Here is a 1113238-nt window from a genome sequence, read left to right as displayed (position 1 = left end):
CTGCATGGTGTCCCCATGGTGTCTGTGTCCAGGGGCCTTTGTGGATTTTTCCAGGCTGGAAACCTGATAGCCGATGTCTGCTCATTCCCATTTGAGAGCAGCTAAGTAAACATCGCTGGTCTGAATGTGCAGTGAGTCTTTTTTATATTGATCTGGAAGCTCCCTACATGAAGTAAGGTCACTACGATTAGCATTCAGCCAGACAGGTTTTGTTTTTTTAAATTATTATCACTATTACTTCTTTTTATCTTCCCTTTGGAGGAAAAGGCACTTATGAAATTTATGGAATGGAATTTATGGAGTTTATTTGGTACCATACTGAATCCATATGAATTTTTGGTTTGTTTTGCTTATGTTTTATAATATATGAAACCTGGAAGGGAAAGGCATTTTTTTAAGTATGTTAATAGGTTTTACATGCACAATGTAAAGATGTCTCAAATAATACAGAAGGGGAAAAGTTAGTCTCCTGACCACCTCTACCCTCAGCCCTGGCTATCAAGAAACTTGTGTTCTAGACTGGAGACCAAGGATAACATAGATAGTTCAGCTGGAGAACAACTCCCCACTGAACGGCATCGTAGGATCGCAGATGTGGGTGGTGTTTGGGGAAGGAAAGTTCAGGAAATGAGTTTGCTTGATGGGAAAGTACCCGAGGATTGGAGGACAGGGGTGGGGTTTCACTGAGTGCACTGAAAAGGGACACCAAGGAGGCAAAGGATTCTTAGGGGAAGAGCCAGGCAGATATGACAGCAGAGGAGGGAGATGCTCACCGAAAACGGCGTGATGACAATGGCAACCACGTGACAAAGACGAATTAAACACACAGAACCAGAAATTTACACATAAAACGATCCCTTTTCAAACAAGAAGCTCTCCTTCCAATCTTAAGTCATGAATTTTATGTCCAATGACTTGCCCTCTTCATTTACAGAGCTTCCTGCCACTCCTGGCAGCCCCGGGGAGCCCAGCCAATAAAGGCAGTCAGTAATTCCATGGAGGAGCCTGGGATATCAGTCATCCTTTCCCAGCTCAGATGCCAGAGCAGATAGATGGCAGAACCATGTGTGGCCATGGGGTCACGAGTAAAGGCACCGCACACACGACTCACGTGGCAGCCCCAGGAATGAAGGACCTGAGGCGGTTCTCACACCCTTTTCTCTCGCCCCAGTCAAAACTAAAACATGTTGCATAAGAGAGCTTTAAAAAAATAAATAGTTCATCTTTGGCACTAGTTTTAAAACCATCTGCATTTCTAGTAAGCTCTCCAGCGACTACATCCTAGAAAACTGGAGTGGGAAGGAGGAAAGAGGGAAGAGCACATAGACAGCTTCTGCTCCACAGACCCACAGAACCAAGGACACCTGTGAGTGTCTTCTTGGTTATTCAACACTAAAACTTTTAGGGTTGCCAGTTCCCTCTTACAGAAACTGCTTTCATCTCCCCTGCCAAGGGGTGTTTTGTGCTCTGCTAGCGTAATGCTGAGCCTACTAATTCCATCCTGAAGAGGGCTGCTTTCCATCTAACTGTCCTGCTGGACATTTACAGCCTGTCATTTGCCTATGATGCAGCAAGTGTGTCATTGTTTCAATACTGAAGGAGGGAGCGAAACAGCAGGGAAGGGCACGGCCAGGAGCAAAACGACCTCCCCAGCACCACTGAGCTTCCACCCAAGAGCAGGCAAGACACCCACAGCTATTTCTTTGAATTCAGGTTTAATGTCCAAAAACTCCAACTCATTTCCTTTGGTGGAAATTGACCTCTGTTATCAAGTTTTGACCACACGAAGCTCCAGAAATACCACTGGCCTCATTTTACGAGGTTGATGGCCCCAGTGGGCCTGCAGGAAGCTGTTCTAAAACAGACGCCTCATCCTGGAGCCCAGATACATGCACGGTGTTTTGCTCAGGAATCAATAACCATCTGCCTTCTCCAGTAAACTTCCCTAGATTCCGGACCTTGGAGCTTTCTTATCTTGGCCAGCATGCCAGGATATGCACATACAATGAGCTAAAGGGCTTCCAAGACTTCAGCCCTGCCGGGGTTGAATAGAAAAATGTCTTGCTTTTGAACTGAAAATATGGCAAATAAAGACTCCCTCTACAGATTTTAAGTGATAGCTTTATGTATCCTCCTTAAAATTTTTCCCTTCCAGATCTCCAGGGGCCTTTTAAAGTCCTGGCGCGGTATCAGTACTCACTCTTGTTGGAATAATTACTAGTAAATCATGTGACTGCAACACCGTCAGTTACTCTAGGCTGATCTTTGCTGCAAATCCTAATGAGAGGACATTCCAGACAGAGTAAGTCAAGGTAGATCCCACATTCAAGCGTGCTTGGTAAGTGCCTGAGACGTCATGGTACACGTTTGACGAGGATCTTACAGACACTTCAATAAAACTTACTGTTGACTGTAGTGGTTTGAGTGACGCTGAGAGGCAGGTGACAGGCAAAATATTGGAAGAACAGATGTTCTAATAGTTACATAAACACGATTTATTATGTATATTAGATACCATATTACTATATTTTAAATTATACAAGATTATATATTATACTATTTTAAGTAATATTCTTTCATAAAATATCTTTACAAATTAATAAATTTTCATGCAAGTCTTAATTTTTATATAAAAAAATTGAACCCAAAAAAAGTGTGGGTAAATTTGTATTTCAAAAGCTTAATCTTAAAATTATCAGTTCCTGGCACAACATCATATAGGATTTATGTACGAATGCAGGTATAGATGTTTGGAATTCATTACCAAAATTAGACTTTTGCTTCCTGGAAAAGAAGAGTTTGCATAAAAAGTTTCCTCCATGCTCCTTCTTCAAAACTACTTGCACCAATGTTTAAATTACCATCAAAAATTAAAATTTAATTTTGTATCAAGTTTCTAAGTAATAACTACAATGCTTATTTGAGACAAAATTTTAAATTAAGGTATAATTCTTGTAGGTAATGGCATTATTCCACACTGCGTATAAGCCACGAAGGCCATTTTAAAAGCAGACTTGAACTATTCAGAGAGGTTGGTCCATCCTCATGACCGCCTGAATTAACCATGTGTGTGTTCCTCACCCCGCCGGTGTCGGTTTAGCACAAGCATCAAGACATCCATTCTGACGGCTCAGCGTACGCTTTCCTTGTTGCTCTTTGTGAAAGTCCTGCTACAAGCAAAACATATAAAATAACTAATCAACTAAAATACCAGCACATTCTGGACTCAAAGGAGTTCCATTTTGATTTTGTAATGCTAGGGAGAAGCATCATACGCTACGCTCCATAAACTTCAAAACCATCCCTAGACCTAAACGGCAATTAAAAACGGCTCCTTGTACCTACGGAGGACGTAGTTCACGAATTCACCTAAGACCAAGGCAGAGCCTTTTAAGGCTGAGGTAAAATGCGCCTCTCTTCCACTCTGGAGACGTGGAGCTCTGAGAGCAGCAAACTCTCAAGATGCATCGACTTTGCGGCTCATAACTCTGAAGTGACACCCGTCAAGGCAACAAATGCAAGTAAGCCTGACAACCCTAACACCGGACGGCTGGGCGCTGACTGGGCGAGTACACCCTGATTAAAGCAACCTCGGAGAGTCCCCAGATGTGAGTCACGGCACATCCCTGACAGCAACACAAGCCGCTCACACTTCCACGTGAGCCCTCACGGCCAGAAAGCGCCCATCCAGCACCTGCTGAAGAGCGGACTCGCCCAGTGGCAGTGTTGGTACAATGGTTAACAGCTGGCTTTTCTTTTTTTTTTTTTTTTTTTTTTTTTTTTGGTAGGAAGAACGCTGATTTGCAGTTACTGCTGATTTCCATGGTGAAAATAATCCCATGTGGAGTTCGAGTTAGCAGCGTGGCCAACGCGAGCGCCAGCCTGCTGGCAAGAGCTCCTTCCAGCGTACCGGTCAGCACTCGGGAGCTGGCCCCGGCGCAGCCCTGCAAACAGCTGGGACGAGGCCTGGCGCCGCAGACGGCGTGAACCTTGGGTGTGTCTGGCAAGCATAGTTCTGAGATCTCAGAGTTTCAGGTGGTCTGAGATTATAGCCCCTGTCCCACGGGCCAAGCGAATGAAATAAAAAGGCACTCTCGCCACGAAGCATGCCGACTCAAACGTGTTTCTGACACGGGTTAGGAGCAGGTGCAACGCACCACCCTGCTCCTGTCCTGCATTTTGTTTCCCTCTTTCACCAAACTATCGAAATGATTAAGTGAATGAGATACAAGCCCACGTAGAGGTTCAGAGCGGTTACTGTCCATGTTCCGACACGCCTGTGTCACTCCAGGCCTATGTTCTTAAGCAGTAGGTACATGACGTCCTCAGTAAGTGCCGAGAAGTCGGTGTTGCCGTGTTGGATAACGTAACTGACGGAGTTCTCTGTGTGAAGACTATTCACACAGAGAGATTTAGCTTACTGTCATCTTCAACAAAGGACTCACTGAACTCTAGTTTCAGGCTTAAGATGAATCCTCACGAAGGTGGGGCGTTCATAAAGCCACGGGTGGCTGCTAGGTGAACTTTCAAGTGTGTCTACCCGGTTTCATTCCTGATTCGTGTCTGAACGAGCGTGGCGCGGAGCCCAGGCTGGAAACAACACTCCAGGGTGGGGTCGGATTTTCTTCCAGGCGTGTTCCCTAGATGTTTCTGCTTTTTTCGCCAGTGTTCCTGGTATTGTAGCAGCACTGCATTCTTTTCCCACTTTCAACAAAGATCTAGTCATGCTGTCCAAGACTGAGATTCTAAATAAATATCTCAAAAAAAAAAAAAAACCCAGCAAACTGCATTATTAAAAACAGGAAAAGTTAAACAACATGAGAGTCTGTGATTGAGAAAATTCACTCATTCATTCAGCGTTTACTGAGTACCTACTAAGTGCCAGGCGCTGGTGAGAAAGCTCGAGATTAGTCACCGTTCTTGAAGGTTAAAGATCGGAAAGCGGGCAATGCCCGTGTGGCCAGAACAGAAGGAAAAAGGGCAACAGGTGGTTGTGGGCCAAGGGGCGGAAGGGGGAGAGCGCCCCCTCCGTCCTGCCTGGGAGGGTACTGCCAGGGCTCGGCTCTCCTCTGAGGGACATGAGAAACCACGCCAGGCTTTGGCAGTGAAGCAGGTGAGAGGCGATGGTGAGCCGACCAGGGGAGAAGCAGCAAGAACTGATCAGAATCTGATACACCTTGCAGGTTGAGCCAATAAACACTTCTGATGAATTGATATGAAATGTGAGCGCCAATTAGGAATCGGAGCACCCAAAAGTTGTCGCCTCTGGGATGAGGAAGGCTGGGTGGGGCAGGTTGCGGGGAGGGCTGGGGAAGTCAGCACTGGACATATCTCATTAGAGATGTCTATCACATGTCCAGGTGGAGGTGACAAGTAGGAGGCTGGACATACCAATCTGGAGTCCAGGAGAGGGGTCTGGGATGGAGACAGAAACCAGGGGATCACCGGCCTACAGCCGGAGTGAGACTGTATGAGGTCACCAAAGGAGGAAATACTGGTAAAGGGAAGAGGACCAAGGACAGAGCTTGGGGCACTCCAGCACTAGCAGGTTGGGAGAAGACAAGGCACCTGCAAGGGAGGTGGAGAAGCGCCACCCAGGGAAAATCAGAAGTGCGGAGGCCTGGAAACCAAACGGAGGAAGTATTGAAGGAGGAGCAGGCGAAGCTGTCAGCACTGCTCATCACTCGTGCCCGTGAGGACCAGAAGTTACCACCGGATACAGCATCATGGAGGTCACTGGTGACCTGGACCACAGGCACCCGCTTGCCAGGGTAGTGGGCACAAAGCCCCGACTGCAGGGCTCCCAGAGGAAATGGGAGGAGAAGAACCGGAAAGCACCATCATAGGCCATTCCTCCGAGGAGTCGTGGTGCGAAGGGGAGTAGAAAATGGGGCCCCAGCTGGTAGAGAAAGTGAGAGCAAGAGAGGTTTTTCTAAGACGGGAGAGATTAACAGGGTGTGTCCAGATAAACGAGATACACACACACATGGCTGCTCGCACACACGCCGGTGTTAGCACTTAAACCGCTCGGTTTGCACGTCTGTCTCCCTCAGTATGCCGTGAGCTTTTTGAGAACAGGGACCTTGCTTTATTCAGCTTCACACGCCCGCAGGCTAACCGAGTGTGTCAGTTCTCGATTGCTGCTGTAACAAACGACCACATTTCAGTGGCTTAAAACAGCTTGGCTCTACAAGTCAGAAGTCTGACAGAGGTCTCACCAGGCTCAAATCAAGGTGTCAGCAGAGTGTTTGTTTCTCTGCTTTTTCCAGCTTCTAGGGGCTGCCTGCCTTCCTTGGCTCGTGGCCCCTTCCTCCGTCTTCAAGGCCAACACCACTGCATCTCTTTGATCTGATCCTTCTTCCTTAGTCACATCTCTCTCTGACCCTGAAATCAACTGGGGAAGGTCCTCCAACTTTAAGGAGGCCTGTGGTTAGGGTGAGCCCACCCAGAATGTCCAGGATAACGTCTCCACCTCAAGGTCCCCAATGTAAGCACGTCGACCTGTCGCTGCGTAAGGTAACACCTCCACAGGTTCTGGGACGAAGATGTGGACGCCTTTCATGGTCATTGTTCTGACACGCCCAGTGACTGACGTGTAGACAAACACTTGGAACATGAACTTTACGCATATTTCCTCTAGACGTTTATCCTGCTGCGCCGCACAGGCCTGGAACCTCTGTGAGAGCAGAGAGTGTCTCACCTGGTTCTTCACTGCGTTTCCAGCATGCGGCACAGGTCATGAGACAGGAGCCTAGGTAACAGCTGTTAGCGACCGAGTGAATCAGCAAATGAGCGAACCTGCTCTTCCACGTGAGCCGCTGCTTCAGGAAAAACCTCTCCTTCGGGCTCAGCAGACACCGCCCACACCCCGCCTCCTGAGCTCCCACGCGCCCGGGTTTCTGGGTCACCTGGCCCTCCCGGCACTCCTGCCACCTCTCTGAACGCTCTCCGACCATTCTCTGGGTCCTCCTCTGTCTTAGTCTCCTGCAGCTGCTGTAGTAAGTACCACAAGCTTCGTGGCCGAAAACCACAGAAATGTATCTATTGTCTCACAGTTCAGGAGCCCAGAAGTTCAAAATCAAGTGTTGGCAAAGGCCTGCTGCCTCTGAAGCCTGCAAGGGAGACTCCTCCCTTGCCTCTTCCGGCTTGTGCTGTTTGTCTCCCTCGCCTCACAGAGGCGCAACTGCAGTCCTTGCTTCCCGCATCACACGGCCATCTCCCTGTGTGTCTCGCCATCTTTACTCTGAGCATCTTATAAGGGCACTGGTCACGTTGGAGTAAGGACCCACCCGACACCAGTATGACCTCACCGTAGTGAATGACCTCCGCAATGACCTTGTTCCCTAACAAGCTTGCCTTGGCAGGCACCGGGAGTCAGGCCTGGGACCCACACTTTTTGGAGGACACAGCTCAACGCATAACACCTCCCTATAAAACAGTGGTCTACAAAGGGGGCTGAGACCCCTTCAGGCTGCGCAGGACAGTCCTTTGAGGAAAGGGAAGAAAATATTAAAAGTTCTACTTTGACTTAATTTTTTTCTTAAAAAAAAAAAAAAAAGAAACTAAGCTTTACCAATATTTAAAATGTGGACCGACCCAGGGGCCTTCCTCTGTGTTCTGTCTGTCGTGCCCAGTGAGTGCTGGGTCCTGGGGGACAGCGGACGAGGGCAGAGCGGTCGATGGCAGTGGCCCTGCCTCCCGTTTGATTGCAGCGTGTTTTCACATACTGCAACTTATGTGATTCAAGATATCATCGTCTGACTCCTTTTTATAAAAGCAAGACCTTTAAACAGTAGAACCTTTACAGTGCCGAGTACTGAGGCAAGGCGCGATGAGGAAGGAGTCCGAAATCCAACCACAACATGAGGCTGCACTTGATGTTACAAAATTACAGATGTTTCCAATTTTGTGAGCTTTGTCAATGATGACAAGTCACCATAAGCACTATGCTACCTAGCAAATATTTTTGGAAAAAAGCAAAAGGCTGGGAGCCAAAAAATCGTCCTAAAACTGGGTCAAGAAAGGGCACCCTGGAAAGCATCTGCCCACCAGCAAAGAGATGCTGGGGAGTGTGCCGGGCTCAGCCTGGTCCTGGGGGGGTGGGGGCGGGAGCCTCCACTCAGGATGTCTAGCCACATGGACCACATCACTGAGGGCCGTGGAGCTGTACCCACAGCCTGGACGAGGCTCCGTGAAGCCAGGAAACTGGCGCTAGAAGTTGTCCTTAAGCTACTGAACACCCCTGGCAGAAAGAAACCAAAGCCAACTGAGAAGGACGCCCCTCAACCGAGGATTCATTTCAGCACAGTTTTTCTTAATAAATAAAGCGTTTGCATGGTTAGAAACCAGAGGCTGCGGTGGGCCGGCCCCTGGAGGAAGCTGGGAGGCAGACCGAGGGGGCTTCGGGGAGAGAGCTGACAGGCGTGGACAGCCGACCCGCATCAGCGTGGGGAGCAGAGTGAGAACTGCAGGACGGCTTCCTGCCCTTTCTTGTGCACCCCTGGGTGAGAGGACACTGCCTCTTACGGGGGGGGGGGGCAAGAGCGGCAGCGAGCCTGCGGGGGAGACGGGCTGCGCGGCTCGGGCTGCGACGCGCTGGAGGTGCCCACGGTGCCCCCACAGCCAGCAGCGCGGCGCTCCCCCGGGGTGCGGAGCTGAAGACCAGCCTCAGCCGCCGTCAGCGTATGTGAATGGGAACTGGAGCCAGAGGAACAGATGAGACAGCCCAGGAAGTGTGTAGAGCGAGCCGAGCCTGGGACAGAGCCGAAGGAAGGGGACTTTCGAGGATGGGTGGAGAAACACGAGCCAGCGCTCCAGGGTCACAGAGGCCAAATGTCAGCAAACGCCAAGTGCAAGTGATGTAGACAGAAGTCAACAGCCACCTTCACCCTCACGCAGAGCTCGGCTGGTCAAACGCTCAGGACACGTCTGAGCCACGCCTCTGCCCAGCCTGCACTCAGCAGCGAGCAAAGAACCCTGAGTGCCCGCCGCAGCGGGGCTGTGTTTGCACGCCCCATCACAATTACTTGGGACATTTATTTGCTCTTCCTTCATGGTATCTCAATATTTCAGTTCAACCGTGCACAGAGCAGAAGCTGGTGGTCACGGCAGCAACCCCCTGCGCCAGCAAGGGCTCAGCCATCGGCACCAGCAGTGCGGGTTACCTGCAGGAAGGTCTGCGCGAAGGTGTTTCCTCAAAGAGGCCCTGTGGGATCCAGTGGCTCTCAGAGGTCCTGCACGCTGACCTCCCTGGCATCTGCCCGGTGTGCGTTACACATCTTTTGGCGACGGACTGGCTCAGGTCAAACCTGAGGGCTGCAAACCTGGGGTGAAGGGACAGTTAGTCTGTGTCTCGTCTGTGGCCACATCTTGGCCGGCTCCCTCTGCACTTCATGGACAACCTCCGCCCGTGGCTCGGCGTCCTGCTCAGGGCTGCCCGCCGTCCCAAATCTGCCCTTGACCGTTTCAGCCCATGGATCCTTCTCCTTCCCAGGAGCTCTCATCCCGGTTTCTGCTGTTCACCAGGTTCTCCATGATACCTGGTTTGAGATTAACTTCAGTCTTGATCTCATCTCTCCTCTGAGTTACCTGCTGTCATTAGGAAGGACGTTGAAAGCCTCGACAGTTGTGTCCACTCCCCGGAGCTCAGATCCACCTCTGTCCTGGGCGTAGGTGTTACAGTGACTACTTACCGATCATACACACAACACAGATACTTTCAAGCGTACATACACCCGACTGCCGCATGTTCATAGCGTCAAAGTCCAAGGTCACCCTACTCAGGACTGGTTTCAGTCTGAAGCTGTTCATTAATTATTGAGGAACAGAGGTAAGGAAGGCACAGAAAAATTAAGCTGAGCTCGTCTAGGCCAGGTGCAGCACAACCGACTCACTTGTCTCCTACGTTGTAATGGTAAAGTTGAACAGACCACAGACTCATATATTATATCGTGACGATGTGCCAGTTACTGATCTACTCCCGCTCATCTCTGGACCTGCCCCTCCCCGCCCAGCCAGCCGGCCCTGTAAACGTTCCCCTCCACCCGATGGCATGATGTCAGGCTCTGTCCGCAGAGGGTTCTGGACGGATCCCTGCAGGAGAGACGGGCTTCTCTTCCTGGTCCTGCTGTGCTTTCCTTTCTCCCTCCTCCTGTGGCAGCAGACAAGGCGTGGGGGGGGGGGTGGCGGGCAAGCTCACCTCAGGCAAGTTTCGGTGGCACCCCACAACCTTCACCCTCCTGTGCGGGTCCACCGGCGCCCTCGCCGGCCCTCCGGTGAGCCCCGCGACGCTCCCGGGGGCAGCTCCCCACCCGTGGCCCCCGCCTGCGGTCCCTCAGTGAGTGTCTGCGCCGTTCACCGGGTTACAGCTGCAAGGTCTTTATCTAGGCCTTGGGAGCGGGGGCTCGGCCTCAGCTGGGGGCAGGGGGAGGGCCTGGGCTGCTCCCTCCGTCTGCTCTTCCTGCATTCTTCAAAGTTTGCTTTACCTCTGAGGAGCTAGTTCTCTGTTATTAGTCAGTAATTCTTCGTATTAAACTTCCCCTGTTCCAAGCACCATGTGGTTTCTGTCTCCTAACCTAAATGACAAAGACAGAATCAGAGCAGGTCATTTCACGAGACTCCCTCACTCTATCGGTGAGGAGATTAACCCAGAGGGACCAGGAAAGTAAACGCTTTGCCCCAGTCACACAGCCAGGGAGTCGCGGGACCAGAGGTGGAAGTCACATCGCCCAACGGGCCTCTGAGCAGTGGCTGTCCTAACCCAGCACAACAGGGACACGCTGAGAGAATGGACTCATGAACTAAGGATCTGAGAGCGAGGCTTTGTTGGGGCAGATCAGGAGAGACAAAGTATGAAGGCCCAGAAGTCTTGGTAGTGATGAGGAAAGTTATCAGGGAAACACAGCAGGGAGAGGCCAAGAACTCTGAGCAAAGAATCTGCTAGTTACTGCACAATGGAACAGGCAAAACCAATAGCTTGACCTCAGGCCACAGATGGACAGAGGATTTGGAGATGATTTAAGAGCATTTGTCCTCCAGGTTCCTGGGCTTCCCAAAAGTCACGTCTGTGTGTCCCAGTGCCCACCCACTGTCTTTTCAGACCACCCAGGCTGCCTGAATATTTCTCAGATGGTGGCCACGTCCCTGGCAGGGGCCCAGCCTAACCGGTTTGTGGTACCCTAGAGGAGGCAGCTCTGTGTTGTGGGTGAAAAAGAAACGGCAGTGGGGAAGGGCCCCCGGAACTACCCCCGCTCCCGCCCACACTCACGAGATCCCCACGATCCACAAAGCAGTGGTCTGGGTTTTGTAATTAACAGTTTCTCTTTTACAAGATGGTTTTGGCAGTGTGGGCGCCAACACCCAGTCTCTTTGAAGCGCTGGCCGGGGCCCAGGAGATGCTTCTAATTTCTAATCAGGGCATGTTTGGATGCCTGCGAGAGAAGAAAGGCCAGTCTAGCACTGTGATTAGAATGAGAGGTGGTGGGAAGGGTTAGCCTCGGGCAAACTTATTTTAGACAAGTTGTTTTGACAAGTTCAGTAAAAGGGAGGGAATTCAGGAGCAGCAAGATAGAAGGGGAAGCACATGCACCTTGAAGTCCAGCTCCCAGACGTCAAGCCCCAGCTCCGCTGCTAACAGCCTGTGTGGTCCTGGGCGAGTCGCTCTGCCTCTGGGGCTCAGCGCTGTCACCCGTGAAAGGCTGACCAGGGGCCTCTGGGTCCCAGCGACAATATCGAGAGCGTGGGACTCCGAGGCTCCCGGACGGAGACAGGAGAGCAGCTTTCCTCTTCGTCCGCTGCTCCCTTCGAGAAGCTGACTACTGTGTGTTTCGGAGTGAATGGCATTCTTTAAGAGAATGACGGTTTCACTTTGCCTTTATCTAGAATCAAATGACCCAAAGTGCTTTTGTGTGCATTCATTCATTCATTCATTCACTCAGTTACTCTCTGAGCACCTTCCGGGGCTGAAGGAAGCAGCCACGTCCTAGTCATCTCTCAGGTTCACACTCAGACCTCCCCTCTGCGAGGCCCTCCTGCTCACTGGCTCCCTCTCCTCCTTTTCTGTACTCACAGCATTTAGTGCCGGTTCAACTCATTTCATAATTAACCCTGTAATCTGTAGAGTTACCAATTACTCCACTTCTCAAGCCTTACTCTCAGAGCCTTAATTCACCGACTCATTAATCCGTTTATGGGCACATCTGCCGTGTCTCTGCAACTAGACTGTGAGCCCTCAAGGGCAGGAAGTGGGTCTGACACTTTGTGTCTCCCACAGAGTCGAGTGCAGCGTCCTGCTCGCGATTACTGCTCAATTAACGATCCTTCACTGATTGGCCAGTGAGCATCGTGGGTGTTCAAAGGCTTGTAAGAGGGAGCTCTTGTTCCCAGGAAGGATTCAGTATAAACGAGGGATATAGTCCAACTGAAGAGCTAAGTGACAATACAAGCAAACCCCTTGGCCTGTGACTCGCTGTGCATACACGCGATAGCCAGTGGTTCCCAACTTGGGGCCTCGGATCTCCTGTAGTCTATGAATTGTCCCAAGCATCAGAAATCTTTCTATCAACAGCTAAGCTGACTCAGGTGTCTCAGAATGTGCATATCTGTACCTTCCAAGTGTGTGCTGTGATTGACAAAACGCATAGCCACTTAAGAGCCTAGGATTCCAAGCTATTCTTCAGTCATCATGAAATTTTGAAACAGGTGCTAAAAGAACAATTACTGTCACGTGGGTTATACAAGCATTTTTCTGAAGTTAAAAGAGAGAGATTATCACACCTAACCGGGGCTGTACAAAACGACCGGCACAGACAGCTAAAATCCAGGAAAGAACGTGTCAGCCTGGGCGGCCAAAGGATTTTTTTTTTTCCTGAAAAAGATGGGATTTGAATTCAGCCTTGAGTAGTGATTAAAGTTTTTGTTTGTTCCTTGGGGATTTTTGTATAGCACAAAGAACTATATTCAGTAATCTGCAACGGCTTACCATGAAAAAGAATATGAAAAGGCACACACACACACACACACACACACTCACACGAATCAGCGTGCTGCACACCAGAAATCAACACTGCAGACTGACGACACCTCGACCGAAACACAAAAAGAAGAGTATTGAGGGAAAGTGGGACGTAACTGAAAAAGTGCTGTGTAGATTTTTGTATAATGATGACGTTTCCAACGGCGAGGCCCTGTGTGAGGTTCAGCACGTCCCAGGTGCCCCAATGCACATGAAAGGAGAAAAGCCACAAGACTCACAGGAACAGGCTACCACTTCCTCCACGACAGTCACGATCCTTCAAGAGCAGAAGGTGCACGGACGAGCTGGAGCACAGGGGGATGCAGACCGCAGGTGAATAAACTTTCTTTAAGAGCATCCAGAAGGTTAGCAAAGACATGTGAATCCTTCACCCCACTAATACGTACCGGTCAGGAAACGCAAACTTTTTTTTCCAGATTTCTGTAAGTGTGCCTTGCGAGAACCGTAGACCACTATGCCACACCCTGGGAACGTAGTGAGGGCAACGTGTGCACGGAATCGTGCTTACAAGGACTGTGCTGGAGTGCAGCGGCTTCGACTTGTCATTGCAAGGGGATGGAGACATGGGGATTTGTCCAAGATTGGCCAGCAAGCCAGCTGTGAATCACTTCTTGGGCAAGTCATACCATTTTCCTAGAACTTGGTCTGTTCTACAAAGTGAGGGGTTGAGTGTTTAAAGTCTCTCTAAGAAGTCTCTTTAAAGAATCTTTAAAGTCCCTTCCTGTTGGCGCGCTCTGCCCTTTGGACGGTGGCTGCGGTGGGAAGGGCACCTGTCGCCAGGGGAGCTGGCTGGCGCCACTGCTCAGCCCCGTTTCAGGAGACGCGGGCGAGGGAGCTGCCCAGGAAAAGCGCGTGACTTCCCCAGCCGATCTGGAAACAGTCCTGATGGGCCCTCATTCCTGTAACCCTACCTTAAAAGTTGTTCTCTCTGCAAGAGGTGACACTTCGCTCTCTCACTTTCTGACCTTTGCCTTTAGGCTAAAATTTGTCAGTGAATTCACTTTCTTTCTTTCTTCGAATTTGGCTTCACTCACACCAAATTCTGCCTGTTCATTGCTGGGAGCAAATCTTGTAAGATGACCCAGGTCTTTTGGAAAACATTTTGGCACGAATGATGAGAGTGCTCGAAAAATACTCGTAGCCTTTTATTTTATAATCCTATCTGCGGATATCAATCTTAAGGAAGTAACTCTAACATCACTGAAGATCCAGGCATGAAGAAACATCATCAAGTTGTGTAATTTATCGTTGCAAAATGTCAGAGGCAACCTCAGAACAGGGGAATGGTTAAGTAAGTCGCAGCTTATGGAAACAATGAGATGCTGTGTTGGCAAATGGTCTTAGAGAGTTTGAAATAAAAACCTGGAGCCTGCTTATCTTGCAAAATGTTAAGTGGAGACAGCAAGAGACAAACCTGATTGTATGGTATGATTTCAATGCTGTAAACAAAAAAGGAATTTAAAAAGATAGAAAAGAAATATATCAAAACATTAGCAGTGGTACTTATGGAGGCTGGGATTCTTTCTTGCTCATATTCATCTATTTTTTTTATCAATAAGCTGTTACTATTATCAGAATAAAAATATGATTCAAATATAAAGAAGCAAATCTGGACAAAATATTAACAATGAAATCCCTTAATGAAGGGAATACAGCTGTTACTTTCTTCTTTATGCTTTTCTGCATTTTCCAAATTATGTTATCTATATAATCAAAGAAAAAACTAGAGAAGCCATGGTGAGGAGGCCCTGCCAGGATGACTATCACGGGGCTCCCGCCAACCTGCCAGCCCCGGTGGCCCTGATGAGATGGTCGTGACAGACTCAGCAGCTCAGTGGCCTGCCAGAGTGACCCCGTCCGGAAGGTGCTCTGCGGTGCTAGTGTCTAAATTTAGACTGCAGGTGGCCGGAAGGGCAGGCAGGAAGGATGAAGACCCAAGGGGGTGGCCACTTAGCGAGTCTGGGAAACCTAAGTCTGGGTGTGGCGCTGGATGGAGGCAACACTTGCAAACGTCGGGCCTGCCACTGCTGCCTGTGCATCCCAAGGACTGGAGGTGGGCTCCGGCCCCACGAGCGCCCGGCTGTGTGTCAGCCAGACTCGGTCGGGACCCGCTGCCAGCGGGACCGGCGGCCCCACAGGAGACACTGGAGTGTGCTCCGCCCCTCCCTCCGCGGCCTCGAAGACTGGCAGACACTGGCTGCCCGGAGATGGATTCCCGGCAGGTTCCGGCCGGACGAAACCCAGGAAACACCCAGGAGTTCTGCCCCTCCTCTGGCATCGAGGCCGAGAGTGAGGGCTCTGCGGTGGGAGTCCCGTTTGTCTTCCAGCTCTTCTACTAACTAGCCGGAGGACCTTGGGCCGGGAGCTGATTTGTGCCTCAGTTTCCCCATTCAGCCTTGAGATAGGACCTGGCATATGTCAGATGCTTGATAAATGGTGCTGAATGAATGGCAAGTGTGAGACGGGGTAGGTGTCATCAAGCAGCCCGGGAGACTCCCAGGGGCTCCCCCGTTTGAGCAGACGTACAGTGTCACCGGTGTCCCCTGCCCCACCACACCCAAAGCCCACTTACCCCAGACCAGTTCTCCTCTGCCGTGCTCTGGCTCTCCTCTTGGTGGGCAGGCACAGTGGGCAGTCCAGCCTGCAGTGAGGCATTACTCAGTCTGGCCTCCAGTGTCTGTTCAACGTCATTCAATGTCTGTTCAAATGCATGTTAGAGAAATAGGTAATAAGCAGAGCTGGACACATAGACAGAAAAGACCCAGCGCTCACACTCACCCGGCTCAGTGTTCAGACAGAGGAGGGAGACCTAGTTGTGACTCAAAGTGCTACCTGTAAAGAAGCAGCCTGTACCAAGTGCTCCCCGGGGGGGCTCGGACTTGGAGGGGGATGGGAAGGGTGACGCGAACCTTCACCTCTGAACTGATGCTGGGGGAGGAGCCGTCTGCTTGACAAATGGGGAGTGTTCACAGCTGAGCGAGAGCTAAAAGGGAGAGGACCGGGGTGCTGGCTGCGGAAGCAGCGGCAGGCCTGTGCTGGGAAGGGACAACCTGCCTGTCCAGGGATAGAGTGAAGAGACGTGGGGCCGGGGAGAGGAGGGCCCAGATGTCAGCAAGAGGGCGTGTGCCGCTGGCAGGGGGGCCGGGCTGGGAATGACCGCGCTCCGGGCAGAGATGCTGTTGGGAGTGAGGGGAGGAGGGCCGAGGTGAGCCTCTGCGCTGTCACGGGGTTAAGCAGAGACACCCTGCTGGAAAGACTGGAGGTGCCGAGTGGAGCCCTGGGACGCTTAAGAAATGCCAGGGAGCCCTTCGTCGTCACAGGCCGAGGGGTGGCCAAGAGCTAAGCGGGCCAGAGCCTGCCTCGTGGCGGGGCTGGGGACAGCGGTTCCCAGCGCGGGTGGGCAGGCCGGCGGGAGCTGCCCTTCTCCACGTGCCTCGCAGTCTGGCCTCCTCGGCACATTTCCACCCTGGTCTTACTTACACATGACGTCATCATATCGTCTTCACAGACGTGGAAAAGCCTCCACCCGCACTCCCCGCCAGCCCTGCCCTGCTGCACCATCCAGGCCTGAGCCGAGTGTAACTGGCCCACAGGGTCAAGCGGGCCTCACGGGACCTTAAGCATCAAAGGAAAAACAACAGCGCATCAGGGCATTCCCAGGGGCCTGCCGTGTGAACGCGGAAGCCCACGCGCATTTCTCGAAGGGCTGAGCGGGATGGGAGGGCTTCCCCTGGGTGGGCCTGAGGGGGACACAGGCAGGAACATCAGCATCCAGACGCGAGGAGGAGAGAGAGGAGGCCACCGCCAACGCAGTGGAAACGTCAGGGCGCCGGGTGAGATGGAGCAGGCACCCCCGCATCAGTCACACTGGGTCCAAGTCCGCACGTGTCCCCGGTGCTGCAGGGGCTTCCTTCCAGCCGCCAGAGCAGGGACGGGACACCCCGGGAGCCAGCCCCGGGAGTCCAAGCAGAGGAGGACACGTGTGGCCCACTGATGCTGGGGCTTGTGCATGCATGTGCGTGCGTGCGTGCGTGCGTGATGGAGTTTGCCTGCCTGCGCGTCAGGCCCACCAGTAACAACTGCTCCGGCAGCTGGGGATCTGGGGGCTTCCTCTGAGGCCCATGCAACTCATTTGAGTCACACCTCTGCGGGGACCTGGTCCAAAAGCAGTTTTAGTAGGATTCTGTATGTGGGCACTGTGGTTAAACAGAAATTCCTTTTAAATGAAGTCTGAAGAGGGAGTCAAAGTAAGGCCAGAGGGCAAGGGATGAGTAAGCCCAGGATGGAGCCCGAGCTGGGCGGCGAGGACGCTGATCTGGGGCGCACAGGCCACAGTCACGGAGGCGGCTGCCTCCCCAGCCCTCGCCCCAGGCGGGGCCTCCTGCCGTGTAGGGAGTGTGTCCTCCTTAAGGAATTCCCGAGTGGGACTGACCTTCAGTGATCTTCGTCAGCCACCCTTTTCATCAAAATTAAGTTCCTTTCATTGCTTTCTTTCAAAAAAGCACCAACTGCTCATTAGAGAAAAATTAAAAAACACAGACAAGTGAAAAGAAGAAATGGCAAAATGCCCACAATCTCACCTACCTGAAAAGTCAGCAGTAACACTGGGTTAGGTCATGAAAGTGCCCCCCTCGATAAATGCAGACATTTTTCTTTTACAATTTGTATCTCATTTTATATTCTTACCACCATGTTATGCAATCAGAATGCCCTCCTCAGTCAATACATGTGTATATAGGTTATTATATATAATATAATATACAATTATACATGATATACATATATATTATACACACACAAATGTACCTTTTTCAATCAAAAATGGGATTATCCTGTTTATACTGTTTTTGTGATTTTCCCCCTTTTACCTAACATTTTCTGTGGCTGTAGACACGTTTCTCAGCATCATTTAAATGCCTGCATCCTCTCCTATCACCTGAAGGACTAAGTTTATTTAACCAGTCCCCTGTCACCGAACACAGGTTATTCCAACTTTTTTCTCTATTAATAACAGTGTTGTAATGAACATTCGTGCAGCTAGATACTGGCATAAGTTCCTAATGCTTTTTTTTTTTGGATCCATTCCCAGAAGTCGAATTGCTTGCAGATTCTTGAATTCCATATGTTAGGAAAGTGAAGTCCAGAGATTGGCCGAAAGTACTAGAAAAAGATTAAAAGATGGGGGGTTGGGGGGTGCACAGCCCAGGACCGGAGCCCAGGGCCATCGGCTTCAGGAGCAGCGCTGTTGGCACTGCACAAGCTGAGGTGGCCAGTTTCCTCTGACAGCTGGTGTCCGAGGACGGGGCCAGCTGTGGGGATGGGGGACACAACTGCTCTAGGGCTTCTTGTAAACGCAAGGGCTGCTGATTCAGAGGCATCCATGGGAGCTACCCGCCCACTGAGCCTCAGGTCCGGCCGCTCCTTGGCCGTGCACCGCGTGCATCAGACCTGCCAGTGTTCCCTGCTTTACATGCCCCTCTGCACCTTCCTCCCCCCTGCTGGCCACCAGGTGAGTTGGGATGTAAATGCTTTTTGACATCCTATAGGAATTTCCTGGCCCACGATTACCTGGTGCCTACTTCTCACTTAACATCTCTGCCCAGAGGGTACTTGGAGAACAATCCAAAGGCCTCAGAATGGAAACACAAATTGTCATATTTATTAGAGAGAAGGGCGAGGGTCCTCCCAGCCACCATCGCCCACCCCGCCTTCCTAGTACAATTTAAATTTGGCTACCTAGTGGCTGAATCTGTCAGCTAACGAGCTCCCCTCCAAGGAGGGAGGCGGCTGGATTGGGAAGGGGTGCCGGGGCAGGCAGCAGGTGTACAGAGGAACACAGGCAGGGGTGCAGGAGAAAGGGGAGGGTGTGCAGTGGGTCGACAGCACGGTCGGGCTGGGAGGGAGAAGGCGGCGCTTCAGCTCCGCCAGCGTGCTGTGTGGCTTTCAAGAAGTGCTTTCCTACTCTGGTCCTGTTTCTTTATGTAACCAGGGGCCCCAGGCCCGGGGAGCGCTGCTGTCCCTCTCTGCTTTGGCCGCCCTGCTGGTCCCCTCCCTCATTTAGCACACTTGTTCAGTGCCATGGATTTGAGCTTTCCCTTTGTGACTTTTGACAAGCTCTCCAAAGTCAGCTGCAGGTTATTGTGTAATGAAGTTTAAGCTGTCAGGCCAAGGAAATAAAATAATCACATACCTTAAAAAAAGAGATTCAGAGGTTTTCTGAATCTTACAGACGAGCGGCTGATAACTGAGTCTACACTGACGCTGTGGGAAAGCTCTGCGGCAAACTTTGATGCCCTGACACCGGCGTCAGAGCCCTGCAGTCGCCCCTCCTTGGGCAGCAAGCACCTGTTCCTAGCTGCCTGTGGCCTCTGTGTTTAAAATCTAGGGCGCGTGGGCCTCCAGGAGCAAGGAATGTCCACCTCACGCATACCAGGATACTTCCCTGCTTCTTCATCCTTTCTGCAAGGCCCTTGGGTGGCAGAGACTACAGAGCTGGCAGAGAGGTTACGCCCAGCCTGGCAGCCAAATCAGGTGACCGTGGCTGCTGTCAAGAGTTACACAGAAAAGGCCTCTAGGCAGGAAGACCGCCAGGTCTGCCCCGAGGGAGGGTGCGGGAAGCAGCGGCACCTCCCTTCCTCGTCCTCCCTGACTTACTCTATGAGAATCAGCCTATTTGCTCCAGGCCCAGCCTTCCGATGGGTTCTCATGCTCCGGAACGTTCTAGCAGCGTGGAGGCAAGGTGTCTCAGAGGCACACCCATGCACTGGACTTCCTCAGACTGCATTCTCCTCTCGGTGGTGGCTCATCCCCTCCAAGCCTTCTCTTGGTGTTAATTTTAAGCCTTCTCCCGTTTCACATGTTGTTTTGAGGAGGTAGGGGTGGGACCTCACAGCGGGCTTGGCTCCGGGCCTCTGTTTTCCATCAGGAGGGTGCTGGCTGGATCACTGATGGCCTGGAAGCTGGAACTTCAAAGAGAATCCGCTATCTTCTGGCTACAAAAGATTTAGAAGCCAGCACCCAGGGAAATGTTTGATATTTTCCCCTCATTCTTTCCATGGGAATGAAAAGTAAAGGAAGTTTAAAATGATTATTAGTGGAACTGGAAGGTGTGGAGCAGAAAACCCCAGCAGGGTTTTAAAGCAGACCTCTCAGACTGGGAAGAGCACGCAGCTCAGTTCGTGGCTGTGTGACGTCCTGAACACCACAAGGTCTAGAGTCGGGGGGCTGGAGCGTGCTGTCCACCTTGACATTTGCCGAGAAAGTTGCTTCTCCTCCTCCGGACTCAGTTTCCCTGTCTGTTACCTGCCCTGCCCACCTCCAAGGGTTCAGGGATGATCTAATGAGAGAAAGGATGCGAACATGCTTTGGGAAGAAGGCTCAGGAGCTACATACATGGAAGGGATGACTGTTTGTGTTCCTAAGTGGACTTGTCCCTTTGCCATCACCGCTGGAGAGCTGTTTGGACCATAAATATTTGGCCTCTGAACTTTCACTCCGGACTGGAGCAGCTGTGGGTGGCAGGAATGCGGGGAGGGAGGAACATCAGAGTTAGCAAGCATGGGCCTCAGTCTAGGAGCTGGCCAGGTTTCTAGGGGAAAACATCTCAAGTAGCTCTTTGTGGTCATGAAGAATAAATACACTGATGGGATCGTTTTGAAAGTTTTTTGAGTCTGAAGGAAAGCTTTAAGGGACACATCACAACGGACAACAACAGAGTTACTCACTCAGCGAAGCTGCACAGGTCCACACGAAAGGGAGAAGAGAAGAAGTTATCTAAATAATTCAGCCCTCCTCTCTCTTCCAGCACGTACACACGTGCACACGTGCACAGATGATTTCATCCACGGTGACTCAGAGAGCGATGTTAAGACCTCCCTCTTTGCACCTAGTCAGAGCCTTCCTGGTCTTCAAAGTTCTTCCCAATTTCCTTGTCATCTTATAACCTGTGTCAAGCACAGTCTGGCTCATAGTAGGCACTCAGTAAATTTCTGATCACTGACATATCAACCAACCTGGACTATGCTGTTACAGAAATGGTCCCCAGTGAACCATGCGTCTCTGAATCCATGTCCCGCGTGACCTCTTCTACACGGACTCTGGGCTTGGCCACATGACTGGCTTTGGCCGATGGAATCTTAGCAAACGTGATACAAACAGGCTTGAAAAAGCACATCAGAATATGCACACCATGTGAAGGAACCTGGGCTGGGTGGCAGAGACACGTGGCCCGGTCACCAGCCTGCTCCAACCACCAGTCATGTGAGTGAGGCCATTGTAGACCCTCAGCCCCCGTTAAGCCACCAGATGACAGCAGCTAGACAGAGAAAGCAGAAGACTTGTCTCGCTGAGTTCAGCCCGAGTGCTGACCCACAGAATCATAAGAAAGTACGGTTGTAGTTTTAAGTCACTGAACATTGGGTTGGCATGCTATACAGTAATAGATAATCGAGATACTACTTTTTAAAAAATGCATGGACACGTGAAGACCAGGAATGGTAAGCAGGTTGCATCTCATCTGTCAGCTTTATCTGGGTGGCAGTGTTCTCCTGCAAGGCTGCGCTGAGAAGACTTTAAGGGCAACTTAACGGAAAAGAAAGCCAAGACCCTAGTACCGTGTGCAAAGAACACAGGTGGGAGTAGTGGCAACATGGCTGCCTTACATTTGCCGTCTCTGTCCCGGATTATCAGTCAGGGGTCAATGAGTAAGGAAAACAGAATCATCCACGCAAAAAGTTAAGTGGGCCAACTGGAAAAGGGGTTTCCCAATGAATTAGGTAACATTTCCTCGGAACAGTGATGGTGAAGGCAGAACTCCTTGGGTGAACTCAACCAGACATCATTTATGTCACTGGAAAACGCAGTTCTGTGACTGAGGAAACCCTCAATTTGGGACCCTAGCTGGCGACTCGGGCTTGCCTGGGGGCAGTGTACAAGTGGCTTTACGACGGCCCCAGATCTCACCACAGGTCCAGAGGCCAGGTCTTGTTGGCACATCCAGAGCCGACTGGGCTCTTGAGAACAGACCTGCAAGAACCACACTCAAGAGATACTGACAGCAAAACAAAATGTGAGGACTTCCTAGGGGAACAGCAGCTCTTATCTGCTCCCCAGACTGAACTAGTCATCAGAAAGGCTCGGTTCCACAAAGAGGATGGAATGTGAGGGAAGGAAGTGGGAAGGTTCAGAGGGGACGTTTCACACGAGTCAGGAATAGCAGATAAAGCATGTCTGTGTCTGACAGCAGTGCCCTCTCCCAGCAGCGGGAGGAGAGCTCAGGTCCAGTGCTTCTCTCCCTGGAGAATAACCAGAGGCACTCGGACCACTTGCAGACACCGATTCTTCTCCCAGCACCTCTGCAGATCCCGCTCCTTCTGGGAGACACGTGCCCTCAGACACGTTAATATAACTGATTAGGCCACTGGCACTTTTCTGTTCAGGAGCACTTTCTGGGGATCCCACCTTAGTTAGAGTTTGTTTTCCCAAGTTCCTAACTATCCATCACCACCTTGATTCAGAAGGCATCTTATCCCTTCAAAGATTTCTCTGTAATCCCATCCATCCATCCATCCATCCATTCTTTGTTTCACCTATTTATTCTGTAAATACTTAATATACACTCAGGTGCTGGGAGATACAAAGAGGAATAAGGCATGGACCCTTCAAGGAGCCTCAAGGATGAGAAAGGAGACAGGAGTCTCAGTGGGAGACCAAGACAAGTCCAGGGAAGAAAGACACGAGGATACTCTGACCAAGACTGAGCAGAGGTGATGGGGAAGATGGGGCAGATATCAGAGAAAGAAAGTGTTAAGCAGGGAAAATGGATGGTGACTGCCTCACGGGCAGGCGGGGGGAGGAGGAGGAGACCAGGATGGTAACGATGACTGTTAACTGCGGAGGACTGATTAGTGCCATCGTCATCACTGTTAATAGCTGGTGTTTACTGAGCACGTCTGCCATGCCAGGTACTATTCTAAACCCTTTATATGCACAGCTTCATGTAAGCCGCACAATCCAGCAAGACAAGGACTGTCCTGACGTTCATGGTGACAAGGTGGAGGCACAGAAAGATAAGCAACTTGCCCAAGGTGGCGCAGCGAGTGTGTGTCGGGGCAGGATGGCCCTCAGGCGTCCGGTTCGGTGTCTAGGTGTGTGCCTCCCACAAAGGTAGGGAATATAGGAGGAAGATACGTGGGAAAGTTCTAGAAACGTGCAGGCTGGGAGGCCTGGGACCATCCCAGTGGCGGCTCCAGTGGGGAGGTGTGTGTGGGATGGAGACAAGGAGGGCGTCTGTGCTGGAAACACCAGCCTAGGCGCGGTCAGTGTCCACACGTGGCGGTGGACGCCACGGGTCTGGCGGGGAGTGTCAAGGCCAGGGCTGAGGTCAGGACCTGGGACAGGACCCAGGAGTCAGGTGGCATTTGGAGGAAGAGGAACCTGGTGGGGAGGATGGAAATGAATGATTACAGAGTCTGGATCTCAGCCAGGAACAGGGGGCGTCATAAAGACGCGATGATCCAGTGAGTCACGAGCCACCAGGGAGCAAATGAGTGAGGCCTGAGAGCGGCCAGTAGACTGGACATGAGGAGGTGTGACAACCAGTGACCCTGACGAGCACAGCTTCAGTGGCATGAACTCCAGCTTTCAAAGCACCTGGGTCAGCGGTCCTCAGACTCCAGTGCAGAAGCCCCTCCCAGCCGTTCATTAAAACACAGATGCCCCAGGCCTCCACCAGAGACTTAGATCCAAAAGGCCTGCATGCAGGTCCCCGAATCTGAATTTTTACCAGGCCCCCCCTCTCCCTCCCTCTCTCCCAGCAGGTGATTCTTGACATGGTTGGTTCACAAACCATTTTTTGATAAGCACCGCCCTGAAGACACAAGCGTGTCCCTTCCCACCTGCCCCGGGTTCTGGCTTCCTGTTAAATGACCAGCACTGTGAGTGACCACCCTTTTCGGTCCAACCTACCCCCAGGGGCTTTGCCCCCCAGGCCCCCGGGATACAAATCCTATTTCAAAACTATCATTAGCAAAACATGAATGCATACTACAGACACACACACATTCATGTGCGGACCCAGAACAGGAGCGAGAGAAACATTTATCTCAGTGACAAACACTTACAAGCAAATAACTACAAACACACACGACTAATTCAATGAGAGAGAGGAGGAAACTAGAACAATAAAAAAGGCGAAGCTCAGCTGAGCCAAGTACGACCAAGGAGAGTCTGTAAACGAGGTCCTTGACGTTTATATTTACTCTTGGGGGAAAAGTGCCAAAGAAACACAGAGCAAGGGGTAACAAATGCGGCTTGGAGGATGCGGTTAAGGCATCCTTGAGACAGTGACACCTGAGTGAGGCCTTGAAGGGTGAAAAGGAGTTCACAGGCGGAGAAAGGGAACAGAATTCCAGGGGAGGAACAGCAAGCGCGACAGTAGGGAGGCAGGCAGAGGGAAGGGCTCGCAGGAAGGGTTAGATTAGTGCGGCTGGGATGGAGGAAACAGGCCGGAGGGAGGGAGAGCAGAGGGAGTAACGGTGAACTTGGGCGGAAAGCTGCACTGGGCCACCCTCTGGAGGGTCTCTGATGCTAAGGAATTTGCACTTGATCTTGGAAGAAACGGAGAGCCTGTGTGGTTTTTAAGTAGGGGCTCTGGTTTTTGTTTTCTGGAGCTGAGGATGTCACAGTGAGGAGGCTGGCCGGGGTCTTCCCTTCAGTCTACCTGGGCGTCCAGGAGAAGGAAGATCTCTGGTAGAGACGGTCCTGAACTCGCGTGGTACTTGCAGACCTGGCTTTAGAGTTTGCTTCCTCTAAGCTGTGGAACCTGCAGGCTATCATCTGAGAAATAAACCCTGGGGAATGGGGAGGGAGAGAAAGGAGTGGGGGAGAAATAACCCTTAACCCCAGTTCGCATCTCCTTGTCCAAACATGGGTTTAAAATCATCATGAAAAATCCAGTTTAGTTTTCAGGGTGGGCCAAGGGAGGAGAACCAAAAAAGACCAAAGAACAACAAAGTAGGAAAAACAAGCAGAGGAGGAAGGAATATAAAAACAGGAAATCAGCAGGCAGCCGTCCCCATGAGCTCACTGGCCAAGGCCCCAGGGGCTGACTTTCGGGAGGCACAGGGTAGGGAGGGGCGGCCGGGGTACAGCTCTTTGCTCGCAGCTGTGGGCACCAGAGCAGGCCAGCGCATGGGGCCAATGCCAGGCACACCTGGGAAATTTCAAAAATTATTTCTACGTGGGCTGGGGGAGGGGCAGTCTCAAAGCTGCGGGACTGGGCCTGGGGGACGAGTAGGAGGCAGCCGCTAATGCCAGGTGGGAAACTGAGCCCTTGGTCTGGGTCCCTGTGGCTCTGGGCAACGGCGTCTGCCTCTCGAGGCCTGTTTCCTTGCCTGGGACCTAGCGGGGTTGGCCAAGCCCCTGTGCACGCGGCCAACAGGCTTGTTACACGCAGCTGCACGCTGGCAGGAGCCCAGGAAGAAAGCGGGCTTTATTTTTCTAATCTACACCAAAACATTGTTCTGCCAGCCAAACCCAGGGCCCACGGAGCTGTGACCACTTAGGGAGGCGCTTGTCTCATTCATACACAGGCGTTTCACGGGCTGGTGCGGCCCTGAAACGGGGGGCAGGGTGGGGGCTGGAGGTGCAGTGGGCTAGGTTGGAAACATCGGCGGGGACTACCCCCTGGAGAGTCTCGGATCCGTGCCAGGGGGCTCGGCCTTGGTCCTGGAGGAAATGGGAGGTAAATTTGCTAGAGCCCGCTGGCCCTCCCCTCTTCCTGGCCTCACTCAGTGGAGGGGCTCTGCGGTGACGTCCCTCGCCTCCCAGCGAGGGCGGGGCCAGGGGGTGAGCACTGGGTTTCAGCACGACCTTGCTTATGTTCTTTGTGATGCGAGGAGCTGAAAGCTCCAGTACCCATGTGCGACCCCGCCTGGACCCACGTGCCTGGCCCCAAGCTGCCGGCAGGGCCCAGCCCCACGGCCCGGAACGCGAGGGAGTTAACGCCCATGGGGCGGTCTATGCCGGCGGGAGACCCGAGGCAGGGAGGAAGCAACGCGGGGGCTCCCACTCCTCTCCCGGCCTGGCCCCACGAGGGCGGCGCTCGCCGGGGACACGGTGCGCGTGAGGCTGCGCCGGCCTTTCCACTCGGCGGCCCCCGCCGCTCAGGGACGCACTGCTCTGCTCTTTCTCCGCTCGCGTCCTCTTTCTCTCAGTCTCGCCGTGGGACCAACACCCCTCCCCACGAAGCTCGAGCGCGTGAGCCCTGCCTCCTGTCTCCCAGGGAGAGCGCGGCGGCGAGGCCCGGCAGCAACCGGCGCCGCCGCCGCCGCCGCCGCCGCGCTGGCCCGGGCAGGTGGGGGTGCGCCGCCTCGTGCGCCGCCGGGACACACCGGCACCTGTCCCGGCCATCAGCGCGGCCGGGACGGCGCGGAGTCGGACGGGGACTCCGGCCCCAGCCCGTCCCGCAGCAGCGCCGGGCGCAGACTTGGGCGGTGACTTAGCTCTAAGTCCGCGTCCTCTCGTGCGAGGTGGAGGTGATAAGCTTACTCCGCGGGGTTGGCGGCGACAAGGCGAACCGCAACGAGGTGCGCGGGACACCCAGCACCCGGCCGGGCACGCAGGTCGAGCCCGGACAGCGCTGCTCGGCTGCAGTGATCAGGAGAACCGAGGACGACGCACCTCGGGGGCGCCGAGTCGGCGTCCGCGGACACGGGCCTGCCCGGGGCGCCGAGGTGGGGCTGGAAGACTCTCCAGCCCTGGCCCTGAGCTGCGGGCTCTCTGCTGCTTGAACGTGGGGAGTGACATGGGGGCTAACCCAGGCCCCCCGCGTTCACTTCTCCCACAGGCCGCCCACCCTGACCTCGGGCCGGACACGCTCCCCCTCACCCCTGAGCACTGCTTCCGCTGCGGCTCCTGCCCCTTGTCACCCTCAGAGAGGACAAGCCTCTGGCCTGGCCCGCTTCCACTCTGGCTTTGGTCTTGGAGACTGAAGGCGCGACCTGGTGGGGGGGGGGGGGGAGGTAAGGCCGAGCCCCAGCCTCTGGTGCCAGCTGAGAGGTCAGCAGCTCAGCCTCCAGGTCACTGTCACATTTGCTCGGCAGCGCTGCTGCTCCCCTGCCGAGTGGTGACAGCCCGCTGGCGGGGCGGGGCGGGGCTGGAGGGGGAGAGAAGCGGGCGGGGCTTCTGCACCCCCCCCCCCCCCCGCACCGTGTCTCCACACCTGCCCTACGTCTGAAGCTGAGCGCTCAGGTTTGAAGAAACTGAGGCAGGCTTGGCGATGCGCTGCCATAAATTCGGTTTTGTTCTGTCTCGTGTGCTGATGATGGGGCACATAGAAAGAGCCAGAAAGACACAGAAGAAACTTGGTGGAGCAAAGACCCAGAGGAACTCTGGGAGGGGCTGGAGGCTCTGGAACCCGGGACCAGGTGACTGTTCTCTGACCCCAGTGGGAGGAGAAGTGGGGAGCAGACATAACTGAGTTTGTGGGAGGGAACTTGGAAGGAATTCCACGCCGCCTGGTCTCAGCTTCCTCTGGGACCGAGGAGGCCAAGCTCTCTGCTGAGAGGGGAGTGCAAGGAAGGATGGAATTAGAGGGTGGTGGGGAAGACCCGGAGCAGGCGTTGTGGGGAAGGGACGGTATGCTATCCAGAGACACAGCAAAGATGGCTCAGAGGCACCAAAGACTGAAGTTACGCTTTCCTCCGCAGCCGCATCCAGCGGCAGAGGCCACCCAGCGGTCCCAGGCCCTCAGTCCCCGCGGGCCGACGGCCTCCTCGCCCCTCCAGGTCAGGTGACCGGCTTTGAGGGCAGCTCGGGTGCTCAGGAGCAGAGGGCCAGGTGGGCAGCCCTGCTTCTCTGACGGGGATGGATCTCCCGGTGCCCAGGGTCCCAGGGGCGGCACACAGGACGGAGTCAAGTCAGGGCGGCGCCACCCCTTGCCTGGAGCACACAGGCGCTCTAACACGAGGACCTGGGGGGGGAGGCAGAGCCCCGCGGTAGAGCACGTGCTCAGCATGCGTGAGGTCGTGGGCTCACGCCCCAGCGCCTCCCTTACACATAAGTAAATAAATACCTCACTTCCTCCCTCCAAAAATAAATTAAAAAAAATAAACCAAAAATTAAAAAAACCCCCGCTAGGCCCTAGACCCCAGCTTGTCAAACACTGCTCAGGGGACGTTGCCCACCTCCTCTCCTAGGACCAACGCCACACCACCTAGGCCAGCTGTCAGAGGTTCTACTGATTGATGTAGAACTGTTTCCGCAGATGAGTTGTTTCCTAAAACTCCCCATGGGGGTGGGTGGAGAGGGCCAGGGACCAGGGTGAATTGGGAATGTTTCCTGGCAGAGAATTTACTGGCTGAGCAACTGAACTGGGGCCACTTACTGTCCTTCTCTGTAAAGTGGCTCAGTGCTCGGCCCTGGCCACCTTCTCACAGACCACGAGCACACAGATGTCAACCAAGGGGTCAGCCTTCTCGGAGAGATGAGCCAGGTTAATTCACTGTGTTCTCACCTTTTTAAAACCAGTTTGAATTTTGTTGATCTACTTACCTAAAAGGCTAAGGAGCCAAAAACAAAAGCCACACTCACCCCTCTCCCAACCCAACACACACCCCCGACCTGAGCTCCGTCTTCTATCCCCAGACTCTGCCATTCGTCCCTTTTCATTTTGGAAGAGTTGAGACATTTTTCTAGCCTGATCCTTGGTATGTCGCCATCTCGTGGTGGAAGCGGGTAACTGCCATGTATGCTCTTGAAAGTATTCATTATTTCAACCAGCACCGTGTTTACTGCGAGTCCGTTCTCTCAGACGCCGTCATCTCTTGACACTAGAAACAACAGTCTGCCGATGTGGCAGGAACCTTCCCTGGGGAAGGATGATAACTGCCATTCCAGACCCTCCCTAGGAACCCGAGACCTCACTCCCCACTCTATTTGAAACTTCACCGAGAATCTTGGCTGCTGAAAGGAGCCTGCTGGGACAAGGCTGCCTGGGGCTGCAGAATTCACTTCAGGTGCAACAAAACGTGACCTCTTCCAGTGGAGGGGACTTCCCGCCCCTGCACAGCAGTGGTTCTCGGCTCTGCTGCAAACCAGAATCAGCCGGGGGCTTTTAAAGCAGCCATGCCCAGGTCTCACTCCCAGAGGTCCCGACCTAATAGTTCAGGGGTGAGGCACTGGCACTTTTTAAGCTCTCCAGGCGATTCCAATGTGCAGTCAGGACTGAAGGATGCTGTAAAACCTGGTAAGCAGGGCCAGACATCACCCTTTTACCGCTGCAACACCTGGGAGAATTTCTCCCCCACATACACACGCCTTCCTCACCGCCCCCCTCAGACGGAAACTGTGAGCTGCGTGGACCCACCGTCTAAGAGTTTCGGCCGTCTCTCACAGTACAAGGAACATTTCCCAAGTTTCCGGTGGGAGGTGTGGGGTCTGTGAGAAGCTCCGCAAGCTGCTATTAAAGGGTGTATGACCAACAGGCCCCTTTTCTTACTCTCGGCCAGACTAAGGAAGCAGATTTGAAAGTAGAATTTAGGAGGGGAGGAGTTGAGCATAGAAGCCTATTCTGGTCACCAAAAGAATGCAAAGTAAAATTTCAAGGGGCAGCCTTGCAAAGTGCAGGAGGTCAGGGGAAAAGGTTTTCCTTTCCCCTTAAGGGTCTAAAGCTGGTCTATGCTACCCTGGGAGCTGACGCTTGTCTTTGGGAGGGGGCTGTGTGCACCAACGGTTAGTCCAGGGATAGCTGAAGAACGAAGGGGTCCACTTTCAATTCACGTTGGTGGGAGCCCTTAAGGAGGACCAGGCATGGGGCCCCCCCCACCCCCCACAGCTTATCTGGTTCTGAAGGACCTGGAGACACCAAGTGCACCTTGGACCGTCCTGCTGAGCCACTCTGGACGGACTCAGTAAGACCTGGCTCTGCGCCCTCCCGGGAAGCTGGGTCGGGGTGGGATCCTGTGCGGCAGACCGGTCAGATGTAGAAGCCTTTAAACACAGGAGGGGATGCACACCCCAGAGTGGGGAGGTTTGAAAAGGGAGGCTGTCTCTCCAGAAGAGAAGGCAGATAAAAGGTCAAGGGACTAAGACTAGGTTCTGGAGAACCCCACCCAGAGTTTCCTCCTGTGAAGCCTTTAATCTCCTGGACGCTTTTCCAGGAGAAATGGCACTGACGGCTGTTTAAAATTCTTTCCCTTGTGTGTTGCAACTTTAATTCTTCCAACCTCTAGTAAAGTCTGATTTATTTCTTCACATGTGTGTGATAATACCGTGAAGGAGAGACGCGGCACCTACGCCCTCCCCTGCACGCAGGTCAGCATTCAGGAAGCACCGGGACGCCGCGGGCAGCTGCCCAGCGGTGACCTGAGTCGGGCACCACACAGAACCCAGAGCCACCAGGAAGAGAGTGGGACTCAGAGGGCGTGGGAGAAGGGAGACAGCCCCCACCTCTCCCCCACATACAGCGGGAGGCGACCTGCGAGAAGGAAGGGAACTATCGCTTAGTCATTACTGAGTTAAAGGGGCAGAGGAGGGCTGTCGGCTGAGAGGGCTGGCCCAGAGGTGGGGTTTTAATTTAATTGCTTTGGGGTAACAGCAGGGCATTCAAGGTGAGACCTCCCACAGACATGAGGACATGTATGGTAAAGAGTAGGCGAAACATTTAAGACCAAAAATAAAAACTGGAGTCGAAGCAGCACGGAGACGTCCCAGGCACAGGAGGATGCGGAGACACACACTAAGTCCTGGTCCTTTATTTCCCATGTGCGGAAACGGAGACCCCGGGAGGGACAAGGGTCACGGAGACCCCAAAGCTCCGGAGTTTCCTGACCTGAGACACATGGCTTGAACCCCCCTCTCCTGACTCTCAGTTCAGGTATTGTTCTTGTTTGCTGTTTTCCCAGGTGTCATCTTGGTCCTGGTCATCTGAACATCGACCCTGGGGAACCCAGCAACCCACACTCTTTCCTTGGGTTTTCCAGTGCTGATGAAAGGTAAGTTTAATTTTCAGGTTTTTAAAAATCAATTATTGTCTTGTTTTGCGTTTAGCAGAGTAACGACCAGTGTTTGTGCGGGCAGAGAAGTAAACCCCTGGGTGGGAGCCCCCCTTTGTTCTCCGCGCGCTCAGACCAGGGCCGCGTGCGCAGAGCGCGCCGAGGGGCCATCTACCAGGGAGCGCCGTGTTGGGCCTTGGAGCTCGGCCGCGGGCCTCCGGCGAAGGTAGTCAGAGAGGAGGCACTTGCCCCTGACCTAGGTGACCAGGCTCTGCAGAGGGGAAACAGACAGAGACCAGGAGCCAAATGAAATGCCCCCGTGAATGGAACTGGCTACGCTGGGACGGCAAAAGGCAGGAGTCAGTGACTCAGCTCTGGCTCAGACGTCTCCCTCTCCCTCTAAAAGGACTGATGTTTACAAAGCCATTTTATCAACCGGATTTTAGGGTCTGGTGGCATTTTTGCTGCCAGCCACAGGGCCTAGCAAACAGAGACCTCTGTCGGCGCTCAAGTATCATCTCTTCTGCATTAAATGAGAAGGCACTTCAAGTGGTGACTCGTGGCCTCCCAGCAGCCTTGGCCACACTCATTTCCCAGTGTGTCCTGAGGTCAGAGGGGCTGGCCCTCCCCGGATGCTCTGTTCCCCAGGGTTGAGCCTCACTTGTCCGTGAGGAGGTGGGACGGCACAGAAACGAGTTCCAGGCGGCGTTCAGACTTGCCCGGGCCCCCTGAGTGGTGTGTTCACAGCAATAGGACCCAAACTGGAAGCTGGCAAGAAAGCTTCTGTGGTCTGGATGGTCTGCACTGGGTCACCCTTGCGCTCGGGACCCTCTGAAAAGCTTGGAGACACGATGTTTATTTATCCTGAGACAGAAAGCCAAGAAAACACAGCGGAAGAAGGCCTGTCCCTTCGTCATCAGGGTGAGCCAGACAAGGAAATCTCTCCCACCACGAGACAAAACCGCACTTGAAGTGCACACTATCTTCTTGTCCCCCCCAGTCCTCAGTCCCAGGTCAGTGGTCCAATCATTGGCACCTCTCTTCTCAAGGGATGATTGCTTTTCTCTTTAATTAATCTTTATTTTTAATGAAAAAAAATCCCTTTTTATGTTCACTATTATGTATCTATAAATAATCATACTGGGATTTGTTTGGGATTTCCTTAAACCTATAGATCAGCTGGGTAAGTGTGACATTTGCACTATAATGCATATGAAGAGAACGTGCCTCCCCGTTCACAGGTGTTCTCCGCTTACTGCCTTCAGTGTCAGTCAGCAGCTTTACCACAGAGACCTGCACACACTCGTCGGTGTTACAGCCGAGCTCACCACGTTCTTTTTAGAGCTATTGTAGGGGTTCATGCTTTTGACTTCTTGAAGACATTTTGGATGTTCTGGATGTCAGTTTCTAATTGTTCATTTGTAGGTAGAGAGAAGTGGTTGATTTCTGTATGGTGACCTCTTCCACGACTTTACTAAACACACTTCGTTCTTGAAGTGTTTTCTACCGGATTCCTTGGGGTTTTCTGTGCAGACAACAGTGCCATCTGTGACGGGGCAGTCCTGTCTCCTCCTTCCCACCTGAACGCCTTTCGCACCTTGTCCTGTCACTTGCGGGGCTTCCCGGTAGAGTGCGAAGCAGCTGACAGGGCAGGACGTGAGGCCGGTCCGCCTGGGGTGGTGTGAGCCGGCTGCCTCCTGGGGCTCCTTAGGGTAAACACACCTCAAGAGAAGACGCTTTGTGTCCCGCAGGCATGCAGGCATGCGGAGGGCCCTGCGGGGTGGGGGTGGGGGGCGCGGGAGCCACCAGGCTCCAGGCGCGCAGAGCCGGCTAGCGCCCCCGGCTCCACACACAGTAGCATCCATCACACTCTGCTTCTGCATTTGCTTGAATTTTTTTCATTATAAAAATAATAAATAAAACAGCCTTCCACATGCCCCCCCCCCGCTGCCGTTTTCTACTCCATCACGTAGGTTTATTTTTTTCTAAACTATTATTTGAAGTTACCTTGTTGACTGGCGTATCTTCTGCCTCCTCCCAGAAGAACACAAGCGCCATGAGAACAGGACGGACCTGAGCCAGGCTCACCCCTTTACCCCTGTAGCTAAACCAGCTCACAGCAACGGGCTTCGTGGCATCTCACAGCCAACGCGGCTCATCCAGCAGCTGCTGTGCTGCGGTTGAGGGGCGCTTTATTTTTGATATTATTGAAAGAATAAGATCTCAGCCTTATTTTTCTGTCTCAAAGGGATCCCAGCTCTTCACATTCGTGTCCCAGCTCTTTTCTCCTGGGATGGACAGCAGGACACTGATGGGTGCAGAGACGACACCCCGTCCAGCAGTGCTTCACAGCCATCTCGTGGCCCACAGGCCTGGGTATCTGCCACGTCGAAAAGCCACAAAACCCAGCACTTTAGTTTGACCTACTGTTAGTTTCCCCTGTGAGGCTGTTCATTTCAAAACCTCTGGGCTTTTCTGGGCTCCATCTTCCTCACGCTGTTTCAAGGCTATAAACCAGGAACAGGTGGTGTGCACTATAAACCCGCATCACCAGCTTCCCGTGAGTCCTCAGCGTCAGTCGGCTTCCCCGTGCCGTGAAGGGGCTGCGCGATTCAGAACAAGGATGCCTCTCTTTCAAAGTTTAGGTCCTTAAAAGGGAAAACACAGTTGACATTTCTCACCTGTTTCTTGTGCTTAAAACTAATCTACTCGTCTGTCTCATTTATTTTATCTTTTTGGTTGTGGCTTTGAGGACTTGTGGTATTAGAAAAATCATTTGCAGATAAAGAAAGCGCTCGTGTTCACAACAGTTGCTGTCTGGTCTTTCTGAAGTCTGTCCCGTGGCCACTTGGAGGTGACACTTAGAGACAAGCACATTTGTATTCATCAGGGTTGGTCCTCAGAGTGCATTCCAGGTGCTTCAGGGTAGGGCCGTGCCCTCATCCTGCACAGGAGAGGGCAGCTGGGGTGGCCTCCGGGCCCTGGCTTCCAAAGATCTCGACTCCATCCCTAAGCTCCTCCCCATCTGTCCTAGGCACTCACGTTCCTTTTCAGATACTCAACGGTTCAGAGCTCAGGAGTCCCCATTCCAGACTTAATCATGCAAAACATGTCTTTTCATGCCTTACGACGGGGCATGCACGCGCTCCAGGATGGACTGCAGGGCCAGAGTGCTTCAGCACAAGGTGAGGCCGTCAAGCAGCGCTGAGTTCTGGAGCCGTGAGCGTCCACGTGGCCTGCTTGGAGGCTTGGAAACTAAATTTATACTGCAATGTGCAGTATTTTTAAGACAGAGGAAAATACGTTTTTATTCAGTATGCATTCAGCAAACACTCCCTGAGCGGCGGCCATGGGCCAGATGCCGTAAGAAGCGCTGAGATGCGCGGCTCTCGCCGCGTAGCTCCTGACCCAGCAGACCTGGTGCAGAAACCCCTACTCTGAGGCTAGTGCTTCGTGCTCAGGGCGAGTCTTGCACGTCCTTCTCAGGATGAGTTTATGGCCAAGACTTAAGACGGTGATGCACTCTCTGGAGCTATTTCTTTGTGCTGGGGGGGGGTGTGGGGCGTCTCCCATGTGTGACAGCATCCCCTTTAATCCTGACGAGAACTGAGGTGGGTGTTATCGTTCTAACAGAGGAGCAACTGAAGCTTGGAGGGCTGAGACAAGCGTTACCGTCTGGCAAGTGGCAAGGCTGGCGTTTAGCGTCTTCGATCACCGACCGCGGGCACGTACACTGGACTCTGCGTGTTATCTGCCCTTTAGACAGGGCTGCGTGCTGATTTGGACACTAGAGGGCGCTAAGAGAGTAAAGCAATGAGAAGACGGCCTCTGGGCCACCTCTCTGAACGGCCACAACTCACCAGTCTTCCCAGCTCACCTCTGAAGGCGGATTAGCAACAGGCACCGTGCTGAGAAGGCAGGTCGGGACCCACCACGCGTTCCGGCTGCAGGAACGGGCGAGGAGCACTTAGGATTCATCTTCCATGCAAAGCACTCAGCCCGCTGCTTTTCACCCAGAGAAGGGAAGGTATGTGGACTTTAATCGGGTGTCTGTGCTCAGTCACCTCACACGACTCGCTCGCTTCTGCTCATCCCAGAGCTGATTCCAAACCAGGGCTACTGTGCAAGCGGCTGCTGGAAACTGGTCCAAGTGAGCACAGCCCAGTCCACCGGGGGCTGCAGACACGCTCCCAGCACGTCCCCCCCAAGCCCATTTATTCCAGCTCCCAGAGCACTGGCAGCATCGCAAAGCGCTGCTCCACCGGCATGACGCCCTCCTGAGGGCGCTCCGGGAGGAGGAAGGGCTCCGGCCCCTGCAGGGCTCTCCCTCCACCAAGGGGAGGCGCACTCGCCAGGGTCGGCGCAGCTGGAAACAAGTGTAAGGCAGCGCTCCCTGTTGTTTCCGCCCTTCCCTCCTCCGAGCTTTGCCCTCGATGTCTAGGCAGCTTTCCCAGCACGCTGACAACTCAGAAGGAGCAGGACGTGTAGGTGAAGACTGCTGGAAGAAGCTAGGTCACGTCTTCAGGAAAGTATTTTAAAATAATCAGTGACCGGCTTGTCTCCAAAAAGTACTTCCTGTGTGGTTCAGCCCCATGTGGCAAAAACCAAGCAGAGCCTTTTTCAACCCGGTCCCACCCTGGGCTGATGCAGTAGTAAGCAAGACCCAGGCTCTGGACGTGGGGCTGGCCAGCAGCTCAGGTTCCCTCCAGTCTAACAGGCTGTGGACCAAGCGAGCTGACGTTCAGGGAGACTTCCCTCCCGGATGCACAGCACGTCAGGACTGGGAGGCAACGTGGCCCTCATTGCACATTTAGGGAGGGGCAGCCAGCAATTTTTTTTTTTTAAGTAGGGAAGTTACACGAACAGAACTCTGCTCTAGTAAGATGGGTTTGGTGGCACGCTGGGGAATGGACTCAAGGGGAGATTGGAGACAGGGTCCTGGGAGGAGGGGGTGCGCATGTACGTAGGCGTGTGGAGAGGGAAGGAGTGAGTAAAACGCATTCCAGGGCTGGAACGAACAGCCCTGAGTTACTGCCTGAATGTGGGGACGGGGAGAGGAAGCTATAAATGCGACCACCTCTTGGGCCCTGGGCATTCACCAAGTGCAAGTTAGTAAGCATTTCACAGGACTTAACTCACCCAATTCTGGCAAATTGTATGAGGCAGGAATTACCACCCCCCTTTCCTGGGACAGGAAACTGAGGCACAGAGAGGCTAAGTCATGTGTCAAATTCATGAGGATTTGAGCCCAGGTTGTCAAACCCCAGAGCCTCCACTCTCCACGCGCCACACAGTCTCCTGTCTAGTCTGGGGGACGTGGGACATGGTGGCGTCACTGGCTGGGACAGGAAGTCAGGAAGAGCAGTGTGCGTGTGTGTATCAGTGCAGAGGGAGGGGCAGACACGGTGGCGCTTGGGGTACGTGTGGAATTTGGAGGCTCTGCCAGCACCCCAAGTGGACATGTGTGGCAGGCCTCGGGCCCCAGTGTGGAGAGGGAGCTGGTTTCCATTAAAAATAATGAAGCATCTGTAAAAGTGCTGTTGGCTAGCTTCCCCAGTCAAGCTATTCCCGAAAGCCCTGCTGTGCTCACAAACAGGAAGCCCAGGTCCCTCCTGAAGGTCTGGCCAGAGGCTGAGGAAGATCAGGTTCATTGCAAGGTGCTCGGGGTCTCTGGGCCGCGTGGAGGAGACCCAGCCCCAGCCCTGAAGGCGACACCCTCAGTTTATTCCAGGTCCCTTCCTCATCCAATGGAGCCGTGCTTCTCAACACGGCCTGCTCTCTAGTCACCCAGGCCTCCTCCAGAACCAGTTACATCAGACTGTCTCGGGCTGGGCACAGCTCTCCAGGAGATTCCACGTGAGGCCCAGGCTAAGCACCAAGAGCACAGGAGGAGGGTTTATCTTTGGAGACGATCAGAGAGCAGGCAGGGTGCTCACTAACAGCTGCAAAGTACTTTTCAGCTCATAAAGCACATTCACTCATCATCATCCACCGGCTGGGGGGGAGGCCGTGACTCAAAAAGAGAAAACGACTTGCTCAAGGTCAAACAGTTACTTACCAGAAAAGCCATGACTAGAATCCAGGTCTGCTGACCTCAAACTCAGGGCTCTTTCATGAGGCCACACGGGGCAATGCCACGGACCGGAGGCCAAGCTCATCTGTATTCACATAGAAAGGCGAGAGCACAGGTACCTTTTAAAGTCACTGTGACCCATGGGAGCAAATCCTAAAACAGCTGCAGCTGTGAGCCAGGGCATGATGGGGCGGCGGTGGCGGCAGGCCGAGCCAGGCCAGGAGGAGCTGCTGAAGCCCAGGGGGCCCCGGGGGCTGCGCAGGATGGAGGGCCAGGGTGGGACCTGGAGTGGGCCGTGGCATTGCCCAGGTCAGGAGGCCTGGGGGCCAGACTCTAACTTTAGGTCGCCTATAGCTGTAGTGGTGGAAACAGCAAATCCAAGAAATTTCTGGAGGCATTAAGCAGTGAATAGGAATTCTTCTGGGCCTTTGGGGACACACCATCTTACTAACCAGAGAGTAATCACCTGCTAATGTGCATAGAGCTGTGTAGTAAAAAATACATTTACTTTTTCCACTTTCACAATGGCTTGAGGTATTATCCTCCCATGAGCAAACCCAGTATAATAATACTTCATGGAGACACTGAGAAGACAAATGAAAGGATGGCTAGCCGGGGAGGGTACAGCTCCACTGAAAAGCAGCCAGCACTGATGCAGAGCCAGCCGCATCTCGGACACTGGCGTGGAGACAGGGCTTCCCGGGGGCGCAGCAAGGCTGCGCGGGGCGCACAACTCTCCTGAGGACACGGCACCGGTAAGCGGGGGGCGTGGGAGTCCACCTGACCTCCGAGTCGCACGATCACTGTCCGTACCAGGGGCTCTCAAATTCCTGCATGCACCAGAGCCACCTGCAGGACTTGTTAAAATCCAGATTCCGGGCCGCTTTCCCAGAGTTTTTGATTCAGTCGGCCTGAGAATTTGCATTTCTAACAAGCTCCCAGGTGATGTCGAGGCTGCTGGCCTGGGGACCGTATCCAGAGGACTCGGTCTACACCAAGCTCGGGACGGCTCACCGCGCTGCCCTGGCGAGCGCACAGGCTCTGAGCCCTCAGGCGCCGGGGGCCCCCGGGCAGCGTCCCGGCGCGCATTCGGGAACCGTCTCTGTTAGACTCCTCAGAGCCGCGGGACACGTCCCACAGCCTCGTGGGATGCACACGGATTCTGTCAGGCGCAGTCCACGGGTTCAGAGCCAGCACTCCCGGTCGGGTGTTTTATTATTTATTCACTTGACAGGAAACGTACATTTGGTCCCATAAAACACCATGCTGCTGGCGTCACTAGTTGCTGGTGCGCAGCTGGGCCCCTCTGGGCTTTCAGCGAGCCCTCGCACGGCCAGCCGAGCGCAGCCCAGTCCCTGCAGAGACAAGCCCCGCCCCAAAGAAGAGACCCGCTGCCAGACCTTCCCGGGCCGCCCCCGTCCCACGGCCCTGCAGAGCCACGACCCTCGCACACGTCGGGCGCCAGCAAAATAATGGTCATGCTGGGAGGAACAGGGGTTCTGAACTAGACGATGGTCTTAAAACCAGAGCATACTGGGCAATTTATGTACATTACAAATATATAAATTAAGAGGTCTAAAGGTATACAAAATCTTTCAAAGGGGACTTAATTTCATTCTGTGTCATGCCAGGAACTTGTCAGAACCTTGAAAACAAAGGGGATTTTCAGTGGAGCTGGTATTAAAAATAGAAGGAATTTATACACAGGCCCGGCTCCTCTCGTGTCCGCCGTGGAACCCTCTGGTGTCGTCGGGGCCCCGGGGAAGCCGCAGCACCCCCACGGGGAGCCCGTCTGCAGTCTGCATCTTCCGGGAGAGCAGGGGACTCGCTCTGGGGCTCTTCTCCTGCGCCCCCATCTCGGCTTGGCGGCGCCTCCGAACCCAGGGGCTGCCTGAGGGCGTGACACTGCTGTCTGAGGAATAATCCGTGCCCTTGCGGAAGCTCTCGGGACTGGCGCTCGGGTTCAGCCTACCTTCCTCGGCCAGCGGGGACTTTCTGGAAACGCCTTTGCGTTGAGCCAAGGGGCTGCTCCAAGGGCTCGGGCACGGGGAGGCATTCGGGCTCAGGAAGAGACTCTGGTGGCCGGCAGGGCTGAGCCTGTGGGCGGCCCCGTGTCGCCGGCCAGCCGTGGGGGACGTGGGGTTGCTCTCGGGGTCGGAGGAGCCGCTGGCGGAGGCCTCATCCGCCGGGGACTGGAGCTCCCCCACTCTGCGGTTGGGGGACTTGCCCGGGTGGGCGCTCGCCACGGGCTCCTCCTCCTGGGCCTTCTCCCTAGACGGCTTCTTTCTGGGCGGCTTCATCCCAATCAGGACCGCCTTCATGCCCTCCCTGCCCCGAGACTCCGTGATCATGAACTCATGGGCCCTGACGGCGGCTTCCACCTCCTCGAACTCCACGATGGCGCACTCCTGGGTCCCCACCTGGCTGTAGCGGCTGCTGATCCTCCGGATGTCTGGGGGCAGCTCTCTCCCAGGCTTGAGGATTCGCACTGATGAGATGACCCCAAAAGTCCCAAACAGCTTGAGCAGGTGTTCCATCACCGTCTCCTGCACCCTTCCATTCTTCTGGGGGGTGGCCAGGGTCCACAGCTTGGGGGACAGGTAGAGGTCATAGATCAGGAGCATCTTGCTGGGGAGGTTCTCATTGGGGAAGAGTGGGACGGGGGTGGTCCTCCTCACCTTCCGGTGGTCCTCATTCAACTCGAGGGTCCCTGAGTACTTCAAGGCATGCGCTGTGGTTCTCCAGTCCCGTGTAAGGTGTTTCACCTGAAGAACACAGAGCAAAGAGGAGATGGCACCTACTGTCCTTGTCCTGCGGGTGTCCCCTCTCTACAGCCTCCCTCCCTCCTTGCCTCAGCCCTGTAACACTGCTGTCTAGAATCACAGCTGCTGTGTGCAGACACCTAGAAACCACGGGAATGAATGAACACACTTCCTACAATGACAGCACGGTTCAGAGCAGGACTGCTCAACAGAACTTTCCGTGGTGCTGGAAATATTCCATTCTGTGAGAGTTTATAGAGGTTAGACCTGCAGGCTCTGGAACAAGGCTGCTGGATACACAAATCTAAGGTCCACCTTTGAATGGCAGTGAGACCTGAAGAGTTATTTGACCTCTCAGTGCCTCAGTTTCCTCATCTGTAAGATGGAGACACTAACAGTGTCTACCTCACAGAGCTGTCATGAGGATTAAATGAGTAAGTAAATAAATGTATGCATATCTACATCCAGACACACAATTTACATACATAAAACTCAGAACGGTGTCTAGCTCACAGTGAGTACTCAATAAATACTATGTGCCATCCTAATTTCAAATATCGCATGCTACCATTTTGACAGGACTCAGATTTTAACTCTTGAATTGTTCTCTGAAGTTGTATTTCCGCATTTCTGCATTTGATACACAGAAGGTTCCTAAAGATCATTCCGTATCTCCTGAAAATGACATGGGTTGTTTTCAACTTGGAACTAAATCCAACTTGGGCGTCAAGGAGAATGACGAAACAGTCCCTCCCTCCTCCCCTCTTAGTGGAAACTGTGTGTAACACTGCTGCAGCCCATGGAGGCTCTGTTTATATCGTAAAGCAGTAATTTTCGAGAGGGCCGCTTCCGGTGCAGGGACACCAGGGAGAATGAGCCATCCCAGAAACGGGAGTGGAGGCGGGCAGGGTGTAACCTGAGCCAGGAGCGGTGAGATCACCCAAGTCCTCCGAGGCCAGGCCAGGGCAGTCCCTCTGCAGACCCACCCTGACCCGAACGGGAACTTCCCGGAACCCAGGAAGGGAAGCTCCCCAGCAGGGCAGGAGCGGGGGATCCCGGCAGGGCTCTCAGGAGTACCGGCAGGCTCCTGGAGAGAGGACACTGTCCACTGTAGCCTGTGGCCTCTGGATGAAATGGCCCAGACTGGGGCTTAGGGTGCAGGAACCATGAGTCACCTACACACAGAATCTTGATCTGATCACTGTGACACCGGCCACGAGAGAAGCAGGTCCAGGCAAAGGCCGGACTTTAGGTGGACAGAGTCATTGAGGGGTCCAGGAAAGGTGAAGAAGATGAGCACAGGACAATTCCAGGTCGTGGGGCACCCATGCAATGGCTCTGTCGGGGTGAGACATGGGGGTGGGGTTGCTTCTCCATCACCAGTCAGGGAGCGAGCACTCAGGAGAGGAGGGGGAACCTGAGCAAGGACTGCCTGGGGGAGGGCCAGGGCCATACTCAGAGGGCTAGAGAAGCTGCTGGAAGCCATGGCCGATCCAGAGAGAAGCAGGACCCAGCGCCCCTCCAGAGCAAGGAGCAAGGGCCACCGGGAACCCTCGGGTAGGTCTGAGCATCCCAGGCCTGGGTCTGTGAGCTGGGGAAGGAGGGCCTGGGTGTCACCTAGGACGAGGACCCAGGGAGCTGCAGTCTTTGTGCGGTTCCAAGAAGAACTTGGCAAGACTTTCTGAAACTTTACGGTCGCCCTGTTTGTTACCTTTGTCAAATACGTTTCCATTATGATTGGCAGGAAGCCTGTAGAATGAAAAGGGTCTTTGCTGTCATTTTGGAAGAGCTGTGTCTGCTCTGCAGCCAGTTTTCAACAGAGGAGAACCCTCCTAAATAGATCCAGTAAGTGGCAGCTTTAAAAGGAAAGAAATGCAGGCTTACTTTCAGGGAGGAGTAAGGGGAAAAACAGGATGCTCCCACTGGCTGCTTCATTTCGGGTCCCCCACAAGCACTGTCCACATGGGGGCTTCCTCGCTCTTCTCTGGACACGTGCAATGCTGTGATTTATGCTAAGAAATACGGATGTTTCTTCCAGGGATACTTCATCCCTGGTCCTGGCACGAGTTCCTAAGACCTTTATAAATCCCCGAGTGACAGCAGTACGCACAAGCAGCACCTTTAGTTCTAACGAGGCGACTCGGTGGGCTCCAGGATGGGGGCTGGTCACCAGAAAGACCAGCCATGACAGAAGCTTGGAGCCTCTCCATCCTCCAGAGGAGGGGAGGGGCAGGAAAAGGGGTTAATAATGGATCATGACGACACGACGGAGGCTCCATAAAAATCTCAAAAGTAAGGGTTCAGAGAGCTTCTGGGTTGGTGAACACACCCACCTATGGAGGGTGTCACAGCCCAGCTGCAGGCGGACAGAAGTTCCTGCACTCGGGACATCCCTGAGTCTGGCAGCCCACCTGTGTCCTTTATTGTGTCCTTTAATAAATGGGTAAATGTCATCAGGTTTGTCCCTGAGTGCTGTGAACTATTCTAGCAGATAGTCGAATCCAAAGGGGCGGGGGTCACAGGAACCGGCAGTTTGTAGCCAAGTCGGACGGAGCTGTGGATCCCCGGGGACGCGCTACCGTTCACTGGCATCCAAAGTGGGGACACCCTTGTGGGACGGAACCTTTAACCTGTGCTGACTCCACACAGATTGTGTCAGAATCAGGACCCCCAGCTGGTGTCGCAGAATTGCTTGGTGTGGGGAAAACCTCTCCCACATTTGGTGTCAGAAGTACCGCAAGGAGAAAGTCAGTTTTTCTTTTAAAATGCAAAATGCCCGTTCCCTTCTCCTGTACCTTGAAAACTCCTATTCACCCTCCAAGATCCCATTTCAAGGTCACCACTTCTGGGCAGACTCCTCAGTTCTCCAGACTTTGCCAGGGCGGGGGGAATACATTCATTTTGCATATCCTGTACCTAACACAGCACTCAGCATATAGAATAAATATGTTCGATGAATGAATAAAGGAGAGAGATCAAGAGGAGAGGGCAGAATGCACCAGCAGGTGAGGCAGAGAAGAGCTGGGGGGGGGGGGGCCTCTCCATGACTTGCTGACAAAGTGCACAAGCAACTTGGCTGGGACCCACTTGTTACACATCCCATTATGCAACAGGCCGCGTGGGCTTTTCCATTCTAGTAAACACACTTCCTCCACGGGAGACACACTGTTTCTACTCCAACTGGCCTGTCAGCTCCTCAAGAAGTAGGGAATTCACAGCCCAACTGCTAGATCTGTGTAGGAGAGGCACGCAGGCTGCTGCCTTGACAGCAGCGAGCAGGAGGTACCCACGTCTCCATCCTAGAGAGGAGGACGCGGGCATGACGCAGCAAGGGCGGCCACAGTCTTGGAGGAGGCACATCTCCCGAAGCTCCTTGCTCGTCTTATTTATTCAATTTGACAAGTGAAAGCTTGGATTTTGCCTCGTTCTAGGCCTGGCAGGCGTCTCCCAAGGCCCCGAGCCCCCGTCCTGGCGCGGCGTTCTCCTGGCCGCCCACCTGCCCGGCAAGAGTGCTTAAACTGTACTGAGAGCAAGTCATGTCATTTCATAGCTGCCACCAGCTGAGATCCATCCCAGCGCCCCGGACCCTTTACCAGTGTGGGAGGTGCTCTCAGTAACCACCCTAATCCCCCTCCCCGGATCATTTTCCTCTCTTTCAGGGCCCAGAGGAAATAAGCTGTTAGTCGTTAGGTCTCAAGGGGGTAAACGGCATTTAGAGCCACCACCCAAAGTGCCCCCCAAACCCTCAAAGCGGCCTCACCTTCTTGAAGGACGTGAGCAGCTTGACGCTCACGTAGCCCAGCTTGTTCCTCCTCACGTGCTTCAGCAGGAAGGCATCCTTCTCCAGGTTCTCATCAGAAAAGTAGAATTCGATCTGATCCACCAGCTTCCTGATGAGCTCCTCGTCCGGGGGCTGCCACTCCTGCTCCAGGTCCTCACGCTCGTTCTCGCCCCCACTCGTCGTGGCGCCACTGAGACCACGGAAAGGAGACGCGGGGCGTTATGGGTTGAATAGTATCCCGCCCCCCCCATTTCACATGTTGAAGTCCCAATCCCCATTTGTCAGAGTGCGACTGTATTTGGAAAAAAGGTCTTGTAAATGTATCTGGTTAAAGATGAGGTCACACCAGAGTAGAGCGGGCCCTCATCCACACGCTCACAGGCAGCACCCCACGTGGAGATGAAGGCAGAGATGGGGGGAGGCAGCAGAAGTCAAGAATGTCTAAGACTGACCACAAACCACCTGAGGGTAGGGGACAGGCCTGGAACAGACCCTTCCCTAACACCTTGAGAAGCAGCCAGCCCCTGCTGACACCTTGATTTTGGACTTCCAGCCTCCAGAATTGTGAAGCAATACATTTCTGTTGCTCCAAGCCACCCAGTTTATGGTGCTTTTCACAGCAGCCCTAGGAAACTGTTGTGGGTCACATCTGAACTGGACTCCTCAAAGGCAGTGATCATAGGGCCCCAAGGGGATAGATTTTGCCCCCAACTAGCTAAGAAATCAAGCTTTTGAAACCAAGATTATTTAAACAAACACAAAAACACATCTAGGGACATTTCCGTGCTGCTTTTTCTCCATCCTGGTCTCCTGCCCCGCGCGGGATGGGACACGGCTGGCCACCTCCCTGTGCCCTCCCCCGGCTTCTCTGACCTGTTCTTCCCTCGTCTTTCTCCCCATGTGACTGCCCGTTCAGACCCCCCCCCACGTCTAAATGTGGGTGCCCCCAACGGCCCTTCCTGGCTCTGTATCCCTGGCAACCTCTGCAGCTCATCCCATTCGAATCTGCTCTCCTGCAGCCTCCGTCCTGCCCCGCTCCTGAGCCCCGGTCCTCAGTTCTACCTGCTGCCTGACGTTTCCACGTCGGGGGGTGTTGCCTCAACATCGGCGTGTCCGGAGTCAAACCGCGGGCCTCCGGAAGGACTGACACCTGGGCCCGCGCACCAAGAGACACTCTGCCCAGGAAGCTCTCCTTCTTTGCACACAGACTCTCAGTAAACGACCCATAATGTGTTGGGGGTGCCTCACATCAGTTATTTGCACCTGGTAAGCACACAGGCAGTTAGCGAGGGATTCTGGAGCAGGTGGGCAGCCCTGGGGAGGTGACGGCAAACTCCAATGCGAGTGCAAAGGTGAGCTTCTGGCACCCAGAGGACCCCGCCCTCTGCCGCTCTGGGTGCTGCCAGCAGCTCCGGTATCTCTCACGGGGAATCTTGGAAGAGCAGGAAAGACTGTTTTATATCTGGAAGCCAGAGGCACCGTTCCTTGGTTCTTGCAACAGCCTCTGAACAGAAAAGACCCTACTTCCTTCACAGACTTAAAAGAAGTTTATATTCTTCCTATAAGAACACTGGCAACTTTTTGTCACAACCATCCTGTGCTGCGTCTTCCCTCCCGAACTGGCCCCGGTGACCGCCCGTTCTCTCCTCTGGGAGCTTCGGCTCCACACCTGATGCGCATCTCTCCGCTGTCTCTCCTGCCCCCGCGCTGAGTCAGTCACCAAGCGCTGGCTTTACTCTGCAGTGTCTCCCATCTGTTCTGCCTTTTCCATCCCAACTGTCCTCATCACTTCTCCCTTGGACACTATTAATAGCTCATCAAAAAATAATCCTTAAAAATTAAAGTAATACATACACACAGCAAAACCCAAAATAACGCAGTGGGGAGCTCACAAAGCAAGCAACGCTGCCCCACCCCGCCCCTCCGCCCCGGGCGCTGCCTCTGTCGGCCGTTTAGTCCCTGTGAGACTCGCCTTTCGGTTCTACAGAACAAGCCACTTCCCACCTGCCAGTTTCAGAAATTCTCTATTCCTGTCCTATTATGTAAGACAAGGATTTGGGGTCACTTGTCTCCCAAAGCCTCTTTTTCCAACTTTAAAATTTTTATGTTATTTTTGGGTTTTCTATTAGCCTTCTATTTATTTTTTAAATAATACACTGAAAATTCTATTTCTAATTTCTCAGTTCCTCACCCCATAAGATGTGCATATTATTATAATACCTTCTTTTCCTTCTGCTCTTCTTCCATTTCCAACTTCCCCAATTCTATCAGATGGACCTTTATTTCATTTTGTCGTGGTTCATAATATTCATAACATTTACAGGAACTACTCTTCAGGAACCCCTATTCCAAGCTTTGTCTACAGACAGGCACTGAATGCTGAAGCCAGTCAGTTACAGGTCATTGTCATGCCTGCGTCACCACAGGTCACCACAGGGAGAAGGTGTCAGCTAGATTACACTTCTTCTCGTAGGGACCTGAAAGTCCTGTTAGTTGACTGACCACTTGGATTGATTCTCCATGCCTCTTGTTTTCTCTCACATGGTCTGTCTTCGCCTTTGTCTTTAATTTACATGCTAAGAGATTTCCTTGACATTATCTTCTAACCTTTCTCAGTGAATTTTTAAAATTTCAGTAATTATTTAGTCTCTAAAAATTCTTTGATGTCTTCAGATTGTTCCTTTTCGAGAGCATTCTCTTCTTGTTTGGTGGATGCAGTGTCTTATATTCTCTCAGGGCACTAACTGGAGTCTATGTAACAATCTCTTTTGTTTCTAACAATGTTGCTTCTATATCCTCTGGGGTCATTCTTTCCATTTAACTTTCATGTCATTGATTTTCTTCATGTGACTGGTAAACCAAGTCGTCTTTTTCTTTATTAAAATTTAAAAAAAAATAAACTTTTTTAGACTATTTTTAGATTGACAGAAAAGTTGTGAAAATAGCATGGAGTTCCCATATGCCCCACACCAGAATTCTCCTATTATTACTACCTTGCATTACTATGGTACGTTTACTGAATTAATATTGATACACTGTTATGAGCTGCCATCCACATTTTATTCAGATTTCCTCCCTTACCTATCCTCCTTTTCTGTTTCAGGATCCCATCCCACATTACATTAGCCACCACGTCTCTCTAGGCAACTCTTTTCTCTTGGCTGTGCCAGCTTCCCAGACTCTCCCTGCTTTTGACAACCAAAAAGACAACCAAATTGATAATATGATATAAAAACATGGGGGCAGATTCAAAAGATACAGATTCATCAGAGGGACCAGATGAAAACACATACAGGTATGTGCCAGCTCTGGCAAAGGCATCGCGGGAACAAGGACATTTTGGACGCCACTAGCAGAGGCCACGTGCTACGTCTGGGTAGCCTGTGGGTCCCAGCATATTTATTACAGAGATCATGACCTTCCTCTCTAACCCTGTCCTCGGCTGTGGTTCAGGGCCTGGGAAACAGTGCAGCTGGTGGGTGTCTTGTCTCTGCAGGTCTGTGGTGTGGAGCAGAGATAATGCACACAAAGTGCTTAGTTCCACATCTGGCACATAATTAGCATTAATAAATGAAAGCTTTCATTTTCATCATCCAGAAAAGGGAAAAGATAGCCTTGTGCAATGACCCTGAAACATCACAGAAGAAAAGAAGCCTGGATAGTTTTGTTTGTCAAATGAAAAGCAAGTGTGTTCAGCGGTTTTATTATTCATACTAATATTTAGTACTGCAATTTTAAATCATTCTTATAAACTGTAACACAAACCAAATAAGTAAATATGTAAATGTTATTAGGAATCAAGATTTGCAGTGTGAAAAATAAAAGTAAAGCAAAAACCCTGTCATGTTAAATATGAATTGGAATTAGCAACATAAATTTATCTTTTACAAACATATTTCCTACCTCTGTCTATTGAAATGCTCCAGGAGAAACTGGCACTTTTAATTCCAGGTCTTGGTTTCTAAATACCTTCCTACTAGTATTTGAGAAAATGGGGATTCCTGTGGAAATGGACGGATTCCACAACTGGAGTAAGAAAAGTACGAGTTCAGCCTAGAATGTCTAGTATTAGAAGCGAGAAGACATGCAGACGGCCAACAGGCACATGGACAGATGCTCGACATCACTAACCACCAGGCAAACGCAAATCAGAACCACAGTGAGATGTCATCTTGCACCTGTCAGAAAGGCTATTCTCAAAAAGACAACAAATAACAAGTGTTGGTGAAGATGTGGATAAAAGGGAACCCTTGTGCCTGGTTGGTGGGAATGTAAATTGGTGCAGCCACTGGAAAAACAGTATGGAGATTCCTCAAAAAATTAAAAATAGATCTACCATGTGATCCAGCAATTCCACTCCTGGGTATTTATCCAAAGAAAATGAAAACACTAATTAGAAAAGATACATGCACCCCAATGTTCACAGCAGCATTATTTACAATAGCCAAGACGTGGGAGCAACCTAAATGCCCATCAATAAATGACTGGATAAAAAGATGTGGTGTGTATATATATACAATGGAATGTTATTCAGCCATAAAAAAGAATGCCATCTTGCCATTTGTGGCAACATGGTTGGACCTAAAGGGTATTATGCTAAGTGATGTAAGACAGGGACAGACAAATACGGTATGATTTCAATTATATGTGGAACCATCAAACAAAACAAATGAACAAACAAAACAAAACAGAGCCATAGGTCAGAAAACAAACAGGTGGTTGTCAGAGGGAAAGGGGGCGGGGGAGGAGAGACACGGGTGAGGGAGATTCAAAGGTACAAAGTTTTAGTTGCAAAACAAGTGAGTTACAGGTACGGACACATGTGGCCTGGGGAAGAGTCAGTAACTGTGAAACATCTCTGGTGACAGATGACAACTAGCCTTATTGTGGTGATCATTTTAAAATGTATAGAAATATCAAATCATTATGTTGTGTAATAGGAACTAAAATAGTGTTGTAGGTCAATCATACTTCAAAAACAAACTCAGAAGAAGAGATCAGACTTCTGGTTACCAGAGGAGAGGGCTCGGGGGAGAGGGAACTGGAAGAAGGCAGTCAAAGGTGTAAAAATTCCAGTTATAAGATAAATGAGTGCTAGGGATACACAGTACAACATGACACACATAATTCGCACAGCTGTATGTTATATACGGAAGTTGTCTAAGAGTGAAGCGTAGGAGTCTTCGTCACAATGAAAACAATTTTTAAGTTCTGTACCTATACGAGATGACAGATATTCACCAAACTCATCGCGATCATCATTTCACGATGTGTGTGAGTCGATCGTTACACCGTACACCTCACACTCATGCAGCGCCGTACGTCAATTTTACCTCAATACAACTGGACGAAAATAAAAATAAACTGAGGGAGAAAAAAGCAAGAAGGAAGTGCTCAGAGAAAAAGGAAATAATCAAGCATTTCTGCCTCCTTCTTTAGGAGGAAGTCTTGATCAATCCCAGAGGATCAGGCAAAAGCTCCCTTTTATAGCAGACTGCCCGCTAGTAAATGCATGAAGAATGACAGTGAGAGAATCATCAATTTGTAATCCCCAGTGAACTGACTCAAGCAAGGATCATCAACGGATGCTAAAACCATTAGGCGAAAGGTCGCTGGTGAAAGAATATTCACAAGCAGCCCACATGTTACTTGTTAAATGCAATGGAGGGAGCACCCTAACCGAGAGGTCAAATTTAGCAGCACTAATGGTGGATGCCGCCTGACTTGACATAACAAAAAATCCATGGCATTGCCCTGGAAGTGTTCTTGCCAAAATATTTAATTGAATCTAATCAAGCCTTTAGCCCTAACTTGCAGTTTACAGGAAACACATGGTACTAAGGAGCAAGGTAAACCAGGTGATGAGAACATAGCCAGACCAGCCCAAACTGTGACACATTCCACACGACATCTGGGCTCTTATTTCTAAAATAGCAAAGCATTAAAAAAAAAAGGTGGGGGAGATGCTCTAGGTCAAAAGATCCTGCAGAGATTGAACAGGCAAATGGCTCGAGAAACAGCTGTAAAACACAACGTGGGACAACTGGGGGAAACATGAATATGGAACTTGGCTATTGGCTTATCTCAGGAATTGTATTAGGGAATTACTGCTAATTTTCTTATTTGTAATAATAGTATCATGATTTTATAGGAGATTGCCATTATTAAGGGCTGCAAAATGAAGTACTTAGGGTGTAAGTTTTGTGTACAACATACTTTCAAACAGTTCAGGGAAAACTACGCACATCATGTATCCACCAAACCAATACTGCAAAATATTAACAACTGTTTAATCTAGATGGTAGGTATGTAAATGCTCACATAACTACTCTTTCTCATTTTATGTCTGAAAATTTGTATGTTTAAAAGGTGAGGATAAAAGAAAAGACATCTGTTTAGCGAGCACGATTGGGGGTGGGGTAAAGCTAGCAAACATTGGGAGGTTATAGAGATTCCTCCTTATTTCCATTCATCCCTTGTTCCCCAGGTACAAGCAGGTGTCGGGCTAGGTGCTGGAGACATGGGGAAGATTGCGACAAGGCGGTCGTCCTCGAGGAACTTGCTGTCTAGTAGGGGAGAAACACACGGATATTTCAACTTGGTAGAGAGCGTGCGATGACAGGGACAACTTACAGAGCGCCGGGCTGAGTGCTGTGCTGGGTGCCGAGGATACAGTGAAAGGAGGGAAGCAGGGTCCCTGCGTTCACGGAGCCCCTCCTCCAGGGAGGGAGACAGAACCACCGAACTGCAGCTGTGGTGTGCACCGAGGACTACAGCCACGCAAGGAAGAGGACACCAGCTCAGCTTTGGGGGAGGGATTGGGGATGAGGCAGCGAAGTTTTCAGGCGACCAGGAATCAGTCGGAGGACCCCGAGGCGGGAGCACAGAGACAAGCAGACATTAAACAGGACCCTGTGTTCAGGGACCCAGGGGGGAGGTGCTGGGGGAGCATTCAGACGGGCCAGGAAGGCAGCAGCAAGCTGAGGGGGCGACGTGGGTGGCTGCAGGTTTAGGCACTGGGGCTCTCTCCTGCGGGCCCTGGGAGCTGGCAGTGTTGGCACAGGGCGCTGGCCGCTGTGGAGCCAGACTGGCCCGCACGGGGCGCAGCAGGTTCCTGTTCCTGGCTACACTCTCCTTGTGCTCTGGATGTTTGCCGGGGGGTGGGGGGCCCTCTGTCAGCTCCACTACCCTGAAGAGCCCCAGAGATTTTCTGGGGTCAACTCTACGCCATTGGGCAGCAGGAAATGTTCTGTGAGAGTCCAGCCACTGGAGCTGGGAGAGGAGGGCAACTCTGCAGGGAGAGTGTTGGGGGTGAGGGCAAGAAGCCCACCTGAGATCTCCACAGGGCCCCCCCAGAAACAAGCAGGGCTTTAATCTCTGCTGACTGTACACTCTCAAAATTTCGTCCCCTGAATAGGGGGCAGCTTTTGCGATAGTCACAGGCAAATAAAGGCAGTGGAGTAAGTCACTCTGGGCTGTTTTACATGACCTCTGCAGCGGTCTGGCGAGGCAGCTGCCTCCCCTCAGGACTGTGGGATGCCAGTGACTCATTATTTTTATACTCTCAATACTCAGCACAGGGCTGAGTGAATGAATGAATCAGGCTTTACAGTAAGTGCTGATCTACCATGTCATCTGCTGTGGCCCGCTTTCCTCACAAAACCCCTGCGCTGGACGTTCCTCCTCAAATACCTCCATCTCCACTGAACGGCCCCGAACTCTGGGACCTTAAATCCAGACCTTGTCCACGAGGGAAGGGTCAGGCAGTGACGGGGAGAGGCTCTGGCCCCAGCACCTTCCTGCCCCTGAGCTGAATATTCTCCCAAAGAAGTAAACACGTGCCTGCCAGGGGACAGTCCTGCAGGCCCTGATGGCTGAAAGCACGCGCTGTGTCCCAGAAGAGGGCCTTTAACGGGTGCCCCTTGGCATTTCCCAGATTCTGCAAGTCCTGTCGCTGCCCAACCCTCATTTCTATGCATTTCCCTTCAGCAGCAGAAACAACATCACAGTCCTGAAAGGCCTGGCTGTTAGCGGACACAAGACCAAGGTCTCTGGCTGATAACAAGGCTCAGGGCCCAGAGGCAAGGTAAGACAGGTGGCTTCTTGTGCCACACCAACTCCAGACCTCCCATTACCCAGGACACACCGCCCCCCACCCCTGCCAAGGCTGCAAGGTGGTGATGCAAGCATGGAAGGCAGGAGGAGAAGGTGCAGGAAGATGGGGAATCCCCCAGCAGGGCAGGAGGAAGCAGCCAGCCCTGAAGTGATCCCAAATCAGGGCACATGGGCTCTCTACACCATGAAGTTACTCCTCCTCCGGTCCCCAGCAGCCAGCAGCAAGTGTCTGCCCCCCACCACTCCATCCCATTTGGACTGATAAGCAGACAAGGCACTAGTGGCAACGAAGGCTAGGTGGGGGCCACTCTCAGGGGGAGGTGGGCCAGCTTCAGAAGTGAGGGCTGGGCTGGGCTGGGCTGGGGGTTTTGAGGGTCTCTACGTGAGCTCCGGAAGCGGAGTCTCCTCCTGGGGAAGGGATGGCGGGGATGGCCCGGGAAGGACATCCCCCTGGGTCCCGGAGCATGCCCCGGTCCCGGCCCTGAGACGCCCGCCGCCTGCCCCGGGAGCCTCGGGGGAGTTACAAGGCTGCGGCCCGGGCGCCACCCGCCGCCAAAAGCCGGCTGTGACTGCGCCCGGCGGCGGGGTGGCTCCAGCCGCGGTGCCCGCGGGGTTGCGGTCTCCGAGCTCCGGTGCGGCGGCCACCCGCTACCCACCCCGGGCCCGGGCCGCGCCTACCTGTGTCCGCGGCTCGGCTCCTCCTCGCTGGCGCTGCCCCAGCCGGGGCTGAGGTAGCGGGCCGGGTCCCCCGCGCCCTGCGCCTCTGCGCCCCCCTCCTCGTCCTCCGGGCCCTCCACGTCCTCGGCCTCCTGGATGGCGACGCGGATCTGCACGGCGCTCTCGGGCCCGGGCAGCGGCTCCTCCCCGCGCTGGGCCATGGCGCTCCGGCCGGCGGGGACCGCGAGGCCAAGCCAGCCGGGCGGCGGCAACGGCGACGAGGGGGCGGGGGCGGCGCGAGCGGCGCGGCCCGGGGAGCACGGGGGTCGCAGCGCCCCGCCCCGCGCCGGCCGCCAGCCCAGCGCCGGCGCAGGCGGGGCCACCCTCCCCCGCCGCCGTCCCGCGGAGGCCCGCCCGGGACCGAGCGCGACGCCCCGACCCGCCCGGTGCGCGCCCGCTGCCCGCGCGGCCCGAGCCCCGGAGGACGCGCCAGCGCTCCCTCCTGCCGCCCGCTCCCTCCCAGGCGGCCCGGCGGAGGGGAGGGGCGCGGCGCGTCTGACTTGGCAGTTTGTGGGGGACTCCGGGGGTGGCCGGCACAGACAGCAGCCTCAGGGGCTCCGTGCCACCTGCGTGTCTACCAGCTGCCTTGCCCAGGCGACCGAAACCTCCACCGTAGGCCTCTCTGGCATAACCACCCAACACTGCGTCCTGTGAGTCAGGAACTTGGCTCCCGCCGTCCCCCGTACCAGCGGTCCCCAGAGTGAAGTCCTCAGACCAACAGCACCAGCTTGACCTGTGAACCTGTCAGAACTGCGCATTCTCAGGCCCACTCAGACCTCCTGGATCAGAAGCCATGATTCAGAACTCGTGTTTTACCAAGCCCTCCCAGAGAAGAGGTTCCCTAAAGTTTTAAACCCACCGCCCTGTATACCTCTTAGAATATGTCCTGAGTGTGGTAAACATCCAAGTATTTGTTGAATCAATAAAGGGATCTATTGAGATGCCCGTGTGTTAGAAACTCTGCCACCTTTTCACATTTAGCTTTAAATTGAGTTCTATCTCAACCCTTCAAATGTGACCCAGAAACTAGGCACAGGGGCATAGACAAGAAGGAAACCTCAACCTGCTCTCATGAGGCTCTTGATTGAGCACCCTACGCACTGTCTATCCTGTGAATTTGCTACACTAGGGCTTCAGAAGAATGGAACCCTGGATTGATACCTTTTGATACAGGGAAGCAAGTTAGGAGAGGCTCCAGAAAGGGGGTCTCTTGTGAAAGAACACCAGGCCCAGGGCTCTGGGCGTCTGGGCCAAGAGAGACCCAGGGGCACAGCAAGGACAGCCCCTCTTTCTAAGGTTTGACCGGAATCTGCGTCCCTTTCACTGTTAGCTCCCTCTTTTGACAGAAGAGGCCTGAGAATGAGTAAGTGAAGGAAGAGGGAGATCCCTGGTGTTCTGCCCCCGAGCAGCTCACAGCCCTGGGTCTGAGCTAGGGGGCGGAAGAGGCAAGAAGTCCAGAGGATCTTTTCCCAAGTCAGCTGTGCCTCCCTCCAGGGCTACCGTTGTTAGAGGACCCCCACGCACCTGGCCCACCACTGTGATGAGGATCAAGAGGAGTAAGATTTGCAAGCCCCCCCATGCTTCCTGATCTGAGCCTTCAGTTCCTAAGTTCACAGAACAATACGCTTCATCTCATTTAAACTGTTCTAGGTGGCAAAGGCTAGAGGGATTATTGTCCCTATCCACGACAATGACTCACACTCGTGCCAGGTTTGGATTCATGCAGAGTTCATGCATACCTTATCTCAGGGTTCCCAGCTACCTGATCATAAGAGTGCCCTGGGGACTCTTCTGCAAATACAGATTCCTGGTCCTCTACAGCTTGAGAACTGGCAGGTGGTTGGTGAGTCTGATCTGCAGAGGGGTTTTATTTGGTTGGATCGCTTTTTGAAAAGATCACTTGAATTTATATGCCCTTGGACCCAAATATATCTACCCATGCTGATTTGGGTATTATTTATTTCAGATTCTGCATAAAGGAATTTTGGATCTAGAAAGGATGACATACACCACCCAGCCCTGAGCTCCTCCTGTTCTGGATTGGGTACCCACAAGAGTACAAACTTTTCTGCCAGAGCCCCACTGAGAGAATCAAATGCAAAATTTGCATGAAATTTATAAGGCAACTTCACACTTGATTTGATTAGTCCTGCCCACACACCTCATCATTTGTGTCACCGATGAAGGAACCAGGCCTTTTAAAGGGCCCCTCTGGTTTCCAGCTCCTTCCTTCACAGAGCTGTGGCCAGGGATTGAGGCCAGTTCCTCCAGGGCCTGTGTTGAGCACCATTTCAGGGAGTTTGCATCAGTACTGAGATGATCAGCAAAGTCTCCTTCAACAAAATCATGACCTCAGCCTGCAGTTGGCACTGTTCCCTTTCCCTGGGATCTTAAGAGCTCATTTTTATAGTAAACTCAAACTGAGACATGGCTTTTTCCCATAGTTTCTGAGGATGAAACAAAAGGAAAGACATTGACAAGGCATCAGGGTGGCCTGAGGTTAAGTTAAAGCAAAAACTTAAAGCTGAAAGCCTGTTCCAATAACTGTAGGGGAAGGAGGCATTTTATTTTCTCATCTGATCGTTTGTTTAAGCACGTAACAAGTACCAGACCCTGTGCTGGCCTCAATTTTGTAAAGTGACTAAGACACAATCCATGACCACCAGGAGGTGGAGGGAGCCTGGAAAAGGGAGCCTTCAGTAATAAGAATGTGCCCAGTGCAATAAATACTGTAGCAGAAATCTGAACAAAGAGGCATGGCCTGTAAAAACACCGCCCAGGATGTCCTGATCCTCAGCAGAAAAGCCTCCATGGAAGCAGCAGGGGCGGGGGGGGGGGGCTCTTGCTCTAGTATCAGACCTGAAGTCAGACACCAGCCTCGCTCCACCTCAGCCACGTCACCTCTCTGCTGTTCAGCTTTCCTACCTGTAAAATGGTCTGAATGAGCCTTACATCATCAAGTTGGGGATGCAGATCAAATCAGATTGTGGAAAGTGTCTAGCACAGCACCTGACCCGGATTGGACTAGATGACATACGACACTCCGAGTACGCTGGCATACACTGCCATGCGGCCTTCTGAGCGTTTTCATACCAGGAAACACTTCGCCTGTGTGGGGAACACAAACACTCTGGCTGCTACAGGTGCATCTTCCTCCCCTGTAAGTCAAGGAACTGGTACTTGTTTTGTTTATACGCAAAAATCTTCATAAATTGAAGTAGCCTTTCAGAGCTAACTCAATTCTACACACACTGACAAAGCAAAACCTCTGTGGGCAGGAAATCTGCGTCTTTCATTTCTAGCTTCCATAAGAATTAAGATACCCATCCACAGGTATAAGGTGTGTTATGAGTCTTGTCCATCAATGTGCATTCTCCCTTGTTTAACAGTATTAATTCCCAATGGCCACCTAACTAGAACTTACATTTCCCAGAATGCTTTGCATATTGCTCTAACCATATGACTAAATTCTGGCCAGTAAGATGGGAGCAAAATGTTTTCTCCCACTTCTGGGTTGTGCTTCTAAAATGCAGGTGTGATTCTCTGGCCTTTTTTCTCTGCCCATTGGCTGCTGGAACAAGCATGCTGGCCCCAAGGATGGAAGCCACACGTTAAAGATGGTTGAGATAAGCCCTGGACTTAACCAGTGGGCCATAGTCTGGACTACCATTTGAGGAAAAAAGAAACGAACACCTTGTTTGACCTTTTATTTTGAGGTCTTTGTTACAGCAGCTTAGCCTGTACCCTAACCAACACCTGAGGTTTCACTGAGACTGAATGAGATAGCGCCATATGGAAGCACCTAATTTCAGGCACACGGCATACAGTTACTCAATAAACTGGTGCTCAATTCTAATTTTAAAAATTCGACAACTCAATAACATGTATTGCATGACAAAAGGATACCAATTATGTGGTAAGAAGGATGCAGGACTCAGAAAGGGATAGAATCTGCTCTCTTTCTGGGATCTCTCGTTCCGGAGGGGGAAGTGGATTCTCTATTCCTTCTTCTAAGCCTTTTGCAGGAATAGCATCACGAGACTCACCAGTGGAAGTCCACTCACTCCTGCAAGTGGCAAGAACGTTGGGGGCTTCCAGAACACTTTCAGCTACTGTTTCCTACTTCCCTAAGTTTGAGGTTTCCACCCCCCTAAAAAAGCAACATCCCAAGTTTGGGTCCCATCATTTAAAAATACCACCTTGCTGTTGTAACACTGATTTCTTTGTGACATACAACCAAATTGTTTTGGCACAAATTTCAAAGAGACAGTGTTTAACTTTTGCCTGCTATCTGTGCCTTATAGAAGACCAGTTATCATACTGAAGGGGGGTATGACACATTAAAAATAGATGGATTTTATTTGAGGGGAGGGAAGTGAGCACAGGGTGAGTTCTAGGATAGCGTTCAGAAATTTCAGGGGTAAAAGTGACTGACAGAAGTGCCAAGAAGCACGAGTGGAGGTGCTCATTCTCTCACCGAGGGAAAGCCTGAAGAACGTGCACAAAGCCGGATCGCACAGCGCAAGAGAGCCAGCTGCATCCTCTGGTCAGAAAGGGGAGCCCATCCCTGGTCCTCCAGTTCCTAGGAAGACACACATCAGCCAGTGCTTCCGCCTGAGCAAGGTGGGGGCTCTTAGGTCTGAGGTTCTGTACACCAGTACCACCCAGGGAGCTTTTAAAAAGTCTGATGCCCAGCTGCACCCCTCAATTATGTCCTGGGGATGAGACCCAGGCATCAAAATGCTCCAAAGCTCCCAATGAGATTCCCACGTATGGCAAAGGTTAAGAACCTCTGCTAGACCTTTCAGGCGCATGGTCCCCAGACTCCTCGTAACAGGTCTGGGGACTAGCTGCTGGCCACCTGACCTCCAGGTGCAAGTGAAGTGCCCAGTTCAACCCCAGCAACTTCCCAGAGTTTGCTGAGAGACTGGGTGACTCAAAGATGAATTTCTCAAGTGCATCATGTCTCAGCAGAAGCAGGCTTCTGACCAGGTTGCTGTGAACAGTTGTGCAGGTTGTACAGAGCACGAGGATGCTTGGTACTGGGGGGAGGGACTGAAACTACAGCCTAAATTCTGCTCACCGCGCCGTCACCTGACCTTGGACTTGATACGATGAGAAGGGGAAGAGGTACCTATTTCTAGCTCTTACAAAGCAGCTACAGGGCTAATTGTGTGCCTGGTTCGGACCTGCCTGAGGGAGGGGCAAAGGGAGATGCAAGAACCAACTGCACTGAAATTACCTGGGATCCTATTAAAACGCAGGTTCCTGGGCCCTCACCCCAGACTTAATGAATCAGATGTCTGGGGAAGGAGCTTAGAAATCCCTGTTTTTAACAATATCCTGAGTGGTTTCCATCAGGCTGACGTTGGTGACCACTGACCGAGTGTATGGGACGGTCTTTCGATAAAAATAAACTGAGCACCCCCTACGTGCCGGGCCCGTGCCACCTCGCCGCGACACGAGAACAAGCAAGACCCCGTCTCATCCCCGAGCACCCCGATCTGCTGGGCGGCACAGACGAAAAGGGTGCATCCCGGGGGAGCCCAGGCTGTGAGCGCTGCCGGGGCTCGGCTGGGGCTGGCACACCCAGAGAACCAGTGAGCAGACCCAGAAATCTCTACAGGAGGGGCTGCAGCTCCTCCCAGGAGAACAGTCATCCCAGAGAAGTAGGAGCCAGGCACCACAAGCCAGACCCACTAACAAAGCCTTCACTGTCAGAACGGAGGAGTGATTTGGGGAATGGCTTCGTGTCTGACGCGGGTTTGCTTACGGGCCGAGGCCCTGCTACCCAGCCCCTGATTCTGCTCTGTGGTTAAGTATCAGAGCTCTCTGGAAAGCTGGGGGCCTGTGCATTCAAACTGGAAGAGCTGTTTTCCTATAAACCAATCTGAACAACCTGGGCAGAAGGAACACGACGCTGGGACCCCGCCGACTGAACATACACATGAAGGGGGAGGCATACTTCGCCGCTGCACAGAGCAACAGCTCACAGCTCTGGCACCTCCTGTGCATCTCCTCAGCTGCAGGGCGGACCCTGTGGTGCCTGGTGGACACAGCTGTGCCCAGTGGGGAGGCCACTGCCTGGCTCAGAAGTGCTAGGGCAGCAGAGGAGGGACAGTGCACAGACGCCAGGTGGTGACTAGCTGGACTTGTACGTGAACACATGTGAGATGCCCCCACCACCCTGCCCTGGGAATTCCCCCAGATACTTGGCGGGTGTTTGTGGGGGGACAAGGAGCATGTATTAATGACATTAGTGCGCAAGAGGAGGCAGGTGGCAGGAGCCCAAAAGTATAGGTAACAGATTCAGAAGGTTGGGCTTTTCTCCATCATCATCCCTTTTGCAGAAGGAAGTTTGTGCCCAGCGCGAGTGACCTCTAATTGTAGCCCAGACCAAGCCCTCTGAGGGGCCCTGAGGGGTGGGCTCTGGCATGGGGCAGGGGTCGGGAGAGGACGACCCTGGGGACCCAGAGGGGTCATTGCCTTTGCCCAATTTGGAAGGTCTAGCACATCCAGGCCCCTGCCCACCTTCCCACACTTACCTCATGTCACCTTGGCCTTTGGTCTCCCTGCTCCAGCCACGGGGACCTTCTCTCAGTTTACTCCAAGGCACCACCACTCTCCATAAGCTCCTGTCCTTTAAACTTGCTGCTATGGGTGCTTAAAATGCTAATTCTCCTCTTTTCATGGGCCAACTCCTACTAATCTGTCAGCCAAAATGGCACTCACTCAGGTGGACCTCTCTGGAGTCACCAGTTTAGTGTCTAGGACACGAGATGCAGTCCATAAATGCGGATGTGGAGAAAATGTAACTCTTTGGGGTGATGGAAACTGAATCTCAGCTTTAGTTTGTGCTCTTCCCATAACTTGCACTTGGATCAAAATTTCAGGCAGTCATCTGGTCACCAGTCGTCTGTTTCCCCAGGAATCTATCCACTAAGATGTCTGCGTCATCAGTCAGGGGCTCTCTCGGCTGCCTCAGCGCCACGTTTGCTGCTTCAAGGCCAAGACTGGAACATGGGGGTCCTTGCTGAGTTTGCCATGATGCTGTGTGCCTCGAATCAACACCACCCACACACAGCCATTTCCCTCCTTTTCCCTCTTGTTTCCATCCCGGAGGAATCATTCTCTGGCTCCCAGAGAAGTTACTTTCACCTCAGACCTCGTTCTGCTCACCGGTTGCTGACTTCTTCCCCAAAACTTCCAATTATTTCCATAGACATTTCCATAGCGATTTTCATAGAAAGGTTGAAAGAATAATAAAATGATTGTCCTTACAAACTCTACTGGACTAAAAACGTGTTAGTATTTCGCCATCATTGCTTCCTCACCTCTAAATACTCCAGCCTATGTCTTCTAAAAACAAGGGCATTTACCTACATAACCACGACACCATGGCCACACCTGACAAAATTATCGGTCTTTCCGTAAAATCACCATGTATCTAGTTCATATCTGAATTCCCCCCAGGTGTTCCAACCCAAAACCGTTTACACTTAGCCACAAAGACCGGCGCCAGGCGGGCCACACTCTGCACCTCTACACTTCTAGCCTGCTCCGGTCTAGAGCAGTTCCTCTGCCTTCTTACGCTGTTGCTGTTCTTGCTTCACGAGAGGGACAGCTTTTGAAGGACTCACGCCAGTTAGCCTGAAAGACACAGGCTTTTGTAAACAAAATCAAAGAGCTCTGCTCCAAACGTTCCCTCGGGCAAGAAGTGTAACCCACATGTCCTGTTTGCTCAGGATGGAGGGTCTTCTCTGACCACGGGACTTACAGTGCCCAAACCATGAAAGTCCTGGGCAAACCAGGACTAGCTGGTCACCCGAGAGGCAAGGAGGCACAGGACGCTAAAGATAATAACCCAGCATTACGCAGCCTCACCGATCGACGCACGGTTTCACCGCATTGTGGTCACCCTTGTGTAACACTCACCATACTTTGGACTGTTTAATGTCTAATTTCTCAACTGGTAGTAAGCTCCACGAAATCGGCGACATGTCAGTCTTTCTCATTACTCCAGTCTCACTGCGTCCCCCTCGTCCTCGTCCGTAGCAAGTGTTTGCTAAATATTTACTGAGTGAAGGAATAGCTGAATGATGTCAAGGTATTTCAGAACTGAACGTATAAAGTGGAATTCATCATCTATTTTCAGCTAAGACGTTTTTAAACAGGAAGACGGTAGCCCTGGTTGGCAATCTCCACACCCCTGATCTCTGAGCACCGTCCGGCTATGTTGCCGGCAGGGAGATCTGAACAAGCACCCTGTACAATTAGCCCAGCCTTCCAGGTGTGACTCTGCAGGTTTAAATCGTCTCCCACATCGAATTCACTCAGCCCCTCGGTCCTCAGAGGCTTCATGCAGCGAGGGTATAGAGAAAAGCAGGGGGGATCCAGGACTCTGGGCCATTAACTCAGTGCTAAGCAGCACTGGCCCAGGTCCTAAGGTCCTGACGAAATCAGTAACACGCAAGAAGATGCAATTAAATCAAGTAGAAATTAAAATAATAATTCTACTCAGGCCTTTTCCTGTTCTCCAGAGTTGAACACCTCAGGGCCATGAAATGATTGGTCTCTGAGAGGCCAGGAAGGAGAGGTTAGGGGCGGGAGGGCAGTTGAAATATGGTATAGTTCTGGACTTGGTCTGAAGTTCAGGTGGACACTAGGTCATGTCTGACTTCTGGGAAGTCTTCCGGGCCGGAGACTTGGGGACAGACTAGCATAACACCAGGTACCTGATCACAGAGAATCCTGTCGGAGGCTGATGTGAACAAGAATCTTGAAGGCCCCGCATCTCGGATGGCAGGTCCAAGTGGAAGACACTGCATCTCAACGCATGCACCCTCACCCCTTCCTCCCTCCCCAGAGGACCCGGCTGGGACCCAGGCTCACTCATAATACTTATTGTCAGGAATCCTTTATACAGATGCTCATCAGAGAAAGACAAGTCAAGGGTGCTATGAAGTATCAACTAAAGACTGACAGACAGGAACATTAAGAAAAAAAAAACTTCCTGATTATGAAGGAATTTTGCAGTGCATGATGAGATTTGGCTTTTTAAGCATCAACAGAGTACTTTCTATGTGTCCCTCACACTGAAGTCGGGGGCGGAGGTACTGAGAAGACACCAAAGCACAGTGGAGAGAAAGGGAATGACCATTTAAGGAGCAGATACTGTGCACTGTGCACGTGACTTCGCTTAATCCTTGTAGCAGTCCCAAAGCGGTCTTTTTCAGGGAAACTGAGGTTTAGCAAAATTAAGTGACTTGCTAAAGGTTTTATCGCTGAGATGCAGGAGACGTGAAGATTTATGCCTGCACTGTCTGACCTCAAATCCACAGCTGTCTCACTCTACCACCCTGCATTCTTCTGGAGACACAGTGAGACTAGGGCCTAATCAGCCTTAGGAGTGGGGACTTTAATAAATCTCGGTGAAGAAAACCATCTTGGCTGCCACGCTGTTTCAAGGACATTGGGAAGACTTTTTTGTTCCTCAGTTTTCTCTACCACGCCTACCACGCTGCCTGAAATCTTGGCATGCGTTGCTTGAGACGAATGTCGGGGTCATGGTGCTCAGCCATTCTAAATGAGTTAGCGTGAGCCAGAGGTCTCAGGGCGCGGTGCTCTGTGCTCCTCCTCTCTGTCACCTCTGTTCTGACATGTTCCAGATGCCCCAGCAGCTCTGGGTCTCAATGTGAGCTGTGAACTTGGGAGCACTGTGTTTTCCCTTCTCTTTGGCTTGATTGTCCTTCGCCCCTGGGGGAGGAGGAGGGGTGCTAATAGCCTGGAAGGGGGCCAGATTATTCCATTCTGCAACCTCCAGTCACAGCCGCTAAAGAAAACTTATGCTGTGTTTTCATTCAGTGGGGAAAACATGTTTTGCTCTGCACTCTTGCGTAACCATGAAACATCTGGGGAAACTTAGCTTAAAGCCTCCCTCCAGTGTCACATGTGGGCTGAAGGATACAGAAGAATGTTCCCCTTGAAATGTACGCTCTGATTTACATTTAAGTAAGCCATTATCACACGTGTCTGGATGCATACCCAGCAGGGAGTCGTCCAGGACTGACAGCCCGGGGCCCTCTGAAATAAACCCTGCCTTTACCCTACATCACACTGTCCCCGTAAATAAACGGTCAGGGCCCAGAAAATGGCATGTGGGCACTCAGAAGGGAGAACATTCGAGAGGAAAAGGACTCTTCAGTGCTTTCAGCTGGCGGTTCTCAGGCCTGAGCCGGCACCAGGGTCGCCGGGAAAACCTGCTAAAGCCCAGGCTGGCGCCCGTCCCCAAGCTTCTGACTTAGCAGGTCGAGGGTGAAGCTCAAGCACGTGCATTTCTAACAAGCCGCTGGTCTAGGGACAGTATTTTGAGAAGTTCAGCTTCAAACCCTGGTCAACCCAAGGGAGGAGCTGAGTACAGTGCGTGGACTGCAAAAGCTGGGCACAGCAGCAGTGCCCAGGTTCACGCTCCGGTCTGGTTTCCTAAGTGGGGAAGAGCTGGTGCTGAGACGAGATGGCGGTGCTCAGTCGCTGATGGTGCGGGGGCCCGTTAACACAAACCTTCTAAAACACGAACTGGCAGTCAGTAAATAGTCACAGGCACTGAACGACTAACCCCGCCTCTAGGTTTCCCCGAGGAGACAAGCAGAAAAACGTGCAAAGATGACGGTACAGGGACATTTAATTGCAGCTTTATATAGAATAGTAGGAGCCTGGAAGTCACGTAAATATCCGACACCCACACAGCGGAGTGCTCCACCACCATCAAAGCGCTCAGGCAGTGTTTCTGACGAGAGAGAAAGCTGCAGCGTGCTCGTACGTGAAGGCCCACGGCCCAGAGCTACACAGACAGTAGCCCAGACACATGATACAGACACACTTCTACAAACACTGTGTCAACGAAGGGAACACGCTGAAATGCTCACAGTGGTGAATTCTGGATCACGTTACATTTGCACAACAGATATTAATCACCTCCTCCCTACTTGATCTGGTTCTAAAATGACATGTCCTACCCGTTCATGTGAAGTTGCATCAACCCCAAAGGGTAAACCCCTAGCTCCACCCTTCTGAATCCAAGCGGGGAATTTCAGGTGCCATGTTTATACCGAGGGACCCCACCCCTGCAGTGGTGAGTGCTTGGCTCTGGCTAGACCCCTGACCCAAGAAGAACCCATCAGAGATCCTGACACAGGACGGGACTATTAAGGCCAGAGACTGTAGGATACACATGCAGGCTTGGGGCTGGGGCCCAGCTCAGGGCGTGTGCAAGCGGAGGAGGCTGGAGCAGGTCTGGGTCTCTGCTGGCTGTTTCCGTCGCCAGGCTCGGCAGCTAAGGGCACACGCACGCATGCACAAATCCCCTTTAAAAAGCAAGGAGGGGAAAGGCTGCAAACATCCAACTTCAACACGCTTGTCCTTGTTCCGTTTCTAACCACCACCTCCCTTTTTGTGCCTGGAGCTGATTAGATAGGGTCCGAAATTAACAAGTAACTTTTGCTTGTTCGTGTGTATTTGTTTTTTCTTCATCTCCCACACAGTGTATTGTTGCTTCTTTTAACAGGAAAATATTATTAAAATTAAAACACTGAACTGCAACTGGAAAAATACTTACTGGAATGTTTCCTAGCTGAGTTCTTGCCCTCACCCCCAAACCTTCCTATTTTTGACACTCTGAGCTGCAGAAATTGAGAGGTTTTCTTTGTTGTCTTTCAGTTTGATTCAAAATCCAGTGGACAGTTTAAGTTTGGAATGTGTCCATGCAAAATTCTTGTTCTGTGCGGAGCTAAGCCCGTCATTTCCCCCAGCAACTCTCTGAGGATTCCAACAGCAGAGCCTGATGACTAATCAGAGACGCAGAGCGCGGTGGTCCCATTGGCTCGTAGACCTTGAAGACTGCAAGGGGCGAGCCATCAGCAAGCTGGATGGGGAGGGGTGGATGGAGAGCAGCCCCACTTTGTCAGAAATTCCTGCTGCAATGTCACACTAGCTCAACTGTGGTTTTCACTTCTAGAAATACGAGTGAATGCCATGTAGTTGGTTACTGCTCTTTCGTGACACGTCAGATTCACGTGCAGTTGCATCAACCCCAGAGGTAGATCAGCTCAGGACAGAACTCGGTGGCATAAGCCTCCTAGGTAACTCTTACCCCTCTCAAGGCTGCCACCTCATCTGCTTCCCCACTGGGACTCAAGTTCCAACACAACAAATGACTGGAGTTGGTTTTCAGAATTTCAGGTATGCTACAAAATCTTCACGGGAAGGGCTGCATCTGCCGTGTTTGCTTTTACCCTCAGCTTCTTGAGTGAGTGAACAAACATTCACATCGTGCTAAGAGATGAAACTAGGGTACGCGTACTTAGAAGTAACTTCCCGCGGGGTCCAGTTTGGGGATCCAGGATTGTGGTTTAAAAGCCTGGGAAGATGTTGGGGATAAAGCTGTGATACAATTTAGGGTTTCCAAAAGTGTGTGTGTGTTCTAAAAGGACGAGGAGATCAATTACTGTCAGGTTAATAAGAGGAAATTTAGACCGTTTAGAAAGAGAACTTCAATCAGCAGGAGCTAAGAAAGGTGCCATGCCCGTGAGGAGAGTGATCTGGATCTGAAACCAGGGACTGGATCTGTGCCTGGAAAGGAGGACCTTGTATCCCAAGAGAGTGCAAGGCCTGAGAGAGAGACGGCTCTTAATGATGCGCTGCCAAGCAGAGATAACTGAAGTCTACACCTGCAGTTGACCCAGTTTTAATAAAAATGACACTCCACTATTCCCTCACTGAGAGTAAACATCCCGTCAAAACAGCCCAGGAAGCCTCTGATGGCAGAAGAATAGGAGGGTGGGGGTCAAGACGATGAGGAAGGAGAAAATCCTGATGCCTCTTCCTCAGGGAGCCTTTGCCACGACCCATGCAGCAGGCAGTGCCTGCTGTGTAACAAGGCTTCGCCACAACGTACGACTTAAACACAGCCAGTAATTTAGCTCACAATCCCATAGGCTGGTTGGGAAGTTCTTCTGTGTGGACAGGATTGGCTGATGCTACTGGCCTTACTCCAGCTTCTCGAGTCGGCTGGCAAGTTGGCAGTGGCTGGATGACCCAGGACGGCCTCACTCAGATGTCTGGCATTCAGAGGGTTCTTAGGAAGGGCCTGGCTGCTTCTGCACGTGGCCTCTCACCCTCAAGCAGGCTGGCTCGGGCTCATTTCCATGGTGGTGTTAGGGCCCCAAGTGCAGCAAGAGGACAAGCCCAGTGCTCAAGCACTTTCAAAGCCTCAGCTTGCATCCCTTTTGCTAATGTCCCATTGGCCAAAGTGACTCATACGGCCAAGCCAGATTCAAGGAGTGGACAGACAGATTGTGCCTCTTGATGAGAATGGAAGAACTCATGGTCACTTAAACAATCTGCCAGTTAGTTAGTAGGGTTGGTAAAGAAATAAATCAATCAGTTCTTAAAACTTATAGAGAAAGTGTTGAGATATCAAGGAAACAGTCCTCGGATATAGAAATTCTTCATGTCCTGGGTGGTGTCATTTAGTCCAGCTAGGGAATGCTCTGTTTAGGAATCGCTCTGGGCCACGTTATCACAGAGCCTAACACAACTCTGGAGGCTCTGAAGAGGACTTCAGACGCCATCTCAGAACAACACGGGAGGTGTCCTGCGTGTCTGGGATCTGTCTCCTCTGAAGCTTGCGAGGCAGGGACAGCCTCCTTGGCATAGCTGAAGACCCGTCTCTGCGGGTTCAGGTGGGAAAGAGGACCTGCTGCTTCTCTTCAAGGGCAGGGGTTAAGATCCAGGAGCCGCAAAGGGTGGATGGGTACAAGCAGAAATGACAGGGCAGGTTAGTATTTGAACTGGAATCAGGAAAAGGAAGGCTATGAATGGTGGCCGGGCTCCCAGAGGAATACAATCCAAATTAATAGTAAACTGGCGTCTGTGACCTGGAGGAAAGGACAGGTGGAAGAAATCTAACAGTCTCTTGAAGCAGTTTGAACTTTTTTTAGGATGGTGAGTTAGGGAAGACTCTAACCTCAGCTCTGCCACTAACCAGTCAGTTGTACGACCGTGGACAAATCGCCTCATTTAGTTTTCTCATGGACAAAATGAAGGATTCTGACTCGACCATTTTCACAAAGTCCTTTCTGGCTCTAACCTCCTCATGGAAGCCAGACAAAGAAGAAAAGGACCGGCAGACACGTGAGGGAGTGAGGCTGCGTCAGGGGCACTCCGGTTCCGGGACAGGCACTGAGAAGGACCCGAAGTCTCCAGAGCACTAAAGACACGACAGACCCCTGTCAGCACTCATCCCACAAGTGGCGTTCCACAAAAATTAACTGCGGACCCGCCCTGTGCCAGGCAAAGCTGTCAGCGAGTGACAGCAGCGTGGCCCCAGCCCTGTGGAACGACAGACCCATTTGGGCTTGATCAAATTATTTTAGAGAAAAAGTAGGATTTCATCCAGTTTCGCTATTCAATCATTTCTGATAAAAGTGGGGTTGGGTTTGCCAGAAAAGGGGAGACTGGGTGCTGAGACAACTCCGGGCAGGAATTACGTCAGGTAACTTCTCTGAGCTTCAGTTTCTTCATCTAGGAAATAGAAAGGGCAGATCAGACCATCCCAGCTGGTGGCATTCAGCTCCGGGATTCTGGTCTGGCTGCCCGGCCGTTCTCAGGCGCTTACGCTCAGCAGCGCCATCTGGTGTCACGGTGTGAGCTGAGCAGAAAACCTCCAACATTCCCACTGACCAGAGAGGCCACTGAAGCGACTGCGCGGAACTGAAGACGGGCGGGACGGCGACACGCCAACGCCCACGTGTTTACGGTGTGTCGGGCACGGTCCTCAGCGAAGTTCCACAACAAGCCTATGATAAAGGCACTAAGAACAGCCCTGCGCTACAGACGAGGAAACGGCACAGGAAGGCAAGGGCACTCGCCCGGTCAGCGGCAAGCCCAGGTGGCCGCCACAACGCCCGCCCCCCGCTGAGCGTTACGGGACCCCTGCCACGCGCCAGGCTCCGCGCTACGAGTTCCGCGTGCTGTGACTCACTGCATCCTCTCAACAAGAGTAGACGTGGGTACTAGAGTCGCACCTCCTCAGACGAGAAGACTGAGGCCCAGCGGGATGAGGTGAGCTGCCGCGGCCCACACAGTTGCCAAGCGGCGCAGCCTGCGATCAAGCTTCCGCGCCCAGCCAGGATGAGGGAGCAGCCCAACGGGTGCACCTGGGCTGCTGCCTCCTCCCTAGAACTCTCTCCTTCCTTCTCAGTGTCCCTGCTTCCTCCTTCTCAGCACAGAGAGGGAAGAGGCCAGCATCAAAAGCCTCATGGAGTTGGGTTTTCTTGGTTTCTTTGTTTTGATTTTGTTTTGCCAGTTATCTGAAGAGCCCAAGTCCTGAATCCTCCTAAGTTGTTCATTCAATTGAATGGTAACGCAGGCTTGTGCAGGTTTCTCGGCCTCTCCCGCTTCTTGTTCTGGCGCAGTTTTGCCAGGGGAGTAATGAGGACATCAAGTGCCGCAGGAGGGCTGTAAGCTCTCCTCTAGGGAATCTACGGCACGGCTTCAACGACCACGTCCATGGAAACGCCTCCCCAGGCTACACCTCCGTGCCTCCCCACTCTGACTGCCCGAGAAAGGCATCTGCTCTCGGGTTCCACTGTCCCCTCAAATTCAACACGCAGGATTCATTTAGCAGAGACTCACAAGCATGCCAAGCACACATGCAAACCCCTCAGGCCTTTGGAACAGTGCTTGGCACGTGAGAATACTAATGAAAGACAGCCCTTATTTTCAAGCTCTACAGAATCCAGTGAAGGGAGGTTAGTAAACAGTCTTCACAACAAGGTGTAAGTGCTGCGATGGGCTAAGCAGGGCTTGCTTTGGCAGATGCAGTGACACTGCATCCAGCCTGAAGAGAGAGGCTAAGGGGAGGGTCCGGGTAGGTTTCTCAGACAACTGACTCCTAAAACAGAAATCAGCATCTTTCTCCCCACACTGGCTCCTCCTGATTTCTACTAGTCGCACTGCTGTTTTTAGGTACCCAGGCTTGAAAACTCGGTCGTTGTGTTCAAGTCTTTCCTGATTCACAAATCCAGTGTCTAAATTAGTCATTGTGTCTAGTCAATTCTTCTTTCTCAACATTGCCTCCCTTCTTTACCTTTCCCTACTCTAGTTCAATCTTTTATCTTCTCAAGCCGGGACCACTGCAAAAGCCTGTCATTTTAACCCTAGCAAATTCTCTTTGACAACACCTCCTGCACTGTACTCTGGATTCATTTGCCCAACATACTCTCCCACTCAGAAATCTCAAAAGGCCATTCAACGCCCCAAGGGTAAAGACCAATCTCCTTGTTCTGGGAACATTCTGCTTCTAGCCTTCTCCCCTTCCATCCTCAGACTCTCCTGCAAGAGCCTCTGCCTTCAGTCTCGTGACACCCCTCTGACCCACCCGCTCTCCGCCCGTTCTGCTGTCATGCCCTTGTCGACTTTTTCTTTGCCTTCAGTTCCTTGTTTTTAAAAAAAAAATAGCATATTTATATCTTATTTCTCCTCAAAAGGCCATTCCAATTCTACCTATTCCGTGAAGCCTATCTTAAAAATCTACAGAATTTATTGTTTGTGTTAGTCATTTGGCAATTAGTATGAGCTGCCTTTTGGCAATTAGTATGAGCTGCCTTTTTCTTCCATCAACTTTAAAAAGGTGTAAATTATACAACCACAACCGTATGTACCAATGGAACCAGCATCACATCAGGATATAAAACACTTGCGTCACCTCCAAACATTTCCTTCTTCCCCTTTGTGGGCAGTGTCCTTCCCGCCCCAGCCCTAGGCAACCACTGATTCTGTTTCTGTTACCACAGATTAGTTCCTTCTCTTTTCTAGAAATTCACACAAATGGAAATGCTGAGTATGTACTCCTTTTTGAGTCCGGGTTTCTTCACTCAGCTTGTGTTCAAAATTCATCCACGGTGTTGCATGTGTGTGTTCCATTTTATTGCGAGAGAATTTCTTTGTTTGGATATTCTACATTTGTTTACCCAGTTACCTGCTGATGAGCGTTTGGGTTGTTTTCAGGCTTTGACTCATGAACATGTGTGTAAAAGCCTTTGTGTGGACACAGGTTTTCATTTCTCTTGGGTAGACACTTAGGAATGGAGCTGCTTGGCTGGACGACTTGGGTGCATTACCTTTATGAAGCTCTGCTTCTTTATCAGTCCGTTCACTCCTGATGCCCCATCTTCCTCTGCTTCTGAGTCGCTGGAGAAACGTCAGGGGAGTAAAGAAGGCCTAGACCACACAGTCCGTCGACCTGTGAGCTGCACTGCATGGTCGTTTTCCAAATACTTTCACTTCGGCCTGAACACCTGGGAGAGGACAAACACGGTTACCTGTGATAGACTTCGCATTTCGTATGTCTTTCATATACAAAACATCAATTCAATTGATCCATCAGTTGATAAGTCAAAACATCCCCACACTCCGGCTGAGGGGGCCTGTGCGGAGAAATGCGTGTACTTTTATGCATGGGGCCTTCTTCACAGTGAGGAGGAACTGAAGTGACGTCACTGGCAGATTACAGCATGGACTGGGGTCTGCATACCTTGACTTTCATTTTCAGTCTAAAAATATACATCAGAGGAGAATTATATCACAGGTAAGGCCTACTTTATATGACTTTCTCTCTTAAAAGTCACAAGTAGTCAAAGAATATAGATAATACTTCTCAAGGTCACATATTAGGAAGGCTGGAATTTGAACCCAGGCAAGCTGGCTCCATAGTCCAAGCTCTTAATAACTCTGCCGTGCTGTTCTCTACCCTTTCTAAGTCATAAATTGTTAAGCGTTCTGGTCACGCAGAAATCTATAAGCTATTATGCTATTTGCTTACAGCCCATGGTATTTGTCCTAAATCAAGAGCTGGAAGAGATACTACTACTAGTATTAAATTATTATAATGGTATTAAATATGATATCATAGCAGAACAGCAGCATTATTCCACAGAACCGAAGCATCAGTCCTTTATAACTTACAGAGAAATGCTTTAATAAGATAATACAATTGGCTTGAATGTTTTCATGCTTTCCTGAGAAAAATTACCATGTGAACTGGAAATCTTGATTTGTGGGGGGAGAGATAGGAAGGAGGAGAATCTGCATATTTAGAAGGTAATGCAAGACTGAGTACCTAGAAGTTACGTGGAAGAGGCTAAGGAAAGACAACTGAAAAATGTAAGAGGTTCCTGTGGGAAGGAAAAATAAGTGATAGAGAAATGAAAAAAAGCGCTTTGCAATTGCACCCCTGGCCCTGGGAACAGCAGCTGCCTTCAGACCACTGAAAAACACTTCAGCGAGCATCTCTGGCTGTTGTAGCACATACTATTAATACTCAAGTTATTGAAACTTTGTGAAGAAACTTTTGTGAAGAGTTTCTCTGTAACATGAATAATCACATGGAACACTATTGAGGATTTAAATAAAAATTTAAGCCTTTATCTTTATTTGTGCTTATAAAATTATGACTAATTTTGACAGCTACATCTACTTCTAAGCCAAGCATTATGAAAGTATAGAATAAGTATTTATTTCTTTGCAAAACAGACATATGCCTGATAAAATGGAGTTTTAGGAATTTATTCAGGCCTTAAAAATAACTTTTGTTCCTTTTATAACAATAATACATTTTATAATTTATATAAATTTGCACCATACAGAGAACAAAAAGAAACAAAAAATTAGCTGTAATCTCATCATTCATAGCCAACAACTTCATATTTTGGTATATTTTTTATCTTTTTCTATGTATTTTTAAAAATGGGATCATATATTTTATAATCTTGTTTTCCTCTTTAATACATCATGTTTCTATGTTATTAAATATTCTACCTATAACTTTTATCGCTGCAATCTATTGTACAGATATACTATAATTTATTAAAATAATCCATTATTAGAAATATTTGAACATAAATCTTTTGTGTACATATATGATTACTTCTTCATATTAAAAGTTTAAGAAGCAGAATTTTCAGATATGTATTAATCAACTGGAACATGAATCAAAAGAAAATATTTATGGTTGCCATGGGGGCGGGGGGCGGGAGGCGGGAAGGGACAGACTGGGAGTTCAAAATTTGTAGATACTGACAGGCACATGTAGAACAGATAAACAAGATTATACGGTATAGCACAGGGAAATATATACAAGATCTTGTGGTAGCTCACAGCGAAAAAAAAATGTGACAATGGATATATGTATGTTCATGTATAACTGAAAAACTCCACACTGGAATTTGACACAACATTGTAAAATGACTATAACTCAATAAAAAAAGTTTAAAAAAAAAAGAAAGATATTTAGAATGAGGCAGAGAAAGACAAAAGGATGAAAAATATAGAAAAGACAATGAGAGATACAGTGGATAAGATGAAAAAGCATGTGATATTAACTGTATTCCCAAAGGAAAAGAGAGAGAAAATGGGACAGAAGCAATATTTGAACAAATGACTTTTCTATGGCCAGTTTTTGATAATTTAATGATTTAATACTTGTGCACTTCCCTGTATATTTGCTGTATTTGAATTGAAGCTTAAAAAAAAGTTGAATTAGAAAAGCAAGTATGCAAAATTCACAGTTAAGGAGTGACAATGATCGTAGTCATATGAAGCAGAATATCAGTGTATGGTGCCCCTGAGAACCCCCTTTCTTCCTTGGAGGTGGCCCCAAATCATTCTACAAGATCCCAAAGATATTATTTATCTACTTATAGCACCAAGCACTCAAACAGCGTCTACAACAGCTCCTCAATAAATGCTGTAGAACGACTGGGAACTTCCTGTTTAGTCAGTTGGTCCTGGAATTGGAAAGAAAAACAGCGAGCATGGGAAGGAGGGAGAGGTGGCACAAGGAAACTTTCCTAGTGATGCTGTTGGGGTTCTCAGTTCAGTTCTGGCTAAAAATTTATTGCTACACACTCTAAACTTTTTAAACTTTATATACTTTTAAAGTACTATTATTAAAACCTACAGTTTCCTAGTAACTCAGCATGTGTATTAATGTTATCTGGATTGTCAGAAATGTTGGCTGAAAATATTTGCTAATTGGAAAATGGAGCTGGGATCTGTTCTAGATTTCTCACTAGTTAACTTTGTTGCATTATAAAATCTTTGATTGTTTCATTATCCTGGCTTTTATTCTCCCAGTTCTTGATTAGATGGTAGAATTATGAGGGGAAAAAATGGTGTAAGGGTGTATGAGGCACATGTTTAATATTTAGATGGATATATATGGGCTTGGGTACAGGTTGGCTAGGTAATGATGCTGGATAAATGGTTGAAGGAAAGGGCGGATGTCTTGACGGGTGTATAGCCTGTTGAGAAGGGAAACTGGCAGAGCACTGAAAATTCTAAAACACTACAAAAATTTGTTCTCATAGTCACACAATCATTCCACAAACAATTATTAATTCCTTAAATTTGCAAAATATTGTTCTAGGTACTGGCAATACAAGAATGAACAAATCAGATAAGATCCCTGCTGTCATAGAGTGTATGTTCTAACGTGAGGACAAACATTAAGCTAACGACACAATTATTTCATGAAGACTGCGACCAGGGCAACTGAAGTATACGTGCTAGTGAAGTGTATGAAAAATGAGAGTATCTAATTAGTGGGCCAAAAGGGAAGGATGTTTGAGCTGATTTTTATAAAGTAAAAGGACTAACTTGATGGTGACGGGGAATGGGAGAGGTGTAAGTCCAGGGTACCCCATGAAACAACTGCAAAGAGGCTTGTTGGTGGCAAAGAACATAGTATGTTAAAAAAACTGAAAAGATCAGCATGACAGGTACCTGTGAGCAACCAGGGCTGTGGGCTTGGATAGGACTGGTGTGGTAGGCACGGCAAAAAAGCATTCAGGGACTTAGACACTGTGTTAATAATTTTGTTCTCCATCCTAATAATTGGAGGATGCTAGTAAAGGGTCTTAAGCACCCGCCCCAAAGGAAGGAGCGGGCTGGTACCGCACAGAATTTCTGTCTGGCAATCAGACCTAAAGCAAAGATTACAGGCTTGTGAAGAAATTAACCACCCAGATTGGCTTCCTTGTGCATAAACTGAGTTTGGACTAGATGAGAACTTAAGATTCCTTCAGCTCTAACTCTTAAATTCTATGAATACCTCTGTATATTCAAAGCCAAAATATCAGTAACAGATAACTTGACTTCTTGGTGAACTCTTCCTATCTCTGAAAATGAACACCTTTTGGATCCTATTAAGAGTCACAGTTTCATCTACGTCATGGTGTTAGGGCTGAAGTTTGACTCACAGAAGGCTAAGAAGTGTTTTTTAAGATGGGAAGTGGGGAAGAAGACCTTAGTGACCAGATGCCGAGACAGCGTAATCAGTGCTTCGGGGCACTAGGAAGGCAGGCAGAGCTGGGCCCGGGCAGCACTGGGATGATTTAGTTTAAAGGCAGCCAGTCCAGAAGAAGCGGAGGAGTGGGAAGGGGCTGTTCACCAGCAAGCTCCATCTTCACCATTGGCTCCGCATCCCAGTTCCCCCACCACTTTGACCGTATAATTGCTAATTCCTCAAGTTTATGTAATATGCTATGCAGAAACAGTTTCAAGCACTCGATTCCTTGAGACTTGCTCAAATTAAACCATTTCCATTTAAAAACTCAGGAGCGGAGAATGCAGGCGACTCCACAGTCTGAAGGACAAGAGTGTGTGTTTTGGGGAGAAGCAGGTAGAAGGAACTTAATTCCAAAGCACTAGGGCTAGACAGGCTCTCGGAGGTGACTGACTGAACAGAAACCTTGGAGGTGCGGGGCCTTTTCCAGGACGACACCAAGTGGAGGAGCCTAGCCACGGACCCGGGGTCCTCCCACGACCCTCGGTGGACTCCTGGGGGTCCCTCCGCCTGGCCGGGAGGAGGGTGCTGGAGGGTGGCCGGGCGGCCCGGGCTGTCTGACTCCTCTCCCCGCTTAGGCGCTGCGGGGACAGCCGGTGCAGGGGGGCACGGCCCCGCCACGCGCCTCAGGATCACCGAAGAGACGTCCGAACAGGCGGGAGCGGCGTGGTCGGAGCAGAGGAAGGAGCCGTCACTGCCCCCGGACCGGTCGGCGCGGCGGCCCCACTGCAGCCGCACGGCCCGGGCCGCGGCGAAGCGGGACGGCGACCTCGCGGGCGGACGCGGGGGCGGGCGGAGGAGCCGGGGCCGCGCCCCCCGCACACCTGCGCGCCCCCGTCCCGCACCTGCCGCCGCGCACCGCGTTCGCCCCGTCCCCGACCCCCCGGCCCCCACCCCGGGCCGCACCGCACCGAGGGCGCCCGGCCTTCGGAGGGCCCCCCCCGCCTCTCCCGCAGTCCTCCCGCGAGCAGGCGGCCCCGGCAGCGGGATACGAATTCCGCGCGGCGGCGCTGAGGCGGGCCGGAAGTGGCGGCGGTCGCGGCGCCGAGGCGGCGGCCTCCCCGCGTCCCACCCTCCTCCCCGCACCCCCGCTCCGCGCTCTCGGGGCCGGGAACACGGGCCGCGGAGGCGCTGACGTACCAGCCCTCCAGGCACAGCCGAGGCTCTAACGGGCGCGCCGGCCGGCGACTCAGCGGAGGACCGGGCCGGAAGTGGTCGTTTCCATGGTAACCCCGAGCGGTTGCTCGGGAGACGACCCCGTTCGGTCTCTGACCCTCCGCGGGAGCGGCGCTTCTGAGGCAGATGCAGCCGGTCTTCTCGGACGGTCTCCTGCCATGATTCCCGGGAAATACCGCTCCGTTTCTGGTCGGGCTGCGAGCAACGTAGGTTGGGTCCCCTGCTTCCCCCTCCTCCCCTGGTCGGCGTCCGTTCCGCCGCGGCCTCGCCCCAGGTGATGGGCCGTGCTCTCCGGCCCGGGGCGCCGGGCTCCGCGGCTATTGTCTGCCCGAGGCTGGAGGCGGGGGCTGGACCGGGCACTTGGAGGGTCCTCGCGCGTGTGCCGGGTCTTCGGAGCCCCGGTCAGCGTCCGGGCTTCCCAGAAGGTGGAGCTGCTCTGCTGTGAACGGCTGAGGTTCATTTAAATTCTTTTCATCAGCCAATTCCTCTTTTTTTTTTTTTAAATTAAGAAAATAATTTATTATTAACAGACACCCCTATCTCCTTCACCTGTCTCACTGACATGTTTATTCAGAACTGAAATGGCAGTTGTCAGAAGCCTGAAGTGCTAAGTTGAGGGTTAAATCGCTGCAGACATTTTGGAAAATAAATCACAGTGACACCTTTTAATTCATATTTGTGATTTTATTGTTTTCAGCAAATCCCCAGAGCATGATCATTTACCAAAAAATGAGCGTTCTGTTTTATTCTAATTTTTTGGTTGTATCCTTTTCTGTACTATTTTGAGGAGGAGAGCGTGAGAGTGTGTCTGTGTAAGTTAAGAGCATATTTTTATGGTTTAATTTTTACATTGTAGGTGAACTGTGGGCTTCATCTGGTTATTCAAACATCATCGCTTCCTGAAAAAAACAAAGTAAGATTTAAGCTGATTTGTATTTAAATTGAAGATAAATTGTTTTATATTCTGCACAAATAGCATGATTTAAAGGGTAGAGCCTATGCTGAAAGTTTTAAGTATATTTACTTTGGTCTCCAGTCTAAAGCTAATTTCTTATTGTCTGCCTCCATAAAGCCAACTACTCATCACCAAAGAAGAGAGGGCAGGGGATGGGGCCAGTGAGGGGTATAGAATTAAGCCGTACAAACTAGTATGTATAAAACCGGTAGCCGAGAAGGATGTATTGTACAACCATTACCTTATAATAACTTTTAATGGAGTATAATCTGTAAAAATACTGAATCACAATGTTGTACACCTGAAACTAACATAATATTGTAAATCAACTCTATATCAATTTAAAAAATCAAACAAAACAAAACCAAAAAACACCTCTTTTGAAAACTGAATCTTATTAATTATGAGAGGTAAGTTTTATTTGTTTGTTTTTTACATTTAAACATTTCTTAAATCAGGATCCTTCTTAAAACTTATGGCACATCATAGTTTAATTGGGAAAGCTTTTTCTTTCCTAGTAATGGACAAAATGATAGCATGTCTTACTACTGATGGAATCTTGTAATAGAAAAAATGTGGTAATTTGGGGGCACACATCTAACATTCCAGAAAAAATTGATTAGCAGTGGAAATATATTAGACTTACTGCCATTTAGAAGTTAAGTTATGAACATGAGATTCTTTTTCCCAAACAATTTGCTCATATTATCCTTGGCATTTCCCTGATTTTTGGCTTTTGATTTGATTTTTGAGACACGTTTTTCTTTCCCTCCCGTCTCACCTCCACACTCAGATATACTCATCCACTTCCCACACGACTGTGTCTCAAGACACAACACTATTTTTCCTTCTTTGATCGAATTGGAACCTCCGACCAGCACAATTCAGGTATTTCCTAAAATGTTGTTAAATAGGTGGCACTGGAGAAACTCTTAAAGTGAAGGTTAGTCTACAGATAACCACAGGAGGATAAAGAGGAGTGCCACAGGATGGATGGAAGGACACCATTAGTCATGGAGGGAGCGGTTGATTCTGTATCTGAAAATAAACACTTGAGAAATGGACCATTTGATCATTTTGAATACATAGTAGTTAGCTAGATTAATTGAAAATATTCTTTACTATAATTGGACATGATGGAGTCCCTCCAAAGCTTTGCTGATTGATTTCACTGGACAAATCCTGTTCTACTCTTATACATTATGTGCTTCTAGGAACTGTGTGCCTCATCCAGCTTCTTCCCAAACCATTCATTTCCTTATATGGGGACTTATATCCTGAGAATTTACCTTTAGTTCATATAATTCATAAGGATATAATACAAATGCTATTATAATTTTTAGTATGGGTGAATCAGAAGCATCAAAATTGTTTTAAGATACGTGTTTAGGGTTTTGTGGGGTTTTTTGTAGCTAATCATAAGAGGTCATTCGTTTTGTTTTTTCAGTCCTCCTATCAAATAATTTAAAATAAATTTAGAGAAAACCCATCTTCGAAGGTTTGAATCGAAGGTTTGAATACAATTTTATTATGTTATAACTGGACTCTTAAAGAAATTCTAGTGATAAAAGCGTTGTGATTTTTTTCAACAGAATTTAGTTTCTAATGTATTTTTTTGCCTTGGCTTTTGAAAAAATGACTTTTTAAAATCATTGAATTGTGGTGAGGGTATGGAGGAATTGGAAATGCCTCAGACTGGAGCATGGTTTCATCTGACCTCATGAATTTCACTCTGATTTGAGTGTGTGTGTGGTAAAATACACATAACATAAAATTTTTCATTTTAGTCATTTTAAATTGTACAGATCAGTGGTATTAAATATATCCATTCACAATGTTGTGGAACCATCACTACTGTCTAGTCCCAGAAGGGAGTCCCAGTACCCACTGAGCAGTAGCTCCTCGTTCCATCTTCCCCACCCTCCTGGAAGCCACAAATCTGCCTTCTGTCTCTGTAGATTTTCCTGTCCTCAGTATTTCATAAATGGAATCATACAATATGTGACATCTTGTGTCTGGCTTTTTTCACTTAGCACAATGTTTTTGAGGTTCATCTATGTTATATATCAATTATTGTATGTCATTTTATAGTTACATTCACTATTGTTAAATCTTCTCCAAATTTTTTTTCTTAAATAATTTTTTTTTAGGTTGAATTCAAGCTAAATAAAGAAACACCATCATTCCCTGGTCGACTCTTACAACATGACCTTGAAAGAAACTACTCAAGTAGGCAAGGTATTTTCAGAGAATAGAGATCAGATTTGCTTTATCTTCTCTAAGTAATATTGTTTAGTAATGTTGAATTTCTAGATCCAAATAGACTTGAATTAAAAAGGGTGTCATTCATTGGTTACCAAATTTGTTGGGCATTTGTTTAAATGAGAGTTGATTTTATATATACAACATAGTAGGTTAATTCTAATATAGAAAAAGCTGTTGTATTTTAGTTTGGGGTGGGCTGTGCACAGGAGAATGGGAAGGAATCTTCTAAATGATGTCTTAGAACTAGGAGAAATGGCTAATTGGTAAAAGTAAGCGCATAGGAACACAGATCTCTAGGAAATAAGGAAACAGTGGAAAGAATGGAAAGTCAGGAGTAGAAAAGAAGCAGGCTCTTTCCCTTCCTAGTGCGTCTAGTTATGGATATTTTATAGCAGAGGCCTTAAACTCCTGTGCATCTCCTGAGATCTCACTAGAAATGCAGATTCCTCGTGCTTCCTTCCTTTGTCCTCTTCCCCATTCTGACTTTGTAGGTCTGGGGTGGAATTTGGAAACATGCCTTTCAGCGTCTCAAGTGATTCTGATGGATGTCATTTGTGGACCATCCTTTGACAAACAGCCTCATCTGATCTGGTTATATTTTTGACATGTATTTTTTAATTCAAGGGGGAGTTGTCTTTAGCGCATTAGAGTTATTACTTGGTTGCTGATAAGCCTCAGCTGTCTGTAATGTGCCAGTGTTGAGCACTGCAGGACCCTCCCGTACAGCACTGTCCCCGTCTCCCAGGAGCCTGTGAGAGAGGGCCAGTCAGTACCGGCCTCTCCAGATTCTTCACCTTGTGACTGCGTGAACGGATACAGTTTTGAATATTGTACTTGTTTTCTTTTGTTTTGTTACTTCTGGACTTTCCTCTTGGGCCCATCTAATCTGACATGACTTCTCTCTTTCCTGTACCCTACACTGTGGTCTTGGTTAGTTGCTGGACATGATATCGGCCTAGTTGCTGTCCACGGTGCAGATACATTGGTCTTGCCTTCTTTCGTTCTCTTGATGGTGTACTGTGTTCCAGACACTGTGTTAGGCACCGAGTTATAGAAGTGAACCTGAAAATTCTCAAGTAGGATATTTTATGTTTGCATTGTGAATGTCCTTCACACTTTTGATAATAAACCTTAAATTGGTTTTCTAAATCATGAGTCAAATGTAAATACTTTTCCCAAGGTATTCTTGAGTTCGAGGAGGAAGTCATTAGATTTGTGGATGTCTAGTTAGGTAAATTTATTTAAGTTGTAAAATATTACTAGATACTTGCTAATGAGGAAACAGTATGGAGGCACTGAGTTTTGTGAACCTGAGAGATGAATAAAGTCATGTACATAAATAACAACCCATAAAATACGAATTAATTATTTAGGGAACAGTAAGCCTATTTTTTTTCATTAAAAGAGTTTGTTCAAAATCATTCTCTGACACTTGTCCCTGGTTCCCTTGTGTCTCCTCCACAGTTCCAGGCAGTTTCCGGCAGTGAGGGCCACACAGTGTGTAGCTGGCTTTGACTTTTGCCCTCACTGTTCTTCCTCCAAAGGCATAAAACTTTGGAAAAACAATAAGCAGCACTTTATCAGGAGAAGCTGGGAACCTCCATCTAATAAACTGCATCCTGATCCCCAATTACTGTAGCTAATTTCACCTCATTTCTCATTTTTTTCTATTTTTCAGAATTAATTGAGCATATAGAATAGCCTGTCACCATAAAACACCCAGTGGCGCTCTCAGTCCAAAGTAAAGAAACTGTGTTTTATGGTTAGGCTGCTTAGTGTGAAACTTGGCGTGTGATTTCTTTAGGTTTTTAAGATTCATGTTTAAAGTGAACCCCTGAATCTCTGAGATTTTGTAAGAGCCAGGGACTCCTATATAGTAAAATTTTAGTTAACCAGACATTAACTGATTAAATCTCTTAATTAAGAATTCAAAAATATGTGTATGGAAAAAAAAATGTGTATGGAGAGGAAGAGGCAGTGTTTGACTCTTAAGATCATAGTAAATGTTGGTAAACCCAGAATCAGGATTTTGTTTACCAAAACAATCCCTAGAAAGGTAAGGCTGAGTGAACACATATATGACCATGTTCTGTATCATCCAGCCAGCCAGCCACCCACCTGTCCATCCCCCTGCCCATCTGTTCATCCATCTTTCCATCCATCTACTCACCCATTTATCCATCCATCCATCCATGTACATAGGGTCCAGTGCAGTGAAGATTCTTACTAAATACAGACCGTTGTATTATGCCTCTAAACACTTTGAGATCCTAATTATGAAAGAATTAACTCTAGCATTTTTATACTAAAATGCAAGAATTTCTCACTTTCTTCTTTTTTTTGGCAGAAATAATATATACAAAATAGATTTCTGATTAACTGTTAATAAGTTGGAAAATCAGTTAATTTCCTGACTGCCTACTGAATTTAGGTTCTAATGTAGGAGGAGCTCCATTTCTCAAGGAGCTTTTGAATCTAACTGGGAAGACAAGGGCTACATAGCTGGTAAATTAAACAGTGACACAGGAAGTCGACAATCACAGGACATTTTCAGTTAAAACTTTGCCACGTAGCAGTGCAGTTTGTGTGTGGGGTGAAAATACGTGTATCTACGTGGGTGTTTATATATCTACAGAAACATACGGATGTTTCAGCTGCAGATCACTCTGCTCCCTAGCCATTTACAGGACCTTGTTTGTGCGTTTTAAGGCCTTTATATCTAATCATTCTCATCTCCTGCTAGTTATAGTAAGATGTGTGCCTTATTGAGCATGACAGTAAGCTCATCGTAAGAATGGTGATTATGACTTCAGTGTATAATCAGAGTTGAAAAGTGTGAGGATGAAATTCCTTTATTCACTGAGTGTAAGTGAAATTTACTCTTTGATTATTGCCTCTACATCCCAAGTCTTATGAAGTTTAAATCTGCCGCCTAAATTGCAGAATGCCTCAGTTTAGGAAGCTTTAATGAATAATTTTAAAAAACCTAACTCTGATGCTAACTAGAGAAATCTATACAGTTTGGGAGTTTTTCCTTTATCATCTTTAGCTGACTAGTTAATCCTTAATCAATGACCCCTTACACTAGTTTTTGTGTTTTAACCATCTAGTTTTTGATTTCTAAATCAGCCTACAGAATCATGGTTGCTTGGGTGTCTTGCCAGCAGCAACCGGTCATGTCACAAGATCAGTTCATTTATGAACACGATGTCACATCCTGAATGCTTGTACATGGAACATCATTATTGGTATTGTGATATTTCATGATTTTTGTAAAACTAGGTTGTGAGCATTGACTATGTTGTGCAAGAACCTAGATGTGTGATACTTTGGATTGTATTTTGCACCCCTGGAGAAGCTAGCAGGTGCCATGGCTTTACAGCTCTTTAATGTGACATGTATGGAACTTGACTTTCAGATGGCCTCCCAGAGAGTATGTTAACTTCCTAGGTTTGGGTTCATCTTTTTGCCTTATTGGTCAGTTTAAGCAGCAGAATTCTGTGGTACCTTACGTTCTGTGCTACTGTTCATCACTGCTCAACATCAGTTACTGCTTTCAGGAAAGTTTCTCTTTGTAGAAGGAAATAGAGTCTATTTCCTCTGGTGTTCAAACTGGCAGCTTTGACCCATTGCTCAAGTCTTACTTCATCTCTGGAACTTCCCAGCATGTCTTATTAACCATTCTGCATTATTCTAGATCTTTAGATGTATCTTAATATCCACCTCCCCTCAAACCCATTTGTAACCGTCTTCTTTAAGTGAAAAGTAACCAGACAAATTTATGTGTGAATATATAAGTAGCTCTTATTTTTAATTCTGCATTTTGTACATGTTGTTCTATACAGATTATTAATTTCATTTGTGTTGCCCACTAGATTGAAAGCTACTTAATGGCAGGGACCGTATGTAACCAACATCCTGTAAACCTCATAGAGGTGTCACATACCTCGTGGACTCTGACTGCAAGTGTGTAAGATTAATCGCCATCCACTTTGATCTCTGCAGATGTTCTCTACTAGCAGCAGCTGAACATACGAAAAGAAGGGATGGTGCTAGGCTTACATTTGCTGTCCCAAACGACTGTCGCTGTATTTCCTGTAGCAACACCGAGTATTGTGTAGCTTTGTGATACGTTTTTTGATATTTTGAAGGAGATGGAAGGGTAATAAGCCCTTCACCTCGTAATAAGTCGTCCTGCGTCTCGTCCACAACAAACGGGACAGAACCGTGTGGGCTGGAAATGAAAACTACCACGAGCTCCTCGCCAGCGTTTGGAGATTCTTCCATTCAGACACCTTCAAAGTCCAGAATCCGGCAGGGCTGTCATAGTGCTGGCCCCAGTGTATCTGGTAATGAGGGATGATCATCTCGACCACAAGAGAGTTAAAGTTTAGCGTTAGGAGCGTTGTAAAGGGCTAAAGATAGCACTGCAGTCGTTCTGCACTTTCAGCCCGTCTGTGAGGCAAGGGGACATTATGCGGTATCCACAGGGCACACAGCTTTGGTTTGAGGAGGAAAGAAACAAGCTCAAGTTTAGTAACATTTAGAATGCAGAGAGCTATGGAAGCTGTATTTTCTAGAAAGGATATTAGTAGGTGCCAGGGTTCTCCAAATATAAGGTGACTGTAGTTTCAAGATTTTAAAGGTCTTTCTTAATCAAATAATTTGTGTATCATTTCCAACAGGTGATCATATTAACTTGGTGAGCTCATCAATGCCATCCTTCCCCATTCTCCAGCGTTCTTCTGAGGAGAAAATTCTGTACTCAGACAGGCTGACCCTAGAAAGGTGAGGACAACTTACTGTATTTGCTGACTAGATAATGTACAGACATGGTACAGGACCTGAAAGCTACACAAATCTCTCCCTCGTCTTGTTTTCCAGCTGTCCGTTCTCCTTCCTTTTCAAATTTGCCCTCTCACGGTTACGTGGAGACATTTAAATCTATGTAGTAATGTAAGAGAGCCTGAGTGTGCTCTGAAAGAGCACTGCAGCGGTTCTAAAACACGACATCGATAGAAATGGGCTTAGAAACCAACTTCAAATTATGGCCCTCACACGGGCTTGTGGGTCCCATCCACTTGAGTTCCCGGTTAGCTTGTTGGCCTCACCGCCTCCTGACCTCTCCTTCACTCACCTGCTACGGCTGTACCTACCTCCCTGCGGCTCCTGGGAAACACCAAGCATGCTTAGACCGCAGGGCTTCTGCATTTGCTGTTCCCTCTGCCTGGAATGCTGTTCCTTCACCTACATGTAGGCTCACTATCTTGCCTCCTTCAGGTCTTTACTCACATGTCATCACCTCAGGGGTAGCCTTCCCTGGCTACCCTCCCCAAAGCTGTAGCTCCTCCAACCCTGACAGTCCCCAGCCCCCTTCTCTGCTTTCTTTTTCTTCTTAGCGCTTACCGCCCTCTAACATATGACATATTTCACTTATGAAGTTTGTGATTTGTCTCATACTGGAACATAAGCCCCACAGAACCAGGAGTTCTGTTCAGTTCTGTGTCCCCAGCAGCCAGAACAGAGCCTGGGACAGAATAACCTGGAACACTGTAGAATGGGTCAGCACACTGAGCGCCCGCTGCCCTCCTAGGTCTGGAAAAGACCCCACGCCGGAGCGGCGGGGAGGCTTGGGCCGTGGCCCCGTGGCCAGCACAGAAGCTGTTTGCCCCGTGCCCTGTCGCTCGGAGCCGTCCCTGACAGCAGGTGGTTAAGCAGGCTTCCCAGCAGCGCACCTGACGCAGCTCTCGGGGACGGGGACCGTGTGTGTCTGCAGGAGGGAGGGGCTCCGTGGGGGCGTGGCCTGCTGTCTGGCGGGCACGGTGACCCCCGAGGGCAGTCACTGTTGTGCCATCTTTGCAGTGCTGTTGGTTTTTGAGATTCTAATGCTGTCTAATTCAGCTTTCATCACATCATTTTAATGTTTTGAGGGATTTTGTGGTCATTTTTATCTCAGTCTTTAAAAGTCCAGCCAGGAGTACCTGAGCCCCTCAGTACGATGCTTCTGATGCTAACGGGAGCCGTCACATAACAACTCAGGCTCTTGTGTTGTTGCTTCGTGCGTCAGGCAGTTGTGAAGATGGTCCTTGGGCCTCGGGGTGAAGAAGCAAACTTTGATCCGGCGGAGACTTGCTTACCAAGAAAAGCCAGGGCTCAGGGAGCTGGCTCAGCTTCGCAGGCGGATTGTGCGCTGGCAGGATCACAGAAATGTCAGAAGCTTAGGTAGCATTTGATCTGTACCCGGATGCGCAGTCAGGGAAGCTGGGCCAGCAGCAAGGACTTGGGGATCGTTCGCTGAGAGCCAGTGGGTCACGGCAGTGATTTCCAAGGGCAGGTCTGCCGTGCCGAGCAGCTTCTTAGCCAGGAGGCTGAAGGGTCAAGCATAGAACCAGCCCTGAGGAGAAATGCTGGGAAGAGCTAAGCTCTGGCTGTTCTGGGAGTTAGGGTGGGCCTAGAGTCAGAAACAGGCCAACAGCACCGTCCGGCAGACACCTCAGTAACAGGGCAGGAGGTGTGGCGACTCAGGGATCTTGTAGGGCGACAGACTCCCCTGGAGAGCGCTGGGTTTGCTGCTTTCCTGGATGACAGGGACTTACGGGGCTAAGAGGTACATAAGTGAGCCTTGGAGGTGGGACTTGGTCACTCGATTCGGAATCTGAGAACGTGACTTTATTTCCGGCCTCAGGAGCTTGTGTACGAGGAGGGTCAGAGGTTATTCATCTTCCTAGCTCAGTGATGACTGACTCAAGAATTGGGTGAACTAGAAGCTGGGGTATCAGTCAGTATAACTGTGAGAAACAGAGCAAGACTGAAGCAGGAAAAATGAGACAGTATCAACTTTTTGCTAAGCTGATGCAGAAAGGTATACACTTTACAAAAATACTTATAGTTTATTAATTTATAATTTGTAAGACAGAAGTACCAAATATATATTTGAACACAAAAAATGAACTCTAAATACTAAAAGAAATTACCTAATATTTTCATTTCTATTTTAAACCAATTTCTTCAGAGTCTGTATTTTTAAGCAACATTAACATTCAGTTATTTCCTTGTGCTAATCATCCTTCTTCTTTTTATGAGGAGGATTCTGATAACTTCTGCAGTGTTGCTTATGCTTAGAGCACTCTGATTTATTTCCTTTAAAGGGTATATTAACTTGATTTTTACTGAAAGGAGATATTTCTAATAAACCTACCTGTGAGAGTTGTTCACTCTGATTCTTAGAGCCACATTTTCCTTGAAGACTGTTGAAAATCTCCGAGGAGAACCCCTGCTCTCTGGCCATTGTGTTACATCAGTAGAATTCTCCAAGAGCCCTGCACACATTCATTGCACATGTAACACATTCTAACTCTTGCATGATAGAGGCTTACTGTTCTAAATATACCTAAAGGCAAACATTACTCAGTTGGCATCATACCCTGTAGCATTCTAAGTACTCTGCAAAGTCAAAGTTAGTGTTGAACATGTAAACATATACTTAACATCTGAGCTTCTGAGGAAATGTTCGGTTAGGACCGCCTTACGAGTAATGAATCTCAGGATGAAACTGTCTCCATCAGAGTGAGCTGTGGATGGCTGAACTTCAGGCTCTTCCTAAGACACCGCCTGGCTTAAGAGTCTGTGATCCTGTGAGAGATCCTTCTGTGTGTTGCTTTTCCTGGTGGCTGAGTTGCCTGAGCAGCCTTTGTATCAGTGGACTGACGGCAAAGACATTTCTCTGCTGATGTTATATGGTTCTTTGGATCCTCTCAACCTCGGTCTCAGAAGGCAATTACATTGAGTGTTTTCTGATGTTAATTTTGTGTGAAATAATTAATATTGGAGATTTTTTTAAAAATACAGTGAGAGCTTAGACTTAATTTTAATAATTACTCTTGCCAAAGTTTGTTGGCTTTTATTTGAGCGATTTACAGTTAGATCTAGGATGCTTAGTTCATGGAGGCAAGACATGGTTCCGTTCATCTTTGTCTGCTCACAGCAGGGGGGCACAAAGATACTACTGTTAAGATTTGTAAGAGGAGGCCGGCTGCCATGTAAGAATCTTATTAACTTCTTCTATGTTTTCTAGGCAAAAGCTGACTGTATGTCCTGTCATCGACGGGGAGGAACACCTTCGCTTGTTGAACTTTCAACACAATTTTATAACTCGGATCCAAAATATTTCTAATCTGCAGAGGCTAATATTCTTGGATTTATACGATAACCAGATTGAAGAAATTAGTGGGCTTTCTACTCTGAGGTCCCTCCGTGTCCTCCTGCTGGGGAAGAACAGGTAATCTTCATAGATGGCTGTTGGCTTGTTGTGCTCAGGGCTGGTGTTGAGTCCTGTGGCTTTTAGATGGCAACTCACAACTGAGTAATACTTAAGAAACTGTTAGGCTAAAATTTTCGAAAGATTATTTGAACGGATTCAGATTCAGTCATAATTTGTTTTATGAGATTCAGCCTGATAATTAGTCAAACCAAATAACATTTATTGAGGGTACATTTTATTATTTCCATTGCTTTCCAGTGCCGTTATCTCACAGGGACAGAACATTGCTTCCCGGTGCCGTGTTGCGTAGGGGCGTGAATAGCGGACCTAATGGCCTCCTGTTTTCTTAGGCTGTGTTTGAAGCACGTGTATTCACCCCAGGCTCACGTGTGGCCTGGTGGGATGCTGTGAGAGGACACGTTGCAAATGGAGGTTCCTGTGATTAAAGTGCCGATTACATTGACCTCCAAATTAGAGAAATGGAGGCTGAGACAGTCTCCATCCATTGTGTGTAATTTTCAGAATGTTAGAAATAAAATTCTCAGGCCAACAGATAGTAATTACAGGCCAAGTCTTAATTAACTCAGTAGTGAGAGAACCAGTATGATGATGAAGCTGGTCAAAGGAGGATACGAGGAACTGAGGCTCAGTCAGTGAAAAATGAAGGTGAAGTTATAAAACAGGTCAGTATCCTACAAAGCGGCAGAATCATATCCTCTGGGTTGTCTTTTCTATTAGACAGAAATGAATTACATCCCTACGTGGCATAGATCATTCTGTCTCATCAGTTTTCTGCAGGTTGGCACACAGCTTCGCAGAGTCTGGCTCTCATCAGCTGTAACTGGTCAGATGACCCGAGGTGGGCTCCCTGTCGGTGCTCTGGTAAGACACCGAAAGGACACGCAGCTGTCCCTTTGCCGTGCTCCCGGGTTTTGGCCCTCAGCCCTGAGGGCACCCTTCATTCTGCTCTCACGCATCACAGTCTTGCAGGATTGGTTTTTATACCAGGTGGTTTTCACTTGAGTGTTTATATTTTTTAATTTACACCTTCTCAGGTCATTAAACATGCTTTGAGAGTGTCATTTTAAGAGCTACGTATATACATGGACGTATTTGTAACAGTTTACTAAGTATCTCCCTTTTGCGAGGCTTGCACTGTGTCCTTTCTGTGATGAGTACCCTCGTGCAAAAATCTTTGTCTGCATCTCGGACTGTTTCCTTAGAATAGGCTTTAGTAGTTGAGTTCACCGTCTTAAAGCCTGTATGAGAGGGGAACTGAAATTTGATGAGGAAGAAGGTCTGTATTTTAGGTACTTCTCAGAATGTGATTCCTGGACCAGTAACCACCCAAGGACTTGTTAGAAACACACATTTTTGGACCCTGTCCCAGAAACTCTGGGGGGGGGCTCAGCAGTCCGTGTTTTAGCGAGCCCTCTGGATGGTTCTGATACGCACAGAAGTTTGTGGACCCCTGTTTTAGGGAATGTGAGCTTGGGAGTATTAAAGAATTGAATGAAAGACGTCTCTAGTAGCCTGAGGCCAGTACTGTTAGCGAGCAGCGCTCTGCCCCGGGCCGGGTCGCCAGGGGGCCGGCGCTCTGTCTCGGGCCATGTTGTCAGGACGCTGTGATTTTCTGCAGCTGCTCTAGGTATTTCGCGAGCAGAGCAGGCAGAGGAACGATTTTGTTCAGAGTTTTGTCTGTTTTCCCTTCTGGTTTGGCTGCTGTTACTGTTATTGTTGTTGTTAACATTCACTGATTCGAGTGTAAGGTAAGGTACTAAATGCCTGACTCTGGACAAAGGGTAATAAAGGATTCCAGTGAGTCCAGAAGGGTGTTAACGGCTTAGATGAAGTGATTTAGGGGTGTTCGTGGGGCCTGGTGCTTTCCAGGGAGAGAGCAGCTCTGCTAGTGTGATGGTGTGAGAGCGGAGACCCATGAGGAGAGGAGGCTGTGGTCGTAAGGGGTGCGTGCGGGTGTATGTGCGTGAGCGTGTGAGCTAACGGAGAAGGAAGAACTGCAGCCACACACAAGGGAACGTAGCAGGTGTGTGGTGAATATTTTTGTAACCTAAATTGGGTTGGGTTGGCTGTGGCGATATAATTCTGGGCTTGGCTGTGACGGAAGATGGCTAAAGTCAAATAGGGATAGAAATTCATGAAGTTTCAGTTTGCGTTGTGTTTACTTGATGATCAGCATTTATGAAGTTTTAAGGGATGATCCAGGTTCTGGAAACATTTAGACTGGTGGAAATGGTTCGTTGAGGCGGGAAAGGGTGACGGCAGAAATGAACAGTGACAGACCAGTGACAATGAGGACGGGTGGGATGACCTTCATCCTAGCCCTCTGTGCCGCCGCTCCTGTCCCTCCGCTGCATCGCGGCAGCGGGAGGAAGCAGGGTGTTATAGGGAGGAGAACAACGAAAGGAAGTGGTTTTGCTCTTTTTGTCTGTTTGTCAGAGGAGAGTCCCGTCGGAGGCAGTTGGGCAGGTAAGGTAGCCATAGGAGTTAGAAATGGGGGAGGCAGGGGGGAGGCCCTCACCACTAGGGAATATAAGAGGGGACACTTTAGAGCTAAAATTCTGTGTTTTTAAATTTATGGGAACATTTTAGTTTTCACAAGATGGCAAATCAAAAATTCCAAACACATATCACCACCCGAGAAGGTTCAGTAGGAAGCATTACGCGGCATCCAGTCTGTCTCTGCGATGAACACTCCGGTTATGAAGACCTTGTACCTAAAACTCACCCGTTGTGTCCACATGTTCGCCCACTGATTAAACAGATATTTACTGGGTGCCTCCTTGGTGCCAGGCGGCGGCGTGAGCGCTGGGGGTAGAGCAGAGGGCCTGTCAAAGCTTCTGGCCTCTTGAAGCTCCCATTTTGGTTTGAGGAAGAACATCATAAAAAGTATACACATTCATGATACAAATTTAGGTCAGGATAAATGCAGTGAAGTCCATTAAAACAGGAAGGAGAGAGGGATGCGGACAGGGAGGGCGAGCTGGTTTTGAGAGGGTCATCTGGAAAGGCCGCTCGGAGGGGGTATTTGAGCCTAGACCTGAACCTCGTGAACGTCTAGGGAAGAGCATTAAGGAGGAAGGAACAGCAGGGAGAGACCCCCAGGCAGAAATGAAGCTGTAAGTTAGAGACGGCAAGAGCACTGTTGTGGCTGGAGCAGAGCGAGCGGGAGCCTGAGCCCTGCTGGGAGGAGAGCTGGGTGGATCAGCGGCCGGACCGTTCAGGGCCTCGAGGGCTGAGGCGTGGAGTTTAGACTGCAGTCCAGCGGGGAGGGGATTGCCTGAACACTGCCTTGTGCTGAAGTTCTTAGAAGCAGAACTGTTCTTCCCTCAGGACGGGACTTCTGAGCCGCCTTCGGTTCGTTCTCCCAGTGGGCCTGCGTCTTTAGCATTACGACCCAATCAAGGGGAACCGGGTTTAATATGGATAATTATAGACAGTCTCTCTGTTCATATATATGTATGTGTCTGTCTGTCTGTCTGTCTAAATTACAATGAGTTATGCCTTCGAGTGGTTTGGTCTGCAGTAGGCATGATACATACATGTTTCTACTCTACTTCTGATTTTCAGAATCAAGAAAATCTCAAACCTGGAGAATCTAAAAAACTTAGATGTCTTGGACCTTCATGGAAATCAGGTATTGTTAAAGCCCTTTCTTTTCTTTTTTTTTTTTTCTTTTTTGAAAAAAGTCTAGGAAATTTGGTATTATAAAAGTTTTAATAATTATACTTGTGTTGAATTTTTTAAGAGTTACTTTACTGATTTCACTGAAATTACCTACAGTATTAAGGTATTAAGCTCATTTATATGAGTTGATAATTCCTCAGCAGCAAATGACAGCCAAAACTGATCAAACATTTGGAATTCTTACAGTTAGGACAATTTTGTTTCTTACTTAGTCTTTTATTAACTTCTATCCAACCCCAACCCAAGAGCTAGAATATTGCCAATTATTTTCTTCTTCGTAAGTGTTCCTTCTTCATTCCAAGATAGCCACTGTTACAGATTTCACATTTATCATTCCTTTGCAGGCTTTTTAGTTGGTTTTACCACATGTGTGTGTCTAAATAATATATAATTTAGTCCTATTGTCTTAATGTTATAAGGTGTCATATGACACGTTGCCATCTAGGGTTTGCTTGTCAGATACAACATTGTGTTACTGAGATTCATCTGTTTTGACAAAGAAGCTGTAGTTTATTTTCACTGTTGTCTCTTCCATGGTTTGATTATGCAAAACCCTGTTTCTCCATTTTACCACCGAAAGACCCTTGGGTAGATTCTTTTTGCCTCTTTGCTTCTTGTTTTGTTTCCTGTTAGGATGGCACTTGTAAGTACATTCCTATCCGCGCATCCCCCGTGCATCATATGTGCTTTTAGGGTGTATATCGAGGAGTGAAACTGATGGATCACAGGCTATTTAAGTGTCTCGATTTAAAAGGTAATGCCAGGTGTTTTTCCAAGGTGATGGTACCAGTTTATACTCCCGCCAGTAACACGGAATAGCTCCTGCGGCATCACATCCTTTCCAACACTTGGAACTGCCAGACTTCTTAACTTTTGCTGAGCTGGTACAAAGTGGAGTCTCCTGATGGTTTTGATTTCTGTTTCCCTGACTACTCTGTAACCTGGGGTTATTATTCTGTTTGATCAGTTTTTCTATCCTTGCGCTTGTCTTAATTTCTGTGTCTGGTTTGTTATGTTCCCCCTCCTTATTCTTTTGTCTCAGAGCATCTTGGCTATTTTTTTTAACCCTTTGCTCTTACATTTGAATTTTAGTCTTTGGAATATGTAGTACTTATTTGTGAATAGCTGTGTGAGCTACATACTCACGCAGAGGATGACACCTCTCTGGGGTGGGAAGGGTCCATTCTCGGGCGATCCAGAGTCCCTGCCTGCTGCTGGACAAGATCTCCCCCCTGCGCTTGGTCAGGAGCAAACCTCAGTGCTTTCTCTCTAGGCCTTCTAATAGCCGTGAGTCCCAATCATTCTTTTGAAAGTGAATGTAATGAGTAAAAACCTTTATGGATCTAGATAGGCCGCATCTGCTGGGTTCTATTGCACCCCACCCCATCTGTCTGCCTGTCTGTGTGTGCACACAGAGGGCCGAGTGTTGGTGGCCTGGGAACAGGCCAGCTCTGCAGGCTGGTTAGCGTTACTCTAGTAAAGGGGAAGTTTGCCCAGTTAGTCAGATGGTAGTGGAAGGGGAAGGAGAATGAAAGAGTTTTGTCAGTATGAGAGTATCATATTCAAAAGCATGGAGACTGGAAACAACGTGGGAAGTGTTTTTACTGCTGGAGAATTTAGCACGTGCTGAGGGATGGTGAGAGATGAGGTGAGAGAGGCAGGTATGTGGCCAGCGTGCGGAGGGCTTTAGATGCCACACTGAGGAATTGCCATTTTATCTTTATGTAGCCCTCTGCTTTTAAAACTGTTCATAAGTATAATTGCAACATTTTATGGCAGCATTGTTTTTCTTAAGTTTTTTATAAAGTGTATGTATGAGACCTAAGCATTTATGTGGTTTTCATATTATAATATACTTTTAAGAATTCATAGGCGTTGCCCAAGATCTACGAGAGGAACTGGTAAATGAGTAACACGTTGCTTTGTCTGTATGTTACATGTAAGACTTGTTTACCAATGGTTGTGTTGATGAAAAACGCTCCATTCCTTCTTAGCTGACGTGTTATGTGTCTTATAATTTCAGCATGTTTGCGACAGTCTGTGTAGTAAGATTAAACATTTATACCACACAAATTATTTCTCAAGATTCTATAAGAAGGAAATTTTAAGTGAAAATCTGAGTCTTGTTTCAAAATATTTAAACCCAAAAGCAAAAGTCTGGAGTCTTTAAAGCAAAGACAGTCCTAGTGACCTTAGGTTTCTAAAAAGTCAAGAGATACTCTATTCAGGATGAAACAATGTCCAGTTCTAAAAACAGCACCAGATAGTTAAACTGAAAGAAAAGTGAGTGAGTGGGTTTTGTCTTCTGAGTATACTTCTTCGAGAAATAAAAATGATGCTTGATACACATGGTGAAATGAAATGTAATCGGTCTATGGATGTAAACGCACCCAGAGGAACAGTGGTAGGGCCCGAGAAACAGGTCGGGGGAGGGGTGGGAGGAGTTCGGGGAGGTGAAGCTGGAGACAGGGCAGTTGAGGGACTCGTCCAGTAACCCTGGTGAGAAGCGATGGTGACTTACAGCAGTAGCAATAGGGATACAGCAAGGGGGCAGGTTGGATAAATAGTTGAAAAGTAGGAACATTGAGTTAGCAATTGATTGTATGTGAGTAGTGAAAAACACAGAGCAATATGGGAGATTGACTCTCAATTTGTGACCTAGGTTATTTTTTGTCTACAAGAAAATTTTCTCTTGGTAAATGCTTGCTTTACCACGGACACAAATGGACTTGAAGAAGAAGCTGTTCTCCCAGTGACGTCTTTTCCTCCAGGGAGAGCTTGCCCTGGCTGTGACTGCTTGCCTGAACGCAGACATCTTCCCTTCCAGTGCTGCCGAGTAGGAATGTTGTCTCCACCCAGACGCAGCGGTCTGGGTTACCCTGTACACGTGCGGAAGGCTGGCGTGCCCAGCTCTCCTGGATACGTTAAGAAGCTCTGCTGTCTGTCTTGTGACCCTCTCTGATCCAGGGGGACTACGCCTGGGCTTTTGAACATTCCTGTAGTCTCTTATTCTGGCTGTGAAGTTTATTAACTAACCTAGAATTCTGCTCTCACCCTACTCCACCCTTTGCCTCAAGTTTCTGTTCTTTGCTCTGTGCCTGTGACTTTGCACACGGCCTCAATGAGTAACGGACTTCATTCCACTAGAGAGGCCGCTCACAGTTCTGGCCTGTCTGATTGCAAACCAAGAAGCTGAACAGTATCCCCAGTGATTTTTTAAAAAAAATTATAGGCTGACACCTATATGTAAGAGCTGGAACTCTAAAAAGTAGGCATTCTGATTGTTAGTCCTACTGGAACGAATGGAATTGGAGAAAGGAAATTTTCTAAAAGAAATGCCCCAGGATGTGAGCAGGAGGAGGAAGACACCATATACAGGCCGTGGGCCCCTTCATTCTGTATATTTGTATTTTTCTTGAACTCAGGAAAGTTTTATGTGTACACACACACACACACACACACGGGTACACACACACACACATACACACATACATTTACATACTGCTCTTCCATATGTCTGGTTTTTCATACTATTTTAGGAGAATTTCTCAAGCTTGTGCTGATATTACTGATTTTCTATAGTGTCTGTTTTGCTTTTTGCTGATTGTGTACATTCAAATTCTATCACCTATTCAGTTTTGAAATGTTTTTGTCTGTGTCTCACTGTGCAGTTCTGTCATCTGCAGATACTGATATCCTTGTTTCTTCATTTTACATTAGTTAGTCCAAAAGCCTTAGGACAGATTATAAAGCATGGTCGGGTGCTATCTTTATGTATCGTTAGCTCTGCCGTGAACATACTTAGGTTTCTCCTCTTACACCTAGATGGACTCCAGCTGGTATCTCTTGAATGTAAGAGAAGGTCCAAACATGACCAGAAACTGGATTAGAAATCTAAAAAATGGTTAAAGCCAACACCTGTTTGAAGTGTTAAATAGAGAATTTCAGTTAGTACTGTGATGGCAGTACAGGTGAGAAGATTAATCTCTAGTGATTGTGAAGTGCATTAGTCTCACTGCTCGGAAGCAAAGGGCTATGTAATGTGTGTAACTCGCTGCTCCTTAACAGTGCATTTAAGGGCCGAGGAAGTCCTGCGTCGGGTGGAAACTCATCCCGTTGTGCTCTGCTTGCTGCTTACGACAGTGGGGCTTAAATCATGTGTGTCTTACTGCTCCATGGGCTGTGCCCTCTGACTCACCCTGACCCGTGCCTCCTCCACCACAGTTCGTGGTTGTGTGCGTGTGGATACGCAGTGATTCAAGTCCTCTTGTTCTGAACGGCGCCCACCGTGCTGTGCCCTGACCAACCATTATCTGTCTCCTCTCTTAAGCGTGTCCACTAACAAAGATTATCCATCCTCACCCCCACTGGGAATCCTAGTTCCTTGAGTCTTTTCCATTCAGACTCCCAGCTGCTCTCAGTATCCTGCAGTGTACGTGGAAGTAACAAGGGGGGCTCAGTATCGTTCCCCCTCCTTGCCTTTTCTCTCAGGGTTAGTCCTGTTTGATGGAAGCATTGTGAGCTTGTGCCTTGGGCTCACAGCAGGTTTCTATTTGGCAGGTAGTGTGTCTATTTCTCTTCACCTTCAGGGGTCCTAGCAAAGTGCTGGGCAATTGGAGATGCCCAGTCAATGGACTTGTTGATTATCTGATAACACACTTCAAATAATTACTGTGGTCAAATCATATGTTCCTTTAGTTAAGTGACTTCATAATACCTACAACAGACGAAATTGGAAATAGATTTTTAAATGTCTTCGTATAAACCTGTCACTGAATCCGGTGACTGTATTTTATTTCAGGATTTTTGTAACGTGCGTATCTGAGATTTATGCCTGCTGATCATCCTTTCCTCATTTTTTAACAGATTACCAAAATTGAAAATGTCAGTCATTTGTGTGATTTGAGAGTTTTAAATCTTGCCAGGAACCTTTTAAGTCACGTCGATAATCTTAATGGGCTGGATTCACTGACTGAACTTAACCTGCGGCACAATCAGATCACTTTTGTGGTGAGTATTAAAATGCAAGCAGCATGTGATGTCTGGCCTTTCCTTTAAGGAGATGAAATACATGTATGGCGTCACTTTCTGCAGAGTGAGAATCTAAAGTAATTTAGTTTTTTTCTGCATTTAAATTGTGTATATAATTGTTAAGCTTTATCATATTTCGATTTGGGAAATGTTAGAGTATTTTCCATTCTAAAAGATAAATACAAAATTAGGAACAGAAGTGTTATCAGTAAATGAATCAGCTAGTGGTAAACAAATACTGAGTCCTTTCCTTTGTTATTATAGGAATAGAATTAATAAGAAGGAAGGTTACTGGTGATTGAAGGTTGATGAATTGTTGCAGCAGGAGGTGAAAGGCGCAGAGAAGAGGGGCTGAGGTGTGGAGACATGCATAAATATCATATTCTTTGTGGTTTTACAAAAGGCAGCTTGGTACAGTGGAAAAAGCATTGTTGCACAGGACATTAGAGGCCTAGTGCTGGCCTCAGCTTCATCCCTCTTTAGCTGTGTCACTTTGGATAAATTACTTTAAATCTGTAAGTCTCAGTTTACTTTTCTCTAAAATGAGAACATTGGGCTAGATTATCTCTGTAGAGTCCTTTCTGGCTTGCTGACAATGGAAAAAGCCATAAACATGCTAGAGTGCTAGCATGTGAGCAGGAGGAAGAGTTGGCACCGTGGGGACCAAACTACAAAAAGACTCCACTGGAGCTCTGAAGATGAACTTTGTTAGATTGAGAGTTTGACTCAAGATTACCAAGTAGGCGACCATTCGATGCTCAGGTGCTTTGCACGTGCGTGTGTGTGAAGAGCACCAGGGGCACGGTCTCTGGCTGTGCGATGTGGGCCACGAAGATGTTTGAGGGTTTATAAAAGCACTATTTGCTCTTTTGACAAGTTTCGTTTGCTTATGTGCAATAGAAAAACTACATTAGGTTTTCTCTGGATATCACTTAAGCACTTTGAAAGGCACGATCTGATTCATAGCTTTTTTCAAGACACTAAGTTCCTTAGTAAATAGTTAAATGTACTACAAGTGTGCACTTGAAAAAGTTGGGGTCAGATGATACCTTATCTCTAGGCCTCGGTGTGCAGATTGGTTTCATTTTGAAAATTTTCCAGAAAATCTGAGCCAACTAATGCTCATATCTTCTAGAAGCCTGGGATAATTTCAAAACCTTCTTCAAGACATGGATTTATTCTAGAACCTCTTAACTTCTGCCAGCCCTTCCCCACATTGGGCTTAAATACTGGAAATGACTAGTTTATTTGAAAAGACACCCAGATTGAGTTAATCTGTTGCTTTGCTGGGTCTCTAGGAACTGCTCAGGCTGGACTTAATCTGTCCCTGGGACACTGGGTATGGTAAGGATCCAAACAGCTCTGTTAGAGTGGGGGACGCACATCTGTTGGCTCTAGCATATTCCTGTCTGCATTGTCTTTCATTTGTAAAGTGTGTAATATATATCCAGGAAATTGCTTACTGAATTTCCTGTTGAGCATTCTGTCTAATCATTACTGCTGTACCTTATGGAAAAGGAAATTGTATTAATTTCTAAAAGTTAAGATTTATTATCCATATGGTATAATTATGATAATAAGTATCATGCATTTTAATTTATTGGAATTGTGGGTATATGTATAAGAATAAATAAGAAACTTTATCTGTTTCTTTTTTGAAGCATCCTTTTCCTAAAAGAGCCAAGAGACTTAAATCTGAGAATTCTTTTGTTGCTGTTGTTTTTAACTCTCCTTTGCTCAGGGTCAGTTGTCACACTCTTTTTGCTTTTCATTCTCTTACGGTGTCCTCGCTGGCTGGTAATCCCTAAATGAAGGACCGCGTTGAGCGGCTGGTTCTCCCATGCAGCTGAACAGGGCTTTTTAACCACGTTCTCTCCCTAGAACGGTCACTACACCTGTGTACGTGTTGAATCCCACGCGCTGGCGGACTTCCCGCGAGAGTAGGGGCGGGAACCGAAACTGCCGAAGTGAGAGCTGCTCGGCGGCGGCGGCGTGGGTGGCGGGTGCGGGAGGACTTGGTGTCCTCGGCGCCGGGTGAAATTGTGGTTCCCGCCCGCTCTGGTTCTGCGGTGGCCGTACCAGCCACCTCCACGGATAAATCTCCCGCGCCCTCCCCTGCAGAGCCCGAGGCTCCGGCTGAGGCTTTCTCCAGCCAGCCGCCCCGCGGCTGCACGTGTACTTGGCGGGGGGGGCGGGGGGGGGGCGGGTCTGCTGGTGTTGCAGGAACAGCATCTGCCTGGTTAGTGGCGGTCGCCCTGCGCAGGCCTGCTCTTCGCGGTGCCGACGCCCAGCGCCGGGGGAGAGGCTTCTGTCGGGAGGAGCTGCTGCCGCCTGCTCTGAGCTGCAGCTTCTGTTCAGGGGCGCCTCCTGTGAGATCCGAGCTGCTCTCCACCTGACTGAAATTCACCAGAAACGTTCATCAGTTAATAACTCTCTTGTTTTTATCATTTCCACGGACTGACTCACTGTGGCAGTGTTTTTGTTTGATTCACCCATTGAATATTGCGAAGATGAAACAAGTGTGTTTATCTACTTTACCATCTTATCAGAAACCTGTGATATTTTTGCTATGGAAAAGTCATTATTTATTGTATTAAATTCACTGACATTTTCTTGGAAATTTTATAAATTTCTACCAAATGTCTATTTAGTTTATATGGTATCTTTCCTTTTTAAAAAATAGGAAACATTTCAGACTCTCCCAAAATAATACAAAGTAATATTACCAATACTTGTATATACACCAATGAATTTAATACATAAAAGGCTTTTAAATACAGTTGATGCCTGCTATGTAACCCTGCCCCAACACATTCCCTCCCTCCTTTGCAGAGGTAACTGCAGGTACACATTTGGTACTTATTTCTGTGTATGCTTCCTTTTTGATATATCTCTAAACAATTCCATATATAGCCCGAAGCACTCTGAAGTAATTATTTTGCGTGCTTTTAAGTGTTCTGTACATAGTATAGTCATACTGCACATGTCTTCTGTAAGGTGCTTTTATTCTTAGATTCATCTATGTTGATACTTGTGGCTCTGGTTCACTAATTTTCATTGTCTACAGTATGCCACTGCGTGATTATAATTTAATATTTATTCTTCTACTTATGGCCAATAATGTTATTTCTGATTTTTGTTAAGAAGACATAACATTTTTGTACATGTCTTATGCATATTTATAAGTTTCTTTAGGACAGTGACTTTCAAACATTTTTAGCCATAATTTATGGTAATAAATGAAATTTACCTTGAAACCCGGTTATTAAATCCATATTTATATGGGTACTTCATAAATAATGGAAACAAGCATTTCGTGACCATCGCCACCCTTTGTACAATCCAATCTGGTACATCCTATTCTATTCTATAATGGCTCATTAAAAATGTTGCTCTCAGAAAAAAAAAGCTTAGTCTCAATCTACTGAATTGATTTCTTGACTAATGAAAAGTTGGCTGCAATCTGCATTTGAAAAATGATGCTTAGTGGTGGATTCTTGGGAGAACCAAGGTGCAGGGTCGTGCCCGTCATTTCACTTGACTAGATACGCCCGCTTCTCCCAAGGTGGCTGTACCGAGTATCATCTCCATCAGCTCTACCTGAGCATTCCTTTAACTTCACAGCTTTGTTGACACTTGCTGTTGTCGGACCTTTTAATTTTTGCCAGTCTTTTAATTAGAAATTGTATTATACTGAGATTTTAATTTGAATTTCCATTGAAGTTGAATGCCTTTCATGTTTTCATTTTTGATGTTGAGATTGCCTCTTCTGTGAATAGCCTTTTCTTTGCCCATTGTAGTAACGTGCTTTTTTTCTTTTTCTCATTGAGCTGTGATATTTCTTTTGTTTCTCCGCCTTTTGAGGATCAGAAGTGAAAATCATCAGTAGTTTCCTTTATTGTTTCTTTTTGTTTGTTTGAAAAACCCTTTCTTACGGGCTGAGGACATAAAGGTATTTTTCTCTGCTGTCTAACAAAAGCTGTGAAGTTGTTCTTCATGGGGAGGTGTTTCATCTGTTTGGGATTGATTTTTACCTGTGGTGTGCAGTTGAATTTTTTTCTATTGGATTACCAGTTGTCCCAGGACCTTCTGTTGAAAAGTGCATTCTTTCTGTCTTTCCCTCTCCCCTTGGCAGTATCTTCCTCTAGCAAATCAAACATCCGCACGCGCGTGGATCTGCCCCTGGCTCTTCTGGCCTGTGTGATTGATTTCTGTGTGTGTCATAGTGTAACATTGTCTTAATAATGCTGACTTCCCATTATGTCCTAGGAGCTTGTGGAATAAGGTCCTCCATCTTCCTTTCTCTTCCCTTTCCTTTCTTTCCCAGCCTGCTTGCCTTTTTCAAAAAAAAAAAAAAAAACAAAACAAAAACAAAAATCGTCTTGGTTTTTTTTCTATATACATTCTAAAAATAGCATGTCAAGCCTCCTGAATAACCCTGCTCTCTGTTTGACTGGAATATCTTTGACTCTGAAGGGAGCTGACAGGCTCAGGATCATGATGTGAACATGAATGTTATTGTTGTGAGTGGCTCACATGCCTGTAGCACGTCCCCCATTCATGTCTCATTCAGTGATTTTTATACTTTTATCCATAGATTACTTATTTGTTTTTTGTTAGGTATCTTCTGACATATCTTACACTTTTTTGTTGTTGTTATAAATTTTTTGGTTAGAAATAGATTTTACTGCTACTAGTATACGAACCACAGTTGATTTTTGGTTCATTGATCTTAAATCTAGCAACCTTGCTCAGACACTTAATAATTCTTAATAGTGTACTTGTAGATTATGTTAGGTTTTCTAGTTAGGCAATTATAATTTTTGCAAACAATGGTAGTTTTTCCTTAATCATTGTGTTTTGTTTCTACTTATTTGACTGAGCCAGACTGAGCCTCCAGTTTAACTTAACCTCCAACACAAAGTTGAACAAAGAGGCAAACATAGTCATCCTTGTCCTATTCTGGATTTTCAAGGGAACACATCACGAGCTGTGTTTGCTGAATGCCATTTATTAGTCTGAAGAAATTATCCTCTGTTTTTTATTTGCTTAGAGTTTACATCATGAATCGTTGTTGAGTTTTGTTAAATGACATTTCTGAAACTCTTAGATCGATCATATGGATTCTTTAATTTATTAATTTTGAAAATTATAAGATTTTTATAATGATGACTCGTAGCATTTTGGGTCAGTGTATATATTATGTACTATATTTCATACACATTCCTTTTTTGTTTGCTAATATTTGATTCAAATATTTAAACATCTGTTATAATAAATGATATTGGCTTGTGACTTCTTATTGTTATTTCTGTTATTGAGGTCATATACTAGCCTCATGAAATAAATTGGAGAGTGCTTCCTATTTTAATATTCTGTGATTCCTTATTTTGGTTTTCTATCTAGTAAAAACCTCAACTTGTATGAGATAAAGATGACCTGTTCCTTGAATATTTTGATGGAATTTATCTTGTGACCCGCTGACTCAGTATAATAGTGGACATTGGTTTTGATATGTTGTAGTTTCCCTTCATCTGAATTCTTTTTTATTCTATTTCTGGCTGCTCTTCCTGTAGTCATTCCAACCCCTTGTCATGTCTGATAATACTTACCTACTTTGTTTTTTCCTGATCAGTGCTGCCTGAGGCTTGTTTGTTTTGCCGGTGGTTTCAAAGAAGCAGCTTTTGGCTTTGTTAAACCTCTCTGACAGCTTTTAAAAATGTTATTTTATTGATTATTGTTCGTATCTTTCTTGTTTCCTCTATTTTAAAATTTTTCTCTCTAAAGTTTTGTGTTCGATATTTGGTATATTAGCTTTCAGTTTTTTATTGTCTGATGTAATCACACAAGGCTGTACATTCCCCTCTAACAACCACTTCAGCTTCCTCACACAAGTTTTGAAATTTAGTATTTTTATTATAATTTAGTTCTAAATATATTCTAAGTTGTATTATGATTTCTTCTTTGATCCAAATGCATATTTAGACATATATTTAAACTTGTTGATATGAATGGATTTCTCACCCTTTTTTTCATCGTCTTTTCTAACTTAATTGCCATTTGGCCAGTGAGTGTGATTATATGTAATTGGTTCTCTGCAGTTTGCTGGGGTTTGCTTTATTGCACAGTGTGCTGTCAATATTTATAGTCAATACTGACTATCAGTATATTCGCCTAATATGTGGTCAGTATTTAAAGCTATGGTTCTAGGTGCTTACAGATTTTAAACTGATGTGTCTTCCTGGTGGATTGTTTCTTTCATCATGTTGTACTAACTGTCTTTATTTGTAGCTCCTTCCCCGAGTGAGCGCTGTATGGGCATGGGCTGTGTGCCAAGCACGGCTCCCAGTTTGCACTGGATATCAGGAAGCTGAAAAATAACACTTCTTGTCTTAACATTTGTTTAATCAAATGTTAATATCAGTTTTCTTTTGGTGATTTTTTTTCCTGGTATATCTTTTTGATCCCTTAACCTTTAAAAAATTTTTAATTTTGCCATCATTTCAGAAACCGTTGCAACAATAGTGTGAAGAATTCCCATCACCCTTCAGTCCGAGTCCTTAAATGATGACCTCTCAGTGCCTTGGCTTTCTCCTCTCTCGATCATTCTCTTTCTTCCTTCCCTTCTCTCTGTATCTACCAGTCTCTCTCTCTCAGTGTATATATATATATTTTTTTTTCTGAGCCATTTAAGAATAAGTTGGAGACATAATGCCTCTCTATCTTCATGTACTTTAGTATGTATTTCCTGAAAACAAGAAATTCTCTCACATAACCACATTACCGTTACTAAAGTCAGAATGTTAACAGTGATATGATGCTGATATCTAATCTGCAGATCCCATTCAGATTTTCCCAGTTATCTCCATAGTGTCCTTTATAGCACAAGAAAATCCAAGATCACGCATTGCATTCAGTTTCTACGTCTCCCTAGTTGTCTCTGATCTGGAAGCACCTGACTCTTTCTTTGCATTTCCTGGCATTGACATTTTCAAATATTGGTTTATTATTTTGTAGAATGTTACTCGATTTGTGCTTGTCTGTTTCCTCATGATTAGATTCAGTTTATGTAGTTTTGGCAGGAAGATTAGCAGTAGTGATGCTGGGTTCTTCTCAGTGAATCATGCTAAGTGTTGTTTAACTTTCAGCTTTTCTCTTGTAAAGAACACACAGCTCCTTTTTGCATTTACGGCCTGAGCTGTGTCTTCTGGCCGGAGGCTTCAGTCTGTCACACTCATTGTGATTGCTGACGTGTTTAGATGTGTCACTGACTTTACCCCGTGCCTTCTGTTTGTCCTGTTTCTCCTGTGCTGTTTTTCTCTTGTGTCTGATTTCGAGTTAGTGTTTTCTGTTTTCTCTGTTCTTCTCCTTCCCTTTAATGGTTACTCTTAACATTTTAAAACACACTTGACTTAAATTACAGTGTTAACACACGTCCCTACCCCGTCTTCTCCCCCTCCCATTTTGCGCGCTGTTGCTGCCTAGCTTTTCCTTTTCATCTCTTTACTCCCCAGGTTGGGTATTTTGAGTCGTTGCTTGTTTGGACTCACCCGCGTGCTTGTTTGGGTTCACCCCTCTTCCCAAAGTACATAGTTTGGATCAAGTTCCTTTAAGATGACTCTGCTGGTAGTAAGCTCTCTCAGTTTTTGTTTGTCCAGCGATGTGACTGTTTCGCTTTTACTTATGACTCATACCTGATTGATTGGGTTGCCAGCTGTCTTTCTCCAAGGTGTCTGACGCTCATGTTCCACTGTCTCTGGTTTCTCCTATTGTCATTAAACTGTCTGCTATCATTTTTGAAGGAAGTCGTTTTCTCTCTCTTTGCTTTTAAGCTTATAAGGTTTCTTTCTGAAGCCCTCAAACTCACTATGATGGGTGTAGATGTGGAAACATCAAATTTGACCAGTTTGGGACCTGCATTTTTCCATATTTCAATGAGTCTGAAATCTGGCTATGCCTCACGATCTATACATGGCGTCTTAAAACTACACAGGACAGCCTGCGGCGCCTGCACTGCTTGCGCACGAGGGAGCTTGGTTATGACTGTTTCTGTTACTGTCACTTCATTTGTTGGTGTTACATGTTTTGAGTTTAATCACTCTTCAAAATGTATTTTAAAAGATTACACCATGATTTGGCATTGAAATGAAACATTCAGAAAGGCATGGAAATAGAACAGCAAAGACTTAAATTTAATATTAGTGAAAATACTTTTCATTGAAGGAATGACTGTAATTTCACATTTTCTTGCTGATTAACAGTCAAATACTTTAACAGGAAAATAACCATGTTTGGCAAAGCTGTGTTATGTTTTGTTAATGAGATGGGTTCAGAGAGGTTGCTTATCACAGGCCGAGAAGTGCAGCTGAAGGCAGGAGAGATTGAGCAGACTTCTTGGAATAGGCAGAAGAAATTTCAAAGCAACAAGAAGCTGTGTGGACGATTAATGGTGTGTCTGGGTCCGTTTGTGCCACTGCCACAAAGCAGCGCAGACAGGGCAGCTAGCAAACAGCAGGGATCTGCTTCTCGCGGTCCCAGAGCCCAGGGAGCCCCGGAGCAGGGCGCCCGTGTGCTCGCCCTTGGTTGAGGGCCCTCCTCCCAGCCCAGAGTTGGTGCCTTCTCTCTGTGTCCTCACCTGGTGGACAATGCTAGAGAGCTTTGTAGGGTCTCTTTTAGATCCTGTTCGTGAGGGCTCCACCCTCGTGACTTAAGTGCCTCCCAAAGTCCCACCTGCTAATAGCCATCATCTTTGGTTAGGATTTCAGTGCATGAATTTGGAGGAGACACATTCAGACCATGGCACTAGTGTTTCTTTACCTTAACAATATCAGTATGTAAGAGTGGGTATTAGTAGCTTGGAAGAAAATCCTGTGATAGTAACAGAGCATACGTTATATGACATATGTTATATGATATATGTTATATATATATATGATATATGTTATATATGACATGTTATATGATATATGATATATGTTATATGACATATGTTATATGATATATGACATCATCAGTGTTCTTGATGGCACAGAAGACAATATTGTGTGAAAAACATGGGTGTTATTAGTTAAAAAGGCATTTAGAAGTTGGACTCTAAATGTGAAGACTTTTCCTCCATATTTTAATAAAGTATAATTTGATACAGTAAAATGCACAATCTTAAAAAATTTTCTTTTAATTAGAAGTATAGTTGATTTACAATATTGTGTTGGTTTCTGGTGTACAGCATAGTGATTCAGTTATGCATGTTTATGTTCTTTTTCATATTCTTTTTCATTATAGGTTATTACAAGCTATTGAGTATAGTTCCCTATGAAAATGCACCATCTTAACTGTATAGTTCAATGACTTTTTTATGCAAGTGTACTTTCTCTCTTTCTACTTCTTAAACACCTGCTAGACATGGCATGGACCTTCTTATTCTAGTCTTTGTTTCTTAGAATTCCATCATTCTTATTTTTCTCTGCTACATTTCTGCATTACTTTTACTTTTTTAATGCTGTCTTTCAGTTCACTGACTTCCTCTTCAGTTTTGTCTAATCTGATTTTCAGTCCACCCATTGAGTTTTTAATAACTACCACAATTTTTTGTTTCTAAAAGTTCTACATGGATTTAAAAAAAATACCTAAATCTCTATTTATAACACCTTATTTTTCTCATGTTTTGATTCATTTTATTTCTCTAATAATCTTAAACATAGATATTCCATAGTCTTTATCAAGTTATTCTGTTCTCTTAAAGTTTTGGCAGTTCTACATTTGCTGCCTGAAATTTCTGCCGACTCTTGCTCATGGTAGTTTTTTTCCATAGGTGAGTCATTTTGGGGTAGTCCAAATGCCATAAAGCCTGAGCTGTGTTTGTGTCTTTCCAGAGAGTTTCGCCAGGAGTGGTAGGGGCGTGAATGCCAAGGACCATTTTTAACAAGGAGTCTTGTTAGATCATGCATGTGATGTAAATTTAAATGAGGGAAAGCCTATGGGTATGAAATTGAGGCTTTTTCTATTTCCCTCATAGCTATTATATCTAGCTCTTCTAGATTATAGAGACTGTTAATCTCTGCAGTCAAAGCACCAGTGCCTACTTACTAGTCTGGTTTTTCATTCCTTTTTATTTTGGGGAGAATTACAACAGTATATAGAAGAAAATCAGACTGAGAGTAGCTTGCAATTCGATGGACTGATATCTGTTGCCATGTAGTGGGTAGTAAATAAATATCAAAAGCAGATACGCATATTACTGCCTTTGGGTGATAAGAGGCAGAAAGTGGACATTTCGTCATGGTGTGTACATGTGTGGTTAGAGCCGCTGATATGAGGGTTTACACACGTTATTCCTCATTGTGTTACAAGGTGATGGCTGTAGCAAGTAGTTATTTTGGAATTTAGTAAACCTTTTTATAAAAAAGAATACTTTTTTCTTTGTTTTTTTCCAAACTTATTTAATGTTTGTTAATAAATCTGTTTTTAGTTCTCAAAATTAAAGCGACTACCCCTATATATTTTTCCACTAACTTCCTTGTATAACAGAATAGGTCACACTGAGAGTGGCCGTGACTTTATCACGGTCATCTTTGTCCTCCTTGACGCATGCCAGCGCCTTCGCCCTGCTTCTTCCTTGTCCTCTGCAGGAGGCTGGTCCAAAAATAGCTCCAGGACTAGACATTCTGCGCATGGTCAGATTGCTGAATCATTTGGTTCTTTCGTGAAGTTTAGGAATATAGAAAACAGTGTCTGAGCTGAGTAGGACAAGCATGTTTCTCAAATGGCAAGTCATTATTCTTTTGAAAAATAAAGAATTATAATCCTCAGTAATCTTGTAGTAAGTAATTTTTAAGTCTATTTTTAAAGGATTATATTTTTAAATATATAAGTTGGTTCAGAGTCTTCAAAAAATATTTTGAATGTGATTCTCAGAATAGTGTTGTATTAAGTATAATAAAGTTGACACTGTGAGCAGGCTGACAGTTGAGATATGAGTATTTCCCTGTATGCAAGTATCGTACTTCCTCCTCTTTTCCTTCTCTTAAGCGTGTGCGCAGGACTGCCTCCCCGCGGCGGCCCCGCCCAGGAGCAGGCGCCTCCGGGAAAGGACTGCTGGGAAGGGTTAACATTTGCTAATGAAATAGATGTTCTGACTTTTTCTCAAAGTTATAAGGATTTAGCTTTCTTATATTATCTTTAACCCCTTATTTCCCCTTTCCCCATCATTCTAAAATAATTATACGTTTTGGATAAGCAGATTGTTGAGTGCTGGCTTCCCCAAAATAGCACCAGAATAAGCTGTTGATGAAGAAAAGCTGAGTTTATTACTGACAAGTGAGCGCACTGCCTGCACTTGGTCTTAGTCGTGTCTTCAAGGGCCAAAGCAAGATACTTATTTTTGAGATTTCTTGGGGGTCCAGTTTAAGGTGGGTCTTTCAGTACAGTGACTTCAGGTTGATGAATTTATGACACAGTAGATTAGGATTGTCTGGAACAGCAAGATGAGTTTTCCAAAGTACACACTGGACTGTCATATTCAACTCTTGTTTTCTCTGGCTTTAATAACTGTCTCACTTCTCCCATTAATTGAGGGTTCTATTTAAGTACCATTAATTAATGCCTAAACTCCCCAACCGAACTCTAAAATCCCTCGCTGTATGGGCAGATTCTCAGGTAATCTGTTTCATTGTCTCTCTTTGGAGATACCCCTTCTGGAGCCCTCTGTCCTCCGTCTCTAACGTATTGAGACTATAAATAGGATGTTTTCTTTTTGTCTATTGTAATGCTAGAAATTTATTACAAAGTGTACCTTGGAATTGCTAGAAAAATTAAAGAAATTTATAATTTTCCTATAGAAATGAAATTTGGAACAACAGAAATGATTATCAGTAATTATTTTGCTTTTTAAAGTTCTGGAAAGGCTGTCTACTAAAATGGGTTCGAGGTACATGTAGTTGATTTTGATTTTTAGTTTTTCAACTTGTGAATATTTTTTAAAGCTCTATCAGATATTGATAGTTAATAATTTTGAAAATTTGACAAAGACTTCTGGTAAAATGTTTTTAAAATGAAGATAAATACAAAACGCTATAGTCATATAAATAAAAAAACCCTTTTCTCATGAATTGTAGCCTGATGTAATTTGAGTTTATAGTTTAATAGCAACAAATTATGTCTTAAGAGGTATCTGTGGTCTAGTCTCTGAAGGTGATAGGCCGGGGCTCAAAGAGACAAGTGTGTTTTTTTTAAGGTGCCTCGATTCAAAGGAGATTCAGGCTGCTGCTCCTCAGTTTCTCCCAGTCAGATGTCAGCAAACTGTGCTTGTGCCCAGGAATATCTCAGGTAGAAAAAGAGCCCCCCCACTGGCCCATCACTCAGCCCCCCCCCCCCCACTTGTGGAAATATGGAGACGGAGCTGGCGGAGCTGATGCAAGGAGTCTGCCGCCATGCAGAGCCTGTTGCCCACGGAGGGGAATTGGGCAGCGTGCCTGCTTTCTGCAGACTGTGGTCACATCCATGGAGCAGGCTTTTCAGGGCTGGGCCTGCGAATGGTGATGCCAAGTGAATGGTCCCCCGAGGCGGGCCCTCATCCCTTGTAGCTGTGTTCATCTTGCACGGATGAGGCTCTGAGGGTTTGAGGGAAGTCTGGAGAATGGCGCAGAGGCAAGCCGCACGGGGCAATGTCTTAAGCCAGGTTCACTTCTCCTGTTCCTCTCAAAAACCAACGAGACGTGGCTCGGGCACAGCTCTGTCACTTATATTTTCTTTGTATAACAAGCTTTTGAAAATAGATAAATGAACTGTTTTTGGAAAGGCTGAGCTTGTCTGTAATTTCAGTACATTGCCTAAATTTTACTGGGGTCTTGGAAATGGTAGTTTTAAAAGGGCGGAAGAAAAGGAGGGAGGAAAGAAGATGTTGACTTATGGAAGCAGTAAAACAAGTTTTGGGTTGAAATATTGTTCACGATAATATGTGAAGTGTGTGTAGTTGTGTTAGCGTCATTCAATCCCATGTAATGAGGGATTATTGCAAATGATGCTGCCTTTAAAAATGAAGAAACACTTATACGAGAAGGGCCAGTGTGTGTGGTATTTTAAAGAGCAGAGTCTTAGGAGTCAGGGTGACAGGAGTCTGGTCGCGTCTCGGCCCCTGGGCCAGTGTGCATCCTGGGTCACCTGCCCAGCCCGCTCCCGCCCTGTCGCTGCAGCAGCTTCAGCTGTTTGCTTGTCCTCATGTGAATGATGGGCTTGCGGCCTAAGCAATTACTAAGCTTCCTCTTAAGATTCTGGTGCTCCAGATTGTGTCATGCCTCTCAGAAGGTTTGTGTCTTTTCATTTAATGAAATTAGGTAGCTTTGTGATTTAAAAAAAATCATTTGAGCCAAAGCATTTCAGTATTTGCTAGGGGTAACTATGATTCAGCAGCAGTGTTTGCCCTGGGGTGCTGCACCGAACGGAACAGTGTCGATTCCCAATTGTAAGGGCCTCTGATTCTTGCTGAGGTTGGGGACTGCCCTTACCGTGTCCTTCAGGGATGCTTATTATGATTGTTCAGTTTGACGGGGGAATTGTTGGTGTTTTGGTTCATCTGTAACTGGGTGGTGTATTTCGGAGGGTTTGGGATCAGTGAGGTTAATAGCTTTGAAATTCTCAGTACTGTTTGGAAAGCCAATTGCATAAATTTAAAACTTAAAGCGTTTGGAAGGCTTCCTTTCAGAAGTGACTTTTAACAAATGTTTGGTCATACTGTATTTGTGCCACAGTTGAAATGCTGAAGTAGCACTTTGGCTCCTTTCCCAAAAGCATGCTCGAAGAGGCCAGCAGCAGCGTCTCCTCTGTTCTCGGAGCTTTTACCTTGCAAGTGGTGCAGCTCGTTCTGCGGATGTACTGAACCCTCCCATTTAGTCTGCAGTGAAGGAGGATGGAGCTCAGTGTCCAGTAGAGATCAGTGGTCTAGCAAGGCTGCAGTAAACAGAAATGACTCTCTACTTCAGCAGCAGAGCAAGAAGACAATTATAATATTTTTTTTCCTTTCAGCTGATAAATTTTTACTTTCTGTTTCCTTCTAGAGAGATGTGGATAATTTGCCCTGCCTCCAGCGTCTGTTTCTCAGCTTCAACAATATATCAACGTAAGTGGAACCTCCCAGCTTGTCATGTATTAGTCACCTGATTGTGTGGGTTCTGGTGCTTTAAATTCAGACTGTAAATACCTTGGAGAATTTTATTAACATGGAAGATTTTGAATTGGAAAATGATGGAGCCGTCTGTGACAAAGTTCTTTGTGGAAAAACAAAGCTCCGGTGTGTATCAGTGCCTCTGAAGCTAAAATGATGGGATTAGTGCAGTGTGTCCTTTTTATAATTATACCTTTGGTCATGTTCTTTCGTAAAACATGGACGTGGGAATGTTGACACGTATCTGGCTGTCCTTTGTGTGACACTTACTGCACTAGGCAGCTGGATTAGAATTTCTTTGTAAATCATCACCTGTGATCTGCATGGCTCCTCAGCGGTTCTGATGTGGCAGGCTGTCTGGCTGCTAAGCCACTTGCTAATTCGGCCATAACTCCGAACTTGGCAGCCCTGCTCGGGACGAATGCAGCTGAGAGACTGTGTATTAGGATGTATACATGTATGCATTTTGTTTTCCAAGGATTTGTATTGTGATGAAGTCTCACTCAGCGTCAGGGTGGGAGATGGCAGAGCCGAGCTGAGACGTCCAGCCGGGCTTTTCAGAGCAGGCGGAGCAGCGGTCCTCTCCTGGTTCTCTCCCGCCTCACCCCCTAGAGCTGTAGTTTCACTTCAGGACTGTTCTTTGAACCTGCTTTTATAGGAGGGTTAGGAATTAAGTGTGAAAGAGTTTAGAGCACATGCCTTCCTGAGCGCTAGGTCTGTGCTTCTGATGATTCGAAACCGGTTGGGCTTTTGTGCGTTTTCTGTTTGCATCTTTTTCCTGTGTTACCCCATGTCCCTGTGCTGTGTCTCTACAAGGTAGAGGTTGAATCTGGATGGTGAGCTCTGCATATAGCGTTATTTCAAAGGAAATACCCTTCATCTTTTTCTGTTTTATCTTCTGTGGAAAGAAATGTTAACGTTTCTGAGAGACTTCTGAGATTCTTTTCAGCGTGTGTTGGACGCCGTTCCAGACGCCTTTCAGCTTTGTTGGGGGAGTAGGATTTATTTTCAATGGCAGTGGAAGGGACACTCAGTTTTCTTTAGGAAACTCCTACCTAACGACCATCAACAACTGTTTTGAGAGCATAGTTTCTCCTTCTCACAGTATGTTGTTTCTCACGTCTCACAATATCCACTGTTCGAGGTGCTGCAAAGCCCTAGGTTCCTCCGTGTATGGTGGCACCTACTGCTCTCACTCCTTGTCTTGCTTACGGGGGATAATTTAGAAAGAGATACAGATGTGGGTGTCCAGGGCTTCTGACGTTCCTGGGTCCCCAGGGTACCTGGACTTCTGGACTCCTGGCTCTGTAGGGAGTTGATCTTAATTGCCTGTATTTAGGGAATTTTCTTCCCAACCTGGAAAGGAGTTTCACCTCCCCCAGCAAAATAAAGATATGATTAATGGGATTAATATTTATGACTTTCTTTAAAAAGTGTAATTTCTCCAGAAATTGAGCTAGAAGGACGTCAGCAGTCTCTGGGCGTTCATGTAATTAGTTGCTCTGTGTTTCTGCTTAGGCGTAGCCCTTCCCCGCCTCTAGAGCTTCCGGAGGACCTCCTTTTGAGGTCAAGGGCGTTGTCTGCTGTTCCTGTAGCTGCAGGTGGTCCAGGAGATGGTATAGAGAATATGTTGGATCTAGGGGAAAAAATTGGAGAGTGCAAGCCTTGAAGACATTTCTGTGCGCTTTCCTCAAGACACACATATCCTAGGTAGCTGGGACCGCAGACGATCTGCGGTGTCCTTTCATGTCCCGGGCGGCCTGCCATGGTCCTGGTGTGACAGAGCTGCCTGATTTTACAGGTCAGTGGCCCAGGAGTAACACACAAGAAGAGGAGAAACCGCAGCGCAAAGGTGAACGTGCCTTTGGGGCTTTCTCTGGGTAACTCTCAGATAGCACCCAGCAAATGAACACAGGCAACAATACGTCCGTTCTGGGGAGACGGCACGGTGCTGACTGCTACGTGGCAGGGCTTCCTAGGTTTTTACCGAGGCGTTGAATTCTTAGCGGTCCATTTACGTGAACTATTAGGTATCTGGTGGAAATTTAGAAAGTTCCAAAATGTGATAGCACCCTACTGAATTCGGAGAGCGCCAACTGGGGATGAATAGGTGCCTGTACTCAATGTGGATAGACCCATTGCCGTGTGTTTTCCTGCAGATGTTAGAACGGTGCATTTAGTTCTACTAGCAGACGTGCAAGATGTATTTAGAGGACGTCTGTGTCTCTGAATAGAACCAGTGCCTCTGGTTAAAATATCCCTCAGAGCATGAGGAAGACAGAGGCACTAACAGGTAACTGTGGTGCAGCGCGGTCAGCTCAGTTGTGGTGCTGCGCAGGGGTCCCAGGAAGTGTCAGCCAGCCTGGGGAAGGGCAGTGAAGGAAGCCTTCCCGGAGGGAGCGGGCCCTGGGCTGGCTGGGCTCTGAGTGGGGCGGACCTTAGTGCAGTGAGGGGGACCTGGACGTCGCAGGTGAGGGGCACAGCCCGGGCAAGGCTGCTGCAGAAGGCTCGGAATGGGCTCACCAGGTCCACCCTCGGGGGGCCTGCAGTGAGACCCTAGCCCTCCCTCCCCGCTACCCCCGCACCAACCCCAGGCCCTCCTCCAGCCCACAGAGTGCCAGAGGCGCCTGCCAAGGGACATTTTGTAATGACCAGCCTGAGAGAAGTATTCTGTGGCTCATCGAGAGAATCGGTTATTCTGAATTCTCTTCAGACACGTTCACTCCATTATTCAGCTCTTCCGAGGTGCTGCTGTCTGCGTGGTTTGTTCTGTTTTTCCTGGTCTCGTGAGCTTAGCTTCTGAGTCGTCTGTAGTCTTTTCCAATGGCTTGTTCTTGTTTATGAATTAAAGAGCTTCCTTTGATTTCTAGAATTGACTTTCGCCCCTGAGTTAATGCCTGTATTTGGTCTTTAAACTAAACTAAACAAAAATTCTTTTCTTTCTTTCTTTCTTTCTTTCTTTCTTTCTTTCTTTCTTTCTTTCTTTCTTTCTTTCTTTCTTTTCTCTCTCTCTCTCTCTCTCTCTCTCTCTCTCTTCCTTCCTATGATTTTTGGATGGCAGTTTGTATTTATAAATGAGAATTTGTAAATGGATTTGCTTCCTCAACGTAGGTTAGAAATACCACTGTGAATGCAAATCATGAGTGTGGGATCTCTGCAGAGGTTGTGGGGAGGGAGGAGGAAGGATGTCCGCCCCGCTGGCTTTCCTTTGTGATGTGTGGAAGCAACTTGCCCTCTGGGAATGGGGTCCTTTTCCATCCTGGCTCAGATGCACCCCCTCCCCAAAGCGCTGCCCTTCCTCTCTCACCATTTCCAACCTGGGGGCAGTTCAAGGGTCAGCACTTTGAGAGTGAAATTGTGAGCAGACCCTCCAGTAATTCCCGGGCAACTGATGCACCTCTGTCTGCCTCTGACCCTGGGGAGTACTCGGAGGGTCTGCCGGCGACACTTATTTAACAGTGATCCTGTTCACTTCCAGCTCTTTAGCAGTTTGGGGTTTTACTGATTCCATCTGCTTTATATCTTCCAGAAATTCCTCAGTGCTCTGGCCTGCGGATGGAGCTCTTCCGGGTTTTCCAGAACTGCTGTGATGTTTTCACACTTCTATGTTCAGTCATTTCAAAGGGATTTTGAGAGGGTGGGGAGAGGTGAGAGCATGTGCCCAGGCAGCCGTTCCCAGCACCGCCCCCACTCGGAGTGATTTCCCCAGACGGGCTATACATAAAAATATCCTTGGAAGCTTTAAAAATACACAGTCCTCGCTTCACTGCGAGGTAATCCGCTCCAGTAGGTTTGGAGTGGGGCCAGGGATCTGTATTTTTTTAAGGCTTCTCAGAGAATTCTGATGTGCAACTCGACGCTAGATTTGGGAACCACTGAGTTACGGCACACCAGAGTGAGAGTATTTGTTAACTTGGAGATGACTGGTTTATGTAAAATTTCCCTTAGCATGGAAGAGCTTTTAGACAAAAATATTTGTCAGGGATAAATGTGCACTGCCCTCCGGAAGCGGTTTACGATCTGCAGCCAGAGCCCGGGTGTTTCATTTCTTTGCACTGAGGTGTCACAGAGCCCTGCTCCTCGTCACAGGGTCGAGTTGTGATTGTCTTCTTTCCAGGCTCCCTTTTCTTTCATTCTCCAACGGAGAAAGTTTTTACAAGCTTCTTTTTTTTTAAACAAAGAGGAGACGCATTTATAATTCTAATAACTTCATTACCTGAAAGGGAATGGCTGCTGTTGCCTCCAGAACTGAGGGGAATTCTGTATCACTGGGGAAGGAGTCAAATACGACTCAAGGGCAAGTGTTAGCCCAGGGCCCTTAGGCTCATGTGTCCTTTTTCCTTTTAGTTGTGGTAAAACACACATAGCAGCACCATCCTGACCGTTTTAAAGGGCGCCGTGCAGCGGCGTTAAACACGTTCGCATCCGTGTGCGGCCGGCCTTCTCTTGTGCTGAACTCCTCATCTTGTGAACCTGAGACTTGATACTATTACACAACAGCTCTCCATCCGCGTCTCCCCCCGACCCTGGCAACCCTCTTCTTTCTGCCTCTGAATTCGACTCTCCAGGCCCCTCACGTCCGGGCACTCACGCCGTGTTCTGTGTCTGGCTCGTTGCACTCAGCACAGTGTCCTCAGAGTTCATCCATGTTGTCGCCTGTGTAGGAATTTCCTTCCTTTTTAAGCTGAATGCTCACGTCCTTGTATTCTTGAAACAGCGTGAAGCTGACTGGAAGAGGGAGCCTGCGGTGTGCGGCACGCCCACCCTCCTCCTCGCCATCGCCCGTCGTGCCCCAGGGGCTCACCCTGCTCCCCTGAACTTCTCTGGACGTGCCACGCCCCTCCTTGCCCACGCAGGCTTTGTGCCTCCCGTGGTTTCTGGCTGTGACATTTCTCTATCCTCCCTCCATCCTTCAGACCTCAGGGTAAACGACATTGGGGTTCTCAGACTTGAATATGCTCAGGGCCATCGGAGGGCCCACTAGAACGCCACGCTCTGGGCCCCATCTCCCGTGCGTTCTGACCCAGTGGTTTCAGGTGGGGCTCAGGAGTTTGAATCTTTAGCCAGTTATGCAGCTGACTTGAAAATACCACTGGTCTGTGTTTCCTAGACTTCGGGTCAGAACCCATACAAGGATCCTAAAATCAGTTCAGGTGGTTCAAGACCAGAAAAATGAAAATAGAATAGAAAAAGTATCAGTTTGTCACACATTGTAAGGGCAACCACTGTCTCATGAAAATTGTCCGCTTTTAATTACGTATGGTGCGTTCCTGCGTGTGCGTGTGTGTCTGTGCATTATTTTACTGCAGGTATGTGAGAACTGGGTTGCAGTGTAAATATATTCCTCACTATGGATTGGCTTTTAAAAGTTTGAAAAACTCCCGTGGGGCCTTGCCACGTGCTTCCTAGCTTCCTGTGCTCTGCTGTTACCGCAATGTCCGTCGTTTATTGTACCTCCGTTCTGAACGACTCTCCCTGCTAGACTGTGAACTCGGTAGAGTCAGAGGAGGGCCTGCTTTTCTCACTTCCGTCTCTCTGGCATCTAGAAGGTATGTGCCCTTTGTTGAAAAATTTTGAGAATTTAATCCTTGAAATAGACTTCTCTGTGTGACCTAAGAACCTGTTGTGGAAGGTCCTCTTTCATGTCATTACTAAGTCACCTGGGCTTAAGTCACGGTGCCTGGGGTATGTGAGGTTTAAAGGCTTAAGCAATCAGAATTCTTTTGGTAGCTGTTTTCTGGCTTCCAGGTCAATATTTTAATTTGTCGATAAGGATGCTTGCTTCCTGTGGGTGGCGCATCAAGGGCAGGGTTTGGGCGTGGCCTGTCCCAGGGCACAGGCAACGCGAGCGGTAGTCCCTGCCGGGGCTGGGCATTGATATTTCCAAAATGAACCAGCAAGCAGATCCGTGGGAGAGAGACCAGGTTGTGCTGAGCAGAGTGGGGGGGGAGTGGGAATGGGGCAAAGATAATCAAAAGGCGCAGACTTCCAGTTGTGAGCTGAGTGAGCACCGGGGTGTAACGTACGACAGTGTGGGTAGCCCTGCTGCATGTTGTACGTGGAAGCTGCGAAGAGAGTACATCCTAAGAGTTCTCATCACAAGGAAAAATGTATGTATTTTTTTGTATTTCTTTAATTTTGTGCCTGTATGACATGGTGGGTGTTCACTAAACTCATGTCATCATTTCATGACGTGTGTCAGCCACCTCATTGTGCTGTACACCTTTCACTCGTGCAGTGTCAACTGTGTCTCAATAAAACTGGAAGAAAAAAGTACGTAGGATTTAGATACCCTTATCGATCTTACCAGAACCTTGAACATTTATCCACACTTTGATGCCACGAAATTATCAAAGTCTGAATTCTTAGAGCAACACCAATTACAGTACATTTTAAGCATTCACTCTCCTTAAACTGAATTCTACACCTCACTGTTTACCACCGAGAGCCTGTGGCTTCCACAACTCAGTTTATTCAGTAAGTACTAAAGAAATGCTAATAGTGCAGTCCTCATTTTGTTTTGAAAACAAGGCTCCAAATATTAAAATATTGTCAATGTAAAAAAATAAATAAAAATAAACACAGTAGGGCATTTAGACACAACCAAAACCTACGAAAAACAGCTTGCTGCTGCTTACCACTGGGCCCTGGAGTTCTAAGCAACGTCAGGGGTGAAATAGCCCGCCTTCCCCTCCCGGTGAGACGGGCTGCCTGGCTCTGCCCTCCCTCCACGGCGTCCCTGAGGGCTTTGAACTAGGTTTCCACTCTCTTTTCCGGGGAGGGAGTGCTGTTACACGCTCTGCAGTGCCTCTTGCGGTGATCCTGGTGTAACTCGAGGTCTTTGGGCTGCGGCCTTTCCTTCATTCCGGGCAGGGTTATCCTGCAGGCTGCTTTCAAAATTTTACTGAAAATGGGTCATAGTTTTACCTTATCAGGAAGTCATTCTCTTTGCCTTTTTCCCAAATGGTGCTTCAGCTCGGCAAGTGGCCCTGGATGAAGTGTGCATCCAGAGGAGACCCGCCTCCACTCCGACAAGGCGGAGAGGCTTGGGCTGCCTGGCGGCGCCCCTCTCGGCATCAGGCGGCGTTCTGAGGAGAGGCGACTCCGCTGCCCTTCAGAGTGCGCAGCTGTCTGTCATGGGCTCAGCTTGTTGCAGCAGGTGTTCCTGTAGTAGAGACACAGGGCTTTCTTCCTCTGCTTTCCAGGACTGGAAGTGTCGCTGTGTCATTTCGTCTGAAGGAAATTCCTTTTCCTTCGCTCTAGTGTCCCGCAGACTGCCAGGTTGCCTTTTTTCCCCTTTGTGGCTTCAGTTAACAGACAACCAGCAATGTCGGGGTCTTCTTACTGACGGAATAAAACAGAGGGAATCAGCTGTTGACAGATCTTTCCTGACCACCTGCTAAGAAGAGTTTTGTCTGAGGAATGGCCACGTACGTGTCAGGGAGGTTCCATATCATGTCCATCTGACTACTTAGTGCCTCTGGAGGTGTTTGCCTAGTGGCTGACATGGGTTCCCCTCCACACAAACATTTCATTGCATTTTTCTAGACATGATGGGTATCATCTAAAGAAAACCTACAAAAGCGACTCTAAAAACAGGGTTTTTAAAAATGCATCGCTGTTTTACTTGCCTGTGGCAAGCGGGGCTGCGCCTTTTGACTTCTTTCAGGAAGGAGTAGGGGCAAAGGTGTGACCCCACAGTTAGTGACACATTTTCCCGCCACTTCAGAAAAGTAGACTTTGAGGTAAAACAAATTTGTTTTTATCATTCTGATAGTTGACATAATTACTGGATCTAACTTTAATTTATTTAAAACATAGAAATTTTACTTAAATAATTTTTATGTAATCTTCCACTATACACCTGATCTCAATATTACTTTATTATGGGCCACTTTTCCTCTTCGATCAAAAGTAGGAATTATTCTAAAATAGAAAAGTGTTTAAAATGGCCTGGCTTCATTTTCTTCACTGATTGCAGGATATGCAGTCTGTTAGCTGACTGTGCCCTTTGTGATGCCTTGGGTTCTTAATACAAATGCTTGTTTGGATTTTTCTACAGTAATTTAAGGATTGCACAGTTTAGTTAACTTTTCTGGGCTATTTTATTTTTGTGTTATAATCTCAATGGCTTTTTATTTCTGTTAGTTTTAAGTGCTTGTTGCTCTCATGCTGGACGGACTGCTGACCCTGTAATGGGAATGTGTGCCTGTAACGCCGCAGCGCCACTCTCGCCGAGTCGGCGTCATGGAAGACGCTGCAGATTTTCTTCTGACTTAAGGGGACTAAGATCACTGCCGTTCACATAGCAGAACCTGGTGATCGTGAGGTTGTCCTGCTGTTCTGTAGATGAGCGAGCACTAGAAGGCAGCTGCTTTGTGTGCCTGTGCGTCTGTAGAGTGCTTTGTAGTTATAAAATCCGAAAATGTTTTACTTTAAGCTAGCATTTTAAAGTGCACAGAGTACATTTACATTATATCTTCTGATTTACTAAGTTGATAATAGAATATATTCTGCCAAGAGAAAATTATTGACGTGACATGAATAGAGGCCAAAGGCTTCATTCAGCGGTGCTGTCGGGGAGCCCCCCACAGCCAGGCGCCCACCGGCCGCAGCAGGGCTTCAGAAGGCGGCGCGCATGGCCTTGCGGTGTGACCGTGCGCTGCCGTCTTCGACGTGAGCCTCTGCCAGCAGGTGTTGCAGGTGGTCCTGGCCTTCGTGCCTCATGTTTAAGGGCTCAGTGATCATCGGCGTGATAGTTTGTGAGGACTGTTTTTGCAAGCCTTGTGGCTCATCGAGGAGTCAGACTTCATGCGGCGGGTGGTAGACAGAAAGAAAGGGCAGAGGTACAAGGCAGTGGGGAAGCGGGGGACCCTCTCTTGTGTTTGGTTCTTTTCGTGTTACTTGTGAAGGAGAGAAAGGCAGGAAAGGTCTGTTGGGTAGCAGTTACTTACTGTTCTCAGGGGCCTATTTTATTGTCTTCTTCCTTTCTGTCAGTATCTGCAGTCACGTGAAACGTTAACTCTGTAAGTACAGTAATTCATACAAGTGCTGCCATGGATTTTGTTTGTTTATAACATTATGGAGAAACTTCACAAGACGTTTTCCAGATACTTTTTTTGTCATCATAAAGTTTCATTTTCTTACGTGTAAGGGTAGTTTATCTGTGTGTGTATGTGTGTGAGTTTTTTAAAAGGAAAGAGTCTTGAACTAAAATTAAACAGAGACCCCGTGAGCAGGCTGTTTGCACACCTAGTCTCATCCTGCGTTCACACACACAGAGTTGAGGGGCTGCTGGCTATTCACGGCAGCAGATTAACGTTTTGAAAGGCATTGATGTATCAGAGGCCCTTTTGGGATTCGCTAATGTGAAGGTTCCAGATGTTGCAGACATTTTAGTTCATGTTACTAAGGGGGAATTTGGATCTTAAAATTACTCGTGATTAAACGTTATATTGAGTGTTTATTTCTAGGTTCAGAAACACAAGTATGATAAATTGAGACCAGTGTGTGTTCTATGATCTCCTTTAAGTTTGTTCTGCAAATTCAAGGTGTAAGTGGATTAAATCCAAAATGCATTTAGAAAGAAAGGTATGTAAGTAGCTTCCTCTAGTGCTGTTCCTTATGCTTGTAGAAAATAGTTCCCAAAGGGGCTTGAAGTACTTTGCAGTAAAAGTCTCAAATGCAGTGAACACAAGTATTTAAAACAAAGGTAAATGACAGACACTGAAAGGACTGAAAAAGCTGATCAGTTAATTTCAGGAAAAAAACAAGTTCAAAACCAATTATACCCAGACGCCAAGTGTCTGCTCTGACCTGCAGAACTTCCAAGTTCGAGCTGCTGAAGGAAGTTCTGTTCAGTCTTCATAATTCAGACCAAACCCCAAACAAGGAGAATTGTTTTCTTTTTCCACTGTCTCTGCCACACCTCTTAGAGTACTGCACTGTCTGTTTTTACGTAGCCCCTTATAGCTCAATCTTGGTGTCTGTCCCGTCTGGCACGTGGTTTAGTTTAGAGCTGATGTTTGTCAGTGTTCATAGGTAGTTCTTAAGGCCCCTTTTCAACATTTTATCTTGTTTAGTTGTCTGAGGATTCCATTTGTAGCTAATGCAGCATGGCTGTCCCCTGGGATACAAACTGCTAAAAAGTAAATAGAACAAGGAAGCAAATTAAGATTACTTTATGGTAGAGTTGGAGTGTTAGAAACACCTGTCACAAGATCGTCCCGCCCAAAGGCTCTCTTCAGCGATTTGAGATTTTTGTGGGGTACTTTTTGACCATTTGAGTAGATTCTGAGTTGTTCTCGGAGAAAAGCTGAGACTTGGCTTCAGATAGCTCCTCAATTACCTGATGCAAAGATAAGATAGCATATATATATGTGTGTGTGTGTGTATATGTGTGTGTATGTGTATGTGTGTGTGTGTGTATATATATATATATATACACACAGTTTTAAAGTTCCTGTCTACTAATTCCAACATTCCAACATCTGTGTCACCTCTAGGACTGTTTATGGTGACCTGTTTTTCCTCTTTGTTATTTATGTATATATTGCATTTTCTTGCTTTCTCACTTATCTGGCAGTTTTTATTGCGTTCTGGGCATTGTGGGTGTTACACTGTTGAAAATCTGGGTTTTGTTCTGTGAGGTAGTTTACCTGCTGGAGAATTGGGTCGACCTTGTCAAGGCTTACTTTTCAGTTCTGTGGGGCAGGTGTGTCTAACATAGTCTTATCCCACGACTAGAGGGGAAGCTTTGTGGCTGCATTCACCTTGCCCGACAGTGAGCACACGACCTCTGCGTCACAGGCAGACTGAGTGTTTACCTGTGACTGTCTTGGCACTGGTTTCTTGTGCTTCATTTTTCCCCACAGGGTTATGCGATGAGGGCAGATGTCACCCACGTGTGCAGAGTCAGGGGGTGGTCCTGGCACATGAGAGGAACGCAAAATTACTATTTTTGGAGCTTATATAGGAGCTGCTTGCATAGCTTCACCTCCTCCCGTCTGGAGGAGACAGATGGAGACAGAGAAACAGGGGGAAGGCCCCTTGGACAGATGCCCTTCGCAGTGTAAACACATGGTTTAGGGAGGCGACGTTCTGTGTCACCACAGAGGGCTCTACCTGTACAGTCACCTTTAACCCAGCTGCCAGTTCTCCTTGCTCAGAAAGCCCTGCCCACGCAGACACACGGCCGTCTTCGCGCCGTCTTCCAGCGTGGAGCAGCCTTGCACCAAGGGCGCAGGCGCTCGGGGGCCCCGGCTGTCACTGGTGCTGTGTGGCCCCTTCCCGGCGTCTGGCTGGACCCCCCCCCCCCCCGCGGCTGCAGGCACTCTTCTCACCTCATGCCCCCCTCCCCGCGCTGTGTTCACTAGGCTCCCCGGAGCCCCGCTGCGCTGGTGCATCTTAATATTCAGCCAAATACTTAAAAGACTCCTGTGCAGGTTCTGAAGTTTCTTCTCCACACACTCCCTCTTCCCCACCGCCCCTGCCCTGTCCCAGGTCCCAGCAGCCACGCAGACCAGACTCTGACCGCTATTTCCTCCACCCAGTGAGGCCTCTGCTCTCTTCTTGACTCCCCTTCCCCGTGCTGTGATCTGGAGAGTGCCTCTAGGCAGAAGGCAAGATGAGAGTGACTTCCATATGTTTTTCTTCTCCAAGGATCACAGCCCTGTCCTGTCTGTTGTTCAACACTTGCTTCAAACGTTTTGTCCGGTTTCAGAGTTGTTTACATTGGGAGATTGAGTCTGAAACCATCATAGCCAAAACTGCACGTTCTTTCTGCCATATTTTCAAATTATCATGCTGTGTATCATCTCTGCCACATGCCCATCTGGTGTTTAAAGGATATGAATTCCCTTTAAATTAACAGGACTGTATACCTATATCTAAGAACCAACGATTCAGTCTATTCCTGAACTGGTAGATATGCAGTTTCTGTTAAAAGCCTTTCTGAAATTTAAAATTAATAATTCAGAAATAAGCAAAAAATCTGCTCTAAAAGTCCAGTCCAATATCACGTTATTTGTCCAGAAAACTCCATGCTGTCTTTATAACTTTATCTCCCTATAGAAATGCCTTCAAAAGCTATGATTTAACATATGTCTAGTATTTATTTAAGAGACTGAGGAGGGTGGAGAGTACAGCTCAGTGGTAGAGCAGATGCTGAGCATGCACAAGGTCCTGGATTCAGTCCCCAGCACCTCCTCTAAAGATAAATAGACAAACCTAACCCCCTCTTCCCCCCACCAAAATAAAGATTGAGGAAAGAACTAATTAAACCAGAAACTTCTGGCCAGTGAAAGCTACTGCAGTTGAGCACAGATTGTATTGGGGATCAAGGTGAAAGGAAGGACTGTGACCTGTGAGTAAATTGCTGGGATACCTTGTTTCGTGTGCGCACACAGTGAACACGTCCGCATGCAGTCACTCCTGAGTCCACGTCTGACGCTGGGGGATCAGGCCATCCTCAAGAGAAAAACGCTTTTTCCTGTTTGTGATGGAAAAATACATATTAGTGAAAAGCTGTGTTAAATTATTTAGGACTACATTTACAAGGATTGTATATTTCTGAAGAAGCTGCTGACTTTCGATGTTTGAGGGGGTGGTTGATAATCATACCCTTTCTCTTCTGCTCTATGTTTTGAATCAATTGAAAGCTGTGGGAATCAGACGAATAGAGTACAAACAGCAGAATGCAGCTTAGATCTGTACCTGCAGTCAGGCTTCCTAATGGATGTCTCCTGGAGTGGATTTTCAACTTGCTGGCAGAGGAGCTGGAAAACTGAGAGCGCCCTCTCTGGGAGGAGTGGGGCTGCAGAGAACACTCCCGTCCTGGAGACGGGGCGGCTTGACAGGAGAACAGGAGGGCCTGGGATTGCTGTGTGGGCGCCTCTCCTTTTGGGAGCTCGCCTCTTAGGGGTGTGTGTGTGTGTGTGTCTCTGTGGTGTGGGCGGGCTTTCTTCCTGTCAGTTTCAGTATTGAAGATGGCTTGTGTGAAGGGCTGAGTCCGACGTGGCTGGGAGGGGAGTCACTGCCGGTCTTGATAGTGACTAAACTTCCAGTCAGGCCTTGCCTGAAGGAGTAGGGTGTTCTCCCCGTTAACAAATCTTGGGTACACCCATGTGAGGGAGTTGGAATTCTTCATAAATAAGGAGGATATTTCTGGATTCTTGCCTTGAAGGGAGGTGAATCAGCTGGTCTTGTTTGTCCAGACAAGTAGGAAGATGCCACAGTGACTTACGCACTGCAAGACATCTTAGCAGGTAGTTCAGAACCGTCAGATAGTCTCTGTGAACTGTTTTTTGATAAAACTGCCTTCTTATGGCTTAAAAAGAAGTTGACGATGTCGGTTGTAGGCCCCGTGTTAGAGACCATGGCTTTTAGTTGAGGAGTCTCCTGGGAGGCCCTGAACAGTCTAGCCAGATTAGTAGTATTTTCCTGCTGGTGCCTGTGATCTTGTCTTTGGGGTTTGCCTTTTCTGCACTTCAGGGGTATTGGCTTGTGATTCTCCAAAATAACCCACGAGAGGAATTCAGAGAGTGTTCTTTGTAGCTCCATGGGCTTCGGCTGCAGGGCTGGCTCAGGGGTGTCCAGAGGGCGCTGGCCAGTCCCGACCCTCCTCCTTCACACCCTTTATCACTGCATGAAAATATCTTCTCCTCTCTCTCATTTAAATAACTTAAAATTTCTTCCCAGTTGGTTGGTGAACAACATTGATTATGCATGGCTCCATGTAAAACACCAAATAAGGCATTGTAGGGAACGGCCGAGGATAAATACATGGCTTCTGTTTTCTAGAAGTATATAGTCTAGTGACAGACAACACCCACGGACATGAGTGACACAAGCGTGGGACAGCCCAGCCTCCTGCCTGTAGAAGAGCCAGCAGCCCCGGCATCACAGTTCATCGGCACAGCAGCTCTGGGGTGAAGCGCGCTTCTTCCCTGATGCCTCAGAGCCTCACTGTTCAGAGCTGTGGCCCTGGGCCAGCAGCAGCAGCATCCTGGGAGCTCACTAGACATCCAGGGCCAGGCGCGGCCCTAGACCTCCTAGAAGAGAATCATCTGAACGATCCCTGGCTGAGGCCGGTGTGCGTCGCAGCCTGGGAGGCGCGCCGCAGAGGATCCCAGTTGTGCTCATCTGCGCGCTGGGTCAGGTGCCCAGCTGGAGCTCGTCGCCCTGGCCGGGAGCCTGCAGGGCAGGTGCGCCAGATGTGCGGCCTCCCCAGCCGGGACGGCTGTTCTCCGTCCCCTGGCCAGTGGGGGTGGGGTCAGTCCGTGGGCTGAATTTGCTGCAGGAAGAAAGTGTCCTGCCCCAGGGGAAACAAGGAGGCAGCAGGAGATGAGATTCCCAGTCCTCACTTCCTCTTCCGTGTTGGGGCTCACATGGCCGTGAGGGCCAGCTGCTTACCAGCCCTTCACGCTGGGTCATTTCATCCCCTTTCCTGTGTGTGTGTGCGCGTGTGTGTGTGCGTGCATGTGCTCCCACGCTACTCCCAGTTCCCTTCGCGCTCAGCCTGTCTGTCGGCTTGACCTGGGTGTCAGAGATTCCCGCCGCCTCCACAGCATGGTTCTTCTGTCGCCTCTCAGACAGTCACAGTTCTCAAATACATGTGACCACTTCAGAGGAAGCACACACGCGCCTGTGTCCAGGTCTGAGTTCACAGCCGCGGGGTCTTGGGACTGCAAGCATCAAGTACTGCCTTTCATTCTGCCACTAGCACTTCGGGCCTTGGAGTCAGGCCCTTTCAAGCCGCCAGCTGGCTGTTAAGATGCATTTGTGTTTCCCAGGGGGCGTCATACCTCCAGCCCTCAGGAACCGAAACTCCTGGCGACTACCTTACTGGAAGTTCTATATACAGGGAAAGAGGAGGTTCTGCCCTTTTACTGTTATTACTTACAGTTGACCTTTGAACAATGCAGGTGTTTTGTGGGAGAAATAAAACTTCTAACCAGAGTTCATTTCTTTTACACTGTGTTTTGTTTCTAGTCTAAAAGAATATAATAAAAAAAAAAACTGTGTTTTTAAAAAAAAAGAAAACTGCATTCAAAGTTGCTTGGGTTAGTTCTCCTGTTACTTCAGTGCGATTATGTTATTCATTTAAATAGTAGATTTATTTGTTTGTATTCACTTTTTGTTTCCCCTCCAACCTTCTAATTTGATACACTAATTTTTCAGTCGATGTAACAATAACGTGGTTCTAAAACTTAGCTGTGCGAGAAGGTATCACTCGGAGGTCTCTCACTTTCCCCCTCTTTCTACCCACTTCCGGTGCCCCTCCTTTCCATCCTGTCTCTCCCACTCTTACAGGTAAATCTCATACATTGCTGGCTTATCCTTCTCATGTTTCTTTTCTGTACGTATCAGCGGATATGTTCGCACTATAGGGAAACTCCCACGTATTTTTCCCTAGTATTTGCATGGTATTTCTAGCATTTGCAGATTTTTTTTTTGGAGGGTATGATATTTGAAGCTAATTTTTTCAAATGTCTAGTTGTCTGAGAGACACTTGCTGAAAAGCTCGTCTTTTCCCTGGGGCTCTGCCTTTGGTAGCACCTTATCTACCTCCATGGAAGCTCAGTAATCATGATCTTGTTTCACTTTCCCCTTCCTCCTACCTTCCGTGTTCTCAGCTACATTATTTCTACCTTCCTGCACGTGAGACACACTGTATATAATACACAGCATGCTGTTCTCCCACAGGGTTTGTGCCTTTGTTCTAGTCCTGGGTCTACAGATGACACTGAATGCACACCATCCATGCCCTGAGCCCCGCACAGGTGTCCTCAGCCATCTGTCAGCGGATGAAGTTCACCCAGGACACTCCTCAAGAAGGGCTCGTGGGGGCAGGATAGTCTGGCATCTTACCAGTTTAAAAGTGTTTCTGTATTTTGACACTTAAAGGACAGCTTGTCTAAATATAAAATTCTCAGTTCATTCATTCTTTCCTTGGGTTTTTAAAAAAATGCTGCTCTGTTGTTATTCTGCACTGTAAGTTGTGTTTAGGGCATCTGGTGCCAGTCTGATTTCAGTTTTGATCTTTATGCTTAGAGATCTTGAGGTTAAAAAAAATTTAAGTCTAATAGTTTTATTAGGATATGTTTTCAAATCGATCATTCTGGTTCAGTTTTCTCTGGTACCTGTTGGGCCTTTTCAATATGTGCATTTTGGTCTTTTCTTGTTTCCAACGAGTCTTCCTGGGTTACAGTTTTAAGTATCAGGTCTGTTCAGTTGTTTTGCTTTTATCTTTAGGACCTCCTACTACACATCCTTTTCTTCTTTGGCTTTCTTCTCTTTCAACCACTTTACTTCTGATCCATTTTATTTCTTTGCCACTTTTTCATTTTCTTGGTTATTTTTTTCTGGCTTTCTTCGGTGACCCTTAGTAAAATTTTATTTGGATCTAGTCTCCCTTGGGGACTTTGTCATTTAATCTTTGATTCTGCAATGATTTTGTCTTTTCATTTCTTTCCCACATTCAGTCAAGTCTCATTTCATTTCTTCCTAATTATTGTCCATTTCTGCTTTTAATTTTTGAATTTCTTATCCAAGGTGGTTTCTCATTCCCCCAAACGCAATGACGGTTTGAAGACTGCCACCTGAACTCATGTGCACTCAAAGACCCCTTGCCCGTAGTGCGTGCTCTGACCCACTGGGGCTCTTCCGGGATTTTTACACTTAGTGTGGCCTTTCCCTTTCTGGTTGTGATTTTAGCTTAGTTTTAGTCCCACTGCTAGTGCCCCTTTTCTCTCTTGCACATAGTTTTTTCCAAAGTGCCCTTCCACATTACCTGCTTATAGGTAACCTGATACTTGGGCATTCCTCATCTTTTAGTTATGTTGTGGGCATAGGTTTTATATGATCTGTTTGTTGTTCTTATGGTCCTGTATTGTTTTTGGAAGATGGGCTGGGACACTCAGTTTATGCCCCTGCATTTGTTGCAGAAAAACGTGTTACAGCTCAGTTGTGACAGCAACCTGGATCCGGGCGAGAGACCAAGCAGCACTTGGAGAGTTGGAGAACACAGGTTTATTACGCCAGCGGGCCCAGAAGAGTCAACACTCCAAGCTCTGAGCCCCATCTGTAGGTTTACACAGGCCTTTTATAGGCTGCCTGTTTACACTTTGCAACGTCATATGCAAATAAGGTATAAGAAAAGTTGACTTATTAGGAACAAGCTTTGTAGAAATGGACCAATCAGGAGGGAGAGAAATAACCAATCAGGAATGAGCTCCATGCAAATAAAGTACTACAAATGGACCAATCAGAAGTTAGGGAAGTGGACCAGTCAGGAGTGAAGGAAATAACCAATCAGGCGTGAGCTCAGGGAACCAATAGAATTTTAGGGGTAAGTAAGCTGTTTCAGAGGCAAAAAGTGAGATAGAGCCTCTGGGCCGTGGAACCAGATGGTGCTGGCAGGAGAGTAGTGGCTCTGCCTGGGGGTCCTGCCAGTCTTTTTATGGGGCTTCCCGCCTCACATCTGCCTCACGTGTATGTGTAAACGTGCGTGTATGTGTGTAGATATTGTATGTGTGTACTTGTATCTGCTATCAGAATGTAATTCCTTAAGAGTAGCAATTCAGTTTTACTCATCTTTCTGTCTTTAGCAATAATCCCAGTACCTATCACATGCAATGCCCTTTAAACATTTCTTTTTCTTATTAACAATTAAAACAGAATTGCAGTAGAGCATGTTTCTCTGTTAAAAATCATCTATCTCTTTTCCAAAGGCTGCAGATAGCTAAAGGATTGTGACAGGAAGTGCAGACTCCTCTAACTATGCAGCTGGGCCTGCGGGCTGGACAGCGGCACGGGGAGTTATTTGAGAGCCTGAATGCACAGAAATTGCCATGTTGCTCATGACAGAAGGAATGTGATGTATGCATAGTGTTATAAGATGGTGCGTTCACTTCAGAGGAGAGCCCCATGGCTCCTGGGTGACACATGATTGTCCTTATTATTCTTGTGACTTGACTATGAAATGAGGTGAGAGAGTGCAGAAACCTTCTGCTTAGGGGAGCGGCAGATAGCGGTGCTGTGCGGTGCTCCTGTGCTCCGGATTGACTGGGAGGGTCCGAAGTGCCACAGTGAACGGTTAGTGTTCTGATGGAATCTGAGGGGAAGCGATGCCGTGCTCACCAGCACCGGTCTCACTCTGACTCTTCCTCACAGTCCTCCTGTCTGGGTCACGTACCAAATGAAACTTAATGTAATTTCTGCATGATAACTGCCATTTCTGTAAGAAATAGATACTTTTGTCAGTTTGTGATTCGGAAAGAGGGGAGAGTGGTGGATGTGGGGTAGGGATCAAACCTAGGAATGTGCTTGGGGACTTCTGTGCAAGTGTTACGGGCTGAATTGTGTCCCCCAGATTCGTGCGTTGAATCCTAACCCCCAGGACCTCAGAATGTGATCTGGTTTGGAGAAAAGGCATTTAAAGAAGTAATTAAGGTAAAGTGAGGTCATAGGGAAAGGTCCTTATCCTAGTAAGAAGAAATTAGGACACCTCCACACACAGAAGGAAATCTTGTGAACACAGGGAGAAGACAGCCACAGAGAGAGGCCTCGGAAGAAAAAAACCCCGCCATCACCCTGGTCTTGGGCTCCTGGCCTCCAGAACCACGAGAGAATACATCTCAGTTGTTTAAGTGACTGTTCGTGGTGCTTTGTCGACACCCCTACCAAACTAGTAGTGCAAAGGTACTCACCGCAGAATTTTTAAATAGCAGCTCCAGATGGAAACAAAAGAAGTGCCTGACAGTGGGCGTGGAGTTATGTTCGTGTCCCGCTCTGCCTGTCCTGCCCCCCTGGCCGTCCCCTGTGGGCGGCAAAGGACAGTGAGGGTAGTCAGGGCTGCGGGCTGCCGTCACCTGGGGTAACCTGATCCACCTCGCGAGAATCATCGGTCCTGAGCACCCCTGCTCTTGGGCCGCGGGCCCCTCTGTGCGGTGGATGGAGTTGATCGTGGACGTGCCAGGGAGAAACAGAAGACGGGTACTGTGCCTGGGGATTTTAAGGACTCAGGCTCAGTATATCCCTTTTCACCAAAACAATTTCATTTTGTTTTCTGCACAGATTTCCTCCAGAGCTCCCGCTGAATTCGGGTTTAAGCCGCTAGGTTCTCTTTACCGTCCGTACATGTCCAATTCCATGCCAACACCATATATACTTGTTATGTCTGATTAAATATTGTTTTTGCCAACAAAACCTTACAATATAATTCCCAAAATTCATTGCCACAAGCAAAAACCTTTCAAGATTTCCCCTAGCAGTTTCCTTATGAGCGCACTTGGTTTACTCTGGTCCATTTCACCTTGGCCCCCATGCTACACATGGTAGCGAGTAAGCGAGCTTTTCATTAGGGTGATTTCAGAGTGTGTGGTGCTTTGTGGGCATGAAAGCGTAAAACCCCTTTTACTGAAGCACCTAACTTACCTTTGGGGGAGAACTTTCCAGTTAGAGAAGTTTGACGTTTGGAAATTGTTAGTTTAATATGTGTGTGGTATATATGCATAGACAGGAATTTCATTTTTTCTCTGTATTTTGTTAAGTGGGCACAAAGTGGACGGAAGTCGTTTCTGTCCCTTGTGAGAGGGGAGCTTGGTTAGCAGGACGGTCTGCTCTCTGTGGGCTCTTCAGCACACAGGAAGCGGGTGTGGCGCTGGGGGGAGAAGAAGTGTGTGAGCAACCTGGAAAAAGATTAAAGTCAGACTACGAGGTTCGTGTCAGCCTCTGGACCAGGACTTTTCCATTCTTGGTACTTTAAAGAAATGAGCAACTTAGTGTTCTTAGAAAAGGAGAGACCATTCGTAAAAGCCGGCACCGCTCCCCTGTACTTAACTGCCGTGTTTCCAAGTGCTTTTGTTTTTTTAACAATCTGATTTTTTCTTTTGTTTGGGTGGGATGTGACCCTTCATTAGCCTGTATGTGTACTTAAGGAGTCTTGTTTTATTTGATTGGAGAATGTTTTTAAAATCATATGCACCTTAATAACTGTGTTTCTGGGAATGTCTGGCATGTTTATTGGTCAAATGCCTTGCAGATGAAAGTGAAACATTGTGAGGAATCTTCTGGATCAAACACGGATCTATTTTTACTTTAGTAAAACTATTCAAAGCATAAAGCCTTCAGTCTGGGTGTCGGTGCTGGCAGCTCACCTGGGAGGGCTGCTGGGAAAGTGCCTGCTATGGGCTGCAGTGATTTTCCCATCCCTGCTGCCTCTGGTTGTCGTGCTTGAACTACAGACATGGACCAGCTGAGCACCACCAGGTCTCCTGGGTTTCCAGAGCACTGCACGACAGCTGCGTTCACGGGCGTCCTGTTTTCTTCTGAGTTCACTAACATGCTTTCAAGTTTTCAAAGTCAGTGAAGATACCGTTGAGTTTTGTGTCTGACACCAGCCCTTAAGAGATTATTAGACGAATTCCGTTCTCCAGAGGAGCACTGGAGAGGTAGAGCTGGGGTCGGTGGCAGTCATTTTAGTTTAAAATTATACCTGCTCTTAAAACAAGCCGTAGACGCTCTGCAGTCCAGCTGGGAAATCGACAGTGACGAGCAGCAGGGCTGGAGCACGCCTGTGCTGAGTGCCGTCTCCCCGCTTCTCTGTGCTCTGGGCGTGCGTCCACTTTCTCCGTGCATCTGCTTGCCTGGCGACAGAGAGCAGGTGTCAGGGTCATAGCAGTTCACAGTTTACAGTTTAATTTTGTTCAGAGACGCTGGGCCGTTGAAGAAAAGCGCTCCTCACCATGGAAGGGTGCTGCTGCCTCTGCTCCTCCCCTTGGCTAGGGTCTCACGGCTGAAGGTAGTCGCCCCGTTCTGTGCGAGCCGGGGGAGGACTTAATGAAAGCCTTTTGGAAACATGTCCTAACAGCCCCTGGCCAACAGCATCGCGTCGTGTTCCTGTTCCTGGTAAAGGTGAGCTGGTAGGTGGAAAGGTGATCTGCAAATATGTATTTTTTTGTATTTCAAATTTCTTTGTAAACCGATTTCAGATATAACTTGCATGTAACACAAGGCACCCAATTTTAAGTGTAGAGCTCACCGAATCTTGACAACGTGTACGTTCTTTTTTTTTTTTTTAACATTTTTTATTGATTTATAATCATTTTACAATGTTGTGTCAAATTCCAGTGTTCAGCACAATTTTTCAGTCATTCATGGACATATACACACTCATTGTCGCATTTTTTTCTCTGTGAGTTATCATAACATTTTGTGTATATTTCCCTGTGATATACAGTGTAATCTTGTTTATCTATTCTACAATTTTGAAATCCCAGTCTATCCCTTCCCACCCTCCACCCGCCTGGTAACCACAAGTCTGTATTCTCTGTCTGTGAGTCTATTTCTGTTCTGTATTTACGCTTTGTTTTTGTTTGTTTGTTTTTGTTTTTGTTTTTGTTTTTTAGATTCCACATATGAGCGATCTCATATGGTATTTTTCTTTCTCTTTCTGGCTTGCTTCACTTAGAATGACATTCTCCAGGAGCATCCATGTTGCTGCAAATGGCATTATGTTGTCGGTTTTTATGGCTGAGTAGTATTCCATTGTATAAATATACCACATCTTCTTTATCCAGTCACCTGTTGATGGACATTTAGGCTGTTTCCATGTTTTGGCTATTGTAAACAGTGCTGCTATGAACATTGGGATGCAGGTGTCATCCTGAAGTAGATTTCCTTCTGGATACAAGCCCAGGAGTGGGATTCCTGGGTCATATGGTTAGTCTATTCCTAGTCTTTTGAGGAATCACCACACTGTTTTCCATAGTGGCTGCACCAAACTGCATTCCCACCAGCAGTGTAGGAGGGTTCCCCTTTCTCCACAGCCTCTCCAGCATTTGTCATTTGTGGATTTTTGAATGACGGCCATTCTGACTGGTGTGAGGTGATACCTCATTGTAGTTTTGATTTGCATTTCTCTGATAATTAGTGATATTGAGCATTTTTTCATGTGCTTTTTGATCATTTGTATGTCTTCCTTGGAGAATTGCTTGTTTAGGTCTTCTGCCCATTTTTGGATTGGGTTGTTTATTTTTTTCTTATTGAGTCGTATGAGCTGCTTATATATTCTGGAGATCAAGCCTTTGTCGGTTTCACTTGCAAAAATTTTCTCCCATTCCGTAGGTTTTCTTCTTGTTTTACTTCTGGTTTCCTTTGCTGTGCAGAAGCTTGTAAGTTTCATTAGGTCCCATTTGTTTATTCTTGCTTTTATTTCTTCTAGGAGAAAATTTTTGAAATGTATGTCAGATAATGTTTTGCCTATGTTTTCCTCTAGGAAGTTTATTGTATCTTGTCTTATGTTTAAGTCTTTGATCCATTTTGAGTTGATTTTTGTATATGGTGTAAGGGAGTGTTCTAGCTTCATTGTTTTACATGCTGCTGTCCAGGTTTCCCAACACCATTTGCTGAAGAGACTGTCTTTATTCCAATGTATATTCTTGCCTCCTTTGTTGAAGATGAGTTGACCAAAAGTTTGTGGGTTCATTTCTGGGCTCTCTATTCTGTTCCATTGGTCTATATGTTTTGGTACCAATACCATGCTGTCTTGATGACTGTAGCTCTACAGTATTGTCTGAAGTCTGGGAGAGTTATTCCTCCAGCCTCTTTCTTTCTCTTCAGTAATGCTTTGGCAATTCTAGGTCTTTTGTGGTTCCATATAAATTTTATTACGATTTGTTCTAGTTCTGTGAAATATGTCCTGGGTAATTTGATAGGGATTGCATTAAATCTGTAGATTGCCTTGGGCAGTGTGACCATTTTAACAATACTGATTCTTCCAATCCAAGAGCATAGAATATCTTTCCATTTTTTTAAGTCTTCTTTCATTTCCTTCATCAATGGTTTATAGTTTTCTGTGTATAATTCTTTCACCTCCTTGGTTAGATTTATTCCCAGATATTTTATTACTTTGGGTGCTATTTTAAAGGGGATTGTTTCTTTACTTTATTTTTCTGTTGATTTATCGTTAGTGTAAAGAAATGCAACTGATTTTTGAACGTTAATTTTGTAACCTGCTACCTTGCTGAATTCTTCACTCAGCTCTAGTAGTTTTTGTGTGGACCTTTTAGGGTTTTCTATATATAGTAACATGTCATCAGCATATAATGACACTTTTACCTCTTCTTTTCCAATTTGGATCCCTTTTATTTCTTTCTCTTGCCTGACTGCTGTGGCTAGGACTTCCAGGACTATGTTTAATAGGAGTGGTGATAGTGGGCAGACTTGTCTTGTCCCAGATCTTAGTGGGAAGCTTTTGAGTTTTTCACCGTTGAGTACTATGCTGGCTGTAGGTTTGTCATATACAGCTTTTATTATGTTGAGATATGTTCCCTCTATACCTACTTTGGCGAGAGTTTTTATCATAAATGGGTGTTGAATTTTATCAAATGCTTTTTCTGCATCGATTGAGATGATCATGTGGTTTTTGTCCTTTCTTTTGTTGATGTGATGTGTACGTTCTTGTAGCCGCCACCGCAGTCGCTAACAGGAGACAAGCCTGACTGCTGCTCTGGTTTCTGCAGAGCCCGCTCCCCGCTGCTCGCACTCACGGCCACCACCTTCCCTTTGATGTGCTCGGCCCTCACTCTGCACCACTGCTGCTTACTGCAGTCTGCTCTGGAACTGGCGTTTTGCTCTTAACTCCTTTTTCCCCCTTATACTTTCTATAATATCTCTAAGTTATGATTATTCTAATCACATTAGCCGCCCACCTTGCTTAAAATCCCTTGAGGACCCTTCGCAGTTCCCCTTCTCAGTCATCAGTTTCTAGGTAAGAGGTTGGTTCACGACGGCATTGAACAGTTGTGAAATATACACGGGGAACCGGACTCGTGAAGGGCAGGTGATGAGTTAGTTCACTTAACAGTGTGGAAGAAATAAAAGCTCACCTTGTATTTCAGGGTTTAAATTATCAGAAGCATTTTACTTGATTCTCACTTTATGCAAACAACTGTGAGGGAAGGAGAGAAGCATCTTTCAAATATTCATTTCAACGTTAGAAACTGGAGCCAGCCGAAGGAGCTTCCGATGACCAGAGCTGGAGCCACCTGAACAGGATAAGTAACGTGGTGCCGGATCATAACCCAAAGTACAAAGTAGAGTGTCCGTGAATCGACAAACAGGGAAAAGAGGCAAACTTCTTGGGAAGAGAATTCCAGATAATTGATATAGATCCTCTGCTCTCAACGAGCGGAAACTGAACTTCCCACTGACTGAGTGTGGGCTGCACGTGGTGACTTCCTTCCAGAGAACTCAGTGTGGAAAGGAGGGGAGGGGAGAGTAACTTTACATCAGAGAAACCTGAAGAACGGGTGACCAGTGTTGGCATGAAGAGTGACAGGCATGTTAGTAATAATAAGCACTGTGACCCCAGTCTAATCATGAAGAAGCATCAGGCAGATTCCAGCAGAGGAGCAGCCTGCAGAATAAGGGGTCAGGGCTCCTCAAAGCTGTCCAGGCTGTCACACACAGAGAAAGTCTAAGAAAACGCCACAGCCACAGGAGGAGCCTAAGGAGACACGACAGCTAAATGTGATCTGGTGTCCCGGATGGGATCCTGGAACAGAAAAGGACATTCGGTAAAAACTAAGGAAATCTGGGTGAAATATGGACTTGAGTTAACAAGGATGATCGATGCTATTTCATTAATTGTAAAACGTGTGCTGTGCTAACACAGGGTGTTAACACCAGGGAAACTGGGTGCGGAGTGTATGAGGACTCTGTACTGGTCTCAATTTTTCTGTAAATCTAAACCTGTTCTAAAAAATAACGTGTCTGAAACTAAGGAAAGCACTGTTGAGGGTCCCCGGTAACCCGCTGGTTTCTGTCTCCCCTGCAGTTTCGAGAGTGTTTGCTGCCTTGCTGACTCTACTTCCCTCTCTGACATCACCTTTGATGGCAACCCAATAGCTCAAGAGTCATGGTACAAACACACTGTCCTTCAGAATATGATGCAGCTGCGCCAGCTGGATATGAAGAGGGTCACGGTGGGTGAGGGTCCCCCAGAGTGCTCGCCACGGTGCTCCGCTGGGTGGGTGGGGAGCTGGGCTGCGCGCGCTTTGCTTGAAATGCTTCTCACCTTTGAAGCACTGTGGATCATCACGACTATGTACTTCTCAAGCATAACGGTGAGCCTTTTACCTCCTGTCCCCTATTCCCGCTTTCACTGAGTAGACCTAGCCTTCTGTTTAAACTAATCCTCATGCTTATTTTTCACTCTTGCTTAATATCCAACTATTTACTTTGGAGGAGATGAGTAAGAATTTCACCGGTGAGTTGCGCAGCGTGGCGGTTAAGGACGAGGGTGCTGGAGCTGGCCTGCAAGCCTGAGTGCTGGCCTGGCCGCTTTCCGGCTGCGTGCCCTTTGGCGGTTTACTTAATCTTTCTGTCCTCTTTTCCTCAGAGTAAAATGGGGATTGTGGTCGTGTCGTGTCACGGGGTTGCTGTCAAGGTAGAACGAAGTGCTAAGCCGCAGGACGGGCTGAGGCTCCCGGAAGCGGTGCGGCCTGTTGCGCTGGGCTTGACGCGCTCCCGCTCAGCGGGGCGTCTCGTCTCTGTTCATTGTGTCTCCATGGGAGACACTAGACGTTTCCATGTGGCTCCTGATCTAAGTGAAATGCTGCACACAGTACCCCTCCTCTTAACTGTACCATGTACGTAAGCATACTGCAGGCTCTAGAAAGTTCTGTGATAAAGACACTTGCCAAAATTTGTTTCATTGCACCCCAGATTTATTTGAATACTTACCATCAAAGAAAATATCTGTTAGTAATCAGTTTGATCATCTCTGACCTAGAAAAATGTCCTAAACTTCCATCTGTTTTCTCACTTCTAGACTCTGCTAATTTTGATGTGGATCCTGAGTGGTCAGCTAGGTTTGTTCAGCTGCCAGTCGGCTCACTGCCTGTACACTAATGTCACAGTGTGTGCCGCTCACAGTTCTTCCTCAGCAGTATTGTGGACATCTAAGGTGGCCAGCGGATGGGCAAGGTGTGGCGGGATCCGTAAGTCCCAGGAGGCCTCTCAGGTTCCGCCTGTCTCTGTTCATGGAGATGAGGTTCTCTGTCCTTCCAGTTTGCTCAGACCTGCACCGTCCACTGTGTCTCATACGTTTACCCTCATCTCCACAGCTGTCTCACTGAGGCATCTGTGGTTCTAACTGCTCTTCCGGATGGGGTTGTGACGAACAGGAACCCATTTATATAAAATAGTACTTAATTATGCTTCCCGTAGTGAATTTTATTTACTGAAGTACAGTCAGTCACAAAGCGCGCAGTTACCTTGTACGCCAGCCTTGTCTGCCACCTCAGGACGTCGTCTGTGAGGGCGGGAGCCGTTCTTCCTCCGGGCGGCAGGGGAGGACGCACCACACGGCTTCCTCCCTTCCTTTTCTGGCTCGCCCGAGGCTGGGCGCGCAGTCCGGTTCAGCCGAGGCTTGCTGGCTCAGTGCGCCCGGCCTGTGCGCGGGCCTCATGTAAGGAGGTGCGTGCCGCGTGCGGTGCCTGCCCTTGGGCGCCTGCCTGGCCAGGACGTGAGGAGATGGGCTGGGGTGGAGCAGGGCCTGCTGTTCTGACGTGTGTACAGCGGCCGACCTTGCGCGTCTGCTCCTCACTGTTTAATTTTAGAAATTAAATTTTTTTAAATGGAAATAATATCAAAATTAGAGGAAAGCTGTAAGTACAAAGAACTTGTTTTTCTTGAACCATTTGAGAGTAAGCTTCTGACTCAATTCCTCAGCCAGCCTGAACGCATCAGTGTGTATTTCCTGCAAGCAAAGACATTCTCCCATGTAAGCACAAGAGAGCCAACAAAATCAGGAAATAAATGCTGAGTAATTGCTAGTGTCTGATTCTCACACCACGGTCACGTTTTACTGGTCACATCAGCAGTATTCTGTGGAGCCACGTGGTCCAGTTTGGAATTAGATGTTGCAAAGAGGAGGTGCATTTTGTTGTCATGTCTCTGTCACCATTTTTCTGGAGCAGTTCCTCGGTCTTTCCTTGACTTTCATGACTTTGACATTTATGAAGATTACAAGTCAGTTATTTTGTAGAATGACCCTAAATTCAGGTTTTATTTGATGTTTCCTGACAATTTTTGGTTATAGATTTTTGGCGTAAACATCGCAGAAGTGATTTTGCGTACTCCCCCCTTGCCTGCTGGCAGGTGGTGTTTAATTTGTATTTGTCTCTTCACTGATGTTCTTCACTTTGGCTCGGTGTCCAAGACTTCAGTTCAGTTCTGGCCCTGTCTATCCAGACGTACCATCAGATGTCACAGGCTGAGGGCTCAGTCCCGTGGGACTGCATGCACGCTCCCTCCTCCGCCCAAGATGCTGGTGACAAGACTGTTACCTGTGCTTCTGACCCACTGGCTGTAAACCAGAGGGTCCCGTACCCCCGTCCTCAGGTCTGAGCTATTCGCTAGAGTGGCTCACAGAACTAAGAGAAACGTTCCACTTACTAGGCCACCAGCTCGCTGTGAAAAGACGGAAGTCAGAAACACCCAGGGGGAGGAGCCGCGTGGGGCGGGCGTGTGGGAAGGGACACGGAGCTTCCGCACCCTCAGAGCGTGTCCCTCTCCCCAGACCTCCAGGTCTCACCAGCCCCAAAGCTTCTGAACCCTGTCCTTCTGGGCTTTTATGGAGGCTTCATTAAATAGTCATGGCTGATTATGTATCATCAGCGACTTGGCAGTTGATTCAGCCTCCACCTTGTCTCCCCTTCCTGGAGGTCTGTGGGTGGGATGGAAAGTTCCAGCCCTCTAATTGCCTGGTTGGTTCTCCTGGCAACCTGCCTCCACTCTTAGGTGGGGTCCAAAAGTCATCTCATTAACAAAACAAAAGACACCTTTATCACTCCTCACATTTGGGAAATTCCTAGGGTTTTGGGAACTGTGAACCAGAAACTGGGATGAAGACCAAAGACGTATTTCTTATAATAAATCATAATATCACGCCTTTGTAATCCCATTCCTCATAAAAAATTCAATTTATTAACTTACTCATATCAGTATGGACTCATGGTATTTAGTCTCACCTTTTATTTATACCTTTTTACTGACTTTTTAAAAGATGTTTTATTAATTAACAGGTCTGGCAAACAATAGCCCATGAGTGGGCCACCTATTTTTGTAAATAAAGTTGCCCTGGAGCACAGTCACGTTCACTCATTGATGAATTACCTACATTTGCTTTGATGCTGCGATGGCACAGCTGAGTAGTTACTGAAGAAACGTGTGGCCTGCAGCCCTAGAAGATTTGCCGTCTGGCTGGAAGTTTGCTAATGCTGGGTCTGGAGCTATTTTTTCTCTTTAAGAATGACATCTTGATTAAATTTTTATATAATTTACCATAGGAACATTCTAGCTGGGGTGGATCACACAAATATTTAATGAACTTCCATGCCCTTGGGCTGTGGTTCCCAAACTGTGCCAAGGATGCTGAACTCACAGGGGCCCTGTAGAATGTTTATAATTTCCAAGCTAAACACAGTGATATTTGAGCTCTGTGAGACACAGAAAATTACCAGCTTAAGGTAATTTTCCATTTCAACATTAGGTCACAGTGCATTTCTCTCTATGGCATCATATTCTGGCAAAGCTGAGCTTTCAGTGGTGATTGTGATAAAAACAAACACCATGCCAAAATCAGGACAGAGCAAGCAGTGAGGGTGGACGGCCGGGTCCAGGCTAGTTCTAATGTGTGAGAAGTCGGGTGATGCTCTGCACGTGCACGCAGTTCATCGGTAATTGTGGTTATTTAAGGATGGGATTTTTTCTTTAATTTACACGTATTATTGCTTTTTCAGATGGCTGCTAAGTTGCTAAAACATGAATACTTACTAAATTGTTTACTAACTGCTTAGTAAACAGAGCTGTAACATATTTCTTTTGACCTAGAGACACCGTGAGAAGATTCCTGAGTGCAGGCATGCAGGTGGAGTACGATGCAAGGTGACCAGCTAGTTAGATACGATCCATCTCTAGATTAGTACATACACACCACACACACACACAAACACACACACACACACACACATACCCATGATGCCGTCAAGGAGCAGAGCACTCCTGTGTCTGCTGGAGAAGCAGGGAAAGCTCCCAAGGAGGAAAGACTTGAGCCTGCAGAGCAGCACAGGAGGAGGAGGATGTATGCGTGGACGATGCCCAGGGAGGTGCAGGCGCGAGGAACGCCGAGCGCCGTGGGAAGTGCGGCTGCGCACCGAGGGCGGGGGGAGGAGGGCACGAGCAGGAGGATGCTGCCTGGCGAGGGTGGGGTCGCGGAGGGCATTTATGCCATAAGAACAAGTTTAGAGTTTTGTCCTGAACGTGATAGGAAACCCTTGAAGGGTTTCCTGGTTAAGTGGGATCTGCCTGTTGGGAGGGTTGTCTGTGTGAGCAGTAGTGCAGAGGACGAGTGGGGAGGCCAGGCAGGGCGATTAGCCAGGGTAGGAGCTCTGGGGGTCTGGTCCAGAGGAGCGGCAGGAGGTAGCAGGATGTTGGGAGATAATGTGAGTTATTGGCCTCAGTTCCTGTTTTGCTTTTGTTATCTCTGTTAGGAGGAATGGCTTATAGTTAGTAAAGAGTGGAAATAAATATCAGTAAGATGAAAGTAAAGCCTAGGATAGGTGAATGAAAAGCTTGAATTAGACCCGTTTAGAGCAGGGGCTGACAGTAAGCACACCGGGCTTTGGGGCTTACGCAGGCTCTGGTGAAAACTGCTCACCTCTAATTGTAACCTGAAAGCGGTCGTGGACGGTACGTAAATGAATGAGCATAGCCCTGTTCCAGTAAAACCTTATCTACAAAAACAGGTGGCACGCTGGATTTGGCCTGTGGGCAGGAATGTGTCAGTCTTTGATCCAGAACAAGGAATAAATGGAGTGAATAAACTGCTAGGCACCTGCCAATTCTGTCTGAGAAGCAGTGTGGAATAGCAGAGTAGCTGAAAGGTAAGATGGACTAATCTGTCTTTTTATCCTGAAAGGAAAGAATCCAGAGTCCACAAGTGGTGACAGCAAACTTGCAGGAAAGAAAGCTAAACTGAGGTGTCAGAAGGCGGGTTGTGAGTCCTGGAGGAACCGACCCCTAGGAGGCGGCATGAGTTCACTACACACAGTTTGTGCCGGACAGAACTAGGTGACCGTCCTGGATACTATGAAGAGACCCCTCAGAGAAGTGCTGCGGGGGACAGTGTCTTGGTATTCAGGCAAAGCATTCCACAAAGTCTTTATGACAGCACTTTGAGTACGCTGTGACAGCATGGTTGAATGGCTTTGTGGTTCAGGTGTCCCTGCAGAACACGAGTGACGGGCTGACGCCAGCCTGGAGAGACAGCTGTCCTGGCGTGCCCTGAGGCTCTTCCTTAGGCTTGTTCTGTTCAACATTTTTGAATATCGACTAGTTGAGAACATTTATATTATTCTGATAAAATATGTAAATGACAAACTGGAGAAGTTAGAGACTCTGGTATGTTGGTTGATCAAATTAGGATCCAAAAATAGCTCAACAATCTAGAGCAAAGTTGGGCAAACTACAGCCCGTGGGCCAGAGCCAGCCCACGGCTGGGGGTTTTTTGTTTGTTTGTTTTTGTTTTTTTACAGCCCTTAAGCTAAGGATGGGTTTTAGATTTGCTGAAGCATTGTGAAAAAAGAAAAAGAAAAATGCTTGAGAGACATTTTATGTGGATCACAAAGCTTAAAATATTTACTATCTGGCCCTTTACAGAAAAAGTTTGCTAACTTCTAGTCTACAAAAATAAGCAGAATTTAGCAAGATAAAAAAAATTGATACATTGGAAATTCTAGACTTTACTTCATAAAAACAAACAATAATTCTCAGCCAAATGCAGGGTTTTGGGAAACGAGAATTAGCATATGTGAAAAAGACCTGCATTGGAATTGATAAGTTTAAACTGAGTTAATTATAAGATATGATTGTTAGAAGTTAATATGATTTTTAAACCAATATTCATTTATAGAAATAGAGAATTTAGAAAAATGGACAATAGCCCCCTTTTTTTCTTTAACTGTTGAATTACACCGGAACTGTTAGTTTTAGAGGGGTGATAGCAAACTGGAGAATTTCCAGAGAACCTGGCACGATGCGTTGACAGAGGAGAAGACATAAGGAAGATAATGTAGTAGTCTTCAGGTATGCTTACAGCTGTCCAGAAAAGGAGAGACTAGATGCATTTTGAGGGTCTAGAACGAGGACAGTTGCATAGAAAATCCTGCCTCCCAGAACTTTTTATTTCCAAGGCAGTATTTTGTGAAAGCAGGTGCTGTTCTCACAGTTCTGAAGTGACGTGGTGCCTAAAGTTTTCACCTCGAACGCACATTTAGTTGGCGTCACATGAACTTGTTTACAGTTCGCTCTCTGGAGGTGGGGAAGCCTGTCGGACGGAGGCACGTCTCCTGCCACGGGAGCCGTTGCCTGCTGGTTCTCCTCCTCCTCCTGACAGATGGAAAGCTGGTGCCTCCCCTCCTTGGAGTTGGGTGTGGCTGTGCAACTTGCTTTGGCCGATGAAACGTGAGCAAATGGAATGTATATAGTTTTCAGAGACAAGCATTTAAAAGCCAGTGCGCGCTCCTCCGTGCTCTCCTCCCACGTGGTGCTCACTGGAGAAGCCCGCGCTGAGCTGAAGGTGCCGTCAGGCCCCGGCACCAGGAGTGCGTCGCCACTGCGTGGGGACAGTTGTGGTGGTCTTACAGGATCAAGAAACAAACCTTTCGGGGGGAGGGTACAGCTCAAGTGGTGGAGTGCATGTCTAGCATGCATGAGGTTCTGGGTTCAATCCCCAGTATCTTCATTAAAAAAATAAATAAAACCTGATTACCTCCCCCTTCTAAAAAACAAAAACAAACAAACAAACAAAAGAAACTTTTCTTACCGTAAGCCAGTGTAAGCGTTGCAGGTGTCCTGGCAGTGTCCCCCGGCCTGGTCTGCAGTGCAGTACTGCTCCTGGGCCAGGCGGAGGCAGGGGGCGCGGCTGCTCTTCTTCACTCTGCCGGTAACTACAACCCTGGAAAAATCAGTTTTCTCTGTAAAAAAAAATTGTTTGAAAAATATGGGCCATCCTCTTCTAGACAAATCTCTGTGATTTTTAAGTAGTCAAGGAGGGCAGTGTCTTTGTAACTGTCTGTTCTGAAGTCTCTGGGTGAAAACCCACGTTGCCACTTGTTAAAATTCCACAGAGGAAGTTGCTGCCTGTATTAGGGCTGCTATTATTTACTTTGGAGCAAAACATCTTCTCATATAATATTTGCATCGTTTTAGAGCTTTAATAATCTGACAGAGTATAATGCCTATTAAATCACTGTGCTTCTTAATTAATATGAAATCGTTTCCATATTGGGTCTTCGTGACGAACTGAAATAAGGAAAAAAGTGCACGTGTATTTTTAGTCCCAGATAGATCCCTTTCTTTTGCTACATAAAGGATATGGCTTTTGTCCCAGAAATTGGACTATTATCATGAAGATGCCAGAATTTTACAGTATTTTTCCTTCTTACCCACAGGTTTATAGCTTATCTTTACAATTAGAGGTCTATTTTTGTTTCTAAGTTTAGATGCTCCGTAATTATTTGGGCTGAATAATTACCAGGTGTATAAATTTTTTAAAAACACTCAGTGTTTGAGTTGATTTGGCTTATACCCGGTTTTCCTAGGTTTAGCTTTCCTGTTAAAGTTCTACTGTTTTTAATAGAAGCTCAAGTTCTTTTTGAAAACTTGATGAAATCATCTCTTAAGTATGCACAGTGTGTGATCCATGCACTTTCCAGTACTGTGTGCAACTGGCTCTTTGAATAACTGATCTGTTTCTAGTTCACATTTCATAGATGAGTCAGTAATTGGACATCAGTATATTTTGCTCTTTTAAGAGGTTTGTTCTGAAACAGGTTATACTTAATAGGTGCTAAATCAGCATTTGCTGAATAGAAGACTTTAGTATGATTGTTAATCAAGCTATTTTATGAAGCTAGAAATCAGGGCTCTGAATTTGTTACTTAGTTTATTTCTGTTCATTAGTCAGCCTTTAAACATTAAGAATAACTGTTTTCTGTATTGTAAAAGACACCTTTAATTCACCAAAAATCACATGAAATTTCTATTCCCTTTAAAACAAGTAAATCATATGGCAGATTACTACTGAGTTTTGACCTCACCCTTTTCATCTCTCTAAAATCAGTAAAACACATTTAAATATATCCTTATTGTAAAAAATACAAACTCCGTTTCTTGTTCAGACATGGCTTCTGGTCCTGATTCTGAATTCTCAGAGCACCCATTTCCTCATTTCTAAGACTAGTCTCCCTGTGGATGCATTTCTGGTCTCCTTTTTAACTCTATGGTGGTTTATTTTTGTGCATGTTTTATTTACTTCTTTAGATCTTTGTTTTCAGAAGTATTTATAATGGCTCACCCCCTGGAATACACCTCCACGGCCTCTTCGACCTTCCTTAATCCTAATGTAACATGTACTGATCAGGATAGGCTAGACCATGTTACAGCAACAGCTCCTCTAACCTCAGTGCATTAAAGCAGCGCAGTTTATTTCATGCGCCCACGGTTGGTCTGCCCATTGTATGTGGTCTGGGAACTTTACTCATTCCGGGACCAAGGCCTTCAAAGTAGCCGCCATGTGGAGCTCTGCAGGTTCTGTAGCAGAGCTGAGAGAGAATAGCTGAATCATACACTGTCTTTGAATTCCTCCACCTAGGAGTAAACACACGTCATGTTCGTTCATACGACGTTGGCCAAAGCAAGTCATATGGCCACACCTAACTTCAGGGGGCGGGAAGAGCTCTCTCACAGTGTGGCCGGGTTGTGGGAAGACACAGGAGTATTTGGCAAACAGCTCTTGTGACCATCCATCATGTTTTAAATCAAATGTTAACTTCTGGTAGAAGTATAAATCAGCACTACATTTATGGAGGGCAATTTGCAAACATATCAAAAGCCCCAGAAATATGTTACCATTTGATTTAGTAGTTCAGTTTTAGGAAATTATCAAACAGATACACAAAGACGTACATTGAATAATTCATTCTTTGAATTGAATATCTACTGTGTGCTGGGGAGCTGACATGGTCTGTACCTTTGTGCAGCTGTTTGCAAGAGAGGGGAGACACGGTACCAGAGAGAATTTCAATGAAACAGGCTGAGTGCTGTGGTGGGCAAGTAGGGGGCGGGCTGAGTGCGCACAGGAAAATGTCTTGCGACCTCTTTTACAGCTGTGTAAAATCTGCTCTTCACCCCCACCTCCACTGAGTTTTTAATTTCAGTGTTTGTAGTTTTTTATTTCTTGAAAAGTTCTCCTTCAAATGTACTGAGTTGCTTTTCGTAGTTTTCTATCTCTGAAGTACTTTCAGGCTTATCTTTTATGAAGAAATTGTTTTCTCAAATTGTGACATCATTTTGAATGCCTACAAATCTTTTGATAATAAAAATTAAAAGTTACATGGTTATAATTTACAATATTAAATTTTACCAATCTTCACAGGGGGGAAAAACACGATCCAGATTGCAACATTAAAAAGTTTGCTCATAGTGGGTATCATAAGGTGATACATAAATGATAAGATTTGAGTGAGGGTGTTGGGATTATGGCATTTAAAAATTTTTTTTGAAACTGTCTGTAATGTTATTTCATGGTTTTTAGAGTGGAAGAGATTAGACTCACCAGATCAGCTTAAAAACTCAGTAAAAGTGATGATATTAATGAAGAAAAATTAATATCAATGGAGAGTTTTTGAGAACTTCCACAGTTGCTTTGTCTTTTAAAAAGCTCTGATTTGCAACCATCAATTAAATAAAAATGCTAGAAGCATAAGCTTTGCCCTTTTTAATCTTGGTGATAGAACGCTTGCTGCGTCTCTCCACGCGGAGGCCAGTATAAAGAGAAGGCGCCCCTGCTCCCCACCTTCCTTCTCCCCTCATCCTTTCTTCTTCCTCGTTTCAGTCAGGGCCACCTCACGCCAGGAGTGGGAGCAGAGTGAAGGAGGCACAAGTCTTTTAGAATTAGGAAGGAGGAAGAAGATAAAGAGGGACACACTGACTTTTATTTTGGCAGAGTATTTTTCGGTAGCAAGTAGCATGCTGACAGGCAAAGGAAATCAGGCTTGTTGAACCAAAGGTATTTAGCATAAAAAAGATTGTAATGCTTCTAAAATTTTTTCTTTTAGGAAGAAGAAAGGCGTATGGCATCTGTTGTGGCCAAAAAAGAGGAAGAGAAGAAGCGGGAAAGTCAGAAGCAGTCTTTGCTTAAGGTACTTTCTCTGACGCCCGCAGGTGTGTGTGCGCACGCGCTCCCCGCGCTGACGCGCCCCAGCTGGTCAGCTAGAAAAGCCGTTTTCAAACGTTGCCAATTTTTCCTTTCAGTGGAATGTTTTTTAAATAAACAAGCATCCTTAAAACTTTTATAAGTTACTACCTATAAATAAACCTGTACTTCTGAAATACGGTGTAATGTGCATTATAAAACACGTGCAAAAGCTAGACATTTTGAAAGGAGGAGATAAAAAATAAATGTAACAGAAGTTACCATTTTTCCCACCCCAGGACATCCCCTTTTGTGTCCTCACGGCATGTGCACTTCTTTCTGGAAACCCCTGGGATAGACTGCCATCTCTACTAATACTTTAATGAGCTCTGCTACGTGGGGTTTTTAAATGATGACTTTTTAAATTTAAAAACTTCCTCTATTAGCTTCTCTGATACAGAGGTGGTACAGATTTTGAGGATTTAGAAATTAATTTTTTAAACTGGTGTAAAATGATTTAGTATATCAGACGTTACTTGCCTTAAAATGTTCTCTTTAATTTTTTTTTAACATCACAGAGTGTAATAAATAAGACAGCTTAACGTTTACGGTTTGTGTTACGCTTCCCACTCTGTTCTGTACTGAGGAGATCACTGAAAAATGGGCGTTACTCATTCTTGTATCATGTAGGTGCTTTTCTTTTTAAAATTAACATGGCATTCAGTATTTTAAAAATGACCGGTAGGGATACAAAGTTGTGAACGCTGGAAACGAGGGCACTCGCTGGGGTGACAGAAGAGCCGTGCACCTCGCTAGGGGTGTGGGCTGACGGGTGCACGCACCTGTCAGAACTGATCAGAAAATACACTTGGATCTGTGTGTTTCGCTTGATGAAAACTTCTCCTAAATTAACAAAAACAAAGCAAAATAAAACAAACTTGACCTCAAGCCCCCTCAGCTCCAGACGGCTGCTCCGGGAGCCATCAGGACTGTTGGTCTGCTCTGACCTCCTCACTTGCCGTTTCTCTCTGGCCGCCTGACTCCTTCCCAACTTTTGCCTGGTTTCCCTCATCCCGTTAGTTAGCTGTGCCCCAGCCCCCTCTCGACAGCTCTACCTTTTTATTGATTGATTTAGCCAAAAGGATGTTGATCTTTTTCCTATACTGGAACATCCCTAAGGGTTGGCCCAAAACTCCTTGGTTTATAGGAAATAAGTATTTTTAAACGTGTAGGAACAAGAGTTACCATTGACAAGGCTGCTGCTGTCAGATGCCTGTGTGAGTGAGTGAATGAATGAGTTAATGAATGAATAGACCGAAGCCCTCAGACCTAAAGAGGCCTTCTGTGTGAGCCCTGGAGAACGGAAGGGAGAGTCAGCAAAGAAAGTCCGCTGGCGGTTTAGCTCTGAGGCTCCCAGTGTAAGCGGAGCCAACTGTAGGCAACAGATCACACTTGGCTCCACCTTTGAGCTGAAAAGCTTTTGTTCTGCACCCAATTCAGCTGCTCGTTACCATCAATATTTTTGGAAACATGCCATTAAATATTTAGTGAACATGTTTTTTAAGTGTTTGGAAAAGTTTTATGAAGACGTCATAAAGCAGCTAAAGCTTCTCTTGAGGTCACTAAATAGGACTCTAATTATGAGGGTTATTTAGCTTTTAAAATTTTTAGTAAGAGGGAAAGAGTGGGAAATGAGGACTCCTAGCCCTAGCTCGGATTTGGGGTCATGATGTCAACGACCCTCAGCATTTGCTGGGGACTGTTTCCTGTAACAGCGCGCACTGATCATTTATAAAGGCGGGCCGGGCGCTTGTGGAGGGGCAGGAAGAGGGCGTGGACGCGCACCGTCAGCCCGGACGCTCTCCTTCCATTTTCCTTCCAGCCTTGGAAGTGAATGGAAGCGGGAGCTGTGGGATGTGCTGGTGATACTGGCGTGGTGTTGTCTGGACAATAAAGAGTAGACCGAAGGGGGCGGAAGCTGAAAGTTGGCATCTTCTAAAATAATTGTCACTTGAACACAGACTTGGCAAATTGCCATCTGGCTATAGAAACATGATTGTAACTAATATGCCAAATACATTCGTGATCTTTGAGCGTGAAATGTTCTGCCTTACTGGGCCTCTAGCCTTCCTTTTTCCTCTTTTTCTTGCTCCACAGATACCTGGAGCCCTTGCTTGGCCCCTGGCCAGCCAGTGATCCTCCTTGACCCCAGGCTGCACTCTTGTTTTAAAATATGTCTTCCTTTTTCTTGGCCCTAGTGAAAATATTCATTTTCTTAGTCAACCTGGTCTTGATCTGATTTTAATAACCCAATTAAATTAAATTGGAGACTTCACTTTAGGATTGGTGTAGGAAAGTGTTTGCATTTTCAGAGTGTCTTGTTATAAATTTGTTAACATACTCAGCGGTGTGAAATTTTGTGCCTTTTGTCTAAACACTGCTGTATCTACCTCACTAAAAATATTTATTTTTGCCAAACCCAAGTCAGCCAGAAAACCGGGCGCATGGAGCCGGCGTGGTGGGCGTCCCCCATTAACTCACTGCCCCCGCCTCTGTCAGTGTAGCCTTGGTACTGAGTAAAAGTAATGGTGTAGCTTAGATTAAGAACTGGGCTGTCCCAGTCATCTACAAACAACTGACATAGAATTCTTTAAGGTAAGATGCCTTTTTATTATAGCTCTGGGGAAAAAATTACAGTAGAATAGCAGATTCCTACTTGCTTTAGATAAGAAAGACATACATAAAATGTCAAAAAGTCTCAGAAGCATATACATATTAAGTATAACCCATTTAACAAGTGGGTTAAACAAATGGGTTAGACTAATATGAAATACCAAGCAACAGCAAAAAGAACCCATGCTAAGAACATTTTTAAATGCAGAAATAGGACTTTTCAACAGTTTAGATTTGATTAAGCTTTGCCATCGCTTTCATTGCTATTTAGTGCCATTTCTGCGTGCTAAAATTTTATATACACAAAGAAGTGGAACTAAACGTAAGTCTCGTGCATGTGTAAATGCACGGAGGGAGGGGCAGAGGACCCTCCTGACGGCCTGCAGTGGCTCCAGGGGGAGCAGGTGACGAGGGTCAGTGTCACACCGCTGGGTTCTCACTGGATGATTGTGCTCCTAGTGAAGGCAAGGAAAGTGTCTGTGTTTAGCACTCTGATTTAATGGGCATCTCATTTTAAAATCCTAACTTTTGATAATGGGTAATCTAGAAATATTTCAGCCTAGTGTAAGTTCTCTTAGCAGTGTGTATGTAATTGTTAATTTTCAGACATCGTAATTTATGCTGTGAAGCTTGGAACATTGATCAGCACCTCTTCTGCCCCCTCCCCCTCGATTATTCCTCCATATTTGTCCTAATTATTGGGTAGGAAAATTAAAATGTTAGTTTTTTCTTGCTATGTTTAAACACAAAGGCATATAAATTTCTGTCAAATTATAACTTCAAATAATGCTTAAGTCTATCATTTCTGTCAAATTAATGTTTCAAATAGTGAATTTTTAAATCTCTAGTGGAAGTAATTATTGCTTAAATGTAATTTTTTGAGGATGATGGAGCATTATTGTGGTGTTTGGATGCACAGGGTAAATACAGGGCACTTACGCTGTGTTTTAGAACATGTATCTGGTAGCTACCTTTAAGTAATAGACTCCTTTTAAAGGTGTGAGAAGTAGTGCAAACAGTATGCTCCTTGGATACTCTCTGCTACAAGAATTGCATTCTGTAATTCTTGTCATGATGGACTTTTTCGCAGGAGAAGAAGAGGTTAACCATTAACAACGTTGCCCGAAGGTGGGACCTGCAGCAACATCGAATAAGCAATATTGCTGCGGATCAAGACGGAAGAGACTCGGACTCCCCTTCTCAGGACCCCTGCCAGAACGACGGGAGCACCGTCTCTGCATTTCAGGAGGAAACAGGGTATGCGGTAGTGATCTTTCCAGATACTAGTATCTTTGAAGAACTGACTTTGGAGCAAAATGGGGAAACGTTTTACATGTAATTATTTTAAGATTGTCTTCTTAAGAAAACCTACTGAAATTAGCAGTTTAAATTTAAAAGTGAAGATGGAGATATTGAAAATACAAGCTGACCCCTAATTTAAAAATCCTCCAGTAGTTCCCCATTTTTCATAGGCAGGAACTTGAGGTTGCTTAGTGTAGCCGGGGGGCCCTCACCCACCTCCCCTGTTCTATCCCATACTGTCGGCCGCTGGATTCTCTGAGCTCAGTGAGCTCTCTCCCGCCTCAGAGCCCTTCTCCCGGAAACAGGGAAACAGCCGTGTCCTCCCCGACACCACGTCCCTGCCCTGCTTCCCTCCCCTTCCCCGGCTAACTGCATCTCAGCCTGGAGCTCTCAAATTTAAGCCTCACGTCCCCTGAAAAGCCGTTCCTGATGACTTCCTGGTGACAAGACTACATCAGATGCCTTCTTTCTCTCTCAGGACCCTGCACTCCCCCTTCTTAGCGGTTACCAGGGCCATAATTAAACACCTAGCGGGTACAGCTGTTTGACATCTCTCTTGCCCATTAGAACGCAAGCTTCTCAAGGAAAAGGATCCTGCCTGTGTTGACCTCTGTTGTTTCCTCGGCAGCTAGCACAAATCCTTACTCCTTAACCGGCGGTGTTAAGCAATTTGGCATAAGAACTAAATGATGGCTCTATAACATCTGTCTATTCCAGTAGCTCACGTCCTCTTTCTTCTATGACACGTGTCACGTTAAACGCATCCCTTGGTTCATGAGCAGATCTGAGGACACTTCCTAGACGTCACGTGTATGTCTTCCTCTCCAGAAGGCGTGCTGGAGTCAGGCCAATGAGAGGAATAGAAAACAGATACAGCTTTATAGTTTGCTTATAATTATACACAGAATTTTAAAATAAAGCCTAACAATCCGGGACGGAATGCACTTCAGTTTTGTTTCATTTGGGGAAGCACAGTTATCCAATGACCTAATCAAATTCTGAAACACATTTCAAACTAAATATAATACAGCTTTTATTTCAAGTATTTAGCCAGTGTTCTTTAAGCTTTCCATATACAAAGAATGTAATAAAGAAAGTAATTTGAGTCATTAGAGTATTTTGGGAGTTTACTTGAGTTACAGAGTTTGACATATATTTTAAAGACAAATAAAAATTTTTAGTTGCAGGATTAATTTTTATCAATTAGTGTACCTCCGTCAGCTCACCTGGGTTTCCTCATGTAGAGTTTCTCGCCTCTTTCAGCGAGAAAAATAAGGCAACAAGAATAAGGATTCTAATTAAGTGATTATTTATATAACAAGTGTGTCATTTCTGTTGCCCTGGAGCTTTGTTTAATATTATTCAGATGTCAAAATGTGATTTTACTTGGGGAGAACTATAATACTTCATAGAATTAAAACTATACCATTGGGCTTTCGATTCATGAAATACTACACAAGTCCATTCTATTTCTGATTTCTCTCTTTTTAAAAAATACGTTTTCTATCATCCTTAAGGTTTCCTAGTTCCAGGTTTACCCAAATGATCTTATAAATTTTATTCTAAAATTTTACTAAGATTTTAAAAACTATTCGTACAATATGTCAAACTTAGTTTTGAATATGGTGTCGGTGAGAGTCTAACCTGCTTTTATTTCAGGTGACCGGTCAGGTTGCCAGTAGCGTTCCTCAGTTGCGTTGTCCTCTTTGTTACTGAGATTGCCGTTTTCACTTTATCCGTTCCCATAAGTATCTGGGTGTATTTCTGGATTTTCTATTCCATTTCACTAATCTGCTGATCTGTTTTCATGCCAATACCAGACTATTTTGATTATCATAGTTTTATAGTTAAGTTTTAATGTCTAGTAGGGAACTAGCTTTTACTATTCTTTTCAGAGTTTCAATTCTCACGTACTTGTTCCTCTGTATAAACTTTAAAATAATTTCATTCAAATGGAAATGTTCAGAGACTTATTTAAATGGCATTTAAGTTGTTTATTTCAGAGGGATTGACATTCTTAAGATAATAACTCATCATTTTAAAAATCATGGTACATCCATTTTTTCAGGTCTTGTTTGTATTGTAGAGGGCTAACTGGAGAAGTGTTGAAATACTGAAGGAAAATTCTGGGGAGCTAAAGGTGGTTACAGACCATGAAACTGTAGCAACTGTAGTCTGAGCTGTTGAGTGTGTATTCCAGGGGCACAGGGTGGCGAGGTTTATCAGTAGAGACACTAAATGCCTTATAAAGAAAAAAGAGATAAAGGATCAAAGATAAGAAATAAAAAATTCAAGTATAATGACAAAAGAAAGAGGTGATGGGTCATATGGTTTAGGCTAGGTTTTTAAAGAATTAAAAAACAGAAGGTTGCCAATGGATTGGGTGAAATTTTAGTATTTCTGGGACAGAAATCTAGATGAAATTAAAGATGAGAAGTATATAAAATAAGAGGGTTAATAGTGAGCTGGAATAATGGGAACTTGCGGCCAGATTAAGTTTTTGAAGTTGAAGATTTTAGAGGTGGGCCGAGTCTAAGTCGTGGCAGCGTAAGAGCGGTGCGGAGGCCACGCTGGCCCTGGGAGCGGGCTGTTGGAGACGGGACGTGAGGGTTGTCAGGGGAGAGGAGATCGGCTGAAACTAGCGCTGCAGACAGTGAAGTTCCTGACGGCTGAGCTGGGCGTGGAACCAGGGACAAGTTGTCCGGCCGTGACCAGCCCCGTCTCCTTCCAGTCTCAGCCACGCATCCCAAGCTCTTGTCACGGGGACGCTTGCTGCTTAAGTTGTGCTCGTGCTGGTAACAGCAGTCACTGCGGGGGCTTCTCCGAGTTCTTTTCCCCCAGTGTAGTCTCATTGTTTTCTCTCGGCCCAGTGTTTACAGTTCATCGTGTTACATCGTATTGCTAGTAGCCTTTGCTTTTCACTTGCGTTGTGCATCTCTCATACTCTCGAGTATTTCCATCTTCTCAACCTCTAGACGGTAGATTCCTCAGATTTGGGTCCTTTTCCCACTGAACTGCAGTGCCTCTCTGCCTGTTTTATTGGCAGGGGGAGAAGGAGGTGGTAGGGTCCTTTTGCAGATCTTCAGTTAATGCCCCACCCTGTGTTGGTCCCACTTCTCACTCCCGTCTTCCATCATGTCTCTGTTCTTTTCTTTCCCAACTTCTGCCGGGCAGCTTGGCTACCACCTTTGTTCTTGTCTCCAGTGTGTCTTCAGACCTACAGCCTCCTTTGTCCTTCTTCCTCACTCAAATATTTTCACTTTCTGCCTTCTAGAAATTTGCTGAAACTTCTCACTGAAGTTGTCCCCTTCCCTCTGTACTTGCTGCTGCCATGGGTTTGCACCACTTCAGTTACTTTGTTAGGGTCTTTCAGGGAGAAGTTTCACACACACGTGTGAAGCTCGGTCTGTCTGCTCTTTTATCTGAAAGCACAGAGTGAAACATTTTAAATATTAGAAGTTGTATTACTACATTCTCTGTAAGTCTTTAAAAATGTAATTTAATTTCATCCTTCAGGAATGATACAAGCCTGGCTCTTTCTGAAAGTTGAAAGCTAGTCAGAGGGCCACAAAGTCTCTTCCTTAGGGGTCCAATTTGTTTTTTAATGCTACATAAGATTTCCCATTTTTAACAATCCCATTTATGGTCTTTAGTGTTTTGTAATGCCAAAAAAGTGGCTAATTCTTGTGTTACAATGTCTAAGACCTTTGACTTATGAGTGTGTAACTGAATGCCTGGAAATAAGTATCCATGAAAAAATTACAGGCACATAAAGGGGAGAAATTCTGCAAAACTTGGGCATATCCTATTAATGACTTCACTGTTCACTGTACTTGGGGCAGCTCTGCAGTAAAATGACGTGTCGCAGGTTTCTGTCCCCTGCCAGAAACGGGAAGGTACTTGCCGTAGTGTTTTCTTTGCTTACATTGGATGCATGCAGTGAAGCTGGTTTATTTTTGGCCATTTCCTGTCTATGAACACTGGGGTATTTTAGCCAACACTACCATAATGAAATACAATGTATAAAATAAATTTCCACACCTGTGAGTGTCGTAATAGAAATTCATAAAGTACATCGCTGTACGAATCAGCACCACTTGCTCGTTGGGAAAAGAATCTTCCGAAATGTTCTCAGTCTTTCTGTTCTAGCCTGTAACGGACCCATGATCCTCGGAAATACTGTCCTTCTTCCATTTAGGCATCGAAGAGTGTATTTTCCATTTAACCTGGCGTTCAGGGACCGTTGCTTTATTGCATTAAGTTAATCGCCCTGTCTCTTCTTAGAGTCCTCTGCTAATCAAGAAGGCAGAGAACATTTTTCTGATTTATTCTTATGTAAAGATTGAGTTGGATAAATGAAATTTGGACTTGGAATTAACTACTAAAGATCTTGAAGAGAATTTCTATTTGATGGCAGGCTGCCTACAGTTATGTAAATAATATGAGTTGGGAAATATACGTGGGTGTGCACTGGGCTTCATGGGAAAACAGAGTTTAAAGCATTGATCCTCCATAGAGGAATACCACGTTCCTTAGAGCATACATTTACACGAGACAGGGGTAGGAGCTGGACCAGGAGACCCAGGCACCTCCTCTGAACCCCTGGCTCCTCCCTCTCCTTCATTCCCCACGGTCACTAAGTCCTACTTTTATGGTCAATTAAGTACCTGGTGTATTTGTGTTCTCCTCATTTGCTGGTACACATCCCTGAAGTGTACTGAACTGAGTGTGAGATCCGGTTTAGAGTATTATTTCTAGTCTTCATAACAGCTCTGAAAAAACAGGTGTTACAGTCACCATTTTACACACGAGGAAACTGAAACTACAAAGAAATTAAATCATTTGCCCCCAAAGTCCTCTGTTTATTAATGGCAGATGTGGGATTTGAACTAAGCTCTGTCTGATTTTCTTGCCATTTGTTCATTCATCTGCCGCCTTTTTTGTGACGGTCTTACACGGTCTAGGTGACGCTGCTGCCTGGTCTTCCTACTAATCTCCCCCAACCCAGCCTCTCCCTGCTCCACCCTCCACAAAGGTGACCAGCACACCTGTCTTTAGTGGGTCCTTGAGGGCAGAGAACACATCTTATTTATCAACGTGCATGACACATTGGACGTGCTTTCAAACTTGCATTGAATACGGTCCTAATTCTTTTTTATTTAAAAGTCTCCTTCTGCTTCTCAACCTTACAGGATAAAATCTGCCTTTTCAGCTTCATCTTCAGCTGCTACCCGCCATGTGTTTTAGTGCTGCAGTCCTGTTCCTCAGTGCTCCAGCCGTGTTGGAAGTGTCCTTAACTGAATATGTTATATATGATTAGGCTCCTGTGCCTTTCTTCATTATATTTTTTACCTTAAGTGTGCTTCCTTCTTCTCCTGCTTTTTTTAAATGGAAGTGTAGTCAGTTTACGATGTTGTGTTAATTTCTGGTGTACAGTCTAGTTATTCACATAAATGTATTCCTTGTCATACTCTTCTTCATTACAGGCCATTGCAAGGTATTGAGTACAGCTCCCTGTGCTCTGCCGTAGGGCTGCCTCCTACTTCTGATGACATTCTACTGTTCATCCTTCAGGGGCCAGTTCAGATACTACCTCCCTTTGAAACCTGACTTCTCCCCACCCCAAGAAGACTTGGTCATTCCTTCCTCTGCATTTCCATAGCATATTGTTTAAATATTCATTGTATGACAGTAAGCATCTTATATTAGAGTTAATGTATGTATTTATCTTGCTTTCCACTCTCCATCCAGGTTGGGAGCCCTTCAGGGACAAAGCAGTATGACTTTATCTTTCTATCCCCAATGCCTGCCCCAATGCCTGACACGTAACAAACTCCCCAGATTAATGTTTGTTTAATGAGGTTGAAATCATTTCAGTTTAGGAATTATATCCCATGCGTTTATTAATTTAACTTCAGAGTATGATTAGAGTAGTTATATTTCTGGGACCATAGCCCAGAATAAAAGTGAAGAAATTTTTGATACATCCAAGAACTTGCACCTGACGTCTGTGTCGATTGTCCTTATCGATACAGGCGCGCTGGTTACCTGCGGCGGAGTTCTTAGGACAGTGCCCTGTGTACAGTGGGCTTTCAGCAAGTGTTTGGTGCATAAATGAGTGAATGAACAAACGCAGTAATACGGTGCGTGTTTGACTAAAGAGCTGCGGACGCATCTCCCAGCCGCACGAGGAAAACGCGAAGGAGGAGCCCCAGCGTGTCAACGTAGCGAGGAGACCGCCGGGCGACTTCCTGTGGAAGTCAGAGCACACCTTCCCTGAGGGGCAGGCTCCTCTGCTCCAGACTGGCCCGAGCTTGAGGCTGCCCTCGGCCCTCAGTCAGAAAACACCTGAGATGGGTTTCGTCTTGTACGGCTGTTTGACGGGTGCTTTGTTTCCTCTTGAGGAGGGCGGACCTGTCCGCCGCCCGGCAGCTTGCCCTTTGTCTTTGCTGAGTGTCCATGCGGGGTCTGTGCGAGCTGGAAGCCACTTCCGCTTTGCGTTGTAACTGTGTTACTGTTGCTGAGGCTAGGTTCGCTTATTATTTCACTTACTTTCCTGACCATTTGCTTAACAAACCTTTAAACAAAATAAATAATCCTTTTGTATGATAAACATTTTATTTTGTAGTTTATAGTCTTAAACTTTTCATCATATGGAAAAGGTAAACAAGATGCTTCCAAAGGTAGGATTTAAAACAACACGACTTCCCGGAGGATTTATTCGTGTTTTTGGTACATCGCTCTGATTCCCCATCATTTTTATGTTAAAACAAACTTCTTTTGTTGGGAGCCATGACATCCGGCGTCACTGCATCACCTGGCTGACTGTTCTTGCCTTGACTTTACTTCTTTATTATTGTCTCTGCCTCACCTGCAAAACCTTCTTATTAACCTTTATTCTGTGTCTGTATCACTGATTCTGCCCCTTTGCTGAAACCAGAGTTTATGGTTGGAACACCTTTCTTAAGATTCCGTGGAGACTCATAAGAAACTTCATAACTGTCTCATTTCATTAATTCATTGAAGAGACGTTTACTGAGCACAGCCTGTGCCACCAGCTGTGCCAGACGAAGGCTGAGCCCTCAAGGAGCCAGTGTTTAGGGAGAGAGGCAGGTGACGAGGGCCTGCGGCGCAGCGTGGGGAGGGCTGTGCTAGTGGCGTGTATGCTTTTCATCAAGGCTTCTTTATTTCAGTGGCACTGGAATGCAACTCCCGTCCTTCACCCTAGCCTGCACAGCTCACAGCGTGCAATATAACGAACTCTTAATTCTCATCTCGATTCTCATCTCAGCTCTTACTTTTATAGGACTGTCATCTCCGATTACTCACACACCACTGCTCGCTGAATGTGTGGTGACTGTCGGTGATAATCATTGTCTTGGGCACTACTCTGGCAGGCACCAAGCCTGTCTGTATTTTTTCGGTTGCGTATTCACTTAAGAGTGGATTGATGTTATCACCCAGCTTCTTACTGTGTAGACAGATGTGTCACATGTTAACTGGTGCCATTGAAGTAAGTACGTGAAGTCTAGTAAAGCATGATAAACCCACAGGGTGGAGGATTGTCAGTCTTTCCTGCCACATCAGCATCATAAAACTTTTGAAGATCTGTCATAATGCAGTCAATTACATTGTGAAAAGCTCATTACTAGGTTCCAGAGCCTCCAAAGATGAAAAAATACAGGGATTAAGCCCGAGGGACTTAGTATCTGACAGAGGAGGCAAAACTGTAAACATGTCATTACGCCTGAGTACGAGGAGTGATGCATTTGAGGAGTTACAACATTCCATAGGAGCATGAAGGAGGGCAAAGCACTGACACAGCTGGGAGCAAATGCGTACTGTCTGAAAGCAAAATCCCAGAACAAGCAAAAACCGAGCGTTGTTTGAGTTTTGAGATTGGATAGAACAAATACTTATGTCTCTATCCTCCAAGCAGAAAATCTGAGTTGGATCGAGCTTGCTTTTCTTCAGAGAGCCATCTCTCAGGTGCCTTGTACGGAAAATGTGGCTCTGCTTTGAAAACAGCAACGTACTCGACAGTTTGTGAAGCGAGTTTGTGTATCTTTTGTATGGAGTAAATGCGGGTGGTTCTCATCGTTTCTTATTTCAGAACGGGGAGGAAATCTTCTAGATTTTACTGCCTGTAACTGTAGTGTTTATACACTTGTAAAATTTCAAACAACGCTGAGATACTGAAAAATAGAAAAGTCAAAGTTACCCCTTAATCCAGCTTCTGGGAGGGAAACTGTTGCTTCCAGTTACTATATGAATTCCCAAGTGTTTTACAAACGTAGTTTTACATTACATGGTTCTTGCTATAGAAATATTTTATTTTATAAAATCCAGGCTTTTTTTTTTCCAGCCAGACAGTGGAATATTCTATAGATTAAGAAAAACTGTTTGTTTTAACGTGAAAAGGTATCCATGATATACGAAATGGATTGTTTAAAAACTAAATAGAGTATCAGTTATTTTTCATTGCTGTGAATAATTTGGGTTTCATAGTGGTGTTTTTTTGTTCACATGCACTTCTTTTTGAATTAAAATTTGTGACTAGAAGACAAAACTTGCAGATGCTCTATGGAAAATGAATCTTTGGTGCTCTGGGTTTAGTTATTGAAATGAAAAACAAATGACTTAAATTTCAAATACCTTTTCAACAGGTCTTTATAATCTCTTCCTTACTTTGCATCATGAGACTTTCGTTTAAAAGTGTGTATTGGGTTTCCCAGGTCTCTGGACTCAGGGCTCACCAGTGCTTTGCAGGGCCTGTCGGTCACGGACACACACCTCGTGGAGGTGGACGGGGACACGCTGTCCCTGTACGGCTCAGGGGCGCTGGAGTGTCTGGATCGGAACTGGAGCGTGCAGACAGCGGGAATGGTGACAACGGTGTCCTTCACTTTCATAGAATTTGATGAAATCGTCCAAGTGCTCCCCAAATTAAAGCTGAAGTTTCCTAATTCCCTGGTAAACACTTCCTTTTAGTATGTATTTGAATTGCTCTCGGTCATGACTTGTGTGTTCAGGCCAAAGAACTGTTTTCAGCTTTATTTACATAGTTTCTGTCTGGCAGGGAGACTAACTTCTTGTGTTGGTTTTCTGAACCTGGGATTTAAACTAAGATTCGTACATAGCCTTATAGTCTTCTGCTAATGGAAATGATTTCTCTAGAAAATGCTTCTTTATGGAGTATAAAGGGCTAGTATAATTTTTCTCAAATTATATATTTCAACTTTGTAAAGCATTCAACAGGACCTCTCTTAACTCTATATTATATATTCATCTATTATACCTGGCATTAATGGGACATTCATATTTACTTATAATGTTACAGTAGTTCCCTAGTAACATTTAAAATAATTTTAATAGCTCATTAAAATTGCTTTGAGATACTGCTTTTTTCAATTATGGTATTATCATGTTATTTATTGGTATGCATTTGCAGAAGCTGTGATTTCCATAATGAGTTCTCTCTTGAGTTTTTAGTATCATTGTTTATCTCTGTTAGACAGTGATTTCCCTCACCTGCTCTTTTATAGTGTTTTTTTTTTCTTTTGTTATCCTTCCCAAAGAAGATAGAAGTAGAGACAGTATGTTTAGAAAAATTTATCCAGATTCACAGATGGAACACTTAGTATTTCAGTTTTAGCGATTTTATTTTCTGGTAGCCAGTTTACGTAGCCTCCATAGTAACTACCAAGGTAAAGGTAGTAATAGGTAACTAGTTCTCCTCAGAAGCACTCTGAGCCCTGTATTCATACAGTTCTGAAAATTTCATTTCTAATCTTTCCTTTGTAGGTTTAATCTCAGTGTAAAGCATGTGAAATGACTGTAATGCCTCAAAGAGTTTGAATTATTGTATATTTATATAATTTTTAAGAATCTTAGTTTGTTAATAATTAGAGGGATATCCTTTGCAGAAGGGAAGTCACTTTGAGTCCAACACGGGAGGGATTACTGCATTTCATCAATAATGATACGTTAGATGGATTAAAGTTGTGTGAGCTTAGCACATTCAGTGGGTTTAATTGTAATTAAAACCACATTAGCTAAGCCTGAAGTTTCAGATTTATTTGGGGAACGATCAGTGAAGCTCTAATGTTAATAGTTTAAGATGGTAAAACTCAGTGTTCAGCTCTGTTTTGTGTTCTATTATTACAGCACCTTAAGTTCAAGGAGACAAACCTTGTAATGCTGCAGCAGTTTAATGCCCTGGCGCAACTCCGTCGCGTCGACCAGTTGACAGTTGATCCTCAAGGAAATCCAGTTGTCAGTTTTATCCTCTGGAAATACTATGTCCTGTTCAGGCTGAGCCATTTTAGTATGCAGAAAATAAATGGAACAGAGGTAAGCTAACCACTAAGTCAACTCTAGAATTAAAATGTTCCGTTTTAGGGGAAATAGTCATAAAAGTGGTCAGGAATTTATGTAACCATGATAGAACTTTTGAGAAATAATTTAAAATGTCAAAAAGCTAAAAATCTATCCAAAAACTTTTTAGGCACCAGACAGATTTCGAAAATGAAATAGTCACCAGGTCGTGGTGAATAGTAAATTCTTTTTGTATTGTTTGTAACTATTCAGAGAAGCAAAGTGTTGGTAGGATGGTAGTTTAAAATAATAAAAAAAGAGAACACTTCTGTAAGTGATGGGATCTTTGTGCTTCTCAAAGTGCGGTGCAGACTGGCACGCGAGAGGCGCGGGGAAGGGACGCTGAGTGTCGGGTAATGAGGGTTGTGGTGGAGGAGGGAAGAATCACGTGGGGAAAGAGAACATCCACAGGAAAGGAGGGTGATTTTGTTTTAAAAAAGAAGAGATGAGAAGGAGAAATAAGCAAAGAGGAATGACAGAAGAAGAGGAAGTAAAGACACGTGGAAAAGAAATGACACAACTGTAAAGAAACATTTCGACTGCTTTGTTACTAGCTTGCAAAGCTGCTTGTGGCGTATCTGCACTGTGTAAGTCTGGCCTGGAGCCTGGAAACTGGAAAACTATTAGTGAAGAGTTATTTTTCAGATTGATTCTGCTGAGCGTGTCACAGGGGTAGTGCCCCAGCTAGCCAAAGATCATGTTCTCTCTAAACATCACTCTGAAAGAAGAGGCAAACTGTGCCTTTCCCTCTACTGTGGAATTCCCAAACTGAATTTAAACAATCCTCCAAAAAAATCTTTAATATACTAACGTATTATTGTGATGATCTCTTAAAATTCAAGCCTCCTTGTTGTAAGATGAACTGTAATCAACTTTGCTAGCATGGTGGTAATAGCAACTGTATTTCCCTGCAGCTGATACACTGCGAGTAACTCTGACCTGAAACTCCAAAAATCCAGCATACCGTTAGACTGGCGGTCTCTGGTCTCAGTGCACCAGAGCCTTGTGAAATTTACGTCAGCCGTTGGGGGCCTGTGACCACAGTGTCAGCCATCCGTTGACGATACAGGCAAACCTGGAATCTCCTGATGACTAATCTCTCAACTGGTTCTCAAGAGACTGGGTTCAGTTTTGTGTCCTCTTGTGTCCCCTCTTGGCACTTCCCCAGAGAGGCTGTGAGTCACTGGTCAGGTCTAACAGTTAGTTCCAAAGTTTGCAAAGCCAGCCTGGACTGAACGGAGAGTGGTGGTTTTGCCTACAGGTGGGTCATCCTCCCTCATTCATGGCCAACCGCTATCTCAGTTAACCCCAAATAGTGGATTTATCCGAAGGTCAGCCACTAGTAGAGGTGTACTAAGTATTACAGGACCTTGAAACAGGAAGGAGCAGAACAACGTAATTATGTGAAGTAGAGAAGGGCGGAAAAGAGCCAGTATGATTTATTCTGATTTAAAGTTCTGAAAATGTCAATGCCAGGGATACTTGACCCTTTACTAAAAGACCTAAAATAAAACTGCTTATCCCATCCTTCACGATATATAATAGTGTGACACTGTGCTTCTACTTCTCTTTGTGTGGGAGAGAATGGTATTGCTTGAGGTAGAATTAAGCTGAATTATGAGCACTAGGGAGAAAAGACGGAGCAGTGGCCTGCGCTGGCCACTAGGTGACTATCTTAGACCAAACAACCTAGTTGTCAGCTGAAGGAAGGACTCCAGGGAGCCGCAGCCTCGTTAACTATGAAGGTCTAGAGAAGGGGAGAGAGTGAGCCAGTCTGTCCGGCTCCATGTGTGCAAGGTGCTCCTGAGTTACAGGTTTGTCTTCCAGAAATGCTCATAAAGTGTGCTACAGCTAGCGTTAAGAATATTGTTTAGGGGGAGGGCACAGCTCAGTGGTGGAGCGCCTGCTTAGCATGCATGAGGTCCTGGGTTCAATCCCCAGCACCTCCATTCAAACAAATAAATAATTACCTCCCCCTAAAAAAATAATTTTTAAAAAAAGATGTATTTTTTTTTTAAAGACCTCAGATGTGACAATGCCAGGGTTTCTCAGCCTCAGCTCTGTTGACAGTTTGGGCCAGAGAATTCTTTGCTCTAGGACCCCTCCAGCAGTTGTGATAACCACAAATGTCTCCAGACATCGCCGAATGTTCCCCCGGTTGGGAACCAGTGAATTACACAGACAAACTAATAGTATTTAAAACGCAGGCAACCTTACTTTATATTAAAAATATGCCCAGATACTAGTACAAGCCCTGCTTTTAGCAGCTTTTGGTTAACAGAGGAATGAGCCCCCACAAGGACAGATTATTCCTCGTGGGGAGAAAGGTGGGCGTGACTTTAGAATGAATAGGAGTGTCCTTCCTGCTCCAGCGCTCATGCCCTCAGGCAGGGACAGAATTGTCCTTTTAGAGCAAGGTGTAAACACCTTGGCTTACCTTGGGCACATTATGAAAGTTAAGCAATTCCATTGATACTTGAGAACTTTTCCCCCTAAATCGTTCTACTCTAAGAAGCCATAGGATTTCTGGAAAAAAAAATTCATTAAGAATTTAAGGTATCTGAAGTAGAATTCTCACAAAACACGGCTTCTAAGTCAGAGTTAACTCGGCACCTCCCAGCCATCCTGTGTCACCTCAAGCCACATCTGTACGTCTTCGTTCTACTCAAGCTCGGGGAGAGAAAAACCCACAAGAATTCTCCTCTCACAGCCCAGGGAATGCACTTTCCTGGACTTAAAGACGATACTTAAAATGGACATTTCTTTGAAATTACGTTTGTTGTATCAAGCTAAAAGACAATGTCACTCTTGACCCCTCTCCATTGTATCTCTTCAGGTGACGCAAAACGATATGATCATGGCTGAAAGGCTCTTTGGAATCCTAGCACACGTAGCGTCTTCTGAGTTACCGCCGTACCGTCTGATTTCAGTTCTGGGTGATGCCAGGTAACCTTTAATTTCTGTGGTTTTTACAGAAGTGTTGTTGCACCAGAAAAAGGAATACATCCCACACACCTCTCATTTGTGCCATTTATGCCTCCCACAAGCACTTTTTCTAAATTTGTTTTCTGTCTGGCCCTCTCCAAAGTGTTGGAGATAAAACAATGAAAAAGGTGAAGATCTTGCTCTTGTGTGGCTTATAAGCTAATAAGTTAAAGATGTGTAGCGCTTTGGATGCTGTAAGAGAGGGCTGTAGGGGCACAGGAGAGACTTAACTGCATTTTGGAAGAACATCGGGGAAGGCTTCACAAGGGAGGTGACGTTTTTCCAGTTCGTCAGGAATGAACAGCTTTTCAGTTGGAGGGTGTAAGGGAAGGAGATCTGCAAAAGCACAAGGAATTGTAAATAATTTAGTATAACTGGAGCATAGGATGATTGCGAATTGTGATAGGAAATGAAACTAGAAAGATTGATTGTGATCTGATTTTGAAGAGCCTGGAAATCCATGAAAACCAAAAATGAATGCATTGTTTTGTAATTAAGCACAATCATCTGATTGGATTCATGTTTTAGAAAGGCTGCCATTTGGAAGACAGAGATGGAAGGAACGGAAACCAATCTAGAATCTAGTCTGTAGTCCAGGAGGGAGATTATGAGGGTCTGAACTAAGACAGTAAGAATCGAGAAGACGATGGCTTGAGAGATACGTAGAAGTGGATGGGGAGCAGTCTCTGGACTGGGCCTGGAGAGGGTCCCGGAATGATACCTCTGAACCGGTCCTCCAAGGGAACTGCTGCCTTTGCTTTAGTCTGGGCAGCTGGGTGATCCGGAGACAAGTCCCTAGAAGTCAAGTACAAGTGCCTTTAAACTTAAAAAGTTGTTTGATTTCAAAGTTATAGACATGAAAATTTTTAAAGAACAAGATAACTTTGGGAAAAGACAAAACGTCTGAAGCTGCGCAGCATCAGAAGCAGAGTTCTCATGGCCTGTTCCTGGCGGCGCTGGTGCAACTCAGCTTTTCTCACAACAGTCTAGTAATACCTAACATATGTTACATGTACGTGCCCTCTGACTTAGTAATTTCAATTTTGGGAATAGTCTACAGATAATGGTAGTTATAAATATATGAGCACAAATACATGTGTCCAAGGATTTTCATTGCAGACAGTGCTTGTGATAGCAAGAATATGAAAACTCTTTACATGTCCATTAATTAAGGACCAGTTACTTGCAGTTCTAAAAATGATTAGATATTAAAGTAGTCTTCAAGATGTCTTAGAACGTAAGACTACAAGGTACAGAATAATTGTGCAGCGTGCTGCAGTTTGTAAGAAAGAGGGCATATATTTCAGAGATTTCCTTGTGTAATTTAAAAATGTTTAATTTTTGAAAACTCATTGTCTCTAGAGCCGAGAGCACCAGGGTTCCAGAGCGTGTAGAAGTTTGCTTTTTACTGTATGTCTGTTTGCACTGTTTTAATCATCTTTTTGGTTTTTGTTCTGTTTGTGTGTGTGTGTGTGTGTGTGTGTGTGTTCTTTTTGTTACAGTTATTGTATTCCTTTTTTAAAAAAGGATTTTAAAAATACTGTTAACTTTTTAGGGTTGAAGAATAAAATAAAACCAAAGTCGTAAGTCACTGTCAATGAATTTGACAACAAGAACTCTGTCAGAACCTGTGGGATGTGGCTAAAACTAGACAGAGAGGAAATTATATCTTTACTATACTTAATAGAAAACAAGAAAGATTAGAAATTGATGAGTGAGGTTTTTAATTCAGGAAGCTAGAAAATCACCATAGTAAAATAAAGTGGAGGAAAGAAATTCATAAATGTAACAGCAACTTATAAAGAAATAAGAAATTGAAAAAAGAGTAGTTGACCAGAGAAAGCAAAACCTGACTCTTTATGAAGACCGTTTTCGAAGGGAGCCTACGAGCTCAGCTATTAAACTTCAAAAAAAATGAATTAGACTATACAGAAAGGCCAGATAGTACCTCAATATGCAAAAATAATTACAATTTATTCTTTACAATAATGAAACTATTGGATGTAGTACTGGAAAAAAGTATCCCATTTATAGGGGCAATAAAACTGTAAACCACCAGGAAATCCGCCTGACACAAAGTAACTGTGAAGTAATGAAATTAAGGGTGAAAAAGGAACCTAAAATGTGGAGAGATGCATATTCTTAATGAATTTCAAGACTTGCTATTGTAAAGATGCAAATTTATTCAAATTAAGTCGCAATTTTACTGAATTCCCAATCAAACATCCCAGTGTGATTTCTCAGTAAACTAAACAAGATGAATTTGTATTTTGTGAAGGTATTCATCATTCCAAGTTTTAAAAAATATTCTACTGTACTTTTTAATACTTCTGGAAGGTCTGACACATTTAGCTCACAAAAATTTAACAGTTTTATATGATAAAAGACATCATAAAATCAAGACATGAGCAGACAGAGAGAATACGTTTGCAACATATTTAACAATCCTACACATTTAGTAAGAAAAAGACAGTTGACATGATAGGAAGAAAAGGCAAAGCTTATAAACAGAGAATTCACTAGAAGAAATACAAATGGCCAAATAACGTAAGATCAAACTCACTTGTAATCAGAGAAATAAAGTTAAACTAAAATAATTAGATGTCACTTTTGCCAGTGAGATTGATTTAAAATTTTTAAACCAATAATGTCAAGGGTTTTATACTATTCAGGGAAATTCATTCTGCACTGTTGGTGGAGTATAGCTTGATGCAGACTTTTTGGACAAGGTGGTTTGGCAATATTCTGAGCACAGAAGGTCTAGTGGTAGGAATATATCCTACTGTAACGCACTCATATGGACACAAGAGACTTATGTACAAAGCTGCCATTGCTTTATTGTTTATAGTAGCCCAACTTTGGAAAGTAACTAAACGCACCTTCTCTCTGGAGGAAGTTACTCTCATCCTATCTCAGATAATCCCCCTGCATAATTTTTAAGGACAATGACCAGCGCACAATGAAAAAAAAAAATTAATAGCCAAGCACACAAAGAAATAAGGCACCATGTGTAAAAACTAGCAGAAAAAAGTAGGCCACAGAAACAGACCCACAGATACTTTAGATTTGGCATTTTAACTCATAGATTATAAACTGATTCTGCCTAGTATGTTACACAGTATAAAAGATAAGATCGAAAATATCTGGAGAAAATAGGAAAATTTTAAAAAGTGATCCAGCAGATTTGAAAGGAAACCAAAGGAGTTTCTATAAATGAAAAATACAATAAGCTAAATTAAAACTTAATTAATTAAGAGATTTAACAGCTAATTAGATACAGTTGAAGAGAGAATCAGTAAACTGGGAAATGGGCTAGAGGAGATTTCGTAGAATGCCGCACAAAGAGAAAAGAACAACATATAAAATGGTTAAGAAATTTGAAGGTGGAACGACTTTGAAGATTTAACCTATGTTTGGCATTTGAAAAAGACACCATAGAGAGCATGGAGCAGAGATAATGGCAAAGAACTTTTCAGAACTGATGAAATGCACTAATCTGCACATTAAATAAACTCAACCACGCCAAATTTGATAAATTAGAAGAAGCCTACACCTCGTCACAGCAGTGAAGCTGCAGAGCACCAGTTGTAAAGTGACACTGTTTCCAACAACCGGGAAACAAGAGGTCGTCTTCAAAGGCGCGCATGAACGCTGACTTCACAGCAGCAGCCGCAAAGCCCGAGGACAGGGCGAGGAGAGTGTTCCGGGTCCTGAAGGAAGTTACTTGCCACGTTGGAATTCTATACACAGCAAAAAGTATTTTAAGAATGAGGTGAAATAAAGACATTTTAAAACAAAATAATAAAAAAAAAACTAAGAAATTTCCTGTCAGTTTTTTTTCACTAAAAGAAACGATAAAGCCTGTAATTAAGGCAGAAACTGATGCCAGACCGACTTTCCGAGGTGCACGAGGAGCTGAAGAGCAGGAAGGTGCTGCATTTGTGGGTGAAGCAAAGTGAATACCGACTGTATACAACAACAGTAATGATGTGCTGTGGGGTTTGAAAATGCAGAACTAAAATATGCTACAACAGCAGTAGATATAGTTCTCCGTGTCCTTGTATTATCCAGGATGAAGATATAATCATTAAGTTTACATATTAGTAAATTAAAGCTACATATTGTGATTTCTTTGGTAACCAAAAAATAAAAAAGTATATAGCTTCTGAACTGGTAAGGGTAGGGCAGGGGTGAGGAATGGGGGGAAGGACAAAAAGGAAAAGAATCAGAACATTTGGGTCAGATAGAAAGAAAAGAAAATGTTAGATTTAACCTAATTACTAGCATATCAGCAGTTACACTCGCACCAAAACTCGGCGGCTTGAGCGCTTGGCCCGCTGAGTCTACAGGTCAGCTTGGCGGCTCTGCCCCCCGCAGCTGGGTCCTCGTGCGTCTGCAGTCACCGGGGAGCTGGGTAGGCGGCTCTGCAGCCCCCTCACTTTTAGGGGGGTTGAGAGGTTGGTTGTAAGCTGGGCTACGAAGACTTCAGTTAGGACCACTCATCTCTGCTCCACGTGGTCTCCTATACTAGATGTCTCCCTGGGCGTGTTGCCACGGCAGAGGCGGGGCTTGAAAAGAGAGCAGGAACATGCAGGTCCTCTTAAGACCCAGGCTAAGAGCCGGAACACCGCCATTTCCCACACTCCACTCGTCACAGCAAGTCACGAGGCAAGACCGCAGGGGCTCAGAGGCAGATGTACCTAGCTGTGAAATCACATGGTAAAGGGCGTGGGTTCAGGGGAGCCATTATGACCATCAATGTCATAAATTTGCCTCAGTGCTAAAATGCAAATGTACTAATTGTTCTGGTTGAAAGCCAAAGATTGTCAGACTAAATCTTTAAAAAAAAGAAGTTCAATTATATGTTGTCTAAAAGAGACACATCTGAAACATACGGTTACATAAAGTTTGAAAGTGAAAAAGTGGGAAAAGATAAACAATATCAATAACCAAGATAAAAACAGAGCAGCCATTGAGGGCTAACAGACCGCGGCTGAAAGCAGTGCGAGGAGCAGGAGGAGTATCGCAAAGTGAAACTAGGTCTGCTCGCCAGAAACAAAGCGTCAATTTGCGGATTTAATTTGTATGCACCTGTAAGCTTAGCCTTAAAACTTATAAACCAAAAAATGACACTGCTCCTATACCTCTGAGTAATTAATAGAAAAAGGATGTAAAATGCTTGAACAACATGATTAACAAATTTGACTTAGACATTTAGAGAACACTGCCTCCAACAACTGCACAACGTAAGGCTTTTCAGGAAGACAAGGGATATTTATAATAATTGGCCAGATACCATCGAGAAAGCAAATGTCAGCGGATGCCAGAGGATTTACATGAACCATGTTCTCTGTTCACAATGCAGTTAAGCTTTAACTCAATTACAAATGTTAACCAGGAAATCCCCATATATTTGGAAATTAAGAAACACGTTTCTAAATTACCCAGAGGTTAAAGACAGTTTTACAATGGAAATTTGAAACTACCTTGAACCGAAATATAATAAAAGTACCACATTTCAAAACTTGTAGGATCAAGTTACAATGGTGCAAAATGGAGATATTTTAACCTATCTCAGTGCGTACATTACTACAGATAAAGGCTGAAAGTGAGTGAGCTAAACGTTTATCTAAGGAAGTTGGAAAAACAACAGCAAAATAATCCCGAAGAAAGTTAAAGAAAAGAAATAATGACATTAAAAGCATAATTAATTGAAAAATTGATTATTTGAAAAGACAAGAGTGATGGAAAATATGTATATTGCTTTTGCAATTAAAAACCGGTAAAATAAGTGCAGATAAATATATTATGCATTTTTTTCTTAATGATAGTGAGGAAATTACGCTACCTAAATATCCAATAAACGGGCTAATGAGTTAAATTGATCTACATCACAATTGAATTGTATTTTATTTATTAAAATATTAATTTTCATGACATAAATGCTTATATAGCATTAAGTGAAAACAGCACACAAAATTGGATGTTTAATATGATCTTAACTTTTTACAGAAATTCATAGAAAAAGTCTGCAAAGAAATATGTCTAATGTGAACAATGTTACTGATTTCTGTAGATTTATAAGCTATAGATTTATAGGTGATTTTATTCTATTTCTTTATACTTTTCAAAATGTGTCCTGCTTATTATTTCTAAAATGGTTGTGTTAACACTCCTCACCTGGAGAAAGGAAGACATTTGGAAAAAGATACATTCCTTTTCTGCTCCCAGTCTTCAATTCCCAGATTCACAGTAAAGCAGTGGTGTCCCTTCCCCCAGAGACTCCTGGGTGGTGGGAACCAGAAAGCAGGCTGAGTCACAGTCCTCTGCAGTTCTGGGCCTGGGTCTGCAGGTGACCCTGGGAGCGCGGCTTGCGCTCTTCACAGTCAAACGAGGCTTCCTGTTCCATTATTTACCGCCCGCTAGGATCCTGCCCTCATGTGCTAACAGTTGTAGGTTTGGGGTTTTCTCCTGTTTTTACCTAAGCTTAAACCAGTGCTGCATTTCATTTTCTAGTTATTGGTAATACTGCTGAGCCACATAATGGAATTATGAACTACTTGTGTGATTTGTCAGATGTGTAACTAACATGTGATTTATGGGATATAAAGACTTTGAAAGTTTGGTCTGCTGCGTGTTTAACTGGGCCGTTTTGCACTCTGTGATTGTGTAAGTTTCGTCTTGGTTGGGATAGCTTTTCCACTTTTGAAATGCTTGAGCCATGTTTATGTTGATGATTGGTACTTAGGAAACAAAAAGAACTTGAGCTGTGTAGTTTGACCAGTGGAAAGGCTGGGGTGGTGAACTGATTTCAAACAAATAAGCTCATAAAACAGACATTCAGAAAAGCCTGCGCTGTCCTCTAAAGGCAACAAGCATGGGCACATTTTCATAAATTGGACAAGGAGCTCTGCATCCCTTTACTGTCTTTCTACAGAAAGAAGCAATTCCGGTGTCTTCTGGAAACCAAAGGAAGAAAACCTGGTATTGTCAGTGAAGAAAACGACGACAGCAAGAGACTCGCAGGAGAAAACACAAACCGGGCCGCGCTGCACTACACCACGCGGGACCTCTACCATGAAAAGCTGGAGGTGAGCGGCTGCTGTCCGGGAGCCTCGAACCTGGGTGTGTCCCAGAGGGCTTGGGCCCTGGCAGGTGTGCGTTTCTCCCTTAACCAGTTAAGATAACGTACTTTTTTGTTCTGGAATGTTCGCCAGCCTTATACATAAAGCTGGGGATGGCAGGCACCAAGGCATTAGAAGAAGCAGAGCCCATGGTTTCAACACATGTAGGCAGAAAAAAGACGTTCCGGAGAAAAGGGCACTGAAAGCCTAGAGCAAAGGAGGACCGAGGGCTCCAAGCTCTCCGAGCGCAGGGCCCCGGCGCAGGCTGGCTCGGAGCGCGCGTCTCGCCTCACCCAGCGGGCGGCGGACGCGGCGGGCCCTCCGTGCCCGTCCTCTTTGCCCAGGTCCTAGGGCTCCGCTCACCGTGTCCGTCTCCTCCACCGCTGACTTCTGTGTTCTTAGCACATCGTGTTCACCTGCTCCCACTGCAGCTATTTAGACAAAAAGGCTGGAACCAATGATTTCTTTCCCCACATGTGTAGAGGTTTCTTGAGGGAGTGCTAGGTCGGGGTGCCCAGGAGCCACGGAGGACGAAGCCAGGCAGTGCCTCCTCCACGGAAGTCAGGGAGAGCCGGAGACGCAAGTCGTCCAAACAGCAATAGAGTGTGAAGATTCTACAAGAGATTCTGAGAGACTGAAGGGGGTGTGTGTGTGTGTCGAAATGGCAAAACATTTTTCAGATGTTTTGTAACAGCTGTGAGATCCTCTGTTCACACCACACTGCAGCTGCAAGCTCAGCACATCAAAAGAAAGCAAACAGCAGAGCGGCTGCTGCTGGGGGAGAAGGGGATTCAGAACTTCCCTCTGCTGGACCTTCTGTCCTGTTGCTTTCCACCTACTTCACCCCCAATCCTGGTCATCTCTTTGGAACCCATAGGGCTCTTAAGGATTACAGCTCAAAAAGCACTTGAGAATTCAATGTGGCATTATTTTTATAGCATTCTGGAAGATGTTCAGATTCTGCTTTAAATTTGTCTAGTGTAAAAAAGGTTACTGCTTCATGAGGTAGCTGTGTATCTCTGAACAACTCCAGCAGTGAAGAGATTCTTGCCCATATTAAGCTGAAATCTGCCTCCTAATAACTTTCAATTAGCGAGCCTAGTGTTGCCTTATTTAGAAAAGAGAACAAGTGTCTTTTTTATGAAGACTCTTCAAATCCTTGAAGTCAATTCCTGGAAGTCCCCTCTACAGTCGTACTTGTGTTGAGCCCCTACCGCATAGTGCGTGGGCTGTGAGAAGGCGCTGTCCTGTCCCCGTGGAGCGCCTTCCGGCGGGGGGGAGACTGGCATATACAGGGACAGTTGTAAATCACAGTGTCAGCACAGCAGGGGAGCGGCAGCTCATCCAGGTCAGGTGAGGCTTTCTAGAGAAGAGCTTCCTGGAATCTTAAAGGATAAAATGTAGCCACGTGACAAAGGAAAGGGGGCAGATTCACCTCACAGAGGTTGGGGTAGATGGTGTTAAAAGGTGAGACTGGAAAGGTAGGAAGAGGGCTGTGAGAAAGGGACTGGACTCAGTCCTCTGGCTGGCCGGGCCTCCTGGTGCCGCCAGGAGAGGAACACGAAAGCCAGGCTGGCCAGGCGGCAAGTCCTTGTCTTCCTGACAGCGGTTGGCTCCAGGAGTCAGCAATTAATGCTGGTTTAATCAAAGACGTTTAGAAAAATACCAAAGAGCTGCTTGCAAAAACAGGACCCGTTTCATAGAGAAACCTACCAACTCTTTAAGGAACAGAAAATTACAGTGATTTTTTTCATTGTTCAAGAGTATTGGAAAAAAAGGAAAACGTTTTCATTTTTTTTAAGTCAGACAATGTAACATTGAATCCAGACCTTCCAGGATTGCACAGAAAAAGAAAAGCCAGATCAGATATCTAAGAATACTGATGATGTAAAAATCCTTCTGAAATGATACCAAGCAGAATGCAGCAGAACATTAAATGAGTAATGAAATGTTACAGCCCAGTGTGGTGTATTCTGGGAACGTGAGAAAGAGTCAATATTAGTAAATTAATAGCTCTAAGGTGAATATGTCTGATTATTTCTATAGACATTCAAAAGGCATCTCACGCAATTCAACACCCACCCCTAATTTTCTTTTAGCTCCATAGTAGAATCATAGAAATGAATAGTAAGCATCATGCTTAATGGGGAGATATTAGCATCAATAGCAGGCGGAATTCTGACTAAGATGGCTTTGATCCCACCCCCTGAGGTCCTCTGGCATAATCCTAGTGACACTTCTGTGTGATTCCTTCCCCTAAGTGCAGGTAAAACCTGTGACTTGCTTCTAACCGATGGAATATGGCAAGGGTAGGGGATGTTTGCAGATATAACTGAAGTCTCTAACCAGTTGTCTTTGAATTAATGGAAAGGGAGGTTATCTCAGGTGAGCCTGACCTAACAGGCAAGTCCTTTAAAAGAGGATTCAGGCTTTCTCTGAGATTCTCCTGCTGGTCTTGAAGAAGTAAGCCACTGTATTTTGACAGGGTCATATGGCAAGGGGCTTCCAGAAGCATCTGGGAGCTGAGAGCAGCCCCCTGCTGGCAGCCTGCAAGAAAATGGGGCTTCAGAACTGAATTGTGCCAGCAGCCACTTGAGTTCAGAAGAGGACCTCAAGTTTCAGGAAGGAACACACCCTGGCCAGCACCGTGACGGTAGCCTTGTGACTTCCTGAGCACAGCACTCAGCGAAGCCGTGTCTGGGACTCTTAGCGCGTGGAAGCCGTGACGCAGTAGAAAGTAGTGTAAGCCACTGAGTTAGAGGCAGTTCTTTTGCCCGGCAATCGAGCACTGATGCGTCACTGAAGCCAGCCTCAAGACAAGGGCATCCGGTGTCGCTGTTACGATTTATCAGCACGGACAGTGAGCTTGGGCAAGAGAAGGAAATCCGTGGTGACTGGAAAGAGAGGGAGTAAGCTTACTATTTGCAGACAGTGTTGCTGGGTACCAGGACATCCCAAGAGAATTAACTGAGAAACTGTCAAAGCTGTAAGAAAATTCAGTAATGGAATAGAAATCAGCAGTTTCCATTTGAGAAGAAAACATAATGGACAGAAGACCCAGCTCACAGCAGCAACACAGAAAGGTAAAATATCTAGCAGTGAGTTAATTAACAAGTGTACAAGATCTGTACGAAGTAAACTTTGAAACATTGGTGAATCACACGGAAGATTTATACAGATGGAAAAACCTACCATGTTTTGGATAAGAAGGACCTAATTCAAAATGTCAGTTTTCCTTAAATTAACTTAAAAATCTAATATGATCCCAATAAAAATATCAAAAACTTTTTTACTGAATTTGACCCTATAGAACATGTGGAAAAATAAACATAAATAGCCACGAGAGCTCTGAAACAGAAAAACAATGAGAAGACTGACACCACCGGTCTCACAGGACAGAATGGAAAACTCAAATACGCACCCAAATACAAAAGAGAGTTTGTTTTATGATAGAGAATAATCTCTCCCAAGTCAGGTGGACTACAGAAATAGTGGCTTGGGAATGTGAGGGAACTGAGAAAAAAAGCTGGGTTGAGACGTTTTACCTTACATCAGCATAAATTCCAAATGAGTCAGAGAGATTAAAATTTATAATGAAAGCATAAAAATTCTATAAGAACCCATTGATAATTGATGTGTGACACTGGGATGAGAAAGACCTTCAGGGGGAGAAAATAAGCCGTGACGAAAAACAAACTGAAAAAATAGCTTGCAATTAACTCCCTAAATTACCGAGAGATTTTAGAAATCAGTAAGAAAAGGGACCAACGACGCAATGTAAGTTGTGTTACCTGTTCAAAAATGAATTTAAAACAATTTGCCATTTACCATAATAAGAAACACTTTAGGAATGAATAATAAAATATGTATAAACCCTCTGCAGAGAAAATTGTTAAATTTGATTGAAAGACACTGAAGGAGAACTAAATAGATAGTTCATGGACGGAAACTTTCTACGTGGTAAAGATGTCAGTCCTTCCTAAATCCATCAGTGTAAGACAGTTGTAATCAAAATCTGGGCAAGGTTATTTGTGGAACTTCACCAGTCGATCCCAAACTTGTCTGATAGAGCAAAGAATCCAAAATAATACAAGAGTGAACGCGGGGAGAACCCGCCTCACGAGCCATGAAACTTCATTGCCGCTGTCGTGATTAGGGCAGCGCAGGAAAAGACACAGGGACTGTGGAAAAAGAGGCAGAACTTCCCCGTGTACGTGGGGAAGCCACACAGACAGCAAGCACTGCACGCTGCGCACACAGCCTCATAAACGCCGCTGAGGAAGCGGAGCGTCGCGTCAGACGCGCACACCGAGCCCCTGCCTCCCGTCATACAACAGAATTAACTCCAGGGCGAACACACCCCAGCACGAAGAGCAAAGCTTTGAAGCTCACATTTTAAAACAGATGAAAGTATGACCTTGATTGCACAGGCTCTGCTTTTCTAACACCCCAAGGGCACAAGCTACAGGGGGAAAATCTGATAAATTTGGCAATCAAGGTCTTTTTTTTTCCACAGGGATAGTTCAGTGGAGTCATATAAGCCGTCTCGATTTAAGTGGTTTGAGCAGTAGATGAGCCATCAGGAAGTAAAGACGGCGAATGGGGGCTCCTGTGTGGGGAAATACCTGAGGGCAAAGAAACAATCTGAAGCAGTAAAACAGTTTGGAAAGAATACGTGCCGTTCGGAGACGTGGATTTGAGCCCGGGATTCTCCACCTGCTTGCTCAGACCTTGCCCTGGCCCCTTCGTCACCTTCTCTGGATTCACAGTCCAGCATCCCCCACTTGAAAAACACTTAAATCACCGCAGCACAGAGTACTCGTTCTTCCTCCTCTGTGCATCTTGCGTCGTCGAGGGAATTGGTGGAAGCGAGTTGCTCACAAAGCAGAGTGAGCAGACCCTTTCGTTACACGTACGATGTGTGTAATTACGCCTGTGGCATGTGTAACTCTGATGCTTGGTAGCTGTCCATCCGTTTTCCTGACTCATTCTAAAAAAGATTTAAGAATCCAAGAGCTGAATGGGACTTTTTAAAGAATCTGATCCTGTTTTTAGGCAGGTGAGGAGAACTGGAACTCGGGGAGCTGCAGGGGGTCCCCTGGCGAGCTCCTGGCTGAGCTGCCTCCAGATCTCAGCCCACTGACCCCTGGCCTCGGACCCTTTCACGGTGCATCGAGCTGTTTCCTGCAGTCTTCTTGCCCACCCCAGCGCAAAGGGCTGTCCCTTCTTTGAACACTGATTGTATTTGCTGTCTGAACATCTTACCCGGCACTTGATTGCTGTGTCAGCTCTTTTGAGTTAGCTTTCACACGTGCAGGCCGTCTCTCCAGGTGACCGTGGGCTCTCGAGGACTGGGCTGGCGTTTTCTCTAGGTAAGATGGTGTCTGATCCTGAGCAGGCCTCTCAGCCTCTGTTGACCTTAGCTTCCCACGTATAAAACGGAGACACGGATTAAACCCCAGTACAAGTACCGTTACAGTGAGAATTGCTCTGTAACAAGTCCACCTTTGACATCCTTCTTTTCCCTTTTCATGACAATAAAATTTTAGTTCAATAAAATAATGTGAACAGTATTGTGTAGCATTTATCTCATCAGGATTGAACTTGTAAAATACTTGCTGTATGACCTTCCACAGGGGTATTGTGGGCTAGAAACAATCAGCACAGGAGAGCATTTGCGAATGGAAAAAGCATTATTCAGCCGGCAACAACCCCGTGACGGGTCAGGGCAAGAGAAGTCTCTCTCGTTTAACAGGATCATTCTGGACATGCAGAGTGAGCTGTCCTGGCAGACACTGCACAGAGATGCAGAGGAATTGGCTTAGAGGAGAGAAGAAATGATGAAGTAAAGGTGCTTTCAGACAGCTTTACTAAATGAACGGTTATTACAGCAGATACAATTCTGCATCAACATGTTTTAAAGAAGTCGTGGAACAAACCACAGCAGGAAACTCTGAAGCACCAGAAAGCATGCTATGCTGACGGTGGAACGTTTATTTTAATTTGTATTGTGTATAAGGTATTTAGCAACATATTTTAAAATTCTGTAAATTTGAATTACCCTTTATTACTGTAAATGTTTCCAGTCCTGTTGCTGGAACTTTTTTTTTTTAATTCAAAATCATGTTTTAAGAAACTTAAAAATCTGTAGGAGAGCCCTTCTGCTCGTGTCAATACGCTGCTCAGTGTAAAATGCTGCTGGTTCTCATCGCGGATCTCTGGCGCTTCGCCCTCGTCTCTCTTGCTGTCGTCCTCGTGTCGCCGGGACTCCCTGGGTGTTAACCCGGAGCAGCTCGGTGCCGTTCTCATTGGCAGGCTGACTTAGCGCAGGTGGCCGAGTCCCGGGCTGCTGCAGAGCTGGAGGAGTCAGGTTCAGCAGAGGAGCAGCCAGCTGGAACCGTGTGTGATTTATCGCCCATCAAAGTCTGTACATATTTTTATGATAGGTCAATTCATGACCTGTTATTTTTAGCACACGAACTAAATCAAATCAGCATGTTGACCCCAGAATGGCGAGTGATTATTTGGAGAAATCTTATATATCATTAGAAGACTTCCCAGATACACCTCTGTTGGACGCTAGTGACAGCTGGGACTCGTCATTCACTTATATTTAGTCAGGAATCTCAAACATTTATTTTGTTGTTTTACAAATTGTGAAAATTTGGAAAAGGAAGAGAAATAGAAAAAAGGAGCAGGAAACACTCATGGCCTCCGTCCTAAAGACAAGCTTAATGACACTTCAGTTTATTTTCTACCAATAATTTTCTGTATATTTTTGTAACTTTTCAATGAAAATGTCGAACATACAGCGAAGTTGAGAGAACTTTACAGTGAGCGGCGTGGCTCACACCAGAGCCTGCTGCGGTACCGCACCACGCGGCGCACCTGCCTCGCCACCCACCTGGGCAGTCACCCGCCCTCCAGCCCCCGGCAGTCCACCTGATTTTTTAAATTTACTTCAGAGTCATCGCAGACATTACCATGCTTCTCCCTAAATAATTCAGCAAGCAGATCATTAATTGCAGTTCAGTATTTCACGTAGTTTCTTATTTTGAGGTAAAATTTGTATACAATGAAATACAAGTCTCAGGGGTGCACTTGCTGAGTTTTGACGCTTACAGACACCGATTAGCGCAGCCTCTGTTGAAATTTCATTTTGTATTTTTCTTTTTCCACTTAACATTGCAATGCAAGCATTTCCTTGTTATTATAGATCTTCACAGTATGATTTTAACGGCTGTATCTGTTGATACATTAAATTTAACTCTTTATTTTTAAATTTGGTGTTTTGATTTGAGTTGGAGGTTTGAGTAGATCCTTTTCCAAGTAATTGATTAGTATTACTTCCGAGTGACATTTGTGATTTATTTCCTCCTTCACTGGTGTGAATTTGGTTGTCTGATCTAGTCCGTGGGTTTTTCCATGTGTATTACGGCACGTTCCATCGTCAGGCCTGGATACTCTCTGAAAGTACCAACAGCCAAAATGAATGTTGAATTCTTGAGTTAAATAAAATGGCTTTTTTCCAGCCTCTAGGATAAAATTGGGGCCCAGGGCCCCAGTAGCCTCAGGCCCAGAACTTCGTCTGCTGTGTTTTGAGCCCATGGTTTTCATCGCAGACTGCCAGACCCAGAAATGACTGCGAGCACTGTTTCTTTGGAGGGACAAGTTCTGGGTCCCAGGCTTGTATATGTTTCCTTTCCTCCTTGTATACTTTCCCCCAGCTTTCTCCAGATGGTCTCAGCCACAGACGTCAGTGGCATGTACCACTACGGGCTTTGCTGAAGTTCAGAGTGAACTCAGAGTATGGGTGTTTCAAGTAGGTACGTGGATGTGAACTGACCTCATACTAGCTAAGATTGTCGGTATCAGTGCCCTGACACACTTACCACCAGAAGTCATGAATCTGCGTTCAGCTGACTGTCTGAACTGAGACAGGAGAAAGTCTCTCGGTGGAGACAGTAGTTATGATCAGTGATTCCAGTAGGAAACACATCTGTAACAGAGCTGCCCCACGGAGCAGGGCGTGCGCTGGGACGAGAGAGCTCCCAGTTCCTGTCTTTCCTCAGGCAGCGCCCCAGAGGGTCCAGGGAAGTGTTCCTGCTCTGAGGGGTGGGGGTCAGAGTAGAGTGTTTCAGGTTTCTCTAGTTCAGCTAGTTGTTGCCTTGGTTTAGGGATTAATTATGATTCAGTGCAAAATTTTCTCTTTTTTTAACAGGAAATAAAGGAAAAAAAGAAATTCTGCAAGATGTATATCGAGGACCTTGTGAAGGAAGCCACAGAAATCAACATGAAAAATGAGGCTTTGCAGAAGCTTTGGCCACAGATGTTCATAGAGCTCGTCAGGGACGCGGTCATAGAAGTCCGCAACAAGAATTCCTACATGAAGCTTTGCCTGCAGCACATCACTGACCAGAAGTAGAAATGGCTTTTAGTTGCAGCTGATTTTAGCAGTTTTATGTTTTTGAACGTTGAAATTATGTAGGTTAAACATGTTAAAACAACCACACTGTTCAACAAAGACTAGCATCAGAGCGTCATTGCCTCCTGTCCTCGTAGTTAAGGGTCAGGAAGCAGAGGACAGAGACAGGGAGGGCTGCTGCCCCACGTGCGCTGAGCAGGCCGCCTGTGGGAACTAAGCAGCCTTTAGGGGCGGCCGGCCCTTGCTTGACTGGCGCCCTGCGATAGCCCGCGGCACGCGGTGTCTGCTCGTGGCTCAGCGCGAGTTGCTTCCACCTACTTTCAGCTGATAAGTTTTAGTTATTTGCCTTTTTATTTTGTGTCATGATCTCAAAGCCAAAAATGTTTTTTTTAATGAATGGAGAATAAACTTGCTAATAAATTAGCTTAAAAGAAAGTGTTGCCTCCTTGATCCAGGCAGAACTGTCGTTTTTATTGCACGCTCCTCTTTAGCTGAGAAGGAGCCCTTCCTTCGCTTACACAGGAAGAGGCCCTGTTCTAGGCCTGCATCCTCAGGGCGCCGCCGCGGGCCCTGGGGGTCACTGTGGACAGAAGATAGGAGAGTGAATCAAAACTGGGGCAGGAGGCAAACGCTTTGTCCTTGGAGACCCGGAGGGAGTGGGCACGCCAGTACTTCTGCTTCTCTGAACGGCGTCTCGTCCTGATGCCAGTGCCCGGGGCTCGCTCGTCAGGCAGGCGCGGGTGCCTGTGCCTCACAGTTACAGGGACTCGTGAGTGAAAGTTTCTCGTTCTTCTAACTGCATTTGAAGATCGAGCAGGTAAGTAAGCTGTAAGCAGGGGGCTCCTAGTTCATGCTGGGAAAGAGGGCGTTCGGAGCCCGTGACCATTGCTAGAGGTGACACAACTTCAGAAACCCCGCCTTACAGGTCAGCAGATCGGAACTCTCCGATCTGCTCAGACTTCGCCTGGCAGCTCTGGCAGCAGGACCAGCAGCGAAGACGAGAACGGAAGTTACAGGACCACGAAGTCCTGCAGAAACGCTGGAAGGAAGTGAGGTAAGCTGCTTTTGCAGTTCCAAGAAAGCCCTACATCCTTAGAGCTCCTGGCCCCCTCCCCCAGGAAGGACGTGCTCAAGTTTAGGAGATTAACGTAGTGTTTCAGGACGTGGCCTCTCAAGACACACTGTCCGGGTTTCCGTCTTGGCACTTTGGCTCCCAGTTTAGCTTGTGACCCACCCGCACCTCAGTTTCCCCCTAAGAGTACCTACCTCACAAGATTGTTGCGAGGGTCGAATGAGATCAGTGCATTTAAAGCACTCGGCATAGTGCCTGGAACGAAGCCACCACCAGCAAGTGAAGCTGTTCTTCATCTTCTCAAAACAGGTTGGACCGCAGAGTTGGTGCCCCAGGACAGGAGGAACTGTGTTTGGTGATGATCATCCATCTCTCCAAGTGGAAACATGCGGACATCTCTCATCTGTCTGGCAGAAGGTGATCTCTCCCGGGGTTTCTGTCTTGCTTCGGATAGAAATGGAATCCCACCCTGAGGGGGATGCCGAGAGGGGAACGTTGGTTCACCCCTAGTAAACGGGAGAGGCAAGAGCGTGTGCCTGCTCAGACCCGTGGAACGGTTGCTCCCACCAGGCCCCGCAGGTGAATGGCTGGCCATTTAACAAATGACCTGTCTCGCTTCCCGAACGCTGCCCCTCCCCCACGACCCTCCCACCCCGATGCTAAAGGACTTGACCTCACGTTCACACGCGCTCTCGGCCCTCCCCAGTTCTCCTGGGTATAACGCACCCAAGGGCAGCACTGCCCCCTGTCCCAAACTGATTGACTTCTATTTCTTGAATCCCTGTTTTGCATAGTTCCAAACTCCCACTGGCTGTGCTGTGCCCTCCCATCTAATTCTTGTCCCCAAGGGTATTTCGGCCAATAAATAGTAGATAGGACCTGCACTCACACCGCTGCTCATCTGAAGTCTGGCATCTGAATAAAATAATGAAAGAATGAAGAGAAAGGGAGGGAAGAAGGAAGGAAGGAAAGGACAAAAGAGCCAACGAAAGAAGAACCTGGCTAGTGAGCAAGGCGAAGCGCGAAGTAGAGCACAGAGACTCCGCTCAGGAGAATGTTAAGTTAGATCTCGAAGAGCAAAGGTTAGTTTTCCTAACCTGCTTTTGTGGGTCAGCTGGAGATGGAGTGGTTGCTGTTGCCAAGAGGTTCAGAGCCAGGCTTGAAAGTTGATCACAGCAACTGTGGTTAACCAGCGTTGATGGAGTATTTGTTGTCTTTGATCCTGATTTTCTACTGAAGTTTATGTTTTCCTGGCTCATTTATGCGACTTTTGTTGCAAGCTACCTCCAATCCTTTGTGGAAAGAGGATAAGGAAAAATAAATGAGCTAAAGCATACCCAGTGTTGCAGTTTATTCTAAACTCCTCCTCTGTTTTGGGGGCAATGGAACACTTTACAGTTTCTTTTCAGGAGACAGTGAAGCTATGAATTCCTTACCCCAGCCTCTAAGCTTTAGTTGTCAGAGAGTTGACGTCTTTCTTCTCTTTGTTTATCTTGAAATTTTTCAACGTTCAGAAATGCGTGTAGAGTAGTATCTCAAATAAATACCCTGCGTGCACCACCAAGCATAACAGATACCAATATTTTTCCACATTTGCTTCAGATTTTAAGAATAAAACATGGCAAGCAGAATGGAGCCTCGGCGGCCCTGCTTCCCTGGAGGTAACCCCTGTCCTGAATTTGACGCGTAGCCTTCGTTCATGTTTCAGAACGTTCCTATTTATGCGCACATGCAGAGGGAGTTCACTGAGTTAGGTTTTTGTATTTTCAAATTTTATATAAATATTGTCATGCAGGATGTATTTCTCTGCGTATTTTTTCCACTCAGTATTCTGTTTCTGAGTAGCCGTACCCAGAAGCATGACTGATGGGAATAACCACTTTCTTTGCACTGCTGCGTGACGTTTGGCTGCACGGCCAGTGCACGGTGTATACATCCCTCTTCCTGTTGGTGGGCACTGAGTGAATTCTAGTTTATAACTGTTACACACAATGCTACTTTGAATATACTTGTTCCTGTGTGAGTTTGGGGGTACACAGCTAGCAGAGTTTCTGGGTCATAGGCACACGTCCAGTCGTATCAAATATTGTCAAATTATTTTCTGAAGTCATTATATCGGTTGATACTCCCACAACCAGTTGTCCCACATACTCAATGACAATTAGATGTTCATTTTTGCAGTCTGATGTGCTCATGTGAAGTATGTGTTTTTGAGGGTAGGTCTTGTGCAGAGAAGAGACTGTTCAGGAGCTTGTTTTTAAAAAGATGAAATTTAAATGCAGTGAAATGCGCTTAAAAAAGGTGATTAATTTTAAAAATATCATCAACATCCTGATTAAGATACAAAATATTTTCAACACTTGAGAAGAGCTCTTCTAGTCAGCCCGTGCCCTCCCCTGTGAGCACCTGCTTTTCTAATGTCTTTCACCATTGATCACTCTTGTCTTCTCTGGAACTTCCTGCACGTCGAACAACACAGCGTGTGCCCTTGGGACAGGCTTCTTCTACCCAACGTATGTTTTTGGGAATCACTCGTACTGTTTCCTGTGTCAGTAACTAATCATTTTTCATGCCACAGTGTGAAGATACCACACTTTGTTTATCCATTCTGTTGGGTTGTTTCTAACTTCAGGGCTGTTCTGAATAAAGACATTTGATATAAGTTTTTTGTGCAGTAGAACTGATGGGTCATAAAGTAGTTTTAAGTTTGACTTTATAAGGAACTGCCATGCATTTTCTCAGAGCGTCTGTGTAATTTTACACTCCCTCCAGCCACGCACAGAGCGTCCGACTGCCCCACACGTTTGCCAGTATTTGTTGCTGTGAGCTTTATTATTTCTGACAATTCTGGTGTGGCTTTTTCAGCTATCTCGTTGTTGCTTTAATTTTATTTTGCCTGATGCCTAATGACGTTGATCATGTTTTTGTGTGCTTTTTAGTCATTTTATATCTCCTTTTGTGAAGTACATGTTCAGGTCTGTTGCCCATTTTTAAAATTTGAATTGTTCACCTTTTTTGATTGAAATGCCCTCGAAGGGGGTGCTGAGCTGTCCTGTGGTGCTCCTAAGCGCAGGAGGCCGTGGTGCGCCCGGCGGGGAGCCACGTGTGCTAGCCAAGCTTCCTCCAGGCCTGAGGGCTAGTGCTGTTGGCCGGGAGTTCAGTGTTATTGAATCAACAATATATGTAATTACTAGATGCCTTTAAACAAAAGCCCATATTAAAAAAGTTTACATATTGATTGATTGATTGATTGACACAAATGTGCTCAGAGGCTCACAGGAACCTAAGCCTGTATTTTTCTTAGAAGCAAATGCTTAGTGTTTGCTAATTCAGTGTTCACGACAACCTTATATAGAACATACCTTCAGTGAACAATGAGAATCTACTGTACTGACCTTGTATCCTGTCTTGCTGTAAATCCTCTCTTAAAATTAATCATGTTTCCATATCTGTCTTCACTCTATTTTTCTCCCTTTATTTTTTGTCCCAAGTGTTGCCGTCATCTTCTTGCTGCTTTCCTGCTCCCTTCTCGTCAGTGCCCTCTCTTTCCCACACTTCTCATCACAAAAACATATCTCCCTCCCTCTCATTCCGTTCATCTCTTCCTGTCCGTGTTTTTGTTTACGAGTGCCTCCAGCCACCGTCTTTGTATCTCAGTCTTCCAAGACCTCTGTGGCTGTTTTTCAAGATCTCTGTGTTGATCTCAATCTCTGTGAAGTTATTCTCAGGAGCATCATGTACCAGGCAGAGTGAGATACTCTGACAGGCCCAGTCTAAGGTCCTGTGGTGAGAAGGGCAGGAACGCATTACACCCAGCGTATCTCCTACTTGACTCGAATTCCTCAAAGCAGGTGTAATGTTGGGACTGTACTCGGAGCACACACATTTATAGAACTGTTTTTGCCGGGGAGAAAGCCTTGGTATCAGGTGATACCATTTACTCTAAGAAAAGTAAGATACAGCAATATGGCATCATTCCACGTGAAAATCACATTTTCTAATGCAGATGGCTCAGTAGCAGCGGTGGACCTTTTGCCTGTCTTTCATATGCATCCTTCCATCCCCCTATTCCAATACTGTTATCAAGTTAAAAAAGAGCAAACAAACCCGGGACTGACCTGGATAAATAGCTCCTTGTTCTGGGAAAGGGAACAGAAAGATCAGAATGAGCCTGGAATATCTTGTTGTCATCAGAAAGCAAGAATCTTATTTTTTTGATGTTAGGGGCCATATGAGAAGGTCAAAGGACCTAGGTTAAGGGTTTCCATTGACCAAGTTGTAACCATTTGAGCACAAAATATTATTGTTATTCTGGTTACTTGAAGTCTGTGGCCTTTCACAGACTCATATAATATTTCTCAAAAGAGAAAAGTTAACGTCATGAATACAGAAATGTAGTTGTAATACAGAAACTGGATAATCAGTCATGGATTTGCTGCTTGTAGATGAATTTTAACAAGTGGCCATTGTTTACATATGGATATTTTATTCCTCATGCTTAACTATTGTCCTGTATAAAAATACGTAAATAAATGCGCACGTATTTGCTTCTGAGGAAAGAATAAAGCTATGAAACTGAGTAAATCAGTAATCCAGAATGAAGCGGAAACTCTGTCAGGAAGAAGAAAGACTGGTTTGGCTGGCACTGAGACTGACGTGTGATTTAGGTGGAAGGAAAGTCCAACACTTAATCAGCACCGGCGGCCACACAAAGTTACCAAGTAGAAGAAAGGCTCAGCAGGGTCCTCCGGAAAGGTGACCGAGTCAGGTGTCCGAAGAGGAAGAACATGCAGCGCAGACCCAGCGCCTCGCCTCGCAGGGGATGAGGCCGCCGGCCGCCCTGCGCGTGTTACTAAAGCACCAGTAAGGGAACGGACCAAGTCGGTGTATCACGCCGACAGGACGCTGGGTTTTGTAGCCCTGGCGAGGTGAGGCTTTAAAAGTACATCGCTTCCTGAAAGACATCAGGTTGTAAAAAAGAAAACCCAAGTGAAGGTGTGACCTTGAAGCGCGTGTTGCAGCAAGGCCGGAAGCTAAGGCCGCCCGGGGTGAGTCCTGCCCCGGCCAAGACCGGCTCGGCTGGTGAGCCGGCCTCTGCGGCCGTGGCTGGGCCGCGCACGTGTGCTTTCCCTTTGGGTCTAGTAATGTTACTCCACCCCTGGGAAGAAATAAAAACCTATTACTGAAACCCTAGGAAGATATTAAAATAAGTATACCAAGATCCCTTAGGAAGGTATAAAACAAGCACATAAATTATCAAAGAAAGGAGGAAGCCCATTGTTCTACGCTTTAGAGGACGTTCAAGTGTAAGTGTGATGGCGAGCTGCGCAGTCACTGCGTCTGTGAAAGTTCTGTGATATTTGAGGCGTTCAGAACATCAGCCCTAAAAATTCACAATTGCATTTAAAATGATCAAGGAGAACTTAATCAAATGATAGCTTAAAATTTCAAGTAATTTTTAAAACATACTTGTTTATTAGGTATATGAGTTCAATAATTTGAGCATTAAACAAAATACAAGTTTCCAGCTCCTGACAAGAAAATTAAGAAACCTGGGCTGTGAGATGCCATCTCCCAGGTCATCCCAGAGGAAATTAGAGACGGTGACTGAAGACCGCCGTTGCACCTTAGGATTACCCAGGGAGCTTTCATGTCTGTTGATGATCAGGGGCGTGCACTCCTTGGGCCACTTGTAGCAGAATCTTCAGAAGCAGATTTTAGGCAGTAGAATTTTTTAAATACTCCTCAGTTCCAACTAATATGCAGTCAGGAATTGACAGAGGAGGGGAGAAGGCAGAGTCTGTGGAACTAACATCAACACTTTGAAAAGGCCGTGAGGAGCCCAGAGACAGCTGGGAGTGGGTATGGATGGAAGCGCACGGCAGCCTGGGGCGGGCACATCACGGGGCGGTGGGTGTAGCTACAGAGGGTGAACTTTGCTCTGACTTATCCCCTACGTTGCCTTGGCAGGAGCTCTTCTGGCCCCGTCACTTTCGTGGAATGGAAATTAGCGCGAGCAGCCTCGATGCCAGGTATGCATATGGGGGAAATGGAAGGACTGGGGAGGTGGGGAGAATTTCAGACCCTCCCAAGTTGGGAATCCAGTGAGAACACGGTATGATGACCAGCTGCCCTGAGGCATTTGCTTCTTCATTCCCTTCCTGCTCGTGTCCTCAACGACAGTGCATTTCAACCTAAGAAGTGTCTTTCCCCTTGGAGATAACCTGCTTCTCTCCAAGAACTTAAGGGAGATTGTCTGATGGAGGCGATGCCTGACGAAGGAACTGGGAATGGAGCTGGTCTGCAGGTTCTGGGCTGTGTGATGCTCTCATTCCTGGAGACCCTCCCCAGCCTCCATGAAGGTCAGTATCACACAGACCATATTCTCTAACCACGATGCAATCATGTTAGAAATAGTGACAAAAGAATTGTTCGAAGACAATTCTCCATGGGTCGCTTGTGTTTCTGTTTGTCTTCTGCACAGAGGCATTGTCAGCTTTTGACTACCTTTCCAAGGGTGTTTGTATAGCCCATAGCCTTGGAAAATAAAACTAGTATCTCCCTCCATGGCCGAGGGCAGGTCTGTTTGCTGTCTAGTAAGATGAAGATAGTGTCTCCCTGTGGGGCAAATGTTAGGTAGGTTGGCTTTTACGGAAGATTGGCATTTCCTAACCTGAGGGTCCCTCAACCGTGACTGAAACCCACTGCCTTTGCAGCGCCCTCCTGGACCCACACGTGCATCCCTCTTGTAGGATTTCGAAGGCAAAGAGATCCAGTAAGAAAATGAAGTCATTAAATTAAGTCCTTTGTCTTTGACCCAGGAGTCTCGTGTCTTCCACCAGTGTTTCTGATACGGTAACTGGCTCCCTTGTTAGCGTACAAGTAGGTAAAACCCAAGACTCTTTACAGTTCTTGATAATTTTTAAAATCCTTTAAGTCTGGGTATGAAATTGCATACCTCTAAATAATCTTTAGATTAAAAAGGAATTCAAGAAGATAATACAGAAAACAGAATAAACAAAGGATTTTAAGCCAAAATTTATGGACGTAGCTAAACGGTATTTGGAAGGAAATTTATCAATTTAAATAAATGTGTCAGGAATCAAGAAAGATTGAAAACTAATGAGCTAAGTGTTTAGTTCAAGAAGAAAGAAAAGGGAAATTAGAGCAAAACTAAAGAAATCAGAAAGAAAGAAATATTAAGGGCAGAAATCAAAGTAAAGAGTAAGGAAACAATAATAATACAAGATGTAATAACACTAAAAACTAACAGTAATGAAGGTCCGTAAAATTAAAAGCTGATCTTTAAATTTCTTGAAAAGATAAACAAGATGGTCTTCTGGGAAGACTGGTTAATCATATAAAACAACGTGCAGAGTGATGAAAAGGAAGTAGCTGCGGGTGTGTGAGGCATTTCAAAATAATAAGACTGCTGTGACGACTGCGGTCTAATATATTTGAAACTGTAGGTGAAACAGATTTTGCTCTACAAGGTGGTGCTTGGTGCTGGCCCATCAGGGAGGGCCCGTGCCGGTCAGAAGGGTGCTGCCTGGGTGCCAGGCGGGCGTGTCCTGCCCGAGTGACAGCTCTGCCTTTCTGAGTTGACACTTAAATTCCCAACTGGCTCAAGGATAAATATAAATATCAAACAGTCCAGTAAGCACTGAAGAAGCAAGATGGTGACCAAAGCTCTCCTTTCCCAGAAAGCCGCAGCCCAGGGAGTTTTTTAGGTGAAAGCTTTGCAGACTTTACGGATCTTTAAGGAACAGGTAACTCCTATCTTGTATCTTCTCAGTGGGATAGAAATGCACTGGTTTGGGGAAAGTGAGGGGGAGTCTTAGACACTAAAACAGTGTGTGATCCTCCAAAGGGTCACAGGACATAGACAGAGGTGCAGTGTCTCTGCGGTAGTAAATTTTCATGGCGGGGGACTAGGGGAGAACAGACCTAAAGCGGCTCCAGGGCGGGGGAGGCTCTAACGACAAACACAGAAGATTGACAGACGCTCCCTAATTCTAGTCCAGAAAATAGAAAAAGAGCAAAGCCTTCCCCGATCATTGTAGTGTTTTAAGAGTCTGGTGTAACTGAATCCAGAACTGGGCAAGAAACGCCCACACACAGACACAGGTTCATACACACGTGTGTTTGTGTTTATAATCGAGAGGGAATCATGGCCCTGTAGGCAGGCAGGCATGTTCAGCTATGAAAATGAGTGCAGAAATCCTCCATAAACACCTGTCAAGTGAATCCGACAGTGTTAAAAATGTATCTCGGAACCAGATTTACTCTCCTGCCTCAAACAGAGTAAAACTGGACAGAATGTGCGGAACAACTGTTTTAAGATGTGGGAGAATATGAAGATGAAGACTGTGATTCCAGAGGAGAGGGAAGCGAGTGAGACGGGCCTTCCGTCTCTGAAGCTCTCTGCCAGGAGCTGCGTTCCGAACAGCGGCGTGCAGGGAGTTCGCGAGCAGAACACGGTGTCCTGGGCCGAGCAGTCGAGCCTGGGGCTCTGGGGGCCTGAGGCAGCTGACAGTCGTGGAGGCAGAGTTCCAGGGAGGAGAGAGCTGTGGAAACCAGCTCCGTGTTTGCTTAGAGCTCAGATGTGTAGGCAGAGCGAAACTCTCTCACGTACGTGTGTACACATGCGCATGTATGTAACGAGACTGCCACTGTGTGAAGGCGGACTGTGACGGTGAGTGCTGTTGACTGTGCGCTCTGGAACAGCTGCCACATGCAGGGTCGTAACTAGTAAGTCCCCAAAGGAGAAGAACAATGGATTCAGAAAAATATGCAATTAATCCAAAAGAAGTCATTAAATAGGAAAAAATTCACAACTAACAGTTGGAACAAACAGAAATCCAACAGGAAGAAACACACGACTTACTGCACAAAGTGTGGATGACGCAAAGACCAGGTTAAAAGTCAAGTCGATGATAAAGCGACAGCGAACGTCTTTATAAAGACACAATAAATTAAAAGTAAAAGAGCGGAAGAGACACACCAAGCTAGCACTGATCAAAATAAAGCGGGAGTGCCTACACTAGTACCACACGAAGCAGACTTCACTGCAAATAATCTTAGCAGGATACGCAGGGTCACTTCGCCAGAGGAAACAGCCGTTCTCAGTGTTTTTGCACCAAATAACAAAGATCAAAATACATCAAGTAGAAAACTCACGGACCTGAAAGGAGAAATTGGCAAATTTACAAATAGAATTAGAGATTTCAGCATCCTCTTTAGGGTGGCCCGGTGCGTCAGCCAGCCCCCTCTCCCCCAGTCATGGGGACTGACACCCCCACCACCGCTGAGGTACTGCCCCCACCCCTTTCCCTTGATGATGGTTAAGTGGTCATTTTGGGGCTTCGCTCTGGCCTATGAACAGTGTTTACCTGCCCTACCCTGTTGTCATCCTGGATGGACGACAAACGTGGGTTTGTATTTCCTTTTTTTTTTGCAAAATTCTTTCTGTTTCTATTCTTGGAATATTAAGTTGAAATTTTAAAATGGTGTTTATTCATTCTTTCATTAAATATTTATTGAGTGACTGTGTGGGTAAGGGCTGCATGAATGTATGTAAACACAGCCTCAGGGGATATTTTTTGTTTGTTCTGGTTTGTTTTGTTGCCTTTGGACCTCCTTCACCCATTTTCTTCTAACCCCAACCCCTCGCCTCTGGCAACCATCAACCTGTTGTCTGTATCTATGAGCTGAGGTTTTTGTTTTTGTTTTCATTTCTGTTTAGGTTCCATATATAAGAAAGATCATATGGTATTTGTTTTTCTCTGTCTGACCTATTTCACTTAGCATAATACCCTCCACGTCCATCCATGTTGTCCCAAATGGGAAGATTTCATTGTTTTTTAAGGTTGAATAGTACTCCATTTTCTGTCTGCCTGCCTGCCTGCCTGCCTGTCTGTCTGTCTATCTATCTGTCACTTTCTAGATAAAGAAAATTATTGCTTCAGAGCTCTTCAGTCCTTTCTGCCAGTCTGAATCACCCTGGGTACAGGGAGTGACCCCTGACCTCCCAGTACCTTCTGTCCATCCATCAGTGGACACGTAGGTTGCTTCTGTGTCTTGGCCACTGTAAATACTGCTACATGCAGGCGCATATGTCTTTTCAAGTTAGTGTTTGCCTTTTCTTTGGATAAATATCCAAAAGTAGAACTGCAGGATCTTACAGCAGTTCTATTTTTAACTTTTTAAGGAACCTTCATACTTTTTTCCATAGTGGCTGCACCAATTTACATTCCCACCAACAGTGCACAAGGGTTCCCTTTTCTCCACACCCTCATCAGCTAGTTATTTCTTGTTTCTTACAGTAGTTCTTCTAACAAGCATGAGGTGATATCTCGTTGTGGTTCTAACTTGCATTTCCCTTTGAGTAGTGATGTTGAACGTTGTCTCAGGTACAGGTTGGCTTTGTCTTTGAAAAAATGTCTATTTAAGTCTTTTGCCTCTTTTTCAATCAGATTGGTGTTTTTTTTTTCACTACTGAGTTGTATGAATTCTTTATATACTTTGGATGTTGTCCTCTTACCAGATAGGTGAGTTGTAAATGTTTTTCCCATCATCATCGTGCTGATGGCTGGCTTTGCTGTGCAGAAGCTCTTTAGTTTACCACGGCTCCACTTGTTTATTTTTGCTTTTGTTTCTTCTACTTTTGATGTCAGATTCAAAAAAATCATTGCCAAGACCTGTGTCAAGGAGCTTACCATCTTGTATTTTATTTCCTGTGTGCTCTATTGAGGGCCAGTAGCTTCTTGCTTTTATTCTTGAATCGCCCATAATTTTTCTCATAATAATCTCCAAAGTTTAATGTTTCCAGAGCACCCTGTAACCCAGGTTTATTGTTGGCGCAGTTTCTTCAGTGAGGAGGGGGCCCTGCTGGCAAGCCTGGGGGAAGAGGACTGCTGTTTGACATTGTAGACCGTGGAAGCACAATTTGACTGAAAGCTGCATACATGTAATTCTCGTATAAAATAAAATTAAATCTGAAAAGAAAAAGAAAAGGTCTAGCATGCTTGCTGTTCCTCTCCACCCTGGCCTACTGCAGGCATCGCTAATCTGTAACAGCCCTGCTGTCCACTGACTCCCAGCCTCCCAGCCCTTCTCAGTGCAGGACTCCAGGCAGGCACTGCCGTCAGAGCTGACATGAACCCAGTCCTCCACTCCTGATCTTTTCCACTGACTCTGTGAACAGATTCTGCTTTTGCTTTTCTAGCTCTGAACTTGGTGCCTTTTGCAGAATGACTCCGAGCTTCAGCCCTCCGGCGTCACGCACCACAGCTTGTGGCGTACACTGCTCCTAAACCGAGCCGTGCCTCGTGGCCACGTTCTGTGGCTCCCTGCTCAGTGGAGGGGGGGGCTGTAGCAGCAGTAGTGTACAGAAGCTTATTTATTTATGTGTCCCCACGCCGGAACTCCTAAGAGAAACCCCCCTTGGGAGGAGTGGGTGCAGCCGACTGGACATCTCATTGCTTCAGGGCTCCTCAGTCCTTTCTCTCGGTCTGAGTCACCCTGCGGACAGGAAGTCACCTCTGACCTTCCGGTACTTTCCTCTCTAAGAAGAGCAGCGACATCCGACAGCCACTCCTGCTGTGGTTGGCTTACACCAGGGAGGGGTACACTGTGTCAGCAGGGGGCGGGGTGGCATGGGAACGGTGACAGCAGTGAGAGCTGCTACTCCATGCTCCCTCCCATCGGGAAGAGCACTGACCTTTTTTTATATTTCCCCTTACGAATCTTCAGTGTCAGAAGCAGAGCAGTCAATCACGTTGTTGACACAAATAGGCCTCGTAAAATCCAAAGCTAAAGCCGCCTCTGACAGCTTCCTTGCCCATAAAAACGAGGTGGGTGGACCAGATAGTCTCCCAAGGTCTTTCCAGCTCTCCTGTCTGGTGACTTTATGGCTTCAGTCAACAATGTAAAACAAGAGCAGAAAGCAAAAGACTTCCTTTAAACCTTAGCACAGGTTCTAGAGAAAAAGGACTGGCTTGAAAGCCGAGACGCCGGGATGAACTGTGAAGCGCAGCAGGGCGGTGAGAACGGGCTTGTAAAGCACATCGCCGCCGCGTGCCCCCAGCCGGCCCGGGTGGCGTCCAGACTGCGTGGTGACTGACAAGCACCTGTCTTCGTTAATGTGACCACACTCTGTTGTGTTTGCCAAAGGCTGGGAGAAAACTGAGCCGAGAGCTGGAGGCTGCGGGGGTCCGCTCCTGCCCTACACATCTGGACTTCGGGGTGTCACATATTCTACTACATTTCAAGGCAGGTAACTTTAATTTTCTTCTCTGTCCTCTCTCACTGTGAAATACCACGTCTCCATGGGAACGGAGGATGCCTTTACCTTCACCAAACCTGCGAAAATCCTTCTCGAACGTGATACTATAGGATTTGCCTTTCAGTCGGTGGAGTTTCAGAATGTAGCTTGTACAAGAAGGGTTGCCTGTGCCCCGAACACAGACACTCCCCGGATCCAGAGGTATAAGAGATCTCTTGTGGAGGGAGTGGTGGCTGCCAAAATCCAAATGGAAGAGCCGTGGGCAAGGAAAACTTAAGTTTGGCACAGAATCTGGGACTGTTGCTTGGGGAGTCAGACCCCAGATGGGAATGGAAGCCTCCGGGATGGCTGAGGCAGCCCAGAGGCAGCAGCTGTGTGAAGCGGGGCTTAGAGGTGACTCGGTGGGGGGAGGTGGTGGCGTGGGTGCCATCTTGGGTCTGTTCCTAATAGCATGCTCTCCAGTCTGGTCATGCCTTCCCGCACCTCCACGTGGGCTAGTGGAGTGTTGCATTTCTTCTTTCGCGTATTGAATCATCCATTCTTTCACTTACTCCCTTGTTCATTCATTCAAAAAACACGTATTCAGCACCGACGGGGTGCCAAATACTACCTTAGGTCCTGAGTTCAGGTGGAGGACACTCCCTGCCCAGCGGGGCTCACGGCCGTGCTGCTCGGCTCGGTCCACGCCGGGGCGGGGCCAGCGGATGAGGTGGTGGGAGCGCAGGAGGGGGCTCTGCGGGCTTTTCAAAGGATGGCCTGCCTTAAGGGTCCTGACGGGTGTGGGGTTGTTTGATGGGGGGAGGGGAAGAGGGGAAGGTGCGTTCTAGGCTCAAGGGGCAGCTTTCCCAACGGCCCCGAGACAAGGAGGAGCCCATGGGGCTCGGAGGTCTGCAGGTGGCCCGGAGAGCTCAGCCCAGGAACCGGCCACACGCTTCGCGGCGGGCGGGGCCCTCGCCTTCCCGAGTGTTTCCTGAGCGGCTCCTGCCAAGAAATCGGCTCGTTGGGCTGGTCTGTGAAGCGAGTTCGCGTGGTTTGGCTGTATTTGACTCTGCGGTTGGGCTGGATGAAAGGTTCCCTCTTGAGAAGGAAGGTGCAGAGTTTGGAACCACGCGGCGCGGCGGTGAGGAGGCGCGCGGGGAGGGGCGGGCCCCGGGGGCACGGCGGCCGCCGGGGCGCGGGAGGGGGTTAACTGAGCGCCTGCCTCGTGCCCGGCGCCAGGAGACGTGGCGCAGACGGCTTGCTTCTCACAGCACCTGCCGGGAGGGGGCGTTACTACCCTCGCTTTACAGCTGAGGACGTAGAGGCTGCAGTTTGTCGAAGCCGCTGGCCCTGCCTCACTCTGAGAGGTTTGCCATGGTTTCTGACTTCAGCACAGACTGGATTAAGTCATCGGAAGGAAGGCCCACGTCGGGAGAGGAAGCAGCCCCGCCGCATTTGGCTGGATGCGCGGCTCCGGGAGCTCCCGGGGCCGGGAGATGTGACCGGCGTGGTGTCCGCGTTTCGAGCGGGGAGCTCAGGAGAGGTGGTGGGGGTTTAGCACGTGGCGCCGTCCTTCTTCGTTCTGTGATTCAGTGAAGGGTTCTGTCAGAGGTGCGGCAGCGAAGGCCACCAGGAAGAGACGAGGTCTGCGCCGTCGAGGGGCTTGCCCGCTAGTGGGGCAGACAGGCAGGATGGGGGCGTTTACTCCAGGGCGGGGTAGGTGGTGACAGCAGCAAGGAGGGAAAGAAAGGAAGGAAGGAACAAAGTGCCAGGGTGGCCAAGGAGCGAGCAAGGAAGCGGCGTCTGCGTAAAGACCTGAAGACAGCGAAGGGGGAGCCATGCGGATATCGGGGGAAAGTGGTTGGCAGGGGGACTAGCAGCGCCGGGGCCCCGAGACGAGTGTGCCCGGCGAGCGTGAGACCCAGCGTGGAGCCCACGTGGCAGGAGCGGCATGACCGCCAGGCTAACGGGGAAGAGAAAAGGCAAGAGAGAAGGGGCTGGACCGCCTGGGGCCTTGAAGACCATGGTGAGGACTTTGGTTTCCCCTCTGTGCAGGGCTGGGAGTCTTTGAGCAGAGTGACATTACCTCACTGTCATCCTAACACTGTCCATCAGATTTTTGTGTTAAGCTCGTGGCCTAAGGGGGGCCCGATCAAGGCAGGAAGACACATCGGGAAGCCAGTGCCATCATCCGAGTGAGAGCTGATGGTTGCGTGGACCGGGGAGAGCGGTGAAGGTGGTGCAAGGTCTCAGTGCATCAGCAGAATTTGCCAACAGTTTGGATGCGGAGTGTGAGAGGGAGGAGTCAAGGGTGACCCCGGGGTTTTGGCCTGAGGGACTGGAAGTGACTTTAACTGAGGTGCGGGGGGCGGGGTGGTGAAGGAAGAGTAGGTTCCGGGGGGACCTGGGGCCTCGGGTAAGCTCGAGGCAAAGATGTGGAGGAGCCTGAAGACAGGACCGTCATGCAGAGGCCCGGGGCAGAGGGAATGTGTCGGACGCCACAGAGATGTCAGGGAAGGTGAGCACGGGGAGGGGTCGTTGGGTTTGGCAAACAAGCCTCCCTGACAGCAAGGAGAGGCGCCAGGGCGCTCTGTGGGCTCGCACACACTTGCACACTCCTCCTACCACGTCTGGGCTCCGCGGGCCACGTTCCGTCTCCTTCGCGGCTCTCGCAGACCGGTGTGGCCTGAGCCTGCCCACTTCGCCAGGACTGGCTTTGAAGCCTGTTTCATTTCATGGTCGACTCTAGGAATCTCTTAGAAACCGGTGGGAGGGTGCCCTGTCCCCTGTATGGTACTTTTATGTTCATTTTTGTGGGACATTCATTTGCCCTGCTAAAAATACCCTCTGCCTTTCTGGACGGAGGGGAGGGGAAAGTGGAATGGAAAAATTACTTCAGTGCCTCGTTCACAGGTCCGCCCAGTGGGCGAGAGGCTCTGCCTGCTGTGGGTCTGAGCGCTGGCCTTCCGTGCCCGTTGCTGGACATCCTCGTGGCATGTTCCAGCCCAGGCCCCTCCTGTTGTAGTGCACGGACAGCGCTTGGACACTCCCTCCGGGTGGCCTGGCTGGTCTCCATTCCAGTAGATGGCACGAAGCTGCGTTCGTGGAGCACAGAGAGTCTGGACATCTGTTTCTGTGGGTCTGCATGATGTCATTTGTCCTGAAACACCCCCGGCCCCACACACAGACAGCCCAGATTCTCAACTTGGCAGAAAAAAGAAGACAGAAGGGGAATTCCTACTGGGGTTAGTGTTCTGGATGTGGAGGGGCACCCAAATCTGGCTTTCATGGACATACTCATGGAGCTAGGAAGACTCAAGAGGGTTCATCTCCCCTCACGGCTTTCCTACACTCTGTCCTTTGGGAAAAAGAAAAGAAAAAGAAACTGGGCAAAGTCATTACTGTGTGGAAAGGGCTGGGGGTTAGGGTTTCCTCGGGTCTGAAAGGGCTGGGGCTAGGGTTTGCGCAGGTCTGAGAGCCACTGAGTCATTGTCATTGCATAGATTCAAGGCTAATTTCAGGGTGCCTGAGTTCATGTATCACAAGATATTTGAGAAACTGTCTAAAGAAAACTTCACGGTGACCCAGGCTGAGCCAGAGGAACAGCTTGCGTCAGAAAAGCAAAAATAAGTCAGTAACATCCCAGCTGTAGCAGGAGATGGGACAGATCTGGGACACGCAGGAAGGAGGAAGCCGTGTGAAGGGGCCTTCATGAGGCTCAGAGGGTCGGGCTCCCCTGAGCGTCACTGTGGCCGCCTCCAGGAAGGTCCCTGAAACAGTTCCTTAGGGTGAGGGGTGTGACCCCTCCAGGTCTGGGAACCAGGACTTGGGACCACCGTTCTGGTCGATTTAGGTTTGAGGAAGGATGAGAAAGGGACGGTGTGTGAACGCTGTTTAGCACTGCAGGTCGGGGGGCTGCTCCAAAGTCCAGTCCACTGGGGGTCACGGTGCACGGTGGAGGTGGGAGGCGGGAGGGGGCGGGGGTGGGCTGGGTTTTGTTTTGCCGGCTCGGAGCACTAGGCTCCTGACGGCGGCAGCCTGCCGGTCCTCCTGGTGGAGAGCTGCGTCCGCGGCGATGTCGGGAGAGGAAGGTGGCAGGGGTTGCTGATGGTGTTTGAACCTGTGCTTTTGAATAAGAACTTTGTATGTTTACTGTATAGAGGACATAAGTTTAATCATATACACCCGTGCAGGAGGGGTCCCACGACAGGCCTGAGCCTGCTGTCCTTAGAAAGGCCTGCCTGTCACGTTGGCCTTTGGCTGGCATGTGGGGACCTGGCCAGCAAGCAGTTCCCTGCGCTGATGTAAAACCCCCATGGCTGATAAAGGCCGCGCATCATGCCTGTCCTGTCTGCATGATCTGGTTTTTGCTGAACACCTGGCTTCCTTCTGGGAGTCTGGAATGTTGGTGCAATAGGGTGTCTGCGTGACCAGCCCCCAGTAAAAGCCTGAGACACTGAGTTTCTGATGGGCTTCCCTGGGTGGCATTTCATACATGTCGTTACAACTTGCTGCCGGCGGCAGGGAGCGCGTCCTGTGTGGCCCCACTGGGAGAGGACGCTTGGAAGCTTGCACCCGGTTTCCTCTGGGCTTCTCCCACCTGCCTTTTCCCTTTGCTGATTTGGCTTTGCGTCCTTTCCCTGCCATGAGTGCGGCCACACGCTGACTCCTGTGAGTCCTCGCAAATCACTGCCCCTGGAGGTGGTCTTGGGGACCCCGGCACAACACCAAGCCCCTTACTGTGGGGCGGGGCTCTAAAATAAATGACTGGCTTCCTCTGCCCTAAAGAGTCTGGAAAATTCTTTAATTAGGTGAGGTGAAAGGAAGGTGTTGATTGCAGTCTGGATAATTCTGTCGACCCATTCCTGGTGGCCCCTGCTGCCCCTGTCCCGAGCCCCGTCTCAGAGCAACTCTCCCCTGGAGCAGGACCCGGCCTGCCGTGTGCACGCTACTCCCAGCCTCTCCTCACCCTCCATGGGGAAGAGAAGAGTGAGTGCAAGTATCAGGGCTTGATGCTGGGAGCTCCGTCAGTGTTTGCAAATCATCTCCTGAGCCCGCAGGAGGGCGACGGTGAAGAGCGGCTGCAGGGACTGTCCAGGGCGGACCTTCGGCTCGGCGTGGATGGGCCCACCCCGAGTGTGCCTTCCTGACCAAGGCTCCGAGTGGCCGGCTCTCACCTGGGCTCCGCAGTCTTTATCTAGACGTGCTAATGCCGTCAGTCAGCTCAGAGTCACGCCCCAGCTTCTGCAGGGTGGCCGCCTCTGTCCGCGACCTGATGTGTGGATTGGGGTCTCAAAGAGCAAACCGATCCAAGTTTTGGGACACTCCTCACTCATGGTTCCTTCCCCCAGCTGCAGTCACCACCTTGCATGCAGAACTGCTTGGAAGCCTGGTGTCGTTTCTGGGCCATCCCACAGAGAAGCAGGTCTTCAGCCTCTGTGTGCCGTTCAGGGTCCTAGAAAGCAACGTGCTGTCTACCCAGGCGTGGCTCCCAGACAGCCACTCACATGTGGAGGCTTTCCCAGCAGGATGAGTCCGTTTCTCCGTCCTCATCCCTCCTGCAGACGAAGCGCACATCCTTGAGGGTACGAGAAGGGGACCTGGGAAGCACACGGGAGTCAGACGGGGCGGGGGGCGTTCTCGGGAATCTGGACGAGGTGTTTATCGTGCAGGCTTACAACTCCAAGGGCTGATATTTTAAATTTCCTAGTCCTAATTAGCTGTCTTGGGAAGAAAACAGTCCATGGGTCTGACAGACCCCATAAGAGGCCAGAGAAAAGTGGGCTCCTGGGTGTGGAGGCGAGGGGAAGGAGGGGACGGACGCGTCTAGGTGGCTGCAGGGCCCAAGGGAGAAGGAAAGGGAGTTTCTGTGGATGAGGGACCAAGACACCTCCAGGGCTTGTTTTCGGGTCCAGGTCTTCCCGCCCCACTGAGGAGTGGAGTAGGCTTGAGGGACCATTCCTGGTTGTTGACCCAGTGTGGACTTTCATGAGTTGCCGTAGGTGAGTTGTTACAAGTGGCTTCAGACCCAGAAAGAGAAACCACTCAACATGTTCTGCCTCGGCGTGATGGACGGCGGGCGGAGCGTTAGACGCGTGGGTACTGTGCACCCCATCCTTCCGGCATTACGATTTTAGTAGGAAGCCAGGAAGATCTCCCAGTCACCACCGTAGGAAGTGCTGGACGGTCAGAGGGGTACACTAGAGCGCCAGACCTTCCGACCGGGGAGCGTTTCCTCCTGGTTAACGTCAAAAGTCTCTTTGTCAGAGTTACGTGGGGTCAGGAGCCTTTAAGGGAACGTGATGTGAGAAGGGTCTCCTTTCATGTCTAGGGACCTGCTTTCCATCTCCAGTGCAGGTGAGCAGGGGCCACGTCATTTGCCCTGACACACAGCAGCCGAGCACCACGGCGGATGGCGGGAGCCACGGTGCACTAAGACACAGCCTCTCCCTTTAGAGAGGCTAACACGGTCAGCTCGGTGAGTGAGACGAGGAGGACGCCGTGTCACTGACCGGAGAGCAAGCCGGTGGACCAGGGCCAGCTCTCCCTGGCGGAGCGTCCATCCTTACCTGCTCCCCATCTGCAGGAGACTGTGGAGGCTACATTCGCTCCCCAGAATGATGGCTTTCTGCACCGTCTGTAAATGTCTTTTAAGGAGGTCTTCAACAAATGGACTTTACTTTCTCATAATTCAAGCCAATCCAGCATTTATTGAAGCCTACAAGAATGGAAAAGAATGTGGTCTGTAACCTCATGTCCTCTGTTTTCACTCTCTTGCGATTGCCTGTGAACCCCAAATCACGGCTTGGCAGGCAGCCCAAAACCTCCAGCCCCAGCTGAGCCATTTAATAGGTGCATAAGTTGAAATTTGGGAGATTTTCTAGAGAGAAAGAAGCCATTTCCCTCAGCATACAGAAATATTTCATGCAGCTGTATTTGCATCCTCTGCATTCTTCCCGTTGCAAGGCTGACCTGCCTCTGCCTCTGCCTCTGTCCAGGGCAACTCACCACCGGTTCTTGGGGTCCTGTCCCCCTTTCCTTTCATGGACTTTGCATCTTTCTCTTGTATCATCCCGTTTCTAATGGCTTATCCCATTGGCATATCACTATGTTGTAACATCCCTTAAGATAGTAAAAAAAAAATTTAATAAATCTCTTCTCAACCTCTAGTCCTTCAGCCATTGTTTATTTTGGCGTCTTTATAGCACAGCTCCTCGAAACAGCTGTCGCTCCTACCTCTACTTGCCCTCTTCCTGTTCTGCGTTTGAGCTGTGTCAGCCAGACCTTCGTCTTCCCAGTAATACTGAAGCCAGGATTCTCAAGGGCACCAACAACGTCATCTTGCTAACTCCACTGGTCAATTCTTGTCTTCATGTTGTTGACCTCCCATTGGCATTTAACACAGTGGTTCATTTCCTCCTTCTGGAAACCTTGCCTTCTGTTGAATTTGGGGTAGCCCACTCTCCTGGCTTTCCTGCTCACTGGTCACTCCTGCTTGCCCCTCCTGCCTTCTGCCCCTCTTCCTTCCCTCTCTAAGGGCCGGGGCGTCCTGGGGCTCAGCCATCAGACTTGCTCTCTATCTCCCCTTACTCCTTAGGTGATCTTACCCAGTCTCGTGATTTTAAATACTGTTCATACTCTAGTGGACCCTAAGCATATCTCTAGCCCAGACCTCTCCCCTAAGCCAAGTGCCTTCTTACCATGCTCCCTGGGACACCTGCTGGACAGTTCCTAGTTTGCACGTCCAAAATAGAACTCTAAATTTCCTGCCCGAGCCCCTCCTCACACGTGTGTCTTCTCCAGTTTGCCCTCTCTCAGACAAGGGCACCACCGTTTACCTAGACTCTCAGGCTCCACACCTCTAGAGTTAAGACTGAGTTTTCTCTCTACATTCCACATCCAAGCCATCAGGAAGTGGGGTTGGTTCCGTCTGCATAACATCCTAGATTTCAACCGCTTGTCAGCGTCTTTACTGATGTCACCCGTCTGAGCCACCTCCATCGCTCTGGACCCACTCAGTAGCCTGGTAACTCATCCCTCTGCTTCCTCTCCTGCTGTCCCTTCCCCAGTCTGTTCTCTCCATGGCCACCCAAGTCGGTGTTTTAAAATGCAAATCAAACCATGTCAACCCCTGCTCAAAACTCAGAGTGAAACCCAAACTGCTTACCATGGCTGCCTCTCACCCCATGTTCTCTCGTGCCCTCCAGTTCTCACTACACCAGCCTTCCTCCTTTTTCTCGACCCACCGACTTTGTTCTCGCCTCACGGCTTTTACACTCTGCCTGGAGCGCTGCCCAGGATCTGCTGCATTCTCACTTCTTCATATTGTTTAGCTGTCAAGCACTTACTGTTACCTGAAATTATAATGGTTGCTCATTTGTATACTTGTGTAGTGTCTGCCTCTAAGGCAACAGAATCTAAACTTCACGGCAGGAATTGAGTGTGTCTTGTTCGCTGGTGTGTCGCTGGTGTCTGAAATAGGAACGGGCACATGGAGGACTCCACAGATGTTTGCTAAGTGAGCGAGAAACAGTAACAGCTGGAACTTGCCGAGTGCTTGCTACGTGCCGATACTGTGATGGGGCTTTGCACGCGTTGTCTCGCTTAATCCTCACAGCAGCCCTTTGAGAAATTTACTAGTATTTTACCCTGTTTTACAGATGAGGAAACTTCAGCACAAAAAGGTAAAGGAACTCGCCTGGGGTTACGCAGCTAGCAAGGGATGGAGCTGGACCTTGAACCCAGAGAGGCCTCACTCCGAAGCTCCTGCTCCTGGACGCTAGCTTATGTACTGCCCCCCAGTTAAAGTCCCACTGGAATCATGTGAGGGTGCCCTGCTTTTGCTTTCTGCATGTGGGGACCATCAACCCTCCTTTCATTGCCTAATGGGGCTGAAGAGACACGTCATCGTCGCTCAGGAAGGAGTCGTGAGGACTCAGCCACAGGTTTTCCGGCCCCGCCCCTAGAAGTGGGTGCATATTCCAAATGCAAGGTTGGGGCGCAGGAGGGGAGGGGTCAGGTGGGATGGGGTGGGAGAGGCACTCTACTCCTGGACGCCCAGGTTTCCAGTCTTTCAAGTCTAGGCTTTGACGTGGGGCAGACTCCACGTGGGCTCCTCCCGCCTTACTCCTCCGGCTTCACTTCTCTCTGGCTGCTCTCCCTTCCTCCTTTTCTGGACGGGAGGTGGGGGCTCTGCTTAGGAGACGTTCGTGGTCCCCCGGGTCTGCCCCAGCGAGTTTGCAGACAGTCCCTCACAAGGAGTTTCCCTGGGTCTCTCTGCCTAAGGACAGTTTTAGGCCCAGGAATGTGCTTTGTTCCCAGCAGGGGATGGGCCAGAGGTGCCAGAGAATTACGTGCCACGGTTTCCCTGAGGGTCCCCAGTGGGACAGAGCCCAGGCTGCCCACGGTGGTAACCCACTCATTAACACACCCTTCATCAGCTTGCCCTTCTTCCCTTCCTCGCCTCCTCTCCCCACATGCTCCCTGAGGTCACCCCCGTGTGAGTTACGTGTGCTGGAATCCCCATCTTAGGGTCAGCCTTGGGGGACACCTGACTCAAGACAGACCGCCTGCCCCGTAGCTGCGGGACAGAAGAGCAGCCAGGAGTCGTCACCAGAGTCAGCCTGCCTCCCTTCCCACTGAAGGTCAAGTGCGTCTTGACGAGCTGTACGTTTCACAGCTTCTGCCAGGATTTCATTTCGTGCTCTCAGTCGTTCTGCGGTGGACACTGGCTGGGTAGAGTCAACCCATTCGCTCCACGCCTGTGAACACCGCGGCTCAGAGAGGCGAATGCAGTGCCTGATAGGAAGACGCCAGGCAGCCGCCGCGCACCCTTGCAGGTTTGCATGGCGCTGCACTCCGCAGAGAGCCCAGCCCTGAGTGGGTGCTCAACCCACACGAGTTCTCTTTTCTCTTCTGACTTTTTTTATTCCTATAAAAGGTCTTAAAATCATTTTGTCAATGGAGTTTGGCCATGTTTCATAATCAAAAAACGCAGACACACCTGAAGCATTTCCTTTTCCGAGGTGAATGTGTGCATTTGGTTCAGAAATTCCCCTCCAGGTTCGCCCCTGCTTTTCCCAGGCGAGGTCTCTGGATCAGCCCAAGCTCACTCTGGACACGCGCCGTCTCCTGGCTGCCGACTGCCCCCCGGCCTGACTCCAAGCTGCTCTCAGGCTCCCGAAGCAGGTGGGCACCCTGATTCTCTGAAGGACTTAGTCTGGAGCAAAGCAGCGTGGAGTGGGAGCTCGGGGGGCTCGCGGAGACGTGGGCTGGCTCCCTGACCCTGGAGTGGAGCACACATTCCCCTCCAGTGGGTCAAGGGCGTCTGGTGCCTGCGGAGCTGGGGTCTTCAGTGGGCGCGCTCTGCACACGTGTCAGCCCCTTGGTTGTGGCTTCCCCGGGTGGAGGGCGCGCCCTGCCCGGCCTCCTGCGCTTTCCCCGGGACCCCTCCTTCACTGTTCCCTGGGGCGCCTCGCAGGGGGTTCCTCCTCCTCTGCTGCACAGTGTTTCCTTAGAGAAACACACGCCTGGAAGTGGGGTCTCTGCCCTTACAATTTTATAAGTTCTCCTGTGAGTTCTCTTTTTTTTTTTACATGCTGGTATTTGCCGTCACTGCTGATGACCAGCTCTATTTTTTTTTTTTTTTTTTGGTGCACTGAGACCTAAAGCACCTGCCAGCTTCCCTTCCTTCCTCCCTTCATCTTCTCCTTTCCTTCCTTCCTTCCTTCTTTTCTTTCTCTTTCTTTCTCTCTCTGTTTCTTTCTTTTCTTTCTTTTTATTTTCTTTTAAAAAGAGAAGTCCCATTCCAGTGGAGTGGCCAAAGCAAGTCACAGGGCTACATTTAACTTCAAGGGGACGGGGAAGTTAAATCCTCTCTTGCCCTAAGAGGGAAACAGTGAGCGTCAGCAATGACTGCCCAAATCATGCCGTCAAGAGTTGTTATCTCCTCTTTAGAGCTGAAAAACTCAGACCGCATTAAGGCGCTTTCTGGAAGTCACGCAGTTAATGAGTCTGCAGAGCGAGGGTCCAGGGGCACACGTGTCCGGCGCACGTCTCCCCTTCAGGAAGCTGTTCTACGGAGACGGGTCTTACTAGCTTCCAGGGAACTTCAGATGCTGACGAGTGAAAAGCTTGACCCGCAATTTCACAAAGTTAATTTTGTGAGAAGATGTTTCTTTCTTCTCTCCTCACAACAGCCTGTTGGTTTTTCATAAGAGAAAGAACAGAAAAACCCCAAAAGAAAGAGAAAAGGAGAGAAATTAAAAAGAAAAGGGAAAATAAAACCCCACCGGGCCTTCCGCCCACCCAGCCTGTCCCACCGTTCGCCCGCGTGGCGGGGCTTTGCTTGCTTTCCCACCGGGTGGTGGTTTCCATTCACAGGACCAGGTCACCAGTGTGCGTTTTAAGCTGCGTGCTTGTTCTTGCTTATGTTTGCTCTCTGCTCGATCACATGCCTTGCCTTCATCCTTGGAATGTTCCCATGACAGTGGACGACCAGCGGTACAGGGAGCCCGACAAAGGGACGGACCACGGACGCAGCCGCCTCCTCCCAAAACCCTACCCAGGAAGGCAGAGGGATGAGAGTGTCTGTGTGTGTGTGCCGACTCTGCAGATGAGGAGACTGGGGCTCAGAGAGGTTAAGACATTTGTCAAGGTTACACGTCTCGAGCCAGATTAAAACAAGCTGCTGCTGTTTTCCAGAGTTGTAACTTCAGACCCCCTCGCCCCCCTCCCCAGCCTTCCCTCTGCCTCCTGCTCCTGGTCACCTGCCCTTAAGTGGATCGTGTCGGCAGACGCAGGGGTGGCTCACCCATGACCCCTTCGCACACCTGCCCTCTCACGGGCACAGAGCAGGTGCGGTCCTTTCCCACCGAGAGCACAGTTGAGGCAGCGACCCCGCCGCTCAGGCTGCTGGCCCTGGACATGGTCGTCCTCCCAACACCTTAGAAGAAAGAAATGCTTCTCGGGCCTCAGAACTCGTCCTGAACAAACCCGAGATCCATAATGAGCTCTGGGAAGAGGCATGAGTGTAGGAGAAATCTGTCCACACTGCTGGGCCAAGCCTCCGGACAAGCACGAGGAGACCCAGCAGTGTTTTTGTTTTAATCCCGAAGAAGAAAAAACCACCTTTGATTAGATTAAATATGCTTTGAGTAGGGCCCGAAGTCCTCAGCTTTAATGTGCATGAGATCTGAAACCCAAGATGTTTTCAGAGGCTTTGAGAGCGGCCCTGACAGCACGCGACACCTGCTCTCTCGGTCCGTGGGCTGTCGAGGGCCGGGCAGCGGAGAGGGGCTCCCTGACGTGGCTGCAGCCCGGCCCCAGGGGTAGCGGGAAGAGCACGGGCCGGCACCTGCCCGCGGCTCCGGTTCTCCCTCAAGCACGCACGCTCAGAGGGCACGTGTCTGCCACTCCCTCACCTGCGTGAGGGGAGATGTCATCTCCCACCCCTGGAACGAACGCCACGACTGAGACGGGCAGGTGACCTCGGGAAGAAGCTGGCGGTGGACGCTGACCCCACGGCCTTGAACCGACAGCCACTGAGAGGGGACACAGGCGCCACTCCAGGGCTCGCGCACGGGCAGGCGTCCTCCCCTCATCCCTCCCAAGTAAGTGAACGCAGCCCCTCCATCAGTGAGTTTTAGTGACTCAAGTCACGGGCTGGGGGGAGTTTTCGTCTGAAGCCATGATGTGGCCCCCGAGTCATGTGGTCAGTCTCCACATCACAGGAATGAAAGAAGCCATTTAAGATGCAGCTTGAAATTTTTAAAAAGTCACATACTTCTCTGTGTTTGTCATCTTTTCTCAGGTGGCTCCAGAACAAGCTGCAGAATTTCCCTGTTGCAGAATTTCTGAGAGAATTGTAGACCCGAGAGCTGGAAGGGGCCTCGTGAGCTGGCGCGAGCCCCTTTCCTTCCAGCAGGGGCAGATCTGTGCCTCCTGCTTTGTGAACGAGGTGACTGCGGTGCTGAGTCTGGTGGTTGCTGTGCTGACGTGACCAGCAGGCGACGCTGGTGTGGAGGCTGGGGGATCCTTGCCTTCTGTTACCCCAAACTGCTTCTCACATGTAGAAGATGCCACCATCATGCAGAGTATGAATCAGGAAACATGAAAGTCATGAAAAAAGGCACGCAGGACCCACAGGAGCCTTGGCAGCCAAGTCTGAAGGATGTCACCCCTGGCGCACAGTGGGTCCCCGCACACTGACAGTGGAGGCTGGGCAAAGGTGACCGGCGACAAAAGCAGTGAGCTTGAAGGCCGCGAGACTGGCCCGTTGGGCCTGGGTTTGCGCGCAGACCGTATGTGGCCGGTGGATGCGCGGTGCCTCTGAGATGTCACAAAAGTGAGTCCATTCAACAAGAAAGCTAGTTTGGTAAAAGAGGGAAGACCGCCAGCGAGGCGGAGGCGGCGGCAGTTGCAGGGCCCGGACAAGCCGATTAGCCGCCAGCAGCGCCGTGGCTCCCGTGCCGAGGCCCCTGCGGCCCGCAGCCCCAGAGACGTGCGGCGCCGGGCACAGGGCAGCACGGGCCGGCGGAGGCCGGGACCTTATCGGGACAGCCTCCCGGGAAGCAGGGAAGGCAGACCCGGCATTCCTCTAGAATGAAGGATTTGTTTTATTTTGCATTTATGTTTTTCATTACAAAAGAATTGTGGAGTGATGTTTTTGTATTACCTTTTTTTTTTTTAATTAACGAAAGGGACTTTTTTCCCCTCTCCCTTTGGATAAACAGAGATCTGGTCAGATCAGCCCCTTGGAGGCTTCCTCTTGCTCATTTGAAAATAACCCACTCACAAAAATCACCCTGAGCGTCGACCTTTAACAGGTCTGCACAGAGCCGTTTTCTCTGTCGACGACGGAAAGAGCTGCTTTTGCACTGGTTGATTAAAAGCCACTGCTTCAAGCTGCCCCCACCACCTCTTCCCCTCGGGGATCCCTGGACCCCCCCGAAAGCCAGCATCTAGGACAGCAGGGGCACAGGACCCGGCTCCAGCCTGTGGCTTGTGTCTGTTCTGATGGGACGTGCCTGAGCCTCGCTGCTTGTCAGAGGACCATCAGCCACGCCTGGAAGGCTCAACGCTGTCCAGCTGTCCCCCTCACCCCGCCTCCCTCCCTCCCGCGAGCCCTGGCCACACCGCCCTCCTTTGCCGTCCTCCAGTGTATCAGGCTTCCCTCTGGGCCTCTGCAAGTGTGTTTCCTTCTGTCTAGGATGGCCTCTCCCACCCTGTCCCCATTCGACTTTGGTTAACATTTCTCATCCTCTCTTTGATCACTCATAGTTGGCTTCATTATAGGTTGGATGGATGGATGAAAGAATGACCAGTCACACTGAGAGGAGCAAATGCCTGCAAATGGACTCTTTCCATCCATGTGCCTTGTCTTCGCCTAGTTAATCATCGCCAGACGAAGAACGGAGCCGGTGGGTCTGGGGGCCGTGACGTCCACCTTCCGTCTTGCTCAGCGTTGCTTCTCCTGGAGACGCGGCTTCACCCTGGGTGATGCCTCCTGGCTACAAGTATTACCACTTGCAAAGAGGGAAAAGAGAAATAACCTGAATATTTGGGATTCCAAAAGTTGTCTTGTACGAAGTAACTGGAAGTTTCCTATCTCCTCTTTCTGGCCATGGGGCAAGAAGGAGAGAGAGAAGTAAGGGAGGGAACGGGGCTGGATAACCTGAAAATGGCCGGAAGACTCCCTGACCGCTGGAAACCCGGCATTCCGTCGAGAAGTCATTTTGCTCTGTCCTCGGAGCTTGGGGCTGCGGGTTTCAGGGCAGGTGGGGGCCGGCCCCAAAGGGAACAAAGTGAGATGGGGACGGACGGCTTCTTCACTCTCACCCACAGAGCTCGGACACTGCTGAGAACAGCGTGTTTACCAGCTCGCGGGCGGCAGTGCCGCGTTGTGTTTTAATCACACTTCCCTTACTTCCTTATTGTTCATTGGGCACAAGCCTCCCTTGACTTTACAGTCTACAAAGTTCACAACCAAGAGAATGAAAAGAACAGGTTTGCAGGCCTTGCGACGGGGCCCGGGACCTCCCTGGAGCCTGAAATTAGGGGTTTGACGACACGTCTGCTTCCCTTCCACCTCCAAATGGTAACAAAGTAGGGATAATGGAGGGGTTCCATCTTCCCCGCTGGGCCCCAGCACCCTGAAATGCCGTTAGGATGAAAACACTGCTGTTTGTCAAGAGTAGAGAGCAGTATTTTTTCAACGCGTGATTTTTGGAACTCCAGCCCCAGTAAATACCCTGCGGGTACCAGTCAGCGGTCAGTCTTAGTGAGACACAGCGCCATGTTCCTCATCCCTCCCGCCGCCAGCATCCAGCTGTCCCACGCCGCCTTCCTGCAGCCGTTCACGTGGGGCTCTTGGTCCGGTCCCACATGCTCCAGGGTCAGGAAGCTGCCATTGGTCCCCCAGCGTTCGGGAGCCCTCACTAGTGCTGGCCCTGTGCTCCAGGCTGGGGACCCCCAGGAGGAGTGGCCCTAGGCAGGGGGCAGACTTACTGAGGGGGTGGCAGTCCTGTGCAGAAGGACCGGACCATGTGTGATGGCAGCGGGGACAACGCAGTGAAGAGGCCACTGATGGTTAATTCATGGTTACCCTGGGGCGCCAGGCAGAAACGTACTGAGCTGACAGAGGGCTTGCTTTTGTCTCTCATTCCAGGGGCCACGTCTAAGGCCGATGGGCAGTAGTAACAAGGAAGAGGGTTCAGTTAAAATTAAAGGGGGCTTTCTAACCAAGAGCCTCCAACAACAGTGTGGGCTGCTCTCCGAGGAGCGGGCACCTCGGCACTGCAGCGATGCAGGAGGGCAGCTGACAGCCCACCCTCCTAGATGTGTGCGGGAGACACTGACATGCCAGGGAGCTGCGGGGGCTGGGTGGCCCCGGGTGGCCTGTGACCTGAGGCACCCACTCTGCTTTGCCCTCTCTGGGGGTGAGGGTTAGTTGCTTATCTCAGATGTGAGGACCCAGTCCTGCCAATCTGGTCCACGCTTGCGCACACGGATAAAAGTAGAAATGCAACAGGACTGAGAGATTTAAAACTTGCCATTTTGTATAATTAATACTTTCTTGTGCCTATATATAATGTAAATATCTGTTTAAAATGAGGCTAGATTTCACTCTATAGTCTTGACTTTAAATAGTCTGTCATTCTGTGACACACTAGCAAAATACGGTCATGACAATTTGACCAGGTTTGAAGTGGATCAGAATTGGTTCTGAAAAGCCAGCCTAGATCACTTGGATCGAGTCTGGTCCAGAACAGTTGCTTTCTGGTTGTGTACAATGTTCACATCAAGGGAAGAAGGGCAGGAATAAAAGGAAATTCTTTGTACTATTTTTGCAACTTGTCTGTATGTCTAAAATTAGTTTTTTTTTAACCCCATATCCTTTGCTCCTAAACCCTGCTCATACCATGCCCTGCCTGGCGGACCTCCCTCATCCTTTAAGGCTCAGCTCTGGCAGAACACCGCAGATTTCCGCTCCCCTCCCACGAGTCCCCGATCCTTCTGCAGATGCTCCAGTTGCACCCGCCACCTGCTAGTATGCCGCTCTGATTCGCGCCTTTCTCACCTCGCTCTGAGCTGCCTTTGGACTGGGGCGTTGTCTTCATCCCGCCTTTGCCTCTGAGCCCTGAGGCCCGCACTTCACTCAGCACGTATTTCTTCAACAAGTTAATAAGTCAGTCCAATTTGAACGAGTGTCATTAGTTTTGTTTTCTTTTTTAAAACTGTAGCAAAATACACATTACATAAAATTTACCATTTTAGCCATTTTAAATGTCCAACTCATTGGCATTAAGTATATTCCGATGTTGTATAATTTTTCTATCACTTTAAATGGTTCAAACTGGTCAGAGCTGTTGGAGCCACTTAATCTGGACCCAAGGGACTCCTGACACTCAGAATTAATTTAATCCCACTCACACCAGTTGTCTCCAATCAAAATCTGTTTGAGCGTGGAATTGTTCATCCCACTTAAACCAGTGCGAGTCGGGGAGAACCGGCCCTGCCCAGGCTCCAGGCCAGCCGTCTGAGGTGGTCAGCACCGAGGTGGTGCTTTGTTTCTTTGGCCTAATCTCTTGGGTTGTCACTTTCTCTTTTGTTAACCCACCCCCACCCCCACCCGGGGCTCTCTGCCCTGTTGCTCTCCTTCCTGCTCCCACACCGCACACCCATCCCGGGCTTGGCCTGACTCCGGGGCAGGGAGCTTTCCTGTCCTGCCACCTTCACTGTCCCACCCCAGCACCTGCACCTTCAGAAAAGCCCCTGCAGGCCAGCTTGGGAGGCCGCCATAAACAGACAGGCTCACCTAGGGAGACTACCTGTGCTGGACAGCCTCTTTAAATACTTAAGGTCACCCTCACCCTCTCCTGGGAGAGGAGGGCCGTTTCCTCACCTGCACCCTATTCCCTGCCCCACTGGCTCTAAACCCTCCACGTGAATTCAAGGAACGTAGCGCGGCACCAGGCGCCAGTCATTCTCCGCCACTAGCTGGCTGGGTAACGGTCATGCCCTCTTCGGGGCCATATATGCCAATTAATAAAAAGAAGGGTTTGGAGCTACAGATTAAAGTTTGATTTTTTTTTATTACTGTTTTGCAGCAGGCTTTTTTCTTCCCACACAGAACGACCCTAAGACAAGAAAAATGCTGAATGCCGCTGTCAGAAGGCGTGTTTTCCCTCCCCCGTGCTGGCTAGCCCCAGGCAGAATTTGGAGGGCTCTTCTCCTTTCGCCCTGCTCCAGAAGGAGCCCGGTGAGTCTCATCTTGTGTGTGTGCGAGTGTGACTCGTGTGCCCTTTAGATGAGGACGCCTCCTTCGCTGCCCTTATAGTCACTGCGGCCTTCTCTGCTCTTGTTTGCAGCAAAAACGTTCTTGCTGGCTCCCTGCTTCAGCCTTGTCCTCACCCTGTTGCAGCCAGAGTGGTTGTTCCCCGTCCCTCCCGTGCCTCGGTCCTTCAGCGGCTCCCAATGACCTCAGGATAAGACTAGCGCGGAGTTCAAAGCCTTCCACCATCCGGCCTGAGCTGGTTCACCTCCTGGTCGCACTTTTTCCTCTTACTTGGCCAGTCCGGACCTCGGGCCGCCCTCCTGCCAGGCTCCAGGCTCCTGCCCTCGTTTCCGCGGTCTCCACTGCCCTCCCCTCTGCGAGACGATAGCTGTTCCCTGGGTACCATGGGCGCGGTGGCGCGCATCCTTGCAGGCACCCCTCTGGGGCTCGGGGCTGGGTCGGGGGCCGGTGCTTCCCGAGGCGACCGCCAGGGGGCGGTGCGAGCGGCTCCCGGTGACAGCGGGGGGCCGCGAGCGGGGGGAGGAGGAGGGACGCAGGCAGCGCGGAGCGCGGCTCTCCCGGCCTCACACTCCGAGCAGAGCTCTCCGCGCGCCCGAGCCGCTGGCCGCCCGCGCAGCCCGACGCGGAACCGGGCGCAGCGGAGCCGGTGCAGGACGGGCGCGGGGCGGCGGCGGCGGCGGCGGCCGTCCATGCGGCGGGCTCGGGGCTGCCCGGCGCCGGGAAGCACGCGGGGGCGAGGCGAGGGGGCCGCCGGCCGCTCCGGGACGCGGACCGCCAGGTGAGCAGCGCAGCCCGCACCCAGCGCCCCGCGTCCCCCCGCGTCCCCCGCGCTCGGGCCGCGTCGCTGCCCGGCTCTTGGGCCTGTCCCGACCCCGGGCATGCTGGGCGGGCGGCGGGCGCGGTAGGTGTGTCGGGGCGCCCGCCCCGGGCGAGGGGAGCCAGCGCGCGCCGGGTCTACGCCGACGGCTGCGCCGCCTCCTCCCGCCTGCCTTCCCGGGGGACCCGCTCTGTCTCAGCGCCAGCACTCACCCTCCGCCCTCCTCCAGCTCGGGGACTCCGGGGACGGCCAGCCTGGGCGTCCCGGGGCCGGTGGGGACGGGCGGGCACACACGCAGCGCGCGCGCGCCCCGCCGCAGCCTCGCCAGCCTCGGGCCCGGGCTGGGGAGCGGGCAGCCCCGCCCCGCGTGCGCCTCCGCGCGGCCGCTGCAGCCCGGCGCCTCGGGAGCCCGAGGGGACGGGCTGTTCCGCCGGCTCCGGACTCTTCCTCGAGTGCAGCCCGAGTACCTGCAGCCCCTCGGCGCGCCTGCAGGCTGGGCTCTTACAGAGCCAGCCCACGTTGGAGCTGCAGCGCCCTGGAAGTTAGTATTTTTTTCTTTGAAACATCAGCCCTAAACTGGGAAGAGGCTTTCAGGTTGTTCTCAGGCCCACTTAGCATCTGGAACTGGTGGGTCCGGGGACCCCCGAGCAGCCCGCCCCCGCCCCCGCCCGCTGACTGCGCGTGCTGGCGTCTTCCCTGCCCCCTCTGTGACCCCCGCCACGCAGCCCGCGTCCCTTGGCAGGCAGTAAGTGAATCTGAAGCCTTGGACCTGGGTAGCCCAAGCGGTCATGCGATGCCTGTTGGAATTTGGAGTAAGAGAAAAAGGGACCTGCGAGAGGGCTAAGGAATCATCTGGTCCAGCTGTCGTTCCCCAGCCGAAGGCGCCCAGGCACAGAAAAGTCTGAACATTTTTCCAGAGACCACACAGCTCTGAGAACCCGCGTCACCTCCATCGCGATGTCTTCTGCTGCATCGCTGAAGGTGATGAGGTGTTTGCTTAATAGGATGTTATTGGGTCTCAGAACACAAAGAAGCAAACATTTTAAAAAGGTGACTTAAATACAGCACTGCCCCATTCCTTTAGACTTTTGCTGGCACCATAGTTGAATTCCTTTAGAAAACAAAATCCCAGCCCTGGAATTAACGAGAGGAAGCAGATGGAAGTCCGGGGACTTTCCTACACACCTCTGCGGCGCCGGAGCAGGCATTCCCAGAGGTCCTGGAGATGGCTTTGGGTGATGAGAACAAGGAGGCCCTACGAGCAGCCACCCGGGTGGCCTCCGTGAGGAAGGCTGGTCGGTTAAGCTTGTAGAACTCCTTCCGGCGGGGCGCCGGGCTGGCCTTGTCTTCATTTCGGCCTCCCCTGCCATGAAGCAATGGTTCTGATTGGCTGTTAGGAAAAAGTAAATAAAGAACCGTCCAGAGTTGGGGAGTGAGATGGGCTTGGATATTTTGGACTCGGAGGATTGTTGCTGTTGTTTTTGGCTCAGAAATGTTTGTTGTGATTGCAATCGCTCACTGTAAAGAGAGGCTGGGAACTGCTTGCCCAGCCTACTGCACCCCCCCCCCATTTCTCTCCATGGCACCACCTTCCTCCCTTTGGCTGGGGTCTCAGTGTTTGAGGGCTCCCAGCTCCCCATCCCACCCCCTCATTTATAGCTAATTCGTTACCAAGTCCCTTCCACATTCTCTTGTGATAGCTCAGGAAATTGTTTTCCTGTCTCCGTTCCCTCTGCCCGCTCTGTAAGCCATGTCCACATTACAGTAATAGGCTCCCCTCTTGACTCCTGGCCACGAGCCCCTTTCTTCATTTTAATCCATCTTCTTTCATGCTGACAGATTAATATTCCTAAAATTCTGATTTGGCCACATCATTCCTTTCAAGGTATCACAGTGGCTCTCTGGTATTCACTTCTATTTAAATCTTCTCCAACCGGTATTTTTGGGCATCCGTTGTGTGCCAGGGACTGTTACTACGTGCTGGGGTTTAAACTGAGAACGAGACCATATTCTTGCCCTTGATTTGTTGACAGGCTAGCGGGTGACACATAGCCACCTGGGAGAGAAAGGGACGTAAAGAAACAACCACAAAACTTTGCAAAACATCGGGGAGACACAGATGAGGGAGAAACATTTTCCTGCATGGGAGGAGCTAGGGAAATTATAGCTGGGCTTTGAAGCAAGAGGAGGAGTTCAAGGAGCTGGGGAAAGCTGGCAGGAGGGAGGGCCTGCCAGGCAGGGGGAAGAGCTTGAGCAAAGACCCAGAGACGTGGAAGTGCTGGTGTGGACATGGCGGCGTCAAGGTCATTCTTCATCTGGGCATTTAAAACCTGCCTCAATTTCAGCCTACTTGATTGACCCAAGAGCAGCCCGACCCTCCCCTGCCTGAAACCCTTCATTCCGCGTACCTGGACGTTTTATCGTGGTCTTGTATGCCCCCCACCCCCAGCTTGGAAAGTCAGAGCTCCCCTCGCTGGTGTCAGGCTTGTCAGGACGTGTATCCCTGCCCTCTGGCACACGCCTCCCCCCTTCCCTGAACCCACCTTCTGTGCTCCCCCACATTCTCTGCACTGACTCTGTATTCAGCCTGGACATATCCTGGTGGGCAGGCCTCATCTCCCCAGCCACCCAGATGTGTCTCCAGAGCAGCCCCGGGGCTTCTGGTCCTCCGGCCTCTACCTGGCCCGGGGGCACAAAGCCAGCTCCCTGCCAGCACCGGTGAACCTCAAAACTTGACTGAGTTTAACCTTCCATCCTGCTTTCCCTCCTTTCTCTTCTACTGTCCTTTTCCCGCCTTTTGTCTGTCTTTCAGTTTGTGTGCAGAATGGTGACATTTATTTACATACGAGCAGATCTAAAGGCTTCATGTGTTTGTTGACTGGCTTCTCTTTGAAGGTCGTGGATTAGAAATGCTGCGCTGGCAGCTGAGGCAGGACGCTCTGCTGACTCTCCCCTCCTTTGGGGTCCCGCTGTCACCACCCCCGCCCCCCCGCAGGATCTGTGCTCTGAGGCTGGCCACCTCTCATCTTCTGGGCCGTATTTGCCTTCTTTCCTTTCCCCAACCCATCAAAACTGACTTCTCCGGTTTCTGGAGCCTCGTTGGCCCGATGAACTCCTTCAGGTCCTGTTTAACAAGCCCTGTGTGCTGGCGGATTAAAGGCTCCTCCCAGCCGTCTGTGCCGGGGACAAGGGAGGAAACGCGGCTTGTTTGCCCGAGGTCAACGACTCAGGTCTTGAACCCTAGTCTTACAGCCCAGCTCAGTTTGGTGCTCTTTCTAGTGTATCGTTATTTCCTGAGAGGGTTGTCTTTGGAACAGCTGAGTCAGAATTAGGATCTGGTGGGGGGAAAAACCCCAGATTCCGGGAATGGGCACTTTAAAGATGGCGTCAGGCAGCAGGCTCCGGTCTGAGGACCCCTGCCCTCGTGTTTTTACAGTGAGGTTCCAGTGACAGGGGGTGAGTTAAGCCACGTTATCCTTGACTGAGGCCTTGACCTTGACTCTAAGGAGTGAGCCACGGAGCAGGGCCCTCTTTTGGCCAAAGTGGTCTTCAGTTCAGTCCTGAAAGCATGCTCCCCTCCCCCTCCCCATGAAGGCAGGTAAGCCCAGCCCCCATGCAGGTCACTGTGAATTATTTCTGGGCCTGAGCCAGTGCTGAGGGAGAAGGCCCAGGGTGGGTTGGTCTGGAGCCCCAGGTTGCCTAGGGTCACAACGAGCTGAGACTCCCGGTGCCACGCACTGCTGCCCCGGGCGGGCTGAGCTGCACTCTCTTCCCCAGAGTGAGGTCTGCTCACGGACACATCTTCATTCTGCAGGCCTGTGCTTCACCCCCTCGCACCTCCACCCTCAGTCTCCCCGTCTGCAACAGAGGATGGGCACAGCCTGGAGGGCTGTGTGGGGGCCGGTGCCCGGGCACTCGGAGCGGAGCCAAGGCCCAGCACCTAGTGGGCGCCCGCCGTCGGTTCTCACCCCACTTAACTGCCTGGCACCCAGTCGGAGCTCGGCAGGCAGGCGGCGCTGGATGTGCTGGAGAAAAAGTGTGTAACCTCAGGCTCCCTGCGCCCTGGGGGCTTTGTGTCTGAAGGGCTGAGCATTGCAGCCTTATATTCAAACCAGCCAGTAAACCCTGCCAGCTGTGCAGTAGTAATAATAATGAATTATCCACTCAGCGTCTTCTCCCCTGTCCACTTTCCCCCTCCGGTTTCCCTTTAGCTTCCTCTGAGAAGAACCTAAGGAGCAGGCAGGCAGCAGTTCCCTTTACTGATGCTTACTTGTCCCGGGAGAGTGGTCTCTTTTTGCTTGCCTCTTTCTTTTTACCTAATCTTTCAACCGAACATACAGCACACACTGTCTTCTCCGATGAGCCTGCCTGGGTGGGTCATGAGTGGTACCCCGCCCGGCAGGGCAGCATTCTCCCTCATCCCCTCTCCTCTCGGGTGTGGTCCAGAGGACAGAGAGCCAGTTGACGACGCCACGGTTGTCCCAGAAGGGTGGCACCGGGCAGCCCATGACCTAGGCCGGGCAGAGGGCGGGCGGGGCAGGCGGGCCTGCCCCACCCTCCCCGCCCGCTGGCCGGCTGCCCGGGGGCTGGCCAGCAGTGAGGACCCGAGTAATGAGTGATTAATGGGCGCCCCCTCTAGTCTCCTGCCAGGGGAAATGAAGGGCCAGCCGTGGGCTGGGGCCCGTCGTGACCTGCTCCAGGTGGGCTTGGAATGCACCCAGCTCGGGATGGGGATTAAGGCTTGAAAGATGAGAGGAAATGAGATGTTAACCCTTTAGGCCGTGGCCCTCTGAGTCCCAGCAGGGAAATCGCAAGGCAATTATCTATAGGCCTCTGATGAAAGGGGAGCTTGGCCTTTGATTCACGGCAGAGACGCAGCCATGTGACCGCGGGGGAGGGGCAGGGTGTGTGACAAGCGACATCTTTGACTTAACCATTTTCTTGGAGGCTCAGATGAACACCTTATGAAAGTGGATACGCGGACTGCTGGGCGGCTGCTCTGCTCTCGGAAACCTTCCGATCACATCAGCAAGTTACAGATTTGTGGTTGCCAAGCAGATTTTTCCTTCTGTAAAGTCCTTTCCTGCAGTGACTCCGACCACTTGTCATTTCAAGAAAGATCGAGGAGGCGTCTGACACTGGCCGGACACCATCTCTGGCAGTGGGTCAGCCTGCTGCTCCGGGTCAGGCAGCAGCACCATGATGCCGAGTGGGAGGCCCTCCGGAGCCAACTCCCTGAGTCCAGGCCTTGGCTCCCCAACGCTGGGGGTCCCTGAACAGTTCCTCGCCCTCCTGGGCTGTAGTTTTCCCACCTGTGAACTGGGGATGATAGAGACATGCCATGGGTGAGATTCATGAGGATATAAAAAGCTGACCACGGTCTCAGGCACGTGGAAGTGCCAAGTGGATCGTAGCTGTCACTTTTTCTCACCTCTCTGGCTAAATCCAGACACTAGAACCTCTATGGGAAGGATGTAAGCGGCCTTGCTTAGGGCTGTTGATCTGGTTGGTTGACCTCTGTCCCTCACGTGCCTTGAATGCTGGTTCCCCTCGCCCCTCCCTTTGCTGCTGGCTCGCTGGCCTCCAGCTGCCCTTTGGGTTACACCGCTGTCCCCTGCCCCCACCTCCATGCTTGGTGGCCAGAGCTGGTGGACCGGGCAGTGATGCCACCAGGCCCCCTCGTGGCACAGCCCTTCCACAGCAGCTCTGCCCACGGCCAGCCTCACTGTGACCAGACAGCGCAGAGCAAAGTGGCTGTGCGTAGAGAGGGCGGCTGCCTTGAAAGCAAAAGTCAGAGCCGTGGAGATGGTCTGACCTGGGTGCAAATCCCAGCTCTGCCCCGTCCTCTGATTTCTCTGAGCTCCTGTCGCCTCAGCCTTGATTGATGCCAGGAGTAGGAACAGTTATGTAGTGGTTGAGAGGGTCAAGCCCGACAGTGACACCAGGCCCTTTGAGACTGTGGCGGGGAGTTTACTGCTGGTCATAAGGGGAGCCTTGGGAGTCGAGCCTCGTCTTCAAGTTTTGAAGCGCCATCACAGGGTGTGCCTGATGTCCTAGCCTCTATTTCCATTTAGTGTCATTTCCAGAACAGACGAGGACCCAGGTCCGGCTTGATTTTGGTGCTGTTTTAGCCAAGGCCCAGGGTTTCATTCTGCTTGAAGCTCAGAGGATCTGCGGGCCAGCTGAGGGTGAGGCACTGCTGTTCTCGAAGCTCCGTGTCAGGGACTGGGATTTCCCTGCATTAACTTGTTCAATCCTCTCAACAATCCACGTGAGCTAGACATTATTACTCCTGCTCCACAGGCTAGAAAACTGAGGCTCAGAGAGGCTGAGGAAATTACACAGGCTCACACAGCAAGTGGATGTCAGAATGATACCTGAGTCCCAAGTCATCTGGCTCCAGAATAAGTACTCTGGGGGCTCATGGGCCAGGTAGGGCCTCAGTGTAATTGTAACTCACGGAGAAGTCTCATTGTAACCACTTAAAATTCTAATTGTAATCCACTTGAAATTTGTAAAAATTCACATACCATAAAATTCACCATTTTGAAGTGCACACTTCAGTGGTTTTTAGTTTATTCACGAAGTTATGCAGCCATCACCATTATCTCCTTCCAGAATCTTTTCAGCACCTCTGAAAGGAACTCAGTGCCCATTAGAAGTCACTCCCCACTCCCCCCCCCCCCCCGGCAGCCCGTGGAAACCACAAACCTACTTTCTTGTCTCTCTGGATTCTGGACATTTTATATAAATGGAGTCACACGACACGTGGTCTTCAGTGACTGGCGTCTTTCACTAGGAACCGTGCTGCCGGGGTTCACCCACGTTGAGGCGGGTGTCAGTGCTTCAGTCCCGTTTCTGGCTGTGCAGCCCACTTTTAACCTAAAACGTAAGGCTGACCGTTTTGCTTAGAGAAGGGGTGAAGTAGCAGCCGCAGGACAGATGCAGCGCAACAGGGTGCTCGTGTTTTACCGTGGGCGGCTGTGGGAGACCTGAAGGGACGGGCGGGAGGGGTGGTGCTCCTGCCTGGCCAGGGGGGGGGGCGTGGTACTGGTGGGGGCGCGGTACTGGCGGGGTTCCTATTCTGGGGGGAGCAGGGGAGCCCAGCTCCTCTCCTCCAGGCACTTGTGCTGCCCTCGGCTTGTGCCATTGCCAAGCCTACTGAGACAGGTCCTGGAGAGGCCACGTGGGTGCAGTGGGCCCCTCCCTGCCTGGGAGAGGTGACCTCCAGGTGTCCTGAGCCGTCTCTGCCGCGTCTGCCAAGTTTCGGTGCCGCGGAGACAGTCCGGCCCCCGCGAGTCTGCGGCTCCTGACTCCAGGTGGCCCCTGGCAGCGCTGGTGACTTGCTCTTTATTTAGATGTAACACTTGATTTTTTTCTGATGACCACAGTAAGGTGTATTGTAGAAAACTTAGGAAATACAGAAAACTCAAAGAAGAAAAATAAAAGTCATCCACAATTCCCCAGCTAATGATGACCGTTATTTTTAATGTGTGTCTTTCAAGTCTTTCTCCACACTCACACTCACACTCACACTCACACTCACACACACACACACACGGTTCTATAAAACTGGTATTATGCTGAAGATATTGTTTTGTTCACTACTTTTTCGCTTAACAATACATAGTAAACATTTTCCTTATGTACTAAATATTCCACATTCTTCCAAAGCGTGATTTACTAAGTGGCTGCAGTGTATTTTTAGAAACATTAATATTTGCTTAAACAGACCCCTATTTTGGACATGTTGGATTGTTTTCCGTTTTTCAATATTGTTTATAAATAAAACTGCTTCTTTTGTGCATTTCTTGTACTGCTGTTAATGCACAGTTCTGTTCCTGGGATAAAAGATGTAAATACTCTTAAGGTATTTGATACATATGGTCAAACTGACCTTCTAGAAAGACTGTATAATTCCACAGCTGGGTTATTTTTTAACTTGAGTTTTACTCCCCTCCCTCCTCCCCTCCTTCTTCCCATCCCCTTCTCCCTCCTCTCCTCCTTCCCTCCCTCCTCCCCTCCACTCCCTCCCTTCCCTCTTCCCTCCTTTCCTCCCCCCTCCCTCCTCCCCCTCCTCCTTCCTCCTCTCCTCCCCCTCCTCCCCTCCCCCCAAATATCTGCATGGTCCACTAGCTGCTGGTAGTGTTTCCTCGTTGATACTTGCCTGTATTTTAGTTCACGCACGTCTTTTCCACACAGTATGAGATGATGTTAACATTTCTCTTGACCTAGTCGGGCTTCCCATTTTTAAGCACAATGACTGTTTCCATGCTTTGTTCCATCACGGTTTCCTTAGCCATTCTCCTTCCTCTGTTAGGGATCTAGGATTTTTTGAGTGTTTTACCCTAATCAGAAAATTAGTACTACCAACTTGAATGTCCCGTGTGCTGGGTTTTGTTTTTCTTTTTCTTTCGCTTCACATTCCATTTTGGACATTCAGTTCCTGGTCATGTAATTACCAGGTCCAAAGCAGGAGCTGTTCTAAGAGCGTTAAGCTGCTGAGGGGTCTGCAGAGAAAAGGCCCCTGGGAGGCCTCGGGGGAGAACCCAGAAGGAGAGTGGGTGCTGGTCTTGGTGAGCAGTATTAGGTGCCGTTCACTCCTCCCCGGAGCGTGAGAGGCGCCGGGAGCTGGGGCTTCCCCGCTCCACGCGGAGCTGTGTCGGAGTTCATACGGGCTCACGGATAGATGGCGTCGCACAGCACGCGGTCCTCTGTAAGTGGCTTCTTTCGCGAAGCGCCGTGAAGCGGATGGTCTTGGCGGCTTCTGACGCGGTGCCGACGCGCTTCAGCGGCTCCGTGCGGGCGTCCCCGTGCGCTCGCTGCCCCTGCTGCCCGAGCTCCCTGGGCCGCAGCGCGCACGTGGCGGCGCCCTGCACTGTCCCCGCGTGGGTTCCAGGCCGGCCTGCCGCTCACGGCCCGGGGACGGCTCAAGCTCTCCGCGCTCCCGACGCCTCGTCTGTGCAGCGGGCTGGGCTCACGGGGCGGGCTGCGGGGTCAGAGGCGGCGGCACGTGGGCGGCGTGTGTTCGGTCCGCTAGTGACGCGGAGGGCCTGCTGTGCGCCTTCGTGCGCACGGGCAGGTCTGTCCATCTTAAAGATGAAGAGGATGGCACTCCTGCCTTGGGGGCGCATACAGCCTTGGAGGGGCTGGCGGGGAGACGGTCCGTGTGATAAACACTAGGCAGTCGGAAGCCTGGGGCCCAGGAGAGGGACATCAGACTGAGGTTGGTGGGAATTCAGAGACTGAGGACGGCGCCCGAATGTGGGAAACCGTGTGGAGGGAGGGGGAGAGGCGGTGGGAGCCTGTTTTGTGGGAGGGCTGCATTCTGGAAGACCCCACGGAATGCAGGTCCCTCATACTTAAGATTGTGCTTTTCCTGGAGATAAGTGGCAGGGGCGTGCGTGTGTGCTTGGTGCATTCTCACGACGCATCATTTTGCTCAGATGTGGCTTTTCACGTTGTCACTGTTAATCTCCAGCACTGCACGGAGGGTCGCTCGTAAAAGGCCCGTTTGGTGTCTCCGGGCGGTTACTTGGCTTCCTCAAGGGCCAGGCGGCTGCTGCTGGTTCTTACTGCCATCATCTCAGTGTGATCTTGGTCCTGCACCGCCACTTCACAGCCTGTCTAGATCAGGGGTCAGCAAACTTTTTTTTTTTTCTGTAAAGGGCCACCAGTGAGTTAATATTTCAGCTTTGCACAGTATATGGTCCATGTTGCAATGAATCAACTCTGCCTTTTGAGCAGGAAAGCCACCATAAACGACACATAAATGAACGGGCAGTGAAACCTTATTTATGGGCGCTGTAACTTGAATTTCATATAATTTTCACGTCACAAAATAACTTTCTTCTTTCGCTGTTTGTTCAGCCACTTGGAAACGTGACAGAGAGGGCAGGGGGTCAGGTCTGGCCCACCAGCCACAGTGTGCTGACCCTGGGCTAGATGACGGTAATATTCGAAAATTGTTTTAAACTGAGAGACCGTTAAAAAAATAAGATAAAAAGAGTGCATGTTAAAATCTGCCTGTAGTCCACAGAATCTCTCACTGAAGTTCTGCTCATAAGAGTATGGCTCAGTTCACAAGTTCTGTCAAAAGACTGTGGGTATTTCCCAGCCTGGCTGATGCCAGTGCAGGCAGTTTCTTCAACACAACTTGCAATCCCTTAAGTAGTTATTCTAGTGAATTTTTAAATTGAGATCATCTTGTTTTGAGATGTAGGCATGCAGTGACTTTATGAATAGTTACACCATTCTGTTTCGTGATTCAGATTGAAAACTGTGAAGCTGTGGTTCCATCACCGTGCACCTTCCTGGAGTCTAGCAACTCGGCCCGACTCGCGACAGCCCGACGGCCCACCGTGAGGGGTCGGAGCTCGATTCCGGCTGGAATTTTTGTTGCAGAAGCCAGGGGAAGGCATGGGAAGGAGCTCAAGGCGCATGTCTGGCACGTGGTGAATGCGGGATAGACTGTGTTCCTTCTCTTCCGCTTCTCCCCACCACCCCCCACCCCCCCCCCGCCCAGCTGGTCTGTGTCTTTGGTCAGCTCCAAAACATGCGGAGCCTCTTTGAAATTACTTCGGTTCTTTCCACATGCAGTAAAGTCACTAACCTTTTTAAATGGAAACAAAAACAAAGGCTGTTAGAAAGCAGCCTCCCCTCCCGGGTCACCAGCTTTCCCTTGCCGGGGAGTAAGCAGGGCTGTGCTCAGACCGCTTGGCCCCGGGTCCAAGGCAGGCACCTCCCGCTGGGTGCAGACCCAGCTCTCCAGCCAGGAGGGGGCCGCCTGGCCTGCTGGCTGCTCGCAGTTCCACAGCTCCTGGGTGTATCTTGGTTTCAGACAGTCTAACAGTAGGAAAGCCAGGACCGCCTCCAGATGGAAGACCACCGGCCCCGAAGGCGACTGTGACGCCGTGGTTCTTGGCTCTCGTGGTGCTTTTGCTGTGTGTGTTGGATGGAAGGTCTGTCTTGAATCGACGTGTGTCTGTGTTGTTTGGGGGATGGCGGTGCACAACCACGTGTGCTTCCTGGCCTGGGTCTGGCAGGGTGTGAAGGGAGGCGGCTCCTCTCCTCTGGCCGGTGAGATCTGGCGTTACTATGTTGGGGGCGGGGCTGGTGTTCTTTCTGTGCGTTAGGAGCTCCTGGTCTTGGAGCCAAGGGCATGGGCGTTGAGTCCTGACTTTGCCACCATCTTGCCACTCGACCTCCTGTAAACCGTTCTCCTCTGTCTCTGGGGTCACTCGTTCTTCATGACTAAATGAAAGGTGATAGCCACTTCTGAGGGCCCATTGCTCAGTTTCAGAGACTTGTGGGGAGCCTGGACTTTCACTCCCACCCAGCAGCAATGAGACATCCTTGCCCTCCCCACTGGGTGGTCAGAGAAGACCTCGTGGAGAGGAAGGACTCTTAACTGCCACCCAGCAGTGATGAGGCCACGTGTCCCCTCCTGCTTCCCAGGCCCCCTCCCCACCGGCGGTGCCACAGGAGGCACAGTGATGAGGCCCTCTACCCCACCCCCCAGCCGGGGAGGTGTCAGGGGAGACCCGCAGGGCAGCTGGAGCTCCGTCCCCTGCTCAGCAGCAGTACCCCTCCCCCTTGGGGGTCAGTGGAGGCCAAGTGGGGAGCCTGGACTTCTGTCTCCACCTGGTGTAGTAGGGTAGGGTCCCCCTTCCTCTGCCGAGGCAGTATCCGAGGAACCAGCTAAAATGGAAGGTTTAAATAAGATCTAAAGCTTCCTAACATACCTAAAATGTCCAGGTTTCAACTGAAAATCACCCGTCTTACCAAGAAACATGGAGATCCCACACTTACTGAGAAAAGACAATCAGTTGATGCCGACTCTGAGGTGACAGGACGCCGGAAGGTTGTTGAAGCAGGCGCCAGCGAGCAGTTATGAACACACGTGCAACAAGCGAGGAAAAACACGAAGACTCAGCAAAGAAACAAAAGGCATCAGATGAAAAGTTTAGAACGAAAAGTACAGTAACTGAAATGAAATCTCACCGAGTGGATTAAACTGCAGAACAGGAGATGACAAAGGAAGGAATGGTGAACTTGAAGATACAGGAGTAAAAATCTCCCAATCTGGGCAACAGAGAGAAAAAAACACAGGGCCGGGTGGAGGAAGAAAGAACTGATGCTCGGGGACCCGCAGGACTAGAACAGAAGATCTAACGTTTGTGTCTTTGAAATTCTAGCAGAGAGGTAGAGGGAGACCCTGAATAATCGCTCAATGAACTAACTGCTGAAGACCCCGCGGTCGGGATGGGGCAGAAGCCTCCAGATTCAGGAAGCTTAGTGAATTCCAAACAAGATAAACCCAAAGAAATCCACACCGAGATATCGTTAAACTTCTGAAAGTAATCTTGAAAAAGAAGAAGAAAGTAGGAGGAATCAGCCTGCAGGTTTGAAGACGTAGAGCCGCTGTGCCCGAGTCCAGTGGTGCCGGCGAGGGACAGGCGCGTAGATCCGCGGAGCAGAACAGAGAACCCAGAAATCCGTCCGTGTGATTCGTGGCCAAGGTGCACGCGGGAACCAGAGAAACCCTCGCGGCGGAGATCCGGATGGGCTGGCAGGAGGCGGGGGGGGGGGGGGGGGTTGTCTAGGAGAGAGTACAGACGAAGGGCGGAGCGAAGGCAGGGGCCGCCCCGGGCTGGCGGGAGCGGGGAGCGCCGCGGCCCAGGTGCGCTTTGCGCTTCCGCGCTGGGAGGACGGTGACGCCGCCGCCGCCGCTCGGCAGGAGGAGGGCTCGGCGTGGAGCTGGTGACCAGCGCTCCCGCCCCTCGTCTCGGGTGGCCCAGCGGCCGGAGGACCCTGGCAGGGCAGGCCGGGGTGGGTGGTGAGGAGCGGGGCCCCGGAGGCCTCAGCACGGGGCGAGCATTGGAGGGTCCGAGCGCGGGCCCCCGCCCGGCGCGCGCGGCCCATGGGCGCGGTGGGTGAGGGCGCGCCTCCTCGGGCCTGGTCCGGTCACGGGGAGAGCCGGCGGGGCAGCCAGAGCGCGCGGGAGGCGGGCAGGCTCGGGCGCCGCTGGCCGCGGAGCTGCAGGGAAAGGCCGCGGTAACGTCTTACTCTTGCTAAACGCAGGTGCCTTTCATCGTCCCCCTTGGCCTCTGGGCAGCCTTTGGCGCCAGTGACTTGCGTCTCTCGGTCTCCTTGGAAGCACCCGCGGTCCACGAGGTGGCTGTCCGCCTCGCGCTGCCCAGGCTGCCAGCCGCGGCCCCGGCCCTCCCAGAGCCGTGCCGGGGACCCGGGCTCGGCGGCCGGGCTTTGGCCTCCCCGGGTGAGGGCGTGCGGGGCCTCCCGGCCTCCGCCGCACAGCGGTGACCGCTGCAAACCGTTGACTAGATTTCTATCGCTTAGAAAAATAACGACATAACTCAAATGTCAGTGCAGAAACCCCAGGAGCCGAGCCGGAAAAGGCAGATCCTTTCCTCCGAGGTTCAGAAGCACCGAGGGCAGAGCGCGAGGCCGGCTGATTTACGGCCGAGCCACACGGAGCCGGGCTGCATCCTGGAGGGGCAAGTGCGTGGGGGCACGGAGGTAGCACCCCGGGCTCAAGGCCAAGGCCGGTGTGGAGTGAATGGGGCAGAGCTCAAGCTCCCGCACAGCATCTCGCCGTCTGGGCCCGCCTGCAGCTTGCGTGCTGGGCGCCAGGTAAAGGTGAACTCAAGCATCTTACTTGGAAAGGTGTGTCTGATACAGCGTGTCAGGGCACCTGGGAGGCAGCTGAATGGAGCGCGGAGAGGAGCCACGGCCCCACAGCAGGTGGGCGAGGGCTCCACCGTGCCGCTGCCTCTTACGGGAGGCATGTTGCTTCTGGTGACCTCAGGCACAGTGCTGCACTGCTCGCAGCCTCAGTTTCCTTCTCTGTAAGATGGGCGTATCTGTCGCACCTACCTCGTAATGCTGGAATAGTGTCTGGCACGTCTTGTCATGTATCAGACACTTGATACAAATTTAAAACCTTTGGCCCTAGCTTTGCCTCTGATTGGCTGTGACACTTTGCGCCAGTCGTCTTATTTCACTGAGCATCAGCCTGTTCATCTGTGAATCACGGTTATAAAATCATGGAAGTGAAGAGTTGGGTTAGACTCTCCCAGTTTTCTCGTGCTGTGGGATTCTGTGACAAGATGTCAAGCAGGAAAGTTACAAAGGAAGTAATGTATAGATTTTAAAGACATAAAATAAAAACGTATTTGCATAAAAGTGATGAGCAGGATTAAAAGACAAAAATCAAACTGAAAGAACTTGACAAAATAAGGGTTACTGGCCTTAATATAGAAAGAGCTTCTCGAAAGTCAGCTGAAAACGTGGGCTCTGCAGAAGAATTGGCAAAAGAGGGAAGAATTCACGAAAGAGATGTTACACATGGCCAGTCAAACCGAAAATCTGTTCCAACTTTACTAATAATCAAAGGAATACATGTTAAAATGATTTGCCTCTTTGCCTGTTATGACTAACGCACTGAATGCCCACCCTGTACCAGGCAAAGTCGTCCACCCAAAGGCTTCCTCCTGGGCGTAGACAGACCACATTTTCCACACTCCCCTGCACTTGGGTGTGGCCGCGTGAGGATGCTAGGTAGTGCCGTATGAGTGGATGTGGTTTAAGTGACCTCTGTAGAGCTGCTAGCTCGGTCCCCCATGCTCTCTCATTTCCCCTGTTTGTTCACTGGGTGGAAAGTGGGAAAAAACAGACAAGGGTTCCAAGACTGTAGACACTGGAGGGGCCGCTAAATGCAAAGAGACTGGGCCCCCGGGTCCCCGCGTGGCTGTGTGGAGCCGAATGCCCCTTCCAACCCACGTCAGACGATGAAGTGAGCAGGAAGCAAGTTAAGCCGCTGAAATCCCGGGCTGGTGTGCTGCGGCGGCTGGCCCACCCTGACTAATTGTGTGTCAGATTTTAAAAGACTGTAATGCTAACACTGTTGGCAAGTGTGTGCACTTCGCCCCCTGCAGTGGGATTTTAAGTGGATATACTCTTGTTGAAAACAACCCATATGTAGGAAGGACCTTAAATAGCCATACTTTTCAGCTTAGTGATTGTGGTTTTAGGAACCTACCATGAGGAACTAAGCAGAGAAACAGATAAAGAAGTTTATACAAAGATACTCCTCACGATTCTGAACAAGGGAGTTCCTTAGGTGTGTTATCCAGCTTCCACAGGGTGAACGATTATGGAGCAATTAACATGTTTCCGAATATTACTGAGGTGCTTATGATTTAAAATGAAAAATAGAAAGCAAAACTGCACGTGACTTTGTGTGTGTGAAATATGCACATGACATCCGTGAGCGTTGAGCACAGAGAGAAGACTGGAAAGAAGAAACCAGAGCCTTTCACAGTGGCTCACCTGGACTGTGAGGCCACACCTCGCTGCAGTTTTCCTGTTAATGTTTTCCCATAGTTTTCAGTTTTTTCTCAGTAAACGTGTACGGTATGATAGCGACTTTCTCTAAAAGAATATCACAGTGAGCAGCTGTGTTCCACCCGCCCCTGGGATCTCACCCAGCCCTGTTTCGAGGATGAATGTATTTTCCGTCTATGGGTTTGTTCTCTTTGTGCATGTGGCGCCCCCTACCCCAGTGTGTGCGTGTGTACATGTGTGCGTGTGCGCACACAGATGGACACAGGTGCTGGCCAGAGTGCCAAGAGGTCATTTGTAGATGCCAGGACCTGAGCCTTGTGTCAAAAGGAAGGGAAGATGGGCCAGGAGGGCAGCTCAGCCTGAGCCAAAGCTGCCGTTAGTCCCACGGCCACCTGCCATCGACCGAAGGCGGCTGGGGAATACACTGGTTTTCGGAAAGAGAGGCACCATCGTCCTGGAGAAGACCTGGGTGGCACGTCAGAGAAGTCTGTGCTTCCCGTGCCGGGCTCGGGCTGTGGCATCTGGGGTTGTCTCCTTTGATGCGTGCAGCCCAGCGATCACAGACCACTCTTGGCAGAGGACGCTGGGGAGAGGTCGAGTCTGAGTGGGGACGAAGGCTGGAGGCTGTGTCTGGGTGTCTTTGATTCCTAGGTGGGGTGACCTGCATCCCATCACAGCTGTTCACGTGTGTGTCTGAGGCTTTAGGAGTAGGGTGAGGTGTGCCGTCGGTGGTGTCGACTCCAATTAGCAGTCACTGCAAAACGAGAAAGTCTCTTTTCAGATCCTGGACGGGGCATCAGCACATTGAAAAAGTAACATAACCATGCTCAAAGCAAAGGCTCTCCAGTGAGAGGAACATAAGTGCTTTCTGTCATCATGGAACATCTCCTGTGCCCCAGGCGCTGTTCTAGGCACCAGGAATACAAAAAATAAGTCCTTGAGAAACGGCTTTGCTCTTCTGTAGTGTCATGTTATGGGGAGAAAAGGCAGGCACAAGTCAGGATGATACACTGTGGCAATGACAAGGCTGGAGTTCGGTGTATGAGACTCACACGGAAGTAAAGAACTTCAACCAGCTTTATCAAATGCTGTAAATCAAGTGACTAAGTCAGTCACATTCGGAGACGAGAAAGTGCTCTTACTGCAAGGGCGTGCCCCGCTTTGATCTGGGGTGTCATGTCACCTGAAATTGGAGAAGCAGCTCTGCACAGAAGCAGGAGCAAGGGGCTCATTTATGTACAATATCTTGCCTGCCTGATATTTCTACCCTTGACTGTTTTCCTTAGTTACCTGGGAAACGTTTTTTAGGACCGAAAACAAATATACACATCAGTGTTGATGACCATGAAAATGATGTAGTTTGCATTGAAAACCCTTGACCAATATGTGCTGATTACCTAGTTTCTCCAGGGAAGTAAAGAGAAGTAAGCTGTTTTCTTTAATGAGTTAGCAAAACCTGCTGTAATGTGTTTGCTTTAAAGTATCCAGGGAGTTTTAAGATCTCAACATTTTTTCCGAATCCAGATGCTGTGGGTTTTCAGGGTGCTCTGGGCCAGCCAGCCGGATTGCAGAATGGAAGTTCAATGGGAAGAAATGAGCTCTGTGGCTCAGTCTGAATGTGACGGGGGGAAAAGGATGGCCTCGCAAGGGGTGGGAGGAAAGACCGAGAGCAGGAGGGAGTGTCAGGGGAACATCCCTCTGGCTGGCCTCGGCCCAGCAGGGAGAGGCTGGAAACGTGGCCGGCCCTGGGGCTGCAGGGTCAGCTTTCCTGAATACCCTGCTGCCTGGGGCAGGATTTCCTGAAAGGGCTGTGGTGAGTGATGCCAGCCAGCGGAGGGCTGGGGCGCGTCGGACCCTCCGCGGAGGCGGCGGCACACGCCCGCAGTGGGCTGGTGCCTTCCGATTGCCCTGGCCGTTCGCTGAGCCCCAGCAAGAATGCATAGAAATCGGACCTGGTCCTGCTTCCTAAGAAGCAGAAAAAGAGTAAAGTCCAAAGAAAAAACTCCGTTGGAGACTCGTGCCTCATTCATCCTTCCGCTCCTCCGTCAGACTTTTACCGCATGGCCGCTCTGTACCAGGCAAGGTGAGGAAAGATGTAAAGGCGAAGAGACACATCCCTGGCCTTGGCAAGCTCACCATCGGCGGGGACCCCTATAACAGAGCGTGCCTGGTGCCTGCTAAGAGAGATGATGATCCCTCTCTTTTAAGCTTTTGACGCCGTCCTGTCTCTCCCTTTGCTGGCGGGCAGATTTGCCCACTGGATGGTTAATGATGACCCTTCAAAGACTCTCTCTCAAGAGGATAATCAAGCGTGAACAAGAAAAGTGCGCTGTGCTGTTTACTTCTTGGAATGCTGGCATTCCTTTCGCCTGTGCCCGCCGTGGGGCGCCCAGCCTGAGGTAATGTCTCATCGTGAAAGAGATATCCATGTATGTATCTGTGTGTTCATTGGTCTGCCTCGGTGAGAGTGCGAGCTCCTTAAGGGACAGGACCCCCCCCCCCCCGCCTTGTCATATGTGTGCCTTGCATGAAGGCTAACCCACCAGGTATTGAAAGCTCATTAGCCGATAACCTGATTGCCCCACGTAAGCCTTACCCAAGGACCTCAGGGGGACCGGGCCCAGCTCTGCAGGGGCCGCGGGACCACGCTGCTGTCTGTGACTTGAGGAATCCTTTTAACATATCCATTGAGGCCTACAATGTTCCTTCATTTCCAAACTAGTACTCAAGATGGCAGCTGGGAAAAGACGGGACCCACAGCAGACGCAGCTTCTGTGTGACCCTTCGGGCCAGCCCTGTGTGTGGGTGGTGGAAGGCAGTGTCAGACGAAGGTCAAGGGCATAAGCTCTGCCTGGGCTTGAGTACTGACCCTCCCACCTGTACCAGCTAGGCGACGCTCCTCCATTTCTCAGTGGTACCTCCTTCACGGGCTGTTGTGAGGACAGAAGGAGTTAATACCAAGTACTGAGAACACTCTCCAACACATGAGGTAACCACTCAGTGCGTGTTTGCTGGCATCCTCAGCCCCATTGTTATTATCATCTGAAATAATAGGTTGTTAAATCACTCATCTTGGCTCACTTTGCCCCAGGTGATGTTCATGGTGCAGTCAAGTCAAGTCCTGAAATGTTTCATCTCCCAGCAAATATGTGAGATACACCCAGCCCCCTTGAGACAGCATCCCTCCACCCATCCACCCACCCATCACCTACCCATCATCCATCCATCCATCCATCTGTCCATCCATCCACCCATCATGCATCCATCCATCCATCCACCCACCCACCCATTCATTTATTGAGTGTCTAGCTATGCATGGCTCTCTAATAGGTGGGAGGTAACAAGTCTAATAAAGTGAAGAGGTGGTCTGTGTTCAAGTCCACACCTACCCTCTACCTGCCACGTGGCCTCAGTTTTGCTCTGAGAATGAACTAACAGGACTCGTGTCTCACATCAGGTGCATAGTACAAGTCGGTTCCTGACTGTCTTGACTTTTCTTCCACTTTCCCGATCATGGAAGACACAGGTGGGTTGAACACAATGATGTCAGGAGCCTACTTCCTGGTACTTTGGTCCACAAACAACTGGGATGTCAGGTAGGCAGTGCTGGAAACTGGGCCAGGGTTCTGTAAGAAGACGTGATGGGGTGTGGGGTGGTGGCGGCAGGACGGAGGCCCAGTGCAGAGGCTTCCGTCTGCCAGGACCCTCGGGGTGGCTTGCACAGGGGAACGTGCGGGTTCTGGGGCTTGCCCTCCCCACGTGCTACTGGGTGCTGGTTTGGGGTCTGAACTGCCTCTTTCTGAAATCCCTGCTCCTCATTCTGGGCTGGTGAGTCACTTCCTCTCCCCAGGGACTGGGGCTTTTGTTTGTCTGAGTGGTTGCTTTACATTGTGGGAGTTCTAGAGGAGAAGCCGGGGTGTGGGAGGGAGGGAGGGTGGGTGGGAGGTGGAGCTGGCGCCTGCGGTTAGGATGTGGCCGCGAGGTCGGGTTTCTGAGCCCAGACATGAGAGGCTGAGCAGATCCCTCTCTTTGGGTTGCACTGAAGTCAGGTGAGGGTCCTCTAGAAGTTCTGGTCAGGCCGTGAGGAGAAGGGGCAGGAGAGATGCTCAGAGGTGGGCATGTGGGCAAGGGGCAGGCAGCGCAGCAGCACGGTGGCACCTTCCGGGATTAGATCTGCTGTGGCTGCCTCCATCCCCGCCATCGCCATCGGAGCCTTAGAACCTCCTGCTGCGCCCCCTCCCCCTGGTGTGTGGGGACCGCGACTTTGGCCTGAACCAGAGCTGGCGATTTGTCCCACCTTCCTGCAGGGTCTTTGTGGAAAGGAGAGACGGTGGGGCCTCCATCTGCCAGGGAGCACGTGTTCTAACAGAAACTAGATTGTCCCATTTTTTTGTTCACTGTCAGGAAAGGTTATAAATCAACAGGCACAGACCCCAAAGGCGGCTGGCTCCACAGATGGCGTGTGTACTCAGCCGCAGGCACTGTTGCCGCACGGGTTTTCGGGAAACCTCACTTTCCTCAGGCCCCTCCTGCTCCAGAACCTACAAGGGCTCCTGCTTGCCCATCTCGTCAGCATTCCCCTGGCACTTCCTGGGCTTGGACAGCATGTCTTTGCCTCGTCCTCATGATTTCATCTCCCCGTCACAGTGAGACTCCCACAGTGCCTCTGGGCCTCCAGAGCCGGGGCCCTTAAGCTCTTCTGACTGCGAGCCACACTGGTATTTTCTCTTCTCTTTCATTCTCTTCTGTTTCATTTTTTAAAAGTGCAGGTCGTGACTCACAAAATTGATTTCATGACAGACGAACGGGTCATGACCCAGAGTTTGAAAAGCAGAGTTGATGTAACACAGTGCTAATGGTGTTACCGAGTCCAAGCTCGTACCGGCACGACAGACCAATACATCGAAAGATGAGTTGTTGGGGCAAGGAGTAGCGACTTTATTCAGAAAGCCAGCAGACCAAGGAGATGGTGGACTAGTGTCCCAAAGCACCATCCTGCCCGGGTTGGGATGCTAGCTTCTTTTATAGAACAAAGAGGGAAGATGAGGAGGGAAAGTGGAAAACGTGGCAAGTTGTTGCAGATATGCCAGGGTTGCGTCAGACTCAAGAAAGGATGTGTTCGTTTCTTCCCTGCAGTTATTTACAGGTGGGCCCGGTCAGGGCACAGCTCAGCTGAACGCTCAGGCATGGGAGGCAGGGATCCCAGAGATGGGCCACCATGTGTACCTTAAGCTGTAGGTGACATTCCTTTGGTGATTAACGTAGCAGAAGCAATAGAACACAAAGGTTAAAGTGAAAGAAACAGATCCGATGGGGAGTCAGATCTTCCCTTCCCTGTTACAACCACAGAAGCCCACGTGGACGTTAGGAAACGGCCGCGCTCTCCCCACTCTGCTGGAACAAGCTCGTAACCATCTCCTGAGGAAAAGTGACCAGTCCAATCTGACAAGAAGTTGTGCAAAAACACATTCAAGAGTAGTGGCTGCCACAATTTTTTTTTTTTTGCACTCTCCATGAGTTAAAAAAAATGTTTGAGCATACAACGCTAACCCATATTTGGTTATTTTTTTAACCTATCAATGTATTATGTGACCACATTAAACATACACTCAAGATACAGATTTTAAAAGGGCGTCATAAAGATGAAAGGAGCCATATTGTGAAATGCCATGTGAAATTGTGATGGCTTCATTCTGTCATCAGCAACTGTCTGAAGGCAAGGTTCATGGTTATCAGCCGTGGCTGTAAATCTATTTTCAAACGGTTTTGATAATTTAAGATGGTTTTCCTGGATGACTTCCTGTCGGATTTGGGAACCACGGCTTCACGTCCCGGCCTCTTCCCTCCACCTTGTCCTTCCTTTCCTTACCGAACCCAAAAACAGCCCCGCTAGCACCTCCTCTGGCCACCTCCGTTCACCAGAAGTCTGCTGGGAGTCACCTGTGGCGCCCTGTCGCTCGTGCCCTTAGCCATGCATGCATTTACCGGATTCTGGGGGATTTCTTCTCAGCCGGGGGTCAGCTCTTCCCTCGTCTCCTGCGACTCTGTGTCCCCGCCACGCTGCTTCCTCTTCCTCCCAGCACCTCACACGCTTTTGCCGCCGCGAGTCCCTCTCCCTGGGGTGCCCCTCCCCCTTCACCTAGCTGCCCCCTGCTCATCCCTCAGGGCCCGGCCCAGAGGGCTTCCTCAGAAGGGCCTTCTCTGACCATTGCCCTGTGTACTTCCCGAGGCACCTTGCACTTTCTGCCACGCCTCTTATTTCTATACTTACTTATGTTTCAGTTTCTTTAAAATGCGTAGCCCTCTTGCACCTGGATTGTGATGTCCTCGAGGGCAGGGACCATGCCTGGCGTGTGTGCGTGTGTGTAGCACCTAGGTCACAGAGTCTCAATAAATACTTAGTACTCACAACAAGTCTATGAAGTAGTTACAAACAGTGCACCCACTTCACAGATGAGGAAATTGAAAGCTGAAAGGGTTGGTTGCCGAAAGTCACCTGGTTAGTAAATGGGATGTTGGTCTCAGATGTAGGTGTTTCTGATTACAGCATGTACAGTCCTGCCAGCCACTCTGGATTGTTCTTTTGTGAGCCGCACAGGCTGAGGGCTGGTTTGAAGCCCCGTCTTCCTTGCTGATTCCTGACCAGCCCCCTCTAGTCATTCTCTTACCCCTGCAGCGGCCTGGTTTTCCCTTCGGGTCTCTGGATAACGCTGTTGACCCTATGTTGCCCTGGAAGACACCAGCGTTCCCCACATAATTCCATGTCCCTAATCCTCACCCGTGCAAGCTGGACTTTGCGAGACCTTGCACTGCCTCACCTCTGGAATCCCGCAGCACCTGGAAGAGGCTGGAGCCCCGCACGCGCTGAGGACGTAATTACTGATTAGCTGGTCTTTGTCGGGAGCTTGGCAAAGACTTCCTCTGACTCCCAAGTTCAGTCCCGTCTTTGTGCGTGTCTGCTCCTCAGCCAAGAGCAAGGCCGTGCCTCAGGTTCAGAGGGCGTTAACAGGTCCAGTTCGCTCTGGTTGGCCTTCTTCCTGGCAGATCTCAGTGCAAGTTTGGGCTGAGAGCCAAGAGTTTAAGGGTCTTCAATGCCATGAGTAATTCCATGAGTTGCTGATGGCTAATTAGGGGTGATTACAGTCAAGAGGCGTGGCTTTCTTAATAACCCCCAGAAAGAACTGTTGGTCGTTTTAAAAATCTTGATTATTTTCCCCCACAAAGGGAATTACCTGATTCTCCTGACTGTCTTTTCTTAAATCCGTGTAATTTATCCCCCCATCTCCCCTTTCTAGTGAGAAGGAAGTATGAAGTCCTGAGACAAATTCAGAAACCCGTGGTTTTGGAAACGCTGGCTTTATTAGAGAGGACCCCTGGGCACACGGTGAAGCCCTGCTTCGTGTCTTCGGCTTTCCCTGCAAGGAGGTGTGGGAGGAGAGGCGTCTGGCCCATGGTTTTCTTCCCAAGTTCCGTAACATTCCAGCCCAACCTCCCACCCCGGGCTTTCTGGGGCTATTTATAATTTACCTTCGAAATTGTTGGCCCATTTGACTGTTAGGAACTTGTGTTTAGGGAAGGTTTAAGTGAAGCGGTGTTTGTAGGTAAGGGGTTTTACCTTCCTGTTCTGGCCATGACGATGCATTCTAAGTACTGCCCAACCTCTTCTGGTATGTGTGTCATCAGAGCAACTTCTAAACTGAGTGTCCCCTACGCCAGGCCCTGCGCTAAGCACGTGACATGTGTCTGCTCAGTCTCCACAACCCGCCAGGTTCTTTGGGCCATACTGTTTGAATAGTTTTATTGAGATGTAATTCACATATCATATACTTCACCAACTGAACGTGTACATATTTTTCAGTATGTTCACAGGGTTGTGCAGCCATCATCACAATCTAATTTTAGAGCATTTTTGTCACCCAGGAAACGTCTTACTTGTGAGCCCCTCCTACCCTCCAGACCTTGATGCACTAATGTATTTTTTGGTCTCTATAGATTTGCTTATTCTGGGCATTTCCTATAAATGGAGTCATGCAGCATGTGGCCTTGTATCTGGCTCCTTTCACTTGTGTGATGTTTTCAAAGTTTGTCCATCTCCAGCATGCATTGGGACACCGTTTATTATTTTGTCAGGCAGTATTCTCACCCCTACCGCACAGCTAGAAGAAGCCAAGGCACAGAGGTGCAGTGACTTCCCTGTGGTCAGTAGCCTTCAGGGAATGGGGCTAGATTTCCCACACGGGTTTGCCTTACTGCCTGCTGCCTGCTGCCTGCTCAGCAGCTGAGGTGGCCGTGCTCATGGTGATGCATTGAGCACTGTGCTGAGTGTCCTGCAGATTTGTTGCCTCATGTTCAGACATAATCAGATTTCATTTGGGCAATCTGCTAACCGTCGCTGGGCGGGGCACTTCCGTCCTACTGTCTTCCACTTGCTCACTTCAGGTGTCATCGGCCAACTCAGGCTACGGAAGCTGGGGCTCTAGACTCTTCCCAAGCAGACGATACTAAACATAGTGTTGTTGTTCCTCCTGCAGGAGCTGAGCACCACTCCCGGCGCCACTCCCGGCTCCGGGAAACTGGCACCATCTCTGAGGAGCCCCTGCTTTTCCCGGGACCCCCAACATCATGGTTTCCTGTTTCATGGGGTCTCCCAGGTAAGTGGAGAACCTTTTAAAAATCAAACAGAAAGATAAGACATTTGATATTTGAGTTTTGCTATATAGTTTCATATAGTAGCTTGAGAGCCTGCATCTCACAGATATGTTTGATGTGCTGGGTACATACATGTCGTAAGTTTGTTACCCACAAAGGGAGCTGAGGCTGGCGCTGTGTGCGGTGGCAGGAGGTGCTTGCCCCGAGATCCAAGTGGCTTGGGTTCTAGGCTGCGCTCCGCTATTGGCTGGCAGACATCTAGGACTCAGATTTTTTTTTCAAATAAAGATGTTACTGGATTGATGAATATCCATCATAGTTGCACAATAGAATTGCCTGAAGAACTTTAAACATATTGTCCTCTGGCTGCATCTGCACAGACTGGGGTTTAATTCACCTGGCATATCTAAAAGGTGACCTCTCTGGTGCCTTCTGCTCGAAACATCTGTGACTGGCACCTGCATATTTTTTGGTTTGATACGGTATCAGTCATGCAGAGCAGGTGGAAAGAGTGGTGTTCTCTCCCTGTGCAGATCAGGAGCCCGGTGCTTAACCCGCTGCTCGTTCCTTCAGTGCAGTCAGGGGTTGGGGGAGGGCTCGGTGCTCCCGAACTGCAGTCTGTGTCACTGAGGCTGTTTTCAAACTTCCCTTAAGCCGATGGGCCCTGTGCAAACTCCTCAGTCAAAAGCCTCTGTAAAAAAATCTCAATGCATCAAATAGCCAACAGCAACATTTCATTAAGATAAATTTATTTTATAACTTTGAAGTTGTAATATTTACACATTATAAGATGAATGAGTCTGTTTGGATAAACATGAGAATCTGAAAGCAGGATTTATGGGTGACAGCTCGTGCCCCAGCCTCAGCGGCGAGTGTATTTTGCAGTTGGTTTTAGCTGCCTCGTGTTAGGAAAGTCTTGATCCTTGTAGGTAAGTGAGTGCAGTTGGTAACAGTTCCTCCGTGAAGCTCCTCGTGCAGTCCCAGGAGGCTCTTTAAAGAAACTGACTCAGAATCCAGAAAGGGGAAAGGGCTTTTTGTTTCAAAGTTGGATCACGAAGGATATCTTGTAGTTCTCCCCCCATAACTCTACATTAGCTCCAAATGCCCAGAACTTACAATAAAGAGCGAAACAGTCTATAATCTGTTATTATGGTGGTGCCACATGTGATTGCCCATCCAGGGCGAGAGCATTTGCCAGGCAGATGCTCTTAGGCTGATGCCTGGCATTTAATTGATTGTTGTGCGTGCGTGTGAGCTTAGTCTGTGATTGCTTGTGTAATTTTACTGAATTGAGCTTGTGTAATTGTAATGAACTGACATATGCAGGCCTGGAGTCCAAAGACCCATGCCGAGCTACAGGGTTCTTCATCAGTGACATAAGCGAATATATCAGAAGGAGTCAGAGAAGACAGGAAACGCTCTGCTCTGAGGCCCCTGCAAAATCCCGCCATGAACAGAGCAGCCCAAGCCTCTTCTGAGTTAATCTTTGGTATCTGATCTGAATTTGAATTAGCAAGTGTGCTTTTATAAACCGTAGTTTAGGAAATAATTTAAAAGCTATTTCAAGACATAAAATATGCACCCTGTGGGTGGAAGTATGCACCCAACACACCGCTGTAAAACCACAAGGGTGTGAGAAAGGCAGTTGGACCACTGGTCCCTTTAGGACCGCAGCGTATCTGAGCACCAGAACCCGATGGGAGACACTAAATGGAGGTCACAGTCACATATTCAGCTGCATTGAAAAGAGCAGCAGATAAAAGGTACGTTCCCCACATGGTCAGCAAGCGTCAGTCTGGCAGCCGTCAGGAAGGCTCCTACGAGTACTAGGACCCTCAGAAACGTGGCCACCCCGGCTGTACCAGAAGGCATCACTTGGGAGAAGTCCCTTTCGCAAAATTTTTTTTCTTAGTGCTTGGAATTTTAATTGATGCCCCTGCAATTAACCTCTGAAATGATCTGCGGAATGGAGGCCACCTCCCTTCAAGGGAGGCCCAGGGGTTACCTCCAAGCCATGTGTTATTTCAGAGAAGTTGCCCACAGGTTAGAAATTAGCAGGGTCGGAGTTGTCGAAAGCTGGATGTGGCCTCGCTACCCTCGGGGCAGAACTCTGGAAGTCTTGACAGGCCTCTGGGATTAGGGTCCTGCCAAATGGATGGTTTGAACAGAGCTGCTCAGAATGACATTTCTCCAGCAGTCCTGCTGTAAGGACTGGGGAAAGCAAACTTAAGTTATGAGGACAGGGGAGTCTTTGGGAGGGATCAGCTGAAGATTTCCATCAGGTCTCCTTCTTCATAAGCCAGGTACTCATAAACCACTTAGCATTCTGTTTCTCAGGCCACATAAATTTACTGATCCTGAAGAAAAAAGAAAGAAAGAAAGAAAAAAAAAAAACAGAAAGAAAAAAACCCCACTAAAGTGCCTTTTGTTTAAATGCTTTTCAAAATGTTCTAGGGGGAAAGGGCAATGGTTACTTATGAGTGAGAGGTCTTTGATACGATTGGTAGATGAGAAACACACAGACATACAACTATAAAGGCTTTTGAGTATTTATCAAGACAACCAAATACATCAAGATGGACTGGAAAAGCCAGAGGCTTGCTCTGCCCAGAGAGAAAACAGGTCAAATTAGGAGTTAGCTGCCAAGAAAATCCCTGAGAGGAAAAAACATTGAAGGGGATTCACAATTCTGATATACAGAGATTTCATTTAAAAATCCCTCCTCAGTTCTTGCCAAGCCACAGGGACACAGAAAGCCAGCTTCCTTCACATTGAAAGAGATAGAGGAGCCCTGAGTATTAACATAGCAGGAGTATCTCCACCCTGCTCAGAGTCTACAGTAATAAAAAGAATCACATTAAACCCCACAGCAGACAAGACACTAAGATTTTAACTCTGTGGAGCTGGTTAGCGAGTTGCCATTGAACCTTGGACAAGCCGTGGGCGCCATGCAAAGTTCCAGGCAAGTGAGATCTGTAGGACCAGAGGGTTGGTCAAGGCTGGATTAAGGAGCGTTTGTTATCTGTCACAAGTTAGAGAGGAGAAGGCACTACGTAACCCAGAAGTGTGTGTATTTCTGAAAGACGTGCTCCAAATTGTGCCCCCTTTTTTGGGTATGTCTTTATGTGTTTGCTCAGGACCTGAGTGGAAGGAGGCTCAGTTCTCCCCTAGAAGCAGGCACGTCTACCATGACCAGCCAGCAGTCTCCTTAGAGCCAGTCTGCCTGGTCAGGGGCTCTTTGTTTACCTCAGGGGTGTGCTTTCATATAGTTGACATAATTTATCCTTGAAATGAAAGCAGAGAGGACAACAAAAGTATCGAAAATTCCAAACAAGCGGTGAAAGTTGATTCGGGCATGCTATTTTGAAGAGTAGTTTTGGAAGCAATGCAGGTGTAATTAGGGGATTCCAGGGTTAGATGGTCATTTTTATGGCTGTTATGAAGGAGAATTCTGGATCATTTTCAGGGTTTTACAGCTGATGGCCCTAGGTCAAGTGTCTGGTTGTCGTCTTCTGAAACCTGAGGCTTTTCTCTTCCTTGACGCACACCTCTGTGGAGGAAGGGCGCTGTGATGCCTGGCAGCCGCTTCGCTGAGAAATCCAACTGAAGGGAAACGAGGAAGGGAAAGGTGGCTGTTCTTGGGGCAACTGAAAAAGATCCTGAATACAAGAAGGAAGAAAGAAGGGGGTTGAGGAAGTGTGTGTGTAAGTGTGAGGAAGACCCAAAGCAGTGATAGCTGAGGTGTGAGCGCTGAGACTCCCCTCGGGGGCAGAGAAACATGTGATCATTGGGAAGGGCCAAGGGGTCAATTGGTGTCCCTGTGCCAGTGATCAAGAAATCGGGAGAAGGAGGAGAAATACGGGAAAGAAGACGACAAGAAAGAGGAGGAGCAGAAGGAAGAAGGGAGGGAGGGGCGTGAGGGGAGGGGGAGGGGCGTGAGGGGAGGGGGAGGGGAGGGGCGTGAGGGGAAGGGGTGGGGCATGAGGGGAGGGGGAGGGGCGTGAGGGGGAGGGGGAGGGGCGTGAGGGGAAGGGGTGGGGCATGAGAGGGAAGGGGAGGGGCATGGGGGAAGGGGAGGGGCATGAAGGGGAAGAGGTGGGGCATGAGAGGGAAGGGGAGGGGCATGGGGGAAGGGGAGGGGCATGAGGGGGAAGAGGTGGGGCATGAGTAGAGGGGGAGGGGCATGAGGGGAAGGGGAGGGGCATGAGGGGAGGGGGAGGGGCGTGAGGGGAGGGGGAGGGGCGTGAGGGGAGGGGGAGGGGCGTGAGGGGAAGGGGTGGGGCATGAGGGGAAGGGGAGGGGCATGAGGGGAGAGGGAGGGACATGAGAAGGAAGGGGAGGGGCAGAGGCCAGGCTGGGTATCAGTAAGGCAGGACAGTGTTTATGTAGCCCGCATCTAAACCACCACCTAACTGATGCTTAATAAATATTCTTTGACTAGTGAATAAATAGCTTAATAATTATCCTTTGTGGAAGAGAAGTAAAGAGAAAAATTTTTCTTTCCTGATCCGGATCGTTAGTTAATTACAAAAGTAGGGTAAAGCAGAAGATCGTTCACATGATACACACGCACACCTTTAACAGTTTACTTTTAACTTAAAACACATGTACGCTCACTCACCAAGTTTTTGATGTGGGGCCAACGACTTTTCTTTGAGCGTGAATTCCTGATTGTCTTTCTTGCACAAACCGCACCCAAAAGCATTATCTAAGGTTTCCATTCGGGTTTCTTTAAAGTGGAGTAGGAATTTAAAGACATTTGCAAAGCAATCTGAGTATAGAATGATTCTAGAGTTTTATTATTTTTGCCCCTAATCATTTACAGTTGTCTCATCCACACCTAATTTGCCAGTAGTTTTTTTTTTTTTTTTTCTTGGCAACTTGCCTTTATTGAGTCTTTCCAAAGCATTCAGCTTCGTTTGTGTAGAAACAACTCACAGCTACTCTTTTCGCGTTCTCTTTGAGTATTTTGTGTGATCGCAAGCCCTGGCATCACCAGGCTGGGGAACATGGTTGACACCATATGAACGCACCTCAGGTGGTGGGCACAGAAGAGTTCAAGGGTACTAGGGAAGAAGCTGCCGGAATCTTTTGTGGGAAGCCCGGTAGGAGCCATCTGAATGGTAGGCTTAGAGGCTCGGAGGAAATAAGATAGTTTTTGGAGGCTTGCCCTGGCAAACCCATACCTATGAAATGATGGCAGGCGTTCAGACAGTATTGATTTTTCTCTATGCCTGGCACAGTCCGGCACCTGGCATGTAGCCTCATCACTCAGAACTTGACTGTGGGATTTGCTAGAACCTTCTGTACCAAAAAGGGTTCAACAGAGTCAAGGTGTGGTCACTGGGCTGCCAAGTACCTGTTCCCTGTGTACCCAAGTGAATGTCTATGCCTCAGGGTAACACTGACCCCCACCCCAGCCTTCAGCCAGGGATCAGGCTAATATCTCCAAGTTACAGGAATCCACCCCCGCCCCCAAGTTCTTCTGTTTTTCTGATGGAGAATTCTGGGAAGCACGGAGAAGACGCTTTACTGATGAGAGTGTGGGTGGGCCACAGCGGCCCCTCGTGTTTCCGGGGGGCTGCTGTTTCCGCCTTCTCCTGCTTTTCTCTCTCCCTTCGCTGCAGCCTCTCCTTCTCTCCTTTTGTTCACTTGCTGTTTATTAGCCCTGAGTTTGGGCCAAGACCATGCTGGTTGTTCCTGCTGCAAAGATGTATCAGAAGCCGTTTCCTCAACAAGCCTACCCTGGAGGAGGGGAGTTCACCAGGGGGCCTGTTGTGTCTTAAAAAGCTCTGCTGTGACGGAACACCTCGCTTTTCCAGAGGCCCTGGTCCAGGAAACACCAATGGCTGCAACAGCGGAGAACCTGGAAATTAGCAATAAAACCCAACATGCAGTTAGAAGAGAGGTCCTCAGGTCCACGCTCTCAGGTGGAAACTTCCCTCCACGACAGCCAGCCCGGCCTCCTCCCTGAGCCTGCTTGGGCTCGGCTTTGGCTGCAGCCTGGCTGTCTAAAGGTTTCCGCGGCCAAGGCCGACCTGAAGGAAGCCCAGAGCAGAGGCACAGGCTTACTTACCCGTAGTTCGGGAAGTGCTATCTGTCAGCAGGGAGGAGCCGGCAAAGGGCCGACGAGATTCAGAAAGCCCCAGGCCTTCAGCCTGCTCTGCTCCGGGACTGCCGCTTAATGCTGCAGAAAGCCGGTGACTCTGAGCCATCTAGACAAGGTTCCCTGAACCCAGCATACTCTGTGTGAGGAAGCAGGGCAAAGACATAGAATACAGTCTTTCTTAAGGTGGGGATTTCAATGGTTAGCTTCGATTATTTTTAAAACTTAGAATGTTCTCTAGTGAGGCTGGATACGTGAAGTTTTACTGTATCCACTTATTTTCTGATTATTTTTGCAAGCAGTGACAGAAAGTAAAACAGATGTGTGAAGCCACAGCCTCATGCAGTCCGGGAAGAAAACTGATGTAATAATATGGCAAACGCTTGGTGTGAAGGTACGTTGGGTCCTCGGAGGCCCCAGAGCGCCGTGGTTCAGAGTCCGGGCCAAGAGTCTGACTGCTGGCATGGAAGGCAGGCTCTGCCACTCATTAGGTGTGTGTGTGCCCTTCAGTCAATGACTCTGCCTCTCTGCGCCTCAGTTTCCTCACCTGCAAAATGGGTGTGATAAAAGCACTGGATAGGATGGTTGTGGAGATGAAATGAAGTAATACTAAGTAAGTGCTGAGATCAGTGGCAACCAGGTGGTTCCCTGGTGAAAGGTCACTTGTAACCCATCTCTCTCTCTCGCTGACTTGACTCTTAGTGCTGTCGGAGGAAGGCAGTGGGCCGAGCTGAAGGCAGCAGAATGCACGCCCAGCGAAACAGTCTGCTCTCCAGCGTGTAGTTGGTGGCGATTCCACTTCAAAGATGAGATGTTGGTTCTCTTTTGTGAAGGGTGCTATAATTTTGTCTGTGATCAAGTTGCTCCCAAAATGTCTCTTTGGTTGTTTTCACTGAAGAAGAAAAGAAGTATATAGTGGTTTTTTTCCTTTCTGCTCTTTTTTCTTGTTTTGTGACTTTTTACGCTCAAGGAGCATTGCGTCCCTGGAAGCAGCCCGAGGCGCACAGTGGCTGCGACATGGCCCTCCGACCATGAGTCGGGGACGGCGGGGGTGGGGCGGGAAGGGCGCCCAGGCCCGCGGTGTTGGCCTCGTACCCGATTTCAGTGAGCGGTACTTTCTGCGGGAGGAAATGAAATGATGGAGTGTTTAAAGTCTCGAACAGGCCCGGGTAAACGGCAGGACTTTCTTCCTGAGTGGTATGAGGCGCTGGGCTGTCCCTGCTGCAAGGTGAGTCGGAAAGTCTGCTAGGAATGTGGCTCCCCCCACCGCTTGGAGGGGAGTGTGGGATTTGTTTGCCAGAGGCCCTGGTAGCCTTCAATCTGTCAAAGCCGTTGCAAGCTGGGAGCAGTTTGCCAAAGCAAACTATCCAAGTGAAGTAACACATGAGCTGAAGTAACACCGACACACACAGGCCTCCCGCTCCCCAAACGCTCGCTTCGAACTGGGCCAGGAGGCGCAGGGCAGTGGCCTAGACTGTCAGTGTTTTGAAGAGGTGTGGGCACAGTTGCAGGCCACCAGTGAGACAGGTGTGTGTGCACAGGGTGGGTACCCCATACGGAGCCTGCAGGGCAGGGGCGGAAACCTTCAGCCCTTGGCCTGGCTTCGTCTGGGCCCTGGGGTTACATACTGCTCTGGCTTCTGTTAGTGCGGCCCAAAGAGTAACTTCCCCTCCGGGGGACCTCAGTCTATTCCATTCAGAGAAGAGCCCATTTAATAACTGATGTTTTATTCCAGCATGAATTTTATTGGATGCCCCTATGCATTTTAGCCCCACGAGGGCCCAGCTTGATGAAGAAAAGAAGCATTTGAACATCTCACTATAACTTGTGTTGCATTTTTGCACCAAGAAGCACCTGCAGACATTTTGCTGCCAGCCCTTGTGTAAATCCTACGGGCACAGATTTTTGGGGAAGTCACACAGAGACTCAAAAGCACTCTGATTTTTAGAAATACTTCGTAAAAGAGCTTTTAAAAGCTCCCAAAATTACTTTGGACTTTTTAAAATATGTTAATCACACTGTTTCCAAGGATCTTGAAATTTTGTAGGTCACAAGGTGACAAGGCACCATGTGTTAGTTCAGTGAGTTAAGCTCTTCCTGTGTCCTGTGTAGCAGACGCTGCTGGGAGCTGGGAGGTAAAGCAGTGACAGAAACTCCGGCCTCGTGGGGCTTCTGCTCTCGCGGGCAGAGGGAGAAATGGGAGTCAACAGTACACAGTATCTGAGGTGGTGAGTGCTCTAGAGAAAGGTGAGTGGGCTGGGCTGGGAGACGGAGCCCCATTTTATGGAGGGTCAGGGAGGCCTTAAGGAGAAGGGAAGGCGTTGGGCAGACACCTGAAGGAGGCGAGGGGACGAGCTGTAGACACATCTGGGAGTGGAGCTGACCAGACAGCCTGGCACGCGGTTCCTCCGAGGCAGCGGACGACCTAGAATGTCCCCTCCTCCCGTCTTTCACTCCGTCTCCCAGCCCAAGCCCCCGTCTGTCAGGGAAGTGCAGGCTGGGATGAGCGGCTGTGCAGAACTGCTCCTGACTGCACTGCAAACGTGTGGCTTAGGTGGGTGCCAAGAGCTCTGAGCGGCTGAGGTGTGACACGTTTCTGGAGCTGCTGTTTGTTTTCTTAACAAAACCGCACCGATCTGGTTTTCTTTTTAAATGAGTAAACAGTGCCAGAATGTGTTACAAATGATTGCAGTCTGCAGGCACGGTTTCATAATTTGCTTCTTTGCACATTAACTCATCTGAGGTAGGCAGGGTGGGTTCTCTTCTTCCCATTTCACAGATGAAGAAGCTGAGGAGCAGAGGTGATTTGCCCAAGAAGGTCGTGTAACCAGGGAGCATAAACCCCTGAACTGTGATGCACACGTTCCTTGGTTTGGAGGACAGACTGCACCCAGTAAGGACATAGCTAGAAAGGAACAGTTCTTTCCCGCCGCCGTGTCCACACCCCTCCTTCAGATGCCCCTGCCCCGGCCCTGGAAGACGTCTCAGGCAGTTTTCTGGTCCATTGCAGGTTTAATGGGCTGTCTCACGCACAAGTATCAGAAGGCCCCAGAAAGATGTGTGTGTGTGGGAGGGGATGGCTTTAACGGTTGAATGCCTGTGCTTCTAGAAGTTTTAGTTACAGTTTTCCTCCGGTGGTTTTTGGGTGAATCAAAGACATCAGTAACTTCACCATCCAGACCTCTCCCCTTAGCCCCCTGTGTGCTGAGCAGCGCCGATCCGCGCGTCTGTGCGTTGGACAGGACAGAATTTCCATCATCGTAGAAAATTCTCTCAGACGGAACTGGCCCAGAGCCTCAGCAAGTTATAAATCAACCCTTTGATTCTTTCACCACTAATTTCATGTGATATTTTTCTGAATCGGTTCCGTCCTTGGAAGGATTCTGTGTATAGGTACGCTGTATTAAGTCAGACAGAAAACCTTCAGTCTCTCATCCAGTTGCGAGCTTCTTTCCTCCCCGGTCCTGGGCCTGGTCTGGCCTCAGACGCCTGCGGTGGGGAAGAGAGGGCTCCGGGCCCCCTACCTGCCCAGCTCCCTCTGGCCCTCGTCGGTTCCTCCAGGACGGGCTGGTGGGGGAGAGAGGTGACTGGGTGAAGAGGGTCTCAGTAGGGCTGGTGCCCCCTGTGACCTGGTGTTGCTGTCCTGGGTCGGCAGGTGTCTGAGTTGTGGATTCTCCCATCAGGGCACTGTGGTTGGTCGTGTGGAGAACCTCCCCCGGCAGGGGTCTCCTGCTGTGCACCCCCCGGTGCAGGCTGTGTGGGAACTGGCTGCCTCCGACCACCTGCCCCCAGCTCCGGGTCCTCCGGGTACACACCACACATCACCTGTCTTTTTGGGATGACCTGACCCTGGTGAGCAATCTTCTCAGATGAGGGCCTTGCAAGACAACCAAAGCCCCTCTTTCCACGTGCCCACACACAGTCGTGGGAGAACCCAGCATCACCTGCCCCTGCAAGGTCCAGACGGGCAGCTGCGCCCACGCCAGCCCTCTCTCCTGCCACTCGGCCCTCCCAGATGCTCCAGCCAGGCTTTAGCCTTTAACTGCTTTTCAGGGGAGAATCAGGCACCAGTCTTCATGCCCCGAACACAGGGGCTCCAGACCAAGCTCTCAGATGTTTGCCCTCATCGTCTGGCTGGAAAGGAGCTCCAGCGTTTCCTCCCCTGTGGCCGGGGAGGGGCTGTGCTCAGCTCGCCAGCATCCCTCACACTCTTCTCCATCCCGCTGCCCCCACCCACTCCCTGTTCAGGCTGGAGGGGGGTGAGGGGCTGCAGCACAGGGGGGTGGGGGCAGAGGGGGGCACCTCCGGTTCTGATCCAAGTAGACGGTGCAGCCTTTCTCTTTGGAACGTGTGCATATGTAATCCCCTTGGTTCTTGGCTTTAGAGCGCAGTGCAGCTCTGAGACAGCAAAGACGCATGTCACGCCTGGCTCACACACACCCCTTCCCGTTGCGTTTTGTCCACCACAGGGTCTCGGACCAGCCCGTCCACACCCGTTCTGCAAGGTCTGCTGGGGCTGGGCTCACCTTCACGCAGTGGGGATTAGCGTGGAATTTAGGACTCTCAGAGATGGCCCCAGATGCAGGCAGGTTTTCCTCATGCCCTCCTCCACACGGTGAGCCTTCTCGGCAAGGGCAGCTTTCACGTCTCTCCGTGACGTTGGAGACCTCAGAAAGGTCGAGAGCCACTGGGTTGCTTAACTGCCCTCGGGGTGAAGCCCTGAAAAAGGACTCAAAAGACAAGCACATGGGACGAGCGGCCTTTGTGCAGGGACGCTGGGACAGTGCCACTGGCGGTGCGACGTCAGGGGGCTTTGGGCGCCTGATTCACTGGCAGTACCTGTCTCTCCGCTGACTGGCTGTGCCGGGGGTGCTCCCCTCTGCCGTCCTCAGTGGTCCTTCCAGGAGATGGGGACGTGGGGCTCAGAGGCGTTAGCTTACCTGGGATCGCCCCTGTGGGAACGGCGGAGCTGGGCCTCAGCCTACATGTGTTTGAGTCCAAAGCTTCAGGCCCTCCCAGCACACCCTGCTGTCTCGGGGCCAGCTGGCTCCTGTTTCTACACCTTCTCTTTATTTGATGACAAGCTCTAATCAGGGCTGGTGACAGTGGGGCTTAACACAGCTAATCCCACCCACGGAGAACGTAAGTGACACTAAAGGATGGCAGAAGAGTGGTTCCGAGGGAGCTCGGGGGTGTGGGAGGCCCTCCCCCGGCGGCTCGGAGCCCCGCTTCTGGCCTGGCCTTGCCACCTGCACGAGGACAGGCCGGCACTGCCCCTTACCTCTGTGCCCGGCGTGGCGTGTGAGCGCGTGCGGTCCTCCCAGACCGCAGCCAGCTTCTGTCGTCGTCCCCATCGTAGGAAAGTGAGGCTCGAAGAGGTTACGTGCCCTGACCTGGAAACCTCGCTGGTGAGCGGCTAAGCGGGGTCTGACCCAGGCCGTCCCCACGCTGCGGCCCCGCCCGCAGCACACAGCTGCCTCCGCTCCCGTGGGGCCGGCCCTCCGTGTCCCCTCTGGGTTGCGTCCCCTCTGGGTCGCATCCCCTCTGGGTCGCATCCCAGGGCCCGGGGTGGACGCTGCGCTCCCTTCCGCCGTGAGACGCAGAAGCACCTTCCGCCTGGAGCTTACTCACCGCCCCGCCTGTTGCTGTTTTTCCTTCCCAGTGTCCTGGCTTCCCTCCTGCTGCTTGGGTTCCAGCTCGTCTGCCCACAGCCCTCCACTGAACACAGAAAGGTAAGCCAAGGCCCGTCAGAGGCTCTCCGGCTCTGCTCAAGGGGCTGGGGCCCTCCAGTCACCACGCTGGGCTCTGTTCTGTTTGGAGGGGCATCACTGCTGATTCTCAGAGGAAGCCCCGTTTGTAGGATGGTCACCGTCCTATCCCTCCTAAGTCCTTGGAGCTTAAACACAAAGCTGGGGTGGGGTGGGTGTAGAGTGCACGCTTAGCGTGCACGAGGTCCTGAGTGCCTCCGTTAAAAAACAAACAAACAAACAAATCAGCCTAATCCCCCCACCAAAAAAAACAATGAAGCAGGTGCCCAGAGTCAGTCCCGGATCCCAAACAGCGCTGGCTTCCCTGCGGTGCCCACTGAAATGCGCAGGTGAGGGGAGGTCGGGGGTGGGCCCTCCCCGCCTGGAGTGGAGCGGCTCCAGCATGGAGCTTCCCACCCGGGGCACCGGCAGGGCGATGGGTGTGGGTGACCTGAGAGAGAGCTGCAGTGCCAGCTAACGCTGTCGCTGTGTCAGAGGGAAGCATGGAGGGACCATGGTCTTCGGGAGGATGCAGCCCCTGCAGCAGCGGCCAGGCGGGGAGGGGGCAGGGGACAGGGGCCCTCGCTGTCCTCTTCCCCTCCGTCCCTGCTGGTGACTTGCTTAGCAGAACCCAACCAAAGGCCAGAACACCAAACATCCCTTGATGGAGCCCTCAAAGGCCACCTCTTGGGTAGCAGGGCTGGGTGAGAAGGGTGGACAGGGCTTCTGGAAGGACAAACGGACAGTAGCAAGCATGCCGCCCATCAGGATCTACGTGTCTCATCATAAATGAACTATTCACTGACGCCCAGACAAGCCCAGTGCTGTCCCACCACAGACAGGCCCTCAGGTGCCTCTCTTCTCCCCAGGAGCACCCAGGTCTGCAGACAGTGACGTGCAGACACTTCTGAGAGGAGCAGCAGGTCAGCCATTTGTACGTGGGGGGGACTGACCTGGCGGGAGCCCCTCCCGGAGAGGGCTCCCCTCCCTGAGAGGGCGCTCGCAGGGGACGCCCAGGAGGGAAGGGAGCCGGGAGCAGAGGGCGTGTGCAGGCCACCTGGACAGGCCCCTTCTCGGGAGAACTTCTTGGTGTTTCTGTCTGATTAGTCTCATTCCCTTGAGGTCTGTGGGTTATGCTCTGCCTTTACTTTCTGGGCCAGAGATGAACCTGTATCGTGCCATTCCCCCTCCCCGCCAAGACCCTACTTCTGGAAAACCGACGTATTGGCAGGGCAGCCTGGAGCTTTGGGGCCCTGGCCCTACCCAGCAAGGCCGGAGGCAGGGCCGCAGCCCCGGTGGGCGGGGGGGGGGGGGGCACTGAGCCAAAGAGGGTTGCTCTTCAGCCTTAGAGCTCCTAGTGGGACTTCCCCAGTTGGGTTCTGGACTTGCTTGGGGCCTGCCGGGACTTCCCTCCTTGCTCTCCCTCCTGTCTGGGATGGGGAGTGTCTGTCCTGCACCTGTCCTTCTGCTGTACTCTGGGAGCACAGACACGCTTGACCTCGCAGATTCACGGTGGGAGAGCAGTTTGCTTCAGGGTGACTCTCACCTCGTGTCTTACCCGTGTCTGATTAGGTGATGTTTAGGTGAGACTTCGGACCTGGACTTCAGTACTGACGCTGGAACCGTCAGGGCGTTCAGAGCTGTTGGGGTGGGGTGAATGTACTTTGCACGCAAGAAGGCTGTGGATTTTGGGGACCAAGGGGTGAAATGCTGTGGACTGTGTCCCCCCAAATTCATATGCTGAAACATAAGCCCGAGCGTGGTGGGGGTGGGGCCTTTGGGCGGGTGTTTGGCCATGAGGGATTAGTGCCCTTATAAAGACGGCCCCGCAGGGATCTCTTGCCTCTTTTGCTATTTGAGGACACACGGAGAAGAAAGCTGTCGATGACCCAGGACACAGGTTCTCCCCAGACACCAAAATTCATGAGCCCCTTAATCGTAGACATCCCAGCCTCCAGAACTGTGAAAACTAAATTTTCTACAAACCACCCAGTCTATGGTATTTTTGTTACAGCAGCTAGATTGGACAAAGACAACTGTCTGTTTTCACTATGAAGTTGTATTATTTATTAGTGTTCAGAATTATCCCGGTGGTTTATCCTAAGAGTTGAATCAATCTACCAGGGCTGTTTTTGTGTTGTCATTGTTCACACAGACCATCAGACGTGAAATGTTTTATAAATGGTCAACTTGCTTTGCTGTTTCTCTTTTCAAGTTCACCTGAATGCTATATATGTCGCCTGAACAAAAGGTTCACACAAAAAAGTATTGCCTCCGTATTTCTTAAAGAAAGTACTTGTTCTGAGAAATTTTTAAAGATCGGTTTATGAATTACTTTAGGGTGTTGAATTTAAAAGTTGAGCAACAAGCTTCACATCTTGGAGTGTGGTACCTTCTTGTCAAGCTACTCAGAACTTTGCAGTAGAAAGATAGACTAAGAAAACTTTTCAAAATCGTTTACAGATCCCTTTACTTGGGAAACATTAATTTTAGGACAGTTCTCAAATATGGTTCTGTGCATCGTAGCTGCCAGGATCATTGTTATTGTCATTCATTCCAGAGAAGAAAGGATTCATTGCTTTCTTGGTGGTGAACTTTGTGATGTCTTATTGGAGCTCTGGGGAGAGCTGGCTGTCAGCCTGCCTGGCTGCATCCTCAAAACCCTGGAGCAGAAGCAGCGCTGGCAGTAGTAGCACCCATTTATTTCTGCAACGTAAGAAATAAGGAGATACTAATTAAAACAGAAGTAGGAAATTCTTTTCTAGAAATGGCCAGTTAGAATACTTCAGGATTTCTGGGCTACAAAGTTGCTGTCACAACTGGTCAACTCTGCTTTTGTAGCACGGAGCAGCCATAGACAACATGTAAATAAACGTTCATGGCCGTGTTCCAATAAAACTTTATTTACAAAAACAGTTGGTGAGCTGGGTTTGGCCTGTGGCCCACAGTTTGCCAGCCACTGCTCTGGAGTCAGGATGGAGAGGAGTTAACTGAAATTACTGCATATGTGTTTTGGAATTTGAAGTTGGAAACTGTTTCCTCCTGGGACCTTAAAGAACAGAAAGGATTTGAAAAAAAAAGTATTTTTTTTCATTAAAACATAAAAATTATGATTGCTATCAAATTGTTTTCATTGCTTAGATAAATCATAATTGAATTCCTGCTGACTGATGGTTTTGTGGCAAAATCCGCTCCCAGTCTATAGCAGAGAGCAGCGGAATTAGGGAACCAGTTGTGGTCAGTTCGGAAGGGACCGCACTGCTAACTTGTGCAGGCTGCAGTTTCGTATGCCTATGAAAGCTACCCTCTAAAAGACATCTCTTTTCCTTTCTCATTACTATAGTGTGTCCAACTTTAGCATATGGAAGCATTTCTACAGCATAAGTTATTCTGAGGAAAAGACATAATTTGTAAATGCTGTCAAGTAAACTATGCATTTCTAAATGCTGCTCAGGTGACTGGATTTACCTCCGTAAAAACTGTCCCGTAATAGCGCGGGAGAAGGGGACTCTGGTGCGGAGGGTGAGCTCACTTGGCATATTTCTACCCAGAAGCCTTCCTCTTGCTCCTGCAACCCGGATGGTATCACAAAGGCCTGATTGCTCAACCACTGTTCTTGGTAATTATTTAATGACACTTGGCAAATGATTACGTTTTAAACCTCTCCGTGGCTTCATTTGCAGATAAGGTAAGATCAAGAGAGGAAAAAAGCTTGACCAAGACTTTAAGAAAAACCGTACGTTGTTGGTGAGGGACAATGTGTAGACCGTAGAAAGCTTCGAGGTGAACGAAACTGCTCTGCTTGCCGGAGAAGTTCACCGTGCACGGTCAACATAATCTATTTAGGAAAGAATCGTCAAACATACTTCATTCCTACAAATGGAAAAACATACATTTTAATCACAACGACTTACCTTGGTTTTTTTTTTTTTAAGTTTACTTTTTAATTAAAAGTATGCACGTTTACTATAGTGAATTTAGAAAACAGTGAAAAAGTAGAAGAAGGAAATAAAAACTCACTCCTGGGAACACTGGTCAAAGAGGAATGCTCTTCAGTCTGTCGTTTATAGAAACTTCAGAACAGAAAGAGCAGAGGCACTACAGCATGGAGTGAGGGTGAAGCGAGATACTTGTTGTGGTGACTGATCAGCAAACCGCAGCGTGAGCAGCAGGGCACCGTGGCGTGGCTTCAGAGCCTCCTGTCCCCATGTGCCGCCGCTGACTTCCAGCTGCCCCTGGACAGCGTCCTACAGGTGGACACTGAACCGAAAGCCAGCCGATGGAAGGACAAAAAGAAGTTTTAGGTAACATAGAATGTCTCATATTGTTGCTGCCATATGCAAAAAGAAGGAGAAGAAAGCGTTTCTAGAAGAAACTATATGAAAATATCGTGACGATGTGAGGTTGGCAAGGATTGCTCTAACAGCACACCCAAAGACTAGCCAGAAAAGAATGGAGCTCATTGAAACGGAGGACTTTTGTTTATCAAAATACACCATAAAGAGTGAAAAGATGAGCCAAAGACAGGGTGAAGGTATTCACAATGATATATTTGACAGAAGATTTATACTCAGATTGTACACAGAGACTCTACTAATCATTAAGAAAGTTAAAAAATTCAGTTTTAAAATGGGCAAAAGACGTGAACAGACACTTCATGCAAGGGGAAATTCTAATAGCCAGTACGCATATGAAAAGATGCTCAGTTAAAATCATTAATTAAATAAATCATTAATCCCTAGAGAAATACAAGTTAAAATGAGACAGCACCGGGATGGCTTAAAATGAAGCCTCCTGACAGTACCAAGTGCTGCGGAGGATGTGGAGCAGCTGGGACCTGCATACATTGCTGCTGGGAGTTTAAAAGTAAACCCCTTTGGGAACCTGTCGGCAGCATGTGTTAAAGCCAAGCCGAGGCTTATGCAGCAGCCTGGCTACTCTGCTCCTGGGTGTTTACCCGAGAAAAGTGAGTGGATGTATCACCAAGACATACATGTAAAAAAGTTCTTAGAAGTTTATTTACAGTAACTAAAAATTGGAAATAATCCAAAGGTCTATCAGCAAAAGGATGGATAAATAATTTATAATATATCCATACAAGATAGCATTAAACAGCAAGTTAACAATAGACATCTGCTTCCAGCAAGATGGGAAAACAGGGCTTGGATTTGCTCTCCCATCTAGAATGAGAGCAAAATGACCGAGAGAGAGCAACAGAGACCACATTTCCCACAATCCTCTCACCTGAAACCATCAAAAGAAAATAAAACCAGACAACACATGTAAAAGTGTTTTTAAAAACACTGGACATCAGGCAACAAAAGACAGAAATGAGAAACAAATGAGCTGAATTCTAAAACTCCCCCAGCTAACTGCCCTGAGAAAGATTTCTGTCCTCGGAGTGGGAGAGGGAGATGAGAATCCAGGTAGAACCTTAGAATTCCCCGAGTTAAGGAGGTGGACTTGACGGTCCGGGAGCCCATGGTGGTGGGCGTCTGCAGGGCAGCGTGTGGAAGGAGGGAACTGCACAGAGGGAAGACGACAAGAGAGCTTCAGACTTTCTCCTCAAGGACGCAGCACAGCACTGGTCAGCACGTGTGTGAGGAAGCAGCCCAAGGCCAGGAAAGAATTGTCTGAAAGGATGAAAGGGAAGAGCATCCAGCACTCACACGGGAACAAGAACAGTGACTCCTCGTAGCAGCGACACTTCAGACTCCTAACCCAGGACGCACCGGAGAGGATGCTCAGGAAGCTCTCGCCTTGGTTCTGCGTCGCTCTGGACCTGACAGACGAACTACAAAAGCTCTACTGAAAGGATCAAACTGTTTCTAAATAACTTAGCTGTCCTGGTTCAAGTCTCCAGAACACAGGAGAATAAAAATATCCAGCACCCAACAAGGTAAAATGCAAGACACCTGGTGTTCAGTCAGAGACCCGCCAGGCACGCACAGAAGCAGAAGTAGATGAGCATGATTTTCTACAGTGAGGAGAGCAGTGAATCAACGGAAGCCAACTCAGGACTGACACGGATTTTAGAATCTGGAAACAAGGATATTAAAATTATTAGAACTGCATTCCATATATTCAAAAAGTTAAGTAGAGGATTGGAAGATATGAAAACACTCAATCAAACTTCTCAAGATGAAAATGAAAAGGACACCAGATGGGATGGACGGAAGACTAGACAGTGCAGAAGAAAAGGTAAGTGAACTTGAAGGTGTAACAATAGAAACTCTCCAAGATGAAATACAGGAAAACAGATTTTTAAAAGATGAACAGAGCAGCAGTGAGCTCAGGGACAGCTTCAGGCGAGCTTGTGTACGTGCAGTTGGAGGGTTGGCAGGAAAATGTTCTTAAAAATTAGCAAATGTCCCAAATTTGATTAAAACTATGAACCCAAGTATATCAACGAGCTCCAAGCACAGAAACATAAAGAAAGTGGCCGTGTGACACCAGAATCAGGTTGCTCAAAGCTAGTGAGAAAGAGAACAAATTCTAAAGCCCCTGGAGGGAGGGGAAGACACCCTCCATCCACAGAAACAAAGACGAGGATGGCAACAGATTCTTGTCTGTTCTCCTCGCTGTCATATCTCAAATGAGCCTCATCAGGAGACAGAGTGGCAACATCACCGCAGATTTTGTAGACGTTGACAGGATAATAAGGGACTGTTATGAATACTTTTTTCTTATAAATTCAACAACTTAGATGAAAAAGACAAATCCCTTGAAAGATACAGACTACCAAAGCTCACTCAGAAAGAAAGAGATAATCTTAATATTCTTATATTTATTAAAGAAACGGCATTTGTAGTTAAAGAAAGAAAACTCTAGGTCTTGATGGCTTTACTGACGAGTCCTTACAAACAGTTAAGGAAGAGATAATGCTAATTTTGCACAAGCTCTTCCAGAAAATTGAAGAGGATTAAAAACTTCCCAACTTACTCCATGAGACCAGCATTACATACCAAAGCCAAATAAAGATATTATAAGATAAGAAAACTTAGGTGATCGTTCATCGTGAACACAGATACAAAAGCATGAATAAATTTTAGCAAATTAAATCCAACATTATAGGAAATGGTGGCGCACCATGAATAAGTCGGCTTGATTCAAGGATACAAGTTTGGTTCAACATTTAAAAATGAATTGATACATTTCATCACATTAACAAACTAAAAAAGAAAAATCATATGGCTACCTGATTAAGTGCAGAGAAGTCTGACAAATTCTGACATCCATTCCTAATAATTAATTCTCAGCAAAGTAGGAATACAAATAAACTTGCTTTAACCTGATAAAGGACACCTGCTAAAACCCTGCAGCTCACCGTCTGTCATGGTGGAAGACTGAACGCTTGCTTTCTAAGACCAAGAAGAAGACAAGGATGTCTTCTCTTACCACTTCCCATCTACCTTGTACTGGAAGTTCTGCCTGATGCTGTCAGGCGATAAAAAGAAATAAAATGAACAATAGAAAAATTAAATTATAAAAGAATATCACATACCATAACATGAAAAACCTGAAATACTTAGGGATAAATCTGACAAAAGGTGTGAAAGAACTGTGCACTTACCACTGCAAAACATTGTGAGAGGAATTAAATAGGACTTAAATAAATGGAGAATTATACAATGTTTACGAGTCAAGAAACTCAATACCATTTTCTCTAACTTGATCTATAGATTTAACACAATTGCAATAAAATTATCAGCAGGCTTTTTGCAAAAATTAACAAACTAATTCAAAAACCTATGAAATGTGGAGGACCTAGAATAACCAAAACAAATTTCAAAAAAAGGAACAAAGTTGCAAGAGTTACACTACCTGATGTTTGCATTATTATAAAGCTGCAGTGCTAAATATATCATGTTCTTGGCATAAAGGTAGATAAACAGACAGTGGAACAGAACAGAGCACGAAAATAGAACCACAAATATACGGAAAATTTACTTTTGACAGACATACAAAGGTAACTCAGTGGAGAAAGGTTAATCTTTCTGGAACAGCTGGATATCCACATGCAAAAGAGTGAACTTCAATCCATACCTTGTACAATATGCAAAAATCAACTCAAAATTGATCATAAGTCTGAATGTGAAACTTAAATCTTTAAACCTTCTAGAAGGAAACAAAGGAGAAAATATTTGTGACTGAACCTGCCAAAGATTTTATTTTTTATACACGTCATTAAACTCATGACCCATAAAGAGTTGATTGAATTTTATCGAAACTGCTAACTTCTACCGTTTCAGGACACTCGTAAGAGAATGAAAAGACAAGCCACAGATTGAGGGAAGATATTTACAAAGCACAGATTGATAAAGGACTTGTGTTCAGAACACACGAGGACTCAAAACCCAGTCATAAAGAAAAACAACCTGATACAAGATTTGGCAAAAGATTTGAAATGATGCTTCACCAAAGAAGATATAAAGTTTGCAAATAAGCTCATGAAAAGACGCCCGAGGTCATTAGTCAGTAGGGAAGTGCAAATTAAACCACACTCACTAGAGGAGCGAAAATTTAAAAGACCGATTGTACCAGGTGCTGAGACCATAAAGCTATTAAAGATGAACTGCTCGCCTAAGCAACACTTCGCATGAATTCATTCACTGAATCCACTGAAGACATTCTTAGTGACTATGAGAAGCCACACACAGAAGTACCTGTGGTCTGATTCCATTTCTGTTTAGTTCGAGAACAAGCAAAGCTAATAGGTGGTAAAAAATAAAATCAGAATAGTGGGTCCCATGGGTGACAGGGGCAGGGTGGGGCTGACTCGTAGGGGCCATGCGAGGAACTTCCAGGAGGCTGGAAATAGGCCCCGTCAAGACCTAGGTGCTGGTTATTTAGGTCTTAAAGGTGCGCAACGAACGTACATCGTGCGCTTCGTGTACGTTACACCTCAATGAAGAAAGGGAAGAAGAAAGCGCAGAGCGTTAAAGGCCGGTACTGAAGTGGCCGGGGCGGGGAGGGACGGCGCTGGGACAGTTCCCAGGGAACAAAGGCGGGCCTCAAAGGGCAGTGTGAGACGTGCTTTCATCAGCCAGCGCCCGGCCGGGAAGCCCTGTGGACTCGGAGGCTGGCTCTAAAGCAGGCACTGTGTCTTCTGCAGCTGGTGTCTGTCAGGCCTTCTGTTTCTAATGGCGTAAATATAACTGGCTGCTTCTGAAACATTAGGAGTATTTCTACTTATGAGAAATGAAGAAATTAAAATGAAAAGACCTTATTAAGGACTGGGAAGAATGTCAATGCTCGTTAATTCATGCTGTGCCAGATCTCTCGGGTTCTAATCCAAGGGCCGAAAAGTCAAATTTGCTTCTGTTACAAGTGCAGCAGCAAGCTTGGGCTGGGTGTTGGGAAAGCCCTTCACGACGCAGCAGAAAGAGACCGTCTTGGCTCTCGCTTGGGCGCATGGCGCATTCCTGCTTTCTTAGCCTTTTTCTGGTTTGGGGCCAGGGCTCCCTACCAGATCTCTGCTCTTTTTCTGAGTGCGCTTTTTACCCGTGGGTGGATGGCACAGACTGGAACACAGCGTAAACCTCTCTGCCCGGAGCCAGTTCCCACGCTGGCCGCTGCTCGCCGACCTCCTCGGCCTCAGACAGGGGTCCGCCTGCCCAGCCCTTGGGGCCCGCTTTGCCTTCTCCAGCCCTGGCTGACTTAACTTGGATTGGGGTTTCATCCTCCCAGCCTCTTGGTATCTGCCAGATCTCTCCTGTGGACAAGGGGTCTTGGTCCCATCTGTCCTGTGTCAACTGCCCGCCTGGCGCCAGGGAGACAGGAAGGAAGTCATCCCCTCCCCATCATGGCAGCTCTGTCTCTGACCCATTTGTTAACCCCTGCTTGCTTCAGATCCCTCCTTCTCTAGATTGTGAAAGGAGCTCTTATCTCCAAATCAAGAAGTGAAACAACAGGGACCTTGGCTCACGTGCCCAATCCGTAGGCGTCCGCGGAGATGTTGAGGGACCGTCAGAGGAAGCGGTCACCAGGGATCAGAGGCAGTCATCCCACAGTTTTAATGGCAAAAATGATATCCATTGAGTTTTGAGTGTTCCTTTCCTATGACAGCCTGTGCCCTGAATTCTTTAAAAAACTATTTTTGATATCCAGTTGCTACTAGTTTCAGGCACAAAAAACTTTATTTTTCTATATTGTGAATATTTCTTTTGTTCTAAGTGTTTTTCCTGCTTTCCAGAAGTACACACAACCCAAGTTTATAAATTCCTTCCTTTGGAAGTTTGTAGTTCCGTTTGTAATAGTATTTAAAAATAAAAACATTGTAAATTTGTTATTATTGTCTGAACAAACTCAACTCGAACACCCATACCTCAAATGAGATCTTGCTACAGACAAGCCAAGTTACACAGAATAGATTTTGTGTGTTTTGACCCTAACAAAGTGACTCTGGGACTATAAATAGTTATAAGGAAAAAAAAGAGTATTTTATGTACTTTCATTTTTTCCTTGAAATTTCCATTCCCTCCCACACTTAGACACACAAAACCCAAACCATAAAAAGGTGTTTTTAAAATAACTTCTAAATTCCCCACTATGTTATGTTTCCAGGCCAGATTACAGTTAAAACAAAGTTTTAACAGACAGAGTAACTTATCACTTAGGCCGCAAATCTTGGTCCTTGGAAAAGAAAATGAGCGGAGCCATCTTACGGCCCCGGTGCTGTGTGTGTGTCAGCGGTCCCCCTTCTCTTCCAAATGATGGCGATGTTTTCTGTTCTTACCGATGGGGGGATTCGGCAGGTGGCATCGTCACGTGCCAGCCGGCTGCCCTCCCTCCACAGGACGCTCACTCCTTGGTTAGTCTGGAGAAATAGAGAAGTCAGTGTACTTGTGTTCCTAATTTTATTCCGTTTGTATTGCTTCTCTTGTATTTTTGATGCATGTGTTTACTTATGGCTAAGTTCTTTTTTATTTTTTCCATTAACTCATCAAACATCACCAAGTGCCTACCGTGTGAACTTGGACTCTGAAGCCAGACTGCCTAGTTGATATCCTGGCTCTGCTGCTTACCAGTTCTAGACCTTGGGCAAGGTCCTGTTGCCTCAGCTTTGTCGTCTGTAAAATGGGGCTGATAATAGTACCTACTGCGTAGGTTGTTTCGAGGATTACGTGAGTTGTATGTGAAGAGTTCAGGATGTTGTCTGACCCAGTAGGTACTAGGTGCGTGTGGCTGCCATTGTTTGCTGGTGCTGTTATGACAGATGCCAGCCTTGAACTACGGGCTGCTACCCAAACAGGCTGCTTCCCAAGGGGCTTCCCTTCTAATGGCAGGGATACGGTTTCTACCTACGCCCATTTTATCGAGACCAGAGTTTTTCTGCCTCGGCGCTGTTGGTATTTTGGGCCGGGTAATTCTTTGCTGTGGGACGGTCCTGTGCAGTTAGCAGTTCAGCAGCGTCTCTGGCCTCGACTCGCTAGGTGCCAGGAAGACGCTCCCCCAGCTATGACAACCAGAAATGTCTCCAAAATCGCCTGCGGTGGGCGACCGCCCGCGTGGCCAGATGAGGCTGCCTGCAGGGGCGGCGGGGAGGGCCCCTGCTCCCCAGGGAGCCCCTGTCACTGTGGCCACCTCCTCCCTGAGCCTGGTTGTGAAGATCCCTGTTACGCGTTGCAGGCGCCTCTGAGCCACACGCTCGGAACCACAGGGAGGTTTCTGCTGGAACCGCTGCGGCCCCCGCAGTGGGAGGTGCGCCTCTTTAAAACCTCCCCCCCCCCACCCCCGGGCTTCTTTGGGAAGAGGAAGGAGCTCTCTTCCGAGCATATAGGCTCAGGGCTGCCGTGAAGACAAGCCCCGGCCCTTTACGGTGTATCACCTGGGGAAGCACCGGGGGTGACGGACCGCACACGAGGAGGCCCCCGGGGCGTCTGTGAGGCCGTGGCCCCTGGTCCCCGCTGCGTCAGCACTGACGGTTAACATTGGCAGGACGCTCCCCGGGCGCCAGGCTCTGCGCTGAGCACGCGCCCAGGACTGTGCACGCTTGCCCTCGAAGGCAGGTGTTTCCATCCCCGTTTTACAGGCGGGGAAACCTCGGCTTAGAGACCCTGAGACCACAGCTACCAAGGGGCAGAACCAGGAATCGGACCCGGGCAGCTGGTTCCAGAGTTCTCGACCCCGGCGATGCCTGTCTTCATATCTGCCCAGGAAAGCCGCAGCTCACTCCTCGGAGTGCCCCTGTCTGTGCCCTAACTGGATCTGATCCTGTCACACACAGCTGTCCAGCAGTAACTTCAGGCTGACCGGAGATGCGACAGGAGTGACTTTATTTTGTTTTGTTTGCATGGTAATGATGTCACAACCGGGACCCACCCTGTGCCCCACCCCTATTTCTTGGCTTTCCCAGTGCTAAAGACCACACCTTTTTCTTGCCTGTCTTTAGGCTGACCGGGAGCTTCTGCTAACCAGCAAGGCGCGCTGCGGTGTAAACCAACCTTGTGGATTAGATTAGAACTTCTGAGCTAAGCCCTTGGCTCACAGAACGTACCTTGCTGGTCCCAGGTGTCCTAACACCTCAATTTCCCAAAGACTAACCACTTTAAAACTATTAACTCTGTAAGCAAAAAGCTATACCCCTCTAGTTCTGCCCCAGACACAGAACTCCACACAAGCCCAGACGAAAGAGTGTAGTGTGGAAAGAGAGTCACGCCCACGTTAAAGGCCTTTGCTAGAGTCTTACTGTGTTGAATGGTGTTCAAGCTGTGCTGGCCATTGGAGGGGTGGTGTCTCTTCCCCCGTTACTATGGCAGTTTGCGCGATACCTGATTTCTCTCTGGCCTGCCTTGGTTTCTTTTCGCAAGGCCGCCTGGATCTGCTGTAATTTTCCACTTTTATCAAAACCCTTGGCTTTCAGATCGTTGTCCTTACAGTTTTAGTAAAAGCATCAGCATTTGTAGAAAACACTCAGAGCAAACGGAAGTGAGTCACAAAATGCCAAAGCACAAGTGCACGAGGCAGAGCTGTGCCTCTGAGTATTCGGGGGAGCCCTGAGAACACCCTGTCCTCTTTCTTTACTCTCCTCTGCGCCTTTCACGGGAAGACACTCCACACAGGTGCACAGGCTGACGGGAGGCGGGGGTGGAGTCCAGTTTGGAATTCATCATCTATGCAGAAAAATGTGCCAGGGGGTTAGTTGAGCACTTGTGTGTGCCCGGCACGTACCAGGCACCGAGGATGTGGCAGTGACGTACCAGCCCCTCCCTGGAGGAGCTCAGAGCCTACTGGGGGTGATGAATAGTGATCGCTGGGCAACCTGGGAGTTGCTGTGACCAAGTCTGACCATTGAGTTTGGGATCTCAGAGGAGAAAGGTGATGCTCATGGTGACACCTAGCATTTATTGAGCACTTTCTACGTGCTCGGCACTGTACTTTCTGCACATTATCTATTTTGTAACCCTCATGCCTGTGTGAGGTGGAAGCTTGCTCTTATCCCCATTTTGCAGATGAGGAAATTGAGGCTTAAGAGAAATTCCTGAGGCTGAGTCTTAAAAGCCAAGGAGGAATTCTTCAGGGAGAAGAAGAGGGGAGGCAGGAATTCTGGGATGAGGGAAAAGCAAGTACAAAATGAGGCAAATGGGTGGGATGGACGACCTCTGTGTCGCCAGGGGACATTGGGAGCTGGGGTTTCGCCATCCGGTTCTGCCCATGGTTAAGTGATTTCAACCTCCTGCCCTGTTTCTTCACTGAAGAGCAGCCCGTGCTTCCCAGCAGCCCCGTGCAGCTCCCTTCCGCCCTCCAGCCATGGGCGCTCACCGCGTTGTGTAACTCAGCCCGTGACTGGGGTGAACTGCTCAACCTCCAAGTGGTTGTTTACAGGCCTCCGACCTCGAGCTTGGGGGAAACCACAGCTGGCCTCTCTGGGGACGGCGTCGCGGGGCTGGCAGGGTCCCCGGGTGCTGGGTTCTCGGCCTTCCAAAACGGTCTTCAGGTGTCCTTGGGAAATTCACTTAACCTCCGTGACGTTTGCTCTGTCCCTCGGAAGCTCGAGTCTGTGTCCCCGGAAGCCACCACAGGGTCTAGACCTTTACCCCCATCAAGTGGGGGTGCCAGTGAAGGCAGGGCGGTTCAGGTGACCAATTACAGTGCGAATGAAAGCCTTTAAGCAGCTCAGTGAAAGGTGAGGAGTAAGGTTCCTTCATTAGCCAGTCGTGAGCGGTCAGAGTCCTTATATGTGGGGCTGGCAGAGGCTGGAGGCGCCAGGGACACTGTCTTGGCCTCTGCTCTGTGCAATTTTAGTTCGCAGCGGGTGGGTACAGATGGAAGCAAACTAGAGGTGGAATTTTTTTCCATACATGGGGCATGCTGGTGGAAAAGCAGCCTTTTTGGCAGGGGAAGGCCAGTTGAGCAGGACAGAGAAGCCTGGAGCCGCAGGCTGTGCCTTCTGAGCACTTCTCCTCCGCAAGGGCCGATCCCCAACACCGGGGTTGGGGGGCGGGGATCACACTGAAATCTCTGCTAACAGGCAAGGCCCTGCCGGCCTCCACACCCTCTCGCCTCCTCTCAAGACTTTCTGGAAAACAGAGCAAAAACAATGAGGCAACCCCAAGGGTTGATGAGAATTGCATTCTCCGTGCAGCCCTGATTACCCTGCTGCGCCTTTGTCCTGGGAACCCCGTGAAGGGCCTGCCTGTCAGGTGTCTGCCTCCCTACCCGGCGTAATCTGCACTGATTGACTTGTCCATTGTCCCTCTCTGGAGCTAAAAACAAAACAGGAAAGGCGGCTTGGGGGGATGGAGGGGAGGTTTCCCGGCATTGGACACAGGCTCGTTCCCTCTGAGAAACTTCCATCCACCGGCGGTGACTCTGAGAGGGCCGTGGCTGTGGAATTAGAGACAGATGCTCAGCTGGCCATGAGCAGATATTAAACTGTGTTCAACTATGCAAGCCGCATTTCTCATGCGAGGCGCGCTTCAGCCTTACATCAGCCCTTCGGCTGCATTTGCATTTCTATACGAAGGAAATAAAAGCGGCATGTCACTTACTCATTCCTGTTCCTGACCGGTTGTTCTTCTAGCTCTTGTCTCCCTCGACCTCCGTCGGGAGCGGCCCCCAGCCTTCACTCTGCCAACCTTGCTCACAAGGCCCGGGGCTGGGGCGGGCGGAAGGATGCGTACGACGAGGCTGGCTTCAAGCTCGCCCGCCGTGCTGCGGCGTTGGCGGCCCTTGTTTGCGCCTCTTATCCTGATAACAATGGTCACTAACACCTTTCCACTCTCAGAAGTGATCCCGTTTTAACAGTGAATGACATGGTCACCCCACTCACACGCGTCCAAGTGCCTGTCAGCTAGAAGAGGCGGGAAGTATGAAGAGAGGTCATTTCAGAACGAGGTAGAGACGGGAGGCAGCGGAAGTCGGTGGTTGGAGGGGGCAGGGAGTCGCCGGCGAGGAGACTGACGGGGAGGCCTGGGCTTCAAAGGATGAGAACGGCCCAGACAAAGCGGGCAGGGGGCCTGGGTGAAGGTCGGCCAGCAGCACGAGGAGCGGGGCGTGTTCGGGGTTCTCACGGGGCCACACAGACGGAGGCTCATCTGAGGGGAGGCCAGAGTGGACCGCAGAGGTGGGGGGACGGATCTGGAGGGCTTGAAAGCTAGGAAGGAGCTTGTGCTCCACCCGGAGCCCAAGGGAGGCCTCAGGGACTGGCCTGGGAAGCTCCCAGGGAGCAGGAGGTGAAACTGCCCCGGTCTGGGCCTGGTCAGCCGAGTACCAGCTGCAGATTCAGGATCTGAAGCTGCCCCTGGCTTTTCCCGCCAGTCTCCCATGTCCCGCACCATTAACCAGGCAAATTAAAATTTTCCACACATGACAGGGGGAGGCAAATGGATGTTCTGGTGTCTTTGGTTTCCTCTAAGCAGAAGACTCCAGCCAAGAGTTGACATGAGCTTGCTGTTTTAACATCAGCTAAAATCATTATTTTAGCATGGTTTTTTGACAGGGAAAAACCAAAAGCATCCATTTACGGGAGCAGGCTGTGCAGGCAGGACGGGTAGGCCCCTCCGAGCCTGCCGAGCGTGGCCCGCCCTGGGTGCTTCTGTGTTCCGTGGGGCCATCATCTTCGGGGTAATTTTGCTCGACTGTAGTCAGAGCCAAGGCTCCACATGCACAGGGAAGCTGTTCGCTTGGTCTGGGTCCGCGTCTGTCTCTTTTCTTCATTCCTGTGTTCTTTCCTTCAACTAAAGCCATTTATCAGGTGCCCCGAATGTGGCCACACCCTAAGCTGGAGGCCCTCACTTCACCATCACAAGGACAGTCCAGGCCTCTGAGATCGGAGCACGCCCGCCCATTTTACAGGTGAGGAAAGTGAGGTTCCGGGGGTGAAGAGAGCTACTTGCGGAGGCCGGCAATGCGTGCTGTTGAACACATCCCCAGGGCGGTTGTCGCCCAGCAGGGTTCCAGGAGCAGTCTGATCGTTTCCAGGGATGCTGTTGAGGACGTTAAACGTCAGACAGAAAGCAGTGCCAGGTTAGCGGTACCCAAGCCAGAATGTGCCTCTAAACCAGCTAAGGAGCTTTAAAAATACAGGTTCCTGGGCTCTGCCCCGAGAGATCCTATTCTAGTGGGTCCTGGCAAGCTTAGGAATGTGTGTGTGTGTGTGTGTGTGTGTGTGTGTGTGTGTGTGTGTGTGTGATGTTCCCCGGGGTACTGGCTCTCAGACTACACCTGCAACAGCATCCCCGGACGGCTTGTTAACACACAGACGCTGGGCGACCCTCCCCAGAGTGCCTGGTCCAGGAGATCGTGGGTGGGCTTCCCGCCCCAGGTCCCGGGCACCAGCCTGACGTGCGCCGGGTCCCAGTCTCCCAACAGCCTCTGTTCAAGAACTTCCTCCTGTGCTCTCCGAGGTGGCCCTGTCTCCGGACCCTCTGGTTATTTCAGGCCCCACCATGTCTTCTGGCTTCCCAGCATGGGATCTGGGCTGCGTTCGGCTCCATTATCCAGCCAGGGCCCGTGTCTGGCCCTTGTTTCCTTCCTGACACCCTCACAATGGCCGTTCTTACCTGGGCCTCTGCTGCCTGGAGCTGGGTTACTGTGAGAACCCTCCAGCGAGGGAGCCACCCGCTTCCCAGTCTCACTCTGTCCCATCTACACATGGCTCTCAGAGTCCTCCTTCTGATGCGGCCTCCCCTGCTCCCTGCAGACACCTGTGGAGCGTGCGCCGTGCGTCTGTTATCAGCCCCACGACGCCCTCATGAGTCAGCGAACGCTATTATCGCCCCTCGTTTACCTGTGAGGGGGCAGAGCCGGGGATGGCTGGGAACCTGGCAAGGCTCTTACCCCAGGACAAGTGGTGGAACAGAAATCCAGACTTGCTCTGGGCTTGTGGACCAGGCTGCGCTGCCTGTCGCCCGCCGGCCCTCAGCGGCTGCTCAGCACACGTAAACGAACACGAAGCTCCCCGGATGGGCACGCAGGCTTTTCCAGATCCGCCCTCGCCCACCTTGCAATTTTATCTCCTTTCATCCCGCCGTGTAGGAGTTAGTTCCTTGTGAACCAGTGCACTCCTGGGTCCCCAGGCCACATCACTCTGTTCTCCCTCTTCAGAGTTTTTGCCCAAATGGGTGGTGGCATCCAGGATCCCCGGAGCAGGGCCACTCCTGGACCTGAGTCTTCTCGGCCTATGCAAACTTTCTGAACTTCAAAAGCCTTTTTCAGTGTGCTTGCTTGTGCTTTACATTCCTTTCGTTAATTTTAACGTGAAACTGTTGTGGGCTGTTTTCCGGGTATTTCAGAGCCGTCGTCCTGGCTGGGTTACAAGCCCTGGAGGGAGGAGCTGTGTCACAGGCTTGGTTCAGTGTCCTGCGCCGTTGGATGCAGCGGCCAGTCCAGCCGCGTTGACTGTCTTGCCCCCTGCTCCTGTGCGGCCCGGGGCCGGGGCCGCCCTCTGGGAGCGGGGCTGGGAGAGGCCGCCCGACCCCCCACCTCCTCCGCGCCACCGGGGTCGCCTGCTAGATTAGTTTTCCATCCTTCGTGGGAGTCATTTTTCTTCATACGTTTCTGTTTTTAAAGTTTGAATAAAATGGAGACTTGGCTGTACACCAGGGAGGTTTAGGAGAGAAATGAGCAGTGGGACCTCCCCAGCCAAACCTGGCTGCGAACCGCTGGCTGCGCAGGAATACATACGCACTCCAGCGGAATCGGGGGGCCGCCCGGGGGGCACTGCCGGTCCCGCGTTTGCTCAGGGCTGGGCCGGCTCAGGGAGTCTGAGCAGGGCCGTCCTTTGGCATCTGAAGTATCCAGTGTCCGCGGGGGACTGGTTCCGGGGTGCCCTCGGCTCCCAAAGCCTGTGGACGCTCAGGTCCCTCATAAAAAATGGCACAGCGTTTGCACACAACCCAAGCACATCCTCTTGTGCACTTTAAATCATCTCCAGATTATTTGTACCTAACCTAATGTAAAAGCCACAGGGATCATTGTAAATACGATGTAAACTATGTAAATAGTTGCTGGCAAATGGCAAAGTCAAAGTTTTGCCTTTTGTAAATTTCTGGAATTTTTTTCCAAGCATTTTTGATATGAGGTTGGTTAACCTGCAGGTGCAGATCTCATGGGTGCAGGGGGCCGACCACGAACACCGCTCTCCGGTGGGCTCCCTGCTCCATGTCTTCTGGGACAGACTGGGTGTCCATGGTCAGCAGGGCTGATTCTGCTTCTGGCCTGCCTCTGGCCGACTGGCGCCGGTGGCGTTTGGGTGGGCAGCTCATGACCAGCCGCATACGGAATTCTGTGAATGATTAATACTAACAAGCCAGGAACAGAATGACACCCGACACAGGGATATGACAAAAGTGCAGTAAAATCTGGGCACAAGTGATACCATTCTAATTCATAACTGCTAGGATTTCTAGATCTTTCTGCCGCCTGGATTGTGGTTCTAGGCCCCTGTCACAGAGTCGCAGTCACCTAGAGGAAGAGCCGCTGGGCTTGGCAAGAGCACTGGCGTGCCATGAAGGACATGTGAAGTCTGTGTCCCGGGTCTTTCTTCCCTTTAGTCCCATGATAAAACGTGGTCCCCACATCCCTTCCCCACAAGCTCAGGCCACGTTTCCTGCCACCGGGTAGGAGTTGCCACCTCTGGCTTCCAGCAGGAGCAGCAGCCTGCCTCTGAGAAGCCCGGCCCGCCCAGGGCCTCAGCACGGAGCTGCGCAGAAGGCTCTGGAAACCATCTATCACTTCCACATCCTGGGCCCAGGGGATGACTCAGGGAGCGTAAGGGGACCAGTTCCCCAGGACCCCGTCCCGTTGGCCTGCTTTCCTACTGGGCCCCATTCCTGTTTGTCACTCATTTTCTCACCAAAACTGAGGCTTGGCCCTGAAGGTGGGCCCTGTTTGGAGAGTCCTCCGCAAACCCATTTAGATCCTGCCAGTCTGAGGCCGCACCTGCTTTTCAGTCTCCGGTAAGTGCTTCGGAAAGTGCGCACACTCGAGCTCCCGGACACCAGCAGTTCCTGGCCTCCCGGGGCACCCACTTGGGACATCCCACGTGCACTGTGGGATCAGACGACCCGCAGCAGTGGCCTCACGGTAGAGGCCTGGACACTGTGGCCGGTGAGCACCCTGTGGGCTGTCACACCTGGAATCCCAGTCGGAGCCCCGGCTCTGGGGGGAGCTGGGGGCCGGGGGAGCAGGAGCAGGAAGGAAGCAGCCTGGCCTGCAGGAGCCCAGGGCAGGGCCGGGGCGTTCTGTCATTCTCCACGGTGTGGGCCCCGCCCTCCGTGCTCCCGGGGCCCGTCTTCATCAATCAGTGAGTATTTATTGACTGCTCTATGCGCAGGGTGTTGTGTTAATCCGTCACAGGAGGCGGAACAGCAGTAATGTTTGTGGATGTGCCTAGCAGGGCCCAGTCCAGGGGAGAGGCTAAAAAATGTTAAAAATCTTTAGGTCTGGACATGCAGATACGACTCTGCTCCAAAAGATTAAAGAACAACTGAGCATTATTGGGTTTGGTGAAGGACAACCTCTCTGCTGGGATCCAGGGGGTTGGGAAGGCAGAACTGGGAAGAGTTCGCTGGATGGAGGCAGGCAGGGAGGACAGTTCTCTCGTCAAGTGGAGTGTGTGAGACGGACGGGGGTGAGGAGACACTGGTGGCGGGGAAGCTAGCTGGTAATGGCAATGATAACAAGAGTAACCGACCACTGAGCGTCCCCCAGGGGCCAGAGGCTGCACACGTGATTTCCGTCTTACTCAGCCCCACAGAGTGCACGAGGAAACGCGGACTTGCCCACGTTGAGCAGCCCACCCAGAGCCTAGAGGCGGTAAACGGCAGAACCAGCACCTGAACTCCGGTCTGCCTTCTTTCACAGCCCTGGCTGGAATAAGTGGGGTTTTTTTAAATTATGAATTTGGGATTCAAATTAGGGGAGTTACAATCAAATTGAAAGGAAGGGTCTGATGAGAGACATGTTTGAAAGAATCAAGAAGACTTGATAACTGACCCGTCTGAAGGGCAAAGGAGACTTGGAGGGAAAGAATGGCTGCATTTTGTGGCCTCAGATACTGGAGACCGTATGGCCAGTGGACACCAGGTGCCAGGGGAAGAGGTGACCTCGAGGGGGTGAGGCAAGAAGGTGCTGTGATGAGTTTCAGAAATGTGGCAACCAGTGATATCACTTATATGTGGAATCTAAACAATAATACAAAAGAAGGTATATGCAAAACAAACGGACTCACACATACAGAAACAAACTATGATCCAGCAGTCCCACTTCTGGGCATATATCCAGAGGGAACTCTATGCGAAAGACACATGCACCCCAATGTCCACAGCAGCACTATTTCTAATAGCCAAGACATGGAAGCACCTAAATGTCCATCAACAGATGACTGGATAAAGAAGCTATGGTATGTGTATACAATGGAATACTACTCTGCCATAAAAAAGAATGAAATAATGCCATTTTCATTAACATGGATGGACCTAGGGATCATCATTCTAAGTGAAGTAAGCCAGAAAGAGAAAGAAAGATACCATATAATATCACTTATATGTGGAATCTAAAAAAAAAAGACACTATGAACTCATCTATGAAACAGAAACAGACTCACATACTTAGTAAACAATCTTATGGTTACTGGGGAAAGGGAATGGGAAGGGATAAATTTGGGAGTTAGAGATTTACAAATGTTAGCCACTATATAGAAAAATTGACTTTTAAATAAGTTTCTCTTGTACAGCACAGGGAACTATGTTCAATATCCTGTAATAACCTTTAGTGGAAAAAAATATGAAAACAAATATATGTCTGTATATGCATGACTGGGACACTGTGCTGTGCAACAAAGATTGACACATTGTAATTGACTGTACTTCAATTGAAAAATAAATAAATAAAATAAAAAAGGAAAAAAGAAAACAAACTAGCAGCTACCAAAGGGGAGGGGCAGGGAAAGGGGCAAATTAGGGGCATGGGATTAACAGATACAAACACTGTATACACAATAGATCAGCAACAAGGACATTCTGTGTAGCACAGGGAAATGTAGTCATTATCTTGTAATAACTTTTTTCCTGTGTTTTTTCTTTTCTTTTCATTTTCTTTAAATTGAAGTATAGTCAGTGTACAATGTGTCAGTTACCTCTGGTGTACAGCATAATGTTCATCACACATATACATACATATGTTCATTTTCATATTCTTTTTTATTATAGGTTACTACAAAATATTGGATATAGTTCCCTGTGCTGCACAGAAGAAACCATTTTATCTATTTTATCTATGCTAGTTAGTATCTGCAAGTCTTGAACTCCCAATTTATCCCTTCCCACCCCCTTTCCCCTGGCAACCATAAGAGTGTTTACTATGTCTGTGAGTCTGTTTCTGTTTTGTAGATGAGTTCATTAATATTCTCTTTTTTTCTTTTTTCAAGGTTCCACATGTAAGTGGTATCATAGGTATTTTTCTTTCTCTTTCTGGCTCACTCGGAGTGACGCTCTCCAGGTCCACCCATGCGGCTGCAGGTGGTGTACTTCATTCTTTTTTATGGCAGAATAGTATTCCATTGCATAAATATACCGCATCTTGTGATAACTTTTAAAGGTATAATCTGTAAAAATACTGAATCATAATGCTGCACACCTAAAACTAATGTCATATTGTAAATCAACCGTACTTCAATTAAAAAAAAAAGAAAGGTGACATGAAGGTAGCGGCGGACGTGCCAGGTGCCAGTCAGTTGTCTTCTCCGACTCAGGTTGTAGACAAGCTGTGAGATGGACGAGCAAACATGGGAGGAGAAAGTGGCTTGAGTCAGGGGTTGGTTCTGGAGGGAGCGGAAGGATGGTGGTGGCAGAAGTAGCCGTCAGGGATTGGGGAGAGGAGTAAGGATGGTGTGGTGGTGTGCGCGGCGGCAACTAGCCACGGAGCTGGTCCCCGTGAGCGGTCAGGGCGCCGCGCGTGTCAGGCAGGGCGCGGCAGCGCTCTCCCTCCCGCGTGCACTCGGGACAGCCCAGCCCACACACTCAGGAGGTGGCTTCCATGGACCTGGCCTTGTGTCAGGGGCAGGAGAGAGAGACAAGACCCTGCTCTTAAAGGCTTGGGAACCCTGAAGCAGACCTGAGTTGGAACGTGTCTCTTCCGCTTCACCCAAGCCCGTTACTCCCTGAGCTTCTGTCCCCTCCTCGGTCGGATGGGCGTCCTAAGACCTGCCCCCGAGCAGGCGCTGCTGCTGGGAGCTGTGCCGGGTCCCGCGCTGCCGCGTGCACGGTGCTCCCCAGGCACCTGGGGCTTCGTGGGGGCTGCTCGCTCATGCTCGGGACCCAGAATGACACGTCAGAGAAGGTAGGGTGGTTTCGGGGGGCTCTGCCCGCCCGACTCAGGGAGCCCACCTTCCTCAGGAGGGCATCCTTTCTTCAGTGGTTTGCGCTGTTCGCTCAGTCAGGCCTGGTTTCTGCTGCCTCCTGTGGCTTTTCAGTACTGGGGAGAGTCTCCTGTTTCTAGAACTTCCCGTCCTTTAATGTGTTTTTTGGCCCAGATGTTCCAGTGGAGCTCCCTTTCATTTCTCTTCCCCGAGTTCAGACAGAGGCAGAGCCCCACCCCCACCCCCACCGTGGGCTGGTGGCGCTGTCACTGGCCACGCTGCGGGAAAGCATGCGGTGCGCCCCATGGCAGACGAGCAGGTCCCCAGCGGCCCCGAAGGCTGGCCGCACAGAGGAGCCGGATGCACCGTGCGCTGCGTGGAAGGGTCCTTGTCCACTGGGGCCCGAGGGCTGCAGGGCTCTGTGTTCATCCGCCTGGGGGTCTTTCTGCCCCCTGCACAGCCTCCCGCAGACTAGGAGGGGCAGAGAGGGCTGAGGGCATGGCCCTGTGTGTTTGGCACTGTTGGGAGACTGGGGTATGGGGCGGGGGGCTGATGCCCACAGATGAGGGCTCTGGGAGGAATCCGTGTGTGACCCACAAGCTGGAGGTTGGGAGGCTGAGAGGGGGACGAGATCAAAGGAGGGACCGGAAAGGCCACCAAGGTGCCCCACGAGGCTGTGCTGCGCGAACCCTGCCTCCTCCCCGGCTCGCCCGGTGGGCAGCTCCGTCCCCCAGTTCTGTGCAGTCAGCCTCCCCTGGGCCTGTATCCAGGGCAGGGAGATTCCTGCACGTAAGGCTGGGAGGGCCTTTAGGGGTCAGCCGTCCCTTCCCCGCTTCCTTCCTCCCCCAGGTGGCAGTTGCCTCAGTCTCCCAGGTGGCTGGAGGAGTGTGAATCACAGGTGTCTCAGTGTCACAAGTGTAGCTCTGGGCCTAGAGGGCAGAGCAGGCCAGAAGGATGCTGGCCTCCAGGCTCAGGAGCTGGCTGACCTTGCATGGTCTACCCCTCTGCCTGGCCAGGAAGGCCTGGCCCACGAAGGCCAGCCGGAATGTGTGGGCTCTAGGTGCAGCTGACTCTCTCTGCAGTGCATCTGGGGACACACCGCCATCTCTGCTGATATGGACGGCCCAGGTACCTTTGAGTAAAAATTCACCTCCAGCCCGATCGTTCCAAGGGCCCTGCCTCAACCATTTAATGAGTCAGAGCAGCGTTCCTCTTCATTCCGACTGACCACTTCCAACCCGGGTACCTTCCTATTTAACCTCAGCAGTATCAAGTTTAATCAACTGGCATAAGAAGCTCCCTATTAATAGAGTCACTGGAAATCCCCTGATGTGTCATTCTATTTGCGACCTTGTTTAAAATTAGCCCATATCAACATCCACTAGCGGTGCACCGAGACCCAGATGGGAGAGCCTCCCGGCTCTCTGCTGGGTCCGGGGCTCGTTGGAGGCGGGGCCCGGCCCCGTCCCGAGGCCCCCCCACGTGCACGCCCACGGGTGCACTCCCCCCGCCGTGCACTCCTCCGCGAGCACGCCCACGGTGCACGCGTGTTCCCTCAGGACCTTTTCTTCTTCCAACTTTGTACCCCACCCCCTTCCTCCTCAGTCACGATGCTGATGCTCTGGGGACTGGATTCTTTGGCTCTACACAGGCCAGAAATGGAACTCTGCAGAGAGGAAGGCTGAGCGGTGCCAGGGTACCCCTGGCTCACTGCAGAGCAGGGCTGTCTCATCCTCAGCACCACTGACAGTTGCGGGTGGGGGTAGGGGTGACTGTCTCGTGGACGGCAGTGTGCCAGCAGCATCCCTGGTCTCTACCCTGTACATGCCAGTGGCGCCCCCCCATACCCTCAACTGTGAGACCGAAGATGTGTCCAGGCACTCTCTGATGTCCACTGGTGGGCAGAACTGCCCCTGATTGAGAACCATTGTTCTAGCAGCAGCAGCAGCAGCAGTATTTCCGAGGCCTCTGGGACTTGCCCCAGGCCTCTCCTTCAGTCAGGAGTTTCCAAGGCCACTCCAGCAGGGGTGACCGAGGGCCTGTGCCCCAGATTCCTGGGCCCAGCGTGCCAGGACCTCATCACTCCTCGCTTTGGCCTGTGGCTTGCTGAGTCCCCGTTGCCGCAGGCAGGCTGGCCTGCAGCTTCTCTGACCTTGCGTGTCCGGGCGACCGGGGGAAGGGGTGGTGGAGAGAGCTGAGAAATCCTGGGCTGGTGTCCCAGCCCGGCCTCTCGCTAGCCGTGTGACTTCAGTCACCTTGTGCATTATGCCAGCACTGTGTCCTGGTGAGCTGGCCACGTCACCCAGCAGTGTTACGGCCAGGGCCGCTGAAGTGCCTGAACCCTGCAGTGGGATGCCCAAGGGAGACGGGCCCCCAGGACCGTAGCCGCTGGGAGACGAGGGACCGCATGGCTGGTCAGAACGCGTTAGTTAAGATCCTGAGCGGGTTTGTGCTGAACATCAGCTCATCAAGGCCATTGTTTCGAAGGAAGAAAAGGGTTCAGTGTTTGAGCGTTTCCTATTTGCAATAATAATTTTTTTTCATTTTCTGTAAGAATTAATAAAGTGTTTTTCATGGCCACAAAGTATATTTTGATAAAGAGTGTACACCATTGTCATCATGAGCCACTGTTAAAATCAGTAAAGCACAAAACTGACATAAGACGTCGGGGGCAGGGAGCACTGGTCCCGGCGCCGCAGCCCCACTCACGAGGCCCCCTCGGGAGGACGACGCCATGTCGGTGGTGTGGGTGGCGGCTCGGGGAGCGGCGGCACCTCCCACGCCCCAGGCTGGCTTCCCCGGGACTCTCATCTGGCCGACATCCGTGTGATGCTGGTCGTGCTCATTTTTAATCACTCTCATTGCATCCAATTTACAGTAAGAGTTACGTCGGGAGTAAGATGCCAGAAAACGCTTCATCTGGGTCAGTGCCCAATGGCTCCCAGTGCAGCGTTCTGATGCAGCCCAAGTGGATTATATAGCTGGGATTTGAGGCCTAGATGGAACCTCCTGTCTTCTATGAGCCCGAAGCAGTGGCCAGCCCTCTCCAGAGCTTGTGAAGAAAGAGGTGGAGGGCCCCATGCCGTGAAGAAAGGGCCAGAGGATGGAGGCTTTCACAGTGGTACCTCTGCTCGCCAATAAACGTGGTCCAGGCCACGTCCGGGCTTCTAAGCAATTAGGTGAACGCGTCTCCTGTGGATAAAGCGAGGCTGATGCTGACCTCACAGGCCTGGGCTGTGCGTGAAATGAGCAGACCCTAATGCAATGCTCCTTACCACCCAGCACACTGAGGCTCAAGCCCCGAGCAGCTTGAAAATCTAAAGAGGCCTCTGGCTTCCCCAAACCGACCCTTCCCCGCGCGGGGCAGAATCCGCCTGCCCTCACAGCCCTTCCTACGGCGCCTTTGGTCTCCCACGTAAGTGACTGCGAGCATTGGAAACAGTTGTGGTTCTTAATGCAGTGATATTTCCTCTTCGGGGACTCTAGCCCCTGGTCTGGTTTCAGCAACTCCCAGCCCAGCCCCAGGCGAGGTTCTCGTTTCTTCCCTGTCTAACGGGGGGAGTGTTTGCGTTTGCATAGGGTTTCTAACAGGCTGTAAGCTGTTGGCTCTGAGCGGGATTCTTGGTTCAGAGCCAGGGAGAGTGGAAACGCTTGGGGAAGCCTGTGAGTGCCGCGGAGGGGCCCCCTGGGCTGAACCACGTGGCCGCGTCCGCACGGCAGGTGGACGTCCCTGTTCACCTGACAGGCAGGAGGCGGGCACTGCTGGCGTGATGTGTTCCTGAGCAAGGACGCTGGGCCGGGCAGCCTTTTCTGTGAATGTCTGGGGCAGAAGTTTCACATTAAGCCGGAGACTGTTAAGAAGGGCCTTTTTATTTTTATCATCCCAGAAACAGTGGTGGGAGCTTCCAGTGTGCTGCTGGAGGTCTAGACCATAGAGTTCTTGGCATGGAAATCATTTCCAGAGGTTTCCTCTTTCAGGCAAGACCACACCTACGCCACCCCGGAGAGACACGTCTGTTCTGCCTGGAACCGCTCTGGGAGGGAGACTTTGCAGCCGCCCTTGGCAGCGGCGTCTTTCCCCCGGTCCCTGTGCTCGGGTCTTCCCGCCTCCGCCCCTGTAGCTGAGGTCCGCTGACCTTTCTCTCTCAAGCACCAACCTTCATGACCTGGAGCATCGTTGTTCAGGGCGGTTGCCCTTTGGCTGCTTTTCTCTCTGCTAAGTCACTTCACGTCCGGAACTTCTGGGTGGTGGCCAGTACAGTTCGGGGCTTCTCAAATGCCCCCCCTCACAATGTCCCACCCGGAAGACTGTGAACATGCACACAGACACCCGTGCACACACACGTACACACCTGTGCACAGTTCAGCCTTCCGAGTAGCCCAGAGTGACCTACTGAAGGCTCAACATTTATTTGAAGTCTAACATTTTCTTTAAACATTCTTGGAAATGTAACATTCTGTCCCCAAGTACAACTGATTGTTTTCATTTTAAAACAATGCTTTATAAATGACTTAACAGCAGGAAAAAATTCACACATGCACACACCCTTTTTATTTTTTTAGCCCTGTGCAAACTGGTTGTTGGTGAAGATGCCACGACTTTTTTTTGTGGAATATCTGGTGCACTGCTAGCAACATCAGTTAGAGCGGCTTGGGGAGTGGGCGTCTTGGCTCCAGGAGCGGGTAGATCTGAGTTTGAATTCCGACTGTATCACCTTCGAGCAGCTGAATTTAAGCAGAATACACTCGCTTCTCGGTTATGAGAGGGGGATCATTTTTTCTACCTGGCAGGGTGTGTTCATTCAACAACCATCCAGCACATACTATGTGTCAGGCTCTGTTCTGTGGGCCGGGAACAGAGGTGAAAAAGAGACACAAGAGCTTCACATAGAATGAGGCGTTTCTAGTCCGGGTGAGGGTGATGGACAATGAACACGAGCAAGCAAATAAGAGCATTCCGGGTGGTGATGACTGTTACGAGGGAGATGAGAGAGGGCGATGTGATAGTGACTGTGTGTGCGTGCGTGTGTGCATGCGTGTGTGCGCGTGTGATGTGTGCAAGTTCGTGCATGTGTGTGTTTGTGCATGCGTGTGTACCTCTGCGTGTGCATGCGTGTGTGTACACCTGCACTCACTGCTTTAGAGGATGTGGCCAGCGAAGCCTCTTTGAGGAGATGACATTTGAAGTGAGGTCTGATTGGTAAGGGGAAAGGCAGCTTTGAGAATCCAGTGGAGTAATTTAGAAAAGTTCCTGGCAATAGTAGGGGCTTGGTACACATTAACTGCCTCTCTTTCTAGAAGAATCAAAGAAATGCTGTTTAAGCACAGGGAGGTCACGGGATGTCACGGGAAGGACCTCAACAGAGTAACCAAGGAATTCGGCTTGACTTTGGACATGACACAGGCAGGACTTTTGTCTGCGTCCCAGACTGCTGCCCCTCTCCCGGGGACGGCTGCCCCTGGGGGCTCCTGGTGCCCGGGAGCTTTCTAGTCGCATCTGTACCTGGGCCCCTGATAAGCAGTGTGTCTTCCTTTGCCGAGAGGCCTAGGTGTTCTGCTCACCTGTTGCCACAACCTGCTCCCATGGAGCATGTAAATAATATCATCACCCCCTTAATCAAATCACATCAGGTTTGAGTTGTAACCTGTTAATATTAGCTCCTTAAAGAGGCATTGCTTGTGCAGGCTGTGCAGGGACTCACTGCCTGCCGGCCCCTCCCCTTCGACCTATACAAACGCCAGTGACCTGCCCCTAAACTCACCATCATCTAGGACGTCAGTGTCTGTGAAGCCCAGTGTCTGGTGCCCAGTGTTTGGCCTCACAGCATCCTTGAGGACTGAGCACCAGGGGCAGGGTGAAGAGTCTGAGCTTTGGAGCCAGCCCAGCCGGGGGTCACATCCTGGCTCTGAGCCTTATCATTTTTCTTTAAAATTAAACAGTGTTTTATAAGCTGAGGGCCCATAGCTCCCTGGAGTCTTTGGTATGTTATGGGTGGTCTGCAACTTAAATTAAAACAATTTTTTTTTTTAGTTTAGAATTTTCATTTTGATGAGAACCTAAAAATATTCATGTAAACCTGTTCTGGATAATCCAAGTGACAGTTTATTAGCTAAATACCTCCATTATTGTAAGAAAAGATTTTTTAAATTTTGAATCCATAAGTGGGTGGGGATATAGAGATACCACGTGGGGTACCAATCTCCAAAGACCCTGTCCCAGGGAGGCCGGAACCGTGCCACCTTCCTGTGTAACACGGTTCTGCCTTTGGTGACCCAGCTTACACCAGCTCATTTGCAGTCAGTACAGTTGTAAGTAGAAGTGAATTCTTTTCCTTAAGCAGCATTTTCGGGTCTTTTCCAGCCTTATAGATCGGCTCTTCTCAATGAATGATTGGTGGTTTAAAGCAAGTTCATTTTTCAAAAGGAAAAAGTACCAACTCAAACAATGGTCCGTCCTGCTCAGATTCAAAAGAACTTGGTCAGCACGTGATCCGTCAGAGACTTCAGTGCTTCCTATCGTGAGACCCCACAAGGTCGGCTTCATCTCATCCACCGTCCGCCCCATTAAATTAATATTGTTCATTTGACGTTCCTGGTTTGTTTTTCAGTCTTGTACCTACTCCGTTTGTGAGTGTGCGTAAGAAACTTCTCCTTGATTTCATTGTACAGCTTGGGGTATGAAACATCAGGAAAGGAGCTGTGGCGGAATACAGTCGAGTGGACGCCCGAAGGGCGGAGCAGCTGTCCCTGCCTGGGGGGCTGGGGGGCCTGCGAAGGGGCGTAACATCCCACGGGTCTTTAAGAATGAGCAGCAGTTTGTCAGGTGAAGTAAGGATCGGGCTGAGGGAGGGCGGAGGACCCCAGGGACTCGGGTTATACGAGGCCCAGGGCCGGGTAAGGACCTGCTGTGGTTGAGTGAGAAGGTAAGAAAAGCGGAGAGCTGGCAGGGGGCCTGAAGGTCCAGGGAGGTCAAAGAGGGAAGGGCCTTGGGAACCAGGCTGAGGGGCTAGACTTGGTTCTGGGCGCAGAGCGGAGCTCCGGGCGGTCAACAAACATGGGTCTCGGATGATGTGATTTTTAAGAATGTAATTCTGGAAGTGGGGGGAAGGGAGGTTGGATGGATAGAGACCAAGTAAGAGCAAATGGCAGTGAGAGCTTGGGCCGTGGGGATGGAGGCCGTGGGACAGAGACCAGAGATATTTTTGAGGCCCAGCTGGCAGGGTTTTATGTCCAGTTGGTGGCAGGGAGCGGGGCTGGGACCACTTCTGGGTGAACCGGGAGATGGGGCAGGCATCAGGTCCTGGCTGGGCGACACTGAGCATGAGAAGCCCACGTGTCATCCTGGTGGGCGTGTCGAGTTGGTGGTCTGGAAGGGAATCGGGGCTACCCGTCAATAAGGGACACGAGAACACGCAGGCCGCCGCCGACGCAGTGGTGTTGCCCTTCAGAAGGTCTGAGTTAGATGGGAAAGCCGAGCGTGGAGCCCTAACATTCGAAGGGCAGATGGAAGGGGAGAAGCCAGCAGATGGAAGAACCAGGTGCTAGAAGAGGAGGAGAGAGCTCCAAGTTTAGGGGGAAATCCAGGGCGGTGTGGTGTGCTGGAGTCGAGGAGAGAGACCTTTCAGCAAGCAGGGGATCGTCAGGGGAGCTGACGCTGAGCACCTTCCTTCGAAGAGACAGGAGGCTGTCACCTAGGCATGCGGAGGAAGGGAGGGAAGCAGGGCGTCACGGGTCATCAGCCAAGTGGCTGGACAGCCTGGGCACGTGCTGCTCTGCAGAGAGGAGGTGCTGGACCTTCCACAGAGCAGGACACCAAGTGGCTGGTACACTTGTCATTCATCCATCCACCGCATATTTTCCGAGGGCCTTGCCAGGTGACAGACTCTGTAAGGTGCTGTTAGAGAGAGCAGACGGAGCACAAAGATAAATGGGGCTAATCCCTGCCTCGGGGAGCTCACGGGGTCGCTGGGGAGATGGCTGTGTGCGCGGATGGTCACAGTGCCAGGTGGTCAGTGCTGTGCAGAGGGATGTGGGTGGCGGCCCCGGAGCACGGGAGAGAGGCTGTTTGGCCTGGAGGGGAAAGGTCTCGGGAGCTGAGTGGGAGCTCCCAGGCAGAGCGGGAGGGGAGAAGGGCGAGAGCACGGGAGCCGAGGGGACAGCGGGGTGACGGCAGGGGCCGGGAGGGGGCTTCCTGCTCGCTGTGAGCACTGGTCGGGCAGCAGTGAAGGGCAGGCTGGAAAGGAAGGGTGAGGCTGGTTTATGAAAGGCTGGAGTGCCACAGTCGAGAGTGAGTTTAGATCTTGCCTTTCTGAGTGAGAACTCAAGAGACAAAGGTGAGCAAGGGAGTAACACAGCAGGGCTAGGTACAAGAGCTCTGGTGGCGTGGGGAGGCCGGCGTGGGCAAGGGAAAGACTGAGCAAGGGAGTCCAAGTGGGTCGCACCTCAGCCCGTGTGCGGTCCCCCTCACTCACGCAGCGGAGTGTCTACAGAACACCCACTGGGAGCTCTGCTCTGCGCTGCTTTCAAATTCCCTTCCTCACAGGAGCCTGCAGAGCCCAGCGGCTTGCTGGGCAGTGCTGGATGCTGACCCGCGGCAGACGGCGCAGGCACCAGGCAGAACCCCCCGGAAGGCTGCGGCTCCTCTGGTCAGCCTCCGGGTCCAGAAGCCGGCGCTCTGTATTGTGTGGCCTGCTCACTGTTTTGACTGCCCTGGTCGGCTTGGGTTTGCGGGTAGGCGACTGCTGTTGAGAGCATGAGGCCAAGTGGACGAGCCACCGAGCCGAAGAACACAGCAGGCGGCGGCTCCTGCCTCCCGAGGAACCGCGGAGCCCCGCGGGGCGCCGCTTTCTGGCTGTAACCGAGGGTGGTTCCCCTGCGGCTGGTGATGAGAGAACCCGCTCAGTTTCAGCAGGGAGAGTGTTTCCCATTATGCAGATCACATTCAAATATTTACCGCATTCTATCACCCTGGCCGGGCCCTGCCTCTGAGCAGCGTGGAAAGGCGTCGGGCCTCCCGGGCGACGCGCTTAGGGACGGTCTTCTGCGCTTAGAGCCCGTCTTTGCTGGCAGTGGGGGCCCCTGGGCACCACCTATGGGACTGCCTCTCTTTTGTGGTACTCGAAGCGAATCAGTGTGTGGCAAGGAATGTCAGTGCTCTTCCAGGAAAAATCAGAGCCTGTTAGCACTGGAAGGGACCCCAGCCCTCATCAAGCCCAGCCGGCTCAGGTTACTGATACGGAGACTGAGGTCCCGAGCCGCAGACTGACTTGCCCCAAGTCAGAAAGTGAGTGACAGCAGACTTGGGACCAGGGCACGGGCCCGGCCCTGCGTTCCCCGCGGGTCTCCCTTCCCTCTGCTTCCGTCTTTTCCACGGCTCCTGTTGATCCTCTGTCCTTCAAAGCACGTTTCAGACGCGGTCTGCTCAGCGTGGATTCCACGTTAGGCAGGGCCCGTCTCTGAGGGTCTTCCTGTGCCCTGTGACGGACTGCAGGTTGGCCTCTACTTGGACGGAGTATCTGGGGGCTCAGGAAGTGGCAGCCTGTGGGGGGGGCCCACAGCCCAGAGGGCATGCTTGGCTGAGTGTTTTCCTCCGAGTGTCTCACCTAGAGGCCTCCAGGGGCCAGTGGCTCTCAAACCAGAGGGCGCACTCAGACCGCTGGGGGAAGCTCGTGTGAAATGCATGTTCTGGTGTGGCAGCCAGGAATCTGCACGTCTCAAGGAGACGTGAGAGTGGTTCTGCTGTGGCTGCCACGTGGGTCACACGTGGAGAAACAGCACAAGACTGGGGGTGGGAGGACGCGGGCGTCTCCGTGCGGCTCTCCAGCGTCTGGGTCTCAGCATGTACTCAGTACCGTATTTGTGGATGCATGCGGTAGAGTTTGATGTACCTGAGATAACTTACTGTGAGGATTCGCCACCTGGGAGGACGCGGGCGTTGGGAGGGGGCCTGAGGGCCTGGCAGACAGGGCTGGAAGCCGCAGGCCCACCACACTCACAGCGGCTCAGCTGCTGGGTGACTGTGGATGGATTTCCCTCTGAACGGCTCCGGCTTTGGCTCAGGCCTGGCATTCCTCCCTCCACACATCTCTCCCTCTCCCTTGGCCTCCACTCACTCCTTCCTTGCTATGGTTCTGTACAAATGCATCCTTTTAACTGTCCCTGAAGTGCGTTTGTCGAAGTCACTTCTGTGTAAACCACGACGTGGAGGGTTCCGGCGCAGCGGTCAAGGCTGAGTGCGCTGCGGTCCAATCTCCTGGATTTGCCAGACTCCTACATTCATTTTGCAGCTGGCGGCGTTGACGTTATGCGGAGAGATACAATTCGGGGCTTTTACAGTGTGTTGTGTCAGAGTTGAGGTTGGCGGTTGAGGTGTGGGGCTGAAGTTGGGCCTCGGAGAAAACCCTCATGGAGGTCCTTCCCTGCGGCCTGCTTGGAGTCTGGAGCTTCCTTACCCAGACGCACCCGCCCAGGGAACGCATGTCCCGGCTCGGTGTCCCCGCGTTCACGTGCTCTCCAAGACTCTACTCTCTGGGCTCAGACCCCAAGGTGTGCTTTTGTCACGTTTGCTGTAGTGGGTTGACTTGGTTATGTGGCTGAAACCAAACCTCCGTTTTCCAGTCTCCTCCAGAAAGAGACCTCAGAACGTCCGACTCTGCATGTGACTTGTTTTCGATGAAGAACAGATGGCGGGTTTAATTTTGTAGAAAGAAAATTAGAAACCAGTGATATTTTACATGATTTCACATTAGTAGCGAAACCAAATACACTGAAAACATGCAGAGCTGTTCCCAGTTAGGGATCTACTGGTGGGAATGGGAAATTCCCAGAGCTCTCTGGACTGGAAGGAGGACCACCGCCAACTCTGTCTACCCTGTGCCTGAATTTTTCTCCATTTAATATATTTATTCTTTATTTATTGAGCGAGCAATAGTGTAACCATGACGGAACCTTCTTAAATCACAAGAAAACTGACCCTGGGTCCAGCTGCGGTAACAGATTGTGTGTTTCCGTTTTTCCACGTCCCCTTCCAGGCTGTGCCTGCGGACTCTTTACATGATTGTAGTCACGGTGCAGCCACAAGCTTGCGTTCAGCATTTCTCACCTGGTGTTAGGTTGCAGGGCTGTATCCACGTTGTGCTGTGTGGGTCCTGGCTGTGACGCTTCATTGTCATGAAGCCCTCGTTGACTTGACCGTCTTTCTGTTTTCGTCACGTATGTCCATCCTTTTGAAGACGACAGTGAAATAAAGCACAGCCACAACCCCTCAGGCCCTCCAGTCCTTCCCTAAGACCGCTCGCTGTCTGTCCCTGTGGCCCCCTCCTCGCTCGGCCCCTCTCATCTCATGGAGACCCTGGCTCTCTGGTTGCGCTGGCCTGTGGTCAGCTGTGGTCTCCACACCCCTCCAGCCCTGGACTCCCTCAGTCCCAAGGCTCCTACTGCATCAGGACCACCTTGGGTCACATCCCAATCATTGCTTCCTCTCCAAGTCCTGTGCCAACGGCAGACCCGGCTTATTTCACATTATCTCAGTTATAACACTTCATCTGTGTATTATAATATTTGCAACCACTTAGATTTCATTCAGAGTTCTTCACTGCCAGCCACAAGCCACAGAAACAAATATGAGTAACAGGGAATTTCCCAGAACCAACCTAGGAAGCAGGCAGGCGCCTGGCACTCCGGAGAGCGACAGGAAGGGGCCCAGAGTGCGGGCAGTGGGGTGGGACGAAGGGCCCAAGCCACTGGTGGGCTCTTAGCCACTTCCCTGGAGATTCAGAGTCCAGGCAGTGTTGGTTGGCACACCTTGCTTACCTTGGCTCCAGCCGGCAGCGTCCCTGAATGCGTCGCTGTCACACTGCATCCAGCGTGGAGGGGCGAATTCCTAAAGGACCCCGGGAAAGGGGAACGAGTGCCGGGCCGCCCTGCACGTGCATCGTGCCATCGGTGTGCATTCACACACGCATTCCTAACTTCCACACAGCCGGCCCCAGAGTGTTACGGCATCCAGCTCCGAACCCCAAGCCTTTGGGGGACGTCAGTTCCCCCTTTAGTTCCGCCTCCACCTCTTGACTTAAACAGGGCTGTGACCGCCTCGGTTCTTCTGCTTCTCCGAGTGCCTTCCCCGTTCTCTGCTCCCTGGCCCGTGCCCCACGGTGGCCTGCCACAGGCAGCAGGACGTCAAGCCGTCGTCTGTGCGAGAGGAAGGGGCTGTTAGAAGGCCCAGAGCATGCCTCCTCCTCGCCCCTAACCTCGCCCTGGACCTGGCCGAGCCTCATCTCCGGGGAAAGGGCGTGGCACGGTGTGCGGCCTGAGACAGGTCTTCTCTTCTAATCCTGTTAGTTTACTTTGACACCCCCACTGCCCCTGTTCTTGCAAACCTCCAGTGGAACCGAGAGAGCGCCCGTCTGACCTGAGGGCTGGGCCCGCAGCTTACGCGTTGCAGAGCTTGGTGACGGAGCTCTCCCAGCGCAGGGAGGAAACGGGGGTCCTCCGCGCTCGTGCGCGGGCGGGTGGTGTGTGTGATGCTTCACCGCGTTATTCACATCATCTACCCAGCAATGCTGCCAGACCTGCATCACAGTCCGTCCCTGGCTACGCAGGGATTGGTTCCAGGACCCCCAGGCTTCCAGAACCTGCAGCCGCGCAAGTCCTTTCTGTGAAGTGGCGAGGTGTGTGTAAGCTGTGCGTCCTCCCACGCACTTCACGTCGCCTCTAGGTCACTCCTCGTACCCAGCACGACGCAAAGGCTCTATAAATAGTTGTAAGTGCGACGCCAACGTCATGTAAAGAGTTGCCAGGTCAAGGCAAAGTCAAGTTTTGCTTTTGGGGACTCTCCGGCATTTGCTTCTCCGAATGCTTTCAGTCTGAGGTTGGCGGAACCCAAGGTGTGGAACCGGTGGATACAGAGGGCATTTTGTTTCTTACGTGTATTTTCAAAACCCATGCTTCCTCCACTCGGGCACCCTGCGTCCGTGACCACATCGGCAGGCTGGAAGCAGAACTGCTTGAAATGCGTCTTGCATCGGACGCAGAGCTTGTGTTGAAGCAGTTCAGGCAAAGAGCGGGTATGTCTTGCGTCTCCTGATTACATCTTCTTTCTGTCACCGTCCAGGCTGCCTCCTGCTTTCAGTGGCAGATCTCACCTCTTTCCTGGGAGGCTGAAGCCATCCAGTATGCACTTCACCACCCACGCCTCTCCTTACAGCAGGATATCACTTTTTCTTAACAGAAGATCAAAGAGCAATAATTATTTGTTTCCACCTAATGATCTGTAAGTGGGTCTATTCCCTAAATGCCGTCCTACCGCTTGGCTTTTTCTCACTGATTAATGCATTAGCTGTCAGCTTTAACAGACGCAAGTCCACCTCATCTGAGCAGCGAAGTGGTGTCCCAGCGTTTGGACGGACTGGGTTTGGGAGACTTAACCAAGCTCCTCCTCACGGACATTTAGGTTGTTTGCAGAGTTTGGGGATTTTGTTCTTACAAAAAATGAGGCAGTAAAAGTCCTTCTGTGTACACATTCATGCACTAGTTTTGAGCGCTTCTATAGGGTGGATGACTGAGAGCAGACCTATTAGCTAGAGGGTACGTGCACTGAAAGTTGGGTGGGGACTGCGGCGTCCCCTGCAAAGAAGTGCCCCAACTCAGACTCCCGCCAGTAGCGAGCGTTCCGGCCACGTCAGTGTCGTCCAACTTTATCATCTTTGCTGATCTGATGGGGGTAAAACGGGATTCCGCCGTGTTCGCTTGCGTTCATTTCTTTCCATGTGCTGTGCTGTGTGTGTACTGTGTTTGTTTTCCTCAGCTGCTCAGCCTGGGTGGCTATAACAGAACCCCGTTCACTGGGCGACTCAGACAACAGGAATTTATGTCTCGCAGTTCCAGAGGCTGGGAAAGTCCAAGGTCAAGGTGCTGGCAGGTCTGGTTCCCCAGTGGGGGCCCTGTCCCTGGCTTGCAGGTGGCTGGCTTCTCACTGTGTCCTCTGAGAGGGAGTTAGTTCTAGTCGCTCTTCCTCTTCTAAGGATGCTAGTCCCACACCGGTGCCATCTTCTAAGCCTGGTTAACCCCCAAAGGCCCCACCTCCATATGCCATCACAGTGGGGCAGGACTTCAGCACCGGAACTTCGAGGGGGACACACACACCGAGTCCAGACGCCTGTAAACCACTCACTCGTGCGTGGCCTTTGCCCCTCCTTCCATGGCTTGTTTGTCTTTTTCTTACGGATTTGCTAGCACTCTTTATAAACGAGGGAAATCAGCAGTTTGGGGTCATTTGAGAAGCGCCTCATGTTTTCTGCCTCAGTCTCTACACACTGCGTGTGTCTCGGGGAAGGGACAGAGTGCTGGCCGTTTACAAGGCTTCGTGTTTCTATTATTTGTTTGTTTTTGTCTTTCACCATGTCTTTGGTTTTGCTGTTTGTCGCTGACTAACTGAGGGCCTGTTAGTTAGTCCTAATTTTAGGAATATTACGTCTCAGAACACTTGGAAGGTTTCCCAGAAAACTCCCAGACCATCAGGAAAGGAGGAGGCAGGAGGGTCTTTAGGAGGGCTGAGAAGGAGCAGGGTGGGGAGAGAGAGTGGTGCAGCTGGGAAGCTGGCCTCCAAAGCTCTCCTCCCTTTATCTAAAAAAAGTTTTTCTTCCTTTCTTTCTCTTTCTCTGCATTTCCCCCCTTCCTTCCTTTCTGTTTCTCTGTCTTTTCCCCCGTTTCTGGCTGTGTACACTTCTGGAGCATGTGGCTGGATTCCCACCATGGGGACTGAGATGGAATTTCAAGTCACTCACCATAATTCAACTTTACAAATTAGAGAATTCTTATGAATAGAACCGGATGGAATGTGGTTTCATGGCTTCTCTCCCCGGGGACCCTGCCCAGTTTGGCAACAGGAAACTGAATTAAGGGTGGGATTACTTCTAGGAAGTGGCTTTTCAGTCTAGCTGTGCGGCTAATCCACGCGTTACAGCCCGAGTTATCTGTTAATGAGGGCAAAGGAAACGTCCAAATGTGCCAGGAGCATGCTTCTGCCTTTGTACGTTCCTCCCGATTATCCTTCTGCTGGAAGAACTATCGAAGTGGGTTTATTTCTCCTTATTTTACCCTTCTGTTTTCCACCAGCAACACAGGCAGGGAGGCACCAGGCTGCCTGGGGAAAAAAAAAAAAAAAAAACGCTAGACTAGGAATCCAGGGACCTCAGTTTCAGTCCTGCCTGCACCCCTCGTTGGCCTGAGGCTGTGGGCAAGTCACACATCTTCTCGGGGCCCCAGTTTCTTCCTGTAAAAGGGCCAAAATAACCAGCCTCCCAGGGTGGCTCGGGGCCCTGTAAAGTGGAACCTGGGGCTGGTGGCGCCCACACCGTGCAGGTGAGCCGTGTGCCCAGGGCCGGACCCGGACGAGGAGCCCAGCGAAGCCCACCGCCGTCCTTCCTGGTCCTGGGAGCACCGACACATGGTGTTAGTGTCTTAGGGCTGTTGTCACAAAGAACCACAAACTTGGTGGCTTACCACACCAGAAATGTATTCCCTCACAGTTCTGGAGGCCGGAAGTTCAAAATCAAGGTGTGACCTTCCAGTTACGAGGGGCAGTCCTGCCCTGAGTCTTGCAGCTTGTGGCGGCCCCCGGCCTGTGGCTGCGGGCCTCCCGTCTCTGCCCCCGTGGTCACGTGGCCTTCCCCTCTGTGTCTTCTCTTCTGCGCCTTCTAAGGACACTTGTCGTCAGATTTAGGGGCCACCCGGAAAAGCTAGGATGACCTCATTGCAAGATCCTTAACTTAATTACACCCACAAGGGCCCTCTTCCTCAAAAAGGTCACATTTACAGGTTCTGGGGGTGGGGCACGGGCACCTCTTCGGGAGCGGGGACCACTCAGCCCACCACACAGGCTCTAGGGGTTACTTCTGGATCAAGACTGTGGCCCGATTTGACACATTGTTTTACAACAATCTCAGCGAATCCACCATTGGTCTAATACCAGTCAATCAGGACACGTGAGGGAGGAGAGGAAAGAACAGAAGCTTGTCCTTTGTTTGATCTGTGTTGTGTCTGCAGCAGCACAGGCCTTCCCTCCTGGGTCCCCAGCTTCGTGGGGATGAGTTGAGTGTATTTGCTGTTCCTGTGCCCACCCCCCGCCTGCTGCTCACATCCTGGTGGGAAGAAAACTGCAGCCCTCCGACCACAGAGCCTTCGGTCCTGGCCCTGCCCTGGCCGTGTGTCCCGTGGGCTCCACTCCGCGTCACCCTGGACCTCTCGCTGTGGCTCTCGGAACATGGCTCCCACACTGGCTGTCTGACGTCCAGCCTGGGCTTAAACCTCTGATTAGATGCTTGTTTGCTCCCTGGGCCCCTCCGCCCTCTCACTCTTCCTGGTTCGGTTACTCACTGAACCTTCAGGAACCCAGCCTAAGCTGTCAGGGTCACCCAGAGACCCCTCTGTATCCGAGAGTGTAGTTGAAGGCAGGCGGCCCCAATTATACAAGCCCCATGGCTTCGGGGTAACTGAGCACCTGGGGGCAAGGACTCTGCCTCAGAGTGGAGCCCTGCAGGGCGTTAGGGACTCCAGTGCCAGCGGCAGCAGCGGCTCCCACTTCCTGAGCACTTACCTTGGGCACTTCGGTGGGGTTCTTCATCCTCTGAGTCCTAGGCCCGCTCTGGGGTAATCTTAGCTCCATGTCTCGTTCCCACGGGGTGTGAAGGGGTTCAGCCTATTCTGATTTGTTCCACACAAAGGAGAAAGTCCCTGTACCTTCCCACTGCTCAGGGGTATCGTGGGGACAGAGGGGTGTAACTGTGAAAGGTCTTCAGGCTCGGACCAAACAATGCTGCTGAAAACCAACATCTTAAAAAAAAAAAAAAAAAAGCCAAGGTAGTCTGGAGGCATTTATGCCCAAGGTTCACTGAAAACCCCACATTTTAAGCAAAGTCAGTGTTGCTCGGCATCCCAAGGGTAAGAAGGACATTCCAGGAGAAGGGCCCAGAAACGCAAGAGTGACTGTCTGCTGGGGAGAGAGCGTGGTGTGCCGGAGCTGCGGGCACTGGGGGCTGGGGAGACGCCAGTCCAAACCCAACGGCGGCCACTTGACCTGGGCAGGTCACACTCTCTGAACCTCAGGTGGGAAACCTCATCTCTGAAAGGGGAGAGTGGTAGGAGCCAGGGCTGCTGGAGGACTAGAAATTACAGGTGTATCTGGCACCAAGTGGGGTGCCTCCTCCAAGGCCTTCTCAGCCCCTCACCTCCGCACCAGGCACCCAGTGCCCGGAGCCTCCCCCAGTCTTGCACTCGCTGCGTGGAGCTCTTCTGCCACTGGGTCCTGGCCACTCGCGTGACCCGGGGTGCTTTTCTCCTTGTCCTCGGGGCCTAGCTCCACACTGGTGTGCAGCCGGCGCTCAGAGCGTGCCTGCATCACGACGGAACGCGGTGGGCCCAGGCTTAGCGCCTTGCTCGGCACGCTAGATCTCTGCAGAGTGACCAGCAAACGAACAGGAGTGTAGAGTCACCCTCTGCGAAGAACTTGAACGCTTTCTGACATCTTCACCTCTCCTGACTCACCGTGGAAGTAGGAGAGTTGATCATTATGGTCGCTGACACCTATGTGTTCACTGCCAGCTCCTGCTGTGCGAGTGGATGACCTGACAAATCTCCTACAGCCCTGAGAGGCAGCGAGGGACCATCCCTCTTTAGAACACACAGAGGTTCAGAAATTTCCCAGGCACACTGGTAGAGGTGGTGGCCGGGATGTGACTCTGGGCACCTGGTTCTGGAGCGGGGCCTCTCAGCCCCGGTATCCACTGCCTTTACCGCATGGAGACGCTGGTCGTGGCCACCTCTGCAGCTTCAGGGAAGCCCTGTCCCTCTAGCCTGGATCCCAAGGACCCATCGGAGGCCAAGGGGGACTCCTGAGGGTAAACCTGAGTAAGAGGTGAGGGCGCACAGTCTCCCAGGCATGCCCCAAGCCTGGACCACATGAGACTTCCAAGAGCCCCACGCATATATATACATATAAGTTCTATGTAATGGCCGTGTCTGTGTAAAGACGAATACAACCCAGGCTGGATTCATTTTGTCTCTCAGATCTTAACACAGACCCCGTGCCAACTCGTGCCCGAGGGCCAGGCCTCCCGGGTTATATCCAGAGCCTCAGCGGGTGCAGCGGGAGCGGTGTGCGGTCCCCTAACCGGCCTCTGTCTCCACAGGTGCCGCAGCGGATGGCGGCGGCCGAGGGCGCCCCCGAGGATGGCGGCGGCGGCGCCCCGGGCGTGTGGGGCGCCTGGGGCCCCTGGTCCGCCTGCTCGCGCAGCTGCAGCGGCGGCGTGATGGAGCAGACGCGGCCCTGCCTGCCCGGCGCGCACCACGCGCGCGCGGCTCCGCGGCCCCCGGCCGCCGCGCGCGCCTTCGCGGGCCACGTGGTGTCGGCCGTGCGCACGTCGGTGCCGCTGCACCGGAGCCGCGAGGAGCCCCGCGCCCCCGCCGGCCTCGACGCCGGCCGCCAGGGCCCGGCGCCGCGGGGCAGCCGGCACCCGCAGGCCCGGGCCCGCGAGCCCACCGCGGACAGAAGGTACTCGCCCGCCCGCCACTGTCCCTGTCCCCGTCCCCGCCCCCGCCCGGCCGCGCCGCGCTGCTCTGCGTCCCAGGTCGCGCGGTATCACTGCCTTGCTTCAGCCAGGTGGGGAGGAATTCTTGGCTCCACGGAGCTCCTTTCATCCTTTGATTTATTTTGCAGCCTCTGAAAGCGTCGAGGCCACTCCCACCCCCTCTGTGGTTCTGAATAGCCTCTGAAGTGAAGCTGCGTCTCAGAGGCCCTTAGGCCCCAACCTTAGGGGAGCCCTGCGGCGGGGGTGAAAGAGAGAGGGACCTGGAGCCGGGAGGCCTCAGCCCTAGTGCCCCTAGAGCAGGGGGAAAGGGGGGTTCCTGCGGCCCGCGGGCTCTGTGCATGGGAGCTGAGGACACAAAACGAGGGGCCTTTTACTCCAGGAGCGGCTGGGAGTTTGGAACCCTCTGACGGGTCCAGCGTCTGGAGTCTGACTTGCCCCTTCCTAGGCTGTAGCTTCCAGGATTCTATGAACTTTTCCAGAAACTTTCTCCAAAGTATTTTGAGTGAACACACAACTTTGAGGATATGGCTAATTAAGGGCCTAGACTTTTTTTAGGGTCAATAAAATACAAACTCCAGAAACGGCATAGGGCGCCGGAAGAGCAGTGCAGCCCTGAAAGGCGACAGCGTGCGCCCCTGGGGAGGTGGGGCTCAGAGGACGGAAGAGCTTGTCAGTGCGCTCTGCTTTGCGGGGAGGGGTAATCAGGTTTATCTGCTTATTAATTATTATTATTTTACTTAATGGAGGTACTGGGTATCGAACCGAGACCTCACGCATGCTAGACATGCATCCCCACCGCGGAGCTACACCCTCCCTCCCCCACTTGTCAGCGAATCACTGAACCAGCATTGACAGGTCACCCAGCACCCATTCAGCAGCATTTGCTGGGCGCTCTGGGTCCACGATCGATTCGGAGAGAATATCAATGCGAAAGCGGTGACACTAACAACAGACAGACATTTACAGGAAGAACAGAGAGAGTGAGCGAGGCTCTCATGCTCAGGACGCGTGCGATTTAGTCACTGAGCCAAGGTGACGCCCATCCCAGGCAAGGTGCGACTAGCAGGCGGGCTGCCTTGCCCCTCCTGCTGCTCGCAGCTTAGACGTTGGCGTCGGTGGCCACCCTCTCCCCTTACGGCTGGAGCCGCGTGAGAAGGCCCAGCCCGGAGCTGCAGGTGGAGAGGAGGTGCCGCCCGTCCGCCCCCATCAGCCTCACACTCTGGACCTGGTCAGTAGGAGCTTGGAGAGGGACAACCGTTTCACAGAGAAGGTGCTCCAGCTGGATTCTGAATGATTCACCGAATCCGGGTTGACGGCAGGGCGAGGTGAAGAAGGGAGAATGCCGAGGCCTGGTGCGGCCTGTCAGTGGGAGAGTAAAGGAGACAGCAGCTGGGAGAGGACGCTTCCTTTTTTCCCCCTCTTCCTGCGTAGAAAGCCGAGGGCCCTTCAGTGTTGCTCGGGGACTGAGGGGCTGCTGCAGGTGAAGGTGCGGATATGACCTTGTCTCCTTTGATCCCGACCACCACCCCGTAATAACGTGGCTGCCCAGTCCCTTATCTGCAACGCTCACGGCCAGTGCATCTTAGCCTTCAGAGCTGTTTGGGTTTTAGAAAGGTAACTGAGGGTCTGTTTCACAGGTTATGTGCTATGGGGCCACATTCCATCATCAAACATGTTTATTTTGGCAGTGAAACATACGAATGTTCACATCAGATAGGATGAAAAAGAAATTAAAAGACCGTTAAGAAGCCTCATGTCCATTAAGGTGAGGTTGGCCGCCCAGTGAGTTTTACCACCAAACAGAAAAAAAAAAAAAATTCAAAAGAAAAGGAAAGAAAACTTGGGTTTCAAAATTCTTGGCTTCAGAACTGCAGATTTATGACAGCTAAAGATTGTCGAATACCTACTCCATGCCAGGCACTGTTCTTGTCTCTTTGTACTGACAACCCTATGAGATAGATGCTAATATCAACCCCCTTTTTAGAGGGGAAGAAATGGAGCCCAGAGAAGGAGAGTAACTTGCCCAAGGCCACACAGCTAGTCTGCCAAGCGTTAGGAACCCAGGCAGTCCTGGCTCTGGGACCGATGAAGTAGATGTTAACACACGAGGGATCAAAGGCTCTAAGGATGAATGACTTGAAAGAGCTGGGGTTTGAAGGTGCTGCTGACTCCCAGATCCCTGGAGGACTGGTGACCTCTCTTCTGGCCTCTGTGGTTGAGACCCGAGGAAGGCTGCGCGGGGAGCAGGCTTGTGCTGGCCGCTGGCCTGGGCTGCAGGCATTCCAGCCCGTGCGTTTTGGCAGCAGGGATTTTTTTTCTTCTTCTTCTTCTAACTTATTGACAAGGGGCCAGTTACTGTTTACTACGAAGTTCCTGCAAGTTTCTATCCTGCTCTTGTAATATGACAGTTTCAGATGAGACAATCCAAATGTTAGTCTGGGAGGCCCGCGCTGCCGACAAACGTGCAGCTCTTCCTGGCTGACGAAAATCACATTTGCTTATGTTACTAGTCATTAGGAACTTGCACAGGACATGTGACCCCCGAAGAAACGTCAGTGTGTTCTCCGGATGGCTGGCTGCCTTGCTCTCTGTTTCAGGTTTGAGGTTTGAGGCGAAGGCTTCAGGGCTTAGATGTTTAAGAAACTGTGAGGTTGCTATGCTACGCAACCGAAAACCTAATTGGAGCCAGATAACAGATAACACAAAATGATTCAACCTTCTAACAAGTATTTATCAAGCACCTGCCGTTGTAAGGCCCTGGACAGACACAAAGGTATAAAAACCAGGTTAGGGACCCTCCGGGCTTTTACTGACAGGCCAGAGCAGCTGTTTGCAACCTTACTGTTTTTTGAAGCATAAGAATCCTTTGTGCAAAATCAGTCTTAGGTGGAGGCTCAGTCTGTCACACAGATAGAGCTGAGCTGCTCTGGTTGAAGCCTCAGAGACATCACTGTAGAAACCCGGGGTCTGGGTCCCAGTGCAGCGGTGGTTTTCAGCCTCGGTTGACCATCAGAATCCTTTGCCCATCTTTTAGAAGTCTTGACATCCTGGTCACATCCCAAACCAACATCTGGATCTCCAAAGGCTGTACTCGGACATTAATGTAATTCCAGTCCAGCCAAGGACAGGAACCTCTGATCTGGAAGTATCTCTTTGGAACCTCAAGGTTTTGTGGGAAATAATTTGAGAATCAGTATTGTCCAGCAGGATTTTCCAGGTTCGGGGTAGCCTGCTCGGGAAAGGCTTCCACAAAGGTAGCCTCCCCTGGGATTTCTTCACAGCCATAGTGGCCTGGGGAGGCTTGGGCTGGGAGACTTCAGCCTGCAGATCTTGGCCAGCAGGTTCCATAATGCATTCTACCAAGCCCCCCCTCTCTCCATGCCCAAGGCTGTGTCCCTGGGACGGCTAAAGGGGGAGGAGGTACGCAGGTGAGTCGGGCAGCCGTGCGGCAGCTCACACCTGTGAAATTAAGACTGTCCTTAGTAGGAGAGCCTTCCCCCTCAGTTTCTGGAACTGGGTACCTGCAGACTGGAGGGAGCCCAAAGGGGCCCCTGTTATGGCAGACCTTCCCTTTTATGACACTGAAACCAGATGGATTTCCCATTCCCGAAGTGTCTAGCAACAATGGCTTCCAAAGAGAGTCCCTGCTGCCCAGAGTCCAGGTACACACGCCTACAGAACCTGCTGTAAATACCTGCTGGCCAGTTTCCCTCGGCTTCCACAGAGACAGGATATGAGGGCAGCGCCCGCCGCACTCGGAGAGCCACTTCACGACCTTCATCATGCTCTGGTTGCCAAGCAGCCCGCTAACAGGCAGGCGTTCCTCCCCAGTGGGCTTCCTTACGCTCGCCTGCCTGAGCCAGTTCTCCTGATCATTATGTGCACGAAGCAGCTGGAATCTGGGGATGGGATGCTGGGTGCTTTAATTCAGAGATTTGTTTTTAGATAGGGAGCGCCTCCCCCCACAGGCGTGGCAAGTTGAGAACTGTCACCTACTGGAGACAGTGGTAGGAGCCTGGGGCAGGAACGTCACGGCTGTGAAATCATGGCCACTGTCTCCCCTGGGCGGACGGAGAGCGTCATACCCTCCGGGAATCAGAAAGAGGTTGCGGAGGGGGGCTTCCCAGAGCCCCCAGAGAAGTCGAGCCGCGTTTCCTGCTGGGAGGATTCTGGCTAGCTCAGCGATCCCGACGCCCGGGCTGTGCAGGCCCACAGCTCGAGAGCGGTTTGCGGTCAGTTTTCAATTATTGGGTTTTTTTTTTTTTTCTTTGAAATACTGGTCTTTATTTGGAGTCAGCTTTTTAACCAGAACTTCCGATGTCGGGCGCAGCGGGAGAGAACCCAGCCTGAGAGGCTGCAGACGCACGAGGGCGAAGAGCCCGGCTCTGGCGCCGGGGGGCCCGCGTCTCTGCCCAGCCCCGCCGCTGCCTGGCCGCGTGTCCTGCCGACGCTGCTTGACCTCCCCCGCTGAGGTGGGTGGCGCGCCGCTTTGCTGGGTGCTGGGAACCGGACCCGTCACGCAAAGGGCTCGGCACAGCGCGGGGCCCCTCAGAAGCCCGCGTGGAGGCGTCGGCGTGCCTTCCGCACGCCGGGCATGCTGGCAGGCGTGTACACGCGGCGTTTTCTCAGGTCTTCCCCGTGGGTTTGCGTGGAGGACTTGTGTTTTTCCGGTTATGGATGAGAAACCCGAGGGTCAAAGAGAAGATGTCAAATTCAGGGTCCCGTGGAAGGAAGGCAGGAGAATCAGAGTGTGCACCCACCTGTTTCCCATGCCGCTCAGCCTTGCCCCTTCTAGAGAGCCTTTCTCAAAGTCAAAGGTACCGCTCATTGATTAAGCCTAGTACAGTAAACAAATATTTCTCTGAGATGAAAAACAAAATTTTCTCTAACATTTACCCCCAAGTTTTTGGTCCAGTAACTTATGTATCGGTAACGCTGAAACCATCTGCACCACGAACTCCAAAGTCTATGTGGGAATCCGGGGGAGCCACGAGCCCGCGACGGTCGGCTGCTGGCCACGCCCAGCCTTCTCGTAAAGGTGCTTGCTTTCAAAGGCTGCCTCTGGGCCACAGGGCTTGATTCACAGAGGTGACCTGGGCGTTAACCTTTCTGTGTTTCGTTCTCATCATTCCTTGTGTGTCTGCTGTGAACTAGCCCCTGTGCTAAATGTAAAAGGGCAGACAGATGCAGGAGGTGTGGTTTCCCAGGACCCCACACCTGCAGAGGAGACACCCAGGGGTGACCGCCAGCAGGTGGTGTGGGGCACGTCCTACCTGCAGGGTGGGCAGGGGCTGTGGGAGCGCGGGGCTGGGGCTGACTCTCGGGGAATCAGGGTGACTTGGTGGTGGAGGCACTTCCTTGCCAAGTGAGGGAAGAGCTGGGAAGCACTTGGTATGGAGGGAGAGGGCAGTGGTTCGGTGACACAAGAGGAACCAGAAAGTGTCCTTGTCCTCAAGGGGTGCATGCTGGGGGTGGGGTGGGGAGACAAACGAACCGACATGTCCAAGACCCAGCGCCCAGGGCTCCCTCCAGGGCACACTCAGGGTGTGGGGAGGAGAGGAGGGGCAGAGGGAGGACCAGGGAGCCAGGGGAGGCTTCGCAGTGGTGGTGATGACCGAGCTGAGCTCGGGAGAGGAAGGGTTTCAGCAGAGGCTGAGAGCGAGGAGGGCATTCCTCCAAAAGCAAGCTGCGAGGGCTGAGACCGGGCGGTACGGCGAGCCCGTCACATTCGGGAAGTTCCAAACAGTCTGATGAGGCCAGAGCCCGGGTGGTAGGGGAGGGAGTGTCCGGGCGAGACCGGGAAAGTCCACAGGCCCCTTTCCAAGGAGTGAGGGTGAAGCAGTCCTAAGGGGACTGAAACAGAGTTTCTTTGAGAGAGACAGTCCTCGTAATCATGGACGACCAGATCTTTCCATTTGAAAGCAAGGCAAGATGATGCCTCCAGTGTATAGTTGGTCCAAATCTCTTCTTAATGCCCTTGTGAGTTTGCAAATGCATGACTCTGCCGCCCTAAAGCTCACAGTCAGGGTGTCCTGTCCCGGAGCTCAGTCCTTTGGTCCCTTGGTTTTGCAATAGGTGTGTTAGTTTCCTGTTGACGCTGTAACATTGACCGCAAATTTAGTGGCTTAAAACAGCACAAATGTATTCTCTTACGGTCTGGAAATCAGAAGTCTGAAGTCAAGGTGTCAGCAGGGCCACGTTCCCTCCGGGGGCTCCGGGGGAGGGTTTGTTTCCTTCCCTTTTCCGGCTGCGGGCGTCGGGCTGCCTCCCTCGGCTCGAGGCCCTCTCCTCCCGTCCGTCCACCCTCTTGCTTCTGTCATCTCGGCTCCTTCTCTGACGCTCATCCACCCGTCCCCTCTGTATAAGGACCCTTGTGGTTACTTTGCACGCACTCAGGTAACCCTTTCAAAAGCTGTGGGCCACACAAAGTGGCGTTCCGGGGATTAGGGTGTGGGCGTCTTAGAGTCGGGGGGAGGGGCGCTATCCAGCCTCCTGCAGTGTACGTGCATTTGGGGGTCTTGAGCATACCCTGGTTGTGGGGCAGTTTCTGTGCTGGCCAGACCACCAGCCACTCCCCAGCCGTGTCTGCGGGACGTTCAGCAGCATGCTTTCCCCGGAAAATGAAGAGGACGAATCATTCACCCCCCCCCCCACCATGTGCTCTTTTTGGACATACGGTGTTCATCAGGGACAGTGACGATGAAGTTAAAGATAATAGATGCCCGAGGCAGCTGGCAGAGGATGAAGGGCTCTGTGTTCCAGCCCAGAGTCCCGGGGCCAGTCCCCGGCTCTCGCCAGCGCTTTGATCTTGGAAAGTCACCTCATTTCTCTGAGCCTTCGTTACTTCGTGTTTGTACAATAAAGGGGTTTTAGCCGTTTATTACCCATTCAGTGAGGTCTCCGGCCGGACGCTGCTGTGTTGCTGAGGTCTGAGGCTGCGCCAGCGCCCCCAGCAGCCTTCTGTCCGCAGAGTGACGGGGAGTCATGGCTGGGGACATGGCTCCCAGCTCCGCTTTTTCCCAACGTGCTTTGGAGCGAGATGGGTTTTCTTCTTCCTGGATGCATCCACTGCCCTCCGAGTGCCGTCCACACGTCTGACCTCCTCTTCTTGGTCTCCCTCTGGGCCTCCGCCCTTTGCTCTTGGAAGCATTCGCATTTCTTACCTCGGAGAAGCCCGGGGCTGGGAGTCCTTAGACCTCACTTCCTGTCTCAGCGCCATCGTTTGCTCACTGGATGGCCTTTGGGAATCACTTAATCAGTCTATAAGATCTGGACAGTGATTTGTCCTCTGTCTGCCACACAGGCCTGTTGAGAGGGTGGGATGAGGTAACAGCCGTAAAAGTGCTTCAGAAATAAGAGAGACTGTTCAGATCCAGCCTGGCCTGATGACTTGATTGTCATTGGCCGGATCATCCTTGGGTTTTAGAGCCTCGTGCCTCTTTGTCTGATTCCTCATACATGCACGTTCAGGCGTGTGTGCGCGTGTGAGCGTTTTGGTTGAAAGGTCCATTCGTTCTGAGACAGGACAGTCAGGGCCAGGCCGAGATCGCAGGCTGTCCCACCCTTTCCCACCTCCCCGGGGACTGTCTCTGACTGCGGGTAGGAATCATTTGTTTTTTCAGCTCCTCCTTTCCTGCCCACTTTCTTGGAGACCATTTGCATTTCATCATTAGTAACTCCGGGGCGATATGTTATTTCTGTCCCGTGGGCCCCTGGAGCCGAGTGGGCCCCTTCATGACGCTGGACAGGAAAACTTGCCGTTAATTAAACTTCACAAAGGCACGTGACGTTTTCCTGACCCTCCGTCGACACCTAGGGAGTCTTGTTACATACAGCGGGGCAGAAGCCGGCCGGCAAGGAGAAGGGAGCTCCCTGGCCTTGCCTGTGCTCCTCCTCGGAGAAGCTCCTGGCGCTCCTGGGCCGTGGGCGGGGGGAGCCGGCTGAAAGGCACACCCCGTGTGCTGGGTGTTTGGGGTTTTTCTCCTGCAAGGAAAGTTTTTGTTTCTTTACCTTCTTTTGAAGCAGGATTTCCACTTAGTCCCTGAATTGTTTGACACGAAGTTACCTGTTGATGCTAACCAGATGAGTGGTGTTTCAGTATGCCTTGGTTTCTAAGTCTGAAACTTTAGCCCTTCTCAGAGAGAGAGATTGCAGTGGAGCCGGGCCCGTTGGGATGTGCACGTCTGCCTGCAGGTTAGGAAAGATTGGAGCCAGATTTTAAGCTTGAGTGACTCTGCTCTCAGACAAGGCTCCAAAGAGCCCCTGTTCCTTCCTGTGGCATTTCATTGAGTGTCAGAAGCATTTCATTAGTTATCAGAGCAACGATCCCATTTGCCGTTAAGAATGCTGCGTTGAGCTTCCTCCAGGTCGCTCATGACGCCGGCGCCCAGAAGAAGGGAGCCTGGAAGGAGCCTGACTGCAAGGTGTGTGCCTCAGGAGGGGCCTCCGCCTTGCTGCTGGGGCCCGAGGGCTTCTCCTCGGATGTGTGCCCGGTGGCAGCCTGAGATGCCTTCTTGTGAGGACAGGAGGGAGGGACACATTCCGTGTGTGTGGGTGACTGTCATTTCCTTTACTCGTCCTCCTGCACACATTGCTGATTGAATTGTAGCAAGGACGCCCGTCCTACAGCACCTACTGTGTGGCACATCCGTTTGATAGCACCTACTATGTGGCACATCATTCACGAGCGGATTTGAGCTGCATTTTACAGTTGGGGAGACCGAGGTAGAAAAATCCCCAGTGTCCTGCTTCTGTGAGGGGCAGAGTGGATCTGAATGCAGGGTCGCCTGACCCCAGCGTTCCCCACTCTCCCTACTCCGAGCCTGTAATGTGGATCCAGGTACTTTACCTGCACATGGGAGGGTTTGGGGTGCAAAGACTATGGCTTCGTTCTTGGTTTCCATGGCAAAATACAAACGGCCCCTCGAGGGCTTTTTGAGAGTCCTTACTTTCTTATCCATTCAAAGGCCCTTTCCTGGGCATGTGGGCCTTTCGGCTCATCTCTCTTAACAGTACGAGAGCAACCACAGTGGCTGGTTGTTGCGGGTTGACTGTGTGTCACTGGCTGAGCAACACCTTCCCCTCCAGAGACAGCAAGCCCGAATCCCGGGGGCCTGAAAACGCTAACTTACTTGGAAAAAAAGGATCTGCAGAGGTAATGAAGGCTCTTGAGATGGGGCGATCACCCTGCCTCGCATGGGTGGCCCCTAAATGCAACCACGAGTGTCCTTATGAGAGACAGGCAGAGAGAGATTTGACAGCCAGACACACAGAGGAGAAGGTGGCAGGAGGACAGAACTGAGAGAGAGCTGGCGGTGCGGTCCCCAAGGACTGGCGTGACGGGGCCCAAGGCGAGGGGTGCCGGCCGCGCCCGCAGCCGGAGAGACCGGGAAGCAGCTCCTCCCAGGGTCCCCTGAGCCGCCCTGCCAGCAGCGTGATGTCAGCCCGCGGATACTAACTTCGAGCTTCTGGTCTCCAGAGCTGTGAGAGAATGAGTTTCTGTTGTTTTAAGCCACCAAGTTTGTGGCAGTTTGTACAGCAGCCCGAGGAAACTAGGACATGTGGAGACGGCTCTGGGTGGAAACTCTAAGGACTGCGGTGCGTGAAGTAACCCACGTCATCCCTTTGTTTTAATACGAGAAGGCCTCTGTGCCTGCAGATGAAGCGTCGAGCCTCGGGGCCCAGGCCTAGGAGGCTGAGAACAGGGGTTAGGGCCGAGCTCGCCTCCGGGCCTCTGCCCTTGGCCTCTGCGCCATTCTCCCTCCCGCCGGCCCCCTTCCCGGCCTGAGGCCCCCTAGGGCAGGCCCGGGTGGGGATCGGGCCCCGCCCCAGAGCCCCTTTTCCTCCTTGCGGTTTGACTTCCAGGCAGGACTTACTGTCTTTATTCCTTCATGAATCTTTTCCTACAGAAACACTGAGTTTCTGGGCCACGTGGCCCCAGCAGCCGCCGACACTTCCCTTTTCCTCCGTGGTTAGAACCTGTGGGCTAGTGCTGAAAATACTTTCTTTCTGGATTTGGAGGGAAACACTCATTTCCCCCACCCTGTTTTCCAGTTAAAGTCTCACGCCGGCAGTCCACCCCGGTGATCCCGTGTGAACGGCGCTTGGTGTTTATAAGCTGTGCCACAGGACAGCTGTGTAAGCTCCTTAAGAGCTTACCCCCCGTTCATTCAGCGGCGTTTGTTAATGTTGCAGTGATGTCCGTTCACACAGACCTTCTGGCGGGGGCAGGTTGCTTAAGATCTTCCAGACCCCGTTTCCTGGTGTATGAAATAGGGGTAATGACGCACTTCACTGTTCGCAGTGGTGGCTAAGTGGGATAACACACATAAAACATCTGGCAGGTGTTCAACAAATTGCTGCTGTCTGAACACGGAATTTATTTAAGTACATGATGCTGACTGTTTTGGGGGTGGAGTAAAATCTAGGAAAAACCCTCCTTTCCTTCAGCTAGCTGAGGGTGACCGGCTTGCGCTGAAATCCCCTCCTCTGATGCGAGGAAGAAAGCTACGCATCATTTTCATACCTGACTGTTGTACTTGGAATAGTTCATACTTATATTAAAGTAAAATGAAGCAACACATGGTCAGTGGGCACGCGGTAAGGGGTGTGTGTAAACGTGCAGACTGGGGAGACAGGCGCAACTCGGGAGAGACGCCGTTGCTTCCTCCGTGGGCCTTTCACAGACAAGATGCTCGAGGGATGTCAGCTGCATCATAATTGTTATTACTGTTGCATTAATGAATTAATTCAGCAGAACTTGCAGAAAAGAATTCCTCAGCTTGCTTCAACCTGCCGGGGGCCAGCCTCGGGGGCAGAGGGCACTGTCTGAGAGTCTCCAGGGAGAGGGGTTAGGAGCTCACCTTTGCTTAGCACCTGCCTGGCCAGGCACTGTGCCCTGCAGGTAATCTCATGTGGTTTCCCCTGAGGCTGGCAGGGCCCCTCGGGTTCCAATCACAACACACACCAGCAACAGGTTTGATTTCCAAGAGGGCTCCTCCCAGTGACGCTGGAGAAGTGAATGCATTTACTGTTCTTCCATGCAAAGCCAGCGCTGTTGCTGTCAGCCCACACTTGGCTGTCTGCCTCTGCAGTGACCCTTGCAGGCCATGGTTGCATGCTCTGTGTCCTTCACCTTGGGGACAGTGCAGCCGTCATGGTCACCACCATTTACAGAGCATCCACAAGGGCCAAGCCCTGTACTGGGCCGTTCACCTCTGTTATCTCATTCACCCCTGACGACAGCCATCGATGAGATGGGCATCCTTACCCTGTTTTGCCACTGGAGACTGGAGATGTGGTGTGACCGACGGCCGGCCCATGGTCACACGGATAATAAGTGTCTGCCCTGGCCTGTTTGATGGGCTACCCAGGATCTCTCTAGCATCCCATGTTGCCACCCCAGGGGATGTCCTGCTCTCCTCACTTCAGGGATACCCTGCCCAGAATGAAGTAGGGTGGGACCAGCCTCTTTGCTCCGAGCAACCTAATATTAACTCGGCCTCAACTGGAAGTGCCTCTTGGGTGGCCCTCTCCTAACTCATTTTTTGCCTTTGTGCGAATCCAAAAAAGATACCTCTTCCTCTGGCTAGGTTCATCTTCCCACTAGGAGGACACCCTGGATTTCAACACCCAGGTGTCCTGGTGCAGTGCGTAACCTGCTCAGCTGTGATGGGTGGGGACAGTGCTATGGACCTCACCTCCTGGGAGGCCAGCGGGTGGGTCCCTGGGGATAGGGTCTTCATAAGTCTTGACTTCCCCGTGCAGAGAGGGCCTTTTAAACTCAGAGTCGCTCCAAGAGCACCTTTCTGCTCCCTTCGCTAGGTTGCTGGCCTCTCGGCTGCGGCCAGTCCTCCTGAACCCATGGCGACGAGCCGGCTTTCCTTCTCTCTCACTAGAGGAAGTTCATCCCTTCGCCCTGTGTCCCTCCGTCCCCCCCGCTTCCTCCGGCCTCTTCCCCCCGCTCCCCAAGTGTAAGCCCTTGCGATCCTTCTTCCCTGAAGGCTCAGAGCAGAGCTGTCAGCTGATTCTCACGCTGGTCTTTGGACCCAGGCCTTAAGCACTTTCTGGAGAGCGGCAGCAGGTCTGGTCAGACCGGCTAACGCGTGTGACCGTGTGTACCGCGTGGGAGGCAGCAGGAAGGCTTTTGTTTTCATCGTCTGAATTTTTATTTCCTTAAGCGGTCAGCGTCTTGCCTCTTACCTTCCGTAGATGCGAGATGGCTTATTGGGCTGGAACAGCCCTGGCAGGGCTCTCAGTCTTCTGAACTTCTAAGAAGACACATGCGCTCAACCTAAACCGTTGGCTCGCGGCCTCTTTGAACTTAGCACACGCGATCCTCTCTCCGTTTGGCAGGTGATCATAGTGGGACAGTGTGAGGTTTAGGAACGCAGCTGTCTTCCCAGTTTCAGGGGGCGGGCTCCTGCCCCCCGCCCCCCCCCCCCTGGCCTGGGACCCCCCCACCCCGCGGGCCCTGGGCGAACGCGTGCTCCTGCCCCTCGGCTCCTGCCCCCTGCTCTCCCTGCCCTGGAAATTGAGCGCCTGGTCTCCCCAGGTGGCTGGTGGCTGTGGACTCACTATTACCAGCGCCCTCGCTCCCCACCCAGACGCGCGGGGCCACCTTGATTGCTTCCTTCCTGGAGCTCAGAGCCTTTCAGTCTCTCCTGATTGATCCACGGAGGTCACCTTTACCGAGCCACTGGTCAGAGATGCTGGGCAGCGAAGCTGTGGTCTCTCGCGTGTCTTGTTTCAACAGACACTCCCAGAGCGCCCCGGGGCAGGCCGCAGCTGGTCCTCCGGATCCCGCACTCGGGCGGGAGGAGCTGGCAGGCTCGCCCCGAAGACCTAGAGGGCACGTGCGGGAGCCGGCCTTTGACCAGCAGCCTCACGGAGACACAGTGTCCGCGCCGGGGCAGGGGCGTGCAGACCGCCCCTCGCGGTGTGCGGGTGGCTGGGGGAGCCTGTGGGGCGCTGAGCGGCTGTTTATGTTGGGCCGGGAAGGCTGCACCCGTTTGTGAGTGAGTAGGGTAGGGTTCCAGGCAGGCCCTGGGAGGCACAGGACTCAGTGTGTTCGGACATTGGTGAGTGATCCATTATGCCTGGGAAGCGTAGGGGCAGGAGACGGGGGGAGGGGGAAGACTGGAGTCGAATCTGGGAGGAGAGACTGAGACCAGATGGCGAAAGACATGACGTGGCATCAAACCGAATGTGCCTTTTTTAGGTTCCACGTGTAAGCGATGTCGTTCGGTGCTTGTCTTTCTCTGACTTACTTCACTTAGCACAGTGCCCTCCAAGGCCATCATGTCACTGCTGGGCGTAGGACAGGTTCAAGGATGTACGTACAGCACGGGGAATGCAGCTAATATTCTGTAATAACTGTAAATGGAGAGAAACCCTTCAAAATTGTATAAAACAAAAAGAAAGAAACTAAACGTGCCTTAAAACCGTCTAGGTTTGAATGTTTTTTTCTAGGCAGAGATGAGCCATGAGGGCTTTTTGAAGTAGAGGGTGATGACCAAGGGCTGTGTTTAGGAGAGCAGATCTGGTGGTGAGAGAAGTCAAAAGCGCGTGAGGCTCCTGAGCCTGACGGGGGGCACCGGGTGGGTGGGGACGCTGCGGACGGCCGCGGATGTGTGCGGGCATGTTTGCCGCCACTGAAAACACGGGACTGGACGTCCCAGGGCCGGCACTGTTCCTCACCGCGGCTACACTGCCGAGCATGTTCAGACTCTGCCAAAGCTTCCACCTGTCCTCGAGGCCGGGACGGCCTTTGCTAATCTGGAATTTTCTGGGAGGTTATGGCTTTTCAGTTACTGACAGTGACATTTCAGAAGAATGTTTTCTCCGCTGTTTCCGTCCCCTCCGTCTTTCGGGCTGGTTTAGAAGTGGGTATTTTGCGTCCAGTGGACAAGCCTGCATATGTACGTATTAAGGCTGCTGACTTGGATTCTGTGGGTGGTGCTGTGTACGCCGTGTCCTCAGGGAGACTTCTGACCGGGGCTTTCTGCGTTCGCTTCCCACGACCCTCCCCACGTCCACACGCCTGAAACCTTCAGTGGAAACAGGTCCGTGCTTTGCTTCTCGGTATCACTTTCATATATTGAAAACCTGTGCGGAAGAAAAAAATTATTGTGCTGGTACAAAAGAGGAAGACATGACAGAGGAATCCGCTTCAACTCCGCCCTGCTGAGCCCGCTTCCCGGGGAAATCAGGGCCTGAAACTTCATCTCTACCAGTTCAAAAATGTGTCCAGCACATGCGTCTATTCTCCTTTATTGTGTACAGTTTTCTCTTTTCTTTTTAAGCACAAACAGGAGCGTGAATGTTTAGTGCCTTCAGCGTCTTGTTCTTTTCCATTTCACTGGACTTTGGAGACCGTTCTGGATCAGTACACAGGCACCTGCCTCATTCTTCTAAACAGCTTCTTTGAACTCCAGTCTGCGCTGCGCCATTTGCCGTAGCATGTCCAGTCCCTCGTTCTCCTGTTTAAGGGGGCTTGGGTTGAGTGTCACAACTCAGACATGCGGAATGCCAGTTATTTTTCTCCATCTAGGTTTCGTTCATGAGTCTCTGTTTCTGCTGCTGCAGGAAATCCGCCAGCTCCAAGGACTCAGGCGCTCAGAGCCTTCATGGTAGACTTCGTTAGTTTGGGGTTTATGCTCCATCCCGTCAGGAGTCCCCTCCTTCCTCAAATTCTGCCCCTTACCCTGGGGGAGACCTGGGTCCGCAGACGAGAGGCTCTGTGCAGTCGCGGGGAATGAAGGGAGCAGGGCGTCTGCTCTGCGTCCCTGGCTGCCTCCCGCCCTTTGCAGTAAATGCTGCCGAAACCTCCACGCGTGCTTTGCTGGCCTCTCGTTGCCGAGGGCCATGTGCTCTGTGTCCCTGCTGGAACCACAGAGACCCCTTTGGGATGAGCCATCGGCACTCAGGCGCCATGTTGGATACGGGCTTCCCCAAGCTTCCGGGTCCCTTCTGTTCTCAGGCTCCTGAACAAATCTGTTCCTCCCCACTCCAGGCAGAGTACTCTGGTCTAAGCTCTGCTCACTGCCTCTCCGTCGCTGCCTCGTCTCGTCTGCCTGCTAGCCAGGCTCTTCAGTGCCTTAGATTCAAGAACTCCAGGGTCATCGCATCTTCCTCACAGTCTGTCCTGTACACCCTACTTCTGCTCTCTGCGCCCCGGACTTTGGTTCTTGACAGACCAAGCCCAGCTCTTCTCTCCTGCCGACCTCCAGGTCCCCTCTCCTCTGGTGCTGCCGTCATCACGGTCACTGTAGAAGCGCTGGCGGGGGAGGACGGGAGGAGGGCTGGACGGGAGGAGGGCTGGCCGGGAGGGAGAACGTACCGGCTAGTTCCTTAGGACGCTGTCCTGCGAGGGCTGTTTCAGGCGTCCTCCCAGTTCAGCAGGGCTGCACCGGGGACCTTGAGCCCACACCTCTTTGCACCTCTGTAACCGCTTGGAAAGACAGTTCCCAGTTACCATTCCTACTGCTCAGTAGCCTGTAAAATATCTTATATAAAACTCCTTTAAAATGCCTTTGGTCGTACTAATGGATTGTGGGAAAAGCGTTTCACTCGACAGCAGTTGCAAATCTCATCTTCCGCCCCCACGTCCACGCTTCAAGCGCCTTGTCTTCTCTAGAGGAGAAAGGAAGTGCGTCCCGTTGTGGAGGCTGGCCTAGAGCCACCCCCAGATGCAGCGGCCCTGCGCTTGTGACCCGGAGTCTGTGACTTTAGCTTCTCGTGCCGTCCCGCCCGTCCTCGGTGCTAGGACTGGCCGGGCAAACCTGCCCCAAACACGGGCTTGGTACGAGTTTAGCTTTGATGTGTAAAAACAGTGCCAAGTGCCAATGTGGCATCAAAGATCCTTTAAACCACGTGGAGATGAGTCATTAGATGTAGTAAGATTCAGAAGGGCCTTGGATTTTCTCAACAGTAGCTGACAGGGAGACTTCAGCCATCCCTGGTTCCCTGAGCCGTCCCCAGTATTCAGGAATCTCCCACCTCACACGCCTCCTTTCCGTCTTCCCTGTGGAAGAACTGACTTCTGTTTACCTGACAGCTCAGCTCAGGTAGCCAGTTGCAAGCAATGTCCGCTCTACGTGCTGGAAGACCCGGAGCCTCCAAGACGAAGCAGGGTGGGGAGCCGTTCCACTTGAGCGGGGGAAGCTGACCCCGTTTCCCAGTCCCCGAGCGGGCAGGCTCGGGCTCCTGGGGTCCCTCGCAGGCTGGGCCCAGGGGCCGCTGCGCTGTGGGGTGCTCTGGCCCACGTGTGGTCCACATTAGCAGAGCTGAGAGAGGCTGGACCTCACAGAGACCTGCCGGGGCTCCCAGAGAAAACACAAGGGGAGTAAACACGGAGAGAGTAAGACATACAAGCGGCCTGGCTTCCAGAGGGCGGGGCTGTCTCTGCCGCTTCCCCGCCGTGCCGGACGCTCAGGCGGGACCCGGGGAGCCGCCGCAGCAGCCGGCAGACTGTCCTCGCCTGCGTGGCTCTTCAGCTCCGGCGGGCGTGCGTGGGGCACGTGGACCTCTGAAGTCGTCCCTCTTTTTGAGAGTAAAGCTGAGTCCCAGCCTTTGCGGGTCCTGCCTTCTGTTCCAGGGACCTGCTCCATCTCCAGGCGTCTGGTACGAGGAATGATCTCACCCGGCAGATGAGGCTTTTATGCCTGCGCAGAGGGATGTTCCATGTGACAGAAATTAAACACAGGGACTAATGGAGGGGGCGGTTTCCTTCCTCTGGCAGTGGGTTGAGCCAGCCATTCATTCGTTTCTTCAGTTTTTCAGTAGTTGTTGAACACTTACTCTCTGCTGGCCGTTATACTGGGTTTCAGGCACACAGGACGGGTAAGACACACCCCGTTCTGAAGGGGCCACAGTCTGGTAAACCAGGGCAGGTGAAGCGCGTCGGCGTGGAGGCGTTTCTGTTCTGTGCCGGTTACACGGTGGGGCCCGCGTGAGGACAGAGGACGCTGACTCGGCGGGTAAGGGCTGCGGTGGGGTTGGACTAGGAAGAGCCACATGGACGGGTTAGTGCTTCAGCCAAGTCCTGGGTGAAGCGATGGCTGGTGCAGGAAAAGGGGGGGGGCAGCCTCGAGGAGGAAACAGCAGGGCGTGAGCACGGAGGAAATGATCGGGTTGCTCTGTTGGGGAACTCCGAGGAGTGTGGTGTTGGGGGGGGGGGGGTCCCTGCAGCGCCAGGCTGTGGCGAGAGATGTGACAGGAGCTGTGTTGTGCGGACAGGGTGGCTAAGCCGGGAAGCTTGAACTCAGTACCCAGGGGCCAGGTCAGGTCAGAGGTCACGGAAGAGCCAGACAACGTCAGGGGTTGGTGTGGTACTTGGGGGTGAAACGGAGCAGTGTGGTCCACAGACCCAGAGCGTCAGCTTCACCTGGGAGCCTGTCAGAAGCACAGATTCCCAGACCCCAGCCCAGACCTCCCGAGTCAGACTGTGCAGGTGGGGTCCAACGCTTTGTTCAAGTAAGGCTTCCGGGCGGTCCTGACGCTTGCTGGAGTTTGAGAGCTACTGAGACGGGGAATGTGGGGCGCACTAGAAGAAGCTGGGCTTGAACGTGTTGAGTTTGAGATGTCGCTGGGCAGGGGTGTCTAGCTAGAGCAGTTCCCACAGCATCGGTGCCGCCTGGGGGCTTGTTGCAAATGCAGACTCAGAGCCCAGCCACCACCCTCCTACCCCGACCTCCTGAATCAGAAGCTGCAGTTTGACAGGATCCCCAGACACTTGCGTGCACGTCCCAGGTGAGAAACAGGTGCCAGTCCAGAGCTTATTTGGGTCTGTGGGATTGGTGCTCCAAAGAGGGGTCTGGGCCGGCCACAGAAATGTGGGTGTTGTCAGTTACAGGTGGTGGCTGTAGATGACATGCTTCCAGGGGTCGTGCATGGAGCTGGGAAGAAGGAGACGAGTTGTGGTGTCTTTGCCTGAATCTTCCCACCGCCTGGCCAGGATTAACCTCGCCAAGCTGCACAGCACCACCCGTAGTGAGCCCCAGGCGGCAGCCGGCCTGCTGCAGGGGACGTGTTTTCTGTATTTACTCCCTTTTCCAAAATGCAATTTGCAGCTGTTGTCTCAGGAGACAGCAGGTTGCCCAGACGCCCACAGTTGGCCACTGGAAGACCTGGGACCAGAACCCGGTGTCAGAACCCTTCCTGTCCTGCTCTGGCCGTTGTGGGGGAGGGAAGTACCGCACACGATGCCCACCAGATGCTCGTAGATGTTCAGTAAAGGTTTGTTAAAGGTTGTGGAAACACATGGAAAGTGAATGATAAAAACTGCTTTCAGATTCAAAAAATGCATTCCTATTGGTAACTGCTGTTTGATCTTTACAATGTCACTGTCGGGAGAAAAGACGGGAATTCATGCTCTCACTTTTGGAAGGTGAGCTTTAGGGGAAGGTTATGGCTCAGTGGCAAAGCGCATGCACGAGGTCGTGGGTTCAGTCCCCAGTGCCTCCATGAAAATAAATAAACAAACCTAATTACCTCCCCCCACAAAAATAAATTTTAAAAAATACATTAAATAAATAAATGAATACTGAGAGAAAAAAATTTAAAAATTAAAATAAATAAAATAAAAGATAAGAGCTTTGTTGAGATGATTAACCTACCATAAAAGTCACCATTTAAAGTGTACGGTTCAGTGGGTTTTAGTGGATTCACAAGGCTGTGCAACCATCACCACTGTCTAATTACAGAACATCACCCCCCCAAAAAAAAACCCAGACCCTCTAGCACACTCCCTTCCCCACCCCCACCCCCAGCCCCTGGTCACCACTGATCTGCCTTCTGTCTCTGTGAATTTGTGACATTGCCGACCAGTGGAATCGTGGAGTACGTGGCCTCTCGAGCCTGGCTCTTTTCACCTAGGACACTGTCGAGGGCCATCTGTGTTGTGGTCTGTATCAGTACCTCACCCCTTTTGCGGCTGAGCAGCAATCCAGTCTATGGATGTGCTATGTTTTGTTTCTCCATTCATCAGTGGATAAGCATTTGGGTTGTTTCCATCTCTTGGCTATTATGAATAAATCTGTTATGAACACTCACGTACAAGTCTTTCCATGGACATATGTTTCCATTTTTCTTGGGTGTACACCTAGGATTGGAATTGCTGGGTCACATGGTAATACTACATTTAATTTTTTGAGAAACTTCCAGATAGTCTTCCAAAGCAACTGCATCATTTTACGTTCCCACCAGGAGTGCATGAGGGCTCCAGTCTCTCTACATCCGCCCCAGCGCTTGTTACTGTCTCTCCTTTTTATTATAGCCATCCTAGCCAGTGTACTCTCATTTATAGTTAAGAAAATTGAGGGCTTTTTTTTTTTTTCCTGAAGTTCGTAGAGCTAGCAAATACCAAGCTTGAACTTTTTTTTTTAAGCAAATACTCTGTGAAGCATGCTCTATGCACAGCATTATTTGTCATTTGCTCTCAAATTGTTTGCCCGTTACAACAGCCTGGAAGGAAGCTACTGTTACCGTCTTTATTTGTACGTGCCTGCAGGGGCCCGGCCGGGCCTAGGACGCAGCATCTAAGGAGACATCACAACCCTGGGAGTGAGCGTCTCCCTAAATGTTGGGCCCTAAGTGCTTCTAAGGACCGAGGAACCTACCCAAAGTTTCACAATTGGCAGAGCTGGGATTCAAACCCAGGAAACCTGTTTCAGAGTCCAGGTCCCTAACCACTACACTGTGCCAATACTCATATCCTTGCGCTCCAAATCAGGCTTTTCCTAGTTCTTTCTCAAGGCCTACCTTTCCAAAATTAGCTAGAACTTTGACACACGTTGAACCCCAAGTAAAATCCCAGAGTCGGATTATGGGGGGACCCAGCAAGACGAATCAACCTCACAGCCCCCAGGCACCTGCCGCGTGTGCCCCTGGAAGGGTTCACTGGCCACACACATCCCCGTGGCCCCACCTCTGCTTGCTTTTCCAGCTTCACATCAATCTGCCCGGTTCACATCTGCCCCCTGCAAATGGCCAGATGGACTCTGTCCTGGTGGGGAAGAGGCCATTCTGAACGTCGGGTGTGCTCTGACCGGCCGTAAGGAAAACACTGTTCTCCTGGCCAAGCGGGGACCGACCTGCCACTGGTCCAGGTGTTCTGGGACCAGCACCCTGACTGGCTGCTCATTTTCTCCATAGTCTGTGGATCGGAATTGATGGTCGTCTGTGGTGGAATCACCCTCTTTCCTGCGGTGTTGCGGTCTGGGTGGGTTCTAAGCAGGTCTCCGGTTTAGGCCGTGCCTCCCACAAGGCAATGTGAGTAGAAAAATACACATTTGCATGTGTGCACGTTACCCCTTTGGGGGTGATGGCAGCCTCTGGAAAGACGCTGACACCCGTCATCAGCCAGCTGTGGCTTATCCCCCCCCCCCAGGTCAAGGTGAAGGTCAAGGTCAAGTCAGCCTAGATTCAGCACTTTTCACTGACTGAGCTGCAGCCACACAGCCTGGCCCAGACCAGCAGATTTTTGTATATGTCACAAACTCACAGGTTCTTAAAACAATTTCATGGCTAGCTTTCTCCATTAAACATGACACATTTTACTGTTGAATTCTCACTCTTCTGTTTGGAATTTCAATTCCATTTTATGACTTTGTTCTCCAAAGCCATGGGTCTGTGGACCAGCATCACCTGGGAGCTTGTTGGAAATGCAGAATCCTGGGCGCCACCCAGACCTCCTGAGTCAGAATCTGCCTCTCGGCAAGGTTTCTAGGCGACTCCTGTGCCCATTCAAGTTTGAGAAGCATCTTTCCGTGTGTCTTCCTTTCTCTATTACCTGCAGCTGGGGGCTCCACCCAGTACTTACCTTGAAGCTAGAATTTTTGGTAGGCTTTCAGATCTTAAAAAGAAAAAAGAAAAAAAAGATACGCACACACAGAGAAATTCTTTCCTTCGCCTTTGTATGATGTCATTCATTTTACCTGGCCTGCCACAAGGAGAAAAAAGCAAATTACACCCAATTCTGTCTCTCTCTCTCTCTCTGTATATATATATATTTAAGACTAATTTAATTACATCTCTTTAAGCAGCATTCTGGATCGCCCCCATCATTAACAGAGCCCCAAGTGTTGCCAAGATTAATTGAGAAATGCCGAAAGGCAAAACAAACACGAGCACCGTTTAATTCAAAGCCGTATCAGCTAAGAATGAAGGTGCAATTAGTGATAAAGATGTTAATAATTAGTTGTGGTCTGTTAAATTTTATATTCAGTGGTTATGTAGAGTGAAGAAAGAATTTCCTCATGAGGGCAGAAACTAATGTTTCACCTTGATTGCTGTTTTAATGTGTTTATTTTAATGGGGCCATCCTGCAGAAATCCTCGGGCACATTTCCAATTTTACATACATGTAGAATTAATTATTCTGGAAGCATTTGTAATTTTAGAGTTGGAACGATCTTTGCGGTCGTTTAATCCAGTTCAGTCATTTTACAAATAAGTGAGAGTGAGAGACTGACTTAAGTCCTTCCATGGGGTACGGGAGCCTTGCTTCCCAATCCTCAGACCAGTGACGGTGACGCCAGCTCCAAGCGCCCCAGGCAGAAGCGCTCTCTCGAGCTCAGACTTCCCAGTGCACTTTTGGCTGTGTTGCTCCCAAGGCCCTTTCCCCACCTTATGCTATGTTCTGGTTGCTTTCAACTGGACAGTTACGGTCTTGGGAACCCTGTTTGATTCACTTTTATATTTCTTCACCGTTCCTAGCTCTGTATTTTGCAAGCAGCGTGTGCACGGTGACTTTGCGTGCAGCGGTGGGCGGGAGCGGACGTTTCCCTGCTTGCTGGAGCTGATGGGGCCTCACGCTGGTAGCTTGAAATTGGCCAGTTGTTGACATCTACCAGCACACCACTGCATACATGGTTTTCATGAGAACTCGCAAGGCACCTGGCCTTGACGAGATCTGAAGACGCACACCGACGTGGAGGTGACCACTTGGCGGTTACTTCGCACGGGCTGACTCAAGAGTAACCAGTTGCTCAACTCCTCTAGTTTCTTCAGGGACTGAGTCTGACCCAGTGCAGGTGAGGCCGTGGGGCTGCACAGGAGGCGGCTGCTTAGCCAGGTTCCAATTACCTGCAAAGTTATATGGGCGCCACTGGTCATGGAAACAGGGTCTGAATTATTGGGCACAGTCGAGTGAGGGAAACCCCACGGACTGTTATCAGGAAACTAGTGAACAGGAAGTTACTGCGGCCGAAATTGCAATTTCTGTCTTCATATTTTTCAAACAGCCTTCAGTGGCTCCCTGCAACCTACAAAAATGCCCAAACTCCCTCAGTCACACACGGGCCGTGGCTTAGCGTTCGATCCTCCTTTTCTACCTGTTCCGGCCTCCGTGGTGTTTCCTTGTCCTGGAAAGCCCTCCTTCCAGAGGGTGAACGTCATCTTCACGTTGGTATGAAGGATTTCCCTGTTCCACCCCAGGCTTTCTGTATGGTTTCTCTTCCTCCCCAGTCCCTTACACCACAGTCCAGAGCTTCTGGGTTTACTGAAAATCCTATGACTCGTTCGTCTCTTCTCCTGTGTGTCTCCCTTTAGGAGCAGGACCCGCGGTCCCATCGGCCCTGGCAAGTACGGCTACGGCAAAGCCCCGTACATCCTACCCCTGCAGACGGATTCTGCGCACTCACCGCAGAGGCTTCGGAGACAGAGGCCCTCCTCCCGGAATTCCAGGTCCCAGGGAGCATCAGGTTCCAGCCACAGCTACAGCCCTCCAGCCCAGCGGGCCCCCCAGCACGGACCTCTGTACCAGAGTGACAGTGGCCCTCGTTCTGGACTGCAGGCCTCCGAGAGTTCCATCTACCAGCTGCCTCTGACCCAAGACCAAGGCTTCCCTGCAGCCTCCAGTCTCTTCCACGGCCCAGAAACAAGCAGCGGGCCCGGCGCAGGGGCCCCCGGGGCGGCCCAGGGCTTCTCCCAGCCCGCGCGGGCTGCGGCCATCTCCTGCATCGGGGCCTACCGGCGGTACAGGCTGTGCAACACGGACGTGAGTACCCGCCCCGGGCCGCCTGCTGGCCGGCGGACGGCGGGGGAGGCGGGGAGGGCACCGGCCTTCAGGCTGCGTCAGGGCCCCTTCTGGTTCCCATCCTTCCCATTCCTCTCCGTGTTTTCTCCCGCACGCTTTTCTTTTTAATGGTGTAATTTTCCCTTTTAATAATTCTTTGAATGGTAATAACACTTCAGTAACTTAGGAAATAACTTCTTGAATCACTTGTTTTTTTCACTGCTGATTTTATTATTAATAGGGTTATTTTTATTTCTATTGAAGTAGAGTCGGTTCACAGTGTTGTGTCGACTTCTGGTGTGCGGCGCCGGGATTCGGCTCTGTGCGCACGCGCGCCTTTTCACGTCCTTGCGCGTTGCAGGCTGTTACAATGCATGGAAGGTGGTTCCGCGGGCTGTGCAGCGGGACCTTGCTGATCTTCGAATCGCTCGACGATCACTGTTGCTGCCTATCAGACGACCCCTGTACTCTCAGTGGCTTCCTGTCAACAGTATTTTTTCTTTGCTGGTGGGCCTGTGGGTCAAGTACAGTTTGGCGAGTTTAGGGCAACCAGTGATGGTGCCACGGCTGTGGGGGTTTGGGGAGGCTTGACTGGCATGGCTATCGCCCAGTAAGTTTCCTGGAGGCTCCCTGCTCTTCAGGGCATGAAGACTTCGGATGTCGTGCCACGAAAAATTCTGATAGCGAATGACTTGCCGAAGATTCCGCAGCTGGTGAGGAGCAAAGGAAATCATACGTGGAATCTACATGAGATGCCCAAACGTGTTTTACAAAAATATAGGTTTAAAGACTATATATAAAAGGGAAAGGAATAACAGAATGTTTAAAGGTTAAATTTCCAAATTGCTATGTTTTCTCATTAATAATTTAATCTGCCTTTAATGCTCTGTTACTGGGTAACAGGACAGCTGTTCTGTATTAGCTTCAATTTCCTCATTAAAAATATATTTCCGGCTAGAGAGTCCACAGAAATGACTTAATTTGTGATTTTAATAATTCCTCTGAATGTCTGGGTTGCTTTTCAGCTTATTCTTCCACTGACAGACTTCAGGAATTATTAATTTTTGTAAAGCAATAGTTTTTCCAAAGCCATTACTCATCGGTCTACCACTCAGTCTTGACTGAGTGTCACTGCTTGTCTTGTAACAGACCAGGCTCCACGGAAGACCAGAGGGAAGTCGTGTTACCCACCCCACGGGGTTGTTACGAGGATCAAACAAGGAGATGTTAAGAAAGTGCTTCGTAAATCAGAAGGAGTATTTGTGTCCATGATTGGTCCCTGTTCTTGAATATCCATTGCAATTCTTTTGAATTGAAATGAAGTCATTTCTAATGTAGAACACATTCTCCCATGGACTAGTAATTGTCTTAATTTTGAGGACCGAATAAATCATAAAAAGAAGGGAAAAGGGAGCAGGCACTTGGCATATATATGGACCTGCTATCTACTTAGCATTTCTTTCACTGAGCCTGCATTTTAGGCACGCACTGTGTGCCAGACCCGTGCTGCCCACAGCAGGGCGGCCTCTCCCCGAGGAGGAGCTGTGGTTTCCCCAGGTGCTCGCTGACCCCACTGCTGAGGGGCCTGAGGTGTGAGGAATGTTTTAAACCTCTTGTGAATTCACGGTCGTCGGCATCACTTTGGAAGCAGGTAAAGCAACGCGTCGCACCGAGGACAAAGCCGTAACGCCGGCGGAGGAGTGTACACGCCCAGTTCCCTTCTCCTCACCCTAGCATCCTGCGCCCCTTCACCCCACGTCACATCCTACTCACCCCTGTTGAGAGGTGTCTTTCCTTAGAGGCCCCCTGACTGCATGTCGTTCTGTAAGCCCGTGGCTTCTTGTGACTTGGGCCACTTTAAACACTTCACGTGGCCCGTGAACACTTTAAATCTCCCTGTGTTAGTGGTTTCCAAAACCACTCCTAGGTTTAACGACTTGCTGGGAAGACTCACAGACTCAACACGGTCCCCCGCGCAGTTGTGGTTTATTGCAGTGAAAGGACGCAGAGGAAAGTCTGCAATGAGAAAACTGCATGAGGCCACATCCAGAGGAAGGCAGACACAGTCTTTCAAGGGTCCTGTCCCTGTGGGGTCGCACGGGGTGCTCACTCCCCCAGCAGTGAGAGCCTGCACGTGCGAAGCGCTGTCCACCAGGGACGCTCGCCAGAGGCTCCGTGGCCGAAGTTCACGCTGGGAGCCAGTACGCGGGCACCCCTGCCTGCTGCATGCTGGGATTCCAGGCTCCCCCGAAGACAGCAGGTGCTTAGCATGAAGCGTATCACTGGTGCGTATAGCTGGGGCACGGTGAGTCACTCTTGCCGCTTTGGGAGTGGTGGAAACCCTTCCAGAACTCAAGCCCCCACCCGTCAGCCGAGGACCAACTTTGCAAGCAGGCCTGTCTAAGGAGAGCAGTCGTGGTCCTGTTGTGTTAAGTCTAACTTGCATCTTCTCCACGTGGACCCACGTGCTCCGGCACCTTAGCGTCGGTGACCTTATGTGGACATGTGCGTAGACTCCTCAGCATCCACATGAAGAGATGGCACGAATCCTCCAGTTATGTCGATCTTCCTACTCAGAAAGGAACGGGGTGACGGGCGATATTGTGACCAGTCTCGCTAATCCCCCAGGGGAGGCCGGCCGTCACCTACGTTCTCCTCAAAGATTAAAAAAGAGCGCGTGCGTGGAGAGTCCCCGCCCAGCTGTTATCTGGGAGAAGGGAAAGTAAGCCAGGGCGGGCTGGAAGTACCGGCTGATTTCAGAACTTCACCCCTTAAGCTAAGTGCCCAGAACATCCCACCCTGGCTCTGGGTCGAATGGCCCCCTTTCTCGGGCTCCCCCACAGGGAAAGGCTCCGTTCTGAGGCTCGAGGTCGTGCAGGTGACGGGCGGTCTGAATTAGGGGAGGTGTTTTTGCTTCCGTATCTCAGAGCCGTGTCCCCTCACTGGTCGCGATCCCTCCCTCGATGCCCTTCCTGCCCAGTGGCAGAGAAGGCGCTGAATGCAGCTGCTTGTGGCTGTTGCGGCTGGCGCTGGAGCGCTCAGTGAGGGGGAAGAACCCTGGGAGCACAGGGCAGGAGGCCACAGAGTTGGAGAAGACGCCACTGAGAAGGGAACGGTTGAGCTGGGCCTTCAAGGATGCCCAAAAAAGGGAACAGAGAGTTTGGAACCAAAGAAATAGCTTAGTCAGGAAGGCAGGATTGTATCAGGATCTCGGGTGCTGCGACGCCTGCCGGGGGGGTAGGGACCCGCCTTCCTGCCCCCCCCCCCGCCTCCTCGTATCCACTGCAAATGATCGCAGTCTTAACTGGGTGTTTGTTCTGTAGGCATCTCAGAATACGGACACGTCACATGGTCTTACTGGACTTTCATACTTGAGGTAGATGGCGAGAAACTTCTTAACTATAGGAAACAGTCAGAAAGCAACTCGAATCAGCTGGTTCAATTGGATGCTAGGCCTGCAGTGCAGGACGGGGTAGTGGGTTTGGAGGGAGCTCCACACTGGGGAGCTGAGTTTCCTTGGGCAAGTTACTTAACTCTCCGAGGGCCCTCTGCGGAGTAGGCATGGTGATGAGGGTGATGTGAGCTCCAGGCAAGGTCCTGTGTAGAAGGTGCTCGGCGGGTGCCGACACTTCGTTAGTAAATAAACCATCTGGACCTGAGGAAGTGAACGAACGTGGCTGACCTGCCTCTCTGGAGGTGAGAATGGGGTGAGGTGTCTGCATAGCTCAACAGGCCCCAGCTCCTAAGTGCTAAGTCACCGAACTGCGGGCGAGGTGGGCAGACGTGCTCAGAGTCGCCGTCTGGCCTCTGGGTCAGCTGTGGTTGACAGCCTTTCCCGTTGCCCAGCAGTAAGACAAGATTGCTCAGAGACCCAGCATTCCAGCTGCCATGTGGCTTCCACGTCACCACCCTTGGGTCATGTTTCAAGTTACGAAAGTGAAGCTATAGGTAACCTCACGCCAGTGACGTCTTCCTACCCTCAAACGTGCATATTTAACGTTAAGCCCTACCTTACGACGCCATCTGGAATTTTAAGCGTGCTGGTGTGTCTTCGGGATCGTCTGATTTATGTGAGATGAAATAGCACTTCGGAATCAATCACGAATGCAGCAGTGACGATCTCTGAATGCTGACCTCAAACATAAGGCAGGTTTTATTTTTCACTTGCCTACGATGTGTACCAGGAAGTTAAGGGGACACATTCCAGTATAAAGAATCCATGTCTCGGCTGTTGTGAGTAGTGCTGCTGTGAACACTGGGGGGCCTGTGTCTCCTCGAATTAGAGTTTCCTCCTGGTACACGCCCAGGAGCGGGACTGCTGGGTCACAGGGTGAGGAACCTGCACGCTGTCCTCCGTGGTGGCTGCACCAGTCTGCGTTCCCACCAGCAGTGTAGGAGAGTTCCTTTCTCCCCACACCCTCCCCAGCATTTATCATTCGTGGACTTTTGAATGATGGCCACTCTGACTGGTGTGAGGTGACGCCTCATTGTAGTTTTGATTTGCGTTTCTCTGATAATTAGTGCTATTGAGCATTTTTTCATGTGCCTATTGGCCATCGGGATGTCTTCTTGAGAGTAATGTCTATTAAACAGGGACCTCCTGAATAGCACAGGGAGCTATATTTTCTTGTAATGAGCGGTAATGAAAAAGAATCTGAAAAAAAAAGTATGTATGTGTATAACTGAGTCACTTTGCTGTACACGTGACACTAACATGGGAAACTGACTACACTTCAATACAAAATAAGAATTAAAAAAAGACCCTTACGATCTTTTAGAGCAGTCATCCGTCTTAGACACCTGCTGGTGCAGCAGTTCAAGTCCCTCGCTGTTGCGGGTTTGTACTTGGAATCCATGAGCACAGCGCTGACACTGACCAAGGGGTCAGGGACACTGAAATCAGAGCGAGCTTGGACCCCAAGCGGCTCGGGGTCAGTAGGAGAGACTCCTAAGTAGGTAATAGCAAGTGCGGCGCGCAGGCACCGCTACCCACGCTGCACGGGCACCTTGAAGGCTCCAGGTAGTGGAAGTGAACTTGGCGTGGGTGGAAGCAGCGAGGCTTCCTGCAGGGGTGCTGGCGACACAGTACAGGGGGAGTTTTCTAGGAAGAGGAGGTGCTCCCCTCAGGGCGGAGGAGCAAGGAGGGGCACCTGGAGGACCTCTCAGTGGAAAGAGATGTCTTTGCCAAGAGCGATGGTTTCACCTGTGAGTTTATCTTCTGCAACAAAGGGCACCCCAGACAGGCACCCCTGGTTTATCCACAGCCCTGCACGTTCCCAGCTGTGGCGAAAAAGAGTAAGTGCTCAAGGAATTGAGTAAACAGGTGCGTTTCTTCTTCGCGGAAGCTCGTCGGAGGCCGAGACTTGGGAGCAAAAGAACTAGCGTCCTTCTGGGGATGATGCAGGGGAAGGAGGAAGCCAAACCACAGGCCCTCTGGTGCCCGTGGGGATGCAGTTAAAATGCAGTTCTTTCCTACTGGCTGTGTCTGGGGTTTTGTATTATTATTTGCTGAAAACATTAACCAACCAAGACACTTTATGCCCTTCGTCCTGGACACCTGGGTGTCCCTCTCCCGCCTTCTTCTCTTAAGCCCTGTGAATTCAGCGCTTCCTCCCTGGAGAGGAGACTTGACACACAGGCTCCTGGATCAGGGAGGCTGGAGCGAGTCTCCTGGTGCAAGGTGGGGACAAGGTTCTGAGTTCTTAAAGGGCTCTGCTGCCAAAGGAGGTGTGACCCTGAGTTTAGAGAGTGCTCTGAACGTTTTGAAGGGTAGAACCCCTGGGGCTAAGAGCAGCTTTTAGCAAACGAGGGCTGTGATGAGTTCTGGTACCGATGACTCTCTGGGCGATTTCCCTGGGGTGGGACTGACTGCTGACAATGGATTGATCCATGTGGAGTTGATCTGGCTCAGAGTAGGTGAAAATGAAGGGAAGATGTTGGACAAATCTCAAGTATATCTGAGCTCTCTTTAGGCAGGTTCTAATTCTACCCCAGAGCTGACAGACAACTTCCTGCGTATAGTTTTAAGGAGAAACGTAGCAAATGGGCCAGTGCATTCAAGAATTCGGTGCAGCTCCGTAAGGTGTAAAACTTGCTGGGAACTGTAAGGCCAGGTACTGGGTGGACAGGTCATCTAACCAGAGGGCTCGACGTCAACTTCCCCCATTGTGACCTCATCACCAGCCTCCTTATGCGGGAAATACACGCCCGTGTTAGTGCCTTTTGCATCGTTCTGCTTTCTGTCTTCTCAGACCACTTGGAATTTTCCATACAAATTTCTTATTAACTTTTTCTTATTCTATGAGTGGCCTTTCATATATATATGAAATACATATGTGAATGTTTTTGAGTGTGTAAATGTTAAATATATTAAACGTGTAAATATCAAACAAATATTCAGATATATTTCATATAAATGGATTTCATATGTATGAAACACAGATGTGTGAATCACGCACACACATGTATATAGATGGTTCACAGCTGTCCCTTTTCGTGATGGTACAAAGTCGTACATGCAGGAAGAAGTATCACAGTGATAGAGAGAGAGGTGAAACCTAGTCCCTCTCCCAAGACGCAACCACAGCTATTTTAAATTTTCATGCTCGCTCTCTTCGTCACTAAGTTAGCGTGCTAGCACCTCTGCTCCTGATGTATCCATTGCAGATTTTCTCCGTCGATGTCTCACTCTGCGAGATGAAGAAGTGACCTCCTTCCTCCCGCTCTGGCGACCTCTGCTGCCCGCATTTTACTTTCAGTCACATCTTTATTATCTATAGTGTATTAAGGGTTTTTCCCCTTAACTTACCCGCATTAGAAAGGATCAGTTAACTCCTGAGTTTTCAGGATTGCAAATGCAGTGCCCGAACAGTGCCCTAATTCTCATTGCCCACGTGTTCTGGCTTATTTTATTTATTTTTAATTTTTTTGCCTTGCCCTGGGACATCTCTGCAAGAGACTCTTACAAGGGATTTTCCTCTGCACCCTCAGGAGTCATAGCACCTGGCACATAGTAGGGGCGCAATGAATGTTTGCCTTTGAAGAGTTTCACATGCTGTCTCAGCAGACAGCAGACAGGAAGGAAACCCGTGGTTAATTCAGTCCCTAAAGTAGCCACTAGGAAACGGGTGCTCCTCGGGGGAGTAGGAGCTCTGAATTTACAAGTGTACGTTTTGCAGTAGACTTCCTGTTAGTCAGAAAAGGGACGTTCTCTTTTAGACCTTCTTACAGGCGTGAAGTTATATTAATAACCTAAAGAAGGAGAAACAAACAAACTTTCCTGGGATAGGCCTAGATTTGTGTGGAGATGTACGTAGAGTTTAAAAAAAATTAGCCTCTTTGGGGTGAGTGGATGGACTTCGTTACGTTAACATCCTTGGGGTCTTTGACATATTTATCGAATGAGAGGGCAGCTCCTTTCTCTAGATCATTATGAACTTGGGTGGGAAAAATACGTGTTTGAGGACTAAGAAAACCTCAGTCCTTTGTGTTTTGTTTTTTAAGTCCAAAGCTTTCACCCGACTCTTCTGGATGAACCAGTTCACTGACGGTCCAGAGGAGCCCTGGGAGTGGTGGGGGTGGCAGAGGAGTCTTCGCGAGGTTGAGTTTGTTCCAAGGGACTTGAGAAAGCAGAAATTAGACATATTTGGAAAGCTGTGTCTTAGTTGTAAGACATCTTCGTTCATGGTTGTGTGACTCTGCAGCTGGGAAACAAAGCCCATCTTCCATCTGCAGCAGAGCAGGGAAGGGAATGTGTGCTCAGAACATCTGACATCGACCCGTCAGGAACTTAGCTGGATTCATCTCTGATGTCTTCTTAGATTCCAGCCCCGCTAACATGCACTGAGCGTTACTGCGAGCTGGAAACTTCAGTGTGTTACTGATTAGCTCCTCACAGAAGTCCTGGGGCGGGGGCGGGGCGGAGGTGGTGCCGGGCTCGTTCCTGAAATGCAGTCATTTGGGTTGAAGGGAGCAAAGTGCTTTGCCCAAGGTCACATAGCCACTTTCTCATGGCAGCGCAGGGACGTTTTCTAGGTTTCTTTTTTTAGACTTCTTCACTGCGCTGATGTTAAATACATCGTGTGTTGCTATGGTAGCTGGTCTTTTGATTGAATCCAGAGCGATGCAAAGGACAAAAAAAAAAAATGCATGCTGGACTCAGGCAAACCCCAGCGTCATGTTCCTTGATGTCATCTTCATGGGGGATGATGGTCTTCAGGCTTCTGGGAAACTGACAGTAATTAATCACTGAAAGGTAATTGTGTGATCACAGACAGTGGCCTCTGAGCAGTGAAGTTAGGTGCAGGGCCTTGTCATCTCAGATTACCCAGGGTCACTAGGAATGTAGCCAGAGTTTCCATAATACTCTTTGTGACTCATCGTAGCTCTGGGCAGTTGCCTGGGTGGAACTTTGGGTAGGGCCCGAGGGCTTCGTGAGGATTCACCTCATCCTACATATGTAAACAAAGTACATCTTTATATCTCTTCCCATAAGAGAGCTGTGGGACTGCCCCCCACCTCGGGGTGGAAGGGGGTCGTTTGCAGGGAGGTCATCTCTCAGGGGCGCTCTTTCGCTGTGCAGCTCCTGTCCTAGCTGGCTTTATCCTGAATGACCCTGATCCCCACGTACGAGGCTTTTCCCTTGTTTTGGTTTCTGAAGATTACGAGATTACGAGAATCTGTGCCCATGGAAAGGATCAGCTGTCTGCAGGAAGTCTTCCCAAAGCCAACTCACAGCTGTAATGTGGCGACAATTACTGATAAGGCGGGGGTGACTCAGCCTGTGGCATCGGGAAACAACCCACTGAAAGTATAACAGATGTAAAGTGATCCGTAACCTGGAGGTTTTAACTTCTGGGAGGCTGTTAAAATGGGAGGCGATCTCAGGCTGATAACAGCAGGACAAGTACAAACAGATGTAATCTACAAAAGGGACATGAAACAGAATTTCCGCAGCCCGCCTCAGCTTTCATCCTCAGTCCGAGGCTCCCGATCCTTTTTGCTGGGGCCACTTCAGTGGACCTCAGAGGCGGAATCTGACCTTGGCCTCCAGGCCTCCTGACAAGAGGCAAGAGGGAGTTTGAGGCCCTCTTGTCTGAGGACCCGCTGCAGATTAACTTTGCTGTCCACGCACTCTTGAGGGGCACCATGGCATCGTGGTTACTGTCGTGGGTTCTCGATTCAAGTACTGATTTCATCGCTTGCCCTGTGGCCTTGGGCAGTTCATTTAACTTTTCTTTGCCTTGGCTTCCTCATCTGTAAAATGGGTGTAATAGTGGTTGTGCAGATTAAATGAGCAACTATAGATACATCATATGGTGGAGTATCTGACATTTAGTGAGCGCCAGTAAAACTTAGCTGTTCTTAACAGCACCCTCATCGGTATCACCCCAGGCTCCTGCCTCCCTCACTGCACCGTAATTGTCTTGGTAACCCCCTTCCAGATCTGGACCCTGTGAGACTTGCGTTTCTCTGGCCAGGTCTCTCCTCCCCAGGAAGTAGTGGCCTGCCTTTAACCGGCAGCTCAGCTGGCATCATGGGAGGCCCTGCTCAAGGTCACGCACAGGGTGACGCCCATCTTCCAGGGCACCTTGTTACCTCCTGCCGCACCTTCCCATGCGAGGTGTTCGCTGGATGCCGTGGTCAACCTCTGGGCTCAGCTGCCTCCTGGCTTCTGTAGGTGGCTTTGCTGCCTCAGCCCCTGACCCCCTCACTGTGGGTCTGATGCCACATTAAGCCTTTGGCCTCAGGAGGTAACTGGGTCGTACTCAAATATAATGAGCTTGTTGTTGGCCAAGGACAGGGTATCCTGAATGACCCATCACAGGTGGCTGGTTGACTTGGCAGATGCATACGGATATAAATGAGAACACCAGGCACTAGCAGTAAAAACACTGATACACTTTTATTACTGTGTGTATTTACTGAAGAAAAGTTAGACAATACAAGTAAGCCAGAAGTCACCTGTGGGAAGGAGGCGGCTATGCCCCACCTTCCAGAGATAACGCGTTCAACCTCTCTCTCCACACACCCTCCCCACATCCCACGCACATAATCATTTCAACACTTTGTCACTTAACGGATTGTGGGCTGCTTTCCACGTCATGAAATAGACACTTAGGTCGTCAAACACTGAGCAATTCAGAATGATTCTGAAGATGTGGTTCGCGATCCAGCCTGTTGGCACTTTTTTGCTGATGGAAAGAAGTTAGTTAAATAGACTGGCCAAGTTTCTGTGGTCTGCAGCTTCCATTTCTGGTAACTGCCACCAGGTTCCTTAGGGTGGCTTCTGGCGGGAGCCTCGATCAGAGCCACTTGGCCCTACGTAGGCGTGGTTATTTGAGGAGCAGGACATTTGGCCCACTTGATCTGGCCTCTTTCCGTTACAGAACCCGCCGCCCGGCAGTGGCCCTCTCGTTTCTAGTTAGGGTTGGGACGGGTGGCGGGCAGTGCTGCGGACTCTGCCTCCATGTCGCTGTCAGACCTTCGGCAAGGTGCCCCGCCCCTCCAGGACTCTGCTTCCCCATCTGTAAATTGGAGGGGTTGGATTCGCTTCTCTTCTTCTCTCATGCTATGATTGCGTGTTAAATAATTTGGAGTCGACTGAGGCTTGGGAGGGGCTCTGAACTGCTGCTGCCTCATCTGGTGCCAGGCTGGCTGCACCAGCATCACAGAGGGAGCACACGGAGCGTATGCGCCTGGCCCTCTTCTCCGCCCTCCACTGGGGTGAGGCCCGAGAATCGGTATTTTTAACCAGCCCCTGAGGGATTCCTTCTCATTGCAAGGATGGTGTCTGCTCTCAAGGGACCCAGCTGAGCCTGTCCCAGTTGAACTTTGGTTCAGGTCAAAGGGTTGTAAAAAGCGTCCTAAGCCCAGATTCTTCGTGGGGACAGCTGCCACTGCTGGAAACCACATGGCTCTGCTGTGGGACCGCCAGCAGCTTGGCTTCCAGAGCCCGCGGGGACAGCCTTTCCCAGCCCGACAGCTCCTCGCTGGCTGTCAGCGCTCAGCCCACCCTGCCCATCCAGCCAGCCCTTTTTTTCCCCCTCCAGTTTCCAGCATGTTCTACTTCACACGGTTTCTTGCTCCATATGGTTTGGCTCAGGCTGCAGCGGGTTATGGCCACCCTGAGCGCTGGTCCCAGCAGCCTCCCCGGCTGCCCTTTATCAAGCAGGGGACGTTTCCCTTCCACGTGGATTCACTCCGCCCTCTGTTCCCTTGCCGTCCACGAGCCCTGATGTTTCTGATGCCGACAGCGGATTTCTTTCTAGATCCTTCAGGACTTGAGCTGTCGTGGTAGCGGTTTATTCCAGAGACTCCTTCTGTACAGGGCTTTTAGCATCTAAGGGGCCAGATTCCTTTCCCTTCTGATTATTAAAACACACACCTCGCACTTAAACAGAGTGTTGCAAGGTTTAAAAAAGCCGGATCCAACTTCATCCACCGTTTGAATTAGAGACTCTGATCTTATCATCTCATTTCACATTTGCGTCATGTTTTGCTCATACTTACCATTTATGAATAATCAAGAAGCAAGCTGGAGGGAGCTGGGGATTTTCTCTGAGTAGTGGAGTACATCAGCATCACCTGGATAGTTTGATCAAATGCAGACTCCTGGACCTCATGCCAGACTGACGGAATGATAATCCTTGACCGAGCAATCCAGGAGTTTGCATTTCCCGCCAGGTCTCCGGGTGATTCTTTGGCACGTCAAAGGCTAGGAGCTCCCACGCTAGGTGGTGGAGAAAATTTAGACAAGACGGAGAGGACACTGAGGGGGGCTGCCTGGTGGGCACCAGACTTCCTGGGGTTCCAGCCAGCCTCTGCCCTCACTAGCTGTGTGGCTGCCCCGTGCCTCAGTTTACTCATCTGTGAAAAAAAAATTCTAAAATTATCATACCAGTCCCACTGGTCAGCATGAGGATTAAATGAGTTAATATGAGAAATAGGCTCAAAGTAGTGCCTGCGCCTGGGAAGGGCGCCGTGCCGTTTGCTGTGAACACTGTCCCGGGCCTGGGAATGGCACGGACAGTAAGTCAAACAGATGGGAATGGATGGCCTCTGGGCGGTGGGGGGTAGACCAGTCGTCGGGCGCAGAGGGTTTAGGTGGGGGTTTCAAAGTATGGTATGCAGAAACCGAACGTGGGAGCTTCTTAAGAATTTGGTGTCCTTCCAAAGATTCTGATTTCGTCAACTTGGCATCTGCATTTAAAATTTTTGATGTACGTGATCAGCACAGGTTTAGAAACCGTAGACTTGGTGGAGGAGGACTGGCATTTTGTACTGTTCGGAGAGGTCTCCTGGGGTCTGGCGGGGGCCGCGGAAGGTACGGACGCTAACTGCGTGTTTAATATCTGCTTTGCTAGGTGTGCCCAGAAAGCAGCAGAAGCATCTGGGAGGTGCAGTGCGCGTCCTACAACAACAAGCCATTCATGGGCCGGTTTTATGAATGGGAACCATTTGCAGAAGGTAAGACTAGACCAGCCCTGTCCACAGGAACTGCTTGTGTCTGCTCTCCAACCCTGCCGCCTTTCGGTGGTCGCTGGAAGAACTGGTGCGGCCCTGTGAGCGGCGATAAGGGAGACGTGTGGCCCCAGGGCAAGGGGGAGCAGGTAGGGGTCTTCACCGAAGGAAGTGGAGCTCAGGCGACATCTGGACCATCAGGCCGCTGGACGAGGCCTTGACGCAAACAAGCATCGTCTGAGGGCGGCAGGGAGCGAGGGACAGAACGGGGTCTGAGCAATGGGCTGAAGCAAGAAGCTCAGGCTAAGGCCGTGAGGAGTGAGCTGGGGTGGAGCTCCCTTCTCCGTGGTCCTCGCTCCAGGGGCTGGTGTGGTGGCTGAGAGAACAGGGAGAGCTGCGGGGTTGACGGCTGTCTGGCTTCTGTGTTGGGGGAGCCTGGTGTGCTGTTTCCAGGGGTGAATGTGGTAGCAGCCGCAGCCCTTGGGCCCGGGGTTCCCGTCCTTCCGAAACGATGGCAGATCTGACCCCGGAGGGCTTGTTACACTGTCCTAGAGCCTGGAGTCAGTTTCCTCTGTTGCAATTCCGAGGGTAACATGGCTTTGGACTGAGAAGTGGAGAATTCTGGGATTCTCCTTCCCAACACAGAGAAGGTAGGCCCTAAAGGCCCCACAGGGGTGCTGCGTCAGGCGAAGCTCGCGGGCTCAGTTCTGCCGGCCGGGCTGGCCGGGAGGGGAGGGTCCGGCTGCTCTCAGCGTCCAGCTGGGGAGCTCTGCTCAGCCGCAGCCCGAGGCAGTGCTGGGGTGGCTGGGCTTGGCCACAGCCCGGAGGGCAAGCGCTGCGGCCACGTCTGGGGCCTGGGGAGCCTGTCCTGGGGAGGGCTTGGTGGTGAGTGGTGCTGATTCCACTACAGAATCAGTGCCCAGGGGGAGCCCAGCCGTGGAAGGTGTTCCTCGGTGGGAGGTCCTGGGGAGAACTATGGGAATGAATTTCTGTGTTTTAAGCCACCAAGTCTGTGGCGTTTTGTCACGGTAGCCCTGGGAAGCTACTCTGAAGAGGAAGAAACCAGATTCTGGATTGACTGAGACCCACCCCGGGAGTAGATCAGGAAGTGGGGTTGATCTGACCAGTAGCAGGAGGTGCCCGGAGAGGTGAGGCGCGTGTGCGAAGCGAGTGGCCCCTCACAGCTCTGGGTCTCCCCCAGGCAGGGGTTCTCAGCCCTGGCTGCTCACAGAGCACTGAAGGGCCTCCCAGACATAAAGCCGATGCGTCACCGCCCCCAGGCCTGGATCTAGTTGGTATGGGATGCAGCCTGGGCTTCTGGTTTTTTTTTAAGATTCCCAGTGATTTTCATGGGCAGCTGGGGTGGAGAATCTAATCCAGGAGGGAGGCAGGAGCTCAGAAGAGGCGGTGACTCTGGCCTAAACCGAGGCACCGAATCATGGATGTTCCGTAAACTGTGAGATACGCCGTGTCAGAACAACAGTGCTTGTCAGCGAGCATTTACCGCAGAATAACTCTGTCTTCTGTGTGAGCCTCGCCCTTGCTCTGTTGCCGGCTGCGGGTGATGGCCGCTTTACCGCGATTTGCTGGGAGGAAAGGCGAATCCCTCCCACAGGGCACTAGGCCGCCCAGTGTCTCCCCGGGAGCTGAGCCACGTTGTCCAACCCCCCTGCTCAGTTCTGGGTGGTCATCTGCCAGCCACCGGTATTCAAGGCCAGACCCTGTCCAGCCTGGAAGACGCAGGCCTCACATCAGAAGCCCTGTGCGTCCCGCAGAGGAGACCTGTGCTTCCAGTTCTTCTGTTTGCCCTGACTGTGCGCTGGACTTCGTGAGTCCTGGGGGAGCGGGGCGGTCCTTTTTTTTAACATTTGATATAACTTTTCATTTTGGAAGATTTCAAACATGTGTAAACATAGAGAGAATGGTAAAATCATATAGTAATAAGCTCCTATCTACCTGTCACTTAATTTCAACAGCTGTCAACTCGTGGCCTGTCTTTCCTGTATGCCCCACCCACTTCCCCATCCCGATGTGGGGAACTATCTGGACCCACATTACACAGCGTTAGTTATTGGTGTGTATATTAATTGGAACTCTTTGTTGTACAAAACAGAAGCCAAGCCCAAATATATTTAAATGAGAGAGATGTTTTGTTGGTCATGTTACTGGCAAGTCCAAGAGGTGGACTGGGGGTCAGATACGGCTGCATTCCGGGCATTCAGTAACATTAGGACCCTGCTTTTCTCGGTGTTTCTCCATCTCCTGGTTCTGTCTACTCCCTTCTCAGGTGGATGGGCAGGCGTACGTGGCTTTGAACTTGCAGTCATAGTGAGAAGGACCCTCTCTTATCTAGTGTTGTGGGTTGAGTTGTGTCTCCCACCGAAGGATGTTGGTGTCCTATGCCTGGCACCTGTGAACGTGCTTATTAGGGAATAGTGTTCCTGCAGATATGATTAAGGCATGCGCTAACGCTAAGAAGCACTGGAGTGGGGTGAGCCCTTCATCCGACAAGACCGGTGTCCTTATAAGAAGAGAAGAGACACTGACACCCCCGGAGAGAACACGCAGCCGCAGAAACGGAAGGAAGATGGCCACGCCACGACCAAGGCAGAGATGAGAGTGGATGGGGCTACAAGCCAAGGAATGCCAAGGATTTCTTGAAACCATCAGAAACCAGGATGAGGCACAGAAAGATTCCTCCCCAGAGACTTTGGAGGGAGCATGGCCCCGCCAGCGCTTGGGTTTGAATTTCCAGCCTCCTGTTTTTGTAACCCACCCAGCTGTGGGAATCTGTTGCGGTGGCCCTAGGAAACTAATGTGCCCCGTGACGGTTTCAGCCTCAGCAAAACCGCACTGCGGTCCCGTTTGGATCTCATTCCCATCCCTGGACCTGAGCTTGGGGCCTGGTGGTCCTTGGGCTGCTCAGGTCACGTGACCAGTCCTCTGATGGGAAACCCACATCACATGAAGGAGGCGGGGAAGCGGAGATTGGGACAGACAGAGAAACGCAATCTTCTACAAAAATCATGATCTACTTCTTGAGCATAAGCCACGGAAATTTTGAAGGAACCAGTTAGCGTCCTGGGGTCTCACAGAGCAAAGGGAAACGCAGAATAGCGGCAGAGCGGGGACTCAGCCATCTCCCGCAGTGCGTCCCTTTACCTTTAAAAATCATTACCGTGCCTCCCGTGCCCGGGAGGGGGGAGCCGTGGTCGCTGAGGGTGCACTGACTGTGGCTTCTCTTGACAGCTCTTCTCGCTGCTCAGATTGTTTTCCTGATTTTGTGCTTCTTCCCCGTAAATGACTCCCAGGCCGACGGGTGGGAGGCAGGCGCTGCTAATGCTTCTGCAGGGTGTTCCCGCTCCACGGCGGGGTTTTGCGTTGGGCTCTTGCTTTTGTTTGGACGTCCGCTGCGATTCACGTGAGCCCGCGCGGGGAAACAGCTGCGCTCGTCCCGCCCAGCGCCACACAGGACAGTGAAAGCAGAGTGCGCTCTCTGATAAACACATTAATCTCACCACGTGCTGCTTCTTGGGCCTTCAGACGCATTTCCTGGATACGGTGATCTGTCCGAAGATAATGCCTTTAGGAATTTTCCCATAGCCCTAGACTCATACTGTAAAGACGCTCCGAGTAGAGTTCGGGGGCCCGGGTGTCCCTGCTTGCCCAGAACAGTGATGGTCCCTGCCTGTCGCCCCAGTCCCCCTTCACTCTCAGGACCACTTTGGATAATAAATTACATGGTCAGCCTAGCTAGAATGGGGCGCTTCAGTAGGAAGGTTCTTGTTCAGGTGCTGGCGCTGGGGGAAACTGTACGTGTCTCCATGCCTAGGGCATAAGCCAGGGCAGCACTAGAACCGAGAGCTTTGCTGGGTCACTGGGGGCTTAGAGCGGCAAATTCCAGTCTTAATCCGTAAAACAGAGGCCGTTCTGTATTAGGGAAGCTGAAGTGCTCTGCGTGTCTGTGAGAGCTGAGCTAAACCTAGTGGACATCTGAAAGCCAGAAGTTGAGGCTGAGTCAGAGTTGGAGGTTGCCAGCTGGTCGCAGGACCCAGGGCCACTGTATCCGTCAGGAGTGAGCAGCTTGTGCGGCGGGAACAAACAGCCCCCCGATCCTAATAGCAGAACAAAGGTTTGTCTCTTGCTCGTGCTGCTGGGTCAGGTAGGAAGGGTCTGCTCGCTCGGGGACCCAGGCCGATGGAAGCTGCACCCCAGCTTCCGCTTCAGCTGCGGCTGGAAGAGGGAATGAAAGAGGCACACACAGGTTCTCAGCGCTCCTGCCGGGAGCGACCCCGGTCGCTTCTGCTCACGTCCCACTGGCCAAAGCGAGGGGCGTGTCTCGCTCAACTGCCAGGGCAGCGGGCAGGTGTGTGCTCAAAGGGGGAGAAATGGAATGTCCGTGACCAGCCCTGATGGCCGGCACAGGCAGGACGCTGCAGCAGAATTCCCTGAATGCCTTCCTTCTAAGTCCAGGTGACGTTTATTAGACTCCTTGCAAGAATAGGAGATTTCGCGCTAAGGAATATTAAAGGTGCCACATCGTCTCTAATAGCCACGGGGCCCCGAGCCACTTAGATCGAGTTCTCCCCCTTGACTGAAGCTCTGAGGGGCAGAGATGGAACGCTGGCATCCGGGCGCCCACGTGTGCCGCTGATTCCCCCACCGGGCCCCAGTCTGCCCTGGCACAGACTCCATGTTGGTGCATGGGACAAGGGCTATCGCATAAAAACAGGGACAGTATTATCAAAACTGTACGACCCGAGGAAGGAAGGCCTAGGACCAGGAGCTGGTGGACCTCGGATTAAGACGTTCGTGTTTTAATGAAGCAGTTGCATTCCTAGGTACCTGGAACTCTCGCTCCTCCTGCTCACCTCTCTGGCACGGACAGCTGACAGTCACCATGGGCCTTTCACAGCGGACATGGAAGGCCCAAGGGGAACAAGAGAAGTTTTCCAGGGACACCACCACCCCGACTCAGTCCATTCCCAGGCTCTCCTATACTTGCCAGGGGACAGCTGGCCAGACGAGGCCAGGCTTGTGAGCATATCGTTGAGGACAAAGCACAATCCTGAGGGCACCCTCTTTGTGGAAACACATGGTGGTTTTGATTTTATACATGTTGAGTTTGAATGAATGGCAGGGAGATGCCAGTAGGAAGCTGGGGACGGAAACTCTGAAGTTTAAGGGAGTTTCGGGCTGTAGACCTGGGTTGACGTCACTGGCCTCAGTGTGACAGTGAAAGCGGCCGTGATCGATGAGACCGTCAAGACACCGTGGCATCAAGAGGACGGACGACCCAGGAGGGGGCTCTGGAGTCTGTCCATGTTAAAGAAGCAGCAGGAGGCTCGACCGTTAAGGAGCCTGAGAGGAGGTGGCACCAGAGCACTGTGATCCTTCTGTCATTGCTCACGGTAATAAAGCCTACGACGGTTTATGAAGTTCCCTTATCACATACGCCATAGTGAGGAACCAGTGAGACTGCCGTGGTTTGTGGGGCAGGCACAGTTCTAAATGCCAACTCTTCATCTTCCCAACAACCCCGTGCGGTGGGTACTATTATCCGCCTCATCTCCCAGAAGCAACAGAGGTGCAGAATAGTGAAATGACCTGCCCGAGGTCACTCAGCTGGGAAGCGGTAGAGCTGGGGTCAAACCTCAGAGTCTGGCTGCTGCATCCCCACTCTCAGGGTGTGTGGAAGCCAGGGCCAAGGTGTGTGCAGCCATGAGCATTTAGGACCCGGCCCTGGGTACCCATTTCCTTGTAAAAACTATCTGAGTAATTGCACTTTAGCTTTTCTGAAAAAACAAAAAAGGGAGAGAGAGAGAGACCGCGCGAAGCAGTCAACAGCGTAACACAGCAAGAGGTCAAGGGCAGAGTGAGAACTGAGAAGATGAGACTGGCGTGGGCTGTCGGGGAGACCACCGGGGAGAAATTAAGGAGGGCAGCCCTTCAGTAGAGCCAGCGCTTTCTCTGAAAAATCGCGATGAAGAAGGGATGTTGAGAGGGTTTCCTAGTTTAAGGGGAAAGAGAAAGGTTTGTTTAGAACAGCAGAGAAATGATGGCGTCTGTAGGTGGAGAGACTGGAACTCACAGAGAAGAGTAGGGGGTTAATAGAATGGGACCTGTGAGCCTGCTCTTTCCTAGAAGGAAAGGTGGAAACCAGGCATTCTTTCCCTCCTGGACAAAGAATATTCTTGCTTCTCTGCCTGCTAGTGATGGAAAGCTTCTTCACCATTAAATGAAAATTCATTTATTCAAGAGAAATGAAAGCAATCACATGTCCATAAAAAGATTTGTTCCAGAATGTTCCAGCAGCTCTTTTCATAATAGCTGCAAACTGGAAACAAGCCCGCTGTCCAGCGGCAGGAGACTGAATAAATAAACGGCGGCACCTTCATACCACGGAGTATTGCTCAGTGGTACAAAAAGCACACTGCTGGTGCACACAGCAGTCGGGTGAGCCTCAGAAACGCCGTGCTGAGCAAAATAAGCCGGAAACGAGAGTACATTCTGTCTGATTCTGTTGATGTCATGTTCTGGAACAGGAAGAGCGAGGCCGTGGCGATGGACATCAATCAGAGCGGTGTTTGCCTGCGCGTGTGGGGAAGGGCTGGCTCGCTGGGACTCTGTCGAATGGTGGCAGTGCTTCCACATTGTGGTGGCATGCTTGTTACACAGTGTGTACAGTTGTCAGCTGTGACTGTGCACCTGTGATCTGTGCATGTTCTTGTGTGTAAGTTATACTTTAAAAAGCCCGTTAGACTCTCTCTCACCTTCTCCATCTCCATCTCTCCGTTCCTAAAAGCGAAGTTTAGAGCCAGTGTAAATTCCACCGTTAGGGAGCTAATTCTGAGGCTTGCTAGCTTGCCTCTCTCTCATTCTAAATTATTTAAAATCCTCTCTATTCCCGACCATGGAGGAACAAGAGGACTTCAGGGGGGACGGACTGAGAGGCAGAGTATCATATCTGGAGCCACTCAGGACCAGAGGGCTTTGTTGGACCTAGAAATCCTGAGAGAGGTCCAGAGTCCGAGGAAGCAAGCTGCACATCTCTATTAGTTAGAGTTCTTTTCTCTCTTTTTTCCCTAAGCAACAGACACCAATCCTGGCTAAGTCAAACGGCAAGGGATTTAACTGGAAGGATACCCAGGAGCTCCGAGAGTCAGCAGGAAGTGTGTAGGACCAGGCAGGGCAAAGGACGGAAACCGAGGGGGCCCCGGGGAGCCAGGTGGACGGAGCTGGCGGTCTTGCTCGCATGCTGCAGCTGCCGTGGGTAAATCCCAACACGTCTCTTTGAATCCAAGATTCAAAGCCCTGGAAATAAGAGCCCTGTTGCCTTGGCACAGGCCACGTGCCCATTCCTTGGCAGCAGGGTGGGGGGATCTTGATCGACAGTCCCACCAAGACTACACGCAGAGGGCGAGAATTAATTCCCCAAAGGGAAATCCAGGTGCTGAGCCACAAGGAGGAAGAACGGGCCCTCGATGGCCGGCCCCGCCAGTGCCCACGCCGGAAGCTCGGGGCAAGTCGGGAGGCCCCCCTGGCTTGTCAGCTCACAGGACTTCTGAACACCTTTGAGGGATTGCTGGCGCTAATGTGTGAGCGGCACTCTTTCGTTCCCCTTGCGTTTACGTTTCTGAAGATTCCTGTAGGTAGGCCTCCGTACGTGTGCACGACATGCAACTCTGTGGGTCCCCTTGGCTTCCAGACATTATCTGGCATTACTCGGGTTGACCAGTGCGCATCTACACGGGGGCCTGGGAGGGAGGCTGGGCTTCTGCGGGACCCGGTACCTTCCTGCTGCCTCCTGTGTCGAGGATGCCCTCGGCGGATGGAGGGGTTAGCAGTGACTCTGTCCTGTCCCCGTTGTTTTCCGTTCTCCTGGTCACTCTCCTGCTCTGCAGGGGGATTACAGACGTGGAGTGCACCCAGCGCACGTCTAGGGCTGCACCCACGCTGTTTCTCTCTGTATCCGGAGAGTATGGAGAAAACGCGATCGCATGTCTCTGTGAGTCGTTTCTCTGGTACATTTAGCATCTGGAAAAGGAAAGATTGACGGAGAAGACCTGCCCCTGCTCTAGGGTATTCTGGAAGGTGTAAATGATTCACATAAAAGCAATTCATTTCCTGGCACTTGGACCAGTCTCATTCCAAGTAATTAGTAAAGACAAGCCTCAGGATATATTTCAACATCTAATAAGCAGATTAGACTGAAGGTGAATAACTATGAGGATTTAAAACCAAGGGTGGAGCTTAAAACCACTGTAAAATATTAAATAATGAGACGGCACTGTTGTTTATCTCATCCAAGAAGCTCAGCTTTCTTCAGATCCGCCTCAGTCCTCGTAGTGTGTCTGGTCAAGGTGGGTGAGGTCAGATGTCCCTGCACAGTGTCCCCATTCTGCAGACACAGGAACTGAGGCCACGGGCTGAATGGCCCACCCCGGGTCACAGGGGAAAACGGAGGGATCAGATTGGAGGAGAAGTCATGTAAGCACCGCCTGCTGATTTCGGAGCAGTCATTTGCCTCGGGGGCTGCGGAAGGGTTTCCCCCTCTGTGGAACCAAGCCGGAGTGATTTGGTACCTTTAAAAACAAACAAACATGTTTTTACATCAAGACAAGACTTTTCCGGGAAATCCTGGGACTCTGCCTTAACCCTTGCAGTGTAGCTCTCTCACCCTCTGGCCAGAGGCCCCTTGCTGTGCGTTGGGAGAGCTGTGTCCTGGGGCGCGCTCAGAACTTTTTGTTGCCCCTTGCGTGAACATCGAGACCTTCTGTTGGGCCAACATCAGATTTTTTTTAGAAGTCAGAGGGCTTAGAGCTAGAAAGTGATGAATGAACATGCAATTTATATTCAAATTGTAAATCCAGCCCATCTTCTGCATATTTATTGAAGAAATGCTCCCTTATCTGCCCAGTCCCTCCCCCAAAGCTATTAAACAGCAACCATGCATCAGCCTGTGTGTCTTAGAAACTTCAGTGAGAACGTTCCGTGGATCGGGGACTTCTCTGCAGAGGATTAAAGGAGAAAAGTCAGTTGTGTGTCTGTGGCCGGGCGGGAGGAAGGGAGAGAGCGTGCCCTGCCCGCACTCCCTCGTTCACCGGGGGGCAGTCGGCTTTGCGTGCCTCCTCTCACTGCGTGTGCCCTGCAGTAACGCCACCCTTGTGAGGCCACCAGAGTTCACCCGGGGACGACGACTTACTGCCTGGCTTTGGAGCCACGCTGAATGAAACCTCCAGGTTCCCCCTTCAGAGGTTTGAAAGCAGCCGTCTTGTCACCCTCAGTCTTGCTTCACCAGCCTGCTGAGTATTCGTTTCCTTCCACTGACTCCCGATGTGTGGGGGCGTGCTGTGTGTCAACATCCTGGCTGTTCCCTTTAGAACATAATACACGAGTCGTAACAAGCAGCGCTGGTTGAGCAAGTGCTCAGAACAGGGAGTGTCACTGGGATTGATTAGTCATGTCTGGCACAGATATGGGAAGGGAGGTACCAGCTCGTTCGCTGCCTCTTTTCTGCCTTTACAATCGTTTAGTCTTTCACATTGGGATGACACAGGTGCCATTTAGCCCTGTTAGTCGTTTGAAAATTTGGGATGAGTTCCTATTCTTTATTGAACAGGGATGAGACCATTAAATGAGTCACAAAGTTTGCCGAGCATTGCATAGGTCTTGCTTCAAGTGCAGGTATAAACCTTCTGATTTTAAAATACAATAGTCAAGGAAATGATGCAAGTAAATATAATGGACACACCATTGTACTAATTATTCTAAAATCTGTTAACATTTAAAACATAAATAAAAACCAAACAATATGTAACTAATCGTAGTTTTCCAAGAGAGGACTTGAGGGCGGCTGAAGTCATCAGGGACAAGCTGGTTTCCCAGAGTGAGCCTTTACATTGTGGGCTCTTCCGTGGGCCTGGTGTATCTAGAAGTGGAGGAACTAAACCGAGGACATTTTCTAAAAACTGGATGATCTGGTATCTATGTTTTCAATAGGTTTCATTATGCTTTTGGAATTGTGTTTCCTGTCTGCACCTGTGGCCGTGTCTTACTGCAGCAAAGCAAAATGCAGCGGTGGCAGTGATTTATATCTGAATTGCCCTGCTTCCAAACCCAGCTATTTTCAGCCTCAACCGCGAGAGGGCTTGTCACCGTAACCTGAGCTCATGTGCCTCGCTATTTCACCTCTTTGCTGCAAACCTAGGCTACGCTGACAGCTAACTCTCCGACGTCCTTTGAACCCAGATACTTAGCAACAGAGTATAAGTATTGAGAGTATTTTTCTTTCTGATTTCCAATTATGGTATACATTACCCTGAAATACAAAGCTTTCGTTCACGACTGCTGCAGTCCACACGGGGAGGGGTTTCTGGATTCTGCTTCTCCTCTCTCTTTCCTGTTCCGTGACTGCCACTGTTCCACTGTTACCCATGGGGTATCCAGCGATCTCTGGATGGCCCCTTGAAGAGGACTCACCTTTCTGCCCCTCTCTGTGCTGGGCTGAACCTGCTGCAGATTCTGTAGCCCCCCACCCACCAGGGGCAAAGCAGGGGCTCTCATCACTACTCCGTCAGATTCCTCCTGTTCAGCTCGCCCTTCTGTGGGTGGTGCCCAGTTTTTGATCTGGGTTCCTCCATTCTCTCTCTTTGGGTTGCCAGATACACACAGGCATGCATTCCCGTGAGGAAGCCACTGTAGAACTCTGTGGGCAAACATGTGTCTGGATCTGTTTAAATAGTTTAGAGGTAAGACAAGGAAAGGCCCCATATGAATTCTAGTTTTGAACTCAAGAACTGCAAAGAGCAGATAGATGCTCTGCAAATGTAGGTGATTGATAACTGATAAGCAGCTTTGGAGCTGGTCAACAGACATTGTAAGTCAAGACTGCAATTTAGTAATTAATGACGAGAAAAATTTAGGAAAACAAAGTTCTACATTGTACTTGGTTAATCTTTTTCTTTGATCTTTTTTTTTTTTTGTCCTTTTTTTCCCTTAAAGGACAGTCAGTTACAATATGTTGATTTCTGGTGTACAGCATAATGTCCCTGCCATGCATATACGTACATATATTCATTTTCATATTCTTTTTCATTAAAGGTTATTACAAGATATTGACTATAGTTCCCTGTACTATACAGAAGAAATTTGTTTTTGTAATCTATTTTTATATATAGTGGTTATCTTTTGCAAATCTCAAACTTCCAAATTTGTCCCCTCCCACCCCCTTTCCCCCGGTAACCATAAGATTGTTTACTATGTTTGCAAGTGTGTTTCTGTTTGTAGATGAGTTCATTAGTGTCCTCTTTTTTCTTTCTTTCTTTTTTTCGGATTCCACATATGAGTGATCTCATATGGTATTTTTCTTTCTCTTTCTGGCTTACTTCACTTAGAATGATGATCTCCAGGTCCATCCATGTGGCTGCAAATGGCGTTATTTTGTTCCTTTTTATGGCTGAATAGTATTCCATTGTATAAATATACCACAGCTTCTTTATCCAGCCATCTGTCCATGGATATTTAGATTGCTACCATGTCTTAGTTATTGTAAATGGTGCTGCTATGAGCACTGGGACATGTATCTTTTCAAATTAGAGCTCCCTCCAGACACATGCCCAGGAGTGGGATTGCTGGATCACAGGGTGAGTCTATTTTTAGTTTTTTGAGGAGTCTCCGCACTGTTTTCCATAGTGGCTGCACCAGACTGCATTCCCACCAGAAGTGCTGGAGGGTTTGCTTTAAACCTTACTGAAAACGGTTTTCCTCATGAAGGCCAGGAGGGGAGCGGTGATGCACACTGACTGGGGAGGAGTTGCAGTTGGGAGAGATTGAAATAGAGCAGGTTAGCGGTGAGAGAGCCAGGTTATCTCAGAGATCCGAAATGCTAGGCAGACAAGCCTTGTCATGAGCTCAGTGAGGCCAGAAGTCACCAACAGAACAGGGCAGGGCAGGAGCCTGGCAGGGCAACCACAGATTTCACATGGTCACCGGATTAATTTTTGCTTTAAAGTTGTATCGAGTGAACCATGATTTATTGAGCTGAGTCAAATTTTGTTCCGGGAAGTGATTTGAAGCTTGGGTTAAACCCTGGAAGCAGCTTTCGCCTAAAGTCACGCTCCAGCAAACGAAGGGATTTTTTTTTTTAACTGAGCAGTCTATTAAAAACAGGTCAGATTCAGACAGGACAGTGGAGCTTTTGGTTTGAGGGAAGACTTGCAGTAACTTTGAAGAGACGTATCTGTTGCGGTCACTAGGCCTGCCTGTCCTTGGGGAAGGGAGGAGGTGGAGGGGAGGGCACTGATCTTCCAGTCCATTCGTGTAACCTCTCGATGCCAAAAATTGGAAAGGAGCAGCGTATCGGATGCGCACAGCCCAAGTTCCATCTGTGCTTAAGGTTGCGTAACTGCTCATCACGTAACGGCTCCTGGCCCTCGTCCAGGGAGCATGTAGATATTGGCAGCCCTGCGTGCCTAATAGGCCCCCATCAGTCAGGGACGAAGCCGAGCCCCAAACCCAGTTGCCGTGTTTGTTTAAGCCGGCTCTGGAGGTTGTATGAATAGTTTTAGCAACCGGCTCTCCCACCCTGGGTGATAAATGGCACCTTCAAAAAACCCCTTGGCGTGTCCTTAAGATGTGAAGGAGTAGCCCTGGACGCACTGATGTTTACGATGGGTATCGGTCTTCCACCACGCGCGATCTCATGCGTTAGCAGGTGGGGGGTGGGGGGGGCCTCTAGGGAATCTGCTCCCACCCTGGCTCCTGGGACCTCCCAGGCCTCTTCTTTTAGACTCAGCTGGTGTGTTGCCATGCCTCGTGGACCCTGGCAAAGGGCTGTGCGGGGGCTGCCAAACGGAGCTGCGCCTCGGAGCTGCATAGGTGAATTCGAGTTCACACAGAATGGAAAGGTGTGCTTTTTCCCCTTAAACACTGAAAAGTTTTTTTTAAAATTGCTACAATACGTTGGCATTGATTGATGCAGCCACCTTTTGTTCTGCGTGAGAGATGTGATAACCTTGGGGTGGCAGGAAGGACAGAGGACATGGTCCCAAGGACACCAGCCCCCGCCCCCCGACACCCAGTAAGAAATGACTTCCTCGCATTGTGAGGATCCAGGCGGGTGATGCGCATTCAGCGTGCGGATAAGGGCTGTAAGTCCCACTGCTGAGAACCAGGGTCCCGCATCCTCCAGGCGGAGCCCGGAGGGTGAAGACTAGGGGCCTCCGCAGATGTGGGGAAAGGCGTTCCAGGCAGAGGAACAGCACAAGCCAAGGTGCAAGGGCAGAAAATGCAGAATGAATTGGGGGACCTCAGGGAGTGTCCTTTGGCTGGGACAAAGGCTGTCTAAAGGGAAGACGTGCCGCATAAGGTCGGACGGGAAGTCTGGGGCCAGATCACGGAGGGCCCCAAGTCGGAGGCGAAGGAAATTGGACTTTGTTTTATAGGCAGTGAGGAGCTATTGGGTTTTTTTTTTAAGCAGGGGAGTAACATGATCAGAGCTGAGCTTCAGGAAAATTAATCTGGCAGCAGAAGGCTGCAAAACTTCTTTGGAACAAGAAAGGGTATAAATAAATAAATAATGTGGAAATTTGGCAGGAGCGTTTTCAAATACGTTCTGAAACGTATAAGCTATACATTTTGAAATGATAATGTCTTTCTTGTTCTTTTTTTTTTCCCCTCACTGCAGCCAAATTCCTTTTTCATCCCCTCTTTTCTTTCTCTTCTGCACTCCCTACCCCCCTTCCTTTGCGTCTTTCTCTTTCGCTCACTGGCTGCTCCGTCACCCCCTCCTCCCTTCTCTCCTGTCTTTCATGGCTGCTGGTGTTTTGGGGGTCGCAAAACCAGAGGTTGAGGGTTCCAGCACAGGGCTTCGCGAAGGCCCAACAGCCAGGGTCTGTACCCGCGGTGACTGGGCCCCGTTACTGAAGGCGGTGAAGCCACCCACCTTTGATTGTCACCAACGCCGACCACACAGAATATAGGTATTTTGGACGAGGAAGCAGAGTCCTGTAATTCACGTGGCCAGTGTTTCTGTAATCCGATTTCCTGGGCTCATCACCCAAAGGCTTACTTGACTTCTGTAGCTCTGGGTCAGCAAGAACAATGGAATCTCTACGGTTCTAGCGGCCCGGCCCACGTCCCTCGCTCCAGCAAACCGATGCATGTGCTCAGTCCCCAGGTGTTCGTGCATTTCACCTGCAGGCTCGTGACTCTGGGTGGGGTCTCCCGACGGAGACAGGAGTCTGAGAAGTCTGCTTTGGGACATATGTATGGGGAAAAGATTCGTTTACCTTTATTTTTCTTCACCTGTTTGTGCATTTGCAGCAATGCTCATTTATTAGTTAGAAAAATGTTGTTCGTTGCTGTGAAAATTGCAATCAAGTGAGAGAGAAAGCTATCCTGAGCCGTGAAAGTGTGGCCGGCCCGCAGTACAGAGCGCAGGACTGTGGACGGGAAGCTCTCCGTGGAACTGGGGTTCCCGAGAAAGCTGGGGGCCTCTCTAAACACTGTTGTATTCGTGAATCTGGGATTTCAAGACGGTTCCAGATGTACGCCTCAGGGGTCTGCTGTAAATCCAGATTCGCAAAGCAGATAGATTATTGGATGACTATTCAGATTGCAAAACGATTTTTCATTTTATTAAATATTTACTGCATGTTTACCCTAGGGAAGTCCTTTAGGTAAATACAGTTGGGATTTGCTTTACAGAAATTCCGTGTAAACAGCTGTTTCTGGACACGTGTATTATGTGGAGTGGAACCTCATTTTCATGGCATTAGGGAAAAAATTTTTATTGAAGTACAGTCAGTTACAGTGTGTCAACTTAGAAAATTTTAAGATAATCATTTCTCCATTTGAGAAACAATTTGCATGTATGAAAGGTACTTGTTCAGTAATTATTGACTTTTTTAACACAAGGAATTTTGTGTTATAGATGATTTGAATGTTCAAAACTCTCTAATAACAAAGGTTCTTATTTGCTATGCTCAGCCATCACCATATTCATTGTCCTTTGTTTTAGGCCCACATGAAATAGCCTTTAAAATTCTCTCATGTTCACCTGCTCTGAGACCACAGGCCTCAGATTCTCCGTCAATAAAATGGGGATAATAGCAGGTTCCTCTCAAAGGCCTTTGAAGATTAAATGGCAGAACTCACGTGCCTTGGACCTGGTAGGTGCTTAATAAATGTTAGCTGTCCTGTTATTACCAGTATCACCGTTCTTCCAGTCCCAAAGATGAGAGCAGTTCACTCAAGCTAAGCGGTATTTTATTTCCCCATGAGTATTTTTCATTCAGCTCTTGTTTGGTTTCTGAACTGTTGCAGGTGTCCCAAAATGAGGAAATGTTTGTCCTCCAACTGAAACGACTGGTGCCTAGCAGTATCAGGAGCGCCTGCCTCATCTGGGGCTTGGATTAAGGTGTTTTAAAGGTTTGCCTACGGTGGTAGGCCTGTCCACCCGGCCCATAGCCTAGGAAAGACGAAAACGGGGAGAAGAGAAGGCGAGGAGGGGGGTGTTCCACTGACCCTGGTGGCTGTCCCCGTCTCACTTCCCACACTAGCCCCTTCTTGTGCAGCGGCGCCTTGCTTCCGACGTCGCGGGTCTCATCTCTGCTCCTGGGCCTTGAAGCACGCTCCCCCCATTCCACTTCACAGACTCCCCACGCTGACCCGGAGCATCCCCGGGGACTCGCTGGTGCGCTGACTCTGCCTGGGCTCTCCCCCAGCCTCCGTTCATGCATCCGCATCCCGGTTGGCCTTTGGGGCCCAAGCAGTGTTTATCAGACCCATGAAGGCCTCCCTGCTCCTCACTGATTTCTTCCTCGTTCAACTTTTGTATCCTTTTCAGCCTGGGCGCCCTGACCGGGTGCCCTGTTGTAGATACAGCTGACCCCTGAACAGCTGTAGGGGCCTGGGGTGCCAACCTTGAGCACAGTCGAGAATCTGCCTGTGATGTGGAGTTGGCCCTCCGCACTCATGGCTCCCCTGTGTCCACGGGCCCACACCTGCAGTTCCTGCGGCCTTGTTAGTATTTACTCTTTCAGAAAAAATCTGTGTAGAAGTGGGCCTGCCCAGTTCAAACCTGTGCTCTTCAAGGGTCAACGGTAATGGGCACACAGTCATAAGTACAAGCACATGCAGTTCTCTAGCCCCGCATCCCCTGAGCCTTTTCGCTGATTTCTCTGACTTTCCTCACAACCCTGTGAGGTAGGCGGGCCGGGGCTTGTAGCCCTAGTCTGCACGGGTACCAGGTCAAGCTCATACAGCCAGTGAGACCGAGAACTCGAACCCCCGCGTCTGCCAGCCCTGTCTCCCAGGTGTGGTGCTATAAGACCGCGTGCTTCTTGTGTGTTACTGTCGTCTCCTTAACTCGTCTGTAAAATCTCGCCGTCGGGGGAGATGGCACCGTACCCAGCTCTCACTAAAGACGGGCTGCCTGGTAACAGTACGTTTAGCGGCTGCTTAGTATCAGGCAGGCAACACAAGAGCTTCTTTACAGGAAGCACTCGGTCCTCGGGGTGCCCCTGTGATACAGGCGCCACTGTGAAGTTTCCTTCCATTCAGGTTCAGGGAGGTTCAGCAACTTGCTAAGATCAGATGGATCGAAAAAGCCAGCGAAGAGCGTTAGCTCACCCCAGAGGCGGCCGTTACCGCGGGGGGGGGGTGGGGGGGTGGCGGTCAAGGTGGTTTCTTTCTAAGCTAGGCTCCTGTACAGCTCTGAATTCAGAGGCAGAGCTGACAGTGGGCAGGTTGCCGCGCTGTGGGGTCCGGGCTCTGCTCCGTTGAAAGCACAGTAAATGGAGACCGGGAAATGGAGAATTTAGGCGGGAAAGGACCTTCGTTCCTATCCTGTTCGGATCTTTTATCCTAGAAAAGAACAACCCATTGATCAGTTACCAGAATTTCACGTTTTGGTAGAACTGGATTACGTCAGTGCCGTCATGTTCTGCTTAAACCAGACGTGCAGGGCTTCTGACGCCTTTTCTCAGGTGCACAGACTCCCAGAGCGGGTAAGTGAGAACCCTGGGTACTTGGCCCCAGGTAACACAGAGAAAGGCCAGAAATGTCTACATGTCCTTAACAAATGCACGTGGGCTTTTCACGGTACACCATAATATGTGCCTATTTGTCTTTATAGAGAAATACCTTTGTATTATTTACCATTGAGGGAGCATATGAGACACTGCTGTTTGGTTAGTTTAAAAATTGGGTTGGTGAACGAGTGCTAATGCTGCTTAATCGTAGGTCCAGAGAGCTTCTCCCTCCTTCTTGGTGCTAGAACGTTTTGAAACCATAAACTCATGCAGAGACGTTCGGGGCATCGTGTGCGGGAAGGTGCCCGGAATGTTGCCGGAGAACTGGTTTCATGCTGCGTTTTTCAGGCTCCCGAAAGCTGCACTCAGTATTTCTTTCTGCTGAGAGACCAGGTTACTTCCATGAGATAATGGACCGAACGCGTTTCTGATTTCAGTCATGAAAAAAACTGGCGTTCCTTGTTTTGGCCGTTAATGTAAATAAGCTGTCTCAAAGACATAGCGTTCCTGGGACCTCTTCGGTGACTCAGTCTTTTTTCCCGTTGCAGCAGTTGGTTCCGCTTGCCGTGGCGGGTTGAGAGATTTCAGCCGGGAAACAGAGGTTTCCTGGAGAAGCCAACTCGTGAATATCGGAATAATTCCGTGTATCCAGGTCTTTACCTGTTCCCTTGAGAACAACTGTTCCTCCATTAAAAACGCAGCAGTTCAGCAGTCAGTTTAAGAACGTTAGCCATGGTCTGCCCTTCCCTCCAGCAACAGCCAGTATTCAGCTAGGTAACGGAGCGAGCTTTCGGACGCACTTTGTATTACAGTCAGTCTAAAAAGTCTAGCAGCCGGCCGCTGCCTGCACGTCCTTCCCTCCTTTTAAGGTGCGCTCTCTGTGGAAGCTCCAGCAGTTTTGAGTGCATCCACCAGCCTCCATCCAGGCTGTCATTCTCGATTTTAATCACCTCCACATTTCCAGAGATGTGAGCACCGTTATTATTAGGAATGGAATGGAATGAAATATCCATACGTCGTTAAAAATTACTCCATCAGATATTTTACAGCCAAGCATTTTGCACATTTAACAGGCCTTTACAACGATACTGTAAACAAAAGAAGCAGAGGCCATAAATGGACTAATTGGACCAAACTTCTCAACTGTCTGGAAAGCCCCTTAACTGTTCCTTCGCTTGTGTCTGTTGAATAGTTTAAAATGTGTTGTTGGTAGCACTGCTGATTTTTTAGCTTGGCTATCTCTTTTTGATCCAAACCAGAAAAACTCAGGTGTCCGTAGCAGGGCTTCACCAAACGCTCTCCTGACAGAGCTTTGTCTCCCAAGGTGTTTCTGAAACTGACCCTGAAAGAAAGCTTCAAGGAACTGAGGGCTTCACTGATTGTGTTTTCCAATGGCCTGTTCCAAATCCCAGCTTTTCTCTTAAACTGAAAAAGATCCTAGTGATTTTTCTTCAAAAATTTGCATTGTTTCTTAATAAATATTGCAAGAAACTTTTTTTCATGCAGCTAATCCTCAGATCTTTTTCCACTGTGGTGAAAAAAAAAGTCGGGGCCAGGCCCGTATGTGTCACTACAGTGGTGAACTCGTTATGTGATGTAGACATAGAACGCATTTTACATAATCTGTGCGTGTAAGTGTGTCCTGTGCGTTTTAGGTGGACTGTGACCAGGTTGCTGTAAGTCTGGTTTGGGCTCATTTTGTTACTGTTGTTGTTTTGCTGTTGTTGTTGTTATGTGCCGTCAGTTTTATAGTGAGGAAATTTCAAAACTTGGGCTGATTTCAGATCAATTTGAATTTTGCCTTATATTGTCTACATTTTTGATTGTTTAAAGTTTATACTTCAAACTCCCCGTTTTTAACAAGTGATTACCATTCCTGGTGGAATGCTGACTCCCATTTGGGAAGCATGACGTTTGAGTTAAACTCATAGTCACAAATAAATTAATGCTAGAAACTGTGACCGCCTGGAAAACATACCAGAGAAAATGAAATATTTAGGAGGCAAAGGAAAAGTGGAGGAGCGGCCTTTGGGGTGGTTGAATACAGCAGTGTCAGATGCCTGTATTTACAGAAGGAAGTGGAAGAAGTTCATCATCTTACAGAACGCCGTGTTCATATTTAATATTTAGAAAATTGTAGCAGCATCCAATAAAAACGAGAAGAATATGCTTGTTGCCCCGCGGTGCTTTCACACAAGCCTGCGGAGCTAGTTCTGCCCGTGCGCTATCTGTAATAAGCATTATGGGATAATGTGAGTGTCCTCACATTCTTTTTTGATATGCATGAGGATATTTTTAAATTTAGATGTTTTATATCCAGAGCAGTTCCAGACACTAAGCGAAAAAACAATCAAACTTCACGTGGTAAAGAGAAATAGGAGTAAGTTCCTGGGAAACAGTTAGAGACCCAGCTTGGAGCGAGGCAGACGTAACTCGTGGAAGGTGATCTTGCCGGCTTTTGAAGCTAGGACGAGCCTCTCCTGCCACACAGGAGTCAGGGGCCACCGTGGGGTCAAATGCCAAGAGGATGAACTGGCATATTTCAGAGGCCTCATACTTTGCTTTTGATGCTCTGAGCCGCTGGAGGTGGGTGCAGTTCTTCTTGGATTGATAAACTGCTAGGAGATGCTGAGTTCAAGAAGGAATTTTTGCAAATATTAACTACTATATATCAAGTGGACAAAAAACCAGATTTCTTCTGTAGAGCATAGGGAACCATATTCTTATAGTTACCTATAATGAAAAAGAACATGAAAACAAATATGTGTATGTATATGTAGGACTGAAACATTATGCTGTACACCCGAAATTGATGCATTGTAACTGACTCTACTTCAACTAAGAAAAAAAGAAGGGATTTTAAGCCTTTTACGTTTAAAAATGAATGGCTTCGATGGCCAAGGGCTGATACAGTTCCTGTGATCGACTTGGGGAAAAGGTGGAGGAAGAAATCACCTCCTTTTCACGTTTGGGCAGTTTCACGCACTAAGTGCGCTATGGCCCGTCCGTGCGGGGAGGCCACCTACACAGTGCGCTAGGTGACGCTTCCCGCCGTGGAGGCCCCAGGCTGTGCCCGATGAGACACACGAAACGTTTAGGAAAAAGTGTTTTATAGTCCCACATAACTGCTCCCTCGGTATTTACTGACTTCAGGCCTGCAGTTAGGTGGCAAAAAGGAACCAGTCCACAGTAAACAGTGTGAAAAGAGATAAAGACAGATCAAAAGGAATATGCCGTCATCTTGATCCCTTTTTGAAAGAAGGCATCCTGACCGCAGCGAGGACGTATCCGCTTGGAATGCAGACCTGTTTGGTTTGGCAGATGGAAATAACTATTCCTTCTCAGGCTCCAAGAAGTAGAACCATACGACAGCGACTCGCAAACCACCTCAGAGAGGATCTGAGTCACTCCCCCGTTGTACTGATGGGGCGACAGAGGACCGGAGGTGTCTAATGACCTGCTTGGGTCAAAGGGCAGAGGAAGGTTGGAATGCAGAGTTAAAATAAACACCCGGACTCCTCTCACCATCTCATCTCCTGCTGGACACGTCCAGCTGGTAGTCAGAGTGCAAGGGCTCCGCCCTGGAACGCAGAGCAGGGCAAAGGAAGGCAGAGAATGGGCCCGGGGAGGCAGGCGGAGAACAACCCATCGGTCACACCGTGATGAAGAGAGTCCTGTGAATGGCGATTCAGCTCGTTCAGCAAGTCGCAGTATCTGATCCATCACCACAGCATCCACATGTTTGAAATGGCGCCTACGCACATGTGTGATGCTTGCTGTTTACACAGCCTGCTGGTGACACTTGGTGCAGTTTGTGCCTTCAGGCGCCCCCTCAGTTATCCAGGACCTTCCAGGGATCCACGGTCTTCTGCACGGGGACTCCTGCACCAAGAAACAAAGAAAGCACTGCCAGTGGGCAAGTCCCCGCCCGGCAGAGGTTTCTACTCATTGGTGCTGCTTCCTGAAAAGAAAATCAACTCTCTCTTTTCAGAAACTAGCTCAAAATTACCTGGATGTTGAATTAAAATTTTCACCATGAGCTCAGCGCCGTATGAGACCTCTCCTGTACGCCACCTCAGGTTGTCTTGGCTGCACCTGACTCGAGGGTCTTGGCTCCGCCAGCGCCACACCTGTCCTGCTGTGGACACAAGCCATCAGCCTTGCCTGCTGCCCTGGGGCTTTCCTGTTGACCCTGAGACTCCCAGGAGCCCTCGGGCACTCATGCGATGTCACCTAGGAGTGTGGGAAGGCGGCATCCTGGGGCAAACCTCTCACTGGATGGGAGATGGCTTCCCTGCCTCACACCCCATCCCCTCCCTCCTGAATGGAGGGGTAGCTGCCTCAGGGAACCCAGACTAAGAGATACCAGGGCCGTGCCTCTGTGGGTTCTCTTTTGAGATCCAGTTTTCTTAGGAACTAATTTGGCAACTGTTAAATGAAGATGAAGAACATTAAGTGGAGAGGTCAGTAACCTAAGTTTACCTGTAAGTAACTGAATACCTGTTTGACTCAGAAAACAAACAATGCTCTGTTCAAACAACACAGCATAGCACGGAGAGTTATGAGCCGCCTGATGTTGCCTTGGCCCGACGCCCTCTCATCCCTGTGTGGGGCTCATCCTTCCTCACAGGACGCGTCCCCGGCTTCCTCCTGTCAGGGGAGGAATGACAGGGATGCACTTGCCTGTTTTTCCAGCTGGTTGATCCCTCCCTGCCGGAGAATCTAGAATGGGGTGACGGAGCCAGAGCCCTGGGGGAGAATTCACGTGTGCCGAACACCTCCTCGCCCACCTTCCCCGCAGCAGCCGTGCTGGACCTCGAGGGACGTTCAGCAGTTCTCCCTTTCCAGCGGCAGATGGGATGGGGGAAGGGTGTGGAAGTTTTGCTCTGGATCAAACTGCCTTGGTCCCTTTACCGCGCCCTCTTGGCTGTACTGACGGTGTAAGCAGTGGGGGACGGACCTGCAGCCTCAGGGCTTCCCGAGGGCTGGTGCTGGTACAGCTTGTCCTCTGTTCCTGGCTGAGCGGCTTCCAGGTGGCTCCCCTGGAGGCTGGGAGCCACCTAATGCCCCTGGAGTACGGTTTTTGCTGAAGTTGGCCGGAGTGGGCTCCATGTTTGCAGCAGCACAATACAGCACTTTTTAAATCCATGAATGATGCTGTCAGTGGAAGTTTTATTCTAAATCCCAAGCTTTCGTTTGTATGTCAATTAGTTTTTTTTTTCCCTTTTGCCCTATTAGTGTCTTTTTGGGATCTCCATGACTATCAACTAACTTACTGAGTTGCTTTTAAAAATGATCTTGTTTACAATAACATCCAACACTGGAAAAGTTCTTCACGCCCAAGAACTGAATTCCAGGGAAGCTGAATGCATGACAATTAGATTTATTTTAGGCTTTGAGAGATACATCATTCACTAATGCTTGATTTAAAAAATAGATGATATAAATATCTATTTTGGTCATAACATATATATTCGCTACCTTTGAATCTTGTTTATAACCCATGAAACACTTAACTGCCTAAAAAGCTGTAGATTACAGATAAGTAACCTTGTCATCACGTGTTAGAGATGGCAGGGAGGTTTGTCTCTACTGCCAACTCCAATTAACCTACTTTAACATGTAAAAAGCACACCCTAATTGATCTATCTGGAAAATCTGGTTTCCTTTCTTTTTCCTTTTTTAAATTAACTTTTATTTATGAACATATGCATATAATTTAAAAATCAAATCGTCCTAAAAGGCTTATAATGAAAACCAGCGTTCCCCCCAAATCCTAGCCATTCCCCAGAGGCAGCTGTCTTCCACTTCCGGAGCTGTTTCTTTTGGCATTTGCCTCCAGGTTTCTAGACAATGCGAGTTGTCCATTTTGGGTATTCCTTCTTGACTTCTTGTAAGGTATCTGGATTTAGCATTCTTAACCCAGCCACTCCCAGCCTCATTTCCCTCCCTAACCTTCCCCATGTAGTTACAACTGAACTTTTAAGTGGTTGTTGTTTGTATTGGCATGACTTTGGAAATACTGTTCACTATAGTTCTTTCATATGTCACCGTATTTCTTTTGAAATAATTCAATTCATCTGTATCAGTGAGGATGCTCCAGAAACAGAACCAGTATGTATATGGGTATGTATGAATACATATATGTACGTATTTACTTATCTATTTATTATAAGGAATTGACTCACATGATTTTGGAGTCTGGGAAGTCCCAAGGTCTGCAGTCATCAAGCTGGAGACCTGGAGAGCCAGTGGTGTAGTTGTAGTCTGAAAGGCCATAGACCTGAGACCCAAGAAAAGCTGATATTTCCATTTGGCTCCAAAGGCAGGAAAAACCTGATGTCCCAGTGCACGGCAGTCCAACAGGAGGAATTCCTTCTTACAATGGGAAGACTTTTACATGGGAAGAGGGTCAGCCTTTTGGTTTGATTCAGGCCTTCAACTGATTGGATGAGGCCCACCCACATTAGGGAGGGCAATCTGCCTTTCTCAGTCTGTTGATTCAAATATTAACCTCATCCAGAAACACCCTTACAGATACACCCAGAATAACATTTGACCAAATGTCTGGGCACCCCATGACCCAGTTGAGTTGATGCATAAGATTAACTATAACAGTATCTTTCTGACATCCATCAATTTTTCCAAGTGCTCACATAGATACAATAACCTACCATCTACATTTTGTTTTCTCTTGGAGGTCTTCCCCCCTTATCCCTCCACCCTCCTGCTCCAATCTGGACTGGCTGGCTGTGTTCTAGGCTGGGGGCATAGCTATCAGCCTCTCTTGTGATGGCCTCCGTCTAGTGTCTCCACATTTCACAATGAGTGGCCTTGCGGAGGACCTTTGTGTGTATCTTTGTGTCCCAGGCATACTCTATGATGGGCCTTTCAAGCTAGAAACGCATTCCTGGGTAGTTTCTTGTAATATTTCTTTGATAAGTTTCTTTGTATTTTCTCTGGTCTTAATTTCTGGAACTTCTTATTTGGATAGAGTTTCAAATTTTCCAATCTTTCCTCTCCTATTTTCTGTTGTTTTGCTTTTTTGTTCTACTTTCTGAGGAGTTGGCTTGGAGAATCTTCTAGATTCTCTGTAGAACTCAAAAATTTTGATGACCATGTAATTTCTAAGAGTTCCTTCTTGTTTCCTGATTAATTCTTTAACGTAGTATCCTGTTCCTGTTTAGTGGATGGGATATCTTAATGCGTTTACTCTCTAAGAATAGGATTTTAAAAGTTCTTTTTACTTTCCCTGAGTCTCCCCTCACCTCCAGGTTATTTTTCTGTTTGTTTTGACTCTGCGTTTCCTGTCAGAGGCATTCCCTGAATGTCTGTCAGCCTTTAGTGAGTATTTATATTTGACAGTAAGGCACTAAAAACCAGATTAGAAGTTCTACGTGCTTGGGTGAGGTAGTTGGCTGCTGAGCTTTCTTTGGGGAGAACAGATTTTGCGCAGGCCTTTTTGTTGGAACCTCACACCCAAATGTCCGTGTGCGAATGTCTTTCCTCTGAGGTTGTTCTTTTTCTCCAGAGAAAAATTCTTTCCTCTCCTGCCCGGAGAGGTGGACGTGTGGCCCGTGTCCTGGGGGCCCTCATCCCTTACCTCTTTCCTCCAGCACGTGCTTCCTGAGCCTGCAGGCGCGTCCTCAGTCCCTCCAGAGAATAAACCTCTTGCCCACTTGGGGAGGGAGGTGGGGGGCACACCGGGACCTGGGCGGGCGAGGTTAGCAGAGTGATCGGGACGTTTTCCTTCATTCGCCTGACGCCCTCTCTTTCATGGAATTTGTGCCTCCCGGGGCTGAGCTCCCGCGGCTGAGCTCCCGGGTCGTCAGGCCAGTCGGCTTTGGCCTCAGCAGACCCTTGGGGCGGATTCGGAGTCTGCAGCGCGTAGTCTGTTACACCTCTTTCATCCGCTCTTCTGCAAGTTTGCGGAAACCTTTGATTTGCTGGTGTCTCCCTTCTGTTGCCTTTATCCTCGTGGGTCACGACATTTTTAATTGCTTTGCTGACACTCAGTAGGGTTCTGGGAGGGAGAGGAGGGGGAGGCGGACAGTCCCTCCTCCGTGACTAACTGGATGTGGAAGTCCAGGCTTTCCCTTCAGGCCTGAGACGTGCTGGGGAGCCCAGTCCCCCTGGTGGCGGCCCGGGGGGCTGCGAGGGGCTTCCTGAGGCCCCGTGCGCCCCGGGGTTTGCAGCCCCCGCGCTCGGTACTTGCCACCCCACTTTCGATGCCTGTCCTCCTGGCTTAGCGTCTCTTCGTGTTTCCCCGCCTTCGTCCTCTCCCCCTTCTCGCTCCTCCTCCTCTCGTGGATGTTCCGCTGCTGCTGCTGCTTCAGACGACACCTTCCACAAGCCTTTAGCACCGCTCTGAACTAAACGCTCTCAGGTTAAACCTTTCTCCTCCCAGCCTAAGCCCGCTCTGCTGTCGCGAGCGGGGAGCGTCTGTCTCCTCTGCCTTCTCGTCTGTCCCCTCTGCCTTCTCGTCTGTCCCGAGCGGCCCTTTACCAGGAACGCCCGTCAGTCACCGTCCAGCTCAGGTGCCCGGGGCTCGCCGGCCAGCGGCACAAGCACGTCGCTCCCAGAAGCCAGGTCTCCCTGGGAGCTGATGAAGCAAATGAAACGTGGCCTGAGTCAGCCGATTGCAGGGCTCCCTTGCCACCACGGCCTTGGCTGTGTCGACGTTCCCGGCCGATGGTCTGATGGCGCAGGCGGGGCGCTCGGCGTGCACTTCGCTGGGCTCCGCGCAGGAGGGGCCGTGTTCGCCTTCTTCCTCCTCGGGAAGCGTCCTGGCCTGGGCGCTCGCCGTCCTGACACGGGATGCGCGGCCCTCCCTGTGCGACGCTCTCGTGGTCCTCTCGGTCCCTCGCTGCGCCTGGTCTGCGATGTCTGTCTTCACATCAGGGGTCTAGGATTATCCATAATGTAAACGCTGGGCCCCAGAACGTATGGCCTGAGTTTATCCAAGGCACAAACGATTACCCAACATTCCTCTTAGACAGAAGACAGATTTCTTTCCCTTGGCAAAGATTTTCTACTGAGATATGTTGCAGGATGTTTTACATTCTCTGGGTCTTGTAATAACACCACACCCAACCCAGGATTTGATGCGTCGGTGGCCACTTGGAAGGTTGTTACGTTTTAAATACATGTTGTTCTCAGTCTGGGGCTGCCCTGTCTGTAAAGAGGTACAGTCCTGTTGCCCCCTGTCCAGAGTTTTATGGCACTTGGGGACTTGGATTAAGTCAGGACCTGGACAAGATCGGGGTGGGTGTGTGGTGCCTGCTTCAGGGAGTCCTGAAGGGGCCTGTGCCTCGAAGGACACTCTCGTTACGGCGTCTAGATAAGCAGACTGGCTGGACGTCTGTGGTTTCAGTTAGGCAGGACAGGGAGCCATCTGGAGTCGCCTCTTGCCTGGATTACGCAGTGTCTTTTTTACGGGTGTCACGGTGATCCTGGGAGCGTGTTATCAGCTCCGTTTGCAGATGGACGGACACAATGGAGCTCAGGGAGGTGGAACGACTGGCCCAGGGTCCAGGACTGGAACTCAGGCCTCCGACGCCAAGTCTGTGGTCTGTCCACTGCCCTCCAGCTGCTTCCTACGCCCCTTTCCTGGATCATTCAAGCAAAACAAGCCCGCTTCCTGCTCTTTGAGGGGGAAAAGGGTTCAGTGGGGACTGACTCATTGAGGTTGGCTGTCCCCTTCGGCTCATTTCACCAGGCCATCCCCTGGCTCTGCGTTTCTGCGTGTGTAGTCTCAGATCAGAGGCATCCTGGCTCTGTGTAAATTCACTTTGTGACCCGAGGTGACTCATTTTCCTCTCTGGGTTTCAGTTTCCATTGTCAGGTAAGTACATTGGAATTCAATGGAATTTAAATCTGCTGGTGCTTCAAAGTCACCCGGAGAGCTTTTTTTTTTCTAAAAAAAAAAAAAACAATGAGTAAGGCATATTTGCATATCATAAAGCTTACCCATTTCAAGTGCACAATTCAGTGATTTTTAGTAAATTTACCCAGTTGTGCAGCCATCACCATAAATCAGTTTTAGAACCTTTTCACCACTCCAGTAGTATCCCTCGTGCCCAAGTTAATCTCACCCTCTGCCCCGGGCAACCAGTGATGTGTGAACTTTCTGTCTCTATAGATTTATCTTTTCTGAACATTTCATATAAATAAAGTTTTACATGATGTGGCCTCTTGCACCTGGCTTCTTCTACTTAATGTGACATCTTTGAGGTCCGTTAAGACTGTGTCTTGTCTCGGTGCTCGGCTCCTTTTGGTTGCTCAGTAATACTCCGTTGTTTGGAGGCACCACATTTGGTCTGTCCGTTCATCACTTTATGGACATTTGGTCCAAGGGATGGACTTAGCAGACAGTGACTGATGCTGTTAAGAACACTCAATGTACGTGTTTTTGTGGGAGTGAATGTTTTCATTTTTCTATATACCTAGAAGTTGAATTGCCAGGTCATATGGTAATTCTGTGTTTAATTTTTTCAGAAAACTGCCAAACTGCTTTCTAAAGAGACTGTCCCATTTTACATTCCCATCAACAACTTTTAAGGCTTCTTCCTCTGGGGAGCTTTTTGGAACTTCTCGTTTCTGGGCCATACTCCCCAGAGGTCTGGAGTGGGGCCCAGGACTTTGCATTTAACAAGCTTCCCGGGTGATTCAGATACATCCGGTGGGTGGCTGTGTGTTTGGACCCACAGGACCAGGTGACCTCTGAAGCCTCCTTGAGGCCAGTTGTTCCTGTTAGTTTGTGGGTCTAGGGCGAGATGCGTGTTCCTGCCAAGTCCTTCTTGGTGTTTGTCTTTGGATCAGAGGAGCAGTTATGCAGAGCGGGGTTAAGGGCGTTGGCCAAGAAGCACTTGCAGATCCGGGCGGCACCTGTCCTGCATTCTCCTTGACACAGGCCAAGGCTTGTGCCCCCGGTTTCACAGGCTTACCATTTGATCACAGCCGTTTCTGTGTTACCACACTGTACGAGTGCCACACCATCAAAGCAACCTCCTCAAGTTTTAATCCCGGTTGCTGCCATGTTGGTGACTAGCTGAGAAGCTTTTATCGCAACCGCGACATTTATTATCTGTGACTAGTCTCCTAATGGCTCTGAGCGCCCCTTTCCTTGTCTGCAAGATGGGACTAATAGTATCGACATCATGGAGTCGCTTGTGAGCATTAAATGGGAACATATGAAGCACAACCAGGATGGTCTTAATCCTCCTTTCTTCCTCTTTCTCGCCCTGTGCCCTGCCTCACCGTTTTGCATATTTTCATGGGCTTGAGGGCCGTTTGTGTATCTTCCATTATTTCTTTACAGTATTATTTTATTGTAATAAAAAAACACAACGTGAGCACCACCCTCTTCACAAACACTTACGTCTGCAGTGCGGCGTCGCTGGTTACAGAGGCGGCGCTGAGCGGCAGGCCCACAGCTCTCACTCCTCTTGCATAATGAGGACGTTACGCCCAGCGGCCAGCCGCTCCCCATCTCCCGCTGCCCCAGCCCCGGAGACCATCACTCTGTCTCTGATTCTGTGAGTTCAGATACTTCACGTAGGCACAGAGGTGCAGGACTTGTCCTTCTGTGATGGGCTTACTTCACTTAACGTGTTCTCAGAGCTCATCCGTGTCACTGCACACGCAGGATTTCCTTCCTTCCTTCTTTTTTTTTTTTAAGCCTGAGTATTATTCTGTCATTTGCCACATTTTCTTTAGTCATTCATCCATCAGTGGACATTTAGGTTGTTTCTACAGTCTGGCTGTTGTGAATGAGAGTGCGAGTATCTCTTCAAGATGCTGATTCCAGTTCTTTTGGCTGCATAGCTGGAGGCAGGGCTGCTGGGTCATATGGTGGTTCTGTTTTAATTTTTGTGGAGTCTCCATATTGTTTTCCACAGTGGCTGCACTCTTTTGCGTCCCCACCAACAGCATGCAGGGGTTCTGGTTTCTCCACATCCTTGCCGACACTTGTTGTCTTTTTTTTTTTTTTTTTTTTTTTGATAGTCCTTCTAACAGGTGTGAAGTGATATCTCATTGTGGTCGGAATGTGTCTCCCTGGTGATTAGTGGGGTTGAGCGAATTTCCACGTACCTGCTGGCTGTGTGCCCGTCTTCTTTGTGAAGGTGTCGATTCATGTCTTTAGCCCATTTTTAAATTGGGGCGTTAGTTTTTTTGCTGTTGATCTGCGCAGGTTCCTTGTGTGTTTTGGAAAGTAAGCCCCGTGCGGTTTATGATTTGTGAGTGTCTCTCCCCCGTGCCGGAGGCTGCCTTTCACTCTGTTGTTGCCACTGCTGTACAGAAGCGTTGTGGTCTGAGGCGGCCCCGCTCTCTTATTTTGCCTTCGTTGCCCGCACGTGTGATACCATATCCATGAAAGCGCTGCCAGGACCGATGCCATGAAGCTTTCCCTGCATTTTCTTCTGGGAGTTTTGCAGTTTCAGTTCTTACGTTTAAGCCTTTAATTGATTTCCCATTGAGTTTTGTGTGGTGTAGGATAAGGGTCCAGCTTCATCCTTTTACACGTGGATGGTCAGCTTTCCCAAAGCCATTGAAGAGGCTGTCTTCCTCCACTGTGTATTCTTGGCACCCTTGCTGAAGGTCAGTTGACTATATATGTGTGGTTTTATTTCTGGGCTGTTTTGTTCCTTTAGTCTGTATGTCTGTCTTTAAGCCAGTACCCTACTATTTATTGTTTGTTTGTTTCTTTTGCCCAGAATAGAACCTTTTATTTTTAAACATGCTTTATGATACATGTATATATGTTATTATAAATATATACAGACATATTTTTAATTTTATTTTCTATTGAAATATAGTTGATTTACAATGGTATGTTAGTTTCAGGTGTACAGCATAAGGATTCAGTTATATATATATGTTCTTTTTCAGATTCTTCTCCATTACAGGTTGCTATAAGATACTGAACATAGTCCCTGTGCTCTACAGTAGGTCCTTGTTGTTTTATCTGTTTTATATATAGTAGTGTGTATCTGTGAATCCCAAACTCGTAATTTATCCCTCTCCCCCACCTTCCCCTTTGGTAAGTGTAAGTTTTCCTTTTTGGGGAGGAAGAGGTAATTAGGTTTATTTATTTATTATTTTTCATGGCAGTACTGAGGATTGAACCCAGGACCTTGTGCACGCTAAGCATGCGCTCTATCACTGAGCTACACTCTCCCCGACATAGGTTTGTTTTCTGTTTTGTAAATAAGTTCATTTGTATCATTTTTTTAGACTCCACATATAAGAGAGATCATATGATATTTGTCTCTCTCTGTCTGACTTACTTCACCTAGTGTGATAATCTCTAGATCCATTCATGTTGCTGCAAATGGCATTATTAGCTTTGTAATATATTTTGAAATCAGGGGTGTGATGCCTCCAGCTTGTTCTTCTTAAAATCGTTTTGACTATTGGGGGTCTTTTGAGGTTCCACACAAACTTTAGTACTTTTTTTTAATGCCATGGGATTTTGATAGGAATTGCATTGAATCTGTAGATTTCTTAAGGTAGTGTGGGCATTCTATTATTAAGTGTTCTAACCCATGAACACAGAATGTCTCTCCATTTGTTTCTGTTTTCTTTATTTCATGAATGTTTTGTAGTTTTTAGTGTGCAAGTCTTTCACCTCCTTAGCTAAGTTTGTATGTATGTATGCATGCATGCATGTGTGTGTGTATGCATGTATGTATGTATGCATGCATGTATGCATGTATTTATTTATTGTGCTTTTGTAAATGGGATTGTTTTCCAGTTTCCTTTGCAGATAGTTTGTTATTAGTACATGGAAGTACAGCTGATTTCTGTATATTGATTTTGTTTACTGAAACTTTATAAAATTTATTTGTTCTAATAGTATTTTGTGGAGTTTTTAGGGTTTTCTATATGTAAGATCATGTCCTTTGCAAACAGGGACAATTTACTTCCTCATTTCCAGAGAGGATGTTTTTTGTTTCTTTTTCTTGCCTGATTGCACTGGCGAGGACTTCTAGTACTAGGTTGAATAGAAGTGGCGAGAGTGAGCATCCTTGCCTTATTCCTGATCTTAGAGGAAAAGCTTTCAGTTTTTACCATCGAATATGATAGCTGTGGGTTTTTCATATATGGCCTTTATTATGTTGAGACAATTTGTTAAGAATTTTTACCATGAAAGAATGCTGAATTTTGTCAAATGCTTTTTTCTGCATCTTTTGAGATGATAATGTGATTTTTATCCTTTATTCTGTTAATGTGCTGTGTCAGATCATTTGATTTTCATATATTGAACCATCTTTGTTATCCCAAGGGTAAGTCCCGCTCAGTCATGGTGTGTGATCCTTTTAACATTGCTAGTATTTGGTGAGAATTTTTGCGTCTATGTTCATCAGAGTTACTAAGCTGTAATTCTCTGTTCTTGTAGTATCTTTTTCTGGATTTCAGGCTAATGTTGGTCTCATAAAATGTTTGGATGTATTCCTTTCTCTTCAGTTTTTTGGAAGAGTTTAAGAAGGACTGGGGTTAATTATTCCTTAAATGTTTGTAGAATTCACCAGTGAAGCCATCTGATCCTGGGGTTTTCTTTGTTGGGAGATTTTTGATCTTGATTCAGCTCCTTACTCGTTAAAGGTCTATTCGGGCTTTCTGTTTCTTCATGATTTAGTCTTGATTTATGATTTTGGTGTCACAGCTAAGACTCCATTGCCAAATCCAAGGACATGAAGATTTAGTTCTGTGTCTTCTTTTAGGAGTTTTATAGTTTTAGTTAAATTTTAGGTCTTTGGTGCATTTTGACTTAATTTTCGTGTATGATATGAGGTAGAAGTCCAACTTCATTCTGTTGCTTATGGCCATTCAGTTGTCCAAGCACCACTTGTTCAGTTTGTTTTTTCCTCATTGAATGGTCTTGGTACTCTTGTCCTAAATTAATGGACCGTTGGTATATAAAGTTTTATTTTTGGACTCTCAATTTTATTCCATTGAAAGTATGTTGAGCCTTATGATAATCCCGCACTGTCTTCATTATTGTAACTTTGTAGCAAGTTTTAAAATTGGGAAGGTTGAGTATCCGATTTTGTTCTTTTTCAAGACCCTCTTCTGTTATTAACTGGCCATCCTACTCTTCTGCAGCAGCCACTTAAAACACATCCGTTATCTTGCTGCAGGGCCAGGGCATCAGCCAAGTATACTGTAAAATCAGCCACACATGTCTGACCTCGCTGTTTTTTTCACTTGATGAGGCTCCATTTCTTGTCTTGTAGCCTCCCCTTGATAGTCCCTCCTTCAGCATAACCGCCTCCACCCCTCTCCTCCATCTGGAGTTTTATGGCTAATTTCTCTTTGAGCCCCTGACCTTTTATTTTAATCCCCTCCGTGGTTGCAGAAGCAGAATTATTGTTGTTGGGTCCCCAGGACACCCTTTGCTTCAGGTCTCAGTTCTCCCCCACCCAGCTCAGCTCAGGAGCCTCTCGGAGTGTCTGAGACCCAGCTTGGCAGCTTCTTCCTTCCTCCCCTGCCCTCATATTGGTGCTCTTGGCACAGACTGGGCACCTCTGCATCAGATCTCAATGAGCCCCTGCATTTTATCATAATCAGGATTGTCATTTTTGCTGTCACTTCTCTTGCACCCTCCCATTTCATCAGCATGCGTATTGTCTCCGCCAAAAGAGATTAGGTGACTCGCCCCAATTAGGAAGAGTTAAAACCTGGGCTAGAACACCTGTCACCTGATGTCAAGTCCAGTGACACTGCCTTCTTCCTAGATGGCTGTGTTTTCTGTCTCTCAAGAAGAGGGTGTTGAATTCAGACAAATGTAAATTTAATTCTAGCTCAGGCCCTTGCTATAACTAGGTGAGATTGGGCACATTTCTTGAACCCTGTGAGCCTCGGATTATCCATCTGTGAAGCTGGGTTAGCCGTTCCGACTCTGCAGGGTTAACACTCCAATCAAATGCAGTAAGGAGTGGAAACTACCTGGCACAGCCCCTGGCGCAGGTGCTGCATGTCTTCAGAGCCTCTAGTCTCCCTGACAGCGAGGCCTGCCCTTGTGTGCAGTTCCCAAATTCCCACAGGTTATGGCGTTCCCTCTCAGATGGCCTGCCATTTTTATTTCTACTTTGATGGCTGACTTGTTCAGTTTTTTGCTAATGACTGTTTCTCTTTAGATTTGTATAAAACTTTCATTTACCCTCATTTGTAGGGGATAAAAGAGAAACCGGGTTCTCTTTGGACTCTTTTACCTGGCTCTGAGGTCCCTAAACATGACGATCATTGGAATCAACTTCCTGGGGATCTTTAAAAACTGCTGGAGCCTGGTCCCCAACGCCAGACATTGATTTCGTTGGTGTGGGGTGGGACCGCTGCCCTAACCTAGATCAGCCGTCATGCTTGCTTCCACAGATACGTGTTTCCTTCCAGTTTGTCCATCTGTGTGTTTTTAAAATTTTGCTCGGTGCCTGTACATCTTTTATTCTGCATTTTTCAAAATTCCATTACATCATAAGCAGTTTTCCAGATTCCCTCTTTGTTTAATAACCATCATTTAGGGCTCCACAGTACCGTTTTGAGTTTACTGACAATAACCCATTTAAAATGCATCCTACAGTGAACATTTCAGTTGATTTTGCTGGAGCAGCTGAGAATAACGGATGCAAACAGTGAATCTGGTTTTAGACTGTCTGGATTTGACTTACTAACTCTATGGCTGTATGACCTTGAGCAAGTTGCTTAAGTTCTGTTGCCCTCAGTTTCCCCATCTGTAAATGGGGATTATAAAACAGTACCTACCTCACATGATTGCTGTGACGATTGAACGAGTGAGTGTGTATAAATCGTTTAGACAATGTTTGTCTGTTGCTAAGTCATCAGTCAGTGCCACACACTATCTCAGGATAGCTCTTACAACACCCTGTAAGAGACGATATATATATATATTTTTAATTTTTATGTTTTTTTATTTATATAAGATATAGTTTTAAACTATTGTGTGATTCCATTATGACTCCTGTGTAATAGGTGTTAATATCCAGAAGGCCTGATCCCATTTGTTTATTCTTCCTTTTCCCAAGATTCCCTTTTCTGTTGTGGGCTGTCCTCTTCCCAGAAGAACATCAGAGTGACACTTGTGTTTTCTTTTGACAAGTAATTTAATGTCTCTTTTACATCAGTTTTCCTCTGGAGACCTCTAGCCATTTGAGATTCAGTTTACAGCTCCAGGTTTCTCACCTGAGTGTGTGCTTCAGCGCAGTTGGACTTGGGTTCTGCCTGGAGACCTGCAAGGTGGGGGTCCTCTCCCCCAGCCAAGGGGCTGCTGGGAGGGGAGGACACGTGGCTCAGCCTTTGCAGAACATGACACTAGAAGGATGGGGTGACCCTTGGTCCCTCCTGCAGGGGTCTTGCTGGGATCTGATCTCTGTTGCCTGATGCCCACCCGTCTGCAAGGCCAGACGAGAACTGGGGGTCTCTCCGTGGGAGACAGGTTAGGGCTGTTCTATTTGGGGACATATTGCTGAAGACTGAGGTTTAAACCAATAGGTTCAAACCCAGAACATCCTTCTGCATGTAAGAGGCGAGCAGTCAAGTGTCACCATCTGACTCCCTTCGCTGGCAGGGTTTTCAGTCCTTGTCTGGTGGGATTCCACGAGCTTGAGGCTACCTAGAGATCCTCTAGCCCAGGCTGGAGAGAACACTGGAAGTGACGGAGGGTGGGGGCAGGCAGAGCAGAGCTGAGACCCACACAGAGAAGCCGAACTCTGATGACCCCTAGAGGGGAGGCCAGGGGGTCACCAGAGCCAAAGCAACCAGAAACAGGCACCGCGGTGGAACACGCAGCTGGAAAAGCCAGAGCAGGGGGCCAAGACGAGCGGACCCCATCCAGCAGAGCGGCCCTGGGCTGCTGCTGAGAGCACGCCCCGTCCTCGCTCCTCCCGGTGCACACCACCTGCGAGGGGCCGGCTCACACCCAGGGTCCCAGTGGGACGGCTGGGGGTGTCTGTGGGGAGTGAGCTAAGGCAGCAGGTAATGAAGACTTGGCGCTACTATCTCCGCACACTCCTACCCACTCTTAGCCCGGGGGACACATCCTTTCTTTGGGCCAACAGGGAGTCTGCCTGGCCACCGGAGAGTGACAGGTCTGTCCGTCACCTCCCCTCATCTGATCAAGACTACACCCATTTTCTTCCAGCACCATAGTCCCCAGGCTCTGGTTCCTTGTTCTGCCCTCCTCCCCACCACTCGCGTTGTGCAGGGGGCTCAGGGGGCCGCCCTCCCCTGCGAGGCCTTGGTTTGGTCCCAAGAAATGGTGGCCCCCAGCCAGAGACCCTGCGTGCGGCTGGTGGTCTGTGGATTTCTGACGGCAGGCCTGCCCTTGTGCCCCGTGTGCCTCTCAGCACCCACTGCTGGCCTCGTCCCCAGACTCCCTCACCCAGGAGGAGGCTCTGATTTGCCACGTCCGGGAGAGACCCTGGCACCGAGTCTGCAAAGGCCCCCGTCAGCACACGTGGCTTCGGCCTCCCGGCGAGGCCCGCGCGGACCCGGGCAGGACGCGGGCAGGCAGCGCGGGCCGCGTCGTGACCAGGCTCTGGCCGGCGCTGCCGCCTGCTTGGCTGACGGGGGCATGGGGACAGACGGAACGTGGGCCCTGAAGTTGTGGAGGGCGATGTGACGCGTGCTCTCACGGCTGTTCTGCGGGGAGCAGGACGCCTGAGGTGAGCGCCCTGCTTGCTAGTTTCGTTTCTGCGGGAAGAACGGGGGCGGTGGGCCTGACGGACGTTGGCCTCGGGTCTTGAACGTGTCGCCTCTTCTGGAGTCTTCCCTCCAGGCTTCCCCACATCATCACCGATGCCCCTTCCCGCAGTCCTGCGTCCGGAGCCCTTCGTCTGGCTGACCTGCCCCGCAACTGGGCGCTGTGCCGGACGCCGCCTGGCCTTGTGGGTCAGTCCCAGCCCGGCCTCGTCGCCGGCGCGGTTCCTCCGGGGAGCGTTTGCCCGGAGGGCGCCCCCAGGCGAGTGCGTGGTGCCTCCAGACTCCAGACGCCTCTCGGCTGCTCCCCGGGCCAGGCCCCCCGGGCCGCTCCACTTTGGTTCTTGAGGACCCCTCTGCTGGGCCCTTGCCCTGCTCGGCCCTACTCGTGACCTTCAGGGTCAGATGGCAGAAGTGGAGAAGGGCATGTCCCCGAGGGCAGGGTGCTAGGGGCCAAGAGCAGAGCGGCCCAAGCGGCCTGTTCACGAGGCCCCCCAGGGAGGCAGCTCACCCCGGAAAGCGCCCAGGACAGTGAACTTGCCCTGGAGGGAAGCTGAAAGGACCGAATCACAGGAAGGGCGGGACCACGCGCTCTCTGTGAGCCATGAAGAAGCCTGTCCCAGCTGGCTGTGACCGGCTTTGGAGGGGACTCTCTGCGCCGCCCTCACCAGGGGAGCCGCCGAGGGGAAGGAGGGCGAGCTCGCTTCCGAGGCTGGACGGCGCTTTGGCACCTGCCACGTCAGACCCTGCGTCCTCTGGATGGGGTTCAGGGGAGACGTCTCTGTCGCTTATCCTGAAGGTTGCCGTGCGGAGGACTGCGCTGTCTCCCGGTGTGTTCCCGCGTGGTCTGTTTCCGGTGTGGTCAGGATGTGCCGTGTCATCCTGCGTACTTAAATATCTATTTGGCAGTGAAACTTCTGGTCTGGCCGCTAAAATTTCGCCTCAAGTTTTCTTTCCCTTTTTTTTTTCCTCACCCAATTTGAGGATTTTTATCAGCGTTTCCCATCTGGAAGATGCAAACACATTACTGAAGAACCTTGAAGTTATTATCCAAGAACTCAGATGCTGCTAATTTGGAAGACCCTCAAGGGCTTGCCAATGCTCTCTAGCCTTGTCCGTGGTAAAAGGTGTTCCATGGAAGAGACCCCGCTGGAAAGAAGTAACCACAATGCACATTTGCCCCGTCTCGGATAGTGAGTCTCCCTAGCAGATTGTGGATGCGTGCAGAGAGAGTGGTAGAGCATGAGGGATCATTCATCGTCATGGCCTCATGTTGTTATGGGATAAGTATGCTCACTGAATGGATCCAGATGCTGGCAGACACACATGTCCAGTAAAGACTGCTGTCTCTCCCTGGCCTGGGCAGCGCGCACACGAGGCTTGTTTGTGACACTTCTCTTCCATCAGTTACCAGTGGCCCTGCACACATTTTTTAACCTCTTCCCCCCACCGCTCTGCTGCTGGTGAAAGGTGGGCAAGTGTTTCCTGATACAAAGATTCTGAGGAAAGCCCTAAGAAGGTAGGAGGCTGCTCCCCGTGACCCAGAGCTGATGGATGATGGGGAAATGAAAATCACATGGCCACTCATCTACCAGCCTTGGACGAAGCATTCTTCTCCATTAATCTTCTTGCTCATTACATCAAAGCACAACTCCCAACCCAAGACGTTCCCAGTCCCCAGAGGACAGGCTTGAGTCTAGGAGGAGCCCCTGCAATCTGCCGGGGAAGGACGGAATGACAGAACGTGGAGACGCGTTCAGTTGCCATCAAACACCGGTTCTTAACGTGGTGAGCTGTCTTCCCAAGACCACCCCAGGAGCTGGCAGCAGGGCTGCAAAGCCGAGGGGCCCCTGTGAGAGAGGATGGAGCTCGGCTGAGGGCTGTGGTTGACGTGGCTTTGGAGCTCAACACGTATCGATTCCAATCTTGTGACCTTCGAAGGTGCTCTGTCTTCGGAGTTCATTTTCTTTATTGTTTAACTCTGAACTGTTCGGAGGCTCAGTGGGGTTTTGTTGTGAGCTGCCCGGTACTTAGGACGTACCTAAGCTGTAGCCATCGTTACCCTTGTGAGCAGGATGATCGGACAGGAGACTGGCTGTCCCAGAGAAGCAGGAGAGCGTGGAGAAGCCGCGGACTCCAGTGGCAGGACGGGGCTTGCCCATCCTGCTGGGAAAGGCATCTCCTCACAGCCAGACCCAACCTCTTCTTCCGGGGCCCCCACTCCCCTCCTCCCCAGCGCCCCGGGTTCTCCGGGTCCTCCAGTTGGCCGGGTGGCCGCCGCCACCACCACCGCCGTGCATGGCTGACTGGAGTCCACGTCTTGCTGTTAACACTGGAGCAACCTCGTGTGAAGATGCCCACGTTGCCTCTCAAACCTGTGCCTAAGAACTTGAAGGCTTAAAGTTAGACAGGGAGACGGAGGGACTTGTATATTTATTGCTGCCTTTTCTTACGGCCAGCCCTGTGCTAGACGATTCAAAAATGTTGTCTCCTTTTTATCCTCATAATATCCCTGAGAAGTGTGACCACCACGTCCCGGGAAACTGAGGTCACACCCAGGTTTATCTTTCTTAAAAGCCTGCATTCATTTCAGGGCCCCTTCCTGCATCTCGAGGGTCTTTACTAAGAAACTAAGGTAGACAAAGCAGTACACGTGCAAAAGGGCTCACGGGAGAGAGGGTTTGGGAACACGTGTGCTTGTGCTTTGCTGAGCGTGGGCTTCTGTGTCACTGGATGAACATTTTGCAGCCTGGTGTCCAGCGAAGCAGGTCTTTGAAGTCCTTCTGGAAAGGGCGTGCAGTGGTCAGGTGGAGTCGGAATGCTGCAGGTTGCAGTCGGGACAACTCACCGCGCAGGTTAGCATATTAAAGGCTCCGAGAGAGTCCATTAAAAACAAACAAAAGAAACTGTTCCTCGCGCTTAACGGAGCATCTTCCAGCCGTGCTGTGGTCCCTGGGTGGTGTGTGAAGCACACTTTTCCCCCGTGTTGCGTTTCTCCTCGTGGATCGTTCTCCGGAGCGGTCGTTCTCAAGTACGAGCGTGCATTTCTTAGGTTTCTAAGCTGGTATCATTTCCAAGGCTGGGAGGATGTTCAGGCGTCATCTCAGGGTCTTCTCTCCAGGTCCGGCTGTGTGGCCATCCCTCAGATCCCAGCTTGAGGAACCTGTGTTCTTCCAGGCCGGGGCCAGCCCGGCCCCGCTGTGTCTTGGGGACCCCCGGGGGCTCTGGTCTGTGACTGTCGCTCCTCTTGACTAGTAGCCCTTTCCACTAGCTAGTTGTCAAGGCCGACAGGAAGCGGGCTCGGGTCCCTCAGCAGCGCCTTAGGTCGCTGTCCCGCCCGAGTTTCTGCCCCACGCTGACTCACTCTTCGGCTCGACTTCTGCGTCCACGAGATTTCCTGGCGTGCTGAGCGCACTCTGTCCCAGCATGCCCAGCCTCTAAGACCGAGCGTGCCCGGGGCCCCAGGGCCACCCTCAGGCCTGATCATTTGCAAGATGGGATCACAGGACCCAGGAAAGCTGTTACACTTGCAGTGATGGTTTATCACAGTAAAAAGTTACAGATTAAATCAGCAAAGGGAGAAGGCGCATGGGGTGAAGCCCTGGGGAGACCAGGCACAGATTCCAGGTGTCTCTCCCCAGTGGGGCTGCAGAGTTTCCAAAGGGTGGGTTGAGTTTTAGGTGTTCTCAGTTGGAAGTGAAGTCGGGATATTAAAGGAGAGCCCCTCGGCAGAAGTTGGAGAAATGAGAACGAAGGACAAGACCGAGGCCAGGATGGCAGCAGGGATAAATCACTGCCCTAGCAGAAGTGGGGGTGTGACTTCGGTCACGGCCAAGAGCCTGGAAGCAGATTCCCATCCTGGCTGCATTTTGGCCTGAGAATTTTAGCAACGTGCTGGTGAGAGTTACCAGTGAATACTTACGTTTGTTATTTTTGTTCTGTACTACCAAGGATGGCTTCTGCCTGGCATGGAAAAGGCTGTTGGTTGTCCCCAGAGAGTTGTATCCCCGTTTCCAGACTGGTCTCTGCCCAAAAGTGGCCCATGAGCCGGCACAAAGAGCATCACAAAGTCAACGCAGAAGTGACGTTTTCGTTGTCACAGTGCTGTTAACACTTCTTTAACCATGCGGTCTTGGAAGAGTCCCTCAGGTTTTAAAAAGATTTGACTCCACTTGGGAACACGGCTGTAGCTTAAAGGCCTCCAGCCTTTACCCAGCGCTGCTGCTGACACGCGGCGGGCTGTGTTCAAAACAACCGTCGTTTTCAAATTTCCCTTCTAAGCCCCACTTCCCGGTTGGGCGTCTGTGTGCCTTCCCACCGCATTCTGTTCTGTGGGGGAATTCGGGCCGTTGCCTCCGTATGAGAGACGTTCAGAGCAGGAGTCGCACGGTACCCACGTGCTGCCTCCCACAGTTTCAGTACGGGGCCGTGTGTTTGGTGACCATGTTGTAGCCCTTGGTGTCTCTGAGTAAGTTTTCCAAGAAAGGATTTGATTGAAATGCATGGTGAAATATTCACATGATTGGCCCTGATCTGATTGGCGGCTATTTATTTACGTCAAAGCTTACAGGGCACCTTGCAACATCTTTACTTTGTTTCTTCTGAACAATTGAAAATTTACTGTGTTTAAAGATTCTCTTTTTTAAAAAAAAACAATCCCAGAGTTTGTATTACAGCTTTTTAATAGATTTTTAAGGGTAAAAGATCGGATGCATAGGAGGGAGAGAGATTGTGAGAGCCTGCTGAAAATTTCTAGGCTAAATTATCTCTTTCTCATGGTATCAGAAAAAGAGTAAATAGAAGTGAGACCGTGAAAAAGCCGTTGTTTAGCACCTGGGCCGACAGAAACTGCCTGGGTCCGAACTGCGCCTTTCTGCTTTTCCTCCATCATTAGTGATCCAATGACGTTGTTGAAGAAGAAATGAGAGGTGCCTGTTAATGCTTGTGCCGGATAATTTGTGCCAGCATCTCTCTGGTTTGCTGCGCCAGGCTTCTGCCAGGCTTGTGGGTGTAACCGGGAGTGTTTGGTGGGGGGGGATCCCATGCTTTGCTGGGCTAAGTAATGGTGTCTTACAGTGGTCAGTCATGCTCCTTTGTACAGCCAGCTTCTTCTGCAAAGACCGTGTTCTTTCTCCGGTTGCCTCAATTTGGTAGAAGTATGCTGAGGTTGGACAGAGGAAAAGAAGCAATGTCAGAGTAGAAGAGGTGACCGGCAGCCGCTCCGGCAGCTCCCCTGAAGCATGACAGTCCGGTGCTCCCCTGCAGGCTCAGACGTGAAGTGGCAGTGACCTGAATTACACGAGCTCCAAATTATTAAGGCTAACAGATGCACCCGCCAGGTGACACAGGCACTCGTGTTAGCTGCCCCCGCCGCCTTCTCCCTAGAGGAAGACGTGCGGGGGAGCCAGTGATTACTCCAAAGGGAGAGCAGCCGTCACCCTGTGGTGGAATGAGCGTGAGCTGTCCAGCTGGACGAGGGCAACTTAAACATCGGTTGCTGGCCCAGCCCTCCGCTCACACTGTGTGACTTTGTGTAATTTTTTGACGTTCGTGGAACCTCAATTTTCTTATTTGTGAAATAGGATAATAGTCACTCATTCTATTGAATTGTGAGGACACGTGGTGTCATGTGTAGGTTCCACACCCTGTGGTAGTTACTGATATTATAGTATTTTTATTGAAAGGTCACTTACCATTGAATTTGAGCCGAGGGAGTCTAAGGAGGCTTGAAGTCCTGGAGTCTGGTGTTTCCTTTCTCATGACCAGAAAGCATGTGTCCAGAAAACAGACGCTCACCTCCTGTCCAGGCCGTGCTCCCCCCGGGGTACAGCTGGAGGTGATTCACCCTCCTGCGAATCCAGACGGATGACTCCCTTCTGATGACAGAGTCCTTCTTCATGTTGTGAACTGCTTATCATAAACCACCTTAAAAAATAAAGCTAGCCAGGTCTTTCTTACCTGTTTTGACAAACTTTCTGCCTTTTAAGAGGACTAATGATTAATGTGGATCTTACCCATTTTTTGTATTGGTTCTACCAATTTATGCTCAGAGAGGACTTTACTTACAATAATAAAAATAATCATTATAATAACTACTATTTATTGAACAATTACTATGTGTTTGCATTGTGCAAAATGCTTTCCATGGATTATCCCATTTAATTCTTATAAACAAACCTATGAGATAGACATTATCTTCTTTTTTTCTTAATTGAAATATAGGCAGTTACAATGTATTGACTTCTGGTGAACAGCATAATGTTTCAGTCATACATACACATACGTATATTTTGTTTTCATATTCTTTTTCATTATAGATTTTTACAAGATACTGAATATAGTTCCCTGTGCTGTACAGAGGAAATGTGTTTTTTTATCTATTTTATCTATACTAGTTAGTATTTTGCAAATTTGAACTCCCAGTTTATCCCTTCCCAACCCCTTTCCCCCTGGTAACCATAAGTTCGTTTACTGTGTCTGTGAGTCTGTTGCTGTTTTGTAGATGAGTTCATTACTGTCTTCTTTTTTCTTTTTCTTTTTTTAGATTTCACATGAGTGATCTCATATGGTATTTTTCTTTCTCTTTCTGGCTCACTTCGCTTAGAATGATGATCTCCCGGTCCATCCATGTTGCTGCAAATGACACTGTGTACAATAGCCAAGACATGGAAAGAACCTAAATGTCCATCAGCAGATGCCTGGACAAAGAAGCCATATGTTTAGGCAGTGGGATACTACTCAGCCATAGGACGGAGACAGGCGTGGTCTCCATCCTCAGGGTGAGGAACGGGAGACTTGGAGAGCTGGGATGGCCGCAGTAGGTGGCGCGGCTGGTGCTCTTCCAGAGCTGCACGCCCCCGGGTATGGGGACAAGCTTGTTTCTGCCTGTGGCTGTGCTGGGAAGGCTTACCCAGCAGCAGTGACTAGACCTGTCATACTTTTATATTATTGTCATTTAAATTAGAAATTCTCAAATGGAGAGAAAAGTGTAGGAAGTCATAAAGCATGGTGTGCTCACAGCTAACATTTAATGTGCACTATTGTTTTGCATATTTGATACAAGTTTTTAAAGATACAGAAATAGCTAAAACCCACCCGATCATTTCTTCTTCCTTAATCTCCTCACCAGAAACTGATACACTGAAGGCAAGGGATAGCCTTCTCTGCGTGTTCTTGTGGTTTGTGACTCGTGTACGAATCTTAACAAAGTGTGTAATACTTGTTTAATGTCTTTTTAAAATGGTATCACGTTGCATCTTACCTTTTGCAACTTACGGGAGGTGGTATACGTGGCTGCTACCCACAGTCCATTGGCCAGAACTCAGTCAGGTCACATGGCTGCACCTGACAACAAGGTGTTCAGATGAACAGAGATAACTACAGGGCCCCCCTCATTCAGATCCAGAAATGATCCATCATGGGGGCAGGACCATGTTTCTTGCATCCGCCTGTCTCCCTAGTACCTAGCATCGTGCTGGCTTACGGCAAGCGTTCAATGAAATGCATAAAGAAAGAAAGTGGACTGCAAGAAGGAGGAAGAGGAGAAGGGAAGGAAGGAGGGAGGGTCGATTGACAGGAGAGTGAATGAATGAATGGGGAAGCCCCAGGCATTACTGAGGTGATGGGCCCAGGCTTTTGTGGAATCTGCAGGTCACACACAGGTCTCCCTTTGTTGAGGGCGAGTGACACAGAGCTGGGACTCTGCAGGGGCCTGGGTGTCATTCGGCCCTTCACACGCAGTGCGCCCAATCTAAGCCCATCGCTGGTAGGGAGAGGGACCCGTCGTGCTTCTAGACTTGGCTGCTAGTAGCCAAAGGACCGAGCAGAACTGAGCCTGAAAAGGCCCTTGTTCAGTCCCAGCTGCTGAGCAGAGCAAGGCTCCCTGGGCCTGGAGGAGTGGGCTGGAAGGCTATGTCCCCAGCATCTCAGGGGACTTCTAAGAAGTCAGTGTGATGGATGTCAGGGCCGAGGTCTGGGGACGCGCATGTGAGACTTCATTCTGCCTGTTGTGGGAGAGCCCACGGTGGGAAACGCCCGAAGTATCACGCTTCGTGGTTATCAGTGGGACCCAATAAACCTGGCAATCCTGACGTTTATATTTTTATGCAGCACAAAATGAGCCACGGGAACTGCCTTCCAAAGTCCAGACTCTGAAAGTGTTGGCAGAACCCAGAGTTTTAAAAAGATCGGGTGGGATGTAAATGTTTAGACGGAGCAGATTGCCTAAGTGTTTGTTTTGTGTAAGAACAGTCTGAACACCCGCTGAGGGCTGGTCTTCGGAGTTGGATGTCGGTGTCTGAAATGGTTGATGTGACAGTGACTAACCGTCCCTCCCTTTACCTGCGAAGCAGATGTGGGATGAGAGCCAGCAGTGAGGAGGAGCCACGGCAGGAGAGGGGCGCGTGTCTCCTGTGAGCCCGTCCCCGCGGGTGTGAAACGGAGGCCTTGGGAAGATGGTGAAATGTGCCCACTGGGGAGTTTGTTTTCCTCTAAGCTTCCAAGGCTGGGGTTTCCCGTGGAGGGGAACAGCAGGATAGTTGAGGACTGGGGACGGCCTGCGTTCGAGCCCTGGGCCCACCCCCGAGGATCGATGCTTGACGAATTACTCAATCTCTTTGAGCGGTACCTTCCCCGTCAGTAAGCCTGGGGAAGTCGCAGCGCCCACTCACGGGGTCTTACGGTGTAGATGAGATGAGCCACCTAAAGGGCTTGATCAGCAGAACGCCTGGTGTTTGGTTCGTAGGTGTTCACAACTCTTACGTCCTCACTATTGTAACTGGGAGCAAACGGTGGAGCTTGGAAGATATGAACACAGGAGGAGGGGACTCCTTGCCCAACACCCACCTGCCACTGGCTTTTAGGGAGGTGTGGAGGGAGGAAGGATTCAGGGAGTTTGGGCCCCAGTCTGCTTGGGCCCCCTGGGGGAAGTTCATGGAGGAAGGTTCCAGGCCCTTCCTAGGAGGCAGGCATGAGCCAGAGACAAGGCAGTGAGCTTGGGGAGGCAAGGGCTTGAATCACCCAAGCCTCCTGGTCAACATAGAGAGGGACAGAATCACCGTGGACGGCCACCAGAGTGAAGGCAGGCAGGTCAGGCGTGGAGACAGCTGGGGAGTCTGGCAGCGGCGGGAGGGACGGGCAGCGCACGGGGTGGTTGAAAGCAGGGCCAGGTCAGTGTCCTCTCCACCGGGCCTTTTGTTCCTGAGCCGCAGGGAGAGGCAGAATCTTAATGCAGAGTGAGAGACCTAACCCACGAGCGAGGCTCCTGGAGTAAGGATCCTGATGGGCGAGGGCGAGGCTCACGGGAGGCACTCAGGGTTCGGCCACAGAGTCAGTGAAGAAGGGGTAAGGGTCATTAAGGTCATTCCGACCAACACAAGCACAGAGCCAAGGCCTAGAGCCGAGACTGGGGCTCAGCCCATTAGCTTCAGAAGGACCCCCAGAGAGGGCAGAACCACGCAGGATGATTTCATTCTGGGGCGGAAGCCACTGAGGGGGCTAGATCCTAGGGCAGTGAATCTCAGACTTAGGACAGAAGGAAGGCAGACATCCAGGCTAGCTGGACAAAGGTCAGATGCTGTCAGGGGTGGACCTGAGAAGCAGGAGGGCAGAGGGGGCAGAGTGCAGCCCGTGGAGAGAGCACTAAGCTGGGATCTGGCACCCTAGGTGCCATTGGGATTATCCGAGCTCCATGTGGGACTTGGGCGAGCTTCTTTGTTTCTCGGAGTCTCAGTTTTCTCATCTGCAAAATGGGGGTGACCACACCTTGGGTCATAATGTTAGTGGCAGAACCTGATTTACAGCCAGACCTTCGGGTGGGGGTGGGGGCGGTCACAATTAGCACTCGGTCTGACATTGGTGCTTGCAAAATCCTTTCTCTTAAGTAATCACATTTGATGATCCTTGGTCCAAGTCTGTTTTTATCACCCAACTTGAGGACACTCTTGCAATGTCTGATCAAGGAAACGAGGAACTAAAATACTGACCTGAAACACAAAATCCAAAATCTCTAAAATATACCAAAGTCCTTAAAGTCTCTGGGAAATACTCTTTTTACATTAATTCCAGAGTGAAAACACTCTTCCTTAAAAATGTTCAAGAAAACAGACACTATTTCTTCCTCAATATTTTTCTTTGTCTTGATCCCAACATGCCGTGTTGGTGGCGGTGCCCTGCTCGAAGTCAGTCAGGATGACCCCGAACTGAGTTTGCTAGGCTAGCCACGAAAGCTTACTTGGCCAACGAGTTACAAACATCTGATTAAACAAAGAAAGCAAATTCTTTATCACAGGACTTCTCAGAGCTTTTACCCTGCTAGTGGGAATTACAAATTTTCAAAAGGAAGTTATAGTAACCAGACTTTACCAAAAAGGTCACAGAAGCTTTTTAAAATTGAGATTTTTTTTTTTAAACAGAAATCTCTTGGCACTAACATTCCTAAGAAAGTGCTTTGGGAAATGCTGACTCGGGAGTTCACGTTCGCCGAGTCGCCCCTAGTGAACCCCCAGTTCCCCCAAGATGGCCTTGGAATGAGTCATTGTCCCACATCAGGGTAAACTGTGTGAGGTCATTCTGCTGTGACCCATAATGCCCACATCACAGTCCAACGGGATAACTCCATAAGGCCTTACATTTGGTGAAAGCCTGGAGCTCACAGAACACTTCTGCATATTTGGAACGTACTGAAGACCACCAGCTGACCCAGAACGAAACAACCTCAGAATTATTTGCAGAGCGTCTCTGTGTTACAGCAGCTCCCTTTCTCCCAAGCTCTTTCCTTCTCCTCTTCTCATGGGGGCACCACCTTCCAGAAAAAGGGACTCTCCTTTGTACCAGAGATTATTCCCTTCTCAAAGACCCCGGATAGTCCTAAGATTGAAAATAGGTCAGCTCACATTTCTGGCCTTTTCATACAATGCAGTCTATCTTGAATTGGTAAAGAGACAGACAGCACAGAGGAGGGGAGATCTGAACAGCCGCAGAAGCCCGTTCCTGGACTGTCTCTAAATGCTTTGCTCCACTGCACACCTTTCAGCAGCTTTTCAGGAAGTAGGAGCCTCACTCTGCGGGTGGCTGCTCATCCCTTGACTTTAGGTGGAACCAAGAAACCTCATTACCTAACACTGACTCATAAAATGAGAAAGCCATCCTTTTTTAGCTCTTTTTCAGCCCCACGCAACATCTCTTTTTTTTTAACATCGAGAAAAATGCTCAGTTGGGTTTTAGTTATTTCCAACAATTCTCAAACTGGGCTAGCCTTCAACAGTATTCACCCCAAATTGAATAACACCGTTTGGTTTTCTTTTGTATTTATTTTCCTGTGACCTTTCATTGACGGAAATTGATGTGGGTTTTCCACTTAACCAGACTAAGACAAGATGTCTTTGGAAAATAAGTTTTTTAAAATGTGGACATAGAGAAATCCATGCGGTGACAAAAACTGGGGAGATTGGAACTACTTCCATAACAGTTGCTGTTCCACCTTCCGAAGGTGACCCCGTGTAGTGACTCATTTTGCAGGTGAGTAAACTGAGACTTGGAGAGGTGGAATGACTTTGACGCAGTTATTTGACTGAGCCAACCAGAGCTGGGACCAACATTTCCTGAGTCTTCATGAACTCTCCTCATTAAAACTTTTCTGTCAGCTCTTTGTATTAAAACATAAGGTTAAAATAATCTTTTAAAATAATTTTCCCTTTCCCCAGAACATTTTGAAGTTGTTTTCCAAGAATAGATTAGAACCTAAATAAGGTCTTAAAATACTAAAAGCAGTTATGAATGTGAAAGCACGGAAATAAAAATAATTGCATTCTTAAAATGCTGAAATATCGGATGATGATTTTAAGTTGAAATATTTAGCTGAAAAACAGCTGAAACAACTTAAGACCTGTTAAAACAAAAATGGGCTAATGTGAGCAAAGTTGAAAGGAATCTTAAAATATTATAGTCAATTTAATAGGGGCCAAAAAAATTTTACTTTCTCAAAACCCTGAAAAGCAGCTAAAACAAATAAAAGCCAGAGTCAACAATTGCAAATGTTAATAGCAGTCGAGGTCCATGAGAACTAAAGGGCAAACTGAGAACCGAGTAAAATAATAACATAGATTTCTTTGGGGGGTTTTAATATGGTTCAAGTTAAGTTGAAACCAAGCTCAGAGTACATTAAAATGCACCTACTAATGGTTTAAAAAAATCCACTGCAGGTCCAGCATTGCAGTGGGATTCTGCCTGGAAGGGATCGGTGACTTTTCAGGAACTCTGAGGAACTGGCCCCCTCGTCTGCCTGATCTGTACCTACTGACTCTGTACTGTACTTGCCGGAAAAAGAGGGTTTGCATGAAGCAAAGAGATCGGGAAGCTGAGATTGTAGACAGACTGGCTGGACAGACTCGGCCCCTGCTGGAGGATATTTGGTTATCAGACCCATCCAGAAAAAAGTGAGGAAATTTAGCCCAAGGAGCAGACCAGAATAACTCACGGGTTTGTTAAATCATTATGATTTCTTCCTATTCAAAAACTGTCAACCCTGTCTCTTTCACATGGCGTCAGGGGGTAGCAGAATTCTAAAAGCACAAATGCGTTCGTTGTCAATTGCTGCGTAACAAATGATCCCCAAACTAAGTGGCTTAAAAAAAAAACAAATATTTATCAACATTTCTGTAGGCTGAGAATTCGGAAGTGGCTTGGCTGGGTGGTTGTGGCTGGTGTTCCTCGCGGAGTGGCTGGGGCTGCGGTTGTGTGAAGGCCTGACTGGGGCTGGAGGATGAATGCCCACAGCAGCTCACTCCCAGGGCTGGCAGGTTGGTGCTGGCTGTTGGCAGGAGGCCTCAGTTCCACTCCCCGTGGGCCTCTGCACAGGGCTGCTGAGAACCCTCCTGACGTGGTAGCTGGCTTTCAACCAGGCCGGTAATCAGAGAGGCAAAGCGGAAGGTGCCACATCCTTAGTGGCCCAGTAAGGGAGTCGAAACTGTCACCTTTGTGAGCCTGTGTTGGTTACACAGGCTGGTCCTGATCGGAGCATGGGGAGACCGCACAGAGTGGTGAATAACAGGAGGCACTGACCGCGTGAGGGCCATTTTGGAGGCCGGCTGCCACACCAGAGAATTCAAGGCCACAGAAGGAGCCTGTGGCCAGCCTTGCAGGTTGAGGAGACCTAAGGTAGGCACATGGTGGCAGCTTAAAAGGGGGAAGAATCCGCTAAAATCCCAGTGAGGCCCGCTGGGAATGAGATGGGGTTGTTCAGACAGCCAGCGAGGAGCTGAGGGGGAGAATCGCAGGAGGGGGTTGGGCGGGGCCCAGGCAGGTTTCTCAGATTTCCTGAAAACTGGCTGTAGCGCTGCCAACTGGTTTAGGTTCCAGGAAGGTCATCCTGAGCGAAAGCCTTGGGTGCCGGTTAAGTCTGCCGAGTGCCCTGCATGACAAGAGGAGAGCTGGCGGATGGGAAGGAGGAGAAAGGATGAAGCAGCTGCCTTCGGTTTAGCATGAGATGAACACAGGAACCTGACTCTCAGAAACGCCACACACAGCCCTTGTTCCTCGCGAGGACTGTGGCGATGAGAGGAACTTAAGAAGATGCAGATAAGCAAGGAGAAAATAAAAATGGTCTGTAGCCCATGACTCAGAGAATGTGACTGAAAGTTACAGCTTCTGTTTTTCCCAGTGAATTTCTCACTCCGTCTGTCGGGCTGTGTGTTCTGCCGAAGGGGTGTCACGCCTCCGTCACCGCCGTTCCTCTTGCAGCATCTTCCGTGTCGACCCCGTTGTGAACGGTTCTACCGCAGCCGCGATCCTCAGCCTCTCCTTTATCGCTCCGCTCAGGAGCCCTTGCAGGGCCACCGTGAGAGCTTAACGCCACAGACACACCGCATGAGTGTCTATGTGCTGCGGTGCTTTGGGGGCCACAGGTAGTTACGGTGTCTGAGGTCTTTGTTTTCACCTGCCAAGAACAAGCGCTTGCCCCCGTGACTCTGCGCGCTATAGCCCCGCTTTACACAGCTCTATGGTGTTTCACCGTGTGAGTGTGTCGCGATTTATATAACCATCCCCCTTTACCAAACATGAGGCTCATGTCCAGGCTTTCCTTGTTGCGCACGGTGTTGCAACGTGTCCGGGAACTGTTCCTCTCATCCGCAGGAATCAGACCCTTTCCTGTAACATACAGTGTGATTGCCTCCTTTTTCCCTTTGATTTCATGATGGTGAGTTTTCCCCTCCATCCCTCAGTTGAGTAGTCCCCAGGTACCTAGTGGGTGCCGGCCCGTCCTGAGTCTGGCTCTGGAGATAGAGAGATGACTGAGGAACCCGTTTTTGTCTGTGCAGAGCTCACACCAGTGGAAGGAAGGAGGCAGACATGAGGATGGAAAGGATGCAGGGAACTTGGACACCGAGAGATCCTTAGTATGGTCCATGGGGGTTCAAAGGTGGGGTATGTCATAGCCTCCATCCTCCTTGGAGCTCAAGTCAGGGTGCAGGATCACGTGATTCACGGTTGTTGCAAACCTTGACTTCCACAGCTGTAAAATGGGCTGGCAACAGGGCACAGGGATTTCTTTTCCCCCAAACCTCTGCATTTGGGGCTCAGCTGCTGAAATGCCGAGCCCAGATCAGAGAGGAGTCAAAGGAAATGCTAAATTAGAGCCCATATGACTTCTAAGTATGACATAAATTGAACAAAAGAATCTCCAGGAACTGTGGATAGTTTGTCCAGGGCTTATGATGACATCAAAGCCAGAAAGCCTTTTACTGGGAACTTTTTTCCCTCTCACCCCTGAGTAATTCTAATGATATGCATGTAAAATACATTATGGCAAATTCCTCTAACAATTTCCGCCTCAGTAATAAATGTTGTGTTCTGCTAGAGCAAGGACATCTGCTTAATAATTTCATGTACTGCTCTGCAGAGCTGCCAGGGTGGAACTTAGTCAGCTGGGTATAGCATGAAGCGGATAGCGTGGGAGAAGGAAAGATGCATTTTGAGCCCAGTTTTCGGCCACTCACTGATGTGACCGGGAGCCAGTGATTTCACTTATTCAAGCCTTAGTGTCCTCGTCCACAAAGTGGTGATAATAAGCGGCATGGCTGTTGTTAGGATTCGGTGAGTGAATTTGTGCCAAGGCCTTAATGTTAATGCCCAGTCCAGAGCCGATATCTGGTCTACAGTGAACACTCAGTGATTGGCAAGTGATGACAATGGTGGTGGTGATAATGGTGATGGTGATGATGGCGGTGGTAACGATGGTGATGATGGGGGTGATGACAATGGTGATGATGGTGGTAATGATGGTAGTGATGATGGTGATGATAGTGGTACTGGTGGTGATGACGGTGGTGATGATGGTAGTGATGATGATGATGGTGATGGTGATGATGGTGGTACTGGTGGTGATGACGGTGGTGATGATGGTAGTGATGATGATGGTGGTGATGGTAGTGATGATGGTGATGATAGTGGTACTGGTGGTGATGGTGGTGATCATGATGGTGGTGATGGTGATAATGATGGCGTTGATGTTGGCAGTGATGGTGGTAGTCATGGTGATAATGATGGTGGTGTTGGTGGTGATGGTGGTGGTGAGAGTGATAATGATGGTGGTGATGGTGGTGGTGATGAGGATGGAAAAGCGAAAAAATATATTGCTAATATGAATCAGGAGTGATTTGAGGTGTGTTGCAGCTGTAGCTGAGATGTCGTGGAAGGAAAGAGAATAGAAATGGGGGTGGGCAGCATGAAGCTTCAGTGATAAGAAAGAGTCGGAAGAGCAGAGGCGTGGGAGGCCAGCAGCCTGAGAAGTGTGTTGCCTCTAATCCTCCTGGTTTTGTGATGTTTGGTCTTGAGTGTCCACCTGTGAAAGGGAACAGGCCCTTCTTCTCAGGTGGTGATCAAAGGAGACAGTATGTGTGAAAGCAGCTGGTTGTGGGCAGGGTAAATGTTAGTTGGGTCCATGAAAAGGACATTCAGTTAACAACTGAAACCTCCCATAATAGAGCACTCGTTTTATTCTGTTTCCCCCTTTTAGTTGTTCATGGTCGCCTTTTGTCCTCCCATGAAATGCATAAATTCCCAGGCTTATGGAGCTCACACTGTCCTGCCACACACCTTTGTTTCAGACAGCTCCTGCCAGTCCAAACCTTAGCCTCCACCCACTGTGTTGTGGTCTTCTCCCTCAGGAAGCCCTCCCAGACTGACTTGACCCACCTAGAGCTTCCTTTCTTGGGACTTCTGAGTCATGAGATTTGTAAAAGGGTTCACTAATGCTTTACTATGCTAAGTATGTATATTTATTTTATATATGACTCTTTATGTTCATTTTGTCTACCTAACAAATTGAAGCTCTGTGAAGTCAAGAGCTCTGTCATATTTGTTTTTTGAATCTCATCTGCTTTCCTCTATCCAGATTCCCTCCCTCTAAAAATTCTTTGTGATACAGTGCTGAGCATATAATGGGCATTTGATAAATAAAGCTGTATTTGGATTTCTCTTTTTTAAATCCTGCTTTTCTCTCTTGCTCCTTTTTCTTCACCTCACTCCCCATATCGTGTGCCTTCAAATATACACAAATACAGCCTTTTATGTTTATATATTTAGTGACCCGCTTGTGAAAATAACCGTGTTGCCGTGGGGCCTGGGACAGCTGACGCCGCCGGAGGCGCGGACCGTGCTAATTAGTTCAGCCGTGTCAGTGAGAGCGGTGACCGCTCAGTGTCAACAGAGGGACTGTGAGGAAGGCCAGTGTCTGTCCTCACCAAGTCACCAAAGGGAGGATTGGGGCGAAGAGGAACGCCACCCTCTTCACTGCCTGGCTGACTGGGTTGTGTGTCCTCCCAAACCCCAGTGTGACCTGACTAAAAATACTAAAAACCCTGGCTCCGAGGAGGGCCTCTAGACTCGCGTTGCATCCTGCTGTGGGCCCACTGGGACCCCTCTGTTGTTAGTGGGCTGTGTCACTGTGTTTTTGAGCTCCTCTTGCCTTCATTTCTCTTCTTTCTATTTCTTTCTCTTCTTTTTTTTTTTGATTGGAGTATAATTGATTTATAAAATTATCCCAGTTTCAGGTGTAAAGCAAAGTGATTCAGTTATATATGTATTTTTTCCAGATTATTTTCCATTATAGTTTATTATAAGATATTGAATATAGTTCCCTGTGCTGTACCGTAGGACCTTGTTGTTCATCTGTTTTGTGTATAGTAGTGTGTATCTGCTAATCCAAAACTCCTAATTTATCCCTGTCCCCCTTTCCCCTTTGGTAACCATAAGTTTGTTTTCTATGTCTGTGAGTCTGTTTCTGTTTTGTAAATAAGTTCATTTGTATCTTTTTTTAGATTCTGCATATAAGCGATATATTTTTCTTTCTCTTTCTGACGTATTTCACTTAGTATGATAATTTCTAGGTCCATCCATGTTGCTGCAGATGGCAATATTTCATTCTTTTTTCTGGCTGAGTAGTATTCCGTTGTGTGTGTGTGGTGTGTGTGTGTGTATAAATATACCACATCTTCTTTATCTGTTCATCTGTTGATGCACATGTAGGTTGTTTGCATGTCCTGCCAATTGTAAATAGTGCTGCTATGAACACTAGGGCACATGTGTCTTTTCAAATTATAGTTTTCATCTTTTCCAGATATATACCCAGGAGTGGAATTGCTGGATCATATGGTATCTCTGTTTTTAGTTTTTTAAGGGACTACCATACTATTTCTTTCTTTCTCTTCTTAATTCAGTCTTTAGTCATGTAATCTAGCCAGCTGCGTGAATGATAGTGGCCATTTGGGTGTTTAGGTCTGCTTTTTATAAGATGATGCAAGAACCCTCCACCTCATTCTCCTGAAAGATACTAGAGGCTGCATATGTTGGTGGGCGGAGGGGGAAAAGTGTGATTTCACATTATTTCACTCACGGCTTTGCTCCCCTCTCCCCACCGAGAGGCAGTTCGGCTTGCTGATTCTCTTCCTCACATTTACTCCCTGTGTGTTCAGTCAGTCAGCCGGCCACTTCATAAACATTTATCCTTTATCCACCGAGTGCCAGGTGCTATTCTGGGCTTTGGAAATAGAACAGTGAATCACACTGATAATGCCCTGCTCACCAGGAGCCAGCATTTTTAGCAGGGGAGAAAGAATGGTGCGCCACACGGACATTTTTTGATTGGAACTTTTTAAAAACTCTGAACCTTGGAAAAAGTCCACTTTCCATGGTCTTATTAAATATGCTGAACCAGACGGTTAGGGCTGCTGACTGGTGATCAGGGTTCAGCAAACTTGAGCTCCATGACACAGAGCGTTTGGTTTTATGGTTTATAAAACAGTGCAGCCGTCTGCACATGCCACCTCTGTCTTGTCCCCTGTGCTCCCTGGAGGCTCCGTGGGGTCGTGGAAGGAAGCAGGAGCAGGCTGCGTGGTCCCAGTCGCTCGGGCGCGGGGCCTCGGTCGCCCCCTCTGTGAGGCCGGGGGCTGGGCGGCGTCCGCAGGCCCGCCGGCCCTGCCGTCCGGGCCGCCAGCCCTGCAGCGCCCGGCTCCCTCTCCCGAAGAGCCGCCTGCCTGCTTCAGCCGCTGGCCCGGCCCCAGTCTGAGAAGTACCGAGCCTCATTACGATGTGTCACCACGAAAACGCTGGCTGCCCTCTGGACGGAACTCTGCTGATGCCGTGGCCCGAAGTTAAATTTAGATAAAAATCAGTTAGGGGCTAAAAATATTCCCAGCTTTCCTGACAGGTTGTATCCATCATCACGGGAGGAAAAACAAGGAGCTGGCTGCCTGGCGACCGGGCCGGGGCCGGGCCGAGGGTGAGCTCAAGCCTGGGCTGGAACCTCATCGACTTGAGAGGCCAGAGCCGCGTCCTGGGAAGTCGGAGCAGGGAGGTTCAGGCTGGAGAGAGAGGTGGCCCACGCCGCCTGTCACTTCTAGAAGGTTCTTTTAGGGACTCCGGTTCAGGGTGAGCCCCCGAAACGTCCTTGCTGCTTCCTTAACAACCTGCCCTAATGGGCTTCTTCAGCCCAAAAGCGTGTTATAATTGAGCGGGAAAATGAAGGCCGCGCGGCGGCGTCTCCCGTGGGAGCCCAGGCGGGCAGGCGGCGTGGCAGGCCCGGGGGGCGCTCCGGCCCCCCACCCCCACCCCGCGGGCTGCGGCGCCGGCACGGGAGGGGCGCGTGCAGGGCCCGGCCTGGTGCCGGGCCCGTGGTGAACGCTCAGTCCGTGTTCAGTGTTGGGGCGAAGATTTACGTAGCTCAGGTGGTGGAGCATGTGCGTAGCATGGACGAGGTTCTGGGTTCAAACCCCAGCACCTCCACTAAAGAAATGATTAAATACATGAACCTAATTACCTCTCTCCCCCAGAAAGGTGGGGAGGGTAACAGCTTCGTGGCGACGTGCGTGCTCGGCATGCATGAGATCCAGGGCTCAATCCCCAGTACCTCCATTTTTCTCAAAGTTAAATAAGTGTTCAGTACCTTTGCTCGTATTGTTACGCCCTCCCGGGCCGCGTGAAAGGTGGCTGCGGCTGCGCCTGGGCACCCGTAGGAAGGATTTACGGTGTGTGGAGCCCCTGTGCCCTTCCACCCCTCACTTACCAGCTGTACGACCTTCCTGAGTCTTTGTCCTCACTGCTCAGAAATGCGTATGGCAGACTTTGTAAGGTGATTGTAAGGGTTACATGAGATCATGAAATTAAAACAGGGCACACGTAGGTATTGAGGAAACACAGGGAATCATGCATTGTTGTGGTGGATAGAGTAAGGTTTACTGGTAGACTGACTTGGTAAGATGTAGGCCTGGCCCATAATCCGTTGGGAAAGTTGCTTCACCACTCTGAACTTCAGTTTCTTCTTCTGTAAAATGGAAATAATAGTAACACCGCCTGTCTGAGTTACTGTGAAGACTGGAGGACACAGCGCACATGAGTCAGCCAGCCCTGTGCCTGGCAAGGGAGCAGAGCCCTCAGTAACCACTAGCCTTTTCCTTCCTGCCCTCGGGTCTCCCGGGGCCCAGTTTGAAGACAGTGCTTTTATAAACCCACTCATTTTTTCTCACTTTCTCTCTCTGTCTCTGCCATGGCCGACCCTGGTCCACTGCTCTGTCCATCACCAAGAGTAAGAGAGAGGCTACTTCTGTGAGTAACTTGAAATAAAACAGGCATCAGTTGACATTTAAGAGGTTTGAATGGCACGGACACTAACTAGCCTGTTTACCTGCCCGCCGGCCTTGGCGAGAGGGGAGGAAGGCTGCGTTCACTGGCTCCCCCGGCTGTGAGCCTCCCGGGGGCAGTCGGAGAGCTGAGCTCCCTTCTCCTGCGCGCCTCTCAGGGGCCTCTGGCTGGCAAAGCTGTTTGTCTCCCCATCCAGCCTTCTGCTACAGTCATCTAGACCGCCTTGATTGGTTTTCCTGCGGTGGTGCTGGGGTGTCTCCCCCAGCCACCTAGGTGTTTGGCCTGGGATGGTGACGGAGGGGTGGCTGCCCTTCCTCGGGCTGCTCCTGGCATGGGGGAAGCAGCTCTGAAATCTCTTGGACTGACTGGGTGGGCCAAGAAAATTTGGATGTGGATGCAAGAACCCTTGGTTTCATCTGAAGACAGTCAGGTCTCAGGTGGCCAGATCCCTGGGCAGAAATGTGGCTCCACGTCTGAACACATCTGGGGAGACATGGAGCTGTCAGTCTCTGCAGCTCTGACCCAGAGCGGATTGACTTTTTTGAAATGGTTGTCTCCAGACACGCTTACTAAGTGCGGAAGCCTGCTGCGGCTCGCGGGCAGCCCGGGGCAGGGTGGCCTGCAGAGGCCCGCGCTCTCCCTCTCTCGCTGGGGGGGCTCTCATGCGGCCTGGCTCCGAGCGCGGCAGGGCCGGGGAGGAATCCCAGAGGCACTTGCTGAAGACCTAGGCTTTGGTCTTGGCCCACCACTAATCAGCCTGTTTACCTGCCCGCTGGACCTGGGGAAGGTGTCCAGCTTCCCAGAAGCCACCTCTCAGCCCACCTCTGGGGCTCTTTGTGGGGGGGTGGGTGGCGTCCGTGTCATTTGGATTCTCAAATAGCTTATTTCGCATTCCAACCCTTTTCTCATCCCTTTTGTGACACTGGGCTGGTTACTTCCCCGTCTGTAACACAGAGATAGTAAGATTCTGTTTGTCAGGGCCTTGCAAGAAGCAGACACCAAGACAGGATCAAGTGGACAAAGGTTTGACTGGGGGAAACGTTACGCCTAGAACAGTCACTCAGCAGTGCAGGTCTGTCCTCAACAGAGGGACAGAGGGAGGGAAGTTGCAGGGGAGGAGCCCAGATTTCCAAGGAGAGCTCAGCGAGGCCCAGCGGGGAGCCCTGGAGTCAAAGCCAGCTGTTAGAGGATCCGATCTCCTGGGAACAGACTTGTCTCCGCGTACCCGCTGGGCTCAGCATTGCCTCTGGGAAGCTCAGGTCACAGCCAGTGCCGCTGCGATGATGGATCTGGAGCCCGGGAGCGGGTAGTTGGAGGTCTGCAGAGACCACGAACACCTACATGGCCGGTGGCTGTGCGGATAGGAGATCACGGATGCAGAGAACAGGCATCTTGTTTTAAGGATGATGTACGCATGTGCGTGTGTACATGTATGTATGGCAGTTCCTGGCTGTAGAGCATAGAGGAAAGAAAATCAGGAGGCCAGGGGAGAGGCAAGGACCCTGTCTGGGGTCCTTCAAATCACTGCCTTCGTTTAACCCTCCCCACAAATCCAGGGAGGTCGGGGGTACAAAGTTAGAATGCAGCGTGCCTGGGATTTGAGCCCCAGTTCAAGTCTTGTGACGTCAACGTTTTAGGACCCAGTGCCTGTCACGAGGTTAGGGCAGGGTTCATTATCCCCGCCGGCAGCTGGCCTGTCTGTCTCGTCCATGCTGAGTAATCGACACCTGAATTGTGCCTGGTACACAGAGGCCCTCGGGAGATATTTGAGTGACGAGTCCATGGATGGCTGACTGTGGGTCTGTGTCCCGTCAAGCTCACCCAGACTCCGTTTGAGCCCCCCCACCAGGAATCCTCCCCAACGGTGGGGCTCCCGTGGGGAGCCTGGGGTGCTGGGGGGAGAAGGACGTCTTCCCTCCGGGCCGGCTGCAGGGTCCTGGTGGAGGCAGCCCTGTGCCTCGTGCTTTCTGCTTCAAGGTGAGAGGGGCAGTGTGGGCTTTGGCTGCTCAGCTCGGAGGCGGGGCTCCCTTCCTCTGCAGTCTCCAGGCGGAAAGTGCCTTGGAGGAGTTCACGGGTGTCCAGCTCTCTGATCAGACACGCATTCTGGGGAGCGGGTCCCAGCCAACCTCAGGCCGCCTCGTTACTGCCCTGTGACCATCCCTGTGCTGGGGAAGTGCAGACTTGCCCATCAGGGTCCCTAACAGCTCCCTGTTTTCTTTCCCGTTCCTGATGTGCGGGCCTCTCGGCCATGACCTTTCTCACCCTCAACAGGCTCTAATTAGGCTGGGCCTTTGTTTTCTCTTGGCCAGGTGCCTTGTCGCTCTGGCATCTGCAGTCTTGGACGGGAAAGATGTGGATCTGAGTGGCTGGCAGCTGGTCTGCCGCAGAAGGGCAGTGACATCAGGGTGCCATCCCAGGGCATCTGTTGGGCGTTCTTCCTTTCCCAGGAACCAGCCAGATCAGGGGACGAGGGGCTGCGGCTGTCATGAAGGACACATATTAAGTCTTCACTTCATACTCCACTTAGTACTCAGTGCTCTTTCCCTCTCATCAGAGGTAGCATTCGTGTCAAACACCCCGTTTTTAAGGCAGTACCCGGCAGGGCTCAGCCGACGCTCGCTGACAGGCGTGGATTCCGTTTGACGAGGTAATGCTGCAGAGAGCTGTGGCTTCCTTCCGTCTCCCACTCTCCGGTCTTTTATCCTCAGCTCACATTTCTGTCCTGTCTCTTTTGCACCAAGTATGTGGAACTCAGAGATGAGTAAGACGCCACCTCTGCCCTCAAGAAACTCCCAGCCTCCCAGCCGGCTGTTTTGGGGGCTGGTTCGGTGGATGAAAGCGTTTAAAGAAAGATGGCTTTTAAATTTAGAACTCACACGCTGGAGGGCCGTGTGATAAGGCACACCCAGCCAGCAGGAAGCCAGAGCAGTGTATCGGCAACCAGGACAGTCATAAACTGAGAACTCAGCCCTTTTCCACAAAACCGTCCAAAGCGCAGTCAGGCGGGTTGTTTTGCTTCAGGTCGTCTAACATGTGAAAAACAAGAATCCTCTCCTTCTTGCAAATGGGCCAGCAAAGTTAAAGGACTTCTTCACAATCCCAGCTTCGAAACCAAACCGTGATTTCCCTAGAACCTTTCCTCCAGGAGGCAAGCGTCAGCGGCCTTTGTAAATGAACAGCACAGGCGGGTGGGGCGCTAAGCGCGAGAGGACACATGGGGCATCTGGGGCGTTCCGGGGTGCTCGCCGGCGTCCAGTGGAGCTGGCAGCGCTCATTTTCGTCATCATTCTTGGTATTTTCTCACTCCCCCACTCTGGGAGCAGCTGGTGCAAGGCTGTCACCCAGTTTCCACAGAGCGTTCCCGAGGGCCAAATGACACGGGGATTGGCATCGGTCAAGCCGGGGCCAAATGCCATCCCAGCGGGGCAGGTGACTCAGCCGGCCAGAGTCTGACCCAAGCCCTGGAGGAGAAACAGCAGCTCTCCTGCCCCCAGTTCTCTGAAATGACGCTCTTGGCACCATCTTGCTGGAGAGATTCGTCACCCTCACAGCTCTAGGAATATCACCAGATATGGCCAGTGGAGAAAGGAAAATGCGTGTTCTCTGTGGAAGCTGTGCTGTCCACTGGGGGCAAAGGTGGCCGTGTGACAAAGCACGCTGCTTTTGGAAGCGGTGGCTTCAGAGACAGAATGTGGCTAAGTGACAGACCGGAGCCGACGGGCCGGGGCGGCGCTGGAGCTCAGAAAGGCCCTCCGTGCCGGGCAGAGCTGCTGGCGCGCAGGTCCTGGGAGGCGCCCTCGGCGCAGCTGCCGTGTGACTCCTGCCGCGCTCAGCCGTGAGACACTCTGGGCCCGAGACACGAGTCTTGGATCGTAGGTCGGGTTTGCGTCCGAGTCATCTGTCATCAACTAAACGAGACAGTACATGTGAGGGTGCGCGGAGCAGCGCCTGGCGCACGGCTCACGTTCAGCGAATGCGGGCACGTCAGCACCAGCATCTTGCAGCTGATGGCTCTTTGCTTAAATCAGAGTTGTTGGGTTCAGAGATGGTACCTCAGTGAAACAGAACTTCCTGCTCTGCTTTGAACTTGAACCAAGTGCCCCACGTCCTGTGAGGGGTTTCGTATAATCCCCATCCCTTAGCACCTGGACTCCCAGGATGGCAAGTAGATTTAATCTGGCGCCGGGGAGTCTGGCTGGACCACACTGTGAGAAGAATTCTGGGGCTGATTTCAGGCTCAGAGGAGAAGGATGCGGTGATTGACTGGTGATGTCTGTCATGAGTGTGGGAGAGGGGTGGGAGGGTGTGACTGCCATGCTTTTACCATCTCTAACTGAACAAAGGAGCCTCAAGGCCTGACCTTCTCAATCAAGATGAATCTGAGGCCCATTTCTGAAGATGTTGCCATTCTGGCAGGCAGCTGAGACCTGAACAGCTGTTTATCTTCCTGGTCATGTTTCTGGTTTCTGACTGTTTGTCTTTTAGCAAGAGGTCAGTGATCGAGGGCTCCTCCACATCTGCAGGGAGTTTCCTGCAGAATTAGGATGTGTAAAATAAACCTACGAAATCAAAGCCCCGAGCAGATGCTGGAGAGTGTTTCCCACTTGAGGTCATCCTTATTCTAGGAGGGCACGGGGTGGGTGGTAGAGGAATGATGTGGAAGGCCCAGCTTGAGGGGCTGGACTGAAACAAAGCACAACTGACTAAGAAGAATTCTCAGATTGGAGAGGAGTCACCTCAGCAGATGGCCTTTCAGGTTTCATTCCTTGGGCAGGGGGGGGTCTCTTGTGCTGGCCGCCCCAGCACGGCTGAGACATGTGCACTCTCTTTCTCTCTCCCTCCCACAAGTGCTCAAGCTTCTAGAACTCGTTTAAACAGTTAAGTGATTTAGAGCAATTGTTCCTCAACTTTTAACATAAAGATAAATTTTACAGCCATCGTCTGAGTGGTGCATCTTTCCATGACGCATGGAAGGAGGAGGCATCGAATAAACCCACGGAAACCCTATCCTGCAAGTCTGTGTGCTTTCTTGGATCTGAAGTTCGATTTCCATGTAAACATACAACAGATTCAAATTCAAGTTACTGAAACGTTAAAATTTCTAACTAGCGATATTTAAAGCCAAGAATTCTACACTTCATCATTTTAACACATGAGGGAGAAAGAGTAAAGTGGTCATTTGGGTGTGATGGCTTTTTTTAAAGTTGGAGGTCAAACTTTAAAATAGATAAACAAGTTCATACTGTAGAGCACAGGGAGCTATATTCGATATCTTGTAGTAGCTAACGGTGAAAAAGAATATGAAAACGAATATATGAATGTTCATGTATGACTGAAGCACTGTGCTGTGCACCAGAAATTGACACAACATTGTAAACAGATTGTACTTCAATTGAAAAAGCAAAAAAGGAAAACGTTGAAGATCCGTCTGTGGAACAGTTGGTGTTAGAACTGGTCATTAGTTATATTCTGCGTTGACCTGTACCTCAGTTTGTTTTAAAGTGCCATGTGTGCAAAGGAACGGTAGATCTCACGGAATGAGGCTTTTTGAAAAGGCATGGAGTGCTACGTTTCTGTAAGACATGCTTTCAAACGCCTCATCTTTGAACTCATCATTTCCCGTCTTCAGTGTGGTTTTCTTTTTAATTCGTAACTCCTTTTCACTTATTTGGAACTTCAGGTACAGTTTCTGAAGCAACAGACAGACCTGACCCCAATCTGATTTTTCTCTAGGAAGCTGGTGAGCTTCTAAGAATGATGCATGGACCATCAAAGCTGTCAAAGCCAGTGAGACTTTTTTTTTCTTTTTTTTTTTTTAATTTTTTTTTTATTGAAGTGTAGTTGATTTACAATGTTAGTTTCAGGTGTACAGCAAAGTGATTCAGTTATACATAGACAAACATATATACATATGTTTTCAGATTCTTTTCCACTATAGCTTATTGCAAGAAACTGAATATAGTTCCCAGTGCTCTACAGTAGGTCCTTGTTGTTTGTTTATCTATTTTATGTGCAGTAATGTGTATCTATTAATCTCAAACTGCTAATTTATCCCTCCCCCCTTTCCCCTTTGGTAAATAACTATAGTTTGGTTTCTATGTCCATGAGTCTATTTCTGATTTGTAAATAAAATTTGTATCTTTTTTTAGATTTCACATATAAGTGATACCATATGATATTTGTCTTCCTCTGTCTGACTTCCTTCACTTAATATGATCATCTCCAGGTCCATCCATGTCGCTGCAAATGGCATTATTTCATTCTTTTTTATGGCTGAGTAATATTCTAATGTACCACACCTTCTTTATCCAGTCATCTGTCAGTTGCTTCCATGTCTTGGCTGTTATAAATAGTGCTGCTGTGAGCACTGGGGTGCATGTGTCTTTTCCTATTACAGTTTCCTTCAGATATGTGCCCAGGACTGGGACTGCTGGGTCGTATGGTAAGTCTATTTTTAGTTTATTAAGGAACCTGCACACTGTCCTTCACAGTGGCTGCACCAAATTGCATTCCCACCAACAGCACAGCAGGGTTCAAAAGGAGCAAGACTGTCACACCTTCATCAGGGAAAATGCCATTTATTAAGGTCCACTGGAGGTGACCTTGGTCACATGTAAGCACAGGCCTCAGGGAAGCCAAGGGCGTTATCTGTATGGGAGCCATTTCCTTGAGGGCCGGCCCAGCTCTGGCACACCTTGGGGCAGATCAGTGGGCATGCGCACACACCTGTCTTGGCGGGGAGGGAGCAGGATGGGGCGGGAAGGGCTCGAATGACCACCCCGTCCCGGGCCAGGCCGAGGGCGTCTGGGGCTTGGATGTGACTCAGCTGGGCGCAGCACTGAGTTTCAGCTCCACCCGTTTCTAGTTCCACCCATAAAAACTGCTACAAAGCTAAGCGGCCATTTCTCGGCCCAAGAGGGAGCTATGGCAGGCGGTGGTCCCGGCAGCAGCCAGGCCAGGGGTAGACTGGACAGAGGACCCAGCACGGAGGCCCAGAGCACCTGGCAGCTGTGTGTGGGTCCAAGCCCCGCGGCGGCGGGTGGACTCAGGACTGAGGAGCAGGCTGGGCCCAAGGTACCTGGGAGGAGACCTGGCCCTGGAGGGCCAGCCCTGGTTACCCCCAGAGAAAAACCACAAATACTTGCCTTGTGAGCCAAACCATACAAGAATCAACTAGTTAACTTGTAAACAGTCATCCTAAATTGGAACTGGATAAACTGGTCTGGCCTGATAAATAGCGAAAGGGCTTCCCAGCCACGAATAGGGTGAGAGAGCCCTCGGACGGACGGATGGACGTTCTGCCCAGGCAGGCCGTCCACTCAGCAAGTCTGTGTTCGGCTGGGGAGGTCTCAGAGGCCTGGGCCCTGGGTGGGAGAGGTGCAGCTGGGCTGGAAGATAAGGTTCTGCATGTTGGGCGCCCCAGCTGGGCCTGATGGAGGCCTGAGAGGCCCGGAGACACGCCTGGGAGGCTAGACGGTCAGTCAGGCGACTCCCAGATGGTGTGGTGTGGGCAGAACGCCCATTCGAAGGTCAGGCTGAGTGCTAATCTGGACTCATTCACTGACCGACTGCGCTTCAGTCTTTGAGCCTTTCTCAACCTCAGCTCAACCTCAACCCTGTATAAATAAGTCGGTGACACTGGTGACCTCCTTGAAGGCTTGCGAGGGTTAACAGAACCGTGCTAGACACAGCTCAGCACGCAGCAGTGCCTGGCAAAGGCTGGTGTCCAGATTGCCCCTCCCTGTGCCACTGTCAGACGCCCCCACCTCTCCTCCCGACACGCGATCACTTCATTTCCCCAAGGACCCTGTTCAAAGTGTGGTTTTTAATATTGAAGACTCAGAAATGTGGGCTTCGAATCCTAGTTTCCCTCGTTGGCTGAGCAGCCTTGAGGCCGTCCTGCAAGCGTGCTGTGCTTTGAAAAGTCAGGATTCCCGGAGGGTGGCCACGGCCCCCCGCCGTCGGGAGGAGAACCCGAGGGCGCAGTGGGAGGACGGGCGCACGGTCGGCGCGCCGACCCGTGTGTGAGCCGCCGCGCCCGGGGCGCGTGCTGTGTCCCCGCTGCCACTCGCGCGGGACCCAGAGTCGGCCCGGGAGGTAGCGCCCAGGGTATGCGGCTGCGTAAATTCATGCCCTTCTCTGCTCTGCAGTGAGCTTCTTTGAGCTCTGATTTTTCCTTTTATGGTGTCTTTAGAGAAAGGCGGCGAGGTTAGGAGGCCTTTGACTGAGGAGTTCCAGGGGCATGTGCATTCGGCTCGAAAGGGCTGGAATTCAGCTTTTTGTTTTTGAGCAGTTTCTGTTGTTTGGGTTTGCTTAATCTGCGACTCGAAGCTGAGGGATGGCAAGGACAGGACACCCGTCACCAGCCTCCTGCAGTCACGGACACTTAGCGGGAGGTGGAGAAGAGGGAAAGGGGCCAAAGGAGAACAGCCCCTCCGACTCTGGCCACCGGAGCAGCCCGGCAGCCACCGCAGGGGCCCGTTGGGGTGGCCGGAGCTGAGCCCAAGTCCGGCCATTGCCTGGAAACCAGGGTCAGGGTCTGGGGTAAGAGGCCGTCTGTCCTAGGGGTCACCTTTGATCCCAGAGGAAGGGAACTATAAGGACTGCGTGGCCAGCGTTTGTGGGATGAGCCGGCATCTCCTAGCAGGGCGGCCCCTGTGTTGCTCCGCCCACTGGCCGTCCCCGAGGCTCGGCTTCTTCCGTCCGTCTTGTCCTGACCGTGTCCCAGCTCTCCGTGTCAGCCTTGTCTTCAGCCCCTGACGTACAGCTTCTTCTGGGCACCCTGCCTGCCCTTCACAGCGTTTTAACTTTCTTAGTACGTTTTGTCTCCCTGAAACTTTTCCAGTGTTCTGTGTACCTCCTTCCTTCCTTCCTTTTTCTTTCTTTCTTTCTTCCCACCCTCCCTCCTTCCTTCCTTTTTTCTTTCCTTCCTTCCTTCCTTTCTTTTTTGTTTATTTGGCTTCTTGCCTCTGCCCACCCAAACTCTTACTTCTTCCCCAGGGTCTTCCTTTGATTTCCTTATTTTTTAAGTAGGAAAAACTTCCATTCATCCTTCAAAATCCAGATTGAGTGTCATGGCTCTTAGGAAATCTCCCTTGACCCTCGCAGATATTTCATTATCTCCCCCCAGGTCACGTCCGTACTTAGCACACATGTCCTGTTAAACTGATCACCGTGCATTCCTCTTTATTTCTTTAAGTGCCTTATCCCTGTCTGAAAACGTAACCTCCTTAAAAAAAGAGAGCTGTGTATTATTCATGATCGAGCGGGCGCTAGGTACAGTGTGCGAGGGATGGACGGCTTAGACAAAGTCCCCGCACTACTGTTTGCAAGCTGTGTGGCTTGAGGCGAGTTCTTAACTTCCCTGTGCCCCAACTTCCTAATTTATAAAACGGGAGCAATGAAAGAAGCCACCTCCTCAGGCTGTTCTGAGGATCAAATGGCAAAGCTGTGAGAAGCACGTAGTTGCCCAGGAAGCCTTAACTGTTGCTGACGCTGGTCTGCGTCTCCAGGCTTCGAGAGACATGTGCCGATCCTCTCCGCCTGTGACCAGCCTGTGTCAGACCTCCACGCTGAGGAAGGGCCGCGTGGCCTGCCTGCTAACGCACACGGTGGGTTCAGCCCCTTGCTGTGAGGGGTCTCAGATCCCCACTGCACAGAGGAGGAACCAGAGGAGGAACCAGAGGCTCAGGGAGGCCAAGGGGCAGGCTGAAGGTGACTTGGAAGACCGAGATGCGGTAGAAGTCCTGGAACTCTGAGCGGGCACTTGAACCAGGGGCCTGACATATCGGCCACTCTGAAGTTGGAAGGTTCTGGGCTCTCAAACCGCGTCCTCGAGGGCCCGAGCTAGAGGAACCAGGACGTGTGGCCCGTTCCCCGCAGCACCGGAGGCTCGTGGTGCCACCGGCCCTCCGGGTGGCCCTGGGCTGCGGCGGCTGCCAATACCCCACTGCCCAGGCTTTCCTCTGGGGGAGAGGCGGCCGGTGTCGGGGCCTTGATGGACCTCCGTAGACTCTTCCATAAGCTCTCCTGGGGGCTCACTCGTGAGCGTGGGGCTGGAGGGCCCCCCTGGGCCCGAGGTTTCCAGGGGGATGTGCATGGCTCGTCCCTGCTCTCAGAGCGCAAGCACGGCCCGGGCGCCCGGGTCGGAGGGAGCCCAGCCAGCGCCGCGAACAGCGCCCCCAGTGGCCCTGCCCACCCAGCATTGCGGTGGGGGGGCCGGGGACACCGGCTGGATGGCACGATGCCCCTTTCCTCATGGGGGAGTCCCTCCTGGGGCCTTCGGTGTCAGGCCCACGCAGACCCTCAGGGAGTCACGTGCTGACCCTCAGAACTTGTTTGCTGTCCCGCTTTGTCCCCGGGCACTCTGCTCTCTTCCACTCACTGTCCAGCTCTGCAGGCAAGAAGGTCCTCAGAGAAGTAGCCTTTGCCACGCCCTAAAAGGTTCCATTTCATCCTCATGCCAGAGCCTTTGTGCCCCCTGGTCTGACGTTATCACAGCCGGGGGGAACCATTGTTTCTTCTCTGGACAAAGCCCACCCTGGGTGGCCTCCCTTGCCCGCACTGTGAGCTTTCCAAGGTGCTGTAACCAATGACCAAAAACTTGGCTTGAAACAAAAGAAATTTATCCTCTCGTGGTTTCAGAAGACAGAGTTTGAAATCAAGGTGTCGACAGGGTTGGCTCCTTCTGGAGGCCCCGAGGGAGAATCATTCCACGCCTCTCCCCTGGCTTCTGGTGGCTGCCAAACATCAGTGTCCCCCTTAGCTTGTAAATGCACCCCTGCAGTTGCTGCCTCTGCCTTCACGTGGCGCTCTTCTCTCCATGTGTCTGTGGCTCTCTTCTGCCCCTGCCTCGCTCTTAAAAGGACACCTGCCTTTGGATCCAGGGTGACCCTAAATCCGGGACAATCTCATCTCAGGATTCTTAACTCAATGCCACCTGCAGTGACATTGTTCCAAATAAGATCGTATTCACAGGTTCCAGGGTTAGGATTGGGACATATTTGGGGTCGGGGAGGGGGAACCATTCAACCCTCTACTCCCTCCTTGTCAAGAACCACTGGCAGCCTCTCCAAACAAGTGTGAGCTGCCCCTCCAGGCGCACGTGCAAGGGGCTAGCTGGGTGTCTGCTCAGAAAAGCTCACACCTTTTATCCTTGGTGTCTGCTTGACTGTGCTGCCAGATGTGATAATTTAGGAAAAATAGTAAATGTCGTGGAAACTTCTCTGGGCTCAGGGTAGGGGCATTCTTTTCATACTCAAAAAAAAAAAAAAAAGCCGTGGAAATACTGGGTGGGATCTCGAGCATTCAGAAGGATTTCTCGCGCTTGCCTCTGTGGATTCTGTCTTCACATGTATGAGGTTTCCCCCAGCACGCTGACCTTGCTCACCAGCATCTGCAGGGCCGTGGGGAGGCACGAAACTGGCGTGGTGTCAGCCTCCGTCTCTCAGGCCGCAGCCCTGAGAGCTGCCCAGGTGGGAGATGCCCTTCAGGTGTGATGGCGCGAACGGGAGCCAAGAATTCTGCGTATGGACGTGGTCGTGAGGGGAAAGTATGGCAGGGGCGGGGTGCAGAGCGCAGCAGCTGAAGCACGTAGGGGGCGACCATGGGACCTAAAGTCCAAGAGGAGACTGTGTTCGGGTATTTTGAGCTTCATCTTTGATCCCTTCTTAGTCTAGACAGGGTCTGTGACGTTGACTATAAACATGGTTGTGATTTCTCGTTTCTGCGAGGTCCATTTTTGTTCTGTTTCTCTCTCTCTGTGTGTGTGTGTGTGTGTGTGTGTGTGTGTGTGTCTGTAGGGTGAAGGGAGGGACTGACTTCAAGTAAGGAGGGGCCGTACCCCATAAGAAAGCCATTTCTCATGTCAGCAACTCCAAACTTGGACCAGAGGAGGGGTGGGTGGGAAGCTGAAACACGGCAGGCAGTGAGGGGCCAGAGGTACCCGCGCGGCCTGGAGTAGGAGGGAGGCCTGAGCTCCCGGACTGGCCCCTCTCTTCACACGGGAGGGCCGGCGCACCCAATGGCAGATTTTGGTCTGGAAGTAAATCACACGGAAGCAATCTGAGCTCGCTGCTCTGGGGGCTTGCTGATTTAACAGCCCGACAGCGTCAGCCTCTGGGTCGGTTTCAGCCGAGTTTCCAGTGCTTTTCCCGTGTTGGCGAGATGGTGGCCCCAGCTCTAGGCACCGGCTTCCACCAGAAACGTCTGCGTCGGGTGGAACGGAAGAGATTTCCTGCGCTGCGCCCTCTTTTTGCTAGAGAGGAACTTCTTTCTGAGATGCCTCCAAAGGGTTCCCGTGACATTCTGTTGGCCCAAAGTCGGTAAAGTTGTTGATTTTCAATTGTTTACACTGAAGCAGTGTCACGCGTACGGAAAATTCGCAAGTCCTGTACCAGGGATGACTTTTTTCTTGAACTAGTTGAGGTAAGCTGCCGAGATGGTGCCCCGTCCCCCTCGCAGACCGCGCTTCAGACACAGTCACCGCAAGTCCGTCAAGATCAAATCAGCGTCGCCATCTTACTCCCGTCAAACCTCGTTCACGCTCCGCCGGTTGTTGCGGTGGGAGTACCTAGTTCAGAATTGCGTGTTAGGTTTAGTTGTCGTGTTTCTTTGGTCTCCTTCAGTCTGGGATGATTTCTCAGTTTTCCCTGGACTCTCATGACCTTGACATACTTGAAGAGTGCAGGCCATTTATTCTGCCGAATGGCCGTTAGTTTGGGTTCGTCTGATATTTCCTCATGAATAGATTCAGCTTGTGCGTTTTTGGCAGGAAAATCACAGAAGGGGTGGCGTGTTTTTATTGTGCCCTAGCAGGTGGCACATCACGTCTGTGTGCTCCTTCATTCCGTCTTTTATTTATCCCAGTGTGGACACGCGGATTTCTCTTTTCCTCAATGGGTTGTGATTTTCCTTATTTTGAGGCTCAAACTGTCCTAATTTGGCCAGGGGCAGTCCTGTCAGCTTGTGCCTTTTTTGATGCCCCCATTGTTCTGTGAGCACAATAGGGTGTTCCAAGTCTGTATTGTGTTTTTCCAATCCAAGCCTTGGAATCAGCCATTTTTCCAAGGAGACCTGGTTCATTTAAGTGGAGCATGGAACTTAGAAGCCAAAATCTGGAAAACAGAGGTGCCTTTTGCTATTGGGCACTGCTGCTCCCAGGCCCTCGAGCAGAGCGAGCCGGGCAGTGTGTATGTATGTCTGTGCACAACTGCTTACATCTGTATTCATTTCTGTGTCCATCTATACAGGCGCATTGAAAATTCTGAGCTCACCCTCGTGTCTCAAGTTTCAGTCCAGCATCAGAAGGCCTATTCTTGTTTTCTCTCTTGGCGTATTTGTAACTCTCTTCTCTGGCGATGGGAACTCCAGCTCCCATTGTCCTTTGTGTGTTTATTTATTTGCCTAATCACTTTGCATGTGATCCATTTTCCATTTCCAGCATTACCCCTGCGCTATGCAGGTGTCCACCCAGTGCCAGATCCCCGTCCCCCATGAATGCCATCTTCCTCTCACTACGGCTGTGACACTTTGCTCTGGGCCACCACCAGACGGACATCTCCCTTGCTCAGCCCCGCAGACACACAATTTTAAAGGCAAAGAGTTTGACTTTATCAGGATGTCCGTTTTCTGTGTGTCTAAATGTACTCGCTCAAACCTTCCTCCTTACTTGACTGGTACCTTAGGTGCCCCATCAATGACCCTTCCCTAAATGACCCTGCTGGCCTCTTGGGCCAGAGGCAGGCACAGGGGCTGTTCTGCCCATGGTGTTTACTTATACCCCTGCTGTCCAGTATGGTGGCCAACAGTCACATGTAGCTTTTAAGTTTAAATGAACTAAAATTAAATAAAATTGGAAATTGAGTTTCTTAGTTGTGCTGGCTGTATTTTAAGTGCTCAGTAGCCATGTGTGGCTAGCAGCTGCCACACTGGACAGTGCAGACATAGAACGTTTCTGTCGTCACGGAAAGCTCTGTTGGACAGCTCTGTTATATGTATAAACCCACTCTCTTTTCTGCCTAATTTGACCTTGATCCTCCCCTCACTACCATTCATCCTGACTTCAGCTTGGTTTTTCATTTTCAGATGATCAGCTGGGCCTTGCAGACACTTGGCAGTCCTTCATGCTGATTAGTCTGTCTCCAGCCCCACACGGTAACAGCTTCACTGAGCTCATCCCCGAGCCCACGTTCTCAATACCCGTCGGTCCATCCCCTTTGCCCCAGACCATCCATAATGTGTGCTCTGCAAATGGAACAGAACCTGTGAAACTGGGACTGTCTGGGAAGCTCTTGGGCTTAGAGCTTCAGGAGTTGTAAATGAGTGTCTGCTTGTCTGAGCTTTTGAAAAGCTTGCTTTCTAGGTCGTTCCTGGGAACCCTGATTCCAGGTTGGCTTTCCAGTTCCTCGGTACCCAACCCTTGGCATAGGGCCTCCTCCCCCAGATCAGTGCTTCTCACTTTCAGCGTACAGCAGAACCACATGGAAATGCTGCAGAAATGCAGGCATTCTGAGTCAGCAGGTCTGGAGTGGACCCGAGTTTCTGCCTTCTAATGAGCGCCCCTGGGTGCTGACGTTGGGAGTCTGAGGACCACAGCAGCAGGTCCTGGGTGTCTGAGATGCTGAATGCCAGAAGCGTGAGCGCTCCCCTCTGCTTCCCCTTCGTCCTCTCAGAGAGGACGCTCACCCGCCTGCCAGCACTGGGTGTCTAGGTGCTTTCGACAGAGACACCTCAAGAGCCTGCACCCCGGCGATGGCGCCGTTCCAGGAACCAGCTCCAAGTGTAGCCCTGGCTGTGTTCAGAGCCGGGGAGCGCGGCAGAAGGTGCAGTCTCTCTGTTTTATAGTCACACCAATTCGTTATGGCTGTTTCAGGCTTTAATTAAAATGGACACTTCCCCATAAACCTTCTGCTTCAGATTTGGCTCCACAGCATGAATGCCTGTTACCACCGAGCCATTTAGAGGAATGTTCCACGTGTTCTGTAACTCCGTTTTAATAAGGAGGCATGCAAACATTTTGGGTGACAGGATCCTCTTTGGAGTAAGTGCCAAGTCCCCAGGTGAGCCCCCGAAAGGGCAGCGGTGCTCTCATTTGGACAGGCAGGTTTTCACCGATTCATTATGAAGTTCACTCTTCTTCACGAGCACATCTTGACCTGCAGCTTCTATAGCTAGGCATTCTGGATTTCAGACACACACTCTCTTCCCCTGGATGGCCCTGCCTGCCCGCGTCCTGAAACCTGCCCCGTCCCCCGGGGGCTGTGAGCACGGAGCCGCGGCGCATCCAGGACAGAAGAGTCAGGCCAGCCTGCGTTTACATCCTGAGTCAGTGCTTCTTAGCGGTAGGGTCACCAACACACTATTTAACTGCTCTGAACTTCAGAGTTTTAATGTAAAATGAGGCTACTCTGACCTGTGGGAATTGAATTAGATACAGTGTTTACACAGGATAATTGGATACAGAGGTGCCCCCCAGAGAAGCCCCCAGAATGCTGTTCCCTGTCTTGGCTGTTTCTCTCTTCAGTGCTGAGCGCTCCCTTGCTCAGCTCTTTCCTCCTTCATCCAAACGTGCACGTTTCTGCCGTCGGGAAAGCGGTGACACGAGCCTGCTCCCCTCCCTGGATGCTTTTCCATCGCCCGCCTCCCTCCTCTGACAGATCTCCTGATGACGTGGCTGCTGGCTGCTCCCCCGTCCTCCTGGCCCCCGCGGTGCCCCCCACCCCAGAGCGCAGCCCGCGGCCTCAACCGTCCTGGATGGATGTTCTCTGACCTCGTCGCCTCCAGGAGGCAGCGTCTCCATCTTTTCCTTACTCGATGGTCCTTTCACAGGTAGAAGTGGGTCCCACCCAGCATCGGTCAGAAACCACTGCGGCGAGAGAAGGTTGCCGAGAGACTGATCAAAGGGTCAGTTTTTGGTTTTGCTTTGCTTTCACTTGTTTTGGAGAGATGGGATGAGGCTGTGTGTACGTACATCTGTGTCTGAAATGCGACGAGGGTCCTTACTCTTAGAGGTTTGGGGGGCTTTGTATTGAGTGTGGGCCCCGCCAGGGGAGCCGATATGCAGCTGGTCCCAGGGGCGGCTGGAGCAGGAGGGAGAGACAGGGAACGCCCCATGACTCCAGGAGCAGGGGTTTACAGCCCATCCATTTTAACGTAATGCCTATCGGTTTATGGAAGTGCTGACATACTGTTATATAAAAAGCCTGAGTGGCATGATAATTAAGTCTCCGCATGGATTTTATTCCAGCACATTCATGGTGTGTCCTTGTCCAGCTGGTGTCATAGATTTCCAGTCTTACAATTATGTAAACTGCAAAGTTCCCCCCAGTTTTTTTTAAACTTTTAATTGTGATGCCAAAACCAAGGTGGGGTGTATTAACTTAAGCATCATCATTTTAAGCTGAATTTTGTTTTGTCCCTGAGTTTGATGACATCCAGTCACTAAAAATATCCGAAAGTTATGCTTCCCAGTATCCATCGTGAGGGGATGTCGGCGTCTGTTCAGTGTTTCTTTTTGGCACCTTGGCTTTGAAGTGTGCATGCCTGGTGGGGAGCCGAGTGCCCTAGAATTCAGACGGTCACTCCCTGCCGAGCAGAGGGGTGGAGCAGGGAATCAGGAGCCCTGGGCTCTGCTTTGGGGCTGCCACTGACTGGAGAAGTGACTGCCCCTCGGGGGCTTTGTCACATAGGAGCCAAGGTGCTGTAACTTCTAGAGTGAGTTCTCTTTTTCCTTCTTCCTTTCTTAAAATAACACCCCCCATGTTGCCCTTTCCAGTTCCAAAATATTCAACTGGAAAGAACACCTACAGGCTTGAGGTGTCCGTGGCCAATGAGGAGGAAGGCAGGCAGGAGAGCAGGGGCGGGGGGGTAAGCTGAGGTCTCGGGGGAAGGGTAAATGGAGAAAAGAACAGAGCCAGGGGCAGGGCTGTGCCACCCCCAGGTTTGAGGAGTCTCCTCTTGGCAAGTTGCAGGCAAAACATGTGGACACACCAAACCCCTTCACTGTATTAAGCCTGTTTGGTGATTCTTCTAAGAAACACCACTGGGAGGATTAAGCTGAGCTGATACGTGAGGCCACTCGGTCCCCGTGCTCAAGGAGCCTCATCAGACAAGCCTGTCGACAAGCTGCGGGTGGAATTGCTTTGCTCGAGCGCCGGCTGGGGTCCCGAGGACCTCTGTCTGGGAAGTGCTTTCCCAGGCCAGCTGCGGCACCCCCGGAGCAGAGGTTGGGGAACCGCGGGGAGCCCATCGCGGCCCGTGAGTGCTGCCCTGGGCCTGAGGGGGCGCCAGCCCGAGCCTGCCTCCTGGAGAGCGGAGGCCCGACGGCCAGTGAGGGGCGGGCCAGCTGGCTCCCTGGTGCTGAGCTGAGCGGTCCGCGTCGCCCACGGTAACACGTTATGTATGTGCCACTATTACTAAAAAAAAAAAAGCACTCTTTAGGAAAAGTGCACATTAGCAGTACAGACACATGCAGGAGGCAGTTAAACTGTTGCTTCTGTTGACTGATTTTACCCTCTAAATACTATTTTTTTCTCCTAATTCATGGATTTCATGAGACTTCCAACCTAGTTCCTTCTCCCAGCCATCTGCTCTTAAATTCCTCCTTGTACGAAAACTAAACCACCCCTTTTTAACCTCAAAATAACATCTGCATGCTTCTCACATGTGCTCTCGCCCTCCTCATCTGTGTCGAGGCTGCAAGCTCTTGGCTGCAGCGACTCCCAGATTCTCCCCAGCGAGCGCGGTGGCCCTTCCTGGTCCCTCTCCCAGGCTGCTGCTGGTCTTCTCCGCGGCCAGGCCAACCTGGAAGCAGCGTGCAAACCAGTTCCTTTCTGCAGCCTGTCTCCCAGGTCACTCCATGCCTTTGGTTTCTGTCTCCTGACTCCCTTCCAGGGGCCGTGTTGATTCAGAAGTCAGTTACCAAATAACGGTAACTGGCTGACTGATCTGCGTTTAGGAAAGCCGCTGCTCTCTGCCGTCTAGCCTTCCCACCCAGAGTCTGCCAGCCCCACTTCTTTTTAAAGCTCCTCAACACGTGTGCACCGCTACCCGAGAAAAGCCGTCTTTGAAGAATCAGGCAGCGCCGTACTTCTCACATCTTCCCTCTTCAGCCTCCAATGGGGGCCTATTCGTTAAACAAAAGAAAAGATTACAGTGTCCCTTTGTTTTTGGCAGGTTGGTGACTTGAATGAGTTGATACTTTTCCTGTCCTCTTTTTTTTTCCCCCTAAGCATCCTTTCCCAACCAGGAACATGTTGAATTTTCATTTGGAAAAACAGTGACTTGCAGGACCGTCACTCCCTGCGTTACTGTTTCTATGACGTTCGGTCCTCAGCCAGGTTAGGGTTTGATGATTGGTCCACAAGTTAACCTCTGACTGAAGACACATGGCCTGAGTTTGTCCGCCACCCTGATGGTTGCCAGCCATTCTTTCTGAGAAGCAGACGTGTTTCTTTCCCTTGGCAACGACTTCGTGTGGAGATGAATTACAGGATGTTTCGCAGAGCCGGGGCCCCATGACGGAGCAGCAGGCATGACTGTCTGCTGGGTCGGTTATGAATGGGGTTGGAAGGTATGGGTCTTTAGAAACCAGGTAAATTGGAACATACTTGAACTTGACTAAAGCTTCTAGACACCTTGGGACTGAGAAAGAGTTTGAGAGGATTTGCTAGTGCAGCTGAGCTCATTCCAAAGAGTATTTGTTGAGATCCTCTGTGGCCTGCTAGGAATACAGATATTAGAGACATGGGCCCTGGCCGGGGAGTTCTGAGATACCAGGAGAAAGAAATGAGTACTTGCAACACAGTATTGTACGTGCTGTGATCGGGCTTAGCCACAGTGTTTTATGAGCCCTCAGGAAAGGAAGAGGAATTCCACCCAGAATCGGGGTGGGGGAGGGGTACTGGAAACCTTAACATTTAAGCTGGAGCTTCTTTTTTTGTTGTTGAGATGCACCTGGCGTGTAACACTGTGTCAGTTTCAGGTGCGCACCGCCATGTTCGTGTGCACTGCAGAGTGAGCTCCACCGTTGACATCCATCACCACACATAGTTACAATTTTTTCCCCCTTGTGATGAGAACTTTTAAGCTGGATCTGGATGGAATTTTCCATGTGGACACGTTGGTGGGAGGGTCGAGGAGGGAAGAGCGTGAGTGAAAGTCCAGAAGCCTGAGAACTCTGGGAAACACTGCTTAGCGTGGCTTGTCTAGAGGTGGAGGAGGTGGGAGATGAGGCTCTCAAGGCAGAGGCGGCCAGCTCTCCAAGGACCTCTCCACGGCTGACTGCCTCCCGCCCATTCAGCACCATCTCGTGGACCAGACGCCATGTAGTTACCACGGCATCTCCGTCAGACGCTCCTGGCGTCAACAGACACACACACGTGAAGCGGCAGCAGTGCTTCTCTCTCTCCATCTGGGGATGTCGCACCTGGAAGAGCCGTGGGGGGCGAGGAAAATACAGTCTCCATGGGACACAGCATCTTTGATTGGTTTGGGCCCTAGTGCAATGTTTGACAACAAGTAATCTGGGTTAATCAAAAAAAGATGTCCGGTTGTTAGTTAGAAAGCACTTGACCTGCTTGCAGAACAATCCGTGATGTGATGCAGTTTTCCGTCAGCTCAGAGCAGATGAGGAAGAACCCCTAGCCTGTGGTGTTATTTAAAGTACTTCAAAGTGTTTTTTCTTTTCTTCAGTTGAAGTATGTTCACAGAGTACGGCAAAGTGACTCAGTTATATACGTATATGAATCTGTTCTTTTTCAGATTCTTTCCCATCATAGTTACTATGAAGTATTGAACATAGCTCTGTGCTGTACAGGAGGCCTTCGTGGTTATCCGTTTTACATACATTAATCCCAACCTCCTGATACGTGTTTATCCCTCCCCTCTTTCCCTTCGGTAACCATAATTTTGTTTTCTACGTCTGTGGGCTTATTTCTGTCTTGTAAATAAGCTCATTTGTATCGATTCCTTTTTAGATTCCACATCTGAGTGATACCATGTGATGTCTGTCTTCCTCTGTCTGACTGACTTCACTTAGTATGATCATCTCTGGGTAAAGGTGTTTTCTGTGTCTTTATAGAATAGGTTCTTCACTGTGAGGTTTCTGACCCAGACGGAGTTGTCAATGAGCCTCAGGGAGATCCAGGACAGCCTTTAAACTGTGCACAAACCTCTTCTCTGCTAACGCATGCCTGCGTCAGGTCCGCGGGAGAACGTCCATGCGTTCATACGGCTCTGAAATGGGCCTGTGACTCCCCCGAGTGACAGGACCACTGCTGTCTGGGGATCCACAGAATGTGCTGTCCCTACGACTTCTTCAGTGCCTGGATGATAAATCCCAGCTCCTTCACACGGGAGGCGTGGACTGGAGCATCAGACAGACCCGAATTCAAATCCTGCCTCTACCTTCCGCTGCTGGTGTGACCTCAGCTTTCGCTTCCTCCCTCGTGCATGTGGGAAGTCATATGGGAGCAGATAATGAGATCCACACACGTGTAATACAGAGAGCAGACAAGACTGCCCGCCGACCGAGGAGGGAACCCTGGGCAGCATTAGGACACAAGGGGCTGTCGATGCAGGGGGCTGAGAAGGAGCGGCCGGGGGCCAGGGGAGAAACCAGGAGGGGAGGGTGTCCAGCCGGGAGCCAGCAGGCTGGCCTGTTGGGCCGGGACTGAGACTCACCCAGCCAGGTCAGGACTGAGAGGACACGGTCGGGTCTTCACTTTAATCCCAGATTACACTTCTCGGAAGGGTGGCTCAGGGCATGTTTGATGAGCTAGTTGGAGACGACTCCTTTATTAATTCAGCGTCAGTTTACCGAGCACCTGCTACGTGCTAGGCAAAGCCCTTGGTGCACGGAGCTTGCACACGAGGCTCCCACCTGTGGAAACTTCCAGCCCCTGCAGTTGCTAACAAGCCCTGGATGAGACGGCCAGACAACAGGCTGGCCCCACGCGTGGCCTTGGGCGGGCCCCGTGATCTCTCCAGGCCTCAGGGACGGGGTCTGGATTATCTGTCACGTTGCCCGCGTCGATGGTGAGTCCTGCATCACTGCCCAGGCAAGACGGGGCAGGAGGCAGTGATGAAGGAGCGCCTTTCACAGCAGAACCCAGGTTATGCTCGGAGCCCTTCGTGGTGTCAGATGCTCCTCTGCCAACTTCTCGGTCCTCTTTCCTTGCTGGCGTTCCCTGCGCCTGTGCGGTGCCTCTGCCCATGTTTGGCGGGTGGATAGATGCAGTGAGTGTGAGGACTTTGCCTCCCAGGGGATCCTGTCGTTCTGGCACGAAAGCAGTGCAGATGTTCCAAAAAACAGAAACAACACTTGCTGAGCATGGGCCGTGAGCTAGGCCCCGTGCTGGATTCTCTCATGTGCGTGACCTCGTTGGAGGGGAGAGGCCTCTTTATGGAGAGTTCAGTGCGGGGCAGATCAAGTAATGTTTCAAATAAAGGTCTTCCTGGAGCTGACCCACAAACACCCAAAGAGTGACACAATGTGCCACGTGCATGAGGTGAGCGTCCATCCTGACACCCAGCTCACCAAGGAGCTCTTCTTTCTCTGAAACTGGCTTCCAGACCCCACGACTTTCTGAGCAAGACGTGCTTTCCTCCAGCTGGTCTGAAATTTGCTTCTTCCGTGGGTGTGTAGGCGTGCGCTCAAAATAGAGACTCGAAACGAGCGTCTCTCGGTTTACCGCCCAACTGCCCGGAGGTCTGTTCCTGGCTTCTGTGGCAGGTGTGGGTTGTGTTGCCCAGTGGTGCCCTGAGAGGAGCGGGTGGGGGGATGGTCCTGGGCCGCGGGACAGGAAGGAAGCTGCAGGCCCGGCCCCTGCCCAGCTGGGGGTGCTCCTGGGCAGCCTGCCTGGGCCTCGGGGAGCTGAGCTGGTGGAGGGCCGGCCCAAGGAGGACGCCGAGCCCCCATCAGTAGGACCAGGGGCAAGTAGGAAGACACGACGTGGTGTTTTCTTCGTGTGTCACAAATGGAGTCTTAGCCTCTCCCAAGTTGTCTAAGTTAGGTCTTTCCAACTGGTCTGATTAATTTCTTCTCCGGAACATTCTGCTCAGTCTCTTCTTCCAGAGAAGCTGATGACTGTTCTCTGCAGATGGTTTCCTCTGGGGCCGAAAGACCCTCCATGAGCACCCAGATCAGAGCGGCCGTGCGGTCACTCCCTGCCGGGCCCCCGCCCCAGCCCCCTCCACCCGAGAAGGAGTTGAGGGGCTCAGCGTTTGCTCACTTGTGTACCGTCTGTCGCCTCCGCACCCTCAGTCGAACGTAACGTGGTGAGAGTGGGGACCTAGCAGCCTCCTCTCCTACTCTGTCCCCAGAGCCTAGGAAAGGTGCTTGGTGCATAGTAGGTGCTTAGTGAAAGCGTGTTGAGTGAACAAACAGAAAGCAGAGGGAAAGAAGGAAGGTAAGAGAGGAAAGGAGGGAGGGAGGAAACGTTAGCAGGGACACTAACTCTTCCTGTGTTAAGCAAGCAGGGAGGCCACCACCATCAAAGCTCACGAGGGGTGCCCTGCTCTCTGAGTGCGGCTCGCCTACCCCCGGGCCCTGCCTGTTCCAGCACCGACGGGCCGGGAATGCCCTCACAGCTGCTTCACTGAGGGAGTTTTCCCAGGACATTAGCAGCACTGTACACCCGAAGACACCACGGGACAGGGAGGCAGCCAGGTCTAGCCTGGGGACAGCACAGGGGACGTGGCTGCCCAGCCCGGCCTCTGCTCCTCCCCACCTGCTGAGTGTGAAAGACCTGTTCCCTGCGCGTTTGGGGTAAGAGGGTCCATCGGGCCAGTGCGCCCAGCACTTGGTAGGTGCGCAGGACGTGATCGCTGCCCCATTTGTGTCCTGCAGCGTCTGGGCCAAGGACCACTCCTCCCCAGCAGGCTCCTGCTCTTACTGGAGAGCAGGTGGAGAGGGGGCAAAGGAGTGTCCCCTCGTCCTGCCTTCCTGCCCCCCACCCTGTGGGCTCGCTGCTCACAGCCCCTGGACTGCGTGGGACAGCAGCGTGTGGCGGCACATCCTGAGACGGCCCCGCTGGGAGGGGTGCGTGTCCTTGTCTACGGCCCCTGCCCCGCCGGGTGGGAGCTGACACACTCTTGAGCGTGAATTTCAGCAAGTGGACCTGGTGGGACCCCGGCCGGCAGGCGGCTTCTCGGAGAGGGTGGGGGCTGCGCTGCCAAGTGGGTGGGGGCGGATTCCAGGCTTGGAGAAAGCATTTGAGGCATGGAGGCCGCGCAGGGCCCCACGCCCTTGCTCCCTCCCCCTCCTGGCTCTCGGGCCTGCAGTTCTAATATGGGCGGGGACTGGATTAAGTGTCTTGGCAGAATCCCGCCACCAGAGTCCTTTCTGGCTGAGGATGGGGACCACATTCCAGACACAGGGACGGAGATTGGGGAAGGATAAAGGGAAAGAGAGTGAGAAAATTAAATGTGGCAAGAAATGAATTTTCCCTTTCTGCTGTCTGAAAATAATTGAGTTATGTTATTTTGTAAAATAATCTGTTTTGAGGCTTTTCCTGTTACCCAGCAGACTACCAGTGGCCTTACTGATTGGGGGGGGGGCGGTAGGAAGCACTCACGTTGGCCCTGTGCTGTGGTTCCTACCAAGTACCTCCAGCTGGGCCGGGCTCTAAGCCGGGGCCCTGCTGTCTGTGAAAATGAGAAGCCGAGGCGGCCTTTTAGGGACGGGGTGGCCGGACCCCCTCGGTCAGGTCCTGGCTGGTTCCGCCCACCCCTCCCGACCTTCCCCGGGCCGTCCCCTTCTCTGGGCTTTGAAGGGTTTAGCCACTTTTGTCCCAGGACCCTCAGAGGAGCCTATCTGTCCCCGTGACACCCAGCCAGAGTCCCTCCCCTCCTTGCCAGCTGCTCCTGAACTCTCCTCCTGGCCTCTCTGCGCGGCCCACGGGGGGGTCCCCCGCTCGTGGCTGCCCTGATGGTGAGAACTCTTTGCTGTCAGTCCAGGGTGTGTCTAGCAACTGTCAGTAACGGTGCTTTAACCGTGGAGTGTGGAAAGGTGGGTCTTCGGGCATCTGTCCGAGCGAATCCCATTCGATGGCTGTGCGTTTAGAAGCAGCCTCCCCGGGTGACAGACAGGAACAGGCATGGGGCTCTCAAGAGCTTCAACTCTGGAGCCAGATTTCATAAATTCATATCCTGGCTAGCCACTTATCGATGGATGGCCTTGGGCAAAGACATGGCGTCACCGTGCCCCCGTGCGGAGGGGGACAAGGGAGAGATCTGATAAAATGAGAAGAGGTCTTTCTGTTCTTTGGCTGCCTTTGGGACCCTTGGTGCCCCAGCCTCCTGGCGTGGGCTCTGGTTGCAGTGGAGGTGCAGCTGCACGTACAGCCAGCAAACAGAACAAGAAGCCCATGGAGTGTAATTACCAGCAGCTTTTCCCTCTCTCTCTCTCTCACTGTCCATTTACAGTAATTTAGTAGAAGGTCTTTGACTGCCCTTGGTTGAACACTCAGGTGGTCCCTGACTTTTCTGATCACTCTCAGGTAATATATATTCCTTGGACCGCTGGCAGTTGACAACACGGTCTCAATTTATTTGCTAAGTGTCCGGTCTGTGTAATAATTTCTAACTTACTTTCAAGTTAAATCCGCTCCCCTTTCTAAACTAGAGCCCGGTGCAGGTAGAAGAGGAAGGGCTTCCTTCCCCTCTCCGTCCATGCACCCTCCTTCAGCTCGGTGACAGGGCGGCCGACCCTGCCGGGTGCACACGCCGGGCAGAGCAAAGGGCAGGAAGCTCTCATTCAAGTCCGGCTGTAAGATGCACTCACTGGGTGCAGCCTGGGGGTCTGTACAGCCAACTCCTTCCCTCGTGGGTTTTCCTAAGACCCTTACTGGGAGCACTGACGTCTGTCTTCCCGGACATACATGTTGCCTTTTCCTCCAGCTGGCTACCCTTTCCTCGGCCCTCCACACGGGCCCATTCAGCAGGGGCTCTGTCACCGTCCTGTGGAACCCTCGTAGGTGGGAGTCCAGTGGATCTGGACTCGCTCTCTCCCCAGCGCGCCTCCTGTCTGGTCCACCGGAAGCTCTCACAGATCGTCTGTCCCTGGCGACCCCTCGGAGGACAGCGCCCAGCAGACCCCTCTCCTGTGCTGGTACCAGGAGAGCACCCAGGCTTCCAGAAGCCCCAGGAGGGGATTAGACCCACTGCTCTGAGTCCCAGTGATGGTAAGGAGACCAGATCAAAGCCTCCGTGGTCCCCCTGAAGACAGGCGCCACGCTTCCCCTGGGGAGGGGGCAACGCCAGCACAGCTCTCGCCAAAGAAACCCTCTCTTCAGCTCCCCTTTCTCAAAACTGTTCTGTCCTCACTGTGAACAAGGGACTCCAGAGCCACGTAACTCGGGTTCAGCCTTCAACTTTGAAACTGAGTTTGGCCTTCTCTTCCAAACGCAGCATCTGCTGTTTGCCTGTCTTAGCTGAAGATGAGACAGAACCAGCCCCGTTTTAACATCCCGTACGCTTGGCCTCAGAGCTGGCGTCACGTTTGCTGAACACTCTCCGCTGGGCCCCTTTTCATGTTATCTCTTTTAATCCTTGTAACAACCTCCTTCTCAAGAGAAGGAAATTGAATGATTATAGGATTTGTCCAAGAGTGTTCAGAGCGCGTTGGGCCGGGGTTGTAAATGATGCTTCCACGCAGTCTGTGGTTTCAGGTTTGATGGCCTCTGTCATCAGAGAGTTCGAGGAATGGCTGTGACTTGCAAGTAAATAGATTTAAAATGATTTTTTCATCCATTTCTAGTTTTATGGGTTGTTTCCCCTTCCGGGCAGAGGTACAGCCCTGAATGAATTCTCAGTTTTGGAATGCCGTGAGGTGTGTGTGGTTGTCTAAGACACGGGCCGTCTGGTCACCGTTCCACGGTGTTTGAAGACTCTGCTTGCTCCTTTGTTGCTGGGTGCAGACCGCCGTGGCTCTCTCTTGACTCAGACTTCCGTGGCTCCTAGCTCGGGGTCAGGGTCGCACACACAGGAGATCCCAAGACTGAAACAAAGGCATTTTTGAGGTGCTTCTGACCCAGACAGCAAGCTTTCACCGAAAGCATTAGCACACCTGAAGCCCACCTACACCTTTGTTAGTTCATTGCCAGACCAGCAGGTCTCTCCTAGACCCGACAGAGCGGGTGCCGCGGTCTCTCTCCCACGTCTGAAACAGCTCTGGGCGGTGGGGCAGCGTAAGTGAGTTCTTGGTCCCGCCCACCACTGACTTGCCCCGGGCAGACTCCCTCCCCGTGAAATACGGCCTTTGGGCAAACGTTTTCATGGTCAACTCTGCGTCTCCAAGTCTTGAGACGCGCAGCAGGCCTCTGGCTTTCCATCCTGAGGGTCACAGGCAGTTCATGAAACAGGGTGTTCCCATCGAGAGTGAGTGTTTCTTGGAGAAAAAGCGTCTTACACAGGCGAATGCTACACATGGGTCCCTGGGAATTACAGAATCATTCTTTCAAAGCCGTTGGAACTGCCCGTCTGCAATCAGCTGTACAGTCACTGCGCTACCCCTCTCCTCAGCGTGTTACACGAACACTGGACCGAGCGCAGTGACACACGAGGTCGGAGGGCAGGCCCGGCAGGACACGCACAGTCCTGGCTTGTGTTCTCCGTGTGGAGTGGCCGCGCACAGGCTGGGTGACGCGTGTGCCCCCTGGAGGGGTTGCAAGCACGTGTCTCGAGAGCTCGCTGGAGTCACCTTTCTTCCCGGATGCCCTGACTGTGGGGCGGCTGAAGCTCTCAGACGGGCGGGGGTGGGGAGCAGAGAGGGCGTAACTGACCATGCTAAGCGCGTGGTTCCTTTCCTTCATCTCACGTGTCCCGTGGAAGCGCTGTCTTATCTCACTCATTTCCCATCTGCTGGGCATCCCGTCCGTGTCAGGTGGTGCTGTCGCGTGCAGAGACAACGAAGGGACCGGGAGAGCCTAGTGGGTGTCTGTCACGCCCTCTCCCTTCTAAAGTGAGGCACACCTGCATTTTACACACGAATAAATGAGCGTGGTGAGACAGGGGACATGGTAGGGAAACGTTCGTCCAAATCTCCAAATCAAAGTGGCAGTTTCGGGGGGAAGGTGGTGGGACGTTACCCACGTGGTAATCAGGAAAGGCTGCCGTGACCCGTCAGCGCGCTGGGGCCTCCGTCCATCCCCCTCGGAGGCTGCTTTGGGGATGAATCTTGAGAGTGAGCCACGGCCCTGACCCTTAAGCTTGGGATGCTAGGAATGCGGTGGTTTGCAGGAATGAGCTCAGCCTACTCGCTTGAAATGAAGGCAGCGGAGGAGTCCGCCCCATCTCTGTTTATAAACGTGCAAAACAATTTGCGAGACACAGCTATTACTCAGGCAGGAGACTGCTCACAGATGGTGGCCTGGGCTGGGAGTGGACGCCCAGGCGGGGACTGAGGGCCATCGATCACCATCCGCAGATGTGCTGCTGGGTCTGAGTGGCAAACCGGGCGGGGCGGCGTTCAGGAGGGCCTGGTGTCGCGTCCCCTGTCCTGGAGGGCATTAGAGAAATCGTCACAGCCAGAGAAGTCACCCAGTCACGGGGGGGTTTCAGCCAAACCGACACGTCCTCGCACCCCCTCTCCTCCCGTGCCTTCCTGAGTGCAGGCGGCTCCAGCCTGTGCAAGTGTACGCGCCCCGTGTCCGCTAGAGCCCAGGCGCCCTGAGGGGCGCCCGTGTAGGTTACAGATGAGCCCTTCAGCCGGGTGGGTCGCTGTCTAGACGCAGAGTTGAGGCGGAGTGTGTGTGTGTGTGCACGCGTGCACTTGTGCACAGGTGTGTGTGCAAAGGCAGACCACCCCAGGCCACACCTAAGTTTCTTCTCCTCCTTCCAGAACTACCTTCTCTGCATCCTTCAGGTCCCGCTTGGCTTTGCCTTCCCCTGAGCAGCCTTCTCGGACCTGCTGAGACTAGGTGAGGTGCTCCGCCTGTGTTTCCACAGCCGCCTGGGCACCCCCCATCCCAGGGCTTCTCCCACCGAACTGTAACTGCCTGTTACATAGTCTGTGCCCCCCCCCCTCCCCGCACCGGGACCTCTGTGGGAGCAGGGACGGTGCCTGTCTGTGGCGCTGCCAGCACCGCACATGCCTGTGACAGGTTTATAAACAGCACGGACAGCGCTCTCCAAAGTGGCGACGGAGGAGAAGGGACTCCAGCTGGCCCCGAGAGCCAAGAGCCAGAGGACAGACGAGGTGGCTTTGCCTAGCGCGGGGGTTGTCAGGCTGTGGCCCCTGGACCAGCAGCCTCTGTGTCGTCTGAGAACTTGTTAGAGACAGACATTCTGGCCTCACCCCACACCTCCGAAGGGCGAGGCCCTGCGGGTGGGCCCGGCAGTCTGGGTTTCAATAAACCCTCCCCCCGGTGGTTGTGATGCCCATCGAAGTTAGGGGACCGCCGACCAGGCACCTCGCCCCTCTGCCTCCGTGTTGTTCACGGCTGAGCCGGTAGCTCTCCCCGGCAGCTCTGGCCCTGCCTGTGACTTTGGGGCCACGCGCGACGTGTAGAGTTTATCTCGTGTGCCACTTTCAACCGATTGACAGGGGCTGTCGGGAGGTCTCGTGTGAAGGGTCCTGGAGCTGCTTCCGGGCCCAGAGTGAAAAAGTGCTGTGAGCCGTCACCCACGTCCGCCGCGTGTACACGGGCAAGGAGCACCCACGTCCCGCGTGGGGAGCCTGGGCCACAGGCGGTGCGCGGACTGGGATGAACAGGAACGTGGGCGTCCCCTTCCCAGCGACGGTGGAAGAGGGGCGAGTGGAGAAGGAACTTCAGGCTCTGAGGCGTGACCTTCGAAGAACGGCCATGCCTAGGCTACTCGGATGAGCAAGCAAGGTCCCACCGTCCTCGGGGAACTCAGAACCGCCGCGGGGGCGTGCGTCGCAGGGCAGCGTAGAGCGGCCCTTACGCGCCTGAGGCGCTGGGCGCCCGGGCTCGGTGCCGCCCCTTCACGCTTGTGCTTGTGCCGGACCCAGCTTTCACGTCAGCCGTTACGGAGGCGTCGTTGTTAATGGATCTTGGAACGTTGTGCGCCGCTGCTTCAGAACCTAACTCTCTTCGGGGCGAGAGAAGACCACGAGCTTTAAGATCACACTTTCTCAGGGCTTCTGCGGCCTGCGGCGGGCGGCTGTGGGGAGAGGCAGGGACGGGAGGGCCTTGTTCTTCAGCTCGTCTCACTTGCCCCTGAGGCGCGTTTTAGCTGGTGGTCGGGGGGACGGGCTTGTCTCTGGAGCTCTAAGTTCTCGTCAGGAAGAATGAGGAGGGTTTGGCTCTCCTGGGCCTATCGGACTTCTGTTTCCTCCTTTTATTTACTTACTATTTCAGCGGCGGCACTGGGGATTGAGCCCAGGACCTCGTGCCTGCCGTGCACTCGCTCTCCCGCTGAGCTCTGCCCTCCCGCGGTTTCTGCCGGTCAGGTGTTCCTTCACCAGGCCTCCCTTCCTAAGAGGAGGACAAGGGTATCTGAGCTCCTGCTCCTGTCACGTCTGCCCCGAGAGTCGGCGGAAGCAGATGGCGGTCTTTCCGTGTCTGGGCCGCTTTCCTCTCTGACCGTCTCGCACAGCGTGGACTTAAGAGACCCCCCCACTTCCTCACTGCACAAATAAAGACAGGGAGGCCCAGGAGGCTGCTCGGGCTCGCGCTGGGAGTTTAATCCCAGGAAGCAATCATTTATAAACAGAATTGCATGTTGGTTTACTTTAAAGAAAGGAATGGCAGAATGGAGGCTGGACCACAAGAGGAGGAAATTGATTCTGAAGAGGAAGGTCATGCGAATGGAGAGACAGAATCGGCAGAGAGGGAAAGTTAGACGTCTGCATCCAGGACGCACTTGTATTTCCTAGGCTGCTCCCTGAGTGGGCGTCTGGCTGAGACAGACCCAACACTACTGTACGGAGAAGCAAGAACCTTAGAGACTCTGGAAACAAGAGAGTGGCAAACACAGCCTTGTCCTTCCTGTCTCCATGTTTGTGGGTTTATTCTAAAATCAAAAGCAAAGCAGGCAGTCACTGAGCAGCGTGCCCAGCCAAATAAAAGAGCTGGTACTGGTGTCAGCTAGGATCGCAGTTGAGCAGAATGCCAGCACTGCGGCAGGGCTGGGGGACAGGAACGCCTGACCTCCAGGTAGACAATACCCGGCTTCAGAGAAGGGTTCCTGACTAACCTGAGGATGTACAGTTACAGAGAAAGACTGACGGGGAGGGAACTGAGCTGGGGTGCGGAGAGGTCCTGCCTGTGCCGTGGGGATGAAGACCCCTGGGGGCCTCAGAAATAAGTATAAAACCCAGGTGCTTGAAATAAAATGGCAATGCGTACAAATCAGAAAGTGGACGTGGAAATCTGACCTCAATTTACAGGAAAATAAACCATTACTGCCCTTAATGCAGACATCTGACTTTCCAGCAGATGGAGACGTTAGCACGTGAAAGAGAAGTCTGACAGGTGGGCCAGCCCCAGGCTTCCTACTGCCCAGAGCAGGGCGGCCCGTTCCTCAGGAGTGAGGCCTGGAGAGGACCCCTGAAATGCACAGACGCGGATCCCTGAGGAAACAACCCTTTTCAAAGGAAGATGGAGGCGTCACCTAGGTTCCAAATTCAGAGGGGAAGCTTTTTGAATGACGGAAGTCTTCCCCCCTCATTATTTCCTCCTTGCTTTGGAAGAATTTGGCGAAAATCGCTTTTCCTCAGCTTTGTGTTTGGAAACCATGGGCAGAAAAGGGTTCTGTCTGCCTTCTCATCAGCGTGTATTTGCATGACAGTACCTGCCGCTTCAGGAGTCAAGGTTTCGGGGTTTTTTTGTTTTTGTCGTCTTTTCTCTTTTTTTTTTCCTGGACGCTGGCGGTTCCCCGTGGCCGTGGGCGTGGGGGTCACGGCGCTCTCGCCGCTTGCTTGCGTTCTGTTTTAGGCTTCTGAGGACTCGAGCAGGATGCTTTCATCACCCGTTTGAAGAACTGAATAGCTGCGCCCTGCAAGCTAGCTGCCAGGCGTAGCTCATTAACATTAAAAAAAACCTGTCTGAGAGCCTGGGGGGGCGGGGATTGCGTTGACGGACAGTGTTGCCTGGGTGATCCCAGGTGGCAGAGAAGCACTTCAGATCTGCTCAGGATGCAGTGGTTGGTGCTGTCTCCAAACCAGGGACGCGGCCCCCGTGAATCAGGGCTTACATAGGGGTCAGTATGGCCTTAGGTGTAATGGGGTCATGCTTTATCTCCCCTGGGGTCTTTTTCCTAATGAGTTTTTTAAGAAGAACTCAAAATTCATTCAGATGCATTTTCAGGAAAACCCTAATATGTTCTACTCTCCTCTGAGATTTTAGTCTCAGAATAGATTCCAGGAGGGGGAGTGAATCGGTCAGTGGGTATGAATTTCATCACCTGACATCTGCCTCATGTTCCCCAAATTATTGGCCCAACTATACAAAGATACCACATTCACTGCCAGACTTGCTTTGTGTGCTCTCATTTAAAAAAAAAAAAAAAGAAAGCAAGGCCTCTTTTTGGTTAATTACACGTTTATGCCACAAAGCTTAGAAGTAAGCACTATGGTGAGGCACGGAATTTCAGGCATGTAACTCGGAATCCTGTTCTACGCAGCTTAGGGAAAGCATCTTACAGATTTTCTTCTCAGCCCAGGACCCGTTTTCCACATTCCTCTAAGTTCAAGCAGAGGTTACCCTCCCTCGGCCAGGGGACCTCTTGCTGCCTGCCAGCCTGGGACGTCTGGTCTTTTGATCTTCTATTTTCTCTCAGCCCTGAGCTATTTAATCTCTCCCGGGAGAGGCAGAGACATTGGCTGTTTGGCCATCAACAGTTAACTGCCTTTGCGGCTTACGCACACACACGGAAGACAAATCAAACTACACCCAGGATGTCACATGCTCTCAGGAAAACCTAAGACTTTAACAAGAACCTCCTTTATCTTGTCTCACGTAAATCAGCCCTCAAATTTGTACAGAAAGAGGCAGCCAGTTTGGTTTTTTAACAGTCTTGAGGGTTCCGTACATTTCTGCAGTAAGAGAGGCTTGGTTCATTCCCCTTGGCCTTCAAGCGATTCATTCATCCGCTCACCAAACCCATATGGAGTGCCCGCTCTGCGCAGGGGAAGCGGTGGAAATGCAGCCCCTGTAACGGGGAACACAGCGACCTCCACCCGTGCTTTGTTGGTTTGGCGTCAGTAATGTCATCTTTGTCTGCAAACGATGGCTAATTTTTCCGTCTCCCAGAATGTGTTCTCTTTTCAAAAATTTTTCTGTTCATCTCTTCCTCTGCGCCCACCTCACATGGAGCAGGGAAGACAGAGAGCAGAAAGCACATCTCTGTGGGGCGGAGGAGCCTGGCAGACCATCTCAGCTACTGGAATTGTCGCCCCAGTGTTAGCTGTCTTTTCATGACAGTCTTGATTCGATTCCTTGGAATATAATGACAGACTTTTGAATATTTGTAAAGACTCTGGTTCCATTGTTTAAAAAATTGTAGCGAAGTGTACAAAACAGAACGTTTACTGTCTAAACTCTTTAAGTGTACAGATCACTAGTGTGAAATACACTCACACTGGTATGCAACCCATCTCCAGAACCCTTGTATTCTTGCAAAACTGAAGCCCTGTACCCATTAAATAGCTCCTCATTTTCCCCTCCCCTAACCCCTAGCACCTACCATTCTGCTTTCTGTCACTAAGATTTTGACTACTCTAGGTACCTCATGTAAGTGGAATCATACTGTGTCTTCTTGTAACTGGCTTGTGTCACACAGCATAACATCCTCAAGATTCCCCCACGTTATAGCCTGTGTCACAATTTCCCTTTTTGGTGCTGCATAATACTCCATGGTAAGCATACGCCACATTTTGTTGGCTTTTTCATCTATGTCAGTGGCTACCTGGGTTCCTTCCACTTCTTTGGCTCTTGGGAACAGTGCTGCTCTGAACATGGGTGTACAGATGTCTCTTCAAGACCCTGCTTCCACTCCTCTTGGATGTACAGCTGACCCTTGAACAGCACGGGTTTCTGCAGGTCTGCGCACATAGATGGTTTTCAATGCATAAAGTCCAAGTGTTCTTATTTTATAAAGTGTGGGGGAAAGTTTGTGTTTGATTAGAGACCACAGTATGTGGGGTCAAAAGAACTGAGGTTTGAGTCCTGACTCTATTCAGACTGCTTCAGCCTCTTGCTCTGGGGTGAGTCACTTGTCAATTCTGGGGGTTTGTTTTTGAGGCAGACGTAGCAGTACACAGACTTCCACCTGCACGGGGGTGGTGGGGGCAGTGGTGTCAGCCAGTCTCTTCAACCCTCACCAACACTTGTTGTGTTCTGCTTTTTTGATATTAGGCATCCTAATGGGCGTGAGGTGTTGGTTCCATTTTTTAGAGTGAAGTAATGAACAGGAGGGACAACGTGTCCCAAGCATTTTCAGACAAAAGGATACAAATCAGGAAATGCTAACATTTGACCCTACGCACCTGGCATCAAAACCCAAACAAGATGGCCCCAGTGGAATCGGGGCCAAAGGTTAAAAGAGCTTATGTTGCGGTTCCTCTCTGTTGATGTTGCGGTTCCTCTCTGTTTATGTTGTCTAGTTTGATTTTCATGGGACTGTCTGCTTTTGGTGACTTCTTTGTATGGCTTTAAGTGGACAAGAAAAGCCTGGGGGAGGGTTAGAGGACTTGGAAATCTGGGTAGAGCTGTTGGGTCTCTGGACTGCAGAGACAGCGGTGGAAAATCTGACCCTCGTAGGTCGGCAGGGTTGAATCCAACCTTGCATCTCGTGCCTGCCCGTGTCTCCTCTGTCATATGACCTTCCCCTGACCTCCAGCACTCTGAACCCACGGAAAGGCCTGGTGTGTCCTTGGTCTAAACTCGCGCTTGGCATTGGTCAGAGCGCCCCGAGGAGCCGTTTACCACGTTGGATGATGCAGGAGCTTTTCCTGGAACCCGATCGACTTCGTACGGGGAGGGGGAGAGTGGGTAATAACCTGGATGACTCAGCCAAAAAGATCATATCCTTTTACCTCAGATCTATTGCTGCAGCTGCCCGAGTCGGGTGAGCAGGGGCTAGGCGGAGCCGGTCATCGCAGGGGGGCCCGGCTGCGGCCGCGCCCCGCCGGGCCTGGAGGGAAGGCGTGTCCTCTCCCCGGGCGCCCGGTCTGCCGCGTGGGCTGTTTTCACCGAGGCAGAGTGGGCTTGTCGCTTCGGTGGGAACTTCTGCTGGAGGAAGAGAATAGCGAGTCCCTCGGTGAGACCCGTGTCTGTCGCGGGTGGTGGCTGAACGGCAGGAGATCCTGGCCCTTTGGACAGATCAGACTCTCAGAGGAAGGAGGGTTCAAACCATTCCTCTGTACAGAGCCAACAGAAATGACACTTGCAGGTGGCTGTCTGCAAGAACCACTGAGAGAAGGAAGACGGAATGAGACCTCACACGGCGTTTCCAGGCGTGGCTGCTGAGCAGCTGGGGCCTGCAGCGCCGCCAGCCCCGCGGGACTCTCCGCGCCCCTCGTCCAGGCGCGCTCAAGCGGGCTGCGCCGCCCGGCAGGTGTCGAAGACCAGGAGAGACAGGCAGCTCTGCAGGGGCTGGGGGACAGCCTCGCAGCAGTCAGCTGCCTGCTGGGAAGGGAGTCCTTTCATGAAGCCTTGAACCGGGCTGCCACCGAGCCCGGCTTTTACCTGCCAGGGGCTGCCGCATTCCGATGAAGGTAGATATTTCCCTGCCTGCAGTTTTTAATGAAGCTTCCAAAGGCCAGCTTCTGGGCACCTGGTTTCGGGGGAGAAGGAAGGAAGTGAACGTGCGCTGCGCACCCGTGCTTGTGCAAGCCTTCTGTCACTTGGCTCTCAGGCCTGACTGTGAGATGAGCACCGGCCTGCCCGTTTTCACAGATAAGGAGAGCAAGGCTCGGGGACATAATTATTGCAGTGACACAAGAGCTTAGTACGTGGCGGAACTCGGATTCAAACCCCGGTGAGGACACACAGAAACCACCCAGGGGAGGACACGCAGAAACCCGGCTCTCTCTCTTTGGCTTCAATGCCTTCCAGTGGATTCGTGGATGCCAGGTGGTGGGTCTGAAGGTCTCACCAGCATCCTTCCTGCTGCATTTCTTTACCTACACTTGCGGGTCGAGGGTCCTAAGGGCCCCCGAAGGCCTTCGCTCTGGAGCCACAATGCTGGCAGCAGCTGGTCCTGCAAGACGGCTTTGGGTCTCTGAGACTGAAAGGCAGGCCGCACCTCATTTAACTCCATGGCCACCATCCAGATGGCCCCGCAGTCAAGAAGTGGGCTGCTTTCCACGCCTTTTCTGTACACATGCTTTGTTCTCCCTTTTTGTCTTTGCCCATCCTCTTCCTCCAAATATCACAAAACACTGTTTCAGCCTGAGGTTTCAATTAGGTTCTGGCGCGATGAGCTCCCGCCGCCGTTTGTGGGGCCGCGGCAAGAGCACGGCTCCCGTGCTTCCTGTGGGGGGAGCCCGGCAGCTGAGTTCCCTTTTCATGCCTCCACAAGGGAGCCTCCGCTTCTCATGTGTCCAAATCCTTATTTGTCTTCGGGAAGTGAAAGGCTTGCGTTTGATTGTGACTGGGATGGACCGATGTCTTTTCAAGTCCATGGAGGAATGAAAGCCAAGCCTACGCCGAGGGATTAAGCCCCGGCATTCAGCAGGCTTGAATGTGAGGGCTGCGTTCGTTTGGTAAATAGTGGTGGAGGGTCCCACCCTGCCTTTTTCTCCTGGTGGTTGTGCATATTTGGACGGGGCGTGTTCTGCCTGCAGAGAGGGCAAGAAAAAAGTCTGTCAGCAAATAACTAGGACCTGAACGGGACAAACGAGGCTGGTGGGTGAGCCCCTTCAGGGTCACAGTGTCCATCTCAAGGTAGAAACGATCCCTTCCCACACTTGCCGGGTCAGTTCCATGGGCCACCATTCAGGAATAAAGTCACCAAGCCAGCCGTGGGGAGAGCCTTCTTGGTCCCCGGCTCTCATGCAGTCTCCCAGAGAAGGCAGGCGTCTAGCTGGTGGGAGCAGCCGCTGGCTGGGGTCCTTTGTGTCTGTCCCTCTGCTTGTGCAAGTGGCCCCTTGGCTGTCTGGCTGGCTGTTTATTTTGTTTGGAAAGCTCCTGGCTGTCTGGGTTTGTGTCTATTCATCCCCCTCCCTCCGCACAGAGACATGCAAATGAGTTTGTTAATTCAATCACGGGATCGATGCAGCTGTTTTTCAGTGTGCCCAGCGCTGTCCTAGGCGCAGCAGGAGGGCGTGCAAGGAGCCGTGTGGGGTCTTTATCTGTGACCTTGAGGGCCTCTGGTGCCTGTCTCGGCCTCCTGTTCGTTCTTGTCTGTGGCGCTAGGAGGGCAGACTAGCTGCTTCCTAGCAGGGCTCCTCCTGCTCCGAGGTTCTCTGATTGAGGTCATGGGAGGCGGAAAGCTAAAAATAAGACCCGCTGTGATTAAGAATACAAGTGAGTTATGTAGAAAAATGTGTCCTTTGCTTGTATGCAGAGTAAAGTCGCTAGCAAATAAAGATAAAGGATGTCCAGTCAAATTTGAATTTCAGATAAACAAATAATTTTTTTTCATGTAAGTATTTAGCGTACGTCCCATATGACACATTGGAAAAATTTAACTGGGCATCCTGCACTTTATCTGGCAGCCCTGATTCAGAAAGATCACGAGCACGGTGGCCTTAAAGAAGGGCCCGCTCTCTAGGCTGTCTCTCCAGCCACACTGGCCTTCTTTCCACTCCTCCTGCCGCAGGGCCTTTGCACAGCCTGGTACCACTACTTGGGATGGCCTCCTCTCCATCCCCTCTCTCATAAAACTGGTTCATCCTTCAGATTTCAGTCCCAAAGTTCCTTCCTCACTGAAGCCTCTCCTGACGCCTTGGACAGAGTCGGTTTCTCTGTCCCACATTCCCTGGCAGTGCTTGTCACAACCTGTGACAAGCACTGCCTTCATAGTGCTTGTCACAGCTCATGCACTCATGTATTTCACAGCCATGTGCCGACGGCAGGGCCTGTGTAGGTAGATTGGAAGGTCAAGGACACTCTGGATAGGTGAACAAAAGAAATAGCGCTGCGGAGGTGAGGACAGCCACGGGGCGCTTCCGGACAGGCCGGCCAGCAGCTGAGCAGGTGGTCAGCAAAAGACCTGCCTGGAGAGGACGGCTGTCTTGAAGCCCGTCTTCGGGGCTGGACAGAGACGTTCTGAGGAGACCGAGGAGCTCGGGGTGGCTGTGAGGAGAGTGGTGCTGCAGTGGAAGTCATCCTTGGTGGGGTGGGGAGGCTATTAAGCCCCAGAACGGGGAGCTGAGTCCAAGGCTGGCTGGACTTGTTTGAAGTTTGAAGTTCAACTCTGTAAAGTTTTCCCCTGAATTCTGAGAATCTGTCATACTAAAAAATTCTCCTGAAGCCGTCAAAACTTTCTTCCTGCCGAAACCTTCTTTTTCTAGCGTCTCACCACGTCGGCTCTCAAATGTTTAGAAGAAGGAGAGCGCCTCTCCTGGACCCACTGCTGGGTTTTAGGCACGTGGGTTTGCTGGGTCCGCCCACACACCCGTGCCGTGAGTTTTGCCACCTCCTGGGCCAGCTCATGTTGTGTCCCTGTCTCTGCTGACTGCTTTGACCCGGTGCCAACAGACTCTGGAAGATACACGTGTGCATACACAGATGGACACGAACACACACACACACACACACACGTGTAAATCAGTACCGCTCTATCGTGCATACGTGCACACATGCAGCATACATAGTGCACACATGTAAACACGCCCACATGTGCACACGTGCTCACACACATTTACACGCATTGCTTACTGTGATAATAGCAGGAGATGAGAGGTCAAGCCGCCGTCCTCCGGGTCTCACCTGCAAAGGGGGCACCGTTTCCTCGGCCTCTGAGTTTCTCTGGCCTCAGAGACCTTCACTTTACACGGCAGTTTCTACCAGCCTCCCCTTCCACAGCTTCCTTCTCAGCCTCAGTCCTTAAGAAGAAAAACCCCAGCCACATCGTCTTTCTGGAGGATGTGTAAATGTTCCGTATTTTAACATGTCCGTATCCGCTCAGATGGACATATATTTTCCCATCAGAGACTGGTTATGACCTCCCGCTTCCCTTGAAGCTGTCAAGCTGCTTTCCTGACAGTTGGCCAAGCTGGCTTGCTCCTGGCAGGACCCCTTTCAAACTTTTTTTTTTTATTAAATGTAACATTTTAGATGCAGCACCACATGTCACATAGCTTGAAGAGTTTTGAACAGCATGGCGGGGTTTTTTTTATTTCCATCACGGTATTTGTTTTCAGTCACTTTTTCCAGCTTTGGATTTACTATGACATGAGAGAAAAAGAACACATTGCAGAAAAATTGGTTGGGTAACTTGGATGAAGTTGGCTTAGCCAATTCCCATGGAACTCGGCGTCTAGGAACATTCTCCAAACAGGAAGCTACTGCCATTGCATGTTCTGGAAAAGTACAAAGAAGGCAAGCCGTGGTGCTTCACAGAGCTCCAGACAAACACGTGTTCATCCTTTCTACCAGAACGATGGCTGTGCATGCCCCGCGCTGCTGACCTCCGTCTGCAGCCTTGTCTCACATCTCCTCCCCGCCATGCCCATCCCGGGGGACGCCCTGCACCCCTCCAAGGCGCCGTGTGTGGTGGTGAGCAGGTCACTCAGCTGGCCCGAGCCCCAGTGCCCTCGTCCTCCACAGGGGAGGGCGAGATGAGTTCATGTGTATAGAGTCTGGCACACAGTAGGTGCTCAGTCAACAGGAGACATAAAACTTGTAAGAGGCAGGAAGATGCACATGCAGATGCTCAAGAAAGAGAAGTTCCTTCTCTCTCTCTGTTGCCCGCACAGCCTGGGCCGTGCCCACCTGCTCGGAAGGGGCTTCCTCCCCGCATGGCGCCTTGCTGCCTGCAGTCTCAGCTGGCTGGCTTGCACGTCTGAAGCTCAGATCTTTTCATCAGTTAGCTGGACGCCATTCTGTGTGTCCGCTTTGGCAGTGCCTTCCCTGGGTGTCAGCTAGCGGTCTGGCTGCTGGGGCGGTCTCCTCTCCCCACCCTGGTCAGGAGCACCAGTCAGAGCAGGGGTTCTCAGAGGGTGGTTCCTGGGCCGGCAGCGTTGGCGTCACCTGGGAGCCCGTTAGCAATGGAGATTCTGGGGCTCCACCCCAGATCTAACGAGTCAGAACGTCTAGGGGCCGAGTCCATCAGTCTGTGTTTTAAGGAGACCTCGGGGTGATTGTGAGGGCACCACGGTTTGCGGGCCACCACGGGGAAGTGTTACCCATTAGAAACGTGTGTGTGTGTGAGCAGCACTAAGAGGAATTTAACATCTATGGAACATTGAGTCGATGATTTTTTAGGATTTGAAAAAGACATTTTGGGTACTGTTTCCAATCCAGATCTCCAAGCCTGATAAAGACTGTCAGCTAAGTGAGATTCGGTAGGGCACCCTGCATGTGGGCTTCTGAAGTCTGAGTCAGTCGCGGTGAGGGGTGGGTGGAAGGTGAGGACAGTGCGTGATTGCTAAGCTGACACATTTGCACTGAAGTTTCGATCACGGAACGCACCCCTAGACAATCTCCTTCTCAGGACAAGAATGCCAAGGACCACATAGCCTCGCCCTCTTCTCCTCTGACTTTTTCAGAGCAGCTCTCTGATTCCAGAGACGATCTGGGCTCTTAGCAGCATTCTCCTCATCTTATTTCCCATAACTTTGTCCTGGAAAATGCAGTCTGGGGAAGGCAGTTTCGGTGGTAATCATCTGTGTCTCGTGCGGAGCCTTGAGTCCAGCGCAGGCGGCTCAGCCCTCGGTCACAGACAGGAGGGCCCGCCTCCGCCTGGCTCTGGCCGCCCGGACCGCTCACCCCGCACAGCGCTGCAGACTCCGTGCCCGTCGCTGGGGTGGTGAGCAGACCCCTTTTCATTGAACTGAAACCCTGTCTGCGCAGCTAAGGCATCGCGTCCACGTCGCCCAGCAGCACGTGCCGGGTGAGCGCCCTGCCCCGGCCGAGCTCTGTAAGCTGCGTTTACCAGGCGCTTTCCTTGAGCAGGGACGTGCTCTCCCACCCCCAGCGCGGAGCCTGAGCCTGGGAAACAGGGCTTCGTGTGAACCTTGGAGTGAACTTGGGACGTGCGTGTGGATCCGAGACTGAGCGCAGGTGTCCTCCGTTCTCCGGGAACTGCCTCACGTGTTCACTCCCAGCATCGCTCTCCTCTCTTCTCACCTGGGACCTTCCCCGACTTACATGCGGCGGGAGGAAGTGTCTCTTGAACCGCATCTCCTGCCACGCTGGGGAGCCCCTTCCTCTCGCCTCCTAAGAGCTCACGCACACCCAGGTAGTGGCAGAGCTGGCTGCAGTCTAGAAGCTTCGGCGGCACGTTGCTTTCTTGGAAAACAACAGTTTGCTCTCCCACGTATGCCGAGTTCCTGAAAGACAGCGAGGAGTTCTGTGTCCACTTTGAACGGAGGTGGCAGGGGCCCGCCGTCGAGTCGGGCATCGTCCTGGCTTAGGGCAGCCTCCAAGTTGCTGCTTCTGAGGCAGAGATTTGTGCCCGGTGTTTCTCGGGGAGCGAATCTGGAATAGCACCTGAGGGGGTGGGAGGTGCCGGACCGAGATGCTCTGTGCTGGGGTCGCCCTGCAGAGGTGCCCCAAACTGAGACGGGATGGGGCTCTGTACAACCACAGGGACCGGGCATCGGACAGGGGCCAGCCCCGGGAAGGAGGCCGGGGAGGCGGCTCCCTGAGGCTGGGGCAAGTCCCAGAAGGACACGGCTGTGAGCTGCCAGCTGCTGGGAGAATCCGGGCTGGGGCTGGGATGGTGACGGTTGATCTGAGCGCCACCCTGTAGCCCCCGGCACCTGCACTGGCGTTGCTTTTCTTTTCCTGAAATCCTTTTCTTTCTGTGTTGTTGATAAACGCCTTTTTGTTTTCCGCTTGTCTGCCCTTCCAGGTACTTCACACTAGTCCAGCCCAAGCCCCTCCAACTGGTGATGCTCTTCTTTGAGTAACGTCGCATCTCAGTATCTTGAAATCTCAATATCCTAACGTTTGTTGGGTGTTCTTCCATTTCATTTTCTTGGAGCAATCTCTCCTGGGACCTCTGACCTGCTCCGGTCTTTCCCTGCTGCGCGTCTGTCCTGGGCATTCTCTTTGCTTCTCTTTGGGGTTAGAGCTTCTGTTTCCTGGGTCCCACACCTCCTACTCCCTTGGTTTATCCCCTCACTGAGGTAGAACGTGCTCCAGTAAGGGCACGTGAGAGGTAAACTGTGTGAGAACTGAATTTCTGAAGACGCCTTTACCGCTTCCCGGGGACTGATAGTTTGACCAGATGCAGAATTCTAGTCACGGATGCAGAATTCCAGAAATTCCTTCCCCTCGAAAATCATGAGGCTTTGCGTAGTTACCCCCTAGCTTTCGAAGTTGTCGCTGGGAAATCCAGCACCGGCTTATGTCCTGGTTTGCTTCCTCTCTGGTGGCCTGTTGTCTTTTCTTTGTGTCCTCATTTCACAGTCCTGTTCCTTGGCGTGGTTCACTGCTGTCCGTTCGCTGGCGGGCGCTGCTCCTACAGGTCTGGCCTGTAGGCCAAGGGTACAGGGCCTTGACCAGCGTACAGCCAGGTCACTTCTCAAGGCTGTGTTTGCAGTGAGCAACCTTGAAGGACGGGATGCATCTCCAACCAGGACGAAGAACAAGGTTTCTTACCACTCCCCTTGCGAGCAGGGGTTCCGCGTGCTCAGGCGTGCGTGCGTGCCGTCCAGGCTTCCATGGCTTGTCCCCACGGGACCCGGGGCAGGCGAGCCGGCGCACACATGCTGACTCTTCCGTGAGTGGGAGGGTCCTTTCTCGCTGACTCGGGAGTCTGGTATCCGCCGTCTGTGTCCGTGAGACAGTAGCAGGCTAACTTACTGATTGTAAGTGGGGCGAACCCCACCCTGACAGCCTGGTCTGGGTGCTTGGTGGGCTCGTGCAATCTGGAGACAGAAGTTTTCTTGAGTTTATTTGATGATTTCCTGGGGCTCTGGGAAGCTAACTTCTGCTACTTCTTTTTTCTTTTTAAACAACAGCTTTATTGAGATAAAGCTCACATACCATAAAAGCCACCAATTTAAAGAGTACAATTCAGTGGGTTTTAGGTTATTTAGAGAGTCGTGCAGCCACCACCACCATTTAACTTTGGAGCATTTTCATCACCCCGAGAAGGAAGTCCACGCCCATCAGCAGTCGCTCCTCGTTCTCTCCTCGCTCCAGCCCTGGCCACGCTGATCTGTCTTCTCCCTCTGTGCCTAGGCAGATTGCCTGTCCTGGGTATTTCCTACGGATGTCACTGTACAGCATGTGACCTTCTGTGGCTGGCTTCTTTCACTGGGCGTAGTGTTTTCAGGGTCCACCCATGCTGTACGTAGCTTGTATCAGTGTTTCATTCCCTCCTATTGTCAAATAATATTTCATGTATGGAGAGACCACATTCATTTCTCCCTCCATCAGCTGAAGGACATCTGGATTATTTCCACTTTTTAGAAATTATGAAGAACGCTGCTATGAATTTTCGTGTACAAGTTCCCGTGAAGACGCACGTCTTCATTTCTCACGGGCATAAACCTGGAGGTGGGGCTGTTGTGGCGCACGATGCTGACGTTTGTGGCCCTGGGACCACGTGGAGCAGAGCGGGGTGGCTGTGGGGGTGGGGCGGGCATCAGGGAGCAGCAGAGCTCGGAGGAAGGTGCGTGGAGAAGGAGTGCCCGTGCAACCTCATCCCGCTCCTCCAGCCTGCCCTCTTCCCCTGCAAAGAGAAAGCCATGACAAACTCTGCTCAGAGAAGAGGCTCCTGGCGTCAGAATTGTAATTCTATTCAAGGAAAAAGGAAAGGAATGAGGTGACTATCCATGAAAACCTTAACCTGAAGCCCTGAAAGTGGACTTAGGCTGAGTTCCTCAGTGCCGGAGGGGTGTCGCCGGGGCCTAGAGAAGCCAGGCTGCAGGTAATGCTGTGAGAAGCTCCAGGCTGAGCGTTGCTCAGGCAGTTCTGTGAGGTGGCCACTTGTCCCCAGGTGCCGGTTTCTCCTAAGGTCCCCGTCTTCCCTGCTGCAGGTCTGAGAAGGCAGGGACGCTGTCTCAGCCGCGCGGACAGAGGGTCAGGCGAGCGGCCGGTCTGGCCCACCGGGAGGAGAAGCCCAGACGCCAGGCCGCTCCTCTGGGTCCTCCGTGCAGCCGGCGGAAGGTCCTGCCGCGGTTGTCGCACGCTCACCCTGAGTTTCTGTTGTCGCTGTTGTTCTCAGGATGTCTGGTGGCAGATACTGAGAGCTAAGCTCGTGGCCGCCAGTGAGGGCACCCCAAAGGATAGAGGTCGTTGGGGAGAAGCCCACAGAAGTGAGAACTCAGAGCCCTGGCCCCCGCGAGGCTGCCTTCCAGACACTTTTATTACATAAAATGCGACACACCTGCACCTGGATAGCTTGTTGTCACTTCAGAAAGCAAGGAGGTGGGAGGCAGGAAGTGGGGTCCGGATAGACGGATGACATGAGAAAGCAAGTTGTCGCGGACTAGCTTTACCCCCAACCTGTCCTTACTGCCTTGGGCCTGCTGTGTGTGTGTGTGTGTGTGTGTGTGTGTGTGTTTAATCTATAAATTGCCGGTTAGGTTTTAGGATCCCCAAAGGTGCTTATGTCTTTGATTTTTCCAACATCACCTCTTATGTCTTTTGGGCAGCGAGGGTAGAAAACCAAATCTCTCGACTTCCCCAACAGAGCTCGGAGGACAGAGAAGATTCAATCTTCCCCAAACCGTGTGGGCCCAGAGGTTGCCCGTGAGTTCCTGTTAGCGGTTTGCAAGCTTTGGAGCAGAAGGAAGTTCATTGCTATGACAGTCAGGCAGCCACGCTGGGGAAAATATGATGTATTGTGTTGTGTAGGAAAAAGCCAGTATCATCCAATGCAGTAATCAGATTTTCAGACAAAGGCCTGACCCTGGAACATGCTGTCTGTGGCTGAGCAGAGCGTCAGTCTCGTCTCCAAAAACAGTTAAAACCAATGTGTGCTTGGCTTGTCTTTCTCCCTTGGATGTGGAAATCTATCTTGTCTGAAAATTTTTCTCATTCTTACTTTGGAGGCAGCTAGATTGCTCTGAAGATACTAGTTGTAGCGGTAGTTAACTTAGCATTTACTGAGCGCTGACTGTGTGCCAGGCTCTGTGTGAAATAACAGAAATGTAAAGAAAGACTCTGAGGTGGGAGGATCTGTCTAGTGGGGGGAAAGGAGAGAAAGGCAAAAACGAAAACCAAAGCAGACAACCCCAAAGGCCAGTTTTCGTTCACTGACCCCTCGGGGGTTTCCTGAGCATTTGCTCTGTGCCCTGCTCTCTACCGAGTGCTGGAGACACAGAAGTGAATGAGCCAGATGCAGCCCTGTGGTCCCTCAAAGCCATGCTTCAGAGTGAGTTTGGTTAACCTTATGGTAGAGGAGGTGGAATCAGCCTGTGATGGGTGGACATATGGGGGAGATCAGGATCCACGGAGGGCTTCCTGGAGGGGGTGACCCGGGGACAACAGCAAAGCAGACACAGGTGCTCGCCAAGCGAGGCAAAGCCAGAGGAACAGCCAAGCAACGGCTGGGCAAAGGAAGTGCGGGGCCGGGGACAGAACACGGATTTAAGGAGGGACAGCAGGAAATGAGACCATAAAGGCAGGTGAGGTTCAGCTCTTGAAAGATGTTTTCTCCCTTGCTGAGGACTTTGGACTTCAACCCAAGGGGACAGGGAAACCACTTAAATATCTAATAAGGAAGGAATTATTACAGGAAACTCCATCCGTGTGCAAGGGCATAAAATGACATAACCGCATAGGTTTTAAGCAATAAAAAAGTGGAGCATAAGACTGTGAGCTCACTGTGATTGCTGACTTACACGATGTAGTTGTGACTGCGCTGAAGTGTGGGGGGAGGTCCAGGAGCAGAGTCTATTATTTGCATTGTGAGAGTCTTTAAGATTTCCTGCACCATATTCTCTCAGCATCGAGTCTCTGCCACGTGCCAGTAAGTCAGGATACAATCCCGTCTCTCTACCATCAAATACAGAAAGAGCCAATAATTCTCATGCAAATTTAAAAGGTGTATGATGACGAAATGTCCGGAGTCGGCAAGCCCATAAAGCCAGAAAATGGGTTGGTGGCTGCCAGAGTCTGGCGGGAGAGGAAGGGAAGTGGCAGCTAATGGGCCCAGCAGTTCCTCTACGGGGTGGATGGAAATGTTCTGGAGTTAGTTCGTGAGGAGGGCTGCACAGCACTGTGAGCGTACCAGAAGCCGCTGACCTGCACACTCCGGTTGCAGTGGTCAGCTCCGTGTTGCAGGGATGCCGTCTCCGTGGAGGCTGCAGGGGAACAAGGGAGAGGAGGGGCGCCGCTGACCGCTGTGTTCTGCTTAGTCAAGGGCAGCCGGAAGTGCGAGCTGAACTGCCAGGCGACGGGCTACCGCTTCTACGTGCGCCAAGCGGAGAAGGTCATCGACGGGACCCCGTGTGACCAGAACGGCACGGCCATCTGCGTGTCCGGCCAGTGCAAGGTGAGTGCCCCCGCACGGGGGCTGTCCGGAGCGGGTCCCGGGGCGTCTGACCCGTGACTGCCGACCGCACCGTTCGCCGGGCTGCGGTCCGCCACCTGCCCCAGCCCGCGGTCCCCTGGCCACTGGCCACCTGGAACCGTGAGCGCTGGGGGATGTGGGTAAGACGGGGAGATGGGGTGGCCTGGTCTGCTCCATGGTTTTGATCTTTGGGAGTTGCCCCATCTCACCCTGGCATTTCAGTTATTAAGTGACTTATGTTTACATCACATGCGTCGTAAGAAACTCAGCCATGTTTCCCTGTTGGATCTGGGGCTCCTTCCTTACCTCTGAAGTGGAGGTTATGGAAAGGGCACTGCTGGGCCCGTCAAGAAGTGTTGGCGTCGTCAGGGTGGCGTGTTAAGTGCGTAGCGAATTTTGTTGTCCCTCCCACCAGCCGGGGCGGACTTCCAAATGAGAGTCGCCCAGCACCTGGGTAGCGAAGCCGTACTTTCAAGAGGGAGGCTGCAGCCTCCCCTGCACGTGTGAAGTCTGTCCTAGGACCTCCCCGCCCTGCATTCTGCAAACGTGCTGGGCTTCAGAGAGCCCTCGTGGGTGCTAGCCGTTGACAGAAAGCACCATTTGGTTAAAAGCAGGCGCGTCCGAGGAGGTGGCACCAGCTCCGCAGCCACGTTAACTGGGGTCTGGAAGTCCACCCCGCTCTCCTCTATAAATGCAAGAGTGGAGCTGTGACGCCAGCAGGTGAGTAACTCTTGGGAGCCCAGATGAAGATTCTATCTTGACAGTCAGTCGCTGGCAGGACTGACTTTCTTCGAAGGAAGAGCTCTTTGGCCACCACGCCTGGAATCCCTGTCACACTCTGGATGTGAAGGGCCACAGTGTTCAGTGTTGGGGATTTTCAAGTGTGACTGACGAGCTCCACCTCCCCTCTCCCAGCCTTTCTCTTAATGAGGTTTTAAACCAGATACAAAATTGTGTATCAAAGCAGCATGGTTTTTCGCGGATTGTGCATAAAATTAAGGAAGGAAAACACTGTCATTTGATATCTGACGCATGTGAGGTGTCTCTGGACGGGCAGGAAACCCTTGAAGCATTGGGATGCGGGTCAGAAGAGGCAGGGAGCGTGCGGGGAAGCAGGCTGGAGCTGACCTGTCTGGCCTTCGATTTCCGCTCCTCTGGAAGAAACCGCTGGGTTCCACACATGCCCTCTGTGCCTCGCCGTCCTCAGATGATGCCCGAGGGCGTTCTGTCGGAGTGTTTTTTGGTGTCCAGTCCCTGCTTCTAAACGTCACTGCGCCTGAAATGATGGCGCTTACAGCAGCCTAGCTGCTTCTTTCAGGTCCTGGATCAACTGTTTTGTTTCCTGGATTCAGGTGCACACTGCTGGGAGGTGGTACAGTGCGGTGGTTAAACACTCGTCCTCCTAAGTCACGCTGCTCGGGTTCAGATCCTGCCTCTTCCACGATTTACTGTGTGACCGTGTACAAGGTGCATAACTCTCTGTGCCTCTGTATCACCCACACCACGAGGAGGCTCGTCCCCACCTCCTGCGCTGCAGTGAAGAATCATGAGCTAATATACGTGGGGGCCTTACGATTCACTATGGCCTGGCCCTTAGTGAAGCACACTGGCTTTTCTCAGGGTTATGATGTGTATGTCCACACATGTCCTGTTGCATTTGAATTTTCTATGCAAAAGCATTTGCTTTCCTTTTTTTTCTGCTTTGCTTTTTTTTGCGGCAGATTGTAGATTTGTGGGATTCACATTCTCTTTGGAGACAGTGTTCCCCCACGGGGCGTGGCAGATTCCACGTAGGCAGGTCTGGGGAAACGCCTGAGTCGTCGGCTGCTCTAACCGGCTCCCATGTGATGCTGGTGTTGCTGGTCCATGGATCAGACCTTGAGTCGCAAAGTTTTAAAGGACGCTTTGGTTAAAATGCAGTTCCCAAAGAGCCAGAAACGTAAATACGAATCGGTGAGGTGGCCGGGAAGGAAGGTGGAGTGTGGGCTCTCTCCACTGGGGGCCCTTGTCTTCTCAGTGTTGCATGAAGCGGCTCTAAGCTGATGCTATGAAAGAAAAACAAACACTCTTAAGGACACGGGTATGGATTCTCACTAGCTGATGGAAACCAGTGGTGGAGGACAGCGCAGGTGGAGGATGAGGCCTGCGGAAGGGCTGAGGCGGATGCTCCCCAGGCCGTGGGCGGAGGAACGGGGGTGTGACGTCCCAGGCACGGCTGTGGTGTTGCTTCGTATTTGCTTCTGTGCATTTGCCTGAAACCCACTCGCTGGAGTTGTTGGCGCCTCTGACTCTCCCGTCCTCTTTAGAGCTTCAGTTTAAATAATCAGAAGTACATTTGCTTCCCAGGGTGAAGTTCTGTTTACTTTGCAGCTTTCAAAGTGCCCTTTTCTGAATATTTGATTGGAAGCCCAGAATTCAAATCGCTACCTCTGCATCTCGGGCCTGTGGCTGAGAGAGCTGTCACTCTCGGACAGGAGCGTCTACATCTGAAATAGCTCCAGAAAGCCTCTGCTGGCCAGAGAGCTGAATGCAAACCCCGGCCCACCACACGCATTAATGAAAAGTGACAAGGGCTAAATAAGAATATGAGCTAAACCCACGGAAGAGTAGCTGAGGGAGGAGGGCGTCCTGCCCACACCACGCCGCAGAAAGGCCCCGGCCCACCCAGGGCAGCTGGATGCCCTGTCCCAGCGCCCCGCGGAGCGCTCCCTGGCCCTCCTGCGTTCACCCTGCAGTGTTTTAGATCCAAGAGTTGGAAGAGGTGCGGGAAGAATGCGCAAGTCCTCAGGCGGGGGGTTGGAGAACGTGGGGTTTCCTCTCCAGCCCCCCAAGTCTTGCGTGGCTCTTCCTTTCTTGACAGGGAGTGAAGGATCCCAAAAGGTGGCTTCAGGCTATCTAGGTATCTGGGCTCTGCAGGGAAAGAGCTCCAGCTCTGACTTGTCCTAAAGCAAGAGAGTGCGCCTGGGGCCCGCAGCGACTCCGCCCCCTCATCTCCACCCCCACCCCCACATCACGCAGGGGCATCTGGCCAGCCTTCAGAGGAGCCTCTGACGCACTCGCAGCCCTGCCCAGGCACTGCCTTACTGGTGGGAACGGAACGGCATTTGTGTCTCATTAGCAGAGAGCACAGCAATCATTTCCGTCATTAAAGCATCGTGTTCACAGTGCTGTGGTTTGTCTTACCCGCTCTCAGTCTTCAGCTGTCTAAAAACCTCGGAAGTTCCTTAGTTTGATAATGTGCACGTTATTTTTGCTCACAACTTAATGAAAATAGATGAAGCGCTGCCTTGAGCGCAGTAGGCACTGGAAAGAACAGAGTCCCCGGGCCAAGACCCATTAACAAACAGAACACAAAGTCCACCCTAGCTCCCCGGAGACCGGCCCTTCAGAGCCTCAGGCTTCCAGGCTTGAATCATCCTGGAAGAGTCAGAATCACCCCAGCACCTACCCTCCTCCCACCCAGGAGTCTCTGGTGGGGAAGAAACGGTCCTTGAGTGAGTGCCCTGCAGCACGAGGCTGATGCAAAGCCCCAGGGAGGAAGGCGCGGGAGCTGACGCGGGTGGCGCGGGGCCGCTCCCGAGGGCTGTGTACCACGGGCCAGGCGCTGCGCCGCACGCGGTCCCCACAGGACGCTGTCCGTAAGTCATTCGTCTTCACGGTAACTCAGTCAGGAGGAACTGCTGGTCCGCTCTGTACAGAGGGCTGTTGAGAGGATGAGATGAGCAAGTGCTCGCGGGCAGCTGGCTGTTAGCGCTGAGCGGGCAGGGCGAGCTGTTAACCAGAGCCGACCGCGCAGTTCACACGTGCTGGGCTGAGACTCCCACGCCTTAGCTGTCTCCCCTCTTCTGAGTCTGTTTTCCTCACTGCCTTTTTCCAGAACAGACTGTTGTTCTAAAACACACATCGAGCCATGCCTTTCTTCTGCTTAAATTCCATCGGTGGCTCCCCATTGCCTGCAGAGTAAAGTTAAGGCCTTTCACCATCTGTCTCCCACCCGGCCTGCCGGGGCCCCAGTGCCGGCTGGGCTGGGACATGTTGCTCCCTGACCCAGCAGGCCTGCAGGGCTGTGTCTTTGCAAGCATGTACACGCCGTCTGTCAGCCCCGGGAGCCGTCCCGTGTCACTCTTGGCCACCCAGTGGACTCTGCTCAAAAGCCACTGGCTGACCCCCCACTGGAGCACTGTGTCTGTTCTTCTGTTCCCGCTTCTTGGAACTGTTTGTTCCCATCACCCTGCTGACCACCCACCCAGGCCGGGAGCAATTCCAGGCACTTTGCTTTTGAATAGGTGCTTAAAATAAACGGGCAAAGGAACTGAGGTGCTTGGTGACTCAGTCTGTTGGATTTCAGCAAATGAAATTAGCCTTGAATCCAGCACAGAGCTTTCTCACGTGGGGCTGGCTGGGCAGCTGAGAGCTGATAATACAGGGACATGAGCCCTCTTGGCCACATCCCCAGAACCCGAGGCTTTGACGGTCAGGGAGAATTCCTGGCACCCCCAGGCTCCTGTCTCCCTCTTCGCGTGGTTCATGCTGCTCGCGCTGAATTTGCTGAGCCTGTGCGGGGCCAGGACAGGGAGAAGCTATCAGGTGTGAGAGCAGAGTGTCCCGCGGTGCCTTCCCCCCCGCCACCCCCCTCCCTCCTCGTCCCTGGTCTCCGTCGCCTGCCACGCGGACCCCACCGCCCGCCCCGGCCCCGCGGGGGCTGCCACACCTCCTCTCCCCACTGGGGCAGCGCTGGCCTCCATGGAACACAGCGGCAGACAGGTTCGTGTTTACTCCACAAGCTAAAGCAGGGTGGCTCTCTCCACACGCTGGGAGGTAAGCTCTGGACCAGCGCGTTGCCCGTCCGGGCAGGATGACTTCACGGGTGTGTCCATCTGTGGGCGCCTGCACGTCCCGGGCCGGAGCCCCGCCGTCCTCCTTCGTCAGCCGCCGCTGTGCTCCCCGAACCGATCAGCCCCGCTCGGGTCTCTGCCTGTTCACCCCAAGCTCCCCTCTCGGGTCCCTGCCCGTTCACCCCAAGCTGCCTTTTCCCCCTTCGGGCACCGGCTCTATGTCGTGGGCTTTGCCTCCAGTGCTCTTGTGACTCGAATGAAACCGAGAGAATCGTCGCGTTGGTGCCGGACGTGTGCTCGGCCCGGGCCGTGGAGTCGGGTGGAGAGCCTTCCCTTTGCCTGGATCCTGAGCTCGTGCGACGCTTGGTGGACTCCCTCCTGCATCCCCACCCCGAGAAACTGTGTTCTAAAGTGCTTTCTGCGTGTGCCCACTGAGGTGCGGGTCCCACTGGGTTGCAGTTACTTCACTGTGCGCCTCAGCTCCCAAAGCAGAGAGAGTGTTATACAGGTTTGCATCCTCAGTGCTTGAGTTATTAAAATTATTCGACAAACATTTTAAAAATGTGTACGTGAATGAACCGGAAAACGAGTTAGAAATGGGCTCTCCTAACCTCCCTTTCCTAAAAATGATCAAGACTCGGGCTCACTGAGCCCACGACGTGAGAGCGCAGGCCTCGCCTGGCTGTCCTCGGGCTCGAAATCTGAACCAGAAACCGCAGGTGAACTTGATGACATTTGCCTGACTCTGTGCACTTCTTTTCCATTCTCTGTGATTTTTCTCATTTTCAAACATTGGGACGGGTCCCTAACATAAACTGTTTGGATTTCTTAATGAATACATACTTAATAATTATGAACTAATTATTAATTAACAACCCAAGCAATACATATAAATAACTGTTAATTAACTCAAATAATCTTTACCACTCACAGCCCTACACTGGGCCAGGCATTGGAGATAAAACACAGGAAAGACTGACGTGTCTTCTACCCACACTGAGCTTAAAACCTCACGGAGGAAGCAATGAGACAAAAAGTCGGTTAGGAAATGAAAGACTGACAAACCCTGATGAGCCCTGTGACATTAACAGGGAACTGAAGCAGCAAACAGCGAGGAGCACAGATTCGATGGAGTGTCGGGGAAGGTCTCCGAGGGCGCAGGGTCGGGCTAACCGGTGGAGGCAGGACCACGGCCATGCAGGGCTGGGAGCTGGAGAATGTGTGTGTCGGGTCTGCAGCCAGGACCCGGCGCACACGCGGTGCCCAGGAGCCGGGAGGTATTGAGGTGATGGTTTTGCGTTTTCTCCCACTCTCCACCCCTGGGTGGGTCTGGTCTCCTCCCAATGGTGCCCCCTCCTTCCCCCCAAGATGCCCACACAGCTGCCGGGGTGCATGCAGCCTTCAGCAATAGCAGGCCCTCCACTGAGCCATTCTCTTGGCTGGAAAGATTGCCCTGGAAGCCGGGGTGGAGGATGGGTTTGGGGGTCAGCCAGAGTCTCCAGTATTAAAACAGATGAAAGAGGGCTGCTCAGAAAGATTGGGGTGGGATGTCTGGAGCCTCCAACCCGCCCTTGTGTGGCCCCTCTTGCCACAGAAGAGAGAGGATCTATTAGGTCCCTTTCCCCTGGCCGTCGGAAGGGATGGGCAGCCTTCCCCCAGCGCGAACTTAAAGAACCATTCTGTCTAAATTGGCGGGGGTGCTGACTGGCGCCTGTGACCGAGACGTGAGAGGAAGCTTCAGCCCCTTTGCCCCCGTGCACCCGCATTCCTGCCCCTGAGCCAAACACAGGCTGGAAGCTCTGCCCGAGTCCGACTTGTTAGGATGCAGACGCTGCAGGGATGCGATGCTCTTCACATGTAAGCTGGTCTGCAGACACTGGTCCACAAGGCATGGGATAAAAGTGTTAGGGGTGCAGGTTACGCTGCCACGTACAGAGCCCAGGTGGTCTCTGTTTCGACTGACGCGGCCCAGGGGGGAGCCCCCTTCCCTGTGGTCCTTGTATGTGTTCTTGCTGAGTCAGCTTCTGTTTCTAAGGGATGATGCTGACGTGTGATCAGACTGTTTTTCTTTTTTAAGTAGGCTGCCTAGCCAGATGGTGTCTCCTGACACCAAGTTTGGGCATTTGGCTTAAGTTTCTGCCAAGTCAGGTCAAACCGAGCCGTGAGTATAGTGCTGCTGGCGTGAGAGAAGAGCTTCTGACAGACATCCTGGGGGGGGGGGTGCATCTGGGCAGAAATGGGTGTCTGAGGACCGAAGTGCCAAATGAAAAGCACTTAACATTTTTGTTTCATATTTTAATAGAGAATATATTTATTTGACTCAGGCATCAAAAAGTGTGGTCCCCTGTGTCCTCTCCACCTGGTTTCCCATTCCCCGACAGGCAATAACCTCTCCCTGATCGTTCCTTTTTAAGGTGCTTTTATGTGCCTACAAGCCCATTCATAGTGTATTATTTCCCCTTCTTTTTGACACAGATGGTGGCATCTCACACACACAGCTCTGGACCTTGCTTTTCTTACTCACCGTACCTTAGAGAACTTTCCGTTTCAGTATCTAAAGCGTGTCCCCCATCATTTTACCGTGGCTCAGTACTGCCCTGTGTGAACGAACCGTAATTGATTTAACCATGATGCACCTTGAGGTTGCATCCAATCTTTAACTGCTACCAGCAGCACTGCTGTAAATACGCCTGTGCGTGAGTCGCTTCATCCATAGGATAAATTCCTAGAAGTGAGTCAAGAGTCCACATGTATTTGCGATTTTAATGCCCAGGGGGTGGCAAATTGCTCTCCAGAGAGTTTGGAACAACTCACCCTTGGACCAGCAATGTCCGAGGGTGGTGTGTTTCCAACATTTGGATTGTTGCCAGTCTGCTAAGTGAAAAATGGTGTCTTCATTTGCATTTATTTTGAGTAGGGCTGTGTATCTTTTCATATGTTTAAGATGCACTGGGGACTTGGAGGAGGAGGAATGAATGCCTCGGATGCAGAATTTAAGGAGGCACTGAATAAAATAAAATTCTCAGGGTCTCCTTAAATGTTGTGCCTGGAGCACCTCACTGCCCCACCCCACCCTGTCCCGCCCTGCACTGCACTGTGATCTCCTGACCCCAGAACCATTCCTTTTGTGTGATCTGTTTTTCTCCTGGGTTGTTGATCTTTCTCTTAATTTGTAGAAGCCTTTCATACATGAAAGAATCTTTTGTGATATAAATTGCAAATTTTTTTTCAAGTAGCCTTTTGACTTAGGCCTTTGCTCAGGGTTTTTTTTTGTTTTGTTTTGTTTTTGTTTTGGCTAGGCAGAAGTTTTAAATTTTTTAAATGATGAATTTAGTAATTTTCTCTTCTCTGATTTTCAATTTTGTCATAGAAAGACTTCCTACTTTGAAGTTAAAAGGAGATTCTCCTGTTTCTTCCTTCAGTGATTCATAGCTGTATGCTTTCACATGTTTACATGTTACGTTACTCCATTTGGAATTTGTTCTAGTGCATCGTGTGAGGTGTGGACTCAGTTTTACTCTGTTTCAGATGGCTACCCAGGTATGCCTTTCTCATAATTGAATGAGTCTTTCCTCACTATTTTGGGGCTTTTGGGCTACTGGATTCCGTTTATCTGTTTGTCTATTCATAAATGAATCCCAGAACATACATTTATAAAAGTTAAGTTTGTTCTTTGCTTGGAGCTAATGCACTCATGACTTTCAAATGGAAACCTTTCTTTGTTTCTTGCTTGGAAAAGCCATCAGCGTTTAGGGGCCTTAGCAAGACTTCACATTTACAATACATTTTACCTTGATTGAAAAACGAACGTTCCATGACTTTTAGGACTAGAATAGCAGAAGTTACAATCATGAGACGTACTCCAGATGGCAAAACCCATGGTCGGCCAGAATGAGATCTCATGGACAGGGACAGCTGGGAGAACAAAAAAAAAAAAAAAAAAAAAAAGGAATTAGAAGATTTATTAAGATTGAGAAGCACAGAATAGAAGGTTCTAGCAGCTCTTTGCTTTTAGAACAAACTGGATTTGACAGGGAGAAAAGTGCCTTCCCGAAGAACAGCTCAGCGCTCCAGGTCCCCGCTCTCTGCCGTGCAGTTAACAGCAGGATCGTCTACAAGTTTTGTTTAATACAGACCTGGATCCTATCAGTTTCTTAAAGTTTATCGGCTCATCGCCTGAGGGGCTGACGTTTACTGTTCTTCCCACTTCCTGTCCTTGTGTTTTCTCTTCAGCGTAATCCTGGTAACTGTAGCAACTGAGGACAGTCTAGACCTGGTCCCGTAACCCCATCCGGAGGGGGTGCCAGGCGAATAGACTCCTTTTTGCCCCACCTCCAAACTCACCCCGGTGGGCTGAGGAAGGGGGACCAGGAATGGCCGTGATTGTCGGGGACTGAATAGAATCCTGGGAGTTACGAGACCTTAGATTCGCGTTTTGGCTTCCAAGCACCAGCCTTGTTTTCTCAAAACTGTACGTGACCGAGCCTTGAAGTCTGGCTCCCTCGTGAGAGCCCTGACGAGCTGGCGCAAGGTCTCCGTATCCTTTGGGTTTCAAGTCAGCCTCTACAAGCCTGATCTAAAGGCCTCACACATGCAGCGGTCACTTCAAACATACGATGTAAATAAATTCGGTGCCTGGTTCTCCTGGTGCCTGACGGGTTCTTGCCATTATTTCCCACTTGGAGAGAAAATAGGCTTTTTTTGGAACCCCTCAAAGTGAGGCTAGAGAACACGCAGTGTTTGCAAGGGAAGTCTGTCTTATTTCTGTCCCAGGTTTTGCCGGTTAAGTAGCACAGTGTCACTGAAGTGCGACTTTAACACTTGTGCTCACGGTTCCCTCAGACACGGTGTGAAGGGAGGTTTAAGAGCGACCCCTAGTGTTCGGTAGTGAAATGACACCTCCTTTTTGGAAGCGGCTCCTAAGGGAACGAGTATGCATTAACCCTTTAATTCAGGGCCTGCGATGGATTAAATGGGCCGAAATCAAAATAAGTGGAAGTGGAGTAGTGGGGGCAATAACTGGGGCAAGTCTGAGTCAGAGGGGTGATTTCTTCTTGATGACGACACCGAGAACTGTGAGTAACGCTTGGGGGCAGTTGGCATGGACCTGCACAGCACGCTGCTGTTCACTTTCAGAGGAAGTCCTGCGCCAGTTGTTTCAGCTCGGCCGTCTTTGGCCCTTCCCTAACCAGGCCTGGGTGTGAATTCGCTAACGAAATTACTTTACCAAGTCGTGCCATTTCTCTGAGAGTCAGTCCCTTTAAATTTAATAAATTACAGCCGCCGAGATTCTGGGAGCATTCAGTGAGGTGTCGTTTTGTGTGTTAAGATCTGCGCTCAGCGTGGGGTGCACCGTGAAGGGCGCGTGGCGGGCGGTGCTGGCGGTGCAGGTGGTAGTGATGGTGCGCTCAGGTGCCAGGGCTCATTTGCTGGATCCCGATGTCTCGAGGTAGCAAAGGCAGACAGAAGACGGGGACCGGGTGCAGAAGTTGTCCAGGAGATTGTAACTGGATTCAGGGCACAGCGAGCAACAGGAGCCAGGTCCTGACAGGAACAGAAAATGTGGATTGTATGAGGCCCAGGTGAAGGGGCCCAGGGGGCTGAGAAGCTGCTACCCTCCTGACTTGGGACACAGGTGCGGGAGGGAGGCCGGGAAGGAAGTGTCTGGCATCCTTGGGGGCAGTGTTCTGCCTGTCGAGCTTTGAGAAGATATAACCACGTGCAGAAGCAATTGCTTATCTGCCACTTGTGAGCTGAGTCTCCTTTGTTAAATTGCTTGACTTTACGGAGCCCCATTTTCCACTCTGTAAAGCGGGGATGATAACCGTGCCAACCTGGCAAGGATGAGAGGTTAAAGGAGAAGATGTACAGAAAGTCCTCAGCACAAAGCCTGGCACGCTTAGGAGGCAGGTTGCGACTGTTACCTCGTGTTCCCATCTAAGGAGACGAGACGGAAGCAGAAGGCTAGAAACACGACACACAAAACCATTCAGCCCCTGGACGCATGGCTGATTCCTCCTTGCCTTTCTGCCCTGTTCCCTCTCCCTCGAAGTCCTTTTCTTCCTCTGTCTCCTGCATAAGTCATTTCTGGGGGGCATCCCCTGACTCGGGGCCAGGGGACGGCCCTCCTTGGACTGTATCCCCTGGTCCCCAAAGTGTCTCGTCTTGACGTCCTCTCTCTTCTCATCAGTCTGTAGTGTGGTTGTTCACACATCCTACCTCCTTGATGTGAGCGCCTGCGAACAGACTGACGGACTTTAGGTGCTTAAAAAATGTTGCTGGAATTGATGGAGAGGGAGACGGAGGGGGAGAGAGGAGGAGCAGGGAGAGAATGCAGCCTGTGTGGCAGGTTGGTCACTGGATCTGTGGGTGGGGTGTGTGGATGTCAATGGAACTATTCTTGCAACTTTTTCTTTCCTTAAAAATGCAAATTGGAGGGAGAGGGGATGAAAGATTGGCCCTGTTTTCATTCCTGCATTCAGAGCATTTCTTTTGGGGAGATCAGACCCGCCTGCTGTGCGGTCCCCCGTTCCTCGTTCCTCGAGGCCTCCCTCGGCTGCCCTGGCTGCCCGTGAATGTTGTTTGTGTCCAAAGGGTAAAGCTGCCCTCGGCCCACAGGTCTCTGCACCTGACTCGGGTCAGCTCACCTGGGCTTCCACCTGTAATTAAGAGAAAAATAGATTCTTCTCTAGATGTGAACACTTCTCTCAATGTTGCTTGGAAGCTATAGTGTGTTTCAGAATTTGGGATGAGGAGGAAGAACGTTAAATTTTGCAAAGAGGAAGCACTGAAGCATTGAAACAGCCCCCTTGAAAATGCTTGTTCATTTCAGAAGAAAAAAAAAAACAAACCCAAACCCGAAAAACAAATAAAACAAAACTGTATGTTGTCACTTCCAGCTCCCCCTGCTGGGCATTTGCAGAACTGCGGCATCCCAGATCACTCGTGAAAAATTCCTTGTGCTGCGCTTTTGAGAAGCATGAAAGGCGCTGTGTTCAAAGCTGTACCCCGTCCCACCCCCTTCTGCCGCAAGCATTGCTTAAACCGGGGAGCTCTGCACCGAATTAAAGCACGGCGGGCAGATGTCATTTCGAAATGAGAGCCGCATAACAAATGCTCTTCAAATGCTTCTATGTTATTTTATTTTTCTAAAGCAAGGGCTTGAGGCAGATCCTAGAAGTAAGGACTGCCACGCATCCCTTCTGTTGCGTGGGCTGCTTGAAGATCAAACTCTCTTTCTGAGTTGAGAATGTGCCTCTCCTAAGGCTGAGGTGGTACTTTCTGAGCTAACAGACACTTTGTCAACATTTTTAAAAAGTTCCTATGAAGTAGGATTTTCCAACAGCCCTTTCCATGTGGTACTGCCTTTCCTATCAAAACTGGTGTGAATGCATTAAATGTGTGGTGAACGGAGGGGGGGGGGGCAGGCGCATGGAGGCAAAGGCAGGCAGAGCAGGGACAGACTGATACACTGATGCCGGAGAGGGAGGTCCACACTGAGAGCAGGTCAGCTCACCTCTGGATCCCTTTCCGTCCAAGATACTGCAGATCTGCCGTTCTAAAGAATTAAATTGATAGTCTAAAGCACTGAATCAATCCGAAGTGTCTTAGACTGATCCCACCTCTTCGGTGGCCACAAGTGACAATCCTAGCTTGTCTAGTCATTTATCAATTTAATGCTTGGTCAGAAGACAGAAGTTTCCCCCAGAGAATCAGTGTGTCCTCTGTAGCCAGACCTCTCTGTGGAGCTCCAGACTCGCTCTGCCAAGCTCTGCGTGGTCTCCCCAGGCTCTCTGCCCTTGTTTTCAGGACATCTGCCGTGGGTCTGAGCATTGCCGGCAGGCACGAGGTCCAGCAGAAGGAAGAGGAGTCCATTCTTTCTTGTGCATCTTCTTTTTAAGAGTGAAGAAAGCTTTTCTAGACACCCTCACAGCAGAATTTGCCTCTTGTCCCATCAACCAGAACCAAGTCTCATGCCCATCCTAAACCCGTCACGTGCAAGGGGATTGAACAGTCATGAAAGGGAGAGGGCGGGAGGGAAGGCGGGAGGGACACCGGAATGAAAACCGAGGCGCTGTCAGTCTGTGGAGGGAGGGAAAACGCCCACTGGGTTGTCAGACAGCAGTGTCTGCTGTAGCCCTCTCTCGGACCCTTCCTTAGCAGGTTGATTTTACCAGGCTAATTCATACGTACTCAACTAAGTCACCTGGGGGGAGACACTTCTGGCCACTTCGCTCCTTCCAGTCCCTTCTGATGAGCTACACGGCCATAGAACACAGACCACAGGGACCGCGTGGTCGTTAGTATCTGTCACACGGTTACAGGCATGTGCTCTAATATGTGTCAAATAAGAAATGGACAGTGAAACCTGAGTAGTGACTTCGGGCTTGCAACAGAAATCCAACAATGGCGGTTTAACCGAATAAAGATGTTTTTCCCATGGGACAACAACCCCAGAGGAAGAGGCTGTAGACCAATGAAGACGTTCTCATCAAGGACCAAGATGCCTTCGGGGACCTTAGCATGTGACCACGTGCTCCCATGAGCGCCAGTTGACCGTCTACTTCACTGAGTCTGTGTTCCAGGCAGGAAGAAGGGCTGAGGGTGCGTGCCAGCCGAGGCTGTGTCTTTTCCTCAAACAGCAGCTTTCTCCGCAGCAGCCCCTCGTTGACTTCTGGTTCCATCCCATTAGCCAGACCTGGGTCTGGTCTACTGGGGTCGTTGCCAGCACAAACATTGGCAGGGTTCTGCTGGGAGAAAGGGGAGGTGGGAGAATTTGCAGGAGCTGAGGCAGTGCCTGCCTTGGTCACCTCCAGAGGGTCTCAGAATACTTTATTCTTTATTGGTTGTTTCACCCGCCAGCTTGAAACAGAACAACAGCCACTCAAAGCTGTCAGGTGGAGCTGTGGTGTTGTGTCCTAGAAGTGGATCTTGTAAGAACGGTTTCCATCACGCTGTCCAACACCCTCGTTGAGAATACTGAGGAGACAACATGGAGAGAACGCAGGCCCAGAGAGGTGTCGTTTGCCCAAGTTTAATCAGAAATTTGGTGGCAGAGATTGGGGAATAGCCTATCTGCCTTACCGTTCTGGGCATTTAGTGATTTCAGTGCATATGAGCCTGGGATAAAGGAAATTAAATTGATTAACTTCTCTTCCCGGTCTTACCTAACGATGTCTTCAAGAGCAGAAACCGTATCTGCACGATTTGCTAGATGGAATGCCCCGTGCCGAGTCACGTCGTGAGGATGCTAAGGGCTCCTAGAAAGATGCAGGGAGGAACTGCAGTTCCCCCCACCCACACCTAGGTGGCACTCTTACCCCGGTCGGGCCGAGGTTGACAGCTAATCTTAACCGCCTGGTGGAAACTGACAGATTCTTGAATCGAGGTGGTGAAAAGTTAACTGGAGGTGGCTTTCAGGCATGGCTGGGTGAATGGATTGGTTAAAGGAGAGGTGGTGAAAACTGGGGCCTGGCTGTAAACAGATTTGATGATTACGTAGAAATCTCCTTGCCTTCTGTTCAGTCCCCGTGGAATCCCAGGTCCCTGCTGGGCCAGCCAGAGCAGGAGAAACCAGAAGCTGGCCGCCCGGGGTGCCTGTGACCTGCGGGCAGCCTCAGCACCCCCACCCCACCCCACCCCCCGAGGACCCGGGGGCCTGTCCACGTTGGTCACGTGCTCGGAGACGGTCAGCACAGAGGAGAATGGGTCGCCCAGCCCCGTCTTCGCTATTCAGAGAAGGTGTATGTGCTGGGTTGAGTTAATAACCAGACTGGCTTTTAAATTACTCTTGTAGACGTAAACATGTAAGTCATTTTTCCAGACCCTTGTGCTGGTGTCAAACCCTTGGGCTGCTGACTGACCGAGCCACCCCGAGGTGTACTGGATGCTGGTTCCACGTGGCGGTGCAGGAGAGTGGTGAGAACGTGGGCTTTGGGGCTAGAAGGACCTGGGTGCTGGTCTAGCTTCTGTCACCTCCTGCTGTGTGGCCTTGGGTAGATTAATTAGCCTCTCTGTGCCTCAGAGAAGTGGAGGTAATACTAGAACCTGCTTCCCAGAGTCACTGTGAGGGCCGAGGGACATAATTTTATGAAAACCGTCTAGCACAGTACCTGCTACCCTCTAAGTGCTCCCCCCAAAATTAGCTATTATTGTTGCCATGAATCCAAATTCACGAAAGTCGCAAAGGACAGTGATGTTTATCAGTTGTTCCCGTTCTATGCAAACATTTCATGATCAGTTTAACTTGAGCTATAAAAAAAGTGCTGAGAGTAAAATCAGTAATATTTGACAGTAAAACCTATTAATAGGTTTAAGTTAAAATAGCATTTTAGAAATAAGTAGATTTAATTAGGGAGAAATTTATTTGCAACTAAAAATTCAGACTCCAAACTACTAGACGACAAAAAGCAGGGTAACCTACTTTTAACCAGTTTAACCCCAACTGCTATCTGTAAACTTCCGCTGGCCAGTCAATGCCTAGTTCTCTGGGTAGCTCTCATCACAGGTAGACAGCACTGTTTGTAGACACTTAGAAAAACGACATTTTGGTTTCAAAGTAGGACAAGAAACGACTCTCCAAATTAAAGCATCATGACAATGTGAAGAGGTGGGTCAGGGCTTTGGTGCAGAAATGACCGCCCAGGGTGGACGGACGGCCCTACGGGGGTGTGACATGCAGATCTGGGTGGAAACCAAAGCAGAGACCGGGGAAGGAAGGTCTGGACGTTGGACAGAAAGCTCAGTGCAGCAGTGTGTGTTTGAACACTTGAGGGGGCGGCAGACCTGCCTCTAAACCAGGTCGGGACGGGTCGTGATAGCTGGGGACTCGGGAGCTGCCTGCCCGTGTGGCCTCACTTGCTCCGCTAACCGGTTGGCATTGCTGCCGGGGGGGCCCGGGCCGGGGGAGGAAGTGTCGGTGCCCGGGACTGGGGGCCACGGGGAAGGTCAGGCTGGCGGCTGAGTGTCTGTCCTCTGACCTTACTTTCACCCAGGAGAGCGGAACCTGCTCAGGGGGAGCAAACCCAAAGCACACAGGACTTGGCCTCAGAAGGTTCAGGGTCACACCCAGCTTCCCCCTCTCACCATCCATAAGTTGCTTCCGCTCTCTGAGCTTCTGTTTTCTCGTCTGCAAAATGGGGAGAGAGCAAAGCATCCAATGGAGGGCCGGGGTCAAGGACACAGTCACAGAGGGAGTCGGTGCGGGCGTGACTTCGTCCGTGCCTGGGCTCAGCTAACTCACGGGGCCCCATGCCCCAACGCAGACCGAGGTGCCGGGGCCAGGGAGGGGGCGGCACTACAGTTACTTAAAGTTGTCACTTACAGCTAGTCGCTGCTGGCCTAGAAGCCTCTTCGGAACGCAGTCTCTCTGGGAACAGTCCTGTCTCTCAGGGCTCCTCCCTCCTTCTCGAGGGTCCCTTCTCTCCCGCTGTTCTCCTGGAGAGAGTCAAGGTGAGAGGATGTGTGCAAAGCCCGGTAGCTCTGGGGGCCGAAGGTGCGGCCCCTGAGGTCCTTCCTGCAGGCTCCTGCTGACTGCTAACTGTGATCGGTGTTGCCTGGTCTGGGGCCCCCCCGTCCTCGCTGCACCTGCTCCAGCAGCAGTGGATGTAACTCTCCGACTGTTTTTGTAGCACAGTTGAGGGCTGTGGACCCGTTTGCCCTCACACTGGTATTGACCCCTGATGCTCCCAGGTGTCCTGCATGCCCACAAGGGTCCAGCTCTGCACCTTCGACCTCTCACCTTGATGCCTCGTGCAGCCCTGCTGGCCCTGGGGCCACTGTCCCAGCTCCCTTCTGTGCCTAGATCCACCGCACTGCTGTTTCTTCTCCCCTGCAGCTTTCCTGTGCTGCTGGGGACACAGTGAGGGGGCTCACCACTCCCGCTCTCCCGAGTGGGAAGGACGACACTCGTCCCCTTGGCGCTGGGTTCCCAGCTCTTTCTGGAGGCTTCTGCTCCCATCTGCAGTGTTTCCGCCATGGTCTGGACAGGGGCACAGCACGTGGTGGAGGAACAGGTCCCACACGTGGAGCTTGAGCTCCCCTCTCCCGACCTTCCTTCTTCTCCCAGCTCTCGGGGCCTCTATGCTTGTTCTAGACTGGATTTCTGCCTTTTTCCTAAATCTCATATATTGAAGCACTAACCCCAATGTGGTAGTATGCGGAGGAAATTAGGTTTAGATAAGGCGGTGAGGGTGGGGCCCCCAGAGTGGGATTAGTGCCTTTATAAGAAGAGATGCCAGAGAGCGCCCCCCAAACATACACAGAGGAAAGGCCACGTGAAGACACAGCGGGGGGGTGGCCTCTGCAAGCCAGGAAGGGCGCCCTCCCCAGGAGTCCAGTCTGAGGGCCCTCGATCTGGGAGGCCTGACCCCCAGAGCGGCGAGAACACCCGCCCGTGGTGTGAGCCGCCCGGTCTGCACTGTTTGGTGGCAGCCGAGCTGACTGAAACACCCCGCCCCTTGTGACAAGACCCTCCCAGGTAACAGCTTTGCCCTGTCGTTTGCAGCCACAGCTTGTGCTCAGGCCCCGCTTGGGGTGACCTTGCCGGCCAAGCCCTTTCAGAATTCAGAACTGAACACGTTCTCTCCAGAGCACCCAGTTCTTGCAAGTCAAGGCTCTCCTGTCGGAGACAGGCTGCAGGCGCTGACCCGCGGGCCCCGTGGCGCCTCAGTGGATGGGGGACGGGGAGCAGCAAGGCACTGCCCCCCACGATTGAGCCACCTGTCGGGTCAGGATTGTAAATCCTGTTTGACATGAGCAGATGCGGCATTGTCAGTGCTATGCCTGGTAAACAGGTGGTGCCCGGGGAGTGTTTCCTGAACGTTGACGTTGAGTAGCAGCCGTGATCTTGAGTGTCCTGAACTACATGAGAACGATGGCGTGTCAGCAGCTTGTGCCCTGCAGGCACACGGTCGGACCTGGGGGCACGTCGGGGTGTGGCCGTGGGGCTTCCCTGGTGGGAAGCTAGTGGCGAGGGCATCAGAGGGCCCAGTGTGCTGGACGCTGCCTGCGTCACGCCCATCACCTCCTGGCCGCCCCCGGCGGGGAGGAGCTCCAGGCCCGGGAGCGTAGGGCGCCAGGACAGCTTGGTGCCCGCCGTGGGCGAATGCTCTCTAGCCTGGAAGAACCTCATGGAAAGTAACTCGGGAGAAACGTACATTTAAACCCCTCTTGTGTCTCCTGCTCCCCTAGGAAAGAAATGGGGGAGAAGAGGAACAACATGTCATGTTTAAGTCAAACAAGGCTGTTTCTGTACCTCGGTGTAACTGGATGGCTTTGAAAAGGAGGGCAGGGTCATCTCTGGCCTGGGTCTCGGAGCCTGGCTGCCGAAGAAAGAGGCGGCCTGGCCCCTCTCCCAGCCCACGTGTGACACCTCCTTCTTAAGATACCCTAATTTATAGTTAACGCCTTTTAAACAAACAAGAGGGAGAAAAAAAAGAATCTGGTTCATATTATGGCAACGTGCAATGAAGGGAAGTCTGGGAGTTCAAAGAAAAATGTCCCAGGAAAAGCACAGCCCGTTAAAGCTCACTCTGAGTGGTCAGGAGGTAATCGGAAAGAAGGCTTCCTCAGTGCGATGCTGGCAGCCGGGCACCCCACTCTGCCCCCACCCCCCAGTCATCTCCCTGACGCGAAGGTCATTCCAAAGAGGAACAGAATTAGCAAGGATTGGTTACTAAGACATGCTAAATTGACTGAAGAAATAAAAACTCCAGCGCTCAGTGGAGGGGCTCAAGACGGGGGGGAAAGGACACTCTCCTTCCAAAGCCAAAACCCTCTTTGGTTCGAGGCACTCACCTTTGCCATCCAAAAAACTCCCCCTCACCTGCCCATCCGCTGGGGCGTGATGCTGGCCCATCAGTCAGTTCCTGGCTGGATCCTCTGGGCCAGGGCACCTTCTGTGACTCTGTGTGCGTGCTGGGGGTCTGCAGGGCAGGAGGGATGGGGGCCAGAGGAAAGCAGGATTTGCTTCACCCCCCGCTGCCCACCCCCACCCTACCCTGAAGCCTTGGGCCTCTCCAGGCTGGAGGGGATTCAGATTGTACAGCGGGGGCACCACCATGACTAATTCGGGAGGGCTGGGGGTGGCCGGCCGGCTGGCCGGAAGGCGGTCTCACGGGCCTCACCTGGTAGCCGAGCTCACTGACAAGCCTGTGGTTTAGGCTCAGACTGCCTGCTGAGCCGGAGGGCTGCTGGGCAGGCAGGGTGTGCAGGGGAGCCCTCCTCGCCAGCCCTCCCTCTTGCCCTGACACTTCATGGATGGGGGGGCCCACCTCCTAAGCAGCAGCCTTCAGTCACCCCCTGGGGCAGTCTGTCCCTCACGGCAGGTCCACATGCACGGCCTTGGGTATTCATTCCCTGACCTGAGGAACTGGCCTGTAATCAAACGCTCCGGTCCCTGGGCGGTGTGACAGCCTGGCCGAGAGCGAAAGTGAATTGATGGATGTAATCCGTTCCAGATGAACCCGGACTTGGTTGCGAGGTGGGGGGAGGAATCAGGAGCACCGAGGAAGGGGGCAGAAACCCGCCACAGTCGATGCTGAAAGGGAGGTGGGAGGGGTCAGAGACAAAATCGCTCTGCCCACCTCGGGGTGGCCCCAAGTCGCGGCAGGACCAAGCGCCGTTCTCTGTGCTTCTCCCTGAGTCCTCGTGGGTCCTGTTGCTCCTGAGCCACAGAGCCTGTCATGCCTGCCCTGCCCGTCCCTTCCAGGGCAGTTTTCTCTCTCTTTGGAGCCTGCCAGAGAGTCAGGGGTCAAGCTCAGCCCAGTCTGACCTGCTGACTTTTTCAACTGGGCCCCTTTTGTAAACGGGGTCCGGCCTTTCCTCCCTTAATTAGAAGCCCCTGCAATGAATGGCCGTGTTGTTCGGTGGGGTTTGATTTGGGCGTGAGGAAAGCTTTTCTCTCCCTTTCTTTTCCTCTTGCGATTTACTTTCAGATTACCTAAATAAACAGAAGAGAATGTCCCCAGTTAAGCATCCAGGGAGCGCCACGGCAGCGTGCCATGTTTACTCATGTACTTTCCACCCTGCGTATTCCTCGTCACCTCCCATCTAAGCCAGTCTCATGCCCTTCTTTTTCGTGAATAATTTCTTCCATTTCCAGGGAGGGTTTTTTTGCCTGTAGCAAAAAGGAGCTGCCTTAAAGTATCACTGAGATGGTGGAAATGCTGAAACGCGTATCCTGCTGAAATAAAGAGACGGCGTTGTTTCCCGGAGCCTCGCGGGGATGAGCGCCTGCCCCCGCAGCCCAGCCCCGCGCAGTCTTACCGGGTGGGTCCTGTCACGGCCCTCAGGTTCCCCGCAGCAGACCTGATGCACACAGCGGTTTGACCGAGGCCTTGGACCTGGCTGGTGGCTGAGTCAGGAGCCACACCTCGTCTGAGGGCCATCGGAGCCCGAGAGCCCCATCCGGGGGCGCCACTGCTTCCCAGTATTTGCTTCCCTCTCAACAAGCCCTTTCTAGAAACTGAGAAAGAGTCGGGCGGAATGGGGAGGGAACCCGCAGCAGAAGAGTAGAGAGCCTCACGGATGCGCTTTGGATGAGGACGCAGGCCCCGTGGGGCGGAGCGCCATCCCCGCCAGTGGAGGAGCTGGCCTCGGAGCGCCGGTGATGCTGGAGTTGCCAACCTGCAGTGCAGTGTGAGGCCAGGAAGGGAGACTCGTCAGCTGAAGTAAAATCCACGCTCCTTGCTGTGGACTCCAGGGCTCTCTGGAATCTGGCCCCTTCCCACTGCTCTGCCCTCCTCCCCGGTCCTCTCACTCGGTGTCTGCCACCCGCCTTTCTCATTCCTGGGTCCTGCCAAGCTCTGCTCATCTCAGAGGCTTGCGGTGACATCGGCCTGGGGCATTTGACCCTGGGATCTTTGCAGGGCTCACTCCTTGCTTCTGTCACACTCCCCTGGAAGGCCCCCCCTGGGACCAGCCTGGCTCCACCACCACACTCTTCTCCCTTGTGGTGCCTGACTTTCTCGGCAGCACTACTGCCTGAGACGACAGGATTTATTTAGTCGCATGTTCATGGCCTGCCCTCCCCACCAGGCTGTGAGCCCTGCGAATGCAAGACCTTTGTCCATCTAGCTCCGTTCTTGGATTCCCTGCACCACTGCAGGGCCTGGCACTTAGCGTTCAACAAGCAGATGCATTCAGGGAGTCTGCGGCGTCTGCAGTTCCCAGAATTCTCTACCCGACGATTTCTGGGCTTTTCCAGTTCTGGGATAAATTATTAAAAATGACACAATCCTGTGAAAATGTCATCCTGTTATAATAGGTCTCGTTCACATGTGCATTAGTTTAGCTCTGTAATGGCCACAAGTATATTGTAATTGTTAACAATACTTCTCTATCACAGACGATAAAACTGAAGCTCAGAGACATGCACTGACTTGCCAAAAAAAATGTAACTTTTAAACAAGAATTTTATGGTATAAACACACGTGGAAATTTGATTTGTATATCTATTGTTGTAGAGTGGAAAGAGTCTTGGATTTGGAGTCAAAAGGTTTATATTTTATGTTTTGTCTTAATTTGCATTTTAGCACTTTTATGGCAATTATTATCACGGACAACACACTTCCCCTGTTATGCACGGGTGTTCTTCTCTATAAGTGAGGATAATAAATTTTAAAAATAAGACTTCATTAGGACTCCCTGTGATGGCATATTTAGCGTTTAGTAGAGTCCAGCATGCTTGTTAGCCGCACAGTAAATAGTGGCTGACTGATACACACGTACTTCCTCACCTGAAAAATACTGTACCTGTCTCTCGGGGTTGTTATTAAGCTCAAATCAAGTATCAGAAGTACTGCATGAACTGTAATAAGCATCAGGCAAATGGCAACTGATTATGTTACTGTCATGTTTCAAAACACTGGACATTCTGGAACTTTCTAAAAGAGAAATCACTGTGATGAAGATATTCTTTTCATCCTTAGACATTATTGGAAAACCCATTCACGGCATGTGTGTTACCGAGAGAGAGTCATTCTTGTCCTGTGAGTTTTCCACCATTTAATAGTTTACTCTTGGGTACAGAATTTTTTAAAGAAGCTTCAAAAAAAAACCGGACTCTGTCGTCCATTTGCAGTGGCGCTGAGTGTCGGCAGTTCCGGGCCTTGCTGGGTGTGCAGGTGGAGTGTTCTCTGCTTGGACCCTCGACTGCGCTGCCATTAATGTTTTACATTTTATTTAGAAAGAGTTGGAAGTTGTCTTTGAGGGAACGGAAAGGTATGCTTAAGACAGCTTTCTCGAGAATTCCTGACCGCAACGACATGCCTGCTCGCGTCTTCAGCACCGGTCAGCCCTGCCATTCCTCCCCGTTTCCTGCCGGGTAATCGTGCCCGAGCTGGTGGCTCGGCCCGCAGCGCCGCCGCTGGCGCGGGCTTCAGCGCACGCGCCCTGCTCGGTTCGAGGCAGGCGGAAACGTTCTTCTGCAGGTTTTCTTCAAAAAGGTGTAGCTCTTGCATAAAACAGAATTTTCGAAGCGAGAGTTAAGTTCCTTTTTAATTGGAAAAGTTCAGAAAGATGCATTTACACCTTCAAGGTAAAAATCACACAGAATCCTTGAACCGCAGCAAAATAAAACTAAAATTAATAAGTGAATACAGTTCAGTTTCATGAAGATCAGCCCGTCGTGTGTAACTCTGAACTAGAGAGGGCCGAGGTTGCTAAGTCTTGGGGAGGCGCGCTCAGGCTGGCGGGCTTTCCGCGTTTTGATTTTCTGGATTGTGTCCCCTCTTACAGGCTCTCGTCCTCGGCCACACTCGGCCATACCTTCTGTGGCCCTGGAGTGACCAGTGCACTCTATGCTGTCTCCAATTTCTACCTCTGGCCACACAGCTGTCTCTCCCATGAGAAGGGCCACGGCCTCTTTCCCTGTTTCTCAGGAAGTGTCCCCTCTCTGCCCCTTGATCCCTGTGGCCCCCCATCCTGATGGTAATTTTCTTTCTCAAGCACATTCCCTAAGGGAATGGCTGAGAGGTTGAAACCTGGGCCAACTGTTCTGAGCCGACTTACCCTAATGGAAGGAATAAATCACCTACCAGCATTCAAAAGCACATAGGTAGATAAGAAATACAAGCCTCCTGTTTTTTTTAAAGCATGCCATGGGCCCCAGACAGCTCCAGGGGTAGACGGCATGGTGTAGTAAAAGGCACTTAAGCATCATGACTGCTCTCGCAGAATTAATGGGTCCGAGTGCGTCCCGCACTGAATTTACCGTGTCCGCCAGCAGGGCTGGATGGCATGTGGACGCATTCGCACACCGTGGAAGCCATTAGCTGGTTTATGATCCCTCGAGTCCCAGGCTCGTGTCAGAGTCTGACAGCAGTGCCTGCGACTCTGTGGGAGCTGATTTATCCTGGACCATTTAGAGTCAGCGGGTGCTTTTCACCACCTGAGTTCTGCACGCTCTCTCCCTGGGCTGTGGCTGTCTCTTCGGTGAAACTAGAAAAGGGCTACCTCGTGACGGTGATGAATGGTCCCCATTTGAGCACAGTTCAGCCTCCTTTAGTATTTAAGGCCAAGGTCATTTTTTTTTCTTGCTGGTGTCTAGTCATTGCCACCCAGCTAGATGGGACTGGAGGTTACCAGAGCACAGTTTGCTTACCTAATCATTCATGGCACAGGGTCGGCAGTCCTGGAAAGACCAAATAAAATCTGAGTCTTCTGTTCGGCTTCCTACGTCCTCTTTTTATCCATGTTGGCCTCCTTAGGGAGGCCCCCACTATGTAAGCACCAAAAAGAAAAACTGAGTTTTACTCATTGTAGCTCTGTATTAACTCCCATGTGTCAGTTGGCTCTTGCCGTGTAACAAATTACTCCAAAACTTAGTGACTTGAAAATAATAATAAACATTTGTTATCCCACAAAGTTTCTGCGGGTCAGGAATTCAGGAGCAGCCTCACTGGTGGTTCTGACTCAGGGACTCTCAGCAGGCGGCCGTCAGGGTGTTAGCTGGGTCTGCCTGCTGTCATCTAAGGACCTGACTCGGGCTAGAAGCTCTGCTTCCACGACGGCTCACTCGCGTGACTGGGAAGTTGGTACTGGCTACTGGCAGGAGGCCTCAGCTCCTCATGGATGAGCCTCTGTGGGGCTGCTTGAGTGTCTTTACAGTGTGGCGGCCGGCGTCCCCAGATGATCCAAGCAAGTGCAAAATAGAAGCCCCGATGCATTTATGACCCACCCCTAGAAGCCACACCTTATCGCTTCTGTGATACCTTAACTGGTTACACAGGTTAGCCTTGCTCGGTGTGCGGGGGAACTAGGGAAAGGCATGAATGCCCGCAGGCCAGGATGAGTGGAGGCTGTCTTAGAGGCGGGCGGCCACACTCTCTCTAACCTTCAGAATTTGAGTCCCCTCTAGTAGAAAATGCCTGTAGTGTTACTGCAAATAAAGAATCAAAGGTGCTGTTGGGACCCATAGGTTCTCTCTGTTCTAAATATGGCTGCCGAACAGTGTCAATATTCTCTGTAGTCCTGTTAAAGGAAGGATTCATTTCCAGACATCTGAGCTGATGTTTGTCAAGAAACAAAAATACAGTCCAGAAAAGCCAAGGTTAGAGTCCACTTTTGATCGTGCCTTCCAAGCAGGATTTTCTCCCGCCGTGGTGAAGCCATGTGGGGACTGTCAGGTTTCTTTTCTTCCCCAGTGTTTGCACTGAGGAAAGTTAAACAAACAAATCAAAACTGAACCTCCTTTCACAAAGTTACCATTTCATGGGTCGCCATCCTGGAGTGCAGGCCAGGTTCTTTGGTTAGCTGCTGCTTTGAAATCCGTAGCCAAGGTTGCCTGGCACAGAGTGTGGCGTGCTGGCAAGCCACCCCCAGTGGATTGGAAGTGCGTTCGGAGCTCAAGGAGCAAGACCAGAAGCCTGGCAGAACCGCACCTCTTACAGCCTCCCGGTTGGAAGGGCTCCGTGAGCCCCTCCCGGCCCGACATCCAGCGCGCGCAGGTGCGTGCTCTGAAACGCGGGAGGTGTGCGGATGTCTTCAGTGAGAAAAAGCTGACTGCTTGTCCGAGCGTTCTTCTTTGCTGCTTAAGCCAGGTTTTACCTCTGCTCATCTTCTGACCATTGACTTCCTCTACCTCTGGAGCAAAACCAAATGTGAAATTCCTTCAGACGTTTGAAAACCACTCTCGTGTGGGTCTGCACGGCCTTTTCCAGGTGAATATTCCATGCCTGCTCAGCCTTCTCTTCTGAGAACAGCCTCTAAAGCCCTTGCTGTCTTAGTTTCCAGGTCCATCTGAAAATGTGGCGTCCACTCATTCGTGTGACAAGTATTTGTCGGATGCTTTTGGCAAGGCACTGGGCCAGTCCAGATGTCTGACCAGGACAGAGCTGAGTGGAGCTGTTTCTTCCAATCAGTTTGGATATTATGTTTCTATTGATGTCACCAAAGATTACATTAGCTTTCTTTGCAGCCATGTCAAACTCTTGGATTATTTTGGGCTGTGATCAACTAAAATTGTCAGTTTTTGTTGAAGCAAACCATTCTCCGTTCTGGTCTTCCCAACCCTGTGTTCGTGTAATCGATTTTTTGAGCGTAAATGAAAGACTTCGTATTTATCTCCATCCAGCTACGTCTTGTTGGTCCAGCTCACCGTTCCAGTCCGTTGAAGTCACCGTGATACTTGCTAACTCTTAGATCTTGATTTCATTGTATTTGTATTTCTCGCAGCTTGGTGTCATCTGCGGTTTTGATCAGCATTTCTTATATCTTTGTATCCGAGGCTCTCCCAGTAATGAGGAGCAGAATAGGACCAGTGACAGCCATTTGGCAGGTCATTAGGCCCCCCCTTTCCCTCTCCCATCAGCTCTTTGAGAACAGGTTTTCGGCCAACTATGAGTTGCCCAGATTATACTGTCATCTGGTCTGCATTTCTCCATCTTGTCCACAAGAATTTCCTGAGAGCCTTTGCCAAATGTCTTGATTAATCAATACATTCTGGGCCCTGACATTCACAGCTGTCAGTTGTAGTGACCTGCTTCTCGCTCCAGAGGGACAAAGGGAATGGGACAAGCTGGGGATGGTTCTGTCCTCTGCTCAAGCTCCCAAACCCCCAACCTCCTGGGTCAGCCTAGGGGAGAGCCAGGTTCACGAAGATGGAGCTGTTGGCTCACGCCTTGACCTGACCCTTTAGGGCCAAGAGATACCTGGTTGTTTAAAAGTATTACAACCCTAATTGGACTCCGGGTCTCTTCATTCCTGATCAGATGTTCTTTCTAGCTGTCTTGGGTTCACCTCATTCTCCCCTTTCGACCTCATTTGTCTGCCCTCTACCATACTTTGATCCTCGAGTTCATGGATTTTCATAATTCAGATCACCAAATATTTGAGTACCTAGTGTGAGTTCCTGTGCAAGACAGCCCAGGCCGTGTCAGTGCTCTTCAGTGCACCCTGCACAGCTACCCAAACTACAGTCCATGACAAGCCATGCTGGTCAGGTCTGCTCCACCTTGGGAATTCCTACAGACCCACACCTGTCCCCACCATCCTAGGTGTCCAGCCTTACGTGTTAGGACCTATGATTTCTCCGTTCTTTTTGACTTCATGCCCTGACTTGCACACTCTCTTTGGGTCTTAGATTTGGTAACTAAGTTTAGACAGTTTACTCTGGCTCAGACCTTGGGTCCCACCAGGCTGTGACTTCCATTGGATCAAGCCCTGTAGGTAAGATGCATTTTGCTCTGCCCTGGAACCTCCGTCACAGAACCTATCCTTCCCCTGTGAGAAAGATTAGAAAGGCAGTGGGTGGAAGAACTGATGAAAAGACTAGGTTCCAGTCCCCAATCCTGTACTGATAATCCAGTACTGTTTTTGGTCTGTTAATTTTAGATAAAGCACACTTTTTTTTTTTTTTTTTTGCAAGGGGGGCTGCTTTGTAGTAATGAGTCCCGACCATCACTCGTGGTGAGCCGCAGTTCGTGGTCACTGTGTTAACCGCCGTCTGTCTCTTGGTTGGCAGGACCTTTCCGTTGTGAGCAACGTGCTCAGTGAGCGTCCCCTAGTTTTTACATGGAAGATGTAGAGCTTTGGTGCTTTTTTCTGGGACACACTCATTGTCTTAGTATAGAATCATAGTTTCATCCGGACATTTTCCCCTCTAAAGCTTAAGCTTAAAACCTTCTAGATCAGAAATCTCTCTCCCATGTTTTTTTCAGTTTTGGGAGATGTGCATTGCTTCTTTCTTTTTTTTTTCTTTCTTTCTTTTTTAGAGTTTTTGTTTTCCTAATTTTATTGCGATATAATTAACATATAATATTATTAATTTAAGATGTACAACGAAATGATTCAATATATGTATATATTGTGAAATGATCACAATAAATTACCATCCCTCGCCTCACATACTTACGAATTTCTTCTTGTGATGAAACCTTTAGAATATTCTCCCTTAGAAACTTTCAAATATACAATACAGTAGTTTTAACTCTAGTCACCGTGTTGTACATTACATCACCAGAACTTATTAATCTGAAAAATGGAAGTTTGTACTTTTTGACCAGCTTCACCCACTTCCCCCATCCCCTGCCAACTGCCTCTGACAACCACCAGTCTGTTCTTTGTCTCTGTGAGCTCAGTGTTTTTTAGATTCCACATATAAATGGGATCATACAGTATTTTTCTCTCTGTCTGATTTATTTCACTTATCATAATGCCCTCAAGGTCATTCCACATTGTCGCAAATGGCGGGATTTCCTTCCTTTTTATGGCTGAGTAATGTTCCTTTTTATACACATGCCATGTTTTCTTTGTCCCTTCTTCCATCAATAGACATTTAGGTTGTTTCCATGTCTTGGTTATTGTACATAGTGCTGCAGTGAACATGGAGTGCAGGTGTCTCTTTAAGACAGTGATTCCATTTCCTTTGGATGTGCATCCAGAAGTGGGACTGCTGGATCATACAGTGGTTCTGTTTTTTTTTCCTGTTTCTTTTCTATTTTATTTTATTTTATCTATTTATTTTTTAATTGAAGTACAGTCAGTTACAATGTGTCAATCTCTGGTGCACAGCACAAGGTCCCAGTCATGCGTATACATACATATATTCATTTTCATATTTTTCCATTAAAGGTTATTACAAGATATTGAACATAGTTCCCTGTGCTATACAGAAGAAACTTTTTTTTTAAATCTATTTTTCTGTAAAGTGGCTAACATTTGTAAGTCTCAAACTCCCAAATTTATCCCTTCCCACCCCCTTTCCCTAGTAACCATAAGATTGTCAACTATGTCTGAGAGACTGTTTCTGTTTTGTAGATGAGTTCATAGTGTCCTTTCTTTTTTTTTAAGGTTCCACATATGAGTGATATCATATGGTGTTTTTCTTTCTCTTTCTGGCTTACTTCACTTAGAATGATGATCTCCAGTTACATCCATGTTGCTGCAAATGGCATTATTTTATTCTTTTTTATGGCTGAGTAGTATTCCATTGTATAAATATACCACAGCTTCTTTATCCAGTCATCTGTTCTTAGACATTTAGGTTGCTTCTATGTCTTGGCTACTGTATTTAGTGCTGCTGTGAACACTGGGGTGCATGTATGTTTCTGCATTAGAGTTCCCTCCATATATATGCCCAAGAGTGGTATTGCGATAGTTCTGTTTTTAATTTTTTGAGGAACCTTCATCCTCAACAACACATGTTTTCTCTTGTCTTCTGGATGATAGCCATTCTGACATTCTAACAGTCATGAGGTGGTAGCTCATGGTGGTTCGATGTGCATTTCCCTGATGATGAGTGATGTTGAGCATCTTTCCATGTACCTGTTGGCCACTGGTAGGTCTTCTTTGGAAAAATGTCTATTCAGTTCCTTTGCCCATTTTTTAATTGGAGTGGGTTTTTTGGGTTTTTTTGTTTTTGCTTTTTTTTTGGTTTTTTGGGGTTTTTTTTGGCTATTGAATTGTATTTACTCTTTATATATTTTGAATATATCTATATCAGATGTATGATTTGCACATATGTTCTCCCATTCCTTGGGTTCCCTTTTCATTGTGTTGATGGTTCCCTCTGCTGTGCTGAAACTTTTTAGTTTGATGTCATCCCACCAGTTTGTTTTTGCTTTGGTTGCCTTTACTTTTGATATCAAATCTGAAAAATCATCACCAATATTGATGTTAAGCAGCCTTCCCCTGTACTTTCTTCTAGGAGTGAGATGTACACCACTTCTGCTCAAGAATTCATAGAATCCTTGTTCATAGGCCCCACTTAGGTAGCCAGCTGCCAGTTTCCCATTTATTCCATGATCATCTGAATCTATGGCCTTAAGTCGGAGTAAGAGATGAAGACATCACCTCTGTGCTTCAATCTTTAAATCTCTATTTAAGAAAGTGACTATAAGCATTTATGCATTTTTAATGTCAGCTTAGATCCCCAGGTGGCAAGTGAAAATGAACATTTACAACTTTGCAAAATTTGTACTTGCGTGTGGTCCTTACCTGGGTTGCTTTTTTCCTGGAGGGTGATTGACCAGAACTCAAGCCCCTGGCTCCCCCCCAAACACTAGGAAATCTGAGCTTTTAGCCACTGAAATTCCTCACTAACCGAGCCTGTTTCCACTCATTTTCAGATGTATTCATCTCTGCTAGCATGACCCTTTGGAGAAAACAAAGTTTTTATTAATTGAAGTGGGGCCTCCCACAGGACGTTCGGGGTGACTGGCTGCATCATTATGTAACAGTGATAAACAAATGAGCCCCCTTTGCGCTGAGCAGCGCAGGGTCCTGCTGCCTCTAGGCCGAGGGCCCGTGGTTTGACACTTGCACTGCAGTTAATCAGGGTGGCTGTGAGGGGTGGGCAGGGGCAGAGAAAAGGCAGGATTTAAAAGCTGTTCCTGCTACCTTTTGGGGAGTTTCAAGTCCTTTCTACATTATAAAGCTAAATGGTAGATTTATGCTTTATTTTCTCCCTGGCTGCCTTCCTTGGCTTCAGATTTAGTGAGCCCAAAGGAAAGGGGACTCATTATTTAAAATCTGGGTGACATGCATTTGAATTTAAGATTTGTGTTTGCCCAAACTTTTTATTCCTGCAACCCAGGTTACCTACGTGTAAGTCAAACTTCGTCAGTTCCATTGTCGGCATTCACCTCCCCCGTTGGGAGAAGCTGGATCTAATGGGTTATTTCCCAAAACTGGCTTCGCTGCTTTCTTATTTGTGAAGCACGTAGGGTCAGCTGGAGGGAGGGAACTGGAAAGAGTGCTTTGGTCACTTCACATGAGTTTGAAAATAGTGACCAGTAAGAGAATGGCTATTCACAGTGTTTGTCGGCAGCTCCACGGGGGGCAGGTGCTGACGCTTCCTGGGACAACAGAGCGACAGGTCTGGGAAGCAGAGTCCAGGATGAAACTGATGCAGGGAGGAGGGTCTGGCTTGCCCTTCCTCGAGAATTCTGAAGGATATTTCTTCTTCCCTGTTCAGCTTTTCTGCCCCTCTCCTCCTTAATCGTGGGGGACAGAGGCCTGAGGAGGAGAGGCTGGGTCAGGGAAACAGGGTCAGACGGGACAGGCTGCGGACCCTCACTGTCCACCTGCACCCCAAGCCCCCCCAGTCCGAGGCCCTAACGTGCCTTAAAGGGTCCTGTCCTTTATCTGTTAGACCTCCCTTTTCTGGCCCTGAGGCAGAAACCCCTATGTTTCCTTGGACGTGGAGCCCCTGCTTCATGCCGGCTCACCCTGACCCACTTCCTGTTGCCATCTTTCCAGAAGGCAACGCCGATCTCGGGTTCCTCGGGTTAAACCTGGAAGGACCCCATCCACGTTGCCCTGAAGATGCAATCTCTTCCCCTTAACATTTCGTGGCCGGGCCTCGGCTCCTCTCCTGCCCGCCTCGCTCCTCTCCAGCCGCACTGGCCCGCACGGGAGCTCTCTGGCCTCCGGGCCTGATGCCTCCGGGTCCTATGCTCTCAGCTGAGAAGGCCTTGCTCGCCCAGACCTTTAATCAGGTGTTCCCTCTAAGGTGTTGCTTCATATTGAAGACCAGAGGCCCAAATCTCCCCTTCAAGATATCTTACTAAATTCTAAGAGAGGCCTGGATGCTCCAAAGCGTTACCCGTGATTTGTGAAGCCTGCCAGGGCTGCGTTTCCCTGCTTCTCCCTGCCTCCTCACATACACATCCTCACGGGCTGCCTTGGTTTCTGTCCTCATTAGTCATGCACCCAGATCCATTTTCCACAAATATCCACATGGTGAAATGAGTTTGCTTTCACGAACTGACTGTCTTTACTGAAGACTGGGATGAACATGGGCGGTGACTTCAGCAAGTGATTGGCCATAGGTCTCTTCATTGGCTCAACACTCATTCCACTCCCTTTTTCTTATTCCCCATTACATGAAGCTCAACTCTAATAGAAGTAATAATAATGATGAGCAATGACATAAAGGAGTCTATTTTTGTCCCACATTGAAGAAGTCGGAGAGTGGCAGAGCAGGTCTGCTGCCCTCAGGATGAGTCCTTCCTTCATCTTACTTCTTCATACTTGGCTTCTATTCCGAAGGTCATCTCACCATCCAAAATGGCTGCAGCAGCTCCAGCCATTACTTGTATATACCAGCCAGCAAGAGGGCATGCACTCTCCATTGTAATATTTCCCAGAAGAACCACAAACCACTTCTCCCTCCACCCTGTTGGCAGAACTTGGTCACATGGCCAGACCTAGTTACAAGGTCATCTGGGAAATAAAGTCTTTATCTGGGCAGACATGTGCCCAGCTAAAACCTGGGGGTTCTATTACTATGGAAGAAAGAGAGAATAAATATTGTAGATTCTCTTCCAGCTGCACATTTGACCCAGGAACTTGTTTGAGTATTTTTCCCAAACACCTACAGCTTACTTTCAAAGAGGAGGCTGTTGAAAAAACCTTTCTCCATCTTATAAACCATGCTGAATTCTCTGTTTCCTGCATGGCCCGGGCCCTGTGTGGTTGTCATGGGTCTGTACCAGAGGTCTTCCTTGGGTCTGCTCCCATACATGACAGTTTCAGCTGACCCAGGTCACAATTTCAGATTTACGGGTTCTCAGAATGCAATAGCAGATTTCCAGGTCAACAGTCATGGTGACCAGTGAAAAAACACCGTGAGGATCTTGGTGGTGTCCCCTTGTGGCCACAGGTCCACAGACACACTCTAGCGGCTGGTTTCAAGGCTGAGAAGCTACCCAACAGCTTCTGATCGCTCCCTTCCAGTGAGGTGAGGCATGGGTGATGTTTATCTACTAAACAGCACCCGTATGAATACATAGAGCTGGATGTGTATTCAACTTATGCTCAACACACCTGCATCAAACACATCTTTGGAAGACTGTCCTTTTGGGGGAGGAAGGTAGGAAATTCATAATCTGGTCATCTCCGTCCGCATGTTCTCCACTCCGCTGGTCTTGCTCACTCTCATTTCCTTTCTCAGTGTTTCGCGTGGAGTCTGACGTCGGGCAGGTTTTCAATAAATATTTACTTAAAGAACTGATGAATGAATCTGATATGCTAAATGAGGAGGACACAGAGATAATTGAAACATGGTCTTTGTCCTCACAGAGCTCAAAATCTAGTGGGGGAAGCCAAACATAAGACATCATTTTCCAGAGAAAAATATACAGTGTAAATACATGCACAGTGTTGAGGTAGCACAAAGGAAGGGCCTGATCTGGACTTTGATGTATGAATAGGAGTTCACTAGGCCTGTGGAGGTGGAGATGGAGGCATTACAGGCAGAGAAACCAACTTGTCCAAGGGTCTAAAGGCACAAAACCACCTTACGTGTTCGACAATAAGTATACAAGGTCCCCTAAGTTAAAAGAGCTTATCGTTTTTAAGTAGCTTTTTGAAAACTAAACTTTTCCTTTTTTTTCCCCTTAGAGGTGATTCATAATCGCTATTGATTTAATCAAGAGTCAAAACTTTGATTTGAAATGGAGATTTGCAACCAAATGTTATGGCACAGGACCTGGTAATCTGTTAAGAGTCCTACCCGCTCCCCACCTGGGGGCACCCGTAAAACTGGAAGTTCTGCTTTCTTTCCTCGATGTCGGGTCCCGGAAGCCACGTGAATCCCGCCCTGCAGCAGTCTCATGTCTCAGACCGGGACATGACGGTCGCAGATTTTTACAGAGTGCGGGGGGCCGTTCTAGGTGTTTTACATGTACTGACTCATTTAACTTTCACAGTACCCTTATACGGTAGGCACTCGTACTGTCCCCATTTCAGAGACAAGGAATCCAGGTCACCAGGATTTCCTGACACCCTCAAGGTCACAAAGCCCAAGATCACGCAGGTGGCTGGGTCAGCATTTTCAGCTCTTACACAGGTCCGAAGTTTCGTAGTGCATTCAAAGTTATCAGGCCGTTTATTTTATTACTTCACTTTCTGAGCTCTTCGGCTAGGCAAAGGGAATGTTTATGAGGAAAACCAGAGAGAACTTGCTGGTCTGGGATAACCCCTGGGGCACTGCCGTCTCTGGAGCCCCCTGCCCCCCCTGTGCTGCGGGCCCCTCTCCAGCGTGGCTTCCTTCTCTGGCTTCTCCCTCCGCGGCTGGTCCCCGCCCCTGACCCCTGCCAGCTGCCCTTGAACCCGAGCACCCTGGCCCTCTGCGTGGTGAGGTTCAGAACGAGTCACAAGAGCAAGCAGGTGAGGCTATCCAAAAATCAGACTCCTGGAGGGAGGGGCAGGTAGCCATTTCCAGAATGTTCCTACAGGAGGCCCTGCCTCCCTCTGAGACAGCAAATGCGCTTAATCCTCTCTGTTCCATCTGTCGAGAGCAGGCAGGGCCCACCCCTCTCTACTCTTCAGGGACCCTTCTTGCTCGTCCTGGCAGCTCGAAGGTGGCAATCCGGGTCCGGGGTGGGCAGTGTGTCCCTCTGAGGCTGTCCAGCCCGTGTCTCCTCGTTCTCCCTTTGGCCTGGCCCCTGCCCCTTTGTAGTACCTCGGCAGATGATTGCCTTTTGTGACGTAAGGGAGGAGCAGCGTCTGGTGGCCAGGAGCAGGGAGGCTCTGCTCAGACACACCTGGGTTCAAACTGGCTCAGGCACATAGTAAGTATGTTGCCTGAGGCAAGGCCCCCAGACTCTTTATTCTTCAGTTTCCTAATCTGTAAAATGGGGGGTGATGAACCCTTCCTGGCGGTGTTGTCATGAGGATTCAAGTGAGGGCATCCACGGTGCTCGGTGACAGCGGCTGTCGGAGCTGTGTGTGCGGCGTGAGAGCCTGGGCTCTGGAGTCACGCGGTGGGTTTGAGTCCTAGCTTGGCCACAGTCTAGCCACGTGGCCCGTGACTTTGTGACTCCTGCTCTGCAACATGGGGGTAAGAGAAGTACCCACCTTATCAGATTGTTGCAAAGATTTCATGCCTGTAAACGTGCTGCCCTGAAGCACTCAGCACGCTGTCTGGCACAGACTGGGTGTTCCAGAAAACTAACCACTACTGCTTGTCGTTAGTTACCATCATTAGCACTAGTTGGAGTTAATCCATTCTGGACGAAGTAGCCCGAGGACCAACAAAAGGCCCGTCCGAGTGGGGCTCCCCTCCAGCGTGGCTCAGGCCAGCCCTGGAAGCCCTCCGCCGGCTTTCGCTCAGAGCTCCCAGTGAGAATCTCCCAGCTGAAGGTTTCTTTGCTGTTCTCAGCGGACGGAGGCTTGGCTGCCCTCACGGGTGGAGTTCCGCACTCGACAAACCGGGATCGTCTCCCTCGGGAGCTTTCCTTCATTCCAAGACGAATGTTCCAGAAGCAGCCCCCTCCCCGTGTGTCTGTGGACGTCCTGCTTGCTGGCCTGCTTGGAAGTGGGGATCTGGGTTTTAAGAAAGGTTGATTCTGCAGGAGGTTGGCTGCACGTTATTCCCAAAAAGCACATGTCGTCTTAATTGAAACTGTGTGAGTGGTAAACTTGGCTTCTAAATTTAGAAGAACAGCGGGAGGAAATGTAACCTCTGAAGCCGGAGGCGGCGCGGGAGCTGTTTTGTGTAAGCGGCGGGGAGAGCGCGTGGGGGGCGCGGCCGACTGCGCCCAGATGCTGCTCTGGCAAGGTCTGTTTTTTTACTAGCACGTCTTTGGGGATTTTTTGTTTGTTTCCTGATGTTGCTCAATCTTTGTGCAATTTTTATGGACTGTATGCAGCTTGGAGCATCTTAACCTGTTTTACTTCAGTCAGTGTCATGTCAAGAGCCCCAGCCTTTCCCCCAGGCCAGGCCCCAGCTAGGACTCTGCAGACACGGTCACTCAGAGCTGTGATCGCTCCTGAGTCTTCAGAACCACAAGGCAAACTGTTGGCAGGTGATTATTCTCTCCGATAATAGCATAGCCTCAGCACGCATGCCTGACTCGCTCATGCCCTTGGAACAAGGTGGTCTCACCGCGGTGCCCCCAGCCCGACACAGAGAAGAACGGCCGGGAGCACTTCCTCCCATCGCCACTGCTCCCAGGGGCTGGGCAAACGGTGACAAGGACCCTGACCTCTGTTTTGGTCGGCTGTTGAAAGGGAGGGACGTTGAAGCCTGGCATTGTCTGGTGGGGCCAGCGAAGCCCCCGCTCATGATACAGGGTGCGCAGAGGTGGGCAGGCCCCCCGCAGTGGAGGACCCTCATCAGAAAGCGCCCAGCCCGGCGCTGCATCACCTGGGCGTTCCTACTCACCTGCCCGGGCCACCCCAGGCCAGCGCAGTCGGAGCGTCTCGGCCTGGGGCCCTTGAGGCAGTTTGCAAAGCCTCCCAGGTGGTTCAGACGTGCGTCCAGGTGGAGACCCAGCCCAGTGAGGGCCCTCTGGTGATGGACCCTGCTGGGCCGTCCCCCGACGCTGACTCCTCCTTCTGCATGACGTCCCACAAATGAAAGCTCAGGTTCTCGTTTGCCCACCCCTGTCTGTTCCTGGCGGTTCTGTGCCCCGCCCTACATCTGTAGCTGATACTGCACTGCCCTTAGCGCCCCTCAGACAGCTTCCAGTGTTCCAGATTGGTAGCTTCTCCGGAAGGTCCTGCTTGTCTTCAGGGCAGCCCCAAGTCCACAGCGACAGCCGGGACCCAGGACCGTTCTCCGCCAGCACCTCTAGAAGGGAGCTGGTGGCAGACTCACTGCCAGCCCCCTGCTGAGCAGCTGTCCCACTAGTTCAAGAAACGCTGGAGACATTTGCTTTTAGAAGAGTGGGCCTGGGGAAGCACCCGTTGCCCCGTCGGTCCCCCAGGCAGACATCTGAGCCACCTTTTTCTTTAGAATGACTTTAGTCCTAATGAAAACCTTCAGGGAAGTCGCTAACCCTTCCTTTCTTTAGGACGAACTTGAGTGAACGCGAGGTGGCAGCCTCCCATTTGGAGTAGAGGGTAGAGCACCCCACTTCCTCCCGGTGAGAGCCAAACTCGGCTTTCTGGGGAGCGCGGCTGCCCGGCCCTGCCGGCAGACATCCCCCACAGCCCGTGGGGTGTATCTGTGCACATGGACCCTGAGTAGTGCTGTTCACCAACGTAAGCGTGCACACCGTTTGGAATATAGATCCCGGTTTACAAAAGAACATCTCAGAAACCAGAGCCATGACCTCGAGGCGCTGAGAAGAGGGCTCAGAGCTGCGTGGGGCCAGGTGCCTGAGCGTGTGCCCCCGGGGGCCCCCCACGTGGCCTCATTCTTCCATGTGATGTGGAGTTGAGTGCAAGTGTGAACAGACAGCTAGAGAAGCTGTGAGCGTGCGTGGAGACGGCATTTAGAACTGCTGTTCTGTAAAATAGATAAACAACAAGTTTCTCCTGTAGAGCACAGGGAACATGTCCAGTGCCTGTGGTCGCCTGTAATGGAAAAGGCTGTAGAAAGGAATCTGTGTATACGGATGACTGAAACCTGACGCTGCACACCAGAAACGGACACAACATTGTAAACTGACAGCACTTCAATTTTAAAAAGGAAAAGAAAAGAAAGCGTCAGAACCAGGAGAAAAAGGAAGTCGCCCAGAGGAGTCCAGAGGTGGAGGAAGTGGGCGTGCTGCCCTGCAGGCCCCGGGTCTTGAATTCATTTTCCCCACACGGCAGCAGCTCTGGGGCGGGAGGATGGAAGGACGGGCGGATAGCGAACAACACTGGAAAGTTACAGGAGTGAGACGGGACGGGGGTGTGGAGGCCACACCGGGAGCCTCACGCGGCGTGTGCACAGAAAAGGAGTTAAGGGTGCTGTTTCCTTCCCTTCTCGAGCAGCTCTCTCATCTGTGGGTCCTCCGACCCTTCCGTCCCTCCTTGTCTCATCCTCCACCCTCTGCTTCGTGCTGGTGGTTCTCCAGTCTTCATCACTAGCCCAGGTCTCCCTCCCAGGCTCCTCCCCCACGTCTCCAGCTGAACCTCCCCTCGGAGCCCCGCCATCACCATCCCTAAGAACCCTCACACCACCCGCTGCCACGGACCTGCACCTCTTTCTGAACTTCCCACTCCCAGCTAAGGCTTCATTTGAAAACAGGGTTCTGCAGCTTAAAAAAAAAGTGATTAAGAGCAATCGTTCTGCTTGCTCCCAAATCTGTGCCTGGATCAGACGCAGCAGAGCTGTACGCCCAGATCAGATTGTCCTGGCCCCCGAGGAAGGGGGCTCATGCTCTCAGCCTGCTTTGAGGACTGTTGTAAGAAACAGCCCCGTGAAACCGCTAGCTGGCTTCGCGCAGTGTTTCCCTGAAGGTGCTGTTCATGATATTCCACAGCAGCTTCTTAATGAGGACCCCAAGGAGGGGTTTCCCTCAGGGTTAGCTGCGTAGAATTAGCTGTCTTTGTAGTGAGCAACCAGCCTCCTCTGGCCCCGTGAGTCCTGTGTCCCATCTCTGCTCACAGCAGAAGGTTCAGAGCCCGCCTCTGGCTCAGACCTGAGAAGGCACAACAGCACGGGCTGTGCGCTCACCCTCCTGGCTGCGTTATGCCTCCATCTACTTATTTTAACTTCATTATCTTGGATTATTATGTGTATTTATTTAAGCCTCCTTTAAGGTTGGATATACCCTCCATTCTCGTATTTTTACAACTGGACATGTACGTACAGTCTCTATAGAGACACATGTATTGAGTGGAAAGATGCAACTTTTAGTGGAGAACACGATGTGGTGGATTCTACCCAAAGGGTGTACTAAACGGTAACAAACTCCAAGTAGCAGCGCTTCTGGTCACCTGTTGTGAACAGTGCAGTGTTGCGAGGAGAGGTTTAGATCTTGGACTCCAGCTGGAGGGAATGTCGGCTGTAGGCGGCAACCAAAGTTCAAGCCGCTTTTATGTGGCTTAAAACACACGCTTCTCTCTAATTATGTAACATGTAACAAAAATATTGGGGACTGTTTGCTGATAATGAGAGGTCCCTGGCAACCAGATGAGTGATCACAGGGGACATGAGCCATGTGGAACCATATGGACCTTCTCCCAGGCACGAAGCGCTGAGACCTGTTCCTCCCTGCACTTCTCTAATGGGCCATTAGGGAAGCGGACTGTTTGCTGGTTAACAGAGATGAAAGTTTCTGTCATTTCCCTGCAAGAGAACAGGTCTTTAATATTTCCTGAAACCACAGGTCTGCTTCGTGCCTTGTAACTGAAACAACTATAACCCCTAACACCAGAGCGCAGGGGGGCCCCGACAGTGCAGTGGCAGCCCGGGGACCAGAAACACCTGCAGGCAAATGAGGCAGGGCATGTTTTGCAAGCCGTGTCCGGGATCTGTAAATGCTAGCTGATCACTGGCAGATTTTTTTTTTTTTTTTGGTTGAATGTTTTCAATGACTCCCCTGTACCCGAGTGAGGTATTCGATGGACCTATTTCACACACACTCCCAGGAGACTTAACGCACCATTCTCCACATCCATTTGTCGGTGTTCTTTAGCATGTTCACAACTTCTGCTTCTCATACCAAGTCTTAGTCCTTTTAACTGGGTAAGCGTTCTCTTTCCCAGACACTAATGAACTTATTTTTATTAGAGCCTGCACTTTCTTAATCGTTGCTTCTGGATTTGGCGTTTTACAGGTAGATCAAGGACAAATCATTAAGTTAGAGGTGGAAGAGAAAGTGAACCTTTCCCTTGGGAACCTGTATGAAGACAGATGCTACTCAGAGTCTGAAACAAAGGCTTTCCATCAGTTAAGGCAAGAGATGGACAAATTTGAGGAGCCACAGTCTGGGCTGGTTTTGGTTCGTTGACGGGAATTTGGCTTAACTTTTGAAGGATGCTTCAGCCTTTAGTTGCCAGATTTTTTTTTTTAAACATGCCTTTTAACTCTTTAGGAAAAGAAACTTTTCCCCTATTAAAGGCCAATGATTTATCTGGCAAATTATAGCCAGAATTTATACAAGTTTGAATTGTTTTTTTAAGAGAAATAGCTTTATTTTCTTCATTCTGACTTAAAACTACTATAGTCTTATTTTTTGATACAAAAAACCCAGCTATTCATAAAGAAGAAAGTGAAAATATTTATATTCTTACTACTCAGAGATACACACTGCTAACATCTGGTATATTTCTTTCCAGCTTCTTTCCTGTACATGTAAGCACACATATGTACATATATTTTTATAAGAAAGGATTCATGCTATGCATACAAGCTTATAACTTGCTTTTTTCTTAATATGTCTTCCATATCAATGTGTACATAGATCACTATCATTAATAATAATGACTGTTGAATGTTCCATGAAATGCATAGCAATTTGTTAAATTCTCTACTTTTTGACATTTAAATTGTGTATCAGTCACCTACTGGCATAATAATGCTGCATAACAAGCAACCACAAAATCTCAGTGCCATGCACAACTAAGCACTGCTCCTTGCTCATGAGTTTGCAGGCTGGCTTGAGTGGTACAGAATGGGGAAGATGGGGAGGCTGTGATCCATGAGTCTGTCATCCCCTCCTGGGATTTTCTCACACTGATGCCAGCTAGTGTGGTATGTTTTCTCGTGGTGATGACAGACATGCAAGAGGCCCAGCCCAAATGCACAAATGCGTTTCAAGCCTTGGGTTGCATCTTGGCCATGAATGTTCCATTGGCTAAAGGAAATCCCCTGGCCCAGTCTGAATTCAAGGGGCAGGAAGTACAGAGAAGACCATAGAAAGAGTTAATACTTAAAACATGAATCTAATCTACCACATTGGCTCCATTTTTCATTACTGGAAGCATTGCCAAGAACACGTCTATGTGTACAGTTTGTACACAGGATTGATTTTTTTAGGATACATTCATAGAATTGATAATTGGTCAGAGGTCAAAGTATATATAAAGTTTTGATTTTTATACATGTGGTCAGACTGCCTTTGTTAGACTTGTTTAAAAACAAGGCCGTTGTCCAGGAATGATACTTCCACTGAGGTTCGTGAGATTGCTTTGGGGGAAGAGAAGGGAAGATGTTTATTAAACCAAACAGCAACAGCTGAATACCTGTACTTGATTGGGGGTGGGGGGAAACTCTAACAATAGCAAGTTTGGGCTCCAAATGTAACCTTTAGACTTTGTGAATTAGGAAGCCCCAGGCAGTTCTCAGAGATCCTGGACAAGGTAATGCGATGACTCTGGAATAACCCCACATCATTAAGCTCACATGGAAAGCGATGAGAAATACCTCCGACTTGTAAGGATATTTATAAAATTTGAGTTATTTGAGTTATTCCTCTGTGTATGTATAAAAGCTCAAAAATTCCAGGGAAAATGACATTTTTAAAAAACAGACATTAAAGTCTACAAATACAAACAGATCCATTCTTTCACAGCGCAGCAAGTAACTAAGCTACTTCTTCTAGGTAGCTAAGGACCTTCACTGAACTGCGAAGGGCAGTGACAACAGTGACAACGCCTCTGATACATGCAGCCCAGACAGAGAAGGTGCGAGTTTCTTTTCCTTGCTCTCTCACTTTTTCTCTCTTCTCTCCTTTCCTATTTCTTGTTCATCTCCTTACCTTAGCCTCTGTCTTTCTTCTTTTCATTGGCTCGTTGAGTTTCTTTAATTACAAGGGAAGGGAGGAAGGAAAGAAGGATGGAAGGAAGGAGGGAAGGGAGGGAGGAAGGAAGGAAGTGAGGAAAGAAGGAAGAAAGGGAGGGAGGAAGGAAAGAAGGAGAAAGAAAAGATGCAGACTTCTGTGCCCACAGCTGAATAGAGCAATTGTTTCATTGTGTCTGTTGACTAGAATATTGCTTTCTCACCTCATTAGTTCCGTCTTTCATTCTGTAGACATTTATGAGAACACTGTGGTTTCTAGTAAGTGAATATTTGGGTGAACTCCCCTAAGTGAATAGTGAGAAGGTAGGGGTTCTTGGTGTTTCTGGCCATTCCTCGAAAACACATCCTTTTATCTTTTAACACCAGAAAAGTGACCCAGAACCATGGGTGCCCGTCCCAAAGTCCAGTATCAACATGGGGTAAAAAACAATGGTCCCTGCTGCCCCGATCACGAAAGGGCCACGGTCACAGCCATTTGGGGCATGTTGGCTTCGGGTGACAGGGAGCCACCTGGAGTGGCTTAAACCAAGGAGGATTCGTTTCCCTCTCATGATGAAGTCTAGAGGCAGCACCGACCAGCGCTGTTCTCCAGCACTTTGACGGCAGTGCCGTCTCTCCTGACTCCCTTGGCCTTCCTTGCTGGTCACAGGGTGGCCAACCATCGTATCTGAGTTCAAGGCAGAAAGAAGGACGGAAAGGGCAGGACTGTGACTCCTAACAGGAGAGCAAGGCTTTCCCGTTACTGTGACCCCCAGCCGAGCCCCACTTACACGCACGGGCCAGAGCTGTTGGCACGCCCACGCTGCTAGGAGGGGGATGGGGAAGCCGGTATTTCTGGTGAAGACATCAAAACAAGGAGGGGGTTGAGAATGGGTATTGGATTGCCAATAAAAAATGTCCTACACAACAAGGAGTACAGAATATTAAAGAGCTATAGAAGCCCCGTCCAGGGACACAGAGGAGCCAAGGGAGGAGACGCAGAGCCCAGGCTGGGCCGACCACGGTCCCGAGCCCTGCAGCCTGGTGCCGAGGAGTCAGAGACCTCCGTCCTTCAGTACCTTCTTCTTAAACTGCCCCCAGATGTCTATGTTTGTGTGTGAATGTATGGTTTGTATCTCATATGATACACTGGCACCAGAATTAATAAAATCGTATTATTAATTGCTAAGACTGCACATACCTGGCTTTTGACTGGACAGTTTGTCTAAGTGAGAGCAATGTCCTTAAACTTGGTCGAGTGGAGTGAGAGGCAGGGCTGTGCCATGAAAAGAGCATTTGATTGGATGACTGGGACGGTAACTGGAACCTGGACTCTCACAGCCTCAGTTTCTTCGTCTGGGGAGTGGAGGTGGCAGCGTCCCTCCCGCACAGGGCTGGGAGCAGAACGTAGCAGGTGGGAAAGCTGCCGGTGAGCCGCAGCGGGCCCTGCCGGCCTCGCTGTGTTTCTCGGCGGGCCCGTCAGACGGCGTCTCTGAACCTGGACTTTCTCAGGATTTAAGACCGTGGTGGAGACAAGACTGTTCCCCAAAGGGAGCTTTTGAAATATTTTCCCACAAAATTCCTAAAGCGCCGACCCCCGGAGGAGTTCCGTCCGCTGATCTGACTCCGCCGGCTGAATCACGAGGAACGGAGGGCGGCCCGCAGCAAGGCACACCTGCGGCCGTTCCCGCGCGTACCACCACAAGCGCAAACTTCCTACATCGATTTTCCGATGAAATAGGTCCTATTATTATTATTCCAGTTTTAAATTTGAGGAAACCAAGGCTCAGAACGGTTTTGTGTTTTGCCCAAGATCTGACTTTCACACCAGATCTGCCTTATCCGAAGGCACAGCTCTTCCCGTCAGCTCCCACCAGCATCCTCAACACCAGAACTCTCGTCTCCCTCCTCCTTCTCTGCACCCTCCTTTAAGCACACCTGTTGCCTTACATAACCCTCGTCTCAGCTCTGAGGTTGGCTGATCTGTGGGTTGACTAGCCCCAGTTTACAGGTGAGGAAACTGAGGCTTAGAGACGGAAGGTGACCCTCGTATGATGCTGCAGGGAATTCATGATTGAGGGAGACCTTGTGAGAGAGTCAGACCTGGTGCCACGACTCTCCTTCCCAGACAGGTAGCACCATTCTAACTTAAAGGAGGTCACGGTTCCTGACAAAGGGTTTGGGCCTGGCTGATAAAACATGCCTCCTGGTTGAATTCACTTAAGATTTCCCGTATTCTCAGAGGCCGACATCCACCCAGTGTCCTCTGCTCTCCTGACTGTTGCTGACTTGCGTGGTGACCTTCAGCCACCCGTCTGTGCCCTCAGATGTGCGGTCCCTCCCGTTTCCCCAGCTCCTCTGGAGGCTCGTGTGGAAAGGAGGAGGGCGGGGCTGGGGAAGCGCGCTGGATGAGCCACCGCCAACGGTCCTGCTACCCTCGTTAACGTGAATGGCTTTTTCTAGGCCTCGCTGGCTCAGCATAGACAGTATTCAGCTGACCTGATTCTCATCAGCATGGTGGGAGCCCTGGACGTGGAACCGGAAGACCCGGGTTCTAGGCCAAGGTCTGCCCTCAGCGGTCCCCTCACTCTCCATCTCTGGACCTCAGATCCTTCTCCCCGAGCCGACAAGGTTGAATGGGAAACCCTCTAAGGAACTTTCCTGTGATTCATTTTCCTCCCTGGGCAGAGTTACAGTTTACCATCATGGACTGTTTTTGGCTCAGAATGATTGTGGTTCAGTGGTGGAAGAGGAGCTTCTTGCAAATTCATCTTTAACGTGTTCTGAGATTGTTAACAGAAAACTGACCTCACCGTTGCCCCCAGAGCTTTCCATGTTACCCGTCTTGCCAGGCAGAAGGAGCCCTGGGCAGGCGGGATCTGGAGGCAGAAGGGCCTGGAGATCCTCGGCTCCACCTCCCACCTTCTGTGAAGGGCAAACCACAGCCCAGGTCCAAGGTCACCCCACTCTTAAGAACAAAACCGAGCATAAAACTGTTTTCTGCATTCTTTCACGACGCCTCTCACAGAAGGGCAGACCTTTGTTAGTGTGTATTTTAGTGTTGTTCCTATAAACTTAGTGACCGCGTGTGTCAGCGACGCCTTTTCCTTTGTGGTCAAACTCAGGCACTACTGCAGCTCAGTGACGAGCTCGTTTTTTCAGCCTGTGGAAACAATTACATCGTCAAATGCCCCGTCATGATTAAAACCTTTTCTAACCAGGAATGGCTTCCCTTTCGCAGTAATTACTTGTGGCAGATATCCTTTTTTTAGAAAATAGAGGCTGAACAAATTGAAGTCAGATCACTTTTTCCTCTCCTGCTAAAATAATTGCGTGAGTTAGAGGTGACTCCAGCTCGGGGGATGTCCGTAGTTTCACGTATTGCATGAGATTTAGACTTCAGTGTCCTGACACACTCCTCTCCATCACAAAATATTTCTCTGTCTCAGAATCAGAGCTGAAGTGGACCCGTCTTCCTTTAAAAAAAAAAAAAAACTTTCTTTAATTCACCCTTCCTTGGTGATAAGCTCTTGATTTTATGTAATTTTTTAGCAGCTGCAGCCTCTCCCTCTTTGCTAGCTTGGGGTTCCAATTCCAGTTCCAGTTATGTGACCTTGGGAAAGTTAAACTCCCAGGCTCCGTTAAAGAAAAAAATGGGAACAACGATTTTACCCCACAGGGCAGTTGTGGGAATTATACGAGAAAGCTGTGTTTCAGGAGAGTGGCTGGTACGTAGTTAGCTCCCCGTCGGGGTTCATTTTCCCACTTACGCGTTGCTTTTCCATTCTGGCTTCTGGCGCACAGGTGAGGCACACATCTTAACCGAAACCTTCATGGGAACCAGTTGCCTGCCTCCCGGATGCCAAGTTTCTTTTCTAGTTTTTGTTTCTGTTTTTCCCTATTCTTTCTTCTATGTCTATAAACATTTTAGAAATCATTTTTAAAAGCCTCTTGCAGATTGGCCTCTTACCTGCTGTTTCTGGGAGTGAATTCCCTGGTTTATTCCGAATGCTGATGCCGGCTCATGGTTGGGTATTTCTCCCATGCTTTGCGATTTTAGCGTGTGAGCTGGTTCAGCGGGAATCCTTTCCCTCCAACAGCCCGTTTGCCTTGGATGCAAGAGGAGTACCTATGGGAAGATTTTGCATTTGCCTTTCTGGGACGCTGTGGATTCCTCCAGTGCTGGGCCATGTTTCCTGTTAGTGTCTGTTTTCGAGGACAACACCAACTGAGCAGTTCCCCCCCAGTTCATAAAGTGTCCAGGTTTATGCTGAGAAAAGCCCTCAGGTCCAGCTCCGTTCAGCCTGGGAGGGGAGCGGCTGTGGTCTCGGTTGTGGACTGTTTAAAAGTGCATCCGCCTCTCATCCCTGCGGGGTTGACCAGGGTCGGGCACCACTGCCCGACATCCGGCCTTACGCCCGCATGGCATCTTTTCTTTATTTCCTCTTTACTTCTGATGCCTCAGAGTGTCCCTTTCTTATTCTGAATGTGGCCATGTGGGATCATTTTTTATTACATGTATGTGTATTTTATCCCATGTAACTGTGTTTGGAGCAGGAAGGTCAGCTTTTTGCATCCTGTAATCGGGTGAGAAGTTCTACGCCTCTCTCTTGGCACTAAAATGAGAGGCTTTGGGTAACAGTTGCTGACTGGTTCTCAGACTCACTATTCAGTGGAAACTGCTTTCTTGGAGGTCAGCAGCAACCTCTTGGTTGCTCAATCCAGTTGCCTTCTCTGAGTCTCAGTATATATAGATCTTTTGAGTATTTTTATAGTAATTGCAAGAACGTGTCAACCAGAACATGAGTTGTAACTTGGTACAGAACAATCCCTGTCTGACTAAGGGTTGCAATCTTCCTGAAGCCCGGGCCGGAATCTCGTGTGTAGTTATCTGTCTAGTTCCAAGGAATGAAAATGACTGATACTTACATTAAGATCATGTTAAATGCACACAATCCAAGCATGCGGCGTGCCTTTGCATTTGTTCAAGTGTTCACTGGAGCCTTCAGAAATACTTCATATGTTGTTATAAGTAACTTTTGCACTTCTTAAGTTAGTTTCTGTGTATCTTTTTTACTGCTATTGTAAATGGGATCTGTTATATCTTTGGTCTGGTTATTATTTGTAAATATGAAAGTTACTGAGTTCTGTAGAGTTTTTCCATTTTATTATCTTCCTAACTTCTTTTATTATTTCAGTACTTAAAAAAAAAATCTTTTCCTTTGGGTGTTCAAGGTACGTAACCACATCACCTGCGAGTGTGACCATTTCATCTCCTCCTAATCGGTATCTTGGGCCCTGGTTCCTCTTTCCTGTCTAATTACATAGGTTACTACTTTTGGTACAAAGTTAAATAAGAGTTCAATCCTTGTATCTTTGTTTTGTTCGTGACTTTACTGAAAATGCTTTTGGTATTTCTTTAGCAAGATACAGGCTCTTGGGCAGGGACAGACTGATTGTCATCAGGTTAAGGGAGCATTCTTATATCACTGGATATTTTAATCAAGAAAAGACGTTCCCCTATGCTTTTTCTTCTTAAACTTATTAATAGGATGAATTATAGTAATGTGTCTCCTAACAACAGACTGCCTCCATTCATGGCATGAACTCCACCTGCTTAGGGTGCAATGTTCTTTTAACGTCCTGGATTTTGTTTGTGTCATGACTTCTTCAGAGTTGTTAAGTGGAGCACAGGATACTGGATGGTGAGCGCAATTCGACAAGAGGCCACGAGAGAAACTGAAGTAGGGAAGTAAATGACTCGCAGCCCCTGGGGACACCTTGAGGGGCCACATGGGGAGGTCAGTGCAAAGCACAGACACTGAGAGGCAGGACCTGGGGCCCGTGCCTTTATTAGGGGCTTTCGGGTTCCCAGGCTGGGGCCTGATTGGTTGATTGAAACCAGAGGAGTGGGGCTTTGGAAAGCCCTACCGGGGACTTACGTAAGGGGCCCATTAGGCGTACAGGCCCTGGGAGACTGGACCACAAGGGCTACTGGGAAGTCACGTCAGACACTTACCTCTGTGTGTGACAGCAGCTGCTACGCAGGGCCCGTGCTGGCACCACGAGATCACGAGCGTCAGCGTCAGTTTAAGGCCCGTGACGGCTGCCTGGCTGAGCAGAGCGGAGGCTGGGGCAGCAGTACCACGGGGCAGCTTAGCTAAACTCTCGACAGCTTGTTAATATTTTATTTAGGATTTAGGCATCGGTATTCATAAGAGATGGTCTGCGACTCTATTTTTGAAATCTTTGTTGCATTTTGTTGTTACTCACATTGGAAAATTTAGAAGTTTTTCGTCCTATTTCTGTGTTCTAGGACAGTTTAAATTACACTGGGACTTTCTAGTCTTTGAAATTTGGGGGAAATCCCATGTGGAACCAGCCTGATCTGGTACTTTTTAGGGGATGAGGCTCTTTGTTAATCCTCCTCATTTTTTTCCCCCATGGAAACTGGTCTGTTTAGATTACCTCTTTTTCTGGAGTCAGTTTAGGTAAATTATATTTTCTTCAAAAATCGCTCATTCAGGTTTTGCGTTATTTCCTTACGGCATTCCTTCCTTGTCTAGTAACCATTTTCTCCCTTTTCCTCATTAAGTCAGCCAGCAGGTCAACTGGCCTTCTCCCCGGAAGGCTTTCTGTTCTGTTTATTCCAATATTCTTTATTTTCTAACTCACTAATATTTGCTTTTGTTTTTATTAATCCCTTTCTTCTGCTTCTCTTCAGTTTATTTTTCCCTTTTCTAATTAATAATTCTCAGATTTGTCGTGGTCTTAGATTTACAGTTAAGTGCGTCCAGCGTGCCCCTCCGGTCCTTTCGCCATGGTTTCCTCGGTCATCTTTTGGTTGGCTGTAGTTCAGCTAGAAATTGCCACAGAAAGCGCGTGGGAACAGTGTTCCCTGAGTTTTTGCATATTAGAAAGTGTCGTCCCATGAAGAGGTGATCGAGGACTACGCAGCCAAAAAACACAGGGAAAGAAGGTGTTTAGAGACGGCGCATTGCAGAAAAGGGCTGTCCGAGAGGAGGGTCTAGCAGAGAGCTGCAGTTAGTTTTTAGAAGCATCTTATTTTTCTGGATCTTGGTGGTGTGTGTGGAATTTGTCCACCTTAAAAATTTATATTTATTACTCTTTCTTTGCTCCTTCTAAATAAATATCCTTGTACCTAATTTTGTATTTAAAATGTATTGTTTGTCTTTAAGCGGGGCCCCCACATTGTACACACTTCAGGCCCACAGCACTGGTTCTCTCCTGGCTGCTGCCCGGCTCACCCCCGCCCGGGGACCCTCCCTTGCAGGTGGCGGATCTGCCCGGTCCCCGGGGGGGTGGATCAGCCACCCTACAGAAACACGTTGTTTTGGGGGCCCTGTCAGGCCAGCTGCCCCAACTCTGGAGCTCCAGAGGACGTTGGTTTGCCTTTGGTGTCCCTTTAAAAAGTTGATTATGTTTCTTGGTTTTGCCAGAAATGGAAGATGGTACTTTTTTCCCCCTTTCACCCTCATTTTTGGCTTATTTCCATAAGCAGGACCGGGGGATTGCTGACTTAGGCAACTATATTCATACCAGAAACCCACTTCTGTCATTTTAAACATTTTTTTTCTATTTTAAAAATAACACACATATACATTATAGAAAATTCAGATCCTGAGGAGTATGAAAAAGAAAATTAAAACCACCGTCACTGTTAAAACCCTTGTGTGTTTCTTTTCTAATCCTTTTTCCATGCTTACATGTCCTCTTTTCCTTTAAAAACTTGGGATCACTGTAAACCTACAGTTTTGTATCCTGATTTTTTTTCCTACATAAGCATTTTCCCAAATCACTGAAAAGAAAAAAGTTTGTAAAGGGCTGCATAAAATTATTTTATCATTTCTATACTGTAAGCATTAGATGGTTCTGTATTTTTTATAATCTAGATTGTACTATGCAGGTTGGCAGACCATGGTTCATGGGCCAAATCCAGCCCGTGGCTACTTGTTTTTATAAATAAAGTGTCACTGGGACATGGCTGTGCCCACGCGCCTGTGCGTTGTCTGGGTCTGGTTTCTCCCGAAAGGGGCAGAGCTGAGTAGCCGCAGAGACTGACTGGCCTGCAAAGCCTAAAATACACGCTATCTGGTCCTTGACAGAGTTTCCAGCCCTGTGGTACGGTCTTTCCAGGGTTATTTTTATATACGTGTTTGTTGGTTTTCTCAGCGTAAATCTCTAGAGAAGGAGCTCTTTTGATCAAAAGGCTATGGACATCTTTACGGCACTTGAAAAACTGTCCACCAGAAAGATTGACTCATTCCTGCCGGAAGATGGAAGTTTACCCTTATCCCCACACTCTTAACAACACTGGGCATAATCGTATGTTTTAACCTTTACAAATTTTTTAAGTTGAAGAATGGTACCTTGCTTTTGTTTGCCTACCTTTGGTGGCTGGTGAGGTGGAACGTTCCTTCGTAACGTTCACTTCCCTTCCATTCCTCAACTGCCTGTTCATCTCCTTTCCGCTTGTGTTTGCTTTTTCTTCTTGATTTAAAATGTCAGGCATATTTCAGTGTTACCAATATTGTACACTTGATGCTTGGGATGTTGGCAACCTTGCTGTTTCTCAAGATCATGTGCTGTCCGCATCCACAGCTGGGGTGGGTGCTGTACTGGGAGTCTGAAGTAGGGCGGCAGCTCTTTCTGTCTTGGGTTTTGTCTTGAAGGGAAGCACATGTATGTAGGAAAGCTAAGGACCGGCTTCTCCTCCTGGAGCTGGAGAGAAAGGAAGCTTCCAGCAAAGAAACACAGCAGTTTAGGAAGCGAAGCCCTCTTTCCTTTCTTTTCCCAGGCCCGCAGTTAACCCAGGGTCGTCTTCAAAGTGGAAAAGTGCCCCCCCCCGACTCCCTGTGGGTCTTACAAGCCCCTAAATCAATTCCATGCTCAGGGGACTGGTAGCAAGCGTGGATGTGTGTGGCAAGCATTATTCCTGAAGCGTGCCCCGTCTGAACCCTTTGCCTCCACGAAACGTCTTTGTTATGTTTTTCAGAAACAGTGTAATGACCTGTTGGAAAAGGGTTCCTCACTCTAGTACGTAAAGTAGCCCCTCGAAAATCCACGCCAGGCATCACACTGTCCAAATTAGAGTTTGTGAATTCAGGTGGGTGTCTTGGCTGGGAGGAGGCAGCAAGGAGCTATTTATGAACCATATGATTGTACCTCGTGTCTTAAAGTCAACAAACCTGCTTGGGTTACTCAGAGTCAAATGGTTGGGGACCAAAACCGTCGTAGGCTGGCGTGAGGCATGAGCGCGACACCAGCTGGCCCGTCGCTGCACTCTGTGCTCCGGGGTAATGAGGTGATAAGCAGGTTTTTGGATACAGCTGGAGAGTTTGACGTTTAACTGTGAGGCTGCCTGTGGCCTCTTCTGAAGCTTGGCTGACAAAGCAGCGCTCCATTCCTGTACCTCTCACTCTTACAGTCCTTTGATTTTTTAGTGTAATACTTATAATGCCCTCTGAGTTAGGACGGGAGCCACCCCAAACTTAAGAGTAACCTGTGTTTCTATAGCAGCGCCCGGGACAGAGAGCTTCCTCCATGTGGTCTCTATCATTGCGAGGAAGATGCAGCTAACTCTCCTCCCCATTTTATAGCTGAGCAAACTGAGGCTCTGCGAAGCTCAGTGGGCTGCTCTGTGTGAGGCCCAGGGCCGCCAGGCGTCAACACTCGTGTGCGAACCTGGTCTTTACATTTACTCCCAGAACTCCACACACTTCAACGGGGACAAGAAAACACGGTTGCGTTGCCCTGGCGGTGCCGGCATGACCTCTCCATCTCAGGGATAGCCGCTTCTTCCATCCAGAGGGCAAGTATTTATCCAGCTCACGCTCTGTCCCATCCATCCTGCTGGGTGCTTTACACACAGCACGTCGAATCGACCACAGCCACCTTGTGACGGCTGCTGCCATCAGCAGAGCTGGAGAAGGGGAGGCCCAGAGTGGCCGCCCGGCCCGAGAGCACATCGGGGGTTGCGCTCGGTGTGAACTCAGCCCTGTGCGCCCCCGGTACTGGGTGAGCCAGCGTGCGTGAGGCTCAGGCTGTGCGTGCTGGCAGGGCACGGCCATACCCAGCCGCCCCCGCGCAGCCCTCCCTCGTTGCCAGCCGTGCTCTCAGGTGGCATCTGAGGAACGGAACACCCAGATGTAACCCGACTTTCATTTGGTTCAAGATCGCAAGGGTCCATTTTTAAAGGATATTATGCTTCCAGTATGGGGAGCCTTCTAAAGTGACACCTGATGGTGGAGCACATGCTTAGTATACAAGAGTTCAGTCCCCAGTATCTCCTGTAAAAATAAATAAACCTAGTTACCTCCCCTGCCAAAATAAAAAAAAATTAAAATGACACCTGAGCCTCTGTAAAGGGAGACGTGTAGGGGCGCTGTTTTTCGTTTTGCACCTGCGGTTTTATTTTGCGCACTGAGCTTACTGGGAGAGGGGCTTCTTTTCTAATTACCGTAAAATAGAAGAACATCAACATAAAAAGAAAGGATTGGCTGATCTCTGCCCCCATCTTTCCCTTTCTAACCCCACCTTCCAGCCTGGGACTTGGTGCCCTAAGTGCAACAGAGGACCCAAGTCATGGCCAGCCCCGAAGTCTGCGGAGCTCCAGAGGCTGGCACATAGAGCAGGCAGCTTCCAGATACAACAGGACACTGGGGTTTAATTAAATATTTTCAGATGCTTTCAAGCAGCCTAAGGATGTACTGTACAGAGTTTCCTCTCTCCTCTTCCATGTTCCGAGCCCCTCCCCCACCACCACACCACGGACCCCAGAAGAAATGCTGTCTGGATCCTTGCCCATTAGTGAATTCAGTCTTTTTCTCTTAAGTTCTGTTTCAGTTCAGGAAGAAGAGTGGCTTTATGAACCATTACCAAATCAAAGCCCCATCAGAGGCAGACAGAAGCCGCCATACATGGGATGAATTATTCTCGGTTCTTGACTTTGTGCCAGTGCTAGTGAAGCTTCACAGCTGGTTATTAAAAAATCCCGGGGTCAGGGGTATGTGCTATTTATGTCCCAAGAAGCGGGAGAAATAAAATACCCCAAAGATATGGAAGTATTTTGTAAATCGACATATTTGGGGCATATGTTTCTCTTACGGGGCCTAGGAAGCGATTTATGTGCCCTGATGAAGTGCTGGTCGGAAGACCTCCACCACATCCCCGCCTCATGGGCCACGCACCTTCCAAAGTATTGATACAGCTGAGCTGGCGAAGGCCCACGGCGGGCGAGAGGGGGGAGGCTGAGGAAATGGGGACAATTTATTGCCTTTCAGAAAGAAATGGTGCGAGTGACCTAAGTCACAGTTTCCTCGAAAGGTAGAAACTGCTAACAACTCAAGCTGACGACTGCCAGCAGTGACCCCGCTGTGCTCTTCTCGCTGGAACCTGGAATCTTTGGGTTATCTGGGGGACGGTCGCAACCCCCTCCTACTGCTAGGAGCACTTCCAGCCCTGCCTTCAAAATGCAGAGATCCCGGCACCAAAGTCCCTTCTCTAGAGGCCACGATGGCCCACGAGCCAGCCCTCCCAGAGGAGGTGTCCGCTCCCACAGAGGAATGGAATTCCAGTGTCTTACTGCGATTAGCTCATGGTCCCCCAAATCCAGTCCCCCAAGAATAACACTCTAAACTCAACTAAAACACTAAAAGTATAGTTTCTCTTTGTTAGTTAGAAATATGAGATAGGAGAGAAGGAATCTTTTTTTTTTCTTTGCTCGGGGCATCTGATACCCAGCAAATCGAACAGGACGCCCCAAGCTGCTGGGGCAAGAGAGCGGCGGGCCGCAGCGGGCGGGAAGGTCTAAAGCGAGGGCCAGCACGGTATCGCTGTGACAGGGAAGGGTTTGGGTTTAGGAGCCTCCCATGTGGGCTCAGCGGGGAGGAGGGCTAAAGCCGTATTTCACAGACGCACCTCACGGCCCCAGGGGGGGCTCCCGGCGCCCAGCCCATCTTGTTGATAGCTTCTCCGTGAGGCTTCACTTCAGGAAAAGAGCGTGCATCTTGATGAAGCCCGTGGTAGAGCCGCGAGAGAAGGACCGATTACGGCCTCGGGCTTCGGAAGCATTCAGCACAAGCCGCCTCCTCCGCCTGCTCTCAGCCCGGGCAGCTGAGCTTTGCACTCACGTCTTCCCTGCGCAGTGAGGCGCCGGCTCAGGGGCCGGCCCGGCCTGGAGCACAGGCTTGTCTCTTGGAGGAAATGATGCAGCTCAGCTAGTCTCTTGAGTTGCGGGTGGGTTTGGAACCTCACTTGACCTGCGTGAACCTGAGCCGTTCTTGATTAAGCTGGACTGAGATCCCTGAAGGACGGGCAGCGGTGCCCGTCTGTGACTTACTGCAGCGGCAGCTTCTGCAAACTCACGTTACTTCATGGTATTAAAAACTAAGTGTTTGGTATTGAAACTGACTTCTTGTACAGTAGGAAGCTGCTGGTTTGAAGCCTGACATTAATTAGGGTTAGAATCTGCACACACAGAAACGGAAGACCCAGAATGACCGTGTGTGTCCCAGCGGTGCCTTCCTTTTCTTTCACTTGAAAGAAGGCTGTGCCCTGGATTCCTCCGCCCCCTTGCTCTGTCCCCTCAGGGTGCAGCTTTCATCCAGGTGGCCCCAGGGCTCCAGGGCCGCAGGAGCTCTGTCAACAGAAACGCGTTCCAGGCAACAGGACGAAGGGAGGAGAGAAGGGCAAAGCCTACGGTTCTGCTGGTGCCCCCGTTAGGGGGCTTCTCCAGAAACTCGCCCTACGACTTCCACACACATCGCATTAGACGCCCCGGCAGCGAGAGAGGGAGAAGAAGCCATAGTCATTCGTTGGGCTCCTTGATGCGTGGACTAAAACTGGGGTCTGTCCTAAGGAAAAATGAGAGGATGAGCGAGTGACTCAGCGTCCCTGCCGCAGGCAGCCCCGGAGAAAGGAGCAGACTGGGGCCCCCTTTCCACCTGGGGTGGTGCCGCTGGAAACCGCCCTGGGAGCGTCTGCGGGAGCCCTGTGCCCTGAGCAGGGCGAAGGATGAATTACCAAACAGGGCGAAGGACATGCACGGACACTGGGCGTACTCCAGACGTTCCACCCAGCAAGCGGCGCGGCCGCGCTGCTGCTGCCCTGGAGTGCCCAGAGTGCTTTGCAGAAGGAAGGGTGTTTGATGGATTCGGAAGTTGTTGCACCGGTAGGGAGATCTTTCTGCAGGAAGACTGCAGTTATACACATTTGCCATTATACAGATGTTTCAACATGCTCTCTTAGTAAGGATGAGAGAAAGGGCCGTATGTGTGAAGGCATTTACGTGCATGAAGTACTACGTGTGCACAGAAGTAACATCTAAAAACATACTTAATTAAATTCATCTCAGAGCGCTTACCACACTGCTTCCTTGCTCAGGGGGTCCTGTCTGCAGAGACAAAGTTTAACCTCTTAAGACTGCAGTTCCCTGGGGACGGGCGGTGCTCGCCAAGCCCTGGGCACCGGGCTAGGTCTCCGGCCTGCCGTCGCCTGCTGGAATTGGTTTCTTCCTGTTTGATTGTCCGTCTTCGAGCACAACCATGGGACTGAAAAAAGATTTCTCTCACTTACTGAACAGGAATAATGGGTTTTTAATGCCATGGTCTAATAAAATAAATGGTTTCAGTGCCCTGAAAAGCAGACTCTGGCTTCTGGATCGTCAGCTCAATGTGCTTGGTGGGTTGGATGTCTGGTACACACCGACACAGTTTTCAGACTAAGGAATTAAATATGTTTGGGTTACAATTATGTTTAAAGGAAACTTAATTCTTTGCAAGGGAGGAGCCGGGCACGGGTTGATTCTTCTAATGATTTAGGCGCTCGTCCTACCGGGGGTGGCGTGAAGCCAGCGTGCGTTGGTGATAGAAATCTAATACTCAAATTTAATGATTAAGTCATTTTTAACGAACGGAAACCCTGCTGTTGGATTATATTACTCAAAACAATATTAAGTTTTGCAACACTGTGTAATCAGAAAGGACCCGCGGGCGTGATCCCAGGAGTACCGTCATTTATCATGCTTTACGAGGGGAACAACTCATTCTGCTGGAGAAAGCTGATTATTTCTCATCTAATTAAACGTGCTAACATCTGAGGGCCCACTGCAAGTTGAGACCACAAAGCTTCCTGCTGTGTGCGGGTACCTTACATACGTCTCAGAGTGTTTAAACCTTCTCACCCTGTGCTTGTTGTTAGTGTCTTACTGAGGCGTGCTAGCTGGGGGCCGATATGTTATTGTTTCTTGCTCTCCCTCTCTTTTTTTTTTTTAACCCTGTGGCTGCCTCTCCTAACGCCCCTCATCCTTGGGGTCTCTCCAGAATCATTCCTTCCTCTCACTGCCGTGACCACCTCCCTGGTCCAGGCTTCACCGCTGGTTTCCCAGGTGTCGCAGCAGCCGCCATGACTGCTCCCTCTGCCTCTGTTTCTGCCTTTTCCATCCGTCCCGTACACAGCAGCCAGGCGCATCTTAAAATGACATGACTTGCGTCCCCTAATCACCACGTTCAAGGTCACCCGTTAGCCTTGAGCTGATACCCAGGGAAGCGCGGTAGCTTGGCGTTGACCAAGCAGGGTCCTCCCTGTCCCATTCTGCCTCTCGTTATTTCCAAACACAAACCTTTGCCTTGGTCTGATCAGCCCAACCCCTGGTGCTCAGAGTTGCTGTCCACCCTGGCAGTTTTGCGTCACACTGTCCTCTCTTGTCTTTGCTGAGCCCAGTCCTTCCCTCAGAGCCCAGAAAGAAGCCCCGTCCGTTGCTCCGTCTGCCGTGGAGCAGTGGTCTCTCCAACACTGAGTGTTCAAAGCACCTATTGCCCTGACACTTTTCTGCAGTGTCACCAAGGATTCCACATGTATATTCTCCTTACATTTATTCTCTAAGCAACTTGAAGGCCAGCCTGTATGTCTTAGGTGCTTAGCACAACACTTTATGTAAAATAGTAAGATTGTCACTGATGATGAAAAGGTATGAAAAAATCACCACGGCTTTGGGGTTTTCTTTCTTTTTTTCTTTTGGAAGAGATAGAGAGAAGGAAAGCAGTGAGCACCTGTTCGGCATTTTCAGTGTATCAAACACTTTCTGTGTATGATTATTTTTAGTACGAACTCATGAGGTAAGTGTTGGTCGCCTTATTTAGCAAAGAAAGAGAACTAAGACTCACATTTCGTAACTTCAGTTACTAAAGGTCACACGGTGAGTACGTGGCAGGGTACAGGCTTGCCCAGAGTGGGCTTGTCTGACTTCCAAACCTGTGTTTTATTTGTTCTCAGTCTCTCCTCCTGTCTCCTCTTTGCTCTCTCCCTCCCCCTCCTCGCCTCCCTTGCTCTCCAGGCTGGTGTTTTCCAGCTCTGCCAGCGTGAGCGGCTGACTGCCCTGGGACCCGGGCTAGGCAATGCCAAGGTCATTATTAGTCACCCCTTGGTGAGTCTGTTTCAACATGGCATGGGAATTTCATGGCTGAATTGATGGACCAATGCCATGTGCTCTGGCTTCGTTCACTAACCTGTGAGTCTCTTTTGAACAGCTCACAGTGGAAGGCAGATGTGAATTTAAAGATGCAAATAACTCTTTCCACTCTGACCCCCTGGTGAACCTCCAGGAGCGTTTTTGTTTGGGGATCATTGGGTCATCTTCATGGCTTCCCTTCCCCATCCCTGCCTCCCCCATTTCGTACGTGTTACATAATTTCTGCCACCAAAGAGGGAACAAATCACACAGAGAACACACCTATTTAACTGTGTTTAAGATCTGCCCAGGAATGTGGAACATGTTTAAATACAAAGGTGAGAATGAGGCCTTTGACATTGATTGATTTTAGAAATAAAGTAGAGCTAATCCACGATACCGATCTCACAGAGAACTATTTTCACAAAATCCCAGAACGTTTGTGGGAACTGGGCCTTAATTAGAGCCCCACTGTACAGGAATAAACAGCACGACCCTCAGAGTTGATGTCGTTACTGAAAGGAGCAGAGCATGATTAGGGCGAGCTGGTGCATTTAGATGTTGTAGATGTTTGGAGCCACTTGTGTATGATACAGGGGCAGTCTGGAAAGCGTTTAAAAATACATCTCAATGCTTTTTTATGGGCTATTGAACTTAACTAGGCGTATGAACATTCATCAGAATTAGGGTGGCGAAATGAATGAAAACAGTGGAGTGTGCTTCAATTTAGAGGTCCCCCTGGATCCCAGGTGAACAGGAACACAATATCTTATCCAAAAGCGAAGACAAAGGATGTTTGACAAACCACAGAATCTATTAAAAATCTTCCAACTTGACATTCACTGTGTACGATAATCATGGATCAAGTTTTATGCTCCCCGAGTTAGAGAAATGGAGGAGCTTTGAAAGGCGTTCAAAAAGGATTAAAGCATTGGAAAGTAAAATGTAAGATGAGTTGAAACAGTTGACTTGAAAAATAATAGATTGGCTCCTAATATATATATATATATTTTTATTGTATATTGAATAGAGGCAAGATGTTCCACGAAGGTAATTTCAGGCTCCTGTCTGTCTTTAGATAGAAAAGGGGTAGAAAACGTTGTAACTGAGAGTTGGAGAAAGAAAACAAATCACGTAAACGAGGTCTTTCTGGCATAAGGTCAAGCATCGGCGCCCTCACTGCTGACACCACGCGTGCAGCCCCTCCAGTCCCCGTGTGCAGGTGCGCATCAGAGGCTGCCACCTCACTCGGGGGGTGCAGGGGAGCGAGCAGACGTGCCATTGAACTTGCATGGTGTGTCATGTACCTCCACGTCTAGGTGGACGTAGACGTACAGTATAGACCACGGACAGAGCAGCGCTGCGCTGTGTGTGTCAGTGAGCTGACGCAGTGTGAGAGCAGCACAGGGAGCCACACTCCCACCCAGCCTGGTGGGGAGAGCCTTCTCATAAGGGTGTTTTTCAAGTGTCACTAAAAAATCAGGCAAAACAAAGCAAAGCCCAGGACCAGCTCTTTGGTGAGCTGCGCTGGTGCAGCGTTGGTGTGAACTTACCAGGTTTGCTTCTGTCTTTTGACATGAAACCTTTCCCCCGGGCCTGGCCCTTCTGCGGGGCTGTTCTGCCTTGGGATTGCGAGTGCACCCACTAGGAGCTTGTCTGGTCCGTGGTGAAAACAAAACAAGGCAAAGCCGCAGCGGGCCCGGGCCCCGCGCACTGCAGGGGCCGCTGCGGCGAAGGGGGTCTGGGCGACGCCTCCCTGCTGACCGCCTGACCCCCTCCCCTAGAGCGTTGCCCTCCAGGGTCACAGCCTAATTTATTTGCCCTGGAGCCCTGAATTGAGAGCTTTGAAGGACAGGCAGCACAATAAAGCCACGAGAAGCACCCATTTCACTCCTGGAGCCAGCCCTCCCGTGTTTTCAGTAGATGAAAATCACGCACAGAAACTGGAAAATGGACCTTGGTCTGTGCTGTAATTTTCTGAGTCAAGTGACCATGAAAAGCAGCTCATGCTGGCACTCGTTATCCAGACAGCTCGTGGGGCCCAGTTACTCAGTAAATAATGATTTTAGGGGGCAGATAGCATAGTCTTAACCTGGGTGGAGGCAGAGGAGAGGTGGAAAAGAATGGTGGAAAGTGAGGTGGAAAATTAAGGCTTTTCAGAGAGCCAGCAAATCATATCTTTCTGATTCAGCAGGGCCCCTGGGACATGGCCTTGTTTATGAAGAACAAGTCAGAGGAATTTCACCTTTCTTTATCTTGATGACTCAAGGGCTGGGACTTTAGGTCGCCAGCACATCTTGGGGGGCAGCTCAGAGTCTGGCTCCTTGTAGGGCTTCCAGTATACGTGTGCTGAATGAGTGCGCGAGGGAGCGGACGGGCGCATGCGGGGTTGTGGAAGCTGGGACAATTAAAGGTGAGGGTGGTCACCTCCGTTGGCTCATGCAGGGATGAAAGATCAAAGGACTTCTTAATTAAGCCAGATGACCTCCGAGGAAACAATTTTAGAAGCCTAAAAACTGACGTCACACACTCATCTCACAAAGTATACAAATAAGTAAAAAAGGTGAAAAAAAGAAAAGGTGCAAAATGGGGCCAGTGGTTAAAGCCCCAAGTACAAGCAGTTTGAGAGTGATATATTATTTGGATTAATTTTTTTAAATAGAGTTTTTATGTTGGTATAATTTTAGATTTACAGAAAAATTGCGAAGGTAGTTCAGAGAATTCCCGCGTGCTTCAGGTAGCGCCAGTCTTGCCGATGTGGACGTGGCACCAAGGTGCGTTTGTCAGAGCTGAGAAGCCTGCGTTGGGGCGTCACTGTGAACAGAACCCCAGGCTCTGTTCCCGCCACCAGCTCTTCCGCTACTGTCCTCCTTCCGCTCCGGGCCCCACATCACATTCGGTCGTCGTGCCTCCTTAGTCTCCTCTGTTCTGTGACAGGTTCACAGTCTTCCCTAGTTCTCATGCCCTCGAGATTTTTGGACAGTTTTGAGGTGTGTGATCATGTATGTTGTAGAATGTCCCTCAAAAATGGGTTTGTCTGAGCCGCGGAGGTTAAAGCTCAGTCGCAGAAGCGTGTGCCTGGCACGGACAAGGTCCTGGGTTCAATCCCCAGGACCTCCATTAAATGAATAAGCCTAATTACCAACACCCCCCCCCAACAAAAACAAACCAGTGGGTTTGTCTGAGGCTTTCTCATGGTTAGACTGGGGGTGTCTTGGGGGGCACCTGCCATGACGGGGAGGGGCCTTGCTTGACCCCTCACATCGGAGCCTGTGCAGCCCATGGCATCGCTAGAGAGATTAACCTTGATTTGTTTTTTGACCACAGTTCTTGCCTTTACCCCAACATGTTCCCATCCTTATGGCCAGCCTCCCGTGCTTCCAGGCTCAGATGAAGTAGCGTGGATCTTCCTTTCAGACGTCCTCAGACCCCTGTTTCTTTGTACTGTAAAGGAGACCCCATTCCCACACTAAATCTCCATTGCTTTAGTATCAATAATCTCTCCCTTCATGGAGGTTTGTTGAGTCTCTGTTGAAACATTGTCAAAGAGGGTGAATGAAACAGACACGCTCTTTAAAAAGACCTTCTTAGGGCCCAAGGAAGGAAACGAAAGTACCGAAGCGCAAAGCGAGGTACGCACGTGGACCAAGACGGGAGGAAGATGGCAGCCAGAAAGCAGGCAGCCCGCTCACACGAGGGCGAAATTTGTGATGAAAAGAGCAAATGCAAAATGGAAGCCTGGTCGAAAGCACAGGGTAAGGAAAAGGATCGGAAAGTTTCCAACTTTCAAACGAAATTCTGCGAAAGTAGAGGACATTTGAGTGGTTCGAGCTTGAATGGAAACAGAAACAGGGGTGGAAAAATACGTTTCAAACAGGTTAGGCAAATTTTAATGAAAAGCCGAACAATACGGTTATCGGACCTCACAGAAGGAAAGCACCGCCACGCGGGAGGAGCACGAAGCTTCTGGCGGCCCGTGGGCGGGCAGCGGCTCTCAGCCTGGGCTTCAGGAGGGGTCCGCGGAGGACTGTCCGGAGGCTTGGATCCAGGCCTGTTGCTTTCCTTGCAGAAAAGAATCATCTCGTTTTGAGAGGCAAACAGCAAAGGAATTTGAAATCCTTAAATACAGGTTGGTAACATGGTTTTTGTTTCTTGACTTTTGAGGGGAAAATGCATAAACATGCTTTGTGGACGTGGCTCAGGCCCGCGGGGTCACGGGGACGTGTTCTTGCACTCCAGACCGCGCTGCGCATCGCCCGCACTCAGGCGCGGCGTCAGGAGCTGGTTCCTGCCCACGACGTCGCTGCGGTCTGGCTAGTCCGGGCCCGCTTTGTTCCCCACCTCCCGCTGGCGTTTCTGCTGATTTTGGTCTTGGGAGGCAAGTCTCTCCCCCAGGCAGGGCTGTGGTTCCGGCGCTTCCCTTCTGTGGCCCAGGCTGTGCATCAGGTCACTTCGGGAGGTGCGTTACCCATCAGGGCGAGTGACCTGTTCGGCACCTCTGCCCCCGCCGCCCAGGTTAAGCGCTGGGCTGGGTTGACCCCATCCCTCACCGCCCCGCGTGCTTACAAGACGAGCGACCCGCAGACACGGCAGAGACAGTAGCCTTGTCTCCGGAGGCTGGCCCCGCTCTGTGGCTCCCAGGCCAACCCAGCCCGGCTTGTTTGCCAGCGGTCTGCCTTGTCCAGCCTTTGGTTTTCCGTCCAGCCCAGTGCCACCCACTGGGCCTTCTGTCCCGTGTGAGAACATCAACACAAGGCTGTGGGCAGCCATGTGACCCGCACAAGACCGGATGGCCTGTCAAACCTTCGGGCTGCACGTAGGAAACAGATCCGACTGTATCCCACGTCCCCGTTATTTTTCGGGTTTTTCTCTGCCGTCACTTACGGTTGCTTGACGAGCAGGGTGTCTTTCTTTACGGCCTGAGCTGGCCCGAGGCCTCTGCCATGGCCGGACCGTGGTGCCGGCTTCGTGGGGTTGGTGCTCCAGGCTCATCTGTCCTGTGAGGTGCTGTTCTGTCCTGACGTGTGCTTGGGGTGTTGTTGGCTCACAAACACCTAATAGACGGAGGCACGGTGTCCGTGTCCCGTGAGGTTCAGCTGACTCTCCTGTGGTTTTTCCGAGGAGGAGAGAGGTGGGGTAACGGGAGTAGAATAACGAATGTCAGCAGTTGCAGCAGAGCAGCAGAGCAGAGCAGAACCGAATCAGACCTCGTGGGGTGTGCACAGGCTGGAGCCTTTCGGATCGATTTTAAGTGAATTAAAAATGGGTGCACACCGAGGGCCCCCTCCAGGAGAGCGCACCTCCTGCCCGGGACAGGGGGGTCCTGGGGCTGCGGTGAGCTGCGCTTCCCGCTGGGCCTTCGGCGGCTGCCCTGGGCTCAGCGCTGCCTCGTCACCTTGTCTCAGCACCTGCCAGCGCCGCCCCCTTTAGTCCTGGTGCGTTTCTAACATCCCCTGAGGTCGACTCCAGAGCTCGAAGCATCCTGCGTGAGGTGCCAGACTACATCCCAGGAAGGAAGTGCTGTTTCTGCCTGGCCTTTGGTCACAAAGTTGCCTAGGATTTAAGTGGTTGGCCCTTTGTGGGACCCAAAACTCTTCTATTTTTTGGGCACGATGTTGCAGAACACAAGGTCCTTCAGGGCCATATTGAAAGGCCCATGCTCAGCTGTGTCTTGCTTTCAACCACACTCCCATCTCCTCTCTCTGATACGTTCTTAGCTGGGGACGCTGCTCCCTTCATGGTCCCAACGTTTGAAAGGTGGGGACTGAAGAGAAGAGGGGAGGAGTCACGCAGTTCCCAGCAGTTACCGCCCTCCCTCTAGACCCCAAACTCCATGAAGACAGAGACCAAATCTTTGGGGTCTATATCGCTCACGCCTGAAGAAAAACCGAGACTCAGAGTTGAGCTGTCTGTAACAGGTGTCAGGAAGCCAGGGGCCCTCCCCAGATACACTCCGCACAGAAGCAGGACCGGAACTGCACTGCAGGACTTCCCAAGATAAACCCCATGACGCTCCGAGGGGCCGCTCTGATGCAGCTGAGCTCACTGACCAACGCGGCAGCTAGACCCTCTGATCACTTGTACGGGGCCCTTCTCCTGAAACAGGGAAGAGCAGAGCCACTGCTACCAAATGTTAAAGTAAAAAGTGCAGTGGTGCAGTGACGTCACTTGGACGTCCTAGTGGGAGAAGAAGAGAGAAATAGCTGTGTGACTGAGAAAGAATGCGTTGTGAGTGTTGCTGAGAGCGCGGGAGGGCCACTTAATTATCCAGCGAAATGGGAGCTGTCTAGACAAGTCACTCAGATGGCTCAGGCTGAAGCCAGCCCGTCCGGAGTTTGTGCCAGGGCCCAACCTCAGTCCTGCCTACGGGAGTCTCAGGGCTTTGTTCTGCCCGGGGTTAAGCCGCGTCGCCGCTGGCTGCCAGCTGCTAACAACGAGGTGCTCACCATAGGAAGTGCATGCCCAAGGGAGCTCTTCTTTCTCATGTCCAGTGCAGTCAGGGGCGGTGAGCCTGCATCTGGCTCCCAACAGCCATTCAGAATGCAAAGAGCTGCTTCTCCCAAGTTGAGAGGGTCACGGCTCCCTTGGCCAGGCGCTCCGTCCCCCGCCTGGCCCTGTTGGTCCTTGTAGATCCTGGAGGAGAAGTCCTGAGACTCGGCATTCCAGAGGGCTTGCGTTCCAGCTCTGCAGAGCACCTGCTGCGGACCTGGGGGAGGTCACTTAACCTGTTGCCTGCTTCTTAGCACCTCATCTGTGAAGTGACGGGGGCTGAGCGAGAACATTGCATTTTTTTCTGAGAAGTGATAAAGCACATTTTCATTGTAGAACTTGATAAACATGGGAAAATATCATGCATATGTAAAGTATTTTTAGATATTATAAATCCTATAAAGATGAAACTTATAAATACTTATATGTATTATATGTATCATGTGAGTGTTTATAATGTTTTTAAAGTACTTATACTATAAATATTTGTAATATAAATACATATAAATATTATACACTTATAAATATTATGCCTTTGGGATCCTGCTGCTTCTCCGAACATTATATGAAGCACTTCTCCATTCATTAAAATAGTTCTGTGTCATTAGTAAAATGTCACATCCATTTGGTTTCCAAAATGCCTTCCAGCTCAAACATTTTAGGATAATTTGAGGGATGATACAAAGAAGGATGAAGTTTTATTTAAAAGGAAGAAATTTTATTCTGAAGAAAGACTGGAGAGCGGTGGCCTGTCTGGCTTCCATGTGGTAGGCGCCGTGGGGCATAATTTAACCGCGTTACTGGTGGGGCGCATTCGTCCGTGGCCCTCTCGTGCTCTCAGATGTCTTCCTGAGTGTGCCGAGATCGTGAGGCCCCGCCTGAGCCATTCTTCAGAGTCGTTCTCAGCAAGCAGCCCTGAGAAGCGAGGTAAGCTCCGCCTCCAGAATGAAGAGCAGTCTTGCTTGAGCTTTCTCTGAAAGCTCGTCACCCCCCAGACTCAGTGTTCCTCCGCTGCAGTGCAGACTCACTGCCTGTGAAACATCTCTGTGGACCCCTCTGCATTGTCCCCATGGACTTGAGGACGAGGGTCACTGATGCAAATGCTCCGCTGTGAGTCATAAAGTCTTCAGTCTCTGACCCAGGGGTCTCGTATCTTCCGCCAGCAGCAGATTAACTTACTAACTTATAAGTGGGGTACAGTCAACCCTCAGAGCAAGCAGTCGTTACGTGTTACTTAAACAGTGGCAGCCGAGCCGCGAGGACGTTTAGACTCCGGGAAGCACGGCGTCCTGCTTGGCTTGACGCAGCCGGCTAGTGGCACCGCTGGAAATCAGTCTGGGTCCCTGGGGCTCCACGTCCCCGTATTTTACTGGCCCCTTTCACCATATCGGACACCACGGCGAATCCTCCGGTTGGGAGAAACCGCTTGCTGGGAAATGAACTGGGGACTTCCGGTGGACTCTTCATTACGAAAAATCGCTGGTCCCACTTAGACGTTCTGTCTGAAGCTACTTTCCCTGAAAACGCTTGGCCTCTGTTACCTACTTGGAGGGTTCATCCGCACCGCTGGTTTATTTAGATTTAATGAAAGCATTTAAATCTGGCTGTTGTGGTGTTTCGTTGGCCTTAAAACTTTTTTTTCTCCAGCAGGCTCCAGTTCATAAATATGATGGATATTCTTAAAAATGAAATAAACACAGTAGGAAGCATTCTAATACCCACATTGCCCCAGAAGTTCCAAGCTCTCCACACTGAAGCGGAGAAAAGGTAACGAATAGCCCTGGGGACATGTGTCACTGCTATGCTGGGGCCAGAGAGTTTTTTTAAAAAACTTATTTTTTAAAGCAGATTTAGGGTCCCAGAAGCATGAAGAGGAAGGTACGGAGATTTCTCTTATCCCCTCTGCCTCCGCACTCACAGGGCCTACCCCTCAACAGCATCCCCTACCAAAGTAGTACGTGCGTTACAGCCGACGAGCCTACGATGGCATCATTGTCACCCAGAGTCCATAGTGTACAGTAGGGTTTGCTGCAGGGGACTTTTTGTTGATTAAAAACAGGGTATCGCCCGTTGCTAGAAGATCACGATGTTGGCAGAACACCCGGCGAGCTTGCTGAAATGCCGTCGGCCATGGCTCGTGTCTAGGAAGCGCTCCGTAACTCATAGGCGTTGTGATAAGGTGCTTGGTAGATGCCTGCTCAGTGGATAACGGTTACGTCCACGCATGGATCCCGCACGTGCGCTGGGGACGCGGCAGTGGACAAGGCAGAAGTTCCGCCCTTGTGGGGTTCATGTCCCAGAGGGGAGCCCTGGAATGAACAGACGCACCAATACGGAACATCAGCGGTGAGAGCCGCTCTGGGAGAAGTTAAGTGGGAAGAAGAGGCCAGAGGGAGACGGTGTGGGGTGTCCTTTTGGGTCACGCGGGCAGGGGAGGCCTCTGCACGGGGCCGGCGGCTGAGGAGACGCCTGGGGAAGGCGTGGGGGCGTCAGCGGGGAGGGGGGTGTCAGCGGGGACAGGGCGTCAGCGGGGAGGGGGGCGTCAGCGGGGAGGGGGGTGTCAGCGGGGAGGGGGGCATCAGCGGGGAGGGGGGCGTCAGCAGGGAGGGGGGCGTGCTACCTGGATTAAGAGACGTGAGGGGCACGAGGAAAGGGTTTCTCTGCAGCGCAGCCCCGCTCTCTGCTTCGCACCGTCGTCTCTGTGGGGCTCCGCTCCCCGGGGCCTGGGCACGAGCCCCGTGCAGGGACAGCCAGCAGGGTCTTCCGCCCTGTGATGGGGCGGTCAGAGTGCTCAGCACCTACTGCAGGTGGCCGTCACAGAAGTGAAAGTTTTCACCTAAGCTGAGCATCGACGTCTCCCAGGACCAGGCTCCATCCCGGAGGCTGAGTGTGATGGGTGGTGTGATCCGCTGTGTTTTGTTATCAGAAGCACGGAGAGCAGTAGGTGGGGTGGGGGTGCGGAGAAATAAGAAGCGTGGCTTCTGTTTCCAGCAGAGCTGACCAAATGGATAAGGTGTCAGATCACGGGAAGCAGGTGGAACAAGAAGAGGAAAGAGCTGTTGGGATTGTGGGCTGTTTGTGGGACTGGCCGCCAGCTTGGTCTCAGTGGCGTTTTCGTGGACGTTCGGTGCTGGGCCAAGCAGAGGTTGGAGACACCAGCCTCTGTGTCTCAGCTTCTGGCTTAAAAGGACTGAAGGAGGAAGGGTAGATTCTCTTCCCTCTCAGCTAAAGTCGGGGATGAAGGTGGGGGGATTGGACTGTCTGAAGACCTGGGTCTTCTCGCTGAGTTAAACAACATAAATTTTATTGTCGCCTGTCCTTCCTCCCCAGAAAAAGAAAAAAGATTTTCTTTCATTGCAAATGTGTAAGATTTGTTGGGTTCATTTTCACAAAAGAGTTAGAACGTGGGAAAACCAAACACTCCCTCCTCCCACTGCTTTCCTTCTGGCTTTTGCTTAATTTTGTAACATTAATTCTTTGATCCTTCCAACCAGAAATCATTTAAGTGACTTTGATTGAATAACCGCCCACTCCCAAATTCCTTGTATAATGATTGTATTTCTTGTTGTGTTTCGTACGGTCATAATGAGGTTCCAAAGCAGGTTCCAATGCCAGCGCACCTGGACTTCTCCTGGCAGGCCGCGATCTAAGGCAAGTTGTCTCACCTCTTAGAGCTCAGCCTCAGCAGCGATAAGAAAGGCCTGGCACTTAATCTGCATTCCCTGTGGAGACGGCGTTGGGAACTTTATTCGGCTTGTGTGTGTATAAAGGATCTTTATTAGAGACCCCAGAGAGGGTGGTGCTGTAATGCAATAGGAGCCCTGCTCTCTGGACCATCGAGCTGATGTTATGTAATGACCTGCTCTTTGGCTCCACTTCCCTCCTGAGACTTGCCTTTGGCTTCTCTGGAGACTGGATTCTGCTGTTTTCCCAGCAGCTGAGGAATCAGGGGCGTGGTTGCAAGCTGAACAAATGGCGGAGTCTGCGCCCAGCGTGGCCTTCCTTTGCTGTGGATGCCCCGTCACGTCTGTCGAGGACCAGCAGCGACTGCCGGTGTCTCTGGTTTTGAGGGTCAAAGCAGATCTGTGAAATGCACAGTCCCTAGCTCAGCTCACAAGGCTTTATCCAAAATTCTAGCAAATGACTCTTTGTTTCGCTCACCCCACGGCTTTATTAGCAACCCTGGTTGACCCGCAATGACATCCACGGGTTGCTGTGTTGCAAAGGTCAGACCATTTCAGTCTGGCGACGTTTTCCTGTGGCACATACATTTACAGCAACTCTTAAGGCCGACAGTAAAACGCACATGATGGACATGGCTCAGGTATTTCCCACTGCTTCTGAAGTGATGATTTCTCACCAAGAACAAGGGGCTAGTGAAATGCGGGCTTAAGGAGAGGCGGCAACAGAAACTGTGGGTTTTCAAGTTTAAGCTAATATTTAACGTAGGATACAGACCACTGGTAAATATTGATTTATCTTCCCTCGTGTTCCCCAAGGGGCTTAATCTCGCTGCACAGAACATTAAACAACTGTTTATTATTCCACCAGTATTATAAAAACAATACTGGAATTCTTTTCTTTCTTTCTTTCATTTTTTTGAAAGAAATAACAAGCATCTAACATCCCAGCAGGACAGAGCAGCTGCGTGTGAGATCAGCAACACACCCACACGGGCATCGGCCTTACGCCTTGTGGCTCCTCGTGGCACCTCGTGGCCCCTCGTGGCTCCTTGTGGCTCCGTTCTTGACAGGCATCTGCTTTTCTTCCTGGCCTGGTTTCTCACCTGCAACAATACTTGAAAGAGTTCTTTTAACTCTAGGCCTCAAAGAGAGCGAAAAAGATTGCTGGTAAATGGCCAACCTCCAGGAGCCACGTAAGCCACCCCGGGACAGCGCTGTCAGATAACGCCCTGAGATGATGGAGACAGCCTAGCATCGCTGTGTGGTCACCATGAACCACGCGTGGTGACGGAGCACTTGAAATGGGGCTGGTGCCACCGAGGAACTGAATTTCCAGTTGAATTTCAGTGTTAGTAATTTAAGTTGGAATAGCCACGTGTGGTTAGCGGCCACCATGTTAGCGTGGATTTATAGTTTCTCAAGAGTTCGCTTAATGTGCGTGTACTTCCACACACGTACGACAGAAATCTAACTAAAATGCAAGAGTGGTTGTCAGGCTACCTTGAGCCCCGCCTTACCGGGGGAATGGCAAGTCCTGGGGCAGTCTGGTCCCCTCTCCATGCTTGAACTTTGTCCCTGCCCCTCTTCTGCATTCACCTTGCCTACTCTTTTTTTTTTTTTTTTTTACATATAGCAACTTTGTTGAGATGTAAGTCACATACCATGTAATTCACGTATTGAACGTGTGCAATTCAAGAGTCTGTCCTGTGTTCACAAGGTTGTATAACCATCACCCCATCAACTTCATGACACTTTCATTGCCCCAAACAGAAAGCCTGCACACATTAGCAGTCATGCCCCATTTCTCCCCGGACTCCCACCCTGCCCTTCCCGTGGCACCACAAGTCTACTTTCTGTCTCTGTTGATTTTCCTATTTTGCACATTTCATAGAAACAGAATCATACTGTATACGGTGTTTTGTGTCTGGCTTCTTTCCGCCAGCGTCACGTCCCTGAAGTTCGCTCGCGTTGTCGCAGGCGTCTGTGCTCCGCCCGTTCGTTGCTGAATGTCCACTGTGTGGTGCGCCAGCGTCCCTGTCCGCTCACCAGCTGAGGGTCACTGGGTTGTTTTCACCTTTCAGCTGTTATGAGTTACGCTGTTACGAGTATTCACATGTAAGTTTCTGTGTGAGTGTGTGTTTCCATCCCTCCTAGGTGTGCACCTAGGCATGAAATTGCTAGTCTCCTCTGGTAATGCTGACACTGAACGTCCGGTGGAACTGCCAGACTGGTTTGGAAAGCAGGTGCCCCTGTGAGCGTCCCCATCAGCAATGTGCAAGCATTCCAGTTTCTCCACATCCTTGCCAACTCTTGCTACTGTCTGTCTTCTTTTGATATAACCATCCTAGCAGGTGTGAGATGATAGCTCATTGAGTTTTGATTTGCATTTCCTGATAGTCAGTGGCCCTTTGCCCCCGTCCATTCACACTCGACGCAGGACAGTGACGCAGGCAGATTTGCCCTGGAAATGCAGTTTTGCAAGAAAAGAGCAAGCTCTGTTTTAGGTGTTTCTTTGGAAATGGCAGGAACCACTTCTGTGGCACAGTCAGACTGAAACCAGGGGGGCTGGTATTTAACCAGTTCGTGCCCAGCTAGACGTCGGTCACATTTATGCTTTTTCTGAGTCAGATTCCTGGGCAGGGCTTCTTCCCCTAAAAACAGTCTATGTAAGTAAAAGTAGTTTGAGCCAAGCCTAAGGAAATGCTTTTTAAAATTTCCTGTTACAAGAGTTTTCTCCAGAAGTCCTTTCTCAAACAGGCACCAACTCTTCTAAGATCTCTTTTTTCTTATTTTTATTTTCTATTATTATTTTTTATTGAAGTACAGTCAGTTACAGTGTGTCAATTTCTGGTGCACAGCACAGTGTCCCAGTCATGCATATACATGCATGTATTCATTTTCATACTCTTTTTCATTAAAGGTTATTATAAGTTATTGAACATAGTTCCCTGTGCTCTACAAAAGAAACTTTTTTGAAATCTATTTTCATATATAGTGGCTAATATTTGTAAATCTCAAACTCCTAAATTTGTCGCTTCCCACCTCCCTTCCCCGGTAACCATAGGACTGTTTACTATGTCTGCAAGTCTCTTTCTGTTTTGTAGATGAGTTCATAGTGTCCTTTTTCTTTCCTTTCTTTCTTTTTCTTTTTTTTTTAGATTCCACATGTGAGTGATATTACATGGTATTTTTTTTCTTTCTCTTTCTGGCTTGCTTCACTTCGAATGACGATCACCAGGTCCATCCATGTTGCTGCCAATGCCATTATTTTATTCTTTTTTGTGGCTGAGTAGTATTCCATCGTATAAATATACAATATACACATCTTCTTTATCCAGTCATCTGTCAATGGACATGTAGGTTGTTTCCACGTCTTGGCTATTGTATATAGTGCTGCTGTGAACACTGACTGAGGTGCATGTATCTTTTCGAATTGAGGTGCATGTATCTTTTCGAATTAGGATTCCCTCCAGATAAATGCCCAGGAGTGGGACTGCTGGTCATGGGGTAAGTCTGTTTTTAGTTTTCTGAGGACTCTCCATCCTGTTTTCCATAACGGCTGCACCAGTAGTATCACTTCTAATTCTCACGGTTAAAGTGACGCAGAGCACCGTGCTGACACGGGGTGGAAATGGGAAGATCGAAGAAGTCCAGGTTGGGAAGCCCCGGCAGGCAGGGTGAGTGGTCTGCCTGCAGGAGCCGCCCCACCCCCACCGGCTGCCTCGCGTTCAGGGCTTCATGCATCCATTTCTTTAATGAATATTGAGTGCCCCGATGTGCCAGGCACAGCTCTGGGGACGGAACAGTGAGCAAACTGGGCCTCGTCTCTGCTTTCACGGGGTCAGGCCGACGTCAGTCAAACAGCAAGACTGGCCAGAGTTAGGAAGGCGCGGTCCGGGGAGCTCTGGCTGAGACCGTCCGTTGCCTGCTCACTCGGCCTCTCCGCGTGCTCGGCCCCGACGGTCCTGCGGCGGGAGACCCTCGTCCCGGCGTGACTCACCTGGGTGCGGTTTCTGTTCTACTGCTGAGTAGTTGTTACATCGTTTATTTCCTTTCTCTTTCTCTCGCTCTTTGTTAAACATTCTTTTTAGCTGATATCATTTTTATAATCGAGTTTTTCTAGCATCTTGGGAGGTTAAGAGTTTGGAGAAATACGTTTCTGTTGATACTGTTCCCTGTCTTCCTTGTCTGTCATATTTCTGCTTATCCTTCAATGCACTGCTTGGATACGGCTTTTTCTGTGAAATATCACCATCACCATCAGTCCTGAGGGCCTCCAGGAAGAAGCATCCATTTCTCCCCTGAGTTTCGGCAGTGCCTTACGCCTGCATTGCCATGTTGCAGAAGGAAGGTTCTTTACCTGCTGGCTTTCCTCGCCAGTCAGTCAACATCTCAGAGTAAAGCTTTGTGTCTGAGTCTTGTTTATATTTTCAGCCCCAAGCACAGCAGCTCACACCTAATAGGAGATCTATAAATGCTGAGTAAATGAGTGGTCATGCAGAGGGGTCCAGACATCACACGAGCCCGGCTCCTTTCTTCCAGCCAAGAACGATTTGTCACTGAAGCAGCAGTGAACTGTCAGCTCTTGTAACCCTTGCTTATTATCTTCTATTGACCTTTTAATTCAATAGGGAAAAATATAAATACATTCTCCTGTTGGAAAATTTATTATAAAAACAACAGACTGGACAGGGAAAGATGACAAGAAACCAGTCGTTCAAGACCTTCAGCGCTAAAGCCAATGCTAATGTTTTGTTCTGGGAAACAGAATCCACCTCTTAGCCCACAGAGCACCCTGGCCGTGTTATTTCTAGTGTGAGGAATGAGGGACCAAGTCTAGCAGATCATGAGCAAGCCCAGACATGCAGGGAAGCGAGGGGCTGGGCCCGGGACAGAACACATAAACAGGCCAGGACACAAGCATCTTAAGAGCCCTGGGACAGAAGCAAGACCACACATCAGAGCCGGAGGGAAGGCAGGATGCTGGGCTAAGGGCAGGATTCAGGGCAAGCAGCAAGCCATGCAAGAAAATTAAAACATAAATCTTAGTTGCAGGAAGCTCAAAACCTAGTATTTCAGGGTGGGGGTGGGGAAGGGAGTTGGAGATCAGAGCAAGTAATTGATGCAAATCTAAGCCAAGTCTAGGGGTGAACTGCGAATCCCTTCAGCACTGCCCGGGGCTCCGCAAGGCGGGGAGGTGAGGCCGAGAGCCTCCTGCTGTCTCCGCACGTGAGGATGTGCCGTCTCCGCAGTGCATTTCGCTCCAGATGTGCTGTTCCTTACGAGCAGCAGAACTGCGGTTTCTATTCAGAAGGGCTGTCCGTTGTTCGAGCCTGTCGGAGCATTGTCTGATTTTCTCTTTACCTTGAATGTCTGAGGTCGGCAGGGACGTATTTTTAAAATCATTTCACATGACAAGGGACTTGTGTCCAGGGTATGTAAAGAACTCCTAATTGTAGGAAGACTAACAGCCTATTAAAACGGGCAACAGGCTTAAGTTGACACTTAGCAAAAGAAGATACATGAACGGCCAGTAATCACATGGAGATGTTCAGCGTCGTCAGGCACTCAGGCACGTGGCGCGTTCAGCCTTCCGTGCACTGCCTCCCGCGGGCACCGCGTCACTGGCAGGACCTCGCGTTGGTGAGGATGAGAGACTGGGATCTCCGCACGTTGCTGCTGGGCATGTAAAGTGACACACTGCTCTGGGGAACCGGTCCAGCCGCTCCGTAATTCCAGGCCCAGTATTTCCTGGAGGGAGGACACAATGCACGTGCTCACCCACGCACGGGACTTGAACAGCAGTGTTGATGGCACCTCTAGCCGTAAGAGCTCCGCACTGGTAACAGCCCAGACCCCCGTCACTAGGTGAGGGACACGCAGATTGGGGTGTGTTCATTCAGTGGGTATTTTCAGCACCCAAAAGGAACAAACTGCTGACCCTCAAAACAGTGTGGGTGTATCTCAGAAACATTACGTTGAACCAAAAGAAGCCAGACACAACCCGCAGGACTCCATCCATCAGTGGTTCTAGGCCAGGTGGCGGGAGAAATGGGAAAACGGATGCTTCAGTTAGAGACGAGGCAGGAAGGAACTTTCAGGGGTAACGGACGTGTCCTATGTTTAGATTCAGGTGTTGGATACATGCGTGTAGATGTCTGTAAATTCGTGCGTGCTTGTCAGAACTCAGTGAACTGGACCCCTGAGGGCTGTGCATTTTGCTGTGTGTACGTTGTGCCTGAACAAAAGAAGAAAGTCCAGTTTGGAGAGGTGAAGACATTCGCTTCAAGTGGGGCAGCAAATCCGGGGCAGAGCCGGCGCCTGACTCGGGCTGACGCGTGCCAGCGCGGGGCCCGCTTTAGCTGCATCGTCCTCCCAGCACAGAAGGAGGGCAGGGGGGAGCGGGAGGGAGGCTCCCTTGTACCAGAAGGAAGGGCAGGAGTCACGGGGGTCACATTTCTGTCCGGGGCAAGAGGCTCTTAATGGCGCCTGCGATGGGAAGGGCCAGTGCCACCTGGCCCCGTGCAAGAGTGGTTAGAAGGCGCAGAAGGCGCGGGGGCAGAGACAAGCACCCCCATCTAACTCGCGGAACCTGCCAGGAGAGACGGTTTTAAGGTTATTCTTTTGTTGGTATCCACCTTGGGTAGTGAATAATAAGTGTGTTTCATTTTTAAGGCCTCTCAAAACTTCTTTATGAGTTAATCTATATATTTACGTTGGGGAAAAACAGAAAATAACAAACAGAAGAAACAAAGAAAGCCTCCCAGGGCTTGTCAGCCAGCAATAATAAGGTGTTTTTCATTGCTCACTAATAAATAAAAAGACTTTATTTTAACAAAAATGGGACCATCCTAAATGTGCTGCTTCACAGTGTGCGTTTTGTGCGACATACCATGAGCCTTTCTCTTTGGTAGAGGACACAGATTTTTCCTCTGCTGAGCTTGTCACATTCCGTGGACGGCTGTATCCGGATTTGTTCAGCCAAGCCTTGCCGTTGCTCGCTCAGGCTGTTCCCGGTTCTCAGCTGCCGCCCGCCAGCCCCCTGCAGGAGGACACCTCGTAAGCCACGCCTGCTCGCTTCCCTAGTTACCTGCTCAGGGAAAGTCCCGAGAAGGGGAAATCCTGGGTCAGAATCGAGGTGTGGACGTCTTCAAGGCGCTGAATCCATGTTGTCATTTTCTCCTTTTCGGGATGGCTTTTACCAACGTGCATTCTCCCCAGTGGGGAAGGAGGGGTCCCCTTGATGCACAGCCTGTAACTGTGGTCCCCACGTCAGGTGCCGCCTCTTCATGGTAGCACAGTCAGGGTCAGAAATCAGCCGTCACTGTTGTCTAGCTCTGTCTCCCAAGCGATGCCTGAATCCTCTTTTGGATTCAACTAGTCTAAAATGTGCATGTGAACGGGAGGGCGTGGCTCAGTGGCAGAGTGAGTGCCTGGCCTGCACGAGGTCCTGGGTTCAATCCCTGGCACCTCCACTGAAAAATACATAAATAAGCCTAATTACCTCCCCTCAAAAAGAAAAAAAGAAATTAAAACATGTTAATTTGAGGACATGATTGATGACTGAATGGAGCTGGAAAGAGACGTGATCCTGGGGTCCGAATCCCTTGGTCTCGGGACTGGCTGTTCCGTCACCTCGCTGAGCGTGAGCCTGGCCAGTTACCCTGCCCGGGCCTCAGCGGCCCCGGCTCCAAGATGAGCGGTGGGCGCGGACCCCGTCTTTACACATTGTCTTCAGTTATGACGTTCTGTAAATCTTTGGCTATGTGAAGCATTCCTCTCTAAGGCTGGGCTTGTAAATTGAGAGTGTCAGGCCTTTAAAGTGCAGCTCGTGCGGGAAAGGAGAAGGCCCAGCAGCCAGCTTGCTGCTGGGCCTGAACCCCGTGTTCTCTGTGAAGTGATAAACTGCGTCTTGGCGCCCAGATTATTCCAGGTCGCCTCGGGTTTTGCGAAAGTGGCTTTTTCAGGAATTGTTCCCATTGCCGGAAAGTGGGTGTTAACTGGTGCCTTGGCTATTTGTCAGGGCACGCACTGGCAGAGTTCTGGCAGCTTTTCCAGAGGATCAGCCGATGCCGCGACCCGGTTGTGGCTCTCCTTGCCAGACGGCACACACCCTGCGTGAATAACCCAAGACAGACCCACACCAGAGACCGAGGCTGTATCATGCACCACTTAGCCTTGGCCTCTGAAGTGTCTTTTGGACCAAGTGGAAACAGTGGTCAGCATACCACAGGAAACAGGCTAGCCCAAAGCAGAGGAATTGGTCAGTATTCCTTAATAAAGTGTCTGCCACCCGCTGAAACGGGGTCTAGGCGGTGTCCTGGCGGAGGAGATGAAGCCAAGGAGGGTGAGCAGGGAGCAGCACTGAACAGCACTGGTGCTGGCTTCTCTACAGTTCGCAGCCCGTGCGGACTGACCCTCCCTCTTTGTCCCACGTGGCCTCTCTGGGAGCTCTTGGGTTGCCATTTCGCCCTGATCCGCCCAGGAGAGCCTGCAAGAGCAGGCGTCGTGGTGCCGAGGGGCCCGGTCACATCCGCAGCAACCACGGAGCGTGGCTCGAGCCCCCCGCTTCTCTGCTTTCTTGGCAGCGTTTTGCAGTCTTGCGCCTCCTTCCTCTTCTGCCTTATTCTTCTGTGACAACGATGGGAAAACCCCTCTTCTTTCTTGCTCTGTGAGCCCATGGTAACAAATTACAGTAACAGATTAAAGACGACCAGTCTTCCGTAGGAGGCACTCGCAAGACGCTGGTCCGGTGTGTCCCAGGCTTCAGGCATTAGTCACTTAGCGTTCACGATGTGTGCATGTTTATGTACCACATGTACTTTTATTTACTTGATGTTTGTCTTCAAATGAGTGCGCTATTTCTTTTTTCCTTATCCTGAGCAACACAGTATCTGAAATGCTCGGCTGGGCATGCTGGTTACAGCTTTCCGACATACCTTAAAATGTTATGTAGCTAATGAATAATGTTCATTTGTGTGCTATGTAATGGGTTTCCCTTTTCCTCTCTTTGTTGTACACACCATACTCTGAGACATTCATTAAAATTAAACACTTAAAATTCAGCTCCCTGGTTCCAAATCGCCACATTTTAAATGCACAGTCGCCACTGTGGCTAGTGGCTGCCGTGCTGAACTAGGCGGAGAGACAGCATCCTGTCACCCCGTCATCACCGGAGGCTGTGCTGGACTGCTCTGCCCGCGGTCGGCCCAGGGCACGCCGACTGCTCTTGTCGGCTAAGCTAAGCTAGTATGCGGCAGGGTCACCGAAAGACTTGTTCGCAGCGAGCAGTGTGGGAAGTGCTGGCAGCAGTGCCCTCCCTCCCCGCCCATCGCTCCCCTCCGTGTGTGTCTGAGCGTGTCCCCTTTTCCTCCTTCTGCTCGTCTTGCTCCGCCTCTGTGTCCTAGCTCACGGTCACTCTTGCCCTCTTGTCCTTTCTCTCTGGTTCCTTTTGCCTTCTCAACCAAAAATCTCCCTAATTCAAAATCCGAGTGTGTCTGGATTTCACTTTATAAATTATCCTTCAGCTACAATAATTTCGGGCCAGAGCAGGTTCTGGGCTGTGACTTGAGTAACGGATACCTCTTGGAGGAGCTCCTTCCAGATGCGGCCAGCTGCTCACGGGGCATCTCTCCCTGGAAGGCCTGCTGGCTGCTCACCGTTAGCGTGCCCAAGGCTGGACCGTCTCCCAGTCGCACCCCTGCCTGCCCCCCACGGACGTGACTATGTGCTTTACCTGCTCCTCATCCAAAGCCACGTCTCCAAGAACAGGAGGATTTTTGGTCACGCTTCTCTTCAGGCCCACGTAAGAGGGGCCCAAAGCTCTCTCTTTGGCACTGGTTACCTTTATTGAGCAGGCAAAAAGCTGGGAATTGCCTAGAAGGCTTGATGCAACTTCTTTTGAAATAAAATATGGTGCTGCTGTTTGTATATTTTGGAAATTAATTAACAACTTAATGTCAAAAAAATGAACAAACCAATCAAAAAATGGGCAGAAGACCTAAACAGATATTTCTCTAAAGAAGGCATACAGATGTCCAACAGGCACATGAAAAGATGCTCGATACTGCTAATTATTACAGAAACGCAAATTAAAACTACATTGACGGGGGAAGGTATAGCTCAAGCCGTAGAGCGTATGCTCAGCATGTATAAGGTCCTGGGTTCAATCCCCAGTACTTCCTCTAAAAATAAATCAAATAAATAGACCTAATTACTCCTACACACACACCAAAAAAAAAAAAGACCTACATTGAGGTATCACCTCATACCAGTCAGAATGGCCATCATTTAATAAATGCTGGAGAGGCTGTGGAGAAAAAAGGATCCCTTCTGCACTGTTGGTGGGAATGTAAACTGGTGCAGCCACTTTGGAGAACAATATGGAGGATCCTTAAAAAACTGAAAATAGACTTACCACATGATCCAACAATCCCACTTTTGGGCATATATCTAGAGAAAACTCTAACTTGAAAAGATACATGCACCCCAATGTTCACAGCAATAGCCAAGACATGGAAGCAACCTAAATGTCCAGGTGAATGGATAAAGATGTGTTTATATACAATGGAATATTACTTGGCCAAAAAAAGAATGAAATAATGCCAGTTGCAGCAACACGGGTGGACCTAGAGATTATCGTATTAAATGAAGTTAATCAGCAAAAGACAGATATCATATGATATCACTTATATGTGGGATCTAAAAAAAAATGATACAAATGAACTTATTTACAAACCAGAAATAGATTCACAGACATAGAAGACAAACTGTGGTTAACAAAAGGGAATGGGGTGGGGGGAGGGATAAATTAGGAGTTTGAGATTAACATACACACACTAGTATGTATAAGATAGATAAAACAACAAGGACCTGCTGTACAGCACAGGGAACTATATAATCAATGTCTTGTAATAACCTATAATGGGAAAGCATCTGAAAAAGAATATGTATGTTAAAAATTTTATTCTATAAAAAATAAACGAGCACTTGGAAAGCTTCTGAAGGATCCCAGAGGGAGGAAAGCACTGTGTAGACAGACGTCTGCTTTGTCGGCCATGAAGGCCAAGGACTAGGACAGACCACACCCCTCTCTCCCTGTTTTAATCACGCAGAGACCCCAGACAGGAAAGCAAAGGAGAAGCTGGATCCAAGAGCCCTCAGAAGAGCAGGCTGCTCTCGAGGACATGTATGCATTGTTTGCACAAAAATAGGCCCTTCCGTAGGAAGACAAAGTTGGAAGTTTCCCTCATTCCCTGCAGGAAAATGTGTTCTTTTTTTTTTTTTTTTTCCATTCTAAATGTATTCAATTAGGCTATGGAAAATTTAGTTCTTCTTGCTAACTTACACAAGGCGTTAGGATACCTTGGGATCTTCATCTGTCAGCTTTAAAACCTTAAATATGGCATTGATTATTCTCAGGAAGGTGACGGGACAATCTGCTCTCTTTCTCAGACAAAGGGAGGCAGTTGTCCAAAATGGGAAGCCCCTACCTGGGTAGGGGTGATGCAAGCATCCGCTGGCTGCGTTCTGTTCTGCTCCACTCTGAAAAAAAGAAGCAGACCCGAGTTTGCCTAGCCGTAATCTTCCTACAGTTTAAGGGCTGTGGTGTTCTCCGGATAGTATAACACGTATGTGTTGAATGCTTGGAATTTTCCCAGCGGTGTGTTAGGTGCAATCTCATTAATCCCCATCACAACTGCGATGGTGGGGATGGTGGGGACCACCGCCGCGGTCCCTCCCATATTTCAGTTTGAGGAATTTGAGCTTGGGGGAGGTAAATAATCTGTCAGCTCAAATGCAAACCCACGCCCAGTGTTCGCTGATGGTCACTACGGGCCTGGCACTTTTCTCAGCTCAGGGAGTTCTGCAGGGAGAGATCCTCGGTCGTACGGGGCTTACAGCCTACAGAGGAAGGACAGGAAACGAGTAAATTAGAAAGGAGCATAGATGGTTCCAGATGTTGGTGATGTGGTAAGAACAACAGGTGGAGTGAAACAGTGGCGACTGTGGGCTGCTTACACTGGGAGCTCTTCCAGGGATTTTCTGAGATGGCTTTGAATTCAGACCTGAATAATATGGAGGATCCAGAATGCAGGTATTGAGAGCAATGGAAACGGCAAGTGCAAAGGCCCTGGGGTGAGATTGGGGGCCATGTGCTTCAGGAACAGCAAAAAAGCCAGCTTTGCTATGTAGCCACTGGGGGCTGAGTGGTAGAAGGTCAGACACGTAAGCAGTGTAACAGGACACCGCAGAACAAAGCTAAGCAGAAGAGGCATATAACCTGAAGTAAGGTTTTGAAAGGTCCCTCTGGTTTCTAAGTGGTGAATAGCAGGTACAGGAGCAAGACAAGAAGTGAGGGAAAGGTTAGCGGAACATGAACTTCAAGGGGGCTGGAGGTGTTTGAAGAAGGCACACGGTGCTTTGGAGACAGCAAAGGAGGAGGAGACAGGAAGGTGTTTACTCTTCCGTCATCCAGATCCCGAGACACTGCCGACGGGAGGAGGGAGCCGCGGGGGCCAGCCAGGGCCAGCTGGTGGGCTGAAGGGAAGGGGACATTCAGAGAAGAGGATGAGGGTGTAGACAGTGCTTCAGGGCCGGTGGTGGCCAGTCATGGTAATGAGAGCTGGTTTTATTGAGCACGTGCTGTGTGTCTCCTGCGGTCCGAGTGCTCTCCTTGGACTGGCTTCTTCAGCTTTCTCAGTTACGCGAGACCACAGGTGCTGCTACCAGCCCCTTTTTACACAGGAAACTGAGACACAGAAGAGCGAAGAAACTTGCAGCTTCTATGTGATGTGACTGCTGCTAAGCGGGATGGCAGAGTCTTCATTTCAGAAGTCAGAGCGGTCAGGTTTGGGGCTGTCAGAGAGAGCTGGGAAGTGAGCTCACTAAGGAGGGGCCGACGGGTCTGGAGGTGAGACCCAGATGCCCCAGGTGATCTGGGAGGGAGGGGCGCAGGTAAGCAGGTTGTCCTGTGGTGCCGCTCATCCCGGCCGCCCCTGGAAGAGGGTTCCTGCCCGGCGCACACGGGAAGCTGGAGCCCTGGGTGGCTGCTCCTCCCTGCAGCTTCCTGTGGGTGGGGTGAGCCGGCGCCTCCTCCCTGGGGCTGCTTGCTCAGGCAGCTGGTGGGAGAAGAGCGGCTTCCTCTAAACAAGACGGCATCTTGACCTCTTTTATCTCACTGCTCTTGGGTGGCAAGGAGGCTCAGTGACACATTTCTGGGATGTTTTGCCGTAGCTCCCATGCAGAGATACGGACCGCTTCCTGTGACTAATTATTTCCTATGTGTCAGGCTCTGTGCTGAGCGCTGGATGTATATTGTTCCCAAGAAGTCTTTGTAAGCCCCAAAGGATGAGTGAACAGAGCGACACAAAGCCCGAAGAGAGCCCTTGGGAGTGAACAGCCAGAGTCCTGCTTGACCGCACTGATGCTGAAATGTCGGTAGACCTGCTGTCAGATTCGCGGAGCGCCCTGTGGGTGAAGGACTTGAGGGAGGTGCAGGCTGGAAGGGGGAGGTGGGTGTAAACAGAGGAAGCGGGTGTTGCTTTAATGCACTCCATTACTCCTCCTAAGTCTGAAAGTGCCTCTACTCAAATAATAGTGCTTCCCCCTTTTAATTCCCCTTAAAGGACACCTGAAAACTGCCTGCTTCCCCCCTTCCCCCAAAACAAGAAAAAAGGTGAGATTATGAATAATTTTTGGTGAGGTATTTTAGTTTTCCATAATTTTAAAAGAAAACAAATGTGCAGGCTATTTTAAAAAGACATTATTTAAATAAATGAAATGTTTCTTTAGGCATCGAATTTAATTGAATCCATTTCATCATTTTAAAAAAATTATTTTCTCTGACATTCATCTGTTCCTATCCAAGAACATGGGTGGATAATCTGCTCTCAGTTTTCTTAGGCTCCATGGTCCTGGCAAAGTCACTTTTTAAATGTATGCCTGGATTTCTCCAACTTAAAGACTCCTGGACTTCCAAAACAGCTGAACTGTGCGGATGGGCCGTGAACTTCTCTGCCCAATGGCCTCTTCTGTCGCCCTAAGTCCTTCATTTGTACAATAAAAAAACTCATTAACCTGCCAATCAACTTGTTTTCTTTGGGTTCACCTAGTGGACTGGATTTTGCTGTCCCTACATGCTTCTTCGAGCTCCTTGGAGAAAACTGCGATGAATAATAGACATTTGATCATTTGTTTTACAAAAGTCTGTTGAGTGCCTCCTGTGTTCCAGGCTCCAGACGTCAAGAGTGAGTAGGATTGAGGTCCTTGTTCTTAAAGGATCCCTGCTTGAAGGAATTATTACAAAACGTGGCAAAGGACAGGTGTAGCCCCCTGTGTGTCTCCCGGTGTAACAAGTTCCTTGAGCGTTAGGGACCCAGAGTCTTGGACACATTCGCACGACCTTCAGACCCTCGTCATGGACCCACCGTGACAGTCGTGCGCTGCTGCACCGGACGTGAGCTCGGGCTTTGCAGGCCCCCCAGGCTCGCTCCTTTTTCAGATGGAGTGATGAAACCCAACTGGAAAATGGCAGCCTTGGGCCGCAGATTCCTACTTCACTGTGCTTTCTTCCATCTAAACAAATCCTGTGTGCTACATGTACATTTTGGTTATGTCTTTAAACCTCCCCAAATTTATTAGTATCATTAGGTACTTATTATTATTTATTATTGGCGGAGAATATTGACTTAGACTAGCCAACATGTTGTCCTGTAAGGTCTTGGTAGCAGCAGACTCAAAACTGTCCTCAGGGTTGCCTCCTTGGTCCGCAGCGCACAGGCCACCCGTGAAAGTCGGCTCGCTGTGAAGGGTGGGGTGAGCAGTGGGGGAGAGGGAGGTCCGGGACATACAGCAACACAAGGAACATGCAGTTCCAGGCTGAGTGTTTGGAAAAGCAGAAGGAGATGGATTCAGTATTTCATGCTTAGGTGCAATCAGCTCTGGGTAGAGTGGCTGCACATAGTATGTGCTCAGGGAACACTGGTTGACCAACTGAATGAACGTAGGGAAGAGAAACACAAGCGAAGGCAACAAGCAGATCTGGAGCCGTCCTTCACTTCCCACGTGCCTCCTGGAATATACGGTCTAACGCCTCTGTGTCTCTACGTGGAACCAAAAGCTTTGCGTGCCGGCACTGATGGATGTCCGTCCTCCAGTGCCATTTCGTGAAACAGCAGGCATCGGAGCGGTAAATCTGGGAGGTAAAAGGAGGGACTTAGTAAATCCCAAAGCTGGACGCTTGAGAGCCTGCAACTTAATGGGACTCCAGTCGGGAACCTGGAGCAGGGGCAGCCAAGCCTTCTAGAAGCCCCCCTTGCACGGACGCATCACCACACGATGGCCACACTTTGTTACTTGGCACGTGACGGGAGCAGAGGAGTCGAGGCTTTGGGGTAAATCAGCACTGGGGCGGGCGGCCCCGTTTCCGGAGCTAAGTGCAAAGACGTCGTGATTCTGTGCTCATTTCCTGTGACTGCTGTGACGAACCACACACTTGCTGGCTGAGGCCGGCAGAAACGTATTTTCTCACAGTTCCGGAGAGCAGACATCCACATCAAGGTGTCTGCAGGGCCGCACCCCCTGCGGGGGCTCTGGGGCAGAGCTCAGCCTCGCCTCTCCCAGCTTCTGGTGGGCCCCGGCGCCCCTGGGCTGGCGGCTGCGTCCCTCCAGCCGCTGCCTCCATCTTCACACGGCCTCCTCGTCTTCCCTCTGTGACTCTTACAAGACCGCTTGTCATTGTACGCAGGGCCCACCCAGACAATCCAAAATGATCTCATCTTGAGATCCTTAATTTAATTACATCTGCAGAGACCTTTTTTCCAAATAAGGTCCTGCAGGGGAGGAAAAACATCTTTTCCTTCTGCCTTTCTAAGTTCTTGGCGGGGCCCCGTAACAAAAGACAGATTAACAAGAGAAAGGCATACAGATTTATTTAATATAAGTTTTACATGACAAGGAAGCCTTTAAGGAAACAAAGGCCCAAAGAGACAGTTAGACCAGAGTGTCTTTATACCAGGCTTAAAGACGAGTGCAGAGCTGTGGGAAAGTGTGCCGGGACACACGTGGGTCTGCGAGTGGCACACGGGGAGACTTGGCAGGCCCGTTCATTCCGACTCCTCTTGGCACCTCTCCATCTTTAAGATAAGGGTGCTTCCTTCCTCCAGGAATAAGGAGGGCGCCTCCCGCGTGAGGGCCGTATGACCTGCTTCAGGGGAAGATGAGAGACGCGCCGCGCTTGCGCATCTAACATTCCTTTAGCTTAAAAGGTCCAGGTGTTTGGGGTGCCTGGCCCTGAACTCCATTACCCGTGGCCACAGGCTGTGGGGTTTGGGCATGGACATATCTTCTGGGGACACTGTTCAGCCCACTGCCCTGACGTTGACGCGTCAGAGGACAGTTTGCCAAGGGCAGTCGGACGGCAAGGGTGGATGGAGACGCCGGCTCCCTGGCCGCCCGCCCTCAGCCCAGGTCGGAGGGCATGTGGGGCCCGAGCCGGCAGGGCCCTCGGGAATGAGGAGGGGGGCAGAATCAGGGGGCGTGTGATGGGAGAGTTCGCCCGACTTGATCGCTGTGTGTGTGGCGAATGAGAGAAAGAGAACGTTTTAATGTGGCCCTGAAGCACGTGTCCCACAAGCGCGTGCTGCGGTCCTGGGGACGGCACATCGGTGGGTGTTATGTGGGGAGAGGGTCCTGTAGACAAACACGTCTGGGAGACGTGGGTCACACGGGGCTGCACAGGCTTCTCTGAGCCTTTGGCGTGTTCGTGCACACTGTGACTCTCTAAGGGGGGGTTTCTGGGGGGCAGCCTTTCCCAAACCTGCTTGACTGTGGGCCTGTCTTACCTAGATTACCTTGAAGGACAAACGGTCCGCGCACCTCTGGGAAATACTGCCCTCAGGCTCCCCGCCCTCTAAGACAGGGGTGAGAGGGAAGAAAATGAGGTAATGGAGTTCAGGGCCAGAAGGGTGATATGAAGAAAAACTGAGTCAGGTGGTCTGCTGGGAGCCAGGCTTATTTTTCCAAGACCCCTGCCAGCAACAAGGATGGCACAGGGACTGACAGCAGTTGGCAGAAGCCACTTGAAAGCTTGCACAGCCCTCTCTGACTTGAACAGTCTGTGGGATTGCCCTGTGGTGGTTTGGGTTATTCTTTCTCTGGCACCTCCTTCTCCGTGGAGAAGCTTTCACTCTAAGAGGAGGCGTGGCACATCAGTTTCAACCATTGTGCCAGCCCTGGTCCCTCAGATGGCAACGCTCCTGCTGCCTGGAGAAGGATGCCGGGAGGAGTGCTGCAAGCAATTAGTAATGTCTGCCATGAGCACAAGAGGAGGTGGGGATGAGTTTTGAGTCCTTCTTGCTTTGTACCTGGAAGAACTGCCTTTCCCCCCACCCCACCCTCCCTCTCCACACTTGGAAAGGGGCCATCTGGGAACGCAGCTGAACCCCCCACTGCTGCAGTAATCCTGGACCCTCCAGTCTTTAGCAGTCCCTGTCCCACATAGAGAAGAATCTTTGGGTACCGATGACAGAAATATGGTTATCAATTTTGCAGTGAATAATAAAAAGAGCGAATATTTACTGAGCTCTTAGTACACCTCAAACAGCACATTAAGTGTTTTACGTGTGATGTCTCATTTAATTCTCTTGACAGCCCTAAGGGATGGGCACCATCAATCATCAGATTTTATAGATGGGGACCTTGAGGCACATAGAGATTAAGTTACTTGCCCAAGGGCTCATAGCTGCTGTGTGGTGCAGCCAGAATGTGACTTCAAGCAGTCTGATGTTAAAATTCACATTCATAACCACCAGATTACGAATTTAATGGTGGGTGTTTTGGATTTCAAATGTTGGTAAGATTTGCAAATGGAAATAGGCAGAAGGCAGTGGAGGATGCAGACTCGGACGAGGTCTCGCCTGGGCTCAGAGCCATCGGGGGACATGCGGGTTGAAAAGTGCCCGTGGATACGTTTATTCAGACTATGAGGTCGAGAGTTGGTTATAAGATTTACAACACAGAAAGGACTCCATGCAAAGATTTTATGTATTCGTGGGATGTTTTCCCAAGCAACGAGTTAGAAATAACCAGCTACTGTTATCACAGTCTATGGACAGAACATTCCAACTGTGAGGAAACAGGACCCAGACACAGAAGTCTACACCCTAAATCATGCTGAAAGTCAGAAGCAGTTGGGACTTTTGAGAAGCAGAGAAATCTCACTGGTCCCGAGAGTGCAGTGAAAACCATGGTCCTTGGCGAGAGCCAGCGAGGAGATCTGACAGATCCCGGCTCTGCCTTGACATCCGACCACAGACTCAGGGCCCTCCTCGTCCCCTGGAGCCCCATCCCCTTGATGCATCTAGAAGCTCTGAGTGCCAGGCACGCTGCAGACACCCAGGAAATGGTCGCTGAGCCGAGGAAATGGGAACCAACCCGGGTCAGCACCATTCTGCTCCTGGGTGCATTCTCTAACTTCAAGTGCTTTTCCTGACCCGTCACTATGCCCCTGCATGCCTACATTTCCCCCATGTACTGGGGACAAGGCCACGATAAATTGCTGCCTACTTGCGCTGAGATTCATTTTGTTCTGATTCATTACCTACTTCAGGGACCTTCTAAAATCACAGTTTATGGACTCTACGTCATGGTGATTCCCAGAGAGAAATAAGCCTAGATTCCAAGGAATGCAGATGTCTTCAAACTTGCAGCCAGCTTCCAGGCTCCCTGCAAAGGTCTCTTAAGCCCCTAAGTATTTCCTCTCTTAAATCACACGTCACTGGCGCAGGCGGAACATTTGCTAGGAGACGGTCCCTTAAAGGTCTGCCCAGTGGACAGTTTGATTGTGCTGTTCTTAGATTTAGTTTAGTGATTCTTTTTTTAACGTTGTGTTTGGGTTTTGTTGTTGTTGTTGTTGTTCCTGAAAGAAACTAGTTCTCAGTGCTGCACTTGAAACGTGCTGTTGAATCTCTGTTGGCGTGTTTACGGGCTGGGGGAAGGACCGTGTGTGTGGAAGGGAGCTGAGAATTTCACTTGTGCAGATGTCATGACTTGTATTGACACGTTTCTAATCAGGTGATGTCAATTCCTAGAGCCAGTGATGGGTTACTGCATTGCTCTGGCACCCGGGTGTTCCACCAAATTTTGATGGGTTGTTATGGGTTTATTTTTGTGTCATCCTAGAAGAGATTCTCTTATGGTGTCTCTTATGGCATGTTGACATGAATGGGTTATGGGACGAGGCAGAGAAGGAGGCACGGTCTTCTGGGATAAGAGGCAAACTGTCCACATCAGGTTAGCACATATGGAAAATGGCCATAGATCAAAATATACAGACTCTTCTCATGAATATAAAAAAGCATGCAGTCAGGGCAGCAAACAATTCTTGAATGGAGGGCAGCAAAAGTGGATAATGTGACAACAATGGGAAATTTCTGGAACTTCCTGAAGCCTCCTTTTTCATAATCAGTGTTCACCTTTAAAGCCCCTCAAACGTACAACCAAAAATTTGAGTGTTTGAAATTGTGCTATAGACACACACAAAAAGGTTACCAACCACTGACCTTTTCCCAGTGACATCCAGTAGGCTCTGACACACACACGCACACACACAAACTCACACACATGCACACACTCACACACACACACTCACACACACACACTCTCACACACACATACACACTTCAGTTCATGGTTGCAATTCTTCTTCTGAGTTTCCTTCAAATTTGGCTGCAAATTCTTCATGGACATTATTCAGAGCTCGCTGGTTTCCCCCCGCGTTTCTGCTTATGCTGTAATATCTTGCCTGAGATGCCCTAAGTGGGCGTCTAGGAAAACTGCCTTAAGTAAGAATGAAGAATGCCTTGAAATCTCTTGCTCTCAGATATATACCCACCTTTCCAAAGTGATTATTACTGGAAACCACAAAAGTTGAAAATGCAGGACAGCTAATTCGGAAGATCCCCTTACCCCCCCACCTCTGCCGTCGTCGGGTTCAGTGACAAGGATTCAAGGCCAGTGCGCTCACCCGTGTGCTGTGGGTGTCCTTGTGGAGGACGGGGCTCCCTGACTCTCTGAGAACCTCAGGGGCTGCCAGGGAGGATGTTGTCGGGACCTTCCCATTCAGGGCGCCCCCCCCACCTCCCCGTGTCACCTAAGAGCACTCGGCTCCGTGGGAGGCAGTGGGACAACACGAAATGGGATCCACCCCTTACTACTACTGTAACCTTGGCACAGTTGTCTACTTCTGTGAGCCTCAGCCTTCTCATCGGAAAAATGGAAATAAAACTCCTTTCTCTGGACAGATACTGTATGTTACCACTTATATGTGGAATCTAAAAAATAAAACAAGCAAATGAATAGAACAGAAAAGAAACAGAGAGTTAGAACAAATTTGTGGTTACCAGTGGGGAGAGGCAGGAGGGGAGGGACAAGATAGGGGTAGGGGACTGAGAGGTACAAACGACTGTGTACAAGCTACCATACAAGGGTACATTGTACAGCACAGGGAGTAGAGCCAACATTTTATAATGACTTTAAATGGAGCATAATCTATAAAAATATTGACTCACTATGTTATACACCTGAAACTAATATAGTATTGTAAATCCACTATACTTCTCCACCAAAAAAAAAACGCCTTCTCCACAAATATTAGTAAAAAGCTTTAGCCGCGTGATTTGGGAACCTTACCTTGTTCTGTGTGCCAGGGACACAATTTGGAGTCAACGGTTATTTATAAACTAGTGAGTTTGTATTGTTGTACCTGATTCATGACTAAAGTTTTGGAACAAAAACTATGGGGTCTGTCTGTCTGTGTATTTATGTGTGTCTGTGGATACATGTTATGTACATATGCTGTTTTTCCACCTCCAGGGGGTATTGCCAGGATTCACACGTAGAAGAGTTCTACTTCATAGGCTCAAAGAAAAACAAGCTCGAATATTGATAGTATATTTATGTAAAACTGAAATTTAATTTTCTTTCATCTGCTAAAATGAAAAAGTTTTCTTGGACTATTGGTCTGTCCTTAAGATTGTGAAAGGTTTTACTTTACCTTCGAAGTAAGCAGCCAAGAAAACAAAGATCCTGTGTTCTGTTAGGGTGGTTTCCTGTCCTTCGTGTCTTCTTCATCAGGTCTTTGATCATTTAAGAAAACGGAATCTTTTCTATTAAAAGAGCTAAGTTTGTTACAGCTATGTAACTTTCAAAAAATGCCGTTCTCCATCATTATTGAAATTAAAGAGCACCACGTCTGTGGAGGGCCGGCATGGAGTAGGCACTGAAATGTTCCCGTCCCTGCCCCTCTGCACGCCGTCGTTTGAGCGGTAGCTCTTTCACTCAGCTGCGGGCTCTGTTTCTGAAACTGAAATTTCTGAGCATCAGCTGAGGAGATGATGAGAAATGCTTCTTTAGTGAATTATGCAGATTTCTTGGCTGGACTTCGATGAAGCAGAGGCGGGGAAAATCTGGATATAAGGCAGACGTTTAGTATGGGACGAGCCGGGGCTGTCCCTGGGCACCGCACTGCGCGTGGGCACCCTACTCCGGTGTAGCCCTGCTAACAGCGACGGGCTCTCCCCTTCCGAAGATCCCGGCTGCCGTGGTGGACTGTTCCACTGTTTGGCAGGCTGTGGTTCCTTTCTCTCGGGCCCACAGCTCGGCCTTGTTTCTTAGCCTTCTTGCAGTTGGATGGGGCCAGTAGAAGGTGGGCCAGTCCTGACAATCCTCCACCTTCTGCCCTCCCCGCCTCCAGGTGGACAGCAATGTCCAGGGTGACCCTGGACACCATGTGCTGAAGCAGGCAGAGCCCGGGCCAGCCTGGGGCTCTAAGTAGCAGGAGCCCGCCTGCCCCGCCATCTGCCCCGCCATCTGGACTTTCCCCAAACAAGAAATAAACTCTTTGTATTAAGCCGTTCAGACCTCACGGTGTGTCTGTTACAGCAGCTACCCCAGCCCCTGCCGTAACTGATAAACGTGGTGACGCGGGGTGAAGTTTTCAAACTTTCTCCTTAGGATGGTGCTTCGCGTTCTCCTGAATGTGACAGCACCATTTTATATTTTGTTACTGTGGGAAAACAAATCTCATAATTGCTTTAAAAATGTCTACATGGTCTATCTATTCAAAATGTGCTGTGTATACGGATCGTAAGAAATATGCAACAAGGTTCTCTGTCAGCAAGAAGTCTGTTTGATTTTTTTCTTGCCCAGCAGTTCCAGCTGAAAGCCGGAGTTAGTGATTAACTACGTTTATTGTGTTTTAAATGAGATTAAACACTCCTGAAGCCAGGTGCTGGGCGGAGAAGGGAGAGCTCAGTGAAGCAAGAGAAACAGAGGGTTTTGTTTTCCCCCTAAATTATCAGAAATTCAGCCATTAGAAAACTAACAAAGGCATTTTATGTTTTTTATGTTTTCTAAACAAGCTATACTGAAAACAGTTTTGCTTTTCCCAGCCTTCAGCTTCATCAGCCCTCAAATGAGGGCTACTCAGCCCCCAGGATCTGAGGATCAGGTGGGGATCACGTCTAGCCCCCCGCCTGAAGCCTGGCACAATAAGGATTAGACAACACACACAGTAACCCTTGAGACCTTGGCCTCTTTCTTAGCGATTTGGTTTATTGGATTTCGCTTTGGATCGTGCTTGGGAACCTGAATCATCCCCGTCAGAGCCTGGTGCGGTGCCTGGCCACCCACCCTGACGTCAGCTGATGCTGAGAAACAGCGATTTAGTCACGGTTTCTACTTTTACAGTCAGCCTCTTGCTACCTTATTCTGGTAGCGACAACCTTCGAGTTATCAAGTCCTTTTTATGGGGAGAAGAAAATAAAGCACCCCGGTAGGAATCATTACTGACAAATGAGTAAGCTCTGTGTGCAAGCTGGGGGGATGCCCCAGCAGAGCCGACGACCAGCCTTCTGAGGGCTGCCTCAGCCGCTCGGGGACCCGGCACGTTCCACGCCAAGGCTGCTGCTGGTTCCAGCAAGCTGAGGTTAGCAGAAGTCAGAACTCCCCATCTAGGTATGTTCTGGCTGCGTGCGCTTCCTGCCAGCTCAGCTCTGACGCCCGGAGAAGGGAGAGGGGAAGGAGAGGTGAAAGGTGAAGTGCGATTGGGGGTGAAGGACGGAGAGCTGGCCGAGGGTTAAGAGGTGACTTTGGTGGCGCTTCTTAAGGGGACAAGGTGTTCTGCGTGCACATCAGAAGTTTGAGAAGCCCAGCTCTTAAAGCACCTGTTCTGATCTACACTCAGCAGCCTTAGGTCAGAGCGCCCGCTTTCCTAAGCTCTTGCCAGTAGTGGGTATTTCCTGCTCCCAAAGAGTCTTCTCCGGTGTGTCAGGTGGACATGGTATGGTGTTACTTGGTTTTGTGATTCTTTGGTCACCACTGATGTTAAATTGCTTTTCAGCTCCCATTTTCATACTACATTTGTCTATCTTCATTTGCGAATGGACTGTTCCATGGCCTTTCCCATTTTTATTGTTATAGTCATCATTTTTACCAAATGAAAATAATTTTGGTTTCCTTTCTACATTTTTTCTTCTGCTGATCATTGTAGAAAAAAAAAACTAAAATTTTAAAAGCGAGAAAGTGATCATCACCTTTTATGTTTACCCAAAATAGAATGAAGTGGGCCATAATATGGACCACTGTCTAAAAACAGCCTTTGGGGTGGGGGGCCGTGGGGGGTACAGCTCAGTGGTAGAGAGGGTACTTGGTGTTCACAAGGCCCTGGGTTCAATCCCCAGTGCCTCCATTAAAGGAAAAAATAATAATAATTTTGAAAATAATTAGTTAAAATTTTTTTAAATAGTAAAAATAAGAAAAAAAGAACAGTTAAAAACATAAAACCAGCCTTATTAAGAATAATGCACGTACACCATTCACCCATTTAAAGTATGTATTGCTGCATTTTTAGTATATTCAGAGTTGTGTGACCATCGCCACAATCTGATTTTTAGAAATTGTCATCACCCCGAAAGGAACTACTCCCCATTAGCTGTCACTCCCCGTTTCTCCTCGCACTCCTCTGGCCTGGGAAACTACCAGTCGACTTTCTGCCTCTGTCAGTTTGCCTGTCCTGAACATTTCATGTAAACGGAATCATTTAATAAGCGGCCTTTGGGGACTGGCTTCCTTTACTCAACACGTGCGTCGTGGGCCAGCAGGCCGTGGCGTGCGCAGCGCTTCATTTCTCCTTGTGGCCAAGTAGCGTTCCAGTGCTTGGGTCCACGACCCTGGCTTTGTCCGCTCATCAGGTGCTGATGTCTGAGTTGCTTTCGCTTGCGGGTGATTAGGAGTAGCGTTGCTCTGAGCATCCATGTACAAGTGTCTGTGTGGACACATGTTTTCGTTTCTCTGAGCTGCACAGCTGGGGCTGGAACTGCTGGGTCACACGGTGACTGTACGTCTAACTCTGTAGCACAGCCGCCAGGCTGCCTTCCAGAGCGGCCGCACCATTTCACTCTTACACCCGCAGTGTCCGAGGGCTTCCGTTTCCTCACGTCCTCGCCAGCGTTTGCTGCTGCCTGCACTTGTGCTTCAGCCGGTGCGAAGCCGTGTCTTACTGGGGTTTGATTTTCCTTTCCCTGGTGACTAATGATGTGGAGTGTTCTTTCTTCATGTGCTTGTTGGCTGTTTGTATATTTGGGGGGAAGCATGTTATTCCAGCCCTTTGCCTCTTTTTCACTTGGAATGCCGTTTTATTATTAAGTTGAAGAATTTTTATATATTCTGGACACAAGTCCCTTATGAGACGTATGATTTGTAAATATTTCCTCCCAGCCTGTGGTTTGTGTTCTCACTTTCTTGATGACATCATTAGCAGCACAGAAGTCTCTAATTTCAGTGAAGTCCCATTTATTTCTTCCTTTGTCATTGGTGCTTCTGGTGTCATATCAAAGAAACTGGCCCCTAACCCAAGGTCATGAAGTTACTCCTGTGTTCCTTCTAGGAGTTTTATAGTTTCAGCCTTCATTCAGGTCTATATATTCGTGTCTTATGGCTGCTGTAAAAAAAAATTAAAATTAACACAAACAGTGGCTTAAAGTAACACAAATTGATTTTCTTACCGTTCTGGAGGTCAGATGTCCGAAACGGGTCTCGCTAGGCTAAAATCAAGGTGCCAGCAGGCTGCACTCTGCGTGGGGCTCTGGAGAAGAGCCCCGTCTTCCGGCCTTTCCCAGCTCCTAGAGGCTGCCCCGCCCCTAGGCTCATGGCTCCTTTATCTTCAAAGCCAGCAACGGCGGGTTGACTTCTTCCCACATCAAAACCCAGTCAGCCCTCCGCATCCACTGGTTCTGCACCCGTGAATTCAACCAATTGAAGGTAGAAAATATTTGGGGAAAAAAAATTCCAGAAAGTTCCAAAAAGCAAAACTTGAATTTGCCACATGCCCACAACTGTTTTCGTAGCATTTGCACTGTATTAGGTGTTGTAAGTAATCTGGAGATGTTGAAAGTATGCTTAGGTTATATGCAAATGCAAATACTGCGCCATTTTACATAAGGGACTCGAGCATCCACGGGCTTCGGTGTCCGCAAGGGTCCTGGAACCAGTCCCCCCGTGGAACTTTGTGATTATGTTGGGTCCGCCCAGATACTCAAGATACTATTCCGGTTTCTGTGCAGTCTGAGGAACCACCTTAACTCCAGCTGTTACCGTAATCACCCTTTGCCATGTAAGGCGACACGTCCACGGGGCCTGAGGGGCAGGGCAGGGCCTGCTGGGGGGCTGTTATCTGCCTGCCGCAGTCTGTGCTCCATTTGGAGCTGATCTTTGTGTGCGGTGTGAGGCCGGGGTCCAGCTTCATTCTTCAGCACGTGGATGTCCAGCTGTCCCAGCACTGTTTGTGGAGGGGACAATTCTTCCATTTATGTGGCTACTTTTGTCTTAAAACAATATAACATCAAAATGTGCCCGTATCAATAAATATGTGACACGGTCACTTTAAATGGCTGGATGGGATTTCACTTTCGGATGCGTCTGTTTAGCGACTCCCCTACCGGCCGCTGCTTCCGGTCTTTCACTGTTAAAACTGGCACTAAATAAACTGGCATTGGCAGATAAATTGGCATCTGATTTGTGGGTTGTGGGTTTTAAAACCTATGTCATGGACACAAACCCTTTTCCATTATAGATGCTGTAAATTATCTTTGAAATTAGTCACTTCTTTCCACCATCCCAGTTTAAACACGTCCCTTCATCCCTTTTCATGGACTCCAGCCGTAATCTTCTCCCAGCCTCCTCTCTCCAGCCCTCTCTCCATAAGCAGAGTGGCGTTTGCAAAATGCAGTTCTATTCATGGAACTGCTGCCTCTGCCCTTAAAACAGATTCTCATTAGGAAGAGGATGACACTTCATCGTGGCCCCTCCCTTTGTCTTTGCCCTAACATGATGCTGGCCCCCACTCGCCCACCCTCTCTCCATCCACACCTGCTTCCTCTCGGGTCCTTGTAAGGGCCATTGTTGCTCCTGTCACAAGCCAATCTCCCTAATGAGGGCAAGCTTCCTACGTGACCGCGTATCTTTTCTTTGCAGCCCTCTTCACGTTGCAATGTTTAATTTACTTACTGGGTCTCATTAATGTTGGCCTCCCGCGCGTGACAGCAACTCTTATCAGGATAGGCACTGAGTCTGCCTTTGCCGGTCACTGTGTCTCCCCAGTACATGACACGTGTGGATGTTTTAAGTAAATACACAAGTGAAATACATTTTCTACTGTGTATTTGACTTTTAGTCGTGTCCATGGCATGTGAATTTTTGATTTTCAGAATTTTACAAACACACATCTTTTATGATTTCTGTTTTGTTAGAGATGTGATCAAAAGTCCTCCCCCACTCCAAGAATACCAAAATACTGACCTAGTTGTTTTTTTTTTTTTTTACTGCTTTCATATTTCTATTGTTTACATTAAAATCTTGAGTCTACCTGCAGTTTACTTTTTGGCGTATGATTATAATTTAGGGAAATAACTCTATTTTCCCACATAGCCATCTTCCCAACCCTTGTCTAGCCTTTCCTTGCAGAGCCGAAGTGGCTCACCGTTTGCACACTAAATCCTCTTCCATGTTTAGTCTGTTCCTACGCCGGTGTGTTTGCCACTGTCTTCATTCTTAGAGCTTCAGGCCATGTTTTAATGCCTGACAGTCACGTTTTCTAAGAAGATATGTTTTGAACAGAGCAATACTTTCAAATTATACAACGTGAACTGAGGGTCACGAGGCAGAGGACTGGCGCTTAGAGCAACACGTATCAATGAACCCCACCCCAGGGCTTCTGATTCAGGGGGTCTGGGGTGCGGCCGCCGCGTTTGCGTCTCTGGTGAGTTTCCCGAGGATGCTGCGGCTGCTGCTGATCCGGGGACCTCAGTCTGAGGACCTCTGCCTTGGGGTAAACAGCTGAAATAGCCAAGAGTGGTCCTGATGTCCGGATTCATCCCCGCGTCCTCTCAGACTGAGGCTGAGCCCACCTCCTCCGCTCCGTGCAAGCATCTCCCCGACGGTGTGTCCAGCCCTGCTCCTGGCTAGAACACCCAGCCAAGCCACGACACACAGCCCCCCTTTCAGTGACCCCGCAAGGTGCTCCGCGCTGCTGCTCACAGGTGCCCGGGGAGCCAGGCTGAGCCCGTCAGAGGCAGAAAGCGGAGGGAGGGAAGAAGTGTGACTCCCGTGGCTGCGTCTTCTCGGGGTCTTCCCTGTGTTCGAGCGAGTGGAGCAGAGGTGCCCGCCGCCCTCCTCACTCCCGCCTCCTCGGCCCCACCGTCCACACGAGGGGAGAGCTAATGACGAACACCCGCTCCCGGGCCCCTCGCTGACTCCTGACAGAGACTTCTCCCACCCCTTCCACGCGCTGTAAGCGTGTTTCAGGAAAGGCGGTTTGAACTGGTTAGCCCGAGGGCGTGTGCCTCTGTGGAGAAGGCCGCGTCTTCCTTCCTGCTTCATGAAGGGATGGACGTGCTTTGCGGGGAACCCAGCGGCCTTAGAGGTGCTCTCTGCTGTGGACTTCCTCTTCTTTGTTATTTAGACATAAGTGTGTGGTTATATTTTATATGAAATAATGTGATTTTAGGCAAACATTTGTTTTCTTTTTTTTTGATACTCACACTTCCCCAGCTGACTTACATTTTCCCTAAAGTTCAGTTGTAAATTTTCTGCCTTTCCTGGAGGGGTGTATCTTCTGGGAATGTCTCCTTCTCCTTTTTCCCTTCTTGGCATCTCAAATACGTCATTAGAGGACCTCTCCTCCCGTCACAGGCAGACGAGAGCTTCCTATCGGCCCCTCTCTGGTGTTCACTTCTGGAGTCAGTGCACACCGGACGCGGCAGTGGGTGGAGCCTGGGGGCCCAGAAAGACGCATCTCCTGACATCAAGGCCTCCCTCCCTGCTGATGAAGGCAGATACTTCAGTCAACAGTGACAACACAGTGCAATGAATGTTGCACTGGAGGAAATCAGAAGACGCAGGGGGCACCGTCCTCAGCGTGGTGGGAAGCCTGACAAGGCGCAACTCCCAGCAAGGGTGACATTTAAACGAATCACGGGCAGAGGGGGCTTCGTGCATGTATTTATTTATTTCTATTAGTAACTGTTGTTAGTACCATGATTTCGTTTTTATTTACTTTTGGAACAGCAGTACATTCACATGTTGACAATTCAGCAAGCACGAAAGGGAAACAGATGTGCCATCCGATAGAAACAGGCAGTTTAAAAGTTTTCTAGTAGCCACATTTTAAAAAAGTAAAACAAAACAAGGGAAACTGTATAATACCACATTTTATTTAACCCAACACATATAAAATTATCATTCTAACATCCAGTCAGCAAAAAATCACATTAGGGAAATATTTTCCATTCTTTGTTTGTACCCAGTCTTCACGGTGCTACGAAGTGTGTTTTACGTTTATCACACAACACAGTTTGGATAAACCACACTCCGAGTGCTCAGCGACCACCTGTGGCTAAGTGGCCACCTGCTCAACAGTTTCCCTCCCGTTTCTGCCCTGAAGCTTCTGAGATCCCCTCCCTAGAAGCAGGTGATGCTGGTGACCTCGGGTGTGTCCTTCCGCAGATCGTTAATGTGTATGCAGGCCATTGTGAATGTATACACGCACATGATAGGAAAATGATCACACCGTTGTGCGTTCCACTTTCCCCACTTCACAGGTCTTGGCGATGTTTCATACAGCACAGAAAGCAAACTCATTCTTATTTTACTGCTGCAGAGTGCCCTGTTTTATGGATGTCACAGATTACTCATTTAGTCCTTACCAGTGGGCATTTAGGTGGTTCCCAGTATCTGGTGTGTACTTGAGCTGAGTTTTCAGAGGCAGGCGGCAACAGGGGTTAACCCGGTGAAGACGGGGGGACGACATTCTAGAGAAAGGGATGAGCATGAAGAAGGCGCGGGGCACAGGGACACATGACGTTTGGGGACAGTTTCTTGTGGCTCGAGGGGTCTGGAGAGTGGAGCATGTGAACAGAAAAGAGGAGGAGGAGGCTAGGAGGGCGGGAAGAGACCAGGTTGCAAACAGCCTTGCAAGCGTCATATTAAGGAGTTTGGACTTCATCCATAATGGGGAATAACCAAAAGATTTTAAGAAGCAGGGAAGGATTAATTGATAACTGAGTTAATAAATAAATGGGGGAGGAGGGACGAATCTTCCACACTGATGAATTCTGACGAATGGATGTAGACGGGACACAGAAGATTAGAGTAACTGCTGTAGGAGTGACCTACTGACGAATGTTCAAATGAGTGGATGAAACTGAGAAACAGGGTATTTGCACAGCCTCAAAGAATCTTCCCCAAAATATGTGTTAATTATTGTGATAGATGTAACATATGTCCAAATATTATTTGATCCTGCCCCTCCAGGAAGTGGAACTTAATTCCACTGGACTGACTGACTTGTAATGAATAGGGGATAGAAAAGTGGACAACCCTGGCAGACACCTCCTTAACCAAGTGATCGGGGATAACATCACCAGTCATGCCCTGTTGATATGGGGTGCCCCTGACAAACGTGGTGAGAAGGGCACTCCACGTCTGCGATGTACTCCCCCCAAAACCCATCCCCACAGTCTGATGGTGGGAAAACGTCAGATAAACCCAAATGGAGGGACATTTTACAAAATACCTGACCGATACTCTTCAGAAGTGTCAAGGTCATTAAAAAGAAAGAAAGGCTGAGAAAGTGTCACAGACCCAAAGAGACTAAGGAGACGTGTTGACTTTAAATGCAATATGGAATCTCGGGATTGGGTCCTGGACCAGTAAAAGGACATTTGGGGAAAAACTGGTGAAATATGGGTAAAGTCTTTATTTTACTTAATAACCTTGTACCAATGTTAATGTCTTAGTTTTCTTAAATGTACCATAGCTACTCAAGACGTTAACATTAGAAGGAGCTGGGTGAAGATACACCATGATACTCTGTGCTATCTTTGCAGACATTCTGTAAATGTAAAATTATTTCAAAATAAGAAGTTAAAAAAAAAAAGGATCAGGAGAGTCACGTGATTGGATACACATTTTAGAAGAATCCCAGTGGTTGCTGTGGGGAAGAAGGTTGGAAGGGGAGAGACCAGAGCAGGAGAGTTACCAGGTCTTGCTCCAAAAAGTCAGGAAGGGAGAGTAGAGACCCTGATGAGGGCAGAGGCAGCAGGACTTTGGGGCTTTGGACAGACTGGAAAGGTCTCTAGGAGGAAACTCAATCAGACCTGGCGATGATTTGCTACGGAAATTGAGGAAGTGAGAGAACTCAAGATAACACCCAAGTTTCAACCTCCAGGAATTAGCTGGGTAATGATGTGGTTCACTGAGATGGAGAAAGCAGGATGAAGAGCAGGTTTCAGGGAAACACTGGTTTAGTTTTAGATCCATGGTCTGGAGGACCTTTCATAGGTCCCAGTCTCCGTCAGGCAGCTGGACATACGTGCCTGCAGGTTGGCAGGAAGAGCTGCCTGTCGGCCATTGTGGGGAGTCCCTGGTGTGGAAAGAGTGTTGTCAGCATTGTATGAGACACTACATATAAAGTTCTTAGAATAATGCTGAGCTCAGTGCTCGAGGAATGTCGGATAAGGGGAGGCAAAGGAAAACAAGAGAATGGTGTCCAGGAAGCCAAGGGAAGAGAGTGGTCTAACATAGCAAGATGTACCCAAACATTATTGATGAGCAAAGTAGTGTAGATTGTATGATTCATTTTTATTCTGTATAATGTTCAAATTCCATATAATGTATATATAGAGAAAAACTTAGCAAGCTATAGCTGGTTATTAGGTCATCTCTGGGTAATAGAGTTTCAGTTGATTTTTATTTTAAAAAGAAGAAGAAGAATGTGCACGGCACACCCTTCAAAATGGCTGTAATCCAAAAAGGGGAGAATAACAAGTGTCAGCAAGGATGTGGAGAAACTAGAACCTTCATTCGTTGCTGGTGGGATCCTAACATGGCACTGCCACTGTGGAAAAAACTGGTGGTACCCAAAAAAGTTAAACATATGATTAGCACCAGTTCCACTCCTTAGTGTATACCTGAAAGAATTGAAGGCAGGGATTCAAGCAGAGATGAGTACACCCATGTTTACAGCAGCTTTGCTCAATGGCCAAGGGGTGTAAACAATCCAAGTGTCTGTCAACAGATGAATGGATAAACAACGTGTGGTATATCTATACAATGGAATATTATTCAGCCTTGAAAAGGAATGCAGCTCTGACCAGGCTACAACATGGATGCACATTGAATACATGATGCTAAATGAAGTAAGTCAGACACTAAAGGACAAATACTGTGTGATTCCACTTAGCTGAGGTATAGAGCAGGCAGATTTATAAAGACAGGAAGTTGAATAGAAGTTACCAGGCGGTGGGAGGAGGGAGGATTGAGGGTTATTATGTAATGAATACAGAGTTTCTGTTTGTGATGATGAAAAAGTTCTGGAAATGCAGAGCGGTGATGGTGGTACGACATTGTGAGTGGACTGAAATGCCTCTGAATTACACACTTAAAACTTGTTAAAATGGTAGTATTATATGTTGTGTATATCTTACCACAATATTAAAAAAAAAAAGGTGACCACGGTTCATACTGCAAAGATGCCAAAAGAGATAAGCCTTGAAAATTATCTGTGGTATTCAGTGACACAGAGGCCACTGGTGACACTTCCAGAGCCCCTGCAGTGGAGCAGAGAGGTGGGAAGTCAGGTTGCAGACGGTCGAAGGGTGCCCAGGAAGCGTGCGGACCGGGATCAGCAAACCATGGCCAAATCCGGCCCACTGCCTGTTTCTGTAAGTAAAGTTTTATTGGAACACAGCCCTGCCCCTTCGTAGCTGAATGGCTCTTGGTGGCTTTTGTGACACCACAGCAGGGCTGAGTAGCTGCCACAGAAACCGTGTGGTCCGTGAAGCCGTAAATATTTACTGTCTGGCCCTGTACAGGAAGTTCCCCCATCCCTGGACTGGACAGGACCCCTGGTCTTCCAAGAAGTTTGTTTCCTTAGACAGTTCCTGCCTTTCTGGCAAGACTACTGAGCAGATGAGAGCGCCCAGCAGTCACCCGCAGAACAGGCCCCGCGCTAGACGGGAATGACGGTGGATAAGGAGGAGGGGGAGGAGGGGGAGGGGCAGGGAGCGCTCATCCCCTCCTTTCTCCGGCGAGGTGTCCGCTGCACCGGGCCTTGCGTCCCTCCCCGCCCTGGAGAAGGGGAGTGTCAGCCCCCCCACCCCGCCCCGCAGCAAGCTCCCCTCCAGTCGGCTGCCACCTGACTGGTGATAACAAACGTTCTGACATGGCTACAGACTGCGGTTTGGTTTAACGTTTCCTCATTAATGCAGGAAAATGCCTGCAACCCGAGGCTTTTCAGGTGTTTATGAATTTACCTTCTGGGACCGAGCGCCAGTGCTCGCTCAGATCAAAGGGAAAGCGGCGTGTTCCGCGCTTGCTGCGCGTCCAGAACTGCGCCGAGGTCTGTGCCCGGGTGACCTCGCTGACAGTCACCAGAACCGGCAGAGGGCCTCTCCCCGCTCGACCCGTGGAGCGACTGCGGCTCCGGGGTCAGTGCGGGCCCACAGGCCCGCAGCGCGTCCGCACCAGGCCTGGGCGTTGAGCCGCCGTCTCCCCGCTTCCTGGCATCCGGGCCGTTTCCCGGCGCCGGGCCGTCTTCTGTCTCTCGTGCCCATTCGGAGCAGCATCTGGTATCTGCTGGGTTCCTCAGCCTGTTTTAAACCATGAGCCTTGGTTTTTCACAGGAGGAGTTGACCACGTGGGGTGTGTCTCGGGGGGAGGGGGCTGTAGGCTTTAGCGAGACCCTCTCCCCAGCCTGCTCCGTTCCCTGGGCCCTCAAGCTCCGCCTTGCCGGTCAGCGTGACTCCACCCAGAGGTGCTTCTGCAAAACCATCCTGCTTTTCACGCACCCTGCCCGTGCCACCGAACACCTGGGCTCCACCTGTTCCCACCTTACCATTTATTTTTACATCATCTGCAGTGATTGCTCAAGCTCCTGGTTAGGCACAGTGACCCCGTGAGGCAGCAAGAGCTGTAGTGGCTGTCTCAGCTCCCAGCCATTATGTCCGCATGATCGGCACCTAAGCACGCAGCACCCTGGTGGCTTCCTTCCTCTTCGAGGCTGCGCTTGATAGCACAGCCTTTGACTGCCTAGATTTCTGCAGCCATCGGTCAGAACTAATAGGGAACTCAGAGGTCATGCACCCAATCCTTGACGATGCGAGTGAGAAAAACACCGGAGGCCCAGAGAGGGTTGGCAGCTTAGCCAGGCACGCACAGCTTGTCAGCAGCCGGTCCTGGACTAGGAAGGACTCGGGAGTCTCCCACCCCCAGCCCTCCCCGCAGCAGCTCGCTGCCTCCCGCCCGCCTCGGCTGATGAAACAGGGGCCCTGCATGTGGAGTGCTTACCTTGGAGCCTTTTTCATGAATGAGACCAGATGCAGAACTCCACATTGATCATTTCTGTCCCTCCCCTTTCTGCTTTCTGTTAGAGGCAGCCCCCCCAGCTCCCAGCTGGCTCCTGTCCCCTCCCCCAACCGGGAGAAGTTATTACATGAAGCGATCGGCTTACCAGTTCCCTTCAGAGCAGAGGCTGAGCTCGGAGCTCCGGGCAGCGCGGCGCGGGGGAGCCGAGGGAGCCGGCGGAGCCGGCGCGCGCCCGGGGAGCTCCGGGCTGGAATCCCGAGACACAAGTGCATCTGCTAGCCGTTAGCGCTCGGCAGCCGGAGCCCTCCTCTAGGGCCGCTCTAGCTTTGGGTAATAATGTCTGTCAGCTACCTGATACTGACACTGCTGCACATTCACACAGCAGTGGTAGCAAGACCTGGGGGCGAGGTAAGCCGAGTAAAGTGCCTTGTCAGAAGTTGTGTTTTCGTCGGCATTGTATTTCCTCTCCTGTCTACCAAGAGGGATCAGGGAACGGGTTTGTACGGTGTGCGGAGAGTAATGCTTTATTTTGCTTTTTCAGGCTTGCCTTGCCTTTTCTTACAGGAAGATTTCTTTTCTCCTTGAAAAAATCCTGTAACTGCTAAAATCTTATTCTGGTACAGCCGCCACACCAGGGCATTGGTGTGGCCTTGTGGCAGATGCCTGGGGCATGTGTGTTTCTCGTTCTGCTGTTGCAAAAAGAAAGTGTACATGTCAGATTCCAGCAGGGAATGTTACCTTTTGAGAATTTTTCTCCAGTATTGCATACGCATGCTAGAGGGTGCAGCCTAGAAGGATTGCTTTTCTTTGCTGCTTTTAGATCACTTTTTTCCTTCTTTTTTTTTTTTTTTTTCTGCTTTGATGTGCTTGGAAAAAAGTCTGTGCTTAACTCTGTTTCATAGATTTGAAAAGGGATAGTGATGGATACACGGCAGGGTGTCCCAGATCTGCTGTGGAAGAGAAGCATGTTTCAGACCCGAGAGGATGATTTATTCTTTTGGTTTAGCTCAGACCTTTGCTGGATGCATTTCTGAACATCGCAGATGCCTGTAGGAGCCAGTGTTTGACGGAGGCAGAGATCAGAAAGGATGATCATCTGGAGAGAGAGGCACTTGGGTGTATCCACCCTCACCTGCAAATAGCCTGCAGCAAACTCACCTCGTCCACTCTCTTTACTCCCTATTCTGATGAGAAGTCTCGGAGACGGATGGCTGAGTCATCAAAGGACAGCCTTTTTCCTGAATCCATCTTCTCTTTGAAAAGCCTAGTGAAAAGTGTCTCTCCTAAAAAGGCCACGGGGCCGCTCCCCAGCTCTGCCTTTTGTTAGCATCGTGGGGACAGAGCAGGCTCTGAAAGCCTCCGGTAATGACTCTCCCTTTTCTAAGAGGGCTGGAAGTGAGCGCGCTCCCAGACCCAGGCTGCAGGGCTGGTTCTCCGTTCAAAGCAGACGTGTGGCTCAGAGGCGCGCAGCGATGGGTCATTTGTTTCAGGCTTTTAGTCTGTTAGTTACCCGTGCCCTCCGCTCTGCAGATATTTTCTGGGCCCGTGGTGGGGGTCGAGGTCTTGAATGGGAGCTGGAGGAAGTGAATGGGTTGGTGATGCTGGAGGCTGAAAGCAGACCATTGCCCTCTGGTTGTGGTTGACGTTCGCAACTTCCCTGTTGGTTTTTTTACTGCGTAGGGCAAATGACAAATGGGCCGGCTTGACAGCCTGGAGCACTTAAGTGTGAGAGGAGAGCTCATATGGAAAATATTTCTATCACCGCTGCGTGTGCATATGGTCTGGGGAGACCCCAAACGGAGCAAATCGCAGCGCCCCACGGCCCCTCAGCGGCGTGCCAATTACTCTTATTAACAGCGCGGCTGCGGGCCGGCTTCAGTCACCTGCACACGGCGGGGCCCGGGGACGCCACCCTGGGGCGCGGGGCTTCAAGCCTTGCGTCACGCGCAGCGGGGCCAGTGGCTCTGTGTTTCCCTTTGCAATCAGCACAGCTGATGACAAATGAAAGGGGATTACACAGGCGCATCCAAATCCTGAGTCTGTTCAGACGCCGCCAGCCCTCGGGAGGGGAGGCGGGACTTCTGCCTTTTGAGTTAAAGTGTGTGTGCTTCCCAGTCAGAGGTGACGAGTGCCTGCTCGGCCGGTCCTTTGTTCTGCTCGGCTGTGCTAACTAAGGACCCTCCTGTGCCTTGTCCTCCTTTCTCTCTGGTTTTCCTTCCTTCCCTGTGCGCGCACGTGTGTGCGCACACATGCGTGCATGCTGCTGCAAGGCCTTGGCTCCATAACTCCTGTGCTCCTAGGAAATTGTACAATTAGAATTCCGTTCCCCTTGTTGGAAATGAAACGATGAGAAAGGAACACGAGTATGAACAGCTCCCCCTCCCTCCTTAAAAAGAATGTCGTGTCTACAGAGCTTTGAAGAATGTGGCATTTCTTTATAAGAGCCTCCTTTTTTTTTAATAGCCCTGTTACTTACGAAACTCACCCATAAACATGTGGCGTCATCCCCAAGTCACCCTGATTTTCATTTTCTTGGCCAGCCGCTTTTCTTGCAGGTTTTAATTATCTTCCCTTTGAATGTTCATAAAAACACATGAGGAAAAGGCAGGAAGGGGAAGGGAGTGTCGCACACCTTGTGGTGCTTGGCTGGCTGTGTTCTCAGTGGGGATGGACGTTACACAGCCAACCTTGGGCAGCAGCTCACAGAGATGATGTTCTAGGAGGCGAGGTCCTTCCGGATAAGCAGGGCTGGCAGGTGGTGGGGAAGGAGGTGTGATTCAGAGCAAGCCTTGTTTAGCAACCTGTTGCTGGCGCTGTGGGCACTGGTGACTGTGAACCAAGGACAGAACAACCAGACGGTGTCGATGCATGGGTTTGAGAACAAACCCGGAGAAGGACTCTCCCTTCTTCCAGGAGCATCCCACTGAGAGCACGGAGGTCCCTAGGGTGCCTTTGCTCTTGTCAGATCAGCGCAGCACTGGTGCTCACTTGCGCAGACTGCATGCGTCCCCTGAAGGAACGTGAAGGTCTGTGAGTCAGGCTGGACATGGGGTCCATTTTTCCTTGCTGGAAGTGTGCCTGGATCCAGTTTCTCTGCAGGGTGCATCGGGGGGGTGTGGGGTGTGGGGGTGTGTGTGTGCGTTTTCTGAACTTGGACATACCTTCCCAGAAAAGACCGATGAGAGGGTCTTACGTGTGACAAGGGGGAGTGACGGGCAGCTAGAAGCCTGTACAGTTCCATACGTCTTGGTGAAACAGATTCCTTGAAGTAAGTCAAAAAGGTGTTTATTTTAACTTCTTGAAGCAACTTGGCAAAACCTATCAAAATTAAAAATAAATACCTCGGCTGCTCACGGGTACGGGGTATCTTTTTGTGGTGACGAAAACGTTTTGGAATTAGATAGCGGGAACACTTGCACAGTCTTCTGATCGGACTGAATCGTACCTTTGAAAAGAGCCAATTTTATGATGTGAATAATAGCTCAATTTTTCAAAATTAAAAAAATAAATAACAAATCTCTCTTTGACTCAGCTTTTCTATTTCTAATATCGTGTCACACAGATCTACTCTGAATGTGCAAAATGCCCTCTGAACTGTTTTCTGTGGTGTGGCTGCTGCGACACCCTCATGTCCCTGAATAGGGGGCGAGTGCGCCCCACGCCCAGCCTGACCCAGTCGTTTGCATTCCTTCAGGGCACGCCTGCAGCCTGCACAAGTAAACGCCAGTGCTGCGCTGTGCTGACAAGGCCAAGGGCACCCTGGGGACCTCCATGTTCTCAGTGGGATGCTCCTGAAAGAAGGGAGAGCCCTCCTCTGTGTTTGTTCTCAAACCCACGCACTGACGCCACCCAGGTGTTCTGTCCTTGGACGGCCGTCACCAAGGTGTTCAGAAAGAACGGGGTAGCTCCACGTGCGCTGGTGTGAAATGACCACCCAGCTATGTTGTTAAGTATAACGTGCTACTCCTTGTGTAAAATGTGTTACTGTATTTGTCCATCCTCTCTCTCGAAGGACGCACCAGAAAACGGGGGAAGAAAAGAGGGTGGCTGGGCAGGAGGGCAGGTGAGGATTATGGTCCCTGTGCACCTTTGGGACCTTCTGAATCGTGTGCAGTAAGCATGTCTTATCTGGTAAAAAAAAAAAAAAAAAAAAAGAAATAGAATAAAATACATGATGTGGCAGTAACTCACTTGGTAATAAGTAAGATACGTGATATAATGGAAAACATGCCCAGCAGGCGCCGTGGCGTGAACGAAGGTGGCGTGTCCGCGGGCTGACAGCAGTGAGGCTGAAGCCCGGCTCAGGGCGGCGACTCCTTAGGGCTCAAGTGATGTTCTCCCGGTGGCTCATTCTCTCGTTTCCCACCTGCTTACACCCTCTGTTTTCTCGTTCTCGCAATGCAGCTGAGGATAGAAGCTATTTTGAAGGGTGGTGGGAAGGATTACCATCAACCAAGACTCACAGAGACAGAGAGCAGACTAGTGGTGACCTGGGGGGAGGAGGGGGGGCAGCCTGGGGGCAGGGGATTAAGAGGCACAAACCACGTGTGAAATAAATAAGCTGCGAGGTGTGCTGTGCTTACGGGGCGCACGGCCAGTAGCTATAAATGGAGAATAGCCTTTAAAAATTGTGAATCACTATGTTGCACACCTGAAACTTATATTGTGAATCAACTCTACCTCAATAAAAAAAAAAAAAGATTTCAGAAGTGTGGTAACACGTGTAAGAGCTCTGAGCTCGGGGTGCCGGGCGCGTGGTAGACGGCAGGTACTGGCCGTTACCACAGCTACTACTGCAGGAGCCACCGGGGCGTGTCACCTGGGAGCCGAAAAAGGGAAGGCGAGCGGGTAAGGCCTCTGTCGTTCCCGAGCCTATGCTTTAAAGGAGGCACAGAGCGCAGACGTTTAATGATTATGAGATAAGGAAGCCTCTTTAGTTGTGAGAGCAGGGGCCAAGAAGCAGTGCAACCCGCCCGAGAAAGTGAAGGAAGACTCCACGAACTATGATGCGAAAAGCCCGGAGGCTTGTGCATGGGGGTTGGGGCAGCCCGCAGGCCCGGCGCCCCCAGCGGCCCTGTAACCCCGCGGACGCTGGGGTGCAGCACGGACGGGGGGGGGCGGCCAGGGGCGGGCTCCCGAGGATCTTCCCCCAGGGGGTCCATGGGACTCACTTCAGTCCCCCACCAATGAGCTGCGACAACACGCGCGAAACGTTGCCAGCCAGGGAAGCGTGGAGAGACTCGGCACCTGGGGGCTTTCGGGGGGCTGGCCACACAGCACCCTCTGCCTGCCACGTACCACACGACAGACTCCCAGAGGGAAACAGGGCTCCACTTAGACCGCACCGTTCATCCAGTGAATGCGCGGGAGCCACTCTTGCCGGTTCTGGGAGTGGTGGGCACCCCCCCCCCCAAATCCGAGTTCCCACGCGCCCGCCAACGGCCTGCCTCGCAGGTGGGTGCGCTTGAAGGAGAGGAGTCAGGTCTGCTATGGTGACTCCTCTGCACGGATGGGTGGGCACCTTCAGAGGGAGAAAGAGGGAAGAAGGATGTTCCAGGCAGAGGGGAAACGTCTAAAGAGCCCCAGAAGTAAGCAAGCAGGAACACAGCGTCTTCTGGAAACAAGGCTTAGTTCAGATTACAGAAGCGCGTCGTGAGGGATGGATCCGGGGAGGTTCCATCGGCCACCTGGATCCCACGCTGGAGTTTTCCCCTGTGACTTTGGAAGTCCCAGAAATTCTGTGTCTGCAGACTTAAGATCATCCTTGATGGTGTGTCGTTTAGGTCACTGTCGTGGAACATTTCCTTGGTCACAGATTATTGAAATTATTTCCTAAGGATTAAAATAAATGAAATGGTGAAGTGCTCTGTGAGCAGTAGCAGCCTTTGTAAGAAGCTTGTCGCCATTACTAGTCCCTGGAGTGTTACTTGTGGCAAATAGGAGTGAAGGACCAGTGTAATGCCCTGAGTGACTGAGTCTTTGTGCACGATTCCCAGTGGCCCCACCCCCCTCTCACCTTCAGATAAATGAAACGAAAAACCTCCTGTGTGGCACTAACTTGATGATGCAAGACCTGAGCTTTGCAGTGAGTCTACCACATCCAGCCTTATGACATTCTACATTTTTAGTTGTTTTTTTTTTTCTTTAATTATGAAAGCTGTTCTTGTTATAAAAACAAATTCAAGCAAGGAAGAAATTCAAAGAATAAAAAATTAAAGGTTCCTCTTTACCCTCACTCCCTTCCCGGTCCTCCCCTCCTGGGATGAAATTGTCGGTAACAATTTGACATTTGTTCTTTAGAACCTTCCCTGCACATTTATAAGCACAAGGATGTGTGCGTATCTGTATGTGTGTGCCTAGGAGTGTACGTGTGTGTGTGCCCGAGACGTGCAAATAATGACAGTTTGCTTCTTCCCTGATACCTGGTGCCCCTTGCTTCTACCCCCTGTCTAATGCCGTGGCTGGACCTCCAGGATACAGTGCTGAATCAGAGCAACGAACATGAGCTTTCTTGTCTTCGTCTAGACTTAGATGGGAAAGCTTTTAACAGCCCGTCACTGAGTGCGATGCCTGCCAGGTAGATACATTTTATCCAGCTGCAATTTCCCTTCTAAGTGTTTATCAGGAACGATTGTTGAATTTTATCAAACCCTGCCTGCCTTCGTGAAATGCTGACATGGTATTCTCCCTCCATCTCCTCAGACAGAGAATTTTATTAATAGATTTCTGAACATTGGGTTCTCTTTGCATTCTTGGAACTTGACTTTTTTTCACCGTTGGATTTGATTTGTGAATATTTTATTTTGAACTTTGTCTCTTTTTTATGAGTACTGTTGGTTCACTGCTCTCTTTTATTGTGTTAGGCTGGGGTTTTGCTAGTTCTGTAAAGTAAATTCAGAAGTTTCTCATGCTTCAGTGTACTTTGAAACAGTTTAAACAACAGAGAAATGAGCCTTTTCTTAAAGGTTTGTTGAACTCAGTCATAAAACCAGCACTTTTGTGGAGTGGTAGTCTTTGAGTACCTTTTCTACCTTCTCTTTCATTCCTGAAAAAATGTGTACTATTGAGTATATACAGGAGAATGTATGTGCTATATAAGCAAGTTACGAAGCAGAGTAGTAAAACCAACACCTGTGAGCTCATCTCCCAGCTGGAGAAACAGAACATTCTCAGAACTGCCTGCTGCTCCCCAAGCACGTCCCCCCCCCCCCCCGAGGGAAGCAGCATCCTGAGCTTGATGGCTGTCATTTCTTTGCTTTTTCAAAAATAATTTTATCACACGTATGTGTCTCTAAGGACTATATTGCTTGATTTTGTTTGGTTTTGAGTTATGTAAGCAGGATATCTTGATTTTTTTCATTCGACTTGATTTTTTATCCAGCAGGAGGATGCTTGTAGCTGTGGCTCATCCATTCTCCCTGCTGCATAGGGTCCTTTGATGTGAATAGACCGTATTTTTTTTTTTCTGTTGATGGATATTTGGGTTCTTTCCACACTTGTTTGGGTTTTTCTCTATTATAAACGATGCTACTATGAACATTTTGGAACATGTGTCTTCACGTATACATGCAAGGATTCCTTTAGGGTATATACCTAGGAGTTGAGTTACGGGGTCGCAGAGTATGTGCTTAACTCCACAACATAACGTCAAATTCATTTCTAAAGTGGCTGTATCAGTTTTCACTTCCACTAGCAGTGCCCAAGTGTTCTCAGTTATGTCTCCTTGTCAGCGTTTGGCATCATCAGACAGGCTAATCTTTGCTGATCATTAGGTGTAAAATGTTGTCAGTGTGTGGTAATTGGCACTTCTCTGATCACTAACTCTCACTATACAGTGTAATTTTTACACGTATACCATCTATTCATGTTTCCACTTCCATGAAATGCCTGTTCATGTCTATTTTCTGATTTTAAATTAGTTCTTTGTTTTCTTCACTACTGATCGAAGGGTTCTTTATATATTTTGAAAAGAACCCTTTGCTTGTTATTCCATGTACTGATTCGTCCAGTTTATGTCTTGTACTTAAAATTTTTTAATCTTTTGATAAACAGAAGTCTTCAGTTTTAGCGTATTTGAATTTCTGTTTTATTTCTTTGTCTTGTTTAAGAAATGATTGATCCCAAGCTTAGAAAGATATCATCCAGTGTTCTTTTTTATCCTGTATTCTTATCTAAAATTACTGAAGTTTCGCATTTCATATTATGTCTTTAGTACATTAAGAAGCCATTTTTCTGCTTACTGTGAATAAGGAAATCCAATTTCATTTTTCCCCATATTGGTAATCAATTGTTGCAGGACCATTTATTGAAATCTCTCCATCTTATTCTTATTTTGGGGGAGTATCAGCTATTCTTAGACATTCTTCATGAAATTTGAGGTTAACTCATCGATCTTCCTTGAAAAATCCTTTAGGATTTTGTACTGAGTCTGTGGATCAATATGGGAGCTCTAATGTCACCCCAGTATTGAGGCCGTATATCCACGGAGCCACGCTAAGCTTTGCATTTATGTGGGTCTTCTCTGAAGGTTTTCAGTAAGGTTTTATAATTTTCTGTGTCAATGTCTTGCACACTTTGTAGATTTTTTCCTAGCTACCTTGTTATGTCTTTGTTATTGTAGATTATGTTCATTTTGCAATTAGTTTTTTTGGTTTTGGCTAATGCTTAGGCACGCAAATGATCTTATATCCAGTCAACTTGTGAAACTCTTATTGATTTAAATCAATTGTCTGTAGGAACGTCTGTGATTTCTAAGTACATGATCATGTCATCTGTGAATAATGACCATTTGGGTTTTTTTGTCCTTTTTCAATCCTTTTACTTTCTACCTCTTTTTATGTTTATTGCACTGGCCTGAACTTCCAGTAAAATGTTGAATAGAGGCAATGCTATTTTGCTTCTGATTTTAAAAGGATACTTCTAAGATTTTGCCATTAAAAATGATGTTTGTTGAAAGTGGTTGTATCAAATTGATAAATCCTCTTCTATTTGCTAAGAGATTTATTTTTAAATCATGAATAGGTATTAAATTTTATCTGGTGCATTGCCTCTGTCTGCTCAAATGCTAATGTGGTTTTCCCTCTTCAGTCTGCCTAATTACAGAAATAGACTTGATAATGTTAAACTATCCTTGCATTCCAGGGATAAATCTGACTTGGTTATGATAAATTTTTATCTTTATTAAATTAATTCTACATGTGACCATTTTGTTTAGAGGATTTAAAAGAATCTATACTCAAGAGTGAACTGTAAACTCTTCTTTCTTACACTGTCCTTTCTGTTTTTCTTATAAGGCTATACTAGTATCAACAATTCATTTCAGAAGTATTTCCTTTTTTCCAATTTCTGAAATTTTAAAAATAAAATTATAATTTATTTCTAGAAAGTCACCTGAAAAAAATGGGCTAGGCCTCTTGTGGTATTTTGTTTTGTTTTTCCCTCTGGGGAAATTTTAAACCACTGATGCAATTTATTGAATGGCAATAGGAAAATTAAAGCTTCCTATTTCTTCTTGGAAAATGTTTTAAAGTTATTTGTGTCAAGAATTTGTCCATTTAAGTTTTTCATTTTTTTATTGAAGTACAGTCAATTACAATGTGTCAATTTCTAGTGTACAGCACAGTGTCCCAGTCATGCATATGCATACATGTAAATTTTCCAGTTTTATTAACATTAATAGGTTCATTATATCCTCTAATGTCTTTTCAAATATTGCAGATATCCTTTGTTTTTTCCTAACATTGTTCCTTTATGACAACTATTTTATTGACCATTCTCACCAGAAGTCTGTCAACTTTATTAATCTTTATGAAAAATCAACTTCTGGATTTGTTGATCTTCTGTCTTGGAGTTTTGTTTACTATTCTATTTAGTTTTGCTCTTCTTTTTATTTCTACTTTCTTTGGATTTATTCATTTGAGTTTTTTCTTTGAGTTCTTTCTTTATCTCCTTAAATTTATGTTTAGCTCATTAATTTTCAGCCTTTAATCTGTTCTAATATAAGCATTAACAAAGGTATTTTTTTCTTGAAATACCACTTTTGTTGCATCCTTCAGTTTTGATACATTGTATTTTTTATTATTTATTCTGTTTTAAATCGTTTTTTAAATTGTCATTATGATATTTTTTCTGGCCCATGTATTATTTAATTGTACTTTCAAAAGTATGACCCAAGCTCATTTCTAACTTGATTATATTGTGGCCAGAGAACGTGGTATCTGCAATGCTAATTCTTTTAAATAAGTTGAAACTTGCTTTATGGCCTAGGATGCGAACAGTCTTTGTAAACATTTCAAGTGTGCGTGAGAAAAAGGTTCATGCCTGAAACTGGGCACAGGGACTTTTTATGTATCTATTCAATCAAGATTGTAGATTGAGTGTTTCAAGTCTTCTGTATCACGTTTGGTTGCCTCGTCAATCAACGTGTGAAAGAGACACGTTGACACCTCCGAGCAGCTGCTGCGTTGGCCTGTGGGGAGAATGGATGTGACTGACCTCTGTGTTCTTCGGGCCGGCCTGTCCTGGACACAGTGACCTCTCTTGCTCCCTGGCCGCTCCTGCTCCTTGTACCTGTGGTTTCTGTGTTTAGAATTCTTCCCTCACTGCGATAATCTGTTTTGGTAGTGTTTTTTTTGTTTTTTTTTTTTCTGCTGTGGCTTTTTGTTTTGCCAACATAAACTTTCTAATAGCCAGAAATTCCTCCAAAATTTTTTTATCTGCTGATGGTCTCCTTGCTTGTTTTATAGTTGTTTTTCCAACATGTGTAACTGTTTTGCCATTTGAATGGAATTTTGGAAAGAAAAGAGAAAAACAAATACCTTTGCTCAGTCTACCATCTTGATCCTTCGTAGGATGCACTGGTATCCTTTCCTCTTTTCTTATGTTCCTTTTTCTCTCAGCATGTGTTTACTGGGCAAAGAATTGTTCTTGACCTCTGTTTCCTCATCTATAAAATGGGGATAATAATAATAATATTCATCTCAATGGCACATAAGGGACATTAATAAGATACTGTTAATGTGAGTGCTTTCCAAACTGTAAGGATAAACACATGCAAAGGGCGAGCTTTAGCAGCTCTCTGTGACATTCCTTTTCTATAGCTAATATTATATAAAAGCAGCTCAGTTACATTACAGAAGAGTGACTAATTGTGGTTGGCACATCATAAGAGGCACAAACAAAATTTTATTTGTCACTTTTTGAGAAAATTACTTGCCAAGAAACTGTTGGGTACCTTAGTAGAAAATCATAAATTTTATGACCAAAAAATAGCATACATTTTATAAATGGAAATATTTATCTAGTCTAAAAACTAACGCTATAATGGGTGTCTTCCCCCCACATTTTTGTACTGTGTTGTTGGCATGCATACTCAAATTAGGCATTTATCCTTTAAAAATATTTTTTTAACTTAAAATAACTTATTTGCTGATTCAGCACGTTATATAAATTTATTTACTTTAGCTTAGAGAGTTAATATGAACTGACAGAAAGAATGATAAAATTTCAACCCAGGCATATTTATGGGACAGAATGAGTAATTGATGTCAAAGACCAAATGGTTTGTATTAGAATGTACTGAAATCTGCCTATCTACAATTATGTTTTTTTCACATTCCTATATTGCACCAAGGCAAAAATTAGCAGCTCTCAATTCAGTTCAGCAGCTCTGCCCTGAGTGCTGTTTTGTGTGTGAGGTTGGTGCTAAGCGCTGTGGGATCCGTGAAGCGGTGAGACACCCCCCCCCATCCATACTGTCCTCTAACAGTGGACGTGTGCAAGAAGGCTGGTTAAAGCTGAGATATAAATTACTCTAATAAACACATCACACCCTATCGTGAGGATCAAGAGCAGCCTTACGGAGAACGTCGCGTTTGAGACGGGATTGAAAGTGCTCTGGCGTTCCACGGCCGGATGGTGGGGCAGCCACTCCAGGTCTCAGGGACAACATGAATAAAGAGAGCTCTTAAGCTGGAAGAGGTAAGGGCACATTCAGATGATGGCAGATGATCATCTTTCCTTCTTTTGGCTGGAACGTCAAGTTCACGCACGTAGTAGGAGATAAGCGTGCGTGACGGCTCAGGGACATATTGTGCACGACACAGTTCCAGCCCTAGAGAAGGGACTGAGGCTTTCTTTGTGGCCACATATACCAGTTTTTGTAAATGTTCCGTGGAAGCTGTTTATTATAAATGCATGTAACTATAGATGTGTATAACATGTGTGCATTCCTCCGTGTAATTGTGTCGTTCCTTTCCTCGGCGTGGGTGTGTCCTTATACTCCGTAGGTTCTACTAGGAATAAGTAAAACGAAGTGATTTTCTTAAATATGTTCCAACTTTACAATTCTCCGAATCTAGAAGTGACCACTAAACTACAGATGCCCACTGTGGATCCGTGGAGAGAGCTGCTGTCTTGAGCAGAACGGGAGGGGACCCGCGGGCCGCGAGGCGCCCGAGCCTGCGTCTGCGGACGTGCGTGCTCTCACTCGGGCAGGGTCAGGGACTTCCCTAAGTTTCATTGTTCTCATCTTTAAAATGGGGAGGAACACCAAAAACAAAACAAAAGAGGAAAAAAAGAAGAAACAATCACCAAAAACAAAGAGAGAAAAAATAAATAAAGTGGTGAAGTTCGCGTCCACATCATAGAGTTTTGGTGACGATTCAGGAGGCGATTTCCGCAGAGGGGCTGGTGCACAGCGGGGAGCGTCCATGGAACAGAAAGGAAGGATCCAGGACAGTGGGGTTGATGGTCAAGACCCAAAACTGTGGCTCCACATTCCTCAGCCAAATCTTGTGGATTCAAAAGCTCTGAGTGGGAAAGAAAGGAGAAGAAAACATCCAGGGTGATTTAAAATGGGGAGATGGGGGCGGCCAGCTGAAAAAGGAGGAAGAGCGGAACTAGGATTCTTGCAGGTGGAACAAGGCGGCCACACCTTCCCAGAGGGTGAGGGAGGCCGCTGGGGGCTCCCTGCGGTTTCTTAGCAAAAGGGTGGATGAAAAACAGTCCTCGCTAGAGCCAAAAATTGGTATTAAACACCAAATTTTAGTCTCTTGAGTCATTATTTGAGAAGGACCCTTAGAGACAATCTAGTCCAACCCGTTAACTTTGCATAAGAGGAAAAGGAACCTTTTGGAGGTTACAGGTCTTGCCCACGACCACACGTCTGCCAGCCCAGAGCTGGAGGGTGATGGTCTGGAAGCTGCGTGGACCTAACTAGCATGATGGCCCTAGCTGTGGCGTCTGAGACCTTCGGGTGAACGAAAGCTTGGGGGTGACTTGAAAGACAGTGGTTGTGGCTTTAAATCTTTATGGCAGCAACAGTGAAACCAGATACATTAAATGTGCTCAAAGCTATTTGTAAGAGACCTCAGCTGTATACAGTTTGTTCCCCAAGGTTGCTCACCCTATAGGATGGCTGACCCTCTGAGTCTGTCGGAAGAGGGTGGGGAGGGGAGAGAAAGGGTGGACCCCAGAGACATGTGGGCTGCGTACACTTATGGAGCCTTCAAGTCAGACTGGAGCAGCCGTGACTGATGAGGGCTCCCTTCAGAGATGAGTGATACAGCGGAGTCTTACTGGGGGACCCGCCATCACAGCCACTCCAGGGATCTGCCCCGCGAGGCTCGGGCAGCCGAGACCCGGGCAGCGCCCTGGAGGCAGCTGCTTTGGAACCACATCCTCCAAGTGCTCTGGAAAGCCCATTCCAAGGGAATGGAAATCTCAAATGCCACTGAGAACATCTAAGGACTATGAGTAAGACTGTGGGATGGTCAGAGGAAGGGGGCCTTCTGATCTTGAAGCATTTTGATGATTAACAGAATTCTGAGCCAAGACTTGAAGCCAGGTACACACACACCGTGATAGTTAAGCCAAGTAACACTTAATCACCCCTGCAAAAGAAAGCGCACTGAAATAGAAAGACAGTAAAAAAAAATTTTTTTCAAAGGGTTCACTTATTTTTACTGGGTTCAAATAACCTAATTCTAAGTCCTTACACGGCCTCTGATTTCCGTGTTTTATGGTGTGTCGGTCAGTAACCTCAGGAGAGACGGCTTTGTCTGGCTTCAGAGAAGGTTGTTATCTGACCAGGGCTCTCTTCTTCCCAGTTGCTGCTCCCACGTCCCATAAGTGTATCCAGACCACGTGGCAAATGGACACGGAGGCCCCCGCGGGGCACCAGCCCCTGGGGTGGGGCTTGGTGCGCAGGTCAAGGCAGTGACGGGGCGGTCGGGAGTAGCGGAGAGCTCTTAGCTCCCTGCTTTCTGCTTCAGGGACTGTTGTGTGAGTTTAACTGCAGACACACCCTGAATCTGAGGGGGGACTAGCAGGCAGATTTCCCTGGGACCTGAATGAGCCTCTGAGACCACAGGGCATAAATGGTAGGGGTGCAGTAACAAGAGGGGAACAGATCACCCTGTAATTTACTGACAAGGGAAGAAAAGCCAAGGAGTCGTCGAGGTTTAGAAGTTTAGATGCTCTGAGCCGGCTTCTGAGGCGCTCAGGACACAAGTGTGACAGTGGCAGACGGAAGTAACTCTTTACGGCCACGTGAGTGACTCAGGCCTCCGCCGTCCCAGGGGAAGCGAAACAGACCCCAGAGCAGAAGAGGCGCTCCATGTGCATCGGGTCCAGTGCCCCTCAACTTTTAATTATGGGGAATCTGAGGTCCAGGGAGAGGAATAACTTGACAAGGTCACAGTGAGCACTCAAGGAAAAGTCATGAGGAAACCATTTCCTTTGGTTTCGTTTTAGAATTTGTTTCTAAATACATTTAGAATTCAAGTGCCCCGCAGGTGCTGTGATTCTGTAACGGTGCATGGTCTCAATGTTGTGCTTTCTCTTTATAGGGACTTAATCAGATAAAAATGCAAACTAGTTTTGAAATAGCACCAGTATTTACGGGACACCTCCTCTGTGCTCAGGTGCTCAGGCCAGTGAGCCCCCTGCGGTGGGGAGCGTTACCCCATTTTTCGATGAGGAAACTGAGCTAGATAGATAAGTGGCGCCGTGCGTGTGACTTGTTGAAGGACCTAGGATCTCTCTTTGTTTCTCAGCCACTCTGGGTGGCACCGTTCCGCCCTGAGTTTCTGTAGTTTGGACCCAGATCTCTCAGACCCTTTTGCCCCGTAATTTTCCATCCCTTCCTACACTGCAGCCAGATTTTGTGGGTTGTAATTGACTCACTGCGCCTCCAGAGAGCCCTGTCATTTCCTCTCTTGGTTTATAAACTGTCCTCTCAGCTCTCGGGCCTCCCTCCCTCCCTCCCCACGCCCTTCCCTCTTCCTTACTCGTCACAGGGAGAGATGTGACCGCTGCTCCAGACCCTGGCTCTCCCCTCATCCAGGGTCACCCCCTGCCTCCCAGCCCTGAGGGCTTCTACAAAACAGACTGGGATTCTCTGAAAGACACTTGGGCAGAGAGCACTGTGATTTTTTTTTTCTCCCTAAAAACTTAAACTCATGTAGATGTGTGGCATATTTTATATCAAAGGATCATAGAACCAGAGGGGACCAATAGAACAACCCTCTCTTGTTAACGATTAAGAACCTGCAGGCCAGATAACATTACTGGCTCAGCTTCACACGGCAATGCTAGAGGTTAGTTCCATCACGTGGACCCTTCGCCTAGAGCAGTGAGAGGTGGCCGTGGCCTTGATTCCGTGGAACTGCCCTTGGCTGTACTTGTAGGAGGCAGCACGTGACAATCATCGTTGCGTTTACTGCATTTCACTAGATCTCACGGCGTCCATGGCTTGATTTGGGTTCCCCCAGACACAGACCCCGAGCCAAAGACCCCAGTGCAAGTGGCACATTCAGCAGGTGGTCACAGGAAACCCCCGCTGGGGGAGCACCCCGTACCGGGTGTTATCAAGCCATTGACCACTGTGGGCACCTGGGATTCCATCCGGATGGCGGTCTCTGGGGGTCCGTGGAGCACACACCTCAGGATTACCCAGCAGAGGAGCAAGGAAGCCGCCGTATTTGCCCGCCAGCTCTGTTTCATCATTTATGAAGACTCACTAGAGGAAGCGCCATCGTCAGTCAGAGCCGGAATTCCAGGGCACCTGATCTGGGGGGGGGGGGGTGCACGTGCGTGTGTGTTTGACTCACAGACACTGGCTTTGATGACCCATCGTGCTTGCTTCTCAGTGCAGGCAGTTTGGAAGCTCAGAACCCATTTCTAGCCCACGTCGAGCTGGTTGGTAGGACCTTACGGGAACTCAGTCCTTGTGCTGACCTCACCCTTTTATTTCCCTTCTCTTACGTATTTTCCTCCTGCCCCCGTTCCTTTGTACGTTTACTCGTGCCCTACTTGCGTCTGCCTCTAAAAGCCTCCTGGAGTCCCTATGTTGGTGTGGGTTGGGTACAACACATACAAAAGCGTGTTACCGGGTCAAAAGAGACAAAACTGGGACTGCAGGCTGCCACCGGCCTCTCGCTTTACCTAAGGATGATTTTGTGATCTCTGCACAGAAGTCTTGACTGTCGGGGAAACGGCAGAATTCTTGCCCGCGCATCAGGTTTGCGGTGAGTCAGCAGAGAACTGCAGATAAAGGGAGATCTGCGTGCGTTCTTCAAAGTGGCTGCAGAACCAGGATGTCCATCACCCTCACAGAGTGTGGACTAGGGGCTCCCGCATCACATGGGTGATGTGACCAGAGGTCCCTGGAGGCCAGATCGGAGCCCATGATTCTCAGTTTTGCTGAATCAGGTTCGGGACCCTTTTGACAACACAGAAAATAGAGAAGCAAGTGAGGGCAAGTGCGCGCAGAAGCGCCTCCGAGACTCCAACAGCTGCGGCCCCACCTTTGTTCTCAGGCTGATGCTGAAAACATTTCCTTCCTTGAGTGATTTTTTTATTAATATTTTTACTGCTTATCTGTAGAGTGTACAACACATTTTCTTTAATGAGCATATGTTACCTTTAAATGGGGAGAAAATGAAAAGGCACTTCCTCTCATCCTGTTTTTAATCATGACATCCCCTTAAATGTCTTGGTTTTCTAACAATACATGCTTTGCTGAAAGGATCCAAGGTGAAGTGTGGCCTGCCTGGCAGGCGTCCGAGGTTTGGGGTGTTTTCTCTGTTGGGCAGAAGCCCTGGAGAAGTGAAGATCTGCCCTCTGGCACTCGCGGATGTGCGTGCTGACCCGCGCTGATCTTCCTTTGCCCTTTGGTGTCAAGGAAAATATTAAGCCAGACGTCACAGTTAAAAGGAGGAGGGGCCAAAAGGGAAAGGGTGGGGAGGGATAAATCAGAAGCTTGGGATTAGCAGGTACCAAGTACTACGAAAGGAGCAGATGAACAGCAAGGTCCTGCTGCGCAGCACAGGGGACTGTATTCAATAACTTGTGATAAACTACAATGAAGAAGAATATGAACAAGAATATATATATGCGTGTGTGTATAACTGAATCACTGTGCTGTACACCAGAAACTAACACATTGTAAATCAACTGTACTTCAATTTTAAAATTTTTTAATTAAAAAAAAAAAACTAAGAAAAGCAAGATGGAAAAAAAAAAGGAGGAGGAGGGAGGGAGGGAAGGAATGAAGGACGAGAGGTTAGAAGCCTAGACGCCACTCTTGTTCCATTCTCTTTCTTTTGTTCAACAATCAGCAATGTTATTTGAGCATCTCTCAAAACCTATTTATTTAGAACTCCTTTATTCTAAAGAGGGCTTAAAACAACCACAAAAAATTAAGTGAGCACAACAGACAAGGCAACAAGGGAGGAAAATGGAGCAAAGGGAAAGCTTGGAATAGGGAAAACGAGACAAGAATAAGCCTGGTGTCTAAAACTCCATGCCGCTGGTCCCACTGGGCACGGGTTAGAAGTTTTACTCTGAGCTTCACAGCCACCAAAGCGAAAAAAGAAACATAATCAAGTATGTGACTCATGGGTCCAAAAAAAAAAGCCAGTTCATTTGGGATGGGGTACTGAGCCAAGTATTTGGAGAGAATGTATACAAGAAGATAAGAAAAGGTCGTAGCTCGTGGACTGCAGAGGTCGGTGCCGCTGCTTGTGAGGACCAGTAGTAGTGCTAGCTGCCACCAGCTAGCCTTCTTGTGTGCCGAGCACAGCCCCAGCAGGGCCGGGGTGAGTGTATGTGAGCGTGATCGCTTGCATCTGTAGAAGTAGAATTCGCGGCTTACAACAGGCTTTCCCGTTTGTATTTGCATAATTACTCACAATAACCCTCATGAGATACTGGCCAGGAGGACATTATTTTTCCAAGAGGAAGGCAAGGTCATACAGCTAATAACTGGTGGGCCTGGAATACAAACCCAGATTTTTCCGATAGACCGTTTCCACCACCTTGTGATCTAGGAGGCAGAACCGTAGTGATGCACGTAGGGTGTTCGTCTCTGGGCTCTTAAGCGGAGTTTGCGTGCGTGGTGTCTGCTCCTGGGCCCGCCATTGACAGACTGTGTGGTGTTGGAACAGTCCTCTTTCTTCTGGGAGCTGCAGTGTCTCCAATTGGAAAATAAGGAGGCTGATGGCCGTCGGGGGAGATTCATTGCAGCTGCAGCAGCCCGTTCTTCTCTGGGTTTCTGTGGCTCCAGGCGGTTTCCCAGACGACACTCGGGGGGTTCCTAGTCATTTTCGCATTAGCAGCTGCTCGGTGGTATGGCTGGTCTGCGCCTCTGTGGGCCATTTACCCTTCGCCATTGTCCCAGGCTGTTGGGGGCCGGCTTGGACTTGCAGGCTGCGTGTTAAAAGCTGAGAGAAGCAGAACTCCCTCTAAGCCTGAGGTGGCCCCCAGGGCGTTTCCACGGCATCACCAGGACGGGGTTTGTTGTCACTGATAGACGTGCCACCCTCCACGCATCTCCTGAGGGAGAGTCAAGGTGGAAAGTGCCTGAGGTTGACTCCAGACCTGGTGAAGGACTCCCCTTCTCTCCCTCTTTCCTTTTTAAGCCTCTCCTGAGCCCAGAGATCCCATGTACATGTCTTGGATTCTTACAAGTCAGCCGTGTCTCCGTGGAGGGCTTCCCTGGGGGAGTAGAGTGTTGTGTTAGTTTCCTGTGCCCAAATAAATAAACCCTGTCCTAAGCTGTAGGCTCCAGGTTTGTTTCTGGCATCCCTTTGCCTTAGAGTTTCTGTATTGAATAAAACAGAAATGTTTAGCAAATCCCAAGAAATTCCTTATTTAATGGAAAAAAGAGATCCCTGAGTTTATATTTCAAAATGTGATTTCCACGTTCCCACTGCATTAAGGCAACTTCGCCTCACCAAATCCCCAGATGTCTGGTATGCTTTTCTAAAACTGCCCATGTTTAGTCCCTCAGATGCATTCTGAGTATCTATTATGGACAGAATTCTCCTCTGAGCCCCGCAGGAGATGGAGTGCCCGAGGGAGACAAACCACATCCTCTAGTTTAGTTGTAAGGGCTGCATCAGAATCTGCAGGAAGTTTCAGCTCCAGCCTGCACACCAGCTTCCTCCTGCGTGTTGATCGTTTACACTGTGCGATGCAGCACCTCTGTGTGGCCGTCTGTCCTTCCTGCTGATGGGAGAGGCTCAGCTCTGCGTTGGCCACAAACAGCGTATCTTACCCACTGCCCTGCCGTCCTGAAGCTGCCCTGGCCATTTCTCTATGAGCTGTGTTTTCTTTCTTCCAGCCTCTTCGAAGATTGGGTTTTTTCACCGGCTTCTTGTTTCTGCCAACTTTAAGCTGCTCTCTCTCCTAAAATGTTTGTCTTTTCTCCTAAAAGTAAGTTATTTTCGTTGCCGAAAGAGAGATCTAGAAACACAGAAAGTGTGCAGAGAGAAATTTAGAAAAACGTGATCAAGAAAATAACCCCCACCCAGAGCAAACTCACTGCTGTTAACATTTTGGGTTTACAGAAGTACGTCTGTCCACGGTTATCTACTTGCACCGCCCGCCAGTGATGTAAATGTCGAGTTGGGGGGATAATACCTGTATTACATAGTGAGCGGCTTTCCTCTGTCATTAAATAGTCTTCAGATCCTTATTTGTTAACGGCTGCACACCACTCGGTTGTAGGGGTGAGGCCACCTTTTTAACCGTTTCCTTTGTGCTGGACTTGTAGGTCATTTCCCGCTTTTGTTCAAACCCACCTTTAAGGTGGTAGCTGGAGCGTGGAGCCGCTTGCAGAGTGCATAGCTCGTGCCTGGCGCTGGGCGAGGTCTGGGGACAGAGAAGGAAGAGGCACCGGCTCACCCCGGGGGTGGGGGGTGAGCAGTGTCGCCGGGCATGTGTCATGTCTACAGATATTAGGGCCGTCCCCACTGTAGCACCGCAGAGTCCCAGCGGGTCCACTCAGTCATCTGATGCTGTTGTGTTCTGTCGAATCTCAGACTTACGTTATTTCATTATTTTCTAAGCCTGAAAAGTGGTTTTAGCGGGGAAAGTGGGGAGAATGCTCCCCAAGAGAAGCTGCCCGTTGAGCTGTTTCTTGAAAGACAAAGTGACTTGGGGGAAGAAGGGAAGGTTGCAGGTAGGGGAGGGAGAGGTCATTCCAGGAAAGGCGAACAGTGCCCAGGACGGGAGCTGGGCAGGGCTGGGGGTGCGCCTGGACTTTACTCTGGCCTGACCTGAGGATGCCTGCGTGGGCGTGGCAGGGCTCCCCCTGGGGAGGTCTGCAGGGGACCCGGGCTCAGGACCTTTGAGGCCTCACCCAGGAGCGAGACTTCACCCAAAGACTTGGTGAACCGCTAAGGGTTACCATCAGACGCCTGAGCTCAGCCCCATGCGGGTCCAGAAAAGACACTGTGGCATCTGCGGGGGATCAGCAGACTTGGGGGTTTCTGGGGAGAAGTAGTGGGAGAGACCTGGAGCCTCCCGGGCGCAGGAAGTGTGACTTCTGTTTACCGCTGCTCAGTGCTCGGTACACCTGAGTGAGGCTGTTCCAGGATTCCAGGGGGAACGCTGAGGGTGGTGTTAGTGGACTGGTGGGGCGGGGGCCTCTTAGAAAGACATTTAGGGAGGGACATGGCTGAGATTTACTGATTTTAAAGCCAAGGACCCCAACAGACCTTATTTTTCAGCCCTGAACAAAAACCAGAATGCAGCTTTTGAAAAGGTGTTTGACTTCAGGAACCAAAAGGCGGTGGAATGTTTCTAGACCCTTTGAAACTCTAATCTCTGCTTTGTGAATTGCATCGCTTGCTTGTACTCAGTGGGTCCCTTTTTCCCCCACAATGCCACCTGTGAAATAAGTTAAACACCACAGTCTTAATGTAAAAATATTTCCTCAAATCCTCTGTATAAAGTAATTACTCTCTCAGGAATGGGATAATCTAATTTCCCTTATACAATGTGTCCATTCACGTGTTCTGCGTTGCTGTCGGGGTAGGTTGTGAATCAGCCGTTTCTGAAGGATCGTGAGCTGTAATAACCGTCAGTGCGAGCTGATTGCTTTCCCACAGCCTCGGTCACTGTGACCGCACGTAGTAGCATAGTGCTGCTTGTGTCACTCTGCTTGCCTTTGATTTGCACTGTGTCCCCAGCACCTACCAGGGTACCTGGAGCGAGCGAGCAGCCTAGTAAAGGCCTTTGGAGTGAAGGAGGACTTTCAGTCCTTTAAAGATGCTGCTGGAGGAACTTCAGAGGTCAGGGAGAACACCTGCAGTTCAGGTGGGCGTTCACCGAGGAGGTGAGAGCCGATTTCAGCCCTGGAGCTGGTGACACAGACACCCCTTATCCCAGCGCTTTGCAGGCTCTCGGTGAATCTTAGCTCACTGCTCAGTTCTGCCGGGGCAGTGTCTGGTGCCGAGCCATGGCCGTTGATTCCAGCCTGTGCCTTAGGCAGTAATGCCACCTTTCATGTAGGCGTTCAGCTTTTATTGAGCACTTACTGTGTGCCACCATGATAGCAAACATTCGTGGCATTCCTTGAATTCCAAAGAGCTTTCTCATTTTGAACCTTTCGATCACCTGGTGGATGATCATTCCCCCTTGCAGATGAGCCAGATGGGATCTGGAAGCCCTAAGTTACTCATCCAGGTGAGCTGGCTCTCTCACCTGTGTCTTCATGGTACCGGAAACTGGTTTTTGGGTCTCCTTTTACCAGTCAAGTAAGCAGTGGGGGCTGGGCTGTCAGGATGTCAGAGGATGTGAATCCCTGACTGCTGGCTTTTCTGCTTTGTGACCCTGAGCAGTTCTGTCCTCTGTCTGGCCCTCAGTGTGTAGTGCCCAGGTGAGAGGTGATGAACTGAGGGGCACCAGAGCAGATGGAGAGGAGCAGCTGGACGCAAGAATGTTAAGGAGAAAATCACCTGGACATGATGACTGATGCGAAGGAAGGCAGGAAAGAGTGGCTTCAAATAACAACCATTTATTATTGCTCTCGAGTCTGCAGGTCAGCTGGGGTGGTTCTGCCAGTCTGGGCCGTGCATGGCTGACCTTGGCTGGGCTGCACCTGTGCTCAGCCAGGAGCTGGCTGGCCTGAGAGAGCCTCACACACATGTGTGACGGGTGCCTGGCTGCCCACCAGGGTGACGAGGGTGAGTGGAGCGCATGTCCATGCTCTCCCAGACCAGCCGGGGCTGGTTCCTGTGACAGTGTTGCAATTCCAAGACTATGAGCAGAATCAGGCAAGACCTTCAAGGGGCAGGGAGACAGACTCCATCTCTTCACGGGGAGGACCTGACCTGCAAAGTGCAGCCAGAGTGATCACCCGAGGCTGGTAGAACCGTCTCTTTGCCTGTAGGCCCTGGAACAACTCAGACCAAGCCAGCCCGGGAGCAGCTGCGTAGCTGAGCCGGGCATGACGGCCGCCCGGAGAGTGACCTGCCCTAACGGGCTTTAGGACGCGTCAGCCGGCACACAAGGGACGCTGCAGGAGACTGGACCAGCCCCTCACTCTCACATTTACTCCCGGTTGTTGTTGAAGATGCTGTGCATCTTGGTACACGGAGGAGAGAGTCCTGTCTTGTCTCTGTGCCAGGCACGCCTGGCCTTCTCTAGACCTGGGCCAGCTTTTAATCTTACACATGTGTGGCTCGAGAAGCAGATGGATTTCTCTCTTAAGCTGTCTACTAGAAAGCTCGGAGCCGACGAGGGACCCACTGCTGACAAACACGGCGACCTCGTGACATATATTTTAGTACTGATTCCACTTTGGGCTCCATATCATTGTGCCTTCGAACAGGTCTCCTCCCTGTTTACTTTAAATCTTACTGTGTTTAATTGCACTGTATATTTGTGGAAGTGGTTAAGTTTTGAATAAAGTAGATGATAAATAAAATGGCTGAACAAGCAAGCCTTCATATGGCCAGAGATGTCCTGAAATCAAGGTGGTTTTGATTGTTGTTCGCTTGTTTTTAATAAGTTGTACTGGAGGTCCTCACTTGAGCCGAAATTCATACCTTGGGAACTGCCTCTTCTAGAAGCGTTTATTTCGGAGAGCCTGTACTTACCCTTCTCGCCGCTAGGTGACACTCCCTCGTTATCCTCTCCCAGGTGGACTCCGGCAGTGTGGACGGGTGGCCCCTCTGAGGCACAAAGCCTATGTCTCTTTTATGCAGCGTTGGGTGCACAAACGCTTGACGGTGGAGCGGAGAAGGTTGAGGGGAAGTGTCCCTGGGCGTGGGCCAGCCCTGCTTGCACGATGCTTACAGTCCAGGTCGGAGGCTTCCTAATCCTCCTCCATGCAGGTCCAGTGGCCCTGGGCAAAATGTGCCGATGGACACTGAAGAACGTGAAAAAGAGTTTACACGTATAACTGGCCCACCATGCCGCACACCAGAAACTGACACGACGTTGTAAGTCAGCTATACTTCAGTTAAAAACAAACAAACAGCAAAACCCAAAGTGTCTTCCCACAGCAGGGGTTGTTTTCTAGTCCAGGAACAAGGCTCGAACTTGTAAAATGACCTTGAATGAGAGAAACTAAAGGGCTTTTGTTAGGACAGTCCTGGAACACACTCTGGGGACATTAGCAGTTTATACTGAATAACCTAGCACTTTCCAAAGGATACCATTTATTATATAAAGAAGACTTTATTTTTTGGAAATATTTGTGTATCATTCCAACATAGGGTTTGGAGGGTTTATAATAGAAGATGTTAAAAGGTTGATTAGAAACAGAAGAAACCAGGAAATGGAAAATGTATCGGTCTTAAAGGTAAACGAAGTTGTTCTGGGTGAACAGAAAATCTGAACAGAGGCCACTGGCAGGCAGAGGAGGTAAAAAGATAACCTGCGATCCTGTTATCTGAAAAGAGAGGAAAAGGTAGACCCCAGGACACTGGCAGTCCCGAAGGCTGCCCAGGGCCTGGGGCTCGAGTTCTACCTTCCCCTGAGGAAGCTGCTCCTCAGAACCAGCAAGCATCGTGCCTGCGATGAAGGATATGAAAATGAGTATAAGCCCTTCTCTGCCTCTTTACAGTTTGCAAAGCACGTCCTCCGCCGTGATCTCACTTCCCTGAAGAAAAGAAAAAGATCTACCACATTTTCATTTTATGTGCAAAGAAACTGAAGCTCAAAGAGGTTAAAAGGTTAATCCAAGGTAACAAACCCAGTGGCTTGGAGCTGAGTCTCTGACTCAAGGATGAGTCTCTGACTCTAAGACCGGAGCTTCCACTGTGGCCTATTTTCATCCTCAAGAACCTTGTCATTTGGAAGACCATGGGAGACACAGAAAGCAGCTGAAGATTAAGGAGTAAACATCCTAGTGGTGTTTTCAACGTAGCTTAAGTTCAAGGGCAGTGTGAGGCTGGGGAAGCCTGGGGTGCTGGCTGGGGAGACGGGGACAGGAATGCAGACAGCAGGAGGAAGCGGGCCGGCAGGGGGACAATTTGAGTAAAGGCGGGAACAAGCCAAGTGTGCTGGGGGGGACGTGTCAAAGGGTTAATGACCCGTCAGAGACCCAGGCATTTGCTGTGAGGCGTTAGACATTAGGGAACTGCTGTGTTTTTTTAGCTGGACAGTGATTTAAAATAGCAGTGTTCTAACGGGGGAGTTGAAGGTTCACATAGCCTTCCATCCACTCAGCAATTTCACGCCTGGGTATATGCCCTCGGCCCATTAATGGATCATGAAATCAATTTGGTGGATTTTGAACAGCATTTAAAATACAGAATAAAGTGGACTGGAATATATTAAAGGACAGCGGACGCAATAAAGGCAAGAAGCATTACTTCTTGAAATATTTCCACTGCTTGTGTGTGTACATATTTTATGTTTTGTGTAATATACTGTGATATAAATATATTTCTTACTGTGGATTACAGTCAAAAAAGTTCAGAAAATCCTGCCCAGAGAAGCTCTTGCAGATGTGTACACAGAGGCAAGTCCAATAATGCTGCTAGCAGCACTGTTTATTTTTTCATTGAAGTACCATCAGTTACAACATGTCCGTTCCTGGTGCACAGCACAGTGTCCCAGGCACGCATCTACATGCATGTATTCGTTTTCATATTCCTTTTTCATGAAAGGTTATTACAAGATATTAGCAGCATGGTTTATAACCACCAGGAATTGGAAACCCCCTTGACATCCATCCTCAGGAGAAGAGATGAATGAGTTGTGGGTTCTGCATGTCGTGAACTACAGTTAACACTAGAGCCATGTGTATCATCGTGGACAAAAACTGTCAAAGATGAAAGAAAAAAGACGGTTTCTGAATTACAAACGTATTATATCATTACATAAACCATAAAAACATACGGGACAATGAAATGCATCACGTACGGATCCACAGCGACGAGCAGGAGCGTAGACACGTGTGAGCTTAGCAGCGAGCTGAGGACCGCGGTCACGGCCGGTGAACAAGGGAGGGGCCGGGACCGGGGGAGGGCCTTGCTCGCTGCGTCTGCTGTGTTAAATTGAGGGATGGGGGTGCCCGTGTTTGCGGTACGCTTCCCTGCATTTGTCTGCAAGCTTGAAATACTCTCTAATACTTTTGCTTGGAGCAGAACCATAGGGTCATTGATGCGCCAGCGCTGGCAGACTGGGTTGGAGACTTGCGGTATGTGGCTGTAAGGCCATGTGGCCCCGGACCCAGCCTCCTGTGTTTGCAACTAGCCTGTGTGTGGCTGGAGACATTTAGACTGGAGCCAGATGCTCGCCTTAGCGAAAGAAAAAAGAAAGAAAGGCAACAATCCCAGACATCTTCCAAAGATGAGGAACCAACAAACAAAATAGTGGGTGTGTGACCAGAAGGCAGCAAGCAACTGTGGACGGTGCTGCTCAGAAGCGGCCTCGCTCTGTAAATAACAGAAGGAAGGACAAGCACAACATTTGTGGGTCTAAAATGTGATGGGCTCCGTGTCGGGTTTGGACGGATGTTACCTCATGTAATTTTCCCGACGACCCTTGGAGGCAGGTGTTAACGTCTCTCAGAGTAAAGACTGGGAAACGAGAGTGAAGGTGTCAGCTTGTCTCCCCAGGGTCCCTGGCTAGTGAGTGATGTAGCCAGGATTTGAACTCGGGTTTTGCCCCATAGCTCATGCCGTCTCGTCTATACCGTGCGGCAATAAAATTGAGAGAGAAAAAGAACATGAATTTATAAGCCAGCATGTGGTGATCATGGAAAGAAGTAGATTTGGGGGAGCCTGGAATACTGGAAAACCAGTGTTTGGGCTGGGAAACCATTTGAGGTTCTTGAGCAGATGACTGTCCAAGTGAATGCTCTATTCTGGTATGTTCCATCCAGCAGTGATGTACACGGTGAGCAGGACCTACAAGCCCCAGGGGCAGAGAGCGGGAGGCTGCTGGCAGCCCCGCGGCCCCAGGGAGCAGCCACGTGGCCCTGCTGTCCCAGGAACTGAGCAGATACCTCTCTATAGAGATGTGGGGAGAAGCTGTTTGTCTGGCATCACAGGTCGAAATGCAGAGCACACTTTCCCATGGAAACCATGTCCTCCTTGGTGTTGGGGTCTGGTCTGCAGAACAGTGACAGAATCCACAGTGGGCTGGACCGGCTTTTCTGGGCGGGTCTGGGAGCCCGGTCACCATGCATGCCACACATTCTGTGGGAAAGTGTGTTCCTAGTTCAGCTTTCAAATGGATGTTTGGAACATAGCCTGCCTTAAGTTGAGGACAGCCTGCCCCGGAAGGATGTTGAGATTTGAGATGTTCGGAGTCGGCTCCCAGCGCTGGCTGAGGGAGGGGGAGGGGCGTGACACCTGCTGGGCCCTCAGGTCCCAGGGGCTGTGCGGGGGGGGGGGGGGGGTTGTACGTACCCTCTTGTGGCGTTCCAGCTCTGGTTCTGGGAGGTCGGTAGGAACAGCCTCATTTTTGTGCAGGGGAACTGGACTCTCTGAGATGTTCATTGGTTTTTTCAAGAGCACACAGCTGGGGAGAACTGAGGCCTCCAGTTCAAGTACTTTCCAGAATGAGATCAACTCTCTCGACTGGAGGCTCTCTTCCTGTCCCCAGCCTTGTCCCTTAGCAGCACGGTGATTTAAAAAAAAAAAAAAAAAACCTAAGAAAGCCTGGGGCTTGGGGGTGCTTTAAAAACACACTAAGTCATAGCTGGAAACTCTTACTATCAAATCTGTGATTGTTTCTAGTCACTAAGAGACGGGGAGGCGCCCAAGGACAGGAGGGACCCGAGAAGATGGAAGGAGGGACAGACGGCAGTGAGCTCTGGGGGGTGGGAGGTGCCAACGGCATCGTCTGGGAGGGCCTTTTCCCGCCAGGCGCCTTGCTCTGCACCTTCTGCCCCACAGCCCAGCAGGGTGCTGGACCCACTGGATGGGTGGTACCGTTTGCTCCGGTCCATTCTCAAGCCCGCGTGGGTCTCTTTCTAGCTGGGAGGTCTGCCCTAGCCCAGCAGGAGCCAACCTGACCCAGTTGTGACCAGGGTCAGACCTCCCGAGTCAGAGCGGTCCCCACACTGCCTTCAGCGGGCCCCGTGGACCTTCCTCTGGGCACTGGCCGCAGACTCGTGAAGGGGGTGTCCCAGGTCACTCGTACTTCTGCCTCTGTTACACAGAAAGCTGAGAAACCTGTCCAAGGTCACCGTAAGCGGCAGAGCAGGATCCCGGTGTGTGTTTGCGTAGCTGCACGTGTTGGTGTCACTGAGGGATGGCACAGCTTTTGGGGGGGACTGTCTCAGCATCTCCTGACCCTCCAAGTCGGAAGAGGAGTCCTTCTGTCCAACCTCAACATTGCTTTTCTTCCCCAGCAAAGGTTCTGTTTGGGGTTTTTTGGTTTTTTGGTTTTGTTTTTCAGTTTTTAAATCAACCAGAACGTCCTTGAGGTATTCCTTGTTGGTTTTTTTTGCTTCCTTTGGGTATTCATTCCACCCTTTATTAAAAACACGTCTCTGGAGAAATCACTGAATGATGAGTGAAGCGCTGAGGCGACTTCTGTTTGGCCGACTGGTGAGAGGGGAACGTGGTCTTCCGCAGAGACATGGTGTGTGCCCCGCCGCGGGTAGAGATGTAGTCAAAATCATGACATCACTGTGGTTTTCCCTCTCTCTTTTTTCCAACTACAAACAGCAGATAATGACACAGAGGCTCTTTCCTTGAGGAAAGACGCACCGCCCCCCACGCTGCAGAAGGAGCCACGTGCGCCTCTGCCCGTAAGTGCGGCCAGGCCCGCCTCCCGGGGGCTCTGCAGTGAGCTCCCACGCAGACCGTCCTGAGCGACCCCAGACTGGGTCCACGGGGACGATCTGAGACTTTTCATTGTATCTAGTTACTCCGGATCGCGACACCTGCGGGCGCCCTTTGAATTCTCGAGTGCCCCGGTGTTGAAGAGGCCGGGTGGGTACTTGCCGGGCAGGACTTTTCACACTCGGTCTGGCCCACCTGTTGACCATGGGACCGTTGTCGGCTTGTTTCCTGCCGTACATGGTGGGGTGAGACCCCCGCAGGCCTCCTAGCTGAGGAGTGGTGCCCTGTTTGGGGGGCACAGAAGCAGAGGGAGGTGGGAGGGTGACGCTGCCTGGCGGGGCCCTGGGGCGGCCCTGGCGCTCCTGGCTTGGAACACCGTTGTTTCAGGGCCGCGGCCAGAGATGGGGTGGGGCCAAAGGAAAGCAGCCAAGAAGCGCTGAAGCCACAAGCTTCAGGGAGCGGAGGCTGGGCGAGGCAAAGAGGAGCTCTTGCTAAACCAAAATATTTGACTAGATTTCCCTCTTCTCCTTCAGTCCAAATTCTTTGCTTGAAAGGTTCACTTTGAAGTTGTTTCTTTTCTTAGTGTTCCAACAATATTGTTCTTTTAATCTTGTTTTTTGGGTGGAACGTAGACTATTTAGATTATTTCTAAATCAGAGCATCAGATTGCTCAAATTCCTGGGTATGCTTTTCGTCATAGGCCATCCTTGGTGCAAGCCAGAACCTTCTTTCTCAAACAGGCAAGAATTGTGTGAAAACAGCCTGGCTGAAACTGACAACTGAATCTTTAGCATCCGGTAGTTTGCAAAATTTCAAAGACTTGCTGAATAGGTTCTTTATATTATATATGCGGACTGTATATAGACTATATGCAATTACATGCACGTATGACACATGCAGCTCCTCCTGACTTCTTGGTACAGAATGTCTACGCCAGTTCTGCCTGTAAACAGCACACACTGTAAAGAACGTAGTAGCGGAGTCATTAGAAGGATAGTAAGATTTATAGAGAAAAGGTTTTCACCAAAAAACCTGTTTACAAGAGAACACAACCTTTATATTTCACTTGGAAAAACAAGATGAGGAGCTCCCAGGTCAAACCAGTGAGCTTCAGTGAACCATTGCTCTTGCATACATCCCCCTAAGTCGCTGGAAAACACACGCGGGTTTTTAGCAAGCTCGCCATCCCACGCGAGAAAGGCCTCTTCCATCCACAGCCCCCTTGGGTAGGGGAGCGGGCCCCACCCCCAGCGCCCAGGCCCGGCTCTGCGCCCCGGGGCTGTGCGTCACAGCAGGGTGTGCACCTGTGGCGGCCCCAAAAGAGGTGAGTTCGGGCACCCCCTTGAATTATTTTCCATTCCTCCCTCAGACATTTGGCGAGTGGCTGCTGGGAGCCAGGTCCTGTGCTGGGCCCCGGGACCGCTCAGAGGAGCAAAGCGTGGTTCCAGGTGCTCCCAGCCCATCAGGGAGAGGGGGGTGCTCACCAGTGCAGGCCACGCGGAGTGAGGAGGGTTGCAACAGGCAGACGGAGCGGAGGGGGGCTGTGCCCGCGTCGGGGGGCAGAGTCCCGAGGGTTAGCAAGGCCCCTTTCCGGTTAGACCTTGCGGGGCTGGTAAGCATTGCTCTGGGGCGTGAATGAGAGGGGCCTTCCAGGCCAGAGAAGCAAGAACAGAAACCAAGGCCAGAAAGGATCCAACCCATGGTATGTTTGGAAAATGGCAGTTGGGCTGGGGGGGCTACATCTGGAAGCTTGAAAGTTAGCCCGGATCCGTCCCAGGCCCAGGAGTTCGGCCTTTAATCAGAAGGCCTTGCTGGGGGCTGAGAAGAGGAAGGGGAACGTATGCACAGAACCAACTGTCAACACTCCAGCGGCTTCATGGGAAGGAGAGGACTTGACCACAGGCTGGGGAGGGGGGGTCGCCGTTTTGTTGAGTCCTTTCCCTCCTGCCCTGCGGGGCTCCCCCACCCCCTCCCCGCGGGCGCAGTGCTGGACCCCCACTCGCAGCCGGGGCCTCGGGGCTGCTCACAGTAACTAAGAGAGACTTCGCAGGCAGGAACCAGCAGGCCTCAGAGGCTTGAGTTTGGGAGGACTCAGCACGCGGCCTGAGGACCGCGAAGCCTGCTCTGTCACCTGCGTCATTGCTGACTGAGCTGCTCTCGTTCTTTTAAGACGGCAGATGCCCCAGGCTGAGGCCAAGGAAATGTTTCCGTAATGAAGCTCCCAAGTGGGAGGACGAATCTCCTTCATAAGTTTTTTTTTTTTTTTGTCTTTTTAATTGAAGTAGAGTCAGTTTACAACATTGTGTCAAATTCTGGTGTACAGTACAATGCGATGCTTCAGTCACACGTACATGTACGTAAACCCCTTTTCATAATCTTTTTCATTATAGGTTACTACAAGATAGTGAATAGAGTCCCCTGTGCTACACAGAAGAAACCTGTTGTTGTTTCTGTTTTATACATACTAGTAAATATTTGTAAATCTTGAACTCCCAATTTATCCCTTCCCACCCCCTTTCCCCCAGATAACTATAAGATTGTTTACTGTGTCTGTGAGTCTGTTTCTCTTTTGTAGATGAGTTCATTAGTGTCCTCTTTATTATTTTTTTAAGATTCTACATATAAGTGATATCATATGGTGTTTTTCCTTCTCTTTCTGGCTTACTTCACTTAGTATGTCGATCTCCAGGTCCGTCCATGTTGCTGCAAATGGCATTATTTTATTCTTTTTTATGGCTGAGTAGTATTCCACTGTATAAATGTACCACAGCTGCTTTATTCCAGTCATCTGTCAATGGACATTTGGGTTGTGTCCATGTCTCGGCTGTTGTAAATAGTGCTGCTGTGAACATTGGGGTGCCTGTGTCTTTTTGTATTAGAGTTCCCTTCAGGTATACTTCATAAATTCTTAACTTAGTAGCACAGAACAATAAAATTCATTCTATCAAATGCTGTTTTTCACTCTTATAGTCCCTCCCAGCCACATAACGTATGCAGGATCCAGAAAAACGACATTATTCTGAATGTGCTTTGAAAGAACCACCTTATTTTCACAGTAACTAGAATGAAAGCAGGGCCTAGGGAAGTTCCACAGTCCTCCTGCCGCTGTGCGGGGCTGAAGAGCAGCCCTGGGTTCGGATCCCTCCCCGGCTGACAAACCAGATGACCTCGAGTGGCAGTTATCGCAAAAGATTGCTTAGTCCTTAAACAGATCTAATAAAGAACGTTTTTACTCTTCCTCTGAAAAGTTATTTTTTTGAAGATTGACGAAGGAGATTATCATATTAAGTGAAATAAGACAGACAGAGAAAAACAAATATATGATGTTGCTGTATGTGGAATCTTAAAAAAAATGATACAAATAAACTTATTTACAAACTGGAAATAGACTCACAGACATAGAGAACAAACTGTGGTTACCAAAGGGGAAAGGAGTTGGGGAAGGGATAAATTAGGAGTTTGGGATTGGCACTTACACACGACTATGTATAAAATAGGTAAACAACAAGGCCCTGCTGTAGAGCACAGGGAACTGTATTCCATATCTTGTAATAACCTATAATGGAAAGGAATCTGAAAACGAATATATGTCTGTATATGTGTAACTGAATCACTTTGCTGTGCACCTGAAACTAACACAACATTGTAAATCAACTATACTTCAGTAAAAAGAAAAGAAAAAAGATTGAAGAAGGGACATGTCACCTAGAAGCCACCCAGTAAAAGTCCCGCCCCCTTCGGGACTCCTTTTTTGACTCAGACTTGCTTTGACCTTTGTATTTTCTCTGAATTCCACTTGAGCTCAGTCAATATTTACAGTTGGGACCACTTGAAAACCTTCTCAAAACCCTGAATGATGTTGGGCACAAGTATTTATTTCATGTGGGTTAGTTTTGTCTCCCAAACTAAATTGTAAACCTTTGAGATCAGGGACCATGCTTTACATTCCTGTGAGTCCAGCCCTCCGACTCTGGCGGGTGCAATGCTGGTTACACAATATGTACAGGATAAATACTTGACTGATGGATTTGCTGTGGCTTTCCCATCCAAGTGGAAAAATGGATGTTTGTCCCCGGAGGAGGATCCAAGTCCTCTGGGCTGACATCACACACGGCGCTCGCTCTCCATCAGTACATTCATTCACGTTGTCGCATCCTCACCTGACATAGACGGAGCCCCTGGAGTGCCAGGCCCTTTCTGTACACGTCATAGTGTCTTCTCTTGGCACCTAAATTTGAGGCTCAGACTTCGGCAAGCTGTTCACTGTTCTGACCAGACTTTGGTCACCTGTGAGGTCATGGAAATGCTGTGCAGTATCTCAAGGATGGAAAGGACCTAAAACCAAGAACCCTGACCAAATCATAATGCAGGGTAATTACATGCCATCAGTCCAGTGGTATGCAACCCCGGCAAGGTCTCGCTCCACTTGCTTTGTAAAACCTGATGAGGAGCATTTTTTCAAAGGAAGAGCTCTTATATTCTGCCACTCAGCTGCTCCGGTGGACGCTGGCTGCTGTCCCGGAGGAGAGGAATGTGTGTGCAGCCAAGGGCAAATGTCACCTCCCCACACTGTGTGGAGAGCTCGCTTTGTGCCTAAAGCCTGGGAGCTGCATAAAGCCCCAGTGTCTCCCCCGCAGTGCACCCCAGTGTGAGAAGCTTCTTCCCAGCAGCAGAGCCACAAACCTCGCTGAGATGCATTTTGTCTTCCCGTAAGCTCCCGCGTCTCAAATCCTGAGACATCCAGGCTTGGTTAGTGTCATCCTTCTGTTACGACTCCACCTGGTGAAAGCCTGTTTAATTTCCCTTCCAAAGTGACTGGTAGGAGCAGCAAAAGCTTCTTTTCTTTAAAGACTGAAACAGCAGTTAGGATTTCATGGCAGTGTGGCCTTGGAAAAATACCACTGATTAGCTACAGTCAGTACTGCGGACTAGAGAGGGCTCTGTGCGAGATGGCCATCCACACAGAAAGTTCTGTCTGGGGGTCCTAGCCTTGCCCTCTTCCTGGAATGCCTGTCTCCTAGTCTTCCAGTGGTCAGCTCACTTCACCATCATCCCTTCGCTCACTCAGGTACCACCTCCTCCAGGAAGCCTTCTCTGATTTCACTCTTCTTCTGAATTCTTGTAGGGCTTTGTTTCCTCCTCTCAGGGACCTCTTCGCTTTCTTCTTTGTCGAGCCTTAATAAGCACACATATGACTTGGGTTCTTCTCTAAGACCCTTGAGGGGAAAATCTGTGTCTTCTTAATCATTATAATTCCCATAATGCGTCATATAGTGCCTTACACATACATGACACTTGCTGAGTATTTGGTGTGTGGGGATAGACAAGGAATGACTGAGAATTATTTGTATGAATTGTTCTCAACCACTTTTTGTTTATTTGGGGGATTTTGCAATTTTATTGAGATTTAATTGACATAGCATTGTATTAGCCTAAGGTAGACGGCATCATGATTTGATATAAATGTTGCAAAATGATTATCTATTGTGATACTGAGTGTAGTTAACATCCATCACCTCACATAGTTACGGATTTTTTTTCTTGAGAAACTTTTTAAGATCTACCCTGTTAGCAAATTTCAAGTATACACCACAGTGTTGTTCACTACATGACATCCCCGGGACTGTTTATCTATAGCTGGAAGTGTGTACTCACACTCAGCCATTTTCAGTGACTCCACGGGCGGGTCGTAAGTATGTTGTCTGATGATGATTATGATGAAGACAGCTGTACATAAGTATACAGTTGTATACATGTGTATGTAACTATATGTATGTAACCCTGTGTAACAACAAAATACAAGAACGGCCATCGTTCCTTGAACAGCTGCTACATTGTAGTCGTGTTCAGCCCTTTGCACACCACTGCACCGTCTTAATGAGGAGGAAGTGCGGTTTTAGAGAGAGGGAGTCACCTGCCCAGCACCCACGATGAACAAACGGTAGAGGTGAGACTTGAACCCCGCTCCACTAGACTTCAGAGCGAGAGCCGGCAATTGTGTCACAGACACAAAAGAGGATCGTTAAAGAGCAGTTTCTGCGAGTGTGAGAGCAGCCTGTTCCCCTTCAGGGCGAGGGGAGTGCGGAGAACTGGTGCATTTGTGAAGTCAGCCCAGGAGGAAAGCATTTTGCAGCTGGAGAGGGCGGTGCTGGCCGGCTGCTCTCACCCCAGCCCCACCGATGGGGCCGCACCCCCAGCCCGGCCTCCCTGTGCTTCCAGAACAAGGGGGTGGAAACCTGGGTGAGCACTCACAGGCGGCCAGACTCTGTGCAGCGTTGTCATGGGCCTGCCAAGCCGCTTTTCACGTTGGCTACTTTATAAATGATAATAATTGCACCAGGCTTTGGTGGAAGACTCTGAGCCTAATAAAAATGTCAGACTCATTAAGAAGGGTCCGAGACCAAATAAACTCTGGAGAGGCTGTAATCTCTGATGGCTCTAAGTTTGCAAATCACAAGAATGTGGGAAAACACAACTGCGGCGCGCAGAGCTACTGAAATGCCACTATTTATTGCTTCAACGTCATCTCGTAGTGGAGCTTTGGTTGCAAGATCAGAAGTCTCTCCTGCGAATATCGTAGCACGCTTGTTCTTTCTTGTAATGAAGCAGCTGTGTGCGTGAGCCATCCTGTCCGTGGCACAAAGCAAAAACTGGAATAAACAAGTTTGCTGAGCCTGGAGTCACAGCCAAAAACGTATTATATTGGAAATGTTTACAGTCAGGCTGAGGGCTTTTTTTCCCCTCTCTTCGGGGAGGCCTAGGACAGTCGTAGGAGAAACAGAAGTTACCCCAGGGAAGACTCCACATTGCAGAGCAGGATTTCCGTGGGAGCTTCAGTCCTGGCTTTGGAGAGGCAGCGATCTAGGGGACAGAAATGGGCGCAGGGCAGGGACGCAGCGTGTAAGGTGAGGACAGTGACAAAGATGGTGGGTTGACTGGGGCTGAGGGCTTCATCCTGGGGACTCTGAAGGATTCAGTGATCTATTCAAGTCCTCCTGGATGCCAAACTCTGAGCTAGAGGCTTAGCAAACACTGCCTCCGTCCTCACATTGGTCCTGTAACGGAGGCCTTATGCTCAGCTTGGAGCTGACGAACTCAGAGGCTCGTGCAGACCCCTAGACGTCAGAGAGCAGACTGGCGGCCGCCAGGGGCTGAGCAGGGGGAGCAGGAGGAGGTCGCTAACGGGTGCGGGCTTTCTTTGGGGTGACGGTGTCCTGGAAGCGGGTCGTTGTGGTATTTGTACAACTTCGGGAATACACTACTGCCTTCTATACTTTAAAAGGGTCAATTACGTGGTATACGAATTATATCTATAATAGTAATAATAACAAAACTGAGGAGCAAAGCGGCCGAGCGGCGCTCCCAGGGTCCTGACGCCGGCGGTCAGCCGGCAAGCTGGGCTTTGTGCCCGGCGCGTCCAGGCTCCCAAGCCTGTCATCCTCTCCTGAATCGTGCTGTCTTCTGTCCCTTCAGGACCCACGAAGGCTTAGCCATGAGGTTGGTCACAAACTTTTGATGTGAGTTGAATGTATTTTTACAAGGGCAGTGACGGGGTCTGACAGACACAATGGGTCATGAGGCACATAGTGAAGTTTCTAGTAGGGAGTTAGCACACAGGGTCCTGCCTTTGAAGAGAACAAGACCAGTTCTGGACCCTGTCCGAGGTCAGGATGCGGGTGCTGGTATGCGGGCTCCCAGGGCTCGCTGACCAACTGAGCCTCGTGGTGGCGTTTTTTTAACCTCATAAAGAAGGTTTTTTTTTTACATACTTTTATTGTGGTATGATTTCTGCAGAGTAAACAATGCGTATTTCAGATGTACAGTTTTTATGAATTTTGATAGATGTACACACCCATGAAACCACTACCGTAATCAAGATAGCTAGCATTTCCGTCCCTCCCCGAGAGGTGCAAGTTTCAAACTCCCAGTTCATCCCTTCCCACCCCCTTTACCCCCTGGTAACCATAAGTTTGTTCTCTGTGTCTGTGAGTCTGTTTCTGTTCTGTAGATGAGTTCATTTGTGTCCTTTTCTTAAGATTCCACATATAAGTGATGTTGTATGGTATTTTTCTTTCTCTGTCTGACTTACTTCACTTAGAATGATGATCTCCTGGTCCATCCATGTTGCTGCAAATGGCATTATTTTAGTCTTTTTTATGGCTGAGTAGTATTCCACTGTGTGTGTGCGTGTGTGTGTGTGTATAGATATGTGATGGAATATTTTTGGTGCACACAGCTGTGACAGGGAGGATTTGCAGGAGGGGACCATGCTATAAAGGACTTGCCCTCACTTCTGGTGGGGAAATTTTAATTCGGTGCAGCGGGCAAGGGTGTATTAAGGAGATGACTGTTGTTGGAAAGTTCTTCTGGTGGTGTACAAAGGGTGGGTTCCTTTGAGGATAGGGTGGGTCAGGGAGGCCAGCTGTAGCCTCCCAGGCATGAGTTGAGGAGAGTTTAGTTCAAGGTTTGGTAGTAGAAATGGAGAGGAGGAATGAACTTGGGTGAGATTTAGGGAAAATAAACAACAGCCTCAGCCACAGAGGTAGAGGGGACAGTTACAGTTCTGAAGCTACGCAGGGTTTCTCTTCTTCTTAACTCTAGGGTTTTCAGGCTGGAAGACTAGGAACCTGAAGGTGCTGGGGGTAGACACGAGATAGGAAGGACGCCCAGTCTGAGGAGATGATGAGGGAAATTTGCGCCCTCATGAGTTTGGGGTGGTGACACTGGAACGCTGGCACGAGAGCTGTGCGAACTCCCTGCCCGGGCCCCCACCCCAGAGGCAGCCTTCTCCTTCCTTGCACTTTAGGAAGGCGAGGTCTGATGGATGTGCCAGTGGGAAATATGAAAGAGTAATAACACTGGCAAGCCAACGCATTTTTATAACACTTTGTAGTTTACAGACTTTGGGAGCATCTTTTATTCTGCTCATTGTGACAGGTTTATCATCATCCTTCCACAATGGGGAATCTGCACGACACGAATCTATAGTTGGACATGCTATGACATTCCATTCAGTGGCCTGAGTGGCCTGGGGAGTGTCAGAAAGGCCCTGAATATTCAGATGCAAGATGAAACACTCCCATCAGTGCCTGGTGAAACTTAAGTTCTCTGCATCAAAGCAACAAATACCTCATTCACACTTAGGGGAGCTCCAGAAAAAGTTCTGCAAGCAAGTGCTGAGAAAATGTATGTTTATAACCAGTCCCAATTATATATGTTTCAAGGTATATATAACATCCATTGTAATAGAAGAAGACAGTAGGATGGTGTCTTTAAGTGCAGAAAGAAAAAATAACCTGTCAGCCTAGAATTCTATACCCAGTGGAAATATTCTTTAGAAATGATAGCAGAAGAAATGCTATGGAGGAAAATAAAGCAAGAAATGTCACTAGGAAATGCATGGGGGGGGGGGGTCTCAGTTTTAAGTAGAATGTCAAGGGGGCCCTTTCTGGGAAGGTGACAGTTGTCCAGAGAGCAGGTGAGGGGATGAACCATGTGAACAAATGGGAGAAGAGGTTATAACAAGCAGGAAGGCCTTGAGAAGGGTGTGTGTCTGACATGTTTAACACACAGCAAGAAGGGGGAGGGTGTAGCTCAGTGGCAGAGTGCAGTGCTCAGCATGCACGAGGTCCTGGGTTCAACCCCTGGTACTGCCATTAAAAAAAAGAATAATGGTAAATAAAGAAACCTAATTACCTACCCCCCCCCAAAAAAAAGAAATAGTGAGGAGACCAGTGTGGCTGGAGCAGAAAGATGAGGAATAGAAGACAGGGCATCATGGGAAGAATAAACATATATCTTGTTTGCCTGGGACAATCCAAATCTATACTTATTGTCTCAATATTATTTTTTTTAATGTCCTGTTTTGGATGAAAAACTTTATGGCAACCCTAAGTTTAGTTCATTTAAAGACGTTGGCTTTCTTGCCTATTGAGATGGGAACTTCTGGAGGTTTTGACCCAAGATCTGGCTCTGACATGACTGCCTGGCTGCCATGTGTTGAAGCGACGGTGAGTGGGCAGAACCGAGGGGAGGATGCCCGTGAGTTACCTACTGACAGACCGGGGTGAGAGGTGAGGGGGTCAGTGGTCACAGGGCAGCAGTGCAGGTGATGTGCGATGTCAGGATGCTGGAAGTATTTTGAAGGGAGAGCGGCATAACGGATGTGGGGTGTGAGAGAAAAAGGTGGCATCAAGGTTTTGGCCCAAACGATGGGAAGGGTGGAGCAGCCCACAGCGGAGACGGGGAAGGTTCTGGGAGGAGCAGGTTGGGGAAGGAAGATGCGGGAGGCACGGGTGTGACAGGCAGAGGTCCGGGGGAGCGTCAGACTGGAGATGGAAACGTGGTGCTTTACGCCAAGAGACTCGGTGAGCTTGGCAAGTGCGGTTGCAGAGAAGATGGGCAGATGGCTGAGCCCGGGGCTGCTGCAGTGTTTAGAGTTAATGAAATGGGGCGGGCAGCAAATAAGACCAAGAAGCAGCCACCAAGGAGACAGGAGTAAAACCAGAGACCGTGCAGTGCCAGAAAGCAACTGAAGACAGGAGAGGGGGGCGATCGGCTGGGTGAGATGTCCCTGTTAGGTCCGGTAAGACGAGGACTCGGAATCAGCCATGGCAGACGTTGATGACCTGGATGACGGAGGTGTCTGTACGTAGTGAGGGCAGAAGCCTGACTGCAGTGAGTTCAAGAGAAGATGCTGTCTGTTTCTGTGGGGTTTTTTGTTTGTTTGTTTCATTTTGCTTTTTTCCCTCCCCACCACCCCAAACACTCTCCTTGGTTGGTCCTTGTGAAAAGCAAAAGACAAAAGAAATTTCTCCAAAAGACCTCTTCTAGCCTCCTTTGTTCAGTGGCTGGGCAGAGACCACAGAAGCTATGTGGTTTTCCGTTGTTGTCATCTGGCTCCCTTTTGCAGGGGGATGGGGGACACTTTGCAGTGATGCGGTAACTCATTTTATATTCCTTGTGACTTAGGCTCCTGCGGCAAAGTGAATGCAACTTGGGAGCCGCAAGCTCCAGCAAGGAGGCAGGATCAACAGCTCAAAGGAACAAGACCTCCCAGAAATAGCATATTTCCAGGGGCAGCTGTAATGTGGTTGTCCTTAAAATTGGGAGATGAAATCTGAAAACATTTCAGAGGGAAAAAAAAAAAAGGCAGGCCTGGATGACAGCTCGGATTTGGGGGATGAATTACGGGAGAAGAAAGCATTCGTCAAAGCTTTTGGGCGAGCCAGCGGCTCAGCAGGGCTCAGCAGAAACGCGTTGGGAGGAAGAGGGGCCAGCTGGGGCAACGTGGTAAGTTTAACGTGGAACCTTTGCAGGAGATGCAAATGGAGATGGCCTGTTGCTGGCTAGAAACTGACACCGGAGAGCCAGGATGGCTAGACGTGGACCCGGGGGTCCCTGCCTGGGAAGTGGCCGAGCAAGCCACTTTCACGGGAAAGGTGGGATTTAAGAGCCATTGCAAAGGTTGGCGAAAGGCGGCTTGACCGTCTTGGGAAGAAGTGGTAACGGGGAAGGTCACAGGCAGGTGGTCCAGCTTGCAAGACTGCTCAAAGGCAAGGAGGGATGGCATTTAAGGCATTTGTAAATGACAAGGACGCTGAGAGGCGACCGCTGTGAGTTAAGGTGTTGGAATAAGTCTCTCACTTCTGCACTCATCTGACTCACTGCTGAGACCCAGGCGTCATGCCCAGGACTGAGAACTCAAAGGGGAGCGAGTACGGTAGCCGCACTCGCTGTCCTTGTGGTGAAACAGCAGCGCGTGGTCAACACGGCACGAAGCGTGCAGTTGTCATCGGGGAATGAGGAGTCGAACCTCACCCACCCCGAGTCTCAGGGCAGGTGCACAGAGAGAGTCGTCCGGCACAGGGCTAACTAGGTCTTGGGAGGGCGGCCTATAGCTTCTTCCCACATGGACAGACACTAGGGCTTACGGAAAAGCATGGAAGTCCCAGGAGGGACCGGGAGCTCAGAGGTATGGGAGGGCCCGGAGCCCTGGGGAGAGCAGGAAACGAGGTGGGAAATGGATGAGGGCCGCTCAGTAGCCGCTCAGGAAGCAAGCTGAGGGGGTGGGGGACAATGGGACTCACACCCCGGTGCTTACGTAACAGCAGGCCCTTTGCGGAGGTTTTCATATTTTTATGTTTAGTGGTGATCTTTCGATTAAAAAAAGCATTGCGCTCATGGTAGAAAATTGTAAAACACCAAGAGAAAGGAGACAGTTACCCTCCACGCTGCGCCCTGCTGGGTGTCGCCCCGGCAACCTCTGCTTCTGTCACGCAGCACTTGAAAGGGGATCTCCCACTTCATCAGAAATCCTTTATAAACATCATCTTCCGCAATATCTAATATTCCGTCACGCGAACGCACAGCCCCTTACCTAACCATTCTTCTCGCACGCGCATTTGAGTTGTTTCCAGTTTCACATAAAGGTAAATAAAGCTGTGGTCAGCATCCCTGTAGGTCCATCTTTGACCTTGTTTTTGATTATGTCTTCGGGATTAATTCCCATAATTGGAATGACTGGGTCAAAGGGCATGAGCATGTGAAGTCTCCTGACCCCCATTGCCAAATGGTTTTCCAAAAAATCCCTCCAGTCTACGTTTCAACTGGCAGCGTGTCACTGCATCCTCCCCAAAAGGGAACATTATCATTTAAATTTTGATCTCACTTAATCCTCGTGATAGGCTCGTGAAATAAGTCTTATCCCCAATTTACAGACAAGGAACTGAGGTCCACAGGTTAATGCACCAGCTGTGAGCCACAAAGCTGGTAGGGCACAGAGACAGACCCGACTCCGGGTTCGGGTAAGAACTCGAGAGCTACACTGCTCTCTCCGTGGGCAGGTGAGGGGCCCACTGGAGGGTTTTAAACCTGGAAAGTGGCGTGAAGGGCCGGGTCCTCTTGGTCTACTCTTCTGAGCCCTGGCTTGTGTACTGGTGATGGGTCTAAAGATTAACTACCAGCTGACACGAGAGAACCCTCCCTTAACACGCCGTTTCTTGTTCTTTGGGGCATTTATGAGCTGAAGACCGATTATGTGGAGAGGGGCGAACAAAAGAACAGAAAACGTGATGTAGGTTGTTAATGTTAACAGGTAACATATCTCTGAGTTCGTACAAACCAGTTAGCAAATGTGACCCACGCAGGCACACCTTGCCGGTGCCGCGCGGTGAGTGACCGCGGGAGGGTCATTTCACCCGGAGCGAAGCTGCACTCTCTCAGCTTGGCTGCGCCTCTGGTGCTGCTAAATCTCGTCAGCTTTTCAGACCTGAAGGTCAGAAGTGATGACATCTGGGTCCCAGGTCACCGCACGGTGTAACTCGGACTCTGGCCAGAGTAGCCATGTGGGTTTTATTGGCTCTCTTGAAAGACCCAAATCGGCCAGTAATCTCACTTGGCCACACAGGGGGAGTGTGAGAAAAATGACAGTCAGAATGGCCATTTACTGAGTGCTTGCTGTATGCCAGGCACTTGGAGAACATGAGCTCCCGCGGGCACGTGTGGGACCCAGTAAGGAAGCCAAATTAAAGACGGGCTCCCTGGCACGGAGTCCCAGCTGCCATCAGCAATAAAGAGGTGAAAGCTATTCACAAGATGGATTTAGATAATCCATTTTAAAGCACGCTGAGTGGTGCACACTCCCCCCCCCCCCCCCCCCGACTAAGGGAAGGACACAGTGCTGTCAAACAGGCACAGTGTCAGACCGGCAGGCAGTCACCAGTGACAGCCGCTCGCACGGCCCTGAGGAAACACATGCGTCAGAGAGGAAGGGCCGTGTGGCGCGTTGCGGGTGGGATGTGCCACCCCCACTGCGAGCCCCTCCGTCCCCTTTGTGCCCTCCCCCTCCTCCCCACTTTGTTTCCTATTCGTTGCTCCCATCAGTCAGAGAAGCACCACGTTTCGTAAGCACTTGTGGGGGTCCCTCATCATCCAGAGAATGGCGTCTTTAGGAAGGCACTGGGGCAGACTCAAGACAGCGCTGACGTTTGTCACAGCAGAACTCCTGTGAAGACAGGGCTCAAATCAGCACGGTCCGCCCTTTGAGAAACCATTTCTCTTGCCACAGGAGGGAGATCACGGTGGGCGGTGGGGGTTCTTCTTAGTGGGGACAGTGTGTGGGACACTCCTGGTTCCAGTAATTGCCTGACACTCTGTGCTCAAGTGTAAACCCGAGTGACTTACACACGTTCGTTTATACCTTTATTGGAACATACTCGTTCGCTCGTAGACTCTTTCCCCCAGATTGTAGGACACGCCTGTCTATACCTCTCTGCTTACACCCTGCAAGTCACTCCTCAACTGTAAACTGGGGTGAGCAGAGAGCACAGAGCAGACAGGGCAGTTATATCCTGGGAGTGGGGGCTAGAAAGGTGCCGGGGGAATTGGCTTGTATGTATATATACTTCCGTGTGTGTGTGCATTTGTGTGTGTGTGTGTGTGCATTTGTGTGTGTAGAGGAAAAAGGCTGGGTGTGGAGAAAGTTACGTGGATGAATGAGATGATGACCGCTATTCTCAGCATACAGCTGTTTGCTGAAGCCTCGGCCATGTTTAACGTGCGTTTAGAGGCCTTAACAGAAAAAGCCCCGCACCTGCGGCTGCTCGGGCCCAAGAGTCAGTTTTGCAGCCTCACTGGCGGTGGGTGCGGCCAGTAAGTGTGAGAAGCACCAGAGGCAGCTGTTCCCGCAGCAGACTGCACTTCCCTGCTGTAGCCCCGACCCCCTCCGCCTCCCCACATGGCCCTGCTGCTCCCTGCATTCCACGTCTGGCGTTTGGCGAGTCCTGGATTTTTCACTGGAGACGAAAGGATTGCCGTTCCCCCTGGAAGTGGGTGAGGGCGGGTCCCGGGCTGGCCTGCCCCCCGGCTGCTGCCCACTTGGCGCTGCCAGCGGCTCCCGGGGACGCTGCCCCCTCCGGGAGGGAGCTGGGCAGCTGCCCCTCTTCTCGGCGCCGCCCTGCCCTGCGGACACCTGCTCTGTGCTGAGCGCTGGGGCCTCAGCGCCGGGAGCTCCCAGTCCGGGCATGGGAGAGACGGATCTGTGAGGACCGACCGCTGTGTGACACACACTGCTGTTGTGTGCGGAGGGGAGGGAAGGACTCGCCCTGCCTGGGGGGGTCGGGGAGGCTTCGGGGAAATGACGTTTCATTGGGAACGTGAAGGATGACTTTTGTTCAGCAGGCCAGTGAGGACAGTGAAGGCAAAGGCTACAGTATGACAGGATTAAGGGACAGGGAATAGTCTGGACCGCCTGGGTCCCTGGGGAGGCACTGAGCATGTAGCTTGTGATACAGGAAATGGCTCCAAATAAGGTTGGAAAATTAGGGGGTCAGGTCTTGGAGGCTTCGAGCTGAGCAGAAGCTGAGTGACCCCTCTGTGCCGAGAACTGCTGCATCCGTAAGTCGGCGAGTGTTGTGTACCACGTGGAGCGAAGGCATTTGGGGCCCCACAAGTACTGGGTCATTTGAAAGACACCCCCTTCTAGCCAGCTCCGTGGAAGTGCACGACCCTCAAAGGCTGGGGAAAAGCTAGCTGTGTGGCCAGGGAGGGGCCAGGAGTCCTGGGAGACCTTTGGAAAAGGGTCATGAATGGCCAATATCTTTGTGCTTTTGTCAGCACAGTCGCCAAGGGGGAATTAAAGCCTTTTGTGAGGAGGTTAACGGGGCTTTCCAAGGTTGGATGAGCTCACAGTTTCAGCTAACCACCCCCAGGGGGCCTGATGCCAGACTTCTCTCCTGCAAACTTCTTTGTAAGAGGGCACCTTGAAATGAAGGATTTCTGAAAACAGATATTTCATAGAGAAAATGGTTGCACAGAGATGGAGGGTCTGCAGGAAGCCCGGACGGTGTCCCTGGCTCTGTGAGGCTGCTTGGATTGTGTGTGTGTGAACCTGTGCAAGGTTGTCCGGGGCTGTTTTCTGGGCCAACACCCGTGAGAAGGGGTGGGCTCCGTGTCTGCAGCTGTTGACGGAAGAAAGAGGGCCGTGCAGCTGCTTGAACTCTTGACACATCGCCGTGGGACTGGCTTGGGAGGCCGTTCAGCTTCCTCTCGCTTCTGCCCTGCCCTCTCAGTTCTGCAGTGGGAAGGGTCCCACTCAGAGGCCCCAGATGTGAGATTATTTCCCAACAGAGTCAACGCATTGATGTGTTTCAGAGACCCAGTCGAGGGTGCTCCAGTCAGCTTAGAGCAAGGTGGATGATTGTCGGAGCTTTCTGGAAGTTTCTGACTGTTGCTGAAGACAAAATGCGATTGCTGTCAGTAGGAAGGGGTTAGCAAATCCACACACTGTGCTTTCGATATGAATTCTATCTTGAAGGGCACTGTGTATTTCATAAAAGCCTTTGTCCCTTGGTCGCATGAGTACCAAGGCTAAAGCGATAGTGGAGTCTGCCTCCTTGATGACAGCGCCTACTGAAACTCGCCTTGGCTGTGGCATAGTAACTGCATCTTCATTTGCTAACGGCCGGCCACAGGCATCGTGTTTGCAGAAGCAGAGCTGGTGAAGTACAACCTTTCCTGAAGCGCGCTCCCGGACCTTTAGTCCCGGGAGAGTCCCGCACAGAAAAGCCTTTAAATGCTAACACGCTCACGAAACGCTGTGTGCTGTGTGCTCCTGTTGGAGAATCACGGGGCCCGCCAGCGTCGTACACACACCAAGGAAACCTGGTTGACACTGTATAATTTAGCATCTCCCAGACCTGTTGTCCACTGAGCCATTGTTCTGGGTTTTGTTTTTCAATTTTTAACATCTTTTAAAATTCTGCATATTCAGAACAACTTAAGGAAATGCTGATTTGGAGAACTAAGGCCCACATAGGAGCAGGATTTATTGATTTAAAAGGTCTTTTCTTATTTTTGACAGTGTCAAGCCAGCTAATCTTTAGCTTCAAGATACATTCAGAGCCATGTATGTGAAATGAGTCGCAGTCTCTCTCTCTAAACCTCTTTCCTTATCTGGACCCTCTCATTCTCACACCCGCACCCTGGCCCGGCCACGATGTCTTCCCTCCCCACCCTGTTTATGACCCTGTGTCCACGGCAGCTGCTGTGCTCAGAAGGGTTTTCTGTCCCCTTGTGGGATCACAGACCATGTGAACCAAGAAATCCACGCAGAACCCGTGTGCTCCAGCAAGCCAGCCCCGATCAGGCTGAGTGCAGTGTCGCATGTGGGCAACTTCCCCGCTGAGCTGTGTGCCCCTTTTATGTGGAGCGTGAGCCTGACCCAGCTGGGCTTTGGGTGCGCGTAAGTGCTTCCCACCTGCGGCCTGCGTGGGGCTTTGCTGCGTGTTGACCAGACCATAAACTCACTGAATAACAGAGCCCTTTCCTGCCCTCTCCTTACTACACGGAATACTTAATCACGCAACTTTTAACCACAGAAGCCCGCTCCAGTCACAGATGCTTGCTGGTTGTGCTGGGGCATCAGAAGGGTAGACAAGAAACGCTTGCTCCTTAAGGTACCCTGTCTTATTTTTCTCCAAAACTCAGCTCCCCTGTTTTGGCTGAATATTCCTGTGTCTGCCCCAAATAAATGTTCCCAAACCTGCTTGGGCGCACCCTGCGCACTTCTTGCCTTTCCTCGCCGCCACTGACTCCATTCTTTGACCCACCCAGTCGCCTGGAATCAGCCACTTTTACTCCTGAGGACACTGGTCACTGCCTAACATCACATCCAGTTGCCACTGTCACAGCTTTATTTTTTCTTCTTCCTCCTTAAAGTCTTCTTGAGAAGTCTGTTCTCCTGAGTCCTAGGATGCTGCATCCTCCTGGCTCTCCCGTGCCCTTGCCGTCAGACCCTCAGTCTCCATCCGCCACACACAAGGCTTCCATGTATTTATTTTGCTTACCTCCAACCACCCACGGGTGCCGTCCCACCTTCTGGAATGCTGCCGACGATCAGCAAGTAAACTGAACCTGTTGCTTCCTCCGCACCTTCCTATCTCTCTGAATGAAATCATAAACTTCCCAGGTCAGTTGAACTTAAAACGTCAGGATTGTCTTGGGCTTCCCTGTCTCCCGGACCCCCTGTGACATTTGTGACCGTGTCATAAGTTAGGAAGCACAAGGGCAGATCTGTAAGAGAGCCACTTCTTCCGTGTCCTGCTCAAACGTGTGGAGTCTACTTAGCCCCTTGTGTTTCGTGCTGGGAAGCTGCCCCGCTCTCCGGCATCCTCATGCGTTACTTCAGAATGCCTCCTGGCTCTGCTAACATGCTTGTTACTGCGTCCAGAAGTTGCGCGTGTTTTACTGGGGCCTCTATTTAATCACAGTTCTGGCGGCTTTCTTCTGGTGAATGGTTGTGTCTGTTAGTGATTTTGGAAGCCTAGATCAGAGGTTCCACTCACTGCCCGGCTCAACCCAGTGCTGGGTTTTTTGGAACGAAGGGGAAGGGTGAGATTTGGTTCCGATTTTGCAAAGCATCCTCTCACTGGAAAGGAAAGCCATAAATCTGAAAGGTTTAAATCATTTCTGAAAATATTTAATTAAATCCAGAAATGCTGAGTTGGAAGCCGTACTTCAAGTATAGGAAGAGAGGGAGAGGTTGCGTTGGTTGGAGCCACTGTGGACGGTTCCCAAAGAAGTCCAGGTTTTGAGTGGAGATGAAGAATGCGTCATATTTGAAGAGAGCAGTAACGGAGACAAGGAACTCGAGGACTGTTTCTTCCTCCTGTTAAAGTGGAGAGAGGAGGGTGGGTGCAGCTCGGCGGTGGAGCACATGCTTAGCATGCCTGAGGTCCTGGGTTCAATCTCCAGTCCCTACATTTAAATTAAATAAAATGGAGAGAGACAATGCGCTCGGCCTGGCAGAGGAAGGAGCACTACGGTGTGACCCTCCCAGGAGTGCGCATTTCCTGAGACGGGCTCTGGGCTGGGTGCCTTTACAACCAGCAGGTGAGGCCTGCGTGGGCTGTGTCCCCTCCAGCTAGGGAGGGGGAGATGCCACCTTGTCCGCCAAACCACCACCCTCAATGCAAAACCAGGGCCTGAGAGAGGACCGGCCTTTGGAGTACACTACCTTCTATGTAAGTCAACTTGTACAGACTTGCTTTTGCAAATGAAAACAATGGGCCAGGGTTTCGCAGCTCTCCCCTTGTGCCCTCAGGCTTGTTGACACGTCCGTTTTAAGTATCAGTGGGAAAATGGAAACAAGGTTTCCGTGATGCACGGAATCTCTATTATCAGAGAAGATAAACAGTGGCTTCTGGTCAGAGACTCTGAAGAGGACGGCGACCCCCAAGGGAAGGAGGACGGAAAATAGACTGAAACGCTGGCAGGCAGGCAAGTGAGTCAATAAAACGCACCGCCAGGCAGACCCCCCACTCAGTCCCGGTGCCGCGGCGAGGAGCAGCGCGGGGAGGAAGCGGAGAAGCTCCCAGGAAGCCCCGGAGCTGCCGCGGGAGGCCGCACGGGTGGGGCTTCCGAGAGGCGGGGCTTCCGAGAGGCGGGGCTTCCGAGAGGCGGGGCTTCCGAGAGGCCGGCCCCTCGGGTGGAAGCGGCTCAGCGCCCGGGTGAACGCGCGCAGCACCGGGACGCGGCGGAACGGGGCGGGAAGGCCACGGCTGGGGCCCGCCGCGGAGCTGGCGGGAGGGCCTTCCCGGTAATGCGGACGTGTCGCTGGCCGACGGGCAGGCAGGACGTCAGAAAAAGTGGTCCGGGTGACACGTGCACTTGACGCGCAGGCTTCCCGGGCTGCGGGCCCGGGGGCCCGTTTCCGCGTGCGGCCGGGCAGCGGCCCGCGGCTCGTCAGCTGAGTTGTTGGCGGTGCGCTCACTTCCGAACAACGTGACACCGGACACGTTGCTGAGCCTGCTCCCCCAGCTGTGAACGAGGACAAAGACGCCCCATCAGATCGCCGTGAGGATTAAAAAGCGCTGGAGGAGGACACACGAGACCCACGGCCCGTGCTCCGCACGGAGCAAATGTGCAGCAGACAGAAGCGTCTCCTCCTCTTCGTCACTAGCATCCTTCAGAGCAAGTAGGGGCAGGTGCAGGGCCAGGCCCCCCCTTAGGGCCCCAAGAATGATGTTACCAAGTAGCAGAGAAACAACAGCTGTTCCCACGTGGATTCTCTGCGTTCCTGGGTGGAAAGTGCAACAGGGTAAAGGGGCTCCTGCCGCCCCGGGTCAGCGAGGAGGTGGAGCCCTGGAGATGAACGTGGTCTCCCGGCCAGTGCGACACGCGTGCGGGCTGGCCCCAGAGCCCCAGGGAGAGACGCCCCTTCAGTGTGGGTGAACGCGTGCTCCCACGGCAGCGCCTTCCTGGGCTGCTGTCACCGGCTCATCCCTCTCCGCGCGGGACAGAGGCTCCGTGAGGGCAGAGGCTGTGTCCCATTCGGTCCTTCCCCAGCTCCCAGCACAGCATCGGCCCGGAACAGACGCAGAATTCAGATGTGCCGATTGAATGTGCCAAGACTAGAGATGGACAAACGTCTACATTTTTGAAATGAGGAAGGGTGAAACTGAGGAACTACAATTATCCAAGCTTGATGGCAGTTCCAATAAAAGATCTGGAACAGAATTAAATAGCTGGTTTGAAAATCTGCTGTTCATCTAGAGATGATCAGGAAATTTGAGCGGACGTTCATGAAAAACCACTAGTGCAATGAAGAGATGTGAAAAGCGAATCTAGTTGTATGTTGCGTGAATGAATAGAAACGTAGGGTCCTGGTAATCATAGTCCTCCTGTGCTTTGCTGTCAGACCACATTACATTCTGTACTGAGCGGCTCATTTTCAGAAGCGCTCGGATGATCCGGAACACACCTGAGGGAGGGTGACCAGGACCAGTCCTCAGGGTCCTTGTCAAATGGGTACAGTGGAGGGAGCTGGCTTGGTTTCACCTGGGGAACATCTGTGGAGGTGGGCAGGAGGAGGCGGCCAGCTCATCTCCAAAGCTTGGGAAACAGGTGTGGATCTCCTTTGTTCTACTCACGATGGCAGAACTGGGACCAGCGGGTAGAAGCAATAGGGAGCCTGAATGTAATCCACCGTAAAGACGAATTTCCTAGAAAACAGATGCAAAGGCTCCCCGCACAGCAGACGTCCCACGGCCGTGCCTGGGTGACCTGCCCGGGGGTGCACGGGGGACTCCTGCATTGGGCCAAAGGCGGAACTGGGTGGTCTTCAACACCAGGAGCGCCTGACTGTCCCACTTCATTCATCGTGAATAGGATCGACTCTCTACAAGAAACCTTTCCGGATTAGGGTCGCTGTGCAGCAAAGCCCCTTGGAGGCTCCATGCACATTATTTTCGAGGTCAGCTGCTCCCAGGAACCTGTTTCTGTCACAGGGATTCAAAAGAGTTTAGCCATTAATTTAAAGCCACTTCCCGCCTGTCACCAGGGAGTGGCCAGTCTAAAATGACTTCTACTTATTAGATGATTTGTAAGTTGGAGGCTTGATTCACATCACATCATGTGATGTCACGGCAAATGTCAGCAGGCGTTTCTGGCGATAAATCAACTCACGTGAACTCGGATCGGAGAGTTCCTGAATTCCTCAAATTCCCTATCTCAGATTCCTCCCCACCAGTTGTTTTTAGAACGTTTAATAGCAATCTGCTACTTTTTAAATAAAATCAGATCCAAGCCAGAAGTGACTTAATGGAAGGATGTGAGATTAAACTGCAGAATTTTTCTTAAATGATTTCAGTGCAAAGGTTTTCCACCATCATTTAGACCGAACTTCTGTTTTTATTAGTAATTTCTTATTGTCTCCTCCTTTTGTTTCCTTTCGTCTCCTTTTCCTCTAAGAATTTATCTTTTTTTTTAACTTTCCCAGAACTCAATTAACATCACTTAAAAATTTTTTGTGGGACCAGTGAAGTCTTGGGGCTGCTGCATTTAATACTCAGCCGAACCCTGGAAACGAAATCTGTAGCCAGACATTTGGCTTTGGTTTAGAGGCAGAAGTCAAAAAAGGGACTTGCTATGCAGGTGTGGTGCAAAGCTGGTCTTAAAAATACAGCTGTTATTACCTCTGGGCCCTGGGGACCTGGAACAAAATGCAGCGAGCCACCCCCAGAGGTGAAACAATGGTCATAAAACGGTTTCTCGGTTCGTGGGTTTTGCTGAGCTGTCTCTTTGCAACATTTAGTGATGATTTAATAACAGTAACAGCTCTTTGAGTTAAATTGCTAACATTTGGAGAGCAAGGTAATGTAAAACAAAATTGAATTATGAAAACAATTTTCCAGTTAGCTCTGGCATTTCTTTATTTGTTTATCTTTTTCCTCAAAGGAGCCATTTACCAGTTCCCACCCCACTGGCATGAGCCAGAGTCCACAGCCCCAGACGATCAGCACGCACCTCTGCGCAACAAGCGGCCTGATTTTCCACCTCTGGTCCAAGCCCAAGGCTTGGAAACACATTCAGACACGGAAAGATCTAAGACCAAGAAGTATCCAAAGTGGTCTTTGGGAGAAAATGACGGTGCTCGTCTACCCCACTTAAATTTTCATAAAACTTCTCCCTCGGCCGAGTGCTGTTGGAGGTAGAGTTTATTTAGACATAGGAACGGTGGGTATTGAGATGTGAGACTTAGAAACAGAGGCACTTTCTAGTGAAACTGAAAATGCACACACCGTAAAAGCAGGCGAGTCCCTGTCTAGCCGCGGACTTCAGGGCAGCCCTCCTGCGCGCACCCTTCACAGCCGTTAAAGCCGATAAACAAGATGCACATGTGTCCCCGGGGACAGCTGTCAAGAACACAGAGTGAAGAAAGCAAATTACTAAAGATATGTCACCATTATCCAAATATTTAAATAAAAACCACAAAACATACAACATAAGAGCATGATGCACCCTGGCTTCGGAGACTGCCTCTGGGGGAGGGGAGGAGAGGGGGGAGGGTTACCAAAAGCTCTTTGACGTTATCAATAATGTTGTGGTTCCCTGAAAAAGACAATATCTAAGGCACATTTAGCAAAAACTTAACTTAGTGTGTACTTGGGTATTATTTCAATGTCTTTATGCATCTTTACACATTTTACAAATTAAAAATAAAATGCACACCAGGATTGGCTGCATCTTTACATAGTTTACAAATTAAATATAAAGCCAGGATTTAAACAGAAAGGATGGCCCCCGCACTGTCTGGCACCCAGGAGGGGTTCTCTCCAACCCCAGCAAAGCGGGGAGGGTAGGCATCTGGGAAAATAAGAGGAGGCTCCAGGCTTCGGAGTTGTGCTTAAATCATTTCATTCTTCCCTCTTTCAGTGGCCAGCCCCCAAGACTCCATAACAGCTTGTTGTTACATGACTTTATGTCCTGGTCACTTTCTTCTTGCCTGGCACAAAGTTTTAATCCCAGTTGGTGATACTCTAAGTGGAAATGTCCATCTACCCATTCTGTTCTCCTGTGGCTCAGGTTTTCCCTTCTCTCTGTACGTGGCAGTCAGATGCACGCGCCCAAACCGGACCTGTACGTGGACGGGACAGCCGGCTCTCGGTTTCACACTGAACTTTATTTAGTAAATGGGCATAAGCACCTCCATGTGGAGGGAGGTCGGCTCGACCATAACAGTTCATTTTTCCAACTAATTCAGTTAACACCTGACTGGAACTCCCGACCAAGGTTTGAAGCCCTTTCAGTGTTACTTAGTATCACTTCCATTCAGCCAGTATAGGTGCAACCTCTTCTCTTATCGAGGGCCACCAGCCTACAGGGCTAGAATTACACACAGCCCTTTAGAGAGTCACATGCAGTCCCAGAAGGCAGATTGAAGAACACGCAGTGGGCTGCACGTTGCACTGATGCTCTGATGAGAGGCCTTGGAGGGTCCTGAGAGGGACACCTGGAAGAAACAGCCCCGTGTTGGGGGTCAGACAGGTGGGGCCCTGGTGGCAGCTCTGCCGCTGCCGGGATTGTGAGGAGCTGGGCGAGCTAAACCGTGGCAGATGCTTCAGCCGGTGCCTGACGGGTTGTCGGCGTTTGAATGCGTAGCTGTGGTTCCTCGTCCTCATCCCTGACGCGAGACACCGGGAGGGCTATGTGAGCGCTGCACGTTATCCAGGAAGACGCAATTTGCATGCAACGCATTGACACAGAACAAACACTGGTCTGGCTTTGGGCAGACTGGAGTATCAAGATTTTGCCTAGGGGACTGTAACCACCCCTCACGCCCTTTACCAAACAAAGGTCATCTTCTTGCATGATAATTTGTCATCAGGAGGGCACCGGGATTCGCTCAGCGTGAAGCAGCCCTCCTGGTCATTGTGGTGTCAAATACCACGATGAGGTCTGTGAATTCCACATGTAACCTTGTACAGGCTTGAAAAGTGAAGCCTCAGGTGGTTAGAGGTGACGTAGATGAATGTTGCACAGGGTGTTTATGACACTTTTTGTAGGACTCTGGGAAACATTACACCTTCCCAGAAGCTCCTGATGTCACTCTAATGAGGAGGGGAAGTGCCGTTAAGGGGAACAGTCATAAATTTTTAGCATATAACTACAAGAACAGCCTGTGGGTGTGATCCTGAAATAACTTTGCGTTGATTTGTGCCATTGCTTTTATTTTTTTTTATAATTAAATGCATTTTTCTTTAAAAAAAAAATTGGCTGCATGGGTCCTATGTCATCCCTCCAGCCTGGACTCACCACCCTGGCGACCACTGTTACTGGGGAGAGGGCTGAAAAGGTTGACCATCGCGGATCAGCCCCAGGCTGGGAGCCCACCCTGGTCCCATCCTCCCACAGCTTCCCTGTCATGTCGTCGAGCAAGGAACTTCCTGCCTCAAAGTCTCTTGGTTTGAAAGATGGGGAAGTAGGAACTCAGACAGATGATCTCTGGGTCCTTTGCTTTGGTTCCATGCTGCGTGTTCATGATTTCTGGTGTTTTTTTGCATGTATGATTAAACTCTAAAACAACCATGTGCTTTCCATTGTAAAATGCACATTTTTTCCCCATTTTAAACTCCAGGAAGTTATTGCGGATGGTAACTTAGATTGCTGTGAAATACAGCATTAAATACAGGAGAAGTACTGATAGTAAGTACTGTTTCATCAAGTTTCTACAGGAAAAATTGGAAATCACTGTCAAAATATTGACTGAAAAAGAGAGTGTACAACCCTTGTAACTTGAGAGAGATTACTAACATAGAAAAACAACGCAGGAGCTGGGAGGACAGTTGGCCCAGGGCAGGGGTTGGTTTGGGTGTCCCTGAAGGTCCCTTTCCGCCCGGAGATGCTCGAACACATTACCTTTGTTTCAGTTATTTGGTTAGTTATTTTGTGCGCTCATTAAGTAACTGTAGAGCATTTTGGTAAAAAAAAAAAATAGAAGATGGGTATGGAATGACACAGTAATATTGTACCTATTAAATAATTACATGTAAATTTCCACTGAAGTGTTAAATTACTAATACTCTGATTGCTCTAAGTGTTACTGTGGCTGTCACACACTGATTCTTTGTTTTCCAGTAAATATGTTTGGGCACTAAAACTACAGTGAAAATAACTTCATGGCCTGTTGATGGCTTGAAAGTTCCTTTAAGCTCTCGTAGAAGTGTGAGTCATCGCTGTGAGCGTAGTGCCAGACAAGGAAACGTATTTATTATTTGTGCTCTAGGTAAATGGAGCTTCCGTATTAATTCTTACCCTAGTAACAGAGGAGACACTGCTCTGTTGTAACTGCTGATGATTTTTCGTGGCTGCTGAGGTTAGGTACATAAAGAGAAGCCCTTAGTTGCTTGTGCATGACTTGTTTCTTGATTTATCAAAACTTCGTAATAATCACAACATGCTGCCCCTCGTCATGCTCGCTGTGGCTCTTAGCGCTGCTGAGAACTGAGACCATTTCGAACCTGACTGTCCCAGGAATAAGGCCTAGAGGTGCCGTGCGGTTGATCTTGGAGGAGCGGCTTGAAAAGTGATTCCCCAAGCCAAAATCTGGGATCCGTTATCCAAAGAGCTGTATTCGAGGGCTGGGTTTGATTTCTGGGTTTCCCTAATTGACAGTAGAAATCTCAGTTTATCACATGTGCCATGAATTTGTTGGTCTGAAGGAATTAATCATAATCCTATTTCTATAAAACATTTTTATTGATTCGTCATTTCTGAAGTCATGCGCTTTGTGAGCTGGTCCTATCTTGGGTAATAGCAATCACTTCTGAAAGCTGCGAGATAGTTTCTGTCAGGCTTAATTAGACCTTTTCTGCTGGGAGACTCTTTAAAGAGTTTGTGAACTGTCAACTGTTGATACTGTGTCCCAAATATTACTCATGAAATGGAATCTCTACCAGTAAAAATAACTCAGAGGCATCAAACCTCCAAGTCTGGGAGGCAGTTGACTCTTTTTCAGACAAATTCCATATGTCGCATTACCTCATCGCCACTCAGCGTTTGGTCTTCTGTGTTATTTGGGTGGGAGTCAGTTTTTTCCTAACTCTTTATTTATTTATTTTTTTTGAGATGTCCACTCTATTTTTTTTACTAGCGTCCTTTTGTAAATTTTAATGCTGTGGAAAGCACCCAAGGATGCATGGAGCTGCTCAGAACAGCAACCATTGTAGGATATCCAGATGGCGAGCTTGTCAAGGGAGAGTTTTGACCCATTTTTGAAACCTGAGGAAAATCTAGAATCTCAGGGACGCGTTTGACGATGTAGTATTAGAGACGGGGGAGAACGTAAGGGTAAGTGGAGGCTCAGGACGGGGTAACTGCGGAGTTAGACGGAGAGGAGGTCTGATCAATGGGGTCCACTTTGATCTGTGCAGGGTTTGGATTGATAAAAAAAAATAAGAGAGCAATTCAGACTGAGCAATGGTTCGAAGACAGTGAAGAAGAGTTTTCTCCACTGGAATAGTGGTTGGATGACTACAGAGGCGCCGGTTCTTGACGGTCTTGGTAATCAGGAGTCCCTGAAGAATTCTGAGTGAGAAGGGACATAATGGAAGCAATGTTTAAAGAAAATAAGTCGGTGGCACTGGGCAGAATTGGAGGGGAGGAGTAAGGTCAAGGACAGCTGAGAGGCAGGAGGACCAGTTTCTATGACGATCAAGGAGTGAGGTGATGATTAAGGCACCAGTGTTGTGCCGTTAATAACAAGAACGGCCACCGCTTATCGAGGCTTACTCCATGCCATGGCTAGTGCCCAGTGCTTTACGTAGGTTGTGGCGTTCAGTCATCATCACAACAACCTTGTAAGTACGATTATTAATCCCACTTTGCAGATGAAGAAACTGAGACTTAGAATGATTTCTCCTGAGTAATTGGTAGAGGGAAGATCTCAACCCAAGTCTTCTGCTACCCGAACCCATGCTAGAAAAGAGGAACGTTCCAATTATTTGAAAGGTGTAAGTGAGAAACAGTTGGCTTAGCACTGTACTCGGTATTACAGTGTAGCACCTAAAGCATTAAGACCCAGCATTTCTTTAACATTTTTTTTATTGATTTATAATAATTTTACAATGTTGTGTCAAATTCCATTGTAGAGCCCAATTTTTCAGTTACACATGAACATATATATATATATATATATATATATATATATATTCATTGTCACATTTTTTTCTCTGTGAGCTACCACAAGATCTTGTATATATTTCCCTGTGCTGTACAGTATAATCTTGTTTATCTATTCTGCATTTTAAAATCCCAGTCTGTCCCTTCCCACCCACCACCCCCTTGGCAACCACAAGTTTGTATTCTATGTCTGTGAGTCTGTTTCTGTTTTGTATTTATGTTTTGCTTGTTTTAGTTTTTTTTTTCAGATTCCACATATGAGCGATCTCATATGGTATTTTTTTTAAGACCCAGTATTTTTTTAATTGAAGTATAGCTGATTTACAATGTTGTGTCAGTTTCTGGTGTGCAGTATAAATGATTCATATATAGGTTTTCATTATAGGTTATGATAATAGAGAACTATTGAATATAGTTCCCTGAGCTCTAAACAGTACGACCTTGTACACCTATTTTATATACAGTAGTTTGTATCTGCTAACCCCAGACTCCTAATTTATCCCTCCCCCCTTCCCCTTTGGTAACCGTAAGTTTGTTTTCTGTGTCTGTGAGTCTGTTTCTGTTTTGTAAATAAGTTCATTTGTGTCATTTTTTTGGATTCCACATACAAGTGATAGCATATGGTATTTGTCTTTCTCTGCCTGGCTTCTTCACTTAGTATGATCATCTCTAAATCCATTCATGTTGATGTAAATGGCATTGTTTCACTCTTTTTTATGGCTGAGTACTATTCCATTGGATATCCATGTAGTATTCCATTGTGTGTGTGTGTGTGTGTGTGTGTGTGTGTGTGTGTGTGTGTGTGTGTGTGTGTGTGTGTGTGTGTGTATATATATATATACACACACCACATATACCACAATTTCTTTATCCAGTCATCTGTCGATGGACATTTAGGTTGCTTCCACAAAGACCCAGTATTTTATCATAACCAGAGAATCAAGTCCTACAACAGGAAGCAGACAGATGTCATGAGCTGGGCTCCCCAGAACAGGCTTGGAGGTTTGTATGCAGGAGGTCTCTTGGGGAGGGGGCTTAGGAGCAATGTCCATGAGAGGCGAGGGATGCAGGAATGGGCAGATGCAACCGAGGCCTCAGCTGTTCTTACATGGAGTTCTGGAGCTGAAAGGACCCTTCAGAGTTGTCCCAGTAAAGGCAAAAGGCCCGGCCCTTATACCCCTCCATCAAGCAAGTGGATGCTGACTGCCCCCAGAACGGGAGGGTGACCTTCGAACAAAGCAGCTTCTTTCTGCTGATGACAGGCCCTGGGAAGGGCCTCAGCTGTGTGCACCGTCCTGAAGGGAATCTGAACATGCCACAGTGTCCACTATAACAAAATATTAGAATGTATTGATATTTTAAAAATTATCCACTCTTCAACATGTAAATACCTAAAGCCACATTTTAAAAGGACTTTTTGGTGGGGAGGAGACACTGTCAGCACGCTTCTTTGCTACAGAGCGGTAGCCTTGGCTCTTGATGAAAATAATCAATGTGGAAGGCATTTGGTGTGTGACTTAATTGAAACACTGTGGTTTGGACCCATTTGGTGTTAATGTGTAAATCCAATACTATTTTCACACCTTCCCCTTTTTTTTATGGTGCCTTTTTCAAGGGGAAGTCTAGTGTAGATTTCTTGCTTCAGACCACAAGAAGGGCATGGACTGTCATCACTGGCCAGGAATCCAACTCACGTGTTGTTGTGAAGTCATCCTTCACGCCCGTCAGAAAGCCCTCACCAGGCTTACCTGCGGAGAGGAGCTGTGTGAATGATGTCCTGTGCCAGAAATCACCCAGGGAGCACTCTGCTGCACCACAGCTGGTCTTGACAAATATTAGATGTAAATACACAAGATACATGCACCCCTGGACTTCACCTCCCGAAGAACCTGATTCCTGGTGGCTGGAGTGGGACCCAGGAACACTTATTTCGTAACAGCCTCTAGATTGAGCAGAGTTTAAGAACCCCCTTCCAGCGGGCTGGTGGAGACCTTTGATACATCAGTCTGTTTTGTGGGAGTCTTTGGGGGTGAGATTGCCAACTGGGTGTGTCGGGGCTCTTCCACAGACTGAATCTCAGAAAGGAAGTTCTTCTCAGAGGATGTGGGGAATACCATCTCAGAAAAGGAAAGAAAGTGAAGCAAAGTTTGAAAAACTCTGCACTCAGAAGAACAAGAGGACACAGGACAGAATTAGGAACCAGAGAGCAGGGATAGGGGTTATGAAAACTCTCTAAGATTCATAGATCTTCTTTAACTGCCTCTTACTTATTTTCATTATTGTGTCCATTACTCTTTTTTTTTTTTTAATATTTATTTATTTATTTATTTATGTGGGGAGGAGTTAATTAGGTTTATTTTTAGAGGAGGTACTGGGGATTGAACCCAGGACCTCATGAGTGCTAAGCATGCACTCAGCCACTTGAGCTATACCCTCCTCCCTTGTGTCCATTACTCTTAAATGAAGATGATCCTTGTGTTTCTCTTGATGGGTATCAAGTAACTGGGAGCACATAAGCAAGGGTTGCCTCTTTCATTCATTCACGCAACAAGCCTTAGCTGAGCAGTTACTCTATGCCAAGCACATGCAAATGTCAGTAGCGCCGAGAGACGAAGATTCCGCCTCTGCCTTCTGGGAGCTCACAGTCTGAGGGGCAGAGGCTGACAGATGATAGAGCGCCGACACAGAGGCTCAGGGGCTGGGGCAGCACGGACGGGCGGTGCTGAAGCCCTGCCCGGAGAGTCAGGGAGGGCTTCCTGGAGGAGGTCTCGAGGACTCTGCAGGGCTGGAAGTGGGTAAGTCAGATACCGTTTTTCCGTCCATAATTGTGTCACATCGTTTCACTTATTTAGAGCTTCTTTTATATTCTTTAAGAGCGTTTTATACATTTTTCCATAAAGCTCTGTTACAACGTCTTTGAACTTAATTCCCAGATAATTCACAGCGTTTGACGCTATTGTGAAGAGCATGTTACTTTATATTCTTTTTCTGGTTGGTTGGTGTCAGTTACAGAGAAGCACAGCTGGCCTTGGGATGGGGTCTTGGATCTTGCAACTTTACAGCACCCTGATTCTGAGAGTGTTCGGATTTTCTTGGTGAACAAACCACCTGCAGACAGTGGCAGTCTCGTCCCGTCTCCTCCCGTCCTTACGTTTCTCGCCTCCTTCCTGTGTGTGGCTGCACCAGCCAGGACTCCGTGCCTAGCAGAGAGCAGCGGGGGTGGCAGGCGTCTCTGTCCCTCCCGGCCCTGGAGGGAGCGTGTGTCTCGCTCCTCCTGTGGGGTGCTGCCTTCTGCAGGTGGGCTTCGGTAGATTCCCATCCTGAGATTCAGGCGGCGTCCTTCTAAGTGTTTGTAGGAATGCTTCATCTCAAATGCGAATTGGACCTTAACAAATGCTTTATTTAAGTTGCCTCTTTTGAGACGCCCAGATGACGTTTATTCTCTAGATGCATTACCTTGATAGATTTATCAGGTTGTACCGTCCTTACGTTCTGAGAGAAAATCACTTAATTAGAGTTATTACCGTTCTTATACACGACTGGATTACATCCGTTCACGTCTTATCCAAGACTGCGGTGTGCTAAAGCAGGGAGCGCGGCTTGCTGTTCTGTGTTCTCGCACGGCTCTCATCCAGCTTTGGAACCAGGATATTCCAGTATCGCTACATGAAACGGTCAGCTTTCCGTTTCCTCCTGTACTCGGGAACGGCTTGTGAAGTGGGGATTATCTGTTCCTGAACATTCAGTAGAACTTAGTTACAAAACCATCGAGGCCCAGGGCTTCGGGGGGCGAGGGTCGGGGGGGGGGGCGTAAGAAGATTATTGCTGTGTCAGTGTAGTTAGCGGTCGTTGGTACCTCAGAGATGTAGTGGGTTTGGTTCCAGACCATGGCAGTAAAGCAAATACCACAATAAAGCGAGTCACACTAATTTTCTGGTTTCCCAGTGCATCTAAAATTACACTTACACTACACTGTAATCTATTAAGTGAGCAATAGCATTATGTCTTAAATAATACATATATACATACCTTAAAAATACTTTATTGGTAAAAATAAATGCCAACCATCATCTGACAATGCAGGGTTGCCACAAACCTTCAATTTGTTTAAAAAAAAAAAAAAAGCCATGTCTGTGAAGCACAGTAAAGCAAAGTGCAAGAAAACGAGGTCTGCTGTTGGAGAGTGTAGACGACCTTGGTGACGTCGTTCAGAAGTCTTTGGTTGCAGATGGCCTCGATAGCTGTTTCTCACACGAGAAAGCCGAGAGGAAGAAGGGGCGGCCCCTGGAGTCCATGCACGTGTGGGGAGCTTCTGCCCCGACTCGGAGCCGCCGCCGGGCTTCCCGGGGAGCCAGGGACGGGGCTGGAGGTGATGGAAACAGGGGCAGCGTCCGGTTGTCCAGCTGGCGTTTACGGAGCGCCCACAGAGCGCTGGGCCACCCTGGGCGCTGGAGACGCACAGGTAGACGAGTCGCTTTTCCAGTCCAGTGGAGTGAGCCAAACCAACATAGTTATCCCGGGGTTTGGTTACGGCTCTGACTTACAGTTTTCCTGGCCCAAACCCTTGAAATGCCCTGACTTCTCACTCTGTCCGCCTCTACCCCCAGCCTGTCACCAGGTTGGCTCAATATGAATAAACGAAGGTGTGGACTGGCCAGAAAACTAATGGAGTCCCCATGTGCATGAGCAGAAGTGTCCTGAACCAGCCCCCTCTGCCCGGTCAGCCTGCAGCTGGACGACCAGCTTCAGGGTCTCAGTGGTACCGTGACATCGTGGCCTCATCCAGGGAGCGGCCAGACAGGGGAGGAGACCTGAACCATGTCCCATCTCACACTGACGGATGAGCTGGAAGTGTTGGTCCTGCCTGAAGACAGGGGGTGCGTGGGACCTAAGGGCCCCCCAGCCACCCCTCAGCCTCCATCCCTGAGGACGCTTGTCGTTCAGGCCACACTGTGACCACTCTCCCTGATCCAGGCGTCCCCAGGCTCCCCCCATCACACGCCCGCGTCTCCCTCTCTTCTCAGCCCTCATCACTTCTCTGGTTGCACCTGCCTTTCGTATTTGCTTGTGAGGACTGTCTGAGAAGCCCGGCTCTGGGGGCCAGGACCCACGTGGAGAGTCTTGGAGGTTCCCAGCTGGTCCTTTGTGACACCTGTAGACTTGCCTTCTCCACATCCAGGCCCCGCTGCACCCCACATCCCACACCTGGACTGCTGCACCAGTGTCCCTGGAAGTGCCCCCCACCCCCGTCCCCCCAGAATGCATCCTGTATGCAGCTGCTCGGCCGTCTTCCTGTCCGTGTTCCTAACCCAGTGTCGACGGCAGCCTCCGCTCCCGCGAGCTTGATTCTCTGACAGCCAGGATAGCCAGCCCTCTGTGACTGGCGACAGCCTGGTTCCGGGGCCCATGGTGGCTCCTCAGCACCCGCAGGCCTTCATGGTCGTGCCCCCTGTGAACTCAGAGAGGGCCCCCCTGCCTCTCAGCCAGCTTCCCTCCTCCTGCCTCAGGCTGAAATCTCTCAACAAAAGTGGAAACTTGCATTCAAGCATCAAACCTCTGTCGCTGTCAGCTGGCTCTCAAGAGCTGTCTTTCTTTTCATAAAATGTGGTGATCTAACCACATTTTCAAGTTCCCCCGATAAAAAGGAAAACCAACAGACCAAAAACAGCACCCTGAACAACCCCCCCCCCCAACCAAGGCCTGCTTCACGGGGGCTTCAGACAAGCACGTCGCTGGCGGATGGACGACCACGTGGGTTTTCCAGGAGGAGCAGTGTGGGGTGTGAAACTGGCCCAGAGCTCGGCTCAGAAACTGCCCTTGGTCTTTAACTCGAGCCATCCTAGGCCCGGCTCAGCACACTCTGAAAACACACTTTGTGATTAGAAAATGTGCAGGTCCTTCTGCCAAAACATTTGTTTATATTTCCATTTCCGGGTCCTTGTTTCTTGCCATGCCTTCATTGAGAAAGTTCTTCCTATAATGAAAGGTGCGGGCGCTGGGAGCTCGGCTGTGGACAGAACACAGAGCGGCTCCCTCCCCTGGACCCAGAGGCGGCTTTCTCCCCACCTTCAATGGCCAAAATGATCTTCACTGTCACGTCTCCAGAATGGTCTTAACAGGCAGGCTGCCCAGGAGAAGGAGCCTCACGAGGACTGAGGCCTTCCCAGTGCGGCCCCGCACGGCCCCTCACAGGCCGAGGCTGTCTGATCGCACGGGGGTGTGTCTGCAGCTCAGTTAGAGCGGAGGTTGTCCGCGGTGGGGCTCTTCACGTTTTGGGCCACTGATTCTGTCCTATGTGTGTAGGGTGTTCGCGGCGCCCCTGGCCTCTGTTCACCAGGTGAACAGCAGCATGCGCCCTCAACCTCCATGAACTGTACAATCAGAAATGTCTCCGGCATTTCCGCGTGTTCCCGGGGGGAAGCGGGACCCTCCCCGACACCCAGCTGAGCCCTGCTGCACTGGGTGGGCTTGGAAGGGAATCCTTCTGGGAGGCCAGGCCTGCGGGGCCCGGAGCAGTGAGCACACAGTAGAGTCACTTCAGAAGCTTCAACAAACTGCTGTGGCCAAGCCCGTGCCAGACTGAGGAGGTCAGAGTCTGGGGGGAACGGCCCAGGCACCCATGGCTTTTATTAAAGGCCCCCAAGTGTGTTGTACACCACAGGCCCCTGGGAGTGCACACACTCAGGGCTGAGGAAGAGAGAACTTCGAAAGGAGGGGCTAATTCATGATCTCCATCAAAGGATGAAGAGAAGAACAGGGGCCTGGGAACATCGCTGTTTCATTAACGAGGGAGTCAGAGAGGTAGGACCGAGAAGGACCAATAACCAGCCTGTGTTCCTGTGTTTGCTCTTCCTTCTGCCTTAGTGGTTGGTAGAACCCTTAAATGAAGAAGCCAGAACATTGGGAGGGAAGTTACAGCTCAGTGGTAGAGCACAAGCTTAGCACGCACAAGGTCCTGGGGTCAATCCCCAGCACCTCCGTCAAAAAAATAACCCTAATTGCGTCCTCCCTTCCAGAAAAAGAAGCCCCGTGCTGGGAGGGGCCCAGGAGCCCCGGCGACACCTCACGGCCAGGCTGTGAGCAAGGAGGAGTCCCAGAGGAGGAGAGTGATATTAAAAAGAAAAGTCAGCTGAGCATTTGAGGCCTCAGGAAAGAGGGAGAGGCAGGAGTGGGGGGAAGGGAAGCAGCTCTGAGACTGAAGTCGGTCCTTCCTGGCCACGTGGTTCCAATTAACCAAGGAAGAAACGGCTTCAGCCGTGTGGGCCTGGGGGTCCTGTGATGTCCCTCCATTTCCCTCCATGATACCTAAGTCCTATTCTAAAAGGATAAGGAAAACCATGGGCTGCTCTAGTGCCAGACTTCTGGGCTTCAGTTCAGGGCGCTGTCACCCCACCTCATATCCCAAAAGCCTCCCATCATTTGGCACTGATTTCTTCTTACAGCAGAGAGTTTAAGGGCTGGGCTTTGGAATCACTAGAGTTGTGTTCAGTTCTTGAATCTAGGTCTTATTAGTTGAGAGACCTTAGAGAAATAAGCTGCTTGACCTTCTGGGCCTCAGTTTTCCCATCTGTAAAATGGGGGTAACAATCATGCCTCCCTCATAAAGCTGGTGGAAGAATCAGATGAGCTAATCCATGAACAGCACTGACTATAGCACTCGCTAAAGATTAGCTACTGTCATTATTTATGCTTTGGCCACAAGATCCGGTGGGTCGAGAAGTCCTGCCACCTGTTCCTTGGAAATGTCTTTTGAAAATACAGTCCCCAGCTTCCCACCTCTGTTGGTATTGCCTGAGTTCTGTGCCACTGGTCACCTCTTCTGGCAAGTCTGCCTTGCTGTGTCACCCAGCTGACCGCTCTTCAGGTGTTACTAAGGGGTCATGCCACTCCTGATTAAAACTTTCAGGAGTTCTTTGCAACCAACAGGGTGAAATCCAGAAGCCATTGGCCAGAACCTGCTTCTTTGGCCCTGCTGTGGTCTCTCGGTGTGTCAGAATTGTTAGTTTTGGTTCCCACCTCCAGAGAGCCTGGACTGGCTTCCGTTGCTCGGGTTTTAGATGTCTGTGTGGTTTGAAGTCACTCTAAGTGGTGGTCAAATGAGCTGCCCTGTCCGCAGTCCATATGTCTTGGACTGAAGTGTTGCACTTTTTTTCCTGTTATGTTTTAAATATAAAGTTTTGTTTTCCCAGCAAGTGCTGTCAGTGATTTGGAAACACTGCCTGGTTCTGATTAATTTCTTTTCTGCGTCTCATGTAGGGTTTTGTTTATTTATATTAAGAAAAAGACTATACAAACAGCTTACATGTGATATTTTCTCCTGGGTACACAGAGGCCGACGATAGAGGCTAATTCATGAGTGAGGGCAAGTGGAGATCCTGGCTCTTTCTGCTCTGATCTGAGTGCATTGCTGCAACACACCTCCTCATCACGACAGACCTTGTCTGAGGCAGCTGTTTCATTACAGGTCTCCCCAGCTCGGCCGCTGACCTAACAGCTTGCCGCTTCTTCGGGGGTGGGGGAGAGGGAGGAAGGCAGTCAAGATGAGACAAGAAAGAAAAGAGTTCATAAAGGAAAAAAATTACAACTGAAAAACAAACTACCTCGAAACCAAATTCTCTGGAATTCCTGGGCCTTGGTCGACCCTCAGCAGGAAAGTGCTTGCAGGAATATTTTGTTGCGTTGCCCCCAATTTGGACTCTTCAGACTCTCACTCTAAGTCAGCCTCCATCTCTTGGGTGTACAGATAACCAGCCCCACTCGTGAGGATGATTCCACTGAGGGTGAAGACAGGGGTACCTGGGGGAACATGGCGACTTGAAATCCAGAGCAGTGTTTCTTGTGAAGGGGTAAATTTTGATTCCTTGAACACGCAGCTCACCTAGGTACTGGTGTAGGTTATTAACATGAATTCTGTTCGTTCTTTTTCCTCCTGGATTACAATTGTCAAATGACTGTGAACTTACATGTCTGTTTCCCTCCACAAGCCTGGGGAGCAGGTGACTAGAAGGGACAGTCAGCCAGCATCGGGGGGGGGGGGGGGGGAGGCAGGGACCTGACCCCAGAAAAGCGTGGCTCTGGTCCTGCCTCTGCTGCTTCCCGGCTCCCCGGCTCCCCAGCTCCGGGGAGGCTGTCGGCTTGCCTCCCGCCCAGCATTCCGTTCCATCGCCTGTCGGATGGCAGGGTGCAGCGGCCCGGCCCTGGCGGGCTCCGCGGTGAAGCGGCCGCGCGGACCGGGCGCGGGTCCTCTGAGCTCCCTGAGCACGGGGGCTCCTGTCTGCGTCGCCGCTTCCAGACCTGCGTCCGGAAATGAAAGCGTCTGAGGTGAAGGAACGAGGGCCGTGCTCACACGTCCGGGTCAGCCAGTCCGAGCGTTCGGGTGGGGGTGGCCGCGGCCGCAGCCCAGCGACGCCGCCGGGGCCGAGGCCGGAGCGGGCCGGCGACGTCCTCAAGTCCCCGCGTGGTCTGGGAGGGGGCGTGTCCCCCCCCCCGGGGGGGGGGAATCGGTCACAGCGCGTGCGCACGGAGAGAGGGAGCGGCTCGGGACTCGCGGGGATGCGCGGCGCAAGCGGAAGAAAGGCGGGCGGAGACGAGAGGGGAGAGCCGGCCTCGGGCGGAAGGAGGGGCTTCCTGAGGCGGGGCGGCCGCTAGGCCGCGGGGAAGGCCCGTCCGCGTAAGCTGCGCGGCCATGCGGGGCCGCTCGTCTGCGCCCCCACGTTTATTACGGCTGCGTCTCCCATAAGCTCATTGTCCTCCGTCCTGGTGCGTGGCTCGCGCACCACCACCAAGGAGCACTGTTCTGACGGCTCTCAGCTGGGCCCTGGCTTCCTCGCCGCTGTTTGCACACGAAAGCCTGGTCCCATTAAGACGGTCAGATGTTTCCTGCCATCGTATGGCCTCGTGCTCACAAACATGTGACTCTATTTAAAGCCTCTTCTCTGCAAATATGCTTTGGTCACATTTGTGTAGTGCCCATTAAGGCCAGGCTGGAAGCTCTCACAGCCTTCACTTCTGTTAACTGACTTCAGGGCATGTAGGGCTTGATTTTCCGGGAGATAATTTGGACATCAGAGAAAAGCCAAGAGACCCTCGAATCCCTGTGGCACTTACCTTGACTCCCAGCTTCTAATGAAAAAGCTTCTTAGACAAAAAGGGACACAAAGACCCTTTCACAGAAGCCATCAACACTCTGCCAAGCAGGAGATTTATTGGGTGGGAACACACACACACACAACTTGATTTTGAGACACCCTGGAAAATGAAAAGCTATCTGGGAAAAGTAATCATGAGAAAAGATGGTCCTGAAGATAGCAGCCTGCGTTTCTGTGAAAGCAAAAATGGAGCAATTGACAAGCACGACTCTGCTGGGAGGCTGAAAGGGCCGTCTCCTTGCTCCCATACCTACCGTTCTCTAAAAGAAGCGTATCATAGATTGGTTGGAACACATGATCTTCTGGTTACCAAATACTTTAATTAACGGGGAGTCAAAAACATACTGTACAAAGATCACCGAGTATCCAAGGAAGGCACTGCGGATTCTCTCCCAGCGGCGCGACTTGGAGCAGGGATGCGGTGATGCTGCAAATAACTGCACTCATAACATCAATGGACTTATTATTAGATTCTTACTCTGAGGCACTTTAAATGTATGCACTTTCATGAAACATCTCACTTAACTCTTGGAAAGCTAGGAGGTAGGTGCCATTAGGTGTCTGTTTTATAGATGAGGAAATGGCAGGGTCAGAACTCAGACCTCAGTAAGGTCTGTCTGTCCTGAAGTCCTTGCTCGCACCTTCTGATACCCTGGCCCAATGGAAAGCACAGCTTTGGAGACAGACCAGAGTTTTGTCCAGGTCCGTCGTGTGACCACAGACAAGCTGCTTAACTTTTCTGAAACTGTCCTTCAACTGAAGTAAAATGGGAACAGTAGCTGCCTCACGGCTGGTATAAAAATTAGATGAAATAAAGATAAATGGAATCCAGAGGTAGTCAGCCAGTGTCAGGACCTCCTCCTCCTCCGTGTCGTTTCATTCCAGTGATTTCTCTTTTCCATCCTTGGACTGAAGCTCCTGCCGTCTTCTGCTACCTCGTCCCTGCATTCTTTCTTCTTCCTGGCTCTCGGGCGTGGGGACCGTAGAGAAATCTTTCTTTGCTTAGCTCCTCCTAGCAATCCTGCAGCTGTGCCTTCTGCCCCCCAGACTCCTCTGGCCCCCCCAGGAATCACACTCCCTCCTCTGTCCTCGAATCCCGAATCCCGTGATGCCCCTGAACCACAGGAGGCCCTGGGGGGTGAGGGACCTGCAGGTCTGAGTGCGGACCTAGCTCCCCCTTCTGCTCAGGAACTTCTCATGTTTTCACGAGCTCCTAAGAGAAGAGCTCTGAACAACAGCTGTTTTCTCTGTCAAAACTGCTTCCTAAAAGATTCAGATTTTATTTCTTCGAGAAACTTGGGCATTCCTGCCTTAGTATCTTTTTTCTAAATTTCCTGGAGGATGAGTGAAAAAGAGAATAATTAGCAGAATGGTTTTCAAATGTAATCCATGGACTTTAGCTGGAAAACACAGACACTTGATGGACTCCTTAATATGGTGGCCGTTTGTGTTAGGATTTCAGGAGGGAACAGGTAGCAGGTGGGCGGATTTACCGATGGCAACAAAGTAAATGGAAAACTCTGAATATGAGCAGTTCTCTTGGGAGGACACCCACCGTTAGGGGTGGTAGGGAGTCAGTGGTCACTGCTGCTTTCAAGTCTGACTAACTCTCTTTGAACCATCGTTTATAGATCCCTAACTTCTCGTTTCCCATCAAAACAGCTGCGTCTGAAATTTTAGATGAATACTAAAGTTCCTTTACAAACAAATTTTCAAAAAGACTGGCTTTCAGAAAACAGCTTGGGCTGTCTTCTGATCGAGAAGACGCGGTGAAGGACCGAGCCCCTGGGAGCCCACGGGGGGGGACAGCAGAGGAAAGGGAGGAGGGAAGACCTGGAGGGCCAGGCTGGGTGCCGCCGTGGGGTAGTTCGAGGGGCGAGGCATGGGAATGAATGAGAACTGAGGAGACCCCCCTCATACAGGGTAAAATGAAGTCATTAGCATCTTCGAAGGAGAAAACTCTCAGTAACCTTCTGTGGGTGGGAGTCTGTGGCCGTGGGCTGGGACAAGATTGTGTGAGAGCTGGTGCCAGTTTGGGATATTTGGAAGCGGGAAGGTAATAGCCAGAAGCGGAGGCATATCCTGCTTGGGGCTGCGGTGAAGGTCCGGGTTGTCCGTGATCCCATGTGAAGTGCCTGCTGCTTTGCAGGACGTGGATGCTGTCGGGTAGCGTCATGCTGAGCTGACAGTGTGTGGTGTGGACAGACGAACGCAGGACTCTCCAGGGTGTATTTTCAAAAGGCCGAAGGCCATTTGGATGCTTGTGGGCCTCTGTTTCACTCTGGCTTTGTGTGGCACATAAAAGTTGTGCTGAAACAGGTGCCCTACAGGGCGTGCCCTCCATGGGGCTTCCCAGACTGTGTCTCATAACCCAGCAGCATCAAGTTAGAGGTAAAGTCTGAACCCCAGGAGACTAAACCATACGTGAAAGTCATGAACGGTGTGTGGGATTGGCAAGTCGCATTCTGTATCTATTAAAAGCTTGTGTTTTCAATACAATAAAGAAAAAATCTTTAGAAGCAATTTCAACTACTCAGTTTCAAACTTTATTATTCTTATAGTCGCAGTACTTTTAATTTACATTATATCAGTGCAAAAGTGCACTCTTAATCAGAGAGAAAGAATTAGAAAGAAAGAATTCAGAACCTAGTTTGACTCTAGCAGGTATTAGAAATTAATATGGTCTAGTCTTGTCACCTGGCCTGAAATTCTACATAATTTTTTGACTGTCGTTTTAAGAATTTCACCAGAGGTTCTATATAAAGAAGAAGAGTCTATATTATGCTTGAGTGACAAATAAGGGCAAAATGTCAGTAGCTTTACAAAGATTCCTTTTTCATTCTAGACCTTACAGGGCCAGCGGGGGTTCATCACAGTCCCTAAGAGACCCAGGTTGGTGGAGGCTGCATCCTCTTAGGCAGCTGCCATTTCACCCAAAGTCTGCACGATTTGCTCTGGCAGAGGAAGAAAAGGTTGGAGCCTTGAGCACCAGCAATTAAATACTTCAACATGGAAGTGACACATGCCACTCCCACACACTTCCCCGTTGGCCGGAACTAGTCACACGGTCACGCCTAATTTCAGAGGCTTGTAATCCTCCATTTACCCAGAAGTAGAAGAGCCGCTTACTAGGAACACCCGTAAGGTTGAACAGAAGCTCGCCCGACCATTCCCTCTGCCCAAGAAGAAGAGGTGAGCACCTTCGTCAACTTTGTGAGCTGTCCTGTTGGAGTAAATCCTGGTGACTGGCCTAGGGGGTGGGAGAGTTCCAGTAAACCAAGGATAACTCCACTGTGACATCCACCTGAGCTAATAAAGCGTCTCTTTGACACAAACACCTCACCTGCAATACAGAACCAAAACGCAGTAAACCGTAAAGTTGCACTCCACAGGATCTAGGCTCTAACTCTTCATTCTCCAAGTGAGACAGTCTGTGGACTGAAATGGAGGCCCAGTCACAGCTATAAAGTTTTACCTAATTCAAGAATTATTATCACTTAATATGTGCTAGTTCTGAAAGATATGCAGAGTTAAATCTTGTATGTTCTTTGCTCAAGGCACTTAGATGTAACTTTAACATGAGGTCAATGGTAATGTTAGGATTTCAGTATTTTAAACAACTTGTTATTAAATTGAAATGTTAATCAACACAGAATCATGATCTTTATCTTGTGGCTTTGTGTAATCCTGACCTACTGCCAATAAATCCTTGGGGATTCTCACCCACTCATTCTTGTAGGCTGGTCTGGTTCAATTATAAGTAACCTATTTAGCAAAAAGAGCAAGGCAGAAGAACAGTAAAATATATTCAGAGATTTTTTTTCTTATTCAAAATGAAGTTTACTTTCGTACAAATCCTGGGAGGTAACGTATGGCAGGAGGGCCAGGGGTTGCTCAGGACTGGTCTTGAATTTTCCATAGTTGGGCCGATATCCCTGATGTAAGTTGAGGCCCCCCAACTAGGTGACTCCTTCAGAGCCAAGAGCAGAAGGACATCGCGACGCAGATAAAGACCCAAGTTGTGCGGACTGTTACTTACACATTCCAGGCTTCCCCCAAACTGCGTGATCTTTTCATCTTTGATTTCTTCGAGTCTAAAAATCCATCCTTTGTGTTACGAAGCCTGGTTCTGTCGTGAGGCCAAGTGTGAGTCCTTCGCCACGGCTGCCCGCTTCCGGCAGCGGGCCCTGTTCCGCCTTCCGTGCGGGCGAGCTCATGCCCGTCTTGCTCACGGGTGTTGTCTCCCTAACTGATCGCTAAGCCCACTGAGCGCGGAGACGCGACACCGGCTGCTTTCTCTAGAAGACTGTGTCAGTGCTGGTGCGTGGTTGCTGTGTCATTAATTCTTCATTAATATAGTGACTCATCTGATGATCTAAACCCTCCTTCCCGCACCCTTCCACCCTCAGTCAATTCTGACTACTCATGCGGAGCGTGGCGAAGAGTCACTGCCTGCCCACGAGGTTCCAGGCACAGTGCTGCGCCTTCGCACAGACTGTGACATTCAGCCCTCACGGCGATCTAACGGCGCAGGCGTTCACTGAGATTCCACGCGGGATCAGTAAACGTGACAGGCCTGTCCGTTATGCCCCCGCCAGCCCCAGTCCAGCCTCCTGGGGCCACAGAAAGGATGTCTTTCTTTCATGGGACAGCGCCTCCGATGTTGGAGCCATCTGGCACGTCTGTCTTCTTTGTCCTCCTGTCAAACACCCCAGTTTTTTGTACTGTGATTGTTGACAACAATCACAAACTCTTATTGAGGGCTTTCTATGTTCCAAATACTGTAATAAGCTCTTTCCTTTTGTGGCTTAAATTACTACATATTTTCTTATTTAAGCACCTTGCCTAAGGTCGCGTGGGACTGAAGCCCCGGGAGAGCATGATTTTCCAAAGACAGAGTTTCCAATTATTTCTCATCATTCCTACTTAGTGGTAAATTTATCTCTTTTAACAGTAAAAAAATTCCGTATGTCGTCTTTTTAATAAAAGAGTGAAAAAGGACAAATACTTTGTCATAGAAGTTTTGTGAAAGGGATGTTTTTTAGCCCCTGTTTTCTTAGGAAAACCAAATGCTAGAAAAGGGCACAACACCGAAAATACAGTTTCGACACTGCGCAGAAGCAAAGTTACTCCAGCTCGTTTCTCTGGAGCTGGAAGCCTGGGGCTCTACGTGCACCAGCCTCTTAGCCCCTAGTCCTGACAAAGAGGGGAAAAGGTTGAGGAAAAGGCCGGTTTTAGGCAAATACATCAAACTAAATGGAAAATATTAGAAAGGAAGTGTCACAGCCCAGTGTCCAGAGGTCTCCAGAGATCAGAACATGGAGCAGTGGTGGATGGTACACAGAGCGGTTTCCAAAGGGAGGATTTGCGACAAGTCAGAGCCTTTCAGGGATGAGTGGGCTCCTCAGCAGGTGGGGAGCCGCCTGACAGTGCGAGGGGGTCGGACAACCCCAGACAGACAGGGCTCTTGCCAAGAAGGGAAATGTCTTACAAAGCTAGGGTCACCAGGCAGCCATGGGGTCATCGGGAGGTGTAGTGAGAGCTGAAGTTAACAGTCCTCATTCTGGGACCAGCTCAATAGCTTGCTAACCTTGCACAATTCTCTCAGTGCCTCAGTATTCTCGTCTCTAAAATGGAAATAATATCATCTACCTCTTGGGGTGTTGGGAAGAGTCAACGAGCTAATTTATGTAAGGCATTTTATAAACTCAGTGCTATGCACATGCTAAATTATCTAATCTTCACTTTTTAGCAGAAATGCTTTTTTCCAAAGAAAATGGTATGAGTGACCCTAATCAGAAAGCAACTTTTTAAAACCCCAGTGCGTTTTCCCCGTGTGTTTTATTATTATTAGTTAATTTTAATGAAAACGTTAGCACCTAAGTTTGTCACGGAAGTCAGAGAGCATGTAGCTATTTTGGTGAATAGAAAATGTAGCACATGGAATATGGAAAGTGATTTAGGTGCCCCAGCATCCAGCTTGTTTCTGAATTTTGTTTCAGCCTACAGCTCTCGAGGTGTTCTTGATTAGGACAAGACAACAAATTGCAAATTGTAGACAGACAGTCTCTTTGATTAAAAACGGGAGCAGTTTGTCCTGGGGGCTACATAAAAATGAGTGAGTGCTGCCGTTCCCAGGGTATTGTCACCAGGTGTCTACGATGGTTGAAGATGACGTTTTTCAAGTTCTTCATATTTTAAAAATATGTTTTAAAGATTATGAAAATAGTAAAGTAGAACCTTAGAATAGCTTGAAAGCCATTCACATATCTAGTCCAGAAGTCACGTTTTATCAGTTAAATTAGCCCCAGTGACCTGCGCAGGGTCTCGGCAGGAACCTGCAGTTCCTAGGCTGTCCTCAGTACAGAACTTGGCACCTCCTCTGCCCTTGGGTAGACCAGAGAACCATGGTTTCTTCTCTTCTAAGATTCTGTGATTCCGGCGTTCTATGTGCGGTGGGAATACTTACTAATAAGCCTGATTTTACTCTGATAAGCCACCACCGCCTCCTCCTTCCCCGACTGTTTGGACCATTTTGAACTTCTTTATATTACAAAAATCTGTTATGAAATAAAATGTCAAAGTTGTATTTGCTGGAAAGGATAGGTGTCATTTGTTTCAAATCCATCTTGTTGTTGCTTGTCTCCACTTTTGTGATGTTTGTGTAAAATAGAGAACTGTGGAGAGTTAGTGGGTTTTGCTAACACTCATTGGCAACGGCAAGGTCCAAATTACAAGAAAATCCAAATTTGATTTTCATGACGAGCAAGATCAGTTCCCTCTGCCACCCTTGTTTGTGTTCTGGCCCCTGACATTTAAGCTTTTATCAGAAAAACTGGTTCAGTGTGTTGATGACTTTGAACCACAGCGGAGGGGAAGACAAACATCCTCGTCTACGCTAATGCCATGGTTTTCAGGCCTCTTCCAAAGAAGCAAGTAAACGTCCCGTTAGTTACCATCCAAAGAAGCAGGTAGACGTCCCATTAGTTACCAACTAAAGAAGCAGATAAATCGGCCTGTTAGTTACCATCCAAATGGCTTTGTGTCGACCACGTCACTATTACCAACTTAGCTGACGCAAGGATTTTCCAGGGCTCACGCAGACGCTTCAGATAACTTTTTTAGCAGACCAGTGCATTCCTGAGCTCAGGGGTAACACCTTGGTTAACTCATGGAGCCCACGGGAGGATTAACAATTCAAAATCAGTGTCCTCCCAAAGCACCTATTAAGCTGTAGGCTATAGCCTTCCTCTGCTCAAGATTTCTAGAAGTTTCTTCACCTTAAAAAGAGCAGCCTGTTTCCTATCATTATTTAAAAACACAGGGCAAAGGAGTTGAAACTACACGGTGATTTCTTTGCAGCCCTCGAACGTGCATGGTACGTGGCCTCAAAGAAGGCAGCGTGAGGGCTCCCAAGGGGAGCCCAGGCTTGCTGGGTGGCTCAAATACACACAGCAGAGGTGGTCTGAGGAAATCCTGGGCTGTAAGCTCATGATGCCATGATCTGAGGCTCCCTTTCTGCTAGTCAAAGGAGAAGATTCTGGAGGCTTGAGGCAGAGAGAGCCCTAGGAAACAGAGCCCGTCCAAAGGGCTTGAGCCCCAGACCTCGGGTCAGCACTGGGGGGGCCTCCAGCAGAGCCTTTTGTTACAACAGGAAAAAGGGTTCGGAGAGTCTTTTGTGCCAGGGCTGCAGACAGCACGCAGAGACAGTGGGTCAGAGAGAACTCGGAGCTCCTGAGGACCTGGAGCTTTCCCAGGAGTACAGAAGGGAAGTCCAAGGCGACATTAGGAGACCCCTTTCCATGAGCTATCAGGGAAGAGCAGGCAGCCAGAAGCCAGCAGTCCCTCCGTCACCTGTCAGCCCCCGGCGGCGTGTCCTCACCTGGAGGCCGTTGGCCTCCGTGGGCCCCTGCATGCGTCTGCTCAGGGCTGTCCCCGCTCCCTGCTCCTGCAGCGCCTGCTCCTCAGCTGTCACGTGTGCTGCCCACCACCGTGTTCCCTGGCTCCATCACTGTCACCCTCGCCATGTGGCATCCCCTGTATCACCTGCTCTGAGTTTCTGAGCTAGACAGATGTGGGCTCAATGCCTGACACTTGGCCACGTGACCGCCTTCCTCCTCCATTAAAATGGTGGTAAATATGTCACCTCAGTAGATTCACAGCAAATGCCAGTCTCCTTCCTTCCTGTTATTTCTCTTGGTGTCCTCGAGCACGTCTGTAGACCTTCTCTGAATAATGAGAACACGTCGGTCTCACAGGGCCCAGGGAGCCCACCAATGCTCAGGACTGAATTTTTGACTCTTTTTGACTTTGGCTCGCCTTTATCTAGGGTTATTTTAGTCTGCCAGAGAAATGCTTTTCTTTCTGCTTCCATATTTGCTGCCATTCCACATTCCTTCAAGTACACGCAGACTGGCCGTTCCCTAACTCAGTAACGTTCCAGGGCATCCATTGTCTAAGCCAGGAATGAGCATTATTTGTTTGCATTTCTTTGAATTTGCCCTCTGTGTTATCTTTAACTTGACTTTAAATAAAACGTAACACGGATTGAGTTCCTCCCACGTGTCAGATGTCTTTTACAAACCTTGTCTCCCTTTCTCATCATAAAACCAACCCAACAAATGAGAACATAATTAACCATCAGCATTGCTAATTAATGTGTACTGTCACTTTAACAGAGTCTTTTGGTTGTCAAAGCATAATGAGGCTGGACCGTCTTCAAAATTCCTACTTTCAGTTACCCACACCTGGGGTAAAGCTGCTGCTTGAGCTAGATGGCCCCAGGCACTCCTTTCCACCTGGAATCGGGAACTCAAATAGAGGCCTGATGCCTAGGAGGAAACAGTCGGCTGTGTAAGTGACAAATGGCATCAGGAAGCCTTCTGAGCCAGAGGGATGACATGATGACAGCAGCGTCTTGGGAAGATAAATGTCACAGCCACATGCAGGATAGATTACCTGAAACCGCAGCAGCAGCCTTTTCTTATGCTTATGCATATCAATACGATCTGTTAAAGAGGGAGCTGGTGGAAATGGAAAGTTTCAAGGTTCCACCAAAGAGGGTGAAGAACCAGCATCTATCCAGCTGGTCTGCATGTCCTAAATATTTATGCACACAAGTGTGTATTGTTAATGCAGGCACTTGGAAGCCACGTGTGGGTGTCCCCGCAGCCACTGCCCTATCTTTTTGTTTAGAGGTGCAGGAGGAGGGAAATTCTCTGCAGGCATGAGAGTGATTCATCTGGCTGCCACCTGAATTATCGTTACGGGACACATTGAGTTTGACAGATAACCCTGTTCTTAGCCATCCTTCAAAAGAAGCATGAAGGAGCCTTCATGTTCAAATATTTCAGCCAGATTTCTTCCTTCTGAGCCTGCCAATGGCACACAAATGTCTTTATTTCTTAATGAAATAAGTATCTATCTTGGACGCATCTGTGGTTAGAAGAGAGAATAAGATGGCATTATCTTTATTTGATTTCTTGGTCAGTCTGGCCCCAGAGAGCAAGCTCTTGGATTGGGTCATGATGTCTCCCCTGGACAACGCTTTTCCTTGAGTCATAAACATCTCCCAGCCTGGTAAACCGACAGTTTCCATTCCAAGGAAGCCAAATGAGAAAAACAGTTACTGCTTCAGTGAATACGTTTGGACCTAGGAGTGTGTCGTGGAGGATGGGTGGTGGTAAAGACGTCCCTCCCCTTGGGTGACTGGGAGCTGCATGAGGGGGAGGTGACAGAATGGGGCTCTGGGGGAAGCGAGAGACGAAGAGAAGCCACGGGAGATGATGAAACAGTTGAGCTGGCCCTCACGGGACGGGAGACCTCAGGCTGCAAGTAGCGCCCCCGTGGAGGGGTCTTGGGACAAGCCAGAGAGCAGCCCTAAAGATGGGAGCAATGAGGGAGTCAGCCTTCTCCGATTTCTTGGACATTCTAGCCCCTGGTATATGTGGCCTGGGTGGGCCAGCTATCAGGCCCTGTTCTTAAAGATTTCTGTTGGGCTAAGGGACTTTGCAACCAGCAAAGGAGCAAAGTGCCAGTGGGCCCTTCGTTCAAACCCACCATCACCACCTCTCACTCTCTCTCTCTCTGTGTGTATATATATATATATATATATATGATACATATATAGTATTTTTAGAGGAGGTACTGGGGATTGAACCCAGGACCTCAAGCTTGCTAAGTGTGTGCTCCACCGCCGAGCTATGCCCTCCCCCTGCCACCTCTGTATTACGTATTTCTTACCTTCTCTGAGCTTCTGTAAAGCAAGGATAGTCAAGATAATTAAACAGGACAGCATGTGCTGGGCGCCTAGCACGCGGCTAGTCCTGGGCCCTTGACAGCTGCCACACACGGGCGGGGCTCCCTGCTGCCGGAGTCCCCAGGAGCTCGAATGCCTGCTTGCATCCGTTTCCCTCTACAGCTCGCCTAAGACAGCGCTCCAGCGTGCCGCGCTACACGCTCCATCCACAGCCCTCCTTGCTCTGTTTCTAAAATGAACACAGACTCTTTGACAACTTTACACACTTTCCGAACCTCGTCTCCAAGACAAACTAGGAAAGATTAACAAACAAATAAGCCAAGCCACACATTAAAAAAAAAAAAAAAAAAAAAAAACCGGAGAGGTAAAAGGGTTATAAGAAAATCCCTGGAATTCTTGAACCCGTTGTCCCGGAACGTTATTGCAATGCAAATAGCCCACAGCAGAGTGGCTCTTCCAGCCTGGCTTTGAACATCGCTTGAGAATCATGTGTAAATAGAAGTGGGGTCTTACGGGCAGTGCAAACAGACCAGCGTCCTCTGCTGGTGTGGAAGTGCGCGCGCCTGGCGCGAGAAGAAGGGTTCCCACGGCCACGCCCAGAGACGGGTCCCTCCAGGGAGGCTGGCTCCGCCGCAAGGAGACATCTTTCCAGCCCCAGGTCCCGGGCAGTTCTGAACTGGGTGCCTTCATCTGCATGTTCTCCTTGACGCCTCACAACAGGTTTGAGAAACTGTATGTTGACACTGTCCTTTGACAGCTGAGGCTCAGAAAAATGATGTCCCTTGCTGGTGCAGCGTGCGTTAGGGCTGCTCTCGGGTGAGCGTCCGTGTGTTCCGAAGAAAAGACTTTTGAAGACGTGGGGACATAGAAGAGAAATGTTTGCTTCTGATTATAGAAATGGAAAGGGGGTGAAAGGAATCTAAACCAGGAATTCCAAAGCCTGGAGGACAGGCCTAACAGGGACGTAACGCTTTGCTGAGGAGCCGGGAGGGCCGGAGACAGAGAGGTTTCACTCACAGCAAGTAAACCTCGGATTCCAGGCCAACATGAACAGTCCTTCCACCTACTCAGGGCTTCTCATTGGCCCTCCACCATCTCCGCGCTTCTCGTCCTTCCCTCCTCTGTCCCTTTCTTCTGTCTCCAGCTCTGGAAGCAAAGCCAGACTCTTCTGTGCAGCCACGTCCCAGTTGAGCCGTTCTCTCTGGTTGCCTGGGCTTCTGCTGACCCCCAGGCCTCAGGGCCCACCTCCCAGTGCACACAGTGTGTCTAAGTATTTTCACAGTGTTTGCTCTCCAAAAGGAGTTGCTATTCTAACTGGTGGATAAAGCCTTTTCCACGTGGTCACAGGGACAGAAGAAGAAGACAGAAAAGAACATAGACCGTTTGAGTGAGGAAACCGTGAAACGCTGCTTTGGAAGGAGCAGGAGGGCATCAGTGTCGTGAAAAGGCGCCCCTAGCAGGACGTCCTCTCTCGGGCGCCCTGAGAAACCACTTCCCCCTCAGTGTTTGGTTCTTCGCCCCTGGAGCGAGGGGCTGGGGCTCCCACGGCCTTTCCTGTGCTCCAGTTCCGCGGTTCTCAGGAGACGGGGTTTATGAATGTTTGTCTTGCCTCCACCCTGTTCCGAATCAGAATATCACAGAGAAAAGCTTTCCAAAGGCATTGTTCATTTTTAATTTTTAACCGAGCGGGAGATCTTGTTGTGTCGTCTGTCTCGGTTCTGACGGCGTTCACTTGGCTTTGGTGTGCAGTTGGAGAAAAGTAGAAAGAACATGGAGTAAACGGAAAGTGACCTGAAAAGGCAGGTAATCTCAGACCGCACGGGAGTCACCTGAGGATGCTGCCCGAACGCAGGCTCTGATTCCTTAAGCCTGGGGTGGAGCCAAGGTTTCCAGCGAGCTCTCGGACGGTGCCGCTGCTGCTGGTCCACGGACCACACTTTGTGTGGCAGTGGGGCCAGAGAAGACCAGAGAGTGCTTATTATTCTTGATTTAAAAGAAAAGAAAATCAAAACAGAGGAGTGAAAAATATAATTTGGAAGGATTCCCATCCAAAAACTGGAATTAAAATATTTAGCATTCCAGAGGAAAGTTCCAGTGAAAGAGGTGAGTGAAGTGATGTGATTAAATGTAATGAACGAGTCAGTGGTGGTCGAGACCCCACACTCAGCCCTCTGCTCTAGGATGACTCCGGCAGAGGCTGCCTCCCTCGTAGAGCTTCTGCCTGGAACAGGCAGCGTGGCTGTTCCTCCAGGTCCCAAAGCCACGGACCTCGCCGCCTTCCCCACTCCACCTGCAGCCCATTGGTGGCTCCTTCAGCCTGACTTTGGTGTGCCCTTGCTCTGCATCCTGGCTCCAGCTCTCTGTCCAGGCCCCCACCCCTCTGTGCCCATCTTAATGTGGTTGCCTTCAGGCTTCTCAGCCTCTGGCCCCTTTCGTCTGTGTCTGCCGAGCATCCTCGGAAGCAGCGTTGCAGTCTGCCCTTTTCCCGCTCGAGAGTCTCGGGACTCGAGCCCTCGTGCTTTTGGTAGCCAGTCGTTCCTTCTCATCTCCTCCCACCCCTCAGGCCGGTCTTCTCAACTGTCCCTGGAGGGATCACCCAGTGACACGTAACCCCCAAAGTTTAACCCACACAGATTTTTTTTTAAACATTTTCTTGAATATTCTGGAAATAAAAGGCCCGAATATGCCACCCACCTTTGTAAAGGCTCCACAAAAACATTTGGAGAAATGAAAGTCCTGCCTTAACCACATGGCAGAAACTTGCACATAAGAGCACGACGAACGTGCAGCCGCCCTTCTTGTGCTTCTCAACTAGCGTTCCTTTTCGTGTTTAACCTCCGTTTCATGTCCCTGAGCGAGTTGGTCATGTGGGTGCCCTTTTACAAAGGCTTCTAGGTGCCATCTTGTGGAGAAAAATGCAAACAGGCACATTTCACGATGGGCTGTGGGTCAAGGAAATGACAGGAAGCCACGCCTGAGGCTCCCTCGTTGCCTTCCCGTCTCTGGACTCACCCGCAGTCCTGGGGGCCTTCTGGTTGGGCCCAGCCCTGAGGACCCGGGCTTTGTGCGCCCAGGGGGCCACGTGGACTGGGCCAGCGTGGAAGCAGCCCAGATCCCAGAGCACAGCTCATCAGCCCAACACACTGTGGCCTTTTGCTGGCAATCTGAATCTGGCTTCCAGAACTTTGCCCTTCGGAGCCTAGACAGCGCCTCTCTGCTCCTTTCTGCAAGAAACTTCCTGGTCCTGACCCCCTGGCAGCCCAAACCGCAGCTCCAGACAGATCCCTCCCTCCCGGGGCCCTACAGAGTTACAATACAATCTGACCAGGTATATTAAACCAAATTCTCTTTAAACAGAGAATTCACCAGTCAGCCTTACATTTTAAAAGTAAAGTGGAAGTCCAGAGGTTTCTACTGTTCTGTGCAAAAATATGGGCACCTTACCTTTATAACAGAGTAATTGTCACTGTCGTAATCCATCCATGCCCCCTCCCCCGTTTTAGTCCATTAGGGAGGAAGAGCATGAAAGAGAAGCCCTGGGATGTTAGAGTTGGGAGCAACCCCGTTCTCCAGGGAAGGCCGGCCCCGTGGGGGGAGGTGGGAGGGGGGTGGCAGCTCTCCCGCCGCACAGCACCCGTTCCCCGCGTTCCCCCACAGGGCTCTTCTCCCCAGATGTGTAAACGCTGCTGCGGGTGATCCTCACCCAGCTTCATCCTGAGAGAGCGCCGGTGTTTTCTCCCAGACGAGTCATTTGGTAAGGTGCTGGGCTCTAAGGAAACAGGATGAGGCACTGAAAAGGGACAGCCATGAGCTTGATGAAAGCCAGATCGCCAGCTTCACAACCACCTTCATTAAGGAAGCCCAGTACCTGTATCCCGAGGACCGTTTCTTCCCTTCAAACGAATGGTATTGTCAGTCTGTTCCCCGTTGATTCCTGTTTCCAATTTAATTTTGTCTACATAAAGCAAATTCCTCTGACTTTAGACATGGCAGGATTCTTCACATCAGGGCTGTCTCTCTCTCTCTCTCTCTGGTTTTTTTAGAAACAATTTAACACCAGAAGAGACTTAGAGATGATCCAGTTCGAGAAGCAAATCGGTCCCGTAGCTCTGACCCCTTGATTCCTCAACCAGCTGCTGTTTCATTCAGCCAGCCCCTCCCATGCACCTGCTGCGGCCCAGGCCCTGCGCTCTTCCCGGCGCGTGACCCTGCTTGCACTGACGTTAGGCCACAGCGCAAGCTTACAGAGCTCTAGAAGGCTACCGGCCAGCTTGGTGGCGGTGAGAATGTGTTTTTTAAAACTAGATAACTGAGTATTCTTTGTTCATTAGCGTCTGGTGTTTACAGATGACTGTTTCTGCACTTCCATGAAATGGCCATTGTTTTAAAGCTTTCCGAGTGTCAGCTGAAACAAAACGCACAACCTGTACGCTGAGAGTCATGTTTCATCCGGCGGACCTTCTGAGGCCTCGAGCCTGGCCAGCGGCCTGCTGGATTGCTCTAAGATTGTTCCAAAGAGGCAGGGAGGAGCCAGGGTACATAGGAGTATTTGCCACAAAGACCAGGAATTTGGAACATCAAAGGATGACTGTTAGTTAAAGAAAACCAGGTATCTGACGTTAAGGAATTTAGCACTTTTCTACGTATGAGAAGGAACGAAGGTCTGGGCTCACTGGAGTTACTCCTTTGATCTGCACCTAGCTGTCTAGGGCCAGTGTCCTCCGCTTTCCCAACCTGAGTCCCCTCAGGGGGCACCGCCGATGTGCTGGCAGTGTTTTGCATTCACACAGGGGATCTGTGCCTCTAGGTGTGCCGTGAGCTTCGGCAGTAAACTGGCGCAGTGCTTCTCAGCTGGGGGTGGTTTTGTTCCAGGGGACATTCGGCACTGTCTGGAGACATTCTCGTTTGTCATACTGAGGAGGAGGGTTGCTGCTGGCATCCAGTGGGCAGAAGCCGGGGGCTGCTAACCATCCCACAGTGCGGGAGACAGCCGACAACCAGGAGCCGTCTGGCCCCACGTGTCACTGGAGCCGCAATGAGAAACCCCGGCCATGAGGGAGAAGAGCAGGCAGGAAGGTGAGAGGCTGGGCTTCCAGACGCTGCCGGCCGCTCTGCCGCCAGAGAACAGTTCTGCTTTTCTGCTTTTACATATTGGAGTTCCCTACGTTTGTGCGTGAGGTTTGGTTTGAAAAATACGGGGGTTTTGCTTGAAAAATAAAACTACAGAGGTCGGAGAGGAAACACCCTGCCTTCTGTTTCAGTTGAGATGCATCGGGACGGATCAAGTGGGCCGTGTGTGACCCGGGACGGGGGCCCGTCGGGTGGACGGGACCATCAGCCCGAGCGTCCGTCTGGCCTGAGCGGGGCTTGGCACGTCTCCCTCTGAGCACGTACTTGTCGTGTGGAAAGCCAGGACTGGGTCTGCCTTTCAGTTTAGACCAGAGTTGGCTTTTTTCCCTGTAAGTCACTCTGTCCCAAACCTTTCAGGCTTTGTGGGCCGTGTTACCGCCGTCATGACCACTCAGCCCTGCTGCCACAATGCAAAGGCAGCCCTGGGCAGTAAGGGACCTAATGGCGTGTTTGTGTTCCAGTAAATCTTTATTTGCAGAAACACGGGGTGGGCCAGGTTCGGCCTGTGGGTGGCAGTTCGCCCACCCCTGCCTGACACCATGTTGTCACGTCGCTGGGGCCCCCTGGGAAACCCTCGCTGACCTGCATCGAGGGTCAGCCGTGCAGGGGCACGTGCTAGAGGATTTTAATGAGAATAACAACTGGAAAAAGTCCATCCAGTGTTTCCCAGAGGGTTTCTACATATTGTTTAACGATTTCCCTCTGCTGGACATTTAGGATGTTTTCTTTTTTCTTTTTTCTTTTTTTTTTTGTTAATAATCGTGCTGTGATGAGCTCCTTCATACCAAAATTATTGGCTGTGTTTCTTATAATTTCCTTAGCGTAAATTCCTAGAAGAAGGATTCCTGGGTCAAACTGCAGATATTGCTAAACCGCTTTCCAGGAAGGTGCTATTGATCTACATTCCTAACCGGCAGAAGAGGGAGATATTCATCATACAGCAAGGATTTCTTTCAACAGGATGTCATGAATAAAAGGCTTGGCATTCATATGCATTTCCATGAACTGGCTCACCGTAAATACAAGTAAACTGGTGGTAGCTACGAAGCACTTTAATAATGACACTCCCCCACACTGTTGAGACCGCGTGACTATTACGGCACGGTGATTTTTACCTGTCGGTGTCCCCTGGCCAACCAGCCGAGGCCGCCCTGTCTGGTGTGTGTGTTGAGCAAAAGCAGAAACATCTGCTTCCCATTAGGAAGCAGAAGCTCCACCCCCTGCACGCCTGGCACCAGCCGACCCTGCCGTGACGTCCAGGGGCCGCCTCCCTGTGAAGGTCACCACCAGAGATGTCGTCTGGGTTGCTCATTTCCCACGGGAAGTTTCGTGTAGGTTAATGTAGGCACACAAGCGGGGACCGTTCTTGGGCAGTTTCTCCCTTGACGGCTTGTAATGTGTAACATTTTCCTACAATTGCTGCAAAAGTCCCTGGAAGATACGGCTCTCTGATAGCTGCCCAGTTGTCTTTGTAACAGCAAGAAGTAGCTCTTCTGAACGACAGTGCATAGTGAGAAAAAAAAAAAAGACGAAATAAAGGTAGATCGGGGACCAGATATTTGTTTGTCCTTTGGCACCCGGCGCGTTCCGGGAGCAGCGCGGGTGAAGGAGCTGTGCCGGGGGTTTTCCTTCGTGGGGGACTTGGCCTTGCCTTAGCTCTTCAGACTTCTCTGAATTTCTCCAAACGCAGAAGAGAGTGTCTGTCACTGAGAAGTGAAAGTAAATGCTGCAGAAACAGGATGGGTCTGAGAGGTTACACAGTGGCAGGTCATGGATGGACAAAATGGGTAGATTCCAGATGAAACCAGCTCTGTGAAGACAAGGGCAAACCCAGTGTTTTCTGAGAAACCGCCCTACCGCGGTGTCCTGCTAAGTGCCTTCCCTGTGTACCTCCTCTCCTTCTCCCAGCGGCACTACGGGGTCGATACTGTGCCACCCCAGCTGTAGGTAAACTGAGGCTCAGAATGGCTAATTAGCATGTCCGGTGATGCAGCGCTCCAAAGTGGCAAAGCCAGCACAAGACCCCGGTCCAGCAGACTCCACTGATGGCACGTTGGTGGTACCTCTGAAGGGTTTAGAGACATAGACCAGACTTCTGGTATGCAAACCAGAATTCAGGCCAGATCCATTTCTGAGCGGCGTCCCCTGAAAGATCTGGATGGTGGTGAAAGTGTTTTCAGCGCCAAGCCCAGAGAGAAACGACTCATCCAGCGTCACATGTAAGTCAGGGGCTGAGCCAGGATGATGTTCCAGGTTTCCGGATTCCCAGTGCAACATTCTTTCCATCAGTCTTAACTGCTTTTCCCGCTAAATGACGTCAGCTCAGCTTATCAATTACACGGTCTCCTTTCGGAGGAGAATCCCAGCTGCTGCAAAGAAAGTAACATAGGACATGAATCTAGACACGCGGTGAAATTTTGTTCATGTAAAAAATGCAAAATCCAAATAAGGGTCACTGTTGAGTTAATACGTTAGTTATACCAGTGTCAGCGGTATACGCGGTTTTGACAACGTGCTGTGCTCATGTGAGAGATGTCACCGGGGAGGCTGGCTGATGGGTCACTGAAACGCTCAATACCGTTTCTGGAATTTCTTGTGAGTCTTAAACTAGTGCAAAATACAAGTTGTAACAATTACTTTCTTAGTAATATGAAGGGAAGATGAGCTAAAATATTGACCCACTTCCTGTGTGTGGAGTGTTGAACCCGTCAGTGTGGGAGAGACACGTAACGTGCTTGGGGCGTCATCGTGTTGGAAGGGGAGGATGCGGTCCCTTGTGGGCCAAGCTATGACAACAGCGCCTTGAACTTGTTCCTCTGCACCCAGGTCACCGCCACCATCCACTCCTCCGAAAGAGCCAGAACCCTCAGCACGACCTCCGGTCCTTTGGAGGGGGCAGTTTTTGCCTGGGGTTAAAGGCATGGGATTTGGGTTCAAGTCCAGTCCTCCTTAGTAGAAGCTTGGCCGTGGGCCAGTTAGCTAACCTCTCTTAAGTCTTAGTTTCCTAGTTTCTCAGCAATAGCACAGGTTGCTTTTAAGATTAAATGAGAAAACTGCGTATTCAGGGGGCCTGGAGTATGACAGAGATTCTGTAAACATTAGGCTCGGTGGCGGGAGGAGTGCGGTGGGGGGAGGAAGAGGAGGAGGACAGTGATTCGAGCTCCCCCCACCCTTTGCTACCCAGGCGTCTCTCAGCTCCTCTTCGTCCTCCCACCACACCCCCAGTTCAGGCTGGGACGTTGCCACCTTCTCCAGACTTACACACCCCATTGTTAATTATCCACTTTCTACAAGAGAGTTGATCTGCTCAGCTTGACTTAGGGGAGGATGCAGGGACTCCTCATTGTCTAAGAGTGTGTGACTTTCTGCACGGATGTCTCAACGCCCCGGTTAGAATCAGATTCCCACAGGCGGGACCTGTGTCTGCTTCAGCCTGGAGCCTCCCAGGTGGCCCGGCCGGCGCAGTCCCTCAGCAAGGCCAGTGATAAAATGCATGTTTACATGTTTGGATCTTGTCACAGCTGCTCCTTCTTGTCCTTCAGAGTCTAGCCCGAAGATCACTCCCTCAGCTGCGCACGCCCAGTGCGAAGGTTCCCTCCTTGTCATCTGAGGCTCATAACAGCCTATGCAGGAAGAGGGACGGCTGTCACACATGTGATCCGCCTGCGACCTCGGTGCTGAAAACAAAGCTCTTGAATTCATGTCATGTGCACGGTTCTCATTCTGGGGTCGTCCCTCCTGCTTTGTGCACTGCATGCGGGACATTTAGCAGCTCCACGGCAACCCAGCTTCTCGGAGACCCTGGGTCGCCACTAGAACCCTAGAAGGGTGCTCCGTCAGCCTCCTGTCACCCCTCAAGGAAGGCCCACACACCCCTTGCTCTGACTTCTCTCTTCAGGAGTGAACCGTGGGTGCTCAGAGTCCAGAGACGGGCCTGCGGGACAGGACGTCACCTTTAGTCCTTGGCATTTCTTGTGCAGCCTCGTGCTTCAGTGAAGCCAAGCTCCAGGCTGTTGGACATCTCCCAGGAAAAACTGCTTTGCAGCCCTCCCTCCCCACAACCAGATTCATCCAGAGTGGCTGTGCTGTTACAGGAAATCTGGGAGGATTCTGATGTAACGTCTGATTTACAAGAGAAAATGGTGCTGTGTCTGTGCTTGTCTGAAGCGATTCGTGGCTTGTAGTTTCCTTGTGACCGTCCTGTTCTAACTGGGCAGGGGGCTGCGGACTCGGGCAATGTCCATCCCCGCCGTCGGAGGCTCCTGTTCAATCCTGAAACATCCTGCCCACCGCATCTGTAGGAGAGGCTCACGGGACGGCCTGTTCTCCCACTCTGAGGCCCACCCCTCACTACAGCCAGAAAATGATCACCCAGAAAACAAATCTGAGGGTGGCCCTCGCCTTCTCTGACACCCAGTGGTTGCTGCTGCCACTGGATAAAATTCTAAGTCATCCCCCTGGCGAACGAGATCCTTAACACATTCAGCTAGATTCTCTGGCCTCCTTCCATCCCTCCCAGCAACCATTTCTGTGTGCGAGACGCTTACCTTCTTCCTCAGTGTTCTCTCCTACTTCCGTGCCTGGGTGCACATTGCTTCCTTTGCCTGGAGTGCCCTGAGGGAATGAGCCCAGTCTGGGACCAGTTGAGTCCGGGAGTCGCAAAAATGGATCACGATGGGGAGGAAGGAAGGGGAGAGATTGCCGAGCAGGGAAGGGAGTGAGCGCCATCGGCTTTCCGGTTCCTCTTGCTCGTCAGCGGCAATCAGAAGCACCTCCTTAATTTGGTTAGAATCTTTCTTTAGCATCGTGGGGTCTGCTTTCCCAGACTTCTGTTGGCAGTGGCCTTTTTTTGTTTCAAATTTAAGCAGAACCTGGAGCGGGGGTGGGGGGCAGCGAGGGTAGAAACCCTGCGCAGAAAGCATTTGCCTTATTTTTCTGCTAAAATGTGCCTGGGGCAAGAGCAGGGGAGGAGAAGGACACAGCAGACATGGCGTTTTTGAAAGGCTAATTGGCTGTGGATGAACAACTGAGATGATGTTCTGCTCTTGTCAGAAATAATGTTTTACAGAGAAGCTAGTTGCGAAGAAAGCGGTTATTACTGATGGACCGACGTGCGCTCAGGAATGTGGAAGCAATAATGCAGGCGAGCAGGGCCTGCAGAGAGATGCCAGTCAGACAAGAAGTCGGAGGGGAAAGAACTAGCACCTGGGGTGTGACTTTGCCGGAGGGTCTGACCTGTGGGGCCCACATGCACAGGCCCGGGACGCTTAACAAAAGCGAGAATGGTCTCGCTGCCCGCTTTGCCCCAGGGTGGGGTCTGACGGTCGCGCTCAGAACTGCAGAGCCAGCACAAGCCTGTGATTCCGCAAACACGCGTCTCAGGTTTCAGAGTCCCATTCGGGTTTCAGGTACCATTTCCTGTCCCCATAACCCAGCGAAACAGCCCTGTGGTCCCAGTATTTCCTTGTCCAGACTGCAGTCAGTCCACTTCTGTCTGCCCACGGACATGTGACGGAGTCTTCTCTGCTCAGACCACAGGCCCTGTCTTTAAACACAGGATGCAGGAATGTGGGTCCTGTGGACTCAGCCCCAGAAGTGGAGAAGGAGTCCACGAAGATCATTTCATCCTGTTCTGAGGTCTAACTGCCCTAAGAGAGACCTGAATGGGGAGGGGGAGGATAAAGCCAGAAGATCTCGGGATGAGAAACGAGAAGATTCTTTGGGGGAGGGAATCTAGGAAGGTCAGAGTTCCTCTGAACCCTGGAGAGGCTGCCTACAAAGCTCCCGGCTGTTCAGAAGCACGTCGTCCGGTTTGCTGCGGTTTCTGGCCGCTGCTTCCCCGTAGCCTCTGCCCTGGGAAAAGGGCTTCGGAGGATTCAAGCAACAGTCCTACTGCTCAGCTTTTCAGAGCCACAGTGACCCGTGGGGGCCCAGATCTCAACCAGTTTGATTTCATTTCCTAAGAAACAGGGCCTGAGATGGCTACTTTTGGGGGGTATTTGGCCAAGTCTTCGCATGGTCTGTCATTTAGAGTAGAAATCTTGAGGACAAACCCCAGTTTTAGGTGCGGTGCAGTGCTCATCATGGTCCCAAAGGATGTCTTTCTGTGACAATCCCAGCACAGTCCAGCCTCCCCTCTCTCAGAGTCCAGCGGTGGGATGGATTCACGGGACAATGTCGCTGCCCAACCTGTGGAAATAAACGCCCAGCCCCCACACCCTCCTTACTCCTTTTCTCTGTGTTATTTTTCTTCTGATCATTTACCACCACCAGGTGCACTCTGTTTTACTTCCTTGTCTGTTTGTGTGGCCCCCACCTGGCCCCTAGAATGCGCATTTCACGCATACCTGGAAAAGAAGTTCCTCGCCCAGAGTAGGTGCCCTGTGAAAACCTGTTAAACGAAGGGCAGAATGAGCTTCCCCACCTACAGGAGCTGAGTTGGGGGCAGGAGGAAGGTTGGTTCGAGACCCACCAACAGGTCTTCAGTCACCCCCGTCCCTGTCTCCCCCGGGTGCTCCTGACACGTGCTACAAGCGTCTTCTGTTTTCCACCTCTTGCAGAGCGTTGGCTGTGATGACTACCTGGGCTCCGACAAGGTCGTGGACAAGTGCGGGGTGTGCGGCGGCGACAACACGGGCTGCCAGGTGGTGTCGGGCGTGTTCAAGCACGCCCTCACCAGCCTGGGCTACCACCGTGTGGTCGAGATCCCCCAAGGAGCCACAAAAATCAACATCACCGAGATGCACAAGAGCAACAACTACCTGGGTAAGCTTGGTCTTCTTCCACAGGAGGCCCTCTGGCGCGACCAGTTTGATCGACTCCTTCCAGGACGGTGACGCCGCAGTGTCTCCAAGTCCGTGGACACGTGGAAGGCGCCACTGGGCAGCCAAGGCACCCCCTGGCTCCCCCTCTGAAATGAGATGCTTGGGGGGAGCAAGTGAAAAAGTAAAAAAGTCCTTCTTGCAAGTAAACGTTTACCATCTACACATTTAAACCAGCCATTGTTCTTTCCAAGAAAAATAAGGTTATGAAATTGAGAACAGGCTAAATGGTTTCTCTGAAATGGAGGAGGCTCTTTGAAAAGCCAAGCGACCTGCCAGTCTTCTTCTGTTGGAATTTCGGGGGAGCGGGGCGGTTGATGGTCCTGTCTGAACCTTCATTCCCGGGGATCTAAAGCAAAAGCCATTTCTCTGTTCTTCCTGCTTCGTCCGCCTGGGGCAGCAGTCTGTGTGTGTGTCTTCTGAACAGCTGCAGCACCCCTCCGCAGCCATTTTGGGGAATAGCGTCAATTTTGCTAGATCGTTTTTAACCCATTTACCCACAAAGGGAGATCTTCGTTGATCCTTTCTTCTTGGGTTTCTGGCTGATTTTAGGCAAAGCAAGTCGAGTCCTGCAAGTTAATTTTTACCAATTCTAATTCATGTAAGCGTGCACAAATCAGTTAACTAAATAATGTGAGGAGAGCACTTTCTTAAAGTCATTTAATGAATAGCAGTGTACGTCTTTATTTTTTAATTATTTAACAGGAAGTTAAATAGCACAGACTATCCGCCAGGCACTATTCTTAATGCTTTGCAGGTATTAAGTCATTGAACCCCCTCAACAGCCCCGGGTGATAGGCGCTAGTCCCCTCCCGATTTCATATATAAGGAGACAGGCAGTTATTGGGTAACTTGCCAAGGTCACACAGCAAGGGAGGGGTGGTGCTGGGATCCGAACCCAGGCAGTCTGTCTCCAAACGCGGTAGTCTACCAAGGCAGAATGCCCGTGAGCACTGGTGGTACACCCGGGCCACGCGGCGGTGAATGGCTGCAACAACTGAGAGATCATTCATCCTGCAGATTGCAAGTACCAGACTCTCCCCAGAAGGTAACTCCAGACTCGAGAGCTGGACTCTGCAGCGCTCCCTCCTTCACCTCAGCAAACACATCCAGAGTCAGCTTCGCTCGGTTTTGCCGGTGGGAGGAGGAGGGATGGCAGATGGGCTCGGAGGCAAACCCGATTAAAGTGGAAAGCTGCTACCTCTGCTCTGGCAAACCCAGGCGCCACCGGGGTGGCGATAAGCCTGGTGTCCCCGTGAGCGGTTTGTGTGTTATTTTCATTTGCAAAAAAAAAAAACCTTTTTTTTTGGCTTCCTTTCTTCTGTGCTATTAAAAGAACAAAGATTAACATCACGTTCCTAGAACGGAAAATATTCTTCGCGGGATTATGTGGCGTGTGACTGTTTTCCAGTGCACCAGCAAGCCATGTCGCTTTTCATGAGCTTTGTGTCGTTTGGTTCAAATTAGTCCTACTCAGTAAGGGGCTTCCAAGCTGTGCCCTCCGAAGGTAAAACAGATACCCTGGGTTAACATCTACCGGGAGTCTGACTGGACACTGCTCTCAGAACCTCGGTGTTTGCATCCGGAGTATGGGAATAAGAATCTGGACCTTACCCGTGTTCATGAGGGTCTGAAGGACAACAGATGTTCAAGACCCTGGGAGCCCTTGGCACAGGTTAGCAGTTGACAAATGTTTCTGCTCTTTCTTGCGTCTCAGAGAGCTTATCAGTATGTCAGAGTTTCATGGAATCAAAATTCCCTAATTCCCTAAAATCCCCTTAAAAAGACAAAGAGGAGGCAGAGGAGAATGGAAGTACTCAGAATCAATGGAAGGGTGATTGAGAATTTCCTGTGCCCGGTGACCAGTGGGGTGCATGAGAAATCCAGAATCCGTGCAGTGTTGCATGGTGCCACGTGGGCAGAGGAGGGAGAAGGGCAGCACGAGGGCAGGGGGCTCACAGAGGTGCTGAGCTGGGCTTCTGTGCACAACCCGGCCCTTAAGCACCACTTGGGATGTAGCAGCACCCGGACAGCTCTCTTTTTTTCTTCTTCTTTCCTTTTATTATTGAAATACACTTCACATGCCATAAAATGTGAAGTGCACAGTGGACGGGATGGTCTTTTTGTCATCATGGGTGATGACACCTATTCCACTTACCCTGCTGAATCTCCTGTTCTGTGAAGTCTGTATATATATATATATATATTATATATATATTTTAGATTTTCAGTTAAGTTTTTTACTGACAGATAGTCAGTTACAGTGTGTCAATTTCTGGCGTACAGCATAACGTCCCAGTCGTGCATATGTATATACGTAAACTCATTTTCACGTTCTTTTTCATTTAAGGCTATTACAAGACAGTGGATAGTTAGTTCCCTGTGCTATACAGAAGAAATTTGGTTTTTGTCTGTTTTTATATGTGGCGGTTAACAATTGCAAATCTCAAATGTACCCTTCCCACCTCCTTTCCTCCGGTAACCATGAGAGTGTTTACTACGTCTGCAAGTCTGTTTCTGTTTTGTAGATGAGTTCATTAGTGTCCTCTGTTTTCTTTTTATCTTTTTTTTAGACTCCACATATGAGTGATATCGTATGGTATTTTTCTTTCTCTTCCTGGCTCATGAAGTCTGTACATTTTAAAAGTCAGGCCACGTGCAGTTGTTTGAGATTACGTGTAAGCCATTAGAGCACAGGTCCGTCTAGCTGTTTCTGAACTGTCCAGTGACTTTTCTTGCACATGACACGGTTTTAAACATGGAAACCTTTTTCCAAAGAGCTACGTGGTGGGTTTCTCCACAAGTTCCAGGTAATGATAAAAGTTTGGGTTTTCTTACCGTGTGATTTCTGACTATGTAAACTGTGTTTTGTAGAAAAATTTGACTTGATGCACAAAATTGATTTGGCTGTCCACACACATTTGTTCTGCAGAATAGGCAATATAGAGGAAATGAATATTTCAAAGGTGTATCATTGCATTTTTTAAAAAGCACAACTTTAATCAGTTTTTTTCAGTTGCCCTATTGTTTTCCTGAATGACCTGTAGTTATTTGTAATAAAAATCAAACTTGCCTTGTGAAACACTTGGTATTTTATATGACTGAGTCTCCAAACTTGGTAAAGATAGAAAGTAGATTTCTATGAAACAGAAGGACTTGTATTATGAGTGCTGGAGAAGATGGCTTCATCACCTCACCTTTAAAGGTTTGCTTTTTAAACCTACAATATTTAAATGGCTCATTCTAGCCTGCTCAGTTAACAAGAGTAGTCACTCTATACATGTGGTACTTCAGCCCCCAAGTGCGTTTACATGCATGGTCTTTGGACTTTTAAACCTGGACATTCTTCACTTTGCATGCTTCAAAAAAGATCTGAGAGTTACTTACTAAAGTTGCAATTATTGACTTAGGATCTGAAAACTGAAATTAAAAATCTAAAACTTTGGAAGAATGTCTGTTCAGATCTTCTGCCCTTTTTTAACTGGGTTGTTTGTAGTTTTCTGATACTGAGTTGTATAAGCTGTTTATACACTGTGGGTATTAACCCCCTACTTGTCATATCATATGCAAATATTTTCTCCCTTTCAATATACTGTCTTTTCATTTTCTTGATGGTTTCCTTTGCTATGCAAAACCTTTTAAGCTTATTTAGGTCCCATTTGTTTATTCTTGCTTTTGTTTCCTTTGTCTTAAGAGACAGATTCAGAAAAAGTATTGCCACAGTTTATGTCAAAGAGTGTTCCACCTATGTTCTCTTCTAGTTTTATCATTCCCAGTCTTACATTTAGGTCTTTTCTCCATTTTGAGTTTATTTTTGTGTATGGTGTTAAAGAATCTTCTAAGCTCATCCTTCTTCAGGTCGCTGTTCAGTGCTCCCAGCACCAGGTATTGAAGAGACTGTCTTTCCCCAGCGTATGTTCTTGCCCCCTTTGTCGTGGTTTGATTGGCCGCAAGTGCATGGGTTTGTTTCTGAGCTCTCTTTTCTGTTCCATTGATCTGTGTGTCTGTTTTTGTGCCGATACCAGACGATTTTGATGACTGTAGTTTTGCAGCATAATCTGAAATAGGGGATTGTGACCCCTCCAGCTTTGTTCTTTCCTCTCAAGATTGCTTTGGCTATTCAGAGTCTTTTGTGGTTCCATATAAATTTTAGGATTACTTGTTCTAGTTCTGTGAAAAATGTCATAGAGAAGACATACAGATGACCAACAGGCACATGAGAAGATGCTCAATGTCACTGATCATCAGAGAAATGCAAATCAAAACCACAGTGAGTTATCACCTCACAGCTGTCAGAGTGGCCATCGTCAAAGAGACTGCAAATAACAAGTGTTATCTGCAAGGGTGTGGAGAATAGGGAACCCTCCTACACTGTTGGTGGGAATGTAAGTTGGTGCAGCCACTGTGGAAAATAGTATGGAGGTTCCTCAAAAACTAAAAACAGAACCACCATATGATCCAGCAGTTCCACTCCTGAGCATACATCTGAAGAAAAGGAAAACACTAATTCAGAAAGATACATGCACCCCAGTGTTCACAGCAGCTTTACTTATAATAGCCAAGACTTGAGTGTCCCTCAACAGATGAGTGGATAAAGAAGATGTGGTATATAGAAAATGGAATATTATTCAGCAGTAAAAAATAAAAAGAATGAAATTTTGCATTTGCAACAACATGCATGGACCTGGAGTGCACTGTGCTTAGTGAAACAAGTCAGACAGAGAAAGACAAATACTGTATGTTACCACTTGTATGTGGAATCTGAAAAACAATGAAACAAGTGAATGGCTATAACAAAACAGAAATAGGCTTACAAATTCAGACAACAAACTAGTCGTTACTAGTGGGGTGAAGGAAGAGAGAGGGACGAAGCAGAGATATGAGATTAAGAGACACAAGCTACTATGTATAAAATAAATAAGCTACAAGGATGTACTCTACAGCACAGGGAGCACAGCCAATGACTTTGAGTGAAGCATAATCACTAAAAATACAGAGTCCCTATACTGAACACCTGAAACTAATATAAGATTGTAAATTGACTGCACTTCAAATTTGAAAAACTCAAAAACTTCACAGAAGAAAGAGACATGCATATCAAACACCTTGGCTGATCTGTAAATAGTGATGGCACGTTCAAGCTGATTCTGAGTTTCTGGCTGACTTTGGTTTGACCATCAAGAATTGGACCTGCTGGACTCAGATTCCAAAAGCCTGAGTTCTGATCCCGGCCCTGCCAGAACTCACAAGGGGTCCTGGTCCATGTGGAGCTCAGGGGACAGGCCAACTCAGCATCTCGTGAAGCTGACTGCTTCTCCGGGCAAAGCGGGAGGAACCATGACATTTAATGGTGCGCAGATTTCAGGGGGTAAGATGTTTATCTGTCTCATTTTCAGTTGGAAACCAATGAAATTCTGCAGAACTGAGCTCCACTTTTCAGTGTTTATTTAAATTTTTCACATGCTCCAAAATATAGACTAGCTGGTGGGTTATAGATTCCCGGATCTTTTTTTCATAGCAAATACTTTAGAACCCCTGTAGCTGTTGTGAACTACGTAGTCTCCTTTTCCACATGAGTTATTCTGCACCATGCTCTTTAGAAGTAAAAAGTTAACTCTAATTTTATTAAAGTGATTGACATTTTATATTACTTGCCTCTTCCTTAATAAGATGTTGTGAAATCATTTCAGCTGAAATATTAAAGTTTGGCGTAGTTCAGCCAGCTCAGTTTACTAATGTCATTATGTAACAGTTAAGAAATCAGACATAAAAGCACACCAAGCAAAACCTGATTCTGCCGAACATGGTTGGTCTGCCTGCCAACATGTCACAGTGTCATCGAGCCTTAGACTTGGCAGAGGTTTTTTTTGAACATTTATAAGCTTTTAAAAATAAACTGGCAATACTTTTACTTTTAAGCATGTTTTCTTAAAAGTTTTAAACAATAAAAGTAGTGGTCAGCTTTTTAAAAAAATCAACTGTCATCTGTGATTTGCAAGCCTTTATTAGTTGAGTAGCTTTCAATCTGGGAAAGGGTAGAGTGTTTAAATAATATGATGTCTTACATTTGTATGCGATTAATTCCAAAGATTTCTTCATATGCGCTGTAAAAATTTTAAACAATACAGATGATACGAACAAAAAGGTGAAGTTTCTTCTCCATGCCAACCTCCTCGCGCTTGATCCAGCTGCTTTCAAGTGTGGAAACAGAGATAAGTGATGACTCTTAACAGTTCAGCGTGGACCTTTGTCAGTCACCTGTCACAGGCAGAGGCAGCCTGAGGCGTCCTCTCGGAGGGGAGTCCTGCCTCCTGGCTGGATGCTGCTCGTCGGTGCAGTGCTGGCGCACGAGAGGGGACCACTGAGCATTTTGTTTCTTATTTGGACTTGGTTCTTGCCTTTTCTTCAGGCAAGCTTTTATGATTCCTGTCCAAAACCAAATCTTCGCCAAGGACCCCCACCAGAGGGACTGCGGGAAGGCGCTGTCGTCTGCCTGAGCGCTCCTGGGCTTCGCGCTGCGTTACCTGCTTTCCTCCTGGCGTCTGGCAGCGCGCGCCCCCGTGATTTGGGAAAGCTCTGATGTCCTTGCATCTGTTTACACGGCTTTCTTTCCACTTTTACAGTCGCTCTGCCTTGAAAAGCTTTCAGATACGCTGGACCCAATTGAAGCGACTCCCCCCCCCCCCCACCCCTTCATGCTCCTTGTCTTCTCGCAGCTTCTGGTTTTCAGTTAGCACCTGGTCGCCTGGAAGTGCAAGACTGCGTCTGCCCGTCGGTGCTTGGATTTGCCTTTTGCTTTCTGGGGAATCGTTAAGCAGTGACTTGTTTTTGCTTTTACCTGCATCGTCTGTCTCAGACATAAGCAGATGATCCACACCTGCTTTTCTGCACATAATGGGGTGCTTTCCTCCAACGCAGGAAACAGCTGTCGAGCGGGCTGAGTCCTAGATTCTTATGGGGCTGTTTTGACAGCCCTGCCCCTGCGGTGAGAACAGCGTTCTTCCCCCACCCCAGCACCTCCAGCCGCACCTTCCGCGGGGCTGCTCACCGCTCCCGGGTCTCCTGCCTGGATTAGGGCAGCAGCGCAGAACGGGTACATGTGCACCCAGCGTGGGTGAAGCTGTCCTGAATCTGCCCACTCCCTAACCCACTTGGAAGTGCCTCGAAGCCTTTCCCTTTTGAATCAAAGTCTGGCTTTTTGCAATGTGTTGGATCACTGAGCTGCCACATTAGGGAATGAATACAAGTGAAGCCTCAAGAAGAGATATCTAAGGTTTGAACAACATTTAGTAAATACAGTTGACTCAACAGAAGAGAAGCAACAGCCGAGAAAAACAGAGACTTCCAGACCTCGTCCATCAGCAGCGGGGCCTCCCACGCTCCACTGCCCCGCGGTCCACGCTCTCTTTGGAAGATCCTCTGATTTCTCTCAAGGGGAAAAGCTTCAGAAATGGGAGATCTGCCTTTGGGGTGGTCCCCCTCCTCCCTCCAGGTCTCTCCTTCCAGACTTTAGGGCAAACCGAACACCCTTTTCCCCTCTCTCATTAAGCAGAGCTCCCGTCGGATTCTGCTCTTCCTTTAAGCCTTTAATTCTTGCTAATAAACCCCTGGAGGGTGCGCTTCGAAGATAAGCGTCTTTTCTCCTCGTTGTGGGCTGCTTCCGTCGGCTCTTGGCCCGCTGTTTCAGCCGAGTTTCAGCTCGTAGAAGAACTTTCAGCATCTCCTAATTCTGCTCTCCCCTTTCCCCACGCCAGACACTCTTCCTGGAACTAGAATCATCGAGATGACAGTGCGGGGAAGGTGCACTGTTCTGTCTGAATTGAGCGGACAGTCATGTCCTCAGAAAATGCACAGAGCCCCCCTCGAGCGTCCTTTTGCCCCGACAGCCACGCTTCTCTTTATTTCGCTTTGGGGGCAAAATCTGTCTCCTTGATCAGTATTTAGTTCTCTCTTAATCTGGTAGTTACATAATCCGATTAAGTAAAACACTGCTCTTCATCTGACCTGGTATTCGTGCAGAACGGTGAGACAATTCAGTGACTATCTGTAAAGCCGCTTCTGTGTCTAGTGCGTTGCAGAGACGTGACTTGTGGTCCCTGCCTCCGAGGCACTCACCGTCTGTCTGGAAATCCTTTGAAGACTTTGTTTTAGAAGAGACCGCGCACCACGGGGGGACAAAGGATGGAGAAATTACTTCTAACAGGATGATCTGAGGAAGAGTAAGAGAAGACGGTTTTTCGGCTGGGCTTTTAGAGCAGGGCTTGGCAACCTTTTGGGGGAACAGGCCAGTTAGTAAATATTTCAGGCTTTGCAAGACATTTGGTCTCAGCTGCGACTACCCTGCCACCATAGTGAAAAAGCAACCACAGGAAATATGTGAGTGGGTGGGTGTGGCTGTGTTCCAATCAAATGTGATTTACATAAAAGACATAGTAAACAATCTTACGGTTACTGGGGAAAAGGAGGTGGGAAGGGATAAATTTGGGAGTTTGAGATTTGCAAATATTAACCACATATATAAAAATAGATTAAAAAAACAAATTTCTTCCGTACAGCACAGGGAACTGTATTCAGTATCTTGTAATAACCTTTAATGAAAAGAATATGAAAGCGAGTATGTGTGTGCATATGCATGGCTGGGGCGCTGTGCTGTGCACCAGAAACTGACACCTTTTAGCTGGCTGTACTTCAATTTTAAAAAAAGGGCAGTCACCAAACGCAGCCTCCGTGCTGCTTGCCAGCCCCCGTCCTAGAGGCTGGCTGTGACCAAGATGCTCATAGACGCAGTCAGAAGCTGCTCAGCACTTGTGTTTAAGGTCTGGGCGGGGATCAAGGATTTGGCTTTTAGCTGTTCTGCTTTTAATATGAACACTGACTTTCTGTTTCGTGACGTGTTTTTTCAAATGCTCAGAGACCCACAGAACAGAGACCCATTTCTGAGCATGGGGAAGTCTCAAAGAAATACAGACCCTCAGTAGTGCCAGCTCGGGGACTCTCCGGGCCCCCGTGACACAGACGCCTCCTGGAGGGACAGAGACAAGTTTCAACCCAGGGCCTCTGTGGACCCGCTTACTTGATTACAATTAAATAAGTTTAACTTCTCACCACTTTAGTCTCTCTTCTCCTCTCTCTTCAGTAGAAAAGAACTGCTGTTTCGGGACAGGAAGCCCGACCTCTGGCCAGAGCCGCCGCTGGCCCGGCGCTCACCCATTTGTTATATTTGCTTTTTATTGACATATTAATACATAGGGGAAGTCCGCAGTTCAGTCTGGTACAGCTTTGATGAATTTTCACAGAGGGAACACGCACACAGAACTAGGACTCAGATGAAGAAATGGAGCTTTATTGGCGTTCCCCCGGGGCCCCCCCGACACCCCCTCCAGGCACTAGCCCCCGCCTCCAGAAGGAACTGCTACCTTTACTGGTAACACCACAGATTGGTCTTCTTCTGTCTTTTAAAAGCCTCGTGTAAATATGGACTCATACAGCACACACGCGTTTATTTCTGGCTGAGGGGTTAGGGAGCCCTAAACATTTTCACGCCTAACTTGGAGAATAGTACGAAACGCAATTACAGATTTTTTTCCCTATTATTTAGCCAATTTTCTAACCCAATATTTTGGATCATTTATTTCTTCACCATTGGAATGTTTAGAGTGTGCAACATCCTCATATGCAGCCTAGGTCTGTTTCGTGGCTGCTCATTCTGTGCCATCTGTCTGTCAGATAAATTCCATACCACACTGTGACTCTTGTAGCTTTAAAATGCGTTTTAATATTTGGCATGGCAAGTCTCCCTTCTTTTGCTTTTTTTTTTAAAAACATTTTAAATAATCTGGCGTGTTTGTATTCCAGGTGAATTTTGGAGCCATTTTGTCACTTTTTTTTTTTTTTAACTCCTATTGGTGTTTTCCTGCGATTGTGTTACATCCACTCGATAAGCATGTATCAAGCACTTGTGTGCGCCAGGCTCCGTTCTGGGCACTGCGAGTGCTGCGGAGGAGAAGGGCACACCCCACTGCGACGGCACTTAGGTTCCAGGGGCCAAGACCAGAGACAAAAGAGCAAAAAGATCATTTCAGACGGCAGTATGTGCTCTAAACAAAGGAAACAGGGACAGTGGAGAGCAAGTGACAGGCTGGAGGAGCAGGGTGCTGTTTGAGTTCGGTGGTGGGAAAAGATCTCTCAAAGGAGGTGACGCCTGAGCTGTCGCCCGCATCCCGCCAAGAGTGTGCTCGCTCTGTGCGTCGCTTTGGGAGGAGCAGGCATCGCTGAAGCATCCGGCCTGAGAGCATAGCGTGTACTTCCATTTATTCAGATAGTTTATATCTGGCAGTAGAATTCTGACATTTCCCGTACAGATTCCCTGCATTTCTTGTGAAGATTGATCTCAGGTGTTTAATCGTAATCTGTTGTGGGATGATGATGGTAATGACGGAGGATGGAGTCGGGTCCGGTTTTATCTTCAGGTTGCTCTCATCAGCATGTGGAAAGTTACGGATTTCCCACACTTATCACTGTCCAGCCCCTTTGTGAACTTCCGTTAATTCTGAGAGCTTGCAGTTGATTCTCATGACTTCTCACAGTGTAACCCTAGCAGACAGAAACGATGGCGTCGCCTCCTCCTTCCCGGTAGCCACACCTCTGATTTCTTTTTCCTGATGTATTGCCCAAAGTTTACCAAAACTTCTAAAACAACTGTTACTAAATGATGGCAGGGGGCGGGTATGGCTGAGTGGTGCAGCCCATGCTCGGCATGCACAGGGTCCTGGGTTCGATCCCCAGTACCTCCACTAAGTAAATAAATAAATACACTTAGTTACTCCCCCCCCCAAAAGAACCAAATAAATTAATAATCGCTACCTAAAAAGTTTAAAAATAAGTGATGGCAGACATTCTTCACCCGTCTCTGACTTGAGTGTGAAGGCCTCTGATTCTCAGTACCCAGAGAGAGAGAGACGTACACAATAAATATTTTAACGTATGATTACATGCTTATTCTTGGATTGAGAAAGTCTGTTTCTAATTTTGTAAATGTCTTTACCAGGATGAGTTTTAAATGTCATTTTGGCAGCTATTTAAATTATTTTTTTCCTAAAAATTTCCTCTATTAAATCATTCTTGCGTGCCTGGAATGCAGCCTTCTTCGTCTTGCCCAGTGATTCTTTTACTCTTCTGTTGAGTTCAGTTTGCTGGGACCTTACTTAGGACTTTTTAAATCTATAATTCATCAGCGAGACTGCTTTGACTTTGTGCTACTTCTTGAAGCTTAGGGTAGGTTAGCTTTCCAGTTTTTAGAGTCTCTGGAAAGGTTTATATCATTAGCAAGTCCTTTAGGTTTTGATGGAAACGCACCAATGAAAAACATCTGGTTCTGGAATCTTTTTGAAAGAAATTATTTTTGGTAACTCTTAAAAATTCTTCTATGGTTACTACTAGTCTGTCATGGTTTCTTGTTCATCTTAAGTCAATCTGGTAATTTTTTTTAATGTCTTTTTCATGGAGAGCTGTAAATGCTGTCATAGAGAATTACACGTAAAATTCACTTAGCATTTAAATGTCCTCTGACGTATTGTCCTTTTGTTGTTGTTGTTGTTGTGATATTGTTTGGGGGGCCTTATTGCTTTTTTCTTCATCAAAGTTGCTTATTTAAAAAATGCAGACTTCCAGCTACAAAACGAACACGTCACGGGGAAGTAGCGCACAGAGCGGTGACTGCGGAGCCTGGTGCATCTGAAAACCGGCTCAGTTACGAGTCCCTCGCGCTTCACCCACTGACCATGTTAAAGGGAGGTCCTGCCAGCGCACAAACGAGCAGCAGCCAGGGCAACGAGCAGTCGTGCCCCTGCCTGTCAGCAGGCACAGCGCTGGACTCACCCTCTTTCCAACATTTAGTTGAGGAAAGTGTCGTCGTCAGTTCCAAGCGCAGTGTTGATGGTGGCTAGTAAGCACTTGGGAATAAAATTAAGCTGCCAGCGTCTTACCAGGTGTTCATTTTCTGTAAGTGCTTGTTCTTGTGGACTGTTTAGTCCTCCTCTTGATGTTTCACGGTCTGCTGTTTTAAATAAGAATTTTGTTTCATAGGAAAAATTATGCCGATCTGCTTTACTTTTTCAAAGCTGCAGGGTCCTGGCTGTTTGGACCAGGAGGCCGTCACCAGGGGGCCTCGCTGCTGCCCCCGACAGAGCTTTCTGTTTTTAGGAAAAGGCCATCAGAGGAAGATAAGTTCACAAACTAACCTTAAAGACTGACATCTCAGAAATCGATCCGTATCAATCATCCATCAGTCAAAAATATTCAAGTGCCTATATGCAGATTATACTCATTCATTCATTCCCTCATGCATTCATTTATTCACTCATTCAACAGACGTTTGTTGAGCGGCTAAGCCAAGTCTGTTTCAGGCTACATTTACAACTTCAGTTACAGCTTCTTGTGAACGTTTGTTTTGCTCACGGGTGCTCGTATGTATTCTATGTAACACTTTCTTCTGCCTTCTCTCCAACACTGAAAGCTCCTTGAGTGAATACCTGTATTTTCCCTTATCTTCATAATGCTCCACAGCTCCCAACTGGACGCTCCACGTGAAATAAAGCGCATGGCTCTGATTTCCTGACTGGTGGGAAGGGACGCCTTTACAATCCAGTCTTCCGCCTTAAGCCCCATCCCGAATGCTTCCCTCAATTCTCCAGTAGCTCCCCAAGGTTGCAAAGAATATTTTCATTTCTGCCTTATTTAAGGGTTTGTGTAGAATTACCAGGACCCAGACTTCACCCTAAAGATGAGCGTATTTACGCGTTCAAATGAACTAATCCTGAGGTAATATTCTGAACTGTGTCCTAACTTTTAAAGAGGCTCCATTATTGCATTTGATTCGTAAAACTGAAGAGTCAAACGCTAATGTGTAAAAGTGTTATTCCAGGTCATAAAATCGGTTCCCAGCCTTTCATAATCACTTCCAGCCCAGCTGACAAGCTTATTAGCAGAAATAATGGCAGGGGAGGGAAATTAAAACTTTCATAAATAAAAAGAATAATGCTCCTCCATTAAGTTACGTGTTTAATACCCTTGGTTGGTTCTTTTTTTTTTTTTCTTTTCGTAAACTGCCTGTAATTTTTTAAAACCTACTTTTCAGGGCAAAATGTTAACATCTTGGAATAATCACCCCTGTCTGCTTTTATTTATTTATTTATTTTGAGTCATTCCCTTTGACGTTTCCATTCCCAGTTGTGACAGATGTTCCAGAGCCACATGCTTCGGGCTCTTCTCAGGAACAAAGCCATTACCTGCTGCCTGTCCATCTCCGCCCACAAGATAGCGCCCATGAAAGTCTCTTGTCCACCCCCTGGGTGCCAGGCGAGTACCAAGGAGCCTCTGCTCTGAAGCTCTGCCCATTGGACCTGCAGAGACCTTCAGTGAGATTCTGATGGATAAACAGTGTGTCTAAAATGTGACCCCCAGATAGTAACCCTCCTGCTGAAAATTTCTGCGCTGTCTTCACCCTCCAAAAGCGCCGTCCTCCTGGTCTCCTCACCTGGGTGCATGCCGTCAGACCAGGGGTGGACTTCAGAGCTGGTGTGTCCTTGGTGCTCTGGAAGCCACCACCACGTGGTTCCTTGGGGTGCTGGGGGCCTCTGGGCTTTGAGAAGCAGCACCTCAAGGAAGGGGCGGTAGAGATAGCCCAGGACTTGGAGCCTCAGGCAAGCCTCGAACTCTGTGTGCACCACCGGGCAGCTCTGTGGCCTTGGGCGTGTTATTTGAAGTCTGTGACTCTTCTCCTCCTGACGTGTAAAGTGGGGGCAGTCGCAGTGTTGAGAGGATTAAACGAGATAATGTTATATAAAGCTGCCCCAGACAAAGTAAGCTCCGTTTTCTTGCCTCCGCTCTCAGAGTTATAAAATCAGTGCGCCAGGAAGGAGAGCTGAGCATCCAGGCTCCACTCCCAGCGAGAGAGGTGTGCGGCCGGAGCACCGGGAGCCTGGGCTGTCCTCCCAGCCCGGCCGGGGACAAGCCCCGTTACCTGGGGTGAGCCTCTGCGCCCACCTCGCTTCCCTGGTCCCTAAAGTGGAGCTCGTGTTGTCACCCTCTCTGAGGCCACCGAGTCCTCACCGAGGACTAGGAGGGCACGTATGTAAAAGGACCACATCACTTCTAGGCCAGGGGGGGCATTTCTCCAGGCGTATTCCCTCCAGGTTGGGCTCAGAGTCCAGAACCCTGTCTGGAGCTCTCTGTTTGGACCACACTCCCCCGATTCCCCGAACACAGGCAGAGGCACAGAGCTGACTTCTTCACGAGGCAGCCTCTTCAACCCTGAACAGCTCTGATTGTTCAAAAGTCCTTTCTCGTTAACCAAAATCTGCCTTTTCGAACTTCCCACCCATAATCCATAAAATAAAATAAAGGCCCCAAGCCTTTCTCCAATTAAGTTTTTTTTTAATCCCAATGGAATCAGATTCAGTTAAGCATCGAAGTCAATCTTAAAAGGAAAAAATAAGTGAAAAAGTCAGCCAGGGGGACCTTCGCAGAGGGACCATCCTTGCCTTTCATCTCGGCCCTGGTGGTGTCGGTAAGGTCTTGTGATGGATGGGCAATTACATCTGCGTGTTCTCTGAGTCTCCCACTTTTAAGACTCCTGGGTGGAACTGTCCTCTTCGGCATCGCTGGCTCCCTCTCTGGGATCACTGGGCATCAGGTCAGAATCCTTGTTGAGGAACTGGGGTCCCAGAGGAGCTGTAGCCCCCCCTCCTCCCCTCCTAGGATGGTGCTCAAGTCTGCACTTCTGGACTTCCACAAGGCTGCTTGACAGGTGGGAGCCAGGGGTCAGGACACACGCCAGAAGAGGACATAGGGACCTGGACGCCACCACCAGCCAGCTTCAGGTACAACTGCGAGGAGGCGGAGTCTTACTGACACTCCCAGTGGCAGGCAGGATAGTGCCCCCACAGAGGTGCTCACATCCTACTCCCTGGAACCCATAAACATGTTAGATTATGTGGCACAGGGGAAGTATGGTTGCACATGGCATTAAAGTTTCTATTCAAGACTTTGTGATGGGGAGATTATCCAGGTGGGTCTGATGTAATCACAAGGGTCCTTCTAAGCGGAAGGGGAAGGCAGATAAGTTGGAGTCAGAGATTTGAAGATGCTTCACTACTGGCTTTGATGATGGAGGAAGGGCCACAAGCCAAGGAGTGCAAGGAATGCGGCTCTAGGAAGTGGGAAAGGAAAATGTATTCTCCCCTCGAATTTCCATGAAGGAACATTGGCCAGCACCTTGCCTCTAGTCCAGGGAAACCCTTTTCACACCCCTGATCTCCAGAACTGTGATAGAATGAGTGTGTGATGCAGTAGCCACTAAGGTCACGGTGCTTTGTTATAGCAGCAACAGGAAGCCAATGCGTTCACCTCCTTTCATTATCACGGGTCCTGTTTCCCGCTGGGGGTGTGTCATTCTTTACTCTCACCTGCCTAGATTGTGACTCATCTTTAAGAGGCAGCTTGCCTGGAGAGGAAGGGGCCCAGACTGGATCCAGGTGGGGCTGTATTGAATTCCAGTCTCAGCACTTCCTGGCTACACAGCCTTGTTCAAGTTGCTTCATGGCCTTTATTAGCTCCATCTATGAAATGGGCATAACGAAAGGATCAAACTGCAGGATGTACTCCTCGTGGAGAACCTGGCGCCTGGAGGACTCTCGGCATCCGGCCTCTGTTACTAACGGCCCCGGGAAGCGTTTCCCTTTGTTCAGAGTGTGGGAGATGGGCGCTCTCTCCCCACCCGGCCCCAGGAGCCCTGCTCGGGGGTTCCCAGGGACACCACTGCAGGTAGCTGGACTGCGGGAGGCTGGCCACTCCCTTCTGCAAGGGCAGTTAATATATGAAGACTTGGCACAGCACTTCCACAGGGAAGTTAAAACTAACTAACCACCAGGCTCCCCGAAGACCGCGCCAGCCAGGTGAAGGCCTCGAGGGGCCCACCGCGGCGGTGTGGCCGCGCCGAAGTGCTCAGCCACTCTGCTGGGACGTTCACCAAAGTAACAAGCAACCGCCCGGGCGGGCTCTCTGAGTGAGTGACCAGAGCCTCAGTGGAGCCAGTGTTCCATGTGATTAGTTTGAGAGCAACGAAATGCCAGGGCGCGGGTACGTACAAGTGAGTGTCCGGGAACATTCATCCAGGCGGCAACCGGTAACAGACACACGGGAGGGAGCATTTACGTCTAATTTTGATTTTTTCCATTATTCTACACTGAATTGCTATTGTGGGTTTCCAGAATTGTAGAGACTATGAGGCCATCTTACAGGAATTTTGCTCCCAGGCCATCCTTCAAAACAGTTCAGGACTTTTTTTCCCTTCTTACTCGCTGGATGCCAAGGGGATTTATCTAGACAAAAGCTGTACGTCATGGCAGGACACGCACTCTTCCACTGGAGACCTTTGGTCCGTTCGCTGGGCTGTAAGATGCAGCTCTGCGGTGTGCAGGGAGCTGCCAGGGAGCCGCCAGGAGCTGGGGGTCCGGAAGCGGCCGAGGGGGACGCAGCTCGGCTATCTGAGCCGGTGTCTCCAGCCAGCCGCCCCTCCGTCTCCTCCTCTGTGCCTGGGGGATTGGACGGGGTGGTCCCTGGGCGCACAAGCAGCTCTGACATCCGGAGGCGTCTTAGAGAAGCAGCAGGAGGAAGTGGGGAGGGGAGGCGCGGCGCTGAGGCGGCTCTGCCCCTGGGGAGAGATACCCCACGGCGCTCCGGGCCACCTGGTGGGCTCCTGCTCCAGCGAAGACAGCCTGGGAAACGCTGACCTGGGGGATATTTAAAATTTAAAACTGCCTTTGAAGTCACTGAATAAACTGTACTTACAAGCCACTATCCTGGACTTACAGTTTCATAGAACTTCCAACGGGGCAAAGAATAAACACATCCAGAAGGGCGAGCAGTGTCCTAACCCGGTGATGAGACTGGATTCAAAACTGCTTTTGAAGAGACACAAAAATGTCCCCACTGTGGTTGTGGTTGTTTAATCGTAGGTTTGTTTGAAGACTGAAGCAGCCCTGATGCGAACTCACTGTTAAGCTCAGAGTGTGGGGCTGCTGGCGGGAAAACCAGCCTGTGGAAGAGGAAGATCAAGAAACCCCTCGGTGGAGAGATATTTCCCGTTGCTACAAAGCGCGTGGGCGGCCAGAAAAGCCCCTTCGCAGGAGGCGTTCGTGGGCTGGATCGGACGTGCTCTCTGGTTGGGGCAGCAGAGCAAGGAAACCCAGCTCCGTGAACTGTCCACACGTGTCCACGGGCAACAGAGGCTCTCGAATTGGAGAGAGAGGTGGGGGAACCAAACTTGTGTCACGGGTGGGACTCTGAAGAGTGGGGGTGGGGAAATCCGGATGAAACCTGACCCTTGGTGAAGAATCTGGGGAAGACTCTTGAAAAGCCATCAGCCACTGAATGGATTTTCATACGTGTTCCTGGTGACTTTCTCCTCCTTGCATTGTCACAGGCAGGTCATCCAGCTCTGAATGTTTAGATTTCTCCTCTTTCGGTTTTTTTCTTTAGATTTTCTTTTTCCCCGTAATACAGATTTCCATCTGGTTAGCTTTTCATCAGCTGCCTCCAGATCGCTGCTTCTGATGACTTTTAATAAAAGTGAGACTTCGGGTCACGGTATTTTCTTTTAACTTGGCTAAGCTTTTCAAGAATTATACATTTTCCTTCCATTGACTCAACAAGTTTCCTAGCGGCTGATTTTCCCCCTCCTCTTCATGGTTTAACAGACGTTTTTATTGAAATAACTGTGGATTCACATACAAGTGATAGGAAATAATACAAATATTATTTTTCTTTTGAACAGAGCAAAAAATTCTGCTCCCCAACAAAAGAGCCACTAAAAGCTTTTTTTTTTTAAGTCTAACGGTTACTGCCTATATTATCATGTCCAAGAAAAAGGGCAGATGTCCTGAACTTAGGTGTTCAGGATGTGCTGTCTGACTGTTTTAACTCCGTCAGGAGAAGCCAGAAGCACAAATCTGAGGCCGTCCAAAGACCACCCCGGTGGACCCTGCAGGACCACAGCAAACCACGCAGAGCACCCATGGCATCCGCCTGGGGCCTGTGTGCACTTGGCAGCCAGGACAGCCCACATGGAGAGCCAGGCAAGGGAGGCAGAGAGAGAACAGTTCAGGACCAGAGTGTGGGAGCTGCCCAGACCCCCTGGGCTCTTAAACTTTTCCTTTTGTGCCTCTTGAGTTCATATCCCATTCACTATCCTCATGTCTCCCTTCTTCCCAAACCCACAGAGCAAGTGTATGTCTTAATGAGTTATTACAAAGTAAAGAGCTGGAAATCCGCCGGTCCCCAGAAGCCCCCAGCATGCTCTGTCCCAAGCTCTGCTTCCCCCTTCCCCCTCCTGATTTATAGAGAAATCACTTCCTTGAATTTATTTATCATTTCATTGCCCAAGTGGTCATCCTTGGACCTTAGAGGTTAGTCTTGCCCATTTTCAGTGAGGTCCTTTAAGCCTCTCCTCCTCTACAAATTCTCCTCTGTTCTTGTCCTGATGATTTGAGGACCCGGGGCGACTGGCTGTAATGCTTCCCAAGGTGGTGAGCTCTGCTGACCGCAGTCACGGTGCAGTTGACTAGGGTCCTCTGTCCTCTCTATTTTCTGCCAACTGGCAGTCGAATCGGAGGCTGGCTGCGTCAGGTAGAGCCCCCTGAGGGAGACGCCGGTCCGCATGCTGAGATCTCTGTAGCTGACCAAGGCTGGGAAAGAACTGGGCAGACCGCAGCTTCTCCCCCTCAGAGACCCTCCAGCCCCACTCCTGCGTCTGCTGCCCGCTCGTGTCACTCCAGGAGAAAATGTGCTCTGGACGTGTGATGTCCTTGTCCCCAGAGACGGCAGACCCACAGCTCTGTGAAGCCAGGGGACAGCCTCACAGAGGGAGACCAGGCCCTGCCTCTGCTCTCCCTCCCTCCTGAAAGGGGGAGGTGCTGGCGACCACAACAGAGGCAGGCAGGCGAGAAGGTGGTGCCTCCCGCCCTGCCCGGGGTCACAGCTCCCCGTCTGGGCACAGCTCCACACCCCACACTCAGGAGCCAGCGCAGGTGCTGCTGTCTTCTTCCCGCACAGGGGAGAGGATCGGCCTCAGAACCAAGTTCAGACCCCTGCTTTGCATCTCGGTGGCTCTGTGACCTTGGGGCAAAGCTACTTTTCCTGTGTGAGCCTCTGCCTCCTCTCCTGTGCAGTGCAGCTAATACCGCCCACCAGGAGACCTCACGGGGCTTACATGCAGTCCTGGTGTACACTGGGCAAGTCACTTCTCTATAAAATCGGAGGCACCTACCTGACAGGGGGGTTGTGATCATTAAATGAGCTACTGTAGGTAAAGCATGCGGAAGGCTGTGCCTGGGAGAATTCTGGAAGGAATCTTAGACTGGAGAGCTTCAGAAGAGCACGTGGGAAAGTTAGGTGGAGGAGCTGCCCCGAAGTGTGAGGTGGTGGGGCCGAAGGGCAGGGTGGGGGACAGTGACAGTGAAATGAAGATCCGTGAGAGGTGAGTGGCATCGGGGAGCTGGGAGCCAGCCGGCAGGAGGTGGAACGTGCTGGAACACCAGCTTCAATAATCACACTCGGTATTCTTTTCAGGAGAGTGAGGGGAAACGCCTGCTCAGGGGAAGTGGCCACACAGACATAAACACGCCTGTTCTGCAAGCTGCCAGGAGAAGCTGGTGGGGTGGGACATCCAAGGGCTCTGCTGTAAAGAAAGGGTGTGAATTTGGACCCAGATGAAAGGAGCGAGGAAGACGAGTGATGCCTGTGACACCCTGGGACGGGAATGCTGTGGCATTCAGGCCGCTGAGTCCAAAATGCACCGTATAAAATGAAGGGAGGAAGGCAGAGCAGCCTTGATAACACTGATTAACACTTGGGGGTTTTGCAACTCATGGTGTTTGCAAAATCTGCATTTGTGTTCAGTATGGGGAGGGGAGGGGAACATTATTGGATATTTGTAAAACTTCACATCTTTCCAGTTATAAAATGTGAATTCATTTTTGTGGCACAAGATGTGGGGGTCTCCTCTCTGAAGTTTTAGAAAAGCTAGGTAGCTTGTATTTTCTCTGGAATAAGAGCTGCCTCTGAGCTGGATCATGAAGAATCGGGTTCTCTGCATGACAACGGAGAAAGACCTTTAAAGGAAAAGAGAACTATAAATCCATTAAGGCGTAAATGTGCATAGAATGCTCCGGAAATGTTGCGTCTGTGACGTCTAGAACACAGGGTGCCTTGCAGGCTAATGGGAACTGAGACTGGCCAGGCCGCGCGAGGTCAGTGAGGGAGTCCAGGAGCAGCAAGGGAGGAAGCGGACCTTGCCAGCCGGGTTTGCCAGATCGACTTGGATGACGGGTGAGGTGGCAGGACTGCACCCTGGTCACCCTCATAGGATTCACGGTGACATCTGGAATGATCATCTCTTGTAAGGCCTTCCCTAAACTCAAGGGTCATGGAATGTTTCCTTTGGGAACAGCAAAGCCAGGCACTTAGGTATTTTTCGTAGCTAAGAACATGTATATCCCATGTTTTGTATGTCTTCTGATCTGTTCTTTTCCTCCAGCCTTCAAAGCAAGGTTTCTGCCAATATTTTATTGCAGTGTTTAGTAGTGGTACCAGCTCTTAGTGTCTGTTACCTTCTCTCTTCTTAAAAATAACACTGTCATCCCCCTTTGTTTCTCTGTTCGGACATTTCACATTCCATTTGACAGGTTCAGCCTAGGGTTGGTTTGCCAAAGCCACCTTCAAAATGGGTCTGTGCCCAGCACTTAACAGCTGGACAGACTACACCTTCACTGGACCTCCTGGGTCAGAAAGCAGCAGGGCAGGGACTGGCCGAGAGGTGGCAGGTCCAGCGTTCTGGTCTTGACAGGCTGGGCGCGTCCTGTTAACAGGACAGTCTTTGTTGCTGCCAATGGGCAGTCCCATTAGAAAGGCATTGTGGCTGGAGGCGGGAACTGTAGTTTAATGTTTAAAATCCAAATAATTTGGAGATTAAAAGATAGTTAATATTGGATATCGGTTACTGCACTAATATAGTAAGAGAAAAAGTATCTCAGTAGGCACTGAAAAGTCACTTGATGCCACTTGCCTCCCAATATGTGTTAAAACTCCCTTAATAAGCCAGGAGTAGATGTGAAATCTCTTAATTGGATAAAGAATGTCTACGGGAATTCAGCAGTGTTCATCATACTTAATGGTGAAACATGAAAAGCAATCCTATTTCAGGGCAAAGCAGGGATCCCCACTATCACTATGACAATTCTAGCCAGGGAGTTAAGATGGGAAAAATAAACAAGGTATAAATATTGGGGGGGAAACAGGTAAAACTCTCCTTGCATATATCACATGACTTTTTACCAACAAAATCACTGACAACTCATGAAAAGATCTAACCATTAGACCTGATCATATGTTCATTACAGTGTTCAAATCAAGGTTAATTCAAAAGTAAATTCACTAGCTTTCCTACACATAAACAATAACCATATGGAACATGTGATTTTTAAAAGATGCCATTCAGTAAAGCAACAAAATTTAAACTATTTAAGAATAAATGAAGCAATAAATGCCCAAGAACCGTATGTGAAAACTGTAAAACTTTACTAAAGAACATATAAGGAAACTTAAATAAATTGAAAAAATACACCACATTTATGTCTAAGACATGACTCCATATTAAAGAGCCATCAATTTCCCTAAATGAATCCATAAGTTCAATTTTTTTTAAAAAAAAACCTCAACATTCCAGTAGAATTTTAATGAAAATCACCTGACTGATTCTAAAGTTCATCTGGAAGAACAAACGGGCAAAAATAACCAAAAATTTTTGAATGAAGAGGAACTGAGAACATGTCCCACTAGACATCAAAATTCTGTAAGCTGACAACATTTAAAACAGTGTGGGACAGACACAGGGGTCCCAAAGAGGTTGCAATGAAATGAGATAGTCTAGAAATAGACTGTATATGTAAGAACATAGTATATGATAAAAGGTACATTTTAAATAATTAAAGAAAGCTTGGACAGTTCAATAATCAGCATTGGGATAACTAGTTATCATTATGGGGAAGAAATAAAATTAGATTTCTGTGTTATAATATATACCAATATAAAAACTAAAGACATACCAGAAGAAAATATAAGGAAATAAAATCAATAAAAACACATAAGGAAAATATTTGTGAATCATGTAGTGAGAAGAGACTTTCTAACAAGACTCTAAACACTTGGCCTCTGAAAGCATTAATAAGATTTACAAGTTTGATTTAATAAAAATTAGAGGCTTCTCGTAAAACAGATAAACAGCAAGGCCCCACTGTATAGCACACAGAACTATATTCAGTATCTTACAGTAACTTATAATGAAAAAGAATATGAAAAGGAACATACATATAACTGAGTCACTATGCTGGACACCAGAAACTAACACAATGTGGTAAACTGACTGTACTTCAATTTAAAAAATTTTTTTAATTAGAAGCTTCTCTATATCTAAAGACTATAAAAAAAGATAGACTGAAAGATACTATTTTTGAACATATAACAAAAGGCTAATGACTAATATTTGAAAAAAAAACTAAGAACAGATAAAAACAACCGAATGTAAAATGGGCAAATGATATCAGCAGGTAATTCCCAGGAGGGGAAAGTGCCAATTGTTGAAAAATATATGAAAAGATATTTAACCCCACAAGTAATCAGGAAAAAGCAAACTGTGTAACTGTTGCCTAGTAGATGGCAGAAATTTTAAATATGGGTAAAAATACAGTTTGGGAGGGGAGGCAAAAACAGTTACTCCTTTAAGAGCACAAACCTGTGCAAAAAGGTTTATTGCAACCAGTTTTATAAGCTGAGGAGAACGAAATGCAATCTAACTGCCCAACAATAGGAAAATGATTCAATGTTATGATTTTTTTCATTCTATGAAACACTCTTCAGCCATTAAAAATAATGAAGTCACTCCATACTTCATGACATGAAATGGAGATCCTTGAAGGGGTGCCAGGCTAAAAACAAGTTATAGTAGGGTCCCATTTTTGTATTAAAAAAGCCCGATAGGAAATTATATATGATTTTATATATGTCTGTGTCTGCTCATGCACAGAAAGATTTGGAAGGATACATACCAAATTGTTAAAACGTTACCCTCGGGGAGTGAAATGAGATTGGGGCTAAGGAGAGGAAAAATGAGAACTTCCACCTCTTTTGTTTAGATCATTTAATGTTTTTTAATGATCATAAATAACTTATGTGATGTTTAAAAAAATTCAAATTATTCTGATGAAAAAATACAGAAAATTTACACTGCCAGAGGTAACACTGCCACACAGCCTGTCAGTCAACTCTGAACAGCGTCTTTGAAGCAGACGCACCCTGGCAGCGCTCCTCCCCATCAGCTGTGTGCTGCGCCGCCGCCCCACAGTCACCCCGCGGCGCTCCTCCCAGGGTCGGGCTTTCGCTCCCGGCTGCTCTGCCCGCTGCTCGGAAGGCTTCACGAAGGGTGTGGCCTCACCCAGGGCCTCTCCGCAGCAGCGGAACCGCAGCCTGGAGTGTGGTGACGGGACGGAGAGAGGCCACCACCGAGTTCCTGGAGCCCGTCGTTACATGTACTCTCTGAGCTCACCGATTCACTTCACCGTTTCCAATTCTTTATTTGGATTAGGTTTAGCCTGTTAAGAGAGTTCTTCACTGAACGGGGCCTTGGAGACCTTTAGTTCCATCCTGACGTTTTAGGTAGGAGGCGCCAGCCCAAGGGAGGAGCGTTCATCGGATGTGTTAGATTTAAGACCCTGAGTGTGGAGGCTCGGCCTTGTCAGTAAGTTCCTTGGTTCTTATGAGAGCCACCTCCTGCCCCCGTGCTACCGTTTGAAATATTATTGCCACCATCTTGCCCATCCACTTCTAGAAGGAGGACCAGCTAGACCTCCCGTCATTTCTTCAAACCAAGTTCTTCTGACCTCAGGGTCTTTGCACATGCTGTTCCCACTTTCCTGGATGCACATCCCTGCTGGCCCAAGGCTGGCCCCTTCCCACACTCAGGCACCTCCTCACAGAGACCCTCCCTGACCTGCATGTACATCAGACCCCTGCCCCATCATGGTGTTTCCCTCCAGGAAGGCAGACTCTGTGTCTCTCCTGCGTGTCCTTAGTGCCCAGCACAGTACAGGGCACGTAGTAGGTGCTCAAAAAGAGTTTGTTAAGTGAATGAGTGAGCAAATCTGACAGCTCCTTTTGGAAGGTTTCTGGCCCCTGCTCTTAGATGACTGTCTCCTCCTCTAGTCCATGAAATGTATATTGTCATTTAATTTTTGTTAAGCAAAAAAATGATACAGCTTTATTATTTTAGCTTGTGTAACTTACAAGGGACACTAAACATATTTCCTTCAGCTTATGTCCTTTGTTCAGCTGTCCATTGGCCTCTGGCTGTTTTACTCAGTCTTTCCCGGGCAGTGGCCTGAGTCAGCAACCGGGGAACCTGTGACCGGCCGCAACCTGAGGCACGGGGCAAAGAAAAGCGATCGATTCCACCTGGGTCTTTTTTTTTAATTGAAGTACAGTCAGTTACAATGTGTCAATTTCTGGTGCACAGCACAGTGCCCCAGTCATGCGTATACAGACACATTCATTTTCATATTCTTTTTCATTAAAGGTTATTACATGATTTTGAACATAGTTCCCTGTGCTGTACAGAAGAAACTTTTTTTTAATCTGTCTTTATATATACTGGCTAACATTTGTAAATCTCAAACTCCCAAATTTATCCCTTCCTACCCACTTCCCCCCAGTAACCATAAGATTGTTTACTATGTCTGTGAGTCTGTTTCTGTTTTGTAGATGAGTTCATAGTGTCCTTTTTTTTCCTTTTTTTTTTGGTTCCACATATAAGTGATATCATATGGTATTTTTCTTTCTCTTTGTGGCTTGTTTCACTTAGAATGACTATCTCTAGGCCCATCCATATTGCTGCAAATGGCACTATTTTATTCTTTTTATGGCTGAGTAGTATTCCATTGTATAAATAAAATGGGAATGTAGTTTGGTGCAGCCACTATGGAAAACAGTATGGAGATTCCTCAAAAAACTAAAAACAGACTTACCATATGATCCAGCAATCCCACTTCTGGGTATATACCTGGAGGGAACTCTAATTCAAAAAGACACATGCACCCCAATGTTCATAGCAGCACTATTTATAATAACCAAGACATGGAAGCAGCCTAAATGTCCATCAACAGATGACTGGATAAAGAAGCAGCGGTGTATTTATACAATGGAATACTGCTCACCTAGGTCTTAAGTAGCACCAGGGACAGGGCTCCCGGGGCTCGGTGCTCTGACATCTAAAGCCAGCCTGGTCCCTTGCCCTCTTGCTGGCCTTTCCACAGAAGACAGCTCACGTGGCCGGCAGTGCGTTCGTTCACTCATTCATTCAGTGACTATCTCGATGTTGCCTGCTACATGCAAGGAGGATGTAAAGAAGAGAAAGAACTAGACGTGAGCTTTTCCCAGAGGGTGTGGTCACTTAATCCAATGGGGAGATGAGAAGTGATCAGTGATAAATCCCTAAAAGAAATATGTCAAGTGATGCAGGACAACTGGGCCAGTGAACAGGCAAAGCAGGGCTGGGAGAGATAGAGGGCTGTTGCTTTGGGACGTGTTGAACTGGCACTTATGAGAAGTACAGAGTGAAGTTCCGGCAGGCGTTGGAAACCTGGTGCTGGGGTTCAGGAAGGAGAGCAGGACCAAGATATGAATTGGGAGTCGCCTCCTCAAAGCAGAAAATGAGGTGTCTGGGCAGGTGGGGGCGGGGGAGACAGAACGGAGGGGAGCTAGAAGCCGACCGAAGACTGCAGCCACAGCTCCCTTCGGAGAGGAGGAGGCAGAGGAGAACCAGAGGTGCGGTCGGAGGTAGGCAGGATGCAGTACCCCGGAGGTGAGGGAGGAGAGACGCATCTGGGAGCAGCCTGTGTCCCTGCAGAAAGGGTTAACACCCCACAGGCAGGAGGCCTGAGCAGAGAGGCAGCTGATCCAGCAACTAGAACGTTCCTCCTGACCTTTGCAGGTGCAAGGCAGCCAGAGTAAATGTTATTTAGGAAGTTTGACAGTGAAGAGGAGGAGGGAGATGAAGGAGTGCCAGGACTGAGGCAAGATGTGGTGTTTCTTTTCTTGTTGAAGGCTGGGGTAGACTTAAACATGTTTCTTGGAAGATGGAGAGGAGCTGGCAGAGAGAGGGGGAGATAAGGGTTGCAGGAGAGAAGGAAGGGTTGCAGGAGAGAAGGAATGCTTGCTGGAGGGTGATCCCGGAGGAGGCAGGCGGGATTCAAGGTCGAGGACATGGCCCATTGGCAGTTGGAATGGAGGCCTCTGAGCTGAGGTGGGAGGGCCTGGCCAGGGTAAGCCCTGAAGCCCCACGGATGGGAGTCAGTCACACAGGAAGAAGAAAATCAATGAGCTGAGGCTCCACCCTTGGGAGGAACCCAATGTTCAAGGTCAAGCAGGCACCAAGGAGAGGACAGCTGGAAAACATAGTCGTGACGTCCAGAAACCCGAACAAGTCAGTCCGCGGTACACGGCCCCACAGATGGGGCTATAGGAAGCTGATCGACAAGGATGATGTTTGCTTTGGAGGCAGGTTAGGATGATAGTGCTGACATCCGTTAAGCCGCATATCAAATGCATGATTTCTCTGCTTGCACTGGACTTCAACTTCCAAATATTTTAATTAAACCAATATGTGAGTGTGGAAGACAGCAAAAAGACAGGGCACTATTAATTTGAGAATCAAGGCAACTAACTGCTTGATCCTTTTAAGTCATTTCCTCATTCAGCTCTAATCTGTGTAACCCACATTCCTGTAACTCCGCGGTGCGGTTCTTGGACTTAAAACCACGGTTTGGTTTTTTTCACCCCCTCAGGGACTTGTTTCTTATCTCATGGGCCCTTTTGATAAAGGCCATTATCAGATCAACCTTTAGCTCACTGGCCTTGGGTTTAATAAGTAATTTTCCCCCTGAATCATAGGCTCTTAAGAATTCAAGCCAAAATTCCAGGCTGGCTCTAAGCAATAAATACTGTAATTAGCTTCTAACCAGGCAGGCTGACATTTTGCTTGGAGAAAGATCGTTTTCTCAGACAAATGCCTTTCAAGTAAAACCAATTTCATGCCCTTTTTTTTCCAGCGCGACACTTTGCGGTGCTTGGAAAGAATCTGTGCACCGTGGGAGAGTGTGTTCTGAGAGGTTTTTTTTTAATCAAGTTTTCTCTGGTTTTCCGTTCTGCCATAGAAGCTGCACCATCTTCTAGGGGTATTTTGTTCCTAATGGGGTTATTTTCCATCTCAACTGTTCACAAAGTTCTGTGGAAGCTCTGCTGCGCCCGGTGAAGTGTGACGTCCGTCCCGCCCGACGGACAGAACTGCAGTGAGCCCAAGGCCGTGGCAGGTGGGGGTGGACACAGACAGTGGATGTCTGTGATGAAGACAAACTCAATAAGGATGATCTCTTCTTGGAGAATTGACCGTTTTATCATTATATAATGCCCTCTTTATCCTGGTAACTCCTAACTCTGAAGTCGGCTGTGTCTGAAATTAATGTAGCTGCTCCCACTTTCTCTTGATTAGCATTAGCATGGCGTGCGTGCGCGCGGGCATGTGTGTGTGTGCGCGCGCGCGTGTGTGTGTGTGTGTGTGTGTATTTCCATCCCTTTAATCAATAGGTGTGTTTTTAAGTGGGTTTCTTGTAGACAGCGTGTAGTTGGGTCTTATTTATTGATCCACTCTGACAGTCCCTGTCTTTTCATTGGTATTTGTACCATTGACATTTAAAGTGATTATGGATATTGTTCCATATCCGTAATCCATGGCACCAGGGTGGAGGAGGAGGGGCAGTGGCAGGAGTAGTTCATCACGGTGATAATAAAAAGCATCTCGATTTCTAGACAGTCTTACTGCCATTTTTCTTTCATTGAAGTCAGTTACACTGTGTCAGTTTCTGGTGCACAGCACAGTGTCCCAGGCATGCATATACATACATACATTCATTTTCATACTCTTTTTCATTAAAGGTTATTATAAGATATTGAATATAGTTCCCTGTGCTATACAGAAAAGAAATTTGGTTTTTTTATCTGTTTTTACATATTATTGCTATTTTTAAATCATCTACGATGTACCTCCTTAGTCCCTGCACCTGGGACAGACCACGCCCAGTGCCCAGCCGGTGTCTGTCACACTGTCTTTAGTCCAGTCAGTGAAGTACGTGAAATTAAGACCCACAGTAGGATCAGCAAAGGGAGTTTGAAATGAGGATGTCCTGAGAATATTCCAAACGTGCAGCCAGAAAACCAAAGCCTGGGGTGACAGCTGAGCTGGAAACAGAAAGGGTGTATAATTAAGGTGTCAGTTGCTAAAAGAGATTTTTTTAAGTCCTTGAGCAAAACACAAGCCGGGAACCAAAAGGAGAAAAAGGCATCACGTGTGTACAGGCAGGGACCCATCAGGAGATGGGTCGTGAGTTTTTGCCGGACGGGCTCCCGCCCCCTGACCTGAGTTTGTTTCGGTTCAGCTGTGCACACGACGGCCTTTCTCCGCGGAGGTTTTCAAGTAACCACATAATTTCTGTCAACATCCAGAGCGAGGGGCGTGTAACGCTGCCTGAAACCTGGCCTTATTTTCTCAGCGCTGTGGCAGAGACCCTGTCCTGTGGTTACGGTGCTGCGCACACGCTGCGGAGCGCTTGGGTGGCCCCGCAGCACGGCCACGCAGAGCAGCGGCCCTAACCGGGGGTCTGCGCCCCACGGGGCCCCGGCCCCGGCCCGCCGCGGGCTGTGCGGTGACGTGGGGGGGGGGGGCGTGTGGCCCAGGATAGGGACTGCTGGGTACGGACGCAGGAGCCTAACGACGCACCCCCAGTCCCGCTACTTAACTCACTTCTTGGTTTGGGGCACAATTCTTCTTTGTTTTAAAACCGTCGTCCTCACCTGAATCATGGGGTTGGACCAAGAACAGCTGAGGGGAGGAGTAATTGAAATGAGCTGTGTGAGTTTACTTTGCAAACTGTAAAAGGCTCAGGGACAGAGGGTGGATTGTCTGCGGGCTCTGCGGACCTGGCCCTCTGGTCGTCGTTAGGTTTCAGCCAGTAATTAGTAATTAGCGTCCAAGTGCAAGGTGGGAAGCCAAGCTCAGCCGCAGCACCTGTTTGAAAAAGACTCTTCATCAAGTCAGCCATGTGCTGCGCAGGAAACTACAGGGATCAGAGTGGAGGCGAGGAGGAGGCAGATCCCAGTCCTGCTCTCCTGTGGGGCATCACATCCACGCCAGCATCCTGTGTTCCCTGGGAGGCACCTCGCCTGCACAGAAGCACAGACCAGCCAGAAATGTGCTGCAGGAGGGGCCGTCCGGGGGCTCTCGGGTTTTTCATTGGAAGGAGAGAGCCCTGGGGGCAAAGTGAAAGCCGTCTTCGGATTTTGTAAAGGTTCGTGCGTGCAAGACAGGTTCGAGTTGTTACGTGGCTTCCGCAGGAGGGAGAGCGCCGGGTGATGCTCCTGCAGCGCAGGTCTCAGCTCCTCGAGGGCAGGGCTTCCCAAACTCTGCTGCGAATTAGAGTCACCCAGGAAGCTCTGTGCTCTCCCGTGGCCCAGACTGCTCCCCAGACCAGCTGAATCAGAATGTCCAGGGGCAGGGCCCAGGCATCGGTGTTCTTTGAAACTCTCCAGGTGATTGCAGTGGGCAGCCAAGTTTGCGAAGCCCTGATCTACAGAAGGACTGATGGCATCAGAACCAAGAGATGTGGAGTCCCTGCCACGGACGCTGCTGAGCCCCAGGCCGGGTGTCACATGGCATCGTCTTCAAGTGGAGGTGATGCGTGCCAGACTTCCACGGGTGGCTAGACTGAAGTCCACGAGCCTCAAGTTCCCACCCACCCTGAGAGGTTGAGTCAATGCTCTGAGGTGGAGGTTTTCAAAGTTTAATAGTTCCAAGGAACTATTTGTTCAAGTAAAATAAAATATTTTAAATAAACAAAGGAAGAAGGAGGTGGATTCCACCCCCGCCACACACACACACGCACACACAAATCCACTCTGCCCCTTTCTCCGCGATGACCCCAGAGGACACTGTGGAAATCTGGAAACTTAGTGCAGATCCCCAGGACTCCAGGGAACACAGTTTCTAAAACCACTAATATAAGGGAAAGGAAATAGGATTTCCACAGGAATGACTTTCGTCTTCAGCCATCTGTAGTTGGAGCCTTGATTGTTTTGATGAGTAGAAGTAGCAAATCCCAAATGGAGAAAAGCCAACGTAAATGACCGTGGACCTAAACGGCTTGTTCGTTGGGAACACGCGCAGCGTCCGTCAGTCTGTGGTTGATCCGGTGCCTGAAAAATCAGACCCAGGTCTGTTTCTGCTTATTGTCTTGGTGCCACACGTAGGATGTGAGAGCCACCTCCAGCTACCCCCGGTGTTGCCAAAGGGAAGAATGCTTACATACTGTTTACTGGAGGTTCCCGGACCCTGCAGCCACCCAGGGAGCGTTCCCTCTGCACGAGCTCTTCCCTCGTGTCCCGTGATGTGCAGAGCGTGTCTGGAAGCCTGGTCATCTCACCTCCAGTGTCTTCTAACAGGTTCATGGCCCTCTGTGCCACACAGACTCTAGCTCAGGAGGCCTGGTACTCAGATGCTGCTGCCGCTGCCCCAGGGACCACACCCTGAGAACCCGGCTCTAGCCCTGTGCCACCCCACCTGGACCCCAGTCTCACTCGGCACTCAGCACCCAAAGTGCGGGAACGGTGCCCAAAGCGGGTGAATTCCTTTCTGAGCTCCGCCTTACATGCCTTAACCCAGTTTGGAAATGGAATTAAAGCAGAGAAGTCAAAAGAGATAAATCGGCTCTATTCTTGGAGTCTGAACTGAATGAATACTTTCAGGGGAAAAAACAAGTCTGTCCCTTCCCGAGAGAAGCGTTGAAAAGCAAAACAGACGAGGAAGAGCAGTCGGAGCCGGATGGTGAAGAACGGCTGAATGCTGATCGTTCCTGACGCTTGGGGAGGAGAATTTATTATACTGCCTCGTTCACTTTTAATATGTTTGACATTTTCCATTTTTTAAAAAGTTCGTTTTAAGTAAACTGAGATTATAACGTACAGGAGCCTAGCAGAAGATGGATGTGTGTTCGAGAAAATTAAGAAGCTGTTTTCAGATTCTCAAGATGATTCAGACCTGAATCCCCTCCACCGGTGCTTCTTACCTTTTCTTTTATGCCCCAGCAGCCTGGGAAAGTTAGTGCTTACCTGAGGCTAAGAAGTTAGCCAGGGCTGTTCTGCGGCAAGCCCAGATTTCTTTGAAATTTTGTCTCATCTCCCAAATGTGATTTTGCATCCTAGTTAGACTCCATTTGGCTTTATCTAAAAATGTTTCAGACTGTCATTACGGGAACATGTTTCCTAGCTGTGCACCTGGTGGGCGCACACGCTGCCATCATGAGCTGTGTAACCCTCGTAACTCCAAAGACGTGAGTGGCTCAGTCTCAGAGGAGTGGCACGTGCGAGAATCAAAGCTCAACGGTCCAAATAATTAAGCAGGAACTTCCTTCTCTTTGCTCTCAGAAGACGTTAAAACTGGTATGCATTTATCGCTCAGTGTTCTCATACTCAAGACACAACAAGGTTTGGCTTCGAGTCTCTGCAGTAAAACTCTTACATTGTGTTAGCAGCTAAGGACATCCTGTGTTTTTTAGGCCAACTTCTTCTGCCATTACCAGTCACCAGTAAGGACTCACTCAGCACCACCGTCTCGGAACCCTCAGCCAGACTACAAGACTGGTTCGGAATTTCCCACAAGACCTTGCATCTTTTCATTGGATTCAAGCTTATGCTTCAAGCTTCTATCTCTAGTCATCAATTTTTATAATTTCTTTAAAAAATTACCAAATCCCCGCCTTTGAGGGGCCTTTGGGTTATACAGGAATGGAACTAAACTACAGTTGTATGTTTATACTAAAAAAAAAAAGAGCGTGTGCTTACAGCAGTATGTGGGAGCCATTTGTGTGTGTGTGTGTGTGTGTGTGTGTGTAAAATCAAAGGGAAAGCATTTTGGTTCAATCTAATCAACTTTAAAACACTGGTTGTCCCATGATGTTGAGGATTTTCCTCATTCCCCAGTGTCGTTCCAGTGGAGCCACAGGCTTGGTGCTACACATTTGGCATTAGACTCCGGGCCATTTTTCTCTATTTACAATAGGTGCATTTAATACTAAAACTCTGACTTCAGAATTGGTTTAGATTAATAAAACAATCAAGACAGCCATTGACTGAGCCTCAGACAACAGGGCACAGACACTAAGATTAGGGCTGGGAGCTTAGAAGGAGGCGACTGCAGCTCCTAAATCGGGCCAGGGGTGAGGAGAGGACGCGGGCTTTGTTGGACAACAGCTACTGAGTGTCCTTTTGTCTCGTACTAGATAAGACAGGGCTCCTGCCCTGTGAAAAGTTAGAATGGAATTTTTAAAAGTTGCAGACACAAATTACCAACATCTTCCATCCTTGACTGAATGAAGACGAGGGGCCATGTGAGGCAGCTGAAGGCAGGGTCAAATCACACAAGATACTAATTGTGAATCAGAGGAGGGTGGGCGTCACCCTTTAGGCATGAAGTTTGGAGGCAGAGGAGGGGCAGGAGGGAAGGTAAGGCTAGAGGAGCACGCAGGGAGAGCCGTGATCAGGCGTCTGCCATGGTCCAGGTGTGAGGCAAAGAGGACTCGGATGCAGGAGGGGACTGGGCAGGAGGGGAAAGAGGAGAGAAAGATAGGGAATGGCCAAAGATGATGCCAAAACTCGAATCTCAGTAATGAGAGAATAATGCTTTTTTAAAAGGAGGAGGGGTTAGGAAGCAACTCTTTTGGGTGAGAAAAATACTGGGTTTATCTGTGGAAGAACTGAGCTATAAAGAGACCCATTAGAGTCACGAGGCTCCTGGAATTCCTTCTGAAGGGTGAGGAGATGCCACGCTGCTTGCTGGTGGGAAGTCGCCGGCTCAGTCTAGAAAGGAGCCGTGGCCCCGAGACGCCTGCCTCAGCCGAGCTGGCGCCGCCTGGAGGCATGGCAGGCACTGGGGAATTGTGCTGGTTGTAAACTGTCAGCTTCAGTGGTACCTCCTAAAGCCAGAACTCAGCTGTCACTCTCCTGATCCAGAACCTTTCACGGCTCCCCAGTGCCCACCATCCAGCTCTCACAGTCCAGCCACGGTGTCCCTTTCCCACCTCCCCTCCAGGGGCTCTCCCTCCACACGCCCTGCTCCACCCCAGCCCCCAGGACCCCACGACACCCCTGCTCTGACCACATCAGACACTCCCCCACCCCTCCAAGGTTGGGCCCTTTCCCACCTCTGCCTTTGTCCATCGCCTTCTCTGTCCCCTGATGAACTGCCCCCATCCTCTGCCTGGTGAACTCCTCACCCTGCAAATTCCTGCTCAGACGCCACTGCCCTCCGTGACTCTCTACACCCCACGGAAATTTTACCAGCCTCTCTAGCCACATTGCATTAGTGTGTGTCCACACTCCCAAAGCTGTGGGCTGTCTCATCTTCCCAGCCGCACCCCCCCATACTCTTTGTTGAGTTTATTTATCTTCCTTAAACCCTAGATGGGATCCATTTCATACAACATTATTTGGGGCTGAAAACACACAAACTTTCTTTATAGTCAGTAAGCATTCAAAGGAAATTTGGAGTCAAAATAAATCCAATGTTAAGATTGTAAAGAATGAGAACCAGCCGTTCTCAGCCATGATTTAGTAATTAAATAAGAACGGCGTCGGCAGTTTCCTTTACCCAAACTCGTCACACCCTGTAATCGCCCCGTGCGGAAGAGAACGCCTGCCTGCTTTTCTGTTGCTCTGATACTCTGATTTTGGGTCCAAGTGTGTTACGTTATGTTGCGGAAAATCACACAGGTTCATTTCTTCCCAAACTCAAAATGCCAAAGTCGATCTGAACTGAGAAACCGCTGTGTGATATGGGTGTGTATTTCTTTAACAGAAACTGTCATTTGAACTTTTATCAGACTGGCTCTGAATCTGTCTAAAGAGAGATGTTGCTCTGTGTGTGTGTGTGTGTGTGTGTGTGTGTGTCTGTGTGTGTCTGTGTGTGTGTGTGTGTCTGTGTGTGTGTGTGCGTCTGTGTGTGTGTGTGTGTGTCTGTGTGTGTGTGTGTGTTGTAAAAGAATTTTTAGGCACGACTGCATGTGTTTACCATGTTGACCAGGAGGGGTGGAGGACGTTTTTGAGAGTGGAATTCTTAAACAAGAATATCCAGATATAAACAGGACTTTAAGGAGTTTCCAAGAATCCCTTATCTAAACTCCAAAGTTAAAATAAGACAGATCAGAGCAACACAGCTTATCATTTACTTCCATTCCGCGCGCATTTACTGAGCGCCAATGCGGGCTAAGTCGTGGGGCAGACAGGTAAATGCCACAGGACTTGCCTTTAAAGCAGGCGGGGCAGGTACACGCATGTAGAGTTCAGGGAAGTAAGCTCAGTAATAGAAACCAGCCGTGATGTGTGTTCATGCGTAGATGCCGCTCCTTTCTGTTGCCCTCGGGCCTTCTTCACGCCCAGGCCCTGAAACTTCCTTTGAGCCACGTCTGGTCTTCGGCAGTCGGGGAGAGCGTCCCGGTGGTGGGATGTCTGTGCGATCCGCGCAGCAGGCGTTCAGAGCACAGTCGCAAGTCCTGGGGCTTCGTCTGAACTTCTCGTTTGATTATACGTGTTGTTTCCCCTTTGTCACGTTATTTATTTCTAGAAGTGACCTCCCAAAAGTTAGCTCGGCGTTTCAGAGACACGGACAGGGCGCAGCGCCGCTGGGGCTCAGGGTGCGGGACACGGGGGCGCCAACGTCTGCTTCGGAAGCTCCGTTATCCGCCCCAGCCCTGCCTGCGCCTCGTGCCGCCGGGGAGCTTTTCAGTCACCCGCTGCCCACGCTGTACCCCACCCAGTTAAGTCCAGATCTCTGGGGAGCTGGGACCAGGCATGAGTGTTTGGGGGAGAAGGAGTCAACTTGTGTTTTTTAAAAAGCTTTTTATGTGGAAATAATTTGAATTCATAAAGTGATGCAAAATTGAAATAGCACGAAGACCCTTATATTCCCGTGTCCAGAGTCACCTGTATGCTTTCTCCTCTGGACCATCTGAGGGTACGTTGTATGCGTCACGGCCCTCCACGCACAGAGGCCCCAGCCTCAGCGAGCGCTTCCTAAGAATGGGGCACTCCCCGTGTCACCACAGCGCTGCCAGCAACTTCGCTCGTTTACTGCACTGATGTGACACTTACAAGTACTTCACGTACCGCCCATCCTCAGTTTTGTCGCTGAATCTAGTAACGTCCGTTGTCGCGCTTCTCTTCCTCCGGTTCAGGATCCAGGGCGTTAGCTTCTACGTTTAGTTGGCATTTCTCTCTCTCGTTGCTTCTTCACCTTGCATAATGTTGACATGTCTTCAGAATACACTTCCCGCCACTTTAAAAAAATAAAGTCGTCCTCACTGTATGTTCCCCGGGGCTAGACTGAAGGTCTGTACTCTCACCCGAGCACTGGGCCGGGGCTGGTGTGTCCTTGCAAGGTACCACATCAGGAGATACACAGGGTCCACCGTTTCTCATCGGTTCTGTTCATTCCGATCACCTGGTAAAGTGTTGCCCAGTCTCTCCACTGGATAATTACTCTTTCTTTTTCTCTCTTGCAACTCATAAGCGGTCTGCGGGGCTGGCAAGACCATCAGAATGCCTTGCTCCACATCAAAATTTCCCTCCAAGGTTTAGTGTCTGTCGATGATTTTTGGCTGATCCAATCTTTACCATGATGACTGCAAAATGATTTTCCAGCTCTGGACCCTCTCGCTAGTTACCAGTCAGCCCTGGACACCTCTCATAACAGGAGCGCTGCCTTCTCCCCCGTGTATTTATTTATCTGCTTACTATTGCCATGAACCCGTGAGTTTCTTTTTTTTCCAGTAATTTATAATTCATTACCATGCTTTTTGGGTGCTCAAACTCTCTGAGATGTGGCCAGTAGGAGCCCCCTCCAGGTGACTCCTGTGTCCTTGTGACATGTCCCCATCATTTTTGTGAACAATTCCTTAATTCCAGGCTTACCTTATACCTACCCTACCCTATCCTTGGAACCAGTCTTTTCTCCCAGAAAAAAAGGCACCTTTTAATGGGGTTGGCATTAGAGACAAAGATTAAGGCACCAGGTGTGCTCATTGCTAGTGGGGTGTCTCTGCCTTTTAGCCCCCTTAGCAGACAGAGCTAGGAAATTCATACGTGTATGTGTACACATGCACACGCAAACTATGCATATTCACATACATGTAAATATGCACGTGCACACACATTATTTCAAAATCATGAATTCACACTGACACCTCGCATTTAAATCCATCCCTGCAGGGTTCTGTGTTGCCTTCTCCCAGTCCGTGTTTGTACGTCTCCTTTTCCACAGTGAGACCCTTGGCTCCTAACAACATCACAGGGTGCAGCCGCTGTGGGAAAACGTGTGGCGGCGGCTACTGCAACTACACACACATGTACCGTGACCCAGCAGTGCTACTCCTGGGGACGTTCCCAACAGAAGTGAGGACTTGTGTCCAGCAGAAACATGCAAGAATGTTTACAGCAGCTTCACCCGTAAGAGCCAAAAACTGTAAACACCCCAAAAGTCAATCAACAATAGAAGAGTAAATGGTGGCATATACATATAAAATAATACTGAATTGCTATGAGAAAGAATGAAGTACTGATAAACGCAACAAGGGGAATGAATCTCATGGCATCAAGTTAAGAAAAAGGTGTCCAGTGTGAAAGGATGTGTGTGTTATTATTCCATTTGTACAAAATTCAAAACAACAGGGACGCCGTGGTGCTGGACAGCAGAGTAGTGGTAACCCCGGGACTTGTGAGGGTCGGGTGGCGACTCGAGGGGACAGGAAAGAGCCTTCTGGGGGGACTGGACTGTTCTGTGTCTTTATCCAGGTAGTAGTAACACAGGCGTGATGCAAATATTAAAAATTCGTCCAGCTATGAACTGATTTAAAAACTTCGCTATATGTAAGTTACATCCTATTTTTTTTAATTTAATGCAGTTATAAATTGGGCTGCCAATGCAATTAACTCAGATGAAATGGCTCAGTCAGACCAGTTTCCCGCGTGTTCAGGAACTTGATCATCTGCCCGGTGGCGGCGGCGGCTCCTCTGCTGTAATCCACATCCAGTGCGTGTAATGGTGGGGAAGTGGGGAAATCGTGCATCCGAGGGTTTAACAGTACAGGACACAGGCTTCTTCTCAGTATGACTGTTTGTTGAGTTGAACTGGACTGTCTTACGCGCGCACCCTCCAAGGGTTAGTCACAGATCCAAACCCTGAGCATCCTCCACCCCGTGTGTGAAGTCACGTGGCAGACGTCCTCTAGGACTGATTGCTGGTGACTGGAAATCCGCTGGGTCCGGGAACCCTAAACGCTCGGAGACGGGGTGGAGGGCGCCAGTCACAGGGCGGGCTCAGCACAGGCCTCGACCTCCAAGCTGGTCCTTGGGCCTCCCCCCTCTCAGTGTCAGCCCTGCGGCCCAGGCAAAGCCAGAATAAGGGAATGAGACCGTTCCTCGGTTGAGAAGTCTTCGCTTCTGATCAGGACTCAAAAATAAGAGAGGAGGAAAGGAGGTTGAACTTCGGTGATTCTCCAACTTTAAATGCGCCACAACCCGCTGGAGCTCTTGTTAAACCCAAATGCTGGGTCCTGCCTGAGTCTCTGATTCAGCCGGTCTGAACCTGCACATCTAACAGCTTCCAAAGGATGCTGATGCTGCCGGTCCAAGGACCACACTTTGAGGGACGCTGGAGTAGCCGAATGAGTGTGGAACTGAGTGTCTGAGTTCAAATCCTGAACTCTACCTAATCACAAATAACCTTTCTTTCCAGAGGAAGAAACAGACGTCTAGCGCACAGTGATCTGTTTGCTGTGAGGAAACCACCTTCTCTGTTTGACTGTGGGAGCCAGGGGCTAGGACGTCGACGGTGGGCATTAAGACTCCGGGATAAAGCGTATGAGAAGCCGGGCTTGGGTGTATAAGCAAATCCGGTGTGAGCCCTGGAGACGGGCATCGCCGGTGCAGATGGTTTAGGCGGAACATGCTTGCCCAGCGCTGACAACTAGAACTGGAGTAAAACGCAAGTGTCCACGAGAGTTCCGACGAGAGTGAAGACTTCCTCTTGCTGACGTGGTTGGGGGTTGCCTTTCAAACAGGCTTTGCCGAAGCCTGACCTTCAGGCAGCACAGCCGCCAGCAAGAGCCATGGGTCACCTGCACCTTTCTGTGGGGCAGCTCTGGGCGCACGAACAGCCGCGGAAATGCTTCCAGGCCCAGAAGCTGTGGGCGCAGCTGTGCCCGATGTGCGAGGCCCCGGCCCCGGGTCGGGGCTGGTTTGGGAGCTATTTCAGAAGCTAACCCGTGGGCGTATGGAATCAGGACCAGGCTGGCTAAAAACCTAATGTGGCTTTTATTTAATGCTTCGCTATTAGAAGTTTAAAGTTCGTCTGAGCCTTTAGAGGGACGCAGTGGTGGACGGCAAAGAGATTCAGGGCCGCAGTGTCTGATTTCCTTGGGACACTTTGCAGCTGTCCCCTCCACGGTACTTCAAATGCTGCTTTAATAGACTTTTTGGTTTCCAGGTAATAGCCTCTTCTACACCACTGCCATTAAAAGCAATAAAATCTTAGCCAGAACCTACCTCCATTCTGGGCTTTTGATGATCTGAATAGGACTTTTTAAGGAGAAGCTGTAAAAAGCAGGGCAGTGGGGCAGGGGGAGAGTACTTACATCCCTCAGGAGCATTTCTGCTTGTACAGTGTCCTTCATAGTAATTAAAATTTTTAAGCTTTAAAGAAAGTTACATAAGCGTGTGGTAAAAACAAAATTTAAATGATAGTAAGAAGATGTAAAATAATAAATGTCTCCTTTCTCATCTCCCTCCCAAACTAAACCCCAGGCCCCGTCCCCAGACGTTAACAGTTCTAGGACCATCCTTCTCTAAAAAGTTTTACGTGTGTGCCTACGTGTCGTATGTATGTTTTTGTTTAAAAGTATTGCTGTTTATTTAAAAGAATAGATAAACCGCAAAGTCCTACTGTACAGCACAGGGCAGTATATTCAGTGGCTTGTAGTAACCTGTAATGAAAAAGAACGTGAAAAGAGTCTGTGATGTATGTATAATTGAGTCACAACGTCATACACCAGGAACTAATGCAACGTTGTAAATCAACTACACTTCGGTCAAAAAATAAAATTAAGTAAGAGCATATCACGAACGAGACCACACCAAATGTGCTGCTCTGCATTTTTGTTTCATTTAAAAATGCATCACAGAGCATTTTCCCCACGTCCACAGACCTGCCTCACCGTTGTCAGGGCCACAGGGCATTCCGTCGTGGACGACAGCTGACCTGCGCAATCCTCTACCAGTGGAGATTTAGGTTGGTTTTCGTTTTTCTCTGTTTAAAACCATCTGCAGAGAGTTTCCTTGTTAAAAACACTTTTGTATCCTTACAGGGGGAGTGTCCTCGGGTAGTTTCCTAGAAGCACAATTCTCAGGTCAGGTGTGTGGGCATCTGAAGTCTTAAGAGTGTGGCCCAGCCACCCTGCAGTATGTTGAATCACCAACAGCATCACGGTGCTTGCTTGTTCACGCACCTGGCAGCTCTGGCAGTATGAAATCTTTTAAAACGTTTGCCAAGCCGGTGGGTCAAGAATAGCCCACTGTGGTTTTGATTTGCATTTCTTAAGCTCTGGGCAAGGCAGAGCGTCTTTGCATCTGCTCGTGGAAGGTGTACTTGGTTTTCTGTGCGTTGCCTGTTCATCGTTCTTTGCCTTTGTTTGGAGCTGTTGTCTTTTTCTACTACGTACTTTTGCATTCAGCAAATATTAAGTTCCTCTATGTGATGAGCACTGTGCTGGGCACTAGAGCTGCAACGGTGAGGAAACACCGCTGTCTTTGCCCTTTGGGAGCTTACGGCGCACCGGGAGACAGCAGTCATCCGGCCATGCTCTGGGTGGGTGTGTGTGCAGGCTGAGCTAAACGCCGTGAAGGGGAGGCTCTTGCCTCTCGTAGAGCGTGTGAGAAGAGAGATGCCTGGACTTGGGGGGAGAGCAGATTGCCCTACGGGGCTGGCTTCTACAGGACAAACAGGATCTGGAGTTACGAGAAGCATCTCTGGAAGAAGGAACAGCATCGTGGAGGGAACGTGATGTATTAGATGAGCTAAAAGACGGTCATGGAGCAGACCACAGAGAGAACAGTGACACAAGATGGGGCTGGACTACGTCACCTGGGGCCCTGACCCTGTTCATGTTGGGGGTTTTTTCTCCTAGAGAAACAGAAAGCCAGTGAAGGATCTTGAGCCCTAGTTGGTGATCAAATCTGCATTCTGAAAAGATCACTCTGGCTGAAGAGAAGGGAAACAGGAAGACCAATGAGGGTTTTGAATCAGTCCATGTGAGGTCCAATCAGAGCTTGGCCCTGGACTGTGGCAGGGGACTTGAAGAGAAGAAGATGAGTTCAAGAAATAAGTAGGAAGTCAAATAAATTTGATGATGGATTGTATAGAGGGGGCCAGGAAGGGAGGAGGCACCCAGGATGAGTCCTGGGTTCCTAATTAGGTGGATGGTAGTGCCATTTACCGGAATAAGAATGACCACGTGATCCAGCACTTCCACTCCTGGGTAGGTATCCAGAAAGAACTAAAACGCTAATTCGAAAAGATACGTGCACCACAATGTTTACAGCAGTATTTTTTACAATAACCAAGACACAGGAGCAACCCCAGTGCCCATGAACAAACAAATGGATAAAGTTTTGAGATTTACATATATAATGAAATATTACTCAGCCATAAAAAGAATGAAATTCTGCCATTTGCAGCAACATGAATGGACCTAGACAATATTATTTTTAGTGAAATAAGTCAGACAGAGAAAAACAAATGCTGTATGATATCACCTCTATAGAGAATCTAAAAGATAGTATAAATGAACGTACGTCCAGAACGGAAACGGACTCACAGACACAGAAGACAAACTAGTGGTTACCAAAGGGGGGGAGGGGCAAATCGGGGGGGAGGGATTCAGAGACACAAACGATTATGTATAAAACAGATCAGCAACAAGGATACATTACACAACACAGGGAATGATAGCCATTATCCTGTAATAACTTTTAATGGCGTGTAATCTGTAAAAACACTGAATCTTTATGCTGTTAACCTGAAATTAATATAATATTATAAATCAACTATACTGCAATTGAAAAAAAAGAAATGCTAGATGAGGTTGAGGATGAGTTCAGTCTCACACGACACCTCTGAGTGCAGCTGTCAAGGAGGCAATGAGACGTAAAAGTCTGGAACCAGAGGAAACGCCTGGACTGGAAACATAAATATGGAAGTCACTGGGATGCAGTCATTACGCTGTGGGTATAGAGGAAACTGCCCACGGAAGGAGGACAACGCCCAGCTCAGGTCTGCTCTGAGTCCTTCAGGGGTTCCAGGATGTAATGGCTGAGTGGAGAAGGACGAGACGGGAAGGAAGGACCAGAGGCCAGCCCCAGAGCAGGAGGAAAGCCTGCCGCGTGTGGTGCCCAGAGACCAGGAAAAGGATGTCCCAGACAGGACGGGGCGCCCGGGAGTGCCGAGCACCGCCGGCACGTCCACGAGGAGGCCTGGAACGTGCCCACTGGGCTTAGCGACACGGAGGTCCTGGCGACGTTCGCTGGAATTGTTTCTGTGAAGTAACGGGGGCAGGAGTCCGACTGGAGATGGCTGAGAAATGAGTGGAAGGTGAGGACATGGAGACACCGTAGGGACCACTCCCAGGAGGTGTGCTTTTGAGGGAAAACAGCCCCAAACCTGTTCAGCCTCAGTCTCGACTCTTGACCCTTCCTTGCCACTCCGTAAGCTGAGCTGATTTTCCAAATTGGAATTTGGTGTCCCACAGCTGTGGTCTCCCCGGAGCCACGGCACGCAGCCAGCCAGGGACAGAGTCTGCAGGGGAGGCCGCCTCGACCCTGGAGGCTCTTCTGTCCCTTTGAGCAGCTTCTGACTCTGCAGGACTGGGAAGGCCCGTTGCAGACACGCTGCTGAAACCGGCTTAAAGAAACAAAGGGTCCTTACACTTTAGAGGTGCCTACTGAAAAATGGGAGGATGAACAGTGTCTGGGATTTGCAAAATGAAACAAGCTAAGCCATGATAATTATTGAAGCTGGTTGATGGGATGGGTACATGGAGGTTTAGTATACTGTTCTCACTACTTCTTTTTTTAATTGAACTTTTTTTCGTTTTTCCTCCAATAATTCAGTTTTTTTTTTAATTGAAGTATAGTCAGTTTACAATGTTGTGTCAGTTTCTGGTGTACAGCATGTTTCGGCCATACACATACATACATATATTTGTTTTCATATTCTTTCTTATTATTGGTTACTGCAAGATACTGAATATAGTTCCCTGTGCTGTACAGAAGAAACTTGTTTATCTATTTTATACATAGTAGTTAGTATCTACAAATCTCAAACTTCCAGTTTAGCCTTCCCCACCCTCTTTCTCCGCTGGTAACCAGAAGTGTGTTTTTCTATGCCTGTATTCTCACTACTTTTGTTTATGTATACATTTTTCATAATATGTTGTAGAAAGTTAAGTTCAGTAACTCTATAAATTGAAAGTACACAGAGCCAGTGACCATCACAGGCCCACTGTGACCAGGCCGCTTGAAACAGGATCTCCTTTACATCCAGTTTGCCGTTGGCTTGTGGGTTTCAAGGTACCGAGTGTCAGAGGGAGGAGAGTCTGCTGTCAGGTGCTGTCCCTTCTCCTCGGTAACCCTGGCGCCTTGTTTCCTGCCCCTCTTCTCCTTTCTTACCTCCCTCCGGGGCGTGGACTGCAGATCCCAGTTCTGTCACCCCTCTTCGTGAACCTGAACAAGTCCCCCTCATCCTTGAACCATGTTCCGAACGATGGGGACGCACACCTTCTTAGCAGCGTTGCGAGGGCTGACGGGCAGTGTGTGTGGGAGTAGCTAACCCAGCTCACCGCCTCGAAAGCGGACAGGGGGCCGGAGATGGTCACACTAAGAGCAGCAGGTCAGACAGAGAAGGACAAACACCACATGCTGTCACCTTACGTGCAGTCTGAAAAGATGATGCAAATGAACTTCTTTACCAAATGGAAACAGACTCACAGACATAGAAAACAATCTTATGGTCACCAGGGGAGAAGGTGAGGAGGGATAAATTAGGAATTTGGGATTAACAGATACACACTACTGTATATAAAGTAGATAAACAAGGACCTACTGTGGAGCACAGAGAACTAAATTCAATATCTTGTAATAACCTATAATGGAAAAGAATCTGAAGAAGAACATATACACATATATATACACATATATATTCACTTTGTAAATCAACTATACTTCAATATAAATCAATCAATCAATCAATCAGAGAAAAACCAAGAGAAAAAAGCCCACAGAAACCAGGTAATATAAATGAATGGAGGTGCCCAAGTAGGGGAAATCATGTGACCGGCTTGGCCTGTCTTTAGCTTTGCCACATTTAGTAGACATACAAGTAGAAAGAATTGTAAGAAAAATTCTAGTCTATAAGAAAAATAATAACTCAAGCATGCTCATAAATGGAGTAAGTAATCCATATTCATAAATCAGTGGGGAAGAAGCTGAGACCTAGCCTCAGCGTGGGGGAACACTGGGGAGTGGCGGGGAGTGGGGCCGGCCGAGCACGCAGGCCCCGTCTGACAGGGCGTCCTCAGCTGCGTGACTGCTGCCATGAGGGAACGTGGAGCCAATGTTAACATGTCTTCTTGTTTTACAAGAGAAGCTAGAACTCTCAATTTTTTATGGGAAACCTCCCAGTTCTTAAACTTGGTTTCAATTATTAAAAACAAAACAAAACAAAACACTACAATGGCCAAACTAAGCCCATTTGTGGGCCAAAATCAGCTCATGAGCTGCCAGTGTGCGACCTCTCACCTAGAAAATGGGTAGAATTCCCTTCCCCTGCTCCCCCTCCCCCTCCCTTTTATGTTCTTGCTCTAACTTTCTCCTTCCTCTCATTTTCCACATCCTTCTCTCCTGACCACTTCCGCCCTTCCTTTCTAGACCAAGTCCAAGTGCGGGAGGGGTGGAAGTGGGCTGGGGACGTGACTGCGCCCAAAGGGGTGCTCTGGGTGCCTCCCGCGCCCCAGGGCTGAGGCCGGCGCCCGGCTCGCAGTGCGTCATAAGGACAAACCTGACGGCTGAGCGAGCGGCGGCTGGGCCGGCAGCCTGTCCTGCACACCCGGGCTCACCGAGGACTGTCTCGTCTTTCTCCACAGCCTTGCGAAGCCGCTCTGGGCGCTCCATCATCAACGGGAACTGGGCCATTGACCGGCCCGGCAAGTACGAGGGCGGAGGGACCATGTTCACCTACAAGCGTCCGAACGAGATTTCGAGCACCGCCGGGGAGTCCTTTCTGGCGGAGGGTCCCACCAACGAGATCCTGGACGTCTACGTGAGTCTGAGCTGTGGCCCGGGCTCTCTGCCTTCTTGCTTCTCGGGGTCCCACGTAGAGCAAGGAAGGGCGGCTCAGGAAGACCGTCTGAGCGGCGCCCCGGCAGTGCCCTGCGAGCCTGGCGCTCGTCTGCGCGCCTCACCTCTGACGGTGCCCTGTTCACAGAAACCTTACACTCTGCCAGATGCTTTCACCCTCAGAGTTAACTGACCCAGTAAAACCAATTTTACTTGTTGAACCAAATCAGAGGCAAAATACATCCTTTATTTCATGAGCGTTGGGTCTCCGCCAGGCCCTCTCCTCCTGTGCTAATCTGGCGTGTTTTTTTTTTATGGCAAAAGAAAGCAAATGCCTAAAGCAAGACAGGACCACTCACAGCCCCCAGCCCTCTTCAGATTCCATTAAAGCAAGTGAAGAAACGAGAGCTCCAGGGTCCTCCAGCCCGCAGGTTACTCAGAGTCACAATACAGAGGTTTACTAGAAGGCCCCCGCTTCGCAGAAGCCAGAACTCTGGTTTCTTTTACAAGAAACTAAAGCACTAAGTTGCCCCAGAGTTTAAAATTGTCCTTATTTTTAACTGAAACCACTAGAATCCAGCCTCCTTAAAAAGATCAGGAAGTAAAAAGTGACCAGAAAGAAAAGCTCAAAGTCACATTTTGATAAAAAAGAATGAGCCCCCGCTAGGCATGCGTCCTCTCACCACCTCCAGAGCCTCGCTGGCCTCCTCGACACTGCTGAGTTCGAGTTTTATGAATATTACTTCTCCAGCTCTCGGGTTACCTGTTCATTCCTCCTGGGCCCAGTGGCCCATGGACTAGAAACTATAAAGGAAGCCTTGTTATAGTTCATTTTGAAAAATTTTTTTAGACTGTCTAGTTGGTTGTTGGACTCTAGGTAAGTTTCAAATGGCATCAGAGGTAAAAACTCAGGGTGTGAAAGGCCCACTGTGGGTGGTCTGGGATGTGGTGGCCAATAATAATTTCGCAAATGGGACAGATGTGCACTGGCAGAACATTGCCTCAGAAGAGGCGCAGAGGAAGGAGGAAGGGGAAGGGTTTTCTGTCGGATTGTGTGAGAAGAGAAGTGAGGGGCTCGGAGCAGACAGCGGAGCCCAAGGTCACAGCACCGTGTCCCTCGGGGGTTCTCTGCCCGCCATGGTTCCTGGACGCCAGGAGCCCAGGGCTTCTCACGAATGCCTTCCATGGATGACTTATAGACTGGAGGCCCCATTTTACGTGTAGGGAAAGGGTGAGGGCTGATGGTGTAAATGGACAGAACAGACACCCTCCTAGACCAAACAGGACCCACCCATGCAGTGTGACTCAGTGGACATGTGTAGCTAAAAGGACCTGAGAGATGAGCTGTGAGTCTGGCCTCCTGCTTCTCAGATGAAGACGTCAGACGCTGAGAGATTAAGGCCCCTGCTCCAGGTGACAGAGCTGGGGAGCAGGAGGGCCCCTTTAGGAAGCAGCGGAGAGAGAAGCCGCGCGGCGTGACCCTGTCTCCTCGCCCGCCCGAGTCTTCGCTGCAGCTTCGGGTCTGCTGCTCCGCTGAGTGCCCCACCCTGCCTCCTCCTGCCCGGAAAGCCTGGGGCACAAAGGAGTCTGCGCTCCAGAGCCGACAGGGCGGGATTTGCTCTGCTGCGCCTCGCTGGCTGGCTTTGTGGCTTTGTCCTGGGCTGTCTGACCGCTGGCTTCCACAGCCCTTGCAGCTTTTGTTGAGGGTTCCTGAGAGAACAGGGCCCAGGGAAGCTTATTTACCTTATGCCGGTTTTTCTCACCCCATCTCTCTGTGGTTCTGGAACTTTCCGTGGAGGAGAGGGCCTGGAACCCAGAGGGTCAGGGAGGGAGAGGATTGGGGCCCACCCTTCCAGAGTCGGCCTGCTGGGCCCAGGGGTCGGAGGGCTCTGCGGGAGGTCTGGCCCCTCTCCGCGTGGCTCTGTCCGGCCACCTGGTGTCCAGACGGCTTCTCCGTAGGGTAAACTTCAGTGTCTGTTTTGGACATTCTGAGAACCGTGAGCAAAATCTAAGCCGTGGTAGAGGCTGATTGGGAGCCAGTGGGCGGGTTCACTACCATGGCTCCCTTCTTCCTATTAGGAATTTATAAAATCTTAACCTGCAGCCTACTTTTCTTGATTCTCTCAAAGACGACGTTCTTCATTCTTCAAAAGCCAATAGCAAAAAGCCATCTGGAAACCGCCTTCGTTTAGTCTGTCCCCGGCCCGCTACCATTATTAGATTAATATTGGTGAATCCGTCCACTCAGTTACAGTCAGTGCCGCTCACACGGCTGGGCCGGAGCCAGCAGGAGAGGGTGTGCCCGCGTGCCTGGCGCTGACGCGCCCCTCTGTGTTGCCAGATGATCCACCAGCAGCCTAACCCGGGAGTGCACTACGAGTACGTCATCATGGGGGGCAACGCCATCAGCGCCCCGGCGCCGCCTCACAGGAGACCAGGTACCACCGCTTGTTCTGCTGCCTAGCGCTGTTATTTTATTTCATTTTATTTTATTTTATTTCAAGCACTTTTAAAGCCCTTCCCTCTTCTTCTTGTGTGTCCACCCTGTGTCTCTCAGTCAGCGCAGAGACAACCCGCGGACACGTACTTTAGAGTCAAGGGGCCTTGGAATCAGAGGATGCTTCGCCATCTGCCTGAGGCTTCCCTGATAAGAGTGTCCCATGCACATGACCCAAACACGAAGTCAACATTCGCGGTCTGACTTTCCAGTTCCACGTCTTGTATTAGTTTCCCGCTGCTGCCGTAACAAACGACCTCACACTTAGGAGCATAAAACCACACAAACGTGCTGTCTTACAGTTCTGGAGGTCGGAAGTCCAAAATGGGTTTTATTTATTTATAGTGGAGGTCCTGGGGATTGAACCCAGGACCTCGTGCATGCTAAGCATGCGCTTTCCCCCTGAGCTATACCCTCTCCCTCCCTGCAAAATGGGCTTTGCTGGGCCAAAATCAAGGTGTTGGCGGGTTATGTTCCTTCCACGGGTTCTGGGAAGGAATGTGTTTCCTTGCCCTTTTCAGCTCCAAGAGGCCACCACACTTCTTGGTTCACAGCCGCTTCCTCCCTCCATCTTCAAAGCCAGCCGGGTGGCACCCTTCACATCTCTCCTCACCTCTGACCCTCTTCTCTCAGCACCTCCTTCTCTGTCTCTGGCCCTCTTGCCTCTTTCTTATAAGGACCCTTCTGATTACACTGAGCTCGGTCAGACAGTTCAGGACAACCTCTCCATCTCAAAATCCAGGAGAACCTAATCACATCTGCAAAGTCCCTTTTGCCACATAAAATAACAAGCCAGACTCCAGGGATCAGGACACAGACATCTTCAGAGGGACAGTGTTCTGCCTCCCACTTGCCTTTTCTCTTGGTCCCCTCCTGCCTCTGCTAACATTCCTCTGACCCGTGAGAAGAGAAGAATGAGCTCTCACCTGCCAGCCCCCCCTTCCCGTGGGCTCCGCTGGCAGAGAGCCGGCAGCGCTCGCTTGGTGCTGCTGCGTGTGTCACAGCCCCTGGCCGGGATCTTCGCTGAGTGATGGGGGAGCCCACCACCCACATGGAGGCTGTCTCTTCCATCTTTCAAACAGGAAGGTCTGCAGGAACACTGTGATCACTCACGCACGCCAAGTCCTGGCTGTTTGCTGGCACTGCTGAGCCTTTTATGTAGACTAACCCATCCGACCAGCGGGGCCCAGAGGGAGGCACTACTGCTAGCCCCGTTTTAGGAGTAAGGAAATGGAAGCGTTATGTGCCCAGGCCCCACAGTGACCTCAGGCCAGCCTGGGTCACTAGCCCCTGTGCTTGTGACATTGTCCAGAGGGGACCTGGTCCAACCCCTGTCCTAGGAAGTGAGGGGACAGACGCGAGACCGGGTCCATTCATCCTTCCCTGGGTTCTCAGTTGGATAATCAGGTGATCTGATTGTCACACGTCGGGGAGGAGCCACCTGGCAGCCGGGAGACCACAGCCTGGTGTGTGCCTGGCACGTGGGGTGCACGTGTCGTCCAAACTCCAGGTCAGCCCACTCACGTTTCCAGGAGTAATATACAGCCCGAGAAACCAAGTTCAGGTGGCAAGATACTGAGATTACTGAGGTCTGATGCTGATTTACAGGGGCAGCTGGACAGACCGTCTGAAAGCATAGGGGACGATGATGACTTACAGCAAGTGTAATGGGTCTCAGCTGATGGGCAGTGAGGCTCCGGGATCAGCTGCCTGGGACAGGGCAGGCCAGAGGGGCCAGCTGGAAGAAGCCGGTGAGGAGAGGCACTCTGGACCAGGCTTCATCCTCCGTATCAGCGGAGTCAGGAGGCCAAAGCTTGAATTCAACTTGCCACTTTCTTGCTGTGCGCCCTCAGGCAAGTCAGTAACTTCCCTGAACACATTCACAGTCTACAAAATAGAGAGAAAGAACGTGCACCCAAAGGTTTGGTTTGGGAGGGAGGGGGTATGGAATGAATCAGGTCTCCGTCCCAGCACGTGCCCGGTGCGTACAAGGTACATACAAGCCTTTCGAATGTTTTATCTGAAACACCTTAGTCTCGTTTATATCAGCATGGATGCTGGGCTCAGTTCTATTGGTTTAATTTGCATGTAGTATCTTAAACCCTGAAGTATTGTGAGTAGGCAACTCAATAGTAACGTCCTAGAGGAAGGGTGGTGAAAACCCTGTTTCAACTGCATTTTACAGTAACCCTAGGATTTGCTTTATTATTTTATATTAAACTAGTGAATGTTTGAGCACTATTCAATCAAAACACACGTATGTAAAGTGAAGTGCAGCTGCTCCTTCACTGCCAAAACTTGGAAGCAGTAGGTGAATTTGGATAAAGAAACTGTGGTTCCTCCAGACAGTGAAATATTATTCAGTGCTAAAAAGAAATGGGCTGTCAGGCCTCGTAAAGACACGAAGGGACCACAACTGCACGTCACTAGGTGAAAGCAGCCGTCTGAAAAGGCTGCGTGCCGTGTGGTTCCGCGCGCGCGTGTGACGCTCTGGCAAAGGCACGACTGTGGAGACAGTAAAGGGGTCGGTGGTTACCAGGAGCCGGCAGAGAAAGAGGGACCAACTGGCAGAGCACAAGGATCTCAGGGCAGTGGAGCTACTCTGTGTGATACTACAGTGGTCCATACACGTCCTGTATTTGTCAAAACCTACAAAATGTACAGCACCGAAGGTGAACCGTGGCGTAACATGGACGCTGGGTGACAGTGATGTGTCAGTGTAGGTTCATTTGTTTTAACAAATGGACCGTCTAGCAGGGGATGGTGGTGTGGGAGGCTGTGCACGGGGCTGGGGCAGGAGAGAGGTGGGAACTCCCTGCACTTCCCGCTTGATTTGGCTGTGAGCCTTAAACTGCTCTAAGAATATGTATCAGGTCTGTTTATTTTTTAAAGCAATACCCCCAACCTCGTCCTCTCCCAGCGCCCCAGAGGGAATCGCTCTTGAACAGCTTGGTGGGCTCCTGCCCTGCCGTTGCTGTGCACACACAGACACGTTTGCAGCCAGTCCAAATCGTTGTCCACAATCCAGGTATAAGCACGCCAGTCTTCCCCATAAGTCGTTGTAAATCTAACCTCAACTTGAAACTTCTTTGGAACTGGGAGAAAATTCAACCTCAGTCAGTCTGGGGGATCCCACACTCACCCAAGGTGGAGTTAGGGTCTGTGGCGCCCAGGGGACCCAAGACCTCAGAAGCCCACCTCCCCTTGCTTTGGACATCTTCCTCTCTCTCCCTCTCTCTCTCTCTCTCTCTCTCTCTCTCTCTCCCCTCAGCACTCTCCACTCTTCCCTTCTCCCTCCCCTCCACTGGCCCCTCTGGGACCCGTTATCCGTATGGGGAACCCAGGCTGTCACCACGGGAGAGAAGAGCTGTTGACTTCCAGCAGCTTTTTCTTTCTTTCCTGCAAAAATCTGAGGCAAGAAAATCTAAGAATTTGGCCATTTGGACTAGGAGAGGAGGAGGAATGCGATAAAGAACAAAACACAAATTAATCTCTCAAAAAAGTCTCCCTCCACATCTGCGCATGAGTAGATGTACACACGCGGATCCGCCACATCTGCGTGCGTGTGTGTGTATACACATGGATCCGCCTGCGTTTTTTTCTTTCACCAACTACCTATCAGTCATATCTCCATGTCACAACACGTGTTTGCTTCATTCTTTTAAAAAAGTGACATAGTATTTCATTCGTGGTTGTAGCATAATTTATTCTAACTGGTGCCACTAGTGGACATGTAAGTCCGTTCTACAGGTTTGCTGTTTCAAATAATGCTTTAGTAACCATGCTTGTCCACACAGCTTTATGTAAAAAAAAAAAAAAATGGAAATACCTGTAGGACAAATGTCCTGGAAACTGAATCGCAAGGTCAGAAGGTGTGTACGTGGAAAATTTGGAGAGATATTGGCAAATTGCCCTCCAAAACCTTGAGTCCGTTGGCAGGCCCGGCCAGCGTGTGAAAGTGGGTCCCCGCGCCCTCCATGGGCGGTTAGGGCGCTAAGCGTTCCTGGGGGCTCATCGTTGCTGTCAGGCAGGCGGGCTGCTGCTGCCGGCTGCTTCCTTGCACACTGCTCCCCGTCGTGGGTGGACTGAGCGTGGTTATGCGCCTTTGGCCGTCGGTGTTTCTCTCCGCGCAAGCCGCCTCTCCCAGGCCCTGGCCCACCCCCCACCAGGACGTTCATCTTCTTCTTACTCGTTTGTAACATCTGCCTGTTTCAAATCTGTGTGCCGTGAGCTAGGAATGAGCTTGTGCCTCCTGATGTCTAATGTTGGAGCAACTTCCTCTTTACGACTCACCGTCCAAACCCACCTTCCTTCTGGGGTGTGTGCACTTGCCTCTCGCAGGGGAGCCCTTCAATGGCCAGCTGGTCCCAGAGAGGCGGAGCCAGGACGAGGGAGCAGAGAAAGACGGGGACGAGGACAGGGCAGACGTGCACGGCGGGGCGCCTGAAATATTCACTCCGGAATCCGCACAGACCTTCCCGGTCAGGCATCCAGACAGATTCTCTTCCCATCGGCCGGACAGCGTGGTGCCACAGCCCCCGCGGCGGAGCCGGGACCACAACTGGAAGCAGCTGGGGACGACAGAGTGCTCGGCCTCCTGCGGGAAAGGTGAGCTCGCGGGCGGGCTGGGAGGGTCTCTGAGACCCCTGGGCGGGGACTGTGCTGGTGGGCACATAGCAAACCCTCCCTCCCTTGAGCCTGACTGTGAGACGGCTCCTTAGTGTGACGCTGCGTTGGGAGTGGGGGGTCCCCGAGATCACCCCCAGGCTCAGAGATCCACTGGAAGGTCTTACGAGACCCAGAAAAGCCGCCGTGCTCACGGTTACCGTGTATTACAGTAAAAGATTGGAATCAGCCAAGGGAAGAGTGCAAAGTCCCGGAGACACCACGCACCAGCCTCCAGGGCTCCCCTCCCGGTACAGTGGCTCAAAGATGCACTTAATTCTCCCAACAGTGTTGTACACGAGCTGAGCATTGCCAACCAGAGAAGCTCCCTCGAGCTCTGGTGTCCGGGGAGGGTATTGGGGTTCAATCACGCAGGCATACAGCCCCCACATTACCGGCATTAGCTACTCAGCCGCTAGCACCCAGAGGTCAGACTTAGACACTGTGGCCCAAGGCCTCAGGCAGCAAAAACAGGCCTGCACACCCACCACATTGTTGGCCTCAGCTCACTTGTCAGACTGATACGGTGCAACCCAAGATCTCCTGCACAGAAAACTCTTATGAGCAGAATATTCCAGGGCTCTGAGGACATCCCCAGCCCTGAGCACTGGGCCGCCCAGGGGGCCCTTCCCCACACCGCGCGCCCGTTCACAGGCAGAGACCATCTCACCTGCCTCAAGGTCTGGGCTGACGTACACGTCGCAGATGTGGAGCTCTTGGCCAAACGCCAGTCGAAAGTCATTCTCAAATCTAAGGACCTTCAGGGAAAAAAAATGCTTTGGGAGCTTGAAGGGTTAGTTCGCCAGCTTTCATACTCAGCAACACTTGCAACTCCCTTCCTCCTCTTCAGTAAATTCTTAATCCTCTGTCCGTCCCATCACCTGAACCCAGTCCACTGAGACCTCCAGGAACTACGTGTAGCCCCACAAAGCCAGTTTCCACAGCAGGGAAACCACCCACCAGCCAGCGGAGAGAAAAGATGGAGTTAAAGGATTTGGGGAGAAGGTGGAGTTTAGGGGAGACTTAAATAGAGCAGGGCTGTGATAGTCCGGAAGCAGAGCGCGGCTGTGTGAAGGGGCCACGTCGCAGTCTGGACTGTGAAGTGTGCTCACAGCCCTGAGTCCTTGACAACTCCACGGGTGAGCCAGGCGTGGGAGTGCTGTCCAGAAACCCCTGATCGGATGTTCTGCGGGGTCGGACACTGAAGCTGCTTCTCTGTTCCAGGACGCCCTAGGTCCTCATCACGAGGGCGTGTGTGACTGTGCGGTCGTGATTTCCTTCATGCACGTGGCGGTCGCCTCCTGCTTCTAGCAGAGTGCTATTTGTGACCCTAAAATGGCTGTTCTTGGAGGGGAGGTTGTCATGGAAGCAAAGGCTGTACCCCTGAGGAGCTGCTGCTTTCTTCAAGAGATGTGTGTGTGAGGGTTCCAGATTTGGAAACCATGAGGTCGTCGACACATGGGAAAGTCCTCCACAGCCTCCTCTCAAGTTTCTATCTTTTTCATAAAAGCACTGACTTAGTGATTTTTGAGAATCCAGTTCAAGTCTTTGGTTCGCCTTGGGGTTGGGAGCCCTTCCTGCCTGGAACCTTCACTGGTTCCAGGGCGGCTCCACACCTGGAGCGCTGGCTTCTGGAGGCTTTCCCGTGTTTATGAGGAGCTGTGCAGAGCAGGTGGAGTGGGGAGTCATTGTGCCGACTTCTTTTGTAAGCAGTATGAGGGGAAGTTAAATGCCTGCTGAGTGTGTCTTGATAAAAAGCAGGAAGCCACAGATTAATTATGCGTTAAGGCCAAAATCGCTGTAGAGAAGATCTGTTCACGGCACCGAGGAGGGAAGGAGCACGAAATGTGACTCATAGGAGCCCAGGATCAAAATGTGTCGTCACTGAAACGTTCTGCCTTAGGCGGCGGTGCGATGCCCGTTAAAGGAACCAGCTACACCAGAACTAGGTAAGACCAAGGGCGAGTTCTAAAAAGGATAAAAACTCTTGTCGTGTGGCTTGATCTCAAGGGCTTGGGGAGAAGATTCTCTTCCGTTTCATGTCTTTAAAGACAGCCTGGCCCAGCCTTCCCAGGAGGATGGGATGTGGGTCTGTCTGGAGACCGTAAGGCAGGGCGTTGCGGACACAGCGGGACACGAATAAGAGCTCGCGCCCCGCGCGGGCTCAGCCCCCCGCACTCGCACCCGGCCTGTGTTCGCTGGGTGGGTGCAGCGCCGACCCACCCAGCTGGTCCTGCCACGGTCTCCACCTGTTCCGTACCAGGCGTGACAGAGGGACCCCTCTGCTTCCTCCGAGGTTTGCTCCCGGCCAGCGATGGCCTCACACGCAGGGCAGGGAGGCAGCATGGATGCACAAAACGTTTAGCTCATCTCACGGTCATCAGCGGCACTGATAAGTGTGCCGCGACCAAGAAATCCTGAGCCTGCCGGTGCGTCCAGCCCTTCTGCATGACTCAGGTCCTTCCGCCTTGTGACCTCATCATCCGTCCCCACACAGGCCCTCTCCCAAACTCTTCTCCAGTCCTTCCTGGTAGTGCTCAGCAGACCACACACTTCTGTGCCTCTCGGGTTACACTTTCAGCATCATGACAGCATCACCACAGGGAGGGCCCGTGGCCGGTGTGCAGGAGGCCTGTGCTCTGCCCCGTCACTGCCCAGACCTCTGTCCGTCTGGTCAAACTCGTGGCTTGGCTCGGAGTTCCAGGTCTAGAGTTCTTTTTCCCCTTTCTCCTTATTTTGTCCATCTCTCCACAGTGCCTCACTGATCTCTACACTGTGCCCTGAATTCACTGACTCACCTCATTTAATACCCACTGGTGACCTGTAGTGCGATTCCCTCCTCCAACGTAACATAACTTCTGCTTGATCAACACGCTCAGCATACAAACCGACCAGACTCAGCCCAGATGTTTCCTGCTGCCTGAAGCCCAGCCAGCCCCTGACCTCACCCCCCCCATTCCTGCTTGCTAGCAACTCGAGGACTAACTGTGTGGCATGCTTGGACAATGAAGGGAAGGCCAGGTGCCAGTCTGAGTCATAGCCTCCCTCTCTGCAGAAATACGAACTGACCCAAAGAAAGAAACCATTGCGAGTCACTGGAGTCAAGAATTATAGGTATATAATTATATATATTATGATATATAGTGTTTTCTCACCATTGGAGAGATAACAGTGCCTCTGAATATTTCCTTGGCTAATCGCTGAGACGGGACCATGGACAGACGTCCTGCAAAGGCGGTGAGAAGCCTGGGGGAGGCAGACAGTGGCCACGTGCACACGGCCCCAGGTGGGAGCCATCTTCCCAAGGCACGGATCGTTCTCGGGGTAACCTGTCAGCTAACGACACTCAGTTTCCCCTCCTTAGGGCCGAGCGGTTGGCATAGTTACCTTTGCTTTCTAATCCATAAATTCATAAGTAGAAAAATTAAACCCACGTGGTCTGAACAGAAAAGGATGGGCTAAACAATAAAATTTTTACTTGATCCCTTAATAGCTGGGTCTCAAATGAGCGACCTGCAAGCCGTGAACTGCACCTCGTTCATCTTCATAACTCAGTGCAACGCACTTAATGTTTGTCGCGTGTCATTAAAAGTCTGTTCTTAATGGGAGCAGATACGTCACTGAACAAAATTTAATTCCACGAAAGTTTTTGCTTCCTATTAATTTTACAGCCAGTACTGCTTTTTACTCAGCGAATAATTAGGCTTAATTGGAACGTTATTTTAAATAATGGTCTCCAGTTATAGCTGCATGGTAAATTCTCACTGCCAGAGGAGTTTAAACAGGTGATTGTTTCTGAGTCAAAACTGTCTTATAAACCGTCAGGTTTCTTACTAGAACTTCCCTGTGGCTCAGTGTGTCTCACAAAGTCAGCTTAGAGAAGCACTGAAACACTTTGTGGCTGATGAAATATTAAGAAGCACCTTCAAAGTTATCTCTGTAGTTACAGTTAAAATTACGGCAAGTTGCAAGCTCAGAAACTTTCAATGCTGGCCAGTCAGCAGCAGAGCTGTAGCATAAACGACAGTGCTCTGCCCGCAGGAACCGGGCACCGCCTGGACTGGGGTTGGTGGGCGGAGGTGGGGAGGAGACAGGTTTCTGTACAAAAGCACCGTACTCTTCAGACCGGCGGGTTGCGCGTTCAGCCAGTTACTGTTTCTCGCTTTGAAACACCCATTTGTAATACTTCAGTGTGGCCACCAGGGGGTTGCAGAGAGAGGAAGGCAGAACTGAATGGGCTTTTTTGTTTTAAGTTGAGAGCGAGAAATTCCACTTAACAAATTCTGACTTTTTTTCCAAAATAGACTCTGTCTTATTAAGTATGAAACACTAGGCTGTACTTTTAAAGAAAACAAAAAAACTGAGGCAATTAGTATTTTGTTTAGCAAAGTAATAAAAGAAACATTAGACCTCTGATAAATATTCACTCAACAAACTTTTACTGAGCACTTACTACTCTGCTGTGCCGGGGTTAGTTACAGGGACAAACAAGAGCTAGTCCTGTGCCTGAGAAGTTCACTATCTCATAGGAGGCAGAAATACCCAAATAACTAAAATACCATTAGATCAGTACTTTATTATTTATTAAATACCAATAGATCAGTGCTGTGATTTACAGAAGGGGAAGCCAGCTGCTTTTCTAGCCTCTCTTGAATCTTCTTACTTCTCTGTCCCAACCTGACTGCCTTCAGCACACCTGGCACTTGCAGTGAGTTTGCGGCCTGGACAGCCCCCTCCCTGCCAAGACACATGTGCACAGACCCAACCCTTCCTCTACGATGCAGCTCGACCCCACTGGGACCCGTTCTCTTCAATGTCTCCAGAAAACCTTCAAGGAGTTATTCTGTGTGTTCATTTTATCATCACTCCCCTGCCTGGCGAAATCTCTTGGTGTCCTGAACTCATATGAAAGTTGATTTCATCTGCCTTTGAACATACTCAGACCCTGTCCACAATTACATGATAAGGTCTTTGCAGGCAGGAGCTATCTCTACCCATCTTTGCCCCCGTCCGTGCCTGGGAAAGCCCTTGTGCGGGTGGTGTGTAAGCACAGGAGTGAGGACGTGTGTGTGTGTGTGTGTGTCTGTGTGATGGCTCTGCACCTGGGTCTCTGTGCGTTGGCATCCACAGCCTCACATTCAGGTGTGTCCTCCCCGTCCTTGCAGGATCGCAGTACCCGATTTTCCGCTGTGTGCACAGAAACACTCACGAAGAGGTGCCTGAGAGCTACTGTGACTCGAGCACGAAGCCGGCCCCCGAGGAGGAGCCCTGCAACATCTTCCCTTGCCCAGCCTTGTAAGACAGCCTCTCTGTTCCGGTCACCTTTAGCGGGCCACTTTCGGTTGCCTGTGCATAGGGCCCTCGTGGCGCACATGACGTAATTCTTAAGTCAGCCCACTTCTGATTCAGGAGCGGGAGGCTTGGTCTATGCTGTCTGGAGCAAGCACGCCTGTCTTTCAGGGTTAACACGAGAGCGCGTGGCCATTAGCTGGTCAGCCTTTGGTAAAGTAGAGCGATTAATTAGGTCTCAGCTGGGCAGGGAAGACAGAGGGAGGTCAGTGCCGCAGGTGAGCTGTGTGCAGAGAGGGGATGATGAAGGTCGCCGGCACACCTGCCTGGAGTCAGTAGGAGAGTCTCAGGCACGAGCTCGGGCTGGTTATTGAATGATTTTTTTTTTTAATTTTTTTAAAAACAAGGGGGAAAAGCCCTAACAGGAGTCAAAACCCTAATTCTCAAACTAATAAAATCAAAATTCTCATCTGAAGGCACAGTGAACACACGCTGACGTCTTATTTAAGTAAATGGCAAAGCAGGATGGCGGAGGAGAGGACGTGTGAAGCTGGCGGGAAAAGAGTTAATGGAAAATAAGGAGGGCTGGGATAAGAGTTCTAAGTTAGTTCCGAAGTGGGTCGTGTCCTATAGGGTAATAAAACTAGCCTTTGGAGTTACTCTTTTGACTAGATAGAAATTATTTGTGCCTTCTCGGCTTTTTGTAATTTCATGGAATCTGAGCCCTGATCACTGGTAAACAGCACATGGAGCAAAGCTGCTTCCTTTACGGGGCCCCCGGCCGTAGGCGGACCGCCGGGCACCGCTCCAGGCTGGGGTCGAGGGCGAGGGCTCTGACGCTCTGAGAGCTGGCTCGGCCTCTCTCCCTGCTGACTGACCCGCCTGTCCCTCTCGCTGTCTCGCTCCCGAGCTAGCTGGGACATTGGGGAGTGGTCCGAGTGCAGCAAGACCTGCGGCCTGGGCACGCAGCACCGCCAGGTCCTGTGCCGCCAGGTGTACGCCAACCACAGCCTGACGGTGCAGCCCTACCGCTGCCAGCACCTGGAGAAGCCGGGCACCACCAGCACCTGCCAGCTCAAGATCTGCAGCGAGTGGCAGATCCGGACAGACTGGACCTCGGTACGCGGGGCAGGGCCGCCCGTGGGAGCTCCCCGTCCAAGACCCACCACCCACTCCTATTCCCCCCCCCCCGAGACCCACCGCCACCCTCCCGTTTCCCCCCTCCAAGACCTGATATGGGAGAACCTGGGGTCTCCAGGAGGACCCACCCTGAGGGTTTCTGGAAGGACTTTCCGGCAAACCATAGGATGTGCTGATCACCGGACAGACCTAAGGGCTGACTTTCAGGGGGAGCCCCCGGGAGTCGTGTGCACACAGGTCTCCTCCCTCTCAGGCAGCGTGGTGGAGTGAAGGCCACCAACCACTGGTAGAGCCAACTCCTCCTTCCGGTCCTGCTCTCCCATTTTACAGATGACAGGACTGAGGCCCAGAGGCTCAAAGTAGGCAAGACATCCAAGAAGGTCTTAGAGAGAAAAGGTGTGAAGTTTCAGGGCCGGGATCTTCCCCAGGTAGCATCGCATGGCAGAGGGCCTGGCCAACCAGGGGTCTCGCCCCGGTCCTGGGTTCAGGGGATGGGTGGCGAGAGTCCCCGGGGGCTGACCCTGCCCGCTGCGCTGACATGCGCTTGCTGGGTTTCAGTGCTCGGTGCCCTGCGGAGTGGGGCAGAGGACTCGGGACGTGAAGTGTGTGAGCAACCTCGGGGACGTGGTTGACGATGAGGAGTGCAACATGAAGCTGCGGCCCAGCGACATCGAGAACTGCGACATGGGGCCCTGCGCCAAGAGCTGGTTCCTCACCGAGTGGAGCGAGAGGGTAAGGACGGCGGTGGGTGGACTGCGGTCTGCGGGGCGGGTGGGCAGCAGCTCCGTGCCACCAGCTGCCCCAAACCACGTGAGGACACACTGCTAGCGCAGAATCCCCAGGGTAACTTCGGACTTGGGGGAAAGGCCCAGAGGTGAAATAGTGCAGGCTTGCTGCCTTTTTATGAAGACCGAGGGCTCCGAGATCCAGGCGTGGGCTGCAACAATCCACTGAATTCTTCCTAACACACTATCCATTTGAATATTAAATAATGAAATTCTAAATAAAGTGAATAATTACCTCACACCTCTCCTACCTACATTTTGGGAGTGCCTGGCGTATGATGGGCGCTCAGCCAGTGGCAGGCGCCTTCCCTGCTTCTTATGAACTCAGAACAGCCCACGGAGTTCTCCTCCCCAGGAGCCTGGCCTCCCTGGGGGCCCCTGATGTCTGGCATCAAGGAGGAACTCGAAGGCATAGATCGTTCATCAGGAGCCCACTGGTTCCCCGTGTACAGGGAAGCCAATAGGGATGGAGTTCATCTATCAAAGACAAAAATCAGATTTACCTCAGGAGAGAGAAGGGTCGTGGAGCTGGCCGGTGGTGATGGCTGCACAACAGTGTGGATGGAAATGCCTCCGACTCAGAGGCTGGGGCAGATTAAAGTGATACATTCCATCTTATGTGCATTTTACCATAGTGAAAACTCGGGGGAAATACTGAGCACAGTTACAGAACATCCCTTGGGGAGAGGGAGGGCGCGGGGGGTGATGAGCTGGGCCTGCCGTTTTTGGGGGAAGCTGCTGATTGGCTGGCAGTGGGGGTGTTCTGACCGGGGCGGCTGAACCACTCATTCATGAACCATTTCTGGGTTTCTGGGTTCTCCAGAGGACCTTGGAAGTTTAACTGGGATACAGGCATGATTGGCTACCTCTGCCAGTCTGTCCTTAGTGCCTCCCTCTCAGACCAGGTCTGCAAAGTTCCCCTTATCAGAATCCCGCACAGTACTTCCAAACTGTAACGTGCCTACAAGTCACCTGGAAACCTTTTTACAGGGCAGGGTCTGAGACAGCACTGGGAGGTGGGCTCCCGGGGGCCTGAGGCCGCCCTGGAGCAAGGGTAGAGGACCAGCCAAATGCACAGAGCCTTAGGAAACACTGCTGAGCACGTGGGTCCTGTTCCCCGGGCATCGCTGGGCCAACAGTGCGAGATCTCAAGCTCAGAGGAGTAAACGGTCACCTGCCAGCGGACTCGCACCCACACCGCCACGCCAGTTGATTCCGATTGGCCAGCATCCATTCTAAGCAGTCAGAGCCCACCAGGGACCAGCTACTGAGTGTTCTGAGCGTCCACCCTGCAAGTATGCACATGGGTTTCCACTCCTTTCGTGTCGTAATATGCCCCCGTGGTCCCATCCCTCTCATCAGACAGTAGTGACCCACAGCAGTGGGCACTGCCACTGAGAAAGAAAGGAGGAGCAGACCTGTGTGGCAGCCCTCACGCCACATTCAGAACCATCCTGGAGATTCTCACCCAGTGATCTGGCTTCTTGTGGGTTCCCGACCTCTTGTGGCTTACAGCCCCTGTCCCTTAACCCCAAGACGGTCCTCAGATAGAGACTTCCTGATGCAAAGACCGACCTCTAGGAGGAGCAGCTCACAGTGCCTCCTGTCTCAGGGGTGGACTGCAACGGCCAGCAGATTAGCCATCAGGCAGGCACTGGCCAAAGGGAAACGCACGGAAAGCAGGTGCCAGTCTAAAGGTGTCTGCTGACGCAGACTTCTGCCCCTAAAGCTGAGTGGGGCAGCGTTCACCCCAGTTTTGTTTGGTACCCCTCCTCTCCAAGCTCCCGACCGTGTACAGCAGCTCCTGGCATTGTGGAAGCAGTGCTGGGGTGCGATTCAGAATCACCCGGCTTAGCCAGCACGAGGGAGCCCCGCGGCACCCAGGCACAGGTCTGGTTGCTCTGTCAGAGGTGCACGGGGTGTCGAGACACATTGTTTCTAGTGCAGCCTGTGCTGTCAGGAGGTTTCCGTTCACACTGAACCGAAGTGTCTCTTGCCGAACCCCTCTCGGGCCCTGTAGAAAATCTGAGTGCGCTCTCCTCGCGCGGCCGCCCTGCAAACACCGAGGGACGCCTTCCACTTCTTATCCAGGCTAAACATCCCCCGTTTCTTCGACTAATTCTTTCGTGTTTCTGGACGCCTGGTCATCCCGAAACTCACTCGTGCTCACGGTAAACTTGATGGATTTAGTGTGTAAGCCAGTGAATGAAAAGAATGATGCCGGCTTTCATTTTCATATTGGAAAGATTCCTTTTAAAATAATATTCTTTCTTTGGTCATAACGTAACATATGCTATCATAAAAAATATTTAATAATCAGAAAAGCAGACCTGTCATCTCTTCACTAGAAGATAACAATTTAAAGTATTTAAGGTATGCTGCCAAGCTCTTTTCTATTTGTACATACTTGGCGTTTATAGCTTTTTTATACTCATATTTATTTTAAGGATATAAATCATAATATACGTATCCTTTGGTAACCCACTTTTTTCACTTCTGTATTTATTGTAAACATTTTAAGGGTATCGAAAACCTTTCATGCATGACCAGATCTTAATCAGAATAAAATACTTCAGTATGACTACTAAGATTGAACCAACCCCCTGTTCTTTATTTCCCCTCCAGTAAAGGCTTATAAATTTCACTTTAATGTAAATTTCCTTTGTATTTTCACATAAGTACTTGCTGGATTGGACCCTTTTCTGAAAATTCTAAATAGAGGAAAGAATGAGCACTTTATTCCTCTGTTTAGAGAATATTTTATTATTCTTTTTCGGAAAAGATATTTTAAGCCATGTAAGTTTGGCGCTACGTGGTAAGTGAGTAATTTTGCTTTACCCCCAGGGTAGATTGTTTCTCTAGAACGTTCATGCTAGTTTTAGAGTAGCTGAGTTGGGAGAAGGTGTGGCTGGGTTTGAGGGAGGCACGGGGGCTTTGGGACCACTTCCCCAAGGCCTTAGGTCGGGTTAGAACTTGAGCAAGCTGCTGACTCTCTGACCCTCAGTTTCCTCATCTGTAACGTAGCAGAGCGAGCATGAAAGACGCACACCCCTGAAACCACGACGTAGCAGGGGGCGCAGTGAGATGGGCCTTCGAGCTACCAGTCAGCCTGTCGAACGGTTCAGCCCCCCCAGGAATGACCAGCTGGTGGCAGCCGTCCACATTTGCGAGGGGGCTTTGTATAAAAATGACCCCGTTAAGCTTTAGCCTGCACTATGCGGCTGTCCACCCCAGGAGTAAACATGTCCTGAGCGTCTCCAACACGCGAGGCAGGAATGAGACTCAGCCTCCATTTCATGAGCTCACGTGGGAGAGATGAAAGAAGACGACATCAAAGTGTACGAACACTTAAAGATTCAGAGCGTGTCCTGTTGCTCAAGTTAAAATTAATCTCCACCTGATTGAGTTGACATTGGAAACAACCTGAATCTTTTCAAACTTCTAGGGCCCTAGGGGTCTCCTGACTTGTTGACTCACTTGAGGAAACTCCTTGCAGCCACCTTCAGTTGAGGCTGGGCCCTGTCAGGCCTGGGGCATCGTGTACCTTTTTGTTCTGCAAATCATGACAAGTTTAAACACACGTGCAGTTTTTAATCACAACAGAAAAAAAAAAAAAGAAATCTTAGCCCTCCAGCCTCAATTTTTTAACAGCCAATTTCTTCTAAGGATGTTTTTCTCCAAAGGAAAAAATAAGTAAAGATACTGAGTTATTTACATTACAGATGATGCGTAAAACTGAAGTTCAGGAATAATCGTTAGAGCCGGATGGTCCCTGAGGGGCAGCTGGGCTGAGTTTAGTTTTTAACGGATGCTGGAGTGAGAGGACAGTCCTCACCAGAGAGCTGCCTAGGAATTCCAGGCGTTTCTGTGTTCCGTCAGCCCAGGAGTTCAGTTGGGAGTCTGGTCCTTTTCTGGCTCCCACAGCGAGTTTGGTCCTTCCCTTAGGCAGATCCTTCAGAGACAGTGTGTGTCACTGCCTCACTTTGAAGGTTGGTCTCTGCTGCCTGGTAGGGACCCCCGTTCCCCTCAGTCCTGCGGAGACGCTTCCTGGGCCAAGCCCAGTGCAGGCAGCTCCCTTCAGTTTACATTTGTTTTGCTTTTCGCTGCAGTTGGCATGATAAAGTGATGTTCCTCTGCCAGGCTCATCCTTGTCGTGTTCTCTCGGTGGGCACTGGCTTGGTCCTTAACATTCTCCCTCTCAGTTAAGCACATGGGGATGTGGGAAACGTTCCCAGATGCATGCACATGACTTGATTTGGAAAGCAGAAAATTGAGTCAGAAAGTCCATGGGACATTACGTGGAAAGAAATATTCTTAGGATTTGAAAAAATGATAACATAGATTTGACTTACCTTGTGTTCTTTAGGAGAATTTAAATATCTTGAGTGTTTAATATTAAGAAAAGGACCACGTAATACATGTCTGAAGCCAAAACACAACTTTTAGCCTAGAATATTCCAATTACTGTAACAAAGGATATTTTCTAACCTAAGGGACTGATTCATTGTCTCAGATTTCTAATAATGCAGATAGAGTGTAAGTCGTGAAAAGTTTTTCGGAGCCTGTAGGGGAGAAAAAACTTTTCCTGTACCCTCGTATGTTCTGTGCTGGAAGCCTGCGAATTAAGCTGACAAAAGCCAGGTTAATAGGAGAAAAGCATATAAATTTTATTTGGTGTTATTTTTTTTTAACATGGCACAGGGGGCTTCATAGAAAAGAAGTGAAAATCTCAAAGAAGTGTTTAGACTTGAGGACTTGTGTACCATTTTTATAATAGACAATAAATTATAAATGACTAGGCAAAGGAAAGGGGCCTAAGCTTCCAGGGGCAGTAAATTGTAGAGTAGTGGATGAGAAGCTGATGGAAGATGAGGGTTATTTCAGTAAGGTTTGTTTGTGCAGACTTACCTTGGCATCAACCCCCCGTCATCAGTAATAAGAATGTTCTCCTCTTCCTGTTACTAAGTGGAAATTTCCCACAGGAAATTTACACCCTGCTTTTAGGCAGCAAAGGGGAGGGCAGAGAACCCTCCCTGCATCTGCTGTTTCTCAACTGCCTTCAGCTCAAAATAATCAACTGCTGGGGAAGGGAGAGCATAGTTCAGGGGCAGAGTGTGTGTTTAGCGTGCGTGAGGTCCTGAGTCCAATCCCCAGTACCTCCATTAAAATAATAATCATCATCAATATGCCAAAGCAGCATGCTTAGGGGTGGCATGCTCTAATGCCTTTTAAGCTATTTGCTCCAGAGAGACTTCCCCCCTGAGGAGTCAGACCCAGCTTCGCAGCGGTCGTGTAATTACTCATCCTGGGCTGTGGTTTTATAAGACTAGACAGCAACGCACAAAAAAGAAAACAGAAGCTTTGATAAGGAAACCGGAGTGTTCGGTCCTCCTCTGCACCTTTTGGGAGTGGCCCCGGGCCCCGCGGGGTCCCCCCTCTCAGGCGCCCTGTCCTGTCCCGCAGTGCTCGGCGGAGTGCGGGGCCGGAGTGCGGACGCGCGCGGTGGTCTGCATGACCAACCACGTCAGCAGCCTGCCGCTGGAGGGCTGCGGGAACAACCGGCCGGCGGAGGCCACCCCCTGCGACAACGGGCCTTGCACGGGCAAGGTGGAGTGGTTTGCCGGGAGCTGGAGCCAGGTGAGTGGCCGGAACGCGGGTGTCTGTCTGCCCCTGGCGAGAGGCAGCAGGGCAGAGGGGCCAGGAAGCGGGGCGCGGTGTTACCGGGGATGCGGGGTCCGTTGCCCGTGACCCTGGAGAAGCCGCTTCTGACGCTCTTGGAGCCTCGTTCGGTCAACGGTACTTACTGAGCACCCACTCTGTCCTCTTCCAAGCCTGTGGGAAAATCCGCGAGCAAAACAAATCTCTCTCCCCGCAGGGAGCTTAGGTCCACTGGGCTTCCTTGTCTATAAAGCGCTGGTAATGACAGCACATATGAGGCGACTTCTAGAAGAAACAAAGTCCTGTGTCCAAAGCATGTGGCACAGTGCCCGGCACACAGTAAACGCACAATAAATCGTAACTTCTACTGCTATTATTTTTGTTCTTAATAAAGCCAATTGTGTCTGTATTTGAGCGTCAAAGGCAGAAATAGATGTGACCCAGCAATTCCACTTCTGGAGCTAAGATGATTACCTGGGAGAGACAGCTGCACCCCGCTGTTCACAGCAGCATTATTCATGGTAGCCAGGGTATGAAAATAAGCTGTGTGTCCACAGATGAACAGACGAACTGTGGCCTTTGTTCACAGTGGAATATTATTCAGCCTTTAAAAAGGACGTCCTGCCATTTGTAACAACATGGATGGGCCTGGAGGGCATTATGCCGAGTGAAATAAGCCAGACACAGAAGGACACATACTGCAGGGCAAATGCTCACATGCGAAATCTGAAATAACGTCAGACTCAGAGAAGCAGAGTAGAATGGTGGTTGCCAGGGGCTGGGGGTGGGGGGAAGGGGAAGAGGCTGGTAAAAGGGTACAAAGCAGTTATGAGACGAGTAAGTTCCGGGGCTCTGATGTGCAACGTGGTGACTGTAGTTTAGGAGGTAACACTGTACTGTATAATTGACACTAACAGAGTGAAACCTAAGTGCTCTCCCATATACACACAAAACAGGTAAGCCTGTGAGGGGATGGATGTGTTAACTTGATTGTAAGAATCCTTTCCCTGCGACGTAAATCATGTCATCGTGTGTGTACGTTAACTGTATCATTTGTCAGTTTTGTGCCAGTAAAGCTGGGGGAAAGGAGCAGAAATAGACAAAGTGAAGGCTGTTCTTTATAAAGAACCGATAATACTGAACACTTCAGTAAAGCAATGAATGAAGTAACTTAATTGATCAATTAATTTTTTCCTTAGTGTTCCAGAATTGAACATGAGCCCCCAGAGAGCGTTCCCTCTTTGCCCTGTTATGATTACCATCAGTATTTTGAGTTCTTGGGCAATTTAGCATTTGGCTCCCAGGGCTGGCTGGTTCTCCAAAGACTTTTTGGCTGATAATCATGATTTACACATTATCTGGACCTCTGGCTCCATATAGAATTTTATTTCTTTTAAGTAGCTTTAAAAGCAGACCCTGAAAAAAAAAATGGACGCCTTGTCCTTGTAAATTGATACAACCCCTTTGGAAAGCAACTTGGCAATAAAAGTCAAGAACCGTAAAAATGCTCGTTCGCCTTAACCCAGTCACCCCACTCTTGGGACTTCATTTTAAGGAGAAAAAGAGACTTTTTCAACAGAGGTGTTCCTGACAGCAGGGCGGTTGGGGTTATTATGGTCTATCACAGCTCGTTCAAATGTTACGTAGCGACAACAATGACAATTAAGGAGACATGGAAATTATGTGTGGTATAATGGCAGCTGAAAAACAAAACATGAAAATACATGAACCCTGTCTCAGCCACTTCAGAGTATAGTTTTTTATATAAACGACATAGGAAATGTTTTCTTCTCACATTTCCTTTAATGTCTTTATAATACAAGCTGCAAAATATAGAAAATTCAGGAAAAAAAAAAAAGAGAGAGAATTCAAGTCCGTCCAGTGCTGCCTGAGTGGGTATCAGAGGGAGACAGACGCGGTGACTGACCCCAGCTCTGCTTCCCTTGGTTCTCTGACGTGGGGCAGGTAATCTAACCCCTCTGAGCTTGTTTCCTCACCCAAACATGAGGGTAATAATGCCAGCCTCCTAGGGTTGTCAATGGGTTTTCATGAGGTGCGGCACAGATAAAGGGTCCCCACTGCCTGGGATGCAGGGAGCACTTACTAAATATCACTGTCCTTTTCTCCGTGCTTGTTGTTTTCTTCTGCCAGTGTTTCTATCTCATTGTTGGCAGCAAAGCACTGAGGATCTAGACCCCAAGGGTGACTCAGAAGTGGAGTGTGTATGGGGCACTGATCGCACCGAGTAGCCCTGGAGACCGAGGCCCCGGGAAGAGCCCTGGGAACCTGTAATGTCGGGTCAGAACAGCGTCCGCACAGGCAGGAGAAGCAGTGCGTTTCACCCGCACGTCCCCCAGGGTCGGAAGCGGAGCGGGATCAGGGCTCGGGGCTTTTTGCCGTGGGCCTCCTGTCGACTGCAGACCTCCTCGGAGAACTGAGAAGCGTGCGAATCCTGGTGAAGGCGGCATTCATTTCTGCTAAGATTAGAAACATAGAATGTATTACCCTGCCATCCAAAGGGTTGGGACATGGTTGACGGTGGGCAAGGTTTTAGTTCTGACTTTATAAGAAGGTCAGAGCCTGCCGGCACCTCCCTGCCCTCAGAGTTCGATATTATCCCCAAAGAAAATGAAATGCAGCACGCTTATTTATTGAAAGTAAATCTTAAACACGAACTGACTTAAGAGTAGAAAAATAAATATTCCTTCCAGCCGCGTGGTTTGCATGAGAATGGGCCTCTGGAACACCCCACCAGCCTGGTCACAGTGACCAGTCCAGGGTGGACGTGTGGCCCAAGCCGAGCCAAACGGAGTCCTTCTCTGGGACTTTGAATGTGGACTCGGGGAAGAGACCCCCTGGGAAGCCGTGAGCACGGGGCCTCGCAGGGGCCGTGCTGCGGGTGCGGAGAAGCCGGCGGGAGAGACAGAGACCCAGCAGGCTTGGGGAGGCCTTCTCTCCTCTGGAGGCAGAGTAGCCGGCTCTCGCTGGTGAGGGTTTCCTCCAGGTCTGTTACTCATGCCCAGGAGCTTTCCTTCTTCCCTGCAGGTTCTGGGTTTGCTTCTCCCTTAGGCCTCCTTAGTTCCTGGGGGCCTTTCACAGCCTTTAACCATAGGGAGCAGCCCTCTCGCCCGCCCCGGCATCTGCATCACGTTTATCCCCCGTGGCATCTGAGCAGACAGCGCCACTCTCTTCGCTCTCGGATCAGTGAGCCACCAAAGTCCGACTGCAGGGATTCTTTAGGTGTCGGAACAGGCCTGGCTGCTGACACGTCTCAGGGGAAGCGCTCGTCCCTGTTAGACCCCGCGCTGCCTCCTGCGCTTTCCTCCACGAGCCAGCGTTTCATCTGGTGTTTGCGTTATCCTGCTGCTTATTGTTGATTTTCACCTGCAAGACCGCTGTCAGCTTCTTATGCATTTTTTATGTTAAGTCTTTTGAATGTGGGACTATTTTTGTCTTCATTTTTACCCAGTCTACATGTTTCTATTTTTCAAGAGCTGCATTTTAACCGTTCACATTTATTGTAACCACTTATCTGCAGGGACTTTTTCCCGCCACCTTATTTTGTGTCTTCTGTTTGGTTTTCCATTGCCGTGCTTTGCTGGGTTCTTCCCTCTTTCCTTCCACACGTTTGTGTTGGTCAGGTTTCCTTAATTCCTTTTCCCCCTCTAACATTTTGGGAGTTATCATTCCTATTTTTATTCATCTAGTGATAACAGAAGAAAAAAGATTTAGCATATGGTTTAAACTTTGATATTTCTATCAGCGTCGAGGCATCAGTAACCACATCCTCCCCTAAAAGAAAACAGAAGCCTCAAGTTCTTCTGTTTACGTCCTCTCTCAGTCTGCAGTACATCCACAGCGATGCTGAGGTCATCTGGATTTAGCTCCATATTAATGTTAATTAATTTTATAGAAAATACTAATACTAATTTAAATTTTAAAATGCCTTTTTTCCCCTCCAAAGTTTTCTTAATCAAAATATAATTCAACATCATAAAATTTACCCTGTTAAAGTATGTAATTTAGTGATCTTAATATATTTACAGAGTTGTGCAGTTGTCACCACGATCTGATTCCAGAACACTTTCATCATGCCCAGAAGAAACTCCATCTCCATTTAGTACCCGTAGCTTTTACTGAAGTCTTTGCCAATTTCTGCTTTTGTCTCCTATGCCTTCTTCCTGGTTCTTTTTCATTTTGGGAGAGACCATAATCCAACAAATCTTCCCAAGGATTTGTAAGCCGTGAGTTTTCTGAGCCCCTAAACGTCTGGAAATGTCTTCCCTTTGCTCTTTGACTTGAATGCTCCCAGTAGGGGCAGGTGGCTTTGCCTTTCCGTGGCGCAGTCAGTCTCCTGGTCAGTCTCCTAGCCGATCACTGTCTCACTGCCCCCAGGCCTCCCTCCTGTTCCTCATACCCGCACGTCCACCGCCATCCTCACCTGAAGCACTTGAGCCCCTTCCTCTTTGCTAGAAAGTGCAAAGCACGGAGATTTCTTGCCCTACATTTTGGACTGTGACTTTCTCCTTCAATTCAATTTCATCCGTCTTTTCACCAAAGATTCCCCGTAATTTCTGGCCCACCAAGGATGAGTGCCCCTTCCTGTTTTTAGATACTGTCTCATGCAACCCATATACCCCCACACACATCCACGCACTGGGTCCTAGACACGCGGATTCTGCCCTTGCTGGGCGTTTATGGTAGGAGGAGCCTGAGACATGCTCATTCACTCCTAATTACCTAGCATCTTCAAGGACTTTCCAAACACGCCGTAAAATCACCTCAGGTCTTCACAGCCTGCAGTTCTGCCAAACACTCAGCAAAGGCTCTGACCCTCAGAGCAGTCAGGAGTCTTTCAGAGCAGGTTTCCAAACCGTCCCTGCCCCCACCTTTGCAGGTGAGACAGTAGAGACCTGGGGAGGTGCAGTGTCTTGGCCTAAGATTCCGAACTGTTGAGTGACGATGTCTAGACTAGTTTCCCTGTCTCCTGACTTCAGTCCAAGGTTCTCCTGCCACCGCCAGCACCCCACCACCCCCAGACCCTTTGCACGCACCTCACTCCTGCAAGAGAAGCCAGACCTTTGCCTGGCAGCCTGTTGCTCCCCTCCTGCCTCCAGTTCCTTCACTGTCTGCAGCACTTGAGAGAAATATGAACACAAATATACTTCAAACCAATAGTAAACTAACATTGTGATACGCACTGTTACACGCAGATGAGAAGGATCACGTGCAGGGAAACCCCACGTAACACACGCCCCACAAACCACGTGGCTGCAACACAGTCTGCCTGTGATGCTGGGATTGGACCAACCTCCAGCATAATTAATTAATTAATTAACTAATTAATTAATTAATGACATGGAAGAAAGTGGGAAAAATAAACTAAGGAGCCTTGTCATTTTCCCGATGTCTGTGAAGATGGCGGAGAAAAAAGGCCCGAAGTGCAATGGCTAACGGAGGTGCTGCTTGTGGCCTGTGCGGCTGACCCAGGGTCTGCGGGCCTGGGCTTGTTTCTTTCCCCTGGCAGTGACGTGGGTTCCCCCCGTCTTTGTTTCGCATGTACCTGCTGTGGAAGCGAGGCTAATATTAAGAGTTGCAGCCGTAGACGTTTTTAACAGGCTTTTCATAAAGGGAGTAGATTCTTTAAAGTCTTTAAAATTATATAGATCACAGCTTGTAAAAATTTTTAATCAAAAAGTATTAAGAGTAAACCAAATGTGAACAAGAAACATTTTTTTACAAAGTAATAGATATGAAACGGAGTAATTTATGAGCAGTTACATGCACCGTATTTCTATAACCTAACAAAACGCACCGAGACGTGGAAATGTCTGACTGGCCTCTTTGTGGCCACGACCCCAACAAGCTTGGCTCCAGGTTAGGAAGTCAGGCGGTCGGACAGTCAGAGGCTTCCTGCCTTCCAACAGGGGGCGGAGGGCTGACCGCAGGAGGGCTGACGGTGTCTCAAGTCTGTGGTCTTCTTCCGAGCTTCGTGTGTCCCACAGAATTTTCATTTAGCCCTTTATCCACAGGCACGCAGACTCTGGGAAACCAATTCGTTCCCAGTGTCTGCCTCCTAAAAACCCAGCAGATAAACCAGCAAGTCAGTTCACTGATCCACAGTGAGAGGTGTCAGAGTCTACCCGACAAAACCACCAGATCGACTGGCTGGCGTGTTCCTGTGGGAAAGGCTGGGGGGCACCAGGGCACCAGGGTCTCAGCGTCCAGCATCTCAGGCTGCGGAAACTCAGGGCGCCCACTCTCCTTCCAGACACAGAACTGTCGGGAAAACTGGAACCTGCGTGCGGCTTCTCCTCCAGATACGCTTCCCGGCGCCCTGGGGCTCTTCCTCGCTGACTCCATGGTGGAAAGCTCCGGGGAACGTCCCTCAGCGGACAGGAGCCCTGGTCCCCTTTCCCGCATGTGACACCCGTCTCCCTCTGCTACTTTCTGCAGTGTTCCATCGAGTGTGGCAGCGGAACCCAGCAGAGGGAGGTGATCTGTGTTAGGAAGAACGCAGACACCTTTGAAGTGCTGGACCCCCGTGAGTGTTCCTTCCTGGAGAAACCCCCCAGCCAGCAATCCTGCCACCTCAAGCCTTGCGGGGCCAAGTGGTTCAGCACAGAATGGAGCATGGTGAGTCGTGGAGCTCCAGGTAGGGGCTGCATCCGCACATCAGCTTTCCTGCCACAGGCACCCCGGGCCCTCTGCTGGGCACCAGGCGCCGGGCTCAGCCCTCAAGCAGATTCCCTAGTCGGGGCACCCTGGACTCAGCCTGCTTGGTCTGGGGGAGCGTGAGGCTGGGACGGTCCTGATTTCTAAACGGTAGAGGCCATAAAACAGTGACTTGCAGGCTTTTGTGTGCATAAGAATCAGCTGGGATCTTGTTTGCAAAGACCAATCCCGGGTCCAGCCTGGCCAAGGAATTTGCTCCTTGGGTGAGCTGGCTCCAGCTGTAAGACTCCTGCAGAGGACTGATGGCCGAAGGGGTTCAAGGATGCTGTTGAGAATACAGCATGCATGAAGTGACCTCGTGATAAAACGCATTGGAGGAATTTGTCAGGCCTCCGCACCTGTGTGTGTGTGTGTGTGTGTGTGTGTGTGTGTGTGTACAGTTTTTAAAATTCCTACAGACAATATGGATTATGGGACTGATCCCGTTTTTCTCTTTGAATTGGCTGCCAGGGAACTCAGAGCCAAAATGGTGGTCCAACTCTAAGAGAGAACTTAGCAGAACTTACAAAGTGGCTTAAAGGTGCTAATGTTCCCCGGCTTCTCTTTCTTTTTCCTACTTTTATCTTCTTCTTACCCCAGCTTCCTAATTTTTTTTTTTTTTATCTTGTGGTTGTCTAAGTATTTCACAAACCTTCTCAAATCCTTTTTCTAAGGAAGGAGGGGAGCGTGTAAATGAAGAGAGACAGAGACAAAGGCAGAGTTAGTACAGACACAGGTGACTAAGGCAGGAAATGGCAAAGGATGGAAATAGTGATACATCTTTTTTTTTCAAGTGGAAGAGTTTATTTTTAAGAAACTTCCTAAAACAGAAAACCTCCTCAGGCCATGTTCCTGGTGACGAGTTAGCACAGCTTCGACACAGGGGGACGGGGGTTCTTTCTGCTTTTTGTCACGAAAGGTCTTCAAGCAGTGGCTGTGGGTGAGCCCAGAGCAAAACCAGAGCCTTTTTCAATATCGTTCAAAGGTGATCGAAGGGATTTGCTTATAAAATATATGAATACAAGCTGAGAATTCCGTTTCCAAACTGTGTATGTCTGCTCTGGTGACAGTGGCCATTTGGGCACGTGGTGACCCACACCTCGGAGGCAAATGGCAACAAGGGAGGTGTTGAGTTTCAAAGGTGCTCTGCCGACTTCTGAGAAATACCATTTAATTATTTTGATGTTGGCCAAGGCCCTTGAGAACACAGGCACAGAGCACCATTTTCTTCTGCCCTTTGGTTTGGAGAGTCTAGAAAAGGCCAGGCTCACCAGGCCACATCAAAGGAGACAAACTCCAACACACCTGCCAGGAAGCCACCCAGATGTCCCTCACCTGGTCAATGGATAAGGAAACCGGTGCATGCATCCAAGCAACGGGCACCACTCGGGAACAGGAACAAGTGAACTGATACTTCCCATGACACGGAGGAGCCTCAAATGCATTTTGCTAAACGAAAGACCCCAAAAGCTATATATTGTGTGATTCCATTTACATAATATTCTATAAAAGGCAGCACTGTAGGGGCAGAGGCCAGACCAGTGATTGCCGGAGGAAGCGGGCTGTGCGAATCTCACTACAAAGAGATAACACAAGGGGATTTGTTGTGTGTGATGAAACCTTCTGCCTTGTTGGCAGTGGGACACACGTGACTCTGAATTTGTCAAAGCTCACAGAACTGAGCACCACAAAATGTGAATTTTTCTGCATGTAAGTTGAAAATAAATAAGTAAGCTGAAACAAATGTGAAATAAGTAGTTACTATGGTAGCAAAGATGGTGACGAAAGCTGGACATTTTTTAATTTATCTTGTTTTATAAATTTGAGTTTGCAGCTAAGTAAATATTTTATATAATTATAAGGCAAATTTTTTTTAAAAAGAATCCCTAAAAATGGAAACTGCAATGAAGCAAATTAACCTAAATGTGTATCCAGTTGGTGGCATCAGCACACTTGCACGTGGCTCTAAACCACAGTAATTTGGCTGTCCATCACTAAACACAGAAAGAGCCACAGAAAAACGTTTACATTGTTTGCAATAATCACATTTTTGAGTGACAGCTGCCGTACTGTGTTCTGAGGTGGTTGGGTATATAATGTGTGATCAGGTAAATGAATAATCTGCTTTATGGAACTGGAAGTGTGATAGTGCATATATGATAATATGATGGTATGGCTCTGTTATCCCCAACATCCCTGAGAAATAGGATTCTCAACTTAGGAGAAAGAAGATACAGACAAAAAATAGAAGAGATTTAAGTGAAAATCCTGTTGTTCTGAATTTGGATTAGAAATAACAGTATGAAATCACAAATTAATTTATCTTAAAGAAATTTTTTTCCTGTCTTACCCATTGAAAGAGCCTAGAAACAGTGAGCAAGACAGCAGCAAAGGGCACGCCCATCAGCCAGAATGCGGTTTCACAATACCCCTCTGCACTAAGAGGAGCCGTCCTTCTTAGAGAGTGGCTGGTTCCAGGTCCGGGGCTGCACAGGTAGAGATGAGACTGGGATGTCTTTTCCTACCGGGAAGCAAGGAAGTTCTCAAAGGCAACTGAGTTCACATGCAGAGGACTCAAGAATCAGCTTTTAGGGGCTCCTGCTAGCCACTGATGGGGCATCAATGAGCCTCAGAAAAAATAATAACTCCCGTAGATTGAACGAAATACACTGTGTATGTTTAATCCATCCATTTATTAGAAGCTTATATGATAAAAAAAAAAAAAAAACTAATTAGAGGACCCACCGTTGGTGGATATTCAGGCAGCCTACTCACTTCTGAAACCTGATAAAGAAAGAAAATGATCAAGCATTTACCCTTCTCCCCTAAACAAGCTGTGCCCCTGGGCAAGCAGAGACTACGCGTATGTAAGGAGCGGGGGGGGGGGACCTTTAGATTCCTGGCTTATAAAAGAAGAGGTGACGGGTGTTATCACCATTTCTCAAAGCCAAGTGAACTAACCAGTCATGCACCTCCCACTGCAAGCAAGACCGAAGTTTCATCACACACAGCAGATCCCCATGGATCGTTTCAGCCCCGATGAGCTACTGCCCGTCACGGGCTGCCAGCTGCCCCCAAAGAGAGACCACCACACGCATCCTGTGAAGTAGTCTCAGCACCAGAAGACCAATCCCGCACCTGTCAGGGCCTCTTCTGGATCCAGCTTCCAGTTTACAGGAAATACAGAAGACAGAGGAATGAGTTAACCTGTTCCATGGGGATGCGGTCAGCAAAATCCGGACTGTGGGTAACTCCACAGGACAAACGACTCAGCTCCTCCAACAAATGAGGTGCAAGGGGAAAAAACACAGCAGAGGGGAACCTGTGGATTAAGAGAGTCATAGAAGGCATATCCACCAACTGCAATGTGCAGACCTGATGTGGGTCCTGATTCAAAAAACAGAAAACTGTATTTAAAAACCAACATGTAAAAAATTGGAAACAGGAGCACCGAATATACATTTGAAGATATGTAGCTATTGTTTTGTTTTGTTGTTTTTGGTTTTTTGTTTTATTTATTTATTTATTTTTGGGCTGGGGGGGGCGGTAATTAGGTTTATTTATTTACTTATTTACTTATTTTAATGGAGGTACTGGGGATTGAACCCAGGACCTTGCATATGCTTAGCAGGCACTCTACCCCTGATACAGAACTACTGTTAATTTCTAGGTATAATACTGGTATTGCGGTATTTTTATGAGTCCTTGTCTTTTAGAGCCACAAACTGAAACGTTATGGAAGAAGTGATATGATGTCTAGATTTGCTTCAAAATAACGTGGGGCATGGACCTGGGTGGGGTGTAGGTGGGAACGTGACTGGCCTGGAGCTGGTGGTGTGGAAGCTGGTTGATGGGCGGGGGGAGTTCGTTTTAATACTCCGTCTCCTTTTGGAGATGTCCGCAACTTCCCGTTATCCGCCTTCTCCGGTGCGCTGAGCCAGCGGGCCGCGAGAAAGCTGAACCCCCCCCCCCCCGCCTCCCCGTGCAGTGCTCCAAGAGCTGCCAGGGCGGGTTCCGCGTCCGCGAGGTGCGCTGCCTGTCGGACGACATGACCCTAAGCAGCCTCTGCGACCCTCAGCTGAAGCCAGGAGAGAGAGAAACTTGTAACCCTCAGGACTGTGTCCCTGAAGTTGGTAAGTAGATTCCTCTCCTGGCGTAAAAGACTCGTCTTTCTTAAGCTCCGTCAGGGCCCCTGGTGTGACACGGCCAAAGCCGTCTAGGCCTCTCTGTGACCTTGCGCAGAGTCACGGAGTTCGGGGGCCGAGGGGGGTGGGTCAGCCCCCTTTTGGTGTAAATTTCATGCTTTACGGTGGCTGTTGATAGCACAGCTGGGGATCCAAGTCACCCGCCAACAGATAAGCCCAAATGAGAGTTGAATAAAATGGCAGTGAACTCAGAGAACTGGATCCATCATCCCTAAGGTCAGAGTAGAGAGGTCTCAGCTTCACGTTTAAAGCAAGCATAGAGGCTGCCGTCCCACCTCACGCCTGCCGTCGGCAGTAAGCAGCGGCCACCTCCGCGGCCGCCCTGGCGCCGCGGCCCGGGCGCTCAGGCCGCCTCCCTGTCGTCCCCGTCCCCCCCCCCCCCCCCCCCCGCCACAGACGAGAACTGCAGGGACCGGTACTACAACTGCAACGTGGTGGTCCAGGCGAGGCTCTGCGTCTACAACTACTACACGGCTGCCTGCTGCGCCTCCTGCACGCGCGTGGCCAGCAGGCGCTCGGGCTTCCTGGGGAGCAGATAACCCGCCGCGTCGCATCGGCTGGCGGGTCCCGGAGCCTGCGAGCAGGGGTACCGGCTGCCCGCCGCCCCGCCAGGGGGCGCCCTGGCCTGTGGCGCTGCCGGCCGCCTAAGTCACCGCCCCGCCTTCGTAACGTGTGCACTCGGTGCCCGGGAGCAAGGCCACCGGTATCCTTTGAGCATCGCCGTAAGCTGATGACCCCGCCTCCAGGACCCCGGCACCTGCGCTGTCTGCAAACCACGCGTGGGTGGGGGCTGGGGGGGTGAGTGTACGCGCGGGCAACCCCCGTCCCGAGTGAGTCGGCAGCCGGGCCCTGCCTGGGCGCTGCTTCATCCCGGCTGCGCCCGGCCTTTCCAGCCCCGGCGCCCCTTGGAGAGTCAGAGGAGACGGCACCACCCCCCCACCCCACCCCCGCAGAGCCTCGCTGCCGCAGAGCCTTGCTGATGCGCCCGCACCCCCGTTACCTCGCCCCCGGCTGTGCCTGTTTTCATTCTCACAGACAGCAGGCTCTTCTCCTGCCTACGACACAGATATCTCATGCCAGTATAGCGCTTTATTGTTTCGAGGTGTATTCAGAGGTATTAGCTCGTTAGCGGCTCGCAGCACCCCAGAAGGGGAGGCGGGGAGTGAATGATTGTCCTCATTTTACTAACAAGGAAACCGAGACTGAGCTTAGGTAGCTGACCTGCCGTATCAGGTGGTAACTGACCTGGTCACCAGCAGAGCTGAGTCCCGACCCCAGTCGTCTGACCACAAAACCCTCACCCCCAGGCCTGCCCAGAAGTCTTAGGTCTGCAGGAAGTAGCTTCATTGCAGACCAAGAAGCCAAGAAGTTTCCCCATCAGCAAACAAAGCCCAGACCTTTGAGTTCTCTCTTCTGGCCAAAGGTCAAGTCTTTGTCCCTTGTGCTCCGTTGTTCCAGGAGTCTATTTCTTTTTATCCCTTCCCCTGCAAAGTCACAGCCCTGGTTACAGGACTCTGCATGTCTTCTTAAACCCCATCCTTAATGGAACTATGCCATGAGACAAGAAAGCCATAGGGGTAACAGGGTGATTGCCTGAAATTCTGATTCCTCTCCCCAGCGATATGTGCTGCCCATGGAATCCCCCATCAGGGCCCTTGTGACTGTTCATCTCCCGGAGCTGACTTCCAGAGCGCACAGCTCTGTGCCCTGGGCTCTGGCCCTGTCCTCAGCCACCTTTCCTGGGCCATATACCACATATTGCCCAGCAGAAAGTCTAACCAACCCATCCCAACAAAAGCCCTAGATATTTATGTTAGAAAGAGGCTCCCTTGGGTCCTTCTGGTTTGATTTGCGGATTTCTCTCTGTGACTTTGCATCCCTCCGTGCCTCCATGACTCATAACCCATTTCCCCTCCCAGACCGAAGCACTGAGATCTCTATTAATGCAGCCAGCCTGGGAGAAGGGGCTGTGAACAACTCTGCCATGGCTGTAGCGGCAGTTTTCCCTGATTGACTTCAACTCTGTAGTTTCAGAGGCCTCGGGCTGGAAGGAGAAAGTGCATATCAAAAGATAAGCTTCTGAAAAATCAATTAACAAGAAGGAGAAGAAGAAGGTGGGGAAAATATGTATGTGTGTTCTTACACCCTCTAAGGAAAATATCAGGCTAAACAAATTGGAAGCTTAGAGAAAATTTATCTTACTTAGAACTACGATCCTGGGCATTTGCTCTGAAACTCGTAGCAACCGAGTTTCTCTCATGAGCCCTTTAACCCAAAACTCTGCTAATTTGATGATGACTTAGCTTCAGGAAGCAGTACCACCAGCTCAGTCTGACACACTCTGTTAGGGTCCCACGACCCTTGGACCTTCAGCAATTCTACATGGCTTTTCTGCAGGTGTCCTTCTCTTCCTGGAGAGCCCCAGCCACCATTTCCCCAAAGCACCCCCATCTCTCCTGATTCTTAATGTAACTCGTGCAATAAGCCATAGGGCAGAGGCCCAGATTCCCGTGCCCACCAAGCAAAAACAGACCAGAGAAGCCAAGCGAGTAGGTGATTTCCGTCCAGTGCCCACTGCCCCCCTCTCTCCACCTGCTTTTGCGTCTTGTCCCAGGGGAGCATTTCCTTGGGGTAGCCGCCCTCCGATCTTGCTGAACAAGCCCATCGTTCAAAGGATTCCTTGGAGGAGCCTTTCTCCACCTGCTGGGGGGCAGAGCAAGACCAACGGGTGGAAAAGCAGAAGGGCTGGTTTCAGCTCAGATGAAGGGAAGGCCTTCTAGCCGCCCAGGCTGCCCCGCACATACCGAAGGGGCTCTCCAGCCTAGAAGGGATTCTCTGTCACGTGGCAGGGGGCACGCCAGGTCCTCCTGACTCGGGACCCCCACGGCTGGCTGGGGCAGTGATGGCTTCGTCTCTTTGCTGCCCAGCAGTGTCCTCTGGCTCCCAGATGGCACCTAACAATTCTTTAAAAGGGCAGTGGTCCTCCAGGAGAATGGCCATCCTGCCAGGTGTAGAACTGGGTGGAAGCAAATGGGTCAATCCCGTGTCTTTAGGAGAAAAAAGTACAGAAAATAGGGGTCTTTTTTCTTTCGCAGCAAACAGTTGAGCTAGTCTTGGAATTCATTTATCTCTGGAAAGGTTATAAATGACTAGATTAGGGCTTTTATCAACTTGCCTTGGAAATCCAGTTTTTACTAAGTTCCTTGTTTCTTGCATCAATGTCTAAATGCCTCTGTTCTCAGCACAACGCACATGATAAGGTCAGTGAGTGTGTCCAGTGACGATGCTCCTGGGGAGGGAGTCTGGGGAGAGCGCCCTTCTGATGGCTTCCTCCCTCCTTGGCCCCCATTCTCTCACCCTCTTCTCTGTGACCCCCCATCTCCTTTTCAGTCCTCTGCCGGCTCCCTTAATTGGTCACAATACAGAATTGAGATTTACATTTTAATGTAGCTTTTTTTTTCTGTGTCCCGAATTGCCTCATTCCCTGCTCTGAACTTTTAAATAAGATAAATTAAAGCTGTTCTATGTTTTTCTCACAAAAAAATCAACAAAACACTAAAACAGAAGTAGTTTGGTTTTTAGTAGGAAAAGGAAACAGTGCCCCTTTGCAGCCAACGCAAAGGCCATTCAGTGCAGCTCATCCTTCCCATCCTCCCGTTGACTCACATTTCTCCCTCTAGAAACGGAACAAATACGTTAAGAAATACAGCCCAAAAAATAGAAAGAAAAAAAAAAGCTTGTAAACCCGGCCACTGGGTGGAGTCAGTTCAGCTCATTAGAAGTGTGTTTGGTGCCCCTGCTGGCAAGCTGGTGGGGGACCCAGAAGCACACAGTCTGTCCCTGCCGTGGAGTTGCTGCAAGACAGAGGCGCTCAGAACTGTCCCCTGCTGTCCCTTTGCCTTACTTCTCTGGTCCAGGGTTCTCAGAGCTTGTGTCATTTCCTTACCCTCAAAGTGCTCAGCATTCAACACTCTTTCCTTTAAAAAGGGCAGCCTTCCCGCGGGATGGAAACGGGGGACGCTAGCTTCATTTCTTTCCGTCAAGCTGCGTGGCAGAGAGAGAAGCCCAGATGTTACTAGTAGCTTTCTGAACCAGTGGCTCTCTTCTTCTTTAATATAGCCGTCTTCGAATTTAAATACCAGTTTTCTGATAGAGAAGACATACATGTAAGTGGTAAAAGGAAACACAGCTTCCCTTAAAACAGGCTGAATAATCAAACCCGAAGAAACCCCTATCGGCCGGGCAGGTGGAGGCCCACGCGTTGATCATTGCATAGGGAACATTTTGAATGTGGCTTAATAGGAAATCAAACACCTTCCTGGTGAATGTGGTGGATGCCAGGAAGTTGGAGAGAGAACATCTTGAGTGACAGTTTCTAGAACCACAAAGGAATGGGAGACAGGAACAAAACCTGGATCTTAGAAGTTCGCCAGGAAGCAACGTGAAGTCCCACCTTTGGATTTAAAAATGTACATACATACAGGTACAAGGTGGGGGAGGTAGAAGAGTTTCAGCTGACTAAGCTCAGTGTGGGTCAAGAAAGTAGGGTGGAACTACCCCAAAAAAACCACAATAAACAACAACAAGAACACAAGACATTTAGGCTGCACGAGGAGAAGGCGCGGGTGAGCCGTGCTGGCAGTGGTCGGACACTTTAGGAAGAATATTGATAACAGGTGACATTCAGATGAGCGTGCCCGACCCTGACGAGCGGTGGGAGGACCAGCGGAAAGGGCTCCGTGAAGGCGTCCGCCTTGGGGTGGCGCCCTGCGCGCCGTCCGAGGCCCAGGAGGGGAACGTGCAGGGAGGCAGATTTTAGCTCTTGCGGGAGAACCGCCTTTCTGCAAGTGAGAGGTTCGGAAGGCAGAGGGCTCTGTGGGTGGTCCCTGGAGGACTCAGCAGAGGCCAAATGGCCGTTTGTCGTGGACGCTGAAGGGCAGGTTCCAGCACCCAGGTGGGGCAACACAACTCTTACGGTTCTTTCCAAGTCTGGGCTTTGGCAACTCTAAGTAGGACAGCTTTGAGTGACTCGCCTGCTCTGGGATGGCCTGTACATGGCACGTGTGCTTCCCGTTGCTATGACTACCGCCTTGAGCCCAGCGTTGCTCCCCACCCAGACCTGACCGTGGCCTCGGCCCTCAGAGACCCACTAGCAAATTGGCCAGGGCTGCCCCATCTGGTCCTGCTTCATAAGTGAGTAACCAGATGTCCCGATGGCTAGTTCCCTGCCCAGGGTCCCACACCTTGATGGGGACAGAGCCTCAACCAGACTAGGACCCTCTTTGCTTTCCCGCACTTCTGCTGGAGCGAAGTCACCCCCTCCGCTGTGAACCATCCCGCACTCCTGGTTCCTTCTATTCAGTGGGTATCAGTGGGAGACCGCCATCGTGCTGCGGAGTAGTGACCCCCACAGGGTGGGAGCCTCCAGCCAGCTTTCTCAGCATCTTCCAGACATTGAGTCCTTTGCCTCAGTGAGAGGAAAGCCATTCTGTTACCCAAACCTAATTTCCACTTGCCTTGACCCCCCCCCAGATCCCCACCATTCAGTTTGATGGAAGGATATACTTTGTTATAACTTATTATTTTGTTCTTTGTAAATACAAGATGTTTATAGGAAATGTGTATTCTGAACTCTGCAGGCCAAATGAGTCACTACCCCAAAATAGTTCTATTATTTAGAATATGTTAATTTTAAAGGGACCTAATAGGTATTTATTTGCATATTCGATCCACCCTTGTGTAAAATCATGGGATCCTACTAACCCAGCTTCCTGGAAAGTTGCTGCACGCAATGTCCTGTTCTAAGTCCGTAGTTACGATTCAGTATACTGACTGGCCAAATTCCTTGGGTTTCAAGTTTAAATATAAATTACTCTGCTTTTTGACGCGTTCAGGGGCTTTTACGACTGGCGTTGTACCTGAAACAGGTATGTCTGGATGCCACGTTTCCACCTTAAATATCACATTTGCTCATATAATCTGCCCTCTCCTCACACCCCCCCCCCAACACACACACACATATTTGGAGGAGGAACCAGGCAAGTCTTTTTCGGCCTTTCTCTTTGTCCTGCCTCATTTGCTAGAATCACCCGCGGTAAGTTGCTGGGAGGCTAAGCTGGGACGGAGGCAGGGTCCCCTGGGATGGGAGGCAGTCCCTGCTGTGACCACGCCTCCAGGGTCCCCGGATGGCAACTGCTGGCTGGGAGCTCTGAGTGGTCCTGTCACCTGCACATTCAGGAGCAAGGAACCCCCGGCATGCTCTCCGCCTGCCCCGTGTCACCCCTGTGGTGTCAGTTACTGCTCAAGGAGGTGGAGGGCAGAGGGCACATTATATGAGTGAATGAAGTCTGTTTTCTCTTCAGCAAAAATGACAACTATTTTTGTGTATGACTAATTTATTTTTATTATTGTAAAAATACAATAAACTGGTTTTAAAAACTCAGCTTTGTGGACACGTTGGTGCTTTCTCAGGCCTCATTCTGTTTCTGCTCACGTTGCTTCACACAGCCGAGCCCTTTAGCGATCAGTTGGCCTGTGGGGCTCTGGGGGTGGCCGGGCCACTCAGACAGCTGGGAACACAGGACATCACATGCTGGCTTCCACTGAGCCTCAGCCTTGGCTGAGGAGCTTAAGAGAAGACACTCAGGTATGTGCACTTTTACAGGATTTCATGTTTTTTACAGGACTGCACTTTTACAGGTATTTCTTTAAACCTCCCCCGGGGCAGGGAGGGCTGGGACCCGCCTGCTGACTCACTGAGACTCCGGCTCTCCGCGGGCTGCCTGCGCCCTGGGCTTGAGCTCAGCAGAGTGTTTGACAGAGTCTTTCAGGTTATCTTGGTGCAGAATAATGTGAACTGAGGTTTGGGTGGTCACACTCACCGCACGTCATCCTGGACGCGAGAGTCTGTGGCAGAGTGCCCGCCGGCCCTGCCCGTGACCCCGCCCGTGACCCCGCGCTGCTCCCGCTTCCTCAACGGCTCTCGGAGGTGCTTCCTGCCCCTCCCCCACTCCCATCCACCTTGTCTGCCTGGAAAATCTCTCCTTATTTTCTTTTTTTTTTATTGTGATAGAATTCACTTAACAAAATTCACTGTTTTAATCATTATAAAGTATAAAATTCAGTTCTTAGTACAGGGTGTGGTAAAACCACAGCCAGAACATTTGCATTACCCCCAAATTCCATTTATTCTTCAACACCCAAATCAGAAGTCTACTACGTGGGGGAAAGTGGGCCGAGCGCTCTCACGCAGCCCTACCCAATCTGCACAGCAGACCTAGGAAGCTGGCGTGTTGTCCCTGTCCAGAGACGAGCACACTGGGGCTCCCGGGGGTCCCGTCTCCCACTAACGCCAGGCGGCCCTAGGATTCTGCAGTCCGCTTCCCTGGAGGCGAGCCTGTGTCTCTTCCAGCTCCATCTCCCCCGGGGCTGCACGCATTCTGGTCTCACCGTATATTCGTTCCAGCCTCTTCCTCCACGTCGGCTCCCATCAATGACATCAGCTGGCCAAGGGCCACAAGGGGTGCTTGGCTGCTGATGAGCAAATGCTGTGCTGTTCAGTGTCCCCAAGCTCAGTAGGACGGGGGATCGTGGGCTGCACTTGAAGTCACACAGCTGCCCTCAAGAGGGACGCAACAAGCCTGCTCTGTTCCAGGGGTCAGACCCATGCTGGAAGCCTCGGTCTCCAGCTCTGGGAACCACTCGTGACATGAAGTCAATCGGCCACCAGGAAAGAGCCTGGAGGCTGAGGATGGGGACTGGGATGGGGGCGGAAGGATCTGGAGGGGAAACTGTCTTCAACCATCTCCAGACATCGCTAGGACTGTCGGGGACAGACGGCAAGACACCTCCAGCAGATCAGAAAGGGAGGGACAGCGAGTCAGACGGGGTTCAAAATAAGACATTCCCGTAACAGAGAGGCTCAGCCTCAAAAAGGAGTGGTCAGTAGCGTTTGGGCAGAGGGGAAACTTGAACGTGGACTGTACTGAAGATGACCTACTCAGGAACAGGGAGAACAGGGCAGCACAGGCGAAGGGGAGGTGGGACGCTGGGGAGCCGGGGAAAGGCTGTGGTTTCCCCGTGAGAGAGGGGGAGGTCGGCCAGGGATCTGGGCAGGGGGGTGGGGGGGACAGGGCGTCAGTAAGGCCAGCAGCCCGAGTAGAGGTGTGGATTTGCGCCTTGCTCAAGCTGTGCCCAAAATGCCTGTTTTCCTGGGTTAAGCCATGAGCTTTGGAGGCAAGCTGAGAAATACCATTTCAATGAAAATGCTGATTTATGAACGTCCACTCAGTACCGTGTAACAAGAGCCACACGGCCACTGAATAACTCCGCGCCTGGGGATGCAGCCTGCGGAGAGAATTTAATAACACGGTGTTTTTCCAGGGCGTTTTCAGTAATACTTTATGTTCATTTTGTGTTTTCATGTTAATGAAAATCTTTTTAAAAGCAGACGTGAACATACACTCCTGGTCGAGCTGACCTCTGTACGGCCCAGCGCTGCCCCGGGTTCCGACCTGGGACCGGGTGGCACTGCGTTCATTGTCACGGCCGAGCTGACGCAAGAGGAATGGAGTTGAGTTTAGTAGTAAAAGGTTGATTCACGCCACGCAAAGGCCAAATTACGTCACAGACTTGCTGTCTGAAGCACGGCCCTGCAGCAGTGTGGGCAGGCGGGAGTGGAAAGCTACTTGCCGCAAATGCCGAACGCAGGCCGTTCCTGGACCCGTGCCGTGAGAGGCAGCTGAGCTTCAGCAAAGCATTCTGTGTCTCACCGGTGCTGTTGATTGTCATTCTGTTTGTTCTGAAATAGAGTTTCCACTTAGCAACTCCGTTTTGGTTGTACAGTTCAGGAAGGGGTACAACGTCCTCCACTTGGTCTCGTTTGGGAGCGCCGTAACTAACCATTGGAGTATTGCATCCAGTACTGGAGGTGAGGGAGACCATTATTTTCCTTTACACGCGGTCTGAAAGTTACTCAAGGGCGAGCAGCATCGGCATCACCAGTAGCTTGAAGCATCAGATGATTCAGAACAGCCTTTGCAGTGCTGACCCTCTGCTCACCCACTCAGGAAGGGCTGGATGGTCTCGGGCTGCAGGAAGGACCTAAAAAGCAGTCGAGGTCGTGCTCCCTGCCCAGGCCTATTCGTGACGATCACCAGGTCACCAGGGCTCCTCTACAAACAGGCCCTGACAGGTTGGTCCAGCATGGACTCAGGAACATTCAGTTCATTTACTCTGCTGCTGACCACACTCTGGGGGAAACAAGGCAGGTTGGTGTTTAGAAAGTCGTCTGGCTCCCAGGCTGAGGGCGTCCACCCTTTGTCATCACGGAGGCTCTCTCCCAGGTGACCTCAGGCACCACCTTCTGGGCAACCTCCGCCAGCACCTTTCCACCTTCCCTCCTCTCGTGGCGGCAAGAGGTCAGCACCCCAGTCTCGTCTGCTCCATCCCACCCCCGTTCCGAACGTCTGCGGGGGGGAGGCGTCCCCTAGGAACACGGGAGTTTGCCTAACCCTGTTGCCTCCATACATTCTTTTCCCACCAGCAAAAGATAAAGTGACAAAGATTCCTGACCAGGGCTTAATTCAGTAAATGTCCTTCCAGCTCAGTGCTCCCCAAACCCTGGCAATCGCCTCTAAAATGCAGAAAACCCGAATTCCAGACAAAAGCTAGAGACAGCTCTAGCCATTGTCACAAATCATGTCCACAATTCTTATGGGAACATGGGAAAACCTCTTCATAGAAGAGCATATATTTTCATGCCAAGCAGGCATTCAATGATTCAATTCAACAAAGTCAACATCCATTCCGTTCAGCATCCATCTCCTGGATGTTTGTGTGTCGGGAGCTCTACCACACAAGAGCCAGTGCGTCAGAACAAAACCTTGCAGAGTCTTCTTGTCGCGGAAGGCACCACGTCAGGGTTAGACCATGACCTCCCCACTCCATCACACACGCTCCCCTTTGGTGCTTTGGGAGAAAAACAAAGCTGTGCGTTAAACCCTAGGTAACTTTGCAAAGATTCGTCACTAAAAGAATGTAAATCTTCTGTCTGAAGTTGCAAGTACTAATGAACTTGCTTTTTCTTCTATAATTTCTGAGAAGAAATTCCCAAAGCTCTTGCACTAGAATTTGGGGAGTGGGTGAAACAGTCCACGAAGGAGACAAAGCTTTTCTCATGGAGTAACAGCGGCACCTTGTGGTCACTCTGGGTATTGCAAGTAGATCAAGCTACCTCTGATTTTGTGACTTGGTACAATCCTGAACCTGGGAGAGAACTGCAGAGGTCCTCTATTTCCATCTCCTGCCTTCACACAGGTAAGGTGTATTAGCGCCACGATTTCTTTCTTTAACAGCCCAGAGAGGTTATGGGATTCAACCAAGGTCACACAGCTATTAAATACCTTACCAGAGGCTCCTGCAATCCTCTTGTCACTTTTTTGGAAAAGGAAACCTTTCTTCAAACAAAATCCTACCAGTTATAAAACAGACACACACAGAGGAGTTCTGCTTGAAGCATGGACAGGTGAGCCTTGTCAGTCCCCTTCCTCAGCACACCTGGAATCCTGTACAGGGGCTGCTTCCCTGGTAAATCAACACGGAAGCATCACTGTGGAAACCTGGACAAGATGCCCAGGAAAATGCCATTCCATTCTGAGGGGGCTTCTCATTTGAACAGTTTTCTGGCCAGATAAACCCCTTTTATTAAAGTACACTCTCTTTCTGAAAGAAAAATGCCATATGACATCACTTATATGTGGAACCTAAACAAAGTGGACACAAATGAACTACTTCTTATGCATAGCTTAGATGACCGATTTCTTCAATATGTGTAACGCACTGACGGTCCTTTATGACTGGGTCACCGCATTCTGTTGATTCTTGTTTTGTGGTGGTTTTATTCCTTTAATAACTATGTAAATTTAAAAAGCTAAAGCTCTAAACTCCTCTTAGAAACAATTAACAGTATGTATATGTAAATTTAACAATAGATAAATAATAAAGATAGAAAAAATTTTAAATTTTAAAGTTTTAAAAATAAAGCATATTCTCTATCAGGATTACCAGCAAGTTTTCATTTTTACCTCTCTCTGCGTGGAGAATCCCTGAGCTGCCTGGTTTTCAACTGCAAATAAATGCTTTAAGACTCCTGTGACAGAATCAGTGGCAACACTGGCCATGGATGTGACCATGTGGACCTGTCGCCTGCCAGACCCCGGGCCAGGCCCCGGCGGGGGAGCAGAGGGAGCTGGAGCAGTGACATGGCTCTATAGGAGGCCAGAGCAGAGGGAGAGGGCAGGAGGAGGGGCTGCAAAGTCTGCTGGGGACTGAGGGGTGCTTTCATTTACTCAGTCAGTCAGTCGTTCAATAAATCATAGTCAGGGCTCCTTCTATGTGTCAAGCCTTTAAAAAAGGTCGACAGCTCTCTGGTCTCAGACATCTCTTGGTCTGTCTAGTTGGAGACAGGCAATGACAACTCAACAAAGAGCTGGGTGCTATCACAGGACTGGGAAGTGGGGAGGGATGGAGAGCTCGGATCTGAGGAGAGACACTGGTGCTGAGTCCTGACGTGTGAGAAAGAGTTGGCTGGAGGAGGAGGACAAGGATTTGAGGCAAGCCAGCCGTGGGCATCCCAAGAGAAATAAATCAGACAAGGAAAAGCACTGCAGGAGATCACTGATCTGTAGAATCTTAAAAAAAAAAAAAAAGAAGCCAGGCTGGTAGAGACGGACAGTAAAATGGTGGTTTCCAGGGCCCTGGGGGTGGGGGACGGGGAGAGGTTAGTCAAGGGTCTAAGCTTCAGTTAGAAAACGAACACGTGCTGGGCTCCAACGCACAGTGTGGTGACGAGGGTGGACGAGACTGTGCCGCACCAGCAGGTCTTGTCCCTGCTCTCACCGCGGACAAGAATCGTGACGTGACAACCGCGTGACATGATGCTGGTGTTGGCTAATCCATTTGGAACATATGACGCGTCAGATCAACACGTTGTACAGCTTAAACTTACACGATGTTATATTTCAATTATAAAAAATTTTAATAACAAGTAAGTTAAACAGATAAATAAATTCTCTAAGGAACACCATTGAAAAAAAAACACTCATTCAGAGAGAAGCTCTAAGACACCTCCACCACAGCTAGCTGCCTTTTCCTTCTTCCAGGAGAGGTCGCTGGTGCACAAAACCCAATGCAAAGCCAGCACCTGGAATTTTCGTCAATTACACAGCAAGATAAAAATGGTGAGTGACAGTTTGCAGGGGTGGGGTGCAAACAAAGGGACAACCAGGAAAGACAGACTTGAGAACGTGTCCAAAGTCATCAACCACATTTTTGTATCATTTTTCATGTTGTCTGCTTGTGTGAGTAGATAATTTTTAATTAATTTTTTATTTTATAAAATTTCAATCATAAACAAAATTGTGGAGGTAATAGTTTAGTGAAACCCCATGGTCTCATTTCCCACATCAAACCATCAACCTTAGTTGTTCTCAGTTCATATTCATTCATTTACTTTTGGGGGCAGGTTGGGGGGTGGTCTTTAAAAAGCAAATGCAAGACATTGAATCACTTCTCTGGTAAATGCCTCAGGACATGCCTCCAACAGTTATAAACATTCACGTTTATTAAGCACAGCCACAATACCATCGCCATGACAAACTAAATTAAAATTGACTCCTTCATGTATTTTAATTGTGTGTGTCTGTTTTTGAACATTCTGTTTCCAAAATAATTTCAGCATTCCAGAAAACTTATTTTAAATTTCAATATCTTATCCAAGAGTCTCAACTTAGGACTGTGTCTGGGAATAAAAATATAGATCACAGACTTAGTTAGACGCTACCATGGAAAGCAGATGACTAAATAAATAAACGAATAAATAACTGACCATTCTTGATGCTGAAGAAACAGTATAACAACATAAAAAGGTCAGTAAAATAATAATGTTAATATCCATTAAACACTTTTTCCTATTAAATATATTAAGTATATTGTAATGCATTTTTATAATTTAATAATTTTATTAAATAACATTTAGTACAATTAAATAAAAATAATTTCTATCAAATTTGATTTAATACCAGGCAGAGTGCCCGTGACTTAACAGAACCATTTTGGTTTTGTATACAAATGTCATAGTGTCTGTAGTATTTCGTAGCTTGCTAGTTCATCGTAACATTTTTCCATATAACCCCCTTTCAATGGCAGAAAAATAGCCATCTGGGAAACATGCCATAATTTATTAACTAAAAAATATATATTTAGCTATTTCCAGTGCATGGTGACTGAAAACAACACCTTCTCATATCATGGTGTAGTGTTTGTGTAAGAAGTTCTAGCAAAGAGCAGGTTAAAGCCCTTTGAAGATAACAGGGAGCAGGAACCTCATACGGGAAGCCCGTGTTTGGGGAAGACATTCGCTGTGTTCAGGGATCCAGGAGACCTTTGCGGCCAGAGCCTGGAGCCGGGGCAAGACTGCAGCCCAGGCTGAAAAGATGGCCAGCAGTCGGTCCACCCCGGGGACCCTCCTGCAACGTCACATCTCAGGGAGAATTGCTTTGAGCGTATATGTTTTCTCAAATGTCATCCTAAAGACCGTGTCCTCCATCTCTGGGCAGATGGATTTTTGCTACCTCAGTTTACCATGTTCACCAAATTGATAAATGGAGCTAATAAGGAATGTCATTAAACACAGCTTCCCTCAGGATCAGAACTCAGGAAGGAAAACGTGCCCAATGTTACCAGTGAGCAGGGCTCATCTAAACAGTTCGATCCCGGCAGTTTCAAGGCGCCCTGGCAGCTGGCAGCACGTCGTCTGGGGCCTCAAGGAAAAACGGCAGACACAGGCAGGGCGGGGGTCCTCGCGCCAACCGCTCAGGCAGCCCTCGGCGGGCGCGGCCAGCCGGGTCCTCCCCGCGCACACGCGCCCCTGCACACGTGCGCGCACGGACGCGCAGCACTGCAGGGAACTCCCAGTCAGCCCAGAGCCCTTGCGTTGGAAGCAAACACAGAAAACAAAGGCTCCGACAGAGTGAGCCTCTCGCTCTTCTCTAGACGCGTTACTGCAGCTGGAGGCTAAGAGCTGCATCTCGGGGAAACGCCAGAACAGCGACGCCGGCTCAGAGTGGCTCCAGCAGCCCGGAATCCCTGGGGACCGCCCTGTCAGCCTTCCTGGGGAGGGAATGTGTCTGCAGGAGGTTTTCTTTATTACATGTACGGAGGTGATTTTTTAAATGTGATAGTCCCATTTTTTCCTCCCTTCCCTTGGGCAGATACATTCTCCTAAAATAACCAGCTTATCTGCCTGGGTTTGAATCACAGCTCTGTCACCTACCAGCTGCGTGACGTTGGGCAAGTCGCTAAACCTCTCTGGCAGTCTTGTCTGCAAAAAGAAGCTAATAATGGTACTGCCTACCTGGTAGTGTTGTGAAGATGAAGTGAGTTCACACATATAAACACGTACAACTGTGACGGGCATATATTCATTTCTTAAATAAGTATTTCCAATGATGATTGTGATTAAAGGTCATGTTTATTTCAAATTAGCTAGTCTCTTTTAAAAACATGAAAAAGCTTCATCTTAATTATAATTATGATACATGTTCATTATTAAACATTCAAACAGCACAGAAAAATATGTTGAAAATACAATAGTAAAATTCTCCTACAGAGAAACCTGCCGACACTTTGAGCATCCTTCCAGACAGTTCCTGAGTCTGCCTACACATGACACTGGACATAGGGTCACACACCTAAATGCCAGGGGTTCCTCACAGACACCTGCCACAGGAAGTGCTTCCTGCAACTGTGGAATCAGGTTGGTGAACTGTCAGGAAAGTAGGAGATAACAGGACTTAGACCCGTGTCCTTCAAGGGGACATTCAGCAATGTCTGGAGACATTTCTGGTTGTCACAGCTGGAAAGAAGGGGCTGGCATTGAGGCGGGAAGCCCCATAAAAAGACAGGCAGGACCCCTAAGCAGGGCCGCTGCTCTACCAGCACCGCCCGTTCCCTGGCCCAGAGGCTCTATCTCACTTTTTGCCTCTAAAGCGGCTAACTTACACCTAGAATTCTATTGGTTCTCTGAGCTCACTTCTGATTGGTTACTACTCTCACTCCTGATTGGTCCTCTTCTCTAACTTCTGATTGGCCCATTTGTAGTACTTCATTTGCATGGAGCTCACTCCTGATTGGTTACTTCTCTCACTCCTGATTGGGCTATTTCTAAAAAGCTTATTCCTGGTTGGTCAACTTCTGTTATACTTTATTTGCATATGATGTTGCAAAGTGTAAAACTGGCAGCCTATAAAAGTCCTGTGTAAAGCGAGAGTCGCAGTATAGAGCTTGAAGTGTTAACTCCTTGGGGCCTGGTGGTGTGATGAACTTGAGTTCTCCAACTGTCCAAGTGCTGCTTGGTATCGCCCGGATTCAGACTGCTGTCACAGCTGAGCTGTAACACTGACTTTTAATACCCAGCTGTAACGTATTTTTTCCGCAACAGCATTTAGTGAGCAGAGGGCAGGGAACTACTAAACACCGCCCAGGACACAGAACGCCCCACAACAAGCATTGTCTGGCCCCAAACGTCAGTCGTGTCCCAAGTTGAAAACCCCTGCCTGCTGTTTCGTTTCTAGGAGGTAGTAAATGTTACAACCCAGAGGGTAGCTCAGCAAGAACACACACGTGCGCGCAGGTGTGGTGGTGCGTGCGGCTGAGCTTGTAAGATACTTCGGGGCTGGTTTTCAGAGAGTTCTCACTCCCCGGCCCCCACCCCACCACCGGGTCTAGCACTAAGGGGATGACACGGGGCTCAGCAAGAGGAGGGGCTCCTTGGGGACGAGGCCCCACCCCTACGGCTGCAGCCGTTCGCATCAGCCCGGCCCGGCCTGAGCAGCGGCTGGAGATGCGAGCATCCCCTCAGGTCACGAGGGAGGGAACCCGAGAGCACGAGAGGCTTGTCATCCCCGCACGGAAACAATGAACAAGTTCTCCATAAATATTTCCCGGGATTATTATGGGTGTATTTATTTCAAGTTAGCCATTCTCTGTTTAAAGACCTGAAAAGGGCTCTGTTTTATCCTGATTATAATTGTAACACATATTCAAACACTCAAAGGCAATAAGATTTTCTGCGGGTGGTGAGAATTCCCGCTGGGAATAGCTCCCCTAGAGAACGGAGACGCCCCGCTCTCTGAGCACCGCGGGGGGGGGGGGGGCGCGGCTAAAACAGACCTGGCTCACGGTGTGTCATCACCACAGAGGAAGGGGGATCCCCCCCAACATGGAGCAGCAGATCGGACGGGCCCTGGACAGGCTCCCTTCCGTCTGCTCCTCCTCCAACCGGGGCGGAAGCGCCCCTGCTCTGCTCAGACCTTTAAAACAATTCTGGAAGGAAAGACTTCAGTAGCCGAGACCTGGGAACCAGGGCACGGAATATCTGATTATTTCTAAATACTATCTTGAAAAGGAAATAAAGAGGCTTTGTTGAGAAACTTTCCAGCTGGCGTCGGCTTCTTGGAGTCCTGAACCTTCTATTCGCATCTCTAGAAAAAGAGACTACTGCTTAACTCCGGTCCTACCGAGGGGAAAGGAGGCGCGTGCTTGGCCGGGAATCCCCGAGACGCGCTAAATCAAACCGCACCTGCTGTTCTGTAGCTGGACTGAGGCTGAAAGTCAGAGGACGTGTTTCCGTGGAAATGGATTTGGGAACAGTACCACTTTCAACAGCCGCACAGCATTCCACCCTCGGGACGAGCATGCTTTATTTGGCCAGTTGTCTCCGGATGGGTGTTTTACTAAAATCGCTGCAGGGAACAGCCATCTAATTAGATCTTCGTGAGATTTTCCGTGGAGTCGTTTCCCAGAAGTGGACTTGCTGGGCCCGGAGCTCCAGGGCCGGCGTACACACCACGAGCTCTCCTTCCTCAGGGAAACTTGGATTGGGGGAGAAAAGAGAATTTTAAGAAATCCCAGAAGACGGGTTCCCAGGACCGTGTGCTGTGGACAAGGCTTGCCCCCAGCCAGAAGCCCAAGGCCACCAGCATGGCAGCCACGCCAGCCAGGCCGGGCAGCCTGACCAGCAGCTGGGTCAGCCCAGGAACCACTCCCTCCTCCCGAGGGCCAAGCACAGGCCATCTCTCAGGCCTGGGACCTGGTGACACAGGGTATGGCAGGCCCTGGACGGGCTGCAGCAGGCGGCTGTACCTGCCAGGGTCCCCGAGGTCCAAGGGGAAATGAGTTCTGAAGGCCCACCTCCCAGCCCCCCCCCCCCCCGACTCCCAGGGAGTCAGAAGGAAGTTGCTGACCTGTCCCCTGGGGGAATAATTGTATTAGTGATAAGGTGGCCTCTGGCAGCTTCGTCAGCAGATCCAAGGCTTTGGGCTGAGTAATCCTTTGGCGTCTGCCCCAGCAGCTGGTGGTCACAGATCGGGAGGGACCCCCCTGTCCCCTGGCCCTGCTGGGCTGTCATCCTTTTCCCCAGCACAGTCACAGCTCTGGCTGGGCCTGACCTGCCAAAGAACCGAGGGCCAGGGTGAGAGAGAGGAGAGGAGCTCGGCTGCGAGCAAAATGATGGAAGGGCTGACATGATAAAGTCAGAACACACAGTGTGAGAACAAGCAGGTCCAGCACTGCTGGTGTCTTCTATTTTGATGGATTAATTTTTGTTTCATTCCAAGTAATACAAACCCTATAGAATACCAGGAAAATAGAAACAAGTTAAAAATGGACTTCTGTTCATTAAGGCCTGGGATCCGCATGCCCAGCTGACCCAAAACTCTGTCTGAACCTGGTCCCTGGAACCTTCCATCGACTGAGGAGAGAAAGCTGACCTGGCGTGAGGCCCTATGTTAAAGACAATATCTAGCTCTGGAGGTGCCTCTAGAAAAAGAAAAGGTGGACGGAGGAGTCAGGGCAGACAGCCTGGAGGAGGTGAGCCCTACCAGGCCTTGGAGGATGGGAGAGATTGGGCAGATAGGGAGGAGGGGCAGGGCAGCTCAGATGGAGAGCAGCAGAGAAAAGACCCCCCTGGGGAAAGGCGTTCCTCCCGCTCCGCATCCCTGCTCAGTTCTCCCCCAGGACTCCTCTCCCCCACCGTCAACCCCTTCCTCGAGGTCCTTCCCACACACTTGCCCAGAGGAAGCGCAGCCATGGAGCAGTCCTGGTGTCCATGTTCTCCCAGTATCTGCCAGGCTGCTGTGGGCTTCAAGGAAAATTCTATACCTGCCCAGACCGTCACCGTCATTAACCTCAGTGGGGCCTCCGAGCTCCCCGCACCGTCCCTCCCTGAGCCCCTTGTCCCAAGGCGGCTACTTCAGACCTCACCTCACCCTCTCCAAGGCGTTCACCCCAGCCTCTGCCCTCCCCCACCAGCCTCTGCCCCCCCCCCGGCTCCCTTCCACCTGCCTCCTCCCTCTCACCTTGGACCGGGCCAGCCCCTGTAGTGTCACCTCCTCTAATCCCGCCACAACCGCCAGGAGCACTAGCCTCCCCAGTTCAGAGATGGTGGGGCTGAAACAGAGAGGCAGAGTAACTTGTCCAAGCTCACACAGCCAGGAAGTTGTAAAACCAGGATCTGAACCCAAGCCTGCCCAAAGCCCTGGGTTCTCTGAGTCCTTCCGGGCAACCCCTCTCCAGGCCAGAGCCGCCCCTCTACTTGTGCCCTGCACCCCACCTAGTTTTGCTCAGGTATCAGGTATTTGATTTACACCCCACTTCCAGCTTCACTCTCTCTCCCTGCCTCTTTCTTCTCTCTGTCTCTCATTGTAAAAGGAACTCCTGTTCTCAAATATTTTTCTGTAAATATCTCCCTTGACAGGAAAAAAAAAAATCTTTCCTGGTCACCCTTCCTACAAACCCCTTAGCCTGTCTCCTAGCCCAGTGCTCGGCCTCCAGGTCCTCCCTCCCAGCCAGGGTGGTCTGCTGTCCCCCTCCTTCCGAGCAGCTGGCTCCCAGGGCGGGAGGCTGCTGGTGGGGGGGAGGGGGGGTGGAGATGTCCGCTGGGGCACCGGAGCTGTCGACAAGTCCAGAGGGAGAGGAAGGTGGGGAAGGGGTCCTCCAGAAGAAGAGGGAGAGGTGCTACTTGGGAAGGAGGGAACTGTCAGTCAAGTTCACGGGAGATGCCCTTGGCTTTGGAGGTCAGGTGCAGCTGGAGACCTTGCAGTGGAGGGCCCTGAGGGGCTGCTGGTTAGGAGACAGGTGAGGGCAAGGACGGGGGCAGAGGAGGCCAGGCGAGGGGCCTCAGCCCCATGGCCTCGATCTTCTGAGGCCCCAGAAAGCAGATTACCGTGCAAAGCCCCTCAAGCTGACTTTCCAAATCCCCAATACTGCTTCCCTGTCACAGCGAGGGTTAACCCCACTTGCCCCACCCCCTCTGTCCCCATAACTCTGTGATCCTTCCAGAATCTTCACACTGTCCGCCCTGAGCCCTCAGGCTCTCAGGCCGGACCAGCTCCTGCCGGGGTGAGCCCAGGTCTGCTGAGGATGGGTGGTTCCCTCCAGACCAACATGGGGCTTTCTTCTCTGGCCTGGGCGTGGGATGGGAGTGGGGGTGAGGTGGGGGGAGCAGAAGAAAAGGCCGTCCACTGTGGATTGCTCTGGGCTCGTCTCAGTAACCCTGAGAAGTAATCATGGTAACAGCTCCCGTCACTGGTCTCGCTCCTGCTACGTGCCACGCACTGGACACGGAGAATCAGCTTAGCTACCCCGGTTACAGCGCCACGCGGGAACTTCCCTCACCCCTTTGTGAGACGAGGGGACTGAGGCTCAGACAGGTTAAGTCACTTGCTCGGGGATGCAGGGCTGACTGTGAGGAAGCGGGGATTTGAACTTGGGTCTGTCTCAGCTCTGTCTGAGGCCTGGTGCCCGGTCCAGGGAGGGGCGGACACCTCTTTCCACCTCCTCCCTTCAGAACCATCACTGGGCTCAAGCTGGGAAGACTGGGTCTGGAGACAGCTGAGGGACCGGCCTGGCTAGGACTGTGAGACCAAGTCAGGGAAGGGTGGGGAGGCCACCTGAGAGCCCGTAGTCAGACTCAGGGTCTGTGTCCTCACCGCCTCCAGTCCAACAGAGACCCTCCACATGGGGCCCCAGCCGCCCTGCCTGCAGGCCAGCCTCAGACCGTGCATTGACTCATTTCCATGTATGATGGGAGCTGCCTCTGTGCTGGGCGTCTGGGGGCTACTAGCCATCCAAGAGTGCTCAGACCTTCAAATCCTGGGCCCTACGCCGTCCGCTAATCAAGGGACTGAGTGAGAAGCACTGGGGTGGAGAACAGGAGCCACCCAGGCCCCACAGTGAGCACCCGTGTGCAGAGCCACACATACACGGACACCCCACCCCCGCCAAGCCACACACTTGTCTCCAGACACATCCAGTCCTGGGGCAAGTGGAGTCCACGCCTCCTTGATGATTTGAACAGCATGAGAGCACAGGACAGGAGCCACCCGGGGACACCAGGCAGCCTGGGAGCTGGAGAGGGGCGGCCGGACTGACCGGCTCCGGGGGCACCTTGATAATGCTGCAGGTGTGGCCGGTTGATCCCCTGTGGAGACAGTAAAGATTAAGAGGATCATAAGCTGCGTCCAGCGCTGCCCTGGGAGAAATCTCCTCGAGCCAGAGCCGCTGCTGTGAGGGGAAGTTGGGGCCGCTCCTGAGTTTAGACAGAGGGGACAGGAAGCGGGAGCACGGAGAGGAGAGACAGGGAGAGAGACAGACAGAGGGACACGTAGAGACAGAAGACAGAGAGCCAGAGGTACAGAGAGGGAGGCAGAGGCTGGGCCCCGCTCAGCCATCCTGAGGCCTACCTCAGGCAGAAAGGCAGAGGCTGCCCTGGGACCGGCCGGGACTAGGCTGACAGCGTCCATGAGCTCCAACATGGCTGCAGCTGTGCCGGCGGCTGTGGCTGCCTCCAGGAAGGAGTCTCCAGGCAGGTGGGGCCTGGGGGAGGAGCCAACAGGTATGGCTTTCCAGGAGGCAGGGTCTGCGCCCCTGGGGAGCAGATTATGGGCAGAGATTTGTAGGGACCATGAAAGGAGCCAGAGTGGCTCAGGAGCAATCCCCAAGGGCTGTGGGCAAGGGTGAGGGAATCTGCTGGCAAACCCGGAATCCTAGAAACAGGACAGCTGAGCAGATGGAGGAGGAAAGCAGAGACAAGTGACCTGGGGCTTGGGAGCAGAGGTCCCCAGTGATGGTGTCAAGAATGCTCTTGTGTGTGATGGAGCTGACGCCGCAGGCAGAGAGGGGCTGGGGGGTGGGGAAGTGGCGGCGGAAATTGGGCTCTGGTGGAGGACTGGCCGTGGTGGGGGGCGCCAGGAGAAGGGTCTGGGTGGTAAGGGAGACACTTCTCCGGAGGGGAGGGACACGGGTGCCTGTAAATGTGGGCGGATGGGACCCGAGGATGGGAAGGGAAGGAGGGAGGAGGGCCCCTGAGGTGGTGCCCCCAGCCCAGCCTGGTCCTGCCCACCATGCACAGGGCCCTCCTCGCTCCAGTGCCGCGTATGTGGCGACAGCAGCAGCGGGAAGCACTATGGCATCTACGCCTGCAACGGCTGCAGCGGCTTCTTCAAGAGGAGCGTGCGGCGGAGGCTCATGTACAGGTGGTGGAGGGCAGGGCCCTGGCCCCCCCGGGTCCCTGGGAGGGATGGGGGCATTCAGGGAAGACGGGGCTGGGGCAAACGTGCCCCAAACCCATGGCCCAGGGCCCGGCCAGGACCCTGACGCCCTGGGGCTCCCCTCGGCCCGCAGGTGTCAGGTGGGGGCGGGGATGTGCCCGGTGGACAAGGCTCACCGCAACCAGTGCCAGGCTTGCCGGCTGAAGAAGTGCCTGCAGGCGGGCATGAACCAGGACGGTGAGTCGGGAGCCGACCCAGAGGGGTGCGGCCGAGGCGCTGGGGGTGCGTGGCCCATAGGGGTCCTGACGCCTCCTGCCTCCCCAGCCGTGCAGAACGAGCGCCAGCCACGAAGCACCACCCAGGTCCGCCGGGACAGCGTGGAGTCGGACCCAGAGCCGCGGCTGGACCCCCTGGGGGCTCCCCCAGTGCCAGCAGGGCCCAGCTCCCAGGGCCCCACGCCTGTGTCTGCAGCCAGAGCCCTGGGGCCCCGGGCCCTCACACCTCCAGGGCACCACCACTTCATGGCCAGCCTTATAACGGCAGAAACCTGTGCTAAGCTGGAGCCCGAGGATGGTAAGTGGGAGCTCCCGGACGACCCTTATCCCCACACCCGGGCCCCTGAGCGCCCTCTGCCGCCAGCCGCGGAGCCGGGGCCGATGCACAACCTCCTCCTCCAACAGCGGATGAGAATGTCGATGTCACCAGCAATGACCCCGAGTTCCCCTCGTCCCCACACTCCGCCTCCTCCCCCTGTGGCCTGGACAGCATCCACGAGACATCGGCTCGCCTGCTCTTCATGGCTGTCAAGTGGGCCAAGAACCTGCCAGTGTTCTCCAACCTGCCCTTCCGGGACCAGGTACACCTGCCAGGGGGCCCCCGAGAGTCCGCTGGGCTGGGGGCGGGGGCGGTTGGGGGTGCCCGTGCCTCGGAGTCCGTGGTGTTCGGGGCACAAGTCTCAGGGATGTGGCTGTTGGGGATGCTCACGTCTCTGGGCAGTGGTGGTGATCGAGGTATGCACCTCGGGGACAATGTGGCCAGGCACACGCAGGGACCAGGGGTTTGAAGGCAGTGCCTGCGGCCCCCTGGGTCTTCTTTCCTCCTAGACAAACCCTCAGGCCCTTCAGATGCTCTATCCGTCACAGGGTGGTCTGCACACCCTAAACAGCACAAATGGTGACTCGGCTCCCTAGGAACACAAAAGCCTCTTACTTCAGGGCTTGAGTTTCACCCCAGCCTCCTCACCTCTAGGACACTCCCCAACCCTGGGCTTCTCGTGAGCAAGGGGACCTGCCATGAGAACTCCAGGAGAAGAGACGCGCTGAGGGGCTGAGCCCTTAGCCAGGGGCTTGGATGGAGCAGCTCAGAAGCTGTCTGCTGAGTGCACTCGACTTAGGACGCTGGTGGCGATGTCCCTGAGGCTGCCCAACTTCCCACGGCTCTGGGCTTTCCTAAATGTTCCCCCTGAGGCTCTGGATGGAGCCCACAGAGTGTCTTGGTGCCTAGGCTGCTGGGCCAGATGGTGCCAAATCCCAGAGCTCTGTGCCTGGTGGATGTCAGGCAGAGGGCAGAGTGGTCTGGGCACCCAGGACCAGCCCTTCCTTTCCCAGGGCACCCGAGAAGGGGGCGGAGGTTCCAGGCGGAGCCAGGGAGCCATGGATCAGCCATCACACTCCTCCCTCTCTGGGCACAGGTGATCCTGCTGGAAGAGGCGTGGAGTGAGCTCTTCCTCTTGGGGGCCATACAGTGGTCTCTGCCCCTGAACAGCTGCCCACTGCTGGTCCCGCCCGAGGCCTCTGCTGCTGGCAGCTCCCAGGGCCGCCTGGCACTGGCCAGTGCAGAGACTCGAATCCTACAGGAGACCATCTCGCGGTTCCGGGCACTGGCGGTGGACCCCACGGAGTTCGCGTGCATGAAGGCCCTGGTCCTCTTCAAACCAGGTAGCTGCGTCCTCGCCCCAGCCTTGGAGGACAGGGGCTGGGGATAAGGAGGGGTAACTCTGGTGACTTCCCTGCACCTCTCGCTTTCCCCGCATTGCCCCACGCAGACCCAGACGCGTGCAGGCTCCTTCCTGGGGCGGGAGGGAGGGCTGCGGGGCTGGGCTCAGCCCTCCCGAGGCCCTGGCTGGCTGGGAGTGGGCAGAGGGGCCAGGAGAGGCTCACTGCGGCCACTTCTCCCCAGAAACGCGGGGCCTGAAGGACCCCGAGCACGTGGAGGCCTTGCAGGACCAGTCCCAGGTGATGCTGAGCCAGCACAGCAAGGCCCACCACCCCAGCCAGCCCGTGAGGTGAGCCGAGCGCGTGCCCACCTGCCCACCCGCCCCTCAGCTCCCCACCCGCTGCCCACCTCCGGCACTGCGTCCGGGCTGCCCTGAGCAGACGGCACAGGCGTCTCAGGTCAGCCAGCACGCATCCAGCAGCTACCATGAGCCAGCACAGCGCCAGGCCCCACGGTGGGACCAAAACGTGTGTGAGGCAAGCCTGCTGCCTCCCGAGCCCGCACTGAAGGTGAGCGCCCCCCAGCCAGGGACTGAGGGCTGCATGTGTCCGAAGACAGAGCCCCCCCGGGAAAGGGGGTGCACAGCAGAGCGGAGAGGGGATTTGTGGAGGCAGGGCCGGACTTGGAGGAAGGACAGGATCTCAGAGAAGAGAAATCAGTGTTTACAGAGGGAGAGAGAGGGAGAGGCCAGTCTGCGTGTGTTCTCAGGACAGGAGCCCAGTCTGAAGGTGGAACAGATTGCTGCCCGTGAGGCGGGGGGCACTGAGCCAGAACCGCACCCCGGCACCAGCCTGTTCAGGGCTTTGTAGGCCTGCCAAAGGCCATGTCTGGTGTGGCAGGCGGAGGGGAGCCGCTGCAGGCTTTGAGGAGGGTGTTGTACCCGGAGCTGGACTTAATGCAGACTGCTCTTTAGGAGCGGAAAGGCCATGACAGATGCAAGGGTCCCCGGGAGCTGGAGTGGGTCAGACTTGGCTCCTGAGTGGATGTAAGGAACAAGGGACGAGTTCTTTACTTGGGTGGAGAGGCACTTGCATAAGCCATGTGTGTGGACAGTAGGAGCCCGGCCCTGGCGGGGTTTGGAGGACGGTGGCAGCCCGCTGAGAGTGTGGCTGCGGGGAGGACGCAGGCAGGGGCCCAGCTTGCCCCAGCACCAGCAGGTCCAATGGTGCCACAGCCAGATCGGACCACTTGGCCTCCAGGCACCTACCGGCTATTTTAGACCATACTGCCTGCATTCTCCTGGGGCTCCCAGCAGTTCTCTCTGAAGAAATAAGCTCACACGGGCACCCTCGAATCCCCTGTCATTCTAGAAATGACCACAGAAAGAGGCAATTTCCCTTCAATAAGCATCAAATTACACACGGTCATACATCCTTTGTGCGGAAAGGTTTCTGCTCTCAATGAGCGTGAGCAGAACACGGGTCCCCCAGGCGTGACCCAGCATCCTGAAAACGGTCACCACGGACACGGACACCAGCGGCCCTCCTCCGCCAGGTTTCTGCTGGGACCAGTTCCCAGAGACGTCCAGGCATGCTGGTTTTGTGTCAAACTGCGAAATTCTGCTCACAGTTTCCTGTGCCGCTCCGTGTAGCTGCTCCGTACCAACCACAGGCAGAGCTGACTGTTGAGAGAGTCACTCCGGGCTCTCAGAGCCAGCGCATTTCAGGTTTTAAAACCTGCAATGCCCAGGAAGAAATGCTATTCTTATCGTAACCCGGTGACACGCAGGCACGAAGCAAAGTTCTACCCAAAAACACCTGCCCTTACTTTGTATAATTTACTCTGATACTTCTATTTCTAGTTTATTTTTTCAGAAGGCCAGTTGTGACCCACTTCCTGCAGTTTGAAAAACAGTTTCTCTACTTGACTTGATAGTTACTTCTTCCTGACACTCCTTAGAGCAGAAACACAGCAAACGGGAAGGCACAGGGAGGCGTGCACACGGGCTCAGAGCCACTCGCGAGGGGAGCAGCCACTGAGCTGTTTTGGTGGCAAAACAAGTTCAGCGGATAATTGGAAGGCAGGGGAGGGCTTCCCAGACCCCCGTGCTGCCCCGCTTCGCAGCGGCCTCCTTGACGAGCGCGTGACCCCAGCCGTCAGCCCTCCCTCCGACCAAGGCCTCGTGCCCCGCTCTGTCTCTTGGGGCTTCACCATCCACCTTCTCTGCACGGGGGAGCCTTGCCCTGGCAAATGGCTCTTATTTAAAACTACAGTGACTGTTTTCCTGGATGAGAATCTCGGCCGCAAAACTTACACTTCAATTTCAGGACATTTTCACTAACGGCTACTCTGTCATCCTAGGTGGCTTACAGAGAGGAATTTATATTCTCATTCAAATATATATGACATTAATCATAAATATTGTATTAATGATGTAATGTTAATTCTAATTATTACGTAAGATTGGTAATGATATACTCACATATATAACCAATATAGCTTCTCACATAATAATAGAGCTTTACACGTAATAACTAAGTGGTATTCACTGTTTTCATCACACTCCTTACCTAAACACTGGAGGGGGCGGCAGTGGGTCAGGGGCGGGGGTACGGGGCCTTTCCTCGAAATTGCTCCTTCCGCGCTTCCCAGCCCTGGGCGCCTGGCATCTCTCCTCTCCTCCCCCACTCCCTCCCCGCCCCCCCCGCCCCCCCCCCCCCCCCGCCTGTCCTGGGCGGCCCCGCCCCCGGGACACGTGCTCAGGGGCCCGTCTCCTGCTCAGGTTTGGAAAGTTGCTCCTGCTCCTGCCGTCTCTGAGGTTCCTCACGTCCGAGCGCGTTGAGCTCCTCTTTTTCCGCAAGACCATCGGGAACACGCCGATGGAGAAGCTCCTCTGTGATATGTTCAAAAACTAGTGGGACGTGGAAGCGAAATGGGTGCGACCACTTGGGAAAAGCCTCCTGAAGCTAAACGTTTGCCTGCCCTTTGACCCAGAGATCCCACTCGTAGGCGCGTGCGCCTGGCAGAAACGCCCGTCAGAGGAGAGTGCACGCGTGTTCGTAGCAGCTTTTTTCCTAATAGCCCCAAACTGTACATTGCCCGTGGAATGGATTAGTAATTTGTGGCGTATTCGTAAAATAGGAAACAGCAATAAAAAGGAATGAACCAGCAATACATGTGACAACGTGAATACATTCCACAGACATGAAAAGTTCAAGACCAGGCAAGGCTGATGACGGTGGTAGAAGTGGAAATAGTGGGTTACCTCGGGTGGGGCGGGGGGTGGGGTGATCGGGAGGGGCCCCAGGGAGCCTTCAGGTGTGCTAGAAATGTTCTTTATTTTGATCAGGGGGATGGATTTGCAAATGTACTCATTCATAAAAGGGAACTGAGCCGTGCACTTACGATCTGTGCGCTTTACTGTATTATTACAACTCAATTTTAAAAAGGGGGGAAAAAACAAGAACAGGAAAACAAATGTGGCCAAGGTTCTCCTTTTGAGGACACTGGAGCAGGGAACACAGGGTCTTAAATTCCATCTGGTTTCCACTCCGGGCCAGAATCCAAGCCCGGCGAAGAATCTCTCAGAGGATTCAGCAACCCAGCTTCTCTCCAGATGGTGCCCCACCACCCCGAGGCTTCTCCCCGTCGTCTCCTCCTCATCCCCCCTCGCCTCTGCACAGACAGAGGTGAGCACCACGCAGCTCCCCATGGGGCGGTCACAGGCACTTTCGGTGAAGGGGAACCTCCATCACATCTTAATTCCTTGTGGAAGGGTGAAGCTCAGACAAACTCCATCCTTTTCAAAGACAGACCCAGAAGACCTAGAAAATAAAAATTTAGAAAGTTAACATGTATCAGGCACTTTATATACCAGGCGTGAGCTGAACTCTGAAGGTACATTATTATTCAACCCTCAGGTTAACTGTGGTGGAAGGACCAGTCATCCTCACTAGTAAATGAAAAGCTGAGGCTTCGAGAGAACTCAAACCTCGGCATGACTGTAAACTCTGGCACTGCCTCCTCCCCATCCCCCTCTGCCCCTGGAATCAGCTGAACAATTCTGTTGCATTTTTTGTTTTCAAAGAAGAAATGCTTAATGCCAATATACAAAGGTCACATGAGAAATCTGTGAAAATCTGGGGACTCCCTGGCCTTTGGCCTGTGTGTGAATTCTTCTGGTTATCCGGAGATGTCTTGCCTCCATGGAGGAAGGATGGTTCTGAACACTCTGCTCTGGAAATGACAATAGCGAGGCTGGTGCCCGGACAGGAGAGTATGGCAAATACCACCCAGCCTGAGCCCTTCCCACTGAAGCACTCAAACTACTCGATCTTCTAAAAGCATCAGACTTGCCTGGGTTGTTCGGGTCATTTAATGTCAATAACGCCATTACACTTTCCAGTTCCCTCTCAGAAGTTTTATCCGTAAGGCTCAAAGGCCCACGTACAGAAAGCTTGAGCAAGGCAGGTGAGCAAGAGACATGGTTGCGGTAGGACCAGATGGGCCCTGAACATTTTCCTTGCCGTCTTGCTTTTGGGAACATAACACTGCAGAGGCCGCCTGCTCAAGTTCACAGGCTGCCGCCTGGGCTGTGAGCACAGCAGTTCGACCTCGGGAAAGAGACTGGGGTCTCCAGCAAGAAATCTTGGGGAATCAGAGGAGGTGCAAGGCTTGAATTATCTGCTGCTGACCTGGCATCCATACCACGGCTCCCCCGGACCCCAAGCCCCCCCAAACGTCCTGTCTTCATTGCAGAGATGCCAGGAAGTACGTTTCCCAGGACCCCCTTCCCCCAGGGCTTGCTAGTGGAAGGCAGGCACTCACGTGCGATGTGCCAGGTAAATGAGGAGCCGTCGTTTTCTGGAGGCAGCTACAGCCAGATGTGTGGGAAGACGGAGGCGTCACAGCAGCTGTCTTGAGAACTGCAGTCACTTCCAGGCAAGCTCTTGAGAACTTCAGAAATTTTGCTTCAGATCAGCTGGCCTCTCGGCCTCTGGTGGGCGTTTTCTCTGACATGTTTCCCCAGTTCTTCCAATGTTTATGCTAAGCCCCTAATTCCTAAATTAAGTCCTTCTCACCTAAAATAAACTAAGTGACTTTTGTTTTCCTAGTAACAGATCTCAGTTGATCCCAGGATCTATTCAACTTTTTGCTGTAAACTGGCCCCACTGCAATTCAGATGCATAACAGCTCTCTGCCACCGCATTTGGGGCCCTTGCTAGGAAAGGGGTTGCTACGAACTCTTTTCTGCCCTCAGTGCCAAGCATGTCTTTGCTGTGAGGCACAGGGAGGCAGTCCCTGTGTGGGCCTTTCTTTGCAACTGCAGCCTGCAGATTCGTGAGCCACTTCTCCTCCACCCTTAAAGGAATACTTAAAGGTAGGAAGGACAGAAAGACTCAAAGATACCACGAAGCACCCACTCAGATCAGTAAATATAACCTGATCATGCAGCCTAGACACCGTGGATAACTAGTCTCCATCTGGTGGACACCACTGGTCTTCCTCGAAAAGATGCAAGCTCCGTGGGGGCGGGGGCGGGGGCTCTGTTCTGCTCACCGTAGACCCCGGCCACCCAGGAGGACAGGGCCTCTGGGGGCTCAGGCGGTGTCTGCTGAATGAGTGCATAAATGGCCACACAGAACGGGGAAGTGACATACTCCTCAGAGTCCAAGATGCCTTAGAAGACTCAACAGATATTTTATGTGTCTTGTCCCCGTCCGTGGTCAGGTCCGGGCTCTCAGACACCGTACCGCCGCCCAGCCTAGGGGAGGGAACCACCTTCACAAAGGCAGAGCTCTGGTCTGCAACTCCCTACACCTTTCTGCTCTTCTGCTCATAATCATAAAGGTTTGTTGTGGATTCAGTAATCACAGGGGTAACTTTTAAAAATGGCATTTCTAGGTCTTATTTAACCAATGAAGGAAATCTTAAGAACCAATCCGCTATCCTTATCATTTTGTTGTAACATAAATTTAATGCAAAAAATGTAAGTATAAACTTAACGTAAAAAGAAATGGGAAAGATGATCTCAGAATTTTAAAAACTGAGTAACTTTGACATTAGGGAAAAATTCACGACACTGTTTCTCAGTTCCACCTGGGACCTGGTCTGGCACTGGGGGGCCCCGGCCTCATTCAGTCTTCTCGTCCTGCATGCAAGTGGGGACCCCTTTGGTATGCACCAAGGACCTAAAGACAAGACAGGCCCATGTCGTGCCTTGGGAACCTCACATCAAACAGGTGTTTGATGCCGCAAACACAGGAAGCTGTTAAGAACACAAGGCATCTCAGCCAGCTCAAGGGGGAAGAGGGGATTTCCAAGGAGAACTGCCTTTTACATCGAGACCTGAAAGTCAGGAGTTACCCAGAGAAGCGAAGCTGGGGCAGAGAACACGCTCCAGAGAGGGCCTGTGACTCGCCCAAAGTCGGGCAGCAAGCGGCACGATGGAAAGGGCCCGCGGGCCCTCCGGCGGCCGACACCACTACCTGTCTAGGGCCTTTCTGGTGAGGATCTGAAATGCAGATTTAGTGCCTTCCCTGCCCACCCACCTCGAAATCGATTAAATGAAGCCTTCACAGCTTAGCACCCATTACAGAAAACTCACAGCCTGAGTGTCACCTTCACCTTCGTTCTGTTGAGCTCCAGTAGTTACCGCCTCTGTGCTTTGTCAACTTGGGGCTCAGTGCTTTCCTTAAAACAAGAAACAAACAAACAAGAAACAAACCAAAAAACCCCAGTTTAACAAAAGTCATCGCTGTTCCTTGGGCTCAGGCTGGAATGAGCTAGGGTGGGAAAGAAACAAGCCACACACAATGCTGCTCTGGAAGCTTCGTTCTTTAATGAGCCGCCGAGGGATGCGCTCGTCAGGCCGCTCGTGTGCAGCCGTACAGTGCGTACTTTGAGTGACACAAACTGCACTTCATACAAATGACGTCTACCCCCTCAAAGGAAAAAAGCCAAAGGAAATTACAAAGTGCCTGCTGATTGCATCAGGAGTGTAGTCAGTTCTGTGGGTGAGATAAGCCATTTTTTTTATAGAATTATTCTGTTAAACAGTAAAATGATATATTTCACAGGATATGTCCTTTTATAATACATAGTCTTTTAAAAATTTACACTCAGCATACTTATAAATTACTTTAAATCCATTAAAATAATATAATACTAATCTGTAGTCTACACCTTTCCCCGAGTAAATACAATTACTTGGTTCAAAAGGTGACCTAACAGGGTTGATAAATAGGCGTTAAGTATGGATGGACAGCAAAGTGACAGACCCCTTGGTGGGGCTTTTCTGGGAAGTTTCAACCAAGAGACAGACAGGACCTAATAGGTCCACCTCCACAATCATCACTTTGCCGTTTACACCAAATCCAGCATGGGAGCGGTCCCAGAGAAGGTGGTTAACAGTCACCGAGGGGCATCGAAAGGCAGAGGACTCCCACCGACACCAGGGCACTTCACTACCCAGGCCAGCACGGCCCTGGGGCCGGCGCTGAGGAGCTGTCACACGTCGGCCAGCCCAGAAGGACGTCCATCTCCCCACCAAGGGGGGGAAAGAGGGGAGAGGGACGGATGAGGAAAGCTGTCAGATTGTTTCTTTTTAAAATTAAAACTCTCTTAGCTTTGAACACATCCTGAGAATACTTTCTTCTCTACAGTTCACCAAAGTGCTTGTGAAAGGTACACATTCACTAGTTATAGTTCAAAAGCCACGGCCTGCAAATACCGAGCAGGCCTGCAGGACCTTGCTGGGCCTCCTCTTTCCAGCCCGCTGCTGGGACCCTCCGTCTCTGACAGTGAAAACCACCCGACTGTGATGGAAGGCAGACGTCCCCACTGCCCTCCCAGCAAGGGAAGAGCTGTAGCTGGATCCAAAGCATGGTGTCCCATCCCCGGACCTCAGGCCCCTCTGTCTCTCCTGTGCGTTCAGAAGCCCAGAGTGGCTAAAAAATTAAAATGGCAGAAGTGCAAAGTGCATCACAAACTAAGGACGTCACCTTCCTGAATCCTTGGTGGATTGGCTTTACTTTATGATACACAGTGTGACCCTGAAATTCCACTTCTCTGCTTCTGTCACATTTTCCACGGCAAGGGCTACATTGGCTGTAATGGGGAGAACTGAAAATCCCGGCTCTGTCTGGGGCTGGGACGTGGGCTACAAAGAGAAGCTGTGGGCGTAGAGCACGGGCTCCGAAGGGGTGGCCCCACCGCGGCCATGCGGGGTCAAAGGAGAAACAGCAGGAGACATGAGTTTGACACACATTAAGGTGAAATCTCTTAATCAGGAGTGATTGTAACGCAGCATCACCTCATGGTAGCATAACTTGCACCCCAGAGGCCCGGGTAAGCCCAGAGGAAGGGGAGGCCGCACTTGTTCTGACGGGCTGAGAGTTACGGCTTCACCTCTTTCCCAGGACCACCATGCCTGTTCTGTGGGAGCGATGGCTTGCCTTCCTTCAGAGGGAGGGCTCCACACTATTTTCCACCCTTGTCACTGCATGGATCCCCCTCAACCCTCCCTTCTGGCAGCTTCTTCCACTATAATGACTAGATATCCACAAATCTAGCAACTAAAATACAAGTTTTTTATTTAACTTTATCCAAATTCAGGTTTTAGGTCCCTGAGATAAACGATAAAGTCTCTTAACACCCATCGCCTGGTTCCTGTAGAGACCTATGTGGGTAGTTTTGTAACTGCCAAAAACTTATTTTGCAAAACAACAACAATAAAACAAAAAACCCACAAAGATTCAGAGAGGAGAACACATGCCAAGGTGTGTTCTCCAGGCCACTCCTTGGGCCAAAGGAAACGGGCTATTTAACCGATGTTCTGGAGCAAGTGGAGGGCGGAGAGCAGCGGCAGCTGAGCGCCAGCCTCCCAGGAGCCCCGGGACAGCCTGTGCCTGGTCCGGGGCCCGGGGCACCAGAGACCCCCACGGCCACACGAGCGCGCTGAGGGCCGGGCGTTAACTCTAGGAGACCCTCTCAAACGCAGGTCTTTGAAGAGCTTACCTTTATCGCTCCTCAGGACAGTATGAGCTGGCAGACGTCTGAGGGACGTAACATCTAGCATTCACTCACTGACCTTCATCACTGTGGAGATTTTAAAACATCCCCTTCCCGAGGTCATCTCTGAACCCACACCAGGGAGAGGGAGGCCCCCTCCAGCTGCAGCTGCACCTCAGAATGCTGTTCCCCGTCCGGCCTCTGGGGCTCGACAACGCCACCGAGGCAGCGGCATGAGGTCAGCACTGTGTAACAGGGGAGACTCTGCCTCAGCAGGAGTCTTAGCATTCCCACAACTTCGCATCAGAGCAGCAGGAGAAGGAAGAATAACCAAAATGCAGGTTGCAGACGGTAAAGGCTCTTTTTTTTTTTTAAGAACAGTGCATGTGGTAGTTAGACAAGATGCATTTAGTAACTTTAAAAATAAACATTTTCACATACTTATCTCAAGAAAGGGTATCATGTTTCGTTTTCCATATATTATAAATAGCAAAAACAGATTTCTAATCCCACAAATGCTAACAAGCTTAAAATGCTTTTATAACTCAGGTATGTGGAGACACCCAGCGGTGAGAAAGATGGTCTGACTTCTCCCTCAATCCAGGGATGAGTGCCCTCACCACCAGGTCCAATGGCCCTAATCTGTGGGAAGAAATTCCATGGGAAGGGGGGAAGCATAAGGATAAAGAGAGATAAGCATACTATACATACGTATTTACAGTAAACTTCAGTGACCAGAAATACTAACAAAAATAGCTTCAAGTAGTCCTTGATTTTACTTATCTATTTAATACTGATGGTCCAAGGAAAAGAAGATAAAAGTTAGATGGGTCATATTAAAAACGTTTCTCTTTTATTTTTTGGCAGCTTTCTGTAACACGTATTCATGCAGTGCTGTGTGTGAGTGTTTCAGGAGAAGTGATTAAATGGTCACATTATTTGTCTGAGTTCCTGGTGGAAATCCACCAGCAGGTAACAGGTTCATACACAACCTTCAGTTTAACCTGTACGAAGAGGAGAGCCTGCATGGATTAGGATGAAATGCTCATGTTTAGGAATCACCATGTCTCTGGGACATTTAAAAAATATCAGAGGAACCCGACTCTAGGGTCAGGGAGGGCAAGAGCAGCACGAGGACTGACGCTTCGGCCCGTGCAGTGTGTCCGGCAGGAACCAGCCAGGAGCGACACCAGCACTGATTACCGTGACACTGACCACCCTCAAAGCCCAAACCAAGCCTGTGCTGGCTTCTCCTAGTGTGGCCAGATGTCTGAGACACGCCCTGATGGCCTGATAGCGATAACTGCTCTTCTACCTTCCCCAGAATATAACAGGGAGTGTTTTTTCAAAAATCTTAAAATAGAAGGGCTTAGGCTCTTTGTTTATAAATCCTTGGAAAAAATTATATTCTTCCCCAGCTCTTAACTATCCCAAAATAAACCCAAAGGCTTTTGCTTTCATGGCTAAGAAAGATTTATATGTTTTCTTCAAATGTCAGAACTCAGTGGGTCCCTCTGGCCCACAGCGGCCCCCCAGTCCCACACTCACCTCTGGGAGGGGAAAGGAGGAGGGAGGAGCGGCAACTACAAAGACCCCCACACCTGCCGCAAATCCCCAGGCCCCAGGTGCTCTGCTCAGTGAAATCTCTAGCCAAGCACAGCAGCCAAGGCACAGCCGGCACCGCCCCTCGCAGGCTCCAGCAGGGGCCCCAGGAACTGAGCACACGTGGTCCTGGCTGCGTGCCCGGGCAAGAGGCAGGACCACAATTAGGATGGCTACTGTGGACCAGGTGGTGAGAAGAGGCCCCAAAGACGAGATGTGTTTACCACTCCGTAGCCATGAAGGGACACTCATCAGCCAGTTCAGACCATAAACTCATTGCTCCCAAAGAGAGCTGGCTGTTGGGCGGAGCTGCGGTCTGGGTCCACAGTTCTCCTGCGGCCAGACACAACTGTCCCCTCTGGGGTCTCTTTGGTTTTCTGAGGTGAGTTTTTCACATTCTTTAATTTTTGTTTGCCCTTTTCAGGGTTGAAGGTTCCTCTGCTGATGAATTGAGGCCTGTCTTCTAGGGATTTGGTCTGGCCCAGTGGCCCTTCCATTCCCAGGGCCTCGCCAGCTGAGGCAGCTCGGTAGAATGGAGATTTGGAATAAATCTGAAATCGTTTTCTGGTCCCATGAGAAGACGCAGTGCTGGACGAACACAGAGAAGAGGCTGAAGAGTCCACTGAATCCAGTGAGTCTTGCTGCTTTTTTAGCTGCTTCCGCAGTCTGCTTGAAGGTTCAGACTTGCCAGCTGCCTTCGGGGAGATAAGGGCTAAGCTTCTCTCTAATACGAGAACAAGAGCAAAGCGGTAAATGACAGATCTCTCTAGAGAAAATCTCCGTGTGATGAAGTGGTGTCACTGCTCACACGTGGAAGTGGGCGGGGGGGGGGTAAGATCTGTAGGGCCCAGGCTGACCGATTTTGTGTGGTCACAACTAGAGAGGAGGGCTCACCATCCATCACTACACCATCCATGTTGTTTCAGAATCAACCCCAAGGAAGTCTGGAGTCAGACCATGCCTTACAGTCCCCATCATTTAAAAACTGCCAGGATATGCAGTAAGTGCCACAGCTTCCTGCAATGCGCCACGCAGGTAAAGAGCTCCTTTGGTTCAGTCCCATCTCACAGCAGGGCACACCTCCTGCCACCCACCCTTAGAAAACAGAGCGTGGTTCGGAAGGGCAACATGAGTTGTGACTGCTGGCTTTTCTTGTAGTAAATACAAGAGAAAACATTAAATTACAAAAAACTGCATTACACTAAAGACCTGGTCTAATGAACAATTTATATAGAAGCTTCATAAAGATCAGTGTATTTCAGTTCCTTAGGACTCTGTCACCTTTTCATGTAAGGTCAAGGCCTTCTTGAAAGGGACCTTGTCTTCACTTGGGAATCCTTACTCCTCCTTTGCAAAACAATCCAGAGTCTCTGGTCTAACACATTCACTTACCTGACTTCTCAGGGACGGCACCTTCAGACTCAACGTTCAAGTTCTCTGAGCTGTCAGCAGTCCCGATGGAGGCCTCCGACTCCAGCGTCTCGTCGTCTGAAGCACGGGGCTCCAGCACAAGCATCTCGAATGTCAGCTCCTCCCTGTAAGGCACAGTCAAGGAATCTGTTAGCGTCTGATAAGAAATGGAAGCAAAACAACAGGAAAAGAGACTTTCCATGAAAGTCAGGAATTTAAGCAGCAAAACTAGTCACAATGCTTACTGGTTCCACTCAGGGGAAGCCACAGTAGCAGTGAAGGCTGAAGACAGCAAAGGCTGGGACCTGTAACAGGGCTAAGGGCAGGGTGGGGGGTGGGGGTGGAGCGAGATGCTGAAGCTGTCAAAGCTTCGGTAAAATGAACTCTGGGCTGGTAATCCGAAGATCAGGATTCTAAACTCATTCATAATGCATCAGGAAAGTACTTTCCTCTCTCTGGACTTCAACTTTCTCATCCACAAAACATGTAACTAGATAGTCTTTAGGATTCCTCCCAGCTCTTAAACTGTTTTCCACAAGATTTTATTAACTAGCTACAGACGACATCCTCTATCTTAACCTAGAAGAGACTTCCGATCTCCGAGATGGTGTAGAACACTGGCCGCCCTGTCCCGCCCTGTGAAGCCTTTCCCATCCCCACGCAGAGCATCCTCTGCTCTGCTCAGTGGTCACCCACCAACTCTCTCTCAACCACGCCCCTCATTCCCTGAAGTCTTTGGTACCTGGTTCCTAATCTTGCTTTCTCACTGCTGCCTGATCCCACCTTGATCTATTTCAATCAACGTCTTTGTAAAAGTGCACTTCAACACCCTAACACCCAAGTTCCTTTATGTCTGTAATTCCGAGCAACCTCTCCTCCACTTTATGTAGGCAATTTTCCCCAATGGGCAGATCCTAGGGTTTGTCGTTGCCTGGAAATACACCAGCTCTGAATCCAGTCCTCCACCCTGTCCACAACCTCCTCATCCTTCCAGTTCTCACTGTTTTTCATCCAGTCTCCTCCCTTTCAGAGCCCTCTCAGCTTCTCTCCCATTCTGCTTAGCTTAAAACTATTCATCCTGTAATACCTCTGACACCTAGCTTGAGATTCACGGACAGTCTGTTTAAGGACAGTCTCACCAGCAACTCGCTGCTGCGATCACACCTGTCATAAGCCATGTGCACTCACACCTCTAAGACGACGCTCATACCTCTTCCTTTCCCTGGAAAGACTTTCACCTTCCTGGCAAATCCCTACTCATCCTTCAGTGCTTCCAATGCCATTTTCATTCAAGCTGAATTAGGTCCTCTTCTATCAAACAGCTAGCCCCTGGTCAAAGTAGGCCCCTTGTGCACGTTCAGCACAGCTGAGTTTCAGCTGCTTTTTTAGCTTGCCTAAATTCTAGAATCAATCCCGACAGGCTAAAATTACTTTAATAGGCTCATAACTTCTCATAGATTAAGCTCTCGGACCTGAGATCCTAGGATCCTGTGATCCTAGACCTCAGGAACAAAAATCCCCTTAAAACTTAAGAGTCATCACTGTCAACCGGAACCAGTACACAGTACCTTCAGGGAGAACCATGGGCTGTTCATATTACCCCCAAGGTGTGATGTTACCCACCCCTGCTCCAGTGATGGTGGAGGTCACAGAGTGGCCTATTTGTCTCTCTCCTAAATTGCAGCCAACTTCCCTACCCATTATCCAGCACCCACTAGAGTTGCTGCCTTACCCTGCCCATCCAGTTGCTGGCCCCGTGGTTATACTGATCTTCAGATAACAATGCCTTCATGGAGTTCTGCCCATTCTTGAAAGGGACTTTGTCTTAGCCTGAGAATCCTTATTCCTCTTTTTTTTTTTTTTTTTTTTTAAAGAAAAATCTGTTCACCGAGGCTGGGCTCTGACCCATGAGGAATCCTGGCTGAGGCTGACACCCTGTTCCAGTCAGCCTCTCCAGAATCGTTGCTGTAGCAGCTCCAGGTCTCCCAGTTCACGGAGCATCCTTCCCTGACCACCTTCAGTTACCTGAGTACAGGCAACATGTCTTTGTCACCTTTACATCCCCTGCATCACCTTAACGTAGTGCTTGACACCCAAGAGACACTTAATGAGCAAGGAGAAACAAAGAAAGGACGGAAGGAAATGAAAACAGGTAACTGGTTGCTCCCTCCCCTCCTGAAAACTCACTTCTCCTTTTGCAGGCTCTCAATCTGCTCGGTCAGCACCCTCTCCTCTTGCTGCAGGGCTGCCTGCTGCTGCTCTGTGATCCCCGCCTCCAGAGCTGCCTCGCCAGTCAGCGTCTCCTCTGCGACAGCAGACACGGAGGGCGCCCCAGCTACGGCAGGAGAGGGTGGACACGGGTAGTTTCCTCGACGAAGACGCCCCTTTCCCTGCAAAGAGGAATACATGTCAAAAAGCAAACTGAGTGGCTGCATCGGTTTACTTGGCCCAATTAGGATCAGAAGTGTAATACTTCCATCACACCTGGTGAGTGGCAGGAGTAGTGGAAACATTCTGAAAGGCCTAAGATAAGTAGTGAGGTGCCATCCATCGAACACATTTAGGTGAAGTATTTCTTGCAAAAGCACTGGAAAATAGGTACGTGGGTGGGGGGAGTGTAAGAACACATGCTGTAACTTAGCCAAGATTCTTGTTTCAATCTAAGCTGTATCCCCTCCAAACTAGATATCCAGCAGAGCTATTTACATTTTAATTGATTAATTAATTAAAATTAGATGGAAGTAAAAATCTAGTTCTGCATTCACACTAGCTACATTTCAAGTGCTCAAAAGCCACAGGTGGCTAGTGACTACCATATTGAACAGTGCAGATACACAACATTTCCATCATCAGGGAAAAGTTCTGATGGACAACACTGCTCTATAACTTTAAACTTGGAATATATAATTTCTCTAGAAGACTACAGAAACAGGTCCTAAAACTTAGTCGTTTTTTTTCTTTAAGTCATTTATATATTAAGTCATTTATATATTACAGGGTGTTAGTGAGAGAGATTCTCTGAGAACAACCCAAGAAAATTCTTTCTTGAGATCACAGGGAAAAAAACTCACTCTTTTAATTGGTTAGCTTGTATATGACTTTCTGATAATGGCAGACTAGGTATTTAAGATTAAACCTTCTGCTGAGAGCAACTGGATCAAACATAAAAAATGCAGCATATTCTTGTAGGCACTGGAGAGCTAACAAGGTAGATGAAGGAAAGGCTAGCCCAGCATTCAGGGCTGATTTAAATTTAAGAAGAGGTGTCCGAAAGTCTGAGCAGAGCTTTTGACAGAATATAGGAGATGGCCCAGGGCCCGTGGGCCAAATCTGGCCTTGTGCCTGATTTCAAAAACAAAGCTTTACTGAAATACATTCCTGCTTGTTAATTTACACATTGTCTACGGCTCTTCTGCAGAACAATGGCCGCACTGATAGTTGCAACAGATTGTACGGTCCACAAAGCGTCAAGTATCTACTCTCTGGTCCTTTATAGAAGGTCTGCCAATCCCTGTGGTACAGAGTAAGAGTCCAGGCCCAGGCAAGGGTGTGGGCTGCTGTCTGGTGTGCGTGTGGCCTCCAGGCATGATGCTGGGATCCCTAAAGTTTGCATCTCAGATATAAGGGTACACTGAAATTATTATAGTCCTTGTAGAAAATGCAGCCTAGCTTCACTTGAATGGTTCAGAAACCTGTAACCTCTAAAACTGGATTACAGTAATCCCAGATGGCCAGCGCCTGAGGACCTGGCAGGAAAAAATGAAAACACCCTCTGGAGGGAAGTAACATCATCTCAGGTTTCAAAATATTTTGACAAATAACTTTTTAAAATACTATGTCTGACACACAATCAAAGGTGACCAAGCACAAAAGGAGACGAGACAGTGTAAATGAAAACCAATAAAACAACAGAAACCCCCAATGACACCAGACACTGTGGCTACCAGAGCAGACTTAAGACCACCATGCGGAAGGAGACAGAAAGACAGAGGAGTTAGTGGACCAGACGTTAGGTCAGAAGAAAATACAAAGAATCAAGCAAAAAGGAAAAAAAATCACTTTTCTGGAAAAATTCAGAAAATAAGGTAAAAGACAGCTCTCAATACAAAGACCCACCACTTGTAAAAAGAGCACCCCGGGGAGGAGAGAGGCCCTGCAGAAGAAATACCGAAGGGACAACGGCAGAGAGCTTTTCAAGCCATGGAGAGACACCCACCTCCTGACTGCAGAAGGCCTTCAACCTTTAAGAAAGAGAAATAAAAAGAAGTCCACACCTAGAGAAAACTGCGGAAAATCAAAGGCAAGAGGGAACTCTTGTAAGCAGCCAGAAAACAAAATACACCTGCAACAAGGAAGCAACTTGGACTCAAAGCTTACTTTTCCACAGAAACAACGGAAGTTAGAAAACAATAAATGGTATTTTCAAAATGATGAAGGTAAAAAGTAACTGCCAACCTAGAATTCTCTACATGGCAAGAAAACTTTCAAGAATAAAGTTGAAATAAAGACATTTTCAGACATACTAATACAGGGAATCTGTCACCAGCAGATCTGCACTAAAGGAAGGGCAGAGATAGAATGACCCAAAGAGAAAAGTCAGGGAGGAAGAAATAAATAGCAATGAAAGTGGTAAATATGTAAGTTTAAACGAATTTGCGTGAAACGTAAGAACAACATGTTAGATTTAAAACAGATAATTAAAAACATAACAACAGCAACTGTATCATACAATAGCTGAAGCACTGAAGTCCTTGCATCATCTGGGAGAAAGATAAAAGTACCAAACAGACTTTGATAAATCACAGATTTATACTGTAATCTTCAGGTTGACTACTAAAAGAAGAATAAAAGAGTATAAAACATCAAAATTAACAAAGGAAAATAATGGAATAATAAAAAGTAGTCAAAAAGGCAAGAAAGAAAAGAAACATATCAGGCAGGAAAAACTAAAAGCACATAAAAAATAGTAGATTTAAATCCAAATATATCAGTGATTATATTAAACATAAATACATTAAATATTCTAGTTAAAATCTGAAGATTGTCAGACTGTATTAAAAAAAAGAAAACCCAACTATACTAAGTTAACAAGGGACACATAAAACATTTAGAATTCAGAAAGGCTAAAAGTAAAAAGGTTGGAATAAAAGACGCACCATGTCTCATTAACAGAAAACTTGTGTAGCTATGTTAATTATAGACAGTAATCTTTAAGGTAAGAAGCGATACCTGTGACAAAGAGGGATATTTCACAATGATAAAAGTTCAAAGTATGAAGATGTAACATTTCCAAATTTGTAAGTACTTAAGAAATGGCTTCAGAAAATTTAAAGTAAAACAGCGACATAAATACTCAAAGAAATAGACAAAGTTATAATCAGCACAGAGAAACCAAGTGTGTACACACACATCAGTCAAGCCACGAACCGAGTAACTTAACGAAACCCAAGCGGCCTAACAGACATATACAGAACTCACTAACAAATGCAGAACAGTAATTATTTTAAAGCACATACAGCAAGACAGTACATTTCCAACAGTTGAAATAGTTTATCAGACCTTTAAAGTAATTTAAAATAAGTTTTCTGATAGTGTAATTACAAAGAGAAAACTAAAAATCTCTATATATGCAGAATTTGAGAAACAGACTTTTACCCATAACCAAAGAAGAAATCACAATGGAAATTTACAATTTTTTGAGACTAAAACAATAATAATAAAATCTGTGGGATACAGTTTAACTCTGCCTATCCTAAAATTATAGCATTATATGCATACATTAGAAAAGAAGAAAGGTTAAAAATTAAAGAGGTAGCATCTATTTCAGGAAACTAGATAAAGAACAACAAAATATATGCAAAGGAAAAAAAGCAGCATTATTCATAATTCCCCAAAGCACAGGCCAAATGTCCATCAACACTGGACTGGACACACTGGTATCCAAACACTGGACTACTACACGGTAACAAACATGGGCTACGGCAAACACAACGTGGTCAGCCTTACACACTTAAGGCTGAGTGAAGTAAGGCAGATACACAGTGATGCAGGCTATGTGATTCCACTGGTACAAAGCTCAAAGACAAGCAAAGCGAGACCACAGCGCTCAGGGACAGGGACTCCAGTGGGAAAACGACGACGAAAACAAGTAAGTGATTCACGTAAAATTCAGGTTTCTGCCTACCTCTGAGGGAGGAAAAGGACTGTGATGGAAAGAGGACGCGGGAGTGTCGGGGGTCCTGGTGGTGTTCTCTACCCGACTGGGGGGGCATGCGGATGTTCACCTGACCATTCGTGAAGACGTGTGTGGGTGTTTCTGTGCCCTTCCATATGTGTTCTATTTCTCAATAAGGAAGATGTTTGAAGAGCTCCTCCTCAAAGTAGCTATTTACGCAAAGGTGCTAGTGTCTCTTGAATAGCATGGGACAAAAAGCTGACAGACTTCTGAATTGATGTTGGGAAGAAAAAAGGAAGATGTACTGTCTCAGAAACAGAAACTGCTGAGCTGGCCCAAATGCTCAGGTGAAAGGGGAAGCGGTTCTAAGGGCACTCAGACCAGCTCTCCCAAACCCGTGCCTCTGAAACACGCCACAGCTTGCAAGACTGCTACTCCACTTTTAGTTCTAAGATCAGGAAGTAAAGAATACACTGAGAAAAAGGCACTCAAAACACATCAGTCTGCAAATTTAACAAAGGGTGACTCTGGGAAAGGTACCACCGTGGAATGGAGGCAGAGAGCGGGGTCTGGATGAGTACCAGCACAGCGCTGAAGTCCATTACGACTGGTCAGAATCACATTATAAATTCCAAAACATCTTCCCACTACATACCATTCTGACTATTTTAATGAAGCCAATTGAATAACTACAACTTAATGTGATATAAAAGCTTTAGGGAGCTGGAAAAACCTGGGCTTATTCCTAGTTTTCACACATCCCAGTATTTAATAGAAGAGCTGCCTCTGTGCAGCGTCCATACCATCACGGTCGCCTGAGTACTCTACCGTGAGTTAGCTCACTTGACAGGGTTGAGGAAAACCACACGAGCTGTACAGGAATGATCTCTTTTAAGACAGGATTAACCAAAGGTTAAGGAAAAGCTGAAACCCCTACAGACCAGAGTTCTCTTACAAGGTCAGAGAAAGTACATTTTAAAGTTAATTACCGAAAATCTGTGTCACTATGCTGTATATCAGGAACTAACACAACCTTGTAAATCAAAAATATTTCAATTAAAAAAATAACCTGAAATAGGGTAGATACAACACCAACAAAAAGAAAGTTAATTACATAAAGCTCTCAGAAACATGGGAAAATGCTTATATTGTGTTAAAAACTAAACATAAATTTGTTATACCATAGGTTTTTTAAAAATCTGCAAATATATCAAAGTATTTCCCAAGTGGAATAATATCCTTTATTCTCCATACTTTTCTGTACTTTCCAACTTTCCCATAATAAGCATAAATTAGGGGGTTTTTTAAATGGGATTTTTTTTTTAGCAGTTAACACTCACCATAGATTCTCTTTCAGTGGTTTTATCCATAATTGTTTTTCTACCATCATTGCAAAAGTCAACAGAGTGAAAAAGGCAAATATTTTCTCTACATTATGATAAATTTGACCTCATGGACTCCCTGGAGACAGTCAGCAGTTAACACTTTGAGGTGGTTTGCAGTGTCCTTTGTTCATGTTCTGCTAGGTAGCTGGTCTTTCTCCCGTTTATTTACAGGGGCTTCTCCTTATTAACTAGAGAAAATTAGCCTGTGTGCTATGAGCTGTAAATATTTTCTTGTGGTACGACATCTCCCGTTTGCCTTGCTTACAATCATTTTTGTCATGCGTTAACACTTGGTAACTATGCCATCGAACCCATCAATTTCTTTTAATGGCTTTATATAACAGAAAAACCTTATCTACTCCAAGATCGTAGTATATTTTTCTATCGTAATAGGGATTTTATTACTTTTGATTGATCACATAGTTTATGAATAATTTGTACCCAATTCTTAATACAAGTGGGTACAAACTGAAAAACCTATAAACTCATTACTGTATTCCTTTTCTGAAGTTATTTCAGTGACTTCCCAGCTTAAGCTTTAGAGACAAATTTTTCTTAAAAACAGGATTTCACCTACAATTATTTTCAAATGTTAGTAAGCGTTAGGTCTAAAGTCTCACTAATCCATGGTTTAATATCATACACGATATTCAAATTTCCAATGCCTCACAGTACATTTACAAAGTTACTAAGAAAAACGGGACCACCATTACCAAAGACACCACAGATGACGGTTCTGAGTGCCGAGCTGAAGGAGCAGTTTAAGACATCACTATACTTACGGAGAGCAAACTACTTTCAGTTTGTACAGAAAATACACTAGCCCTCGACTTCACCCTTTCAAAAATGGGAGGAGACGGAATTTCCTTCTTCTTAAAAAACACACTTGTAGCCGAACTCACAGAAACAGAGAACAGACGGGTGGCTGCCAGGGCTGAGGTGTGGGGGAAATGGGTGATAGTGGTCAAAGCCTACAAATTTCCAGTCACAAGATGAATAAATTCTGGGGGTGCAATGCTCAGCATGCTGACCATAGTTAACAATACTGTACTGCAAACTTAAAAGTTGCTAAGAGAGCAAAGTTCTTATCACAAGAAAAAAGTGGTAACTGTGTGTTGTGACGGATGTTAGCTAAACGTATCCATTTCACAATATACACATATAGCAAATCATGACGTCTCACACCTAGAACCAGTACAACGTTCTATGTCAGTTATGTCTTTAAAAAAAAGATTAGCACCAGAAAAATACCTTCTGGTCAGTACCAGAAACAGTAAGAGCGCGTCTATATTCTGAGAAAATCTTCCTTCTCTGGATCTGATTCTTACTGTGCCAAGTCACCTAATGTGAACAGCAGACTTAGACACACGCATTAATAAAGGAAGTGACAGGACCCTTTGCTGAGTCAAATCCACACTTGGAATATCTTTTTTCCTTTGGAGCTCTTCAAAGCTGCCACATTTCAATTGATTCTTGGCTTTCCAATGATATTTTAATGCATAATTTTTGGAAGGGCATTTCTTGCTTCTTTTGGTGTTGTCAGTTGCAAAGCTCAACCCCACAGATCTACTTATCCATGTTGATATACAATTGCAGGTATGCCAATTTCTAACAGAGACATGCAGGTAAGTTCTTTAATAAGCTTAAATGATGCAAAATTCACAAGTGCTGCCAATCACTATGAACACAGCAAGACAATCCTCGAAAGACCCAGAGCAATTTTAAAATTACAAACTAAATCATGAAACAGCAACTGACACTATTTAAAAAATTAGAAGACTGTTCTTAAAACGTCTTTTTTAGAACCCTTGTTCAACTAGACACATTATGGAGAAGGCGCTTCATGGTTAAAGGTTTAGAAGTGTCACACACTGTGTCTCAAACTCTGGCTACAGAAACCTTTGTGTGTCACATCCTTCAAGAAGATAATCTGTGAAGGTTTTACGGATTAGTAAACTTTACTTACATTATATTCTTCATATTATCTTAGCTTAAATAATACTAAATCAATACTTATGCTTAGAGCTGTAAATTATTTTAAAAAACCCACCTGCTATGGAAGAGCCATAATCAGACAGACTGTGAGCACATCATATTCCGAAGTCCTGCTCTGGGAATAGCCCTGTCAAAGATCAGGCCCATAAATCTAACTATGTGGAAAGTACATGGTAGCAGAAACATACTTGCAAAATCATTTCGAATTGAAATGATCAGATTCAATCTATTTTAGCGGTGGCAACTATGATTCATCACAAGAATCTCCTGATACCTGGCCACCAGCCTTGCCCATCTTTAACTCAGTCTTCTTCAGAATGCTACCAGTTAGCTTCCAAAAGAACTGACAGTGACATCCCCCTATTTCAGATCCTTTCCATAGCTCCCAAATGCTTCAAAACCAGAAAATTCAAAATTCTTCGTGCTGCACATCTGGTTCCCGTCTACCTTCCCAAACTCCTCTCCCACCTCCACACGGCCTGCCGCCTGCTCTAGCGACACAAGGTGGTTATCACTGACACACGCCTGCTTCGTGCTTCCTTGCCTCTGGAGCTGTCTTTCCTCTTTCTTTTTTCCATTTATTAAATTACTACTCATCTTTCAACACCCAATTCAAATGACTTTTCACACTGGCAATGATATAACACACTTCCCAAGAATACATTTCATTCTTCATTTCAGAGAAGTCACTATTGTATTTAATTCTCGAATAGCAAAATTTTCATCTATGAAGATGTGAATACTATTGACTGATTAGTTTATATTTGTAGTGAATATCCTAAAAATTCACTGCTGTTTTTCTTAGATTCGGTCCCATAGGTGCTTAATGAACACCAAGTATGTCCTAGATAGTCTTGTCTTCAGACTGGACCTAAAGCCTTTCCTACAGCTAATGCATACGAAATAGGACATTAGTGGGATTTGTTCTCTTGTTCCAATACTGTGGCAAAGGCCTAAACTAATAATAATTAAGTACCCTCTTCTCTAGCGCCACGGGGACAACAGTTGGCACCAGTGCCCTCCCTCACGACTTACTGAGAGTCACATTCTCTTTCAATGAGCACCACCATCAACATTCTAACACCTTCCCTTACTGTAAATCTAAAAAGGCTTAAAGAAGGGCAGGTTATTGGACTTTCAGGGGAACACAGAGTTTATGAAAAGAAGATATTCCCTCCTCTCTTGGGGAAAAAAAAGTGTTGTATCTGAATCCAGAAGGTAAGAGTCAAAGTTTGAGTCATGGAAAGAAAGGCAGACTGGTACTTTATTCTGTGTGGTCACCTGCGCAGGCAGAAGACCTACTGATCTGCTCCTCCGTTACATGCACAGAGGAAAAGAGAACTGGGGAGAGAGTGTGGTGGAGAAGTCCAGACAGGGAGCAAGACCGTCACCCACCCTGAGTTCTCGGGAACCAAGGGGTATGAAAAGTGTAACCCTCCCCCACATGCGCCTGCAGGCCCTAGAACCTGCCATGGGAGACAGATTTGATTGGGTCAAGTCTTGAGGCCAAAAAAAAAAAGACATACATATCAGTCATATGGTGTGAATGCCATCAGTTAGGATGAACCAGAAGATGTAAACAAATCTTGCAAGGGACTGCCAATGCCTGTGGAAATGGGGTAGGCTGGCGCTCACTGTCAGCAGTAAACTGGAGCTGCTGCAGCCTCCTGACAATGAGCTTCAACAGTCGTGCTGAACAACCAAGAGAAAAAGACTGTCACCTCAATACTGGGACAGCATGCGGAACTCTCCCTCCCCGGTCACTCCTCCCAGTTTCAGCACCAAAGGGAGAAAGGGCACAAGAAAGAGATCTGAGTGTGTGATCTCTCACTCACCCCCAGTTTTCAGCCCCAGATTAAGGTCTGGTCTATCCTGGGAGAAAGTGGTAAGAGTGCTGGATCAAGCCTGCGACTCACGTCACAGCATGAAGAGAGCTAAGTCTTAAATACTGGACTGAGACCAGAGCATTTGAAAATTACGGAAAAGTCACAAGACACTATTAAGTACTGATATCCAGTAAGAAAGGGGATTCTGACGTGGGAGAGTTAGAAGGCAGTTACCAGATAAAAAGTAAAACTGATCAGTGTTTATACCCTAGCAAACTGAGACCCTCAATGAACTAGCTGCACATAGATGGACAGTCTCTGAAATTAGCTTCCACATATACTGGTGTGCTTATCTTTCCATCTCTCCATTTCCTTTTTCTATTAAGCCCTGGTTTGAGCTCTATTATACTATTAGATTTAAGTCTAGAACCAGTCCATCAATTTTCTGTTTGCTGCTCTGTCTGGAAAATGCTAAGTAGGTAAGAGCCGTACTTCTGCATGGAGGAAGACACCATCAAAGTCCCAGATCAGAACGGGAAAACAAGCACTACTAACAATGGAGGGCGATAAAGCAGTAGCAGGTGTTTCAAGTAATGAAGTAAAGGAGATTGATGAGAACAAAACTCATAGAGTAGACATTAATTTGATACCTCAATGCTTTCAATGTTCTGTTCACCTTTTAATGATCCAACCAAAGAAGAAATCCACAAAGAGGTTTATCTGACAAAGAGGAAAAACCAGTATGTAGTAAATAGACATTGTTCAACTGCATGATACAGAGGAAAGAAAATAAAGGTTCTAAAGAAAGAGAGGAAGAGAAAACCAAGGGAAGGCTGATCAGGAAGTGGGACCTCACTGGGCTCACACGGAGGGTGGACAGGCATGGATGATGGACAGAGCAGAACAACTCCTAGGTGGATGGGAGACAGGGATGTAAAATGGCTGTGACACGGTGCAATATGAATACATACCGAGACTGAACTGCGCGTAATGCTCATAAATCTAACTGCAATTAGTACAGGTTTCTGGATTAGGAAGGACATGAAAAGGAAAGCAGAAGGTTAGAATGTACATGTCATTGCTCTACTAAAAGAGAAGGTTTAATCTTCCATTGGAATGAGTATATTCGTCTTCTGCAGGATCAGGAAAAAAAAAAAAAAAAAAAGCACAGCTTGTCTACCTGCTTTGAAAAGTAGCTTTGTAATAAAAGGTCTCTTCCCTTCCTCCCTGGGGAGGCACTGCTAACTTGGGCCTCTCAGAACTGAGCTCCTGAAAATTCATATTACAGAAAGGGTTTCACTGTAGTGGGGTTTCTGTTTTCATTTTCTGGGAAAAAGATTTAGAAAGTATCCTGTGATGAGCTTTATTTAATATATGCACAAACTGGAAAAATTCTGTCTATGTTTGTTTTTAGAGAACACCCTTCACTGACTTAATCAGCAGGCATTTGTTGAGCACTTGTCCTGTGCTGTGCAGCTTAACAGTAAGGGAAGAAACAAAATCACTTTAATGCTAATCCAAGGATAAATTATGAAGAATATGGAGGAAGTATTGCTGGGCCCCTGCAAAAGCACAGGCTTGATGATGGGGAAACCTGCTTCTCTTCAGAGACTTACTGGGGATCAGAGTGGGGCTCACTAATACAGTTCTGTTTCACAGTTCAGGGGATGGCTAGCAAACGGAGAGTAATTAAACCTTAACACAGCAGTGGCTTTCCAGTTACCCAGATCCTACTGATTACTGGCCAGTGAGAACTGGAGTTATCCATACACAGGTCACCGGTTACAAAGTAAGGTATTAAACAGAACAGTGGGCAAATGGAAGAAATAAGTTATCATTTTTGCAAGGTTTTTCTCAAACCGTAGCAACAATCCCTTAGAGAAATCTTTATTTGGTAACAGTAGACTCATAGATGGAATTTCATATCCTGATGAATCACATTCTTGCAAGTGACTGAGTTCTCTATACCCCAGAAGTACTGAGTATTGGCAGGACCACCAAAAGTGACATGGCTGAGGGTGGGAACAGACAGTGGAAGGAAGCAGAGAAAAAAGGATGGGTTAAGTGTTCATAAAAAGGACAGGAAAAGAAAACAGGGCAAATTATTAAACCAGCAACACTTTATCCAAATAGTTGATTTTTAAAATTTTCCACATTTAACTGTATGTATTCTGTACATATAACTTAAAGAGAGGTAAAAAACCAAACACGAGGCATCCACAGTACCCTGAGATAGGTGATTTTTCCCCCCACTTGTTCCATGTGAAAAAGATTTGGAAGATAATCTCTCTCTACACCATGATGTACATTTAAATCCCAGGAAGGCTCCCATCTCCTCCTGTGATTCCACGTCCCGCATCTTACCATCGATCTACGAATCAGTGACAGCCTGGTCTTTGCCTTATTCTCAGCAAATTCCAGGCTATTGATGTCTTTGAGACGAGCCTTATATTTATTCATCTGTTCCACGACAATCAGCTCCACACAGCTGCAAGGGGAGGAAAGAGAGAAAACTGGTTAATCAAATAAGCTGTAGCACCACAGACTGTTTTTTCAGGTAAGTGTGGCAGACAATTGGTGGATGAAAGGAAAACCAACATCCCTTATTTTACGAGCTGAGAGGGAGGGTGTATGGGTGGGTCAGGACTTTAGCGACACCTTATGATCCACCTGAGCAGTTGTAAGTTCCAATACATCAGCCACACCCCAGACCAATCAAATCAGACTCTCTGGGGATGGGACACAAATGTCAGGCTTTTAATTTTTTCCAAAGCTCCTTCTGCAGGAAGGGTTAAGAACCACCGCTCCAGAAGGACAGCAGAGGTCCATGAGAAAAGGTCGAAGTAAAAGACAGGAAGACTGAAGTATCAGGACCACAGGTCAGAGCCACGAGACCACAGTCAGGCCAGACTACGGGAAGACACAAAGTACACGTAACTGGGTAAAATGGGATTTTAAAACGTATTTAGAAACCATAATCATTCCTAAAGAAAAGCCAAATTTGAAAAATAAAATCCTTCAAAATGAATAATGCCTAGTTGAATCCAATCTAAAGAAATGTTTCATCTTCAGCATTAAAACCCCCAATAGTGCCTAGCAATCCTATTAAAAACATCTGAACTACAGAAATCATTCATTGTGTTTGCCATCTGGCTCCTGGGGTCTTGCAGGGCGACGTGACCAGCCTTACGTGGTAGTTTTACTGATGTCCTGCACACTCTGCAGTGGGTCGATGGTGTCAGGACAGCGGAGGATGCAGGGGGCAAACACAATGGCCAAAGCATTAGCAGACATTCGATTAGTGTCTTCCTGTAGAGCAATCCTAAGGAGCAAAAAAAAAAAAGGTGAAACTGGGATGAAAAAGGCAAACGGCAGGAGATGAGAGAAAGAAAATGAGTGACAGCAGCTGCACAGCACTGCAGGGACTTTCCTAGCAGCTGAAGGGAGAGCCTACAGACTTGTCCTTTGCCTCTGGAAAATGTACTTTCACTCTGTCTTTCCTTGAAGCAGTGCAGGCCAGCAGATGGCTTATCAAGGGAAATTTGTGACCTGCTGCTCCAGATCACCATTACTAGATGAACATGTGTAAAGAATGCAGAGTAGAGATTTTCAGGCATTTTCAGTCATCTAAGATATTTATCCAAAGAGAAAGGCGGCTTTTCTTCCCAGCTATGCTGATGCTTACACTCAGGAGAAGAGAGACTACCCTGAAGTCTCTTAGGTCAGTAAATTCCTGAGCTCCACCTGGGCCAATCTATGAGTTAGGTTATGTCAACAGAGACACACCCCTCCCAGTTTAGGCATCAGGTAACAGGCCAGGCTACACAGTGCCACCACAAGACCAAGTTGTTACATGGCTCAAATAGGGCAGAGGAGCACCTGCCAAGCAGTCCAGCTCAGTGGAGAACTTCTGCTCCAGGGAATCGTTCCCACCCATTTGAGGCACTGACTTTATCAATAGAAAAAAAAAAAGATCTGTCAGTTTTCTATATGAAGGAAAACGTCATTTACTTAAAAGAACACAAGAGAAGCCGTTAAACACTCCTTGGTGCCTTGAAGTTACCTGACCAGATGAAAGACGAGCCGCTCCAGGGTGTTGAGGTGAGTTCGGGAGAGCTGGTCAATCACGGAGTATACACCACGGATGGTCTCCTTCCTCTCCTGGAGGCCTGGAAGCAGCGAGAGCAACAAGTAAGACCGGATGTCCCCTCTTACACACCATGCCTTCCTCTGGGCAGACACCAGGCTGCCAGGCAGGCTGGCTCTCGCTCCAGGAGTGCGAGCTACACGTGCGCGGCGGAAGCACAGCTCCAGTCACCGCCAGTCCCCTCTGCTGGAGTTGCACGTTCACGGAGCAGCTCCCTGACGACAGCCAGGGGAAGAGCTGCCCAGACTTTCAGGCATTTTGTGGCAGACTAATTCCCCATTAATTAATCAGCTGCCATATAATTGCTAAATCAGTCTTATGGGAATTTGAGGAGTCATGCCCCAGGGCGTAAACATTTCTAGGTAGGCCTTCATCCATATCCTACACCTCTGTAGCACTGAAAAACGAAACCATCATGTGAGGTATGGCATAGAACAGACAGCCAACATTACACTGAATTCTTGCCTAGATTCACATTTTAAATGAACATCAATCTCCTACTTAATTTTTTGATTTGTTTATAACCCTAGTCTTTCAATCTCTGTGAGAAGCAACTAGGTGACTTACTTGTAAAACTTTTAGGACACTGACATTTTAATGAGTCTCTAAAAAAGTCAACATTTGAATAAGTGAGAGTTCACTGGCAGTTTTGCATTGACTGTCATAAGCTTACTTTTGGATCTATTATGAACTAAACCACTGGAGAGAATGGCTAAATAATACGAAGACGGCATTTCTTTCCCAAGTGGAGGCCTTCCCTTGAACCCAGGGAGCCTGTGCTTACCCATAGCTCGTAGAAATTCCTCATAGAGTTCAAAGGTCATGAGTGGATTGGGCAAATCACGAAGCCATTGTTTGAATACACTTGCAATGACGTGAATGTTATAGTCATCCAGGTTGACACTCTCAGCATCTATTCAGAGATAAGAGTTAGACAACAAAGCCAAACATGCAGAGAGTCAAATAACTCACTTTGGCAACCATCATCACCAAAAGAAGCCTTCCATATTCTTAATCAAACTGTCTTCTACAGTCCAAACCATGCTTGGGAACAGTGCTGCTGTGGTTAAGGAACAGTTTCTGTTTGCTGTTTGCTTTCCACATTGTCGTGGCTTGACAGATGTATAAAATAAAAGATCACATGTTTTCATGTCGAAGCACTGTTAAATGGTTGTAAATGTTTCTAAATGCTTGCTCTCAGTTTCTGTACTTATCCTGTAGATTGGTCCATTAACCACAATTCCAGTAGTGTCTTCAGATGACAAATGGAAAAAAGGCCCAGAAGACATTTTCTAAAAGTCAGACTGATTTTCAGTCATTTTTACAGATGAAAGGACAGTGGCAACTGAGCCTCAGAAATGTGAGGAAAACCTTTACTCTGCTTCAGTTACAAGGGTACCCATGAGATGATCAGGATGATACAGGATGAATGGTGCCGGTGGGCGGATTCCTGGTGACACAGAGACAAGCTGTGCATCTGTTATGTGATTAAAAAGATCTATTCCTTTTCAATAGTGGTAAGAGTAGCAACTGAAAATAAAACCATTCAGAATGTAGAACAGATAAACAAGATTATACTGCATAGCACAGGGATATATATACACAAGACCTTGTGGTAGCTCACAGCGAAAAAAAAATGACAATGAATGTATGTGTGTTCACGTATAACTGAAAAATTGTGCTCTACACTGGAATTTGACATAACATTATACAATGACTATAACTCAATAAAAAAAATGTTAAAAAAGAAAACCAGAGTTAAATCCTGGATACAGTCCAGGACTGAGACTAGAGCTCTACACAGATACATGTCAACCCACCAATTCTCAGCCGACGTAACTATGTCATCGACGTAGGAAGGCAGGCAGGTGCATCAGCAAGAGCACCGCTCGGAGTCAGAGAGGAGAGACTAACAGGCAGCAGCTTAGACTATGGACTCAGAAGATCTGGGGTTAAGTGCCAGCGGTGTCCCTTACTGGTGGTGAGCCTTTGGGCAAGATCCTCTGTAAGCCCTAGTTTCTTTATCTGTAAATAGGGCTAATAACTGCAGTTTATGCAGATTAGTACAAAGAACTGTTGTGAAGATTAATACAAAAACATTAACAGTGACCAGCGTCTCATCAATGGGTCGTTATTTAATTTCCCTTTACATAAATCTTCTTCTTTGTAAATTACAGATACCACGATCTTGCCTGACTGTTAGAGACTAAATGAGGTCTGTCTGAAGGGCATGATCATGTCTGGTACAACACGATACTCAGTGTATGTTTGCTGAACTGACCACATCAAAACAAAAAATCTTAGGGGGGTAGGTATGGTTCAGTGGTAGAGCACGTGCTCAGCATGCACAAGGTCCTTGGTTCAATCCCCAGTACCTCCATCAAAAAATAAATAAACCTAATTACCACCCCCCCAAAATGTAATAAAGTTTAAAAAAAAAGAAAAAACAAGAAATCTTTAGAAAGCTACAAAATGATAAAACAAGCATCCCTCAGGATGGAAGGAAAGGATCCACATGTGATGAAAACTAGGAGCACGAGATGAGCCACTTAAATAAAAGTTCTGGCCTTGATACAGAGGGCACTATCTTACCTGTGTCTAGACCTTGTCGAAGCTCCTTGATTTTATTATTTGAACCAGACTTTCGGTAAATACCTTCTGTGTACAGTCCATGCATTTCAATGTAGTTTATGAGCTTTTCCACCACTAAAGGAACAGTTCGGTCTTCACTGGTCAAACGGGACAGTTCAACCCCAAACTGTCGAGATGACAGCTCTGGATCATACTAAATGAAAGACAAATGTTGTTTCCAAATACATTCAAACATCTTTAAACCCAATTCTTTAAGACGAAGTACTTTTTAATTTTTCTGAAGTTTTATGAATGTAGTTATGAGAGTTAGGACGAAAGGGGGTTACGATTAATGCTGGGAGTATAAATTATAAGATTTTAGTTTCAATCCTCTTCCACTAGGAATCCCCCCCAAAAATACTAGGGTGGAGAATGGCAACAGTGGTAACAGGTTACTGCTTCCCTTCCTGTTAAAACCTCTTCAGAGAAAGATGGTTTGAGTAGGGAGAAGGCGGACAGGCTCTGTATGTTAAATATTTACCAAGGACCATGAGGAAGTCTACTGGTTTGATATGATGTAGGGTTGCCATGAGACTGCTTCAGTGTTTATGTAACCTCAGGGAAGTTTAACTGAACAGTGATGTCATAGCTTTCGGCAGAGGCACACACAAACTGGCCTGTGATTAGTGTTCTGACTCTTTTTTATTTACTGCAATAGTGTATACTAATACTGCACCTACTAACTATATTTTATGTGACTGAAGAAAAACAGCTTAACCTTAAGACTATGTGAAGTAGTTCAAAGCAAAGTAGAATGCCAGGATTACCTGAGACTTAAAACCTTTTTTGAAGACTTCTTTTCTTGTCCTTTCCTTCTCTTGGACCATTTTCCTTGCCTAACCCAACACTGTGTATCCTAGTCTCTCCTTCAGTCTGCATTCAATCAGTAGCAGGTTCTTTTACTCAATAAGGACACTATTTTTTTTTCCTAGTCTCAGTGCTATCACTGTGTCAAACCTGTATCACTTCCCACCTGAACGGCACCAACAGCTACCCGGTGAACTTCCCCACGCCCATGTTCTCCCCTTTTAATACGTTGTACAGTATACATAGCCTCCTTTATTATCTTCAAAACTGTTCAACGGCTGATGAGTACAAGGCATTCCTGAGTCTAACATTCAAGATATTACTTGAATTGATCTTAATTTCCCTTTCTAGGCGTCTGTTAATACGTATGTCATATATGTGCTAGGTAACAGAAAAACAAAATCAGAGACAGTTCTTACCCTAAGACTAGTATTAAGACTATAGTGCGAGTGTGTGGGGATAAGTAAAACATTAAGGCAGATTACTAGGTGTTACGGAACCATAAAAATGAAACAGCTAGTTCAGGAAGGACTGGGCTGGGTAAATGATGAATGACATTAAGATGACCTGATGCGTGTTGCCTAACTGCTGGAAAGCAATACCACATAGTAAAGAAGGCCAGGAAAGAACTTTTCAGGCACAGAAAACACAGAACTACAAAGCTGGGCAAAGCAAATTTTAAGTAATCAAGAAAAAGCTAGACAGAGAGCTTATGAGGGCTTTGGGTACTAAGTTACAGAATCTGCGGTCTTATCCTGACAGCTACGAGAAGTCACCAGAGAATGTTAAGTAAGGGAAGACATGATTTATATTATATGCATTATGCATCTAATAGATATTGTTTATGCATATATATTTATATTATTATGCATCATTCATCTACATATACTCTGTAATCCAGAACTTAATCTTTAAGAATTTTCATGTCTACTTTGAAGCATATTAAATTACCTTAAATTAATATAAGGCAACATCTCTGAAAAGTATTTCTGAGGTGGAAGAGAAAGAACTACGTAGAGGCTGCAAGTTAAATGTCTGCACTGTCACTACAGGAACTACGTTATATAGGTTATTTCGTATTTGCAACTAGATTACAGCTGGGGATAGGTCTCTCCCTTTCCCGTCTCAGAGGGTTACTGTAAGATTAAGTCACAGGTGGACTTACAAAGCTCAATAAATTGTTAAAGAAATAAAATAACGTTTGTTGCAACGATTAAAACGAAATAAACTTTAGCCAAATGTCTTACTATTACTATGACACATACATGCACACATATAATCTATTTACTTAAATGTTATGGCTAGCACGCTAGGAATGTTAACAGTAAGACTTGTGAAAGTAAAAAAATAAAATAAAATACTTGAGAGTATTAAACAAAAACTTTAAAACAGCTGTATCTGAAACCAAATAATCTAAAGCAAACATACTAAAAATTTCTATTTCTTGAAATTAAGGGAAAAATTAATTTTACTGTTTTCCACTGAAAAAAATTAACTCTGAATTTTCACTGTAAAAAACAGTATGTTTTTATAGTTATTTTCTGTCTAAATTAACTTCCTTGTATTTTTTTTTAGAAGTTTAATTAAAGTATGACATATATACAGGAAAGTACATAAACTGTAAGAATACAGCTTGATGGACTTTGGCAAAGCGAACTTACACTTGAGACCAGAAGCCAAATCAAGAGACAGAATAAAACCAGCGGTTATGTCCACCTGCAGGCCCTCCTGGCAGCGGTGCCTCTCCCCCTTCACAAACAGCCAGCATCTCTACTTCCGTCATGACAAGTTAGTCTTTCCTGCTTCTAGACATCATGTTAATGGTATCATATAATATGTATACTATGAGTTAAGTTTCACTCATTTTTGAACTTTATCTAAATGGAGTAACACAGTATGTGCACTTCTGTTTCTGGACTCTTTCATTCAACATTATGTCTGTGAGTGCCAACAGCGTAACCTCACTGCCATGGGGGACTCTGCTGTGCAAATACACCACAATTTATTTATTCATTCTATTGCTGATGGACATTTAGGTTTCTTTCAGTTTGGGAATATTTCAAACACTGCTGATATGAATGTTTTTGCCTTCTGGCACAAATACCTACGTATATCTGTTGGGTATATATCCTCAAGCGGTACTGCTAAGTGACAAGAAACACTTACGTTCAGGTTTGGGAAATACTGCCAAATAATTTCAGAAGCAGTTAGGGAAAAAAAAAAAAAAAGGTAAAAAAAAAAAAAAAGCAGTTAGGCAAACTTAAACTCCTACCAATAATGTATGAGAGTTCGACATCTGTCCTGCATCCTTGCTGAGGTGCTTTTCCTTTCAGCCATTCTAGTGGGTATAGAATTGCAATTTGCATTTCCCTGATAATTAGTAAAGTTGGGCACTTCTCCACACATTTACTGGTCATCTGGAAATCCTTTTTTGTGAGGTGCTTGCTGAAGTCCTGTGCTTATTTTTCTATAGAGTTGACCACCTTTTACTGATTTATAGATGCTTTTTACATATTGTAGATACAAGCTGCAAATATTGCAGATCTTTAGTGGTTACTTTAAAGACTGCAACAGTATCTTAATCCAATCAAGGACTGCACTGCAGTTTTCACAAAGCTCAGCCTATCACTGCTTCACCTCCTTTCCTGGGTATAGCTCTTCACAGGTCTCACTGGATAGTCTAGGGTGTTGACTAGGGTTCTTCTTCGAAGGTAGTTCATACAACTCCAGTTTTTCTCTATTTGGCACCATGAGACTGAAAAACACTCTAATCTGCTTTTCTATTTAGATTCTTAGCCTTTTGCCCTGTGCAGCTTAAGAATTTAGAAAATTCCTTGAGGGGAAAATCTCTGAGTTTCAACTTCTCTGTATGTCTGGATCATGGTCCCTCAAATCTTGACAATCCCAAACTCCAACTTCTGTCTCTATAGCCCTATGAGATTCCTAAAAGCTTTGAAGGCTTCTCTTGACTCTTGTGCTCCTCTGCCCAGAATCTTGGTTTCCTGTCCTACAGCAAAAATGGACAAACTTCCAGCAGGAGGAAAACTCCTCACAGATACAGATTTGCCAACCTGCAATTCTCTTCTCTTGAGGGTCTAGACCCCTAAACTCCAGTTTCCCTAGGCAGCTTTCTGATGCCTGGCAATAATTTTTTCAGTTTTTCTCAGCATGAGTCTGCCAGAAGCTACTCCATTTCAGCTGGAAGCAGATGTCTCACCTTCGTTGTATTTTAAGCCCTGAGTCAAATTTCATTTTGTACTTTGCCATTATTTGTCTACTAACTTGGAACAGATGCAAACTATATATGCTGGCTGTAAACACGCACACACATTTTACATAGTTCAGATTCGTACGGTATTGTTAAAATTATATGTGACTAATAAGTAAGAAAATGTGATTAGATGTCAATAAAAGCCTGAAATATTTCAAAATGGTTGCTTTATTGAAGCATAAGGGTGCCAGAAAACTTGTTCACTACCTTTTAGACCTCTGCCTGTATATCCAAGCAGAAATACGTGAAAACACCAGCTATGCTGGTGAATTTTGCTGCTCATGTTAAAATTTTGAACCGTAGCCGACCACTTTCAAGGGAATTTCTAGGAACACTTACGAGTGTTTAAAGAAGTAGGAAACCTTTAAAAGAAGTGTTTTAATAAGTTGTCATTTGTGAAGTCACTTTAGTAGCTCCCACGTAGTGAAGCTAAACATAGTTCCAGAAAAATCAATTCAGTTATATGTACCCATCCCTCTGCCTGGGTATGCTGCATCATGATATAAAACGTGTTTCTTACTACAATTTGTGGCCAAAGAGTCTGAAAACCACTGCTCTATAAAATCGCCAAAGAGGCCTTGCTGTCTTCCCTCACGCACAGCAGCCCAGCAGGCCTGTTGTCACTGCTCACAGGTGGCAGCTTCTTACCTTTTTAGAGCACTTGGCTGTGGTTTTCAGACAGCACCTCTTATGGCAAGCATACTTGCATACTGAAAAAGAAGTTAACAGTGTAGCATCTTCAGAAGTCTCTACATCAGCAACAAGGACTTAATAAATTTACTACTTTATTTTGAACATAAATTTTTTCTTTAAATCTGAGACTGTTATAATATCATACACATATACTTTGTACAGTATTAGAATGAAAAAGGGGTCTTAACCCATCCTTTTCAGAAAAATGAAGTTGAAAACATGCCTAAAATTTCTAACCACTGTCTATGAAAAAGCTTTTTATTCTTTCAAGACTGCCTGCTCCCTCCTCCCCACCCCTACCATATTCCAGCAGAGTATTTATCTATCTTTATGGTTTGATTCACAAATTAGCACTCATCTTCCCCTATTATATGTGCTCTACAATCTGCTAAAATGCCAGAAATACTATTAAGAATCATTCCAATGGGTAAGGAAGGCATTGCTGTCCAAGACCCTTACTGAAATAAAAACAAATTTGACAGCATGTTAAGATATAGGGAAGGTCTTATTTACTATCTTAGAAGGTCTAGAATAGAGGAACCAGAACATAAGACTAACAGCTGTGATCGGGAAGATAAGATAAAGCAAAGGTTCAGAGCAGAAGTAATTTCTTGGAGCAGAAGATCCAGGGTGGCTAGGCAGTGGGAAGCGGGGAGAGGCATGCAGAGAGGAGGACACTGGGAAAATGCTCGGCCCACGTCACTCTGGTACACCAGCTCTGGCTCCTGCATATCAACACCTGCATATCCTTCTTGAGCTTGTAAAGGATGACTTGCAGGATTTTCAAAGCCCAGATCAAGTAGGGGAGGCCATATCATTGTACTGGTGAAATCATCAGTATAATTACAAAAAAAGTTAGTTAATCCTATTAAGAAATCAAACCAAGCCCACCCAAGTAATAAAAAAGCAGATTCTTTATACTTTCAGTTTTAGATGACAGAGAAAACTACCAAACCTACAGGAGTCAGACTAACACTAAACAGTCAAGCCCATGGCAAACTACCTCCTATTTCACTCTCACTATAATTTTTTATAGACTACTGATAATAAAACAATAGGAAAACCATTGCTGAACCACAGAACAAGCGGACGTATCCAGCAGTAGTGGTGAACATGATTCTCATCCTTGCTGTCCTACTGGATCCAGCCCTTCCTAATATTCGTCCAATTCTGGCCCACGAGTAAACAAAGCCTCAAAGAACTGCTGGAAGCACCAGAGTACACGTATGGAATGAGGAGTGGAAGTTAAGGTCCTCTGTAAGCCAGAACCACACTGACCTACAGAAATCTTTACTCACATTCTAGGATTTATAAGTTCTGATGAAAGGATTATAGAAGGAAAAAGTACCTTTCTGGTTATAATCTAAGAATTTGTTCATTAATTCATCAATTCATGTATAGGCCCATCTACCCAACAAATATTAACACTTACAATGTGCCAGAACTGTTCTGGGCACTAGAGATATAGAAGAGACAGATTAAGTTTCCTGACCTTACAGAGCACACACTCTCGTGGGACAGTCTGACAAACAAGAAAACAAATGAACATTTAATGTAACATTGGGTAGTGAGAAGTGCTATAAAGACTAGAAAAGCTGAGTAAAGGGACAGTGATTTGGGGGAGAGGGTGGTGTTTTAGATAGCAGAGTAAGGAAAGAGCTCTCTAATATTTGAGCAGAGACATGAGTTAACTGAAACAGTAAGTCATAACTAACATCTGGGAAAAGAGCATTTCAGACAGAATGAGCTGCAAGCAGGGGGACCAAAGAACAACAAAATATCTCACTTGGCTACAAAGAGCAGGTGAAAGGGAGTATAATGCGAGATGAGGTTAAAGAATTAGGGAGTGTGAACATCTTCTTTATGTTAAAGAAGATATAAGAAAACTCACAGAAACAGAAATACCAAGTGGTTTTAAACAGTTCCTCAAAGATCTCTCATACTTACATTTGCAAACAGAGGCTCGGTCCATTATCCATATCAGAGAAGAACAGTACTCACAGTACGTAGGGATGCTATATTGGGTGGCCTTAAAGATGTGACCATTGTGCTCCTCCACCTGGATGAAAACAAAAGAAGGAAGCTATTTAAGTTAAAGCCAACACGGTAAATGCTGCCCTAACCTGTCAGGCAATGGGAAATCCTTCAATCCCTTGTTGTCTTCATTGGGCACTTATGCCAGAGGAGAATTATAATCTTCTGAGAAATAAAATAAAAATAAAATATATGGTCCCTGATTTCAAAAAGCTAGGAATCTAGCAGAGAGACAAGACCAACTTATATGAAAATCAGAAAGCAATGTTATAAACATATAAAAGCTGTCTTATGCAACTCTGAATCAGCGTGTTAAATTAAAAGCAACAGTTCTCAAATTTCTTTTAACCTCAAGAACCTTTTATGCTTTTGAAAATTATTGATGATCTCAAGGAACTTCTGTTTCTATGAGTTATGAGTTAAAAATTGAAACAAAAAAATTTAACTATCCAATTCACTTAAAATTAGCGTTAAACATATGATATGCTAACCTAAATAACATTTTTATGAGAAAGAACTGTATCTTTAAAGCAAAACAAAAAAAGGACCAACAAGGAGTATTGTTTTACATTTACATAAATCTCTTTAACGTCTGACTTAATAAAAGACCCCTGTATTCTCATATCCACTTCTGCATTCAATCTTTTCAATCAGTTTAGTTTGAAATATATGAAGAAAATCCAGCTTCATACAGATATGAAATTGGAAAATGGAAGAATAGTTTAATTATCATTACATCTAATGATACTATATCAAAATTCTGAAAATGATAACTTAAAGGTTAATTGAAATATGAAATCTAAAATCATTATCAATGAACTCTTCGTATTCTGTGACTTTAACATCCATTGTTCTGGGCTTCATTAAAACTTACAACCTTTACTTCAAAGTACCATTAAGAAAATAAAAGATAAGTCACAGACTTGGAGAAAACAGTTGAAAATCATATCTAATAAAGGATTTCTACCCAAAATATATGAAGAACTGTTACAACTCAATAATGAGACAAACTACATTTTTTAAATGGGCAAAAATATCGAATAGACAGTTCAGCGAAGTACAAATGGCCAACAGATAAATGAAAAGATGCTCACAAGGATCAGCCGCCAGGGAAACGCAAATGAGAACCATGACGAGATACCACTTCACACCACTACACAATAATTAGCATCTACTGGTGACAGCAGTATCTACTGGGGAGGGTGTGGAGAGACTGGAACCCGCAGATACTGCAGGTGGGGGGATAGAACGGTGCACTTAGTTGGAAAAACTGTTTGGCAGTTTCCGAAAATCTTAAACCTAGAGCTACCACATGACCCAGGAATTCCACTCTTAGGTATATACCCAAGAGAACTGAAAACACATAGCTACATAAAAACCTGTCCATGAATGTTCACAGCAGTAGCATTCACAAAAGCCAAAAAGTAGAAACAGCCCAAATACCCAACAAACGATGAAAGGATATAGAGACGTGATATATTCATAAAGTGGAGTAGTATCTCAGCACTAAAAATGACCAAGCTTCTGACATACCCAACATTGCTGACCCTCAAAAACATTTTGCTAAGAAGCCATATGCAAAATAATGCACATCATATGATTCCATTTATAAAAATGTCCAGAAAATGCGAAACTTGAGAAACAGCAAGTAGATTAGCAGTCGCCTAGGGCTGGAGCTGGTAAGGGCAATGACTGCAAAATGACCCAAAAATGCTTTTAGGTGATGCAATGTTCTAAAGTTGGATTGAGGTGATGGTTATAACTGTGTAAATTTACTAAAAATCACTGAATTGTACACTCAGAAGGGATAAACTACATGGCAAGTGCCTCAATAAAGCTGCTTTAAAATAACTTTTGGTCTAGCCTGCACTTAACATTGACCACTTTACCTGTACATGATTTTGTAGTATTATGCACTGGTCATTCAGAAAATACCAGAAGAATGGGGAGCAACTGCTGAGGATGGAGTTTCTTCAGGGGGTGATAAAAATGTTCTGATTATTCAGTGGTGATAGCTGCCCAACATAATGAATATAGTAAAACCTGCTAAAATGTACACTTTGAAATGGTTAAAAATGGTAAATTTTTATTTCATATGAATTTTGGCACAATTTTCAAAAAGGGTAGATCAGCTTACAGTTCAACGCTACAAATGATGTTTTGGAGACAACCATCCTGTGCAGCCATTGCATACTTCCCATTCCCTTGAGAAGTATCACCTGCCTTGATCTGTGCTAAGTTGTCAGCAGTTTTACCCATGATTGCTTTTGTGTTGACTCAGTGAAAAAGAAAAATACTGTCATTATTACTAGGAAAATAGTTCTGATCTTGTGAAATCCCTGAAAGGGTCCCAGAAACCCCTGCAGATTTCACACTTTGAGAACCACTAGACAAAAAAAATTTATATAAGTTCACAAAGAAGTATAGAAAGATACATACCATACTGTTAACTACAGTGGTTATCTCTGCTGAGATAAAACACCCAGTAATAAATGTAATATGAAATAGCAAACACCTCGATATGGAAAACTTTAAAACCCTTTTGGAAAGACACAAAAATAGACTTCAACAGATGAAAAGATTTGAAATCATAAAGATGTCAGTTCTCTGCCTGTTTATTTATAAATATAAGGTAATCTCAGTAAATGTACTAACAGATTTTTCTCCCTCCAACTGGAGAATCAAATTCAAAGTTCATATAGAAAAATAAGTAAGACTAATCAGAAAAGTTCTGAAAAAGAAAAGGAGAGAGCCCTGCCAATTATTACACATAATAAAAGCTTACTAATTAAAGTAGTGGAATTGGCTCATGAATATTCAGATCAACTAGGGGAACAGGATGAAAAAATTCCAGCATAAAGGGGAATTCAGAATATAAAAAAGAATGACATCTCAAAGTAGATGGGTAAAGACAAACTCTTAAATAAATGGTGTTGAATTTGGTAACAAGTAAAATTAAATTTGTATTTCATACTACACATCAGAATAAACTCCATAAAGATCAGAATTTAAATATAAAAAATGTGACCATTAAAGTATTCAAATAAAAAATTGAGAACTTCTTCATAACATTTAGGTGGGTAGGTGGGGAAAATTTAACTGGGACTAAAAATTAAGAAATTTTGGAAGAAAATACTGGTAAGTCAAATTTCATAAAAGTAAAAGTCTTCCATATAGCAAATGATATCAAAAGACAGATCAAAAGGCAACTGACAAACTGGGAAAACATTTGCAACTTATATCACAGACAAAAGGTAATCTTCCTCATATACGAAATTCTTACATATTGACAAAGATCAAAACCTCAATAGAAAAATGGATAACAAATATAAACATTATAGGCTACCGGGGGAAAAAAAAGCAAATGGTACTTAAGAAGAGATACTTAAGTTGATTGGTATTGAAAGAAAAGCAAATTAAAACTTCAGGGAAATACAATATTCTTCATCTATCGGATTGGCAAATATCTAAAAATTTAACAACCCATTTTCATACATTATTGCTGAAGCTGAAAAACGAAATTATCCCAATTGGGTAATAAGGCAACATTTATCAAAATAACAAACGCATTTTACCTATGACCCAAGAATTCCAATTCTAGGAATCCCCCTCCTCCCTCTAACCCACACACACACACACACACACACACACACACACACTCACTCACACACACTTACACACACAGAGTTATTCATAGTGCCATTAGTCGTCGTAACAGTAGGCTAGAAACAACCCAATCCAGCAAGGAGTATAAGACAGCTGTAAATCAGATTTCTACGCACAGCTATTGTACTGGGTTTGAAATGCTGCTGTAACAACTTCCCATAACAGCAGCTTAGAACAACACCCATTTATTATCTAACAGTTTTGTCGGCCAGAAGTCAGACACAGGTCTCACCAAGCTAAAAGCTGGCATTTTTCAGAGCTATGTGACTTTCCGGAGACTCTGGGAGGTAATCTGTCTCTAATCTCAACCATGTTGTTGACAGAACTCAGTTCCATTTGCTCGGAGGCCCAAAGTCCTGTTTCCTTGCTGGCTTCTAGCTGGTGGTTGTCCCCAGCTTCTAAAGGACGTTCACACTCCCTGACTAGCAGTCCCCTGGTCTCTGCAAAGCTACAAACAGGGGGCTGCATCCTTCTCCTGCTTTGACTTTACCTTTTATTTTTCTTTTTGGCCAAATAGGTTTTATTGTTTTTATTGCTTGTTACTACTTTTATTAAACAATGTTAGGCTTGTAGGATGATTAAGAAAACAACGAATATTCTTGGAATTTGTATACTCTATTAACTGATATAAATCAATCCAGTCTTCCATTATAGCAGTTAATTTTCAGGCTGCACAAAGATAAGTAATTTATATTCCAAACATAACAAATCACCTCTGGGTTAATCATCCAGTACTAGTCGCAAATTCCTACTATACGGCTGCACATAGGTACAGAATTTTAGCACAAGGCCGATACAACTGAGAAAGCATCTCCAGGCTAATGGTGATGGAAGCACTAGAGGTGGGTGTTAGCATTGGGTACCCTCCTGACTTCTAAGGTCTGCGAGTCAGTCAAGGCGCTTCGCATCCCTCCTGGCTGCCTGGACCAGATTCATTATCACCGACACTGAGACCAGCATCAGTTTTTAATGCAAATATCAAGTCATCAAACTCCTGGGACTCCTCACTGGCTATTACTGACCCCTGGCTAAACACATCCTCCCGCCGAAGGGAACCTGGAGCCATTTTGAGGACCTGGCTTCTGCCAGGGCTGGCCTGACTGACGAGTTGGAAGCATGCGCTCTCCAGCTGGGTAGCACGTCCCCCATGGCACTGATAGACCCCGGATGGACCTGCTGAGGTCCCCTCCAGCAGGAGGCATTCCACTCCCCAGTGTGAAGAAGGCGGTACTGTACCTTGGCCCTCCACTGGATAGCTGGCTTCAGAGGGCAACACATATGGTAGTGCAAGATGAAGTAAACCACAAAAACGTACAAAGTCCCTGCTGATCTTGGAGAGCCTCCCAGAGAGGCAAGAGGCAACAAGCTCACCCTGGGGACACAGGCAGGCTGGGGAGCAACTAGCATGCAGACGCTGGTGCAAGCAAGTGCCTCCCTGGAGCCCTGACCTCTCCCTGTCTCTTTCACATCTTTGTCACATAAATCTCTCTGACGGACTCTTCTGCTTTATTTACTATTATTATCAATTAAAATTGTTTTTCCCAACTTTTTAATTATGGCAAAATACACCTAACATAAAATTTACTGTCTTAACCTTTTCTTTAAATTGAAGTACAGCTGATTTATAATACTGTATTCGCTTCAGGTGCACGGCACAGTGATTCAGTTATAGATACACGTTTTTATTTTCAGGTTATTTTCCATCATAGATTATTTACAAGATACTGAACATAGTCCCCTGTGCTACACTGTAAATCCTTGTTCTTTATCTATTTTATATGTAGTGGTGTGTATCTGCTAATCCCATACTCCTAATTTATCCCTCCCCCTACCTTTCCCCTCAGGTAACTGTAAGTTTGTTTTCTACGTCTGTGAATCTGTTTCTGTTTTGTAAATAAGTTCATTTGTATTATATTTTAGATTCTACATACAAGTGATATATAATATTTCTCTCTCTCTAACTTATTTCACTTAGTATGATAATCTCTAGGTCCATACACGTTGCTGCAAATGACATTTCATTCTTTTCTTCATGGCCAAGTGTGTGTGTGTGTGTGTGTGTGTGTGTGTAAACGTCCCACATCTTCTTTATCTGTTCATCTGTTGACAGACACAGGTTGCTTCCGTGTCTTGGCTGTCGTAAATTGTGCTGATACGAATATTGAAGTACATGTACATTTTTGAATCAGAGTTTCCATCTTTTCTGGATACATGCCCAGGAGTGGGACTGCTGGATTATATGGTAACCCTATTTTTAGTTTTTTTAAGGCATCTCCATACTGTTGTCCACAGTGGCTGCACCAATTTACATTCTGACCAACAGTGCAGGAGGGTTCCCTTTCCTCTTCACTCTCTCCAGCATTTATTATTTACAGACCTTTTGATGGTGGCCATTCTGATTAGCATGAGGTGACAGCTCACTGTACCTTTGATTTGCTTTTCTCTAACAATTAGCAATGCTGAGCATCTTTTTATGTGCCTGTTAGCCATGTGGATGTCTTTTTTGAAGAAACATCTAGGTCTTCTGTCCATTTTTTGATTGGGTTTTTTTGTTTTTTCAATATTGAGTTATATGAACTGTTTGTATATTTTGGAAATTAAGCCCTTGTTGGTCCCATCATTTGCAAATATTTTCTCCCCATCCACAGGTTGTCTTTTTGTTGTGTTTATGGTTTCCTTTGCTGTGAAACAGCTTGTAAGTTTAACTCAGTCCCATTTGTATATTTTTGCTTTTAAGCAAGTAGTAATTTTTTTAATGCCTGCCTTCACTAGCAGATTATGAACTCCTCTAGGGCTTAAATCACCCTTGTAATTACAGAGATTATAGAAAAGTATATAATAAACATATATAATACAAAAGATAAGAATATGAACAATGGTAAAATATGCTCAAATGCCTTTGAGAGTGTTTTTTGAATTAGAAGTACTTATATTTGTAAAATCCTAAATGGTCCTCATACTCTTTGGAAGGGAGGGAAAGCTCCTAAAAAGTTCCTTCCCCACCCCTACTTCCAAAAAAGGGTCGTATCTGACTCTTTCATGAGTAAACATTTCCAGTTTTCTACAACTGAAGGAGGCCATCATTAATAACAAATCAAGCCACAGAATTCAAGACACATCTGTCATTCTAAGCTTTTGTAAAGGTATAAATGATTACCCCCAGGCATCTGATAAACTTATTCCTTAAATATATCCACAGAAATACTATATGATATACTTCACACTGTTGGTCTAACAATTACTTTTCTATAACATAAACAAAACAGATTATAACTTACCAAATCAGTTTCTTTTTTCCTTCTTTTCTTTCTCTCTGTTTTTAGCACCTGGTGGGAGAGAAATACAGAAACTATGATGTAAGAAGGACTAACATAATTTCTTCTTCTGCAAATGCTGAGATTTTTTCTCTACAGGTAATCAAATAAACAGCTCTTTATTCAGCAGAAGGAAATGTACAGTGCTAGTAAGCAAATGTGAGAAAAAAATTTAAATTTAGTAAAACACAGTGCTCAAAAAAGCAACAGAATGGAAGGACACTTTAGAAATTACTGTTTTTTTAAACCTCAGTTATGTCCAGAAGCCATACCATACTGATATAAATGATTGTTTTATTTCAATCATTAATTAATTGATTATTAATTTTAAAGACTGCACTTTCCGTATTTTGGCTCTAGAAAACTCTCCATCCCAGAGCTAAATATAAAAAGGTATCATTGGGGACATGGAAAAGCTTTTTCACATGTAACATTTTCTGATAGCCACAGCAGAGGACAACTGAAGCCTAACCTTTTAAAATCATAAACAAAGGTAGTGTAAGTCTAGTAGGAACCCTCTGCCTGACATATGAAGAACTTAGCTTACATGTAGAACAGAAGAACTTTCAAGGATTTGTTTATACTTAGCTACTTCAAAAGGATTTAAGATACATTACAAATTAAATATATATAAACCAGAATAACTGAAAATAAAATGGGACATAATCAATAAAAAGGATTAAGAGTATTCCTGACACCCAATAATTTCAGCTGGAGTACTGAAAGGAAACACACTGACAATTCTGCCTAAGTCTCCTATCTCTTCTGTAATATGAATGTCATAATAGTTAATAGGATTGAAGCAAGAAGTAAACAAAATATCAAACACCTAGTCTAATTCCTGGTACTCAATAAATAAAGGTTATTAGTACTATTACCTGGATTTCCAGATACACATATTTCCCTAAAACCTAATTCAAAGAGAAATATAATTTGTGGTTCCTTACATGAAAGTCACTAGAAGATATAACGAATCACATCATTAATCACTGTTTTTCAAAAGGAAATTCATGTACTGACCTCTATCAATGCTGAGGGTGTAATCTTGAGGGGACAACATTTATTCTAACTAACTGACAAATGTATTAATTGCAGAAGATTTAGATAATATGGCCTGATGAACTTTTCAGACAGAATGGAGTTTGCTGTAGTGTTAAGTTGACATGTTCACTGTAATGTTTTTCTCAAATACTATTAGTTCCAAACAGACTCTTAAGAAGAATTCATAATTGAATCCTTTTAGAAATAAAAATATATTTACCTTTGTTGGTATATAATCCAAGGTCTTGAATTCATTCATATATTCATCTAAAAACACTTTAAAAGTGTTGACCCAAACTCTGACTGGAGATTCACTCCAATCACGCTGCTCAAGCCTCATGGTCTTTTCCAGAATCTGTTCAAACAGTGCGTAGAGGTCTTTATACCGGATGCTTTTCCCATCATCTATCTAATAAACAGTAAGAGAAGACATGTAAGGCTTTATGAAAAGACTGTTTAAATATGGAAGGCTGATTCAACTTTTACCGTGTGGTATTTTGAGTAAAAATTGGAATCCTGACATAATGACCCAGGTCAGGTGGTATCGGCAAATTCCCACTCCACTATGGAATGTCTACAGAATAAAACCTGCTGAATTTCAGTAAAACCCCTAACAGTTTAAACAATGTGATAACTGGAGAAAGTCCGGGGGATTTCTTCCAGAAGTGCGGCTTTTTTTTTTTTTTTAGCTGTAAAGGTTATTTGCATCCCTCTTAGTTATCTAGCTCCCCAGAAATGAATCTTGTTCAGACAGCTTTACTCTAAAAGTGAAAGAGTGAACACCTGAGTCCCTGCCTAATGACACATTAGAAAGCTTGTACTTTAATTCACTTTTCCAAAGAAGAGTGGCAAGCCTAGAAAAACACCGTACATGGAATGCCTTTTAACTTATTTAAATGAGGTCTGGAATCTTTTTGAAAGGGAAAAAAAGCATTTAAGTGACCAGAACTTATTATCTACATTTAGAATTTATTTCTTTTTCACATCTTCAAAATTAGAAGTTGAACTTCTTCGACCCAGGGTTAGAAAACCACTATTAAGCTCTATTACATAATGTTGGCTCTTCCTGTGTGACTCAAAGTGTTCCAGTCCCTAATCTAGGAAATACAGGTGTGAAGCAGGGAAAGACAAGAGCACGGTGAGCAGAAAAATATGGCTAACACTGTCTCCACCCAAACCCAGTCATTTGCCCTAGCTCAACGGCTATTTTATCACAGTCTTGAAATTCTTGCTCTCTTAGACTGTATGGTTCCTATTTTTAAAAGGAAAAAAGAAAATCTTATACTGAGAAAGAAAAAGTAGAGGATACACAGAAAGTTCTGATTTCTCTTTTCATATTAAATTATAGGTTAAACAAATTAAATACAGATTATTATTTAATAGAATAAATATGACAATTCAGAGATACTAATAAAGATTTTATAGCTCAACAGCATTAATTATTATATACTTTAGCTCCAATAATAAATTTTCTAAAACACAACCAACATCATGTTAAAGTATAAGGTAAACTTGGAAGTGATATAAACGCATACATAGAAATCAGTGAACATACCTGCTCTAATTCCACTAAATAAGAAAGTATAATGATTCCACACAAATGAGAATTACAAGCTAGAGCCAGAGCTAAAAAAGGATTATGAGAAGTCAAAATGGTAGAGAGCCCCAGGGTGAGAGAGGATCATACCTAGAAAATCTGAATTCAATTTCTTAAGAAGATGAAAATACACCTGTAAGGGGGGGAACTACTCAAGGAAATTCAAGGAGTCTGTTAATCTGAGGTCGGTCAGTTGCTTTTCCTTATCTGTCCTTGAAATAAAAACAAGGGACTGGAGAAAGCTCTCTCTGTATTATTCTCTAAGGCATCGCCAAATTTTTCATATGCTGAACTACCGATTATCTCCCAACACAGTCCAACTTACCGCCAATGCAGATGAATAAAAGCTGAAGATATTCTGCCGAAATTCTTTCAGGGCTTTTTTAAATACAACATCCACTAGTGTGTCTTTCTTGCTGTCTTCATTATCTAGGTCATTCATCTGGGGACCACAGAAAGAGTTTTTGTACACCATCAACTAATTGAAAAGAAATAAACGCCACAGTGGACATACACTGCTTCTTCAACAACGACTGTCCTGCAAGTGCAAGCCACTGCTGTTACAGGACACAGGTGAACGCGTGACTAGACAGCCCAAGTTTTACTACTACTCATCTTTTTGTTTTTTTAATGGAGGTACTGCGGATTAAACCCGAGACCTGGTGCACGCTAAGCACACGCTCTACTGCTGAGCTCTACCCCTCCCCTCCCAAAGTTTTATTACGACTAGATGCTTCCTAAGGTCCCTTCTAACACCGTGACTCTATAGTTCTGCCACCAGAAAAACAACTCAACATGGGCAATGATGAGCCTCAACTCAATGCCTGGAATGCACCGTGACAGCTATAGCAAAACTGAAGTCAACAGTGAAGCCTAAAACCTTCAATACCGTCTCTCCAGCCTGACTCACGCATATCCTATTATCTGCACCTTTCCAGTAGAGAGCAGACCATACAACCTACTCAAGTGTGTGTAACCTTGCTCTCTGAGGGGCGCATCCTGATACACAAGTGTTCCCGTCAAAGCTGCTCAGGGGCCCAACGAAGCACGCAAAACGTACCTTTTTCAGAAGAAACTCATCCATGCTTTTTAAATCGCTGGCACTTGCTATGATCTGGACAGAGTCATTCTGCCAGTGTGTCGACTCCAAAGCCACGCTGCTGATCTTCACACTGCGCCTGCGCCTTGCCTTTGGAGAAGGCTCTTTGTTCTCCTTGCACTCCTTCCGGCAACTCCCAGGCAATTCTGGACTCAACGGAGGCGTTGGGTGATTCTGAGCTAATTCTATAATTCAAGATAGAGTATCCCAAAAAAATTTTTTTAGTAAAAATACTGAAATCTCCACATCCTTCTTTTTAAGTTTAAGTTCCTTTAGTAAGTCACTGAAGGAAATATGGAAATATCTAAAAAGTAAAGTAACATTAATGTTTGAGGTCAGGCAGTTAGGCAATAAATCCAGATTGCACATTTGTACAGAAAATGTATTTAAGAATTACTATTTTTCAACAGGAAATGCTATCGTGTCTCCCAAAGAGCTGAGATCCCATACTGAAAACCTAGACAAAAGTGTCTTGTAGAACTGAAGCCTGGATCCCAAAGACCTCAGTTCCAAGGAAAAGAAAGCAGATCACACAATTACACTACATGTTAGATGCTGTTAACCCAGTCATAGCGCTACTGTAACTGTTTGAAAGAACATCCAGCTATACACAAGCCCGTGAAGTTTAATGATTATTATTACCTCTTTATCAGTGTCAAAAGCCAAAAATGCTTCAGTGACAATATCTGGTATTAGGCTGGCAGCCTATATTGCAACTCAGTTGGCTTACTTCTGCTTGGGTCTCTTTACTAGTTAGGATTTTCGTATACATTTCCCAAATAACGACCTGAATTTCTCAGACAATTCCTGGAAGGAATTAGCCTTGTATGTAATACTGGAGAACACAGCCAATTTTCTCTGCAATTGTCTACACCAGAGAAACTGGGGTCCGTAACAGTCCATTACCCCCTAGGTACTTACACTGGATTTGCCAAAGCCCCACCTGGTGCTTGATGAGAACACTGGCCCCACCTCACACATCGGTTTCCCCCACATGTATTTACCTTCCCTTCTGTCCAATGGTATATCCACATTCCACCTAAAAGCTAATTCTGATAATGAAGGAAAAAGTAGCCTCTTACATGCTTAATGCCAACTCAGGCAGGAAGTGAGGCAAACGCCATTTCAGGTATGGCACCAGAATAAAAACTATAAAAATACAGGAAATAAACATACTCAAATTGGCATCACCTGATATTAATTCCATTATGTAACCTAGATATACAAGTATCTAATTATTTCATTTAGCAAAACCAATATCTATCGCTATACTAAAAGAAATAATGGTTACTAAAAAAATTGCATATAATCCTATTTCAGCATTAAAAATAAGGGCTACCTTAATAAATTTTGACCAAAAGATTAAAAAAAAGATACAATCTTATTAATGTTTATAAATCCTTATGAAGCAAGCACACAATAAAGTCTGCTAATAATATATAGTTCAACTAAAGAGAGTCCTAATTCCTTCTTGGGAATTAGCAGTGGGGAATATTAACTGTGGAAAATGAAGAATTTAGAGTGATTACTGTGAGCCAGATAAGATGTGAGATTCTCTTAGGAATTCCAAATTTTCCAAACTGAACTTGCAGTATTCACTTACTTTATTACTGGTTTTACCCATTTCAGTTCGGAAACTGACTGGAGAAAACCACACATCTCTACTAGTTTTCCCTCTGATACCCAGGAGCCTCCTCCCTGGCTGATCCAAAGGAAGCCTGGCGATCTTTTCTCCCTTATCTTACCTTTATCTTACCCTTTGTTGCTTTATTTTTATCTTATCCTAGAGACAGGAGAAGTTTTCTTTACTTTGTGTAACTGGGTCTGCTCTATCATCACTTAGAGATTATAACTTTCTTCCTAGGACTTCTATTTTATTCAACTCTGGTATTTCACCCACCCACCGGTCAGTGGTATTGACTCACTACCACATATCCATCTCTGATGCACATCCCTGCTGAAGACAGCTGGCAACTATACACGATAATTAAAAACTCTCATATATACTTGAGCAAAGGGCTTGGGAAGAATGGGCTATCTTTCTCATACTGGGACTACTGGAATCCTTGAAGAGTTAGTAAGTCCAGCATTTGGAAAGGCCACATCTCAACAGGTGAACTAACTGCTGGGTACTTGCTAATGTGTCGTAACTGGTGCCCCCAAAGTTAAAGTGACAGCTACCACTAAAAAGCTCCAAGCGCTAACATATAGGAGGTACTTGGTATTTAGCATCACGGTTAAGAATATGGACTCGGGAGCTAGACTGCCTGGATTAAAACCTCAGCTCTGCCAATCACTATACGTGTATACACAAATAACCTGTCTGTGCCTCAGTTTTCTCATCTAAAAACTGGGAACAATCATCATACCAACCTCAAAAAATTGTTATGAGAAACAACTGAGTAAATACACACAAAATGCTTAGTACAGTATCTTATACAAAGTAAACACTCAGATATTAGCTGCTGTCTTCTTATTAATTTTTACTAATAACACATATTGTTAAGTAATGAATGATGGCCTAATCTTTATGGTTTAGAAAACTGAGGCCAACCAAAGACTCACAATCATTCTTGAAGTTGTTATTTCACTGTTTTGTGCCATATTTCCTTGGAACTTCTATTATAGGTAAAATGTAATTTTGTAATTATCTTTTAATTAAGGAAGGATTTAACAATCCTGGTCCTATCTCATCAGAATATCTAGCCAACAGGACTGCCATTATGAATATTAGAGGAATAGCAAACTTTCAGAAAGAGTAAACAGAAATTATGAAGACCATCTCCACCCTCTGTCCATTTTTACCATCTGGAAGCTGATGAACGGGAATCACATCAGAGCCAGCAAAGAATGCCGGAGCCTCCGAGTGGGTGGCAGCTTTCACTCTGGTAGTCTTCTTCTCCCCTTGTCTCCCTTTGGCCCAGAATCGCATCTTAGCTCTCTGAGGTCTATTTACAGAAAAATAAAGGTAAAAATGGAAATCAGCACATCCTGTTGACAATATTTATGTATCACTTGAAGTTACATATACATCTTTCATGTAAATTAATTCATTTAACCTTTACAGTTATGTTTGGTCATATTTAATCTTCAATTTTACATTTAAACTTCATCTGGAAGGTAAGGTGAGAATTTCCTCATCTTGAATACAGAAATAATGAGACCCAGAGATGTTAAAATAAAACAGCCACAAAGCAGTGGAACCAGGAGTCCAGCTCAGGTTTCCTGACTCCTAAACTGGTATCTTTTCATTCTTACCCTCCTATCAGCTTGGATTTAGTACACAGACAACAAACAAAATACTTCAAAAGAAATCGCTGACACCCCGTCACTCTAAAACACATTAGTTTACATTTTTGGGGTAATTTCCTTCCAGTCTTTAACCATAAGCATATCCATTTTTACATCATTGTAATCATGATTCAGATACAATTTTAGATCTTTCCACTCACCATTATGTAATAAAAGCTTAGTGTCACTACTTTATACTCATGAGTTATCAGTACTATTAAAGAACAAAAGCCACCACTTATTTGAGTTGTTATTTTGCTCCAGGCATGAGTACTTACATAGGATTACCTTAATTAACTGTAACAGTAAGTTTACTTTCAAATTATAACCATTTTCAAATGAAAAACTGGAGGCTTAAGCATTAGGTAACTTTCCCAAGGTTGCAGGGCCCTTGAGAGCCAAAGCTGAGACTCACACCTACTGTGATGCCACACTGCCTCAGCCTTAGTGCTTCCACACTCCCGCCGTGCACACAGACCCAGGAGACGCCCGCCCTGTGGTGACAACAGCCCATGCCTACTGACCCGTACTAGGAGGCTTCTTAGAGCATTAATTTGTTTGCTCCTTTGTATCTTCATTCAATCCACCAAAAAACTGAGCACCTACTGTGAGCAGGCACTATGCCTTCCACACCATGTCTACTTTTCACAGTTACCATGACAAGCAGGTGTTTTCATCCTCACTTCACACGTGAGCAAACTGAGGCTCAGAGGGCTGACAGGATGGAAGGTAACACCGGGTCTATCTGGTTTTGAAGCCCATCTTCTTTTTTCCATTGTCCCCCCACTTTGTTTTATAGCTCACTAGTAATCTTATACATCCAGATAGTATACGGAGAAACTGTTCTACAAGGATTATTACAAATGACAGCATTCTTCTGCCATTCGCACTTCTTCCCTGCTCCCTAGAGTAGTCCTTTTGATTGACTTAAGGATCTCTCCCAGACCCTTCTACCTGCTCTACTCTGGCTCAGTGCTTGCTGTACAAGTGTCATCGGAAAAGCTACTTTCATCATCACAATGGAGACTTTGTGTGTCTCTACTGTTCTATGACGGTAAGGGTCTTTTGGTAAGGGTCTACTGTCATCCATTATGTTGGGCACTCAGTGGGGTGGGTCCTTTCAATCTAGAAACTCAAGTCCTTCAGTATTGTGAAATTTATTTGAATTTTTATTAGTGATTTGTTCCTCTCCACATTCTTTGTTCTATCTTCCCAGAGCTCCTGTGCATGAGTTACTGGATGTCCTGAATTGCTCCTCTAATTTTCTTATCTTTTCTTATTTCTTCCATCTCATTATTGTCTTTTTGCTAAACTGTCTGAGATATGCCCTCAGTTTTCTTTCTAACTCTTCTGACTTGTGTCTTTACGCTATCACAGTTTCAATTTTCAAATGCTCTTCTTTATTGACTGTTTCTCTTTCAAGCATTCTGTTTGGTTTCATGGATGCAGTTGTATTTATTTACGGAGAAGATCTACTGATAGTTGTATCTGTCTGTCTTGAAGTTTTCTTTCCCCTGCACAGTTTATTTCTTCCAAGTTGTGTTTTATCCATTACTTTCAGTTTCTTTCATTTATATCTCCTCAAATGTGTGATGATCAAAAGTAGGGTATAAAAAGCTGCCTGGAAATTCTAGTGTACACTGGTGGGGCTTCCAAACTGCGACCTTCCTTGTGGGGTTATCTGGCTGGTCAAATTTGTCGGGAGAGCCCCTGACACCAACATCTTTAAGTCTTTCCTTGAAGGCTGGACAAAAGTCCCAAAGATTCTTTGAATCATCTTCTCAAAGGGTATGTGAGATGTGGAAGCTGAGTGCAGAAAAAAAGCGGGAGGATCTTTTCAGTATGCAATCATTCATTAAATCCCCCTGTTTCAAATATGTACCTCAGTCCTCCACTGTATCTAGTAACTTCCAACTGCAGAAGACTTTTTATCCTTCTCAGAGCATAGAGCTCCTGTTTTCTGCTACAGCTGAGGAAGGTCAGCCAGCCAGATGCTTCTTTCTCACTTTTCCCAGTTGGTTTCGGTTTCAGCTTTTTCCTATATATCAAGGCATTTAAAATTTCTCAATTTAGTTTCTGTATTCCACAGTTTTAGTACTGTCATCTTCTGTTGTTTTGTTGTTTCTGCTTTTGTCTTGTATAGGTTTTGCCGTTTTAGGAGGATGTGGAATTTAAATTTATATATTTAATCTGCTATCTCCAGCCGTATGTTCCTTCTATCGTGTTGTATTTTGTTTCCCAAAATTTGATCTCCAGTACAACCTGCTCTAGGTTTGGGTGACCTTGGATTGTGCCTCTACATTGACAGAGTGGTCTTTAACAGGGTTATGAAGCAGATAGATTTCAATGTGATCCTTAAGTGTTCAGTGAGGGCCCAGCTGCCTTATATCACACAGTAAGGGTCAAAGACATATTCTTGACAAATAAAAATTCCATATATTCTCTTAAAGAGAAAAGAATTTTATTTCCTGAAAGTTTCCTCCAGTTCCATTTGTAAAAAATTTAACTCAGAACATAATCCAAGTCCAAAGCTTCAAAATATTTTCAATCTCATCTGGTCTAATCCCTTTTCTTTTACAACAAAAAATCATTAAGTCATATAATGATTTAAAGACTTTGCCCAAATCACGCAGCTAAAGATACCATATAGAAGCTCATTTTACACACACACACACACACACACACACACATATGTACACATATGAACTATTTATGTGCCTGTCACAGTGGGTACTTAATATTTGTTGAAAATAGATAAATTTTAAAACTTTCAAAACAGTTACAGCTGCTCTATCAACGTTTAAAAAGAGGCTCAGTATTTAACTATAGTTTATTAGTTAATAAAATTAAATTACCCCTATTAAATTTCGGTGTATACTTTATACCTTGTATCTGAATCTGAAGACTTCTGTCTCACTGTCAACTTCGTAATCTCTCCTTGAGACATGGTCTTATGAAGTTTTGCTTCTTCATCAACTGAAGAAAATCTCTGTGATGTCTGTAATAATTACATATGTAAAAGACTTTAAAACCAAGTAACTGTATCATAGCACTGTAAGTAAAGCTCAGGTTATAGAATTATATAAGAATTACATCCATTAGAAAACAAAAATACATTCATATTATTCAGAGATTTACTGAAGTATAAGAACCTACTAAAACCTCTATTAACGTCCTAGAATAATCTGAACAAAAGAGACCTTGGGTCGATGAAAATGCTGAAGAGGAACTACCAGCTCATGTTTTCTGACAATTTAACACAGAGCATTAAGTGTGGGGAAAGCAAGAAAAAATTCAAAACCAGCTAAAGATACAGACAAAAGATCCAGGATCCGATAAATCTAGAATGCTAAGTATAGTCTTTCATACCTTCTTTTATTTGTCCCTATAAAGATGATAATTATTTTTATAGCTTAACTTGTTATTATAGATTCTTATTATATCCAGTTAAGGATTTAAAAGAGCTAAAACACAAGAAGATAAGAAAAATTAAGGATAAAAGAATAAAAGATCATTACCCCCACTAATGGTCTAAATTATAAACAACTTACATATATCAAACTGGGACATGAATTTCAATTGACAATTCTTTTTCTATTTATTTATGGTGTATCCTATTAAAGACAACACCATTTGGAGGAGAGAATTTCCTGTTAACTATTCAAGTCATTTTCTAATATTCATTTTTGTACAGCTATAATACTTTCTTTAGCCTTTTGGTCTGCCTAACTATGGCCTTACCAACAGAAATAGCAAATATCTTGAGTTGTTAAAATTTAAAGAACAGATTTCTGCCTCTGGCCAAGATGGAGTAACAGGGGCCTGTTTTACCCTCTTGTTTGCAACAACCAAAAATAAAAGCAAAACAAAAACCAGACAAAATAATATGAAACAGCCGTTATCAGGGTGATGGATAGTTACCCCTGGGAGATGGGAAATAAAATCAGTGGGCTAAGTCCTACATCTGCCCCAGCTTAGTGTCTGGATACAGTTTCCAGGCTGTGACACGGGGAATTCAGGTGACCCCTGGCAGACTCGGAGTTGAACACATGAGGTTGAAAGCCTAAGGGGAGACCAGGGCGACTAGAGACCAAAAGACAGCGCACTGGAGAGGAGAGGGACACACGAAGGAAGAGCTCTGGAAACCTTCAGAGGGTCCCCAGTGAAGATTCAGCTGAGTACTGATCAACACGTCTGCATCAGACAATCACCCAGGACCAGGGAGGGGGCCACCCAGAAGGACTGAAGGTAACAGCACACTGCTCACAAAGGCTGGCTGCAGCGCCTGCGCCTACGAGTCAGAGTGCATAACCTCACGGCTCCCGGGTCTCATGTCAACAGTCAAGGTCAGTGAGCCAGAGACTAAGCACTGCTCTGTTAGAGCCTAACAAATCTTTACTTTATTTAATAAAAACTATTCATTTAACATGTATAACATGATGGTTTGATTTACATATAAACAATTAAATGATTACTGTATTTAAGCTAAGCTAATTAATACATCATCTCCTCATATAATTACTTTGGTGGGGGGAGGCAGAACACCTGAAATTTAGTCTCTTACCAAATTCCAGTATTCAATACAGTGAACCTAACACATCTGTCAAAAGGAATAACTAAAAGGACCAAACTACTTGCAGAACAAAGCTCTGGACTATTACTGGGATGTAACAGTCTCAAGAATTTTAATTAACCACGGAAGTGTCCAGCACCTGACAAGGCAAAACTGACAGTGTCAGGAACCCAGTAAGAAATAACTAGGCACACAGAGAAGTAAGAACGCATGACCAGTGAAGAGGAAGAAAATTAACCTGTCTATAATGACTTAACACTGACACAAATGTTACAGAGAACTGACTTAAAGGGAAAGGACTTAAAATTGCATGTAATTCAAGGTGACATACTTTTACAGGCATTGCTTCTGAGGGGAAAAAAATGTAAAAAGGAAGGAAGTGGTGCCCTTTGGAGACTGGGCAGTGATGAGGAAAGAAGCAGACGGGGAAAATTTAGAATCCAGCAAGGAAAAAGAGGAGTAAAATATGGAGGACGCAACATTGCTTCCACCACACAAACCAAAGCAACCCAAAACAGTCCATAAAAGACTGTACTTGCTACATGGACACAAGAGGAAGCTCCTGAATTGTTATGTTATAAACTACCCCCAACGCACAAAAGGAATAAATTAAAACATAAAAAATCTACAAAAGCTTCTACAGTAAGAAAAACAAATAAAATGAAAATCAAAATTAGAATGAAAATAACTCATTTCCCATCCAAAAAAAAGAGCATAAAACAGAAAACTGTAACTCAAAAGTGAATTAAATTTCCTCATCTATCTGAAACAGTATCCTGAATCAGAAATTCAAAAATTAAAACTAGAAATGAAACCCCCTCACCAAAACAAAAACAAAAACCAGGAGGAAATAAAAGGAGAGTTGAATGAACTCAGGAAAGAAAGAAAAAGACAGTGAAATGAACTTACAAGATAAGATGCCTAAGGGAGAAAAAGTACAACTGGAAAATTTAAAGGCAACTGAAGAAAGGCGGAAAGATAACGAAAAATATAAAATATACAAAGAAACAAGTAAAAAGAGTCAAAAGAGAAGGTGATTGAAATGGAAGACAGGAAAAGGAAAAACTTGTTTGTAACTGCAGTCCCTAAGCAAGAAAAACAAAACAAGAGGACACAATATTTAAAACTATAATCCAATTTTAAAACTATAAACACACCTCTAAATGAAAACTTCAAAACAAGGCAAGACCAGAATTTACATATTGACAGAGTCCTGAAGATACATGGGATAATTAATGTGTAATGATTAACGTGAACACATACTCTAAACTTTCAATACAAATTAAAAATTCTAAAGGCCTCAAAGTAAAAAGATCAAATAACTTCGAAGGGCAAGAGAATTACACTGGCAATAGACTTACCAAAAATAACAAATAAAGGAAGACAAAAACAAAATAGCATTTTCAAAAAACTCAGGGAAGATATGAATCAAAGATTTCATATATATTTTATATCAAATATTAAGGCTACAGAAAGAACTCAGGGAATTCTATACTGATGTCCCTTCACAAGCAATCTAGTAGGGGAAGAGCTTCCTTGAACAAGAGATAAACAGGGAAACTCCTGCAAAATATCTGAACTGATCACTTAACGTATTTAATAGTAGATCTAAGACACAAAACAAAGTGAGGACTAGGAAAAGAATCACATACAAAATTACACGTTCTGACAAAGTAGAAATAAAAGCCTAAAACTCAGGAGTAGAAAGGAGCAGAAAAATAGAGACTAGAAAAGTTCATTAACAGTTCTGTCGTAACAGATGAGAATATCACTCATTTAAAAATGACTGACCAGAGTGTAAATGGTTAAACTGAAACAGTACATTAAAGGCATTTTTAAAAGCTATGTACAAAGGTGAACAATCAACAGAATAAGAACACAACCTTTCCTGAACAGCAAAAGAAATTTTTAAAAAATTAAAAAGCAAGAAAAGCTACGTAAACACACCAAATTTAGCATAATATATGATAAAAAATTGTAAGAAAGAGTTAAGAATGAATCCATCCTTACTTCAATAAATATGAATAGATTTAACTCACCTATTAAATGACATTTTTAATTTGGCTCACAAAGCAGGACCCAACTCTACTATATAAAAAACACACCTCTAAAGCAAAAGGATCCAGAAAGGCTAAAATTAAAGGATGAGCAAAAGTATTCTAGGCAAGTGGAAATAATCAGAAAATAGGGGCTGTGATATTATTATTTATATAGAATTCAAGCAAAAAGCATTGAATCTGACAAAGGACACTTTTTAATACTAAAAGCCACAATTCACAATGATCAATAGGAGCCTTTAACGTAACATTCTCTATACAAGACAGATTAAGTGTACAAAAAATAATAAGGACACAGAAGACAAACAGCATAATCAATAAGGTAGAGATTACATACATATAAACTGAAATGTTATACTCTGAATAGAGAATACACCTTTTTATCAAATGCACATTCAACAAATAACAAGCATTGGCAAGGATGTGGAGGAAAGTTCACTGTTCGTTCATTGTCGATGGGAATGTAAACTGGTTTGGCCACTATGGAAAACAGTACGGAGGTACCTCAAAAAATTAAAAATAGAACTATGATATGATCCAGCAATTCCACTTTTGAGTATTTATCCAAAGAAAACAGAAATACTAATTTGAAAAGACACTTGCACTCCAATGTCCACTGCAGCATTATTTACAATGGCCAAGATACATAAGCAACCTAAATGCCCATAAATAGACAAATGGATAAAGAAGATGTATGTGTGTGTGTGTGTGTGTGTGTGTGTGTGTGTGTGTGTGTGTGTGTGTGTGTGTGTGAATATTACTTAGCTATAAAAAAGAATGAAATATTGTCATTTGCAACATGTATGGACACTAAATAAAGTAAGTCAGAGAGAAAGACAAAAACTGCATGATCTTACTTATATGTGGAATCTAAAAACAAAATAAACAAATAGAACAAAATGAAGACATTTGGAAAATGAAATGAAAAGAAAACAAATGGATGTTTGCCAGGAGGGAGGGAGGCAGGTAAGGTGGGCGAACTGGTGTAGGAGATTAAGAGGTACAAATTTCAAGTTAAATAATAAATAAATCATGGGGATGTATATATAACACAAGAAATACGGTCCATACTATTATAACAACTTTGTATCATGACAGTTATTAGACTTATTGTGGTAGTCATTTCATAATGTATGCCAATGTCAAATCATTACATAGTACATCTGAATCAACATAACATTGTATGTCAATTATATCTCAATTAAAAAATGCACATGGTACATACACAAAAACTGATCACATACTAAGTAACAAAATACCATTATATTTGATCAAATTACTAGCATTACAAATACTCTTTCATCAAAATACAATGAAACTAAAAACTAAAAATTTTTAAAAAGGCTCTTCATGTGAAAACTAAAAAATTTTATCAAACTAGTTTTGGGTAAAAAGAGAAATACAAACTAAAATTACAGATTTTCTTTTAAAAATAAAACTTTTACACATTAGAAAAAATAAGATGCATCTGAAGTGTGATAAGAGGAAAATTCATAGCCTTAAAAACCTGTATCAATAAAAACAAACAAAATAAATGAATTAAATTCCCCACTCAAAAGCTAGAAAAATAAGAAAGCAAACAAAAAGAAAGCATAATAAAAGGTAAAAGCAAAAATCTGTGGAGAACGGGGGAGGAAAAGTAAGTATGATAAATAAACCAATTCCTGTTATTTTGGAAAAAAATTAACAAAATAGACAAATGACTAGCTAGAGAAAAAAATCTACAAAATAATAAATGACAAACGAGAACTAATCATTGAAACAGAATTTTTTAATATCATGAGACTAACTTTCTGTATCTCTATGCAAGTAAATCTGAAAAGTTAGATGAAATGGATATTTTCACAAGAAAAAAACAGTCAAAATTGGCCCCATTAGAAAGAAAGCTTTAAAGACAAATTTTCCTAGAAGAAATAGCGAATTAAGCCACAAAAAGTACCAATCCCAAATGGTTTCACAGGGCAATTCAACCGTATCTTCAGAGAGCAGAGTCACAATGCTATTAACTGTCCCTAATTTTCGGGGAGGGGAGAATAAAACACACATATAAATACTAAGTGTACTCAACAGTGTGGCTGCTCTCTGGGGGCCACCAATCTAAACCTCTTATGTCATAAACTCTGAATTCAACCGGTATTCTAACTTGTAAGACTCACCTCAAAATCAGTAGGCTAGGTCCTAAAATCCTACAAATATCCTTTTCTGACTTCCTCTTTCCGAGAAATAACTAAGACCTAGTCAAGGTGAATTTTCCCTTACTGTAAAAATAAGCTAATAAATTTAGCCTTGTTTGATTAATGAGTTTTTCTGGCAGTTTTGTTGGGGAGTGGACAGTAAAGAGAAGGAAAATTCGACACAGATAAGGATTGGAGAAAATCTCAGAAGAAAACAAATAGAAATGGGAATATAAGAAGTGACAGCAGATTTGAGGGTAATATGAGACATTTCATACTGGAGATGAAGAGTACAAATTCTGGAGAGCTATTTGGGAGTCATACCCATAGAGATGACTGCTTTAAATCTGGGGAATGGTAGAAGAATCCATTCAGAGAAAACTATAAAGTTACCTATACTAATCCTACAAATAAAGGATGGAAATGATTTTACTAACTTACTTGCCATCCAGAAGATGGAGAGACTAAAAATCTATATGAAAGCCACCTCAAAAATATTGCTTAGCAGAACATGTTGTTCTTCTTGGGTAAAAACAAACACAGTGGGTGTGAAAACTGAGTGAAAACAGTAATACAGAGACTAAACAGTTATTCAAATGGCAGAGTTAAAGGTAGAATGTTAAAAAAAAAAAACAAAAACGCCAAAGGCATAAGGAGGGGAACTACTACTCTGCCTCCACTCCTCGACAGCTCAGAACAAGTACTTAGTAATTCCACTCGGGAGGCAAAATTCCCCTATAGGGAATTCATTTCTAACTGTCTTTATCTCATTAGATCAGTTGTTTCACAACTGGAAAGAGCAGATGGCTTCCTCCAAGACTGAATGAGATACTTCTTAGGAAATGAGTTATTACATCACTTTGTCCAGAATTAATTAATTAATTAACTAAACTAAAATAAACAAAAACTATCCAGTTTCTTAAAAATCATGTGCCCAGAAAATCTAGACCATTTAAAATTCTGAAGATACCTGAATTTTGAGAATTCAGAGGATTCCATTTAGAAACAATGTCTTCATTTTCACAATATCAGATAACATTAAACATGGCATATTTTCAAGATAAACAAACAGAAGCACACTTTAAAACTGTTCCTACCCTTCCCACCCCCAACCCCAATAAGTATTTATCAGCATGTTCAAGAAAGCAAAGCTTTTCATGCAAGTGTCCACCAGAAACAAACACCACCACCTGCTCCTAAAACAGCTAGTGATGAAACAGAGGGACGGTGAGACGCTGGAGGGGTGACTAACACGCTGTGCAGGGCGCTCTACGACTACGGGCATGCAGTGACCGTCAAGCAGGTGAACAGCGTCGTAGGCAGAGGCTACCAGCTAGAACCCTTACAGGGGCCCTCCAAGCAGAAAGCCCAACTTCCTGCTCCATCTCAGTAAGAGTTCTCAGCGAGAAAGAATTCTACCACCAAAAGGACTAAGGTTTGTAACAAAGGAAACGCTCAGGAACAAAAACAGCAACTGCAAATGCTAAATTCTTCCACAAATGAGAAGCTACGTGTACTCTGGAGAATAATCTAAGTACGCTCCCAATTTACCCTAAAAATACATAGCAGTACTTTTCATTAAAATTCGTTTGCTCCATTACATGATTTCATCTTTAACAACTAAGCATATGATAGAGTATGTTTCATTACTTATAACTCAAAAACAGGGCACGTCCAAAATGGAGTTACTTTGTTCTACACTGAAAAGAAGGCTTTAGCTCTAATTACATATATTAATGGATACACAGACTGCAACTTTTACAGTCCTACAGGGTCATGATTCATTTGTCTAATTAGAGAAGTGGTCATGGATTTTTGTTTTTGCTGTTGCTTCTTCTTTCACAGAATATCAATATTATCATTTAAAAACTGGGTCTATTTCCAACAAAAGATAAAGATAATGAGGGTATTCTGGAACTCAGCAAATTTTTCATTAACAAGGTCTCTGTCACAAACAGCTTAAAACAATTTAAAGATTAAATATTAATGAGCCAAAAGAAGACCATCCTAAAATGTTTATCCCATAATGAACAGATGCTAAAGAAGAACATTAGCAATCCAACTTAATTAAGGATATACATGGAAATAAAATGCATATCCCTCCACTTCACCAGTGATAATGTTTTAGAACATTTTAGACATGCAGGGTACTCACACTGTTTTTTCCAGGACAATTCCAAAATCAAATACTTCATAAATATATTCATAATTGTCAAACTATACATACATATATATATATATATATATACACACATATACACACACACACACACACACACACACACACACACACACACCCCTAATTCGGGTTGAGATATGATGACAAAGTTATTTTCTTAATGCAGCTTTATTCAAACATAACTCCAATGTTATAATTTGTGATTAATACAAATTCACATTATCTACAGCCTTTTACTTCTCTGGCTTGGTCCAAGGAGACATTTTAGGCACTGTTCATTAAACTCTTAAAAATTCATGTTTATTTTCTATTACGAAAAAATGGGGAGATGAAGCAAGTTTAAAGGTGAAAAAGAAAAGAGAGAGAATACCATTTCAGCTAAAAGCTACTGAATTATTTAACATATACCCTATTCACTAGACCAGAGAGGGATCAGGAAACAGCCCACTGCCTGCTTCCGTAAGTAGTTTTATTGGAACACAGCCATGCCCCTTTGTTTACTGACGGCCAATGGCTGTTTTCACTCTACAGTGGCAGAGTTAAGTAGTTACAACAGAGACTGTGTGACCCAGAAAGTCTAAAATGTTTACTATCTGGCCCTTTAAAAAAAAACTGAGGCCGCCTGCTCTAGACCTCTTAAGATGTAACACAGAAAATTTCTACATCAGCGCTTGCTTAAATAATCTTAATTTGGGGGGCCTAATTTATGAGTTGACATACACTATGTTAAAGTGCCCTTTCTCCAAGTCCTATCAAATTAAGGTTTAGCTTTAGTTGCTGTGTTCACTGAGGTTTCCCACGTACAAACCATTATAAGGAGAAGAAGCTGTGAAGGTTAGCTTTAGATTAGCAAAGACTACGCCCATCAGATTCGCTTGTTGCCTATTTTTCTTATATGCTGTAAAATTACCATTTCGGAGTCACTGTGAGAGGCCTGGCCCAGGCTGGGCGCAGGCCCTAGCTCAGAGTGAGAAGCTTGGTCAAGGGAGAGAAGGGGCTCAGTAATGTCATCGTAATCATCTTCCTCTGTATCCCCCTCCCCATCGGCAAAAGTACCTCTAGTCAAGAAATCGGAGCGCGTCCGCGCCATTCGAGCTTTCTTTTTATGGGCCGGTCTGGCAACCTGCTTGACCAAATGATAAAACAAATAACACAACAATGTTTTGGTTTTTTCGTTTTGTTTGGAGACGATGCCAAAGAAAGACATCAGAGAGCTCATGAAGGTATTGAACCATCCCCTCCGCCCCTGTGCCCTCTCCACTAGAAGTGACAGCGATAACCAAAAGCAACCCACATACACTACTGTGGACACAGGGAAAGAACAGAGCTGGATCTACACTGCTCTTCTCTCCACAGCCAAGGAAGTCATCCCTCACTGCCATAATGAGTCAGCAAAGTCACTTGCATAAACTGCCTTTTTTTTCTTAGCAATTTCTTTCTCGTAAATACAATCTGGGTTTTTAGGCACCATTCCCTGCCTAAAGTACACCTTCCTAAATATAACAGAATTAATTCACGGCTTCTTTCTCTATAAACAGTTGGGAGTAAGTGCGTAGACAAGGTGCTTTACCTACAAGAAGAATAATTTCCAAAATAGCGTGTGTCTATTTTGCAAAAAAGATAAACAAACAAAATTTAGGACTTACCTCTCCTTGGCCCAGCCCAGTTAACTTCACAGGTTTCCATGCTGGTTCATCTTGTTTATGGAGTTGAGGATTTCCACTGTTTAAGGCTTCCTTGGTGACACTTAGGATAAAACAACAGGATTACATTTCAGTTCCTAGCAGATATCTCATGGCAGCAGTCCTGAAGTATAGCATGAAATATAGTCTGCCAGGCCAGGTCAACGAAATAGATTTGATAATGAGAAAGCCAAAAAACCAAACCTCCAAATCCTGAGAGTTAGTCTTAGAAGGGGCCTTTCCTTTAATCACTATAAAGTAAGTAGCCACCCAGTGAGGAGGACCTCATTTCTTTGTTTTATACTAAGATGAGAATGACCTCTCACCTTCTAGCATAGTGCTGGGTTTAAAGTAGACATTAACTTATAGTAGTGACAGCTCAAGCTGTCATGTAGTTCAACTGCATTTCATAGTACATAGAAATCCTTAGTGGAAAAATAAAATGTCAGTGATCTCTTGCCCATATTTATAAACGGTTTCTTAAAAATCTGTATGCAACTTTCAAGACTGAAAGATTTAAAAGCTCAGGTTGTGAGAAGAAAGAAAAAGTTATTTCCATAGTTAATGTGAAATTTAATTTTTTTAGCCCTAAGATTTAGCCCTCCTTTCATTTAAACAGTGATATTCTCCCATAAGAACGGAAAGAATCCACTGTATACAAAGACTTAATATAAACATCTTAAATTTTATCAAGTTTGTTTTTATGTACCACTTTAAAAATGCTTTTCTCACAGTTACCATTGCTTAAAAGTATAAAGAACTTAGATTCATATGAGGCATGCAAAGTGGTCAAACTCATAGAAACAGAAAGTACAGTGGTGGTTTTGCCAGGGCTGGGGTAAGGAGGGGACGGGAGCCGCTTTCAATGGGTGACCGAGTTTGTTTTGCAGGATGGCAAAGTCCCAGGGCTCGGCTGCACAGCAGCGCGCGCAGTTGCCAGCGCTGCGCCGCACACTGTCAAGTGGTTACGACAGTAAGTTGTATGCGGTATTCTCCACAGAAAAAAGCACGAGGAACTTAATGAAGACCATAAGCAGGCCAACAGCTGCACAAAGCCCCGCTTTACAGCCTGATGCCCGCAAGCCTGGGCTGCGACGCCTAACCGCGAAAGCCCACCTGCTGTGCTCCCACGCACTGCCTTCACAAAAGCTTCCTCACTTAATGCGAGGAACCCCAACCTCTGCTATCTATGCTCAGTCAGACTCCTAGGCTATTATTATTAAATTCCACTTCAGGTGGCTGGTGGAGCCAACAGTTAGCGGGTTTTTTTCACACACAGAAAATGGCTAATTTGAGTAGCACCCATACAAAATAGTTGAGGCAGATCAAGGTACCTCAGTGAAATTTTCCAAGCAGTTTCCCATTTACACATAAAAAGACAAACACTTCACTTACAGGGAACTACTCATATTCCCCTTCGGCAGGAAGAAAATGGCCCCAGTAGTTCCGTCTCTGAAAGGGTCATCAGATTTGTGGCTGTAAGGCTGAGTCGGCCGAAGGTGTTCTCTTTTTGAAATACGATTATTAGAGAGTTTAGAGGCTACATTCAGCTGGGTGGACAGTCTGTCTGTCTTTGCTAATTCCTTGATAGTACCAGACTGGCATGGGCCTCCTTTCCTTTCAAAGAACAGGGTGACAGGTCGGTCCTTCACGGGTAAGTGACCAGAGGGGCTGTCTTGTGGGGCAAGGGAGGCATCTTTTACAAAGGCTACTGATGGAGTCCCGACTGCAGTGGGTTCCTCCTTACTTGGGGTGCTCAGGATGAGGAGAGAAGAAGGCCTCTCTACTCTTGGCTTTGACTGATGGACAGACGGTGCCAGAAAAGACTCACCAGTTCTTGACTTTTCAATTGTCTTAAAGGCTTTACGCTCCTTTTCTAAAATACCTGTTTGCTGGCGAATCTGTGCCATCATCTCTTTTTCATTCTGCTGCTGCAACTGCTTCTGCCTTTCTTCCTTCTCAATGTTCAGCTTTTCTAACTTCTTAAGCACAGTGTTAGAAGGATCTGTATTCAAAGAAGCAACAACTTGATTTTCTCCTGAGAAATGGTACTTTCTGGCTTCCCTGTTGATACCCAAAGTAAGAGCTGGAAGTGTTTCTTCACTTTCCAATTGTCTGTTTCTCTGGATACTCGTGTCCAGTTGGGAACCCGTTTTCAGTGGGTCTTGATGAGGAATGTAAAAAAATGTAGGCAGACTATTTGAAATAAAGGAGTCTCTCAGTGGTGGTTTACAGGTAATAGATTCAGAACTGCAAACCAGCTTTTCCTTCGAAGTCCCAGTCTTCAAATGCACCGAGTCAGACGGTGCCCCCTTTTGAATCAATGTACAGTTAATCTCACTTGAGGCACTGAGGGCACTGTCCTGTGGCTCAGAATTTGGACTGCCAGATCTCTTAGGTGACAGAAATGGCAAGTCTCCTTCATCTAGAATTGCGGGCTCCAGCTTGCTCTTCTGGCCTTCCTCGCAGCTCAGAAGTTCCAAGCTGCCTTGAGAGCTTCCACTGTCCGGGGACCCCCGTGGAGACTGAAGGCCCTCGGGCACCAGTTCTGCAGACCACCTGCGTTCCTCTGAAGGAGACGTGCCACCGAGAGAGCGGACTTTGAGCAGTTCTAAACTAAATATAGCTTGCTCTAGTTCTCTCATTCTCCGACTCTCTCTTTTGGCCCGGCCTACTTTCTTCTGGTGGAGATCTTCCAAGGACTTGGGTCTCTCTCTCATAATCACATCTTCCTGCACGTCCACACCACTCTGGCTTCTGGCCCTCTCCTGTCGCTTGCCTGGGGACTCATTCACCCAGTCCCCTGAACTCTCCTGGCTGATTCGATTATTCTCTATCACAGTTTTACACTCCTCTATGGCTTTTACTCTGTCGTCAAAGGAACGATCCTCCCACTCTGAAGGGTCTGAACCCTGAATTTCCAGAGCTGCATATGGCTTGATATTTGCCAATCCAAGTCCTAGTTTTGTTTCTTTTAGTCTCTGTTCTTTTAAAGCTTTATATCTATGTCAAATTAGAAAAAAAAAGTTAGAAGTATCTATTTTTACCACTGGAGAGAATACATTTATTGAGAATCTTTCAAAAAGTGAGAAGTCTCAAAATTTTCTTTTAATGTAATATTTCTTAAATTGACTTGGATGTACATTTCATAATTCTATTTTTATGAGTGAGACAATATTTTATTAAGTGTTATTACTCCTAACTGGGCATTCTAGTCAAAGCATAAATTAACTCAGAAATAAAGCTCTGATTTTAATAATATCCTTATTTTAAGGTAAATCTTAAATATGAGATTAAAGTTTCTGAAGGTAAAAACAGTTTAATACTGACAATGTTTAAAGACTTAACATAATGTGAAAGTTAACTCTTAGCAGTTTTAACAACGATCTTGTTAAGTTTTCAACCCAATTTAATTAATAAACACTTATTTGGTTTCTATGTTAGACCACCCGGTGTGGTTAAACCTTGCTGGGAGTATCACGGCCTAGCAGAGAAGACAGCATACAGAACCAACCCTAATACAAGCTAGGCAAAGGTTCGCAGACATCCAAGCAAAGTACTTGAGAAGACAGGGGCAACTGTTACAGCAGCGAAGATCACCTTTGTCTAGCTCTGAGGCCTCTACACGCCGACTGCAAAAGGACGATCTTCTCCCTTCGCTCTTGATACCTCTTACTCTCCCGGTAGCCCTTCCACCTGGCCTGTATGCAGACGGCAGCCGCGTGCCTCCGCCTGCAGCGCTCCCGCCATCTGTGCTGGACCAGGGCGGCAGCGGCCCGGAGCTCCAAATAGCGCTGCCGCTCCAGGTGCGCGCGCCAGGCGGCCTGCAGAACGGCGGCCGCGTGGGCCACGGCTAAAGCATCCTTCTGCGAGGCTGCCTCTCTCACTTGCTTCTGGTTTAGATAATCCCTCCAGAACCGCTGTGGGGAAGACAACGTAATAAAGGCTGCTGTCACATCTTATGACACGTCTTCACAGAAAAAGGAAAAGAACAACTGTCTTATAACTAGAGGTTAAGTGGCTAAACAGCTAAACTGTGGGTGATTACAGTAGAAAAACAAGTTTTCTTTTCTATATATGCTTGGCTAAAACACTTATTTTAGATAATACAACCTCAATGAAGTTAACCGTAGAACTTAAAATTTTTTTTAAAATGTTGGTGCTTTCACACTCTACAAATTAACAAATTACATTATATTCTCATGCTACAATTTGCCAATACTAATGGGTTTAAGGTCAACATCCATACATTTCAAAGGTTAAGATCCTAAAATTTTCTTGTACAAACAGAAAAGACCCTGTGGAAAAGAGCCATCATATAAATCACTGAGGGAAGAAATTTTAAAAATAAATGTGAAATAAGGTACCTTTCATCCAAAATGAATACATAACAACAATGCATATATAATTCGCAAATATCACTCAGAAAACTAAAAATAACTTTGTCAGCAAAAATTAAGGCATGTAACTCCTTTGCCCCTAATTATACCTCACAAGACATTACAAGTTCAATTTAGTCTAAATTTAACTCCATCAATATTTAATAGTCCATTATTATATGCCAAGTAATCTGTTGGGTGCTGTGAACATTTCAAAAACAAACAGGATGCATTCTTATCTCTAAAGAAGTTCACATTCTTATTTAAACGTTCACAGTAAACTAGTTCAGCTACTAAAACCCAGGCTAAACAAACTAGCCCATCTCACGCAAGGAGTCCTCTGCTCCCACCTGGATGGTAACGGCTGCCTGCCTCAGCTGGAGGAAGTGCTGCCTGCAGAGCAAGGCCCTGAACCACCGCTGCAACACAGCAATTCTGCGAAGCACCTCTTGGTGAAGCAGGTCCTGTAGGTGCTGCCGCCCCTGCTCCTTCAGGAACACCTGCCGGGAGGAAGACAGACAAGGAGCACAGCTTGAGAAGCAGTGAGAAATTTATTTCATGAATCGTCATTCCTGCTGTAAGCTTTTTTAGAGAACAGATATTGTGGCAAAAGTGCAAAAGCAGTACTGACAAATATTTCTATCGATTCATCCAAGGCAACCATCCTCAAACTGGAAAGGAGACGCCAGAATGCAGAAGGGGAGGTGGGAAAGGAGCATCAGCACAGAAATCCCAGTGCCAGACTGTGACACATGATCCCCTCGGGAAATAACCACCATCAGGAGCCAATGCAGCACAGGAAATACGCTGCGTTTTTCAAGGGTGTTGTAGTTGAGGGGAAGAAAAGACGACAGCCACAGATTTTAAAGTTTGAACATAAAATGAATAAATCAATAATCATAGTCTTTTTGAAAGCCAGTATGTATCAAAGGCTTCTTGTTGCCCAAAGCTATTCATTAGTTTATTTATTTACTCCTTCATTCCATTGTAAATCTTTAGGGATTCAGAGGGATACAAAGATAACTTAGACATAATCCCTTTGGAAACAGGATTTGTACTTCGACTTTAAGAGCAGGTAGACAGGAAAAACTATATATTTAAGGTGTACAATGTGATATTCTGATATATGTAAACATTGTGATTTCCACAAACTATAACATATCTATCACCTCCTACTTTTGTCAAAAATTTAAAAAATATTTTAAGAAAGAGCAAATAGATATTAGATACCCCAAAGGAAAACAGTAAGCTAACAGCGGCAAGGGATGGAGGATACCACCTGAGCCAAAGAGGTGGAAACAGTAACAAAGGCAGGAACTGGGGACCACGGAACAATTAAACAGTGTGAAGTCACAATACAGAGATTCTTGAAAAGGAGAAAGATGTTTAGTGTCAATGAGGAGATTATCAGGGGATTATTACTAAGCAGGAAGCCGACAGAAAGAAAGAAGTATATTAAGGTGATGGTTCTGGTACTATGGGTAGAGTGAGTTAAATGGAACGACAAATAGACTGGCATCAGATGATGGACCTGTTTACTGTAAGAGAAATGTGTGTGAGAGCTAAGAAACAGAACTAAAATGGAAGCAGTAGGAATGGAGAAAAAGGGAGAAATATGAGAATCATTTGTAAGGAAAAAGAATGAAGCAGAGCTTTGTAAAAAAAAACTAAAGGGTAAGCCAAATATGATTATGGTTTCTAGCCTAAGAAACTACAAGAAAGGTAACAGAGAAAAAGAATAGTTGATAAATTAAGGACAGTAGGGGAATGACAATCACAGGCAGGACTAGAGCACTGGCCATAAGCTCTTTGATCACTACTGACTAAGATTATTAAGTAAAAATCTTAGCCTCATTTCCTTCAGATACCTGGTACATTACCTTTCTTATAAACATTCTCACAGGCAAAAATTGCCATTATTATTTAAATACAAAAATGCACTCAATTTTGACAAGGGCTGTATATATCATATTTACCATGGATTTTCCAACTTGATAATTATCTGGATTAAGATTTATTTTCCTGAAGAAATCCTGAATGTTAAATTTGGATGGTATAATATTTCGGGGAAGAAGTACGTGGAAATGGCTCACAAAATCCTGAAAAATGAAAACAAAATGTTGTAAAATCACAAGAGAATTATATGTAAACAAGATCCTAAACTGGCTAATTGTTGTTTTATTGATCCTTTTCTCATTCTTTTAAACAGGGTGAAACTAAGAAATTACTTGCTAATTTAAAATATTACAAAAGATTACTACGTAAAACGGTGGGGGAGCAGTGATTTGTACATATTTTGTTTTCAAAGGAGAATCAAAGAAGAAAAGACGGGCAGAAACTAATTCTCTCTTTTGAGAAAGCTGTATTCAAGACCAAAGAAAAAGTTATTTAACAACAATCTGAAATTCTTAGCAGAAAAATAAGCAAAGGTGGCGGCTACTACAGGATAAAACTGAGAATGAAGCTTTCCCTCCTGGTAACAGTAAAGACTGGCTCAGCTGCTGAAAAGCTTCCAAATAATTTCTACACCCATAGCAGCAGCAGCTGATGAGAACAGCAGTGAGCCTTGCTGGCAGCCTCCTATGAAAGAAAATCCTGCTGAGAAAACTTAAGGGAAAACTAAATGGAATTCTTTCTTTTGAACTAGGTAGTTCTGATTGAACTACTTCAGTTACTGGAGTAATCAGTGTGAAGAACTGGCTACATTATGAGTAAACCTGCATTAGCCAACTTCCAGATTCCACTACAACACAAGCTTAATGAGACTGTTGCCATTCAATGGGAATGCGTATTCTCTATCCCTCTTCAATTCTACATACAAAATACGGAAAGGAAAGGAAGAACTAAGAGAAATTAACAAGTGAGCCTCAAGTAAAAACTAAGCAAGACATAGGAATAATTTACTTGATGTGCATATATATTTAAATATCACTATAAAGGCATAACCTGGAAAGAGTATTTGCAGCTGTATCCTGACTGGCGAATTCGAACTGTCTCCAGCATCCCAGTGTACCGAAGCTGTCTAAGTACCAAGGCATCACTGAACCTTAATGGCAACTAAAACAAAACAGATGGGAAAAAGATTAACCCAGAAGAATAGATCTCCAAATTAACGTTTGTCTCATAAGTGTAGTTAACTTTTAAATATTTAAAAATTGACTAGAGGTTGTCTGGTTAAGACGTAGCAGAGGCAACTAGACAGTCTTAGCTCCCCAGCCGGTAGCTGCAGAAGACTTCTGACTGCCTGACCTTAGGGGGAAAAAAGAGACCCCGAGCTTCCAGGCTTCTCCAGTTGCAGAAGAGGAAGACCTTCAAAGCTCAAAAGGAACGCAGTTGCCCACGGAGGCAGCTACACAGTCCAGTCACTATAAAATCTGTAACAAGATTAACCTACTTGTATTCAGTCAAGTCTGTATTTTTGTTTTTAAAGAACTTATCTATAATCTCCCTCAGAAACCACCTACTACTCTACCAGCTGCCTGGGTTAAGTGAGAGCTGACGGATTCCTCTTCTAATGACCAGTCCAAGGGTGAGAGGACTGATCTCCCCACTGGGCAGGAATTGCAGGGAGGAGGCGAATGGGGGGCATTCGCCCGTCACCAGCCACAGCACTGTCACTCCTGGGTATCTCAGTAGGCACGTTCTAAGACATCCAAAAGAGAATGTGTCTGGAGTTTCTGGTATTTCTCCCTATTCTCTAAATACTATTTTCCAGTGATGCACTAAGGCAATCCCAAACATTTCTCTGCAGAGAGAGGGGGCATACCAGCTGTCAAGTAAACAAAAGTCAAGTAGGCAACATACATTACATATCAATGGCACTTAACATTTATTACTTATTCTGTACCCTTAAACACTTTAGTAACTGAACTCCTTGTACAGAAAGGTCTCAATCAATAATAGGGACTCTAGCGCCCATTCAACCGTAAATAAAATGGTTTGCCTTTTTGTCACTACAAAAGAACAACTAAGATTGACTTAGCGCTTCATACGGGCTAGAAACACTCTAAGTACTAGACAGGTGTTGACTCACATATAGTCGCAACACACTATGAGGTTGATTCTATAATTACAGTATATTCTTGCAAAGATGAAAAGATTTAAGCCAGGAAAAGGTTAAGTAACTCATCTAAGATCACAAAGCTTTTACCTAGCAGAGTTGGAGACTGCTTCTTAAAAACCGAGAAAGCTGAACCTAATTCCTACTACATTTTAGCTGTTTGGGCTGGAACTATTTTTTCCTATGATGGACATAAAGATGACAATGTTTATACTTAATAAATACATTTTGCAAAGCTCTAATTAGGGGAACTGCCATATAAAACAATAAAGTATCAAGAATGGCCAGAGTATGTTCCTTATTTTACAGGCACAAGAATCTCTACGCATGAAACGTGCCAAGCAGGTTCTATAGGAATGACTGACAGCTTATACCCAAACAAGAGACAGTAACCTTGGGGTAACAAAAGCTGCATAAAATCCTTTTGTCTGATGGAATTTCAAGAGGTTTCTGGTTCTCTAGGAGATGCTAAATCAAGCCCATATACCACTTTACACAAGCAGTAAGTGTGGAAATTACACAGATACCCATAGAGAACACGGTTTTCCTTACAAAGACTATAGATAGCTCTTCCCCTCCACTTACTCTCCTTAGAAAGAATTTAAAGCTTGGTTTGAAGTAAGCTGAGCTAGAAGATCTCGTTTATAGGATGTTTTTACCTTTTCGGCATTAGAGCGGATGCATTTTACAAAATATGGTTCTGCTTGACCAAGTGTCTCCATCAGCTTGCTTAATGAGGCCTGCAATACAAAGCAATGTAATTAGCATTTTCTCCTATTCCAAACTGATAATGAACAATTTATAAATATAAACAATCATGTTGGCAAAATATACAAAGACAAGTGGTATACCTAGAAATAGGTTTGTTTCTGAAAAGCACACTGTGTACACTCCCACACTGATTCAACTGAGGCCAGTGAAGGACAAGCACGGTAGTTCAATCTTAAAGCTGATAGCCTGGCAACACTAAAAATTGCAGGTGTATTTCAGAATACTTTAAATCTAGAATAAATTTTTTATTTTTCTTCACATTTCATGGAACAATTTTATCTAAACTCACGCAGTCCTAGAGCAACTTGGGGGAAATATCCGGTAAGGCACCCAGGAAGGCAGGAATTCACTGCTCCAGTTTTAATGTTTGCAGAGTAAGCAGTGATGTCCCCTCGTTCACTCCAGATGCTGATAACTGGTGCTTTACCTCTTTCTTTGCCCAGATTAGTCTGGAGTTTTATAAGTTTTTTTTTTAATATTTTAAAATAACTAGCTTTTTTGTTTCATTAGTTTTTCTCTATTATTTTTCTATCTTCATTTTCATTGATGTCTGCTTTTATCTTTATCATTTTATCCCTTCCGCTTGCTTTGGGTTTAATGTGTTTTTTTTTTTTAAGTTTCTTAACACAGAAGCTTAGATTACCAATTTGAGTCCTTTCTCCTTTTCTATTAAAAGCATTTAATGTTATAAATTAACCTTGGAACACTGCTTTGGCTGCACTGCACAAATTCTGAAATTTCATTTTCATGCCATTTAAAATCTTTAAAAAATTCTCCTTCCTCTTTGACTTGTGTATTATTTAGATGTCTGTTCTTTATTTCCCAAATATTTGGGGACTGTTATCTTTGTTTTATGATTTCTGGTTTAATTCTATTATGGTCAAATAACATATTTTGTTTATTAATACTCTATCTAATTTATCTATTGGCTTTTCGGTACTATCTCTTTGTATTGTTTTTTTGTGGCTGCTCCGGGAATTACAATATACAAACTTACTACAGTCTACTTAGGAGTCAATATTTTATGACTTCAAGAGAAACTTAAAAGCCTTACAACCATATAGATTTCCACTATTGTTGTATCTGCAGTAGCTATAATGTGCACTCTTCAGATTAAAGACTAATTTTGGTATGCAGACACCTGTAAAAGATGCAAGGTAACAAAACAAGGTACACTTAACAGCTTAATGATTCTGCCCTTCATAATTATGAGATTCATGCTTCCTTTTTACCACGCTCACCAAGTTACCTGTTGATCAGAATCTGGCCTCCCATGTTGATCTGCTAATCGGAGGGAACGGTGATAAAGAATTAACAATTGTAGCAAGTCTGCTTATGAATCCTGTTTCTCATAGTATATTAATAAATGTTAATACTGCTTTACACAGCAGTGTTTATAGTTTATCAGTCATCATGACTTTTTTTCTCTGTAACCTACTCATCTGTGTGTTTCTAAATCTACAAAGTGAAAAGCCAAACTCCGGGAACGCGAAGATGGCACCAAGGTTCAGCCAGACGTGGCAAGGCAACACCTCTCTCTCTTTTTTAATAGTCAAATACCATTAACCCATAGGATTATGATTCAGATGGTTCTAAAAATCCATGGTAGAGTTTCCAGTATACTCAGCTGTCTTTCCTTTAACCTCATCAGCACATAATAAGCTATTTGGCTCTTCACTCTTGTTGGGTTTCTCTTTTTTTTAAAAAAAAAAAAAAAGCATTTGACCAAATAGCGTTCACAAATCCAAATTTTTCTCTAGGTCTATGGTGAAAATTATCTAAAATAAAATGACATTTTGGGCCTGTAGTTTGAAGGACTGTGCTTACAAATCAAACAAGATCATATCCAGTAGATAATAGTAGGCAATTTACATTCAGATAGCCTGGCTTAAAAAGGAACATTAAAAAAGTGATGGCATATATCAATCAAGCTACCAGTAGATAAGAGAAATTTTTGGTGAACACTGCTTCTGTAGATATGCAAAGCATCGTTACCATCCAGATTTTCAGTTCATTTGCACAACTATCTAGCAAATGAGTGTTAGACAGAGATGACTTGAGAAGAACAGGAAGAAGTCATCAGAAAAATATTTTGAAAAGTTACTCTGGAAGTTTTTTGGTTAATTTACTATGATCATATTTATTCCTAGATATCCAGTCACAATAAAAGGAACTGCATTTCTATGTATATAAAATAAAAATAAACAAAACAAGAAAAAAATGCTCCAATTCCATTCAGCTAAATCCTGATGGCAGCAGCAGCAGCATGTGGCTTAAATTTACATAGAAAAAAATATACACCATGATGTTAACAGTGACTATATTCAGGCAGTAGGGTTTAAAGACCAATTCTGTTTATGATATCAACTTCTCTGCTGCTTTGCTCCTCACAATGGAGACAATGGACTCCTCTCTGGGACACCCACTACCCAGAGACACAGGGGTGGAGAAGAAAGGCAGCTGACTCTCTTCCCATCTTTGGCACTTCTCTCCAAGATGACCATCACAGCACAGCTTCTCAGCCACACAAATCATACCCATTCAGGTGGCTGACAGATCGCTTTGACCTTTCAGTGTCACTCTAAACAAAACAGACCCCTCTTTGCTAGAAGTGAAAGGAAAACACAGAACACGGCAGGAAACAACCTGGAACTGCGCGCTGATGCTGGGAGGCTTCTTCTTCTTGTGCAGGTGCAGCAGCGACTTGGCGATGCGGTCCTGCAGCGTCAGCCTCATCAGGTGCTTCAGAGACTTCACTTCCAACAAGTGCTGGAGAGAGGAGGGAAGAGAATCAGAGTCTCCCCATAAATTAATCTAAGAACAGGAGAAACACAACTGTAAGCCAGTTTTCATCGCTCCTACGTATGACTGTGGTGAATACAGGAGATTAACATCCAGCCTCCATCCTACCTTTTCTGCTTTCCCACAGAAGCTTACCAGCGAAAAAGAACTACGTTTCCCAAACTCTCTTGCCTCTCAGGTTCTGGATGTGATTTAAAAGTTTAGCAATTAAATTCCCACACGTGAACTAGGATGGTATAACTGAGGCAGCAGCTCTGGCTCCTCGCTTGTTTCTGCTGCCAAACACGCACACAGAAGTACCCGAGTCTTCTGCAGTCCCAGGGTCCAGGCACCGCTTTTGCCCAGAGGGCAGGGCAGCTGTGCTGTCCCCACAACTCTAGGAAAAGCACTTCCGCCCTGGAGCCAACAGTTGTAGCAGCTCCTTCCGGAGCCCGGATCACACTGCAGGAGGCACGAACCTGGAAGCTGCAGCGACAATGGCAGCTTCCGCATTTCCCAGCTTTCCGATTTCAGCTGGGGTCACTTCTGCTCCTTTGTTTTAATACTATGAAACTCTAAGGCTTGGGATGATTTTTTAAGCACCTCTTTGAATTAAGTCCCTTTCTACTTAAAAATATTTACGGTGATTACTGTTATCTGCAACTGAATCCTGATTTATGGGGACAATAAATTAAATTCAATCCCAGGGCTACAGCAGGTAAGCCAGAAACAGGTATACAGAAAGAAAGAAAACACAGTCCCTTATCAACCCTCATTCTGATGTGCTAATTATTAATTTTAATAAGACTGGAGTGACACATAAAGCAACTAAAGAATACAAGATAGGATATTAATAATGTATTTTAGAGCTTTTTTAGCCAATCATAATTTTTTAAATCCTATAATTTACGGCAGTGAATCTGTCATGGAAAGAATGTATCTATACAGATGTGTAATGTTATTCAAAGACTAGTAAAAGTTCAACTGTATGAAAAGCACAGAATTGAGTTAAAAGCAAGATAAATTTAAAAGACCAAAAATATTAACCTTGACAATATAAACACTAAAAAAACAAAAACTTTCAAATGGTAGTAAGTACAATACATATTTAGACAATTTCAACTACGAAAAAAATTTCCAACAATGACAGACTTATTATCTATATATAAGAACTGTAAAGAAAATCTTTAAAAATAAATCCCATGATAATAAGTGAGCAGAAGACCACAAAAAATAATTCTCAAAGTATAAATGACAAGTTACATAATGACAGTCAATCTCACTTGTAATCAAAGAAACATACATTTTCTTTTAAGGAGATTTTCTGCACATCAGATTGGCAAACATAGTAAAGACTAATAAAACCCAGTATGCATGTTGCCTCTCTAATATTAAAAATATGTATGTGAATCTGTAAGACACATTTAAAATAACAAAAAATTAGCCATGTTTAACTTTAAAAGATTGAGAAATAGATGGGATTCCTGTGATTGACGACTGAATGAAATTATTTACTTCAGATGTCCAACACCACTCCAAGTTTAAGCAGTCACCCACGAGGACAGTGAAAAGAACAGTGCAAACACTAGGCTCAGAGGCAGCATTTAAAACACTAAACGGCCAAGGAGACAGTGAGGAAAAAAAGGAAAGACAAGTGAACAAATAAAGAGGATGGGTAACGAGTGCAGTCTCCTCTCTTTCTCTACATAAAATCTTCTCAAGGTAAGAACATAGTCACAAACCGCTTGTAAGAATTTTCTTTGTGCTGTGTAGTCACTACCGCTAGAAACCACACTAGCAGTGTGTTAAATTTTCTCTGGAAATGTCAGATGACTTAAGTGTCAGGAATAATTAGGCATGGATTCATTTTCTTGTTTCTTGAACTAAAGAATCATGAGAATAAATAGGTCTTTTTCAGTTCTTTTAAAATTCTGGAATTACATTCATTAACAAGGTTCCAAGTGACAGGATTCCTTCTTTCCGAGGGCACAAGAGAAAGAAACAATCAGTAACATTTTTCTTTCTTTAGTAAATTCAGTAATATTCTGGAATGCAGATCTGGATAGGCAAATTACAGCCCCTGGGTCAAATCTCATGGTTTTTAAGTGGTTTATATGGTTAAAAAAACGTCAAAATATTATATAATGGCATGTGAAAATTACATGAAATTCACATCTCAGTGTTTGTTCATAAAGCTTTACTGGAATACAGTCTTACTCATTCAGCTGCATATTGTCTTTAGTTGTATTTGTGCTGCAACCGCAGAGCGGATTAGTTACAACACTGACTTTTTTTTTGTTTCCAAGCCTGCAAGCCTATCTGCCCCTTTACAGAGAAACCTGGCTGACTCATGCTAAGGATGACGTAAGTTAGGTAAGGACTACTTAGAAATTATTTTTAAATCAGGTAAAATTCAGAATTTGATCTTAATCTGCCTCAAGGAGAAATGAAAAAGCCTTATGCAGAGAGGCAATTACTAAACAAAAATTTACATTTATATTCAGAAGCTTCTCAAACACTAGAAAATGGAATAGATCACAAATATTTTCCTGAATCATTAAGCTTATTAGCCATTTCCTAACATTTAGCATTATTTTTAAGCTGGATTCAACTGAATGTACACAACCCCTATTCTGGGTACAAATAAGATATTTCTTGTTTTTGATTTATAAAGATTGCTTGTATGATTAATAAAAAAATTATGAAGTAGGGCATTAGTGGAAAAAAACTTTTTCATAATACTCACCTTTGGAAGAACAGGTTTGGATTTGAAATTTTTGTTTCTCCTATAGAGACAAATCACACATTAGAAAAAAACTACTGTAGAGATGAATTATTCAAGGTCTCTACTAAAACAACAGATTACATACCCATTCCCACGCTACAAGTCCTCTAAATGAAAACACTGTCTAATTCAACTAAGCAGGCACCTTTGGGAAGAAAGAATAAGCAAGGGAAAAAAAAACAAAAGAGATGCCTGTTCTGTAATACAGGTACAAACTGACTTAGCGTGATGATCAGTAGCGTAATGTTGTACATTCAAAGCTAGAGTTTCATTTTCTTTTGGATGTTAATAGGGCTCTGAATCCTTATATCTACAGAAGATTTGCTTCCGTCATTAAAAGACTTTAAATAGACACCTAATTTCATGAATTTTTAAAATGCACTTTTCACTAAAATTTATGATCTTCCATTTTTGGAAATTAAAAATTCTCTTCTCGTTTTTTCTTATTCATAATTCAATATCACACTTACATCAAGATTTTCTTTTTAATGGCTACATAATGCTTATGAACATGGGCTGGGAGTCAGTTAAGACCTAGGCTTGAATCTAAGCTCTCCCACCTACCAAGGTATGATTTTAACTTAAGACTTGGTTTCATTACGCAGTAATGTACAATGAGGATGACAACACTATCAACCCCACAGATCTGTTGTCAGGCCTAAATGAGTTAAGCCACAATTCTGGAGCACAGCAAGACTAACCTAAAGCAATGACTAGGGATTAAGGAATCCAATTCAGTCACACTTTCAGTTAGTGGTCAAAAAATAGTCTATGGAAGTGTTTATGAAATATGTTGCCACAGACAGTAAAAACTGGTCCTTCATGCATAGTTACGTCTATGTCCTCAAACCAGTCCTGTGATCAGCTAAGGAGAAATGGCAGGCTTCAAGAGTGTCGACATGTAACACTATACCGGTGCCCCTTCAACAACGTGGGTTCTGACGGCACGGGTCCATTGATGGTGGAATTTTTTCAATAGTAACTACAACAGTACTATTTGATGTGAGGTTGGTTGGATCTGTGGATGCAGAACCATGGATATGAAGGAACAGTGGATACGGAGGGCTGACTATGCGCAACATGCAGATTTTCGATTGTGTGGAGGGTTGGCACCTCTAACAAGCGCTGTTAAAGGGTCAACTGTCTATGGCTCCATTCACTGTTTCACAAGGAATTTTCTTGCCCAGTTTGTTAGGATTACCAAAATTAAAGGACAACTGCAGTTAAAGACTGGGAATCCTAAAAAGAGCTAACAGTTTTTCTTTCTCTGGATGTAGGAAGAGGTCTTTCAAAGAGCAATAGAGAATCATCTCCATAGTGAGTATATTCAGTCATGATCCTCCTGGGAGATGAAAACAAACAGCAGCTTTATAATACATGAGACTGTCACAGCTCTAAATTCTGCCTACTTTTGAGTCTTGTTTCATTTAAAATTCTACTAAGGAAAAGAATGTTTCGTGATCACCCCCTTCTTTCTTCAGCCAGAAATTTTAAACCAGTCATAAAAAGCAATCCACATTACTGATCAGTACTAACGTGAGAATTCCATGGGCTCTCTCCAAGAGTTTGCTGCTAGCTGAATTAGAGAATATCCCATCTTTATCAAGCAAGGAGGTGCTACTTGATAATCTGCTCTGGCGAATCCCAGTTCTGCCATTCCAGGCAATATCAAATGTTTCACTGTAAAAATTAAATACAGTACAATTTCTTTTGTTAGTTGAGACATCTCTAACACTCTTTAAATTGCTTAAATGAGTAAAATAAAACTGTAAACACTAAGGTCAAAATTCAGAAAAAATGCCAACCCAGCAAAAGACGGTTTTATTAGAGACTACTGATCAAACTGGACTAAGCTTCTCCCCATTCAGAATGAAAAGCTTCTGTGGATTCTGGCACATTCACATGCAAACGTGCACGCAGATGAGCACACCATATAATTAACACCTTTAAATATACTGTTAAGCACTTAACAAGTCAGTAAATAATATAATGCATTATAATATAATGGCCTTTGTGCCTGTTAGAGTTTAGAGCTTCCAATGCTGCCGAAGCAATGTGCAAGCCTCATCGGCCGTCCCATCCTACTGAGGATTAAATTTCCTCCCGGAGGTCTCGTTCGCACTCTCACTCACTACACACGACCACCAAAGCTACTAAGATCCCTCTGTGGGCTGAGCACTGTTCTAGGCACTGGAGATAAAGGAACGAACAAAACATAAAATTATCAGTGATTACAATATAAAGAGTTAATAGGGAGCTTTCCAGGTAAAGACAGCAAACTGGACACATATTTGGATTCCTCCGAAAACCCATATACACATTAACAAAATAATTTTCAAAGGAATAAACACTTAAGAATAAAGAGAATATACTAAGAAACAACAGTTACACATTTTGAAACACCAAAAGCAGATGAATATAGAAAGCACTCTCGTTTCACAGTATTAAGCCTGAGAAAGAAATCTTACACTGGCTGGGGAGGAGGAGGCTGAGAAGCATCCCTATTTACTGGGCAGAACTCCTAAAAAGCTCCTGTGAACAGCTGTAGAGTGGAATGCGTGAAGAGTAAAATGTATCACCCTACAGTGGGGGAAAAACGCCTTTGGAAACTTGTTATCTAGGGAGGAAACAGGTGTGTGTACCACCAGAATTTACTACTGACAAGTACATAATAATGAATTTCATACACTGTGGAAGCACATGGTGGGTTTTTTAACTAAACGGTGTCTGCTGTACCATCATGCTAATCTCAGAGCATTAAGGAACTAGAATAAGTGGTAATAACTGCATGGCTGATCTGATTTTTCATGTATCTACTATTCTGTCCTCTCCATCTTCTCACCAGTTTTCTCTCAAATATGTCTAGAATAAATGCACCAATACAATAAATGCAATCTGGAAGAATGTCTTGTTAAGGCTGCTAGCTGGCCTCTTCCTGGTACCAGCACCTCAGTGCCGCATCTTTCTTTACTGTATGTAAAGGAAAAGCAGCAAGCTGATGTCATCACCTTCCCTGTGAAGACGGGTCGCATAAATGAGTGTATGCACACATGTTTACAAAATCAGCTTATCGTTCCATGAGTGCCTAAATTCAGCTAACTGCTTTAGCCCAAACCAATCAATCTGAAACCAAAATATTAGACTTTCCCAATGGGTGCATTAAAAAACGGAAGCCCATGTAGACCTCTTTAGGTATCCAAAACTGAAAGCATAAAGAAACACAAACTAGGAATGAGGAGAGTTATAACCATTGAATTGTTCTGGGAAAGGCAGCAAGTCAGAGTTCCCTTTTTTTTAATCCAAATCAAGAAAATGAGTTCCTTAAGTGAGGGGTCTCTAATGACCAGGGTGAGAATACTGCCAAAAGACAAATGAAAATACACAGGTCACCAGATTAATTATCTAATTTGTTTTGGGGTAAAATCTAAGATGAACATATAGTGGTGATTTTCACCATTAGCCAAGCGTCACTGTTAAGAAAACAAAACACATATTCTATAAAGATAGCAAGTAGCTCCATTTGCTGGCATTTAAGATTAGTATAGTTGAGGCTGGATATCTGGGCTGTGTTAAATGGTAAACCTAGACTTCCTTTAACAAGAATAAGAAGTTACAAGAAAGCGACGAAGCAGAGAAGTGACAATACACATTAGAAAGACAAGGTAACTCAAACTGGGAAACCTGATCAATGCAGTTATACGTTAATTTTAATGGCAGACCACCCTCCTCACCAGGACACTACGAAGCTCAGTCTTCTTGAAGGTATTTAAAAAGTACAAAGCAGACGCTAAATAATGTTCTTCAGTGCATTTAGAATACAATTACTATAAAACAGTACGTGTAAAGGACAAAGAAACTTTATTTACAAACTCAGAAAACTATTTAAATTTTTTTACTTTCAAATTTTATTCACGAATTCTTTACTGAAAATGGTAAAAGGTAAGCTTTGCTTGTGACACTCGTCAAGAACAGGTATTGGAGGGTTTGATGTAAATCAAACTACTCAATTATTACTTATTAATAAGACTTCTCTGTGGAAAGCAGCAGAATACGCGTAACTTTTCCAAAAGACATTAAGTGCAAAAAGGATCTCAGAAATTTAAACATATGTGCTCATTTTTAATTATTCTGGGGGAACTTTTTTTTTAAAGTGTACAACCATTTTACCACAGGCAATCTTAGAACTTAGTCTTAATAGTTTTGTTAACTCTAACCTTATTTTTCACATCATTTATAAAAGCTTTAAGAAATAAACAAAAAACTAGACCTGATTTTCTTCACACTTTTAAAGTCACCAAAGTATTAATAAGAATTCTAGTTATTTCTTCTATACTCCCCTGAACATACAAAACCAAACATACTTACTGTTGGTTTTTTTCATTAAGAGTATTCACACCCTGAAGATCAGAAAGAGGTGTTCTGGGATTTTTCCGAGCTAGACCTAGCATTAAAAAAGCAAAAATTTTCAAATTAATGGTAAGAGAATTTGAACATGAAACAATTTTTCTAAGGACAAATGAAATGAATGTACTTTGATAGTAAATATTTGCTAAACATGTCAGAAACATCGAAATAATAATATGAACCAAGTCCCTTGACTGTTACTTACAAATGTGACCTAGTCAAAATGAAACAAATCAATTAGGGAATTTAATAATAAATTCTTTAATTTCTTCTCTCACTTAAACATTATCAGGAAATACAAGGGTAACTGAGCTGAAAGTCAAGAAGTGTACAAGCTCGTTTCTTACTTTAATATTCAAAAAATTTCTAGTGTTTCCTTTGTTTCATTTTCAGCAATAAATATATTGCTGACAAAAACTATAGATTTTAGAGATCAACGAATCTTATATATATAAAGACACTGAGAATTAAAGACAACAAACTGCTTCTTCAAGAACTACTAGTTTTTTTAAACAAACAATCCAATCAAAAAATGGGCAGACGACTTGAACAGACGTTTTTCCAAGGAAGATATACATAAATGGCTGAACATGCACATCGAAAGATGCTCAACAGAGCTGATTATTAGAGAAATGCAAATCAAAACCACAATAAGGTATCACCCCATCCATGCCTGTCAGAATGGCTATCATTAAAAAGTCTACAAAATAAATGTTGGAGATATGAAAAAAAGGAAGCCTCGTACACTGTTGGAGGGAATGTAAATTGGTGCAGCCACTATGGAAAATAGTATAGAGGTTCCTTGAAAAACTAAAAATAGAACTACCATATGACCTGGCAATTCCACTCCCAGGAAAAAACAGTACATACCCAGAAAAAACCGAAAACACTAATTTGAAAAGATACGTGCACCCCAATGTTCACAGGAGCACTATTTACAAACAGCCAAGACATGGAAGCAACCCAAGTGCCCATCAACAGATGACTGGTTTAATAAGACATGGCAAATATATACAACAGAATATTACTCAGCCATAAAAAAGAATGACGTATGGCCATTTGCAGCAACATGGATGGACCTAGAGACCATGCTCAGTGAAGTAAGTGAGACAGAGAAAGATAAATATTACATGGTATCAATTACATGCGGACTCTAAAAACATAATACAAACGATTGTGTATGTACAACAGAAACAGACTCACAGATACAGAAAACAAACTTGTCAGAAAGAAGACAGGGAAGGAGGAGGGAAAAATTAGGAGTATGTTATTATACAAACTACTATCCATAAAATAGTAAAAGTATCTCTATTTGAGATAACAAACTTGTATGTGGAAAACCCTCAGTAATCCACAAAGAACTCAGGACTAACAAACAAATTCCGCAAAATTACAAGATGTAAGATCATTATTCATAAATCAATTATATTTCTATACAATAGCAACCAACAATTAGAAAATGAAATTAAGAAAAGAATTTCATTTATAATAACGTCAAAATGATAGAAAAGGAATGAACAACAAAATAAAAAATGTCTACACTGAACACTACAAAGCATCGTTAAAAGAAATTAAAGAAAACCTGAATAAACAGGATAGCTGCCCATGCTCATGGGCTGGAAAACATTATTATTAAGACAGCAGTGCTCCCCAAACTGATCTACAGTTCAATGCAATCTCTATTAAAATTTCAGCTGCCTTTTTTTATTTTACAGAAATGAATAAGCTGATCCTAAAATTGATATGGAAATGCAAAGGACCAAGAATAGCCAAAACAATGTTGAAAAAAAAAGAATATGATTGGCGGACTCATATTTCCTGAATTCAAAACTTTCTACAAAGATATAGTAACTGAGACAGTATGGTACCAACACAAAGATAGACAAATGGATCAACAGAAAAGAACTGAGAATACAGAAGTAAATTTTCACATTTATGATCAACTGAATCTTGCCAAAGGTGCCAAGATAATTCAATGGTTAAAGAATAATCTTTTCAACAAACGGTGCTGGGAAAACTAGGTATCGACAAGGAGAAGAATGAATTTGGGTCAAAGACCAAAATAAAATAAATGCTAAAGTATAAAACTCTTCTGGGTGGGGGGTTAGGCTTATTTATTTATTTATTTTAATGGAGGTACTGGGGATTCAACCCAGGACCTTACACATGCCAAGCATGTGCTCTACCACTTGAGCTATATACCCTACCCCACTGAAGAAAAACTCTTAAAACAGGAGTAAATATTCCTGACACTGGATTAGGCAATGGTTACACCAAAAGCACAACCAACCAAAGAAAAAGACCGACAAACTAGACGTCATCAAAATCTAAAACTTTTGTGCTTCAAAGGTTACTGTATCAAGAAAGTGGAAAGACAATCCACAGAATGGTAGAAAATGGCAAATCAAACATCTGATAAGAAGCTTGAATCCAGAATGTAAAAAGAATTCTTACAACCGAATAATAAAAAGCCAACTCAGTTTAAAGATGAACAAAGGATATGAACAGGTATTTTTCCAAAGATGATACACAAATGGCTAATAAGCACTTTAAAAGATGCTCAACATTATTAGTCATCGGAGAAATAAAAATCAAAACTGCAATGAAATACTTACCTTTGTTCTGTAAAATGAGAAAATACATTTGGTAAAATCTTTCAAAGTGCATGTCACATTTTCTCATGCCAAGACAGCACAAGCAAGAGAGAACAAGGACCCACAACATTCGCTGTTAGGGATTCTACTTATGCTCTCCTCCGACTGATGATTAAATATTAAAAACTTCATGGAACTTCAGTCACAGAAGTTAGTCAAGTAAATCTGAGCTCAGAACAGAATATGTAAGTAACTCAGGTCCACGTATATATGAAAACTGATGAGTTAGGTGCTCGTTCTGAAGGATTCATTTATTTGCACTATAGCAATAATGGGAGCCAAATAACTGTAACTCCACAACAGGCAGAAGAGTCTATTTTCATGCAGAATTAAGTATGACAAATAGAAAAGGAGAAAATGGATGGATGGAAACCAAGGGCATCTTTTTACACCAATTTTGTTAAAAAAGAGAGAACACCCACTATGACTCTGTCATTCTGCCTTCAGCCAAAACATCACATGGTGGCTTTGCTCGAAACCAGACATCGTAAAGTCTGACAGAAGGACTATTCAGACGAAGTGGATTTACCAATGACACATGAAAGGAACACTGCTGATCTTGAAATGCAAGTATAAATAAGGGTAAAAATCAGCAGGAATTCAAGAGACAGAAAATTGTTGGCAATGTTAGATACGTTAATTATCTTGATTGTGGTGATGATTTCACAGCAGTATATATATGTCAAAACTTACCAAACTGTATGTTCTGGCAAGCAGTTTACTTTACCTCAACTAGATTTCAATAAAGTTTATTTTTTAATCAACAGGAAAAAAAATCATTATTCATTTTTCCCATCACTCAGGTACTTTAAAGACAAAAATGGAAACCAATTCAGAGCCTATAACCAATTATAATTAACAAGTCCAGGATCATAGGCAAACAGTCATCCAAGTTAAAAGAAGAGGTATAGTAACTTTCCCAAGAGAAGGAACAAAGATTTCAATGGAAGTATCATGAGACTGGTCAAAATTACACAGGTCACATTTCCTACGCAATCTGTATCCCACCCAGGGGTCGAATGCTCCTGGTTTCCATTTCCAAATGAATGTGATGACACAGAGTTTATCAGGATTCGCAGCCTTACTGTACTTCTCTTCCTTGCACCTCTGCAGAATCTCTAAGCTCCTCTGGTGGACTGGGTGTTGGAGAAAGCTAATACTATCCATACTTTTCAAAATTGCACATGGCGTTGTATCATCATGTCCTTAGGAAGCAAAAGAAAAACAAAAAAATGGAGAAAAGAAAAAGACATTATATAAGCCCAAACCAATAGAGAATCAAGGACAGTGCTGCCAACTATCATAAGAGTATATAAAAATGTATCAAGTAATAGGGATTAAATGTGAATAATTTTTCCAATTAATTTGAGAAAAGTACCCAGAAATAAGAGGAAAAAATAAAAGTCCTATTTAGGTGTTCAAAGCATCCTTTTTCAGGACTCAAAAGTGTCTTGAGTTAACAACATACTAAAAATTTCTAATTTCAAATATTAGGAAAATTTCCAAAACAATTTGTATGGTGTAGTTATTTTTTTTTAACGGACTCATTTTCATCAGGTCTGAAATATAATTAGTTGGCAACAATGCAAGAAACACTGATGGAATCCCAAAGAGAAGTACACCCAAAACACTTTACCCAGGCAAACTTTCACAAACCTCGCAATTAATCACACTTGCAGGAATTCCAAGTGTGTCAATGCTGAAAGGGTAGGAAGAAAAGCACCAAAGAGCAGGAAAACCCAGCAGCACTTCTGTATTTATAAATCTGAAAACAAAGCTGAAAATCCATACCTCACAACCACTTCTTAGCAAAGTGAGACAGAATTAAGTGTCAGAGGTGAAGGGAAGAGAGCACGTTCAAGCAAGACCAAAGCCCCAGATTAGTGCTACTGACACAGTGAGTCACTCGAGCAATAAAGGCAGGGGTCGGGGTTGGGGTGAGGGCGAGGGTAGAATGTACCATAAATATTAGCAATAAATGGACTGAAAAGAGAGTTCAGGTTTTCCAGGTTTCAGGGAAGCTGAGTATCATTTACTCAGAGAACATCTCTACAGTTAGAACATAAGGTTCCAATGTGCGGGGGAGGGTGTAGCTCAGTGCACAGTGCCTGCTTAGCAGGCATGCGGTCCTGGGTTTAATCCCAGTACCTCCATCAAAAATAAGTCAATAAATAAACATAACTACCTCCCCCCCTAAAAAAAAAAATAAATAATAAAAATTTAAAAGTTCAAATGTATGTATGTTTGCCTTTTAAACACAAAAGTGAAGAGCTGAACAGTAGACAGAGGCAAATGAAGCAACACAAAAACAATGAACTAAGTTCCACAGGAGATTATTTACCGTATAATTAGGAATAAGATACTATCTATGAATAGGTCTCAAGGAAGAGTCATTTTAAAAGTTAAACAGAGGCAGAGGAATGCAAAGAGGTTTGCAAAAGCATGGTTTAATCAAACTGTAATTCCTTAATCTGAAATTCTACATCCACAGAATAGGCACTTACGTTTTAGCTAAGGAGACAGAATCTTACGACACCATAAAATCAGCTAGTAATATATATTATATATATATAGTAGGCTTTTTAAGTAAAAATTTTTCCTATAATTAAAAAGGAAGCTAATAAAACACTATCTCATTTATCCAGTATGGAGAGCCCATAGTTGCAAGTGTTTACTGTTTCAAAAGGAGACAAGTATTACCAGGTTACCAACAGTTCTTAGTCAAAAGGTGCCTCAATAAAAATATTCTATCCTCATTATTATCAATAATCCTGCCCTCCACAGGCTGCTGGAGAAAGAATGCTCAGGCTCCCACCAGCTTGCACTTGGCTGACTGCAGGGTACGGTAGGGGTTGGGGGGAGATAGCAGCTGAGCTGGACCATTTGAGAAAAAAACACCAGGTGAGTTCTCTAGCACCAGACTTTCAGGCCCTTCAATAGCTAACTTGATGCACTGCTAGTCAGAAATAATTTAAGAAGATCATAGTACTGAAGTGTTTTATATAAAAGTTTAGGGCATTAAATACACTAAATTATTACATAATTTTAAGAAGTTAGAACTCGCTCACCACTATTACAACCACTGTACTCTATTTTCTATTTAGCTAAATAACCTGTGGCAACGCCATTTGGATATGGGTAATTTTGTATCTGCGACTCTTTTGTGTCCCAAGATATCTAACACCTTAGTGTTTTTTATTTTTTAACTTCTTTCACTCTGCTTTCTATGCCTTCTTTGAACTCTTTAACAACTTTAAACATTATTTTACAGACTATAATAGTATTTCCAAACCTTACAGGGACATTCCTCTCTGCCGTGTGTACCAACTCCCGCTGTCAGAGTGGTTTGGTTTCCCAGGATGGTTTTATCAGTGTATTTTCAGTGCAATCTCATAAACTCTTAAAAGAGGTCTATTTAGTATTTGCTTACACTAGTTCCTGGTCTAGTTTTGATAATTTCTTAGTTTGAGATAATGCACCAAACAGCACAAATTTAGACATCATAACCCATACACGGGGAAGATACGGGGCACTGATTTTTTTAGGGAACTTTTTTTCACTTTACCTAAGGCCTAACAGGTTGATAGGTATTTGCTCTTCCTCTAGGCAAGGGCCACAGAGAGAATTTTTCAGCGCTCTTTCAGCCACAGAAAGCTTCAGGTTCTCTGAATCTCCTACGCCATGCAGCAAGCTCGCTGCCAGTCCCACTGCATTCATTCTAACTTGAAGCCATGCCTCTGACCCTGTGACAGTTTCTAGGTCTTAGGACCGTTTTTTAAAGGTGTATTTCACACACAGTAAAAATCCACTAATCTCAAGTATACAGCTTGATGAGCTTAAACAAACGTTTACATCATGCAATTCTCAATCGAGATATGGAACATTTCCATCACCTCAGCAAGTTATCTTATCCCTTTCCTGTCAATACCACCCTGACCCCTCCCAGAGTCAACTGAGGAATGATTTCCATCACTGTGTATTTCTCTGCCTGTCCTTAAACTAAATGAAATCACGCCGCACATGTTCTTTCATGCCTGGCTGTTTGCTAAGTGTTCTGTGAACCATCCATTGTGAGTATCAGCAGTTTGCTCCTTTTTGTTGCTAAATAATGCTACGAGGTAGGAATGCATCACAACTTGGTTACCCATTCTTCTAACTGATGGACATAGAAATATAACTTACACAGCATACAATTCACCTATTTCAAGTGTACAATCCAATGGTTTATAGTGTACTTCCCAAAGCTGTTTAACTATCACCACAATCAATATTAGAATATCTTCATCATATCAAAGAGAAGCCTTATACTTTTTAACTACCACTCCCCTTGTCATCTCCCATCCTACCCACTCCAGCCTCAGGCAAACACTATTCAAAATTCTGTCTCTATAGATATGCCTATCTAGACACTTCATATACATGGAATCATACAGTATGTCGCCCTTTGTGTCTGACTCACTTAACAAAATGCTTTCAAGGTTCACCCATGTTGTGGCATGTACTAGTACCTCATTCCTTTATATAAAAGAACAACATCCCATTATGTGGATATACAACATTTATTTATCCATTCTTCTGTTGATGAACAATTGAGCTGTTTACACAATTTGGCTATTATGAATGTAATGCTAAGAACAAAAGGTACAAATTTTTGTTTGAACACCTGTTTTGAGCTGTTTTGGGTATCTAAGAGTGGAACCACTAGGAAAGGTAACTACCAGGCTGTTTTACAAAGTGGCTGCACCATTTCCTACTAACAGCTTATGAGGCCTCCCATTTTTCCACATCCTTACCAATATTTGCTATTACCTGTGTTCTACCGTAGCCATCCTAGTGGATGTGAACTGGTAGCTCATTCTGGTTTCGATTAGCAGTTCCCTGATGACAAGTGACGTTGAACACCTTTTCACGTGTGACTATTTGCATATCTTCCTTGGAGGAATGTCTTTTGGGTCCTCTGCCCATTTTTCAATTGGACTATTGGTTTTTTATTACTGAATTGCAAGACTTCTGTATATATTCTAGGTACCAGTTCTTTATCAGATGTATGATTTATAAATAATTCCTATCATCCTGTGAGTCGTCATTTCACTTTCTTAATAGTGCCCTTTGAGGCACAAAAGTTTTTAATTTTGATGATGTCTAATTTATCCATTTTTTCATTTGCTTATGCTTTCAATGTCATATCGAAGAATCCACTGCCTAATGCAAACTGAGAAATGTTGAGTCCTCCAACTTTTGCTCTTCTTGCATTCCTGGATCCCTTTACACACCAATTTTAGGATTAGCTTGTCAATATCTTCACAAAGACACCTGAGGTTTTGACAGGGACTATGTTGAACCTGTAAATCAAGTATTGCCATCTTGATTATATTAAGCCCTCCAATGCCTGAACATAGGATACCGTTCCATTTATTTAGGTATTCTTTAAGTTTTTCCAACAATATTTTGTAGTTTTCAGTGAAAAAGTCTTACAATTCTTTTGTTAAACTTATTAATAAGTATTTTACACTTGTCAGTGCTCTTGTAATTGGAGTACCAACCTAACTTCATTTTCAGGCTGTTCACTGCTAGTGTGCAGAAACAGAACCGGTTCTGCATACTGATCTTGTTCCTGCAAACTTGATAAGCTTATCTACTATCTCTAGTAGATTTTTTTGTAGATTCCTTAGGAAATCCTATACATCATATGTCATCTGCAAAGAAAATGGTTTCTTCCTTTCCAATTTGGATGTCTTTTATTTCTTTTTCTTGACTGAATACTCTTACCAGGACCTCCAGGACAATGTTAAATAGAAGAGGTGAAGGAGACCTCCTTGTCTTGTTTCCGACTTTAAAGAAGTAATCAGTCATTCATCATCAAGTACGATACAAGCTTTGGGTTCTTCCTAAGTCCCCTTCTCACGCTGAGGAATTCTCCTATATTCCTAATTTGTTCAGTGTTTTTGATGAAAAACATGAAAAGGTACTGGCTTCTATCAAGTGCCTCTTCTGTGCTGACTGAGGTGATAATGTGATTTTTGCTCTTTATTCTATCAATGTGTTGTATTACATTGATTTGATTTCTCTAAGTTGAACCAACCTTGCATTTCTGGGTAGATTCCATTAGATCACTGTATATAACACTTTTTACATATTGCTGGATTTAACTTGCTAAGATTTTGTTGAAGTTATTTGTTGAGGAATATTGGTTTGTGGTTTTCATTTCTGTGATGTCTTGTCTGGAACCCATGTAATACTGACCTCACAGAATGAGAATGAACATATTTCCTTATATTCTGTTTTTTGAAAGTGTTTATAAAGAATTGGTATTAATTCTTCACTAAGTATTTGATAGAATTTATCAGTGAATTCACTGTTCCTTGGCTTTGCTTTGTGGGAAGATTTTTTTCATAACTAATTCAATCTCATTTCTTGTTACAGGCCTTTTCAGATTTTCTGTTTCTTCTAGAGTCAGTTATGGGTTGTTTGCATCTTTCTATGAATTTTCCATTTCCACTAGGTTCTAACTTATTGCCACAGAATTGTTCATAGTATTATAATCCTTTTTATTCCATCAATTCAGCAGTAGCACCTCCCTCTCATTCCCAAAATTAGTCATTTGAGTCTCTTCTCTCTTTTTCTTGGTCTGTCTACCTCAAGGTTTGTCAATTTTGTTCATCTGTTTAAAGAAAAAATTTGGTTAAAGAAGAAACTTTTATTTGTTGGTGGGGCATTCAGTTATTGATTTGAGATATTCCTTCCTTTCTTAAGAGGTATTTGAAAGTATAAATTCCCCTCTAAGCACTGCTTTAGCTGTATCCCATAAGATTTGGGTGTATATTTTCTTTTATTTACCTCACACTATTTTCTAATTTTTCTTGTGATTTCTTCTTTGATTCATTGGTTATTAAGAAATGTGTTGTCTAGTTTCCATATATGTCTTAAGACATATTTCTGTTTCTCTATTCTTTCATTATTGCCTACTTTTACATCAAACAGTTGTTTTCAAGAATACTATTTTAATATTTGGACATTTCTTTTACTATATTTTTTTGTTATTTTCTTAACAGATCTAAAGGGAATTATAGCTGGCACCTTAATTTATAACAATCTAGTCTGATTTTAAAATACTTAATTTCTTCTTTTTTTTTTTTTTACCAGTTTTTAAAATTGGAGTTGATTTTTACAATGTTTCAGGTGTACAGAAAAGTGATTCAGTCACATATGTGTGTGTGTGTGTGTGTATATATTCTTTTTCAGGAGAGCTGGCGAGGGAGGGAGGTGAACAGCAAAAGTTAAAACCCTACGAAGTGCACTGTCCTTACCGATATTCAGCCTTTTTTCTTGTAGGAATACATCCCAAATTACTGCAAGCCTTTGATGAATTTCCTGAGCTCTGACAAAGTTATTCTGACACTTTCTGCAAGTGTTCTTGTTGCTTTTAAGGAAAAGAAAATTTTCAGAGGTCCTTACTCCACCATTTCACTGACATTCAATCTAAAACCCTTTCTCTTAATCACCACACCATGGTGCCTGATACAGAAGTGATTTATAAATAATGGTCAGGGTTTTGTCTGTTAACAAAAATCCATTTGATTGTCTTAAGTATTGGATAGAATTGTGGGCAGAGTACTGAACAGAGATGCTAGACCCTGGGTGATTATCTAAATTAGTTTTAGTACTCAGTCATTTCTAGAAATAGATGGTCAGTGGAATCCTTGTCCCACTTGCAGAAACAAACGGGAGCACATTAGAGTCACGCAGTCCACTGAGTGGGGTGGGGAAGAGGGACAGGTTATGTTGGAACCATTAAAGCTCTCTATCTGCAGACACTATTGAATGGCTTTAGCTTTTCTTCCTGTGGATGAAGGAAATTGAATGGCACTTTGAATTCTCTCGTTCTTGCCTCTTACACCAATGCGACAAGTGAATTCCCAGTCTCTGTCTGGTCTTTTTAGATGGATCAAAATTCCTCTTTGGTTACACTTTTATGTAACTCCAAAAGAACCAATAAAGCATCACTGCACTCACATCTACATACCATGAAATTCATGGCCAAGTTATAATCTCCTCTGTATTCTCTAATCCAGGCTCTTTCTTATTAAGGAGGAGCAAATCAGAGGCAAGGTGCATATCACTGGAATTTCTTCTCCCACACCTCACTGCTGACAAGACAGATCATTACTATTTTTAATTCTATCTTCCAGCAGGGCCAACATTAGCTTCACTCAGATTGCCTACTTATGACTCTACAAATATCCATTTTATGGTTTCCTGATCACCAAAGTACATCTACAACTGTAACAAAATTTATTTTTAAAAATAATAAACTGAATTAATTTTTATTTAAAGATCTTAAAATGGCATTCTGTCCTCTAATTTGGAAGCCTATAAAAAAAAGAAAAAATAAGAGTCAAAAGTAGATTTAAATTTGATATTTACATTTGCGCTCAATTGGCTTGATGAAGAGAAACAGTATTAGGGAACTTCTTAAGAAAATCCAGGATTTTGCAGGGGGGAGGGTTCACCATCAGGGCATTTGCTGACAATTAGCTAAGAGTCAGCTGAAATTTTTTATAACGATATTCTCAAAGGAAGTGAATGTATACTGTACTTCTGCAGTCTATATCTTCTTTCTTCATTAGAAATATTACCTTTGACCTCTTATTCTCATTTCCTAAATTAAAAGAAAAAACTTTTCCTCTAAGTTTTTTGCTGGCAACTACAGTCAATAATATTTGCAGCACATATTTGAAAGTTGCCAAGAGATTAAATTGTAAAAGTTCTCATCACTAGAGAAAAAAAGGTTTGTAACTTAGTTACCTTCTGCTTTTTATATATTCTACTCCTGGTTAAATAACCTCCAATTTGTGTTTCACTTTGATATGTTTATGTACTACTTATGGTCATTATAAAAGTTTTGAATATACTACTTAATCCATTTTCATATTTATTTTGTTAGTTTTCACTTTGCAATGCTACAATGCTCTACTTTTATAGTATCCTTTTATCCTAAACCCACAAGAAAACAAGTGGGAAGTGGTGTAGAGGGAGGAAAAATACTAAATGCTACAATGACACTAACAGACTGTGATACAAACAATTATTCTATATAACAAATATGCTCAATCATTGCCTTCAAATGAAAATGAACTATCATTTTTCTTTTTCTTGATAAAAAGTGAAATTTTAGAACTTTTTCCAAGGGAGCCTTCTAGCACGTTGGTAATACTCTATTTCTTAACCTAGGAGCCCCAGGGGTATTTTCACTGCGTGATAATTCACTGAGTTACATGTTTTTGTTTTGTGCACTTTTCTGTATGCATGTTATATTCCAGAATAAAAGAGTTTATTAGGAAGATCTGTGCTGACCAGAAAGAAAAACTAAATTAGCAAACAAGAAGAATCTAGAAATTACCAAAGTAGAGATAATACAGTTCAGCTGGCTGATTATCAGTGACACTGCATGCCTTACTAATAAATAATATACATACAAGCAGCTTTCACAAATAATATTTTGAATGCCAAAGGAGTATGTAGACAATGTGAGTAACTGTTAGAGAAAGCAGTGTGTTTAAATAGTAAATATAAGAAAAGTTTCTTCTCTTAGTTACATCTTGGCAGGATATATATTAATTTTCAAAATTGTTAAGTCCATTGTAATAAATAAGAATGCATCTTAAAATAAAAGAAAAAACTTTCTTAAAGCTTTTTGCTGGTGACTATAGTCAATAATACTGCAGTACCTATTTGAAAGCTGCCAAGAGATTAAATTGTAAAAGTTCTCATCAACAGAAAAAAAACAGTTTTCTAACTGTATACAGTGATGGATGGTATCATTTTTCAGTGTACACAAATACTTATGTTATATACCTGAAACTAACATAATGTTATATGTCCCTTATACCTCAAGTAAAAAAACTTTTTCAGGCTTTTTGCAAAGACAGCCTCTTAAATAATTTTGAAAAAGGCAAAGCAGTTTTAAGATATTTCTTTCATTAAAAAAAAACAACTATCATTCTGTCCACAAAGGCCAGTCTGCACACATAGTTTTGCCTCTCATTTTAGAAATACAATCTCCTAAATATATTTACTCATTTAAAATATATAAAAGCTGAATTTAGTTTTCCCACTATGCACGTGGCAAAAGCCTATGAGTAACTCTGAAAGCACTGAAAGCACAAGCTGTACCCTAGTGCTCTGTGCTGAAGTTTCCTGGCAGAAAGAGTTTATTTTAAATGATTACATGTAAAAGAGAGAAAGGTAACAATATTAAATTCTGTATAATTAAATAATGATAATTTCACTTCCTGTTTAAAAATCATACTGATGTCTGAATGCCTAGTAAATACCAGGTGCTTTATACTCGTTACTCCTGTCAGTATTTGTTAATACAAATGTACATGCATATATAACACACACACACACAGACAGCATACAGCCACTTAACCACGTAAGTGCACCAGCACTCATTAGGTCTGAAACACGATGTTAGGCATAATAAGAAAACAAAGAGAATAAAATTATTGTGTCTATACTTCTTAGCGAGGTAAAAACTCAAAAGATGAAGCATGGGAGGATGCCAACATCTACTGCTTACCGGTTTTTCTCTGAATGTGTCTTTTCCCAGCCTCCCTGAAAGCAACCACGGCTCTGAAAAAAGCTCGGAGAACTGCCCATCGGAAAATAGCGACGGGGTCAATTCCAATCATCCCGGAGATAAACGCACTCTTGCTGCTTCTCAGAAGAGCTACAATGTCCGGGCGCATGTGATCTGTATTTTTTTCCCGGAAATCCTACATGAAAAAATAGCAGTGTTAATTTTGAAAAAATTATTGAAACAAGAAGATAATGAGTGACATATCTGAACAGCAGTTGAATTAAGGCCCTAGAAGTGATTTCATTTTTAGGCAGCTAACTGGACCAGACAGATACCCTCTCTACAAAATCCCAACCCTAAAACTACTGAATTCTGTAATTCATTTAAATTAGAATGAACATTCCACAAACGTACTGCAGCTTCTTAAACACTGCCAGAGAGAGACTCTCTAAAGGAGTATCACATAAAATCACAAGAGAGCTGAACAACAAAAAGGAGCCAGAAATAGGAAGACCAGGGACAGCATTCCAGGCAAAGGGAACACGTACCTAACACCTGCAGGTGGTGATGAGCTGGACAAGTGCAGAGAAAACCAGTAAGACCAGTGACTGGAGCATTCTGGGCAAGAGTGAGAGTGGTGGAAGATGAGGCAAATACAAAGGCCATAGCAGGGGTCTAAGTCTGGATTAGGGGTTTGGGTTTTATTCAAGTGTAAAGGAAAGCCCCTGGAAGGGCAGTGACAGGAGCTAACTGGTGTTTTATAAACAACACTGGTTGCCGCAGAGGAAATAAATTGTACAAAGAATGGAAAAGGGAGGCCAGCTACTGCAGTATTCCAGGTAAGAGCTGACAGCGACTTGGCCTATGTTGGCGGCACTAGTGGAAAGGGGAAATGGTTACCATGTTTGGGGTACGTTTTGGAGGTAAGGGCAAAGGACTTGCTGGAGGATTAGGGCATGGTGAGAGAATGAGGGCATTAGGGTAACACCCGTATTTTGGGTTTGAGCAACTAAGTGGATGGAGGTGTCACATGCTGATATGGAGAAGCCTAGAGAAAACAGAGGCATGGGGACAGAAAACGAGGATCAGGAGCTAAGCTGTGTGCAAGCGAAGTCTGAGATGGCGAGGGTGACGTAAGAGCAGGTAACACGGACCGAGAGGTCACTAAGTGTGTGGCGCCCGTCTAACCGCTTTACGCGTGTTGTCTCATTTAAGTTCGTTTCATCCTCCTAAAACTCCTTGAGGTAGATGATCCTATTATTCCTATTTTATAGATGAGGCAACTCAGTCACAGAGAGGTTAACTATCTTGGCCCCTATCACACAGCAAGTGGAAGGACAGAGGCTCCAACACAGCCACTCATAACCACCAGACTGTCTGCAGACAGACATCCAGCAGGCAGACAGGTATACGTGTCTAGAGTCCTACAGAGACTTCAGAAAATACATGTGGGTATTATCAGCATGCAGATTTTTAGAGCTAGGTAAGATTACCTAAGGACTGTAAACAGCCAGCAAAAACCACCTCTCAGTGGGGGCTGGAAAGGACAGAACACAAGAAAATGGGTTTAAATGCCCCAAAGAAAGGCAGGAAGGGCAAGCAGCTCACACTCTGGAAGAAGGGCCAGACGGTCCCGGCGCCTCACCCCAACCACACCCAGATGGAAGGACTAGGACTGGCTGAGTAGACCACTCTAGGCTGGCGCAGCTCCACAGAACGGCTCTAACTCGGGATTCTCTGAGGATCATGCCTAGCATGACACCATCAAAGCTCACGACCAGAGGCAGCTCAGACTCATCCTATTACCTTTCAGGGCTTTCCTTTCCTAGTAATTCTTGGTTCTCCTGAAAACAGAGGAAAAGGGACAACAAGCCAGAAGTGTTGGTGCTTAGTTTGTCCCTAAGTACCCTTTGAGCAGAAGTATGTATTACCAAAGTTAGTAAAACTGAGTAAGAATTTCCAAATCCAATCACCAGCGGCAGCTGCAGCAGCGGGGGAAAAAAGAAAAAAAAAAAAAAAAAAAAAAAAAGCACCTACCAAAGGCGGACAAAGGTCAGGCACTAAGTCAGCACTACACAAAACTTACTGAATTCTAACAATTGCTCAGTAAAGCAGCATCAGTTACAAACCACACTTCACTGATAAGTAAACATGAGGTAAAGAAGTTCATGAGAGGTCAAACATAATAAGCACTGGCGCGGGAAACTAAAACGCCCGTCTGCCCTGCTCCAAACACCATCCTATCCTAGGAGTAACTACACGGTCAAATCTAAAATTCTAGGTGTTTAAAGTTCCATGACGACTGTCCAATGCTGATAGAGACCTTCCTTCTCCAAATGTAATGGTGCCATCTCCCTGTCTTCATGCTCCAGATCTCTGAGTCTACTTCATGAGCTAGTCCCATCATTCTCCTGGAAACTCTCTCGTCTTGGTTTCTGTAACAACACACTTTGTGATTTGCTGTTTACCTTCTGTACTGCCCCTTTTCAGTCCCCACTGCTGGCTCTGCACTGAAATTTCTCAGGGTTTCCTCTTGTGTATTCTTGCATTTTCCCTCAATCATCTTACATCACTTGATTGCAACCATAATGACTGCTTTACATACCACCTATACGATGAGGCCCAAATCTGTATTTCCAGCTCAAATCTTTGTTATGTCTGAGGTTCTTTCACACATCTTAAAGGTATCTCCAACTTGAAAGAAAATGCGTTAAGACTAGTATTGCTTATGTGTTGGAAAGCATTCAGCAGTGAAACCATGTTGGCCTGGAACTTCCTTTGTGGAAAGTTTTAAACTACTGATTCAAATTATTTAACAGACATAGAATCTTCAGGTTTTCCTGTATTTTATGGAGTCAGTTTTGGTAATGTATTTTTCATGGAATTGTCCATTTTATCTATGCTGTCAAATTTACTGACAAAATATCCTTCATGTCCTTTTTTTTTTTAACATTTTTTATTGAGTTATAGACATTTTACAATGTTGTGTCAAATTCCAGTGTAGAGCACAATTTTTCAGTTATACATGAACATACATATATTCATTGTCACATTTTTTTCTCTGTGAGCTACCATAAGATCTTGTATGTACTTCCCTGTCTATACAGTATAATCTTGTTTATCTATTCTACATTTTGAAATCCCAGTCTGTCCCTTCCCACCCCCTACCCTCTTGGCAACCACAAGTTTGTATTCTATGTCTATGAGTCTGTTTCTGTTTTGTATTTATGTTCTTTTTTTTTTAGATTCCTCACATATGAGTGATCTCATATGGTATTTTTCTTTCTCTTTCTGGCTTACTTTACTTAGAATGACATTCTCCAGGAACATCCATGTTGCTGCAAATGGCATTATGTTGTCGTTTTATGGCTGAATAGTATTCCATTGTATAAATATACCATGTCTCCTTTATCCAGTCATCTGTTGATGGACATTTAGGTTGTTTCCATGTCTTGGCTATTGTAAATAGTGCTGCTATGAACATTGGGGTACAGGTGTCTTTTTGAAGTAGGGTTCCTTCTGGATATATGCCCAGGAGTGGGATTACTGGATTATATGGTAAGTTTATTCCTAGTTTTTTGAGGAATCTCCATACTGTTTTCCACAGTGGCTGTACCAAGTTGCATTCCCACCAGCAGTGTAGGAGGGTTCCCTTTTCTCCACAGCCTCTCCAGCATTTGTCATTTGTGAACTTTTGAATGATGGCCATTCTGACTGGTGTGAGGTGATACCTCATCGTAGTTTTGATTTGCATTTCTCTGATAATTAGTGATATTGAGCATTTTTTCATGTGCCTATTGGCCATTTGTATGTATGTTGGAGAATTGCTTGTTTAGGTCTTCTGCCCATTTTTGGATTGGGTTGTTTGTTTTTTTCTTATTAAGTCGTATGAGCTGCTTACATATTCTGGAGATCAAGCCTTTGTCAGTTTCATTTGCAAAAATTTTCTCCCATTCTGTAGGTTGTCTTTTTGTTTTACTTATGGTTTCCTTTGCTGTGCAGAAGCTTGTAAGTTTAATTAGGTCCCATTTGTTTATTCTTGTTTTTATTTCTATTGCTTGGGTAGACTGCCCTAGGAGAACATTTTTGAGATATATGTCGGATAATGTTTTGCGCATATTTTCTTCTAGGAGGTTTATTGTATCTTGTCTTATGTTTAAGACTTTGATCCATTTTAAGTTTATTTTTGTGTATGGTGTAAGGGAATGTTCTAGCTTCACTGATTTACATGCTGCTGTCCAGTTTTCCCAACACCGTTTGCTGAAGAGACGGTCTTTATTCCATTGTACATTCTTGCCTCCTTTATCAAAGAGCCCAAAAGTTTCTGGGCTCTCTGTTCTGTCCCATTGGTCCATATGTCTGTTTTTGTACCAATACCATGCTGTTTTGATTACTGTAGCTCTACAGTATTGTCTGAAGTCTGGGAGAGTTATTCCTCCAGCCTCTTTTTCTTCAGTAATGTTTTGGCAATTCTAGGTCTTTTGTGGTTCCATGTAAGTTTTATTATGATTTGTTCTAGTTCTGTGAAATATGTCCTGGGTAATTTGATAGGGATTGCATTAAATCTGTAGATTACCTTGGGCATTATGACCATTTTAACAATACTGATTCTTCCAATCCAGGAGCATGGAAGATCTTTCCATTTTTCTAAGTCTTCTTTAATTTCCTTAATCAGTGTTTTATAGTTTTCCATGTATAAGTCTTTTACCTCCTTGGTTAGATTTATTCCTAGGTATTTTATTACTTTGGGTGCTATTTTAAAGCAGACTGATTCTTTATTTTCTTTTTCTGTTCATTTATCATTAATGTAAAGAAATGCAACTGATTTTTGAACATTAATCTTGTAACCTGCTACCTTGCTGAATTCTTTGATTATTTCTAGTAGTTTTTGTGTGGATCTTTTAGGGTATTCTATATATAGCATCATGTCATCTGCATATAGTGACACTTTTACCTCTTCTTTTCCAATTTGGGTCCCTTTTATTTCTCTTACTTGCCTGACTGCTGTGGCTAGGACTTCCAAGACTATGTTTAATAGGAGTGGTGATAGTGGGCATCCTTGTCTTGTCCCAGGTTTTAGTGGGAAGCTTTTGAGTTTTTCACCGTTGAGTACTATGCTGGCTGTAGGTTTGTCATATACAGCTTTTATTATGTTGAGATATGATCCCTCTATACCCACTTTGGTGAGAGTTTTTATCATAAATGGGTGTTGCATTTTATCAAATGCTTTATCGGCATCTATTGAGATGATCATGTGGTTTTTGTCCTCTCTCTTGTTGATGTGATGTATTACATTGATTGATTTGCGTATGTTGAACCACCCTTGTGTCCCTGGGATGGCCCCCACTTGATCATGATGTATAATCTTTTTTATGTGCTGTTGGGTTCTATTTGCTAATATTTTGGTAAGGATTTTGGCATCTATGTCCATCAATGATATTGGCCTATAATTCTCTTTTTTGGTGGTGTCTTTTCCTGGTTTTGGTATCAGGGTGATGGTGGCTTCATAGAATGAGTCTGGGAGTATTACTTCCTTTTCAATCTTCTGGAAGAGTTTGAGAAGAACTGGTATGAGTTTTTCTTTGTATGTTTGGTAGAATTCCCCAGTGAAGCCATCCGGTCCTGGACTTTTATTTGTAAGGAGGTTTTTTTATTGCTAATTCAATTTCATTTCTAGTGATCAGTTTGTTCAAGTGGTCAGTTTCTTCTTGATTCAGTCTTGGTGGACTGTATGTTTCCAGAAACTTGTCCATCTCCTGTAAGTTATCTATTTTAGTTCTATATAGTTTTTCTTAATATTCTAGTATGATATTCTGTAGTTCTATGTTATTTGTTGTAATTTCTCCATTTTCCTTTCTTATTTTGCTTATTTGTGCTCTTTTTTCTTCTTTGTGAGTTTGACCAGAGGTTTGTCAATTTTATTTACTCTTTCAAAAAACCACCTTTTGGTTTGATTGACTTTTTTCTACTATTTTTTTAATCTCTATTTTACTTATTTCCTCCCTGATCTTTATTATTTCCTTCTTTCTGCTGACTTTTGGGTTTTTTTGCTCTTCTTTTTCCAATTCTTTTAGCTGGTGGGTTAGATTGTTTATTTGAGATTGTTCTTTTTTGAGGAAGGCCTGTATCACTATAAACTTCCCTCTTAGCACTGCCTTTGCTGCATCCCATAAACTTTGTGTGGTTGTGTTTTCATTCATCTCAAAGTATTTTTTAATTTCACCTTTGATTTCATCATTGACCCAATGGTTTTTTAATAGCATGTTGTTTAATCTCCATGCTTTCCTTTTTTTCTCCTTTGTTTCTCTGTAGTTGATTTCTAGTTTCATGGCACTGTGGTCAGTAAAGATTCTTGAGATAATTTCCATCTTCTTAAAATTGTTGAGGCTTCTTTTGTGCCCAAGTACATGATCAATCCTAGAAAATATTCCATGTGCACTTGAAAAGAATGTATATCCTATTTTTGGGGGGTGTAATGCTCTAAAAATATCCACCAAATCTAATTTTTCTATTGTATCATTTAATTTCTCTGTTGCCTTATTTAGTTTCTGTCTGGAAGATCTGTCTAGTGATGTTACTGCGGTGTTACAACCTCCAACAATGATTGTATTCCCATCAATATTCCCCTTTATCTCTGTTAGTAATTGTTTTACGTACTTAGGTGCCCCTATATTGCATGTCCTTTTAATATCTATAGGGTAGGTAGTTAAATCCCCTTACTCGTTTCTGGTATCTGTAATCTGTGAATCTCTTTTTTTCTTTTATTAGTTACTTTCTACTATTTTTTACTACCTTTTACTTATACAGTTTAGCCCTGAACAACACAGGGTTGGGGGCACCAACCCACTCACACAGCTTAAAATCCCCGTGTAACTGTATGGTCGGCGATCCAGCACCTACGGCTCTGCACGTGCGGAGTCAAGCAGCCACGAGTCAGGTAGCACTGTGGTGCCTGTTTACTGAAAAATATATGCATATAAGTGGACCCACATAGTTCAAACCTGTGTTGTTCAAGGGTCCACTGCATTATTTTCCATTATCTTTTCAAGGAACTAACTTTTGGGTTTGTGAATTTCTCTATGGTAAGTCCACTTTCTATTGCGCTGATTTCTGGTCTTCCTTTTTTTGTTTGTTTGTTTGCTTTTTTTTTAGAGCAAAGTTATTGGGGTATATTTTTATTTTATTTATTTTTTTAACTTTTTTTTATTGAGTTATATAGTCAGTTTACAATGTTGTGTCAATTTCCAGTGTAGAGCACAATTTTTCAGTGATACATGAACATACTGGTCTTCCTTTTATTACTTCCTTCTTCTAATTTTTTGTGGTCTAATTTGCTGTTCTTTTCCTAGTTTCTTGAGATGGAGATTTAGATAATTACTTTTCAACCAGTGTTCCTTCCTAACATATGAATTTACAGTTATAAATCATCGCTTTAAATGTATCCTACAAATTTTGATACTCAGTTTAAAATATTATCATTTTAATTGTGATTTCCTTTTTAACTCATGGGTTATATAGAAAAATTTTACTTAGTTTCTAAACATCCAAAGACTGTTCAGTTATCCTTATGATATGCCAATTAGGTCAGCTGTTCAAGTTCTGCTTTTATTGATTCTGCGTCTACTTATTCTGCTAACTACTGGGAGATCTATATTAAAATCTGCAATCCTGATGATAAACTTGCCTAGTTCTACTTCTGCTCCTCGTTTGGCTTACATATACTGGAGTCATTAGGTACATACAACTTTGATTATGTCCTCCTATTGAACTGACCCCTTTTATTGTTACAAAAGTGCCTCTTTATCTCTAACAGTAACTCTTGCCTTAAAGTCTTCCTTGTCTGATAATGACATAATTATGCCAGCTATCTTTCAGCGTTTGCCTGACACATCTTTTTCCCTTTCTTTTACTTTCAGCCTGACTGATAATATGGATGAATAATCACAGATGCAAGTGTATATATTGTATGATTCCATTTATCTGAAATTTAACATGAAGTAAAAAAACTAAGGATAAAAAATTAGGGTAGTGTTTACCCCTGGGCAGGGGAGAATGTGCTGGGAAGGGGCAGAAAGAAATATGTACACTTTAGATTTCTGCACTTTATGAACTTCGATTTATGATTTTATAGCTCTTTTTTTGTTTGTTTTAAACTTCTTAAATTGAGCTATAACTGACACACATCACTGTTTAAGATGTACAACATGTCGATTTGATGCGTTTATATGCTGCAATATGATTACCATGGTAGAGTTAGTAAAAACCCCCATTGTGTCATACAATCATTTCTTTTTTGTGGTAATAGTATGTAAGATTTGGTCTCTTAAAAACTCTAAAGACAATGTTGTAATTACAATGTTAACTATAATTACAATGCTGAGCATCAGATCTTCAGAATATAACTGCAGGTTTGTAGCCTTTGCCCAGTATCTCCTTAATTCCCCAACCCTCCACCCCCGGTAAGCACAATTCTACTCAGTTATTCTTAATGCTTTTTCTAAAATCTGGTCCTTCGTGTCTTTTCCATATCAGGAAATAGTACCTCAAATTCAGCCATCAAAAAAAAAAAAAGAGAAATTCACCCATCAGCTACATCCAGAAGTTCTTTACCTAGACTCTATCACTAACGTCTACTGACTGCACCTCCAAAAAATACCCTGGAATCATCCGGATCTCCTCCATCTCTATGTCACCTCCGTGGTCCAGCTTACCTTAACATTTCACCTCAACTATTTAAAAGAGCTATCTAATTGATTTCCCATCTTCCACTCCCATCCCCTGTTATTCCTTGTCTTCCAAGAAATCAATCTTTTAAAAAACACATATACCCTCTTAAAATCTTTTCATGGCTCCTCATAATAATTTTAACAAAAAAACAAACTCCTAACTTGGTCTGGAAGCCCTGAAGAATTAACCTGCTGTCTATGCTCTGAATTCATTTCATGCCACTATCTCCCTTGCTCACTACAATCTAGTAACACTGGCCTGTTTTCCATCATTTTAACATATTAAGTTCTTTCCTATCTCATGGCCTAGAATATTCATCATCCCAACTCCTCAACAGGGTAAAATTTACTTCAGATCATCTCTCAAAATTTTAGTTTCTCAGAGAGGTGTTCATGGATCTACAAATTCAAAATCTACTATTCCCCTACTATCTCCAAAGGACCGATTCATTTATTTATAACCACAGCCTCATTTATCTACATTATACACACACACATACACGTATACATATACATATCCACGCACACACACACACAAAGCCAAGAACAAGAACGTGTCTGCTAGTTTATCACTAGATCATTCCAAACACCAAGCACAGGGTTTGACACACGTTCCATGTTTAATAAACACTTCCTGAATCAATGAATCAGTGATGAATGAATGAGTGATCCTGACTGCGACTCTCTCCGCAACACCCAGGAGAAAACATATTGCTCCACCATTCTCCGAATCGTCACTGCCTTACCTAGAAAAGGGTTTTAAATGACAGGCTTAGACATCAAGTCGTCGAAGGAAAAGGGGCTCATCGATCACAAACAAGAAAAGAGCAAAATTATGAAGATTCCCTTCCACAGGACTTAAGAGTTTCAACATATTCATTAGGAATCTGAGCTCACAAACACTTAATGATATGCAAAGACATGAAGCCTGTCTGGCCTCATGGATGCAGAGAAGAGAAAAAAAAGATCAACCAACTATGTAGATGACGACATGGGTTTAAGACATACTGATGACATCTTTTCTTTCAGAACTGAAAGGCTATTCTATACAGAATGGACTGACATCAATTTTAGCTGCAGGAGGAAACTAACAAAAACATTGCCTAATGACAGTAATGTATTACAAAGAAGAATCTGAATTTTAGTAGCATCCTTGTAAAATGTCTCCAACTGTTACTGATCAACTACAAAGAAGACAGTGCGACAAGGATGGTGATACAGTTAAGAATGCTCCTCTGCTCTAAAGCCGCTTTCGGTGAGAAATGCACTGACCTTTACCCCGTATTTTACTTTCCCGGCATAATGTTTTATGATGAAAGCAGGCTCCATCACAGCTGGAAACTCAATGTAAGGACTCTCCTCATGCTGATGCTTAAATTTGTCTAGCAGCGTTTGGTTTGTAGCCTGTGGAAAGCTGAATTAAAAATAAAAATAAGAACACTAAAGAAAGATGCAGCAGTTAATACAGCCTTTAAAAAAAATACATTATAATTACATTGCCATATGACACATCTAGCAAATCACAGAAAGTTTTCATTTAAATTATCCAATCTGATTCTTATAACAAGGTTTAAAAAAAGAGTAAAACAAGGGCTGGTACTCCTATTTTGTAGACGAGAGGTCAAAAGTTGTGATTTGCCCAAACTCACACTTCGCAGGTAGCAGAACTGAGACATTAACTCAGGGCTTCAGATATTTAGCTTAGGTTGCAGTGTGCTGCCCTAGCATAAAACCCAAAGGATAATAAAAACCAAATCAGATGTTGTTTGGGCTCAAGAACTTGCAAAAAGGGAACAATCTCTGAATTTGGACAGGTTCTTTAAATCCACAGTCATTCTTCGTTTTTTCTTCTTGTATTAATTAAGCAGTAATTTTCTTACTTACACCAGTTACTGAATATTTTTATATTATACTTATTATTATTTCAAGTATATGTCAACAGGTTTGTACTCATTGATGAGTATTTCATAACCAGGAATCATTCAAATAATATTTATTAAGAAGTAACTAACTACATAATAGTAAATACAGGCATATAAAACTTCAGAAGAGGAAAAAAGTCACTATTGGTTGGGAATAACTGAAAGGTTCAGAGGATACAGGAGGATCAAATTACTAACTAGATGTTAAAAGCTGGGTAGGAGTTTCAAACAGAGAAAATAATCACTGACCCAAAAAAGGAGAGGGCAAGTATCTTTCAGAGACTAGTTTAACAGTAGCTGAAATAATGAGAAACAATGTGACATGGGACTGCAAAGGTGCTGAATATATCTAATGCATAAGAATTCCAAAATTACAATAAAAATAGTTAATTACATAGTATGTACTGGAATCAGGAAGGAGAATGGCTGTTGATGTTAGACAGGCATCACTTAGGCTACCAGTTCTGTCTGTGGCCTTGGGAAAGCTAGGTATAACCTTCTTTAAGAATTGGTTTCCTAATCCATAAAACGAGGTATCACAGTGCTAGGAGAATTAAAGAAGAACCAAACGACACTAAGAGAAACACCTAACACTGACATCTATAGGGATGCTATAAATGTTAGCTACTTTTCCATCTTGCCAACCCTGCCACTCCCCTAGTCAACTAGGCCTGCTTTTTGCATTCAAATACTATCCCTTCTTCAAAACATCTCGCTGTCTAGGCGCCTCCTCTCCTTCCCAGGAGTCTAAAGCCGTTCTAGAATGAACTACGGCTCTTAACAACCTCAGAGAGCACCGTAACAGCCTCTGTAGTAGCTTCAGGGATTCTGGTCCTACCTTGCTTCAAGTCACCAAACTGAGGTATCAAAGCAAATTTTCCAACAGCAGTGCTTTAATTGTGTGCCTCCTCCACTCTGGAAAATCAGAATCCAAGCCCCTAAGCCTAGACCAACCTAACACCTGCAAACTTACCCCTCACTACTCCACAGCAGAATGCTTCTTTTCAGGAAGGATGCTCACCTTACTGTCTCTAAGTAAAGGTTCATTTACCTGCTCCTCCTCTGAGTAATCAAAAAGCTTGTATGTGATTCAGTTTTCTCTTACTTTTAAATGGAGAAAAGAAATTTTTAAAGGAAGGCGGACAGACATGAGAATAATTTCTATTCCAAACAAGGAAAGACGGACAGGAAAGAAAAGAAATAAAAATATTACTATGGTTTATTAAAAAATGTTATGGAGGACTAATATAGACATATAAGAGACAATTAAGAGGTTATTTAGTCCAATCTCCTACCTCTAGTAACACCCTAACAGATGACGAAAATAATTACTATCATAGGGAATTCTACTACTTTATGAAGCAGCTGCTAACCAGCTCTAATGAGTTCTTCTATTGAGCCAAAGTCTGCCTCTCTGTAATTTCTGGCCATGTGGCTTAACCCCAGAAGATCTGGGGTAACAGCAAGAGGTAGCATTCTCTTCACTGGGCAGTATTTACATTGCTGTGAGGTAGCAACTGACCAGCGAAAGACAGTCTTTGTATAGTAAGATGTGCACTCCATGAAATTTTCCTTAAAGAATGACAGGCCAGACAAGATCCATTTGCTTTATTCACCTTTTAATTATATGTCCACTAGCTCAACTGCTGCTCACCAACCTCCCCATGACATACAGCAGGCCACACTACCATTTGTCATCATCGCTTCCTTTTCGCCGAGGTTGGTTAACAGAGCTGGAACACAACTCTGAACTTCTGACTCTGCAGCCATAGGATCATGGGGAAGCGACACAGGACAATGCTTCAAAGCGCAGGCTCACTACTCTGCTCTCTGTATCTACATGCTTTTTTTGTTTGGTTTGATCATTTATTTTGTTTCTGTTTGTTTATCAGCTTTTTATATACCAGAGGGGAAGGGGCAGGGGGAAGGGCAAAATGAGTAAGAGACCAACCATATGTTGACAGATGGAAAATACATTCTTGGTGGTGAACACACTGTAGGAGATACAGAAGTAGAAATCCAACATTGTACATGCAACTTACATAATGTTATCAATCACTGTTACTTCAATAAAGAAGGAAAAGACAAAGCTCAGGAAAAAGAAAAAAAATAAAGCTGATTAGTCGGAAATAACCTGGACAGTGTGAATGTCAAGACCACCATTTACTACCTACATGATCTTTTTCTCAAATTGCTTAAACTTTTTTGCTCTTTTTGGTTCCATAAAATACCTCAAACAAAAAGAACTGCTTATCATTTCCATATCAACCACAATTGTTCTCAACACTAATTATCAAAATCACCTATGAAGCTTTCCAAAAGAAAATACACCAGAGGTAAGAGGCAAGCAGAGTTAAGAACCATTAACCTTACAGTTTTATAAGAGAGAATGTATGCTTCAGTACATATAGAGCAATAAAAGAAACTTCCACAACTCTGGACATAAAATTAAAATATTTTTAGTATTTGTTGCATTTCAATTCATTTAGATTAATGGAAACAGACTAGTGATAGAGTGTGTAGATATAACTGTTAGCAGTCTCCTTTCCAATATATTTTGCATTCTGCCATATTACTTTATAATTCTACACAGCAATTCTGTGGGTTTATGGCATATTAACAGGATGACATATAACTTACCATACACACTGGGATATTCTGAGAGTAAAAGTAGGTACCTTTAATAACTAAAGTAAACAACAGGCATCAACTTTAGACTGTCCCACACAAACTTGGTGTATGGTCATCTGACCTACGGTAGTAAATGCCCAACATTTTATATCTTGGTTTAATGGGTATAATGCTGAGCTAGGAATCAGGGGACCTAATTCAATTTCTAAATATCTTACTAATGAGTCACAGAAAACTGACAGACTCTCCATCACTTCGGTTTCCCAACTCTATAGATTTGCCACTTCTTAGAATAATTTAACTAAATAATACTTTATAGAGCACTGAGAACACCCTGGAGGCTGCTCTATGTAGCTTTACGTGTGAAGCAAATATATGTTTGGTATATTGAACAGTGTTATTAAGAGGTGGCAAATATCTGACATATGCTGCCTCTTAAAACTTGCACAGCCGTGGCAGGTATCACTTATCTATTATTATATTCTTTTCTGCTGAACGTGAGACTGCAAACACATCACATATATAAAACAATTCAAGAAGAGAGGAACATGCAACAAAAAACAGTAAATATGTGCAAACAAATTTAACATCAAAGTGACTGTGTACAAGAAATCTGGAAAAACTCAAGGAAAAAATAGTTCAATGGTGAAGTCCATCCAATTTTCTTAGAAACACATAAACACAAAATAATACATACAAGGGAAATTTTGGCTCTTTACTTTATAAAGTGACGAAGAAAATTTAGCACTTAAGATATGAAAAGCCCAAGTGGCCAATAACAAAATTGAAAAGACTCATACTCACTTGCTTTCTTCATCCAAAAGATGGAGCAGTCCTGTTGGTTTCTTGCTAATAAGATTTATGCAACAGGTATTATCAATATAATCTATATTGTGCCAGCTTATACCTTCACTTCTATATTCCTCCTAGGAAATAACAAATTAACAATTTATTCATCATGCATAAAGTAACAGGTATATGAGAGTAGGGACTAAAAAGCTTTTACTAAGATTAAAAGAATAGTCTAAACTTTTCTCTTTTAAATCATTAATCCACACAACGGAAGAACGTATAATTTCAGCTGTCTATGTAGCATCCACAGTGACGTCCTCTTTATCTTTGGAATTCTGGCTATTTATATTCCTCTCTGTGCGTGTGTTTGTCTGTCTGTCTCTCTCCCATGAATTTCTTGAGGGGTTTATCAATGCTATTGGTCATTTCGAAGTATTACTTTTGACTCTGCTGATCCTCTCCCATAATGTATTTCTTTTAATTTTTATTTAATTTTCTCTTTTATCTTTATTATTTCCTTCTTCCCATTTTTGTTTGGTTTAGTTTGCTGACCTCCTTCCAATCTGTTAAATCATTGCTCTTGAATCTTAAAATCTTCCTCTAAGTAAATCCTTAGTTATATTTCTTTAGTGACTGAAGTACACCTTTAGACACAAGTTTTAATATGTAACATGTTAATTTCAACATATGTTCTAAATTTTTCAACTTCTAGGCTATTTAGAAATTCATCTCTTAATTTTTAATCATAAAGTATCTTCTAGTTATGTTTTTGGTTTTGGTTTCTGATAAAACTTCATTATGGTATTGAGATCAGTTACTGATCAGGTTAAAACAGTGTAGAATTTCCAGTGTTCTTAGCCACCTGCCAAGAGCAAATTCAATCTCCAGTGGAGGAAGAGATCATCCTAGTGCTAAAGTTATCTTTTTTATCTTGGATTAAGTAAAGAGACCAAACCCAGCTCTGTTTCGGTTAATAGCAAGAATTACAGAGCCAGAGTGTTAAGGATGAAGTACAGGCTTTAGGCGTCATCTGTAAAACTAGAATAAATACAGGATCCATTTGATAAACAGTAAGCACCACATACACGTTAGGTGATAGTTTTTTAATAGTTCTTTAAGAGAGTCTAGCAAAAAGGTTATGTGTTAAAAGCATTAAAGATTCACATCAAGATGGCCAGGACTAATGCTGCTTCTGCTAACACTAATCAGTCTTCATAACTCTTTAAGTAAAACAGAAGTACTTAAAGCTAGGACAAAGGACAGCAAGCCCTAATGATAGGAAAGACCTTATTTTTCTATTTTGTAGATGTGCTGTGCTCTTTCTGTTCATTTCTTTTCTTCTCCATTTCCCTTGAGCTGAATGTGAATCCTGCTTCTGCTAACGTCTGCACATACAAACTCAAATTCTGGGCTTAAATCTCAACTTGTTATTGTCTTCAAACTTGACTTGGAGAAAAAGCCCAAATTTTCCTCAACGCTGCATTTAACCTAAGAATTCTCATGCAAACTGAAAGCTCACTCTTTCTACACTAATTCAATCAATTTGAGCTTCTCACAAGAAATATCTAGTTACCCATTTTGGTCTTCCTACATTGTCCTATTTCCTTGTATCCATATTCTGAGCTGACTTAAGATTCTATTAGTAAGCTCCTCCATCCTATCCTTGAACTAAGAGATCAAAACAATCAAACAAGCATACTTAGCATTACATACAGCGACCAAACCCATGGCACCAATTAAAAAATCAAAAACACCAACAAAAATTCAAAACAAACCCATGCATCTTTTCAAAGGTTTAATCAAACAAGCACATATTATGGGATCTACTTGAGGACTATTAAACAACAACAACAAAAAAAACCCTGTATGATAAGGCCCCAAAACTATGCTCTGCTATGCCCCGTGCTGACACTAATATGAAGACAACAGTATCTATATTCAAATACAACACTTAAAATACTTACGGCTATGACTCAAAATGTTACGTGTGTTTACGTGTATAAGTATATGTGAGGTAGGGGTGCGGGGATGACGGAGTGGGAAGGGGGCTAGCATACATGCATTCAGGTACTCACTTGCTCCAATTTAAAGATATGCTGATTAAAGTAGTGTTGTAAACGTTCATTAGCAAAATTAATACAGAACTGTTCAAAGCTGTTATTTTCATAATCTTCAAACCCAAAAATATCAAGAACACCAATGGACAAAGTCTGTTAAACAAGAAAAAAATTATGGTTAAAAAACAACAGTCAAATTTATTTCATTAATAATATTCACAATATAAGTAACAATATGCTCAAAGTTTTTCAACAGCAGGAGAGAGATTTTGGGAGGCCAGTGTTCAACCAAAATATACCACAAATAAAACGCATTTTAGTTCTCTTTGTCTTTTTATCTTAATTATAAAAATATGTCAAAAAATTTAACAAATGTAATCCACTGATTACTTTACAGAAATGTACAAAGCAGGGTTAATGGCCTATTAGCTTAATCTCAGAAATCCCTAAAATCCAAGAGTCAAGAAAATGGTAAAAACAGGCTATGGGGAAGTCAAAAGGTAATTTAAGCAAAGCTAGGTTACTCCTGGCAATATCTAGTTATGCCAAGAGGACCATGAAACTTTTCTTAGTTTGACTTCTATATCCCAGTAGAATTCTGATTTAATATGTGCAAGCTAGAAATGAAACTGGTTATCAGAATATGAGGTTTCTTGAAGTTGAAACTTTAAAAATTTTTATCAAAAAAAGTATGAGATTTATGACATTAAATAGTTCTCAAAGGATTATAACAAAAAACAACAATCTCTTCTCCATCCTCAATTTCTGCTCCCAAAAGTCAACAACACTCAAATTTTTTTGGCTGTTTGGTATGGAATAGTGCAGTACAGTAAAAAAAAAAAAAAAAAAAAGTTTTATTTTCCTATTTCTTGGTATTTTACTTGAAGACATTGTCTTCTTATTATGGTTGATATAGAGTCAGCTCTAACAACCCAAACCAACATTCTTCTTACCACCCTACCTCATTCTAAAATACAGTTGTATGGCAATTTTGATTAAATGAAAACAATTTTTTCTTCACTGGTGCTACAAGAGATACTGGGCAAACTGATGTAATGAGTGATAAATAGTAAGAGATTTTTAAAGTCTCCATTAAGAGTATTCTGTTTGATTAATTCTGCTGACTAATTCTAGGCCCTTATGAAAAACAGTGAAATAATGATTTTCAAAAATAAGTCAAGTTGGTAAATTAGATTACAATTAAAATCAATTTTCTAACTGTGGGGTTACTCAAAGCATGAAAAGATCATGTAAGAACAATTTTACATTTAAGACAGTAGGATTAAGTAATAAAGATAACACTGCTAATCAGTCTGTAAAGGTAGACTATTGCATAAGTTATTGGGAAATAAAAATGGATTTGAAATGAATAAAAGGTAAATATCTACATCTACCATATTAAAAAATAAATTCCAATTGGGAAAAATATAAACTCAAACATGAACTTAAAAAATTAAATTCTACAAGTATGAGAATAAATATTTTATAATCTTGGGCTGGAAGCGCCCTTCATATGTAAGAAAAATAAGTAACTAAAACCCAGGACAATAAAAGAAAATAATGACAGAATTAACCGTACAAAAATTTTAAGGTATACGGTATATTTAAAGTGTATCAAAAACATAACATAAACAAATCTTAAAAGTCAAGAGAAAATATTTGCAATATATATCACACTTTGATCCCCTGAAATATCTATGATGACTCTTTAAAAGAAGTAACAGAAAGACAAAATGAACAAGATCAGAAACAGCAAAAATATATAAAGAAAAGAAATAAAATCAAGAAAACATGAGAAGATGCTTGACTTTCATCTCACTGAAAAGACTGGTAATAAAATAGTTCTTTCTATCAGACTAGCAGGTGAAAATACTAGTAATATTCAATGTGAGTAAAGTGTAGGGAAATAGGCCCCTCCATACACTACTAGTGAAGTGTAGTCTTTTTGAAAAGCCATTTAGCAGTAGCAACCAAAATCTTTATATATGTATATATATGTCTTGAAATGTAACAATTTGTTCTGAGGATTTTATCCTAGAGAAATATGCACAAAGAATATTTCTTACTTCATCATTTATATCAATAAAACAAATATATTTTAATGGGAGAATTTATGGTATATAAGCATACTACACACTACTAAAAAGTTATTAAAAATAATGAGGTCCAGATATATTTCAAGACGTAACAAGTTAGAAGCACTATACATAGCATGATCCTATTTTTATGTCTAAAAACAACACTGTATACATACATCTAAAGGAATATAAGTATATAAGAAAAAAGCTCTGGAAAGACACACAGAACAACAGTTTCCCTGAATAGGTAATAAAAACAGAAGTAAGGAGAGAAACAGCAGGGAATACAGATAAAAGGTGACCCTTAACTTATCTCTCCATATAATTCTACATTTTGAAATTTCATGCATTAACCATCTTATTAAATAGTTTTTCAGGAATATATATTTTTTTTCAGGAATATATAATAATCCAATGTATGTCTACCTTGGTATTTTGCTCCAAATCTTTACTATTCATAAGTGCATGATTAATCCGAAAAACTATCCAGTCAAACAGGGCACTATATAAAGACTTAGCCATGGAGTTCCTCACTGTCACAGCCTGAAGGAAAAGGGAAAAAAAAAGTTAAGTTTCCAAGTGAAATTGGCAACAGTATGACTAAGATACCATAACAAAGTGTTCTGCTCTCATTCAAGAAAGAAAGCTTATTATCCTGAATTAGAGATTAATTTTTCCCTCAATATAAATAGCTTATCATTGAAGTTTTCTATATATACTCATTAATTTAGTCCAACTTGGGGAATCTAGGCTAAAACTGCCATGAAAGATAAAGGAAACAAAGTGTAGGTCACTCAGTTCAAAACAGCTTTACTGCAAATTGGGATATATATTTCACCTAGTAAAGAAGGTATAACTGGAAGTTTAGAAACAAATGAACTTTGCCAGCTAAAGTGGGGAAGCATATTCCAGGCATAGGAATAAATCTGATAGCAAAAAGGCATCAGTTATCTGTGGAATCCCAGTCAGACTCTTAAAAGGTAATCGTAACACCGTCAAAACTGCATTCTTGGCTGTCTTCAGCCTGCCATCCGCAGTAACCTCTAGAATTTCTCCATCCCCAAACAGTAACAATTCTTTCATTATGGAGTTGTGTGATTTATTTTTTCCCTTACTTCAAGCTTTACCCAGTTTATGGAAACTCTCTGTACTATCTGATCAATTTTTTCATAAATCTGAAACTGTTCTAACAATAAAGTCTATTACTTAAAGAAAATACAACATTTAGAAAGTACTATCACCTAAAAAGGAGGCGGGGGAAGACAACCGAGTCCTCGCACGTAAAAGCATGCAGATCCTAGGAATGCACATGTGTATCATCTTGGGACTTACCTTGAAGCTTGTGTATTCAGGGACACATGGATACCTACGTCCTTAAGTTCAGAGGAAGCAGAGAGTAATGATGAAGAGCTAGATTACCTTCCCATCCCAGTTTCTCTACTGAATTCTAGCTGTGTGACCTGGGTCAAGTCACTTCAAATACGTCTGAGACTGCAGCATGTATGCTTGTTAAATGGAGAGAGTACTACCACCTACCACAAAGATGATGAATGAATTTCTGAATTTCAGTGGAAAAGGGATTCAGGTTTCTAGAACAAAAAAATAACTGCCTAAACTACTACCTGCATAGGAAAGAGGAAACAGGTATCAGACTCCCAATCTTCAACAACAGACACTTGCAAATAACTGGAAAATGTTTGGCAGTTCTGAGAGAAAAAAGAATGTGCCCCTAAAATTTTATTCTTAGGCAAGTTATCAACAAAGTATCTTTAAAATATCATGAAAATCAATAGTAAATTATATAGAAAGAATCACTATTCTATTTTCCCCCAGAGGGGAGAAAAATAAAGAAAATCTGATTAAATTCAGCAAAAGCAAAATATTTTAAAACTAAATAAAAAAGCATAAGACACAAAAGCATAGAATAATAAAATATATTAGTTTTTACAATAAATATGAGTTGAAACTTTTAGTTAAAGACAAATCTTCATATTAAATTTAAATTCAGAGAGAATACAAATAAACCAATTCCAATTTACCCCACAACTCCCAATATTATACTTTCAGCCTCTTTTCTCTGAAATGCAGTCCTGTCTCTCTCGGCTTAATCTCAATAAGCCCAAATAACAACTAATTGTTTTCCCATTCAAACAAGATCTCGTTTGGTGTTTCCTATCTCTCCGAACGCTACCAATATTCCTACAGTTATGCGTACCAGAAAATCAGGACTCATCCTTCACATCTCCTTCTCTCTCCTTGCCTCCCCTTAAGCAAATCACTGCCAAATCTTGTTGCTTTTACCATGGAAATGTCTTTCCTTTTAAATACATGCAAAAAAAAAATCCACTTCTCCATTTCAGTCTGTCACCATTCTAGACAAAGCAGCAAGCATCTTCCTCTGCAGAGTACCAACTGCCACAGGCTCTAAACTCATCCTTCCACACTCACTCCTGCCCTCCGTGTGAGAATCCTAAGGTGGTCCCAAGACTCCCATCACCAGGTGTACTCCCATCACCAGGTGTACGCGTTCTCTATAGCCCCTCCCAGTAACTGTAAACATGATGGATTTCACTCCCACGACTATCTAATATTATGTGACAAAGGTAAAGGGATTTTAAAGATATAATTATGGCCCAAAATCAGCTGAATTTTTTAGTTAATCAAAGAGAGACTGTCCGGAGTAGAGCTGACTTAATCAGAGAAAGCTCTTATTAGGGACTGAGCCCATCCATCAGAGATTCTCCTGTGAGCCTCGCAGAAGCAAACTGCCACGTTGGGTACAGGACCACTGAGCAGGAAACTGCAAGCGGACTCCAGCTGCTGAGAATGGCTTCTGAAAGCCAAGAAGAAATTATGGATCTCAGTCCTACAACTGCGAGGAACTGAATCCTGTGGACAACCTGTGATTTTGGAAGAGGATGTTGAGTCTCAGGTAAGATCACAGCCTTCATGGATAGCCTGACTTTAGCATAATGAAACCATGAGCAGAGGACCCAGCTAACCTGTGCCCAGATGGATAATCCATAGAAAATGTCAAATAATAAATCTGCGTTGTATTAAGTCACTAAGCTTGTTACATAGCTATACAAAATTAACACACTCTCTGCCAACTGATTCTTCACACTGCTGCCAGAGTGATCCTTGAGAAAAAAACCTAAGATAACTAATTGCTTAAAATATTTTAAAGAGTTTTCCACTGCTCTTCAAGATAAAATACTAAAATTTTTAAGGGATGTTTCTCATTTTACCCCTAATGCCTAGCACAGTTCTAGGCACAAAAGCGTTTTCAAATATTTACCAAACAAATAAACAAATATACCAAACAAACATAAACAAAAAACATAAAAAGAGAATTATAGGCCATTATCACTGATGAACATAGACGCCAAAATCCTCACCAAAATTTTAGCAGATAGAATCCAACAACACATAAAAAAGATTATACATCATGACCAAGTGGGGGCCATCCCAGGGACACAAGGGTGGTTCAACATATGCAAATCAATCAATGTAATACATCACATCAACAAGAGAGAGGACAAAAACCACATGATCATCTCAATAGATGCCGATAAAGCATTTGATAAAATGCAACACCCATTTATGATAAAAACTCTCACCAAAGTGGGTATAGAGGGATCATATCTCAACATAATAAAAGCTGTATATGACAAACCTACGGCCAGCATAGTACTCAACGGTGAAAAACTCAAAAGCTTCCCACTAAAACCTGGGACAAGACAAGGATGCCCACTATCACCACTCCTATTCAACATAGTCCTGGAAGTCCAAGCCACAGCAATCAGGCAAGAGAGAGAAATAAAAGGGATCCAAATTAGAAAAGAAGAGGTAAAAGTGTCATTATATGCCGACGACATGTTACTATATATAGAAAACACTAAAAGGTCCACACAAAAACTATTAGAGCTGATTGAAGAATTCAGTAAGGTAGTAGGTTACAAAATTAACGTTCAAAAATCAGTTGCATTTCTTTACACTAACGATGAATCAACAGAAAAAGAAAGTAAAGAAACAATCCTCTTTAAAATAGCACCCAAAGTAATAAAATATCTGGGAATAAATCTAACCAAGGAGGTGAAAGAATTATACACAGAAAACTATAAACCATTGATGAAGGAAATTAAAGAAGACTTTAAAAAATGGAAAGATATCCCATGCTCTTGGATTGGAAGAATCAATATTGTTAAAATGGTCACACTGCCCAAGGCAATCTACAGATTTAATGCAATCCCTATCAAATTACCCAGGACATATTTCACAGAACTAGAACAAATCATAATAAAATTTATATGGAACCACAAAAGACCTAGAATTGCCAAAGCATTACTGAAGAGAAAGAAAGAGGCTGGAGGAATAACTCTCCCAGACTTCAGACAATACTGTAGAGCTACAGTCATCAAGACAGCATGGTATTGGTACAAAAACAGACATATAGACCAATGGAATGGAATAGAGAGCCCAGAAATGAACCCACAAACTTTTGGACAACTAATCTTCGACAAAGGAGGCAAGAATATACAATGGAATAAAGACAGTCTCTTCAGCAAATGGTGTTGGGAAAACTGGACAGCAGCATGTAAAACAATGAAGCTAGAACACTCCCTTACACCATACACAAAAATAAACTTAAAATGGATCAAAGACTTAAACATAAGACAAGATACAATAAACCTCCTAGAGTAAAACATAGGCAAAACATTATCTGACATACATTTCAAAAATTTTCCCCCAGAAGAAATAAAAGCAAGACTAAACAAATGGGACCAAATGAAACTTACAAGCTTCTGCACAGCAAAGGAAACCATAAGTAAAACAAGAAGACAACCTACAGAATGGGAGAAAATTTTAGCAAATGAAACTGACAAAGGCTTGATCTCCAGCATATATAAGCAGCTCACAGGACTCAATAAGAAAAAAATAAACAACCCAATCCAAAAATGGGCAGAAGGCCCAAACAAACAATTCTCCAAGGAAGACATACAAATGATCAAAAGGCACACGAAAAAATGCTCAATATCACTAATCATCAGAGAAATGCAAATCAAAAAACTACAATGAGGTATCACCTCACACCAGTCAGAATGGCCTTCAAAAATCCACAAATGACAAATGCTGGAGAGGCTGTGGAGAAAGGGGAACCCTCCTACACTGCTGGTGGGAATGCAGTTTGGTGCAGCCACTATGGAAAACAGTGTGGAGATTCCTCGAAAGACTAGGAATAGACTTACCGTATGACCCAGGAATCCCACTCCTGGGCTTGTATCCAGAAGGAACCCTACTTCAGGATGACACCTGCACCCCAATGTTCACAGCAGCACTATTTACAATAGCCAAAACATGGAAACAGCCTAAATGTCCATCAACAGGTGACTGGATAAAGAAGATGTGGTATATTTATACAATGGAATACTACTCAGCCATAAAAACCAACAACATAATGCCATTTGCAGCAACATGGATGCTCCTGGAGAATGTCATTCTAAGTGAAGTAAGCCAGAAAGAGAAAGAAAAATACCATATGAGATCATCATATGTGGAATCTAAAAAACAAAAACAAAAACAAACAAACAAACAAACAAAAACAAAGCGTAAATACAGGACAGAAATAGACTCATAGACAGAGAATACAGACTTGTGGTTGCCAGGGGGGCAGAGGGTGGGAAGGGATAGACTGGAATTTCAAAATTGTAGAACAGATAAACAAGATTATACTGTATAGCACAGGGAAATATACAGAAAATGTTATGGTAGCTCACAGAGAAAAAAATGTGACAATGAGTGTGTATATGTCCATGTATGACTGAAAAATTGTGAACACTGGAATTTTACACAACATTGTAAAATGATTATAAATCAATAAAAAATGTTAAAAAAAATAAAGCAGGGGCTACAAAAATAATCTCAGAAAGTTGAATTTAAAGTCAAAAAATGAAAAAAGTTTAAAAATGTAAATAAACATGAAGAAAAATTTAATAATGAAAACAGTTACAAAAGAAAATAAAAAAGCATTGAACCTTTACGTAAAAAAGGGCAAAACTCTTAAAATGACTGGCTTTCTCTGTTGTTTAGAAAGGTTCTCAAAGTTGGAGACTGTGAAATAAGACATACAATCCCTGACACGTAAGAAATGCAGACCCACAGGTACAGCTGGGAGGGACCCAAAACAAGGGGTGAAAGGATCAGCATCTTCCTAGAACACAGTTAAACCACTATTTCCCCACTCCTGTGTCTCCTAATCTTCTATTCCTGTCCTATTCTTATAATAATTGTCAGTTTGAGTTCTTATCACTTTCATAAAATTTCACTATAAAATAGTAGGCTTTTCAATAATCTTCCTAGCCTATACAGCTAGTGTAGTGGTACAACAGGAGTATCAGCTCACTATAGCAGTGAATCACCGAGAAGCCTCACTACACAGGTGAGAGGTAAGGCTGTGGGACTGGAAGAGACAACCTAGACAAAGAGAACAGAGACGAAAAGACAAAGATTATCCTAGGACGCCCTGTCTTTTAGAGGTCAGGAAGAAAACAAAAAGCAAACAAGAACAACTGCCACGGAGTGGAAGCCAGCAGAGCATGATGTGCTGGAAGACAGAACTGCCTCAAAAGGAATTTGGGTCAAACACTGCTCATTTATAATTCTACCTACCATCTATTCATCCCACATATTAAGAATATGAAAATTAAAAATGGTGATCAGATTAAGATTTCTGGAGAAAAATGTAAGTGTATTGCTTAAAATCACATTCAACCACGTTAAGTTTTCAAGTTGATGGTAAGTTCATAATCAAATTTCAAGAGCCTAGAAAATATTTCAATCAACATTTTGTTGTTATTTTCATTCTGTTAAGAGAACGAATGTAAACCTAAACTTCTAAAAATGTTCAGAATTCTTTGATTTCAAAGAAAATCTGTTCATACCTCTGCCAGCTTGTACGGTAAAATAAGCTTTTCTCCCACTGTCACAGTCTTCCTCGTAACCAATGCTTCAAAGAGCATCTCTTCTTTAACCTACACAGCAGAAAAGTAAATTCAATATATATGATTTATATGACAATAGTTGAATTATCTACTGAAAAGCCTAATAAAGAAAAAAATTTAATGAGATTAGCAAACATACAATAGAGAAAAAAATAAAAACAAAGACACACTGGGTTATTTAAATATTGGCCAAAGTGGAATTTAAGTTTCCTACTCACCTCATTTCACCATATAAAAGACAAAAAAGAATCTTTTTAAATTAAAGTTCTCTTTCTGATCATAACAGAGAAACATATTTCATTGCGTAGAATATGAAAAATACATAATAGTACAAAAATATTTTAAGATAATCATAATCTCACAACATGAAGACAAGGACCAAAAAGTGACAACACTTCTTGAATTCCAGGCATTATAACGGATACTCATTTATGTTTCAAGTGTTTATTTTTACTTATGGATGTTAAACAGACACAAGTGATGCTCCTTCTGTTCTCAGTCTCTTTCTAGAGGCTAATACTATCTGTGAATTTGACATGTGTCATTTCAGTTCACTTTTTATACACACACACACATATATATACATACATACGTATGTATCATTTCAGCTAATGTTTTTATATTATCCACAAATTTTTGAGCTATAACTATGTTGAAAATTTAGGTCAAGCTTATTCATTTTAACTGCTATACTACATAAATGGCATCCCATCATACACATTACCACTGTGTGCAATCCGTTCTCCTATTGTAGGCACTTGCACTATTTACAATTTTGCACCATTAGAAAATAAACTGCAGTGAATATTCCTGTTAGTTTAAGAATTTTCTGAAGTATGTACCTAAAAGTGGAATTATCAGATCATAGTGTACACATTTTTAGCTTTACAGAGTATTGCCAAACTTCCATACACAGTTTTACCAATTTGCTCTCTCAGCAGCAGCACTGAGTTACTTCTTTAAACCTTGACTATTCTTGCTGTCATCAGACATTTTTTATTTCTGCCACACTGATGGGCATGAAATGGTAAACAAGACTATTTTATAAAAGCATCCATACATAATAAAGATACAACATTCATAAAATTTTATGTACATGATATAAAATATTTCAAGCAAAAAAGATAAGATTACAAGGAAAAACTGAGTTATAAAATGACAGAGTGGGGCACTACCCTGCCACCAGCAAACTCATGAGATCAATTATTTTTTTTAAATAATTACACGGTAAAGAAAAGACATCTTCTATTGGAGCATCCATTGCTCAATCCTCACATTCCAAAAAAAGGAAACAATTTAAGGCACATTAACTTGACAAAATGAAAAGCCAAAGTTTAAACACAAAACCTCAACCTTTCAGATTTACTTAAAATATTTTTAGGAACAAAAATAAATAATACCAGATTACACAAAAAATGACAAAGTTAAGAAAAGTAAGAAAAACCATGTATGATATATATGAGATAAAAATCACTGTAACATTGTGATATATATTTCTCCATGTAAGCAATTATTAAAAGTGAATATTTAAGAATAAATGATCTCTGCAATAGACTCAAGAAATTTTTTTAAAGGAAGAAACAAATATAAGCTGGCAACAGTGCTGAGCAAAGGTCACTTCCATACACTTGTATAAATTCGTACAACCAGTGCAGAGAGTAATCTGTCAGGATCAGTAAAGCCCAACGTGTGTATGTAACATAACCCCGAACTGTACTCCTTGGACTCTACTCTAGAATAATTCTCACAGATTTTAACAAGAAGATACGTACAACAATGCCTGTCATGGTACTATCTATAAATGGAAAATTACAAACCATCTCACTCCCCACTAAAACATACAATTATGTTTTATTCATATAATTTTACACAATAGCTAAAAAGAAGACTCCAGAATATATAAACCAGCACTGAAAAATCTCAAAAACATAATATGAAATGAAAAGGTCAAGTTTTAGAATGATACACACAGTGTAACATTCATATAAAGTCTGGAAACATGAAGAACAACAAAACTAGACGTTCTTCATGGAAATATCTACCTGCTCTGAAAATATAAAAACAAGAATGAGAATGACAAAAACTAAATAAACAGTAGTGTTTACTTCTGGTGGGGGCAGAGTACACAGTGGACTTCAATTACACACTATTTTATGAGTTGGGTGAGATTTCAAGTACACAGGCATTCATTATATTGCTTTTCATATATAATGTATGCTGAAAACATTTCATAATTTAACAGAGAAAAAATGAAGAAAATACGTTAAAATAAAAACTAATATATAATAAGAAAAAGACAGAACTAATAAATCCAAAGAACAATTATTTAAACATAAGAAATGACAGACAAATTTCACACCTATCAAAAGAAAAATACACAAACAGAAAGCCAACACCATAGAGAAAAAAAATTTAAACATCAACAAAATATTCACAAAGAACACAAAAGTAATAAGTTTTAAGCATTTAATCAACACGTGATTTCCTAGAAAAACACAAATTACGAAAATTAACTCAAGCTAGATTTAAAAATCCTGAAAAATCAGTCAACACAAAACAATCTGGAAGGACATCAAATATAACTGGTCACAGGCTGATATCCCTCACATCCTAGAAACATATTATTCTCTGCTAATGATTCTTCTCTTAAATGTAGGAAAAAGATTAAAAGAATGGAAACTAGCCAACTCATTTGAAGGAGCTGACTTAATGCTGGCATTAAAACCAGACAATTATCATACACAGATCTACACACATACACACAATCACACAAAACAAACTAATCTTCCTTGTATTTGAAAAACATCCTAAAGAAAATATTATGGAATTCATATTTTAATCAGCTACCTCTATAATCTTCCAAATGGTCTTAGTTGTACGTATGTGACTTTAAATTTTTCAAATAAACTTTATTAATACAAAATAATTAGCAATGGGCTCAACAGCCAATCTACAATGTTTCTCATATTCACATAATTGAGAAACTGAAATGTATTTTAAAAACTCATTTTTTTTCAAAATTAAGGATCTAAATTTTTTCATTATTTTATTTTTTTATTGAAGTGTAGTTGATTTACAATGTTAGTTCGAGGTGTACAGCAAAGCGATTCAGTGATATATACACACAGATATATTTTTTCTTTTCCGATTCTTATCCATTATATGTTATTACAAGAAACTGAATATGGTTCCCAGTGCTATACAGTAGGTCCTAGTTGTTTATCTATTCTATATATAGTAATATGTATCTGTTAATCCCAAACTCGTAATTTATCCCTCCTCCACCCTTTCCCGTTTGGTAACCATAGTATTTTTCCTATGTCCATGAGTCTGTTTTTAGAAAAACTCATCTTTTTAACTGAAGTATAGTTGATTTACAATATTGTGTTAGTTTTAAGTGTAGAGCAAAGTGATTCAGTCATACACATACAAATGTACCTTTATTGTTTTTTCTATTCCTTTCCATTATAGTTTATTACAAGATACTGAATATAGTTCCCTGTGCTATACAGGAAATCCCTGTTGTTTATCTGTTTTATATATGGTAGTATGCATGCATCTGTTAATCACATACGCTCAATTTATTCCTCCCCCATTTCCTCTTTGGTCACCATAAATTTGTAAAAACACATTCTTTATATTGTTTCAACAGATGTTAAATATATTCAAAATACATAAATCTATGAAAAACTGAACAATTCTTGGTAATGATGATGGTTCTAATATCTCACAACAAAAACATGCTCCAAATTAAACACAATCTATCAGAGATTGTTCTCTTTTCAATAATTTCACAAGTATCTATTCCAATAGGAGTTAGTAAACAGAAGACTCAAAACATTCACTACTGCCTGAAGTAACTACAAACAATAATTGAAAGAAATCAATAAAATTAAACCATTATTTTAAAAACATTTCTTCTTAAAAAGTAAATCTCTATCACTGAATTGAATCACTTTGGGAAGGAGGGAAATTAAATTAAATCTTGACTAAACTGAGTTTACATTTTAATTAAACCAGTTGTTGTGCCAATCTTTTAACGTTATTTCAGTGAAAGCCTTACGGTTGTAATTATTATTATCAACTTTAACCAATAAGAAAAAATCACACTTAAAAATGATGTCTTAGATACCATGGGAGGTCTTGTCAGATCTCCTCCAGCTCCTCAACTCTGAAGACACCTTCTTTCTACTTAACACTCAACCTCCATTTCTAGAGCTAGTCCAAACTAAACATAACAAGGAGGAATTTAAGAAGCTTGAGTTCAAAAGTGAGATTTGCTATCAAATCACGTTTAGCTAGTAGTCTAACTTTGACAATTCTCAGAATTGGATTTTTCCTCTTTTTTTAACCAATACTTGAGTATTAAATTGCCTGAATTGCCCTTACTAGTCTCTCACCAAAGAAAGAATACTGCACGAAGCCTTGGTACTTGCTAAATGTCCGAACTTAATAAGACCGCCAGCCGCAGCGCTCTACATTACCACAACACCAAGTGTTTGACTAAAATATCACCTGAAATGCCTGCCTGAAATACCATCTGTTCTCTGACCCTCACGACCTTCAAAATTACAGCCTTCAGATACCACACTCCACATCCTGGAACTTCTTTCCACTGAGTGAGTCCAGTTCCAATACAAGGTACTCCCGCCTCCTAACCCTTCTGCCAGGCTAACTCATTCCACTGAAGTTAATAAACAACACCCAGGTATGCACAAAATAATAAACACTGTAGGGCTAGGTAAATAAGAAAGAGGCACCACTGCTCTAAAAGAGCATCACCACCACCTTATAATGGACACAAACTAGTAAACAATTAACTTTATGCTACAAAGCCAACATTAAATTATGCTAAGTAGAAGCAAATGTTCCATGCTGATAGAATCAGTTTAGACCATTTAATAAGGTAAAACCTCATAAAGTAGCATATGAATCAAGATTTGAAAGGTAATATTTTAATAGAAAAAAAAGGTCATTCATAATTGCAAAAAAACTAGAAACAATCAAGATGTTCTTCAAAAGGTGAATGGATAAACAAACTGTGCTACATCCATAACACAGAATGTTACCCAGCAATATAGAGAAATGAACTAGCAAGCCTCGAGAAGACATGGATGAATCTTAAGTGTATACTATACTGCTAAGTGAAAAAAGTCAGTCTTTAAGAGGCTACATACTATATGATTCCAATTATGTTACATTCTGTAAAAAACAAACCTACAGAGTAAGTAAAAAAAAAAAAACTCAGTAGTTTGGGGGGAGGGGTTGAACAGGTAAAGTATGGGGAAATTTTAGGGCTATGAAACTATTTTGTATGATACTGCAGTGGAAGATACATGATACTCTGCATTTGTCACAACCCATACAGCAAAAAGAGTGAACCTTAATGTATACAAATTTTTAGAAAATTATTTAAGACTTTGGGGGAATCCTAGGAAAGAATGCAGACCATGGCATGAGAACTGTATGACAAATATATGGAACAACCTCAATGAAGGGGTGGGAGGAAAAGGTGCCAACCTAAATAATTTTGCAAATAAATGGACTCTGTAAAGCTAGAGGCAGATGTCTTAATAAAGTCATTTCTCACAGAGGTAAGGAATAAAAATTCTAATACTGCTACCCAGGTATACTGGAATTGAATAAGTAAGTAAGTGAACAGGACAGCTTCCTCATCGTTGGAGTGCAGGTTTACAGATAAGCAAGGGCAGGAAGGCTAGAATAATACGTGTAGTAATGGATTAGTTAGAAACAGTACAATCTCATGTTTGTCTTTATATAGATATAGATAGCAAACAGATAAAAATATCTGTAGATATGTGAAATACTCAGGTTAGTATACACACATGTATTTCCTCGTTCTGTCAGAGGAGAGGACCTATAAAAAATTATACCCTTTTTAAGATGAGCAGTTAGCTGGGAAAACATGAGAAATCATCACTCCAGGAAGAAAGAGAAAGTTAATAAAGACCTTGATGTGGGAAGAAGCATCATAGGATGAAGACCTTCGGCTCCCTCTTCCCCATCCACCCAGAAATTCCACCTTCAAGTAAAATCATTTAACCAAAGTCCTAGTATGAAAAGAAATCTGAAATACAGAAAGAGAAAAACTATAAAAGCCCAGAACATGCCACAGTCTAGAATGATATATTCATGCTATTCAGCAAACTGAGGAATTACAGACATCTGCCACAAGGGGAGGCAGGAGAGAAAACCCAAATCCTCGGAAGATTCCGGCACACTCGGTAGCAAAATTTCTATCTTGTGGAGAAACATTATAAATAAAAAGTATTAACCCACTTATACCTACAAAATAGTGACACAGAATAACTGAGAAGTTACCCAGAATTTGAAATGACAACTGAGAATGTAATCACTCACTTCTAACAGTTCCGAGACAACAGGCAGCACCTCAGGGTTATAGATATCTATGGAGTCATCCCGGTATGTCTTCTTTTTGTAACAGATATTACCCAAATGTAGTATTGCTGAGAGAAGAGAGAAAATCCTGCGAAAATAAAACCACAAATTACAGCTTGTTTGTGTGCATCCTCTAAGCTTATTTCATTTCAAAATTCTTATCCAGCAAATTAACTAGTACAACTACAAAGTATTTAGTCTTCAGAAAAATAAGAAATATGGGGATAACAATCATAACCATAATAACTAAAATTAATTGAGTGTTTACTACGTCAGGCACCATGCAAAGCGCTTTACATAACCCTACTTTCAGGATTGTATCACTTGTCAGACAGAGCTGTTCGAAGGAGACTTTTTACTATTGTCTGAATCTGCTATCATGTTTCAAAAGTCTGACTTTCTAAATTCTTCTCAAAAACCCTGCCTGGAATGCCTTTTCCCTGCAGTTTAATTCAGATCTACTGAATCAGAAGCTTTAAAGGAAAAGCCGTGGAATCTGTATTTTTTTAATGAAGTAACCTGGGTGATCTTTTATTATTATATTTTTAAATGCTTTCCTACATCATATTATACAGTCCATCATATTATAAATGCTTAAAAAACAGTATGAGGCCATGAGGGTTGGCATATCAGGCCCTGGTGTGAAACATCTATGTCTGGACAGCTCTCCCCTCCTGTCTCAGAAGAAAATACGCCCTCCTCCGGCCGATGAAGCTGACCCCTACACTTGTGCCCTACATCTCACGAACTCAGTTTACTCTGAACCTGTACTTAAAAAGGCAGAACGTGAGCAGTATTCTACAGCAAAGGTTTGATCCACATGGCAAACATCAGACTGCCTGCAAGGCTCTGTTAAGAGTAGTTCTGAAGCAGATGTGGGTGCAACAGAAGACTGTGATTTATCAGCAAAGTCAGCCATGGTCACAGGGGAGGAGAATAGCAGTACACGTGATACGCTCTCCATCCAAAACATTACAAGTACGTAACTGAATGAGTGGAAAAGAGACGACTCCTTCATGGAATGAAGCAAACAGTGAATGTTCTGAGTACAACGTAACATTTCAGAGAATACCATCAGTCTAGTTAAAATGTGAAACTCGTGTTAGAGAATATCTGAAGATAACATCTGAGGGATAGAGAAGGGTCACACTGAAGGCCAGGCTACCAGGAACATATTGTTTCCAGTGGTTTCCAGTATGGGACGCAGTCATACCAGAAAGTGTAAAAGACAATCTCATGGTGTAAGAGAAGTAAATACTGTATTTCCAACTTATTTCATCTAAAAAAAATGAAATGAAATTTCACTATTATTTAATGTACAGACTGACACTTCGGTCCGTAAGTCAGCCAGTCACGTGTCACATGAGGTAAATTAGGTGCCCTGAGGGAGAATGGAGGAAGGAGGGGTACCTTCACTTATTTACTAACGTTCAGTGAACTGCAGTTTATGCCACCAGTTCAATAGATCTGCATATTTATATATTATATTATTTGGTTTTAACTTCTTTCATAAAAAGATTCTGGCAAATAACCTGCTGACAATTCATACCGATGATGTATCACAAGCAAACAAGAAAATGGCAGAGCTGGTATCTTTTCACTCCTATTATGAGATTAAAAACACAGTATAATCAAATCTGACATAGTTATCAACATTTATTCCCTCCTTATAAGAAATTTGTTAACTGTTTTTCTCTGATGAGAGTCAAGGTCATTTGTCTTTAATTTTAAATCGTTTGTTTTATTTTAAATATAATTTACTTTTATCTCAACCTTTTTACATTTCTATTTTGTTTATAATGAACAAAGTGCGTTTAGTACAATGCCACAGACATAAATTTACAGTCAAATACATGGAAAATTATATTTTACTGATAGGTATGCATGTCATAATAAAATTAAAGATCAATGATACAGAAAATAGGAGTTATAAAAATAATGTTATAAAGCATCAGTTTTTAAGAAAGATAGTGGAAAGGTCTGGGGGACCACTATGAACTCTTGCAATAATATGCAAATGCTTATGGATTACATTTTATAGGAAGAAGAGCTCCAGTTTTCAACAGACTCTCAAAGAATTTACGACCAAAAAACAGCAATTCAAAACAAGTCTTTTAGAAAAATAAGTTTTCTAATTCTAAGCAGCACTTAAGATGGAGGAGGCACTGGATCTGGAATATCAATTAGAAAATGGTTTCAAAGGATCAAGGAAGAGGAATCTTTGAAACACATCGTGATTTGTTCTACAGAGGACAAAAGAATAAAATTAATAAACTCACTGTCTTCGTGTCTTGGGAAGGAATCCTACCATCTCCATGGCTAATTGTAAGCGTTCAAAGTCATGCCTCAAATCTTCCCCCTCCACCGTGAAGCAATCCTGCTTATTTAAGAAGAAAAGGGGGAGAAAAATCAAGATTACCTATTGGAAAGTAACGTAAGTCACTCCGAAGTTAGTAATTTTAGATTAAGTACACCTATATATAAAATTAGAGCTGGTGAATTATTTAGACATTGCCAAATTCATGACAGCTCTTACCTTACTTACAGGTATGCAGACTAAACACATATTTACCAAGATACCAGCATGTTACCTTTTCTCGCCCTTTCACAATCACCAAAGCAAGGATCTCAAAAGTAACAAGATAAAGAGCTGGCAATACTTATAAAATGTTCTGATACCAAGTTTAATTTTGAGTGGTTCTGAAGAGTTTTAGAAATCCAAAGCATTTAAGAGAGCTCAAGTCCACAAATGGGACTTATTCAATAAATATTTAACAAATGCCTACCCGTATGTAGTAAGGTGCTGAAATAGATCTTGGGACACACAAATAAATTTTAGAAGAGGCAGTAATTTATGTGAGAAGTGGAGCTTACATTTTTATAATATAAAGATGTTTATATTATATCAATATTAGATACAACATAGTTTCTAATGAAATAATATAAACAACATGGTAATCAATCAGCCAAATAAAGAAGAATATGTGAAAGTATAAAAACCTGTAAAGAACATACACGATATCAATCAGTAAAAATATTTACGGACTACCAGATAAAAAAAAAACACTACTCTTTTAGAGCAACTCTTACATTTCAGTTCCCCCAAAAGTCAAATGGTAACACCATATACATAATCTAAATCTTTAAAACAATAAGTCTTTAAATCCCTTTACTGTATGTTCTCACAGTCCCTTGCACTTACATTTTCAAAAACTTCCTCACATGTATTTACTTTTTTAATGCTGACCCCCCCTCTTATGAAATGCTGTATCAAATACTCAATGAACACATGAACTTTTGTCTCATTCACTGCAGATCTCCAATATCAAGCAAGCCAGTGCCAAGAAGAAAGTGGGTAATTAATTATTGAAGTAAATATATAATCACTGAATTATGTAACTGAAACACACCTTTTTGAGAAATAAACAAATTACTCATTTATTTTTTTTAAAATATTTATCAAGTATCTACCTATGTACAAACCTGCTTTAAGCACTATGAGTTAATGAACATATGAATTAATGAACATATGCAAACAAAAAACTTTAAAATTGAATATTAAATCTTAGAATTCTATTAAAAGTGTTTTTATTCTCTATATGGAACAGTATACAGGCATAGTTTAAAATTTTAAATTCACTTCAAGAAAAGTTCTTTCTGAGAACACATGGATTTAATTCTCTGACTATAAAATTTTTGGTAAGCAATTTTAAGACACATTTCTACAGACATACCAATGTCCTACCCACCAAAAAGATTTTAAGTTATCACATTTTTCTTTCACCTAGAGCAAAGTTTTTTTAAAAGCTCTTGCTTCTCTTTCCCCCAAATACACAAACAGCTTGCCCATTTTAAGATTTAGTAAAAATTTTTCTATAACAAATAAGTTATAGAAAAACACTATGCTTCCATTTGTGTAAACTCAATGACAGAGCAATGATTCTCACAACTGACAGTTGTTGTCTGCCCCCAAAATGAATAAAGCCGTATGTATAAAATATTGAGAAAGTGAACTGAAAAAACCACTAAAATATAGATTTATATTTGCTATTATCCATAATCAAATGTTCTTCAGAAATACAAAGCAGTCTCAGTAAATAACAAATAATTAATTTTTAAAACATGTACTTAACGTATTACTTCTCTGATGGCAATGGTATTAGAAAAACTAAGGATAGATTAATCTACCAGACCAGAAATATCCTTATCTTAATCTAGGTGTCTATGGAAGCAGACCTTGAGACCAAGATTCAGTACAAGTAGCAGCAGAATGGGAAAGTAAAATAGGGAAGAGAATGTAGCCTAAACAGGGTACAATATTAAAGTAGCCACCACAGTGGGTAACTGGACTTTAATTCCAAAGTAACCCACAGGAACAGTATGAAAAACAGAAAGGTGGAGGAGCCGGAACACTTACACACCCTCTCCCATCAGTTACTGACTGACGACTTCTGGAAACAGGAGGAGGAAGCTGTTAGTTCCTGGGCACTCCAGGAGGCGCCGTGCAAGCGCACAGGGCCTCCCAGAGTTCTGAGAAAAGCCTTCAAGCACCAAGAGATAGACACTGGCTGCTGGAGGTCCTTCAGGAAACAATGAAAGGGGAAATTCAAAGCATCAGGCAGGGAACTAACCAACAACTGTTACAACTCTTCCCACAGAAAGAAGACAGCTGATTCCTCTGGTCAAATTCAGCTCAAGCTCTAGTTTTACTTGCTAACACACCACTGCACACTCCCCACAAACACACCAAAATGTTCCTTCATGCTATCAGCCTTTTGCCCCTTTGCGTGAGATGATGAGAACCCTTTCTCACACATAGGTGCCTACGATAAGCCTGGTGTGCAGGAAGCATTTATGAGGGAGAGAAGTGAAGGAGACAGTCAAATTAGACTTTTTTTTCTACGCTGTCTATATTTCTTAGAATGCTGTTTAGAAAAACCACACTCTTTTTATTTTATTTTATTTGGTGGGGGGAGGTAATTAGGTTTACTTACTTATTTATTCTTAGAGGAAGTACTTAGGATTGAACCCAGGACCTCATGCATGCTAAGCACGCACTCTACCACTTGAGCTATACCCTCCCCCTGAAAAACCACATTCTTTTAGAGCTACCAGCACAGGACATAAATCTGAATAACTGACTTTGAGAGTTAGTAAAGATGCTGAAGATCATTTAAGAAAAAAGAATATAAAGAACATAGCCTGATTTGAATCCCAATTACACTATTAACTTGCTTCATCACCAAGAAGGAAGTCACTTAAACTCTGAGCCACTGTTGTTGTGTGGAAAGTAATCATACTAACTCCAGTCAGGGGTTTTATAATGACCAAATATAACATGGATGTTAAAGTGGCTTTAAAATGGAAAAATATATGCAAAGGAAGTTGTGCAGCACACAGAGACCTCACACTGGACTGGCATAAAGCCAGAAAGGCAGAATTTGAGGGAGTGACCACAAATTTATAAACTACTGAATAGTGAACAGCAATAAGAATCTTTATGCTGCAGAAGTACTTAAAATAGGGAGAAAGGAAACATTATGGATTCAAAGCTTCTTGCCCAAGTTGCATCAGGATCACTGAGAGCACTGCAGCAGGTCTACCCCAGAGGAAAGCGAGCTGCAGGTACTATACAGACGTGTGGGCTCCTGCAAAAGCAGCAGCAACCAGCGTGGGCGCTTGGCCTCCAAGAGACGCTAAGTTCTGATCCCACTGCAGCATGGTGGGATGGCGGTACTCTGAGACCTGCTATGGCAATTCTCACTAAACCTGACCTGACAGTTGGACCGTTCAAAGCTCAGTTTAGAAAAAAATTTTAATTAGGTGAAACTAACCCTTTACAATGAAGTTATTCAGACCAGCTTTAGGGTAAAACAGATTATTACCATTTAAGGAAGGGTGGCATTTATTAAATATCTTCTACATATCAGTCAATATGAGAGTCACTTTCCATATATAATCTCTAAAACCTTAAAACACAAGTTGTTAATTATGTGTATGTATATTTAATTGCACATAGGGAGAAAACAGACTCAGACGTTGAACAACTCACCTAAATAATAGGGGTGGCCAAACAAAAATTTATCCAGTTCTAAATCCTCTATCTCCCATGAAACACTAGCTGCTTAAGCTTGTATTAATATTTAGAAGAATTAAATCACCAATCAATGGACAACAACAGGTCCCTTATTAAAAGCAATTTTCTCACTATAGTTCCCCTTGGGATCACTCATACAATTCCACACAATGTATGGTAATACACTACAAATTGCAGAACTGCCCTTAACAATCCTCTCTTCCTATAATACTAGACCCATAAGTTCTAATGACTTAGAGGGAAACAAAGTTTAGTTTGCCCCCAAATTTACTCTAACGAGGAGTAAAGAGGAAAGAAGAGATCGAATGCTTGCTTTCATTAACTAACTTGTGAGGAAGCAACAGAAATTAATCAAAGTTTAAATTATAATAGACTTGAAAACACAACACATGGGAGGATAGTGATGAACGTTAGGTTAAGGGAGCAGGAGAGTATGGCTACAAAGTTCTTCTAAAAGGAAAAGATGGATAATGGTGTTTCCAATGGTACAGCAACAGAGGAAACACCCATTGTGCACTTACTGAGTATTAAGCAACCTATCAAGCTCTTTAGATGCATGAATTTAATACTCACAAAATTAAAGACCATTATTATCCCCTTAAATAGGTGATGGAAACAAAAGGATAAGTGACATGCTCAGGTCCTCCAAAATAGTAAGTAGATGAGATGGTACCCAAGTCAGGTCTGTCTACTTCAGAGTCCAAACTCTAAAGCATTACTTAGACTAAATAACAGCAGACCAGTTCACAATTTCTCTGTAAGCTCCGTCAGGTAATCAAGCCCTACATTCACCATATGAGTTACCCAGTCTCCTACCTACCTCCCAGTGTGGCACGGTCACCTGGTTTTCTAAGCCAAAACTGGACGCTTGTCAAAGTCAGCAAAACAGCATTAAATTCCTCTACTAAAATTTATCAGTATCTACATATGTAAATGTCTAAAATTTACTCTCCAAAATTTTAAATCTGAAACTGCAAATTACATGATTTATTATGAAACAGTAATACAATTAAACTGAAGGAAAAATTAATGTCATAATTACTATCCCTTCTCAATTCTGAAATAGGCTAGTTTTGTAATTAGGAGAGTTTGTAATTACACATGGCAAGAATAAGTGATGGTTACTTAAAGCAAGAATTAAGACATATTATGTTTCCAGGAGGAATAGTTAATAAATTAGTTCATTAGTTAATGAACAGGTATAGATGGTGTGTGTTTTCAGTCGTTCACATTTAACCTAATTGCAAACTGAAGGACAGGAAAAAGATTTTTTGTGCTCTTTTTATAATCACAAACTTGTTCTTATAAAATATAACAAAGCTGAATTTACCAACTTATTTTATATTATATCATGATATAAATCACTTAATTAAAAACATAAAGTAACCTTATTTATAGGAATTCCAATTCTTAATTTTTAGGAAATAATGTAAAGGCTATAGCCTCTCTTGCTATTAAAAATATACAAGCATTCATTATGTAAAAAGACTGTTAACTGACACATAATACAGGAGAGAGATAACTTTTTAAAATAAACAATACATATTATTCATAATATGTGGGGAATTAAATTACTAAAAAAAAAATTTTTTTAATCTCAAGGAAAGAAGCCCTGTAGTTCATAAGGATTCATATAAATGTTGAAATAAAGAATGCAATCAATCTACTCTTTGTTAAAATGAATACTGCATATAGTCTAACATTAGCAAAAAAAATCCAAAAAAGTAAACTGACTGGTTTTTAATCAACAAACCATACACATACAAATAAGTTAAACATTGATTTATCTTCTTTCCTATATTCTTGGTTTGTATTTCAACGACTGTCTTTCTAAGTCATGAGATGCAAATAAGCAAGCTGAGGGTCCTTTAACAGGAACGCAGAATATTTAGGTACTTGTACTGACCGGCTCAGAGTCATAGCAACCATCATCCCAGCTCTGTCTGAGGGGTCTCTTTGTTATCTGAAAGTAAGGCAGGTTAGTTAGGCAGAAGCAATGACATCACACGTCTCCAATCACCTCTCAGATGTCGTGCTCAGGCGGCACTGCTGGCATCCAGAGAAAGTTACTCCGTACAGCAGCACAAAGTGAGACACAACTAGGTAAATGTTCAGATTCTGGGAGATCGTATGTTATAAACGCCAATCTGTATTTGCCATTTCCAGGGACTCTGAAATTTATATTGCTGCTGAGTCCCACAGTCTATGAATACTGACCTTATGACAAGAATATGTATGGTATGGCCATCGACTACAGAAAGATCTGGAACAACAGCAATAAACTCCGGATTTCTCTAATACTGACAACTATCAGCTCATTTATGGGCAAACACTACTTTTTAGAAAGGAAAATATTTAATCACCCAAGTGTAATGCACAGTTTAAACAGGAAAGGGAAAAAACTAAGGAGCTAATTCGATGATTTTATTTTTTAATATACTTAATTCAACAGAGTAAAAATGCCTCATATTATATCATAAAGTGATATTTTAAATAATTTTGAAACTCTCATAATGGTAACACAGAGTTATGTCAGTTTATATAAATTATGTAGTTTCAAACTTGGGAATTACCAGTTATACAGTGCACTCCCTATCTTGTGAAAAGTCTGAGATGTTACTTTCATAACCATAAATATACACTATAATCTTATTACTAGATATATAATCTTACTATTAGTTCAAGAATTTTTGTTAATACAAGGAATGACATTGAGGAAACCAGTGAAGAGTTGGGAGGATGACTCCTTAAGAAAGTCAATACCCTAAATCAGCCTCACAGCACCATGCAAAGAGGGATATGCATTAGACTTCAAAACATGCAAATAAAGCTCCAGTCAGCCTTTCTCAAGGGCAAGCATTAATCATTAGTAACATTTAACGTGCCGTGGTCGGTACAAGGTACACCACTTTGGAAAGAGTAAACCACTCTTCTAAATTGGAGGTACCTATAATCAGTTTATTATTCTCTAAAAGAGTCTACAGAAAGCAAAAGACACACATATAGCTAAACTTTTACAACTCACATAAGAATAATAATAATTTCTGAATGAGAGAACAGCATCATGTAAGTTTTCAGAGGGTACATATGAAAACGCTAGTCAATATTTACTACCAACCAGGTTTGGGGGTAAAAACACTAGGAAAACAACTTTTCTTAAAAGTTAAAATTTAATAATGTCCTACATTTCAAAATGCTTTTCATGAACTCTCACCTGATTGAGATAATGATATTCTTCTGGCTGTTTAAGATGGAATGCTAATCTCTCTTCTTCACTTGCTCCTGCCAGGAGGTAATAGAATACATGATAGTTCCTGTTGGAAACAAAGAAGTATGGCTTTATAATGAACATGGTTTATGGTTATCACTTAACAGGGGAAAAAAGAGAAAACATAAATTTGTAAAATGTTTCAGCTTTGCTTCATTTTTTAATACAAAGGTGATAAATTCAGTATTTAAGTCCTACAAAATAATGTTTTGGATGCTGAATACAAAAGAGAACGGTGAAATGCAACAATACATCAAAGTTAAAACCTCTGCAAATTTCTCTCCTCCATAAAACCAATCAGAAAACTGGCAAATTTGCCAGAATCAACTTTTTCAGAACTCTGGAAATTAACCAAAAGCTTACAGCAATACAGAAAGTGTTTATACAAGAATGACAGCTGAATCTCAGTAAAAACAGAAGCTTGGTGGCCTTTTAACTTGCCTTATTCCATCTCCTGCTTACCAGATCCATGGTAGCCTTCAATACCAATAGCTTACAACTGAGGTGGACACCAGAAGCCTGGCAACCTCCAAAAGAGGGCAGAATAGGGTTGGAGCTCATTCAGACTTTCATTCCTTGAGAAATACCATTATTTGAACTGTCTGGTAGTTCCCTGGAAGAAATCATTTTCAAAACTATCTTTGTTTCATCTGACTCTGAGTTAGCCCAGTATGAATATCTTTGCCCCAGAAACATTTGTAGAAAACAATTATAAACAATTTTTGAACATGTCTGCTGCCTGAAGCAATGGATAAATGTTGGGGCCAACAGTAGGTAAACCAAAAAACTTACAGGGAAACGCTGGAAAAGGAGATCTCCATATGGGCTTTGAAAAGCTCCAGTACGTTCCTGGGAACCTAGATGGCCATGTGCGTGAGTAAGGCTGTGCCCATGGCCACTCAGCAAAGACCAGAGGAGATACTAAGCTCTCAGCTATCACCAACCCTGAAGGTCTGCACAAACAGGAAGCAAAGGCTAAGGCAGAATTATAAAATGCCTACCTGGTTGTTAAAAGTCATGGCCCAACACACACAGAGAGCCCTGAGGCAAAGACTAGGAGATTTACTATTTCCAAGCATTTAAGGAAGTCTCTGTTCAATCATTAGCTGACAACCAAGCTAACCAAGCAGATACTTCAATGGCTACCCTCAAAAAAGAACACAGACCTCAAAGCAGTACAGAAAAATCACAAAACAAATGGCAGAAACAAAAGTAACCACCACAGATCCTGGGAGGAGAAGGAGCTCATTTCTAGAACTGCCACATAATTATTTCAAATGTTCAATCATTATTTAAAATGTTTAATTTTCAACAAAAATTTATGGGGCATGCAAGGAAATCAGAAAATACACCACATACAATGGAGGAAACACAATCAAGAACAACCGTTCTCGGGGAAGTCCGGACATCAGACCTACTGGGAGAGAGGTTTAATCAGCTGTCTTAAGTACATTCAAAGAACTAACAGGAACCATGCTTAACGAACTGAAGGAAAGTATGAGAATGATGTCAAATAGAAGCTATGAATAAAGATACACAACTTACAAAAAACGGTCAAAAGGAACGTGAGATTTCAAAAATATAGTAACTAAATGAAAAACTATCTGGAGGAGCTCAGCAGCAGATCTGAGCAGGCAGAAGTAATCAGTGGACTTGAAGAAAGGCCAGCTAAGGTCAGTTAATCTGAGAAAGAAAAATTATCAACATCTCACAGATCTGTGGGACACCATTAAGCAGACATATGCACAACAGGAGTCCCAAAAGAAGAAAGAAAAGAGCAGAAAGAATATTTGAAAAAATAATGATCAAAACTCCCCAAATTTCATGAAAAACATTAATCTGTACATCCAAAAAACTCAATGAACTCCAGGAGGGAAAAACTCAGAGATCCCACACCTACACAAATTAAAACTGTTGAAAGACAAAGACAAAATTTTTAAAGCACCATGCAAGAAATGCCTCATCAAAAGATCCCAATATAAGATTACCACCTGATTTCTCATCAGGAACCATGTCAGAAGGAAAACAGATTCAAAATACTAAGAGAAAAGAAACTATCAATTAAGAATTATATATCCAGCAAAGCCATCCTTCAAAAAGAAAGGAGAAATTAGGACATTCCCAGATAAAAACTAACATACTTCATAGCTAACAGACAGGCCCAATAAAAACTGCAAAGCTCTTCTGGCTGAAATGAAAGGAGACTAGACAAGATTCAACTAAGCATGAAGAAATAAATAGCATTACTGATGATAACTATAGAGGTAAGTACAAAAGACAGTATAAATTCATATGTTTTTTGTAATGCTCTTTTTCCCCTATTAGATTTTAAAGACACCTGCAAAAAGCAATAATTATAAATCTGTACTGATGGGCCTACTATTATAAAGATGTAATCTGTCTGACAGTAACAGCACAAAGTAGGGGAAAAGAAACAAACCTACACAGGAGCAAAGTCATTTGTATACTATCAAAAGTAAGCTGTTATTAATCCAAACCAGACTGTTAGAAGACATATCCAATATCTGAATGTAGGTCTGTTTAACTTCAAACTCTGGTTCTTAACTTTACTTTGTCTCATTGTAACATGAAGCAAATCATTTACTTCACCGATATTGAGCTTCTTCATCCAACGGAAGATACATATATATCATCTCTGAAGTCCCATATACCTTAAATACTATAATGAAATTAAGAGCTTTATTAAAAACTTTTCTCAAATTAGAGAAAGAACACTAAGACATAGCAAAAGGTCCAAAGGCACAAGGCTGACAAAAAGATACCACCTGAGATACCACTGTTTTCCTGTTCTGTTAGTTTGCCTAGAATTTAGAAAGGACAACAGTTCTTACATACGCATTTTAAAAATCTCCTAGCAGCCTCTAAAAAAATATAGTGTTCTGCCCGTGAAAGAAACAGCAATTATATGTAAAGCTACACATGGTATAAACTGAATTAAAGGTCATGATGTACAAAGATCTGAAAAGTCAACCTGTATGATACAAATGTTAGCTTGATCTAATCATACAAATTAAAATATGTACCGTTCATTATGCTCTTGATAAACGAGTCTGGACTTCTCCAATAGATATTTTTCAACATAGGCACTAGAAGAAAAATAAGACTGGTTGATACAAAGCTTAACATAAAGTAGACAAACATTTAATCAGAGAAGGCATAAAAGTATAACGAATACTATCCAGCTTACTTTAGTACATTTACTATTATAATTGTGTTATGGACACTCTTTATGTTATCCACGTTAAATTCATGAACTCAAGTTTTCTTTTTTTTTGCTTTCAATAGAGCAAAATAAAAGTCAGAAGTTCGAAACATTGCACACAAGACCCTCCCATGACACAGCCTTCACTTTCTTTCAAGGCTTGGCAAGACTGTACATTCTTTCAGATATTATAATTCGGCCAGACCACTAAACAAGGCTCAAAGATACACTGTCTTCACATAGCCATGCTACTGCCACATTCTGGGATTACTGTTTATTACTTACTGGTTTACTCAGTAAGTATTCATCAATTGGGCACTCTGCTAAACACTGTTCAAATATAGAAATAAATGATATACTACCTGTTCTCAAGGGGCTTCCATACTAGAGAAGGAAACAGATGGGTAACCTAGCAGCTATAATACTGAGTTTAAAGGGTTCATTATAGAGCAATGATCAGAATATTATGAATGTACCAAGAGAGACACGTAAGATCCAATCCAAGAAGGAAAAAGGATGTAAAGAAGAATTCGTATAGAGGGTGAGTACATAGCACACAGTAAACATTCATTAAATATATTTGGTAAGTGACTGAGTAAATGACTGAAATCTGAAAGACTGACCAGAAGAAGGCAAGGAAAACTGCCTTTCTGAAAAGGCATAAAAGGGGGAGGGTAATAACAGCTTCAGGGAAGACAATTAGTTAACATGACTAGAGAATGAGATAGGCAAGTGGACTAGATCAAGAATCATCAATATACCAAGGGCCAGAAGAATGGAATCTACCCTGAAAGTAATGGGAAACTGAAACATGAATTGTATTTCTGATGTCATTTGCTTTGTCCAGCCCTGCACCCTTCAAGTCTTCAATACCTCTTACTGAAATTAGAGTAAGCAGGTAAGCTCTTACTGGAAAAGGGGGTTCTACAGTCTGAAACTTAAAAGCTTTAGACGGCTGTATCCAAACTATGTAGCACAAACATGTCTGGGGTCAAAATCTTGACTCCTGAGCTTTTATTTCCCTCAGTTCCCTCCCATCACATGCTGTATTTCAGAAACTCCCAAATACAGGCTACTCCCTCAAGCATGCCATTCACCTCTTACTGCACTGTTCATGCCCCTTCTTCCACTTCTAATTCTGTAAAAGAGAGTGTAATCTAACTCTCTGGTCCAGTAGATTCCTATCTTGCATTAAAATGAAGCTCAAATGTACCTTCTTTGCAAATTCATTGCCACAACCATCACCAGTAATTAAAATACATCACTTCTTCTGAATTACCATTACGACCTTCAGTCTAAACCACTGAAACAGGCTCTTACCTGCCTACAGTGGAAGAAAGGGAACTAACATAAACCGGTGGGTTAAATCCCCACTGAGCATGGCAAATATTACTGCCTCCGTTTTATAGGCTGAGAGACTGATGCTGAAAGACATTAAGATCATGCAACTAGTAAATGGCAGAACTGTGATTTCAACCCCGGACTATTTTAACCACACAGGCTCCCTCAGTGACCCCCACATACTCCTGGACATCTCTCTTGCTTCCCCTCCAATCCATGGTTATGCTGCCATGAGGGTTATCTACCCACACAACAAGACCCACTCTCGCCTGCTCCTCAGACTGAAATACGTGGCGGTGAACTGATGTTATGTCCATCTAGGACTTTTTTAATACATCAGCATAAACAAAGGAAACAGAAAAGTAAATATGGCAAACTTTGAAAACTGCTGAGTCTGAGTGGGAGTTCTTTGCACTGTTCTCTCTACCTATGTGTATGTTTGACATTTTTTATAATACAGTTTTTAAAATGAGCTTCCCAGGGTCGAGAGGATAAATTATAAACATTAGAACTTTAGTCACGATCTGAAACCAACTGACCACTATGCCCATAATCTGTAGCCACTTAATTTACCTCCTCAATTATACCAAGCTCTTGTCATAGCTGGAGTAGAATGAATGATCCCATTCATTTGATAATGCCAGTTCCTCAATCGATAAAGTGATTTCCCACTTTTTCTGACAGGCAAATTTTCAAGATCCAAGATAAAAATCACCTCTTTCTGTGAACTCTTCCAGACACATACTTCAGTCACTGCACTTACCTCATTTACCGTAATCATTTTATAGAAGTATCTGCCTTCCCAAAGAGCCTATGGGACCTTCAATGGTATAAAACATGTCTGCATCTTCTTACGTCCTCAACACTTACACCATGCCTGGTACTCAAATGAACTTGATCAACAGTCATAAACACAAACAGTATTATGTAGGGAAATGTCATTGTGGTTGCTTTAAGAAATACATTAATTAGGGGATCAAGTTATATCTCTGACTTATTCAAAAACACTTTTTTAAAAATGGATGTATGCGTAATATAGAAGTTAAGGGTATTAGACTATCCTTAGAACTTCTCTCAGGTTTGAACTTTTCCAAAAGAAGTAAGTTGAGAAGAAAATAATTTAATACGAACACCAATGTCACTATTCTCATTAAAGAGCGAATGAACAACCTGTCGTTTATGAAGGGGCAATGGCAAAAATGTAAACATGCTCCAAAGCCTGTGACTGTTACTTACCCAAGTACAGTGCCTGTTTCTTGGTAATTTACTTGAATAAACTTGCCAAAACGACTTGAATTGTTATTATGAGCTGTCTTTGCATTTCCAAAGGCCTGTAAAAATAAACAGTTCTCATTAATTTCATCTTTAAGAAATGAAAAATCATGCTTAGGTCAGCTTGGGGGGAATATAAAATGGTATGTACAATTTATACATAAGTTTGGCAGTTTCTTTAAAAGTTAAACATATGCCTATCACATGACCTAGTCATTGTACTTCTAGGTGTTTGTTTACCCAAGAGAAAGGACAGTGTATATCCACGCAAAAACCTGAATACAACTTTATGTGTAATGGCCAAAAACTGGAAACAACCTATATGTCCAACAGATGAATGGATAAACAAAACATGGCATATCCATACAATGGAATACTGCCTTAGCAAAAGGACTGAATTATTGACACACAACAATATGAGTGAATCTCAAAATAATTATACCAACTAAGAGACGTCAAACATAAGACAGTACATACTGTATGATTCCACTTATATAAAATTGTAGGATACACAGACTAAGCTATAGCGACAGAAAGTACTAAGAGGTTTCTTGCAGGTGAATGAGCTAGAAGGGCTGAGAGAGAGGGACCACAAAGGGATGTGGGAAAACTTCAGGGCTAGTGGGTGTGGTCAGTCATCCTGCCAGTGCTGATGGTTTAAGGAGTATATACGCTTGTCAAATTTATCAAATTGAGCATTTTAAATATGTGCAGCTTACTGTATCTCAAGTATACCTCACAAAAATATCTTTCAAGAAAACAAAACCCAAGTAATATTACCCTTCCTTTCAGCTCTAAAACAAAAATAGTATATTCTCTTTCCTTTCTAACATTGATGGTATTATTTCTAAAACATACCAGAACTAAAACATTTTCCCATATTCTCTACATTTTCAAAAATGAACCCTTAGAATTTCAATGCTAGGCAGATTTTAAGGTTGCAAAGATACAAATATACTGACAAAAATATCTTCCCCAACCACCTATTTCCACAGCGCAATAACAGACAGGAGTCTGGCCCTGCTGTCCCTTTACAAGGGGACGTATATTACTCCAATCACCTCTTTCCCCTGCATCACTATGACCCAAAGACACCCCCTGAAAAAACACTGCCACACCTTTCAGTCTTCCACATCGCCTTTTCTACCTTCCCATCGTCCAGTTTTCCTTGGTAACTAAAAATGATGTCTGTATTTCTACTTTGTTTCATTTCATTTTCTCACATCAACAAATTTTAATTTTTTAAAGCTATGTTTAAGAGTAAGAAAAGTATTTCTACACACTTACCTCAAGTACTGGTCCAGCTCCAAGAATAATTTGTTCCACTCCACTGGCAAATCCTTTCTGACTGAGAGCAGTAAGATGGTGAATAAGAAAGTTTGTGCTTTGAGTCTTCCCAGAACCACTCTCTCCTGAAATCACGATGCACTGATTCTTTTTGCGCTGAAGCATGGCATGGTAAGCTACATCAGCCACGGCGTAAATGTGAGGCTCAAGTTTTCCCAATTGGTGGTTATCATACATTTTGACATATTTGGGGTTATAAATAGGAAGAAACTTAAATGGGTTAATAGCTATTAGAATACTGCCAACATAGGTATAAATTTTTTCATGCTTAAAGCGATTCCGTAGGTTTTCTAAGAGAGTTTTCTCATTCAAATCAGGTAAGCTACATAAGTCATCAAAGTCTTTCTGCTGAGGCTGTGGAAGAAAACCCCGTTCCATCATCCTTCGACGTTCTTCTGTTACCCGTAGCCATGACTGAAGACTACCATAATGGATCGATCCATCGAGGTTTTTTTCTCTTAGAAGAAAGCGGTAGTCCTCTCCACTCAAGCGATTTTCCAGAGCCATTCGGGGCCACAACATCATTCGCTGAACTGGACAGTCCGTTGGATTGAGTATCCATTCTTCTCCACCAAATTCCTTTACCTCTGCTAAAACGTAACATTTTGTTTTGTCAAGATGAAGTCTGTTTATAAGAGAGTCAATCACCTCAGCAGCTGTGGAGTTCTTTCTGGCAGGAACTGGACAGTAGATTGTCCCTTCTGCAATTGTCCCAGGGTATATACGTAACGTGTGTTCATTATCCTCAAAGCGTCGTCTTCCTCCATCATTTACATTCATATTGGATCCTGTCCCATCAGCATGAATAGTATGTGTTCAAGACTATGCAAACCATTTTTGTAAAAGAACTGTTAACATAAAACATGGGAAACATTAGAAGTCATATTGCACAATCACTGCTTTCTTATGCTCAAAAAAAAAAAGGCTTAACAATCATGTTAATTACATCTTTTAGAACAAAAACATCCTAACTCTTCTTTTAGTACAGGAATGGTCTTGAAAATAGTCTCTATGCGACCACATATTTCATTTTATTCCAAATCTGGACACTAAAACAGCAACTTGCCAAAATTTTTTCCACATTTTATTATATTAGTAATTCAGAACCCAAAGAGTAAAAATAGAAATGATTTTATCCTCTACTATTTTGAATGGTTCTGAAGTATCTGGGATTACAGCCAAGTTCTTTCTTTACACTTGAAGAGAGACTCATTGAAGACTGGATTAAGATGCACAGAACAATCACACACATATCTAATCACCCTGCACCCAAAAGTACCTACGCATAAAGCAAAAACGAAACAGAATGCCATCAATAGAGCAAACATTTGTGAAATTAAAAACAGTAAGCTAAGATGAGATCAGATAAACAAATTAAACTAGATGAAGTTATATCCAAGAGAACACGAGGGAAACCTGCTATAGAACTGACATATTTTCAAGAACTTCTAGGCTATGCCTTCCCTAAGGTGAAGACATGAAAGGAGCAATGGGACTGGTCCTGCCCCCCGCTTGCTTAACAAAGCTGACAAAATTATACAACAAGGCACCGTTACAAGTTTTATTCAACCTTTCCTTTCCCTTCAATGCGACCTTTCTATCTAACCTTATTTCATTTCTTACAAGTATTCTGCAAACTCGTCCAATCTTCTCGAACTCCACACATATCACACTGCTGTAAGAATGAGTTCAACTTTTATACCCGAGAAAATGGTGATTTTGTTAAATGACTTCTCCAAGTCAAAATGTACTCCTATTTTCACCTCAGCTCTGTTCTTCCAATTGTGTCTAGAGAGGAAATATGTCCCATATCCTTCCCATGCTGAATAAAACCCAATTCTTAGCATCTCCATCAGCAACCTGTCCGCCCAAAAAACTACTCTCACGTTATCAATCTTTCCCTTATTTATTGCATCCTTAACATATAAAGATACTGTTGTTTTTTTTTAAAGAAAGAAGAATACCTTCAGTTGCTTCTTTCTGATACTACTACACATTTGTCAAAGTTCTCTCTAATGAAGAAACTTCGTTTACCTGTTTCCTGGATGATCTTTCAAAAGTAAAGAACACTACAGAACGTGTAGAAAGCAGCCATATATCTACTACCCTATTCTACTATAAAACGTTTGAAAACTCCTACAACTGCTCCAGATCATTTTATAAACAAACAAAATAATAGAGCATTAAAGCACCTTCCTTTGCTCTGCAGAGGTAACCATCTTCCTGAGGTTGGTATTACTGACATACGTGTTTTTATATTTTTATTACATAAGTGGGTCTCCATAAATTAGATAGTATTGTTCCGTTTCTAAGCTTTAAAAACAAGTGTCATACTATACTTAATAGTCTGCATGTCACTGTGACTTAACATTGTCTTTTTATTTATAAATGCTGATGCATGTAAAGTTCATTAACTGCCAAACAATATGATATGGTATGTTGGTTCATTAATTGTAACTGAAGTACCACTCTGGTGGGGGATATTAATAACTGGTGAGGCTATGCATATGTGGGAGCAGGAAGAGGGTATATAAGAAATCTCTGTATCGTCCACTGAATTTTGCTATGACCCTAAAACTCTTCGAAAAAATTAAGCTTATTTTTCAAAAAAAAAATCCCATTGTATGATTATACCACCATTTATCAATCTACTACTGATTATACCACAGTTCATCCACCTTAAAATGTTTCCAATATTATGCCATTAAAATAATGCTGCCATTCTATGCTCATACATGTCTCTTCATGTACCTCTGCTAGAATTTCTACGGGCTTTACACTAAGAGTGAAAATGCTGGGTTTTAAGCATCTTCAACTTTACTGGATATTAACAAAATGCTCTCCAAAGTAGTTGCAGCAACTGCCTATTTCCCAGCAAGTGCAGGAAGAACTCATGTTTCTCTGCCTCATTACCAAAAGTTAGTATTGTCAGACTTGAGTTTCTGCCACTATAAGAAGTGTAAAAAGGCATTTCATCGATTTTTATTTCCCTGATGACTAGTTTGGAGGGAAAACACTTATCCTAGCATTTGCCATTGGGGCTATGTTGCTTATTGTTCATTTTCCTCTTTTTGAGTTGTCTTTTCCTTATTAATTTGAACTATTTTTCACATATCCTGGATATTAATCAATTTTCAGTTGAATAAGTGACGGGTATCTCCTACTAATCCATATCTTATCTTTCTATTTTTTTCACATTGCCTTTTGTTGTAGAGAAGTCTTATTTTTAATAAACGCACCAGTCCTTTACAGGTTACGATTTCTTTTTCAGTAAACAATAATGGCAATTACAGCAACTTCTATTATGCGCTTGTTAGCACTAGTCATTCTTCTAAACATTTTACATGGGTCATTTAATTTAATCCTCACAGTTCCTCCCTAAGAGTTATTTTTATCATCATCGTCCTCATTTTACAAACGAGAAAACACAGAAATTTTACATAACTTGACCAAAGTCATAGCTACAATGTGAGTTAAGATTTGAAGCAGGGAGTCTGGCTCTAAAGCCTACATACTACTATCTCCTGGTACAGTTTTTTAAAAATTCTCCTTTATCCTGAGGACGTAAGATTACGCTTATCACTGAGCTGATCTTAATTATTACAGTTCCATAATAAGTTTTGGTATCTGGAGGGCATATCACCCCAATTTGTTCCTCTTTAATGTTACTTTGGCCATTTACCATAAAAATTTTAAGATCAACATATCAAATACAATGAAAAAACCTTCTGGCATCTTGATGGACAGACACTGCATTGATTTTATAGATTCATACTGGCAAAACTGGATGTCCTATTGACTTCCCATTCATGAACACCATGTTGTTGTCATTTTTTTTAATTACACTGTTTATTATTTCCAAGGTTTCTGTCATTTTCATATCCACCTGATCTTTTTTCTACCTATTTAAATTTGATATTTAAGAGATATGACTTGTTTACTTATCTCCTTGAAAATCCTAAATAATATAATTTTATATTGTTCAGACTAATATTTTAATGTCATCAAAGTGAATTTCTCTTCTAATGATTTTATTTCATATTTTTCTCAGCATTAGATGGCTTTGAGAATTTACTTTATAGGTGCACTTTTTGATAGAAAACTTTTTTCATACCAACATTTACTAAGAACCCATTATTTACTACTTTATTTTTAACACAACCACAATACCATTAATCACACCTTTAAAAATTAATATTTTAATATAACTAGTAGTGTTTAATTTCCCCAGTTATCTCATAAATATTTTTCTTGCAGTTGGTCTATTCAAACCAGGAGATTTGTCCTACAGTGGACAGAGCTAGGAGGCTCCTAGCTGCAAAGCAATGTTTGTGTTCTCCTGAATCCCTAAGCATAAGGCCTCATATAAACTGTGGCCTCTGGCAACAGACAGCAGTAAAGCTGTTCCTTACAGACAAGCAGGCTGTGCCTGGCACTTCAGGAGACAGCTGGAGTCTGACCTATAAAGGTGTGCAATACGGCAGCCCTAGAACTAACTGAGAAATCTCTTTTTCAATAGAGTAGCCCATGGTTTCCAACAGTGAGCCCAACTGCAATAACACTTCCCCATTATCTCAAAGCCAGAATCTCAGCTGCTTTCCCTGCATGCTCCAGCCAGAATCCCCACTCATTGCTTTGCATTCTATTCCGTTTCTGAGACAGAAATGTTTACCTTTTTTGAGCCCAATTTATGTCAATTCAGTTTTCTCTTTTTGTTAACTTTATCAATCATTGCTTTGTAGGGGCTGCCTCAAAATATCACTCACAAATACATCTTGACAGCAAGCCATGAGGATTTATGAGAATCATCTGGGGAACTTTTAAAAATCTACATTTCTAGACCCAATAATAGTTGTGGGATTGGGAAAACTAGGCAATTCTTTTGTTGCTGGCCCAGAGAATAACATTTGGGAATCAACGACCTGTATTTCCACTCTCTACTCCCTTACCACTCTTCCCATATAGCAAGCTACTGCCAATGTTCTTTGAAAACGTCACCAACTACCATAAAGTTGCCAAATCCAAAGGTTTCTTCTCAAGCCTCATCTTAACACACCACACTGTAGCATATGACTAAGGTGGCCCTCTTCTCATTCTTAAAACTGCCCTCACATGACAATTATTTTTCTTGTAATCTTTCTGATAGGTTCACTCTTCTTCTAAATCACTCTTATAGCTCCTCTTCCACTGCCTCACTTTAAAAATAAAAATATTAATATTTAATAAAAATATTTCCCAGTAAAAAAAAAAGGAAAAAAGTATAACTTTGCAACTAGTAGAATGAAAATATGGAATGATTAAAAATAAACAATTCAAAAGAAGGCAAGGGGAAGGCATTTAGAACAGATACAACAAATGTAAAGCAAACTAAATATATCAGTAAATCTATGAAGTGTAAATGCTCCCAGTAAAGAGACAAGATTGTCTCTGAAACTGAAAACTTAAGAAAGTGAAGGTCTGATGAGCCAAGGTTTTTTAGTAAGCAAGACTAAACTAGATTTAGGTCAAAGGTAGACAGGTGCCTTTCAAAGAAAGAAACAAACACTATTTTTCTGAAAAATTAAAATTAAAAAAAAAGGATGGGTTGAGAAATAGCGTTTCAGGTAAGCTGTGACAGGAGTGCAGGCCAGCTGACCTTCATCACTGGAGAGGATACAGGAACTCAATCTTAACCTATGGTAGGTCAATGCCAACCAAAAGCCAAATCTGGTACTGAAAGAAAAAACATCTTGTAGTATTTCAACTAAAGAAAGGGTGACAGAAGAAATGAGTTATCTTATGACACACTACAGCATAGGTATATGGACACCTATCAGTTTAGTCTGCCCAGTAAGTAATCAATAACTTCTTCTGGTGAAAGTACTGTGTTTTCCCTTACAGAACTACTCCTCCCTTGTCATCTGACACAGTATGAATGGACTGACCCCATCCCTCAGTTAGCTGTGACCCAGGCCTGGCCAACCAGTTTATTCCATTCCCCTAGTGACAGTGGCTGTTCACCAGGATTCTATACTGGAAATCTGCTGTAATCATTAGGAAAAAGGATTTTTTTCTACCAGGGCTGCTAATCTAGAAAGATGTAAACTACTGGCAGCCATCTTCCCTGGATGTATAGAAAAAGCTTTTCTGCAGTTAAGGAAATAAAAAAAAAGAACTAACACACACAGCAAAGCCTTATCAAAACTGTTTGAGCCACTAAATCCAGCTGTGCGTCAAATACACTCAACCACTGAACTTCCCTAAGTGTGCCAATCAATTCCCTCTTATTCCCTGAGCCACTCTGAGCCAGATTTCTGTTCCCTGTGAGCAGAAGAACCCGCTACAACAAGCAGGACTTCAGTGCAACACCCTTTGACAACACAGGTACTGCTTGTCAGACAACTCCTCATATCCAAGAATCTCACAATCTAAACTCAGGAACCAAATACACATGAATATACTTTTGGATACTTCCGTCACTTTCACACTATTTATTATCCACTTAGGGAACCAAATTCAAATAAGGCATTTCTCCCTGACATCCAAATTCACTATCAGAATTGAAGAATTAAACAGATTTTGATGTTAAAGGATACTTGTAACACCAACCATGCAGAAATATTGCAAGGGGTGTACAATGTAATGTCAACTGAAAAAAAAATTTAATATAATATATTTAATATATAATATAAAATTGCATATAAAGGTATACATGTATAAAAATGGATCAGAATATTAGGCTTTTTGGAAATCTTCAAATTTTTCTTTTGTAGTTTTCACCAAAATTAAGTTTGACATGTATTACTTCATTTGAGTTGAACAGCAATTCTCTGAGACAGAAAACAAACTATTACCTTTCAAAACAAAAATTAAGGCTTAAAGAGCAAAAAACACATCTATAAAACTTACTTTGTGATAAAGATTTCAAATCAGCAGGGAAAAAAGGATTATTCAATAATGATGTGGGGATAAATGAATGACTGTGAAAATAAAATAAAACTGCATATTAATAATTAAGACAAAAACTCTTAGCAACGTGGGTATAGAGGGAACATATCTCAACACAATAAAGCTACTTATGACAAACCCACAGCTAGCATCACACTCAACGGCAAAAAGCTGAAAGCCTTCCCACAGAAATCTGGACCAAGACAAGGATGCCCACTCTCACCACCTCTGTTCAAAGTAGTATTGGAAGTCCTAGCCATGGCAATCAGGTAAGAAAAAGAAATAAAAGAGGAAGAGATAAAACTGTCACTACATGCAGATGATGTGATACTATACATAAAAAACTCTAAAGGCCCCACACAAAAACTACTAGAGCATATAAAATAATTTGGCAAGGTAGCAGGATACAAGATTAACATACATAAATCAGCTGCATTTCTCTACACTAACAATGAAACAGCAGGAAAAGAAAGTAAAGAAACAATTCCTTTTGAAAATCACATCCAAAAAAATAAAATACTTAGGAATAAATCTGACCAAGGAATCAAAGACTTTTACACAGACAACTACAAAATACTGATTAAGGAAACTAAAGATGACTTAAAGAAATGAAAAGATATCCATCCCATGCTCTTGAAGTGGAAGAATTAATATTGTTAAAATGGCCTTATTACCCAAAACAATCTACAGATTTAATGCAATCCCTATCTAATTACCCAGGACATTTTTCACAGAACTAGAACAAAGAATTCTAAAATATATATGGAATCACAAAACACCCAGAACTGCCAAAGCAATACTGAAGAAAAAAAAATGAAGCTGGAAGAAAAAACCTCTGAGACTTCAGACAACACTACAGAGTTACTGTAATCAAAACAGCATGGTATTGGCTTAAAAACAGACATATGACTCAATGGAACAGAACAGAGAGCCCAGAAATAAACCCACAGATCTACGATCAATTAATCTTCAACAAGGAGGCAAGAATATACAATGGAAAAAGGAGAGTCTCTTTAGCAAGCAGTGTTGGGAAAACTGGACAGCCACATGTAAGTCAATGAAGTTAGAACACTCCCTAACACCATACACAGAAATAAACTCAAAATGGATTAAAACCTTAAACGTAAGATAAGATGCTATAAACCTCCTAGAAGAAAGCATAGGCAAAAGATTTTCTGACATAAACTCTAGCAATGTTCTCCTAGGGCAGTCTACCCAGGCAGTAGAAATAAAAGCAAAAATAAACAAATGGGACCTAATTAAACTTATAAGCTTTTGCAGAGTAAAGGAAACCAGAAGCAAAACAAAATAACAATCTACGGAATGGGAGAAAATATTTGTAAATGATGCCACTGACAAAGGCTTAATTTCCAGAATATATAAACAGCTCATACAACTTAATAACAAAAAACAAACCAACCAATCCAAAAATGGGCAGAAGACCTAAACAAGCAATTCTCCAACATGCATACAAATGGCCAATAGGCACATGAAAAAATGCTCAATATCACTAATTATCAGAGAAATGCAAATCAAAACTACAATGAGATATCACCTCACAGAATGGCCATCATTCAAAAGTCCACAAATGATAAATTCTGGACAGGGTGTGGAGAAAAGGGAACTCTCCTACATTATTTATGGGAATGTAGTTTGGTGCAGCCATTATGGAAAACAGTATGGAGAGTCCTCAAAAAACCTAAAAACAGACTTACCATATGATCCAGCAATCCCACTCCTGGGCATATATCCGAAGGAAATTCTAATTCAAAAAGATACATGTATCCCAATGTTCATAGCAGCACTATTTACAATAGCCAAGGCATGGAAACAACTGAAATGTCCATCAACAGACAACTGGATAAAGAAGCTGTGGTATATTTATATAATGGAATACTATTCAGCCATAAAAAAGAATAAAATAATGCCATTTGCAGCAACATGGATGGACTTGGAGATCGTCATTCTAAGTGAAATACGCCAGAGAGACAAAGAAAAATACCATATGATATCGTCTGTATGTGGAATCTAAAAAAAGAAAAAAGACACTAATGAATTTACCTAGAAAACAGAAACAAACTCACAGACATAGTAAACAAACTTATGGTTCTGGGGGCAAAGTGGGTAGGAAGGGATAAATTGGCAAATATTAACTACTACATATAAAAAAACAAGTTTCTTCTGTATAGCACAGGGAACTATATTCAATATCTTGTAGTAACCTATAATGAAAAAGAATATGAAAACAAATATATGCATGTATATGTATGACTGAAACATCATGATGTACACCAGAAATTGACACACTTTAAACTGACTATACTTCACTTAAAAAAAAAGTATATACTAACAGAGAAAAACAATGTGGTGAGACAGTTGCTGTGGTCAGTAGGGTGTGGTTCAGAATAGGCTAGCTTATGATGGTATTCGCTGGACTGAGTTAGGAGAGACTAATTATAGAGGAAAACTATGGTGAAGAAAACAGGGAATATGGAGTTTCCTTTAAATTAGAAGTTCAGTAAAAAAAAGATAAAAAGAAATAACTAAAGACTTTTAATGCAGTATTTTGTGTGTGCTAATAAAACTTAATTTTCAAAATTTATGCACTATTGCTTTTACTTTTGTATCAAGTTCTCAAAGTTACTTTTTATGAAGGACAAAAGAAGAGGCCTTTCCCTTTCCACTTGCTTTCTCATAGGTATCTATTGGTGAATGGTAGCAAGTAGGATCATACATTATCATTCAGTAGCAAGAGGCGTGGAAGGATAGAATCAGGCAAATGCATGTCTAAGAAATAAAAATCTAACCTTGCTTCAGCCTCACTCAAAGCAAAACAGGACAGAAATAGACTCATAGACAGAGAATACAGACTTGTGGTTGCCAGGGGGGCGGAGGGTGGGAAGGGATAGACTGGGATTTCAAAATTGTAGAATAGATAAACAAGATTACACTGTATAGCACAGGGAAATATACACAAAATGTTATGATAGCTCACAGAGAAAAAAATGTGACAATGAGTGTGTATATGTCCATGTATGACTGAAAAATTGTGCTGAACACTGGAATTTGACACAACATTGTAAAATGACTATAAATCAATAAAAAATGTTAAAAAAAAAAAAAAGAAAAGAAAAAGCCTCATCAGTACATTTTAAAAGGAGAACAGCCTACTATCAAGGTAGGGTCCAGTTGCGAAAACATTAGTGACTTGTGTATCACTGTAAATTTCATGGGAAGAAAGCTAATAAGCATTTTGAACTCATTTAGAAAAATAACTCTGGGAAAGTGGTATTTAAGAGCTAATACTCACATTTCTTCATTTTTCAGTACTTACAATCGAAATGTTCTACAAATAAATGTATTTATTACCATACCAATGCAGAATCACATACAGACACACCTTGGAGATATTAAAGTTTTTGGTTCCAGACCACCGCAATAAAGAGAATATTATAATATAGACCAGAAACTGACACATTGTAACTAACTATACTTCAATTTAAAAAAGAAAAGAGAGAATATTACAATAAACGCACAAGAATTTTCTGGTTACCCAGTACATATAAAGTTACATTTACACTATACTGTAGTCTACTAAATGCGCAATAGCATCATGTCTAAAAAAAAGTACACACCTCAATTTAAAAATACTTTATTGCTTTATAAAAATGCTAGCCATTATTGGAGCTTTCGGTGAGTCGTAATCTTTTTGCTGGTGGAAAGTTTTGCCTTGATGTTGACAGCTGCTGAGCAATCAGCGTGGTGGTTGCTGAAGGCTGGGGTGGCTCTGGCAACTTCTAAAAACAGGACAATGAAGTTTGCTACATCGACAGACTTCCTTTCATGAACAATTTCTCTGTAGCATGTAATGCTGTTTGATAGCATTTTATCCACAGCAGAACTTCTTCCAAAATGGGAGTCAATTCTCTCAAATCCTACTGTTGCTTCATCAATTAAGTTCATGTAATACTCTAAATACTGTTGTCATTTCAATAATCTTCACAGCATCTTCACGAGTAGATTCCACCTCAAGAAACCACTTTCTTTGCTCATCCATAAGAAGCAACTCCTCATCTGTTCAAGTTTTATAATGAAATTGCAACAATTCAGTCACTCCTTGAGGTTTCCCTTCTAATTCCCTCGCTATTGCCATCACATCTGCAGCTACTTCCTCCAATGAAGTGTTGAACTCCTCGAAGTCATGCATGAGGTTTGGAATCTGTTTCTTCCAAACTCCCGTGTATTTTGATATTCTGATCTCTTCCCATGAATCACAAATGTTCTCAATGGCATCTAGAATGGTAAAAACCTTTCCAGGTTTTCAATGGACTTTGTCCAGATCCATCAGAGGAATCACTATCTATGGCAGCTACAGCCTTATGAAATGTATTTCTTAAATAGTAAGAGTAGAAAGTCAAAATTGCATCTTGATCCATGGGCTGCAGAATGGATGTTGTGTTAGGAGCCAGGAAAACATTAAGCTCATACATTCCTAATCAGAACTCTTAGATGACCAGGTGCATTGTCAATGAGCAGTAATATCTTGAAAGGAATCTTTTTTCTGAATCTAAATCATATTGTAAACAGATTTGCTAGCATCCAGGCTTTATTATTCCACTTACAGAGCACAGAGTATATTTATCATAATTCCTAAGGGCTCTAGGATTTTAGGAATGGTAAATGAGCACTGGGCTTCAACTTCAAGTTACCAGCTGTATTAACCTCTAACAAGAGAGCGAGTCTCTCCTTTGAAACCAGACACTGACTTCTCTCTAGGTATGAAAGTTCTAGACAGCATCTTCTTGCAACAGAAGGCTGTTTCGTCTACATTGAAAATCTGTTGTTCAGCATAGCCAGCTTCATTATCTTAGCTAGATTTTCTGAATAACTTGGTGCAAATTCTACATCAGCACTTGCTGCTTCACTTAGCACTTTAATGTTACGGAGACAGCTTCTTTCCTTATACCTTATGAGCCAACCTCTGTTAGCTTCAGATTTTTCTTCTGCTTCTTCCTCACCTCTCTCAGCTTTCACAGAATTGAAGAGAGTTAGAGCCTTGCTCTGGATTAGGCTTTGGCTTAAAGGAATGTTGTAACTGGTTTGATCTTCTATCCAGACCAGTAAAACTTTCTCCATATCAACAATAAGGCTGTTTTGCTTTCTTATTTGTGTTATTTACCAGAGTAGCACTTTTAATTTCCTTTAAGAACTTTTTCTTTGTGTTTACAGCTTGGCTAGCTGGTGCAAAAGGTTTAGCTTTCTGCCTATCTCAGCTTTCAATATGCCTTCTTCACTAAGCTTTGTCATTTGTAGCTTTTGATTTAAAGTGAGAGATAACTGACCCTTTCACTTAAACATTTAAAGAGGCCATTGTAGGGCTATTAATTGGTGTAATTTCAATATTGCTGTACCTCAGGGAATAAGGAGACCAGAGGAGAGGGAGAGAGATGGGAAATGTCCAATCGATGGAGCAGTCAGAACACGTACAACATATATCAAGTTTGCCATCTTATATGGGCATGGCTTGCGGCACCACAAAGCAATTGCAATGGTAACATCAAAGATGACTGATCACAGATGACCATAATAAATATAATGAAAAAGTTTGAAATATTGTGAAAATTACCAAAATGTGACACAGGGACACGAAGTGACCACATGCTGTTGAAAAAGTGGCACTGATAAGTTTGCTCGATGCAGGATTGCCACTTCAATTTGTATAAAATGCAGTATCTATGAAGCATAATAAAGGGAAGTGCCATAAAATGAGACACGTCTGTATACACATACGTGGAACTCACTTAGATATGTAAGTATTTGTATTTTTAACTTTGCAAACTACATGTTTTGTAATTTATTTTTCCCAAAGGTCCCCGAATACACTTTTTACAAACCCACTTTTTCCTCTTCCTGGGCACCCAGCTAGAATTTATTTCCCAACCTTCCTTGTAGTTAGTTACCTATGACCATGTGACCAAGTCCTAAGCCAAATATGTGGGAAGGGGTAATGTACACTCCCTTCAGGATGAGCCAATAAAAGTCCCCTCAAAAGGGTCTGCCATTCCCAGTCTGCTCAAAGAATGGAGAGGAGCCAGGGGAAAGCTCAAAGATTCTAAGGGACACTATAGATAGAAGGACCCTGGGTCCCAAATGACCACATGGAGAAGAGCACCCACCACTGCCATCCACATATATCAGATTGTAAAGTAAATAAGAAATAAAATTTTACTGTGTAGAGCCACGTATATTTGGAGGTTGTTTAGTTACAGTAGTTAGCCCACCCTAACTAGTGCATTCCCATTAAATTCTTCCAACCCCTACCCTATAAGGAATTTTGTTAAGGAAATTTCTCTTACCTCAATCCATCAATAACTACTATTAGTCTGCTTTTAAGATATATCCCGAATTTAGCCAGTTTTTAGCATTTCCATCTCACCTAGTTCAAACCCACTACCACTTTCTCATTTTAGTTACTTAAGTGATATCCCTCCTTCTGTCTTGGATCCACTACAGTCAACAGGCAGAGCTGTGCTTTTTAAAGGTAAATCTGATCCTGTCACTCTCCTATCCAAAACTGTGAACAGATCTCCATAACACAATCAAATAAAACTGAAACCTCTTACTGTGGCCTAACTTCACCTTTTCCTTCACTCCACTCCAGCCCAGCCTCACTGGTCTTTTTTCTGTGTTTATGCTTATTCCTGCTTCACAACCTTTATGCTTCCTTCCTGCTCTCTGCCTAGACTTTCTTCCGTATCAGTGAGGTCTCCACTCAAATGCCAACTCCTGCATGAGGTTTTTCTTTACTATCCTATCTAAAATAACCCTCTTCCCCCACTCTATTCTCCTTATCCTGATTTATTCTTAATCAGAGAACCTGATGCACTACCTAGAATTATTATTTGTATTTTTGTTTATTATCTGACTTCCCCATTAAAGGGTAAATTAAAAGGCTTGTCCTTTTTTTATTGAAGTATTGTTGATTTATAATGTTGTGCCAGTTTCAGGTGTACAGTAAAGTTATTCCGTTACACATATATATATTCATTCTTTTTACGGCTGAGTAGTATCCCATTGCAAACGCACGCGCGCGCGCGCGTGTGTGTGTGTGTGTGTTTATATGTGTATACCATAGCTTCTTTATCCATTCATCTCTCGATGGACATTTAGGTTGATTCCATGTCTTGGCTATTGAAAATAGTGCTACTATGAACACTGGGGTGCATGTATCTTTCTGAATTAGAGTTTCCTCTGGATATATGCCCAGGAGTAGAACTGCTGGATCATATGGTAACTCTATTTTTAGTTTAAGGATCCTCTATACTGTCCTCCATAGTGGCTGCACCAATTTACATTCCCACCAACAATGTAGGAGGGTTCCCTTTTCTCCACACTGTCTTCAGCATTTATTATTTGTAGACTTTTTAATGATAGTCATTCTGACTGGTGTGAAGGGATACCCCACTGTAGCTTTGATTTGCATTTCTTTGATAATTAGTGATATTGAGCATCTTTTCATGTGCCTATTGGCCATCTGTATGAATGACTTGTCTTTGTCATCATAGGTATACACAGCTCAAAAGTATATTAGTTAAAGGAATAAATAAATTCATATCCACATTAATTCATGTATTTTAGCAATCATTTTATTGCTTAAGGTAGTCATTTTATTAAACTTCACTATAGCTTTTACCTACTGACTTCTCATCGATTTTCATGTATATGTACCACTTCATCTGACTTCCTGTGAGACCTATTTTCAACCACTGGACAATGTAAAATGCCAAATGACATCATTTAAATGAGGAATCTAAAAAATAATAACAATAATAATAAGGACACAAATGAGCTAATTATTATTTTGATTTCTTTAATATGTGAAAGCACATTTGACTGTCCTTTATGATTGGTTACCACATTCTGTTGATTCTTATTTTGTAGTTGGCTTTATTCCTTTGATAACTATGTAAGTTTAAAAAGCTAAAGATCTAATCTGTTCCTAGAAATGATAATTAGTACATACATATAAACTGAAAAAAGTGCAGTATACTGTATATATATATTTACATGCAATATAATACGTATGTGCAGTTGAACTGTAATAATTCTACCTAATAAAACTGAAAAAGGAGGGAAAAAGTAAGTAAAAAACAAACAATTGGACAACGTATGGCTTTAAAAATCAGCAACTACTAACCGAAGTTCCTTCCTAAGGAGGTAACCAATGTTGCTGATAAAATAAGCATGTCCAGCAACAGTACGTATAGAAGAGCGGCTCTTACGAGGACAAAAGAGGACATCCAAATGGCCAAGGAGGATATGAAAAAGAACTCAACATCCGTGGTAAATTAGATTATTGCTCAAAACATTCACTACCAACCCTCAAGTCCACTGGAGACTCAGCATACCTCCCCACCCCCGAATTTAGGCTACTTACACCCAGCAGGAAATATGGGAATAAGCAAAACAGAAACATACTTCTTAATTTACATATTCATAAATTTTTATTCCTTCAATTCCTTTCAAGATATCCTTCATTTCAGCTCTTCTTTGGACTTTCAGTAAGAATCAGAGACATGGGAAATTTATCTATAGGTTGATTCACTTAGGAGCTCCATAAATGTCTGCATAATTTTGGAGGTTTTGTTGACAAGAGATACTCAATGACTATAGCTAGCACATCAAAATGCTGAGACTCAGCACCTTCCACATGCTTAAGCTTGTGCAACCAGAATTCAGCACTATTTGGGCCTCAGAATCTTTCATCTCTACTGTTTTGTCCATGGAACACATGTTTCCCTAATACGTCTTCCAGGCACATAGCGGCTTTTCAGATGTGCATACTCTCAAGCAGTTGAAGAGTTTCCAGGTATACTTTAAACTCAGATTTGAGTCCTCCATATGAATGATTCTGAGGGGCTTTCAGAAGCAGTAGATCCTTTTAGTAGACCATCTCTTCTTGTGCACTTTGGGAGAAGTCCCACAAACTCTTTAGTCTTTGTCCCTACCACATTTTTTATCTGTTCTGCTTTTTATACCCTTTTAACAATGATTCTAAGGTTCCCTTTATTAACTATTGTTGCTCAATTCCTTCATTCCAGACAACTCAACCAACGTTCCAAAACTCTCCAACAATTAAGCATTCTGAGGGAAAAAAAAAAAAATCCAAAGGAAACAAATAAACAAAGTAATTTTTCATAGCCCTAAGATCTTTTTCTGTGACAGTCCAGACAGTAAATACTTTAAGCTTTGTACATCACATATAGCCTCTGTCACATATTTAGGTTTTCTGTGGGTTTTCTTTTACTCTTTTAAAGGTTCAAAAATGTAAAAACTATTTTTAGCTTTCAGACAGTACAAAAACAGGCCACCTGCCCGCTCTGGCCTGTGGGCAGGAGCCCGTCTGTCATTATACTAGAGGATTTGGGTATGCTATTTTCATTATCAGTAGCACTGAGTGAAGCTTCTGGGAGCTGGTGAGACGCCTACAGGACAATGAAGGAGCCAACCATGCTAACATACGGGAGAAATAACCCAAGCTAAGAGGAACAGGTAGTGCAAAATCAGAAACAAACTTGGCATAGCTGAGGAACAGAAAGGAACTCAGTATGGCTGAAAAAAGTATTCAAAAAGAAAAATGGGGAGAGATGAAGTCAGAGGTAGGAGGAAAGGACTGGTTCATACAGTACCTTGCAGCCTGGGATTCTATTCTAAATGTAATAGAAAGCCTCTAGGTATTGTATAGTTTTGTTTTTATACACAGGGAATGATACCCCTGAATTATGTTTTTAAAAGATTACTCTTTTAAAAGTGGAAATATGGGGGGAGGGTATAGCTCAGTGGTAGTGTGTGTGCTTCCATGCACACGATCCTGGGTTCAATCCCCAGGACCTCCATTAAAATGAATAAGTAAGTAAATAAACTTAATTACCTCCCCCCCAAACAAACAAACAAAAACCAAACAATAAATAAGGAAGTTTCTTTTTAAGTAGAACTTTGTAAGCAGTTGGACATACAAGCCTGTAAAGGAAATGAAACGACTAGAGACCTGGTATCATTAGCACACGAAGGGCATTTTAAGCAATCAGACTAGGTGAACTCACACACACAGACTGCAAACAGAGAAAAAGAACTACGACCAAGCCCTGTGGGTCATCAGTGTTTAGCGGTTCAGCAGGAAAAAAAGGAGAGTCAAAAATAGAGCAGCTAATGACTTAAAAACACATAGCAGTAACAGTAGTAGTAATAACAGTAATAATGGCTAACTCTTATAACACTTATTATGTATGACACTATTCATTTGAGCCATTAAATCTTAGAACAACTTTGTGGAGATAAGCACTATTATCATCGTTTTCAAATGAGGAAACTGAAGAACAGAGGATAAACAACTTGCTATAGATGACACATCTAAGTAGAGGAAAACCACCAGACAAATGAAGGGTCATGAAAAGAGAAGTATTTCAAGAAGCAGCCAATGAAGTCAGATAAAACAGAGAAATGACCTATGGATCTGAAACCATGGAAATCATCTGTGACCATTTTGTGTTTGATTTTTAAGATTATAGCTGGTTGAGTCTGGGAATGAAGCTCAATTTCCTCATAGCATCAGTATGAGAGAGAAATAAGTTAATATATGAAAAGAATTTAAAACAGTATCTGGCACATAACAGCATATAAGTGTTGGCAAGTATTATTATTATCATTATTATTATTATTGAGTATTCCATTACCTACTTATTATCTAAAGCAGGCATCTTACCTTTACTATTATAAATCATTCATGGTCAGTAATCTTTTTTTTAGTATCATCTTCAAATAATATGAATATTTAAGACAATGTGAAGATATAGGAAACCACTTGCTCCCAGAAGTTAAAGCTAAGCCACTACTAACCACCCATCAAATGTGACCCTCCATTAAATTAGTATTCAGGTCTAAAGATCTTAAGACCTAAAACAGATCAACAACCTGCAACATTTGCCTCAGATACTTTGAAGTCATTTAGGCAGCTCCTGGAACTAGGACAAATCAGCGTACCTCTCTCAAACAATTACCACTGCAATTACCAGTGTCCACCGAGCATCAGAAAACCATAAGCAAGTAATGCACTTGAAAACAGCCATGATTAGATCTAGGCATACCCCCTGCTCTAGTAAATTTATTCCACAGAGCCAACAAATTGTTTTAAGAAACACATCTCAAGGGAAGCTAAATTAAATATCAATGACAATCTCATAAGAACTGAAAGAAGAAATTTAGATTAGGAAGAGCCACACTTTGAAATTTATAAACTATAGCTGGGATTAGCTGTTCAGCAATGATTCACCACAGCAATGATTTTATAGGAAAAAGCACCCTGGGGAGTTTAAAAAAAAAAACAGCACTGATATACAGTAACCTTCTATTTGGACAACTTTTACAGATGCAATTGAGATGTCTACTAACAGAAAGCAACCGAAAGAAAATGCCAACAATGACAAGTAGTATGTAAATGTGGTACCCATAGTCTACTGAAATTAAAAGACTCCCCACAAAACTCTGAATACAGATATCTAAAGCAAAGTAGCCTTATGACCTGGGACAAGCTATTTAAATTGCAATATTATTCACTGCCATTTAATCATGGTCTAATGCAGTGAATAATAAGGCAAACTTTTTCCATAAAGGCCCAGAAAGTTAACATGTTGAACTTTGCAGGTCATGTAGTCTCTTTCCCAAATACTCAACTCTGCCCCTGTAAGATGCAACAGTCATCAACAAAAACTAACCCTCACATCACCTGCCTTTTACTCATAAAAACTAAAATCCAGAAAAAAAGTTAACTGATAGAAAGTTAGATGTGACTAGGCATTCCTGTGCTATGATAATAAAAAATTAAACATGTTCCATATAGTTTATATCATCTTCAATGGAAATGAAAAGCAAAGCAAAGCAAAGCAAAGCTTAAGTCATTTGGATGTGCTAGCAAATCTGTTGATGTTATTAAGGAATTAAAAGAACACCACTTTTTCAAACTGTGCAAATGAAGAAAAACTAAAATAATTTCTAACTAATTTTTAATCAACTAATAAAATAATGTCATGCTGAGGGTTCTTCTAGTCAGAATATTATAAGGTCATGAGAATGAGTGACTCTCACCATAAATACAAGAAAAAAAATCTAGACAGACTACTAAGAGCTGGACAAAATTAATTTTTTAAAGCCATTAGGGAGCCGAGAATACAAATAAGTCTAAAGAAACTCAAACCCATAGATGGACAAGTCGGACAAGTCACTTCTAGGTAAAGAGACAAGTGACCACTTTCAACTCAAAGACCATGGTGAGCAAAGGGGCAAATAATCCTATCAACTGATGTGATGGGCTGAAACCCAAAGGAGCCCCACAAGCAGAGCTGATCAACACAGCCTAAAACTCCTCCCCCAGGGGCTTTTAGCGTATGGAGCAGCAGGCACAGAGCTCAGGGCAGACCAGAAGGGCAGACTGGGATCTTCTGGAGACTGGAAAGCCAAGTGCAGGATTATAAAGAGACCTCTACAATCCGGCTGTACTTAAATCCCAAGCTCTGTTGTAGGGTAGAGACTGGATTCATCCTCAAAATACTGGAAACCAAAAATAACTATAGCTATAAACCAGCCCACAGATAACTCAATTCTATGTCAGAATGAAGACATTAGCCCCTAAACCCTTTTGGTCTGTCTGTTAGTATGCCTTTTTCCATGAGGAAGCAGTTATAAACTTCATTCTAACTGTTCTTTTTATATATAATATTCACATGCAATAAAAATTATAGGATATTCAAAGAATCATGAAAATGTGGCCCACAGGCAAGAGAAAAAAGTCAAAATAAAGCCACATACAGCCCAGATGTGGGAATTAGCAAAGACTTTAAAATAACTCTTATAAATACATGTTTGAGAAAAGTATGGATTTTATATATTTTAGCAAAGAAGTGAAAACACTAAAAAAAAAAAAAAAAAGCCAAATGGAAACTCTCAAACTAAAAAAATAGTTTAAAAAATACAATATTTGAAATGAAAAGTTCATGGAATAGGCTTATCAACAAACATGGTATCGAAAAGATCACTAAAGGCAAGAAATCAATAGAAATTATCCAAACAAAAGCATAGAGAAGAAAGAAACAAAAAAGTTTAAGATCAGAGAGCCACAGATCTGTGAGGTAGTATCCAACAGTCTGGAAAGAGATGTAAAAGAGAACTATTTGAAGAGAAAATTGCAGAATTTTTCCAAAATTGATGTAAAAATAAATCCAAGATCCAAGAAACTCAGCAAATCACAAAAAAATAAATAAATACAAAGAAAGCTGCACCTAAGTACATCATAGTAAAACTGTTTAAAATCAAACATAAAGAGAAAAATCTTAAAAGTACCCAAAGAAAAAGAACAATTTATATTCAGGTTAACAGCAAAAATGAGAGTTGACTTTTCATCAAAAACAATAAAAACTAGAAGACAACAGATAATATATTTTAATTGCTGAAAGAAAAAAACCTGTCAACCTAGAATTCTAAATATCCTTTAACATGAAGATAAAAATAAACGTATTTTTCACAACATTGTAAAATGATTATAAATCAATAAAAAAATGTTAAAAAAAATAAAATAAGCTTATTTTCAGACAAATAAAAGCTCAAAGAATTCATCACCAGCAGACATACAATACAAAAAATTCTACAGGGATTTCCTCAGACTGAAAAAAAATAATCTCAAATGGAAGTCCAGATCTACAGGAAAGAATGAAGAGTACAAGAAAATACTGGAAACAAGTAAGGTAATGTCCACCACACCTTTACACATGAGAATTAAAGCTATCTTTATTCTCAGTATGACTTTATACACAGAGAATCTAATTTAATTTACCAAGTCCAAATGACACAAAGTCAATATACACAAATAAAGTAAATTCTAACTACCAACCAACACAATTGGAAAAATGAAATTTAAAAAACAATATCGTTCATAATAGTCAAAAAACAACACTTAGAAATAAAGTTAGCAAAAAGATGTGAAAGACCTCTAAAATGAAAACCATGAAACTTTGCTGAAAGAAATTAAAGACAATCTCAATAAACATAGAGATATGCCATGTTCGAGAACAGGAAGACCCAACATTATTAAGATGCAAACTTTCCCCAAATTGATCTATATATGCAAAACAATTCCAGTCAAAATCCCAGCAAGCTATTTTGCAGATATTGACATATATTTAAATGAAAAGCAAAAGACTCAAAATAGCCAACATAATATTGAAGGAGAAAAACAAGGTTGGAAAACCAAACTACAGGACTTCAAGACTTATTTTAAAGCTACAGTAATCAAGACAGCTAAAAGAATGGACAAATAGATCAATGGAACAGAAAAGAGCCCAGAAAAAAACAACTACAGTCAACAGATCTTTGACAAAGGAGCAAAGGTATAGTCTTTTCAACAAATGGTGCTAGAACAAATAGACACCTACATGCAAAAAAAAAAAAAGAGTATAGACATAAACCTTCCACATTTCACAAAAATTAACTCAAAATGGATCACAGACCTAACTGTAAAACAAAAACTATAAAACTTGTAGAAGACAGCATAGAGGAAAACCCAGATAACCTTGAGTTTGGTGATGACCTTCTAAACACAACACCAAGCCATGAAAAAAATATTGACAGTTGGAGGTCATTAAAATCAAGCACTGCTCTGCAAAAGACACCATTAAGAGAACGAAAAGACAAGCTACAAACTGGGAGAAAAATCTTTGCAAAACACATTATCTTATAAAGGACTGGTATTCAAACTAGATAAAGAATTCTTAAAACCTAGGTGGGGAGGTTATAGCTCAAGTGGTAGAAATGCATGCTTAGCATGCATGAGGTCCTAGGTTCAATCCCCAGTACTTTCATTAAAAATAAATGAATAAATAAAAACAAACGTAATTACCTCCCCACACAAAAAACAATTAATTAAAAAATAAACTTAAAAAAAAAACCCTAACAACAAGGAAACAAACAATCCAATTAAAATGGCAAAATGAGACAATGGACACTCACCAAAGAAGATATACAGATGGCAAATAAGCATTTGAAAAGATGCTCAACATCATATGTTATCAGAGAATTAAAATTGGATACTGAAGGACTGTATACTGAACATAATTTACGTGTTTCTTAAGAATTTGGACTCCTGTAATAAACGTCAATTTTTCTGACAGTGATATTCATAGAAACTACTGATATCTGTCCCTATCCTCAGTATCACCAGACTGGCTTTCGGTTTATAGGAAAGATTTCTTCCTGTCAGTATAAATTCCCCTCTGTTTTCACTGCTGCTTCTAACTCACGTGACCTTAGAAACCAAATACGTATTTGAATTGTCTAAAATAAGACTAACCTGTAAATGAAAGCCTGAGGGATTCTGATACAAGTACAGAAATGTTAAGCATATTATTTTCATAAAATCTCCATTAACCACTTAGAGAACATTTTTGTTATAGTAAAATTTTATGGGAAAAACACATGCTTTATAGTCACGGAGAAGTTCAGATCCTTTTAGCACTTACCAGCACATAATCCTGGATAAATAAATAATAAACCATCTTCCCTAAATGTTTGCATACTTGTTATATATCACCATTAACACCAAACTCAGAGTTGCTATGAAATTAAACAGATACTGCATATAAAAAACAATATTTGCTACAAAGTACAAAATTAAAAAGTCTATTTTTACCTTTGATTCATATAGTTCATGTGACAAATTTACTGAATTTTACTGTCTTTTGTACAGTCAACAATATTTTCCATTTTTTCACATTTTTTTATGTCTTGAGTTTCTATACATGGTGTTTGTTTTCCCTTCCAAAAAGCTTATGAGTATTTTAGCCTTTCTTGTCCTCTGTAACTGAGACACTTCTCCTGCATGGCCCCAGTAGCAGAAATGGGAAAGAATGTGCAATCCTAACTGCACACACTCCAAGATCATAAATAAGCTTTCTAAGGTCAAAGTTTCTGTCTGCTTCTTACTAGTAATATAGCTTTTAGGCTATTTCTCTAAGCCTTAGTTTCTCCATATTCAAAAAGAATGTCAATCTCCAATAATTTGGCCAATTATTTAAAACAAAACACCCACTGAAATTTTTTAAGTTAATAAAATAGAAAGTATATATTCTTAAAAGTCTCCAAGAGCTGACAAGATAGTAAGGAATTATAAGAAACATAAGAAAAGGGCAGGAACTCAAAGAAGTAAGCAGAATGCTGAAGCCAAGTTAGCCCCTGACCAAAGCCAAACTTGGGATTTGGTTTTCACAGTCTCCTAAAATAAAAAAAAAGCCCACAGCCCACCCTAGGTAGTGAGTTTGATAGGAGACTCTACACGATACAACTGGAACCCATAAAATAAACAAGTAAACCTGTCCCATCTGAACCCATCTCCCAAGAACTTCAAGGAAAGTTGATCTGGCACTGAGCTGTAAAGGAGAGTTCCTGACAAGTTGTAATTTTTTCTGCAAAGGGCCAGATTATAAATACTTCAGGCTTTGGAGGCCATACTGACTTCTGCTGCAACCACTCAACTCTGGTTGTAGCCTGAAAACAGCCACAGACAGTGCAGAAACAAATGAGCACAGTTGTGTTCTAATAAAAAAAAAAAACCTGAAAGGGACAAGAACCATTAAAAATGACTTTGAAGATTTGAAAAAAGAATTTCTAAAATTATAAAACACAACTGAGATTAAAAATAAAATAGAATAGTTGGAATGAGTAAACTAAAAGATATATCTGAAGAAATTATCCACATTGAAAGAAGAAAAATATGAAAAAATAAAGTTGAGAAGAAATCTAATATACATGTAAACTGGAGGTCCTGAAAAAGGAAAGAAACAGCATTGAAATCATAACATCATGTTCTTGAATAACTCTATTTGGATTTGCTGAAGTTTTTTTTTTAATTTTTTTATTGAAGTGTAGTTGATTTACAATGTTACTTTCAGGTGTACAGCAAAGTGATTCAGTTATACATATACATACATATACATTTTTTCTTTTCAGATTCTTTTCCACTATATATTATTACAATAAGTTGAATATGGTTCCCTGTGCTATACAGCATGTCCTTGTTGCTTCTCTCTTTTATATATAGTAATGTGTCTCTGTTAATCCCCAATCCCTAATTTATCTCTCCCTGCCCCTTCCCATTTGGTAACCACAGTTTGTTTTCTATGTCTGTGAGTCTGTTTTTGGTTTGTAAACAGAATTTGTATCACTTTTATAGATCCCACATATAAGTGATATCATACGACACTTATCTTTCTCTGACTTACTTCACTCAGGATGACAATATCCAGGTCCATCCATGTCACTGTAAATGGCATTACTTCATTCTTTTTTATGGCTGAGTTTTATTCCATTGTATATGTATACCACATCTTTATCCATTCATCTGTCAATGGACATTTAGGTTGCTTCCATGTCTTGGCTACTGTAAACAGTACTGTTACGAACAATCGGGTGCATTTATCTTTTTGAATTAGAGTTTCCTCCAGATATATGCCCAGGAGTGAGACTGTTTGATTATATGGTAACTCAATTTTTAGTTTTTTAAGGAATCTCCATACTGTCCTCCATGGTGTCTGCACCAATTAACATTCCCACCAACAGCATAGGAGGGTTCCTTTCTCCCCGCACCCTCTCCAGTATTTATTTGTAAACTTTTTAATGATGGTCGTTCTGACTGGTGTGAGGTGATACCTCATTGTAGTTTTGATTTGCATTTCTCTAATTAGTGATGTTGAGCATCTTTTCATGTGTCTGTTCACCATCTGGATGTCTTCTTTGGAGAAATGTTTATTTAGGTCTTCTGGCCATTTATTTATTGTATTGTTTGGGGGTTTTTTGTTTATATTAAGCTATACAAACCGTTTGTATATTTTGGAAGGTAGTCCCTTGTCGGTTGTCATTTGCAAACATTTTCTCCCATTCTGTAGGTTGTCTTTTCATTTTGTTTATGGTTTCCTTTGCTGTACAAAGACTTTTAAGTTTAATTAGGTCCCATTTGTTTATGTTTGCTTTTATTTCCATTACTCTAGGAGCTGGTTCAAAAAAAATACTGCTGAAATTTATGTCAAAGAGTGTTCTGTCTATGTTTTCCTCTAGGAGTTTTACAGTATCCAGTCATACATTTAGGTCTTTAATCCATTTTGAGTTTATTTTTGTTATGCTGTAAGAGAATGTTCTAATTTCATTCTTTTATAGGTAGCTGTCCAGTTTTCCCAGCACCACTTATTGAAGAGACTGTCTTTTCTTCATCGTATATTCTTGCCTCCTCTGTCATAGATTAATTGATAAGTACGTGGGTTTATTTCTGGACTTTCTAGCCTGTTTCAGTGATCTGTGTCGGTTTCTGTGCCATATACCCTTTTACAATGTGATATTGACACTCTTCCCTGTGTTCTCTGCTCCTTCAACTTGGATGGACCTTTATAACTGTCTTGGCAAGCAGAATGCAGTGAAGTGAAGCTGACTGACTTCTGAGACTGGATCATAAACAGCAACATGGCTTCCATCTGGCGCTTTCTCCCTCAAGAATTCTAGCAGTCAGCCTTTAACAACACTGAAAAAGCTCTATGGAAAAATCCACATGGAAAGGAACTCAGGCAAAATTGCCAAGCTGAACCGCTCCTGAATTACTGATCCACAAAAACTGTAAACAATTAGAAGCTCCTAAGGATTGGGCTTAACTTGTTACACTGCAATAGATGACTAACATACTAGAAAATTCTCACATTGCTATAAACTTAAAAAGATAGTCTAAATAATCCATATGACAATAAGTAAACAGAAAATATTCTGAATAAACTATAACAAAAATATTACATTTCAAAACTTGTGAGATGCAGCTAAAGCAATACTTTATAGGGAAATTTATAACCCTAAATAGATATAATAGAAAAAAAGCAAAAAGTAGCAAACTGTCTATTCAAGAAGACAGAAAAAAACAGCAAAATAAAACTAGGACAAGTAAAAGGAAATAACAGAAATAAGAAATAATAAGAAAATATAAAATAAAAAGGGCCAACAAAGCCAGAAATTAGGTCTTTGAAGAAAACTATAAATTGGCAAACCTCTGACAAAAGTAATGAAGGGAAAAAGAAAAAGGGATCAGGAATGGAAAAAAAAGGCAAAAACTACCAATGCTGCAAATATTAAAATGGTAAAAGGATTTTTTAACTTAGCTGAAATTGAAAAAAAAAAATCCTAAAAAATATATAACTTCACATAGCCTAAGAAGACACAGAAAACCTGAAGGGTCCCATTAAAAACAAAAACAACAACAACAACAAAAATGACTAAAATAAAAAATCTCCCCAACTAAGAAAACTCAAGAGCCACACTACGTTGCCAGCAAATTCTCCCAAAAACTAAAGGAGTAAATAATCCAATCTTAAATAAATTCAATGCTTTTTATGAGACTGGTACAACCTTGAAACCAAAAAAAAAAAAAAAAAAAAAACTGGCAAAGACCAGAGAAGAAAGAAAAGTTAAAAGCCAATCTTACTCCTGAACCTACATGCAAAAATCCCAAACAAATAAAGCAAACAAAATCCAGCAATCCGAGTACAATATACTATGATCAAGTTAGGTATTCCAGGAAAACAAAGACAAATCTGACATTACTATCAGAAAGTCAATTAATATAATCAACCATATTTTTAAATCCATAAAAATTCAATTATTTATTCACAAAAACAATGTTGTTTTATGCTGGATTATTTATTGGGCTTTTTGGTGTGTGTGAAATTTGACACAATGATTCTAAAATATACATGAAAACGCAATGGGCTAAAGACAGCCAAGACTCAGTCTCTCGAAGAACAGCAGCAAAGTGGGAAAGCTTGCCTTATCAAAAATTAAAACTTCTAAAGCTATAAGTAGTTAAGATGGTGTTTTACTAGTGAAGGAACAGACAAATAGACCAATGGAACAGAGAAGCAAGTCCAGAAACAAAACTGCCAAATATGGACACTTGGCACATAGGTCAGATGAGGCGCAGCAGGTCACTGAAGAAAAGATGAATTTTTCAAAACCAATGCTGAAACAATCAAGTGTCCATTTGGGGTAGAGTAAGACTGGATCTCACACTATTTATAAAATTTATTCCAGATGAAGACCAAATTTGTGAAAATTTGGCTAAAACTTACAACTCTGAGAAGATAATACAGAGAATATCTCCTTTACCTCAGCCTAGGACAGGGTTTCTTTAAAAGGATTCAAATAGTACTAGTCAAAGCTGATAAATTCAACTACATTAAAACTGAGAAATTCTTTTGTTCAACAGGCAGCACAGAAAGTGAAATAACAAGCCAAAAATAGAAGATACAGGTATAACTGAAAGACCAGTATCAAAAACATACACAAAATTTTTAAAAATTAGTAAGAAAAGCAAGACTACCTAATTGAAAAAAATTGGACAAACAACTTGAACAGGCATGTCTTAAGAAGAAAACTCAAATGACTATAAAAAGATGCTCAACTCCATCAGTAATCATGGAAATGCAAATTAAAATCATGAAATACCATTACACCCTTCAGATTGGCAAAAATTAGAGTCCGACAATGCCAAATGTTGAGAATATAAAGCAGTGGGAATTCTCAAATACTGTGCTGGAATTATAAATTGAAATCACAATTTCGAAAAACACTACACCATTATCAAAGCTGAATATGTGCATACCTCACAACCCAGCAATTCCATTCCTAAGAACTCAAGAGAAATACTTGTGCAATTGCAAACATGAAACAGGTATGAGAGTACTCACCACCAAATTGTTTGTATAAGAGTAAGAAATTAAAATCAACTCCAATGTCCATCATAACTAGAATAATTAAATTGTAGTATACAATGGAATACTTTACCATAATGAAATCTAATGAACCACAGCTAACAACTTGGAATTAATTTCAGAAATGCTGAACTAAATTTTTAAAATCACATAGAACAGTCATATGAAGTTCAAAAACAAAGAAAACCAAACGAGGAGTCTGAACAGCAGATGCAGAGATACAGATCTTTGTGAAGACCCTGACAGGCAAGACTATCACCCTCGAGGTTGAGTCCACTGACACCAATAAGAATGTCAAAGCTACAATCTAAGACAAGGAGGGCATCCCACCTGACCAGCAGCATCTCATTTTCACGGGGAAACAGCTGGAGGATGGCCGTACTCTGTCAGATTACGATGTTCAGAAAGAGTCCACCTTGCATTCAGTGCTTCGTTTGGGAGGCGGCATCACTGAGCCTTCCCTCCACCAACTCACCCAGAAATACAACTGCCACAAGGTGATCTAGCCGCCAGTGTTATGCTCTCCTGCACGCCTGTGCTGTCAACTGCCGCAAGAAGCAGTGCGGCCACACCAACAACCTGCACCCCAAGAAGAAGGTTAATAAGGCCCCTCCACCGGCTCCTCCTTTGACCGCTGGGCGGCCTCCTGCCCAAGCCCCATGGCTCTGGGGCCTCAGTAAAGTTTCCCTTTCCATGACTAGGGGAAAAAAAAGGAAAACTGAACTATACTACTTAAGGATATATGACCTGGGATTTAAAATTATGAAGCAAAGCAAAAAAACAACAGTCACAGAGGTGAGAATAACAGCCACCTTCACAGAGTGGGAATGTTGACAAGGGCAAGGGAAATACGAGGTAATGAAGAGGCGATCCTGGCTTTTTGGCCCAGGCAACAAAAACCCAAATATTCACTTCATAATTTTCTTTAAATTGCATATACTTTTTTCACTCTCCTATATATATGAGGGGGAGAAAAGTAACAACTTCAAATGATTGCTATGGTAATTTAATACAACAAAGCACTGCGTGTGAGCCCCAGAGCTTGACTTCCTTCCGTACTAGCAGGTACCCTGCCCTGTCCCTCTAGTATTCCTATCTCTTACTCTTTATACTCATGGTATGCATCTTACCTGCCTTACTAGACTATAAGCAGCTGTCCACTGAATGCTTGGGAAATTTAAGAGATTTAAGGCAAAAAGAGGAAGAAGAAAGGCTACAGATGAAGAGAGGGGAAGTTTTGGGAAAAACAATCGGGACAGAACTTGATTTTTGCTTCAATGAAAACACCCAGGACATCAGGAGTTTAGTTCCAATGCTTCAAGGAGCCTGGCAGCACAGGGAGAGAAAGCAGGTGAATCATCTATTTTCCCTTCTGACCCCGGCACCAGAAAACAGTTAAAGAAGATTACCATTCATTGATATCAATCATCTAATATTTAGAAGCAACAAAGCGTACCTATGTTCCAAAATCTACTTCTTCTGAAATATTCTTAAAAACAACAACAACAACAACAAAAGAAAACCACAATAACAAAGACACTCAGGCTATAAGACTCTCTGGAACAAATCAACTCCTTCTCAATTACTTGAGGAAGAAACTCTATTTTTTAATTAATTTATTCAACACATATTACTTATTCATTGTTCAAAAGATTAAATACAAGTATCAGATACAGACTTGTTAATAAAATTGTGGTGAATCAACACAACAGAAAATTATGCCTCCATAAGAAAGAGTAAGATCCATATGTACCAATATGGAGTGCTCTCCAGTATATATTGCTAAATGGGAAAAAAAAAAAGAAATATAAAACAGTATATATAGTACATTACCTCTCGTATATGAAAGGAAAATACAGACATACACATGCATCTAACTTTGAAAGAATAAAATTGAAATAAGTGATCAGAAACTTACAAAAATGATTCTCTACAGAGGAACAAGGAGGAAACAGAGTAAAGGGATGAGGATAAAAATGAGATTTCTACAAATACCTTTACATCTGGTTTCTCCTTTTGGACTATGTAAGTATCTAATATATCCAAAGGGTAGTATTAAATTAAAAAATGGGACGCAAACCCTAAAATGAAAAACAAATGGACCTAACTACATATCAAATTGGTAACAATCACACCAAGAAAATGATTTCAAGTGACTTTTAAATATAGTACTAACAATAAGTATAATCTTGGTGGGATACATTCTAAGGGCAAAATGAAACACAAGGAAATCTTAAAGTTCACTGAGCAGTTTTAACTTATTTTGAAACTATTTTAGATATACTTAAGGAAAAAAATCAGTGTTAATAAAAACTAAGATTTTCAATGTAAAAGAGATTAAAACTACTCTTTTTTTAAAAAAAAAGATGAAGAAAAATGCAATGTTAAATGTGAATTAGAAATATCAATATGACCTCATGCCTTCCCCCACCTCAACCAGGCCTGTAAGTGATGACAGCCCCATAAAAAGGAGCACATCTAGCATCTAAATGTTGGTTTCTGAACATCATCCTCCACCATCAGGAGACGGATCTTCTTAGAGAAACTGCTGATTCCAGTCTAAAGCAGGAAAAAGTCCTTGGTGAGTCAAGGTATCTCATACCCAGAAGTAAGGACTCACTCAAAGACTAGTAAGGAATCTAGGCAAAAAGAACTCAGAAGTCTGCTTGAACTGACTTCTAACGCCCTTATCTGAAACAATACGAGCATCAAAAATCCCAATATCCGTAACTACTTTGTAATACAACAAATAAAAATCCAAGAGACCATTAAAAAAGTCATCTGTCACCACTACAGATGACTACTAAACCAACTCCTTACTCTGAAAACTACACAAGAAAGAATTAAGCATTTATTTATTCTGCCCTTTGAGGAAGAACTGCAGTTGACACCCAGGTGATGAAGGTTATAAACCCTGTGTTAACAGAAGAATGACAGTTAAAAAAGTTAAAAAATTACAGAATTAGAAAAATCACTGTTTTTTCAACCTTCAATTAAATAGCTGACCTGCCCAAAGCTCAACAAAAGATGCTAAAATCACTAGGTAAAGTATATTTTGATGAACGGAGTATCTGTATGGTACCAAAGTATCAGGAAAAAATATACTTTTACAATGGTAAGATACAGCAAGCACCATTTCAAACTTCATAAAACTCAGATCACTAATATGTGACATTATATACCTCTCATTGTATGCAACATGAAATATAACATTACCTATGAAATATTCTTGCCATAACTTTTTAACATGCATAATCAAATCTTTGAAATACAACTTCCAGTGTACAGGATATACAGGGAACACAGGAACAAGGTAAACAAAAGCACAAGGAAATAATTAGATAATTGGAAACAGCTATTCTATGAGATAATGATCTCTTCTTGTGAAAGAAGTTTCAATAGCATAAGGAAAAAAAGTAGGGTAAGAAATTTTTCTAGGTTATAAGAGACTAAAAAGATAATTCAAATGCAATGCAAAAATCTTGACTGAACTCTGGTCTGAAAAAATCATTTTGTGGGTCAATTCAGAAAATTTAAATGTGGTCTGAATATTAAATGTTATTAGGAAATTACTATTATTCTTCTTAGGTGTCGATAATTGCACATGTGAAGAATGTGATGTGAAGAATTATCTATTTTCTTAGGAGATATATGCTATTTTGAGGTAAAAGTCAAAATATCACAACTTTCAAAAGGTTCAGTTAAAGTAAATACACACACATAGAAAACAATAAAGCAAATATTGTCAACTTTTGAATCTCAGTGGCAGACTTATCAATGTTCTTTGTTCTGTTCTTTCAACTTTTCAATATCTTCTAAGTTTTTTCATTATAAAAAAAAGTAGGGAGAAGACAGGAAGAAAACTAAAAAAGGTAGAGCTGCAAAAGAAAGAAAAAAAATATGATCTAAAGATCATTTATGAACACATATCCAGTTACCTGAAGAACTTTTTCCCTTTAAAAAAAAAAAAATCCAGAGACTACTAAGTCCACTATTATCTGATCAATATCAGTAAACAATTCAAACAAATACTTACACACTACAAACAGCAATAGTGCTACAATCTGTCAATGATTTAAGAAATGTTTGTCTTTGGCAAACAGAACATTTTATAATGCCTCACATTGAATCAAAATACATTCTAACATCCATTAATCTGATATACTAAGACATCAAAAAAAAGCATTTCTTTGAGCTTTTTTTGAATTGAAAAATGTGATCGTGAAAGACAGCTAGCAGACTATCCATCTAAGATTTACGTTCATCAGCAACAAACTTTGACGGCCATTTATTTACACCACACAATGAAATTCTTTAAATTCTTGATCTCATATTTAAACATAACAAGAAATAGACATATTCAAGGGGGAAAAGGAAGACTTGTTGAGTATCAGCTATGTGCTAGGTGCTTTACACAGAGTGTTTAATGATAATCTTGTGAGGTAAATAGTCCCATTTGAGACATGAACATTCTTGAAGCTCACAAATGTTAAGTAACTTGCCCACAAGTGACAGCTCATACGTGATAAGGCTGGAAATGTAATCAAAGTCTGTTGGAAATGCAGGTTTGAAAGTCTATATTCTTTCCATTTAATTGGCCTTAACATATTTAATATTTAGACAGAAAAGCCCATCTAAAGAAAAAGTATGTTTAAAAGAATACCTTCATATTCAAGGAGCTACATAATCAAAACTGAAAAAAAGAAAAACTACCCTCTAAAATTACTGCTAGTTGCAAAAAAAAAAAAAAACCACCAATTCTTAGCAAGCCAGCTGTCTATGACACAGGACAGTTAGTCCTTTCCTCACTGTACATGTAAAATTACACTCCAGTTGCCCGTTGAATGACCCCACTGCCAAAATATGTTAGCAACATAATTCACATTAAAACCCAGAGCCCAAACACTATTTGGAAAATGCTTTACATGTTTACTAGCCCTATCTCAAGTATGTTCCCCACTCAAAACAGGCTATTTTCAGCATATTCTTTGATCTAGCATATACTTTTCTGGTACTCTAAAATAATACTAAACGTATAAACAAGGAAATCTACCTAAATACAAACATTCCATAACTGAACACTAAAATATTATGTGATTGTGCATTTGTCTACTGCACAAAAATATACCAAAACTATACGTCTCTAACATAACACAAATTATGCATGCTCTTTCCATAGGATCAAAATTCCATTATCTATGTCTCTTGTGTATCTAAAGATACACACAAAATATGTAGAGAAATCTGTATCTTAAAGAGTTTTCCCATTTAAAATTAAACTGAATTTGAACTGAGCTAGTGACCAGAAGAGGGCATGAGGTGGCTTGTAGAGTTGCAGAAACAGCCTGTATCTTGATGTGGGTGTTGGTTATATTGGTGTATTCACTTAGTGAAAATTTACTGAGCTGCACATTTATGATATTATACATTATAATTTATAATAAGCATATTCTTTTTTAAAAATCCTCAATCTAAAAACCTGCCTTGCTGTATTGCACTGATACCAAAGAAGCCAGCTCAGTAAAGTAGACCAGCTATTAGGGATTTCACTAGAGCTACAAAAGAAGCAAACACTACGTCCTACATGAGTGGCACCTAATTTAACCTGGAAGGAAAGCTTCCTGAAGATACATCTGAACTGAGTTCTACAGATCAGACAGGAGACTGCCAAGCAAAGAAAAAGGGAAGAGAAAGTCAGGAAAGAGAATAGAGTGAGCAAAGACAAGAGAGAAAGCATCTTTTCTGAGAGGGAGCCTAAGCTCCGTAACAGTGGATGAAAGAATTTAAGGAAGAGAGCAAGGAAGGAAAGCTTTAAGTAAGAGTCAGATCATGATGATCTCATATACATGTCATGCTACAGTTTAAGCTTTATCCTGAAAGCAGCAAGGAAGCAGTAAAGACCTTTCAACACAAAAGGACATGATTAGATTTCTATTTGTACTATGTCAACTATGGTGCCGGTCATGTTTGCAACCCCATTTTGAGAAGTCAGCCTGCACTCTGTCCCATGTTTTTCACCATTATGATCCTGCCCCACACCCCACAAATAAACACACAGCCAACGCTAAATGGCCAGGAGTGGTCACATGACCCATGTAACCCATGTACACAGGCTTGCTAGCAGCCCCTGAGTAAAAAAGTTGAGCCAAAAAAAAATTGTTTCTTGAGAATTCAAACCAGAAAATCCTAGGGAGAAGAAGTTAGCAACAGGAGCTCAAGTTAAAACGATAGTAGCCAGGAGGCAAAATGTTGGCATGGGAGTGACACAGTAGTTATAAGGAGGCAGAAATTAGGAATAAATGGAAGCTATGACATAGAAGGGGGAAAATCAGAGTAGAGAGGAAAAAATAATACAAAAACAGCAAGAGTAGCTAAGAGCACTAGAATGAAATCTGTCTTTTCCTGCTTCTAGTTTTATTTATTAAGGTCCCATTCTTCTGAGACCAAGTTGTTTAATTTTTCCTGGGTTCCTTTGTGCATGTTTTCATTTGATAAGCCCTCCATTACTTAAGGTAACTTGAGTCTCTTCCTTGCAATTGAAAGAGCCTAACTAAAAGAGCATCTTAGAACACTTACTCTGGCAACAAACAGTGCAGAGAACGAGCCAGAGGAACGGCAAACCAAGAGGCAGGAAAGAAGACAAGAAGACCACTCAGAGAGCACTACAGAAGCCCTACAGACAGTTAGGGTTAAAACACAGCAAAACTAGCAACCAGGAATGATCTGAAATATCATGAGAGAGAATGTGCAGGACTTGATGTCAGTAGCATGTATGGTACAGAGTGGAGTGGAGGATGACTCCCAGGTTCCTGAGGCTTCCTGAGGGGAGAGATACCATTCATCAAGATAAGAAATCAAAAGAAAAGTTTTGTTGCAGTTTGTCTCCCTCTACCTCTACCTTTTGAAGGGGAAGAGAGGCAGAGAAGAGTTTTATTCTGTACATGCATGAAGTGCTTGTGAAATGTGAATCCAAGTGGAGATGTCCACTAGCAGTGATTTACAGGGGACCAGAGTAGAGGCAAGAGCCCTACACAGCAGCTCCAGATTAAGGAATAAATATATTAAGCCCATCTTACGGTTTTAAAACATGACTGAAAAATCTGACTAATATTTATTTTAAACTAAGCTAATATAACTAAAAAGCATGAACTAAAAAATTTAATATTCTTGACAAACCACATGTTCCAAGCTCCTGCACTTCTCTGTAAACACTAAAGATTGAACAAACTTGGGCAATAGTATAATCTAAATGATTAGAAAATACGGGGTTTATATTTCTAACTTCTACTGAAGTTTTACTTTTTTTAAAACTTAAGTTAATTACCCTCATGAACCATACACCACTAAGGGAAAATACTGTTAAAAAGCCGTATGTTAGACAATGAATCTTCTGATGTTTAAACTGCAATAACAAGATTTTTTTAGAGTACTTAATCACATAATTTACTAGCTTTGACATTCAACTCTACCTGTACTGTACATGTGGGTTTCTGCCCTGCAATCTTTTCTCCTTTCACCTAACTTTTGCCCCCAAATCCATTACTGCCAACTCAGAATTTGATAATGAGCTTGTGCCACAAACCCAGCTGCCTAATGGCCACCTACATCTAATAAAAATATAATCACCTATACTCAGCATGTCACAAATTGAATTCCTTTCTTGACAAAAGTAAAAAGAAAAATTCCATTTGTCCCTCATAAAGGCACAAGCTAGAAACCTAGATCTTACCCTCTATGAACACTCTCCCTAATCCCAAATCCAATGAAACCACCAAATCCTGTCTAGTTTCAAAACCCAAACGAAGACCCACCATCATCATTTACCCTCCTGATATTCTCACCTTCACTTTTAGTCTATCCTTCTATCCACCCTCCTCAAAACAGCCAGAGTGACCTTTTAAAAATGCTAATCTGATAATTTCAGTCCCTACTGTAAATCCTTCAATAACTTGATAAATATTACAGTCACCATCAAAGCAAGTCACTCCATAGAAGCTCCGAAGTTCAATGAGAAACTTACTTTAGTTATATCTTTTTTTGTAGGTTCACCCCAAAAGAATCATCAGGAAATTTCTTCAGATCCTGAAAATTCCTTAAAACATGCATATAACAGCTGATATATTTAAGAGAAAAGCATGCAGCACTGTTTGCAAAAACAAAGACTGAAAATAACCTCAAGACCACCAAAACGGAACACTATCCAGCCATTAAATGAGGCACTTCCAAACGTAGTGCTGTTAGGGGATCTCTAGGATCTATTAGTAAGTGTGGGGACAAAAAGCTGCATACACAGTGTACGGTATGCAAGCATTTCTCTGTGTGCATTTTAAGAGTATAAATGTGTACACTTGTCTGCTGGAAACATCATGGGAGGGATACACACAAAGATGAAATAATCGTTGCTTCCAAGCAGGGAAAATAAGTGGTTGGAGGATAAGAGAAAGAGAAACGCTTTACTGTGCACTCTTCTGAACCTTCAGATTTTCATACAATGTCTGGTCATGCCCTATAATTTTAATGTGATTTTTTGCCCTCCTCAGTTCCACACACACAAAATAAAAAATTTTTAAGTACTGACTACAAAAATCTCTCTATACTTCATCCCTATACCAACATTAAAAATATGCACTGATCATTTGGTATAACATCACATTTCCTTTTAGACAGCTCAGGAGTTCAACAAACATTTTATTCAATATTTACTACTGCTGAGAAGTCTGCTGGTAATGACATCAGTGAACACTGCATGAGAACTGTACCAGCTCCCTGAAAAAGGAAGACAGCAGCACCCGCTAGCAGAATTTTATTACTAAATTCACATTAAAATCTTCAGCGGTTAAGGATAGCTACAAATCTTACTTTTCCAGCAAATTCGAAAACAGCAAATGAAAAAAAAAAAAAAAGTCCCCTGGTATCCTTCAAACACAGTGCAAAAGATCTGTAAATGTCTACGAGGTGAAGCAAGTGATAGTACATGAAGACACAATTATATTCATCAGTGTTGTGTGATTTAATCCTTATAGAAGTCCCTACAATGTCAGATCTGGACCACCCCACGCGTCCTACGGCAGACACAAGAAGAGAAGCAGGCTGTGCGACCTTACAAAAGCACACACCCCCTGCCCTGGGCTTCCAAGCGCTCTCTCTCCACCAAACTAAACCCTCCAAACACGGGTGTCAGTTGCTCCCCTTAAGCCCCACTGTGGGGAATACACTAAGCTAAGCGAACATCCCTTCAGGATCTCACGGCAAAGACCTTTCAACCAAAGAAAGGCTCACGACCGCGGAGAAGATAAAAGGAGAGGAGGTCTGGGGGAGAGGCCGCCGCCAAGGGCGACACCAGATCTCCTGGGAGGTAAGAGCATCTCGAAACAGACCATCTGAAAGCCGAGTTGGGTGGAGGAAGAGCCACCGGCTGGACGGTGAGCGAGCCGGGGGATGAACAGGCCCACAGGGAAGGGGTGGGCAGCGGTGGATCTGCCCGGGAGCTGGGGGTCGCAGGGCTGGGGGCAGCCGTCACTGGGAGTGAGGGGCTGTGACTACGTCTGCGCTCACGAAGGATGAGCGTCTCGAGGCCTTATTAAGTCCTGAGAGAGTCCGCAGCGGGCTCCAGTGGGGTGTGCCGGGCGTGGGCCCGGGACAGACTGCGGGGAGGCTGGAGGCCAGCACGGGGTCCGACCGGCGGAAGGCACAGTAGGCGGGGCCCAGGGGGCCCGGGGCAGCGATCGGGGTCAGGGAGGCTCTGGGGCAGACCCACTCGCGGGCGCGTCTGCGCTGGGCGGGGCGGGGCGGCTCCGCGGGGGCCAAAGGGAGAGACCGAGACGTGGGCCGGGCCGGGCGGCAGGGCCGCTGGGCGGCTGGGGCGGGTCTTACCTCGGGCTCCGCCGCGGTGGCCACCGCAGCCCCCTTCTCTTCGGCGGAAACCGCCTCCCAGCCGCGGCCCCCGGTGAGGCCGGAGGGGACGGCAGAGGCCGAAGGCACAGAGGGTCGCACGGTCCCCAGCGGGTGGGCCCAGCCGCCTCAGGGTCCGGGCAGACGGCCGCCGCGCATCCCCCGCCCTGTCAGAGAGACTCCGCCCGGCCTGGGCAGGCACATCGCCCGCCGCGCCCGCCCAGAGAGCACGCGCTGGACCGCCGCCTCGACCGCTGTCGCCGCCTCTGCCAGCGCCGCGGGCGCTCCGCCGCCGCCCCTCACAGTGCTGGCCGGACTCTCACCGGCCGCCGCCAACCGCCGCCGCGTCCCAGTCCGCTCCGGCCCGCGCGCCCCCGGCCCCGCGCACGCGGCCCCGCCCCGCGCGACTCCCGGGCTGCAGACGAGCCGGCGCGCGCGCACTCACCTCCCACGCCCCCTACGGCCGGCCGGAGCCGGCCCGCCCGCCCGGCCCCGCCCTCGCACGTGATGCCGCCAGCGAGTACAGCCTGCGCTTGCGCTGACACGCCCCCTATCTTCCGCCCCGGGCGGCCCCGCCCAAACTTTTCTTCCTCACCTTACGGCAGAGTTGGGAAATCTGCCTTAGATTGTCTCTCTACCGGAGAGGAATGTCGCAATGCTGGGGTAGAAAAGTCTGGGTTTGCGACTGTAGCTCTCGCTTTCCGGCCAATACAGAGGTGCCTGAAAGCTGGTTGGGGTGGTGAGGCCAGAGGCAGGTAAGAAGCCGCCTCCGCACTTCGGTTTGTGGGTCGGTATGTCCAGGCAGGGAGCCGCTTTGCCGCCCACGCGGACCTAGCGTATCTGTGCCCCTTCTCCAGTTCTGTCGCGGGGTCCTCGGCGTCGCCAGTCTTCCCCCCGCCCCTTTTCCACACACGCCCCCTCCCCCGCACTTCCCCGCCCCCGACCTCCGCTTCCTAGTTCTGCTTTCCATTCATTCCTCTGACTTTTCACTGAGCGGTTTCCATGCCTTAGACTCCGGAAAGTCAGAAGCAAGTGAAATAGTTTCGGCTTTCTTAACTGCTGTGTTATGTCGGAGACCAGGAGAGAATCGGCAGTGGTAGTCAAGTAAAATTGTAATAGAGAAAAAAGAGCCCCGGATACTCTCTGAGCATAGACGAACCCCCCCGCCGCCCCCGATCGTGTTGAAGGACCTGAGGAAACCCTTTCCAGGGTGACCTTTGGATCATTCTTAATTTGTATTAAAAGGCTGGTGAGCACTAGCTGGTCAAAGAAGTGTAAGAGGAGATAGAAGCAGAGAGGATTTCAGGTACAAAAGCAAATGACAGTCCTGGCTGGAAGAGTGAAAAGTTGTTGGAATAGAGTATCGCTGGTGAAAACCATACTGCTGTAGGCTACCCTTTAAAGAAACATCGTTGTGAAGTAATGAGATGAAGAATAATCACGTGGGCCACAATGTAAGATGGGAGACTCTTAAGCATGAAAGTGTACCATGGAACCGAGAAGTGGACAATTAATGAGTGAGAGTGACTCATTTATATAGAGCCAAGAACACTGGCGGAACTCAACCCTGTATGCACATTAAAATCGCCTGGGAAACGTTTTAAAAATAGAACCAATGCAGTTGCTCCACCTGAAACCAATTAAGCAAACCCAGGCATCAGTATTAAAAAAAAAAAAAAACCCTCCTGAGATGACTTTAAGGCTGCGGGTTTAGTACCGCTAAGCTAGAGCAAAGGAAAGGATGGGAAGTAGGGGAGGGCAGGTTGATGGAGTTGGCTCTGTAACATTAAGATGGGAGTCACTTGATGAGGCAGAGTTGGAGATGAAATGGGTAGCTTGATTAGAGTGACGAAGGTTTTGAATAACTGCTCTGGGAAATGGGAGGAATCACTCTTGCCTTTCCCTTCAACATAGTTCCATCCTTCAGTCTTTATCAGGTCCCCCTCAGCTACTCCTGTCTTTCCTCTCCCTTTCCCTTCCGTCCAGGATTTATCAGCTGGGGATCCAGCCTTAGATGTTTAGGGTATCCTCATTTCTATCAGAAAATCAAAGTTAAGCCAATTTTTGAGATTCAAAGACTGACTGCTTTCCCCTAGAGATTACTACATACAGTCAGTGCCTTGCCAATTTAGTATCTTTTATTATTCATTTCATTAATCATTTAAGTTAGGAATGAGATACAAAGGTATTTATGATTCAGCACTGTTAGGACCGCACTAGTATTGGGGAAAACAAAACTAACAATTCACTTGGCAGGCGTCGAAGGTCTGTATAAGTTCATGACTACTGTCTATTAACTAGGGTTAATCCAAAAACCTGTCTATCTGCCGCTAGATAAGAGAGTCACTATTGTCTGGTTAAGACTAGAGTTTAGTATGGAAAGTAGGGGTGGAACAGAGACAAAGACGATAAAGTGGGTGGGAACAGATAATGAGGAGCCTTGAATTCCATGCTAGTGTTTAGATTATATACTATAAGCAATTAATACGTATCTATAACAACCTCTTTTATGCCATGGACCACTTTGGCAGCCTGGCCTGTGGACCCTAACTCAGAATGATGTTTTTAAATGTATAAAAATAAAACACGTAGAAACATAAATGAAATCATATTTACCAGAAGTTTTTAAAATGTTAAAGCAAGTGCATGATGTAGTTATATATGTGCTTCCTTATGCATTATGTAACATCTGGCAGCGGGTCTAATTATGTAATTTCAAGATAGTGGTGAGTATAAGTTATATTTTGAGATACCTGTAACAACTTTAATGTGGTATGAAAATACTGTATGTCTACTGGTTACAAAAACAGAGACTGCTAATACTTCTGTGGATTATTGCCTCCACTTATTAAAGAGAATGCTAAATTTCAACTAAAATGTATTGAAAATAAAGATGCCGTTTTTTTTCCCAATCCAAGTCCATGGAACCCTAATTCTAGCCACATCTTGGCCCATGGATCCTAGATTTACAAACAGCTCACTGTAATGGTTTGAAGCAAGAGCATGACAGATTAAACGTGTTTCCGAGAGGTACTTGAGCACTGTTCAATTCTCAATCTCTGTTGGTCTGGGAGTGAGAAACTGGCTATTCTTTTTGTATACCTTACTGGCAGTATCTGGTACTGATCCACTGTTGCATAATAATTCGGACCAGTAGGAGAACTGAGCTTGTATGTGTGGAAGAGTACAAGAAAATTGGGAAAGATAGATTGGGGCTATTTTTGTGGAAATTATTGAATGCCAGGCTGTAGTTTGTACTTAATGTGGTAGACAATAGAGAAATGTTAAAGTTTTGGAATAGAATAATGTAATTAGAGTTCTGTTTGGAAAATTAATCTACCTGTGATGTGTAGGTTAGATTATCAAAAGAGAAAATAGGAATGAAGAGACTAGACCAATAAATAATTAACTTTTTAAAACCTAAATTTTATCATAACATGATCTCTAAAGAGTCTACTAAATTCCTTTATTTCCAAGTGTGACTGACCAATCTAAAGAAACAGACTGAAATCAATTATATACCTTTCAACAAGGATGTGTACAACAGTGTGGAGGTCAGTTAGCATTTTATGTGGTCAAGAGATTAGCCCATTCTTCTGTTTTATAAATGATGTTAGTATTTCTGATGAGCGATGGCTGTACCATTTATCTAGGTTCCCAGGTGTTGCTAACGCCTTTCTTGGTTAAATTCTTCCTACACCTCTAAGTCCTACTTTTCTGACTTTTTAACGTCAAGACTCCTCTCCCCACTAGTTCCTTGAACCACTTGGATGAGTAAAATTCGTTAGTTTTTAAAAAAAAAAAAAAAAAAAAAAAAAGGAAGTCCTCAAGGACCAGGTAATCCATCTCTTTGGAAACTGATCAGTTGCCAGACTGTATAAAACCTACTGCCCAAATCCCAGCCAGTCCCCAAATTATGTGCTTTTTAAAACATACTCCAAAAATTGAATTTGAGGTCCAAGTATTTCTAATCCAAATGAGTAATATAAAGTTACTTAACTTCTCTGAACCAGATTCTCTGAGGGAGTACCTTCTTCAGCATGACTAGCTGTATTGACTTTATTCATCTAACTATTGGAGACCATTTGGGTAGTGATACAGTTCAATGCAGATTGAAAATCAAGTTTATGTAGAGGTTGCAGTTCATCTGTCTCTTTTAGGTAAATGGGGAATGGGTCTGTCTTAAAGCAGAGAGAATACTTGAAACTTATGAGGGTTTCTAAGCATTTTTATTATAGAAAATCTCTGGAAGTTTCTATCCCTGGCTTCCAATTCAATGACGACCCCTTCACACATTCATCTGTTATAAAAACACTGAAACTCAGTCCTGGTACTGAAAACAATTGTCCCAACTTTAAACCCGTATAAATTGGGTTTAAAAACCTTATTCCTGCCTTCCCTGATGGCCAGCAAATAAATAATAGCTCTCTCAGAGCAGTGTGATAGTTTAAATTCCTTCAGAACAGTAGCTAGGGGATTTCTGGCCTCAGTTGGTTCTAACTTTCTCTCTCCTGCTTGTTGCAGCAACCTAGCACTTTACATTAGCAGTTAAAGTGAATAGTTGCTGGAAATGTTTTGTCCTACTTAATAATACGTAATTCAGGCCTGGTCAGATAACTCACAAGAATTCATGTTAATTAACATTTAAGGAAAAATTGCTAAGACAGAATTCTATATGTCATAACTGTCCCATCAAACCCTGTTTTCCTATCAGGACAGTACAGTAAAACACAAATTCATTATTTCTTTCATTTGTTCATTAAATATTTATTGAGCTCCTACAATGTGCCAAGCACATTTTTGAAACCCATTAATTAGGAGTTTGTAATAACAATTTACCTCATAACTATATGTGAAAAAGATAACTTACCAGGCTTTGAAATCTGCAAGACAAGAATAACAGATGACGTCTTTTTCACTCTTTCGAACTATATATTGGCATATAGTTACTGTGTGCTAAACACAGTAATTATTTATGAAACCAGGAAGATTATAACTTTAGCTTGACCACACCTTATCACTAAGGTGTATCAGCTATACACTAAATAAAATTCCTTCCACACCTTTATAAAATATTATCTTACTCAGACCTCTCATTAAATCCAGTGACCACCCTATGCACTGTATTTACAATCCCAGTCATTTCAAGTTTTGTGATTGTGTTAAATCATTTCTCAGAAAATTTAAGCAAAACAAAGTCAAGTTAAGAAAAGGCTGACGTTTACACGAACTATATGCTAATGGAAAAAATTTGTGACACTTTTGAGGTAGAAACAGTAGACTGAGAATAGCGTTCTTTTTCTGGTCAGTGACCCTTTAACCATTGATAGACATGCCTAATAAGTAACAGAACAGTAAGTGGAGAGCCTTGGTGCTAGAAGAAATCCTAAAAGGTTCCCTAGTCTTATCTCCCTGGCCTGAGATAGGGCCAAGTGGAATTTATCGCAGTGGAGTTACCAAGCATCAACACACCCAAATGGTTTTTCTCCTTTGAGAGCTAAATTCCTCTATTTGTAAAATATTCCTGTTAAAGGTATATGTTCAAATACATAAATAATTTATAAAATTGAGAAATCTTCCTATGTTTATAACAAATTTGTGTTTTAAGAGTTTTTCAAAATGTATTTCACTTCCAGGAAAAATATTCATTTATTAAAACTTCTCCAGTTTGTCAAGGACTGAAGATTGAACAGGGATGAGTAAAATCTAATCTCTGTCTTCAGGAGGGTTATATAAATCTTGATGATAATTTTTACGTGCCACTTAATGCAACTCTCTGGATGATTTAGGCTAGCATTAAAAGGAAACGTTTAATTAGGGGAAATTGAAACCAAAAAATAAGGCTTCAGCTTCCTTCCTGAAAATTTTTCTGTTTATGCTGCCATGAGAAGCACATTTGGTCTGGGATGTGATTCTTTTTGTGAAAGTGCAAATGGAATCAGAAATTAGAAGTTCAACATAATCTATTTTGAATAAACCATCAGATTATTTTTGACTCTTTGTGTTTGAAAATGTGTAGAAGAGAGATTAGACTTACGGTTTTTTCAGACGACAAAAGTGAGACTAGTAGGTTGAAGAAACAGGCATGTTTAGGGCAGTGTAAGAGTGGGAGGTGGTGCTTTTTTTCCCCTGAATGAAAATAGCTGCATTTACTGGATACATGCTCATTCTAAAAAGGGGTAAAAATAAAGCAGTCAGTAACAAAAGTTAGAAGGAAAAAGGTTAAAAAGTATTAAAATTCTGTTCTTAAAGAAAAGTGTACATAACTCTGGAGAGCTGTCATTCTTGATTATTTTGTGTATATTTTTATACAAATTTGCATCTATCCTTTCTTTTCATAGCATATCATGAACATCTTTCTGTGTCAATAAATTTATGTATACAACTTTTTAAATTTTATTTACTGAAGTGTAGTTGATTTACAGTGTTAGTTTCAGGTACACAATAGAGTGATTCAGTTGTACATATACACACTTCTTTTTTTTCAGGTTCTTTTCCATTATATGCTATTCTAAGAAACTGAATATAGTTCCTTGTGCTATACAGTAGCTCCTTATTGTTTATCTATTTTATATATAGTTTTAGTGTGTATCTGTGAATCCCAAACTTTCTTTCCAGAAATCCCTATGAAAGCTCATGGAACTGTGCTGTCCAAAATAGTAGCCACTACCCACGCATGTGTGGGATTTAATTTAAGTTTAAATTGATTAAAATTTAATATTCAGTTCTTCAGTCACACTGGCCACTTTCAGGTGCTCAGTGGCTACTGGATTGGACATTGAAGATGAAGAACATTCCCATCGTCATGAAAATCCTAGTGGATAGCACTGCTGTAGAAAATTGTGTTCATTGAGAGACTGGAATAACCCATAATTTCTTTCATTGGTCTTCATCATTATATTTTAAATTTCTAAAAATGCACGGATTTCTTCTTGTGCTGTTTCATTGATTTATCTATTTCTGCTCCAATATCACACAGCTAGTTGTAAGTCAAGCTCCTGCACACTTCCCTGAGAGCAGACATGGAAAATTTCTACATGGAGTAGGAAGGGATAGTAAAGGCCTTTACACTTCTAAGACTCTGTAGATGTAAAAATTTCTCTGCAGAGCTTGACTTATATCATGTTGGAATCCATAATCTATTATTCATTTATTCTACAATTATTATTGAGTATCTGCCTAACAAGTTCTAAGTCCAGGAGACCAAAATAATACATTTAGGCAGGCAAAGTCCCTTATTCTTTTAGGCTCATGGAGTGTACATATTTGGCCTGGTAGCAGGGGGCAAGAATTAAGAAACAAACAAGAAAACTATCAGAGAGCCGTGAGTGCTATGCAAGGAATTGAAATTAGAGGATAATAGAGTGACTGGTAGTCTCTTATTTGGTTAATCATGGGAGATCTCTGAATAAGTGGCATTTAAATTGAAATCTACCTAACAGATAAAGCCAACTACAAGAAGGTCAAGACACAGCTAGTACCCCAGCCCTTAGGAGGAAAAAGCATGGTGTGTTTGAGGAAGAAAAAGAAGGTTGGTGTGGCTGAAACTTAGTGGGCAAGGGGACAAGTAGTAGGAAATGAGATCGGGGAAGTAGCTGGGGCCGTGTGATCATGCATGACTTAAATTTTTAAACAACTCTGACAGCTGTGTGGAGGATTTACTGGAGGGGTCGATAGTGGAAGCAAAGACACCTGTTAGGATAGGTCCAGACAAGAAATGATGATGGATTTGACTAAGGTGATAGTAGTCAAGATGGAAAGCATTGGACAGATTCAGAACATTTTGTCTGTAGAATCATCAGGACTTACTGACTGGATGTGAGAGATGAAGAAAGTCAGAAGCTCAGGGGTGATGTCTGTATTTCACTTTACAGTGTTAGGCTCAGTTTCTGGTCTAATTACTATAGGCAAAACTGGCACACAGAAAACACCAATAAATATATTCTGACCAAATGAATACATTTGCTTCAATACACATATTGCTCCTATACACATGCCGGCTACTAAAGCTTAACCGCTTGTGCTCATGCCTTTATTAATTATTAGGGAATCTGGTTCCTAAGAATTGAGGTTTATGTTATAGACATATCGAGTATGGGGAGTAACTAAACTGTTTCACGGAAGTACCCAAGCTGGCAGCGCAGAGTGAGTGAGCCGAGAGAGCTGCCCTCCGCAGGTGCAGTTCTCTGGGAATCTCTTATTTTAAAAATCTATGCTGATTTTGCATTTTATGCTACATAATATCCATGTTTATGTTAATAAGATATTGTAAGTTACTGATTAAGATATTTTAAGTATTTAAAATATTTAAAGTATTTAAGGTTAATGTGCTTAGCTTTTTTTCCCCCAAAACTAGTGAAACTGAAGCTCTAGGAAGATGCACTGGGATTAGCTTGTGTCTGATCTTTGGTGTGTGTGTTTGTGGATACCTGCTAGTACATAGCCATGTATTCAGTTAGGGGAGCACAGACCACATTGTTAGCGTTTGCAGTTTGATATAATTTAAAGTAAAAGCCAGTGGGAGTGAGGAAGGGAAAGGGGAACTGCATTTAGAAACTAACTTTCAATCCTCGCTTAAAATGAGTAGGACAGCTGCACTTTGCATGTAACGTTTTTAAAAACATAACTGAATGAAAGCTGTTCCCTTTTTTTTTTTTTTAAGGAACCCTTGCTGAATAATTAGGGGGAAAATGAATAAAGGTCACAATTCTGGGGTAGCATTTTTTCTTTGGAGTTTTATGGTAAAACTTACCTTGATCACTGCTTCATTCAATAACCACAGGCATGTTTTCCCAGTTGTGAGAATTGCTGCCTATCTTATGAAATGCTTATTAATTAAAATCTTCATGTATATTTTTGATCTTATAAAATGGGTATTTATGCATCTATATAGTAGACACTTCTTATTTATATCCACTGTAATTAATATTTTTAAGCATTTTCTCATCAAAAATTCAGATTGAAACAGCAGTACCACTTCTAGTTAAAGGTTAATCTACTTGGAAACTGCCTTTAAGATATTTTAACAAATACCCCCAATGCTTTATTAGACCTTTAAAAGCTCTTAAAATTAATTCAACCTAGACATTTACAGAGGGGTACATGATAGTGGTCTATAACAGGAATTGGCAGAATTTTTCTCTAGGAGGCCAAACAGTAAATATTTTAGGCTTTGCAAGCTACTCAGCTCTTATAGCTCAAAAGCAGCCATAGACAATATGTAAACAAATGAGTATGACTTTGTTCCAATAAAACTTTATTTACAAAAACAGGCAGTGGGCCACATCTGATTTGTGGGCTGTGGTTTATTGACCCTTTGACTAGAAAACTAGAAAACTTTTAGGATTTTTAAAGAGAATGGCAAGATTTTTAAATTGGGAAAGATGAGAGCTTAGAATTGTGGAACCCTAGAACTAGAGGAGACTTTTAGAAATCATAGAAATGCTTGGAAAAACATCTTAAAAATACAGGTACCCAGACCCTACCCTCATCATGTACGTTCTTTAAAATCTCCATAGATGATTCTGATGTGCATCCCTGGCTAGAACTACTATTTTTCTGGTGCAAACCTCACTTTACAGATGATGAAGCTGAGACCCAGAGGTTTAAAATGATTTCTTCAGATACAACTGGTTAATTGTAAATCTGAACAGAATCCTAGGTCTGCTGACTTCCAGCTTAGCTGAACCTGCAGCTTCTTCCCTTGCTTACATCAACAAGTAATCAGAATTGTTCCTACTGATTTATAAATTTTCCCTTCAAGTTACTATTTTTTTTTATTTAATTGCCCTATTTTTGTAATAAAGAGAAATATTCAAGTAGTATGCATTTTAAGGATTTTAGGATTAATATGAAAAACTAGTCTCTTCCTTTTGTTAAAATTAAATATTTAGGAAGTGTTATGTACTATGAATTCAGTATTCATTTTGTTTAGCTACAGAAGTTGGAAGATACAATAAATTAAACCCTAAAATCACAAGGTTTGTGTATCCTGACAACACATTAACAGCATTGCTTCGCTCAGGTTGAAAGAACAATTTTATGTGGAGTTAGCATTCACTCTGCTTATGCCGAAGGTAAAGCACAAGAGGGCAGAGTCATGGCCTGACTAGATCTATCCTTGGTGACTTTGTAGCTTTATATAAAGAGATAAATGGATTCTTTATTTTCAAGAAATCTTTGAAGTCCATTATTACCAACCCAAATACAGGGAACAAGGATGGAAACAAACGTTTTTGAGAGCTTGCTGTCTGCCAGTGTGCTGAGTCTGTTTACTCACGTTTTAATTCAAAAACCAACTCTCTGAGACAGGTTTTGCTCTTACCTTGTTTTACAGATGAAGACAATGAAGCCCAGAAGGAGGAGGATTAACTTGCCCAGGGTCTCACACACATGGCAAGTGGCAAAGTCAGAGTCTGAACTCAAGGCCTCCTGGCCCCAGAACATAGACGTATACTATATTTTATAGGATTTTACAAGTAGAACTATGAGGAAATCATTGCCTCCTCAATTCACTCTCCAGCATTCCTTACTGTCCACCAAGACCAAGTAATCTTTTCATTCTAAAGGAACTACTATCAATCAACAGAGGAAAATAGACAAAACACAAAATCAGAGCAAAAATGGGGGTGTTATAGACAATGCAGAAATCTTTAAATGCTTTATTTCTCCTTTTTTCCTGATCTGTATTCTCTGACTCCCTTGTTAAAATGTGTCGTTCATCTGGCAAACACTGTACCGCAGCTATGCCAAGCACAGTGTTCACTATATAGAAGGGAAATGTCCCTAGGACGGTTCTCCGTGATTCCTGGTTCTTTTGCTAGGTCCTTGCCATCTCATTTTCCCTCACCCCGTTACTGATGGGATCGTTGTCCTTCTAGTCATTCCAGCTGAAACCCCGAGACCATGTCTTAATTCTTTTCTCTCTTATCTGCCCTCTTCTGATCACTTGTTAATTCTCTGTCTGCAATATCTTTTCCTCCTTGCCTCTCCATTTCTGTTACCAGCCCAGTCTTGAACTCTTTAATCAATGAAAATTGGTAAGAGCCCAGAAAAGAAATTCAGGCAAAGCTCTACTGGGACTCCTGCCTTAGCAGGAGGGAACTAAAACAAGTAACTGTTTCCCTTACTCGCTCCCTGAGCGGGGGTGATCTGGTCCTTTAAATGAGGTGAGGGTAGGCGGGGGCCTGTGGGTCAGGCCGGAGGGGCAGCTCAGTTCGTCTGCCCACCCCCTTGGTGGTGCTTTGTGGCTGGATCATGCTCAGTACCCTGCTTTTGCTCCCAACACCTCAGAAGTGGCAGTTGGGTTTTGTTTTTTTGTATCTTGTTGCTGGTAATTTGTTCCAATGGCACATACATGCAGTTATTTTTAGTCCCTTAAAGTTTCTGTGTATTCTGTTGTTAGAGGAGACGTTTGTCTAGGAACAAGAACTGCAGTAAAGGGTCCAGGTCCCAGCCTGTCTCACTACTGCCATCTCCCCTGGTTTAGGTCATGTCCTCCTACTTTTACTTTCAATAAGAATCTAATTGATCTCCACCTCCATTTTCTCTTCCTGCCGATTATCATCAGTCTTCCAAAGCATTGCCATTAATGGCTCCCCATTTCTTCCAGAATAAGTTCCAAGCTTTTCACCTCTTCATTCAGTCCATCAACACGTAACGTCTAATAATCTTTCTCTAACCCTCCGCTACACCCCTGTTCCCACTTCATTCCAGCCAGACTGGACTACACATTTTTTTTAGTATTTTATTTGTCTATTTATTGACTTATCACTTTATTATTTAATTATTTTATTTTGGTGGGGGGTAGGGGGAGAGGTAATTAGGTTTATTTTTAGAAGAGGTACTAGGGATTGAACCCAGGACCTCATGCATGCGTCTTATGCATGCTAAGCATTCACTCTACCACTTGAGCTATACTTCCCCCCCCACCCCCGGCTACACATTTAAAGTGTATTACTTTCCTTGCCTCTGCCTCCTTAATACCCTTCTCATGCATCCAACTCTACCTGCCTTTCAAGAGCCCACTTCTATGCCACTTTCTTCTTGGAGTCTTTCCTGATCTGAGCTCTCCTGCGCTTTCCCTCTTTGGAATTCCCATTCATTTTATTTGGGGCTTATGGGTTTCTTCTTCCATTGAATATAAGCCACCTGACACATCTTTGTATCTCCAACACCACCTAATATCAGATACTCAGTTGGTGTTTATTGACTAAAAGAGGTGTATATGTACATAAAAGAGGCTCATTATAACATAATAGGCTTAAGCTCAGTGAGGATAGAAACTATGCCTATCTTGCTCCCCTTCTGATTTTCCAGCCCCAGCTCATGGTAAACACTCAATAAACGTTTGTTAAATGTAGCACACTACAGTTACCAGTTGTTAAGGTATAAATTCCTTGATGATACAGTAGATATCTGGAAATACTATTTTGTTATTTTTTTTAATCTAGTTACCTGTGTTCTTCATTTTGTGTTGACAAATACGCTATGTAAAGGTCATGTATTAATCTCGCTTTACAGAAGACGAAACTGAGACTTAAAGAAATGAAGTAGTTTATTAATGATCACATAGCCAATGAGTAACAGAACAGAGTCTAAAATTCAAGTCTTCAGATGTGGAATTTAGAGTCCTTTTTCTTGGCCAAGGATAGTTTGGCGAAAGGCCAGTTTGGTTCCATTTGCTTTAGAATTTATTGATGTTAACTGTTGCAATCATGCTGTTTGGAATAGAAGTTCTTGACTGGCCCAGCATCTGTATGTTGGATATTTTCAAAATCAGACAAAACACAAAAACTGTTTTCTGAAGAAAATCTTGACCCTGCCTATGGACACTCCCTCTGAGGTGAGATGCCTGTCTGTTCAGGTGCTCTTCTCTTTGTAGGCTTCTATCTGTGTGGTTGGGTAAAGGTGTGGATCTGATTTCAGCTGGCAGCATAGAGACAGGTCTCCAGGTTCTGCCAGGCAGGACAGTCTGGCTGTCACCAGTCGTGGGATCCGTGGAAGCCGTGGCGGGGAGAGGCGGGGAGCCTTGCTCGATGCATGTGCAGTCATTCCCGTTGCATAGTCATGTCATCTTAAGTCCAGTGAGATCAGCAGCCCCTGAGCACCTAGGCTCCCCACAGCTGCTCTTACTAAACTACTGTTTGCTCATTTGCCATCAGGCTGGGTTGTGGGGGTTGAGGGGTGCTTTTTATTCTCAATTGATGTATGGTTGATTTACTGTGTTGTATTAGTTTGTGGTGTACAGCATTAGGGATTCAGCTATATATACACACACAGACCCGCATATTCTTTTTCATTACAAGTTACTACAAACCATTGAATGTAGTTCTCTGTGCTATACAGTAGGACCTTGTTGTTTATTCTGTTCATAGTAGTTTGTGTCTGCCAGTCCCAAACTCCCAATTTAGCCCTCCCTCTCCCCTTTGCCCCCTGGTAACCATAGTTTGTTTTCAATGTCTGTGAGTCTCTTTCTGTTTTGTAGATCAGTTCATTTGTGTCTTTTTTTTTTTTTAAGATTCCACATATAAGTGATATCATATGATGTTTGTCTTTCTCTGACTTACTTCACTTGGTATAATAATCTCTAGGTTCATCATATCACTGCCAGTGACATTATTTCATTCCATTTTATGGCCGAGTAGTATTCCATTGTGTGTATACCACATTTTCTTTATCCATTCATCTACTGATGAACATTTAGGCCGCTTCCATGTCTTGGCTGTTGTAAAAAGTGCTGCTATGAACATTGGGGCACATGTATCTTTTTGAATTAGAATTTTCTCCAGATTTATGCCATCAGGCTAGTATTAAGGATAATTATAAGAAACAGTCCTCTGGGGGTGGGTATAGCTCAGTGCTTAGCATGCACAAGGTCCTGGGTTCAAAACCCAGTACCTCTATTTTTTGAAAAATTAAAAATTAAAAAATAAGTTAAAAAAAAACAGTCCTCTGAAACTGTTTCATGTTTCATCAGGATATTATGGGACATTCATTATGATACACCGTGTCTTTTCTGAAAATTTCTTTAGAAAAATCCGTCTGACCTTCATACAGAGAACGCTTTTAACTCTCCTGAGCGATTGTTTTGTTTTATAGACATTGTGAATGTTTAACTTAACACTCTGGTTAGCTGCCAAAAAGCTAAAAGCCAGATCTGTGGCCCACCCATAACAAATGTGCTCCATGCCTTGTTAAGTTCGTTCCTGGCTCCAGTTTATGTATCTGCTCAAGTTATTCTTTCTTTTTAAGAAAATCTTACTTTGTGCCATCTTATTTTTATAGATAGGTAGATAGATTCCTACACAGCCTTAAATTTTTTCTGAAGTAGTTGATATCATGATATACTTTGTGAACAAAACACCTACTCATTACTTTAGCTCTTTTTCTTGCGGATATATTTCTTTTTCTGTATTGGTTTTTGCAGGGTTTCGATTGCATGAAAATGGTTGTACCACAAAGTTTTAATATTTCAGTAGTGTAACCAAGTGGTAGAACAGCTGTTCCAATGGCCAGAACTGATTTAATTGATGTTATTATTCTAGCCCAACTTTTCACAGTAGCATTATTTTTTTACAGTATGCTTTGCTTTGTCCTCTCACTCTGCATGTGACAGTTTATTGCTTTATGCTTTTTAGAATATTGTGATGCTGCCAAGTCAATGCACAGCAGTGAACTCTTGTCTGTTAGGCTCAAAGCTTACCACACTTATCAGACTTCTTGCCTCTGTTAGTAGCTTCCCTCAGGTGATCATGACCTGTCAGCCTTCTCATATGACTTGTCTTGCTCCTGCTCAGAGTGAGTCATGCATTTGTTTGGATAAGATAATATGAATGAGTATTTGTTTACAAACCTCATTTGTATTGATTGGTTTGGAGCTCTATCCAGATTGTCTGATCATCCAGTCAATAACATAAATATTATTTGTACAACATTTTATACTCTTAATAATACCTTCAAGTAAAATTATTTGGCCTTTTCTACAACTCTCTGAGGCATATAAAGCAGACATATGCCCTTTTTTAAAGATGACAAAACAAAGATAAAATCATTTAATGACTTGCTCTGGATGATACCAGCAAATCAGAGGTAGAACCAGGGCTTGACCCAGGTCTTCTGATTCCTGTGCCACATTACCTTCAATGCCAAAACAATTTCTAATTTACATGATAAACATCATGTAGTCTTTATCTTACTCCTTGGGGTTAAAGATGGGAAATGGGCAAAAACATATTATATGACTTATGCTCATAGAATCATGAACAAATTTCATTTGTAATACTCTCATAATTTTCTGTGCCTGAAATTACAGTGTCTTTTAACTACAACTCTAATCATTGTCACTTTCCATTATGGAATGAGGAAGTAATATTTTATCTTATCTCTTGAAAATTAATGTTGAAATGGAGACTATTTCCCTTAGTAATTAATATTTTTCTTTAGACTCTGAAAATTCATGTTTAACATAAAAATAATTTGCCATTGTTACCACGCATATTCGCTTAAGGGCCAGATATACCATTAATGCTATCGAGTTTGGTAAAACATTAGTTACACTGTTACAGTTACACTGTTAACAGTTACACTGTTAACCAATTTCTGCATTTAAAGAGGAAATTTAAAATCTACATTTACTGTTTCAGATGGAAAATTTCCAAAGTTTTCATTCTAATTGTAACATAAAGCACATGAACTGGAGGTTTTTTTTTATTTATAGCCAGGCATCATTTCTAAACACTTTACAATTGTATTAAACCCGCCAAAACTTTGTGAGAGGAGTTGCTATTTATGATCCCCATTTTACAGCCACATGTCATACTCAACAGTAAATATTGTCTTCTGCCTCTCCTTCAGCTTCTGAAATTTCTGAGCAGCCCTGGTCAGTACAAGATGGACCCTGTGGTGTTGAGTTACATGGACAGTCTGCTGCGACAGTCAGATGTCTCACTGTTGGATCCTCCAAGCTGGCTCAATGACCATATTATTGGGTTTGCCTTTGAGTACTTTGCCAACAGTCAGTTTCGTGACTGCTCTGACCACGTCTGCTTCATCAGCCCGGAAGTCACCCAGTTCATCAAGTGCACTGGCAACCCAGCCGAGATGGCCATGTTCCTTGAACCCCTGGACCTCCCCCACAAGAGAGTTGTGTTTTTAGCCATCAATGATAATTCCAACCAGGCAGCTGGGGGAACCCATTGGAGTTTGTTGGTTTATCTCCAAGATAAAAATAGCTTTATTCATTATGATTCCCACAGCAGGAGCAACTCAGTCCATGCAAAGCAGGTAGCAGAGAAACTGGAGGCTTTCTTAGGCAGAAAAGGAGACAAACTGGCCTTTGTGGAAGAGAAAGCCCCTGCTCAACAAAACAGCTATGATTGTGGGATGTACGTGATCTGTAACACTGAGGCCTTGTGTCAGAACTTCTTCAGGCAGCAGCCAGCATCCCTGCTGCAGCTGCTCACGCCTTCCTACATCACCAAGAAGAGGGCAGAGTGGAAGGACCTCATTGCCAGACTTGCTGCAGATTAGCTGCTGAAATCACACCTGTGACTTTGGAAGTCTCCTCTCCCTGGCAGCCACCATCCGTGGGGCGGCTGCAGGCTCGGCGCCTGAGGGAAGATGCCTGGTACAGGGAAGCTTAGGGTTCTTGCTTTTTTCTGAAAGAATGTTGCCCCCTGCATTATCCTGACAGAAAGTTTCACTTTCACCCTACCCTGAGAGCAGTATGTTCTCTGAAAATGTCTTCACATTTTGTACCAAAACCTTAAAACCAAGCTGTCTTAACGTTTATTCATTCCCTTTTGGTCTCCCTTATCCACCTCGGCTTATTCCAAAGGAAAAGCAGTGATCTGTAAAACACATTAGGAATATGTGAAGTCTAGAGGAATGCAAGAAGACTAGAGAAGAACCAGAAACTTCCTGCTTAGCCCACGTATTTCAAGAGATCCATCTGGCTAGAAGCAAATCAAGACCCAACCTCATTCAGGATCTGAATATCCTAGAGATGGTGTTAGCCCGTCTTCCCCCATCTGATCCTGGAGTGCTTTAAGACAGAGGAAACTTTGTTCGAATAAATGGCTGTGAGTGGGTCGACTTGCTGCTCTGCATTGATAACAAGCTTTCCTTCACCTTGTCTGCTATCCATACACACACTCTTTTCTTACACCCAAAGCTCTGCAGTTTTAAAACTTAAGCTGATAACTTGCTAAGATTACCTGTTACTTCAGATAAACATTTCTGCTTTCTGATAGTCATTTTTCCTCTCTCCATCCTTAATCTGGCAGAATTGTTTTCCAGTTAGTCATGGTGATTTGAGGACTATTGTATCTAAAATTTACAGACTTAATGCTGGTTTGTCTTTGAGATGTAAGGGAGAAGTGACCTTTGTCAGCCCTTTCACTTAATTCAAAATGCAGACAGTGTAATTTTTAAATGTGGAACCAAGAGTAAAAAGAAACGCGAGCCCTCCTAAATCACTGGTGGGTTTTTTTTCAGAGTTGCTTCAAATAAGTAACAACTATGGTATTTAGATACAGACATTGATTCTATTCCTAATTAGAATTAGATTGCAATGCATATGAGATTTAAAAGCCAGACATTAGCTTCGGCCATGAAATTTATTTCAGCTGCCTCCCCAGCTTAGCCCTGCCCCCAGCCCGCCTGGTCCGAAGTAACCTTACCGCTCAGTGACCACAGAGGCAGTACCTCAGTTGCTTTCAGTCAGGAAGGGAAAGCACAGTCAGTGTAAATAGCTGCGGGTTGCAGAGCCGGCCTGAGTGAACGCTAGTTGAAACCAAAAGTCAAAGAAAAAGCCAGCAAAAAAGTTTCCCCTTCAAGTCAGTATGTTTGGGATAAAAAAGGAATAAAAGATTCGGAGCTGGCGATCAGCCATAGAGGTAAATAGGGAGGGAGGGAGGGACAGCAAGGGGAGGGTGACACACTTGTGAAGCCGGGAGTATAGATAAGGATAAGAAGGCAATATTGTTTCCATAACCGTGGACTAGGCGTCTCGTGTAGACTTAAAAAGAGGCAAATCCTCTGGAAAAAGCGGTGGTCTTTCTGATGAAGAGAGTGCAAAGTGTGTCTGTATAAATGTCAGATTGTCTCCCTCTTAAAACAATGCATATGGGAGCAGGCTTTCCTAACTCCCTAAGATTCATCCCAGAGGTAAATTATTTTTTGAACTAAATTTGTAAAATCTTAAAAAAAATTAAATCTAAGGCCTCCTTTTCCACAGCATGACTGAGCTGTGCCGCAGGTTGGTCTCCTGTGCTACTTTGAGTATGCCTTTGTAAGTCTTAGAGTTATAAATGACAGGAGAATTGGAAAGTCTACTTGTACTATTTCAGCAGATACTGTAACAGCCTGTAAGGTACACACCTGCTTGACCACACAGCGTTGATGTTGTGTCAGACAAAATACAGAGAAGATCTTTTGCTGGATCGTGCTCCCTTCTCTTAGTCAGACGGACCCAGTGTGCAAAATCCAGCTTCAAGGTACTCAGGAGGTAAGGTTATTCAAAACTGGTCGAGCAGTTATCACACTGAGCCACACTGCTTTCGTACTGATCCATAAGTATATTCACAGTTGTCCAACCTGTGTCTCATATGGAATTTAGGTCTGCATATGTAAACCCAGCTGCAGGTGGTGGTGAAAAATACCACTGAGTTTTTTGTTTAAAGTTGTCCAAATCATAACTATTTCTGCCCTTTGGCTAGATAGCTGTTGAAGTTCCTAAGCACTAGTCCTCCTTGGATCAGAATAATGAAAAAACCACAAGTGGATTATACTTCTGATATGAGCCTTATTACTTTTCTCTATAGTTTTTACTATATCTGTATTGACTCCATGTTTCTTGTTTGTTTGTTTTGTTTTGGGGTTTTTTTTTGGCGGGGGAGGTAATTAAGTGTTTTTTGTTTGTTTGTTTTAATTTTAGAGGAGGTACCGGGCATTGAACCTAGGACCTCGTGCTTGCGAAGCATGTGCTCTACCACTTGAGCTATACCCTCCCCCCGACTCTATGTTTTAAAACTAGATATTCCATTAAAATGGCAAAGTAGAATTTCTCAGTATTCACTGATACAGAACATTTTTTCTTCCATTACTTAAAACAGAAAAGGGGAAAATATTTACAGAAATTTGCATTCTATGGTGTGGGAAAGGGCATGAATGTTCCAGTCAAATCCAAGCCCTTTCGTAAACTTACAGCCTCAGGCGAGTTTGAGATTCAGTAGCCCTGTCTGCAAAATGAAGTCGTCGTCTGTTTAAATGGGTGCTGTGAGGGTTCAGTATCTCCTGTGACTCATGTAATAGACTCAGAAATGAACCTCTCTCCCTTCTTTCCTATGACCCAGTCCATTTTAAGACTAGCAGCAAGACGGAAAACTTAGTTTTATATTGCAGCCAACCAACTGTGTAAAAAATGGTCTGATAAATACTGTCATGGACAAAAGAGAGAACTTATTCAAAGATGGTAACTGATAAAAACTAATCTTTGTATCACTCTATAATGTGCAAAATGCTTTATATATATTAAATTATATTGCCATGTGTTTCCAAGTATTTTTTTAATTGAAGTATAGTTGATTTACAATGTTTCAACTGTAAAGCAGAATGATTCAGTTTTTTACATATATATATACACACACACACACGCACACACTTTTTCAGATTCTTTTCCATTATAGGTTATTAGATGATTGAATATAGTGCTACACAGGACATCCTTGTTGTTTGTTTTATATACAGGAGTAGTGTGTATCTGTTAATCCCAAACTCCTAATTCATCCCTCCCCCTTTCCCCTTTGGTAACCATAAGTTTGTTTTCTGTGTTCTCCAGCATTTATTATTTGTAGACTTAAATTTTGATGATGGCCCTTCTCATTGTAGTTTTGATTTGCATTTCTCAAATTAGCAATGTTTCTTTTTAATTGAAGTGTAGTCAGTTTACAGTGTTGCATCAGTTTCTGGTGTACAGCATGTTTCAGTCATATAAATATTTGTATATATTCCTTTTCGTACTGTGTTCGTTATAGATTACTACAGATATTGAATATAGTTCCCTGTGCTGTACAGTATAAATGTGTTTATTTTATATATAGGAGTTATTATCTGAAAATCTCCAACTCCCAGTTTATTCCTTCCCACCCCTTTTACCCCTGGTAACCATAAGTTTGTTTTCTAAGTCTGTTTCTGTTTTATAAATAAGTTCATTTGCACCTTCTTTTTTCTTTATTTAGATTCGACATATAAGCAATACCATATGGTATTTTTGTTTCTCTTTCTGGCTCACTCCACTTAGAATGACAATTTCTAGGTCCATCCATGTTGCTGCAGATGCCACTATTTTATTCTTTTTTATGGCTGAGTAGTATTCCATTGTGTGTATCTACCACATCTTCTTTATCCAGTCATCTGTCAGTGGACATTTGGGTTGTTTCCATGTCTTGGATATTGTAAATAGTGCTGCTGTGAACATTGGGGTACATGTGCCTTTTAAAATTATATTTTTATCCAGATATATTCCGAAGAGTGGGATTGCTGGATCATATGGTAAGTCTGTTTTTAGTTTTTTGAGGAATCTCCATACTGTTCGCCATAGCGGCTGCACCATTCTACATTCCCACCAACATATAGGAGGGCTCCTGTTTCTTCACAGCCTCTCCAGCAGTCATCGATGGCAGACTTTATAATGATGGCATTCTCACTGGTGTGAGGTGATATCTCATGGTAGTTTTGATTTTCATTTCTCTAACAATTAGTGATGTTGAGCATCTTTGCATGTGCTTGTTAGCCGTCTGGATGTCTTCTTTGAAATCCTTATAGCATATTGTTTAGCCTCCAAGTGTTTGTGTTTTTTGCAGGTTTTTTTCCTGTAGTTGATTTCTAGTCTCATAGCGTTGTGGTTAGAAAACTTCTCCCCAGCAGCGCAGCCCAGGACACGGTGCTCTGCGCTGGGCCCATCTTCCCTTGGCCACTCGCCCTCTGGCTCTCCCCAGCTGCCCCCTCAGTCTTCATTCCTAAAACCTGCAAAGCCCTCACCACCTCCCACACTCTCCGACCTCAGAGAGGAGATGGGAGCTAGCGTGAAGGCCTTCAGCTTTCCTGACACGAAACCTACCAACCTGACTGCATCTGTACCCGTCTTTGAGCCTTCCTTGCTCCTGTTGCAGTGACCCTCACAGTTGTGACTGATTCCTTCACCTGCGCACAGGCATCTTGTGCAAACAGTTCCTTCACACACACACACACACACACACACACACACACACTCAGCAGCTCAGAAGGAGCCTCTCCGCTGGCTCCTCTCCATCAGCATTTAGATGTATTAATCTCCCTCTCTTTAAAAATAAATAAAAGCATGACCTCATGTTTCCCTCTAGATACTGACCTTTTGCTTTCTTCCTCTTTACAGCCAGATCTGAAATGTCAGTGTCTCACCTCCCGCCCTCTTAACCCACTTTAAATACGGTTCCCGCAACTCTTCCCCCAACTCTGCAACAAATTCTCAGTAAGATCAGTAATGGTTCTTGTCTGACTAGTCCTCCTAGGAGCGTTGAGTTCTCCTTTTCCACAGCTCCTCCTTTAATTGGTGTGACACCTAGTTCTCTGCCCACTCTTGTTTATTTGCCAGTTTCTTCTCTACTTGCTGTAGATTCTCAGGTTTTTGTCCCCAAATCTCTTTCCTCATTCTGTACACACGTCCCATCCCTTCCCGAGACCAGCACTAGGTTTGGGCATAGCAGACCTGCATTTCTCTTCTGAACTCTCCCAGACTTCTACCTGAATATCCATTTTCCAGCCTACTGTAGGAAATCTCCCCTTGAATGTCTCACAGGCAGCTCAAACCCAGCAAATCCCAGCATTCATCTCATTAACTTCTCTCATCAAACCTGCTCCATCCATATTTCCTACCTTAAGAAGTGGCATCACTGCCCCACCCAGTTTTAGCCAATAATCTAGGAGTCATCCTTGACTTGTCTCTCTCTCACACTCCTCACATCTCTCAGTCTCCTAGTCGTGTTGATTCTACATCTTAAATATCCTTTAAATCCACGTACGTCTCTGTTGCCAGTGCCACCCCTCTCGTCCAAACAACCATCACTTTTTACCCAGACTGCCGCAGTAGCTTGTGAAGTAGTCTCCAGTGTTCACACACACTCTCCATCCCCCAGTCCGTTTCGTATCCTGCCAGTATCTTTAATAAAGCTCTGCTCAGTCCGGCCCCTTCCCACTTCTCCTGCCTCTTTGCGAGGTGGAGCCCTCTTGCCACGGTTGGCTGTGCCCCGACTCTGCAGGCCTTCTTGCGGCTCCTCTGGCACAATGCATCCTCTTCTCCCCTTACGGCCTTCCCACTGGCTGTGCTCTCCCCTTCTAACTCTCCCACACTTTTCATCAGGGAAACCTTCCCTGATGCACCAGACGAGTTTGCTTTCCTTGTTAAACAGTTCCCTAGAATCGTGAGCCTTTTCAGCATGCCCAAATCACACATAACTTGGCGGTGTATCTTTCTTGCCGCTAGACTGTAAAAGCCCTGGAGGCCAAGGACCAAGTTTGATCACCATCGAATCCCTGCTGCTTAACATAGTGCCTGGCACAATGTAGTGCCTGGCACGTAGACACTGGTTGTTATTTGCTGAATGAATAAATACAAATGTAGAAGCAATTTATCAAAAAACAGCCCATCATCCTTCCACGGCATCGCAGCCGAGATCAAAATGCCATGTTAATCAGCGTAACACTTCACGCTTGCCTAAGAGCAAGCTGTTGTGGGGAGAGGGTTTGACAAGCAACCTGACAGAAAACAAGGAACTCTCTAAACATGTAACTAACCATGGACGTGTCTTCAACTTCCTTGCTGATTTCTTAGAGATTTTCACATTTTACATAGTTATAATCCATGGGTAAGCACTATTTTAATTCTGCTTTTTACAGATTTCCTCCCTTAATCATTGCCTGCTTGTTATGTTTAAAGGTAACCTGGGGTTACATCGAGTCGGTAGCTCATGATACTCGTAGCCACTTCCGCACTGTGAGGCTTTTTGGATGGTTCCGATGTTGCGATGAGTGCTGTAAGCACCCTTCATAATGACTTTTTCATTTCAGATTATCTCCCTGAGGAATACAAGAGCGGCCTGAGATATCAAAGAGTATGAACAATTCATATCTCTTCACATGGATATCCAGAGAGTTCTCAAAAGAGAATCGATGGACAGTACCATTCAAAACGTGTAGTGTAAACCTGTATCTGATTCCTTGTAGCCCCGCCAACGTTGAGTTTTGTGCTTGTTTAAATTTACTTCCTGACGTTTAGTAGAGAATAACTAACTTTTATCGAGCTCTTCCTGTGTGCCAAGGACGTCTAAGGATTGCTGTCAGCGTTCCCGTGTGATGAGCAGCACGGAGCGCTCGGTGGACACTGCTATTACTCGCCTTTTAGAGGTGAGAAGACGGAGGCTAAGAGGTGCCTGAGTAGGTTGGTGCGGTTTAAATGCAGATGAACTGGTTCCGGAACCTGTGGTCTTACCCACCAGGGTCCCCTGCCCTGTGGTGGTTAGTCGTAGTGTTTTTTTCTGATTTATTTGCCTGAAAGGAAAAACTATTAAAAACAAAAACTAAGCGTAGCCCTTCTGATTTCAGGAGTGTAGCACAGCGTATCGCCAGAGAGCTGCTTGTTCTGTTGAGGTGAGTGTCTAGATGGGCTTTTTGACTGAGAGAGGCCGACTGCCTGGATTTAGCCGAAGTGGGCCAGGAGGATACAAGGAGAGATCAGTTACTCCAAATAATAAGATGAAAGAAACCTGAATTTTCATTGGGTGCCCTAGAAAAAGAGAATGAGGCCTGGAAAAAAAGAAGCGGAGGGAGGGAGGCGAAAGGAGCTGAGATGGGATGCAGGCCAGAAACATGGCAGGAGGTGGGGTCTCCTGGGGGGCGGGGCCGGTGAGAAGGTTGCTGAGATAGCAGAGAATGACTTAAATTGCCATAAGCAGTCAAGGGTGCGCTGAATTCCACGTTGTCGTCTGCTGTGTGCCTTGGCCTTCCATTAACTCGAAACCTTTCATGCAGTTTGGATACGTCCAGTTATCTCAGTGGCAGATTATTGGGGGGAGTGAAGGACAGGGAGCGGCACGTCGCAGGCAGGAGGGCAACAGCCCCGGGAACGGGAGATGGTAGGAAGCCGGCTGCATCCCAGTCTGACCTAGGAGACGCAGAAGCAGCCTTGGAGACCCCTGGGGAAACTGAGGTCTCAGAGCTTCCCACCAAGGTTGGAAATGGAGCTAAGGCCACTTTTGTATTGAAAGAATGAACCCTAAACATTAAGTTGTTTGGAGTTGTCCAGGTTGGAAACTTCGGGCTTACATTCAAGTGAGAAAACGTTTTTGTAGATCACAGTAAGAGAAATTTGATTTATTGGCAGCATTTGTCAATCCCCTCCTTGCTGTCTGGTAATGAGCTTCCAGACCACAGACTCCTCTGGGTTTCCTCCTGCGCTGTCAGGCGCTCGTCGGTTTCCTTTGCCAGTTCCTCCTTCTCTTCCTTCTCTCTTAATGACAGTGTGCCGCAGGGCCCAGTCCTCCATCCTCTCCTTAAATGGACAGTCCGTTGCTGATCTCGTCCAGTCTTGTACTTTTAAACACCATCCTACATGTCGATGGTTCCTAAGTCTGTGTCCCCCAGACTCTTCTCCAGAGCTCCAGACCCATGTCCCTGTGGCCCACCTGACACCCCCACTTGGGTGTCTAAAACTCATCTCAAACTGAACACACCCAGCAGTACATCCTGAACTTCCTTCCAAAAGCTGCCCTCGTGGCTTTCTCCATCTCAGTTAAGCCAAAAACACGAGTGATCCTTTTTGACTCTTCTGTTTTACTCCATCTCTAACTAGACAGGAAATTCTGTTGTTCTTACCTTCAGGTTATATCCAGAATCTGCCCATTTCCACCATCTCTTCTACCACCCAACTAAGAGCCACTGTCACCTCTCACCAAGATCATTCCAAAAGTCTCCTCACTGACCTCCCTGCTTCCCCTCCCTCATAGCCAAGGATGATCCTTTCAAAGCCTATATATTAATACAACATTGCAAATAAAAAAATTAAAATTTGTCTAAAAGCCTGTATAACAAAAGCTTATTATTTACTCCTTTGTTTCTCATTTCATTCAGAGTCAAAGCCAGAGTTCTTACAGTGATCTTATCTGATCTTCACTGATTCCTGCTTCATACAGAGATAGATCTTGGTAAATCATAGCTCTTCATTGAAAGGCCAGGCTCTATCCACTCACTCTACCAATTTCCAAAAACAAAATTTTAGGAAGGTGAATGCAGAACTACAGATCAGCATCTTCCCTGCCTGCAGATAGATGGAGCATTCCTTACTCAAAGTGGCTGCTGAGCAAGATGTGACTTGGGGTGGGGGGAGGGAGAGAAAGCTGCTCTCAGCCACTTTCCTGCTAATGAGTTTAGAGCACATAACCTGTAGCTTTGCAGTATCCTCTGGAGGTTTCTGGTGTGCAGAATAAGCTACTTCTGAAGTCTCTTTTCTGTAGGCCATTAAGTCTCTTGGCATTGACGATGACTCTCCCGTGGCAAGGAAACCATTTGCACTTTCGTCAGCTATTCTAAACGTCAATAGATTGACGCAGTTGGTTATGAGAATACCTGCCAACATTCTGAGGCCCAAGCCCTTACCTCCTGCCATCTAGACCAGTGCTTCTCAGTCAGGGGCAGCTGTTCCCCCAGGGGACGTTTGGCAATGTCTGGAGACGATTTGGGTTGTCAGAACCAGGGGTGGGAGGTGCTAGTGGCATCAGGTGGACAGAAGCCAAGAGTCTGGCCGAGCACCCTGCAACGCACAGGCCGATCCCCCCAGCAAAGGAGCGGCCCAGAGCGGCGGCGGCGCTGAGGCGGGGAGCCATGGTCCAGACCGTCCCGCCAGACTCCTAACCTGCCTCGTGCTCCGCTGCCAAACCAGCATTCTGATAAACCTGCGCATTTATCCATCACTCCTAGGCTCCGGTAGCCCCAGAGCTCTTCACTGCCTGAAGACCAAGTCTCTCCTCCTCATCCTGGCATTTATCCTGAGAGACTTTGCACACTTACGTATTCGTTCCCCAGCAGGAGCTCTGCTTCTCCCAAGTTTTCCTCTGCGCCATCCTCCGCACCGCCATCCTTTTACTGATACTACCCCCCAAACACTCATCCTGTGAGATCCTTCCCACCTCTCTCCTCTGACCCAGAGCTTACTCATCCTTTGAAACCCACACATGCGGCACACCCCTCTGCCACCGAGTCAGACTGTACCGCGCCCTTTTGTGCTTATAGGGGTTCATGTGTCCTACGTTGTTTTACAGCTATTTCCTCGATTTTGTCTCCTCAATAACCCTTTGAAGGGGTCCATACTGTATTTCTGGCCTATTGGTCTCAGTTTCCACAGCATAAGGTTTGAAAACTGTTTCAATGAGAGTTACTTGTAGTAAGAGTCATTTAAATGAGCATGAGAAGCACTTTGTATGGGGCTCAATACCCAGTTTGATGATCAGAAAATTATAGAATCATAATGTCTGTAGAAGCAGCATTCAGGCACCCACAGAAGGTGCTTAATAGATCTTTTAAATGTAGTTACTGGAGAGAGCATGCATTCAGATGAGCCTGGTGTTTGGAGCTAACAGCAAAGAGCAACTTCCATCAGAAATCCTACACGGATTAACACACCTTCATGCTAGAGTGACTCCAGGAGCAGTGGGTGTCACATTTTCCCAAAGTGGAGCCTAAGCCAGCCTTTCTGCATTTAACAAGTTAATGAACAGCTTGTGAGTAACGCTTTGCCCACTCTGGCCCAATTTGGAAGGCTGCCAATAGGATAAGATGTCAACGTGCCACTCTCCGCTCTGCTGGGGTGCCAGCTGCGTCCTGCCTAAGTGCCTCTGCCCTCAGCCTCTGGCGAGTCTGCTGTCCTCAGCGAAGCCGGCACCAGAGCGAAGCCTGACCTCCCCCCCCCCCCCCCGGGGCGGAAGAGAGCTTGCTCAGAGCCTGAGAGTGAAGTGAGTGGGACATGGTATTCCGAGCAGCTCAGGTTTGGCTTTGGGCCAGGCACTGAGTGGCAAACAAGAAGGAACACATTCCGGGAAGCCAAGGAGCCCTGCCAACTCGAAGGCTGCCCGGCCAGCAGGGCCTGCCGGGCGCCAGGTGCTCCTTGGCCCCGCGGAGGTCAGGCGCGCAGAGGATGAACTCGGGTTTCTCTGGATTATCATTTCAGAGGCTTAAACGCCTCCCTCCCCCTCACCTTCAGTGGGCAAGCATGTGTACGCGTTACGTTTGAATCCTCTCTGCTCTGGGGCCCAGCCCCGTATCTCTGACCGAAGTTGGAGGAGGAGGAATGAAAGCGCGCTCTGCCGAGCCGGGTTTCCGCGGTTCGCGCCCTGGGGAAGGGCCGGCGAGGGCGGAGCGGGAGGGAGGCCGGGGGTCGGCGCCCTGCTGGCAGCGGAGCCCGCCACACACACACACGCACGCACGCACGCACGCACTTGCGCCGCACACCCGCCACTCCTGCCTTCCGAGCGGCCTGACCTCAGAAGAGGTGCAGAGCCCTCGGGCATGCCCTCGTCTCGGAATCCCCTCGGGCCTTTCCCGGAGCTGTGAAGGAACAGGGAAGAGGGAAGAGGACTCGGAGGAACGGCCGCAGGAGCCTGCCCAGCTCGCCCGCTGCGCTGGACAGGCAGAGCTCGGGCCTGCGGACCGCAGGGCCTCCTCTGGGGAGGAAGGGTCCGTCCCTCCGGCCGTGGCTCCAGTTCCTGCTGGGCTTTGCTGCCACCTCGCGGCCCCTCAGACGCTGAGCCAGGGGCTGACGCGAGAGCCCCTCTCTGAGACGCCGACCCAGCGCCAGGAGAGAGGGGCAGCCCCGGGTCACGGCCCCACCCAGCTCGATGGGGGTCCTAGTGCCAAGGCCACCAAGTAGGAGGGCCGGGGCTGGCTGGCTGGGCACTCAGGAGTGCGGGTGGGGGCGGTTCTGACTCCCGGCGTGTCTCCTGCCAGATGCCGTTTCCTGGAGCCCCCTCACTCCTGAATGCCCTTTTCACTGGAACTCCTGCCCCTCCCACGACCCCTCCTCATCTGCCTAAAGCCCACGTTGCAAAGCTGAGGCTCCCATATTTGTATGTGTGTGTATATATAATATGTATAACATATGTGTGTGTGTATGTATAGTGCTCCATTTCTCCAAATTTAAGGCGGTTCTTTCTCCCGTATAAGTTAGCTCATTTCAACTTAAAAAATGTAAGCTGATACACCCTTTCTATGATTTGCTGCCATGAACCACTCCCCAGGAACAGTGAAAAGAGGGCACGTGATCACGTGTGGATAACCGGCTGTACTTTTCTGCGTGTTCCAGCCACACGTTTCTTCCCTGGCACAAGAAAGCGCTTGGTTTCAGCAACCACTGATTCGACCCCCTCCAAGCTTTCAGGTCTGAGCTTCACTACCCAGGGAGCGTGTAAAACCCAGACTCCCTTCTCCTGCCTACCTCTCCAACCTCTTTTAATTGTGGTAAAAATACACATAAAATGTATCATCTCAATCATTGTTCAGTGTATAGCTCCATAGTGTGAAGTACATTCACATTGTCATCAATCATCACCACCTCCAGAACTCTGTTTATCTTGCAAAACTGAAATTATACACATTAAACAATAACTCTCGTTTCCCTTCCCCCGGCCCCTGGCAAGCACCATTCTGCTTTGTTTCTATGAATTTGACCACCCCAGGTACCTCATGTAAGTAGAATCTTACAGGATTTTCTTTTTACGACTGGATTATTTCATTTAGCATAATGTCCTCAAAGTTCATCCACGTTGTCACGTGTGGCAGGACTTCCTTCCTTTTGAAGGTTAACAGCATCCTGTTGCATGTGTACCCCACACTTTGTTTACGCATTCATCTGTCGAGTGTCATAGATATGTGGGTCGCCCCCACCTTGTGAATGGCACTGTGAGTGTGGGTATGCAGACAGCTCTTCAAGCCCCTGCTTTCATTTCTTTCGGGAACATAACCAGAAGTGGAATTACTAGGTCTTATGGATCCTGTGGTAATTCTGTTTAATTTTTTTGAAGAACTGCCATATTATCTTCCACAGTGGCTGCACCATTTCACATGCCTACCTGTAGTGCGTGAGGGTTCCAGTTCCTCCGCATCCTCACCAGCACTTTGTGTCTTCCGTTTCCTTCGATAGTAGCCATGGTAATGGGTGCGAAGTGGTATCTGATTGTGGTTTTGGTTTTCACAGCCCGAATGACTAGTGATGTTGAGCATCTTTTCAGGTGTTCATTGGCCATTTGCACATCTTCTTTGGAGAAGTGTCTGTTCAAGTCCTTTACCGATTTGGGGGGTATAGCTCAGGGGTGGAGCGTTTGACTGCACGTCCTTTACCGATTTTTAAACAGGTGGCTCTGTTGTTGAGCTGGCCGCTCCAGCCTATCCGCACGCCAGCCTCCCGCCGACCAGTGTTCCAGGTGGTCTCTCTTCCCCACAGACGCATGCTCTTTCCTACCTTTTGCAGTTGCTGATCCTTTGACAGGAATGTTCTTTTCCCAGCTCCTCTCATGATTGGTTCCTTATCCTTTAAGCATCCTCTTAAAAATCATTTCAGAGAGCCTTTTCTGACCACCCATCTAAAGCCATCTCCCTAGTTACCGTCTCCCAGGAACTTGACCACAGTCTGTAATTACTTGTTTGTTCACGTGTTTACATTTTCATGGGACGTAAGCACGATGGGGGACGCACCGGCATCACCTGACATGTCCGCTGCTCCATCCTCAGTGCCTCGCTTAGGACCTGGCTCAGAGTGTGGCTCAACATTCCCTGGAGGAACAAATCACTACTAGAGCGGGCATCCCAGGGAGAAAGGAAGGTGATGTGGCCCAAACTGGAATTTACTCTCCATAATCAAGGCTTGATGTCATAGAAAAGGACACAGGAGTTTTCTGGCTCTGAGTTCCAGACTTCCATTCCTGAGTCAGCAGCACAGGACTGTCTGAACCAGGGACAGTGCTTTGGAGCTGCCCGGGAGAAGCGAGCAAGAGTTCTCAGTGTCCACCCCCAGCGGCAGGAGGCCCTGTGGTTTGCTGTGGCCATCCATCCTCACCGTGCCTGAAGTATGAGTCAGCTCAGCTGAAGTCCTGTGAGGTTTGCAAAGTTCTTGGGGTTCTGGGAATGACCTGAGCTCTGCTGGTCTCCTTGGTGCCAAATATGTCAGTAAGAATACCTTTAGTGAGTAGTCGGAAGGTAAAAATGAACTCTCCACTCCATGGGACACTAGAAAAATCAGATTCTTTATTTAAAAATATTTTCAAAGGCTAATGCCATCATGGAACAACCCAAGGACAGTTGAACCAAGCTCTCAGGGAATCAGAGGCGCATCCGCCAATGCCAGCAGGTCTGTATAAATACACGTGGTTTATGAACAGAAGATATGCTGGTTGAGGGACAGGCACACTTACACCACTCCAAGCCCTGGACCCAAGAGGGCATCCAAAGCCACCTAGCCCCCTACGTGCCTCTCGCCCTCTCTGAGCCCGGGGCATGGCTGGAGACTCGATTCACCAACAGGTTGGCACAGCCACCCATGACTTGGCACCTCTCATGGCCTCTGGCTCAACTCAGCAAGGCTCAGAGAATGGACCTGTTCTCCCTGCCCTTCAGCAAGGACCAGGGAGGGGAGGCACTGGGGCAAGTTGGATTATTTCCCTGAAAATATGATGGAAAGGAGTGATGAAGGGGGCTGGTTCCAAAAAACTCACCCAGCGTAGCACTGTGGAGAAGGGAACAGGGCCGTTGCACCTGAGACATACAGACTTGGTGCAAGCGGCCCACAAGGCCAAGCTCTAAGCCCAGTCCTGGAGCCTGGGATGGAGAGGGGATGAGGGTCTCCAGTCTGAGCTTAGAGCATTGTCACCTCCCGACAGTCTCCCGGGTGGGCATTTGGATGTGTCATAAACAGGACCATCACAGCGATGGCCACACTGAGTAATTTCCACCTGGATTTCTCCCCAGTTTACCTCTCAGGTGTCTGAAAAGGGGAAAACAGTAGCTATTTCTGACACCACCCACCCCATCACCAGTGACTTTTTCCCTGCTACCTCTGGCCTCCTCACAAAGGCCTTTCCAGAACTTCCAACGGTACGTCTTAGCAGTTGGGCGTTTCAGGGAGAGCAGGCCAGAGTTTTAAGGCACAGAAAAGCTTTTTAGTATTGAGAAGACCTTGACAGTTGAGAAGAAAGAATCTCTAAGGCAAAGCCACCACCCTTTCTACTGTGTCCGCACTTTCTACTCTCTACCTTTCTTGTCCCCAGAGGTATCAGACAGACCCCCTTGGCCTGGCCCCTGCACTGTGCCAGGCCCTCCTTGGACACCCCCATCTAACTCCTGGAGAATGGAGCCCATGGAGTGGGGGACCCTTCTACATGGCCTGCAACAAACACACTGACTGCAGGTGACACAGCGAGCTCTGCCCCGGGGCCCTGACACCATCACGCCCAGCCGCCCAGCTGCCCAGCCGAGCCCGAGATCCGGGCAGTCAGGCAGGGAGTACAAAGCAAGACCTCAGCTCAGAGCCACCGCCCTTCCCATCCCCTATGTCCCACCTGGGGCGCCCTGGCGATGTCTGAGCACACCGGGGGAAGGTCCAGCACCAGGTCCGTGACCACAGTGAACAAAGGCCCTGCTCCACCTGCCTCACCAGGAAGTGGCAGCTGAGGACACAGAATGCTAGATCTCTGTTTTCCTTCGCAGCCCCTGGCCCCTGCTGTAGGCCGTGTCCGCCCAGGTTCAGCCCACCTCTGTGTGAGGGGCCAGAACAGAGTCTCAGTGCAGCACACAGACGTGGTCCTCTCCTGCTAAGAGTCCTGACCACAGGCCTCTTCTCATTCAGAGCTTGCCTCACCTCCCTCCAGTCTGCCCCGGTGGGTGCCTGGCTGCCTGGAGAGAAGCCCTCTGAGGCCCAGAACAGGGATTCACGGGGACCCCAGGGACTCCACAGTATGTTGGGAGACCGCAGGGCCCCACACTGGCGGTTTGGGTTCTGGCCTCTGTCCCACCACTGGAGTGAGCCATGTGACAGTCAAGTATCAAAGCATGGCCTCTGTCCCTTGGGGTGGCTCCTAGTGCTCTGCCTGTGTGCCAGGACTGTTTTCAAGGAACAAGTTAATTTTTTTTTTCATTTAAGTGGTTGCTGAAGCTTAGTGAACAGAATTCCTCAGCTAGCTCCAAAAATCTGGCTTTTTGTCTGAGTCCCAAAATTTAGGAGCTTTGTAAACAGACACTTCAGATCACTCATGAAAGGAGGGAGAAGAGCTGGGGGGAGGAGGAGGGACCTGGAGTGTCTTCCTTCAGACTCAGTCTCAGCGCAGCAGCAGCAGCAATCAAGGGGACCGTTGGTGGCACCTCAGCACCCAGAGCATTCTTCTCGGAGGAGTGAGGACAAAGGCCAAGTGGCTGTTACCTGCACACAGGAGAGATGCCAGGTCAGACAGATGGGTCAGCAAGGACCTCCCCCGACGAGAGTGGGTCAGGGTGGCACCCGTGGACCACCCTGCTGAGGGCCGGCAGGCCAGCTCAAGGGCAAGGCCGAGGCCCGCCAGGTGACAAGCAGCCTGGTTGTAGGTTTTGGCTCCTGCCCTTAACCCTCAATCCCCGAGGCCTTAGAAAGAGAGAGGGCGTCACCTGTGCCCAGGGACTGAGCCAGCCCAGCTCAGGGAGCGCAGCTGCCGTTCCAGCCGGGAGATGCGGAAGGCCAGGTAGGATGAGGACGCGACCAGGAGGCAGATCCTGGAGACAGGGGTAAGACGGGATCGAGCCCCTCCTCCAGGAAGGAGGCATTCTTACAGGCTCACCAAAAACAGACGTGGGACTAAGCTGCTCTTACGATTGGAGGGATGAAAGAACCCTTTGCCCTGCAGCTGTGTCCAGACCTGGGCAGCTTTCTCCCAAGAGGCCCCATGGGGGTCCTGAGACTCGTCCCCATGGAGGTGCCCTCAAAGCTCCGGGTCCTTCAGCTGGGCCACCTTCCCTCTGACCAGCCGCCTTGGTCCCACGCCCCCTCCGGGAGGTGAGACCCGTCCCCATGGAGGTGTCCTCAGAGCTCCGGGTCCTTCAGCGGGGCCACCTTCCCTCTGACCAGCCGCCTTGGTCCCACGCCCCCTCCAGGAGGCCACTAAGGTGACCCCTAAGGCGGCAGCCCCCCCAGCAAGTGCTGAGGCTGACAGTCCATACCCAGCCGACAGAGCCAGAGTGGCAGGGCTGCGAAGGAGAAGCGAGGGACATAAGGAGGGAAGGGGAAGGGAAGCCGGGGCTGGCTGTTCGGGAAGCGTCCCAGCACCCTCACTGCTGTGCTGGTCCTTGGGCAGAGTCTCAGACAAGCCTGGGCTCCAGAAACCGCCCCCGCGGTGGGCAGCGGAAAGGCCGTGGTCCTCCCGGGTCTACCTACGGGCCTCCCAGACTCTGCCAGCCCTCCTCCTCCCCAGTCCTGGGCCGCCTCTCCTCTCCTCAGCAGCCTCACACCTTGCTCCTCCCCACGGCGCAGGCTCAGCCCTGAATGACGGGCTGTCGTGAAGGAGACACTTTGTCCTGCTCTGGAAGGGCCGCCAGCCACCACCCAGGAGCTTGCGGGTGACTCGAACCTTCCCCTCGCTCTGGGCAGCGGCCTCCCCACACACCGGGGCCCCTGCTCTAGACATCCAGACAGCAGGCGGGTCTGCCCACCCCACCCCCCATCGTCACCTACAGCACGAAGACGACCTTCAGGAGCCGGTAATCCCAGAGCCTCAGCTCCCCGGCGCTCTGGGTCTCCTCCTCCAGCGTCTCCTCCTCCCTGACAGCGCTCTCTGCAACAGAACGGCAGTCGGCAGTCGGGCACCTTCCAGGGGCAGAGGGCGGGGCCCCAGCACGCTCCCCCAGCCCGCCCTCTGAAGCTGCTTGGGCGCCAGGCTTTCCCGTCTGGGTCTGGAGAAGGAAGCAGCTCTCAGAAGCCCTGCTGGCTGCGATGACCCCTTTTCACAGAAGAGGGAGGAGGGACAGCCTGGTCTTTGCAAGCAGTTGCCATGGACGAGCTCCCTGAACTCACCAGACCCCAGAGGCTTCCTGGAGGGGAAGAAGCCATCCGTGGAGCCCATGGATGCCTGAGGGATACAAGGGATGTTGTCCGGGAGGGACAGGGACCTGGAGGCAGGGCACACTTTTCTCCACTTCATCTCGGGGATGAGGACTTCCTGCAGAGGAGGCAGGAGAAGCTGTCTCACCGTGGCCCTTGGGAATCTCACTTGCCCTAAGGGGTCCATGCTAGGTTATCAAAGCCCGTCCAGACAGTACCAGCATGGACGCCTAGCAAGCGTGGAAGCAGGTCCCCAGCAGCGGGAGGAACCACCGCCATCGCAGTCCCCTGCCTCCCTCAGCCTCCCCTGTCTTGCTCCCTTGCAGTGAGTGGCCACTCTTCCAGGGAACGGCGTCTTCGAACACTGAAGTGTAGAACCACAGTGGAATCTAGGACGTGAGCCAACCCAGGTGCAGCTCAGATCGGCTGAGTCCAAGAAAGCTCAGCACCGTATATCTTAGGTGGGGTAAGTCATGGCCCCTGCTCATCTGGGCTGTAACCCTAAGCACATCGCCGACCTTGGCAGGGGCACCAGGTGTCCCCATCAACAAAAATGGGAACGTCACCTTCTGTCCCCTGCGTGGCACCGTGCACATTGTATGCTTGGCTAAACGCTTAATAGTTACTGAAGGAAACGCCAAGCGCCCTGGGGTCATTTCCACTCCACCCTCATCCCTGCTCTGCAAACTTGGTTCTGCCAACCCAGAGCCCCAGGGGCAAAAGAAACAGCTGGGATCTCAGCAAATCTAAAATGAGCCTGCCGGGTTCTACAGCGAGAGCCTTCGCAGCTCTCCCCCGGGGACAGCTCTGTCCCCTTGCAGGCCCTCCTGACTTTGCTACAGGAAAGCGGATGGGTTGCGGCTCTGTGCCCATAAAGGTGTGGGTCCAACCTGGGCTGTGTTCTGCCCAGAACAGCAGCAGTCTGCCCAGAGCCTGGTGGCTCTGCGTGGTACGGCACAGAGGGCCTAGGGGACCGCCAGCCTGGGCTGGCCCCGGAGCCGGGCCCCCAGCTCCGCACTGCCGGCCCCTGGGAAGCCCCCGAGCCCTGGGCGCACTCAGGCCAGCTGCTTCCCAGTTCAGCTCTCACCAGAGACTCGCACTCAGGTTCCTCTGGAAACTCTCTTATACTCAGACTCTTCTTGCTGGAAGGCTGAGGAGGGAAGGGAACAGGGGTCACTGGTCCATCTGGAACAGCCAACGTCAGGCATGGGGAGGTGACAGCACTCTCCAAGAGAGCTTTGCCTCCCAGTAAGCCACTTTGGGTGAGGTGGCGCTGATAGCTCCCCAAGTTTGCAGGGGGTCCCCCAGTTAATGCTGGGACAGTGGGCAAATCCAAAGCAAGGTGGTCCCCAAGCTACTGCCTCCGCCGTTTCCCTGCCGGAGGCCAGAGAGTTGCAGGCACGTTGAGCAGCGGCCACGTGCTCCTGTCCATCTGTGCCCTGAGGAAGCACGGGTGAGGGCACATCCCCGGAGACCCAAGGGCCCAGTGGCCTCGGGCCCAGGCTCATAAGCACAGACACGCGGCCCAAGGACTGCCTGTGGCTCCCCTGCCCCAGTGTCTGCCCCGTGCTGGAGGGATGGGCTGACCTCTCCCAGCGGCCGTGACCCCAGAGCTCAGTTCTGAGCAGCCTCCCCGGCCTGCCCCCTGCCCCCGAGCTGCACACCTGCAGGTGGGTGCACACCCTCCTCAGCACGTCATATACGCTGTCCCGGGAGAGCAGTGACACAAAGACATACTGCAACACGGAGAACAGAAAAGGGTAGGTAAGTGGGCTTAGCACCAGGCTCAGGCTGCGGCCCCCAGGGCTGGGCGGGGAGATGGACGAGAGAGCACTGGTCCAGAAACTCACGGACCTTCTGGCTGGTGGTGGTGATGGCCAGGCCGTTGGGAAGGAGCCGCGCCATCTTGTGCTTTTTGATCATTTGCACCGACACCACGGGAATGACCACCTGAGGACAGAGGCATGCTTCTCTCAGGACTCACCCCCTAGGACAAGGTCCCTTCACCTCCTGCCTCAGGCCCCTGCCCCAGCTGGCGGTGAGCCCAGCACAGACGCCATGGAGAAGCCCAGCCCCACGTGGGAGGGCATCTGAGCCTTCCACCTTCCCATGCAGGCGCCCGTCCAGTTACGCCCCCAGTCCTTGGCAGCACGTCGCTCTGGGCTCTCAGCCTGTTATCCAGGTGGCAAGGATGGTGAATCCCATACTCCAGTAGGAGTTCCCTGAGCCACCACCTGGCCACACTATGGCCCCCCAAAGTGTGACATCCCACTCTGATTCTGAAGGCATTTTGGAGGCACCCATAGGCAGAATAATCTGGCAGTGAACTGTTCTGGCCGGCTCAGGCCTGGAGTCCAGATGGGGGCCCCTGTCTGGAAGGAGTGGGGCTGCTCCCCTGGATTGCAGGTGGGAGGCCCCATCAAGTGCCCGCAAGCAGAGGGGCAGGCCTGACTTGAGGCGTGCCGGCCGGGCAGGGGCTGTCTCTTCCCTGGGCGAGGGTGAGGGCCTCACTTATTACTACCTTGACATCCTTGCCGAAGAGGCTGGCATGGAAGCAGAGCCAGTTGGGGGAGATGTAGAGCCGGCCCTGGAGAAGGAGGTCCCTCTGGAGGGCGCAGGAGCACACTGGGAGGTCACAGGAAAGAGAATGCCATGAGCAAGGCCAGCCCAGGAGCCCCGATGCCTGGGTCCACACACTCAGGAGTCTGGAGTCCAGCCTAGGAACTGCTCTGCTCAGTCCCCTTCCCCGACCCGTTCCCCCAGCACCCTGAGCGTCCTCCCCTGAGACTCCTGCCTGCCCTCACCCCACCGGGCCCACCAGACAGCTAGATGTTTCCTCCTCCTCCTCCCATGCCCCAGAAGGTCTCGCAGGTGTCTACCCTGGTCCCCCACGCTGGATTTTCACCCCCTCGGGCAGAACTCCTTGTCCTGCCCTGCCCTGGAGAGAGGGCCGTGATTGTGCAAATGTTCCCGCACACTCATTGAGAGGCTTGAGCAGGAAAGAAGAGTCACTGATAAGAGCAGAAAAGAAATAAGATTTGGAAGCCCTGATATTTCCTCAAGAAAACTTCCAAAAATTCACCTTCATATCTCAAATCAGCCCAGCCTCCTCACACTTCTGGAGAAAAAAGGACCAACCACATTCAACGGGCAGTCAGTTCCCATATCTGATTTGTGCCTGGAGCCTCCAGGGGAGGATCTGGGCTGTGAGCACTGCCGGCGCCCGCCCAGCCACGCCAGGGAGACCACTCACCTTTGAGAACCGCCTCCTCCAAGGGGACGTCCTTAAACAGCCTGTGGTATTGCTGGTTGTATTTACTCAGTAGTGTCTGCAAACACACGAGCTGGGTCTGAGAAGGCCCAGAGACCAGACCACCAGAGGGGCCCCGCTCCAGCCACCAGGAAGTCAGGCTAAGGGCGTGGGGGGCGGTCGTCCTACAGGGGTCTAGCACGAAGCAGCCAGTAAGGGGCCGGTGGGCGTGGAGGGCTGAGTTCCAAGCACAGCTTGTCTCCTAGTGACGTGAGATTTTGACAGGCAGCCTGTGACTGGAGGGGACACCCACTCAGGCTTCCTGGTGGCTGGTCTGTGGCCAAGGAGCCAACAGGCACTGAACTCAGACCACCCAAGCCCCCTCTCTCGGTGGGCAGTGAGAAGTCGGCCTGCACACACTTACCCCTTCTCGGCCACACTTCTTTATGTTTTCATCCTTCACGCCTTCTGGCCAGTGCGGACTGCAAAGGAGACAGGCCGTTCCAGGGACAAGGAACCCCCTCGTCCTGCCCATGCGTCCAAGAGCCAGATCTGCCCTGGCCTCGAGCCACAAACTTGGGGCAGAGACTGGAGACTGGGGCCCTTCTCTAGGGGCCCCTGGGGAGCAGCACTCCTGGATGCGGGGAGAGGCGCTGAGAGCCCTCCTCCCGACAGCCGTGAGCAGTGGCCCCCACAGGAAGCACGCTCGGCCGGAGCCTCGCTCCCCAGGGATGCCTAGGAGCCGCCCGCCCTGGGCGTCAAACACCCTCTCCCAGTCCTCTAGCCGAGGGGTAGGCCGAGGAGCAGGGCCCGGAGGAGCAGGCAGGAGGCCCAGGGAGGGGGCCCGGTCTGGGGAGTGGGCGCCGCAGAGGCGTCAGACTCACGGCTCCGGGGCCTGGCCATGGGCCATGATCCCGGCAGGACTGCCCTCCTTGCAGCCGCGTCCCCTCGGCCTGGAGCTCTGCAGTGAGGAGCTGGGCAGACTCGCCTGACCTGACAGAGGCTACCACGGCTGGCAGAGAGGGGGTGGTGCTGAAACGCAAACCTTTGCCCTGGCCAGGTTGGCCTGCGGACAGGTGGGCAGGGAGGAGGCTGGTAACCCGAGAAACCTGGACGCTGCTGGGTCCCAGCGCGCTGGGACAGGCCTGAGAGTGGGAGGAAGAGGCCCCGGGCAGCCTGTGTCCAGCCTAACACCCTGACTCAGCCTTAAGGTCCGCCTTCTAACAGGTCACCTCCTGAGGGCTTCCCACCCCCAATCAGTATGTACATCTGACCGGGAAGGAGGCCTCACCTGGAGTCTGGGGGTCTCTGGACCCTGTCTAGTTTTTCTGTGCTCTTCAGGGAAGCCGTCTTTCCATGCATCTGTTGGTTGCTGCAGAGAAACAGACCTGCATCAGGAAGGGGGCTCTCTGGAGACACCTTTCCCAGCCAGCTCCCCCATGCCCAGGGCAGCTGCCTCTGCCCCACCCAAGACGGGCCCTGCTCTCCAGGGCAAGGCTGAAGACGTCCCAGTCCAGACGCAGCAGCCCAGGCGAGGGTTCAGGGCAGCTGGTGGGGAGGAGTCCCACTCACGTCTTCCCTGCAGGCTGTTCAGTTTATGCCTGGGTGTGAAGGAGGATCAGTCCACCAGGCAGCTGGGAGGCTCCAGCCCCATCCGTGAGGAGGCGCAGTGGGAGGGCGGGCCCTGAGACCCGCTCACGCCTGAGAGCCACAGCTTCAGAGGCACCCGGGCAGTATTACCGTAACCCGTCGGGTCCCGGGAAAGGGTTCTGAGCGCAGGAGGCCTTATCAAGGCTGCGCAGCTGGCAGAGCACAAGTGTGGACGGGAACGCACAGGTGAGCGTGGGCTGGGAGGGGCGGGGCCGCCCCACGTCAGGAAGGGGCCTCGACGCCTTCCCACAGTCAGGGTAGCTCAGCCCTGAGAGCCAAACCATCTCAAAAATGTCCCAGAGGAAGGGGCCCGGAGGGAGGAGACGCCTCTCCCCGGCCAGGTGGGGCTCCTCAACAGCCTTGGAGCTCATGCCTCCGCCACACAGCTCCAAAGCCCGCGGTTCCCTGCTTCCTGCTCCTCCAGGGCAGACGGACGAGGAAGCAACAAAGCCAAGCGGTCAGACTAGCCGCCTGTGAGTGGGCCCGGGGCTGCCAAGAGGCCGGACCAAGGCCGGGCAGCGTGGTGGTCGTGACCAGGTCACGGGGCCTGAGCAGGTGAGGAGCCGGAGCCTGGAGCCCGCGGTGCCAGCACTCCGCCCCTCTCGGCAGTGTAACCAGGCAAAGTCAGCGTTCCCTTCTTCAAGGACGGCTACCGCCCCAGCTGGTATCTGCCAAGACCCTCTGAGGTACTGGCCTGACGCCCTCCCACCCCACTGCACAGAGTAGGAAACCGAGCCGCCAAGGGGACAGGCTGTGCCCAGTGTCGCAGGGTGAAGAGCCACATGACCTCACCCGCAAAATTGGCCCAGCCACGGCCGTGTGGCCTGGTGACCTCTGTCCTCAACCTTATGGAGAGTTTTGGGACACACCTCAACACCTATTTCCTGATTCTTGCAAAGTGACAAGTTGTGCTAGTGATTCGACTCTGACTCCTACAGTTAATTTCTGGATTTGGTTCCATCGTTACACACGTCACAGAGGCTTTTCCCCCTTGATTTTTTTAATGCTTACTGTAGAAAATATGAGAAATACAAAATACGTAAAGTGTGATGATCGAAATCACCCATAAGAAAAAAATCCCCCCCCAAATCACCCAAAGAAAATGTTTATGCATGAGGGTGTGTAATGTAAGCGGGGTTGTGTATCACACCGCTTGTACGCCCAACCTCTGTTGTTTAACCTGGTCTCTTGAGAAGCTCCCCGTGTCACTGCTCACTCCTCAGATAGATTCTCAGAATGGCATTAGTGGCTGGAGAAGGAACATTGCTCAGGATCTTTAGACCTACTTCCAAGACGCTTTCCAGATGCTCCACCAGCGCGCATGGCCTCCAGCGCTGCACGGGGTGCCGGCTTCCCCGTCAGCCAGCCCCACACTGGGTGCTACCTTTTCCTCACCGCTGAAAATTTGACAGGTGAAAATACATTGTTTTCACTTCTACGTCTGCTTACTGATAGGCTGCACACTCTGCCAAATACACATTAACAACTGGGGTTTCATCTGTGAAATGTCTGTAAGGATCTCCTTCTTACTGATTTGTATACATTGCTTTTTGAGAATACGAATCCTTAGTTTGTCATTTTTGCAGATACTTCCCCCCGTTTGCCGTTTGCCTTTTAGTGCTGTCTGTGGGATTGCTGTGAACTGTGCTCCATTTCTGCGTGGTGGGTCCCATCCCTCTCTTCCCCCTCTCCCTTCCCTTCTTGGTTTGAGCGCTGCGATAGGAGAGGCCCCCAAGACAGAGCACGGACAGGTCAAACCAACGAGCCCTTCGGAAGCCGCAGTGCGGCCGACGGGCGTGGGCCCGGCCCTAAGGAACACTCTCCAGCCTGGAGGACCAAGGGTAAAACGGGACCCCGAGAGGAAGGAGGAGCTTGGCCATGGTTCCAGAGGCAGGGAGCCTGTCCCTCGGGCACTGGAATGTGTGATTTTGAGTTGTCGGGGCTGCATGAGCTCAGAGGACACACAGGGTGAGAGTTGCAGTCAGGCTCCCAGAGACAAGGAAGCTGAGCCTTACCAGCTGGGTGGGACGATTATCCAGCTTGGCTTCCATCACCTAACCTTGTGCGGAGAATCACGCCTCTGCGTGAAGTAAACCCAGCTCGTCCTTAGGTTCAAATGTCACTTTCTCAGGGAGGGGCGCCTTCCCTCGGCCCTTCCCCAGCCTAGCGATGAACCCTGCTGGTGGCACTCACAGCCCAACCCCAGGCTCCCTCCGGGGCCCTTGCCGCACTGGTCGGTGGGCTCTAACTGTCCATCTCCAAGGGCCGTCAGGGACTCTGCCTCTTCCGCCACCGCACGCCCTGAGCCCGGTGCAGCAGGCACTCGTGACACATCTGAGGACAGACTGTGCGAACTGTTAAGAAAGGTCAAGAACAGAGACTGGAGGAGAGACGGACCATGAGAATAACAAGAGAAGCCCGTCACATCTCCCACAGCATCTCTGTGATGAAAATAAGGGCAATCAAACAGGAGCTGCTTAGGGAAATGTCTCAAAGGTGCTTAAACTAAAAACAACTCTTTTCTGTGTGATGAACAGGACGGTCACAAGCCATTCCTTTCATGTCCATGGATTAAAGCCAGCCCCCTCTGGCCACCCTGATAACGCTGTTGGTGCAGAGACCCTGGTGATGAAATGCATCGCCTTCAAGTCAGACTTCCTGCTACTTCTGTCCTGTAGTATTTGTTTAGATGAGTGAAAATAAAGAGATGTTAGCAAAGTCAGATGAAAAACTAGGTCTGGGGCGATGGGCACTGAGCATTCACCAACAGAACCAGCCAGGCGGGGTCCACCCAGGGACCACCAGGGCCCTGCCCCAGAGGAAGGAGGTGGCCGGAGCGGGGAACACAGAGTGGGAGTTAGCCTGGCCCCCGACCCTGCTGGCGGCCTCCGTCCAGTCCCACACAGACTTCCTTGAGCCAGTTGCTCTTGCTCTGTGGAGGGTGAACTGAAACCCCTGCCCACCCATCCCCACCCCACCTCACGTGCAGACTGGGCAGTTAATATCGGGGTCAAGTCAACAACCATTCTTTCAATCCAAGTCAGAAAAATGTCATCATTGTCATGAGGGGGACAGAGCAGGGGAGGCTCAGTAGTTAGGACGCTGAAGACGGTAGGAAAGGCCTGAAAATCCCTCAGATGAGGCCCTGTCTCCCTGCTGAGCCTGTTCCCAAGGCAAGATGCCAGTCCAGAGGACACCGCTAGTGCTGGCCTGGTCCTCCTGCCTCACTGGCTGCTGTGGGGCTCAGGCTACTTGCCCCTCCCTTCCTTCTGTCCACAGATACTTACGGAGCCAGTCACCCCATGAGCCCACTACGGGCCTGCCCAGCCCAGGGCTGCCAGCAGGGAGAGGCGTCAGGAGAGGAGCCAGGCACATCAGAGGTTAGGGGAGGGAGGGAGCGGGGATGCACAGGAGACCCAGAGAGGCAAGGATCTAGCTGCTTCCCGCAGACTTCCCAGGACACCCGCCACACGTGCTCTGCTCCAGGTGCCTCTGCCAGGCTCAGAACACCTGCACCAGGCAGACACTCCCCAGTCTCAGCCCCAACCTTGAGGCATCGACGCTCCCGAGTGGCGGGCCCTGTCGTCTGGACGAGGCCAGCGAGGTGAGCCCAGCATCACACCCACCCCGCCAAAGGCTCCGCCCTCCACGGCTCCTGCCTCTCCCCACCCCCACAGCCACTCAGCCCCCAGGGCCCGAGAGCTGCGCCGCCACTTAGCCCACGACACCATCTGCTGTGGTCACTCCCGCTGCACCAGGCCAGCCAAGGCCACCACCGTCTTTTCCTTGGATGCCGGCAACAACTTCCCAACGAAGCCTGCCCCCGGGCTTGCCCTAACACATCCAGCCCTCTGCCACCTCCATAATGCCAACAGGGCCACCTGGGGCGCAGAGCTGGGCCTGCCCCTCTCCTTCTGCAGCTCTTTCTCGCCTCCTCCGCTGGCCTCCCTGACCCCCTGCTTCCTTGCCAGCCTCGCCCATGCAACTCAGCTGAGCGCCGTGGCTTCCTCACGTGGCAGCCCTTCAGCCCTGCATGTTTGCTCTGCCTGGAATACCTTGTCGTGCATAACTACCTAGGGAATGCCTGGTCATCTCTCAAGCCCCAGCCCAAATGTCTCCTCCTCCATGAAGCCTCCACTTGTCTGTTTACACATCTATCTCCCCCGGTTGACTCTGAGCCCCACCAGTGGCATGCCTTACACATCTCTGTATCCCCAGCACACAGCAGGCACCTAGGGTTTGCTAACAGGATGAGTGAAGGAGAGGCAGAGAAAGAGACATGATGATGCTCCAAGAGGGAGGAAGGGAGGAAAAAGCCAGGCCCTAAGAGTGAAGGATGCCCAACAATAAGAAGAGGGGTGGACAGGAGCTGCCGGGGGTCACCCACAGACAGGCCCTTCCCTCCAGGAGCCCCAGCCTGGGGAGAGGGAGGCAGACAGCCCAGGCCCGGCAGCACCAGGCACCCAATTCATGCTGGTTGACTGATCCAAGGGGAGCTCAGGTGAGAGGTAGAAGACATACGGAAAAGGAGAACGTTGCTCAGACGGGATGGGATGTTTGGGAAGAAGCACAGGCTGGGCCCCTCCCTCCTGCCCGCACTCCCAGGGCTGCCGCACGCACAGGCAACACTCCTCCAGCTCAGCCAGCCCCCTTCACCACAACCCTTCCCAACCTCAGGGCCTGCCTCCCTCCCGGCCCCCCCAGCCTCTGGCAGGAGCAGTGCCCGTGGCCGATGCTGAGCAGAAAACTTGGCCCGGCCCAGCAGCCTGAGCCAGCTGGGCCTCGTGGTCACAGGCGCGTCCCCTCGGGCATCTCCTCCTCCAGGGAGGGGCCCACACTCTCCTGAGCTGTCTTCTAATGGACATCTGAGATGCTACAGTGTCCTGTGGGTCCCGTCAGCTCTTCTCAAGGCCAAGGACAGCTCTACGCTCTCCTGCAGCCAGTCAGGGCACTGGGCCCCAGTCAGCTCCGAGAGACCTACTCTTCCAAACAAAAACCACATCTTAGCATCAGGTCCCTGAGATGCAAACCCCAAGAGGGCGGAAACAGCCACCTAGGGACAGGGAGCTGAGCGGACATGTCCTGGAAGGAACAGTAGCCACTGGTGCTCAGTGGCCTGGACCTTGGGGCACCTCCAAATTCCTCCAGGTTCCCCCCACCCCACCCTACCTGTCAGCACACAGCTCGCCACCTACTTCACAGAGAAGACAGACCATCCTGTTAACTCTAATATATAGCCTGCTGGGTACACACTAAAATTACCAGCAGGGCTTTTTAAAAAACCAGCTAAATAAAAGCGGTGCCTGAGCCCTACCTTAGACCAGCTGCATCCGCATCTCTAGGGGCGGCGTTTCGGCATCTGTGCACATTTAACTTGTTAGGGATGCAAAAGTTCCATGTGAAAAAGTGCACATGAAATTAGTGTACCACGCAATGCGTTTCACAAACAGAGCCGACCTGAAAACCAGCCCCCAAGAAGCCCCTCCTGCTCCTTCTGGTCTCACTGCCCTCTTCCCCTCACGACCCCCCCCCCCAACAAGGATAACCATCATCCTAACTGCCGTCGACGGACAGCCTTTGCCTCTTCGGGGACTTTCCGTGGATGGAATCAGGTGGTCCGTGCTCCTCTGCATGGCGTCCTTTACTCAGCAACGCACTTGTGAGACTCATCCCCAGAGCTGCATGTGGTTGCAAACTGCATTTTCACTAATGTTGAGAATTTCATTACATGGACATATTGGAACTGATGTGTTCATGTCACGACTGAGGGGCATTTTACAGCTGAGCCTCCAGCCTTGGCCTGTTACGAAACCGCTGTCAACATTGCAGCACCCATCTGTGGACACAGGCATTCATTTCTCCGGGTAAACACTTCGCATTGGAATTGCTGGGTCATGAGGCTCAGCTTCAGGCTTTTAAAAGCTCTCGGGTGATTTTAAACCCCTCCTTTCTTTGTGGCTTAGAGGGAGGCGCATACCTCCTGGTCTCCAAGGGCCAGTCCTCCCACGTGGGTTCCGGACTGGGGACCCTGACCCTCCTGTGCCTTCCCCTGGCCCTCTGGAGTTCCAGGAACACCCCTGGCTAGACAAGGAATCACACTGTTAACAGAGACTTCCTCCGTCTGCGAAGGTCACAGAGCACATTCACTAAGTTGTGCCAAGGAAGCAAGAAGAGCAGCCTTCGCGGGTGGCAGCAGCTGGCTCTGAGCCACACTGGGTCCTTCCCAAGAGCCTCCCCCTCCTTCTCTCGGGACCACTGTCCCAACATACAGCCTGGAAACTGGTTGACAAGACCTCTCCCCAAGGGAAACTGGAACGGTGTGGACAGAACCAGGCTCATCGTCAAGACACTGAAACTTGAAGAGAAAAGGTGATCTTCTTTTGCAAAAAAAATAACTCAGTCATTTCTTACATAGAAGCTGCACCTCACTTTGTGTTTTCTAAGCTGATATCCCACATCCAGGACAACCACAGCTTAGCCCTTTCCACCGACTGGAAGCCGGAAAAAAGTCCCCAAATTGATTTCCATACTGAATGTGAGGGGGTGGGGCTCAGTGAGCTGGGACCCCACCCGGCTGTCCTGCTCAGACACCCCAGCGAAGGACTCAGGGTGGGCCGGGCACTCAGCAGAGTCACAAACCCTACCTCCCAGGAGCGGGTATGAGGACCCCGCACCCGGGAACACGCTTCGTTTCCCTTTACTACCTGTGGCAGCTCTGAAGTGGTGAGGGGTGTGGGGGGGCCAGGGGCCGGCTTCCCAAGACAGCACAGTTTGTACCAGATGACCCTGGCCACGCCGGACAGACCCACAGGTGGGCTCCAGGCCCGAGCAAAGCCACCCGCAAGCTGACCAGCGGCCTCTTTAGAACGAAAAGACAAGCTGGCTCATCAGATCCCCTTTCTGATGAATCCCAACTGGGAAACAGGAGATGCGAAGGGGTGTGGCCAGAGGCAGCGGACAGGCCTGAGCGAGCCCAGGTGTGCTGGGCCCACCTGAGATGGGGCCTAGAACGAGCAAGAGAGTGAAGAGAAGTAGGTGAGCCATGCCCACCCCCCACTGGGAGACAGCACAGAGGGCCCACCCCCCACTGGGAGACAGCACAGAGGGCCCCCCTCAGCTGCTCCTTGACTTTCCACTCTGCTCCCAGTGCCCCAGCTCTTGCTGCCAGGACCAAAATCCCCACCCCACGACCACACACAAGGGCCCACGTGTGATGCCATTTAGCATATTCTGTGGGGCAGGTGGTACAACTTACATTTCACGAGCAAAGAAGGACGGCTCAGCTGGGGTCACTGGCAGGGCCAGGACTCCATAGAGGTCTGCCACCCATGCCTGTGGGTTACCACACCCCAGTGAGCCCTCCGCGCCGAGGAAAGGGAGAGGACTCTGAGGAAGGCTCGGAACAAGTCTGGCACTATTCACCAGGGAGCCTGGAGGTGGGGAGAAGGAGGTGAACAGAGCTGGCTCATAGTCTCCACTAATCCTTAGACCAGCTGTAGTCATGCAAGGGAGATACACCATCCCCAATACACAGATGAGGAAACTGGGGCCCGGAGAGATAACGCACGCTGCTCCTGACCACAAAGCTGGACAGTAGTGGAGCCTGAATTCAAACTCCAGTCTGGCTGAAAGCATGCACTCTGCATGTGGCATGCTGCCTGGAGGGCCCTGAATTCTGCCCCCTCCTAGAGCTTTCCCTGGCTGCAGGGCCAGGCCCCAGCTCTCCCCATGAACCCCATCCCTGCAGAGATGACCACGCAGGAGCCCCTCTGGGGAGTGGGGTTCCCTAGATCAGAACCCCTCCTCAAGCCTTTATCTCCCTCACTCCAAGAACCAAAACACTGGGCGAGCTAGTTGCTCAGGAGATGTGGGCTGGCCCAGCCCTCTGGGGGTGGCTGGATCCAGCCTGAACAAGGACCCCTTTGAGCTCGGGTGCTAACAAGAGCTCCTTCTACCTACAAGGATCTCAGAAACCCTGGGTCCTCCCACCCCGTGGGAGCTGGGAGGACCAGAGCAAGGCTGGCCCCATCTCCCACTCCCGGCAGCCAGGTCGGCTGGACCAGCCCCAGTTAAAGGGCCCCAGCCCCTCTTCCCTGCTCCCTGACCTCCCACCCTGGCCTGGGCTCTCCCAGCACACCAGAAAGGCCCAGCTCCTCATGGGGACAGGATTCAGGAGCCAAGTGCTCAGACCGATGCCTCTCCCGCCCTCAGGAGCTGTGCTGAGCTGCCGCTCCCAGCTCTGTCTGGGCCCTGCTAGCTGAGCTGGCTCCTGCCCAAGATGGAGGCCCCTCGTCCTGTCCCTCAGCACCCTCCTCCCCGGGCCTGCCCACACCTCCGGGAGCACAGCCCCAGCTCCCCCCCACCCCGCCCCCAGCCCCCACCAGGCTCTCTGCTCAGGTGTCCCTCTTGGCTGCCTGTTTATGTGGCTGTCTCCCTCCCAGACTGTCTGACTCACCTCTTACCCCTGGCCTTGCACAGCCTCAGCATACAGTAAGTGCTCAATAACTTTTTACTGCATAGACAAATGCTCCCTGCGGAAGACTCATCTGTATAATTTGTTCAGCAGCAGTGGGGCCTCGAGACACAAACATAAGACCTGGAGTGACAGCACCCGCCCAAGGTTGCCTCTGCTCCCCCCGACCCTCTGGGTGGCCCGCAGGCACCTCCCTCTGAGCTGCTCCCTCCTGTGTAAAATGGGGAAAGTCCCCTCGCGGACGTGCAGATGGTCAGGGTCCAGCCCTGAGGAAGGGCGGGTTCTCACAGCCTTGTCCACTGAGCCTCACACCCCTGCCTGCACCACTGAGAGCTGAGGTGCCCACCCCCCTCTTACCATCTGTCCCCTGAAGGATGCTCAGAGGTGAGCTGTCCTGGGAAGCAGAGCTGGAGGCCCCCCCCCCCGCCCCGTACTGCACCCACAAAACTCCATACGTGTCCTGCAGACTGACTCTTTCCCCTGGGGCTACAGCCAGAGACAGCAGCTGTAGACAGGGCCCTCTTCGCACCTGGGCGGCACCCAGGGACTGCCTCCCACAGCGCTGGCCCAGCCATCCTCAGGACCCCACCCCACTTCTCCCTCCACCAAAGGTTGGAGGCCAGCAGTTGCTGCCCGCTTCCTGGCCAGAGCTCAAAGGCCTGCAGAGCGGGAACAGTTACCAGGGAAACACGGGACTAAGAGCCGGCACCTGGAAGCTTTGCTCCTGGGAGATCCAGGACTTCCTACAAAGCCCAAGCTACCCTGGAGCAGGGAACTGGTTCTGCAGAGAGCGACCTGCCTGCTGCCAGCCTCGCCCACGTGCCCACCGCGGGGCAGCATCAGTTTGAGCAGGCGCCCCTGGACCTGGTCACAGACCACTTTTTCTTGGCAGGCCGCTTGGGGCCTGGCTGTTTCTAGACAAGAAGCTGGTCATTCAGGTCTAAGCACAGACTTGCATTCATTAGGGAACAGAGCACCCCTGTGCTCCTGGGGGCCACCCTCTGCTGGGCCTGCTGGGGGAGGGCCCCGAGACACCCTCAGACGCTCAGATGCCCCCACTCGAGGTGGCCAGGAGGCGTGGCTACTCCCAGGTCAGCTCTGTCCATCCGTGGGTAGCACCCAGAACACCCCACTCCACCCACCCTGGGACACCCACCTCAGAATCACTTTGGCTGAGGGGACCCACTGGGCTCTTCTCCGGGCACAGGCAGTCTCCGAGTGTCTCAGGGTCCCCAGAGAGCCTGGGCGTGGGGACAGGAAGACCGGGAGGCAGGCCTGGAAGTACCTCTCATTGCCGAGGGGCCTTGAGGAGGCCACTTTCTCTTTTTGGGCCTCAGTTATTCCTCCTCAAAGAGGCAAGAAAGTCTCAGGCCAGGAGGGAAAGCAAATATCTGAGGGAATAACAGAGCAGAGCCAGGGACTGGGTGGGCTGCAGGCAGCCACTGGCTCTCTGTGGTCAGAAGCACCCCGACCCCAGGAGAGGCTGGCAGGCGCTCAGCCCCCAAAGGGCCGCCAGCCCCTCTGCCTCCCTCCTACAAACACCAGCTGAAGGCCTGTGTCCGCTCAGCTCTGTGTCAGTGCTGGGATGACGAAGAGGGAGAGGCAGGCATGAAACAAGCATTCATACAGATCAGTACGTAATTATAAGTGTGTGATGTAAGCGATGCAGGACAAGCACCGTGTCCTAGGAGGACTTCTGTCAAGCAGTCCTGAGTCAGCCGTGAAGAGCAGGGAGCCTCCTTGAAGGAGCAGCAGCAGCACTGAGCTGACACCAGTGGGTGCTGACCAAACCGCGGCTGGGGCTGGGGGGACTGCAGGGAGCTGGAGAGGGGTCACTGTGGAGGGGTTATGACATGCAAACGCCCTGAGGTATGTGGCATGTATGAGAAACAGAAACAGAAACAGAGCCTTTGTGTCTGCAGGGTAGAGGTGTGTAATGAAGTGGTGGGCAGTGAGGCTGGAGAGGTTGGCAGGGCTAGATCATGCCCTGGGGCCTAGTAAGGGTTTTTGACATCCTTTTAGAAGCAACTTGGAGCCAACGACGGGATTTAAACAGGGAAATAACACTATCAACTTCGAATGTTAAAGAGATCACTCTAATACATAGATTTGCTTCAAAGTAACCCCAAAAGGATGGCTAGAGGGTGAGTACTGATGAAACAGGGACAACCCTACGTTGGTGGTTACTGTAGCTGAGTGACAGACACATGAGTGTCCATCCTACCTCTCCCCTCTTTTGTGTATGTTTAGAATTTTCCATAGAGACAGACCAGCGAGGAGACTGTATTCCAGCAGAGATGATGTCTCAGACTCGGTGGCAGTGGTGGTGATAGGGCTGAAGGATGAATTCAGAATATATGTTTCCAAGCAGAACAAACCTGGACTTGGTGTAAACTGGATATGAGGTGTAAGGGGAAAAGTGTCAACTATGACTCTAGATTTCTGGCTTAAGCAAGTAGAATACTTCTCTGTTTTGCTGAGACAAAACGGGGGAAATGTCTTGGAAAAAGAATGCATTTGAAGGAAACAATCATAAGCTAAGTCTTGAACACATGTGAGAAACATTTAAGTGACAATGTCAAGTTATATAAGAGTAAGGAGCTCAGAAGAATGGTCCAGGCTGGAGGGATAAATTTCTGAGTTAGCAGCCCATGAATGAGTACAGGAGCTAGAAAAATCCCCCAGGGAGAGTGGGTACAGAAAGAAGAGACGCTATCAACCAGAGTGCCAAGACCAATTCAGTGGGGGGAAGAATAGTCTTTTCAACAAATGGTGTGGGGACAACTGGCTATCCACATGCAAAAGAATTAAGGTGGACCCCTACCTCACACCCTATACAAAAATTAACCCCAAAATGCCAAAGCTAAAGCTATAAAACTCTTAGAGAAAAACATAGGTGTAAATCTTTGTTTCATCAGGTAATGGTCTCTTAAGATATGACAGCAAAAGCACAAGAAATAGAAGAAAAAAAAGACAAATTGAACTTCATCAAAATAAACTTTCATGCTGCTAATGATATTATTCAGAAAGTGAAAACACAACATACAGAGTGAGAGAAAATATTTGTAAATCATATATTTGATAAGGGACTATTATCCAGATTATATAAAGATCTCTTACAATCTTGAAGATATTATACTAAGTGAAATAAGCCAGACACAAAAAGACAAATGCCGTATGATTCCAATTATATGGAGTATCTAGAGTAGTCAGATTCATAGAAACAGAAAATAGAATGGCGGTTGCCAGGGGCTGGTGGGAGGCGGGAACAGAGCGTTATTTAATGGCTACAGAGTTTCAGTTTTGCAAGGTGAAAAAGTTCTGGAGATGAGTTGCACAACAATATGGATACGTATATTTAACACAACTGTGTACAAATGAGCTTAGAAATGTTTAAGATGGTCAATTTTATGTGTTTTTCTTGACTGCAATTAAAATGAAAAAAAAAACTCCTAAAACTGAACAACAGAAAGACAAACAATCGAACTAAAAATGGGCAAATGTTTGAATCAACATTTTTCCAAAGAAGATACCAAATGACAAATAAGTAAATAAAAAGATGCTTGACGTTGCTGGTCATCAGGGGAACACAAATCGAAACCACAGCGTGATACCACTTCACACTGTATCAGTATCAGGTGTTGGTGAGGGTGCAGAGAAACTGGAACCGTCATCCACTGCCGGAGGGATGGCAACGCAGTGTGACTGCTTTGGAAAACATTTTGGTGGCTCCTCAAATAGTCAAACATAGGGTTACTACGGGACCCAGGAATTCTGCTCTTAGGTATGTACCCAAGGAAACTGAAAACTTATGCCCACACAAAATCTTGTACAAAAATGCTCACAGGGTTATAATTCCTATCATAATAGCCAAAAAATGGAAACAACCCAAATGCCCATTAACTGAGCAAGAGATAAGGAAGATGTGCCACACCCATACAGTGCAATACACTTCAGCCATACAGCGGAACAGAGTCCCGATTCCTGTCACAACGTGAATGAACCTTAAAAACATTGTGCCAAGTGAAAGCCAGTCACAAAAGACCACATATCCTATTACTCCATGAACAGGAAATGCCCAGAACTGGCAAATCCACAGAGACAGAAAGTAGATTAGTAGTTGCCAGGGGTTAGAGGAAGGGGAAACCGGAAGTGACTAAGGCACATAGGGTTTCTTTGGGGCTGACGAAACTGCGCTGGAATCAGACAGCGGTGATGGTTACACAACTTTGTGAATACACTAAAAGACCCTGAATGGCACAGTTCAAAGGACTGAATTTTACGGTGTGTGAAGTGCATGTGGGTGAGGAGGATGGGGGAGGGGGAGGGGAAAGAAAGAAGTCTGGAACCTCGAGGACCGCAACGCTTTAAAGCTGTGTGGCAGAGAAGGAGTCCCCCGAGGAGATGCGGCGAGTGGCCCGAGAGGTGGAAAGAAGCCCAGGTGTACAGGCTGTCCTGGAAGCGAAGGAGTGCTTCGAGAGGGAGGGACGGGAAGGCAGTGGAAGTTCGCCGAGCGGCCGAGTCGGAGGAAGGTTGAGAGGCCGTCCCCAACTCAGCAACAAGGAGAGGATCTGCGACTTTCGCCAGAACCGCTCCGCTGCAGCGGTGGGGTCTGAATCCAGATTCGGCTACTGAAGGCGTGCTCCTCCTTCCTCCCTCCCCGCCGGTGACCGCACCCCAGGGACGGGCCGCTGAGCGCGAGCGAGGATGCTGCTGAGCGCGGCCGGAAGCCCGGGCGCCGGCCCGCTCAGCGCCTCCTCGCCCACCGCGGACCCCCCTCCCTCCCGGTGAAAGCCCCGGGGCCCCCGGGGTGGGCAGCAGAAGGCGCCGTCCCTTCCTCTCCGGGCTCCCTGCGGTCGGGAGGGGGCGGCGGCGCGGCCCTCGCCCGCGGCCGCGCCGTCTGGCCCACCTCCCCCGCAGCCTCACCTGACCCCGCTCCGCGCCGGCGCGTGTCCGCAGCTGCCCGCCTTCCTTCCGAAGGGCTGGGGAGCCCTGCCCGCCGTCCGGCGGGGGCCAGCGCGGGGCTGGGGGGCTGCTGGAGGCGCACCGCCCGCGCCGCCTGCTCCCTGAGGAGGGACCCCCGCCCCGCCCGAGACCCGAAGCCGGTAGCTGGCCCGGATTGGGGGTGTCCCGGGCAGGGTCCAGCTCCGCGCCCGGCCGCAGGCTCCGGCTGACTTGCTTCCCCAAACCGTGCTCGGCCAAGGGTTCAGATTCCTGAGCGATGACCGACTCTTAAGGAGCTTACTGGGTCCTGGGACCTCCTCCTCCTTCTCCAGGGAGCACCCCAGATTGTCTAACTGGTGGAAACCCCCTAGGAATGCCTGCTTTCACCACCGTTATTCAACTTTGTTCTGGAAGTTCCAGTTCTTGCACAAAGGCATGAAAAAGAAATGAAAAGTTCATATATTAAAACGAGATGGTTAATATTTGAAACAAGATGGTTAATATTTGTAACATAAACTATCCTAGAAGACACATAATTAACCAGAAAATCAGGGGGGTCAGGGTACAGCTCAGTGGTAGAGTATATGCTTAGCATACACAAGGTCCTGGGTTCAATTCCCAGTACCTCCATTAAAAAAAATAAAAAACAATAAAATTAAATTAAAAAAATTTAAAACCTGGAAAATCATAAGAAAGTGGCCCAGAATTCTTATACTTGGGCACCCGGTGAGGCCAACATGTGATGAGGACAGACAGGCACTGCACTTCTAAGGAGTTCACTGTTATTCTGGTAGTTACAAGGTCAACTAAAAAGTCAATAATTTCTCAGTAGACCTGCAATAAAGTTATAAAATATATTTGGGGAAATGATTCTATTCATATGGCAACAACACATATAAGAAACTCAAGAATAAACTTTTAAAATGTAAAAAATCTATGAGAAGAAGACCACAGACATGTTTACAACGACTGAAAAGAAGACTTGAACAAATCAAAGGATGCATTCTGTTCTTGAGTAGGAAGACAAAGTTTTAAAGAAGTGAATTTATCCCAGATTCCATGCAAGGGCTTTGCCCTACCAGATATCAGAACAAACTACAAAGCTAGAGCAATTACAACATTTACTAGTTCAGGAAAAATTAACAGATTAATAGAACATAAGCAGCAGTCCACAGCATGATCTAGGGATATCTGAGAATTTGGTATACAGTAGAGAAACTGTTTCAAATAAGTAAGAGAAGTTTAGATTGTCCAATAAATGGCATTGGGGCAACTGGCTGCCTCACACCATTCACAAAAATAAATTCCAGGTAGATTAAACATCTAAATATTTCCTAAATCAGTAAAGAACTAAAATAAAATAGAGTATATTAAAATATCAGGAAAGGCCTTCCTTAGCAAGATGTAAAACCCAGAACACATAAAGAATTTAACTGCCTAAAAATTTAAAACTTTTGTATATCAAAAAATCCTTTTAAATTTTTTTAGGGGGAGGCAATTTGGCTTACTTATTTATTTATTTTTAGAGGAGGTGCTGGGGATTGAACCCAGGACCCTGTGCGTGCTAAGCATGCGCTCTACCACTTGAGCCACACCCTCTCCCCTGCACATCAAAATTTAAACTGACAAAGGATTGGCATTTTTAACCTATAATTAGCTCATCCAAGTCAATTTAAGAAAAAGGTAAACAATCTAATAGAAAAGGTGGATAAAGAATATGAACAGGTAGATTCCTGTAATGGCTGCCTCCTGGAAGGCGCTGTCACATGGAACATGACAGCTCGGCATCCTGAGCTCCAGGAAGGGAGTCAGAGAGAATTATACAAATACCGCTGTCTTTGGAAGCTTCAACCTTCAAGATGCAGCCACCTCAAGAGATCAATACCACGCTCTCAAGTTTCAGCGCCCTTGTGCCTCGTCCTCTTTCCATTGCTTTTGGTGCTGCCTGTTGTTGAAGCAGCAGAAGCTGGAGACACACTTGCTCTCTTGCTAGGCGCGGTTCTCAGCGTCACAGGCATCTGGGCCTGTGTAGGGGTATATGCATGAGAGAGAATTGGACAGGTGTGACTTTGAAGGGCCTCCCGAATCAAAGCTTGCCCTGAAAACTTTTATGCTATTGAGGTTCAGAACTGGGCTTTGGTATCTGAAAGTTCCCAAGAAACAATACATAAGGTAGTCTCACATTCTTGGTTATTTCCCTACAAACGGGAACAAACTGATACCCTGTGTAAAATGGAGAGCAAAATGTTTCCTTCATAACAAATAATGCACTGAAAAATGCCATCTGTAATTTGTATTTGCTAGTTAGAAGGAGGGCCAAAGAAGTGAGATGACTAAAATTTGCATAAGTAATACTTTGTTGTTTCAGAATTCTCAGTAGGAAGAAGGAAACTCTTGCCCAGAATCTTGGGAAATGGCTACTGTTCAGTTATAATCACTGTCTCCATCTGTTGAGGACTCTTTTGTCCATTTTTTTTTTTGGATTTTTGTTTTGTTATCTCCCAAGTTAGTATTGTACTTAGATACCAACTACAGCCGGTCAAAAATCAAAACTTATTTCTTTAGGGATGGAAAGTTTAGAAAATGTATTCAATGTATGTAACATTGAATTGGAGAAAAGATTTAATGTAAAAAAAATACTTTATATTGACACTGAAATGAAGAAGAGATTTAATATTAAACAAAAAGCCTTTATATTAACTGAATAATATCTCCACAGTGAGAAGTACTATGTTAAATATAAACCCATTATGTTAGTTTAAAAAAAGAATATGAACAGGTATCAACAAATAAAAATATACTATAATTTATGTCAAAAAAAGAGAATATGAACAGGCAAGTCCCAAAAGAAGAACTATCTGTCTCACCTATCTTATTGGTAAAATTACAGCACTCAGTACTACCAAGGATGTGGAAGATAAGCATTCTTATTTTCCATGATGAGACTGAAAACTGAGTTAACCTTGCAGATATATACCAAATGCGTAAGACATGTAAATCTTTTGATCCTACGACTCCATTTCAGGTATAAGGAAATAAATGGACAAGTAAGCAAAAATTTATATTCATATGATTAACAGTTACGAGAAAAAAGTGGAAATACCAAAGTAATATTTTACCAGTATAATAGATTCCTATGCAAGTGACTAAAAAAAATGGAATATGGCTGCATGTGCTAATATAGAAAAAAGTGCAAAACGTGCTGTTTAGTGAAAAGTAGGTACAAATTCGTAACTTAGATATATCCATTTATAAAATTAGAAAATCTATATTAAACAATAGTGATTATATCTTGGGGAAGAATTAAAGGGTGATTTTCACTCTCAATGGTTTCTGTTCTGTTTGGAATTATAACAGGTATAATACTTTAAAAATCAACAAAAACAATAAAGATATTGAATCTTTTAAAGGTAGATAGGATATCTTCCTTTACTTATTAAATTTCCAAGTCTTAAAAGTTTACTTTTAAGATCTACTGTTGATCAACTCATTGGTGAATGGGCAGCCTCACACATGTGGGAGGGCGGTGTGAGAAAAGGTACATACGTTTACATGTAGATACCAGACAGACCCACAAACATCACCTCTAAGCATTGATTCTTAGGAAATAACTGGACGCATTTAAATGTACAAGAATGTTCACTGAAGTGCAGTTAGAAGAGGAAAAAAAACAATAGGGCATGAACAAATTATGGTTTATTCATAGGACGAAAGGGTATGTAACTATTAAAATGGTATTTATCAAGTTATTTATTAAAACATATTTATAAAAATTAAATCTATATTAACACAAAGGATAGAATTATATAACACTGGAAAAAGCATTATCTAGAACATCATGCGTAATAGAATATATCTGAGGCTGATATTACGAGACCTGTTAGCTTTCCTATTTGCTGCTTTTACATGGGGCCACGGGTTATTTCCAGTCCTGCCAAGTCCTCCTCCATCTTTATGGACCCCAGCCGACAATCTAATGGACACTGGAGTCCAGGCAAGGGTTGCAGGACAGGTCTGTGAACTGGAATTTGGGGCAAAATCATTGTGTCTGAACAAAGGGACACGTCTCTGGAAAGAGAACATTTCACTTTTCTTAGATTTTTAATGTAGCCTATGACTCCCACATGATAGGAAATAAAACTTTAATTTGATCAGCAACAAAATGGGTTTAAAATATAAACTTCAAAACTGATTATCTTAATAAAGAAACACTCGGCTAGCAATGAACACCCTTGGTGCTTAGTTTATGGTCTCTAAATATAATTTCCCACTAGGGAATCAATGCTCCTTAGAGAAACAGCCGATTCCAGAGTTGGGGCAGGAAATACACAAATGAGCCGAAAATACCTAATCATACCAGAAAGCAAGGAAGCCATCAAAGACTGAGGACATGGCACAAGCACTCAGGAGCCAACATGAAGATAGGATAAAGACGGGGCAATCTGAGCATCAAAAAGAATGATGTCTCCAAGCACAGAAACACACCACATATGTTTATATCCCTGAGATTGTCATAATACAAAATGACTCGCTGGTCAACTTTGGTGGCTCTCGTTATTTTGAAAACTTATAAATAAAAGGAAAGGGTGGAGGCCTTTCTAGTACTAAGCTATACCTCAGGGGAACCAAATAATTGAAGAGGGGACATTTCTTTTTATAGAAAGATTCCAGCTAATAAATAAATAATGAAAGAATTATAAATAATGATAGAGTGATACCATTCTGTGATCCCTAATGAAATAATGCATCTGAATAAAATAGTCATCAGTGGCTGCTAACATCCCCCAAAGAGAAATTACCCAACCTTCTGTGCTTCCTCAAGTGCTCAGTACTTCCTGGGTCTGACCTATCTCCAGATCCAACTGCCAATTTGTAGGAAACACTGGAGTCAGAGAAACATTTTAAACAACATCAGGAAACTGGGAAATGGTATAGGAAAAATAAACCAGTTTTTTTTTTTCAACAAATACATTGCAAGAAACAACAAGGAAGAAGAAGAAAAAGAAATGGAAGGGGAAAATTATATAGATTACAAGAAATTATAGAGCAGATATTTAGATTCAATGTTTCAGCCAATGATATAAACCTCATTTGTACCCTTATTAAAAATTTTTAAATGGCACAAAAACATTTATGAGATGATGGGGGAACTTTAAATGCTGACTAGCTATCTGATGACTTTAAGGAGTTATTTTTCAGATGCGAAAATGGTATTTTAGTTATATTTTTAAAAGACCTTGTCTTTTATAGACACACACTAAAATAGTTGTGGACGAAATGATATATCTTAGATTTGCTTCAAAATAACCCAGGACTGAGGGAGAACGGAGGCCGCGGCGGGGTGATTGGCGAGCCTGGGCACTGGGCACAGGCTGCTTGTTAGTCTCTCTCCTTTTGTATATGTTTGAAACTCCCCACAACAAGAAAATTTAACAATTAAATATGTAAACATTTTTCAACTTGTTTGGAAATCAAGGAAGCCCAGCATGAGTATCAATTCCAAGGTAACGTTTCTGAGTTATTTTAAAATAAAATTTCTGGTTTGTCCTTCAAAATCTAAGAATTATTTTAAAATAACATTTTGTGTGGTCCTGGTGACTATGGGCAAGTTTCAAATAATTTGATTAATGTTAACACATATTAGAAATATTTAATTTTTTTCTATAGGAGAGGAAATGAGAAAAACATTCTCATAACCAGTCACAGCTGTCTGCTCAGGCATCCCACCCACACCGCTGCTCTGACCTGAAGTCAGTGAACAAAGGGACATCAATGAAATGAAATACAAATAGGATTTTGACAATTATTTAATATGCCATGATGTGCCAGGTCAGCACCTTAGGAGGAAAAGCAATTAATGTTTGACTTAAACTAATTATTTATATATTTTTCATTTCATTTTTTTTTTTTACATTTTTTGGGGACGGGTAACTGGGTTTGTTTATTTATTTAATGGAGGTACTGGGGATTGAACCCAGGACCTCATGCATGCTAAGCATGCGCTCTACCACTAAGCCTCCCCTCACCGGTCTTTTTTAAAAATATTATTTCATATTTTTAAAAAATAATGCCAGCCAAAAACCAATGTCTTCTTTAAAAATTAACAATGAGAGTTTGTAGTGGATTTTAAACATCACCTGAGGAAACACTAATTTAGGATAACGACCGAAAGATTGTTTCAACCTCCACAGGTTATTAAGACGCTCCAGCCCTATATTATGACCGAGCATTTGTAAACTAATGAAAATGCCTGGTTGTGGTGGGGAGACGGAAGGAACCAGCCTGCCTTGTAGAGGCTTACATTCGAGGGAACAGCGCCTTCCTTCTGGAATCCTGGCTGTGGCAGGCAGGGACTCCCTGGGGAGGCAGGTACTTCTTAATTACACAGGTAGCTCCCTTCCTAGGGCTTCTGACCCACTCCCCTCCTTCCTTCCCTACGTTAGTAAACAGCTGGGGAATTAATCAAAGCTTCAAAGGTTGGTGATAACCCAGTGACAGACTGATGCCCTGAAGCCCAGGTGAACAGCAGCACAGTGGCCAAGACTGACTTCATGCCAAACTTACACTTGCATAAGAGATGGCTGCAGAACTGGGAGAAATTATTTTCACTCCTCAGGAAAGAAGAAAAGCAAATTATTTTCTGGTGTCCAGACTCAGACCCTGGACACCAAAGAGGAATGCTGCAAAGTCTCAACATCATGGGCTGTCCACAGGTAGTCATGGCAACAAAGCAATTATGTAAAGAGATAAAATACTTTCAGAAATCCAGGGGAAAACAGGTTAGCAGAATTCCTGAATGACTGCATGGAGAAGGCCTTTAGGGAGCCTACAGTCCAATCTCCTTACCTTATGGTGGCAAAGCAGGCCCAGAGAGGGGACCTCACTTGTCTCAGGTTGCAGCAAAGGAGGAACAGTGTGAGGCTTAGCACTCACTTCTGATTCCCGTAGAGAGGCTCTTCATGCTGGTCTGATAAGTATGGCATGTGGCATTCAAGGGCCAGAGCCATGACTTAACCATGTTAAGGACTGGGAGGGGTCACCCAAGCAAACACGTGGAAGAACTTCAGGGAGGCTGGGTAGCTTAAACCCATCTTGAGTACTGCTGACCTCAACCTCAGGGGGTCATCCTAGGGAGATAGATGGGCACACAGGTCCTTCTGGTCTGCAGTAAGGCTCTGAAGGGCCCACCTAAGCTCAGAAATTTCAAAGCAACCAGTAACATCCAGGCATGGACAGGACCCGGGCTGTCCCCTGTAGGCTATTTAGAATATTCTCCCAAAGGCAAGTCAGGAAGAACTTCGACTTGGCCCCAGCAGAAATGCTCCTGGAAGCTCAGTGGCAGCTTCTAGAGCTGCCCGCTTGCCCCAGAGATGCCCATTGCTTAGCTGATCCTGTGGAACCATAACTTTGGACCTGAGAGTGTCTGCCAGTGTGATCAGAGGGCTGTGGAAGGAGCACACTGGTGCCCTCACTGCAGGATGGGAGGGACACTCTCTACTTCCCCTCTCCCTGCAACCCCATAGGTCTTCCCTCTGAAAGGAGCTGGACTGCAGAGCCAACTAGAAGTCCACCTGGGCAAAGGCATCACGGATTGTCAGAGCGTTCTCTCATTCCCTAGGAGCCTGGTTCCAGCCAGGATGGGCGGGGCAAGCAAAGCAAAGAAGGGCAAATGCCAGCTAGGCAGAGCCCCACCAGCCTCTTCGAGGACAGGACAGAAGGAGCCCTTAAGCATTCTGCCAGCTCCTGTACTTGTGTGGATTCGGCGCTGGGCTCACACCACATTCACGCCATCTGTCCCGGTGCTCCATGGCCAGGGAGGCCAGGCTGCCCTTCAGAGCTCAGGCTGCGGGTTTTGGGACCTCGGCAAGGGCAGGAACTTAGAGCTTCATCCACTGGCTCTGTCTTCCCCAAATAATCCTACCCCAGGGCCCCAAGACCTCAAGGGGCAGCGGTCACAATTCTTGGTGTCACCTGAAACGCCGCCTCCCGCCTGCCCTGCCTCCCTGCCCCTTTCCCCAGCTGCAAGAACTTCCCTTCCTCCGAGGGTGACAGTGGAACAGATCTCGAGGTTGAGACCGGCCCCAGCCCGCCCGACGGGGACGGGCCTGACTCCCGGGCGCGGCCGAGTCGTGCCGGGACAGCTCCGCGCTGCCTCCCGGGCAGCCGAGCGCCGCTACCACTGCAGACCCGGCTACGAGAGGAGAGAGGCTGACCCTTCGCGGGGTCAGAAGGGAAGCGCTGCCCTTGGGCGGGGGGCAGTCAGAACTGGGGGTCGATAAGGCTGGGAGATGAATGAATGGATGGCCAGCGACAGCGGCGGAGGAGGGCGAGGTGCTAGTGGACCACAGGGGGCGTCCCAAGGAGGGTGTCCTCCACCTCCCTGATGCCGCCCGGCCGCCCCTCCGCTCCCAGGTGCTGACCCCTCGCCCGGAACGCAGACGGCCGGACACCCCTCCCCCGAGAGGACGCCCAGCAGCCCGGGAGGCGCCCGGGTCCGCATCCGGCGCCCGAGAAGTGCCTGCCCCACGGGCAGAAGGCGCCGAGGCTCAGCGGGCCCCGCAGCCGCCGGTCCCTCCGGGCGGCGTCCCTCCGCGGCGGCTGCGGGCCCCCGAGGCCGGTCCGCGGGCCGCGGCCCCTTACCTGCTCGCCTCGGCGGCCTCGCCCCGGCTCAAAGCGGTCACCGCACAGCCTCCAGCGAGCGCCGGGGACCGCACGGCGGGACGGAGCGCCTGCCCCGGAGGACCCGCCCCCGAGCGCCCATTGGCTGGTCGCGCGGGACGGGCCCAGCCCATTGGCCGCTCCTTCCTCTCTCCAGAGCCAGGTGGGGCTCACGCTCCGCTCAGATCCTACCGCTCGGTCCTTGGCACCGGAAAGTCCCGGAGGCCAGGGCCAGGGTCTGCGCCCTGGCTGCTCTCCGCTAGGGCCTTGGTGCCTGCTCCAGGTTCTTCCTCTTCCGCCTCGAGCCCGGTGCCCTCTGCAGCCACCAAATCCCACCTTCGTATAAAACCTCCCAACGCTAAGCTCCAGGGTAGTTTCAATTTCACTCCACACCAGAGAAGTGATATGCGTAGGGAACACCACAGGGGACTTTGAACAGGAGAACTGGATGTCAGACAGCTCGGGAGCTGGAATGATTTCATGTGCTTTTCCCAGAGTTCCGGACTTCAGTGTCTCCCCAGGTAAAGTTTTTGGAGATGTCTGGAAAGGGACTGAAGATGGCCAGAAATCAAGAGTGGGGATGCACAGGCAGGTCGGATGTGGGGCGGGGTCGGCAATAAATTTGGCTTGTGGGCCCCTCCCCTCTCATCCCCACCGGGAAAGGCTTGGTCTTGGGAGTGGTCAGGAGGGGGAAGGTGCCAACCAGCCAGATTCAGTTCCATTCCCAGTCCTCTCACTTCCTTGGCCCTGCTTTATCATGGAGGGTACTGGAAAACAGAAGGGGCCCAAAGGGAGCCCAGGGTTCCCCCCAAATATTCTGGAAACTGGGAGTAGAACCTACTCTCACCCATAGAGATCGGCAGCCTTTACTGCAAGACTTGGGGGGAGGGGCAGGGCAAGGGCCACTACACTCCTGGTTTACCCACCAAAGTGGAAGGAAAAGGCCCTTGCTGCTGCCCGCTCCGATCTTTGGTCCAAATAAACTGTTTAAGTTTCCCCAGCCGCAAAAGTCTTTAAACCTTGGGGCACTTGACAGGAGTAACCTATATCCTCAAGATAGTCAGTGACTGCTTCCCCAGCACCTCTGCACCTGGGATGGCACACGTGGCCAGAGTTATTGCACAGGAGTACTCACCAGGAGCCACCAGGCTCTTGCCATTCTCACACCACTCAGAGGGCAGGGTTCAACCCCCCCACCCCCACATCAGAAAAGACAGGAAACAGGTGCTTCAGCTGCTGTTTATTGACATACAGGTAGGCTCTATAGCAACAGGCCTGGAGGCGGCTGCAGAAGTGGGGGAGAAGGAAGAGGGGGATGGAGTGTCTGCAGCCACAGCCCATGGAGTGAAGGAACAGACGTGCACAATGAACACGGTGGGAGTGAGGGAGGCTGAGTGGGTTGGAGAAGCAAGTAAGGGCCAGGACTGGAGCCAGAGTCTGCAGAAACTGGAACCACTGCCCCCTGCCCTAACTCTCTGCTGACTCTCTCCTGATCCCAGGCCAGGGCTGGGAGTTCTCTGGGTACCCGTTTTCTACAAGAACCGAATCGAGTACACAAAGGAAGAGAAGCAGAACTGCTGCCCTCTGTGTGAAGCTCTGGGGCCTCCAGTCCTGCCTGCAGCCCTCCTTTGTCCCTTGCTTGGACAGGGCCACGTGATGATGGGTGGCCCAGCTCTGAACTACCGCACTGAAACAGGGTCTTCCAAACAGCCATGTTTCACAGAGCATTGTCTTCCCTGGCATCCCAGCCCACCAGTGCCACGTTACAGCCCCAAGTGAGCACTACAAGCGTTGCTGGCCTAATGGATGGGTTGGGGAAGGCGGGCGGGACAGGGACTGGAGGAGGGGCTCCGGGCCCATCACGGCACAGGAACGACACGCATGGTGTTGGTGAAGCCAGAACCAGGGCGCCACCCGGTCAGCACAATGACCACATCTCCCTTCTTGAAGAAGCCTCGGGCCTTGCCTGGAGAAAAGAGACGATGATGAGTAAAAATCAAGCCAGGATGGCATGCACCTGAGACTGCCCGGTCAGCGGCAGCAAGCCAGGCTGGCGGGCCATTACCTCCTTCCACCACAAGGTGGCGCCAGGCTCACAGGGAAAGGGAATGAGGGAGGCTCTGCTATTTCCTTATCACTCAGATGGCAGAGCTGGCAGGCACTTTTGGACATCATTCATTTTACACTCTAGAGGGCGGAGAGCCCTGCCCAAGGTCAGGGCTGGCTGCTTCCTCTCATCCCATGACATCCTATGCTTACACTGGAGCACAGGCCACTGGAGTACGTAACTGCACGTGTGCTGCCCCAGCAAGGGGGCTCTGGCTAATTTTACTAAAAAGCTCAATAATAAGCAGTTGTCAAAGAATGAACAACCCCGACTTTCCAGGATCCTTTGCTCTGGACCCCAGACTGGAAGAGAGTGAGGCGAAAACCGGGGCGGCTCAGCCCCACAACTCAAAGGCTCCCCTTCCCTAGGGGCCCAGGACTCCAGGGAATGGGATGGAGACTCAGAGAACATCCCCAGTGAGGACAGCTCAGAAGCCTTGCGCGTCCCCCTTCCTACAGGGTCTCAGAGAGGCCGGCGCTCAAGCCCCTTCCTCACCCCTCCACCCCTAGCCCTTGCTCGCAGCCACGCACCAACATTCATGGCCAAGTTCACCCGGAGGTCCACGTCCTCGGCCCAGGCCTCCTGCACTGGGTCCTTACACACCACAGGGAAGATGCCGCGGTACAGGTGGGCCTGGCGAGCTGTCTGGGGGTTCCGGGTCACAGCAATGATGGGGGCGCGGGGGCGATATCTGGACACCTGGTGAGCAGACCTGAGATGGGATGGGGACAGATAGATGAGATTAAACTGTATCCCAGGAAGCCCCTCAGGGCCTCAGCAACAGCTCACCCCCAATCCCATTCACTGTACCAGCCTGAGGCTCTGGCCATCTCAACATCTGCTCCCAAGGCTGGGGTGTATCTCCCACAGCACATAACTTCTTCACAGCTATGCTACGCATTTGCCCTACACCCCTCCCCACAGGCTAGGGCCCTAGGACCAGGCTGACCCAGCACGGCCCATGGCTGGCAGAACCCCTCCTTCCCTGAGCTGTTCCATTCTGGCACAGGGAAGCAGCCCTGTCCAACATCACCACACCCAGTAACAGCTACATGCCGAGCAGCATGTGAACAGCACCTGACGTGGATCTGCCAAGAACAGCACAGCCCGCCAGTTCCTCGGGAGCTACAACACAAGCCTTCCTCTGCTGTGCCCTCTCCCAGCCCCACACGACCCCCTAGTCCCTGAAACAGTCCCAGCAACTGGGCTGCAGTGCCCTAGAGTCAAACCTGAGGATCTAAGAAAGGCTCAGAAATACAGATGCTCCCCAGGAGGCAAGACTAGGAGACAGGAGTGTCGGGGAACAGGCTCTGCCTGTGCAGAGGGTAGGGGACTCCTTTAAAGCCCCACGTCGGGCGCTTCCTTCAGCACTGACACTGCACTCGTAGCTGCAGATGTCGGAGTTGGAAGGGCCTGCAGCACAAGCTGGGCCCCAGAAGGCAAATCTGTAAGGACACTCAACAGGTGTCAGGAGGAACTTAAGCCATGTCACCGCAAAGAACGCCCTGCTTAAGGCCTGGCTTCCATACAAGGCTTTCCAGAGGGGAGCGAGTGCTGAAGTCAGGACCTGCTGAGAGTGAAATCCCAGAAGACTGGAACTAAAAATAGCCAAGTAGCAAAGGATGGACCTTTTCACAAAGGTCAACTCTGATGGAGTGTTTGGCCCGAGCCCTCTGCCGAGGGAATCTGTGCACATCTTGTGCCCTGGTCCTGCAGGCAGCCCCACCTGCTGCTCCTCGGTGCCTGGGGGCTGCCTGTCTGCCCCACTCCACCCTCCTCCTCCAGGAAAGCCTAGCTGCCTGGCAGGGAGCAGCACCCCCCGGCCCGGGGGGGTGGGGAAGGACAGTAACACGGAGCCCTGGATGTGGAAGGGACCCCGAGTCTGAGGCCAAGCAGAGGCCTCAGCCGGGCCGCCCAGCCCCAGGGTGCCAGCAAGACACCACGGTGACCTTCCCTGGGCTGCACCCACTTGTCTCAGGGACGCAAAGACAGACGGGACGGGTGCAGCAAGCAAGCAGCACGTCAGCAAACAGCACTAATTTTCCAAACTGAACTTTTTAAAGAGCATAGAATAAGCAAAACCGGTTATCCGTTACTTTTTGAGCAGACCAGCTTTTAAATAGCAAATAAGCACCTGTCGTCAGTCTAGCTATAGATACGCGATTAAGCCTCTAGTTCATCGTGAGGGTATAAACTTGCTTTGCATCCGGCCAGTCCAACAGGCCCGTGAGAGCTGCCTGGAGCCCCGTCCTTTGGGCCCCAGGCAAGGCTCGGCTCGCTCTCAGAGCCTGGCCAGGAGGGAGCTGGGGGGCCGGGGGAGCGCCTTCCCTGCAGGGTCCGGGGGGCAGGCAGAGGGGTCTTACCTTGGCTCGGCACCACGTGAGCACCATTCAGTGCACTGCTCCCAGGACCCCCAAGGGAAGGTGCCACCAAGCAGGGCGCTCTCAGGGAGCCGCTGCCGCCTCCTACCTGCCAGACTTGGTGAGGACGATTATGGCCCCACTGCGGCACTTGAAGGAGGCCTCCACGGCGCCCGCGGCGGCGGCTTCGGTGGGGTCGCTGGTAATGGGCGCCAGGCGGCGGAGCTCCTCAAACAATTGCAAGTGGTAGATGGCGGCCTCTGCCTCACGGGCAATCTGGGGGCAACACCCGTCCAGAGGGACAAGAGGGGGACAGAGCTTCGTCAGGGCCGGGCCACACGGGAGAGGGAGGGGAGGCGGCGCGCAGGCAGCTGGTGAGGGACGGGTCCCCGGGTGCAGCGGCCAAGAGGAGCCCGACTGCCCGACGTGCCGAGCTGAGCAAGGTCAAGGCTTGCAGGGACCGACCCTTCACCAGGTGCCTGTCACCCGCCATGCCTGTGACCTGGCTGTGCCTGCCGAGCTGAAGGACCCTCTGGTCCTGCCCTGCCCTGACCTCCCTGGCGGGCTTCCTGCGCTTGAGAGAAGAGCGCAGACCCAGGCGCGGGGCCGGCCTGGCTGTCCTGCAGAGCGGCGGGAGCAAGGCGCCGGCAGCCTGCGGGCCACGTGCCCTCGGGCCCTACCTGCCAGACTCCGTCAGAACTATCAAAGCTGCCGCTAAACACTTATAAGAAGCCTCCACGCTGCCCATGGCCATGGCTTCCATGAGGTCTGTGGAGTGACTTGAGGCTCGCACAAGTTCTTCAAACAGCTTGCGGTGGAACATGGCTGCCTCAGCCTCACGAGCTATCTGTAAGGTTTAGGGGGGAGGGGAGGCGAGGAAGAGGGAAGAAGGAGAGGGAACGAGAGACGACAACATGGAAAGACAGAATGGGGAATTAATCAGAGAGGAAGGAACTGAGGTTAATTGGCTAAGTCCGTCCTTGAGGCAGATACAGAGAGGCAGGTGATGAAGCCCTGCTCAGGGGCGTGGGGAGGATTTCAAGCACTGTCTGCTGCTTCCCTTCCCAGAGGGAAAGTCGGTTCTTCCATTCTGGAAGGGTCTTTTGATTTAGGAAGGTTTTTGTGGGTGGGGGTGGAGGGAGATAATTTGGTGCAGGATGGACACGTGCCCAGGCTGGGCCCGTGGCTCCCTGGCCGGACTTGACCACGCTGCCTCATGACACAGCTCACAGGAAGGAACAGGCCCCCTCCCCCACATGGCTGTCTGCTTCCCGTCCTGCTGGCTTCCACGCACATGTGGCGCCTGCTTGGCTTCAGGCACAGGGATGCTGCTAGCCAGCACGGAGCAGCGCTGGAAAGCTGGGGTCGGACAAAGACAAGGCCACATGGCTTCACCATGTTCTAAGCAGGAGGGGGAACTGACGAACTTGGGAGGGGCACGCTGAACAGCCATGTGAAGAGACAGGTGCCTGCAAAAGCACACAGGTAAGTGTAACAAGACATTTGATTAAAATCTAATGATTAAAACACCCACGGGGAAGCCAGTGAGTTATTTACAGATCACCTGCCCAGATAACACCAGGAGAAAGAAGATTCAAGCTTTAGAGGTTACAGTGCAATCACCAGCATCTCAGAGAACGACATGGGGAGGAAGTCAGTCATGCCGCCTCATTAATTTGTCAGGACAAGCAGATGTATGGGAGGACTCAACGAGTTAAAGGTTTTCTTTCTGCAGGAAGGGAACGCACACAGCCCAAAGGACAGGGGACATGAGCAGGAAAAGGGCCATACCTGGGACTGCCTGCCTAGTTCAGGACACCAGCTGCACCAGGCAGGCACAGGAGAAAGCAGTGGACAGCTAAGAGGGGAAGCTGTTGGCCAGCGTTAGCTGTGCCACTGACCCAGACCCAGAATGTATCTCCTGAGCAGTGCCAGGCACACCCAGCCTCGCAGTCCTCTCTAAGGTGACTGTCTGTTCAAAGGAGAGACTGGGGTATGGGAAGAACAGACATGGAATTCAGAGCCCAGAGCCTAGTTCTTGGTCTCTGACCCCAGGACAGGCCGCAAATGGACACGTGTCCCTATCTCCTGCTAGACACAGCGCTGTGTTGCAGGAGACAGCACCGGCTTCGGAACCAGCAGATTTGGGTTCAAGCTCAAGCCCTGTCATCACGCAACCCTCACCTATGAAACTGGGTGATCTCTGTCTCACTGAGGTTATGAAGATGACAGTTATCTATATCAGGCCCATCAGACACTTAGTAACAGCGGTGACCCTTCACGCTAAGGCTGCAACGGAGCATCTCTCACCTCGTTCACTTCACAGACAAGGCCCTGAGAGGCAAAAGGACGTGCCCCAAGCACGTCAAAGCCCCACAGTCTGTGTGGGCTTCCTGGCTCAGTACATCAGGTCATGGTTGCTCTTGCTTCTCAGAGGCCACGGGACCACACAGCAAAGCAAGGCAACTAGAGAGGGGATGTGTGGAGACCCGCCACATGATGGCAGCCACTCTAGAGGGGGCTGGTTCAAGGTCCAGGTGCTCTCGCCTCAGGGCCAGCCGGGATCAGCCAGGACCTGCCGTTACATGGGGGCTGTCACCCATCACTTAAACCCCACTTTTGAGTCTGGGGTGAGCACAGCAGCTCAGCAAAGCGGGCCCAGCTGCAGGCGCCATGCAAGGCCAGCTCGCAGGCAACTCAGCGCGGCGGCAGCCTCCAGAGTGGGCCCCGGGGCCCCTGTGGGGTGGGGATGCCTGCCTGGGGCTGGTGGGGAACCAAAATGGAAGCCAAACAAAGGACGGATGGGAGCAGGAGCGCTTGGCTTTTTCCAAGGCCCTCAGGCCCTCCACGCCGTCCAGAGGAAGAGGGGGAGGCAGCCCAGGACCTGAGCCGAGGGAAGGGTCCCCAGCCCCGCAGACAGCAGTGACCTGTGCAGGGTCTGATGCAGGAGGCTGCCTTCAGAACAGAAGGCACAAGGAGGGGGTGTGGGCAGGATGAGAACAGGAAAAGAAAGACTCGTCCCTGCCCCCAGCGCACACCTCCTCACTCTGCCTGCGCTTTGGAGGGCAAGAAAGGACTGTGGGCACAGGAGCCTAACAGGTGCTGCCCTTTAGCCGAGCCCGCCTCGCCTCCGCCCAGCCCCAGCCCCAGCCCGAGCCGGGGAACCTGGGCCGCCCGAGAGCTCACCAGGTGCTGCATGCGAACAGCCTCCAGTGGGTAGTCCCCTTTGGCCGTCTCTCCAGACAGCATGATGCAGTCGGCTCCGTCCAAGACGGCATTGGCCACGTCACTGCCCTCAGCCCGGGTGGGGCGAGGCTTCTTAATCATGCTCTCCAGCATCTGGGGGGAACAGAGCACTCGTGAGACATGGCCGGGGCTGTCTTCAGAGACAAATGACTGCAAGCTGACCCCAGGACAGCGGGTGTAAACACAAAGAGTGAGGCTTCGTGCAGGAGAGTGGGGGTGAAGGGGACTTGTGCGTCTGTTTGTGACACGGGGCGGGGTCTGTGGGAAGAAACAGAGCCTCCAAAGTTCCCTGCGCAGGGATGCGAAATTGGGGAGCGGCACATGCCTGCGTGGCACAGATGACAGGCTTCCCGGCTCGGTTGCATCGCCCAATCATCATCTTCTGAGCAAGGAAGACCTTCTCTGCAGGAATCTCAATGCCCAGATCACCTCGAGCCACCATGATCCCATCACTGGCTTCCAGGATCTCGTCAAACCTGACGGGGAAGGTGGGAAGAGAGACAAGTTATATGGAACAGGGGCCACAAGTATGCTGACGCAAGGTCTTCCTGGGACCCTCTGACTCCGGTCTCCCTGCACCAGCCAGCCGCCCGTGACATCACCGTGGGTGCGCGGAGCTGGTGGGGGCCCAGCTACCTCAGCCCCCAAAGCAGGGCAGCAGCTCCGCGGGCTGGGCGCCCTGGTACCTGAGTGGGCGCCTCACTGTGGGGAAAGCGAAAGGGCGAAAGTCTTATGGGCTTATCTCTTCTCCATCTGCATCTTATAAGACCCCCCCCTTAACATTAAAAAAAATTGAGGTACAGTTGACTTACAACACTGTATTAGTTTCTGATACACAACACAGTGACTCAAGTTACATACGTAAAAGCCACTGAACACAGCTCCCCGCGCTGCATGTTACAAATCCCCTCTCAAGGCGCCCGTCTCTCCACCATCTCCAGTCCAGTCGGCACTCCCAGGCACTCTGAGGCCTGCCGACTGCTCCTGACACCAAGATCCATGGCCTCTTCCAGCCAAGGACACCTGAGGGCTGCTCCTTCAGGGGGCCATCACCAAATTGGTGCAGGAAAAGGATGCGGCTTTGCCTGGCCTGGAGCCAAAATCAGCGAGTACCCAAGGCTTATCAGGATGGCAGAGGGGGAACCCCGAACTTCCTGGTACAAAGGACACCCACACAAAGCTAAGGACGGCAAGGCCACAGCACCGGGCAGGGCTGCTCCTCCCACCCTCCGCCAGCTCATGCTAACCCACACAAGCGGGCCTGGCATGTTTCCAGCAGGGGCCAGAGAGGGCAGATGTCACCAAGCTCTGCACTTGTGATGAGCTCACAGCTCCGCCTGGGGAGCACCGGGGAGGTGGTGGGGCTGAGCTGGGACGCTGGATGTGGAGTGGAACACATGCTTTCCCCCAGAAGCTGATATCACGCCAGAGCTGGCCCGATCACCAAGCCGGCCACTTTCAAGTGAAGACAGGAGATCATGTTAGGAGCAGAGCGTGATGGCGCCTGAGCCTGGGGGCAGTCCCGGGGCCTACAGAACCACGTCTAGGTGCCAGCGTCCCTACCGCCTGGGAAGCTGCCCCTCCCTTAAACACCAACACTTTCCACTCCCCCCTCAGGGCACTCTGTTTCAGTGGGTCTGACATAAGTTCGAGTCTGCACTCCGACGGGCAGGCAGCCGATTTGGGGGGCAGGCAGCCACAGGATGCATGCCACTCTCCAGGGCTGAGGAGGCGGGGGGCAGGCAGGGGCGCTCACCTCCGAACTCCTTCGTGATTCTCGATCTTGCTGATTATCTTGATGTTCTTCCCTTTCTCTCCCAGGACCTTCCTGACATCGTGGACATCAGATGCCTTGCGGATGAAAGACGCGAACACCATGTCCACGTCCTGCTCCACCCCAAACTTCAGATCCTGGATGTCCTTCTCTGACACAGCAGGCAGGTCCACTGCAGCCCCAGGGAGGTTCACACCCTTCTTGCTGCCCAAGAAGCCGCCATTCTCTACCTCCGTCACCAGGAAGTCAGCACCTGCATGAAACGGAGCAGAGCCCTGGGGCCAGGTCCCCAGCAGGAAGCAGGCTCTCCCCAGTACAGCCACCTGGGAAACGGCGCACCATGGGTGCTAGAGGCACATCACCAGGGTTCAAATCTCAACTCCACTGTGTAACCATGGGCAACTCAATTAACCTCTCTGTGCCTCAGTTTCCTCATCTGTTAAATAGGGGTAATACCTACTTATAAGGTTGCTTCAAAACTTAAACAACTTTTGTGAAACGCCTGACGCTTTAATGTCAGCCATCACTCCCAGCACACCGGGGCCCTACGCATACCACGCGGAGGGGCAGGACAGAGGAGAAAGACTTAGACAGTGAGGACAGGCAGAAATCTTCTCATCTGCTCCCCAGGAGCACGGCTAAGCGGGCCGCAGTCTGTTTCGGGGTAAGGAGTCTATCATGGAAGGGATTCCTCAGGAGATACAGACTCAGTCTCGCTGCCAGCCAAACAAGCTTCCTCTCTTCTGCCAAAGAAACTCAGAGACGGGCGCTGGCTTCACGCCCGGAGACCCTGACTCCCGCACACACCTTTCTGCTTCACCAGCAGAGAGATGAGCCCGTCGTCCACGTAGACCTTGCTGCCCACTTCCACCACCTTGCAAATGTTCTTGTAGTCCAGCCACAGCACGTTCTCATCGCACTTCTCCATGTAGGCGTTATCCAGGGTGATCTTGAGCGTGGCTCCCTTCTTCAGCTCCACCTCGGCGGTGCCGCTCTGCAGACAAGAGAGTAAAGCACAAGTCCAAAGGGAGCGGGCCCTACTGGCAGGAGAGAAGGCTCAGGTGCCAGCGGGAAGTGACAATAAAGCTGTTTCCTTTGGCAAGAAATGTTCGGATTGTTTAACTTAGGATATTTCAAGGTAATACCCCAAGAAAAACCTACCATGTCTTATATACTATTTAATGATTGGGGAAAAGAGACAAAGAAATTGCTCCCCAAAGTTAGAGACACTTGGAAGTAGGTTGAGTAAAAAAGAGGTTCCTTTCTGGTATTGTTTCATAGTGAAGTAGATCAGCATTTTTACAGCGATGGATGAAACTCTCATTTACAGCCCTGAACTCTGTGGAGTGGCTCCCGGGCGGGGCAGACTGCCGAGGATGCCTCGGGACCCTGCACCTCCCCTCCCGCGTCTCCCCAGGATACTCACGCCCTTGATGAGCCCAGTTCGGATCTCAGGTCCTTTAGTGTCCAGGGCCACAGCCACTGGCCGGTAGAGAATGGGGTCAGAGGCAAAGCTCTCAGTGGCCGCACGCACGTTCTTGATGGTCTCCTGGTGGTACTGGGGAAGGGAGGGAAGGTGGTAAGGACCCCGCACCGGAGCTGGGGCCCCTCACCCAGGAAGAGCTGTGATGCTCCAGACCAACGCCTCACCGTCCAGTCTCAGTGTCACCCGGCCACTGAGCACCTCTGCCTGCTGGTGTCACCTCCTCGCCCCCATCCACTCCTACCCCGGCTCTCACCCACTCCAGGAACTGCAGGATACTTCCACCAAAACCCACCAAAGGTATGGATGTGAACATGTCTCAGACTAAATGAAGCTCATCTCTCCTCCCCGGCGAGGATTCATCAAATACTCTCAGCAAATCAAGCAGACAGTCGGGGCAGAAGACCCAGAACTTGTGTCTGGATGATGCAGATCGGCCATCAGTGTCAGACTTTGATAGATTTGGTACTTCTGAGCTTTTCACTTATTGATTACAACTGCAATTCAGACTCAGTTATTTACTGAAGCTGAACAGTGGTCCAAGCCAGACAGCTCATTGCCAAGGTCGTGCAGGTCTGGTTCTGACAGTGGCCTGCTTGAGGCTGACTAGAGATGGAAGTGGAGCTGGGGAAGGCAGGAATCCCACTTCCTCTGAACTGAACCTCACTATTTCTCACTTGCAACAAAACCTGGCTTCCATAGCCTCTTTCTCTTTCCCATTTGTCATTACTGTTTGACTAAAAAGGGACTCAGGACCAAGATGTCAAAAGTTCTTAAACAGTGTTATCGACGACAATGCTGACAAGAGACTCCCAACCCAGCACTTCGTGGGCTTTGTCTTTTGACCACCATTGTCCAGGAGAGTGGCGCCTGCCAGGAGGAGGCTGGAGGGGAGTGGTAATGAATCCCATCAGTCAACGCTGTCCTTGCGCAAGGTTCTAAATTTAGGTTGCTTAAAATCAGTATTTCCGGCCAGCCTGGCCTGATGGGACCACGCATTTGGTAAGAACACATCTTGCCCACACAAACTGCCAGAAGAGGGGGCGATGGACACTGCAACAAAGCTGTCCAAGGATCAGGTGCCGACAGTGGACATCCCGCTGTCAGAGTGCAGGAGGGAAAGCCATTCTGATGTCCTGCTTAGAAGGGTATTTAAAGTTGTCAGGAGCTAGGAGAGCATGCCCCAGCCTCTCGTCAAACTCAGACCTGTTTACATTATATAATTAATATTAGAACAGTTTCAGGTCAGGCTCCAAAACCCTGATCCCAGGGACAGCATGGTTTCATCTTGGTTAAAAACCTCAAAGTAAACCCACGCGAGGGACATGGTGGGTTTTTTCGGTTTTTTTCTTTCCAAATCCTGATTCTACCCTGGGAATAAGAGTTACAGCACAGAGCATCTCGAAGGGCCTCTTGCAGTTTTAAAACCAAAATCCCTGAGCCAGCCCTGCTCCGGCAGGCACGGCACACACGCTCACCCTTGCCATTCGGAGCGGTGCGGTGTTGTTTTACTGGAGGGAAGAGGCTATAAAGCCTAGTTAAAGGTCAACTTCTCAAAATCTATTTCTGCTCCTTCCCCTGCACACAGGAGACCCTGGCACAAGCCAGTGGTGGGGATCAGTCGTGAGCCGACCGTCAGCGACATCTTCAGAGCTCTCTTTGGGATCACACTCTCTGTCAGTAATGCCTACTGACTTCTGCCGAGAGCGCCCTGCCTTTGGAAAATTACAGAATGCCTTCAGAGGTGTCTTAACCTGCCCGAGATGCCTGCTGAGCACAGGCCCCTGTGACCTTTGGAGGCCAGACACCTGCCAGCCCACAGGCTGTTTATGGAACATGGGTTAGGGAACCCTATGATGAAGATTCTCATGTTTCCAGAAAGAAGGAATTCACCTCCTGGACTGTACTTCCCGAGGTTTTATTTTTAGTTTAAACCTAACACCAACTACCAAATGCCAAAGGGCAACCCCTCACCAGTCGACCTGACAGGGTAGCATTTTCTTTATCCTAAACAGGAACTAGAGAGATCAAGAGCAGGGAGTTTGCTTCATCCATGACTCCTGTATCAAAGCTAGTGTGAAATCCCATGGCCTATGGCTGGCCCTGAAGGTTTTTTAAAAAGGCACTGTCCCTCAGGGAGCCCCTGTGCTCCTCGAAATGAGTTTGTTCAGAAGCACAAATGGAATCCTTCCCACCAGCTGCCACCTGACCCCTGGGTGAGGTCCCACAGGTCAAGTCAGCTCATAAACAGCCCCAGCACTAAAACCTTCCCACCAGGCTCCTGGGGAAGTGTGCTGGCTTTATCTTAATGGGCCAGTACTCCTGGGAAGGGACGGGCTGGGAACACAATGCTGATGAAGTGGGGTGTTACCTGTCAGAGAGTGTTAGTGCATCAGACTCGGTCCTCACTTGCAATAGTGGAAACCCTTCCTCCTGGACCTGCCCAGTTTAGCCTCGGTCTAAATAAGACCAGACTCAACCTGCAGGTTGACCTACTGGTTCATCACTGCAAAAGGAGCTGTTACAGAAACGCTGGGGCAGGAGCGTCAAGCCCTGTGGCCAGGATACCTAACGGCTGAGAGGGGGGTTTCCGGGAGGACCTCTGCACACCTTCCTTAACAGGGCCAGTGGAGCACAGATGTAGGGAAGAGCCATGGCCAACGACAAAGCAGGTCTTCTCTGCTTGGGGAGACTTGGCCAGCAGAGATGGCAGGAGACAGGGAAGGAGAGTTGGGATGGGCAGGTGAAGACAACTTTCCCTGGGCTATAAACCCCACTCCTTACCTGGTCCACTGAGGCTGAACGAACACAGCATCCCACCCTGTTTCCCACCGGCCACCCTCTTGGCCAAACCGTCCAGCTGAGGCTCACCTCGTGAGTCCCATGAGAGAAGTTCAGACGAGCCACGTTCATTCCAGACTTAATCATCTCCTTCAACGTCTCCACCGATCGGGAAGCTGGGCCTAGTAAAAAAAAAAAAAGAAATTTTTTAAGTCATAAAATTCATTCATTCATTCATTTAATGGAGGTCCTGGGGATTGAACCCAGGACCTTACCTTGTGCTGGCCAGGCATGCACTCTACCAGTGAGCTATACCCTGCGCCCCCCACTATACGACTATTATTGTGCTCACCCATCTTCTTGATTTAGAAGGACACTTCTCCCTTCAAATTAGAGGCTCCATCTAACTAGGAGAGCCTCGGGAAGATGTGACCAGCCCTCTCAGCTCTCCCTGAAGCCCAGCCAGGTGTCCAACTACAGAATCCTGGTTGTACAAAGCATGTCAAAAAGATCTCTCCTAGGGCTCTGAGATGCTCCTACAAAGATCTACCAAGGAAGACACGCTCTAAATTTTGCCTTTAGCAGAAGGCATAACACATACTAATTCTTTACTGTAAATTCCTATGACCTTGGTTCCCTAAGAATCTCTGTAGCATCTCACTCAGCACCCAGTTTGCTACATTTATTTAGTCTTTTCAGGAGAGAAAAGATCACTGTCGCAGGAAGCCTGTATTTGGGGGGAGGGGCACCCCACTCACCGATGGTACAGATGATGCCAGTGTTCCGGGCCGTGATGGGCGGCGAGTCAATGTCCAGGCGGCACATGTGCTCGAGGAACGTGTCAGCCATGGCCGCGTGCAGCTGCTGGGTCTGGATGAAGGCGGTCCCGGCATCACTGTGGTGCTTCGACATGGCTTCTGAGGTCTTGGGTCCAGGGGAACTGAAGAGAGGGTGATCAGTCTGAGAAGCCTGGGGTGGTTAATACACAGCTCGGCACAGGGAGCTGCTTCCTGCTCACACATTAGCTCAACAAGCACGCTTTGTGCCCAAGCCACAGGGAGCCCTGCCACACTCCGGCTATGCAGCTGAGCCTCAAGTCGGGCAACAGGCCCCCATCACTGTGAGCAAGCGGAACAGACCTTAAACAACAATCTAAAACCTCGTACCCAATGCATGTGCTTCCCAGACATCCAGGGTAAGCAGACCTCCCTTACACTGGGCTGACATCTACCTCGACAGCTTTCTGGCTAATCCTCTCAACATCATCTTACATGCACTGAAGGAGCCTCCTCAAAAGGAGTTGCAACCAATCTTCCAGTGCTATAAACAACTCACCCCACTTTAGCGCCCTGGCCAGTCTAGATCTTTCTATGAAAAGCTGTCTCAAAGCTACAAACATCTACTGTGGGGTGCCCCCCACCCCCCGCTGCCTACCAATCCCCACCCAAACCCAAAGTGACTGTCCTGGGCCTGGGGACAACCACCATCAAGCCAGTCCTCCCAGCTCTGCAGCTGTAAGTTTTCCTTAACCCACAGGACCACACAAGCTGACTCATCAACTCACCCTGGGCCAGAGAGGAGGTCCCAGTCCACTGACAGGCAATAAAAACCAGTCCCTGGACAGAACTCTTGAGTGCAAAACCTCTTGTCCCAGGAATCTGTACCTAAAACCACATCTGGTGCTTTGGGTCAAAAGGGCTTTAGGACGTGCAAAACAATTTGCATCAAAACAGGGATAACCACAATGGCACTAGTCTGGTTCTAAACTGAATACAATTACATTAACAGGACAGTTGCAACAGGAGGAAATTAAGGCTGCTTGTCAAATCCTTCCCCCAGCTGATCTTCTGATGCACCCTCCCGATCTCCTTTCTAAGTCTGACAAGTACTCCAACCCCAGTGACAAAGACCATCTGTTCCAGGTAATTAATCAGCCCAGGTCGCAGTCCTGACAACTGCCCCGACCTTTGCTTTGCTTTTCTTCATTACTGACCTACAACTAAACTCACTCAGCCGGTTAGTTAGCTGATTAGAGATAGAGACGTGAGAAGCTTCCAGGCAGAACTGGGAGAACCATCAAGGAAGCGAGCCAGAAGCCTGAGAAGCCTCGTCAGAAGACTGGCCCTGTCCTCAAGGCTCAGCCCAAGAGCTACTCCTTCTGAAACCCTTGTGCCCAAGCGCTTCACCCGGGCTCAGGGACAAGCCCCTCTTTCACCCTATCCTAGCTCCTCCTAAGTCTCAGGGCTCCAAACCAAGGCACCCAAACATACAACCCTTGCTCTTTCTCCATCCCCAACCTCGCGGCTCTCCTGGTGGCTTGAGCAGAGCATGCATCTAAACCCACCTCTGCCGCCTTCTCAGAGCCTGGGAAGCCCAAGCAGCTTTGTGACCAGTCGCGAGTGGCTCTCCCGTAAGCTACTGAAAAACGATGGACGCAAGTCCCCAGCTACAGAATTTGAAACTTTAAAAATGAGAAAACAAGATACTGGCCAACTCTTTCACATGGTATATGGGCTATTCCTCTCTGTGTGAATTTCCGAACTCCCTAAAACGCACCAGGTACCAAAACGAAAGCATCGACACGGCCTCCCCTCCACAACACGCTTGTGCTCACACCCCTAACTCCCAGCACCTGGAGATGCTCCAGAGCTCGCTGAATGACCTTGCAGAGCATCTTCGTGCCTCTTGGTCAAAAGCCAGAGTTACACCTCTGCCCCCGCCACAGCCCCCCACGTCTGAGGAACCTCTGAAATACGGACAGGACAGCCTTTACCCGCACTCACGGCTGAGGCAGGGCTTACCTAGCTCCAGAGCACGTGGGCTTAGGTGAGCCTGGCTGTCAAGGGGACATTACTGAAGAGACGGTACCAGGTGGCACCCCAAGCCAACGAACACACAGGCCTTGCTGTGGCCTCCAAGGGGAGGGGGCCATCCATCCCAGCACCATATCACCATCTCTGTGAGTGGCTTAAAGTAGCTAACCTGACTCTTTTAAAAATCATCATCTCTAAACCTGAGGCATCAGGGTCTCCTTGCAAAGACCTGGCTGGGGCCACTGATTATTGGGTCATACCTTGTGTTCTCTGGACTTGGGTTTCCGGTGACATAATGCTCTTTTTTTGGTGCAGGGTGGCTCCGTGGCCCCACGTGCAAAGACTGCTCGGAACTGAGAAAGGTTTGCCCTGCAGAGCTGTACAAGGATTGAGGTAAAAGCTGAGTGCAACTAAAGCTCTTTTGGGTAGTGGAGAAATTACCTTAGTGACCAGGCATCCAGGTAGTAGCTGCTCCCAGGGACCCAGCTATGTTACAAAGTAAAACACAGAAGATTCCCAAGAAAGTACCAAGAAACTGATAACAGAAAATTCGCAGGTAAAACTGACTTCTTACTGGCTCCTCTGTGATGCTTTATCCCCTCCCTTAATACCCCAAAGACTGCCTCCCTCTAAAGTCTCTTTAAGCCTTGGTTTACTAACATTTCACTATTCGGTACAAGAGCTTCGTCCCCTGCCTTTTTAGGGGGGGTGATGGGTGGGGAAAGGGACACTAATGAAACACACATAAATGACCCGGAAGGACATCTACCAAAATATTATCAGCAAGGTATCTGGGTGGTAGGATTACAGCAAATTGCAATTTTTTTTCTTTACTAAAAAATTTACTGATATGAAATACTTTCATAATATGAAAAATTACAAATGTGCCTCTTCCATAAATGATGTATTTACAAGCATCCTGGTAAAAGTGTTGGATTAAAACAAATGATACCCCCAGCTCCATTATTCAGCCGCTACTCTGTGCACTTCAGGAACGCTGTTTAAACGTGGTGGGGGGCGGGGTTGATGCATCTCAGACCCCAGATCACAAATGCACTGCAGGATAGTTTCACTGACTTAAGGAGGTCAACTTTGAGGAGGAGGGGTAATAACTCAGTGGTAGAGTGCGTGCTTAGCATGCATGAGGTCCTGGGTTCAGTACTTCCATTAAAAAAGAAAAAGAAAAACCCAAAACAACGTTAATATGGTCCATAGGACAATTCTTTGACAAAAACCAGCTAGTTACATGTGCAAATCCAGCAAAACTTTTTTCCTGCTTAGTCTGTCCATAGCCGTCACAGCAAAATTTTGTGACAAGGATGTTCTGGTACAGAAGGGCTGTCTCAAGGACAGGAGATGCCATCAGCAGATACAATTTACAATTATCAAATAATACTAACCCTATTTTAAAACCTCAAATTAAACCTGAGGTCTACAAGCCCAGCTCTTTTGCTACCCAGGCTACTAAATACAAAAATAACATGAAATTTTGTTCGGCACTAAGTGGATTTACACACCAGCGATCATAAAAAAGCTGGCTTGTCAGCCAGTTTGTCCAGACTCAGACAAGATATCAGCATGTCCTTAAAACCCTCTTCCAGACCAGAGACCTCATGTCTCTGGCCCAGGTCACCAGCTGGCCTCTCTCCTCTCAGGCTCTGCCCTGGAGCCTCCATGGTGGGGAGGGTCAGGATTCTCCTGCCTGTCTCCAAGGTCCTCCACAAGCCTCTTTGGAGCACAAGCAGCCCGCCCACCCTCTGGACTCCCCCCCAGCCCCAGGACAGCAGCCTCCGCCCTGACTTCTCAGGGCGGGGCTCTGGGAAGAGCTCCCTGGCTCAGGCTGGCTGTCTGGATGGTGCCCGCCAGCACACGGCTCAGCTGGTGCCAGTCTGACTCACTACTGCATCCTCCTCCAGGGAGGCACAGACATGCAGAGCCAACCTCCAGCCCGCAGCAGAAGCCGCTGATGGCGGCAAATGCCATGCCAGGGAGCCTTATCCTTGAGCCCGCACCCCTGCTGCAGGATCTTCCTCAGAGCCATGTCTCCTCTGTGAGAAAGGGGACACCGTCAGAGGCCTGAGTGCCCAGCCAGCTGGATGGCGCAGGTCCTGGCTCAGCCCAGCCCCAGGTGACCCTAACTCCCGCCTTTCGTTTCTCATCTCAGGTGGCTCCTGGTTCTCTGAATCTCCAGTTTCATTTATGTCAGACACAATTCTCTGGTCACTCTTCAGAAACCAGGGGGTGAAAGTCACAGAAGAAGAAATGCCCAGCACATCACTGAAAGCCAGGACTGCTGGCAGACTGTGCTGGGACAGATTCACGCTTCGCTCCACCCATTCCGTCTTTCACAAAAGGCCCAAATCACTCTGCTCTAGTAAATCAGCCTGGCCTATGAGCCCGCATCTGCATAAGCCAATCTTCAACCAGCCAGGGCTCTCTGCACCAGTTTTGCTCTGATGCCAATCTCACCACACATACTAACCCAACAAGGATGCCACCTGGTGCCCATGATTGTGTTTCTCACTCTGACATCAATTTGCCACCTATGCCTCTGAATCTCCCAGCCAGTATCCATTTCAAAGTGTGCATCGTAATACGCGGGATGAAGCATTCGGGCCAGCCTGCTCTCTAGGAGATCTGTTCTTAGATGATAGAGGGGGAGGTAACTAGGTTTACTTATTTTGGGAGGAGGTACTGGGGATTGAACCCAGGGCCTCCTGCATGCTAAGCATGTGCTTTACCACTTGAGCTACATCCTCCCCCCCAGGGATGGGAGTACTGAAGTTCATTCTATCCAGAGCCAGCCCGGTCACAGAAAGCAAAGGCTGGTGTTACCGGGTTACCCGAAACACAGTGAGCCCACCTGCAGGTTCAGGTAAAATCCCCTTGCTCTTTTATTCCAGGCTAGAACTAAGTGACTTACATTTTATAAGCAGGAGCTCAAAATCTTATTTTAAATTTAAGTGTGGAACAGGGCACAAAAGCTGCTCCTAAGTGGACCTGCCCTCCAAGGGACCACTCAACTCCAGGGCAGGAGTCCCAAGTCCAAGAAACCTCGACGTCCTCAGATGCTCGAGGATTTCCAGGTTTGATCACAGATGCTCAGAGCAGAGAACTGGTTTCAGTCTGAAGGAGGAAGTTTAGGTGAAGCTTCTACTGCGTTGTGCTCCTTACCAGGCTTAAAAAAATGAGGCAGAGCTTCAGGGCGTATATACTCTCTGGAAGCAGCAATGGCCCTGGGACTATGGCTTAGGTCCCTTCCAAGCCAGGTCCAATACCTGGATGGGTGACGGCCTCAGTAAAGGGAGACACTGGCTCAGCACTTAAAGGAGGAGCTGCCCTGCATCACCGTTGCGGGGTGGGGGTGGACGGGAGGGCGAGGCAGAGGGGGACAGAAGGAGGAAGGGCAGTGCCAGCTCTCCTAGAGCACTGACCTACTTAGTACGCCTGCTTTTCCTACCGTGACCATCATAGGTTTGCTTCTATTTTGTTTCAAACTAAAGAAAAGAAAGAAATATTAACATCTGCAATTCCACCACCCAGAACTGACCATTAACATTTAGCCAGATTTCCTTTAGACTTGAAAAAAAAGTTACTAGTTTATACAGTTTTTCCCTCCATCCCCAGGTCCCTCCCACCCTCACCCCACCATGGACTTTGACACCCAACCATTGTCATGCGTTTTGCATCCTTCTAGCTCATTTAAGTGTCTGTGTCTATACTGATCCCCACCCTGACACTGTTGTTTTCTAAAACGCCTTCAGGGGTAGACTGTAAGGCATCATCGCACAACTTGCTTTCCCAGCACATTTAAAATCTATCCAGTGGGTACACAGATCTAGTTCATTCATACGAACCGCTATACTAGGCCGCTGCACGACTATACCATCTACTTATGCATTCTCTTACTAGTTGGTCATTTCCCCACTAAACCAATTTCCCCCTTAGGAGTCAACACTGTGATGACGCTCCTAGCACACACCTCCTTGTGCAGGTGCAAGCTCCTACATATCCAGAAATGGAATTCCTGAGCCAAAGGGTACATTTATTTTCTATTTTACTAAATACTGCTGAATTGCTCTCCAAAGGGGTTATATCCATTTACAACCAACCAGTAGAGTGAATTCTTGCCTCATCCGTTGCCAACACTTGATACAGTCAGACTTTTTAAATGTTTGCCCATCTGATGGCTGATGTGTTAATCTGCTCTCTAATGTAATAACAAAAGAAGGAGATGGGGTATCAGGATAGTTTAGTTTATCAAGTCTTTACTTCCTTGCCCCTTAACTAGATCAAAATCCAGGGCTCCTCCAAAATCCAGGTGATTTTGTCTCATGTACCATGACTGACTCAGCACTCATCACCCGAGATAGGGAGACACCAGTCATCTAAAGTCAAATAAATATTATCTGTAGGTTGATTGAATTATTTGGAAGGGCTAGGACTCCCTTGGGAGACTTTTTTTTTTTTTTTTTAACTGTATCAGTAAAACTTCACTGCCCTAACACAGCTTGGCATCTCCCCCACCGAAGCCCTTATCTGACTTCTAAACACAGCTTGCTGGCGTCAGGAAAGAGAGGCTTACAGCTCCCCAGGAGTTCTGCATATGGAGAGAAGTGGGGGAGGTGAGTCGCAGAGGCCACCAGAAGTACCGCAGCCTGGCTCCCCTCCTACGTGCAGACCAGCACAAACCAATGCAGGAAAAACGGCCGCGGGGGCGGGGCTGCACCACTTGGCCCTGCCAACCTCCCCTCCTAAGCTGAGCAGTCACACCAAGCAGCTGCGCACCGCCATTCCCCACCCACCCTGGCTTACCTGCCCCTAAACAGCTTCTTTAACAAAGCCCCAAGTAATCAGCTTATTCATTCATCTCGTCTAAGGCAGCTGGCTCGTTTAAAAAGGGAAAAAAGCAAGTTCCCAGAAAGTACAGTCATACTAAGAACAGTCCTCACTTAGCTCTGTTCCTATCTGTTCTAGAATTGATGCTTAAAGCGATGATTCAAGGTCCTATAAGACCTTTTACAAAATAAACCACTTTTATGTTTCACAAGATCCTCAATGAGGTTGCAAGAAAACTCTGCTCACCAGGACGACTCCTTCTTGCGGTGTTACCAGTTAACTGGATTTGACTGGACATTTTGAATGATTCAGAAATAAAGATAATGTCAAATGAGTCATTTTCCCCTAACTTCACGTCAGTCTTGGCTCTTAGCCAAAATAACACACCCTGGCTTGCCTTCATAAAAGCTGAGAAAAAATAAATGGAAACCTCTGTAGTGCAAGTCTGTAATGCAGGAGATGTATTTTTTCTACCTTCCTGCTCTCAACCATTTCCTCATTTCTTCTATTGCCTCGACATTAAGAAACGAGCAGTTTTAAGACATAAAATGGCTTTTCCTGTGACCCCACCTTAATGTCACAATACTCAAGTCAGAAAAGCACCTCCCAGAAAGCGCTAGGTCTGTTGGAGTCACAACCACCAAACTTGCCAAATCACTGGGGGTGCAATTCCTCAAGACCCAGTAATGCTATTGGTTAAACTGAGAATTCAACACTAAAATTATTCACTTCTAATTCAGGGCTTAAAATGAGAGCAGCTGTCCTAGACAGAAGACTAAGGTCCATATATTTTGGTTCAAGTCTAGTAACTCAGAAGCGAGTTCAAGGACATTCTTTAAGTCATCGTTATTCATGTCCATTACAACTCTTATTCCCAAAAGGGCTGCCATGCCCACGGCAGAAGGCTCAGGAATACAGTTGTGCAGACTGTGTTACCTGGGCATGGGACTCTGCCCTACTGCACATAAGCTCTTAGGGCAATATAGAGAGCCTGAGACCAGGACCGTATTCACTACGTTGAGACACTTTTAACTGTGGGAAATGCATGCTTCATTATTTGACTCACTGACAGAGGAGAGGGGACTTTTTAAGCCTGCAAAGACCACAAGGCAGTTTGCCCACTCACCCAATGAAGAGAGTTCTCTTAAAAGCGGATAAATTCAAAGGTTGAGTCATCTTCCCCACAGCCTCCCCCTACAACCCACACAGACCTGACAGGTTACATACTCTTCCCCTCAGAAAAGCCCCACTGCATTCCCAACCGCATCCTCAGGCAACCTGAGGGTGAATTATTTGCTAACAATGCTGCAGAGTCCTGACCTAGGCCCTTCTCTGTATCCCAGGGAGTGGCCACACCCTCAGTCCGGCCAGCAAGGCCCTTTGCTTCTAACCCTAACCTCACGTTTATCAGCTGGCTGAGCAAATCCTACAGGCCTACCTGGAACCCGTGGGAGTGGAATGTGAAGATTTCAGTCTTGTCGTTGCAAGTTTGTTTCTACTCTTGTAGCCAAACAACAAAGGCTGAAAATCAACCCCTTCTTTTTCCTTCCTTTGTCTAGAGGTCCCCATTTTCAGGAGACCAAAGAGCCCCTGTTCCAAGTGGAGAGTTGCAAATTAACATTAGTTACTTTGTAAACACCTTCCCAGGGTCCCTGAGGATGTCTGGTATTTACAGAGCCCGACTCCCGAAGACCAACTATGAATACGTATTATGGGGATGGCAGAGAGGAGCCCTCATGCTCAATTATGGATTAAGTAATTGTGCTCAGTGACCAAAAGATTATCTTTGGAGGCATTGCACCAGAGATTAGACGCTGCACTGAGTACTCAACATATATCCATGTGGTGTGTATATAGCGACCAATCCTTCCCACCATCAACAGGAAAATGTTACAATTTACACATGGGACACTGAGGTCTTGAGGCTCATTCTCTCCATTATTCACGAATAATGAATATAATGAATCCCCTCCATTATTCATATCAGTATGTTAGTGAGTTAAACCTGATTCTAAAAGCCTGTTTCCAACTTCCCAATGCCTCCGTCCATCATGCCTGGACCTCAACTATCAGGCTCATCCTTCTAAGGATCGATGTCCCGGGTTTGAAGAACACAGGTAAGAAGCCAAGGATGCCTTTCCATTACTGGGTCTTTAAATAAGCTTCAGGCTGCTTCTTCAAAACCAGTGTGATGCCACTTTGTGAGGCCTCCAGGTGCCCTCCCCCGACCTCAACCCCCAGCAGGAAGCGTGGACCTTCCTCACAGCACTCACCAGTGATGCGTTTTATGTTCGTTCCCCAATTAGATCATGAGTTCCACGGGCTATGACCGTTCTAATCATCCTGGTTCCCACATCCCTCCCCAAAACAGTTTCAGCATACGAGTTTTTATTGAGTGAATGTGGTACACGGCACCACGCTCCTGACATATTTCTACTCTCCCCGGAACCTGCTCCCACCCCATCCTGTGGCTTCTGCGTTCTGCAATCGGGCCCATCTGTTAAGCAACGTGCACCGGAGGCGGGGAGCCAGGTGAGTGCCTCGAACGTGAGCAGCACGCAGAGGCTTGTAGGGCCGGAGTTGATGCTTGGCCATAACGGCCCGCGAGGTCAGTGGTCCATGATCCGGCCGGGAGCGGCGGGGCGGGGCGGGGCGGGGCGGGGCGGGCCCTGGGCGCTACGTGCAGCCCCACGGCGGCGGGATGGAGCCCAGTGAACCCGCTCGGAGCGAGCGCAGCGCTGCGGCCGCCCCATCGAATTTAGGGCGGCACAAAACGGACGCGCCACAGGGCAGGCACCCCTTCTTCCCTCGCAGCGGGGAAGGCCAAGGGTTACGTAACCCTCCAGCTGGGCCCCGGGCCGCCGCTGCATCCCGCGACCGCCCATCCGCAGACCACTGCGCTTCGGGCAGTGACCCGGGACGCGGGCCCGGGGCTGCCGGAGAGCCCGAGATTGGGGGACGTGATGGAGAAGGGGCAGGACTGAGACGGGCGTCCGAGGGGCGGGGGCGGGAGACAGGCGGACGTGACCAGAACACAGGGGGAGGGGCGAGGACGCGGCGGCGCGAAGGAGGGAGCCGAAACGGATGCGGAGGAGCGGACGTGACGGGGGGGGGCAGGGCATGAATGGGGGGGACAGGGCATGAATGGGGTGGGCATGAGGAGACCGCAAGGACAGAGGGAGACCTGAATGGAGAAGGGACGCGGGCGCGGAGCTAGAGGAGTTTCAAGGAGCGGTTCCAAGGAAAGCATCAGAATGAGGGAGGAAGGTTGAAGACGAGGGAGCGAGAGGAACAGTATTACAGGGAAGGGGAGGCGGCAAACACAGTAGCAGAGTGGGGAGGAGAAAAGACGAGCGAAGAAAGGAAATACCAGATTAGGAGAAAATAAAGGGAGGGCGGCGAGGATGGGACCAGATGGGGGTGAGGGAAGTCAGGAATTGGGGCAGAAAATGGGCTGGCTGACCCATCTGCCTTTGGAAGCAGGAGCCGGGGGCTTTGAAGGGCAGGCCCGAGGCCCGAGCAGCCTTTCTCTTCTCTTCCGACCCCAACCGGCTGAGTCCAAGATGCCCAGGACTCTGCTCCGCCCCGGTACGGATGCCCTGCGTGCAGGCAGGCCAGGATTACGCACCGGCCGGGCGGACGGAGCCCAGGTGGGGACCCCCGCTCACCTCCGACGTGGTCTGGCTAGGATGCGCTACTGCTGCTGCAGAGACGCCCGAAATATCGCTGCGCGCCGCCCGACTGCGGGATCCGTGGCCTCAGCTTCAAGGTTATACCGGCTGCAGGCGCCGCGATCCCTCCGCCGGCCCGCCCCCTGCCCAATCCCGGCCCCCGCTCGCGGCCCCGCCCCCGCCCGCGGCCCCGCCCCTCCGCGGCCTCGCCTGGCGCAGTCACCTTTTGCAGAAGCGCCGCGGGGCGGGCCGGGCGCTCAAGTTGCCCTTCCGAGGAGGACTACATTCCGTGGCGGAAGGACACTCTAGCAGCATCGCGTGAAGACGCGCCGAGCGGCCAATCGGGAAGCGGCGAGGCAGCGGGGCCACCCCGGAGCCCTGGGGCCCTCCCTCCAGAACCCCCCCGGCGCCCCGGCCACCTGTTGCCGCCAAGTTGGAATGCTGGACCAGGGCTCCTCTCTTGACCCTCGGCCCAGGGCACCCCAGCTGGGCTGCCCGGGCCTCCCCAGATGCCGCCCAGATTTATGGGTTCCCGGGCAGCACCCACCCCGGAGACGGAGCCGAACCGGAGGGTGGGGAGGGGCTGAGACTCGGGGGATGGATGGCTGGAGCTGCGGGGCCGCCTTCGGAGGGGCTCCGACATTGGAATGGGGGGAGGGAGAACTGGGGAGGGCGGAGTGTGCTCGGAGCGGGAGCACGAGGCCCTTTTGTTCTCAGCTCTGGAACTAGGAAGGACAAGTCAGGGCCACGTGAATACTTTAGCGGGGACTGGAGTCCTGCGCGGCGAGCGCCTGAGAGTAGAAAGTGAATAGAAGATATTAATATTAGTGCGGAACTGACCATCAGGAAATACCAAGTCAACGCTAGCTAGTAATCTCTGCAGGAGTCAGCACTTCTGTTTTCAGCCTTGTGTATTTAATCCAGTCTTGTTGGAGCTTTTCTTACATTTTTCTACAAGGTATTTTCTAATTTCCCAGTAATTAGCCAACAATAAGCGATGACAGCAGTTATCAATGAAAGGGCTGTTAACTATTGCCTTTTTTCAGCAAAGTTATGAAAGCAGATACAATGTTGCCCCTTAAAAATCGTGAAGACTATTAGGTTCTTTCCTTTTCCTGGAAAATGAGACCAATGGGTGGTACCTGCTAGCAGCTGAATCACAGGCCATTATGCTTTGCTGTTAGCTCAGATAAGCTGGAAGGAGAAAGTGACAGCCAGAAGTGAATTTGAGTTAAAAATCTTTAAATTCATTCTGTAAGCTTTTTCTGGTCTCCTTAGTTGCAGATAGGAAGTAAATGCTTGGTTTTTGAAGTGGTGAGAGCACATGAAGTTGCTGAGAGGGGAAAAAAGTCATGCCCCATTAGGGAGAATCAGATTCCTTCTTATCCAGAGAGAGGAATGGCATAAATGGCCCTCTCTGGCTCGAGCTACAGATGAACTAAGTACAGTAGTGGACAGCACTGGAGTGGCAGCAAGCTGGCCAGTGCAGGACTATGTTGCATTCTGAAGATCTAAATCTAGATATATTCCCAAGATTGAAAAGCACATGTGCTAAACTGGAGAGCGGATGACAAACTACTGCCTTTTAGTTACAGGTACTGATCATCCAGCAGTTACAAAACTGCTGTCCATGAACCTCTGGCAGAGACTAATCCAGCATAGTTTTGCTCACATTAGATGCATAATGAACATTTGTCACACTGAGTTTAAGGTGGTTGTCATTGCTTTGCTGAGCAGCACAGTATATACAGAAGAAAGCCTAGGTTCCCATCACATTTAGTTTTACGTCCACTCACTAGCCCTATAACCATACCCTATCACTTAATGTGTGAGTCCAGTTCCTTAAAAGTAAACTGAAGACAACTCTTGCTTCCTAAGGTGGGGTTTTGATCAAATGTTGTCTGTGCATGAGCACAGCACAGTGCCCAAAAGGCATCCTCTTTCTTTGACAACTAACTAGTTCTGGAGATTTGTCCTTGTGACCAGTGCCAGAACATCTCTCTCAATTCAGGTAACTAGGTTTGCCCTTCTCTGAGCCATCCTCCTCAATCCTCAGTGCTTTGACCCAGCAACAAGTAACCGAGGACTACAGAGAACTGGGGAAGCTGGGGGTGGACACAGATTTCCCTAGAGGTGAGGCTCCTCCTCACCTTTCCCCTGTGCTCAGGGACTTGGCAGGACAGGAGAGAGAATGGCCAGGTTCACTGGACTGAAATGTGAGCAAGGGTGGAGGTTGTGGTTACCTGTCTGGATTCTGTACCACAGCATCTCCAGTCTAATGATTTAACTTCTTCTTTTTTTTTTTTTTTTTTTTTGAGTAAAGGTAGATTTATTCAGAGATACATACTCCATAGACAAGAGTGCAGGCTGCTTCAAAAGGCAAGAGAAAGGCTGCGAGGTGTGGGGGTTGGGTGCTCAGTTTAAAGTCAAAGTAAATACACACTCTACAGACAGAGAGGGGCCCCTCTCACTCAGAAGGGAGAGCGGCCTAATGATTTAACTCTTGATGGTCACTTGGAGCTGAGGTACATGTGTCAGCAAACAATACGTGACCCAACCCTGAAGCCCAGAGACAAGCTTTGGCCCTGGTGAAGTGGGTAAGGTTACCGGCTTTACCATTATGGGACCTCTTGGCCTCTGTCTGAAAGTGTTACTTCTCTCAGGCCAGTACAGGTTTCCAGGGCAGCCCATTGGCCTGACAGGTTTAGAAATGCTTATCACTTCAGATTTTATATGCCCTTTCCAGAGCCAGACCAAGCAGACTTCCTAATTTCTTCTATGTGTTCCTTCAGGTTCCCAAGATCTCTTCAGGGCCACAAAGGTGGCAGAAAATCTTAATTCGTGAGTTTTCCCCAGACAAATCCTGGAAGAAAGAGAAAGTTGGCTTTTTGGAGTTAGGGATAAAGAGAGAACAGGCTGTCTGTGGGTGAAAGGAAAGGATTCCTGGAGGAGACATGAGGGCTGGTTACCATAGAGACGGGTACGGGAAGGCTGTTCCAGGGGAAAGGAAGGAACAGTGAAGGATGAATTCTGAATGCAACTGTGTCTCTAGGTGCCCTCTCCGGAGGCAATGTCTCATCAGCACTTAGAAAAAGAAGGGAAGATTCTGGAGGAGACCTTGCTGATTCCAGTGGAAGTACTGCCTCAGCCAACATGACCTCTGGCCTTTTTTTCTCTAGTCCAGAACCGCTAGGGCTCACAGGACAAAGCCTCCGTGGGGTGGTTTAGTCCTGTCCACCAAGCCACTCCCTCAGAGGCCTGTGCTCTCTCCTTTTCTCCTAGAAGCATAGCCAGAGCCCAGGTTCCCTAAGATGCAAGTGGAATTGTAAGCAAACTCTATTCCCTCAAAGTAATCAAGACTTGGAAGACCAAGAAAGGCATGAGCAAACAATAGATCAAGTGCCCCCTCCCCCAGGAAGCCCTCCTGCTGCAGTTCAATCAAAATCCAGAGTTTCCTTGGCAGCATACTTCCAGCCTCCACCTCCACGCGCACTGGCTGCCAGCTGACCTGACCACGCGTCCCAGGAAGGGCAGCTAGGACGAAGGAGACTTGGTCTTTCTCCTAGATAATTCTTGTAGGCAGTGCTTTAAGTTGAAGGGTGGCATCTTTGGGCCCACTGCAGGGTGGTTCTGAAGTGTTTGTGGAAAGTCCTTTACTGCAGAGAGACTGACCCCTTCAAATGAGCTGCAGCTGCTTTATTCCCACCCCTTCCGGGGAAGGAGGGCTCTGAGGGAACTGAGTCCCCACCACCCCCAAACTGGTCCTAGAAGCTAAAACATCGCCCAGACCTCCATCTCAGAATCCACCCTGTGAGAGCTGGTAAGTAACCCAGTTATGACTCAGCACCAGCCTGTTCCCTCTCTCCCCACTGGCCAGGAGGAAAGGCAGAATCTGGCAGAAGGCTCCTCCCCATGGGCCGCCACATCCCCACCACAAACTGAGTCATGGCCACACCCTGCTAGGATGGAAAATTACCCTGAGAGGGAAGAGGAAGGTTTAACTCCAGGGATTTTGAGTTCTCGATCCAGAAATCACAGCCATCTACTCTCTACCTGGAACTAGCTGAAGAAAATAGTTATTTCCCCTAGCCTAGCCTTAACAAGCATGTCCAGTCTGAATGCGTAAAGCTGCTTGAGCCCAGGACTATGTGAAAGCTAAGAGGCCACCGTCAACTCTGAGTGCAGTACCTGTAATAGTTTTGGCTTTGGTAAAGGATGATCTCTTGCTCAGACCTAGCTCCACCGCCCCACCTCAAGGCAGCCAGAGAGAAAGGGGCAATCCTCCTTCAGCCCCTCTTCAGGCTGTGGGAGGACTCCCTGCCAGAAGGTCAGGGCCCCACCCTGCAACCTTCCCTGCAGTGAAAGCATTCTTGTTGTAAGAATGCTGTGGGGTTTAATTAGACTTGTTTTATAAGATACATGGTTTTAATTTTTTCAGATATGATTATGTATGGCTTTCAAACTTCTCCGATTCAAAAAGTCCCACTGCTCTTATGTAGAATGCTATAAAAATGTTATATTTAATTTCATTGCATTTTATTGGCATTAAAAGACAACTATTATGCATATGCTATAAAAAAAAAAAAGTGATTCCCACGAGGCCAGCTCAGGTTTTCGTTTTTCTGGTTACACACACTACCTGTTCAAGATCTCTTATTCCATCATCTGCTAGTACTTGCTTTATTGGCTGCTACTGATAAAGAAAAATTACAGGAAATAGTTACAACTGAGAAAAATCTATAAATAGTTTCTAAAAATTGAACAAAAATGTTGTTATACCATTTGAGTAGCCAAGCACCTAGGTAGGCTCAACTGCTGGAACACCAGCGGGGGCAGCATGAGAGCCCCCAGGAAGGAAAAGCATGGTTAAGAGCTCAGGTCCTGGAGTTGAGCAGACTGGTTAAAAACCCAGCATGGCCACTGACCGGCTGTGAGACCTCAGACACATTATTTAAGATCTCTAAAGAAAACCTATCTTCCACCTCTGTTGTCGGGATTAAATGAATGATTTAATCATCTGCATATAGTACAGACCAGAAGGCAGCTGTGCAGTCAGGCTGCCTGTCAGTCACCAGCTATGGAACATGGTAGGTACTCATCCTCTGTGCCTGTTTTCTCATCTACAAAATGGGAATAATGACTTCTACTTCACAGGCTTGTTTTGAGAATTACATTAGTCAATACATGCGGAGCGCTTCCAGCAATACCAGGCACACAGTAAGTAAGCCAAAGTATTAGCAAATTATTAAAATGCTTAGCATAATGCCTAGTGCCTAACTAGGAAGAACTAAAAAAATGTTAGCTATCTCTGATACTATACAGATGAGCTGCAAAAGTCCTTCCAAGAGGCAGGAATTTCAGTTAGGGTGGGCTCCCTAAAGGGGTCTTTTACTTAGTGAAGAGGTTTTTCTCCTAGACCTGAAACCAGAATGGGGGAGAGAGCCTTAGGAGATTTGCAGAGTCAGAATGGAGTAGTCTTGATCAAGGAGTCAAGAAGTTTAAGAAACAGCTCCTGAAGGTATGGACCTCAAGAATGGTACTTTCATGTTAAGTCCAGGCTTTGTAACCTTACCTACAAAGCAGGTAAGATACCCAAACAAAGAAGGGTACCTCCAAAGAAGGGCGAAGGTAATGAGGATGACAGGGAGTCTAGCACAAGCTTTATAAACCCAGAAGCTCTAACACAATAAAAAACCTACACTTAAAAGCCAGACTTGTTTAAAGCTTTTTGTAGTCTCTGTACTTATATTCCTGTTTTCTTAATAGTTCATAAAATATTTGGCAATGTCCAACCTGTCTCAGAAAAAACTTAGGGTTTTAGGTACATAAAGCACAGCCCGAAGGCCAGCAGAAGGTTGGCCATGGGAGCTTCAGCAGGGAGACGGCTTTCCCTGAAACAATTAGGTCTCTTACGTTGCTAACCTTGGAGAATTTGGATTTCGTTTCATTAAGGGAGGCTGTATATCTTTAGGATCTTTTCATAGATTTCAAGTCAGAGACCAACCCACCTTCCTGCACCTGCCAGTTCTCCCACCGCCTCCCTTATCCCAAAGAAACAGCTAGGAGGAGGAGGAGAGAAGCCAGCCCCTGAGATACAGAACAAGAAAGAGGGGCTAGGTTTTGTGCAGAAAGCAGAGGTCCTAAGGACGGGAAATCTGACAGCAGTGGTCCTTTGGCAGCAGTGGACCTTTTTCAATCTTGAAAAACAGTGACCAGCAGGATTCTGTACCCTTCTCAGTTTGTGTCAGCTGCGTAACTGGGTTTCCTTTGTCTAATCTGCCGATGAGAGTGCTGACAGAGGTGTGGCGCACGACGTCAGATGGACTCAGCTTTGACTGCGCCCACCATCAGCAGCCCCGACCCTCACACTCCACTCCCCACCCCCATTCGGGGGCTTGGGGCAGGTGCTGGGCCAAGGCCAGTCAGACCACAGTGATCAGATCCAGTCCACAGCACCTTCCATTTTATTGTTTTATTTACAAATAGGGTGAAGTCAACTGGGAAAGCCAGGGGTAGGGAGTCAGCCTGGGCCATCCAAATGTGGAGTGGTTCCTGGGTCAGTCTCCACCGAGGCCGCCTCTTCCATCCTTCTCCTGCCCCTTGGGGACGGCCCCTTGATTCCTCAGGGCAGCCTCATCTGCTGCTCCTGAGCCCTTTTACGAGGGGAGCGGGGGTGGTATGAGGGCTGGGGCCCCCTCAGTTTGTGTAAACCTGAGTTCCGATCACACGCATGATTTCCTTCTGTATCTTGGGGTCCTGAGTATTAATGTTGGCATCGCCCACCTGACCATCCTCATATCTGCCAAAAATAGGGCGAGCGTGAGCGTAAGAGAGAGAACGATAGCAGCATAACGTCACCCAAGGGAACTGCGTTTGGACCTGCGGCCTCCCTGGCCCAGAAGTCAAAACCCTTTCTAGCTACTCTTTAGGGTAGAAGAGATTCAGGTTATCTGGTTTCCTCCAAACAGACACTGATCTATACCGACCCCCGTCCTCCAAGGGGAACGCCCCAGTGCCAGCTCCCCTCAGGCAGCCAGGGACAAGTCTCCGGTAACAGAAATGGACTTTCCTCATAGTCACACATCATCATGCTCCCACCCTCACTCCTCCAAGCAGTCTCCAAGGTACCTTCCTAGACTTACACAAAGAAGAACCGTGTGCAGACATGGTCGGAGACAGGGCACACCCAGATGTTCCCATGCTTCTGGAGGTCCTTAGATGTAATCACTGGGAAGAAGAGGGCCAGAAGTTATAGGTATAATGCTTAGGTCACAGGATTCAGGCAGGGGAGGGACGACATGATGCTTCAACATCACCATTAGCAGGATCAAGTGCCAAAGCTGCACCAGAAATAAAGACCAGGGACCCAGAAAAACAGGGACCAGGTGAGCCACCTACCTTCACAAAGTGCTATGCAGTTCAGATTCCGACTCTGCAGGAACCGTGACTGAATGGATCGGGTCTGGAGGAGGAAAGCAGGGCCAGGTGGACTGTTACGACCTGCCCTAGAGAGGCCGGCCGGCTGGCAGTGGCTGGGGTGGGGACAGGGATATCCTGAGCTCCCAGCCATCCCCGGAAATGTTGGTTTTTCCATAATCAGTCTGGGTGAGTCCAGGCTTCCATCTTCACATTTTCATGTCAGTGCATTTAAACTCAGTCTCTGCTTTCGTAGTTATGACTGAGGCCACAAATGACTCTGGAAATTTGTTCATCTTAGAACATATCTGATTCCTTCAAACGATCTTTAACCTATCCATCCCCCGCCCCCACCGCTGTTTCCCCATCCGTCTCTGCAGCCTACACTTACCCCAGAGGAGGGGTCCTGCCTGGGTGGAACAAGGGCAACTAGTAATACCTGGGGGATGGTATTCATTCTGTTGTATCTCTGGACCAGCTCGTCCTTGGAGGGCATCCTGTGCTGTCCTTTTCCCATTCCTGTCACAGAACAATAAGCCAGTTCATAAACCCATTCCTTAAGCAAACATTTACTGAAATGCCTACTATGTGCCAAGCATTGAGCTAGAGATACTTGGTGATACAGCAGTGAATAAAACAAATACTGTATCTGCCCTCACAGAATTCAGTCCGACGGAGATATCAGAGAAGGAACAGATAATTACAACACAGCATGGTAAGGGTTATGCTGGGAGAATAAAGCACACTTTGTGAGCCAGAGGAGGGGACCCAGCCTAGCCCAGGGGTTTGACGAAGGCTTCCTGGTGACAGCTGGGCTGAGAACTACAGGATTAGGAAGAGTCAGTTAAATGAAGAAGGGGAGTGTTCTAGGCAGAGGTAATATAGCATATGAAAGGCCTGGAGGAGAGACAGAGCAGGGCCTCAGCTTGTACGGAGCACAGCCAACGGCACAGGAGTGGTGTGAGATGACATGCAAGAGGTGAGCTCCGGTTAAGATCAAGCAGGCCTTGTAGGCCATCTTAAGGCCACTGGAGTTTATCCTAAGAACATCAGGGAACAACTGAATGGTTTTAAGATGGGGGTAACACATGAAATGAGCCAGGCACGAGGGGCCCAGGAGAGTGGTGACGTCAACACCTCGGGTCAAATGCCAGGCTGAGGGAAGTGAGTGGAGAGGAAGCAAACAAAGTCGGATCTACTCTAGTTTCAAAGCGACAGACAAGGCTCTGACCAGTCATTCAGAGAAAAGGGAGAAAGCACAGCAGCTAAGCGAGGAACACTCTTCACAGGTAACCACGTGGCAAGCACCTTGAAGAGCTCTGCTTCCTTTCGAAGGTCTCCCAGACTCGAGGAAGAGGAGCCGGTCCCCTCACTTTCACCCTGTCTAACTCCACAAACCCTCTGCCATCCGCGCCCCTCAGTGAAAGCCCGCTTACAACATTTATAGGCACATTCTGGATTCTTCCTTTTTAGATATGAAACAGTGCTTGTGCGCCCCTGTTCCCAATTCTTCCTGGCCTATGATCAGGACTTCAGTCTCTGTATTCAGCTCTATCACAGGCCCAGCCTTATCACAGTTAGGGATGAGTCGGTGTAAGTGTGTATGAGACATGAGACCGAGAGGGAAATGGATGAGGATGGGAAATGACGCCATCCTTGCAGGCCATAAGCAGGGCCCTCATCTCCCCAGTTCACCCTGGAACTTCCTGTTGTGACTAACTCTCTCCTGGCTTTGTGACAGCCACGGTATAGTGGTAATGATGAGAACCATGGACTGACATTCTTCACTGCTCAGGCTGTCAATTCATCATGCACTCTCACTGGAGTCCTTGACAGATTTATGGCCTGAACAAAATTCAGGTCAATGAGCACCTCAAGACTTCAACTGTCAATTTCTTCCTCCTACAGGACATCCACCACCCCTCTGTTTCCAACTTCTCCATTGGCTTTAAGTTTAGTGCTGCATCCAAACATCATGACCTTCTTGGCCTGGGTATTGCAGAGCACGGATCTGAGTGAAATGCACATTTAGGCTCTATCCCAGAGGATGGGAGAGAACAATCTGATTTCTATGGCTGGTCTTAGATACGGCCCTTATGACATAATCCAAACCTTCCCCCATCCTAGTCCTGTTGTATACAATCCTGTCCCTATTGACCCAGCCATCTTCTGTCAGTTTCCTGAGAGCAGACCCCGAGAACTTGGAGGCCAGAATAATCCCTGGATGCTTTGTGTCCAGAGTATATACTTTTAAGAAGTTTCTAAATATGACTAAACAGACAGATAGTGTTTAGCATCCTTTCCCATTGTCCCTCATCTTAAGCTGCACACTATGACCAAGTCATCAGAGGCTCTACTGGTCAAACGGATGCTCTATTTACCCTGCCCCACAGGGGCACCCCATGCCTCTGGAGTATGGATACCCAGAGGAAGAACAGAGAAAATCAGAGCAGAAAAGGGTGGAAGGAAACATACAGTGAACACAAAGTTGGCCAGATGCCAGAGTAACTAAAATCAGCAGAACATTTACACGCATCCCACCCAGCGACAGACTCACGTACCTATGGGGCCCTCAGAGACTCAGTCATTCAAGCAAAGCCTACCTTGTCAGTCCAATATAGTGATAAGAACACTGGCCCAGAAATTGAGAGCTGGATTCCAGTCCTAGCTCTGCTACTTAGAGCTGTGTGACCTCAAGAAAGTCATTTAACTTTTCTGTGTATCTGCTTTCTAATCTGGACAGTAACAAGAGACTGGACAAGATGACCTATAACTCCAATAGTAAAAGCATATGGTGTTTTGTATCTATAATCAAATCGACCTTTGGAGAGGGAGAAGGATGGTGCCGTATTATGTTTTTATGTAACCAGTACATGAAGAAGAAAGTTAAGAAATCAATAGAGATTCCTGGCTCCGACTGATAACTAAAGGCACTCTGGCAGTCTGATAAACCAAGGGCAGCGGGAGAGGAGAGGGAGAGATCGGGGGACAGACAAGAGGAAAGAACTGTGTGGGCGCTGGGAGCCAAGCGTCTCACTACTTAGCAAGTAGTAGGATATTAATTAGAGGGGATCTCAGACCAGGACGAAGATACACACTGAGGAGCCCAGACAAAGCCAAAAAGACGGCCCCGACCCCAGCCCCACTCTGGGCCCCAGGCGCACAGAGTAAAACTCATCCACAAATGCAACAAATGTGGACTGGGCACTCACCCTGTGTGGGTTAATCATAACTTTTGGCTCATGACACATTATCATTTATTGAATAGGACAATGAATACCTACAGACCTAACCCGGGAACTAAATCCAAGAACTAAAACATCACCAGTGACTTGCATCTAAGTGCTCCTAACCCTATCCCAACTATCTGCCTCCACTTGGGAGGCAGCCACTATCCTGAAATTTGGGTCCTGTCTTCTTCTTCTTTATTCTTTAGTTTTATCACACACACACATCCACCCCTAAATAGTTTTAAGTTTGTTCACTTCTGAGCAGTGCAACAAAAGTGTCACACAGCAGTAGTCCTCTTTCGAGTAGTCACTTCTGAGCAGTAGTCCTCTGCACCTGCCTTTTCTCACTCAACTAGTACTAAGATTTTTCCATGCTACTGAATGCCACTGTTGGTTCATTTTCATTGCTGAATAATAATCCACTGTGAGAATCTAGCACTGGCCCCATCACATGGTATTCACGCAACCACACGGTGGCTACCTTTTACACAGAGACTACACAGAACAAGAAAAAGACGGAAAAGGAACCACGACATGACCCTGGGTCACTGAGAGAGCTCTAAGTCACACTCGTTTCTGAGCTGGACAAAGCTGGACCCATCTCCTGACTAGAATGTGGACCTCATTCATGCCTTTGGAATAAAATACTTTGTCTTGCATTCAACGTGACTAACATAATAGTGTGTAATTATAGACAGTTTAAATTTTAAAAGCTGGTTGACAGGGAGGAGAACAATGTCTCCAGAAATGTGAGCCAGCGGAAGGGACTCGGGCTCACACATAAACCCCCTGCACACGCGCACGCCACCTGTAACGGCAGGCTACTGCCCCAGCGCCAACAACGTGTTCTCCAAAGAGCCTGGTGCCACCTCCAGTTACCCCCTAGCCCACCCCCAGGGCCAAGCCCGCACAGTGAACAAAACCACCCCCCTGAGAAGAGGGTACCGAAGAGAAAGGGATACAGTTGGCCTCACCCTGCGAAGAATCCAACTTTCTAGTGAGAGAAAGTAGAGAAAGATTATTTGCCCATGACTGTGGGGAGAGCTGACACAGACCAAGCGTCCACAGCGGAGGAGGAGGCAGCACAGGACTACGTATTCACAAAACGGATGCAATGTAAACAGACTCAGGGCGGCCAAAGATTATTTCTTACCTGAGTATCCAAAGGAAATACTGGAGATGGGGCTCAGGTAGATGCCTTTGCCATAGGCTGCTCCATGCAGCTTGCAGGGAAACACCAGGGTGAGCAAGGTGAGCCTGGGCCCTCCCACGGCTGTGCACTAGGCAGCCACAAGGCTTCCGCAGCCCTCTGTCCCTCCATCTCATCTTCTCACTCATTCAGATAACTTTAAGCACCTACTCTTGAAAAGCTGACTGGCTGAAAAGTGGGCGCAGGTTAACCCCTCGGTCTATGAAGTACTAGATACTGATGCACTGGTGAGACGTGCCAGAGCCAGTGAGTCAGCCGCGCAGACTCCACGCCCGTGTCCTTACACCTTGGTGCATATGCTGAGTCCCCCCCAAAGCAGGCACACAGACCAGGAAGCCAGGAGGAGGGATAATAACCACTCCTTGGAGTCTTGCGGGGCAAAGAAGTCTCCTGTATCTGCTCTCTGCATGAACGGCACATAAACTGAAGAGCTCTAACAGGTTAACTAATCAGGTGGCTGCAACCAGCAACCCCTATCCCTGTCTGCAGCTACATTCCTATCCCTAAAAACAGCAACACACACAGCCTAGGGTCAAATGTACAACAGCCACACTCACTCTGCACGTACAGCCTCAACTTCCTCCCTAGGGAAGCCTCACAGGAGACTAGGGCTGAGAATGGTGAGGCAAAAACAGCTGAGTACTCTAAGGCAGACTTCCCAAAACTGAGTGGCGGGGAGGGGGGCGTGGAGAGAAAGGGAAAGGAGCACAGCCTCACCTGCAGTTTGGTGTAGGATGCATTGACCAGCCCGTTGCGCAGGATCGAATGCCAGTTCTCAATGTGGGACCCACTGTAAGGCAGGGCAGAATACATGTCTCCTCGTGGAATGAGGGTCCCAGGAGCACTTCCAAGAGTGCCACCCCCACCCACTGTCACCCACACAGAACACGAAGATGGACACAGACACACCCAGCGATGGACGCGCACGTGAACAGCCACAGGCGCGCGAGGTGTGTGCACCTGGCCGACCCTACACCTCCACACCCAGTCCCACCTTCTCTTCGGCGCTTCAGCTAGCCCCATCCCAAATCCTGAGCTGCCGGGTCAGTATTTTCATCCGCCTATTGTCCTGCTATTTCAAATTAAACAAATTCATCTCGAACTCAACAAGCTTAGCACTGAGTCCACATATGGTTTCCAGTCATGCTTCCACTTCTATTTTAAGGAAAGGGTACAAACAACTCTCTTTAAGTTACCTTTAATATCTTTTTTCTCTCTCTCCTCCCACAATTAGGTATAAATTGCTGATTTCCTTCAAAGTAGCTTTCAGATCTATCCCTGCCAATCCCTTCCTTCAACCACATCTTTTTATATGCAAATATAATTTCTTCTCAACTACACCGTAGGTAGCTTGAGAGTAGAGACCATCATATCTTACGTACCTTTATCCTCTACAGCCCTTAACACAACAGCATTTAATAAACATTTGCTGACTGACTGGCTGATGCACACAGGTAACACAAACTCATACTCCTCAAGTAAACTGGCCCTCCCGTCCCCCTCCACTGCTTGTTGCCTCATCCCACACCCATGCCCAGCCCCACTCCTCCTCACTGGAAGGCAAACGTGCTGCCGTAGAGCTTCTTGGCGGTCCGGAACCGAGCCTCCTTGGCAGGAGGGCTGCTCAGCAGGAGGAACTGGTGTGAGGTGTGCATGAACTTCAGCTGCTGCCCAGGGTGGGGGTGGAGTCAGGAAAACAGAGCAGAAACCGAGATCAGGGAGGGAAGGGTTGGGGATAGGGAGCAAATCAGGTTTCTACTAACCCCGAAGAAAAGGAAATGCGCTTAGGGTCAAAGGCCACTGCTGACGGACAAGCCCAACAGGCAGGCCCAGGACCAATGTGGTTAGCTGTCTGGAGACCTCCCTGCACTTCATCAGAAATTTAAAGAGTTCAGAGGGAGAAAGGTCACTTACCCTGCTGAGAGGTAGTTTGACAATGTGTGACCTGTTGCTAGAGATGATCCTGGGACAAAACAGAGAAAAAACAAAACCAAACAGAAGACAAAGTAAGTGTGTGCTCAGGCCACCCTGAACAAAGCAGCAGCCTTCTTCTGCCCCTGGGAGAAGGGGCAAGGATTCCAGAGCTATCTGAATTGTGTGTCCACATCACTATCTGGATATTCCTATGGGTAATAATGTTTGTGTATAAAAACGTAAAAGCAAAGTTACTGACCAGAGACCAGCCAGTTATTGGGTAGTTAACAATGGATAAAAGAAAGAGAAGGCTGGGAGGTGGGCTGCTACATCCAGGGAGAGAAAAGAATAGAACAAAAGGAAGAGCACAAGAGGTCAGCCACCAAGCAAATCAGAAAGGTGGGGTCTGCAATTAGGATGGTGACAACTTACACCTGGGAATTACAAACTGAGAACTGAGGCTCAGGGGTCATCCTGCCTGAGCTCAGGGGAAGGCTGAAGGCTCTCAGAGACAGAGGGGATGGAAAGTTACCACTTGGGCTGGAGAAAGAAACAGAAGAAACCAGAACTAACTTCCAGAGGAGTCAGAAGCAGACTGGGCTGCATGTAGGCTGAACTCAGGACAGGAGAGAACAAAGGCATAAACCGTTGAAGGCTCAGCAAGGGAGCATTATCTCCTGTAATGAATATGCTTTATCTTTTTGCGCATGATTCATGTACTAATGATGCCAGCCTGGAGGGTCTCTGCCTGGTCGTTCCTCATGCTAAGAGGGAGCATGCTGCACTGAGAAAGTACTAATGTCAAAGGCTAACTAGCTGAGGGAAGTAAGCTCAAGGGGAAAGCTACGTCAGGAAAAGAGAACAGAAATCAAGATCAGGGAGGGAGGGCAGTGGAGAAGGCTCAGAGCCTCTGCAAGGAGAAGGGAGTAGTAACAGCGCTGCAAGGCTCTGGGCAGTCAACGTCAACAGCGTAGTCAACATCAGCTACTTCCCCGAGACAGGAAAAAGGAGCAGAAGGAGAGACAGACCTCTCTGGGAGCACAGAAAACCTAACTGAAATGGGCAGTGTTAACTTCGACATGCAAGCAGCACTCAAAAACCTACTGCGAAACAAGAAATCCCTAAAGAGAATTCAAGAAAGACATCATGTCAGAATTTGTGGGCTCTCTGTAGGATCAGAGCTCTTGTCGAGGCCAGGTGTATCAATAACACCCCAAGCAGCAGCAGCCATGACATCCACAGCCTTGGGAAGGACGCTGAAACCGCCTCTAACAGAAGGTGGGGGCTCCATGACCAGCACTGCACTCCACTCCCCCGCCCACCAAAGGATGAACCATTCTACCCATACCACTGAAGGAGAGGGTGCGCCAGGGGGTCCAGCTTGTCCATCTGCTTCTTGATTTCCAGGTATGAGCCCTGTAAGACAAGAGCCGTACGGTTACCTCCCAGAAGAGGTGGGAGCCCCCCCTTTCCACAGACTGCCAGGGCCCAGGGCAAAGCAGGCACCGACGGCCACACCAAAGCAAGAGGAGACGGGGTTCCCACCCTCAAGGACCCAGTAAGGTTGGGACGACTCGTAAATAAACATGAAAATGACTGAAGATGCTTACAAAACAACATGTAGGTGGGTCTCCCTCATTTTATGCAATTCCTACAGCCCTAAAAAGTTAATTATAAATCAAAAAATAAATAAAATCAATGTCTTAGAAAGATTAGGCTAATGAATCCTGTGGTAAAACTTCACATAAAGCAGAGAGTCTTTCTGACAAGTAAATCATCCCTCCTAGGTGTATCTTATGTGTTAATCTGAACTGCGACACATAGGACTTGCTGAGAAGAGGCCCACCTGTAAATGTGAGTACAAATGAATGTCTACTCATGCAGAGACCGCAGACGAGGGGTGGGGAAGTCTGGTGTGAGACAGCCTTGAGTCAAAGGATGGTCACTGCTCCATGTGGCTGCCCCACCCCTGGAAGGACAGAAGATGCAGGCCCCTGGGTCTAGTTCCTTACCTCCAAGCCCCCTCCTCACCCCCCAACCCTGGGCAGAGGTCCTTCCCTCACTTCTCTAATGCCCTAAGAACTATGGAAAAAACATTAAATATGAACCATTTGCGAAGGAGTCTGCAGCAAAGGTAAAGGCCAAGAGAGACATGAGGAGTCAAAAAGAAGAGCAACAGAGCTAACAGAGCAGAGAACAAGACTGGAAAGACCAAGAAAACACAGTGAGAAATCTGAGTAGCATCTCTGAATCTTCACTCCACTCCCATGAATCCCAAGCAGAACAGGGTACTTGAGCAGGCGGGCACAGGGCAGAATACCTGGGTCATCTCCCGGATGGACATCACACTATCCAGAGCTTTCTGAAGTCGCTCATAATTCTTCTTCTGTGGGGAATCAATGGGAGAGAAGAACCAGATGAAGAAAAGTGGAGGAGATTAAAATGTGATGAAAAGCAAGGCCAGATGTACAAAAGAAGTCTAGGCCCCAAGGAAATGGGATAGTATGTCATGGAAAAAACATACACATAATGTCAGAAAATTCTAATCACATGGTAGTTCTCCTTTTTACCAGGTGAGAGTAACAGTACAGTTACTTAACCTCTTAGAACCTCAGTATCCCTGCATGTAAGTGAAGACAGAAATTCCTACCACCCTCATAGAGATGTCCTGAAGAGGAAATAACATACCTAAAGAACCTGGCAGGAGGGCATAGCTCAGGGGTAGAGCGTGTGCCTGGCATGCATGGAGGTCCTGGTTCAACCCCCAGTACCTCCATTAAATACATACATGAACCAACCAACCAACCAACCTAATTACCTCTCCCCCCAAAAAAAGATTAAAACAAAAAGGACCTGGTATTGCGCCTGGTACACAGCAGAGAAAGTAACAGTGAAGCACTGTGCTGGGAACCTGTGATGGTTAATTTTGTCAATTGTTAGTTGTTTCAATCTGGGCCATGAAGTGCCCAAACATTATTCTGGGTGTGTCTGTGAAAGTGTTTCTAGATGAGATGAAAGTTTGAATGGTGGGCTGAGTAAAGTAGATTGCTCCCTCTGCTCAGGTGGGCCTCATCTAATCAGCTGAAGGCCTAAACAGAAAACACTGAGTAAGAGAGAATTCCTCTTGCCTGACTGCCTGGAACTGGGATGTTGGTCTTTTCCTGCTTTCATTCAGACAGGAAATGAAAAACCAGCTCTTCTTGAATCTTGAGCCTGCTGGCTTTTGAACTGGAACTTATACCATCAGCTCTCCTGAATCTCTAGCTTGTCCACTACAAATCACGGTACTTCTCAGCCCTCAGAATCACATGAGCCAATTCCTTACAATAAATTTCTTCCTCCATGTATCTTCTATTGGTTGTTTCTCTGGAGAACCCTAACTAGTACAGTACTTTATATATATTATCCCTCACTTTCATAACAATAGGTATTATCCCCTTTTTACAGACAAGAAATTTAAGGTTCAGAAAGGCTGAGTGACTTGCCTAACACCATTCAGCCAGGAGCGGAAGAACCACAAATGGAGCCAAGGTCTGTCTGGCTCCAGGGCCTATATCCCTCCCTATCATGGCGTAACTAATATCAACCCTTCTCCCCTTCTGACAAACTCAGAAGTTATTACTTATGTGATATTATTGTTATGTTTAATTATTTATTTACTAAAACAGCTAAAGCTTAGGGTTCAGCAGGTCCATTTTCCCTGTCCCCTTATTCCAAGCTGTTGTGTACACCCGGATAACAGCAAATAGTCTCCCACTATCTTTTACCATTTCTGTTCCTTAGCCCTGATTTTCTTCCCAAGCAACTATACCTTAGGGTTAAAGGCCAGAGTCTTGGGATCAGTGGGGTCCACCACAGAGGGATACGGCTCAAAGATGATGCTCTTTCTCGGGGACTCCAAAGCTGCCCTACACATGGCCACCAGCAGATCCACCACCTTAGGGGAAAAGAGAGAAAGGGGGCAGAAGCTAAATGATTTCCCAGCGCTGAGAGTCACGCAAAATCCAGCATAGGTCTACCTTCTGGAGGCTCTCAGCATTTCTCTTTTTAAAAACAAGTAGGTTTATGGTTTCCTCATTAGAAAATATAAGCTCATTGTAAAAATTCAAGAACAATGTTTAAAAGAGTGATTAAAAAAGGATAAGAATCATCCCTTTGTCCCCAAATCTATTTCCTCACAGGTAACTACTGCTAAGTTTGATGTATATTCTTACAGATATTCTCCCTATAGAAATACTTATTATATAAGCAGTTAAAAAAAAGAACTATGCTATAGATACTGTTTTTTTCTCTTTTATATATGTTATAATTTTATATCCATAAATAACAGCTATATGGTATTTCCACTTTAAGGACATACCATGATTTCTGTAACTGGACCCTGTAAGATAAGCCTCTATCCCTTTTTTTTTTTTTTAAAGAACTATTATAAACAATACTACAGTGAACATCCTTACACAGGAAAGCATTTCTGAAGATTAAATTCCAAGCAGTGGAACTGCTGGGCTCCCTGGCCTTTCCTGATCCCGATTCCCCAGCAGCTTTTCTCTCCCTCGTACCTCTGCGCCAGTGGCCACCTCCTCTGCGGCTCCAGACATGACTCCCAATGTGTAGAAGGAGAAAACGCACAGTTCACGAGTACAGACGGCTGGCTGAGAGGACACGTTAAAGAGTTGGTGGTGGCAGGAGGTATGCATTGAGAAGATATTGTAGGGAGAGACCTATGCTGACCTCAGACCACTCTAGAATGATATTCACATGTCCTCATCTTTCCAAGAGGACTGCTGAGATTTGTTTTCTGAGAAAAACAATTATTCTTAGAGTCTCAAGGAGTACAGACAAAATTCTACCCTTACCATAGACCCAGGAAGAAAGGAAACTTGGAGAGATGACGAGTGAAGGGGCCTTAGCTATGGGTGCAAGGAAGGGGGTCACAAAATAGAAGAATATACCTTGAGCATGGACCCATTCTGGAAGACATGCTGCTCATCACAAACCACACAGTACTCATTCAATGTTGGAATCCTCTGCTCTGCGTATTTCATGATCTGGAGAGAAAAGATTCTATTCAATTTTTTGGAAGTACAGAGACAGATACGAGAAATAAAATTTGAATTCCTTTTCCAGTTACTCTCCTACCTCCCAGGCCCGCACCTAAGGCAGAATCTATTCTTGGGTCCTGCACTTAGTTAAACAAATGGTCTGACTCCAGAGCTAAAACTATATACTACAGTAAAACTAAGACCAGCCGTGGTAGAAGACCTGGGGGAAGACCCCCTCCCGCTACCTAACCCGTACACAAACTTGGGCAAGTCAGTCATCCTGCGGCTTCTTCACTTGTACGTTACAAGTGAGTATTCGGTCCATGATAAGACGGCAGGGGAGCCTGAGAAGCCATTCTAAGCACCTAGAGCAATCAGCCTGTAAACTGACCAGGACCACAGATACAACTCTGTGCTGGGAAAACAGCATCAATCCAGAGCTCATGAAGCAATACTCTCAAGTGTTTTCTTGCACACACTGTTGTAACAGGCTTTTCCAACTATATAAACTTTGTGTATAAATCAAGTTATTCCCATTTCACAAACTTTAGGGATGGTAAATAGGTGTGCAAGGACTTTTATTCATTCACTTAATGAAGATTTACTAAATGCCTACTGTGTACCTAGCTCAGTGAACGGTCTCCTTTATTATTCAATAATATAAAAGATTGTCTTCTCAGATCCTACAGTCCAAAAAGGGAGATGTGGAATGTTAACAAATTAATTACAACTCAAGGCAGCGTATGGTACACAACACATCAGTGCCATATAAAACAATAAGCATCTTAAGAGTTCACTGAGAGGAGACACACTTCCAGCTAATACATTCTGAGAAACAGAGAAGAGTTTAAGGGAAAAGGTGGCACCTGAGACTTGACTGCAAGAGGCAGATACAGGGAGGAAGGCCAGTGTGGGGAATGATATGAACAAAGGTGCTGGAGATGCAAAAGTGAAATCATGTCCAGAGAATAAAGGAGTTTCAAAAAGAAGCAAGTAACTAATAGTGGCTGAGCAGTAAAAGTTTGTGCAAGGATGTGGGGGATCATAAGAACACCAGCATCGATCCTTCTCTCATCTTCAAGTGCGTTTTTGCACTTAAAATTGGCAGTGCCTCATTTGGCACTTGATCTTCCGTGGTCTGTAAGTGTTGTCTTCCCAGCAATGCTCTAAGCTTCTTGAGGATGGGAACCATGCCTCTACTCCTGTCTACACAACACTCAGTATAGTTCTGGGAGCAGAGCAATTCGGGAAATGCCTGCTGAGGAGCTGGGAGATGTTAGGGGATCAGATGGGTTAGAAAATGGGGGAAAGGCTTTGGAATGAAGCTTTGGACTTGATTACCTGGACGAGGAATCCATATTCCAGAGTGGGGATGTTCTTGCAGTGACCACTGACCTGATGAGAGTAAAATGACAAGACCCCATGAGCCTCCTGTGATGCTGGTGCATAGAAAAACCTTGCTCGCATCCACTACCTGTAATTCTTCTGAAGCAGATAAGCCCTAGCTCTGATCAGTCTAAGTGATCCCCAGGCTACAGAGAAGACTTTTAGACATTTTTGCCAAAGGCTCTTGAAAAAGGCTCACCTGTCCTTAACCCTCTTCAACATAGATAGAACAGGCATGCAGAGCTTGGCTGACTACCAAGTCCCAACCACAACTTAATAAAATCATACATGACACCTCCCTAGGATGCCCAGAACCAGACTCTCTCCTCATGGCCTACTATCAAAGAAACTTGCGAGACTGTTCAGACAGAAGTTCACAACTATTAAAAAATGTGTTCCATTCTACTCACTCATGATTCATGCCAAGGTTTGACTTATGACACCTGGACAACCAGATCCCTAACCCCATTTTGAGAAGTTATATTTCCACATTTCCCCTCCCACCCTCTGACACCCAAGTCAAACCCTCCCCAGCCCATGTACCAAAGGGAAGGTCCGTGCTGGGGGAGGGAGGCCCACGTGCTGGGGGCACAGGAGACCTGCCTGGGGGCTGGGAGGGTAGCCAAACACCTCTACTTTGGGGTTCTTCATGGTGCAGGAGATGGAACGATTCATGAGGCGTCCAACTCGAAGTTCTGGTACACCCAGTTTGCCTTTCAGCATGGAGTCCTGTATGATAGGGAAACTGGGAGACCTGAAGAGAGAGCAAAAAGGAGTGATGGAACTGGGGATTCAGTGTGAGCCCTAGGAGAGGCCAAGAGGTAAGAATGGGTGAAATGACCTAAGCCAAAGAGCAACTGATAACTGAGGAAATTTCCACGGGATCAAACTGTCAAAACAAGTACAGCACCACAATGAATTGATTTTTATGTCATTATCTGTGTGTTCTTCCAATCGGAACACAGAGAGCAGGCAGAGGCAAAGCCAAGGCCACTCTCTACAGCAACAAGGCCAGGTAAGGAATGATACCTTGGAGAGGATGCCTGTTTCGCTTACTGTGTGTGTGTGTGTGTGCGTGCGTGCGTGTGTGTGCGCGTGCGTGCGTGTGTGTGCAGAAGTAGTTATACTCCAAAACGCCTAATATCTGACTGTCTGTCAATAATGGTCCCTGGAAAACTACAAATATGCATTTGTATTTGCCTTTAGGAATACGAGAAGGCACCAGGGGGAAAAATGGAGGCCTGGGGTCAAAGGATGGAGCAATATTTGTTTCCAGAACCTAGATAGTAAGCCACTGTGCCCCTCTGTAAGAGCTAGGGGCCGCTACCTGTTAGCTCTGACTCTGCCTCCTTAGGACAGAGAATAAGGATGAGGGTCAAAGAAAGGAAAGATGGGAAGATTAACACACATTTCTGCAAATACATACCATGAGCTAGGTACTGTGTTTTACATAAAGGACGAGGTGTGACTACTGAGTAAGGAGGAGAAGGGTAAAGACACAAAGGGGACAGGACCATGTGGGTGGTGTTGGTAGTTAAAAGTACAGAGTTCAGAGAACCTAGGAAGAGGATAGATTAGATAAGTTTACACAATCAAGAAGGTGGGCTGGGTGCTTAGACAAGGTGAAGGTGATCAGAGACAATCAGCTCAGGGAGGAACTTACTTGGGGATGGGTGAGAAGATGCTGAGGCCAGCTCGGAACTTCTTGATGGTACCACTTGCCTTGAACCAGCTGTGCCTCTTCTCCTGCTGGGTCTTTAAGAAATCGTTGCTGAGATGTTTCCATTGTTGGGATGTAAACATACCCAGGATCCTAAAAAATCAAAGAAGAATAGAATTAGGGAAGCCTAGGTAAGGGAGTAGGTCAAGAAATAGGACTATGAAAGGCAATGAATCTAAAATTCAGACCCAGGGACTGTAAAGCTAGTTGTTGTAGGGTACTGTGTGTCTGAAGACCCACCTGATACATCTTAGCACGTGGAAATGTACTGTCCTAAAGTACCTCTTTACCTTAGTGGGTAAAAACTCACTCCCTTACCGAGCCTAATGGACCAGAAAAATTCTGAGATGCTTTGCATTTAGAGGGAGATCTCAAAGGTGAGTCTTCAAAAGCTGCGAACCTGCCAATTTATTGCCAAGAGAAACCATACTGAGAGCAGAACAGAAGTGGAGGAATGGAGATGAGTCCCACCCACTGCCTTGCAAACAGTGAAGAAAAGGCCAAGGGACATGAGGAGTACTGCCATTGTGAGCCCAAAAATCATATCCCCAAAGTTATGGTTTCCATAAGCTGGGCCCTCAGCTACCTTGTCAATCCTTCACTTGTCCTTGATCAGCTCTCTCTAGCATAGCTCTACACTATTATTCTAAATCCTTATCACCTTCTTTAAGCTCTTAACTTCATCTCTAACCAATAAGCTCTTTCTTCTCAAGGGAGAAAACTGAAGCCATCAGATACCAGCTTCCCTAGTTTTCCAGCACCACTACAAAATCTGTTTCCACTTCCACCCTCATCATGATCCCGCCACTCTTGGGAGACAAGGTGACTATCCTGCTAAGGACCAATTGCTCTATTTGTACTCTAGATCTCAGCTCCTCTTCAGGGAACTTGATTTGTCACTCATTCCCCCTCCTGTCAGTTTTGTTTACCAAAGTCTACAAAAAGTTTCAAATTTCTGCACCTCAGCCTAGCGACTCTCCCTCTTCCCTCCCAGCCTCATCCAGATTTCTCAGTCCATACTTACTGTTTCTATTCTGCTGCCAATCACTCACTCCTCAGCTTACTGTGTTCTGGTTTCTACCTTCACCACTTCACTACAACTGCTCTCACCTTGATGCTAAACCCAACAGAAACTCCTAAGTTTCTCTTACTTGTCCTCTCTGGCATCTGGCCCTCCTCGCAGACACACTCCTCCATGCCTTCAGGGACACTGTTCTCGTCCCACTGGGCTCCCGTTTCTCTGACCAACCTACCTTCAGTGTTTCTTCTTCTGCCTCCTCTTGGTATTTTGCTGAGTGTTAAAGGGTATTTTGCCCTTGATTCTATTTTCTTCTCATTCATCATGCTCTCTCTCAGCAATCTCATATTCTACACAGATTGCAATTCTGACCCATTCATTGATACATATCTTCAACATGAATCTCTCCCATAAGGAGCAAATCTATATAGCTAACTCACTATTGAAAAATCTCTACTTAAGTATCCTAAAGTTACTTTTAAACAACGGGTTTAAAATGGAACTAATTTTCTATCCTCTTCTCACAAATTGGTTCCTCTTCTTAAATCCCCATCAAAATTAGTGGTATTACAATTTACCACTAGGCTGGAAACCTACAAGTAACAGTCCACTATTCCTTGGCTCTTATCATATATAACATGTCAGTCTTCACTGATTCTATACCCTGCCAATCTCTCTAGTCTATCTCTCTGTTCTTACCTATAGTCATACTTTGGTTCAGGCCTTCATCATCTCATGTATGGACTTCTACAAATGCCTCCTACTAAAACAGTTCTGGTCTCCTGTCTCATCCTTCTTATTTTGCACAATGCTACCAGAATGGTTTTTTTCAAAACTAAATCTGACCATGTCCTTTCTCTGGCTAGAACCCTTCAATGCTCCCACTGCCTACAAAATTAAAACCCAAGATCCCTCTTCTACTGGCTTTAACTTTAGTTCCTAACTTGAAGCTTCCTACCCACGTGCCGCTTCACATGACTGTGCCCTTGCAAATGTTACTTACTCTCAATGTCTGTCTACGTGGGCAACTCTCATCTATCCTTGAAAACCATTCATCTTCTCCCTTTCATCTTTCATTCATCCACCTGCCACCAGACTGAGAGTTACAGTTTCCTCTGTTGTTTCTATCCCTTACACATTCGCTTGTATTAGAACATGTATCCATCAGACTCTATCTGGAACTTGACTAAAGGCAGAATCTAAAATTCACTTATCTTTGTATACCAAACACTTAGCAAGGTGCTCAACACATTAAATAAACTACCACTCTCTGAGCTCCTGGAGCCCCATTCTGAGGAAACCACGGAGAAAATGTGACAAGCAGGACTAATTCCGAGGCTGTGCTTTTCCTTGCATGCTAAGTACTGACGAGCCTCTCCTCTCACCTCCAGGAAGTCTCAAGGCCAGACACCCCAGCACCACAGGCTCCTCCATGTAACCATAAATTCGGCTCCCCAAATTTACTTATTTTAGTCTTTCTTGGGCATACCTCAGAAACACATTTTTGGAAGAAAATCTTCCATTCAAGAGTCTGCCTGTCCATCCACATGTCCATCTCTCTTTCCCTCAAATGCTCAAACCAGAAAGACAGAAGTTCTTACTTTTTCAACTGAAGACCCAGCCCAAATCCTTCCTTATTCGATGGCTGGAAAACCTCAATTGACGGTTCTGCAAAGAGAAGAGAAAAGTCCTCGTCGACACAGCTGTCTCTCCTGCTGGGAGTCCAAAGGCCCAGCTCAGTGGATTGGCTCCCTCCTACTCTAACGGTGCTCTGAACGGCAACGAGGGAGAAGAACCTCCAAGGCAGAGGGCAGAGTTTGGGAACCACCTGACACTTCAAATACCCTCAACTTGTGCAAGGAAGTTGACGGGAAGAGGAGGAATAAACAACATCTGGGAACTGGAGAAAACAAGTTCATTAACAAGAAGGCTTTAAGGGGTGACGACCAAGGGGAAGAGAGTAAAGACGCCAATGCAAGGGGCCTGGAAGCTCCTGCCAGCGGCCCACAGACTACACCCAGAGGCCTTGTTCCTAGTTTTTCCCTACCTCAGCGGACTCAGGACTTTGGATTAGACCAAACTCAGAGCACCCACTTTCCCAAAGTCACCGCCTTTACCTGGTCCATCAAGGTACTGGGAGAGAGAAAATCGCAGCCTCAACACAATGGGTTCTGTCCGGAGGACCTTCCAGGCTGTGGAGACTTCCTCCTAAAAACGTAAGGAAAACAGTTTCCAGCTTAGCAACAGAGAAGAGTGGACTTAATTTTTCCCTATATGACACACACGTGCACACAGCACACACCACTGCCTGCTGATGGTCTAGGAAAGACAGGGATAAAGACTATGTGCTCCAAACACAGCACCCAGGAACAAGACCCCAGACTGACACGGCAAAACGCACAAGCCCAGCCGGACGCGCTGCCGGCAGGCACCAGCGCCACTCACGTCGAGGAAGCTGATGTTGACGTGGAGGTCGACGTCCACGTCGTCGATCGTCCCATATTCTCTACAGAGACACAGGCGATCACAGGTGAGACTCATTAAGAGAGAAAGACGGGAACAGACTGAGGTAGAGGGAGAACTGAGCCTGGGACAAGGGAGGGGGAGGGTGGAAGGGAGTTCTGTATTTAGGTTTTACCTACAGCCTCAAGCCACTTTCATAATCAGGGCCTTTCCAGGCCAGAGGCCCTTCTTACCTCAAAGGTGAAATGATCAGCCTATACAACAGTCTAGGATGGGGGAACTGCTAAGAAAAGCGGCCATGCTTCCTTACTCACTCCCTTCAGCCAACCTTCAGTATTCCGAGCAACTCCCACCATCATTAAGCTCCTACCTCACCAATGTTCACAGACCCCCTACCATACCATAAACAAAGAAAAAACTTCTAGCTTTTAACGACTCAGAAATGAGCGGCTACTCCCCTGCCATCCCTGAGGCAGAGTCCCACCTGATGGATACAGAGTTCTCACTGTAGATCTCCTTCACGGCTTCAATGTCTGCATCAAGCTGTGGGTGTCGATATAGGTCAGCTGCACAGCTCCCCTGAGTGAGCAGCAAAAATGGTGGAGAGAGGAAAGATAGAGTAGAGGAAAGAGAGAGATGAAAAATAGAACACGAAGGAACGTCAGGAACAGGGAAACCAAATTATAGCAATATACACAGGCAAACGCTGCTTCTGTGAAGGGGCTCCTGCTGGTGGTCCTAGCTGGGGATTTCACTGACTGACAACTTTCCCTCCACCACCGCTCTGTGAAGTTTCAGTAGGCCAACTGCAGGTTTTGCTTAAGTTCACATCCTTCAGTCTCAGCTTCTATCTCCAGACCTTGACCAGGACACTTAGGTATCCCTTCTGTGAGAACACAAAACAGGCTGAAGAGTACAGAATTTAACTCAGACTGATTCTATTTGAAGACTCCAGCATTCCTACTCAGGATCATGCCCTGGGCAGTGACAGCAATAGGCAATCACTGGTAGAATAATCTCTTAAAAATCTGACCCTATTGAATGAAATGACCCTCCCTGGCTAGTGAGGGAACAGTCACAAAGTAATTATTTCCAACTAAGAACACATGGGTAACCTCCATGCACAGAGGGCGTACTCTACCAAGGGAAAGGGATGAGCGCCAGGTAAGAGTGAGGATATGAGATCAGCTCTGACAAGACAATGCTCAGACCACACTCCCATTGTATCTTTATTTTACCTCTGCTTCAAAATAATCTTACTCCTAATGTACACAGAGAGAAACACACATTTAGATACACATGGGGTCTCACCTGAACTCCATAGAGAAATTCCTCTGATTCATTATCTCCCTCCGAATCATCATCATTCCAGAACTGGCCTTTGATGTCCTAGTGATGAGAAATAAGGATACAACCCTGTGTTGGGTACCTATTACCCCATGGAACAGAGTGGGGTGACAGGACGGGAAACAGATTTCCACAAAACAATGGAAGAAGGTCCCCTAGGACAGAATAACTGCGGCCCTAATCCCTTTGTTCCCTTCACCTCGTCCTTGGGGAGTCTCAGTCTCTTTCTGAATCTGGTCATATCCCCGGCCTAGCACTGACCTGGCGGCATGGAGGAAAACAACTGGGAATTTTAGCCTTCTTAAGTATCGGTATGACTGGGGCTCTGGTAGCCAGTGGAGGAGGCACGTGGAAGACTTCAACGTCAAGGTTGATTCCTAGGCATATCTAGGTTCTAGTAAGAGCTGGCCTCTCCTAGGATCATTCCCCAAGGCAGCTCCCAAACACACCTAAGCTCTCTTGTCTCCTAATTCCCTTTCTATCCCTAGTAATGCTTAACTATCCCCTTCCTTCCCAAGGAAGCCTCCCTATACACACACCAAGTAACGCTGGTTCCGTGTCTCTTCTCCTTCCTTTAACTTCGAATAGCCACTCAACCTTCCAAAAGGGTGGGAGGGAAAACACCAGGAAAAGGTGAGGTCTGCACTTTGTTTCATCTACCCCCTGGATGATCAGTTGGAGAGGTGGGCAGTCAGTTCTCACCATTGGGTCAGTGAGTCACACACACTCCCAGGTCAGTGCTAGGCAGCACCCCTCCATACCACCAGCTGAACCCAGGCCAGTGAGATGGGCATTTAGGAGGCCACAAAGGGAGGCAAGGGAGGGAGGAGCGATGTCAGGGGCTGACTGGAGATCTGCTGGGGTAGACAGCTCTGCTGTTGTGGTGGCAACAGGTCACTGTCCTGTGAAAAGGAGACAATAACTGGTTTCATCACCACTTAACACCCGGGTGGCATATACACAGAGACGCGTGCTTAGGGATACTCTTTTAATACACATTTGTACAGACACTTGCACGTAAAGAGACATACTTGCAGGCATGCACACACAGTTGCACACACAGTCCTTTAAAGATAATACACAGTGAAAGCACTATTCAAACTAAGTCACCACTGTTTCAATTAAGCTGAAGAGTCAGAACTGGAGTAAGTTCTTGCTCTACTTCATAATGCCGTATCAACCCCTGAAGCCAAAAGTGACGGTGGCAGGTGCTTACGCTACTCAGTCAAATCGGTTCATTTCAGAACATTCTTCAAAGTTCCAAACTCCATTAGAAGCAGATTCTTGTGGGGAGGGCATAGCTCAGTGGTAGAGCACATGCTCAAAATGCACAAGGTCCTGGGTTCAATTCCCAGTACCTCCACTAAAATAAATAAATATAAATAAATAACCCAATTACCTACCTCCCAAAAAAAATTAAAATAAAATAAATTTTAAAAGTAAATAAAATGATTTTTTAAAAAAGAAGCAGATTCTTTTTTGGAATCTTTTTAAAAAAAATTTCTTTCATTTCCTTTTTGTGTGTGTGGGGGCGGGGGACAGGTAATTAGGTTTATTTATTTGTTTATTTTTAGAGGAGGTACTGGGGATTGAACCCAGGACCTCAAGCATGCTAAGCATGTGCTCTAGTGCTTGAGCTATACCCTCCCCACCTTTTGGAGCCTTTACCCCTAGTTATTGCTCTAAATTTAGTCATTAACTCTTACTAAACAGCAGTACCCCCAGAACACTGTGTGTTATCCTCACAGCTAACTTAAAAAGTACTCAACAACATGGACATGCTCTGTTAGACATAGTCTTAAGTTGTCACAGCCAAAATAATGCCCTGGACTCATCTTGGAACCTACTCCCCAAATAAAAGTATAATAATGATCCAAAGAAATGTTCAAAAAAACACTAACCCCTAGCCCTCTCACAAAATTAAAACAGGACTGTCCTAGGCTTTCTTGGCTCTGCAGCAGTCTCAGCTTCATCCATTTCCACCTTGAAGTAGCAGCGTCCTAGCTCCCTAACGTGGTTCTACTGAATCTTAGGTTTCTAGATCAGTGGTTCTCAAGGAAGGTTTGTGGGTCTGCAGCATCAGTACCACCCAGGAACACGTTAAAAAATGTAAATTCTCAGACTCCCTACTGAGACCTACTGAATTACATTCCAGAGATTGGGACTAGGAATCTGTGTTTTAAAAAGTCCTCCAACTTATTCTGATGCATAATAAAACCTGAGAACCCCTGTTCTCAGTCCTTGTGTGTTCCAAGGGCCTGTGATCTGTTCCTCAGATACCAACTTAAACCTGGTAACTGACCCAGGATGAGGACGTAAAGCCCAATGCCAGGGCAAACACACAGTAGTCCTCCAGCTGACAGCACCGCCTGACCCATCAAAAACAATATGCAAAAGGAAACTGCAACCAAAGATCTTAGAGATGAAATGGCCTTCAAAATACTACTTCAAAATACTACTCCAGCGCAAAAACAAAAAAGGAGAGCAGGGTGGGGAAGAGAAGAAATAAATGCGGCAAATGTTGATGAGCCGTGAAGCTGAGAGCTGAGCGCACGAGGGTCTTCTGTGCTCTCTACTTCTGTGCACAGGCGGAAACTTTCACATTCGAAAAAACAGAGGCTACTCTTGTACTCTCGTAAAGGCCCTCCCTAAAAAGTCAGCTCCAAAAGTGAACATGAAGATTACCCCCAAGACTCCAAAAGGTTCTCCTTGCTGTCCTTCAAACACATCCAGCACATTCCCAGCACAGGGCCTCTGTCCCTGCGGGTCACCCTTCTTTGAATGCTTTTCACCCAGATATCCACATGGCTCACTCCTTTACTCTTTCATATCTCTGCTTGAAGGTCACCTTGACTATCCAACATAAAACAGCAAAGCCCCAAAGCACAGCACACTCACATTCTCTATCCCTATTCCATGCTTTTTCTCCACAGCACTCGCCACGCTCTGTGTACAAAATGCTTGTTTGTTGTATTTATCTCCCACCAGAATGGTAACAGAAGCTCTGTTTTCACTGTCCACACTGTCAGTCCCTCAACACATATTTACTGAATGAGTGAGTAAATGAATGAACTGTCAGCTGAAGACCTCAGCCAAAGAGAAGATACATACAAAAACCTAAACATATCTACATATAGACAAAATCATACAAAAATGATTCTATAAAGCAAGACTCCACTCACCTTCAAGAGCAGCTGAGAACCAGAATCTGAAGATGAGGGGGCTGGGTTTTTGAGATTTGAAAATAAACAGTCAGGTGCTGCTCTGGATGATCACAGAGGAATAACGAGGGAGGCACTAATGTCCAGCCCGGGCTGTCTTGGGCCGGGTGGTAGCAGGATGGCAGCGTGGGCCACAAGTACCAACTTCCTGAAGTTCTTTGTCACTGCAGAAGCCAAGAAAACTTAGTCTCGCTCCGAGGGCTGTTGCTGCTTGGTTTCTGCTGTAATCACAAGAAGAAAAAAATAGTTCAGAGATTTTTCATGTCCAAGGAAGAAACAATTCGGAAACTACCATATTTCTCAAACCAGGCTGTTTCAGTAAAAGGGACTCCCACCCTCTATTCTCAATTCCTCTGGAGAGATGGCGAATGGGTTTAAAAGGTTAAGAGTGGGAAAAGGGGGAATGGTGGGTGGTCATGAAATTCAAAGAATCACAGGCGTTTTAAAGAGGAATAAGCCTGAAAGACAACCTATTTCAAAGCTTTCATGTTATATACAGAATACGTAAGTGTAGGGAGGCCAAGCAACTTGCTTAGGGCCAGGGGTATAGTGGAACTGGGACTTAAGCCCATTTGACAGGTTCTAATTACATCCACTCTTCATGTGATGTGGTTACAACCAATTAAGGGAGTTGTTAATGAACTACGCAAGAAAGACCTAACTGACTTATCTAAATGAGGTAAGAGGGACCCTTTCAAGAAAAGTTGGGCCAAACACAGACCGTGAGAAGAGCGCCCAGAGAAGGGTGTCTGTCGTTTGGTGCTTAAGTCTGGATGATGGCAGCTAACAGAGAACGCTTTACGAATTTACGTGGGAATAAGCCAAATGCAAATAAGCCTCAAGTCCGGATCACAAAGGTCCTAGCCTAGGTCCAAGGGCGCTTCCCGGTGTGACAACTCGGAAACCTCCGATCCCAACCGTTCACACTCCGGGTCTGACTCCCAGTCTTGCGGTCCTGGGAAAGCGGGGTATCCAGCTCCCCACCGAGCGCTCCTCTCCAGAGAGCCCGGGCCACGGAACAAAGAGTACGGGGTAGAACGCACCGGCCCGCCATGCTCGCTACCTCGGGTACCCACGGGGGCAGAGGCTGCCGCCCGCGCTTCCAGGACAGGCCCTGAGGCCTCCCTGGGGGAGCAGTTGGAGCTCTTCTCCGGGTTCCTCCGGAGACCCCGAAGACCCCAACACCTGCCTCCCGGGGAAGAAGCTCTGTGCCCGATCGGCGTCGCCAGCCGCCCGGCCTCGAGCGAAGCCTGTCAAGCCCAGGAGGGCCTCTCAGAGCCACCCGGTCCAAGCCCCTCACTTCACCCACCCCGGCCGCGGCGGGGCGGGCCCCGCACCCTTCCTGAGGCCCGGCCGCCCCGCCCCGTCCCGTCCCCGTGGTGGCCGCCTCACAGGCGGGCCTCGCGAGTACTCACGGCGACCCCGGGCCGCGCGCGGCCGCCGCTGAGGGGACGAGCGGCCCGGGACGCCCCGCGAGGGCGGAGCGGCAAGCCAAGGGGCGGGGACCGGGCCGGCCGGGCGAGGTCGCACGCCCCCACGCCTCGCCGTTCCGTCACGGCCGCGCTGAGCCACTCTGCGCACGCTCGCGCGGCGGCACCGTGGCCACGTGACCCGCTCCGGCCCAACGGCCACGCGGCCCGCCCGGGGCGCGCCTCCGCCCCAGACGCCGGGCTTGGGGCGCCTGCGCAGTGGTTGCCTGTTGGGAGGAGGGCGGAGCTGGGGGAGGCGCCTGCGTCGTGGAGAGGGGCACGTGCGTGGAGAAATAAGAAGGGCCCCGGTGATGCGCGGAGGGCCTTCGAACCAGACTGTTGGAGCTTGGCGCCCCTTGTGGTTGGGAGGAAGAAACAGGGAAGGAGATCCTGGCTGCCTCTCCTTGCTGGAGCCCAGGTTGGCCCATAGAGACTGAGAAGGACCCCCCGAGGCTCTACCGACTCCAAGAATCTTTGGTTTGTAACATCTCAGGGTCATTTAATTCTGAACTTTAACTCTTTTGCTCCCCCGGTAGCTGTGGTGTGCTGGAAAGCACTCTGGCCCTTTAATCAGACAACCTGGCTTCAAATCCTGATTTCAGCACTTTGACTGTGTAGCCTTAAGCCAAGACGTTCACTTTCTGAGTCTTAGTTCTCTCATCTCTAATGTGGGGTTTAATACCTGTTTAATGGGGCTCTTGTGGTGAGGATGAAATGAGATGGTATGTCAAACTGTATGAATTTGCAAGTATTTGACTGTGTCTTACAAAACAAATTTCAAATGGTTCAACCTAACACATATAAAGAGAAAGAAGGGCAGAGTACTTGGGTCCAGGCGGTAGTCCATAATGGGAAGCAGTAACTGAGGTTATAGTTGTTTTGACCTCTGACATGGCCTGACCTCCCTTCGTCCTTATCAGAATTGCATGTCCCAGCATGCCTCTCTTTTCCATCAGCACTAATGGGGAAAGGCTCCTCTTATATCCACTTACCTCCCTCGTTCCCTCTTTTTAGCCAGACACAGCACACAGGGAGGCTTCGGCCCGAGTGATATAAACACCTGACGTCTCTGTCCCTCCAGAGCCAGCATCACTCAGAATTTTCCCAGTGATGTTTTTCACATTTGGATATTCTCAGCATCTCCCTTCTCACTCCCTCTCCTTTTTGATGTCCCTACTCCTCTTACCTGGCCTCTCATCCTGGGTCACAACACTGTCGTAGTATTAGTTACACCCATGGCATAATAACTGAAAAAAAAAAAGTGAGGGATATAAAATAACAGGACTGAGAATGTAGACGTTCAGAGTAGTTGGGGAAGGAGTTGGCTTTGCTCCCTAAAACAACTCACCAGCAAGGGCCCCATAGCAGCTTTGGAGAGCCAACCATGCCTGGGAGGGTTTGAACAGAAGCACTTTGGGTAAGCTTGGGAGGTCTGTCCCCATGAGTGAAATATCAAAATCCAGTATTCCATAACCTTCCATCATTTCCCCTCCTCACCCCCTCCCATCTCATACCACCAGCTCTTCTGCTTACTGTGAATCACGTGAGTCTCAGCTGCCTCACAGCTGACTAGTATTTCCCTGGCTTCACTTCCTTTTCCATGCAGTCTAGATCCTATGGTTGTTACTTGAACCACATTTTCGCTAATATACTTGTCCTTAATATGACAACCCCTGATCATTCCAGCCATCTATCTTCCCTATTCTCCTGTTCTATGCCAGGATAAAGGAAATCACCCAATCCTGCAGAACTGAGTTTGGGAGCGGGTACTGTTTTATGTTGGTCCAGCCCATAAGCCCTATTCTTTGGGAATTATGTTTTCCACACTCACTCTCCAAATCTGTGAGCCCCAGAGCCATGTTTGTCTTCTGTGACCCCTGGTGCCCGGGCTGCAGTTTATTGAGCTATGAGTGGATTCTTAATCCAAGCTGAGCTAAGCAAATGTTCTCTCCCAGGAATATTGGATTAGGGGTGAGAGATTATGATTCTAACTGTACTGGTTTCTTGAGCAAAAGAGATACAATCTCTCAGCAGCAATGGTGCACCCACCTCCCAGCTACTATGAGAAATGAGAAATGGAGAAAGATTATCCGTGGAGAGAGAATGAAGCCTGGAAATGCAGAGACCAGAAATGCTGGCTGCTCTCTGGTTCCTGAAAGCCCCTCAGGCTCTTTGTGAGGTCCTCTACCCTTGGAATCTATGAGTCACCTTTATCTAGAATAAACTGTGTAAGCTAGTCTACCTCAGACCCAACACAGAGCTACTGCAAAGTCACAGTCTCCTCAGCTGGGCCCTGAGTGTGCCCAGCAGTGTGCCCAGCAACGTACCCAGCAGTCCTTCCACACCTCAGCTTCCGCCACCATCCCCAGTCCTGCTTCACAGAGGAAATGAAGGCAGTGGGGAGGAAACTGCCTTCATCTTCAGCCTCCTGCAGAAAATTTGAATCTCTCCCACCCCTTCTTTCTCAGAGGTGGAGAGGTCTCCCATCAAATACAAGTGTAATCCTTTCCATGCGATCTGTATTTCACATCCTTTTTCTCTTCCTGAACTTCGTTCCTTTACTTAAATTTCTCTTCCGTGGATATTCAGCTTTTTCCTCTCTCCTACTCCTTGATCTCAACATATAAACATGATCAACTAGCCCAACCTAAAAAAAAAAAAATTTTAATGTCATGCACTAGTGACTATTACACATTTTTTTCTTGCCTTCAACCAGGCTTCTGGGGAGTAGTTTACATTCTCCATCTCTATTCCTCACCTCCCATGTGCTCCTTAAATCCAGTGTCATCTGACCTTTCCCCAGAATCTCTACTCAAAATCCACCAAAGTTACAGATGACTTCCGAGCTGCCAAATCCATTGGAAAATTTCAGGGTCAACCAATTTGACCATTGATGTCAGTTGGCATAATTGAGTATCTGTCCCCACATCCCTTTTCTCTGTTGGCTCCTGTGGGCTACGCTCTTCCACTTTCTCCCTATACCTCACATGGCTCCTTCACAGCTTCCTTAAGATTCCTTTTCTGTCATCTACCATTTAAATAAAAATGTCGGTCCACACGTGTTTCTCATCTCAATACTCTTCCCAGTGACCTCAGTAGCACCCCTCTGAAACAGACCTTGGTAATTTGGGGGCTCCCAGAAACTGATTACCCTTCCTGTGTCTCAAGTCTTAGAGGTTAGCAGAGCCCAGCTTCTATGACAGACGTTGAAAGGTTGGGTCTTTGCTTTCCCAGCTCTTTGGCAGCTAAGACATGTGACCTAGGCTTGGCCAAGTAGCCTCTGAAGGTGGTGATTCTGGAGTGGAGATTCAGAGAAATGATAGAACGAGGGAGAATTCATCCTGGTGGCAGTGGCCACAGTAGGGTCAGCTCTGCCCTGTGCTTGGGGGCTGTAGTGGTCAGGGTCCTGGTGGTGGGGCATCCAGCCTCCAGTGATGATGACATTGACAGTATTCTCACTGGGCTGGTCCAGCATCTTACTTTGGCTTTTGCTCTGGTGGACTGGTCTCCCGTTGTTCCTGGTTATTTCCCAGGCTTGCGTGTCCTGCTGGCAATCCCGTGACCTGCCCAATGCCCTCTCAAGAAATGGCTTTTGTCTAAATCTTCCTGTGTGACACACTGACTGCAGGTGACTGGGACTCCCGAGTATATGTGCCCATCCTTTACTTCTTGCATTTCAAGTTGCCTTTTAGACAACTCCACTTATCTCACAGGCAGACTCATCTTCCTCTCCATCTGCATTTCTTTCATGTTCCCACCTTAGTAAATAGCACCTGTGACTTGTTTCGTCAGAACCCTGAGCGGGAAACTTCTGTGACTTCTCCCCTCTCATTTAAACAGAAGCACTTTTCCCTTATAAACATCTTACAATTTACCTCTTAATACATCTTAAGTCAATCCGTCCTTTATATTCCTCCTCTTCCTCACCAGAACCATCGCACTGCCTCCTAACTAGACCTGCTACCCCAGTAAGTACTCCTCTGAGCTAGTCTCCACTTAGCTGCCTCGAGGAATCTTTCTAAAACCCAAATCTGATCACATCATTCCTCTATTAAAGTTCTTCAGTGGCTCCCTTCTGCCTCCAGTGTACCCTTTCTGAGGCTCTGGCTCCTACTTGACTCTCGTCACTCCCTTGCCTGCATCCTGCAATCCAGCCAGGTCAAAGCACACATTTTTATAGACCATGCAGGACACGTCTTTACATTCTGTAAGTGCTCAGTGGGGCTGACAGTCACGGTGCCAACTCTGCTCCCTCCCCTGTTCCACCCTGCAGAGATGGGCACCTGACCACTCTGGCCAGGCAGGGGACCCCATCCCCCTGACCAAAGTGATTAGCTCAAGTAAGTGTTTGTGACCTAAGTAGAGCCAATCATAATCTTCCCCTCAAAGCTCTCTTGCCCTTGACGCCGTAGTGCTAGGAGCACAAGAGTTTGAAGCCACCAAGACCCAGCTCCCTCCCACATGGAGAAAGTGTGTCTATGGCAGGAAAGAGACTGCGACGAGGCACAAAGAGAAGTAGAGCCCTGAGAGCTGGAGTGAGAGAAATCTGCTGACATCTGTTTGAGCCCTCGAATTCAGCCCTGCCTGAAGCCTATAATCCCAGTAGACTTCTTATTCCCAACTTGCTTAATCCAGTTTGTGTTGGTTCCTATCACCTGTAATTAAAGCAGCCCTAATACAGAAATGGAGTGGCATGTGCAGTCAGCAGACTTGAGAATGTGGAACTGGTGGAGCTGAAGTGACGTGGAAGCAGTGTGGGGACCCTATGATCCTTGAATGGGAAGTTAGAAATCGCTGTTTTGTTGTATCAAGTCAGCTGACTAAATGATCTTCTCTTTTATCTGGAGATGTGGGTCATGCATCCATCCTACATGGAGATTTCAGGGCCACACTGGAAAAAAATTTCTGGATGTTGGAGTATGCTAGCCTCTCACAAGATTTCCAGTAAGGTCTGCAATTCAAGCTGGATTCCTCGCTGGCAGAACCAGACCATGTGCAGCTTTGTTTAGAGTTGACTTTTTCCTTTTTAGCCTGTAGCCAGCCAGCTAGACTGCCAAGGGTCAGATAGTCATGCGTTTTATAGATTATAGAAGCCAGATGCTCTTCCCCTAGCTACAGTGAGTGAGGACAAAAGCACAGAGGTGGGGCATCCAGCAGGAGAGACTGGAGCTTAGGGCCTGGGCAGTTCAGGAAAAAAGCCCTATTCTCCAAGCTACACCTGAATGCATTTTTTTCTCCCAAATTAAAAGATAGTTATTTTATTTAAAGTTCAGACAGTCCTGGGGTTCTACTGCCTGGGGACCTTGGCTGTGAATCCTGTGGGAGAGAATGAGATGTATCAGTCACAAACACCATGCACTTTTCTGGAGTCCCTAAACCACCTCCTCCCTTCTGTCTCTTGGTTGGCACCCCCACCTATGCCAAGTAGCCCCTCCACTTCCACATCTGTGGTAGAAATGCCGCAGGTCTGACTTCCCAAGCATCCACCCAAGGGGCAAGTGATGCAACTCAGAAGAGCAGTGGGTTAGCCCTCTGTGGGGTGCCCCTTGGCCCATGGAAGACAGGAGCTAAGCGGGGAACAGGTGGAAAAATTCCCTCTCAATTCTCCTCTTGGTAAACTGTTCCAAGGTTCAAGGTTGCAAGTTTCTCCTTGCAAACACCACGTGCTTTAGCAGACGGTCCTGTCAAGTCGCCCACTCTCCCCTCACGGCTCATGCGAGAACAGTAGCCAACACAGCAATGCATTGTCTTGCATCCTTCACCTCTTTCCTTGCCACATCTCCTCTCCCCTCCCATCATCTTGGACTTCCATCTCCCCAGGCAGTGTGAACACTTTCCTCCCTGCCTCAGAGTCTGCTTTCTGGAGCCCTTGGGTTAAGATGTGGAGCTGTAATCAAAGCCCCTGTCCCAACACTGAGCCCCAGCAGTGGGTAGCAGGGAGGTGCTGAGGATACAACTGATTTTTCCTGCTCACAGGCAGGGAATCCAGCTTAGACTGCTGGATCCTTATCAGGGGCCCAGGGCCAAGGCTGCTGCATCAGGCCAGTTCAAGGCCTACTCCTAGGAGAAGCTGAGGCTAATTTCCCAGGCTCTTTTCGTGGTTCCCTGCATTGTCTCCTGGGCACCTGAGACTTACCTTGGGAAGAGTGGAACCCAGGCTTGCAGCTTGCTCTGCCTAATGGGTCTCTGTGCTCTGAGGCCACTAGAGGGCAGGAGGCTGGGGCCTGGAAGTTCAAAGTCCCCTCTACAGATGGCCAAAGGCTCTGACCATCCCAGGCTGCTGTACTGTGATGGCAGTGTCTGAAGCTGGGGCTGGGGAGAAAATGGGGCTCTCCACCCGTTCTGAGTTTGCACTTGGCACAGACTTGGTCACCTCTTTGTGGACCCCACGTGGCTCCGGCTAGAAGGGCAGCTGCCGAGTCTGCATTGGCTGTGAGCTCCCTGAGCCCATGAGTTTGCTTCCTTCATTGGTTCTCCCAAAGAACAAAGGACTGTGTGACATGCTTGTACAAATACACTGGCTGAGGGGAGTCCCGGAGGCCCAGAACAGCCTCTGAATCCCTGCTGTTTGGCTGTGTCACAGAGCACGCAGATGCAGTCAGGACAGTGGATGCCCAAAGATTTCAACCAAAGCTGGAAAAGATGAAGAGAGATTCCATGCTCTCCTTGATCTTAGCACCCTCTTCTGGAGGGTACTGCATGCCTGTTCTGTTCCACTGAGGCAGAGGTGAGACCCCAGGTCAGGTCAGAGCACACAGCAGATCCAGAGATGCTTCTGAGGTCAAAGGTCGTCAGTCCCATCTCAGACCAGAGGTCTCTTCTCTACATCCAAGACACCCAGGTTATAGCCAGAGAGAGAGAGAAATTCCCAGGGCCCTGTTAAAGGCTAAATACTCTGCCCACAGGCCCCAAGTTCTCAGAAGGCCCCTCAGTCAATGTCCACTGACAGAATCTCCTTGGGAGTGCTTTGGTGATGTGGTCTCAGTATAATAATGGACTGTGGCCAGAGGGCAAGGAGTGGAGCGAGCTGCAGGTTGGCCAGAATGCGGTCTGGGGTGGTTGCCTCACTGCTGTCCTAAGCATCGCTTTGGGATGAGGCCTGGGCGCCAATACGGCTTGGGGATTTTGACTATCTGGTCAGGGTCCCTGGAGCATGAGCCAGCCACAGTAATTTCTCTCTGGGGGCACTGAGCAGATTAGGGGTGATCTATTACCATAGACAGGGCATTGCGGAAGCCCAGAAGCTGGGGGTGGGGGATGGGCCAAATGTGACCCGTTGCTAAGAGACAGAAACCACAAGGACCAGAAACCCAGACTCAAGGACCAGGACTTGGCAAATTCTTGATTTGGGTTGCTCGTTCACAGAGAGCCCAGGAGTCAAACCAGTCGGTTTGGAAGGGACTCAGCTGGCAGTTAGGGATGTGGGAAGGCATAATCTCTAAGGCAATCTTTAGTCCCAAAGCCAAGTCCAAAGGGAAGAGGGATGCTTCAGTTCCAGAAAGGGTATCTTCTCAGGGATTTCCATGAAGGACAATGGATAAAAGAGACTTTTCCCAGTGAAAAGGACCAAGAGCAATCAGTTTTGTTGACCAAGAATCTTGCTCCAGTGCCCAGAAGGATGTGCTATAGATTAGTGACCACTGTTTTTCTCTTCTCCCCAGTTCCAAAAGGAAGGTGGGGTTTTTTCTTTCTTTGTTAAAAATGGTTATTCTACTTCCCTCCAGTATTTCACATTGGTTATGTAGGGGTAGCTAAATTTCTCTTTAAGCCATAGATTGCAAAATAATCACAAGAAGTTATATGCAGATCTGACCAAGAATTGCACATCACAAAGGGACCCTGGACTGAGGGCTCAATAAAGCAACTGGACACGATTCTATTTTGTTTCCCACTGAGAAGTATGTTTTTTTTTTCTGTTGGGCCTAGGATTATTGCATTGTTAGGCAGGTACATTTAAATAATTATATGTTTGTTAAGAAAAGTATAGGTGGATACTGAGCAAGAAAGGGGTAGAATATAGTGGGTGCAAACGGCTTATCTGCCCAGCATCCTTTCCCTTGGAGACCATTGCTGCCCCCCAAGCCCTGGTGGGGTCAGTTAGGGTGGCCTACTCTTCCATCCTAGAGGTGGGCACGTGTCCATTCTGGCCAGAGTCCTCCCAAGGTCTCCCGAGCTGAAGCTAGTGAGGCCGCCGTGTAGAAGGAAGCAGGGCCAAGAGATGAAAACATCATCGTTTGAACCCCTGCATCCACCTGTACCTAAAGGCAGATTCATCCTTTGATTCATCAGTTATGTAAGCAACTAATTTCCTATTGGCTTAAACATGTTTGAATTCGGTTTTTGAGAGTTGCAACTGAAAGGATTTGGACTAATACATATACACACAACAGAGACACAAACACCACTGTTTAAAATCATTAGACATTATATGAGTCTTCCATGACCTTATAGGGCTTGGCAAGCTTTTTATCTAAAGGACCAGATAAATCTTTTAGGCTGTGTGGGCCACATCTGGTCTTTGTCTCATGTTTTTCGTTTTGTTTTTTGTTTTGTTTTTACAGCCCTTTAAAAATGTAAAAAACATCCTTGGTAGGCCGTACAACACCAGGCTGCAGGCCAGATTTGCCAATAGGCCATAGTTTGCCTCCCCTATGTAGACCCTGCTGAACTCTGCATCATTTGTACACAGTCTGCCAGTCCCTAACTCTGAAACAAAATACTTTTAAATGCCATTTTGGTTTGTGTTTTGACATGAGTTTGTAATGAGTTAGGGTTCAGGGTAGAGTTAGGAATGGGTGCCCACTCTCTGCCACATAATGGGCACTGAATAGATGGTAATCACAATTATTTCTTGATAGTAGAGAGAACTGCTGAGAATGATGCAGCTGTCCAAATGGCTTTGTCCAGATGTGGCAGTTCATTCTTGAAGACCCTTCCTCCTTCAGTAAAACTTCCTCTGACCTGCCTTACCAGTCAAGTCTGAATTAGGTACTTTTCTTGCCACCGCAGACCCCATGTGGCCCTCCATTAAAACTACATTTGGTCTGTTTTCCCCCTGACTCTGAGTGCTTGGAGCATGCCTGAGCCCCAGCTCCTAGCACGGAGCTTAGCACCTGGCACGGAGAGGTGCCTGTGCCTCCACGTGAACGTCTGTTTGAATGTGCAGGTGTTGCATTCTCGCCATCTGTGTCCAAGGTGACCGCCCCACCTGTTGATACTGTGCTGGTGTACGGATGCCCTTGGCACTGGTTCCTCTCTCAGCTGGAAATTGTTGATCTGTACCACATGTGACCTGATAATGTTATTTTTTATCCCCTTCCCTCCAAAAACGAGTCAAAGACAGAGGAACAGGTAGGAACAGTTTTGTTAGAAACTCTTATGAAGGAGGAATCCTCCGACCCCACCCCCACCCCCTTTATTGTCTGATGTGATCTCAGATCAGAGGCCTCCAGCCTCAGCGACATGTGGGGACCAGAATGCCCACCACGTAGCTGGGGCCCCAGACTAGTTTGATCCAGGTCTATGGGGTGGAGGGGAAAGTACCCTCCTGGGGAAAGTATGTGCGAGGCCCTGTGGGCCCGGGAAAGGCTGACCAAGGCAAGGTGAGTCATGGTGTTCTAAGCTGGATCTTTTGCCCATCTCACAGAAGCAGGCAGGAAGCACCACCATTGATCAGCTTTATATGGCACCCACTGTATACAACAGACAGACAAAGACAGACAGACAGAGCACACACCACTTCTAAGCTGAACACGCTTACCACCTAGAAGCACCTTGGATAAGCACATGTGAGACACTCTTGCATAGGAAAGATGTCGTTTTTAAAGGAATGAAGAAGTATTTTGGCAAAAGATCTACTTCCCTCCCAGGTCCTGGGTAAAGAGGGACCTCTAAATTCTGAAGCTTCTACCTATTGAAAATTATCCCCTTCTCAGTGGCAGTATATACAGTAGCAAACCTTCCAAGTCTGTTGTCACAGCTCTACGTACATCCTGAATCTACTTTACAGGTGGGCAGACTTAGACTGAGAGACAGAAGGCGGCCTGAGCAAGGGGACACTGGGGCTGGCTCAAGGCGAGGGGAAACAGGAGGTGTCTCGGCTCAGCCAAAGGCAGGGCCTCTGTCTATCTGGATGGAGAATGGAAAGGCTGGCATGGCCCACACTCCCTTTCTTCCTGCCGGGGAAGCAGTGGTTCCACGGGAAAGGCTGTCAAGAAGGAGAGGCAGGTTCCCCTCCTGCCGGCCAAGGGGCCTTTCGGGGCGGCAAAGACCAGGCTGGGCCCGCGCTCCTCCTGGGAGCTCCTCTTCAGGGATGCTGTCTGAGTTTGGGGATCGTGGGTTCACTGCTTCCACAGCTCTCTCGTTACCTGCATATAAGCCTAGACCTCAAATCCTTGATAATTTTTAAGAGGTGGTGGGGTGGGGGTGGCTTGAGAGGGAATGAGACACAGAACAATCTTTCCACAGCCTCCCTCTGCCTAGGCTGGGGCCTTCAAGGGTCTCCTTCACCCTGTCTCCTAGGGATATGTAAAGGCAGCTTTTATGAGACTCTATACTGTCTTTTTTGTTTCTCTTGGTTTTTTTTGTTTGTTTTGTTTTTTTGTTTCTTTGTTTTAATTTATATATAGATATATATATCTATATATCTATATATATATATATATATTCTTAAAAAAGCAATAGTCCTTTGGTCCCTAAACTCTAAGGAATGATATGATTTTGAAAGAAGTAAATCTGGGCTTCCCTTGTGGAGAAGCCCTTGGCACCCCCAAGGCCCTCTGCTGGTTCCCCTAGACAGTCCGTCCTCAGCCAGCCCAGCTGCCTCACCAGCCTGCGCTCTACGCCACAGGCACAGAGCAACCCACTTGGTGGAAACAATCCTTGAGGTGGCCTGAGCCCAGGCGTCGGCCTTGGGTCCGATCCACCTCCGTCCGCGGCCGCTCCTTCCGGAAGGGCTGCTCCAGCGTCTCTGTGCTTTTCTTTTCCTTTCTTCTCACCCTTCAGTTTCCATTGTTGGGTAAGGAGAGAGGCAGGGAAAGGGAAAAGTCACTCCGGGGGCAAGGCAAGAAGAGCCCCTGCCCCCTCGGTGACATGTCAGGTGAGTGGCTGGTCCTCAGGTGTCCACTGAAGCCAGCCCCTGGGTCCCGGACAGATGGCCTCAGCCCAACAGCCCTTCCAGAGGGCTCCCTGGGGGCAGCTCAAGTTAGGCAGGTTCCTGTGGACCTTCTGAGAGCAACTCTCTGAAAGTCGCAGGCAGCCGGCCCTGCCAGGAGCCTCAGAGAGCTTGTCGCCTCCCTCCCGACGCCCACCAGGCCTGTAGGTCCTGCTTCTTCAGCACCATATTCGCTTCTCTCCTCATCTCCGTGTTCACTGCTGTTATCCTAGCCCTTACATCCTGTTCTTTCTTGGCTTAAACTCCTCAGTGGTTCTCTACCATCTTCAGGGTAAAGTCCAAGCGTGTGGCCTTTGAGACTCCTCACAAGCTGGCACAAACCCACTTTCCTAGTCGCATTCTCCACCCGCCCTCTGCTCCCCCACACATGAACCCTCTCCAGTGGCCCCTGGGGCTCTCTGTGGAGTAGAAGTAACTGACTGGATCTAAATGCACTTGTCTTTCTCAGATTGTGGTGGCAGGAGTGTTGTCTGATTTATCTCAGTCCTTAGACTGAAGGAAAAACACAGTCTCAAACTGAGGATTCCTCCTAACTCCTGGGTCTTCTCCCCCAGCCTTTGCAGAGGTGGGTGCCCCCAACATCCCAAAAGGGATATCAAAGCTGAGAGAGACCCCCTGCCTGGGATCTGCCAAGGACTCACCTCTCTGGCTGGTCACTGAGAGCAGGTCAGTAAGGCCGGTTGGCATCCTTGGGCCTCTTGAGCTGGACCTTGAGCCTCTTCATGCCAATTTGAAAGCCATTCATGGCCTGAATAGCTGTCTGGGCACTGGTTGGATTGTCAAAGCTAACAAACCCTGGAGGGTGTGGGCAGAGAGGCTAGCTGGGACTCTGCCTGGCAGGGCCCCCTTTCTCTGACTAGTCCCTTCTCCCTGCCCTTCAGGCCAGTTCCATCAAACATGTCCTCCTCCCCTCTCCATTGTTTGTAGGTGCGCACACACAGGCGCATGCTCTCACATGGGCTAGTGGCCTCAATTTCCTACAGGTGTGATTCTGGGAATGCGAGGAGGTAATTCTGAGTGTGTGTGTGTTGTGAGATGGGTAATGCGCTGGTTGGGGTGCTTCTCTGTCCTTTCCCTGGTATGGGAAAATCTCTCTCCCCCCACAGCTCCCATTCCAGTCCTCTGAACTGCAGATGGAGTTGGAGGGGATCTCTGTTCCCAGGCCCAGACTCCACCTGCCCTGGCTAGACTCTAAAGCCTAACCTGGTTGAAGATCTACCAGACACCTGACCCTCCCAGGTGAACCTGAAATAGACTTGTTCCTGGTCTGGGCTTAGCCCCATCGCTGGTCTGGGACCCTGCTGAGGGCTCTACCTACACACTCAGTTTGTGGGAGTCACTGACTTCTGGAGGCACAATCTTAGGGTCTGCAGGGAATCTCGAATTTAGGAGCGCGAAAGGCCCAGGGATGGGTTTCTGCTCACCAAAACACTTGCTCTGGTTGGTGGCTCGATCCACAAAGACTTTGGCAGAGACAACAGCTCCGAAGGGCAGGAATGTCTGGATGAGTTCTGCATCACCAAACTCCTGAGGCAGGTGATAGATGAAGAGATTACAGCCTTCGGGGCCTGCAGGAACAGAAGCAGGCTGGTTCAGGGGAGGAATCCTGAGTCCAGCCCCACCAGGCCCTGATCTCCAGATCCCTGTCCCTCACCTTCTCTTTGCTGCTGGGGCAGGGCTGAAGGCTGCTGGGGAAAAGTTGTGCTCACTGGGGCATAGGCCGACGGATAGGCTGCTGGAGACAGAGGTGGGAGTGGGCAGTGACCCCTGGGAGCCATCCCCCAAGCAGGGCCCCATCTGCCTGGCCATTTTTGACCAATGCAGCGAGTCCACAGTAACCCTCACCCCTAGAAAGGTCGTCCTGGGTCCAGGGGTAGGGGATGGAGGGTTGACTCCTCAGAAGAGAGCCTAACCGCCCCCTCCCGGAATCTTCCTATTACTTTCTGGGGCCCTTCAAACCCCCCAGGCCGCGTAGCGCCCAGTGAAACCTGCGTAGTGGTGCGTCCCAGCGTAGGCCTGCTGCAGGGCGTCAGCCACGCCAGGGCTCTGGGCTGGGGAGAGAGGGGCGCAAGGCCCACAGTGAAGGTGGGCTGGCGGGCAGGGTCAGCTGAGAGCTCAGGGAGTGTGGGAGGTCGAGGGAGGTGTGAGAGGCAGCAGGGAAGCAGGAGGCCCTTCCAGGGAGGCCAGGCCCTGCCACCATCACCCCCCAGCCCCCACCCCCCGCTCCCCACTCCATTTCGCGGGAGATTCGGGTGGAGCGGGGGGCCCACCTGGGTAAGGAGAGAGCCCGTTATTGTAGAGACTGTCGGAGCCAGGCTGCCCACTGGTCTGGGGGGTCAGGGGGGTCAGGGGGCCGAATCCATTGACCCCGATGGGTGCTGGGAGACCGGGAAGCGCGCCGGGACCGCCGCCCGGCGGGGAGCTGGGGGCTGGCGGCGGAGGGGGTGGGACAGTCAGGCGGCAGCCCCGCCCCGCCGCGCCCCGCCCCCCCCCCCCACGGCGCCCCCCCTGCGCGCCGTACCTGCCGCGGGCAAGAGCGGCGCGGCCACCAGGCTGAAGGCCGCCACGTGCTGCATCTGTGCCGCCACTGCGGCCACCGGGCCGAGGCCCGGGCCCTGTGCCGCCGCCAGCAGGGCCGCCTGGTGCTGCAGGATCTTTAACAGGGAAGAAGGACGAGTGTGGCGCGCCCAGCGGCGCGCAGCTGCCCCAGCTCCCAACCCCCGGCCTGGTCCAGCCGCCGGTCAGCCCGCGCCCGCCAGGGCCAGGCACCTACCGCGGTGGTGTAGGCCCCGCAGGCCCCGAGCGGCAGCGGCGCCGGGTGGAAGGCGCCCAGCTGGCCCGCCATCTGCTGCATCCGCCGCAGCGCGCGCTCGCGGTCTGTGTCCGCCAGCTTGACCACGAGGCTGGACGAGGCGCCCTGGTCAAGGCAGGGGAGGCTGCAATGACCAGTCCAGACCCCAGCCCCGAGCGCCTGGCTTATCAGGCACTTTCCCCCCGGCATATGGGGAGGAGGAGCCCATCACCACCCCACAGGCCGCACCCGGGGCCCGGCTCCCGCCCTCACCGCCATGGTCCGGCTGCCGTGCAGACTCTGGATGGCCGCCTGAGCCTCCCCTTGACTCCCAAACTTCACGAAGGCACAGCCTGGGGCGGGACAGAGGTGGCTCAGGTCACAGAGGCCAAAAGCGTCATGTGGTGCAGAGTGAGACGGGTCATCAGGAAATCCAGGGGTCAGCTCAAGTCACCTTTACTGGTCCCATCAGGGCTCCGCAAGACGGTGCACTCCTCGATGTGGCCGAAGGGCTGGAACAGGCGTCTGACGTCCTCCTCGCCCTGCTGCTTGCCCAGCATCCCCACAAACAGCTTTCGGTCCTCTGGGGACAAATCGAGGAGTCAGCTGGGAACCCTAAGTCCTCTTGGGCTCCCCAGAGTAGCAGGAGGCGTTTAGGAGGGTGGTTAACCACAGTCTAATTCTCGAAGAGGTGTAGTGACTGAGAAGGCCCTACTCACCCAGGGCTACAGGTGGAGTTTCTCTGAGGGGCAGGATGACCTACAGGCAAATCAGGAGGAAAGGAACTCCAGATTCCCATCAGGGAAACCTGGGTCCTGGAAAAACTCAGTAAGGCTCATTGCTGCTCTTGTGTGAAGTGATTCAGTAAATATATATATATATTTTTGGACACAGCTCTAAATGCATCATTTTCTATGCTCGACCTTTCTGTTCTTGGAGTTTGGGAAATGCTGTTTTAGACCATTGCAGCTCTATTAAGGGAGGGGTCCTCAAAGGAGTCCTGTGTATTCAGACTGGGTCTGGAGAAGACAAGCACACACTGCTGGCAAACCCAATGGCAGTGGCTAGAATCAAGGATTCTGGGTCAAAAAAAAAAAAAAAAAAAAAAAAGCACAGAAAACAGTTGTCTCCTTGTCCCCAGACACTGAGCACAGGAATGATGACTCCTCACCCCCAGCACCAAACTCAACCTGGGTACCCCCACCCCAAGGCCTAAAGAGGGCAGGAAACTTGGGTTCCTGAGCCTCCAGCATTGGCATTTTCCCCGCTACACTTCCTGAATCCCTTTCCTTACCTTCCTTATTCCCTCACTGAGCTTTCAGGGCCCTCACTGAGCCCTGCTGCCTCCTCTCTGACTTCCCCTGTTTCCCTGCTCTGACCCCTCCCCAGGTGTTCATGCCACGGGAGAACAAGTTCTGCCTGTAGACCTGGATGGCCACCTGAGGATCCTTCCCTGTGTCCACCCTTCCTGTGGGAGTGGTAGGGATTCCAGGAAGGAGGCCGCAAGCTGGACCTGTGCCCTTGGAGAAAGCTGGAAAGCTGGGGCTGGAAACGAGGTTTCAGTGCACATCCAGCAGGTCAGGCCGCAGGAGAACTACCCAGGAGGGTGAAGCAGGGGGACCAGCCCATATGTCCTGCTGTCAAAGCCCCTCTCATCTCTGTACCAACGCAAGTCTCTGAATTGGAGACAGGGCTTCATCAGGGTGATACAAGTTCAGAGAGAAGGAGTGAGTGGGAATCTGGGTGAGCTGATAGGGGTCCTTGGATCCTGAGTACAAGAGAAACAAGGCTGGTGAAGGTCATAGACTGAAGCTTGGGTGATGGTGAAAGGGAAGGACAGACTGGCTGAAATCAGCAGTGGAGGGAACATCCAACAAGGCTATGTGTGCGTGTCCACATTTCACCCGGACAGTGTGGGGTTCAGCCTAGGCTGCCCTGGGTACCTTGGTATCTGTCTCCTGCCTGTCACTGCTGTATCTGTATGGAGGGCAGGGGCTGTGGTGTATATGAGACAGACAGAATGTGTTCAGCAGAATCTTGCCCTCTGTCCAGAGGATTACTGCCCAGAAATCCCGGCAGGGAAGGAATGGATAACGTACTTGTGGCCGGAATTCTAGTGGAGGTACCACCATTCTGTGCTGAGACTACAATTCATAGGGTGTGCATCGCTCCTGGGAGTGTTTGCCACAGAATAGTGCCCTCGGAATGGGTCGCTGGTTGCCTAGCCTTTTTAAAAAGCTGTGGAATCCACTGTTCTAACAAAAATATTAGGATGAAGCCCAAAATGTAAGAGAAAAGCAGAACGGCTCAGACTGAAGCCGGACAGATGGGAGGAGGACTGGCATTCCTCTTGTCTCACCTTCCCCTGGTGCTCCCTAGGGGGGCTCCAAGGAAAGTACCTTGTAAACCGCTGGCCTAAAACAGGAAATAGAGTTCCGCATGGTGTACGAAGAGGGACCTGAGATCATTTTGTTCAGGAACATGAGAAGACAGGGAAGGTCTTTCATGAATCTCTTGACTAGCCTGATGGCAGCTTTCGCACTATGCACATTTAATGTAGAAATGGATGCCTTTAGGATGTTATGAAATAATTTAATTTTGAAAAATTAGATTAGTTTTCCTTTAAGAGTGTACTGTTCAATGCCACAGGATGTAAAATATAGGCATGGAGCGTGGAGTATATGAACAGTGTGGAACTTGGCTGCAGAATTTATAGGAACTGGGATACATGAAACATGTATAAACATATACATAGGGCTGGGGTATGTTGAGAAGCTGCTATAATAAAGTCCGTGAAGACCTGGATGCACTCCCAGTGCCCCCAGGGCTGCAGGGGCGGCCTCGGAAGAGGAAGACCCCAGCACCTTGTATCAGGCAGGTCTTGTGGTGTTGCTTCTACTGCACAGTAAGCATTGCACATGCAAGTGTCACCAGTGCCTTCAAAACATAATACAACATACAACAATGAATATATGTATGTTCATGTATAACTGAAAAATTGTGCTCTGCACTGGAATTTGACACAACATTGTAAAATGATTATAAATCAATAAAAATGTTAAAAAAAATACAACATACAGTATGTTTAAAATATAGGTTGTTTCAACCACAAACCTCATGTCTGTTGATTAAAAAAATAAGAGTAATATTACTCTGTTGCATCCGCATCAAAATTCAAGAGATAGAATGTAAAGTGACATATTTGTCAGAAAGCTCATGTGTGCGTAACAGAATACTCCTGCGTGGCAGATGGGAAAACATGGACGTCTCTGGGCCGAAGAATCAAACCTGGCAGGCTCAGGTAGGCTTCCACAGTGCGGGACCACTTTTAAAAACTGAATTAGTTGCCAGCGTTTAACCTAATTAAAATATAAGATTTTAATTATATCATGACATTCTCACCCATGTAGGGTTACTTACCTGCTCCTGTAGCATCTGAGTTAGGGATCCCTGTTTTATGGGAAGAGAAATCTAACAATAATCCCTTCCCAGAAAAAAAAATGGCAAAATTTTGGAAGATTATATTTGCCTTGATACCCCCTTGATGTCAGTATTTTTATCAGATATAGAAATCATTATTAATCAACTGTAAACAAAGGATTGAATTTCAGGAATAATTAAGATATATGCAAGCTCACAGGCTTAACTGTATCAGGGCAGGTATGACCATGAACTCTGAAGATTTATTGACTGCTTGGGATCACAGAGTTAAGACTAAAATGGGACAAGCTATCCTACACTGGTGTCAGATGTTTCATTTCAAAAGCAAAATTCAATACCATTTTAAAAATTGAGTTTCTAAAGCATTAATTTGTGTTAAAATTCTGCAGAGAGCTGAACTCATGGTAGAATAGATACATGACAGCACTGAAGAAAAGGGGCACACTTTGGTTAGTATCTAACACAGATCAGTTGGTAGTAAAATACTTATAAATTGTAAAGGCTCAACTGTTCTGCAAGATTTAGAACATATGCCTCCTCTCCCAAATATGGATCAGGGACCATTTGGTGACTTTGAGGGGGAGCAGGAAGGAATTGAGAGATCTGGTCATCCAAATCTGCAAGAAGGATTATCCATGGTTGCATTTGGAGTAAATGTTCCTCAAGAGCCATCACTTGTCAAGAAATATCTGTGTTACACAGAACTACTAAAATTTTGAATTCTGCCAGGCAGACGTCTTTTCAGCTAGATTTGCTTTGCCTGTTCTCTTGAGCTGCTTGGAATGTGAACAGGTGTAGGGGTGAGATGCCTTATGTACAGAATTTGTCAATGATATGACACTTGAAAAAAACTTGTATGCTGTGGGGTAGGAAAATGATAAAACTCATGCTGATGCCACTGCTGGGGGCCCAGATGACCAGGACATCAGGGCTAGGCTAAGGAAGTATTATCGGCGTGGAGGCCTCCTTTTGCGGTGGCCCTCACCCTGGCAAGATGTGTTGGACTCCAAACAGCAGGAGTGCCCCCAGCATTGTGGACTTAGTTCCTGGACCAGATTCCAGGTCGCATCACGTTCTGAGCGCTGCCGGTGCGCTTCTCTCTGCCTGAAATACTTGCTCCCTCGCTCCTCTCTTGTCTGTTTGCCTACTTCTTGTTCATCCTGGAGATCTCAGCTTAAATATTACTACCTCTGGGAGCCCATCTTGACCTCCAGACTAAGTTACATGTTCCACGTTCATGCCCCCACAATCCCCGCTGGACCTGAGAAGCACTGAGCGCCCTTTGTTTACTGGTTTATAACCCAACTCTGAGGCCAGGAGCCAGGTCTGCCTTGCTCAGCTCTGTGTTCCTAATGTGGAGTCAGTTACTCAAAAGATGTTGGTTGGATGGTTGAACAAACTGCAGCCCAGCCTGTCTGCTTCTTAGCTCACTCAAGTGCTCCCAGGTGGCCGCTTACCCGTGGGGCAGTCTAGTGTTTGTGGGCAGGGCTTAGGAAATGGCCAGCACTGGCCTTGATGCTTAACAGGTTCCCGAGAAGCAGAAATTCTTGGGACAAGTGAACCAGAGGTTTGGTATGCAGCCTGGAACTTCTCAAAAACCAATCTGGGAAGAATGAGATGGAAAAGGAGGATGTGTATTTGGAGGGGAGAGTGGAAGCTTGGAAATATTGCTTCAAGACAAAGTAGGGTGATAACATCTTGACCAGAAGTTGAGAAGCAAAGACCAGAGGTTAGAAAATCTAAAAGGATGAAGAGAGGATATCTTGGAGGAAAGAACTCCACAATGGAACTATGAAGCTGTGAGCGTCCCTTGCAGGTGCGGACACTGAGCATGGAGTCTGGAGGGCTGTGCAGGTTAACGAATGTCTGTCAATTGGGTTCCATTCTCTCCCTGATCTCAGGCAGCTTCTTTTACCTAACAAAGCCATGGTCTCTCCAACGGAGAGAAGGAGTCTTACTGGGGGGAAGTCAGCAGACTTCAGGGAGGGCTGCAGGCAGGTAGCTCGGACTGATGTAACACCCAAGGGCAAGAAAGATGTCAGGAGTTGTCGCTGGAAGCTAGTACTGCTTCTCCAGTATGAAAGCTGGCCAAGATGTGAATGGTTGTTAAAAAGTACAGGCTCCCAAACCCTCCTGTGCTTAAGGAGTGTCAGTCTTTCTGTACTAGGAAATGATGCAGCTAAAAAAACTTTCAAAGACTTTCCATGGCCCTCAGCATAGAGTCAAATTCCTTAAGATGGCCTACAAGATCTGTCTTACCAGTCTTATCTTTTACCACAAGTAACCAACCAGGCAATTGCAATGAAGGGGCAAGTGGCTCCAACCCAGACTGGACTGGGTTCTCTGTAATCAGAAGAATCTGGAAAAGGAAAATAACTCTAGCCTGGTCCTTCAAACAGACCTGGAAGTTCCGCCTGTAAAAACAGGAATGAACTCTCTCCAGGGGTAAGGTGGCAAGAACTCCCTTCCTCTATGTCCAGCCTCTACCTCCTGCCTCGTCTGGGTCTGGGGACCCTGGGACCCCATCCCTCCTCAGTCTGACCTGGGATGGCTGAGCTGTTCTGGTGCCGAGTAACTCTGGCCCTTACTTGTCCCCCTGACCCAAAGAGACTCTAGTAATAAAGCCTGGATGGGACTGACTCCAGGGGGGGCCCACCATCCCCTACATGGATGAGACCCTGAGGTGCATCAAGCAGGCAAGTTACCTCCTCGGCCCTCACTGGCAGCCGGCTTCACTTGGATGGGACGATTCATCTGAAAGACATCGGACCAACACACCCAGTCAGTGTGACTGCCTCGCCCCAGGGCCCCGGCTTCCCCACCCCCGGACACCTTGGGATCCAAGCCCTGGCCCCTGTGAACTCTCCACTCTAGCACTCTCACACAGGGACTATAGATTTTCTCCAAAGTCCCTCCCTTAAACCCAGGAATTTAGAAGGTGCTGAAGCCTGAAGAATTTGGTGATCGGAAGCTCCGTGGGAAGCAGAGGATGGACTGGAGGCTAAACAGATTCTCCCTCCTTGGACCCTATGCAGGGACCACGTGAGGCCTGTCCCTCTGGCTCCTGGACTTTCTTAAAGGTGTTGCATGAAGGAGCTGGGTAGGAGGATAGAATGGATCTTCAGATTTATGTTTTATGTCTAAAGCTGGGAATATAGCTCTATGTGTCACTTCAATGAGACAGTCTGGGAATCAGGGCTGTCTAGCCCCAACTCTGCCATTTAGTGGTCGTATGACTTCAAGTAAGCCACCTTCTCTGATTCAACTTGTCAGACGAGGAAAACCTTCTCCAGGTTTCTGTGTCGCCCGCTCAGCCTCCTCCTTGGGCCCTCTTCCCCTGGGGATGCTGGAGTCTCCGGGCCACCATCCTCGGCCCTGCGCATCCGCTCCTCCCGTTCTTCCTGGATAACTCATCTGCACCCACAGCCTCGGCTCCTGCCCCCACGGGGATGACTCACAGTGCTGCATCTCAGGCACACACCTCCCTCCTGAGCTTCAGACCTGTGTGCCGGCTGCTTGCCGGACATCCCGACTAGAAAGTCCCACTGGCACTTTCCACTCAACACACCCAAACCAGAGCTGATCTCTTTGTCCAAACCTGATCCTTCCAGTCATCCAGGCTCTAAACCTGGAAAGCAGCTTGACCCCTCCCTCCAGACCCTCCCCCACAACCGATTTCACCTTCTGATTCAGGGGTTCCCTGATCAGGGGCAGAGAAGAATCACCTGGGAACCATATCCAGTTGGGGGATGTATAATTTGTAAAAGCTCCTCGGTGCTTTCGATATACACCGCCCCCACTCCCATCCCCCAGCCACCCTGAAAGAATTCATGATTGGATCCCCGTCTCACCTTCCTCTCATGGGTGTTGTGGGGATCACATGAGATAATGGGGACGCAAAAGGTCTTTGTAAACTGCCAAGAGCTGGGTGCGTAGGATGTGAGGAATTATTGTTGGGGGCAGATAGCTGAGTGCCGGGAGGAAAGAACAGCGTCCTTCCTGTTCATGGAGGAAGGGGTACTGATGCCCATCTGGCCTGAGAAGGTGATGATCTGACCCCCTCCCCTCAGGAAATGCAATGCTTCTGCACCAATCAGGGACCACTCCATCCCCTACCGATGTGCTCGTTGCCGAGACAACAGGCAGCTTCCTGTTACCATAGCCACAAGTGCTACCCAGTAACCATGGTAACGCCCTGGCAGTCACAGTTGAGCAATTTCCTTTGGATCAAATTTGGGGGTGGGGGAGCGGGGAGGGCTCATTTTAAAAAAATGGAAAGGAAAGGAAAACAGGCCAAGCCTGAACCAGTGCAGTCCCCCTCCCACCAGGGCTCAGGTTCTTATACGCTCTGACACACCCCCCCACTGGTGGTGGAGCACCTGCTGTGTACCAGGCTGTGGGTGGGGGCCGAGACACCGACAGGACTCAGGCTGCAGTCTACAGGGGATGACAGATCAATCCAAGCAGATCAGGGCGAGCTGGACAGGTCTGGACTGGCCTGGACCAGGGATCAGGAGGACGGGACCCGTCCCTGGGCATGGCCACCTGTGATTGTGGAGGAGAGACCAAGAGACAGAGCCATGCAGAGTAGAGACACAGGGAGAGGCGAAGAGACACAGGAGGACAGAAATGATGAGAGAGTAAGAGACAGACCTACGAAGGGGCAAGGAAAGAGAGAAATACTGGTGAAGATGGGAAGGAAATGAGGGGCTGAGGTTCAGGAAGGGGTACAAGAAAGGCAGGGAGGAGTGTGGCAGGGGAGAAGGGAAGGTAGAAGCCTGGGTTGCAGGGGCAGCGAGGGTGAGCAAGACCATCATTATTTTATTAGTTCTTAAATATATCCTGAGAATTTCTCTCTGGAGCCTAGAGAGATGAGCCCATGTGACAGCAGTGGTTTCCATGGCAGCTGCCTCCCCGGCTGGGTTTCTGGGGACGTGGAGCTCATTGGTGCTCTGGGGGCTGCCCCTTTCCCCCGCCCCGACTCCCCACTCTTGGGTGGAGGTGGTCCATACATGTCCCACGTGGACCCGGCGAAGTCTGGGTCTCCTAGGCCGGACACCTGGCCTTCCCACCACTCAGGCATGTTGCTAATATTTCCATAACTATAAAGAGCCCCACGCTGGGCCCTTCAGGGGAGACAGCAACGCCCCTGGGACCCTGTCCTCGAAAGCTCACAGCGGGGAAGACAGTGCCACCATTTCCCGAGAGCCCACTATGTGGCAGGCCCCTCCTGGGGCACTTTGCATAATTGTCTCTAAATTCCTTCCGACCAGTCTGCAAGATAATGCCACTGTTCCCATAGTGTAGATGAGAAAGCCGAGGCTGAGAGCAGTTAAATCGCTTATCTGGGATCACGTGGTGGGTAAGTGGTTGAGTTGGGATTTGCCTCCAGGACTGTCTGACCCTGAAGTCCATGATTTTTGCATTGTGTTGTTCAACTCCGTTCTTAAGACATGAACACAAATAATGAGGCACAGAGGGACTAGGACCTTAGGAGGAGTGCAAGGTAAGGTGCTGTGGGAGAGGCTGACTCCATCCGGAGAGGCTGGCTCAGGGAAAGCTTCATGGTGGAGGCAGGGTTTGACCTGGGTCCTGCAGGACTGAGGTCATTGGACCCTATGGCGATCATGGGACAGATAGGGTTGGGGGCTGAGCACTCCAGAGGACTGGGATACAGAGGGGGAGCTGCCAGCCTGAAGGAGCAAGGGTTTTGACACTGAGGGATCCAGGGTAGAGAAAATCACCTCCATGTCAGATAGACATGGATGTAAGTCCTGGCTCCGTCACTGGCAACTTCCTTAGGCTCTCTGAGCCCTAGTATCCATGTTAATAAAGGGGGAATCACGATCCTACCTTGCAAAGGTGTGGTGCAGATGACAAAGGCTAGGTCTTAATAGGTGTGCCAGATGTAGTAAGTTATTTGTTTGTTTTGAGGGGGTGTGTGTGTGTTAAATGGAAGCATATGAAACTAAAAAGTAAGCAGTGATACAAGTGAAGGGTGAGGGTGACCCGGACCAGGGCAGAAGGAAATGGACAGATTCAAGAGATGTTTGGGAAGAGCTAACTGGGCTGAAGTTCAGTTGGATGTAGGGACGAGGGAGAGGAGGGAACTTTGGCTGACTCTCAGGTTAATGGGTTAGGTGTTGGGGGAGCTGGCAGTTTGGGAGCTAGGAGGCTTAGGGGAGTCCCCCGGGAGGAGCCCAAGACGATGAGGACAGAGCTGGGAAGAGCAGTGCTCCCCAGGGCTCTGGGCCTTCAGTCTCCACTGGGAAGTGGTTAGGGCGGACACGCAGGATTTAGGTATGTGCTGTGAGCTACCTAGACAACCCTACCCTGCCTCATCCCTGACACAGCCAGGGGAGGGGCGTGCGAACAGGGTGGAGTAGTCACTGCTACTCTTTGAGGAAAAGAAGGCACTGTCTCCTTGGCCAAGTACTTGTCATGTCATGGGACCTCAGGGGAGCTCTTGCCCTTGGCTTAGCGTCTGCTCCCTTGAGAGTTTCCCAGGTCCGGGCTCATGTCTGCTTCTGGACCCAGCCCTGGAGGGGAGCTCAAGGGAGCACGTAAGAAAGAGGCGAGAAGAACCTAACCCGGGCACTAGAGTGGAGAAGGTCAGAGGCAGCGCCGACACACACAAGGTCCTGGTCCTTCTGCTCTGTAAGCAGAAGGGAAGGCAAGACCTTACCCCTGCTCCCTGCTTGTCTTGCCTAAAATTCCTGCCTTTGGGCTCAGCATTGCCCTCTGCAGACTCTTCTGTCCCGATGCCAGCTGTTCCTTTCACTCAGCACTCACGCCCTCAGCCCCTTCCCCTCACTGTGAGAAGAGTATTTATTGGGACCTTCCCAAGGAAGAGACTACTGGTGGGTCTAGGAGAGGTGTCGGGGTGCAAGAAAGAGCGGAGCAGAGAAACAGGAAACTTCAGCATTTTCAGCACTTTGTCCTGCCTCACCCCCTTCCTCTAATTCAATCCACCGCCACGTGCCATTGGTTCTAGAATCTATGGGCATCTTCTAAATAGTTCTCAAGTCCACCCTTTCCTCTCCATTCCTGCCTAACCCCAGCTCCAGGCCAAAGTCATCACTCACCTGCACTCAAGCAACAGTGTCCAAAGAGTCATCTGCCTTCAGCATTGCTTCCTCTCCCACCTACCCAGCCAAAGGGATCTTTTGATACCAGTTCTTCACTCTTCCTTGCTCAAAATCCACCCATAGTTCCCCATTGCAAGCCTCCCAGTAAAGCCCAAGATCCTAAGACTGGGAGTCACAACCTGTGAGTCCTGCCCCCCGGGCTGTCCAACATGCATGCCACTCTCTGTTCCCCTGGAGCCTTAGCCATCTCTGCGGGGCACCTTCCCTGCCAGTCCTCACACCGGCCCCAGAAGTCCAGAAGTTGTCATTGTCTTCCAGGTTTCTAGACCCTCAAACGTGATGATGTGTGATCACAATTCAGCTCACACAGCATCTCCCTTGTGGAGCATCTCCTCCCTCTTCCCTCTTGATGCCTCTTTCATGTGCCCAGATGTAAACCCCACTGTGATGCAATAAGTTATATCTGGGCTGGAAGCTCCTTGCGGGCAAAGGCTCCAACTCACTCACTGGGCAGCTGTTAGCACATACAGTGTCTTTGTATGAATTACAAAGAGGCATCTCTGCAGACAAGTTAGGGGAAATGGGCCCCTTCCTCTGGGCTGACAGTCCTGGGATAATGTGCATGGCTCGGTCAGCAGAGCACGGCTGCATTTCAGCCCCCATTTGCCTTCTCCACTCAAGCTGTTCTGTGCAGGTCACGACCTGCAAAAGCAAATATCCTCAGTTGTGCCTGTTTCCTTCACAGTGTGTGAAGGGATAGCTGCCCACAGGAAAGGAGGACACAAACATGGAGAGAGACAAGTTGGGCTTCACTTTCTTCAGGTGGATTCTGGAGCCTTTAGATGTAGCTCCAGCCTCAGGGGGAGGAAACTGCAGAAGATGGGACAGATCACTGAGGTTTGAGGAAGCCCTGAGTTAGGGAGCCAAGCTTTGATAGGTGACAGAAATTAGCAGGGGGCTGGTGGAGGGGATGCTGAGGGGAGGCTCCAGTCCAATAGATACCATGACATTTCTCCTAGGGGTTCAGGATTACTCTTTGAGGTTGACCCAACCTTTCCTGGTCCCACAGTGATAGTCCTGCCTGCCTCCAGTAGGAGCCCAGACTGAAGTCTTGTCCCTGCTCCTCCAGCAGATGGTAGGTATGCCCAGGACCCAGTGCCTACAGAGATCTGGGCACCCTCCCCTGCTCCCTGTGGGTGGGCCTGAGGCCAGGTGACTAAAGCTGCTGCTGCTCCTGGCAGGCCCAGAGGAAAGACTGATGGCACAGCCATTGCTGGGGCTGGCCAAGAGGGCCATCGATTTTCATTTAGGAGAACAATTAAATATTAATTTTCACTTTGTTAAGCTGAGAAGGGTGAATAAAGCCAATCCCGGCAGTACCAGAGGAAGCCTGGCCATGTTGGAAGCTTGTAAATGAAAGGATGGGAGGGGGCAGATGTACCCAGGCACCATACCCTCCAGAACCTTAGACCCCTGTCTGCCACCAGCTTGGCTCAGGTAACATTGCAGTGGTTCAGTGAATGAGTTCTGCAGCCAGACCACCTGGGCTCAAAGCCCAGATCTTCCCATTAGTAGCTCCATGAACTTGGGCAAGTCACTAGTTTTCTATGACTCAGTTTCCTCGTCTGTAAAATGGGAATGCCAGTAACAATACCTTCTTCATAGAGGATTAAATGACTTCGAATATGTAAAGTGCTAAGAACACTGTCTGGCATCAATATATGTTAGGTATTGTTATTTCTTTTTTCTCTCCCAGAAACTTCCCAGTAGTGTGGTGCTGCACGACCCTAATCTCAGGTGCCCTCAGCCTCGTAGGGTCCCCCAGGGACTCCTTACCTGTGGAGCCCTGTGGCTGGTTGGGGCTGGGGTTGTTCTCCTAAAGTTCGTCTTAATTTTTTCAGTGCCTTCCATTTGCTTTCAGGATGAGGTCTAAACCCCTCAGCCTGGAGCTCAGAGTTTGCCCTTCAAGCACTGTCCTCAGTGGATCTTCTCTCTGGTCTGGCCTGGACTCACGTGGACTTCTCTACACTTCCAGCCCTAATTCACGCCCATCTGTTCCTCCTGTCTCTGAGCCTTTACTGTGATGTTTCCTGTATGGAATGTTACCATTTGTCTCATTGGCACAACTCTTGTGACAGAAGTCTTTACTCTAAAGGTTGGGTGAGTAACGGCTCTACTCCTAGTAATGCTGCTGTTACTGTTCCTAGTACCACCACCACCAGCTGACCCATGTCGAGTACTTGCTGTCTGCCAAGATCTGTGCTAAGCACCGTACATGACTTAGATCATTTCATTATTACAACAGTCCTACAAGTTCAATTTCTCAGTTGAGGAAGCTTAGGCTCAGAGGGGCAAAAACTTGCCGAAGGTCACAGAGTTAGCGAGTGGTAGGGCATGGATCCACCTGCACACAGAGGACTGGTGATGGTGAAAAGCTGGTGGTACTTGACCCTGAGTCTTTAAGAGTGAGGCTCAAGTTCCTTCAATTACTAGGATTAGCTCTAGGATCTGACACCCCATTAACAGCGTGATCAGCTCTAAGCTGTCCTATTGCTGGAGAGCTCCAATTCAGAGAGATGACTTCATTATAACAAGCTGAAAACGGTGTGTCTGTTCTTTATACCCACTGATCCTGCCCTCTGGGACCAGCCATAGAAAAACCAAATCCCTCTTCCAAATCTGAAAGTGGTTACCCCCACCCCAACAGTAATATTTATCGAGATCTTACTCTGTGCCAGGCACTTGCTAAGCCTCAGTTGATCCTCACAATAGCCCAGAGAGCTAAGTGTTAGCATAGCCCTCTCTTTATAGATGAAGAAATTGAAGCTCAAACGTCTAAGTAAAGTATCCGAAGACACCAATGTGGTAAAAGGCAGAGCTGGGATTCAAATCCAGTCTGTGAAACTCAAAAACTAGTGTTCCTAATTACTATATCATGATTCCTTCCTGCTGAAGCCCGCATTAAACCCTGTCTTCTTAGCTAAATATCCCCAATTTCTTCAAACTATCATTTCATGGTATATTTTATATCCCCATCCCATCCTGGTCTCTTTCTGGTAGGCTGATGACCCTCTTAAAGCTGAGGCCTACAACTGGACGTAGTCCTGATACCTGAATAGCATTCTTCTAGACAAATCTCTCCTTGAACAAGAGGAAATGAAGCTGCGTGGCATGACTTACTCTTGGTGAGCCCACACTGGTTCTTAACAATCCCACTTTCTTCCTTCAGCAGTAGGTCCCACTTTGCTTTTTGTCCAGTGACTACCATTAGCCAAGGCTGTACCAGGCGCCACCGGTACGCAGTGGCCTGGCTGCCCGTGCGAGCAGGTCTCTCTTAACTTTAGCCAAGTGTTTGGGGTGTGGAGGGAAAGCAGTCTTGGTGACTCAAGACACCCCAAAAAACATTACAGGAAAGGGACCAGAGGCAAGTGCCATCAAGGACCCTGAAATGGGAGGAAGTGAGATACCAGCCCAGCAGACCCTCTACCAGTGTGTCTGCATGTATGCTCACACCAGTGGCAAATGGCTCTTGAAGTCATGATTTCAGCCGAGATGGACAGATTCTAGCATAGCCCACAACAGTGATGCCTCTCCTAAAAGATAGGGATGGAACACTTGGCCCAAGAGTCTTGAGCCTGTTTCTTTGAACCAGAAGACTGAATATAACAATTAACCTGTAGCTGTTAAAGGCACAGGTAAGTCCTCTCCTAGAAAGATGACTGTTCTAGTTTCTGGACCCAACCCAACCCCTACATGCAGCTTTGCCATGAGCACAGGACATGTCCCCAGCCAGAGGTGATTCCCACCCCCCGACCCTGGTGGACTTACCCCTGGCAGGGTCTTCTGCTCATGCAGTGCACTCTGGGCCTTGAGAGCAGAGTCCCGGGCGCAGTAGGTGAGGAAGGCACAGCCTGGGGAGGGAGAGGCTGGCTCAGAGGGTTTCCTGAAGCCCCCAGATACTCTTCCTGGAAAGACCCCATTAAGTTGGCAAACTCAAGGCTACTCTCTTTTAAATAAGGACACTGCTTCTGAGAAGCCTTCTCTGCCTCCCACCTTCTCTGAAGGGAGGGGCTTGTGTCCCCAGCTCTGGCTCCCTGTCATTTGCTCCTGGCCTCTTGCCTAGGGAACCTGTGTACCCACACCCAGTCACATGCTCATACAACCCCACATCACCCCTCCCCACTCCAGCCACAAGTCCTGTTGGAGTTAAACCTCCCTAAGCAGCTTTGCCTTCAGCTTTAACCCCAGTCTCCCCCTTTCTTTTTGGATTCATACTGCCAAAGTCTCCCAGAATCAGCCTCAATTCCTTCCCACCTCAGTTTCAGATGGGAGGAGAGAGAAGAGGAGTTGGGTTGGGAACCAAGCCCAGGATCCCACAACTCCTTCCTAACACCTCTTCCAAATTTGAGTCTAAGGAATGAATTAATTTGAACCTTGGAAGATGTGGCTGGTTTAAGGGTGTCCTGTAGGTAGGAGCTTCCAGGAACTTCCAATCCTATACAAGGAGCTTGATCTGTCAGCTCTCCCAGGACTTCAAGATAGGGCCCCAAATCTGACTACTCTAAAATAACTGGTAGATACAGGGGAGAGGAGGAGTCTGGGTTAAGCCAAAGGGTCAGTCCTACCCTCTACAGAACCTATAGCCTGCCAGGAAGCATGGGGCCAAATCTTTTTCCTTTCCGAAAGTCACTGAGTCGCTCATTCAGAAAAGATTTATTGAATACTTACTTAGTGTGGTGGGACATTATGATGGGCTTGAGGATAAAGTGGCAAAAAGACACATGCCCTGCCCTCATGGGGATTATATAAAGGATCATGAGGGGAACATAACTGAGTTCACAGGGTTGAGGAATGTCCATGAGTTCTCAATAACAGATGGGGGTTAACCAGGTGACAGAAGAGATGGTGATTATTTCAGGCAGTGGGAATAGTACGCATGACAACTGAGTGAAAAATAGAGTGTGTTGGGGAAATGGATGGAAGGCTAGTATGGTTGGAGATTGGTGACTGGGGGCAGAGTGGCCAATGAGAGATGCAGGGATCAGCTCATCTATAACTTTGTATGCCTCAGTCTGGATTTTGAACTTTTTCATAAGAACAGTGGAGAGCCATTAAAGGGTTTTAAGCAGGGTTGTGACATTAGACTTGTGTTTTCAAAAAGAGCCTTCTGAGTATAAGAAGGAGAAAGACTGAAGGAAGAGAAAGTGGATGTGGGAAGCCATTAGGAGCCTGGTGCAGTTTTCCACCTAGACCTCAGCAGACTAGAAAGGCAAATGGGAACATTTTCTCCGATGTCTTCCACGTAGCTGCCCCCTTAAGGTGGGTGGATATCTACTATTCACTGGGTTAAAGCGACCTTAGAGAACTCCTGGGACAAACTTTGGTCATATCAATAGGGAAACTGAAGCCTGGAGAGTGTGTAAGTGGCAGGATAGGGTTTGGAATATCCAAACTCCAAGGCTGAGCTTGTTTTCAAAGCACTATGGCTGCCCCCTCGGTATTCAGCCTTCAGAAGGAAAATGAGTCACTCTGCCTTTTGGACGTCACTGTTGCTGGGGAGAGGGTGGGGGATATGTTGACTTGCAGACCCTCCCCAATCATCCTGCAAAGCAACCCTGCCTTTGAGAGTTGTGGGTTGGTTTAGGGATAAATCACCAAACACCTGGTTCCATCTTCCGCCACCAAGCCATATTAGCTGACGTCAGAACTGGGCAGGGATGGGGCCCTGTCTGAAAGGCTCAAGGGCCTAGTTGCTGCCTGAAGGAGCTCTGTGTGACTAGCTGGGTTAGGGAGTGGAAGAATGAGGGATGGAAAGACAGAGAAGTATGGCTTGAGGGACAGATGAATAAAAAAATGGGAAGAATTAGAGCTAAGTAGAAAGAGAGAGAGAGGATGAGGAAACTGTTCAGAGACTCTGATGGTGTTTGAGTAAGAAGAGTGGGAATTAAAGGTATTCTATACACTTTCCTCATTGCACAGATGGCCCAGAAAGATTAGTTTATGCTAACATGCTGATATAAATGTCTAGACAATAAGAAAATAAGTTGCTATGGATGAATGGACAGCTGGGCAGCTGGACTGAATTAGAGGGAATCTGGATGGTATGGTCTTGTCCTTTCATGTCCCTTTTAAAATGATCCCACCCTAAAGGTGGAAGATGCACTGCTACATAGCTGGTCCTAGGTCTTCTATGGTCCTTTTCCTGAAGCCCTTACATTAGTGTGCTTAGGAACTCCCCAAAGCCTCCCAGTTGAAAAGGTGGCAGCCTGATTCCAGCTCTCAGCCCTTAGGAAAGTACATTTACCCGTTACCCAGGGTCCACCACTTCTCTCCTGGAAAGATCATGCAGGATAGTTGGAGACCCTCCCCTGCCCCCAAATCCTGAAACTGCAGCATGGTGAGAGTGGGAAGAGAAAAAGTGTTTCTTCTCAAGTCATTTCCTTTCCCTGCCCATATATGACATGTGATTCTGGCTCTCTTACTCCAGCCCAGCCTGGACAGACTTTTCTGCATGTAAACAAGCCTCCTCCCTCTCTCTACAGGAAGAAAGGGGTGTGGCTGGACAGGACCGTGGTGCCTCTGTCTCTCTAGCAAGAGCAGGGAGAAGACCCTTTCTGCCTCTTCAGTCTGACCCACCCTGAGGCTCTGGTCCATAAACAGCCTGTGAGGGAGGGAAGAAAGAGGATTGGGAAGGGACAAATATGTGGTATAGGAGTGGGGAGATTAGAGAGTGGGAGAAGTGTGGGTTCAACTGAGAGGAAACCTGAGATGAGGGGGGCACAAGGTGGCTGGAGTTCCCAGCTGAGGTCAGAGTTCTGGACTCAGATTAGAACAAGAGGAGAGTGTTGGGATTCTGGATGAGAGTAGGAGAGATTGGTGTTATTGTTCAGAACGAAGGTGGAATTTGGAGCTGAGAGCCTCCTAGGAGAGGAATTGGATTTTGGGACTTAGCTAGGCCTGGCTTCTGAAGAAAGGGAGAGTTTAGGTCTGTGGGGTTTTAAGTTGGCAGTCTGAGTGAAAAGAAGGCTCTGGGGGTTGGTAGGTCTTGGAGGCCAGAATGAGGGGTGCAAGTTAAAATGTGTGTAAAGGTTGTTAGGCCTGAGTGGGGTGGCACCAAATTGAGGGATGGTGGTTCAGGAATGATTGGGTCCAGGGTTTTCGGGATTGGGGGTGTCAGCGACCTAGAAGGTGGAATAAGTTTCCAAATTCCAGAATTTGGGATGCTTGATGAGGGGGATGGAGGGAAGTCCAAATGAAAGGTGGGGACTGTTGGAAAGTGAGAGGTGAAGGTTGGAGGCTAGAGTGGAGAACATGTCAGGGACCAGAGTGATGACCAGAGGAAGGATGTCAGATGGGAAATTCTGGGTTGGGGGTTCTGTGATCTGGGGTTGAAGTGGGCTGTAATTGGACTGGTGTTGTACTGGCTCTAGGTAGGCTAGGGCTGGGGCTGCGGTTGAGGCTGGGATTTGGGCTGGGCCGCACTCTAATCGGATTGGGGCTGGGCTGGGCTGGGCAGGGCTGGGCTGGGCTGGGCTGGGCTGACCCCGCGCACCTTTGTGGAGGCCGGTGAGCCGGTCCTTCAGCACCGTCAGCTCGTAGATGCGGCCGAACTCCTCGAACAGCGGCTTGAGGTCCTGCTCGTCCAAGCCCCGCGGGATCTGCCCCACGAAGAGCTTGATGGCGTCGTGGTCCTTCATGGGCACGGCAGGACCGGGGTTTAGCCCGCTCATGCCGACGCCGCTGTCCGCGGTGCTGAAACCAAGGCGCGGGCCGGGGCCGGCGGGCGGCGCAGACCCTCCGGGCGCCGCGGCCATATCCCCGCCCGGTCCGCCCTCCCGCCGGTCCCAGCGGTCCCGCCTGTCCCGCCGTCCCCTCCCTGGACCGGTGGCAAGGGCCAGGGGGGCCGGGGGCGGGGCCCGGGCGGCGAGGGCGGGGGGCTGCACGGGGGGCGGGGTCCGGGTGGAAGGGCGTGGAGGGGGTGGGGCGGGCTGGAAAGGGGCGGGGCAGGGGGCGGGGCAGGCCCAGGCCGAGGCAGCGGGACGCTGGGGTCTGGCTTGAGGTCCCCGCGCGGCGCTCTCTGGGCTCCCGCCCGAGCTCTCCCGGAGCTGAGCCCCGAGCCCCAGCCCCCGTGTTTGATGACGTCAGGCAGCTGGCCGCCGGGTCTACGCAAATGATTTGCATAATAAGGACGCAGCGGCCAATCAGAGGTGGAGTTGACCGGGCTCGGCCGGGGGCGGGAGGGGCGGCTGGGCTCACGCGCTCCTGCTCCCCATGGCAACCGGACCCTCGTATGCCCTGTGTGTCCAGTGTGTGCGGGCGTGGCCGTGGATCGCGCGTGTGCGCCCTGGACCGCGTGAGGGGAAGTAGCTTCGTCATGCGTGGTGATGTCTGCGGGAGCCGGAGCTAACCCCCTCCTCACACCGGCACACACAGGCGCACACACCTCCAATCGCTGGAGCGTTTCCTGCGGGGGTGGATGGGGATTCCTCTTCTCTGCTCCCACTACCAACGCCAGTTCCTCGGAGCCGATCCCACCCCACCTCATCACACAGCTCTCCGTGTCTTCAACCACTTCCCTACCCACGAGCTTCAAACACATTCGTCTCCTCTGTATCCCTCCCCCCAAAATAAAAATAAAAATACATTTTTAAGAGAGAAAAACAAAACAAAATAGAAACTCCAGAACACTGCTTGAACATGAATTCCTCCCCAGGAGAGTGAGGGAAGTTATATTAGCCACGTATGCCAGCTGCCTGGTTCACCCCAATCCCGTGAGCTCAGGAGTGGTATCCTCCTTTTCTGGAAAAGGAAGCCGAGGATCTGAGGGGCAGGGAGGTTAGGACCAGGCCCACCCCTAACATCTGCTGGGCCCAGGGCAAGAGAAGAAGTGGAAATAGACATACTGTGTGTCTAAATATTTTAAAGATATAAATCAGGTTAAGGTTTGTAAAGTAAAATATGTTCATTTTATTTTCACAAATACATCTTCATAGTAAAGCTGAAAAATATGTGTAAAGCTATTTTTATATGACTGAAAGTTGGCAAAATCTCAGAGCTGGTGGAATTTTATTACTCCTGCTCATGTCTGAGTACTCTCCTGACAGGCCAGTGATATTTGGACAGAGAAGTAATACAATAAAGATAAATAATTCATAAATTAGATGTTTATTTCATAAAATTTTTCTTGCCTTCTTTCAGAAAAATTGCTAACCTATCTCCATTGACTATTCCAAGAAATTGCTCAAGAGCAGCAGTAGCAATTGGAATTAACAAAATGTTCTTACAGCAATAGTCAAGTTCAGAAATAAACAGTGATTTTTAAAAATTATTTTTTTACTTTTAATAGAAGTTACCCCTTATAATTACCTGATTATGGAATGGGTTATCAGAAAATTTTAGTTTCACTCAGTTTGATGTATTTTCAAAATTTCCTTGAAAGTTCCTCTTTGAGCCACAGATTATTTATAAATGTATTGTTTGGTTTCCAAGTGTTTGGAGGTTTCCCTGTTATCTTTCTATTATGGATTCCTAGTTTGAGTCCATTGTGGTCATACATAGGTATGATTTCAATTCTTTTGCATTTGTTGACATTTTGTGATCTTCAGAATGTTATCTATCTTGGTAACTGTTTCACTGGTGCTTGAAAACAGTGTATATTCTGCTGTTGCTGGGTGGCATATTTTATAAATGCTGACTAGATCTTACTGGTTGATGGTGTTGAGTTCTGCTGAGTCAGCAAAATATCTTTGCTGACTTTAATGGCTACTTGTTTTATCAACTGTTGAGAGGGGGTTGCTGAAGTCTATAACTGTGATTGTGAATTTGTCTATTTCTTCTTTCAGTACTATTAGCTTTTGCTTCACATATTTTGCAACTCGGTTGGTGCATACACGTTCCGGATTGCTATGTCTTTTTGGTGGCTTGACTCCTTTATCATTATTCTCTGTTCTTGAGAAATTTCTTGCTCTGAGATCTACTTTACCTGATATTAAGGTAGCCACTCTTGATTTCTTTTGATTAATGTTTGCATAGTGTATCTTTTTCCATCATTTTATTGGCAACCTAGTAGCTGTTATATTTGAAGTGAGTTTTTTTTTTTTAACATTTTTTTATTGAGTTATAGTCATTTTACAATGTTGTGCCAAATCCTGAAGTGAGTTACTTGTAGGCAGCATACAGCAGTTGGGTCATTTAAAAAATTCAGGCCATTTATCTTTGTAATTGTTGTATTTGTATAATTTACATTTAATGTAATTATCTCTATGTTAGAGCTTAAGTCTGCCACTTAATATTTTGTCTTCTTTTTGTTCCCTCTGTTCTTGATTTCTCTATTTTCTTTTTTCTGTCTTCCTAAGGGTTACTTCCTCTTTATTCTAGGTACATTATACATACATATATCAAAGTTTACTGGTGTTGACATTTTACCAGTTCGAGTGTAGTATAGAAAATGTACCTACTTTTAAGTCCCTTTATCTTTCCTCATTTATAATTGTCTTAACTACATCCTCTACATACTTTGAGAACCATATCAGACAATGTTATTCAAAAACAATTTTGAAAACTCAACAGGAGCAGTAAAGCCTATTATATTTACCCATATTTTCATCTTTCCATTATTTTTTCCTTCTTCCAGATAGTCAAAAAGCTTTTATTTTATCATTTCCTTAGCACTTTAGTAACTTCTTTAGCCATTCTTTAAGGTAGTTATTCTGGTGACAAATTCCCTAAGTTTTTCCTCATCTGAAAATATCTTGATCTCCCCTTCATTCCTGAAGGATATTTTTGCTGGACATAGAATTCTCGCTTGACAGTTATTTTCTTTCAGCACTTAATAATGTGCTACTTCTTTCTGGTCTTCATAGTTTGTGATGAGAAATCTGTTGTTATTTGAATTATTTTCCCCTAATTGGCAAGATATCGTTTCTTTCTTGTTGCTTTTGTGGTTCTTTGTCTTTAGTTTTCAGACATTTGATAATGAGGTGGCTGGAAGCGGATTTCTTTGGCTTTATCCTGTTTGGGGTTTGCTAAATTTGGATAGTTTTCAGCCATTATTTCTATAATCACTTTTTCAGCCCCTTCCTTTTTCTCCTTTTTTCATGAGTATAATGACTAGGATGATAGATGTTTTGTTATAATCCCGTAGGTCCCTGAGGCACTGTTAAATTTTTTTTTGTCTATTTTCTCTCTGTTGTTTAGATTAAGTTCTGTTCCCTCTTCAAGTTCACTGATTTTTCCTCTGTCATCTACATTCCAATGTCAAGCCCATCCAGTGAGTTTTTCACTTTGGTTATTTTTCAGTTCTAAAATTTCTATTTGGTTCTTATTTACATCTTCTGTTTCTTTGCTGAGACTTACTATTTTTTTCATTTGTTTCAAGTGTGTTTGTAATTATTTGTTAAAGCATTTTATGATGGTTGCTTTAAAATCTTTGACAGATAATTCCGACATCTCTGTCGTCTCAGTGTTGGTGGCTGTTAGTACACTCTGGATATGTTATTATGAAACGCTAAATATTTAAATTTTCTATTTCAGCAGGTCTCCTTTGACCCTACACTAGTTAAGAGACTGAGACTCTGCATTGCTATTGACAGATAGGGGTTGAAGTTCAAGTTTCCTACTAAATCTCTCATGAAATCACCCTGAATGGGAAGGAAGAGTTCTTATTACTACTGGATGGAGGTGGAAACTATCAGTTGGACCCCTTTAATTCCATTCCAGCAAGGAGGGAGAGGAGACCCATATGGTCTCCATTGAACCCACAGAAAGGGAATTTGTTATTGCTAGGTGGGGATGAGAATCCTAGCTCCTCATTTGACCTTCTCTGACACTACCTTGTTAGTGGGGAGGAGGAGTACCTTCTTAGAGCCACAGCCTAGACTAATTTAATCAGAATTGCTGGGGTGTGACACACTAGCAACTTGACTGAGAAAAAAACAGGGCAGGTCTTTAACTTGTTTAAAGATAAGGGAGATTTTGCATGTGTGTGCTGAAAGGAACCATCTGTAAGGAAGAGTTTGAAAAGTGGGAGGAAACAGACTCAAGCCCAACACTGAGTACCCAGCTTTATGTGTGTGTCCGAATATGGGGTTCAAGAGCAGGCAGATGTCTGGCTCAGCGTGGGGCTGTGGCTGATGGCCGGGCACGGTATAGGCTAGAATTAACGAGGTGAGCTTGGCTCCGTAGTCCCTGAGTACAAATCCTGACTCCTAGCTGTGTAACCATGAACAAGTCATTCAGCCTTTCTATGTCGGTTTCCTTATCTGTCAGGTGAAGATAACACTGATACCTACCTCAGTGGTTGAAGAATTAAATAAATTAACATAACAGCACCACGCAGCAAGCACATGGAAGTGATGAAGTGCGGTTTTTGTTCCCCTGGATGGATTTCCACAAATACATTCATTCAAATTTCTGACTTAATGAGTCCAGATAAACATCTGCATAGATTCCCCTGAATATTTTCTTCTTAAATAGCTTCTTTTATAATAAATAATTACCCCAACACCCCCAAACACACTCTTCCGTTCGCTGGGACAGCAGGCGCCACCCCCCCCCCCCAGCCTGTCTGCCTGCCAGCTGATGTCTGCACATACACACTCCTTTTTTTGAGTGGCTTCCAAAATATCCCTTCCTAATTTGCTAGGAAGTGAGCTATAAAGAATTTATTAAATGAAGAAAAATCATAGCTAAGTATCAGCTATTCCAGAGGAAATGAGATTTAAAATAAAATCTAGAAAGTAGTTATTTTGGGAAGCAAGGGACTGGGAAGGGGGACATACATAATGTTTCATCTCTTTTTTTAAAATTGAGTTTATAGTCAGTTTAAAATGTGTCGATTTCTGGTGTAGAGCACAATTTTTCAGTCATACATGAATATACATATATATTCATTTTCATATTCTTTTCCACTGTGAGCTACTACAAGATCTTGAATATATTTCCCTGTGCTATGCAGTATAAACTTATCTATTTTATATATACCTACAAATCTCAAACTCCCAGTTTATCCCTTCCCACCCAACTCCCCCCTGGCAACCACAAGTTGATATTCTCTATCTCTGAGTTTGTTTCTGTTTTATATATTTCATCTATTAAAAAGAAAACAAATCTGAATCAGATACATCTACTGAGATGTGATAAAGCTAAGTGGTGGTTATTATTTTATTCTCTACACTTTTCTGTTTGCAATATTTTAAATCATTAAAGAATAAAAGTTCTTACTGTGGTAGGGACATAAAATGGATGTGGTCAGAATACAGTAATTACTGTGAAAATAAGCAAGGTTAATGGACATTTTCATTTTAAAAAATCTCCCTGAAAAATGCAGGAAAATACACACACACAGGACTGCTTCAAGAAGAATTTTTAAAAACTGAAAATTTATATACGTCTATACTCAAAGCGAATAGTATTGAAAAAAATTCAATAAGTAACTGTCACTGAAATTAGTTGGTGTGTATTTTTATTATTTACTTATTAATGTATAAAAGGACACCAATTTTCAAATTTTCAGAGTTTATTTATAAAAGAAAAAATACAGAATGATTTTAAGACAAAGCACACAATTCCTACTCATTTTCTTTCTTAGTGGGAAAAAGTAGTACCCGACACACAACTGTCACAGCATGTTCTGACTGATCTTACAAGTGATACCGAGAAAAACTACAGAAGTATCAGCTTTAGCATGCTAGGAACGTTGCCAGCAGGCGTGCATGTCTACGTTAACATAAATTAAATTCAGTCTGTCTCACATAACCCTGTTTTCACCTTTCCCCAGTGTCATTCGGTCTTCCCCACCCCCTGCTGCCCCCCAACCCCCCAGTGCTACGGAGCTCCTGGGCCCCAAGTCCTCTGATGTCCTATCCCTACGCTAATCCACTGAGGTCCACCTGAAAACACCAGGTTTCCAAGAAGGGAGGGGGACCCGGCACACTGCCTCAAGGCCCACCAAGGACAGGGGATGCTGAATGGCCTCCATTTACTCCTTTACGTACATCCCCATTAGGGGCGCTTTGCATCCTTAGGAGAGTCATAGGAGAGCAGGGGCGGACCCTTGTGCCCTAAGATCCGTCCAGACACTTCCCCGCCCCCTGGTGGTGTACTGAGAACACAGAGCAGCCTGGTCCTGCGCAGGGTGGGGCACTGAATTCACAGCCCGGGTGAAGGGAGAGGTGGAGAAGCAGTGATTCTATACATTGGAAGAGGCTGGGAAGTTGCTCTGGCCACTGCCTCTGACCCATTGGGAGCTCAAGGTCTGATGATGACCTTCAGGTAAATGCTCTCATCTCTCATGATGGCAGAGGTTGGGAAACAGCACATCCCACCACTGAAGGTCTTGATCAGACCACAGTGGCTTTTTTAAATTATAAAGATAATAACACTAAAGAAAATGTTTCTAAGAGGAGTAAGAAGTCACAAAATGTTACTGCTTTAACACAAGTGTTTTCATGGTCTCCTTCACTGTCTTGAGACTTACAACTTAGTGTCTGATCCTTTTTATTTAACATTATCCCAAACAGTAGTGATGTTACAGTTATGATGAAGGAAGCGGGGCACTGAAGCATGGCAGCACTTCTGCAGGGTCCTTGCCTGGGACCACCTCGAAGGCTTCTCTGGGCAATAGAGGTAAGGGTGCTCCTCTGGTGGGTGTGGGCCGTAGAGCCTGGTGGCTTCAGGCCAGAGCCCTGGGCTTGGCTAATCCAGGCTGCATGAATACCCTGTCCCCGTGAGGACTCTGCAGGTAGAAGGCACCCACCCTGTCCCTATAGTAAGCACGAGAAGGCAGGGATGGTGCACCTCCAACCAGGTTGCCAAGGGAGCATGATTGAGGGGCTGAAGGATGTTGTTGAAGGACTAAATTTTACTGAGATCCCTTCTCAGGCCTGCCTTCCCCACGTTTCTGAATTCGTTAGACTGGAAACTTTCTGAAAGAAATGCGAGGACCTTTCCATTGTCCTTCCAGCCCGGGACCAGGTGAAAGAACTTAAATAATGGTCAAAGAAACCCTATCTAAAGCAGCTGTTTCCCCAGCCGCCCCAGCCTCTGGGCTGCACTATCGCTTATAAACATGAAACCACTAGGGGGCAGTCTGGGCCCGCAGTGGGCCATTTCCTCCTGGGGAAAACTGGTCACTTGGGCCAAGATCCTCCTCCAGAGCCACAGGCTCAGCTCTTGGTCCCCCAGGGGCTTTCCTCTTATGGTCTCAGCTGTGCCATCAAATCTGAGAAGATGCTTTTGGACTGAATTGGGTGGGGGGACGAGTGGAAGTTGCTGGTATGTTGGGAAATGACCAGGGCCTCTGGGGACTAAGTCCTTCAAATTCAACACCTACCACAGTGCCAAGACCTTAGTATGCAGTCAATATTTAATAATGGTTGCATGAAATTGAAGTAACAAGAAACCCAGAGCAGAAGGAAAGCTCCCTCCACAGGAGGGAAGTTTGTGAGCCTGCAAGGGGGAGACCAGGTTGGGGCTGGAGCCCCTACCACTGCCCGGAACGTCTGTGGTCCCCTGTGATGTCTTCTTCCATATACAGAAGCCTTGGAGGTCGAAGTGGTCTCCCCACTTGGAGGGACGTGACCAGTCAAGGACGGGGTCACGTGTCAGACCAGGTGCGGGGCGGGGGGGGGGGGGCACCACAGCGCAGGCTGAGCAGGGCAGCACCGAGGCTTTCCTTCCCGGCCCAGCAGCAGGTACCAGGCCCTGTCACCTCGGGAGCAGAAGGCCTAGCCCAGGGCCACTCACGTTTTTCTTACACAGGTAATCCATGTTTATTATAGAAAAATGCCACGTCACTCTTTATCGGACACCAGCGCCAGCACCAGCGCCCTCCTCTCCAGGCCCAGGGGCACGCGGGCGAGGGGCTCCAACCCCGGGCGGGCTGCAGTGGAAGCCTGGCCCCGCGGCCGCTCGCCTAGGGCCAGCACCCTCCTCGGAGCCTGGGGCTGCTTGTTTAGTTCTGTTCAAACTCCGTGTCACAGTAGCCTATGCCGAGGGGCTGGGCCTGGACACCCCTCCTGCGGGAGGACGTGAAGAAACAGGGCAAGATGAGCCCCTCAGAAGGGGGTCAGTTTTAGGGTCCAGCAACTTTTTCCACCGCAACCAACAGTCTCCCCTTCCCCCGGTTCAGGGCATCTCTACACCGAAACTCCTCGGGGTCCCAGTCCCGGAGTCTTGCTTGGGGTGGGGCCACGTGCTGGCAACAATCTGCAATCTGAGCAGGGACACCCAGGAACTTTGGGGAACACCTCCCTATTTTTAACCTGCCTGTTTCTGTGCCCCAGCCCCAAATAACTCAGTCCCCATAGAAAAAAGGTAGATGCCCAAGGGGGACCCAGTGTTCCTGGCCTACTGAGCCCGTTAACGGTTCTAAAATGCTCCAAGTGCGGAGGCAGCAGGGGACTGAGGCGCTGTCCAGGACAGGCACAGAGTGTGGGCATGAAATCCCGTCCTTCTGTCTCAGCCTTCCAGGTTCCAGGACCTGACCAGTCTCCTTAGGGCACCTCTAGGCATGCCTGCTTTACTACCCAAGTAAGCTATGTGCTCAGAGATGGTAAGGAACTAGCTCACAGTCACCCAGCAAATTACAGACAGTTGAGGCTTAGAGCCCCCATGCTTGGTTCTCAGCCTGGACTCTGCCCTGTACGAGGCTGTGTCCCCCAGGTTCTCAAGATGTAGTCAGTGAATGAATCAGGGAAATAACCATCTTACATAGGCCCATCCCCAACAGGGGCACAGGTGTCATGAGAACCCATAAAAGCCCAGCCATGGCTAAGGACACAGACTCTGAAGTCAGCTTGGTTCAAATCATGGTTCTGAGCAACTCTGGGCAAGTTACTTCACTGCTCTTTGCCTCAGCCGCCTGTATCTGCAATGGGGATAAAGCTACATCCCCCTTAGAGGGCTGGTGAAGATTCAATGAAGTAATGCCGGCAGGGGGCTGAGCACAGGGCTTGCCACGTGTACGCCTCAACAAGTGTTGACTATTGTCAGTATTCTCTTCCTGTCAGTAGGGGGTCCTCAGCCCCAACCTGCCCACAGCCTGGCGCTCACCTCAGCAGCTCACAGCGGAAGTATGTCAAACGCTTAAAGGCAGATTCCAGGTTGCTCACAATCTCGTTGCTCCACAGCCTCTCGGCAACAGCCCCTGCTCTGGGCCTGCAGGAAAGGGGGCACGCTCCAGGGTGGGCCCTGGATTCCCAGCAAGGGTGCTGGACACCCACAGCCTCCTGTTCAGGTGCCCTGGACTAGCTCAGGGCCAAGGAGTGCGATCAGCACCTTGATCAGAGCGCCAGCCCGGCTGGAGGGCTCCCGGGGACTTCCAGGGCCCGGCTCCAGCTTTAGTAAGAGGGGGCTCGAGATCCTACCTCCTTCCTTCTCAAAGACGTGGGAGCCAGAGCACCTCATAAAGGCCCCATGAGCAGTTACTGCCAGTGGCAGCAGCGCTGTTCTCAGAATGTAAACTCTACACCCCAAGCAGACTTCGGGAGGGGCTGCAGCCTCACAGAGGAGGCTCGTCAGGGGCCATGCCCTTCAGGGCTGGATCCTGAGTAAGCCATCCTGAAAGCAACATTCTTTCAAGGCGCTCTCCAGACCTCGTTATCTCTACCCGCCAAGTGCGGGTGGATAACAACCTCCATCCAACACACCCGATGGGCCGGAGGAGCAAACATCCAGGTCAGGCGGGAGGCGAAGGCCACCTACAGACAGGAGCTACACCGAGTGCCCCTCTCTCAGGCCTGAAAGGACGTTTCTCATCTGGGGTGTCTGGACGGGACTGAGCCTGGGAGGGAAAACCCATGCCCACCGCCCAGCCCTTCCCGTCCCCAGAAAGCCCTTACCAGAGCCTGGGGACCAGGTTTGTGCTGTCCACATACTCCCCCCACATACAGGCCTCTCCTCCAATCACCAGAGCCTTCTGCTCAGGGCTACCTGAGGGAAAACAAGCAACCACAGGCCTCAACCGCCTCCCCGACGTGGCCCTCTCCTCAGACAGGCCGTTTCATCTGGCCCTGATTCTCCCACCTCCCGGCCTGTGCCCCCCAGCCTCCTCCAGCCCGCAGGAGAGCTCCCGCCTTTCACCTTCAAACGCCAGGGGCTCTACCGTGTAGGCCTCCTTCCAGTCAGGGCCGTAAGATATGTGGTTCAGGTACCAGGGGGCAGAGAGCAGGGCCCGGAGGCCGGCACCCGTGACCAGCTCCATCTCCCTCATGTAGCTCACCGACGCCTGTTCCCGCCACACCTGGATGATGGTGTCTGGCCGAACCTGTCACGAACGGACAAACGGCGGTGACGGCACCAAGCTGAGGAGGTTCTCAGGCCACGTTCTTCTGCAAGCAACGCAGGCCCAGCACGTGTGCCCTCGGCTCCCCCGCAGCACAGCATTTCTCTGTGACGCCCAACCACCGAGCTCCCAGCTCGGAGCAGAGGCCGAGGATCCCAGTGGCCCCGGGAGAGCTCCCTGCTGCCTCCTCCCCCCATCCTGCGGTGTCCCTGTCCACACAGAGGTCGTGACACCAGCCATGAGCAAGGAGGCAGGCAGTGGGGCCCAGGAGACTCAACAGGAGCTGCCACGTCCAGGCGTCTCCAGATGCTTCTGGGGATGGGACAGGTTCCTGCAGGGCCCCTGCAAGCAGTGGGAAGCTGGGATCTTACTGATCAACAATGGAGAAGGTAGCCCTGCTCCCAGACCTGTCCTAGTCTACAATGCAGGAAGGAAAACCCAAGCCAACATGCCAGTCTCAGGAACCCCAAGTAACTGAACAGCAGAAGTAACTCTTTATCAGTTCGCAGTGAGGAAAGACAGAGGCTCTGACACCCACGCCCAGGGCTCAGAACTCTGCGACCTTCTTAGAGGGGAAAGGGGAGCTGACCCCCAGCACCCCGAACGTTAAAGCCAACCCAGCCAGGAGGACCCGTCCGTGCAGAGGCAGGGGAAGGATGGGAGACCAGAGGGAGGCACGGCAATGGCTCCTTCTCTCCACCCCCAGCTCACCTTTACTTTATTATCAAACACCTCCTGCCACACCACGTAGCCCTTGTCGTAGGCAGAGACGATGTCCAGCAGCCTGGAGAATAGACAGAGTGTCTGCTCAGTCCACAGGCTCTGGGCTGCGGGTGCCAGCGCCCAGGGGCTGCGCCTGGCTACGGGCCCATTCCTGACTGAGCAGTGTCTTCCCCAGTTGGGAACCGACCACTCCAAACCTGAAAGGGTATGTCAAAGCACCCCTTCAGGGGCCCAGAGAGTGGTCCAGCAGGGCCTGACCCTGCTAGAAGGTGAGGACCCCGCAGAAGGTGACCCCAGGGGCCCCGCCCCCTCCTTCCTTCCTCACGTCTCAATGTAGAAGGACTCCAGCTTCTTGAAGTCCTCACCAAAGCCTTTCTTCTTCATAAAGGCCTGGATATCTGGGTTGGACTTCCTGAATCCCAAAAGAAAATGCGAATTAATTCTTTCGACGACATTCTCAAAGCCCGAAGCTTGGGGACTAGTTGCCTGGCCTCCCACAGCTTCCTCTTTTCACCTGAAAAACCAATCAACTGAGGATCTTAAGCGGCCCCAAATTTGGGAGGTGTGGTTGAACACAGCCAGACAAAGGGCGCTGCTGACATAGGCTGAGCCTAGACCTGAAGAATTTCAAGGTCAAACTCTCCAACAGAACAGTCCTCAGTCTCTCTGGACGCGGGGCTCCGCACCCCGGGTTCCGTTTCCCTCTCTAACCCCCACCCCAGGCATACCCTGCTTGTCCCTTGGAGTATGAGCGCTCCGTCTGCCGCCGCCCTTGCCCCTGTGTCCACACCGAGTTTTCTTCTCCACTGTCTCCCCAGACCCAGCTCCAGTACCCGCTTCCCCGAGAAGCCCATCAGTCTCTTCTGAGCTGAGCAGATCTGAGGATCGGGACCTCACAATTTAACACTGACTAGACTCTATCATATGTCCACCTCAGACTCTTCAACTGGGCTATTTTAGGCTGCCAAAAGCAGGGATTATTTTTCCCTGTCTTGATTTTTCCAAGACAATTCTGTGCCCGGAGCTGGTTTTTCCATAAATATCCCAAGGCTACGAAAGGAGGAAGGGAGAGCTTCACATTCACAGCCTTGCCGAAACCAGGCAGGGCCTCTCGTAGGTGGAGAGAGGAAAGGCTGCAGACCCGAGCCGTCTGGACTGGGACAGATGAGGCAGCCTCTGCGGGGCTAATCTCTATTCTGAGAACGCGATTCCTCAGGCCGGGGCAGGAAGACCACAGGGCTCGTACCAGCAGGTGAAATCAACCTCATCTCCTCCAAGGTGAAGGTAAAAATCTGGGAAGACTGCACTGATCTCCAGGAAGAATGTGCTCATGAACTCATAGGTGCTGTTGAGAGCAGGGTTCACTGGTCCAAAGGTGCCAGAGGGGTGGGACCCAGAGTAGCAAGGAGTTAATAATCCAGGGACACCTACGGCAACAGAGAAGCCCACACAAGTGTCACTAACACACAGACCCCACACAGCCACATCCACGATGGCGCTGTCACACAGAGGAAGACCAGCACGCACACAGGAAGGAACACTCAGGCTCTCAGACACTGGGAATTAGAAGCATTTAGTCACAGAGAAACAAATATATCCACAGCCAGACGCAGTCAGGGGCTGGGTCACAGCCAGACCACTGTCCCACACACTCCCCCAGCGGGGGTCCCACGGCCCGCTCTCCCCACACAGCCCCCGGGCAGAAGAGCAGTGCGCCCGACCCTGCCGAGCCAGCATCTCTCTCCCAGTCCAGGGTGCCGCCGAGACAAGGACGTCGGGGGGGGGAGTCTGCCGGTGTTCTCCTATGAGAAGGCGCCTCTTTGCCCAAGTAAGTTCCGCCTATCTAAATTCCCAGTGGGAAAACCTGATGGAAAACATTCTCCTAGAGACCAAGGAGAACTGGGGCATGTCGCACCCAGGAGCCAGTACCCCACAGCCCCACTGCCGGGAATCGGTGGACGCCCTCCAGCTCCAGACATTACTCCTACCTGGTCCCCAGGACAAAGTGTGGCCAGGAGTGTCAAACTCCACCAACACACGGATACCCCGAAGCCGCGCGTACTCAATCACCTCCTTCACATCCTGTGCTGTGTAGACGTGGGTGGCAGGGTTGTAGGACCCCTGAAAGGCATGGGACACCGTTCAGGGTCTCATTTCCTAAAGACTAGCAGAGGCGAGGATACTCAAAGTGCTGTCAGCACTCCCCGGGCATCAGGAAATCTACCCACAGCCCTTTGGTATCAGGGGCTCTCTTCAAGGAACTTTATCATAACTTCCCACAAGTTATCACATCCGTCGTCTCACCTGAGTGCCAGGATGCCAGTGAGACGAGTAAGGCAGGGATTATGCCCAGCTTACAGAATATAAATAAATAAAAAGTAACTGGGACCAGGAGTAATTATCTCCTGAAGGTCACAGAGCAAATTAATGGCATAGTTCTGACTCGAACTCAGGTCTCTTGACTCCAAATCCAGTGCCCTCCCTCTATGCGAATGTGTCCCTCAAACCAGCCGGTGTCCTTGCCAGCAGGGCCGCAGCCAGGCTCAGACTTCAAGCCATAAATGTGGTCTGGACAAAATCGAGACATACCTTTTTGGCAAGATCTGGAAAAGTGAAGCTCTCATACGGGAAGGAAGAGTCATCGACCAGATGCCAGTGGAACACGTTGAATTTACTGTACGCCATGACATTCTGTAGGTCAGAGCACAGGCTGTGAACCCAGAATCACTCCTCCAGCTCCAGCCCCAAGCTTGGGAAGCTGGGCAGACTGGCAGGTGGCTCCGTACACTCTAACAGGCTCAACCTGCCCCAGCTTCCTGCCAAGTGTTCACAGGGTCTCTATCAGACCTTCCCGTCGGAGATGCCTGACGGAAGGAAGGGGAAGGCCCGGCACATCCAAAGACAGCTGACGGCAGCAGTGTCTCCTCTGTCTGGGGTGAGTTCCAAGCGCACTGGGAGGAGGGCTGCAGCTCTGTGGTACCCTGGAGTCTTCCAAAAGCCCCACAACACTCTGAAGACCAACACTTCCTCCTGACATTCATTCTGGGTTGTCTGACTAGAGTTTATCCAAACTGCGAGGCCTGCTGTGAGTTCAGCAGCCCCACAACCCAAAAATCCCAGATGCCAAGACTGGTGAGTGTGCCCACCTCTTTGGTTCCATCAGAGAAGGAACAGAAAGGTAGATCTATGAGTTAGACTGGCAGCTGTTAGGTAAAGCTGCCCATCAGACTCAAGATTGTTAGGGACACCCCTCGTTAAGGCTTTTGAACATCTCTTTCCTACGATTTTGTCCCAAACAAAGTTAGCTCTGTTCTGTCAAAGAAGCCAGTTCCCCAAAGCCCCTCCTGCGCCACTGGAGACAGCCTGAGTGGTCCTCAGTAGCCAGTGGGGTAGGTTTAAATCACTTTCGTTATTTTTTTGAGTCCTGGAGCAGGCCGTCTTTTACACTTTTCATAGGAGCTCATAAAGTTACATTAAATTCTCTCTAAAACTCTTCAGGAATATGGCACCTGGTCTACCCCTTGTCCCATTACCCTGGAACCCTTAGGGCAAAGAAGGCCATAAGGCCTGGGTACCAGAGTGTCCAGGATGCTAGCCACAGGCAGGTAATGGCGAGATGTATCCAACAACAAGCCCCGGTGAGGGAAGCGGGGGAAGTCCTCAATCTCCGTCTTGTTGATGAAGAACTGTGTGGACCAAACATTGAACATGTCAGGATTCAAAGGGAATTCATGGGAATCCACTGATGGCGTGGAGGGGGATGAGGAACATCTTCCAAGACCCTGAAAAGCCAACCTGTGACTGTTCTGCACGGTAACTATTTCCACGAACGCCCCACACCTCTACTTTAATGACCATAAGCAGGTACTTGTCCAGAGAGCAGCTGTCGCACGCCAGCCAAATACAGCTGACCCACATACAACTCAGCCCACAGAATCTAGATTTTCCCTGACAATATTTTCTTCAATGCAATGCAATGTGTCCCTGAAGGCAGTGTGGGCTCAAGGTCATTACTAAATAATGATTCAGGGGAACTGACTTATATCCCAATTGGCAAAATCTACCAAACCAGTTTCCACCTGTATCTCCTTATATACTCTTGTGAGGGCCATCTCAAGCCACCAGGATTCTGTTTAAGGCAAAATAAGAAGTTTCCAGGAGTCTCAACACTGCGAGCAAATCCTAGAGATCTAAAAGGAGCCCTTTTTGAGGGCTCACACTCACCGTGCCCTCTGGTGATCTCCAAACAAGCTGGCTAAAAGTCTCCAGACCTGCAGGGAGGTAGAGAGGCGGGGTGAAGATGTAGGCAGGTGGAGAGAGAGACGCAGCCACCTGTCAGGTTCCCACGTGGCAGAGCACAACCCTCGGGCCACGGTGAAAGCGGATGCAGTGTAAGCTTGACACTTCTCAACAATTATTAAAAGGGGATAGATAGCAGGAAGCCACTACTTTTTACTCCATGTTTTATTTTGGGAGGTGGCACTTCAAGGGGTCTTTGTGCCCCTCCTAGCAACACACCAACTCACATGCCTCTTCATCCGTATTTCCTAAGCCTTGAACTCCCAAGGATATTAGGAGGAGAGGCCAAGATGTGTGCCTACGAGAACAGGATGTGTGCACGGACAAGCAAGCTCATAAGGGTTAATGCTGTCTGTGGATAATGCCCATCAGGAGCTAAGGGAGCTGAGAAAAAGGGGGCCCCAGTCTACTGCCCTGTCACTGCTCCCAGACTGAATCATGAGAACGTGCTCATAAACTTGAGTTTCATAAGCTCAGTGAGACCAGACTTGTGGCTCCATGGCTGGACCTAAAAGACAAAACGCGCCCACTTTCCCCCTTCAGAGCCTGAGAGGAGGACCAGCCACAGGCAGCAGAGCTGTGACAGCAGAAAACACCGCGGGCGACCACACAGTCCCCTGGACACGGACTCCTAGATTCCGGCAAAGCCCAGGGGCAGGCGGGCTGAGCCCAGGGCACTGGGTGTTCTCAATAGCTGGGGCCCCATTCTGAGAACCCAGCAGCAGCCCTATGAAGGATTCCCAGAGTCTCAAATGTTCAGAATTTAAGAATCTGCGAGAGCTTCGTGGTCACTCAGCACCTCAGTTGAGGCAAACTTCCAGTGTCCTGTCTGCTTCTCTCCAGTCTGCCTGACGCCGAGCACCCCAAGTCCCAGGTCTCGCCCTACCCGAACCTGACTCATCGTTAGCACCCGCACCAAAAGGACAAGAGGGAAGAAAGGGGAGTCGAGCCGGCACGCAGTTTCTCCAGAACAGAGGAGGGGAGGAGGAGATAGGGAATAAAGGCAAACCAAAACAAGGTTTGGGGCTCCGTGAGAGTTTCCCTCCGCACTCCCTGGCAGAGCTTTCACCAAAAGCAGCAGAGGTGTTTGGCTAAGTGTGAATCTAGAGACCAAATACCTCTTCAGTAAACCAAAAGGAAGGGCCGATCACCCGCTGGCTGGTGAAGCCCTCGTTTTCTCCCGTAATAACAGCTTTCTACACATTTTACAACTATTTCCTTTTTTAAATAAAGAGGGAAAGTGGGACTCATTGGAAGGCATGAGCAAGGCAAGGCAAGCGCGACGGTGCCCCAAGCGCAGGGCCCGTCGCCTGTCCGGGGGCCACGGTGAGGGTGTACATGACCTCACAGCCATTCAGCTCGAGCCACTTTCCTGCCACCGTATTTTCAAATTCATCCGCATTAAACTTAGGGAATCCCCACACCTTGGAGATGTGGATCCTCTGGCGGCCAGGGAACTTGAACTTGGCCCCATGCAGGGCCTCAATCACATGCTCCCGGTGCTGCAGCTTGGCACGGACAGACATGCTGACTCGGCCAATACGAACCCTGGCCACTGTGCCTTGGGGCTTTCCAAAGGCAGCCCACACGCCTGCCTGGAGCCTAGAGTGGGGACAGCATGTTGGACAGGAACGTCCGCTGGAAAGGGCTGTCTCCAAGGTCCCTTAGGGCAACCCGTACAGGCAACAGGCTGCATACACAACCGAGGAGGCTGCTGTTTGCAGCCACTGCACACCACGCTCCCACAGGGAAAAGAGCACAGTCGGCTTAATTGGCTGCAGAATATTTATCTCTTTTTTGACATTTATCTATTTCTTTTGATCTAGTTTTCCTTCTTAAAGAACCTCTCTAATCATGTGTCTTTAGTGAGAGCTGAGCCGGCAGTGTTTGTGGCAGAGTAGGCCCCTCTCCCAGCTGCCTGTCCCCTGCTGGCACCTGACAACAGCCTGCAGGGTCTCCCACTGCTTCCCCAGAGCACCTGCCCAGGGGAGCGGCTGCCCCTGCACAGGCTGACACCTGGCAACTCCCAGTGACAAGCTGTAAGCAGGATGCCCTCTTCGGGGAGCTGGGGAAACACTCCAATTGGTCTCCATAAAGCAATCTCCCTCAAGTCGGGGTATTCGCTGGGCCCCGAGTCCTGTCCCCACACCCAACCAGTGCCAACCTCCCCACATCATCCTTCTCTCCCTCCCAGCATCAGACCCATCCTGTTACCTCGGAGGGCGCCCCAGACAGTCTCAGAGAGGAGGAGACACTGCTCATCATTGATGGTCAGGGTGTCTGAAACGACAGAAATGACCCCAACTAGTTAAGGATTTCTACTCTCAGATGACAAGCACATGTTCTGTGTAAATCTGCGGATTAAAAATCAGAAGCAAGGTCACATTTTTTTTTCTTTCAAAGAGGAGACATTCCCAGAGCAAGCAGGGCAGCACTCAGGCCTGGGCCAGGATGGCACCCAGTGCAGGCCCCACGTGAGAAGCGTGGGACAAAGCACTACTCACCTTGTGGGTCAGTTTCCCCACCGGAAACACGAATTTCTGCCAAGATTTAGCTGAAAGTATGAAGGGCAGAGGGATGCTTGGAGGGGTGAGTTCAAGTTAGGACATCCCCAAAGCCTCTGAAATCAGCCTCCTTCCCCTCTGTCTCCAAGCTTCAGCTACTCTGTCAAGAATGTGAGGAAGAAGCTAAGACTTGAATGTTCATTTTGCAGACTGAGAAGTCCCCAAATGCCGCTGCTCAGGGGAGACAGGTGGCAGCCACAAAACTAACGACTTGGCTTCCTCTCAGTTCAAATGGCTGAAAACGCCTTCTCTCCTCAGGGTAGGATCTCTTAGAGAAAATCAGTAACGTATGCAAGTTCCTAAAGTGCCAATGGCAGGTGTCCTGTGGGACTCAGTGAACAGCCAGTGTGATGTCTCACAGCCAACCTTCAGACGCTGTTAGAGCACACAGGAAAAACTCACCTTAGATGGCTCTGGGCACTTGGCGACCCTCGGTCCCCACAGCCATGGAGGGCTCCAGGCCAGCCTCAGAACTTAGGCCAGGCCACCCAGAGTTACGGCTCCGAGCCAGTGCTTACTCTTCTAGAACAGGGAACAAGGTAGCACTTACAATTCTCCACCGACTCCAGAGAAGGAAACTGGTCACATCCAGCAGTGACAACAAGGACAACCAACGAATTCTTCTCTGATGTATGCCGTTCTGCAAGGACAGGTAAACTCAGTGTGGCTGACTGGCCACCGAAGCAACAGGCAAAACCAAGGCCCTGCAGGAGGGCCCCTAGCTCCAGTCTCTGCAGCTTGGATGCCTGTGGTAAGAGGGAAGGGGACAGGGCACAAGCCCTGGGCACAGGCACCGCCCAGTCACCTGCCCCCCTTGTCCATTTCGGCCGTGCCCCCCGCCGCCCTGGCTCGTGTGGATGAGCGGCAGCAGCTGCTTCGGGCTCGTGCAGGCTGAGCACGCGGTTCCAAGACAGCACTGCTTCCAAGCTGCACGCGGCCCCAGAGCGCGGCCGGCCAGAGCACGGCCGGCCAGAGCACGGTCTGCAGGCGAGCTGCTGACCTGCAAACTGCATTACTGGTTGTCACCACACGGGGAGCTTATGCGACTCCATAATGTACATCAGTTATGTCGGAGCAAACACACTGTTTGGCAGGTTTTCCTGAGGAAGGGGACAGCTTTTCATGCCGGCGCACACGTCCCATGCCGCCGCAGACTGGCCCTGGCAGCAGCACCGCTCGTGGGGCTCAGGTGCAGGCTCTCCAACTGCACAGGAGCCCATGTGGGCAGGTGAAGCAGGTGACAAGAGGACCCTATCTGCGGAGGCGGCCTGAGGTGATCCAGCTGGTGCTCCATCCTGCTTCCTTCCTTCCTCTTCCCAAACAGGCTCTCTGTCCAAGGCAGCTTCTGCCCAACAGTCACCCAACAGTAGGAGCCAACGTACCATCCAACACAGTTCTACAGATCCCACGCTATGCAGAAAAAAATAAAAGCCAGAGCCAAAACACTAATGTACTGTCTCTTTCCACCCTCCCACGGGTTCTCTTCCATGACCTTCAGGGTGGTTCTGATTGTAGAGCCCCAAGCCTGAGCCTCAGTGAACTCCCTCTCTCTACCCTCTTTCTGGAGCCACACATACCCCCACTGACATCACAACATCCATGGCGTCTATGGAAATACAAAGTCAGGGGTAGGATGGTCTGGCAGAAAGCAGGGAAAGAGGATTCAGAACCAAACTGGAATCCCAAATGTTCCAGGAGGAACCTAAGAGCCTTGAACCACCTCAAGGAAGCCTGCTCAAACCTCCTGATCGCTACACCACACGGCTGCATCTCGGCTCTCAGGCCTGCCGAGAAGCAAGCCCATGAGGGGCCTTACCCTGCCCAACATCATGAGCAAACACATTCTTTCCCCTCCCTGTGAACACCCTGATGCTCCGCACTAACACCTGCCTGAACCCTGCCGGGAGAAGAGAATTTGAGGCTACTCTGGGCCAAGCCAACTCCCACCTCCATTCTAAACCCTGAAAACTCAACCCACAACACAGAAGCACAACCAGACTTTCAGGAAAGAGACCACGTTCAAAGCAGAACGTGCAGGGCCATCCCACGCTCCCCAAGCAGACAGGCCATCTCTGCAAATCCCAAAGATCAAGGAGGACTTCACTGGGAGGCAGGTGTCAAAAAAACTATAAAAGAATATCCTTCCTTAAACTAGCCCCTCACCCCTTGTCCCCTTGTCCCCACTGCCACCCCGCACACCCCAGAGCCCCAGCATCACTGTGTGGAGAGCTCACGTGCACATCTACCCAGGCGGGCATCCAAATAAGGGCAGAGTCCTGAGCTCCAGTGTCAATCCCCTGGGCCTCCATCTACCAAATCACAGGAGCAATCACAGCTCACACGCAACTGCCACCGTCCAGTCCTGATGACGACAGAGGCTGCTCAAGGACCAGGTTTACCTCAACTGCTACTTGGAAGACAAGAAAACATCAGATTGTTGTTGTTATATTTCTGTTTTTCTAAAACACACCTGCACTCTATTCTCTAAATCTGTGGTCTTTTAAAGAGGAAGGTCACAGACTCCTTTGAAGATCTGATGAACATGAAAGGATTTCTTCCCTAGAACAATGTCACTAATTTAAAGGCTCATGCCTTCACCCCCCGGGCCAGCAAGCTCAGGGTAGAGTCTGTCCTGAGCGTTCGCAGTGACTCAGGTGGGTTTGGGCTCGTAAAGAAGACAGAGTCGTGGCTGCTCCTTAAACCAGCTCTGAGGGGGAAGAACCAGGGGAGGCGGTGATGTGAGAGCTGGCAAAACAGGAGGGACACTGAGTCATTTAAAAGGACTTAAATAGAGATCATTGTGGTTTTCCGCCTCCAGGCTGCTGCTCTGAAGGGAACAGGAAACAGGCAGGGGCCGGTGGCCTCCACACACGCCCACACCTGCTGCGGGGAAGAACTGAGACCAGCCTGCCATCGCGGGCACGCTCACTGTGAGCCCGGGCAGGACAGCGGGAAAGTCTGCGGCCCCCAGGGCTCAGGAAGCAGCACGGGAAACAGCACTGAGCTGGGAAACCAGGAAGGGATGGTTCTGGTTCTGCTGCTGCCAAGCTGAGCGGGTCTCAGGGCTCCCATTTCCTCCCAGTAAACAATGGCAGGGAGGGACCAGGGTCCAGCACTCCTCCATGGAGCCAGGACAGATCCCGTCCCACCACCACTGCCTCCTGTCTCATCACCCCTTCACGTAAACCTGCTCTTTTCTTCCGGTTCACTGAAAAGTTTGTATTTTTCTTTTAATTTAATAAGTTAAAAACATTCAAACAGCCCAGAAGTGTCAACAACAACAAAAAGTTATCTTTGGCCCCCTCCTCAGTTCCTTCTCTAGGGAGACACCCACTGTTAGTTTTGTACCCCTGTAACCCCCCTTTTTAGCACAAGTCATCCTTATTCATCACAGACAGGTGAGCTCTGGATGCAGGACTCTGAGAACAAGGCAACCCAAGACCCTTTCACCAGAAAAGCCCAGATGCCAGTGCTACGATCATTCTGGTTCCTTTCTGTTCTCGGTCTTCTCCCGTCGTCACTTCCCTCCCTGCCGCCCTCCACGTGATGACCCATCGCCTCAGACACAATCTAGCCGATACTCCCAGCGACTTGTCCTCTCTCCTGTGCGGTGGGCAAGCCCTCCACCTGGACCAAGCGGACACCTGCCTCCATGCACCTCATCCTGGTCTCATCTTGGCTGGGCCCTTGATGCCGTCCTGAAAATCTCCTTCTCCACCACTGCCCGTTTTCAGTCTCCACAGCTGCGATTTCAGACTTGTGCCACTTCCTTCAAGTCCTAACCTGATCATCACCTCCTTCTTTCAGCGGACCGTCAGAGGGAGCCCCCGCCCACCTGCCCCTGCCCTCCCCCCCCGACCCCCCAACCCCGCCGACAGAAGTATCCCAGTGGGCAGGGTTTCCTTTCACGTGCTCTGGATCTGGATCGCTCTCAGGCTCCTCTTGTAAAAATTGCTTCCTTTTCTCCCAAATCTTCAAACTTTTTCTTTCTGCTGATTCTCTCCCATCAGCATTAAAGCATTCGCAAGTCCCCCTGGTCTCAACTCCGCATCATCTCAGTCATTCTCTCTCCCTCCTTCTGGTCACAAAGAAACCCTAGAGGAAATGTAGCCGGGGCAGCTCGGCGCTGAATTTCAAAGTCAGATGGATCCGGGTTCACGTCGTGGCTCTAATGCTTCTAGCTGCGGGGCCCTGAGCAAGGTGCTTTCCCTCCGAGCTGCAGGTTCCTCATCTGTAAAATGGTCATCGTGACAGGACCTACCTTACCGGGCTGCTGAGAAGATTAAAGGAGTTAATGAGCGTGAAGTGCTTAGCTCAGCGCCCAGCACACAGGAGGTGCTCATGGAATGGGTCACCCTCAGTCCTCCTCGTAGCCCCTCCCTGGCCTCCTGTCTCCCCCTCGGTCCATTATAACCTGGCCTCCTTCACCATCACTCCTGTGAAAGGGCCTTCACCAAGGGCCTGTGTTTCTGCCACTAAATTCAAGGGATCCCTTTCAATCATTCGTCCACTCACTCGGCAGTTATTCACTGAGTGCTTACTTTGTGCCAGCTGTTCTAAGTGTAGAGGGTGCAGCAGTGATCAAAACAAGACAAAAATCCCTGCTGCACAGAGGAAGAATTCCACTGACCACTCACTTCTGGGACCTCCTGACATCCCTGACCTTGAAGCTAAACCCCCTTGGCTCCAGGGACGCTGCTGTCTTGGTTTCCCTTCCGACTCCTTGAACATGCTTCTTCATGCTCCTTTCCTTCGCCCACCCCTGCGTCCTGGTGTTCCCCTGGGCTGCAGACTTCTCCTTTTCTCCTCTGGACAGTGTCACCCACTCCCACGCCAGACTGATGATCCTCAAACCTGCCTCTCCACGCCTGCCCTTCGGTAGCTCTGCAAGCACACACCTCCACTTAAAGCACTTCAAATCTTACAGACAAAATTGAACTAACCCTTCATTCCCGTTCCTGGGTGACCTTCTCTCTCAGTTTGATAAAAGGACCAACTATCGGTTTACCCAGACCAGATACCTCCTCCTCCTCCCGTCCTTCTGACTTGATCACAAGTTCATTCACTCATAACGTTTACTGACTGCCTACTGCACGTCACACACTGTGCTAGGCACCAAGATTACAACAGTATAAAAGAAAGACCCCACTAAGCGTTAAAACCACGACATCTTTACTAGCTCTGAACATCATCACCATCCTCCCACCCCCCTGGGGTCAATGCCTCAATCCAGCCTCTTATGAATTCTCACTTGGATGACCACAAAAAGCCTCCCAGCTGCTCTCCAGGCCTCCATGTGTATCCCATCTCAATCTACTATCCTTTGTGATCTTTCACTGTGAAAATCAGTTTCTGATGATCTCTGCTGACAACCCTACAGTGGTTCCCCACAGCTTTCAGGACGAAGCCCAGAATCCACTGGATAGTTCTGTGAGCTCCAGCCTTGTCCTTCTCTGCCCCCGTGCAGGAACTCTCAGTAGCACCATGGACTCTTCACAGAACCCTGAAAATACCACGTTCTCTCCATCTTTTTCTTTGCACATATCACTTCCTCCAACTGAAACAAACTTTGCATTGCCTCTGTACCTCACCTGATTAAGAAACAGCCCTAAAAAAAAAAAAAGAAAGAAACAGCCCTAGTTTTCTTTTCCTAAAACGTTTCTGTCAGTAACCCACCCTTTCCTAAGAGACCTTCCTATGTGATCTGAAGCAACATACACATAAATTTTTCATAACAGGTATCTTAATATATGCTGTTTATCTGTCTGTCCCCTCACCAAGGCTGTGAGTTCCTCAACAGCAGGGACCAATCTCTGTGTCTGTATTCCCAGTGCCTGGCACACGGTAGTCATTCAATAAATGTTTGCTGAAAAAAAAAAACGAATGATGCTAGAATTTCTTAAATGCATATTTAATGCTATATATACGTAATGAATGTGCTGCACAATAATTGGGTATAAATGGCAAACAGTTAATGTAGAAATTACTTTTATACACTCAAACCTGGTATTTCTGAAGTTCTGGGGCTGGGGTGGGGAATGGTAAGACACCCAGGCATCCAGGAAGTGTCCTTTCAGACACCGCTCTGAAGACCCTGAGATCCAAAGATCCAAAAAGATTCAGGTCTTTCTACTTCTCCTGAAGGGAGAACTCATTCCTGCATCCCAGGTACCCGAAAACTATGTTTTTATCTCAGTGCATAATAGCTGCTCCCTTGACCCGCCCTGCTCCTCCCTGAGTCAAAACATTTCTATCATATCAATGGGTTTAATGGTTTAATGCACAGAATCTTAGCAGCATGAAGAAAACATCACTCATTCTGGTCACAGAGTGGCATCTGGTTTGACTTCTGGAGTGGAAACTAGGAAAGTGAACCCAGCCTGTGGCCCAGTCCCACCCCTTCCGATCTACCACTCTCCTCGCTGGGGACAACACTGGTTCTCCAACCCGCTTTGTTCCCTCCCCCTCCCACCTTCATATATGTGGTATCCAGGCTTCCTCTCTCCAAACCTGGCCTCATGAGAGGCCTTAGAAGCATTCATTTCCCACTCGTTTCTTCATTCCAAACAGGGTGTACAGAGTACCTACTGTGCACCAGGAGCTGCGCTAGGCGCTGGGGCAGTTAAAAAGGAAAACAAGCCCTGGGCCCTGCCCTTGAGGAGCTCACCGTCTAGGGTGAGACACAAATACAAACAATTACAAAACAGCATGATAAGGGCTACAGTAGATACTACAGCTGCCTCCGAAAGAGAGGGAGGCCTAACCTTGCAGGGGACTTCTGAGCAGGACCTTGAACCCTGAGCTGGGCTTGCCCGCTACCCAGAGCACGAAGGGCATCCCAAGCCTGGGAAGCAGCCAGCGCACAAGGGCACCGGTGTGGCCAAGGAGGAGGCGGGGCCACCCCTGCCAAGCTGCCTCTCCCAGCAAAGCGGGAGTCTGAGAGCCCACTGCCCGTGCCTGGAGCCCCTGCACGCGGCTGCTCCGTGCAGTCTGGACCCTGGTGCCTCCTCCCAAGAGTCCCAGGAGTCCTCAGCCTCCAGAAACCACTAATACCTGCTCAGAAATACAATCGATCTAGCCCCTCGGTGAGTTCTGAATGCTCTCCATCCCGTCTTCTTTTGTAAGCATTTAAAAGTTTTCTTTTTTCCCTACTTCTAAAACTTAATCTGGAAAAAACAAAAACTTAATCCGCCCCCCTCCTCCTCCCTCCCCCTACTGGGAGGAGAGCACCTCCCTGTAATTCTAGGTCCTAAGAGATAACTTTGGTTAACATTTTGCACAGCCTTTCCAATCTTGTAAATGCATAGATTTATTAATTTTTAAAATAAAAATGAGATCCTCACACATTTTAGTTCATAACTTTTTCCCGCTTACCAAAATGATCTGCAGATCTTTTCATGTCAGTGTATACAGATCTACATCATTATTTGGAAGTGCTGAATAGAATTCCATTTTTCAGATACACTTAAACTAAAAAACATTCTAAGTCCTTCTCTCTGTGGACATTCGGGAATGCTTCTAAGTTTTTGATATGATAAACAATGCTCGAGTAAGTATTCATTTATATATTCTCTTTTTAAGTGGTTGTGAGAGACTTCTGTAGGAAAATTCTGAGGTGGAAATGGTGGGCCAAAGATATGAAAGTCTTTAGTTTTGATGCTGCCAATTACTCTTCCAAACTCCTGTACTGATTTATCTGAACCATGGCCCATCTTTCCACGTCCTTCTGAAACTAGACCATCTGAATTCTTTTTCATCTGTGCCAGTCTGACAGATACAGAAACACAGCACTGTTTTAATGTCCATTTCTTTACTAATGACTGAATCTGAGCACCGCTTCGTACTCACCCCTCATATTCTTTGCACTTTTTTGCAGAGCTCTTTCTAGATTTTAACCTTGTCTTCTAAGGCTGCAAATATTTGCCTCATTTTGTCCTTTACTTTTTACCCTTACGGACTCTTTTGCTTTACTTTGTATGCAGTCAAATCTGTTAGTCTTTTCCTTTATGGTTTCCGCTACTGGCTTGCTTAGAAAGGCCTCCTCAGCCCTGGGACTAAGTCGTTTCCTTTAATTCCTTCTAATAGTTTCGTGGCATGTCTTTACACCTTTAATACACTTTAACTTACTTTTGTGTTTGACATGAGGGAAAGATTTAAATCTTTTCCAAATGGATAACCAGTCATCCCTACATATTTACTAACACATCTTTTCACTTTTGATTGGAAACGCTTCCTTTATCTCATGTTAAATTCTCACGCATACACGAACTCTTGCTTGTCTCTGGGACTTACTTCCTTGGCAACCTATAGTCATGGAAATCTACCGCGGCGTAGATGCTCTCATCTTTTGTCACTCTGCCCAATATATAAACGCCTCTGCTCATTTTTGGGGCCCACACTCCCATCCCTACAAAGGTGGTTCCCCCTCCTCCACCAACCACCTGCATTACACATCACCCCACCCCTGCAAGCCCGCTGGAATCTTAGTTTATGGTTATTTAACTACCAACATCCTCGGTCTGGTCTGTTTCCTCCGTGACCGAAGCCCAGCCCTCCCCGGAATACTGCTTCCCCTATACTGTGCTCCTTCTCACATCCCGGGGTTGAGATATGGGGCTGCCCCCAGGCCATCCATCCTCTACCATCAAGTGGAAAACAAAACAACCACCACCCAAAAAAGCCTCTTTTGTGGCTCATACGTTCAGCTGTAAAATCTTGAGCCTCTCTTTGTCATGACACTCTGCAACTTCCTGGTCACTTTATTTACCCAAGACTTTGGATCCTAGTCTCGTCTTCCTCTCCACCTCAAGGCTGGCTATCCTCCTCGGTGACTGCAGCACTCAAAGAACCAACCCACGTGCTGGCTTAGCACTTGCCCAACTACATCCTCCTCCACACCCTCTCACGGCCGCCTTTTCTTCTCATCCCCAGAGACATCCCAATCCATTCTCTCAAGCTTCAATACGTATGGCTAACTGTCCAAAATCAAACTGACTTTTTATAATTCTCACCTGCCTCTAACCTTTCAGCTGTCTCTCTCTCTCCTTGCCTGCTCACCCCTTCCCTTACTCTCCTACCATCTTCCCTGTCTTTGTGAACTGCAGAATATATTCAGGTCGCTAAATCACAAATCTACCACACTGTTTTGACTGCTGCAGCTCTGTAGTATGAGACTGTAAAGTCTCTGAGGACAGGAGCAGCTCATTAACATTCTCTGGACCAGCGCTACTGACAAATTATAATTGCCTAATAAACGCTACCTGTACTAAGGATGAGTGGAAGGGAGGAAGCCAGCCAGAAATAGCGCTGGAATCAGGTAACAATGGGCCGGGGATCAAAATATTTACAACTTGAGTGCTAAGGATTACAGCAATTAGATGTTAGAGATTACCGTATTAAGTAATTAACACTAGAGTGTGGTCACGGCTTCATCCTACCTGGGGCCAGCAGTCTTCCAGGTGGCTATTGGTATAATGCTTGGTAAAGCCAGTTATGAGTAGTCCGCCCCCAGACCGCACAGTGAAAAGAGCAAAGTCTTGGCAAACAGACCTGACGGGAACTTCTGCTCCACCCTGCAGCTGTGTAACCCTGGACATGTTCCTTAACCTCTGAGTCTCGGTTTTGCAAGGTGGGTGTAGCACTGAACTCACAGAGCTGCTATGAAGATGAAAGGGCATGACACGCAGTAAGTGTCAGGTACTAAATAAAAGCTAGTTTCCTTCTACTTTCTACTGCCCTTTTCCTAAAAAGTCAGTTTAGCTACTTGGCTGGAGGAGCTCGGGGGCAGAGTGCCTTGCGGGATAACCACACCAGAGGAGCAGCTTCCCTGAGGGCTTTCCATGTGCTTCTGTTTGTTTGTTTGTTTGTTGCGGGGAGGTAATGAAGTCTATTTATTCAATTACTTTTTTTTAACGGAGGCACTGGGGATTGAACTCAGGTCCTCCTGCATGCTAGGCGTGCGCTCTATCACTTGAACTATACCCTCCCCCCACGAGCTTCTTACAGGAGCCTGAAGGCTCCACTACTGTGTGATGCCGCCCTGTACAGCAAACAGGCTGACAGTCCAATATATAAAAGGGCCATGGGCTTGGGACTCTGAATCTGCCTCAGACTAGGACTGTGACCCTAGTCAAAAGACCAAAGCCCCAGATGGGGGATCCTAGTACTAATTATTACCAGGACAAGGTTGAATGGGATAGTTATTAAACTTTCCATCTAGGACACAGTGTACCTGGTAAGCTACCCTTCCTCCCTTCCTCCCAACCCAAAGCTTTACAAAAGAAGAGGAGACTGCTTGCTGACACCCGAGTAGACAAGAGCCCAAAATTCCTGCATCTGAGCACACACTTCAGAGTAGCGAGCCCCACCCCACAGCCAGGCCACGGCCAACCGCGAGATGTGGACACAATGACAGCCACCTCTGCTGGCCAGGGATCGTGGCTGAGTGTGTGGCCAGGGAGCTTGAGCAATAACAGAAGCTTAAAACAGACGCGGGAGAAATAAAAGAGAGAAGTTTCTGACCCAGTAACAGGTCTTATTCACCAATGCCAGGAACAGAGAAGAAAAGCAAACGCATTTCTCTGTCACAACAGAAAATCCTTCACACACACGCCTTTCTGCCCTCCACAGACCCAGCGTACTCTCTTCAGCTGACCTTGTCTGTGACCCCACAAAGGTGGGAGAAAGCTTCTCATCCAGTTGTAAACCGCTTGATGAGGCACGTAGCCTCTAATCTTACCACTTATTTCCAGGGCCAGCAGAGGAAGTTTAGGAAAATGCAGAAACGTAAGAGTAACCTCTTTCACTTCTAAAAGAAGTATTGGTTGGGCAGTAAAACTCCTTTCCTTCTGTATGATTGTCACCTAAAGAATGTCACTCGCCCTCGGGCTCTACAAGGACTGGGCAGGTGGCCACTGCAGCTGCAGACCTTCAGCACAGCCTGAAAGGAGCTCAGGGCAAAGATCAGGAGTGAGGCGCCCCGTGCCCCAGGAAAACCGGCAGAACAGGCCTGCAGGTAGTTCAATACTTTCAGGAGAAAATTTTATGACCCCAACGTCTTGCATCTTTTCATATCTAGAAAAGCACTAAAATTGTGAACTGAGATACCTGCTCCTCGTGACTAGCAGTGACCTTCTACAGGGAGGTGTGCCTGGTTGCACGTCCCCCTTCTCCAAAACCACATGCATGTTGACCTCCCCCACCTCCTCGGAGCAGCTGCTCAGACCTATCTGAGGGGCTGTCTCCTGGGCTGTAGTTCTCAGTAAGCCCCCCAGTAAAACTGAAACTCACAGCCCTCACGTTGTGCATTCTTATTTCAGTAGACAAATCAATAGGAAAAGGACTGAGGTTTATGCCTTTAACAGGCTAAGAAATCGACAACATGCCCCTGCAAGACTGTAAGGAAAAAAAAAAGCCCATACCTGCTATTAAAGACAAAAACAAATTAAAAAAGAGGGCATCAAACTGGCAAAACCCTCCGACGCCCTGCTTCCCTCTTCTGTGTGGAGGTGAGGACGCGCAGTGGAAGGAGACGGGACGAAGGGCAGTTCTAGGCTCGGACTTTTTACTTTTATTTTGTTTCATTTTTAAAATCATCAAGTTCTTCCTTCTATGTGTATCCCATCAGTAACTTCTTATTATCTTCAGAAATGCTTGGAATGTAGCCACGTTAAAAAAAAAAAAAAAAAAAAAAAGGCAGCAGTTGGTTCCTGCAAATCAGGCAATTTGCCAAAGGCCCACAGTTAAGAGAAGCGATCAGCAAACCTTCCCCGGCTGACTCCTGAATACGTCGCGTTCCAGACCTGAAGTCCTCCACTGTAAAGGGGTCTTCCAGCAGAACATCCAGGGTGGGGTGGGCTGGCAACAACAGCTCCAGGAAGGAAGACTGGAGCCCTTCAGACACCAGGTCCAGACTACCCACACACCTTGGTCAAACTGAGCTTCCTGGGCTCAGCACCAGCCGGGGCTATTGGAAAAGCCTTATGATTCAGTAACAAAGAAAGAAAAAGAGTTGTGAGAAGACAGACTGGTTGAGGACTGCAGGCCAAGCGAATCTGGGCCTGGGGATTCAAAATGGAGCACAATTATTTTTGCCCCTCGCCAAAAACCAAGCTCCTGCTACCCGTTCCTCCCGGATAACTGTATTTCTCCCCTTATGCAGCCCTCCATCCTCCACACACCCCTTCACAAGAAAAATAACTACTACACAACTCTCTTCCTGCATTGTTTCTCCTCTTTTGCTTTTAAAAAACACATGTAACTGGCAATCAGGTCTTCCACAGGACTCTGCCTTGTCCTTGTCCTGGAAAGGTTAAAGTGCGCACAGCCACTAGTCGGGTCAGAGTGGAGAACTGCTCAGCAATGCGCTCCCTCCCCAGCCCAGCTGCTTCTTGTCAGCTTCCCTCCTCCACCCTCTGGAGGCATTCCCAGTCTGGGGAAGGGTTAAGAGCAGCTTGAGTTGGGACCACAGCATAGTGTGATCCTCCTTTCCCTGGAATCACATACTAGTATTTCCATTTTGAAACCTGAAAGGAAAGACCATCAGTTCTAAATGAAACCCACAAATCATCTCCTTTTTGATGATCTTAGAAATAAACAAAAGCCATGAAGCCTTTTTACAATTTTTTCATACAAAGTAGTCCTTTTAAGTTAATATATGTAACAAATAATCAAGTATCTACTATGTTCCAGGAGTAGTTATAAAAGGAATGGCCAAAGGAGGTATTTTAGGAGATTTAGATTATAATGAACTATGCCCCTTATTAACTTGGTCACCTGTTTAATATCTAAGGATGAGCAAATCAAATATTCATAATGGCAGCAGAAGGATCCAGATACTTATACAATAATCTTCCTTCCATTCTAGAATAAAAGGCTGGGGAAGGGGGTGGGAATTATTCTGTTCAGGCACAATGCTGTCCTAAGTAACTCGCAAGGATGTGCGTGTGAACACCCGAACAGGATGGGAACTTTATAACAACAAATAAAGGCTACGACTTCAATCAGCTAGTTTCAGGAAAAAGCAAAGAAGAATGCAGCCAAATGACATAATTGGATTTAGCCATTTTACCGGGGCTTTATCAACTCCATTAAGCACCCCCAAAAGTGTATGGAGCAACATCAGATGGGTGCAATCCCAAATGATCAGATCTTTAATTTGCAAACAGGATGTGGCTTAATAATAATAGGTCATTCGAGTATCAAGAGCATAGAGTAATTCCATTCAGCAGGTTCAGCAGCCCGCAGCACACACCCTCCCACTGGCAGAAACACCTGCCAACTACAGAGACAGGGGCAAACACCAAACACCTGGACAGACCGCTGAGCTATTAATGGACTACAATGAATGGACCGTGGAGGCCACTTCAGAATGGAGTTGAACCTTAACACTAGACTTGTTTTTAAGAAAACCGAAGAATGAACTTCACTGAATTTCAGGCTCAGAACCACAAGTTGTGCTGCATTAAGAAAAACACTAACCCAAGGAAGTTACTTGGAGAAAGGAGATGGAGAGCTAGCTTCAGCTATGTTTTAACTTGTGTATGTTGTTTTCTTGACCAAAATCAGTCCCACAGAGAAACATACTATGGTCTGGGCTTTGTGGATGTTGCCTTTCTCCACAGATTCATCCTTGTTTTTGCAGAAAAAGGATTAAGGCTCAAGTCTTCTAAAAGCCTCTCCAGGAAACTATGTTTTGAAGAGAAGACTCCGTAGGAGGAACAAAAGAGAAGGAAGTTACTTGTCTTGTCTCTGGTCATGTTCATCCAAATCAGGTTCCGTTCTCTCTCAATGGATTAGAGCCATCAACTAACAGAGCATATTCATTTACAGGAAGGCAATAAATTGGAAATACTTTTTATTTAGTTTATCTGCCTCTAAATCTTTCATTAGGGAATTTGTAGCACACCATTGTCACATAACCTCCCCATTTCTGTTTTCTTGATTAAACCACAGTCCTACAGCAATGGAAGTAAAGGCTTAATTTACAAGTATAGGGATTATCCTAATTTATGTAACAGCAGTAAACACTCTGATTATCTTTTCAGCACTTGTAATACACTGTGTCTTTTGCTTCATATTTCCTCAATTGGACTGCAAAGCTTGGGCCCAGGCCACACACTTTTCTTGTAACCACCAGAGTGCCCAGCACTGGAAGAGGCACATACCAACCAATTAGATGACAGATCTAAGTCAGGCCCTAAATTTTCTATACCAAAATAAACATATTCTGAGCGCCAGTCTTATGCAAGGCATTCTATTATATGCCACAAAGAATTTAGAGAAGTATGTGGACGTCAGAGGAGGACTAAGAGCTTAGTGCAACTTACCAGTGAAGAACTACCTTGGATGCTGTTTCTTTCCCTAAATCATCCGTCACACTCTAAGTGCCACCTGTTTAACTAAATGCTCTTAATTCTATATATCAAATGAGAACATTTTTGAAAGCAATTTAAGCATACTTGAAACATGAGACAAAATGACATTACCACATGGCCCACCCGTAAATACAGCTTCCCTCCACAAACACCTACACGGCATAACCGGAGATCTGGGTTCCAGGAGTTTCAAGAAAACTCTAAATTTTAAGCCCATAAAGTAGAACTTTTATTGGCGTGGCTGACTCTATTCACGACTCTACTCATCAATTGCTATGAAATAATAATCCTCCAACACAACTTTCAGCAGCTGCCTTAAAGAAAATTGCCAGCGCCTGCTATTCCAGACGAAACCCATACCGGAAGCACTCCTGACTCTTCATTTCAATCCCACCCTCCCCCTCCCTCACCCCTCCCCAGCCCCCACCCTCATCACACACACCAGCCCAGCACTTTGAGCTCAATCATGGCCCCTTGTGTTTCTGCTCAAGCCTTCCTTCTTTCCTGGAATACCCTCCTTTCGGTCCTGGCCAGTTACATCTACCATCTCACTTTAAGTGGCTTGCTCAAAACTCGTTTCTTTATGGAAGTGTTCTATGTTTTCTCTCACAGTTTAAACATTTACCTGATATGCTACGTGTCAGATACTTTCATGTACTTCTAGATAAGTACAGTGTCTTACCAATTTTGGGTGTCAGTTCTGGTCTCCTCTCCCCAGCCCTGGTCACAGCCTCGCTAGGACCCTGGACACTTGAACACGGTCAGAGGCATCACCTTAGATGTGCACTGGCCCAGTATTTTCAGTAACTTGCCATCCTGACTGAACGGTGGTCTTAAAGCAGACATTTTGGTCACATACAGAGCCCGAGGGCAGGATTCCAGAAAAGCTCTGGCCCCAGAAGTGAAGCAGTGAATGGAGGTGGGGGACTAATCCTCGGGGAGGCCGAGAGGACACTTGGAGAAAAGGGGCAAGCGGAAGCGGAGACTAGAGGGCTGGGCCAGACCAGAGGGTTGGGCAAGGGGTGTCTCCGGAGGTCTGGGGAGCTGTCCCCTGCCAGGCCCTCCGGGCGGCCGGGAGCGAGGCCGGGCAGTCGGACTCACCCGCGGGGGAGGGGAAGCGCAAAGCCACGGAGCCGAAGAGCACGGCACGGTAGCGCTGGAAGGCCTCGTCTAGGACCGAGCAGCCCGCCTGGGCGGCCGAGCTGGCGTGGTAGCGGAACTGGAAGCCGTGCGGGGAGACGGTGTAGCGCCAGTCGGAGGTCTGGATGTACTGCGGCCACGGCCACAGGGCTGCCGCCCGGCCAGCCGACGCTGCCGCCAGCAGCAGCGGAACCCAGAGCGCGGGGCCCGCCATGACCCGCCGGTCTCCCCTCGCGCAGCCGCCCGGGCCGCGTGACCGCGCGGTCAGGTGAGCGGCGCCCGCGTGACGATTGGCGGGTCACGTGGCCGGAAGCGGCGCCGCGAGGGCGACTCTCCGCCTCCCCGCCCCCCCGGGTCAGGCGAGCCCCCGAGCTCCCGCGGGGCGCGGCGGTGGCGCGGGGCGGGCGGCCCCCCGGGGCGGTGGCTGACGCCCCCCCCACGGATGCCGGGCCCGCGGTCACAGAACCCCGCGCGCGCCAGAGGGTAGACGCCCCGAGTGCGGGAGAGTGGGGCCCCGAGGCGCCCCGCGGGGGCGAGCGACACAGGGACCTTCCCGAGTCTCGAACGCGGAGTAAGAAGTCGCCAGGCCCGCCGGGAGGTGAAGGACGACCCAGGCCTGGGAACTTGAGAAGCATAAAACGTGGACGCTTAAAACCGCAGGTCCTTGTGAACTGAAATGCTGTGGGTCTGCAAGGGGCTGGAGTTAGGTAGTCACGGTGGCTCCGCTGGAGGGAGGCATCACGAGGTCACAAAAATGGGATCTACTTATGGCTGGGGAGAAAATGTGCACTTCTCAGAGCAAGCCTCCGGCGTCCCATTTGCTGCCTCTGGTGTGGGCTATTAATGGTTGATAATCGCCTAGTAACTGCCCCCAATCCCCTGTCCTCGGACAAAACTCCACCAACAGGATAGGTCCTGCGCTTAGTGCAAGCAGTAAGACATTGCTTGAACTTTGGGTGCAAGCTGGAGAATACCCGGAAATGAGACAGCTCTTATACCCAGAGGTAAGTCCCGCAGGGGTTTGCATGGGAATAGGAGGTCCAAGAGTCAGGGCTTCATGCTGTGGGCGATTGAAAGGCATCCCCAAGATTTGCATTTTAGAAATCTCATGCTGAGTAGTTGGATGGATAAGAAATCCGTTAGGAGGCCCTTTTTTCATTGGACATGGAAGATAATGAGAGCTTGAACCACAGTAATAGGAACGGAAGAGAGCTGTGGAGCCAGGAAATGGTGGGTATCCAGAATCACAGGGGTTAATACCAGAGAGCCTGGAGGGCTGATCACTGAGAACGCAGATACTTACAGAGTCGGAGACCCTGCCTCCCTTGTTCACCACTGTGTTGTCAGAGCACCGTCGCCTCCCTCACTGCAAAAGCATATAAAATAATGCTGCCATGAGGCATCATTTGGCTAGTAGGTAATTTTTTTTATCATAAAATTGCATTTTAGCATTAGAATAAGTGTAAAGATCAGGAAAATGAACTTTTAAAAATAAAAGGCTCTTAAAAATCATTGTCACTTATATTTAGGTTTTTAGGCACCTAATTTAGCAGTTATAAACACATGGCTTATAATGGGAAATCAGATAAACATCCTCTCTCACTTTTGTAACTTTCCAGGGTTCATCAAGAAATTTCTCTTAGAGGGTTGGTTATGCTAGAATGGAGCTTGTAGCAAAGGAAGTAGAAATTAGATCTCACAGCTGCAGTTTCAGATCCAAAGATTGCCTGTTTATACTAATTTCCACAATCCTTGAACCTGAATTTTCATCACCATTAATATGTGTCTAGGTACTCCACCAGTCAGGAGGGACATTACCCAAGGTACCTAGGGAGAGGATCCCAGAACCATTGTCAGAAGAGCCAAATTCATAATCAGGCTACTGTCCCACTGAATCAGTAGTTTGGGGGAGAGTTCAGAACAGGTTCAAATGTGAGAGCAGTAGGTCAAAGTGGGGTTTCAGGACTGAGCAGGTACCAGGGAACCCCTTTATGTGATAAACCTTGTATCAGGGGAAAGAAGTCTTACAAAAAAGAGTCACGAAATGAAGGAACTGGACCTAAATAGATTGTAAAAAATTGCTAATGAAAATGCTTAGAGATTATTGCTGAGAGAATATTCCAAACATACTACTCCAATTATCCCCTCTCTGACCAGTCTATTAGACAACCGGAAAAGTAATGAACAACCGTTAAAAGTTTTTTTAAAAAACATCATAAGCCAAATAAATGTTCAGAGCCTAGCATAGAGATAGTAGCAAACATTAAAATAAACAGTTGCTTAACAATATAAACTCTTTAGATTTGTACATATACAACATTGCCATCAACGTTGACAGTAGATGAGTAACAAAAATAATGACAGTATATATCTGGTTGTTTTCTCTATTTTTTCTTTTATTAAAGACAATCTGTTAAATGAATGAAACATGATTTAATCTCCATATCTACAGCTTCTAATGAAATTAGTTTATCTACCAGAAAAAGAATTCAGTGTCAGACATGACCAGATTTTTGGTTCATAAAGCAGAGTCATCAGTGTAGAAGGAGAGAGGAGGGATTGACTAATTTTGCCTGGGGAGGTCTTGCAAAGAGGAAGTGGCTTGAGCTGGCTTCTGAAATGTGAGCTGGCAGGGAAGGGGAGCTCGGGCAAAGCACAGACGTTAGGGAGACGATGGCATATTGAGCATAGGGTTTGTGGGAACAGCGAAAGGACAAAATGTGCCCTGAGTATCTCACTTCTGCCATAGTCCCTTCTCCCTGGAATGCCCTTCTCCCACTCCCACCACTTACTTAAAGGTCTAAATTTATATTTTACCACCATGTAAATCTTCTCTGACTTCTCAAACCTGGGTAAGGTCCCACAACCCTCGGAGCTAATCTCCATCTGAACACTTGCTTTTGTAGCGTAATTGCCTGTCCATTTGTCTTGTCTTCTCCACTAGAGTGAATGTTCCTTAAGGGCAGGTTCTGCATGCACTGCTGTATTCCTAGCCCCTGGCTCAGTGTCTAGCACACAGCCCTGAATATCTCTTCTCCTATTTAGCATCTCCTTATGCTTCAGGTCTTCGCCTAGACCAGATCAACACCTATGCTGTGAGGGACAAACGGAGCCCAGAGGAGAGAGGGTAGTTAGTAGAGCAGCTGAGATCAGAGCCGTAGATGAGGATAAAAGGATTCCCAGAAAATTTGACTCTTATGCCTCCTTTTCCTTTACCTTTAAATACAGGTGTGTCATAAGAAGTCCTCACATTATCAAAATATGTTGATTTTATCTCCATGACGTGCCTTTTGCTTGCAAGGAATATTGACTCATGTTATTTCATGGAAGAGGAGGTCTACTGAAGTGATAAACACAACCCAGAAAAATAGAAAACAAGACTTCAGAAGGAGCAGAAATCAAGGGCCTGAACACTCTCTCATCTTCCTCTCTCTCTTGGCTTTTCTGTTTCTCTGTGAATATTTGCTCCTCTGGTCAGTTTTTCCTCTTCACTTGTCAGTTACTTCCTTATAATCTATTCCTTCATGACCTGGCACTCATTGTACAAATCCCACAGTTTTCCATGACTTACCAGCCCCAGGTTCCCTTCATTCTCCTTTCTGTGCTTCTGGAGGCCCCACCCTCGTCCAAAGCTCTGCGCTAATCAGAATTCTTTGATCTCCCCAGAAGAACAGTGTACATGTCCCGAGTTTATTGGACCAGTTCCCTCTTGATGCACGGTTAGGTTGCATCCACGTTGTGTCAGTTGTAAACAATGCTGCAGTGACCATTATAGAAGCTACTGGTTGCCATGCCGGCATCTATTTTCATCCTTTCTCATCATGAATACTTCGCTTTTCACTGGGAAGTTTCATCCTCCAGTTTGGAGCTTGGATGAGACTGAGAGTAGCCTCAGACCCCCCTGATTTAAGCCAGATAATCAGGGCTGCTTTCCCCACCCCCTCACCATAAACACTTGGGAACACAGGGTAAGAGTTTACATTCCCACCAATAATGTGTGAAAGTGCCCAGTTCATTGCTCTCTCCCCACATTAGTGTTTATCTTTTCATTGCTGTTGTTGGTGCCTTGAAATTAATGTTTAAAAAGATGTGTCTAATAATATTGACAGAGAAGCTCTAGCAAGACAGAACCAGGATACATGACTTCTACATCATTATAGAGAAGAACCTAGATCATTCACAAAGAAGATAGACATCATAAACCATTAGGCACCTTACAATAAATAAGCAAATATATATCAAGCAAAAACCAGAGGAAATACAAGGGAAAAGAAAAAATTATCATCATAGTGAGAAATGTTAACATTTCTCTGAGAGTATTTTATCAAGTGCAGAAAAAACAAGCATAGGAACATCTTGAATGATATAATTGATAATTTAAATATAATAGATTTAGAATCTTACATCCTACACAAATATATTTAAAGCTTTTATCTTATACATTATTTTTTAATGTCCATAGGATATTTAAAAAACTGACAAAAAAGACAAATATTACTAAATTCCAAAAAGTAGAATTCTTGTTGGACATATTCTTTGACTATAATATATTAAAATTGGAGGAAAAATCTAAACATGTGGATATACTTCTAAAATTCTAAATAATTTTTGGGTCAACTATAAAAACAAATACTGCTAGAAGTATGTCAGAAGAATAATGTATCTTGTCCAAACATATTTTATTACAGGAGTGCAAAACGAGCTAAACAGTAGGAAATGCATTAAGTCAGTGTTTATGTTAAATAGATTAAAAGAGAAAGACCATATTCTACAGACTAAGAAGGAATTTGATACAGCTATTCTAAATTAGAAATCTTCATAAAATAGAAGTAGAATGAAACTTCTTTAACATGAAAATGAATGTACGTATGAAACAAAAAGCAATCGAGTCAGTTCCATTAAGTCTAAGAGAAAGATAAGGATGCCCACTATCCTTAATAAACACTGTCCAATCAATGCAATAAGACACGTTTTGTAAAGGAAGAGGCAGAATTATCATTATTTATGGATGATACAGTGTCACTTAGAAAATTCAAGAGAATTATCCAAAGAAGCTATTAGAATTAAAATAATTCAGTCAAGTGTCCCGATAAAAGATAAACACACAGAAATAGATATTTAATTTATATGTTAGCAGTAACAAATTAGGAAGTAAAATGGAAAAATTTGATTCACAAAAGCAAGAGGATTAATGTATGCACGGCAGCTAGCACAGTTCCTGGTAGAGAAGAGGTTATGTAAATAAGCTGTAATAATACAATACTGATTTTACAGATTCCTAGAGGTGAAATTACCAAGACAAAAAATACGTGTTTAAGATTCTCTATTTTTTAATGAGGATTCTTAATATATACATCTGAATTTTTTTAACTTTTTATTAAAGTATAATATACATATAGAACTCTGATAATCAGTGTGCCCAGATCAAGAAATAGAACCTCTCCAGCACCCCAAAAGTCCCTTGCGTGTCCCCTCCTAGTCCCTAGTCATCTTCCTCCCGGAGGCACTTCTGACTTAGGACAACACAGATGAGTTCTGCCTGTTTGGTACTTCATATGTACTCTCGTGTCTGTCTCCTCTTGCTCAACATTATGTTTATGAGATTTATCCATATTTCTTGTGTGCTTATAGAGTATTCATATTGCTGTATAGTATTTCCTTGTATTTATATACCACAATTTTCCATTCTTCTGTTGACGAGCAATTGAGCAGTTTTCGGTGTGGGGCTATTATGAGTAGTGCTGCTCTGAGCACCGGAGTCTGTCTTTTGGCGACATAAGGACACTTTCCCGTTGCGTTCACCTACCTAGAGTGAAAGGGCACGTGTTCACTCAGCTCCAGACGATACTGTCAAGCAGTCTTCCAAAGTGATCATACCAATTTACACCAGCAAAAGGAGCTTGTGAGAGCTCCAGTTGCTCCGCGTGCTTGCCCACGCTTTTTCGTTTGAGCCATCCTGATGGAAGTGTAATAATATTGCGCTGTAGTTTTGATTTGCATTTCCCTGATGATCAGTGAAGTCAAACTCCTTTTTATATGTTTAATGGCCACTTTGGTATCTTGCTAAGTGCCAGTTAAGGACTTAGCTCATTTTCCTAGTAGGTTGTTTTCTTTCCTGTTGATATGTTCATAATACAGTCTTGCTACAAGTCCTTCGTTAGGTATGCATGTTGCAGTATCTTACCCCACTCTGTGGGTTGTCTTTTTGACTCTCTCAATAGTATCTTCTGGTGAACACAGTTCTTAATTTCAGTGTAGTTCAGTTTATCAAAATTTTGTTTTGTGGTTAATGCTTTTTCATGCCTTGTTTAAAAAAAAAAACTTGATCTACTTCGAGTTCCACAAAGATGTTACTTTATGTTTTTTTCTAACCAAAATTGCTTTTTTTTAGTACCATAAAATTATTGTCATATAGTTTTCTTTATGACTGAATATGCAAAGATGATAGAAGCAATGTATCTTTCTGCGCTCAAGATGGGTAGAATATATCCAAATCCACCTGTTGAATTTTCTTTAAATAGCCCCCCAGAGCCACCTGAAGAGAGCTAGAAAACGCTTCCACTCTCACTGTTGCAGAAGGGCCTAGCATTCTTTAAGTGCAAACGCGCCTGGCTTGTAGTGACATAGATTACATAGATTACGTCTCTCACATTTTCATCTTGATTCTCCTGCAGGAAATCCTCTTGTGAAACATCATGTGTTGTATTTGTCAAACATACAAATATCCAAGGGAAAGGACACCCTTTTCCAGCTGCCATGGTGGGGCATTGCTCTTAAGTTTATGACAGTGCCTTGTGCTTTTCCAGTGTGACTTGTGGCATGAAACGCACCAAGATCCTTTTACCCAGTATTTCTAGTGTTGAATGAAGAAGAGAGTTCTGTGTGTTCTGGGCTTACTTTTCCAGTTCCTGCGTATCATGATATGCTTTGTCATCCCATTTTTTTTCCTCCTTCGTCAGTGATTTTTATAAGCCATTCTTTGGATCAGGTTATATGTCTTTTGACAGCAGCTCCCCATCCACTTTTCCTTCTCGGCCCCGCATGTCGGGGCCCAGCTGTCCATCCTTACTGGACTCTGTGAAGTCAGGCTGGGGCCCGGAAGTGGGGCCTGCCCTGCTGGTGTGCAGACCCCCCGCCGTTCAGTAGCCACCGGCTGATGTGGATTATCACGGGACGTATAGTCCATGTTTTTTTTTTCCAAAACTGCATTCGCATCAGTCTAATTGTTTTCTCAGAGACCGAGTCATTGACCAGCCTGAGCCAGTTCCACACTGAAGGCCCTCGGTGCAAAAGCAGAGCTCCGGGATTCTGCAGGGAGCAGCAGGGAACATAAACAGCCATCCTGGTGTCCTTTCCACAGCAGCTCCATGTAGTAGTGGTCTGTGCTCGAGGCACCCGGTCCACTGGCTGTGGCCATGCTCCCCTGGGACCCCACGGGCCTGGAAGTGGAGGCAGACTAGGGACCCCCAACTGCTTTTTGAAATTTTTTTTATTTAATTTTATTTTTTTATTATTTATTTTATTTTACTTTATAATTATTTAATTCTTATTTTTTACTGAAGTGTGGTCGATGTACAATGTTAGTTTCAGGTATATAGCAAAGCAATTCAGTTATGCATGTACATTTATATATATGTTTTTTCAGATTCTTTTCCATTACAGCTCATTACAAGAAATTGAATATAGTTCCCTGTGCTATACAGGGGGACCTTGTTGTTTATCTGTTTTATACATAGTAGTGTGTATCTGTTAGTCCCAAACTCCTTATCTATCCCTCCCCCCACCTTCCACCCCAATAACCACAGTTTGTTTTCTGTGTCCGTGAGTCTATTTCTAGTTTGTAAATAAAATTTGTATTTTTTTTCAGATTCTATGTATAAGCAACATCATATGATATTTGTCTTTCTCCGTCTGACTTACTTAATATGATTATCTCTAGGTCCATCCATGTTGCTGCATATGGCATTATTTCATTCTCTTTTATGGCTGAGTAGTATTCCATTGTGTGTGTATATATATATATATATATATATATATATATATATATATATACCACATCTTTATCCATTTATCTGTCAATGGACATTTAGTTTGTTTCCATATCTCGGCTATTATAAATAGTGCTGTTGTGAACATTGGGGTGCATGTGTCTTTTCAAATTAGAGTTTTCTCCTGATACGTACCCAGGAGTGGGATTGCTGGATCATATGGTAACTCTATTTTTAGTCTTTTGAGGAACCTCCATACTGTCCTCCATAGTGGCTGCCCAAATTGCTTTCTAAAGTAGGTGGATGGTGATATACACAGCCATTAGATATGAGTGAATGCTTGTTTTGTCATATGCATTCCACGCCCTAGCGAGTTCCCAGCTGGCCTGAGCATCCTGCCTGCTGGTCGTTCTGGAAGCAGGCCTGAGAGTTGAATGGTGCCTTACCTGTCCCTTTAATAGCTAGAGAGTTGCATCATTTACCAAATCAGACACTGTTCACAAAATGACCCCCTTACAGTATCATCTCTCTAGTAATGTGCCCGTTGAGAAGTGGTGGGGCGGGTAACACATCTTTTCCACTAACATAGCTGTTTCATCTGTCTCAGGGTGGCCTGTGCCAAGGCCGTGCTGAAGCTCACTTGGAAAAACAGTTAAAAATAATAATAGGTAGTATTTACCATGCACTTATTGCTTTGTAGATACAGCATATTTATCAATAATATCAGTATCCATCAGTAATAGTATTTATTGCACAGTTATTAAGGCACTGTGCTGAGAGCTTTGTGTGTACTGTCTCACTTCATCTTCACAATAATTCTATGAGGCACGAATGATTGTTATCCCAGTTACAGAGACGAGGAAGCTGAGGTTCATTGAGGTCCAGGGAATTTCCCAAAGGGACCTGACCAGTAAGTGTTGGAACTAACTGAATACCAGAACCAGATGGAAAAGCAGGCCTGCCTGTTCACAGCCTGTAGCTAGCTCTCTAACCATATACGTGCATCTAACAGACAGGCTGTAAGCAAAACAAGCCAGTTTGCTGCAGTTGGAAAAGTCTTTCCTATAACCAACCATGCCAGTAGGGCTAGAATATTCCAGCCGTTGAAACTTCACAGTATAATTGCATCACATGGCATGGAAGACTTTGTGACCTAATCCTTGCCTGTATCTGCAGCCCTCGACCCCTGTCTTTGGTCTTGCACCTGGTAGAGTCATGCTGCTTCCGCTGCTCTGACGCTTCCGTCGTGCTCACGGCTTCCTGACTTGAGACATACTGTTCTCTCTGCCTCAAATGCCCTTGCACTTGATTACTTGGCAGATGCCTTTAAAATCCCACTAGAATGTCATCTCTTCCAGTAAACCTTCCCTAATTTCCCTCCGACAGTGTTAACTGTTCTGTCCTCTGTATCAACCTCTGCACTTTGTATAAAAATGTATTGCTTACTCATTCATTCAACGTATTCATATTCTTTTCAGGCACTAGGCTAAATACTAGGAGACAGAGAGTCAAATAACATTTTGACTATGTGCTAAAGCGTGGGCATCAACTAGCTGCTGCCTGTGGTTCCCACCAGCTGAAATACAGAATAGGTTTCACTGGTTGGAGTGGATGGGGAGAGCGGATGCTAGGAGGAAAGTGTGGTAGGACATTCTGATTCAGCCCCAGCTTAGGAAAACGAGAGCTGGTGATACAGCTGGGCGTTTATTTGGACCAGTGTTCACGCTGTGGAACAGGAAGACATCTGTTCAGCATCCTGGATTGATTTTGAGCCCTTGTGGGAAGAGGAGTCAGGACAATGCTGAGAGAGTTATTTGAAAAGGAGACTTGGCGATACTCTGGGCGTACGTTGTGCTGGCTGTGGAACCGGGGAAGGGCTGTCTCCTCAGCCCACGTAGAACCCAGCACTGCTGCATTCCCTTGAGCGGAAGCTCTCAGCACACTGGCTGGTAGCCCCCTGGGCTGGGGATGCTGGCATTTCCACAGGGCCCAGTCAGCAGTGGCAGGGGCTGCACCCTTAAGTGGCTTCATGAGTAGAGGGCATTGAAGAGGGGGAACCAGAGCAAGAAAGGAAGAAAAAAGCAGATGCTGCATGGAAGACTGTGGCTGACAGACTGGTCATTGCACCTGCTGAGGCACAGCTGGCGCGTTCCACTTACAGCTGGGGCGAGAACATGAAGCTGGGCTACTGAGATGCGTCTATCTGTATAAAAAATACTTACTTATACATCTTGGTAGATTAAGATAAAAAATAATCTTAAATTGTAACCACAAGCTATTGAGTCCTGGAGACACGCGTTACACTTTTTAATCTGCGTTTGGGGAACTATGTCTTATTTCTCTTTAAGTCCCAAGACCTGCCACAAAGCCTGACACACAGCAACTGCTGACAGAATTTGGGGGGATGTATTTAATAAAGGAGTTGGGAGGAACCAGAGCAGGGAGGGTGAGGAGCATCCGCATGTATGCCCGTGCTTGAAAGGTGATGACTTCTTCCTGATCTGACCAGACCCGGGACAGGAAACAGAAATGGGATCTGTGCCCTGGTTCCCGGCCCCTTTTGATTCTGCCAGTGTATGAGGACGCGCTGAGACAAATTCCGTGGCAGTTAGAAAGTGAACTGGCTGCCAAGATGGAGAGGAAGGACCCAGTAACCTTTACCTTCTACCATCCCAAGGTTCCCAAAGTCAAGGGTAACCGGAAATACCAAAGGGTAAGAAGGTGCCTGACGTTGGTTCGGATGAGAGGAAGAGGACTTACCTGCAGGCGGGCCCAGACAGAGCATCCCAGAGATAGAGAAAAGCGGGCCCTGCAATGTTTGCTTTTTTACAGACGGGCTAGGGAAGGAGCCACAGATGGAACCCACAGGGGGATACTTGTGGTAGAGAAGAGCAGGAGACCCCAGGGATCAAGGGTTTTCTTTTTTGAGTAGGCAATGTTTCCCTCATCCCTCATCCTTGTAGCCTGCTCTCCCCACCAACCAACATCCGAGTGCCTCGATGCCACCCCAGAGGCAGCAGCAGCATATGGATCAGACACACACCTACATCCGAATGTTCTGTGGCAGCCTCTGTGGTTTTAGTCTCCTCATGCTGATCTGCGTGTCCCCACTGAACTGGGTGCAGTTCCTGGTGATCAAGAATGGCCTGGAGCTCTACGCAGGACTCTGGATCTCATGCCACCATGAGCTGTGCTGGAGCCACACACCCAAGCCACCCTGTGAGTGCCTCTAAATTGATGCCACAGGCCCCACTGTTCCAGAGCTTTCTGCCACATTGGCCCTGCATCCTTATTCCTCCAAGATCTTTTGGCCCTCACCTTTCCAAGTCCAGGAGGGATCTCAGCCAGACTGTGAGCCTAGCCACCCTTTTCTCTGGTGTCCTCAGCCTACCCTCTCTCCCTCCTCCCCCAGTGGTTTCCTCTCCCAAATTCTGAGGTGGTATATCGTCTCTGTTCTCTGGGAAGAACTCGTTTGTCTTTTATGAGCTGTTCCACGTGGGCTTGTGATTCTAATGCGGTTTGCAGAAAGAGACGGGCTTGATCATAGCTGGGAGATAAAACAAAGTGTCTTTGCCTCCATCAGCTGTAACTCTCAGGGTCAGGTGGTTCTGCTGGCTAGAAGAGAAGTTGAGTGCGTGTCAGATGTGCGTATAACAACTGCCGGCTATTTAGAGAGAAAATTACTGTCCAATTTCATGTGAATTTAAGTAAATCTGAAAATACAACACATAACATTTAAAAATAAGTTGCCAGGGCTGGAAGATACCATATGCATGAGTTTTTCAACCAGAACCAAGACAGAGGAAAGATGTAACTACACTGAACAGTTTCCCCAACACCCACAAGAGGTACACTTACGCAAAGGAACAGGTTTTGTGAAAGAAGACACACGAGTAAAGTGTTTACTTCTCCTTCTTAGATAAACAGGAATCCCAGGTTCAGGGGGGAGGGGGCACCTCGGCCCAGCCCTGGGGTGGGGTATCAGTTACTTGGGAGAGGCTGTGGTTATTTGGAGCTAAGGGGCAGGGTCCTGAAACAAGATCTTGGGAGGAAGCTAAATTCAAGGGCAGACAGACATTTCAACTGCACCTTCAGCTAAAAATAAAAACTAGAGAAAGTAATTGCAATAAATATGAAAGATAAAAGGTTAATGGCCTTAATATATAAAATATATATAAATCATTAATATGAAAAAGACAAATACCCCAATAAATAAATTTTCTGTAAGCAGGCAATTCACAAAACAAACGACAGATGTCTAAACATAGGGAAAATGACTTTCACCTCAGTCATTAAAGAATGGCAAACCAAATGAACGATGAGAGAGGATTTTTCTATCATGACAATAACAGCGATTTGTAAATGGTCATACATAAACTACATGCTCCCGCGCGTACTGGGGACGCGTTAACAGGTGTAACCAAAGCAACGTGATTGTGCATATCCAGAGGTTTACTCTCGCTAATTCCATTTCTAGAGAGATGGAGTAGGAGACAATAGCCATAAAAATTGAGCTGCAGTTATGTTTATGTAACCGGGTACACCGGCTGGATCTCAGGCCTTGAGATTATTATTTAAATATATAGTGAGTCAGAATCTTGAGATGTTACAAAGCAGCAAATAGAATATTTCTTGGAGCCTTGAATTCACCTATCACGCCAACTGTTCATTGTTTAGAGGATGTCAGCTAAGTGAGTCCTTTGGGGGCACAGTTGTAAGTCAAGTGTCCACCCTATTTCCAGTGTTAACTAGGCCTAGTTCTAGGGTCAGTCATGAGGCTGCCGTACAGATCTCACAAGGAATTCCCCAAATGTAATCAGCGTGTCCAGGCCTCGTCAGCCTGTGACGATAGCATGTTATTATTGCCCAAATTCAAGAACCTCAAACTTTTACCTAGTGCATTGCAAGAATTCAGCCCCCCTCCCATGGCGTCTGCAGTCATTTCTGAGCGCTCCACCAGGGCTGTCTTGGGTGGTCTCGTGTTCCTACGTCCTGGACTCACTTCGGGCCATCGTGCCTCTACCTCTGACCCCACCTGGTTCTAGATAACGGCTACACCTGGTTCTAGATAACGGCTAGCCTCTGAGCCTTAGCTGCTGTCGGTGGGAGGAAGAAAGCATGGGGAGTAAAGAACACCATCCTTCACTTTCACTACTAGTTCTCAGTGTGGAACAGACCCTTCTGCTAATTTCCCCCACGGCAGAGGTGAGATCAGACCACAACGTACAGAAGTGTGTTGCCGCAGAGAGTAACTCGAGCTGTTTTGCAGAGGGTGGGGAAGAAAGCGTAGGTCTTTTGGTCCAGAGCCAGGACCCCAGAAACCATCCCACAATAAGTATCGGCAAGCCATGCAGGGGTGTTTAGTTCTGGTATAGCAACCGGGTAAAAGGGAATCTAAATACTGAACAGATTTCAAAGCTTCCTCTGCAGGGTGCTAGGTATCCACCTAGGATCTTCTCCATTCCAAAACCACCTCTGGGCACTGTCCCTGAGTCTGGGGGTCTTATCTTGACCTTACGTGCCTGGAATGAAGACGCAAGGGTGGCAGCATGTAGAGTGTTTTTGTTTTTTAATTTTTATTTATTTATTTTTTAACTGAGGTTCTGGGGATTGAACCCAGGACCTTGTGCATGCCAAGCATGCTACCACTGAGCTATACCCACCCTGCAGCATGGAGGTTTAAATTGGCCAGACAAGTGGGCTGGTTCCCCGGCTTCTCTCCAGCAGCACCTTCCTCATCCTCAAAATCCATGTCTACATCCCACCTCCATCCACTCAGTCTGGCTCCGTCGCAGTTAAAAGGGGCTAGATCCTTCTGGAGCACTGCTTCCCCATCCGGGCTTTGACTTTTGCTGAAGGACCCACGGTGAGGTAAAGACAGCCTCTTTGGAACATCTGAGTACCAGGTGTCTTCTCTCCTCTGCTTCTTTCCCCTCATGTCATCTTGGCTCCCCCACTGCTTCCTTCCAGGGCTTCAACAGCCTTAACAGAGAAGAGCATCTTGTATGAACCAAGCTTGTTTGCTCACAGGAGTGGGATGACTTACTGCCTGCACCTCTTGCTTTCCAGAACTTTCCCAGCAAAGTTTCACTTTCATAATGGTAGAGAAGGATCCTGCCTGCCCATCAGTTACCAAGTGCTTTCTCAGTTACGTGGTTTCTCAGTTCCCTGGGAGACAGTGCCGCTCCGTGGCTGGGTACTGGCCCCTCCGGTCTTGGTAGCTTGCACATCCTACCTCATGGTGCTCTGAAGGGCACAGTTACTGAAGGGATGATCCTGGGCGCGCCAGCAAGGACGTTAGCAAGGTTTCCAGTGGCTTGTACTTCCTGCCCAAGCTGAAAGTGAGACGCCCTCTCTTCCAGGGCAGCAGCCTCACTGCCTTCAGGAACGAGGACTCGCCTGCTGTTCCTGCAGCCGACGTCCACATCAAGCATGTCATTAAGGAAAGCTTCAGCAGTGTTTGGATACAGGTGACCCACCTGGGTTTTCCTTGTATCGAGGGCATGCTTCTCTCTTTGGACCGAGGCTTCTTACTGACGTGTACAAGTAGTGCCTTTGTGATCAGGTTCTAAAATTTTTGAATCTTTAATGGGTGAGCAGCTATAAAAACTGTTGTTTAAAAGCTGAAATAGATTTTGATCTTACAGGAGATAGAGGTGAGGCTTGAATTCCACTTTCAGGTTTTGTGTTGTTTGGTCACATGAATTTTAAAAACTATGAAGTTAACCAAATGCAGCTATTTTAGATTCTGAAGCGAAGTGTTTACTTAGTTTGGTTAGATAATCTGTTGTGTATCATTATGACTGAGAGACTTGGTTCCCTTGAGGGGTCAGACTGGGCTGTGCCGCAGATTTGTAGCTGTTCCTGTGGAGTGACGAGTGATCTCGTCTGTGTAGGTTTCAGGATATGAGGGGCTAAGACAGAGAGAACTGTAAGAAGAATGTGAAGGTGCAGGCTTCCCCTCATGGTGGAAGGAAGGCTGGACTGTAACACATCTTAAGCAGGAAGTGGACTGGGTGTCTTAGACAGTACTCTTTTGTGTTTTAAATACCAGAGCCCATTTGAGCTGGCATAAGCTAAAGAGTGAACTTATTTACAAAGGTTTGGAAGAATCTCGTAGACTCCCAGGGGCGGGATGTTTGCTGGACCTTAGGGGAAGCGAGAGGAGGCTGTGATCTCAGACAAAGATCAAGCCAGCCAGTCACTCAGTCTCTCTAGCGCTCCTTTGTCGTTCATCTTTGTTTATGCTTTGTTTTGTCACGACCGCTCAGCGTTTCCTGTTCATTAGTGTGGAAGTGCCTGAACAGTGATGTCCCAGGCCAGTTGTTTTACATCTTGATTCAAGCAAGCAAAAGAGAACATTAGCATCAATCAGTCTCGAATCCAAATATCCAAGCAAAAGAATTAAATCGGTTCAATGTGGGTCAGATACCCTTCCTCGGTCCTAGGAGTTATAGTCAAGGTGGCCGTAGGCAAGGGTCCAGGGCTGTATGCAGGGGCTGCTGGGGCCCACGAGGGACTGTGGGCTTAATGCTTCAAAAGATGCCCGTCACCCTGGGCTTCATGCAGCTCAGTCTAGGCTGACAGTTCTGACTGGCTATATATTCCATTTACCCTGAATGACCTAGGTTTCAGGAAATGTGCTGCCCTTGGGTTATATGTTTTAATGTGACTAACTTGTTGGAGCCACAGAGCAACTGACCTCTGTGGGTAGGAGTATGGTTTTTCTTAATGGAAATTACTATTTTTGATCATGGTAGCCAGTGATATATTGTAGAGAACAAAATAAAACTTAAGAATCAGATCATAGATTGGTATAAACTTTGTACATAATTTCTTCTCTCTAGGTTACTTGCAAGCGTGACTTGAACTCTTAGGTATGGAAGTTCTTAGAGAAGTTCCAGGGTAGGGATGAGCTGGCCATTGCTACAGTGAGATGTAAAATAAGCTAGACCAGGAAGCACCCTGAAAAAGATATTGAAGATACTACAGTATCTCTGAAAAGATGCATCTACTTGTAATTCTAGGCTACTCTATTTCTTAAACCTTCAGTAAAACATTGCTGGGGAAGTCAAGGGAAGGATCTATTCCATGTTAGGGATGTGATAGCAAAAAGTAAGAGTCAGCATGTCCCCTCTTCTCACTTAACAGCATCCAGTCTGTAGGGGCCAGAGCCAAAGAGAGCAGAGCCCTGGAGTCAAGAGCTGATAGGAGGAGTGTTATGGCACTTGCGTCAGGGCACTGGAGCAAAATAACTTTAGCAGACCTCTGCTTGAACACAGGTGAAATGCGACCTTGACTCTCAGGAAAAAAAAAAAAAGAGGGAGAGAGAGATTTGGGGGTGTTAAATTCCACAATCCAGTAAGTTGGGGCTTGGAATCACTGCAATATGGGAGTTAACGTGAATGTGACCTCACTTTGTGGTCACAGCTGACAAAGACTGTGCATGCCGGATACATCTGAAAGAGAAAAACCAAACAGAAACAAATTCCAACAATGATACAGTCACTGAGTGAAGTGTTGTGACGTGATACACTATCTTGTAGTCATTAGAAGTGATGTTCACAACAGGTGATCCCGGAAAGCATCTTGCCATATAATTTTTTTTAAAAAATGTGAAATTCGGTATCATGTGTACAGAGTATAGGAAAATACCAGAAAGAAACCACATAAAAGGCCAACGACTGTCTCCGGGCGGTGGGTGTGGCTGAGTTTCTTCCGCTCCTGGGAACTTCCGTAGTCTCTCCAACACTCATACTGAACATGTATTACTTTTAGAACTGGAATTAGGAACAAAACAAAGTTTAAATTTGTGTTGTGATATTAAGAGTCACACCTCTGGTAAGTTAGTTAACGTGTTAACGTCCCCGGAACTACTTGCATATTATCTTTAATTTTACAGTGAAGAGGTTGCCTTCATAGTAAAAGGACCCAGGTATCAGTGAAGAGCTGGGAGAGATCTTTATTTGTGCCCTGGTGCCACAGAGCAAGCTCAGCTGCTTCGTCTTCACTCCCTTCTATCAGACTCTGCCTGGTTTTCTTCAGGAGAGGTCCCCCACCAGACTGACGGAGCCTGTCCTTTCTCTTCTCCTTGGCAGATTACCTCCAATATTCCAGGGCCTTCTTCCTCATCTCTGTCCTCACTATCCTCATTGGCCTTGGCTGGCTCTTCAGCACTTGCCTCCCTAGGACAGGAAGCACGACCACTAACTTGGACCTGAAGGTGTCCGTGCTCAGCTTCATCTCAGGTGCAGACCTGGACGGGCAGGGTGATACCATGGTAAAATGCTCAAGGGAGCAAAGTTCCTCTGTGGGGGGCTTTCATCCTCTTTTTCTTGCTCCCTTTCTCGTCTCCAAAGTCACATCAAGTTGTCAGCTCCCTGCCCTGTCTTAAGTCACGTTAGTTGACTTAAGCCAGGGAAGAGCAGAGCTGCTCTCTCTCCCCCACATTGATCTGCCCTCAAAGTTCTATCCTTTCGACCCTTTCTGTACAATATACAGAATGGTGTCTGGAAATAGAAGAGCTGGGGGTGGCGGTCAAGGCCGACTGAAGACACTGATGGGACCTGGCATGTTTTCTTCTGGTCCTAGCCTCCTGCTTGCTTCTCTGCCTCATCCTATTTCTGGCACAGGTTCACTGGCACACTAGGGAGGCCATGGAGTCAGCCTTCCTGTGGACCTATCATCTTAACTGGGGGAGTGACTTCTTATACACGTTTGCTGGTGAGTCAGTCCCCTCCCTGCCTCATGCTAGACGGAGGGAAGGGGAACTCACTTCTGGAAAGGGAGGCGGAATCTAGGAGAAATAGAAGCATAACTGTTCCTATTAAGGACACGTGGACATCAAGAGGCAGTGTATGGTAAAGAGAGCATGGGTTTTGGAGTGTGAAAACCTACAGTTAGTAACCTGTTCTGCCACTAACTGAGGCACAGACAGGTTGAGTCACTTGCCCAAGACCACAGAGAAAGTAGTGGAGCTATCATTTGCATCCAAGGGGTTCAAGCTTTGCCCCAACCATGTGAAAAATACCAAAATGAAATGAGAACACAGGAGAGTGAAGGAACCTGGCTGGGGGAGGGAGGACTGGCTTCACTGAGAGGCCTTCAAAAGAGGCCTTTTGAGCTGAGTATTTAAAAGATGAGTGAGAGTTTTAAAAGCCCAAAGACCATCTGTCTATTGAAACTCACCTCGAATTCTTCTCTTCCCTTAGGGATCCTCTCCTTCCTCAACTACCTAACTTCCAGAACTCCTCCTCTTGATCAAAATGTCATTGCAATTCCCACAGAGAAGTCGAGGCTGGGGATTGGTCCAGTGACTCCAGCACCACCCGCGGAAGAGGCAGTGTCAAGGTCTCAGACAGCATCTACAAGTGAGAGACAGGAAAATCCACCAAGTGCAGAGCTGTGATGGTGACAGGACATTCCAGCGACTGCTTGTCTAAAACGCAGGGGAGACGCTCACTGAGTAGGGAAAGATTGTGCAGATTCGAGGAAACCCCTCTGGTATCATGTCCGTATCACCGAAGGAGACAGCATTAAAGCTGATGAGATGTCCTTTGTGTATGCTGCATCCAGAATATGCATGATCCTCGTAAAGAAAGTAATGAAAATCACTTAAGAAAAAATTTTTAAAAGGAAACACCAGTGTTCAGGGTCACGAGTGAAGGAAACTAGCGGCAGGCGCAGTGCGTGAGGTGGAGCTCTCTCTGAGCACCAGGGATCTCATGGACCACAACGGTCCATGCAGAATGCCACCAGATTCTGTTTGAAGTTTTTTTATCATGTGTGGCTCTGGGCACACTCAGGATGGAAGGCATTTGGACCGCAGTGCTGAATCTGAATGGAGGCCACTACCAGAAGTGGAATGGACAGCAGCAGAGATAAGGCCCACCACCCAGAGGGGCTGAGGGTTGCTGGGTAGACTCTGGAAAATCGTGAAACCCCGCTTCCTGTGAGGGCTGGCAATCTGAAACCCTTACAGCCTGTTGTGTGAGCCCACGGCTCCTCCCTAGGCTGGGGGATGCCTTAACCGGGCATCTATAAACTCTCTGAAATTCCATGCAGACCTTGTGCACGCACTTTTCTGTAAAGGAGCCGTCAGATTCTTGATAGGCCTTTGCCTCTTTTTATTCCTAAGGCATCAGCTCTGTTCTACTGAGCCGGATGAGGCTTAAAGGGCTTTCTTCAGCCTGAGTGTACATGTGGACCAAGTTAAAACCCTTTTCCATGTTCTGTATACTGTGTAAGACTGCGTAGGGGTGGGAGCATTCAGGCGATAACATAATTTTTTTTTTCGGTGGGGGCAGGTCATTCGATTCATTTACTTATTTATTTTTGGAGGAGGTTCTGGGGATTGAACCCAGGACCTCGTGCACACTAAGCATGTGCTCTACCACCTTCCCCTCACATAATCTTTTGATGGCTACTGTTCCCCTTTAAACTCAGACCATATTCCATGCAGAAGGCCCCTAACATTCATTCTGTCTTTTATTCCTTTAGTAGCCGCCACTACTATTCTGTTGGCTGAGGTCCATTCTCCTCAAGCCTGGCGCATGAATGGGCTACAGTGCCCAGCTTCATCCCTCGCTGCTCTTAAGGCTCAGCCCCGGGGTCCTTTTGGTTAAGAGATTCACTGGTAACCTGTGTAGAAAACAAACGTGATAGTTCTTATAATCCTGGCCCCCAGTGAGTAACTTTCAAACACTTCCAGATGGTAGCTGGAAGACCCCTAGGTTAGTACTTCTGCTTGTATTCCTAAAGGTACGAGCTGAGCAGCACACGCACACGTGCACCCACACACAGAAGCAAGCGCCGTGCTGGGTGCTGAGCGTGCACAGCCTGATAGGCTATGTCCTTGCTGCTGAAGGTGGTCACAGACCAGAAGGAGATACAGACAGACAGATGGCAAAACTATGTGATAAAGGTTATGAAAGGGCCAGTACAAAATGCTGTCATTCAGCATTCTGGCACTGAGGGTTGGTTTCAGGGAAGGCGCCCCCAGAAAGGCAAGACTAAGATGAATCTTGGCTCATGTTAACGAAGATGAGGCGGGAGGTGTGATAGGTACCTTGCACAAGGTAGGTAACGTGTGCACCATGTGCACAGCAGGGACCGTGTTGGGTTAGGAAACTGCAAGAAGAATGAAACAGTTTGGAGCACAGGGAGCGAAGGAGGGAGAGAAGGAGTCTAGATGTCACTGAGCTTTTTGCTCCATGACATTACGGACCATGTCTCGCAGGAAACGGAGGACTTGGCTCAAACGGGTGAATCTATATGTTAAGGGACTTTACAAGGTCCCCTTAGAATTGAAAAAGATTTGGGGAAACGTCAGTGGGAAGAGTCATTACTGCTCCGAAGCCTGCTCATGAAGTGAAAGGAGGAGCTACCAGAATCCAGAAGGGTGGCTCTGTGGCAAGGGCGCCTGTCAGGGGCTCTACCCTGGACCGCCCTCAGCAGGCAGGGAGGAGAGAAACAGTGAATTAACACAATGATCTTCACACCTCTGATCTTTGCCCCTGCCTGTCATTAGTCACACCTACTCTAGGGCTGGATGGATGGCAAGAAAGCTATTGCATACTCCAGTCTTCTTGAGCAAGGATGGAGAGTAGATCTGGAGGGGCACATGGAAAATCTCCAACAAATCACTGTATCCTCAGACCTAACACAATACCTGGCACAGAGGAGGTACTGAATGACTGAATGAGGTTGGAGAGTGAGCAGAAACCCCATCTTTCTAGGTTTTTACCAATTCATGTTAACATGATTTTGCTTCATAGTTGTGGGGAGCAATCAGAGTATTTTAAGCAAAAGGGAGACATAATTAGATTTGCATTTTAGAGGCATCAATCTTGGTAACTTTGTGGAGAATAAACGGAAAGAACAAACCTGGAAGCTGAGAGACCAGGTAAAAAGCTGTTGTGACAATCCAGGACAGAGATGCCAAAGGGATGTTCTAAAGAAGTGGATACAAAAATACAAGATCGGCTTGAGAACATTAAAGACGTGGAATTGGCAGAACACGTGTGATTGACTGGTGGGAGTTAAGGGTACAGGACCAAGGGGCAGGACGGAAAGAGGATGACTATGTTTCTCGAAGACTTCTTGGATGTTAGTGTGTCTTGAGAAATCCAGGCTTGGCAGACAGGTTGCTGTAGGAATCTGGAGTTCAGAGGAGACCTGGGCTGGAGAAAGGGATTGGAACAGATCTGGCAAGTAAGACAGAGACATTGGACTTGTGCTTTGTGTCTGGACTCCTGTGGGTTCTGTCCCCTGGGGCGGGGGGAGGGGCAGGAAAGAGTGTTAGGGCCGAAGGGATTGGGTTCCGCGGCAGTTGAGAAGAGCAGTGAGCCAGAAGCTAGGATGGAGAGGAGAGAAGGAAATGACATGACCTTCCCAGCAGAATGAGCTTCCCAACCTACAGGGTGAAGAGGCCTTTTGTAGGCTGGGTAGGGGTGGGGTCCTTTTGGAGGAAGCATTTTGTGTGTGTCAAGGTGGGGGAGGGGAAGGAGTCAAGGTGGGGCAAAGCTCACTTCATTTTTTTAAGCTGGGGACAGGTGAAATGAATACATATTTTTAAGTAATATTGAAAAGTAAAAACTTGTGGGAGGCTCTGGAGCCAGAGAAGAGAAAGACTGACGTGTGGAGGGAGGAGGAGGCCCCCGCAGGACAGGATGCAGGGCTTGTCTTCTCGGTGAGTGGAGGTGCAGACGCCTGGGATGCCCTTCCTTCCGTGACGTCCTCCTCCTTCCCCACCACAGCCAGTTCTCCCCACAGGCACCACTTCTCTTCCATGCCGCCCGGCCAGCGATGGCTCCTGGAGAAGACCCGCCGCTACATTCGCATCCTCTGTGCCTGCCTCCTGGGCTTCAACTGTGTCCTGCTGCTCTGCCTGTCCCCTTCACACTGGGTGCAGTGCACAGTGCCGAAGGACAGGCAGAGGCTCCTGGCTGGGCTCTGGACCGTGTGCCATCACGATCTCTGCTGGAGCCACACACCGAAGCCACCCTGTGCGTGCTTTCTAAATCCCAGCCCCTTCCTTTGATGGGCCCAGTCAGTTCCCCCGTAGCTCACCACTCTCCTTTCTCCTCTCCGCAACCCTGCTCCTTCTCTCCCTCACTGACTCACAGGCATGTAATGACAGCTTCTCCAAATAGGCTAAGTCTGCCCAAGTTTGTCTTGACTGGCCTCCTCTGATGACTTAAAAGCCTCTTCATTATCAGAAGCTAATGCCCAGGGACCTTTGCACTCACAACTGCCCTCAGAAGAAGAAATAGTAGTCATTAACACCTTAGTATGAAAGTGACTTCATAATTTATTTCTCAAGGCGATAATTACAATTTCAAACTTTTTCTCTCATTTTGGAATAAATCATTTATTTACTTGTTAAAGGAATTCCACATGTCTGAGGAGATGGGAAGAGGGTCCTTACTGGTGCCTGTGAAGCCACTCACTTGGTGGCTCCTTATTCTGACTCCATTGCATGTAAGACACGCCATGATTCCATCCTCCTTTGTCCCTCACTCCCTTCCCAAAACCCTGTCTAGCCTTTTTGTTTTTCTCTTAAAAAAAACTTTCATAATAAAATGTATTACCTAAACTGGTGGTTAAAAAATATATGTAAAGTAGAATTCTGCACAGCGGAAAAATAAAGCCAAAGACTCTTCTCCAACCCCTGGTTTGTGCAAAGACACTGGGTGTCTGTAAACATGAAGAGGCAGGAGGTACGAGTTCCGGTCCCGGGGAGGTAAGCTGCTGTCTAGCCTTCTTTAAGGGCAGGTCACCTCCACTCCATCCAAGCCTCTCCTTTCCCTCTTCCCTTGGCTGACTACCTACAATACTCCAGGGCCTCTTCCTCGTCTCTGCCCTCACCATCCTCATTACTATTATACAGTTCGGCATCTCTCTCACCAAAGGGCCAGGAGACAGAACCTTCCTAGGTCTGGGCATGTCCATCTCCTGTTTCAACTCAGGTACAACACAGTGAGGTCAGAAGAGTTTTCCTAGAGTCCTTGTATTTCTTCCCCTCCCAGTGCCATTTCCCTTCTTTTACCGAGGCATTCCCAGCCTCCCACGAACACTGCGATCATAGGACCCTTGTCTCTTTCCAAAGGGAGGAAAGCTTTCAATAAACTTTCACTCCTTACAGGGTTACTGCCTCTTAAAAGAGGGGACCTGGAAGAGAGTATGCTTAATCCAATGGAAACGTCTCTAAGAGTTGTGATCTGAGGGACTGCTGGGAAGATGGTACAGGCTGGACGCCCTTCTGGTGCCCAGAAATTCACCATATAGCTGCTAGCTGCCTCTTCCGTCCGTCTTATCTGTAGGCTCCACCTTGACGACTTTATTCCAGTCAAAGCAGAAGACTTTTGCCAAATGGGTCTCCCCATGACCACTGCCACGTAATAGGCCTCCATGGATTACCTGAGATGGTGGAGGGTGACTGCAAGTGCAGAGAGACGAAGAGGGTGGAACGGGAAGGCTGGCAGGAGGAGGGTTATCGTGGGCAGTGACAACTCTCATCGTGATCCCGGGTGCCTGCCTTCTCTTCTCCCTCACCTTGTTCCTGATGCAACTGAAACTGTACAGTAGCAGCGTCTCGGAGCCCCTTTTCCTGCTAGTCTACCGCGTCAATTGGTGGGGCAGTGTTTTCTATCTGATAGTTGGTGAGTTGAGGCTCCTGGTGAGTAGTGAACGCACAGAAAAAGCCGCTCTCCATGACAGGTCCTTCTCTCCATCTCTTTTTCCCTTTCTTTTGCTTGTTTGTTTAGTATATTAGAATCTCATAGTTTGAAAGGGTCAGGCAAGAGTCATTTTCAAGTCAATGAACAATTCTATTGCAGGTGCTTCCAATTTACCTAAAACATTTTTTCTATAATGATACCTGACCCTGAAAAGATGGGAGCAAGATTCAGGAAGTAGAGGAAGAAGGCAAAGCTATAACTGAGCTATTCACAGTTCTTCCCTTCTTCCAGAAGACAGTTCCTAAATTCTCCTCTCTATCATATCAAATAACCTCTCCACCTTCATAGATCTGCAGAATAAAGCAGAGCAAAAGCATTGGACTTTTGCCTGTCTAACACTTCTCCATTAATCCTTCTAAGCCACATTTTTATTTTTATTAACTACAGCAGTTTCTCCAAGCCGTTGTATCACACAGTCTATTAGTAAGACACTTTTTTAGCAAGCATTCCCAAGGGATATATGTTTATTTATAAAATATATACATGTATTACATTACTAATATAGTCATTACATTGGAAAATACACTCAAAATAGAATGTAAAATATTTGCTAAAAATTTTTAAAAGAAGCTATTTTCTTCCTGTGCCCTGATAAACTGGCTTGCATACCCGCTGGGAGACACCGTACTACAGAAAAGCTGGGGGCAATGTTTTGAATCCCAAGCTCCTAAAGATAATGAACAGGACATTCAGAAAAGTACTATTAATCAAATTACAGTACAATTAAGCCAGCACTAGTCTTCAGGGGTGTTTGATGACTTGAGACTATATCTGTTACTCATCCACAGTGCTGACCCCGACCTTTTCTTTTTCTCTAAGGTTCCTCTCTGGACTCAGTCACCTCAGTTCTCAGGTTTCTCTCCCAGATCAAAATCTTCTCATGGTCCCTATAACATGGACAAGGATAGGAAATTTAGCCACAATGGAATTGGATCTCTCTGAGGCAAATGTGGGTGCTTCTCCATGGGTGAATCAGATACCAGAAAGACAGTTAGGCTCCGTGGCGGAACCCGGGACCCAGACAGAGCCAGAGATAGGAAATGACTCAGTAATAAAGGATCAGGCAAGGCTAGCTGCTGACGCAGAACCAGTTGGCACAGCGGAGTTGAGGCGTGAGGCGGAGAAAACAGGGAACATGAACAGGTCAGGCAATAGATTTGGGGGCCATGAAAAGAAAATGTGTGAAGACAGGGGTGATGAAGACCGAGTCAGCTGAGAAAAATGATGACAACAAGACCAGAAAAGTTAATCTTAGATACAGGATAGCAGAAGGAAAGGAAAGGAAATGAAGGAAAGGAAAGGCGGAAGGAAAAAAGCCTGCCAGAGAGAGTTCCCCTCAGAGCTGAAGACACTTTGCTGCGTCCTGTGAAGAGCAGCAGGCGTATCCGCGGAGGCTCTGAGGTGACAGTGTGGTGACTGTTGAGTTGAGCCCTCCCTGCGTGACGCCTCATTCACCAAATAGGCTGGTATTATGGATGAAAGAGAGTCATTTGCACAATTCAGGTCACAGGTACCAACAACCTAAGAATCACAAAGTGATGAAAAGCTTGTTAAAAGACACTTCCAGTTCGTGTTGTGTGCTGTGACTGGGAAAGGCTGCAAGAGATGGGATGCCCAAGCCACCAAGTCTTTCCCGATTTCCACGACCGCACAAGGGACCGTCTCAGCAGGATGGAAAGTGCATCCAGTTTGGCAATTCAGAATCTCATTCTTGGGCCACACTCCCCAAATGAGTAAGGCTGACTTTTGGCAAACATTTAACTTTCTTGGCTGGAAAATCCTTCATTGGCCAACAAGGCTCTGAAATTTCCTCTAGTGCTGTTTATGGCCATAAACGATGAATAACAGAGACATTATTCCTGTTGGCTCATACTACCCCAAGTTATTTTAGCAAGTAACTTAGTCTAGTCAGAGTCACTGAATTCAGTTCTCGACCTCCAAGGCTGCTTTTGGCGAGTCACTTCTTGTTGTTGTTTTTTTTAAATTTAGACATCTCATTTTTAAAATGTAGGTGATTCCCATGGTTTTCAACTATTTGTGGGAACTGGAAAGGAAGGAAAAAGATAAAGGCGAAAGGACCCAGACTCTCTGAAAGAGTTCACGGTCTAGACTCAGGGAATTTCAGTGAGGCTTGAAACAGTTTTGCATAAGGGATTGTGGCCCTTGAGACTGGAAGCTAGTTTTTTGACTGGCAATATTAGTAGTTTACCATGAAAACCCACTCTTAACTTTTTAAATGTTCACTATTTTACTATTTTATGCCTTCTTGTACCTCTTACTAGTTAAATTCTGTGCTATTAATTTTACCATCTTTAAAAGTGGCCTCAACAAATAATACCATCCCCATCCCACACGTTTGACTTTCTGGACCATTAGATAAGGAACCAGGAGAGAGAGCAAAGGATGGACGCGGCAGGGAGCATTCAGAGGTACTCCTCCCGCTAAGTATGGAATAACAGGTATCTGTATTAAAGTACGGATCCTCTATGGGGTTAACATTTTAGTCGTACCTTAATTTAGGTTACTTAAATTGATGAGATGATTACATATCCAAATACTACTAAGCGGATGTTTTGATAGTTGAGAGAGGAGGAAGGAAAATGTTACAAAGGGAAGGTCTAGTTGGGGGAGGGGTGGATTTTGAGCGCTTTCAGGCAAGAGGGAAGGGCTGATTACCTGGAGGGCAGGAACCCCGAAAAAGTAGAAACAAATGTGGGAGATTGGTAAAGACAAACCTTACCTCCCCTGTAATTTTGCCTAAAACCACGGAGGCATTAAGTATTGGAGTGGTTTGGAAACCTGTAACCTTCATTTCCTTATTCACTCCCGTCTTCCCATGCATCATCCATCCGACAAAAATCTCACGAAGATTTGTTGACCACTAACAAGTGAGTCGGTATGTAGCGGGGGACAGAGGCAGTAGGAGTAAAGGGTGAGAGGCAAGCCTGAGGCGCGCTCACAGCGCCCCGGAGGCACAGCGCACCACCTCAGGGCCGGGCCTGAGGGAAAGGTGCTCACGGTCGCCAGGACATGAATGAGCTCATTCTTGAAAAAGAAAAAAATGACATAGACCTCATCTAGGAGAAAAATCACTCAACAATTCTTTAGTGTGAAGCTGACTTTTCTAAAGGTTTTGGGAAATGGAATAATACTATAGCAACGCGGCAGCTAAAAACTGTTTAAATAAACTTGTTCTGAAAAAGCAAAAACAAAAACAACTTCCTCGGCAGCTTTTCTCCTTGGACTGCGGCCTCCTGCCACAAATGCTTGGCTTTCTTACCTCCATTCTTTCTTGTAGCAACATCAACTTCCCTCACGTCTTCTCACACACAGACATTCCACCATTCCCAAATCCTCACCCCCACTGTCACCTCTGGGTCTCCCTGTGGAGATCCGAGGGCTCAACTAATTATTTGAAAACATTGTGTTTAAAACTCCTGAATTTTTAGAGAATGTTTTATCCCCTGGTATTAGAGGAGGGGTTTATTCAGTTTTCTCAGTTACATTTTCTCTTTGCAATATTTTGCAAAGCTGTTCCACAAATTCCCCTTTCCAAGAGTAGATGATAAAACACGGTATTGAATTGTGATGCTTTTCTGTCTTGTCCTTCCGCTCTGGGAAGTTGCTGTAGCTCTTCCACATTTAGGGGAGGCATTTGCTCCACTGCTCGCCTTCTCCAGGCAGGACTTCGGGTTCTCTCCAGGCCTTCCCGTGTAGCTAAGCTAGTTCAAAGGGTCTGCATTTGCAGTAAGGTCTAAGGAAGAAGCAATGCTGATCCCAGAGTGTCAGTGGTTGCAAAAGCATCAATAAAAGGAAAAATGGATCATTCCGGTGTCATGAAAATTAGAAACTTCTGCTTTGGTAAAAATACCATTAGGAAGCAGAAAAATCAGCTACAGCTGCCTGGGAGAAAATATCTGCAAACCACACATCTGACAAAGGACTAGTATCCAGAATATAGAGCTCTCAAAACACAACAACAACAAAAAAAGACACAAATGGAACAATCTAATTAGAAAATGTGCAAACACATGAAGCATTTCACCAAAGAGGATGTATAAATGGCAGAGAAACACATGAGAAGAGATTCAATAGCGTGCAGAGAACAAACACATAAATCTGCACAAGATAGGGGTGTCAGGAAAAGCTGAAGATGGTAAGAGTGGGCTGACGTTGAAATAATTTACAAACTTGAGCTTCTCTTTCAACCGATCATGGTTATAGCTTCAAATTCTTTTCCATTTTCTTCTTGCCTTCCCATTACACAGACTATATTGTGAATACACTTGAAAAGGAGCTTCAGCCACACAAGTATATATACAATGATTTTATTTTACTTTTCAATTAAAATTTTTTAAAATTGTAGTATAGTTTATTTACAATGTTTCAGGTATACAAGGAAGTGATTCAGTTATATATATATGTATTCTTTTCCAGATTCTTTTCCATTATGGTTTATTACAAGATACTGAATATAATTGCCTGTGCTGTACAGTAGGTCCTTGTTGTGTATTTTATATATAGCAGTGTGTATCCGTTAATCCCAAACTCCACATTTATCCCTCCCACCTTTCCCCTTTGGTAACCATTTGTTTTCTATGTCTGTGAGTCTATTTTTGTGAGTCTATTCCATATACATATATAGGGATGCTGTGGAGGACACACGCATATATATACACACACACACACACACACCACATCTTTATCCATTCATCATTAATTTTTTTTATCTAATGCTGTGGGTTTTATTTTTAACTCAGGAAACTTAATTTTTGAATTATATTTAATCTTTGGTAGGTATTTACCAAAATTCTGAGACTAGCATTTGACTGTCAGTCTTAGACTTTGAAAGTGATAGCCATAGCCAAGTGCATATGTTCCAAACACGGGCAATGTTACCTCCAGGGGGGAAAGATTGGTTCTTGAGGGTGTATGTGTGAAACAAAAAGTAGTCTTTTTATGTACAAAGATCTACATACAGTACATAAATATACAGTATATTTGCAGTGTTAAAATTTCCTGAGGGGAGGTGATCAGGATTAAGAGGTCTAAAAAAGTTCCTTAGGGGATGGTAATGAAAGAAAGAAGTTAAGAAACACTGCCCTAGTGCTAAGCTTAACAGATAAGCTGTCTTGCATTAACTTTTTTCCTGTAAGTGTCATTTCCTGTATTAGACTGTAAGCTTCTTAAGAATAAGACATGTAACCTGATTTGTATTTTCAATAATCTCTAATACAATGGTTTATGTCCTGCTACATTCAGTAAATGTGTATTTAACTGAATTAATATGGAACACATCTTCCCCTCCTTGCACTCATCCTATTGCCCAATATAATCCAAATGCAATGATCAAAATTAGTTTAGTGCAGCAAGCAACCTGACATAGTCTCTCTCACAAAAATCCTAGGAGAATACCGACAAACTTTATTAAAAGAGTGAAAAATCTTCAAAGTAGCACAGCTGAAGAAAAACAGACTCTGGAGATGGAGGAATCAGGGCCTTGGTTTCCAGCACTACCGTTTGCAAGCTATGGAAACTTTTGCCAAGTTACCTATGAAGGAAGGGGAGAAAGGATAAAAAAGGAAGAGAGGTGGGGAGCCATAGCTCAGTGTTAAGAGCATGTGTCTAGCAAGCACAAAGTCCTGGGTTCAATCCCCGGTACCTCCATTAAACATAAGTAAATAAAAACCCAATTACCTCTCCCCCGAAAAATTTTTAAAAAAGGGAAAAGGGAAAGGAATATAAGAAGGGACAAGGGCATTTCTAATAGTCTTACGAACACCCTACATTTCAGACATGCTGACACACTGGCGGTTCTCCAAACAGGCCGTGGCTCAAATATGCCATATTTTTCATGCTTACATGTACATACATATTCCTTCTTTCCAGAGCATCACTGATTTCCGTCCTATATTCAGCTCAGGCCGTACCTCCCTTAGGAAGCACTCCACGACACCCTGGTCTGCCTCCCACACTGAGATGCCTGTCTTCCTGTGTCTCTCACAGTGAGATCCCACATCGTTACAGTACTTATCATATGATAATGTAATTAATGGTTTACATGCCTGTTTCCCTCACAAGTCTGTGAGCATTTTGAGAGCTTTATTTATCTTCTTGTTCTCCACAGCTGGCCTGGTGTCTGGCATACTATTGGTGAACAACTGACTTGTTGAACTAACTAATAAAAATACAAACACACAAGGAGTGCACAGCAATGTTTTTCAGCAACTTGACAAATGAATAATGGTCTGGGTTCTTCAAAGGGCAACTGCTTTCAAACTGACTGAATCATCATCTTTGTATATTCTCAGGTCCAAAACAAAACACTGTATATTTCCTGTGTCCAATAATGATAATGTAATGAATACTTGACATTGTCAGTTAATCCTTACAATGAGAAAAATCCTATTATTCTTCTGATTTTTTAAAAATGGGATAGCAGGCTGCCTTTTTAAAATTTTTATTTGAAGTACAGTCAGTTTACAATGTTGTGGTAATTTCTGGTGTGTAGCACAGTGATTTAGTTACACATACATACATTCCTTTTAATATTCTTTTTCGTTATAGGCTATTACAAGGTATTGAATACAGCAGAAAAAAGGCTTTTGAGAGGGGAAGCTTGCCCAAGGGGATACACTTAACAAGGCTCCTAGCTCAGGAGCCCATGGTGCTAACTGCCTCCCAGCAGTGCCTCTCAAAGTTAGCTGAGTAGTACTCACTTTTACATGACATCCCTCTGTCTGACCCTCTCCACCTACAACCTCCCACATACAATCACTCAAAAGAAAACAGGCTCATAGCTCATGCACGCAGTTTGTTATCTGTTATCACTCACAAAAAAAGGTGTCTGCGTATGCCCAGCTTTGCTTTGTGTGAAAATACACCAATCAGTAACACTGAGCTAACCCTTTGAGACTATTCCATTTTAATAACATTTAGAGACAATGTAACTATTGACCTTTCAAGCTCTTTAAAACGGGAATTCTGTTCAGTGTTTCAGCATCTGAGTGTGTCAAAACATGCATCCAACATGCTACACAATCTTTTCATGAAAGCAGAATGTGAAGCAGCTTGCCAAGCATCCTGGACAAGAGGCCATGTATCACAAACGCTCTATTATTACTTTACTGATGTCCGCGAGGGTACAGCTGGAAAGACAGAATTGAAAAACCAGTTCTTACCACATTGCAAAATGACTCTAAGGAGTGGCATCTGGTTCCTGGAGCTGTAAGAGGTGACTATGCCTTTTAAATCACGGTATTGTCTCAAACAAAACAAATGAAAAAAACAAAAAAGCCAAGAGAGAAATACAAAAAAGAAAAAAGAAAAAGAAAAAGAAAAGCTTTTTCATTTCTGAAAGCTTTGGGGCCAGATGGGCCTGTCAGGTGCCCTGGGTTACTCCAATCTTCAGGTCCTTATGGCATTTCCTTTTTGTTCCTTGCTACCGTCCCTCACTCATTCATAAACAGGCTGCATTGTATCAGTTGTGTCCAATGTGTTGAATTCCAACATCAGTCCTCTTTTGCCGTGAGCTATTAAGAGTTGAGATACCACTAGGGATGGGAGAGGTGAGCTGGGCATTTGTCCGAGAGAAACCCTGGATAAGGGATGCTGTGGAGGACACACGCATCAGGTGCCCTCCTCCTCTTCCACACAATCTTCAAGTTCTTCTAGGTCTAGAAGAATTAACAGAGAACATTAAGAACACTAATGTTGATGTAGTGTCAGCAAGATTAAATTAATGCACTTTGAGGACAGACGATAAGTGTCTATTGGTTTACAGCTTTCGGTTGATTCATTGATTCATTCCAACATTATCAAAAGCTTGGAAGTTTGTTAGTAATGGGAGACACATAGACAACTCATGTTCTAGGCATCAAGTGCCAGGTTTGGAACGGCTTGAAAAAACAGCAGTCTTGAAGCACATAGATTAGTTGGGGGTGGTTCGGGAGGGTGTCAGGCAAAGGGAACAGCAGATGCAAAGGTACGGAGGCACGAGAAAGTCTAGTGTATAGTACTTTCTTAGAACATCTCAGTTTAGTGGCTTCTGACTCTTGTAAACTCCTTCAGCATTCACCATCTGTGTCGTTCTTCTTGGTTTGTGACATCTCTTCAACCACACAGTTACCATCTTTATAACTAATCTTTCCTTCAAATTTAAGTCCCTTTCCTTAAAGTAAATTATGCTCTCTTAGATGACAGGGTTCTTCTGTTTATCTCTCCAGAATGCCTAGAAAAGTGCTTTGCACTGAGGAGTCACTTATAAATAACTACTCATGGTTGACCAAAAACAATTGTGACATGTATTTTAAGTTTTCATTGAAAATGCTAAGGTTTTATCTACAAGATTAAAGTGGGACTATTTGAATAGAGGATAACATATCTCTTTACTCACTATTCTATTTCTATTACCTATTTCCAGGAGGAACAAACATAGCACAGAGTCAGTGTTTATGCTGCCAATCTAGACAGCAGTAGGCTTGATAGCAATTACTCAATTGCAACAAATACCAAGGCACATTTTAGAACAGGAATAAGATCTTATTACAATTACTGAGAAGTGTATGGAAAACACAGTGGACTCTGACTCTGAAAACTTGGATTTAATCAAAGTTATGCCACCTGTTGTGAATTTTGGCAAATTACTTTTCATCTTTGAGTCTTTTTCCTCATCTTTAAAATGAAGTTAAGAGTCCCAACTTCAGGAGATCATAAGGAGTAAATTTAAAATGTACAAGCACCAAAAAAACAAAAAACAAAACAAAACAAAAACAACCAAAAAAACCCCCCAAAACCACCAAACACAAAAAACACCCCCCCAAGCCCCCAACAATTCTTTTTAAAAACAAAACAAAACCCAATTCTTTTTTAGAAACAATCCCCAAAAACCCAGTTATTTAAAAAAATTTAAACAAAAAATTTTAAAAAATAAACAATTCTTTTCAAAAATAAAAAAATAAAATGTACAAGCACCTACTCTGGCACACAGTAGACCTTCAATAATATATTTGCTCACTTTTTGCCCCTTCATTCATCCATTCATTTAAATACATCCACAAGGCAATACAATAGAGATATTGTAAACCACAGTGAAGCATTTCTTTTGCAAACTTTGTTATAAAAACACTTTTTTCTTCAAATGATTAAGTCATTAGGACACAAAAATATGTTCACTTTTTTTAGGGGGGTGACCATTTGCTATTTTTTGCTACAATGTAAGTATACATTTAGGCCAAATAAATGTGTCTTGCAAACACAGGGAATGGTACAGACACTATGGTTTTGCATATTTGTCCAACTGTATGAAAGCATGTATGTACTTTACTTTTGGATCCCACATTATCTTACCACACACTGTAGACAATCACTTGTATAAAATCTCTGGTTCAATAATAAAGGCTATAAACTGTATTCTAGAGGAAAGATAAAGTAGAGGGGGCTGCAGTCAGGAATCTCAGGTTCTGTTTTTGGTTATTACTATTTTTACCAGACTTCTAATGAGGCAAATAACCTCAGTTTCTCTAAGCCTCATTATTATTCATCACATAGAACTGTATGATAAGATCCATCTCTCAACAACAGTGTAATATGTAAATGTTGTTTGTAACAAAATATGAAGTACACAAGTGTTTTTAAAGAAATGCAAAGTATTCAATTAGCTTGTTAGTATCTTTCTGCACTTTTGCTAAAATTTAATGTTAAATTTAAAATTTAATTTTCTTACCTCCTGCCTGATAAAACACAGGAACAACTCAAACATTAAGGGAAAAAAAAGCAAAAAATGCTACATTAAAAAGATTTTAGAAACAAAAGGACAAAAAGCAATTTCTTTCCACTTAGTTTTGGAAACAGTGTTTCAATTACATCATACAAGAATTTTTGGTGAGGTGACCAAGTCCCAGTTTGTCTGAGATCTCCCAGTTTTAGCGCTGAAACTTCCACATCCCAGGAAATCCCCATTCTGTGCCAACTTCAATGGTTAGTCACCCTAATGCCCTGCCATTACTCGAGGCTTTTCCAGAGCTTACGGCTCTATTATCTGCCCTTAGAAAAATTCCAGTGCTATTTTAATTTCTATTTATCTGAAAAGCACTTGCATATTCTTCCTGCTGGAATTTCATTCATAACCTTTTGGTGAGCATATAAATATTTATGGAGTTTTGCTCTATGAGTAGATATTTAATAAATGTGTACTAATATTTTTGACCTTATTAGGACATAGGGATGATGGGATTACCTAATTGCAGAACATTTATTCTTTTGGCACCAAGGAAATATTAACGTGCCTATTGTTTTTCAAGGACCTTGTCCTGTTGTTGTTTACAGACTACTGTCCTACCCAGCAATCACCATAGCTGAGAAGGCAGTAACATGGGCAATACCTTTAAGATCAAGTCACTTAAGAAAACATCCTATGTGGGTCATCCCTTGGCCAATTTGTGGCTGGAGACAAGTTGTTATACTGGTTTCTTTTAATAGCCTTATAAACTAACCTGATTCTAAGATATTTTTTAAAAATATTAACAGAATGAGTGTTGTTGAAAATCTGGTTACGATGGTTTATCCATGAATAGGAGCCCCCCAAATTCAGAAGCACTATGATACTGCCCAAAAAAGAAGTCATGAGACTATGGAAAACGTTTCTGAGAAAAAGCAGGCCAATTTTCTTCTGCGGAAAATGCAGATGACAGAGGCCATGTACAAATATGGATAAGGAAAAATAAGGCCAATCAAAAGGTTGTTAAGTCCAACTGGCTATAGCTCCCCCCTCCACAAGATGTAAGGTGACCTGACAATTTTTAAACCTTCTAATTTTGTGAACACATAACTATGTGCCAGGCACCGTGTCAAGTGCTTTAACTACGTTATTCCATTTGATACCCACAAATAATCCTATGAGAATAGGAATTGTAATCTTCCAAAGTGAAGTGCAGAGAGGTTCAGTGATTTGTTCAAAGTTATGAACAGCAGCTGGAGAGGCAGAGGCAAGTTCAGCTGTTTCCTCCGGAGCCTAAGCTCTTAAACTTGAGCTTGTGCTGCTTCTCAACATTTGTGGACAAAATTCTGGTGAAATTCTACCTCCACTCCTAACTTCTCCTGACCTTCAGTCTTGTACATTAGTATGCCTTCTCAGCATCTCTACCTTGATGCCTAACAAGCATCTCAAATTTGACATGTTTAAGTAAACGGCACCACCATTCATCCAGTTGCTCAAGCCCTAAATTTAGGAGGCATCCTTGATTCCTCTAGCAACCCCATAGTCAAGCCATCAGCAAATTTGTTGGCTCTACCTTCAAATTATATAGGAAGCAGACCACTTATCTCCATAACCCTAGCCCAAGCCATTGTTATTATTCACCTGGACTACTGAGATAGCCTCATAATTGGTCTCCGCTTTCATGGTCCATTCTCCACAAAGCAGCCAGTTATTAAAGGGAAAAAAGCCAGTTCATATTGTTCCATTCTTCTGCTTAAAATCCTTTAATACTTCCCATTGTAATAATGTAAACCTCTTAAGATGGCCTACAAGGACCTACTGGCCCCCTGCCTTGATCTGCCGCCTCTGACTTTATCCCATAGCGCTCTCTTGTTTGCTCAGCATGCTTCGGTCACATTGGTCGTTATGATTTCAAATCTCTCTGTGATGTAAAGTCATGTACTTTGGGAGGATCTGGAAGGGCAGGGTTGAGGGTTTGAAAAAACTGATGAAAGTCTGAAAGAGTTGCCTAGAGTGAGAGAACAATTTAGAAAAATTTAACAGGACTGCTGGGTGGTGTTGAGGCTTCAGCTGTGGTAGGTGATTGGAATTTAATAACAGAATGCCTATGATTATGCAAATTTCAACAGTAGTGGTCAGATGCTCCAGTACCAAAGTGGAGGATAGGAATGGTAGGGTTTACTCAAGGTAGGGGTGGATGAAAAGAAAGACAGGGCAGAGAAGTTTAGAGTATTGATGAGCATTGCTGATTTTTTTCTGTAGGTATGTAACAACGGGGATGGGGTAGAGAGAAGGGTTGCTAGTGTCCTTAGCTCGCCCCAGTTGTGACAACCTAGAATTGCTAGAAACAGAATCAAAGGACCAAGACCTACCAGCATTGATTTTAGGAGTTTTAATTTGCAAATTCTAAGATTATTGTAGGAAATTTGATTATTAAAAAATTTACAAAATGGACAAGTTAGTTGTGCCTTATTTACATTATAAAGGAATCTTTAACTTTTCAAAATAAATTTCCAAAGGGAACCTGCATGTTGAACAGTAAGATTGATCAGGAAGCTAGGGATTCAGACTTTAAACGTTTTCCAGTCTGGCCAGTCCTTCAAGTTATCCCAAGAGGGAGTTTTCTCATGCCTTTTCTTCTTTAAGAACACTTCTCTGCGTCTCCTGTCCTACTTACAAAGATTTAAGTCTACGGTTAAAGTGGTATAAAATACTCTTTGTTGTCCTGGCCACTAACTTGCTTAATATTTTGCCATTTGCCCTCCTTGCACGTTAGGCTCCCCAAACTAAACTACTGTACACGCACCTTCTGTACTTCTGCTTTTGTTATTCTTAGACTAGACCATCTTCCCTATCTTCTCTGTTAAACTCCTATCCATTCATCAACACTCGTCTCATACAGC

At 47.7% G+C, this 1113238-nt stretch overlaps 13 protein-coding genes, 2 long non-coding RNA genes and 1 other non-coding gene across 51 annotated transcripts; 6 read left to right on the top strand and 10 right to left on the bottom strand.

Annotated features, from left to right (window-relative positions):
- Window positions 1-38296: 38296 nt before the first annotated feature.
- Window positions 38297-59231, bottom strand: LARP6 (La ribonucleoprotein 6, translational regulator). 4 transcript variants are annotated; one of them, XM_064480757.1, is made up of 4 exons: window positions 52436-52687; window positions 43622-43832; window positions 39778-39864; window positions 38297-39687 (listed from the first exon to the last, which is right to left on the bottom strand). In XM_064480757.1, exons 1-4 carry the CDS (start codon window positions 52633-52635, stop codon window positions 38797-38799), a joined length of 1389 nt encoding a protein of 462 aa, XP_064336827.1. In that variant the 5' UTR covers window positions 52636-52687; the 3' UTR covers window positions 38297-38796. The 4 variants fall into 4 exon arrangements, with proteins under 4 accessions (XP_064336827.1, XP_064336828.1, XP_064336826.1 ...); XM_064480758.1 differs by lacking the exon at window positions 52436-52687 and adding an exon at window positions 59020-59231 and having other exon boundaries at window positions 38297-39864; XM_064480756.1 differs by having other exon boundaries at window positions 38297-39864.
- A 15819-nt stretch (window positions 59232-75050) lies between these two features.
- On the top strand, window positions 75051-178014 carry LRRC49 (leucine rich repeat containing 49). 2 transcript variants are annotated; one of them, XM_010977939.3, is made up of 17 exons: window positions 75051-75259; window positions 75910-75966; window positions 78159-78246; window positions 82425-82622; window positions 82959-83061; window positions 86348-86551; window positions 90122-90188; window positions 95105-95248; window positions 109321-109382; window positions 134269-134416; window positions 144617-144700; window positions 148457-148623; window positions 157404-157641; window positions 158836-159021; window positions 161882-161991; window positions 168968-169121; window positions 177376-178014. In XM_010977939.3, the coding sequence occupies exons 1-17, from the start codon at window positions 75101-75103 to the stop codon at window positions 177577-177579; spliced, it is 2373 nt and encodes a 790-aa protein (XP_010976241.1). In that variant the 5' UTR covers window positions 75051-75100; the 3' UTR covers window positions 177580-178014. The 2 variants fall into 2 exon arrangements, with proteins under 2 accessions (XP_010976241.1, XP_010976242.1); XM_010977940.3 differs by lacking the exon at window positions 82425-82622 and having other exon boundaries at window positions 75053-75259.
- Window positions 178015-199584: 21570 nt separating this feature from the next.
- Window positions 199585-207256, top strand: LOC135319579 (uncharacterized). Its single transcript, XR_010378340.1, has 4 exons — window positions 199585-201104; window positions 202406-203527; window positions 203728-204261; window positions 205212-207256. It is a non-coding gene; the product is annotated as an uncharacterized LOC135319579 (long non-coding RNA).
- A 2174-nt stretch (window positions 207257-209430) lies between these two features.
- Window positions 209431-694378, top strand: THSD4 (thrombospondin type 1 domain containing 4). Of its 3 annotated transcripts, XM_064480753.1 has the most exons (18): window positions 209431-209491; window positions 233428-233547; window positions 245314-245383; window positions 286388-286749; window positions 309337-309784; window positions 322168-322270; window positions 423545-423681; window positions 612077-612281; window positions 656791-656966; window positions 659325-659421; window positions 663822-664088; window positions 669311-669440; window positions 670349-670553; window positions 671133-671306; window positions 676823-676996; window positions 683474-683653; window positions 687720-687864; window positions 688333-694378. In XM_064480753.1, exons 2-18 carry the CDS (start codon window positions 233519-233521, stop codon window positions 688473-688475), a joined length of 3045 nt encoding a protein of 1014 aa, XP_064336823.1. In that variant the 5' UTR covers window positions 209431-209491; window positions 233428-233518; the 3' UTR covers window positions 688476-694378. The 3 variants fall into 3 exon arrangements, with proteins under 3 accessions (XP_064336823.1, XP_031296767.2, XP_064336825.1); XM_031440907.2 differs by lacking the exon at window positions 209431-209491 and having other exon boundaries at window positions 233419-233547; XM_064480755.1 differs by lacking the exons at window positions 209431-209491; window positions 233428-233547; window positions 245314-245383; ... (2 more) ...; window positions 322168-322270; window positions 423545-423681 and adding an exon at window positions 524139-524388.
- A 14417-nt stretch (window positions 694379-708795) lies between these two features.
- NR2E3 (nuclear receptor subfamily 2 group E member 3) lies at window positions 708796-714394 on the top strand. Its single transcript, XM_031440964.2, has 8 exons — window positions 708796-708889; window positions 709406-709529; window positions 709678-709781; window positions 709869-710117; window positions 710225-710400; window positions 711235-711481; window positions 711723-711828; window positions 714262-714394. Exons 1-8 carry the CDS (start codon window positions 708796-708798, stop codon window positions 714392-714394), a joined length of 1233 nt encoding a protein of 410 aa, XP_031296824.1.
- Window positions 714395-714880: 486 nt separating this feature from the next.
- On the bottom strand, window positions 714881-718043 carry LOC135319578 (uncharacterized). The gene is made up of 2 exons (XR_010378339.1): window positions 716307-718043; window positions 714881-715303 (listed from the first exon to the last, which is right to left on the bottom strand). It is a non-coding gene; the product is annotated as an uncharacterized LOC135319578 (long non-coding RNA).
- Window positions 718044-718298: 255 nt separating this feature from the next.
- MYO9A (myosin IXA) lies at window positions 718299-893771 on the bottom strand. 7 transcript variants are annotated; one of them, XM_031440897.2, is made up of 43 exons: window positions 893372-893771; window positions 855672-856579; window positions 854349-854443; window positions 851593-851655; window positions 848495-848594; window positions 847187-847243; window positions 841463-841560; window positions 839145-839271; window positions 832704-832793; window positions 826189-826305; window positions 823703-823837; window positions 821640-821761; window positions 817555-817696; window positions 807557-807752; window positions 798060-798179; window positions 794282-794357; window positions 791453-791596; window positions 789878-789917; window positions 786997-787119; window positions 784239-784319; window positions 782466-782576; window positions 781496-781618; window positions 779870-780019; window positions 778741-779060; window positions 776536-778143; window positions 775105-775204; window positions 774369-774584; window positions 765361-765473; window positions 761990-762132; window positions 759146-759369; window positions 758411-758527; window positions 756709-756897; window positions 755412-755459; window positions 748381-748492; window positions 746389-746450; window positions 741624-741816; window positions 739816-739944; window positions 738948-739053; window positions 738075-738206; window positions 737249-737372; window positions 725691-725893; window positions 723486-723628; window positions 718299-722817 (listed from the first exon to the last, which is right to left on the bottom strand). In XM_031440897.2, exons 2-43 carry the CDS (start codon window positions 856509-856511, stop codon window positions 722354-722356), a joined length of 7896 nt encoding a protein of 2631 aa, XP_031296757.1. In that variant the 5' UTR covers window positions 856512-856579; window positions 893372-893771; the 3' UTR covers window positions 718299-722353. The 7 variants fall into 7 exon arrangements, with proteins under 7 accessions (XP_031296757.1, XP_031296759.1, XP_031296758.1 ...); XM_031440899.2 differs by having other exon boundaries at window positions 774369-774581; XM_031440898.2 differs by lacking the exon at window positions 893372-893771 and adding an exon at window positions 883829-883848.
- Window positions 892782-912944, top strand: SENP8 (SUMO peptidase family member, NEDD8 specific). Of its 4 annotated transcripts, none has more exons than XM_064480752.1 (2): window positions 892782-892853; window positions 909245-912944. In XM_064480752.1, the coding sequence occupies exon 2, from the start codon at window positions 909281-909283 to the stop codon at window positions 909917-909919; it is 639 nt and encodes a 212-aa protein (XP_064336822.1). In that variant the 5' UTR covers window positions 892782-892853; window positions 909245-909280; the 3' UTR covers window positions 909920-912944. The 4 variants fall into 4 exon arrangements, with proteins under 4 accessions (XP_064336822.1, XP_064336821.1, XP_010976238.2 ...); XM_064480751.1 differs by lacking the exon at window positions 892782-892853 and adding an exon at window positions 892896-892920; XM_010977936.3 differs by lacking the exon at window positions 892782-892853 and adding an exon at window positions 894023-894144.
- A 10747-nt stretch (window positions 912945-923691) lies between these two features.
- On the bottom strand, window positions 923692-954582 carry GRAMD2A (GRAM domain containing 2A). 6 transcript variants are annotated; one of them, XM_031440891.2, is made up of 12 exons: window positions 954485-954582; window positions 932069-932149; window positions 931202-931259; window positions 930781-930856; window positions 930049-930152; window positions 929382-929477; window positions 929192-929263; window positions 928615-928677; window positions 927501-927645; window positions 927162-927261; window positions 926102-926206; window positions 923692-925880 (listed from the first exon to the last, which is right to left on the bottom strand). In XM_031440891.2, exons 2-12 carry the CDS (start codon window positions 932137-932139, stop codon window positions 925877-925879), a joined length of 894 nt encoding a protein of 297 aa, XP_031296751.2. In that variant the 5' UTR covers window positions 932140-932149; window positions 954485-954582; the 3' UTR covers window positions 923692-925876. The 6 variants fall into 6 exon arrangements, with proteins under 6 accessions (XP_031296751.2, XP_064336815.1, XP_064336817.1 ...); XM_064480745.1 differs by lacking the exon at window positions 954485-954582 and adding an exon at window positions 945827-945882; XM_064480747.1 differs by lacking the exon at window positions 954485-954582 and adding an exon at window positions 942057-942121.
- A 1143-nt stretch (window positions 954583-955725) lies between these two features.
- PKM (pyruvate kinase M1/2) lies at window positions 955726-979719 on the bottom strand. Of its 3 annotated transcripts, none has more exons than XM_010977933.3 (11): window positions 979574-979719; window positions 969012-969193; window positions 968344-968435; window positions 965416-965547; window positions 964797-964983; window positions 963972-964242; window positions 962541-962691; window positions 962156-962308; window positions 959650-959816; window positions 957140-957321; window positions 955726-956468 (listed from the first exon to the last, which is right to left on the bottom strand). In XM_010977933.3, exons 2-11 carry the CDS (start codon window positions 969163-969165, stop codon window positions 956362-956364), a joined length of 1596 nt encoding a protein of 531 aa, XP_010976235.1. In that variant the 5' UTR covers window positions 969166-969193; window positions 979574-979719; the 3' UTR covers window positions 955726-956361. The 3 variants fall into 3 exon arrangements, with proteins under 3 accessions (XP_010976235.1, XP_010976236.1, XP_031296750.1); XM_010977934.3 differs by lacking the exon at window positions 959650-959816 and adding an exon at window positions 959079-959245; XM_031440890.2 differs by lacking the exons at window positions 959650-959816; window positions 979574-979719 and adding exons at window positions 959079-959245; window positions 979534-979554.
- A 6314-nt stretch (window positions 979720-986033) lies between these two features.
- Window positions 986034-1011102, bottom strand: PARP6 (poly(ADP-ribose) polymerase family member 6). Of its 9 annotated transcripts, none has more exons than XM_064480741.1 (24): window positions 1010959-1011084; window positions 1009505-1009761; window positions 1007025-1007224; window positions 1006287-1006364; window positions 1005460-1005554; window positions 1004958-1005018; window positions 1004630-1004720; window positions 1004114-1004180; window positions 1001438-1001587; window positions 1000318-1000528; window positions 999730-999783; window positions 998299-998394; window positions 997906-997998; window positions 997158-997283; window positions 995667-995732; window positions 994695-994762; window positions 993347-993395; window positions 992987-993099; window positions 992150-992222; window positions 991376-991445; window positions 987432-987511; window positions 986975-987038; window positions 986719-986803; window positions 986034-986375 (listed from the first exon to the last, which is right to left on the bottom strand). In XM_064480741.1, exons 3-24 carry the CDS (start codon window positions 1007025-1007027, stop codon window positions 986273-986275), a joined length of 1896 nt encoding a protein of 631 aa, XP_064336811.1. In that variant the 5' UTR covers window positions 1007028-1007224; window positions 1009505-1009761; window positions 1010959-1011084; the 3' UTR covers window positions 986034-986272. The 9 variants fall into 9 exon arrangements, 7 of the variants coding, with proteins under 7 accessions (XP_064336811.1, XP_064336809.1, XP_064336812.1 ...); XM_064480739.1 differs by having other exon boundaries at window positions 1009505-1009764; window positions 1010959-1011078; XM_064480742.1 differs by having other exon boundaries at window positions 992987-993096; window positions 1009505-1009764; window positions 1010959-1011078.
- Window positions 1011103-1020367: 9265 nt separating this feature from the next.
- CELF6 (CUGBP Elav-like family member 6) lies at window positions 1020368-1043352 on the bottom strand. 5 transcript variants are annotated; one of them, XM_064480734.1, is made up of 13 exons: window positions 1043058-1043352; window positions 1039334-1039416; window positions 1031123-1031171; window positions 1025431-1025559; window positions 1025250-1025329; window positions 1024959-1025102; window positions 1024707-1024839; window positions 1024456-1024614; window positions 1024174-1024236; window positions 1023840-1023920; window positions 1023610-1023753; window positions 1022827-1022980; window positions 1020368-1022010 (listed from the first exon to the last, which is right to left on the bottom strand). In XM_064480734.1, exons 1-12 carry the CDS (start codon window positions 1043317-1043319, stop codon window positions 1022853-1022855), a joined length of 1455 nt encoding a protein of 484 aa, XP_064336804.1. In that variant the 5' UTR covers window positions 1043320-1043352; the 3' UTR covers window positions 1020368-1022010; window positions 1022827-1022852. The 5 variants fall into 5 exon arrangements, with proteins under 5 accessions (XP_064336804.1, XP_064336805.1, XP_064336807.1 ...); XM_064480735.1 differs by having other exon boundaries at window positions 1023840-1023917; XM_064480737.1 differs by lacking the exon at window positions 1022827-1022980.
- A 5651-nt stretch (window positions 1043353-1049003) lies between these two features.
- HEXA (hexosaminidase subunit alpha) lies at window positions 1049004-1077140 on the bottom strand. Its single transcript, XM_010977930.3, has 14 exons — window positions 1076851-1077140; window positions 1061925-1062014; window positions 1061025-1061090; window positions 1058736-1058782; window positions 1058087-1058197; window positions 1057101-1057202; window positions 1056500-1056632; window positions 1055758-1055938; window positions 1054837-1054923; window positions 1054500-1054572; window positions 1053587-1053770; window positions 1053346-1053436; window positions 1052558-1052662; window positions 1049004-1051521 (listed from the first exon to the last, which is right to left on the bottom strand). Exons 1-14 carry the CDS (start codon window positions 1077101-1077103, stop codon window positions 1051458-1051460), a joined length of 1587 nt encoding a protein of 528 aa, XP_010976232.1. The 5' UTR covers window positions 1077104-1077140; the 3' UTR covers window positions 1049004-1051457.
- Window positions 1060457-1060591, bottom strand: LOC116149444 (small nucleolar RNA SNORA70). Its single transcript, XR_004133056.1, has one exon. It is a non-coding gene; the product is annotated as a small nucleolar RNA SNORA70 (small nucleolar RNA).
- A 13-nt stretch (window positions 1077141-1077153) lies between the features above and the next one.
- Window positions 1077154-1084306, bottom strand: NDUFAF6 (NADH:ubiquinone oxidoreductase complex assembly factor 6). Its single transcript, XM_064480483.1, is given in 7 exon segments — window positions 1077154-1077438; window positions 1083284-1083464; window positions 1083466-1083599; window positions 1083601-1083731; window positions 1083734-1083839; window positions 1083841-1083916; window positions 1084248-1084306. Coding segments are annotated over 7 exon segments (972 nt in total).
- TMEM202 (transmembrane protein 202) lies at window positions 1077181-1099545 on the top strand. 2 transcript variants are annotated; one of them, XM_031440880.2, is made up of 5 exons: window positions 1087301-1087590; window positions 1087841-1088096; window positions 1093976-1094125; window positions 1094469-1094600; window positions 1095089-1099545. In XM_031440880.2, the coding sequence occupies exons 1-5, from the start codon at window positions 1087510-1087512 to the stop codon at window positions 1095283-1095285; spliced, it is 816 nt and encodes a 271-aa protein (XP_031296740.1). In that variant the 5' UTR covers window positions 1087301-1087509; the 3' UTR covers window positions 1095286-1099545. The 2 variants fall into 2 exon arrangements, 1 of the variants encoding a protein (XP_031296740.1); XR_010378334.1 differs by lacking the exons at window positions 1087301-1087590; window positions 1087841-1088096; window positions 1093976-1094125; window positions 1094469-1094600 and adding an exon at window positions 1077181-1077893 and having other exon boundaries at window positions 1095089-1095227.
- Window positions 1099546-1113238: the final 13693 nt, after the last annotated feature.

This window comes from Camelus dromedarius, chromosome 29, assembly GCF_036321535.1.
Source record: "Camelus dromedarius isolate mCamDro1 chromosome 29, mCamDro1.pat, whole genome shotgun sequence".
In the NCBI taxonomy this organism is placed as follows: Eukaryota; Metazoa; Chordata; class Mammalia; order Artiodactyla; family Camelidae; genus Camelus; species Camelus dromedarius.
The sequence above is the reverse complement of the archived record's forward strand: the minus strand, read 5'-3'. Positions and strand labels throughout refer to the sequence as shown.

Excerpts from the sequence above, each read along its gene's own strand:
- GRAMD2A (XM_031440891.2), bottom strand. The coding sequence starts at position 932,139 with ATGCATGGAAAGACGGCTTCCCTGAAGAGCACAGAAAAACTAGACAGG. Across the intron at positions 931,260-932,068 it reads CAGAGACCCCCAGACTCCAG|TCCGCACTGGCCAGAAGGCG; the intron begins GTGAGGCCTCCT and ends TCTCCTTTGCAG. Across the intron at positions 929,264-929,381 it reads TCACCACCACCAGCCAGAAG|TATGTCTTTGTGTCACTGCT; the intron begins GTCCGTGAGTTT and ends TCCGTGTTGCAG.
- LRRC49 (XM_010977939.3), top strand. The coding sequence starts at position 75,101 with ATGGTAACCCCGAGCGGTTGCTCGGGAGACGACCCCGTTCGGTCTCTG. Across the intron at positions 86,552-90,121 it reads CTCCTGCTGGGGAAGAACAG|AATCAAGAAAATCTCAAACC; the intron begins GTAATCTTCATA and ends TCTGATTTTCAG. Across the intron at positions 134,417-144,616 it reads TGGATATGAAGAGGGTCACG|GAAGAAGAAAGGCGTATGGC; the intron begins GTGGGTGAGGGT and ends TTTTTCTTTTAG.
- PARP6 (XM_064480741.1), bottom strand. Across the intron at positions 1,000,529-1,001,437 it reads ATCTTCTCACCCATCCCCAA|GTCTCCCAGTTTCCCTATCA; the intron begins GTAAGTTCCTCC and ends CTCTCTCTTCAG. Across the intron at positions 992,223-992,986 it reads GGCAGCACGTTTGCCTTCCA|TGGGTCCCACATTGAGAACT; the intron begins GTGAGGAGGAGT and ends CCTGCCTTACAG.
- MYO9A (XM_031440897.2), bottom strand. The coding sequence starts at position 856,511 with ATGAATGTAAATGATGGAGGAAGACGACGCTTTGAGGATAATGAACAC. Across the intron at positions 851,656-854,348 it reads GAAACAGGCACTGTACTTGG|TGCCTATGTTGAAAAATATC; the intron begins GTAAGTAACAGT and ends TTTTTCTTCTAG. Across the intron at positions 823,838-826,188 it reads ATTTGGAGCAAAATACCAAG|ACTTTGTCCATTGGTGTTCT; the intron begins GTAGACATACAT and ends CTTGTTTAACAG.
- LARP6 (XM_064480756.1), bottom strand. The coding sequence starts at position 52,635 with ATGGCCCAGCGCGGGGAGGAGCCGCTGCCCGGGCCCGAGAGCGCCGTG. Across the intron at positions 43,833-52,435 it reads GAGCCGAGCCGCGGACACAG|TGGCGCCACGACGAGTGGGG; the intron begins GTAGGCGCGGCC and ends CCGTGGTCTCAG. Across the intron at positions 39,865-43,621 it reads TGCTCACGTCCTTCAAGAAG|GTGAAACACCTTACACGGGA; the intron begins GTGAGGCCGCTT and ends TGTGTTCTTCAG.
- PKM (XM_010977933.3), bottom strand. The coding sequence starts at position 969,165 with ATGTCGAAGCACCACAGTGATGCCGGGACCGCCTTCATCCAGACCCAG. Across the intron at positions 964,243-964,796 it reads TCTGCTGGTGAAGCAGAAAG|GTGCTGACTTCCTGGTGACG; the intron begins GTGTGTGCGGGA and ends CGTTTCATGCAG. Across the intron at positions 962,692-963,971 it reads AATCACGAAGGAGTTCGGAG|GTTTGACGAGATCCTGGAAG; the intron begins GTGAGCGCCCCT and ends CTTCCCCGTCAG.
- TMEM202 (XM_031440880.2), top strand. The coding sequence starts at position 1,087,510 with ATGGAGAGGAAGGACCCAGTAACCTTTACCTTCTACCATCCCAAGGTT. Across the intron at positions 1,088,097-1,093,975 it reads CCACACACCCAAGCCACCCT|ATTACCTCCAATATTCCAGG; the intron begins GTGAGTGCCTCT and ends TCTCCTTGGCAG. Across the intron at positions 1,094,601-1,095,088 it reads CTTCTTATACACGTTTGCTG|GGATCCTCTCCTTCCTCAAC; the intron begins GTGAGTCAGTCC and ends CTCTTCCCTTAG.
- THSD4 (XM_064480753.1), top strand. The coding sequence starts at position 233,519 with ATGGTTTCCTGTTTCATGGGGTCTCCCAG. Across the intron at positions 659,422-663,821 it reads GCCGCCTCACAGGAGACCAG|GGGAGCCCTTCAATGGCCAG; the intron begins GTACCACCGCTT and ends TGCCTCTCGCAG. Across the intron at positions 669,441-670,348 it reads ATCTTCCCTTGCCCAGCCTT|CTGGGACATTGGGGAGTGGT; the intron begins GTAAGACAGCCT and ends CTCCCGAGCTAG.
- NR2E3 (XM_031440964.2), top strand. The coding sequence starts at position 708,796 with ATGAGCTCCAACATGGCTGCAGCTGTGCCGGCGGCTGTGGCTGCCTCC. Across the intron at positions 708,890-709,405 it reads CCTGGGGGAGGAGCCAACAG|GGCCCTCCTCGCTCCAGTGC; the intron begins GTATGGCTTTCC and ends CACCATGCACAG. Across the intron at positions 710,118-710,224 it reads TAAGCTGGAGCCCGAGGATG|CGGATGAGAATGTCGATGTC; the intron begins GTAAGTGGGAGC and ends CTCCTCCAACAG.
- CELF6 (XM_064480734.1), bottom strand. The coding sequence starts at position 1,043,319 with ATGGCCGCGGCGCCCGGAGGGTCTGCGCCGCCCGCCGGCCCCGGCCCG. Across the intron at positions 1,025,103-1,025,249 it reads ACGGCAGCCGGACCATGGCG|GGCGCCTCGTCCAGCCTCGT; the intron begins GTGAGGGCGGGA and ends TGCCTTGACCAG. Across the intron at positions 1,022,981-1,023,609 it reads CAACCAGAGCAAGTGTTTTG|GGTTTGTTAGCTTTGACAAT; the intron begins GTGAGCAGAAAC and ends CACACCCTCCAG.
- HEXA (XM_010977930.3), bottom strand. The coding sequence starts at position 1,077,103 with ATGGCGGGCCCCGCGCTCTGGGTTCCGCTGCTGCTGGCGGCAGCGTCG. Across the intron at positions 1,056,633-1,057,100 it reads TTCCAGATCTTGCCAAAAAG|GGGTCCTACAACCCTGCCAC; the intron begins GTATGTCTCGAT and ends CATGCCTTTCAG. Across the intron at positions 1,053,437-1,053,586 it reads AGAGCCCCTGGCGTTTGAAG|GTAGCCCTGAGCAGAAGGCT; the intron begins GTGAAAGGCGGG and ends GTTTTCCCTCAG.